The following is a 921,419-nucleotide window of genomic DNA, read 5'->3' as shown; positions in this document are numbered from 1 at the left end:
AGCCTCAAGGACACCTGTTTTAGATAGAAGCACTAAAAGGAAACAGAAAAAGACCTTACTTTTGTTCTTTTTCTGCTTTAGACCAATAGCAGAAAAAAAAAACCCCAAACACTTGCATTTCATTGGTGTTCTTGTAAATGCTGCCTTCTAAAATACCAAGATTTATTTGTCATTTGTAATCAGCTCAGCTGGCAGGAAAACAACCCACTGCACTTATGTTTCTGTTCTACACCCATTCAGTAAATAATTGAGCACCTGCTATGTGCCAGGCACATAATGGGGGTACGCTGGAGAAGAGAAAGATCTCCCTGCCCTTGTGTGGCTGACTTTCTGGAGGGGTTGGGGGCAGGGGCGGGAGACAGAGGGTGAACTGTGAACATCAATAATTATTTGGGATGTTAGGTCACTGATAGGAACGCTGGTGTCCCAGGCAGCATTTAGAATTAAATAGGTGGGGTGGTCAGAGTAGCCTGTTGAGGTGGTATTTGAGTAACGTGGAAGCTCCTGAGGTTTGGGTGCAGGGTGATCTGATCTATGTTGCAGAAAGGTCAGTTTGATGACTGGAGAGCCTGAGGGGCAAAGGTGGAAACAAGTTAGGAGGGCTATTGAAATAATCTAGGCTGGAAGTGAAGGTGGCGCATAGCTGTGATGAGAAGGAGTTGGATTCTTATGTACAGTCATGTAGTAAATAACAAGGATATATTCTGATGTTAGGTGACTTCGTGGTTGTGCAAACATCATAAACTGCACTTACACAAACCTAGATGGTATAGCCTACTGCACACCTAGGCTGTATGGTATAGCCCTAGGCTACAAGCCTGTACAGCATGTTACTGTGCTGAATAGGCAATCGTAACACAAGAGTATTTGTGTATCTAAGCATAGAAAGGGTACAGTAAAAATGCGGTATAAAAGATTAAAATAGTTCATCTGTACAGGGCACTTACCATGAATGGAGCTTGCAGGACTGGAAGTTGCTCTGGGTGAGTCAGTGAGTGAGCGGCAAGAGAATGTCAAGACTTAGGACATTACTGCACATGACTGTAGATTTAGGCTACACTGTTTATTTAAAAATAATTTCTTTCTTCAATAATAAATTAATCTTAGCTTACTGTAACATTTTTACTTTTTACACTTTTTAATTTTTTCAACTTTTTGACTCTTGTAATAACAGCTTAAAATACAAGCACATTGTACAGATGTACAAAAATATTTTTTCTTCAGATCTTTATTCTGTAAGGTTTTTTCCTATTTTTAAAATGTTTATTTTTTTACTTAAACTTTTTTGCTAAAAACTAAGCCACAAGCACACACATTAGCCATGGCCTACACAGGGTCAGGAGCATCTGTATCACCATCTTCCACCTGCACGTCTTGTCCCACTAGACGGTCTTCAGGGGCAGTAACATGCATGGAGCTGTCATCTCCTATGATAACAATAGCTCCTTCTGGAATACTTCCCAAAGGACTTGCCTGAGGCTCTTCTTCAGGGGTTGTCACTCTTTTCAGAAATATGTCCATGGTGTTTTGCTTGGTTTGTTTCTTTGTTCATCATAGATTTGCTTGTAAGCAGATAATGCACCATGAACATTCCTCTCTATTAATGAAAACCTTTTGGTGTTGGGGGTCTGTGTTTCCAAACTTTTTAAGGGCTTGTTGAGGTCTGCAATGCTTCTGCTAAACCCTTCATTGTGAATTTTCTTGGAGGTTCTTCTTTTTCTTCTGCAGTTTCCTTTTCTCTTGCCTCTCTCTTCTTCAGCTATGTGTTCCTCTTCCGGTTGCAGCAATTCCTCATCTGTCAAAACTTCAGGAACCACCTCTAGAAGCTCCTCACTGTCATCCTAACCACATCCAGGTTAAAGTTGTTTGCCATCTCACCCATAGCCTTGTTGATTTTTGCAACCTTTGCGCTATGACATTCGGACAGCTATGACATCACTAGGCAATAGGAATTTTTCAGCTCCATTATAATCTTATGGGACCACTGTCATAAACATCGTTATGTGACTCGTGACTATTTTGAAGGTAGAACTGACAGGAATTCCTAAGAGGTTAATATGTGGGCGAAAGGGAATGATGCACAGAGGCAGACCTGGCCTCACCTCCCTACCTCTTCTATCCCTTCTTCAGCCCCAGAATGATTCCGTTTTACAGACAGCACCCCAGGTAATTGCTGAAGAAATATGGCCTCTGTTTCTTTCTTCCTGTTCTTTCCCCTTTCTCACTTTCCACTCACCCTCTTAAAAACGTCCTTCATCTTGTGGACATTGCCCCATAGGCTCAATCTGTTCCAGAACTTAGGGCCTATTGGTCCTCTACTTCCCCAGGAAAACATATTTTGTTGGAGAGATGGACTTTGGCATTATTCATTCAAAACTATTTATTGAGTTGCTATTGTGTACAAAGCATTATTGTAGGCAGTGGGGCTGCAGCAATGACCCAAAGAGACCAAATCTGCACTCTCATGGAACTCACATTCTAATGGAGAGAGAGAGGCAATAAGCCAGACAAACAAGAAAAATAGGTGGCATGGTCGATGTTAAGTGCTGTGGAGAAAAACCCAGGACGAGAAAGAATGGATACTGTGGAGGCCACAATTTAAAACAGGTGGTCAAAGTAAACTCCAGGGAAAAAACACAAAAATAACAAATCTTAAACCCTCTCATGGACTTACCTCACTTTTGGCAGGTTTGACATCCCAACCCCAGGGTTCCCAGAGCCTGAAGTGGCCACTCCACTTAGCTGCAGAGATCACAAGTGCTCTGGGGGCACTTTTGTCAACTGAGGACCAGCTAGCCAAGAAATGTCACTTCTAATGAAGCTATTTCCCCTTTAAAGTAAACCCAACAGCACTAGCTACAGAAGCATTGCCCAGAGCTGGCAACTCAGCAATTTCTCTCCTCTCTTAAGGAGGGCAAATACAAGTGAGTGTCCTGTGCACATAAAATGACTTGAAAAGAGCTGTTTTGTAGTCCAGAGCTGTAGAATAATCATAATAATAATTAATGGAGATTCTTTACTGGTCTGCAGTTGTTCTGTGACATTACCTTGCTCAATTTCTATAGCTATCTGGGAGACAGGTAGAGAATATCAGTGGATAGTTAACTAATTCCTAGTGTTAGGACTTATCTAACAGTTAAATGGTGGTTAGAAATGCCTATCTCCGTCTCTAAAGTGTGGTTCGTGTAGAGAGAGATGGTTCTTAACAGGAGGAGGCATCTGGCATGATTACCTATTTTATTTATTTATTGTTTACTTGTATCTTTGTTTCAAAATCTAAAAGAAAGGAGTCAGTGATTATCTCTGGAGTGTGGGATTATTGGGACTTTAACTTTTCAATTTGTATGTTTATGAAAAGTCTGAATATTTCAAACTGTGTATTACTTTTTTAATTAGGAAAAAGCATTAATTTTATATATAAAATTGTATACATAGAGAGAATTAAAAGTGCAAGTATAAAAGAGAACTTACATGTAATTACCTAATATTTTGATTTCTTCTTTGACCTTGTTATTTAGAACATTTTAAAATTTCCAAATGTTGAGGTTTGTTGTTCTTTCAATTTTTGTCATTACATAATTTGCAGGTTTATTGCATTGTGGTCAAAGAATGTAGCTGGTATAATATCTCCTGTATAAAAAAATTAATTGGGCTTTCTTTGTGACCTAGTCTTTGATCCATTTTGAAAAAGAGTTCTGTATTAATTAGAAAAGATAAACACCCATGTAATTAGCATATAGTAGTTAAAAACTGTTTATTAATGAACTTGAACACCAATTAATTAAATGTTAATTCATCTTTTATGTTTATTCTAATTCTCTATGTTATTTATACTATTTTATTTGCCAGTCTAATAATTTACACCCTGCTTCTCCCCTACTGCTCTTCTTGAATAAAATGGACTTAGGATAGATCTGTTAATATCTTCTATTTCAATTGGAGTTCTGACATTTTTCTTTGGATTTATACCCATCCAGGTTCTAGCATTTTCATGCTGTGTTACACAGTACGTAAATATTCACGTGTACTATAGTTTCACCGTGGATTGCATAGTTATCAGTATGATAAATTTTTGCCCCATTCAATGTGTTTGCCTTAATTTACTCCATGACTAAAATTCCTATCACAACCCTTGCTTTTTTTGTTTGCATTCATAAATTTTTGTCTATCTATTTTAAGCCTTTCTGTATCATTTTATTTTATATGAGTCCTTTTGAAGCAACACATACCACAATTGAATTTTACTTTTAAACATGACTGGTAAATTTGGTTTAATTTCTGCCATCTTGTTTCATGCTTTTGAGGTTTTATAACACCCTGCCATTTCCTAAGTCCTGTGCTGTTTGGTTAAACCAACTGTACTTTATCTCTTTATATATTCTCCAGTCATTTGAGAAGCATACTTCTTGTTTTAACCATAGTGGTTCGTGTATTCCTTTATTCAACACAGCACTTGATTATCGGTTGGGTGTCAGGCATTTTTCTAGGCATTGCCGATATTATGATAAAACAAAATGTTTCTGTCAAGACACTTTCCATCTAATGGCAAAACAGACAATAAACACACAAATACATAAATATGAAGATATACAGGGCATGAAGCATGCCATGAAATCATGTCAGAATAATGTGAGTGGCTGGAGGGCCTACATTAGTTGAGTGATTGGAGAAGACCTCCCTGAGGAGGTGACATCTAAGCTGAGACAATAATAAGAAGGACCCAGTCAGGCAGATTTCTGGAGAAGAATGTTGTCATCTAGGCAGAAGGAATAGTTAGAGCCAAGGCCCTAAGGTGGGCCCCCAGGAGTAGGGAAAACATCACCAATACTAATTCCAAGGGCTGGGGGACAGCTAGGGAGGATTTGAAACAGAGAAATGGCCCAATCTGATTTCTATTTTAAAAATAACCATAAAGGAGGCTGTGGGGAGAACGGATTGTAAGGAGGAGACAGTAGTAAACGAAAGGAGACAAATGAGATAGCTTTGCAGTCACCAGACAAGGGATGGTGGAAGACATGCAGATGACAGATTTAGTAAGGGATAGAGACAGAGAGGTAAGATGGATTCAAAGCATGCTATTGAAGGGTTTCAGAACACACCACTCCAGAATATACCTATTTGACATATTGACCAACTTGAGCTACAGGCCCTTGCTAAATAGGTATAAGAAGGGCATCCTGACCTCCCTTCTTCTTCCTAAAAGCAGGAGATAAAACTCCCATGTGAAAGCTGCCCTCCCTACACCATAAGGAAAAGAACATTCATTTTTCTTTTTTTTTAATTAAAGTTTATTGGGGGAACAATTTTTACTAAAGTTACATAGATTTCAGGTGTACAATTCTGTAATACATCATCTATAAATCACATTGTGTGTTCACCACCCAGAGTCAGTTTTCCTTCCATCAGAACATAGTTGATCCCCTTTACCCTCATCTACTACCCCTTTCCCCCCTTACCCTCTGGTAACCACTAAACTATTGTCTGTGTCTATGAGTTGTTTTTTCTCATTTGTTTCTCTTGTTCTTTTGTTGTTTTGGTTTATATATCACATATCAGTGAAATCATATGGTTCTCTGCTTTTTCTGACTTGTTTCGCTTAACATTATAATCTCAAGATCCATCCATGAGGTCACAAGTGGTCCTACTTCATCTTTTCTTACCGCCGAATACTATTCCATTGTATATATATACCACAACTCCTTTATCCATTCATCTATCGAAGGACATTTTGGTTGTTTCCATGTCTTGGCCACTGTAAATAAAGCTGCAGTGAACATTGGAGCACATGTATCTTTATGGATGAATGTTGCTGGGTCATATGGTAATTCTATTCATAAATTTTTGAGGAACCTCCATACTTCCTTCCATAGCAGCTGCACCAGTCTGCATTCCCACGAACAGTGTATGAGGGGGTTCCTTTTTCTCCACAGCCTCTCCAACACTTGTTACCATTTGTCTTGTTGATGATAGCCATTCTGACTGGGGTGAGGTGGTATCTCATTGTGGTTTTTATTTGCATTTCTCTGATGATTAGTGATGTTGAGCATTTTTTCATATGTCTATTTGCCATTTGTAAGTCCTCTTTGGAGAAAGGTCTCTTCAGGTCCTCTGCCCATTTTTCAATTGGGTTGTTTGTTTGTTTTTTGTTGTTGAGTTGCATGAGTTCCTTGTATATTTTAGATATTAGCCTCTTATCAGAGGCACTTTTTGCAAAAATCTTCTCCCATTCAGTTGGTTGCCTCTTTATTTTGTTGATGGTTTCTTTTGCTGTGTAGAAGCTTTTAAGTTTGATATAATCCCATTCATTTGTTTTAGCTTTTCTTCCCTTGCCTTTGGAGTCAAATTCGTAAAATACTCTTTGAAACCAAGGTCCATAAGTTTAGTGCCTATGTTTTCGTTTATGCATTTTATTGTTTCAAGTCTTATACTTAAGTCTTTGATCCATTTTGAATTAATTTTGGTACATGGTGACAGATAGCAGTCCAGTTTCATTCTTTTGCACATGGCTTTTCAATTCTCCCAGCACCATTTATTGAAGAGGCTGTCATTTTTCCATTGTATGTTCTTTGCTTCTTTGTCAAAAATTATCTGTCCATATTTATGTGGTTTTATTTCTCCGTTCTCAATTCTATTCCATTGGTCTATGTGTCTGTTTTTCTACCAACACCACGCTGTTTTGATTATTGTTGCCCTGTGGTACAAGCTAAAGTCAGGGAGTGTGATACCTCCAGCATTGTTCTTTTTTCTTAGGATTGCTTTGGCTATTCAGGGTCTTTTGTGGTTCCAAACAAATCTGATGATTTTTTCATTCTATTTCTTTAAAAAATGCCATTGGAATTTTGATGGGGATTGCATTAAATCTGTATATTTCTTTGGTAATACAGCCATTTTAACTATGTTGATTCTTCCAATCCATGAGCACAGAATGTCTTTCCATTTCTTTGTGTCTTCTTCAATTTCTTTTAAAAATGTCTTATAGTCTTCAGCATATAGGTCCTTCACATCCTTGGTTAAGTTTATTCCTAGGTATTTTATTCTTTTTGCTGCAATTGCAAAAGGAATTGTTTTTTTAATTTATTTTTCTGAGATTTCAATGTTAGTATATAGGAATATATATTCCTATGTATAGTAATTACGTTGTATATAGTACATATATCCTATATACATTGTATCCTATATATAGTATATATGTTAGTATAAACGTTGATTTTGTAGCCGACAACTTTACTGTAGTTGTTGATTGTTTCTAATAGCTTTTTGGTGGAGTCTTTAGGGTTTTCTATATATAGCATCATGTCAGCTGCAAAGAGTGACAATTTAACTTCTTCATTCCCAATTCGGATGCCTTTTATTTCTTTCTCTTGCCTGATTGCTCTGGCAAGGATTTCTAATACTATGTAGAAAAGCAGAGGTGATTAGGGACAGTCCTGTCATGTTCCTGAATGTAGAGTAAGGGCTTCAGTTTTTCACCATTAAATATGAGATTAGCTGAGGGTTTGCCATATATGGAATTATTATGTTAAGGTATTTTTCCTTCTATACCTATTTCATTAAGTGTTTTAGTCATAAATGGATGTTGTACCTTGTCAAATGCTTTTTCTGTATCAATTGATATATCATATGATTTTTTCCCTTTATTTTGTTTATGTGATGTAGCACATTGATGGATTTGTGTATGTTGAACCATCCTTGTGCCCCTGGGATGAACCCCACTTGGTCATGATGAATAATTTTTTAATGCATCGTTGCATTCGATTTGCTAGAATTTTGTTTAGGATTTTGCATGTGTATTCATCAGGCATCTTGGTCTGTAGTTTTCTTTTTTTGTGTTATCCTTACCAGATTTTGGTATCAGGGCAATGTTGGCCTCATAAAATGAGTTAGGGAGTGCTATCTCTTCTTCAATCTTTTGGAAGAGTTTGAGCAGGATTGGTATTAGATCCTCTTTGAAGGTTTGGTAGAATTCACTAGTGAAGCCGTCTGGTCCCGGACTTTTGCTTTTGGGAAGGTTTTGGATAACTGATTCAATTTCGTTACTGGTGATCGGTCTGTTTAGATTTTCCTGTTCTTCATGGTTGAACCTAGGAAGGCTATGTGTTTCTAAGAACTTGTCCATTTCTTCTAGGTTGTTGAATTTGGTGGCATATAGTCCTTCATAGTATTCTTGGATGATCCTTTGTATTTCTGTGGCATCTGTGATAACTTCCCGTTTTTCATATCTGATTTTGTTTATTAGTGTCTTCTCTCTTTTTATCTTAGTGAGCCTAGCCAAGGGTTTGTCAATTTTGTTAATCTTTTCAAAGAACCAGCTCTTTGTCACATTAATTTTTTTCTGTTGTCTTTTTTTCTCTATTTCATTTTGTTCTGCTCTGATTTTTATTATTTCCCTTCTTCTGCTGACCTTGGGTTTCACTTGTTCTTCTTTTTCTAGTTCTTTAAGGTGTAATGTGAGGTTACTTATTTGGGATTTTTCCTGTTTCTTGAGATAGGCCTGTAATGATATAAATTTCCCTCTTAAAACTGCTTTCGCTGCATCCCAAATATTTTGGTAGGATGTATTTTCCTTCTCATTTGTTTCTATGTATCTTTTGATCTCTCCTCTAATTTCTTCTTTGCCCCTGTCATTCTTTAGAAGTATGTTGTTTATTTTCCATGTATTTGTGGTTTTTCTTGCTTTCTTTTTGCAGTTGATATCCAATCTCAAAGCCTTGTGATCAGAGAATATGCCTGGTATGACTTCAATCTTTTTAAATTTGCTGAGGTTAGTTTTATGTCCCAATATATGGTCTATCCGTGAGAATGTTCAATGTACATAGAAAAAAATGTATAGTCTGATGTTTTAGGATGAAGTGCTCTATAAATGTCAATTATGTCCATTTCATCTAATGTATCATTTAGGACTGCTATTTCGTTATTTATTTTCTGTTTGGATGATCTATCCATAGCTGTCAATGATGTATTTAAGTCCCCTAGTATAATTGTGTTTTGGTCAATTTCTCCCTTTAGTTCTGTTACTAGTTCCTTGGTATATTTTTGTGCTCCCTGATTGGAGTTATAAATATTGATGACTGTTATGTCTTCTTGTTGTATAGTCCCCTTTACCATTATGAAATGTCCATCCTTGTCTCTTGTTACCTTTTACACCCTGAAGTTTGTTTCATCCTATATCATTATGGCTACACCTGATTTTTTCTGGATACCATTTGCTTGGAGTGTCAATTTCCACCCTTTCACTTTGAGTCTACGCTTGTCCTTGTAGCTGAGATGTGTCTCTTGGAGACAGCATATAGTTGGGTTTAATTTTTTGATCCTATCTGCTACTCTGAGCCTTTTTACTGGTGAGTTCAGTCCATTTACATGTAGGGTGATTATTGATATGTGAGGATTTCCTCTCATTCTATGTTTAGTTTTCTGGTAAGGCTGTGTCTCCATTGTTTCTTTGCCTTTTTGTTGTTGTCTATTATTTCTGTGTGGTGGTATTCTATGATGTTTCCCTCTGTTTCTTCTTTTATTACAGTATGTATTTCAGTTCTGGATTTTTTTTGAGTGGTTACCATTAAGTTTATGTAAAAGAAAGTTTGATATTTAGAGTGTTCCATTTTCTACAGCACGCTTACTTTCTCCATTCCCATATTCCGGTTCAGGCCTTTACTCTCCCCCTTTTTATGTTTCGGTTGCCACAAATTGTCCCTGTTGATGGTGGTCGAATAGCCTCCTTAGTATTTCTTGTAGTGCAGGTCGTGTATTAGAAAATTCCCTCAGCTTCTGTATGTCTGGAAAGGTCTTTATTCCTCCTTCATATCTAAAGGATATGTTTGCTGGATATATTATTCTTGGCTCATAATTTCTCTCTTTCAATAGTTTGAATATTTTGTTCCACTTCTTCCTGGCTTGTAGAGTTTCTGCTGAAAAATATGATGATAATCTAATGGGCTTTCCTTTGTAGGTTACCGTCTTCTTTTCCCTGGCTGCCTTGAGGATTCTTTCTTTGTCATTGATTTTTAACAGCTTCAATACAATGTGCCTTGGAGAAGGCCTGTTGGGATTGAGGTAATTAGGTGTTCTATTTGCTTCTTGGATTCGAGGGTCCACTTCTGTCCACACATTTGGGAAGTTCTCATCGACTATTTGTTTGAATATACTCTCTGTTCCCTTCTCTCTTTCTTCTCCTTCTGGTATGCCCATTATTCTTATATTGCTCTTTCCGATGGAGTCAGAAAGTTCTTGTAGAGTTCTTTCATTTCTTTTACTTCTCAAGTCTCTTTCTTCTTCCATCCATGTCATATCCAGGTTTCTATCTTCGATGTTACTGAGTCGAAAAGAACATTCTTATTACTAGAGATGGGAAGTGGAGGCCAAGAAGAATCTGTGCAAACACACCTTGTGAAAATAATCCTTATCTTCCTTTGCCTCCTCATATGGTTACTTTCCCACAATTACTACTTTTTGTTCAACCTAGTATATAAGCACTTAGTCCTAGATGCTTTTTGGGTCTTAATTTTCCTGTGAAGGCTTCTATGTACATGTAAAAATAAAATTTGTATGCTTTCCTCCTGTTGATTTGTCTTATGTAACCTTAAATCTAGAGTCCAGTGAGGGACTAAGAGGATAGAGGAAAAATGTACCTCCTCTACAGTATAAAGGTAGGACCCACTGGATATGCTTTCTTACATGTACCTCTTATTTTACATTTGGATACAATTTAGATTACACTTTTATTGAATTTGGCTATTGATAATTTTTCAGCGTACTCCAATCTGCTTTTCTTTGTCCACAGTGAGGCACCATTTGTACCCATTTCATCTGTAGGCTTTCATCTTTTTTGATTGCCTGAGGAGGTGAATGGTACAGTCGGCCGTGTGGGCTAGATGTTCCTCACTGCATTGTGTCGTAACACATAAGACAAGCTTAATGATATAGCCCAGGTGTGGGAACAGCAGCCCTGGTGGAAGGCGCTGAAAGCTTGGGACCGCCAGTTAGAGGAGGTCCTCACTGTGTTGCATCATAACTCGGAGGTAGCGCTTGCTGAAATAGCCCCAGTGCATGACCAGCAGTCCTGCTGGGAGGCATTGGAAGCTCGGATCCGCCTGTTAGAGGAGGTGCCCCAGAGTGGAGACTCGGAGGCAGAGGCGGATGATGCGAGTGGAAGCGATGTAGCTCCCTGAACCCCCACGCCCGGCCCATCATGCAGCAAAAGGTGAAGCATGAGCAACCTTTGGGCCCTTGGGGTGTTGCTGCTGGTAACCCAGCTGTGACTGAGTTCACAACCTACACCCCTTACACTCCCACTGATTTGCAGGACCTGGGGAGGCAGTGCCGACAGTGCCCTGGAGAGCCAGTCTCGGCTTGACTACAAGGCTTATGGGATGAGGGGGAAGATAGCATTCTCTGATCCCCAGGCAAAATGGGAAAGCTAGCCTTTGTGACAGTGCATCTGTCCCTGTGACAAAGGTTACAGAACTGCCATAGGTTGGCCCAAGACCAGGGCAACCACACTCTAATGGAGTGGCTCACTGCTGTGGTACGCACAGTATGAGGACAGGCTGGCGAACAATCGTGTGCTGAACTTACTCAAATCATCCATAAAATGGGTATGAGACATGCTATATTCAACCCTAATATGAGGGGGCTGGATGACGAGTGTTTTATAACCAGCATGAGAGATCTGGTTTTGGATACTGCACCTGTGAGTGCTTTTGGATCCTTGGTTGCCATTCTTACGCCCTATGTGGAGCGGCGAATCCATGAAGTTACCACCACCATGGCCACTCTCGGGGATGTTGAAAGCTGGTGACAAGGGAAGGTAAGACAGGAGATCTGAGAAGTCATGACCTGGAAGCCCAAGTCAAAAGTAAGGGGGCAAGGTCTCAGGCCTCAGAGAGTAACACACATGTAGATGTGGCGTGAGCTCGTGGCAGCGGGGGTTGTCAGGAAAAAATAGACCAATAACCCAATGCACTCTTATTGGAAATGTGGAAACAGTTGCGTCCATAACAGCAATTCCAGCGAAGCCCAAAGGGGAAGTCCGGGAAAATGTGACCCATGTCCCTCTAGGACTTCATGCAGACACTTGAGGCTGACTCCTTCCAGTTTGATTGGGGGGCAGGGGCCAAGGTACCTGGTCAGAGGGGACGAGCGGGGACCAGAGGCCCCACGTGGAACTGTCCATACATTGGTCTCCTTCTAATGTGCAGAGGGATTTGGCCCTAGTTGACACTGGCGCAGACTGCAGTCTTGTTTATGGGAACCCAGAACTGTTCCCCAGACCAGCAATCTGCATTGATGGCTACGGGGGAAAGACTGTGACTGTAAAAACTCTTTCCTTACCATTGGGTATAGGAAGGCTTCCCTCCCGTACCTATAAGGTGTATGTCTTCCCAATTCTGGAGTATATTCTAGGAGTGGACGTGCTACATGGCCTCAGCTTACAGACGTCGGTAGGAGAGTTCCGTCTCCGGATCCAGGTGGTGAAAGCAGTGACATGCGGGCATGCTCACCACCCTCCTCAAGTGTTGCCACAGCCCTGGCGCATGGTTACAGAGCGACAGTACCGCCTGCCAGGAGGACAGGAGGAGATAGGTCATACAATATTGGAATTGGAAAAGGCACATATTGTGAGGCCAACGCACAGTCCCTTTAACTCCTCAGTATGGCCTGTCAAGAAGCCAGATGGGACCTGGCGAATGACTGTGGACTATAGGGAGTTAAATAAGGTGACGCCACCCTTGCACGCTGCAATACCTTCAGTTCATGATTTTTTTTTTTTAATTTTATTTTATTAAATTTATTGGGGTGACAATTGTTAGATAAACCAAAAACAACAAAAGAACAAGACAAACAAATGAGAAACAGAAACTTATAGACACAGACAATAGTTTAGTGGTTGCCAGAGGGTAAGGGGGGCGGGGGGTGGGGGGTGGGAGATCAGTTCATGATTTGATGAATCGTCTGACTGTCCGCCTGGGAGCATATCACTACGTAGAGGACTTGGCAAATGCTTTTTTTCTCCATTGACATTACACCTAAGTGTCAAGAGCAGTTTGCTTTTACTTGGGACGGGCAGCAATGGACTTTTTAAGTTCTTCCACAGGGATACTTGCACAGCCCCACTATCTGCCACTGGCTCGTAGCCCAGGATTTGGCCCAATGGGATTGACCGTCCTCTGTGGTCCTGTTTCACTATGTTGATGATGTTTTACTAACATCTGTTTCTCTTTCAGATTTAGTGCAAGCAGCTCCCTCTCTTCTGCCACCTGAAGTCATGTGGCTGGGCAGTGAATGAGGAAAAGGTCCAAGGCCCTGGCTTATCTGTCAAGTTTTTGGGTGTTGTGTGGTCATACCTGAGGTGATTATTGATAAAATACAAACATTTCCCCAGCTGACCAAGGTCTCCCAACTGCATATGTATTTGGGTCTGCTGGGGTATTGGTGGGTGTTTGTACCCCATTTAGGACAAATGGCAAAGTACTTGTATAACATGATAAAAAAAAGGGGGCCTCATGGGATTGGACAGAGGCTATAATGCAAGGCCTTTATTGCCACAAAATGGACAGTGCAGCAGGCACAGTCTCTATAAGGGGTAGACCCTGGTCGCTCGTTTGAACTTGATATTCATGTAACCCAAGAGGGGTACGGTTGGAGCTTCTGGCAATAGCCAGAGCATCTCCGGTTGCCAGTGGAATTTTGGTCCCAATTGTGGAAAGGAGCAGAAGTCCACTACTCTCTAATAGACAAACAACTGGCTGCTGTGTATGCAGCTTTAGTGGCCACAGGAGCCATCACAGGAACGGCACAAGTGTTCGTTCAAACAACCTATCCCAGCCAGAGGTGGGTCTGTACGTGGACCCAAGGACCCAATACGAGTGGCACAGACCACCACCCTCACCAAGTGGGGTGCCTACTTGGAGCAATGTAGCACCCTTAGTTCAAGCCCTTTGAACACAGAGCTACAACAGGTCCTGGGGCCTGTGGAGCTTATAGCCCAGGCTGAGCCAAGTGCTCTGCCTAGAGGGGAGGACTTGGAGCCCTCGCCCTACAGAGAAGGACAGCCCCCAGTACCTGAGGATGCCTGGTTTACCGATGGTTCTAGCCAAGGGGCTGCAGCCATTTGGACGGCTATTGGTGTGCAGCCCAAAACGAACACCATTTGGTTTGATACTGGGACGGGTCAGAGTAGCCAGTGGGCTGAGCTACGGGCTGTATGGATGATAATCAGCCACCAGCCTGGGACCCTAGTTATTAGTACTGACAGCTGGGCGGTGTTCCGGGGCCTAACGTTGTGGCTCCCCATGTGGAAACACCAAAACTGTTGGGTAGGACACCATCCCCTGTGGAGTCAAGCCATGTCACAGGACCTCTGAGACCCAGGGTCCAGAAAGGAGGTGACCCTAATACATGTCACAGGTCATTCCCTTTAGTGTCCCCAGGTAATGATGAAGCAGATGCCCTAGCATGGGTCCACTGGTTAGAACGGGCCCCTGCCACTGATGTGGCCCATTGGCTGCATAGGAAATTACAGCACGCTGGAAGCTGAACCATGTGACACTGGGGTCTGCCTTTGAAATGGCAGGAGATAGCAGATGCCTGCTATGACTGTGCCATCTGTGCCCAGGACAGCCCCCAACCTTGGAAGCTCCCCTGGGAAACACAGCAGATTACGAGAGGGAGAGTGCCCCTCACTCGCTGGCAAGTGGATTACACTGGACTCCTGCCTAAGGCCCGCAGTACGATGTATGCATTCACAGCAGTGGACACTACTACGGGGTTGATGTTTGCTTGACCGTGTCTGGCTGTGGATCAGCGACATACAGTGGTCACTCTTACACGGCTGTGCGCCCTCTATGGGCGCCCTCAAGTCATTGAAAGTGACAGGGGTACTCATTTTACGGGGCAAGAAGTGCAGCGCTGGGCTGCCACGATGGATGTACAATGGTTGTTTCATACCCTGTACAATCCACAAGCAGCTGGCATGATAGAGTGCTACAATAGCCTTCTGAAGCAAGGCCTCCGGGTGTCAAAACACTCTCTCGTATCTGTGGGTCTCACATCTGTGGGACGTTTTGAGAATCCTGAATGAGAGACCACAGAAGGGAGGGCCTGCACCAGTAGAAGCTCTGCTACATAAAATGGCCACTCCCATTCAATTACAAGTTACCACAAGTGAAACTCTGTTAAAGCCAGGCTATGGCAGAAATGGAAACATTTTGCTGCCAGCACCCACATGCTTGAAAGCAGGGGAATGGCAGCAATGGACTTGGCCCTGGCAGGTCAAAAGCTCCCACTGTCGGTGGTTGGGCTGACAGCCCCATGGGGGGCTGGTTTGATCTATGATTTGCAAGTGACACTAGGGGTGGTGGCCGAGTGGCCACCACAGGTGACTGCGGTATATGGAGGTCCCAATGTTGGGACAATTTTGCGGGGAACCTATGTGCTCTCTGTCATGCAGGGTGTCATGCGGGGTCTCTTGTCCCACGTCCCACATAAGAACGCAGGACATGGTGAGGCCAAAAAGGAACACCAACGGAGCCATAGATAGGGGAGTCATACCACTATATTCTTGCTGGCGGCTGGGTTGGAGACACAGGAAACAAACATCCACCAGTACCCCAACAAGGGGTCTTCTTGCACCCCCATCTCGCTGGCAGCTGGGCGAGACACACACAGGAAGTAGGATCCACATGATCTGCAATCCGCTGTCCACTTCTCTGCCTGCCAACCAACCAACCAACCAACCAACCAACCAACCAATGCAGTCACAGCAGTTATATCAGTGGCTAATTGGCTAACTGGTTACAGCTGATGGCCAACCAATCACAGCTGATAACCATCTACTACCTGAGCCAGCACCTTTCAACGTGAGGCTGAGAGCCTGGAAACTGCTCTCTGGGACTCTGTCCCCACATCTCGCTATGGCCTATTATGGGGTCCCCTGTTCTGTTACATGTTCAAACTACGCAGGGACCCCAAGCACTGCCATAAAGATCTGGTACCACAAACCGGGAAAGGTACCAGTGGCAGCGACTCTCCTTTCCCAGACAAAAAGCTAGCATGTATCCTCCCAGATGGAAGGAATTTGCCATTGTTGGTTCCAATGACTATTTCTTTCTGCCCCTAGGTGTCTATGGGCTAATGGATAGTGGATGGGGCCCACACTTTTACTGGCGAATCAGTCATCTTGTCAGATCGGCACGTTGGTACAGCCCGGTGTTGCCACGGAAGATTCGCCACTTCGAGTGGCAACAGCTGTATAAGTGGACAATGAGTGACACCCTCTAGGACATTACTTGAACTGGGCTGAAACTTTTTCTCGTGAGCTGGGTTCCTAGCACAGGGCCCCTCGTGGAAGATGCTTGTCATGTAGATTGTGAGGCGAGACCCTGGAGGGGTGCAGTGTAGGGACAGAGTCCAAGAGAGCAGTTTCCAGGCTCTTGGCCTCATGGATAGGGGCTGGCTCGGTTATTAGATGGCCATCAGCTGTAATCAGATGGCCATCTGCTGTGGCTGGGTGGCCATCAGCTATTACCGGTTAGCCATTAGCCACTAATATAACTGCCATGGCTACGTTGGCTGGTTGGTTGGTTGGCAGAGAAGCGGCTGGCAGGTTGCGGATCATGTGGCTCCTGCTTCCTGTATCTCCAACCCAGCCGCCAGCGAGAATATAGTGGTGTGAACCCCTATCCATGGCTCCGTTGGTGTTCCTTTTTGGCCTCACCATGTTCTGTGTTCTTGTGCGGGGAGCGGAACAAGAGACCCCACATGACACCTAATATTCTCTAACACCTTCATCCAGGCTGTTGTGGCTGATTTCTGTGGGTAAGGGGTTTCTGCTGCTTCCTTTATGTGCAGGGTCTTCCAGCTCCTGGTATGGAGTCTCATGTATTCCTCTTTCCCTGTTAGTGCTCTGTTATACACTAGGGTAGTGGGTCTCAACCTTGGCTGTATGTTACAATCACCTGGAGAGTTTTATGAACTCTTGATGCCCAAGTCACACCCCAGACCTATTACATTAGAGTCTCTAGGGTAGGATGCAGACAGAAGCAGCTTTTATAGCTACCAGGTGATTCTAATATGTAGCCAAGGTTCTAAAAGAGTCCTTGTCTGAAACTGCAGCCTTTAAATTGGTTCTTAGCTTTGCTGCATGCCAGAGTCATCTGGAAACTTAAAAAACAAACAAGCAAACAAACAAACAAACAAACAAACAAACGAAACATTAATGCCTGGGCCCCAGCTCCAGAGATTCTGATGTCATTGGTCTGGAGGGTGGCCTGGGCATCAGGACTTTTAAAAGTTCCCCAGGTGATGCCAACACACAGCCCGAGCTGAGACCACTGATTCTATATCTAGGCAGCAAGGTGCTGCAGGGAATGGGGCTCGCTCCTTCCCTCTTCTCAGTAAGGAAAAGGGCAGGTGCCGATTTTAAATGTGATTGATAGAAAGTGTGGCCAGAACATACGGAAGACTCCATGTTGCTTTTACTATGAAACTTGAAATAATCAAGAATATTAATTCAAGGATAGATCAGATTCCCTACTTTTAGGAAAGTTTTCCAAGCCAGCAGTTAAAATTTCCCTTTGCTACCATATTTTGCATGTGTTTTGATTTTTATAAGCAGCATTAAGAGAACATTCTTCATATCCTCCATCTGGTAAGTCAGTTTGAGTTTGTATAGCAGTTCCCACATGTACAGTAAGATCAATTTAGGCTGCAGCTGCCAAAAGCACATGGAGCACGGAGGAGCTGAGACGTAGGCTGGAGGCTGAAGGATAAGCTCAGCTAGGCTGGGAGAAGGGAGGGAACGGCAAGGCCAATGGTGTGGAGGTGGGACTTTGCCGGGTGTGAACAACTGACAGCATAACTCAAAAGATACAGGAGAAGAGAGGTTGTAAAGAGGTCAAGCGTTTTCTGACTACCTCCATGACAAAACTTTTTCCTGCATCATCTTTATCAGTTACATATTTACTTTTACATGTGAGTTCTGCTCCACAATGATAATGCAGTTTTTTGGACCCTTTTATAGGTTGATTCTAAAGATTGAACACCAAGAACCCACATTAACTTTATTATAACCAGAGTTCACTGTACAGCCTCGTAATCGGCTAAGATTAATTTTCCTTCTCTATGAATCCAGTATCACTATTCCTGTGACATTTAAAGGAAAATGTTTCTAGAATCACTGTCAGATCAACTCTCTTCTTGCTCCCACTTCCATCACTCAAAATCATGATCATGCTACATTTCAACTTGCTTCATATTTGAATCTTTATTTTCTTAAACTGTCCCTTCCCTCCTAAGGTTTCTAATTGCCTGTCCCTTCCTTCCCTCCCTCCCTTCATCTCTCCTTCCGCCCTCCCTTCCTTCTTTCCTCCCCTCCTTCCTCTTTCTTGAAAAAATGTTCTTCTTTATGCTGTCAATGGAGGACATGTACCATCACAGATCTTCAGAAATACCCAGTCTTTCAATTACATTAACTGCTGCAGGGAATCCACTTTCTCTCTGAAAACATGCTTCCAGAGACTTCTGCATTTCTGCTCCTATCTCAATTGCTTATTTGTTGTATCTGCTGGGCACTGTACTCCCGAGGCTCCTTTTCTCTGTACTTCTGGGATAGATCCATTGTTTTCTAGATTTATCATCTTCTTCTTTTGTATTTTCTCTCATTTTATTTCAGAAAGGGGCCTGGAAGGCTAACTTTCAGAGTCTGTGTGTATCAGAAAACATATTTATTGCTCTCATGCTTGACTGATATTCTGACTAACAGTACACCTAAGGTTTAATACTTTCCCTCTTAATTTGAAGGCATTTCTCTATTGCGCTTTATCATCCAGTGCTTTGAAAAGAGGTCTAGTTGATGTTAGCCTGTGTCTCCTTTTCCTTATAAGTGATCTGATTTCTTTTCCTCTGGAAAGCTTTCTTTATCCTCCAAGCTGTAAAATTCATGGAAATATGTCTGGGGCTGGATCTTTCATTCATTGCTTTCTTTTATCCATCAGTATCTTCTTATCTGCTTTTGTGTTCATTAAATTTATTGTAGGCTCAAATTTCTGATGAAAATCATACACATCTTTTTGTTGTTATGGATTTAACTCCTCTTGTACCCCTTTAGTTCATTGTAAGGGGATTTGGGGAGGGTAGCGGGTACATGTACGTGATTAGTCTGCCATTTGGGGCTCTACTTCTACAGACATATTATTGGATTATTAAAGGAAAGGGGGACCCCTGAAGACAGAGGACTTGGAGATCCTTGATTTATATCATGGGGAAACTGTGGCTGTCATAGTGTTTGTTCACTGATGGCCCAAAGAGGTAACATCAGGTGGCCACGTGTTATGTTCTTAAGCAAACTATGACATCACTTTTCCAATGAGTGGAAATGATTAGGAATGTTCCAATATCTTTTGGGCTATTTCCATTAGGCCCATGTGTATTCAGAGTATTAAGTGAATGATGGAAATAATAAAGGCGCCTTACTGTATGATTCTAAGTGTTTGATACTTCTGGAATGTACCTGATGCCAGTCAGGGGATACTTATTGCAATTCTTATATTCCAGGGCACTTTGTAGCTGGCACATGAGATGCATCATAAATTTAAAGATGATGTTACTTATCTGAGTATGAAAGAATGAAAAATCAACATATGATGGTTTTGACCAGGAGGAATTATAAATTCCCTATTACATAGGATGAAGATCTGAGAGTAGAAGGGACTTTGCATCTCTTCTCCAGTGAAGTTGCACTCTGGAGTCCTCCTTCACTTGACATGATTTGAGATCTGAAGAAATAGCTACCCAGTTTCCCCGAAACTAAGACCTAGCCAGACAATCAGCTCTAATGTGTCTTTTGGAGCAAAACTTAATATAAGACCCGGTCTTATTTTATTATAAGATCAGGTCTTTAATATAATATAATTAATATAATATAATATAATACCAGGTCTTATATAAAGTTTTGCTCCAAAAGACGCATTAGAACTGATTGTCTGGCTAGGTCTTATTTTCAGGGAAACACGGTATGAGGAAATTGAGACATAAGAACGTAAGACAGCTTCATGAATTATCACACGCCTCTCAGTGTGGAAGCAGGGACTTGCATGGGCCAATGAAGAAAAGCAGAAAAAGAGAGGGTGTCTCAGTAGATGCTAGAGTGCATATATAGTGCTAATGCTTGGCCAGTTGTCTCCCAGGATCTACCTATAAGGTTGAAGATTGGGGCAGTGATGGGAGAGACTGGAGTTGACTAATACTTAGTTTCCTCCACTGATCTCTTATAAAGGCAGGTCTGCCATGCTTGTGTTTTGGAAAATCATATCTGTTGGGCTCTTCTTTTGCTGGTCTCCAAATACATGGCTCATGTAACAACTGAGGACGACAGTGTTCTCAAGCTAGAAGCCCCTTGGGTGGACATTTGTTACATAGCAGAGTGAGAAGCAGCCATTGTACACTCATGCGCTATATCCCTATTGGCCTTCCAAATGCTCTGTGTCCCTACTGGCCTTCTGGATGTCCAAAGTTTGGGACTGTAATTATCCCATACATCTTGAGGATGTCTGCTACTATCCCACTCTGGCCCCAGCCTCAGCCTCTGCCCCTTCCAAAGGAGCTTTGGCTACTTGTTTCTGTTGGAGCTGGTGCTACATAGGGAGAGCCCACCCCCACTCTTCTGCCCTCCATCTGGCTTGGGCCCTCAGCACCCCACGTAAGAGCAAATAGGGACAGAAGTTGCAGAAGTCTGGGTCTCTCTTATATGCCCCAAACTCCCAGTGTCCCCCTCATCCCTAGTTTAAACCTCATCCCACAAACCCATGGCCAACTCCCACCTCTGGCAGAACTGCAGCGCGATCTAGTCCTCCACTAGAGGACTAGATGACTCATGGAGGCTTCGGGGTTGGGGTGGGGTTGTGTATAGTGCTGGGCAGTGGCTTTGTGACTCTGGTATCTCCAGGTATTGCCTGAAATGGATCACCTATAGAAACACTGTTTCAGAGGTGGCAAACTTGGAATGTCCAGTTTGTCCTGTTTGTACCAATGCCCCACCTGGAAAGGGACACAGCGGGCTAAACGGTGTGTGCAATTTTCTCATGTTTACCAGTAGTTACATCTCTTTCTTGTAAATAGTTAAGGTTCAATCAAAGAGATCAGGTATGGTGACAAACTTGGTATATTTCATTGTAGCTAACTGAATCATCATTGAATTAGTTTCCTAGGGCGACCATAAATGTGGTGGCTTAAAACAACAGAAATGTATTCTCTCCCAGTTCTGAAGGCCAGAAGTCCAAAATCAGTTGAGCTTGGTTCCTTCTTGAGGGCTCAAAGAGAATCTGTTCCATGTCTCTCTCTTAGCTTCTTGGTGCTATTGGCAGTCCATGGAGTTCCTTGGCTTGTGGCAGCAGTACTCCAATCTCTGCCTCCGTGGTCAAATGGCATTCTCCTTTTGTGTCGGTATCCAAATTTCCCTCCTCTTATGATACCAGTTGTTGGGTTAGAGCCCACGAAAATCCAGTATGATCTCATCTTAATTTGATTATATCTGCCAAGATTCCATTTCCAAATAAGGTTAAATTCACAGGTAGCAGGGAATAGGGCTTGAACATGTTTTTGTTTTTTTGTGGGGGAGACTTTTCAGTCTACAACAATTATCAAAGTAAACTAAAAACAATTAGAAAAGTAAAATGGGACAAATCTTGTTATTCTTTGAATGATAGTTATGAAATTTTCCTAGGTTTACCAAGAGCCATGACTTTTTTAAATACAGAAAATCTGGTTTGTAAATACTTAGATTACTAAAAAATGGAATAATAAATGTTCTTACTTCTCTTAAACTCTTAATTAATGCATGCAAGTGGAAAAAAGAATGATAAACACAAGTAGTCCTCTACCATATATGGCAGTACAAATATAGAGAAATCATATTCACATAAGTATGAAAAAAATCAATTTATCTCTTTCAAAACAATAATCAAAGTTTGTGTCTTGTTTCATCTTATTTTGAAGTGACAAATCTCATTAAGGGAAAAATAATATTTGCGAATGAATTTCTAACTTAATAATTTTTAAATTTTTTTCCTTTCTTTTTTAAACTGTAGAATTTCCCCAAATAGAAATTAACACTGTATCACACAAGTATTTCAATTGTACACAGTTTCATGCATGTATTACATTTAGAGTGAGAAGCATCACAGAACTTTAATTCAACTGAAAAATGAAGCAAAAATTTTAATTCAACCCAGCAAAACATTCCTGCTTCATTCTGACCTGTCTGGAGCACATACTCAGCTCAATTGTCCCTGCTGTAATGTCTTGCAGCTTTGAATGAAATGTGGGTACTCTGGAGCAGGAAAAAAGGCATGTTTGCAGGTGAAAGGAACCCAGCTACTTGCATTAAGTTCCCTTAAATTAATCTTATACCATATTTGGGGAAACTTCAAAAGAAGACATTTCAGGAAAGGGAAAGACAATGCTTTTAATAAAAATTCCAGGAAACTAGAGGGATTTCAGGCCTGCTTAGCTGAGTACTGGTGAACATGCATATATAATGAATGATTTCGATTGAAACTAATAGGAGTTTCACATAATTGGAAATACAGCCAAGAGAGGGTTAAGGTTAGGGTTAGCTTGTCATTTCAGTGTTATACTTTGACATTGTTCAATGGGTCCACTCAAGGATTATTGAGTGACCTAGGGGAATGTACCTCTGTTTGACTCGCTATTATTAAGGACTCAGAATGTTAACTTGTGGGTCTTGTCTGAGACCAGCAAATGATTTCCATCAGGTAAAAAAGATGATTATAGGCTGTGGTTTGTTTGCCCCAGAGTTTGTTAACCAGTCTTCTACCTAACTCTCTTCTTTTCACAGTCCATGTATACACGTGTAACTATAAATTCCTAGATCCTCCAAGTGCTCTTTGAACCAGCTTTGCCATCTTACTGGTTCCCTGTTTTAGTGAGTTAATGAATCTGAAACCTGTATTTATTGCCTTGTTTTATTTTTTTCATGAGAGTCATTTTGAATGTGTACTTTGATGTACTTTGGGCCTTTTTATCTGTGTTCTTGTTTGGGCAGTAGAATATAGGAAGTTATTTGTCGAAGTGCCAGTAGTGTGTTTTATTGTGCCAGGTCTTTGTTTCTCCTGGGAGGAGGCCATGGATTAAATCCTCTCACTGTTTTTCCTACATGTGGGTAGAATCACTTAAAATGCCAGAATAAAATACTTCATTTGTTTTCATCTTGTGCTTATTTGCAAATGAAATTCTGTAATGATTGCTTTAAAAAATAACTTCTGTATAAGAAGGGCCAAGGAGATGAGATGAATGTTAATATTAAATAATTGAACTAGATTTCTAGGGTACTTGGAATGGCCTGAACAGCTGTGAAAGAGGCATTTAAAACCAATTCCCAAAACAAACCAATGCTTTGTTTTGTTTTATATTTGGATTGGGGGTGCTAAAAGGGGCAAGGAGTACTGGGACAGAGGTCCCTGAGAAAGGAAAAGTCAGCCCTACAGAAAGTTCAGGGCTGTTGGTGCTAAGTGTCCAGAATTTGGCATGCAGAGAGCTGTGATTAAATTACTTTCATGAGCCTCAGAAGAACCGATTTTCATTTTCTCTCACACCAAGATGACTACACTGAGATGATTACACAACACCACCAACACAACAGATGACTCTTGCTGCTCCCCTGGGTGAAGAAATTATCCTGTGGACCCAGTCATCTGCTACTCCAATTCCTGGCTGTGCCTGCTTCTGGCTTCTAACCTTACCACCATCCAGCTGGGTCCCAATTATCATGTCAAATATTACAGCCTAAATGTCCTCCCAGTGGGAACTGTTCCCAAACTTATTACAAAAATTCCTGTTATATAAACCCCTTTCCTCCTTTTTCTGTTTTCTGCCCCCTTTTGCTAAATGCAATGATTTTTTGGTTGAAGATTTTGCTTATTTTTCGTAGCCTCAAAGGAGAAGTCTCTCATCTTGTAAGTGAGGCAAAATCTGTAGGGACTTTAAAAGAAAGAGTAGAATCATTTCCCACTTCAATGTGGAAAGGATGTCTCCTCTTCAGTTTATCAGTAAAATGTAGGCATTTCCAATATTAGGAAGATATCTGGCATCATATCTGATGTGAGACCACGTCTAAAGAGTGGGTGAATTTGAAAATTAGGTGAGATACACCCTGAGTTAGATCTTAGCTTTTCATTTGAATTCTCTGTAGTTACTCCTTTACCCTCACCCAAGGGAGCTTATTGGAGCAAAAATATGACTTTTTTGTCCTCCAAATTCATCAACCCATCTCCAATGTCAAATATGTTGTTCTCCATAATCTGTGCCTGCCCCTATTTGCAACTCCTGTAACATACACTGAGACCAGTGACAATAGAGTAACCTCTTAGAAAAGGGTGTAAAAATGGCTGTGTATCCTCTGGAGAGCAGAGCAGATATCTACTTGCAGAGCCTTTCAAACTTGAATATTTGAACAAATCACCTGTGGACTTGTTAAAATGCAGGTTCTAATACAGGAGGTCGGGGTGGGGCCTGAGAGCCTGCATTTCTAACCAGCCCCATCTCATGCTGTCGCTGCTGCTGCTGGTCCCGGAAGCACTCTGTGAGCACAGTTGCTCTAAGGCATACCTCCTATTTCAGGGCAGCCAGCCTCATGACCTAGGTCAAACCAGAAAGAGCACGCTCTCTACACTATGGAAGTGTAATGCAGGGTCTCAGCTCCCAGCCGGTGAACATAGATATTGAGGCCGAAAAGGAACAACAGCCACAGGTAGGGGGTTCATACCACTATATTCTCAATGGCGGCTGGTCAAGACACAAGAAGCAAACCTCCGCCAGTACTCCAACAAGGGGTCTTCCTGCACCAGTCTCGCTGGTGGCCCGGCAAGACACGGGGAGTGGCATCCACACAATCCGCACCATTGGCAATCCGAGCTTGCTAACCGTGCTTGCTAATGTAGCTATGACAGTTATATATAAAACAATGATGGCTAATGGCCAGCTGGTTACAGCTGATGGCCATTTAATAACTGAGTCAGCACCTTTCCACATGAGGTCGAGTCTGGAAACTGCTCTCCTGGACCTGTCCCTACAGGAAGAAACTCTATGATCTTGGTTGGCTCGGTTGGCACCTTAATATTCTCTACCCAATACTATAGCCACCAATCACATGTGACTCTTTAAATGTACATTTAAATTAATTAAAGTTCAACAAGATTAAAATGTTATTCCTACTTGCTTGAGCCACTTTTCAAGTGTTTGACAGACACTAATGGCTGCTGTGTGGGACAGCACAGATGTAGGACATTTCATTGTTGCAGAAAGTTCTATCTGACAATGCTGTTCTATAGGAATTCCAAGCCTCTCTTTTGACTAGTGACTAGTCAAAGTCACTAGTTCGAGGCCCACCTACACATCTGAGCAGCAAAGACCTACAGGACACACAGCATTCATTTTTGGATCTGTACAATGAAATATCTCAAATGGTCTGATTATACTTCTGTGAGCCATGGTTCTGAGCCACGGATTCAGGTAGAGACACCTGGGTAGCCTGAAACATAACCAGATAATCCAAATCAGAATTATTGGGGGTGCGGCAGCATTTGAGACAGGACATCATTGCTTTCCAGAGTACTGAGTCACAACCGGTAATGCTCAGAAGAAACGGATACACGACATCGATTTCCTTATGCAGTGCAGAGGAAAATTTACCACTCATCTTAAAAGACTGTCTTTTTTCAGAATTCATATGTATAAATTATGAAACTTTCTCTGTAGCCAGTCAACCCATCTTAAAGTACTAGAAGGGCATAACTCCTTTCTGATACTAACAATTGTCACCTCAATAAATTTAATAAAAAAAAACAACAAAAAAAAACACACACACAAATACTAAAATAGAGTTTAAAATTTGGAATTGTATTAGATTCATTTTGTAATACAAACAATTCTGTTACTATGTTCATCCAAGGCACATTCAGAACCAATACTTCCAATTAATTGATTTGCCTCATTTATAACTGATTTGCCTCATTTATAACAGATGAGTGAATTTCTTGGTATGAATCTCATATCTTGAGACTTCTTGCTTTTCTTCCTAAGACTGGTCATTAGTTACCATTTAGGCAACAGATTAAATTCTGCCTACAAGTGTAAAGATGCTGCCTCCATCGTGAGGGGTCTTAGAAATAGAAAGAAATATCTTGCATTCAATCATAACATGATACAGTGGGTCTCATATTAGCAATGCTACCTGCGAGCATGTTTCTTGATTGGAGATACCACCTCCAGGAAGAGAGTCGTGATATGGCTTCTTAGTGCAAGGAGAGATTTAGGGAGGGATGTAGGACATCTCATTGCCTTTGGGCTGACCACCCCTACGCTGGCGTAGGCCAAGTATAAAGTGTTTTATTTCTGGAAAGGAAGACTTCCCTTCCTGCATGTCTTCTTCCCTCCCTGCTAGATTATACATACCAAATATTGAATCCCACTTCTTGACTCTAAACAACACTTTTAGTGGATATAAAAATGGGGTTTTACCATATCATTTTGGAGTACATTGTGTTCTCTGAGGGTATTTTGGATAAGCTAAGAGTGTAAGCTGGAGTTAGAGTCTAGCCATAGGCACAAACCATGCCCATGCCTGTCTCTCACTTGAGGGTCACAATCATTGTTTATGTGGAATCTCACCAGGCCACCACCAGTCAATAGAGGTTTCTAAGCCCCAGGCAGAATGCATGGCTAGTGGTGTTCTGTTCTCGTTTCTTGGGCAAGACCATGATGGAGGCATGTGTGATTGTCTGAAGCACTTTGGCTATGATGCCCAACTCAGGTGCCTTTTATTTCTTTTCTGAGCCATGACATCTTTGTCAGATAGATTGGCACCAAAATAACATTTTTAGATTAGAAGTTAGCTATACATGACAGTCATGTGAAAATACAAGTAGGTATTCATGTGCAGAAAATTTTCTCCTATATTCACTGTTACCTTTTCTTATTGTAGTTTAGAACAAAATCTTTTTCACCTTGAATGAAATTGGCTCCCATCTCTACCAAGCTAATATTCCATCCAGAATCTTGGCTTTCCAACATCTTCATCTTAAACCATTTACTTTCATCTGGTTTGGTTTTAATTTAAAAGTTGTTTTTGACGAGAGCAATTTTAAGAGTTGGTTTTGACATGCAGGAGGGTATAGAATGTAGATTATGAAGAGTTGATAGTGTTTCTTTTCCTACTTTTGGACACTCATAGATCTCAGTGGAAGTAGAGAGAAAAAAGAAGTTTGAAAGAAATAGTATATCTCTGTGTATATGTGTTTTCCATAAGCTGTAAAACCAAAGATATTGGTGGAGGCTGGTATAGGAAAAATGTGGCTTTATGGGCAGAGAATATTATTTAAACCAGTGGTTTTCAAAGTGGGTCCCAGCCCCAGCAGTGATAGCATCTGGAAATTGGTGAGAAATGCAAATTCTGGCTTTATCCTTAGACCTATGAGCCAGAAACTCAGGGATGGGGCCCAGATATCTGTACTTTAATACTTCTCCAGGTAATTCCAATTAATGCTTAAATTTGGGAAACACTTAGACAATAAACTGAGTAAATCCAGGTAAACTCATTTTAAAAATATATGAATAGTGAATATAATATTTAACTTTTAAGCAACTGGAGGAAACAATTCCACCTGATGTGACAATAAATTTTTAGGTATTTTGGAACTAGTATTTCAGAGACCTGTAACCAGTAGACAAAATAAATTCTCCTAAAAAAACGCAGTGGGCATTTGGTTCAAACCCATCAGTGGTGAGGGTAATAGTGACTGATCAGGGCACAGGCTTACTTTCTAGCATTTGAAGAACAAATCATCTTCAGTCATGTGAGGGGGATAAGACATCTGACTTATGTATCATAAAGAAAGATATGAAACCAAGTGGATATATTTTTTTGTGGCAAGAATTTAAAAATATTAGTTCTATGCTAAAAGTACTTTCTCACATGAGAGCGTCTCTTTTTTAGCAATGATCTGTAGGCACGACTCAGAAGTATCCAAAAATCAACTGCAAGGATTCTGAGATTCCTTGTCACGTTTCATTCCAGGTTTTATATGCAATTTTCTGGACTCAAGTACTGCATTAATTGTCCCAACAAATCAAAAGATGTGACATCACCGATTTCAGCTTTTGATAAACAGGGTAAATTGGGAGTTACATAAAGAAAAAAATGTGATTTGTGTATATATCTATGCATTTATGTAAAGGAATACAATTTATACTTTAAATGGGATATATTTCGAAACTGTAATCTTAAATCTTCCCTCTCCTCTGACCTGTTGCAAAAACAAAGACCAAAAACAAAATAAGTATTAATTATGACTGTTCACTATATTTAAAATCTCTACAACTTGGTAAGAGTGTTTGCTAAATTAAGGTTCAGTAAAAATTTCTTAAGTTAATGGGACTACTGGGTATACTTTATTAAGGGAATAAATGTCCTGGGTTCAACAATAAGCCATCTGAAATGTTTTAGTGGAGTTTTATTACTCTGCCCTGTGTTTTGAAACCAAGCATAAAGTTCAATGCGAAATCAGTTCTGGGGCATAACTTAGCTTGTGCATGTTGCTGATCTCTGCTTGTCCATAGCCTCAGTTCCTGACTTTTTCTGGATCTCTACAGACACCCACATCTCTGGGTGATGATGCAATGGACACATGGATTTTTATTTATCAGAGAAAAGTTGGCTGAATTCACCCCATTCCTGCAGATGTATCATAATAGACAGCTGGATATTTGGGAAAATTTCAAAGATCCATTGGACTGTTTTCATACAGAGTTTTGGTGTCAGATAGATGCTGTATGTGTGTGTGTGTGTGTGTGTGTGTGTGTGTGTGTGTGTGTGTGTGTGTTGAGCAGCCAATGCAGAAAATGACAAAATTAATGAGACTCATTAATTAGTATGAGACTACTCAAAATTCAATATGGAAATGTCCCATCTACCTCAAAATAGTTGATCAAAATGAGTCAACATACTTGGATAATTATCTATTAATGGGATAATTATCCTATTTTGCAAAGGTGAAAATAGATCTCAGAAAGAGCAACGTCACCATCACCAATTTCACATTTATACTTTTTCCCAAGAATCTGAATATTTTTATGAACAATTAGGTAAAGTTCTACGGCTACATTTAATTATATTGATTGCAAGTTGAATGTTATTCCTATCTTATATGCCACAATTGAAAACTGAGCTTTACAATATTATCTCCCCCATTTTTTCTTTTTTTTTACATTTAGGTTTTTCTTTGAAGGCTGGGTACTTGAAATGAGTTCAGATGTGCCGTTTGGGATATACAGAATCTCAAATCCCTAGCATGTAAATTTATGACTGTAAACAATGAGTTCTAAAGCAATGGACGTAGGAAAACATAATGAGCAGCCTTCCAGGTCTTTTTGTAGGTAAATACAAAACATGTACCTATAAAAGTGTACTCTCCCTAGAAAGGTAGGTCATCACTTTCCTTTGGGAGGGGGAAAAAGCCATCTGGAAAGTCCCCTTTGTCCTGGCTTCTCTGTGTACCTGAGGCCACATGTGTGTGGACAGTGACCCTTGGCAAGCCCGGGTCAAGTTGAGAACACACTTCCCAGAAAAAGAGGACGTTCTGGTGGTAATTCCTTTTGGGGTCACCTAGGATGTGTCCAGGAGGAGGTGCAAGCTCCCGTGTGTACTTCCCTTGTTTAGGGCCGCAGAGATGGCCCCCTTGTGCATGAGATCACAACCTGGGAGTTCGCTGAAACCTGCACATCCCAGGAAATTGCTGAGAGGGTTTGACTGGTGATACTGCCGGGTTTGGGATATTGAAAAATAGTTCTTCCCTCAAACTCATCCCAACCCCTCCCGAGTGGAAGTGGTGAAAACAGCAACATCAGCAGGTTTGCATCGCTGGACGGGCAGCTCACTTACAACCACATTCTCAGTTGGCAATTCAAGACACAATCATGCATGGCTGAGATCTGAGCAGAAATAGGCCAAAAGGTTTCAGACAGGAAACCTTTGCAGTTCCTAGGTCGGCAGTCACTGTGCATGAAAAACGGAAACTCTACCTCGTCCCAGAATTTTCTCTCTGAGAAAATGGAACTATGGTTTCTACAGATTCACAGCAAATGTGTTAAAAAAAAAAGAAAAATCAAGTTAAGAATCAAATGTCTTTGCTTTAGACTCAGAATAAAATTAAGATGAGTATAACAAAATATTGTATGTAAAAGGATCTTATGTTTCGTGAGCACCAATTGGTGTAATGAAAATTCCATTAGATGTCCAGATTTATAAAACGTACAAATATAGTAGTAAGACATTTTCAGATGTAAACCCTCAAAACAAAGCTAAGTACCTAGTATTTTTCCACTACCTGGGAATACATTTTGAAATATAATTAAATGAAAGTTGGTGCTGTTAATTAGTAGCTATTTTTCTTCTAGTTCCTATAAATAATACTGAGTTTCAGGTGGAAACCTGACTTGCTCACTAATCTTGGTCTACTTTTAGATCTGGGTAATTATTTCTTGAGAGTCATGCAGGAGGAGAATATAGCTTATTGTGACTACGTGTTAACTGTCTTTTTAAAGGAATTGGATTTGGGGAAATCTTAATTTTCAAAACTGAAAACTAGTAAAATCAGACAGGATGGTGACCTTGAGCACTACTGAAAGTCATCGTCAGTACTGGCATACTCTTCCTCTCATGTCTAGCTGAAAGAATCCTAACATAATGTCACATGTATTCTATAGGACAATAGGTCCAAAGTCCCTTCAAGATTTAGAGGGGGACCCATGATTTGCCACCTCACACTTGCAATCCACCTGACATTTAACAGCTTTCCAGATGCGTCGACCCAGAAACAGAAGGGCAAATACCTGGCCCTGTGGTGACTGTAATCTTTTCCCCTTCCATGCATACTTCTTAGTGTTAAGCAGGCAACACTCCAGAATCCAAGGAGAAAGTAACACGCGCTGCTCAAGGGAAGATACAGAACAGAGAAGTTTATTTTACACTATCTGTCCAAGAAAACAATCGCCATAAACCAGTGCAAAATGTGCAACAGAATCAGTAAGTGTGTCTTAGCTCTGAGAGCCCAAATTGGTGATTTCCTCTCCTGGTCCTTCATCAGGCAGGTGCCCCATTGGCCTTGTTTCACACCCTCAACAGAAATATTCAACCAATTTGTATCAGGTTATTTTTATAATTCATACCAGAATGTGTACAAGGAGCAGGGAAAACCATACCGAATGAATTATAAGTGATCAGTGCTTAAAGTAAATACAAGGGGAGCACGGGCAAGAATCCACAGTTTCAATAAATACAAGTGTAACAAGCATGGGTGGGTCTCAACTGGTGGAATTAGTCTGCATAATAATTCAGCATCATACAAAATCTAGCAGGGCTGTTGAGCAGTGATTGGCAACAACGTTCACAATAATTTATGCCCTTGAGTGAGTCTGCAATTTAACACATTCTGTGGTTTCAAAGGTGTCAGTTCCGTTTTCTCCTTCTCTTGCCATCCCTCCAGGAGGGGACAGATGGAGCTGGGGCAGCTTGGCCTCTGCGACCTGGAGGAAGGACGCTGGCCCAAGAGCCAGCTGTCAGGGTCCAGTGTACACAATACCAAGTGGCAAATTGGGACTTTATTGACGATGTCTGTGCAAAGTGCGCTTCTCTCCATTTTCCAAGAAACCAGTGTCTGTAACTCCTGCACAAAAAGCAGTGGCGGTCTCTGGGTCACTCCTGTCACCCCAAGTGTCAAGCAATGAGAGCACATCTCAGGGACTCACAGGTTGGGAAGCTTCTGCCGCTGACTGCGGCCACCTCATGGATGGATGTTAAACAAGGGCCCCTTGTCAAAGGCTTCAGGCAGGCTAGAACTATTGCTTGAGAAACTAGAAAGAACCTAGTGAGAAAGTGAAGGTCATAATGGACGTGTGGGAAGCTGTCTTCTTCCTTGGAAAACCTTACACACCCTAGGTAAAGCCTACAGGACTGTGGGGGCATCCTTAGGTATGAAATGCCATGCATTTGTACCTGGTGGTAAGCATTAGGTCCACTCATGCTCCAACGTACCTGGGATTCGATTCCAAGACACGGCAAGGACAACCTGTGGATCATCGACTAACCAGAGCCCAGTGAAACAAGTTGCAAGAGAAGCTCTCGATCTCCAGAAGAAAAGGAGTAAAAGGGGGAACACCCAAAGCGAAACAACCCCCCAAACCTAGTAACCTAGGGATTACCTCAAAACATAACAAAATCGCAAACACTTCCTATATAATCAATTACCCTCTCTTTGCTATCTCTTCGACAGCCTCAGGTCATAAATTAGATGAGTCTTCCATCCAATAACTTAAAAAAGGAGGAGGGATTGTAATAAGTTTTGCCTGGCTTGGGCCAGTTAGCAGCCAGTTTTTCTAGAATCTCAGTCACTGTTCCAAATGGAGCTTGAAAATTCACATGGATGTTCAAAGTCTTCATACGGAGGAGGCAGGAAGGGGTGGGCAAGAGGGGCTGGGTGGCAGGTAGGACCCAAGGAGGAGGAGGAGCGAGGGAAGGGGCAGGGAGAGCCTGGGCCACCGAGGCAGGAGCAGAGGCCTGTGAACAGCGTGGGACAGACAGATAGGATGCCCCGGCTTTGGGGTCCCGAGTGACTCGAGGTGAGGCCGGGTCTTGTATTGCACAGAAAAGAAGGAACTGAGCCTGGGCAGGCTGCCCAGTAGATCAGTGCTCCCCACACATGGGCAAGTTCACGAAGGTGAACACGTTGAACTCCGTCATGATGGAGAAGCACAGGAATACGCCATACAGGAAAAGGCATCCGCACCCGAGCTTCTTGTCCAGCTGCCACTTGTTCAGGTGAACGCCAAACACCTGAAACACACAGAGGGGGTTAGAGGGCAGCATCCTAAGGGCCCTTGGGCAGGTCACTCATTCTCTCTGGGCCCACGAAGTCCATCTCTCATACTGCAGAAGGTATAAGAACATCAAAATCAAGAAGAATGGAAGTGAGAACCTGCTGATTATGGGAAAATAAAAACATAATGATGGGAGTAATGAACACAGTCATAGTGGTCGCCATTCTTCCCCTGGACTCCAACACTGCAGTGCTCTGTGCTGGCACCACATCTTCTGACCTTCACCCTCTTGCCCCAAGCAGATCCTGGCTCTCCCTGAGGATGCCATCCCCACAGCTCCCCCAGGTGGTGGCCACATCTCTACCTGCTCTTGTGCCTGGAGGCCAGGAAGTTGTTCCCCTTGACCCACACTGCTACTTCCACACCGTTTTCCTTCTCTTCTCCCCCAAAGCACTGAAGTCTCTGACTGTCACACTCTACCCTGGTTGCAGTCAACTCTGGGCACTCCCGGCATTCCTAAGAGCCCTAAGTCCCCTCTCATTGTCACTCCTGTTGTTGGCACTCCTGAAATCACTTCTTAATGATTTTTCTATCCACCAAGAGCACCTTCCCAATATCAGTTCTCTTGAGTCCGTATCCTGTCCCATCTCAGTTCCTCACTCCATGCCACATCCTACACCTGCGCTAGGATGCCATGTGTGGCCATCCAAATTTAAATGTAAATCAAATACAATGAAAAAACTCAGTTCCTCAGTTGCAGTAGCCACATTTCAAGTGCTTAATATCTACACGTAGTCAGTGGCTACTGTCCAGAGCAGATACAGGACATTTCTGCCATTGTGGAAAGGTCTATTGGACAGCCCTGCAGCCTCGATCTTGCTATTACTAGTAACAGAAACAGCTCTGTTATCTCAGTGTCAAACATCCCACTTTCTGGCCGAAATCTCCTGTCTTTCCCGTTCACTTCATCTGGTACCCCAACTCCCAGAACTCTGCAGACCCTACAACCCAGAATTCATTGGAACCAACACCGTTTCACTGAACTTCACCCACCTTGTACTCCATTCCCTCCTCACGACGCTTAAGTTCCACCAGCAATTGCTACAGTCACTTCTGGCATCCACCTCCATTTCTTGTCCTCTCTCTAGCCTTGTTGTCTTTGCCAGCTAAGCCACAGCCCTTAGGTTCAAGCCAAGCTTCCATCTACTGCAAGCTGCTTCCACCCAGCTGACCCAGGCTGGAGGAAAATGCCCAGCCAGGCTGATGGGCCTCACTTTAATTTCAAGACCACAAACCTTAAGGGGGCAATTAATGTTTTATGGCACTCATCCCACATTTCCTAGTCCACCATCTCTCCCCTCCCTGGATGGCTATTTCACTCCACTCCTCTCTCCTCAAACCCCCAACACTCCTTTCTCTACTCTCACTCTCAGCCTGTGACCTTGTTCCCATTTCACAGAGCTCCCATCGCCACAGCTTCCTGCCTACCTTCCCTTCTGTCAGTGAGGACCCACCAGCCATGGTCCTGTCTATGGCCCACTCCTCCATGTGGGCACGAGATCCCACCTCCTTGTACTGCTTAGGGATATGGTTCCAGCAATCACCCTCTTTCGTTTTCACCTTTCCCCACCCCAAATTATTCTAATTGGCATACACAATGCTGCTTTCTCTCATCTTAAACAACAACTATACTTTTTGTGGATTGCCATTTCTCTCCATTCTTTTCAGCAAGCTAACTTGAAAGAGTTGTGAATACCAGCTGCCTCCAATTTCTCTCCTTCCAACCTCTGTTAACTTATTCTACTCAACCTTCTGCCCCATCGCTCTGCAAACCACCCTTGTCAAGAGCACAGATGACTCTGCACTTCTAACCCTAATAGCCAATATCAGGACTCCTCTTCCTTGACAGAGCATATAACTCCACTTTGAAGCACCTTCTCCACGTGGCTTGCCACACTCTTCCAGAGTTTTCTTCTTACCTCTCCAGCTGCTCTTTCTCTGTTTCTTTTGGGTTTTATCTTCATCATCCTGACTCAAATCCTGGGTTTCTTTTCCATTCTATCTATGCTCACTCCTTTGATGAGCTCATCCAACTGCATGGCTTTAAATACCATCTATATTCTGGTGTCTCCAGCTTGGATATTTCTCCTGAACTCAGACTCATCTGCCCAATGACTATCTTGATATGCACTGCACACGTAAGATGTTTGAAATTGCTCTTCTTCCCCAATCTATTTTTGTTCAACCTTTCAACAATCCCATTCTGACAGCCCAGGTAGTGGTTAGGCCAATCTCCTATGGGTTGTGAAACCATAGCACAGCATAAGTAGAAGCACTGTATCTATGAGCATGCACTTTGATGTGACACTGCTTGCTCCTCCATTCATGTGGAGTCAACTTCTCTATAGGCCTCAGTTGTCATCTGTATAATGGGGCTGATGTATGTGACTACCTCATGGCGGTGTGGTGAGCTCCAAATGGGAAAATACATGCAAAGTATTAAGCATAACATGTGGTTATTACAAGTATCATAACCCTAAGTCATACCAGGCCCAAAGAACCTCTAAGCTACAAAAGAATACATTATGTAGATTTTCACTTTTATGTAAGGCCGTATTTGCTTTGGTAAAATGTTGACATTTGACTCTGATCCTGATCTAATAAATAAATTACCTCTTCTATTTCCTGCCTGCCCTTCTGAATTTCCATTCACTAGCATATACAGAGGGTGCCAAAAATATGTATACACATTTTAAGAAAGGAAAGAACTGTAATACTAAAAAATTGTAATCCTCAATATATACCAATAACAAAAGATGAATACAAGTCATCTGTATACATTTTTTTTGGCATCCCTGGTATATGTTAACATGCTAGGTGTAATTCAATGATTATTTCCATGAGAATTTCAGAAAAAAAAAATAGTATGTCTCAATGTTTATTAATATGAAAATTCAACATCATACTTGTATGTTAGTGGATACTTCATGTGGGTCAATCCATGCATTGGTGCAAATTTGTTTGCACCATACGTGTCAGTTGAATTGGGATATTATATTATACAAAGGAATGTAATGGCAAAGACAGTGGAATGGTATAAAAGTGCACTGTCAATAAAATACATTCTTAGTCACCAAGTATTGGTCAAATCCATGGATTTATGGAGATGTTTAGTAAACTGGAATAGTCAATTAATTAGAAATTAGCCTTTTGTGGGTACTCTTGCAGAAGAAGTGGGATCTCCCCTTTGTTTTTAATAAAATGATTTGTGTTTGACAGGCTTCTGGGAGAAGCCTGCCTCCTTTCAGAAAGAGAGAAGGATTTCTAGTGGGTTGCTAGGATCCACTTCTAGAAGAAACAGTTACGAAGGCAATGGGACATCTGGAGGTCGATTGTCCTGATCCACCAGGAAGCCAAGCCCATCTGGTGTCCAACAAACTCTTTAGCCAAAGAACCCCAAGGGGGTGTGGGGGAGGGAGAACATGGGAGCTCAAGAGTAAGGAGAGAGCTGCAAACCTACTGTGACAAAGACAGAGGCCAGGAGCAGGCCCACGGAGTAGATTAGTCCCCTGCTGTTCAGCCGAATCTGTAAGAAAGGATGAAACAGAGTTAGGCTTCCAAAAAGGCATCCGATTAGTGCAGGGCACTCAAGCATCTCTGAGTAGGAGTGAGTCCAAATCTCTAGGATGGAAAACAAAAGGCAGCCTCGGCAGCCATGCTCTGCAGCTTGCAGTAGGAACATGCATTTTCCTAAAACACCCAGAGTACATCCCGGTCTGGTCCACTCGGCCCATCCCATCCTTCCCTCCAGCAGCAATACCCATGGGACTGCCCCAGGGCTGCTTGAATTCTCCATGTGTGTTGCTTGATTCTTGTTGCTCACAACTCTTCCCTATAGACCTCACCGCCAGGGAGTTTAATAAATTTCATAACATGGGTGATATGATCAATATTTTGAAAAATATTGCTAAAGTTTTTATCTCTTTTGAATTGAAATGTCTGTGACCTTTCCCCCACCTTGATACAAAGAGGTGGGTGAGGGTTGCTATCCTGAGCAAGCAAAGAGGAAAGAGTTATTCTGTTTCTGATATTTGTAAGAGGATTTTGTTTGCTTTATTTTTCACAGTAATACAATAGGGCTAACAGCCAAGCTTCGAAGAGAAACAATTTTTGGAATTCTTATAGAACGCTGTCCCGTAGAACTTTCTGCGATAATACAAATGTCCTACATCTGTGAGGTCCCTTAAAGCAGCCATTTGGAACATGGGGCTGTTGAGCATTTGAAAGGGGCTGGCTCATACGAGAAACAAAATTTTCATTGTTATCTTTAATTAATTTAAATTTACATTTAAAGAGCCACATGTGATTAGTGGCTGCAGAATCCCGCAAGCAGAGCAGGTAGAGAATATTAAGGGACCCACCTGGTCAACAAAGATTTTAAAGTTTCTTCCATAGTGTAGAGAGGATGTCTCTTCTGCTAGGTCATGAGGCTGGCTGCCCTGAGATAGAGCAGCCATGCTCATAGAGTGCTCCCCACCCCTGCAGACCACCAGCAGCAGTAGCATGAGCTGGGGGTTGGTTATAAATACAGGATCTCAGGTCCCACCCTGAACTCCTGTATCAGAAACTATGGGGGTAGGGCCCATCAACCTGTGTTTTAACAAACCCTCCAGGGGTTTAAGAACCACTTACTTAGAGAAAGTATTAAGGCTAAATCCACTTCTGATCTCCAAGGGTTCTGGAGGTGGGTCTTTGGCATTCATTTTTCACCTGCTCTTTTAGAAACTGTTATGTGCATCTAGGTTTGGGGACCACAACACCTCCCCCCCCACACACAACCCGTGTACACTATCCTGCTGTGAGTCAAAGGTTTACCTGTGTTCACAGAAAGGAAAGCGAGGCAGGTTGATCATATTTATTAGAGAATGGAGTGGTCATTATTAGAAGGAGTAGTTTGGGGCCCTTCTGACAAAGTTCAAGATACCTCTTGCCATGCTTTCATCGGTTCACCCTGAGGTGTGTGTATGGGAACAAGTGAGTGTCTCCATAGGTGGGTGCTCGCTTCATCTTTTGATGACAGCATACCATATGCCCCAAACAGCCAACCCTTTCTGTGTGGACCTTGGGGCACAACACATCTCTCTAAGCAATGTCCACAGAGGGAATTGACTAGACTCTCCTCTGCCTGCTTGCATAATCCGTGTGAGTCAACCATCTGCTCGGCCCAACCACCAAAGGCCTTCCTAAGAATAAAGGATTCAAATCTTATCTCTGTGACACTAGCGCAATGGGTTGACCCAGTGAATTCAGTGTGAAAAAATTAGGAATCGGCCATCTCAGTCCATCTGGTAGCTTAACTTCCTGCAGACCCTCAGCCTGGGTATGGATAGTTTCCTCCTTTCATCAGCTATGTTGGAATAAAGAGGCTAATATCCAGGAGTACATCACAAATACTTGTGCTGAAAGAGCTTCTCTGCCCCCAAAGTATTCTGTCTACACTGACTCTATGACAATCCCCCATGTACCCTGGCCAGTGTGAAAGGAGGAAGGGGGGCTCCTTAGAGCAAGATGGCAGCCCCCATGCAGAGTAGGAAAAGCCTGCTGTGGCTGTCCTCAGTCACATGGTCCTTGGGTTGACCCTGAAACTATGAACACACACTCAGAAACCCTTTTGAGCTCTTAATTTTCAATGCTGCATGGATGCTTTCTAAGCATAGGGCAGACCAATGCACTCCCAGCCCAGCTCACCCTCTGAGCTCCAGGGTCAATCCTTGTCAGCCACAAGAGTTGAGTAAAGATTTCCCGTCCTTAAGAAACAGAACCAGTGAGAGCAAAGCTGCAAGCAGGAAAATTCTTTGGCGAAGCCTTTTTAAAATGAACCACATTCAAGCAAAGCCTTTGTACTTTACTTTTCCTACATTCACAGTGTTAAAGAATTGTGCTGCTGAAATTCTAAACATGGCTCTAAATACTAAAGACAACAAACTTTTGTGTGGTTTCTGCATATTTTTCACCTTTTCTCTGCAGCTTCCCTTGGTAATGGACTGCGACACGCTCCCAGGGGTTTATTTTTGTTTGTCATTGTTAGAGACTGGGCTCTTGAAGCCTGTATTGATTCCTTGCTATCTGACTCCCACACTTTCCGGGAAGGCAATAGTCAGGAATTTGGGTTCCTTCAGTTGCTTCTGGTTCAACTCAAAAGTCTCTCAGCCACTGGAAACTATGGGTGGTTTGGGGCAGGAGTTGGCAAACTATGACTTATCGGTCATATTTAGCCTATTGCCTGTTTTTGTAAATAAAATTGTATTTGCACTTGGGTCACTCATTTATGTATTATCTACAGCAGCTTTCACACTACAATGGCAGAGTCACAGAGCCGAGTAGTTGTACAGAGACTGTAGGGCCTATAGTACTTAAAATATTTCCTCTTTGGCCCTTTCCAGAAAAAGTCTGTAGGGCATGGGCTCCAGTCTGGTTTAGGGCATGGGCCTGGTTTAGGGCATGGGCTCCAGTCCCAGCTTCCTGGTTTCTGAATTCCTGCTCATTCACTAGCTGTATTGTCACGGACAAGTGAGGACTTAACTTTCCCAAGCCTCAGTTTTCTGGTGTGTAAAATGGGGATAATACAGTTCCCACCTTATGGTGTGGCTATGAGGATTAACTGAATTAATCCAGGTTAAACTCGAACAAGATCCAGTGTAGGGTTTCCAGGCTGGAATTCCTGCCCATTCTCAGGAAATTTTGTCGCTTTCCCATTACTGAATTCTGAGAAAAGTTGGTTGGAAATCGGAAAAATTGGCTCCCTTGAATCCAGGTGGTTGGTAGCATCGGCCATCACTTTGTGGAAACGATTCATGACGGAGAACAGAAAACAGTTTATATCTCGGGATTCGGGAACGGGAAAGTGAAAAAAATTCCTGAGAAGGGCGGGAATTCCCACCTGGAAACCCTAATCCAGTGTATAAGTCCTCAGTAAGTGTGGGCCCACCCATTCAGGAACCACCTGGGCCCACTTGCCTGTCACCCTGGGCTGCTCCTTTTATAAACTCGGCAGCTCTCTGATCAATGCCTCCATAGATGACAAAAAATACTAGGGCGGGGACCACGTCTGACTTTATCCTTTGCCTGGTACAGGGTTGAGCACAGACCACATGATTAATACGTCATCAATGAATGGATAACGAGTACCCTGGAGGTAGCCTTTTGAATGTAGTTTACAAAAGGGCCACTGTTTTTGTGGGGCAGGGTGGAGTGGTCAGAGAAAGGCTGGCAGAAGACAGACCCTGGGTGCCACTCCTGGATGATGTTCCAGAAACAATGCAATCCCTGTGCAACATTCCCGTCTCCCATCCCCAATTTTTTTTATGAGCATGTATAGCTTTTTTTTTAACCGAAGATTTTATTAAGAAAGTTTTCAAGTATTCAAAAAAGTTGGAAGATACCACTTTATTTTTTAATGAACTGCAACATAAGCTGTAGTACACTTCACCCCTAAACACTTCAGCCAGCATCTGTTAAGTGTTAAATAGAGTTCAATTATAGTTCATGGGTCTTTTACTTTTAGATGCAATTTCCATATGGTGAAATTCATAAATCATAATTGCACCATTCAATGTGTTATAAGAAATGCATACACCCGTGTAACCCAAACTGCATCCGTGACTTACAGCACTTCCATCCTCTCAGAAAATTCTCTTGTGCCCTCCACCTCACCCAGGGGCAATCACTGCTCTAAGCTTCTCTTCCATATGTTGGTTTAGCCTGTCCTAGAAACTTCATATAAGTGAAATCATATAGTGGGCACTCTTTTATGCAAGGATTTTCTTAAAGATTCCTTCATGTTTTTCATTGCATCAATAGCTCTTTTTTTTTTTTTTTTTTTTTGTAATAGCATAAATATACCACAGTTTAATTATTTTCTACTGTTGGTGGATATCTGGGCTGCTTCTAGTTTTGGGATATCAGTGTGTATGATTTTATAATTCACAAACAAAATGACAAGAGATCTACAATGGCTGCTCCTCGCTGCCAGAACTATTAATGAAGAAAATGAAGAGAGCTAGGGCCTCTGCTGAGACCTCAGATGCCACCTCTCACATCCTAGCATCTCCTGTCTATAGTCAGGCACGAGGAGCCTCCCCAAACTGCAGTAGTTCACCTTTCCCACGTTAGCACACTCTCGTCTCCCTTTTGGGACTTTCTGTCTAGTCGGATGGGACACTCACCTTCCCACCTCTACTCTGCCCATTCCTGCCAAAGTCCTTTTACTTCTTTTAAGTTCACTGGGCCCTTGTTGGCCCTATCCCCCATCTGAAGCTGACTGCGGTGGCAGATTCTTTGCTAGGTCACTTTCTTACCTTCCCAGCTAGTCCCAATGCAGAGGCCAGACGCCTGGGTCTTAACTTTTTCCTCCTTTCACACAGCACCTAACTTGCCTCCTGCCCCACACACTATGTGTAAATGAGAATCTGCAGGTGATGCTGAGCAGGGGTGCGTGTGCGTGTGCGTGTGTATGCGTGTGTGTGTGTGTGCACGCACATGCCTTGGAGGCAGTGAGATTGGATGGCACAAGAGCGGAGAGCTGGATGGGGAGACTGACCATGGTGAGTGGTGGCTTTCCGCTGATCTTTTCAAGCAATAAAGTGAGAAGGCACCAAAATTTTTTTTTAATTGAAGCATAATTTGCATACAGTAAAATGCACAGATGTACATTTTTTATCCGTCAATTTTGACAAATGGATGTTTTGACAAATGCATGTACCCATGTAATCCACACCTCAGTGAGAATATAAAACATTTCCATCACCCAATAACTTTCCTTGATGGCAGCAAATCTAACTCAACCCCCTCAAAAACTAGTTTCTCGGGGAGTGCTAAGTCAGACAATAGCACATTTCATCTCTGGACTACCTCTGGAAAAGACTTTGAGCTCCAAATATGCACAGTGTTGATCTAAACAATTGTTTCCCTGCTTCCTGCCTCACAGATGCAAAGCCCATTAAGTACAAAAGCAGAAAACCTCCGTGGCATGGAGACCATGCCAGGCGCAACTGGACTGAGAGCACGCAAGGCGCAACCAGATTGCTCAGCCCTGACATTTCATATTGTTTTTATTTCTTGCCTTCAAAAATATGCATTTCCATCCTCTAATTCCCCCTTGGCAGGTGTTGCAGAGGAAACAGAAGGCTGGTGGGTTGCAAAGTCACCAGGAATTTAGCCCACGATGTATGTATATGTTTTCGTAGAATACACACACAGAGACCCATTCATACCTAGTTACATGTGTGTATGTGATTTGTAAAACTGAATCCTACAGAGTTTGGGGATCCAAAAGATCCAACCTCAGAGATTCTGACGTCCCCATGTTATAGTTGAAAATTTCGTTATCGCTTGAGGTCTGCTCCACCCAACCAGCAAATTCTTTGAGGAAAAATAAGAAGCCCCTGGATTTTTGCTAATTTATTTATAACTTGGAACACATGTTGCATGTCACTTTGCATTTTCAGATTTGGGTAATTTGAACATTTTTGTGGGTGTAGGTTCCAAATGGATGAGTCTAGCCTTGATTTTATGTTGTAAAATATCACTGGGTGGGATTCTCTTTCCTTGAACAATTAAGTGAAGTAAGAAAGTGAACAAGCCTACAGAAAAGAAGCATTTTAATGGCAGCTGGTGCCCAAGTCTTTTCCTTTCCAGAGTGCTCTCACGAACACACAGTTGTGTGAACAAAAGGGAGCAACATAGTAGATACGACAAGCTCAGGGGGCTACTTGGCAGGCCTGACAAGCTCAGTGACCAAAAGTAACCGCACAGGGTGGTCTGCTCATAGATTCCTAATGGGGCGGGTCGTGCAGGTAGTCACGTCCCAGGCCTATAGTTTCTTTAGCAAAGGACAGTCTGTACCTTAAGTGAGCCCTGCCCACTGTTCTCATGGATCTAGGATAACATACCTTTGAAATGTCAAGAGTATTTTTCTTTTCCAGACCCCTTGAAAGCACTACTGCTGGCACCAGAACACAAGACCACCAGAGCATGAGACCAGGAACCCCCTCATTGTTACCTTGTTCCCCGCGCACCATCTCTATGTGCTGTAAATGTTAAATGTTAGTTATCCTGTACCCACCAATGTAAAACAAGCATGTACTTCTCCATTTTGCTTTTTATCCAAATTCTAGAGATGTCCTCATTTTGCATTTTCCTGCCTTCTTAATTTACCACCAATGAATTTCATGTAACCTTCCTTACATTTTCTCCTTTGATTCTAAATATATAAAATGAACTGCAAAACTGTCATTCTCTGGAGCATTTTCTCATTTCGTTGAGATATTGCTTCTGGGTATGTCCTCAAAATTTTGGCTCAAATAAATTCTTACAAAATTTTTCTATAGATTTGGACCTTCTTTCATTGACAGCTGCATTGAATTCTAGTAACAACTCTGTGAGCTAAGTAAGGTGGGTTTTGTTTTCCCACATGAAGATGACTCAATGGAAGCTCAGAGAAGTTAACCACTTAGCCAAGGTAAGAGTCTAGTCAATTCCCATTTGTGTATGTGTGTGTGTGTGTGTGGGGGGGGCAGGGGAGGAGGAGGAGGAGAACGCCCCAAACATCCAAGCAATCTCTGACACCAGATAGGTGTCCTACAATTTACTCAATCCTGACACTCTTTGCCTGCTGATAGTGTCAGGTCCCACAGGTTAAGGGCTCAGTCCTACAAGACTGTCCCCCACCCCTACTCCCCACTTCAGATGCCAATTGCAAGTCCAGGTTGTCACGTGTGTTTCTTATCATCTGGCTGTTGATTGGCGGTTCCCATGACCCTCTCCTTTGGTTTGATTAATTTGCTAGAGTGGCTCACAGAACTCAGAGAAACATTTTACTTAATAGATTACCAGTTTATTGCAAAAGGATACAACTCAGTGACAGCCAGATGGAAGAAGTGCAGAGGGCAAGGTACAGGAAAGGGCACAGAGCTTCCATGTTCTCTGAGCCACCACTCTTCCTGAATGTCCACCTGCTCAGCAACCGAAGCTCTCTGAGCCCTGTCTTTTTGGGTTTTTATGGAGGCTTCATTATACAGGTGTTATGATAAAATCACTGGCTATTGGCGATTGATTCAACCTCCATCTTCTTCCCTCCCTTGAGGTCAGGGATGGGTGGGACTAAAAGTTCAAACCTTTTAATCATAAGGTTGGTTCTCCTGACAACCATCCACCATCCTTAGGTGAGGTCTAAAAGTCGTCTCATTAACATAACAAAAGACACTTTTTACAGCTCTCATCACTTAGGAAATTCCAAGTGTTTTAGGAGCTCAGTGTTACAAACTGGGATGAAGACCACGTATGTATTTCCTATTATAAATCAGAATGTTGCACAAGGCCAGGAAGTTGGTAAGGGGTCAAGTCTGCACTTAGAGTTAGACTTTGGACTGTAAATTCTAGACTCGTACACCCTTCACTCCTTAAGAACCCTCAGAGGTGGCATCTGGGCCTTTCCAGACTATCATTTCTGTAAGACTCCTCAATGAATTGCAAGAACCACAAATGCTAGTGTAGCAGATACCATTGGGAACCCAACTACTCTCAACACTCCTTACCATTTTGGTGAGGCCAGCTGCCTCCTAAAATCAGTACCAGCATCTGTGACTGAGAGCTTTTTCCTGAACCATGTAAGTGCCAAGCTGCTCTCCACCAATGACTCTCTGGGGTATATAAACACCTCAGCTCCCCTGCCCCTCAGATGGGGTCATTCTGGGACAAGGGTTGCACCATTTCCCAGAACTTTCCCAGGACTCAGCTCTGGTCTCCCATGGCTGTAACAGGCTTGCTAACATGTCTGCCCTTGGATGCCTTCCCTTCTTGTCTTACCGCCCCACTCTCCTCCAGCACTTTCCTGCCCCTCCCAAATAAACCCCTCATCCCCAATCCTTGTTTTAGGATTGAATGGTTTCTACGGGAGCTACACTTTGATAGACAATGAGATGAATCAGCTTCAGGTAAGCCCTTCCATGGGGGACCTGTGAAGACCCTGCCCTCCCTCAAATATCACCTCATTTTCCTGACACAGCACCTGAAACCAAACAGGCAATATTCACTTTAAGGGGACTTAGTGGGCTGTCACTATAGCACCCAGGAGCTCTGTTAGAGCAACTTTGAGAAGAATCATTTATTCAGATGGCACCCAACTATCTCCAAGTTACATGTCTAGGTCCTGTGGGAATACTGTGTATACTGGCCTTGGCAGTGGCATTCTAGCATTCTGCTGATTTCCATGGTGTCAGTACTCCCACCACAGCCAACTACAAGCTACCAATGTGGCTTCACTGAAGGTGGGGTTAGGAAGAACTGTGCAGTTGTCCCTGGGGGTTGGAGCAGGCATTTTCAGAAAAAAACAACAACTGGTTCTGGCAGTTGGAACAGTGTCCTGATATTAGGAACCTGATTTGGGAATGCTTGCTAAAAAAGGTGAGAAGGAAAGACTTGGAAGGCATGAAGAACCGATTGGTTCATTGATTCATTCCACACAGCCCTCTGCTTGGTGCTGGGGAGCCCTAGCTGAGTAAGATCCAGTTCCTGCCCTCAGTTTGGGCAGTTGCGCACGTCAGAGATGACAGTCCCATATGATTGTAGCAGTAGTAAATTTGGCTGGGGGAGGCTTCTTGGAGGAGGCGATTGTTGGTTGACAGAGCTGGCCTCAGAGGAAGAACCTTGGAAAAAGCCCTATGTGCTTGGCTAATCTGTCGTTTTTGAAAAATTCTCCTGGCCCCATTTTCTTCCGAATCGCCCCCTTTTTGGCTGACTGCTCCCCAATCTCCTTCACTGGGTGGCTTTTTTCCCTACCTGACATCAGGATATGGTTCTTTCTTCTCTATCTACATTTACTTCCTTTATGAGCTTCATGTTTTAAAAACCACATAATGCTACTGACTCCCAAGTTCATACCTGTAGCCCTAACCTTACCTCTGAACTTCAGACACATTTATTCGACTGCCTACTTGACATCTCCACCTGGATGACCCTCAGACATGCCAAACTTCATCTGTCCTAAATGGAGCCCTTGACATTTCCTCTTACTCATAAATATGTTCCCTACTCCCTATGCTGTCTTCCCCACCTCTATGAATGCCACCATAACACACTTAGCTGCTCAAGCAAAAAACTAGAAGTTACCTTTGATTTTTCTCTTATCTCTTCCCCTTCATGTATCTATCACAAAATCTTATCAATTCTTCCTGAAAAATCTTTTCCCCCATCTACATTCCCACCACCTTAGCCCATGTCACCAGCATCCCAGCTTGTCACCAGTTCCCAACTTGTCTCCTCTTTTCCTTGCCTCCTTCTAATGTATTTACAAATACTATGAAATATGATCTTAAAATGTAAAGTAAAGCATGCCATTACTTTGCTGAAATCCTCAATGGCAGTTAGTATACAATCCAAACTTTTCACAATGGCCAAGAAACTCTTGTCTTGTCCCAACTTACCTCCCCATTAGTAGATGTTTAGGGGCTGATGTTAAATCCATCACTGAGGCATGCTGATTCTTTTTCTGTAATTTTCTGCTTTGCCTTCCACTGTTCTCCAGATTTACTGCTATTACCAAGGCAGAGTGACTCACTGGCCTCAGTTCCCCTACCCTGTGTTAGAGTTATATGTGCACTTCCTGGTGGGCAGCCGTATTTCCCTGCCTCCTGAATTTTAGTTTGGCCACATAATATGCTTTGGCCAATGAAATATTAGTGGACTAACACAAACATAAGTTTGAAACGTACTTCCATAGCTGAGGTGGCCTCTTGTGCTCCCACCTTTCATCATGGGAAGAACATGTCTCAGGAAGTCACTGGTTTAAAGAGGCTTAGAGACCCATGGAGCAGACCCATCTGAAGCTTGGAGCCAAGCCTGGATCAGCCAAACACCAGTCAACTCACAGATGCATGAAAAAGAAATATGTGATAACGAAGATAGGTATGATAATGAGTTTTGGATGGTTTGTTACACAGTATTACGGTAGCAATCGCTAACTGATACAATTATCCTAGTCCAGGTCACTATACTGTCTCGCTCCTGCAAATGCTTCATAACTATTCATGCTGCCATCTGTCTTGGCTGGCTTCAACGCTTTCTCCACGTAGTAGTCAGAATCTTCTTTCTAAAAGGCACCAGTCCCTCTCTAATGCCCTTCATTCTTTCCGGTACCATGGTTCACAGTATCCTTTACTATATGGCATCTCTCTGTCTCTAGTTTCATTCCTGCACTGCCCACTGCCCACACGTTATCCCTAGCCACAGGAGCTGGTCTCAGTGTACATATGAAGCTTTCTTGTATCTTGGTCTTCTAAAGGCTGTTCCTTCTGCTTGGAAAAAATCCTCTCCCTCTTTTTACCTGGCCGGCTCCAATAATCTCAGATGCTCATTAGAAATGTCATTTTCTCACAAGCATTCCAGGGTCCCAACCCCTGTCACAAAATGCCACACATTGCCACAACTTCTGCATGAGCCCTTGAGAGAGCACACATCACGCTTTGTTTTGGAATTGCTTGTGTAACTGTCTCCTGCCAGATGTTGTAGTTCTGTGAGCACAGAAAGGTGTCTGTCCTATTCACAGCACCATCCCCAAGAACTGTTACCAGCTTAGCACACAGTAAGCATTCAGTTAATGTTTGATCAGAGAAAGAATAAACTGGACAGACGGTGTGGGGTGAGGACGTTTCTGATCACGCCTTCTTTTTACCTCTGTGGTTTCTACAGTCCAGTGAGAAAAAGAAAAAAGACAGACTCTTTCTCCCCCTGTTACGTCTCAGATTTTTTTTGCATTTCTAAGCTCAGTTCAGAAATCTGACCTCTGTCCTGGCTTCCCGGGCCCTGCCTAGTGACTTTCTTAGTTTTATTGAGCATGTGGAATGGAAGCTCATTGTCAAAATGGGACAAGAAGTGCTCATTTTCCAAATATTGACTTTTAGAAATATATATATGTGTGTGTGTATATATATATAATTTATTTATTGCAGGCACTTAAATAGCTAGTTGGCTTCTGAGAAGTGTTAAGAAATGTCAAAATCAGTAAAACTGCATTCATTCCTTGCCCTCAAATGCCTGAATCTAATGTCATGCATAAAACAGCTGTCTCGATGGTAATTATCCTAAATAATTATGACTTGGAAATCCCATCTAGTCAAGATGGAAAAAGTGTTTCAGAATTGTTAGCAGGTCCCTGGCAAGGAGAGGCCATTAAACCCACACAGGTTTCTCAGTTCTGATGTCAGAAATGTAGATAGATGTCATGGGGTTACAGCCATGCCAGATGGAAGGAGGCCCCTGAATGTCCTTCTGAAAATGAAGCCTCCCTCCTGGGAAAAGCTGGATGCAGAGAAGAGGGAAGACAAAAGTGTTTGTGGCAAATAAGCCCCTAATTTTGCTTTTCCATGAACCTGGAACTGTTTTTCCAAGTGACTCTGCATCTTGGCATGAGGTTATAGAGTGATACCCCAACATGTGGCTGGGCCTGGGGGCTGACCATTGGAGGGCCTAATGAGAGCCACGCAGGGTCTCAGGGACTGAGTAAACAGGTAATCCTCAGTGAAGAATCCAGAATGGTTCCTGCAACCTTCAGTTAGAAATTCACTGTAGACACATCACATACCACTGCCAAGGGCAGCGAGGATTTTAGCTGCCACAGTGTCTGTGGGCTTTTAAAAACAGGATTCTGGGGGTCGGAGGCCTCTTCTCTTCCTGGTCCTTCTCTCTTTACATAAAGTTGAAGAACTTACTGTGGCTTAATAAGCAGACCCTGTTTTCTTCTAGCAAAGACTCAAACTCGGATGCTTCCACCCCAGTGAAGAGCTTCATGCTCCTGGTGCCCCTGCTGTGCAGGCAGCTGCTGTGGCATGATTTCCTGTTGGCAATAGTACCCTTTCTCCCTCTTCGGTCCTGGGCGCTTGAGAAGAGAAACCTTACTGTCTTTTCTCTGCCTATCTGGGTACGTGATTTACCTTCTCTGGGCTTTGGGTTCCTGATCTGTACAAGGGGACTTAGCACAACGTTGCATTTAATTTGGAACCTGTGACCCCTGCCCACCTCACCCCTACATTTCTGCCACACTGGCCTTCCTTCTATTCTCAGACACAGCCCGCCTCAGTGTCTCTGCACTTGCAGTCCCCTCTGTCTAGAATGCTTCCCCACCCTCCACACACCCAACCCTTTTCTGTCATTCGCTACTCGACACAGAACCTACCTCCTTGTCCAACAAATCTTGAGTGACACACACCCCGCACTCACTATCACATCACCTGTGTCATTGTTTCATTGGCTTTTTTGTTCTCCTAAGTTAGTGCGCTCATGTATTTGTTACTCATGGGTGTTCTGTCTCCTCCACCCTGATATACGCTCTAAGAGAGAAGGTCTAGTCCACCTTGTTCATTCTATATTCCCAGCGCCTCGCTAAGTTCCTGGCACACAGTAGGTGCACAATAACCACTGGTTGAAGAAATAATCCTTGCCTTATTTAACTGCTGTCAAGGTTAGATGAGACCATGGTGCCATTAGAGTCCCTGGCGCATAGTAGGTGCTCAGTGAATTTTAATTTGTTCTTATTGTTGTTTTGTTTGTCCCCTGCTCTTTTCTCAGGTCAGCCTATTCTCTCATTCTTTTCTGCTCACATGTCTTCCTCCCCAGGTGAGGTGATGCTGATGGAAACTTAGGGTCCATCCATCCATCCATCCATCCATCCATCCATCCATCCATTCAACCAATAAATATTTGTTGAGCACATTCTAAGCACCAAGCACTGTGCTAGGCACAGAGGAAACAATAAATGCCTAAGATAGACACAGTTCCTGCCCTCAGGGAGATCACCTCTCTGGAGAAGACTCAGAAAAAGGGGTAAAGGAAAGCTTTGATGGGAGCTGCTGAAAAACACAGGAGTGACACGTGAGCCAAGCTGACCCCTGAAGATTGAGCTGGAGAAAGACCATGGGAGCCCTGGTAGAGGCCCCTTTACCCCCTCTGTGAGGTAGTCTGGTTCCAGAGGGACATTTTCTGGGACCCCTGGCTTCCAGGAAAACCAAAAGATATAGGTTGGTTGGGCCAAATACTGGGCCACTGGTTTGGTCTAACATTACTAGGCAAAGAGGTAGTCTGTACAAGTAAAATTCTCAGAAGACTGAAGTCCACCTCTCTATATGCCAGCACCTTAATTGTTTGGGATGAAAATATTTCATTCTTAACTTTCTCTTGCTGACTCATAATCACCACCATGAATATAAATTATTTAACTGGGATGAAATATGGCAACGCTCTCAGGACCTACTGACATATGAGGAATTGCTCACCCCTACAATTGAGGAAATTAAATTTATTTTCTATTTAGATAAGTAAAATGTCCTGCTATGTGCAAGATGGCTATGGGTGCAGTGTAAACGACAAATGTGAAGTGGACAAGGCCTTACACTCAAACTCTAGTAGCAGAGAGATAATGTGGGTAAATAACTGTCGGACAAGGTATGAAGAGAATGGGCTGACAGGGATGTGGGAAAGAGATTACGTGATGAGCAGCGTGAGGCTACATTTGGGTAGAGTGTAGAAGGATTAGAAAAGTTAGGCATGTGGGCAGGACTCGGGGTGTTGTTCTAGTCATGGGATTTCCACCTCGCTGAATGCCCTCTTAATGAAAGACATGAAACTATCAGAGTAAAATAAGCAAAAAGTAGCATTTTAAAGAATGCCACTACGATCTGGGGGTGGTTTTATTACTCTGTCACCCCCGATTCAACTCACCTGTTAACTTCTCTGCTTCTTGCCTATTTATATTTTAGTTCTGACTCAGTTGGGATGAAAACTTTTCCTGAGAGTGAAGATAACCACTATTTAGGAAATGCAAGATTCTAGAATACACAACTTTAACTGAAATGTAATCATGAGCTTCCTAACAGTTCCTAAGTTGTGAATATCACTGAAAAAGAAATTAACTAGAATTTTTTTCTTAGAATTTTTAAAGTTTAAAATGAACTCTCCTTTTCAACAAATGGTACTGAAACAACTGGATATCCACATACAAAAGAATGGACTCTACCTCACATCATATACAAATGAAATCTCCTTGACTTCCTTGGGCTTCATGAACTGTTTATAGATTATGCTACTGAATTTCTACTTTCAAAAAGAGAGGCCTACATTGGGCGTTTGTATCCCTGGAACAAAACGAAGTCTCTGTGGCACCAGTCACAGAAACAGCAGCATTTGGATTATAACACAATGTGACACAACTTTTTCTAGTCTTTCCAACCAAAAGTATCCCCTAAAAGCACTTTCTGTGTGCCGTGGCTGTTGATCATAAACCAGAAGTGGCCTTTCCTTCTGCATTTCCCCCTTCACTTCAAGGGTAAAGGCGATCTTCATCCACAGGATTAGATGTGCTCCCTGTATAATTCCAGCAGAATTACCAGAGTGACCCAATTATGTCATTTACAGACGGAAAACATGAATTTGGGCCAAATATCTAATAGGGCTTAAATTTTTGTCTTCATGTCACCCTGTCACTAGAGTTTGGGACCTGAAAAGGGTATGTTTTCATGACTGTGAGTGTTACTGATATGAGAATTTTGTTTAATTTTCTGTTCTCTGACGAGTGTTGGGAGAATGTTAGAGAGGAGGAAAGGAGGGTAGACCATTAGGGAATTGTTTATGGCAGACAATGTGCCTGTTTGCGTTGGAATTCTAGGCCTGATATCCATGTTCAGTCAGGAAGATTTCAAAGCTGGTTAAAGAAACTGGTTTACTTCCAGGATGAGTTCTGAGTTTTGTTTTTGAAAGTTTTTGCTTTTACCATCCATGATTGCACCCTGTAATACCAGTAAGGAAAAAAATAAACATACTGGATCTTAGGGACATTGGACGGATTTGCATCCCCTGCTCCTGCCTGTTTATCCCTCCCTAGAGAGAGTCAACGTGGTAAAAATCTGTTCTTCACGGATTGATTTCCCAGGTTATTTAGAGTGTAGTCTCTTTTCACATTTTTGTTAACTGATTTTAGCCACCAGAAAAGACAATAAGCAGCTGAAATTCACACAGGTCTGAATTTTACTTCTTCATAACTTTGATAAAAGATAAGTGGGAAGGTGAAACAGACCGAGGAATAAACCAGGTGGATTGCTGATGAACTCAACAGATCCATGCCCAGTGCTCTGAGCTGGGTGAAGGGGCAGAGGAGTCAGGAAGAATCTAGGATTCCAATGAAGATGGGCTATAAAGATGGATCAGGAAATGAAATGAGAGACAGAACATTGCATTGAGAAGAGCTACAGCCCGTGCAAAGAGGGACAAGGCACCAAAGATCTAGTATGACCTCTGATGAAATCTCTTCGAGGTAACTGTGCATGAACCCAAAACATGGTCTTTCTATGTGGATTTCCATTTCATCAGGTCAGGGCCCAGGGCAGGCTGCCCCAAGATATCCCACAATGGCATTATTTTGAATTAAAGTTACTTAAGAATCTGCCAGTGCAAGCAAAAAACCCTGACCTCCCTGGCCCCCTAAAAGCAGAGATAAATCTCCTATGTGACAGGTGCCCTTACTGTTCCAGAGGGCTGAGAGAAAACTTTATCACAGAGTTAAAAGAATCCAGAGTCTAAAGCTTGTCTAAAGAAATGTAGTAATGCCTTTATTAACTTACTACCCAAGCCCAAAACTTGTTTAGATGCCTCACTAGCTAATACCCAAACCTTGCTTAGATTCCTTTCTTTTTCTTTTGACATTCAATATTATTTTATATTAGTTTCAGGTGTACAGAATAGTGGTTACACATTTACATAATTTATGCAGTGATCCCCACAATTAGTCTAGTACTTACCTGGCACTATACATAGTTGTTGCAACATTATTAACTATATTCTGTATGCTGTACCTTACATCCTGGTAACTATTTTGTAACTACCAATTTGTATTTCTTAATCCCTTCACCTTTTTCACGCAACTCCCCAACACCTCTCCCCTCTGGCAACCATCAGTTTGTTCTCTGTAGCTTAGATTTCTTTCTAATGTGTACTGACTGTCCTTGTTCTGTCAGTTTATCACAGATTCATTATTTCATTGTCTAAAAAGTATAAAAAGGTGCCTAGATTGATAATTTCTTAGAGTCTTATTTTATGATCTGAGCATCATATTATGATTCTTCTGTGCACACATATTTTTTTCCTTTTTTTTTGTTTTTGTTTTTCTTCTTTTTTTTGTTTGCTGTGCACACATATTAAATTGTTTTTTTTCTCCTATTAATCTAGTCTTGTGTCAATTTTATTATTTTGTTACTAGTCCAGCCATAAAAACTGAAGAAGGATATCCTTCTTCCTCTCCAACAATTGCCACCAGCTGGATGTACCTTCCCTATCTGAAATAGCCATTTGTCAAGAAACTTGGAAGACAACTATTACTTGGTAAAATGAGCTACAATAATCTCTGTAGAATACACAATTACTTACAACATATTGTACAGATAGACTAAAGTCAGGCTCAGCAACACATTTAGAGGAGCACGCAGCACTGGGTTGGGTGTAAAAACTTCAGATGCACAATATTGTTTTCTTCCAGATACAGGAAGAAATCACTAATTGCAATGTCTTTCTCAGTCTTTGGACAATGTTTAGGGCAGAAGTTTCCGCTAGCAGAAGGTAAACATTTTGGCAAGTTGGGAAAGAGTATGAAAGTCTACCTGGACCACCTGTGTCATCCACCTGCGTGTCTACCTGAGGTACAGTGGTACCTCGGTTTTCGAATGTAATCCGTTCTGGAAGACCGTTCAAGTTCTGAAACGTTTGAAAACCAAGGCACAGTTTCCCCATAGAAGGTAATGCAAAATAGATTAATCCGTTCCAGACCTTTAAAATCAACCCCTAAAGCTACAAATTTAGCATGAATTTTACTATCTAATGATACCATAGATCCATAAAATTTATGGCGTTTGTAAACCGAAATGTTCGTCAACGGAGACGTTCGAAAACCGAGGTACCACTGTAATAATCAGCTTCATCTTGAAAGACAGCACAGGAGGGTATGACAGTTGTCAGATCCCTGGCAGAAAGGGCATCTTGTATTTTGTGTCCCTTACTTTACGAATAAAAATATTCTGTATGCAAAACAAATACACTAGAGCAGGCATTGGCAACTTATGGCCCCTGGGCCAAATCTGGCCCACCACCCATTGTTGCATAGCTCATGAGTTAAGAATGGTTTTTACATTTTTAAATGGTTGAAAAAAAAAAAAAAGAAAGAATCGTAAAGTATCAAAACATGTGGAAACTATATAAAAAAATTCAAATTTCAGTTTCTATTAATGAAGTTGTACTTAAACAGCCACACTCATTTGCTTCTGTATTGTCTATGGCAGCTCAGGTTACAACAGCAGAGCTGAGTTGGTGTGACAAAGGCCGTTTGGCTCACAAAACCTGAAGTATTTACTCTCTGACCAGTTACAGAAAAAGTTTTCCACCTCTGCTCTTAAGTCCTGAATGTCCCCACAAGCCTGACTTTGGAAGGACTTTGATGGGGAGACTCTGCTTCCCCCTCAACATTAGTATTTCCACATCACCTTGCCTTGAGACAAAGTCACAGTGGCCAAAGCCACTAAAAACAGAGTCCATGTAGCGTTGGATTTAAAGAGAAGCCATGGAGAAGAACCACTTACGTAGGATCCGTAATCCACAGCCAGGGTCTGCAGGGCCCAGGGGAGGCCGAGGCCGATGAGGATGTCAAACACATTGCTCCCGATGGAGTTGGACACAGCCATGTCTCCCAGGCCTGCAATGACAAGGACTCACTCGCGTGAGGGGGTGATCCCCGGGGAACGCAGGGGCCCACCAGTGACTCTCTCAAGCTTTTGGTCTAACAGCAGGAGACCTAGCTGGCAGGTCTGCATGCTCACGGCTTTGGTTCTCTTCCAGACCATTACAATCATTACCAATTGTAAAATACAGAGTCAATAGAATAGGATACATATTTTCAATAGAGCAGAATAAAATCCATTCTTTGGACTGTTGACCTTCACTTCAAATATGATCAGTTTTATAAAGCAACTCCTGATCTCGCCAACCCACACGTTAGTATCATCACCCACCTGCTCTACACTGTATTCCGTTCTTCTGAATAATTGAGCAATACTAAGAAAACTAATGTAACCAGGAGAATTATGTGAGGACTTGTAGAGGACACTGTACTAAGTGTTATAGCTACACATTGTGTTTGCTGAAAACGAAGGCCCTCTAGCACAATCAGGCATATAAATTAGAGTGGGTGCTGGGGAAGGACATGGCCATTGGGAGGTGTACATCTGGGAAGGTGAACTGTGAGCTTGGGTTTGAAGGAGAGAAGGGTCTGTCACACACTAAAGAGTGGCCTCTGGCAATTGCCACTTTGAGGAGTACTGCAGTTGGGTAAACTTTAAGCTATGGCGTCTGTCCTCTTTAAGCTTCAGTTTCCTTACCCATAAAATGAGTGTATGATTGTCACTCATTTTAGGGACAATATGTCTCAATTTAGACATATTATCTTATTTAACTTAAACAAGAACTGTTCATAGAGTTGTTTAAGTTAAATAAGATAATATGTCTAAATTGCTTTGCTCAATGTGTGGTACTCAGCAAAGGTTAGCTATCATTATATTTATTACTATTTTTAATAATAGAGGAATGGTAACATGAACTCCAAAAGGGGGTGTGGGTACTACTTAGAAAATGTCTCTGCCTTTCTCAAGGACCTTCTGGCTTGTTTGTTTCCCTGCTCTTCTGATGCCAAGAAGCCTTCTGACCAACTTGAAACTGAAGTCACTCATTACTCCTTCCAAGCCAGAATTTGATGGCCTGGTAATAGCCATGTGGACCTCCTGACCCCAAAAGGAAGGCCTTACTTCCTTTTCCATACCCATCCCACTGGAGCCCTACCTTGTCTGGCCACAATGAGGCTGGCCATGCAGTCTGGCACGCTGGTTCCGGCTGCCAGGAACGTGATCCCCATGATGACGTCAGGAATCCCCAGCGTGTAACCAATGATCGTGACCTAGAAGAAACAGAAAGAGGTGGTGAGCTGAGGGCTGACACCAGTCCTCTCTGCCCATGGATCCTCTAACCACCAAGCAAAAAAGGCTGCAATCTGGGTGGTCTCTCCAGGAAGCAACGTCTGCTCTCTGTACCAAGGCAAGAGTGCAAAGAACTTCTAGAGCAGTAGACCGGGGCTGCAGGTCAGGGGACCAGAATGTACTTATGGAGCCCATGATTTCCCATCAAAGATTGGCCTTTGTTACTTGTTCCTTTCAGACGAGACTAGAGGCTTGAGAGAGAAAAAACAGAGTTTCTGGGAAAAGGCAATTTTGGGACAGGATATTTAAACTGAAGATGGTCCTGGGAAACCCAAATACATGGCTACCACACTGTGCTGTGAATTTGAGCTTCAAAGATCAGAGCTGCACAATGAGAATTTACAAGGACTGGAAAGGGATTGAATTCACACTTGTATGAAAAGCTGTAAGTAGTTGATTCCTTTCCTCTCTCCCTTGAAGCTTGCTACCATCATCTTTGTCAACATCATCTTCTGCACCAAATCATGTATGTTTATTTAGTGCTTAGGCATTGTGCTCAGTGATGTTCATGGGTTTTAACTTATTTAATTATCACAACAACCCTCTGAAACAGGGGCTATTATTATCTCCATTCTTCAGATAAGGAAACTGAGACACTGCCCAGGGCAAACGTGCTAATAATCATGGGGCACATTAGCACCAGGCAGGCAGGCTTACCTGCACAGGCAGTGCCTCTGTCTACATCAGAGGGGTTGAGACAGAGGGTGGAAACATGTGATACCTGAGACTTTGCTTTCATTATGTAAATAAGCCATTCTAGACCCCTAATTTCCAGATGGGAAAACTGAGAGGAAAGTAGTTGGTAAAACATCATGATGAGGATGGGGGGCAGTGGCCAAAGAGAGGTGAGGGGGAAAGAGACTGATCCCCTATATGTTGGCATACGAAAGGGTAACTTAAAGGAGCTGAGATGAACTGGTCATTTTAGGATGCCACTTGACCACGTCACTTTCTAGTTACAAGAAATGCAAATCATATGTTGTAAGTAGCACATTCTCTTGATAGTTCCTCTCAGGCCAGTGACTGAACGGGACACCCACACATAGCACCCTGACTTCCTCCAGTTGCTCCTTCCACATCCAAAGTTTGGGGGAAGTTAGATCCATTGAGATGCCTGGCTTGTTTCCTTTCAAACCAGAGAATGCACCTTATATCCATTCAGTGCTGAACTGAACTTGGTTGGGGTGTCCCCAGGGATCTCTGCCTTCTGCTCTCCAGGGAGGAAAGTGAGATGCAGAAACACACATTTCTATTTGAGAAATGGAGCCACAAGCATCCTGGCCAAACCTTGTTTTCCTTTCTAACCCTCAGCTGGGTCCCTGCAGGAATCCGGTTTGGCTCGTTGGGGCCTGGAAAGGAGCTGCTGCTATTATGATGCTTGCGGTTGAGTCTGGAATTTGGGGGAACTGATTCCCTAGTTGGCTGGGCCAGGTCTCATGCTCCCCTTGTTTTCTCCCCACTCCTGGCCATTTCTCAGGATTTTTTAGAACCTCTACCAGAGCAGATAGAGGCAAACAGAAGGAGGGTGAACCTTAGATCAGTCACACCAGTGGGTGAGTTTGCATGTTAGTGGACTTGGGAGAAAACCATTAAGCACTTGGAGGTCAGGGACACCAACACTACTTATCTCCAACCTGAAACAGAGATGGCACCCATTAAATATGTCAAATAAAAATGTTAATGAACACAGGATGAGGGAGAAACACCTGGCTATAAGATTTGGGTTGAAAAAAATAATTATTTCTCTCTGATGTTAAAGGATGTTAAAGGATAATTATGAGTTAATTGTGTTAAGTTTACAAATTTGTTACTACCTCCCAAGTAATCTTTTCAGAATCTTTTTCAGTTCTTGAGTTTAATTCTCCATAATCCATATATTGCATTTCTGTTTAGCATGCAAGCAAGATTAATGTAGATTTATATAATTTTGTCATGGCTTTTAATTTCTGCCCAACTCCAGTTATAATGAATTAGGTTTGCACCCCAGTTAAAAAGTACAGTCTCACATGGGCAATGCATTCTGGATGTCTGCGCTTCCTAAAATGGCTTTCGGACAGAGGCTCTTCTGGCCCCATAATCAAGGCCAATCCTTGAATCATTATTTTAGCGGCAGAAAGGAGCACTGAATGGTCACCTGGTTCAATGCCCTCATTGTCTGGTTGAAGAAACTGAGACTGGGATAGGGAAAGTGACTCTGATAGATGGGATTATCACTCCCCAGTTTGTCACACTTTCCTCCATGCCCTTGACTGGTGACTCTGCTGTTCTGTCCACGGGCGCAGGTGGAGTATATTGCCAACTCTATTGATGTCGGGCATGGCTGATGGGATGCAGGTGGAAGTCACAGCCAAGCCCTAGGAGGCTCCTTCTGTTTCCACTTGCCCTTGTGCATCCCAGTGATCCACCATGAGAAGTGCACTCCCCAGGCAGCCGTGGTCCAGGAAAATGGGCAAACACATGGGGAAGGAAGGCGTAAACTCCCACCTGCTGCCTGAATCAAATGTAACGATGCTGTGGCTCTAAGTAGAGCTGATCAGCCAGTACCTGCTGAGAGTAGTCCAACCACAGCCAACATGCAGATGTGTGAGCAGCCAAATAAATGCTAGTGATTCTAAAACACTGAGTTTAGGGGTGGTTTATTATGCAGCTTATTGCTGCAACAGCCGACTGATACAGTTACCCTGCTGAAACCCCAACCCATCTTCCCCTCTGGCTGAGGGTATTTTTCTCTCTATAGAGATCTACAGGTAGCACTGCCATGGGCTCCTCAATGCACTTACCATCCATACCATCATGTAGGAAAAGGCTGCGATCCACAGCGTGGAAGAAGCAAATGTCACCATGAACCACTTTTCCCAGCGGGGCTTGTTGCAATTGGGTACAGTAAAATATAAGACAAAACTCAGGGGCCAGGTGAACGCCCATTTCACTGTTTCCAGTTTGCCAGCTGGGAAAATAAAAAAGGCAAAAAAATTCAGTTAGCTTCATTTCTCTGCTCTACCAGCCCTGTGTACTTCTTTTCCCAGACATTTGCAGCCTGTGAAATAAAACTTACTATGCTGCTCTTCTCCTAAAAGACTAAAGTGGGTTTCCACTACTAACAAAACCTTATGTTCAAAACCAAGCAGAATCAAAAGTTACGGGGGCCGGCCCGGTGGCTCAGGGGGTTAGAGCTCCATGCTCCTGACTCCGAAGGCTGCCGGTTCGATTCCCACATGGGCCAGTGGGTTCTCAACCACAAGGTTCCCAGTTCGACTCCTGGATTCCCGCAAGGGATGGTGGGCAGTGCCCCCTGCAACTAGCAACTGGCAACTGGCCCTGGAGCTGAGCTGCGCCCTCCACAACTAAGATTGAAAGGACAACAACTTGACTTGGAAAAAAGTCCTGGAAGTACACACTGTTCCCCAATAAAATCCTGTACCCCTTACCCAATTAAAAAACAAAAACAAAAACAAAACCCTAAAAAAAAAAAAAGAAGTTATCCACTGCCCACCTACCAGTTAGGCCTCCAAAATGACAGAATGAGTCACTTCAGAGTAGTACAAGGCTAGGGGGACGGCATGTCAGATGGGGCCAAGTGCGAAGGATGAGCAGGATTCTCAGGACACAAAAGGGTGGGGTTGTGGGGAGTAGAGGTCGGGGAGGGGAGCTAAGAAGACCACAGGTCGGCCTCTATTGTATTCTCCCCATGGATAGGTCACTACAGCTTTCCATATTATCAGGCGTCAGTGGTCATAGCGCCATCTAGTGAAATTTGTCAGCATCGTCTGTCAACACACTGCTATCTTGAAAGATGATTTGAAAGCTCAAGGTTGTAATAATACTGCTTGAATGTTTGTATCTCAAACTGATATGGATTTGCATACTAATAATTGCTTTCTGGTTCTCTAACGACCTGCTGCCACGGATAAGATAATGGATCTGTCAGTGATGACCTGACCTTACCATCTCTGAGCTACCTGATGCTATGATTCAGAGACACCCATAAATGCTTATTTTGGTGACCATATGACCATGAGTTCCTTGTAGCCTCATATTTGAAAACATATTAGTTCTCATTTGACCTTTATTACCATCCTGCTTAAGTGCTCACTCACCTCTGGAAAGACATATGCACACACAAAGGTACTCCCTGCTTCAATCAAGATCTCCATCTTTCAGAAAGTTCTCTGCTTCTTTCTAGTCACACTCCCACCTTCTACCACCATAGATGAATTTTCCTGTTCTCAAACTTCAAATGAATGAAATCATATAGTATGTTTTTGTGTCTACCTTCTTTTATTCAACATAATATTTTTTGTGTGATTCATTTGTCAGTAATTCATTCCTTTTCATTGTTGTGGAGTGCACCATCCTGTGAATTCACTGCAGTTGATTTATCCATTCTCCTGTGAATGGGAATTTGGGTTGTTGCCAGTTTTCAGGTATTACAAATAAAGTGGCCATGGACGTTCTTGTACAAGTCTTTTGTGGCATGTTTTCCTTTCTCTTGGGCAAAGACTCAGTAGTAGAATTGCTGAGTCATAGGGTGGGTGTTTACTTAACTTTATTAAGAAACTGCCAAGCAGTTTTCTAAAATGATTGTGCCAATTTATGTTCCTACCAGAGTTGAAAAGATATATATATATATATTTAAAGATTTTATTGGGGAAGGGGAACAGGACTTTATTGGGGAACAGTGTGTACTTCCAGGACTTTTAGTCCAAGTCAAGTTGTTGTCCTTTCAATCTTAGTTGTGGAGGGCGCAGCTCAGCGCCAGGTCCAGTTGCTGTTGCTAGTTGCAGGGAGTGCAGCCCACCATCCCTTGCGGGAGTCGAGGAATCGAACTGGCAACCTTGTGGTTGAGAGGATGTGCTCCAACCAACTGAGCCATTCTGGAGCTCAGCGGCAGCTCAGCTCAAGGTGCCATGTTCAATCTTAGTTGCAGGGAGCGCTGCCCACCATCCCTTGTGGGACTCGAGGAATTGAACTGGCAACCTTGTGGTTGAGAGCCCACTGGCCCATGTGGGAATGGGACCGGCAGCCTTCGGAGTTAGGAGCACGGAGCTCCAACCGCTTGAGCCACCAGGCTGGCCCAAAAAGATATTTTTAAAATTACATTTCGAACAGTGATTAATGAAATATTTAACACAATTTATTTCACAATTGCATACCAGTATCCAGCACTTATTTCATTATATCTCTTACAATCTCCAAATAGCTTCTTAAATCTGCAGAGTAAAGTTACACAACATCACTCTGGGCTCCCTGGTCTTCCTCAGATAGTAAGGTAGGGTAATCACTAGGAGAGATGGGGCTTACTCATTAGACAGTGCTGGGTCCAGTGCCCGCTGTTTGAGTCGAGTGGCTCAGTTACTTAAATTCCCTAAGCCTCAGTTTCCCCATCTATAAAATGTAGACACAGCAAAACTGATTTCACAGAGTAGCTGGGAGAATTATATGAGATATTAGGATGGGGCTGGGACAATGTAAGTTTGCAAATTGGTGGAGTCAAAATCCTCAGAGTCACTCTTGACTTTCCCCATTCTTTCACCTCCCACACCAACTCTGGCAACCTTCCCAGGGCACTCTCAATCCGTCTGCAGCTCACTCCACAGCCTCTCCCTGGGCCAGGTTCTCCATCCTCCAACCTGGCTGAAGAACTGGATTATTAAGGGGAATCGCGGCTCCTACATTTGCCCCACCTCCATCTGCTCATCACCAGTAGCCAGAGAGAGAGTCTCAAAAAGCAAGCTGTTGTAGAACCTTCTACTGGTTTCTACTGCCCTCATAATAAAATCATATCTCCCTACTATGGCTGACAAGGCATAACTGATTTGGCTCCCACTTGCCACTCTCCCTACTTATGTACTCCCCTGCCTCAGCCTTCTTTCTGTCTCAGACACTCCAAGCCTTTTTCTGCCTCAGGGTCTTTCCACTCGTAGCTCCCTCTGCTTGGATCTTCACATGGCTGAGCATGCTCTGTCATGCAATTTACCCACAACTCAAGTGTCACCTGCCTCCTCAGATCACCCAATCTAAATAAGACTCCCACCTACTCCACTCCTTTCTTTCCCATCACCTGCATTAATTTGCTTCATAGCCCAGGTTTTCTTTCTGAAATTATCAGGCTTGTTTGTTTCCTCATTAAGTTTCAGTTGCCCCCAAACTAGAATATAAATGCTATATGAATAGTGTTTTCTCTAGCTTGTTCACCACTGTTTTGAATGCCATGAACAGTGCAGGGAATATATATCACATGCTCAATATGTATTAACAATATTAACAGCAATAACACTACTACGAATAATCCAATCAGACAGACAAAAGAAATTTTTTTTTTTTAGAGTCTAAAGGTATCCCACTTCAGGTGCAGAATAAAGCAAAGAGAACAAATTATTAAGAAAGGGAAAATGTCTTTTCCTCTTAGCAGCACACACCTTGTTAGATTTAAGATATGGAGATGGCAAAGTGAATGATGAGAACTCTGAGACTGGTTGGATTACAAAGCAAAAAGACACAGTTATTTTGTGAGGGGGAAAAATGCTGCAGAATCCAGAATATGGCCAGATCTTTGGATTCCAAATGAACCTTGGAATCCTGCACATTCCTAAATCCTGCAATGTGATAGTAAGTCACTTATCCAAGTGGGGCTCTCGGCATTCCCTTACTGGCTGTCCAGTCTTCCAGATGTCCCCATAGGAAGAGAGAGAGAGATTTGGTTTGGTTTAAGATACACACTCAATCAAAGTTACAAAGAAACACATGAATGAGAAGAGAAATGACTCCAATTTGGCCATTTGTCATTCTTCAGAAAATATAAAAGAAGAGAAAAAAAGTCAGGACTTATGATTCTGCAAGAGCTCAGAAAACGCTAGTTAGGTAAAGTTGCAAACAGTGTAAGTTAGCACCAGAGTTTCGAGTTTTTTGTCTCAGCTGAAAAACTTCTGACTTTGCACTGGGAGAACATTGTATCTTGAAAACACTCTTCATTGTCATTAAAAATTATATAGATGTTTTCTTTGAGTTATATTTCCATTGTAACATCAACAAACAAAATAGAAATTCAATGAGTATCATCTGGAATATATCTTTAAACGTAACATAACAAATATAATTCCTTGAACAAACCAAGTGATGCAAAATGTGCTTTTTCAATGATTTTGAGGAACAGGAGTAGTCAGATAAGGACCGTTTACATTTTAGCTAGTCTAAGTTTCCATTTCTGAATAAAGGAGTGGAAATCGTCTTCTTTCCTCTTTGAGTCAACAGTATGTCTGGACATTTTTCTATCTTTTGTTCCATTGTCACATGGTCTAAACAGAGCCCCCCTGGAGATAGACTGATTCATTAATTTAACATATTCATTGAATGCCCACAATGCTCTCTGTGCCTGGCACTGTCCCAGGTGCTGAGGACACAGCAGCAAGGTAAGAAAACAAAACTCCCTGCACGTGAACCTGATGTGTCGGCAATTATGTGATTTCTCGAAAGTCATCCAGCAAATAAATGGGAGCTGAGACAGGGGATGTGAGCCAGGGACTCTGAGCACTAGAGTGTCCCTTTGAGTATGACCAGCTCTAAAAAGCAAAGGACTTGTTCCCAAGTTATAGTCCTTATTAAGCATTCTAGGAAGCTTGATTCTATTAGATAGAGAAAAAGTGACTGCTCAGTATTTTAGACCTGGAGCTAAATATATAAACTTGTTCTAATTATATAGGCAATAAAAAAGCACATTGTTTAAAAATGGAAAAGATAGAGAAAAAAAATAATTCCATCTAGGATAAACATATGTATATTTTGGTGTATTTATTTTCAGTGTTTTATCTATGAAAGTGTGTTTATCTACACACACATGTAAATGTTTTTCTTTGTCAGTCAACAGTAACACTTCACACAAGAAATAAGAATATATGTACAATTTATATGTATGTATACATATATATATACACTATGCATAGGTGTATATTATATCTCAGAAATATATAATGTGCACATATAAACACACGTATGCTAATATATGTGTGCATATTATATAATATACAGTGTATTAAATATGTATAAAGAATGTATAAATATATGTATATTTATATACAACATAATAAATGTATACAATACATATACAAACATTATATGTACACATTATATCAATCACACATGTGCACACATATATATGCACATACACCTATGTTCATGCATACACATATATACACATATCATATATATTCTTATATTTACATACTCCCACATAATTACTTAGCTGTTAATTATACCCACTATAGTCAAATCCTGGAGAGAAGAAAGCCCTGTAGCTGGATGACAGAAACACAGGGAGACCAGGCCCTTCCAAAATTACCACGAGAGGGAAGTCTCCTCATAGAGTAGACAGACCTTTTTCAGGCCAAAGGAATTTAGCGTGAGAGGGACTCAACCCAGGGCTCAAGTGACTGAGTCCTCCCTGCTCCTCGGGCGCCCTCTGCTGGCCTGAGGCACCCTCTGGCCTGCTCCCCTCTCCTAGGAGGCCTGCTCAGGGGAGGGCTTGACTGGACATTCAGTCCCCCATGGGGAAGTTCCCGAGTCCGGGAATGGGGCATCTCAGCAGTGGGTGGAGGAGACCAGAGGGTCATAACTGCAAGCCCATTCTCCATTTCAGAGGTGGGACCTTGTTCTGACTTAGGATCCCCTAAGTCCCAGAAAAACCACTAAGATTGCTGGTGTGACTGCAGGTTTCCAGCCCCTCGCCATCCCATGTCTGGCCCACGGACCAGCAGAATTGGTGCCACCTTGTGGGCTTGTGAGAAACGCAGAATCTTGGGGCCTACCTGGACGGACCTCCTGAATCAAAACCTGCATTTTATCAAGGAAGCTCAGGTGAGAAGGGCGGGCATGGAGGAACTTGGAATTCTGTTTCCTGTCTCAGCAGCTCAGGGCCCTGGGATTAGGGTTTCCAGGTGGGAATTCCTGCCTGTTTTTAGGATTTTTTTTAGCTTTCCCATTCCCGAATTCCGAGAAAAGTTAGTCAGGAAATCGGGAAAATCGGCTCCTTGAACCCAGGTGGTTGGTAGTATCGGCAGTTACTTTGTGGAAACGATTCATCATGAAGAACAAAAAACAGTTTATGTCTCGGGATTCAGGAACAGGAAAGAGAAAAAATTTCCTGAGCACGGTGGGAATTCCTGCCTGGAAACCCTACCTGGGATGATGCAGAGACCCAGCCAACAGGTGGTGGCAGAACTGAGCAGAGCACCACTTCTCTTGGGCCTGTGCTTCTGAAAGATACAGGGGGCCTGAGGTGGGGTTCCTCAGCCCACAGCTATAGCCAGCCAGGTCTCGTGAAATATTAGGAGCTAAGACAATGTGGCTGGGAGCCCTGGCGCCCCCTCATCTGCACCCTAACCCAGAGATGAGGAGATACTTCGAAAGCTCACAGTCAGGCCCGGCATTTATCTCCTCCAGGTGAAATATGGAACAAATGACCTGAAGGAGGCCCTTTTGTCTCAATAAGTGATGAGGTCATGTGTGGGAGCCAGACAACGTGTCTTTCTCACACACGTGCCTTTAGTTGTCTGCTGGAGGGGTGCACTTGGGGCTTCTGGGTTTCCGGGAGGCTAATACGGCACATTTCTGGAGCTTGGTAATGGACTGCCAGTGGTGGACTCTGAAACAAAGGCTGGGGGAAGCAGAATTCCAGAATGAGCCCCAATATTCTGTGCCTCTATTCTCAGAACCTGTGAGGAGGGAGAGCTTTCAGTCCTGTGACTGTGCTATGCTCTATGGCAGAGCTGACCTTCATATGGGCAGGTAATGATCTATCACAGGAGTCCTCACAAGCAGAAGGGGCAGCCAGGGAGACTAGAAGTGTGACAAGGACCTGACACACCATTGCTGGTTTGAAGATGGGGGGGCCATGAGATGAGAAATGGGGATGGCCTCTAGGAGCAGTGAGCAGCCCTTGGTCACAGACAGCAGGGGAACAGGGCTCAGCCATACAACCACAAGAAAGCAACCTCTGCAGCAACCTGAATGTGTTCGGGGATGGTTCTCCCAGGGCCTCGGGGAAGAACTACTGCTCTGCCCACACCTCTGTTATAGCCTGTTAGCCTCTGAAAACCCAGCCAGGCCGTGCCAGACTTCTGACCTACAGAACTGGGAACTCTTCAACAGGTGTTATTTTAAGCCACTAAATCTGGGCAATCTGTTGTGCAGAAATATAAAATGAACACAAGAGTTTACAAGGGAGGACTGGAGTGTTTGGTCATTTAATCCTTAAAATGTTTTTGTCCTGGATGATAGGGAAGAAGGTTGCCAAGAAATACAGCGACAAGTGGCAAAATGGATAAAGAGCTGGTATACTTTTTTCTATCAAGATTACCTACTAACGAGATTTAACTCTGGCTGGGCAGTTCGGGACTTTGGGGAATAGGAATCTGGGTGATGTTTTCTAGCTAGCTTTGGTAAGCACTTGACCAGGTTGGGATTGCAGGAGCTCTGATAAAGTCCAGGAGCAGTTCTGGTCTGAGTTTTACTAGCTCTTTCCTGGTCACATAAAGGAGCACAGAAAGACCTTGCATCAGAAAATGAAACGTGATCCTGACACTCTGCACCCACGTCCAACCATTAGATGGTTTTTCTAGGGTACCAAGCAATCCTTCCTCAGAATTTACAGTCCTCCTATAAATTCATACTTTCTGGGGAAGTTGCATATATTAATTAAGCCTCACACTTGACAGTGAATGTGAATTAAACCTCTGCACTCTTTCTTGAAACAGCCAGAAGCTTCTGGAAGTTCTAGCAAATAGGCAGAATTCTTTCAGTATGGTCTACCTGCTCCACTAGTGGGTTGGGGTGGGGGATGAGGTCGCTGGAAATGACAAGTGTTTGTTGGAGGTAGCAGTCAGGAGAGAAGGACACCACCCTGGTGGCTGAGGTCCTGAGAGCTCTTACAAGAAGCCTTGCTCATCCCCTTTGAGATACCATGGAGATTCCCTTGGCTGCCCTACTGTGTGATATTTGGCTGGGGCCAGAAGGCTTTTTGCGCAGGTCCATATCTCGTTTGGTGCCCACCTTGCAAACCGCAGGTCCTGGGAGAGCAGGGGCCTGAATGGGGATGAGGAGCAGGAAGTGAAAAGAAAAACAAAGGTCAACAGAGAGGGCTGCACATGTTACCCAGAGCTGGCCTTGGCAGGACAGCACATGGCCAACTGTAATGGGATGAGTGAAGTACCTAGTCCCATGAACACCAAGCAACCTCGCTGACACGGCTCAGGTGCATTTCCTCCTTAGCACCAAAATGTCCTGCAGAGAAGCTGAATTTCCTCCGCAAAATTATACATTTGGTCAAAGAGCCCACACTTTAACCAAAGAACATGTGTTGACATCTTGGTCATTTCTGTACCCTCTCCAGTCTTGCCCATGTAGATGTTAATATAAATATTTCTATGTTCATACAGAAATACTATTTCTTTCAACTGAATGCCAGAAAGATCATCAAAGTCAAGGACACCTACTCAGTTACCTCAAAATAGCTCCCAACCCCAGCCCAGACATAGGACCTCTTACAGGGGGGGTCGAATGGTGTGTACGGTCCTTCATCATCCTCCTCATCCTCCTCTTCCTCCTCGTCATTCTCGTTGTTCTCATTGTCCTCATTCTCATTTTCTGTCTCGTTGCCAACTTCGGCAACAACATCATCCCTCCGAGTCCCGTTCACGCCCCTGTCTGGGGCACTGCTGGGCCCTGTCCCATTCTCCACGGTGTGTTTAATTGGGATTTTGATGGCCACCTCAGATTCTCCGTTGGCATAAGCCCTGCTATTTATCAGTCTTTGTCTCTGGAAAGAGAAAGGCACATTCTTACCACAGTCAGAGGGACGGTAAATCCTTACACCCAGACCACCACCTGTTAGGATCTCTCTCAGGCAGCTGACAAGCAGATGCTTCCAAGATACTCTGCTGTCAAGTCTTAAGGGATTCCTCAGAGTAACAACCAACTTGGACAACCTCCTTCTGGGAGAAAGGATTAACACTTTATGGCCTACGGGCACTTGCAGATCCCTTCAGAGGAAAATTCCTAAGTCACAGATGCATGCTTCCTTTCTATCAGGGTTCTCTGTGCACCGTGGTGTTACCTTTCTTCTCAAGATTGTAGGAATCCATTGGTGTGTATATGTGAGATAGCCACACCAATGTGCTCAGACTAGTGTATCGATGAGGCTGCCACTCCAGAGAAAGGAATACACTGGGAAATTCAGGTCAGAGACTCAGCATTACTTTAAACTAAGATAACCTTGATTTAGCAACTATTGTGCAAGTTCACATCAGAGGGCTTTATTAAAATGGAAGATGAAATAAAAAAGGTAGGTACAAGGGGACAGGAGAGTTTTTCTAACGGGGATCATGTCTCCCAACATGAGGAGGGAAGAGCAAGGACCAGGATGCACAGCTGGCCCAGTGAGCAATGATGTTGGGAAATGGTTGGCGGATATTGTGTTAAATGCTGGCTTATACGCTTCTACTTTCAGACCAGGAAACTTTCTCCCCTTCCCAAAGTTTCCCACCCCTGTCCAGTGGCAAATGGACTGTGCTTTCCCAGATACCTCATTGATCAACATGCGACTGGCCATGGAGAGTCGGGTCTTGGGGGGAAAGTGGCTGGTGATCATGATTCGAAGGCCAGCCTCAGAGAAAGAAAGCTGGTGTGGGTAGGCCGACAGCAGCTCATCTACCATGATCACTGACGCTTTGCGGTGGAAATTGGCTAGGGGAATTAAAAACAAAAAATAAAAATAACATTGAGGCTAGGCGCAGGAAAGAGATATTCATTCAGTCTTCCTATCCTTCCTTTCTCTTCTTCCCTCCCTTCCTTCTTCCTTCCTATCCTCCCTCCCTCTCCTTGCCTTCCTTCCTTCCTTCCTTCCTTCCTTCCTTCCTTCCTTCCTTCCTTCCTTTCTTCCTTCCTTCTTGCCTTCCTTCCTTCCGTCCTTCCTTCCTTCCATCCTCCCATCCATACGTCTATCCACCCATCCACCCACCCTTCAAACCATCCATCCTCCCTATTCCCTTGCTTCCTCCCTTATTTCCTTCCTTCTTTTCTTCCTTCCTTCCGTCCTTTTTTCCTTCCCTCCCTCCCTCCCTCCCTCCTTTCCATTCTTCCATCCTTCCTTCTATCTCCTCATTTACCCATCCATCCACTCACCCCATCCATCCTTTCATCCATTAATTAATCCATCCATCCTCTCATCTATCCATCCATCCATCCTTTCATCCATCCATCCATCTATCCATCCAGGGAGGGTCATAATGAGCAAAATTTGGGGACAAGTAAAAAAATCTGCTTTCTGTTGGACTCATCAATAGCTCTTTTGAAATGACTTGAAAAAATGTAAGCATCATTCACTGACATGGAAACAATGAGTGATAACATAAGAGAATTCCTCCTTGTCTTCAAAAGATTCTTTTCCCACCACTCAGATCTGGGGCATAGAAAGACCCCAATAATCTTTGGTAACCTTTTATGCCCTTCAAATGTCAACAATGTTCATACTGAGCAGTTAAAAGCTGCAGAATTGACTTTAGTGTCAAGTGGAGGACATGGTGGGAAAAAGTACACATTGTTGCAGCCCCACCTCTGAGCAGGATGACAAGGGGGTGGGTGGGTGAGCTGGCCACACTAGAAAGGCCCAAGATCCAGAGGGGGCTTAGGGCAATCTTGTATAATGATTTGCAGGCAGGCCTGAACAGAAATTTTCACCAAAGTCCAATACCCTCTCTATGAATGTGCAACATGAGAACACAGCTCATAGGTACCTGGCTACAGGCCCTCTTAGTGCTCAGTCCTGTTTTCCAAGCCACTAAACCGTGAAATGATCTCTGGAAACATTGGCTAATATTAGGTAGCTCTATTTGCTTCCCTAAGAGTATTCCTTTTATGGTTATAAACTACCCAGAAGAGAAGAAACTAAATGAAATCCTTATGTGGGATGGCACTGAACACTCTTAAGTCTTTGTTAAACATGCATATAATTAGAAAAGTATACCAAATAATTGATTTTCAAATTCTAATAATTACCCACGGATTTTAAAGTCAGACATTATTTGAAAATAAACTATAGACTTTATAATATCTTTTTTTGTTTTTCCTGCAAAGCAACTATATGGGACCAAGAAGAAATAAACCCATACATTTCAAGGCGAAAGTTAAAAAAATTAAATGAAAAATGAAACACATTCTAGGCCAAAGTAAATGATAATTTTTGTGTTCCTCTAGGAAACAATATTGTTTATTAGAGAGCGCTGTATTAGTTCTCTTAGTATATCAACTGTTTAATAAGACTCTACTGAATATAAAAATTACTTTGACTAAAGAAAAGATACTTTACTATATCATTTAATAGTTTGGAAACTGAGGTAATGTAGCCTGGAAGTGAATTTGGATATAATAATATAGTAATAACAACTATCATTAATGAAGTATTTTACATACTTTATCTCCTTTAGTCATTATAAAAATTATCCCCATTTTGCGGAAGAGAAAATTGAGGCTTACAGCAGTTAAGTAATTGCTTCACGGTCACACAGCCAAAATGTGACAGAATCAATACCTCAAAACCCATGGTCTTTTCTCCTTTACTATCCTGTCCTAATTTTCCTGTAACACTCCCAGCAAATGTTTTACCCAAGAACTCGCATAGGGCTTTCTCAGTTGGTTCATCACGAGGTATGAGACTGCCTCATGGTGTAACCAAAGGGCGGGAGTGAGGACTGGAAGCTTCTCTCCCTTAGAGAGGCAGCATCTTCCCCAAGCCAGCTGCAGAGCCCCATGGGTGGCCATGAGCGAGGGCAGCCGGGCTGGCTTCTTAGCACTTCCTTCCTGGACACAGGCTTTCCTCGGTTACCTTTCTTCAGTAGCACCACAGTTGCGTCACAGTTGCTGCTGTCATCAATTTCAGCATTGTTGGCCAAGCCGTTGACCATGTTTCCAGCACCTTTTGTCTTCCTTTCAAAGCACTGATGTATGCAAGTGTTATATCTGAGCAAAGGAATGAATGGAGAGAGCCCATCAGCATTTGCTGTTCCTTCATTCCCCAACTCCCACCGAATGTCCCTGCAGTTCTCTCAGTTTGTGGGGGAATCCCACACCTCAAGTTATTATTGTAATTTTGTCATTCCATTTCCCCTCAGAATATATAAACCGTCCTATTTCCAATTTAAAGATATATGGTATATGAAAATAAAGCCAACATTAAGTAAATAGTGACACACTGCTTTCTTTACAACCTCCTCAATGTCAATGGAGGCACCTCCAGGATGGAGTTCCCTGATCGGAGTCTGTGCATAGAAGGACAGTGATAAGACTCAGTGGGATGGGCAAGGTCTGCCATCTCCAGGGCTTTTGCTGTTAGGGACATGCTTGATGGGGGAAGGAGAAGGTGTCTCATTCCTGCTGTTACCTGGTGCAGCATGGCCTATGTGTGACAGGCTGGCTGGCAGTCTAGGTCTCTGTCTTTGGTTTCCTGATGTCAGAGGTTGGAAGCCTTTGAATCTATTACTGTTATGTTATACTTCCAGGTCCAATAGGTTCTTGGCTTTGTGATAAAACTCTGGGCTATGATTCTCCAGAATGATTGAGTAAAAACATTATACAGTGGTGCTTCTTACAAGTGTGTTGGAGAGAAGAAGCTTGCACAAGTTCCTAGGATGTTTTTGGCAGGGAAATATTATGGTACTTTCATCTTTAGTATTAGAATACTCCCATAGAGGAATCCTAGAAAATGGAAGGGCAAAGAGTGCTGGCAGGGTTTCCAGGGCATTGTAGGCCACTGCTGCTTTGCCCGCACTCAAAGACCTAAAGGCCTCAGTGACTTCCTGGCCATGGGACACCCCGCTGAGGTGTCCCACAAGCTTGATCTCTGGTCCCCCAGTGGAACAGTAGCCAAGCCTAGCAACTTTCAATTGCCAGCTGGCAGGCCCCTCAAGCTGCGTTTCACCACATAAGTTTCTCTTCCTCATTCCCTTTGTGCTATAGACAAGAGGCTCTCAGGAGTGTCTCCCCACTGTATCCTACGCCTGTTCTTCAGTCAGTGCCGCTCTGGGTGCATAGTCCTATGGGACATGACAGCCATTTTGGTACAGATAGAGGGGCCCTCTGTGACTTGGACTTCTCTTGCACAAGCACTTCCTGTAGTCTTTGGGAGCAGGCAGTTCTCCCTACATTGCATTAGGGAGAACAGAAAACGAGTCAAAAGTGATGATGGTAGCTGTGAAAGGGAAGCAGGTAGGCCAATGCTGGGGGATGCTCAGGGCTCATAAGAGGAAGGAAACAGAATTAGAACATCACTATTTTTTAACTCTAAATAAGTAATGGAGTCAGATTTTGAGCATCAGTGGATGCCAACATCACAAACAGAGAGACAGGAGACATGCATGTGCCTGTTGATGGCAGAGTGCACCACTACTTGGGACACAGTGTAACCTGAGTCGGATCAATGGCTGACATATGGGAAACAGAGGCCACACTACACCATGGGATGTAGTCAACAATTCCTGAACAGTGGGGAATTCTGTGGAGCAAACAATCCAACTTTGTTGAAGAATAAATTGAAAGGAAAAAAAAAGAGGGGGAATTTATAGATTAAAAGAGATCCAACAGAGGGCAAAACCAATTGTAATGAGTGGAATTTATTTGGATTCTGATTTTAAAAGTATTTATGACATTTATGAGACTAAAATAAAACTGTAAAAAATGACATTTGTGAAACCCTTAAAAATTTGAACATTGATTCTACATTCAATTATACTGAAGAATTAGCATTCATTTTATGTGTGAGAAATAATGATCTGGTTATGTTAAAAATGATTCTTTTTAGAGACATATACTGAGATTTTCATAGATGAATTGGCATGATGTTTGGGGCTTCAAATTATATGGAGGGAGGGAAATGGATAGGGGTGTGAGCGGAACAATCATTGGCTGATAGTGGTGAGGGCTGGCAACGAGCATGTGGGATTTATCCCACTATTCTGCTGACTTCTGTATATATTCAACATTCCTTTTAATGAAAAGTCTCCCCACTTTCTAGACTCAACAAGAATGTCTTGCCTTATTGATAGAGCTATGCAAGAGGGGCAGTGCTGCTGTCCTGTTGGACTCAGAATCTACTCTCCCCATAGAAATACTGACTTGCATGAGGGTTTGCTTTTAAAGTACAACTGTGTGTGTGTGTGTGTGTGTGTGTGTGTGTGTGTGTGTGTGTGTGTATGTGTGTGTTTTGTTGTTGTTGTTGTTTTAAATAAGCAACAGTCTTTATTTGAATTTCAACAGTTTTCCCACTAACATCCCTTTTCTGTTCCAGGATCCAATCTGGGACCCCACATGGTGTATTGTTTTTTTCTTTTTATTGTTTTAATTAGTTTCAGGTGTACAAAACAATGTAATAGTTAAACATTTATCATTTATATCCCTCACACAGTGATAACCCCCTTCCCCCCATCTACTACCCTCTGACATCGCATACAACTGTGTGTTATACCTTTATTTGGATTTGGATAACAAGATAATAATACTATGTATGGTATGATTATGAGATCTTTCTTGAAACCAGATATTGGTTAATAACTATGCTGTCACATCCTATTCTTACAAAACACACACACACAAAAAAAAAAAAAACAACAAAAAACAAAACAAAAAACAAACAAAAAATCTTTGAGGTAGGAAGTATCATTAACCCTGTTTTGTAGAAGAGGAAACTAAGATTCAAAATGACTGAGTAGTTTGGCCATGGTCCCGCTGCCAGTAAGTGGCGGGGTGGGGAGTGCAGCCAGGGCTTAACGTGAAGCACTTGATATTAGCCACTAGATCATACTACCTCATCTGGGGACCAAATCCCGAAGAAGCGACCCAGATGCACAGAAATCAGTCCTCACCAATGCCAGGTGTGCCTCATGCTCCTTTAAGGTTTCTGGCCACACTGAAATTGCTTTTTGACCTTCAAACAGAATGTTTAAAGTCATTTTAAAGTCATCTACCCAGGAGGCAGCTGATGATTGTAATGTATGCTGTTTTTAACTGCTGCTGCTCTGTTTTATATTTTTAATTGAATGTTTTAAATTTTGTGCTTGCACCCTGAAGCTATTTTATTATGAAGCATGCAATTTTATAAATCAGATTTTACAAAACCCAATGATTAAAGCCTTTGATTGCAGAGGGGGATGGCTAAAGAGCAGAGATTTCAATTTAGAACTTAGGACCGGAATTTATATAGAAAATTCCACGAGCACAGTAGCTGCCATTCCCTGTTTTATTTGTATCCTGCTGGTTTGAACAGCTGGAAGGTTGGTAAAGCTGAGGCATCAGCAGAAACATCCCTCATTAGCTTTCACACTGGGTATGATTTGGAGGAGAGGAGAGAAATTGTTCACTGTGTTATCTTAACGTTCACATGCCTGCCAGTAACTCCTGGGCTTTACGATGGCTCGGTAGAGGGGTGCAGTGATCACAGGATACACACGCGCAAAATCCCTCAACCCACCTTTCCTTTAGACCAGCTCTGGTTTTGAAGACCTCCTTATTCTGTGAAAAGCCCCTACTGAATTCAGTATGGGACATGCTTTCATCTAAATTTAGATTCAAAACCCAGGATCAATGCTGGGCATACATAGCAGAAACTCAGTCAGTTCTTCGGAATAATTGACTAATCCACCTTTTTAAATGGGAAGAAAAGGACCCTTGACTCTTTGGGAACTCAAACTTAGAGCCTCAGAAAGTCACAAAAAAAGGCGAAATAACCAAATAAAAAGCACTGAAGGAAGACGTGTATTGTTGAGGCCTTCCCACTGTGACACAGATTCCTATTCTAATAGTTTTGCTATTTGGGAGAAAGAGGAGCAAGATGGCTGTTCCCACCTTTAAAGGCTTTTCCTTTGTAATCTAGAAACATTGGAAAGGCTTTGGGCCAAGTCTGGTTTTTGTGGGAGCTCATTTGTATTTTTAAATGGAAGGTGGTTAGTGGTAAAAGCACCTGATTTCTTTGTGTGTTCTCTCACAGTAACTCCACACCAGGATACTCTAGAAATTCCTTCTTGCAGTAACAAGACCCAGATATTGGATCCACACTGGATCATTGGCGCTCCTGAGTTGAAAGGTATACTCCATATTGAGTGAGGCCAGCTCTTGCCCTCATTATTCATGTGACCTTTGCCAAAGGCCACACTGATTTCTCTCAACATGGCTCTCAGCCACTAGTGGCCAGAATTAATGTTTGTCAGGCCTCACAGCAAGGAAAACTTGACATGCAATTCCAGACTGCTACTTGACATGTCTAAACTGGTCATTTCTGATAGAGTTCCACTTTCTTGCCCACTGAGATGGTAGTCACTCTTACAGTTACAGGTGCTGGGGAAAGTATGGGCTAACTTAGAGTAAAAGAAACAGCTCCCACAGGGGCTGACAGCTGCAGCATGAAATGTCTCTGCACTATTTATAAGCTCCTCTTCTCAATGGTACTTGGCAAGAAGATGAACCAGCAGGTTCACAACCATGGTGCTTCCATCTTACGTTCGAGTATGGGAAGCATCTGCAGTATAATTCTTGATACAAAGGTCGTAGTAAGCTGCCCAGACCCCAAGGGGAAAAAGAGCATATGATGTGGCGGTTTTAAAATATATCCACAAATTCTTTGACACGCCTCCCTTCAAAAGATGAAGGAGACCTCTTGAATGTGGACTGGACGTAGTGACTCACTTCTAATAAACAGACTATGAAAGAAGTGACAGTGTGTGACTTGTGAGTCTAGATTATAAAAGGCACTGCAAGGTCCTTCTTGCTCTGTTTTTGTATCTCCTGCTCTGGAGGAAGCCAGCTCCCACATATGGCGACACTCAAGGAGCCCTAAGGAGGGGCCCATGTGGTGAGGAACTGAAGCCTCCAGCCAACAGTCAGCATCAACTTGCTAATCATGCAAGCGGGCCATTTTGGAGCACCAATCAAGTACATGACGGCCACCCTGGCCACCCTGTTATCTGCGTTCTCAGAAAAGATCCTGAGCTAGGACCCAATAGTTAAGCTGCTTCTGGATGCCTAACTCTCAGAAACCATATGAGATAATATATGTTTGTGGTTTTAAGTGACTAAGTTTTGGGGTCATTTGTTATACAGCAATAGATAACCATATGAATAATGGACATCTGCAGATATTTGATCCATGATTTTAGTTATCTCTTAACTAGCTCTGGTCCCATCTTCCCCCACTCTATATAAAAGCATAAATTTTTACCTTCTTTCTTGTTATGGAAGAGAGTGAATAAACAGCCAAAAGCTAGGTTGCCAGGGCTTGAAAAGACCCTTCGCTTGAGAGATTTCTCAAACCACACAGTGAAGCTTTGGTTCTATCTTCACATTTAGGTTGGCAGGATCTTTGCTATTGCTGCTAACCATAGCTGGAGTGATTCCTACATAGCAGGTTGCTGAGGGAGCCAAACGAGTCTGTGTTGGTGCACGCTGAAAGCCAGCCAGACCCCTCTGCCCTCTGCCCTGTGCCCCTTTCCACATGATCACATAATGTCGGATGTAGGAAATGGTTTTCGAAAAGAAACTAAGAAGCTATTTTACTTACTTCATGATGACAATGTAGATAAGATACATCAGCACGAGGACTAAAGACTCCCACCTGTGTACAAACCAAGACAAGGCTAGTTAAAGAAAGTTGCCACAGGCCGACATGCAACACACCAGCCTATCTTAAAAATATGTATTTGATATGAACAGCAGTTAAAAATGCCAACCATGGCGAGGATAAGGCAGATGTACAGACTGGTTACAAATATTTCCTGGTCTATAGACATTTTCTATGCTGCATACAGCTTTCAATGAACTTTCTCTTCCTTCTCTAATTAAAAGGAAAATGCTCCTTCTCTGTTACGAGCAAGTCATAAGTAGAGAGAGACAGAGAATGAGGAAGAGGAAAAGATGAGAAAGATGGGGGGGAAGAGAGCGAGAACACTTGGAAGGGAAGGTGCCAACTGAAAGGATAAGAATGAATGAGTGGGGAAATGATCAAAAGAAAGAAAGAAAAAAATAATGAAACCCACTGGAATGTATCTTGAACTTCTGATAATTTGAATACTTTTATTTTCTTTATTTAGTAACTTCTAGCTAAAAAATAAGGACACTTGATTTCTAGGTTTTCTTTGGCCTGTTGTTAACTAACCGAAGGTGTAATTTTGTATTCTAGAAAAGTTTACTGGTGAATGGTCTATGAAGAAATTCCAGGTTATGCTTTTCCTTCCTTTTTTTAAGTTCCATGTCTAGACTTTGATTGTAGGGACAAAGTCCCAGAGAGCAGTTTCCAGGCTCTCGACCTCATGTGGAAACGTGCTGGCTCGGGTAGTAGATGGCCGTCAGCTGTGATTAGATGGCCATCAGCTGTGATTAGATGGCCATCAGCTGTAACCAGTTAGCCAGTAGCCACTAATATAACTGCAGTGGCTATGCTAGCCAGTGCGGATTGCGACTAGCAAGTGCAGTTGGCAGAGAAACAAACAGTGGATTGCGGATCGTGTGGCTCCTGCTTCCTGTATCTCCAACCCAGCCGCCAGTTGGAATATAGTGGTATGAACCCCCTATCCATGGCTCCGTTGGTGTTCCTTTTTGGCCTCACCATATTCTGTGCCCACCTGCTGAGAGCGGGACCAGAGACCCTGCATTACATTGACCCTAGGGAAATAGGTGGTCAAATGTAAACAGGATGTGCACATAGGAGTTTTTGTTGTAGTGGTATTTATAAAAGTGAAATGTTGGAAAGAAGCAAGACGGTTATAAGATGGAAAACTGGGTACGTAAGTTATAAGTATGTCCATACGATGGGCTACCATAATTGGTTAAGAATGATTATGCAAATATGAATTTATCTATTATAGAAAGTGCTTGTGATGCTACTAAGAGGTAGCATCAGGGTGTCCAAACCCCTCAAACTTCTGCCACATTTCTTGGCCTCTCACTTAGCAAACCCCAAAAGGTTGCATATATTCCATTCCAGCAGCTCCCATTCTCTTGGCAATTTTCTCTAGTCTTAACTCCTACATGCACTGATCCCCTGCAAGTCTTGTCAAGGGCAACTGTGTCATCCATCTACACAATCCCAGGGATGGTTCTCTGTCATCCTATTCAATTGCTCTGCAGCATCTGAGATTGACCAGCTGCCCTCCTTCATAAAACACTCTCTTCTCCTGACTTCTGAGAAGCAACACTCCTACTTTTCCCCCTGTCCTCCTAACTTAGAAACAGCTGTGGAATTGGACTGACTTTGCATGCAGACTTCTGAAATCATATGGCTTTTCTCCATCTGCCTCTCCTGACCACAGCCCACCCACTATCCTCCTAGGACCCGATCTTGTGGTATGATCTGGGTTTGTTTCTTCCCTTCCTGAAAACTTCTGTATTGAACCATCTTCAGGTGGCCCAGATTCTCCTACCAAAGATTATTCTTCTGGGCAGAGGGCTAGTCTCTATTCTTGCCTGGAGGGCACGGCTGTGCTTTCCTAACCATGGTCCAGAACAAACGTCTGCAACATAAGGCAGGTGGATAGTCTCCAGGTCATGTCCCCAAGCTGTCCTTTTTCTCCCAAAGTAACAACCTGAGGCTCAAAGAAGAAATGAAAACCGCACCCTGGATCCTTCAGTTTTCTTGTTAGGCCTTCAGACTCACTGAAGACATAGCCCAAATTCCTTCTGGCAACATCGTGGGCCTTGCTGAATTGTCATTATGGATTCATGGGCCTTGTGCTGCTGGCTGAATATACATCCTAATACGTGGATCTCTGGTGCTTTCTATTTTAAACATCTTTTGGGGCAAGTACCTAACTAAAATACATCCAACAGACGCTCCCCTGTCTTTTGCCTGCAAATAGAATCCCGTTATGGTGAGGTAGCAAATGGGAACTCCTCAGTTGCAAGGAGGGTGGGCCCATTACCAGAATAAATAATGATTCATCTAAAGTTGTACTTCTATTCCCCCTGGCCACTTATTGGTCAAGGTAGACCCAGCTGTGACCAAAGAGATGTAAGGTGGAAAGGTGTTAAATGAAACGACGTTGCCCAATCTTCCTCCTTCTTGCCTTCAATCTAATCTTGATGGCTGGAACGGCAGCTGCTACCTTAGGACCATCAGGGGAAGACCAATAGAGAAATGCAGAGCCCTTGTACCACCTATATCTGGGGTACTTGTTATGTAACAAAAATAAACCAATATTTCTTTCATCTGCTGTAGCTGGATTTTCCTACTACCTGCTACTAAAAGCCTTCCGACTGCCACTTGTTGGCTGAATGTGACTTACTGCAGAATGCCGTGTCAGGAACAGTGAAGGAATCTAAACTGTTTGACAGAGGTAATTTGTCCTTGTGTATATGTATTTGACAGGCCCATTTTCTCATAAAGAGTACTCTAGTTTTAAAATAAACACACATGAAATTAGTTTCTTTTTGAAGATTTGGGGTAGATTGGTCACCGTTCTTGAAAACTCTAGACATGCTGGAATGTTCTACAACAAGAAATGGATTTCCCTGTTTAAGGTATTTCTGAAATATTACTGTGCTTTAATTGCACAGATTGAAGAATCTGGCTTTAAAGAGAGAAATCAGAGAAATCAATGCCTAGACACACCCTTTCAACAAAATAAATACTTGTGGTTGGCTGGGTAAAAAGGTACGAGATGTAGACAGCAAAAATATCTTAAAGTTCAATATAGTTTTCATTCAAATAAGGAGCTGAAATCCCTGGAAATCCCAAAGCAGTTATGGGCCAGTGGTGCAGACTTTAATCTCTCAGGCTCACTCATGTGAAAAATGTTCTGTCAGCCCATCCACATAATAACAATAATTACGCAACAAGCTGGCAGCTGGGAATGATGTTCGAGTGCCATGAAAGCCTCCTTCTAGTTCTTTCCTGCAGCTATGCCGGTGCATGAGTTCTGATTCCAACCCACCCCAGGCTGAACAAAACATGCTGGGGAATTTGCAATTTAATTTATCTGTGGCCCTCCCATCTCCTTACTCCTGTGGGAGCCTGGGTACTCAGGCCGAGGACTCTGATGATCTCAGCATCTGGACCCCTCTGCCAAGGATTGGGGTTCTAGCCTCTTGACATCATAGGAGGTTTGGCCTTTGGAATGAAGAAGAATAGATTCTCCTTTTCTTGCTCTATAACATCTGAAATACCCTAAAAATGTTATGAAGGCAAGGACTGAAATGGGCTTATCATGAACCCTGCTTTCATCTCCTCCTGCCATGGTTTCTATGAGCAAAACCAGGAAGACGTAGAAAAGAGAGGTCCCTAAGCCTGACAGACAGTGAACCATCCCTGGATATCCTTTTTAAAGGGTTCCCACACAAAAACAGCAGAAAAATTTCTGACATCAACTTTAATCATAATTTGTTTGTCTTTATGGCAGTGTGGTTAACAAAGAGAAGCAATAGTGAGCAACACATAAGCACCTACTGTTTGCTAAGGCAGAGCAGTGGTCGTGTTAACGGTGCCATCAGTGTGAGTTAAAGTGCTTCTGCAAGTTTTCTTGTGCTGTCCTTAAGGCCCAAGGATGTAGGGGAAAATGTCACCACTCTAATTGGAGACCATGTCCAGGTGGATCCCAAGATGTTCTCCCTGACCTCTGACCTCTGATTTGAGGTGCTCCTGGGCATCTGGAACTCTTTAGCTTGTTGATGAACGTTACTCAAAGAGGTTCTCCTTTTTTATTTTTCATGGGTGATGACACAGATTATGTGTCTGAAAGCAAATTCTCCTAGCTGTCTCCTTACCCCTCCAACACAGAGGAGAGAGAGAGTTGGCAAAAGTATCTTAATACCCTGGCATAATGCATCACATTTACCGTCAATGTGGTTAAGTCCCCACCCAAGTTCTGAAAACCAGAGAGATATCCTACGACACAGAGATGTCACTCTAAAAAAGGGTTAGCACTGATTTTGCTGAGAATGAAGATGGGTGGACTCTGCACTTATTTTTCTAGCTCATTCTTTTTTCTTTTTTCTTTTAAATTAGGGAATGTTGGGGAACAGTGTGTTTCTCCAGGGTCCATCAGCTCCAAGTCATTGTCCTTCAATCTAGTTGTGGAGGGCACAGCTCAGCTCCAAGTCCAGTCGCCGTTTTCAATTTTCGTTGCAGGGGGCGCAGCCCACCATCCTATGCGGGAACTGAACCGGCAACGTTGTTGTTAAGAACTCACGCTCTAACTATCTGGCTGCCCCTCTAGCTCATTCTTAGTTTTAAATAATATCATGAAGGTTGTCTACCCATAGTGCCACACCTGTCTATTCCTACAATGTTATTTCACATTACTTCTACAGTTCAAATATTTGAAAAAATGTAACAAGAATGTATAACACACTGAATTTCTATGTCCATTTCAAACATTTGACTTGCTCATAACCCATTTCAAAAACAGAGACTTGGGGGTGGCCTGTTGGCTCGGTTGGAGCGCGGTGCTAATAACACCTAGGTTGCCGGTTTGATTGCTGCATTGGCCACTGTGAGCTGTGCCCTCCTTAAAAACAACAACAACAACAACAACAGAGATTTGGACAGTTGGCCCAAATGCAAAATATATTTAATTTAGGCAAAATTTTTTATCTATCCAAAAAATCACTGATTTTTCGGAACGCTAAGATTTTCTGGAATGTCAGACAGAACTTTGATGGGTTGAAGGTCACTGAAGTGCCTCCATGTCTGGTTCCTGAGATATACGTGATGTTTGGAATATGTCCACAATGTTTGGGCACAATTTGAAAAGATTAGTCAAATCTTAACCACGGCCTGGCAAATTGCTGACTGCAGAAAGGCACATCTAAGTCATGCCGTCTAACCTGGATGATGGAGATATCTAGATATTAGGATCCCAAATGGAAGCCCGCCACCCTGGCCCAAGGGAAAAGGTCTCTGCTTTGTACTAGCTAATTTAATTTCTCTACTGAAGTGGACAGTATTCCCAAGAAATGCCAGTTGTTCCAAGCTGCCATGACATTTCCCTTTCTTTCTTAAACTCTGACTTCGGTCTTCGATATATTTGCTCTGCAAAATAACAAGGAACATTGAAAGAGAAAGAGAGGTACTTACCAGGAAACTTGTTCATCGTAAATGAACTGTAAAAACAAAATAAAAAGGATAGATTAGACACACACACGTACATGCATGCACAAACACACATGCTTTACGATTACATGTTGTCTGCCCTTGTTGCTAGCTTGATGAGAATTGGGGCTGGGGCTGACCTAGAACATGAAGCACTGTGGGTAAGGTTCTCTCTGTGCTGGTTTAGTCTGTGGCTAGTGTTAGTGGAAGGAGTTGTGATTGGCAGACTGGGGTAGGCATAATATGGAGGGAAGAAGCATTGAGTCAGCCCATCCTTCCTGCAATTTCTATTCAGCAGTGGATTGAGAGGGAAATATAACCCACCGGCTATGTAGAATAAAACTTATTGTAGAATTTGAGGTCTGGAAGGGATTTAGGAGCTTGGTGGGTGCTTCCACACATTAGCCACTATGGCCACCTGTAAGATGTCTGCACGTCTCCGTGCACTGTACAGCACCTTCAAGCTTTTATGCGAGCACCTGGATTTCTCTGTACTCAACATTTTTTCTTTTAGTCGACGTATATTTTGTTTCTTTAAACGAATTTATTTTTAAAGGAAATTTTACATCACAATCAGAAGTGGAGAATCAGCACCAGCTGCCACCACATATAGAGGGTGAAAAATAAATGCAGTAACAACAGTTATCGAAAATCCTGGCTACCCAGGCCCTGGGCCACAGGTCTGCCCTTTTGTTAAATAAGGAAATTAGTAAGGGTCAGAGCAGTAGAAGACACACAGGTGCCAAACAGAGATTTCTCCTGATCAGTTAGGATCCAAAGGGAATATGTAACAGGACTGAATTTATGTATATCATTTAAAATCATTTCTCTTTTTGGGGGGAGAAAACTGGTATAAACCACATCCTTTGAAACAGTTGCAGAGAACATGAGAAATTTTCCTGGGGTTGCTCAATTTGCTGCAGAGTTGGTTCTAGAACTCAGGTCTGGCTCTTAGTGTTCTTTCCATGATATACCTATTTGCTGAGATAGCACATTGTTGAAACTAAATAGGTGCACCTGTATTTTATTCAAGCAGGAGCCCAGGGCTGGTTCATAGCTTTCTTTCCACACTCAAGGATATGACTGCTTGAGTGTGATCATGTCTGAGCGGCTTTTCCTTCAGGGAGAATGGACCAATGGAGACTCTAAGGCAGAAACTTGCAGGACAATCTGGGTGTAAAGTGTCGTTATTGCAAGGAGGTAACAAACTCAGATAATGATATGGACATAATTTCAGTCCCCAGCGACTGTAATAACCACCGGTGTGAGAGACGCAGAGGAAACCACAAAGACATGCAGGCATATAAAAGGACCTTCCTCCAAGGAACCCGAAGGTGCAAAGGCAAGGATGAGGAGAAAGGCGCCACAAGTATTTGTAACTCGATCTTCCTAATGAGACATTGACAAAGTTGTTGGCTTTATTAGTTTTGTGACTGTTGTCGTTATCGGATTCAACACGTTGACATTTTCATGAAAATCTCAATCTAGAATGGGAAGAGAATTAAGGAACCACAGCAAGCAATCACTTAACCCAAGCTGAAAGGTATGGAATCTACTCCCTGGAAGGCATTCACACTAGCTTTAAAAAATTGTGATCACTGCACTGTACACCTGAAGCTGAAGCTGAACAATAATGAATGTCAACTACAAGTTTATATATATATGTATACACTTACAAGAAGCGGAATGCAGCATTAAGAATAGACAGTGGAAATGTAATGGCTCTGTGCGACGTCAGAGGGATAGTGGATGGGGGAGGGGGGCTGACATAGTGTGAGGGATATAAATGATAAACGTCTAAGTATTACTTTGTTTTGTGCACACGAAACTAATAAAAAAATTGTTGTGAAGAAATCATGGAACACAACAAATGAATTAAGTTGGAAAACATTTTCTATTAATTGAAGTTAACTCAATATCAATCTTGGGCAGTGGGCTGGAATGATCAATTCATAGCCACTTAGGAGAGCGCGAGATACTGGTAAAGAGTTTATTAGCACACCAATTTAATTTTTGTCTATCAGGGAAGGCAGGCGATTATAATATGAAAGCAGCTTTTAGAAAGCCCTATTCTGTGTGATCTGACTGACATGTGGGGGGTACAGATCAATACATCTTTAGTTTTGATTATTTCAAAGATCATATCAATGAAAAACATCAGAATGGATGGAGGCATCATGAGCCTGAAGTCCAGGTGACAACTGTGGCCGCGGAGTTGGGGGTGGGAATATGGTTCAGGGAGGAGGATAAAGAGAAATACAGACGATCTGGCTAGAGTACTAACAAATGGTGGTGATCTGGAATCCTCCAAATAACTGACGAAAGTATGCCCCCCCTTGACCACTCGGAGCTGGGAGGCTTTGGCTATCCTGTGGCTAACGAGCAAACATCGTCTGGGTTTTATCCCACTACTTCAAGACGATTGGGTGAAAAATGAGAGGACTCAAAAAAGAGCCGTAAAAGGGTCCCATAAAATGGACTAGAAACCGGGACTTTAAGAAAATCTAAATGGAAATTGGCTTGTTAATGGTGAGAAAGGAAGTGGAGGGTGAGTTATGAGCTGCCTCCAAGTGTCTGTTGGTGTAACGTGGAGGAGGCAGACCAGCTGATTGTCACCCTTTCAGAAGATTGCATATGAGGAAATTAGCACTGTTCACAGAATGTTCCTTTGGGGAATACATCACTGGATCATCCTTAGGGAGTGCTGGAATCACCCTGTCTGAAAACCCTTAAAATGACAAGGGCAGAAGACTCTTTCACTTGATGTTGCTGATGGTTCAAGGGGATGGATTTGTTATTCCTTACAGATTTTATTTAATTTTTAAAAAATCTGTTACATATCTCTCTGTATTTTCATGCTCTGTCTGTGAGTAAAAGAAGACAAAACAACTTCCCCCATCCCTTATAGCAAGCAGTATTAGTAGAGTAGGAAACAACCTGAAATCATTTTTAGGCCATCTGAAACAAGAAACCGAGCCCCAGTTCCCCAGGGCTACCACTAGGTGGCGCTCACGCTCTAATGCTCTGGCCTGTGTGCTCTGCCATGGCAGCAAGATTGAAATGAAACCAGTCCAAGTCCATTTCGCAGCTCCATTTAATCTTCTGAAAGGAGAGCAAGCACCTCAAGACAGACAGCCTCCTGAAGGAGCCTCCAGCTAACCCACTGTTGTCAGAGGGCAAAGTGACGTTCTGGAGGCAGCTCCTGCCTGGTGTTCTGAGTTAGGGACAGGTGGATCCCTTATCTTATGCCAACACTCAATCCTCACCATGTGTTGCAGTCGAGGGACCTGCTGTGTGGCCTTTGGAACTGACCCACCCTTTTCCACTCGGGTTTTTGAAAACAGGCCTTGGGAAAGCAGCTCTGTTGCTCTGCTGGTTCTGTATGGGGCCTGGCACTGAGTCCGCCCCCAGTGACCACATGTGGATGGTGCTGACCGATAGCTGGGCCTCAGATTTGCTACTCTCTGACCCACCTGTGGTTCAGCCAAAGTTACATTTGGCTTCACCAAGAGCTGTGTACATGCTCCATAGATGTACTAAATGGGAAGACACAGGAGTGAATTTGAAAAAAAACTCTTACCCTCCAAGGCTTTAGAAAAAACGGTTGGGTACCATGGAAACCAGCTTTTCAGTTCTGGTGTCTGCTCTAGAATTCTTCCAATAGAGATGGGCTGACATCAGGCAGGTGGACCCATGGATGTCAGAATGTACCATGGAACTGAGTGGCAAATTCAAGATGGAATAGCAGGGGAAAGACGAACCAGGAATTGGCCAGGTGTGTGGGCAGGAGAGTGGAGGTGAGCTGGGCTCTGTGCAGGAAGGCAGGTGGCTATCTCTGAATCGCATGTTAGTCCCTGAATTTGCTTACTGTAAACTGTAACCATGGAGCAGGGTGGCCGTACTGCTGAAGCTAAGATTTTGTAGCTTGTACTATAATCACTGGCACCATTAGAATTTTAAGCAGTGAAAATAATCGGAGAAAATCAACACCATCATTCTCTTTCAAGAGACTGAAACCTTGAAAATCTTCCCTCCCTTGCTGGAAACGGAACCCATCCCCCACAGATTTTCCCCTCGACAGCATAGAGACTCCCAGGAGATGTGCCCAAATGGAATCCTGACTTCCTCAGCTTCGGGGATCAGGGTGCAGATGGTTTAGCCGTGGCAATTCCATCTGAGGAGGAACCAGCTGGAATACATCTGGAAAGCTGCTGTTATGCACTGATATGGTTTACACTTGAAGGTTAAACAGGAACTGTAATATTAGGATCTCTGGCAGGCCGCTTGACGGCGGTGGGGGGCGGGCTTCAGGAGGGTAGAAAGGCGGTGAGCTGGACAGGGGTGAAGGACCTGACTCTAAGCTGTCTCTTCTGTCACAGAGAGGGCAAGATAAGGAGACTTCTGGGTCACTTAATATTAGTTGTCTTAATGAAAGAATTCCAGGAGAGGGGTGGCAGAAGCCATATCCTTGAGTCTAAAAACATTAGTTAAGTACAGCAGACACAACTTTCTAATGGCAGATTCATGGTGGGTGAGGTAAAAGACTGAAAGAAGCAGATTTTATTAGAGGGAAAATCTGAATTCTTTGCTGAGGTGGTGTAGATGTACCATCTTAGACACCTGCTCTGGTAAACCTGAGTATTGCAGCTCCCTGACCTACGGCAAATCCCTGAATTTCTGGAGCCTTGGTTTTACCATCTGTAAAGGGCTTTTATAATAGCTAGCTTATGTAGTTATGAGTATTGAACTTATGAGTATTGAACTGGAAAATCTTAATTGACAGACCCAACATTCAGTCCTATGTTAAGTATTGAGACTACACTTTTTAAAACTTACGGATGCTATGAGAATGTAGGTCTATTTTGTATGGAAGGATTTGCTCTCTACAACTGTGCTATCCAATATGATAGGCACTAGCCACATGTGGCTACGTAAATTTAAATTAATTAAAATTTTAGTCCTGTGGTCTCACTAGCTGAATTTTGACAGCTCAAGAGCCATATGTGCCAAGTGGCTACTGTATTGGACAGTGCTGCCTAGGACATTTCTGGTGGCTGGGTCAGCTGACTCATCTCTCTTTGTTCCCATGAAATCACCTCCAGAGGGGAGATTGCAGTGAGCCCTTCAGAGACAGAGAGGGCAGCGTCATGGTGAATAAGCCTTTCTGCTGTGCCAGTGCTCCAGGTGCCCTGAGGGCCCCCAACAGGTGCCAGTGGCTCACCTAGCCTTTCTCCAGGTAGGCAGCACTCCCGAATCTGGATTTGTGAGCCAGTCTAAGTTATCCTGAACCTGTGTGAGGCCTGTCCACTTCCCTGGAGGTTTCCCTTCTCTTAAGGCTCACATCCCAATCTCAAAGCAGAGATGAAGCATAAAAACAAAGCATTCCTTTTAGGGCAGCTGTTACACTGATGATGCATGCAGTGGATCACTTGCATTTATGTAAATGACATCATTATGTAAATCACAGTGATAGGTCAATAAAAGAGACTATGGGGCCTACTGGAATTTGGGGCAAGGGTAGAACTGGGCAGCCGGAGCTGTTTGTGGTGGAAGCCTTTGGGGGTAGGTCATGGGTGTTGGAGAGAAGCAGCAGGAGGGTCTGTAAGGATTTGGAGACTATTTATGAGGTAGATGCACACAAACACATGCTCCAAAGTACCCAGAATGCTCCCAGGTCTGAAAAGGTGACACTTCTCTTCAAGAGAGAGACCAAAGACATGGGGCAAGCCCCCAGCCATGTCCAGCTTCTCTAGGGCTTGAGCCTTCACTGCAGAAAACATCACCAGGGCTAAAGGGGATTCATGATGGGGCAAGGGATAGGTGCTGAGACACACACACTGTATGTTTGTGAAATTATAACTGCTTTAGACAATAATGTGTTCTTCTTCTGTTTTTCTCCCTAAAACCAACGACAAACACACTAGAAAATAGCACAGAGCAAAGGCTGGATGAAACCCAAACATCTAATTGAACTGAGTCCCTCGTCTCTAAGTTAACTGTTAAGCTCTGTTGGTTTCAGGATGTGCATGCTTGTCTCACTCCTATGGTCTTCCTTTTTGGCTCGGTCCATCCGCATCAATTTCCATTTCAGCTGTTTCAGAATCCAGGTAATAACGACTTTATTAGCACTTTCCTGGCATAGCAGCCATGACCATCCCTGAGAAGCTGTGTTCCCTGCTCTTTGGACCACCAGGCCCCATGGATTATCCTCAGGGCTCCTCTGCTGTGTCCAAAGGGCCACTCCCCCAGGATGTATATAGAAGTGGTGTCTGGTCATACGTAGCCTGGCCTTCTCCTCAGGGTAAATGAGCTCTGTATTGTATCACCTTAGGGGACCGGCAGTTCTGTCTTCTGACCCTTTCAGAACCATAAAAAGCGGGGAGAAGATTAAAAAAAAACCCAAAACCTTAATAGTTAAAATAAATGGTTCAGATGGTTGGTAGTTATTTGTGGATAGGAGGAAAGCTTTTCAATACAGGATTTTTAAGTGCCCATTGCAGGGTCCTATAAAGAGGCCTGGTATTATAAAAGCTTCCTTTGTGATTTTGTTACCATGACATTAGGGGAAATACAGGAAGAGAAGATGAAACCTTGACAAAAAGTTACAGCATGTGTGAGCAACAGCCTAGCGCTGGGGCATGGAATAGATTTGGGGACACCGAGAAAACTCCATTGCTAAGTGCTGCTAAGTGCTAAGTCTTCTGGGTATAAGATTGTTTTACTTCTCATGCTTGTTTTAAGTTTCATGTGAAAATGACCCTGAGCATGAACAGCAGTCAGAAATTCGGACAACCAAGCTACCACCATCCCTTGCTTTTAAGAGTCTTAAAATTTACTTTAGTAATGATTACTGCCATGCAACAGACGGGGTAACCAGAGGAAATGGTGTCCAGTAGTATTTTGATGTTGAGTTTCTCAGAGTCTGCTGGCATGAGAATCTCCTAGGGGGTGGGGGAAGGTCCAGGGTAAAGTGCAATTTCCTGGGTTCTACCCCCGAACCTAATGAGTTAAAATCTATGGATTGTGTGTTTTAAGTAAGCACCCTGGGCATTTCCAGTGCACACTGAAGTTGGAGGAACAACAGTTAAAGTTAAAAGAACCAAGCCCAAGCCCTGAGGACCTCAACTTTATCTTTTCCATTAATTCCTAACAGTGGAGAAATGTAACTTTTCTCAAAATCGCAAAACTCTAGCCTTGACATCTGCTCTCTAAACACACAGTCCATCTTCAGGTGACGGCAAAGAATCACTTGCTTCTGTACTTTGTTCCCATCTGAGGAAATGCAGAGCTGCTGGCTGCCTGCTCTTCTGCCCACCTCAGCTCTGTGATGCACCTGGGCACATGGGCGCGGACCATTGCTTTGCGGGTGAGCGAGCGACACCTGCAGCCCGAAGTAGCAAAACCACTTTACTTCTTCACACATCATTAGCAACAAGTACATTTGTTTCATCTTGGACATATCCAGATGAATTTGACAGAAGACAGCTTCTTTCACACATAGACCAGGAGGTGTTTATGCTGAAAACAGAGAAAGCAGCTGATGCCAGCAAATCTGCTGTTGGGCATGGACATTGCCATGTCCGTGCTCCGGGGTCATCTTGTCCTGGGATGTTCTGTCTCATTACCTTGTCTTTCTGGGAGTGGTTATCTCTTCCTGGAATTCAGCAAAAGTAGAGAGTTGTGTTCATTTACACCATCCCCTAACCATGTCTCTTTGAAAAATAACTTTCAAAAACCATCCCAAAATACCCTAAAAGGGCAAGAGCAAAGTGTATGTGATCAGTGTGTTTCGTGCACTGTGAGCCAAAGCTTGCTGCAGAGAACGTTCGAGAGGTCTGGGCTCGGCGGACAGAAGAATCCTCTAGATTTGGGGTGACCATACCTTTTCCACAGACAATAACTGAGAACAAGAACAGAGTCAAGTGTGTCCTTAAGTCTACTAACCAGCAAAGGTAGTAGAAAAAGTTGCATCTTCAGGTCCAACATGGAGTCTCTGAACCCTCTGCTCCTGGGCACGGTCTCACTCTCCCAATTTTCTTTCTTTCTTTTTGTTCTTTTCAAGCCAAACTGTATCCAGCTTTAGTAAAGATGCTTTGCATGGTATTTCAGGCAGGACATGGGCAGACAGTTGTTAACTTTCACACTCCCTTCTTCAATGGACTACCAAAATCAGAAAGCCACTATAAAACTCAGTGAAGTCTTCATTTGATGCTCTGAACAGATAAAGTTTAGAGTGAGGGTTGACATTTCACATTAACTATGTTGTTTAATAACTTTTCACAAGCCGACACTGATTTTCGGGAAATGAAATGAAAAAGGCAGAATTATCTATCTGTAGGTCCACAATCTAAAAGTGGAACTGCTGCTCTTCTGTGAGATGCCATCTCAATGATGACATTAAAAAGTCCAGATTAACTGCTATACTGGTAACCAACTTTGGGAAGTCAGGTTCCAATAGGTCTCTGGGTTTAAGGGAGTCAAATCTATGCTTAAGGTGGAGAGGAGAGGGAGAAAAGGATATAAAAATGAATTTGAATTCTTCCGCACCACAAGGTGGTTGTGCTAATGTGGCAAATGTGTGTCAACATCAAGGAGTCCCTCCTCTCAGGAACCAAGAGGAAGTCTCTCAAAACTAGAAGGGTAAGGTGTTTTTTCCCCATGTCAATCTAGCTTTGGTACTATATGTCCTATTAGTAGTAATATATGTCCTTCCCCAAAAAACAACAATGAAGTGTTCTGTGTGCTAACAACATAGCTTAAAAAAAAATAAAACAAAATTCTGCATTTTTATAAAACTAGATAAAATAGTATATAAAACTGTACAGTCACCAGAAGTACAGTTATCAAAAATAGTTTGGTGGTTACCAGAAGGTAAGGGGGAAGGGAGGTGGTAGATGATGGTAAAGGGGATCAAATATATGGTGATGGAAGGAGAACTGCCTCTGGGTGGTGAACACACAATGGGATTTATAGATGATGTAATACAGAATTGTACACCTGAAGTCTATGTAAATTTACTAACAATTGTCACCCCAATAAACTTCAATTAAAAAAAAACACACAAAAAATGCACAAACTTCACTTGGCATCTCCAATACCTTAGCTTTCTGTGCCTGGTCTGTTTTGGCATCTCCATTTTCTGCAGGGTTATTCCCATCCTTGCCAGCATCAGCTGTCCTCCTTTCCCCTGTGGGTGCCTTCTCTTCCTTCTTTGCAAAAGCCTTTTTAGGCCTGGGCTCTGGCTTTGGAGGAGCAGGTTTAGCAGATAACTTGCGGATCTTCTCTGTGGTTTGCTTCACCTTGGCTTTACCTCCTTTAGCATCCCCTTTCTCTTGGGCATGATGGTGATGGCAGCGGGATATAGATGCTGGATGTGGCGATGCAGTGACGTGTGGGTTTTAGTTGGTCTGGGGGTCGATCTTGCCTCTTCTTCCTCATCCTCCAATTTTCAATGGCCCGAGAATGAGGGGACTGTGGTTGTAACCCAAGATCTTCACTGTTAGGAACTGCTATTGACTGAAGTACCTATCTGGTTTCTTGTGGAAAGTTTTTTATTTTATTTTATTGGGGAATATTGGAGAACAGTGTGTTTCTCCAGGGCCCATCAGCTTCAAGTCATTGTCTTTCAATTTAGTTGTGGAGGACACAGCTCAGCTCCAAGTCCAGTCACCATTTTCAATCTTAGTTGCAGGGGAGCAACCCACCATCCCATGTGGGAATCGAACCAGCGACCCTGTTGACAGCTCGCGCTTTAACCAACTGAACCATCCAACCTCCCCTCCAGCAGCCCAATGGCAGCTCGTTGTCTTCAGTCTAGTTGCGGAGGGCGCAGCTCACTGGCCCATGTGGGAATCAAACCGGTAACCCTGTTGTTCAGAGCTCACGCTCTAACCAACAGAGCCATCAGGCCACCCTTGAAAGTCTTATATTAAACATCACTGTCGCTTATTTGTAGAGATTTACAATTAACCTACAGATTAAGTGTTTTGTAATCAGATGAGCAAACCCTTCAGGAATAGGATCTAGTCCTATTCTGCAGGTAAGAAAACTAAGACGCGGAGAGATTGATTTTTCCAAGGTCACCAGAGCTGGTAAGGGGGGACCAGAATTAGAACTGTGTGGCAGTGATGCTCCTCATTGCAGCATGGCCCTATGATGGGCTATGTTAGTTTAGACTGGAGATGTAAAAAGCCTCAACTAAAATGGGCCATGTAGGGGCACTGGGGAGATTTCTGCGAGATGAAGATCCACAGGATAATTAAGCCAAATGGGTATAGAGGCAGTTGAGGAAAAGGTCAGTTTAACATCATTCCCAGGGTTGGTGGGAGGATAGGAATGAGGGCAGAAATATATAAAAAAGGACCAGCCTTGGGAAATGATCCAAAGTTTAGAGACATGTTGAGTCTGGGACATGAAAATGTCTAATAGAGAGTTGCCTGTCCATGACTGGACCTCAGAGAGATGCCACTGCTAAGAGTACAGTGTGGGGGTGTCCGCACAAAGGTGGCAATAGCAATGGGCACGTGGGAAGAGCGGGGCTATCCTGGGAGAGCACATAGAGTGAGAGGGGGAAGAAGTAAGGTCCAGACCCAAGGACACGGATGCTGAAGGGAATTACAGAGGGGCCCACGAGGAAAGTGAGAACAAATGGTCAGGAAGCTCACAGAAAAACAGCAGGGACTCTCATGGAACCTGATAACCAGAGTCTACACTCTTGCTCTGAGCACCAGGCTGGGGTACTGGGTGATTCAAGTATCTGGAAGAAAGGCCACCTCCATGCATACACATCAATTTGCCCATTCATCGCCAGAGACTTTGAACCTGCTCATGCAGAGAAGACTCAAATGCCTAACCCTGAGTGGTGGGAAGGGTGACTGGGAGTTCAATGGAAGGAAATTCAGACGAGATGTCCATCACGCACTTACCACAATGAGTGCAACCACAGACAGCGTATAGTAAATCGAATCCCTCAGCAGGCACCAGGAGGAAAGAGCCACAACCTGAAGGAAAAGGGGAAAAACAGTAAGAAACAGGACATCTGACTGTGCAAAGGAGAAAGCATGTCTACTGGCGGCTCTGGCCAATGATAAACCCAACACACAACCTACTATTTGTCTCCTGTCCTGGACCAGTCAATCTGCCAGTCGGTATGAATTTATTTAGGCATATTAGTCTGGACCTTCTGAAAATCAGATGCCAAGATGGGGTTAAACCTGCAATAATTTTATTAAAGGGAGAAGCCCATGAGAGTAAATGGGGAAGGAGTCGGGGAGCTAGGAGTGCCACCCAACATGACTCAGGTCAGGAGAGAGGGAAAGTTGGGTGAATGTGTCCCAAGTTGAAAGTTCAGGAAGACTGAGGGGGACCTGTCAGAGGAGGCGTGTCTCTGGGAACTGGGCAGCCTTAGCAGTCCTAATATCCCATGAGGGGATGGGATGAGCAATCTTACCCTGTGTCCTTGCCAACACTCTAACGTCTGCCACAGCCCATGCTCCTGTGTGGAATGAGCACCCTTCAGAAGGGGCATTGGCAAGCCCGATTGGCAGTCATCATCTAGCCCTTTTCGCTCATCTTTATTATATGCCTGGCCTAGTTTGCATTTGACCCTGGTTTGATCAGAATTTTTAAAGATCAGTTTGCATATTGCTCTGGAGAAAATATTGTTCTTAGGCAGTTGGGAGGTGTCCCTTTAGAGATATGATGGCTTTGCTGAGCCTATGCTTATAGGCATGTTGCTGGAGGTTACGGCAGCCTTGGCGGCTGGGTCCAGACTTTCTGCAGAAGGAGGTCCCTGGGTGTGACAAAGGAGGGCAAAGGAGCCATGGCAGGGCATTGTGCAGAGGAGAGGATGGGGGAGGGGAGGGAGCCCTGGATGCCAGGGTTAAGATATTTATTCTGGAGGAAGAGTCATTCCTCCTTGCTAAATTCTTCAAAGTCTCTTTTTGAGGGACACCTAGTATTTTTTCTCTGCTTTCAACAGTAGATGCATGTTGACAGACCCTCACAAAGAAGCAGGAAAAGTCCACAATGCCATGGCAGAGGTGCTTCCTGGGCTGTCACTCATAACTCCCTCCTGCCTCCCTAAAAAAGTGTCAACTACACCATGGCCACAGGACATGTCTGGCTGCTTTGTCCTTGGTCTGGTAAGTGAAAAAGGGCAAAGCAAACGCCAACATTCAGGTGGGCCAATGATAGGCACATACTGCACCAAAGACTATGGGAAAAAGGGATTCCAGGGACAAGGCAACCTTCGGTGACTTTTCTCTCCTTGTCTATAAAGGAGAGTGACTGCTGTGTCTATAAAGCAAAGATCAGGCAAAGGCAAACCAGAGATGGCTTTCTGGATTCAAATAACATGAAAGATATGACTTAAATAGAACCATAAATGAATAATGAGTCCAGTCTCTTTCCATTAACACATTCTTCCACTTGTTATATGGACACTTAGGTATTTTCTGTTTCTAATTTTGCCTCATTAGGTTTCATATTTGCAGATCTAAATTACAGATGATGGGTTTGTCAAAAAGAAGACTGGTGCTACAAAAATCACTTTAGAACAAATTAAAGTGTTTTTTACCCTTTTACCATTCTCTCCTTTTATCGTCAATACTTAGAACCTATGGTCATCACTCACCAGCTACAGAATAGATTAAACTGGACTAGATTGTTCATTTTCCAGCAGGTCATAAAAGGTTGTGAATATTTACTCAATTTATTATAATTAGGTACATGGACTTAAAACATGCAGCAAATATCAATTCTGAATTTCTTTAAAAAGTCAGTTGGGCTTTGAGTTAAAGATGGCAGATCGACTATCTACCACTACCTTTGCTCTTTTTTTGTTGTACCAAAATAAGATAATAAAAGTACTTAAAAACAAACAAACACACAAACAAAAACAAGACATAGACCCACAAGAAAAAGAGAATAGAAAAGCAGATCAGAGCAACACGATTTTGGAAGCTGGAAAGCAGAACAAATGGTTATTCAGCTGGCAGGGGGCCAAGCTCTAGAAGTGGGGATGAAGGTGGCCTGAAAACAGGAGCTGAAAGACTATTCAAGAATTCAATCCCCAAGCTGTTCCCTCACTGCAAGCAGGCTAACGACTGCATAGTCTGCATCTTAACAGCAAACAGGAGACCCAGCTGCCATTTGAAGAAGCTCCAGAAAACAGGGGAGTGGAAAGAATCAAATAAATAATTCACGAAAAACTTCCAGATGTTAGGGACACGCATTTTCAGAGTGAAAGGCCCCTCTTAGTGTCCAGCTTAATGAATACAAAAGATGTACACCAAGGCATATCATCATGAATTTTCAGAAGACGGGGACAAAGCAATGGTCCTAGAAACTACCAGAGAGAGAGAGAGAGAGAGAGAGAGAAATAGGACTATATACAAAGGATGAAAACCAGGATGACATTTTATTTCTCAACATAAGCACTGGAAGCTAGATGACCTTCACAATCATTTTCCTCTCTAGGAAAATGATATCAACCTGGAATTATATGTCCAACCAAATTATTCACTAAAAGTGAGAGGAAAAAATTATTAGAAGTTTAATTTTCTCAAAAAATTTACTTCCTATGTACCTCTTCTCAGAAAACTACTGGAGGATGGGCTCTACCAAGATAAGGGAGTAAACCACTTGTGGCATCAAATTATACTACAATAAACCATTACACCACACAATAAGAATCTATACTAATAAGTGAAGAAAATGTCCAGAATGGTGGTAAAGGAGAATTCTAAAAAGAGAATAAAGGGAGATTCCAAATATTTGAAACTTTTGGAGCAGGCTTAGAGAACAACCTAACCAGGTTATAGCAGGTCAGAAGACTCAGAAGAAATGATGCCAAAAGGACAAAATTTATGGAATATCTGATAATTTTAAACCCACAGAAAGGAGACTAGAGAGCTCTGGGAACAGAACATGGAAAACTAACCAAACAAACAACAAAAAAGATAATTATAAACCACAGGGAAAACACAGAGTTGTGCAGGAAAGGAAGATGAATGAATTGTTATGTATTAATGGCTCAGCTATGAACAGGGGTCACAGGGTCATAATAAACTAAACATAAACTACTGTCTAAATTTATGATATAACTATTCGGGTAGAATGGAGAAATAGGCAGTTCGAATGGGGGAGCTGAAAGCGACCTAAGCCCTCCTCTTCCACACTGTGAGGTCACTGGAGAATGCTTGACACTAAAAAATCAAGTAACTGCCATCTAAGCATGTTATTTAGAGATACTGAGCAAAGAGCAGGAACAACCAAACTAGTGTAAAGTAGTTGTGTCAGAAGAGTGGGAAACTGGTGCTGGTGGGACTGGAAGATGGCTGTCTTTCATAATACGCCTTCTAGAACTGGTTGACTCCTTAATATAAAAATAAAAACAAAAAAAGAAAGTATAATACAAACTATCTACTTAGATTTACTGCTGCCTGAAATAGCACTTCACACTAGGCTCAGGATGTCAAATCTGCATGGATACTGATATATTTTATCTCTTTATATATAGACTAGTTTTCAATGTCTAGACTGTCATCAAATTTCAGCTCCAGATTCAGAATCAACACTTAGCAAAACCATTATTTTTCTATAGAAGTGATGAACTGGAGGACAAGGAAGAAGGAGTCAAACCCGAGAATAATTTCTTTCCACAGTCTAAAGGGAATTGAAGCATCATTAATGATTCTGTGCTATCTGTAAGTGAGAGCTGTGACCATGATCTCATATCCACCTCTACCTTAACTTTCTGCGACCACCGTTCAACATAACAGCAGATATTTCCTGTATTTTCTTATTTCTGGTTATGGCCCTTTCTTTTCTGCAAACAGAAGACCCTTTAGCATTTCTTGTAAGGCCAGTTTTGTGATTGTAAACTCCTTTAGTTTTTGCTTGTCTGGGAAAACCTTTCTCTCTCCTTCAATTCTGAGTAACATTCCCAGATACAGTATTTTAGGTTGTAAATGCCTTTCTTTCAGCACTTTAAATATTTCCTGCCATTCCCTTCTGCTCTGTAAAGTTGCTTTTGAATAATCTGCTGATGGCCTTATGGGGTTTCCCTTGTATGTGACTTGTTTCACTCTTGCTGCCTCAGGATTGTCTCTTTATCCTTCACTTTTGCGATCTGAACTACAATACGTCTTATGTGAGTCTCTTCAGGTTCATCTAGATTGGAACTCCCTGTGTTTCCTGGACCTGGATGTCTATTTCCTTTCCCAGGTTAGAAAGTTTTCAGCCATTATTTCTTCAAATATTCTTTCTATCCCATTCTCTTTCTCTTCTCCCTCTGGAATCCATATAATGAAAATATTAGGGTGTTTGATGTTATCTCAGAGATCTCTTTACTATCCTAATTTTTTAAAATTCTCTTTTCATTTTGCTTTTGTGATTGGGCGATTTACATTATTCTGTCTCAGAGGTCACTAATCTGTTCTTCTGTATGAACCAATCTGCTGTCAATCCCTTCTAATGTATTCTTCATTTCAGTTATTGTATTCTTCATCTCTGATTGGTTCTTTATTACATTTGCTATCTCTTTGCTGAAGTGCTTTCTGAGACCCTCTATTCTACTCTTATGTTTGTTGAGCATCTTTATGATGGTTTCTTTGAATTCTTTACCAGGCAAATCACTTATCTCTGTTTCATTAAGGTTTTCTCTGCACCTTTTTCTTGTTCCTTCATTTGGGGCATATTCTTCTGTCTCCCCATTTTGTTTGACTTTCTGTGTTTGTTCCTGTAGTTATATGGAATAGCTATCTCTCCCAGTCTTGAAAAAGTGGTCTCTATGTAGACTGTGTGTCAGATAGTTTTGGCAGATCAGTTGTAGTAGGGTGCGCACATGGCTGGTGTGTCACCTGGCCTGAAGGAGTGGGTTACAGGTGGGTTAGCCTGGTGTGTGCGTGCTTCCTTGCCCTTCTGACACGGGTGGGGCTGCCTGGTGTGGGCAGGGCTGCTCATGTGTGTTGGTGTGCCCTGTTGCTTTAATTGTCTGCTGCCAGAAGAGGGTCTGAGCAGGGTTGGTCTGTGTGCTTGCATCTCAGTGCTCTACTAACTCCACCCTTCCTCCAGGTGGGGCAGCCTTGTCTGTGTGTACAGCCACACTTTTCTAGTTCTGCACCCTCTCTAAGTAGTGTAGCCCTGTACATGGAACAGGGACCCACTCACTCTGCATGGGGCAGCCCTGCATACATGCCCCGTTGCTTTAATTGTCCACAACAGCAAATATTTGTGAGACATTCCTGCAAATAAGGGGATCCAGAAGAGTTATCTCATTCAATCCTACAGCAACCATTGCTGGTCACCCTCACTGGCCAGCAATATGGACTTGGCCAAGAGAGGGACCTGAGCAATTTCATGCAAATGGCAGTAGGAAGGGAAGGGATCTGAAGCCAGGAGCCTGAATTGCAAGCCCCTGTCTCCACACACTGTGCTATAGTGCTTCACTGGAGACAAGGATGAAAAGCGACACCTATTTGTGATGGCCTCCTGGAGATCTTCTTTTCTCCATGGCTTTAAGCCATTAGGCAGGTATGTTAGAGATGGTAGCTAAAGGAGGAAAGAGTTGAAGGGGAGAGAAAAAAAAGCAGTGATCACATCTCAATTTGAAAAATACACTGCTTTAAAGAGAGTCAGGGCAAGCAATAAAAGCAGAAAGAGTTATCATAAGGACCAGATACGGATATGGATATGGTAGTGACATATTCTAGGAGACAGTCAGTTAAATGAATCTGAAACTACTTCGTTTAGTTTAGTTAAAAAAAAAAAAAAAAAAAAAAAAAGAACAACGTAGCACCAATACAACTCATTATTTGGTGATTGAACACCCCCCCCCCCCAAACATGAATTCACTGATCCTGGGGTTTAAGTAGTTCCCTTTGCTTCTCAGTGAAGAGTCTTTCATCTTGAGATGGAGGCCAGCAACCATCTGACTCAGACCCTGAACATATTTATTGGCAGAAAGGGACATGTTAGCACCACGGCATCAAAATGGAAAGATCTTTGGCATCTGTTGGCAGGTGTTACTCAACCCAGAGCATGGGAGACATTGATGAGAAGAAGACAGTACATCTTTAGCACTTTGCAAAATGGCTGCAAGGAAGAAAGGCAAGTCATTCTGGCAAAGAGACCAGAACAGGGATCCTGGGAGAAAACCAACAGTGAGTGATTCTGCCCTTGACCTCATTAATCAATAATACAGATGGCGCAGATTACAAGAGGCCATCTGCTGGCAAACTCTTCCATAAATTAAAGCCAGAGGCTTTATTTTCCCCCTATAGCTCTAGGAATCCCTCCCAGATGGAATTTCATCTTGATATTTCTTTCTATTTCTGGAGTGCAGTTTTTCTATTGAATGTTTGGCTTCAGTTTCTGTCTTATAATTTTATTTTGTTTCAGAGTGGCATAATGCAAAAAATAAAAAATAAAACCACAAACAAACAAACAAACAAACAAATCCCTACACTTCGAAAACAGAGGAAAATACATTTTCCCTTATTCAAATTTTGAGTGATAATCTTCTGGAATTCTGGCTCCTTCTAGGAGGCTAAAAGTAACTGTTTATGATAAAACTATATGTTTTCTGTACATGGGTTTGTATGGCAAATCTATATACAGATATATATATATATATATATATATATATATATATATATATATATATATATATCACATAATATACATGGGGATATATAGTGTATATATACAATACAATATAATATAATATATGATGATGTTTCTTTTTTTTTTTTTTTTAAAGATTTTATTGGGGAAGGGGAACAGGACTTTCTTGGGAACAGTGTGTACTTCCAGGACTTTTTTTTAATTTCAAGTGAAGTTGTTGTCCTTTCAATCTTAGTTGTGGAGGGTGCCATTCAGCTTCAAGTTGTTGTCCTTTCAGTCTTAGGTGTGGAGGGCGCAGCTCAGCTCCAGGTCCAGTTGCTGTTGCTAGTTGCAGGGTCGATAACCAGGATGCTCGTAATGATCCGGTGTGCCCAGGACACGCCGTGCCTTCTCAATCATCCAAAACATTATGTATAATTGTTTTCATTTAAATATAAATTATTGCCTGCTAGGTCTTCAAAATTCGGTAGCTCAGAGTGTTCTCACACGTCAGAATTCACACAGAGTCGGCTCTGCCTTAGGGAAGAAAATGCTAGACTGTGGCCTGCTGTGTAGTGGAGCCCTTTGCCCACTCACTCTCGGAGTAGAGTCTGCATTCACTGTCAATCACTGTTGTGCCAGCACATAGCAATGCATTTAGCAGTCCTAGGTATGAGTCTGTTGAATAAATGTAGGGCATTCAGGGTAATTGCATGTAACCAGATGTGTTAGCTTGGAGTCACTCAGAAACAGAGCCTGATGCAAGGATTCAAGTGCACATAGCTTATTTGGAAAGTGATTCTAGGAAACAGTGTCAGGAGGTGGGGAAAGTGAGGCAGGGGCTGGAAAGAAGACAATATACAAGTTATGTGTATAGAGCATGTAAAAGGTATTATATATGTTAGATTGAGGTTTGTGAAACAAGTGGTTTACTAGTAGGGACAGGACTATGGCCACACATGTGTGAGACTGATAAGAGTGAAGTGAAAAACATGTTTTTGTGTGAAACTGAGAATAACAAAATTGAGTGATAAACATATCCACACAAGCAACTTCTGGTTATCACCTAAGAGGTAAACAAGTCGAAGGAAAAGAGGATAAAAGCAGAAATCCAGAGCAATGCCATGAGTAGTCTAAGTGGGCACTCCTGCTCAGACCCTCTGCAAGGTACAAGCCACCATACTCCGGGACTCTCCGAAGTTCTCCCCTGCAAGACCAGCTCGCCTCAGACCCGTCATGGGCCCAGTCTTCTCTCCCGGACCAGGGACCTTCTCCATCTCGATTGACTCTGAGACTTGGTTCGTTATTAAATTCTATTCTATTCTGTATAACCTTCTGTGCTTACCAGAGCATTGGCCTCTGGAGGGACATTGGTTCCCAATTAAAGCTGTGTTGCTCACTCTGTCTGAACCTGTATGCCAGGACTTTGTTCCCCACTCGTGTCATGAGCACCACACAGGGACGTAGGGCCCTGCCGAGGGGTTAATGTCCCCTTGGCTTTCAGGAAGACATTGAAATGTTAGTGACTGCCCTTCCAGGCACTTGTAACATTACGGCAGGGGCAACTGGGGTACAATCCTGGTGGGAAGCTCTGGGAGACCATGTAAAACATAGCTCTCCCTCTATCTCACCCCATGGGAGGGGAAGCTGGGCTATTTACCACCCACTCCCATCAGGTATTGGTTGAGGGCTGCACCCAGGAGTGTAATTCCCTGGCATTTCCTGCCCAGGGGCAGTGACAAAGGAGAACCCCTCAGATAGAGAAATGCAGGTTCTGGCAGTTGGCGATCAGGCCAGTGGGAACTGAAATGGCAGGGGGTCACAGGTGAGTCACCAGGACTGTCTGCTCTATCCCAAAACATGGATTTATACAACAGTCCAATACTCAGAGTAAATACACACACACACACACACACACACACACACACACACACACACGGAGTTTTCTAAGCTTGAAAACACAACCCAATCCTACTTACATAAAGTTCAAAAGCAGAGCATCCTAACTGATACTGTTTTAAGTCTGGAATAGTGTTCTCCTTGGGCCAGGGGCAGAGTGTGAAAGGGCAGAGGGGCTTCTGGAGGTCAGGACTTTTCTCTTTCTTGATCAGGGTCCTGATTTCTGGGTGTGCTCAACTGTGCAAAGCCACTCAGCTGTACTTATCAAATGTATACTTTTATGAATGTATGTAGTACTTTAATAAAAATGTTATTTAAACAAAACAAAAATTCAATTACAATGTTAGGTGTTAATGTTACATACTAATTTTAATAGCAACTACTCCATCACAACTTGGAGTTGGCTTATCAGTCAAGTTGCCAGATAAAATACAAGACATGCAGTTAAATTTTAATTTCAGGTGAACAATAATTAATTTTAAAATAAAGTATAATCTGGGGCGGACGGATGGCTTATTTGGTTACAGCGCGAACTCTGGGCAATGGGACTGCTGGTTCGATTCCCACATGGGCCAGCGAGCTGCGCCCTCTGCAACTAGAATGAAGTCAATGAGCTGCCGCTCAGCTCCAGGGTGACCAGATGGCTCAGTTGGTTGGAGCACATCCTCTCAATCACAAGGTTGCCAGTTCGACTCCCGAAGGGATGGTGGGCTGTGCCCTCTGCAACTAACAACAGGAACTGGACCTGGAGCTGAGCTGCGCCCTGCACAACTAAGATTGAAAGGACAAATGAGAAACAGAAACTCATAGACACAGACAATAGTTTAGTGGTTGCCAGAGGGTAAGGGGGGCGGGGGGTGGGGGGTGGGAGATGAGGGTAAGGGGGATCGAATATATGGTGATGGAAGGAGAACTGACTCTGGGTAATGAACACACAATGGGATTTATAGATGATGTAATACAGAATTGTACACCTGAAATCTATGTAATTTTACTAACAATTGTCACCCCAATAAATTTAATTAAAAAAAAAAAAATGCTGACAAAAAAAAAAAAAAAAGAAAGAAAGGACAGCAACTTGACTTGGAAAAGTCCTGGAAGTACACACTGTTCCCCAATAAAGTTCCACTTCCCCAATTTAAAAAAACAAATGTATAATCTCAAATATCACCTGGGAAATATATTTGTTGCTTTTCTGAAATTCAATTTTAACTGGGTGTCCTATGTTTTTATTTGCTAAATCCGGTCATCCTACTTATTAGGTTTTGGGTTTCAGGTAACTATTTTGCCTTTCTCTGGATATGTGCAAAATAGGAAGTTCAGTGATTCAGGAATAAATATTCTTTTTTTTAATTAAAGTTTATTGGGGTGACAATTGTTAGTAAATTTACATAGATTTCAGGTGTACAATTCTGTATTACATCATCTATAAATCCCATTGTGTGTTCACCACCCAGAGTCAGTTCTCCTTCCATCACCATATATTTGATCCCCCTTACCCTCATCTCCCACCCCCCACCCCCTTACCCTCTGGTAACCACTAAACTATTGTCTGTGTCTAAGAGTTTTTGTTTCTCATTTGTTTGTCTTGTTCTTTTGTTGTTTTTGGTTTGTATACCACATATCAGTGAAATCAAATGCTTCTCTGCTTTTTCTGTTTGACTTATTTCGCTTAGCATTATACTCTCAAGATCCATCCATGTTGTCACAAATGGTCCTATTTCATCTTTTCTTACTGCCGAATAGTATTCCATTATATATATATACCACAACTTCTTTACAGGAATAAATATTCTTAACACGAAGGAAAAATTGAACCTCTAGCATGTATCTCATGCTAGAGATTGACTGCTGTTTTATTCTGGTTGTTTGGCCTACTCAGTTTCCCCCCAACCCTTTGTTTCTTGTAAACTTCAATAATTGCTAGCATATACATTACAACTTTGGGATTTCCACGACACCAAAACTTCTGGCTTCTCTTGGAAAAACCTGAAGAGCTGGCAAGCTGGGGGTATTCTTGTGTCACTGTGGAGCTGCCAGTGGTGCCCTCTTTAGCTAGGACATGTATTCTTCTGCTTGCCACAGTCTCCTCTACTCTATTACTCCCCAATTCCAAAGGCAAGAGTCAGTTGTCATATACCACTTTCTTTCTGCTATTTTTTTCCCTTGGACCTGACCACTACACTCATTTATTCTATATATCTGGGCCCTGCAGGAATATGCATTTGTGATCTCTGATCTAAAAGAATGATTTCAATTAGTGTTGACAATACTGAGCACACCACCTGCCATTTCTTCACAGTCTAACATTGGGCTTGGGGTTATTAAACATTTTGTGCTATGCACCCCTCCACATTCTATGAAACCCTTTTCAGAATTACATATTAAAAGGCATAAAATAACAAGGAATTCGATTCATTGAAATCCAGTTATCAAAACATTGAGAAATGCAGATATAGTAATACATGTGTTTCTTTATTACCAAGAGCCAGGAAGTTTCCTTATTTTAATAAGACTTATAGTGCTGAATGGAGAGAAAGCTGAGATTTCTGCTGTAACTGTCATACGCATATAGCATGAAAATATCTTACATTTCTATTGGAGACAAAGTCATAGGTACTGCTAATGTCACCAGGGTCTGTTGCTTCATGAATAATGAAATGAAATGTTAAACGTCAGTGGTTAGTAAAAGTAAAGATGTAATGTTTTTTCTCATCCAAGTTCACAGACCTCCTAATCTAGTTTTTGGAAATGAAAGCCTTGAGGCTCTAGTCCTTCTTAGTTCCTTGCTTTTAGTTATTTAATTAATTGTTCCTCCACCAGAAAGGGGACTGGAGGTAAGTTGGCTCTTAGTCCACCTGGCGATGCCAATAGAACTTGGATGGAGGAGGTTGAAACTAATGGCAAAAACACTGTTTGGGGCTATCTGTAGATTTTGATTATGTGAGCTTTCTGTTTGGTCCATTTTCATGGCAACAAACTAGGCTATATTTATACAGTTTTCCAGAAAGAATTAAAGTGGCTCACAATATTCATTCTCCTGTCTCAGCCTGCTAAGTGCAGAATGGGAGTCATTCCGCTGAGGGCTGAAAGACGCTCTCCACAGCCTGCTGTTTATCCATGCGGTCCAGGACAGCCTGTTAGAAATGCAAACTCTCAGGCCCCACTCTTGATCTGCTGCATCAGAACCTGCATCTTAACAAGACTGTCCTCCTCAACCACCCCCCTTGGCTTAGTGGATAGAAGTCCCATTCTGAGTCACTCCTGTGAAATTGAAATATAAAGAGCAAGAGACTGGTGAGGTGGCCTGCAGCCTTCACCCTGGGTATTGGGGTCTGGACATGATGCAGGGGGCGTGGGCAGCCACTTAGGATCTTTGCAACTGGGTGTATTTAAGCTGCAGGGGCCAATTAGAAACACTGCTTGTATGGGGGTTCCTACTTCATCAATTGTTGGAACCAACTCTGCTTAAGCTGTCCAATGTATAGAACCATGCCAGAAAATCCCTGCTTTCTTTCAAGCTCTCGGTCCTCTGAAAAGACAGTATAAATAAATGCAAACCAGAGTGGTGCTGAGTTCATTTTTAAATTTATGCCACTTGGGTTAGTAGCCAGATATATGTAGAAGGCAAATATTTCCCTATTTTATCAATCGGGAAACCTAAAAGGACAATCTCAAGCTTGAGGGAGCATTCCAGTGTCCACCCTATAAGGTCTCCAAAACAGTATGGGGCTTCTTGGTGTTTGAAGTGTTGACATATCATGTGAGTTCAGAAATCAGACAGCTAGACCATGTATTTGAGTTTAAGCTTCTGAAAGTACCACCTGGCTAAAATCACACACATGATTACATTAGCATTTGGTGTCTATAATATTACCAGCTACGGAAACTGATGTTTTCTATGCTGTTAGAAAACTGGTAATGGAATCATGGGAGACAGATGCTCCATTTCCCTCTAGTCTCTCTGAAAATTAAACTGCTTAATACAAAGGGGATAGAAAAATAGGACAACCAGCTATTTTTCAGTCCACAAGCTTGGTTTGGATTTAGAAGTGTCTGTTTCATACCTGGAAGGATACACGTTTCTCTGGCTTCATCAAGTTAGAGAGGAAATGTTGATTGCAGACTTTTAAAATTAAGATTTCTACCTACTGTTTGATAAAAAATGGGACTTTCGCAATATCAGGAGCTAACCTGACTTACAATGCAATATGTGTTCAAAGGAAATGTGAAAGGCCACCACCTGTGGGAGCTCTGTGGAAGGGTTGGAAACACCCATCTGCCCCCTCTCAGGTATAGGTGCGGGGGCATGTGGTGATACTAAAAAATACCAGTTGTTATGTCTCTGTGGCTCACCCAGCCCCAGTTATTCCTTCAGGCAATCTATTTCAAGTAATTTCTGGGTAGGGAGACTCAGGGTAGGGAGAGCAGGTCTGCAGCCAGGGTAAATTGAACACAAGCAGATTTCTTTAATGTATGCTTGGAAGATATGTCCCCACCCCCACATTAAATAATTGAGAATTAAAGCATGTCACACATCAGTAATACATCTTGGATTGATTTGTGTTAAACACTACAGCAGAGAGCTGAGGGAATTATGGGCCGAAGGCTGCCAGCAACACCAGCCAGCCAACAGAAACCCTCTCCTCGAAGGGTCAGATAGTTTTTAGCCAAAAACATGGGGAGAGGTTATCTTCAAATTTTTTATGTTATTTTTTACTTTCCAAATGACCATGTAAGCGGAGAGTAGTTAGTACCTTAGCTGTTCATGGGATCAGAAGCATAATCAGAGCAATGGGGAAGGTAGGCTGTCAGGGATATGTGCTTATACTGTGCAGACAAAACTGAGAAAAGGGGTGGGAGCTGGGTGACCACCAGGATGGGCACGGGGCCTCACCCCCTCCGTTTGCACCCTCCTCCCCTTCTCTCATTCTCCCCACTTTCCAGAATGAGTGGCCTGGAGGCCTGAGCTTCTCCCCAGCTTCACCCTCAGTGTGCTGTGTGATCAAGAGCATGGCCTATGCTCTTCTACATTTCAGTTTTCCACCTGGAATGAAAATATTTACCCACATCAGACCTTCAGCAATATTAAGGATCCATGCATAAATGTCTAAGAAGATCCTACGATTTGGGGGTGAAAGGTATGTTGCGCATGTGCACATTTATAAATAGCGCCTTCACCTGGAGCACCTCATCTCATTCCTATGAAAGAAAAAACCTCTCTGACTAATTTGGGTCCTCCAGCCACCTGGTCATAGGCTGTTTCCCAAGAGGTAATGGCCTGTGATCGAGCCCCTCCCTATACCAGCCAACATCTTAAAATTGGTTCTAATGTGCCAAAAATGGTGCCAAGCACTTTACACACCTATTCCCTTACAATCTCTTAATATTCCCATTTTAGAGATGAGTCATCTAAGGCTTAGTGACATTATATAACTTGCCCAAAGTTTGCAGTTTGAAAATTATTGAGCCACATCTTGAACCAGGTCTGAATATCCACAGAGTCCACCCACATGGTTAACCCCTTTCTGGGGATTAACTCAATTTACGTGATTGTAAGAATGACTTGGGTCTGTTTGATAAATACACATTCCTGGGCCCACCCAAACTCTTTGAATCAAACTCTCTCAGGGAGGCCTGGTTCTCAACCTTGGTTGTCCATTGGAATTACCTGGAAGCTTTATGAAACACTTATGCTTGAGTCCCTCCACTCCATCCTAGAGATGCTGAGTTAGCCAAGCTGGACTGTGGCTTGGTCACTGAGATTTTTCAAAGCTTTCCAGATGATTCTAAAACCCAGCAGGGGTTGAAACCACTGCCCCATCATGCTATGACCTGTTAGGCTGAGAGATAGACAGATAATCAGAAACAAGAGACTACCTGGCAACCCCCAGCCCCACACAATGAATAAGGAAATCCTATCAATGTGTACAAAATAACATTAATTTTTGATGCAATTGTAAATAGGAGTTTTCTTAATTTTTCCTTCTGATAATTCATTATTGGTGTATAGCAATGCCACTAATTTCTGAATATTAATTTTGTATCCTGCTACTTTACTGAATTTGTTTATCAGTTCTAACGAGTTTTTGGTGGAAATTTTTGGGTTCTCTGTATATACTATCATGTCATCTGCAAATAATGACAGTTTTACTTCTTTCTTTCCAATTTGGATGCCTTTTTTTTCTTCTTTTTCTTGTCTGATTGCTGTGGCTAGGACGTCCAATACTATGTTGAATAAAAGTGGTAAAAGTGGACAGTGGACATCTTTGTCTTGTTCCTGATCTTAAGGAGAACACTTTCAGCTTTTCTGTTGAGTATGAGCTTAGCTGTGTGTTTGTTGTGTATGGCCTTTATTATGTTGAGATATGTTGCCTCTATCCCCACTTTGCTGAGAGTTTTTATCATAAATGGATGCTAGATTTCATCAAACGCTTTTTATACCTCTATTGATATGAGCACATGATTTTTATCCTTCATTTTGTTTATTATGTGGTATATCATGTTCATTGATTTGCAGATATTGAACCAATCTTGCACACCAGGAATAAATCCCACTTGATCATGGTGTGTAATCTTTTTAATGTATTGTTGAATTCAGTTTGCTAATATTTTGTTGAGGATGTTGCATCTCTGTTCATCAGGAATATAGGCCCATAATTTCCTTTTTTTTTGTAATGTCTTTAGCTGACTTTGGAATCAGGGTTATAGTGTGAGGTTGGGAGCCTTCCATCCTCTTGAATTTTTTTGAATAGCTTGAGAAGGGTAGGTGTTAATTCTTCAAATGTTTGGTAAAATTCACCTGTGAAGCCATTCTGATCTAGGACTTTTGTTTGTGGGGAATTTTTCGATTACTGATTTGATTTCATTAGTAGTAATTGGTCTGTTCAGATTTTCTGTTTCTTCTTGATTGACTGTTGGAAGATTGTATGTTTCTAGGAATTCCTCCATTTCTTCCAGATTGTTGAATTTGTTGGCATATAATTGTTCATAGTATTTCCTTATAATCCTTTGTATTTCTTTGGTGTCAGTTGTCACTTCTCTGCTTTCATTTCTGATTTTATTTATTTGGGTCCTCCCTCTTTTGTTCTTGATGAGTCTCATTAAATTTTATTTATCTTTTCAAAGAACCAGATCTTGGTTTCATTGATCTGCTATTTTGTGGGTTTTTTTTTTAGACTCTATTTTGTTTATTTCTGCTCTGATATTTATTATTTTCTTCCTTCTATTCACTTTGGGCTTTGTTTGCTCTTCTTTTTCTAGTCCATTTAGGTGTAGGCTTAGATTGTTTATTTGAGATTTTTCTTGTTTCTTGAGGCAGGCTTATATTTCTATGAATTTCCCTCTCAGGATTGCTTTAACTGTGTCCCGTAGATTTTGGGTCATTGTGTTTTCATTTTTATTGAGTCAAGATAGCCTTTGATTTCTTCCTTGGTCTCATTGTTAACCCATTTATTGTTTAGTAGCATACTATTTAGACACCATGTGTTTGCATATTTTCCACTTTTTTTCTTGTTATTGATTTCTAGTTTCATACCATTGTGGTCAGAGAAGATGCTTTGTATGATTTCAATCTCCTTAAATTTACTGTGGCTTGTTTTGTGGCCTAATATGTGGTCTATCTTGGAAAATGTTCCATGTGCACTTGAAAATAATGTAGATTCAGCTGCTTTGGGGTGAAATGCTCTAAAAATATCATTTAAATACATCTAGTCTAGTGTATCATTTAAGGCCATTGTTTCCTTGTTGATTTTTCTGTCTGAAAGATCTATCCATTGATGTCAGTGGGGTGTTCATGTCCCTTACTATGTATGACTGTATTATTATCAATCTCTCCCTTTATCTTGGTCAATATTTGCTTTAGGTATTTAGGTGCTCCTATGTTGGGTACATAAATGTTTACAACGATTATATCCTCTTGTTGGATTGATCCCTTTATGATTACAAAATGTTCTTCTTTGTCTCTTATTATAGCCTTTGTTTTAAAGTCTATTTCGTTTGATTGCTACTCCAGCTTTTTACCTGTTTCCATTCACAGGAGGCATCTTTTCCCATCCCTTTACATTCAGTTTGTGTGTGTCTTTAAATAGGAAGTGGGTCTCTTGTAGACAGCATATGTCTGGGTCTTATTTTCTTATCCATTCAGCTACACTATGTCTTTTGACTGGAGCATTTAATCCATTTACATTTAAAGTGATTATTATTATTTCTTTATTTTAAACTAATTTTTTTAAATTGGAGAATATTGGGGAACAGTGTGTTTTTCCAGGACCCATCAGTCATTGTCCTTCAATCTAGTTGTGGAGGGCGCAGCTGAGCTCCAAGTCTAGTCATCATTTTCAATCTTAGTTGCAGGGGGTGCAGCCCACGATCCCATGCAGGAATTGAACAGGCAGCCCTGTTGTTAAGAGCTCGCAAATGGACGTCATAGGAATGGCGGCAGCGAGGAGGACTTCTTGAGTTCTCCTCCGGAGCTTACCACAAACTGAACATCTATAACCCATCAAAGGACTCTGCTCATCACACAGAACAGCTAAGAGACTCGTACGAGGATTACTTGAAGGTGGGCAAATTGGGCGAGCAGGGGAAGAGGGAAGGGAGTGGAGTGGAGACACGGCCTGAATCTGCGGCTGTGGAGATGCAGGGGATCCCAAGATGGAACAGAAACCACAAAAGCCAAAAGGTGGGCTGTTTCCCTGAGTTCCACAGCTGATCTCTCCCACTGAGAGAGAGCAGCATATCCAGCACTTGAGATAGTAACCTCAGCTGAGATCTCCAGCTGGATCCTAGGACATAAATTCCACACCTGGGCCCCTCCCCCCACTCTCCCAATCTTACCCCCGCCCTTCCAGAGACTTAAACTGGTCCATGAATTGAGGAGTAGTGTCAGATTACAGAGGAGCCACAGTGCTCAGGATCTGGGAAGATTGGGTGCAGCTCTGACCCAGGGAGGAGGCTGGGAAGAGTGTGACACTGCTGGGCTGGGAGAGAAAAGACCCCTCCATCCCCAGCCCCCACCCTTTCTGGCCTGCCTAGGGCAGGGCAATCACAACTGTGGAGACACACCCAGGGATCAGCAGTAGGTGGCAGACACAGCTCTGGGCCTTCAGCAGCTCAGAAATCTCCCACCCTCCACAACACACACACACACACACACACACACAGAACACACACACACAGACACACACACACACACACATTAGAAGTGCTTTAAGACTCAGGAGAATGGGGCACAAGGGCTGGTCGTGTTACTCTCAGTGTGCATATGTGCAGGCAAGAGCAGAAACTGTACTGACTTTGTAGAAACTACCATCCAGACCCCTAAGCCCCACTCATCTAAATCGGCAGTCCCAAGGTCATTCTGGGCACCAGGTGACCGGCTCTGTCTGCACAATACGCAGAGGACTCCTTGGTACAGCATAGGATAACCGGGAGATTACTTGGTGGGCTTAAGCCAAGACTGGAGCTGCTTTTTTTTGGTTTTGTTTTGTTTCTGTGTCTTTGATATTTTTGCTTGTGTTGAGTGTGAGTTATCAGTTGTTTTTACAAGTGAATGTATTTGGTTTTCTCTTTGTTGTTATTGTTGTTGTTGTTGCGCTTGGTGAGTGGCTTTGTTCTGCAATTGCCCTACCAGGGCCCAGCTCAAGAGGCACAAGATTCAACACACCCAGAGGCCAACTCCAGACCAAACCAGAGTACTACCGGGTTTGACCTACAAGTGACACACCCAGAGGGAATTCTCTACAGGCACAAGAGCCCATAGAGGCCAATCCTCATTTAAGTGGTCAACCCTCATGCAGCAGAACATCCTGCTGTGGGCAGAGCCAAGTCTCACAACTAGTCAGCCTAGGAGTCAATCCCACCTACTCACAAGCTAAAAGCAATTAAAGATCAACTTTAAAAGGACAATATACACAAGAGTCACCTTTGGAACACATGCAGAGGAGAAGAAGGAAGTGGTGCAAGTCAAATATAAAGGACACATACTACATAAGATAACCCAGCAAGAACTAAGAACTGTAGGGGATCTACCTAATACATCGAAGCAAACACAGAGAGTCAGCCAGAATGGGGAAACAAAGAAACATGTCCCAAATAAAATAACAGAAAAACACTCCAGAACTGGAACCAAATGAAATACAGGTAACCAACCTATCAGAGACAGAGTTCAGAGTTCAGAACCGTGATGATAAGAATGTTTAAGGAGATTAGTGATGACATAAAGAAGGATAGAGAAATCATAATGAACAACCAGTTAGAACTAAAGAACACGATAACTGAAAAAGAGAACACACTTGAAGGCATTACCAGCAGGTTAGATAAAGCAGAGGATCGAAACAGCGGCTTAGAAGACAAGTTAGCAGAGATTACCTAAGTGGAACAACAAAAAGAAAAAAGAATAAAAAGCAATGAAGATGGTTTAAGAGACCTCTGGGATAATATCAAGTGCAACAACATGTGCATCACAGGAATACCAGAAGGTGAAGAGGGGAAGCAAGGGATCAAGAACATATTTGAAGTAATAATATTTGAAAACTTCCCTAACCTGGTGAAGGAAACCGACATACAAGTCCAGGAAGTGCAGAAAGTTCCAACCAGGATAAACCCAAACAGGTCCACACCAAAACACATTAGAGTTAAAATGGCAAATGTTAAAGACAAAGAGAGAATCCTAAAAGCAGGAAGAGGAAGACAGAGGGTTACAAACAAGGGAACTCTGATAAGACTGTCAAATGACTTTTCTACAGAAACATTGCAGGCCAGGAAGGAGTGGCAGGAGATACTCAAAGCGATGGAAAACAAAGGCCTACAACCTAGATTGCTTTATCAAGCAAGGCTATCATTTAAAATTGAAGGAGAGGTAAAGAGCTTCCCAGAAAAGAATAAGCTAAAGGAATTTATTACCACCAAGCCAGCATTGCAGGAAATATTAAAAGGGCTCCTGTAAACAGAAGAAAGATAAAAAAAATCTAACTACAAATTTAAAAAATGGCAATAACTATGTACCTATCAATAATCATTTTAAATGTAAACGGGTTAAATGTTCCAATCAAAACACACAGGGTGGCTGAGTGGATAAGAAGCAGGACCCTTGTATATACTGTATACAAGAGACTCACCTCAGATCAAAAGACACACACAGGTTGAAAGTGAAGGGTTAGAGTAAGATATTTCATGCCAATGGAAATGAGAAAAAAGCTGGCATCGCACTACTCATATCTGACAAAATAGACTTTAAAATGAAGAATATATTAAAAGACCAAGATGGGCACTATATAATAATAAAGGGATCAATCTGCCAAGAGGACAGAACCCTAGGGAACATCTATGCACCTGACGTAGGAGCACCTAAATATATAAAACAGATATTGACAGACATAAAGACAGACATCAACAGTAACACTATCACAGTAGGGGACTTCCACACACCTCTGACAACAAGGGACAGGTCTTCCAGACAGAAAATCAATATGGAAACAACGGCCTTAAATGACACATTAGGCCACTTGGATTTAATCGATATTTTCAGAGCATTTTAGCCCAAAGCTGCAGAATTCATGTTCTTTTCAAGCGCACATGGAACATTTTCCAAGGTTAGGCCACAAAACAAGTCTTGATAAATTTAAGAAAATTGAAATCATACCAGTTGTCTTCTCTGACCACAGTGCTATGAAATTAGAAATGAACTACAGGAAAAAAACTGGAAGACACACCAATTCATGGAGGCTGAATAACACGTTACTAAATAATGAATGGGTCAACCAGGAGATCAAGGAAGAAATCAAAAGATGTCTCGAGACAAACGAAAATGAAAACACGATGACCCAAAATCTATGGGATGCTGCGAAAGCAGTCCTAAGAGGGAAATTCATAGCATTCCAGGCCTACCTAAAGAAACAAGAAACATCACTAATCAACTGTTTATCTTCACACTTAAGGGATCTGGAAAAAGAACAACAAAATAAGCCCAAAGGGAGGACAAAGGAAGGAGATAATAAAGATCAGAGTGGAAATAAATGAAATAGAAACAAGAAACACAAAAGATCAATGAATCCAAGAGTTGGTTTTTAGAGAAGATAAACAAAATTTACAAACCTTTAGCCAGACTCATCAAAAAAAAAAAAAAAAAAAAGAGAGAGAGAGGACCCAAATTAATAAAATCAGAAATGAAAGAGGAGAAGTGACAACAGACACCAAAGAAATACAAAAAATTTAAGAACATACTGTGAGCAACTATATGCCAACAAAGTTGACAATCTGGAAGAAATGGACAATTTTCTAGAAGCATACAACCTTCCAAGGCTAACTCAAGAAGAAACGGAAAACCTGAATAGACTGATTACCACCAGGGAAACTGCATCAGCAATTAACAATCTCCCAACAAACAAAAGCCCTGGACCAGATGGCTTTACAGGTGAATTTTACAAAACATTCAAAAAAGAATTAGAACCTATTCTCCTCAAACTCTTCCAAAATATCCAGAAGGAGGGAAGGCTCCCAAACACTTTTTACGAGGCCACTATCACCCTGATCCCAAAATCAGACAAAAACACTACAAAAAAAAAAAAAAAAAAAAAGAAAACTACTGGCCGATATCTCTATATGAACATAGATGCAAAAATCCTCAACAAAATATTAGTGAACAGAATTCAGCAATACACTAAAAAGATCATACACCACGATCAAGTGGGATTCATTCCTGGTATGCAAGGGTGGTTCAACATCTGCAAATCAATTAATGTGATACACTACATTAATAAAATGAAAAATAATCATATGATCAGATGCAGAAAAAGCATTTGACAAAATCCAGCCGCATTTATGATAAAAATCCTTAAGAAAATGGGACTAGAGGGACCATAATGCAACATAATAAAGGCCATATACGATAAACCCACAGCTAACATCATATTCAATGGGGAAAAGCTAAAACCATTCCCCTTAAGACCAGGAACAAGGCAAGGTTGCCCACTTTCTCCACTTCTATTCAACATAATGCTGGAAGTTCTAGCCACAGCAATCAGACAAGAAAAAGAAATAAACGGCATCCAAATTGATAAAGAGGAAGTGAAATTGTCATCATATGCAGATGACATGATACTATATAGAGAGAACCCTAAAGACTCCACCAAGTAACTATTAGAACTGATAGATGAATTTAGTAAAGTAGCAGGCACAAAATTAATATTCAGAAATCAGTTGCATTTGTATATACCAATAATAAAATATCAGAAGAAGAAATTAAGAAAACAACCCCATTTACAATTGCTTCAAAGACTATAAAATACCTGGGAATAAATTTAACCAAAGAAGTAAAAGATCTGTACTCAGAAAATTATAAAACACTGAAGAAAGAAATAAAAGAAGATACAAATAGATGGAAACACACACCATGTTCATGGATAGGAAGAATTAATACAATTAAAATGTCCGTACTGCCTAAGGCAATATACATATTCAACGCAATTCCTATCAAACTACCAAGGACGTTTTTCACAGAAATAGAACATATAATCCTAAAATTTATTTGGAACCATGAAAGACCCTGGAGAGACTTGGCAATCTTGAGAAATAAGAACAAAGTGGGAGGTATAATGATAAGTGACATCAAATTATACTACAAGGCTACAGTAATCAAAACAGCATGGTACTGGCATAAAAACAGACACACAGATCAATGGAACAGAATAGAGAGCCCAGAAATAAATCTGTGCCTATATGGTCGATTAATCTATGACAATGGAAGCAAGAATTTACAGTGGGGTAAAGACACTCTATTCAATAAATGGTGCTGGGAAACCTGGACATACACATCCAAAAAAATGAAGCTGGATCACCTCCTTACACCATATGCAAAAATAAATTCAAAATGGCTTAAAGACTTAAATGTAAGATCTGAAACCATAAAATTCCTAGAAGAAAATATAGGAAGAAACTTTACAGACATTACCCGGAGTAATATTTTTACTGATATATCCTCTCGGGCAAGGGAAGTAAGAATAAAAATAAACATGTGGGATTCCATCGAACTAAAAAGTTTTTTCACAGCAAAAGAAAAACCATCAATAATACAAAAAGGGATCCTACTGTATGGGAAAAGATATTTGCCAATGATATATCTGATAAGGGGTTAGTATCCCAAATTTATAAAAATCTCACTCAACTCCAAAAAAACAAACAACCTAATTAAAAAATGGGCAAAGAACATGACGAGACATTTGTCTAAAAAGGACATACAAATGGCAAACAGACATATGCAAAAATGCTCAACCTCACTAACCATCAGAGAAATGCAAATGAAAACCACAATGAGATACCACCTCACCCTAGTCAAAATGGCTATCATCAATAAATGAACAAACAACAAGTGCTGGCGAGGATGTGGAGAAAAGGGAACCCTCGTGCACTGTTGGTGGGATTGCAGATTGGTGCAACCACTATGGAAAACAGTATGGAGGTATCTCAAAAATCTGAAAATTGAACTACCTTACGATCCAGCAATTCTACTCCTAGGAATCTATCCGGAGAAATCCAAAACTCTAATTCAAAAAAATTTATGCACCCCTATGTTTATTGCAGCACTATACACAATAGCCAAGACATGGAAACGACCAAAATGCCCATCGGTAGATGACTGGATTAAGAAACTGTGGTACATTTATACATTGGAGTATTACGCAGTCATAAAAAAGAAAGAAATCTTACCATTTGCAACAACATGGATGGACCTAGAGAACATTATGTTAAGTGAAATACATCAGACAGAGAAAGACAGATACCATGTGATCTCACTTATATGTGGAATCTAAAGAAAAGAATAAATGAATGAACTAATCAGAAACAGTTTCAGAGACATAGAGGAAAAACTGAGGGTTGCTAGATGGGGGTGGGTGTGGGGATAAGGGGGAAGGTGAGGGGATTAGAAAGCACAGTCAGTAACCACAAGATTGCCACGGGGTTATGAAAGTTAATATGGGGAATGTAATCAATAGTGTTGTGATTTTGTAGGGTATCCGATGGACACTTGTCTCATTAGGGAGACCACCTCAGGGAAGATGTAGATGCCTGATCATCGCACTGTACACCTGAAGCTGAAAATAATGAATGTCAACTACAAGTTTTTATATATATATGTATATATGTGTATATATTTATATATATATATATATATATATATATATATATATATATATATATATACACACACACACACACACACATGTATCTATATACACACATATATGTATATATATATATGTATATATATGTGTGTGTGTATAATGCATATAGTTACAAGAAGTGGAGTAAAGCATTAGGAATAGAGACAGTGGAAATGTAATGGCTGTGTGCGATGTCAGAGAGATAGTGGATGGGGGAGGGGGTTTGACACAGTGTGGGGGATATAAATGAAAAATGTCTAACTATTACATTGTTTTGTGCATCTGAAACTAACAAAAAAAATTAAGGGGAAAAAAACGAGCTCACACTCTAACCAACTGAGCCATCTGGCTGCCCTTAAAGTGATTATTGATAGGCACACAGTAATTGCCATTTTATAATTTATATTTATGTTCTTTCCCCACCCCTTCTTCTTAAAGAAATCACTTTAACATTTCTTGTAATACTGGTTTGGTGTTAATGAATTCCTTTAGCTTTTTCTTGTCTGGAAAGCTCTTGATCTGTCCTTCAATTTTAAATGATAGTCTGCTGGGTAGAGTGGTCTTGGTTATAGGTCCTTGCTTTTCATAACTTTGAATATTTCCTGCTAATCCCTTCTGGTCTGTAAAGTTTCTGTTGAAAAAAAATCAGCTGACAGTCTTATGGGAGCTCTGCTGTAGGTATCTAACTGCCTTTCTCTTGTTGCTTTTAAGATTCTCTCCTTGTCTTTAACCTTTGCCATTTTATTCTGATGTGTCTTGGTGTGTGCCTGGTTTAGGTTCATTTTGTTTGGTACTCTCTGCACTTCCTGGACTTGTATGCCTATTTCCTTTGCCAGGTTAGAGAAGTTTTCAGTCATCATTTCTTCAAATAGGTTCTCCATCCCTTGCTCTCTGTCTTCTCCTTCTGGTACTCCTATGATGTGAATGTTGTTATGCTTGATGTTGTCCCAGAGGTCCCTTAAACTATCCTCATTTTTAAAAATTCTATTTTTTGTTTTGCTGTTCTGATTGGATGTTTTCTGCTACCTAGTCTTCTAAATCACTGATTTGATCCTACGTTTCATCTACTCTGCTGTTGATTCCTTTTAGTGTATTCTTCATTTCAGTTACTGTATCCTTCATTTCTGACTCGTTCTTTTTCATTGTTTATATGTCCTTTTTATGCTTACTATCTCTTTGTTGAACTTCTTACTAAGTTCCTTAAACTTTTGAAGTCTGTATGTGGTAGGCTGCTTAACTCTGTTTCATTTAGTTATTTTTCTGGAGTTTTCTCCTGATCTTTCATTTAGGATATGGTTTCTTGTTTCCTCATTTTGGCTGCCTCTCTGTGATTGTTTCAATGTATTAGGTAGATCTGCTATGTCTCTTAGTCTAGACAGGGTGTCTTTATGTTGTAGGTATCCTATGGAGCCCAGTGGCACCGTCTCCCTGGTCACCTGAGACAGATGTTCCAAGAGTGTCCTTTGTGTGGGTTGTGTGTGCCTGCCTGTTGTAGTTGAACCTTGATTGCTGTTGGCATATCAGTGGGTGGGACTGACACTCAGGCTTACTGGCTGTGAGGATTGGCCATGATCAGATTGTAGGAACTGCTGTGTGGGGGCAGAACCCATGGAGCAGGATTCACCCCAGTGGGCCTGGTGGATCCATTTTTTGGGTGTGCTGTTTGTGGGGCTACTCGGATGGTTTACTGTTGTGGTTTGAAGCTGGCTACTAGGTTTGCTGGTTCTAGGGCCTCTTGGGAGGGGCTCCTGTGTAGGCCAAGGTCAGCCACTGCCTGTAACTAGTCTGGGGCTACCTGGTATGAGCTAGAAAGTGATCAGTCTTTGGTTGCTACCTGTGCTGGATCTGGAGGCACATGGGAGAGGCCATGCTTGGAACCAAGGATGGCCATCACCAGTACCACGCCTGGGCAGCTCAGGAAAGGGCCCATAGTATCCCAGGCATGCTGCCACCTGTCAGCTGTCCATAAAAATCAGCTGCTGAAAGAGCTTTGGGTGGTACAGGAGTTGGGTGGGGTATGGTCTCGGGGAGTCACCAGTGTGGGGGTGAGTGGTATTCTATGGGTTAATGTAGATTCAGATTTGATGCCAGCTCTGAGCCTGGGTCCACTCTGCAAAAGGCTCAGAGCACACTGAGGCTAGGTGCCACTTGCCTGTGGCATGTGGACCCACAAAAATTGTTCAAGAAAGACTAGTGCAGGCTAACACTGGCTGCCCACAGGTTGCCAAAACAGCTCTGGCAGTGTGCAAATTGGGTCAAGTGGGTTCTCAGAAAGTCACCAGTGTGGGGGAAAATGGTGTTCAATAGGTTAATCCAGATTCAGATTTGACCCTGTTCTGAACCTGGGTCCACTCTGTAAAAAGTCTCAGAGCATACTGAGGCCAGCTGTCACTTGTCTGGGGGCCACAGATCCCCCAAGAGTTGCCCAAGGCAGATTGTAGAGTGGGCCAACACTGACTGCCTGCCAGCCTTGAGAAAGCCTCTGGCGTTATGCAAGTTGGGTGGGGCAGAATTTCCCGGAATCACCAGGATGGAGTGAGTAGAGCTCACCAGGCCAATTAAAATTCAGATTTTGCCATGTGGGAGGAGAGCTCACCTCAGTAAAGATGTCATCCACCCGCTGGTTACATGGAAAGAGAACTCAACACATGGACAATAGCAGCTTTCCCTCCAGTCTTTGCCCTGAGCCACACAACTCAGCATCTCCCTGTATGAGGTCTGACAATTAAGTTAGAGAACTTGCCACCGTGTGCTTACAATGGCAGCACTGTACAAACTGCTTGGTAAGGTTTCATAACCTTGGTATATCAGTGTCTCACACCTGTGTTCATATCGATGTGTGGCAGTGTCTTGTTGAGTGGCGTTCATTATTGTTGTTGCGTGTTTTCATGTGCCATCGCAAGAATGTCTGAGCTTGAATTAGAGAAATGAACAAACATTACATTTCTTGTCAAACTTGGCAAGAGGGAAGTGAAATCAGGGACATGTTAGTCCAAGTGAAGAAAACGGCAGTGTACAAATGGATTAAACATTTTTCTGAGGGGAGAGAATGCGTCACTGATGAACAGAGGTCGGGTGGCCAGTAACGAGTAGAACTTATGAAAACGTGGCAAAAATTCATCAAATTGTGTGTCAAAATTGTCAACTGATTGTGAGAAGCATAGCAGACCAAAATCAATGTGCATCGATTGAGAAACAGTTCGGGAAATCTTAACTGAAAATCTTGGCATGAGAAAGATGTGTGCAAAAATGGTCCTGAAGGAGCTCACTGATGAACAAAAGCAAAGGAGAGTTGAAGTTTGCCAAGACCATTTGGAGCGGCAAGACAATGTTTTGGGTCATGTTATCACTAGTGATGAAACATGCGTGTACCAATACAACCCTGAAACAAAGCATCAAAGTGCACAGTGGAAGTCAGCCAATTCTCCACAATCAAAAATGTTCCATCAGTCCAAATCAAGAGTAAAAGCAACGTTGCTAAACATTTTGGTATCAGAGGGATTATTCATTATGAATTTGTACCAACTGGACAAACAGTTAATCAAGTTTACCTTTTGGAAGTGCTGAAATGGCTGACTGAAAAAGTTAGATGAAAACGACCTCAACTTTTTGCCAACAATTCATGGCTCTTGTATCACAACCATACACACAGCATTGTCTGTGAGGAAGTTTTTAGTCAGTAAACAAATAACTGTATTGGAACACCCTCCCTACTCACCTGACCTGGCTTCTAATTACTTTTTCTTTACCTGAAGATAAAGGAAATATTGAAAGGAAGACATTTTGATGACATTCAGGACATCAAGGGTAATATGATGACAGCTCTGATGGCCATTCCAGAAAAACAGTTCCAATATTGCTTTGAAGGATGAACTAGGTGCTGGAGTCAGTGCATAGCTTCCCAAGGGGAGTACTTTGAAGGTGACTATAGTAATATTTAGCAATGAGGTATGCAGCACTTTTTCTAGGATGAGTTTGCTAACTTAATTGTCAGACGACATATGTCTCTGGCACCTCTCAAGCCTCAGTCCAGACGTTGCAGCACAGGGTACGTGCCTGGCAGTGAGACAGTCTGTATGTGGGCCCTTTAACAGGACACCTGTGTTTCGAGCTGCCTTCCATTTCACCTGGTCAGATGAAATCCCTGCTGATTTTCATAGGGTGCTCCTCTTCTTGGCACTGGTGCTCTGGGCTGGGGAGCCTGGTGTGGAACTGGGACCCCTAGATCTTCATGGGGGACCTCAGCAGCTAAGATATCCCTCCATATTCTCACACACCATATATGGGTGTGGGTCTACCCTTTTCACTGTCCCTCCTACCACTCTCGAGGTGGCTTCTTATTTATATCCTTAGTTATAGAACTTCTGTTCAGTGAGTGTTTGGATGGTTCTCCAGGTTGATTGTTCTGTAATTTAGTTGCAATTTAATGTGGTCATGGGAAGAGGAAAGCATAGTATTCATCTACTCTGCCCTGGAATACATTCTTAAGTAGCTTTCTGAAAAGCTACTTAGGTTAAAGGTAAGAATCTAAAGCTTTTGTTTGCTGGAAAAATTTTTACTTTGTGTCCTATTTGATTCTTAGTTTAGCTAACTATAGAACTGTGGGTCCAAATTCATTATGTTTCCTAACATTCAAAGTATAGTTCCATTGTCTTCTAGCATTCAGTGTTGTCAATTAAAGTCTGAAGGTTGTCCAACTATATTCCTTTGTACACGACCTGTTTCCTTTCTCAAAAATTTAGACCCTTTGGCCTTGATGTTTCAGAACTTCATGCAGATGTTTCCCATGTAGATTTATTTTCAGTCCCTGTGCCTGCCACTGTGTCAATTCTTTCAATACATAGAATCATGTTTTCCTTCTCTTTAGAGGAAATTTCCTACCATTAAATATTTATTGACTTCCTTTCCTCCTATTTCTGTACTCTCTTCTTCTAGAACTCCAGTTAGATTTTATAGTAGGGCCCCTAGATTCCATCTTACTTTTTCCATCATATTTTAACCACTTTTTCTTTCTGCTCTGAATGCTACTACTCTTCCTATATCTCTCAAGTCTATTTCGGTCATCACCATAAAAATTTTATTATTTCAGTTCTTTTAATGTATTTACATTTTGGAAGTCACATTAAATTTTTTTTTTTTAATTAAATTTATTGGGGTGACAATTGTTAGTAAAATTACATAGATTTCTTTTAAAATATTATTTATTTATTTAATTTATTTAATCCTGTTCTGGGTTTATGGCTTCAATATCTTTGTGAAACTCTTATGGATACTAATTTAAAATTTTTTAAAGTTCATTTCTATTAACTCAATTATTTTTGGTTACTTAGTCAGGAGCTGTTATGTTTATCCATTTTGATCCTCCCTTTGGGAAGGATACTCAAATGCCTGGTAGTCTTTGGAAGCATGCCCATACATATGAACTAGTAGCTGAGTAAGATGAATACTAGCCAGAGCTTTCTTTGTAGGTGTACAAGACTGCTTCTCCAAATTCCTCTAAATGGAGAGAGGATTGGTGGCTCTGTGAAGGGTGTGTAGACAGGCAAGTTTCACTTAAGGATGTGTGGTCAGTGTTGTAGGGTCCCCAAAAGGCAAAATAAAGATGGACACAATACTTGAGTGTGTTGTACTTGACTATTTTCTTGTAGGGTCCCTCTACAATAGTTGACATTGTAAAGATCCAGGGAAAGCTCAGACTTTTCTCTTCAACCACAAACTCATACAGCAAAAATTACAAGCCTCCTAGACAGACCTTCACTTGCTTTAAGGACCATTTTTCTGGGTCTGCCTTAGGAAAGTCACTAGCTAGTTGATGGAGATGGAAAAGAACCAAATGATTCTTGACATCTCCTCATTAAGAATTGGGGATTGTCATCAAAATAGCGGTGTGAGGTGAGCCTCTGTAAATCTTCCCTTGAATTTACAACTAATTGAACAACTATAACTTCACAAAGGACTCCCTGCACAGCAGACAGGCAAGACGAAGAGACCCACTACCGAATTCACCTAAAGGTGGGCAAATTGCGCGAGCGGGGGGGGGGGAGGAGGGAAGGGAGAAGTGGGGAGACGGAGCCACGTGGGCGCAGGACGCAGACCTAGCTCAGTGCTCTGAGCTTGCTGCATCCCAGAACTACCACAGCTGTCGGAGAGGGAAGAACTTGGACTGCTAGGGCTCCGCTTATGGCCCACAGGGCTGAGGGGACAGCATATAACACGGCTGAAACCAACACTCACGGCAGAGACCTCGGAGCAAAGACTGAGGGAAGAAGGCTGAAAACGGTGGTTTAAGCCCTCACTGCTGAGGAGAGAATGGAAGCCTTAGGCACTGAGACTAGAGACCCCCTCTCTACCCTCCCAGAGCATGCCCCGCCCCCACCTGCCTGGTGCTAGAAGTGGAACAGTAGCAGTGTCAGATCAAAAGAACACAATATTTGCTGTTCTGAAAACTGTGGACCGCAGACACAGATTCGCAGCCCAACTAGTTTTGGCAAAGGGGAGGGAGCTATGGAAGCAGGACCGGCTGTGGTGCTGGTCCCCGCCATTGCTCTGGGCCACCTCTCACAACTCACCCCGCCCCTGGCCCCACCTATCTAGGTGGATCCTTGCAGGAGTAAACAAAACTGCTGAAACATACGGGCTCTGAATCTGGTGCAGGAAGTGCTTTGGAACTTCAAAAGCTCTCCGCATACCCACACAGACACTGCGCCCTGTGACCCAGGCGAACTATTAACAGAGGAGAAGCTTGTTTCCCAGGGAATCCCCCCATTGTGTGAGAAGCTGGAATGGTGCTGAGAAAACATAGCACTACCATGTGAGAGAGAAAAAAAGGCTGTAGTGGGAGAGAAAATAAAACACTCTACCAACAAGTACTGGAAAACAAAAGAAAGACCTCTTCCTATCAACCTGTTGCAGAAGCCACTCCTATAGATGTCTAGGAAGAGAAACAATAAATCAGTAATTGCCATGAATAACCAAGGCAACAAGACAGCTCAGAAAGAAAGTGAAACGTCTGCAGAAAAGGAACTTAAAGATATGGAAGTATTTGACTTAAATGACAGAGAATTCAAGATTTCAGTTCTGAAAAATCTCAACGAGATGCAAGAAAACAAAGAAAGGCAGTTTAATGACCTCAGAAACACAATCAAAGAACAACATGAGCATTTTACGAAAGAGATTGAAATTTTAAAAAAGAATTAAATAGAATTTCTGGAGATTAAGAACTCAATCGAAGAAATTAAGAATGAAATAACCAGCTTAGGTAGTAGAGTTGACCAGATGGAGGAAAGAATCAGTGACATCAAAGATAGAAACCTGGAAATGACATGGATGGAAGAAGAAAGAGACTTGAGACTTAAAAGAAATGAAAGAACTCTACAAGAACTTTCTGACTCCATCAGAAAGAGCAATATAAGAATAATGGGCATACCAGAAGGAGAAGAAAGAGAGAAGGGAACAGAAAGTATATTCAAACAAATTGTTGATGAGAACTTCCCAAACTTGTGGACAGAACTGGATCCTCGAATCCAAGAAGCAAATAGAACACCTAATTACCTCAATCCCAATAGGCCTTCTCCAAGGCACATTGTATTGAAGCTGTCTAAAATCAACGACAAAGAAAGAATCCTCAAGGCAGCCAGGGAAAAGAAGACGGTAACCTACAAAGGAAAGCCCATTAGATTATCATCAGATTTTTCAGCAGAAACTCTACAAGCCAGGAGGGAGTGGAACCAAATATTCAAACTATTGGAAGAAAGAAATTATGAGCCAAGAATAATATATCCAGCAAAGATATCCTTTAGATATAAAGGAGGAATAAAGACCTTTCCAGACATACTGAGGGAATTTTCTAATACACGACCTGCACTACAAGAAATACCAAAGGAGGCTATTCGACCACCATCAACAGGGACAATTTGTGGCAACCAGATCATAAAAAGAGGGAGAGTATAGGCCTGAAACGGAATATGGGAATGGAAAAAGGAAGTTTGCTGAAGAAAATGGAATATTCTAGGTATCAAACTTTCTTTTCCATAAACTTAAGGGTAACCACTCAAAAAAAATCCAGAACTGCTTTGACACTCCAAGCAAATGGTAAATGGATGAAGAAATTGTGGTATATATACACAATGGAATACTATTCAGCGGTAAGAAAAGATGATATAGCAACATTTGTGACCACATGGATGGATCTTGAGAGTATGATGCTAAGCGAAATAAGTCAAACAGAAAAAGCAGAGAACCATATAATTTCACTGATATGTGGTATATAAACCAAAAACAAAAAGAGAACAAGACAAACAAATGAGAAACAAAAACTCATAGACACAGACAATAGTTTAGTGGTTACCAGAGGGTAAAGGGGGTGGGGGGTGGGAGATGAGGGTAAGGGGGATGAAATATATGGTGATGGAAGGAGAACTGACTCTGGGTGGTGAACACACAATGGGATTTATAGATGATGTGATACAGAATTGTACATTTGAAATATATGTAATTTTACTAACAATTGTCACCCAATAAATTAAAAAAAAGAATTGGGGATGTATGTCCCCTCCTCTTGAACCCAGGTGGGCTTGTGGCTTTTTCACCATAGAGTATGACAGAAGTAGTGTTATATGACTTTGAATGTTAGGTCATAAGCGGTCATGCAATGTCTGCCTTATTTTCTGGAATATTCATCTTGAGAGCCTTGAGCTATCATGAAAGTAATGTGATACCCCGAGGATGCCATCATGTGAAAAGGCCACATGGAGTGGCCATATTTAGATGCTTCTGATGACAGTTCCAGCTGATCCCAGCCTCAAGTCACCACAGTTCGGAGTAAAGAATCTTTCAGATGATCCTAGGCCTAGCCATTCAAGTCACCTCCAGCTAGTCCAGAATTTCCAGTGACACTGTATTTCCTGAGTATTTCCTAATATTTCTAGTATTTCCCTAGACACTGTGGAGCATAGATAAGCCATCCCTGCTGTGCTCTGTTCAAATTCCTGGAGCACAGACTAATTAAGCAGAATTAAATGGTTGTTTTTAGACCACTAAATTTGAGGTGGCTAGTTACACAGCAATAGATAACTGAAACACAAAGATAGTCCTTGAATTAATTACCCTAATTATTCCTTTTTCACCAACCTATTCACACACCACACCTCCTGATTACATGCTTGAAGCTCTGAGAGATCCTCAAGGATCCATGACATCCCTCAAGTGGTCTGATATCTACTTTAACCCTTTACTAAGTGTGCTCTGGATAGAGGGCCTCCCTGCTAGGGATCAATACAATCACATATAATTTCCCGTCCTTCAGAAATTTATGAATATGTCTAGGCTACTCTTGGCATGTCTTCCTGGTCTCTGGGAAATGATGACTTCATTCCTTCTGTGTGTCACAACTATTATTTCAATGAGCTTGTAGATAGAGAGTAAATGTCCTTCCATGGAAAACCAACCATGGAATAGTTCAGACAAAGAGATAGGTCCTTCATTTAAATATGGGTACATTCCATAGTCATTAATGAATAAGAAATAGGCGGTGTCTATGAGACAACACATGCACAAATATGAAAAATGTAGTCAAGTGTCTTTTTTTTCCTAAATCACACAGGCTGTGAAATTGATTAGGTTATTTTTATTCTATCTTGGGTGGATGTTCTTTTGTTTACTGATTGATTTTGAATAAAAAATCGAAGCTTAATTTACAAGCAATAAAATGCATCCATTTTAAACGTCTAGCTTAACGAGTTATAAATAGATCTGTATGCCCATATAACTGCCACCCCAGTCAAGATGTAGAACATTTCTATCCCCCGTAAAAGTGTTCCTCACTCCTCTTCCAGTGGATCACGCGATCTATACCCACCCAGTCAACCAGTGATTTGATATCTATCAGCATAGATTAATTTTCACTGTTCTAGAACTTCATTTAAATGGACTCATACAGTATGTTTACTTTTGCGGCTGCTTTTCTTCACTCGGCATATGTTTTATCTTCATCTATGTTGTTCTGTGTATCAATAGTTTGTTCCTTTTTATTGTTGAGCAGTATTCCTTTTGTTTATCCATTTGATGGATACTTGGATTTTGAGGTATTATTAAAGTTGCTCTGACCATTTTGGTACAAGTCTTTTGATGGATATTGAATATTCTAGATCCACATATTGTAAAACTGTTCCTTTCTTCCTTAGAGGGAGTACAGTCTCCTTGGCAGAGTTCCTGGTGCCAGATGGGTGACGGAATCTGTAAATGAGAAACTTGTTTTCTCAGTTTTTCTGTGAATGATAAAACTCTGTATCCCAGGAGTTAGAAGAAATGAGCTAATCAAGGGGTCTGTGGAAATCAAAGGTAGCATTGCTGCACTGAAAAAATGGACTCAGGCCTGCTTTCATAATAAGCATTTCAAAGAGATAAGCAGCCTGCCTTTTAAGAGCATATAAATACCACTACCATAGAGTATAAGACCGAAAATGCATCCCCTTTGACGGGTGATGTCTCAGTATTTAGGAATTGCCATGCCTATAAAAATAAGTGCTGAGTTAGGGAACTTGAAAGGAAATGGAAGGCACAGGAGGCTTTTTCTTTCTTTTAAGCATCTGAACTATTTTATAGCAGATTTAGAAAGGGGTGGGAGGGAGTATTAGCCAACTTCCTTTAAAAACAATAACAACAGCAACAGTAGAATTGTATTGAATACTTATGAGTACCAGACACTCTCCTAATGACTTTTCTCTATTAATTAATTAATTTAATTCTCACACAATACTTTAAGATGGGTGGTTGCTATGGGCTGATTGTGTCCCCCACAAAATTCATATGCTGTAGTCTTAATTCCCAGAATCTCAGAATGTGACTGTATTTGGAGATGGGGTTTTTAAAGAGGTGATTATGTTAAAATGAGGTCACTAAGGTGGGCTTTACATGCAATATGACTGGTGTCTCCATAGAAGAGAGGAGATTAGGACATAGACAAGACAGATACCATATGAAGACACAGGGAGAAGGTGGCCATCTACAAACCAAAGGGAGAGGCCCCAGAAGGAACCAACCTTGTCAACACCTAGATCTCATACTTCTAGCCTCCAAAAGAGGGAGAAAATAAATTTCTATTGTTTTAGTCATCCAGTCTCTAGTGCTTCGTTATGGCAGCCTCAGCTGACTAATACAGTCAGATTTGGAAAACTCAGGATCATGGTAACTTGCTAAGCTTTGTATGCCCAGTGACAAAGCCAGCTGACTAACTCAAAAGCTCATGCTTGTAGGCATTATACATACATATATACACTATTTTTTTTGCAAGTAATAAAAATAAAATAGACAGTGGGTCCCTATCTTATAGGAACTTACAACTCACTGCGAGGACAAAATTCTGCATGGGAAGCAAAGTCTACATGGTCCAGCCATCAAATCCACACAGCCCAAGGAGTTACAGGACCAGGCCTAGCGTTTTTCAAAAAACTGTCTAGGACTGTGTACTCAGAGCCTTTGAACATGCCAAAGCTGTTGCCAGAACTGATCTAACCTACAGTACAACTGCTTTTCACTCTTTGAGCTGGGCACAGTGGTGGCATACAGGGGCTGTTTAATGGTCTTGTGAAAAATCAACAACAAAAAAGAAGCAACGAAGATTGCTTAGTGCGGTCATTTGAAAAACAGGCCACCAGAGCTGTCTATATCCTAATCCCACAGCTCTGCTGACACTCTAACTTTAGCCTTCTGCCTTCTAGAACTGTAAGAAAATCAATTTGTATTGTCGTAAGCCACTAGTTTGTGGTACTTTGTGATAGTAGCAATAGGAAACAAATATATCTGTGTCCTACTGTGAAACTCCATGCACCAGGTGCCAGGTGCTACCAATTCCATGCCTGGCAAGTGTTCAAATCAGAGAGTATGGTTCAAATTGTTTTCCTCAGATAAAAAAATGTCCTGCTTTCTTAGACAAACTGGGGCCCCAATGCCCTGCACCTGAGGGGACTGGGGTGTCTTTAATGAATCTGCCACATGCTCCAACTCTTCCAACAATCCTGTGCAGGTGCACAAGTTTACTCCCATTTTACAGAGAGGCAAATGGAAGCTTTGAACAGTGGAGAGACTTGCCCAATGTCCCGTAGATGAGAGTGATGGAGTCAGGTGCAGACTCACATTTACCAGAATCTGAAGCCCACATTGTTTTTTTTTTTTTAAACTTCACTTTATTGTGGTAAAATAGACATATGAGTAAGAATTACCATCTTAACCATTTTTTTTTTAATTAAATTTATTGCGGTGACAATTGTCAGTAAAATTACATAGATTTCAGGTGCACAATTCTGCATCACATCATCTATAAATCCCATTGTGTGTTCTTCACCCAGATTCAGTTCTCCTTCCATCACCATATATTCGATCCCCCCCACCCTCATCTCCCACCCCCCACCCCCCACCCCCGTTACCCTCTGGCAACCACCAAACTATTGTCCGTGTCCACGAGTTTCTGTTTCCCATTTGTTTGTCCTGTTCCCTTGCTGCCTTTGGTTTATATACCACATATCAGTGAAATCACACGGTTCTCTGCTTTTTCTGTCTGACTTGTTTCGCTCAGCATTACTCTCTCAAGATCCATCCATGTTGTCACAAATGTTCCTATATCATCTTTTCTTACAGCCGAATAGTATTCCATTGTGTATATATACCACAACTTCTTTATCCATTCATCTATCGAAGGACATTTTGGTTGTTTCCATGTCTTGGCCACCGTAAACAAAGCTGCAATGAACATTGGAGCACACGTGTCTTTATCTCTAAATGTTTTCAGATTTTTTGGGTAGATACCCAGGAGAGGTGCAGCCGTTATGGAAGGCAGTGTGGAGGTTCCTCAAAGAATTACGAATAGAATTGCCATATGACTTAACCATTTTTTAAGTGTACACTTCAGTGGCATTAAGCACATTCACATTGTTATATAACCATCACCACCATCCATTTTCAGAACTTTTTTGTTTTCCCAAACTGAAACCTTGTACCCATGAATAAATAACTCTCCATCCCTCCCTTCCCTGGCCCCTGGCAACCACTATTCTACTTTCTATCTCTATGAATTTGACGATTCTAGACACCTTATATAATATAGTATTTCATATAGTATTTGTCCTTTTACATCTGGTTTACTTCACTCAGCACAATGTCTTCAAGGTTCATCCACGTTTGAAGACCACACTTTAACCTTTGCATCATTTCCTGCTGACCCACAGGGTGGGGGATGTGTGGGTCATCTCAGTACCCACAGCCCAAATTTACAGAAGCTTGGGACTCATTCTTGGTCCCCAAAATATTGTAACACTGGATTCTGTGCCTAGATTGTAGTCAGAACAGCCCCTGCATTACCCACAGAGAGGCTTACTAATTACAGAGAATGAAAGATAATTGCAAAATCCTTTTTTAAGCTCATAATTTCTGCCTGCCTACCCTCTACACAAATCCCACTAACACGAAAGTCATACAGAATGATGTTGCCACCACATTTATTTCTTTTGCTCTTCCTGACCATCCAAAATGTGACAGAAGGAGAAGTAAGAGGCATTAACACTCTATACTAAACAAAATAATAAAAGGGAAGAGTTGGAGTTGGTATATTGGATTTTATGTTAAACATTCCATAATGGATATGTGCTTACATTATTTTGCAAAACAAAACAAAGTTTTGATTAATTACTCACAATATTTTTAATAATAAAATACTTAAAATCCGTATTCCATGCAAATACTGACATGGTCATCATGACTACATTCTACCTAACTGCTAATGTAATTAGTTTTTACTTTTAAGCATCTAACTCATTCCATCCACACAACTAGCTCCTGGACGAATGCCTCCCTGGGGAATGCCTTCCTGGCCAGCTGTATGTACAAAGTCAGTCCTTTCCCATTGTAGTCTGATTAGATACTTTAAAAATGCTTTGGGTTTAATGGAGTTTGGCTTATGTAATAGATATGAAAATTGAGTTAAATAAGAAGATGAGGTTAAATATTGCTGCATCAAATGGAAAAGGTTAACTGCAATCCTGATGTAGAAAAGAATACCGTGGTATCTCGGTTTTCGAATGTAATCTGTTCCGGAAGACCGTTCGAGTTCTGAAACGTTTGAAAACTGAAGCACAGTTTCCCCATAGAAAGTAATGCAAAATGGATTAATCCATTCCAGACCTTTAAAATCAACCCCCAAAACTGCAAATTTAGCATGAATTTTACTATCTAATGATACCATAGATCCATAAAATTTATGGCGTTTGTTAACCGAAATGTTCATCAGTGGAGACGTTCAAAAACCGAAGTACCACTGTACCTGTTAGATAAAGAACACTTCAGGACCGTTATATTTTGTTATTCTCCTGGGATAATGTTCTAGAACCAGAATTGGGGTCATTTTCTTTCTCAAATGGTCTCCTTGATCCTAACTTGTTATGTGTTTTTTATTATCGGAAACTTTTTCAAAATAAAGCCAGAGTTACCTACTCAGCATACGCAGCAAATGACCTGAGGATTCTGGAAACTGACTCAGCAAATTCATGTCATATCTCATATCAGCCCAGGTCATTCAAATCAAGCATGGAGGGACCTCATAAGTACGTAGGTGGCTTCTTCTTGTCACAAAATTTACTGCTATTAATATTATTACTGAACAGATATCTTCACAGTCACATACTATCTGCATCTTATTTGACTTTGGCTAATGCTTTAACCTCTGATTATCTTCCTCACTGCCAGCTGTACAACTTTACTCAAAATGGAACCTCTTCTGAGTATAAATCAAAGTGGCTTTGCACAGGGCCTCATGTATATTGAGATTTTGAGATTATTTCTCTTTACTTGTCAATAATTTATAGTTATTTTTTATGCCTATGGCTTTCAAATTCTATACCAGAATTAAAAGTGATTATGCACCAACTTTACAATACTACAGGATTCTACTGGTGGTGCCTAAAAAAAAGTATACAAGTGAACACTTTGGTCAACGTTGCTCAAGCAGTAATTCACCATAATCAGAAGTGTCTGGAGGCCGATGGTAACCACTTTGAGCACCTCTTGTAATTGCAGAAGTCAAACGTGACTTGTATTCATCTTCTGTTATCAGCATATATTGAATAGTACAATTTTAATAGTTTTTTCCTTTCTTAAAATGTGTATACATTTTTTGGCATTCTCTGTATATTTGTATATATATATATTTACCTTTATCAAAGAGGTTTATATTTTCATGTGCTTTCATGTTGCTATCTGGTATCCTTTTATTTCAACTTGAAGGACTCCCTTTAGCATTTCTTGTAGGTCAGGTCAAGTGATAATGAGCTCCTATAGTTTTGTTTATCTGGGAGTCTTATTTTCTCTTTCATTTTTAAAAGTTTTGTTAGATTAAAGTATCCTTGGTTGGCCTTTTTTTTTTTTTTTTTTCTCTTTCAGAGCTTTGAATATATCATTCCACTTCCTTTAGGCCTTCAAGGTTTCTGTTGAGAAATCTGTGGATAATCTTATGGAACTTCATTATACATAATGAGTCGCTTTTCTCTTGCAGCTTCCAAGGTTGTCTTTGACTTTTGAATTTGATTATAATGTGTCTTTATAAGGTCTCTTTGGGTTAATAATGGTTGGAGTTCTTTAAGTTCTTGAATTTGTATGTCCATTTCTTCCCTCAAATTTGGGAAGTTTTCAGCCATTGTTTCTTCAAGTAGGCCTTCTGCCCCTTTCTTCTTTTTCTGAGACTTCCATAATGCTTAATATTGATCTGCTTAATGCTGTCCCGTTAATCCCTTAGGCTCTCTTCACTTTTCTTAATATTTTTCTTTCATTTTCTTTCTTTTTGTCTTCTGGCTCATTTCAAATGACTTGCCTTCAAGTTCACAGATTCTTCTGCTTGATAGTCTATTGTTAACCTCTTCTAGTAAATCTTTTAAATTCGGTTACTGTATTCTTCAGCTTCAGAACTTGTTTGGTTCTTTTTTATAGGTTCTCTTTGTTGATATCCTCATTTTGTTCATACATCATTTACCTGATTTCATCTAGTTGCCTTTTTTTGTTTCTTTTTAAGCTCATTGAGCATCTTTATGATAGTTACTTTGATTTCTGTGCAGATAATTCACAGATCTTCATTTCTTTAGGGTTTGTTTCTGGAGATTTCATTTGATCCTTTGATTTGGCTATATTTTCTTTTTTCTTTTTTGTATGCCTTTTGATTTATGTTGTTGTTGAAATTTGGGCATTTGAAAAAACCAGCCACTTCTCCCAGTCTTTACATATTATCTTCATATAGGGGGAAATCTTCACCAATCAGCCCAACTAGAGATTCTACAGGCCTCTCAAACCTCTTATGGACTTTTATCTCTTCTAGGTTTGTATGCATACTCTCCCAACTGAAGAAATGTGCCTGTTTCTACTCATGAACTCTCCTTGGTGTTTGTCTATGGTACTGCAATATCTCTGGTGCTGTGGCAAGTCAAAGGGCTCACCTTTGTTCTCAGTAGCCCCCAGGCATCCAAAGTGTGCTACTGCCTTTCCTGTCAGTGCTCTGAGCCAAGCAAGACAGAAACCAGTCCCCTAAGAAGTACCCTGAAAAGGCAGAACACTGAACATGCATTCCGTCTTTCTTTTCCCTCCCAATAGAAAGGCAGTGAGTTAGGAGTTTTCTCCCAATCATGATGCACTGTGCTGGAAGGGGGATAGCGTATGGCAGGTAAGTGCAATGGATCTTCCTACCTGCTCCAATGCATCCCCTTTTGGCCTTGCAATAATCTGGTGGTGTTGAAACCTCTCAACTGGGTTTTGACATTCTCACAAAGATAATTATATGGTTCATATATCTGGTCTATATTATTGTTGTTAAATCAATGTCTCCATTGGGGAAGGAGTGCCTGGGGCTTCCTATTCTACCATCATGCTAATCTCACACTGATGCTCTCTCTATTCATCAGTGACACGAACAGTCCCACTTTTGCAGGTATTTTCTTAAGGTATCTGTTTAACTTGGTAGCTGATTAAAATTTTACTTAAAGTTAATTCAAATTTGCTTCTACCTGTGCTAATACGTGTCTTCTTATGAAATCCTTGTCATTTATCATCATCCAGTGTTTATACTTGTTCAACAAACGTGACAGCTAAATATTTCACAAATTACTGAACAGAATATTCTTCTCAAAAGAAGGCACCATAGTGTTTTTTTCCTCTGCTAATATAGTGGAACGATTAAAATAATGTTGGTTAGGCATGACTTATTCTTTCCTTACTTGCATCTTACAGTTTCTTTATCTATTTTATAATAATCCCCCAAATAATGTTTACTATTTTTCATTCTGTGCCTTTTTATCCATCCTCAACCCATCTGCTAATTAAACACAAAAGTCAGGACTCTTTTATGTCCCTAGAAGGTGTAAGTGACCTTGAGGTTTTAAAAAGTAGAATAGTCAAGAATTATGTTAGGCTTATGAATGTTGAAACTAAGTAAAAGAAGTCTCTCTTCTCCAAAAAGCCAAGTCTTGAATGGTAGAGATACTATGGTGCTAGTGAAAGAGATAGTCAAGAAAGTAGAAAATCCAACCAAAATGGAATAACAATGAATATTTTTACACGTAAAAATGGGGAGTTGGTGACTGGGAAGAATGGTTTGTATGACACTATACTCCTTAAAAGAACACAGACATGTAACTGCATCCTGGTAGTAGGCACATCCTTCTATAGAATGATTCCCAAATGAGTGCCTTCATTTCCTTAGACCTTTCCTAAGTGTCTGTTGCACTTAGATTCTGACTCTGACAGGGCTCACCCTTACCTTTAGATTACAGGGGAGTCTGAAGTGCTCTAATGAGCTTCAGTCCTTGTTGATCTGTAGATCTCTAGTAGGTCAGACCTTTCCTGGTTGTATAACCTTGTAGGACAAGTCCTCAATTAGAAGTTGTAGATACAAGTTCTAGTCTATGATTTCCCCTAGTATTCAATACGATATTTTCCCAGTATTCCACTGGCTTTCCATGACAGTGTATATTCGTTTTGAAAAGGGGATGGGAAAATGGTCAAGTAGGCAAGTTGCTACTAATTGAAACACCCCAAAACTTCTAATTACTGGGGGGTATAGGCAATTTTCCTCTCCACATCAACATCGTTTATTTTTAATGCTGATGCGTGATGGTTAGAATACTTGTGGGGTGAAGCAAGACTCCCAGAGTAATTTTATGTAAAGTGTTCAGGTTGTAGTGTATACAGAATGCTGGCTTTGAGGAATAACAGTTTACAAGGAAGCACTAACTACTTAAGCTTAATGTCTCTTATGTTTCCTTGGGAAGACCTACTCAGAACCCAGGAGGACAGGACCAAGAAATAATCACTTACTCTTGAAATAAGTTGCATTGTTACCCTAAAGACAGATTGGATTTTACTCAATTAAACACCCACTTTTGTCACCTACAAAGTACAAAATGAGATATTTTTGAGAAAAATATTATAATTTCTTTTTTTTAATTAAAGTTTATTGGGGTGACAATTGTTAGTAAAGTTACATAGATTTCAGGTGTGCAAGTCTGTATTATATCATCTATAAATCACATTTTGTGTTCACCATCCAGAGTCAGTTCTCCTTCCATCACCATATATTTGATCCCCTTTACCCTCATCTACCACCCCTCTCCCTCTGACTTACTTTATATATAACTGTGTCACAGCTTTATTTTTAAAAAGGTGACATAAATAACATTCTTGCTTCCCTTCACTCTCATCCTAGAACTTAGACAAGGTGCTTCACTGTTCTGAGCCTCAGCTTTCTCAGCTGAAACACAAAAATAATAATCTACCTATTTTTAGGACTGACAGGAAGATGAACAGGATAATATCAGGTCTTACTGTGGAGCTTGGATGTAGTTGGTACCAATAAATATTAACTTCCCTTTCATTCTGAATTTTGATGGATTTTGATTGGTCTAAGTGACTATTATTAAGATGAAATATTTTATAAATCCAAGTAACATTAAAAAATAACTGTTACTAAAACAAATTTACCAACACCTTGCAAAGCGATGGTGAAGTGGACTAAAGTGAGGGACAATGAACAAACTTTCTCATAAATAGATGGGAAGAAAAATAGAATTCAGCAGATTTGGAGAAAGGGAAATTCAAAAGAAATCTGAACCAGATGAATAGATTAAAAGTTTCTGAAGTAGAAGGGTGCTGCATTAAAACTCTTGGTGGGAGGAAGTGGAAAATTCGTACCCTATGGAAAGAATATGTATTTTAAGGAGTTACTACTTGCATTCACTTGTGGCCAACTGTTGTGAATAAATATTCCCCTGTAGGGATAAATGACACAATATATGTTTGTAGTCACTTTGGCTCCCAGAAAGAATGAAATTGTAGAAGCTTGTGGTTTAGTGTTATTGTTACAGCTGTTGTTGACAGCTGTTATTAGCAGCTGCAATTCCACCCCTTAGAAAAGACCTGACAGGTGGCACTGGCTGAGGATAGACATCCATGGGGATTGTCTTGATAAATTCAGACCCCATGAATTGTTGTTGGTGTGATACTGGATTAATAATAACTGGCTGTTATCATAATATAGCATATAACATCGACATGCTTTTAAACGTTGTCTCATCAAGTAAGACAGTGCATGCAATGATGCCCCACTGCATAGGGAGAAATTGAGGAAAGAGACACCTCCTTCTTTGAACTCTACCTGCACTTATACTTTTCACTCCTCAGGTTACCTCTATATGGTAAATTTTGGATGAAAACCCAACCTTACATTTTTATTTCTAATAGTGGAATATATATTCTGGATCTATCGAATAGATTGGAAAAATGACATAAGATTTTTGAAATTCCTCCCATCAAGAAGTGGCAACCATTCCCTCTTATCTCTCTTAAACCTGGGTTGACTTGTTCTGACGATACGGAAGTGGTGGGGTGCCAGTTCCAAGCCTCAGTCTCTGGAGGCCTTGAGATTGACTCTTAGTGGGAACCCTTCCACCACGACATGAACTAGCCTGTGCTAGCCTGCTGGAGAATGTAAGGTGCAACCTTCCCTGCCAGAGACATTAAACCCAGCCAAGAGGGGCCCAGATGAGAAGGATCATCTCACTGAACTGAGCTTTAATTGCTGACCCACAGAATTATCAACTACATAAAATGGTTGTTTTAATCCACTAAATTTTTGGGTAGTTTGTTACACAGCAATAGATAACTGATACTCTCCAGAACACATTGACTGGGTCAGAAGTCAATGAATGTGAGCTGTATGATTGACTGGCTCATTTTTTCGTCCCAAGATCTGGATAAGTGGTTTAGCACAGTGTCTCAGATTGAATTATTAGACCTGATTCTTCACTCTGGATCCATTCTCTTATCCACATAATTTTGCAATTCTTCCTGTAGAAGGTAGAATGTACTTTTTTTACAAAGCTCACGGTGACATGACTTTCTCTGGATACTGGAATGAGAGCAGAAGTGATGATTCACTGGTTCTGAGCCCAGAATGAAAAGGTTGGGCATATTTTATTGCCTTATTATATTTCTGCCATCACCATAAAAAGACCTTCCCTTGAGTAGCTGCTGCTGCCTCAATCTGGGCTCTAGAATGAACAGATATGTGAGAAATAAATACTTATTGTTGTGTACAACTGAGATTAGGAGTTGTGTGTTACATAGCAATAGCTGACTGAAACATACAGCTTTATTTTGGCACAGCCAACATGTCTGAACCTCCTTCCCAGATAAGCGAATGTCTCAGGCGCTTTTCTAGGCCCGAGTTCCAGGATTCTGGGTCCAATGCCTGCAGAGCAGTCACTGAGCAACTTTGGAAAAATGACCTTCAGCGACTAAGGCAATATCAAACCAAGTCGAGTCCAACCAAAGCATCAGAGAGAAGGGACTGGGCCAGATGCCAGGTAACGAGGCCTCAAAACAAGAGCTCAAGGCACCTAAAATAAGCGGGTAAGTTTTTAAAGAACAGTAATGTGAGGGGAGCCTGAAAAGATTTCTTGAGGTCTTGGCTCTTTTGAGGGAGGTCTATGTCCTGACTCCTGACAAGAGATAGAGTTGTTAGGCTAGTTCAGAAAAAGAGGCTTTTGTGGAGAACACAATATGCTCTTGAACCCCCTCTCTTCCTCTGGAACCACAGGGATGTCACTCAGCCTGCGTGCAGTGATAGAGATGTGTTCTCTCAGGGACACAAACTTGCTTTTCTTTCCCAGATGTTCTGCTTACATCCTGGCAGGCCCACTTTTCATCCACCACTGGCTATCAAGACAATGTGTGTGCTTAGCTTCTAGAGCAGCTGTCAGACAGCTTTCTGTGATGATGGAAATGGTCTATAATCTGCACTATCCAATATGTTAACTGTTACCCACAGTGGTTATTGAGCCCTTTAAATGTAACTGGAGTGACTGAGAAACTGAATTTTAAATTTCATTTAATTTTTTTGGAGGGGTGAAATGTCTAACTATTATGTTGTTTTGTACACCCAAAACTAATTACAAATTTTCATTTAATTTTAATTCATTAAAATTAATTCTAAATGTAACTAGTGGCTACCACACTGGATAGCACAATTCTAAAGGGCAGTGTGTTGAACAAGCCCACTATATTGTGAAACTTTAATAAATATTGCTCATTTAAAATGGAAGCCTATTGAAAAGCTAAGCTTCTGCAAAAATTACCACGGGCTTGCTCTCCCTCTTGCAGCTCCTGCTTCAGAGCTGAGCATGCCCAGTGTTGGCAATCAGCACACAAAGGTATAAAGCTAAATATCTAGTGCCAAAAACCACTCACTTTGAGAAAGATTTTATGACATGAGAGTTGCCACCATCAGAATAAAATGGACAATAACAAAATGAGCCTGTGGTTTTTCAAGCCTCCTGGACAAGTTCTCCAAAATACAGAGCAGACAACAGCTGCTGATAAGAACCCCTTTTTTGCTCGATTAAAGACTCAGAATGCGAGTCATTGCGTTTGGTAACTTCTCATGTTTAAAAAACAAAACAAAACAAAAAAATCAAAGGACACTTACAATTGAACTCATCTGAACTCATCTTAATGCTCCAGGGTTGGAAAATAATTCAGCATGGCTGGAATGTGAAGTTTGCTTTTAGATACTCCATTCCCCAGTTTAACCAAAAGCGTGGTTCATTGTGAATGGCCTTCTAGAAGTCTACACAGACTTCAAGAATGAGAGTGAAAACATTTCAAACCCTGCCCCCTCAAACAGATTTTTCATTTTTCAGCTCTTTCTGATCAGAAACCCTTCTTCAAAGGGTGTGAATTGTGGCTGCTGGTTTGATAACAAACAGAGAACTATCTTTAAGCACTAGTACCGGCTCATTCAAGGTCCTCTAGACATCACCCAGCCACATTGACTCCGTTTCCCCATTTTGTGTTCTCTGAAACTGGTATTGACTTTCAGCTACCATCAGGATAGCCTCTAAATGGCCCCATCTCATCCCCCTAACAAGTCTGTGTTCACTCTGGTCACCATCTTCCTCCTTCTTGACACATCTTCTCAGCAACCAGCTCCATATCCTGTATCAAGCCCCTCCAACTGCACCTCTCAATTTCGTGAAGGCTTGTGGCACTAGTACGGTGTGTCCTGCACTTCAGTACTATCCCTGCTTTCTCTTCTGGTTCTATTTTTGGGCCCCTGACTTTGCAGGAGCTCGCTGAGGAGAGTTCTTTGGAACCAACACCTCCCTGCATCTTGCCTGATGTTGGTACAAGAAGGACCTCAATGGGTGCTTGGCAATGGGTGGAGGGGCTGAGGAGACTGACAGGTCTGCATCTGTAATTAGGAGATTTGGCATTTCTGGGCTTTAATGACTCATGGTAATGATCTGCCATGAGCAGAGCAGCTCAGAGGGGAGTTTTTGAAGGAAAGGGGGTGGAGCAGGTGGTTCTGAGAAAGATGGAAAGAACAGAAGACTGGGTATGCCCTACAGCCTTGCTCTTTATTACAGTTTGGGGTATGGCAGCAGCAGCATCACTTAGGAATTGGTTAGAAGTGCAGAATCTCAGGCTCCACCCTAGACCTTCTGATTCAGAATCTGCATTTTAACTACATCACCAGTGAGCCACATGCACATTCAAATTTGAGAATTACTGGTCTAGACAGAAACAGACATTTGGGACATACCTAAGGAATGTGAGTCTTACTAAAAAGGAACACTTCACTTCATGTTAAGAATTAGGTATTATTTCTGAAGGGACCAGGACCATCACACTCTGAGAAAGAATGTCAAAATCCCATTCTTTATGTGGCCGAACAATATTAAGTATCCTTATTAAAAACAAACAAACGAAACGAAACCCTCTACCCATATACACTGCCTGAGGTACTTAGGTCTAAGGGCTAAGGGGTACTGCTGAGGGGGCAGGTGGGGTAAGCAAGGAGCTAAGAGCTATAGGGGAAAATGAACCTATCGTGAATCTGTTGTTTTGATAATGACAATCTCTGTAAATCCACTCAAGCATCCCTGCATGACTGCTGCCAGACCAGAGGAAGGCACAAGTAGGCATAGATCAATGAAGAGGGATCCCTAAGGACAGGAAGTTTGGTGGAATGTTGGGGGGATTGTTAGAAATTATGTTATTTGCCTCCTTTTATGACTCCAGATGGCGAGGATGAAAAGTTTGGAAAATGAACTCTCAATTGGTCACTAAAGAAAGAGAATAGAAAATCTTAAAGGCACCTTTCAAATTAAACCCACACCAGAAAGAAACTGGTAGCTCTGAAAGTTTTGCATTTTAGTAAAGAAACCTGTCAGAGCCAGTGATATTTTCATTGTACAGGACAGTAAGGTAGGTCACTTGAGAAATGTATTGGGGCTTTGCCAACATTTACTCAGTAAATGAACTGAGAGCTGGGAGCCCAACATCCTCTCCCTCGTTCTTTGCAATGCGGATTCCAAAGGAGGTTGGAGCTGCATCTTCTAGCTCAACAAATACTCTCCTGTGTGATCTCTCTCCCTAGGACAAACACTCACGTCTCATTTCTCAGGCAACAACAAATGGATCACCCATCCAGCTGCTCTGCAAACACAAGACAGAAGGCCCAACAATGTCCCAGCAGGTGGGGTCTCATCGCTTCACCCCATCAATGTGCTGCGTGCGCGTTCTAGTGACATCTGATGACAGCTGGCACGGACACTGCAGCTGCCTGCTCCTGACATGAACCTCTGCCTTGTTGTCAAGGTTCAACATCAAACAGCTAAGGTTCTGGCATGTCAGTTCTTATTTTCCCCATCTTTCTCTCAGGAATGCCTTATCTCTCACCATTTATAACGTTTCCCATTACAGAACACTACAGAATGTAATGATTTTAATGAGATTTACACTGGAGATGCTCAACTTCAATCACTATCTCTTGAAGCTAACGCCCCCTCCCCCCAAGAAGATTGACAGCACACAGACGCTTAAGAGTCCCAATTCATCACTTCTTTTATCCCAAAGGGAAAAGAATCACTATTTAATCTTATTTCAAACATGTTGGAAGCGGCCCTGACGATAAAAAGATCACTTAACTAGTAAAGGGAACACGGTGAAGCTCTGCAGGATTATAGCCTGGATGTGCCAGGAGACCTTCAGGCTAGGAAGATTTTGATGGAATTCCTAGCTGATGAATTAACATGGGGGATTATGGAGTGAGTCAGCCACGGTAACAATGTAGTCTAATTCCTCTGAAAATTCAAAAAAGGGTTTTTGGGCAGGGGCAGGGGGCGTCTTGTGACCCTTTTGCTGGGTCCTAAGTGATTTGTTTCCCGTAGAATAAAGTGTCCTAAAACCATAGGTATTCCCCACTCTCCATCTTTTCCTTCTTGATCAACCTTCTTCTGTTAAGACTTTCCCCTTTGCCATAATTTAATTTATACCCATAACAGCACTCGCATGAGAAGCTGTAAGGTCTTCTTTGAGAACTATCAGCTGTCACTGGCCAACAAACAAAGTTTCCTTCTGTCAGTTTTCAATAATCTAAACACGACAGAAACATTAAAAAGTTGCAGAGTTCCTTATCATAGGTTTACAACTCAATGCATCAAAGGGAAGGGCTGCAGTTATAAGCAACCTACAAAGCCTGTCCCAAAGTGGTTGGATTTTACCTAAGTTTGGTGCTCCAGCTATGTCAGTTGCATAGAAGTTACTCCAAAAGCTGATGACATAAATCAACCACTCCCACGCTCACAGATCCTGTGGATTCATGGGGACAACTCCTCTCTGCTTTAGTCAAAATTGGTTGGGGTGGAACCTTATAAAGATTGCCTATTCTCATGTCTGGTTTCTGGGCTGGAAACATTCAAATAGCTGGGGCAGGACATCTGGGTCTTCTCAGGCATCTCCTTTTATCTTGTGCAGTGTCTCCAGCATGGCAGCTTCAGGGCAGCTTGGCTTCTTTCAGTGGCTCAGGGCTCGAAAGGTCCATGTCCACAGGGAAGTCCTATTCCCTTTTTTTTTTAAATTTATTTTTTAAATTTATTGGGGTGACAATTAGTAAAATTACATAGATTTCAGGTGTACAATTCTGTATTACATCATCTATGAATCCCATTGTGTGTTCATCACCCAGAATCAGTTCTCCTTCCGTCACCATATATTTAATCCCATTTACCCTCATCTTCCACCCCCACCCCCCTTACCCTCTGGTAACCACTAAACTATTGTCTGTGTCTATGAGTTTCTGTTTCTCATTTGTTTGTCTTGTTCTTTTGTTGTTTTTGGTTTATATACCACATATCAGTGAAATCACATGGTTCTCTGCTTTTTCTGTCTGACTTATTTTGCTCAGCATTACACTCTCAAGATCCATCCATGTTGTCACAAATGTTCCTATATCATCTTTTCTTACCGCCGAATAGTATTCCATTGTGTGAAGTCCCAAAATGTTACTTCCATCTCACTGTATTTGCTGGAAGAGAAGTGCCAGCCAGCCCATAGTCAAGGAGAAGGTAACTAGAGTCTATATTTTGATGGGGGGAGGCTTAAGGAATTTTCTGCCATGCTGTAAGCCACTGCAGTTGGGCCAGAATGGGATGGGGTGTGTGGGTTCTGAGAAGCAATGATGGGGGGATGGCTGGGTGAGCTGGTCTGCCCTGGTGGTCCATGCTGCCACATTTTTACATTTTGGTTTGTGGGAATCCTAACCATTCGGCACTCTCAAACAGCAAAAATAACTAACCACAGACCTTTTCTGAATCTGAGGATAAAGCCGGGCATGCCTTGCCCTGATGGGTCACTAGAGTGAAAGGGCTGTGCCTCAAGAAGTTGCTCTGCTTCCCTCTGAAACAGTAACAATTCCTGTTCTAACTGTCCTAACTCATAGTTAATTCATGAGGTATTAACCCAGTTAATACTCAGAACAATCCCATGAGGAAAGCATTATTACTGTGCCCATTTTTTTCAGATGAAGAAACAGAGGCACAAAAGGCATAAAAAATACTTGCTTAAGATTACCTAGTAAGTACATGGTGAGTATATGGTTGTTATGGGTTGAATTGTGTCCCTTCAAAATGCATATGTTGAAGCCCTAACCCCCAGTAGCTCAGAATGTGACTGTATTTAGCGATAGGACCTTTAAAGAGGTGATTAAGGTAAAATGAGGTCACATAAGTGGGCCCTAATGCAATATGACTGGTGTTCTTGTAAGAAGAGGCAACTAGGACACAGACATGCACAGAGCGAAGACCATGTGAAGAAGCAGTGGGAAGACATCCATCTACAAGCCAAGTTGGAACCTTAGAAGAAACCAGCCGTGCTGATACCTTGTTCTCAGACCTTTAGCCTCCAGAACTGTGAGAAAATAAGTTTCTGTTGTTTAACCCCCGCCCCCCTCACCTGTGGTACTTCGTCATAGCATCCCTAACTCACTAATGCAGTAGTGATGTTGGCATGTGAATCGAGCCTGACTCTGGTCTGCATTCTTACCCATTCCACTTCTGGGGCTGGGAAGTGGGAGAGCATTCTTTGGGGGTCTCCATCAGTGACCCTCTTCCTCAATTTTCCCACCACTGGTAACCAATGTATTTTAAAACAGGCTGGCACTCCTCCCCTGCAACTTTCAAAGTGATGCTCAGTGGAAATTCTAGGAGAAGCCATTCAAAGTGACGAAGGAGAAAAACACCTGAAATGAGATCATTTAAAATAGCATGAGGGGAGTTTTAAAGCTCCCTGGGATCTGGGCTTGGAAGTGAGAGATCAGAAAGAAAAGTCCCACAGCTCTCAGAGCTTCTTTGCCTTCATTACCCTGCAGTTATGTAACACGCAGCCTCGTCTGAACCGGGGACCAAAAATTCTCCCTGGGACACCACTGCTCTTTTTATGAAATATCCGTTTTTACAGTTGTTACTGTGACCTAGGCAGAAAGTGCATGGGGCTGGGTGGGTGCGGAGAGTGTGTGATCACGTGGTGGTTGGGGATGCAGCTTTCATTCCTGCTGGTTGGTGGGAAGAGGGCCTGGATGTATGTCCATGGCTACCATGGTCCTGGGGGCTTCTTGCTCAGCATCTCTGGGCAACACTCAGAGGTGCTGTAGGGACGTGTTTTCCTTTTAACCACGGGCAGGATGGGTGCGTGGGAAGAAGAGACACAAATGCATTGGCATAGATCTTACTAGGCCTTCTCCACGACCCAGTCTAGAGTCTCACATCTCATCAGAGACTGGAGTCTAGACGAAGTGGGCCCAAGGATCTGCTCCAGAGGAGCCAGAGGAGCCCTGTGAGGTCAGTTTCATTTGGAGTTTTGTTCCGTAAGACTATAAGCTCTGAAGCCTGGGGCCATTTCCATTTGACCTGGCATGCAATCCCCAGCGTGGTGCGTGGCACGCCACATGTTCCACCCAAATGTAAGGCTCATGCAGACATGGGCTTCACATGCTTGGTTCTCCACAAGTAGGCACTCAAAAAGTACAGAAGGCATGACATAGTAGGTGATTAGTCCATAGATCGCCTGTCCAGTGGGGAACTCGAGGCATCTGCAGAGGTGATTTGCTCCTTCCTTCCTCACAGTCCTCAAAGAGGAATGCCCTGTATGGAATTCTAAGAGGCATGAGTGGCACCTTGGACAGAACCAGATAGCTCTTGGCTGAAGGCATCTTCAGAAGGAATGTGATTCTCGGGGTCGGGGGGGGGCGGGGACATGGGGATGGGGGCTGACATCCTTGTGGATGTGGCTCAGCACTGACTGATCAAAATCCCTAAACTCTTTCTAGGCCTTCCAATGCCCTCTGGATAATCAGACACTTCCTGGAACCTATTTTCTCGGGGGTGATTTGAACACAGAAACTTCATTCTTAGCTCTAGTGCCTACTGTTTGGTGGCCCCTGCATCGGTGGGCAGACGTAGGCTAGCCATCTCATAATGGACTGTGGGCCTGAGACTTGGAGGTCATGGCACTTGCTAAAATGTTGGCAAGAATTCACCCCACCTTCCCCAACATGCTGCCCCCTGGCTGGGTGCACGTGAATGCTTGGCGGTCCTGGATGGCTCCATCTGGAAGGTCGTAAAGCACATGTGGCAGGCACAGACAGATGACCCTCAAAACCCCTTTAAGGAAGGACTTGCTGATCCAGGAGCGTGGTCACCAGGCCTCCAGCGTCAGCTCCCCTGGGCTGAGTTTGCCTCAGCTGTAGACAGCAACCTTGCTTGAGGTCATGTCCATCCTGGGTGGCACTTGTCCAGTGACTGAGAGAGGCCATGGTACAGGGGTCAGGCAGTTTTGGCCCAACATGGGCCACGTTTGTTACAGAAGTATTTTCTAGGTAGACCGAGGCTTTGAAGAACCTGTATCACAGTCTGACTTTGCCTTCCTCTCCATTTCTTTCACAGGTATTGACCCCTAAAAATATCTTGTACCCAAAACTCTGTATCAGTGTCTGCTTGCAGAAAACCCAACCAGTGACAGAACATAATTAATTCTCTAAAAATTTCTAGACTCTGACTTGCTCTCTCCCTGATAGATTTTTTTAAAGCAAGACAAAACAAACCGAACAACAACAATAACTGGAAAAGGAATTAAACCACTTGGTGGGAAAGATCCTCTATCCCACAGAGGTCTGTTCAAGGATGAAGCTAAAGACCACATAGTCTGTGATGTTAAAGCTTAAAAGATTAGGCTTAAAAAGGGGGATTAGGGCTTGAATGATGAGCAAATACGAGAGGTTTACTAATCAAAACACACACACGCACACCACAAGCAAATCTGGGTTGTGAGATGCTAACCCACTGGATCATTTGATCTGCCTGCACTCACTCGTACTACAGCCTCATCATTGTCAGTCTTAGCAATTGTAGCAGAGTGACCCAAGTCACAGATCTACCTGGGTCAACAGAAGCTAGGTCACAGGCAGCTGCAGAGTTGGTGGCATTTTAATCAGAACCCACATGACATCCAGAGGGGCCTCACAAGAAGACTGCACTTTCCTGGTTCTACAATTTGTACTGGGTCTTGGGTTAATAAGAGCCTATTGTGCATTATTCGCTGGCTGGGACCCAGAAGTATGAACCTAGTACTTGCTATCCCAGTGCCCAAGGACTGGGTTGGTGACATCCAAGCACATATGAAAGTGGGTAAGAAAAGCGGAACGGGATCAAAACCCAGGTTCTGTGGGAAAGACCAATGTCTGGATGGAGGACAGTCTATGGGCCTGTGGCACTAAGGGACAGCTGCCAGGAGAGGAAGGGCTTGGGCTGGGCCCTGAAGGAAGTGCATTCTAGGAGAAAGGTACTGCACTGGGCAAGAGTGTAATAGGTCAGTTTTACTGAATATTTACTATATACCTGGTGCTATTCTAAGTACTTCACATGTATTAATCCATGCAACTATTGCAATGACCCTATAATGTAAAAAAACTATTATTATTAATGTACTTTACAGATAAGAAGACTGAGGCACACAAATTTAAGTAATTCGATCATTGTCATACAGGTAGCAAGTGGCAGATATAAGAGTCAGTCCTAACAGTCTGACTCCAAATTCCAAGCTCTTAGTCATTCTCTCAATCACAATCTTTTCAAGATGTCACTCCAGCCAACCCCTACAGTTCTACAGAAATGGTAAAGAATACAAAAGCCAATTCTGCCTTACTACAGATGGAGGTTACCAGACTCGGGGAAATTGTAGACAGGTCAGGTTGTAGAAACATCTTAGGTGGCAGTCTACATTTTAAGTCTAAGTTTAAGTTCTAAGAGAGTAAGGCGGTCAGGGAGATCTCAGCCAAAATTCCCCAGTCAGAGCAATCCCAAGCTCACAGGAATACTTGGTATCCTGGGAGCAGCCTGTGGGAAGCATCACCCTGGTCCAAATGCTGTGATGGATTTCAGAACACAGAAGCCAGGGCAGTCAATCACTCTTTCTGCATTCAGAAATCTGAGAGGCATATTCTCACACTGCCACCTACCCAAAGATGATCAACATTCATGGGAGGTGGCACTGGGCCACCTGCTCCTGCCTGTTTTCATCAGCACTCATATCTCCAATTTGGAGAAAAACGAATCTTCACTGGAAACCCACCAGATGCAAATTGCCCCCATACTCATCACACTATTGAAATGGCTTACCAGATCTGTGGATATGCACAACTGGGAAACAGAAAGAAAGCACAGTTTGGGAGAATCAAGGTTTTAAAAGATGTCAGCAGCCTGTGCAAAGATAAATAAGGGTGGTGTGAGAGAGATGAATGCAAAAAACTGCACACCTAAATATAGAACAGGGTGATGCATGGGAAAGATACCTGCAGATTGGCACTGCTCAAAAGTTCCCATGAAACAAGAGTGCGAACCAATTGCTACACAGACCAAAGTAGTCACTGGCTGCCTGAAGGGGCATTTAAAGTGATGGGCAAGAGGTAAATATCTCCTTGTGCTCAGCACTGGTCATCACATGCTTACTGAACAATATCTCCAGGTCTGGACCCCACCCTGGGATAGAGACATTGAACATACGTGAACATACTGAGGAGGGACAAGTTCTAGAACAGCAGTTGGGAGAACTAAGAGAGCCAGAGACCGTTCTTATCATAGGTGGAAGTGAAGTTGAGGGTTGATCTGAGATCTAGCTTTCATCACTGATTAAATAGGAAAGAGATATGTTTTGTTTTGGCAGAGAAGGCAAAATGAAACCAATTGTCACACATTCCAGGGAAGGAGATTTTAGCACATTACTATAAGAGAGAAGTCTTCCAAAAATTCATATAAGGAGCACCTTGCAAAATGGCAAGGTCTGTATCGGTGAATGACAAAACCACTGATGATGGATGGACACTTGATCATGATGTTTGTTCTTCTATCAGTAAGTCATCGGATGGATACCAAACACTGTTTAGGTACTTGGGAAAATAGCAGGAAGCAACAGTGATAAACCTGCCTGCCTCCATGACACTTACATCCCATTGGTAATGTGTACAATAAATAAATATATAGTAAATTACATGACATGTTCTATGATGATACGTACTATGGAGGAAAATAAGGCAAAGAAAGGGGATCCATAGTTTGGGTGGAGAATGTGTGAACTTTTCAGTAGGATGACCAAGGGACATTTAATGAGAGAAGACACTTGAATAAAGCATGGGGGACATAAGAGAGTCCCAGAGTACATGGATGTCTGGGGCAAGAGTATTCCTGATAGAAGGAAGAGCAAGTGCAAAGGCAGGAGTATTTGGTGTGTTTGGGAAACAGCCAGGCCACGAGGCTGGAGGGGTAGAGTGAGGGGTGAATTGTAGGAGATGAGGTCAGAGGGCCCTTGAAGCCATCGTTTGACTTTTACTCTGAGTGTGATGGGGCCCTAATGGACAGCTTAAGCAGAATGGTGATATGTTCCACCTTAGGCCTTCATATGTCATGCTGGCTATTCTGGGCAGACCACCCAGGGGCCCATTACAGTATCCTGAGGAAGGACGAGTACACTTGGCTAGCTGGCAGCTGTGGAGGTGTTAATGGGCTTGGGAAAAAATGGGTAGATACAAGAAATACTGTGATGGGAGAATTGATCAGATTTGACAACAGGCTGGATGTGGAGAATCTGCCATGAAACTGAGGCTTAACGTGGGAGTGACAGAAACCAAGGGGTGTCCTCAATGTGCCCGAAGAACTCAGGTGGGATGGTGTCATAGTCAATTTTATGTGTCAACTCAACTAAGCCAGGACATGCTCAGATATTTGGTTAAACATTATTCTGGACATTTCTGTGAGGGTGTTTCTGGATGAGATTGCCCTTTCCAACGTGGTGGACCTCATCCAATCCACTGAAGGGTTGAATAGAATAAAAGGCTGAGGAAGAAAGAATTCTTTCTGTCTGCCTATATTTGGGCTAAGATATCGGTCTCCTGCCTTCAGACTCAGACTCATACTGGAACTTACACCAACAGCTCTCATGATTCTCAGGCTTTTGGACTTAGACTGGAACTGTACCATCAGCTTTCCTGGGGTCTCCAGCTTGCAGATTGACCTTGCAGATCTCAAGACTTCTCAGCCTCCATAATCATGTGAGCCAATACCATATAGAAAATCAATCTATCTATCTATCTATCTATCTATCTATCTATCTATCTATCTATCTATCATCTATCTATCAATCATCTATCTATCTATGAGGTGTGATAAGAAATACAGTGAATGTTTAAATTAAAAAATTTTATTACAGTAATACACATTGCCATTAATCCCCCTCAAAATACTCCCCATCACTTCGAATACACTTATCCCATCATTCTTGTCACTTTGTGAAGCAGTTCTGGAAGCTCTCTTTCATGAGTGTCTTTAGTTGCACTGTCATGGCTGCCGTGATGTCCTGAAACTTTTTGACTTTGGGGAAGAGCCAGAAGTTGCATGGTGCCAGATCTGGTGAATAAGATGGATGAGGACACATGGTAATGTTTTTATTTGACAGAAATTGCCGTATACCAGGAGCAATGTGTGACACAGAGCGTTCTCATGCTGGAGGACGATTTACAGCACACTTTATTTCTAAAATTTATTTTTAAGATTTTTATTAAGATATAGCTAACATACATTATATTAGTTTCAGGTGTACATCATATTTATTCAGCTGTACCCACCTAGCTCTATACAGAGTTATTACCACATTATTGATTATTTTCCCTAAAGTGATCATCATGGTAAGTCCAGCAACCATCTGACACTGTGCCCTGCTATCACAATATTATTGATCTCCCCCTTTTCAAATTTTTCAATTAGAGTTGACATTCAATATTATTTTATATCAGTTTCAAGTGTATAGCATAGTGGTTAGACATTTATATAATTTAAGAAGTGATCTCCCTGACTAGTACCACCTGGCACTATACATAGTTATTACCACATTATTGATGATATTCCCTGATCATCGCCATGATTATTTTGTAAGTACCAATTTGTATTTCTTAATCCCTTCACCTTTTTCACCCTGCCTCCAGCCCCCTCCCATCTATTACCCCGCTAGATCTAGTACCCATCTGACACCATAGTTACTACAGTATTACTGACTATATCCCTTATGCTGTACCCTACATCCTCATGACTATTGTATAACAAGCAAATTGTACTTCTTAATCCCTTCCCCTTTTCACCCACTCCCAACCCCCTCCCATCTGGCAACCATCAAAATGTTCTCTGTATCTATGAGTTTGTTTCTGTTTCATTTGTTTATTTTGCTCTTTATGTTCCACTTATAAGTGAAATCATATGACATTTGTCTTTTGCTGTCTGACTTATTACACTCAGCACAGTACCCTCAGGTCCATCCATGTTGTTGCAGATGGCAAGACTTCATTCTTTTTTGCGGCTGGGCAATATTCCATTGTTTATATGTACCACCTCTTCTCTATCCATTCATCCATTCAGGGACACCCAAGTTGCCTTCATATCTTGACTTATGTAAATAATGCTGCAACAAACATATGAATGAGCATGTCCCCTTGAAGTAGTATTTTGGGTTTATTCGGATAAATACTCAGGAGTGGGATTACTAGGTCCTTCTTTGTCTCTTGTTATAGTCTTTGTTTTAAAGTCTATTTTTTCTGATATAAGTATTACTACCTCAGGCTTGGTTTGTCTGTTTCCATTTTCATGAAATATCTTTTTCCATCCATTCACTTTCAGTCCGTGTATGTCTTTCGATCTGAAGTGCATCTCTTGTAGGCAACATATGTAAAGGTCTTGTTTTCTTATCCATTCAAACCCCTACATTTTGATGTGAACATTTAATCCATTTCCATTGAAAGTAATTGTTGATAGTTACGTAGTTATTGCCATTTTATTATTCATATTTTAATTTTTTTTATCTTAAAGAATGCCCTCTAAGATTGCTTGTAATACTGGTTTGGTGGTGATGAACTTTAGGTTTTTCTTGTCTGGGAAGCTCTTTATCCGTCTTTCGATTCTAAATGATAGCTTTGCTGGGTAGAGTAGTCTTGGTTGTAGGTCCTTGCTTTGCATCACTTTGAATATTTTCTGCCAGTCCCTTCTGGCCTGCAAAGTTTCTGTTGAGAAATCAGCTGACAGTCTTATGGGGCCTCCCTTGTATGTAACTAACTGCTTTTCTCTTGCTGCTTTTAAAATTCTCTCTTTGTCTTTAACCTTTGCCATTTTAATCATGATGCGTTTTGGTGTTGGCCTCTTTGTGTTCATCTTGTTTGGGACTCTCTGTGCTTCCTGAGCTTGTACATCTATTTCCTTCACCAGGTTAGGGAAGTTTTCTGTCATTATTTATTCAAATAGATTTTCAATTTCTTACTCTCCTCCTTCTGGTACCCCTATAATGCAAATGTTGGTATGCTTAATGTTGTCCCAGAGGCCCCTTAAACTCTCTTCAATATTTTTGGATTTTTATTTTTCTTTTTCCTGTTCTGATTGGGTGTTATCTGCTACCTTATTGTCTACATCACTGGTTTGATCCTCTGTTTCATCTAATCTACTGTTGATTCCCTGTAATGTATTTGTCATTTCCATTATTATATCCCTTATTTCTAACTGGTTCTTTTTCATATTCTCTATCTCCATTTTTATGTTTCCTATCTCTTTGCTGAAGTTCTCCCTGAGATTGTTGAGCATCCTTATAACCACTATTTGGAACTCTGCATCTGGTAGATTGCTTGTCTCCATTTTGTTTAGTTCTTTTTCTGGAGTTTTGTTCCGTTCTTTTATTTGCAACATGGTTTTTGTATCCCCATTTTGGGTGCCTCTCTGTGTTTGTTTTTATGTATTAGGTAGCGTTGTTATGCCTTCCTGTCTTAGTAGAATGGCCTTATGTAGTACGTGTGCTGTGGGGCTCAGTGGTGCAGCCTTCCTGTCACTTGAGCCATTCACTCCAGGTGTGTCCCTTGTGTGGTTTGTGTGTGCCCTCCTCTTGAGGTTGAGCCTTGGTTGCTATTTGCACATCAGTGAGAGGGACTGACCCTCAGGCTCATTGGTTGTGAGGACTGGCTGTGACTACAGTGGAGGAGTTGTGGTGCAGGGGCTGACCATACAGAGCAGGATGTGCCCCAGCAGGGCTCTGGTGCTTGCTTAATTTGCCCCTTATGTGTGTAGTTCTTGGAGTTGGCTGGGTGATTCTCCAGTTCATTTTGAGGGTGGTCACTGGGGACGCCAGCCCCAGGACCACTTTGGAAGGGATCTGCTGCAGGTCAAGTCCAGCTGCAGTCTGTGCCCCACCCAGGGTCACCCGGCAGAAGCCATAAAGAAATCCAAAGATGGCTGGTGCTCGTGCCTTGCTTGGAATTGCCTCAGGAGGTCAAGCTTCAAACCAAGGGTGGCTATCACTAGTGCTGGGCTTAGGGCTGCTTAGCCCGAGGTACAGGACACACTCAAGCCAGATACTGCTTGTCTAGGTTCTGTGAACCTTTGAGAGACCCTAGGAAAGTCTGCAGCATGAGCTAAGGCAGGTGGTTTGTATGAAAAAGCCACTGGAAACGGCTTTGGTGTGCCCAAAAGTTGGGCAGGGTAGGGTTTTGAATCACCAGGGTGTGGCCAACACAGGGTGGAGACTCAGATATGGTGGTCATCTGTGTCTGCACAGTGGGAGTAGGGAGGGCTCAACAAAGAAACAATGGCCTCTGCCAGTTCCTCTATCCAGGAGAAAGCTGCTCCTCCAGCGCCTGTCCCAAGCCAGACAACTCAGTTCCCCACCATATGTCCCTGCCACCTTTCTAGCTGCTGCCCCAGCACTGGATCTCAGAGTAAGTCCTTGAGTTGTCCCTTTAAGAGAAGTGGCTGGGACTCCAGCCACCCTCTGTCTCAGTCAGTCACAATCTCCACTGGTTTTCACAACCAGAAATGATGGGACTTCTCTCCCTGGCACTGGAACCATGGGCTGGGGTGGGGCTGGGACCTCTCGCTCTTCTGGGGGGGACCTCCACAGCCGAGATATCCCTCTTGAGTTTTAGTGGTCACATGTGGGTGTGGGGCCAGGCTGTTCTGCATCTCTACCCTTCCTACAAGTCCCGAGGTGGCTTCTTCTGCATGTCCTTAGTTGTAGGGCTTTGATTCAGCAAGATTTTAAGTAATACTCAATGATGGCTGTTTTGTAGTTTAGTTGTAATTTTGATGTGGTCCTAAGAGAAGGTGAGCACAGTATTCACCTACTACGCCATCTTGACTGGAACCGCACAGCACACCTTAAAACACACCTTCTTTTGACTGTAGCTCACACCCAACTGACTTCACCAAACAAGTTGAAACTTGTCACACACTGCTACTAAGGTTTGATACACTGCTTCCTGTATTGAAGATCCCTGCCTTTCCATTGGATGGCACTTGGCAGCAGCATCCATTGCATTTTGTAATCACAACGCATAGGCTCCGTGTCACCCATCACCTCTGGTATGGCAATTTCTGTCAAGTAAAAACATTACAGTGTGTCCCTCATCTACCTAATTCACTGGATCTGGCACAAGGCGACTTCCGGCTCTTCCCCAAAGTCAAAATGACCATGAAAGGTAAATGTTTTGAATTGACTCAGGACATTGAGGCAGCCACTACAGCGCAACTAAAGACACTCATGAAAGAAGACTTGTAGAACTGATTCAGAAAGTGGCAAGAACAATGGGATAAGTGTGTTCAAAGCAAGGGGGAGTATTTTGAGGGAGATTAATGGTAATGTGTCTTTTACTGTAATACATTTTTTAAAACTTAAACATTCACCATATTTTATGATTATTCCTTCTATCTATCTATCTATCTATCTATATACATATACATATACATATACATATACATATACATATACATATGCCATTGCTTCTATTCTCTGGAAAATCCAGAGAAATAGTGACAGTGAGTCAATGAGCAGAGAGTTTAGTTCAAAGTTTAGATCCCAGAAGACCCAGGTTAGAAAGTTCTGGCAGCCCATTTGCAAACTAAGTTCTAAGGATGGGAGAAAAATCAAGGCCAGGGATGAAGAGTGGGGTGCTCAGAGGAGAAGGCTGAAGTCATTAGATTAGATGAATGCGTCCCCTATAAAGTGGGCAAATGGCACTAAGAGCAGCTCTGTGGGGGAGGAATGTCCTTATTTGGGAGTTCAAGACGAGGGGTTTCAGGAGGAATAAAGGATTTATAGAGTGGAGCAGGTGAAAAAGATGCTCAGTGGGAAAAACTGACTAGATTTGTGTCCAGGAAAAGATTTTGGGGGCGCTCCAAGAATTGGTTCCAATTGGGGAGAGGGGGCAGGAGGAAGAGGCAAGTCACCTGTCACAGGTTCTAAAAGAATATCTTTGAGTTGACTCATCTTTCTTGTGGGCTTCTTAGAAGATAACCACTTGCACCCACTCAACTTGTCCATCTCTACTTCATGGCTACATGTCTCTTACTTAGTTTATGAAGGGGCTTGGGGACCAATAGAGGGGTAGGACTGAGAGGTGAGCTAGGTATAAAGCACAGCTTGGTCACACACTGTCCACAAACATGCTGGAAATGCTGAAGGAAGGCAGGGCTCAAAGTGCCACTGTGGGGTTCAGTTCATATTTGACAGTTACTAGCTGTGGGTGTATGTGTGCGTGCGTGTGTGTGTACAAGCCATCCCTTCTGCACATGTCCACCCATCTCTCCTGGTCATTCTTCTGTGGCTTGTGACCTACGCTGGCTTTCTTCCCTCTCCATTCTCACTTCTACATTCCCCATGCCCCTTTGATCTCCCTCCTACACAAGAGGGATGCACAAATGCTTTCTATTTATATTTATGGCAGAGAGGAGATTAGTTAGCATACTTCCTTGGGCTCTAAATATTCACTCATCAAAGTCAGATGAATACCATTTGTGAAGTAGTAGTTCAGATTCAAATTTAGTGAGGGTTCTTAGAGCTTTATTGGAGCTTAAAATCCCCTACAATTAATATGTTTCTGCATTTCAGCACCAAATAATTTTTAAATACTCTGAGCTATGGAATACAAAATAAAATGAATACCAACTGCCGTTACTTCCATGGGCCCTACCTGAACCAATCTCAGTCAGAATCATCCTTGCTGTAAGGAGCGCCGGTAAGTATATGACAGCCTCCCCTGTGTTGGAAGCCCTAAGCACTCAGCAAGCAGTAACTAGAGTAGGGCAAGTCCACACACATTGGCCAGCAGCAATAGCCTTCTTTTGTACTCTAGAATAATTTTCAAGGGGAGGAGTCTGTTGAGAATGGAGCTCCAGCCATGCTCCCACAGGCCCGCTTTCTTTCCGGGAGAGAAAAAGTGGGAGGCTGGCTAGTTTGGCCAACTTTCCTTTGCTGGGCCTTTCACCATGGCCAAATAGGAAGTCCAGCTGGGGGCATCGTGAGGCTTAACCCAAGGATGATTCCAGTCTTTAGGAATGACAACTCCCAGGTGGAATAAAGCTGGGTGTTAGAACTGGCTTCAGAAAGTAGGAATAGCTGTTCAGAGCAAGAAGAACAGGTGAGGGGCAGCCTTCCCTTCAAGTCCCACAAACTTCTTGCTGCTGCTTCCAGCTACCATTGAATGGAAGGGCTGGGAAAAAAGCAGCCTAATAGGTAAAATTTCCCTTTTCTTCCCCCCAAAGCTATTAAGTTGTACTAGTTTTTTTCTGGTTTGGCAAGTTCAATGCAATGATTTGTGGGGAAAACTGAAACTTTAACAATTTCGTGGTTGTGACTTGCCAGGGAAGATACTGAAAAATCAGGTCAGTAAACAGAGACTCTGCAGGTAGATGTCAGAAAGCCTCTGCTGTAAAGAATATCTTTTCAAAAAGAAGACGGTACATGTTATGGCTCTGGATAAGCAAATCTCGCAATAATTCGAATGGCAGGCTTGTAAGGTTGGACCTTCATCTCTTAATGGCAGTCAATACAAATCGCTATGAATCATAAGAATCAGTTGACGTCAGCTTCAAAAATTCATACATTGCTATGAAGTTCTAGCTCCAAGGATACAATGTATCGAAAAGAAAGAAAGAAGAAAAAAAGAGAAAAAAGAAAAGGAAAGAAAAAAGTCTAAGTAGAAGTCCTGACTGAAAACAGACAATTTAGTGGATTTAAGTGATTACTTCTATCTGAAATTACCTTGTTGATTTACTGTGGACTTGTTTACCATCTGTCTTCCCACGACTAGAATATAAGCAACACGAGAGCTCAGGGGCCTGTCCTGTCCCCAAGCACTAGAGCTGTAGCTCAGTAAATACTCACTGATTGAGCAGGGGATTAGACCACATTGGTGGTGTGTGCTGCCCTTCAAGGCTGTCCTAGGCCTCCTTGGAAACCCTTACACAGACCTGAAAGGATGGGGCTTGGTGCAGACCCAGAAATGACAAAGACGGAGGCTTCGCTGTTCTCTTGTGCAGCAGGCTCAGTGTGAACGGGACACCAAGGATAGCTGCAGCCAGTACCCAGGAATTCGCAGCAATTTTTTTTTATTATTATGTACATACATGGTTCCAAGGCTAGACACTTGGTTTCAAAATGAACAATTTAAAAAATAAAAGGGAAAATAATGTACTGAAACTCTGAAAGCTCCAGGAAACCTTTATTCTGATGGAGAAAGGAGTTCCTGTTTTTAAATGATGGCTAAGTGGTTTGACAATGGCCAGCCTGCTGGGTGAACAGGTGTTCAGACCCCTCAAGGGATTTGGTCACAAATACAAAGTCATTCTGGACTATTTAAGGAGCCCATTGATTTCATCCCTAATGGGGCCTGCTTGATATACGGACACCGAAAGCACATCAACATTCAGAAATATCCACTGTGGATCCCCTTTCCACACTGCTGTCTGTTCTTTGGACAAGGAGAAAAATTAGGGAATTCAAAGTTGTAGATGTAACAAGTCAGCATGCACCACTGTCCCCCACTAATTGGCCTGGTCCAACAGTTGGGGATATTCAGTGGGCAGGTGCGGTGGTGTGGCCAGGAGTGTTCAGACCAAAACCTCACAGAATTTATGCCCAGGACTAAGACTCAGTGAAGTTAGCCCCAATCATGGCTAAATTAGAGCTTGAGGCTTGATTATTCATTAGGATTTTTTGTTTCTAAATCACAAGTGGGTTGTCTTCTTGTAGAGCTGGCAGGGTCTGGAGGCTGGAGCTGAGGGCAAGGAGAGGCTGGGAGATGAACCAATCACTTGGGAAAAAACAACAGATTTTCCATCCCAACTTGGTTCACAGCTTTGTGTGGAGAGCACTGAAGCTTTCTTTCAGGAAGGCTCCCCTGGGCCTTCACCTGGCCCTTTACAGGCAGTACGAGCAAAAGCACGCCATCAAGGGCTCCGAAACAAATGTGTTTCCAAAAAGGAAACCAACATTTCACTGGGGACACCCCTGCACTTTGCCTCCCTGGGTTATATAAGAACCCACCTGGCTGTACTCTCAATTTTTCCTCCTTATCCTTGCAACAGTGTGGACTCCCCTAAAAGAGAGAATAGAAGCCAATGGCAGAATGGGCTGGACAAATCAATCATGGGCTCAGGGGCGACCCCAATCAATACAGAAAGGCAAGACCTATGCTGCTTTGTGCTGTAGAAGGTCATAGCGCTATCACATCCTGGTAATAGAAAGGGCCTTAAAATCCACTTAGTGCCATACCACATTTCAATGCCCACATAGTCAGGGCACATACATAAGGAGACATCGTCTTATTTTTCACTTGGAGACAATCCCCTCAGTGGCCAGTTTCAGCACTTTCTATGAAAGGTTCTAAAACAAAAGGTTCAAGGATACCCCATACATGTAGATTTCTAGACCAGAGAGAAAAACTGTCTGACAATTTAGGATGGCCTCCTCCTTTGGTTATGAGATGTGTTCTACAACCTTCCACCATAGGAGGTCCTTCTGTATTGTTTTGCTTTGCTGGTGTTTGTCCTGCAGAGATTAAGGACATAGATTCTAGGACATGACTGCCTAGTTCCAAACCCCATCTCTGCTATTCCTGATGTATCTGGGGCAAGTCTCTCCACCTCCCTCTCGGGGTTCTATTTTCTCATTTGTAAAATGAGAAAAACAAGAGGTACAACGTCAGGTTGATACAATAATTCAATGAATTAGTGCATAGAATTTTGTAATAACTCATCTGAGATCCCAATCAAGGTTAACTGTTAATATTAAAACTGTCTTTAATTTCAAATATAGTAACTGGGAGCAGAAAAATGTTACATGTTGTTAAAAAAACAAAAAGGGGGAAAAAAAGCAAAGATGCTATGGGGAGCCTGGGACCCATGTTTTTAGAAGTTGCATGCTGCAGTGATCAAAGACAGAGCAAGAAAGTGGAAAAAAAAAAAGAATTTGCTGTGTAAAGACTGAGATCAGAAAGTGAGGAAGGTCAGGGGTCTAATATCGTCTAACAGCTGCACCTAGCGCTGGAGTCTCCCAGCTGCTGGCGACTGCATCAAGTACCCTAATTCTAATTTTCCATGCCCAACGGCAGCCACAGTTTGATCTTGGGAAAAAACATCACAAACAAATAAAGCAAACGGAGGCCATTTTCTTTCCCATCTCCCAGGGAATGGCATCTTACATGTAGCCATTACAGGGAAATGATGAGTTCCCTCCCTGCTGTGTAAAAATAAGTAGTCCCTTGGTTGAGTCAGGGGAGGGAGAGCCCCAGGCCAACCTCTACTCCATCTTACTTTGCCTGTAAAAGCCAGATATTTCATACATGAGCTCTCCTGTTGCCCTAAACGGGTCTGCACACTATCTGGAAAGATTAATGATGTTTGTTTCTTTCTCACTTGGAGATTCAGGCTCTGGTCCAGTTAGTCTTAAGGTTTCCATTTAAATGCAGAGTGATATTTCCCCTGCAGGAAAGAGCAGCTGGATCAGGAGGACATAAATGTTTTACTTCACATAAATAAAAGGAGATTGGCCAGAGTAAAAAAGAGTGGCCCAGAAAGTGTTTTGTTATATTAAAAAAAAAAAGCCTCGGTTGCCTCCTCTGCCTCTCTATTTTAAAATTGCAAACTGAGTCCCTATTGCCTAATGAAATAGCAAGTAGAGATATGCCTTGCCAGGAACTCACCTAGGAAAATTAGACTTAGGGTACTTGATGCAGTTGCCAACAGCTGGGAGACTCCAGCGCTAGGTTCTCCTAGAATAAAGACACTCCCATAGTACTGTGCCCTAGCATGATCTGATAAAACACCCTAGTTTTATCTTGATCTAGGGTAGGCAGGGGAAACAGGGTGGGGGCAGGAGATGATAGGGAATATGATGAGTCAAGTTATCGTAAATGCTGTGGATTTCACCTGTTCTGATCTGGCTTCATCACATGCAAAATCATGACTACCAGTGGTCTGTGGAGCTCCTAGGTGCCAATTGTAAGTTCACAAAGATTGCGGTTGATGTGAGATGATTAGTACTGCCCAGCACTCAGGTGTCACTGTATCTGAAGTCCTAGAAGGAGCTAATCAGGGCTGTCACCACAAGTAACACCAACAGGAGTAGCCACTCCATAAGAGTTGAGCTGTTCAGTGAGGGTGGGTAGGGATGTTAGTGAAAAAGGCTGCCCAGCAAAGTGGCCGGTGAATAACAGATGGCTGATCCAAGTTTCAATTAAACATTGCACAATGTATTTCAGTGACCTTACCAAGTTTCTGGATCTGACACACCATGGTAGACTCCGGAGCATGCCACAGGTTGGCTATTCTCTGAAAGCAAACTCTCCTAGTTTCTCAAGATCAACTTATACTCATCTTGTAGATTCAGGACCAACTTACATTGGTCAGGACAGAACCCCCAGACTTCCATGATTTACCTCATTCTATCACCCCTATTTCCAATATCAGCAAATCGTCTTGGTGTCATCTCCAAAAATGTTCTAAGTACAACAACCAGTTCTTATTATCTTTACTGCCCAGAACTCAACTCACGCCTCACCACAGACTGCCTAACTGGTTTCCCTGCCACCGTCTTATCACCATAGGGTACCTTTCTCCATAGAGTAGCTGGAGTGAATTTGCCAAAGCATAAGTCAGATGATGTTACTCTATAGCTCAGAACTCTCCAATGGCTTTCATGGCACCCAAATCCCAACAATGGTCTGCCACCAGAGCTCTCTCAACCACAATCCCCCTTCACTAGGCTCTAAACTGGCTTTTTTTCTGGCCCTCAAACAAGCCATGCTTGTTCCTGTCTGAACATCACTACTCTTTCCACCTGGGACTTTCTTTCCCAGATCTTCATATGGAGTTACTGTCATGATTTGGGGTTCCATGGAGACACTTTCTCTGACCACCCTGGCCAAAGCTACTCTTCCACCTTCCCCAGTCATCCCCCATCCCACTGTCCAATGCATTTCCTTCTTTTTGTATTATTATTTGATTATTTATTAATTTCCATGTTCTTTGCTTGTATTCCCACTGGTCTATGAGTTCTAGGAGGGCAAGAACCTTTCCTCTCTTGTTCATCTCTGTACGCCCTGTGCCTGCACATAATAGGCAGTGAATGAAAATCCTCATAATGCTGATAACTCTGTTTCATGATTGTGTCTCAGGCTCTGTCCAAAGAGTTTCCACTGTTTAAATCCACCTTGTCTTGGGGGTATCTGAGAAGTTGTGACTCATCTGTGCATCCATCTAATGCCCTGGCATAATGTCAAATAGTTCCTGAGCATGTTGCATGTTGTGCCAGGCTTTGGGGCACTGTGAATGCTATCTCTGGTCCATATACCCATCCTGCCAATGTTTAGGGTGTCATATCAGTTAGGCAGTCACTAATCAAAAATCCATTGGACACTTACCATATGCGGGTGATGCTCTTGGTACAGTGGGAAACAGGCAGAGATGGGCTGGGCTCTCGGGGAGCCCACAGCCTAGCACCACAATTGTCTCCTGGCAGAAAAGTGATTCCCTACCCTTCTGTAGCCTTCTCATGCATTTCATTGTTGCTGGGGATGGGGAGGTCACTGTACACGCCTCTTTTTATTACCCGTGGCATTGCTATTTTCTAACTCTAGATTGTGAGATTAGCTGACTAGCTTTTTACAGTGTCCCAGGGGCAACGGCTGTCTATCTGCTTGGATGGCATGTTCCCTCTGCTCAGAGAATGACTCAAATGTTCAAGACAGTGACTGGAACCAGAGTCTTCATTTTAGGAGTGTCATTTTCTTCACGGAGTGGAATTTAGTAGTATTTTTCTCCTTCCATTAACCTATCAACGCTTGCTGAGGTACCTTCCCTGGAAACTCTTTATAAATCAGTATCTCTTTTCCCACACACTCTCTGTGACCTTCAGCTTGCTTTATTTTTCTTCATAGCCTTGACCACCCCTTACACATATATCATCTCCCTATCTCACTGTCCCACTATCTCAAACTCCCTCCCTCCTTTTCTCCCTCCATCCATCTACCAATCTATCATCTTTATTGGATATTAAATATCCCATAGTCTGCTACAACTATGTAATTTTTTCACTGGTGTCTCTCCAGTGCCTAGTACAGTGCCTGGTACATAGTAGGCACTGAGAAAACATTTGTTGAATCAATGAATAAACTTACTGCCAAAAGAAGAAGTACAATAAACATTTCCCCCAGGACACAATCAATGGATTGTTACCCTGGCTTAAAATTCCCAGATGACAATTGGAAGAGAGAGCCACCATTAATTAACATTGTTGTACAAAGACAGGCTTGTCATTTTAAGTACTGGATAGCCTTAGGCCTCATGTGCTGGTTATGGCTCATGTCATGGACAATCTGACCATAGCTGCTTGGACCCAAAGCATAAAGTCTGTCTGGTCTGTCTGTCATAGCCCATGCAGTGCCCTCTGAGTGTGAGGGTGATGAGAGGTAAGACAAGTGAGGACTCTGGTGGACACCCTGCTGAGGGAAAAGATGGTAGTAGCCTTCTCTGTCCTGCTACATATACACTTTCATGACTTGCTAACATTATGTATTCTCTTTTATCACAGGAAGCTTTCCAATGACTTTTTGCCTGGTGTGGAGTTAGAAGACCATGACTTGAATTCTTCACCTCCCTTAGTTTTATATGCAGGCTCTGCCTGTGAATAAAAGGCAAGTGTGTTGGTGCTGGGAGTGCCTGGGTCCATGCCTGGGTCCAATGGCAGCTTTCATGGAGCTCAGGATTGGACGTGTGGGGCCCAAGATGCCAGAGTTGAATGTAAGCTCAGCAGACGCCACACACACATTTCAGTTGGAAGTGAAGGAGGCATTTGATGGCCCACCATTTGCTCTTCACATGATCATGGTCTTCCGCTTACTTGCTGAGGCAGGTTTTATGGTGACGGGAAGGTGCTGGGCTGTGAAAGAACGGGAAGGCTGGCCACAGTATGGAGGGGGCTTAATGTATGAGGCCTGTGGCATAAGTGTACTCTTTGAGCTTGGCGTGAGACACGCCTTACAGTTTTTGTGCTCTGCTGGACCCCTGCAGCTTAAAAGCCTCTCAACTTGTTTGTTCTGTGACTGACACGTTACTTAGCCTCTCAGAGCCTCAGTTTCCTCTTTTGTAAAAACAGTGTGCTCCTGTGAGGATCATAGAAGTTAGTGTATGTAAAGCTGTGAGAACAGTACCTGGCACAGGGTGAAGACTACAGATGGGGTTGTTGAGGAGAAACAAGAAAGGCAACAAGCATCTGCCAGCCAGACAGGCTTCTGCACTCACTATGTCACCTTTTCACCCCAGAGTCACCTACTTGTGGGGAGAGGGCTGTAATTAGAGGCAACATGGGGGTGCTGTGTCCACCCGGACATGATCATAAAAAGAAACGACATTTGGACCAGAATATGGACTCTTTTCTTGCGGCGGTGCTCAGCTGCAATGGTTGTAAGTTCTGGGCTCCTTGTACACTTCAAGTCCTCGCCAGCATGAAGAGCAGCTTTTCCAGGACGTAGATAGTGACCTGAAACTTCATCCTCTTTGCTCACTTTCAAGGAGCAACGTGAGACTTAATTACATGGAAGGAATGTTCATGCCCAGCTGCCTGCTTTCTCCTCCCAGTTCTGGAATGATGTGTCTCAGATCTCAGTGACTGCCACACCCAGGTCCATTGGACAAAAGAGAAGTGACCTCTTCATTTTCTCCCACACAATTGAAGACTGCTTTTCCTGAGAACGTCTCTTGCAAACCCCATAAAACTAATAAGACATTGTTGTGATCACTTTAAATCGCATCTAAGACTCTTAGTATTTATTGATTTGGAAATGGAATGAATTGGACAGAATGTCTTAGGAGGATAATTAGTAATAATATAGAGAATTCCTGGAATGGAATAAGAGGACAAAAACTCCAGTTAAAAAACAGGCAGAGATTTGAACAGAATCTCCACCAGAGAAGACAGGTGAATGACACGTAAGCCCTTAAGATGCCCAACATCATGACTCATCAAGGAAGTGCACATTAAAACCACAGTGAGGTACCACTCACACTTACTAGAATGGCTGAAGTTAAAAAAAAAAAAAAAGAATTCAAAACAAGCTGATAATACCAAGTGCTGGTGAGGATGCGGAGCAGCTGAATCATAGAAATTATTCAGCCACTTTGAAAAAAGTGTTGGCACATATAAGTGAAATCATACAGTATTTGTCTTTCTCTGACTTATTTCACTTAGCATAATACCCTCTAAGTCCATCCATGTTGTCACAAATGGCAAAATTTCATTCTTTTTGAGGCTGAATAATATTCCATTGTTTAACATCTTTGTCCATTCAGCTACTATACAGAAACAGACTCACAGATACGAAGAACAAATTGATGGTGGGGGGATAGATGAAACAAGTGAAGGCAAATGAGAGGTACAAACTTCCAGTTATAAAATAAATAAGTCATGGGGATGTGGTACATACGTAGGGATAATAGTCAATAACATCATCATAATTTTGTATGGTGATAGATGGTTACTAGAGTTACTGTGATGATCACATCATAAGGTATATAGATGATGAACTGCTACATTGTACACCTGAAACTAATACAATATTATATGTCAACTATACTTTCAATAAAAAATAAAGAAAAACCGTTGGCAGTTTCTTATAAACACACTCACCATATGACCCGGCAATCCTACTCCTGTTATTTACCCCAAAGAAATGAAAGCACATGTCCACACAAAGACCTACGATGGATCTGTGTGCATGTTATCATTTGTGTCATACCAGCCCAGGAAAAGCAGCCATCAAGGGAGTACATGATACTGCACAGGCTTTGTCCTGTAGTCATTTATCTGCTTCATATGATAACCAGGGATAAAAGCTATGTATTTAAGGTGGAACTGATCACATTCTTTGCTCTGGTGAGGAGAAAATGGGTGGGTGGTTCTTGATTAAGTCATTTGGGTAACTGAAGTTCCTTTGCCACAGTGATTGGTTCAAGGATGGTCAGGTGACCTAAGTTGGCCGAATCAGATTTTTTTTATTGATGATACCAGGTAGGGAATGAAGGGTGGCATGGGTGGGTGGGAAAACATTCTCTTTTTCTTTCCTGGTCAATGTGGAATGTGTATATGAGGCCTGAAACTGCTATAGGCTTTTCTTTTCTTTTTTCTTTCTTTCTTTCTTTCTTTCTTTCTTTCTTTCTTTCTTTCTTTCTTTCTTTCTTTCTTTCTTTCTTTCTTTCTTTCCTTTTTTTTTTTTTGCTATGAAGGAAAACTAATTGGAGGAAGGTGTCAGTGGAGGCTAGTGACTAGAGAATCACAGCAAATGAGGCTGGAGCCCTGATTAAACCATGCCTGATGTCCACATGTTCTTTCAGTGACACCAATAAATTCTCTTTATTTAAGAAGCTGATTAGAGTTGGGTTTTTTTTTTTGTTACCTGAAACTGAAAGCCTCTTAACTAATCTAGATTTGAGTCCAAGAATGGATCTGATTTCCAGAGATCATTTCAAGGAGGTAGAACAAACCAGAAACAAGTGCTGAGAGCCAAAGTCAAAGCCAACACAGAGATCTGGGATGAGGATTCAAAGGCCATCAAGATGACGCAGTGTAGAGCTGGGTGGGTGACCTTAATTGGACTCTGGGCTAGAAACAGTGTCTGTCAGAGGAAGATCAGGTGTGGGGTCCTGTCAGGACCCGGCCTTGCAGGGACGAGGGGGTGATGACCAGGGAAAAGAAACTGCCAGGGGACAGTGAGAGCGAGAGCCTCAGGCAGAAAGCCAGTTTTAGGACGGGGGTATCAAGGGAAGACTCAGCCTGGGCCAACTGCCCAGAGGGTCGCTTCTTGTCTAAGGCCAAGCATGGTCCAGGAATCCGAGCAGAGCTGAGCGTACAGATGGGACTCTAGTAGGTATGGCTGCTGTTCTGATTCAGTTGTTCTGGACTGGGGTTGGGGGTCTGCCTTCTAACAAGGTCCTCCTGAGGCAGGCAGCCTGTAGATGACACCAGAAGAAACTCTGTTTTACTGGAATGTGATAGAATCCAGGACTGCTCCAGCTGGACCTGACCTTGGACTTGACTCTTGCACCACAAATTCTCCTCTCTTGCTCCTCACCGGATCAAGTATTAGAGGACCCCATTTCCTGGGTAAAGTCTTCAGCTGTACTTGATCTTGTGATTTCTTCATGGTCACTTGTTCTCTTCCTTGCACTTTCACTTCCCTCTCTAGGGTGGACAGTAGGCCTCCAGTGCCTATTTTTAGGTTTGGCAACTACTGTGTTTCCCCGAAAATAAGACCTAGCTGGACAATCAGCTCTAATGCGTCTTTTGGAGCAAAAATTATTATAAGACCCAGTCTTATTTTACTATAAGAAAAGACTGGATATAATATAATATAATATAATATAATATAATATAATATAATATAATATAATATATAATTAATATAATACTGGGTCTTATATTAATTTTTGCTCCAAAAGACACATTTGAGCTGATTGTCCAGCTAGGTCTTATTTTCGGGGAAACACAGTAGTAGTGTGGGTTTTCAGCCTTGCCTGTTCTCAGTCCCCAGCCTCTTGGGCAAACTGGATGCTTCTCAGAATTGGAACACAGGTGATATGTTAGGTTTTGTCTGGGGAATAATAAGGCAGGAACCAAGGTGTACAGGGTAAATCGGGGTGGTCTGTGGTCTCTCACTGTGTTTATTAGCCTGAATCCTTCATCTGTTTGGTAGAAGTGCAAGCCCAGTGGTGGACGACACCTTCTGATTATGAGAGAAGCTTCTAGCTGAGCATTGGTTGGACTGAGTACTTCTAACATTCCTCTTGGGTCACCACCATTGTGCTGATGTGTCCATTCTTTGCATTGCCCCAGTTGCTAGACTCAACACTTCTAAAGAACACATAAACACTAGGAATAAGCATAATAATGCAATAATAACATTTGGAGATTCTTAAATCATAGGTTCCCTATGTAGAAAGAGAATGGATTTTATAGTCAGCAGCTGTGGGCTCAGATCCAGGCTTAACCACATCGTGATAGCCTCCCTGTCCCCAGGTACCCATTTCCTTGTCTATAAATGAGGATAAAACTATCTTAAAATTCAGTGGGTGTATTTCTACAGATATTTATAAGTCATCTAGTGTAGTACCTGCACGTTGGAGAAACTTAATAAATGGTAGCTATTATTATTTCTTAATATATAATTTCTGTCTGATTTTTCTTATTTTTTTCAATTTCTCTGCTGAACTCACCCATCCCTTCATTTAGTCTTCCCGTCTTTCCTATTAAGACAGATGTTTAAAATTTTTTTCTTGCTAATTCTTGTATCTGGATCATCTGTGATTTGCTTCTGTTGGTGTTTTTCCTGAGTTGTAAGTCCTATTCCTGTCTCTTTATAACTTATTATTGCATCCTGGAAATTATGTAGAAAAGAAGAGTGAGAATTGAAGAATAATAAGGTTTCTTCCTCCAGAAATTTCACGCTCTTCTGTCATCAGTTGGCTAAAGTGAGGAGGTGATTATTCAGATTTCAGCAAGGGTTCATGTGCTTGGGATGGGTTGCAGCTCACCTCTGGCCAGCACAACCCCCAACCCACACTCCCCACCCCCTGGCTTCCTATGGAAGGGCTAGTCTCTCAGTTCTTACCAGGATTTGATTGGGGACTCCATGTGACCCTTTTGGATTCCTCAATTTCAGATATCGGGAGACTATGGGAGATGGGCGGATGAATGATTTCTTTCTACTTATCAGTCATGCTTTTGCTTCATTATTCTCAGCAAATTGGGGTGGGGTGGAGAGGACTGTGGTGTTAAGCAAATTATTGTACTTGATAGTCTGTCAGACTCCAGTATATCCAAAGCTACCTCGACTACTGCCAGTAACTCAGTTGGCTTTATCGCCATCCAGTAAAGTTCTGGGTCTTGAGCAGCCTTTTGCTCTCCCCGCATCCAGACCTGCCAGGTCTCACAGGTCACTTATGGAGGGTCCTCTCTCTGGAGATCAATTTATCAAACCTTTCTAGCTTCCACTGTTCTTTGATAGTCCCATAGATAAGAATTATTTTTATATTATCCAGATTTTTTTGGAGCTCCCATGAAAGCTAAGGTTTTCTGTGTCCTAACTGGAAGGAGAAAGTGCTGGGAATGGTAGCTGTTATTTCTAACATTAGAGGACATTCCCCAAATGAAAGGTATTGTGGCCCTGAATGCTTAGTAGTTAGCCTGGTACCAATGCTTGTTTCATCCAAGGGAGTTGGAGAGAGGCTTACTTTTAAGGGTTTAGTCTTGAGTTTGTAGCAAATGCTTTATGGTCCCCACTCATCTCTGCTCACCTTTACCATTTCAGGTCCTTCCGATGGCCAGCCAGCTTTGTCCCTTTGTTGGGGGTTTTCTCTGGGCGCCAAAGTTCACTCTACCTGTGCCCAGTAAGCTGGAATGTCAGGGACTTAATGTTTCTCAGGAGTAGTCCTTACACAATGATTGTTGGAGGTTGGTGGAGAAACACCCCCGCTTCCCTCCCCTGGAGGGAGATAACTTAGAGGTCCATGTTCTACACTGTCTCCCAGGTCCCCAGAGTGAGTCTCAGCTGTGCACACTGGTAGCTTGCTTGCTAACACGCTTTCCTTGCCTGCGTTCTCTTCCTTGTCTCACATCCCCATTTCCCAGCAGACATGTCCTGGGATCACCTTTTAGACAACCTACTTGAACTTGGAATTATTACTTAGATTCTCCTTCTGGGGGGACCCAATCGAAGGCAGGTTTCAATTCAGATGTGCAATCTCTGAGTGCTGCTCGGGTTTGTGTAAAGGGGCCAGCATGGACAGAAGGGCAAGCCCAGCCAAGATCAGATGGACCGCGCCAGTGAACATTTGGAGGATGCCAGGAGAGCCGCTGCTGAAAGCTCTCTTCTCTACAAACTGGAGCCATCTGCCGGCCTGTAATAACTGCAATAGGAGAGTCCTAATCTGGGATGCAGTTAAACTGTTTACTCTCTGTTTGTGGTTATGTCTTTAAAGCTTAACATGCTCTAGATGGTGGATTTAAATTCATAAGTGCATTGTTTTACAAAATTACCATAAATTGGTGTTCTCTCTTTGTTGTTACTATTTTTTTTTTTTTTTTAAATAAAGAAAGCTTGCAGACCCACAGCCCTATGATATCCTGCAGGGATGCCAAGAACCACTCTATAAGCCACTTTCTAAGAAGCAATTTCCTTCTTGTCCCATAAAACTCCCCAAAGCACCTTAGGCAAACACCGAAGCACTGGGTATGTTAGCAAACTGCAAATACAGCAGATATTTAATTACATCGAATTCATCAAAACCCTAATTGAGACAGGAACCTTACGGTTTAATTACTTTAATTTCAGATGGGTAACACACTTGGTCACAAGCAGCCTTTCATGCTGGAATACATTAGAGAGAGGCCCATGGGCACTCGCTAGTAATTCTCACAGCCAAATGAAAGTACGAAGCAATATAAATAACAATGCTAAGTGAGACCCATGACTGGATTTATTAATCAGTTCAATTGCAAATATCCATCCTTTGCTGGAATGTGCTGCTATACAAGCTCCAGTGCCTGGGAGGGTGGATTAGTATGTCAGGCAGCGGGCATTACTGATTTTTCTTTACCTCCAACTTATCAGACAGTACACAGGTCAGGACCAGTCTTCTGAGGTTTTTCTTCTATCAACATCTCCTCATGTGGATTTTCATTTAGAAGACCTTTTCCCTGACCTTGCCTTCCTTTGCCACTGGACATCCTGCTGCATTTCCACTGGTTAGTTATAAGTTCTGCCAACTAGTTGGTTAAATTATTGCAGTGACCTAGGATGGAATTTGGACGCGAGAGCCCCAGGGATCGCTATCCTTCTGAGAGCTGATAAGGATGTCTAACTTTTGTTGAGCATTTACTGCATGGACCTGGTGCTGTTAACTGCTAAACATGTGTTTCATTACCATGGTGATGCTATGGGGTGTGTGCACTTGTATCCATTCTATAGATGAGAGAACCAAGGCTTAAAGAGGTGAAATAACTTCTCCAAATTTCCACAGCCAGCAAATGGCAGACTCAGTATTCAGACCCAGGCCAATCTGATTCTTGGGTCCATGTTCTTTCCTAAACATCATTTTGCAGACTTCAAGGATTCTGCAGCGTCCTGATGAAGAGAGCTGGGTGGCTTTGGAACTCTTCAAGTGGGCACAGGACAAGGAAAGAGAAGGAAGGGTTGGCACCCAGAATCATCACATGGGCTACTTCTAACATCATTGTGGTTGCTACTTCTCTCCACGATTACTGCAGGGCTGTGACATGAGCTTGGCAAAGACTTTCCAGAAGGGTAAAGTGACGGATACCAGCACTTGCTAAAGTTCAGGAAGCAATCTGCCTTTTAAGCAGGTGTTCTACCCATGCCAATGATTAACTGCATTGCTAATAAATTGTGAAACACAAATGTATTCAAGCCACTTCATATGTAATTAGTTGCATGGCATTTACTAGACACGTCCCAGTCATTTGTTTCATTTCCTTCCATTATGTCTCCCTCTTTGGGCTTGCCTTTGCATCAAGCTTCAGGTACAAATGACTAATGAACTGATGACAACACTAATAATACCCAGACTAATAATCATAAGCGAGTGGTGGCAATGCTAATTAAGAGAGTACTAATAGCAACAGGCCCTTCTGCCGGATGTGACGGCCCATCTCCAACTCAGATGCAAGCCAGGGGAGTGTAAATGGCAGTGAAGGCAAAGATGGAGAATTTTTTTGTACTAAAATTTATAGAAGATCAGAAAAACACCACAAAATCTAAGATGAGAGATAACTGACCAAAAAGATAAAGAAAGAAAATGTTCAGTCTAGCAAATTGGGCAGAACCTCAATAAGCATGTGTGGACAGAAGTAACTGTCCACTTGTGGGCACTGGAGCCAACTCCTGATAACATCCATGTGTCCCTCTGCCTGTCACCCATAAGCAACAAACCCACTAAGTTACCCAGACAAATAAATGGGCACAAAGATGGTGGCAGGAAAAAACAGGCAGTGGAGAATAGCAGTAGTGTGGTAGAGTGCACCCTGCGTTAGCCACTCTAGTCTGAGTTAGAGAGATGGCAGCACTGGGTGCCCCTGGCCCACTGATCGAATGACAGAGGGGCCTGGAAAAGAGTGTGGAAGAAGGTTTACAGCTTCCTTTAGCCCTTCAAACCAACCAGCCACTTCTTTCAGGACCCTGTATCCTCCATAGTGAGGGAGCTGGTTAGGGCCACTAGGAATCTCAATACTGCAAGTGGGGCACCCTCGATGGGCTTCTAGAAGTCACTTTTCCTAGAAAAAGAGTCCTGGGTATTTGGGCAGACAGCTTAAGACTGTGTTGTTTCTGAATAAAATTCCTACAAAGAAACTAGGGCATGAGAGTTAGCAGGATGGCTGCAAACCCTCAGTTGCCGCTGCAACGCCATGGATGCCTGGCAGCCTCACTTTGGTGACTTCCAGGTTTCTTACCAAGACTTTCCGAAACACACACCAGAGTTCATAAAGCACAGAGACCCCATGATACCCACTGGCAATGGAAGAGTCTCCATAGATAAAATGCAGGTATGCAAAGCTCCTCAGAACTCCAAAAGTAAGCTAAAGTGAACATGTAAATAAAATGCTTGATCACTACAGATAAAGAAAGATGGGGTCCTAAACTATGACAACTGCAAATGGTTTTTAGCAGAAAATAAAATCTCTGTTGTTTCCTGTCTACCAGCCTAGTCTTTTAAGTTACTCTATTTCCACTGATGCAAAAGCATACCTAAAATTGTTCTAGGTCTTCCAGTTCAGATCAGTTACGTATGGAAATGAGTGTGACACCTTCAGCTCATGGCCCACATCTTCAGGCTGATTAGTTATTTACATGGACCTGCGCACTCTATATTCCATCAACACAGAGACCAAATAATGGTGCCTGAGTGTTTCCATGTCCAGTTGGGCCAGCCTCTGGAGCATGAGATCCCACATCATCACTGCAAGATTACTGGCCTTCACGCTGGCTATGCTGCCAGACTGTCCCTGCCTCATCTCCACACCGTCTGTCTCCAGGTGCCACGTTCTGATGTCACTCTTACCTGCCCAGCGAAGAGCCCGCAGACTCCGATGATGCACAGGATATTAAACACCGCTGAGCCCACGATGGTCCCAACTCCCACGTCGCCCTTGGTGATGAAGACGCCTGAAACACAAACCCAACGTCAGCCTGGCTGTTGTGGCCAGTTGCATTCCAAGGTGGGTTTGGGGGAGTTAGTTAGACTGTTCATAGGATCTACAGGAAACAGTCAAGGATTGGAGAGAGCTCACTAATGTGCACTGGGGACACTGTCCCGTGGGAGCGTTGGCATTGGGTCTGGGACATGTCCATGCAGAGTGAAAGCATCACTTCAATAAAATAACCATTAACAACAACCACAGAGCCCTTGTCCTTCAGAAAGGGCGGGGCTGAGATGATTCCAGGTCATCACCTACCTATGACAGATGTGAACAGCTCTGGGGCCGAACTGCCCGCTGCCATGAACGTGGCCCCAGCCACATCTTCACTGAGGTGCAGGCGCTACAGAGGAGCAAGGACAAAGCACAGGTGAGTCAAATTCCCCTGGGGACCCTGTGCCTCCCAGGTCCCAAGCTTAGTCCTTCCTCCTCCTCCTCTCAGAGCTAGGCCAGTGCTGCCCGAACCACCCTCCTCCCAGGGCCACAACTCCGCTCATTGTCTTCCTTGAGGGACAGGATCAAGGACAGGGCTGCATGTCCACTTGAATTGCTCTTGACAAGATCTATGGGTCCCCAACCCAAATGCCCCCAGGGGCTGTGCAGATAACAGAGGAGTGGAGTGGGCAGCGAGGCTTAGTGGGCATTTGCCTCTTTTCTAAAGTCAGCACCACTCAGTTCCCTCGGAGTGACCAAATATTCTTATTTTTAATTAATGTTATTGGGGTGATATTGGTTAATAATAATATTTTGTACATTTCAGGTGTATATCTTTATAAGATGACATCTGTGTACTCTACTGCTTGCCTACCACCTGAAGTCTAGTCTCCTTCGGTCCATATATTCTTATTTTTAAGAGATAAAATCCACATTTTTATGCAAAATATCCTGATTTTTTTCAATACTATGCTGATCTCAGGCTAAATTAGGCTCATGGTAACCAGGCTTGCGAGCCTTGATTCTAAGAGGCTATGGAGGCTTTGGGGTTGGAGAGGGTCACCCTCCTGAAACCTAATCCTCATCCTCAATGCAGGCTTGAGGGAGAGTGGGGGTGAGGAGAAAGTGAAAAGGCATCAGCGCTGCCAAGACATCTGCACAACAAACTCTCCAGGTTACCCTGCTTGTTAATCCAAGGATGATTTGTAAGAAGACAAGACAAATATAATACATATTAGAGACTGGTTAGTGTGGTCAGATTTTCTGCATTCACTCATGATTCAGAAAGTAAGCTGCTGGCTGTCAGTAAATAACCAGTTCCCCCTGACGTCTCAGCAGGAGACATGAGTCTTGAATGACACTGTCCCTCTTCCCAGTGGCACCAGCAGCTGTACTTCCTTGTTCAGCCATGGAGGGGCAGCATGACCTCGGTGTAGGCCACTGGCTCCACAGCCCCACAATTACTGCAAGGGAGCGTTTTGAGCTGGAGTCCTGGAGTTCCTTTGCTCTCGACTACACATGTAAACTTCACACGGGGTTCTGAAGAGACCCTAAGATGCAGGTGCTGATACCTCAAGTTGAAAGATGTGGTTGTGAGGGAAGCTGGCATCCTGTCTCACCAGAGGCAGGAGTCTGTGGGAAGGTCACTTAAGGCAGAGCTCACACTCCTTGGGTGGTTTGCCAAGACGTGCCACTTGCCGTGAGCTGTGAGCCTTGCACTGCCATGTCCTCTCCAGCTCACGCTCCATGATAGGACATTAGTTGTGGGGTCCACACCTTGGGATCATCTCGTTTCTCTCTCATCTTCAACTAATCAGTTTTCTTCAGCCTCCTTATCTCCTTACATCCCCTCCTCTTTCATCCCTAACACACTTCAGCTCTAGCAACATCTCACGGATGCTTAGAATCACCAGTGAGGGGTCTTCCTGCATCTGGACTCCTTCCATCTACCAGATAGATCCTAGTCATCAAAAGCCTTCCCACCTCCCTCCTGAGCACTGAACTCCTCAGGCCTCAGCCTGGCATTCTCCAGGCTCCCCACATGTCCTAGGTTACGCCGCTTGGGTCTATGGCTCAGTCTTCTGCTCAAATACCCTTCCTTGAAACGTATTGTCACTGAGACTCTCCCTCCAAGGGCTGCTCCAATCTGGCCCCTGCACTAGTCCTTCCTTGATTCCCTGGCTGATTCAATCGCTCCCTCCCCTTTTCTCTCTCTGCACTTCCCAATTTCCTGGCACTTCGTCCAGCCCCCAGTGTGTATCACTTGGGAGCTGCTCTGCACCCTACAGCCTGTGGATGGCAAGGACCAAGCTGTGTTTCATCTTGATTCCTCCCCAAGGGGGTGTGCTCATAGGTTCTACGGGTTCCTCAGTTGAGTAGAACACATCGTGACAATTGTGTGCACAATTCTAGAAGGGGGTCTTTGCTATTTAAAAACAAACATTGTGTGGAAAATGAGAGATTAGTTTGCTTTGCATGAAGAATAAACCACCAAGTGGAGGTATTTCAGAGATCACAAATGACCCCAAAGACGGGGCATCAGTGCTTCCTCCTCTTCCACATACGGTAGGTGACCCTGTTCTCAGGTTAAATCATTTTGGATGAAGGACTTTCACACCCACTCACTGTCCACCTCAGATACTACCTCACTCCTTCTTTCACTGTATAAAGGAACCCACTCTTGGGGTTATTGTGGAACGATTCTCATTATTTTGAGTACACAAAACTAACAGTCTTCCAAGATAGAGGAAAATGCTTCAGTTGGTGGTTTTCGAAGTGTGATTTTGGACCAGCAGCTTCAGCACCACTTGGGAACTTATTACAAAGGCAACTTCTGTCCCCTGCTGGCCCCAAGATGTAATGAATCAGATGTGGGGGAGGGATGGAAGAAAAGGAGGAGGGATGGTAAAGTTTGAGAACTACACAAAGAAACTTGAGTTCCAGATGGGAGTTGTGTCTGGAGGAGACCCCTTTCTGAAAATAGATTCTGAATAAAAATAAAGTAAAACGGAAAGCTTCCAGATACAGGAAACTACATTTCAAAATAGACAGACAGGAAAGAGCAAGAGAATGAAAGAATTCTAGGTATGACGAATATTTTCTGATGAAAGGGATTTAACTTGGTATTCAGCCTGGTGTCACTAGGCTGATTTCGAAGAGTCCCTTTCCCGGTGTCTGTGGCCAGTCCTTTAATCTCCTCGCCTTTCAGGCCTCTGCTTGGAGCAGTTCTGTACATATACAGAAAGGAAGGGTGAAGGACCTGTGTGGCTGAAGATTTCTCACTCTACAAGGGCCCACGAATCACCAAAGGAGGGTTACAGGAATAGAAGAAGGGAATAGAGGAGAGGAAGGTGGAGAAAGTGGTAGCAAGAAAAGAACAGCAGAATCTAAAAGAGAAAAAGAAAACTGGAAGCAGAACACAAATAGCATCATGAGTTATGGCCACATGGAGCAGGGAGAGCTGGCCTTGGGCCTGACTTTGGATGGGTGTCCTGAAAGTCTAAGCAGACTGATGGAGCTTCTGTGCTAATATTGCTCATCAATCTGAAGCTCCCTGATGCCTGCTGTTCCCGTCCCAGGTTGCATGGAGGGCTCCCCAGGACCTCAAGGAGGTTGGAGCAGTCCCAGTGCCCAGCTCAGACATGCTGAGAATCAAGGCACGTACCTCACAGATCTTTTCCAAGGAGGGGACGAAGAAGTCATCACAAACAATGGCAAGCGCGTAGAACATGTACATGGCCTGGAAGAGAATGAGAGGAGAAATAATTAAATTGGAGAAGGGATTAAATTCAGAGTCTGAGCAGAGCCATGGGCTGAGGGTCTGGCCACCCTCTGTTTTGATAACATCCTCTGTCATCATGAATTAAATATCTTACTCAGAGTAAGAACAAAGTCTTTGCAAGGTCTGCGAGGTCCTACATGATCTTACCCCTCCTCTCTGACCTTATCACCTACCACTCTCCCTCTTATCTACCTCCTTGTTCCCCAAACATGTCATTGATACCTGCCCCATAGCCTTTGCACATGCTGTTTCCTCTGCTGAGGACACGCTCTCCCCAGATCACTCCATCAGGTTCCTGGTTCAACATCAACCTAAGCAAGAGGCCTTGGACTCTCCTTCCTCCCATTTCTCCCATCCCCTTATCTTACTTTTTTTTTTAAATAAATTGTGTGAAATTAATTTGTTTTCTGTCTGTCTTCCCACTAGAAGTCCACGCAGTCATAAACTATATCTCATGTATCCCCAGCACTCAGCACAGAGCCTGGCGCATAGTAGATGCTCAATATATGTGCAATGAAGAAATAAATGAATATTTCCAAAAGAGCTTGTTTAGGCTCTTCTTCCTGTAGGACAGCCTCTGTAATCTTCCTTCCACATCTTTGATCAGCTGTGACCCAGACATTCCCTGGAATTCTACCTTTTTGCCCTAACTCACCTCTTTACCTTATTCAACTGCATGTTTCCTTTCTAACTAATGACAACTGATTTGGATTCCATTGTTGGCCAACCACCCAGCCTCTATCCTTCAGTCCTTTTAATGGGACCCCAGTTTCATTCACATATCCACCATACTCCATGTAGAAGGTGACCTCATCCTTTCTTCCAGGAGTAGATATTGATTGGCCAATCAGTATGTAGTAGTCCCTAGTGAAGGTTATTTGTTCAGGGGTGGACATAAGACCTAGGCTGTCCCAATCAGATGACAGGAAAGGCTTTATAGTCCTTGCCAGAGGGAGCTGTTTCTCACCCTCAAGTTTTGGATGTGAATAAGGAGGCTGGAAGTTCTGATTGCCATTGGCAACCATATTGAGGGAAATCTGATTTGAGATGAAGTTGACCCTCAGTCAACTTAATGACATCACTGAGCCATTGAGCATGTGGTACTAGAGCCCACCCTGACTCTGGACTTCATAACATAACACACTGGCAAACAGAACAGTTTGATTTGGAGGTCCCCTGTTACTTGCATCCCAAATCAGCTAATGGATGCAGTCACTCATCCTTTAAGTTCCAGAATCCTCTTCCATTTTTCCATCATCTCTTTCATTTTTCACCATCCAGCATCTTTTCCTCTTGAGAACTGCTTCATGGGAAGGACCTTCAGTCACACATCGCCCACCTCCCAGACCACAGGGCATAGGCACATGGTTCAGCCTAGCCACCAGGATACCTCCTTCCCTTCACACAGTGGCAGGTGGGCAAAAGGTCTGCAAGGGACCAAGCAGGGATCAATGGCAAAGCGGGAGAAGAAGATTTCACTCCTTATGCAATATAAATACCACCTGAGTCTGGAGCTGCTGAAGGCAGCGGTTATCAATAGAGAGCTTGCTGGAGAATGCAGCTCACACAGTAAGAAGCCGAAACCGAGCTGGGACAGGCGGCGCGCGCACACACTCACGTGCCCAATGTCCCATGTGAACTCTGGACCCAGCTCAGTCTGAAACCAAAGTATATTTTCCAATGTTATGAGGTGATAATACACCTTTTACACTTAAGTTGATTTGAGATGAGTTTCTATCACAACTGTCCTTCATGAAGCCTCATGTAGCAAACCGAGCATGAAATGATACCTCTGGCTTTTGACTCTTGGCTGGAGCAATAATTTATACACCCACCCCTTTTTATGAGCTTGTTTTCTTTTTTACATGTATATGTTTTGTCTCTTCAACCAGATTGTAAGATTCTAAAGTACATTTTAATACTTGATTCTGTGGAAATACCAGACAAGTGGATAAAAACACATGTACCAGGCATATTCTTTCCAAAATGCTGACTATAATAAATTATCAAACCTAACAAAATATATCATAGGGGATGGGTTATACAAACTATAATTTATAACTCAATGAAATACCATTAAAAGGGATTATGTAAGTCCATATTTAGTGACAAGGAAAGGTATATATACTACATTGCTAAATAAAAAGTGTTATAAAATAGTGTGTCCAATCTCTTTGTTGTTAAATTACCTATGTATAGGAATACATACATGCACACACACACTTACATAAGTGTATATGGAAATATAGAGTTTGTAAGGCCATAAATCAAAATAGTTTCTCCTTTGGTTGGTGTGATTCCATCTGTATTTTAAAATTCCTATCCATATTTTCTGATTCGCCCACCTTGAATTTGGATTTCTTGTGTGATTTTTATAGGTGGTGGGAGATTGGAGAGGTAGCAACTCTGTTTTACACTTTTCTACTCTCTGAGGAGCCTGGGAAGCCTGAAATGCAGAGAAGCCTTAAAAATAACTTTCTATTTATTGGTCTTTTCAAAATCTGTACAAAATTATTTGCCTGTGGGGTGTTTTTTTCTTTTCTTTTTTCTTTTTGACAATGTCAATTAAAAATTTAATGTTGTATTTGAATCTGTATTCAGCAGACATATTGGTTTGTAGTATTCTATTTTTGTGTTGTCCTTACCAGGTTTTGGATCAGGGTAATGTTGGCCTTATAAAATGAGTTAGGGAGTACTGTCTCTTCTTCAATTTTTTGGAAGAGTTTGAGCAGGATTGGTATTAGAGTTTGAAGGATTGGTAGCATTCACTAGTGAAGCCATCTGGTCCCGGACTTTTGCTTTTGGGAAGGTTTTGGATGACTGATTAAATTTCGTTACTGGTGATAGGTCTGTTTAGATTTTCCAGTTCTTCATGGTTCAGCCTAGGAAGGCTATACATTTCTAAGAACTTGTCCATTTCTTCTAGGTTATTGAATTTGGTGGTATATAGTCCTTCATAGTATTCTTGGATGATCTTTTGTATTTCTGTGGTGTCCGTGATAACTTTCCCTTTTTCATTTCTGATTTTGTTAATTAGTGTCTTCTCTCTTTTTATCTTAGTGAGTCTAGCCAAGGGTTTGTCAATTTTGTTAATCTTTTCAAAGAACCAGCTCTTTGTCACATTATTTTTTTGTATTGTCTTTTTGTTCTCTATTTCATTTAGTTCTGCTCTGATTTTTGTTATTTCCTTTCTTCTGCTGACCTTGGGTTTCATTTGTTCTTCTTTTTCTAGTTCTTTAAGGTGTAACATGAGGTTATTTATTTGGGAGTTTTCTTGTTTCTTGAGATAGGCTTGTAATGATATAAATTTCCCTCTTAAAACTGCTTTCGCTGCATCCCAAAATTTTTACTAGGATATATTTTCATTGTCATTTGTTTTTATGTATCTTTTGATCTCTCCTCTAATTTCTTTGACCTGGTCGTTCTTTAAAAGTATGTTGTTTAATCTCCATGTATTTGTGTTTTTTCCTGCTTTCTTTTTGCAGTTGATATCCAATTCAAAGCCTTGTGATCAGAGAATATGCTTGGTATGATCTCAATCTTCTTAATTTGCTGAGGCTGATTTTATGTCCCAATATATGTTCTATTCTTGAGAATGTTTCATGTACACTAGAAAAACATGTACAGTCTGACGTTTTAGGATGAAGTACTCTATATATGTCAATTATGTCCATTTCATTTAATGTGTCATTTAGGGCTGCTATTTCATTATTTATTTTCTGTTTGGATGATCTATCCATAGCTGTTAATGATGTATTTAAGTCCCCTAGTATAATTGTGTTTTGGTCAATTTCTCCCTTTAGTTCTGTTAGTAGTTGCTTGGTATATTTCAGTGTTCCCTGACTGGGGGCATAAATATTGATGACTGCTGTCTTCTTGTTGTATAGGACACTTTACCATTATGAAATGTCCATCTTTGTCTCTCGTTACCTTTTTCACCCTGAAGTCTGCTTCATCTGATATCGTTATGGCTACACTTGATTTTTCTCTGGGTATCATTTGCTTGCAGTGTCAATTTCCACCCTTTCACTTTGAGTCTATGCTTGTCCTTGTAGCTGAGATGTGTCTCTTGGAGACAGCATATGGTTGGGTTTAGTTTTTTGATCCAATCTGCTACTCTGTGCCTTTTTACTGGTGAGTTCAGTCCATTTACATTTAGGGTGATTATTGATATGTGAGGATTTCCTGTCATTCTATCTTTAGTTTTCTGGTAAGGCTGTGTCTCCATTGTTTCTTTTCCTTTTTGTTGTTGTCTATTATTTCTGTGTGGTGGTATTCACTGATGTTTCCCTCTGATTCTTCTTTTATTACAGTATATATTTCAGTTCTGGATTTTCTTTTTTGAGTGGTTACCCTTAAGTTTATGTAAAAGAAAGTTGATATCTAGAGTATTCCATTTTCTTCAGCACGCTTCCTTTCTCCATTCCCATATTCCGGTTCAGGCTTGTACTCTCTCCCTTTTAATGTTTTGGTTGCCACAAATTTTCCCTGTTGATGGTGGCCGAATAGCCTCCTTTAGTATTTCTTGTCGTGCAGGTCGTGTATTAGAAAATTCCCTCAGCTTCTGTATGTCTGGAAAAGTCTTTACTCCTCCTTCATATCTAAAGGACATGTTTGCTGGATATATTATTCGTGGCTCATAATTTCTCTCTTTCAATAGTTTGAATATTTGGTTCCACTCCCTCCTGGCTTGTAGAGTTTCTGCTGAAAAATCTGATGATAATCTAATGGGCTTTCCTTTGTAGGTTACCGTCTTCTTTTCCCTGGCTGCCTTGAGGATTCTTTCTTTGTCATTGATTTTTAGACAGCTTTAATACAATGTGCCTTGGAGAAGGCCTGTTGAGATTGAGGTAATTAGGTGTTCTATTTGCTTCTTGGATTCAAAGATCCAGTTCTGTCCACAAGTTTGGGAAGTTCTCATCAACAATTTGTTTGAATATACTTTCTGTTCCCTTCTCTCTTTCTTCTCCTTCTGGTATGCCTATTATTCTTGTATTGCTCTTTCTGATGGAGTCAGAAAGTTCTTGTAGAGTTCTTTCATTTCTTTTAAGTCTCAAGTCTCTTTCTTCTTCCATCTGTGTAATTTCCAGGTTTCTATCTTCGATGATGTCACTGATTCTTTCCTCCATCTAGTCACCTCTACTACCCTAGCTGGTTATTTCATTCTTATTTTCTTCTATTGCGTTCTTAATCTCCATAAATTGTTTGTTTCTTTTTTAAAATTTCAATCACTGTGGTAAAATGTTTATTTTGTTCTTTGATTGTGTTTCTGAGTTCATTAAACTGCCTTTCTGTGTTTTCTTGCACCTCGTTGAGATTTTTCAGAACAGGAATCTTGAATTCTCTGTCATTTAAGTCACATATTTCCATATCTTTAAGTTCCTTTTCTGGAGACTTTTCACTTTCTTTCTGAGCTGTCTTGTTGCCTTCATTATTCATGGCAATTATTGATTTATTATTTCTCTTCCTAGACATCTACAGGAGTGGCTTCTGCAACAGGTCGATAGGAAGAGGTCTTTCTTTTGTTTTTCAGTACTTGTTGGTAGAATGCTTTACCTTCTCTCCAACTACAGCCTTTTTTTCCTCTCTTACATGGTAGTGCTATGTTTTCTCTGCACTATTCCAGCTTCTCACACAATGGGGGGATTCCCTGGGAGATGGGCTTCTCCTCTGTTAATAGTTTGCCTGGGTCAGAGGGCGCAGTGTCCGTGTGGGTATGCGGAGAGCTTTTGAAGTTCCAAAGCTCTTCCTGCACCAGATTCAGAGCCCGTATGTTTCAGCAGTTCTGTTTACTCCTGCAGGGATCCACCTTGATAGGTGGGGACAGGGGCAGGGTGAGTTGTGAAAAGTGGCCCAGAGCAATGGCGGCAACCACCACCACAGCCGGTCCTGCTTCCACAGCTCCCTCCCCTTTGCCAGAACTAGTTGGGCTGCGAATCTGTTTCTGTAGTCCACAGTCTCAGAACAGCAAATATTGTGTTCTTTTGATCTGACACTGCTACTGTTCCGCTTCTAGCATCGGGCAGGTGGGGGTGGGGCAAGCTCTGGGAGGGCAGGGAGGGGGCGGCTCGTCTCAGTGCCTAAGGCTTTCATTCTCTGCCGGCAGTGAGGGCTTAAACCACTGTTTTCAGCCTTCTTCCCTCAGTCTTTTCTCTGAGGTCTCTGCCATGAGCGTTGCGTTCAGCCGTGTTATATTCTGCCCCCTCAGCCGTGTGGGCCATAAGCAGAGCCATAGCAGTCCGAGTTCTTCCCTCTCCTGCAGCTGCGGTAGTTCCGGGAAGCAGCGAGCTCGGAGCACTGAGCTCGGTCTGCGTCCTGTGCCCGCGCGGCCCTGTCTCCGCACTTCTCCCTTCCCTCCTCCCCCACTTGTGCAATTCGCCCACCTTTAGGTGAATTCAGTAGTGGGCCTCTTCATCTTGTCTGTCTGTTGTGCATGGAGTCCTCTGTGGAGTTATAGTTGTTCGATTAGTTGTAAATTTCAGGGGAACTTTACAGAGGCTCACCTCACGCCACCATTTTGATGACGTCCAACCTTTCCAAATTACAATGGACTCAAAACCTCTTTTGAGGAGTGACTTGGATGATTCAGTGATATGCAGGCTTTATAGTGATCTTGGAAAGGACAGCCAGATGCAGTTATTGGAATACAGACGCACACTTGTCGATTAACCTAGACCTAAATAGGCTGTTTGTAGCTGACGTATTTAACTCACTGAAATAGCCAATGCCACTTAGAAGTCCATAAACCAGTTTTGCAAGACTACGTTCCAATATTACATATTGATCCTTTTCAAGGCAAGAAGCTCCATCTAACACATTGCAATATCAATGCTTGAACTGGGACAAAAAATGAATAGGTCTGCCACGCTGTCTTATGCAAGGGTGATGGCTACTGAAAGCCACATTAGCCTTGTGCATGAGGCAGCATGAGGCAGGGATACCCACTGTCAATCAAACATCTTGTGGTAAGGCACCCTCAGACACCTGAGGGTACTGCCAAGTGATGGGGCTCCTTTCTACCTCCTGGCATCTGAGGGCAGGTCTGTCACTTTGCTTAGAAGAAATTCCACTCTAACTCTCTGCTATGCTACCCACTGGAAATAAGGTTCCCACTGGAAAATAAACAAAACAGAATAAGATATTGATTGGCGGGAGTGGGGACTGTGTCTGTGGTGGGGGGATAGGGGCGATAAAGAAATTCTGTTATTTCTGCTCAATTTTGCTGTGAACCTAGAACTGCTCTAAAAAGAAGTCTACTGTGGTGGCTGGTTAGCTCAGTTGGTTAGAGCATGGTGCTGATAACACCAAGGTTGCTGGTTCGATCCCCACCTGGGCCACTGTGAGCTGCACCCTCCTTAAAAACAAATAAACAAAAAGTCAGGATTTCTAATTTATTTAAAATAAGTAAACAACTAACTAAATAAAAAGAAGTCTACTATTACCAATAAAGCAAAACCCAAACAAAGAAGCAATACAAATGTACAAAGTCAAACTTTAAGATGCAGAGGGAAAATAAAAGATTCAGCGAACTTACTAGTATTGATGGTATTTACAATACAACTTGTTCCGATATTTTATAGAGTGAAGCGTTTTTGTATTAATTTGATCATTTCTATATTTCCAAAGGATATAATATTACTGATGATTATGATAATAATCATGATACGAAGGTCTGACAATTAAGTTGGCGAACTCATCCTAGAAAAAGTGCTACATACCTCATTGTTGAATATCACTATGGTCACCTTCGAAGTGATCCCCTTGGGAAGCTGTGCACTGATGGCAGCACAGCACCTAGTTCACCCTTCAAAGCAATTTTGGAACTCTTTTTCTGGAATGGCCATCAGAGTTGTCATCAATATTACCCTTGATGTCCTAAATGTCATCCAAATGTCTTCCTTTCAATATTTCCTTTATCTTTGGGTAAAGAAAGAAGTCATTGGGGGCCAGATCAAGTGAGTAGGGAGGGTGTTCCAATACAGTTATTTGTTTACTGGCTAAAAACTCCCTCACAGACAGTGCTGTGTGAGCTGGTGCAATGTCCTGATGCAAGAGCCATGAATTGTTGGTGAAAAGTTCAGGTCATCTAACTTTTTAAAGCAGCCTTTTCAGCACTTCCAAATAGTAAACTCGGTTAACTGTTTATACAGTTGGTACAAATTCATCATGAATAATCCCTCTGATATCAAAAAAGGTGAGCAACATTGTTGCAACAAGTTCTCGAACTTCATTGTCAGACCTCGTTTGTGTCACTATTTGTTGGGCCATGAATTCAGGCATGCTCCAGGTATTTTACAAAGACTATCTCATTTATTCTCTCAACTCCTGTGGGAGGCAGGGAGTTACTGGCCCCATATCCCAGACGACTCAGAGAATATAGTAACCTAAGGACACATGGCTACCAAATGGCAGGGCTTGGATTTGACCCCAGGACTCTCCCCGAGCCTTCCCACAGAGCCCAGATGCCTCCCTATACAGAGGTCATTTCTGATTTGCCACCCAATCACCACTTTCTATTTTCAGCTCGCCTCCTAATAAGTTGTATTCCCCAACCACAGTGAGGGAGGGACAGTTTCAGAATCCCAGCCATCCAATTTTGGGGGCTGCCAGTCAGAGACACTCATGTTCATTATTATTATTATTATTATTATTATTATTATTATTATTGTTTTAATTTTAAGTTTTATTGCATACTCACATACAAATATGCTATTTACATAAGTGTATAAATTTGCTCAGCATGAACCTGAGTAAACCCTAGCTACCTTTATTATTAAATAATTTTTTGTTTTTCAATTAGAGTTGACGTACAATATTATACTAGTTTCAAGTGTGCAATATAGTGATTAGACATTTATGTAACTTACAAAGTGATTTTTATTTTCCTCTATAAGTGAATGAACCATAAATACTGCCGCACTGAAAATCTTTAAACATAACATCCTTTTCCATTTTTGGATAAATTGACAAATCCTTTTCCATTTTTGGATAAATTGATACATTTTGAGATGTGAAATTGCTGGGTGATGTTCTTTTTAAACATTATCATTTTCACAAGGTACACTATAAAATGCAAGACAGATTTGAAGTCTCAAAAATGCTCGAGTTGGCCCAATACCCCGGGATAATCCAAATGTGCTGCAACACACCCTGGAATCCAAGCCTGTGGCCCGGCTATAGCAAACAGAAGCAAATGTGGGACACGTTCTAGAAATGATGAGTGAGGGGTGTTTGGAGAAGTGGGATGGGGATCTATTCGACCTTCAGCTCAAGGCTCATGACCATAGCAGCTCCTGTTTCCTGGGAACTTCTCAGGGCCCTTAGTGTGGGAATCTGTACTTTGGCATGGATCATGTGCTGTCTGGACTGTGAGCCATGTTTTATGTTCATGTACTTGGCGTCCCTTCTCTGGAAGGGCAGCAGCTGTGCTCTTCACACATTCATATCCACCTTGTCTCACGGCGAGCTTGCACGGAACAAGGGCCCCATTTATATGAGGTGAATGGATTCCAAGGAGGGTGGTGCTCAGAGTACCTGGTGTGACCTTTGGAAGCCGTTAAGGGAAATGCCTGAGTAGCACTGACTGGCATAGCAGCTGCTGAAAGAGAAGAAGCCTGGAGCCTTGGAGGAAGCCCAAGATGGGTAAAGGACCTCACATCAAATCTTGGACTTGATATGTCCAAACTGCGTCACCTTGAAGAACTCTCCTTACCTCGAAGAGCCTTCAAATTGAGACCAATCACACCACGCTCTCTAGTTAGCTTACAAGGTTGTTGTGGGGAGTAAATGGAAACAAAGGAACAAAGGGGTTTGGACTTACCATGTTTCCCCGAAAGTAAGACCCAGCTGGACAATCAGCTCTAATGTGTCTTTTGGAGCAAAAATTAATATAAGACCCGGTCTTATTTTACTATAATATAAGACTGGGTATGATATGATATGATATGATATGATATGATATGATATGATATGATATGATATGATATGATATGATACCAGGTCTTATATTAATTTTTGCTCCAAAAGACGCACTAGAGTTGATTGTTCAGCTAGGTCTTATTTTAGAGGAAACATGGTAGCAAAGCACCCCACACAACGACAACGCCATGAGAACGTGTCCCAGCTGGCCTGCTGGAGACATGTAGAGCAGAGCTGGGTCACCCCCATTGTCCTAGCGGAGGCTGTCAGGGATCAGCGACAAGCAGATAACTACTAAACATGGGCGAGTCCAGCTGAGACTGGCCAAGCTCAACCCAGTTCAGATGAACTCCAAAGACCCACAAGCTAAATAAGTGTTTATTGTTCTATGTCACTGAGGTTTTGAGGTCATTTGTTACACAGCATAATTTTGGCAATAGGTAACAGATATAGCCAAGGTGATAAAAAGAGCAATAGTGAAAACAACAATAATGAGAAACAACTTCTATGAAAGCCAACTTTCTGTTGTTCTGGATGACAGTATACTCAGCTTTTCTAGTATTCCTGGAACTCGCCATGGGCATGTAACACAGTTTTGGCCAATCAGAATAAGGGACAGATCCAATGAAAGTCACCCTTTTTCCTGACTTGAAGTTGGATGTAATGTCTGGCACAGCAGCAGCCATTGTATAACCATGAGACAAGAGGCATGAAGATATACACCAACATGTGAAGGTGGCAGAGCCCTGACAATGCCATTCACCAGCTGCTGTAATACCAGAAACATTTCCCTCAGTACTTCTTACTATGTGAGAAAATGAACGCTCTCCTTGCCTCCACTGTCATTAGTCAGGGTTTCTGTACTTGTAGTCATGTTCCTCCCTAACTGATACAGGGCATGAAGATTCATTCTGCTGGGCAAGGGTGGTGAAGTAAATCAGAGAAGGCTTCACAGAGGAAGTGGCTATTAAACCAGGATTTTAAGGGAAATATTATCTCATCAGGCAATTGCAAAGGTTGATTGGGACTAATAAAACCAGAGAACTTTGGCGACAGTAGTTAAACTGAAAAATACCTAAGGTAACAGAAAATTATTCTGGCTTGTGGCTTAATGGAGGTGAACAGGCTTCAGCTGAAATGTCGATATACAGAAAGGCTTCTGAGTTGTGAGGGCAAATGTACCTGAATAGCACGATATTAACTCTGCTGTTTTGTGTGGCACTGCAGTCAGTGGTTTTCACAGACAATTTCCTTTTACTACATCATCTGCACTTGTGTCGCTCTGTCTTTAATTTCAATGAAGGTGGTGCTGGAGAAGCAATTCTGAGGGAAGAGCTACAGAACTCTGGCCTTGAAGGAAATTGTTCTAAATCTCCCAAGGAATATGGCTTCAACAATAAGCGAAAAGGTTTTCCTTTTTCCTTCTCTTTTTCATAGTTTCAAGTGATCATATATGACTTAAAAAAAGTTATTTCTTTTAAAATAATTTCCCCCCATTATGGGCTCCGTATGTAATGGTTTCACGATGCCATGGTGGGGCTGAATGATGCGCCTGCTCCCAGGTTCTGTAATGACACTGTCCCCCTGGACACACTCCCCATGTCTAGTGACTAGAGACAAACACTGAACCTCACAGCCACACTAGGGTTCTGAACATGAGGATGTGGTTGGGGGTGGGTTGCAGGGAAGAGGAATGTAGCAGATGGCTATGGGCGCCCCTGGTCCTACCATATTCTTCAGGCCTTGTTAATTTAGAGAACTCCACCGCCATTTGTTTGAAGGTTTTTAATTTAACCTTCCACAAAGCAGTCAAGAAGTGCTGGGGCCTTATGGCCCTTGGGAGCCCCCAAGCAACGGCTGATGGGAGTTGCTGTATGAGTGCTCAGCTCCCTCCCCCCATGACTGGGCAAATCTATGCTATCTCCCTGGGTCCCCACTGAGTTAAGCTTCAGGTGTCCACAGTGTGCTTGATCACATGCCTTTTATTAGCAATTCCGCCTTCTCTGTCTTACTTCCTCCCCCCACCCCCAGTTGATGTTTCACTCTACCCCCCAGCGACCACTCACATTCCTTATCTCAGGGTCTCTTTTTGGGAGAGAGATTAAAACAAGAGGGGAGTCAGTTAAGGAAGACTGAGGAAGAAATGGAATGCAGTTTGAAGTCAAGATGAGTCACTTGCAGAAATAACTGTCTTCCGAAAGTCTAGAGGGACTCTCCCTTAGTCCCACCTGTCACGGTCATATTGTCAGCTGGTATTGTGAAGGTCTTTGGGAACCATTGCCAACTGAAAATGTTTCTCTTGCAGGGACTCAAATGCTAAAGGAAATGCGTATATGTTAGTGTACCTGCTCCATTAGCATAGATCCTATAATTATGTTACTTGAAACAAGTTTCATGAGGCCCATATAAGGCTCATGGCTGATCACTGTTCCTGGAGGTCACCACATTGGGGTCTTGTTATGGAGCATTGGGAATGAGAAATTTGCCATCTCTGGAGAAATATTTCAGTGGGGGAAGAATGCTTCATTGATTGTCAGTTTATCAAGGAAGTACGGGTGATAATTGCTACTTCCCTCTCCATATCCACTAAAGGAAAGTTCTGGGGACAGGTTTACATAGCTGGGATGAGGCCAAAGCACGCCTCAGTGGGTGCCAGGCACACACATTCTCCATTGACCCTCACAACGGCTGTAGGACAGGGCACTAGGCTTAATCCAGCCTCATAGGTGGGAACCAAGCCCAGTAACTTGGCTCAGGTCATAAAGCTAGTAGTGGCGGAGGCAGGATTTGAACCCAGGTGACCTGCCTCCTGAGTCCGTGTTCCTAACCATCATGCCACACACCATCCCAGGAAGAGGGCTGTCTGCACTCTATTTGAGGAGCATCTACTCTTCCAACCTCTGCCAGGCCCCAAATCCCCTTCTATAGAGACCTCCTGTGAACGGGGGGCTCTTGACCAGTGGTCCCTGAACCCTTGAATCCCCCAAGGAGTACTTAGAAAGACTTCAGGGGTTTGTTAATTTGCATGAGAACAAACTGCATCTTTGTTTTCACTGACCACTGAGAAGAATTCAGCATTTCCTTCCACTATGAATATACACAATAAACCATTGGAGCTGTGGCAAGACCGGGGAATCTGTCCCCATGGAAATCACAGAACTTTTAGATCACATCACTGGTGTTGCAGAGACCTCATGTATGTTCACTACTTCAAAAATAGGTGCTTATGAGATCTGACACTAGATCTTATATTTAATGTACTAAGAACACAAATTCCCAGATACTTCCCAAGCTCAGTGCAGTGACTCCAGCATCCCAGATAGTTCTTTGAAGGTCACAGGGGTGATCCATGAGGAGCAAAGCACATGAAAGCTGTTGGACAGGCACACAAACTAGTAAGGAGGACTCAGGTTGCTGAGATGGAGCTCCAACATGTCTGCTAAATATGTAAGCCAAGCATTAGGTATTAAAGCTAAACATAGAGCTATTCACTGGATTCTGTGTGAGCTTAGAGGAAGGACACCTAACCTAGGTTTCAGACAGTGAGGGCAGGGGATAGTAAGACTATCTGGAGGAGTTGATGCTTATATCATGTCCAAGAAGATGAACAGGCATTAGGCAAGCAAAGATGTTAGGAAAGAACTGGCTAGACAAGGGAAGAGCATGAATAGAATCATAGTGTGTGTTGTAAATTAAAATGGTTTGTGCTGAAAACTATAATTTAGTCACTACTGCTGGAGTGTAGATTGTAGGTGAAAAAGAAGAGGCAGATGAGGCTGCAGCGATATGCAAAGATCAGCTTGGGGAGGCTCTTGTATTCCAGGCTGAGATATTTGGATGCATAAGTGCAGACTGTCTTGAACAGGAATCACTGTTGACTCCACTAGATAAAACTTATGATGATGGTGATGATGAAAGTGGTTTTTATGATCATGATAATGGTTGTAATGGTGGTAATGATAGTGATTGTGACGTGATGATGATGATGACGATGATGATGACAGTGACTGTGGTGTGATGATGGCTGGGACAATGACGATAATGGTGATCGTGATGATGAAGTGATGATGATGATGAGGGCGATGGTGGTGGTGATGATAGTGACTGTGATGTGATAATGATGAGATGATGATGATACAGATAATGATGGTGATAACTATGACCACTGACATTTACTGAATATGACCATAAGCCTAAAACTGTCTTAAAGCTTTTCTGTCAACTACACCCTGAGGTAGGTACTATTGTTATCTCTGTTTTTCAGACAAAAAAAAAGAGGCAAAGAAAATACAAGACCAAGTCACAGAGCCTATACATGATGGAAGCTGGACTTCAATCCCATTTCTATGACTTCAGTCCAAGCCAGAGCTCTCGGCTCTAACCTTAACTGCTTTCAGCAGCAAGAGAGGAAGAGTGGTGTGAAGGCTCAGAATGCCCCGGGGCTTGAAGAGTTCTCACGACCTCTCATTCTTCATTAAGTTATTTCTTCCCTTCCTTCTCCCACTTCTCAATGACACCCCCACCGCTCCTCTCCCTGTTAAACCCTAGGCATACTCTGGGAGAATTCTCAAAATCTCATGAAAGACTGGCTGACAATACCCTTATTTGCCAGCACTGCCCTTTGCTCTTCAGGCTTGTGTTAGAAAATGAGGACAATGATTTCTATCCTAGGGATGTGTGGTAAATATTAGAGAATTTAAATTTCCTGGAGGACTTTGAAATTTATTCAACTATCTGCAAGATGGTAGAATTCTTCACTTCAAGTCTGGTGTGAAACCTGCTTCTTGCCTCAAAGTTTTCATTAGTAACCTGAGCTGAGCCTTTCTGAGGAAAACCACAATAGGGTAGGAATTTTCATGCCAGAGTTAAAGCTAAGCTTATTGCACAATATTGTGCCTTTGAAAGACACCAGGCTGCTGAAAGTTATCAGTATATTTGCATTCTTGCCTTTCTGTCATTTTCTTGTTATTCTCTCTCCAAACACAGTCCTGAGAGCTGGTGGGCACCACAGCTGCCAGATAACATCAAACAGCAGAACTGCAAGCCAATCATGGGTGAGCAACCAGAACTTCCAAAAACAGAATCGGCCTGAGACACAGGCACTCCAGGCAGGCTCACAATCTGGTGCCTCTTCAAACCCATGTTCTTTAAATATTTATTCAACATCTATTTAGTGGAGGATGGAGGAGAAAACTAATCTTCTATTAATAAAGAATGTGTACAGAAATTAAGCCTCTTACTAATTCATTTCCACTGGTGCAACTGTAGTCAATATTCTGAAAAATATTCTGCTAACCTTTCCCCCATTCTTCTGTAATTGTTATTCTCTTTCAAGTTTCTCTTGCAGAAAACTCCTCTAAAGTAGGTAACTTCTTGGTGAATTCAAAGTTTTAGTATTTAATATTTAGCTAGTGAAACATTTTATTTAATGTGGATAAATACTAAGCACTGTTCAATTTTAAAATTTCAGCTGGTGGGACAATGGAAGCACTTACAAAGCACATGTGATAGAAAGAGGCTGGCAGTAACAAAAAGCAGGAAGATCGTTTTTATTTCTACTTTAGGTGACTGTTTGCATCAGGTGGAGGGGAATAATTTATGTGTCTTCAGTTTAGTTGTGCGGAAACCTGACTTCAGTGGCACTATTCTTCCCGTTTATTATACTGATGTTTTAGGGCTTCTGGCAGATAGTCCTCCTGAAAAGGTGCACAGATGGCCACCCCCAATCTAGCTTTAGGCATCCAGTTGAAAGCTATGTCAACATCCCCAGGTTGGGACCACTTCCTTAGGTGTATGTCTTTACTGTGTCCTATTACCAGAACTGACCAATAATATAGGATGTGCTCCTGGAGTGAAAGGCAATTTCCCATTAGTGGTGAAGGGATACACTGGGTCATCCAGGGTCCCCACCCTGATCCTGCTTGGGACTGGTGTAAAGGACTGGATGAGTGTGGATAGAGGTCCAGTGTAGGGCTGTGTTTATAAATGAACAAAGCCAATAGGCTTGTGTGGGGCTTAAACTCTGACCTTCATTTTATTGCTTACAATTTAGTGCAGCTAGTGAAGCCAGACCAACGTTTCATATAACAGTATTTCCAACTTCACACTTCAGAGACAATCCACTTAAATAACTACCAGATGATTACTATGGACTTTTAACTAGGAGGTTCAAAACCTCTCTTGATAGACACAGGATTTGCTTAGCGGGGCCCGTGGGCTCCTTCCCCTCTGGTTGACATAGGCTGGCTTGATATGCAGGGGTATCCTTTGTACCTGGACCACAGTACAAATGACTGCTGGTGTTGGGTTGGCCTTCTTATGTTCTGTTCACCTGGTGTGCCCTTAGAAATCAATCAGGGCCCAAGGCAAAGATGCTCTCAGACCACTCTACTAAAAATCCTCTTCGTTTTTGAAGGAACAGTGTCACTGATAATAATGAGGACATACTTTTCTGCAGCTTGTAGATGATGACACGAATGTTAGGAGCTGCGGCTCTAAGGCAGAGAGTTAAAATTTAATCATGCTTTCACTTACCTCCCCCAGGGCTCAGAAAAAGCAAAAAACTGAGTTGCAAATTAGAACCCAAGAGATGATCTAAAGGCATGGGGGTAAAGCATGCTGAAGCAAAAGGAAAATAAATTCCCTTGAGATTATAAAGGGACTGGAGAACAGAGGTATCTTTTGAGTTTCCGCAGTTCTCTTGTGCAACTCACCAGCTGGTTACGTCCACTCTCCTCCAGTGTAAATAAGTTGGTGGAGGCAGACATGAACCATGGGTACTAAGCAGGACTCACACAGCCTGGGTTTTTCACCTGTGTGGCCCACAGGTGAGTATTTTAACCTAATTAACATTTCAGTTTTCCTTGTCTGCAAAAGGGGAAAAACAATAGCTTCTATCAGATATGGTTGTTTTGAAACTAGATAATGCATACAAAATCCTTAGCATAATAGCTGGACTGTTGCAAGCATTCAATAAATGCTAAATAATAATATTGTTGCTAGGACAATTATTATTTTAATTAACTTGTTAGAAAAGTGGAACCAACTGAATTGAAATAGACTTATGGAATCATTTATACTTTCTTCTCTACAAAAATACAAGAAAAGATTAGCAGGCTTATTCTTCTCGTTGATTGTATCTGTGGGGGCCACTTACATGGAAGCAGGCACACAGGAATGGTTTGCTGATGAACCTGGTTTCCTTTTCTTCCCTTGTCTCATAAGAGCTGTTGCCCATCCAAAGAAACTCAACCCAAGTTCCACATTCCAACAAACACATGATTTAGGATTCCCCAGTGGTCAATGAGGATGGCCAACGTAATGATAAAATCCAACCCACCACTGGATCTGATGTTAATTACAACTGATAAGCAGATGGTGTCTAAATCTAGGGTCATCTGTTCCTTGTCTGTGGGAAGTTTCCCCAGCGGCGAAGATAGAGCCATAGCCAATTTCTTTTTGCCCCAAGAAAGACTGGACTTTTGCACTTAAGAAAACATCTTATTATTTGTCATGATAAGATTTTCTCTGATCTACATAACCGCAGAAACATTAGGTCAGACATCCAACAAGGGAAGGTCAATGGGCTGACCACAGGAATGTAGATGGCTACTCAAGCTCAAGATGCTCCCACAAGTGAGACAGTCTGAAGATAAGAAAATATTTGAATACAACTTGTCTATTGATTTGTAAGACAACTCCTCCTCCCACACATATAATTCCAATTAAGTGGACTGATGAGGAAACTATTTGATTGTATTCTATTACTGATACTTATGTTACCTGTCTTTTAAGAACTGATAAAGAAGTAATTTCCCCTTTCGCTTCTAAACAAAACATACCAATGAACAGAAGAATGAACGCTGTGGCTCATATTGGAATGTTAGTGTCACTGGGTCTGGTCTGGTAAGGACTTTACATCTACTGATAAGAGCCAATAAAGAGTGCATTATGTATGGACACTGATGATACCTCTTTTTGGTTATATCTTATCATCAAGTTTGCACCAGACAGGGAATTATGCCTTTGACTGTGGACCTAATGGGAAGTGCTACTGACTACTAGTAATCCCGTATTTAGGAAAAGCGTGTGGTACGTGGGGCAGATTCTGTTGATGCCCCTTGGCCCATTTCTGACAATGGATAACTTAAGACACATTGGCAGCTTCTTACCCTGGACAGCTTCCCACCTCACCTGCAGCTCTGCTTTTCTGCCCAAGGAAGCCTCTAGTGCTGGAGAATTTTCTTCAGCCCACGTACAGAACAACCTGAAAGTGCCCAGGTTTTAACAACCCAGACACAGTCATCAACCAAAAAGAGTAGGAGTCAGTGAATCAATAACCAGCTTGTTGAGTTGGGGTCTACATGGTCCTCAGTGGATTGAGTCGCAGTTGTTCACAGTGTTAACTGGCTATTTAATGCTTTCTTTGTTGGCTCCCCTCCTTTCACTGTTGCTTCCTCTATTCCCTTATGTCTACTTCCTTGGCATGACCTCAAATAAACTACAAATAACTTCCTGCACCTGGTGGTGAGCTGGTGCAGGCTTGTATCGGCTCACAAGGATCAATTATCAAATTCTCATGAAGTTTCCAAGTGTACAATGTATTGCTAGCTTAAGTTTTGTGATGGTGTGGATTTTTGCACCAGGGAAATCAGCAAATGCTTCACATCAAGGCTTCCTTCCCCACCCCAAGAGCCTGTTGTTAAATATTTAATAGCATACCACTGTCTTCACTCTAGTATTTATCTCAAGGTTTGTTTTTGGGAGCACTCAAACTAAGAGTGTGAGTGCAGGTACCCCACTGATGCCACACATGAGCAATTATTTTTCAATAAATTTGAAAAATAATCAAATTTGCCATCATTATTATAAGCATCCCTTTACTGGCCAAAGGATTCATGATTTTTAGTGCACTAAACTGGTGGAAGGGAATTTCTTTCTAAAGTTACAGTTAAAGGAGTAAGTGGAGAAACTGAAAGAAAAAAAATGCTAGGTGCTATTGCTACCTGAAACTCATTCCATAAGAAATTATAGTAGAAAATCTTTGTGAGCTTGGGCTAACAAAGATTTATTAGATTGAATATTAAAAAAAGGAAAAACCAGGAAAGGAAAAATATTGATAAAATTGAGTACATCAAAAACAAAAAAAAAACTTTGCTATTCAAAAGACATTAAGAAAATGAAAGGAAGGCCACACAGACTGGGAGAAAATAGTTGCAAAATACGTATCATATAAAATGTTTGTAATTAACATATATAAGAAAATGTACAACTCAAAATAAGAAGATAACATAATTGAAAATGGGCAAAATATTTGAGCAGACATTTCATCAAAGAAGGTAATGAGAAAGCAGCTCATAAAAAGATGTTCAACATTATTGGTCATTAGCCCTCCAGAGGCTCACATTTGCAGCCCAGCACCATTGGCTGTCCCAACATTTTCTATGACACACTATTAGTCATTAGAAAAATGGAAATAAAAACCACAATGCGATACCTCTACACACTCCCTATAATGGCTGAAGTTAAAAAGACTGTGAATATCCAGTGTTGATGAGAATATGGAGCAACTGGAACTCTCATACATTGCTGGTGGAAATATAGAAAGGTACAGCCATGCTGAAAAAAAAGTTTGGCAGTTTCCTTCTTCAACATACATTTACACACCACTCCTAGGTATTTAATCAAGAGAAATGAAAACACCAGTAGATACTAACTCTTGTACGTGAATGTTCATAGCTGCTTTATTCATAATAACCCCAAACTGGAAACAACCCAGATGTCTACCAATTGCTGAGTGGGTGATATACATGTACAATGGAATTTTACTAGGTAATTAAAAGGAATAAACTCCCTGTATAGACAACACATACATACAACTACATGGGTGGATATCAGAAGCATTATGTTAAGTGATGAAGGTTAATATCACCAGTAACAAGACATGTCAACATCACACCCTTCTGATATGCCTTGCTGAAAAGGGCACAAGGGCACTGTGGTATTTCCGCTGAACATATATAACCTCAATCAAATATAAAATAAAATATAATATAATATAATATATAATACAATAATATAATATAGAATCTTATATTAATTTTTGCTCCAAAAGATGCATTAGAGCTGATTGTCCAGCTAGGTCTTATTTTCGAGGAAACAGGGTGTAGGTGAAGGGTATATGGAAATTCTATGTACTGTTTTTGTAGCTTTTCTGTAAGAAATGTAAAATTATTTCAAAATAAAAGGTTACTTAAAAATAGTGATTTTTTTTTTGGTATACAAATTATACCTCAATAAATGTGATTAAAAATTAAGTAGGTCCACATGTATTAAACTGTGACTAGAAAGTCTCATATTTCTTCGAGGGGCTTGAAATAAGGGAATGGTAAGCATGGGAAGTTCCAGCCTTATTTCTTTCCCCATCTCCTACCTTAGGTCATGCTTCAACCAAAACAACTCCATTTTGTTTTCTGTTATGTATTCATACTCAAAAATGGGGATACTACTGCTAAGAAGTAAAAAACTTCAACAATAGTTTGAAACATTTAATTTAGGTCTAACCTTTTATTAGAAGAAACCCATCTTTAAGAAAAATGGAGATAGTGTCTGAGTCTGAGGTAGTGATGCCAACAGATGGACACATGAGTGAACTAGTAAATGTTTAATAACTGACACTCTGGGCAGGGGAGGCTCTAGAATGTAGTATTTGTCAACTTCCATGGTGTAGATACAACTACCATGACCAATTTTAGGGTACCTAGTGAAGTTGGGAAAAGATATGCACAGTTGACCCTTGTGAGCCAGGACTTGCTGTCTCCAAAGCACTCCTGGACAGAAGTGGCTGCGGAAGAGGTTAGGACTCAGTATACTGATAACTCAGAGAGAGGATCCGCCAAGTGTTTGGAGATGGAAAGGCATCTTTATCTGGCTGATAAAAGCCATTAAAGAGTCAAGGTGTCACCATCACAGAGGAGCAAAGAAGAAGTGGGGAGAGAAAAACCACAGTCCTTTTTTGGTTATTAACACTATGAGCAATTTTTGCCATTTTAAAAAAGATTTGTGGATGTCATAAAAATGGTGTGATGTGAGCCTCTTGAAATCTCCCCTGGAATTTACAAAAAAGTGAACAACTATAACTCCACAAAGGATTCCCTGCACAGCAGACAGGCAAGACGAAGAGGCTCACTACTAAATTCAACTAAAGGTGGGCTAAATTGCACGAGTGGGGGAGGAGGGAAGGGAGAAGTGCAGAGACGGAGCCACGTGGCGCAGGACGCAGACCTAGCTCAGTGCTCTGAGCTCGCTGCATCACGGAACTACCGCAGCTGTGGGAGAGGGAGGAACTCAGACTGCTAGGGCTCTGTTTATGGCCCACAGGGCTGAGGGGACAGCATATAACACGGCTGAACCCAATGCTCATGGCAGAGACCTCAGAGCAAAGACTGAGGGAAGAAGGCTGAAAAGGGTGGTTTAAGCCCTCACTGCCGAGCAGAGAACCTAAGCCTTAGGCACTGAGACTAGCCGCCCCCTCCTTACCCTCCCAGAGCTCACCCCGCCCCCACCTGTCCAGTGCTAGAAGCAGAACAGTAGCAGTGTCAGATCAAAAGAACAGAATATTTGCAGTTCTGAGAACTGGGATCCACAGACATGGACTTGCAGCCCAACTAGTTCTGGCAATGGGGAGGGAGCTGTGGAAGGAGGACTGGCTGTGGTGGTGGTCGCCGCCATTGCTCTGGATCACCTCTCACAACTCACCCCGCACCTGTCCCCACCTATCTGAGCAGATCCCTGCAGGAGTAAACAGAATTGCTCAAAGTCACGGGCTCTGAATCTGGGGAAGGAATAGCTTTGGGACTTCAGACGCTCTCCACATCCCCCCACAGAGGTGGTGCCGTATGACCCAGGTAAACTGTTCACAGAGGAGAAGCCCAGTTTCCAGGGAATCCCCCCAATGTGTGAGAAATTGGAATAGTGCAGAGAAAACATAACACTACAATGTTAGAGAGAATACAAGGCTGCAGTTGGGGAGAAAATAAAACATTCTACCAATACCTACTGGAAAACAAAAGAAAGACCTTTCTATTAACCTGTTGCAGAACCCACTCCTGTAGATATCTAGGAAGAGAAATAATAAATCAGTAATTGCCATGAATAACCAAGGCAACAAGACAGCTCAGAAAGAAAACGAAAAGTCTCCAGAAAGTGAACTTAAAGAATGGAAATATGTGACTTAAATGACAGAGAATTCAGGATGGCAGTTCTTCAAAAACTCAACGAGGTGCCAAAAAACACAGACAGGCAGTTTAATGAACTCAGAAACACAATCAAAGAACAAAATAAACATTTTACAACAGTGATTGAAATTTTAAAAAAGAAACAAATAGAATTTCTGGAGATTAAGAACTCAATAAAAGAAATGAAGAATGAAATAGCCAGCTTAGCTAGTAGAGTTGACCAGATAGAGGAAAGAATCAGTGATATTGAAAATAGAAATCTGGAAATGACACGGATGGAAGAAGGAAGAGACTTGAGACTTAAAAGAAATGAAAGAACTCTACAAGAACTTTTTGACTCCATCGGAAAGAGCAATATGAGAATAATGGGCATACCAGAAAGATAAGAAAGAGAGAAGGGAACAGAAAGTATATTCAAAGAAATAGTCAATGAAAACTTCCCAAACTTGTGGAAAAAACTGGGTCCTCAAATCCAAGAAGCAAACAGAACACCTAATTATCTCAACGCCAACAGGCCTTCTCCAAGGCACATTGTATTGAAGATGTCTAAAATCAATGACAAAGAACGAATCCTCAAGGCAGCCAGGGAAAAGAAGACGGTAACCTACAAAGGAAAGCCCATTAGATTATCATCAGATTTTTCAGCAGAAACTCTACAAGCCAGGAGGGAGTGGAACCAAATATTCAAACTATTGAAAGAGAGAAATTATGAGCCAAGAATAATATATCCAGCAAACATGTCCTTTAGATATGAAGGAGGAATAAAGACCTTTCCAGGCATACAGAAGTTGAGGGAATTTTCTACCACATGACCTGCACTACAAGTAATACCAAAGGAGGCTATTCGACCAACATCAATAGGGATAATTTGTGGTAACTGATACACAAAAGGGGGGAGAGTACACGCCTGAACCAGAATATGGGAATGGAGAAAGTAAGCATGCTGAAGAAAATGGAATACTCTAAATATCAAACTTTCTTTTACATAAACTTAATGGTAACCACTCAAAAAAAAAAAAATCCAGAACTGAAATATATAACGTAATAAAAGAAGAAACAGAGGGAAAAATCATAGAATACCACCACACAGAAATAACAGAAAACAACAAAAAGGCGAAGAAACAATGGAGACACAGTATTACCAGAAAATCAAAGACAGACTGATAGGAAATCCTCAAATATCAATAATGACCCTAAATGTAAATGGACTGAACTCACCAATAAAATGGCACAGAGTAGCAGATTGGACCAAAAAACTAAACCCAACCATATGCTATCTGCAAGAAACACATCTCACCTACAAGGACAAACGTAGACTCAAAGTGAAAAGGTGGAAATTGACACTCCAAGAAAATGGTATCCAGAGAAAATCAGCTGTAGCCATACTGATGTCAGATGAAACAGACTTCAGGGTAAAAAAGGTAACAAGAGACAAAGATAGACACTTCATAATGATAAAGGAGACTATACAACAAGAAGACATAACAGTCATCAATATTTATGCCTCCAATCAGGGAGCCCTGACATATACCAAGCAACTACTAATAAAACTAAAGGGAGAAATTGACCAAAACACAATTATACTAGGAGACTTAAATACATCATTGACAGCTATGGATAGATCATCCAAACAGAAAATAAAGAAATAGCAACCCTAAATGACACATTAGATGAAACGGACATAAATGACATCTATAGAACACTGCCTAAAAACATCAGACTGTACATTTTTTTCTAGTGTACATGGAACATTCTCAAGGATTTTGCCATAAAACTAGCCTCAGTAAATTTAAGAGGATAGAAGTCATACCATGCATATTCTCTGATCACAAGGCTTTGAAATTGGATATAAACTGCAAAAAGAAAGCAGGAAAATCCAGAAATATGTGGAGATTAAACAACATTCTTTTAAAGAATGACCAGGTCAAAGAAGAAATAAGAGGAGAGATCAAAAGACACATAGAAACAAATGAGAATGAAAATACAACCTATGAAAATTTTTGGGATGCTGCGAAAGCAGTTTTAAGAGGGAAATTTATATCATTACAGGCCTACCTCAAGAAACAAGAAAAATCCCAAATAAATAACCTCATGTTACACCTTAAAGAACTAGAAAAAGAACAAATAAAACCCAAGGTCAGCAGAAGAAAGGAAATAATAAAAATCAGAGCAGAAGTGAATGAAATAGAGAACAAAAAGACAATAGAAAAAATTAATGTGACAAAGAGCTGGTTCTTTGAAAAGATTAATAAAATTGACAAACCCTTGGCTAGGCTCACTAAGATAAAAAGAGAGAAGATACTAATAAACAAAATCAGAAATGAAAAAGGGGAAGTTATAACGGATGCCACAGAAATACAAAGGATCATCCAAAAATACTGTAAAGGACTATATGCCACCAAATTCAATAACCTAGAAGAAATGGACAAGTTCGTAGGAATATAGCCTTCCAAGGCCGAAACATGAAGAACTGGAAAATCTAAACAGACCGATCACCAGTAACGAAATTAAATCAGTCATCCAAAACCTTCCCCAAAGTAAAAGCCTGGAACCAGATGGCTTCACTAGTGAATTCTACCAAAACTCGAAGAGGATCTAATACCTGTCCTACTCAAACTCTTCAAAAAAATTGAAGAAGAGACAATATTCCCTAACTCATTTTATGAGGGCAACATTACCCTTATACAAAAACCTGGTAAGGATAACACAAAAAAGGGAAAATTACAGACCACTATCTCTGATGAATACAGATACAAAAATCCTCAACAAAATTCTAGCAAATCGAATGCAACAATACATTAAAAATATTATTCATCACGACCAAGTGGGTTCCATCCCAGGGGCACAAGAATGGTACAATATACGCAAATCCATCAATGTGATACATCACATAAACAAAATAAAGGACAAAAATCATATGATTATATCAATCGATGCAGGAAAAGCATTTGACAAGATACAACATCCATTTATGATTAAAACAGTTAATAAAATGGGTATAGAAGGAAAATTCCCTAACATAATAAAGGCTATATATGACAAACCCTCAACTAGTATCATAATTAATGGTGAAAAACTGAAGCCCTTTTGCTCTACGTTCAGGAACACAACAGGGCTGTCCCCTGTCACCTCTGCTTTTCAACATAGTGTTGGAAGTTCTTGCCAGAGCAATCAGGCAAGACAAAGAAATATAAGTCATCCAAATTGGGAATGAAGAAGTTAAAGGGTCACCTTTTGCAGATGACACGATGCTATACATAGAAATCCCTAAAGACTCCACCAAAAAGCTATTTGAAACAATCAACGAATACAGTGAAGTTGCCGGCTACAAAATCAATGTACAAAAGTCCATTGCATGTCTATATACTAACAATGAAATCTCAGAAAAAAAAAATTAAAAAAAAAATTTTTTCTTTTGCAATGCAGCAAAAGGAATAAAATGCCTAGGAATAAACTTAACCAAGGATGTGAAAGACCTTGCTATAAGACATTTTTAAAAGAAATTGAAGAAGACACCATGAAATGGAAAGACATTCCGTGCTCATGGATTGGAAGAATCAACATAGTTAAAATGGCCGTATTACCCAAAGGAATATACAGATTTAATGCAATCCCCATCAAAATCCCAATGGCATTTTTTAAAGAAATACAACAAAAAATCACCAGATTTGTATGGAACCACAAAAGACCCCGAATAGCAAAAGTAATCCTAAGAAAACAATGCTGGAGGTATCACACTCCCTGACTTTAGTCTGTACTACAGGGCAACAATAATCAAACAGCATGGTATTGGTATAAAAACAGATACATAGACCAGTAGAATAGAATTGAGAACCCAGAAATAAACCCACATAAATAGGAACAGATAATTTTTGACAAAAAAGCAAAAAACATACAATGGAGAAGAGACAACCTCTTTAATAAATGGTGCTGGTAGAATTCGAAAGCCACGTGGAAAAGAATGAAAGTGGACTGCTATTTGTCACCATGTACCAGAATTCATTCAAAATGGATCAAAGACTGAAGCATAAGACCTGAAACAATAAACTGCATAGAAGGAAACAAAGGTACTGAACTTATGGACCTTGGGGTTCAAAGAGCATTTTATGAATTTGACTCCAAAGGCAAGGGAAGTAAAAGCTAAAATAAATTAATGGGACTATATCAAACTTAAAAGCTTCTGCACAGCAAAAGAAACCATCGACAAAATAAAGAGGCAACCAACTGAATGGGAGAAGATTTTTGCAAACAGTGCCTCCGATAAGGGGCTAATATCCAGAATATACAAGGAACTCATACAGCTCAACAAAAAAACAAACAAACAACCCAATTGAAAAATGGGCAGAGGACCTGAAGATACATTTTTCCAAACAGGACAATAGACATATGAAAAAATGCTCAACCTCACTAATCATCAGAGAAATGCAAATCAAAACCACAATGAGATATCACGTCACCCCAGTCAGAATGGCTAACATCAACAAGACAAATAGTAACAAGTGTTGGAGAGGCTGTGGAGAAAAAGGAACCCTCATACACTGTTGGTAGGAATGCAGACTGGTGAAGCCACTATGGAAAGCAGTGTGGAGGTTGCTCCAAAAATTACGAATAGAATTAACATATGACCCAGCAATCCCTCTCCTGGGTATCTACCCAAAAATCTGAAAATATTTGTACATAAAGACAAGTGTGCTCCAATATTCATTGCAGCTTTATTTATGGTAGCCAAGACATGGAAACAAAAGAACAAGAGAAACAAATGAGAAACATAATTGTCTTTTGATTGGAGCATTTAGTCCATTTACATTGAAAGTAATTGTTGATAGATATGTAGTTACCGACATTACTCATGTTTTTGATCTCTCTCTCTCTTTTTTTTGTTTATCATCTTAAAGAAGTCCTTCTAAAATTCCTTATAATACTTGGTTTGGTGGTGATAAACGCCTTTAGCTTTTTCTTGTCTGGAAAGCTCTTTATCTGTCCTTTGATGTTAAATAATAGCCTTGCTGGGTTGAACGTACTCTTGGTTGAACGTCCTTTCTTTCTCATCACTTTGACTATTTCGTGCTAATGCCTTCTGACTTGCAAAGTTTCTGTTGAGAATTCAGCTGACAATCTTATGGGAGCTCCATTATAAGTTACATGTTGCCTTTCTCTTGTTGCTTTTAGGAGTCTCTTTGTCTTTAACCTTTGCCATTTTAATTATAATATGTCTTGGTGTGGGCCTGTTTGCGTTCATCTTTTTGGGACTCTCTGCACTTCCTTTGCTAGGTTAGGGAAGTTTTCAGTCATTATTTATTCAAATAGGTTCTCAATCCCTTGCTTTCTCCCTTATATTTCTGGTACCCCTATGATACTAAGGTGGTTAGCATGATATTGTCCCAGAGGTCTCTTAAACTATCTTTATTTAATTTTTTTTTCTTTTTGCTGTTCTGATTTGGCGTTTTCTGCTACCTTGTCTTCCAAATCACTGGTTCAATCCTCTGCTTCATCTAGTCTGTTAATGTTTCCTTCTAGTGCATTCTTCGTTTCAGTTATTGTATTCTCCACTTCTGATTGTTTTATTTATTTTGGGGGTTTCTGTGTCCTTTTTTATGCTTGCTATCTCTTTGTTGAAATTCTCACTAAGTTCCCCCAGCATCCTTATAATTATTGTTTTGGACTCTGTATCTGGTAGGTTGCATGCCTCTATTTTGTTTAGTTCCCTTTCTGGAGTTTTCTCATGTTCTTTTATTTGGGATGTGTTTCTTTGTTTCCTCATTTTGGCTGCCTCTCTGTGTTTGTTTTTATTTATTAGGTAGGCCTGCTATATCTTCCAGTCTTGGCTGGGTGGCCTTATGTAGTAGGTGCCGTATAGAGCCCTGTGGCACAGTCTCCCTTGTCACCTGCAACAGGTGCTCCAGGAGTGTCCCTTGTGAGGGTTTTATGTTCCCTCCTCTTATAGTTGAGCCTTGATTTCTATTGGCACCTCAGTGGGTATGATTGACCCTCAGGCTGACTGATGTGGAATTTGGCCACATCCACAGCTTATGGGCTGCTGTGTGGGGGCTTTCCTGACTGAGCAAGATTCTCCCCAGCAGGCTCTGATGCCAGTTGAAACTACCCTTTGGGTATGCTGATGGTGGGGCTAATTTGGGTGGTGCTCTTCTGTGGTCTGAAGCCAACCTCCAGGTATGTTGGTTCTGGGGCCTCTTGGGAGAGGCTCTGGTGCAGGCCCAGGTCACCCACTGCCTGTGACTGGATGGGGACTACTTGGTAGGAGCTAAAAAGTGATCCAGGGTTGGTCGCTGCCTGTGCTAAACCTGGAGGTGCATGGGACAGGCCATGCTGTGAACTGAGGATGGTTGCTACCAGTACTGGGCCTGGGGTCGTGCCTAAAAAAACCAGGGCACCCCAAGGTCTGCTGCTGCCTGCCGGCTCCCGTAAGGTTCAGTCACTGATAAAGTCTCCGGCGGTATGCGAGTTGAGTGAGATGGGGTCTCTCATGGAGTCACCAGGGTGGGATGAGTTTTATTCACCAGGTTAGTGTAGATTCTGGTTTGGTGCCACTGCTGAGTCTGGAGCTACCCAGCAAAAGTTTCAGAGTGCATCAAAGCCAGTTGCCACCCAATGGTTGTCCAAGAGAGCAATGCAGGCGGAACTGGCTGTTCACCAAGAAAGTGCCTCCAGCATTGGGTGAGTTAGGTGGGTCAGGGTCTCAGGGAATCACCAGGAGCAAGCGGAGCTCACCAGACCAATTCAGATTCAGATTTATCCTTGTTGGGGAGGTCTCAATATAGGAAAGATGGCGCCTGCCTGCCGGCTGCACAGGAGGACACCAAAAAGGGAAAGTGGTGACTGTGCTTCCTGTCCTCGCCCTGAAAGCACACAACTCAGTCTCCCCCTTATGTCTCCGATGCCCCCTGAGTCACTGTCCATCTGCCAGAGCCCAGGGTGAGTGCCTGCGAGTGAATAAGTCTGTGTGTGGGCCCTTTAAGAGGACGTCTAGGTTTCCCAAAGCCTTCTATTCCACCTGGACTATCAGAATCCCCACTGTTTTTTACAGCCAGATGTGTGGGGTTACCTCTTCCCAGCACCAGTACTCAGGGGAAACCTGGTGTGGGGCCAGTGTCCTCACTCCTTGGTGGGTGGTGGGGAGGGTCCACAGTTGAAATATCCCTCCCGATTCTCAACCACCACAGAGAGGTGCGGGCCAGTCCACTCTATGCCTCCATTCTTCCTACCAATCTCTGTGTGGCTTCTTTTTTATATCCTTAGTTATAAAACTTCTGTTCATCTAGACTTCAGATGGTTCTTCAGGCTGATTGTTCTATAAATTAGTTGTAATTTTAATGTGTTCACGGGAGGAGGAAAGCACAGCATTTATCTACTCTGCCATCTTGGATCTCTCTCCCAATTTTTGTCTTATTGAGTGTGTGATCTGCAGACTTCTGAATCATTTGGAAACCTGAGCCCCAAGTGGAAGGATGCTGTGTTAAAGGAGAGCGTGCTTCTTGCAGACCCCCAAAGGGCTGGGGCTTTGGAAGAGCCCAGAGAGCCTGGGCATCTTGTTGGCAGCATGTAGCAGTGCCCCAATGGATAGCTAGACTGTGGAGAAAGCGCAACATCTTAGGTCACCAGCAATGAAGTGAAGACATTTTTTTTCTAAATAGGTTTTGAGAAGTGTGGGGGAATATTCAGCTCCCATAAGCTATCTGCAGACCTAATGAATGCCTGATGTTGTTTCCTAATTAGACTTCTTTTTTTTATGAGTTTTGGTTTTGACATAAGCAAGGATGGAGGATAGCCCTGTATGTACATTAGGAGAGAAAAGGCTACCTGGAGGAAGAATTACACGAACCTGATAGGGAGTTTTGTGCATAGGGAGTCTTGAGGAAATGTGTCCCAACCAGGTGTCACAAACTTGTGAGTTATATCTCACAAGTTTGTAGACAAGTGAGTTATACCTGTGTTGTTTGAGCTGCCAAGCTGAAACTATCTTTTCTTATTTTTAGCACACTGGGTAACATAGCGACATTTTTACACTCCAGCTAAAAGCAATGCCTCCTTCTCAATGAAACATAATTATTTACGTTTTGCTGGAAGAAAACCCACACTTATTAAGTGGCTTAACTCAATGGTGAAATTATTCTGGGGTGGGAGATGAGGGTAAGGGGGATCGAATATATGGTGATGGAAGGAGAACTGACTCTGGGTGGTGAACACACAATGGGATTTATAGATGATGTAATACAGAATTGTACACCTGAAATCTATGTAATTTTACTAACAATTGTCACCCCAATAAATTTAATTAAAAAAAAAATTATTCAGCTGACTTGGAATTCTCTACGAATTTGGGTGATAGGGGCGGGGGAGTTGACAATTTAATCAGACAAACTGGTTATTAACACCATGACCGATTTTCCCACTAGAATACTTTGCCAGTAAGTAAGGGATTTTATTTTTGGATTTGCTTTATGCCTGAAGTGCATAGTGAAGGAGATGAGTAACAGGTAACTTTTGGTGCCCATGGTATGTCTTTGTGGCTGTCAGCAATTTACTCCACTTGGATTAATGAAACCCTCGATGTGGTATGTTTGTCACAGATGAGAGGATTCCTTTAAAACTCAGAGCAATTCACAATCCCCTCTAGTCATTTACAGGACAACTTTTGGGGCCTTCTTTTTCCCAGGCATAAAATAAGAGAACTGGTTTGATGATTCCCTAATGATCTTTATGTGATAATGATCTTCATTTTATAAATGAGAAACTGAGGCCCATTGAAGAGGCACTGGATGTTGGGTCAGGGGGAGAATGGAGCAAGTCACTGGTGCCATTGCAGTAGGAACAGACCTTGTGAAATCCTTCTAGACCAGTGGTTTTTAGAATACTTCCAGGAGGAATTAGGTGATTATCTACTACCCTAAGTTAGCCATGCATTTAAAATTCTTTCCCATCATTAGGACTAACTAATGGAAGAAGAAATATGGCCATTCTTGAACAATGAATCTGACATATTGCAACTGGATGACGATTTCTCACCCATCAGTGTTCCTTGGCCAGGTACCTCCAAAATAATTTTAGGATCATGAAACTTTCACTGTTAGTTGGTTTCTCTTCAGCAAATGGCTTATTTATAAGTACACGGGTTCTTCTCCTTGTGAGTCTCTGGTCTGAACAATATGCGTGGGTTTTACTCTCTTTTTCAGGGATGCTAAAATCTGTTTGGAGTGTATTAATGCTGTAGGTTGCTGAGGCTGTCGCTAACTCAAAGTTGGCTTTCCAAAGTTACAAAGAATTAGAGATATCATACACCTTTACCTAGTAGGAAAAAGGGATCTTCTTAATCCAAGCATATCTGAGTGCAGCTTTTAGCCAAACTGGACAGGGCACTTCTAAGCCCCTCCTGCTAACTCTCAGGTATCTTTCTGTGTTGCGATACCACCCTCCCTTCAAATTGGGTGAATGGCTTTTTCATCATGAGCCAGATGCAGTCCTTTCTAACCTCTGTTTGGTGTTTCCACTGAATTTTCTACTCCTTTTTTCACTTGCCCAGTCTGTTGCAAACCACAGCATTCAGAAAGTTGAGATACACATTCAGAATTTGCTCAAGTTTATTTCAGCTCCAGCTTGCTGCCTCTGTGGGCCCTTGTTACTCTGGGTGAGGGAAAGTAAGGGAAGAATGAAACTTCTATCTGAGGGTCTCCTGCTACATGCAAGATATCCTGTTTGAGGTTCTGCATGGTTTCCTATTTAGGTTTAGCAACAACCCCTACAATAGATACCATCAGCAAGCACCATTTTACAGATAGGAAATGAGGCTCACTGAGATTACGTAACTTGCCCAACAATCTACAGCCAGGAAATGAGCTCTAAGTACAACTTGATTTCTACTCCCACACATTCTCTCTTCTAACCTTTCTCTTCTTTTCCCCCCAAAAACTTTGCTAGAAGCACTTGTGGAGCAGGCCGTCAAAGACAAATATAATGTGAGCTACATAGGCAGTTTAAAATTTTCTGCTTTCAAAGTAAGATTTTAATTCAAAAAATAAAAAGAAATGGGTGAAATGAATTTTAATTGCCCTATTTAACTGAATATATCTATGTATTACCATTTCAATATGAAACCAACATAAAAATATTAACATATTTTACATTCTTCTGTTTCATCCTAAGTGTGTGTGTCCTGTGTGTGTTCTACACTTATAACGCATCTCAGTTTGGACTTGCCACCTTTCACACATTCCAGAGACACCTGTGGCTGGTGGCTGCCAAGCTGGACAGTACACATGGAATGCCCAATCTTCCGTCTCTCGTTATTTCTTTTACATCACACTGTTGTGGTTGGATCCATTTTTCTTACTTTTCATTTATTACCTTAGATTCACTTTCTGACTTTCCCAAATCATTTTCCTCTTTTTCCCACAGTCTGCCTACTGGCCTACACTGCCTGTCTTCTGCTATTCTCAGATCGTCCACCTGACCAATCAGTATAAGTTCTCTACGTCACCCAAAGGTGCACTGACTTACTGGCTCTCTGAATGCTCCCTCTTTTTGTTCCCAAATATTCAATATTTCCGTGGTGTACATTACTGGCCACCTTCTAAGACAGACCTGTGCATTCAATGCATACACTCGTACCCTCAACCTTGGGTGTCACCTTCAGTTTCATAACATTATTTAAAAGGCTTGGGGTTGCCACTCCAGTCAGCTGATGTGACCAGCATCACTGCACATAAATGGTTTTATCAGTATTAATTTTTGTACCCCATCAGTCATTCTGTTATTAAATACTTACTGTGTACCCACAATGTCAAAGACACATTTTTGAGGGGCTGAGGATTATTCCAATTCGAACTCCAGTCTCTTGAAGTTTACACAGCTGTATGATAGAGGCCACTCTACCCAATGATGGGCAAGATTTCACATTTTCTGAGCTGAATTTATCCCTCTCACCATGAAAGCCACCTTACTTTCTTGCAATGCAGTGAGTTACCTTACAGTAATTGTAATCTACACAGCATCTCCCATAGTTTTAAAGTGTTCTCTTAATACCAGCCACCACCTCCATTCCTTACACACACAGGTGCACATACATGAACACAGGTGCACATACACACAAATGCACAGGCTGCCCATTTCCTGTAAATTGCTTGTGATTTGGCAGAATAACTCCCTAGACATTAAAAGGAAAGAAGAAAGAGAGGGAGGAAAGGAGGGAAGGAGGGAGGGAGAAGGGGAGGGAGGAACAGAAAGGCAAGCCAGTCTGGGGCCTTTGTAAGCTTTGAGAATTGCCCTCCTTGGCATCTGCCCACCACACTGCACAGGAAAAATTCCTGCTAGTTGTGGATTTGTGGACCTTGGTAAGTATGTTCTCCTTTCTTTTCTCTGATGAAGCAAATGACACAGTTTTAGGCTGTCACCTAATCCTGCCCATTCTTGCTCATAGAAAAAGATATTCCAAGTAGTTGGAGAAGCCTCCATGTCCATGAGAATTACAGGCCAGGGAGAGTGGGGGCAGCAGAAAAAAATCCAAAAAGGGCATTTCAAAGAGGAAGAGAGAAGAAAACAAGATCTTTTGAAATATTTAACCTCAAAGTCAAAAGTGAATGGAATCAGCTGAAATCAGATGCTGTTTCATGATGAAATTATATTGGGCCTCTTCACTGGAGCCCAGAGATCCAGCTGGTGAAGAGTGAAGGAATGATAATGGAACGAAATGCCACAACTGGGAAAGTAGGAATACATCCTCTGTTTTCCTGAACTTCTAAGCAGTTGGCAATGGTGAGGAGCAGCTACATTCTAAAGACTTGGACAATTTGGTGTTGGAATAAAGTCCAGAATGCATCATGGTCTCTCCCCATGCTGGGAGGCAGGTGTGTAGACAGCAACACGACAAGGATGAGTGTCACTTCACAGGGATCAAGAGCTGAGCAGTCTGTGCAGCTCTGTGGGTGTGGGGGAGAGCTGTTTATGTCCGTTTTCACCTCCACTGAAGGGAGAGGCTTAGAAGAACCTGCTCACCTTTCTATTCCTGGCAGAAACCTGAGGCTAGGACTGCCTCAATGGTTTTATTTATCTATCTTTAATGGGGGAAAAGACTATTCCCCAGAATGTATTAACAGTGAGAAATTCAAAGGGAAAAAAAGTTTCCCTAAAGGTAGCTCTAGAAGGAAACTGAAATATTTCAGGTGAGAGGTAACTAAATTGAAACTAGTTTCTAGGCCAGTAAGAGTCAGCAGCAAAGAAGTGAGTAGCTTCTTGCAGTCAGCAAAAACATTTGGGTTTTTGTTTTTATTTTATTATGTACGGGCTTTTGAGAGATTTTGATATACTTTGAACTTCAAGAATGGATTAGGCAGCTGAGAGAAGGAGGAAAGAAGGTAATAAAGCTACCTCTTGGCATTGCTTCTAGGACTCATCAGGAGGAAAGCTGAGAGCATGTTCCACATGGGGGTGACCAGCAGAACAGCCTTCCACTGGAGAGCTCCAATCCCCAGCAGCCAAAGGAGCAGAGCATTCCCAGGCTAAAGGTCACCTGTTCCTCCAATACAGGGCAATATGTGGTCTCTGGAGGAGGCTGGGAAGACACAGAACATGAAGAAAAACAAGAGACTCATGGCATGCTACGGCAACTCCACCAAGGAATGTATTTTTCTACACTCATCATGAGGGCAATGGAAGGTCATATGGATGTGGGATGGGGAAGTGGGAGTGACAATTAATTTTTAAATAATACCACTTCTTTTTTAATTTTTGTAGATTTCATTATACATGTAGATGATCTTTTCAACACCCTGACTCTCAGTTTCTTGAATTCTTCCCCTTCAAGGGTCTTGTCTTCCATCCTACTTCATACACTCTCCTCCATAATCATACAATAGTAGATCTTATCATTATTAATACCTGCAGTGTCCCTCTCCCAATCTCAAATTCATGTCTTCCACCCTCATCACTACCTCCAGCCTTCTCAGTTTCTTCCATCTAACATTCTGACTTCAACAGTCCTTTCCCTAAATAGAACCTCTATTTTGAAACCATGAGGACCAAAGAGAAGCTTTGCCAGCCAGAAACATGGAAGGGGCATAGCACATTAATGAAACTGCAAAGACACTGCACTAGTCCTTGAACTGACTCCTCTGAATTCTTCTTTTCCTTGAGAAAAATAGGCACCTATGAGTGTAAGCCACTATTAGTTGGGTTTTGTTTCCTGTAGGTGAACACAACTCTAATGACGCAGAGCCCATTCGATCTGTGCCTTTGTTATGTTTTCCTTCTTCTCCCTCGCCACTCTCATTTGCTCTCATATTTCACTGACAGTTTAGGTTGAATTTACTTACTACTCTAATATTTATCCTCCTTTGCTTTTAATTACTGCCTCTTTTTAATTTTTTCAATATGGTCCCTTAGCAGACCACAACTTTTAAGGCGCTTTCTCTCTCGATGAGACTTAGCAATTACCTTTCTACACAGGTACAACATAAAGATCTAGCAGGCCATGGATAGACCAGCCAAGGGTTAAATCTCCTTTCACAAAGCCAAAAGGAAAATATATTACCCAAAAACCTAAGTTCATTTTGACATCATGCTGCTAGTCTTTAAGTTCACAATAAAAGGTAGAAATGCATTTTCCATTTTCTTTACATACGTGCACATATACACCAAACCCTATTTTTCTCTAATGGTGATTTTGTTGCTACACCTAAGTCAAGAAGATAAAATTATGTTTTTCTAATTTCTAGTTGTTTATTTGCCCCATTGCATGAACTACAGTAAGTCTGAAAACCATTGCCAACCCCTCCCTCACTGGATCTCCCTTTTCCTCAGTCCTCTATGAGAAGTGTCAAGTCTTATAGGACACAAAAAAACTTAGTTCAATAATACTATGTGTGTTGCTTGGTGTTCTGAAATGGCATATTAGAACAAATGTTTTACCCATAAAATTTTTGTTATCTGTTGCGTTTTAAAGAACCGAAAGAAATGCATAAAGTAGGAAAATTAAAAGTGGGGGTGAAGGAGTTAAGAGTGCAATTCTTGGATTCCACCTAGAATAGCATGACAAAAGTAACTTTCAAAAATTTGTCACAGCCAAATTTAATAAATGCTATCTTGGCAATTCAGAACTGTTATTTGTATTTCTCCGAAACACATTTTTCTCTAACAAGAAGGACTGTAATGATTAGGTGAGAGTCAAAACTTAAGATTTATTTTAAAGAAAATATCTAGAACTTTCATTTATTTATTTAGTTTTTAAATTTCTGGTTTTTATTATTTAGAAAACTTTATACTGTTCTCATTTTTATAAATACTTTATTTTAAAAATCTCATTACTTTATAGAGTTGACTTTTAAACGGAATGTTTTATATGTAATAAAATTTCAACCTCTTGAGAAAATATCCAAAGTCTCCATTTTTAAAGAAAAATATACAAACCTTAAACTTTTATTTTGTAATGAATGTCACAATTCAAAGTAGCCACCTGGGGAGGGTATATAGTTTTTCTCATGTTTTCTATTTTTCTTTTTGGTATTTTATTTATTTATTTTTTAAAAGTTTATTGGGGTGATAACAGTTAGTAAAGTTACATAGGTGTACAATTCTGTACATCATCATACATTATTACACTGTGTGTTCACCACCGAGAGTCAGTTCTCCTTCCATCACCATAAATTTGATCCCCTTTACCCTCTTCTACCACCACCCTCCCCCCTTACCCTTCGGTAACCCCTGAATTATTGTTTGTGTTGATTTTTGTTTCTTCATTTGTTTGTCTTGTTTCTTTGTTGTTTTCAGTTTTATGTACCACATATCAGTGAAATCATATGGTTCTCTACTTTTTCTGTCTGACTTATTTTGCTTAGCATTGTAATCTCAAGATCCATCCATGTTGTTGCAAATGGCACTATTTCATCTTTTCTTCTGGCACAATAGTATTCTGTTGTGTATATAAATTACATCTTCTTTACCAAAACATATTTGAAAGTGAGATTTTGAAGTCCTGCATCATATTCTTTGGAATAAATTCGTTCATTCAACTCTTCATCAGTTAGGAGTGGATATGATTTTTCAATAGTCAAAGCTTTGAGGTTGAATCTAGTAAATACAATGAGCAACTAAGTTATGAGTAATATACATGTTGATGCTTTTAAAAGTGGTATCTTTCTTTTGGTCAGAACTGAGATATGTCAACTTTTAATCTTGGAGAACAGTATTTCTCAATTGTCTAGACTCATTTTGAATTGTTTCCCTAAAAATCAGTTTTGGCAGAGGCATATATAGCTATCCACCAAAAACTGGTCCTCTCCTAACCATGGTATAAATATGTCACCAGGAAGTGGCTACCCAGCTAAGGATAACATGTCCCAGCACCCATTGATTGCAGTTAGGTGCCAACATGTGACTGAATTCCAATCAATCAAATGTGAGCAGACAGAAGTGCTGGGCACCACTCTCAGGCCTGGTTCATAAAAATCTTTCATACCATACTTCTCTATGTTTTACCCTTTCTGCTGACTGCTGTACATGCTCAGGAAGATCATGGAAGCCACATGTTGAAGATGGCAGAGCCTCCATAAGTCTATGCCCTTGATTGACTCAATGGAAAAGAGCTAGTCCCACTGCCCTGCCTGCAACTGGAAATGTTGTGTGAGGAAAAAATAATCCTTAATTATGTTTGTGCCATGATGCATAATCCTTCATTATGTCTGTGGCAGGCAGAATTCTAAGATGGCCCTCTGCTGTATATATCCCTTCTCAAAGTTATTCGAAACACTAATCTAGTTGCTAATGAGAATGGATTTTGCAAGTATAATTAATGTCTCTAAGTAGTTGACTTTAAGGTCTCAGGGAGATTATTTCTGGTGGGTCTAACCTAATCAGGTGAGCCCATAAAAGAGGCTGGTAAAAGATTAAAGGAAGAGGCATTTGCTTTGGGGGATAGTCTCTGTTGATGGTTCACACATAGATTTCAGCCTTGTGAGACAGAGGAGAGAAGCCAGCCATACAATGCCTGGACATCTGTCCTAGAAACGATGAGAAAATAAACGGGTGTTGTTTTAAGCCTCTAAATTTGTGATAATTTATTACACAGCAATAGAAAACTAACAAGGGTCTATTTGTTACTGCAATTAGCCTACCGTAACCTATACATCAAGCTATTTATTTTAGAATTAGACATCATGTAACATCTCCTTATTAAAACTTTAAAAAATCAGCCATAAAGAAAACTTCTAATGGCAGATTTTTCAAAGGGCATTATTCATAGTGTTAGTGTATGTGAAAACAAAAAAACTGACATTGGAGGCCAAGGTTTCTAATTTGTCACAAACGTGCTCCATTTAAGCAGAGTGACGATTCTAAATATGCAACACCAGGTAAGTATGACCACCAACAAATCAGAATAGATACTGGTCTAATCAGAGCTGAGAGGACGAAATGTCAGCCTGGCTTATAAGCCAACACCTTTCCCGCTAGGTCCATATTCTTTCATGTATTGGGCTTGAACTAATCTTCATGGAGACTGTAAATTCAGAAAAATGCATGTAAATTCAGAGGAGAAAAGAATGCAGTCAGAAGAAGAATTCTAATATAACTAAAATTGGCTGGGAATTTTTTGATGATGGGGGGGGGGCAAAAAACCCCCCGACTCTACCAGTTTTCAATACCTTGTTATTTTGCTAAACTCTGCAGTGATAGCTGCAAAGATGTTCTGATTTCTGGGCTGTGCCCAAAGGAGACTTGTCTAATTAGAGAGAGGATGGAGCTACAATCAGGGCCCAGGGTTATTAAAAATCATGAATCTTCTCTTGCCCTGACTCTGGGACACCATCAAAGGAACTGCCGTGTCAGCACCTGCATCTGAGCTCGGATCAGGGCAAGGCGGGGAGGGAGAGAGTTGTTTTTGGCCTGGTCATTCACCCAGCTGCTGCTGAGCAGGCACATCTCTTCCTTGGGAGGAGAGCGGGGAATATGACAGCAGCCATGTCAATGGAGTCACCTGGAGATCCTGGTTCATTCCATTTCATTTCATTCATTTATTTGAACAGCTTTATTGAGGTGTAATTTGTATACCATAAAATTCACCCATTGTAATTGTACAGTTTGATGATTTTTATAAAATTTATATAATTTTGCAGCCATCACCACAGTCCCATTTTAGCGCACTTTTATTACCCCCAAAAGTGCTCCCATGTCTGTTTGCAGCCAATCCTTATTTCTACCCCATCTGCAGGCAACCAGTAATCTGCTTTCTATTTCGTTAGTTTGCCTTTTCTGTAAATTTCATTTAACTGAAATCACACAGCATCTAATCTTTTGTACCAGGCTTCTTTCACTCAGCTTACTCCTGCTGCTTTGCTACCCTCCTCTCATCCCCTGGTGTATTCATGAGGCCACCTGCTCCACACTGGAGGATATCGCACAGTTTTTCTACAGTGCCTATGAGGCATCCATGATGTGTCAGGCACTGAGTTTGGCCCTAGGGATGCACATTGGAGACTAGTAGAGAGAGAGAGATGTTAATCAAACAATCCCACAGTAAATGTATAAATACACATTGTGATAACAGCTATCACAGGAAAGGTACAGGGTGCTACTAGCTCACACAGGTAGAGGATGTGATCTGATCTGGGTCAGAGGAGACCTCAGAGGGGTGGTGACCTCTCAGCGGAGATCTTAGGGATGTGCCTAGTTAAGTTTCCAAAGAGAGAACAGATGTCTGAAGAAATGGAAGAAAGTCAGAGTTACTGGAGTGCACCATAGAGGTGAAGTGGGTAGGTGGTTAGGATAGAATCTGGGGGCATGTCAGCCTCAGTCTGATCCTATGGAGGACTCTGACTCTGGAGTGTGAATGGCAGCAGCGTGCTGTCTCACCCAGAGGCGAGGCGGCTGCAGAAGTCTAGGCAAAAGCCCATGGAAAGTCAACAAAGCTGAGTGCCACTTGCTTCTCACTTTGTAATGTGAATACATACTTCCTGGGGGTCTCGCTAACAGTGCAGATTCTGATTCATTAGATTTCGGGGTGGTGTCAGAGATTTCTGCATTCCATCCAGTGACCAGGTGACCCCCATACTGGTGGTGGTCCATGTTTTGAGTAGCCAGGACCGAGGAGACCTGGTGGATTCAGCAAGGCAGATGATCCCAGGTTACACAATTGCAGGAAGGGAAGCTCCCATTTCAGAAAAAGGAGAGGCAGCAGAGAGACCAGGTTTGGGAGGCAAGGCCTGGATTTGCTCCCATGGGCAGACGGCTTGAGTACTGGGTGACTATACCTAGTGACTCAGAGAAACTCCAAGTTGGAAAAGACGGTAAAAATCACTAGTCTGTCATCCCTGAAAATGAAGGCAGTGGTTTTCAAACTAGGCTCTCCAAGTCTCAGTGCTCCGTGGAGCTGCCTTGCCGGGGGAGGGCGTGGGAGTGGGATGGGGCATGAAAAGTGATGGGGTGGGGAACAGGGCTTTGGTCCTTCCAGCCAACAAATGTGAAGCAACTCTGTTTTTTACATTGATGAGATGTGGTTTATAATCTATTGCTTAAGGGAAAAAAAAGACAGGCAGGGAAATGAAAGTGTTTGGTGTTATATGGAGTCTTCTCAGCTCTGATCATCTTGGCTCTGGGTTCTTGCAGAAGCTCAGGGGTGTAGGGAGGGTGTGGATAGTTTCCTCACTAGCCATAAAATGCTCCTCCCAGCCATAGCCTGGGGAAGGGAGAGGGTAAGGAAGGCTCAGGCCAGCTACCTGTTTCATGAGTTTTAAGGAATGGTATTTACTTCAAGAAAACGAAAACATCCCACTAATCAATTTGTATCAGTAAAAGTGAAAACAAAAATTGGACAGTTCTTTGTCTCTGGGACCCTGAAAAGGGACATGCTTCCCAACTGGTAATTGCATTCCGTCTTAGTACTGCAGAAAAACTGAGAAATGCTCCAGAGGGGAGCATGTGGCCTCTTGAATACACCAGGAGATGAGCGGGGAGTGGCAAAGCAGCAGGGCCCAGACCCCTGACTTCCAACCCTGTCTCAGAGGGACCTGTTAATAACATCACTCCTTTCCCAGGGCCAGGGAATGTAGCTGACCTAGATGTTTGATTCCTTTCAACTCCACATGGGAGCAAGAGTCAGAAAAAAGAAGCCCTTTTATCTGGTCTTAATTAAACACAATCTGCATAGAGGGGAGCAGCGCTGTACAAGTGTGGAAGCCGGGCCAGCTGACTCCAGTGGGGATAGCTCTGATGGCAGGAGCTGAGCATTCAGACCTGCCTGTTCTCCATATCGAAACTGGGAAGTCCTTTCTTCTCGAGTTGCATTTGTCCACCTTGCTGTCTCAATTACACACCAACGCCTATCTGCTCTCACAGACCTCACTAACTTTATTTAATTATGTACTGTCTTCCCACCTATATCGTAAGCATCCTGAGTTAGGAGCCACTTCTGATATTTTCCATATACATTCTTACTTTTCCTTCACCACTTTGAGCCAAGTATTCAAAGCATAACAAATGAGCTGCATTATTTTCACACCCCATGTGGTCTCTCTTCCACTGAAGGCTTGTTTTGTTTTAATTATGAATATACCCACACAGACTTGCCTTTCCTTAATCCTTGATCTGGTGCTAGTAGGGACATCCATACCTCCTGTCTATGCTTCTATTCCCTGCTCATTCCCCTTATTGTCTCCTGCAAGAGACAATGAGGTCAGTGTAAGTTACCAGAGGACATGCATTACTGGTGGCCTGCATGTGTGCCTGCTCCCGTTTTCTTCTCTTCCTTTTGTCTTCTGTGGGTAATCAAGTTCATTCCGGCAACTTAAATAATGGTGGGGAGAGGAGAAAACTTCACTTGAAGCTCAGGCTTGCACATGTAAATCCCACAAACGTTATCAGGTGGGTATCACTATTGTCTTTTGCTAGGAAACGCCCATACAGGAGGAGCAGGTGTTATGATCACTGACCTCCTGCCCCACACCCTTAACCTTGTGGATTTTAGCCTGGTGCAGGAATGCTGCTGCTCGAGCTGACTTCCCCCTGCACGTCTATGCACAGGCACTAACATTTCAGGTGTTCTTCCACTACTTTTTTTTTTCTTTTTCTTTCAAGCTTCCTGTTAATGCTATTGCTGCATCACACCTGGATTTCGGGAACCTCAGAACGAAGACAGAGTGACAAATGTCCCCCTTCTGTGCTATTCTAGTCTCACTTCTCCTCAGGAAGTTATAGAGTCCTCTTACCTGGCTGGGTTCCTCCACGGCCAAGGGCAAACTGGCACCTCTGAATATCCCGTAAGGAAGGGTTTCTGTGATGCTGCTGCTGTCCTTTGAAAATGCTTTCAGAGCCTGTAGCTTATCCTGTCTGACAACTGCAAATGGGGCAAATGAGGTCCTTAGAGTGTGCTTTTGATTTTGGGAAGTGGCCAAAAACCTTCTGGAGAGGTAAAATATGGGAGTCAAGTGTATGGCCAGGCCAGGTATTCATATTTTTGGTTAAAACAAAGTATGAATGTAACATAAGGCCTTTGACTTTCTAGAAGGACTCATAAATACCAAAGCTCTTTACCTGACAAAGCAGAGTTCCAAAACTGCTTGGGATGATGGCAATATCACTGGAATAAATATGTGGCCTCCCAGGATACTCTTCCAAAGGGGACACAACTCTCTTCAATGAGTACATTTTGGAATGTATGTGAAGGTAAACCTCCTTATTTACAGCCATAAATTGCACCTGAGGCAGAACTGGATTTGATGCTCAGGGTTTTGCTATCCTCTTTATAAAGAATAGCACATACACTACCTTTAGGTAACTGTCTCTGGAAACCTAGTTTATTTATCAATTCAACTAACATTTATTGGTTGTCGGCTACCCGCAAAGCATGGTGATGGGTCATCCTTGAACGTAAGATGCAGCACTTTCTCTCAAGGCCAGTGACGACTTCCCATCCCACCCAGATGGGCTACTCCCTCCCTAGGGCTCCTGCAGTCAGGCCTATTACACAGCCTCCTGTGCCTGCCTTCCTTTTACTCACCTTTCCATCCCCAGCACTAGCACCCACTTGGCACATAATAGGACCTCAGTAAACACTCACTGATTGAATGCTGAGTGGTCAAGGCGCTTGAGAGGCTCATATTTGCAGCCCAGCCTTATTGGCTGTCCCAACATTTTCTATGACACACCATTTCAAAACAGCTTGCCTTCTCTCAACAGTATCCAGTTTTACTTCTCCTTGCCATTGGTTCCCCTCCAGGGGTAGTGATGCCCACTTGAGGATTAGACACTCATGGGACCATATCTCATTACTGTTGCTTACTAGATGCATGACCCTGAAGTTATCTCATGCAATGAAGCTTTGCTTTTTAACCTGTTGAATGAAGAAAGATGCACCTCCCTGGCTCATTTGAAGAATAAATGAAATCATGATAATTAAATAAACATCCCATTTATTGGGCACTTAATATGTGTCAGGCATAGTCCTAAGTGCTTCAAATACATACCTTAACCTGATCTTTCTTTAAGGCTGTATGGCAAGTATCATTATTCTCACTTCATAGATGAGAAAACTGAGCCTATGGGACATTAGTAATTCTCATGGATCATTCTATAAGGAGAGGGTCAGACTTTGACCTTTAGTCTCACTCCATAGACCTCTGCTGGGATGCTGGACAAACTGCCCAATTCTGGTGTTGGGTGGTTCTTTTCTCACACAGAGTTATGACCTCAGGCACCTAGTATCAACTCCTCCCTCTCCTCACCACACCCAGCCCCCCAATTAATCAATAAGTCTTTTGAGTGCATTCTTTCTTTCATTTTCCCTCAGGTATAGCCTGAGTCAGGGCTCAACTCTTTAAAAATCACAGTGTCAAAGACTTATATCACCTGACATCTAGATACTGAAACATTTCTCTTACTCTCATTTTGGGATGCTGCCCTACTTCTGGGGTGGTTATCCTGGAATAAACATGAAAACTCAGATTTTACCAAAACTCTAATGTTTATCTTCCAGTCATTAAGGGACGACAACAATAAAACAGCAGGAAAAAGACATCAAATCTTTGTAGCTTCAAAAATAAAACACAGGTGATTTCACCTGGAAACATTGACCCTGGTTTCCGGTCAATTTATTATCCCTGATGCAGGAACCGTACCCTATGGTTTGCATTCTCAGTAAGAGAAAGTCTGAAAACAGGAGGTGTATTTTGCAAAAAGATGACCAGCAGCTTATCCTGATCCAAAACATAGTGATTACTCATTTACATATATTCAGTATCTAAAAAGTACATACATGCACAGTCTCTCAACTTCACATGCTCTAGGGTTTCTGTAGAAATTGGAATGCAATTTTCACTACGCCTCTTTATTTAGCACCCAGCTCAGGTGTGTCTCCTCCTCTGGGTGTTGCGTCTCACACTGCCCTCCCACCCCCATTTTTCCCCTCTGACTCCACCTTCTGGTCTGGCTGCAGGTCCCCCCGATTGATTAATAATGCAAAACCAAGAGAATATGGGAGAGGAGGGATTCAGACAGACCAGCCACACACAGCTTGCATCCCAAAGGCCTGCTTGCTAAAGTCCCAATTGCTAAGCACACCCCCAACACTGCCATTTTATTTAAATGGTGCTAAAGTTTCTTAAATCTTTGGTGATAGTTTTATATTTTAGTGGAGACATTCTGGAGATAATGACTGAATTCCCTAGTTTGATAATGAATGAGACCACACATCCTAAAACTAATGCTGAGATGTAGGGAGTCTGTGATTCCAGGTGGATGGGGGATAGGGGGTGTTCTAATCATTGGATTACACCTCCAAATCCTCTTCCTCCAGGGATAGCACAAAGTAAACAATGATACTTGTGAATAACATTTTAACTTGACTATAGAAAGGCAGTAGGGAAGGGGGAAAAAGAAGAGGGCTGGGTGATGCAAGAGGTCCATTTCCAAGGCAGCTCCAACATCTTCTAGAAACTTCTCCTCAGTGCACCACCATCATCATCGGTATTACGATTATTAAGCCTTTCACACAAGCCATTGTTTTCATCTGAAAAATTTCCATCATGGTTTTAGCTAAAAGGTACATTTTGTTAGAAGGTTGAAGCAAAATATATTCACTACAAAGGGAGAATAGAGTAAAAAGCTGCTTTAAAATCAGAACACGTGAGGTATATGTATGGGGGTTTCTTATAGCAGCTGGCTTTCGAGTCTGCACCATCTCACGTTCTTACCAAGGATAGTCTTGCAGAGTTATCCCACAAGAATCAGGAGTGGGCATGGGGAGGATATTAGTACTAAATTATCTATAATTTTAAAATTACTTCAACATTTATGCATTTCAAATACATTTAAAGTGACATTGTTATTCAAATAGATTTTCTTTTCATTAACATTTGACATTGATCTTTGGTGATTGTAACAAACATGTTTGTTAGAACTACCCTATAAAGGGAAGATGGGAGATGTTTTGTTTTTCCCTCTCAAGCTTCTTTTACCATTTCTGAAAATAATTTTGGAAATAAAGCAAATCAAATGCAAACTTGCCCATTCCTGCAACACTAATGTAGAGCAGAATGTTAGGAAATCCGCTTCTCCAGTCTTCATGCAATATTAACCATCCACACATAACACACATGATGTTTATTCCTCATTTTGGCGCTGACTTTGTCCCTCCCATAATGTTAGGAATGTACGAAGTGGAGGAGTTGGTATTAGCGGCTTCTGAGAACCTTCTGGTTTCATATTTGTGTAAAGGAAGAGCTTTTGCATTTCTAAGGCATATTAAAGAAGTAGTTTGCTTTTAAGTTGAGTGTTCAGGCCAAGACAGTTGTGTGGAGGGCTTCAGGTTGCTCCTGGGTTGTTCAGGTTGTGCTAGAGCAGTACACTCATTGGGGTGTCTACTGAGTCCCCTGATCTCCCCTTCCTGGCAGAAGCGCTCTGCCTTTAGAAAGCAGGTTCTGGAGTCTGGGAGACCCTGATTCTAATTCTGGCTCCGTGCTGAACATGTTCCCTGAATGACCTTGGACAGGCCATCTGTCCTCTCTGAGCCTTAGTTTCTTCATCTGTAAAATGGAGCAGATTCTAGGAAACACACTTGTATATGGTACTTACTGTGTCTGCACTGTATGAGTATAGATCTCTATCAACCATGGGAATTGCAGGCAGGTTGGCTCGCAGGTCTGGGCTAACTACTGCTCACATCATGAAGCTAACAGCCATGCCCCTGGCAACTTTAACTCACAAAGGAAAGTGCTAGTAGCAGACCCAGAGAGCTCTCTGGACCTTTGGTGTGAAGGACTCCTGCACCCAGCTGCAATCCAGCATGGGCTTTCACTTGAGGTTGCTGCCCAGAGCTCGGCAGGGTAGGAAGCAGCCTCTGAGCTCTACTGAGGCTGGACCTGCCATTTTATCAGAGACTCAAGGATTCTGAGTTTAGGTTTCCTTTCTTATTACAATGCACATATTATAACTGAACAGCTTGATACGTTTTTATACACTGAATACACCTATGTAATCAGTAACCAGATCAAGGAATAACAGAATAGGACCAGCACCCCAGAAGCCCCACTGTGGCCTCTCACAGTCCCTAACATCTAAGGCTAATCATTATTCTCACTTCTATCTGTTTCTGTACTTTAATATAGATGATGGATTATAGAATTGTACACCTGAAATCTGGTAACTTTGCTAGCAATTGTCACCCCAATAAACTTAATGAAAAAAAATATGGAATCATATATATATAATCACAGAGTCCAGACTATTTTGTGTCTGGCTCAACACTGTGTTTGTGAGATTCAACCATACTGTTGTGTGTAGCTGTAGGTCATTACAGATCATGACCATTGCTGTGTAGTGTTCCACTGTATGACATTAGCATAATTTATTTATCCCCTCCATTACTGATGGACATTTGGGTAGATTCCAGTGTTTGGCTATTAAAAACAGTGCTTCCACAGACATTCTGGTACCTTTGGTGCAGACATAATATGCATTTCTGTTGCTACACGGGAGTGGGATTGCTGGGCCACAGAGCAACCCTATGTTGCTGTTCGGCTTCACTGACAAATAGTTTTACAAAGTGATTGCATCAACTTCTATTCCCCCCAGCAGCGCATGAGAGTTCCAGCTACTCCACATCCTTGCTGGCACTTGAGATTGCTAGTCTTTCACTTTAGCCATGCAGCTGGATGGCAGTAGTACTGTGTTACAGTTTTAATTTGCATTTCCCTGATGACAAACTGAGTTGAGCAACTTTTCATACATTTACTGGCCATTTGTATTTCCTCTTCTATGAAGTGCTTATTCAAGTCTTTAGCCCTTTTCCTCCTATGGGGTTGTCTGTATTTTTCTTATTGATTTGTAACAGATATTTTATATATTCTGGATATGCATCCTTTTTTAAGAAAGGAAAAAACTGTATTAAAATTGTAATACTCAATATATACCGATAACAAAAGATGAATACAAGTCGCGTGTGTATACATTTTTTGGCAACCTCTGTGTGTGTGTGTGTGTGTGTGTGTGTGTGTGTATTTATTATTATTATTATTATGATTAGAAAATACCACTAGCCTTGGACATATTCCACTGGGTAAAGATGTGTAAAAGAGAAATAAAGGGACAAGTGTGGGAAGGGACACTGATGGGGAGATATGGGCAATGAGGCTGGAACTGGATTCTCCGCTTAGGACCAAACCCCGGAACCTGGAGGAGGCCATGAGCATGTAGACGAGTAAGAGAAGTGACAGTTCAGGAAGTCTCTGGGACATACACAGTTGGGGAATTCAGAATTTTTTGTTCGTGGCTAATGGAATTCTTGGTATTAAAGTAAGCAAATAACAAGAACAACAACAAAAAACTTCCTTAAAAATGCCAGTCAAGAAGAGAAAGGATATAAAAGGAACCAAAACGCAGAGTGAAGAGACGAAGTCAGATGAGAAATTAGAAACCTAGAAAATATGGTATAATCTATAACTACAGGGGCTTCTAACTTAGCCAAATAAGGGTAAACAATTGTGCAGAGCACATGTCACATTCCTGAGTGGCCATATCTCTGTAAGCATGCCCTGGAAATATGAGTTAGGGTGAGGAACAAGAAAGGAAAAACGCCCTCCTTGTATAGAAGGTCTGATTTTTATGAGAATACCACCTCATTATGGGGCTCCTGCAGGCAGCTAGCCTGTATTAACTAAAGAGAGATCCAGTTTCAAAATTTACAATGCAAATGAAAATACTGATAACTCTCAGTGTTGCATTAATGGAGTGGGACATAAACAGATAATCCCAAATGCATTAATGTTTGGGTCTTGAACGTGTCTTGGTATCAGCATGGTGTCAAATACAGGTGTCTCTGCCTTTTAGGAAATTCAAAATGCTTAAAATGAAATGATAATCTCACCAGGTACACTTCTGATTTGCCCCAGCTCTCTGTCCCCTGCTGAGAAAGGCCAGTGTCATCTCTATATTAGCATCCAATACTCATTTAGGAGTTGGTGAATTCCAGCACCGTGCAGTGTTTTAATGCACTTTTTCATCTAATTCTCCTAGCAACCTCATGATGTAGCTACTATTATCTTCTTATCTTACAGGAGGGAAAACTCAGCTCAGAAAGGCCACACAGCAGAGACACAGTCACAGTGTTTGCCCAAGTTGGAGGTGGAATTCCAACACAGATGCCTGAGCCCACACTCCTAATGCTGTACAGTCCTGTTTCTCAAACTGATAGACAGGAGTGGCCTAAAATTACGGACCCTGCTGTAGTAAAATGGATGGTCCACACTTCTCTGCGGCCACTGCAAGGGAAATGCTCGTCATTCCCAGCAGTCATGCTCCATAGTGTCCCACAAACACCACATTAATGAACACTGAGCCATTCCTCCTAGAGGAAACACAGGATTCTCCTGGGGGCCTCAAATGATCCATCAAATGATCTATACATAACCTTGTCTTATGTGTTTCTGTTTAAAGACACCTACTTAACATATACTGTTGATGCATTAACACTGAACTCACAGCCAACAGCACTATAACTCAGGCCTGAAGGAAGCTTATCTAACAGATGTATTTTCTCTGTAAGGCACATCATGGCCTTCATATGCTTAGGGACACTAGACAGCACATCAGCATTATACTTGGAGGTGATTCTAAACAGCAAAATCACCAACATAAAGCACAAAAATGCACAAATCTTGCCACTCAGTAGACTGAAAAAGATGTGTGTTCACAGTTTCAGAGCTGCGACAGGAATGTAGGGTGTTGCCTTGTCGGACCTTGGCTGGGAATGTGCACGTGGAGTCACAATTCTGGGCACACCTGTGAGCAGGAATATTGATTTGGGGATTACAAATACATTTTAGCAACTTACAAGTACAGAATCTGTGAACAAAGAGGATCAACTATGTATATTTGTTGACTAGCTGATCTCGGCTAAGGAATTGTCTTTATTTAAAGTGTTATGAACTAGAACAAACAACAATTTCATGTAAATTTCTGAACTAAGCAGAGTAATGGCCACACTCTTCATTGTGCTACAGATAATGGAGAGGAAATTTTCTTCCAAAGAAGGGAGAGGCTGCTGGGAACAGTTGTGCAGTTTGAATACTGAACAAACCTTTCGGTTGAAAGGTGTGAGCTCCCAGCCTCTACTCTGTGGCTAAGTCCCATGCCCTGTTTGGGTTGCTCTACCCAGGAAGGCTAAGTCCTATGCCCATTTTGTCACTGGCCTTTTGTCACTTATCTAGAGGCACTACGTGTGGTACTGGTGGCCTCTCAAAGTGCTCCCTGGAGGATTTCCCACAAACTTCTCTGGAAGCCCATGAGGTTGGCTGGGGCAGGCAGCTGCATACTGGTTTTACTGTTGGCAGTCAGGTGGTTTGCTGAGGGATATTCCAAAAGTCACTCTTTCAGTCCATGCGCTATTTTCAGGGCTGGCAAAGCAAGGGAACCTCTGGACAGTACCCACCTTTGTAGTGTTTCCCTTAGTTAATGGGAATTACCAGGGGAGGGCCAAGGTTGCCACCTGCCAGCTCAATGATTTGCCCCATGTGGGGGTTCATTCTTGAGGTTGCCATGCCTCCAAAAGGTCTGAGGAAGCCCAGGGCCACCAACAGCAGATGGCTGAGGCAAGCACATGGTAAAATTTCTTACTGGTTCACACCCATTCTGGCCTATGGTGAACTAAAAATCTACCCACTGGTGACCAAATCCCAGTGTTCCCAACAGAACTCTTACATTTCCATAGACCAACAGATCCTGCACAACATGTCCAACAGGACAAAGACAAAGCTGACTTCCAAAGCTCAAATAACCACCATCTTTCTTACTGGCTGATCACTGCTGCCTCTTTTCCAATGACAACACAGCTTTGCTGATATTACTGCTTTTTGGACAGACACTATGGAGCTATCCAGTCACCGAATTGCACAGACTTTTTGTCAGCATCCAGTCCAGGCCTATCCCCTCTTCTACCACTCCTTCTCAGAATCATGCAGCCCAGAGTCATCCCCCTTCCGGAGACACTCCCGATGCTCCTCTGGGCATGTTCTCCCTTGCTGAAGCAGGCGAAAGACTCTAAGTGTCTGCTATGGGTGATGGCAGGCATATTCCTGGTTGTCTCTGATTGGCGGGCTTAGGTGGCTGAATACTATTTCATTAGGAGAGAGAAGTTTAGACTCACCTCCAGTCAGGGCATGGAGGAGTGGACTAAAGGTGCTTTTAGTCTTGTGCAATCTCTATCAGCAGTCCCTGAACTGCTCCCCCCACCAGGCACCCCAAATAAACATGCACTCTAGATGCAAAACTCTTTCACTTTGTTATGTAAACACAACTTCAACAATAACCCTAGGTTTGCTCTCCCAAACAAATCACCTCTCTGAAGACCCTAGAAACTTGGAAACCTTCATTTCTCCTTGACTTAGGCTTCATGGGAGATGGCCTTATGAATTGCTTTGAACAACGGAATGTGGCAGATGTGATGCTGTGCCAGTGGTGAGCTTAGTGCAGCTGCTGACTGATCTCTTGGAACCCTGTCCAGCTGCCATGTGAATAAACCCGGGTTAGCCTAATGGAGGATGATACAGTACACGGCCCACTTGCTTTCACTGCCCCAGCTGACAGCCAGTCAACTGCCCAAAGCCAAGCTGTCTGGCTGACAGCTAACTACAGACACATGAGGAAGCTCAGCCAAGACCAGAACCACCCAGTTGAGCCCAGTTCAAACTGATTGCTGACCCACAGAGCCATGAGCTAAATAAATAGTTGTTGCTTTAAGCTACTAAAATATAGCGTCATTTGTTATACAGCAAAAGCTAACTGATACAATACCATTCATTTGATTGCTGAGCTGAGATCAATTAATGAGCCCTAAGGGTGGTTAGTCTTTGTTACTCAAAATAGGATGCTTTGCAAACACCTGTAAAATGCTCTGTGAAAAGGAGAGTTCTGTGGTCAGTTTTGAAAACCCTGCTATTACACTTCCCATATGGAGAGTCATGGTCTAAATTAGCACATTTCAAGTTTGTGAGGAACCCTGAATTTAGGAAATAAACAGATAGTAATTCAGCATTTCTTAAACACTTGATTAAATAACCCTTATTTTCCACATAATACCTACGATGATTTTCTTTCTGTAGTGTCCCAAGAAAACAATTTGGGAAACGCAGCTTTAGAGCAATAAATGAGCCTCGGTTTTCAATCTGTAGACCACAGCCCTACTGAGAAGCCTGACTTATTATAAGGGGGTCATGTGTCTATGTCCTGATGGTGGAGGAGTGGTCAAAACACTCTGATGTCAAAAAGGAGTCCCCACACTCTGAAATAGACTGGGGATCACCATTGTGGTTTCAGGTCGCCTGGTTGTTTCATGGAATTGTACCTGTTGAGGCCATGAGACTGGCCACAGATAGAGGTGATGTGATGTGCCCCCTGGAAAGGGCTGAAATAAGACAAGTGCCTGCTCCAGAAGGCAGACAAGCTGCTTGGCAGTAATTGCCAAACTTCTATATTTACGGAAAACTGGCACTTTGTAAATACCAAGCTGTGCTATTTATGTAGCTGTTTCTCATCAATATATGTGGGAATTCTGTAATTATCATGAGTGCTATTCAAAGGCTTCTGGAATCTCAGACAAATGAGAGTAGCAAGCAGAGCTGGCTGAATCTTGCAAACACCACAGGCCCTGGGCTCCTGCTTTTTTATGCAGTCAAGCTGCTCAGATGAGAGCAAAGGGCCAGGGCATAGCCCAGGCCAGAGCCATGACCAGGGTCTGGCCTGGTGTCCCCTCTCCGTGGCGTGTGGATGAGGGAGCAGTGAAGGCAGACCCCAGTCACTCAGGGGTCTGGACACAGAGGAATGTGAAGCCTGTCAAAGAATGCCCAGTCCACCTTGAGAGTGGACTAAAGGCTGGCTGATGGTGTCCTGAGAGCACAGCCACCGTCTCCATGTCTACTCTGTCAGGGCCTCCCTGGGTTCTCTGGTGGCTTATCAGAATTGGGAAGCTGATTCTGGAGCCGTATTTAGAATAACGGCTGAGAAAACTGATCAAACAACATCCCCACCATTCAAGCCTGGAGGCCTTTCTGAAGTCATCAGTCAAGTCACTGTCATGGGAAGGGGGTCTCCCCACTCTGGAAGCCCACAGCCTGGGGTCAAACCCCAGCTCTGTCACTCATGAGATGTGTGCCCAGGGCAAGTGGCTTCATTTCTTCATGTCTCATTTTTTCTCACCTATGAAATGGAGGAAATAATACCTACATCATAGGCAGCAAGTTATTTAACTTCTCAGAGCCTTAATCATCCATGTGTTCTTGGAAAGCTGCTTGCACCTTTCATTATTGTATAACGTTTCCCAGTTCGTGTCTTACAAGATGTCAGACTCCTAGGAGATAAGGATCATGCTATCTGACCCTCCCTGTCTCTGTTCCGCACCTCTGATCTACAAAGTTCTCAGTAAGTATTTCTTGGTTTGGCTGAATCTGATGTACTTATGCATATATTGGTCTAAACACAACGTAAGCAAGTTGTTCCCTTGAACTAGTTACTTCTCCAGGCCAGTGTATGGAAGATACCAGCACAGTTCTCCCCACATAGCAGATCCCCAGCCACTGCCATTCTTCTTCCTTTCTCTTCATGACCTGGGGGCTAAACAACTGGATAGTTGTATTTGTATGCTACATAGCACATGGGTTATGTTTCTCTTTGTCCTCTCAACCTTGTAAGCATCTGAGCAGGACAGAAGAAATTCCTAACCACTTGCTTGATTGTATTTTTGAACTTTAGTTATACCCTCTCATGGACTTGGACCACTTATGGGTTCATTTGTGGCTGGAATATGAAATGGGGGCATTGGTGGACTGTTAGCCTGGTGGCCAAACTTACAGAAGAGGAGCAAGAAACATCGGATGACCTCACTGCTCAGTTCCCATCCTGATGGCTGTGGACTGGTGCACAAGTGATGTGACTACAGTGCCCAGAGTAACTGGGCCACTGGCAAACCGAGGCATTGTCTAGACTTGCCTGTCACCATTAATTTTATTGTTTTTCATGCAGTGGCTCTTGTTTCTCTACAGGAGTCGTACTCTTTATATGGAGCAGCTTCGGGCCTTTGTTCTGCCCACAGGCTCATGTGACTTGATCTGACCCCAGGGCCATGGAGACGTGTCTGCTCACTAGTGACAAGAAGGTACAGAGCCTCCTCAAATGCCTGGTTATACCCCAGTGCCCAAGCTCCCAGGTCCTGCCAGGTGAGTTTTGTGGGCAATATCAAGACTCCTGAGTGTTTCCAGAAAATCCAGGCTCCTCAGAAGAAACTAGACAATGTCATGGCTACGCAGGGAAGGGTGCTTGAAATCATCCAGAAGCCCTTTCATATTTTATGTACAAATTGTGGATCTTGGAGGTGGACCGGATCTTGAGAACATTTTTCTCATTTAGAAGTTAAGAAGCCAAGATCCCAAAGAGCAAGTGACCGACCCAAGATCAAAAGCTGACCAGTGGTGGCTCTGGGACAGAAGGACTCACCACCATTGAGCTGTCATGGAAATCAACTGGTTAAGATATTGACATACTCACCCAGCCACACTCTCTCTTCACTGCCATCACCCATTTACCCCCCAAACAGAGACAGATCCTTGGCATTCTATTGATTTGAAGACATTCAAAGCATCATGGCTACTCTGGTGAGTATGCTTTCTTTGTATCTTGTTATTAGAAATACCACAATGGGAAACAAATGAAGTCTTTGCCACGTCTTACAGTGCTGGACACCCCCTTCCCTTCCCTTTTCATGCTGCGTCTCCATGCCAACACCGCTAAATCAAGCAGATAGGAGTACATTCACAGAAGAGCTTTTTCCTTCCTTTCTAACAGTACTTTTTTAAATGAGGGCCAGCTAATTTTACAAGGAATGACACAATAAATCATCTCTTTAGTCATGCTAAGCTTTTTCTAGTTTGAGCAGATTCTTCTCTGAGCTGAGTCTTCTATTTACTATAGGAAGACAGACAAGAAGGTTCACTCTTCGCCATTTTCGGTATAGAAAAATCTGGTTCCTTTGCCAAAAGAGCAAAGAGTGAAGCAAAGCTTTCCAGTAGCAGGCTGTTAGTTAGTGTTCACACACAAACGCGAACTGATACATGTGTAACACCTGCACAAGACAGTACAGAGGGTCAATGTGGAATTAAATAAAGGGGGTGTACCTAGTACCCAAGGTGGGACGTGTTTGAAATGTTTGAGGAACAGGATGGGGAGGAAGGTCTGTGGGGCTGAAGTGTGGTAGCGGGTGGTGGGTCGGGGAGCTTAAGTGGTGAATTTGTAGGGGAAGGTAGGGCCAGAACACACTGTCCTGATCCCCAAGTATGTTTTCAAAGTATCACGGAGGATTATAGAGAATGTGGACATGAGGGGGAGATCCTGATTCAGGTGAGGGATGATGGTGACCTAGATAATGGTGGTATCAGTGGAGATGGAGAGAGTACATGGGATGGAGATACTGGTTGGAGATGGAATGGCCAAGATTTGGGTGGGGTGGGAGGGAGAGAAATCAAGGCGGATTCCTAAGATTCCAACCTGAGCAACTCAATGAATGGTGGCGACAATTGCTGCGATGACCAAGTTAGGGGATAAATGGGTTTTAAAAACTCGGCTCTTTTTCAAACTATATTCTGACTTCATGTCAACCCATGCTCTCTCTTCAATGCAGTGCTGAGCGGCCAAGGGAGATATTAAACACACACACACACACACACACACACACACACACACACACACATTTATTAATCGAGCATCCCACTTTAAGTAGTTATGCCTAATATTTAAAAAATCATTTCCTATTGTCTTTTAAAAAAGGATTATAGTATTCATAGACATGCACATGTGTGTGTAACGTGTGCATTCACATGGCATGTCCATACGAACATGAGGACGTGAGCATGTGCTGGACCTGCTCTCTACAGAGGAGTGTAACGGATCTTGCCTCAAGCCAACTTTGTAAAATGAAAAAGTGATGAAGTCAAATGAATTTGGGCCTGTGTTCAGGCACGGATGCAAGGACCCAGCACAAGCCAAAACTACTGGTCTTGTCACAGCCTCAGATGCTGAAAAGTATTATGCTACATGCCAAAAATACACATCTGCCTTAATCACTGCATCCATTGCACAGAGGAAAAGACAGTTCTAATAAGTTCAAAAAGGGGAAAAAACAGATGCTCAGCCTTCTATTTTGTGCATAAAACAAAAACTATTAGAGCACTGATGAAATAGGTGACAAGGCAGATTCCATGCTATGTCATGAGAATTAATGAAAAGCACCCCAACCAAAGGCCCATGAATGAGGGCCACAATTAGACCTAATTTGTATATTTATTTTGAGATTTCTAAGTGAGAGAACATGTCACCAAGAAATCTATTTGCTCCTAGCATTCTTGAGAGAAATGCAAAGAGAACCTCAGAAAATAAGACTCTCAAAGAGAGCACCACAGGTAGTCAAGGACAGACGCCCTGAGGATAAGAATTGGGCAAATGGGCACCATCTTGGGCCCCAGCCTAAAGCAAGTGAGAGGGTTGATGGCTGACAGTTTATTCCAAATGTCCTCTGAACCAGTTCCTTGGGAACAGGTTCCAAATACTCCGATGAAATAGGTGGTGCAAACTGAAAGGACAAGTTATCATCAGGGATCCTTGAGGTTCCTTGAAGTGTTAGAATAAGAGCACAAACATTGGGCAGGTTTTATATGGCCCAGCGGTCCCTCTCCTGGGTGTCTGCCCAAAAGATCTGGGGGCATTTGGAGATAAGGACACGTGTGCTCCGGTGTTCATTGCGGCTTTGTTTGCGGTGGCCGAGACATGGAGACAACCAAGGTGTCCTTCGATGGATGGATGGATAAGGAGGTTGTGGTGTATACACAACATGGAATACTGTTCGGCGGTAAGAAAAGATGATATAGGAACGCTTGTGACGGCATGGATGGATCTTGGGAGTGTAGTGCTGGGCGCGATAGGTCAGACAGAGAGGGCGGAGAACCATGTGGTTTCACTGATGTGTGGTATATAAACCAAAAGCATCGGGGGAATGGGACAAACAAATGAGAAGCAGAGGCTCGTGGACACAGACAGTGGTTTGGTGGTTGCCGGTGGGTGTGGGGGGGTGTGGGGTGGGGGGTGGGAGATGGGGGTGGGGGGGGTCGAGTGTGTGGTGATGGAGGGAGGGTTGACTCTGGGTGGTGGGCACACAGTGGGATTTATAGATGGTGTGGTGCAGAGGTGTACGCCTGAAATCTATGTAATTTTCCTGACAGTTGTCACCCCAATAAATTTAATAAAATTAAATTAAAAAAAAATTGGGCACGTTCTGGAAAATCTTTAGGAGCCTTTGAAGAGAGAAAACATCTCAGGGAAAGGAAGGGGTTCTGGTGGAGTCCTGCTTTCTGGTACAAACAGACCTGTTTCCTTTCTTATAATTGGCCCCCACGTTGAGTGGGCTTAGGAAACGAAAGGTACAACCCCAAACCCACCTCTGCCCATTTTTACCTGATAATACATTTGGGTACCTTTCATGTGTGAGCACTGCTTTTGGTTGCTGAAATAATACCTCAGTAGATAGAGGCCAACTCTTTAGGGAAAGAATTTAACTTTTTGGAGTTAAAGAACATTGTGATTGTCATGAACAAAGATGTTTGCTTAGATGCTGCGACTTTGTGAAAATGTTCAGAAAAGCCTCTGAGTTATTGTGAAATTGTGAAAAAGACTCATCTCTGCAGGGGTGGGTCTTTGCTGTCACTGGATCTTTGCAATGCCCAAGCTACCTGGGCAGCACCAACATCATGGAGAGAAACAAGGTATGTATCTGAAGTAGGCAGCCTCTGTGCACTTGCTTTAACTTGCTCTCTCCTGCATAGGACATCCTTAGTAATTAACTCAATACGCGTCTCTCGATGAAAGTCCATCTTCAAAAGGCCATCTCATTATGCTCAGGATTGATGGAACTCCCAGAGCCTTATGAAAGCATCGTATTATTTTCACTGTTTACCTCTTTCATTGTTTAACTCTTACCAGCTTGGTGGATGGAGCCTACACTCAGCAGCCAAGATACTAAGTGCACTTCATTCATTCATTTACTCACACACTACACCTTCAATGAGCAATTCCTGCATGCAAGGTGCCATGCTGGGTGGTATGGGAACACAAAGATGACTAAAGCATGATCCCAGTTCGCTAACACTAATCTGGGAAGATGGGGAGAGGTAAGACACGTGCTCTAACAGAGGGCTGCTTGCATGAAGTTCCTTAGAAGACGAATAAGGAAAGTGGGAACTTAGAGTAGGAGCAGATCTAAGCTAGTGTAAAGTCCCACTTATAGAAAGTAAGAGAAAGCTTCAAGCAGGAGATGGCATCAGGATGGACCTTGCAGGAGGAGTCTAAGGAAACCAAAGGTGATGGGGGCCTGCCCAGGAACTGGGGGCAGGAAGGTCCTGGGATTTCCTGGTGTGTGGTGAAGAATCTGTTTTGGCTAGGCTGTAATATATAGATAAAAAAGAAGAGAAAAAAGAGACTGGGAAAATGGTTGGCACATGCATAGTGAGGACACTCTGAAGGACAATGAGTAAGAGTTACTGATCACTTCTTAGTGCCAGGCTGTGCTCAAGCACCGGTAGGATTTCCCTCCGTCCCTCGCTCCCTCCCCCCTCCCTCCCTTCTCTCTCTCTCTCTCTCTCTCTCTCTCTCTCTCTCTCTCTCTCTTTCTCTCTCTCTCTCTCTCATCTCTTTTGGATTGATTTTTTTTTTTTTAACCCTCACACAGGAGCCTCTGAAGCAGATCCTATCATTATCCTCATGTTAAAGGAAAACTGAGGCACAGAGAGTGAAATGCCTTGCCCAAGGCAGTGTACTTAAAGAGCCATGAGGCTGGCATTTGAACCCAGGCAGTCTTACTCTGAAATCCCCCCTCCCCCCTCCCAAGCCAGGGTGGCTCTCTGGAGGCAGGGAGCATTGCTGGGGGAGGTCTGAGCAAAGCATAACCTGGATATTGCATTCAACACATTGATCTGGTGCTATTAGTGCTTAATTTTGATTGGAAGGGAACAGACTGAAGTTAAGAAGATCATTTTGATGGCTATTGTCTGGACAAGAGTTGACCATAGATTAATTCAGGGTAGAGCAATGAAAATAATGTACAGTCAACATTGTCTTGTACCTATTACGTGCTAGGCACTGGACTGAGCATGTTACGTGTTTTATCTCAGTTCACAATAGACCTCCTATGAAGTAGGGCTAGCCTCATCTCCATACACAGATGGGGAAACTGACACCCAGAGTATATAAAGGCCAAGTAGGGAGTAGGTGGCAGAGTCATGGCTTGCACTCTTGACCTTCACACTAGTTCTGCGAGATGGCAGAACTAATAGAACTTGTCAAGTCCAAAGTCAGGTGCAGCACTGAAAGGAACACACTGAAGGAGACAAAGTCTTTGGGAAAGAGAAGACCCTTCGTATTTCTGGCTCATGGGGTCAGAAAAGAAACGTGTGGGCTGAATAGGAAGAAAAGTTGTCTGGGGAGAAGGGAGCAGGGGATGACATAGCGTCGCTGAGGAGAGTGTTGACAGTTCTTCCACAGGGGCATATTGGAACTGGGTAGCTGTCTACTCCCCACAGTTCACTGGATGAGAGGGATAACATTTTTTTCCACTCCTCCCTCTAAGTTGGTTCAGAGAGACTGGAAAGCTACAAGAGAATCTGCTAAACAGCTAGCCTCAGGAATTCCCAGACAGGTGAACACATACAGAGGACACTTGGCTGGCATTTGAATCTCAACCACACACGCCAAGTCTGAGTGGGGAAGGTGGAATTGGGGAGAAGACCCCCCAGAGGCAGTCGCCAGCCAGGATCTTCAGCATGACGTCAAGGTATGGGCACAGGTGCAAGTCCACTCCTACGTGGGGCAGCCCAGCTGCTACGTGTTGTGGCAGGTACTGTCAGGCCTGCCCTTGTGCCTGGTACTCATGTTCCTGGCACAACAACCGGCCAACTTCCATGTACGGGCTGGAGGGCTTTGGAGTAACTTGCCTCCTGTGGAAGTGCAGCCCTCAGCCAGGGCCTGACAGGAGATGGGGGATGAATGCCTCAGTTCCCTCGCACCTAAGTGGGGATCATCGGAGGGGCATGCTCTCCATTCTCTGCCAGTCCCTGAAGGGGTCAGCTCTAGCTGCCCTGTCCCTGGGGGTGGCTAGCCTTACCACCCAGCCCTCAGGGGCTGCCTTTCCTCCTCTGCCTCCCTCCCCGCATGCGTCCTGGGATCATGCTTCAAATGAAGCACCTGTCCTGGACTCTTTGCTTCAGGTTGGCTTCTGTGGGAACCCAACCTGAGACATGCGCACTGGCCACAGGAGCTCTTCTGGTGCAGAACTGTGAGGAGGAACTGACTCCTTAGACTGTGGAACAGGCTGCAGTGCAGACGCTTCTGGGCTTTCAGGTCAGGTGTTTGTTAAACTTGAAACTCCTCTCTGGAGTCTCTATATTATATGAGGGGAGGGGGGATAATAAATAGAGGTAATAAAAGCCCAAGTTCTGTCTGGATAGCATTCATTCGGATGTCTTGAGGCATGGTAAACAGCGGGTCTTGTACTGAGGTTCTCCAGAGAAGAGAATTGTCAGGAAACTATTGAGCAAAACCACGGAGCACCAACATTTAAAATTCATGGAGTGTTTTCTGATAAATTAGAGCATGGAATTGAATTTTTCATCCAGATTGATTTGTTGAATGCTTGATAAAGACTACTTCTTTAAGCTAGGACATAGATAAATCCAAATGGCAGTACCTCACTGTTTATTTAGTTTTTAGGCTTACGCTTTTCAGAGTATACAAAATTGTAAATAGTCAATTCATAACTACTGGATACAAACTGTAACTGTGGGCAATGTCATCTCAGAGATACACATAAATAAAGTTTATTTTCTACATAACAAAATAAATAAAAATAAAATACACAGAGTGGGGATGAGTGGACCAAGTAATAAATTAGATAAGTGAGATGGAGAGCAGCATACAGCAGGTTACAGTGTCCAGTCTCCACGTGTAAACTTCTACCATCTAAGCAATCTGTATGCTCTCTCCCATCACCATTTGGGGATCCTCACAGCATCAGATTTGAAAACTGTCTGCTCCAAAGCTCATGCCCCAAGCTTTTGTCTATATGGCATTGGGTTCAGGACACGAATCACAAAGAGAGTAGATCAGCTCATGTCACACCTCGTTCTGGGGTGTCTAGAAGGCACTGGAGTCTCAGAATTCTGCATCTCCTTCAGTCTCGTGGGTTTTAGAGCGGGACCAAATGGGCAGAATAATAATGGTAGGTAATATTTATTCAGCTTGTGCCTCAGGAGCAGAACTGGATCCAGGATTCCAGGGCAAGGCCTTTAATTTGGAGGGGAGATCCCAGGAGCAGCAGTAGATGAGCAGGAAAATGAGTCGGGGAAGATCAGGAAACTAATCAAGAGGCATTGTCAAGCAAGGTCCTGGCTGGGGACCTGCAAGTTATCCTGCTCAGGCAACTCTGGGAGAGAAGGTGGAACACGTCATGTGTTTCATTTAGCCCAACTGAGGCATGAGAAAACTCGTATTTATCCACCGATCCCTCTCTGTCTGAGGGCTACTTCTGGGCTATCCTGCATTCTGGTAGAATGGGCTCTGGGGACGAGCGAAAAGTCCAGAGTCACACAGGCTGGAAGTTGGGAGTCAGGCGGCACACACAAGTTGCAAGAACTAAGGAAGTACAGGTGGGGTACTATCTATGCAGTGCCAGACACCTTACCAAGAGCTTGGCATGCCCACCTTCATGTACTCCTTAAACCAATCTGATGAGGTGGGTGCTGTATTTATCTCCAGGGACACATGAGGAAAAAGGCTGGGCAAGGCAAAGCAAATTGCCCCTGCTGTGTAAATGCCAGGGCTGAAACTCAGATGGGCTTCCTTCAAGTACAGGCTGTAACTCATGATGTTTTATCTCTAGCTCAGGGGTCTTGGGGAGTCAATGTACTGCAAGCCTGTGTGCAGCCTACGGGTACGGGCATCAGGGTCAGACCTGGGCATTCTGAAGGAAGTCTCGGGAGCAGGAAGGGGAGAGAGTAACTTACGTTCTATTGAAATACAATAATTTACTCTCTTTGTGCTAATCCTCTCTGGACACCAGTTTTAGCTTTGTGTTGACACTGACAAATTAAGGACACGCTCAGCACTTTTCTAAGAGTAAACAGCAAATTCCGCAGCTCTTCTAATCATTTTTCTCTTCCAGGGTGAAATCCCTTAACTAAACACATCTGCCCACCGAGTGAGTTGTTGCTGGGACCTTGCTGACCAGATCACATAGGTCCCCTTAAATTTCGAAACCCCTGCAGCAGCCTCCTCTCCCAGAGCCCTGGGTTTGGCAGAAATGCCAGCTGCAGACAGGCCTCTGTGTCACCCCTGTCCTGTTGCTCACAAGGGCTGTCTCTGAATGGGCCTGGCTCTGCTCCCATGATAGGAGGAGTTTTGTGATGGGTTAAGCACAGGTGAGCTCCCTCAGAGGGGTGGGAAGCAGGGAGAAGATGAAGACCAAAAAATCCAATATTTACTGAGCACATACTATGTGCTCCCACTTTACAGATATGGACATTGAGGTCAGGGGAAGTTCTGTGACTTGATCCAAAGCACTGAGCTTGCTGGTGCTACACAAATGTTCTCACTCCTAATCTGGGTATTCTTTGCCCACATGGAACATCCCATCCCCCATGGCCTTGCAGTGCCTTCCCTGCACCCTGTTTGTTTGAATTGCTAAACCCAGGCCAGTAATCCCTTAGAAGGACTAAGTAGAGGAGCAGGACCTCTCTGCTCCTGACTTCTTCCTGGCCATCGCTGCTTCTTGGTTTCAAGTTGACAACATAAGCAAAGGGAGGGAAGATGCTGAATTGGAATTCATCTGTAGGCCTTCTAGGGAACCCCTTGACACATGTGGCTATTTAAATTTATATTAACATGAAATAAAATTAAAAGTCAGTTCCTCAGTCACCTGTGCCACTTTTCAAGTGCTCAGTGGCCACATGTGGCCAGCAGCTACCATACTGGACAGCACAGATAGAGAACATTTTCATCAGCACAGAAAGTTCTGTTACATAGTGCTGGTCTATAAAAGCTGAGTCCTTGAGCCAAAAAAGCGAAAGGGTAGCCTTTGAGAGACAAAAATAACCCCTGGGGCTGAGGTGGACAGTGAGCTTTGATATGTAAAGCTGCCTCTGCAAGGGGTGGGGGAGGGGAAGTTGGAAGGGGCTGCCTCCACCTCCTGCTGGTACTCTGGCCCTTTGCCCCTAAGAACCCCTATTGCATTAAATAGCTTGTTCTTTGGCTCTTAACAAAAGCAATCTGGGCCCCAGGGAGGGGAGCACATCCAGAGTAATCATTCCTCCAGATATTAAAATTAAACAGGAGAGATAACTGTAGGAAGCTCAGGCCCCAAGGAAATGACATCCATTTGGTGAGGCTCCTTCCAGATAGCCTGCTCCCCCAGGACTGAGAGGGAACCCGGGAGCTCAGAGGAGTAAGGGAGCCCCTCCCACCCGGGACCTGGACTCTCCGCACCCCAACGCCTTTCTCTATGAACACATCCAAATTAACGTTCACTTTTTGCTCAGGGTGGAGGGGTTAGTTTGTGGTTGGGGTTGTAGAGCCTAGATTCTCCATCAGGAGCTTCCAGGTCCCCTGCGCCTTCTGAAGGAAGCCCTGTGCTTCCATCATGCTGACTGGTTAAGATCTGACCCAGAGGAGGTCAACCCATAGGCCAGCTGGTGACACATGGTTGGGCAGGAAAATATGAGATTTCTGAGGCTGTGAACTCAGTAACAGTGAACAGTACAGGCAGGGAGTGAGCAAGTAGAGCAGGTATACAGAGGATACCAGGTAGAGTCAGGGCCAGCATGGGAGCAGAGAGGGAGAGGGAGGGTGGGGTGGAGGGATCCAGGTCCCCTAGGCACTCTGCGTGCCTGGGAGCACCACATGGAGGAAACAGGGAATGGGCCCAGAAAAGCCACCATTCCAGAGGAAGGATATTTGAATAAACTTCCTCCCCGCCCCCATCCCAATCACATTTCACTGCCTCTACCATAAGGGCCTTCCTCCAATGCCAACTGTTTCCGATGCAGTTTTGGGGAGCAAGGAGGTCTCGGTGGACTCACAAAACAGAAATTAGCAAATTCTTGAGTATAAAATGCTGGTCTGGGAATAATAGAAAATTGGATGCAGGCTCACAGAGAGAGTTTCCTCAATTTCTAGACCAGATTAAAAACTCCCTGGGCCAGAGGAGGTGGAGAGAAACGTGGACAGGAGCTGAGGGTTTGGGAGAGGCCACCAGCCTTGGTACCCAGCCCTGGACATGCCTGTACAGGGATCCCTCAGGGATCAACAGCAATGGTCCCTGTTGTCATTCCTGAAGAACCTCCAAGTGTGGGAGCTCTGGATTGACAACCCAGCACAAGAATCCTGCCTGAACTCCCCAAAGCCACACCCTGTGTGGAGTGCACCTCTTTTTAATACATGTGACCCCCTAGAATGGGCACTGAACACTGGGGTGCAGTGAAGGTGAAGATGTGGACAAGGGAGTCCCTACCACAGGACAGAGCAGGCCTAAGGCTCGAGAAGCCCGGCATAGCCCAGATAGAGGCTCCCTAGCAGCTCCACAGGGGAAGGAGTCCCCTCTGTGCACACACAGTCAACGCCTGAGTTTCCTGTGAGGCTCCTCGGAGCATGTCTAGGTTTTAGAATATGAGGAAGGACATCAGAAACATTCTCACTGATATTTCGTTCCTGGGTTGGTCCGTGGATGGGTCTAAGTTGCTGGACCAGTTAGGACCACCTCTTCCATCAGACCCACTTGGCAGGAATTTGCCTTTGTAAGGGAGTCTGGTACTTCATATCACCTCACAAACAAGTATATAGACATATCTTCCTACCAGAAGAGAGGAATTACATTAAAAATGTGAAAAGAAGGATTGACTCCTAGGAAGAATAACTTTCCCATAGCTGACAAGATGCACAGAGGGTATTTATTTCTGCTGTGGAGGTTGATTTATTAAAAACAGATGCATTTTTGAGAAAGAATTTCAAATATTGATTACTTCAAGCCTCTTTTACTGGAAGAGAACATGTGTAGCTTGGCTTATAATCTCAAAGATTTAGCTATCAACATGTGGGATAATTAGCAAAATTTCACAAAATATTTATAAATCAAGAACAAATCATGCTCCTAAAAAATTATTCACAGGTTTCTTCCTTTATTTGGGGCCAGATACACGAGTTTATAGGGTACAAGTTTCCTCACAGACAGGAAACACTGCCTTCAGTGTCTCAACGTTATAGCAGATTGGCTATAAAGCTAGTCCTAAAACAAGTGTCTTTTCTTGGGGGATATTCATTGCTGATAAACTTACACAGATGATGGATTTCCACACTACTCGGGAGCCCATACATGAGAACAGTCAGTAGGAATAGAAATTTTTTTTTTAGTGCAATCCCAGGATTTAGGATTTGTGAAATTGACAAAGCCAGAAAGATCCAGGGGAAAATTAAATCTACAGTGTTTGGAAAGCTTAACCAGAAATGGCTCTTTGATTTCCACAAAGCTCACACAAAAGAGGGAAGTGTTCACATGAAGAAAAAAGAAGAAAGAAAAAAGAAAAGAAAAAGAGAAGCAAGCTTTGGTTCTAAGATGGTTCTGGGGGATCCGCAGAACCATGGTATCTGAAGAGCAGCACCGACCGAGGTTGAAGGCCACAGGCGTTATGGGGCCTCACAGCAAACGCACACTCATGGAGCCTTAGTCGGACGCGGAAGTTTGAGTGTGGGTGCAAATGCGGATTCACCAGGTTTTGGAATGAGCTTCGAAAGGACTGGGCTCTGTGGTTGAGATCTGAGATTACAGCCAGTTAATCACATGAAAGGAGAGTCCTGGCCCTTTCCCTGAGGCAGCCTGGGATACACCTCTGGGACCCTCCCCTCACTGGAGGAGGCAGACACAGCTCTTCAGGGGCCTAGAGACAGCTAGATGACATTCAGTCCCACTCCCCATCCTCGATGTCCTTCCCCAGGCCTGGCATGTTCCTCAGGGTACCTGGCACTCTGGAACCCCTGCCCAAATGGCCCTGAGCCTTTCTCCGTGGTCTGCCTGGGTCTTTGTCACCTGACTGGAGAGCAGACCACTTAGGTCCCCTCTGGACATGCCTGACCCTATACCCTAGGCAAGGCGGGATGGCGAGATCTGGAATACACTTCCTACCACTTCCAGCTCAGCAGCTAAGCCACATCGTGGTGCCTCCCAACCCTCTCCACCTTCCCCGTTCTTAGTTTCTGTTCACTCCAGATATCCTGGACTCTCCAGTCTCTACATCTTTGATCATGGGTTTCTAGTTCCAGGATGGAAGTACTTTTCTCACTATTTTGGAAAACGCCTACCCACCCTTCAAGTCCAGCTCAACTGAACCTCCCAACAGTGACTGTGACCTCGTGGCCCCCCCACAGCGCACGGCACAGACCAGGCCAGCACCTCATAGGGGGCAGGAGCTGTCTACAAGGGGGCCTCCCCACAGCACAGTGGGTTCCTGCAGGTTGAAACTGTATCTCGTGCTTCTAGAAGGGTCGAGCCCAGTGCTCCCATATTGCAGGGGCTCAGAAATGCTCTCTAGACGGCGGAATGCAGGAAAGCTGTACTTAGCTCATTGCAGCTTTAAGTCATGCATTCATCTGTTTCCTGCTGGCCCCCACAATGCCACAGGTTGGCTCTGGCAGCATTTCTTCTTCATCCAGTGATGTTCGTCTAGCAATTCCTGAGCATGCTAAATGTGTTGGGCACCACGGTATGTGAAACGGATAAAACGAATCGCTCATTCCTGCACTCAACTTCACTGAGCTGTGCAGCTTTTGTTGTTCAATGCACCAGACACTGTACAAAGGCGCTTCTCTTATGAGGCTCACGTCCTACTGGGGGAGCATATATTCTTGTGGAAAGGATAATGTAAGACTTGGTCCTTGACCTTGGGGAGGGCACTGGCAGGCCCATCCTAACATGTGACTCTGCCTTAGAGAAGAAATGCCCTCCTCTTCGTCTGAGTGTAGCTCTCTCCTGCACCACGTGCATGCACGTGGGTGCGCTAGGCAGGAGGTTCAAGCTTCCCTACCTAGGTCTCTTTCCTCTAAGAGAGGGATTGGGTAGAAGGTGTACATAGGCCTTGGCAGTAGGAATGAGCTGCTGGGGGAGAATTCTGAAGTTCCACATGCCTGGAGCATGGTCTTGAAGGGGAGGATGCTGACCTCGACCCCTGGACTCCTTGCCCTGTGGTTTCTAGAATGCAGGGCCCAGGACAGGGGCTAACTGTGGTATTAGATACCAATGGTGACCAAGTGCTAAGCTGCAGGCTTCTGTCCACTGTTTAGGGAAGTGTCTAAGGAGGGTTATCTGTTTTTGCCTTCACGTGCCCGGGGCATGCACTATCACAGACAGCAGAGGCTTTACAGGTATCCTTGGCTCATGAAGAACAAGGGAAACACACCTACTCAGCCTTCAGCTGGAGTCAGAGGATGTGTGAAAGGAAGTGAGAGAAAGGCCTTGCCAGCTGTAGGTGACCATATGGACTTGGGAGGGAGAAGTTCACACTGTTTGTGCTGAGAGTGGAGATCTCGTCTCTCAGATGTCAGGGCATCAGGGTGCTAATGGCTACCAGGGACTTCTGGATCCAACTCAGTGCCTGGGTCTCCTCAGCCTTGTGACAGGGGAGCCTCTATGGTGCTGAAGGCGGCAGCTGGCATCTGTATTAATTGCTCTGTGCATGTGCTCTCCTGAAGGGCAGGGAGGATTGCGAAATTACCAATTACTTTGTCATTTGGTAATTTTAGAGAATGTTTTTTCTTAACAGGGACTTCTCATGCTTTTTTTTTTTTTTTTTTTTTTTTTTTTTTTTTCAGGGGGAGGGCCCTGGGAGGGTTGGGTAAGTGAGGAAAGACTTGGAAAAGTTGATTGCTATCACTGTGAAGGGAGTCAGGCTTAGGTCAGTTTATGGGCCCAGACAGGTGAAATATGTTGTCAGAAGCCACACACAAAGCAAGGATAGTCGAACTGGGCTCCAACCCCAGGTCAGGTCTGACTCCAGAGTCCAGGATGTCCCTGCTGACCTTCTCCAGATGTGGATTGGAAATTAAGGTCTTGTGTCCCCTTCCCGTGAGTCATAGCGGGCTTGTTACTGCAATAGAGTCTGGTGGAAAAGATGTCTATGACTTCTGAGGCCTGTGCATTACAGGCCATGGGGCTTCCTCCTTGTTCGTTGTAAGCTTCCCTCTCCAAGCTCCGGGCTGCTACATGGAGCCACGCTGGAGCAGCCACAGAGAGGTGAGTTGGTGAATAGTTCTAGCCGAGTTGGTCCTTTGGCCACCCCAGCCCAGACACCAGTCATGGGTGTGGAAAGCCCTTTCAGAAGGCTCCTCCAGCACCACTGGCTGCAGCCCCAGGCAGCAGTGTCACCGCCAGCCATCCAAAGTGACCCGCCTGAGACCTGGAACCTGTGGTACAGCATTCCGTCCTTGTTCCTTCTCAACCACTGACTCACAGAACCCACAAGCACCAGGAAGTGCTTATTGGGTATGTTACTAAGTTTGGAGAATTTTTTTTCACAGTAATAAATAACCAGAAGGAATTACCAGCACTCCAGGGAAGGGTGGATACCATGCAGATGGGCGAGCATAGTGACATACCTAGTCCAGATTCTGGCCTGGGTCTTTCTGATTCTGCAGCCTCTCCTGAGATATATCTTCACACATGCACCCTCCCTAAACTCTCCAAATGGGGACAAGGGAAATCAAAAGCCTTTAATCCACTGTGTCTGCAGAGGAAGTGCTAGGGCAGTGATGGACATTCAGAGCCAGAGCAAACTTTTATTGTTCACCTACTATGTGCCAGACGCTATGTCAGTTGCCATTACACTTAATCCACTAATTTAACAAACACTTTGTCCCTGCCACATGCCAGGAATGGGTCGGGGAATTAAACCATGTACAAAACAAAGTTCCTGTTCTCCTGGGGCTTACATGTGAGTGAGGTGAGAGTGATAATAAGCAAATAATTATATAATACTATGTCAGGTAGTGATCAGAGGTATGGAGAAAAATGAAACCAGGTAAGGGAAAGACAGTGGCCTTCTAGAAAGGCTGGTTAGGAAAGGGTTCCCCAAGACATGACATTTGAACAGAGAGAGAAAGGAAGGTTAAACAGCGAAGAGAAAGTCTGTTTGACCTCGGAGCCTATGCTTTGGACACTGATATCAAGGAAAGAATACATACAGATACCTGCCAACTTACGAACCTGTGTCCTTTTAAAGAAGGTACATTTAGAGATCGCCCCCCCACAGGGCTCAGAGGACCCCCACCGGGTGTGTGAACAGAAAGGAGGGGTGATGCCTCTGTGGGCACCTTGCTGCCCACCCACCACCAGCCAGGCCTTCCCTCTGGACCCTCCAGCAGAGCCACAAGAGGGGTACTCACACAGAGCACGTGGAGAACCACCGCTCCCTGTCTTCTGTCCTCGTTGGTGAAGATGTCATCAGGGAATTCATGCAGGGCTAAAGAGCAGAGAAAGAAAACCGTTTCAGGACAGATGACAGCATTTTCCATGCTGGGGGGTCTGGGGTGGCATTGTCAGTCCTCGTTTCATTAGGGGGTTCATGAACTTGAATGAGAAAAAAATTACATCTTTATACCTCTAATGGGAATGTAGTGTTTCCTTCAGATAAGAAGCAAGGCAACAAACTACAGTTGTGTTAGAAACACCTGGGACTCTGCCCCCAAAAGACATTTTCATGATCCATTATACATAATACTATATTTACATACATCCTTATTAGGGTGGTTTTTAGATGGCCACTTATGACTTAAAGTGTTAAGGAGAATACGTGAACTATCCAGCCCTGCATTGACCAAGTCAAGTGAATTCCTGGGACCAGAGAAGGCCCTGGAGAGCGTCACAGGTGCCTCAAGAAACCATCCAAATGTCTGGTGTGGTGATGCCCACTGTTTGCTACAGCCTGTGTACCCATCCCTGTGATCTTCCAAGTGTTGGAACCGGAAGAGAAGAGGTGCAAGGTGTCTCTGTAAGTAGAAGCAAGAGGCCATAACTTGCTCATGCATAACTGGTGTCAGCACACAGCAGTGGGCGGTGGAGTGGTGGTGGTACAGGGATGCCCTGTGCCCAGGCTTAAAGGGCCAGATAAACTGCTGTTGGGACTTGCATTCTGAATCTAGCTTTGTAGGGCCTGAAGTGTAAGACTTCTACCATAGTTAGCTGCATTGTAATGTGTTCTTATATTAAGCAGAGAATCTACCACGTTAGAAACTTCTTTGGCTCATTTGCGAAGGACATTGTCAGATGACCCTTGCTGCAGAGAATGTGATGCAAGAACCACCCTCACTGGAAGCCCACTGGGTAGCAGCTTCGTTTAGGGGAGGCCCCAAATGCTTATCATTGATCTTATCAGCCCCTACTTATGTACTATACACACAGCCTATCAATACACACATTGTTACTTCACAAAGTGTTGCTTTGCTGTGGTTCTAAAGCAGTTGGTATGATTGTGTTTAATCTTCCTCAGGAAAGGGTCAGCCTGGGATCAAGGAAAGAGTCCTCAAGGGGGAATCTGGAAATGTGGGGCTCAATGCCAGTACTCCCAGGGCACGGTCTTTGGCGGCATGTATATTCATCTCTCAGGACCTCAGTTTGCCTATTGGCTATCTAAAAAAAGGCCTGAGGTTCTTCCTCACTGCTCTCTCTAGTCTGAGCACAGAGCATGGTTAGTGCACACAGCAGACACCTACCCTGTTTCCCCGAAAATAAGACCTAGCTGGACAATTAGCTCTAATGTGTCTCTTGGAGCAATAATTAATATAAGAAAAAATCTGATTTTCCTATAAGATTTTACTATAAGTACAAATATAATGTACTAATATAATGTAGTAATATAATATACTAATATAATATAATGTATTATAATATAATAATAAATATAATACTGGGTCTTATACTAATTTTTGCTCCAAAAGACACATTAGAGCTGATGTTCTGGCTAGGTCTTATTTTCGGGGCAACACGGTAGCAAGCGTCAGCAGGATGGAAAACGCTGAAGGGAGCAGACTCTGGACACTGACCAGGGACGGAGTAGGTGAGCCTTGCCTAGGTGACTCCATGGTTCAAGTAGGCTGCTGCCAGCCGCAGCTGAGCGTGCTTCCCCGAGGCTGAGCAGGCTCCCGACCTGGCTGGCCCTGACTCTGGGGCCGCCAACATGTGGGGGAAATGGTGTTTTCAGAACAGCTGCAGCTGTACAAGAAAAGTGTATGGAGACAGGGTGGCACACTGGACTGGAAGGCTCTGCCCAGGGCTTCTTGACCTCAGTTTCTTTCTTTAAAGCAAGAAACAAGGTGGGGCTTCTAGTGCTTCATGCAGGTTGGTGGTGCCGATGCCATCCCAGCTGCCCTCCACGAGGGTGTGCTTCCTCACACCCAAATCTAAATGAACTGGGGGATTTCTCGGTTAAGGTGTGAGCTAGGATGCTTGCCCATCTTTGGGAAGCTAATATTTTCCTTGGGTTGTTGATTGGATTTTGCATAAGGGCCCAAGTGGGGAATCAGGCCCGGGTTGAGATTCCACCTACACCACTCATGGGTTATCCTTTCCCCTCTCAGAACCCATTTCCTTCATCTGCAGGATGGGATCCTTGCTGGGAAGAGAACAGACAGTGTATGTGGAACACCTCCTGCCATGCTTCCTGGGTTACATATTGCTATTTTTCGTAAATATAACAATGATGGGATGGGGGTCTGGCATGGGGCAAGGCACGTTCCTTTCTGGTCTCAGGGTTGAAATCTACCTATCGCCAATCCCTGCCTGCCTCACATTAGAGTTCGTTTAGTCCAAAAGAGCTGGATGATGCATGTGCCTCTAGGTAAGTGCTTCCCATGATCAGACTGGGGCCACACGGCCCACGTGACATGCTGGGAACAGCTACACATCCTGCTGAGGGTTCCCCTGAACACCTTCAAAATCCTCAGTCTCTTTCTGCTCTTCTCTGTCTCCCCTGAGTTTTCCTTTCAGTACATCTTGCCAGCCCCGAGGGCCAGCAGAGGCGAGCAGTGCTGTTCCCATAGAAACCACAGAGCTTGAAAGGAGTGGATTCCCCTTACCAAGGCAACAGCAATCAGCCACCCTGCTCCTCTCTCCTGGCTGCTTTCCTGCGGCCTGAGTTTGATGAGTCTAACAGGAGGTTTGCTGGGGATGGAGAGAGTTTTCTGTTTTGTTTAAAAAAAAAAAAAAAAGCTGCAGCAGGGACATTCATGGCATCTTTAGACATAGTGATTGCATACTGATCAAATGGAGCAGCCCGAAATAAAGATCAATGCATCGTAAAGCACAGATCCCTTAGCACTCGGAGCAGAAGGAATCTGAGCCCCGGCAATTGTCAGAATGCTGGTCTCTCATCCTGGGGGTCTTTCATACCAAAATACCTAGTGCACTTGATTGACTGGCCTCCTGGGGATTACGCCAAGAATCTGGGGTGCTGACACTGCCCAGCGCCCCCTCTGCAGCGATGGGTGACTCCATGGTTCTGTTTCAGACACTTTCGTCTGTCCTGGTGCTCCCTCTCCCCCTGCGTGAACGTTGGGAAAATGCTGCCAGCCAGATGTGGAACTAACCTCCCATGGAATCTTCCTGACTCTTTTTGTGGCCCTCTTGTACTGTGCAAGTACCCAGCAAATGATATTCCAAACAAACTGCAGTCATTTGCTGTGTGTGAGTACCTCAGACTCAACTATACTGGGAGTTCTCTGAGGACAAGAATGCTGCCATCTCTCTCTCTAGGGCCAGTGCCCACCAGGCCAGGGTCCCTGAAAGAGAATGATAAATACCAAGGGAATACAATTGTGAATGAATTCAGAGGGCCTTTCTCCCAGGAGGTGCTTTTTGTATAAACACAAGACAGAATTATTGGCTGAGAAATGGCATTGGGAGGGACACTCCTGTAAACTCCCCAACAATTGGATTCCAACTTGGGTGGCCATTCGGGCTGTTCACAAATATCCCATTTCTCATTGTTTCAGCGACCTGAAGGAGTACACTTCTGAGTCCCCTTCAAGGTTAGGTGGGGCCAGGCAGTTTGTTTTGATTAATGAAATGTGAATAAAACAACATGTGTCATATTCCCAGGCAGGCTTTAAAAGCCAGTGCCTGATCCACTCTCTGGCATTTTCTTGTCTAAGCATTCATGGAAACATACGTCGGCATGAATCTTCCATTAGCCTGGATCCCTGAGTGTCTGATACAAGAATCCCACCCCCCTGATACACACATTTTGTACATGTAGTGTAAGTAAAAAAGAACATTTTTACTCTTCTTAGCCACTGAGATTTGGAGGCTCTTTGTTACCCAGCATATTTGAGCCCACCTTGAGTAACGCAGTAACTAATATGGTCCTCAGAATTGCAACAGAATTTTGCATGAGACCTTACTTTGTGGCAATTTTTGGTTCCTTCTGTCTTCTCCACAAGACTGGTGGTTAGGGTTGGAGGAAATTTATTCTCCTCTGTATCCCCAGTACTCAGCATGGAAGAGTCACTTAACGAGTATTTGTTGATCAGAGGTACACATTTATCATAACCGAAGGCACACGAAAAAAATTATCCACAAATAATCTGTGTGAAAGTGGATAGACTCACAACTTAGTTTTCTAAATGTTTAGTCTCTGGAAAAGCTTCAGAGACATTTCAGTGCCCTCCTCTTATGCTCAGTGAGGTTCAGCAAGCCATAGGAATGTGAGAGGGAAAGTGTCTGGCAATGGGAAGGTGCAGGGTATCTGGGGGAACTGAAGCGCTCTGGGAGGTTGTCTTGTTCTAAGGACTATGTCTTAACATTGTAGAAGTTGTTAACAAGCCAGTCACGTGCAAAACAACATTACACATACTGAGGCGGCTCTTACCATGCACTGAGCACTATACTTAGCCCTACTTACGGAAAGAACAAGCAGGGACAGTCGTAATCACAAGGAGGTACAAGTTGAATGGATCACAGGTTAGGCTGGGGGCAAGGGAACCCTCAGCCCTCTTTGAGATCATCCCAATAACTTAAGTATCCTGAATTTTGGGATGGAGCTCATCTTTATCAAGTGTTGTAAATATATATTTACCGCTTTTTCATTTTTTTAAAAATTAAAGGTTATTGGGGTGACAATTGTTTATCGCTTTTTCATTGCTTCTAAGGGATAGGGAACATTATCCCCAATTCACACATAAGTAAACCAAGGCCCAAAGAAGACAAGTAAACAGTCCAAGTTCACATAAATGTTAGTGGAGGAGCTAATACCATAACGGGTTGACTTTCTAGCATGTTGATTCCTTTGTATTAGAAAGGGAAAATTGTTTTTTTCCCTTGACTTTTAAAGGTACAAGTCCTTCCTTTTAAAAGTTCTGGATTCAAATGGATGGAAGTGTGCGTGGAAACAAAGTCATGAACAGCATCTCTGTGATGGAGGATGTAACCATAGGCCATGGTAACCAAGAGCCTCAAGACAGGGCTCATCAAACTATCAATCAAAAAAATATTACCAACCAAATTTGCAGAGAAAGGTTTCTTCAGCCAAATGCTTATGCAGTGACATTTGCTTACTACAAGCAGCCAGGGTTTTATAAAAACATGAAAAACCTGAGTTTGAAGCCCTTCTTCACCACTCATGAGTTCTGTGGCCTTGGGGAAATTCCTTAACCTCTTTCAGTCTTAGTTTCTTAATGTGCAAAATGGGAGAATGAAAACAATACCAGCTTACCTGGTTATTATGAGGATTCATTTGTGATGATACTTATGAAATATGTAGTACATAGAATCAGGTAAATAATTATCAAATGCTAGTTCCTTTTACTTTACTATATAATGGAGAGGGAGAAATATGGAAAAGGGTTGTTTCCCAAGACATCAATGTCTTGCCCACCTTCCTGGGGTCCCATCACTTTCACGCTAAGCAACTGCCAGCACTTGTATCTCCAAAGCTAAGAAAGGGTTCTCTGTCCAGATATTCAGGCTGGATATGCTGAAGAATTAATGCAGCTCTTTCCCCCAGGAGAAGCCTTCAATCAAAGCCTAATGGATAGTGGGTATATAAATACCCCAGCTCCCTCCCTGTTAGGGTGAGATAACTCCTAGGTGTTTTCTGCACCGTTTGCTAGAGTTCTCAGCAGGATTATGCTCTAGCTGCCTGCTGTGACAACTAGCTTTATAACACTCCTTTAACTGGCTGCTATCCCTTCCCTGTCTCAATGCTAGACTCCCCTATCTGGATCATCTCCCAAATAAACTTGTACTTGAGTGTGTCTCAGAGTCTACTTCTGGCGAACTCATATTTAGACGAGGGGAGCTAGGAATTTTGCAATTTTGCACCCTTCCATTTAAACAAATGTTAGATTATCCAGCAAAGGACTTATTCATATTCAGATGAATTTGCCACCCACTGTACCCCCCACCCAACCAAATAATGGCAACAATTTTCAACGGCCTAATTTCCGTGCATTTATAGAGAAATGATGTATCCTGCATTGTCAATAGAAGCATAGAATCACCTCACTCCTGAATGCATGTTGGGTAACTGTCTACGCTCCTTTTCCATGGTGCTAAAGTTGATCAAACACCCATAAGAAGTTCCTTCATTTCCACTTCAGAGCTCTTTTTCTCATGTCCATATTGGCAGAAGATTTTAAACAATCATCCCACAAGCTTTTCTCTTGAAAGGGAACAGACATTCTTTGCAACTAAAGAACCCCAATCATTAGTTACGTAGACGTTAGGCCTGGCAGGGCACTGAAATGTAATTTTACGCCCTAGAAACATATTTCTTTATCAGTGATAAAGAGCCATGGCGTCAATGCTTCTCGTGGCTCCGAACCAGCAGCTACTGTAGAAAATACAGGGATCCCATGAATAATGTAGTGGTCTCAGGACAGAAACATGGCAGTAGATAGGAGGAGGCCTATTTGCAGGGGCAAGAGCCTACAACTTGCATTTGTTGCTCATGTGGGATTACCATGGCTGTGTCAATAATTAACTCTAATTAAAGGAAATAAAATATTTATGGAAAATAGCTCTGAGGTATTCAGAACTATATGCCATTCTTGGACTGCTCTGTTCCTCAAAATGTCCCTTGCCGTCAACGTCAGAGATAGAATGTTTAGATGGATGAACTAGGGTCTGACTCAGGTGCTACATCTCTTATGCTCTCAAGCCTTCTTATTGATCCAGAGAAATTCAGACCAACAAGCTGATGTATGCAGAAACCCACTAAATAGCTCCTTAGGAAGACACTCAATGGTTAGAAGGAAAGCCTATTCCTCCTCAGCACCCTTGGAGAGGACGAGGCGACATGAAAATCTTTCTTAGTAAAAATGCAATTAAAATAGTTCTTTTTGAATGCAGTAATTCCCATTAGGAATCTATATTGAAAATGTTCACTCCTTCTGCATTTATTTTATAGGACATGAAGTGTGCATGATAGGTGACTGGCGCTTTCAAAATTGGTGATTTAAAAAAAAAGTTAACTGATCAAATTTCAGAGCTAGAAGTAACCTATAGTGTAGGTCTACAGATTTCCATCTGTAATAATAGGAGGATTTGGTGAGAAGCACAGTTTACATTTTCCTTCTGCTTCCCCTTTTAAAGTCTGCTCTTTTTCTTTCTCCATAGTATTATTCCAATCATCAAGTTCAGGGATAGAAAATAGATTCCACTTCATAGGATAATCAGTTGAGTGGTAATGACTATTAGCCTGGGTCTTGGATGGGATTCAGTGCGGTAGAGCATTGTGATCCATTAACAATGTCTGCCATAGTTATGGGAATGGGAATGGGGGCATGTGTGCTTCTTATTTCCCTACACTGAAGCTTTGCTGACAAAGTCCTAAAGTGAAAGAATAACTGGTTCTCCTTGTGCCTGGTAATGGTGATTCCTGCCACAATTTCTTTTGATCTGTACCTCTCTTAGAGTATAATACATTGAAGGGGTGGTGGTGGTGGTTAAAAGTATCTCAATACGATTCCCCATATATTCAATATATCGATGGTTATCCATCGATAAAATATTAGCTTGAAATTTTGTCTATAATAATTAAGTAAATACCTAAGAAAACTCACAGCTAATTGTAGGAAGAGGTACAAATAAATAACTATTGGATAATTCAGTTGACAAAACCCAACCTGTGCTTACTCCTCAATTTAGTACTTGGCCATCTCTGGCTTCTCTTTAAGGGAAAAATGAAGATGTTCCCTGTAGGGACTCATTTCCCCTTTTTTGATACCATATATTAGGTATCTTTTGACCATTTACCTATATAGTTTTGGGTCAAAGCACTAAAAAAATCTAATTACATTTGTAACCTTTAAGGGTAAATTTGACTCAAGGCTTTTTTGTTGGGTCACTAAGTTTGTGCATCCAAAGTCTAAATTCCAAATATCATGGCTACATCTCTAGGAAAACATCTGTCACTGAATATGAATAAAAATTAAGAGAAGAGTATATTAATCCAAAACAAAAAGTAATTCTTGTCTCCATTTTTTTTCCCTTTTTTTTGGGGGGGCCCATCACTAGGCTCTAATGATGGCACATTATAGCTTTGAATGAGACAGACTAAATGTCTTTTGCCTCCAAAATGTGCTTCGGTCTGTAATTAGGTGATGGACCAAGAGTAGGAAGTGATGACAAAGCAGATATCTTAAGAAGGCCATCGTGCTGTCTTGTAATTAGCAGAACAACACAGGCCACTGTTTGGAACAGGCCAGATCAAAGCAAGGGGATTTAGAATCTACTTCATATGTGTCCAGAAATTTTTTATTGTACATTTGACTTTATGTATGATGTGCTGAAGAGACTCTGGATTCTGTTGTCAAAGAGTGTTGAGTTTCGTTTAAACAGGAAGTTAAATTACTGGAGAGTCACCGCTAGTGGTGGCTTTAGGCTTTTTCTAACAAAAGTCTGTTTTGATGACGCTCTTGGTCCTGGGATGTTGTTCTTGCATGATTTCAATGTAAAGTTTGAGTTGTTTATCAAGCTCCTTTCATTTACGGACTTGAACTCCAAACTCTCCCTACTCAGCAATTTCAGTCTCTTGGCTGTTGTTTCCCACTGCCTGCTTCAAGTTGCCCCCAAAGCATGTAGTTTCGGGGTCAGTCAAGTGTATAAGGAAAATTTTTATGCGTGTTGTAAGGGTTCCTCCTCTGTGACTCCTTCCTTTCTGGGATGTCCCCCAATTTCTTCCTGCTCTGTGAGTTCCAAACCCTAATTTCTGATGCCTCGGCCCAATAAGATTCCTGATTTCTGCCTGAGCTCGATCCTCCATGCTCTGCACATACTGGAGAGTTTCACTAGGGGACAAGCCAACTGGTATGGCTCTCACACAGTGTGGTTTCTTTATTTCAAGGTTCATATACCTCCCAGCCTCTGCTTACTTTATTGACTCTAGAATTTTTAAACAATTGTTTCTTTGGTTTATCCAGAGTCTATAATTGTTCCTACAGGGGCATTAATCCAATACAAGCTACTCTACAATGACAGGAAATGATAAGTCCAGAATATATTCTAGGTCATCACCTGCTGCAGAAAATTTGTAGAAAGCTAAATTCACATTGAAGGTTGCCAAAACTTGCTACAGCCACATTAAATCCTCCATGGAGCTAATGCTGCCTGAAATAACAGTGTGACCAAGTAGTAAATAACAACCTGGGGAAAGTGCAGGTCACTGGGATGTGCTGGCAAGATATGATGGAAGGGCTCGGAGGTAATCTAATTTCATACTAACGTATATGGATAAACCACGGATTGGAGAGAAAGAGCACTCACTACAGGAGACTACAGGAAGAGATGCTACAGTGTCCCATAGCCCTCAACCATAACTATTTCAAGGTCAAGGCAATCCAAAGAAGCATCTGTGGCAGTCTGATGTCTCTGACAGGTGATGCCCAAAGGCTCAGAGGCAAGAACAGGTGTTAGGAGGCAAAATGGTATTGGAAACCAGTTATAGCCAACCGAGTGAAATTGTGTTTCACTTTCTTTTGGAGTCTGGAGGTTGTCTTACATGTTCCCATAAGTGTCAGATTTTGACATCCCACATGAAGTTGGCAAATTGAAATTCACAGCAATAAAGGTAGGTGTTTAATAAATGCTTTTTAAGTCCACACAAATTTGTGAAGCTTTAAAAATAGGAAAGAAAGGTAGGCAGCAAACAAAACTTTTGACTAAATCTCGCCATTACCTCAAACACATAAACGTGTTAATGTTTAGTTTTTTAAAAAAGGAAGTGAAGGAAAATTCTGCTTAGTTCCTGAATTAGTTGGGATCAAAATAATAAATACCACAACTTGTGTTCAAAGTAAAAGTAAAAGCCGACAGGGAGGAGGAGGGAAAGGTTTCACTTTGTTCTTGTGTCAGAATTCCATCATATTCTTGGCCCCTCCTCAGCACATAGGATCTTGTGTCATTTCTGGCTAGCTCGTGTCTTTCTATGTGCTTATATTTCATTGCAGGGTTCACTGGAGTTGAAAACACATTAAAAAAAATCCTTAAAGAAATCAACATGATTTGAGACCAAAAACAAACAAAAAAAATTGCAGAGGCCATGGCAGCAACATAAACTTTGTGAAGTAATAACTTAGGTCATCGTATCACAGAGGCCAGATGCAAACGTATGTACTTACTGTCATAAACCAGGACAAATCTTGGGCTCACTTGAATAAAGGCTGATCAAATAAAATGAAGACCTCTTTACCACCCCCACTATCCAAGGACTGGTTTAACATGTCCTTCAAGATGCTGGCATGCAGCTCACCTGGCATGCTGGACAGTGACTTCCTACAGTGTGTGAGGTAAAATGACTTAGCAGACTTTCAAAGGGTGGAAAAGAAGTTCATAGAATTACTACCTTTGATCTTTTCTCATATAAACATTGAATTTCAGGGCATTTCATATAGGTCTACAGAGAAAATCTATTAAAATAATTCTTTCAAAACATGACCCTTTCAATGTTTGAGATATGTGGTATTTTGTGGGGTAGAAATACAAATAACTTTATTATTCTACGAGAGACTATAAAGTTTAAGTTTTCTTGCATAGGTCAAATAAGTAGGATCAGACTGTCAAACTTATGTGCATAAAAACTCCAATCTCTTAGGTAATACTAGGCAAAGAGGCTGCTTCTCAATTTGAAGATGGAAGCTGCAAACCCCGTGGGGGTCCTGGGCTGAGGAAACAAGGTCCAGCTGAATCGCTTCCAATAGGCTAGTTGTGCTCACAGGAGGGAGGGCTGGGGAGAGCAGCGTTGTCTTTCCCTGAATCTAGGACACAGAAGCAGATCTGGTGGCTTATTCTCAGCGATTCAGGCAAATGTTTCTTTCCAAGGATACAGAGTTACTCTGAGAAAGATGCAATGACAAAAAAGACTGATTTCTTTATGATTACAGTTGCATCATTTAAGGAAAGCAAGGTTCCAGGGACACAGATGTGCACACAGATGTGTCCCCATCAATTTAATTTAAATGAACAGCACAGGTGCTACAAGTGCCACGTTGTAACTCTGGCAGAGGATAACTAGAAAGTATACAACACAGACCTGCCCCCTTGGGATTTACAGCCCAGTTGGGGAAGCTGGATTTAAGTGCATAAACACACTAAGTGGAGTATGGTAGAAGGCAGGCTATATCCCAAGATATATATGTTACACGCACACACGTGTACATATGTGCACACACATATGTATGTGCATATGCGTATACTCATGTTTGTATATTATACATATCAATTGCTGCATAATAACTATCCCAAAACATAGTGGTTTGAGACAACTGTAATGCTTTTTATATCTCACATTCCTGGGGCTGACTGGGCTCAGCTAGATGGTCTTTACTAGGCTGCTAACGCAATTGCAGTGACACAGTGGTTGGAACTGGAAACACGAATGCTCACTCACTCAGTGCCTTTCTGGCATCTGTGCTGGGGAGCCTCAAACACTGGGTGGGGGTTGGAACTGCTGAGGCTCCTTGGCCCCTGTCTCTGTTTCAATGTGATTTCTCTACCTGGTCTTCTCTTGGGGTCTCTTCAGCATGGGGACTTCTCATATGGTGGCTCAGAGATACAAGGCACATTTTTCAAGACAGAGATCTAGGAAAAAGTTGTATGGCCTTTTATGACCTAGTCTGGAATTCATGCAGGGAATTCAATTCCCACCATCTTCTCTGTTACTTGGGGTAGTTACAAAGGCCAATCTCAAGGGGGAGGGGGAGTAGGCTCTATCTCTTGATTTTTGGTTGGGAAAAGACAGGTTCTAGAAGAGCACATTGTCCTGGAGTTACTGCTGTAGTCATTTTGTAAAATGCAATCTGCCACCATTTACCTCTACCTGAAATAACTATATTTATAACTAATCTGTATCTATTAATGGGGATCAGTGAGTGGTATTTGGAGTCAGGAAGAAAAGTGTCAGGTTGAGCCTAAGCAGTGGATAAAGACAGCATGGGGTAAGAGAGAGTTGAGTGGAGTCCTGAAGAAGGGAGGGCTTACATAGCTCTAGAGGAGGCATTTCAGGTAGAGAGGAAGTGGAGACCAGAGGGTAAGTGGGGTGAGGGGAGCGGGACTCTAGAAGAGGGTAAACAGGGTCTAATATATGGTGATTGAAAGAGAACTGACTCTGGGTGGGGAACACACAATGTGAGATACAGATAATGTATTACAGAATTGTACACCCGAAATCTATGTAACTTTACTAACAATTGTCACTCCAATAAACTTTAATTTAAAGAAGGAAAAAAAAATAAGGTGTGGAGGTGGGAAGGAATGGAGCCATTCTGTGTTCTAATGAGGTGGGTAGGTACTCTTCAATAAGGTTCTCCTTCAACAAACAGCCAAGCTCTCCAGTGGAAACAGTCAGAGCTATTAACAGGTTTCCCTTACGTGATCTTTCTGATCATCATGGCTACCCTGACAGCTCTGTGCTTTACAGAGGGGAAAACTGAGGCCCAGTTCACAAAGCAAGTGCAATCCTGGGGACAGGTCTTCTAAGTCAAGTGCCTTTTCTTTTACAGCACAGCAACCTCTTGGGAATCAACATTAGTCAGGGCTTAGTTCACATTTTTTCCCCAGGCTCAGAGAGATTAAACATCTGCTCATGCAAACCCCAGCTTTGTTTCTTCCAAAAGAAAATACTTCACCCAGAATCTAAAAGAACATGTGGAATTGCACTGAATTTCATGGCATGTTAGAACCCAGAATGGGACCCAAGACTAAAATTGGCCAGTTTTCCTGATTAACCTCGGGCAACAGAAACACAATCCTAGAGTACGTGGAGTCTGGGATTCTGCTCTACTGCAGGAACAGTTTCCTAGCTCCTTCCACCCAAAAAAGGGACTGGCTTGGAGTTCTTGCCTTATTTAAGTTCTGTGAATGTCTACTTGCGTCTTGACATTTGCCATAGGCTAAGAACGAGCTGGAAGTTGACTCAGATTCTCCTGATACCTGAGATAGCCCTGATGGAAAGCATGTTGGCATTTTTGCAGCAATTCTGTCGGTGCTCCAGAGCCTCATTTTATCATTTGCTCATTTTATGGCCATGGGATATATCCTAATGTCTGCTTGGTGTGTTGGGACCCACAAGGGTAAGGGAGAAAGAGTTGGTATTAGGGCTCCTGAAAGATCCCAGCTTACAAGGGAACAAAGTTTAGACATCGGGGAAGAAGTGGCCTGGTGCAGTTATCGCTCCTGTAAACGCCTCTGAAAGTTGCTGCAAGGGAAATGATGCAGCCCTGTCCATGCTCCACCTGCCTCCCCTCAGATCCCTTTACCATCTTCCTCATGACAATTCCAGGATGATTTCACAGCCAACAGCCAGCACCCAGGGCTCCCCTGAGCTAAAGTGCAGCTGCAAACCTCTGCTTGAAGACTGCGCCCTGATCTTCCCTCCTCCCTTCCTGTTCCATTGCTCGCTCTCCTACTAGTCTTTCCAGGGAGCATTTTCAAAATCACTTTCACATGAATGCTCATGCCAGGCTCAGCTTCTGGGAACCCAGGCTAACCCAGGAACCACACAAACACTGCTTCTTCCACAAACATTCCCTTGATCATTCCAAAGGAATCCTGCCCTAAATCACCACAGAGACTGGGATCCAGACCACATGAGTGCAGGCTGGAGGGTGGGTGGTAGGAGCAGCTTGTTCACCACACCCCTGGGTATGGGTATGGCATTCCGAACTTTCCCTTCAAAAGACAGGGTCCCAAGTGAACCACACACATCACTCGTCAGTCCATCAATTCCTAAGAGGCCCATCCATGCTCAGTGAATGAGCATTTTTTCTATTAAGATTCTGGCATGCCAATGGGTCCTTGCTGTGTGTAGATGGGCTGGCTGGTGTTTAGTATGGAATGATGCAAGACTGGACTTGCTCTGAGACATTGTCGGCGAGCAGGGATACAGGATGGGGGAGAGGCAGGGAGTGGAGAAGCCACAGAAACAACTGCCCATGGCCAAAGTTTCCATTCCCCGTGCCAGCTGATGGGAGCCAGAGGTGTTCCAGGGACACGTCTGACTTGTCTGAACTGAGAGGTGGCAGGGAGATCGTCTACTTTCAGTGTTTTCACTGGTCTTGAACACATTCCAGACATTTCTATATTCTCTTGTCATATCATTTTTTAAAATGTTGTTTCTACCAGGAAGCTCTTATCCAAACAGCCAAGTAGAATAGAATCTGTGGTTATATTTTGGTTTGTTGGAAGCAAGAACAGACTCAGGTGACAACAGAAGGCCCAGCCTTGAATCTGGGGTGTTGTAGGGGAAATGGATAGCCCAATCTCATGGTGTGAAAGAAAATGACAACTTGGGTTTGGGAGTGGAAAAGGTTATATTTTTGGTGACCATTTCCAAATAACAGAAAGGCAAGTGCATGAGAAAAGGCAAGAAACACAGGTCATGGTCAGGGGCAAGACTAGGCGTATACAGGGAGTAAAGTCTTGAAAACACATTCTATACACAAGGTATGCACCACACACAGTTTGGCTTTCCTGCGGGGAAACTACACTGTCATAAAAATGAATGAAATTGGCTCTTTTTATGCCCTCATTTTAAACAAACCTGGCTGAATAGCTGAGTGGCTAAGTCTGAGGCTTGAGGTGCCGTGTACAGTGGAAGGCGATAGTTTCTGAGCGTTAGCGTATATATCCACCTCCTCCCCACCCCGCTGTAAACCATGTCTAAAATCTGCTAAGATATAATGGATTGGAAATGAAAGTGAAGCTCTCACAGACAGAAGAATGGTGCTTCCTCTTAAAGGTGACAGGAACTTGTAGTTTTATCACACCCAGTCTTGTGTGAAGTCAAGAGGACAGCAGGGTGACGGTGTACCCCTGTAGTGGATGTGGTTGGTGCCTGCCTAGATCCCCTTCGCTGGGCTAGTGCACCCACCACCCAGTGCCATGACTGTTGTCTGCAAATGGTTCAGACTGGATTCTTCTGCTGAGAACTGTCCTCAGCCGATGCATGTTATCTCACCCTACATGCCTAGAAGAGTAAGTCCTCACTCCAAGAGTGGTGTGCAGCCAGTCCCCTGGCTCATGGTGCCATTCACTCTCCACGGGGCCCGTGAGATCAGGCTGAGGTCAGTCTGCAGCTAAGAACACGTCTTTGCTGACTCCTTCTCCCGCCTGATCCTGCTTCTCTCACTCCCCTTCTCTGAGAACTCCCCATCAATAAATCACTTGCACAGAATCTCTTTCTCGGGGGCTCAACTTGAGCCAAGCTCTTGGGTCAGCTTTTGCTCTCATTTCCACAGGAATGGGGCATCTCACTGAAATGTAAAATGCACGCTGGCTGGGAAAGGGCCTGTGCACTCAGGGATGACCAGAGCAAGCTTTTCCTCTTTTAATCCCTCCAAATGACTGTAGCCGGAGCTGGACCAGTGGTTCTAGCTCTTTCTGTTCTCAGCTAAGCCCACGGCTGTGTACCCTGGAAAACGACTGAGAGCATAGAGCCAGATTCAGATTTGGTGCCAAGAAATAGTTTTGCTTCCCCCACCCACCCGAACACCCATGAAATGCGTAGTTAAAACTGGGGAGGATTTCCTTCTTCCAAATTTCTTTTTGAAGTTTGAAGAGGGATTCTGGGGAGATTTCATATTTTAATAAGAAATTTATTTCCTGGTGATTCTGTCGCTTGGAAAGTAACGAGTCTGGATGAAACCAGGCATCCCTGGTGAACTCTCCCCAAAATTTGAGTTCACAAAGCTCTCCTCGACTAATTCTGAACCTTTTGTAGACTGAGCGAAGTACCGTAGGAGTACTTCTCTACCGAAGGACTCCCCACTTGACTTCTGGAGGGAGATACTGCTTCCCTTCATGGCAAGGGTTAAAATGTGAAAAAGTGCTCCACACGTGGCTGATTTGAGTGGGTGGGACTGCAGAGGGGCAACTCCAGGATCTAAATATTCCGATAACACAGGCGGCATCTCTGCTTGCCACTAAAGGCCTGCTGGCCGAGGCTGAGAGGGCCAAACTGATGCCCAATGAAAGAAAGATCAGCAACCACTGGGCATCTCTCCCACCACAAAGAGCTACATGCACTCCAGGCCCTGGGAAAGAACATGAGCTATTTTTTAACTTGGAACACAACATGCTAGGCCAAGGGAGCCACAGCCAAGAGGTACAGTGCACTGCAGGCATGCTCACAAGAGCATTTCCCCCACATACCAGGTCTCTTCTGAGGACCCTAAGAAGCAGGCAGCACAGTGGTCCCTGCAGCACGCCCTCTGAGAGTCAGCTGCATGTCAGTGTTTCAGAGTGGAAAGCACTGACCCCTTCTCTCAGAGATGGTACATAAGTAGGTAGTTGACATGACAGCTGTGTCCCTGACCCTGGACCCCTAACTCAGACTCCTGACCACTCACAGTGTTCCTATTTTCTGATCTGTTTCCTTTTCTAAGAAACGCCCAGATTCTTCGTCTTCCCCACCCCTACACCCACCTCTTAACATTCCACAAGTTCTTCACATTTCCAGACTATTCTACTCTATTATCCTCAACCTGGTCCTAAGAGGGCAGAAAATGGTCAGTAAATGCTGGTTGAAGGAGTAGACACATGACTGTTATATAGTATGGTTTTAGTACTTGGTTTATACATTCAATAAAAATCGTGGAGGACCTATTCCACACCAGGCGCTGTGGTCATCTGTAAGTAACTAGGCAACGTTAACCGTGTTTCATTATCCTTCTCACTCTTTTTTAAAAAAATGCATCACTACATCATGTGTGTCCTCCAAAGTACATACAGTAGACAGTATTCCACGGTCTTCAGTTCCTCCCAAACGGAGTTGTCAGAGATGTGATCTGGGTTGGCGACTGCTTGAGTGACTCGCTCAGGGGGACAGGGATGAGAGCCACCGAGAGGGCCAACGAAGAAATGCTCACACCTGTCATGCTCCCTCGCCCAGCAGCTCCTTTGGCCAGATGCTGCTGATTACGGTCCTCGTGGCAAAAGGCCACAACCAACTATTGAATTCTGAGAGCTACCTGCCAGCCCCACCAGCAACTTCAGTTTCCAGAAATAATTCTATGCCTAGAATACTTTTGCTCTGAGCGTCCCTAAACACATGCACCTACCCTATTGTCCATATACTAGAGTTTCTCCTGGGGAGGACTGGAATTGACAGGCTGTAGGGCAGGTACATGTTCAAGTTCACAAGGTAATTCCAAATGGTGTTCAAAGTGATTGCCCTAATTTACAATCCCACTAACAGTATATAAAAGTTCCATTGATCCACATTCTAACATATACTTGGTGATTACAGACTTTAAATTTCTGCCAGACTAGTTCATGTAAAATCGTATCTAATCGTGGACTGAGTTCATTTTCCTGATTATTCATAAGGTGGAGAATCCTTCTCTATGTTTATTCATAAGTTGAATTTTCTTTTCTCTGAAGCACCTATTTTTATCTTTTGGCCATTTATCAATTGGGGTGTATGTCTTCTTAATGATTTGTAGGAGGTCTTTTTATATTCTGGATACTAGTTCTATATTAGTTATATGATTTGTAGATATCTTCTCCCAGTTGGTATCTCGGTTTAAAAAAAACAAGTTTAAAATTTCAATCTAGCTACATCACCAATAGTTTTAGGCATACCTCAATCTTACCTGCTGCTCAAGCTATAAGTCCACTGCTGATTGCTGTGGTTGGACAGCACTTAAAGAATGGGGAGTGCATATGGTGGCAACATCCAGAGCAAGCTCTGTGTTTCTGGGAATAGGTGAAAAGATGTTGGGCGATATGAGAACAAATTTTGAAAAAAAAATGGTTAATAACTCTATGGTGCATATTTTCATGTTATCACAAAAAAAATTTGTTTTCATTTAGGAAAGAAACATAAAATCTCTTTTGAAAATAAGTATATATTTTTGAAAGTGAGTTTATTTTAAGTATAAAGAAATAATTGTCCAGGAAGTATGTGGTCATGGCCAACATGTAACTATGGGATGCAGATAACTTAAGTAGGGTACCCTGGCCTCAGAATTAAAGGGTCAAAGGTCCACAGCCAGTAGGGTCCTACAGGTGCATTAACCTCTTGGATTCCTCTTCTCTCAGTCTGGGAAAGATGAGTGACAATAAAATCTCCCATGTACCGAGAGGGTGTCATTGGCTAGACCCTGGTGCCAGGTCATGCAGGCACCCTGGCATATAAATGGAATTATCTTGATTGCACAGATGCAGAGATTTGATTCAGAAAGGCAAATAACTTGCCCAAGGCCACATGGCTCCTATGTGGCAAATCAGATCTAAAACCCAGTTTTTAAACACAATGGTGTCCTGTTTACCAGAAAGCAGCATCTGGCCCAAAGAGTAAAGAAGAACAGGTATGACTCTATCGAGGCCAGAAGGCTCGATATGAAATACTTGCAAAGTTGCCCATAGGCTTAGTTGACACTTTCAGATCAACAGAACTCTTATATACTGTTAGTGAGACTGTAAATTAGCACAGTCACTTTCAGATCTGGTACACAGTGGACAGCAGTGGGGGGACTTGCCCAGACCTCTTGTTTTCATGTGAACCCCTCTTCACTGAGCTCCAGCTCCAGCCAGCACCTGGGGGGCCCTATGGCACCTGCAAAAGAGCCCAGCTGATAATATAGATGTCACTCTGCTGGGGTTCCTTAATCAGTCTCTAATGGAGGCAGCTCCCTTGCCTGGTGTTGGGACATCTAGGGGGCCCCCCTGTGGGATCAGGAGAAGCCCCCTGGGCAGGACTTTTATGGACTATAGACACCTACACTTGGATTCATCCTCTTACTCTTCCTGCCCCAGTCCCTTCCCAGCACGTCCTTAGAGCAGCACACAAATCCTCAGGGCCACTTCCGGAGAGCCCATCCTTAGGCAGTGGGAGCAGAGGAGGGCCGATGGATGCACATGTGAGCAGGAGGGTGGATGAGGAGTTGAGAGGGTGCCCAGGAGATGAGAGTGTCGCCCATAGTACCACCCCCAGAGTCTGGAGAGGCCAGACAGGATGACCAGAAGCTCACTCTGCACCAGGCTGCCTTTGTCCACAAGGCGTGCATTTCTGCCCTGAAGTCATTACAGTGCTAAGGGACATGGAAGGCAGATGACACTCCCCCCGCTCAACCAAGCAGGAATCATGGGAAACGAGGCAGGTGGTGCTAGGGAAGGGAGCACACTGGGGAAGCACCTTTGAAGCTAGACTAGATGACTGTTAAGGAAGGGAGACTCGATGCACAGGTGAAAACAGTGACAGAAGAAAGCAGAAAGAGAAGACATGTGAAGGGCAAGGAAGAGTTAACACCCTCTCCTTCCCTGGACGGCCCACCCTGCTCAGGTGAGGGCCTTGGGGAAAGAAGGTTGGTGTGCTATCCCAAATTCAAACCTGACCCTTGCACAATGAGAAATGGCACTGCCAAGTTCACGAGCGTAAATGATTATGACCATAATGAAGTTATTAATGCATGGGAAAGGGGGATTTTATTAAAATTCCAGTTTTAAATATGAATAAAGTACTTTCTGCTCATCGAAGAGAAACATTGAGACCATCTGAGTTTTAAAAGTGGCAATTGCATGTTTTGTCACTAGGGAGGAGAGGGGAGAAAGATAATATTATGTAAGATCTATAGATGCTTTTTCATAACACCTCTGAGGGGAGGCAAGAGCAAGAAGGGAGAAGGTAAGTCCCCAAGTGCCCCCCACAGACAGATCCTGTATTGCTTTATGCAAAGAGCATGTGGAATTTCATGTCCCTCAGGAAACGAGGCCTGGAAAGTGGGCTGCAGAACAAGCAAACTGAGAAACAATGTTCATTCCTAACACTAGTGTCTTTGGTAAAATCTTCCCACTACCCTCTTCAGTCTTAATAATCGCTCTAATTGTATCAATCACTGAGTCATCATTGTCTTTTAGCAGACGTGTAAGTCAGGCTTTTTCAGTGGTTCAAATATACTGTCCCTGAAGCTTTTTAAAAAGGTGCTTACTTACGCAGATGACAACATGGGGACACCTGGACATCTCTATCTCCAGAAAACTAGGTAACAAAGAAGGCCAATGGGACGCCTGGGCTCTGAACCGCCTGTCTCTTGGACTTTGTGGATGAAGTAAGATGGAGTGAGGTTCAGGAGACGTTTTTCAACTGCCAGCTTTCTCATGAGTCTGAGAAGAGTTTCTGCCTTCAGGAAATAGACCAGGAGCCACTTTCTCAAAATCTCAAAGAGCTATAGGCTGTGCACTGGAGAAGCGCTACCGTGGGCTCAAGACTGAGTTCCATCTCATTAATGTCCACAGAGACAGATGGGAGGACAGCTGCTCTTTGGGTCAAGAGGACAGTTTAGGTGAACTGGCAACAGTTCATGTGGCCAGTTGGGTGAGGAAGTGTTTTCTGTGATCCCTGTCAGTCTTTGGAAATTTACGAACTGAGAGATAGTTAATCAACTCATGGTCACACACACAGAGAAGTGATGGGAACTTTCTCTATTCCCAATGACATTTCCTACTTCCTTCTACCCAAAGCCTCCAAGATCTACTGTTGGATTCAGAGAGAAAATGGGGCAACATTTAACTCCGTTATTCAATATAGTAAAGGGAATGGTTCATTTCAGAGAGAGAGGCACCTACTCTACTGCGTGTTAACATACGGGCTGTCAATTAAAAAGACCACATGCCATAAAGTACACTCAGCACGAACATTTTTCTGAACCTAATTTGATTTTCTTCCACGTTCAAAAGACAGTTCTCACAGACCTCAGGATCACTATTAATTTAACAATAGTTAAAACTCCACTGATAAACACCTTGGTGCCTCCGAATAATGGATTCTGGCTGATAGAACCCTGAAACACTCTACTTTTACTTTGCTTCCAAAGGTCCTTGACCTCTTTTGAAAAAATAAATTTGGGGAAAAAATCCATAAAAGAGAGAAATAGGGAAATGTTTAGAATAGTATGTACCAAATTTCAATAAATGCGTATTATGAACCAAAAGCAAAGGACATGAGCTTCTGTTGGTTATATTACTATGGTGTTTACTTAATTTTTTTGAGTCATGTGCTGCTTTATTCAGCAATCGTAATTAAAATAAAATAGAATATTTGCCATTAAAACCTGGGATTTTAACTCAAGATTCTGAAACATGAAAATCCACATACACTGAGAAAAAAATAAAAACCTCATGGAGCCAAGAGTTTCCATATCATACCAAGTGAATCATACCGAGAAGGACACCTGTCCCTTTATTTCTTAGTTCCTATGAATAGGACTGAGAGTCTAGTAATTCTCCATCTCATCATGGCACGATGCCCTTTTGTCTCAAGCAATTATAGGAAGAAGGAGTTTTGAATGTATAGATTGCAAGGCCAGGTACCTTCTGCAGGAATTCTAACAGCAGCTAACATATTCCGTTTTTCTGAGTTCAGACAAAGGAGAAAAACATCTAGAAAGTACTCAGGTTTCTGCTCTGTGATCTCAGTGAGTGCAGCTTAGCTGAAGTACTCCTGGCCACTGGTACCTAGACCGAAGGCAGTCTGGCTAATTTCCTAACAGGGCTCACCCACACGGACTTCTGAAATGAGAATCCGAGGACAAGCAGCGTCTCCTGGTGGTACTAGAAAGGAGACTCGAGGGTCCTAGGTGTTTTCTCCTCCAGGAGGTGGTTAAGTGGGTGGAGCGGTGCTGCTGTTCTCACTCTCTTAGATCTTTCTCTGAGTCTGAAGAAGAGAACCCAACCCATGTTCTCTAACAAAGAATTGCCCTGTTTTTGTTTTATTTTCCAACGTAAAGAGGCCCTCCCAGTCCTTGAAGTGCTCAAGTCAGGAATGAAGTAGTGCAATCAAACCTCAGAGGTGAGCGGGAAGCAGAGCTGGGATGATGGGTCCAGCTCTGTGCTCAAAAGCAGCTGCCCTAGTCTCTGCCTGGCCCCGAGGCAACCGAGCACTGTCTGAAGTCTCATGACTGTAGCTGCAACTGCAGGACGGAAGCCAAAGTAGAGAACAATCACTTTACCCAGAACACGCTAACTGTCCTCATGCTGGACATAACAAGGTCTCCCTTGCTGATGACTTCCCTCCTCATCAGTCTGGAGAAGGGGGTACAATGTGGTGGTTTGGGATGTGGTGACATAAACACGCACAGAGGGTTATCGTTAGGTCTCCCAATTTGGCCCCGATTTGAAGAAGGAAACATCCCACGCATATAGCCTCATCAGGAAAAACAAACGAAACAGAACTCCGTAGGGAATTTGACAAAAATCTGAGACAGCAGCTAACCACCAGGAGCCCTCCCTCTAAGAAGGCTGGGAACAGTGCTTCATGATCTCGAAGTAGCAGCAGGATCTTGGGGATCAGCAAGTATTTCTAGAACTCGGTAGCCACAGCTTGTCCTATAAATCCACTGGGCAGTCCATCCGGTGCATAGACTTTGTCTTCATCTCTCAACTCAGTGACTGGTGTGGTTGACTAAAGATGGAATTTCTTGGTGTCTTCTAATACTGATGTTAAATTGTGCAACAAGCTGGATTCAGTTCTCCAGAAAGCTTTGGGTCCAACACATACGTATTTGGGGACCACAGGTGAGTTGTTTCCTCTGAGTCTTGGTTTCCTTATCTACCAAATCGGGCAAAATATATTTCTGCTTTGGAAATTGTAAAGTGCTATTGTTGTTATTATTATTAAGAAGCACTAATGCTGGTGCAAGAACAATCAATCAGATTTAGTAAAAGGGTGGTGAGGAAAAAAAGGAATGATGAAAACAAAAACAATGAGCTATGAAATGAAAAGAGAGAATGCCAGTGGTGAGAAACCAGAGCCATCTTTGTGTTCCTGGGAAGAAACCAGGAAGATTCCCAATTGAATGGTACCGAGGCCTCCAGTCTCTGAGACCCTCTTGTCACCTGCAGGGCATTTAATTCAATCCATGAGGAATCTGTTTAGTATACCCTGTGTTCTGAGCACTTGGTTATGGGAGATGCCAAAGAATGGCTTTAAGGAAATAGTTAATGTTCCACATTTACCTAAAGGATCTTCCAAACTCTTCTGTGAAGGAGGTATTATTATTGTCCCCACTTTATAGATAAACAAAACTGAGGTTTAGGCATTCAAAAACTGTGTTCAAGGATTTGGAGTCAGAACTCAATCCCGGGTTTGACAGATCCCAGTGTCTGTACCTCCAACCATCCAAAGAGGCAGGAGTCCATGGCAAAGACAGAACTTGACCATGGCTGTATCTGAACCCATGGGACCAGGGGTCTGATATATTTCAATTCCCAGGCTCTCAATGCAATATCACATTCTTTATTGGTTCTGCATGTCTTACGGGGCCTGGCAGAGGATAACAGAACCCAGGTTTTCTCTTCCAATTCAACCACACATGAGCCACACCCCATCCCCATGATGAAGTTATCTGATCAACAAAGCATGAAAAAGTAAGAAAGAAGGAGCCAAGACCTGCACGGGTGAAAGGTGGTCAGTGCTGTGGATGAAGTCAGGCTGAGATCACGAGCCAACACCACTCACATGACAACGGTGTTAGTTTTCCTTACTTTATCTCACTAACAGGCAGACAGTTTCCTTTGGAAGTTTTTATTTACTTTAAAAAAATTACATTCACTAAAACTCACTACTTTTGGTGTACCATTCTAACGAGTTTTGACAAAGGCGTTCATTCATGCAACCGCCGTCTCAAACAAGCATGGAACAGTTCTATCACCCCCTCCCACCCCCACTCCCAAATTCCCTAGTGGTCAACTCTTAGCCCCTGGCAACCAATGATCTGATTTTTTTTAAAATTCTTATATTTTAGGAATATGATTATGATTGTTTTTAGTCCTTATAAATCCTGTTTCCCCAATGAGTGCCACAGCACAGTGGGAGAGCCTACTTCCTGGACCAGCGTGGCCGTACTAAGTATAGGGATACATCGGGGATGACGGTGAATGACCCTAGGGCCGGGCAGTGAGTGTGAGCAGCAACTTCCTCCACCTGGCACTGCCCACATCCAACTTCTACTGCACCCCCCCATCCCACCCCCACTCCTGCCCAATGCTCCATCCCTGCACCTGTCTACACCAGACTCCTCACAGGTAACAAGACCCACACAGCCCATTATCCAAAGCCCTTGATGTCTCGGCCACATGGGCTGACCCCAAATGTGAAAGGCAGCCATGTACAGGGACAAAAGAGTGAAAGGGAAAGGGTGTTTGCTCCATCTCCTCGGACAGAGCTCACTCTCTCTCCTGAAGGGTCCTCTGTCTCTTTACTGGAAGGAATGTTCTCTCTTCTGGAGGGCACTCTCTCTCCTGAAGTAGGTTTGGGGAGGTTAGTTTTAGGGAAAAGAACATATCTGTGGCAAAGGGCCCTTCACCAGCTTGGCCTATCTGCCACCTTCTGAGGCCGCCTCTCCCCCTCCCTGGTGGGCAGCAGGCTGATGGCCCCTAGAAGTCCCTAAGTTCCCTTAGCATGAACCCTGTTCCCTACTCCCAAGTGCCTGTGTCCTCTCCAAATTACTTCTCTCTCTTCTTTTTCTTTCTTTCGCCATTGAAACTAATCTTCTATCACTATGAGAATCATCAGAGAATTTTTAAGAGGAAAGCAAACTGATTCACTAAATGAAGATGAAGTTATAAATGACAGATAGGGATATTTTAAAAAGTAAAACATCCTGATCCACAATCACCACATGTATCTCTTACTGATTTCAGGCTGAGTGATTCTAGCAATGTGGGAGATAGCTGGAGAAGGGGCTTTTTCTGAAAGTGAATGAACCTTGGTCATTTGGTCCTCAGAGCTGTGGACCAGAGGGGCCTGTAGGCCCGCAAAGCTCCGGCCTTAATTTTCACAGCCAACTCTGAAAAACCGTATGTATTTTGTGATGGCTGTATTATACTAGGTCTGACAATTAAGTCTGCGAACTTGCCACCATGTGCTTACACTAGCAGCACGGCTCAGGAAGGTGTCATAACCTCGGTGCACCAGTGTCTCACAGCTGAATTCATGTCGACGTGTGGTGGTGTCTTGCTGAGCATACACATGTACTTGTTTAGAATAGGTAATACAAGGTTGTGAGAAGTAATCCTCAAAAACGTAAGGAATGATGTCCTCCCATCACCAAATTGCAGGCCCAGGGACAACCAGGTGTTGTCCCTCTTGGGCACTGGCACAAATATTCTTATGAATAGATGAGCATGTAGGCATAAATCAGCTTCATTTTTTTTTTTTTTTTTTTATGAAATTGGCAGCTAATTAAACACAATGGTGCATGCTGCTATTTTCATGTAATATATCTCAGAAATCTCTTGGCATAGACACATCAATCCAGCAGCCTCAACCACTGCTTGGTGTAAAGGAATGACCTGTCCACCCAGTGTCCCAGTGAAGGGCGTCTAGTGTGCTTTCAGTCATTTCCTGTGTAGCATTCTTATTCTCACTTCTTTGTGCACCAGGACAAGCATATTTATAGAAGAAACTCAGCGAAGAGAAAATGATTGCTAAAAGCAACGTACATTTTTAAACTGTTAGAAATAAAAAGTCATCCAAAGGGTCTGCACCACTCTTTACTCCCGCCAGCAATGTAGGAGAGTGCCTGATCCCCAGGCCCTTGCCAACACATCGAATTACTGAACTTTTTGACTTCTGCCACTATGAAATGGGAAAAATGCTGTTCAGTGTATCATAAATTTGCACTTTTGCTTGTAACTGCTGAGACTATCTTCCCATATTTTTAAAAGGTTTGTTTTAATTTTTTTTTAATTGTGGTGAAATACACATAACATAAAACTTACCATCTTAACCATTTTAAAGTGTACAGTTCAGTAGCACAACAAATATATTGTTGTGCAATCAGTCTCCAGAACTCTTTCATCTTGCGAAACCGAAACTCTGCAACCATTAAACACAACTCCCCATTCCGCTTTCCCCAGTTCCTGGTAACCACCATTCTACCGTCTGTCTCTAAATCGGACTATTCTAAGTACCTCATACTAGCGGAATCATACAGTATTTGTCTTCTTGTGACTCGCTTACTTTTCTCAGCCTCATACCCTTGAAGGTCCATCCATGTTGTAGCATAACTCAGAATTTCCTTCCTCTTTATGGCTGGATAATTAATATTCCATTGTATGTATATACCACATTTTGTTTATCTATTCGTCTGTCACTGGACACTTAGATTGCTTCCACTTTTTGGCTATTGTGAATAATGCTGCTATGAACATGGGTATGAAATATTTCTTTGAGATCCCGCTTTCAATTCTTTTGGATCAATAATCAGAAGTGGAATTGCTGGGTCATATGGTAATTCTGCTTTTAATTCTTCCAGTATGTTATGTCATTGTATTTCCGGCTGACTCTTAAACATCAGCCAGAACCTTAACCCTGGGAAGCCTCTCTCTTCAATCTTTAAGCTCATCGCTTAATTTGTCCTCAGCTCTGGGATACTCTGGGAGTTTGCTTCCCAATGTGACCCCAGAATAAAGTCAGAACCAGCCCTAGTGTAAACCCAACCAGCCCAGCAGCCCCTTCTCAAAGCTCCCACCACAGCGACATGTAGGCTCAGGCCTCAGGGCACTTGGCCTGGACCACTGGCCGTGTAGACCTGCTGGCTTCTCTCCGGCTCACAACTGCAGCAACTCTGGTGCCCACACAAAGGAGGCAACTCCTTTGGGCATTTGGAATATCATTTAACCTCAGAGGCAAGAAAACCAGCTCGCACAGCCGGTAAAAATGCCACTTACCTTTAAGATCTTGCCAAATATTCCAAACCCTAAATTTAGGTTTGGTTAAAAACACACACACACAATAACTCCACAACCCCACAAGCCACTGAAATGTGTTAGCCAAACTCTATGTCCAGCATCCTATGCTGGCTGCCTCTAGAATTTCTTTTCCATTTGTTTCAATTGCAAAGAACTTTTTCTTTTTCGGTCTCCTTTCCCACTACTTTGGAAAGCCAAACTCAGTCAAAAATCTGCCAAGGAGCTATTGCTTGTTAAATGTCAGCCTTCATGTGTGGGGAGGAGAAGAATTATTGGTGACTGAGTGCAGGTGCCTTCTAGAGTCCCCAGCCAAGCCCCTGGAACCGTGTGATCAATGAATCAGGAGTGATCACTGGCCCCGGTTTGCCCGGCCTCAGTAATCACTAATTACACGCAAACAAGCTCGTCATTAGTAGATCATTCATTTCTATACAGCCTGGAGCCCTACAGAGGAGACAGGTGTGCTGCCACGTGAGCCCCGCTGGAAGGCCATGCTGGCTAGCCATGCCTCAGAGAGGGAGAGATCACAGCGACACCATGCACATTTCCGTAACTCGGCACACTTCCCATCTGCTAAGCTTGTCTCCGCACTGGGCCACTCATCCTGCAGTTCAACTCCGCGCACACAGTTGCAGAGCCACATGCTTGGGGTGTCCTCAAACTCTGCCCAGGGGTCCTTCCCGAGATCCCTGAGATCCCACCAAGTCAGAGGCTAGAGGAAAAAATCTCAGATCTTCCTACTGTCCAGATCATTTCAGCAAGGTATAGCCATGTCCTCACAGAACAATTTCCAATGGGAAAGCAACTGACACTATCCTTCATTCAATCATTCGTTGTTGCTTCATTCACCATTCATTCATTCGTTTGTTTGTTCATTCATTCACGTAACATTTGCTGAGCATCTGTTATGTGCCTGCCGTTTGGTAGGCACTGGGGACAGAGAGATTACTGCCTACTGATTGATGATTTAATTTCACTAACGAATGTAAAGTTTCATCTGGGCTGAGCACCAGGAAGATGCTTCCTGGGCTCTTAGAGCCTGTGAAAGGAGGGCTATGATTCCCCTGCCTATGAAAGGAGGTAAGAAGAATAGGAATGAAAGAGGGAATAAGAGGAGGAAACACTGTCTGGGAAGATAAAGAGCCCCAAGAAGCCCAGGGGAGAGAGGCCAACATGGTGTTCATGCAAACGAATAAGGCGAGTGAGGCCGGTGGTGGAAGGCTGGGAGAAAAGTAGAGGAGTGTGAGAGGAGGTGCGGTGCAGAGGGAGGCAGACCACCCAGGCTACGTGGGCCAGGTGAGCCAGGTCAGAAGTGTTGGCCTTTACCCCTCGAGCAATGGGAAGTACTTATGCATTTTAATAAAGGGGGTGTGTGATCAGGTTAAATTTGTGGAAAGATCACTCTGGAGGGGACAGAAGCGATGTGGGCTACAGGACAGTCCAGAAGAGAGAAGTGCTTGGCACTCCTGTGGAGGAGGACATGTGGCCAGATTCTAGAGCCAGCATGTGCATCAGTGAATTGATATGGGGTGTAAGCGAGAAGCTGGGTCTAGGAAGATGGCCTGTTTTCTGCCTTCAGCAATGGGTGAGGGGTTGGGCTGGACACAGAGAATGGGAACCAGGTCTGGGGGATGGTAAACATGTTAGGTGGCCATGTACAGCATGAAGATCCTATGGCTCTCCAGGGGGAGGTGTCAGGTAGATCTAGAGCTCAAAGGAGAACCCTGAGGGCAGAAGTCAAATAGGGGAGTGTGGGGACAGAGCAAGGAGTGCAGTTTCCAGGCTCTCGGCCTCACGTGGAAAGGTGCTCACTTGGGTAGTAAATGGCCATCAACTGTGGATGGCCATCAGCTGTGGCTACTTGGCCGTCAGCTGTAACCAGTGAGCCATTGGCCACTAATATAACTGCCGTGGCTACGCTAGCAGAAAAATGGGGGCTAGCAAGTAGATGGTGGCTGGGCTGGCAAGTGCGGATTGCAGTTAGGATGGCGGGTTGCAGACAGTGTGGCTCTTGCTTTCTATGTCTCCAACCCAGCTGCCAGCGAGACTATAGTGGTATGACTCCCCCATCTATGGCTCCGTGAGTGTTCCTTTTTGGCCTCACCCTATCCTGCGTTCTTATGTGGGGAGCAGGACAAGAGATCCCGCAGGCCACCCCACATGACAGGGAGGCTCTAGCACCCATCCTAGAGACAAGGGGCATGTGGGAAGGTCACCCAGTGGACACTCACTGGGCTGTCTCTAGGTGGAGCGAAATGCTAACATGACTTTCCTCATTTTTCCAGGGCACCCCCTTGGACATTCTCCCCTGCTATCCCATCAACATTTAACTCCACTTATCCCAACTCAGATTCACTCTGTTTTCCCCATCTCAGAGTTACCATTAGGCTCTCATTCTGCATTCTCTTTATGGACTGATAAGACCACTATTTCCCCAGGCACCCCGGGGGGTCAGCCTACATTTTCCTGACCCTTGAAGCCCCCTACCTCAGACCCAGCACTCTTAGGCCCTCTTCTCCAGTGTTATCAGGTTTTTCGTATATTGGCAAGATGGATTTTCAGTACGACCTGAAGCCAGGCCTCCAGGATTCTCATTCTGACTGAACCACTTAACAACTGGACAACCTTGGGCCTCAATTTCCTCATCTAAAATTGGGGCTATTGCCTGCTATACTTCATATAGTTATGTAAAGCTAAGCACTAATGCATGTAAAGTACTAAAACCAGTGTCATGCAGGGTCTCTGGTCCCGCTACGCGCACAAGAACGCAGGATATGGTGAGGCCAAAAAAGAACACCAAGGGAGCCATGGATAGGGTGTTCGTACCACTATATTCTCGCTGGCAGCTGGGTTGGAGATACAGGAAGCAGGAGCTACACAATCTGTAATCCACAATCCGCTTGCTAACGTACTTGCTAGCCGCAATCCACACTTGCTAGCACAGCCATGGCAGTTATATTCGTGGCTAATGGCTAACCGATAACAGCTGATGGCCAACCAGCCACAGCGGATGGCCATCTCATTACAGCTGATGGCCATCTAATAACTGAGCCAGCACCTTTCCATATGAGGTTGAGAGCCTGAAAAGTGTTCTCTGAGACTCTGTTCCCACAACCAGTGTCTTAGGAATTGCTCAATAAATATTAGTTGTCATTACTTTAACATTTCTTTCAACATACTTTGTGCACACTAACAGCCAAGATGTAGCAATGGAGCATCTTTTCCTCAAAGCATTGCCTCAAATATGTTTCATTCTCTGTACTGGCAACTCCTCTCAGGCAGAAGCTGTTTCTCATTTATATTTGACTCCCCAGTTCCCCTTACAATGCCCTGAACATACTCCACAAGGCATGGCTCCTTCAATGAATGTGCAGCCATAAGAAACTCTAAAAGTCCAAGTATATAGTAGGCAGTGGGGAAAATGAGCATTTATAACGTTCCTGTCAGAACCCAAAGTATTTTCAGATACTTTTTATTAAAAAGGGTAGTCAATACGCATTTGTTGCATTCTATTGCATTTTTCTTACTTTACGAAACTGGGTTATGCTGCTTCAAATACTTCCAGGAGACCACCAAAGCCCCAGTGCCAGGAAAAATAGGTCTCCCAGGACCCAAATATTCCTAAACAATTATGGGGAGAGAGTCCCAGAGAGCAGTTTCCAGGCTCTTGGCCTCATGTGGAAAGGTGATGACTCGGGTAGTAGATGGCCATCAGCTGTGGCTAGTTGGCCGTCAGCTGTAACCAATTAGCCACTGATATAACTGCCACAGCAGCGTTGGTTGGTCAGTCAGTGGGTTGGCAGGCAGAGAAGCGGACAGCAGGTTTCAGGTCTTGTGGATCCAGCCTCCAGTGAGACTATAGTGGTATGACCCCTCTATCTATGGCTCCGTGAATGTTCCTTTTTGGCCTAGCCATATCCTCCGTTCTTACGTGGGGAGCGGGACCGCCCTGCATCACAAATGGTGCAGCGAGCAGGGTCTCCCACATGACAACAATAAATGCAGCTCTCAGATTAAATCCATCTACCCAGGGAACTCAGATGAATCAAACATCCTTGGGAATTTTCCCTTCTCCAAGATTAGCAGCACACAGAATCTTCTCCATAGCTTAGTGTGAGGATTAGAAATAAAGTGTCTATGGAATGTTCTGTAATCCTCTGTGAACAGGGTCTCAGGAGCCAAATAGAATGGTTGTTTGACAAAGACACAACGCCAAATCTAGAACTGCGGCCCCACCACCTCTCATCCAGACAACCTGCCAGGCAATACCTAATTAGACATTGTACCTCAAATTGGGCACCGTTATTTTTCTTTTAAAAAAGCAAAATTCCAAAATTCTGGCAGCTGTGTTTCCAATTATGTAAATGTGTCTCCAAAGGCAAGGTCATTGAGGTGTATAAAAATGGGTTTGGGAAGCAAAAAGAACAATGAGGAATAATGTACTGCTTTCTAATTGTAATTGTTTCACAGAATCATCAATGATTAGAGCCTGTCCTCTAGTCCAAACTTTCCAAATGAGACAACAGGCCCAGAGAGGTGAAATGACTTTTCTTAACTCACTAAACTTAAGGCAAGACACTCAAGCCCCATCTCCTAATAACTGCAAATTTTGCTAATCACACTTTATTGAACAAATTTCATTTTAAAACAAGTGGCAAAAGACAAGTATGATAACAACACCGTTAATGGCTAAAATGTCTTTGTACTTTCTCAGCCAGGCCCCGTGCTAAGCTCTCTCCTAGTTTTGCAACCACTGTATGAGTATGTACCTTAACTCTCCCTGTTCTCACAGAGTTTGGGCAGCCTGCTCCAGTCCACTGAGCGAGCAGGTATTAGAGCCAAAGCCCCTTACAATTTTCTTTCAAGGTCCTCAAAACCTTGTGTTAGTGTCATAGCTGTGTACCCTGAGCATTCGTGGTCCTCATGCAAGTACCTGGGACTCTCTACCCCAGGGCTTTCTCTCGTCCTGCTGGTGGGACAGTGGGGCAGACCAGAAGGGCCAGGAGGTGAGTGACCCCCAGAAGAGCCCGTGCCAAAGACGTATGGAGCTGGAGGTTAAAAACCTCCTCCTCCTCTATACCCTGTCCCAGAGCTTCCCGTCAGAACTGAGCCGCACCTGCCCACAAAAGCAACCTGCTTGATAATGTGCTTTGTACTGATGTCCTTCCGTCCGTCTCACTTCCCTACTGGCCACAGATGTTTCCTTGGATCAGCTCCCAGGTAAACCTCCTGCATCTTTGTTCAGGCTCTGCTTCTTGAGAAACCCAGGCTAAGACAGTGAGAAGGAAGAGCAGTCCATTCTCTCTCCATATCTGTGAGAATGGAGAGCCTAAGAGGTGTCTGAAACACATGAGAGATGTCAGGAGAGCCAGCCAAGAGATGGTGCCTTCTCCCCAAAATGCAGATGTGGAGCAATTACAAAGCCAAGAAGAGCTGAGTGCAAAATGGATACAGTGAAAGACTTTGACAACATGTAATTAATGTGTGGACCTGCCAGCAGTCAGTGCTTCCTGACGAAGGTGCTGAAACAAATCAGATGCTGGTAGGAAAGTATGTTAACAGTGGAACACGGAGAAGACCAGTGCTATGACCCTGTGGACTCTTATCTATCCACTTGGGGAAACTGGTTAGCAAACCTGGCACGGGCCTGTTAGAAGCCTGGGAGAATTCTATAACATCCTCAGAGACTCGTGACATGCTCAACCACAGCAGAACAGTTTTCTGGAGAAGGAAATGGAAAGTTCTGCAGCCAGTGCTTCAACAATGCTTTACTTTGTAAGGTGACTTGGTGCTGGCAACCAAGGCCACCTATTCCCTCACTGAGTCTTCAGGAGTTGACTGTCAGGTAGTACGTTGTGTTTGGGGACATAGATGAACTTGAGACAGCTCTTGCCCTCAAAGTACTCACAATTAGTAGTTCCTTGTCACATACTGTGAATGGCCTGGTGAGCCTGAACTTATTAACTGGACACAGAGGGGCATGGACAGATAGTAAAAACTCTGGGGTGCTTAGTGTCTGACTGTAGCCGTGGGCCCGCAGTCCTGCTGGTGGAAATGTGCACCCTTATTCCAGTGGAGGCTGAGAAGCACTGCCAGTCACTGGGGAACACACTCACATTTCGGGCACACTGTAGCTTCCTGAGCTGGACTTGTCAAACTACAGCAGATCAAGGGCTGTGGGCCTCTCATTCCCATTAAAAACTCTTCGAATTTAAAGTTCAGAAAACCTCCCGAATGAAGAGGGGGTATACCTGAATCCCCAAGATACTCTCCATGTAAGATATTTAAAAAAACACAGCATAGAGGATCATGCTGAGAACAACAGCAGTGAAACATTTTGTCAGCTGATTTACAGACCTGAATTGGGTCAGAAGGCCACTTCTGAAATAAAATGGAGCCCTAAAGATGCATCTGTTGTTATGGAAAATCGATGAGGCCCTGAGCCTGCACTTCACTTGTCCCAGGGGGTGGGGGAGGGGTGTGCCATTTGTCAGTTGCAGGAAGGCTGGGACCTGACCAGCAGCAGCCATACAAGCTCTTCCCCTCGCTGCAGATGGTCTCTGGATTCAGATCACTAAATGAAATCCCTACAGATAACCACGATGACAGACGGCAAAATAAACAAGAATGATTGAGGATTTCTTGCTAACACTATGGAGGGATTCCTGAAGGCCTTCCAAGGGAGGGAATTAATGTCCAGGGAGCTGGGCATTTTATTTTTCTGCAAGGTTTTTCGTCCCCCTATATAGGCTGCCTCCTGTGAAAGTGACAACCACATTCTTTCATTTACTTCCAATACCCTCAAAACCCAGTATGAGTAATTTAATTCCTTTTGGCAGCAAATCTAAATGGTTTTATACTATATAGAATATATGCAGTATATACAGAGTTTACACTATAGGCATGTGAAAGGCCGGCAAATGGATAAAACTCTCAGAGAAGCAAGAATATAATTAAGCCATTAGCCTCGATCAAGATGTCAATGACACCTGATATTTAGACACATGGCACGTGACACCCTCTTGACAGGCAAAGCCAGCACAGCTAGGAGGAGCTGGGCTGACCCCCCCTCCCCCCACCCAATGCCCGGCTGAAACCTCTTCCCCATCCACTGACTATGGTACCTGTGATTCTAAACTCTGCACTAAACACTGTTCTTTCTCTGTAGAGTTCTTTTAACACACATATGTACTGTAGAAAAGAAACTCTGTAACTCAAAAATACTTCCAGGTAATTAATTTATCTGCTATTAAAATCTCTCCTTTTTGTGGACTAAGCTTGACTTCAATTAAATTGGGAATCCACTCCCTGAAGGTCTCTCCAGCTGCAAACACCTGCCTCTTTCTCCCGCATTTGTTATTTCTGTGGCAGCAGCACCTACACAGGTGCAGAGAAAAAATTCTGGAACCATTTGGCCTCCCCACATTTGACCAGGCCCATATTCAGCTGGTTTCCAAATCAGGAGGCCCGTCTCCTGCCATGTTTCTTCTACCTGTCATTTCTCCTTCACCTCGTTGCCGCTGGGGGCAGGTCCTTAGGAGGTCCACCTGCTTGTGTGTGCCATTTACAAGCATGTTTCTCTGGCTGTAATCTGCTCTTTTCCAAACTCTCCTGTTCACTTCTGCCCAGGTAATAACCCTGTCCCAGCTCAACTGCCACCTGAGCAATGACCACAGCCCTTACCATGGTGTTCTATACACTCGAGGGCTTCGGCCAGTCCATGCCCCTTCTCAGCCCTCCTTGCTATGAAGGCCACATGCTCTTAACCACATCTCCCTTCTTGTCAGAGGCAACCACCTCCAACATTCACCCGCCAATCTCCAACAATATCTTGTACAATGTTACATATTTTGGGTACTGTCCTTCATCAGAGTTGTGTTTTACAAAGATTTTCTTCCCAGGCTTATCTTTTTATCTTAACAGTGTCTTTTGAAGAGCTGAAGTTTTTCATTTTAATAAAGTCATACTTATTTCTTTCTTTCACGGATGATCTTTTTTTTGGTGTTAATACTAAAAAGTTATTGCCAAACCCAAGGCCACCTAGATTTTTCTTCTATGTAATCTTTTATGAGGTTTATAGCTTTGCATTTTATATCTAGACCTCTATTTCATATTGCAAAACAGAAAAACAAAGTCATTTGCTAAGCAGTAAAAATATCAGGGCTTTCTTGATTTCTGTTTTTAATCAAGTCTAGGATTTGCACCTGAGGCAAGCTCAGACTTATTATTTAATCACTAACATTTATACCAATTGCCTCATCAAAATGAACCTCTGGGTGTGTTCACATAACCAGCTGCAAGGCTAGCAAGAAAGAGGCTGGGGGTGCAGATGGCTTATACTCGGCCGTCTGCGAGTGGACTGCTTGGTTATGACAGCAGTGAGAGAGCAAGGAGGATTGTACAGCTGTCCCTCCTTTATCCATAGGGTATATAGTCCAAGACCCTCAGTGGATGCCTGAAATCCAGCATAGTACCGACCCCTATACATACTATGTTCTTTCCTATACATACATATTTATCTTTTTTACCTAAAAGAAGCACTTTACTGCTTCTCTTCGGCATATCCAAATTGCCTGCATCGCTACGCTTGCACTTTGGTGCCATTATGAGTAAAGTAAGAGTTACTTGAACACCAGCACTGTGATACCGCGATGGTCTATCTCATAACTGAGATGCCGGACAAAGGCATGATTCAAAGGGCAGGCCTGAGCGGGACAACACGCGATTTCATCATGCTACTCAGAACAGCGTGCAATTTAAAACTTACGAGTTGTTTATTTCTGGAATTTTCCAGTTAACATTTTCAGACTGCAGTTGACTGAGTAGGTAACTGAAAGCACAGAAAGTAAAACCGTGGATAAGGGAGACTACTGTATATATGGGTGAGGCGGAAATCTTCTTTGAGTCTTTCCAAGTAATTTGCCAATTTTCCCACACACTTTGCTAAAAATATTTCCTTTCTGCCAAGTCTGTTTCCTTTAGTAAAGATTAGGCTCATGTCCAAATGTCACTTTTGGGTTATATACTGTGTACCACTCATGCCTGGTTTAATGTGGCAGCTTTAATAAGATGTAAGATACATTTTAGTATAGAGTAGGGAAAATATTCCTTCATTGCTTTTCAAAATAATTTTTGTTCTTTAGGTAAATCCAAAAATAAATCTCACAGATTTTTAGATTAAATTTGAAAGATGATTTTAAAAGTAAGTTTTTATCTTCCACCCAAGAACATTTATTGGTAAAGTATTTCTTTTTTAATTTTATTTTATTAAATTTATTGGGGTGACAATTGTTAGTAAAATTACATAGATTTCAGGTGTACAATTCTGTATTACATCATCTATAAATCCCATTGTGTGTTCATCACCCAGAGTCAGTTCTCCTTCCATCACCATATATTCGATCTCCCTTACCCTCATCTCCCACCCCCCACCCCCCACCCCTCTTACCCTCTGGGTAAAGTATTTTAATATATAGTTAGATACATGTTGAAGTTTCCTTTATAAGGGTGGTGCACTGTTCAAGTCAATCATAGTTATTTTTACTACTTTCTTTGTTGTTATTACTCAAATAAAAGATTCAGTGTATCTCCTAGTTAGTCACTATCAGTATTTGGGAAAGCTGTTGATTTCTGCATACTTATCTTGTATCTGACCATTAAAACTTTCTTACTAATTTTAAGAGATGATCATATGATTCATATGATTTTCTATGTATATAATTATATTATCTGCAAATAATATTTATCCTTCTATTTGTAACAGTCATTTACCAGGACCTTTGAAGCAAATATGTTAAATTAAAAAGGCAATGATGGTCCTCCTTTGTTATGGATGTGATTATTGTGGGCGACTGAATTTACTGGTCACCTCTATTGTTGACTGTTGGTGTCAGACAGAGAGTATTTTTTTCGACAGGGGGACACCTTTCTATCAACACAAAATATTTTTTATGTAGTGTTTTTCTCCATGGAAACCAATCTCTGTGATGTATGCCACTGGTAGATATTTTACTGATTAATAAATCAGTCTTCACATCACAGAGACAAACTCTTATCTGCTCATGAGAGATGCTTCTTTTAATGTACTGCCAAAATTAGTTAATATTTTCTTTAACAGTTTTGAATTTTTAATAATTTTCTTTTCAGGGTGCTCTGTGTTAGATTTTAAAATCTGGTTATGATGAAGTTCTAAGCCACTGGGAAATAAATGCTGCCCTCCACCACTCGCTGGCTCCCTGGCCCAGGGGCAGTGGAAAGCCTCCTATGAACTTAGGGGCCTTCTCGATAATTTGAAATCACACTGTGTAGGCACATCACGCTATGCCTTGCTTCAGGTCAGTGCCACTGGAGACACACCAGGAATGTTACAAGTAGCTGACACCAAATCTGCCCCGACTTCAAAATGACAGCTAGACTCCAGTTGCCACTGCAGCTGACAGGTTTTATGAAGCAAGCTCCCAGGCCCATGTTGAGTAAGACAAGTAGAAAATCTCCTCAGACAGTTTAATTAAGTTGAGTGACTTTCACTGTTCTGGAAAATAAACCAAACCATTTTCTCTATTAGCAAAAATGACAATTCAGCAATCAGGCAGATTGCTGAATTAATAAAAGTTCATTAAAAAACCCATCTTTAAATTAGAATTTCCTCAGACCCAACCAGCAAATTAAAGACTGATCTGATTGGAAAGGCCAGGGAGAGGTCCGTGGTGCCAAAGCCTGTGCCAGCCTGATCTATCCTAGGTCACTTCTGGGGTACTTTCTGGAGCTCTTCACTAGCATCTGCAGAACAGCTACCAGGCCCTCTGTGGGGGTGATGACAGTTTCCTTGGGAGGGTCTTGTACGGACTACATGGAACCTATCAAAAGTGGTTAGAAAGGTCAGGGAGAGCTAGTGCAGATCCCGACTCCCCAGTTTCATGGCTGTGGGTGAGTGACTCACTGTGTGACCTTGGAAATGGGAAAAGCAACAGTACTTAACATATGTCATAGGTTGTTGCGGTATGAAGGAAGAATCGCCACATAAAGCACTGAGTATAGTTCTAAAAGGTGCTCAAAGAAGGTCAGCTGTTGTTGCTATGACTATGTGGCTGCTACTACTGTTTAATTATTATTTCTCCTTGGCAGACAATGGGGTGGACTGTGAGTTAAGAAAATAGAGCTCTGACCTTAGCCAATTCCATAAACTCTGAGCCTCAGTTTTTTTCACCTCTATACTATAAATAAATAACATCTGTTGATTGCGTTCTACATAATTCTAAGGAACAGTTTAAAAATCCTAGAGAGTCGCACGGATGTGAGGTTTCACGCCCTGCCTAATGTGTAACTACAGCAAATGTGTTAAGTAAAACCATGACCTGCCGTGTCTCAGGAGCAGTATCTTTGGTTTCAAGAGTGGCAAAACTAGGTTTCTGGGGTTAGATTACGGGGAGAGGTCAGAAGTACTAACTGATGCCAGATACAGTAAGGCCCCCATGCATCCCATTTAAATCCATGGCCCCCAAAACCTATCTAGTGAACACGGGGTCTGCGTGTTCTTCGCAAGGGCCTGAAGGTTCCTTGTTCCCTCCTCAGCCTCCCTGGGGTCCTTAGCAGCAGTGCCCACCATTGCTGACACCCAGGGCCTATACTGAGGTGTAAGAATGAAGCTGACAGGGAGACCTGAGAGGGTGTGGGAAGTCTGTGTGCTCGTGGGCATACTGAAGGGGGTGGTGCACCACACCCGACCTGGCTCTGCCATTTCAGGCAACGGGAGGGGACAGCCAGACACAACCCCCTTTCTCCAGCAGAAAAGCCTACAGTCCTTGGGAAGGCCAGGTGTAGAGACCGCAGTTCCCCAATTAACCAAGAGACTGAGATCAACTTTTTAAGAGACCCCCACCTCCCCGACCATGGTAAATATTGTCATGGAGGGTGGTCCTTTACAGCCGTGGTGAAATGAACAAGCATAACTCCGAGAAACTCATAGGCAGGCAGAGTGGTCTCGTGTGTAGAAAAGGGAGGTAATGTGCTTCTGGCTTGGTTTCTGTTTCTCAGTTCTTTTCTCGACATAGGTAAAGCTGAGGTATTGTCATCCTTGTCAGGGCCATCAACAAAAACTTGCTGCAGACCCTTCCTAGCAAAGCTCACGTCCCACCTGCTCTCCCAGGGCGAGCCCAATTTCTCTGGTAGGTAAAGGTGACTGTTACATGAAATACATCTGTACCAGCACTAAGTGTGCCCTCAACTGAATTCGCTGTGTTACCATCCATGCGTTCAGGATGTGCATGACATAGGGCCCCATGGCAGGTGACAGAGGCCATTAACTTTTAAGCAATGGACATATTAAAGAATCTGTTGAAAGCCACGCACGATTTCCACAGGTAAAGCACATATGCACTAATTCAAAGCATTCACAAAGCCACTAATCTCTCACCCCAGTGGATACTTCCCGGGACTCATGGACCCCAAATTAACAAGCACTGTTCTATAAAATAGGAATTTTTTAAAGAAATAGTTAAGTTAAAGATTTGCAAAACTGAAGAATCTTAAAACCCTGATATTTCTTGGTATTTAAAGAACTACATGGCAAGTTCCTTTATAAAGCAATAATCTCTCTGTCATGCAGAGATTTGCAGACTATTTATATATTTTTAATGTCAAATATTGCTCAATTTTAAAGGAACACTGAAATTTGGTTATAGGGAGATAAACTGGCTACATCCACTCAGTTAAAATGTTTTTTAATTAAAAAAAAAATAGCAACTGTTGATGGAAAGTGGAGTGCTGTGGGAGACCCCAGGATATCAAGGGAAGGAAACATTGCTCCCTTAGTGAATGCTTTTCCTTCTCCATCCCTGGTCTTCCTTCCACTTGTTTACGGGCTGAGGCCAACGTGTATCAGTTCCTCGAGACACATGTTAAATTCAGGAATTTTACAAGACTGTGGTTAAATCGTTATTACCCTGAGATTGGCTTTTGTGGGGTATTTATACCACAGAAATGGGCAAAGGCTACAAATGACAAGTTGGAGTTTTCTTCCCTCCTAGAGAGCCAGTGTACTGGGCCATCCCTTCCCCATTCCCTAGTTACATACGTGCAGTCAACACCTAGATATGGTTAGAGATAGCAGCTGGCTTTCTGGCTTCCAGAGCAAAACAGACATGTATTAACAATGAAACTCAAAGAAGAAATTGGTGCCATGCTTGATCTTAATGACGTATTAATTAAGGTTGAAATCTGAAGCAATTTCTGTGAAAGTTTCAGGACTACATTCATTGAGCAACTGAAATAATAACTTAGAGTGAAGACTAAGCAAATCCAGGATCTCCCATCAGTGAGGAACTCAGGAATGCCACACACTGCAGACACTTTCAGCCAGATTAACACGTGCAAGGTCAACACAGACGCTCTCTTCTTACTTTGCTTCGCCCTCAAGCTCCTCAAAGACATCTTGACCCAGAAACATCACAATAAGCACAGAATTCCTGACATGCCCTCTGAGCCCAACACCCACCCTGCTGGGGCCTGGCCCTTTCCCAGCCTCTGCCTACTAAAATCGTAAGCATCCTTTCTCTGAAGCCTTTCTCAGAATCCCCCTTCTCGGAGAAATTCATCCTATTTTATACTCCCATGGTGTTTTGCAGATAGGTATCTTATCTCACTTACTACACTTGTATTACAGTCATTGTGTGTGAGTGTGTGTGTGTGTGTGTGTGTGTGTTCACCTCTACTAGACTGTACTTCCCTAAATGTCTGGGACTATGTGGTTTTCACATCACTAACATGTGAATCAGCAAAAAACAAATGAATGAACTAATGTGTGCATATGTGATCTACCTACTGCCAAGTCCTGTGCTAGAAATAGGAAACAGAGATGAGTATGTCAGTCTAGTTTGTTTTAATTTCTGGGATTTTATTATTGTCAGCATTAGTCAAGAGTGGTTGTAGCTAGGTGTGTGCATGTGTATGCACATATATGTGTTCATAGGTACAAAGGAGGGGGGAAGAGTTCAGTGTGCAAACTTAACCTTGTGCATCTGAGCAGTCATCTCCCAAAATGATATAATGCATAGTTTAAGGGTCTGAGCAACACTACTCGGGAGAAAAAGAGCCCTCTCTTGACACTAGGACAGGGCAGCCTGGCCTCTCAGTTTCAACCCACTCCCTTCTCAGAGAAGGAAGAACAGTGTTAAAATCATTGAGATACGAGCTTCTGTCTCAGATCTGGACACTGTTACCTCCGAGCCACATGCCAAGCCATTCCACTTTGGGGAGCCAGATACATCTGATAGTTCTACAGCAGATAGGAAAGGAATGATGTTTGGATGAACCTCTACAGGCAGGACTTTGGCCCCTAGGTTGAATCCCCAGATAGAAGACAAGACAGGTAGAGCTGGACTATCCAAGGTACTGAGTGAGCACAAGGGTGGTGGGGCCTCTGCACACACATGCATACAGCCCTAAGACTGTGGGACGACCTGAGCTTGCAGGGTGCTCCTCAAGAAAGGGGCCCTGCCAGGCTTGAGAACACCTCTAAGGTTGCATGGAGGAGGTCAACGTGGACAGATACCCCCTTAGCACTGGCAAACGTGTCCCTTTCACATGGGAAGAACGATAGACTCAAAGAGTTGAAGTTGGCAAGGTAACATGCTTGGATGGGCTTGTGACAACAACCATTTAGTTTACCAATATTCATAAATTGATGATATCCTTTATCAATGTAAACAAATTGAAGCTTGCTAGTTTTTCTCAAGACTTAATGGAGAGGTCAGATACAGACAAGAAAAATGGAAGCCTAGAGAAAGAATGGGTTTACATCAAGAAGATATTTACTCTCTCGTGTTATACCTGAATAAATCAAGGTTGCATTACATGCCCCAAGTCACACAGAGATGTACTGGCAGAGCTGGGCTGGTCCTCAGGTCCCTGATGTCCCAAAGTGAATCATGCAACATGGACTTGGCTTCTTAGCAGTGGACACAGCCACATGGAATGCCCCCTGCTCAGCACTGTGCATGCTGTAATTTTTCCAGCACTGCAGGTTGGTCAGGGGCAGCTGGGAGTCCTCAAAACATGTTGTTCTCCAAGAAGCTTCTATGGCACTAAGTGGTTCCAGGCCCAAACAGTGAGAAAACTCAAGCATTCCAGTAGTCTTAACCTCCATCAAAGCTCCCCACTGCTGCTGCCAAATAGTATTTCCTCTTCCTTCTTCTTCAACTTCCAGCTTGGTCCCTGCTTCTTCATCTCTGCTCCTGTCATAATCATGGAGACATCAACACCTCCGGGATGACCATGCAAAGCCCTGACCTCTCACTTTACTGATCTTATTATTTTCAATGTTCATGTTGTCTGTCCCTCCTAAGCCTTGACTCTTTAATCACGAATGATGTCACTACATCTTGGTTTCAAGCACCCTTTCTGGCCACCCCCATCCCACATGTCCAAGCCACTTACTCTAGAACCCCCACTGCTACAACCCTTTTTTCATTACCCATCATATTCCTTTCTACACTGCCCTTGTTGCCCATTAGGTCCCATTGTCTGTCCTTCTCATTACTCCTTTTCAAATACCTTCATCTCCTTGCCTTTCCCATCTTACGCGATACTCAAGAGGCAAAACTTCAGACTGTGGTTAAACCCAACCATCCACCTATTCCAAGCCACACGGAAACAACTTACATAGCCAGAAATAACACACCTAGGTTAGCAAGCTCATCTCAAATAGGCCACTGAAACCCAAAGGGACACCCAGAGACCTGGGTGATCTGATGACATTTTCTACGTAAATTTGTTCTCTGTTCTGGCTTCTCCCTGCTCTTAACTGTGTGCATCTAAGCAGTCATCTCCCAGACTGATGTGCTCCATAGTTTAGGGTCTTTCTCTGTCCTCAAATGTATCTTTTCTGTCAGCTCATCACTTTGCTTTATATTTAGAAAAAAATAGGAGCAACCAGGCTCTCATTTTCCTCCACCAAATACCCCAGGCTCCCTGCATCTACACCCATATTCTCTCTCACCTGCTGTTAGAGTGGAAATGTCTCTGTTGCTTTAGAAGGAGGGTCACTGGACATGTGTTCTGAGTCCCACCCCCTCCTGGATTTTGGACAGCTTTACCTCTATAGTTCTCCTTTCTGCTCCTGAAACATCAAATCACCCTTTCTAATCCATCATTTCCATCAGAAAACAAGTATGCTATAGAATCTTCACTCCTAAATATCTCTTAACCTAAAAACAAGTCTCTCCCTCATTCAGCATCCTATATCTAGCTGTCATTCCATTTTTGAGCTCAGTTTTTAAAGAAAAATGTGCAAAAATGTAAACTCCACTTTCTCACTTTAATCTTTGACTCCGCCACTCTTTGACTCATTAAATCTGTTCCCTATCTTCTAACCTCCTTCTAAAACTGCTCATCAAAGTCGCGGATAGGCTCCATGATACTGGACATCTCTATGAATGATTCTCTGGCACCATATTCACTCCCTCCTTATTGAAACATTTTCCTCTCTTGGTTTCTAGGATGCCATACTCGTTTCCCCTCTTTCTCTGTGGCCTTTTATCCAGTTTCCTTCACTGGTACCCTTTCTACTGGACTCTACATGGTGAAGGATCAGAGGGCTTGTTCTCTAACTGAGCTGTCTTTCCAGCCGTCATAACTTTAAATGCCGTCTATAAGTTTATGTCTCCAAAACGGGTATCTCCACGCTTGACCTCTTGCCTGAACTCCAGGCACATCTATATTTAGATGACATCCCTATGTAGATCATTTAGATGACACTATACTCGATATTCCCCCGCAAATCCTGTCCCTTCTATGCACATCTCCCCTGTCCTGGGAAATGTTACAACAATCCACTGCATGAGCCACATGTTCAGGAGATGTTCTTGCTTTTCTTTCTGCTGTTCTGTCCAAATCATAGCAAGTTCTATTTTAGTCTTAAATATATTACAAATCTGCCCGCTTTTCTCCACCTCTATTACCATCACCATCTCTTCCCCGGAACACTGAAATGACCCCTTAACTGGTGTCCTGGCTTTCACTTTTGTCTCCCTGCAATCCATCTAATCCATCTTCCTACTCATCAGCCAGAGTGATCTTTCAAAATGCAAATCAGGTCATGTCACTTCTGTGCTTAAAACATGTTACACCACCCTGCTTATTGTTTTCACAGCAATGATCACAGCCTGTAATTTACTTGATTATTTGTTTTGTTGTCTGATGTCTCCCCCGACTGAAATAGAAGCTCAGAGCACAGGGCCCTGTCCAATTCACTACTATGCCCAGCATACAGTGGACAATCATTATCACATTTTTTGGGTAAATTAATAAACACTCTTTTGAGCAGAGGTCTTATAATTTAATTTCAGGCCCAGGACAGTTTCTGATGGTCAGCAGAATCTCTGTACATTAGAAAGAGGAGATATGCTTTAAATAGCACTGGTCCTGGCAGAAGACAGGGCACTAGGAGAACTCCATCTCTGCAGAACCTTTTATTGCCTTCAGAAACTGAAAGCCCCTAAATATAGGCCATCCATTAAAGATTCATGATCTCCCGCCGCGTGCATCAGAGCCGTGGAAATCGGAGACTTCCATCATGCTGGACACTTTGACATTTGTTCCCAATCAGCAAATGCACATATTTTATTCCCTTTTGAAGGAAGGATGACGGGGGTGACATTCCAGACACCTCAGAGGCTTCCCCTTAGAGCAGGGATTATGCTTTGCTCTCCAATGCAAACACAGAACACTTGCGCGCCACTTCGGCATATCGGCTGAAAAAACAGGTGACTGACTTGACTCCCTTCCCCATGTTGCTTCAGGCATCGGAGCTGCTCACTGTCCTTTCTTTCATATATTTTACTTACTCCTTGCTTAGGAGAGGCTTGCAGCATTTTTCCTACAGCAGTGAGACTTTTCGGTCAAAAGAACTATTATAGGGAGTAGGAGTAGAGGAAATGTGTCTGAAATAATGCCATCATTTGACATTTCACAGGAATTCTGCTCAGATTTATCATTTGGAATCCTATGTTAAAAAAAAAGCCACACTTCTATGTATGGTGAAAACATGGTTGTGCTTTCTCTACTGAACAGGATGTAGAACGTTATTTAAGGTTTACCAGCGTACTTCTAAATGGAACTTGGGTAGCTTATTTGTAAGGAAATCAAATACAAAATAAGACAGCTGGGGAACACTGACAACCTAAAGCAGGACTGCCCCACCCTGGGGGCACAAGACACTTACATGCTCCTGCGTAGCTTTAAAAGATGTCAGTTCTTAGGCTGCACCTCGAGATTCTGGTTTAATCGGCCTGGGGTGGAGCCTGGGCTTCGATATTTTATTTTAAAGCTCTCTAGTGACACTAGTTGCTTCCAGTGGTACAGCGCTGGCCCAGAGGAAGCAGAGTTAGACTCTATTATGTCCCACATATGAATCACTGAGTACACTGGGCAGTGACTTTGCCTGGCAATTTTCTGTCATCCATGGCAAAAGGGAAACACACCATGCCACACCAATGTCATTTTCTGCTAGGAGGAGACTGCAAGTTGGTCTGCAGATATAAGACTTCCTGTTTTCCAGGAAGACCCCAGACTCAAGCATGAATTTATCACATGGATTCTGTTCTATAGAGTCAGTAATATGATGGGCACAGCATCAACTCTGGTTTTAGCAGGATGTGTCTTAACTAAATGTCATTGCCCATTTGCTGGATTGCACACACGAAAGTGCATTTCAGCAAATCATACAAGTAAGATTCTCTTGTGTTTTAATGGGAAATTTTTTTTCTCAAGCTCCTCCGGAGAGAATGTGTTCCAAATGGGAGGTTCCTCTTGGAGGACTGGACACACCGGGCGCTCCCACAACCATGAAGAGCCCCACCCCTCAGGCACTGACAGTGCCCCATCTCCCCGCCCTCCCAACTCGCTCCCGGAACAGAGTCCCAGGAGAAAGCCTACTGCCCACTCCATGAAATCAGCCCTTCCACACTGCTCTCCTTTCCATGTTCCAGGCCTACGCTGTTCAATACGGCAGCACAGTCTCCATGTGGCTATCTAAATTCAAGTACTTAAATTTAAGTAAAATGTGAAATTCAGACCGTCAGTCACACTAGCTGTATTTCAAATGCTGAACAGCCGCCTGTGGTAAGGGCTGCCACCCTGGACAGCAAAGGGCTACAGTAGTTCTATTACTGCAGAAAGTTCCACTGGGCAGTGCTGCTCTGGACGAGAGCAGCCCCCAGAAGTCAAGGAGAAACACTGGGAGCTAGAGAGACGAAAGAAGATCAGATGCTTATGTCCAATCCACGATCTTCTGGGCAAAGGGGAAATCACAGTGTGTCCATGGACCTTAGTTTCTTAATCTGTATAACGGACATGCTCTCTCCTTTTTATCTTGGCTTCGGTATATTTAAAAGCTATGAAAAAGGGAGATTTGAATTCCTGAGACAAACGTACGATGTACAAAGAATGTGCTATTATTGTTGTTAATTTTAACAATGTTAACTACTAACAAGCAGCTTCCAGAAACCAAGCCCAAGAGGAAAATGTACTGAGGGTGAGTGAAAAGGCACATGAGAGTTATGCATTTGGCGTTCTAAACCAGACAGGGCTTCATAGGGTTATTCCATTCCCAATGACTTCCTCTCTATCCTGCCTCTCTGTTTGTGAGCATGCACTTGAATGGGCTCACATTACACACACACACACACACACACACACACACACACACACAAGCAGTGTGTATGTACGTGTGTATATGTGCATGCATGTGTGCATACATGCATATGAATTAAGAGCCTCAGAAGCTGGATGGTCACTGAGGAGCATGGGTAAGTCAGAGGCAAGTCACAGAACCAGCTCTGAGCGACAGGAAAGCCCGCCTTCACCAGTTGGCCAGGAGGCCAGGCAGGCCCTGACAGCCCATTGTGACGAAGGACCTTTCACAGCAGCAGCAGTTTTTTACAGGTTCTATTAACCTGTAAAAAGGTCAATAGAAAACCATTAACTTGCCAGTGGCCTTGGTGACAGTGTGTTGCAATTGTCTTGGCATTTTGCAAGTCGGGCATGAGCGTCCAGGCATGGAGATGTCCTGTCTGAACAACCTAGTTTCAACAGGGCTGTAACAGTGGGTAGAGAACACACCAGGGCACCCCCACCCCAGACCTGGGTTGCTTCCCAGCAACCTTGGGAGAGCCCTGTGGGGGACAAGGAAAGTGCAGCCTGCACTGAGCCCCCGCCCTACAAGACCTCCATCCAGCCGTGACCACCACTGAAAGCCCATGCCTGAGCCTTGGTCATTTGTCAGCTAACCCTGTCTTCTTTCCTTTTTCATAATTTGATTTTATTGGAGAGTTAGAGTCTTGCGAAAAAGAAGAAAGAAAGTAGGTAAGGGAAGCAGGGAAGGCCAGCCCCAGAAGGCTTTGCAGTCTCTCCTGACACTGCTAACTGTTGGAGAGAGAATAATTATGCACAAAAAGCACCCTGGAAGAAAAAACATCAACATAAAACAGTGTGCACTGAGAATGCTCCATCAGTCCCTCTTCGTTTGAGTGAGTGGTTAATGCACAGTAAGTGAGGGGATTGCTTGTGTTCCAATCATGGCCCTGTAGCTGACTCACTCATGCCCCCTCACTTGCTGCCACAGGGGCATGGCACACATCACACCACAAAGTATTCAGACTAAAACACTCTGGAAGCACGCTTTCTAGAATATTGTAGCACCCCAGCAGCCAAAGTATTAACAGTGCTGTGGGCAGCCCTGCCCTTACCCAGGTAGGCAGGGGTCATTAGATGGGCCTCGGCATCTCTCCAGGATCACCTCAGGGAGCTGGAAGGACCAGAAGTCTCTGGTCAAACAGAGAGAGGTTCCAGTGCACTGGCCTCTAAGGTAACTCAGATCAGAGCAGCACCTCAAATGCCCTGGAGCAAAGGCTTCCTTCCTGGGCTGTGACCAGCGTAAGGTGAGTGAGGCACTCAGGGTGCAAACTTTAAGGAAGTGCCAGTCCTCGGGGTCAAAGCTACCATGCATTTGCACCACCTAGAGAGTTGGAGCCAACCCGGGTATACTTAGATGACTCTGAGAGCCAGCGCCTCCTGACACTGTGCGCCCTGGAGGCCTCACTGGAGCCCTGGTCCTGCTCGTTTTACACCCTAGGCTCCCCGGAGCCTTGCTATGCAGGGTGGTGAATGACCAGTGGTAGCATCGCCTAGGAGCCCGTTAGAAATGCAGAACCTCAGCTCCACTCCAGACCTACTGAGTCATAATCTGCATGTTAACAAGATGTTAGGTGATTCAGACGAGCGAAACTAAGATTGGAGAGCTGGCAGAGCCAAAGAATGGCAGACATTACAGGCAGAAATTATCTGGCATTTGCCATCTCTCAGTCTTAGTGGTACTAGGGGTGGGGGTGTGGGGTGACTGATATCGGTGGAAGCAAGATACTCCAAGGGGTTCCCCAAGTCTCTTCAGCCACCTGAAGGTCACAAATACGCATTCAGCTTCCGGAGGGATATCACATTGATTAGATTAAAAGAAATAGTTGTTGGCCGTTTATTAAATATTTAACAAAGCCCTGTGTTGCATTGAAATGGAGGAACCACCACCCTCTAAGGTCCATCCAATACTAAGAGTCTATTTAATATTGTATTATGTCAATATAATCTGTGCAATAAACATCAACAAATATTTAGAAATGTATCCAGAACTTGAAAGAACAATGTCAGGCACCTGCCCAAGTTCCCACTCCTTCCACAACTGAGAGATGGGAACGATGGTGGTGAGCAGGCTCCTAATGTGAGAAGGTCAACACGCTACAAACAATCGGCCTTTGCTCAGCCCTTCGATCCGACGGAGCCTTAGGTGGGGGGATGTCAGGGAAGCACTAAGTGGGAAGAAGGAGCTGGGCACCGTAACAGGACTGGCTGGGATGTTCAGGGTTATGATCCATATTTCTTTAAAATATATCTGAATGTATATACTTTCCATTAAAAGCAATGTAATTCAATAAACCACGTTAATCACCCAGTTCAAGCCAACCAAGACTGTTTTATCACACACCGTGCTTGGAGCCTTCCACAGGCTCCAAGGTGCTAGGACCCAAGTCCTCCAAAATCTCAGGATACTGCAATGACCGCCAGGCTCACAGTGGAGAGGAGCAGTGAGTTCTGAGCAAACCTGACTATAACATTACTATTTTAATCACTGTAATGGGCCAAGGCAAGCGTATTAACTAGTCTCAAGTTCTCAAGCGCCTACAGGTCACAATTCTTAAATCCATCAAGGTAAGTGACTTGACAAAGCTTATACAGTAAAAAACCAAGTGTTTTTCATTGTCCCCACAGAATTAAATATAATTCTTCTTTCAAATATGGAAGACTATAGGATATATATTAACAAGAAAAAAGTAGACTGCTCAATCAGCTGTGAAAAACACAGTTTGGGGTAAACAAAGGTGGTACATCTAAAATAATGGACTATCATTCAGCCTTATAAAGGGAGGAAATTCTGACATGTTACAACGTGGATGAACCCTGGGGACATTCTTCTGCGTGAAGTAAGCCAGTAACAAAAAGACAGATACTATATGATTCTACTTATATGAGTTGCCTGGTCTAGTCAAATTCATAGAGACAGAAGGTAGAATGGTGATTGCCAGGGGCTTGGGAAAGGGGGACGGGAGCGTTGTTACTTAATGGGGACAGAGTTTCAGTTTTGCAAGACGAAAGGAGTTCTGGAGATGGATGTTGGTAATGTTTGTTCAATAATGTGAATGTAGTTAATGCTACTGAGCTAGACACTAAAAAATGGTTAAGATGTTACTTTTATATGTATTTCTCCAGAATTAAAAAAAAAAAACAGGTCCGTTGTAATTAAGAAAAACACAGCCTGGACTAACGCCCATATAAGGCTAAAATTAGTGAAAAATAATTTTTACATAGCTATTCTTAAATGCGTGGGTACGAAGCCTACCTCTGACTTTATTCAAGTAAAACCAAGTATGGAGAGAATACAGATACACGCATACACAGCTAGGCACATGGTGTGTACATGTGTGTATGTGTGTGTGTGTTTGTGTGCACGCGCATGTGCATGAGACAGGCTTGGAGCACCCTTTTTGTGGAATGTAGCACTGGCGAATCCAAAAGCTGTGCAGACCTGCAAACCACCCTAGTTCCCACCCAGCGCTGCCAACCCAGGTGGGCAGAAGTGACGTGTGGAAGGATAATTAAGTAACTCAGAGTGTGTACAATCTGAACTTTCTGGAGAAAAAAGCTGGGGAATAAATCCCTCGTTGACCCCAGGTGCTCTGTGATTCCTCTGGGGGCACCAAATCCCTAGGCTTTGCCACCTCTGAGCTTTAGAGCTGGAATTGTCAGTCTCACACCATGGGCTGGAGGCAATTCCTGGAGAGGCCACATGGGATTCTTTCTCTGGAGACTCCTCCACTCATTCTCCCAACTGACCCCCTCGCCTTCCTCCAGATGGGACAAACAGTGGGCCAGAGTCACAGGCTCAGAGAGTGTCTGCCCTCAAAGGGAGTCTGCGGTGGGGCTTAGGTCCTGTAATGAGTGATCTGTGTCTGTAAGGAGGCACGGGGTTTATGCAGCTTCACACGACAGCCCAGAGATCTCCTTTTAGGGCAGAACATTGGAAAGCTTCCACTTCTCATATATGTCCAGTTGTTAATATTTCAGAGGCTAAAAACTAGTGTTGACTTTTTCATTGGTGTTCTTCTGTTCAGCAGAGTAAATCATCTAAATTCTAAGAATACACATTGTTTTTCATAGATTTCAATAAAACATTTTTATTTTGGGTGAACAAAACTAGGCGATAAATAGTTTTTATTTTAGTTTGAATTTGTATCATGCAAAAACAAACAAACAAACAAAACTGTTACTTGAAAAGGACCCAATCTAATTCCTTCATTTGAAAGTTAAAGCTCAGGGAGGCAAATGCCTTGCTCCAGGTCACACAGCAAGTTAGGCAGAGTCAAAGCCAGATCCCTGTCCTCATCTGTACCTTCCCACCACCACTGGAGACTAGTCACACATAACATGTGAGACTCCAAGAAGATGTGCCATTTGGGTTTCCCTTTACATCCCAGGCTACATGTCAGTAAGAACTACATTATTCATTTTTTTCTTGGGTTCAGACATTTTTCTGGATGCCCTTCGCAGTGTTTCTTTTTATAGTATCAGAGAACTCATGGAGGAGCCACATCTGGCACACACCTCCCCTTACATGAATCCTGAGAGAAAGCTCAGGCTCTAATATTTAAGCTTCTAAGACATTAACAGGAAGGCTCTGCACAAAATCATAGTATCATCTTTTGTCTCTGTGAACACAAAGTGCCTGCCGGAGTGAGTACTGGGGAGTGCTACACATTCAGGCTGGAGACTGGGACGGAGTTACCATGCACAGCCATTCCCTTGCCCCTGCCAGCCTGCCTTGCCCAATGACCAGGGTTTGCGATTCATTGGTTGACAGAGGATTTCTGAGCCACTCCTGGCTGCAGAGGGGCAATTTGGGGGAAAGTCCGGTCACTAAAATTCTGGCCCTCTCAAGACAGTGTAGCAGGATTTGAAGACTGGGAGGTATGTTTGCTCCAAGAGGGAACGAACCCATGCCTATCTCTTGCCATAGGCCCTCCGCCAAAGGCTACCTAATGGTGGGGCCCAAGGCAGCAGCATCTTCCAAATTTCTTTTTATAAAGAGTCTTTCCTTGAAGGTTGAGAAAAAGCTTTACAGATACAGATGGGGAAGAAGAGAACACAGGATTCGCGGAGGAGATTGCACTACCTGGCCGCCCAGAGAACTTTCTTGACCTTCCCAGGTACACTACAAACTCATAGCTCAGTCATTTGTGTTAACATGTCCAACACAGAATGTACTTCCTTGTACACAATAGGTGCCTAATAACTGTTTTTAATGCAGGAGGTTTGCTCCTGCTCCCTGCACAAGAACGCAGGATATGGTGAGGCCAAAAAGGAACACCAACAAAGCCATGGATGGGGGTTCATACCACTATAGTCTCACTGGAGACTGGGTTGGAGATACAGGAAGCAGGCTCCACACGATGCACAATCTGCCGTCTGCTTTTCTGCCAACCAACCAACCTGCCAACATAGCCACGGCAGGTATATTCATGGCTAATGGCTAACTGGTAACAGCTGATGGCCACCCAGCCACAGCGGATGGCCATCTCATTACAGCTGACGGCCATCTAATAACCGAGCCAGCACCTTTCCACGTGAGGTTGAGAGCCTGGAAACTGCTCTCTGGGACTCTGTCCCCACACTCCACCCCTCCAGGGTCACGCCTCAGAATCTACATGACAAGCGTCATCTGCAAGGGGCCCTGTGTCAGGAACCTATAGATGGATGCAATATCCTGGGCACATTCTGGGTACCGGCAGGTTTCCTGGGCACAGCCAAGGTTCTCACATATTCTTGACAGCGGCGGGTCGAGACACAGGAAGTAAACATCTGCCTGCACCCCAACAAAAGGTCTTCCTGCACCACAGTTTCGCTTGCAGCCAGGCAAGACACAGGAAGCAAACATCTGCCAGTTCCACTACATGGTGGTCCCCAAGCAAACAGTCATGTGGTCCATCAAATCAGGGATGGAAGGCAATTCCCCATAGTCCATAGTCATTCGCCAGGGTTGTGCGTTGGCCTTACAATGTGGGCCTTCTCTGTAGGGTGAGGGCTCCAAGTCCTCTCTAACCTGGGGGTGAAGGACGACCTTGACCTCACCCACATCTTTCACTGAGGACTCAGCAAGCATTTCCTCCTGAGACTACAAGTCCCATATCCGGGCTGCCTCAGCAAGCACTTCCCAGCACACAGGGCCGCAACGACCTTTCCTTTCTCCTGCCTATGCTGGTTGGAGAACCGTCCATGTCTTCCCACCCCCCCCAAGGGGCTCCAGCTCTCTGGCAGCTGCACGGCTCTTTCTATGCTGGTCAGAGAACCGTCCACATCCTCCAAGCCCTCCACAGGGGTCCAACTCCTGAGAACAGTGGCCACCGGGCACCACACACTGCGTGGGGGCCACATGTCCTCCTGCCCAGAGTGAGACATCATTCCTACCTGGCTGGAATCCTGCTCGCCATGCCAGGTATCCAAGTGGGTGGTGGCCCCGGCACAAGATGTCTACAACCCTTGGAGCCTACAGCAGCAGAGAACCACCAAAAAGCAGGTGACACCTGCTATGGCCAATAGGGTGGTGTGCCATCCGGAGGCTCGAGAGGACCACCAATTCACCGAGGAGTCACATTTCTCCCAGGCAGATCACGTTTCCTGCTCCCGGCGCAGCACCTCATGGGCTTTCTAAGACTGAGTGTTCATACGCACAAATTGCTCCACTGCCCTTTGGAGAGCTTTGGCCAGCACCATACCCTGCTTGCTGCACCATGTTTCACGCAGGGTCTCAGCTCCCGCTCCCCGCACAAGAATGCAGATTATGGTGAGGCCAAAAAGGAACACCAACAGAGCAATAGATGGGGGGTGGGTCCTACCACTATATTCACGCTGGCAGCTGGTGGAGACACAAAAGCAAACATCCACCAGTACCCCAATGAGGGGTCTTCCTGCACCCCAGTCTCACTGTTGGCCGGGCGAGACATAGGAAGTAGGATCCACAGGATCCACAATCCGCCATCCATACTAGCAAGCGCAGATTGTGGCAAGTGAGACTGGGGTGCAGGAAGACCCCCTGTTGGGGTGCAGGCGGATGTTTGTTTTGTGTCTCGACCAGCCACCAGCAAGAATACAGTGGTATGACTCCCCTACCTATGGCTCCGTGGGTGTTCTTTTTTGGCCTCACCATATCCTGCGTTCTTATGCGGGGAGCAGGAGCTGAGACCCTGCATGACACTGTTACTTAAGGAACTGATTATATATTATGGTGACACTTGTCATTTTAGTCTCCCAACCAACTAGTTCTAGTGATTCAGCTTCTAGCTTCATTTGGTCTCCCCCAGAAGCTGCCCCTGAGATAAATAGTTCATTTGGGAGTGATCCTAGAAGCAGCAGTAAGGGAGTGAGGAATTGAGACAGGGGAGGGAAGGGAGCCAACACAGGGTGTAGTCATGAGCTTGTGACCTCAGTGTGCGACAAGGGTTGAATCGCACCAGGGACGCTCTGAGGAACAATGTTGAAGCACCTCTTAATTGCTCCATGAAGAGGCAGGGAAGCTGGTACGTATCTACCAGCGTCTATCCGTCATGGGCTGAAGACTGCTCCTGGGGCATTCATTCCCAGGCATCTTCAGGCTGCTGTGTGTTCAGGTTGAACATACTGTCATGGCCAGGGAACTAACACCAAGAGGGAAAGCGATGCAAGAATCCATTAGTTAATTAATCAACACACCAATGACCAAACACTGTACCAGGCTCTATGGAAAATAAAAAAGGACTAGAGAATCTTAGAGCAGCTGACATTTTCAGCTGCCAGCCCATATCCAACTCTCCTGTCAGCATCCCAATTTTGCTCTGCTGATAACTTCTGTCACAGACAGGTGTTTGGGAACTAATAATGGTGGGTCCAGTCTATTTGCAAATACATGGCTAGGGAATAACATCAGACATGAGGAGGAAGTCTTCCAGGGGAGCACTGAAATACTGCCTTGCTGATAGAAAGAGACAGGGAGAGAAAAAGAGGAGAGGGTGTCTGAGAGCCACACTGTCACCCATAGTACACGAGTATTCATGTACATCCTCAACCGTGTCACATCGCACTAACGAAATCATACAACACAGCATCTTCTAGAGAAAATGCTCTTTAGCTAGAGTTCACCTTTCTGCACGTGTGTAGTTGGTTTTGGTAATGAACGTGTGGGACGTTACACTTACCCCAATTACATTTCATCTCCTCCATCTGCAGGCTGTGGAGACAACCCAGAATCTTACTTCTTCATTACACTTTGTGGTTCCTAGGATAACCCTGAGCCTCTTGCAAACATGATAATTATGCCTTTTATGTCTTCACTAAAATTATTTATGGCTTGACTTTTCTAATTCACTATCATTTGTAAAAATGTTGTATTTGCTGGGGTCAAGTGCACACAAGCCATTATACAGGACCCTGTCCCCACTCCAGGGCATTAATCACATTTTTGGAGCAATTCTTCAACCAGTTACTAACACACCAGCTGTATCCCATCCATGCCTAGTTCTCTGTGTGGCCTTCAGTGAAGTCATAACAAATGTGCAAGTCTTATGCTGAAATCAAGACCAGTTCTATCTATCTCACAGTTCTGAATCATCAGTCTGAAAATCCTATCACAAAACAGGAAATGAATGACCAGTGCAAAAGATGTCCTCAACAACCCTTAAATCCCTCATGGGGACCACACAACATCCACGTGTCTTTCCCTCACTTGCCTGATGAGAGTCGACTCCATAGATGGTCAGGAAGCAAGCAAGACTGGCTTCCCCACACCATGGGTCCATAAATACTCAGTTACATCAGAATCAGCCCTGTCTCTAAATCCCTGGCTTAGAGCACACTTCTTAACCCCCAACATCCCTGCCTCTTGAACTATGAGATGGTAATGCCACCAACCTGGCTAGATTTCTGCAAAGAATAATTCATTAAAATTTGGAGGCAGCAGCTTGTAAAATGGAAAATGGTCCAGTCGGCAGTGTTGGTGATATTTGTCCAAATGCTTGCGATAAATAAAACCTTTGGGTATATTTTTAGTCCTTTTTAAGGCAGACAGGGCAGCCTGGCAACACTTTCAGCCACTAAAAGCCCTCTCCTGGGCATTTGTTTTTTGATGCCCCCATTGTTCTATCAGTTTGCAGAGCCTGCAAATGACAAGGGAGCAGGCTCAGATGTGGGTGAGAGTGTGCAAGAGTCCGGCATAGAGGAAAGTTGGGGCTGGGACACAGGAGGGCCACAGCTTATGGTGAAGGCAGTACAAGGAGACTGGGAGCATTTATAGCAAATTTTGCAAATCTGCTTCAATCAGAACCTGATTACTCACCACCTCTGTCTCCAGGTTCCTTCCCTCTACCATAAACTACACTCCCCCAACCACTCCTCATGTCTCTGTGGATACTTGACAGCTTTTCATTTGAGACCATAATTTGGTCAGACGCTCAAAGGACTCCAGTGGTTAACAGTGTGCTCCTTGTGTACCCCAATCCACTCTTTTCTCCAAAGGGTCAGATCAGGGTGTGTGATTAAACAGATCTACCCATGGTGCCTCAGTGATGTCCTGTGGAAGAGCAGAACTCAGTGCTTTCAGCAGGACCTCTTACAGGAGGGTCGGCCGCTGCTCCCTGATTATCCCCCCCACCCCCAACGACACCTCCGGCTTCCCCAGAGTATCCCATCACTCTCAACATTCTCCCTTCCTCTCTAATGATCCTTCTCCCTCCACCTCCCTCTCAGACATACACACAAACACAAGCACATGCACTCACACCCTTCAGGCCCCTGCTTTCCATTTTTTAAACTTTGCCACTGACAAGTTCTGACAACAGCAAACACAGGACAGAAATACTGCTGGGAGCCTGTTAGCCAGCTAGTAGATTTTAATGTGAACCTTTGATAAACCATAACCCCCTTGGAAAATTCTAACTCCGTTCTTTAAAAAGTACACCACCTGTTTCTCTTGGCATCTCAAATGTGGTCTGTGGCTGAAATAGAACCACCACACTTATGGGGTAAGCCCTGAGCATCTTATCTCTCACAGGCAATGCTTCCCGGAGTGCAGCTGGGTTTCTTTGAATTATGTTCTTGTGCTGTGATAAGATATGGTCTGGGCTCCTAAAAATAGCCACACAGAAAATCCTGTCTTATAACATGTGGACAGACTGAGGCATGTCAAGAAAAGCAAATAAGGATGGAGGGAGGTTCTTGGTAAATCTTTTCTTCTGTCCATTTATTGGGGCTGAAAAACCCGTTGTAGCACTACTAGGAAGAACAGAAAAAGAGACAAAATTTGATTTTTTTCTGATAGCCTGAGATCTGCGATTTCAGCTGCATGACAAAGACCGTGTGGTTCACTCCTGAGGCAGGGAAGAGAGAAGAGGGAAAGAGCACCAGAGTCAGTAAGAAAGCAGCTGAAAGTTATTTATCAACAACTGAAAATGTAACCTCTCCTATGACCTTGAGAATCTCCCTGTCCTACATGCATTTGCAGCCATCATTCAAAATGTCTCTACCACAGGGAGCTTCTGGCCAACCTCTCATTGGCTCTTGCAAAAGCAGGGGACTTGCGCAAGTGACCTCTTCACTGTGCCACACAACTGAGTTGTCATCCGCAATGAAAGAGGCAAGAAATTGCCTCTGCTCAGAGGGCTACAGAAGCTCAACACAATTGATGAATAGACCAAGTGGACCCCTATTGACAAGATGACCTGCTAGGACACAGTTACAGGAAGCCTGCCTTAGATGTAAGACATTACATAAGGTCAGGGTCGCCACATGCAATTGTGTAAGATGTACAAGGGTGAAGAGGCAAGAGGTGCTCTTGCCAAGCCAAGCGGGAGGAAGTGGTATTTTAAAATATGTATTTTCTTTTTTTTTTGTTTTTTGTTTTTTGTGTTTTTTTGTGTGTGTTTTTTTTGTTTTTTGTTTTTGTTTTTTTAATTAAATTTATTGGGGTGACAACTGTTGGTAAAGTTACATAGATTTCAGTGTACAATTCTGTATTACATCATCTATACATCACATTGTGTGTTCACCACCCAGAGTCAGTTCTCTTTCCATCACCATATGTTTGATCCCCTTTACCCTCATCTACCATCCCCCTCCCCCCTTACCCTCTGGTAACCACTAAACTATTGTCTGTGTCTATGAGTTTCTGTTTCTCATTTGTTTGTCTTGTTTTTTTGTTGTTTTTGGTTTATATACCTTATTCATTTAAATTTTCTGTAAATGTTATTCAAGTATTATATACATATAACAAAAGTACGTAAATCACAAGTTCCAGGTTTGACAAATTGTTACAGACTGAACAGACCCATGTAATTGGCACTCCAGTCAAGAAACAGAAAGCTAGCAGGACCTCATAAGTACCCCTCCAAAGGACACCCTTTAAAAATTTGAACCAAGATGCCATCTCTTCACTAAGCCAGTGCCCACAAAGCTATGACCAGCATAGGGTCAAGTTTGCACAAATGCATTCCATAGGCTAGTGGTGTCTCCAAAAAGGTGGCCACTATCCCCAGGAACTTACCATACGGTGAGGGGGATGGGCACATACAGAGATACAGCCATATGATGCAAAATGTGACAAGTGACACTGCACAGAGGGAGGGCTTCTTGTGTCCACACTCCTCCCTTCTCCCTCCCCTCTACCAGTAAATATCCACAGTAAATATCGAACCCTTTCATTATCAGGGCAGGGGAGATGGAACCAGAATGAGAATCCCATTGGCTATGGAGGCAGAAAGATGACATGGTAAGTTTCAGGGAAGCAGCCCCACCCTTCACTGAGGACTGTCTTGAGTGTGAATGTTGCCAGTTGGCTGCTGTCTGAATGTGGGAGGTGAGTCCTCTTTACTGCTTAGCGGAGGGGATCACCGTCATGTCATCTGAAGCTTCCTCACCTAACTTCTCATATGCGCTGTGACCACATGAATTTGTGGAAACCCAGGTCCTCTGAAGCATGGTGTTCTCACCCGGATCTGTGATTGATGCTCCACAACCTTCTGTCTCTCTCTCCAGACTGTTTATGCCTTGAGGACTGGACCCCATAGCTCTGTTCCTTGGAAAAAAGTGGGGGTGCTTAAGAAAAACTGAATGAATGAATGAATGAATGAATGAATGAATGAATGAATACAAAGTTTATAAAAAGAGAAAGGTCCTTCATTTTCCCATATTTTCTACACAGTGTTCCTTTCCAGTAAAGTTTCAATATAAAGAGTATCTGGAACGCCCTGCCTTCAAGGGCCAGGTTTGGATCCCTAGACACAGAACAGTGGTAGAAAGATGGGGTTCACATCAGAGAGCCTACAACAGAAATGTGTTCCTCCTTTTCCCCCAAAGCCCCAACGTTTGCAAACGTAAAGTTCTCATTCATCTTATCTGTTAGGCACTTTTGAGTCAATATGATGCTCAGGCTCAAGGACAGGCAGAGACTCAACAGTGTGGGAAAGACGGGAGCATTCAGTGTAAGAGCTGCAGGTCTGGGCATCCCACTGGGCTGGGCATCATAGCTGGAAACACCTGAGACCTTCTATTTTCCTGACAGAGGCCAAGGCTTTCCCCCATTTCCCAACTCAAAACCCCAGCCTAGTACACCATTAGAGTAATCTTCCTGAAAAGGTGTGTCTTGGGACCCCTGGAGCCTGGGCCCCGCCCCGAGGCAGGGAAGCTGCCCTCCCATGGGCTCTTTATTTCAGGTGCAGCTGTGGGGCACATCCCAGGCCTCTAGGCAGAATTCCAGTACCTGCACCAGCAGCAGCTCTGAGCCTTTCTGCCTCTGGGCTCTTCCAAAGCCCAGGAGGTTGCTCAGGGCCTGGAAGTGCAGGGAACCTGGCTCTCAGCCACTGGGGCAGGCGCTGGAGGGAAACGCTCCCTCAGCCATCCTGCAGAAACAACTTCGAGGGGTCTTCTACCCAGTTCTAGCACCATGGAGCCCCATTTGCCCCAAGTAGTTCCACACTCAACACCGTCCCCTTGATTTGTGCTTCCTCCTTCCTGCCTCACTCCCCTGCCCCTTCACTTTTATTTCCTGCCCTCGCTCCCCTACTGTACTACTGGTCTTGAGCTCTGCTTTCAGAGACTCCTGAATAATATGGGCAGGGTCCCTAAATGTATCCAGTCCAGGGCTGTGCACAGCAGGGCCACGTGTGCTCAGCTGCACTTTCCCTGCCCAGCAAGTGTGGTTTCCTTGATCTAGGAGTAGAAAAATGGCCTCTAGAGTGTTTGTTCTTTCTCAACACTAATCATGCATGGAACATCTGCCAGGTGGCAGGACTGTGCTAAGTTGCTTTGCACATTCATCTCACTGAATCCTTGACAACGTCCTGTGAGGTGGCACAAGTGTCACCCATGCCATACTAACACTTCAGAATGATACACTGCTAAGTGGTGGCGCCCAGATTTGGCCCAAAGGTGGCCTGCGTCCGACCACACATCCCTAACCATGACCATGGGGGCCTCATCCAATAAACCATGGGCACAAACAACGCTGACACATGAAACCATTAAAGGCTTCTGGTGAGTGATGACAAACAGCCTTCTGATGCTGTGGTTTGAAGGCTCAGAGAAGTCATGTGACATCCTGCCCAAGAAACATGGCACTGAAATTAGGCAGGACTAGGCCTCCAGATCAGACACACACTTTCTCTGAAATGCAAGATTTTGTTTTCACATTGGGAAATGTGAACTATAAAGACCATTTTACAGTTGGTTATTGACATTAAAAGAGATGACACAAAGTAAGCATAATAAGCATCGAATCCGTGGAGCTATCAGTGGTATTGACCCTGTTGTTAGCAACGCTAAAATAATCTCAGAGCATTGAGTCTGGTATTGTGCTTGGCACTGAGCTGGGGCTCAGGGTTTGGAGACAAGGTCCAGCCATCCTGGCATGTGCTAGATTAGTGGTGACCCTAGATCCTGCATTTTGGGAGGAGGGGTGTCTGGTACAGTAGGCATCCCCCAAGACTCAGAACCAGGTAAGGCAGAAGGAGCAAAATGCTCCAATTAGTGCTGGAAGGAGGGGTTCATTTTGTGCATGGAAGTATGAAATCCTGGGGTTGGGAGGGAACCAAGAATTCACGTATCCCTACCCCCTAACCCAACATTCCTTCGTGCATTCATCACAAGCCTACATTAAGTACCCACTCTGTGCTAGCCACTGAAGGTGGATTAAATCTACTGCAGAAATTAAGTTCAATAAGGTGTCTCAGTGCAGCAACAGGGCTCTTTCAAGAGTATCCTAGGAACGCAAGCGAAAAAGTGGACCATCGACCACCTGGAGTGACTTCACAGAAAAATGGTCATCACCCCCTAAAGGTGATGCAAACACCACCAGGAAATTGTGCCCCAAACTGGCCCAAATACTTCTAGTGATGGCAAACGTGCCATCTTCTGGTATCTGTATATAAAAATAAAAAAGCAAAAAATGTTCTTTCTTGTGTAGAACATTAGGTTGACTCCCTGTCACTGCACTTTTTCAGACCCTGGTCCTACTCTTCTGGGCTCTGAAAACTTGTGCTCTCAGTATTCCGTTCCATGAAGTGGCTAGAGCAGCTGCCCCAATGCCCTTTCTCCAGACCAAACAGCACCAGGCATCTATGCCACCCCCCTACTCCAGGACAAGGCTTTGTCACCATACCTGCTCCTCCCCACCCAGCCTGCCACTCCTCCACATGCCACAGTGTGGTCCCAAGAGCCTACCATGTACATCCCAAGCACATCTATCTAGCATGGATTAAGCAGGACTAACTCTGCTCTGGTTTGGAAATCTGTCCCTCTAGAAAAACATGAAATCTGAACAAGAACCACATGGACTTGTATCTCATTTGTCCAACAGCAGCCATGTGACCTTGGGCAAATTACTTGATGTCCTTGAGCCTGGATTCTTCATCTGTGACATGAGCATGATGAGAATATGACCTCAGAGGGTGGCTGTGGAGATGAGATGATGTATACAAATGTCCAGTAGAGTGCCTGTCACAGAGGAAGCACTTGACAAACATGAGCTACGCCCTCACTATGTGAAATTTAGACACAAGGAAGCTTTGGGCCACTTATAAGTGTGATGCTCTTAGACGACATCTTCTCCATGCCATGCTTCTGCAAAAAGTCTTTGTTAAGCTAAGAGCATTATATATTTATCTCCACCGATTTTCATCTTTTAAGATATGCTCCCTTATTACAGGTAGTCAAACTTTTGTGAATCCTTCTTCTGCTTTCATATGATTGGACAGAGTTGGCTATGATTCAACCAAAACCTATGCCCTCCACATCTGGGGTACATACCTCACTTTCAGTATGTTGCCATGTGGCTGAGTTCTGGCCGATAACATGGGCAGAAATGAGATGCACCACGTCCTGGCATTGCCCTTTCAGATCTCCCTTGTGGTCCTCCACCCTTTGTCTGTCCTAATCTTCCAGGTTGAAAGGAATGCCTGAGGTCCCAGCAGATGATGACTAGAAGGCTCCTGGGTCCCTGAGTCACTGTATGAAAGGGTGACTGCTAAATACTGCATTGGACCTTGCAAGAGTGAGAAATAACCTTCTATGGTTTTAAGCCACTAAAATTCAGCGTCATCTATTACCACAGCTAGAGCTACCTTAAGTAGCTCCATAAGGTACTTTGTGCTTATCCTTCCAGCTTTACGGGATGCATAAGATGGGTACGTATGCTTTCCATCCAAGTCATAGGGGGGATGTTGAACAATGGGTCCGTGAAGTAAACTGCCAGGCTTGGCCTAGGAGGGACCTACTTAATGACACGAGCTGTCATGAACTAGTGGCAGATGCTGGCAGGAGACACTGAGCACTGTGAGAACGTGCAGAGTTTTGACACAAGCTCCATTGTTCATGTGTGCATCTATGTGCCATGTGCAATTAATAGAGATGAACAGGCCCTAATCAAAAATCACTAAATCCAGGGAGTTCCATGTACTCGTCCAAAGTCCAATAGCTGGTCAGTGACAAAGTTGAAATCTGTGACTTCAGTTTAGGAGTTTTCCCCATAGGCAGACATTCTAGTAGAACAAGGTCACGTAAAGGGCATTCTCTTTTTCTGACATTGGCTGCTCAAACGGCTCATTCCAGTCACCTGAACACAGAGAATAAGTAACTCTGTCATTCCCAGAGCAATTCCCTGGAACACTTGCCTCCAAAAAATCACCACAGACATGTCCCTTGGCAACAGGCTTCAACCAGTGACCAAATCCAAGACCTGCTGTCATGCGGGAGACCCTGCTTGCTGCGCCATTTGTCATGCGGGGCGGCCTGTGGGGTCTCTGCTCCCGCTCCCCATACAAGAACGCAGGATATGGTGAGGCCAAAAAGGAACACCCACGGAGCCATAGATGGGGGAGTCATACCACTATATTCTCTCTGGCAGCACTATACTTTCACTGGAGGCTGGATCCACACTGTCCGCAAACCGCCATCCACACTCGCCAGCCCAGCCGCCATCTTCTTGCTAGCCCCCATTTTCTCTCTCTCCTCTGCTCCTAGCGTAGCCACAGCAGTTATATTAGTGGCCAATGGCTCACTGGTTACAGCTGACGGCCAACTAGCCACAGCTGATGGCCATGCAATCACAGTTGGCCATTTACTACCTGAGCCAGCACCTGTCTATGTGAGGCCGAGAGCCTGGAAACTACTTTCTGGGGCTCTGCCCCCACACTCCACCCCTACAGGCTCTCGCCTCACAATCTACGCGACAAGCGTCTTCCGCGAGGGGACCTGTGCGAGGAGCCTGGGGGTGAATGCAATATCCTGGACACAGCCAGGCTCTCTGGGCACAGCCAGGGTTTCTCAGGGCACCACCAGTGCTTCTGGGCACGGCCAGACTTCCTGGACTTCTTAGGGTACCACCTGTCTTCCCGGACACAGCCAGGGTTTCTCAGGGCACCACCAGTACTCCTGGGCACTGCCAGACTTCCTGGACTTCTTAGGGTACCACTTGTCTTCCCGGACACAGCCAGGATTTCTCAGGGCACCACCAGTACTCCTGGGCACTGCCAGACTTCCTGGACTTCTTAGGGTACCACCTATCTTCCCGGACACAGCCAGGGTTTCTCAGGGCACCACCAGTACTCCTGGGCACGGCCAGACTTCCTGGACTTCTTAGGGTACCACCTGTCTTCCCGGACACAGCCAGGATTTCTCAGGGCACCACCAGTACTCCTGGGCACTGCCAGACTTCCTGGACTTCTTAGGGTACCACCTGTCTTCCCGGGCACAGCTAGGATTTCTCAGGGCACTGCCACTCTCTCTGGGCACAGCCACACTTCCTGGACACAGCCAGGGCTCTCAGGGCACTGCCACTCTCTGTGGGCACAGCCACACTTCCTGGACTCAGCCAGGGCTTTCAGGGCACTGCCACTCTCTGTGGGTACAGCCACACTTCCTGGACACAGCCAGGGCTTTCAGGGCACTGCCACTCTCTCTGGGAACAGCCCGACTTCCTGGGCACAGCCAGGGTATCTTCAGGGCTCAGCCAGACTTCCTAGACTCAGCCAGGGCTCTCAGGGCACTGCCACTCTCTCTGTGCCTCTCAGGGTACCCTCCTGGAACAACAGCGACTCACAATCAAGGTGCTTACATATTCTCAATGGCGGCCAGTCAAGAGACAAAAGCAAATATCCCCCAGTTCCACTAACAACAGTTCCCAAACAAACAGTCAAGCGGTCCATTAAATTAGGGATGGAAGGCAATTCCCCATAGTCCATAGTCATTCGCCAGGGCTGTCCTGGGGGTGAGGGACGACCTTGACCTCACCCTCATCTCCCACGGAGGACTCAGCAAGCGTTACCTCCTGGGACTACAAGTCCTGCATCCGGGCTGCCCGAGCAGGAACCTCCCGGCCCACATGGCTGCAACGACCTTCGCTTTCTCTGGCCTGTGCTGGTTGGGGAACCGTCCACATCTTTCCACCTCTCCACGGGGCTCCATCTCTCCAGCAGCTGCATGGCTTTTCCTGTGCCGGTGGGAGAACCGTCCACGTTCTCCCACCCCTCCACGGGGGTCCAGCTCTCCGGGAGCTGCTCCTCCTGGTCTTCCTGAGACTGAGTGTTCATACACACAGACTGCTCCATCACTCTTCGGAGAGCTTTGGCCGGCACCATACCCTGCTCGCTGCGCCATTTGTCATGCGGGAGACCCTGCTTGCTGCGCCATTTGTCATGCGGGGCGGCCTGTGGGGTCTCTGCTCCCGCTCCCCATATAAGAACGCAGGATATGGTGAGGCCAAAAAGGAACACCCACGGAGCCATAGATGGGGGAGTCATACCACTATATTCTCTCTGGCAGCACTATACTTTCACTGGAGGCTGGATCCACACTGTCCGCAAACCGCCATCCACACTCGCCAGCCCAGCCGCCATCTTCTTGCTAGCCCCCATTTTCTCTCTCTCCTCTGCTCCTAGCGTAGCCACAGCAGTTATATTAGTGGCCAATGGCTCACTGGTTACAGCTGACGGCCAACTAGCCACAGCTGATGGCCATGCAATCACAGTTGGCCATTTACTACCTGAGCCAGCACCTGTCTATGTGAGGCCGAGAGCCTGGAAACTACTTTCTGGGGCTCTGCCCCCACACCTGCCTAAACGCAAGAATTAACATCTCTGTCCTTATGCTATGAAATGGAAATTTGGTGATTATATTACACCTAATGGGATACCTACATTTCCAGAATTTCACTTTTTTTTTTTAAATCTATAAATATTACTTTCACATTGAAGAAGCTTACTTTAAATCTCCTGTGCTTTTTGATGTTTAATTTTAAGGCTTCCAGCACTCATTGTGGACTGCACTTCAATTGGCTCAGAATAAGCTTTCTTTGCCATCACAGCCTTTTCCTTCCTGAATGTTCTCAAGGGTTCCTGGAGCCACTCTCTGACAGGCAGCTTGGGAGTCCAGACAAGTGAGTCAGAGTTCTAGTGTGGACATTGGCCACAGCTGAGTGCTGAAGCCTGGCCAGCCTTATTTTCCACATCTGGACAATGGGGATATAGGTAATAATAACTTACTCATAAAAACGGATGGAATGAGATGCCAGGACCCAGCACACAGCACGTGCTCTTACTTTTTTTTTCTTTTTGCATTCTTACTAAATAAATTAAGCTTTAGAAAAGGAACTTTTTATAAGCAGTTTTAGGAGATGCTGTCAGTGGGTTGCCCACATCCTCACCTTGACCAATGTCTGACTTCTGCCTGCCAGCACCTGTACCTCTCTGCCTGAGGGCTCTTTCTGGCTATCAGAGCCAACTTTGTCCATGACCAGAAAGGCTAGGTGCACAATGAACCCAGATCCCCCTCTCAGCCAACAAATGATGCGAGTTCTGGATACCCCATTCCCTCAGGTCTCCCACGTGCTCTACACTGCCTCTCAGGTCCCAGGAGGGATTGAGCTCCAGTTGCCCACAGTTCTATAACTTCCCTAATATGCACCCCTTCTCAGTGTCTGCCCTTCCTTATCTCCCTTCCCGCCACCTGACTTGCACTGCCAAACAAATGACTTCATCTTGAACCCTTGACCCTGGGCCTGCTTCTAGGAGATGCCAGACTAAGACGGATGCATTGTATGTGAATACACAGCTGTGCATTCTGAACCAGAGAACTATGAATTCTGCTTTGGCTATCTTCCACTGGACTGATTGCTCTTCTTTCCAGCTTCATTAAGTCCATATTGTTGATGTAGGAGGAATCGAGTCTGTCACCTAGGACAGTAGAAGTAATTGATTTGGAAAGAAACACACCACCTCCATGACAGTGGTTGTTTCTGGGAATGGCAGGTGTGGGGTGATTAGGGCTGGTGATGAGGAGAGGACATCCATATTACATGTAGTGTTGCATTGCCATTTATTAAAAAGACACAAAGTAAATGTAATATAAGGTCATTAACAGTCGGTTTTGGTTGGTGGTAATACAGAATATGCTAAATTATCTTTGTACTTTTCTATATTTTACAAATGTCTCAAATAAAATGAATATGAAAATGCAATTTATCAGTATTTGTGGAATGTAGCAGAAGCTGTCTTTAGAAAGAAATTTATACCATTGCATGCATATATTAGAAATAAAAATGATTCAAAATTAATAAACTAAGTTTTCACCTTAAGAAACTAGAAAAAGAAAATCAAATTAAACCCAATGTAAGTAGAAACAATACTAAAAATTAGAGCAGATATCAGTTGCAGAAATTGAAAACCAGAAGATGACAGAAAAAAAATCAATGGAACCAAAAGCTAGTTCTTTGAAAATATCAATAAAATGGATCAACCTCTAAACAGGTTACAAGAAAAAAAGAAAGAAAACACCAATTACTAATATCAGAACTGAAAGAAAGTTATTACTGTTGATCTCATGGACATAAAAAGAATAATAAAGGAATATCATGAATAAATCCTATGTCAAGAAACTGACAACCAAGATGAAATGGACAAATTCTTGGAAGGACAAGATCTACTAATACTCACTTAAAAAGAAATAGACAATATGAATAGGCCTATATCTATTAAAGAAATTGAATCAATAATTAGTAATTTTCTAAAAGAGAAAGCACCAGGCCCAGCTGGGTTCACTGATAATTTTACTGAACATTTAAGGAAAAAAATTATACCAATTGTCTATAATCTCTTCCAGAAATTAGAAACAGAGATAATACTTCTTAATTCACTCTATGAGGCCAGTATTACCCTAATACTAAATCAGACAAATAAATTACCAGAAAGGAAAACTACAGAACAGCATCTCTCATGAACAAAGGTGCAAACTTTCTCAACAAAATATTAGGAAGTTGAATCTAACAATATGTAAAATAAATTATACATCACATCCAACTGGGGGTTAGATTTATTCCACGTACGCAAGGCAGGTTCAACATTTGAAAATCAATTAATGTAATCCATCACATCAACAGGCTAAAGAAGAAAAACCATATGATTATATCAATAGATGCAGAAAAAGCATTTGACAAAATTCAACACCCATTCATGATTAGGAAAAAAAAAAAAAAACTTAGCAAGTTAGCAGTAGAGGGGAACTTCTTCAACCTGGCAAAGAACACCTACAAAAAGCCTACAGCTAATAATGTAATCACTACTGAGAAAACAGATGTTTTATTAACTCCCCAGCACTCCTAGCATTCCCTGTATATGAGTTGGGCCTGCTCTGTGACCAGAGAAAACCCTCAAACAAAGAAGAGTGGGTGCCATGGGAATATGGGTGCAGCACCACTACTCTATATCTCATGGAAGGCTTAATAGTCAAAGTAATGGTGAGAAACTAAAAACTTTCCCCCTAAGATAAGGAATAAGGCAGGGATGTTCCCTCTCACCATTCCTATTCAACATCATACGAGAAGTCCATGCCAATACAATAAGACAATAAAAATAAATAAAAGGTATACAGACTGGGAAGGAATAAATAAAACTGTTTTCTTCATAGAGTCAATGATAGTCTATGAAGAAAATCCCAAAGAATTGACAAAAAAAATACTCCTCGAACTAATAAGTGATTATAGAAAGATTAAAGGTAGAAAGTTAATGTACAAAAGTCAATTTTCTCCTGTATATTAGCAATGAACAATGGGAATTTGAAATTAAAACACAATATCATTTATATTAGCACCAATAAGAAGAAATCCATGGGTATAAATATAATAAAATATGCTAAAATATCTACATGAGGAAAACTAAAAAACTGATGAAAAAAATCAAAGAACTATATAAATGGAGAGATAGTCAATGTTCGTGTTCAATATTATTAAGACGTCAGTTCTTCCCAATTTGATCTGTAGATACGATGCAGTCCCAATCAAAATCCCAGTAATTTTGTGGCTATCAACAAATTAATTCCAAAGTTTATATGGAGAGGCAAACCACCCAGAAGAGCCAACATAGTACTGGAGAAGAAGAACATAGAGAGAGGTCTGAAACTATCAGACTTCAACACTTACTATAAAGCTACAGCTTTTTTTGTTTGTTTTGTTTTGTTTTTTAAGTAACTACATATACACATACATATATTGAATCACTATGCTGGACATCTGAAACTAATATAATGTTATATGTCAATAATAGCTTAATAAAAAAGATTTTTAAAATGCTACAGAAATCAAGAAAGTGTGATACTGGTGGGAGAATAGATATACAGAATAATGGAACAGAATAGAGAACTCAGAAACAGACCTACAGAAAAGGCTACATACTGTATGGCTCCAAGTATATGACAATCTGGAAGAGGTAAAACAACGGAGACAGTAAAAAGGTCAGTGATTTTCAAGGCATTGGGGGCAGGGAGAGGAAGGTATGAATATGCAGAGCACACAGAATTTGTAAGGTAGTGAAACTATTTTGTAGGATACTGTAATGATGCATACAGGACATTAAGCATTTGGCAAAACCCATAGAACTCTACACCACCAAGATCGAATCCTAAGGTAAACTATGGACTTTAGTTAATAACAATGTATCATTCTTTGTTCATCAGTTGTAACAAATGTATCCCACTAATGCCAGATGGTAACAGGGGAAACTGGAAGGTGGAACTATTCGCTTTCTGTAAACCTAAAGCTGCTCTAAAATTTAAAATGTTAAATGATTTAAAATAAACATTAAAATATATATGCACACATACATACATTTATATATTTTTAATTTGTACAGGTATTTCTATGTCCTGGGGTAGAGGAGGGACTCCAAATTGAGTGCGTCCACACTAAGTTCAGCCCTAGCTGACCATTCTCCTTTGCTTTCAGAAGCACAGGGTCCCTCACCTGGAAGCAGAAGTGGTGTGTCCCGAGCAGACCATGCAGGTCCTGTGTTTGGCTGTGACACCGACTGTCGTGACTTCTGGCCTCCAGGTAGGGATGCTGGGGCCCAGAAAGATGAGAGAATTTAACCAAGGGCTCAGAGTTTGTCAATATAAAAGCTGGGATTAGAAATGGGCTTCTACTGTGTGAGGAAGGGACAGCCCATCCGTGAGACAGCAGGAAAGATAAAAATTTCCAGCCACAATTTCACAAAAGACCCGACTCTGACATTATTCCACAGTCTTGTCTGAAACATTGCTGTATGTGTGTGATGTGAAATCCCAATGACTGCAGTCTCAGAATCCAGCCTGCTTCCCACTCAGAGCGCAAATGGTTTTGCTTTCAACTCATCCATCTAACATGCCCTGTCAGCCACATTTGAAGGAAGCCCTGTCTGAGTCCAGACAAATTCTGAGGCTGCCACAAACCCAGGCCTTGACTTTCACCTTCCCCTCATCCCCCTCAGACACCTGGTGGAGGCCTGGACACTGGCCCCATTGCCGCCTTCCACCTCTTTTCACTCTGTTTCTGGAATCTAGACTTATCGCTAGTTGTTGAAATTCTACTCATTCTTTAAAGAGTAACTCAAACAGACCTCTCCTCCAGGAACTATTTCTAGATTTTTCCTAGTAAGTATATCTCTTCTAGTTAGAGTATGGAATTGGCAACTATGGCCACCATCTCTCTCTGACCTCACAGCTTAGAAGCCAAGTTCGTGGTGCTTCTCACTAAGGAACATCATGGGGACTTACATTGTCCTCATCGCTCTGTAGCACACAGTTCTGAAGGCATGGACCACTGTCAGAGACATAGCTACTCTTTGGACTCTCACCTCCTTCTCTCTCCACTTCCCTTCCCCGCCAGCCTTACCAGCTCCTTCCTAGATTACAGACAAAACCCTTCATCTCTGAGCACCACACAGCACCAACTGACGAACAGGTACTCACTCAAGTGCTGCAGTGGGAGGTCGGACGGTCAGATGGGACTAGTATGATAAAGGTAAATATGGGGTATGGTCGCACTCTTAAATCTCTGAGTTTTGAAATAAGTTAAATTTATCCAGATAGGAAGAAAATATGTATTCTAGAGTATGTCTGATTTCAGTGCACAAGGAGTCTCAGATCACTGTATATCAGCAAAGACATGTTATCAAGGTTAAATCTGACTCTTTCCCCCATATTTGAAAGAGTGAAATATAATAAATCCATAGGAATATGTACTTATGCAACCCAAGTATAAAAACATCACCCCAGCCACTACCTCCCCAAAGCTGGCTAAAATGCAAAACCAGTGATGCTTCAACCTTTCTCTCCCCTTCTGAGCCCCAACAGGAGTTAGCCATGTCCACACGGAAAGACCATGTCTATTGCCAAATCAGATGCTCCGGTCAGTGAGGCATTCCATTTAATAGGTTCTCATTCATTCAGAGACCTCTGAACTTGCCCACTACACAGATCAAATCCATTATGTGTTCTGACTTTACACAGACATAACTTATATAACTTATGGACAAATAAAAAGAAAGAACACAGAGATTTGGAAAGCCTTAGAAGGAAATGAGTTTTGCTTTTGTTTTTTGGTGAATTCAGGCTATTAATAATATTTTTGTAACGTCCTAAGGAGTCACTTACATATGCCAACAAAATTTGTATAAAATTATATAAGTCATTTACAAGGGCTTCATAAGAACATCTCTGAGCTGAGAAATCCAGCCAAATCTACCTGTTCTGGGGGGGGCCCATGTTACTCTCCCAGTATAAGATTTTGTGTGTTTGTTTTCTACAGAAGAAAAAATAATAATAAAACCATGCAAAAAGACAAAGAGAAAAATTTGGTACCATGTTCCACAAGACCTTAAAAGTAAAGGAACATTGTTTGTGATAAGTGAGGCTTGACCCTCAGGCCTGGGATGGCTGCCAAGCGACATCACACATCTCGCTCAATGCAGGATGGGATCACAGACTGGCAGCAGCCACAGTGTACCAAGGGAGTGTCAGGCCTGCTGGTGACAGTGGATGCCTCAGTGGAGACAGGCACAGCAGTTGAATGGGAATGTCCGTACAGTGGGGAGGGGTGCCAACTTGGAGGCAATAAGCCTTATTTTCAAAGAAGCTGCTTTGAATTCTAGAAAACCACAACCAAAGGACATCTTCATCCTGGCTGTATACTTATCTCTGGGCATGATTTAGTGTGCTCTTGTCAGTCACAAGATAAAGGCTGCAAATTACTCTGTAGGGATGCAAAATACAGAGGCCAAGGAATGGCTTGCTGTCTACACCACCTACCACATGGGAGGTGCAGAGACCAATAAGTGGCTTGCTGTCTACACTACCTATGGCCTCCCCTCTACCCCCAACAAGCAATGGGTTGGCGGAGCCCAACATTGAAGGTTTCATTTCCAAGATCATCTTCTGTATCACTCAGAAAGTGTCACTGTGCAAACCAGTGCTCCCTGAAACGAAGGCCTCCTTTTAAAAGTTCAACTTACGCTCCTGAAAGTGGTGAAAAGTCACTTCATTCTAACTCTGCCGGAGGCATTTTGTATACGCAAAGGCCAGCATTTTCCTTTCATAGCTGAATGCATAGTGCCCAGAAGCTGAGGACTCACCAAGTTCAGTTGACTTCCTGTTCTCAATGATTATTTCATGTTTTGGAAGTACAGAACCACTGGGTTCAATCTGGAAGCGAGTAGAGCTTTTGGGGCACCGATGCCAGAACTTTTCAGGGGAAACCACTGTATTCTCCATGAGTTCAGACCTGTGCACAGACTCATATTGTTCCGAAAATACAGCGGGCCCCCTGCACTGGCCTCATTAACGAGCCTTCGATGTTGTGTGGTGAAGTGGTAGTGGGGAATTTTGGGGAATTGTGGTGTGACACAAGCGTGGCCAATGTCTGTGCCCAAATAGCAGTGGGAAGAAGGTGCAGGAGACTGGAGACTGGGAACAGAACACACACCTTACACAGCGCAGTGGCTTACTGGTGTCTCTTGGCCATTTGAAACCCATCTTTCCTGAGACTTTCATCTTTCGATTTGCTACAGAGACCCATAGATCAGGGTCATGCTGTGGGAAACCCAGATGCCCACTGGCATCACTATCCTGGACATCAGAATAAACCTGCCTACATAAACCCTCCCCTCACACCAGGTGGGAAACCCAGAGTTCTTTCCACCAGTTCCTGGAAGTCTTGAGGGCATTCTGTTGGCTGAATCACTTCTCGTTCTTCTCATTTCTACTGATTCTCAGACTCTTGTGTCTTCCCTCTTATGTATCTTTTCTCCTTCCCACATTGGCACAGCCCATTTGCTTTTGATCTCCCCAGAAAACCATCATTCACAGAAGGACATTATTCCTCCAATATTTATCGAGTGCCTACTGATTGCCAGGCATTGGATAGGCACTGAAGATATACAGGGAAGCCAAGAGGCACAGTATACTGGAAAGACAGACAAGGAACCAATAAATAATTCAATAAGTGATCAAAATTTATTCTAAGTGCTCTCAAGGAGACAGCGTTTTATGAAAAAGAATCAAGAAGGACCTGACTTAGATCGGGGGCTCAGGAATGGCCTCCCTGCGGAGGTAAAAGGCAGCTGTGGTTAGTGCGAAAGTGGGAGCATTTTGAAAGGAGAAGACATTATCATATGGAAATGCCCTGTGGCGAGAAGACTCAGCTACTTTGAGGAGCAGAAGGAAGATTGGTAGAGCTGGTATAGGAGTCAACCCCTCTTCTATGCTCCCCAATCATCCCACCACACACCCTTAAACAACTCCTCTTGATTCTGTGGCTCACCAGTAGTCTAACAGCAAAACTTTCCTAACTGGAGCCGAGAAAAGGGTCCCTTTCTAGAGGCTGGGATGTAGGGATGTGAGCCCAGGCCAAGGACCCAGCTGCCTGGGGAACATGGTAGAAAAGAACAAGATCGCTAAGAAGAGAGATGCACTCATACAACCATCTAGAGTTCTTTGCTCCAGCAGCTGTCTACCCCAAACAACTCCTGACAGCATCCAGCCAGAAACTGGAGAGAAGACATCCCCTGGAGACGCCCCTGTAAGTACCAGGGATACTAGATCCACGTGGACCTTTTCACATGGACAGCAGGTGTTCTTTTTCACATCCATGTTAGACGGTCATGCTACATAGTGACAAGAGCATGGGCTGAAATTCTGCTTGGGTCCTTTTGTTTGGAAAGCAGAAGAGATTATGCCCAATCTTTGAAGAATCAGAGGTCAACTAGGAGACCCATTAGTAGCTCAGCACAAATCCATGTCTGCTGCTTCCCTTCACTAGCTGTGTAATTTGTGGGAAGGTGCTGAACCTCTCAGGGCCTCACTTTCATTATCTGGGCAAATATAAGTACTATTGTGTTAGTCTATGGTACCATCATAATGGTCCTCACCTCAGTGTGAGGACTGAGTGAGCTGCAATGTGTCAAGTTCTCAGAACAATGTCTGGCACATGGTAAGTACTCAAATGCTAGCTATTGTTATCTCTTTATTTGCATTTGAACTGAGGAAGACCTCAAGCCAGTCTCCTTACCAAGCCCCAGTCAACATTTGTAAGGAGATCCAACATGTCACTCAGTATGGGGAGCTGTAGGTGATCAGGTTGTAGACACAACAGACAAAGAAGTGAGTGTTTGGCTCATCGTTTCATTCATTCGTGGAACCAGCCTGGGCAACCACTACAATGTGCAGGTTAGCAAACCAGCAGGATGAAACTTTTCTCTCTGTTCTACATTTGTCCTATAGCCACCGCCTGTTCCAGCTGGAAGACACCCTAAAGATAAAGAAAGCTGTCACAGACTCTCACTCGACACATGAGAGCACTACAGTCATCTTTGTATTCTGAGCCCACATGTCAGTGCCTGCCGCTCCTGGGGACTCCACCTGGGTCACCCTGTGCCTGGGGAAACAGCTCTGTGGACTATGAGTATTTTAAGCACTCACCAACTGCCCTGAAGCACCCCCCAAAATGTCCAGTACTCAACAGTGACTACAACATCTAGCCAAACAGATCATCTGAATTCCTACATTTTCTGTGGGCAGATGACTCTGGTCCCCAAATATTTCTCCTTGAAATTGTAATTACTGCTATGGTACAGGATATAAATGACAACAATAAATATTTTTATTAAAATACTTTTGCATGGTGTTTCGTGTAGAAGTATAAAAAATACACGAAAGATAAGTCTATCTGGCAGGGACTTTCACAAACAGTACCATCTGACCTCCCTGTGAAGCTATGAGGTAGGTACTATTATACTCATTTCACAGAGAAGGAAATTCAGGTTCAGGGAAGTTCAGTAAATGGTTCGAATTTGTCCAGCTGGTAAGTGGCTCAGCCAGGATTTGAACCTGGGCTTGAGTGACTTGGGAGCCTGTTATCTCTCCATCACAAACTGTCCTAAAACAGAGAGGGAGGCATCTTGTAATCCTTTTGGCAAAATCCAACACTGGAGTAACTGGGTCAGTTGATAAAAAGCACCTGTTGAAAGATGTGCAGAGTACCCTAGAGCTAGCAGCAACACAAAGTAAAGATGACACTTGGTTGTTACGTTAGCTTCCAAACTAAGAAAACAAATTACTGCATGACGTTGGCAAGAAGGGAAGGGGTTCTTTCCCTTCAGATGTGCAGTCAGCATTTTCATTTCCCTGCATACATGTCTATAATTAGGCAGGACATGAGTTCCATTTTTTTCTGGGGGGAAAAAGGTGAGTTCTTCTCTGTAAGACTGTCAAATCCCTCCATCCTGTAATTAGCCAAGAACAAATAACCACCAAAAGGCATCTGTGCAACCCTTTAAAGGAATGCAGGAAAAAGAAGAAGAACGTAGATACTGTATAGGAATTATGAACAGCTCATCTTTCCCTCTTTCTATGCAAATGGCAAGTTCTGCAAAAAACAAGAAAGAAAAAAAGAAAAATTATTTAGCACCAATGCTAATAGTACAGGGCCTGGGGTTCTACAAAGTTCTCCGTCTTATCCAGCAACTGAAATGTTATTCCTGCAAGGTAAACCTTTTGGGCTGAAGTCACCTGAAAACTGTTTTCTAATTGGTTCCCGCCAGGCATTGACTCAGAGTTGTGCCTTCTCTCTCACACCTTGCTCAGCTGTCGGCTTCTCTCTGCAGCGCCTCCAGAGCCTCTCTGGGCTGATGAACACCAGGTTTGTGGACTTCATGGGAGAATAACGTTCTGTGATTTATTGGTTTTAATACCCAGGAAAATTTCCCTTATATGGGGGTTTTTGTGAACACAAATGTAGCCCCCAATCTTTACTCATCTTGCTTGATAAACCACTGGAATTTTGGCTTGGAGATGTGAATTAATCATGTCTTTTATTTTCTGAATTCTCGTGCTCAGACATCTGGGCCCTTGCTGACTCGACGTAAGGTTTTCTCAGGGTTAGACAATTCCTAGAGATAGTAAACAATGAGTGTCCTTTTCAAATGCAAACCAACAGAACCAGAGTCCACACCCTAACCACCTCCTCTGTGGAGCTCTCACTCTGGGCCACTGTCTACCTGCCCTAATATGGTATCCAGGGCTAGGTACTAAACAACTAGGGGCAACCTCTACACCCCAGAGCTGCTGAAATTATTCAAACTAGCTAATCCTAAAACTGCTTACCCTGACTCATCTGTTCCTTCCATGGAAACCACAATAAAAGCTCTGATGACAGATCTTCCCTCAGCCTTTGCCTGAGTGACCGTGGTGCTTCACCATGTGGCCCTGTGTGGCAAGGTATGCCCCCTTCTCTTAAGAATTGTGAGGAACAAACTGCATTTTCAATGGTAGTCATCTCCTAATTGGTCTTATCATACCTTAAATTTTCTATTAATATAGCATATTTAAAAACAGGATGGGAGTCTCTACTAAGTCTCTCACCAAACTCCATAGCCTACCTCCCATAAGACAGCAAAAAAAATTTGGGTGACTTCATCTTTATCTTGCTTTTCAAAGAGGAAAACCAATAGTTATGATTGAAAAAAGAATCAAAGATATGTAGATGCAAGTTTAATACTCTCCACATTGGAGAATTTTTACCTAAAGTGACCTGAGTTTAGTCACTGCCTGATTCAAATGAAAAGTCTTGGTGCATTTTCCCTGTGGAACATTCATTAAAACTACCACAAGCATGGTTTCTGAGAATCTGGATTTTGTAACCTCATTAGGTTTTGTAAGAGCTCTCTGTGATTTGACCCAGTTTCAACTCCCAAAGTCTGAAAATAAAATATAGATGTTTTCTGTATAAGGATTTGATCATGTGTCATTAGTCTACTAATAAAATATGGAGCCACACTGCCCCACATATAACTTGAAATGCTCCAGATGATATACCATGGAGAAAGTGCATATCCCATTAAATTCCGACTGGGATAACTTCCTGGAGAAATATCTACTTGCAATGGATAAAATACAGCAAATCTTCACTTAACGTTGTCAATGTTTTGTGACTTTAAGCAAACATTGTATAACTAAAACAATTTTACCATAGGCTAATTGATATAAACAAAAGTTCCTATAGCATCTCATTAATGTTATAATGAAATGATAATGAACCAAATGATATTACCAAGGAACTGCTGTACCTATATCTTAATTGGAACTACCTGAAGAATGGAACTATATTCCTTCTAAAGTTATTTAAGATACAGACCATTTACAGCCACCACAATTCAAAGAAGGTTCATCAAAAGCTTAAAACATTAACATGGATATATACGAGGTGTGATCAAAAAATATGGTGAATGTTTAAACAAAAAAAATTTATTACAGTAAAAGACACAAAGCCATTAATCCCCCTTAAAAATATTCCCCTTACTTCAAACACACTTATCCCATTGTCCTTGCCATTTTCTGAAGCAGTTCTGGACTCTCTTTCCTGAATATCTTTACTTCATCCTCCATCCTGACAATGTTCCTTGTCACACATCACTTCTGGTCTGGCAATTTCTGTCAAATAAAAACATTACGGTGTGTCCTCATCCACCTTATTCACTGAGTCTGGCACAGTGCAACTTCTAGCTCTTCCCCAAAGTCAAAATGACCATGGAAGTAAAACACTTTTAATCGATTCGGGACATGGAGGCAGCCACGACAGTGCAACTAAAGACATTCATGAAAGAGGACTTCCAGAACTACTCAGAAAGTGGCAAGAATAATGGGGTAAGTGTGTTCGAAGTGAGGGGAAGTATTTTGAGGGGGACTAATGGATTTGTGTCTTTTACTTCAATACATATTTTTATTTCAACATTCATGGTATTTTGTGATCATACCTTGTACTTCTTGCAGTTTACAGCACTAATAGTGTTTTAAGATGCTACATGTGGCTACTAAAAGCTAGTACATCATCCCATTATTGCTTGAGACAGCACAGCTGAGTGGGTCTCTGCAGCGTAACATTACACGCTCTTTACTCAGTCATATGAGAGACCCCAAGTTCCTTACTGAGGACTTCCTTTCATTTTTGTTGCTGATTTTTTCTTCACTTACGAATGTCTTGGGGGCTTGAGATACATGTATAGTGATGGAATCAGACTTCAACTTGGAGTTCTCCTTGGGGTCACTTGCCTCTACTTGAATTACTGTTGGCAGTGACAGAAAATGCCATAGGCTAACAAAGATGGTCATGAAGAAAGTGCAACCAGACTTTAAAAATATTCAGGCACTTTCTCTTGTCTTCTATGATTGATTGAGCTTTTTCGGTTTTTGCCTTTGAAATTTTCCATTGTTTAGTAGGATGATTATTAAGATGACACATAAACCTGTTTACGTTTTGTCAAAATGATGCTAGGCAACTATTACTCTGCTCAGAATATCTGCTTTGGGGGTTGGCTTATGCTAAGTGCTGTGTTTATACATTTATGCATTTCCTTAGCTTCAGTGCAAAGAGCACTAACTCCTGTCACCCCATAAATGTCTTTCACTGAATCCAACCTGATGTTAGGAGGCATCTGGGTAGTTTGGGAGTTAGGACCACAAAGTATCTACTCTCAGACAGGGTCACTCGACTTACCTTAAACAGACAGATTCAAACCTGATTCTTAAAGACCCTAAAACAAAATGATTCTATAAACCTGTGCAATGTTTAAAGCTTCGCACACTATCCAGAATGTCCCCCTTATTTTAAAGCCAAATGCTCCCTGCCACAGTGTAAAACCCTGGCATTTCTCAGTACTGATAATGGCTGTGCCTGCATGCTGCTCAGCTGGAGGTGAGAGAAAACCCCTTGAATTCAGACAGAGAAAACACCTTGTTAGCAAATGATTATTTGAGTGAATTTATCTTTTTTTTTTTTAAGTTAACCCATTTGAGTAAATAGTTGGTGATTCTCTGTTTCAAACCGGTATGAAAGGGAGTGGGGTTACTGCTTCTGACTTGGGGCTAAGTTTCAATTGACTTCTTTCTCTGCTCAGTGCAGTGTTAGCCTCAGGGAGTGCTCACTTTGGCCCCTCACCTGGCTGGTGACTCCTTACACACCTCGCTCACTGACCATGGGGTGACGGGATCCAGAGCCACTTTGGTGGGGACACCAGGGTAGCTTGTTTCTAAGAGATGGAGGATTCCCTTGAGCCAGCATTGGCTCAGTGATTCCCTGATGGCCCTGCAGAACCTTCCCTAGGCTGCAGGGAATCTTAGAGAACACTTCCACTCAACCTTCCTTCCTTTCTCCCTCCTTCACTCAGGGTGGGGTGGAGCAGTGGTTGCCACCACTCCCAGCCTTCCTCAGTTCCCCCACCGTCTTCCCTCCTCACAGGAATTTCTCTAATAAAGTCCTTGCATGTTTCATCTGTCTTGGCATCTGCATCTTCGAGGCCCCCCCATGATGACCTTGGATTGTCCAGTGGGGGTTGAGTTGAGAGCACAACCCAAGCTTCACCAGACTTGTGTCGACATTCTGTTCTCACCACTGACCAGCCAGTTAAAAACTTTACCAGTGTACGCAGGATACGCTCCCCGGGCCCCAAAGCCTCCTGAGGTGCTCATTTTACTCCAGCAGATACAAGACTGGCTGGATCCTGGGAGCAGACAGAAGGTGAGAGGACCAGACCCTGTGGAGACCCCACCACTGGATCAGGGTCAAAGACAACCACAGAAGCCTCAAAGCAGGAAAGACGGAGAAGGGTACGATTGAGTTTGTGTGTGTGTGTGTGTATGCGTGTGTGATACTCTGTGGGTGTGTATGAGCATGTGTGTGAGTGTGCCTCTGTGTGTATGCATGTGTATGCACATGCATGCAGGTGTGTGTGTGCCTGCCTAGGTTTGCACATGCATGTGTGTACTTGTGCATGTCTGTGTACATGTGCAAGCATGTGTGTGTGGTCACAGGCTGGGGCAGGGGCATCTCCCGGGAGCAGGGCTGCTACCGTGGATCAGCTGAGTTATTCTGCACTATTTTCCCCATTAACTCTCTCCTTGAAGGCTGCAGAAATCCTATAGTACAGGTTGTTTTTAATTTCCACACAGATCAACTGGGAGAATGGCCTTTCCCTCCTGTCTTCTTTTCCTCCCTCCCTCCCTTCTTTTTCTCCTTCCCTCCCAATTTCTCTCCTTTCTCTATTTTCTTTCTTTTGGCATTATTAGTCTGGTTTGAGAGGGCACCTGCCTGAGCAGGGAGCCAAAGGAGATCCCTCTTTAGATTTTCTGTCTTCTCTGCTTCGATCTTCCTTCCTCTCTTTGGTGAACCCAGAAAACAGAGCCAGGGTGTCTACAGAACCAGTGCCAACAGATTAGAGCTCTGGGACCTGAACCAAAAATGGGCTTTATCCCAGCAAGAGCCTCCTGGAATCTTAGCTGAAAGGAACCCAGGAGGATGGGGTGGGGTGATGCCAAGAGGGGAAGACAAGACCAAACAGAGCCCCTTCTCCCTCCCTATGGCAGACCCCAGAGCAGCCCTGCAGGGAGCCTTGCAGCTGCCTTCCCACCTTCCACTCCATTTAATCACAGGCCTAGCTCCCTCCTCCCCTTTTCTCTAAGCTGTGCAGACAGGCTTTCCCCCTGCAGCTCTGGATTAAAAATGAGAGATTTATTGTAAGGAAGTTCTCCCTGCGTTAGGGTGACGTAACTTCAAGTCAGACGACCAGCTCACAATCAGCAACACGGAGGCTGCCTGTTATGGGTCCTTCAGAAATAAAGATGGAGTGACCGCACTCTGCTCGCCCGTGACAGCATATTTATAAGCTGCGAGGATGAACTGTATATGGGTTTTGCCGGCCCAGGGCATTATTTATTTAGCAGATCAGCAGTGCTTCAAAGACAGTTCTCAATAAAGCTCGCTGTCAGGTAATGGGGGGCAGCGTATTAAAATGACAGCAAATTCAAGTCCAATTGCTGTCATCTCCCACATGAACATGAGTCTCTATCCTGGACTGAACTAGACTCAAGGAAGAGCAGAATCTCCTGAATCTGGGGAAAACCCTTTGCATTTGTTTACATAACACTCCCTAGGTTTATTTCCTAGATTTTTCACCATAAAAATAAGAGGTGCAATACTGCCTGAATAACCCTAAATCACAAGTGCAATTCTCTTTCCCTAGAAATTATTAAGTTAAACCACGGGAAACTGGCATTTTTTATGTTAAAAGTAGTCAGATACAGTCATCGTCAAGCATCAGCCCCTTGATTCTTTTCTTGATCAACATAGAGGTAAAGGTGAGAACAGTGGGGGCTAGTAGAGTTCTTTGCTTTGCCCACACAGTTACCACCTCTTCCTACACTGAGTAATCTTCAGAGAAAGGAAATTCTGGCTGCTGATAATTGCAGGCCACCAGGGGGGACATTATTTCACACATATATTTAAAACAGCACCATATTTCCTTTTAAAATGTATATGGGTAGAGGGAAGTAAAAGAAGCCCTGGAGGAGAAGGGGGAACTTAAAGATAGAAAGAAAACATCCCATGATTGCTATAGCTGAGAAAAATCACAACTGGTATACCATAACTTGTCTTCAAACGATACCTTTAAAATATCCCCAAAGTGTAGATAAGGGTATTTTGTGTTTGCAGACTGCATTGCTCATATCAAGTCTTTCCACAGTCACCACCTGTGCAAGGCAGGTGATAGCCCCATTAGTAGAGAGGAAACATAGGGTAAGGAGCTTCCAACTTGCCCAAGCCCACTTCTTGGAAGAAGTGAGGGAATCTGGAGTGGATGAGTGCTCAGAACCCTAATCTATGGCCTCTTCTCTTCTGCCTCCCAGATAAGGACTAACCCTAAGTCTTGGCCATGCCATCGCTACCCAACAAAAGAGAGAATCCACACCAATGAGTAGACTGGAAGTTTATTTTTGGTCACTTGTATTAGAGGTTTTATCATTTTGAAGAAAAGGAATGTTTGTATGCAATTGCAGTGGTAAGACTCTACTACCTAGAAGTCGAACTTTCTCCACATCCTCACTCTCAACGAGAATTTCTCAGCCCTTGCTAATGGTGCCACAAACCTTCTTCAGCCTTTATTTTGAGAAGTCTGTCAGAGTCTCATGACTCATATTTAACACACAGTATTAACACTGAATAAAATGGGTCACTGTGTCCAAGCCTGCTGAACGTTCAAGTCAGCAAACATAAAAGAGAGTGACTGAATTTTATTAGTTTGAAAATAACTGTTAGAAACAAACTGGAAGAAAACACAGTAGCAATTGGCAGCCAACCTTCAAGAAAGTAAACAGAAACTGGAATAATCACAACCAAATTGGGCTAATACCCATATTAATTCTACTGAGTGATTAGTAGCGTGTACTAGACATGGTGTAAGGAGTCAAGAAAGTATTTTTAAAAGATTGTGTTGAAATAAATGAAAACTGAGTTCTGGTCAAGATGGAGCATTAGGTAAATGCTGTGTTTACCTTCTCTCATGACCACATCAAAATTACAGCTAAACTACAAAACAACCATCATTGAGAATCACCTAAAATCTTGCTGAACCGAAGCCCTACGACTAAGGACATGCAGAAAAAGCCACCTCAAGACTGGTAGGAGGGGCAGAGACACAGAATGAATTGGTCCCAAACACATTGTGTGACCATTAAAAATCTGGAGGGATATCAGCTGTGGGGTTCCCAGTCCTACCCCAGCCCAGGATTCCAGTATCAGGGAGAGAAGTCCCCATAACTTCTGATTGTAAAAACCGGAGACTGTGGCTGAGTGAGATGGAGGTGGCTGGAGTTGCAGGCACTCCTCTTGAAGGGACTGCACACAGACTTACCCACTGACAGAATCACTCGCTCTGAGCTCCAGCGCTGGGCCAGCAGCTGGAAAGGGGGCAGGGACATATGGTGGGGAACTGAGTTGTCTGGCTTGGGGCGGCACTGGAGGGGCAGCTTTCTCTCAAACAGAGGAACTGGTGGAGGCCACTTTCTTGAGCCCTCCCTCTTCCCAGCATGCATACACAGGCAGCTACCATTTCTGACTCTCCATCAGACTGGCTAATGCTGAATATTCGCCATGTCCTGGTGATTCAAGACCTCGCCTTGCCCAACTTTCCGGCACACACAACACACTTCCAGTGGCTTTTTTCGTACAAACCACATGATTTAGCTCAGGATGCAGACTTTTCTAGGGTTTCTCAAAGGTTCACAGAACCCAGCCAAGCAGCATCTGGCTTGAGCGTGTCCTAAGCCCAGCACTAGTGGCAGCTGGCTTTGGTTCACAGCTTGGCCTCTTGAGGCACTTCCAAGCCCAGCACCGACAGTGGTCATCTGTGGATTTTATGGCTCCTGCTGGGTAGCCATGGGTGGGACACTGGCTATGGCTGAAATTCACAAGCAGTGATTCCCCTCCAAGACGGTCCTGGGGCTGACAGGACCAGTGGGCAGCTTCAAAACAAGCTGGAGCATGACCCAGCCACCTCCAAGAATGGCACACAGAAGGGGTGGATTAAGCAGACACCAGAGCCCTCTGAGGCAGATCCTGCTCTGTAAGGTCAGACCCTGCACCACAATTCCTCCACTGTAGTCACAGCCACTCCTCACAGCCAATGAGCCCAAGGACCAATCCCTCCCACTGATGTGCAAATAGCAACTAAGGCTTAACTACAACAGGTGGGTACACACAACCCACACAGGGGACGCAACTGGAGTTCATGGTTCAAGTGTCCAGGAAGACTGTGCCACTGAGCCCCACAGCACACCTACTACACAAGGCCACTCTACTAAGACCGGGAGACATAGCAGCTCTACCTAATACATAGAAACAAACACAGGGAGGCAGCCAAGATGGGGACACAGAGAAACATGTCCCCCAAAAAAGAACACAACAAAGCTCCAAAAAAGAACTAAACAAAATGGAGACAAGCAATCTATCAGATGCAGAATTCCAAACATTGGTGATAAGGATGCTCAATGATCTCAGGGAGAACTTCAACAAAGAGATAGGAAACCTGAAAATGGAGGTAGAAAACATGAAAAAGAACCAGTCAGAAATAAAGAATACCACAACAGAAATGAAGAACACATTGAGGAAATCAACAGTAGATTAATGAAGCAGTGGATCAATCCAGAAATATAAAAGATAAGGTAGCAGAAAACACCCAATTGGGACAGCAAAAAGAAAAAAGAATCTAAAAAATTGAGGAGACTTTAAGGGGCCTCTGGGACAACATCAAGCATACCATTATTCGCATTGTAGGGGTACCAGAAGGAGAAGAAAGAGAGCAAGGAATTGAAAACCTATTTGAAGAAGTAATGACAGAAAAGTTCCCTAACCTGGTGAAGGAAATAGATACACAAGCCCAGCAAATGCAGTCCCAAACAAGATGAACGCAAAGAGGCCTACACCAAGACACATCATAATTAAAATGCCAAAGGTTAACAACAAGGAGAAAATCTTAAAAGCAGCAAGAGAAAAGCAGTTAATTACCTACAAGGGAGTCCCCATAAGACTGTCAGCTGATTTCTCAACACAAACTTTGCAGGCCAGAAGGGACTGGCAGAAAATATTTAAAGTACAACCAAGACTACTCTACCCAGCAGAGCTATCATTTAGAATTGAAGGACAGATAAAGAGCTTCCCAGATAAGAAAAGCTAAAGATGTTTATCACCACAAAACCAGTATTACAAGGAATCTCAGAGGGACTTCTTTAAGACAAAATAAATAAATAAATAAAAAACATGGATAATAAAATGGCAATAACTACATATCTATCAATAATTACTTAAAAAGTAAATTGATTAAATGCTCTCATCAGAAGACGGGGGCCTGAATGGATAAGAAAACAAGACCCTTGCACATACTGCCTATAAGACACACACTTTAGATCGAAAGACACAGACAGACTGAAATTAAAGGGATGGAAAAAGATGTTTCATGAAAATGGAAGCAAACAAAAGCTGGGATAGAAATACTTATACCAGACAAAATAGACCTTAAAACGAAGACTACAACAAGAGACAAAGAAAGACCTAGTAATCCCACTTCTGGGCATTTATCTGAACAAACCCAAAATGCTACTTAGAGAGGACATGTTCATCATATGTTCATTACAACATTATTTACATAAGCCAAGATACGAGGCCCACCTGGGCATCCCTGAATGGGTGAGTGGATAAAGAAGAGATGATACATATATACAATGGAATATTACTCCTCTGTAAAAAAGAATGAAATCTTGCCATCTGTGACAACATGGATGGACCTAGAGGTATTTTGCTGAGTGTAGCCAGTCAAATAGTGAAAGACAAATGTCATAGGATTTCACTTAAAACTGGAACTGAAAAAACAAAATAAACAAACAAAACAGAAACAAATTCATACATACAGAGAACATTTTGGTAGTTGCCAGGTGAGAAGGGCATTGGGGGATAGGTGAAAGTGGAAGGGAATAAAAAGTACAAATTGGTTGTTACACAATAGTCATGGGGATGTAGGGTATAGCATAGGAATATAGTTGACAATATTGTATTAAACTATCTATGGTGTCAGATGGTACTCGATCTATCTGGGTGGTAGATGGGAGGGCGGTTGGGGGTAGGGTGAAAAAGGTGAAGAGATTAAGAAATACAAGTTGGTAGTTACAAAATAGACATGAGGATGTAAACTATAGGGAATATAATCAATAAGATGGTAATTACTCTGTATAGTGCCAGTTGGTACTAGCAGGGGGATCACTTCCTAAATTACATAAACATCTAACCACTATGCTGTACATTCGAAACATTCATAAATTAATATTGAATGTCAACTCTAATTGAAAAATTTTTAAATGGGGGAAAAGATCAATAATATTGTGATAGCATGGCACAGTGTCAGATGGTTGCTGGATTTATCATGGTGATCACTTCTTTAGCAATGGGAATATAATCAATAATGTGGTAATAACTCTGTATTGTGCTACATGGGTACTGTTGAATAACTATGATGTACACCTGAAACTAATATAATATTGTATGTAAGCTATATTTTAATAAAAATCTTAAAAAAAGAAATGAAAAACAATGAGAGTTATGTTTCATTGTTGAATTGGTGCTCAAAGGAATTTTTCAACTAATTTGAGTAATTCAAATATGAGGAGCACATCAATGCCGAGCCCTGATGTTTTACTGCAAATATACTAGGTTGTCATATGTCTGCAGAGAGTAGAATGTTTTTTTTTTTTTTTAATTAAATTTATTGGGGTGACAATTGTTAGTAAAATTACATAGATTTCAGGTGTACAATTCTGTATTACATCATCTATAAATCCCATTGTGTGTTTATCACCCAGAGTCAGTTCTCCTTCCATCACCATATATTTGATCCCCCTTACCCTCATCTCCCACCCCCCACCCCCCATCCCCCACCCCCTTACCCTCTGGAAACCACTAAACTATTGTCTGTGTCTATGAGTTTCTGTTTCTCATTTGTTTGTCTTGTTCTTTTGTTGTTTTTGGTTTATATACCACATATCAGTGAAATCACATGGTTCTCTGCTTTTTCTGTCTGACTTATTTCGCTCAGCATTACTCTCTCAAGATCCATCCATGTTGTCACAAATGTTCCTATATCATCTTTTCTTACCGCCTAATAGTATTCCATTGTGTATATATACCACAACTTCTTTATCCATTCATCTAGCGAAGGATATTTCGGTTGTTTCCATGTCTTGGCTACTGTAAACAAAGCTGCAATGAACATTGGAGCACACGTGTCTTTATGTATAAATGTTTTCAGATTTTTTGGGTAGATACCCAGGAGAGGGATTGCTGGGTCATATGGCAATTCTATTCGTAATTTTTTGAGGAACCTCCACACTGCCTTCCATAGTGGCTACACCAGTCTGCATTCCCACCAACAGTGTATGAGGGTTCCTTTTTCTCCACAGCCTCTCCAACACTTGTTACTATTTGTCTCGTTGATGATAGCCATTGTGATTGGGGTGAGGTGATATCTCATTGTGGTTTTGATTTGCATTTCTCTGATGATTAGTGATGTTGAGCACTTTTTCATATGTCTATTTAACTGGCCTGCACTCTTAACAAATGTTAATGTCAAGAAAAACAGAACAACGAAAAGGTAGGGAACATTCTACATTAAAAGAGACAAGAGTCAATGTCCACAAGTGCAACATGTCTTCCTTGATCAGACTCTAGATAAAGAAGAGCTAAAAAGTTCATTTTGGGGAAAATGGAGGAAATTTAACTATGGACAGGATGTCAGATAACACATTCAAGTAAGTTAATGTTCAGTCCCTGCGTGTGATAATGGCATTGCGGTTATATAGAAAAATGAATATTCTTTCTTCCTAGAGACCAACGAGCAAGTATTTAATCATGATGTCTGTAATCTACTTTCAAAGATACAGAAAAAAAAAATTACAGCAAAAAAGGAGAGAAGACCAATGTGGAAGATGTTGACAATTTGAGAATCCATGTGTAGGGTGTAGTGATTTACTGTAATATTCTTTCAACTTTTCTGTAGGTTTGAAAGTATCAAAACAAAAAGTTGGAAAGTCTTTTCCTTGCTTGGGTCACTCACACGGTAAAGCCTGGACTCTGACCCAGCAAATGGTCTCCAGTGTTTGGTCTCCGTCCAATCTCCCAGGTTTCTCTTTGGTCACTCTCCCCACTCTTACACCTTCTGTTCCAGCCGCACCAGTCTTCTGTTCCTCAAACACATCACGCTTTTCCTCCCTACTCTACCATGGCTTACGTGGTTCCTTCCACCATTAAAGATTCCTTCCTTCTTTTTCCCTTTAAACTCATCTCAGACAAGACTCCTTGTGGGGCAAATGCCTTTTCTGTACATCCCCTCATCCCTCCAGGCTCCAAGCCTACTTCCATTTATATCATGCACTGTGTAATACTGAAATGAACTGCTGACGTGTCAGGCATTCTGCACTAAACAGTAAGCTCCCGAGAGAGCGCTGGCTTCAAATCGTAATTGCACCATCTGTGCCTGCCACCCCCAAACATCTACAGATGGAGAAACGGACCTACCATGGGCGCTGGACAGGGATATCTTTGAACACTCTGCCCTCTAGAAACAGCAGAAATCCTGCTTCCCAGGCTGCCTGTCTTTGCTCAAGCTGCGGATGACACTGTGTTATTAATAACAACAAATGGGGATCTGGAAGACCAATTCTGTTCTATGCCCATACCAAAACAGAAATTGAACCCCTGGGAGCAGAGAAAACAGTTCTACAAATTCTCCTGCTGCTCAGGCCCATTAAAAGCACCTCCAGGGGGCTCCAGCTTAGCTGTTCTTTGGGAAGGAAAGCATCCTACAAAGTTTGTAAGTGTTCAGACTACATTTTCTTCTCTCCTAATTACCAAGGCCATAGCTTTCAGACCGAGTGGAGGTCTTTTAACACATGGCATGCGCCCTGCTGTTGGCTTTCCATTTCTGTGGTTGGGGCTGAGTGGGCAGAACAGGAAAAGCTGGAGGAACGGGGATCTCCCTCCTGAGTTTGGCTCTGCGGTGCCTCCTTCACACGACATTACAGAGAGGAACTAACATGCCCCGCTCTGCTAAAGCAACGTCGTTGTGGTCCAGAACCCAGCACCAGCCTTGGCCCGTCCAGCTGGATGTCGGCAGCGCCTTCCCGTGTATGCCCTGTGCACACAGTTTATGTGAGTTTTCTCAGGCAATGCACACATCCCCATTTTAGAGGTGTGGAAACTGAAGCTTGGGGACTTGAAGAGGCACAGCTGGCGAGGGTGACAGAGGGGCTTCCAACAGTGATCCTCTCCAAATCGCTTATCAATCAATCACTAATTAGTTAGATCAATGAACTATCTTACCCCATCAGAGGCCTGCAGGCAAGAAGGACTCTCTCACACATCCCTGTTGGGTCTCATTGTTCCCCCAACTCAGTGGGTGGGGTTTCATAAAGAAGTGAGAAATTCCTTCCGCCTTGCTAAAATAATACCTGCTTGCAATAGGGACTCCCTGCTTAAGGTTTTAGAACTTTCTTATACACTGTGGCTGCTCATTAGCAACACCTGGGGAGATTTTTACAGCTCCCTGTGCCAGCACTCACCTCAGACCAATTACTCCTAGCACTCTGGGGATGGGACAGAGGCATCTGTCTTTTGAAAGGTCCCAGGTAATCATAATGTGCAGCCAAGGTTGAGAAGTACTGGAAGCATTTGCACCAAAGCAGCCAGGTGAGGAGCAGAATTACCCATAAGAGACGGCTGCAAAAGATGCTGAAGTAGGGAGGACTGCCAGTTCAGAAGCCAGGTCCTTGCTAGCACACAGCAGAAAAGTGTCCCCATTTCATTCTGGGATGGATAATATCAGTCGCCCATGCACAGTCCAGCCACCTAAGTGCCTGCTCCCCCAACCCATAGGCAAGTCCAGCTGGTGTCTGTCTGTTCTCTCTCTCTCTCTCTCTCTCTCTCTCTCTCTCTCTCTCTCTCTCTCTCTCTCTCAGTTCTAGGTCTGCACCTTATAAAAGACTCCAAGATTGATTTAGTGCAGCGGTTACAAGCACAGCGTTGGGGCCAGGAAGGTCTGGTTCCGCTGGCCTTCACTCACCCCAAAGGTCACAGTTACCCTACAGGTAGTCAGCTCCCTGAGTCTCCTTGCCTGCATAGATTCTCTGGCCAGACAGCATGTACAGTAGGACCAGCCGGAATTGCCAGGGAGTGAGTACCCCAGCAGCAGTCCTCAGCCAACGGAGGAAAGTGATTAGTGGTTGAATACTCTCACTTCCTTGTCCCTTGATGGGACAACTTTCAGAGGTCCCCATTGGACTGAGCCCCAGCTTCCCAGAGCACTAACTGGCTCCCTGATGCATCCTGTATGCAGCCCTATCTCACTTCCTCCCTCCCAACCCATGCTCCCTGGAATCACCTCTGACACCCAAGCCCTCATTCGAGGTTCGGCTGTTGGGGGAAACCAAACTAAGATATCATGAGACCTTGAGTTAACGTCTCTGAGCCTGAGTTGCCTCAGACTCTGAAAGTCTGTGGAAGTGAAAGGAGACTGTACATAAGGAGCTTCAGTCTTATGTAGGAAAGGTCAGCTGCTGTGACTACCCAACCCCGAAGCTGAGCTTTCCTTTCCCAGCTCCTTCCCATCCCTCCTGGGGGCAGAAGTGCTGGTACCCCCGATGGATGGACAGCTGGGTTAAACGTCCAACATTCCTTCTGGGCAGAGATTCAGGAACTTTCACTTGGAGGCACTGTGTAGCTCATTAAATAATTAAATCAATGACTTGCAAAAGGCTTTGTACCAGATCCCCTAGTCCCTGAGCTCAGTGTAAACTGAGCTCCAGCCTAAAATATTCTCTCCTGTCCTAAGTAGCCAGGAAAATGAGAAACTGGCCTTTGACTGTCTGGTTTGTACCAACAGAGGTGGGAATTTCACAGTATCAGGTGGTGTGTACTTCTCTTGGGAGACACAACCTGTCTGCTTGTCACTCTTCTTGTGATGTCAGTGACAACCAATGATCTTAGCCTGGATCCTTCATTTTACTTGGAAATGCAACATGAAGTTCTCATTTTTTATTCCTTCTTTGTTTATTAGCTGAAATACTTTCATAAAGAGAAACCGTCTCTCATCAACTGGTTGCCTGCAGTACAGTTTTACAACAAAGACAAAAATAAGTGCTTGATTCTTTCTTGTTATTTACCAGGTTTCAAAACAATGAGTTGGTTACCCAGCATTTTCCAAGGGTGACCAAAATGAGTTTTCCTTTTTTAAAGTATCATTATGGACTTGTGGTTTGATGCATTGCAGTCATTATTTTAAATAAGGTTCAAATCATCACCTCTTTGGCCAGTGGGGACTTCTCCAAATTGGCTCCTGAGTCCTACTGACATGACCCAAAAAGATTTAGATGACTGCTTTGCTGTTTTGTTTGACACACTGTTCCATCTTGTACATTTCCTCCTCCAGCTCTAGAATCAACCACTTATTCAAGGACCTCTAGTTCTTTTAATGGGAAATGGTATTTAGAGATGAGAGTCTTCTGAAATTCACTGTGATGACCGCTCAATGGGCCCTTTCAAAATGGGCAACTCATATCTGTGAGTTGAACATTTTCTTGTATTTTTTTCTTTGATAATTTCTTCTCCTTTTCCACTTTCTTTGTTTTTGCTTTGTTTTGTTTTGCTTCTGTAACATGTATTTATCTGGGTTTTAGATTTCATAGATCAGTCCTCTAATTTTCTTATTTTATTCCTTCTACTTTATTCTAGCCAGTTTTCATTTTATTCTACTTTCTGGGAGATTTCCTCAACTTTATATTACTACTCTCTTATTGAACTTTGTGCTTTTGCTATTATACATTTTATTTCTAGGAGTTCCTGTTCTCTGAAAGTACTTTTTTATAGCATGCTGCTATTGTTCCGTGGGTGCAATAACTTCTCTTACACCCAAGGCTATCTCTTATTATTTTCTGGATGTTTCACACATGTTCCACACTGTCCTTTTTGTCCTGTTTTCTCACTTTAGTTTCTGACATTCCCTTTCAAATGTCTGATGATGCTTTGTTGTTCATTCATATTTGAGTAAGGTGCTAAAGTGCTCATGGAAAGCTCTTTCCTGCAGTGGAAGAGGCTGTCCCCTGGCGTCAGTGCACAGTGATCCGGTAGGGATCTAGCAATTTCTCAGGGAAACTCCAATGTCAAAATTATACTGTGTGTTTTTTTTTCTTTCAGCTTACCAGTTTCCCCCCAAAAGACTCCTCCACCCCTCCAATTTACTGGAGAGTATAGGCCTGCCTTTCATTTCTGGGTGCCAGACAGGCATCTTGCCATTCAATATACAGATTTTCACCTCATTACAATATGGGGCTGCACCCAGCACCCTCAGCTTGGCTGACACCTGAGTCAGAAGGTCTTGGGGCCAACTCAGAGAATGTGTCTTCAGTCCTCTGCTAGGGCTGGGGTGGGGGCTGGTTTCCTGACTGTGTCATGTGGGAAGAGAGGATATCTACAATGTTACTTAGTTATGCTAATAAAGAATCAACTGATTCTTCTGTGTCTAGCCTTTCCTCAGGTCTGTGCCTTCAGAGGTACCTAGTGCCTTGATGCCTGAGTTTTCCAAGGGTTCTTCAAAGTGAATCAGCTGCTTTCTGGTTGGCTTCTTCAGCAGAAGTGGGGCATCCAGCTTTCTCTGGCTGGCCAAGTCAGGTATCCCTCATCCACCCGCTCAACAGCTCATAGAACTGTGTTGACCTCTCTCATCTGCTGACTATTTTTCTTCCATTCTCTTTGAACTTGTGGATTGATGCTTTTAACTTATGTTATTATTATGTCATATAAATATGCATATATATCCATATTTAGCTAAATGTCATCTCCAATCATTTTTCTATATTGTAGCCAAAAGAATACTTCATAAAACACAAATCTGCTCATGTTCATTGCTTTTGGCCATTCCTTGCTGTCTTCAGGATAAATCCAATTAGTTAATATTTAAGGCCCTTCATGGGTCTGTTTTTTTCTTTCTTTTTCTCCCACCTACTTGTCTAGTCTAATATACATCAAAGTACTTGCGGTTTCCCAAACACCTAACATTCTTTCCTGCCTTAGGCTTTTGTGTATGCTGTCCCTCCAATCTATGTTGTCTTTCCTATCTCCTCTCATTTGTCTAATTTCTGCTCATCCCGAAAATTTAAGTTTCAATATTGCTGCTACAAGAAAACCTCCAAGGTTACTCCTGTGGGTTCTGGGCTAACAGCCCATCCTCTGTGCTCCCACAGTACCCCATGCAGAGCTTTTCCATATCACTGGTATTTTGTTGCATCTGTATGTCTCTGCATTAGACTGAAAGCTCCTTGAAAGGCTCCTTGTGTCTGTTTCCTAAGTACTTAGCACAGAGCCCAGGAAGTCATAGACGCTCAGTGTGAACAGAAGCACCAAGCAAAGGAATGAGAGAACATTCTTGCTTCCAAACCTCAAATTCCTATTCTCCTCTCCTCCTATTTAAGCCATAGGTTCTTGCCAATGAACTACTCAAATTCCATCTTTTCCTTAAATCTCTTTGCACCACCAATTTGCTCCAATCCAGGAGGCATCGTGGCAGCAAACAAAGAGGACAGATTAGGAATCAACAGGACAGGACGCCAACGTGCAGGTGTCCTAGCCACGCCCACTCTCCTGACCTCAGTTTCCTCATCTGTGTGGAAGAGGAATTCTTATCAGAGGCCTAATCTTTATAAGAAAAATAGCCCCTCTGCCTGTGTTAAGCAGGACAATTTATGGAAGGGGTACTAGATAGTTCACAGAATTGCCAGGACAACTGGAAAATCAGACTCAGAAACAGATACAGGCACACGCAGATTCATTGGCCAGAACCACAGTCAAAATCACACCACAGAACCTGCCCAGCAGGGACCTCTCGCCACCACTACATTTATGTCACAGCTTGCAGAGTGGACTTGGACATCTCAGTGTAACCTGCAGAGCCTGGAAACCTGGAGAAACTGCCACTAAAATCAGCCCCACCCCATCTCCATCCTTGCTTCGGATTCCAAGGTTGGGGCATTCTGTCTGATAGTCTGAGGTCTTGCACCACCACCTGGGGGAGCTGGGACCTCAGCAGTGGGACTTTTTACATTCTATGGGTGTTGGTGACTAAGTCTTCCACCAGGGTTTGTGTGGCAGGAAACACCTCAAAGTTATCAGACATAGATCCAGATGCTGGAGAGCAATAACAATAAAAATTGACTACAGGGCTAGAGTTGCTGTCTTCCCAAAACTAACATCCTATAACCTTGAGAACTCAAGAATGGGGATGTGTACACACACACACACACACACACACACACACACACACACACACAGAGGGGTTCACAAATAACTAGAATGACAATGGGATCAAATGGGAGTGTTAAGAGAGTTTCAAACCAATTGTCAAGGGTTCTAAGACAGAATCTCTTAGCTACTCTAGTTTCTGGGATTTCTACTAGAGCTAGAAGGGATCTCAGTAATCATGGAGTCCCCTCTGTCCCATCATTTTACAGATAAGAATCCAAGACCCAGGGAAATGACAGAACTCGCCCAGGGACCAATGGGGTGTTAGTGGCTGAGCTGGGTCACGAAGCAAGTTCTTGATTTCTCAAGGAGTACTTTCTCAGAATCACACAGAACCTTCCCTGAATTCCTTCTGCATTGGTGTTTATTTCTCACATTCAAACAGTTGTCTTGGTTCTGACTTGTTCTATATGCCAGTGACTCATCTCCTAAATGAATCTCATAATGGCAGAGACTAGGATTTTAATTTCTTTTAAGTCCCTTACATTTGCCCAAATACAGTGATGGTAAATTTGGTACATGGTAGACACTCAATAAATACTTGAGGACACAAATTAAATTAGTGGAATTAATTAATGGAACCACTGGTTTAGGAATGTTCCCTGAACCAAATGACCATTCTTTCCAAAACTCCAATAATACATTTTATAATTACATAAGTCTCTCTTATCCATATGAGTATAGAATGTTCTTGCAATTCTCAGCTGAGTTAACATGGGCAAATTAGTTAACTATTCTGTCTCCCAGTGTCCTCCTCGGTAAAATGGGGGATAACAGATTGTTGTGGCCTCAGCTGTCAGACCCTTGCCCCCACCCTAGAATATGTTAGAAGGAGGTCTCCAGACACTCAGAGCAAAATTTCGAACATTTTCCAAAATAGACAGGCAAAATCTTTTTTGGAATTCACATCTTAATACAATTTGAACACCTTAATTTCTACAATATCCTCCATTGGCATTTCTAGACAGTATTTTTTATAAGAGGCTAGGTAAATGCTTTTACTACCTGCATAAGCATGAAAGGACTACTATGGTTGCTGCTACAGAAATAGACGGAAACACCCTCAGCCAATTAGGGATGAGGCAGTGTATTTGTTTCCTGGTGCTGCTGTAACAAATTACCACAATTGAGGTGGCTTAAAACAACAGAAATTTATTCTCTTACAGTTCTGGAGGCCAGAAGGCCAGAATGAAGGTGTCAGTAGGGCCACACTCCCTCCAGCGGCTCAAGCGGGTATCCTTCCTTGTCTCTTCCAGTTTCAGGCATCCCTCGGCTTGTGGCTACATCACTCCAGTCTCTGCCTCTGTGCCCACACGGCCTTCTCTGTGTGTGTCTGGGCTCCCTCTGTCTCTCTCTCATTAGGATCTTTGTGATGATAGTTAGAGCCCACCCAGGTAATCTGGGATAATGTCCTCTTTTTAGGCTATTTAAATTAATTACCTTTTGCCACTCTGGTAATACTCGCTTTTGCCATATAAAGGTAGTATTTATATGTTCTGAGGATCAGGAAATACATCTTGGGGGGCGTTTTTTCAACCTGTCACAGGTGTGATCACGTTTTTACAGCCCTCTGTAGAGAAATACTGAACAGAAATTTCAGATTTCCTAGAGCAACTCTTGACTGATGACCAGGACATTATTCAAGCAGTTCCTTCTCTAAGTAAGACTTCCCTCCGAGGTCACTGTCTGCAATGGGGATTAGAGGGAAACAGGCACTTTGCCTGAACCATTTGACCTAATCCTCACGGCAATCCTCTGAGGGAGACGTTACCAGCCAAGGCAAGGTGGTTAAGAACACAGGCTCCAGGGCCCAGCTTCCAGAATTGCAGTCTAAGCCCCACCACTGACAAGCACAGTGAACTTTAGCAAATGATTTCACCTGTTTGCAATTGGACATCCTCATTTGCCATGGAAGTCCCGAGAATGCCCACCTCGGTGAGGTGGTGGGAGACGAGCTGAGTCAATGCGTGTGAGACACTCAGCCCAACCCTTGGCACATAGTAAATATGCAGTACATTCGCTATTGGTTTGGTTTGTATTTACAAATGAGGAAATTGAGGCTCAGAGGAGTTTAATATCACTGCCAAACTCACAGAGCTAATAAGCAGGAAAGCTGTAATTCAAAGGGTACAAAGTTCCAGTTGCACAGGACAAATAGGTTTAGAGATCTGATGTACATCATTGTAACTAGGTTAATAATCCTGGATTATATGCTGGAAATTTGCAAAGAGTAAATCTCGGGTGCTCTCACCACCAACAAAAACGGTAACCATGTGAGGAGATGGATATGTTAATTAGCTTGATCGTAGTAACCATTTAATTATGTGTATATATATATACATCAAACATCATGTATTGCCTTAAATATATACAATTTTTATTTTTAAAAAACCCCACAAAGTCAGGCCTCTCTTACCCCACAAATCTGTGCTTAGCTGTCACTGGATACCACCTTTCACATAGAGAAGGAAAGGTACAAAAGATCCAAAACACAACAGAACTTTGGAGGTTTTTCCTTTTAATTTAATACATTAATTGGAGGCTGAAATTGCATACCCTAGGTTTTCCCTCGTGGAAATGGAATGTGATGACAGAATTCACTTGACAGAGCAAATTCTCTGAAATGCACACAAGTTTACAACACCTCACACCAAGACAGCAGAAGTCCCTGGACAGGGCTCCAAAGTTAGTTTTGAAAGGTTGTTTCAAGCCTCAGCTTTGTTTTTTGTGGGTTTTTTTTTTTTTTTTTAAATGGAATTCTGAATACTTATTTAGGTTTTATTTGTTTATCTTAGGAAAACAAATAGTATGGCTGAAGCATTGTTTCCACCTCAACTTTTTTGTAGAGTTGCATGCAACTGGGCCCCAGAGTCTATAATAAAGTTTTGCCTCACTATGAAAACAAAGAATTCCTGCAAGAATAAAGAAAAAGACTGGTTAGGTGGCTTCTGTCATTCAGACCGCTCCATCAACTAACTGCACCATCTAGGCACAGAGTCTACACAGTTCTGAAGATGACATCATGGCATGAAAAGATGTGGACTGAGGCTTATGTTTACACTGAACGTCGAAAGTCCACCAGCATGTGTGTGCGTGTGCATACATATGTGCTCAGACACATGAGTAGGCATGTGTGTGGTCAAACATGTGTATGTGTATGTGTATGCGAGTGTACACACTAGGATCTTTACACTGCTTCCCACAGATCCTTCCTGCTGGACAACACGTTAAAACCAAATATGTTTAGACTGTTGAGCAGTACACACACACACACACACACACACACACACACACACACACCCCAAATGTGTTCACTGTTTTTCATTAACTCTAAAACCTCATAAATATGTTTGTATATATTAATAATGTAATTACTAAGTATTTTCAAAATAAAAAGTGGTTTCTAATTAAAGATACAGACTATAAAAATAAATATAAATGATACAAAGTGATATAAATAGAGGTGGGGAAAAACTCGATACAAAGTCAAGGCCATTATTAGCTTTTTGACAGGCAAGACAGAAAGGGCAACATGATATGATGCATTCTGTAATTTATGGGTTAGTTGTCCAGAGGTGGAGTACATGCTATAAGATACTTAGGTGGGATCACTATTATTATTCATTTTGAAAAGATGAGATACAATTGCTGGAAAACATGGGGGAAATATTTTAAAAGAATACAATAATTCTCTTTAATCTCGTTACCCTGAGATAACTGAGGTGAGGATTTGGTATTTTCTTCCAATCTCTTTCCTTTAAAAAATATAGATGAAATCATATGTAGCAATTTAAATTTTTTTTTCTATTAATGTATCATCTTAAGAGTTTTTCCATACTATGAAAAACTTGTCACACACATCATCATGATGGTTCTATACTTCATGGAACAGATAAGCCATGTTTATTGAACCATTCTCATCATTTGGGGCACTCTGGCTCTTTTATAATATGTATTTAAATAAACCAAATGTCTGTTAAGAATGTCCTTGCACTTAAATGTGTATGTACAGAAATTTCTGATGACTTCCTTAAGATACACTTCTAGAAGCAGACTTCTTGGGTCAAAGGGCATCCGCATATTTTGAAGTTCTTGCTGTGTATGGACCAATTTTTTTCCATAAAATCTGCTTTTCCTGAGTAGTCCATGATAGTCCATCTCACTGCTACTTTTTCTGGACCATCATTTTAGAATCTTTGTTAATTTGATAGGGGAAATGATGTCCCCTTGCTATTTCAATTTGCATTTTGTTAAAAACCAGTGAGGATGGACATTTTATCATATGTTGATTTGTCATTTGCATTTCCTCTTTGGAGATTTATTTGTCCTTTACCCAGGTATCTATTTTGGGTCTTAATGTTTTTCTTATCGATCTGTATGAATTCCTTACATATTATGAATATTAATTGTTTTGTTCTGTCCTATTTGTTTCAAACATTTCTCAGCTTGATGTTTGCCCATTAACTTTGTTAATGAGATAGCATTATGAAGAGAAATTTAAAAATATTATGAAATCAAACCTATTGATTGCTGCCATTATGATTCCAGTGAATGTACATTAAGCAATTTCAGCAGAAAGCTTTACTAAAATATTCCTCTTCTGGAGTACTATAGTAGAATGTCACAGAGACTTGTTTTTCCTTCTCTTCTCTCGCTTCAGACAGGAAGTTGCAAATCAAAATGTAATCATTAGTCCCCGCTGCAAAAGTGGGGTTGAGGGTAAAGGAAGAGCTAATTACTGGGTGTCAGATCCTTGACAGAAACCAAAACAAGAAACCAGAGCAGGCAATCAATGGAGCTGAAACTTGCAACTTCAGGCATCTTCCTGGACAGGACTCCTATAAGGACTGGACACACCCCTGGGCAGCTCAAAAGGCCCACCTTGGACTTGATAATCTTCTCCTTGAAGAGGAGTTGAGAAATTTTTCTAACCCTTCAGTACTTTCTTCAATTCTACACTTTTCCATTGCTATAGAGACCAGGGAATCTCAATGTCTGGTACATTTATTTATTTATATAACAAATATTCACTGCATCTTGGCTTTGCTCAAGACACTCCATGAGGCATCACAAACCTACATTCCGACTTTCCCATTTTCTTCCTTTGTTTTCAGGAAAGTGTCTCAACTTACCAAAACATGAGACTACCTACAGGTCCAGTCCAATTCCTCCAGCATTAGACTTCTGGGTTTGGCTTTCCTCAATGACTAAGTAGGAGGCCAAAAGGCAAAAGGGTTGTTATTAATTCAGGAGGGAACAGATTCTAGAAGAGTCATAGTTGAACGTCCCTAATTAGAGCATTCATACCTAGATGGTGCATTCCCATAGCAAGTGTAAAGTTAGACCTCTTCCCTGTTTAAGCTACTATTTCCAATTCTGATTATCTTTTGTTTTTATCATGAATACATTGCAATATGTTCAACAGAGAGATGTCAAGGAGAAAACTGATCAGGTAATGATTTATAAGCTGTTTGGCTGTTACTCGACATATGGGGAAGTACAAGGGACTCAGACTGTGAGCAAACATCCCATTTCCTCCTTTCTTACAAGATATTAAGCCAAAGAGGCATGCAAAATATCTCCCTATAACTGTGCTCTGAAAGATCTTGAAATAATTTCATCAGGACAGGTAGCCATGCTGTTGACTTTGAGTAGTCCTCCTTCTCTCACTCTCCCTCCTCCTCCCCCTCCCTCTCCTCCTTTTCTTTTCCAATTTGGCATATCATCCATGAGGGAAATTCAGTGGTCACAATCTTAATTATTTTCTCACCCCTGCCTTATAAGAAGGTTTTCTCCATAAGCTTTCAGGCCTGCCTTGCCACCCCAACCAGGGCACTTATCTTTGTCTGGGTCATTCCCTCTGCCTGAGTAATTTTATTAGGGCTTAATTTCATTCAGCTTGAAACAATGATGCATTGGAAAAATTTGAACAAAAATAGCATGGCATAAATTTGCAGGCCAAATGCTCTAAATTCCTAGTTTCTGAGATTTGAAATTGGCCTACTACTGGGGGATCCAAGATGGCAGAGTAGATAAATGCTGGGATTGCCTCATCCTGTGAACACATCAAAATTACACTAAATTACAGAAAAATCAACCTGGAGAACCATGTGAAGTCTAGCTGAACAGAAGTTTTATAACTAAGGATATAAAGATGAAGGCACATTAAGACTGACAGGAGGGGCAGAGACATGAAACACGCTAGCCCCAAACTTCCCTGTGGTGGATGTAAATTAGGAGGAATATATTGGTCACAGAGATTCCCCCTGGAGGAACCAAAGACCCCAGCCCTACACCAGGCTTCCCAGTTCAGAGTACTGGTGCCAGGAAGAGGAGCCCCCAAAACATGTAGATGTGAAAAACAATGGGGATTCTGACCATCTGGGTGGGATGGAAGGCTTCAGGAAACAGACATTCTCTTAAAGGGCCCATATAGACTCACTCACAGGCACTCACCCTGGCCTCCAGTGAAGGGATGGTGATTCAGGGGGCATTGGAGATATCCAGGAGGCAGACTTAGGTGTGTGGCTTCAAAACGAAGGCTGGAAGATAGTCACCATTTTTACTGTGTAGGATTCTTCTCTTGTGCAGCCAGCAGGTGGGCACCATCTTTCCTGTGTTGATCCTTCCCCATGCCCAGGGCCAAATCTGATTCTGAATTGTTCTTGTGAGCTCCACTTACTCCACCCTGGTGACTCACTTAGACCCTGCCACACCTGACTCCATACCACAGGAGGCTTTATCAGCAGCTGAATTTATGGGAGCTGGCAACCAGCAGAAGGCCTCGGTGTTTGCTGCCTTTTTTTGGAGCTACCTCAGACGTGGTATCCAAGGTAGCAGCCATCCTTGGTTCACAGTGTGGCCTCTCCCACATGCCTCCAGGTCAAGCATAGGCAGTGACCAACCATGGATAGCTTTGTGGCTCCTACCAGGTAGTCCACAGCCGGTTACAGGCAGTGACTGACCTGGGCCTGCACCAGAGCCCTTCCCAAGAGGCCCCAGAACTAATATACTTGGAGGTTAGCTTCAGACAACAGCAGAGCACCTCACAATTAGTCTCACAAGTTGCACACCCAAAGGGTGGTCTCAACAGGCACCAGGGCCCACTGAGGTGAACGCTGCTCCATGCGGTAAGCTTCCCCCCACCCCATAGCAGCCTGTAAATGGAGGACATGGCCAAACCCCACATCCAGTCAACCTGAGGGTCAATCCCACCCACTGATGTGCTAATAGCAATAAAGGCTCAACTATAACAGAAAGGCACACAACCCACACAAGGGACACTCCCAGAGCACCTAGTCCAGGTAACCAGGGAGATCGTGCCATTGGGCACCACAGGGCACCTACTACATAAGGCCACATGACCAAGACTGGGAGACATAGCTGATCTACCTGATACATTGAAGCAAACATAGAGAGTCAGTCAAATGAGGAAACAAAGAAATACAACCCAAATGAAAGAACAGAGAAACCTCCAGAAAAAGAACTAAATGGAATAGAGACAAGTAACTTATCAGAGACAGAACTCAAAACACTGGTTATACGGATGCTCAAGCAATCTAGTGAGAACTTCAACAAAGAGATAGCAAGCATTAAAAAAGACATAGAAACCATAAAAAAGAACCAGTCATAAGTGAAAAACACAATAATTAAAATGAAGAATGCGTTAGAAGGAATCATCAGCAGACTAGATGAAGCAGAGGATCAAAACAGTGATTTGGAGGACAAGATAGCAGAAAACACCCAATTAGAATAGTGAAAAGAAAAATAATTTTAAAAAAATGAGGATATTTTAGGAGACCTCTGGGACAATATCAAGCATAACATTAGCATCACACGGGTACCAGAAGGATAAGAGAGAAAGCAAGTGATTGAGAACTTATTTGAAGAAATAGTGACTGAAAGAAATAATGACTGAAAACTTCCCTAACCTGGCAAAGGAAATAGACATAGAAGGCCAGGAAGTGCAAAGAGTCCCAAACAAGATGACCCCAAACAGGTCCACACCAAGACACATCATAATTAAAATGGCAAAGGTTAAAGACAAAGAGAGAATCCTAAAAGCAGCAAGAGAAAGTCATCTGATAACTTATAAAGGATCTCCCATAAGATTGTCAGCTGATTTCTCAACAGAAACTCTGAAGGCCAGAAGAGATTGTCACAAAATATTTAAAGTGATGACAAGCAAAGATCAAGACAACCAAGATGACTCTACCCAGCAAGGCTATTATTTAAAATCGAAGGTCAGATAAGGAGCTTTCCAGACAAGAAAAAGCTAAAAGAATTCATCATCACCAAACCAGTATTACAAAGAATGTTAGAGGAACTTCTTTAAGACGGAAAAAAAAGAGAGAGATTAAAAAATATGAATAATAGAATTTCAGTAACACATATCTATCAACAATTACATCCAATGCAAATGGATGAAATGCTCCAATCAACTAACATAATTATGGGATTGTGAAGACTTGTGCTGGAGAAATAAAGTGGTGTCTGTGAATAGTCGTTAGTCCCCTAAAAAACACTACACTCTCTGTTGAAGAAGGAATTTGAAGAGAGACCATTTCTAAACCCATGGTGTGTGGGTCCTAGTTAACAACGTAGGGTGGTTCCCCACCTAAGGAAGAAGAGTGATTTGGGAGTACCCTTGCGCAAGAATGTGCTCAGTGGGTGCCATCACTAACAGTGTGACGGCCCTGGGGCCAAACAGACTTCCTCCACAACAGCAAGTAGATGACCCATCTTTTCTCTGTCCAGGACACTGCCCTAAACAGCAGAGAGGAAGATGTCAACTGGACTGGAACAGCAGGGATTCAGGCACCAAAGCAATAAATGTATGGCCATTCTGAGGTACCAACGATCGCCGGAAGGAACTCTGTGGCTTCTTCCTAGACTTCATCTCAAAAGGGCAGAGATGTTTCCAAAATCATTGCCCATCTCAGCAACTTTTCCCAATCCAATGTGGGCACAGTGATTTTGTCAAATTTGTTATGAACGTGTTTCTATTTTGAAGATGGTGCCTTGTACAGGTAAAGGTTCAATAAATATTTGTAGAAAAGAATGAGTAAATTCGTGAGCAAAGATGTTTATAGTGTCACCTCTTGAAGTGCCTTAAACACATGGTTCACTGGATTCTTTCATTCCTTTATTTTTAGCATAACAGGTACTAAGTGCCTATTATGCCAGGCAATGTAGTTGGTGCTGGGACTACCATGGAGAGCAAAGCTGGACCTGGTTCTGCCTCTTTGGAATCCACAGACCTGACATAAACAGACTTATTTTTCCACCTTGTCCGGGATGAAGCAGTATACGAGTACTTCCTTCAGTTCCATCATTTTATCATTTCACAATCTGATATACTGTCTTCCTATACAATTGTGTTTCATCCTTCAAGTCTGTCTTCAGATGACCATCACTCTTTCCCAGACCCAAACTCCACAGTTCCTGGCTCACAGGAGGCACTCCAACACTTATACTGGGGGCCACATGCACCTCACTGCCCTAACCTTCTGGTGAGGGGTGGACTAACCTTCCCAGGCTTTGAAATCAGACCTGGGCAAGTAGCCTGACTGCTCTGTACCTGGGTTCACCTGTCAAAGATGGAGAGGGAGCACATGCACCTGGTGGGGGTGTGACTGAGCACTAAAATAAAAGCCCTGGCTGCCTCCAACCTCACACACTTGCACTCCCTTTTCCTCTGTCTCATCTTCCTTGCAGTGGAATGGCCAGACTGTCATCTAAGAGCTCAGGACAGAGAACAGAGTTTCCTCTTTCTCTCTAAACGTGTGCTGACATGCACAGCGAGGCAACTGCTTCCTTTTTTCCTTCCATTCGCTTATCTTTTGGGGGAGTCACAGTGGGTCACTTTCTTCACAAACGTTGTCTAATGCCTTTTTGTCAAGGTGGCAGCTTATTTTTCTCCCTTCTGGGAACCACATCTCTTTCCTTCTTTGTAAGTATTTTTTCTAGGCCTCTAACAAGGTGTTTGATAAAATCTCCCAGCTCCTTGTAAGGCACTTGCTTTGTTCACAAGCTCCTTTTAAAGGTTTTCTAACTAAGGTCCCTATTCTTACTACTGTTCCTTGTTCTGCAATTGAATATCTGCACGATGAATTTCATTTACTTCTGGCCCTGAAAAAAATCTATATATTTTATTCTCTGATCAGAGATATAATGCATATATCCTTCAAAATGTGGACGATGCAAAAAAGTATAAAAATAAAAATTAAAAAAAAATCATAATCCTACTACCCAGAAACATCCACTTTTAACATTTGAGACCACTCTATTCCATACATATTTTGTGCATGTGTGTATTTTTTACATAACTGTGCTACTACAGTTTTAGATCTTCTTTAACTTAATATCGTATCATTAGCATTTTCCCATTTTATTGAAATTCTTCAAAACCATGATTTTAAACAGTGGCTTATTTTTTTACACTGTGGATCTACTATAATTTATGTCATTTCCTAGCTTGACACTTAGGTTGTTTTCCCTTTTTTGCTGTAGTTGTATAAGAATTTATCTCCCTCAACCTTTCTCCACATAGACGTTTGAATTTAATTGTGCTGGAGTTCTTCTGACTCAGTGGTTCACTCACAAATGTGCCCTGGCCCTTTTCCAGTTTAGTGGTCAGAAGAGGCACAGAATGTTCTCCTTCTTCTTAGGTCACGTGTCCTAGCCAAAAGCTGCACACCCTTTTCTACACCTGATAGGGTACACCCTGCCTCCAGATTTCTCAGTGCTAACACGTGTGCTTGTGTTCTTGTTTCCTTAACTCCACTGAGCTTGGTCACAGCTGCCCCCCCAGTCCTTTCTCTGCTTCCCTTACCTTAACACAGAGGGCACAGGCAGGGCCTTTTTACAGGCTGTTCTTCTTCCAGGAAAGGTCAACCATCGTCTTTACAAGAGATGCCCTTGTAATTCAGGACCTGACCTGCAAATCACCTTCTCAGAGAGGACTCCCTGGATCTACAATTTACAGAAGCTACAAGTTTCCCTCCCCACCAGTCAATCTCAATGACATCAGCTAAGACCATTGAGTAACTCACCCAACACTCCCTGAAAATATTTGGATGTTTAATGTGCTTCTTTTTCCTCCAGCCAAACTGTTTCTCATGTTTTTCTTGTTCATTACTATTACGCCTTTGTCCAGAATAGGGAAGGCATATAGCAGGAGCTCAATGTTTCCTGAATGAATGAATGAATGAATGAATGAATGAATGAATAAAAATCAATCTCAATTTTCTTGGTGAATTACTCCATATAATAACTGTCACATTATACAGATGTGCTTTATACCCAGAGAATTTCTTAAATCTCTAAAATATCTATAAGCCTTTGGTCAGCATTTTGCTTCAAAGAATCTTTCCCGAAAACATTTATACATAAAGACACATGTGCTCCAATGTTCACTTTATTTGCGGTGGACAAGACATGGAAATAACCAAAATGCCCTTCGATAGATGAATGGATAAAGAAGTTGTGGTATATATACACAATGGAATTCTTTTCGGCAGTAAGAAAATATGAAATAGGACCATTTGTGACAACATCGATGGACCTTGAGAGTGTAATGCTAAGTGAAACAAATAAGACAGAAAAGGCAGAGACCCGTATGATTTCACTGATATGTGGTATATAAACCAAAAACAACAAAAGAACAAGACAAACAAATGAGAAACAAAAACTCATAGACACAGACAATAGTTCAGTGGTTACCAGAGGGTAAGAGGGGTGGCGGGTGGTAGATAAGGGTAAAGGGAATCCAATATATGGTGATGGAAGGAGAGCTGACTCTGGGTGGTGAACACAAAATATGATCTATAGATGATGTAATACAGAATTGTACTCCTAAAATCTATGTAACTTGACTAACAATTGTCACCCCAATAAACTTTAATAATAATAAAAAAAAAGATTTCCCGATGATGTCAACAGGAATGGAGACACCAATTTTGGCAAAGAATGGTCATCAGAACACTATTTATAATATCAAAAATTGAAAGGCAGTTTAATATAGAGAAAAATGGGGAAATTGTTACATGTGTTAATATCATATAAATGGTGAAATATCATGTAGCCATTAAAAACCATATTTATAAAGGATTTTTGATGATATGAAAATGACAAAAATATACCAATGTTAATGGTATATCTGAGTGATACAATTAGGATGACATTTTTCTTTATACTATCAGTGTTTTACAAATTTTCTTCAAGAATGCGTTTCTTTTACAGATAAAGTAAAATATAAAAAATTCTCCAGTGTCTGAGATTAAAGGTATTTGTGCTCCATGTTTTTCTCCAACTTTTTTTTTTGAGGTCTCTGCCTTCTATTCACAGTGGTGGTTTGCAAACAGTAGGTATTTTGTAAGAGTTAACAGAAAGACTGTTCAAACAAGACCTAGTTTTACAGGTTTACTCCTATAAAATCACTAGGCTCCCTTGGAACTGGCAGCTGTCCTTACCTTTGTAGTACCCACATCCCTACTAAAGTAGAACGAAGCATAAAAACTTACTCCTATCTTACTGATACCTTCTGCCAAATTCTTTTTGGATGATTAGGTAGTTAGGGTGTGACACCACAACAGAAACACGCCATTGCCAACATTTCCTTGCTAAACTATAGAAGGTGCAGCAATCAATTTGGTGGAGAAAGGGAACATACATAATGTGGAACACAGGTTAAACTGACACATCTAAACAATTACTCTCATTATTATTGTTGTCATTGTAGATTAGTTTTTTCCTGTTTTTTTTTTTTTTCCATGTCTGAGATTAATCACCCGTAACTAGACTCCTAAAATAGACACCTTTGTGATGCACTTACTCTCCTTGAAGATCTTTTTCTGCCGCGTTTCTCCTGGACTTCTCTTCTAAAGCAAGGAACACTTTGTTGTTATTTCGCCCTCTCTGTTTCTAACATGAAAGGCAGCTCCGCTTTGCCAGGTGGCCTCCCTTGAGGCCTGAAGCAGCTGGAGTGTGCACCATCAGAGCACAACCTGCTGCTTTCTTGACTCCCAGGAGGAAGACAGAAATTGGGACATAACATTGGGACACACAGAAACTAAAGATGACAAATACTTTCCATCTGAAGGGTACATCCAACTATCCAAAAACCTCTCACCTTCATTTTTTTTTTTAAAGATTTTATTGGGGAAGGGGAACAGGACTTTATTGGGGAACAGTGTGTACTTCCAGGCCTTTTTTCCAAGTCAAGTTGTTGTCCTTTCAATCTTAGTTGTGGAGGGTGCAGCTCAGCTCCAGGTCCAGTTGCCGTTGCTAGTTGCAGGGGGCACAGCCCACCATCCCTTGCAGGAGTCGAACTGGCAACCTTATGGTTGAGAGGACGCGCTCCAACCAACTGAGCCGTCCTGGAGCTCAATGGCAGCTCAGCTCAAGGTGCCGTGTTCAATTTTAGTTGCAAGGGGCTCTGCACACCATCCCTTGCGGGACTTGAGGAATTGAACTGGCAACCTTGTGGTTGAGAGCCCAGTGGCCTATGTGGGAATCGAACCGGCAGCCTTCGGAGTTAGGAGCATGGAGCTCTAACCACCTGAGCCACCGGGCCAGCCCTCACCTTCATTTTTTAACTGATTGCCACAAAAGACCCCATAACTACTTCTTTACCTGGGACCTTCTTAGGCAGCTTCTCAGCATGGCTGCCCAAATCCTCTCCTAGGATAGCCAAGACCCATGAATTCACTGACAAGAACTAGCTCTGGGCCTTGAGAGCCTCTACTATCCCTGGATCAAAAAAAAACACTAAGCCCCCACCTTCCTACTTAGTTTTCAGAAACAGACCCTACCCTCCTGGTGTCAGCCTCACTGATGGATATAAACCGCCTGGGTCACCATCTTGTCAGAGATCAACAGAAATAAGGTGATTGGGGATGTCTACTGTGAGGGGGACCTGGGAGTACCACATGTCTGCCAACTGGATCTCTTACGGGCTCCATCCCTAAGGCTTATACTTGTGTCTTTGCAACCTCGTACCTTGTAAGTGGGGTGGGCAGTTTCTGTCATATCCTATAGACCAAAACAACTAAATAATATCATCCATGCATTGGGAGGCGAAGGCCATGATACCACCTCATTCCAGTCAGGGGAACTGACCTGGCCTCTGAGGACATGGAGAGTGCCACAGATCCCTGCTGCATCCCCAGGCCCTCAAGTTTAATCCTTTCCCCTTTTGTGCTGCCTTTCACTCTGTTTATCACACCCCTATACCTTGTCCCTACTCTTCCCATTGCATTGATTACTCTGTATTGTAATAAATTTGTCACATGTGTCTTCATCCCCCACTAGACTGCAGATTAAATAAAATACAATTTTTTCAAATACTTCAAGGGTAGGGAATTTTTGTTTTTAAAGCTGGTTGGAATCAGGGCTGATGTCAAATTTATTACTAGGAATTAGATTATTTATATCAGAATGATTTTCGATGAAAATGTAGAGAAAACATCAACTATAGAGGTATACACAGCTGAAATTATGCCTCCACTATTGTGATGAAACCCAGGTTGTCACTCTGCCTTTTATATTTCAATTGTGTTTCCATACCAATGGCAGGATACCAACGGCATTTTGGTAATTTACTTATGCCCTGCCTGAAAATGTGAAGGAATTTGAGGCAGCTAGGATGCCACTGATAAAAGGCTCGCCCAAATTTTGTTTGCTCAAATATGAATCTATTTTCCTAGCTGTAATTTTTACTTTATAGAAGGAATATTAAAATGGACTTGAGACTGGTGGTCTAGTGGCACTGTTGGGTCCTGCTTTTCTGAATAGCCTGGTGGAAGAAGCACTGTGGCGGGAGTCCCAAGCACTGCAGTGAGCTCAGTGATAACCCATAGCTAACCCTCTACTCGAGCCCTCCATGCTGGAAAAGATGCCAAGAGTAGGTATTCTGGGTGACAGTCACCGGAGACTATGGAGAAATACACCAGACCCTGGAATTAAGGCTCCAGACAAGCTTAGGGGGCAAAGGCTATTCCTGACTTTCAGAGAGAGCCAGGCCCAGCAAGAGACCATGCTAAGGCTAGAGGGCTGCCTGAGACACTGGCTAGTGGTCACTAAGGGAGGATGCTTTTGGGGTATGTCATATTGTCTGCTATCTCTGTCCTAAGTACCCTGAGAGAGGAGGTGAACAGAAACTGAGTGGGATCTTAAAAAATAAAACTATTTCATCCCTATAGATTTGAAAGAAACCAAGAATACAAGACCATCTTACTTGGAGTCAGATGAGAGAACTACACCTCAGTTAGGGGAGAGCCCCTTACTTCTTTAATCATGTCAATGGTCTCATGAGGAACAGGTGCACTGCAAGATGTCTGTCTTATACCTGCAACAGACCACACTTGACTGATCCACGGGGGCGTCTAACCTGACTGCTGGGCCCATCAACACCATGTTGTAACACACTGAAGTCTGCAAGGAACTGGATTAAAACTCATGTCCAAGTCATCACCCTAGAATGATGCAAATTAACAAATACACAAGGAGGGTATTTCCTGTGTGTATACCCTGGTTCTCAGGAAAAGAACCAGGGTAACATGAACACCCCCCCGCCCCACCCAGCCCCCTTTAGGCTCTTGCATTCTGGTAATGCCTATCAAAGGTCTGCTTACTAAGTCCCTTGTACTCAGTGGCTCTCGGTGATCATTTACTTTCCCACATTTATCTACATCACCATGGCAAGCATATAAGGACATTCTTATTTGCCCACAATGCTATGTCATAAGGACCTAAAGATTTCCACAACTAGAAAAGCTGCTGACTTATCCAGCCCAACATTTCACTGTCTGCATATAAGCTCACAAAAGTTTAGCTCCACAGAAAACTGTGGCCTGTTTTGTTAACAGACATATTCCCAGCTCCCAGGAGAGTGCTTGGCACATAAAATAGAATCTCAAAAATATTTATTGAATAGAACTGAATTCTGAAAGAGGTGCCCAGGAATCCCAGGCGGTAGTGTCAGAATGTTTCCTTTGCAGTAAAACAGAAAGAACATATGGCAAGGTGAGAGTGGGGGCCAGATGACCACAGTGCTGGTTTCCCTTCGCTCTTATCAAACTATGGGACCTTCATCACGTCACACATTTGCCTTGAGTCTCGGTTTTCTCATCTGTGAAAAGAGAGAAGTTGACTCTAGCAGTGTTTTCCAACTATGTTACATCAAGCCCCAAAGCTTAGCGGACGTGCTCTGTATATGAACCACAACTGCATTCATTTGTTTTATTATGAGGGTTCTCCATAATATTTTATTGATTAAAAGTTTCTACTGCTAACAATAAAAGGTTGAAAAAAACCACTTGACTCTTTTGCCCCCAAAGGCTCTACCATCTGATAACATTTATAATTCCTTAAATCTGGCTCCACTGGCATCTTATGGTTCCTGAGACACCTAAAAAGTCTTTCCCTCCCAGGGCCAGTCCACCACTGTTTCCTGTATCTGGAATGCCCTTCACTGGCCACTGATGCCTACATCTTTACCAGACTAACTCCTCCTTAAAGGTCATTTCCTCATGAAAGCCCCCCTGCTATTTCAGATTGATCTGATTCCCCATTATTTGTTCTTACAGTACTCTATTTATTAATAGTACTTTTCATGGTTAAAATCAAATAAATTGATGTGATTATTGGTCTCATGTCTGCTCCTCTTGCTAGATTGTCATTTCCAGAAGGATAAGGATGGAGACTGGATCTGTTTTGTTTACCACTTTGTCCCCAGAGCTGAACTCATATGTTTTACTCAACAACTAACTACTGGAATGAATGGATGAATAAATGAATAAATGACAAATTTTATAAGCATTGAGATGTGCATAAGAGCTGCAGAGGATATTGCATAACAGTTAATTAAAATAAAGGTACATGCCACATATGGACAAGACAGGGCCAGGTTAACACTTTCTCATGGAAAAGTAGAGAAACAACACTAGCCTTTCCCAGTCCTCTGGCTCATTCTCTGTCCTATGTGACGTCTCAAAGTATCTGGCCAGTGGCTCCTCAGTAACAGCTCAAAAATAACTGGGGGTGCATATTCCAGACCTAGGCTGTCTAATATGGAGCCACTAGTCACATGTACTCACTTACGTTTATAGTGACTAAAATTAAATAATATTAACAACTCAGTTCCTCAGTCATACTAGTCATCTAACCAGTGCTCAACAGCCACATGCGGCTTGTGACCACTGTCCTGGGCAGTACAGAGACCAACCTTGTCCACCGTCTCAGAAAGTTCTTTTGGGCAGCACTGTTCTAGTACCTGCTTAGCTCAACACATGACATCTTTCTGGGTCATACTGGTCCACATATTCCCTATCTGGGTTCTGCCTTCCTTCCTAACAACATAACCGAAACAACTGCAGCTGAATGTTCGCTGCCGATATTTTTTGAAAGGACAGAAGTGAGATTTTAAAAGCTTTCATCTGTCAAAAAAACTTACTTCACTGATCCTTTCCGTCTGTCCAATAGATTTTAAATGTTCTTCTGTTTGTTTTTTATTATTTTCATGCCCTTTCCTGGCAACAACTTCCTTTTAAAGTTGGCCCTCTCAATATCACCCCTGTGTTGTTGGCTGTCTCACTGCACTTTTTTGAGGAGCTGGCCTCATGCCCTAACTCTGGAGTCTGGGGTAAGTCCTCAGCTGGTTTCTCATCATTTCTGTTCTTCTGAGGCCTTGGTTCATTTCTTTCTAAAGAAAACTTTAGAGTGTTGAAAAACAGCTCCAATATTTGCATTCATCTGTTACTTTTCATGAAAAAAATAGTTGGAGAGAAAACCTAAGCACATTTGCTTTCCTGAAATGGACTCTTCATTTTCTGGCTTATTCTTACTGAGATCATCATGGATTTGATTATTTTGTGATCATTTCCTCCAAGGCTTCTGACTAATCTTTAGATTAGAGCTTTAAAGCAGTAATTCTTTCTTTCCTCTTTCATAACATTACATTAAAAAGGGATTTCTGCCTTAGTCAATTCTGCCCGTCCTGATGCTTGTAAATCATCCTCATGTAGCCTTCATTTGGGTTCCTCCAGAAGCCGACACCAAGATAAAGATTCACGTTTCTAAGTAAATTAAATGCAAGAATATTTATAAGAATACGAGTATCTAGCACCTAACAAGGCAAAATTTATAACATCTGGAGAGCCACTCAAAGATTACCAGTCAAGAAAAGAACAGGAAAATAGGACCCATAATGAAGAAACATATCAATCAGTCAAAACTGATACAAATGTTAGAATTGGCAGACAAGGAGATTAAAATGGTTGTTATAATTGTATTCCTTAGTTCAAAAAGTTATGTAGAGACATGAAAGATATTAGAAACTGAGCTTCTCTAGATGAAAACTCAATGTCTGAGATGAAAATCTATTGGATAGGATTAATGGCAGATTGAATATTTCAGAAGAAAAGTTTACTGATCTTAAACATATGGTTATAGAAACTATCCAAAAGAAAACAGAGAACAAAGCTATTTTAACATCCCTCTCTCAATATTTAATATAACAAACAGAAAGTAAGTCAGGAGATAGTAGACTTAAACAATCATATCAACCAACATAACCTAACAGACATTTGTGGAATGCCCCACCCAACAAGTGCAGAATGCATGTTTTTGCAAATGCACATGGACCATGTGTCAAAATAAACCATACTCTGGGCCATAAAACTAGTCTCAGTTAATTTAAAAGAAATCAAATCATACAGAGTTTGTTCCTCATCCACAATGGAATTAAATTAGAAATCAATCATTAAAAGATACCTGAAAATTTCCAAAATATTTGGAAACAAAATATTTGGTATTTTACTACATTTCTAAATAATCCCTAGGTCAAAAAAGAATGCAAAGAGAAATTAGGAAGCATTTTGAAATGAATAAAAGTAAAACACCATATCAAACTTTCCGGATGCCACCAAGTAAGGGGAAATGTACACCATTATATACCTCTGTCAAAAAAGAAGAAAAGTCTCACATCAATGACTTCAGCTTCCACATTAAAAAAAATAAGGAAAAAACAAAATAAAGAGGCAACCAACCGAATGGGAGAAGATATTTGCAAACAATGTCTCTGATAAGGGGCTAACATCCAAAATATATAAGGAACTCGCACAACTCACCAACAAAACAAACAAACAAACAAACAAACAATAATCAATCCAATTAAAAAATGGGTAGAGGATCTAAATAGAAATTTCTGCAAAGAGGACATACAAATGGCCAATAGACATATGAAAAGATGCTTAACATCACTAATCATCAGAGAAATGCAAATAAAAACCACAATGAGATATCACCTCACCCCAGTTAGAATGGCTATCATCAACAAGACAAATAGTAACAAGTGTTGGAGAGGCTGTGGAGAAAAAGGAACCCTCATCCACTGTTCGTGGGAATGCAGACTGGTGCAGCCGTTATGGAAGGCAGTGTGGAGGTTCCTTCCTCAAAAAATTACGAATAGAATTACCGTATGACCCAGCAATCCCTCTCCTGGGTATCTACCCAAAAAATCTGAAAACATTTATCCATAAAGATACATGTGCTCTGATGTTCATTGCAGCTATATGTATTGTGGCCAAGACATGGAAACAACCAATGTGTCCTTTGATAGATGATTGGATAAAGACGATGTGGTATATATACACAATGGAATACTATTTTGCCATAAGAAAAGATGAAATATTGCCATTTGTGCCAATATGGATGGATCTTGAAATCATTATGCTAAGCAAAGTAAGTCAGACAGAAAAAGTCGAGAACCATATGATTTCACTGATATGTAGGATATAAAACTGAAAGCAACAAAGGAACAAGACAGACAAATGAAGAAGCAAAAACTCACAGACATAGACAATACGATATGTAGATTATGTATTACAGAATTGTACTTCTGAAACCTATGTAACTTTACGAACCATTGTCACCCCAATAAACTTTAATTTAAAAAAATATAATAAAAAATAAGGAAAAAAGAAGTTCCGGTCAAGATGGCACAGTAAATAAATGCTGTGCTTACCTTCTCTCATGACCTATCACAATTACAACTAAACTACAAAACAACTGTCATTGAGAATCACCTAAAATCTTCCTGAACTGAAGCCCTACAACTAGGTACATGCAGAAGAAGTCACCTCGAGACTGGTAGGTGGGGGCAGAGACGAAGAATGGGCTGGTCTCACATCCGCATGTGACCATTAAAAATCAGAAACCCCAGTCCAGGGTTCCAGTGTCAGGGAGAAAAGTCCCTATAATTTCTAGTTGTAAAAACAAGCAGAGATTGACTGAGTGAGCTGGAGGGCAGCTGAAGTCCCAGGTGCTTCTCCTAAAGGGACCGTGCAAGGACTTACTCATCAACGGAATCACTGGTTCTGAGCTCCAGCACTGTGGCAGCAGCTGGAGAGGCGGCAGGGACATATGGTGGGAAACTGAATTGTCAGCTTCTGATGGGGGCTGGAGGGACAGCTTTTACTCAAGGAAGGAGCTGGTGTAGGCCATTGTTTCTTTGTTGATCCCTCCCCCTTCACAGCTTGCATAAGCAGGTGGCCGCCATATCTGATTCTACATCAAACTGCTAACACTGTTCTTTCGTCACTCCATGTTGATTCCAGACCCCACCCTGCCCAACTTTCCGGCACACCCATGTCACTTCCAGTGGCTTTTTCATACAAACCGCTGCCTTGGCTCATGCTACAGACTTTCCTAGGGTCTCTCAAAGGTTCACAGAACCCAGACAAGCAGCATCTGGCTTGAGGGTGCCCTGTACCTCTGGCTGAACAGCCCTATGCTGGCACTAGTGGCAGCTGGCCTTGGTTTGTAGGTTGGCCTCTCAAGGCACTTCCAGACATGGCATGGGTGGTAGCCAACTGTGGATTTCTTTGTGGCTGCTGCTGGGTGGCCCCAGGTGGGGCACTGACTACTGAACTACAAGAGGAGAGCACACACAACCCATACAAGGGATACACCTGGAGTGCAGAACTCAAGTGACCACCACTGAGCCCCACAGCACACCTACTACATAAGGCCACTCTACTAAGACCAGGAGACACAGGACCCCTACCTAATACATAGAAACAAACACAGGGAGGCAGCCAAGATGGGGACACAAAGAAACATGTCCCAAATAAGAGAACACAACAAAGCTTTAAAAAAAGAACTAAACAAAATGGAGACAAGCAATCTACCACATGCAGAGTTCCAAAAACTGCAGAGTTCCATATAAGGATGCTCAGTGATCTCAGGGAGAACTTCAACACAAAGATAGGAAACATAAACATGGAGATAGAAAACATGAAAAAGAACCAGTCAGAAATAAAGACTACAATAACGGAAATGAAGAATACATTAGAGCAAATCAACAGTAGATTAGATGAAGCAGAGGATCCAACCAGTGATGTAGAAGATAAGACAGCAGAAAACACCCAACCAGAACAGCAAAAAGAAAAAAGAATCCAAAAAATTGAGGCGAGTTTAAGGGCCTTCTGGGATAACATCAAGCATATCAACATTCGCATTATAGAGGTACCAGAAGGAGGAGAGAGAGAGCAAGGAATTGAAGACCTATTTGAGAAATAATGACAGAAAACTTCCCTAACTTGGTGAAGGAAATAGTTATACAAGCCCAGAAACTGCAGAGAGTCCCAAACAAGATGAACATAAACAGGTCCACCCCAAGATATATCATAATTAAAATGCCAAAGGTTAAAGACAGAGAGCATTTTAAAAGCAGCAATTTGTATGTCCTCTTTGGAGAAATGTCTCTTCAGGTCCTCTGCCCATTTTTCAATTGGGTTGTTTGTTTTTTTGTTGTTGAGTTGCATGAGTTCCTTGTATATTTTGGATATTAGCCCCTTATCGGAGGCACTGTTTGCAAAAATCTTCTCCCGTTCAGTTGGTTGCCTCTTTATTTTGTCGATGGTTTCTTTTGCTGTGCAGAAGCTTTTAAGTTTCATATAGTCCCATTCATTTATTTTAGCTTTTACTTCCATTGCCTTTGGAGTCAAATTCATAAAATGCTCTTTGAACCCAAGGTCCATAAGTTTAGTACCTATGTTTTCTTCTATGCAGTTTATTGTGTCAGGTCTTATGCTAAGAGACATTTCTCCAAAGAGGATATACAAATGGCAAATAGACATATGAACAAATGCTCAACATCACTAATCATTAGAGAAATGTAAATAAAACCCACAATGAGCTATCACCTCACCCCAGTCAGAATGGCTATCATCAACGAGACAAATAGTAACAAGTGTTGGAGAGGCTGTGGAGAAAAAGGAACCCTCATACACTGTTGGTGGGAATGCAGACTGGTGCAGCCACTATGGAAAGCAGTGTGGAGGTTCCTCAAAAAATTACAAATAGAATTACCATATGATCCAGCAATCCCTCTCCTGGGTATCTACCCAAAAAATCTGAAAACATTTATACATAAAGACGTGTGCTCCAATGTTCATTGCAGCTTTGTTTACGGTGGCCAAGACATGGTAACAACTAAAATGTCCTTCGATAGATGAATGGATAAAGAAGTTGTGGTATATATACACAATGGAATACTATTAGGCGGTAAGAAAATATGATATAGGAACATTTGTGACAACATGGATGGATCTTGAGAGTATGATGCTAAGCGAAATAAGTCAGACAGAAAAAGCAGAGAACCATATGATTTCACTGATATGTGGTATATAAACCAAAAACAACAAAAGAACAAGACAAACAAATGAGAAACAGAAACTCATAGACACAGACAATAGTTTAGTGGTTTCCAGAGGGTAAGGGGGTGGGAGATGAGGGTAAGGGGGATCAAATATATGGTGATGGAAGGAGAACTGACTCTGGGTGGTGAACACATAATGGGATTTATAGATGATGTAATACAGAATTGTACATCTGAAATCTATGTAATTTTGCTAACAATTGTCACTCCAATAAATTAAAAAAAAAAAAAAAGCAGCAAGAGAAAAGCAGTTAGTTACCTACAAGGGAGCTCCCATCAGACTGTCAGCTGATTTTTCAACAGAAACTTTGCAGACCAGAAGGGATTGGCAGGAAGCATTCCAAGTAATGAAAAGTTAGGACCTACAATCAAGATTACACTACCCAGCAAAGCTATCATTTAGAATCGAAGGACAGATAAAGAGCTTCCCAGAGAAGAAAAGCTAAAAAGTTCATCACCACAAAACCAGTATTACAAGGAATTTTAGAGGAACTTCTTTAAGACAAAAACAAACAAACAAAACCAAAAATATGAGTAATAAAATGGCAATTATTACATACCTATCAACAACTGCAACATAAATTGATTAAATGCTCCATTCAAAAGATGTGGAGCATTACATATGTGTATACTGCCTACAAGAGATGCACTTCATATGTAAATACACTCACAGACTGAAATTAAAGGGTTGGAAAAGATATTTTATGAAAATGGAAACAAAAAACTCTGGTGTAGCAGTATTTATATCAAACAAAATAGACTTCAAAACAAAGACTATAACAAGAACCAAAGAGGGACCTAGTAATACCTCTTCTGGGTATTTATCCAAACAAACCCAAAATGCTACTCCGAGGCAACATCCTCCTCCATATGTTCATTGCAGCATTATTTACATAAGCCACGATACGAAGGCAACCAGCGTGTCCCTGAATGGATGAATGGATAAAGAAGAGGTGGTACACAGGTATATACAATGGAATATTACTCAGTCGTAAAAAGAAAGAAATCTTGTCATCTGCAACAACATAGATAGACCTAGAGGATTTTCTGCTAAGTGTAGTATGTCATACATTGAAAGACAAATGTCATATGATTTCCCTTATAAGTGGAATCTAAAGAACAAAATAAACAAACAAATGAAACAGAAACAAACTCATAGATACAGAGAACATTTTGATGGTTGCCAGAGGGAGAGGTTTTGGGGGATAGGTGAAAGTGGGAGGAAATAAGAACAAATTGGTTGTTACACAGTAGTCATGGGGATATAGGGTGCAGCATAAGAAATATAGTCAATAATATTGTAATAATAATCATGTACGGTGTCAAGATGGGTAGTGGGAGGGGGATTGGGAGTAGGGTGAAAATGGTGAAGGGATTAAGAAATACAAATTGGTAGTTACAAAATAGTAATGAGGATGTTAAGTATAGGGAATATAATCAATAATATGGTATAGAGCCAGGTGAGTACTGTTGAATAACTATGATGTACACCTGAAACTAATACAATATTGTATGTTAGCTATATTTTAATAAAAATCTTTTTAAAAAATTAAGAAAAGAGCAACCTCCATACTGGTTTCCATAATGGCTGCACCATTTTACATTCCATTCAACACTACACAAGGGTTCCTCTTCTTGACATCCTTGACAACACTTGTTATCTTTCTTTAATTACAGTCATCCTAAAAGTTGTGAGGTGATATTTCATGATGGTTTTGATTTGCATTTCCCTGATGGCTGGTGATACTGAACATCTTTTCACACACCTGTTGGCCATTTGTATGTCTTCTTTGGAGAAATGTATATTCAGTTCATTTGTTTATTTTCAGATTAGGTTATTTGTGTGATTTTTGTTTTTGTTTTGCTATTGAGTGTCAGGACTTCCCTATATATTTTTGTAATTAAACCTTTCTCCGCTATATAGTCAGCAAATAATTTTTCCCACTCCATAAATTGTCTTTTCATTTGTTGATTTTTTTCTTTCTGTGCACAAGCATTTTAATTCACTGTAGTCCTCAAAGAGAATTACCATATATTCCAGCAATCCCACTTCTGTGGGATTATATCCAAAGGAATTAAAATTGGGATCTTGAAGGAATATCTGCACTCCCATGTTCACTGCAACCTTATTTACAACAGCCAAGACAAAGAAGTCTTGGCTGTAACATAAATGTCCACCAACAGATGAATGGATAAACAAAATGTGTTATATATATACAATGGGATATTATTCAGTCTTAAAAAAGAAGGAAATCCTGTCATTTGCAATAATTGAATAAACCTAGAGGACTCTACTAAGTGAAATAAGCCAAATACAGAAGAACAAGTACTATGGCATCTAAAACAGTCAAACTCACAGAAGTAGAAAGTAGAATTATGGCTGCCAGTAGCTGGGGGGAGGAGGAAACTGGAAGCTATTAGTCAAAGGATACAAAGTTTCAGTTACACAAGGTGAAGAAGGCCTAGAGATCTATCATTGTGCATAGAGTCTATAGTTAACAATACTGCATTGTATACTTAAAATTTTTCTAAGAGGGTAGATCTTAAGTGTTCTTATCATACAAAAATAATAGAGAGTGGGAGCAAATTTTGGATGTGACGGATACGCTTATGGCATATATTGCTGTGCTGATCTCACAGTTCTATACTATCCAAACTCATCAATGCCCCTAAATGTCCTCTGTGTATATTCAATATATACAGCTTTCTGTATAGCAACCATACCTCAATAAAGTGATTAAAAAATTAAATCCAAAATAAGTAGAAGACAGAAAATAATAAATATCAGAGTAAGAATTAGTGAAATAGAAAACAAACAAACAAAAAAAGCAACAGACAAAATTGATAAAACCAAAAGATGGTTCTAGAGATTATCAATAAAATTAATGGATCAGGAATGACAGAGGTCACATCAGTACAATTCTATGCATATGTTAAAAGGACACAAGTAAATATTATGAACATCTTGGGTATGACAATAAATCTGAGAACTTAGATGAAATGAACAAATTCTTTCACAAACACTAACTACTAAAGCTCAAAAAGAATATATAATTTATAGTTCTCTATCTAGTAAATAAGTTAAATTTGTAGTTAAAAACCTTAACATAAACAAAACTTAGACACTAAATAGCTTCAATGGTAAGTTCTAACCGAATACTTAAGAAATAAATAATACCAATCCTACACAAACTCTTACAGGTCCCATTCAACTTATTTTATGATGCCAGCATTATTTTGTTAACTACCAAAACCAGACATATATATTACAAGAAAAGAGAACTATAGACTAATATCCCTCTTGCACATAGATACAAAACTTCTAAATAAAATTTTAGCATGTTGAATCCAACAACATATAAAAAGGATAATATATCATGACCAAGTAAGATTTATCCTGTGAGTCAAGATTGGTCTGACATTCACAAATCAATTCATGTAATCCACTATATTAAAACTAAAACCAAGAAACTATATGATCATCTCAATATATGCATAAGAAGCACTTTGCAAAAGCCAATACCCATTCTTGATAAAAACTCTTGGAAAACCAGGAATATCAAAGAACTTTCGCACTTGATGATAAAGGACATCTAGAAAAAGCCTACAACTTATGTTATGCTAAATGGTGAAAGACTGAATGCTTTTCCCTTCATAAGAAATAAGATAAGAATGTCTACTCTCTCTACTTCTGCTCAAAATTACAGAAGTTCTAGCCAGAACACTAAGGCAAAAAGCGAAATAACAGGTACTTGGATTGGAAAGAAAAAAGTAAACCTGTACTTATATTCAGACATGATCTTCTATATATAAAATCTAATGTTAATATGCAAAAAGCTAACAGAACTAATATGTAAGTTTAGCAGTTTGCAGGATACAAGCTCAATATGCAAAAAACTACTGTATTTTTAAGTGTTAGCAATGAAAAATCAAAACTTGACATTAAAAAAACACCAAAAATAAAAGTTTAAAAAGCAATACCATTTACAATAGTATCAAAAATATGACAAATCTGGGATAAATCTGACAAAAGATGTGCAAGATCTATACACTGAAAATTAGAAAACATTGTTGAGAGGAATTAAACAGTTAAATACATGGAGAGATATACCATGTTCATGTGTTGGAAAACTCATTATTGTTAAAATACCAATTATCTCCTACTTGATCTATAGATTCAACACAATCCCAATCAAAATATTTTTAAGAAGAAGAAAAAAGTTATGGTACTCTAAAGTTAAATTAAGTAATGAAGTCATATCAATTGGGAATCTTAGAAGTTAAATCATAAACCAAAAAGAAATGATTACCAATGGGGAAAAAAAAGAAGGCTCCAATTCTTGAAATAAATAGAAAGATTTAACAGAATGGGGCCAACATAGAAGAATGAAGTATAAGACACCCAAAGCTCAGTAAGGTAGATTACATTCTTTAGAGCAGAGTTTTAAGAAAATGGTGTTGATTTCCTTGGCAGGTTAATCTCTCCCTTGCTCAGGCTGAGGGAGACTGAGCCAGGTTTCTCTCTTACTATTATCTGCTCACTTCCTATTGGAATCTTACTTCCTATTGCCTGAGGTCCTCAGAGAGCAAGGCTTGTAATGTAATCCTCCTCCTCCTCCAGACTTTCACAAGACTACATCAAGAACTAACAGCCCTTTCAGCATCACAAAGATAGTTCCAAATTTCATTCTTTCTCAGAAGCTTCCAACTTAACTTGTATATAATAGATACAAAGAGCCTTACTATTTCTTCCAGCCTCAAATGTTAGTCTTCACTTTGCTCCCCTTATCTGTTTAATTACCACTTTTTAAAAGTACAATCTTTCCCTTGATAACCACTTACATTTTGAAAAAAAGGCTCATATTTCAAAATAAATGAAATATGAGGTAAAGAAAAAAGTCTATTTTTTTTAAGACAACAAATGTCTGTTGTCAAATTATTTTTAGGATTTAGTTTTTGTTCAAATTTTGAAAACAATGCTAAACTCCTAGGTTCAGGTGTTATTTTCTTTCCAGCTGCTGTGGTTTCCAAATAGTTTGTTATCTTTATTGGAGAACTGAGTTTCAAGATACGTATCTCCAATGATTATTTCATACTTTTGTCAAGAATCTAACTGGTTATGATAAAAAACAAATCACTTGTATTTTGAGGGGAAGAAAACATATGGCTAATGGAGGAAATTTTGTTAATGTAACAAAGATAATGTATGAATTAAAAATTCCAAATCCGTATGTTAAAAATGTGTAAGATACGTAATGAGGGAAAATTTGAAAAGTGGGTAGAATGTGCTTACATTGAGACTGAAAGTATTAACTCTATTGAGCTGGGTTGAAATGCACACATATACACAAGCACATATCAAAGTGTCTAATGCACGCCTGTGTGTTTGCTACCTCAAATATTTAGTAACATTAATGATCACTTTCTCATTTACCCTTCAGGCCAAGTTCTCTTCTAAATTCAATCCCTCCCATACTAACACAGGCCATGTGTATGAGGTGTGATCAAACAATAGGGTGAATGTTTAAATTAAAAAATATATATTACAGTAAAAGACGCATTGCCATTAATTCCCCTCAAAATACTCCTCCTCACTTTGAACACTTATCCCATTGTTCTTGCCACTTTCTGAAGCAGTTCTGGAAGTCCTCTTTCGTGAGTGTCTTTAGTTGTGCTGTCATGGCTGCTTCGATGTCCTGAATCATTTGACTTTGGGAAAGAGCCAGAAATCACACGCTGCCAGATCTGGTGAGTAAGGTGGATGAGGACACACCGTAAAGTTTTTATTTAACAGAAATTGTTGTGTACCAGAAGCAATATGGGACACGGGGCATTGTCATGATGGAGGATGATTTACGGCACAATTTAAAACACACCTTCTCTCAACCATAGTTCACACCTGACTGACTGCACCGAACAAGTTGAAACTTGTCACACACTGTTACTAAGGTTCAACGCGCTGCTTCCCATATTGAAGATCCCTGCCTTTTTCTTGGATGGCACTTGGCAGCAGCATTCACCGTATTTTGTGATCACATGGAAAGACTCCATGTGACACATCGCTTCTGGTACTGCAATTTCTGTCAAATAAAAACATTACGGTGTGTCCTCATCCACTTTATTCACCAGATCTGGCACCAGGCGACTTCTGGCTCCTTCCCCAAAGTCAAAAGGATTCAGGACATGGAGGCAGCCACGACAGCGCAACTAAAGACCCTCACGAAAGAGGACTTCCAGAACTGCTTCATAATGTGGCAAGAACAATGGGATAAGTGTGTTCAAAGTGAGGAGGAGTATTTTGAGGGGAATTAATGGCAATGCGTCTTTTACTGTAATAATTTTTTTTTTTAAATTTAAACATTCACCCTATTGTTTGATCACACCTCATGTATCCTGAAGTTTAACTAGGTTCTGTTGACTGGGATGAAAACGCAAAAGAACATCCGTATGCAAGGTTGGCAAGTGGAGGTGATACAGTCTGGATGCATATCCCTGACAAGATTTTTTCTGGCACTAATTACCATGATTTGACATGACTGCATATTTTTCAGACACCATATGATCCTGGCAAATGAAAGTGTCAGTGAAAATTATACTCCGTCAGCTTAAACCCTCCTAAATGCCAGGGAAGTAATTTGATCTGTGCTGTGAGCAAAGTCTTTAAAAAGGATGCTGATCCTGATCATGTTTTATTCCAACGAAAGGGCCACAGAACACATGGCTAATATTTATTTCTCTTAAACCGTTTTATGTTGTAGACCTGCTCTGTTCAATACGGTGACCACAAATGACAAGTGGCTACTGAGCACTCCAAATGTGGCTAGTCTGAATTGAAATATGCTCTAAGAGTAAAATACCCAGCAGATTTTGAAGACAGTATAAAAAGAGAATGTAAATATTTCATTAATAATTTTATGTTGATTGCATGTTGAAATATTTTTTCAACAGGAACAACATTTAATTACTGGAGCATAACTATGTTTCACTGTAATTAATGGATATCCTCTCTGTCTGCTCTCTCCTTTCATTTGAATCCTCTCCTTGTGCCTACAACACTATCAGGCCAACACAACAAATGGTGTATTTGTATGCGTGTGTGGTGTGTGTGTGTGTGTGTGCGCGCGCGCCCACATTTGTAAACACACATGCATAGGAAAAAAAATCTACAAATCTAATATAGTTATACAAGAAAATGTTAAGAGTGGTCAATTCTGATAGCGGCATTATGAATGATTTTTTTTAATTGTGGCAAAATGCACATAACGTAAAATGTATGATCTTAACCATTTTTAAATGTATATACAGGTGTTCACTGGTGTTAATTTTATTCACACTGTTGTGCAACAAATCTCCAGAACTTTTTCATCTTGCAAAACAGAAACTCTGTCCACATTAAACAACATCTCCTCCGTATCCCTCCTCTAACTCATGGCAACCAACCATTCTACTTTCTGTTTCTATAAGTTTGACAATTCTAGATACTTTGCATAAGTAAAATCACACAGCATTTGGCTTTTTATAACTGGCTTATTTCACTTATGTCCTCAAGGTTCATCCATCTTGTAGCATATGTCAGAATTTCTTTCCTTTGTAAGACTGAATATGTATACACCACATTTTGTTTATCCATTCATTCATTCATTGTTAAACATTTAGGCTGCTTCTACCTTTTGGCTATTGTGAATACTGTTACTATGAATGTGGGTGTACAAATATCCCTTTGAGAGCCTGCTTCCCATTCTTTGGAATCCATACCCAGAAGTTGAATTTCTGGATCATATGGCAATTCTATTTTTAATTTTTTGAGGAACCACTATACTATTTTCCATAGCAGCTGCACCATTTTACATTCCCACCAACCATGCACAAAGGTTCCAATTTCTTCACAGCCTCACCAACGCTTATGTCCTGGTTTTTCATAGCAGCTATCCGAATGGGTGTGAAGTGGTATCTCATTGTGGTTTTGATTTGCATTCCCCTAATGATTAGTAATCCTGAGCATCTTCTCATATGCTTGTTAGCCATTTGTGTATCTCTTTGGAGAAATGTCTATTCAAATCCTTTGCTCATTTTTTAAAATTGGCTTGTTTAGTTTTTTTGTAGTTGACAAGTAGGAGTTCTTTATATATTCTGGATAGCAACCTTTTATCAGATATATGTTTTGCAAATATTTTACTCTAGTCTATAGGTTGCTTTTTCACTTGACTGTGTCCTTAGATGCACAGAAGTTTTAAATTTTGGTGAAATCCAATGTATGTATTTTTACTCGTTACCTGTGCTTTTTGTGTCATATCTAAGACATCATTGTGAAATCTAGTGTTGTGAGGCTTTTGCCCTATGTTTCCTTTAAAAGTTTTATAGTTTTAGGCCTTGTATTTAGGTCTTTGCTCAATTTGGAGTTAATTTTTGAGTATGGCATAAAATACAGGTCCAATTTGATACTTTCGCATGTGGATATCCAGTTTTCCCAACACCATTTGTTCAAAAGATTGTCCTTTCCCCATTATATGATCTTGACACCCTTGTCAAAAATCCTTTAACCATATATGCAAGGGTTGATTTCTGGGCTATTTTATTCCAGTGGTCTATGTCTGTCAATGAGCCAGTACCACACTATTTAGATTACTATAGCTTTGTAATAAGTTTGAAATCAGGAAGTGTGTCCAATTTTGTTTCTCTTTTTCAAGATTTTCTTTTGTTTTTTCAGGGTCCTTTGAGATTCCATATGAATTTTACTATTTTTGCAAAAAACAAACAAAACAAAACAAAAACAAAAAAAACACTATTGGGATTTTGATAGAGAATGCATTAAATCTGTAGATTACTTTGGGTGGTATTTACATTATTAAGTCTTCTAATCCATGAATATGGCATGTCTTTCTGTTTATGTCTTTTTTAAATTTCAGCAATGTTTTGTAGTTTTCATATAAAAGTCTTTTGCCTCCTTGGTTACATTTATTCCTAAGTATTTCATTATTTGTGATGCTACTATAAATGGAATTGCTTTCTTAATTTCCTTTTTAGATTGCTTATGGTTAACGTATAGAAACATGACTAATTTTTGTATTGATTGTATATCCTGCAACTTTGCTGAATTTGTTTATTAATTATAACTGTGGTTGTGTGTGTTTGTGTATGTGTGTGTGTGTGAGAGAGAGAGAGAGAAAGAGAGAGAGAGAGATGTTGCTAGGGTTTTTTACATAAAGATCATATCATCTGCAAACAGTGAAAATTTTTACTTCTTCCTTTCCAATTTGGATGTTTTCTTTTTCTTGCCTAGTTGCTCTGGCTAGGACTTCCAGTACTCTGTTAAATAGAAGTATAAAAGAAGGCATCTTTGTCTTGTCCCTGATCTTTCATAGCTAAAGCTTTCAATCTTTCACCATTGAATATGATGCTAGCTGTGGGTATGGGTAATTTTTATGTTTTCTATTAATTAAGCTACTATCTTTTTCAATGAATAAAAATGTATTGGGTATCTGCTGTGTTTCAGACACCATCCTAAGCTGGAAATTCAGTTTTAACCAAAACAAATCCCTACTCTCATAGAGCTTGTAGTGGGTGACAAAGAAAAACTAACAAATAAATGTGTGATATTAGAGGTGGTGATATATCCCATGAGGTGACACAAAGCAGAACTACAAGGTGTGTGTCATGGTGGGGAGTGCAGTCTTGGACAAGGCGGTCGGGAAAGCCCCTCTATGAGGTGAACTGAGTCACTAGCCATCAGGGGGAAGCACAAAGGCTAAATTTCATGACTGTATTAAATGAGTTGTCAGAAGTGGGGGAAATACAGAGACAGATTAGGATATCATCCATCCCAAGCTCTGTGAGCCTGTAGATCTGACCAGTAGAGAAGGAAAATGAAGACAAAGCACTGAACAGTTGAGAGTGTTGAGGTCAAAAGAAATTGATAAGGAACACCTGAAGAAAGCTTTCAGCTTTAAGGTGCAAGCAGGTGGTGGGTAAAACAGGTCAAAATGCAAACCGTTTTCAAGGTTTCTAACCAGGAGTCAGCAGGGGTAATGAGGAGGTCATGCAAATACACCAAGTTTCACCTTAATGAACCCCTAACTCAGTGAGTCAAGCAAAACAGGCAAAATGACAACTTGAGGCTCCACAGATCTGACATATAAACACGGAACATTGGTACATGTACGTAAATTGATTATTATGTGTGTGTTATGCATATGCTTGTCATTTCACAGGGCAAATGGTCATTCAATTTTTTGTCCAAGTAAAAGAAAATAACTTCCATAGAAGTATGTTAAAGGAGAGTGCGCTCCTGCTCTATCTTTTCTGACAATGTGACTACATTAAAAAAACCACCAGATTTCTCATCTTGAATACAGAGTTAAACAAAAATTCCAGACCAGTAGCTGTCTGAAATGATAATATATATGGAAAATGGACTGGACTAGCCAAGCAGCATCCAGAGAAGTATGTGTATCATGATTACCTTCCATTTATAGCCCAGCCTCCGGGGAGGCTGCTGATCAGGGCTGCCAAAGAAGAAAAATCAATTAATTCCAGTTGCACTTGGGGACTTTACCACTTGCACTCAGAATCAGGCTGGAAGCACTTTGAAAAGAGATCACCTCTCTTCTCTCTATTTAAACAGAAGTCTGTCAAAAATGGACAGAAAATACGTTTTGGCAGCCGAGTCAGTAGTAATTGTAAGAGTTGAATGCTTGCAATTGTGCTGGCTTTGCCACAGAGACATGGGGCAGCCACTTGAGTGGACGTATTGGAGCATTCAAGCAAACTGCAGCCTATCACCTAGCCTGGCTGCAGCCAAACAGCCTCCTGCTTGAATGTCTTCAGGCCAGATATGCTGTGGTTGTTCACATATTAAGAAGACAGGATAGGCAACGGAGAGAAGCTGTGTAATTAAACCCTCTCCTTCCTCTTCCCATTTGTAGAGTTTGATTATCACGTTTTAGTGCACTGCAGAGGTTTCAGGGTTGCCATACAGAGAGACTGGGCACACTTAGGCCTTGGGTAACTCCTGGATAAGGAAGGACACGTGAGTTCACATCGTGTGGCTGTCAGCTGCCAGGGCCCCAGAGTAAAGATAATAGCCGCTCCAGGTTCTCTTCTAAAAAGATAAGGAAACTGTTTAATTTTCATCACTATGACTGCTAGTTGTAAAAATAAGAAAACTCACTTTATTTTGCTTTTAAACCTTTTTTTAATTCCTCTCACCACACCACAGTAAATTAGACTAATTCCTATGTGGCTTTAATTAATCATATTATCATTAACAGTAATCAAGTTACTGAAACTTTTCAAAGACTCAGATCATTTAATGTGAAATTATCATCCTGAAAGGAACTTCTGTCTTTTGCAGTTTGGCCCACAGATAAGAAGTGGCATATTCTCCCAACATTTGCAGGCCCTGACACACCGATCCATCAGCCAAATTCATAGCATTAATTCACATGTAGTGAGTCACACAAATTGTTGACTTCTTTACCAAGGTGCTGACATGCTGAAGAATGCTTCCTGGTCCCCAATAGAGTGGCAGACATTGCATAAATGTTAGAAGGAATGCTCATGGCAGAGAACATCTATCGAATGCAGAGCAGACATTTCAAATGTCACTTGAGTGGTTCCATATCATCCAAAGATGTATTTCCTTCAGTTTCTACTTCAGCATATCAACTTCCTTTGCTTATTTCTGTGTTCCATGTTTAACAGGACACCTGCCCCTCCAGTCACCATGTTGCTAAACAAGTGGGGATTTTTATCAACCTTGAAAATTATCAGAAAGGAGATGCAATAATACTTGCACTTGCTAAAACTCTCAAGACATTTCTGGGAACCCTCATCTAAAATATGAATGGCTACTGACCTAACCTGTGCAGAAGCAGTGGGAGGAAGGTGGATTCAACCCCCAGGAACAAAAAAAGAAAATTGAAGGTGGATGCTCATCACTTCTATTAAAGCTGTTTACCTTTTCTGTCTGGAAGACGGACCCACTCCTGTTATTAAGGCTTAGTGGTTATATAATAACAGAAGCTTGGAGTACACAGTGGAGAGCACCCCCAAGCCCTGCTAGCCTCCTTTCTCCTCAAATCCTGAAAACACTTCCTGCCCAAGGGCCTTTGCACCTGCCGTTCCATCTTCCCAGTTATCTACACTGTCCACACCCTCCACTCTGATCTTGGCTCAACAGCATCTACTCAGAAAGACTTTCCTGAGTCATCTGTCTCTGTCCCCTTTTCCTGCTTTATTTTTCTTCTCAGCTCTTATTCCCATTGGCCAGATAATGTATTTAATTATTTGGTTTTTATTTATTCGCCTACCCCAATCAGAGTGTAATTTTCATGGTGACTAGAATTTAGTTTTGCTCACTGTTACATCCCCAACACTTATAATAATGCCTGGTAGAGTGGGTACTCGATAAACAAATATTGAAAGGATGATTGAATGCATGCATGCAGGAATGACTCAATGAATAAATAAATAAATATGTGAGAGAGCAACATAGGACATTCCTGGTGGTAACAGTGGTATTGATATTAATAATAGCTATATAATAATGGCTAACATCTATGCAGGGCACTGAGTTAAAATCTTTTATACTTATCCCCACACACATACATACCCACTTAGTCTCTTGGTCACCCCAAGAGACTAAGTGGGTATGTCTTACATATTTGTCTAAATATGTCTTACATATTTTGATCTTAGCCTGTCTCATTATTACAAAGAGTCAGAAATCATTTCCCAGTACTCTGTCATTTAAGATTTACTGCCAAAAGTGAACCTCTTAAACTTTATTCTGGATGTCAAAGGAAAAACCAGTTTAAAATAGGAACTTAACCTTCATGGCCAAAGTCTGGGAGATGGAATCATTTGAGACATCAGTTTACCTGTTGGCACCATAATTCCCCTGTTTATCCCATTGCTGCTAGCATATGGTACTCTTACTCATTCCAGATTCCCAAGGAATACCCTTCCAGAATATTCCATTCCATCCTTCCTTTAATAATTACCCCATGACCAGTCCTTCTGCTCAGAGACTATCTATGACTAAATCAGCCAGAACCCCACAATCCAAAGGAAAGGTGAAAAAAGAAAAACAGACAGTTGTTGTACTTATCACGGTGATCAGTTCTTTAGGTATATATATATATATATATATATATATATATATATATATATATATATATGTTGAATAACTGTGGTGTATATCTGAAACTAACATAATATTATATGTTAGCTATATTTTTAATAAAAAATCTTAAAAAATAAAAACAAAAACAAACAAAAAAGAAAAGGAAAACAAACACACAGAAAGTCATCAATCCAAGTTGAGTCTTCCCTACTGGTCCACATCAGAACAGCAGCCAGAGGATCTTTCCAAAATGTAAATCCAAATGTACATTTTTCCAAATTCAAGTGAACCTTGATTAAAGCACTGCAGTAGCTTCCCACTGTTCTTGGACTCAAATTCACCTCCTTAACAAAACCCACAAGGGCCTACATTGCGAGATCACTGCCAATGACTCCAGCCACACTAGAGACATTTTGTAGCACTCTCTGTTTTACCTCCTCTGCAGCCTTCTTTCAATTCCTCTTACATACCCTGCTCCTCTGGATCACAGGGATATCACACAACTTCCCCCAACCTTCACCTGGTCAATATTCTTCCTGTGGATTCCAGCCCCGGTGTTACTTTCTTCTCTGTGAATTCTCTCCCGACCACTAGAACTGTTGTGTGATCTCATGGTACTGTATCATTTACAATATTTTCTAAACGAGGAAGCATAAATTTAAACATTATTTGATGATTACCTGTCTCCACTATGAAGCTGTGAGTTCCCTGTGGGCAAGGACGGGGACTGTTTTTGCTCACTATCTACTCCCCAGGACCATGTATGGTGCCTGGCATAGGCTGAGTTAATGAATAGATGGATGAATGACTGAATGCATATTCAATGTTACCCAGCAGTGTCTGTATCACAGGGTTATTGTCATTGTAATTCTGTAACAATAGAGTACTTACAAACTATATACTTTATAAAAGTATGAAAAATCATATTCTCCCTGAATTCCAATTCCATATCTGAACTACAAGGGAATAAAAAACCCATATAGATTATGGTGTGTATGTGCACGTGTGTGTATGTGTGTGTGTGTGTGTGTTGCTATTGTCATTGTCAGTGCAGTGGCCTGAAGGGAGAAAGGGAGGCCTTTGTAGAGACTGAATTATTTCTGACACTATCATGCAGTAGAAGTCGTGGCTGGCTTAATTGTGTGGAGCATCTGATAAACCTTGACCACATTCCACTTAACCAAAGACGTGAAGGGTATGTGAGCGTGAGTACACATCCCTGTGGCTCCTCATTTCTAATGAAGTAAAAATGACACCCCATAGTGCCTGACATATAGAAAGCTCTAAGTATGTGCGACTGACTAAATGAATGATCCCATGCAAGAGGCACGGGACACATGATCAAATCAGTACAACTCCACTCTATGGAACACATTTCCACCATTCAAGATCCAGCTGCTTGTTTCTGAAATACTCTCGGTTAGACAGTAAATTTCCAGTTCTAACAATTACACCTCACCTACTTGCAGCCACTATAACCTGGGGCCATTACGGAACAGCCTACTATAACACTGAAACAGTGCCGTGCTACTTTAAGTCCCCAATTAGGTGGACTCTTGGGGTCTACACACACACACACACACACACACAGTTTTTTTGCCTGTTTGTTTTTAAGGAGAACAGATATGCTTCTCAAGCTTAGGTGATACTGATCACAATTGGTTCATTTCATTAAAAACAAAGAACAAAACTATTGATCACTCTTCCCCAAGACCCAACTTTTTAATTTTGGTAACCACAGAACAAGAAAACAGACAGAATATTAATTGTAAAATGAAGAAAGATTAAGCTTTGGGACTCGATTGCCACACCAGCAAACCCTCCAGAGACTTCCTGCCTAGTCACAAGAATTAATCTTGGGGGGGACGGTAAAAGAGAGAAGGAAGTCTAAACCTCTTAAACGAAAGAATAAAGAATATCTTCAACAAAATGGCTCAGTTAGCCTTAAATTTTGACATCAGTTCATTTGTTCAATTTGTTCCTTCATTTAGTTAACAAACATTGCCAACCATGTTGACCAAGTCTCACCAGACTACATCTACTTTTTATCAAAATCAACTAGCTGAGTTTTATTTTCCTTGCAGGGATAATTTACAGTGAAAGATTTAGGGTTTAAAGCAGGAGCCTTTCAATGGCCATGCTGGTTTCCAGGTCTTACTTACTTCTCTTCTCTTCTCGTAACAACAGCGACCCAGAAAGCAGTTTTAAAACTCTGTATCGGCCAAGCCATAGTTCACTGCCGATCCATGGCACCGTGAGTGCCCAGTGAACTTCAGCGGATGAAGAGCAACAGAGCCAAACTGAGACAACCCAGGAGCTGTACCTGACTCTCCCAGACAGCACTCTCTGTCTAAAACCTCCACCACCCAGAACTGAAGTGAAAAGATCCAAAAAGAAGTGATCCTTTAGATCAAGTTGCCGCAAACCTGCTCTGTAAAGGGATAGTAAATATCTTAGACTTGTGGACCAGCAGTCTCTGTGGCAGCAACTCCGCTCTGTCTCTGCCATGAAAGCAGCCACAGAGGACAAGTAAGTGAATGGGCACGGTTCTGTCCCAATACAATTGTATTTACAAAAATGAGGATGCAGATCTCAGACAGAGCTAGCTAGTCTGCTGTCCCTACAATAGACTCAGCTTCCTTCTAATGAAAGGCTTTTCTGAACAGCCCTGTGAACAGGGCAATTCTGGGTGGGTAGGATGGACCACAAATATGGAATCTGAGATGGACTGATCAGGGTTCAAAATACACATAAGGGCAAAGTATCAGAAGGTCTTTTCACATTTATTTCATTTTCATAATTCCATAATTTATACGCAATTAAATGTACAGATTTGAAGTGTACACCGAATGTATTTTGAAAAATGTTTACATCTATGTAACCCTCAGCCCAAGAAAGGAATAGAACATCCCCATTTCCCTATAAAGTTCCCTTGTTTACAGACCTGCTATCACCACCATAGCTCAGTTTAACCTGATCTAGAACTTCACCGAAATGGAATAAGGCAGAATGGACTTTGAGGGCTGGCTTCTTTCACTCAGTATACTGTGTCTGCAGTCTAGCCATGCTGGGGGTGCAGCTGTCAGTGTCCTCTCCTCTTGACTGCTGTGTTGTAGTCTACTGTAAGAATATGCCATAATTTATCCCTTCATCTTCATGACAGGGACACATCCTCCCAGTCCCCTATAATCAAATTTATTTCAAATCAGAAAGAGAATAAATACTTCCAGAAGTGCCTAAGCTGGCAACGACATACTCAACCCATTATCCCCACTACACCAAATTTCCACGTGGGGTAGGTAAGCCTCCTCCCCATCACACACCCTAAATGCCCACCTTGGCTCAGTGTAACATAGAAAAAATATCCACATGCCAACTAATAAATAACCCCTGCTTCACCAGAATCCCAAATAGGCAGCCCTGGCAAATTCTCTAGAAACCATGAATGTGTCTCTCCCAAGCCTTTCAAGCCGTCACGTGATGGACAGGTCCTTGGCATTTCCTCTGCTAACCCTGGACTGTGAAGCCAGACTGCATAATTAACACCCATGGTTATTTTTCAAAGCCTGCACCTGGCACTCTTAATTTAATTATCTATCCATTTTTCACACTGCACACTGGTGACTGCTCCACCTGGTCATCCTTGCCCTGAATCTCTACTCGCCTGCAGAACTTTTCATCCAGAAATAATTAGGAACACAGGGTCCTCTGTCTCATGGCCAATTCAGCCATGAATGCTACTGGACTAGAAGGAAAGTTTTACCTCAAATGAATGCAGTCAGCTTGCCGCAGTGGTTAAAGGGACAGAGTTGACATCCAAGCATTTCTGCTGTCCTGGGAGCTACGAAAAAAAGTAGCAATGACCTTTCAGAAAACCTGGAACACTCCGGTTCTGGGAATAATCTCCATTGGCTTGCTCATGGCTGACAGTGAAATAATGAATTGGGAACAGCCTCCCAGCAAGGCTAGCTCGACAGCCTGCCCACAGTTATCCACACTAAGGACACACAGATAGAACAGGGTAACCAGCAACCCAGACATGATTCCGGTGCCTCGTTTTGTACAATTGTGTCAATTGATTCCCCTACCTATTCTTTATATTACTATTATTCACCAGAATAATCAGCAAGTAGTAAGGCTGAACACAGACAGTCCTCCATTTTTCCTTTCACTTTTTGGTTTCTTGTTGAAAATGACACCTCGCACCTAAAACATTGTTCCCACACTGGCAGTTGCAATAATAAATAAAAGTGCAAACAAAATAACAAAATTATAGGAAATGTAAATTGGGGGACCCAATTTCTTCCATGAGCTGTCCTTATACATCCTCTTTTCCCCTCCCTCGTATATTTTTATCCAAAGTTTGTCCTCGCACATAAGCACACACACAGAGTTGCAGTATTGGGTTAGAATGATCCAACTTGAATAACCAATTTTTAAAAAGAAAGCCAGGCTCTCCTTAACATCTTTGCTCTATGTAAATATACACAAGAGAAACTTCTACACAGATATATGAATTTTGGAGACTTTGCTTTATTTAAAACGTCCCTCCCCACTCACATGGCAAATTCTAGTTAACCTTCGTGAAATACAGAAAAACTTTCTCAGGAAATTTTGACATGCTTTTCCCAGCTTCTCTGACTCTCAAGGGTATTCAGAGGAGCCGCAGAATCCCACCCCTACTGACACCTCAGCGGTGCCTCCTTTCTCCCCCAAGGCACACAGCCCAGGGGAGTGAGGGTTGACAGGTGGCTTCATTTCCGAGCTGCAGCAGAAAGGCCCATGATTTAGGACATCTGCCTGGAGTTTGATACGGCAATTCCTCTCCTTACATAACGTAAGGCCATGTGCAGAAGGAGTGTGGTAACTTGGTGAACTCTGTCATCTCTCGGAAACCAATCTGTCTTCCCAGGCCCGAGGCCCTGCCAGTGGGGTTTTCTCCTGCGTTTCCACCTCCCCGTTTCCATTTCAGGCAACTTCCCTCATAGAAAAGAAACATGGCTGATCTGGGAGGTGGACAGGGGCATGTACCAGGGTGTGCTCGTCAGTTTTCTCTCTCCTCAGAAGGAAGGAGGGAGGGAGGGAGGAAAGAAAGAAGGGAGGAAAAAGGAAAATCCCCTAACCTTACCTACTCACCATGTACCACCATTATTAAGACACTTTTTTCTTAGCCTCAGAACACAACTTGACTTCTCTCTTAGGACCTTGGTGAACCTTTATACCCAGAAGGAAATGGGGAAGCACTGCTGCCCAGATGGGAAAAACCAGAATTTGGTGCCCAAGGATCTGGGTCTTAGTTTAGGTTCTCCCAGAAGCAGACTTTGAGACAAGGATTCTGGTACTAGCTGATTTATGAGGTGGTGGAATGCCAGCAGGAGAGTGGGGAAGTGATACTGGGAAGGGAACGTAGCCAGTAAAGCATGTGTCGGTAAGCCCCTTATCACTGTGGGTAAATGGGGCTTAATCCCAGCCCCAAGGGAACTCTGGGAAAAATGTATAGACCACATACCTCAATGTGATCTTGCCCAAGGGGTGAAGGAGATGGGGCATTTATACACCAACTCCCATCTACCCCACAGACTACGGGCTTCTCCAGGAAGTATTCATTCCTCTGACTGCTGATCTACCACAAATGCAGACAAACAGAAAGCCACCAGGCAAAGGACACAGGTGCCCTGATGAGTATAGGGGAAGGATACGGGCAGCACCATGTCAGTCTCTGAATCCCGTATCCTGCTGCTGATCAGAGCTGGGACTCGAGACATATCCCGTAACTTCTCTGACCCACACCTAAGCTCCCAGTCTGGAAAATGGTGCCATGTTACCTACCCTATGCTTGTGGTGAGAATTAACGCAGATGACACCCCTGAAAGAACTATGCAAATTATAAAGCTCTGTAAAATCATTAGCTTTCCCAAGCCCACAGAGATGGCTGGGAGCCTTCCATGCACCCAGAGCTCCAGGAGAGATAGGAGAGGAGTGCAGACTTTGCTTCTCCATGTCTCACACTGAGCACTCAAGAGGAGATATATTTCGTAGTCAGGATCCCGCCTGCTTCAATGTGTAGTGGGCAGGCACTCTGAATCCAGCCTGCTTCACCAGCATCCAGCGCAGGGAAAACACCTCATTTTAACAAGGTTAGGGTTATGTGCAAGACCAGAAAGAAAAGGCAACTTAAGCAACAGAAGGGTCAGCAGCCTACCCTGCTTTCTCTCAGCCCACCCCAAGTGACATTTGAGTGACATCTTGGGGTCGGGTAAACGAGAGAAAGGAGGGGACTTTCAATTTTTGAAGCTTGATTGGAGCTCCCTGCTTTTTTCTCCAGCCATGAGATAAACCATCACTTTACACTTCCCCAATCTGACGCCCCTTCTCAAGCAAAGACATTTTGGAATCAAAGTGTCTACCCGTGCTACCTTACAGAATAATTTTATGAGAGCTGACGTCAGTAGCTAAGTGACAACTACATGGAGAAGGGAGTCTTACAATTTGACCCAAGTATTCAGCCCATTCAAGAAGAACCTGAAAGAAACTTTAATTACTCCTGACAGGGATCTAGGAGATGCACACAGACACACATCACCTCGAGGAGTTTCATACTGTCTTGGCCTAAAAGCAGATCATGCCCTTAGTAATGCCTCCAAATGCAAACGAACGATACGTAGCTGCAGCTGAGGCTCTTCCTTCGCGCAGGGTATCCGCTCGCCCATATCCCCTTGGACAAAGTCTTCTTAGCCGAGGGTCCATGGGGTAGGGGGTCCAGTGGGTGGGCTGGAAGGGGATCCCTCAGTGCCCTCAGATTCTGTGCAAAATCTAAATCAGAATTTAAAGCTGCTATAAAAGGATCTTCCACGTGAGCACTGTCTCTCAAGAATGAGGAACATTCCTCCAGACAAAAACGACCTCTGGAGGAGGCCTGGAGCTAGAGATGATCCACACTAACTGCTCAGAAGCATGTGGGCTGTTCTGATCATTAAGACATAGAAAAAAAGGGGCCTGAGCCCTTTGGCATTCGCCCTGCTCCCCCTGCTTCTCTTTGTGGACTTTAGAGATCAAATTGCCCTCTGTTCTTGTCCTTCTAATGATGAAACAAGGTCCAGAAACTTGGAAGTAGTTTCCAAAGTTATGTGGTAAGCTGAAGATGGAGATCACGACCACAAGTCCCTACCAGGCCTTTTCCTCCCAGGGCCTGCCCCCTTCTTCTGTGAGAAGTAGGGTCCTTTTGTTCCTCTTAGTTCCATTTCTCTCTGGTTTTCTCAACTTTGATGCCATAAACCAATACTGTGCACTGCTCCTTCCAGACTACCAGTACCCCATCCAATGGCCCAGCCAGGTTCAAGAAAAGCTCCGTTCAGCTCACAGCCCTGCCTTTGCAAAGGAGGTGACAATGGGGCTGATGCTGGCCAGGACAGACCAAAGGCCACACAAGAGGCCTCTGCCTCTGGCCTGATTTCCTTTGGGGTCTGCTGAGGGAAAAATTAGTTTGTATAAGTCAGATCTTGTCTCACGAACTAAACACAGCAGCAAACAAAAACCAGACCAAAAAGCATCCATTTAAATAGTCAACATGGGACAAGGGCAGGGAGCCAACCTGTAGGCCCCTGACCAGAGTTAATTGTCAGGATCTCCCTTTAATGAAAAAGGACAACAAAAGTCACAAAGCTAAAGGATTTCTTTCTTTCTTTTTTTGGTAACTAAGTCAGGCATGTGCCCTCTCTATGTAAATTCATTTCCCTTGTGGTCCCAACCAGCCCCAGGCCACCACAGGAAATGGTACAAAAGAACTTTCCATAGACAGGTCCAAATATTTGCTTTCTGATGCCACTTGATTAAATCTAATTCTGGCCACCACAGAGAAAAGCAGAAATTTGCTGGTTGTTTGCTCGATGGTGTTAAGTACGTGGAGTGAAAGCCTTGCATTCACTAACATTTTCCTGTTTCTCCCTCGGGACCCTTCCTTCCCGGATAAGTGTCTCTCTTAAGAAGAGAGGGCCAGTGGGGCTCAGACAAAGGAATCCCAATTTTCTCACTCCAGTAGGATTCCACTGCTAGTAAACAAACAGGAAGCCTCTCTAAGGTCGGGTTCCTCCATCTGTTTGTTGATTTGTCCCTTTTTGTTTGTTTCACCATTTTCATACTAAACATATGAATGACATAACTGAGTCTGCTCTCAGATAGTGCTAATGAGGACAAGGTCACACCATTTATTTCCTCATGGGACTTTTTTGTTTGTTTTGTTTCCAATTTTCTCTCCATCCTCTGAGAGCATGCCTCACCCTCTGAGAGCCGACATGGCTAGTTGAGCTGTGGCACTGGATAAGAATAGCAGTAGGTCATACTGTTCCTGCCCTCTTCCTGGCCACATGAAATTTCGTCCTCCTGCAGTGTTTCCTTTCATATTCTCTTATATTCTCACTTCCGCCTGCCTTCAACTGCTGCCTTTTCCACTGAGGTAGAAGACACCAAGAAATACAACTATGAGAAATTTTAGACACAGGGAATTAGGGACTTTAGTCAATGTGATATGGCTAGGGTGTTCAAGATGTAGGATTAGAAATTGTTCTATGGTCCCACCCCCCAAGGTTAGGGAAACACATCAATAAAAGCACAAGCATCCTAAGGCTTTCCCATGTGTGGAGGTATGGGGGAATGTTGTCAGGATGCCTGCCCCATATTCGGGGGTAGTGGAGGTTATCACTAATGGTTGGCACCTGGAGAATCCCATCCCTCCCCACTTACAATGCTTTTCTCAGTCACCACCTAGCCACTGGTTCCCAGGACAGTGTGACCCTACTGCAAAGTCCGGTTAGAGTCCACTCTAAAATGCTCTTTTCCTGCTCAAACTTCCACAGTCTGTTCCTAACAGTCTAGCACTTAAAAAAGGCAGTCTGGCAGACACTGTGGGCACCCTCCCTACACCTCCTCAGCCTTTGCCTTTGCAGTCCTGGCCACCTCAGCTTCCACCTACCAGCACCAGCATCCCTTTGCCCAAATGTGTGGTAGATGACATGATGCCTCAGGAATTAACAAGCCCCCCCTCCCCACCTCCAGCAGCCCTCAACCAACAACTGTGAGAGTTGGCATATGCCTACCCTGCTTCCTGTCCCTGTGTGTGAGAAAGTCCTGAGGCACACGTTTTACAGCACTTTCCGGAGCTCCCCAGCAAGGTGAGTTACCACTAGGGCTCTTTCCTTCCCTGGGTCGCCTCTAGATAGATGGCCTACACTCAAGTCCCTGCTCAGGGTCTGCTTCTGGAGGAAACCCACACTAAGACTGGCTGTGTAATATACTGGAAAGAACCTTAGAAAAGAAAGAAAGCCCAGGTTCTAGTGATTTCAAATCTCTGAGCCTCAGTTTCATCATCTGCAGTAAGGGTCAAAATGCTGCCCAGGGAACTCAAGTGTGTGATAAAGGACAGGCCCACCATCGTGACCCATCAGGCTCCTGGATGACCTGACAGGTTCCTGAAGGACAAGAGCTGGCTGGATGTAAGAGTCAGGTTTCCGTTTGTGAGCAGTCAGAGCTTCTTGGACATGGACTCTGGGCTCCTGATTCAGAGCCCTCACTTCACATCCACACTCCTCATCCTCTCCCTAGATAAGGCCGGCATGAAATCTTTACTCTGTCTGATTTGGGAGTGAAAGGGTTACAACATCCTAAAGCTTCCTGGCTAGGAGGGTGATTAACATAGCAATAATGCGTTCTCCAACCTTTGTAAACAAGGTGGTGGAGCTGGGGGGGGGGTCCCTTAAAGGACACTCCAATAAGCAGACTGGCAGGCTCCAAACCACAAGTTCACCACTCTGCAGCTGGCTGTTAGGTGGTGGGAGGTTGAGAGTGCCTGGAAAGTTCTGATCTGGGGTCACTTTCTCCTCCTCCCTGGAAACACACGTCTTTCCTGTCTGCCAGGTCTCAAATAGGATGAATTACATTTGTTATAAAGTCCAAGACATCAATCATCAAACAATTGGCTAATATTAATTGTGTGTTATACAATGCTAAATGCTATGACAGGAAATAATATATAACCACGAAGTAGTGAATTATTAAAAAAATAATTAATATGGTTAGATCAGGGACTACTTTGAAGTTTCAAAGTAGGCATTCTGGAAAAATTTACACCCACTTCAATGGGTTTGCACATTAATCAATTTTAGAAAAGTCTTTTACAAAAAGCATTTATATTTTTTTCTGGGTAATTTTTCAACAAGGCGTAACTTACATATGGGAAAATGCACACATGTTTAGTGTACAGTTCAGTTTTGATAAATGTAGACACTCTCGTAACCCATAACCCAATCAAGAGACAGAGTATGCCATTATCTGGCATTTTCCTTATGTTCTGTCCAGTCAATGCAGGAACCAAGTCCTTACACCTAAATAGATTAGTGTATTTCCTAAGAACATTTTTTACATAAGCACCGTGAAATTGTCAAAATATGGACATCACCAATAACAATACTATTATCTAATCTACACACCTTACTCATATTGTTCATTATCTCACTAATATCTTTTATAGGACAAAAAAATTTCTGCAGAGGATTCAATCAAGGCTCACATGTTGCACTTAACTGTCTTGTCTCCTTAAGACTCCTCTAAACTAGGACAATTCCTCAGCCTTACCTGTTTTTGTCTTTCGTGACCTTGCAGGCCAATTATTTTGTAGACTACTCCTCAGTCTGGGTTTGCCTGATGATTCTCTTGACAGGACTACGCCAGAAGTGATGTGTCCTTCCCTGGGCATCGCATCAAGAGACATGCTGCCAGCTGGTCCCTTCACTACACTTGGTTAGTAGAATCAGCCAGGTTCCTCCACTGTAAAATCACTGGTTTTTCTTTTCCTTTGCAGTTAATAAGTATCCTGTAGGGATATACTTTGAGACTGTGTAACTATCTTGTTTATCAAGCATTTAGCCACTACTTATTAATATTAATTTATGTTTCTTGTTTGAAACAATTATTATTATGGTTGCCTTTCTAATCCCATCATTTCTCCTACTCAGAGGAAGAGTCATCTCCATCTCGTTCATTCATTCACGCATGCATTCAAATGTGGACTCACAGATTCTTATTTTATCCTATGGATTATAACCTTTTGCTGTCATTATCTATTCGATGTTCAAATTGTTCTAGCTTTGACCAGTTAGAGCTCCTTCAAGCTGGCTGCTGTGTCCTCTTGATATGTCAGGACAGAGAAATTCTCCTGGATGCTGAGAGACCATGGGGCCCATTTTTGTTTCGGAATAGATTTAACTTTTGTTAAATGCTCTTCTTTCAATAAAACATCCTTTGGCTACACTGATGGGTACTGGGGCCAAGGTAGTCATGGATGCCTGCCCCAGGCAGAGAAGTGAAGATGGGTCTGGACTGCAGAGGCAATGGAGTGGTGCCCACTGAGCACCCAGGAAGGAGGGCCACTGCCTGCACCTTGGTTGGATGCAGTGGCCCTCTGCTGGTGGTGCTAACCAAGAGTGTGGACAGAGAGTAGACATCAGCTTCAAAGCCAGAGCCAAGCTGGAGAGTGCTGTTAGTGGCGACACCCAGCCAAAGGCATGTGCCAAGAAGGACTGGGCTAGGGAGCCAACATCAAGGGGAGGAACAGGCAAGTGGGGTTCCCGGGGTAGTCTTTGGACTATGGCTTACTGCTTTAATTCTATCTGCCCCATTTTCTCTCTCGCTGGACCTTTCCTGTCTTAAAGTATCAGCATTCATTGTCACTTATTGGGCTGTTCTCAGTAGAAATACCAGCCAAGATACTTCTCAGTTTAAAAGGTACCCAATGCCTCTCTAATAATTATATGTTTTTGTCACACTGCCACCCATGTGTTAGGTAAATATGTGGATGTACACACACACACACACACACACACACACACACACTCACACCACTGAAAAATCAATACTTCAATAACTACCTTTTCTGCTATTTATTCTAAGAGTGCATACTTTACTTTTCCTATTCTGTAGTATTATGTGCTGTGGTAATAAATGATACACTTAAAACCTATCTAATTTTAATAACCACTGTCACCCCAATATATTTAATAAAATAAAAGAAAAATAATGAATAAACAGGGAAAAAACAACAACAGACGTTTACCTAAAAATAAATCAATAAAAAGCAAATGATGACTCTTGAACTGAATCTCACAACATGAAACATGGAGCCTGGAGCCTGTTATTCAACAGACATCCAGTGATGGATGGCGGTTGATGATTATTAAAGAAGGAATATTCCCAAATAGAACTAGCTTCTTCAGACAGACATAACCAATGCACCAATGCCAAAGAGTACTCGGTGCAGGGTTAGCTGGGCTCTTCCAGACTCTGAGATGTTTCATGAGCCTCCCCTCCAGACCCTCTCCGGGAAACGGCCAACAAGGCCAAACCAACTGGTACTCATTCCTGTCTTCTTCTGCCTTCCCAGATGAAGTGTTGCTCAGCAGATGGAAAGACAGAAGGAAGGCACACCACAGCTGGTCTGAGAACCTGGGCATCGAATTACACAACTGTTTACTCCAACCTTTTCCTTGGCAAAAAAAAAAGCCTTTGGGCATTCACAGAGTGTTCTGCAATGTGTCCCTGGTAAACGAAGTGGGGTTAAAAAAGAAAAAAATATGTAGTGCTTTCTCTTTAGCTCTCTGCTTTCATCCCAAGCCTATTTGTTAATAATGAAGAATGGCTCTGTTTCACCTCAGTGAAAATTTCAAGCCTCAATTATCTCAATTTCTTTGCAAAACAATGGTCTTTTCCTTTCTCAGCTTCCAGATGTAATAAATTGGGGAGGAACTCCTCTTTGGGGAGCCAGTCTGCTTCTTGGTACTACTGTCCAAAGGATGAGCGGGCACGGTTGGAACAAGTATGCTTCCTTCCCTCCAGCTCTGTACTAGCCAGCAAGGCAGCCACTAACCACATGTGGCCATTTAAGTGTAAATTAAATATAATTAAATAAAATTCAAAATTTAGCTCATCAGTCTATGTTTAGTGCTCGATAGACACATGTGGCAAGTGGCTTTCTTACTAAACAGTGCAGAGAACATTCTGTCATTGCAGGGAGTTGTACTGGATAGCAAGGCTGGCCAATGGGCCCACCTATTTCAAAGGAGAGAGAGCCAGGGCTCAGAGCCACTGAGGGACTTCACATAACGCTCTCTCCATTCACAGCCATGGATGGTGATGGGGTGCAAGATACATGCGAGGGGGTGGGGGGTGGGAGGGTAGAGAGGAGGGAATGGGAGGCATTTGACCTTTGTCTTTCTTCTACTGACCTTTCGCCTTCTAAATACTTGCCTGTCATTATTTCTAAGCAAGTTGAAACATTCTCCTCAATATGGAGCCCGACTGTTGGTCCCTATTTTTTCCTTAACATTGTTTTTTTGCCTGATTCTTTTTCTTTTTCATTTTTTATTTTTATTTATTTTTCTTAAATTAAAGTTTATTGGGGGTGACAATGGTTAATGAAGCTACATAGGTTTTAAGTGTACAATTCTGTAAGATATCATCTATATAATACATTGTGTTTCACCACCCAGAGTCAGTTCTCTTTGCATCACCATATATTTGATCCCCTTTACCCTCATATACCATCCCCCTCCCCGCTTAACCTCTGATAACCACTAACCTATTGTCTATGTCTCTGAGTTTTTGTGTCTTTGTCTGTCTTGTTCCTTTGTTGCTTTCAATATTATATCCCACATATATCAGTGAAATCATATGGTTCTCGACTTTTCTGTTTGACTTATTTCACTTAGCATAATAATCTCAAGATTCATCCATGTTGTCACAAATGGCAGTATTTCATCTTTTCATACTGCCGAATAGTATTCCATTGTGTATATATACCACAACTTCTTTATCCTTTATCCATTCATCTATCAAGGACACTTTGGTTGTTTTCATGTCTTGGCCACCGTAAATAAAGCTGCAATGAACATCGAGCACATATATCCTTATGGATGTTTTCAGATTTTTTTGATAGCTACCCAGGAGAGGGATTGCTGGGTCACACAGTAATTCTATTCTTAATTTTTTGAGGAAACTCCATACTGCCTTCCAACCTTAACTTTTTTAATAAAATAAGTTTGATTGCACCAAAAGTCCCTGTGTGACTGAAGATTTCAGTCATTATTGCTCAGGGTCTCATTGCTCAGAGAGAGGCATGATTTGGGGGTCCCTTAAGAGATGGAGACTGGGGTAACTGCAGTGCTATTTGAAGGACAGAAAAAAGTCTTAGGACTCTGGTCATTAGGGATGGATGGGGAGGCAGTAGTGGAAGAGAAACTGGAACCCACAGTCACGCTCAGAAACCCATTAAAATGAAGAAACTACAAGAAAAGAAAACTCCCCGAAGGTCTCCTTTCAGTATGAAAGTAATTCACTCTGGAGATAATTATCAGCTTAAATGTATACCACCAGCATGCGATATTTAAAGTCACTCTTTAAAACGGTTACAGTAATGTTCACTTCCAGGAGGCTGGGATAACTTTTAGGAACAATTAGATGAAGATGAGCTCACTGAAGGCATGACTGTTCATGAGGGGCCATGATAACTGGCCTTTAAGGAAGTTAACCTTCCACACTGAAAATCATGACCCTGGGCAATGAAAGGGGAAAACAGGATGCCAACCCACCCCCCAACCCCCATGTACACACACACACACACACACACACACACACACACACACACAGTGACCTTCTCAATGTGTAGCTTGGAAAAGAACAGATCATGGAGTGAGTTAATATTGAGTTAATCATGAGGGTTGGGCAGGTAGAAAGAGATGGATTTCCTGTTCAAAGGACGCCCCTGCCAAACCTGGAAGGGTTTAGCAAAGAAAGAGTTATTTTTTAAGACTTGCAAAGCTTGAATTGGCTTAAATATAGTCCTTGCCTGGAGGCAGGGAGCAAAACCAGATAATAAATAATACCTGAACCCACATGTCAGGGAAAAGGCAGTAAAAAAAAGGGGGGGGGGTCTTCATTTTCACAGGGCAGTGTCCTGAATCATAAAACAGCCAATCTTTGCTACTGGAGGTATCCATTATGGAGCCTCAAGGAGGGGCTGGGGGCAGGGGTTCCAACACCATCCCCCATAGTCAAGGGTTACTAATACTAGCCTTTGAAATGAACCATTGATGGCTTTTCTTTCTTATGTAAAGTGTGAACAAAAGCATCATTAGAAAAACATTACTGATTTTATTGACTTATATCATTTAAGTAGTAACCTTGTGCTTTTCTGTGTAGCAGCTTTAAAAGAAATCCTTCAGTGCCCCTTTCCAGCCAGATCGCTGCCCAAATCTTTCTAAGGGTCCTTCTACCTAAAAACCCCACTAAAGCCGATGGAGCAAACCTAAAATGTGTATGAGACAAAGAAATGCCCCACAATGTAATCCCCATCCCCACTCATTTTCTGCAGGAGCTATCCTGGTTCCTCTCCAACTGTGGAACTCTGATTAGCACTCACCTGCCGGGTCTATGAAAACCCAAATTCCCAGGCCTAGTCCCAGAGTTCCTAATTCAGTAAATCTGGGGAGAGACTGAGGAATGTGCGTTCCTCACAGGCTCCCAGGGGAAACTGATGCTGCTGGTCCCACAATCACTCTCTGAGAAATGTTCCTTGCTTTCATGATTCCTGTCATTCCCAGAAGTCCTCTAGAAGGAAAGTTAAGCTGAAGAGGCCAGTAGGGGAGCACACTTCTCCTGTTTGTCACTGAGGCCAAGTGCAAGGCCTTTGGGGAGAGCATCTGTCAGCCCCCAGCACAGCACCCCCATGGCTGCATGGTGAAGAGTGTGGAGGGTGTCATTCTCAGTACGTACTGTACACAAGCCCTGAGAGCCCCTCTCTGTGGTCTACGGGGAGGATACCAGACGCAGCCTTGGTGTACTGCGAGCTGGACTATGCTCTTTCCTTTTCTCTCCCTACACATCTGTGCCTACTCCTTGACTCGGCAGGTTCTGGGCCCACAGATGACAGCACTGCCCGGAGAATCCTGGAGTCTGGGTGGGTTTCCCAACCCAGCCCTGGGGGTGCTGAGGAACCACCATGTGATTTAAAAATTAACTGCTCTTGAGAAAGCCTAGAGCCAGGCGTGGACACCAGGCCCGAATGCAGGACGTCAGCTCCAATAGTCCTGTTCCCCAGTAGGTATCCGACACCAACTGTTCTGGAGCTTACAGCCCTTCTGGTCAAGGGTAAGGTCATCACTGCAGCCACAGCTCCCTCTGAAGACCCGGCTGGGCCCTCACTAAAGACCAGAAACCTTCCGACATCAGCCCATCCGCCTGACCGCATCTGTCTCCTCCCTGGATATTCATTGCTTAGGAGAAAATAACATATTTGCAACTGGGCCCAACGGCCCCTCTCAAGTTGCAAACTGACCCTCGAGATGTTTTCGTTCTCCAGGAACTATTTTTTCTGGCATACATGTAAGACACACACAAAAAAATCCTTTGCTTTTTTAAAACATCCAATACAAAATAAGCGATTGTTAAGGCTCCAAACAGTCTGTTGTAATTCCCTAGCATGCTCTAAAAACAATGAGCCCCATGAGGGTGTGTATTCTTTGGCCATCGCTTGTCTCCGGGGTTGGTTTGACTATACTTTGTTCTTTCCCCAGTCTCTGTCATTCAGGGTGCTCTGTAGCTACAGAGCACCCTGAATGGGCACCCCCACCAGACACACATGCCAGGCCAGGCTCCGGGGCTCTCCCTTTCAGCAGGGAGCACTCAAACAGCTGACATTATTCTCAAATGGACATTTTTTTCTTCCTTTATGATGTAAACAAGGCCAGCAGCCAATTCAGGATGATGAACCTAAGAAGACAGGCAAACCTTTGTTAAAACTTAGCTATCTGGCGTAAGGCTGCCCAAGACCAGCAGGTCTGAGGAAGATTTGTGTCCCAGGACAATGGAGTAACACAACTGTTCTTCAGTTGCTATGAGTGGAAACTCTACAGCTTTGGACAAAGGAAGGAAAGAAAAGGAAAGTGTGTTTGAAAAGGACTCAGGGCCCTTTGGAAGGCTATTGCTGCCCTGTTGACTCTCCCACTGGCTGAAGTAGAAACAGCAGTGGACTCAGAGATGTGTGTTCAAGTCCTCCATCTACTTTGAGATACCCATATGATTGGGGGTGATTAACTGAACTCCAAACACTAGTGCCCTCAACCTCTGCCCCAAGCATCATTACCATTCGTGGCTCAGTCCCAGGTGGGAAGTGCAGGGTGTGGGGAAGCAGAGTGAGGGCCCCAGAGGACGGAGTGATGAGCAGCAGGACGTGGTACCGTGGACGCCCTCCTTATACCTGGAGAGCGCCCAGCGACAGGAAGACATCAGTGGGTGCCAACGGCGTGACTCCCAATTGTTGGCAGTTGTAGTCCCAGTCCAAACTACCCCAGGTGACACTTGTGAAGCTCAAATGCTTAAAAATTTTTTAAATGTCAGTGTAAGTCTGCTGAGTAATTTCAGCCTGTCGTTTTACCATCCCACCATGGATGGTAATAACTTCCAACAAAATTCTTTTCAATATTCAACAATATGAAGCAAAATTATTCTTGTCCTGAGACTGAAGGAGATTCTAGTTCATTTCATCTTCATACCCTCATTCTGCTTTTCTGAAGAGCAGCAGAAACAGCAGTGGACTCAGAGACGTGGATTCGTGCCCTCCATCTACTCTGGGATAACCACATGGTTGGAGGTCTGCAGGTCACTGAACTTCTCCAAACATTAGTATCTTCTCTGGGAAGTGGATATGACAATACCTACCCTCCTTCACAGAAATGTCACGGGGACTTCATGAAAGAAACTGAGGCTGAGAATGCTACCCAGTGAAAAACCTACTATGTGTGAGGCACTTTGTTGTGCCTTGCCTGCATTATTTGATTTATTTCTTATAAAAAGCCTGTATTTAGATATCATAGCCACACTTGTCACATAGAAAGCATCAAGCTCAAACAGATCAAGAAGTGTCGCCATGTTCACATACCCAGCAAGTGGATGAACTAGGCAGAATCCAAACTAAGGTGACTATCCCAAAAGGCCTTTCCCTAAAACCCTGAAACAGTACATGTAAAAATGCCCTGAAAATGCTGAAGCCAAGTCAAAGGTAAGATGATGTGATCATCCACTAACCAGAAAGGTTAATTAAAACGACATCTCATTTATCTTGCCTTGTCAGGGAATGAGCAATTTCACTTAAGTAGGATTTTCCATGTATCTAAAGTTTGTCCCTAATTAAGAATCAACCTTGGTTTTCTTTTCTTTCTTTTTTTTTAATGTGGAGATTTTTAATGGAAACTTTCCAAAAGTAATTATGTTCTTTTTCGCTGTCTTAAATACACATAGAACAGAATTTTGAGATTTCTAAGAATAATCCAGGACGTTAATGAGTATCAGGCATAAAAATGAGATACAATTGGGCAATATTCTCAGAGTCTGTGATGTGGGTAAAGTGGTCCCAAATGCTTGGACTTGTTAGTTTTCTCAGCCTACTTTTTTCCTGAATATCTTATTATACAAACGTTCAAATATGCAGAGAAGTTGAAAAATATTACTACCACCTAGATTCTAATAAAGCATTGTAAAATACTTGTTTTATCAAATATGTATACAACTATCCATTCCTCTATCAATGTCTTTAAAATACATTTCAAAGCATACAGCAGATATCAGCACTCTTCTTCCTGAATACTTCAGCATGCATAACATACAAATATTAGTTTATGGTATTTTTCTATTAAGATACAACTTACATACAATGAAATGCACACATCTTAAGTAATATTCACTGAGTTTTGACAAATGAATACACATGTCAGTGAAAGCCCTATCAAGATGCAGACCATTACTACTGCCCCAGAAAGCTCCCTAGCACCCATTCTAATCAGTTCCACTCTCACTCCCTTGGGAGCCTACTTTCTATAGGTCGTCCTTCTCCTCCCCCTGCCATCAACTGTCACTTTAACAACTGTCGGAGATTGTGTTTCTAATCTGTACCTTGTTTTATCTACAATGATCTGGGTGAGATCATGAGAGGAATTCCAAAGCCACTTTCAGGAAAGTGCATGGGCCATGAGGTTGTCTTTCCTGTTGGGCTAAGGGGCCTTTCCCCTCATCAATGATCTGGGAATATCTTATATTGCCAGCAGACTGATTTCCATATAAATGGAGTGCTACTGGATTGTTAAGAAAGCTTGACCAGATATTTCTCTGCCTGTAAGTTCCAGTACTGATCTGTAAAACAACAATTTCTGTAAGAGTTAAAATTGCTGTGTGCTAGTATTTCACTAGGGTTCTCAAGTGCTGGGTTTGGAACGAAAATAATGGCTCACTCAACTTTTTGGAGTTGTGGTGGTGTTGTGACAGTTATGTGTTATGATGATGAGATATTCACATGTTGAAGTGTTGACAATTACATGTGAGATAGCGAGACATGCATGTTGAAATGTGACAATCACAGATTCAGATGTTGAGACAATCATGTTAAAATCTTGAGACAATCACAGGTTCACATGACAAGACATCTCATGTTGGTGTCTTGTGACATTTGCTTGTTGAGATGTCGAGATACTATTTGCAGGTTCAGAAATGACATCCACATGTTAAGATCCTGAGATATTCATATGTTGAAATGTTGAGACATTTGCACATTGAGGTGTTAAGATATTTACAAGTTCCAATGCTGAGACACTCAGGTTGACATATTGAAACGTGCACAGAAACAGATGTTAAAATTTTCTTTTTTTTAAAAATTTATTGGGGTGACAATTGTTAGTGAAATTACATAGATTTCAGGGGTACAATTCTGTAATACATCATCTATAAATCCCATTGTGTGTTCACTACCCAGAGTCAGTTCTCCTTCCATCACCATATATTTGATCCCCCTTACCCTCATCTCCCACCCCCCCACCCCCCTTACCCTCTGGTAACCACTAAACTATTGTCTGTGTCTATGAGTTTCTGTTTCTCATTTGGTTGTCTTGTTCTTTTGTTGTTTTTGGTTTATATACCACATATCAGTGAAATCATATGGTACTTTGCTTTTTCTGTCTGATTTATTTCGCTAAGCATTATACTCTCAAGATCCATCCATGTTAACAGAAATGGTCCTATTTCATCTTTTCTTACCGCCAAATAGTATTCCACTGTGTATATATACCACAACTTCTTTATCCATTCATTTACTGAAGGACATTTTGGTTGTTTCCATGTCTTGGCCACCGTAAACAAAGCTGCAATGAACATTGGAGCACATGTGTCTTTATGGATAAATGTTTTCAGATTTTTTGGGTAGATATTCAGGAGAAGGATTGCTGGGTCATACGGTAATTCTATTTGTAAGTTTTTGAGGAACCTCCACACTGCCTTCCATAGCAGCTGAACCAGTCTGCATTCCCACCAACAGTGTATGAGGGTTCCTTTTTCTCCACAGCCTCTCCAACACTTGTTACTATTTGTCTCGTTGATGATAGCTATTCTGACTGGGGTAAAGTGATACCTCATTGTGGTTTTAATTTGCCTTTCTCTGATGATTACTGATGTTGAGCATTTTTTCACATGTCTATTTGCCATATGTATGTATGTCCTGTTTGGAAAAATGTCTCTTCAGGTCCTCTGCCCATTTTTCAATTGGGTTGTTTGTTTTATTGTTGTTGAGTTTCTTTCATATTTTGAATATTAGTCCCTTATCGGAGGCACTGTTTGCAAAAATCTTCTCCCACTCAGTTGCTTGCCTCTTTATTTTGTCGATGGTTTCTTTTGCTCTGCAAAAGCTATTAAGTTTCATATAGTCCCATTCATTTATTTTAGCTTTTACTTCCGTTGCCTTTGGAGTCAAATTCATAAAATGCTCTTTGAACCCAAGGTTCATAAGTTTAGTACCTATGTTTTCTTCTCTGCAGTTTATTGTTTCAAGTCTTATGCTTAAATATTTGATCCATTTTGAATTAATTTTGGTACATGGTGACAGATAGCAGTCTAGTTTCATTCTTTTGCACGTGGGATCCAATTCTCCCAGCACCATTTATTGAAGAGGCTGTCTTTGCTCCACTGTAAGTTTTTAGCTTCTTTGTCAAAAATTATCTGTCCATATTTATGTGGTTTTATTTCTGGGTTCTCAATTCTATTCCATTGTTCTATGTGTCTGTTTTTCTGGCAAAACCATGCTGTTTTGATTATTGTAGCCCTGCAGTACAAGCTAAAGTTAGGGAGTGTGATACCTTCAGCATTGTCCTTTTTTCTTAAGATTGCTTTGGGTATTCGGGGTCTTTTGTGGTTCCAAACAAATCTGATGATTTTTTGTTCTATTTCTTTTAAAAATGCCATTAGGATTTTGATGGAGATTGCATTACATCTGTATATTGCGTTGGGTAATATGGCCATTTTAACTATGTTGATTCTTCCAATCCATGAGCACAGAATGTCTTTCCATCTCTTTCTGTCTTCTTCAATTTCTTTCAAAAATGTCTTATAGTTTTCAGCATATAGCTCCTTCACATTCTTGGTTAAGTTTATTCCGAGGTATTTTATTATTTTTGCTACAATTGCAAAAGTAATTCTCTTTGTATTTCTTTTTCTGAGATTTCATTGTTAGTATATAGGAATGCAATGGAATTTGTACGTTGATTTTGTAGCCAGCAACTTCACTGTATTCGTTGATTGTTTCTAATAGCTTTTTGGTGGAGTCTTTAGGGTTTTCTATATATAGCATCATGTCGTCTGCAAAGAGTGATAATTTAACTTCTTCATTCCCAATTTGGATGCCTTTTATTTCTTTCTCTTGCCTGGTTGCTCTGGCAAGGACTCCCAACGCTATGTTGAAAAGTAGAGGTAATAGGGGACAGCCCTGTCGTGTTCCTGAACGTAGAGCAAAGGGCTTCACTTTTTCACCATTAATTATGAGATTAGCTCAGGGCTTGTCATATATGGCCTTTATTATGTTAAGGTATTTTCCTTCTATACCTATTTTATTAAGTGTTTTAATCATAAATGGATGTTGTATCTTGTCAATTGCTTTTTCTGCATCAATTGATATAATCATATGATTTTTGTCCTTTATTTTGTTTATGTGATGTATCAAATTGATGGATTTGTGGATGTTGTACCATCCTTGTGCCCTGGGATGAACCCCACTTGGTCCTGATGAATAATCTTTTTAATGTATTGTTGTATTCGATTTGCTAGAATTTTGTTTAGGATTTTTGCATCTGTATTCATCAGAGATATTGGTCTGTAGTTTTCTTGTTCTGTGTTATCCTTACCAGGTTTTGGTATCAGGGTAATGTGGGCCTCATAAAATGAGTTAGGGAGTACTGTCTCTTCTTCAATTTTTTGGAAGAGTTTGAGCAGGATTGGTATTAGATCCTCTTTGAAGGTTTGGTAGAATTCACTAGTGAAGCCATCTGGTCCTGGACTTTTGCTTTGGGAAAGTTTTGGATGAGTGATTCAATTTCGTTATTCGTGATCATTCTGTTTAGATTTTCCAGTTCTTCATGGTTCAGCCTTGGAATGCTATATGTGTCTAAGAACTTGCCCATTTCTTCTAGGTTATTGAATTTGGTGGCATATAGTCCTTCATAGTATTCTTGGATGATCCTTTGTATTTCTGTGGTGTCCGTGATAACTTCCCCTTTTTCATTCCTGATTTTGTTAATTAGTGTCTTCTCTCTTTTTATCTTAGTGAGTCTAGCCAAGGGTTTGTCAATTTTGTTAATCTTCTCAAAGAACCAGCTCTTTGTCACATTAATTTTTCGTATTGTCTTTTTGTTCTCTGTTTCATTTAGTTGTGCTCTGCTTTTTGTTATTTCCTTTCTTCTGCTGACCTTGGGTTTCACTTGTTCTTCTTTTTCTAGTTCTTTAAGGTGTAACATGAGGTTATTTATTTGGGAGTTTTCTTGTTTCTTGAGATAGGCCTGTAATGATATCAATTTCCCTCTTAAAACTGCTTTCGCTGCATCCCAAAAATCTTGGTAGGATGTATTTTCATTGTCATTTGTTTCTATGTATGTTGTCATGTCTCTAATTTCTTCTTTGACCCAGTCGTTCTTTAAAAGTATGTTGTTTAATCTCCATGTATTTGTGTTTTTTCCTGCTTTCTTTTTGCAGTTGATATCCAATTTCAAAGCCTTGTGATCAGAGAATATGCTTGGTATGATTTCAATCTTCTTAAATTTGCTGAGGCTGATTTTATGTCCCAATATATGGTCTATCCTGGAGAATGTTCCATGTACACTTGAAAAGAATGTATAGTCTGATGTTTTAGGATGAAGTGATCTATAAATGTCAATTATGTCAATTTCATCTAATGTGTCATTTAGGGCTGCTATTTCTTTATTTATTTTCTGTTTGGATGATCTATCCATAGCTGTCAATGATGTATTTAAGTCCCCTAGTATAATTTTGTTTTGGTCAATTTCTCCCTTTTCTTCTGTTAGTAGTTGCTTGGTATATTTCGGTGCTCCCTGATTGGGGGCATAAATATTGATGACTGTTATGTCTTCTTGTTGTATAGTCCCCTTTACCATTATGAAATGTCCGTCTTTGTCTCTTGTTACTTTTTACACCCTGAAGTTTCTTTCATCTTATATCATTATGGCTACACCTGATTTTCTCTGGGTACCATTTGCTTGGAGTGTCAATTTCCACCCTTTCACTTTGAGTCTATGCTTGTCCTTGTAGCTGAGATGTGTCTCTTGGAGACAGCATATGGTTGGGTTTAGTTTTTTTTATCCAATCTGTTACTTTGTGCCTTTTTATTGGTGCGTTCAGTCCATTTACATTTAGGGTGATTATTGATATGTGAGGATTTCCTGTCATTCTATCTTTAGTTTTCTGGTAAGGCTGTGTCTCCATTGTTTCTTTGCCTTTTTGTTGTTGTCTGTTATTTCTGTATGATAGTATTTTATGATGTTTCCCTCTGTTTCTTCTTTTATTTCAGTATATATTTCAGTTCTGGATTTTTGTTTGAGTGGTTACCCTTAAGTTTATGTAAAAGAAAGTTTGATATTTAGAGTATTCCATTTTCTTCAGCACGCTTACTTTCTCCATTCCCATATTCCGGTTCAGACTTTATTCTCCCCCTTTTTATGTTTTGGTTGCCACAAATTGTCCACCCTGTTGATGGTGGTCGAATAGCCTCCTTTAGTATTTCTTGTAGTGCAAGTTGTGTATTAGAAAATTCCCTCAGCTTCTGTATGTCTGGAAAGGTCTTTATTCCACCTTCATAGCTAAAGGATGTCTTTGCTGGATATGTTATTCTTGGCTCATCATTTCTCTCTTGCAATAATTTGAATATTTGGTTCCATTCCCTCCTGACTTGTAGAGTTTCTGCTGAGAAATCTGATGATAATCTAATGGGCTTTCCTTTGTAGGTTACCATGTTCTTTTCCCTGGCTGCCTTGAGGAGTCTTTCTTTGTTGTTGATTTTAGACAGCTTCAATACAATGTGCCTTGGAGAAGGCCTGTTGGGATTGAGGTAATTAGGTGTTGTATGTGCTTCTTGGATTCGAGTATCCAGTTCTGTCCACAAGTCTGGGAAATTCTCATCAACAATTTGTTTAAATATATTCTCTGTTCCCTTCTCTCTTTCTTTTCCTTCTGGCATGCCCATTATTCTTATATTGCTCTTTCTGATGGAGTCTGAAAGGTCTTATAGAGTTCTTTCATTTCTTTTAAGTCCCAAGTCTCTTTCTTCTTCCATCTGTGTCATTTCCAGGTCTCTATCTTCGATGTCACTGATTCTTTCCTCCATCTGGTCAACTCTACTGCCTAAGCTGGTTATTTCATTCTGAATTTCTTCTATTGAGTTCTTAATCTCCAGAAATTCTATTTGGTCTTTTTAAAAATTTCAATCTCTTTCATAAATCCTCATGTTGTTCTTTGATTGTGTTTCTGAGTTCATTAAACTGCCTTTCTTTGTTTTCTTGCATCTCGTTGAGTTTTTTCAGAACTGCAATCTTGAATTCTCTGTCATTTAAGTCACATATTTCCATATCTTTAAGTTCCTTTTCTGGAGACTTTTCACTTTCTTTCTGAGCTGACTTGTGGCTTTGGTTATTCATGGCATTTACTGATTTATTATTTCTCTTCCTAGACATCTACAGGAGTGGCTTCTGCAACAGGTTGCTAGGAAGAAGTCTGTGGGGACAGAGCCCCAGAAGGTAGTTTACAGGCTCTCGGCCTAACGTGGAGGGGTGCTGGCTCGGGTGGTGGATGGCCGTCGGCTGTGGCTGATTGGCCTTCGGCTGTGGCCGGTTAGCCGATTGGCCACTGGTATAACTGCTGCGGCTACAGAGGAGAGCCAAGGACTGCCGAGGACTTCCGAGGACTGCCGAGGACTGCCGAGGACTGCCGAGGAGAGCGGAAGAGAGTAGAGGAGCAGAGTCGAGGAGAGTGGAGGAGAGTCGTTGGTCGGTTGGTGGAAAGGTGGACGGCAGGTCGCGTGTCCAGTGGGCCCAGCCTCCAGTGAGACCGTAGTGGTATGACTCCCCTACCTATGGCTTCGTGGGTGTTCCTTTTTGGCCTCAGCATGTCCTGCGTTCTTATGTGGGGAGTTGGAGCGGAGACCCCGCAGGCCGCTCTGCATGACAGATGGCGCGGTGAGTAGGGTCTCCCGCATGACAAGGTCTTTCTTTTGTTTTCCAGTACTTGTTGGTACAATGTTTTATTTTTTCTCCGACTGCAGCCTTTTTTTCTCTCTCACCCGGTAGTGCTATGTTTTCTCTGCACTATTCCAGCTTCTCATACAATGGGGGGATTCCCTGGGAGATGGGCTTCTCCTCTGTTAATAGTTCGCCTGGGTCACAGGGCGCAGTGTCCGTGTGGGTATGCGGAGAGCTTTCGATGTTCCAAAGCTCTTCCTGCACCAGATTCAGAGCCCATATGTTTCAGCAGTTCTGTTTACTCCTGCAGGGATCTGCCCAGATAGATGGGGCCAGGGGCGGGGTGAGTTGTGAGAGGTGGCCCAGAGCAATGGCGGCAACCACCACCACAGCTGGTCCTGCTTCCCCAGCTCCCTCCCCTTTGCCGGAACTAGTTGGGCTGCGAATCTGTGTCTGCGGTCCACAGTTCTCAGAACAGCAAATATTCTATTCTTTTGATCTGACATGGCTACTGTTCTGTTTCTAGCAGCGGGCAGGTGCGGCGGGGCGAGCTCTCGGAGGGTAGGGAGGGGGCGGCTAGTCTCAGTGCCTAAGGCTTCCATTCTCTGCTCGGCAGTGAGGGCTTAAACCACTGTTTTCAGCCTTCTTCCCTCAGTCTTTTCTCCGAGGTCTCTGCCATGAGCGTTGGCTTCAGCCGTGGTATATGCTGTCCCCTCAGCCCTGTGGAGCCCTGGCGGAGCCCTAGTAGTCCGAGTTCTTCCCTCTCCCGCAGCTGCGGTAGTTCCGGGATGCAGCAAGCTCGGAGCACTGAGCTAGGTCTGTGTCCTGCGCCCGCGTGGCTCCGTCTCCGCACTTCTTCCTTTCCTCCTCCCCCCCCGCTTGCGCGATTCTCTCACCTGTAGGTGACTTCGGTAGTGGGCCTCTTCGTCTTGCCTGTCTGCTGTGCAGGGACTACTTTGTGGAGTTATTGTTGTTTGAGTAGTTGTAAATTCCAGGGCAGCTTTACAGAGGCTCACCTCACGCCGCCATTTTGATGACCAGTCAATGTTAAGATTTTCACATGTTGATATGTAGAGACATTCACAGGACCATTTCAGACATTCACATGTTGAGATGTTGAGACATCCACAACTTCAGATGTTAAGACTGTCTTATTCGGATGTCTGACTTCCAATGTCAAATGTCTTCAGCCAGGCCCAAGATATAGATATTGACTGCTTCTCAGCAATATCTGATACATTCTTCTTTCACATCCCTCTCCCTGTAGCAAACAATGTTGGCACCCCCTGGAGATCTCCACAGACAATTTCTATCCACGCCTATAGCTTCCTGCATCTCTCTGCCTTAAGATGTTCTCTGGCCCCAAGTGAGTGCTCGACCTCCATATGGGCAGGCACAAAACCAGGGGTTTACAGAACAGGAGTGACCCCTAACCAATGCAAGATGAGATTTGGGAAATAAATACCAGTTTCCTCACCCATCAGTGGCTCAACACTGTCTCTCAAAGGGTCCTTACTGGCTGAACCCCAGCTGTCCTCAGTGGCAACGTCCCCTACTAGTCTTTCTTGAGAACACCTCCCAAACAATCTACTTGTGCCCAAACCTTTGTTTCTGATTTTGGTGGGAACCCAAACTAAGTCATCTTCAAAGCACCTGTCTTATACCCAAACAGGTAATCAGAAAGCAGAGTCAGGACATCCATCGTGCCAGAGACACTTCCTCCAGGTTACCATCTACTCACTGAAAGTTTGCTGAAGCCCAAGGGATGGGAACTGCTCCTCAAGGAATGAGGACCATCAGGATGACAAAAATCTATGGAGGCACTTCATATTCTATTACCATCCTTCCTAGTTAGAGACATGCTCACCTTTGACCACATGGAGATCTGGAAGGGCAGCTTCTCCCCTTACACATCCAGATGCCCATGTAAGTCAGTGGCAACAGGGGTTGACAGTTCTCTTTTTTTGGGGGGTAGGGACTGCGGGGTGGGAGAAATGGAGCTCTCAGGCTGGTCCTTGGTGGGGATAGAAGGTTTTGGAACTCCATGTAAGTTTTTCATTGTAAATGTCTCCTGGAGTCTCTTGATATGCATAAATGAAGGATGCTTACAGAGACAGAGGAATATCAGAACATGGGAAATTTGAAAGAATAAGAATGTGTTTTTAACTGGGGAGACATTGTATCAAGAAAGATACAAATGGTGCAACTGCTGTGGGAAGCAATTTGGCGGTTCTTCAATAAGTTGACCATAGATATGTTCAAACAAATACTTGTACACTAATGTTCAGAGTAGCAGTATTTACAATAGGCAGAAGGTGGAAACACCCAAATGTCCATCAACAGATGAAAGACACACAAAATGTGACATATCCATGCAATCGAATATTATTCATTTTATCCATAAAAAGGAATGAAGTATTGATACATGATAATGTATATTACATATATACTTTGTATATATGTAATATACCTTATAAACATTATGCTAAGTAAAACAAGCCAGACACATGAGGCCACATACTGTATGATGCCATTTATATGAAATAACCAGAATAGACAAATCCATAGAGAGAGAACCTAGACCTGTGTTTGCCAGAAGGTAGGGGCAGAGGGGAGCAGTAGGTGACTGCTAACAGGTATGGAATATCTTTTGGGGAAGAAAATGTTCTGAAACTAGAAAGAGGTGATGGTTGCACAACATCATAAATGGACTAAATGCCACTAAATTGTATACTCCAAAACAATTATGATAGTAAATTTTATGTTATGTGTATTTAAGCACAGTTTTTAAAGAAGGAAATAGAAGTCTGTGAAAGTGGACACCTTTGGATTTTTTAAGTGTCATCAGACACTTTTAAGAGCTGGAAGCAGCCTTAGCTATAAATTGAGTCTATAATCCCATTTGTAAACTCAAGAAAGACGCAGAGCAGTTAACGACTTGGGCAAGGTTGCAAAGGGAATCAGGGGAGTCATTCCATTTGCTGGAGGTTCTACTTCTCTTTTTTTCCAAAATTAGACCAAAGTTTACATGGTGCTGTCCACAACAGGTCATCAAGCACAGAACCTAGAGCCCAGGTGTGGTGCACAGATGAGAAGTGCCCAGATATGGTGGGCAAGTGGGCTGTACCCAGTATTGTGAGCAGGTGGGGGCATGCCCAGGTGTGTGTGCCCAGGTGGGATGTGTGTGGCCAACATCAGATTTCAGGAGCACCTTGGCCCCACACAGCCACCCCTGAGACTGCACACCAATATCTCCCTCTTATCTCACCTGCCTAACCCTGAAGGCATACAAGGTCATGCCCCTGGTCTGGGTTATTGACAGGAAAAAAAATATACAAAACTGTCAATACTGGAATTTTAGGTACTGTAGATAATAAAAAAACAAAAATGATGATACAGTTGGAACAGAAGGGAGAAAAGCACTGGCAACTCATAGCTGAGCTGGAGGGGCAAACTGACTTAGTTGGACATACAGTGGTGGTCATTGAAAAGTGACAAATGATAAGTAATGATTAAAAAATACAGGAATAGATACAGTTCTGAAAGCTAAACATCAAAATAATTAGCTGAGCCATTTGGCAAAACCAAGGTTTAAGAAAGGTAGCCAACACCAGTTTCCAGGCCAATGTTCCCTAGCAGGCTTGCTGGAATGCCTGTGAGGTTTTGCCCATTGCCTAAAGAATGACATGACCCCTTCCCAGCTGGGATCTGTCACCAAAAAGGCAGGAGGTATCCATATTCCTAAACAGCAGGAGATATTTAGAAGATAAATAGCAGGATATGTTTATATCTGTGATCTCAGGATAGTACAGGACTTTTTAAACAAGACGTAGCACAAACCATAAAGAAAAAAAGATGATGCATTTGAGCACACTAAGGTTTAAAACTTGTGTGTATCAAAACCACCAACTAACAGAGAAAAGACAAGCTATGGACAAAATATAACACTAACAAATAACAAAAAACTGATATCCAGAATATGTAAAAAGCTCTCTTACAGTTAACAAGAAAAAAAGGGCAAAGTTTATGAATAAGCAAGTTGCAGAAATGATCATACAAATGCCCAACAAACTTGTGATCAGAAGCTGAATTTCACCAATGTATTTGTTTCCTATGTTTCTGTCACAGATTACAACTCAGGCTCCTTAAAACAATGGAAATTTATCCCCTTACAGTTTTGGAAGCCAGAAGTCTAAAGCCAAGGTGTCAGCAGATCCACACTTCCTCTGGAGGCTCTCACGGGAAATCTGTTTCTTGCCTTTTTCAGTTTCTGGTGGCTGCTGGCATTCCCTGGCTTCTGGCCACATCACTCCAATCTCTGTCTTCACCCTTGCATAACCTTCTTTGAGTGTGTCTAAGCTCCCTCTGCCTCTCTCTCTCTTATAAGGACACTTGTGATAGCATTTAGGACCCACCCAGATAATCCAGGATAATCATCCCATCTTAAGATCCTTAACTTCATCACACTGCAAAAACTTTACCATATAAGGTAATAGTCACAGGTTCCAGGGGTCAGGGCCTGATATCTCTTGGAAAGCACCATTCATCTCACTCCAACTAGTAATCAGGAGAAGGCAAATTAAAACCACATTGAGATACATCATCAGACTGGCAGGTATTAAAAAGTCTGATAATACCAAATATTTATACAAAGTAGAACAATAGGAACTCACATCTGCTGGTGAGAGTGTAAATCTCCCAGGATACAACCATGCTGGAGAGAGGTTTGGTAGAAGTCATAAAATCTAAGGATGCATATAACCTATGATCCAGCCACTGCACTGCTAGAGAAATTCATCTTACCCCAAGAGTGTTCACTGTAGCACTGCCATGTCAAAAACCAAGAAACAATCCAAATGTCCATCACCAGGAGAAGAGCTAACTAAACTGAGATACAGTCATGCAATAGGATATTATGTGGCTTTGAAAAAAAGTGAACTAAAGCCTTATACACTGATACCCATAAATCTTACAAGCATAACAGCAAAGGAGAAAAGCATGATGCAAGAGGATACATAGAATGCAAAATCACTTATACCGAGTTTAAGGACATGCAGCTGAAACCTGGTGTTATTTATGGATGTGTACACATGTGAAAAGCTAAAGATATACACAGGAATCCCGAACACCCTTTTATAGACAGAGGTAGCACCTGGGAGGCAGGGAATGGAATACAAATGTACTGTATTTTGTCATGTATAATGCGCACATTTTTTACCTAAATTTGAGAGGGAAAAATTACGATGCACATTATACATGTGTAGTGCTAATTCCATATCTACATAAATGTTTTTAGTTCTTTTTCTTCAAATTAAAGTTTATGGGGTGACAATTGTTAGTAAAGTTACATAGGTTTCAAGTGCACAATTCTGTAATACTTTCAGGGATCATTTCTATGGTATGTTTTTAATTCTTTTATTTCTGCTTATGAGTGAAAAGTGTAACTCTAGAAATCAATAATGATGTCTGTATGCAAAATAATACCCTGGAATACAATAATCAGTTTTGTTGAATTTACAAAGAACTTGCAACAACAAAGAGTTCTTGGCCTTCTATGATGTGTAAATACCGTACATTTGTTACCGGTACATAAAATTTCTTGTACCTTGTATCTATTCTTGTGTTTTGTAATTACTTGTTACACAAAATTTCTTGTACCATAATATGTTAAAGAATAAATGCTAAAATCCCTTTATAATACAAAAAACAAGTTCCTAAATGTAAACAAATAAAAATTTGAATTAAAAAATTAAAACAAAAGATTTCTTCTCCCCTGAAAGTTTGGGCCAAAAACGTGGGTGCACATTATACATGGCAAAATATGGTATTTGCAATACTTTGTTTCTTAGATGGGTGATAGATATATGGATGTTCATATGTTAATTCCTCTACATTTTCATATCTATTTTGTTACTTTTTTTTTTTTTTAATTTAGGAGATGATGTGTGCTGCTGGCAGGGGTAGTGATAGATGCTTCATCTCAAAGGGGTCTGGCAGGGGGGAGAGTTTGGTCTTAGTCCCAAGGGTTCTTTAACCAAGGTTTCTATGGATAGAATTCAGGGAACCTGTGAACTGGGATGAGGAAATCCATTTTTAAAAACTTCTAACTGACATGTAGTGTTTCCTTCTAATATGAATGAAGGCAGCAAACCACATGGTATTAGCAATTTCTGTGACTTTATCACCAATAGTTGTCAGGTATTCCACCAATAGTTGTCAGGTAGTCCATTACAGTGTGGCAGGCATTTCAAAATGGCATTTATGCTCATCAACAACTCAAAATGATAGTAGTTATTAGACCCACCACCAAATCTTGCTATTGAATGTGTGAAAAAAGAAGCACATAGGTTATTACTCCATCACCAAGTTGTTTATTCACTATACAAATAATAGTATTTCAATATAGATGAAATATTTCCCCTGTGTATTTTATCCTATGTATTTAAAAACAATATCCTTCACTTGAACCCCCAAGGGGGTTAAGCACCCCTGGAGGAGGAGAGGGGCTGGCAATTCCCAAGGAACTGGGTGAGAGGTCCCTGGGGTTCCCCACTGCTCCAGGCCAGACGCCAGAGATAAAAATCAGGTCTTGAATTAAGGAGGGAAAGAACATTGCACTTGTTTATTTTAGCAGATGTAGAATGCAGAGTGCAGGAAATAAGAGGAGCTATTTTTGAATGTGCCATTCTTCATCTCCCTCTTCTGTCTCATTTTATTGGGTTTTAATCAGGGGCTATCTTGTGAAGTGTTCTGAACTCAGAGTAAAACGTAACACAAGAACATAACTAGTGGATAAAGCCTGGGGGGCGGCCTCTAAACCGAACCGAAACCCAAGTGAAGGCGGAGTCTATAATCGGTGATTGGAACCACATGCGCTTCCTGCCTTTGGGCCGGAGGGATGCCCGCGTGGAGCAGGGGCGTGGAGAGCCAGCTGATTTCCTGACTCGGCCCAGCCCACCGCATGGCCAGGACTTGGAAGTCTGAACCCAAGTGACAAGGATGCCAAAATGAAAATGAGAACATAATCGCTTCCGGTAGGAAGCAGCCTTGTCCACAGCCCAGAGCCCACCGAAAAGCGGCGTGGGGTCAGCGTTTCTGCCCCACAGGGAAGAACTTAGGGGAGTGTCTGTACCTCACTGCTGCCCAGGGAAGAGAAGTGACTTATCTCAGGAGTGAGGCTGGTGATTTTCTTCAAGTCCAACATTTATTGAGCATTTGCTATGTGCTAAGCATGCTGTTAGGTGCTTTTTAAAAAATCAACTTTATTGAAGTGTAATTTATGTACGATAAACTGCAGGCATTTATATTTTATTGTAATCATCAGACTCGCTAAGAGACTAGATCTTAATGATTCCCATCACAAGAAATGATAATTATGTCAGATGATACAGGTGCTAACTATTGCTACAAGGCAATCATAATACATGAGTGTATCAAACCAACATGTACACCTTAAATTTACAAAATATTATATCAAATATATTTCAATTAAAAATAACAAAAAAAATAATGTGTACAATTCCATCACCCCCGAAAGTTTCCTTGTGCCCCTTTGTGATACATCCCTCCCATACCGGGCCCCCAGGTAACCACTAATCTGCTTTCTGCCTCTATAGATTAGCGTGCATTTTCTAAAATTTTATACAAATCGGATCATACAGTATATATTATTTTTGTGTCTGGCTTCTTTCATTTAGCATGATGTTTTTGAGATCCATTCATGCTGTGGTGTGTTTCAGTGGTTCATTTTTTCAAATGCTAAGTTTCATGAATAGACCCTTATTTGTTTATCCATTTATCAGTTGAGGGATATCTGGCTTTTTCTAGTTTGGGGATATTATGAATAAAACTGCTATGAGCATTCATGTGCATGTCTTGTTTTGTGACCATATTTTTCATCTCTTTGGAGTAAATTCAAAGAAATGGCTTGATATGCAGTGGCTTGGTCATATGGTAAGTGTATGTTTATTAACTTACAAGAAACTTTCAAACTGTTTTCCAAAGTGGCTGCACCATTTTACATTTCCATCAACCATATATAAAAGTTTCAGTGAATCCACATCCTTGCCAACACCTGGCATTGTCATCTTTTAAATTTGAGTCATTCTAGTCTGAGTGTGCAGTAGTATCTCATTGTAGTTTTAATTTTCATTCCCCTGAAGACTAATGATGTGAAGCATCTTTTCATGAGCTTATTGAGTCATATATTTTTATTCATCCTGTAAATGTGATAAAGGACCCTTTCAAGAAAGGCTCTTGCTTTTTGTCTCTTGCTTCCTCTTTAAGCAGTTTTTACAATGCAAAACAAACTCTTTGTGGACAAGGACTGTCGTGCGGGGAGACCCTGCTCGCTGCGCCATTTGTCGTGCAGGGAGTCCTGCGGGGTCTCTGCTCCCGCTCCCCACACAGGAACGCAGGACATGGTGAGGCCAAAAGGGAACACCCATGGAGCCATAGATGGGGGAGTCATACCACTATATTCTCTCTGGCGGCACTATACTCTCACTGGAGGCTGGATCCACACTGTCCGCAAACCGCCATGCACGCTTGCCAGCCCAGCCGCCATCTTCTTGCTAGCCCCCATTCTTCCTCTCTTCTCCTCTCTCTTTCCTAGCATAGCCACAGCAGTTATATTAGCGGCTAATTGGCTAACTGGCTACAGCTGACGGCCAATCAGCCACAGCTGACGGCCATCTACTACCCGAGCCAGCACTCCTCCACGTGAGGCCGAGAGCCTGTAAACTACTTTCTGGGGCTCTGCCCCCACAAGGACCATATTTCAATAGTCCTTGTATCTCTAGCACAGTACCTGACACATGGTAGGTACTCAACAGAAGTCTGTTGAAAAATGAGCAAATGAATTCCAGCTAGTTCTGATATGTAATATAATGACACTCTTAAAGTGTGTTAAATTTTTCCTACAATGAATGGCCCAAGACTGCTTTTTGGTTGGGTTTTTTTTTTTATTTTTTTTATTGCTATGATTAAATTGTCTCTTCCTTCCTTTAGCTTACCCCTGCCTGTAGATGACCCCCCTCCCAAATTTATGTTTGAACCTACTATAGGCTTGTTTGAAAGCAAAGAAGTTTCTTTTAACTTCTAAATGCACAACTGTGTAAATAAAGCAAATAAGCCTTTAAAGACTTTAAAAGATGATTTTGGGGAAAATTTTCTAGGAGAATCCTATACAATGTTTTTTTTTTCCCATCAAGGACTGAGTACCAATTTGAAAAGGGGTCCCTTGTGCAGGCAGCGGTACAGCAGTGAAATTGAATGCAGAGAACTGGGGCTTTGGGGAGAGAAACCAAGAAAGGGGGATCTGGGTTCAAATCCTGACTCTTCCACTCATTATTTCTCAGGCCTTAGAAAGCTCCTGAATCCCACTGAGGGCAAACAATGCTGTGTTCATAGGTTGTTTTCAGAATTAAATGAGGACATGGATGTGGAAACTCTCCACATACCTGCTCACAACAGCCTTTCAATAAGTGTTAGCTTTCTTCTTCCAGAGCAAGATTTTGGGTAGTCGCTGACTCTGGTGCCTGCCCGAATCTCCTTCTGTGGCTGGTACTGCATCCCTCAGCTGTTGGGGCTAAAGCTGGGAGTCTGTCCACAGAACTGCCCTCTGGAAGGCTGGCCTCTCCTCAACCCCCGGGGGGTGTTCAATGACTGACTCATATAAGGACAGCCAATAGGCCTCTTGACTTAAGCAAGGACAGTCCTGGGTGTGATTTAAGCTACAGTACCTCTCCTGCACTGAATCAGGTCAAGGCTGAACCTGCCCTGACAGGGCACCCTTTTTGGTCCCTTCACCTGCCATGTCCTGCTTCTCTCCCTCTTTCACAGAGCTCTCTCTTAATAAAGAGCTCTCTCTTAATAAAACACATGCTCATACATTCCTATCTCAAACTTTGCTTCTAGGATCTTAGGACCAGAAGCATGTGGGGCACCGTTTCCTTCCTGATGCATTGATGACACAAAGAATAAGATTTTTTGAAGCCACGCTCTCTGGTCAGTGGAGTATGAAGAGTCACTGAAAAAGTGTTCCACACATTCTGTGCTTGTTTAAACCCATGGAGCCTGCCCCAAACTGATTCACCTGGGTGGAAAATGAGCAATCAAACAAGAGGCATTTTCTGAAGACCTTGGAGGTATACAGAAGAAAGCTGTGAAAAGCCAAACCACTACTCATAGTGTCAAAGGCATAAAAGACACTAACAGATACTCGCCCCAGGAGAGGACTTTCAGGGAGGCTGGGAGTGACAAATGTTACTACCCCTGTTGATGCACACATGGGGACTGCGGAGAAGCTAATCACTTAGGTTATCCAGCAAACTCTGAAGATGTTCTCCAAGTTCATTCTCAAGTGGGGACATAGGACAAATTGGAAGGAGAAGCCGGAAAGGGTGGTGGTGGCCAGAAAGTCAGAGGGATGAGGGTCCTGTTGAGTCACATATCCAGATTTAAATAGGGAACAAGCAGCTAAGCCGCATGTGTTGGCTTTGAAATTGCCTAATCCATGATGCAGAGATGAGATAAAGTAAAAACAGCAACAATGAGCTCAATTCTGGAAAAGTAGGCGGGAGGGGAAATGCACCCCACAGTGTAAAAGATTTGCCACACCTATGGGGGGAGTTGACAGCAGCAGTGGGAGATGCCCACAATGCCAAGGCCAGGTTTCTGGGGAAGACTGATGAGGAGTGAATGTGGGGAAAATGTCACTTCTCTGCCTTCCTTGAAAGACTCTATGGAGTCCAGCCCTAGGCCTTAGCCTTGAAGAGACAGACAAACATCAAAGCATTCGAGGGAGGGTGAAGTCAATGATCAAAGGACCTGGGGGCTAGTTCATGGGGAAACGAGTGGCATTAATAAGTATAAAAATCCATGGGAGCAGTGAAAGGGCAAGAATCCCATCAGTATGTATTGTTCAAGGTCTTTACTAAACTGCCACTGGGGCTTGGACAGAGGTGAGTGGAAAACTCAGCCTGTGGTTCTTCTCTTTCTTGGAGGTCTCTCAAGCTGATAAAAAACTTAGCACAGAGCTTCACCCAAGACTGACTCACAACTGATGGAACTTAAGGACAAGTTGTTCTAGAACTCTCCTTTCTTCCTACACTCTCCTAACAAAGGACAAGTGAAAGGAACAATCTTATCAAGTATCTGCCTAAATTGGTCCCCTCAATATAATTATTTACATTAAATAATAAAAGTTTAGCTTTCTATGCTAATACCAATCAATTGCAATGGCTTCCTGGAGCTCTGAGTTGAGAAGGGTGCTGTGATTGATTATTGATGTCTGACAAAAGCAGTGGCGGGAAGATGGTGGCACATGTGCCACAGATTTCTTTTTTGTTTAGAAATGTCAGAGTTCAAATGATAAACAATTAAATGAAATTTGCATGTGTATTAAAAAAGAAAACTGCTTAACATCGTCTAAATACAATAGCACAAAAAATAGTGGCAAAAGAAAAAGCAAAGATAAAGGAAGGAAAAAAATGAAAAGAGAGAACTGCAGAGCAAAAATTAAGGAAAGAAAAGTAGGAGCAAATTCAGAAGTTAATTTATAAAATAAAATGTTCAAAGTAATTTTGACCTCTTCCACCAAAACTTATTTTAATTAAATCCTCTTTTTTTTTACCAACTACAGAACAAAATGAAACTTAACATTAAAAAAGCATTTCCCATCTTTCATATATAAACTCCCCAGCTATAAATTCATTCTTTATAAATACAGCAGGTAACTCTCAATAATCCCCGGCTTAAGGTAGCACTACTGCAGCCAAGAACTTCTCTCCCCTTTTTTCTCTAGAACACCTGGAGACCTCCAATTGTGCTCACACTCTCAAGACATAGTACTCATCCTGCTGGGTCCCTAACTACCAGTAAACATGTCATCTACGAGGATTAGCCCTGTGACATGAATGAGGCAATCATTTCAGCTAAGAGCTTATGGATGTACGCCTCCCACGTGGCAAACTGTGTAGACAAAACACCAACCGGAGAAAATCTAAGGATGACAAAATCAAAGAAGTCAGAACGTCAGAAATGAAACTTACATAGCAGTCATTCAATATTAATTTTGGTTCCCCGGGAGCAGAACCTGAGTCAAAGGTTCAAGGCAGTAGTTTACTGAGAGGTGAAGGAAACTCCAATAGTAAGGAAGTGGGACAGGGAAGGAAGGCAGCCAACAAAGGGTTAAGTTATCAAGACAGTTACTCTGTGGGCAACCAAAGATCAATCCTCCTGGAAAACTCTGGGAAGCAATATAGAGCATGTACCTCAGAACCATCCCACCAGAGGGGGAGGGAGCTGGTGTATTTATACACCGACTCCCAGCAGTTCTTGGTTGAGGACTGTTCCCGGGGATATCCATCCCCTAGAAACCCCTGGAATGCTTTGTAGGGCAGGGAGAGTGGGCTTCCCAGGCTTTGGAGAACCTCCAAAAACTCTCAGGCAAATAGGTTTGGGTTCAGGCAGTGAGAAGGATAATCCACACTTAAACAATAGGCCTGAGAAACACAGCTGGGCATCAGCAGTATCTACTACACTATCCAGTCTCCTTAGTCCGCAGAAGGGGACACATGACCAGTGTGGCTAAATGTTGGTCCAGGCACAGAGACAGGGGGTTTGAGGCAGAGATTCTGCATGGTTTCCCTATATGGAGTCCATGTAAGTGGGCTGGTTGTTCCTGTGGTTCTAGGAAACAACTTCTTGGAGAAGTGACTCTGGAGATTGTTTCTTAGCAAGAGGGTCTGAGGGCTTGGCAAAGCACAGAGGAAGGAGACTGAGCATTTGTCCTTAAAAGGAACATATATTCCAGGAGGAACTAAGAATAGTACTGCAAATAGACAAATCTGACATGAAGCAGGATGTGCTAGGTGTCACGAGGGAGGGAGACCTCAAGTGTTAGGGCATTCTCCTGAGGGAGACATCATTTCTGGCTGGTTGATCACAAAGGCTTTCTTTGAGGAGATAATCTCTGAGAAGGATGCCAAATCATGGAGATTTTGACCAGGACAGAAGGAGAGGTGGGAGATTATTCCAAGAGTGGAGAATGAAATGAGACCCAGCATGGTAGCATGGAGTGGACTGACGAGCTCTGCAAACAGCAAGTCACCTTGTGTGCACAGGCCATGTAGTCTGGGCCCATGCTGGGGAAGGGGGGAGATATAGTGGCATAGGTAGGCTGGGGTCCTGGTGAGGGCTTGAGTATCCAGCAGAGGACAGGAGTTTGCATTTGAAAAGCCAGAGGTATAGCATTATGCCAGTCTTGCTAAAGGACAACTCTATCAATCTATCAGCATGTTAATAGGCATTGAGGGCCAGAACTGAGTGGTTGCCTAGCAAATAACCATGTTTCCCCGAAAGTAAGACATAGCTGGACAATCAGCTCTAATGCATCTTTTGGAGCAAACAATATAAGACCCGGTCTTATCTTACTATAAGACTGGGTATAATATAATATAATAAATATAATATAATATAATATAATATAATATAATACAATACAACATAATACTGGGTCTTAGTTTACTTGTAAGACCCAGTATAATATAATATAATATAATATAATATAATATAATATAATATAATATAATATAATATAAATACTGGGTCTTTATATTAATTTTTGCTCCAACAGACGCATTAGAGCTGATTGTCCAGCTAGGTCTTATTTTCGGGGAAACTGGATACCAAAGAAGAGATTTATGCATAAGACAAGAAGAGTAACTAGTGAGAAAGACAGAATATTCCTTACCTATGCTGTTGAACAGAACTTTCTGAGATGATGGAAATATCTATATCTGCACTGTCCAATACAGGGACAGCTGACCTTCTACAGACTGATGGCTCATCCAGATATGGCTATTTGCAGGTATGGGAGAGTCTATCTGAGGCACTAAAGTGAGAGTGAACAGAAACTTCCAATCAACTGGGAATTCCCAATTCTCCTTGTAGAAAGCAAAACATCCTCAGTAGGCCCATCTGAAGTGTGAAACGCTTTTGCCAGCCCATAAATAATGTTCAGAGTGCCTCAGTGTGAAACTAAAACCCCACATGGGGAGCCCTTGGCTTCTAGCAGAGCCTGAACAGATGTCCTGGGGGGAGCAAGGTCAATTACCATCTTGTTGTGACCTGCCTGAGTAGCTATCTGTCATCGATTGGCAGCCTAGCCATAGAACATAAGCCAAAGATGGTGCAATCCTTGATTGAATCAAAGAAAAACATTCTGTGCAGCACCCTGAGAGGTATGGGGGCAGGGCAAAGGCGGGAGGGAACTGAGCTCCATTAGCTGTGCTAAGCACTTTATAGACATTACCTCCCTTCACCTTCACAACAACCCCACGAGTAGGACTTACCCCTGCACTTTGCAGATGAGAAGTCTGAAGGTGAGTTATAACTTATCTAAAGTTCAACAGCTCCTAAGAGACAGGCTGCATAGGACAGGACTCAGGCATGAGTGACTCCTGAGCCCATGGACTCCCACCAGACCATGTAAGTCCCCAAACACAGTGTTTTTGATCTCCATAATATCACCCTTTTATCTTCCACGCTAAAATAATTCTTATGGGCAAAATGGATTGTTCTAACTCATTTTATAAGTTAATTACTCACAAAAATTAATTATTTTAAAACTCCATCTACATAATGTTGTTTTTTTTCATTTATTAACAGACTTTTTAAAGAAAGTTTTCAGGTTTACAGAAAAATTGAGCAGAATAAGCAATTGAGAGTTCCCATATGGCCCCTCGGCCCCCCTCCAGTTTCCACTACTATAATATTTGCATTAGTGTGGTATATTTGTAACAACTGATGAACCAATACAGATATATGATTATTATCGAAGGCCCATGGTTTACATAAGGGTTCACTCTTTGTGTTGTACAGTTCTATGGGTTTTGACAAATGCACGTCATGTATCCATCACTACAGTATCATATGGAATAGTTTCACCACCCTAACAATCTTATATAGGTGGATAAATGTTCCACCTACTTATCCTTTCCTTCCTCCACTCCAACCACTGATATTTTACTGTGTCTATAACTTTGCCTTTTCTAGAATGTCATAGACTTGTAATCACACAGCATGTATGATTACAGATTACCTTCTTTCACTTAGCAGTATGCTTTTAAGGTTTTTCCATGTCCTTTTGTGGACTGGCAGCTCGTTCCTTCTTGTTGCTGACTAATATTCCATCATATGGATGTGCCATAGTTTGATTATCCACTTGCCTATTGAAGGGCATCTTGTTTGCTTCCAATTTGGGCGCTCTCTATTCTGTTCATTGATCTATTTGCCTATTCTTTCACCAACATCACACTAATTAATTAATTAATTAATAACTGACATAAAGCATTATACTAGTTTCAGGTGAATAACACACTATACTGATTACTGTGGCTTTATAGCAAGGGTTGTAGTCATGTAGTGTCAGTCTTCCGATTTCACTCTTCTCCTTCAAAATTGAATTGGCTATTCTTTTTGCCTCTCCATATAAACTTTAGAATCACTTTGTTTATATCCACAAAATAACTTGCTTGGATTTCGATTGGGACTGCATTGAATGTGGTCTGAGTCAAGTCGGGGAGCACTGACATAATGCTATTAAATCTTCTAATCTGTAAACATGGACTATCTCTCCATTTATTTAGCTCTTTGATGTCATTCATCAGACTTTTCTAGTTTTCCTCATACAGATTTTGTACATGTGTCATTAGATTTATATCTCAGTATTTATCTTGTTGTTAGTAAATGGCGTTGTATTTTTAATTTTGGGTTCCAATTATTTGTTTCTGATATATAGAAAAGCAACTGACTTTTTATCTTTGTATCCTGCAACTTTGCTATAATCACTTAGTTCCATGAGGGTGTTGTTTTGTCTGTTTGTTTTTTGTCACTTCTTTGGGATTTTCTACATAGGCAATCATGACATCTGCAAACAAAGACAGTCATATTTCTTCATTTCACATCTGTCTACCTTTTCTTTCCCTTTCTTACTGCATTGTCTAGGACTTCCAGCATGATGTGGAATGAGTGGTGAGAGTGGATGTCCTTACCTTTTTCCTGATCTTAGGGGAAAAGCACCTAATTCCTCATCATTACTTTTATTGTTAAGCATTTCATGTAACATGGAGTAGTGGGTGCTCCACCCATATTTCCTTGCCAGCCACTTTTCCTTGTCTGAGGGCTTTCTCTGGTCACAGAGCAAGCTTACTTACTTAGCCCATAATGTGGAGAAGGCCAGGAGTGCTGGGGAATTAATTCTCCCAGGAGTAACCCTCAACCAATGGTGGATAACAGTTGATAAATGTGCCCTGGTGTCCTTGGCTCTTGAGGAAGGCAACCCTGCATGTACTCTCTGCATATTTCCAGTGGACCCCAGTGAGGTGACCCTGTTGCCCAAATAAGTGATCTGCTTATAAGTATGTCCTTTGTTAAACTCCTTTCCTCATGGGTCTCACTTCCCACGCCCCTACCAGCGCTTCTTTGGATCATCTCCAAATAAACTCACTGAACTCAAATCCTGCTTTCAAAAGCTGATTTTTGGGAAACCCAACCGAAGACCATACCATGTACATAAGCAAAGTTCTAACTGGTTTCACTCTATCTATAGGTGTAGAAATTAGAATTCAGAATGGCTACAAGTTCTGCTCAGAAATAAACTGGTGGTTCTACTAGAAACCTAGCCAGGTATATATCTCAACCATATTATTGAGCTTCAGAAATAATGAGAAGCAAAAAATTAAATTAAATTAAGAGGCAAATTTTTCAAATTACGTAGTAATACACTTTATTGTTTTATATTCACTGCTCTCTCCATCTTTGGCCTTTGTTCACTGGAGCACGAGGTGTCCACAGATATTCAGCTGCTTTCCTCAACTCCAAAACCAATGCTCTGAAGTGAAGTACACCATGATTCTCTCCAGACTCAGAGATCCAGGCTTATTTTCATGACTACGGCAAAATGGAGGTTCAAAATACTGGTTACATATGAAGTCCATGAACCAACAACTTTGGAAAACAAGGCAGGGACAAGACTGCTTATGTTCCAATATTATTACCAATCATACAACACCTGTAAAATCAGATCAAAATCCCCTTTCCCTTTATGGATGAGAAATCTACTACCAGGCCTACAAAGTTCTCCACAATCTGGCTTCATTGAACTTATCCATCATTGCTTCCCAATACTCCCAAGTCGTTCCCTCTGTTCCAGCCAGACCTCACTGCAAACACCAACTGGTCAACCATTCGTTAGTTCAGCCTGAACTTCTGGCCATTTCTAAAGCAGGCCGTAGGCTTTCATTCCTCTAGGCCTCCACAAATGCTAGTCCCATTCCTAAGTGTGGCCCTTCTGCCTTTTGAAACTCCTACACATCCATAAAGACCCAACTCAAGTGGTACCTCTTCTGTGAAGTCACATTCATAAGACAGAATTAGCATTTCTTTGAAAAATAACAGATACAAAGAAAATAAAAATACCTTCTTTCTGCCTCCAGAAACACATTGTTAATATTTAGTACATGTATTTCCATATTATAACTTTGTTTTTGTACCTAAAACATTTATTATGAATGTGTTCCCATGTTACTCAATATTCAACAACGTAATTTTTAATCATTGCCAAATATTCCAATGTATGGTTGTTCTACAATTAAATATGTTCTTAAATCTGATCATCTGATCTGTCTAAAGATTAACATTGCCAACTCAGCAGAAATTTATCATGATGGGTACATAGGGAAGAGCACAGGTGCCATGGCTCCATTCCAGTTTCCCACAGTGCTTGGGCAAGATGTAAAGACTGATTAATTAATGGACCTGCTCTGGCCAATGGCCTGGTTATCTTTGTCATTGCCAATATTTTCTGTTTTGAATTTTAAGCTTCAGGAGAACAGGGAGCAAATCAGCTTAATTCACTGTATAGGGCATTACATTACTAAATCATTTGAAGGCTGACACACAAAAAAACATGGAACCACAAATAGAAACTTGTACTTATCTGTTCTTCTAGGTATAAACCAAAGTTAATGTCCCACCTTCAATTTCCATTTCAACCTAATGAAAACCAACATTCCAATAATAATAACAATAACAATAATAACTAATAATAACTAATATTTTATAAAGCTTTAAAGTGCTTTTGATGCTCACTATCTTGTTTACTCTTCACAAATGTCTCAAAAGTAGATATTAGAGTGAGAAATGGAAGCCCAGAGAGCCTAATGAGATAATCCACTGTGATTACTGGGTGGAGCTGAGACTTAGAATTTAGGATTCCAAGCCCAAATGCTGCGCTCATTTACACAGAGAATGATAAGTGACCCCAGGACAGAAGGTCCCTCATGTATGTAAGATGACATGTGCAGGTTTATAGGTTGCAGAGTTAGAAGCTGCCAAGCTGGTGTGGGGAATCTTCCAGAGAAGGCCATGTGATTCACTCTACAGAACATCCTGAATGGAACCCCTGACTTCTTTTGCCCTAAGCCACGCATTGCTAGGCATGCTCTTGCTCTTGTTGGGTGGACTGCCCCAGGTTCTAGCATGGGTCCTGGCCAAGAATAGCTCTGCTTGTCACCACATCATGGTGACCTGCAGTATGGGCCCAATCTGAACACAGATCTCTCACAGATGTGGCCAATGCATTGCAGCTAGATGGGCTCAGAGTCAGAAATACAGATACAATGAGGAAAACACCACAGTTGGCATTAGAAACCTCCAATCCTAGACATCCTCTCTTAGGGATTAGATAGGTGGCCACATACTCAGTTCCTTATTTGTAAAACAAAGAAATCAGCCAAACGACATAAAAAAAAGTCTGCATTCTATGGGTTTATGGAATGGGAAAATGCATCCATTTGGTAGATTTCCACAAAACTCTAAAATTCCAAAGCAGGGTTCCTGGGTGGCTGGGAGTTATACCCAGTTACTGAGTGAAACACTATTTACCCCATCATTATGTCCCTTTCTAGAGTGAAACTATAATATTTACCTTTCCAATCTTCAAAATGAACCAAGGGCCATGCTCCCTAGGTCACTAAATGGGGTGTCACAGCACAGGCTTTATGGAAGACAACAGAGCCCTTCATAGCCCAGACTCCCTCTAGAACAAACTCTAGAACCCAAACTCGTATGATCCTTGAGTGACTTTCAGACCTTTTGTAAAATACTGACTCTTGGATTCCACTCCTAGAAATTCTGATCTAGGGCCCCAGAATTTGTACTCAAGAAAAAATTTCCCAGGTGATTCTCACCAACCTCTGTGAGAACTCTCAATAAGCTAACTAAAATTTTTCAATCTAAAATGCTTTGCTGGTTTACCTACTGTGGTGGGTCTCAATCTGAGAGATTTGAAAACTCACATGCCCAGGCCACCTCCCAGAGCAATTAACTCAGCCCCCCTGGGGGTGGTCGAGGCATCAATAGTTTCAGAACTCTCCAGGTGATTCCAGCCAGTAACAGTGCACTCATCCTACAGAACAGTGGGGGAAATCACAGATCCTGCAAGAGCCCTGGACTTGAACTCTGGTCCTGTCAGTCACCTTGTGCAAGTCACTATGCCCTCTGAAGCCTCAGTTCCCTCACAGAAAGGGCCCAATGAGATATTTATTCAGTGGTGGTGAAGACTGAGGGTGGCCTGCACACAAGATACCCTGTGCAGTTGTGTCACTCCCTCTATGAGTCACACCATACAACTCTATTTTTTTATGTTATCATTATCTTAAATAGAAGACCTAGATGACAAGAGGCAGAAATCTGGATCTCATCATGTTATTTCTCGGTGTTTATTAGAAATACATGAATCTTAGCTGCCAAGTGGTTCCCAGCCTCATTTGTGGGGACCTGGAAAGTCCCTAAGCCCTATCACAGCTCTTTTCCTACCCTCCTTTCTACACAGGCTATGGGGTAGTGTCAACAGTACAGTGGGGTGACAGGTGAGAATATCCATACCCTTCATCACAATGCCAGCTCTATTAGCTAACTAGGGCAGCCTCAAAAATGTACAACAAATTAGGTGGCTAAAACAACTGAAATGTATTGTGTCTTAGTTCTAGAGGCTAGAAGTCAAAGATGGAGGTGTTGGCAGAATTGGTTCCTTCTGAGGGCTGTGAGGGAAAGATCTAGTCTGTCTTTCTCCTATCTTCTTATGGTTTGCTGCCAATCTTTGGCGTTCCTTGGCTTGTGGAAACATCACCCTAATCACTGCCTTCATCTTCACATGAAAAGCTCCCTGTGTGTATCTGTGTCCAAACATCTCCTTTTTAAAAGGAAACCTGTCATGCTGGATTAGGACCCAGTCCAATGACCTCATTTTAACTTTATTACCTCTACAAAGACCCTGTCTCTAAATAAGGTCACATTCTGAGGTACTGGGGTTAGGTAGTCAAAAATCTTTTTTCTGTTTTGGGAGAGGCACAATTCAACCTATAACATCATTCCAAACCTAAGATCTGAGACCACCTCTGGGTCCTATACATGCTCCAAGTCCCAGTAACAGAGATGGGCTGCAAAAACGCATGCAAGGGTGCGAGGTCCCATTGAGAATGTCACATCATCAAACATCTCTTGCTTCACAAACTGTCACAAGAAGTCCTTTAGGGATTATTCAGAATTCACTTAATTTCTATCTGGAACTCCTCTGCCCCCCTTTACCCAATCTACTGTTGGATAAACATGATTGATAAACACTTAAAGTGTTACTAACTCAGAGTTGCATCCAAGAGATTTGGCTCATGGTCAGGACCGGGCAAAGGCTGTCTCCAGCTCAGCTGTGTCCTCACCCCCATTGGTCTCTGGCCCTCAGCCCTCAGTGCTTGGCAAACCTCACAGCCATGGGTTAAGAACACAGTTCTACCCAGCAGGTAGGTCAGGGTAGGTCTCTCTGAAACACCATGTGGAAGCCAAGTGAAATGTGAATGCCAAAATTTATTTAACAATTTCTGTTTCTTCTATTAATAATACTGCCATACCTTACATTCGGTCTTCCTAACCTGTTCCTTTTACTTTCCCTTATAAAATAGGAAATATAATTTTTAAACAGCTCAATAGCTAAATAGCAAAATGGCATTTTTTTGTCCTATAAATTATTATATAGACTCAGAGATAGCTTATGAATAAATATTCTCATGGAGTCTTCATCGAGTGTATTTATTTACAAGCTCCCTTCTGCGGTGCCAACGCCCACACAGATGCTGGGCACAGAAAAATAAAATAGGCACCTGGGGACAAAAAAACAACTTCCCCCTAAAACTTCGCCCACCTGAAAAGAAAGAGGACTGAATACAGTCATGTGAACCATAGCTACAGCCCAATGAACTCCCCATGGGAATACAACAGGGAGGGTGTAATATGAAGCTCTGGAAACATTCAAATTCATTACAAACAGTGTCTGGTTTTTTGGGAGCTCTGAGTCCAAGAATGCCTTTCCACGATTCAGCAAGTTTATAGCTCTTTCAAAGCTTGGCCAGTGTCCCTTTTCTGAGGAGAAGCTATCCCCTTCAAAATGCGGAAAGCCCGTGTACAAATCAGAAATGACATCTTCATGGCAACCTACGGATGTTTCCACTAAAACTGGGCCTTCCAGACCTGACCTAAGAAAGGCGGTGGAGACCCCTTTGAAAAGGCAGAGCCAGGCATATCACTCAGACTTAACAATTGCCAAGAGGATCACTACAGTTGAGTAGGACCCATAAAAATAATTTGATAATAAGAGCTGTCATCAAGTGAGTACTTATTCCACACACTGAAATCAGATGCATCACAACCATTAACTCATACCATCTTCGCAGCCCCATATCATAAGCACTGTTATTACGCTCATCTTATGGATATGAAACCTATACCCCCTCAAGGTCAGCATCTTGCCCAAGGTCACACCTGCACATGGTTGACAGGTTTTCATGTTCTATTTGACTCTGGAGCCCAAGCTCTTGAATGCCTCATGCTTTCAACAGTCCAACCCCAAACACCTGGCTGAAATCGAACAGCCAATGAGATCAAACCAGGCCAGCCATGACTGCCCGATCTCAGAGGCTGAGACAGTGCACTGGCCAGCTGTGATTTTTACTTCTCAAGTGACCTCAGCAGCAATGTGCAGACATAGACTCAGGAAACTTTACAAGGCTGAGAAGTACAAAGGGCTTGAGGGCTCCTTCACAGAGGAATTGGAAGGCCGTGGTGCTTGTAAAAATGTCAGAGACAGAAATGCGATATGCAGCCAGCCAACAGGCCTTGAGGTTTGCTGACCTTATTATACGACAGACAAACTGTGGGAGGCAGGCCCCAAATTAAATCTTCTCACGTCAAAGGCTCTGTTGGCCAAAGTCTTTAGCAAGGATGGCAGGGCAAGGGAGAACTTGGATTTGCCATGTGGATTTCCTAATTCGAAAGCTTCGTTTTATAGCTTCTTTCTATTAAAGGTAAAGATCGTATATTCATTGTCTTTTTTTTTTTTTTAACTGTCTTCGTTATAAAGTTAAATAGCAGTAGCTAAAAATATTTGGATACCTGACGTCATTCATATGGATAAAAAGCATCCGGTTCATGCCCTTTGCAATCTGATTTTTGAGCTCCATCATATGCTGGAGCTATCCTTTGAGTTTGGGCTGCACTTGTGACTTGATTTAGCCAAGAGAACGTGGTGGAACAGATGCTGTGTCATTTCTCAGCACAGAACACCTGAGGCCGTGCGAGACCAGCCAGCCCACGGCTGCGCACCAGGTGATCACAGACACATGAGCAGCCCAGCTGAGCTCAGCTGAGCCTGACCAGATCGGCACAACTGCCAGGCTGACCGTGGACTCATGCCATAGGAAAAGCTTATGGTTGTAAACAACTGAGCTTTGGAGTAGCTTATTGCACAGCTATAGCTAATTAATACAATAGGGTTCCCAGGGTATGAATGGAGAACCTTTTCCCAAGAGACTCACGTGGCAGCTATTAGTTTGTTCTGAGCACACCCATTTCCTAGTCCATCACCTGTTTACTAAAACATGCTGCTTCAAGAAAAGCTACCATTTATATACTTTCAATGTGTGTGAGGTACTAAGATAAGCACTTTTCATCCATTTTCTGATTTAATTCTCAATGTGATGTTATCTTAATAGCCACACACAAGAATTGTGATTTAATATACTCATATTTATAATGGGGAAACAGAGACTCAGAGAGGCCAATCGGACGAAGGCCACACACTAAGTGGCTGTCCAAAATGTGACCCCAAAGCCAAGTTATCCCAAACTCACATGCTTACGGAGTGTGTGTAAGAAATTTGGTCTCTGCAATTAATTAACTATGATGTGCTGGGATTAAAAAATTTGCACCGTGGCCATATGAGGTCGGACAATTAAGTTTGCAAACTTGTTGCAATGATGTTGTCAACTTTTTTTATATCAGAGAGATTATTCATTATGAATTTATACCAAAAGGGCAAACAGTTAACCAAGTTTACTATTTGGAAGTGCTAAAAAGGCTGCATGAAAAAGTGAGACGATCTGAACTTCTCTCCAACAATTCATGGCTCTTGCATCATAACAATGCACCAGCTCACACAACACTGCCTGTGAGGGAGTTTTTAGCCAGTAAACAAATAACTGTATTGAGACACCCTCCCTACTCATTTGATCTGGCCCCCAATGACTTCTTTCTTTACCCGAAGATAAAGGAAATATTGAAAGGAAGACATTTTGATGACATTCAGGACATCAAGGGTAATACAACAACAGCTCAGATGGCCATTCCAGAAATAGAGTTCCAAAACTGCTTTGAAGGGTGGACTAGGCACTGGCGTCAGTGCATAGCTTCCCAAGGGGAGTATTTCGAAGGTGATCATAGTGATATTCAGCAATGAGGTATGGAGCACTTTTTCTAGTATGAGTTCGCGAACTTAATTGTCAGACCTCAGATATCAAGTTCGTATGTTTTACAGATTGGAAGTTCCCTGAGCAATAAGGCTGACCAGCTTCACCAAGTTCAGAAGAGGACAAGCACAGGCTAATTAAATCTAACTATTCCTAGTGCCAACAGGAAGGAGAGCCTGTCTTCCTATACAAAAGTCAAAAGAAGAGTCTAGGCAGGGGTCAGAAAACTTTTCTGTAATGGGAGAGCTAGTAAATATTTTAGGCTTTGTATGACATACAGTCTCGAAGGTGCTTTTATGTAAAAAAAAAAAAAAAAAGAAGGCATGGACAACACATAAACAAATGGATATGGCTGTGTCCAGTAACATTTTATTTACAAAAACAGGCATAGTTTGCCAAGCTCTAGCCTAAAGGATAAGACCAGGGAGGGGAAACAGATTATAATGTTAATGCCCTCAATCTCCAGAGTAAAGAAAAAACCCGCAAAAGTCTATTGAAAGTCTCTTACTTATAAGTGATCTCTGCATCAACTACTCTTTTCTGACAGGTATGACAGAAATGACTCATTGTTTCTTACTGAACACACTAATCTTGATTGACTTGCAGTATCTGCCAGGAGTATTCTGTGAAGACCCACAGGCCCTATCCTGGATCAACAAGAAAGAGCACTGTGATTGATTAGCAATGTCTGCCTTGGGCAAGGAAGGAGTGAAAGATGGCATTAGGAAAGTCAGGTGTACCACACATTTGTCATTTATGTTCTATATGGTTGCTACCTGTTTTCAATAAAAGTTAATTGTTGAAAATTCAGTCTGCTTTTCAGAAACAGATGTGAATAATCTTCTTAACCCAGTGATCCGATGGACATCTTCAATCATATCATCCCAAAAGTGAAGAGCTGGTCAATACAGTGAAGCTAAAAAGGACTAAACAAAATTGCCTAACCACTACTGTTTTCAACTATAGGTATCAAACCAAATGGATAATTCCAGTAACCCCCTTGCAACACTATAACCTAAACTGCCTTACCCTGGACCAAGCCAAGCATTTGGGCAGTCCTACAGGCATGGACTGCTATCAATGAAGGCTCTTGCATGCTGCGTTTCGCTGTTTTCAGAGCTAGGATGCAGTGTATATCAGGAGTTCCCTACAGCAGTTATTGAAAAACTTGTTGAATTGCTTTAATTAGCAATTATCTTCAGCTGAGCACACCGAGTCCTACCTATTGGCTAAGAGAAGCTTGAAACCTATCCAACTAAAGCACAAGAAACTGAAAATTCAAGGGGCAATGAAAATGTATCTTTAGATACTGCTCATTGTATTCTAGTCATCTTGATACCCAACTTTGTGACTTTGAGACTATGAGACTGAGGGATTCGTTTTCTAATATTTTCAAACCTTCACTGTATATGATGGTAACCACCAGCCATATGTAGTCATTTAAATTTAATTAAACTTACATATAATTAAAAATTCAGCTCTTTAGTCATATTAGTCACATTTCAAGTGTCCAGTGGCTATCTCACTGTACAGCATATATATAGAACATCATCGAAGAAAATACTATTGTACAGTGTGGAATAGACTACTGTAGCAGATGCTGTTAGTGCCCTGTGCATATCTCCCAGGCACTCCACGGCCACCCCAGCAGAGGCTTTATGCTAATACCTCTAACTCTGCCTGAGTGCTGTGTTCCTGGCTGGAAAGGCACACTCACCCACATACAGGGCAGGTCTGCAGTACCAGCAAGTACCCCCAGAAACAGTGTTCAACAAAGACAGACGGGAATCAGTAGATGAACACCCCAACTTCCTCGGTCCCTGGCTTAGGTAACTGTGAGGCATGTTCCACAGAGGCTCCCCAACTTACCCAGTGACACTGAACCCCAGTTGCCCACAGTGATCACCGGCAGTGAATACTCCTTTCATTGGCTTGACTCAGGTCCACTTCCAGAGGAACCCAACTAAAACAATTAACTACATGGGTCATTCACAAATCATAATTTAGTCTCATTTACCTTGGCATTGAATCTTGGTATTGGAAAACTAGCTAATTGCACTGGTGAAAAAGATGATCATTTATGGAGTCAGCTCATGGGATCTCCCTAAAGAAAATGTCTGTTGTCTTAAGTTATACATCGTTATTATTTTTACTGTGTGGATATTTCTCAGCTTGACCATTCACTTAATCATCACACCTACTTTTGAATCATTTTAATGGTTTCCAAGACTCAAACCACTCTCCAAAGGCATTTGACCCCACTGAGATTCCTGACGAGAATATGTTCATGGTTCCGAAAGCTATTTCCTCAGTCCATCTTAAGGACCTTTGGGGCAATAACAAATCATTAAAAAGGTGGGCCATATCCCATGAAGACAATGAGCACACATTTGTATGTTTTGTTTCCTGTGTGACTTTCTAAATTTGGTTTCTTCATAGTCAAACCTGTCTGCCTGTCTATTCCTCTTTTGCTGCCGTTTTTTTCTGAGCTTCATCCAGATATAATTCACATATCCTACGACTCACCCATGTAAAATGTACAATTCAATGTTTTCCAGTATATTCACAGGGGTGTGCAGCCGTGTCTTCTGCTGTCCTGTTTCACCGTAAGTGGTAACAGGCAGTGAGGTCTCACACATCACTCCTGCTTGACGACCTGTGGCCACATCTAAAAATCACAGTCATGTTCACAGGAGGATCATTTACTGCCACTGAGGACATATAAAAGAATAAGCCACAGATATGCCGATGTTGCTTTCTTTCCTCACATTTTCTAAATTTACCATGTTTAATTACTGTTCACCTATTGACACTGCAACAAAAATTAGCAAGACTGGACTCATCAGTAACATTCTGTTTGCTCAACAAAATGCAAACTCACACACAAAAATGTATTCTTTTTAAAAATTCCATTCCTCCCTAGTTCTGATTCTTATTGATGCCACAAACCACTTCCCTCCTCTTCCCACACTGCTCTCTTTAATAGGCCAAGTTCCCCACGGTCCCCCTGACACCCAACATCTGTTTAGGGTCACATAAGCCCCCACCAGAATCTGCTTCATAGACACTAATTTGAGCATCCAGATTGTCATGGAGGAGTCACGGAGGAGTGCTGCAGAGTGGTGAACATCAAATCGAGAGGAAACATAAAACGGCATATAACCATCAATAACTGACTAGAACTGGTGTTTTATTTTTGAAGGAAAAACATAGGATCCGCTGTTCCACTGTGTATCTGCCTACCCCCAGATACACATACACACACACACACACACACACACACACACACACACACACACACACACACGGCCTGAAATCTGAAGGGTCTTATAGAGCTGCCCACTCTTTAAAGAATTAGTCACTGCAGTGAAGGACCCTTCTCTAGTCTGCACATTTCTTTTCCCTGCTTCCTGGCAGGATGGTGCCTGAGCAAAACACCTATGTATGAGCCACAAGAACCCAGTCACTGGGCTTCTCAACCTGCTAAAGAAAAACTCCAGTTCATCTGACATCAAGAGGATTGGGAAAAAAAAGGCTATTTAGAGTGTTCTCCCTAAATTATCCTGGTTCCCTAGACTTCAGAATTCCCAATTCTAGAAAAGAGTGGCTGGTGGCACAGGGTAAAAACAGAGGTGGGAATCCATTAACAAGCAAGAAAACTACAGCCCTAATTTCCTTTACAATACTGCGTGTAGCACCCTGGTCCACAAGACTGATGTTCCTTGTCACCCATCTTATTTTAGGGGCTCCAGAGATTCTGCAAATGCCTTTCTGCGTCCTTGTGGTGGTTTTCTCCTTGTGGAACCAGGTCTCTCTAGACATGTTCTGGGTTTCTACTTATTCTTCCCCAATACTCAGGGCTGAAAGTAGCTCAAGAGAACAAAGAAAAAAAATGGGGAGAAATGCATTTTTTGTTATTCTTGGCATGTATCAAAGCAATGTTGGTAAAAGAAATCTGGTCAATTTTTAGAGTTGATGAGAGGCACTGAGTGACTGCATTAAAGATATATTTGGGTATGAAAGATGAAAAAGAGTGCTTGTACAGTCACCCCATCATACAGACGTTCACACCAGTGGGGGCCAGGGAGGGCAGACAAAGAGGGACATGCTGGGCTACCTCCTCTGCTGATTCCTGGCAGAGGATGCTGGCTTCTTTTCCCCCTCAGTGTTCCCCTATAATTCATACTCCGCAAGGTAACCAGAGTGATCTTTGAAAACATGAATTCATTAATGTCATTTCCATTCTCGTTGGCTCTCTCTTTAATTTAGAGTGAAGCCAGAACTCCTCACTATGCCGACAAGGCCTTCGATGATCCACTGTTGCCCATGGTTCTGACTCCTGCCCATCCCTAACCCGAGCTGCAAAGTCCTGCTCTGTTCCTCAAGCAAGCCCATCTCTGTCCTGCTAGTAGGCTTTTGCCGTGGCTGGTCCCTTGGCCTGGAATGTTCTTTCCTGGCTGGATACAGGCTGACTCCTTCTCTCAATCAGGTTTCCATTCCCCCCATCTCTCCCATGGCCTGGATCTAAACAGGACCCTTCCCATCAACCCCCTTCACCACTTTAATGATCCTGTTTCCCTTCTTTGCAACACAATCACCATCTGATACTTTCTTATTGCTCTTTGTGTATCATTTTATTCTGTCACCTCCCCCTAGAAGTTTCCTGAGAACCACGGGCTTGTCTGTGTTCCACTGCATGGAAAATGGGGCCTGACGTAGGACCCACACTCAATAAATCCTGCATGCATGCATGCATGAATGAATGAATGAATGAATGAATCAATCAATCAATCAATCAACCAACCAACCAACAAATGGATGTTTTTTTTTGTTTTTTAAATTTTTCTCAGAAGGAATATCAAACTTCAGGAAAATTGCAATAGTACATGGAACTCCCATAAACCCCTCACCCAAAATTCACCTGTTATCAATATGCTGCTCTATTTCCTTTATCATTCTATTTATCTATATAACTTCTATATCTATCTAATTTTTATCTATTTAGCTATATAGCTATCAATCATTATTTCTGAACTGTTCAAGAGTAATTTACACAAGTCATGGCCCTGCACTCTTAAAAACTTCAGTGCTTATTTCCTAAGATTAAGGACATTCTCTCACACAACCACAAAACACTCAACTTTAGTAAGTTTATCATTGACATACACTTTTATCTAATCTATTCAGACTTTGTCAAATGACCCAATAATGCCCATTAGAGCATTTTTTTCCCTTCAGAACAGCACACAGTCTGCATTTAGATCTGCATATAGTTGTCCTGTCTCTCCAGTCTCCTCAGCCTTTCTGTCTGTCATAACATGGGCATTTTCTTTTTCTAATTTTTTTTAATTAAAGTTTATTGGGGTGACAATTGTTAGTAAAATTACATAGATTTCAGGTGTACAATTCTGTATTACATCATCTATAAATCCCATTGTGTGTTCACCACCCAGAGTCAGTTCTCCTTCCATCACCATATATTTGATCCCCCTTACCCTCATCTACCACCCCCCTCCCCCCTTACCCTCTGGTAACCACTCAACTATTGTCTGTGTCTATGAGTTTTTGTTTCTCATTTGTTTGTCTTGTTCTTTTGTTGTTTTTGGTTTATATACCACATATCAGTGAAATCATATGGTTCTCTGCTTTTTCTGTCTGACTTGTTTTGCTCAGCATTATACTCTCAAGATCCATCCATGTTGTCACAAATGGTCCTATTTCATCTTTTCTTACCGCCGAATAGTATTCCATTGTGTATATATACCAAAATTTCTTTATCCATTAATCTATCGGACACTTCGGTTGGTTCCAACATGGGCATTTTCGAAGAACCCAATTCCTTGTTTAAATGGGATGTTCATTATTTGGGGTTTTCTGGTACTTCCTTATAGTTAGATTTGGGTTGTGCACTCCTGGCCAGAACATCATGGAGACAAAGGTGCATCCTTCTTTCTGGGACATCACCTCTGAGGGCACCATAACTACCTGGTCTCATCAGTGATGTTAACTTTGATCAAGGTAATTTCAGTCAATGTGTTGTTGGTTTTCTCCACTCATTTTTCTCTTTCTACTTCTAAGCAAGCTATGGGGAGACATCTAAAGACTATGCAAATAGACTCTTCCTCATCAAAGTCTTCCCTCACATTTGGCACCTGCTGATGACTTTTACCAATCTGACCCTTACTGTGAGAACTGTAGAGTTATGATTTTCCCAATCCAGCACCTTTGCTACATTTACCAGGCAGTACTCAGCATTCTACTGCACACAATGCCCTCCCTCTTCTCTCATTTGTTTCTCTATGCTTCTCATCCCATACTTATATAAATTACCTTATAATTATATACATTATTCTATATATATAAATTATTTTATCTCTATATAAATTATTAATATATGTAAATAATTACATAAATTACATATATATAAATTATTGCATATATGTGTGTATATATATATACACATATTTCTCATAAGTATGGAATCATGGATTCTTAATTTTTCAGTTTATACTTCATTCCTGTCCTTATATATTTTGCTCAAATTGTCCCAAATTGGGCCAGTGGGATCCCCTTCAAGCAGGGTTCTGTTTAAAAGGAGCTAATTTTTAAGTACATTCATAAGATACTGGTTGTTTGAATGGTGCCTTTTCCCCCTAAAGTTTGCCGTGAGGGAGAAATAAGCACTTCCCCCATGTCATAGTCAGCTGGGACTGCTGTAACAAAATGCCATAGACCAGGTAGCTTAACCACCAAATATTTATTCCTCACAATTCTGGAGGCTGGAGGTCCAAGATCAAGGTGCCATCAGATTCAGTGTCTGGTGAGGACCCCCTTCCTGATTTGCCAATGGCCGCCTTCTCACTGTGAGGAAGGGCTCTGATCTCTTCCTCAGGCACTAATACTATCATGGGGGCTCCAATATGAAGCTAAACCTAATTAGGGTTTCAACATACGAATTTGGGGAGACACAAATATGCAATATATAGCACCCCACTTTCAGGCTCTGGACAGTTGGGAGACATCTGATTGGCCCCAGGGAGCTCTGCGGAGCCTATGATCACCTCCTATGGGGAAAAGCTAAACTATCGCCACACAGTCTGAGCACATCCAGACGAAGAGCCCAGCAGACCCTCCTCAGCCAGCCCTGCCCAGGGAAACCTTTGGCCAAGAGAAACCAGCACTTTGTCCTTGCAGAGAGCGAAGGCGATTCCTCAATAAGGCATAATTATGTTTCAAAATATGAGGGTGTGATCTAGTTAGCCCAAGAATCACTCTACAATGAACATAGTGTAAAACAGTCTATGATATGTGTTAAGGAGACCTTTTCAATTAAAATCACGTCTAGAGACTCTAGATAATTAAAACACTGATTTCAATCAGTTCAAGAGTTGTCCAGTAACATGATGGGCCTCAAAGCTGGAACAAGCAAAACTTCACACATGTCAAATAACAAAGGGGCCCCACATGATGCCAAGATCAAAACCTTGACCTTGAAATAGCACAGGTAAAAGGATAGCACTCACTGTGTATTAAGTAGATGGGATGAATCAAATAGCAAACTCAGGACCCATAAACATTTTTTTCAGCCACAAACTAATGACCTAGGTCATGAATCTATGAAAGGGAAGAATTATTTCTGGAATAGAATGATTCTGCAACACCTCCCACCGCCCTATAAACTAAACAGTGCATACAAAACAGCCTTCATAGTTATACAATGGAATACAACAATCGAATATTATAATGGCCAAAGTACTATAGCAAGCTTATTTGTTGAGCACTGCCAGATGGTTTATGTATGCCCAATGAACAGATGAACTAAAACTGGAACTCAAAGACATCTTATTGTGTGTTTGCTATAGAAAAAAATGATTGGATCTACAAATGAGAGGCACCCTGTGGGATAATGCAGTGGAATAAATTTATTAAGCAAAAATGAAAAAGACTCTGTGAAATCAATTAATTCAGATGAACAAAGTCCTTTCAATTAGTATACAAAGATATCCCATTTTCTTTAACAAGTAAAATTTCTTATTCCCACTTTTCCTATAGATACTGGACTATTTTTCTTTACTCTTCTGCAGGAAAACTTCTTAAAAAGAGTTGCTTTTAAGATCTGCCTCCAATTCTTCCTCTCCCATCCTCTTTTGAACCCATTCCAATCATGCTTATGCACCCACTAGCACTGAGACTGCTCTTGTCCACGTCACCAATGGCTTTAAAGCCACCTGACGTGTTGGCACTGTTCAACTTCTCTAGCTCACTCCCTCCTCCCTGAGTGCCAGCTTCCAGCACTGACTGTGTCCTCTGGTCCTCGTCCCCACCACTGGCTGTTCCTCTCTATCTCCTTTGCTGGCTTCCTGTCCACACTCGCCCCATGAGGGGATCTCCTCCATCTCATGGCTATAAATACAAGCTTCTATACACTTGCAGAGTTCCCAGTTCATAACTCCACCTTTGACCTGCCACCTGAACTCCAGGTACACTTCAGCCTCCTGTTTGTTATTTCTATTTGGATGCCCAGTCCACATCTTAACATTAACATTTCCAAAGCAGAACACCTGATCATCTCCCCAAAGAGCCTTCTCCACCAGCTGCCTCGCCCACTGCTGTAATTGCTTAGCTCAAGAATCCTGGATTCTTCTATTTATCTCTCATTCACATCTTTTCCTTCAGGAAAAGTGTTGTTGTTGCCTTTAAATGTAGGCAAGCAGATGCCTCCTCACACCCTCCCTTGTCATGACCCTGTTCTGAGCCACAACCATTTTAACAGTTTCCTAAGTCTTCCACTTTCCACCCTTGTCTCCCACATTTTATTATCAATCCAACACTCTGTTTGATCCTTTAACAACATAAGCCTGGTCACATCACTTCTGAGAGCAAGAAATGGCTCTCCATTCACAGTAAAAGATAAAGACCTCCTTCAGCCTCTAAGGGCCCTACATGATCTGGTTCTGCATCCCCCCCAACCCCCACTTCTCTACCTCTTCCCACTCCCCTGTTGTTCTTCGTTCCACTCCAGCCACACCGACTCTGCACCATCCAGTGGTCATACCAAGCATGTGCCCACCTCAGGGCCCCTGCCCTTCCTGTCCCCTCTGCCTGGAATGCTCATCCTCAGATATCTCCATGGTTCCTTCTTGCACCATCTTCAGAAATTGCACAAATATCACCTCAAAGACTTTTACCTTGATTTAAAATTGCAACCCACCCTACTCCCTCACTCTCACCCCTCTTGCCTCATTCATTTTTTTCACCTATCACTTATCACTTTCAAGCATACTTCACTTCTACTCAAATATGTTTGTCTTTACCACCCATCTCCCACCCTGGATGGAAGCTCATGAGGGTAGAAATTTGGGCTGTTTTGTTCCTTGTCCTCATGTTACTTTGTTCCTTGTCCAGAACACACAATGGGTGACACAATAAATATATATTGAATGGACAAACATGTCTGTACACAACCTTGAAGTAAAGTGGACAGAATACAGATACACCTTTAGACCATTAAAGTATGGTGAGCCAAGAATGCAGTAGATGGTCCTGAGGCTGGGGAGCAGACAAGTTCAAATCAATACCATCCTAATGATATTATGATGATAAAGACCATATGTAACTGGAATAAACAGTCCTCAGTGCAGAACGTGTCCTGAAGTGAGCTCCCTCTGGGGGCAAGGTGTAGAGGACTCCAGTCCGGGTTGTAGTACATACAGTTTCATACCGAGGCTCCGAGGAGCATTTGGGTATGGCACACACCAATGTCTCTCTTGTTTACTCTGCAGAAGTCTGCACGGGTAACAGAACGTGTGGTTGCACAACCACATCATCTCGTATGTTCCACCCATTGGCATCTCTATCTGGGGCACTGTCATATGGGGAAGTGAAAGAAGGTCTTTCTCTAGGTGACCAAGTGCCTTGGCATTTGGGAACAAAAAAATTGTGGCTGCCTGCTGCTCTGTTGCTTTCCAGCCCAGTCATGGAGTGAGGAGAGACAGGGCGTCAACACTGACCTTTTCAAAAGCTGCAGAAGCTCAAGGTATGTGCCTTAATCTACCACTCCAGCAATCACAAAAGGGAAGGGCTTTACAAATTCTCTTCCCATTGTGTGAATCATAACAGAATAAAATGATCCAATGCTTGGTATAGTTAAATATGAATAGGATATTTTAAAAATAAAATTAAAGAAATAAAGAAATGTTAATCAAATAAATGCAGGAACAGTAAACCTTCATAAAATGTTCAGGCCAGTCTCTCTCCTGGCGCAAAGTCTGGTTCTAATGAATCTCTAAACAGTACCTAATTATTGGCAGGATTTGTTTTTCCTGGCTTTCCAAAGAATCCATTTCTGTAAAACAAAGGAAACAAGCTTTGTTCTGTGTCAAAAAAAGGAAAACTGAATGTGCTGGAAATCCTTTCTCCTTCCTTTCTGACCCCCAATCCACATGCTCCCCTCCCCATCCTTGCTCTGTGCCCCAGAAGGCCAGACTCAGCTTCCATGTGAATTTGGCCAACAGCAGGAGATTAAAGAGCAGGAGGAGACAGACCAGGGCACTTATTCCTCTAGTTAGTTGTCTCCTGGCCCATAGTTCCTGTCCAGTCCCCACTCCACAGCACACAGTGTTGGGGTGGCCCTGCCCTCCTTTGCCCCTTCAGGCACAGGGGTGGTAATGGCACCTCTCTATGTCTCTGGAGCGTCACCATCTTCTCTTGGTTCCCTCATCCTGCCCACATCTTGGTAAACAGACCCTCTGAGAACTCTCCCCCATCACCCCTTTCAAGCACACCATCATTTGCTTCCCTGGCTGAAAGAAGAATTCATGTTCCAAGAGGAACACCAGACACAGAGGAAAGTACATGCCCACAGCCCTGGCAGTGGTGCCTCCTCTCACAAGCAGTGGTCAGGAAGCAGCACAGCTCTGGAGGAGACTGGCCATCAACTGTGAAAACGGGCGGGGGCTGTTCCCTCAGGTCTGTGCACAGGGCTGCAGTACAAATTCCTTTTCTCTTTATGGGCGACCCCACTTTAACCTAAAGGCCACCTAAGTTATTTTAGGAATGCAAGAGAATGACAAGCAGAAGTAAGAATGAGAAGGTATCATCTCAAAATAAAGTCCCGCCTTCCATTTACCTCTGCGCACTGTCATAACAGAGAAAAGCTGTGCTTCTCGAATGTCAACTGCCAGGGTGAAGATTGAAAAGTGAACATACCAGGGGGATTAACTCACTGAACAAAAGTCTGGCACATTGCCAAGGACAGCATATGTCACAATATTAATGTGAACACCAGAGTATGTTAAACTATTTGGGGAAAATAAGATAATTCTCTTTTCCCCATTTCCAGCTGCATAGTTGGCATTCTATAGACGTAAACCTAAAGATTATCTCATTAATGATCAATAACTTTATTTTCTCTGATTATATGGATGGCTAAAAATGTCATACTAGCATGGTGTGGAGTCAGGAAAGGGTGATGACCAGCACAGCCATGGTCAAAGCGCATGTGACTGGGAGGGACTGGGAACTTGGGGCTTGTGGGATTGTAACACCTCTTGGTGCGAATCCAAGACAACAGTTTTCTTAACAGCAGAATTTCCCATTCACCAATTAGAGCAGTAAAAACGTCAAAGGGTTTTTAACTTAGACATAATAATATGTGTGGCCTAATCTCACTGCAGATATTATCAGTAGGCAAGAAAAATATTAAAACTAAAAATGGTCTCCAATTGATCTGAGTAGAGTGTTGGCACCAAGAAAAGCAGCATTCTGGCTAATTTCCCTGCTCTAATGAGGGAAAAGGGCAGTCAAGTTTGCCCTTTGACATCCATTTGTAACTTACCATCCGCCACAGCAGACAGCCAGGAGATTTCAAATGACTGAAATAAGAGGAATTATTTAGTGACTTAGGAAGAGCATTTTTCATTCTGAAGTGTTCCAAAGCCAGATCATCACAGCTACAAAATATGTTCAATAATCATAACCACTGTTTTCTGAGCTCTTCTCCTGTGCCAGGCATCAGACTAGGAGCTTTCAGTGCCTGATCTCATCTGCCTCTCAGCGACCTTGAGAGGCAAGTTTTCTAGTCTATGACATACTAGAAAGCAAACATTCTTAATTTAGTAGGCTTGTTTGAAATGCTAATGATGGTGTTGATGATAATAACATCAATTAAATGGTTTGCAGGGCTTAAAAATAATTCTTAAAACTGAGCAGAAGAAAGGAGCAATTTTCCAGCTAATACCAACTCTTCTGCCATCTTAGCAAATGAGGCACTAACTTTTAGTTTCTCTCAGGGGTAAGTGTGGTTTCCAGCACCTCTTTGACAGACTGTCCCATAAAATGTGTAAATGGTAGCAAAAGTCCCCCTTAGGCCTCAATCTCCCATATCAACCTCCTGGATGGGAGATTCACAGTGAAAGAGCAGACATTCTAAATGGCAACCTGAAGACACTGCTGGCCTAGTGGTGTGTAGTTACTGAATGTACAGATCTGGACCTACTGGTTCCATGCACTTGACCCCATTGCTTCTTGAGGTGTACTGACCAAATAAAGTCTTAAATATAAATGAAATTATCAACTTTGCCAGAAACAACAACCCTAGGTGAAATCTCTGGGTCCTAGGAGAAGTCTAGAACATTTTCACACTGGGTCATCCAAAAGCTATGTGCCACAGACTTGCTTATACTATCACCACCAGTTTGCATATTTATAGTCAAACTTTGCTCCAGGCCGTTCTGTTTATAATACTCTTCTTAATAGTTTATAGGCTTAAAGAATAAAGAGAATTACATTTCTCCTCAGAAAAAGCCATTCACCCAAAATAGGTTCCTTTATGCCCCAGTGTTTTGTATCTCACTGTCCTTTTATCACCTCTAGCTGACAAGGAGAATTAATCCTGACAACCTCAGAGAAGGCTCAGTTTAGGTTTGCTGACTTCCATGAGCTCATGGCTGCTGGGCCCAGGTCTGGCATGGGAATGGCACCCCCTGTCTGTGCCGAGCAGACAAAAGGAGCACCAGGTTTTTAAGACCAATGCTTAGTAATCACACACAAAAATTGTTATAGTTGAACTGGATTTCACAGAACAGGTTAATACAGGCTAGAGAGAAATTTCATGTTATGAAAGTCAGACAGAAAAAGCAGAGAACCATGTGATTTCACTGATATGTGGTATATAAACCAAAAACAACAAAAGAACAAGACAAACAAATGAGAAACAGAAACTCATAGACACAGACAATAGTTTAGTGGTTGCCAGAGGGTAACGGGGGCCGAGGGTGGGGGGTGGGAGATGAGGGTAAGGGGGATCGAATATATGGTGATGGAAGGAGAACTGACTCTGGGTGATGAACACACAATGGGATTTATAGATGATGTAATACAGAATTGTACACCTGAAATCTATGTAATTTTAATAACAATTGTCACCCCAATAAATTTAATAAAATAAAATTTAAAAAAAAGAAAAGAAAAAAGAAATTCTAAAATATCCCTGCAAGAAAGAAGAGAGTCTTGAAAGTCCTTACCGAACATGTCAGCATGAATGGGCTCTCATGGCCAAAACTGGGACAATCTGAGCATCAAAAAAATAAATTAAATAATGATAATGAATTGCAAAAAAGAATAAAAATAAAAAACAGGATAAAAAATAATCCATAGTGATATGAAAAAGGATATAGAAGTGGTTGAATTTTTAAAAATCACCATTTTGCAAACTCTGATATACTGTTATAGATGAGGATGAGTGATGAATGCTAAAGCAATATGGCAGAAGTTTTGGGGAAGCTGTTCTTTCATTTGGGACATGTTTCTTTGCCTCCTTATTTTGGCTGTCTCTCTGTTTCTATGCATTAGGTAGATCTGCTAAGTCTCCCAGTGTTGGCAGGGTGGCCTTATGTAGCAAATATCCTATGGAGCCCAGTGGCACAGTCTCCCTGATCACTTGAGCCAGGTGCTACAGGAGTGTCCCTTGTGTGGGTTGTGTGTGCCTTCCTGTTGTAGTTGAATGTCGATTGCTATTGCACTTCATTGGGTGGAATTCACCGTCAGGCCGACTGGCTGTGAGGATTGGCCATGACCACAGCATATGAGCTTTGTGGGTGCCGACGCTGACCCCACAGGGCAGGATTCTCCCCATCAGGTTCTGGTGCCTGTGAAGACTATCCTTTGGGTGTGCTGCTTTGGGAGGTAATTGGGTGGTGCTCTGTTGTGGTTTGAAGCCGGCCACCAGGTGTGTGGTCCAGACCCATCTGGGGCTTCTTGGGAGGAGCTCCAGTACAGGCCAAGATCAGCTTCTGCCTGTGACTGACCCGGGGCTACCTGGTAGGAACTACAAATTGATCCACAGTTGGTAGCTGCCTGTGCTGGCCCAGTGTGGAGAGGCCAAGCTGGATCCGAGGCTGACTGCCTCAAGTACCAGGGCTGGGGCAGCTCATCAAAAAGCCCAGAGCACCCTGGAGCCTGCCACTGACTGCTGGCTGCCTGTAAGATTCAGCCGCTGAAAGAGCCTCAGGCAGCACGCGAATTGGGTGCAGTGGTGTGTCTGGGAATCACTGCAGTAGGGGAATAGTGTGCACCAGAATAATGCAGTTTCATATTTGGTGCTAGTACTGAGCCTGAAGCCACTCAATAAAGACCTAGGGCACGAGGCCAGCCATTGCCTGCCTGGAGCCTGAGCACATTTGAAATTTTTTAAAGAAAGACTACAGCATGGGCCAAGACCAGCTACCTGCAGCCAAAAGAAGGGAGTGGAGTAGAGTCTCAGGGAGTCATCAGGGTGGAGCAAGTGGTGTTCACCGGGCTAATGCAGGTTCATATTTGGTCATGTTGGGGTGTAGCCCAATAGGGACAATAGTGGCTGTCCCTCCTTCCCTCGTGTTGAAGCCACACAACTCAGTTTCTCCCTGTATGTCTCTGGCAACTCCCAAGCTCCTCTCCCGCTGCTGGAGCCCAAGGTGAGTGCCTGCAAGTACATGAGTCTGTATATGAGTCATTTAAAAGGACACCTGGGTTTCCAGCAGCCCACCTTCTCACCCAGACTGACAGAATTCCTGCCGTTTTTCACAGCCAGATGTTGTGGGGGCTCCACTGCTCGGCACTGGTACTTTAGGCACTGAAGCTAGAGGTAGGTCCCTCTCACTCCTCAGGGGAGACCTCTGCAGCTGAGCTATCACTCCCGATTCTCAACTGCCACACATGGGTGTGGGGCCAGCCTAATTCGTGTCTCCACCCATCCTACCAATCTCAACATGGATTCTTCTTTATATTCTTTGTTATAGGACTTCTTTTCAGCTAGACTTCAGATGGTTCTCCAGGTTAACTGTTCTATAATCTAATTGTAATTTTGATGTGGTCATAGGAAGTGAGCACAGAATTTACCTACTCTACTATCTTGACTAGAACCCTCAGGTCTTAATTGGGTCAAAAATTCATTTGTATTGTTTTAAAAGTTTCCAAGTTGACTGTTCCATTTCTTGAGTGTATTTCTTGGGTGGTATTGTGTTTATGGGTATAAATATAATGTCCTTGTTCTTAGGAGATCAGCCTCAAATATTCAGAGGCAAAAAGTCATGTCTGTCTACAACTTATTTTCAAATGATTTTGCCATAAAAATAAAAACGTTGCAGAAGAGGCTGAAGTCACATGGTGCCAGATCCGGTAGATAAGGTGGATGAGGACACACCATAATATTTTTATTTAACAGAAATTGCTGTATACCAGAAATGATGTGTGACATGGAGTGCCATCATGATGGAGGATGATTTATAGCACACTTTAAAACACACCTTCTTTCAACCATAGCTCACACCCAACTTACTTCACCAAACAAGTTGAAACTTGTCATACACTGTTACTAAGGTTCAATGCGCCACTTACCATATTGAAGATCCCTGCCTTTCTGCTGGATGGCACTCAGCAGCAGCATTCACCATACTTTTTTTTTTATCACAACAGCTCCATGTCACACATCGCTTCTGGTATGGCAATTTCTGCCAAGTAAAAACATTATGGTGTATCCTCATCCACCGTATTCACCGGATCTGGTACCGTGCCACTTCTGGCTCTTCCCAAAAGACAAAATGACCATGAAAGGTAAACATTCTGAGAGGATTCAGGACATGGAGGCAGCCACAACAGCACAACTAAAGATATTAATTAAAGAGGAATTCCAGAACTGCTTCAGAAAGTGGCAAGAACGACGGGATAAGTGTGTTCGAAGTGAGGGGGAGTATTTTGAGGGGGATTATTGGCAATGTGTCTTTTACTGTAATAAAATTTTTTAAATTCAAACATTCACCATATTGTTTGATCACACCTCATATCATATACGCAAGGTCGGACAAATAAGTTCGCAAACTACTCCTAGAAAAAGTGCTACATACCTCATTGCTGAATATCACAACAGTCACCTTCCAAGTACTCCCCTTGGGAAGCTATGCACCGATGCCAGTGCCTATTCCACCCTTCAAAACAATTTTGGAACTCTTTCTGGAATGGCCATCTGAGCCGTCGTTGTATTACCCTTGATGTCCTGAATGTCATCAAAATGTCTTCCTTTCAATATTTCCTTTATCTTTGGGTGAAGAAAGAAGTCATTGGGGGCAAGATCAGGTGAGTAGGGAGGGTGTTCCAATACAGTTATTTGTCTACTGGTTAAAAACTCCCTCACAGACAGTGCCGTGTGAGCTGGTGCATTGTCGTGATGCAAGAGCCATGAATTGTTGGAGAGTTCAGATCATCTCACTTTTTCATGCAGCCTTTTCAGCACTTCCAAATAGTAAACTTGGTTAATGGTTTGCCCACTTGCTACAAATTCATAATGAATCATCCCTCTGACATAAAAAAAGGTTAGCAACATTGTTGCAACAAGTTCACGAACTTAATTGTCACGCTGTGTGTGTGTGTGCGTGTGCCTGCACGCGTGCGTGTGTAGAGAGAGATGAAGTAAATGTGGCGCCCACTATGTAGGATGTTGACAAAGAGCTGGAAATGCACAGCATGGATAAGATCAGCTCACTCGAGGCAGAATGACCACAGCATGAACAAATGAGGAACAACATCCCTCCCAGAAAAATGAGCAGATGTCCAAAACCAAGAGCTCCAGAACAGCAATTCAGCAACAATCTCCTAAATGAGGTGGAAATAATCTTTTAAGTTCCACTCAGGAATCCCTCATGTTAATTTCATAACAGGACCTTTATGATGTCAGTGAATCACCACATTTTGATTGCAGCAAAAAACACACACATGCACACCACATCTTCAAATGACAAAGCCTGACCTGTTTGTGTCCTGCAGAAAAAAAAAAGTCACAAAATAGCTACAGCACAGGAGATAGGCATCAGTGCTTCTAGGCCCAGCTTTTATTTAAACACTTTTAGCTCCAGGTGCAGCCTTGACACACAAACAGATTTAAGCAAACGTAATTACAGGTAAGCATGTTGGGTGGACCTGGCTTTTTCAATCCATGCCTGCAGCTACTCAGGAGCAAAGCAAACCCAGGAGAACACCCCTAGTTAGTAGGAGGAAGCTCTAGTAATCCCCATCGCCACCCTTATCCCTCCCCCCACCCAGTGAGAAGAGGAGCTGCTGCCTTTTGGCAATCCCAGTGCACCAATTCTTTAGATGTGAGTGACCCATGACCCCACTGTAAAACAGGCACAGGTCAGCTGGTAGACACCGGTATGAATGGACCTACCAGTTGTTAAGGTATCAAAATACTCTGTACCACCTGGTAAATAATTGCTTCCCCATACCACTCCAGTGCCTCATCCTGTGGCTCTCTGAGCCCTCCCCCAGCACCTTGCCCCCGCACTCACCCCCATCACCAGGTCCCAGTGAGCCAAACTACAAGAACAACAGAGATCTTGCTCCATCCATCACGACAGCCAGGTCTGACTTAGTGCTCACACTTTGTCATTGTTGAATATTTTAAATACTCTCACATTCTAGACTCCCGTTCTCCAAGGGCAAGGAGTCTATTTCATTCATTTCCACTTCCTGGCACTTCTAACAGTGCCATGCACTTAGTGAAGTGCCAGATATACACATGTAAGTGCATCCATGGATGAACAAGAGGAGCCTGCAGTGAGGCAAGTTTGTAGTAAATGAGCAAGAGTGGGCAGCTGGGCGTTGCTGGGATAGCAACCTGTAGTGGAGTTTCTGGTGTGGGTCCCAGGAACAGCACTAAATCTGACACACTGATTTCTTTGTAAGGCGGTTCTGTTGGAAAATGTTTGAGATAAATTTTAACAATCACACAGACACACGCGCACACGCACACGCACACACAAACACACACACACACACACACACACACACACACACACACAAAGAATTGAGCCTATTCTGCCTCTACTAAATACCTCCCACCATTCTCACCGGACACTAGAACCCACGGTTCCTTCAGATTCATTCTGGTCTATTCCTGTTTCCTTAAAGGAAGGTGCAACTCACCCTTGAAAACTAAATGAAAAATCTAGGACAGGAAGAGCCATGCAGCGAACACATCAATAGGCAAAAAGAAGAGGATGCTCTGGAACATACGTGAGCAAACTCTGATGTCCCCAGACCAGGATCCTTTTCCAGCTGCCCTCTGAGGTCTGGAAAACAATGGAAGGAGTATGTGGAAGGAACACGGCTGCCTCTAAAGGAGAAATGAAACTGCTGTTGAAACTGAGGTGGCCACTCAGCATGGAACTAGACGGTATCTCTCCCCTCACAGGTGGCGTTTAACCCTATGAGTGGTTCAGGAGGGGCTTTGATGGCAAACTGCCACACCCCATCAGCCCAGACCTGAAGATTCCACAGAAGACACACTCAGGAAAAAAAAAAATTCGGGGCAAGTAATTAATGTGGGAGGCAGGGGAAAAGGAAGAAGGAATTGAGACTGGGGGAAGGCAGCCAATAAAGCTTGTGACCACTGTGGGCATTTCATTGCAGGGCGATGTACCAACTCCCATCCATTACTGAGTGAGGGCTGCTCCCAGGGGTTGTTGAATCCCTGACCTTCCGTCTGCCACCTGGGGAGCAAAGTGAACTGACTCCAGGGAAAGTCTTCTAGCAAAAGAATGCAGGAGCAAGGAGGTAGAATTTGGCCAGTGTGCACTGAGTGGAAAAGCAAAGGAGCCATGAGCAAACCTGGACAACATTTGCTTCCTGAAAGACCCAGAACACAGCTATTATTGCCCTAGCTGGGGTGCCTGAGTGACCCAAACCTAAAAGGCTCTGCTATCCTCGGAAGAGAGGTATCCTATAAACACAAGGCATGACCATTCACCCAGAAAAACAATTGTATTTTCCCCAAGAAGAAGGAGAGTGCTGTCAGGGAACAAAAGAGACCCCAAAAGGTGTGTGTCCCTGTCACAACAACTCAGGGAGAAAAGGCAGTCCCCCATGGCTCTTTCTTATCCGCTGTCTACAGAGAGGTTCTCAAGGCAAGTCTGAGGTGTGGCTGAGATCTGAATCTATATTTTTTTATTATAGTTTCAGGTGTACAAAACAATGTAATAGTTAGACATTTACACCCCTCACAAAGTGATAACCTCCCTCCCCCAATCTACTACCCCTTATATCATACACAGTTATTACAATTCCATTGACTCTATTCCCTATGTTGTACTCCACATCCTGTGACTACATATATATTAAATTATAGTTGACATTCATTGTTATTCAGCTTCAGTCTCAAGTGTGCAGTGCAGTGTTCAGGCATCTACATTGTCCATGAAGTGGACTGCCTAATAAGACAAGTGTCCATTGGATACCCTACAAATCTTTACAACATTATTGATTATATTCCTCAAATTGTCTTTCATATCCCCACAGCAATCTTGTGGTTACTGATTATGCTTTCTAATCCCCTCACCTTCTCCCTCATCCCCACCCCCGTCCCACCTAGTAACCCTCATTTTTTCTATATCTCTGAGACTGTTTCTGATTAGTTTGTTCATTTATTCTATTCTTTAGATTCCACATATAAGTGAGATCATATGGTATTTGTCTTTCTCCATCCAACTTATTTCACTTAGCATAACGTTCTCTAGGTCCATCCATATCATTGGTAAATGGTAAGATTTCATTCTTTATGGCCAAGTAATACTCCATTGTATAAATGTACCAGAATTTCTTAATCCAGTGATTTAGCACATTCTGCTTATAAGCCACCCTTCTGAATCTTTTACCAATTGTGGTCATAAGAGTGAGGGGATTGGCCAAAGGACTTTGCCTGGTCGCTTTGCCCTATTGTGAGTACCCTGTTCCCTTTGGCCTCTTTTCTGTGAAAACAGCAGGTCATGGAAGACTCATGGTGGGAAGCAGAATAAAAATGAAAGCATCACCTATTGGTTGAGGAGATATAGAAACAAGATGATTCTGAAACCCATAAGTAGAACATCAAACCCGCATCTCACTCACTTGGAAATCAAGGAGTCACTGTGCTGTAAAATTTTGCTGAGAGGTGGGAACACTTAAAGAAGTCTGCCTCCTACCTAAAGACCCTGATGTCTTGAGGTCCTTCTCACTGTCACCTCTGCAGGGCCCACCTCTGGTCAGGTGACCTCCCACCACCCCCAGGCCAACCCTCCTCCCTTCCTGTCCAAGGGAACCAGAATGACAGCTTCAGGCTGATTTACAGTTACCACTGGCGTAGCTTAACCCCAGAGTTTTTGAACTGCTAGACATTTTCAAGACTGGATTTTCTTATTTGACTGATTTGTGACCCATAGTTCAGATTAAACAGGGAAACACTCTCCTCTCAAATGGACCACTGCACTTGCTTAAGTGAAGGGGCAAACACTGATGTCTTACACCTCCCCTCCAAGATGGCTGCAGGCAAACACACTTCCTTGGCTGTTTATATAAACCCTGGGGACCTGCTTATCTCCTCTAGTTGCTTCTGAGCCTTCATCCTCTCTCTCTCTCTCTCTCTCTCTCTCTCTCTCTCTCTCTCTCTCTCTCTCTCTCTCTCTCTCTCTCCAGCTATATAGCAATTATATAGACATAGGACCTGGGGCCTAGTCTTTGCTAACCCCAATGACACTAGTGCTTTCCAGGTATTTATGTGCAGAAGTACACAGGAGAACTGTGAACTCTGGTTATGGCATTATAATTCTCTATCAGGGTAGTGACCCTCCTACTAGCACAGCCATCGGAACCCTACGGGTCATGAAAATCACCAGCTCGTGTGTTCGTGGTAAAATCCCCAGCACGGTGCAGCACCCCATGTAATCGCCGTGGCTACAGCTAGGAGGAGGCTTCAGCCTGGTAAACGATATGCCCAGCCATTCAGTTCACTTGTGGTGAGACCATGATCCCATTTCTTTCCAGAACATTCCATTTCATACCTATTTGGTGCTGGATGTAAAATCCCTCCAATGTACTTCACACCTGAGTAAAGGCCCCTGAAGCCCAGCCCTAACAACTGGTCCTAACAGTGTCATACTCTAGAAAACCCACACTGGAGACTCTGCCAGGCTGCTGCCTGGAGCGTCCTTCCCATTTCTCATTTAAAACATTCCTAGTCTGGTGGAAAAGAGGGAAAAATAGGTCTACTCAGCACAGAGGACAACAACCTTTCATGTGTGAAAGTGCTAGAAACAGATATGGGTGTCAGGGTTGAGTGGGTCTGAACAATGACACAAAGGACCTTTTCTTTGCAAAAAGACAAAAAACAGATGATCTCCTCAAGCTAGGACAGAATGTGGGTGCTCCAGAAGCAGGTGACTTGATTGCCAGCACACTGGCCCCATGACCAATAAAATCAGAACGAATTTCTCCTTCAGCACTTTTTATGTGTGGCTTTTGACCAAGTGCCAAAGCATGCAGGTGGTGTTTTTAGGTGACAGGGTGATGCTGTGCTTCTGTGCATTGCAGACGTCACTTGTAAATCATCGATCTGAAACGCCAGGCCTCCTGCCCATGTCCAGACACACCGATAGGCCATGGCCTAGTTACCACCAGGGGTGTTATTACAAGCCTTTGCTGACTCTCCTTCTGGAAGACAGTGAGGACAGGCAGCACGCCGGAGAAGCAGGAGGGCCAGGCTGCCGCACAGCCAACAACCCTCCATGGCAACTCCCTTCAACCTGCAGACGAGGAAAACCCTCACTCTTGAGTGAGAACACTCAAGTATCCAGAACACTAGTAAAGATGGTTTATAATAGGCCCCCGTAACAGCATCTCCTTTATTCCAACCTTTCTCTGAAAATATTGGCACTGAAAGGATGCCTGTCTGTAACTCTGCAGCACTGCAACAAAACCACAGAAAAACTTGGGGGCAGAGAATTTTCAAGTCAAAAGCTTTTCATCCATCAACAGTCCCCAGTTCTAAAACCACAAGCTTGATAAATGGACAAAATGATTGGTTTGTGATCTACGTCAGGAAATGCTCACAAACAGATTTCCTTCCTGCTCTCCAATACTTGAAATTCCATAGTTCAGCTTATGTGTCTGGCATCGCCCTGTCCCTCTGTCCACCCTTCAAAATGCATAATCTCCTGGTGAGGGGTTGAGAGGTAGGTTGCACAAGTTTCTACACCCCGAAGGGATTAAACTTGTCATCAAGGCACCTCCATGTTACTAGCTTGAAAAGGGTGGAAGAAAAAGTTCAAGCATAAGACAAATCTTGACCCATGTCATGGTAATCCCCAGGACCTACTCTGAAAGCACAAGCTATTTATGTGTCCACCTGGAATCAGCAGCTACAGTAGATTTAATGCCTTAGATTCTTAGTTAAATCTCAAAATCTGACTTGCCAAGTCAACTAAGAAAGGCCTCAGAGAGTCAAGTTCGGGCCTTGAGTTGAAATGGGCCACGACCCAGGATGGGGCAGGGTTCCAGACTTGCTTGGGTTCCTGGGCCCACTCAGTGGCACTCAGGTGCAGAGCTCAGGGCAAACCAGGTAGAACTGGCCATCCCTGTTGACTTCGTTCCACCTTGGAGTACAGGAGCAGCATCTGAAACAGCCTCCATTTCACATTGTCTCTTCCCAGGGGCCAAAGAGAGGATAAAAAAGGCAAAGAGAAATGGAGGAATAAGTGGAGATGCTGAAAAACACTGCTGCTTGCCTCAGCATGTTGGTCCTGACACTACAAAGTGTACAAAATACTGAGGGAAGCGTGCGGTAGTGTGACCAAGTGCATGCAAGCAAGAGGCAGGGGAAACCTTCATGGCCAGGCTGTGCCAGCTCCTGGAGACACTGGGCAGTCGCCATTGACCACCAGTACCTACACTGCACAGCACCAACACAGCTGCCCCACAGAGCGCTGACATACCACGTAATCATGTGGCAGCTCCCAAGACCATTCAAGTGCTGAAACAAAACTTGTCACAACCCCAAGGCCTTTCCCCACCATGCGTCAATACAAAGTCTAGGTAAAATGGTATGCAGAAAACAAAACGAATTTTAAAAATCAGGGGCAGCAGTTTAGCAAGTAGCAAAATTAAGTGTCAAAGGTATCCAGTTTGTGTTTTAATAGTTTCTACATGGGTACTCGTCAGTGAATCAAAAGTCATGAAAAACCCCACCCTCTCAGCCACCCTGTTCACAATGGCTATCTTCCTAGGCACAGTGGGAGGAGGCGAGATATGACTGAAGAAGGATTTTAATTTCTTACTCTAAAGAGTTCAGTATACAGATTTTCAATTACCTAGACTAAGTATGTAATTTGACTCTTATAATGTAAAAAAGTCAGACACCCATATAGAAGCTGCATATAGTTAAGCTGTTCTAGGTTTCCATATTACTGGCGCTTTGGGCAGATTCATGGAATGTCTTCCCATGTACCTGTCCCCATGCTGGGCAGCCTGCCAACCTCCCACACACAGTTCTTAGAATCAAGAATGGAGCCCTTCATTAAAGGGAAAATAAAGCCCAGCGTCTTACACTGTCTTATACTCCCCAAAAACTCTTCCAGTACTGTGACCTACCTGAGGGACATCCATGACCACTTAAAGACAAAAACCTTGTCACTTTAATAAATTAATCAAGTGCCATCTTGGTTCACATGGCAATTGTCCTTCCAGCTACCCCTGCATTTCCTGGTCTTATAGGCCCCCTTTTATTTGCTATTTCAGTGTTTGGAACATGAATTAGAGCAGGAAATGGGTGCAAAATTAGTCATCACTCATGACAGATGAAAGAGAGAGAATGCAGCCATGTTCTTAGATGGGCCAAGGATGACATCAGGCAATTATTACTGTATTTCTTTTGTGTGATCTGTTTGCAAGTTGTATTCTAAGGAACATGGGAAGCAAGTGCCGCAGAACGCTTTCTGTGCTGCCCAGAGTGGGAAGAGGGAGTCCACGCTGCACTAATGTACAACAGGCTGCACTGTTTCATTGCCCCACCTTTGCAAACGAGCACCATCATCCTCCCAGGGGTACCATAATTTAATCATTTTCCTTTCGATACACTTGTCAACTCAAACAACACCTCCTGGAAACCCTTCTTTACCTACCCCTACCCTCCATTCTGACCCTGAGGCTCCTGCCAGGTCCAATGGGCAGATCTTTAATACAGTGTTTATCATTCTGCATGAAAGAGATGGATTTCACTCCCCTTACCTTCAGAGTGTGATTCCTGATGGTTGAAACTGTCCTTTCTACGTCCATGCCTTCCTCTCCACCAGGAGAATGCCTGGACTAGCACGAAAGCTCCAGGGTGGTGGGTCTGTATAAGTTATCACCTTGTCCTGATTTCCTATGTGTGGCCCTGGAGTGATTCACCACATGCTGAGGAAGTGCCAGTGGACCCTGCTGGCCCAAAGCTGCTCACTTCACTGCAAGTCTGGGGTTTTCTTCCAGCCCCAGACCCTTGAACATGAGCTCAAGTTCATGCTCAAATTCTTCAGTGATATAAACTCAACTCCACATGTACATGTGAGCACCAAAACCAAGACTCCAATGGTCCTAAACTGTGTTTCTTCAGAGAGGAAGGAAAGAAGGAGAGGGAGAGGAAAGGAGGGAGGGAGGGATGAAAAGAGGAAGGGAGAGAGGTAGATTACAGAGTGAAAGAAAAATTGGTCCAGAGAGACTCCAGGAAAGCAAATAAACACAACTCAGAAGGAGCTCAAAAAAGGCATTTTCCCAGAAGATTTAAAGCACTCAGATCTCCTCGGAGCTTGTCTTTGACCTTTCCCCGGAAAAGCTGAATATGGCTAAAGAAACAGGTAGTGCAAGAAGCGGGGAGCATGTCGATACACAACATCTGGAAAGTATGACTCCAGAGCTCGGTTATGTAACAAGGCTGAATGCGGCATCGCCCTCTGTTTATATCGCTGCCTGGACGATTGCAACACAGAGAACGGCTGTCTCCAGTGAGGGCTTTGAGACTGCAGGCGTCCAAAAGGAAGAAAGAAGGCTGGGAGCAGTAGGGTTCCTCCCAGGTAGCTGCAGGTCTGTCCTGGCGCAGTCCTGACCCTCCAGAGAACTGGCATGGACTAGAGAGACAAGAGAGTTCTCACAAAATTCCTGCCTTGAAGTCTTGCTCCTCACTTCTGAAGCTCTCACACAGAGCCCTATTGGTTTTTATTTGATACGCAATGTTTAAACAAGGAGAAGAGAATTAGTATTTACTGAGCGCACACGAGCCTAGTGCTTGTCAACGCTACTGTGCACGTGCATCATCTGGGAACGTTTAAAATTCAGACCCAGTGGATCCAGGTGGACCTGAGCTTCTGGGTGACCCATAGTCTCCCAGCTATGCCAATGCCTCTATCCTCACACCACTCTCTGAGTAGCAAGAGTTTAGAATGTGGTTGAAAGACATCAGAAGGGCAGCGTGAAAGCCGGGGCCCATCTGTTCAAGAAACTGAAAAATCAGTGATTCGATGCTCCCATGCCTAGATAACATAGCTGAGAGGTGGAACCACGTCCAGACCCAGGAAGAAGCAGGCCAGACCCATCCCCTGGGGCTGCCTCTGCATTGAACCTGGCTCTGCTTCAGGGCCTCAGGGTCTGCTGGACTCTCCTGGCTGGGCAGGGTCAGGACTCGGGTAGGTTGGATGGTGGTAGCAGAGAGAGTGTGATGCTCTGCAGCCCTGACCTAGGCCAATGACCTGAGTCATTCCCAGGACAGACAAGAAGCTCAGCTCTCCTGGGGGAAAAGGGAGTCCCTTGTCTCTACGTCTCCCCAGACGATGACTTTGCATCGGCTTGTGTATGGCTGAGAAACGAACAATAGATGGTGATCTCAATTTAACCCACTTGCATGGACAAATATCCAGAAAAATGTTTCAGCACTCCTTTTAATAGGCCACATCTCATGCTGCTTAGGACCCTGCACCCTTGCAGAAAGCCGACGGCCTTGACAACCTGAGTTGGTTTATTGCTTTCTCTCCCAAATATGAGAGGCATGGGAAGCTCTAGGACAGTGCTTCTCAAACTTTAAGGAGCATGGGAGCAATCCAGGAGCCTGTTAATAAGCAGACCCTGAGTCAGCGGGTCTGGTGGGTTGTGAGATTCTGCATTCCTCACCAGCTCCCAAAGGACGCTGAAGCTGCTGCACTGGTCCCTGGGCCTCACTTTGGGTAGCAAAAGGCTAGAGAATGTGCAAGCTGCCTGGCTAGGCACTTAAGTGACATTAATTAGCTTACTATCCTAGCAATGCACAGGTTAGGCACAGAGCCTTCACCTAACAGATGAAGAAGCTGATAGGTGTGGGGGTTAGGAACTCGGATCAAGTTCTGCAGCTAGAAAAGAGGAGAGTCAGAATTTTAAGTCTGGTCAGCATGGCACCAAAGCTAATGTTCTTTCCTCAACAAAATGATGGCCTCGGTTTCTTATGAGAAAGGCCAGTACAATACACGGTGTCTCAGAAGGCAAGAATGTACAGAATCTACTTTTAAAAGACACCAATCAAATGCTTACCACTTTTTTAAAAGGTCTGCATTTGAAGGGATGTTTCATTTAGTTCATTCAACCACATTCAGCCAACATTTGTTGAGTTCCTAGGTGTGCAAGGACCTGCGCTATCAGCAGCAGCCACTTATGCGGAAAAGATTTCTCCATGGTGCCAGATAAATGACGAACTTAGGTCATAACACAGGCTCCTTAACAATGAAATAAAGTCCTTACTATAATCCAGCTTTGTATTCCTCCACCCCACATTCCAAGTGATTTCAGACACTTTAATTAAAAAAATAGTTCAATAAAGTCTTGCAAAGTACATCAAATATAAATTGTCCTAATAAGCCCTCAGCCAATGTAGCAATGGAACGGGGACTTGGTGAGACTTAGCTCTCCAACGTCTGCTTCTGGAAGATACCACAAATGTCACCTCCCCCCAGATAGTGGTCTATAAACTGAAAAGGTGAACTGGTAAGTTTGATTTTTGGACTCGCAAAATATATAAGAAAATAAAAGTGTCTTTAGTTTTACAATTTAAAAATGAAGCCACTCTGGGCCTAAGTAGGAGCTTGCTTTTTGCAAGGGTGACTTGAGCAATACTTATAGCTGTGGAGTTGAAGAAACAAAAAGTCTAGGGGTTGGTAACATTAAGGTTGACCAATACTCCTCTTTAAGACTTTCTTCTTTCAAAGCATTTATTTGTTCATTAGAAAACCTCAAAGCATGGAAGTAAAATATGCTTAATATGATGCAACCTCAATTTAAGCAATGGCCAGATTGAAGGGAAAGGACTACCTAGTGGTCATCCACCGTCACCCCCAGCCATGCCCAAGGTCCCTCTTCATACTCCTGTGGAAGGACCTCTGTGTCGTAGTTATCAGGTTAAGTATGACAAGTAAATATGACGACATTTCACTTTCAAAACTTCTTTGTTTCCATTAAAATCGGGCAATACTTATAGCTGTGGAGTTAGATTAGGCAAACCAGCATTGGTTTGGTCACCACTGAGACGACTGGTTCAAGGGTTCCCAGGGCACTAAAGATGCACCTCGAAAATTTTAATTGGTTGCCCAGAGTAAGGCGTTTCAGAGGATCACAACTGGTTTTGAAAATAGCTGGAATTGTATGTCTTGAATAAAAAGCACAATTGCAACATAATTCATATTCGCCTGGTTGGGGACATTTCCCCAAGTGCATTTTACCAAATCCTAGAGTCCTAGGAAGTTAGCAAGAATTACCAGAAAGGGGTTCCATTACCCAATTGGCTTGGGACATATGGGCTTAAACAAATTCAAACAGGTTTCTTCCTGCAGTTCTCAGTGGCTTTGATGTGAAAGTGTATTAGGTCTCTCCAAGAATATAATACCATGTTTCCTAAACTTAGTGAATCATGGAAGCCCCTCCCCCATTTTTGTTTTCAAAGTCTGGCCAGATTGTTGCAAAATGGAACACGTTTTTAGTATGTACCATGCTGTACCTACTTTTTAGGCAAGAGTTATCATTTGTTTTATTTAAGTTAGATCAACAACTCAGAGCATAACTGACAGCTCAAGCCAATTCCTCATCAGTATACCTGCCCCTAGCTATTTTTATTCTACCTCTGTGGACCTCTGCTGATGCTGGGTCTCACATCCTACAAAGACAGTCATGCTGTCCATTCTCTCATTCACCAAAGATCTATCCAGAGCCTAATCTATGCCAGGGCTGGTTCCAGGCACTGAACCAAGACCTGCCCTCAGGGTACTTCATAAAAAAGATGCCTTTTTTTTTTTTTTTTTTTTTTACAAGGGTTCAATCTTTTCTCATCTATGGAAGTCTCCTATTAACAATAAAATCATTCAATTTCAGTGCTAGGAAAAGCCTTAAAGATCATCTAGTCTTGTAGGGGGTGACCACTGATTGTGTATTTATTGTACACATACTACTATAAATATTAGGCATGATTACAAATATGATCTCGTTTATTCTTCCTAATAACCAAGTGATATAGTTCATATCCCCATTTTGAGCTGAACAGACTGAAGTGTCCTTCTAATTGATTAATGGAAAGCTATGACCAAAATCTAGTCTACAGAATACCAGTTCCATGTTTGGTGTTTCCACACAATTGTTCCCCAAAATTTGTCCCATAACCTGGAGCCCTCCCCTGACCCCACCCCAACCAAATCCTATCCATGGCAGAGGATTGTCAGAGCCTGAAGAAGCCTCAGGAGACATCTGGTTCTTGGAAGACTCAGATCTCACCCAAAGAAAAGGTCAGTAAAGAGTCAAAGGGAAGCACCTCCATAGGCACAAATGCTATGTGTGCCATATGTGATCGTTTTTAACCCCCTAAGCCATACTAGAGTAAACATGCCAGGTGCGACAGCCAAGCGAGGCCAAGGACGGAGGTCCAAGCAAAAGCAGGTCCCACCCAAGCCAGGGCTTGGCATCTACTCTTAGCATGGCGGGTAACTTCGGACAAATCCTCACCCTTCTGGTAGTTCAGATGCCTCAATTACAAATACTCTGGCTACCGAGGACATGGTGAATGCTGAGAAGGTATTCAGAGAGGTGAGACACTGGAAGATGATTCCAGAAATGGCTTTCAGAATAACACAGAAAAAACGATCATCTTTCAAATTTCCTAATGAAAGAGATAGTGTTCGGGACTTCTGAAGAAAAAGGGATGTACTGGGGAGGCTGAGTAACAGATCACCAAGGAAAGTAACCCTGGAAAAAAAATACACACACACACACATACACATATATATATATACACATACACACACATACATACATATATACACACACACACACACACACATATCATTGTATCATTGTAAAGAAAAGAAAGGTGACATCTATTAACCACAGGCCTGTGAGGTTACTCCTCCCCAGGCTTTATTCTCCAGGGATGTGACAGCCATGATAGATCATCCACGGAGAGCTGCTCTTATCCCACAGGTCTTCAGTGAGCAAATATTCCAAACAGCCCAAACAGGAAGAGCTAAATTTAGAAACACAAGTGTCACATTGCATTCAAGAACGAAAGAGAAAAATAAGTAACTCATCAAGCCTTACAATTTAGACAGAGCCAAAATATCCTGGTTCAAGTTTTCAGGGTGTGATTATTGAAGAAGCAAAGGCACTGATGATGCCCTCTCCTTCGCAATCCCATCCTCTCCAAACACACTCTTCTTGGCTTTTGTTGGTAATTAGTATTCTCTCATAAGCTTTTCTATTCTTTTTTCCTGTAAAATGTTTTGCTATTGGCTTTTAGGTGAGGGATTTTCATATTCATCGTCTTTCTTAAAGAAGAGAAAAAAGGACAGAAGAAGATGACACTCAACCTCATGATGCTTAGCTGAATGCTTGCTTCACCATGGAGCGTGGGGTCAACTGGACCATTCAGGTGAGTCAGATTATGGAGGAAAGGGGAGAGAAAACAGGAGGAAAAACTTTTAAGGAATTAAAGGGATATTTGTGTATTCTGTTACTGAAAATCTGTGGCTGGCGGGGGCGGGTACCTCTTCACTGTCCCTGAAGATGAAGACTCTAAGAAACCTGAACTCTGCAGAACTTGAGAACAGAAGAACCAGAGCTGCCACTCAGTAAGCCCACACTAGCTTCCAGGCATGGGGTTACACATATTGCATGTGTTATTAATTAAATAATTATCCTAACAACAGCTAACAATCACTGAGCACTAATTATGCAACAAGCATCCTGACAACAACTTATGTGCAAGGAGATGGATTCAAGGCTTATAAGATGGAAGCTTAAATAATTTAGGGGACCTTCTTTGTGAAAAAGCATACCAAATGTGAATTAGACGGAGGTCTTGGAAGGGCCCCTGAAAATGAGGTGCCCCAAGGCTCACACCTCCCAGTAAATTTGTTCTGGCAGTGGAGCGAGTGGGTGTCAGTCATCATCTGTTTTGAAAGATGAAGAAGCTGAAAGTCACTCGGAAGTTGCGCAAGTTGCCCCAGGGCCTCTCCACAGCAAGTAACAAAGTCAGAAGGCTTCAAGGCCATTATGCCAGACCTTGATTAGAAAAAAGAAGGTCTTTATGGTTTCTGAAACTCGACCACCTTTTGGTCAATTTGTTAAAATTGATGACTGATTTCAAAGCCAAAATTTTCAAAGAGAAATGAGGAAAGAAATGATTAGTCTCTTTTTATGTTAACTGGTTTTAAAACCTGCTCTACAGTGACACTATATTCAGTTGAAATGAATAAAAGGTTAACTCCCAAGACAGAAGTGTCCCATCCTCTAGGGACCCTCTGAGCTGGAAGATAAAGCCACCGCTGGCCTTCTTTGCAGGACACCTTTGCAATGGTTGTAACACTTATCCTATCTTGTTTGCCCAGGAAGCCACGAGCGAGTGGTCAGCCACCCAGTAGGACGTCTCGGTGACAAGTGCTGTACATATCTCATGGTGACAACAGAGACAAGACACATTATCAGGGATAACCGTCCTATCATGCACAGGTCTTTTCTCTTCCTTGAAACATTTGGGGGAGACCTTCTTTTGTATCAAACATTTACACTCTTCTCTAAAAAACGGTCATTTCTCTTCCTGAAGCTTTTAGAAGATAAAGGTCACCAACGTTTCCTTTAACTTATCTTCTCCTTTCCTGAAGGGGGACAACTGCGGTGCAATGAGAAAGACCACTGCCTGAGACGGAAGATATGGGTTCATTCTCTGGATCTACTACACATGAAAACTGTGACACTTTAGATGGGTTATTTAACTGCTGGCTCTAAGTTTCCTTGCCTGAAAATTTAGGGTGGCGAGAATGTGAATGACCTACAGCAGGGAACTGAAAACAACCCATATGTGTATTATGAGGGAATGGATAAATAAATGGCAATGGAGTCACACATACAATGGAAAACAAGACAGCAGCTAAAATGAAGGAACAAGTAGTGCGCACTCCTCGATCTCAAATATATAAGTGGAAATAACACTGCAGAATATTAATATGGTGAAATAACACAAAAATTTGAAAACATACCAAACAATATTATTTATTGCTTTTGCATACAAATACATGAGACAAAAGATTAAACATGAGCCAAACACCCCAGAAAGGTGATGGTTGCTTCTGAAGGTAAGAGATCTGAGGAGGCAAATAAAAAGGATGTGAACTTAATCTGCAATGTTTTACTTTTATAAATGGAAAAAGATTAGAAGCAAATAAATAGTTAACATTTATTAATTCTGAGAGTAAATATTCCAGTGGAGTTTGTTATATTGTCCCTTGTAGTTTTCTGCATTTTTTTGTTTCAAAATAAACTGCAAAAAAAAAAAAAAAAAAAAACCATCACAGAGAAGTCATAAGGATTCATTCATTCAATAATTCATTGAACAAAGATTTAATATCAACAAATATTTGTGATGCAACTACCATGTTCCAAGTATTATTTCAACCCAGGGGATATAATACGTAGCAAAACAGCCCTGACACCTGCCCACACAGGGTTTATCACCTACAGGCAAAGAACAGTCCTTGTGAAATCATGCATCAACTTCAGATTCTTCCCCAAGTTCAGCAAGGAGGAGCGGGGTGCTGAGAAGGGGCACTTGGGTGTGGCTGGGTTTTAACTCCAGTTCTGCACCCTCCCTGGGTGCTCAAGGAATGTCTGACTCATGAGCATGTTAGGAGAATTAAGGTGACACAACAGGTAGAGCACTCAGCCCAACCCTGCCTCCAAGGAGACATTTGATAAATGTCCGGTCCCTTTACATTGTCCCTGGGGAAAAAACAAAACAAAAAAATAAACCTATGGATTTAAATCCTTGCCCAGGAATGTTGGGTTTGCACATGAAAAAAATCTATCTAACAGCTGAGCATGGATTGAATCGGGTCCCAGATTTACTGTACAGAACTCAGAATGACTAAGAGAAAAGTTACTTTGGTTCAGCACCAGGAAGGCAATTTTAATAATCCCTGTTGCCTAGGGAATAAAAGGCCTCTAGAAGGATGCAGGAAGTGAGATCCCGATCACTGAGAATATCCAAGGATATGATGGAGGCCCACTTTCAGGTGATGCTGCAAAGGGAACTCAGGCTTTGTATGGGATGCTGGGCCACGTAACTTTTACAGTCTCTGAATGTTGAATTTGTGACTCTAACTTACGATCTTCAGAGAATATAAAACAGACACACAGTGTGGTGCACCTGCTTGACCCAGTAATTGCTTGTTAATCCCTTAATAGTACCTTCCATTTTCGCAACACTTTTGCAGATTTTCAAAGTTCTCTCACGTGCATTTTCACATTTCTCCCCTGGACAGTAAAGAAATCATGGAGCCATTCCTGGCTGAAGGAGGAGAGGTACAGGGGAGGAAGTGAGAGAGCAGATCCCATGCTGGGCACACCAGAGGACGGTAGAGTCCCACTGCTGTGAATGCTCCAACCGTCTTCTTCCCCAGGCAGAGGCCAGATTGTTGACATCATGACCAAAAAGCAAGTTAAGTGCGCAGTCAGCCACAGAAGCCAAGAACAGTGGGACAATACAGAGTGTTGCTCTGTACACAGCTGCCGCCACCGCTGTAATCTCATCTGGATATAGAAATGCAGCAGCTGTTGCTCCCACTGCTCACAGCCAGACACAGAACAGGCCCTCAATCCCCAACCTGTTGAAGTTAAGACAGCTGGAAACCTCTGCTGCATCTAAGGCACCAAGTTGGCAGCAAGCCAGAGACTCCGGGAATCCGAGAAACATGCTTGCCCTTGTCTCTTCTCCCCAGACACCAATTTCGTGGGGAGTGAGAAGCGAGTCACTGCACCAGACAAAAGAAGTGAGTGATGAGCAGTGGGGTTCCTTCACTGGCCCCAGAAGTTCTTTAAGCAGTATGACCGTGAGTGTATGCATGTACTTGTGAGTATGGCTGCAGAACAAAGAAACCCAGACGGCGGTGAAAAGTAGCAACAATCATTTACACGTACTGTTATTATCTCTCCTGGTGCTGGGGGTGACTGGGCTCAGGTAGGCAGTTCTCACTGGGGCTCATGTGCTTACAGTCTGATGATGGCTGGGACTAGGGACATTTAGAAGGGGTCCTTACTCACGTCTGGTTGTCAATGCTGGCTGTCAGCTATCAACTAGGACCTCAATTAGAACACCTACAGGTGGCCTTCCATGACATCTGGGCTTCCTCCAGCATGGCAGCCGGGTTCCAAGAGTAACCATCCCGAGAGAGAGCTGGGTGGCAGCTGTGGTGCCTTTTATGATCCAGCTGTGGAAGTCATACAACTCTGGCACGTACAGTCTATCTGTTGGAAGTGAGTCATGAAGGACAGCCATCATCAAGAGGAGAAGGAGAGCCCATTTCATGTTGAGAGACAAGAAGCTTAGGCAGGATTCTGTGTTCCCCTTTTTTTAATTTTGACAGGTTCTGAGCTTCCCTGGGGTCCCCAGAAATCTGACACATACACAGAGTTAGTCAAAGATGAATGAGGAAGGAATGCTTCCTCGTCTCCATGAAAAGTTCTCCGCTCTAGGACCCTCGCCTGAAAGGCTTCCTTGGCCCATTCAGCCTGAGCCCTCTGCTTAGTGAGCCATCGGTCCTTGTACAAACACACATGACAATGCAGTGAAACAAGTGGGGTGAATCTGAGTGCCTTCGCCTAGCAGTACAAACCCATGCACACAGAGGAAGTGTAAAGGCTATCATGTGGTCCTCCTGGGTTAGGATGAGCTGTCCAACCTATTTGATGACACTGAAATCACTTAGCTGGAAAGGAGGAAGTAGATGTTTAATAATTGCTGCCAGTCCCCACTCCCTTCCCCTCACCACAGCTCACTGGTGTGCTCTGGCCTGAATTCCAACTACCAGCACCGTCACTCCTTCACCTGCAGGTTGTCTCTGGTCATTGGCGCTGCTCTGCCTGCAAGAGGAGCAGGCTGGACATGCGAGGGCACCGCTGCCCCTGGGAGCAGCCCTCCCGATGACTGAAGGAAGCTGGTATATACATACCCCAGCTCCCTCACCCATGGGTGGGAGAACTACAAGGTGTCTTCAACACTCTATCCCAGAAGGCCCAGGGAGGGTAAGCACCACTGTCCCCAGTGGTAACTGGCTGATGATACACCATGCAGCGGCTACCTTGCCTGCCCACCCCATCTCATTTCCCCACACCCTACTGGCGTGTCCTGGGATCACTTCCAAAAAAAACTACATGCACCCAAATAGTTATCTCAGCATCTGCTTCTAAGAGAGCCGAAACTGTGTCAAGGTACTTGATGGATACAGCAAGAAATTAATGATTGACAAGGGTGTATGTATCACCATTGTACAAGTCATTTGTGCATCTCAATTACCTACTCCCAATCAACTTGTATGTCAGGAACTGACAGGTAAACAAGGAACACAGGGAAACAAATGAAGCCCCGTGCCAACAAAGGGTTCTGCCTGAGCAGAGCTTGTTTGGGAAAACAAGGATCTCACCCTTTCCAAGACCCTCACTTATACACACTGTTTCCCACTTTAGTGTGGGACTGGTCCCCTTCCCTAACCAGGCATCATGTTCCCAATGCAGGTGATTGGCGAGACAATGTCTTCCTCTCTCTGATGCTGTGTTTGCAACGAGGAGTGTGCCCCACTCCACCAGGGAAGAGTAGCATATGGTTCTCTTGAGGCCTGGAAGCAGTTCCCATAGCAGCATGCACACGGCTGACACTCAGTGAATCAGACTGTATTCTCTGCCTTCTCAGTTCTTCTTCTCCCATTTCTTGTTATAACTGCAAAACTGAATGTGCAGTGTTACTTCTGGAGTGGTCTTACTGGTTATAGGGACACAAGGACAAGAAAGATCAGCCCTTCTCTTTCTTCCCCTTCCCACAACCAACCAAAAACTTTGAGTCCACTTCACTCTGGAGGGAAGTAAGCAGGGGCATCAGAGATGACTGCCCTTGTCTGTAACTTACCTTCCCTGGTGAACCAACTCTGACTAATTTTCCAGACAGCACAAACATCTATTTGAAAGTTGACTTAAAACAAGCATCTACAAAATGTGACCAAAATCCATAAGGCATTTTCAGATGAGAAATACACCAGACATTTGTCATATGTGTATGTGTAATCTGTATGCATAGACGTCTATCTACATGTGTGTATGTGTGTGCTTGTATAGTCAAGAATGTATCTACATAGAAAAACATGGATAAATAAATTTCAAGAACAGTATGCTGAGGAAGAAGCCTTACGTAAAGAGTATATGCTGTATAATTCGTGTTTAAAGTTCTAGAACAGGTATAAACTAATCTACAGTGATAGAAATCAGAAAAGTGGTTGTGTAGGGGGTGGGGACTTCCTGAGACGTTGATGCACCTTATATCTCGATAAGGGTTAGGAGCACTAACCCACATGTATGCATGTGTCAGAACTCACTGATGGTACACTTAAGATCTGTGGACTTCACTGTTATGAATGCAACCCCCAAACAGAAGGATAAACAACAAACACTAGTTAATAATGAGTGCTAAAGTATGTGAGAGGGAATATCTTTATTTCTGTAAATTACTCTGAAATTCACTAAAATAAGATAAATTGATGGGTGGGTGCAGGATGGTAAAATGAATAAACACGTGATAACACCAGTATACTAAAATGTCAATTATAGAACCTCGATGCTGAGTCTGTGGGCGCTCACTGTAAAAGTACTTTAATTTTTCTGCATGTTTGCAAATATTCATAATAAAATGTGTACCTAATAAGAAGTGTAGAAAAAAATGTACGAAGTACCTAAAGGCAAAATTGAGGCTAGATGAGGAGACAGAGGATAAAAAAATTTAAAAACAGCCCATGAAATCATGACATTAAAAGGCATTGAAAGGATAATAATTCTAGGTAATGGCAACTACTGAGAGATTGTGTGCACTAAGCAGAGCTACCAGGCACCAAGTTATTTGGCCTGGGCCCTGTTAAAGGAAACATCCTTTGTGAGCCATGAATATGAACGATTTCTGCAAAGGGGAAACTTTCTGTTTCTGGAATATGGAAGGACAGTTGCCCATGGAACACGGCACCTCTTTTCCAATGAGTCAACTTAAGGCACATCCAAAGGGAAGACTGACAGTGGTGAAGGGGGCCAGAATTGAACATAAAACAAGCCCTACATCTTTTTCAACCTTCTCACTGCTCTTCATTTCCTCTTCCTTCATCTGCTGATACACATTCTGTACACCCAACCTTGCATACTGGATCTAACAACCAAAATTCACATCATCAGTGATTTTTCTATGGATTTGCCCAGCACAGATTAAGACTTCAGCATATGCGAAATTCTCATTCTCCAAGAAAGATCCACTGGGAGGTTTACGTGACGCTGACAGGCTGTTCATGTCACCTACATGTATGCCGTGACAATTAAGAATATTCCTACTTCCCACCTATGTATTGTGATGTTAGCACACGTCAGATTCCTTTCATTCTACTCCCATAGCAAAATCCCCATGCCCTGATCAACCCATGAATACTAATCACAATCTCCTATGCATGGCTAATTGGGGCCCTGTTTGTGAGACCCTCTCAGGATGAGCATGTACTGGGTGCTCACAAAATGGGAATCCATTCACTGGTTGAGTGTTTCCTGTGTGCTAAGTACTTACACACTTTATTCTCTTGACTCTTCATGGCAACCCTTTCTGTTTGTACCATGAATTATCCCACTTGAGAGGGAAGGAAAGCCAGGCTTCAGAGGTTAAATGACTAGTCCAGAGTCCCACAGCCCCTAGATGTCAAAGTCAGGACTCCTCTCCAGGTCTGTGGGATCCTGGTCTACATCCCTAACTCCACCCAGAAGGACTCTACAATTATAAAATGTGGGTATCCTTTATCTTCTGGTTCTTCCAATGACCCCAAAGTGGGGGCTGGGAGTAGTGGGACTCTGAGCACCCGTTTGGCAACTCACGTAAGAGAGGCTAAAATAAGTCTACCCTGACTCCTTGGACCCCAATCCTTTGCTCTTTCCAGAGTGGCCTGTCCCCATGGTCTGAAGCCTGTTCTCTTCCATTTCCCAGCCCAGTGTCCCTGATCCCAACAGCATGGACTCTGGATGAGCCCTGAGGTCCACTACCAGCTCAGGGCTGGGGAGCCCAGACTGGGCTCTGTGCACAAAGGACTTAGAGAAGATGGACAAGCCACTGGACTGGGCTCACAATCATCTTATTCTGAGTTGGCTTCTAAAAAAGGCTGCTAATCTTTAATTCAAGGATTTTCTTGTTCTATTATAGAAATTTCTGCCAAACTAATAGTTTAACACAATATCAGGAAACTCACTGGCACCAATATGATAATCTAGACATGTACTTATTTAAACTTACTTTGCAACATAGAATGTGAACTCTGTCATGGGCTTGGACAGAGCCTGCCCCAGGGTGTACAAGCCGGAGGAGTGGCTGAGGGCCCACTGCCACGGGGAGTCTCCAGGTGGGAAAAAACAACAGGCTTGGTGACTGTTGCCCAAGTGTGTGGTCTGTGGAAAACACACTCAGACAAGTCCTCCCCACAGCCTTCAGCCATACTGCCCCGATTAGTCCCTGGAGACTGTTTTTTGTTTGTTTGTTTGTTTGTTTGTTTGTTTGTTTGTTTGTTTTTAAATCTGAGACCTAGAAAGGCTGCCATGAGCCTCTGGGAAAAGAGCAAGCCCTCTTCCTACCCTAAAGCTCCCAGAGTCCACTCCAGGCCTGGCAGTTTCCCGGTCAGGACCAGAGTGCTACAGCGAGAACTGGTCAGCGCCTCAGAGCCCTGCCCTCGGGCCCATGGTTAGCACCGTACCTTGGCCAGTCTAGGCTTCTGAGAAGGAGGGAGGGAGTGGGTGGGAGAGGTGAGTGCTGGGCAACCAGCCAAGTTCTAGAAGGCAAGATTAGCTACACTGATTGGAAGAGGCATGCCCTCCTGACTCTAACATACTGTACAAACATTTTAAAATACAGCCAACGTGAAACTCCATCCTGGTATTTCTCAGGAGAAGAAATCTTAGAAACAAAACCCAGGGACCCTCAAGATGGAGTCTAAAAATGAATGACTACTGTGTGGCTCACGAGGAATGCTGAATGAATGAGGAACCTACAGCAAGATATGTTGGTGTCTTACATTGGCTGACACTGTTTGTTTGTTTGTTTGTTTGTTTGTTTGTTTGTTTGTTTGTTGAGTGGTGGTAGGAGGTGGGTTCTGACTGGCTTACAGGCGCTGCTATCTTCCCCTCAGCCAGACTCCCATGGCCAGCTCTCCAGAGCTGACCAGTGCCCAGAGGTGGTCTCAGGCAGTGGTCTCAGCCTGACATCACAAGGGAGCTATCAAATTACTGACGCTTGGTTCCCAGTACCAGAGACTCAGGTTGTCTTGGCCTGGGATAGGGCCTGGGTTGAACATCTCCCTTGCCAACTCCAGTGAGTTAAGCCAGGGCTCCTCATACCTGAATGGACCTGCCAAGTCTCTGGAGAGCTTGTGAGAACCCAGATGGCCAGGCCCACTTCCTAGAGGTTCTGACCCAGTAGGTCTCAGGGAAGCCCAGGAATATGCATTTCTGACAAGCTCCTGGGGCTGCTGCTGGTGGTCAGCCCCACTAGGAAAATCATTGCCTTACAGCTCCTGAAAGCACTTAGATGAGGGTACAGGGTAACCTCCTGGCAAACCCGGTCTGTAGGTGTGACTTAGGGCCAACTGCACACACAAACGAAGTGAAGGGACACAGCCCAGCCTTGTGTCCAGAGGCTGGAGAGTCGGAAAATGCAAGTGCTGGTCCTCACTCTATTGCCAACCAGAGGTGACCCTAAGGATAGACGCTCATTTATACCTCTAGACCTCAGTCCTGGTTTCATCAGTGAAATGACATTATACGTGGAACAAGATAATTTCTGAATTATCCCGTCACCCCATGCACACTGCTGCTCCAGAAACGATTGAGTGGGAGGCCAGATAACAATGAACCCCCACAGGGCTGGAGACACAGCCAAGGCCATATTTGCAACTTGGCTAGGAGGAAGAAAGCAACCATCATTGTTGCAGGCCACACAAGTGCAGCCAAGCGATGCAGTTGGGAACAGGAGGCCACCCCACTCCAATGCCCTTGGCCTCCATACATAGGTGAGCTCACTGCTCACTGTTCCCGGGGTGCCTGTAGGAAGAGCCCTGGGGAAACTGTCCACGCATGATGTGGGCTGTCAGTGCTTACCTGTGGCCAATCCCACATAGATACTTCACCCTCTAACCCAAGAGGGAAGCAATTCCAAGGATAAGGAGGACTGGACAGGTGATGTGGACACCCAAATGCTCTGGAACAAGGAATTAGTCCAGACCAGTGGTTTTTGAGCATTTTTAGGAGGTGAACATCTACTTTTCTTCTTTTAAACAAACCCCTAACACATGGACAGACAAATTTTGAAGGTTTTTGATTGTGTGTCTGTGTGTGTGGTGGGGGGGTGAGGGGGCGGGGGGAATGGGAAGTGTGGAGTACCTGAATCATAACCCCAGCCCAGAGGAGATATTTAAAATATTTAATGTGGCCCTAGTTTTAATATGACCTGGACATCATCTTGGAGAAGGGTCAGGGAGAGCAGAGAGGGAGGCAAGAATATCATCCTTGTCTCAACTTCCCCTCTAAGCCACATGAGGACATGAGACACCAGTCCCCAGGGCTTCAAGCAGGGCACAGAAGCAAACATTCCTATAAAGGGCCACGGAGAAAATATTTTAGGCTTTGCAGGCTGTGTGGTCTGTGTTGCAACTATTCAAGTCTGCCTTCATAGAGCAAAAGCAGCCATAGACAACACATAAATGGATGTGTGTGGCTGTGTTGTAATAAAACTTTATTTAGAAAACAGTCCACAGGACAGATTTGGTCAAAGGCCGTAGTTTGCTGAGCCCTGACTTAGAGAAAAAGGGTTTGGAATCAATAGTCCCTATGCATCTTTCTACATTTAGGACTATGAATTCTCAATTCTTTAACTCAATTTGCCTTGGTCTCAGTCTAACTTATCTATCAATAATACGGTCATTCCTGACCTACAGGTCTTTTTGTTTCAAGGGCCAAACATGTTGCAATGAGCTAATGAAAGTGAAAATGATTTGAAAAGTCTCAAGTTCTTTGCAAATCGGCAGGCCCACAGAAGCATCTAAGAGCTGAGCTCATCCTCCTTTACCTACGTTTCAGGAAGATTCCAGGCACTGTTCACTGGTTTAGGCTTTTATAAAGAACAGGGTTTAAAGAATGCTTCAATAAAAAAGTCCTAAAGGGATGTTAAAACCAGAAGAAATTAATAGCGTCTGGCCGTTTCTCCCAGATCTTGAGACTTTTAAACTCTTCTTAGTGTGAAGCAGAAAATCCTGTACTCCCTATTTCATGCTGTTTGTCTGTATAATGGCCTCTAAGGCTACAAAATGGCGTTAGTCAGATGCCTCCTACATAATCCCTTGATACGTCTCCTTCACACAACTGTAAGAATGTTGCATTGTTGCTGAACTACACTAAATAACCTATCCATCCTTAAGACAATCTTCATAATCCCACAATGTTCTAATGTACCTCAGAGTGGAAACGTCCCTGTAAATGATTGCCACCAGTCTGCCCTCCATTATGTTTCTGGAAACAAAGATAATGTAGCTACAATTTATTAAGCATAGGCTATGAATGAGGTTCCAAGCTCTTTTACAAAGCTTCCTTCACCTTATGATTACCACAGCTCTGTGAAGTGGGCAGCTTTAAGCTGCGTTTTACAGATGGTGGAAACAAGGTTTAATTTAGGATACGCACCTAGCATTACACAGGTGGAAAATGATGGAACTGAGATTTAGGATTTACTCTGGAACCCAAGCTCCTTCCACATTATTGCCAATAACTTCAGCTATACTCAAACGTTCATTATTTTCCCCAGGGTTCTTACATTTACAAAGAAAAGATGCAATTTGCAAATGGGCACAACTGGGACAATTTCTACCTCACTTGTGACCCTCCCATGGTGAAAAGAGAATCAAATTGTCACCTTGACCAGGTGAGAATCATGAATGTTAAGCCAAGAACTAAAACAGTCTCAGAAGACCTAAGTTTGGGTTATAATTTTCTGTAGAGGGAGTATACTGCTTTTTACTTGTAATAAGCACAAAGGAAAAAAAAGAAGTTTATTTTTTCAAAAAGGAACAAGTTTGAGGGAAAACAATGTAACAAAGACCAGCTAGCTGTTCACTAAACCTGCTTTCTCTTCTTCCAGGGCATTCTGCTAATGGACATGTCCCAGATTCCTGTGCAGTTAGAAGTTGTCATGTGACTGAGCCCTGGCCAATGGAATGGAGCAGGAGTGAGGGTCTAGTCCATAAGACCTAGCTGCTCAAAATCCTCCATGCTCTTTTCTCATAAAGCAGAGAAGCAGAGCAACCTTGGAAACCAGGTATGAGGATGGGAAAGCCTCAAAATGGAAGGCTCCAGAGTCCATGGACCACTTCTTGCAACACCGCTACCCAAAGACCAGGACTTTAAATGAGAAAACAATAAACTTTTGTGTTAATCTTCTAAATCTGAAGGATTTACCTGTTGCAGCAGCTATTATTACCCAAATTCAGTAAAGAATTTGATACAAATTAAAGAGCAGATCACAATGAGTTTCTAATTTGTTCCACTTAAGAATGTCAACAGCTACTATTTGAATCATTATGAAAATTACAGCTGCAGAGAGAAGTTAGTGAAAGTCATGTGACCTAGCACACTAAATCATGGATTTTATGACTTTTTCAAAAAAGCTTAGTTCTTTCTGGGTTCAAACACTGAGGTGACTGAAATTTGTCATTCCTAATATTGTGGATATATTTGGTTAAATAAATTATTAAGTTCACCTGTTTCTTTTTACTTTTTAAATGAAGCTACTAGAAAATTTAAAATTACATTTACAGCTTGTGTTTTATCTTTATTGGACAGTGGTACTCTAGATCATGCAAATGTCAGATTTTCTATTTAATTGCCAATATTCATTGAGTACCTATGCGTGGTAGTTGGGGGGCCCTACTGTACTTCTCACAAGTCCTGTGACTTTGGGCAGGTCTTTTACACCCTCTGGATCTTGTTCTTTTCTTCATGTAAAAGATGAGACATTTGGCCTTTTCTTGCCCAGCCCTGTGATTTTAAACCACTGGACCCTGATGTTATGGTTTAAATTCAAAAACAGTAGGATCCCAATACTTATTCTGTTCACGTCTTGCACCGTGAACCAGTCTTCCATGTTTGCCAATCTGTGCCTGGCCTCCATTTCTCATTCATGGGCTATATTCACCTTTTGGATTGCTCCACATGACTGCTCTTATAGGGACCTCTGGCTTCCCTACTCTATTCACATTCAACAAATTATGTGGTTTCTGGCAATTCCAGGAAATACCTGATTCGAGAAACAGTCCTGGCACATCCCCTGAGGGTGAGTGCCCTGCCAGTGTCTCCATGGTCTTGCTGTACAGACCCTGCTTATCTTTGCATCTTCAGAGACCTTAGACCCAACTAAGCCAGGCAAAGAGTGGGAGCTGAGCTCTTTATCAAAAGAAACTCCAGTAATCTCAGAGTGAAGCCCATGCCAAAGGCTATCATTTTAAATAGCTTCCTTCTTCCAAAGTTTATTTGAAAGACGCAGTCGGAGGAAAGGCTCGTTTCCTTAAAATATCAAAGAACTAAACACCAAAAGATGATAGATATTTTGGGAGACAGACTACAAAATGTATAAACAAAATCCGCCAAAGTATACAAATAAATATTACAAAGTATTCATTTCTGCTACAGTTGTCCACCACCCTTAATATTATATTAACTAACTTAATTTTCCATGAATCAAATTTATTCAGCCAAATTTCTCTTAATATGTCATCTGAGTAAACAGTTTCAAGTGCTATTTACCAAAAAACAATATGTTTCCAGGCTCCAGATGAAGTCAGCAGTATCAGGCTAAGAAAACCTTAAAAAATTCACAGAGGGCTGGAAAAGATGCAGAAAAATTTGAGCACTGAGGTCAGCCTTTTTCATACAGTTCTGGAGGTAAAAATTGCAAATTTCTACCAAAACCATGTCTTTAGTGGCAGGGGAAGAATGCCATAAAAAAAAAAAAAAAAATCCAAAATGCACAAAGCAACATGTCTTTAAAGTGGCAGTTGTCATATGAAGAGTGTGCCATCTGTGTTGTCATACCAACCACAGACAGCACTGCCACTTTATAAAGGGCACCCTGCATCCTGGTCATCCCCTGGTCAGCTGCTCTGAGAAGCAGACAGAGGCTCCTGGTTGTTAGAGAGAAGAGGGAGAGGAAAGGAGAAAGGAAGATGGAGGTGAGGAGGAAAAGGCGGAAGAGATGAGGACCAGGGAGGGAGGGTGAGGAGGAGAGGGAACAAAAGGTGGACTGACGTATGACGTGGAATCTGCAAACACAAAGAAGGTATTAAGTGGAGCAGGCACATCTTGGGGTGGAAGTTTTTGTGAGTCTCTATTCTGGAAATGTTTTGGAATTACTGGATTTGTGCAATGGAAGGACTAGGAAAGATAAACTAGTTGTAGGTCTATTTCATAGGTGAGGAAATGGACATCTGGGAGCAAACCAGCCCCATACCTCAAACAGAGAATACAACCAGAATAGCGGTCATTCCATCTCCCGTCTCTGAATCTACTTTACTTACTCCAATGGCATCTAAAGCCAGGGGTTCGGAGCACACAGTCTGAGAAGCCCTGTGACATCACAAGCAGCACTAGGTGTCCTTTATGACAAGAGCCCAATTAACATGGCCAGGCCGACACTAGCACCCAAAGTGCTCAGGTCTTGTGTAAATAATCACTCCTCCAAACAGAGGGAACCCTGATGCATCATCTTTGTAAGCATACAATGGCTCAGCTGACATCATCACAAGTAAGGAGGAGGCCAGTCTGGAAACCACGTGGGTCACTTCCTAGCCTCTAACAATTAAGATATTTGAGAGCAGGCACCACTACTTCCAACCAGTACAGGTAATAGTCATTGCGTAGAAGGCCATTTTGACCTCGTAGGGGAAACTGGGCAGCATGTTGTGAAAGGACCTCCCCTTTCCATTCCAGCTCCTCTCACCCTACAGTCAGAGAGAAGATGAACACTATCAAATTTTAATTCTCAGTCAGGACCTCACGACTGCTCTGGCTCTCAACTTTTCTCATAAAATATCTGTTCAATCAAGACCTAGATATAATCTTCCAACAGCATTCTGGAAAGAGCACCAAGACAACTGGCAGTCATATGAATCTGTGGCAATGTTTTGATCACATTCTTATAGAAAGAGAAGAGTCCTCAGAGGAGCTATGCTCATTGCCATTGTGAGATCTTCCAAGCCTGTCAGTGTTAGAAGATGGTTCTTGACCCTCTCTGGCCACCTAGCTGACTTCCAGACCTGGGCCACCTGAGGAAGTAACCTATTGACTGAACCAGGTGCATTATATATCCCCATTCCCATGAGGAGACGCTGAAAAATGTAGCTCCCTGACCTAATTGTAATGGAGGGATGTGTGTCCCAGCAGGCAGTGGGAGATTCATGAGTGAGCTCCTACTATAGAGTTACCATACACAGAACACTAAGCTGTTCATACTTTATTACTTCATTATCATTTCTCACAGCAGTCATGAAAGGTCAGAATAATTACTCAGTTCCACAGAGAAGCAGACAGAGGCTTAGCGAACCTGAATATTTTGCCCAAAGCCCAGAGCTTCCAAGCTGGGATTCAAACCCAGGTGAGTGTGATCCCAAGACCCAGATTACAGATGGGGCTCTCAGATTTACACATCTGCTCCATGTCCTTGAGAGGCTTGCATCTGAGCTGGAAATGCAGGAGCTACGTCCACAAACAAATGAAACTTCTAGACCAGCCTGTCCAACAGACTTTTCTGAGATGATGGAAAAGCTCTATGATCTGTGCTGTTCGAATGATAGCCACAAGCCACATGCGATTAGTGGATATATGATCTGAGGCTACCGAAATTGAATATCTAAATTTTTAATTGTATTTAATTTGAATTAAGTTACCAGTGAATGTCCACATTAGACAGCGCAGTTAGAGACATTTTATATCAAAAACATTCAGAAAACAGAATGGTCAAAGCCATCTGGGTGTTTAAAGCAGCTTCATGAAGGAGAGAGGCTCCAGCCAGGCCTTGATGTGTCAGGATTTGAACAGGGCCCTTTTTTATTTCAGGCATGATCATCTTCCCTCCAGAATTTGGTTGAGTCAAGGGCCTCAGAAATCGAGTCCAGTCCCCGTAGTCCACAGAAGAGGAAATCAAGAATAGGGCTCCTGAGTCCTTGTTCTTTCTACACCAGCTCTACACAGCACGAAGCAAGCTTTCATTTACTCCTCCCACCGCCTTCCTGAAGCCTTTCCTCTCCTCCCTTTCCCTGCCCCCCGCCCCATCCCTGCCAGCACCAGCAGGTAAGGTGCTTGTGCTCTTCTGAAAAACCTGGACATCTTCTTGTCTACCCATGAGCTGAGCCATTTCCTCTTTTGCAAAGGCTTTTAATGTGCTTTATTCCTCTACACCTGTCACTCTGAGAAAGGCATTTCTTGATACATAAGCAATGCCGCTCACAGACAGATGACATCACCTCCCCCAAACACAACTCCAACAGAGAACAGAAGCCCTCCGTCACTGCTGGCCCAACATCCTGGAGCTGCTCACCGTATCATGTCTGCCTCCATTCTTTCCCATCCCAAAGGTGATGACGGCACTCCTTCACACTGTATTTCCCATGACTTTGACTTACCTTTTCCACAGCTCTCCTAGGGAAAGAATATACAGGTAGAAACACACCTGAAAAGTCCCCTGGGATCTCACCTTTGAGTTTCTTAGACACCCGCCCCAAACGTCTTTAAAGTCTCTGGATTAAAACTCAAAGAAAAAACATGGCATCCAGCTCTTCCTTAGCCATAACCTGAGAAAGTGGCAGTCACTGCCCAGAACGCAGCCGTCAGTTACCTGGCTCAGTGCAGTTCTTGCTGCTCTGGAGTTCTGTGTCTTCTGAAGTCAGAGTGTCGTTCACCTGCATTAACTTCCTCCCCACTCTCCACTGTCTGTCTTCCCCTATGAGGTCCATGAAGTCAAGGTCTGTGAAGAAAAAATAATAACCACACATCACTAAGAGCTGAGTTTTAGCCTCCACCGATCTGGGTGCCCAGTGTCTTAATCAGCCATCAGGTGCTCAGCCTCGCCAATACCCCCTTAGACCTTACCGTTGTATACGACTTCACCCATCCTGCCTCTAATTGCCAGAGGGCTTCCTCTGGCTGCTGGATCCTACAGAGCCCTACCGGCCCTCAGCCCATGACTGGTAGGAAGTGGTATATAAATACCTCACTGCTCCAATGGGGTGACTTTGAGGTGTGTCTTCTAAACTGGATTCCGGAGTTTTCTTGACTGGGATTACACTCCAGTTGTCTACAGTGTAACTTACTTCATAAAACACACTTTTTTGGCTGCTATTCCCCGTCTTAATTCCCCGCTCCCAATAACATGCTGAGAAATGTTTAACAACCAACTTTCCGGGGGAAAAGTCCTGGTTTGTAGCCATGGGCCAATTTCTGTGGTGTAAATAGTCCCCTCATGACCTATTTCAAGCTACCAACATGGCCTCACTCAACATGAATTTGGGAAGAGATGGGCACAATTCAGTCCACTAAGTCAGTATGACTGGCTCCAGCGCATCAGCATCTATCCCCATACCAGTATTTCCTTGAACCACCTCCCAAATAAACCACTTGCAATTGAACACTTGCTCAGGATCTGCTTCTGGTGGGTTACCCAAGCTAAGACATCATTTTGACATCCAAGAACCTAGGCTAGCGAATGCCACATAACAAGATTTCCATAAACAAGAGATGAAGGCATGAACAAGCGGTCTCTAGTTAAAATGTCTGTGGAGGTGGAAATGCTAGGAGAAAGAAAAGAGACCGAAAGGTACAAGGGAGGGGAGAATGCAGTATGTTCTCTGTTAAGGACATGTTGAGTTTGAAGTGTTTGTGGAGCATCAAAAGGGAGGTAAGCTGCCTGTGTAAACGAGGGTGGAAACATCTCAGGGGACAAAGCTAAATGGAGAGCATCAGGAGAGTCATGCACAAACAGGGAAGAGTTTGGATGGATGAGGTCTCCCAGAGAGGGAGGAGAGGGGACTAAAGAGAAGGGAATGGAATAAGAAATTATGGGAAACTCAACATTCCTACAAAGAGCAAGTGGAGTAAAAACTCAGCAAAGGATCATGAAAGGAAGGAAAAGAGCAAGAAAAATGGTGTCACAGAAGGTGAGCAGACAGAGAATTCAAAACAAACAAACAAACAAAAAGGAGTGGGTAATGGCCTTGACCACTATGAAAAAATCAAGTAGGACAAAGGCAAAGAAATTACAGAACTGGACATCAGGGGGTCACTGGGAGGTGGAAACAGCAAGCAACGGTGGCTTTTTCTGGTGGCTTGGCACTAAAATATATGGCATGAGGCAATGGCTCCCTTTTACGTGTCTAGAGTTGCTGTGGTCAGAAAATGGATCTAAATACAAGACAAGGACCTAATTCATGGGCCCAGTGGCCTTCAGAAAAGGCTGGAGGATGCATCCCATCCTGCCCCATCAATATGACGTTCTGAAATGGTCAATGAAAAGCTGAGAGTCATCATACCCATTCTGAAGGTCATCATATCCATTCCCCTATTTCCATGGTCATTTACTTTCCCAAATGATTTCACCTGCATTATTGAATCTGGACTTTATGACATCACTTGGGAGAAAGAAAGAGGGAGCACAAACATTATCTTCTTTGTCCACTGCTGTTCCTCTAACACCTAATGACGGTTGGCTCAGAGTAGATGCTCAGTAAGTATGTATCAAGATAAGTATTCCCACTTTGTGGATGAATAAAGTGAGACCCATGGAAGTTTCTGAAAATCACTATGCTTGCGGACATCTCACCTAAGCCAACAAGTCACAAATAATATCAGCTGCTCATGTATTGAGGTCTTCCTCCCTCAGTCAAACAAAACTGCTTCCAGATGTAAAATTATCGATATATTTAATTAAAATTTAGGCATACTAGCCAGGACAACCCCCAGGTATTTTCTTTAAAAAAAAAAAAAAGTGCATTATGGAGCCTAACTAGAATAAATGATAACTTTAGACTCTGAAATAGAAAACCTACACGCTAGCCACATATATCAGTTTAGCCAAAATTGTGACAATAACACCAAAGATAATTCAAGGGTAAAGCAGGCATTTGTGTAATCTGGTTAAACTGAATGGTTAATTCTTATAATTAAGACTGGTGACAAGCAAAGAAAAAATTTCAAAAACTTACGAAGAAACTATACAGTCAATGGCCTTACAATCCAACAAGCAGCCCTAAAATGTGAATATAATACCGAATTATCATAAATGATCTGAAAGTGTGGGCAAAGACATCTCATTTGCCTCAGGTCGGGTTTCTGCAGAAGCAGCCCAAGACAAGGACTCAAGTATAGGTGGTTTATATGGAGGGGTGGGGGGTGTGATCCCAGAAATAAGGAAATGGGAAAGGGAAAGGGAGAGAATCAATAGACGGTGCATTTCAAGCCAGTTGCCAAAATGAGTAAACGAGAGCTTGACCACTCTGGAGAGCTCTGGGGCCACTATAGACATGTATCTGTCACACAAGGGGTGAGGGAACGTGGGTATTTATTCACCTACTCTTGTTCTGCCATTGGTTGAAGGCTGTTGTCAGGGGACATTAATTCCCTGGCACTTCCAACCTGCCACATGGGTGTCCAAGGGGGAATCTGGCTGCAGGACAAAGGCCTTGGACAATGAGACACAGGTGCTGAAAGCTGAACAGTGCCAGTATGCACTAAAGAGGAAAGAACAGAGTGATGTGGGCAGGGCACCAGTGATATCTGCCAGCCTACATGAGATCCAAAGAAGGAGTCATGCTATGGACCAACAGATTGGCCATTCTGCTTTTCTCATAATCAGGGTCAAAGAAAAGGGCTTTGTGGCACTACAGTGCAAAGATTTACAAACGTCCCATGATTTCCAAAGTCCTGTCCTAGGCCAAGTTTCTATGGTTCTGTAATTGTGAGAGGAAAGCTGATGCCAATTAAAAGATGTAAAAATAAAGCCAGCTATTGTAGCAGAAAATTGAAGAATCTTTTTATACAATGATTCAATATTTTCAGGAATTAGAGAGTATTAAGGCAGCGCCTCTGGATTCCAAAACCTACAAACTTTTATCTCAACAAACATATATTTGACCACTGACTGCTAAGGCAGACATCAGAGTCTGAGAAAATGAGAATGATGAAAGCAAAGCATTGCATTCACTTATTTCCCACTGGGAACCGAGTTTGACAATATTATAACCCATTTCATTTGTCCTCACAAAACTCCTGGTGAGATAGGAAGAGACAGTTGGTTCTGGGGACAACTTAACTTTTGAGTAAATAAGTCAGAGTAGAAGTGATTTGCCTAAAATCAGAGCCAATCCATGGCCACATCAACTATCATTTACTAGTTATCATGGCTTCCATTTATTGTCTATTAATGTGCAAAGAACTTTCCATTTGTCACCAAGTTCATCTTAACAAGAGTATTATTTTGAGCTATTAGCTCTACTTGCAAATAAGAAAACTGAAACACAAAGACATTAGAAGACTTGACCAAGGTCACACAGAGAGCCAAGTGGGGCAGAATGGGATTTGAACCCAGGTCTGATGACCCCAAAGGCCACATTCTCAGCAGATCCCTGGAGAGGATGAAATTCATCTGGTTGCATCATTCAGCTATAGTAAGACAGATCAACAATGCAGCCTGCACCTTATAATAGGTTAGGGGTGAAGGCAGTCTTACTGGACCTATTTCCAAGAAGGCTGTTTTCTCAGGAACAATTAGGAACAGCAGTGAAGCATCACCACCACGAAAGCATCGCAAACAAAAACGAATAGTTCTAGAACACCACTAGATGCTCAACTCAGTGTGGATTTTCTAACGACTAACCCTATCCTATTACTGATCATGACATGGAGGGTTATATTCTTAGATTTAGGGAGGAGGGGAGAGGGTGGGAAGTGGGACAGGCAAAGAGGATTTGGAGAGTGCCCACACTTGGTGTTCTCACTGCTTTCCCGTCATCATCTCCGGTTTTCCTTGGACTTCTCTGCTATGGCAGAGACTGCTCCACAAAGCTACACTTGAGCAATGTCAACAAAAACACTTGGCCCCTGTCCACTGCATTCTTGGCTCCTCATCTGCTAGGCCCTGGAAGTTGCATGTTGGCCTAATTAGTCAGGGGAGGAGGTGGGGGGCATGAAGAGGGAGGCAGCAGGCTCACATGTCACATGTCACACACTGGTGAGCAGAGTGTGTACGACTGCGGGCTCCGAGAAGGGGGGCGGGCAGGAGTGGGCTGTGGAGATAGCACAGGGTGCCTGCTGGAAGGGAAGAAGTTCTCAACCCGAGACTCAGCCACATGCACTAAGGAAGGAAAGAAAGTGGAGGCCGGGTGCCAAGTTTCCATTACAGAGCTGTGTGCTCACCCTCTCCTGCTCATTTTCTTTCTCTCTCTCTCTCTCTCTCTCTCTCTCTCTCTCTCTCTCTCTCTCTCTCTCTCGACCCCCTCACTCTCACTCTCACTCTTGCCCTATCTTCCTTCAATCCCCTTCTTCCTCCCTGTGGAGAGCCCAAGGATCTCTGACACCAAGAATGGATTTCCTTGGGCACCCCAGGTCCCAGCCTTCACCCTAAGACTAACACGCTTCCTCCTCTGTGCACTCTTGTCCCACAGGCCTCCCAAATACTGGTCCCAGGCCCAGGGGAGATGTGAGGCTGTCTGCTCTTTAAGGAGGGAATTAACTCCTTCACACCCGTGGACAGCCAGCCAATGGGTGGACTTGCTGCAGCGTCATCATTACCTTGCATGCCCCTCGCTTCTGAGTCAAACAGCCTTCCTGCATCTCCCACTCCATGTTCTCAAGGGAATTTCAGCCATCTGCCTGCTGCTGATGATGGGTTAAGTGGCTGAGCTGGGACTGAAGCCCAGACCTGACTCCAAAGTCCAGGTGTGCATGTCCCACCTTGTCTTGGAGCACCAGGAACCCAGGGGTAGCAGTCTCTTGGGACCAGCAGGCTCACTTTGAGAGGTCCTGTTAACCGGCCCCGTCCGAAACCTGGGATACCACATTTCTTCTTGAAAACTGGGATGTACAGTGCCACCACTCTGAAACACTCAGAGGACCAGGGCAACAGCCCTCATTTGCAGATGAGGAAACTGAGTCTTCAATGCAAACACAGTTAACAGCGGAAAAGACAGAGCCAGTGGCGGCAGTGACTGACTTTTGCTCTGAGGCTGGCTCAGCGCTACTCACCAAGGCTATAAATACCAGGCCCTGCGGTTTACACAGCTGTCTCCACTCTGTGAGCCCCGGGTCTTCACCCTTGGTCAGAGGTCAAGTTTGCATAAGCCGGCAGCCAAGGGACTGCCTTCTGCAGCCTCAGTGAACAGGGGCAAATCTGCCACCCCCACACCACTCTCCCAACAACCCCCTCGTGAGCCCCGCCCCAGAGTCTCAGGAAGGGGAACCTGGTGGTTCTCCCCCTCAGTGGGTGAAGGGTGGGAGTAAGGGAGGTGCTGGCTTTCTGCATGTGCATTTTCACATGGACTTTCCTGCTGAAACAAGAGCATCCCTCTGCATTGCTCTGGGTCCTTGAAAACTGTGGAGGCTGGGAGCTTCCCAAGCCCACTAGGAGAGGAAGAAGCCAGAGGCTAAATGGGCTGTAAATGGTTCCCATTCCCTGCCTCAAAACCCCAGAAAAACAGAGAAGGGCAGATCCTGAGAACTCGCAGCTGCAGAGAGGCCACGGATCCCATTTAATTTTCTCTTCTTTCAGAGTACTGTCGCCATACCCTGCCCAGTGGGTAGGAGAATCTGAGACCCCAGTAGGCTTGGTCAAACTGTCCCTCTCATGCACTTCAAATCAGCTATGACAACCATGGTCAGAAGTTTATCCCAGTATCAAGGTACACACTTCCACTTCAAGAGGCAAAGCCTGTTGAAAGTTGAGGTTTTTTGGTCCCTCAGATGGACCCCCTTTAAGAGTAAGACAGACAAGTAACCCCAAGCCACTTGCTCCATTGAAGTGGGCACTTCTGTGGCTGCCCTATCCTGCTCAGAGTGGCCTGTTAGCAGCAGCAGGGGCATCTCCTGGGGACTAGTTAGAAATGCAGGTCTCAGGTCAGGTGGAGCTGGAATCTGCACGGGGCACACTGGAGTTGTCAGCTGCTGCTCGCAGGCCCCAAGGGGCAGTCCTCCTAGCAGGGCACACAAAGGGAGGCTGCAGGTCCTAGGAAAATGGCCACTGTCCACTGTGCCGGTTGGAGGGCTGTGGAGAAAGCAGGGGCTCTGATGAGAAAGGGAGGATGGGGAATACACAGCAGCTGCTGGGGTTCCAGGCAATGCTGTGGGACCTGTGGTGTCATGCATCAGGGAGACTGGCCCCATCACCAGTCCCCATGCGAACCCACCCATGGAGGGGAAAGGGAAGGTCTAACTCCCTATTCCCCACCCCCCAATCCCTGCTGCTATTGCACCTTCCCTTCCCTCCTGACACTGACCCCTACAGAGCCCCCAGAGGCTGGGTGAGCCCCTGTAAGACTTTCCTTGGGAACAAGGGACTGCCCAAAGCACACAGACCAAAAGCATGAGCCAAGAGTCTCAACTGGCCCCAAATGCAGATAGATTCTGCCATGGTTGTAGCGTAAAACACGGCAGGTCTGGTTGTGGGGGAACGCAGACAGGCCCCCACTGCTTGCTCCAGGCAGTTTTCTCAGACCCTCTAGGAGCCCCTCATCATAGGTTCCCAGAGGAGCTACTTTTTCAGAGCACACATCACAGACAGAATCACAGACTGACTGTCCTTATTCTATGGCTCCTCCCTAACCCCTACCAGGTTGTAAGCCACAGGAGGACCCAGCCTGCTTGTGTTTTTCCCCTCACTGTGTTTCCCTGGCCTAAAACTCAGTGGATGCTCTATAGCCATGGTGTCATATTGTTTCAGTAGAACCACGACCTGAGGAGGATGGGGAGTAATCATGAAATCCTCGGGATAAGAGGGAAGAGTTGAAATCACTAAGAAAGTTCTCCAGGTGATTTCCTCATCCCTCAGGGTTCATGTCTCGACTAAGGGGTTAAGTTTAAATGACAGGCCTGGAATTTTAGGGGCAAATCTGAACCAGAATCCAAGTTTTTTCTGGGTTCCTGGATCAAAGTGTTTGCATTAAATCAGCCTTGCTACTCAAAGGGTCCCTGGACTGGCCACATCAGCATCACCGGGGAGCTCGTTAGAAACGCAGAATCCGGGGCCCACCTCAGACCCACTGCATGAGACTGCATTTTACAGATGCTCAAGTGCCCACTACCGTCTGAGAAGCTCTGCTACACATACCTGATGACATATCCCTAAGTTGTTCACGGCTGTTGTGTGCTCGAGCTCTCTGTCTCTGAAGTCCGAAATGCAGGGACCCTTTAAGATCCCGATGGACCGGAAAGGTCCCACATACGCACCTCTCAGAGATGGAGCTTCTGCACCCCCAGTGCTGCCTGGCCACCCTGAGACACTGTCCTCCTGTATCTGCCTCGCAGGCTCCCTTTTCAAATGCCTTTCAAAGGCTTGAGAAGATCGAGTCCCAGCAGCCTGGTTTCAGAGCTCTCTCTTCTCAAAACAGCTGCATCTTTCCTCATTGCCCTGCTAAATAAAGCAAATGGGCTTATTCCAAGGACCCCAGAAACTGAGACCAAGTAATAGTCCCCTCCTCAGAGCCTGTCCTCCTCACGATGATCTAGACACACGTCAGGGCCCCGGTCAGCCCCAGGGCTTGGCGGGGCTTCTCTGGCTGCCTTTCCTCCGCCCTTCACAGCACCTGCAAGGCTCTCCTGCAACCTCTTTGCCTCTTGATGTCCTTTCCCAGATTTCACAATGTGTAGTAGCTCAGAGCTCGGGCTCTTGGACATCTCTCCTGACTGGTTTTATCTGGAGGAAAGCAAGAGAACCCCTCCCCTCTCTTCTAGACTCTCTCTCCAATCAATCGATCTCTCTCTCTCTCTCTCTCTCTCTCTCTCTCTCTCTCTCTCTCTCTCTCTCATACACACAATATCCAACATGAGATGTCTTCTCAAACTTTAATGTGCATGCCTATCATCTAGGGACCTTATTAGCATGCAGATTCTGATTAAGGAGGCCTGGAATGGGCTGTGAGATTCAGTATTTCCAACAAGGTCCCAGTAGATGCCCCTACTGCTGCTCCAAGCAACAAGCATTCTGAGTAACAGGCTCCATTACACATTTTCCAACAAAGGCATGAATGAAAGCTTCTGAGTCACCAGATGCAAATGTGTGCCCCAATGGGACTGTGTTTCTGAAAGGAAACTGCAAGAGTCTCAGGCAATGCCTCCTGCAGTAGCTCCAAGCAATCCCCGAGTAGCCACGATGGAACACATGCCTCTGGAAGTAAAGAGGATGATGCTCTGACCAGTTCTGGGCTCCTTCTGGTGGGGAAAAGAGGATGAAGGTGAGAGAGCCTTTCTTCTCCTCATGCAATTAATTCTGTAGACCTACATTTAAACCCCATCAAAAGCAGGCACCTGCTGGGTGGGTCTCACCGATTCAGTATTTACCACATACTAAAATCATATGCCCATTGCACCTGACGATGGGGAGTGAAATGAACCTCATTTCTTGTCAGCAGGGGGCTTCGTATCAGCCAACACCCCACCTGCTCATATTATCCCATATGTACAAAGACAGGAAGCCAATTAAGCTCAAAAACCTGTGTTTATGGCTGTGCAGTGGTTATTACAACAAAGACCATTTTCAAAGGGTGATAAGGGTGGACAGAAGGCAGAAGTAGAGAGGAAAAGGGGGGCAGAAGGCAACAAGTGCACCCACAATCCAATGGGTATAATGTGGATCCCTGACTCCAAAACTGAAATTGTCTTTCAGATAGGGGCTGCTAGTTTAAATGCAACTTGTCGTACTCCCTGGGGCTTTTTCTTCAGCCATCTGGCCTGACATCCACCTGCCAAGGAACACCGGGAAATTAAATAGAAACACACTCCTTCTGAGCTCATGAAATGCTCCCCAAGATAATTTCCCACATTTTAAGAGGCAGAAACCCCCAAATACTACTATGTTCATGTTCCACCTAGATCTATGCCATCCAATAAACCTTTCTGCAGTGATGGGAATGTTCTAGAAGGGCTCTCTCCAATATGGCAGCCACCAGCCACACGTGTCTATTAATTCATCTTAAATGTGGCTAGTCCAACTGCGAAAACTAATTTCTGATTTTATTTCATTTTAATTAATGTAAATTTAAATAGCCACATGTGACTTGTAGCTAGACCAAGCCTTATGTCATAAGTAGGATGTCCCTGTTCCAAGGTCAAGAACCGAGACAGAACCCCAATTCTCTCAGCATACTACAGGGGCAAGGGGAGACAGGGGAAAAGGCAATAGCTTTGAGAAAGAGGTGATCACACATTCTGATGAGACAAAGAAGAAGGTAGGCTTGCCTGATTTTTGTTTTCTTTTGGCTTCCTTCTTTGGGAAGAAAGAAAACAGACAATAGTACTAGTGGAGGGGAATAGAAAGGGTCATCGATACCATAATAAGAACCAGCCCCAAGCCCACTTAGAAAAAGAGGTATATCTTGCTCTATGGCATAGAAATATCCTCCCAATCAGAATTTAAAACACATCAAGTTAGTCAAGAAATCACGTGAGATCCACATGGGAAGGTAGCTGGACTTATAATCATGGGAAGTCACCATCTTGGCATTTGGTGACTTGGTATTCTAGTGCCAGATCTAGCTTTGGTCCATTGGGAATTGAACCACTTTATCTCAGATGCTGCATGTGAAAATAAAAATGCATGAATAGTCTAAAGTTCCTTGAGATTCAATTTTAAGAGTCTTTTTTTTTTTTTAATCAAGAGTCATCTAACCAAAAGCTGGTAGAGTCCCATGGGACATCCGTCCACATCCTTCAAAGGCTAGATGGGCTACATAACGTATTGAAGAGTGAGAAAAAACTATTAGAACTTCCATATTTGTATCACAGGCCCACTTAAAAATAAGAAAAAAAAGCCTTGATATTTAAAATATGGCTTGACAGTAGCACCCACACTGAGTGCAGCATATCCCATAATTTATGTAATAGAAAAGCACCTTCATTCATGGCAGGTGAGAGGCCTGAAGGAGAGTGCAGGATGGACAGGGAGCCCTTCCTAGTAGCTTACTTGCTTTCAGAGATTGCAACAAAGTGTACATTACATGGGCTCAGTTAGCAGATTTGCAGATATTTGAAAACAGTAAAATCTTTACACTATTTTGAAATGAGACGGGGGCATGATCATGATCTGTATTGTACACCATAAATGTGTATTGATACTCTTCTGGAAAATAACTTTTTCTAAATTGTTGAACTTATAAAGATGAATCCTGCATTTCTCTTTTATAAAAGGAAAATTGTTATAAATATGCTAACCTTTTCTGAGAAGACATGTGGCCACCAACTAAGTATGCACCTATCAGATACATTCAGAAAACACACACACACCCTCCAGGGTGACATTTTTAACAACCAGGTAAAAAAGTACCTACTTTCCTACAGAAATTTGTTCTATGAAGAGAGCATTTTGAAAACAAATATCAAGAAAGTGTGCTGCTCCCACCCCAAATGATAAAAATCAGTATCAATGATGTCTAAAGCATTCATATTTTTCACCTTAAAATTTGGAAGAATTATGTGATTTGATTAAAAACATTCCAAATAAAAAGTTTCACTGAGTCTGACCTATTTTTTGGAAATATACAAATACAACACCTTCTGAAAAGTTGCAAGTTTAATCAATTGAAGCCACAAAAAAATGGGAAGATGTCAACAAAAGTCTTTGCATAACTTGTGTATGAAATTTAAAAATTAACATCTTGGTTTAGTAGATATAGCCTGTAACGTTTTTCTCTCATTTGGACCTATGTATCTTGTTGAATTATCTATTTCAGATAGGACATCAATTAAACTTCAATATTAAATTGAACCTTAAATTAAAATAAACAGACTTTCAAGCTGTATCTCAAAATACAGAACTGATATTTAAAAATAAATAATTTAAGTATATTCTATCACATTGTCCTTACTAAAATAGTATTCAGATATAACAATGTTAACAATTATAATATTTTAGTAAAATTTAAATGCTTTGTTCTATTAACAAACAGAATAGTTTTAAATGGCTCAGTTCACTTTAATTTTTGGCTCCTAAATATAGTTTATTGGTATTTGTTTACTTACTTATTTTTTAGCAACAGAGGCATTTACTGCACTAGATCCCAGTTTGCTCAGTTATCCAATCACAGTAGATGTCACGTGAGTGCACACTCCTGGCTTACGGGCCAGACCACATTGATTCCCCCAGCTTACTATCCCCACGAGGAATCAGAGCTGCCCTGCGTCCTCTTGAACAAGTGGGCCACCAGAGTCACCCCGGCATGTATTCACTCCAGCACACAGCATTCCAGACAAGACTGCTCCATTATTACTAGTTGATACATTACACACATTGTTACTTACTAAGTTGACCGATCCTTGCTTTGGACCTTTGTGTTGCCACCATATGTTTGAGATCCCTGTCCTGTTACATAAGCAGTGGAACCAGGTAAACTATTTTGGGTTATTCCTTGCTATTTAAAAATCAGGCGTGGATCCAGGTTTGGTAATGGTGGGGTCCCTCTTTTAAACAGAACAATTTACAAATACAAAATTAGATAGAAGGCTATATTTTTGTATTCACATAGAAATATGTGTATACATAATATATATTACAGTGTTAATTATACATAATTTGTAAATAAATTTATATTCATGAGAACAGTCTGGAGTTCACTGGTTCAGATGACACGTTCCATTCCACCTACACGTGTATGTTCCTTGTTTCCTCTAGCAGACTGTAAGCTACCTGATGACAGCATTTTTTCTTAGTGGCTCCCAGTACTTGCATAGAAGAGGGATTCAATAAATCTCCTTAGGAAATTAATTTGCTTAACTACACTGGAGTTTGGTGCCCCATACTCTCTCCCAGGATCCCTTCTCCCTTAATTTGAATCATTCTCAGATTTTCATTTGGGGAATGACCCCTCCTCACACCCAGTCTACCTGGTCTGGGTAGACCTCCACTCATTTACTAAAGGCCTAGCCTATTAAAGCTCCACATCTTGCAGTCCATAATGATTGGTTCTGAGATGCACTCGTAACTTAGCCAAGCCAATCAAAGCAGAGCTCCCATGAGAGAGACTTACCCACTCTCTCCCAGTGGGCTTGAAAGTAGGACAGCGTAGGGGCTTAGAGTCCAAAAATGCAGCAAGCACACAAAGGTGAGCAGAGCCAAACCAAGAGGCAAAGAGAATCCAGGTCCTCAGGATATCACATTTTAGCCCTTGAGTGCCTGAGGCCAAATAATCCTGATTTTTCTTTACATATTATAACCTATTCCCTTTTTTAGCCCGAGCCAGATAAAGCTGGCTTTTTCTCTAAAAGAAACTGTGAGACTCCTTGCTGATACATGCTTCCACCTTTTATTCCATCCCATGGAAAATCTGGTAGAATCCAAAACAGAAGCCCAGTAAAGCCCTTCCCCAAATCTCCCTTCCTTCACCCTCACTATGTCCATCGGGCACCCTGCTGAGCAGAGAGCTCTTTTCTCTGCATAAATGTCCTCCATCCTGCCATGAACATGAGCCTCCCGAATGCCTTCTATCAATCAAAGCAATAAGCTATCATTGCACCGAGAACATTGTGTGAGAATTGGCTAGGGCATAAGGGATTCAAGTAGAAGCTGCAAAGGGTGAAACTTGGCCCCTGATGGTGGAGATAGTCTATGTACAGCCCCCCAAATATCCTGCTAGCCTGGGCCATATGACAGCCAGAGACTGGCCCAGTTACACAAACAAAAACCTCAAATGTCACTGAGAAACTGCAGTAATGCTTTAGATTACAATACAGTGTTTGCAATGTTGCGAAGTGTCCTGGTTTGGGATTCCCAAAAGCAGAGCCTGAGACAAAGACCCGGGTGCAAATAGTTTATTCTGAATGAGATGCCAGGAAGGAAAAGGAAGAGTAGAAAGCAAGACAGGGAATGCAAAACATTCTGGAGGCTGCTGTTGGCAACTAGGGCGTAATCCCACCAGAAGCACAGCGGTGCATTTGGGGTGCCTCCCAAAACTGTCCATCTGAAGGATGAGGGCTGTGGCTCCCGTCCCCCACTATTGGAGTGCTGTCCCCAAAACATGAGCTACCCCAAATTTCAGGCTGCACTTTTGAGTCGGTCAAGGTAGCCCCCATCTACTGGGGGAGAACTTGAGCCTGCAAGCAGAAAGACATGGCCTCTGCTTGAGATGGCACCATCACTGCAACAGAAGTCTGCATTCACACGAAACTGTCCACTGTACTGTGGCTGGAACCTGAAGAGGGCTTGTGGGCTGTCTTGAGGGACACCTAATGATGTCAGTCACCAAAGGTAACCTTGGCCTCATGTTGGAAACAATGTCTCTTGAAGTAAGTAGGAAGATGTGATTGGTGCAGGGCCATGGACACATAGATTCTCTAATGTTTTCCTTTATTCCTCTTCTCTCACCACTGAACTTGACACTACAGCTAAAATATCTTCTGGATGCTTCACAGTGAGAAGGACAGTACTGAAGAGAGGACAGCAGTGTGGTTTTCATTTAAGCACAAAGCTACTTCATTCTCACTTTTTCCTACTCTTTGGCCCACTACTTGTACCTTTCCAAGTTGGAAACTGAAGCCAGCCATAGGAGAGTAACCGGGTTGAGTGGAAAGATAGGATCCATGCCTTCTCGGGTTTCAGTCGCAAGTCACGGATCCCCAGTAGGAAAGAGAAGACAGGGAGAGAGTACAGGAATGGCCAGCCTGGGATAGCTGACGCATGCAGGCCTTTTCAGGCTACCACCTGCTACATGAGCAATGGCAGCTTTGCTTCTCACATTTCATCCACAAAGCAACAACTCCCTCGATCTTATCCCCAGTGAAGCCCTCCAAGTGTATTGTTATAGATTTGGGATTTGCCTAAGGAATCAGGCTTTGTTTATTTTCTAGAGTCCTGACAAGAGCAGACTGCCAATAACTACCACCTTGAAAACACTTGCTGAAAACCATAATCAATATTCAGGGTTTAGGACCTGCTGTGTGCCTCTAGCCGAGGACTCCTAAACCCATTCTGTGCAGTTTTCTCCTTGCATGCCTATCTCTTCCCTTCCCTTCAGCCCTCACTTTCTCTCCCAAAGCCACATGAGGCCCGCTGCGAACACTCAGAGAGACCCCATCCATCACAGCCACCACCAGCCAAGGTGAGTAAGTCCTTTGACAGGGAGCCAGAAAGAAAAAAGTGAAAGGCCTCTTCCATTGTTTTCAACAGTGAAGGAAGTAGGAAACAAGGAAGGGGTCAAGAAAAGGACACAGACACACACACAGGCTGAGAAGGGGTGATGGAGCAAGGGATTCTCGGAACAAAGAAGCATAGCCATCTCTTCTGGAATCACATACAAGTTGCTCCATGGCAGAATGATACATGGGCAGTGAAAGGGTAGATGGATCACAGACACAGTGGGTGTGGTTAGTAAATTCCCTTGTGGCAGATATCATGACATTGTGATCCTTTTCTCAGGAACACTTCCACTACTGTGCACTGGGTAACAGCAGGAAGTTATGCAGAAGGGGTGGGTAGCTTGACCTCAACTGCAGAGGGGGGCACCCATAATTTTAACATGGGAAGAAGGATTGGTTCAGAAGTAGCAACTGGCCCCATCCAGGTCAATGAGATGTGAATAGAGGATTGCTTGCACCTTCTGAGAAGGAAGGCCTCTCTCCAGAGAGAGCTGCTGATGTTGTATTTCTCTCTCCTATGTGAAGAGGTGATGCCTGGAACCTCTGCAGCCATGATGCCACTGTGGGGGAAGGTGGCCTTGGGCTGAACTCACATAAGGGAGGAAAAAGAATGAACAAGAGTGGGTCCCTGATCACATCACTGGCCCATTGATCACACCAGCCTGCCTGCAGAAACACCCTCCAATAAATTCCCCAGTGCCTTAGGCATTTTGACTTTTCTATTTTTGACAGCATGAAGTACCATGACTGATATATCAGAGTAAACCTTTGTTAAGAAGATAAAAGTACTGTAATGAGAAACAACAGACTTTGATTCAAATTATTGCTCTGCAACTTTCTAACCTACTGACCTTACTGCTGCATAAACCTCTTCCTAACGCTGGCCCTACACACGTGTGAGCAGTGCTATGTATTAGCCTACCCTGACCCAAACAAAGGCAGTGAAAGCTCATCACAAAGTCTCCGTACCCCTGCTCAGGGATCCTATCAGCTCAGATCACTATTCATCTATAACGTGAGTGATGGCACCTGGCACATTCTTACTCCTTCCATCATCCCCCATCACGGCAGCCTAATAGCCAGCTCTAGTGCCCCTCAGCTCAAAACAGCAGTAGGCAAAGAGCACAGGAAAAGATGAGGAGTCCCTGAAATAAATTCCCATCTCTCCAAGTGGATTCCTTGCCTCATAAAAGTTTAGTGAAGCAAGGAAAGGCACTGGGAATCACGTCATCTGTTCTACGAGGAGCCTGAATCATGTAATGAGCCTCGGGAGGGGCTGGAGGCTTCTGAGGTGCTATGGAAAGCCTTCCCTTGCATCTCCTGCTTCCAGGGCCACCTTGATGTGGTTTCCAATTAGAAACACATTGCATCAGTGACTCGAGCTGATCCCATGTTCTCCAATGACAGGCCTGAGCTGTCACTACTGCCAGATGATAAACAGGAAGTCACTGAGTAAGAGGAGCATGTCTGTCCGTGTCAGAGGCAGTCCCCTGACTCAGGAGGGCAGAGCTCCAGTGACTGTCCTACACGACAAGTGAGCCTACGGTGCTGACGCTCCACAGGCCTTCTCCAAAGGGCTGCAGAGGACAGCACTCTCGGAGCTTCCGTCTTTTATGGGAAGCAGTAAACCAGAAAACTCTCATCTACAGTAGCAAATGTAAAAGCTCTCTTCACAAATGCATGCAGAGGATGTTCGGGTTGTGAAATGAGAAATTTTATTTCTGGTTATTTTTGTCTTTGATTCAGGTCTACACTTTACAATGACTGCTTTTGCTACTACTATTATTCCTAAGTACAATACAGACATATTTTTAGCACTATAATAATTCGACCCTCTGTGAGCAGTACGTGCCAGGCACTGTTCAGAGGTATGTGTGTACTTGTATTCATAATATTTGACACCCTGCACCTCATGCCAGGCATTATTTGGGGCACTTGTGTTCCATCTCAATACTTCACTTAATCTTACAGCAGCCTTGTGAGGTATGTGTTATCCCAACTTCCCAAATGAAAAACCAGTAGCTCAGAATCTAGGCCAGCCTTTTACCAAAGGTTCCTGGCTATGTGTCTGGTCCCTGCCCTGGAGTAACCTGCAGGCAGAGGCCTGTCCCAGCAGAATAAAGGTGATCTCCTCAGGCACCCAGGCTTCTTAGCAGCAGAGCCTGGCCGGGTACTCCACCTTCTAGCTCCTACTCCAGGAATCTTTCCTTTACCTTTACCTGCCTTTAACTCACCTGGATTCTCACCTCAGCTGCACGAAGATGCTGTTTTGCCTAATCTTCCCTCCATGTTTCTATCTGAGGAATGGGCAGGATAGGGCTGGAAAATATGATGGGGGAATCATGAAGAGATTTTACCGTGGCAAAAAAAATTTTTTTTTAAATGTCGCCAGTCAAGCCAAACATTAATAGTGGAATCTACGTGGTGGGGATCTAAGTGTCCATTGTACAGTTCTTTCTGTGTTTCTGCACAGTTGGGTACTTTCATATAAAATGCTGGGGGGAAATAATGTTGCAGAAGGTCCCAGCAGTACAGGAATGTTAACAACACCCTCCTTATAGTATCTGACAGTGGCATAAAGAAAGTTTATTGCAATGTGCCAAGATCCACGTGTAAAAGGAAGGCCTCCAGGTGGGACACCCCATGGCCAACGTGCGCTCAGAGCACCTCTGCTGGTTCCAGCACACGACGGGGCAGTGCCACTCAGCAGTGCTCTGCTGCCAAGGCCATATCCACTATGCTTGAAAGGTTACCTGCACGGTCACCCCCAGAGTGGCCAGGACCCGACACAGTGGACAAGTGCATTACAAACACCCGTAGCTGAAAGGAGAACCTTTTGGCAGTGTCCAACAGATGGAAGCAGTTCCTTCCAGAACCAACACTCATTCATGACAGAGCCTTCACTCCTGAGACATCGTGTGTTGGACACAAGATATTCCATGGCCTCCTTGTCTCTCAAGCTGCACACTTGTTTCATTTCCTCTTCCAGAACCACAGTCTGACATATCTTCTCATAAGAGGGGTTGGAGGGCATCCCCTCAGTAGCAAAACCATATCAGCAAAATGTCCTCTCCTGGGAGATGCATGAAATCACTTGGCTCAGAGGCAAAATATCTTTGAGCAGCACTATTTCCAGTCCCTCCTTCTGGGTATCACTATTAGCAGAAAATGTACCTAACTCTAATTACGAAAGAGGCCTTATCCCTGCACTAATGTTAAAATGAGAATCTTCTGATGAAATGGCACATTTATTTGGTGAATTTATTGGCAGGACAAAACAGAAGCTCAACATGAGTGTCCCACAAGCCACTCCGATTTCTGAAGACATAGAGTCCGCCGAGCGTTCCATCTCTTGTGCTTTTTCACCCCATGCAGGCTCCCTGCCAGCTTATTCTCTTCTGGAGATCTCTGGAAAGCTCATATTGAGTAGGAAAGTGTTCACTCTTACACCTTTCTTATCATTACTATGTCTCTGTGAATACAATTATTAGTTCAAAAGCAGCCTAGTAACTAAAGACATCTGCTTTTGCCTAGCTCCCTGGAGAAATGTCAAACATGGCTTTTACAGAAAGCCCTCGCTTCTCCATGCCCTCCCCCGAACTCTGAAATGGGTGAGAAGAGCTCACAGTGTGGGAAGCTGCCAGTCTAGAGCTGTGGGATGACAGCCGATGCGAACAGATGGGAAGGGGCACCAGCCTCCAGGAGCTTGCAGCTGGGCCTGCCAAACTGGTGAACATTTGCCCCCATTGTTTCAATGAAAACAGGTAAAATAGTTTAGGAACAACATTCCAAATAGGGACCTACCCAAGTTGAGATGCTGAAGAATGCAGAGGTTGACAAGGGCCCGTGGTCCCAGGGCTTGGAGACTCTTCCAGCAAAGGGGAAAGATCCTCATAGTGGAAACGCAAGCCATCGCCAGGTGCCTTTTTATTTTTTAACGGACACTGATACTTCCCAGTTCTTACAGAAAGCAGCTCTCTCCACAAAGCCACATAACTTGGACTTCTCAACTTCCCCACAGCACCCAACAAAAGGCAGGAAACAGAATGGGTATTCAATGAATAATTCCTGGAGGTGGACTAAAGCAAAAAGACACTTCCCAAGATCACCTTCAGCCCAGTCCTTGGAGGTGAGATCGTGGGCCAAGGTTTGTGCTTTCACATTGAGCCTTTTGGGAAATAAAAGATGCTCTCCGGGCCTCCAGCGGGGCCATAAGGATATGAGGAATCCTGGCACAGCAGCTCAGCCAGGCTCCTACTATTAAGCCCTTTTGCCAACAAGGGACTTACAGCTTGTTCCTCCGGGCAGCAGCAGTCCCCAAGTCAACCTTCCACAAGGAGGATCGACTGAGGAAACTGTTGTTCAGGCTCAGACTGTAAAATTTTTTAAAACAGACCTGTCCGTGGTTATAGATGTCTGTGGGTGGCTCATGGGGACAGGAGAAAGTACCAAACCCAGCTCTCAGTCTCACTTTATGTGACTCTGTGCCTCCTTCCAGGATTTCTCTTTAAAAACTTATTTTGCAAATGGTTTTAAAAAAGACCCAAATGAACTTTTTTTCAAGTTGGGTTTGAGCCATGGTACCAGATGAGTCATCAGAAGTCCAAACCTAGGAATCAGTTTGTGGAAGAATATAATTTTGGAACCAGGAAGGTCCTTCAAGAGTGTACAGCACAGCGCAGTCCAAAAGAAACACACTGTGAGCCACGTATGCAATTTCACATTTTCTCACAGACACATTAAAAAAGTAAAACACAACAGGTGAAATTAATTTTAACTTATTTTACTTAACCCAATATATCCAAATAGTATTATCATTTCACCATGTAATAAATATAAAAACTACTTTATCACCTGTGTTGAGATATAACTTACATACTATAAAATGCACCCTTTAAAGTGTACAATTAAACGGTTTTTAATATGTTTACAGAGTTGTGCAGCCATTGTCATAACCTAATTTTACAATATTTTCATCACCCTGAAAGACCCCTTGAACCCATTAGCAGTTACTCTCCATTACCCTCTTGCCCAGCCCTAGGCAATCACTAATCTATTTGTTGGTCTTTATAGATCTGCCTATTCTGGACATTTCACATAAATGGAATCATATAGCATGCAGTCTTTGGTGACTGGCTTCCTGACTTAGCACATTCTCAAGGTTCATCCATGGTGCGGCACATATCAGTACTTCATTTCTTTTAATTGCTTTTTATTCTTTTAAAGAGTTATAATAAATACTCCAGTGTGTGCATAAAAGTTATTAATGAACTAGTTCACATTCCTTTTTTATACTAAGTCCTCAAAGGCCATTAAATTTTACACATCTCAAATGGATGAGCCACATTTCATTGCTCAGTGGCCACATGTGGCTCATGGCTCCAACCCAATATTAGTGCAGATCTAGTCACACCCCTTTAGGAAACTAAATAAAGCCCTAGAGGGACAATTACTTGCCCAAGGTCACATGCCACTCACTGGCTATATCTGAGCTCAAACCCAAGGGTTCCCAGGCCCATCTGATGGAACCATGTTTCATCTTATCCACACTTTGGGCCACATAGAGAGGATAAAGACGAAAAACCAGCAGGCTAAACAGACATCTATGAAGTCCACTCCTCTCTCTCACAAACACTCCAAATCTGGTCAGCCATCATTCTGTTTTTAACCAGGGGCAGACCCAGTGAGACAAGGGGTGGGGCACCCAGCCACAATCACCCTAAAAAAAGCATGGCTCCACCCTGCAGACAAGCTGACTCTCAATAGTGGCAGCTGCTGAAAGGCAACAAAGGTTAAACTGATGGGTCACCAGGAATAAGCCACTCAGTTTCAACAAGACCCCTTGACAGAGGAACAATACATATGTCCCCTACTTTATGGGCTGCTCAGTAAGAGATGCAGACACACCTGGGAAGACGAGGGCTGGTGGGTTAATGAAAGTCAATGAGCATCCACCCCTTGTAAATAACGTGGCCCTGTGGATCCCCACCCAGTGACTCAAAGGTATTTACTACTTATGAAAAGGGGCAGATGCATCCTTTCTTCTGTATATAGCATAATAACAATAATAATAATAATAATAACAGCAAACACTTCCATGGTAACTATTATGCACCAGATAGTGTTCTAAGTGGTTCACATATGGTAGCTTTAATTCTTACAACCCAGTGTTGGAGATATCATCATTATTATTATCTGCATTTAAAACTGAAGAGTTTGGCACAGAGAGGTTAATAAACTTATTCCAGGTCACAGAGCTAGGACACAGCACAGCAATCATTTGAACCCAGGCAGTCTGCTCCAGGGTCAAGGCTCCTGACCATCATACTGCCCTTGAGAAGCCTGGGGCATCCATGGAGCCCAGGTCCCTCCTTGTAGAGTGTCCTCCTCCTTGATGGACCCGAAACCTCCCAGCCCATGCAGCACAATATCCAGAATTGTGCCTTCCAGCTCCAGAGAACATTTGTGGCCACCCCTGCCTAGATTTCTCATGCTAGAAGCATGAGTCAGGAAGATTAAAAAAAAAAATGTCTTCCTTTTTCTTATGAGTTATTATTGCTTGTCATCACGCTTGTTGCACGAGCCACAAGGGTCTGGATTTATGAAATTGGAATGAAAGCTGCTGAGTTTGTTGCTGAGAAATGACAGACTCCACATTGCTTGGATCACTGCTTTTGTCCCCAAACCATGCCCCCCACCCCCACCCAGCTGCCTGAAATGCTTTCTCAGAATCCTAGCCTAAGACAGCAAGCAACCCAGTGAGTATAGGAAAGGCAGTTTCCCCATAGGTGAACTCTCTCCCCAAGCCTTTACTCGCTGAAGATGAAGTGGGGTTCCTATGACCTGTTTGGGGCATCTGGGGTGACTGTCCAAAGGCAGCCCAGTGCTGGTGTCCAGTCAGGAGTGGAGGCATATAAGGCTGCCGGGGAATGTCATTCTGTAAGAGGAGCACACTGGGGTAGCCAAGGCCAGAGGTCACAAGCTGGTTGGAGACTGGTATAAATATGTTTAGTTTGGTTCAAATGGTGTTGTAAAAATCCCTCAATTTCATATAAAAAGCCAGATTTCCAGCTTCTCTTGAAAAAACCAGAAGACCTGGCAAAATGGGCCTGTGTTCCTGCAGTGTGTACACTTAGGAGAGCACCTATTCCCCCGGACGAGGAAAGCCCCCTTGCCCTCCCCAGCCCCCATCACTTCCTAGTCTCTCTCACCAGGCCCTCTGCCATAGGCCCAGGACACACATGGACCTGGCCATGGGAGGAGGGCAGTGAGGCACACTGTATCAAGCAGCACATTGTTTCCTGAGAAGCCGCATTCATACTGTACTTGGCGCTGTGGTCAGCCTATATCCTGCTTTCCTGTGACACCTCTCCCTACACCCGACTCCCTTTTCTTCTTTGCCCTCCCACTTCTGGGCCGCCTTTGCTCACATTTAATTCTGGAATGTCAGCTCTTGTGTTTTTCTCACAGGTGAATGCCTCACTTCTCCATCTATTCCAGAAGCTCTTTGAGGAAAGGAACATTTAATACACTTCTCTTGGCTCCTTTTCCTGTCAGACTGGGTTGGGCACACAGCAGGTACTCAACGAAGGGCAACAGGGCATGAGGAGAAGAGACTGAGGGGAACCTGGGGAGGATGAAGGGCAGAAAGACACGACTTGACACAGCCCCTTTCTAGTCAAACCCCCAACAAGACCTTGGAAGGACGTTTCGACACGGTTCCTTCAAGTAAAAATGCTGATGACTCAAAAATAAACAATGAAACAATCAGAGAAGTGACTGTCAGGCTATGTGGCTTAAGGGTCTGGGAAGTCCAGAGGATTCTGACTTGACTGCAGACCCCAGGGGTGGCAGTGGGGCTGTGGCAGGGTGACATGTGGCAAGTATGTGCTCCACATGCCACAATCCAACCCTGGAGTCCGAAACAATGTCAAGCCTCTCTTGTAGTGAAAAATGCCTTAAAAATGACTGATTCCTAAAACCAACAGTGGCAGGTCATTTACACTCAACATGTTGGGTCACTAATTGAAATTTCCAGGACATGACCTGGGCCCTGGAACATCTGGACTGTCCTACAAGGGCTGTGAAGCTTCAGGTCTGTCCCCCTCTCCACCTACTCCTATAGGAAAGGGCCGATGAGCCCACTGACCTCCAGGGCAAATGCCAGGATGCCTTCTATAAATTATATCATTCTGTCCACTGCCTGGGGCATATTAGGACCAGCACTATTGCCTAATCCCATGGGAAGACCAAGTATCTAGGAATTAATCCAAATGTTTCCACATGACCTTGTTTCACTCCAAGAAGCAAAGTACCTATTGCGTAATTCTATAAATCTAAATTCACACACAGCTTCTTCCATGAGACTGTGAAATCAAGTACCACCTTCTGTATATCTCTTTAAAATTTAACACAGAACTATCCACACATTAATTCTAAATATACGTTGAGCCCTCACCCATGTTGGAGGCTCCAAAGAAGCTGATCATGGGAGATTCATAAAAAATTTGTTGACTAAGAGAGGTGGAGTTGTTCTCTGCCCAGTTCACATGGTCCAGGGAGACAGACACCTACGAAGCATGTACCAAGACAACTCAAGGGAAGCTGTAAAGAGGTTCTCGAAAAATGTGTCCCCCATTCTATTACGCTTTTTTAAGCTAAAAAAAAAAAAAAAGAGAGAGAGAGAGAGAAGTAGGAAGGGAAAAGAGAATAGTTTTGAGTATCCGCCTATTGGAAAAGATGAAACTGAACTACTCTGTCAGCTAGCTGATTTCAACAGATGACAGCAATGACTAAAATCAGCCGTCTGGGTTAATTAGCACTTATGACTGTAAATACATTGTTCCCCTGTCACCACCACTGCTTTTCCTTCTTGTTCCAAGCTTTGGTGGAAAAAGATTTTGCTATCTGCAACTTCAGGGACCTCCCAAAGCTAAGGGTCTCTTCATTGCATGTCATCTGAGTTCACCCTACCCCTTCCACTATTAAGACTGGATCCATTTCAAAGCTAGTGATTCTGGCCTCAACACTCCTGTTTTAAATCCATGGTTGTCTGGGGTAACATTCTCTCTGACTCACGTGACCTGCTGTGTCGAGAGGAACAATGCGTGCCCAAGGTGAGTGTAAAAGATAACAAGGAATTTATTAGGAGCGTTCTGTGTTGTCTCTGATGGAATCAAACATCACCATAAATTTCAAATCTACACTGTTGGGCTGTGACCACTAACAATGTAGCTTGGCCACAGAGAAAGGCCATTTGATGTATGTATGTATGTATGTCCCATGGTACTAGGCATTCAAAATAGAAAGAATCTGGGTGACTTTCTAAAGTGAGGGAAGTAGATCAGCTTAACTTTCTGTCCACCATCTGAGAAAAATCACCCAACAGAAGCCAGCTAGAGCAGACACTGGAGAAGCCCCATTCCAGGCCTCTGTGGTGGCCCATGTGTGGGGACACCTAGTGCTCACAGCTTCTCCACCCCAGTGCCTACATCTGCCAGCTTCTCCTGATGGCTTTCTCCAGCACCAGGGGAGGTTGATCAGCACAGAAGCAACTGAGAGGTATAGACGATTTAATTCTGGAGGAGGGGAGGAATATGAACAGCCCTCCACCAGGAGGGGATTGGATATGGTGGATAAATACCCCAGCTTCCGGCCACTGAGGCATGTTCTACATGGTCTCTCAAAGATCTAGGGTTGGCCCCAGTTGCCCATGGCAGTATTCTGCTTATACCTTTCATCGGCTCTCCCCTCCCACTTTGTCTCACTCTGCTCATTCCCTCTCGGAGCAAGTCCTGGTACCGTCTTGTGCCCGAGTCCTTGTCTGAGACTCTGCTTTGAGAGAAACCCAAACCAAGACAGAGGACTTAAATTCCTAATTGTTTTTCTTCCTGTCTGTGGCATATTCCACAGGGAATACATTAGCCCTCTGTTCCTACCCCAACATAGAAATAGTGGGCACAGAGAAATCGCTAGAAGAAGGGAGGGACACTTCTAACCCAACAGTAGTGAGTGGCCAAACTGGCCTGAAAGCTGCTCACCAGCAGCTGTACCGGTGCCTCCCTAGTCCACACATCCCTAAGATCTCTTTGCATACATCACATTTCATTTAGGGGCTGAGATGGGTTTTCCATTCTGAGTACCATTCAGCATCTTCATGGGCAGCAGCATGGCACAGGCAGGAGAACAAATGGGTTATCAATTAGTACTGTCTGTAATGAGACCAGGATTAAAGAATGGTGGCCCAGGCATTTACAACCATTTCTATATGGAAAAGGATAAGTATTTTGAAGTCAGACAGACTCAAAACTCAAAATTCAACTCTAACATTTCAGATCTTGGGCATCTTAATTTACCTATCAAAGCCCCAGGTTCCTCACCGTATAATTGCTGATACTGATTCGTATCCTATAAGGCTATTATGAGAATTGTGTATGATGACACACGACAGCTCCTGGCACACTCCTAGGGCAATAAGCATTTGATTCCCTTTACCACTGGAAGAAGAGAGCTGTTTTATCAAAAGTGTTTTGGATTTCTTAAGCAAATATATTATTTGCCAGGACTACTTTATATATTTAATGGCAAAGAATCTCAAATGGATTACAAAAATTTTTAAGCTCTAAGATCATGAACCTCTCCTGTCACACCTCTCTTCTGGTTGAAGTAGTTTTTCAGTGGAATTTAACCCTCCAGGCAAAGACATTTGATCCTAAATAAACCATAACACACCCTTTAGAGTATGGTAGACACAATTCCCAGGTCAATTAAAAACACTGAAGAAAGAAGATGCTGAGAAATGTGACTGGCTTTGATGACACATGCTTTAAATAATTAACCAGCAACTCTGCAAGTTTACACTGTGTCCATTAGTTGATTGTTCTATTTAGAAAAGGGACTGTCCCGTTTGGCATGCCAAGATGCAGACCATATCCCAATCTCAGGAACTTGAGCTGCCAACAGCATGTGTATCATGGGAATCAAGATAGTGGAAACTTGTGCAAGTGAGAAGTCACTTTAAAACCTTGTACAAATGGTATAAGTGGTGGTTTGGAAAATATGCTGGAAAGTTAGCTGCCAAAAAACAAAAATGAGAGCAATTTAAGGCACTTTCAGTTGCCAGCAAACATGCCAGAGCCTAGCACGCGCCCGGCACAGATGGATATGGAGCACATAGCTGTCGAATGATGAATGCCGGTCTCTGTGCATTTCCCCCGGCACACTTGGCATGCCCACAAATAGGAAAGGTGGCCTTTCGGATCAGACAAGGGACAAGACACAGAGTGAGGGGTTATCATGTATCTCCCCTGATGAATAACCTTCTGAGCTTGCCGAGAACAGGCAGTCCTCACTTTGCACAGCCTGAGAGGCAGTACTCTCAGGTGCCACACTTTAGCTGAATAACACAGGTGCCCCAACAACATGGTTCAAGTTTCTGTTACCATGATACATTAACTGTGAGGAACTGCTAAAAGTACAAACTCACTGCAAGCTCTTTAGTCCACAATCACTATGTAAATAACATGCACACCACGGTCAGTAGCCAACACATCAATATTTTCAAAGTCTGTTACAACTGGGTGGTTTGGTCCACCAACAAACCGAAGTCGTGTGACTGTGTTGCCCCTTGCCTCACAGTGATAAACCTAAGTGACATTCTAGAGATGGATAATCAAAAGGAGGCACTGGCCAACAAGGTGAAAGTGCAGCAAAGAAATGAAAAGTGGTAACACTGGACATTTATAACCAATGGTAACATTGTTTTTAATGATGTGACAAAAAATGCAAAATTCACAAAACCATCACAATTTTTCTCATTGAGTATTAAGATTGCTTTGCCGTGTATCAGCTTGCATGGTCATTTTTACCATTCTGTACAACCATGGCAGAATTAAAACAATGCCAGACACAGAGTTCTCTCTAAACGTAGAACCCATAATGAAGACAAATAGCAAAACTTTGCCTAGAGGTTTTTCCTGAACCCCGATTCCAAAAAATGGCCAAGTTGCCAGCAATGTAGTCAATTTTCTCCAAGCCCTTTTTTTTCTATTTCTGGGTCTGTGCTATGCTCTGGAACAAAAATGAACTGACAAGCAAGAAACAAAATCATCCAGTGTAGGTATAAAGCTTCACCATTTATCAAGTGCTCATTTGGGGAATGGGTCTCTCCATTGAATGCTCTCAAGTATCTAAGGTACACAAGACCCTTATCACCCCTACTTATAACGGAGAAAACTGAGCCTGAGAGAAAATGAAGCACTAACCCCAAACCACACAATTAGGAATCAGAAACCTACAGCAGTGCTGAACAACAGAAATAAAATGTCTATAAATGCAAGCCATACATGTAACAAATTTTCTAGTATTCACATTCAGAAAGTAAAACAAAAAAGTGAAATTCATTTTAATTAACCAAATACAGCTGACCCTTGAACATGGGTTGAAATTGCGCAGGTCCATTTATACGTGGATTTTTTTTTCAATACAGTCAGCCCTCCATATCCTTGGTTTTGCATCCACCGGTTTCCAAGAGTATTTGAGCCCAACTATATGCATTGTTCTACACTATTTTATATAAGCAGCTTGAGCATCCAAAGATACTGGTATCCACAGACGCCCTAGAATCAATATTCCATTGATACCAAGGGTAATTGAAGTTTTGGGGGAGTCAAAAGTTAAATGCGGATTTTCAATTGCAAAGAGGGTCAGTGCCCATAACACCTCACACTGTTCACAAATCAACACATAATCAATATAAAATTATTCATGAGAAAAACATTGAAATATGAAAAAATAAATAAATAAATAAAATTTCTGGAGGTTAACAACTCAATAGAAGTAATTAAGAATGAAATAACCAGCTTAGGTAGTAGAGTTGACCAGATGAACGAAAGAATCAGTGACATCAAAGATAGAAACCTGGAAATGACACAGATGGAAGAAGAAAGAGACTTGAGACTTAAAAGAAATGAAAGAAATCTACAAGAACTTTCTGACTCCATCAGAAAGAGCAATATAATAATGGGCATACTAGAAGGAGAAGAAAGAGAGAAGGGAACAGAGAATATATTCAAACAATTTGTCGATGAGAACTTCCCAAATTTGTGCACAGAACTGGATCCTCGCATTCAAGAGGCGCATACGACACCTAATTACCTCAATCCCAAAGGCCTTCTCCAAGGCACATTGTATTGAAGATGTCTAAAATCAACGACAAAGAAAGAATCCTCAAGGCAGCCAGGGAAAAGAAGACAGTAACCTACAAAGGAAAGCCCATTAGATTCTCATCAGATTTTTCAGCAGAAACTCTACAAGCCAGGAGGGAGTGGAACCAAATATTCAAACTATTGAAAGAGAGAAATTATGAGCCAAGAATAATATACCCAGCTAGGATATCCTATAGATATGAAGTAGGAATAAAGACCTTTCCAGACATACAGAAGCTGAGGGAATTTTCTAATACATGACCTGCACTACAAGAAATACTAAAGGAGGCTATTCGACCACCATCAACAGGGACAATTTGTGGCAACCAAAACATAAACAGGGGGAGAGTAAAGGCCTGAACCACAATATGGGAATGGAGAAAGCAAGCGTGCTGAAGAAAATAGAATACTCTAAATATCAAACTTTCTTTCACATAAACTTAAGGGTAACCACTCAAAAAAATCCAGAACTGAAATACATATGGTAATAAAAGAAGAAACAGAGGGAAACATCATAGAACACCACCACACAGAAATAACAGAAAACAACAAATAGGAAAAGAAACAATGGAGACAGAGCCTTACCAGAAAACTAAAGACAGAATGACAGGAAATCCTCACATATCAATAATCACCCTAAATGTAATTGGACTGAACTCACCAATAAAAAGGCACAGAGTAGCAGATTGGATCAAAAAACTAAACCCAACCATATGCTGTCTTCAAGAGACACATCTCAGCTACAAGGACAAGCATAGACTCAAAGTGAAAGGGTGGAAATTGACACCCCAAGCAAATGGTACCCAGAGAAAATCAGGTGTAGCCATAATGATATCAGATGAAACAGATTTCAGGGTGAAAAAGATAACAAGAGAAAAAGACGGACATTTCATAATGGTAAAGGGGACTATACAATAAGAAGACATAACAGTCATCAATATTTATGCCCCCAATCAGGGAGCACCGAAATATACCAAGCAACTATTAACAGAACGAAAGGGAGAAATTGACCAAAACACAATTATACTAGGGGACTTAAATACATCATTGACAGCTATGGATAGATCATCCAAACAGAAAATAAATAATGAAATTGCAGCCCTAAATGACACATTAGATGAAATGGACATAACTGACATATATAGAGCACTTCATCCTAAAACATCAGACTATACATTCTTTTCTAGTGTACATGGAACATTCTCAAGGATAGACCATCTATTGGGACATAAAATCAGCCTTAGCAAATTTAAGAAGACTGAAATCATACAAAGCATATTCTCTGATCATAAGGCTTTGAAACTGGATATGAACTGCAAAAAGAAAGCATGAAAAAACACAAATACATGGAGATTAAACAACATACTTTTAAAGAACGACTGGGTCAAAGAAGAAGTTAGAGGAGAGATCAAAAGATACATAGAAACAAATGACAATACATCCTACCAAAATTTTTGGGATGCAGTGAAAGCAGTTTTAAGAGGGAAATTTATATCATTACAGGCCTATCTCAAGAAACAAGAAAACTCACAAATAAATAACCTCATGTTACACCTTAAAGAACAAGAAAAAGAAGAACAAGTGAAACCCAAGGTCAGCAGAAGAAAGGAAATAACAAAAATCTGAGCAGAACTAAATGAAATAGAGAACAAAAAGACAATAGGAAAAATTAACGTGACAAAGAGCTGGTTCTTTTAAAAGATTAACAAAATTGACAAGCCCTTGGCTAGACTTACTAAGATAAAAAGAGAGAAGACACTAATTAACAAAATCAGAAACGAAAAAGGGGAAGTTATCACGGACACCACAGAAATACAAAGGATCATCCAAGAATACTATGAAGGACTATATGCCACCAAATTCAATAACCTAGAAGAAATGAACAAGTTTTTAGAAACATATAGCCCTCCGAGGCTGAACCATGAAGAACTGGAAAATCTAAACAGACCGATCACCAGTAACGAAATTGAATCACTCATCCAAAACCTTCCCAAAAGCAAAAGTCCGGGACCAGATGTCTTCACCAGTGAATTCTACCAAACCTACAAAGAGGATCTGATACCAATCCTGCTCAAACTCTTCCAAAAAATTAAAGAAGAGACAGTACTCCCTAACTCATTTTATGAGGCCAACGTTACCCTGATACCAAAACCTGGTAAGGATGACACAAAAAAAGAAAACTACAGACCAGTATCTCTGATCAATATCAGATGCAAAAATCCTAAACAAAATTCTAGCAAATCGAATACAACAATGCATTAAAAAGATTATTCATCACGACCAAGTGGGGTTCATCCCTAGGGCACAAGGATGGTTCAACATCCACAAATCCATCAATGTGATACATCACATAAACAAGCAAGGACAAAAATCATATGATTATATCAATTGATGCAGAAAAAGCATTTGACAAGATACAACATACATTTATGATTACAACACTTAATAAAATAAGTATAGAAGGAAAATACCTTATCATAATAAACGCCATATATAACAAGCCCTCAGCTAATCTCATAATCAATGGTGAAAAACTGAAGCCCTTTGCTCTACGTTCAGGAACACGACAGGGTTGTCCCCTATCAGCTCTGCTTTTCAACATAGGGTTGGAAGTCCTTGCCAGAGCAATCAGGCAAGAGAAAGAAATAAAAGGCATCCAAAGTGGGAATGAAGAAGTTAAATTATCACTCTTTGCAGATGACATGATGCTCTATATAGGAAACCCTAAAGACTCCACCAAAAAGCTATTAGAAACAATCAACGAATACAGTAAAGTTGTTGGCTACAAAACCAACATACAAAAGTCCATTGCATTCCTATATACTAACAATGAAATCTCCAAAAAAGAAATACAAAAAACAATTACTTTTGCAATTGCAGCAAAAAGAATAAAATACCTCGGAATAAACTTAACCAAGGATGTGAAGGACCTATATGCTGAAAACTATAAGACATTTTTGAAATAAATTGAAGAAGACACAAAGAAATGGAAAGACATTCCGTGCTCATGGATTGGAAGAATCAACATAGTTAAAATGGCCATATTACCCAAAGCAATATACAGATTTAATGCAATCCCCATCAAAATCCCAATGGCATTTTTTAAAGAAATAGAACAAAAAATCATCAGATTTGTTTGGAACCACAAAAGACCACGAATAGCCAAAGCAATCTTAAGAAAAAAGAACAATAATGGAGGTATCACACCCCCTGACTTTAGCTTGTACTATAGGACTACAATAATCAAAACAGCATAGTATTGGCAGAAAAACAGACACACCGACCAATGGAATAGAACTGAGAACCCAGAAATAAAACCACATAAATATGGACAGGTAATTTTTGACAAAGAAGCTAAAACCATGCAATGGAGGAAAGACAGCCTCTTCAATAAATGGTGCTGTGAGAATTGGATAGCCACGTGCAAAAGAATGAAACTGGACTGCTATCTGTCACCATGTACCAAAATTAATTCAAAATGGATCAAAGACTTAAGCATAAGACCTGACACAACAAACTGCATAGAAGAAAACATAGGTACTAAACTTATCACAATGGCCTTTTGAAAAGGCTTATTTAAGCATGGCATTCCTTTCCTGCCTCAAAGACTCCCCTTTGCTCTAAAGATAGACACCTGAATTAGTTTTTTTCCCAGCTGGAGATATAATTGACATATAACATTTTATAGGCTTACGGTGTACAATGTGATGGTTTAACACCCATGTACATTGCAAAATGATTACAATAGGATTAATTAACATTTCCATTACCTCACATAACCTTTTTTGAATGTGTGTGGTGAAAACACTGAAGAAAGGTCTACTCTCAGAGCAACTTTCAAGTATATAATACAGTATTGTTAATTATCGTCAACATGCTGTACATTAGATTCCAGAACTTATTCATCTTATAACTGGAAGTTTGTACCCTTTGAACATCTCTCCATTTCCCCCCCCCCCCCAAGCTTCTGGTGAACACCATGTACACTCTGTTTCTACGAGTTGGACTTTTGTAGATTCCACATGTAAGTGAGATCATACAGTATTTGTCTTTCTCTGTCTGATTTATTTCACTTAGCAAAATGCCCTCAAGGTCCATCCATGTAGACATCTGAATTCTTACTAAAACTTGGCATCAGACTGCCTTCTACCACCCCCAGCCTGACTCACTTCACCGTAGCACGTCAGTCTTTCACGCTCAGTCTCTCCAATGCCTCCAATCACTTCCAGAACTCGGCAAACAGTAGGTTCCTCGCCTGATAAAATCGCCCTTCCACCTTGCCTTCATGTATTTACCTACTCATTCCTCAGATGCTCTCTCAGTGATCACTTCCTGACAGAAGTCTTGTCTGCCCCTCCAGACTAATTTAGGATTTCCCATTATATGCTCTTGCAACACCTTCCTTCTAGCACTTCCCTCAGTTTATGACTGTACACTTCACAGTGTGAGTATCTAATTGATGTCTGTCTTCTCAGTATACTCTCTGCATCAGAACCCTAACCGCTGGGTCAGGGCCTGGATCATGACATCTACTCAAAAGGCACTAAAAGAATGCTGACTGAATTAGGATTAATGCAGAACTGAAGTCGAGGACTCACTGATGAGGGATGAAGGCGTGGACTGTGGTGCAACAATGGAATGACAGGAAAGGTCAGATAGGAGAGATACTGAGAAGAATTAACGCAGTTGGTAATTGGATGGGGAAATAAGTTCCCAAAAAGAGCTGTATGGCATTAGTAGAAATTTGATTATTTTCACTTCAGACATACTGAGTACGAAGAGTAAGAATACCCAGCTGGAAATGTCCAGTGGCAGTTGGAAATGTCGGTGTGGGGCTCCAGAGCGGAACGAAGCTCACGATCATCTGAACCCAGGAGGGAGCGGGGTCTCTGGATGAGGACATAGTGCTCGGGGAGGCGGCTGGGAGAAAGGAGCACAGTGCCTGGGCAAACATCCTAGAAACAAGTGGAAAAACGGTAGAAAGGGGACCAGTGAAAAACACAGAGAATAGCCCCAGTGCTGAAAAACAGGGACTATAGAGGGTCAAGGAAAGAAGGGATGAGTTTCCAACATGAGAAGGTGGGTCAGTAACGTCAAGGGCTACAGAAGGGTTAAGGAGAAATATTTTCACAATAAACCAGACATGGCTAAGTTAAACCCTGCCATAAATTCCCTAGTCCTTCCACTGTTCGTAACAACTACAAATCTTTTCAGGATAAATTTCAGAATGGCAGACAAGATGGAAGCTTCTGCAAGTGTCCTTTTTCCCCACCTCCCATCTCCCACCCCACAAAAGCAGTGATTTGGAACCTCCTGTGTTGTTAGAACCAATTCATTTCTGATTCACAGATTCACGATTCTAATGTTTTCATACACCCAAGATCTTATAATTCATATACATAAATCCTATTAAGCCATACTTCCTACTCTTTAATATAGGTCCTGGGAAACTACACAGAGTAAGTTCAGTAATTCTCTTCCAAAATAATTCTTCAAGTTATTTGGAGAGTAAAAACCTTGCTTTAGTATCAAAAACAGATATAAAGCATCCCAAAATAACAAAACAAAACCCTTTGTCATTGCTACTTATACATTAAAAAGGAGAAAGGCACTTTTTGATCAAGTTTAATGCTTACAAAAATGGACTTTATTAAGAAGAGAATAGGGGAAAATTTTCACTTAAACAGAAAACGAAGCATTGTCCAGAAAACACATATTTCCAGGTTGTCTAATTCTAACTTTGCGTTACCCTTGAGCTGTTTTACAATTCTGTACATTGATAGTGATGCAAAATAATAATCTATATATGCAAATTTTGTTCAGTAAGTTCAACTGACTTTCTCCTTGACTGTGAAATAAACCTATTTTCTACTTGCACAATATTTCTGATCTATAAATGTGTCTGCTCTTTGAATTCTCCCTTTAAAAGTTTGTAACATCTTACCAGTTTCTTCATCCACATGAGTTAAATAAAATCTTTAACACATGTTGTTTCTATATCTGTATGGAACCTAAGGCTTACCATTTCTGAAAATTATTGCTTAACAAAGAGTAAGGGAACTTGTCCCATGAATTAAGAGAGAAAATAAAAAACTGACCCACACTTTCCAAAAACTGAAAAGTACGGGAAACGCCAGCTGCATTCCCAGCTGCTTACAGTACGGTTCTGGGAGAAGAGTAAGGAACTGCTCCTTCCCACAGCCCAGACCGCTGTCATCCAAACCACAATCTATATGGGACATCTCAAAATACAACAGTCACAAAACTGACCTCATCCCACACCTGTCTGTTTACTCGATGAGTAAATGAATGAACGAATAAAGCTGAAATACCTACAAAAACTGGGGTTTTTATTTACTCCCACCAGGGCCCATGCAGACTGGCTTCAGATTAAGCCATCACCCCTCCTAGTTGTAAATTAATCTTCCTCTTGGATCTGGGTGTCCAGTATACACCCATTCACAACCCCACAGGTCACTTCCCCTCTTCTGCCTTTTCCAGGAAATCCTTTGAGTTATTATTCTAAAAACCTAAAACTCACTATTGAGACGGGAGTCTATGGCGGGGATCTGATAGCATTGAGGCATAGAGAGAGATGCTTAAGCCAATCACTTTTTCCAAAGCCCCAGTCTAGGGACCTTGACGGTATAAGTGGGTTAATTAGAGGGAGCCTTTCAGACTTTGCTGCCTGGTGGGATCAAGTTCACTTATTATTCAGCATTTCTACAGCTTTTAACGTTCATTTCTCAGCACCCTTTTGCCAGAGAGACAAAGGGCAGCCATTCTGCAGTAAAATGACCCCCACTGTCCTGAGACTCTGATTCACTATTCATCACAATTGCCCTCAATGAGAGCTAAGAGGGCCAAAAGCTCTCAATACAGAGCGGCCACCAGAGTCTGGAAGGAGCACTTTAGCCAAGAAGAGATAAAGCTGAATATGCCACAAGCACCACTGACAAAGACCAACTGGAAGTGCTAGTTACAAATAATGGTTACCTACTCATCAATTCGGCCTTGGGAACACCCCTGGGCATGCTCTGTAAATCTACTTACAAGCACTTTTTCAGTTTTTCTAATTCAGACCTGGCATGTCTGTCCCGACCCACACGAGACTGGGTAAGATCCCTCCAGCAGCCCCACCTCAAGAATGAAGAGATGGAGAAATGGAGAGGTGGCCTGAGAGGGAACAGCACTGAGGGAGTGGAGGCCAAGAGCAGAGAGCTGTGTTTCTGGTGGTACCTGAGGCATGTGCACGGATCCTGGCACCTCAGAGCACAGGAACTAAGCATGGCTAAGCAGAAACACCAACAAAAAGTCATCTGTGACGGGTCATAAACAGAAACACATGCCTTTCTGACACCCCCCAAACACCATCTGATCCTCACAGCTTCATCTCTGAAGCCCAGCTTTGCCCACTTGCACGGTCTTGGATCCAGTTGGTTTGCTTTCCCCAAGTCTACTGCAAGATCCAAGCATACCTGTCCACACGTGGCATGATCCCACCTGGAGCTCCAGAGGAGCCCTTTCACAGGGATGGGACTGGAGGAGGTGGTGGAGCTTCACCTGCCAGGCCCAGGGGTGGGGCAGTGCTAACGACCGGTGCCCACCCAGATCCCCTTCAACTCGCAGGAACCACCCAGCTGCTGTGTTGGCTGCTAACGGCTCTCACCTGCCCCTTTCTTCAGAGAAGCTGCTTCACTTGGCAGGTCACCCTGCCTCCCATGCCAGGTTGCAGCCAGTGGCCAGTGAGTGGCTGACTGGGGGTACAAAAGGCAGCCCTTTGGCCCCCAGACAGGATCAGCTGTGGGATGTAGCTGTGCTCTGGAACTCCCTGTGGGATCTGCTGATCCCAGCAGAGACTACACCCCCGCTTAGCTTTCATCCCCAGACTATCCTGTTTCATTTTGCCTCCCTTCCTCTAGAATTCACTTGCCCCGGAATCTGGCCCTGCCAACCAGAGACAGACAATGTACACCCTGTCCAAGGCGGTTTATGCCTCCTTACTCATTAGGCCTTCCCAAGGAGGAGGAGTTGCTGCATGCAGGGCTTAGGCTGGCTTCCCTGCTGCTCCTGAGCCTGTGTGCGCATGGGCACATGTACTTCAGCCCACCTCGAACAGAATGTTACTGTCTCTAGAGCTCCCAGCAACCTAGAACTGGGAAAGCACTAGAAAGTCTTCTTTTAAATGCAAACGCACATTTCAGAGCCACCATGAGTCTAGTGGTAAGGCAGTGTGGTACTGAGGCTCTGCAGCTATTTCAAAGTAACAGAACCCTCAGACCTACTCCACTTAAGGCTGCGATGGTTAATGAAAATGCCACCAGCCTCTGCTTTCAGCTGAATTATATAAACTCAGGTAGCAATCGTATGGGTCTTTGATGATTTTCAGGGGAAAATGAACAGATTCACGCTTTATTAATATGGCTTTATGGGTCAATAGCATCACCTAAGACATCGGATGGCTGGAAGAAAACAACAGAAGGGGGACTGGAAGCAAGCATTTTCACAATTCATTAAACTGATTGGTATCTGTTAGGTCCTTGGGGTAGGGGCAGAGAGAAGATGGAGGAGATGAAGGATGGCCCCAAATCGTTCTTCTCCCACACCAGGGCCTCAGTTCCAAGGCACAGGCCACAGAACTGAGGGAGCAACTTCCTAGCCCTGGGTTTAGCAGCAGTCAAGGAGAGGGCTGTGCCTGGCCGAAGGGTATACAGGGGCAGGTGATGAGGACATAAAAGCCTGCCAGGCCGACTCAGCCCTTGCCTTTGTTTTGTGTGTTCACTCCCAGCCAGGCAGCACCTCTCTCAGAACACCACCGTTGTGTCCCTGGACTAGTGCCAAGGCTGTCTACAGGACCCCTGGGTTATATCCAGTCAGCTTCCCCATAGATGCCTTCACTCACTGGCTCCTGGGAGGCATAGCCATCATGACAGAGACCCTCAGGGGTCCCAGTTTGGCAGCAGGAGTCTCGTGGTCTAAATGAGAGCTAGGTCTCTGCAGAGGACCCCATAAGAGAAACAGTAACCCGAGGTACAGCCTTCATTCCCAGAGAAACTTCCCCAAATGGTGCCCCACGGAGTGCTGGGGGTAGCAGCCAGATAAGCATTCGGGTCCCTGGCCCTCCGCTCCAAGCAGTGGGATCCCAGCCTCAGGTGGACGCCTTTCTGAGGGTCTCTGGGCTATTTCTGCTGGTCGATCTGCTTCATGCAGACTTGGCTTACTGTGGACACTGCCCGGGAGTATAAGTATGGGAGGGCTGTCTCTCACAGGCCTGGCTTCAGACACAGTAATTCTGGAAAGACTTGTTCTTACTGCTGTATTTTTTTCCCCTAAATAAGCTTTTCTCTAAAGAGCTCCAGTTATTGTGATCACACTTTCTCCTATATAATTAACACTTCTCTCCACACTGTGATTGCCGATTGCATTACTACCTCAGGAGCTGGTCCTCCCACACGCAAGGGTGTGTGGGGGATACAAGGGGTGCATGTCTTGGGTGTGTGGGTCTATGTGTAGTGTGTGTGTGTGTGTGTGTGTGTGTGTGTGTGTGTGGTGTCTGCGGGGTTGTGTGTGTGGTGTTGGTGGGGTAATGTACGGTTTCTGTAAGGGGTGTGTGGTATATGTGGGGGGGGTGTCTGTGGGGGGGGGTGTTTGTGGTTGTGGGTGTGTGTGTGTGTTTACGTACGTGTGGCAGGTGAGGGATGAGAATACAACTCCCGTTTGGAGATGTTCTGAGGAGAGAAAAAGAGAAGTCTAAGAAGAAGAAGAGGAAGAGGGAGGAGAGGAAGGAAGGAGAGCAGAAATAGAGGAAGGAAGAGGAGTAGAGAAGGATCAATAACAGTAGTAATAGTTCTGATTGTTGTTTCAGCCTGGAGAAGGCAAGGAATGTGCCTCTGCTGTGTTGCTTTTCTGGATGGCCCCTGCCTGCTGCAGGGACCTGGCACCAAACAAGGGACACCATGATGAGGCGAATTCTCTGTCCCAAAGGTTTGGACTCTCTTTTGGCTGTGGTTGGTTTGCCCACTAAGTCTTACAATCCAAGAGATGTGACCACGAAGTTCAAACTCAATTATCTGCTTTGCTTTAAAATCCAAGGTACAAAAAAAAAAAAAAAAAAAAAAAAAGTATGAGGGAAATAAAAATTAAAAAAAAAAATCCAAAGTACACTTTCAATAAGGACATCCACTTTGGAAATCTGTTTATTAGGATCTTCTAAATCCGAAGCACAAGCACATTATAAGACAACTACACTAGTGTATAGACCTAATCGAAATGCACACACGTGATCACAGAAAGGCATGCATGAGAATGTTCTGAGCAGCACGGTGCATAATAGACAAACAGTGGAAATTACTCAAATGTTCACCAATACTCACAATAAAATACTAAGCAGGAATAATAACGAATAATCAACAACCAGTCAAAATGATGTAGATGGATCTCACAAGCATAATATTCAGCAAAAGTATACACAGGTTACACTGAAACAACATACAAAAAACAGGCAAAACTGACCTTTGCTGGTAGAAGTTGGGACAGTGATCACTCTTGGGTGGGGGTGACTAGAAATGACCACGAGGGGCTTCAAGTGTACAGGTCCTGCTCTGTTTCTCGATCTAGCAGCTGCTGTTTAGTTTGTGAAAATTCATCAAGTTATACAGTTAACGATAGATACACTTTCCTGTACATATCTTAAACATTAAAAATCTTGTTTAAAAGTAACAAAATGAATCATATTCTCTCTGCACTGAAACCATCCTTGTCATTTCCTATGTGAACTGAAAATAGAAAAAGCAGCAGGAAAATGTGGGAGGGGCTTAGGCTCTTGAACTGAAATCAACGAAAGCAAGACTCAAGCCAGAGCTTAAATCAGAAGGTGAGGTAAGGTGACAGGGACAGTTGGGGAGTGGGAGGATTTGGTGAGAAAGATACGAAATTGGAGTTCAAAGTGAGAGCTGTAGGATTCGTCTCTCCACTCTGCCCAAGTGTCCTCTCACCTGGGCAAATCTCAGTCCAACTAAATTCAGCCGCACATTGACGCTCATGCCATCAACATCACATATTTCAAATTCCGATGTGTGTGTATTGATGTGACAGAACCAGAGACCAGGGTACCATACAAGGGGAATTCATGAGGGATCGAACTGTACCCCAAATTCCAGCCTGGCCCTGCTGGTTTTTGGATGCCTCAGAGAGATGAGCCAAGCTAAGCCTGCGTGTGCCATGAACAGATGTTGAACCCTGGAGAGAACAAACTGCCATGACTTTAAAGAGACCCCAGGCCTGGCCTCATCATAAGGTCATTCTCATGAAATCCCTCTTCCAGATGACTTACAGATGGCGAAGCAGGTGAAGGAAGGTGGCTGAGGCGCGATCGGAGCAGGTGGTGCTGCTGCAGTCCGTTCACCAAACCTGCAGTCCATTCACCAAACCTGCAGTCCATTCACCAATCCTGCAGTCCATTCACCATCGACCCCTGACTGCACCTGCCTGGCCAGTGACGGCAGGCTCTAAAATTCCTAGTCCCACATCATCTCCTTGCACCGCAGAAAGAACTTTGCTTTGGGACGGAAAGGAAAACAAATGCCCATCTCCAGCTCCTAAAACCTGGAAGGTCACTGAACTCAAAGTTTCAAGAATCTTCCTGAAAACGGGGCACAATGATTTGTTTATGAGGACTGAGCTCATCAAATGTCTGTGGTGTTGCAATAATTTCTCATTATCATCATTTCAGGCCTGCTACATAATATATAAACTAATATAATTAGTTATATAACTAATATTACTTTTTAAAGTTAATTGCAGGATTTGGAAGTATCTGGAACTTGGGCAGTTCCTTAGGGGAAAGCAGTCTAGGGAAGAAGAGGAAAACTCAACCAGCTGAACTATTTAAAAAAAAAAAAAAGTAGGGTTTAGAAACCTGTAGACACTGAGCTAGCTATACATGTCCACCATCCCCAAGAGACCCTCCCTCCTTTTCTTCCCCTGCATCCCTGTCTGTGGGTGTTCTGTCACATCTGTTGGCCTTTCAATATGCCCCTGATGCTCATTTTAAGGTTTTGTGTGTTGTTTTACTCTAAACCATCATGGGGGAGTACAGAAGCATCCAATGAAACACAGGCCACCCCTATTGCCTCTCCAGGCAGGAGTAGAGACCCCAAGCTTCTCCAGACATGAGCTGCTTGCTCCCCCTGAATTATTTTGTGGTTTTAACCACATTGCTCCCTGTCAACACCTACATCCACCCTCAGTCACAGTACTCTCCCAAATCACAGCAGACACCTGGTTTCCTAAGCCCTGTCATGAGGAAATAATGTTTTGTTTTTTTCCATAGCCACTCATTTTACACCAGCCACAACACTGCCCCCAGACACTGCGCCAGCCAGCTAGAACCTCTCTGAGCTGAGAGCAAATCTCTGGTCAGAGACTTGAAATGAGCCAGTGAATGAAGGACAGAGTCAATTTGCACAGTGTTAGGGGCTGAGTTTTGTCCCCCAAAATTCACAGGCTAAAGTTCTAAAACCTCCCCCAGTACCACAGAATGTGGCCTTATTTGAAATAAGGTTTGTCACTGTAGATATAATTAGTTAAGATGATGTCATAGAGGAGTAGGGTAGGATTACCCCTAATCTGCTATGACTGGTAACCTTTTAAAAAGGAGAAATTTGGACCCAGAGAGAGACATGCACAGAGAAAAGACAATGTGAGGACACACTGAAAAGATGGCCATCCACAAGCCAAGGAAAGAGGCCTCAGAAGAAAATGACCCTGCCAAAACCTTGATCTCAAACTACCAGCCTCCACAACTGAGAAAAGAAATATTTTTTAAAAAGAAAAAGAAATAAACAAAAGCTACAGACTCTGGATCCTGCATCAACTTCTCTAGGGCAGGGGGCCCCCAAAATAACTTGTTCTCTGTTCAAGGTGGGAAGACTATATAGAACAGGGTCAAAAGGCCTGGGGCATTTCATCTGAGGTCAACTAGGCAATGCTTTCTTCATCTGCAAATGGAAATTCATTCATTCATTCATTCAACAGCTACTTAGCAAACCTCTTTCTGCAGAGCAACACACTACACACTGCAGAAAGGTGGAGGCATCTGAGATTCCAAATCTACCTGAAGAGATTTCAAGGTGAATAACTGACCTGGTGACCCCATTCCTTAATGTCACATAAAGAAACTATTCCCATACACGGGCACAGGAGCTGTGTGCAAGAATGATCAACTACAGCACTATTTGTGACGGGAAAATCAATGCAAACAACTCAAATGTTCACCATGATGGGAAGAGCTAAAAAGCAAAATCTTATTTCTGGTACGTCCATATGAATGAGTCACAGACCAGTGAAGAAAACAAGCCACACCAGGTATTTCAAATAAAGGGGATTTAATACAGGGAATTGGCCGTACAGGTGATAGAGTAGCTTAGAAGCTAAATGGGCTGGTGGGACAACCCAGAGATTAGCAACAGCCGGAAGCTGTTAGCATCCCTGGAGTGGGAAGAGCAACGGGAGAAGGGGTTGGTAGCAAGCCATGAAGAGAGGGCCTTCCAGCATGAATGGAGTCACAGCCAGGAGGCTGTCTAAAGTAGGGTGGAAGTGGAAGTGGAAGGGAGGGGAAGGAGATGCCCTTCTTTCTCTCCCACTCCTGTACTTCCTGTTGGTTGAAACTGCCTAGAAGCCAGAGGGCAGGGGACCTGGGGAAGGTAGCTCTCTGTGATAAAAGCAGAGCAGAGACTACCCTGAGGGTGTACAAGATATCCTGGGATACTCTCCTAACAGTAAAGAGGGTAGATAAATCTAACATACACTGTTGCATGAGAATATGCAGAAGGAAATAGACAGGTTGATACCACCTAAGCACAATGAAATACCACACATTTACTATGGAAAATGAAAATGTATATAAATGGAGACATGCCCAACTGATTATGGTATGACTTCTGGACAATACCACAGACAGCAGAGATAAACCACGGGTGCTCAAAAAGAACATTAGTGTTATTTGTGATGGCTTAAATTTCACCAGCAAGAAGTAACCCAGGAATTACTTTGGTAATAACAATTAATTTAAAAAGGTAAATGCATGAGCCAGTTCTGGTATGTGTTGCATCCCAACGCTGCCAGCCAGAGCTGGTGCTCCCTTCCTGAAGCCTCCCCTGGCTTTTCCTAAGGGCACTTCACATGAGGCATTAGAATCTATTGTTTACACATGCCTCTCTTCCCTAATGGACTCTAGGTGCCTCCAGGGCAGGGACTGTTTCTTATTTAGCTCCATATGGTACCAACAAAAATTGGTTGAATTACAGTAAATTAAGCTGTGGATAAATTCAAAAACTAAAAAGTTCACCATTAGACAGAGTAAAAGGGTCAAGGATATAGAAGGTGAGTTGGGCCTTCAAAGAGGGGTGTGATTAAATGTTTGAGAGCCAGTCATAGTATAAACACTCAACTAATGTTAAAAGAATGAGCAAAGCTGTCGCTTCACTTGGTTGGTCACCCAGTGTTCCATCCTGTTAAATTGACTTATAATCTATCTGCCTCCTGGACCCTATGGGCTATGAAATTGGCTCTCCATCTCTGAGACAGGCTAGAGCCAAAATTTTTGAAGCTTGACATGACGACTTCAGGGTTAAGTCTAACTTTATGTTACAGACTCAATGTTTGTGTTTCCCCCAAATTCCTATGTTGAAATCCTAATCCTCAAGGCGATGTTGTTAGGAGATGGGGCCTTTGGGAGGCGCTTAGGTCATGAGCGTGGAGCCATCATGATTGGGGTTAGTGCCTCATCAAAGACACCCCAGAGATGAGGACACGGTGAGAAGGAAGAGCGCTCTCACCAGACACCGAACCTGCTGGTTCCTCAACCTTGGACTTCCAGCCTCCAGAACTGTGAGAAATAAATGTCTGTTGTTTTAGCCACCCAATGTATAGTACTTGTGTTATAGCAGCCTGAGATGACTAAAACACTTTTTAAGTAAAGGAAAATAAGGAAATACTAATAAATGTTCAGAGGGAGATGTACCTGCCACCATCATAGCACCGCACAAGAAAGGTCAGCAGGAAGGGGGCTGAGGGCTGGGAGGCCAGAGAGGCAAGGGGCCAGAAGGTGAAAACACAAGATGACAAGAATATGGAGGTGAGAGTAAAGACGAGGAAGACACTGTGAAGGAAGAAGTTATAGAGATCCGCTTCCTGGATGCTGGTACAGGAATCCAGGATGCTCAGGTGTCATACCTGGGAGCCTAAACAGAAAGGTTTAGGAGGTAAGTCCATGATGAGGTAACTTTTGTTTTAGAAACATTGACGCTTGGAGATGAAGGCAGACCATCTTAGTGAAAATAAATATTTCCCTTGCATCTCACGGGGACCCAGGTCACTGCTAGTCCATAAAACACCACTAAACAAACTGCAGAATCACCTGATCTCGTGGGCACACAGACAGGGAAGAAGTGTGTAACACCTTTATGCGAAGCTGCAAAATACAGCCCTTCCTCTCCAAGCTGCAGCTCCATGCTAGGGTTTCCGTCTCTGTGCACCGACTGGAGACGTCCACACGTAGGGCAGGACTGGTGCAACCTCGTTACACGGTTTTTGAGGTTTAAGAGATAATAGATGTAAGAAATGAGTCATATAAGTACTTCTTGAGTAGAAAAATAGTCAAACAAGTAAGGACACTCACTGCTCAGCAGCCTTGAAATCAGTGGGGGTGAGTGTCCAGTGAAGAAACAACTCCAGGACCTCCTACACTGTCACACGTATTCCAGGCCAGTGACAGCTACAGCTGGATAAACAGAGAAAACCTCACAACACCCTCTACTGGGGAGGGATGATTACAACGTGTAGGCGAGTGTGGGGGAGGGGGATTGTCACCACATAATTAGTGTCTATAATTATTTACAGCGCTGTGGTGAACTCATCCATCAATGACTGATAACGAGAACCCCTGGACCTCTCCAAGCTCAGGGCAGACTCTCCAGGAAGAGGCCCTGAGCGCACCCTACTAGCGCCTCAGCACATCTCAATGCCCGCAGGCAGATCATCAAAGGCCTGGCTACCACTAGGACTAGGGGTCAAAGCCCAGAACAAACATCAAAATAAATACCACGTAACAGCAATGGTAGGTTTATCACTGATGCTGGTCCTCCTCACAATCCTTTCAGAAATAAGCCACTCACTGCATCATTTCTTTGCAGATACCAATGCCCTCCTGGCATTCTCTCCACCTGCAGCTCCTGAAATCAGCCGAGGTGCCATCCTAGGGAGACTGAGAGGAGAAGCCCAGGGTACAAAGGAGGATGGATGCCATCCCATATGGAAAGGATGCCCATCCTCCTGTGGGGACAGAGCCCCAGAAAGCAGTTTCCAGGCTCTCGGCCTCACATAGAAAGGTGCTGGCTCAGGTAGTAAATGGCCATCAACTGTGATTGGATGGCCATCAGCTGTGGATAGTTGGCCGTCAGCTGTAACCAGTGAGCCATTGGCCACTAATGTAACTGCTGTGGCTACGCTAGCAAAAAAATGGGGGCTAGCAAGAAGATGGCGGCTGAGCTAGCAAGAGCAGATTGCAGAGAGGCTGATGCCGCCAGAGAGAATATAGTGATATGACGCCCCTACTTATGGCTCCGTGGGTGTTCCTTTTTGGCCTCACCATATCCTGCGTTCTTATGTGGGGAGCGGGAGCAGAGACCTGACACCCTGCATGACAAATGGAGCAGCGAGCAGGGTCCTCCGCACGACACTCCCCCCCCCCCCCAAGCAGGTCTGCATTCCCCTCTCAATATCCTTACGCCCTCCACAGAGCAGCAATAACTTCCTGTGCACAGAAAGGTCTCTGTCTTGGTATTTCCAATGAAGCCCATTAGGTCTGTTGGAAGTAAATTCACTAAAGGAACAAACCATATGCTTGGGGTTTCTTCAAGTACAAAGGGGAAAAAAAAAATCAGAGCACCTGCCTGCTATCATGCTTATAGCAGTGCTTCTCAAACCTCTTCCACATGCAGTAAGAGACCTTGTTAGAACAAAGTTTCCTGGCTCCTATCCTCAAAGACTGACTGAGCAGGTTGGGGTGGCCCCATGATGAGCAAACTCACAGAGGAGGCCAAGTGATATTGATGTTACTGATCCAAAGATCTCGCTTTGAAAATCCCTGGCTTCTTCTACATGCAAGGATTTATGACACACAGGAGCAATGCATTGAGCTGTGCAATCTCAGTGGCTCTGTGAAACCAACAGAAAATCACATTCGTAAGAGTACTTCTCATGAAGCAAAAATTAATCATGATTCAGGGCATGCTCAGAAGCAAAACTATATTGGTCTGGCTGTAAATTAGCAGGAAGCAAATATCTACCAGGAGGCTAGTGATTTAAAATTAATGATAAAATTAGAGTTTTAGTGTTACCAATGTAAACCCAATGTAGCGTAAATGTTCACATTTTACAGATGAGAAAACTGAGAACAGAAATGAACACGCAGGTTAGTAGCAGGAATGGGACTAGAACCCATCTCCAGACTCACTATCCAGCACTCCTGTTATGGACAATATGAGCCAAGTTTCCTATCCATGAATATTTTCGTAGCAGAAATTATAAAGATGCAGGAGGATGGTGAAGTTTTACTGTCCTTTGTGGCGGAACAATACGGATCAGTCCTGCACAGTATCAACATAAAAGATTTCATTCCTGGTGTCTCCTAAAATAAACCCTCATTCTGTGCTGACACTCAGAATGTGCACTGGAAGAGAGCGCTCCCAGGCAAGCATACCTCTTATCTCCCCTTCCTCCTTCTTTCCCAATGGACTCAAAACAAAAACAAAAACAAAAAACAAACAAAAAAATAAAACACTGAAAAAACAAACACAAGTGTGAAAGAGCCATCAAGAGATACTATGGCACCCCAGAAGCCTTCAGGAGCACCCCTTTCCAGGGCAGCACAAGAAGTGTCCATTTATGGTTTTCTTGGCTCGAGATTGAAAGATGATGTTCTTGCCATCTTAGGCAAAACAACTGTCTAGATCTGCCTCGGGCTGGACATCCTTCTCCTCCCCGACTTAGGGCTGTTGTTTGTAATTCACTTAACACTGCTGGCCGGTACAATCAGAGGGAGCCCTGAGAGATCCCCTCCCCCACACCCAGACTTCTTATAGCTCTTGAAAACTTGAGTTAACGGTTAAAATTTTGTTTTTCCTTCTTATTTTGTTATCAGAGGAGCAGTCAGCATGTAGGAAAACTGAAGCAACTGTCAAGAAAAGATAAGAAAAACAAAACGTCTATCTGAAAAAGTGTAGGTCATCATGTGACATATTTTAAGCAGATGCCTTCGTCTGATACTCATCACCCTCTTGATGTGTTTTCCAACTTGGTGTTTCTTCTTTGCCATCAGTGTCCATTAACACTCTGCTTTTGCCCTCCAGTTGCTGTAGAGGTTCTGGGGATTTCTGAGGAGGAGTAATTTTAGGTAAAAATGCAATCTGAGGTTAAAGAGATAAAGTAGGGACACGATGCCAGGCAAAGCGTGCCTATGAATAAGTTAAACAAAAACTAAAAGTGAACAGGGCTGTACACAGAGCTCTGTCCACTTCACAGACAGCAGCAGTACCAGTTAGTCTGGACCTACCGTCACTACAAACACAGTAACCACTAGAGAGTTACAGTGACTTGTAACAGACTCATGCATAAAGTGCTTAATTAGCAGTAATCAAATATTTTAAATAACCTATAATATTTTAAGTAACCAACAATAAATTACTTATATATATTAATGGAATATCCTATATATTCAATGGAATGCCAACCAGCCTATGAAATTGTAACAAAACTGGTAATTTATGGCAATTATAAAAAAACTGAGTTATATTTATTTAAAATGTGTATTCATACATAAAGACACGTGTGCTCCAATGTTCACTGCAGCTTTGTTTACGGTGGCCAAGACATGGAAACAACCAAAATGTCCTTCGATAGATGAATGGATAAAGAAGTTGTGGTATATATACACAATGGAATACTATTCGGCGGTAAGAAAATATGATATAGGAACATTGTGACAACATGGATGGATCTTGAGAGTGTAATGCTGAGCGAAATAAGTCAGACAGAAAAAGCAGAGAACCATGTGATTTCACTGATATGTGGTATATAAACCAAAAACAACAAAAGAACAAGACAAACAAATGAGAAACAGAAACTCATAGACACAGACAATAGTTTAGTGGTTACCAGAGGGTAAGGGGGATCAAATATATGGTGATGGAAGGAGAACTGACTCTGGGTGGTGAACACACAATGGGATTTATAGATGATGTAATACAGAATTGTATACCTGAAATCTATGTAATTTTACTAACAATTGTCACCCCAATAAATTTAAAAAATAATTTAAAAAATGTGTTAAGTCATAAAAATGCAACATGGAACATTATATTGGGAAGTCAAAATGCAACATACAACATCATATTTATTTTCTGATGATCACTTTTTATGAGGATCAGACAGTGAGGAATACTTTCAAAAAATACTTTATACATATGACTAAACACTACAAAGAACACTGAAAATTAATATTTGATCTTGGAGGATGGCATAATTTTAACTCAATTTCTTCTTTCTTTTCATTTCTATTATTAATATAGTTGGTAATATTCCATAGAGGATGTAAATTAGGTTCCATTTAGTTGGTACAATGTCACCTGGGCAAAAAGTAATAATCCAACAAATATTTATGGAGCTTCTCCTCCACTGGCACTGGGCAGAAGGTAATAAACACAACCGATGAAGCTCGTGCTCCTGGGGAGCCGACCTGTTCACTGGAACAGGGTAACAGCAACACAACAAGAAAATGTATAGAACAACAAACAATGAGACAGTTGCTGCTCATAGAAACGCCTGTGTGGTGTGCACAGAGTCAATCACCCAGGACTTCCCATTCCCGCTTTTCAGAGTCATACCTTGGCCAATAAATGATTCGATGAGTGTATCTGTTTCCTATTGGTACTGTAATAAATTCCCATGAGCTTAGTGGCTTAAAACAACCCCAAATCTTAGTCTAGAAGTCCAAGTGCAAAAGGATTCTCACTGGGCTAAATTCAGTGTCAGCAGGGCTCTGTGCCTTCCAGAAGCCCTAAGGGAAAATCCATTTCCTTGTCTTTTCCAGCTCCTAAAGGCTGCCCACATTTCTTGGCTCATTGCCCCCTTCCATCTTTAAAGCCAGTAAATCCTACCACTCCAACCTCTCCTTCTGTCATCAGTCACTTCCCCGGCTGCCGCTCCTCCGTTCCCTCATTCTGACCCGTGACCTACAATGGGCCTACCCGGGTAACCCACGATAATCTCCCAACTCAGAGTCAGCTGATCAGCAACCTTAATTCCACCTACAACCTTGATTTCCCCTGGCCATGTGACACAACAGATTCCCAGGTTCCACAGATTAGGACGTGGACATCTCTGATGGGGTCTGGGTCATTATTCTGCAATGGGGTATCTTCTGTTGAACTCCCTGGCAGGAACTGTTCAATAATCTTTTCCACAGAGATGTTTATCACAGTGGAAGTACCACTGTCGACCTGTGAGACTCTGGACAAGTCACTTTATGAGGATAATACGTAATACCTAATCCATGATTCTGTGGAAATGATTATGTCAGGTAAATATATGAAAGAGGAGTGAACCTGAAAAACACAATGACCAGTTGGTTAATATTAGACAGATTTGGCTGTTCCTGAATCTGTCTATCCATGAATTAAATTTCTTCTTCTTTGTAACAAACTAAAAATGTCAAGCTAAACTCTGAGCATTCTGGGACACTATGGCAATTTACCAATGGCATGTGATACACCCTTTCCTGCATTCCCATCGAAAGAAATATAGAAATACATAAAAAGATGAAGAGTGCTGATAAGCCCTGAAACACAGAAGTGGAATATAACAGGTGGACCATGGGAGAACACACTGCTCCTCAGGTGTGAACTGCCATCTCAGAAACATGAATGTGTCTTTCCATCCAATCAGAGACCCCAATATCTAGAAATGCAACTCAATTCGGGAAGAGGGTACACTGCCTTCTAACAAAAAAGAGGAGAGGTGGAAAGAACCACAGAAAGGATACAAACTGGGGTGGTAAATTTTAATGTATACTGTTGCTAGATGGAAGAAACAGGAAGTACTATAAACTGATTGAAATTATATGACTAAAGGTCCATCTAAATATTTAAACTACCAAGTAGCAGGAGCAGGAGATCCTGTCTCAGGCAACCTGAGGCACCCTAGGCAACACAACATAAACAGAATTTGGCCAAGGACCATTAACACCAACCAAACCTTCAACTAAAGATATGCCAATAGTTACCTGAAACAGTGTGGATAGATGAGTGCTCTGGAGGGACAGGAGGGTCTGTTCACAGTGAAGGGGTTCACAACAGCCCTCTCCAAAATATGCTAGCTACTCTGGCAAGTGAGTTATTTTGACCTGAAGGCAATCAAGACCCCACAGGCTCACAGAGAGAAACTTTTACCTCTTTCCTAAAAAATTTAAATTAGGGGCCTTGCATATAATAAGCGTTATTACCAGAAATAACTTTTTATGCCCTATCTACAGGGCAAAGCAAACTCCTAATTACTGAACATCTGCTCTTCCTATCATCCTGCAATTACCTTCCTCCTTCCTAAGGTGCTTTCCTCATCCTTAGCTCAGAATGTCATATACACATCTTTTTCACTTTCTGTCCCTGAACCTCTCAGGTATGTGGGGTCTCTGGCTCTCTCATGTATGTGGCATTCCCATACATTCCCACGTAAGTAAATTTGGTTATTTTCTCTGTCTCATGTAGATTTAATTATTAGACCAGCTGAAAGAACCTAGGAGAACAGAGGAAAGTTTCTTCCTCCCTGTCATGCAGAGTGTCATGCAGGGTCTCAGTTCCCCCTCCCCACATAAGAACGCAAGACATGGTGAGGCCAAAAAGGAACACCCACGGAGCCATAGGTAGGGGAGTCATACCGCTATATTCTCGCTGGTGGCTGGGTTGGAGACACACGAAGTAGGATCCACACAAGCCACTATCCACCATCTACTTCTCTGCCTGCTAACCAGCCACCAGCGAGAATATAGTGGTATGACTTCCCTATCTACGGCTCTGTGGGTGTTCCATTTTGGCCTCACCATATCCTGCGTTCTCATGTGGGGAGCAGGAGCTGAGACCCCGCATGACACCCTGCATGACAAATGGCGCAGCAAGCAGGGTATGGTGCCGGGCAAAGCTTTCCGAAGGATGGTGGAACATTTTGTGTATGTGAAAGCTGTTTCGGGAGGCCAGTGAGGAGCGGTGCCAGGAACAGGAGGTGTGCTCTGCCTGGGAGACTCGAGCCTCCAGATGGCACACCACCCTCTTGGCCATAGAAGGCGTTGCCTTCCTTTTGGTAATCTGCTGCTGCCCTAGGCTCTGAGGGTTGAGGGCATCTGATGCCAAGCCCTCCACCCAATCAGATGCCTGGCACAGTGACCAGGATTCCGGCCAGGTAGAAATGGCGTCTAACTCTGGGCAGGAGGACATGTAGCCCCCATACAGTGTGTGGTACCAGGTAGCCACTGTTCTCAGGAGTTGGACCCCCGAGGAGGGATGGGAGGACATGGATGGCTCTCCGGCCAGCGTGGAGAGGGCCCTGCAGGTTCTAGCTGAGCAGTTGCCAGAGGAGGCGAAGGGTATAGCCGGCCATGTGGGCTGGATGTTCCTCACCACCTTGTGTCTAACATGGAGGACGCACTTAATGAAATAGCTCAGGTGCTGGATCAGCAGCCCCGGGGGGAGGCTATGGAGGAGATTCTCACCGTAGTGCATAACTCGGAGGAAGCGCTTGCTGGAATAGCCCAGGTGCGGGACCAGGCATCCTAGTGGGAGGCGTTGGAAGCTCAGATCCACCTGTTAGAGGAGGAGCCCCACAGTGGAGACTCTGAGGCAGAGGACAGGGCAAGTGGAGACAATGTATCTCCCAACCCCCAAGCTCAGCCCATCGTGCAGCAAAAGGTAAAGCATGAGCAAACTTTGGGCCCCGGGGGCGTTGCTGCCGGCAACCCAGCTGTGATTGAGTTCACAACCTACACCCCTTACACTCCCACTGAGTTGCAGGAGCTGGGGAGGCGGTACCAACGTTCTTATGTGGGGAGCGGGAGCCAAGACCCTGCATGACATGCTGCAGGACACTCCCCCACAACAGGCACACCCAGGTCCTGGATCTTCTCTTTCAAAGGTGGATAACCCAAAAACACTTTGAAAATTCTCTGCAACATAAAAATGAACAATACTGTACGTCCAAAAATAATTTATTACAGGAACTAGAAGTAAATTTTAGAAAAAATATATTTTATAATTTCAATGATACGCAAGAAAACATGGGCTATACGAAAGAAAAACTTTCTTAAAAGAACAGGAAGACCAAGATTACAATAAGAGATAGCTAATATGAAGGAGGATGAGATATGAAATGGTTAAAAACACAGAAATGCATGAATAACACCTAAAGGGAATAAAAGGCAGTAGAGCAGACCCAAAGCACTTAAAGTCAAATCATGGAGGACAAAAAACAAACAAACAAAAAACCAATCAGAGACTCTTGTAGAATGAAGAGGGAATGACAAAAAGAGGGAAATAATGAAAGAGTAGATAGATGATAGACATGGAAGACAGATAAATGGCTGTCTAAAGTACAAACAGTTCATGTTCTAAGAAAAACAACCAAAACAAATTAAAAACCACAATCAAAAGTCATATCCTCTGGACAAAATGGAAGAAAATTAGAAATTGGTATTTCAAAATATACACATAAAAGCACCCTGAATACTTAGACATTAAAAGTCACTCTTCTAAATAATTACACAAAAAATAAAACTACAATTACGAGACTATTTTAAAAATACAATAATGACTATATGACATTGTGAAACTTGTAGGTGAGTCATAAGCTACCCTTAAAGGCAAATGTATTATTAGCAAAAAAGAATAAAAATATATATAAAAAAAGCACTTAATTCAATATATTAGAAAACAAAGGAATCAAGAGAAGATTTTAAAGAACTGATACAGTTGTAGTTAATGACTCAGAAAATAGGGGGAAAAGCAAAATTGGTAGAGATAACACAAGAAACAGATCTTGCAAAAATAATAAAATAAGCCAAATACAGTCAAATTTGATCAAGGAAATAAGAGAAATACATAAGCTAGTAATGAGAAAATGTTACATAATCACAATTACAGAACAAGTTAAAATTTTTAAATGCAATGCATAATTTTGTTCATTTTGAAAATCTCAAGGAAACTGACATTTCCCTGGGAAAATAAATTATCTACACAGAAAAGCACAAATGAAAGAAATTGAAAAGTTTGTCCAAAATTACCTGCAAGAAGACTACAGGCCAGGCAGTACTACTGTAAGTGTTCTTCCGAATTTTAAAGTTATAGATCATTCCCATGCTTCATAAATATTCCACAGCATAGAAGAGCATGGAAATCATTTGTTTTGTAAAGTTAGTGTAATGCTAACAACAAAACCTGGTAAAACAGCTTTATGTCAATATCTGTCATGAATATAAAAGCAAAATTCTATGGGAACTACAAACAGATCAAATCCAACATCATATTGAAAGAAAAAATATATATCATGGCTATCTAGAGATTACTTCAGGAGCAGCTTAAAATGGATATTTAGTTACATTTCGTTAAACACTTCAATAAATGTTAATAAGGATTTGACCACATACAATATCTACGGCTGATTCAAAAGAAAAAAAAAGTTGGAAAACTAGCAATAAAAGGAAACTTCCACAGCATACGAAAAGTAACTGACTTAACCAACAGCCAACAGTAAAAGAAACTATTCAACTACAGCATGAATTTAAAAATTCCCTAAATTAGCAAAGTATTGGAAAATACAAGGTATTGTTTTATATACATTTGTTTTCATAATTATTTATGTAGTTTAAAACTGAAGAATAAAGTATAAGTCAAATTAAGAAAGAAATATTTAAGACTATATAAACAATAAAACAATAGCAACAATAAAGAATACGATTAACTTTTACAAACAAATACATAAGAGACAGGGAAATAATCATGAATCCTGATTTTTTTAAACCTTGGATCACATGAAGAAGCACATTTTGAATAAGAAGAATATGGTAACATCCCGTTTTTCCAGAAATGATTTATAGATTTGTCAAAACCCACAGGCATTTATGCAAAATTTGACAGAGATTCTAAAGTTCACCTGGAAGGATAAACGAGTAATAATAGCAAAAGATTTTTTTCCAAAACAAGAGGAGTCTTGGTCTATCAGATAATTAACAAGCTAATAAACTATAAAAATTAATTAATAGGTAAGTAGAACAAAACAGACGTCATAAAAACTGCTTCTATATATAAGAGAATAAACATGGAATAAAGGTGGTACCACAAATGTGCAGGTAAAGGAAAGATTCAATGAACAATTTAACTGTTAAACCTGTTAATCTGGTCAATTAAATCTTTATTTTATGTTAAAATAAATTCCAAATGGGTAGAGTTAAATTTTTAAAAATTAAACCATAAACATGGGATTATGCGGATTTAACATATACAGGATTATGTGGAATTAATGTATGATTGGGATCTTGGCTCTAAGAAGAAAATAATGAAAAAAATACAAGGGAAAAGAGATATAGTTTTGACCAGATAAAAATGAAAATCTTCTGTGTGCCAAAAAATAAAATAAATTGGCAAAACTTCTGAACTAGGATAAAAGATTTATATAGAGAATATAGCTCTTACAAATCATTAAGAAAAACACTCAACCCATTAAAAAAAAAATGGGAACAGACATGAATAAATTTTTCTCACAAGAAATATATATTACCAATAAACATTTTTTTAAACATTCAGCTCCACTAGTAAAGAAGAAAGGCTAACCAAAGCAATGAAATACCATCTCTCTGCAATCAAACTGAATTTAAAATATATAAAATAATCATAATTATTCAGTTTTGATAGAGAACAATAAATTGAGCACTCTCAAACACTGCTGTTAGAATCTCTAATTTATTCAGATTCCTGGAAAGGTATGTTAGCCTTTACAATGGGCATGGACTTTGAAAATGAAACAGTACTTCTAGGAATCCATCCTAAAGAAATTGTCAGACATTATCAAAGACTTCAGTATAAGAACATTCATCATAGTGAGGAATAGAAAATACCTAAAAAATATCCCAAATGGAGGCCTAAGTAAATAAATCATGATATAATCAGAGGATACAATGTAATAGTTAAGTCCATGGGATCTGGAATCAGACAGCCAGAGTTCAAATCCTACTTGGTCCAATAGAAATTTTGTGAGCTTGAGCAACTTACTTAAAGTCTTTATGTCTTATTTTTCTTTGATTGTAAAATGGAGATAATCAGATGTTATGGAGAATAAAGAAGTCAGTACAGGTAAAGTACTAACAGTACCTCAAGCAGGCTAAGTGTTCAACAAATGTCACATGCTATAATACTAAAAAAAAAAAAAGTCATTTTAATACTATTATTCTGCAGACAGTGAATATTTTTTAAGTTTGATGACATGGAGAAATGTTTATGATAAGTTGAAAAGCACAATCCACCAATTCTACACAATCTCTTCCAGAAAACAGAAGTGAATACTTCCCAATTCATTGTATGGAGCCAGCAAAAGGTAGTACAAGAAAAGAAAACTTTGAACAATACCCTAGGTGATCATAGATGCAAAAGTCCTCAACAAAATACAATCAATTCAAATTCAGGAAAACATCAAATGAAAAACACACCACGATCAACAGGGACTTATCCAGATTATGCAAGGCTGATTCTATATTCAAAAATCAATCCATATAATCCATCATATTAGCTGTCCAAAGAAGAAAAAACATGGGATTGTATCAACTGATGTCGGGAAAGCATCTGACAAACTTCAATATTCATCTGATAAAAATTCTCAGCAAATTAGGAATAGATGCAAACTTCCTCAACTTGATAAAACGATATCTATGAAAATCCTACAGCAAACATCATAATTAAAGTGAAGGACTGAAGGCTTTCCCTCTATGATCAGGGACAAGGATGGATGTCCACTCAAACTCAACATTGTACTGGAAGTCTTAGCAAATGCAATAAGATAAGAAAAAGAAATTTAAAACCCTGGATGTGAATGTTTATAGCAGCTCTATTCATAATTACCCAAAATAAAAATAACCCAAATGCTCTTCATTATGTAAATGTATAAGCACGCTGTTGTACATCTATAGGAATTCTACTTAACAATAAAAAGGAATGAACTACAAATACATGCAACAACTTAGATGACTCTGAGAGGCATTATGTTAAGTGAAAAAAGCCAGTGTCAAAAAATTACATACTGTAAAATTCCATTTGTATGACATTCTCAAAAAGACAAAACTATAGTGACAGAAAACAAATCAGGGGTTAGGGATGGGGGAGGGTGTGATTACAAAGGAATAGTCTGAGGGATTTGGGGGAGCATTGATTTCTGTCCTGTATCCTGTCAGTCAATTTTACTGTATGTTAATTTTTAAAAGAGGATCCAAGACATTATATATTTATAGTCATGCCCAAGTTTATTCAAAGTAGGTGCAATGAGTTTTCTTTCTGCACATACCCCAATAAACAGATGTGATTTCAAATGACCATACCATTAAATCCCTCTCAGAGGTCGTTACCATGAGGTTTCCAAAGCCTGGATTGTTAAAGCTCTAGGAAACTTTGCTTTTTTTGGAAGTTACATTCAGATCACAGACTAGAATTGCAACACCAGGAATTATAAAAACTTAAATCTTGTAAACTCAAAGGCCCCTAACAAGAAAAATGAATGGACACTAATTTTCAAAATGACTAATCATTCTCATGCTTATGTGAGGTGACTACCAAGGTAAAAAGTAAGTCAATGTTAATTTTCTCCTAAGACAAGCTAAGAGTGTCCTAAGAGCCAATAATTCTGAAAAAACAAAATTTCTTATTTGCTACAAGGAGTAGCTCACCCCAAAATTCCCTAATTTTCCCAATTTAGTGACTACACTGAATGCCGAATAATTCCCATCAAGATTCCAGCACTTCAGAAACATTTCAGAATTTAAAATAATTTCATCAAAAGTCTTTCTTCATTAAATATATGTCTAACCTTAACTTTTTACTGTTTTTTCCTTAAGTATTAAGTACAGAGTTAGAAAACCTGGGTTCTGGCCCCAATTCAAATTCTCTTTCACATCACTTTCCTCAGCCATAGAATCAGATGTTAAGATACAATGGACCCAAGATCTCCTCCATTTCTAATACTCTAGAAAATGAATCATGGTAAAAGTAATATTGCAGGGAGCATGGCTAAACTGTTTGAAAGAACAAATGACTGTAATAAACTATTTTTATGGAGCATTTATTCAGAAATATTGTGCAAATGACAGAAAAAAATATTCATTAGAGAAATGACTAACTAGCCATGCATGACATTTATCTCCCACTTAGCTCAGGTTACCATACCTGAAAGCAATAAAATGGCAATAATTGAGAAAACTCTCCATGTCCTAATTTCACTAATATAGATTGACCTCACACTCATTTCTCACCCCCAACTTATAAGCGGTTTTTTGTGTACAACAACATTATTGATGCTGGAATTTTTCTTAATTCTAAAAGTTATAGTTTTTAAATTAACTTTATTTCGGAATAGGTGATAAGAGTTACTAAACTTGACCATTCCTTTTGTACAAAAGGGTATGTGGGCTGTGTGTGTTTATAAACGGGCAACAGATATTTTTGATGTTGGATCTGTCCAATATTTTGACTGTAGTGGTTATGGAAACCTACACAGGTAATGAATTATACAGAACTTAACATACACACACATAAACACACACACACACACACACACACGTATAAATGAAATGGGAAATCTGAATAAGGTTAGTGGATTGCATCAATTTCACTACCCTGGTTATATACTAGACTTTGCAAAATATTACCATTGGAGGCAACTGGGTAAAACATACAAGGGATCTCTCTGCATTAGTGCTTATAATTGCATATGAATATACAACAGCCTCAATACAAATTTCAATTGAAAACAAGGATATGGTGAAAACTATACTTTCCCTCACCCCTGATCATTAGTCCTCCCAGCAGGCAACAACTCTTACCAGTTTCATGTGTATATGAGCTAAAAGAGAGAAAGGAGGAAGAAATGGTAGAAGGGAGGGAAGAAGACTTAAATAACTTGGAATGATCCTGGAATGCATCAAAATTAATTGTTCAGCTCTTTCAAACTCATAGTTGTCCTTGAGACAATATCTTGAGCCTAGGAGAGTGTTTCTGCTGAATAATTCCCCCTCACCCCAGCTTCCTCTCCCACTGGATTCCCAGAACTAACCAGGTCTTTTCCCTCAATACAGGACACTAGGTGACCCTTCACTAGGAAATATGACCACCCTCTGATAAAGAACTAAAACTAGATATGGACCACAGCCAAATGACATGGCCCAGTCAGATCACCTTACAGACACACAATCAATAGACCCTCCTCCTTGCAGCTTCCAATCATTGTTTAAAAGGCATCACTTTAATATGAATACACACCAAGGATCACTTGACATTCGAAGAAAGCACGTAATATGAAAAACAAAACAAAGCAAATAGAAAACAGCTACTTGGAGAAACAGAGTCCATACAAATGAAAGAAAAATTCAAAGACACTATTAATGTACTTAGAGATATAAGAGATGATGTTGCATCATTGAAGCAGAACAGGATGCTATTAAAAATAACTTCCAGAGGAAATCAGAGCTCTTGGAAATAAAAAATATGACAGCAGAAATTAAAAGCTCAGTATAAGAATTGGAAGATATAGTTAAAAAAAACTACAGAAGTTAGAGCCAAAGGATGAGAAAAAAATAGGAAAGAAGAGATAAGAAATCAGGAAGTCAAACATCCAAATAACAGACAATCCAGAAAGAGAGAAGAGAAAACTTAAGACGGAAAGAATCATAAAAGACAAGTTCCCAGATCTGAAGGACATAGCTTCCAGTATAAAAGAACTAGGTAAGTAGCCAGGAAAATGCATGAAAACAGAACCACATCACTCAGGTAAATGTGGTATGACTGAACATATGGAGCAAAACAAAGAGCATACATGCCCTTAGAGGGGAAAAAAACACATTTCACAGACACATACACACACAAACACACACACTAGAATAGCATCAACTTCTCAGAGGCGACACTGGATGCCAGAAGACAATAGAACAATGACTTCAAATTCTGAGGGGAAAAACAAGGTGTTCTGAAATTCTTGACCCAGCGTGTCTTCTTCTAAGTGTGGGGTTAGAATGGGTATATTTTCAAACCCACAAACCTTTGTTTTGTTATTTCCACACCCCTGTCTTAAGAGGTACCTAGGGTGTGTGATCCACAAAAATGTAAACCGCAAATGAAGAAATAAACCAAGAAAGACACATACATGGGTTCCAGGAAAACAGGGCTTTCAACATAGGGAGCAGAGTGCTGGGGGGGTGGGGGGGAACATTCAGAAGGAAGCTGAAGGAAGAGCTCAAGATGACAGCTGGGTAGCAGATTTAACAAGCAACCTCTCCAGGCTAGACCAGGCCAGAAGAATCTGGTAATGATTTCTGCATAAAGTGAACTGGATAGAATTTCAAATGACATTGTATATGTGAAGAGGAGATGAAGGCAACTACAGGAAAGTTTGGGCTTCAATCAGTGGTAAAGGCTTAGAAAACTAAGCAGATCAACATTAATTCACGTTCAAGATTGAAAAATTAAGCCCACAGTATTTCACAACTCAGGTACAAAGACCACTGCATGGCATGATAAGGTAAACACTGACCATTGATCTAACCCAATGGTGTCCAGTCTTGGCTGCACATTGGAGCCATATGCCTCACTTTAAAAAATTCCCAATGCCCAGGGTACACTCCTGAGCATTACATCAGAATCTCTGGTGGGTAGTCCTCAGAAATGAATAAGGTTTCAAGTTAACCCAGGGTGATTACAATCTGCAGAGAAGATTTAGACTCACGGAGCGAACCAAAGATAAAATTTTCACCCTCCTGTATACTACTCACAGATTTTTATTATAAGCTACAACTGCTTATAATCTTGGCTTTGAACAGTTCACTATATTCCACATAGAAGTCCTACCAGTAAAGTCAAAAGGCCAAAAATGAATGTTTCATATTCTTGTTTAATAATGGTGCTATTAACTTCTTGGTGTCAACTTTTGGCACCCCTTTCTCCTGGTCGCCCATGTCCCTCCTCACCCATTTTGTTCTTTCATCAAAGTCCTACTCAAGATTCATGCTTGTTACTTCTTGTACTCCACACATAGTGATTGGCTCACTAGAGTGAAAATAAATGACTTATTAAGGTCAAATAATGCAGAAGGACAAAAGGGAAAATGAGGAAAAAAAAAGTTGCAAAATGTGAAATTTCCCTAAATTAAGTCACTGGTGAGCTTGCTTTATTTGTTCATCCTCTTCTAGAAACAGTGATTGACAAGCAAGGACTAATGGATAGATTTCATGATTTAAATAAGTAACTTGTATTGGTTTGGACAGCTCCAGAAATGACAAAGACCTTTCTCCTGTTCCCTGGAACTGCCACCTAATCTCTAAACTCTAGAGTTCAAAGGGCCATGACCAACATGCCCCATGGTCACAAATGGGTCCAGGTAAACTGAGTTTCTATCCAAGTCTCAAATATCTACATATTGCCATTCTAATCCTTCCTTCTCCCTTTCTATATGTCAATCTCATTAAAAGGCCAAGGCTTCATTTCGGGTCTGTACCTAAAACATGATCATCTTATTGCAGTCTCCCATGGTGCTTGGGGTACCAACCTGCCTGCCCATCTGCAGTATGAGAGAAGCTGTGTCTCCTGCACCTTTTCCCACACTTGATATTTTCATATGTTTTCTTTTTTGCCAATCTGATACTGAAAAGTGGTATTTCATCATTTTAAAATTTAGATTTCCCTGATTACTATTAAGGCTGAGGATGTTTAGTTATGTCTTGGCCATTTGCAACTGCTTCTTTGTGAATTGCCTCCTGTATCTTTTGCCCATTTTTCTATGAGTTTGCCTTTTTGTCCCATGCTTTACCAACCTAAATTCCTTTTATTTTCCAGGTCCCAGGACCACCAACATCTCTTCCACGCCTGTATATTTTTCATTCATGTCTCTCATAATGCTTGAAAATTAGTCATCCAATGTCTCTCTTCCCACTCAAGTCTGAGCACCATGAGGACAATATTCTGAGTATTCGTCTCAGACTCTGCTATCACCCCAGCAACTAGCAAAAACCCACAGGTGTTTATGGAATGAATGAACAAAGGTCCATGTGTCTCATACCAGTGGGGTGCAGGAAGGAACTCACTCAAAGGGTGCCACTGAAGAGAGTTTCATAAATGGGCCATTCACAAAGGTGAAGGAAGAGCTGTGGAAACTAATGGGCGACAGGGAAGCCCCCAGGACTTGCAACAATGAGGCGAAGCACCACCCCAAGTCGGAAGAGGATGAGGAGAGATGGAAGGTGGACCCTGTAAAACCTGTAGCCATAGGGGAGAGTCTGGGAGATCTCGTCCAAGTCTGAGAAACTATGACTCAGTGATTACAACTGCCTGGATGGTGCCCATCACCACTTCACTCATGCAAAATCTTCCTCCACTTGAATCCTTAATACTTCAAATTCTAAATCCTATAGAATAATGCCACATTTGAAACCGCTGCAAATGATAAACAAAAATCACTGCCAAACAAGTTCTACAGAAACTGAAGGCAAGAAAAGGCCAGAAAAACTCGAATTACCTTCCTGGCAGAATCACCCATTTGTTATGTTACTTCAGGGATGTTTCTGAACTCCCATACCTCAGTTTCTCCATTATAAAAATCTGTATACTCTTATTTCCCCAAAAAATTATTTCACTCAAGGAAAAGAAATCTTCTTAAAGAAAAATAGAGTTCCCAAAATCCTGTCCTATCAGCCAACTTCCACCAGGCCTTGGAATTCTCAGCAAATGGCTGGTTTTGCAATTCTTTTGGCTTTGCCAACCCTCCAGGGTAAAAAAATCTTCCCACAAGGATTGGAGGTTTGCAAGTAGAGGAAATATCTGAGAAAAATCTGGGTTGATGAGCAGCTAAGAAAAGCCAGGAGGAAAGAGACACATCTATATATATTTAAGCAGAAAATAGAAAAGGTTGGAAAGCAATGTGTTTCTAAAATACTACTTCTATGAAAGCAACCTTCTGTTACTCCCAGTTGACTGAAAAAGGCAGTGTGATTCCCATATACTATTCATGTCCTCCTAGGCCCAGGCTAGGGAGGACAGCAGCATGCACCTCTGATGCAGGTAGCCTTGGATTCAAATCCTGCCACTTAATGAAGTGACATTGGGCAAGGCACTCACCTTTCTGAAACGCAGTGTTAGCCCATGAAAAATGAGTAACATTGAATTTGCTGGATTGGACTCTGAATTATAAATCATGAAAACAAAGTATGTGCCAGCCAGTGGGCTCCTAATACACAGCAGTTAGTTTTTATCACAAATTCTGTAGTTTGGAAACCAAAAGAGCTTCTTTACTTAACAAATGTCTTTTGAGCATGTACTATGGGCTAGGTGGCAGAGGTCACAAAGGTGAACAAAGTTCACAGGGTCCCTGATCTCCTGGAGCTTATAATCTGGTGAAGAGGAGATCTTACTCAAATCATAACGAAAGAAATACATAATTTCCAACTGTGATAAATGCCATGAGGGAAAATGGAGTCTGCTCAGAGAGCAAAATGGGGTACCTAGTCTGGTCAGAAAGATCTTGGGACAGAAAGTGAAGGACAAAGGATTAATTAGCTATAATGGTGACAGTAGGAGCAGCACGTGCTAGAGGCCAGAAGAAGTATAGCTCTTCTGAAAAGCAGAAGAAAGGCCAGATTGGTGAAGCATGGAAAGGGGAGGGAAGATAAAGTTGGAGAATCTGGCAAGGCCTCCCTGTAAACCATAAGAGGGATCGAAAGATATTGGTCATGGTCCTCTGAGAATAAGAAACCACAAAGCTAAAGATGGGTTCTCAGATCTGTAATTGACATTTGCAATTCAAATCTCCACGACAGACCTCTTTTCAAATACCACCTCTGGACACCACACCAGTTAAAATGAGTAGCAATGTTTTCATGATTGGAAGGTATTTCAAAAATTACATATACATACCACACACGTATACATAAATGTATAATATATATTATGTATAACGTATGCATATATATTATATATGTAATACATATATTCCATTTACCACCTTGGGAAATGTTTATAATCACTCCTAAGTTATTACCCCTTTGAATCCCTGGTTTTCCGAAGACAGCCACAATATCTTTCATTGCACGTGCTCTCCTTAAAATGCACCGACACTCCTCTAGTAAATGGTGACATCTTGTTCCCTCTCCTTGAACTTGGGCTGACATCTCTCACTGCCTTGACCAACAGAAAGTGGTGAAAGTGATTCTATGTGACTTCTGAGGCTAAGACATAAAAATACCAGGCACTTCCACCTTGTTCTCTTATAACTCAGCTGCCATGATCTGAGGAAGTTCAAACCAAGACAGGCCACATTATAGGTTTTCTGGTAACAGCCTGGTTGAGGGTCCAGCCAACCCCCGACATGGGAGTGATGCTGTCACCAGATGATTGTAGACCCAGCTGTCAAGTCACCTAGCCTTTCAATCTTGCCAGCTGAGGCCCCAGACATAATGGAGCAGAGACAAGCCATACTCCACTACGCTTTGTCCAAATTCCTGGCCCAAAGTATCCATGAACAAAAAAATAATTGTTTTACATCACTACGTTTTAGGGCGCAGTAACAACAACTGGGACAGAAAGTATCTAAAAGTATGTGTGTGTGTGTGTGTATGTGTGTGTGTGTGAGTAAAAGCATATAGCTATATATGTACGTATGTATGTATGTATAATTTTTCTTATTCACTATTCACCTCCCTAGGAACCTTCTAGAGGGGATGTTTACTCCTGAATCAAAACCCCTGGGCTTTATCCACACCACTTTCCTTACTTCAAATAAAAATTAAACCACTCAAAACATACAAAAGTAATCTATCCTCATTTCAAAAATTAAAAGAAAATCCTCATTAGCAAATCTGACAACTTATTTTCAATTGGATTTGAAAACAGAGATAAAAAATGAGATCTTCATCAGCAACTACTAAATAGGGCACCCAAGGCTGTTTCCTTCTCTGCTGTTGAAGGTTCAAGCATCTGCAAAGAACATTTGCAGATAAAATAAGGCAATACCTATAAAGTGTACTTGGCACAGTGCCTACCACTTAAGAGCCCACCAAGTTCCACTTATTATTTTTGTTGTTGTTGTTGTGAGAATTAACATTTTTCTTGATTCTAGAGCTGACCCTTCCTGACCTAAATTTAACAATGCTCCTGTTCCATCTCAGCAGAAAGAAATCTATACTGAGTTTGGTTAGATGTCAAGAAAAGGATCTCAGATTCCATATGACTAGAAATATTATACATTATGCAACATAACTGCCACACAACTCTGTTTTTGTTTGGAAAACAAACAAACAAACAAACAGAAAAAACACCTGTCCTCTTAATTAAAAAGAAAAAAGAAAAATCAATATGTTTTAGAAGAGAGGTTTCTGAGAAGGTACACTTAATCACTGTATTTCTTTCAAGGTGAATAAAAATATTACTTTTGATCATTATGAATGTATCCTCTATGTGGTTATATAAATATTACAAAGCTGTACCCACATGGTGACATGAATACTAGGGAACAGAAGTGGGATCAAAGAGCCAGGTAAACTCAAGTTGGTTTCTTCCTCTAATTCCTCCATTGCTGTGTGACCTTAAGCAAATCACTCAGCCTCCCTAAGTCACAGCATCTTTAAAACAAGGCTAAATTCCAAACTTCTCATCCATACTGAAAGGACCTTGAGTAGCCCCAAATTTCCAGCATAAGAGTCACTATTCAAATGCATAAAGATGCTAAACAACAACCTGCACCAAGCAAAAATATCATTTGCAGATTCACACACATTAATATCTTTTAAATTTTCTCGGAAAACCTGTGCCTTGCTGCGAAATATTACTGTGCATCACATAATGAAATTATCAATATCTAGTGGAAGAAACAGAGATTCGACATAGAATTGCTACTAGCATGGCATTTGGAGGAAATAAATGGAAGTTGGACACCATCCTCTTACCATCTGGCTTTTATTGTTATCTTTGGCTATTAGGGTGGGGATTGTCTTAAGTCCTACATTTATGGGAAAAAGAGAGGGAAAAAGAGAATATGAATGGTTGGAAGAAGAGAGATCAACGGAAGGAATGGGGAAAGGGCTGTGCTGTGGAACTAAATCTGAGTCAGTAGCATCTGAACACAAATGTCACTGTTAGGGAAACCATTTCAAAATGACATTCTAGTCACCATGTTTCTAGTTTGCAGAGTGTCTGACACTCCCTTCCCGTCCCCCTCCCCGTACATCCCAGCTTTCCCGCAGGCCCAGGCAGCCCCCTGCCACTGACGAACTTAATTGTATGGGTCACATTGTCCATCCTGAAAAATGTCTTTTATATTCTGGAAAGTGGTGGGAACTCTATGACTCATAGAGCCCCAACATGCAAGACAAATGGGCAGCATGTGACTTGGAATGGCCCTTTCCAAAGGTGGCATGAAGTACAGACTGGCTCACTCATAGAAATTGAGATTTAAAGGGGGTTCATGAAAACCCTCTTGGTAGAACTGGAAGGTCTGACTCTGCCTTGGGATAGAGATTCAGCTTCCCTCACCCAGGGCACAGCCCCCTTCCTGATGTCTGTCCCCATCGCCAGATGATCTGGGATTCAGATTCAGGAGCAATGGTGATAGCCGTGGAGTCTTAACAGCTCCACTGAAGACCAGACCAGAATCTCATATTACCATATATGATGAAGTCTGTCAAGAGGTCTGCTAAGACCTGAACCAAGATGGACCATCTGCTTTCCCCATGAAGCGCAAGACCAATTTGGGGGCAATCCCTTTAATTGATGGCACCTTTAAAAATATTTTACCATCAGTATCAAAATGCCTTTATTCTGCACTTCATAACACCTTGTATTAGAGCTACGTCTTTCTTAACACCAAAGCATATATTTGTAACTGCTTTTTCTCACAATCATTTATATGGCTATTTTCCCAGGAACCATACCACTTGAACGGCCAGGACATAAAACCATTTTACAACAGTTATTCTCCCAAGTCTTTTTCCTCTGTTTTTTAGACAGCTGCACCCCAGAGTCCAAATTGCTTTCAGTGGACAACTGTTCTGAGCACATTTCTCCACAAGAAAGTTCAAGAAAGGCCAAGGACAAAGATAAAACAAAAGTTGTGGGTTGTGCAGGTGGACCCACTGCAGGGCACCATCGGAGCAGAGTGTAGAGTGATGGGCAGTCCAGTCCAAGGCATTTTTTCCAGCACTTCAAGTCCACGAAACGGATCAGTCTTGCCAGTGACTGGTCAGTTTAAGAGAACAAGTCCATTCCTAAACTCTAACCAGGTGGCCAACACTTTTTTCCTATCCGAAATTCCTAGCACCTGTTCTGGAAAAGCGGGTATGGAGCTTTCTACCTGGTTCATGCTGCCTGTTCTACATGGAGAACTATGTGTTCACCGGTCAACCGGGCGTCTTCTTGCCCTCAAGCCAAAGAGTGTACAGGTGGTTACCTGCACAGGTACCAAATTTACCAAGACAACTTTATTACTGTCCTTGAGGGACTTGCTTAGGGTAACAGTCCCCACCACCACAACTACCAGTCCCTCCAGCTTGTGAGGAAAAAGGGCAGAGCCAAGAAGCACAAGTAAGGGTTCCCAGGGCTAGCCAGGCACCCCAGCATGCTAGCCACTTCTCGCTGCGCGGTCCTCGCCTTCAGGGCCCCCTCTGCCCGAGCCCCTCCGAGGGGCAGTGGGAGTACTCGTGCCCGGCACTTCCACCTGCCGGCCCAGCCCGCTCTCCCCGTGCCCAGCCCAGGGAGCACCGAGCTACCCGAGCCGCAGCGCCCACTCGGGGCAGGCAGCGAGCACTCACCATTATGCTCTTGCATGTTCGACAGCGACCAGACTAGCAGCGCCACCAAGGCCAGGAAGCAGAGCTGGCTCAGCAGAAGATCCCTCCGGCGACTCCGGCGACGCTCGCGGTCCTCCTCCTCGGGCGACGGCATCCTCGGGAGGCAGGGCAGCGGCCCCAGCGGGGGCCCAGGCGAGCTTTGGCCGCTCCGGTTGCGAGCCGCCGCGGCGGGTAACGCGGCGGGAGGCAGCCCTGCGCTCTGCAGCCACGCGTCCTCGCTGCGCTCCCGCTCGGCCGCCGCCGCCGCCGCCTCCTTTTCCTCTTCCTCCCCGCTGCCGGTCTTCTTCTCGTTTTGGTCCTCGTCGTCGCTATCGCTCAGTCCCTCCTCTCCCTCCTCCTCCTCCTCCTCCTCCTCCTCGCCTCGGGCCCGCGCCGCCACCTCCCGGCGCTCAGGGTCCCTCTCTTCCTCGCGCGCCATGGCTCCCACGCTCGGCGTCCGCGCTCGGCCTCGGGCGGCGGCGCGGCGGGAGCGGCGGGGGCGGCCGGGAGGCGGGGGCGGCGGCGGCCGAGGAGGAGGAGGAGCAGGGACGGACCGGCGGGCGGAGGGCCCGCCGCTGGCCAACTCCGCCGGCTGGCGAGGCCACCCGGGCTGGCTCCGGCCTCGCTGGCTGCAGGAGCGCGTCGCCGGGTCGCCAGCCTACTTCATGGTCCGCGCTCGGGGAACCGGGCCCGAGCGGGGCCCGAGCGCGCTGGGAGCACGGCGCGAGGCGGGAGCACGGAGGGCGCAGCTCCCCGCAGCCTGCAGCGAGCAGCCGCTCCTGCGCGGGTGGGGGGCAGTGCGGGGACGTAGCCCAACGCTGGCCAGCACCGCGCAGAGGGGGCGCGTGGGGAGGAGACTGAGCTGGGGAGGAAGCCCCATGCGCAAGTCTTCAATCGTTTGGTGCCAGGGGGGAGGGGGACGGCGCACGAGGCCCCCTCTCGGGAAACACACGCCGCCAAAAGGCGGATCTCCAGGAAGATGGATTCACCCGAAACTTTCGGAGAAACGCAGGGCCTCGTCAACTTCCTCCCCACCCTCTACCCAGAGAGCGGGCGCCGCGAGCGCCCTTAATTGCGAGTGCCCAACCACCGGTCTCGCCTCCTCCTAAAGGCCTCCTGGGTTTTCCTCCGCCCCCTTGTGGGGATCCCCCTACGCGCCAGGCTAGGGACCTGGAACCGAACTCCCCAGAGGTTTTTGGCTCACTAGGGGTGTATTGGCTCCCCGCTCTGGCCCAGGCTTGCACTTTTCTTCCTGATCATTCTGGACCAAGCTGGATGCTCTGGCTAAGGGAAGGGGAGCAACTGGCACTGTCCCTGGGTGAGGCGGCCTGAAGGTCCCTGGCCAATCTTGGGAAGAGGCTCCTGGGCTCCAGGTCTTCAACAGGGAGCATTAGCCTTCCCCTAACTCTGAGGTCAGAGCCCTACTGCCCTCATTCCCCTGCTTCTAGTTCTGCTCCCACCTTCACCTACTGAAGGTGTTGATTGTCCTAGAGCCTGACTGGGCCCACAGCCTTGCAGAAGGTGCACATTTAGAGATGATACCTAGTGATCTGAGGCACACCCACCCTCCCTCCTCAGGCTTCCTGGCTTCCTCCCGCTATTGGCTTGGATGGCTGACAGATGCAGCCCTGAGAAGATGTCTTTGAGGTGAGGCTGAAAACAAAACGGCTTCTTAAAAAAATGATCACCTGGAAAACAGGTGTCTGTCTGAGTGACTGTCTCCATGGAGTCCAATTATATCAGGGAATCTAGCTGCAGATGTCTAGGGAGGTGAGGAGGAAGGAGTGAGCCTCTGTACAGGTTTCTTCACTTCTAAGTCTAGGAGGATCCACAGTGTCTAAGTGTATTCCCACCTGTGGGTGACCTCCTAGCCCACAGCCTCCCAGATCTCACACACACACACACACACACACACACACACACAGCATCTGGAGACAGGAAGGTCAGAGTAAAGGACAAAGCAGGCCTTCATAGGTGTGTCTTCCTTTCCACAGAGGGGCCATTTCATCCAACAAGACTGGAAGACTTTGCTTCCTAGGCATATCATTTATTTACTTCTGTTCTCAGCTTGGCATCTTGCCAGACACAGAGAGCACCTTTGCTATAATGCCCTTCCCTCCAATGCTCTGTAATGTGGTTGTCCCTTTGCTTTGATTACTGAGGAGGATTTAAAATTATTAAAGTTCCTCCAGGCTGGAGTGGGGGGGGGGGGTGATTCTCCAGTTGCATTATCTCCATCAAACATTCAGAGATCAAGAAACGAAAGTTTAGGAGCCCAGAATACTCTTTCAACTAACCAGGAAAGACACTCAAATAGCTTTTTCTAGTGTAAATAGGAAAAATAAAAGTGAGAGAGGGAATCTGGAACTAATTGGGTTAGAGAATGAACACTACTAGCTCAGGGAAAATTGCCACAGGCACAGGAATTGTGTAATCGGGTATGGGAGAAGTGTCAGGAAGGGAGCAAGAAGGGGGAGGGGGAGAAAGCAAGAACTGGCATTTCCCTGAAAATTCTCTCAGCACCTGCAGTGAGTGAAAGGAAAAGAAAGCAAGGGAGAGACAAAGAGAGAGAGAGATTGGTCCTGTGCCACATAGAAATGATTTTTTACTTACTATTCATTTTGACAAGATTCCTTTTGACTATTCCTTTGACAGAAGGACTATGTCAAAGTACAGCAAAGACAAAGACTGCTGGGGAGGCCAGCCACCACCCAAGGAAGAAAACTGGAGGCTTCTGGTCCCCAACCTGACAATCCCATGGCCTGGTGGGTTCCGCACCCCACACTGTGATGGCTCCTTTGCAGGAAGGAGAGGGAAGTTGTCTTCTCTGGTCAGGAAGTCCATCTCCTCTCCTCCCTCCGACTGGCATGTTGAGGGGGAGCAGAGCAGGCTTTCAAGTCCTATGTCAGCATTGCACAATGGAGACATAACCCAGTGGGCTCCTTTTCCAAGGAAAACAGTTGTGTTCTGCTTCTGCTTCAGAAGCTCTCTTAGGAAACTGAGTTTTGTTAGAAGCAGGATCTGGAATAACTAATGTGTATTTATCTTTCACCATCAGGATCTTCATCAATCCTAAGGTAACTTTTGCCTTTCATTTTTTTATCTCTTTGATTTCACATTTTGTACAGAGAGCCTTAGGGAGAAAATTCCAGGCCCCGATACATTAGTCTGAGAATTTGCTTACTTGGAAAGAGCAATATCATCTCAAGATGTGCTTGGGCCTTCACCCTTTCAGAAATAAGACAGGTGTGTTTACACAGCACCTCCTCACCCTGGACTGGGTGCTGGGGTCACCACCCATGCCCCCTGTTTTTATCTCCCATAAAGTTTCCAGTTTCAGTTCTGTGCAAAGACTTAGGGCCTGATGTACAGGCATAGACGTGGTTCTTCTTTCTCATAGCTCCGCCTTTATAACAAAAAATAAGAAACCTCCCATCACCACATTCACTGACACTCAGCCCAGGCAGCTCTTAATGAGCCGGTGAGGGGGCTTTATCTGTGCCTAGACACGAGCATCTTCTGGGTCCTCCTGCATAATTTCCAGGTCTCCAGCCTCCCCTCACCCACAACACCCAGTCCTGATAGAGCAGTTTCCACAACAAAGCAAGATTGTGTCTCCATAACACCAAGCAATGTCAGTTGTGTCAGATAGACCACTGGGAAGGGAAGAGAGGAAGAATCAGAGAAGCTACTTGCTTGGTGAGGTCACAGCTCAGCCTCCTCTCCACGGCTGCTCCATAGCACAGGGAAATGTGGCCCAATCAAAGAGAGGAAAGACCACTAGATATTCATTTAAAAAAAAAAAAAAAAAGGGCTTTAAACACAACAAGGCCAAATGTTGGTGGATAGGGCAATAAAAGGGAGGAACTCCTCCATAAACTGTTCCTGGAACAGTCCTCAGATGTAGCAGCCCCCTCTGTGCCTGCCTGAAGACTTAAACATCCAGGCCTCCCTTCACTGGTCACTGCCTAGCCTTGGGAAACAAGAAATCCCCCGGCTGCTCTTCACCCCCAGTGTCACTCTGTGCATGCACCCAGATCTGGACAAAACCCCAACTTCACCCAGGAAGGCCTGACAAGCGTATTTCTCCCCCCCCCCACATTCTTGTTTGCTGCCTTTATCAAAAAGCCAGGAAAACAGTTCCTTGAGCCTCTTCCTGAGCAGTCAGCATTTCGAAGAATACAAAATAATCACTCATGAATGTATTGATCCCACACTCTATGTCATGAGGCATTGAGAGCACCACATCTGCAAGGTGGAGCTCATGTTAAAGTGTTTAGTTTACAACGGCAGTTAAAAGAAACTGCTTATTTTATAGTGGTTTCCAACTGTTAATTTTCTTTTTGCCCAACTGTCTCCGTTTGTTTGGTGATTTTGACTCACTATATGGATATAACTGTAGACATTTTTCTAGTGAATCATTGTCATATGCACAGTTGTCCATCATCATCATCTTTTTAAAAATGTATAGAGGTATGATATCTATGCAGGAAAGTGCATACAGCTTAAACATTTAGCACAATGACTTCCTGTATGTGTGTACGCCATACATGGGTTCCAGATCACAACTTAGAACATTTCCTACCAACCCCCAATCAGGCAATAACCCTCCAAAGATAGCCCCCATTCCCACCTCTTTAACCATAGGTCATTGTTGCCTGTCCTTGAGCTTCAGGTAAACAGAGGCTACTTTTACTCAACCTTGCTTCTGTAGGATCTGTCCATAGTGGTGTGGAGATCTGGGATTTGTTCTTTTTCATGCTGCATAAGTGTATATTATTTTTCACCTGATGCTTCAGTTCCCTTCCAGGTTTAGTATAAGCCAAGAATAACCAAATCACTGCCTCTGAATCAGAGACAAATGACCTCTTAGATTAACTAGTTTTATAAGGAACTTCAACTGCAATTGCAACAGTCATCGGCTGCTTCTCAAACCGGTTACACTGCATAAGGAGAGGCCCAAAGATAACTGCAGGACAAGAGGTCAACTGGCAGAGTTAGGGGGTCTAGCTTTTAAAGACAAACAGAAGAATTTCTAAGGTGTGCATAAAATTTTGAGGCAGCTTCTAATGGAAAAAGTCAGCACAACCCATTTCCTGTGCATTCTTTTCATTTTATTCTAAATGAAAAGAAAATAGAATAGGTACCATAAGGAAAGATTACCACCCCATCTATGGCAGAGCCATGGATTCTCACTTCAATCAAACACTGGTGGACATAGAAAAGTACAAGGGAGCTTGTTAGGAATGTCTGTTACCAAGCACATCCTAAAGAAACAGGATTCAGGAGGCCAGGAAGTCTGTATTCTTTTCAAGCTCCCATGGATTTTTCTGTGTTAAGGTTTGAGACCTGCTGTGTTACACAAAGGGACAGATTTGCATGTATTTTTGGTGGTTCCTGGAGGGAAAATTTTAAAAGGAAAAATATATTACCTAATCCTTTTCTGTCAATCTTTTTTTTTCCTTTATGTATTTATTTAATTAAAGTTTATTGGGGTGACAATTGTTAGCAAAGTTACATAGATTTCACGTGTACAATTCTGTATTACATCATCTATAAATCCCATTGTGTGTTCACCACCCAGAGTCTGTTCTCTTTCCATCACCATATATTTGATCCCCTTTACCCTCATCTACCACCCTCTCCCCCCTTACCCTCTGGTAACCACTAAACTATTGTCTGTGTCTATGAGTTTTGTCAATTTTTTTACTGGATATTTTTGGGTGTTTGGAAGAAATAAAGACAGAGAGTATGCAAACACCCTCTATATCTGTGGCTATATCTAACTCCAGGTATATAGAGGTACTGGTATATACATGAAAAACACATAAGTTCTATTTTTTAAAAAAATACTCCTATAGAAAAGTAATCCAGAGCCATGGAAATAATAGAGAGATTAAAATTTTAATTCCTCAGAGGACAAAAATTAAGTATTTACAATTTGAACAATTTGTTCATTCTATCAGAATCATTCAGAAAGAAAATATAAGCCCCACTAATTTTGTCAGCGCGAACTTAGGCAGACAGGATGCCGAGCATGGTGGAAAACCCATGAAGGACCCTGGAGGCTTATATTTGTTAACATATAAATATTAGACTTGGATATACCATCTTTTTAATCAATAAAATAGACCTGTGAAATGTTTTATCATCTTTAAATTTCAAAACCTTGTCCTAATAGACTATGGTATTCATCTTAAGTGGCAAAAACAAGCTGCATTATGAATTGCATAATGTCATTTTTATAAAGTTAAGCAAAATCATTTCTCGATATATATATGTGTGTAAATATATACATATATACTTATATATAAACACTATTACATATATTGTTTTTTAGATGGTCAACGATAGTTACTTTTGGAGTTGGGATTATAGGATTTGGGTTTGGGATCTGTGAATTAAAAGGGACTTTCATTTCTTTTATACTCTTGTATTTTTAGAATTTCTTTTCTGACACCAGCATATCCTATTTTTTTTAATTTATGAAAAATTTTAAAAATCTGTCCGTGTGTAAGTAGTTAAGTCAACTTAAATTAAAGGATTTGACGTGGTTAAATTTGATGGGATTGAGCAAAAGGGTAGGTCCAGGGAGCTTCCTATGGGAGCCATTTTGCCAAGTATTTCACTGCTGGCTGCCCTGCGCCCTGAGGCTTATATCTGAGGAGCCTCAGTATGATGGCAGAGAAGGGGCAGGCCACATAGGTGGATGCCTTTGCTGGCTAGAGAAGGAAACTGGACTTCCAATTTTAATCTGGCCCCAGATCTAAGGTGCAGACCATTTCTTCCCTGTGTCTCAGTTTCCTCATTGTTAACTAGAAAGATGGCAACAACCTTTCCTAAGAAGGATGTTTGCAGCAATAAAACATTTTGAAAATACAAAACATTCAAAAGAAAGAGTTGCCATAGTCAGTCGCTCTGCACTGTAACAACCCTGTGTTATGCATGTGAGGATAAGGACAGCATACCCTTCTTCCTCAGCACCTATAATCTAACTTCAGATTAGAATTCGCTTTAATTCAAGCCCAGCTCAGCTGCCAAGTGAAACTTCATAAGAGTTGTAAACACATGACCCATCACCAAGTCCCATCACCAGAGAGCCCAGGTCAGGTTCTAAAACAGTGGGATGGCCCCACATTGTTGTTCCATGCTGTTACCAGTGCCCCAAAGAGAAAGTTGACAGCCCATACCGCCAACCTTGAAAAGCTGTAGTGGCGCGCCCTCTGGTGGCAGTGGTAGACATCCTCCTGGGGGATGTCTGTCTCCTGGGACAAGTTTTCCTTCCATTCTACCTCCCTGTGACTGGTGCAGCTTAATTTCAGATGGAATCCTCAGTCTCTGTCTCTTTTTTCTTAAGATTGTTAAGGCCTAGCTTATCTGAAAATATGCTGCAATTCCCCTTCTCTTCTTCCTCCTCCTCCTCCTCTTCTTCTGTTTCTTTTCTTTTTCTTTTTTTAAAAAATGTATTGGGGTCAGTCTCTTTCCTTTCCACATTTTTGCTTAGGCAACATCTGACATTGAAATGACTGGTGTGTCACACACACCACTTCTTGCCTCCAGTGTTTGTTTTGTTGGAGACAGTTCCTCAAATTTTAATTATCAGCTGTACTGCCTTAATATTTCTCTTGCTTAAAATTAAATTCCTTTCTCTGAAAATTGACACCTGAGGTAGATAGGACCCATTCATAGAATTTATTTTCCGGTCACTTAAGTCCTTGTTACTCAAAATGGGCCACAGCATGACATCTCCTGGGAGCTGCTTAAGAATGCAGGGTCTCAGCGCCCAGTGCACACCCACTGATTCAGAATCTGCATCTTAATAAAATCCGCAGAAGATTCCTATGCACATTAAACGTTGAGAATCATGGATTTGGTTGGTACTTTTTCTTAGATAAGGTGACTAGGACTTCACAACTACCCATATTTATGGCCAACTAAAAATTATGACACTCAAGATTATGTGTACCATTTAAAAAAAAATAGTTTCCATGTCTCATTTTCTTTTAAACACCTCTTAAATATGGCAAATCAACAAAATAAAATTTCCTGTGTTTAAGCATTTAATCCACAAGCAATAGATTCTGAAGTCCCCAAGGAATACGAATTCCAGCTACATCATTAAATGTTTAGTTGTGAATAGCAAGTCCCTCCATTCCAGATAATATTAAAAAAACAATTTCTAAGTTAAATCCCATACCTATTGTAAATTATGTTAGTTCAACACCACCATCATTGTTTAAAGCATTTTAAACACAAAACAGGGTATAAATTAAACTTTGAGAAAAAACAGCATGAAAATTTGAGAGTACAACCCTGCCTTGGTATAATACTTTTTATTTTCTTTCAAAGTGTTTCCACTTATAGTCTGCATTAGTCATATTCTCATTAGAGTACTTTGTCCAAAAATATCAAGTTTTTGTGTAGGATAAAAAAATTATTAAAGGAATGAAAAAATAGTTCTTTAAAATTTTAAAAATTGGGTGCAATTTTTTTAAAAAAAGCTTTTCATTTTGAATTAATTTTAAACTTACAGAAAGTTGCAAAAATAGTTCAAAGCATTCCTATAGACCCCTCATAAAATTTCCCTGATGTTATCACCTTGGATATCTACTGTACAATTATCAAATCCATGAAATTAACATAAGTACAATACTAATAACTAAACTATAGACCTTACTTAAATTTTATCACTTTTTCTTCTAATGTCCTTTCTCTGTTTCAGTATATTATCCAGGATCCCACATCGCATTCAGTTATTATTATTTCTCCTTAGTCCTCTCGGATCTTCGAAAAATTCTTCAGTCTTTCAAAAATTACTGATGGTTCATTTTGTAGCATGGTCCTCAATTTAGTTTTGCCTAATGTTTTCTCATTATTTGTATGAGGTTATGCTTTGTTGGAAACAAAAGGAGTTTACGACATGAATATGTCTTATTATTAGTTGTATTTCCATCCTATCTTGGTATCGCAAGGAACTGTTTATGTCAGTGCACCACCCAACTTCTAGACCTCATAGATAAGATTTCACAACCTATCCATAGATATGAATCTACCAGTCAAGGTTATAGAACATAGAGTGTGTCTTTAAAAAACAAGAGTGCCACTCAGAGTGGAAAAATCAAATAACTGTCTATATGAACCCAAATCTAGTATTAGTAAAGTATATAATTCGAGCTGAGGTAGTTGCTTATAATCAGATTGCATATTTAAAAACATTTTTATTAAAATATAAGAAACATACAATATTATATTAGCTTCAGGTACACACTATACTTATTCAACATTTACATACCTAAAGAAGTCATCACAATGATAGCTCCAGCAACTGTCTCACACTGTACCATGCTATCATAATATTATTGACTATAGAATATTGGGTCCTGGACTTCCGGAAAAATGGCGGAGTGAAGTGAGCCTCTGTAAAGCTCCCCTGGAATTTACAAAGAATCGAACAACAAAAACTCCACAAAGGACTCCCTGCACAGCAGACAGGCAACACGAAGAGGCCCACTACCGAATGAAATCACCCACAGGTGGGAGATTCGCGAGAGTGGAGGGAGGAGGAAAGGGAGAAGCGCGGGGGCGCAGGACGCAGACCCAGCTCAGTGCTCCGAGCTCGCTGCTTCCCGGAACTACCGCAGCTGCGGGAGATCGGACTGCTAGGGCTCCACCAGGGCTCCACAGGGCTGAGGGGACAGCATATAACACGGCTGAACCCAACGCTCACAGCAGAGACCTCGGAGAAAAGACTGAGGGAAAAAGGCTGAAAACGGTGATTTAAGCCCGCACTGCCGAGCAGAGAACGGAGCCTTAGGCACTGAAACTAGCCACCCCCTCCCTCCCTCCCAGAGCTCGCCCCGCCCCCACCTGCCCAGTGCTAGAAGTGAAACAGTAGCAGTGTCAGATCAAAACAACAGAAAATTTGCTGTTTTGAGAACTGTGGACCGCAAACCCAAATTCACAGCCCAACTAGTTCCAGCAAAGGGGAGAGAGCTGTGGAAGCAGGACCAGCTGTGGTGGTGGTCGCCGCCATTGCTCTGGGCCACCTCTCACAACTCACCCCGCCCCTGACCCCACCTATCTGGGCGGATCCCTGCAGGAGTAAACAGAACTGCTGAAATATACGGGCTCTGAATCAGGAGCTGGAAGAGCTTTGGAACATCAAAAGCTCTCCGCATACCCACCGGGACACTGCGCCCTGTAACCTAGACGAACTATTAACAGAGGAGAAGCCCGTCTCCCAGGGAATCCCCCCATTGTGTGAGAAGTTGGAATAGTGCAGAGAAAACATAGCACTACTGTGTGGGAGAAGAAAAATAAGTTGCAGTTGGAGAAATAATAAAACATTCTACCAACAAGCACTGGCAAACAAAAGAAAGACCGCTTTCTATCAACCTGTTGCAGAAGTCACTCCTGTAGATGTCTAGGAAGAGAAATAGTAAACCAGTAATCGCCATGAATCACCAAGGCAACAAGATAGCTCAGAAAGAAAGTGAAAAATCTCCAGAGAAGGCACTTAAAGATACAGAAATATGTGACTTAAATGACAGAGAATTCAAGATTGCAGTTCTGAAAAAACTCAACGAGATACAAGAAAACACAGATAGGCAGTTAAAGGAACTCAGAAACTCAATCAAAGAACAGCATGAGCATTTTACAAAAGAGATTGAAATCTTAAAAAAGAACCAAATAGAATTTCTGGAGATTAAGAACTCAATAGAAGAAATTAAGAATGAAATAACCAGCTTAGGTAGTAGAGTTGACCAGATGGAGGAAAGAATCAGTGACATCGAAGATAGAAACCTGGAAATGACACAAATAGAAGAAGATAGAGACTTGAGACTTAAAAGAAATGAAAGAACTCTACAAGAACTTTCTGACTCCATCAGAAAGAGCAATATAAGAATAATGGGCATACCAGAAGGAGAAGAAAGAGAGAAGGGAACAGAGAATATATTCAAACAAATTGTCGATGAGAACTTCCCAAACTTGTGGACAGAACTGGACCCTCGAATCCAAGAAGCAAATAGAACACCTAGTTACCTCAATCCCAACAGACCTTCTCCAAGGCACATTGTATTGAAGCTGTCTAAAATCAACGACAAAGAAAGAATCCTCAAGGCAGCCAGGGAAAAGAAGACGGTAACTTACAAAGGAAAGCCCATTAGATTCTCATCAGATTTTTCAGCAGAAACTCTACAAGCCAGGAGGGAGTGGAACTAAATATTCAAACTATTGAAAGAGAGAAACCATGAGCCAAGAATAATATATCCAGCAAAGATATCCTTTAGATATGAAGGAGGAATAAAGACCTTTCCAGACATACAGAAGCTGAGGGAATTTTCTAATACACGACCTGCACTACAAGAAATACTAAAGGAGGCTATTCGACCACCATCAACAGGGACAATTTGTGGCAACCACAACTCAAAAAGGGGGAGAGTAAAGGCCTGAACCGGAATATGGGAATGGAGAAAGTAAGCGTGCTGAAGAAAATGGAATACTCTAAATATCAAACTTTCTTTTACATAAACTTAAGGGTAACCACTCCAAATAAATCCAGAATTGAAATATATACTGAAATAAAAGAAGAAACAGAGGGAAACATCATAGAATACCACCACACAGAAATAATAGACAACAACAAAAAGGTAAAGAAACAATGGAGACACAACCTTACCAGAAAACTAAGGATAGAATGACAGGAAATCCTCACATATCAATAATCACCCTAAATGTAAATGGACTGAACTCACCAATAAAAAGGCACAGAGTAGCAGATTGGATCAAAAAACTAAACCCAACCATATGCTGTCTCCAAGAGACACATCTCAGCTACAAGGACAAGCATAGACTCAAAGTGAAAGGGTGGAAACTGACACTCCAAGCAAATGGTACCCAGAGAAAATCAGGTGTAGCCATAATGATATCAGATGAAACAGACTTCAAGGTGAAAAAGATAACAAGAGACAAAGATGGACATTTCATAATGGTGAAGGGGACTGTACAACAAGAAGACATAACAGTCATCAATATTTATGCCCCCAATCAGGGAGCACCGAAATACACCAAGCAACTACTAACAGAACTAAAGGGATAAATTGACCAAAACACAATTATACTAGGGGACTTAAATACATCATTGACAGCTATGGATAGATCATCCAAACAGAAAATAAATAACGAAATAGTAGCCCTAAATGACACATTAGATGAAATGGACATAATTGACATTTATAGAGCACTTCATCCTAAAACATCAGACTATACATTCTTCTCTAGTGTACATGGAACATTCTCAAGGATAGACCATATATTGGGACATAAAATCAGTCTCAACAAATTTAAGAAGATTGAAATCATACCATCATATTCTCGGATCACAAGGCTTTGAAATTGGATATCAACTGTAAAAAGAAAGCGGGAAAAAACACAAATACATGGAGACTAAACAACAGATGTTTAAAGAAGGACTGGGTCAAAGAAGAAATTAGAGGAGAGATCAAAAGATACATAGAAACAAATGACAATGAAAATACATCCTACCAAATTTTTTGGGATGCAGCGAAAGCAGTTTTAAGAGGGAAATTTATCTCATTACAGGCCTATCTCAAGAAACAAGAAAACTCCCAAATAAATAACCTCATGTTACACCTTAAAGAACTAGAAAAAGAAGAACAAGTTAAACCCAAGGTCAGCAGAAGAAAGGAAATAACAAAAATTAGAGCAGAACTAAATGAAATAGAGATAAAAAAGACAATAGAAAAAATTAAAATGACAAATAGCTGGTTCTTTGAAAAGATTAACAAAATTGACAAACCCTTGGCTAGACTTACTAAGATAAAAAGAGAGAAGACACTGATTAACAAAATCAGAAACGTAAAAGGGGAAGTTATCACGGACACCAGAGAAATACAAAGGATCATCCAAGAATACTATGAAGGACTATATGCCACCAAATTCAACATCCTAGAAGAAATGGACAAGTTCTTAGAAACATATAGCCTTCCAAGGCTGAACCATGAAGAACTGGAAAATCTAAACAGACCGATCACCAGTAACGAAATTGAATTAGTCATCCAAAACCTTCCCAAAAGCAAAAGTCCGGGACCAGATGGCTTCACTAGTGAATTCTACCAAACCTTCAAAGAGGATCTAATACCAATTCTGCACAAACTCTTCCAAAAAATTGAAGAAGAGACAGTACTCCCTAACTCATTTTATGAGGCCAACATTACCCTGATACCAAAACCTGGTAAGGACAGCACAAAAAAAGAAAACTACAGACCAATATCTCTGATGAATACCGATGCAAAAATCCTAAATAAAATTCAAGCAAATCGAATACAACAATGCATTAAAAAGATTATTCATCACGACCGAGTGGGGTTCATCCCCGGGGCACAAGGATGGTTCAACATACGCAAATCCATCAATGTGATACATCACATAAACAAAATAAAGGACAAAATTCCTATGATTATATCAATTGATGCAGAAAAAGCATTTGACAAGATACAACATCCATTTATGATTAAAACACTTAATAAAATAGGTATAGAAGGAAAATACCTTAACATAATAAAGGCCATATATGACAAACCCTCTGCTAATCTCATAATTAATGGAGAAAAACTGAAGCCCTTTGCTCTACGTTCAGGAACACGACAGGGATGTCCCCTATCACCTCTGCTTTTAAACATAGTGTTGGAAGTCCTTGCCAGAGCAATCAGGCAAGAGAAAGAAATAAAAGGCATCCAAATTGGGAATGAAGAAGTTAAATTATCACTCTTTGCAGATGACATGATGCTATATATAGAAAACCCTAAAGACTTCACCAAAAAGCTATTAGAAACAATCAACGAATACAGTAAAGTTGCCGGCTACAAAATCAACGCACAAAAGTCCATTGCCTTCCTATATACTAACAATGAAATCTCAGAAAAAGAAATACAAAAAACAATTCCTTTTGCAATTGCAGCAAAAAGAATAAAATACCTAGGAATAAACTTAACCAAGGATGTGAAAGACCTATATGCTGAAAACTATAAGACATTTTTGAAAGAAATTGAAGAAGACAGAAAGAAATGGAAAGACATTCTGTGCTCATGGATTGGAAGAATCAACATAGTTAAAATGGCCATATTACCCAAAGCAATATACAGATTCAATGCAATCCCCATCAAAATCCCAATGGCATATTTTAAAGAAATAGAACAAAAAATCATCAGATTTGTTTGGAACCACAAAAGACCCCGAATAGCCAAAGCAATCTTAAGGAAAAAGAACAATAATGGAGGTATCACACTTCCTGACTTTGGCTTGTACTACAGGGCCACAATAATCAAAACAGCATGGTATTGGCAGAAAAACAGACACATAGACCAATGGAATAGAACTGAGAACCCAGAAATAAAACCACATAAATATGGACAGATAATTTTTGACAAAGAAGCTAAAAACATACAATGGAGCAAAGACAGCCTCTTCAATAAATGGTGCTGGGAGAATTGGATGGCCACGTGCAAAAGAATGAAACTGGACTGCTATTTGTCACCATGTACCAAAGTTAATTCAAAATGGATCAAAGACTTAAGCATAAGACCTGACACAATAAACTGCATAGAAGAAAACATAGGTACTAAACTTATGGACCTTGGGTTCAAAGAGCATTTTATGAACTTGACTCCAAAGGCAATGGAAGTAAAAGCTAAAATAAACGAATGGGACTATATGAAACTTAAAAGCTTCTGCACAGCAAAAGAAACCATTGACAAAATAAAGAGGCCACCAACTGAATGGGAGAAGATTTTTGCAAACAGTGCCTCCGATAAGGGGCTAGTATCCAGAATATACAAGGAACTCATGCAACTCAACAACAAAAAAACAAACAACCCAATTGAAAAATGGGCAGAGGACTTGAAGAGACATTTCTCCAAAGAGGACATACAAATGGCAAATAGACATATGAAAAAATGCTCAACATCACTAATCATCAGAGAAATGCAAATCAAAACCACAATGAGATATCACCTCACCCCAGTCAGAATGGCTATCATCAACAAGACAAATAATAACAAATGTTGGAGAGGCTGTGGAGAAAAAGGAACCCTCATACACTGTTGGTGGGAATGCAGATTGGTACAGCCGTTATGGAAGGCAGTGTGGAGGTTTCTCAAAGAATTACGAATAGAATTGCCATATGACCCAGCAATCCCTCTACTGGATATCTACCCGAAAAATCTGAAAACATTTAGAGATAAAGACACGTGTGCTCCAATGCTCATTGCAGCTTTGTTTACGGTGGCCAAGACATGGAAACAACCAAAATGTCCTTCGATAGATGAATGGATAAAGAAGTTGTGGTATATATACACAATGGAATACTATTTGGCAGTAAGAAAAGATGATATAGGAACATTTGTGACAACATGGATGGATCTTGAGAGAGTAATGCTGAGCGAAACAAGTCAGACAGAAAAAGCAGAGAACCATGTGATTTCACTGATATGTGGTATATAAACCAAAAACAACAAAAGAACAAGACAAACAAATGAGAAACAGAAACTCATAGACACAGACAATAGTTTAGTGGTTGCCAGAGGGTAATGGGGGCGGGGGGTGGGGGGTGGGAGATGAGGGTAAGGGGGATCGAATATATGGTGATGGAAGGAGAACTGACTCTGGGTGATGAACACACAATGGGATTTATAGATGATGTAATACAGAATTGTACACCTGAAATCTATGTAATTTTACTAACAATTGTCACCCCAATAAATTTAATAAAATTAAAAAAAAAATGTTATTGACTATATTCTGTATGTTGCACATTACATGCTCACAACTTATTTGTTTTATACCTGGAAATTTGAACCTTTTATTCCCCCTTCATCTTTTTTCCCCCTTTTTTAATTTTTCAATTACAGTTGACACTCAATATTATTTTATCTTAACTTCAGGTGTGGTTAGACAGCATAGTGGTTAGACATTTATATAATTTAAGAAGTGATTCCCCCTGACTAATCTAGTACCCACCTTTCACTATACATAGTTATTAGCATATTATTGACTATATTCCCTGTGCTTTACTTTACATCCCCATGACTGTTTTGTAGCTACCAATTTGTATTTCTTAATCCCTTCACCTTTTCATCTTACTCCCAACTTCCTTCTCATCTATCACCCCAATAAATCTAGCACCCATCTGACACCATACATAGTTATTACAATATTATTGACTATATTCCTTAAGCTACACCCTACATCCCCCTGACTACAGTGTAACAACCAATTTGTACTTCTTAACCCCTTCCCCCTTTCACCCACCCCCACAAACCCCCGCCTGTCTGGCAACCTTCAAAATGTTCCTGTATCTATAAGTTTGTTTCTGTTTTGTTTGTTTATTTTGTTCTTTAGTTTCTGCATATAAGTGAAATCATATGACATTTGTCTTTCTCTGTCTGACTTACTCCACTCAGAATGATATCCTCTAGGTCAATCCATGTTGTTGCAGGTGGCAAGATTTCATTACATTTTACAGCTCAGTAATATTCTATCGTATATATGTACCACCTCTGCTTTATCCTTTTATCCATTCAGGGACACCCTGGTTGCCTTCATATTTTGGCTAGAGTAAATAATGCTGCAAAGAACATATGCATGCACACACCCCCTCAACGTAGCATTTTGGTTTTTTTCAAATGAACACCCAGAAGTGGGATTACTAGGTCCCTCTTTGTCTCTTATTATAGGCTTTGTTTTAAAGTCTATTTTGTTTGGTATAAGTATTGCTACCCCAGCTTTTTCTTTTTTTTTCAATTTCAATTTTCATGAAATATCTTTTTCCATCCCTTTATGTTCAGGTTGTGTGTGTCTTTCAATCTGAAGTGAGTCTCTTGTAGCTAGCATATGAGGTTAGACAATTAAGTTCACGAATTCATCCTACAAAAAAGTGCTACATACCTCATTGCTGAATATCACTTTGGTCATCTTTGAAGTACTCCCTTTGGGAAGCTGTGCACCGATGCCAGCACAGTCCACCCTTCAATGCAATTTTGGAACTCTTTTTCTGGAATAGCCATCAGAGCTGTCATCGTATTACCATTGATGTCCTGAATGTCATCAAAATGTCTTCCTTTCAATATTTCCTTTATCTTCAGGTAAACAGAGAAGTCATTGGGGGCCAGATCAGGAGAGTAGGGAGGATATTCCAATACAGTTATTTGTTTACTGGCTAAAAACTCCCTCACAGACAGTGCTGTGTGAGCTGGTGCATTGTCATAATGCAAGAGCCATGAATTATTGGCAAAAAATTCAGGTCTTCTAACTTTTTCATGCAGGCTTTTTAGCACTTTCAAAAGTAAACTTGGTTAACTGTCCAGTTGGTACAAATTCATAATTAATAATCCCTCTGATATCAAAAAAGTTCACAAACTTGTCAGACCTCATATGTATGGTTCTTGTTTTCTTATCCATTCAGGCCACCTATATCTTTTTATTGACGTATTTAATCCATTTACATTTAAACTAATTGTTGATACATGTGTAGTTATTGCCATTTTGTTATTCATATTTATTTTTTCATCGTAAAGAAGTCCCTCTAATATTTCTTGTAATATTGGTTTGGTGGTGATGGACTCCTTTAGATTTTTCTTGTCTGGGAAGTTTTTTATTTGTCTTTCAATTAAAATGACAGCTTCGCTGGGTAGATTACTCATGGTTGTAGGTCCTTGCTCTTCATTGGTTTCACTAGTTTGTGCCAGTACCCCTGGCCTGCAAAATTTCTGTTGAGAAATCAGCTGACAGTCTTATGGTAGCTCCCTTGTAGGTAACTAACTGCTTTCCTCCAGCTGCTTTTAAAATTCTCTTTGTCTTTAATGTTTGACATTTTAATTATGATGTATCTTGGTGTGGCTTCTTTGGATTCATCTTGTTTGAGACTCTCTGCACTTCCTGGTCTTGAATATCCATTTTATTTGCCAGGATAGGGAAGTTTTCTGTCATTATTTCTCCAAATAGGATTTCAATTTCTTGCTCTCTGTCTTCTCCTTCAGGTTCCCTGTATGATGTGAATGTTGGTATACTTAATGTTGTCCCAGAGGCCCCTTAAACTGTCCTCATTTTTTTTTTGTTGTTTTGGATTCTTTTTTTATTCTTTTTGCTGTTTTGATTGGGTGTTTTCTGCTATTTTATCTTCTAAACCACTGATTCAAACATCTGCTTCATTTAATCTACTGTTGATTCCCTCTTATGTAATCTTCATGTCAGTTCCTGTATTATTTATTTCTGAATAGTTCTTTTTTATGTTTTCTATCTCCATTTTTATGTTTCACATACCTTTGTTGAAGTTTTCCCTGAGATCAATGAGCATCCTTATAATAGTGTTTTGAACTCTGCATTTGGCATATTGTTCATCTCCATTTTGTTCAACTCTTTTTCTGGGGCTTTGTTCTGTTCTTTCATTTGGGACATGTTTCTTTGTCTCACCATTTTGGCTGCTTCCCTATGTTTTTTCTATGTATTAGGTAGGCTGTCAATGTCTCCTGGTCTTAGTAGAGTGGCCTTATGTAGTAGGTGTTCTATGGGGCCCAGTAGCACAGTCTCCCTTGTCACCAGAGCTGGGAGCTCCAGGTGAGTCCTTTGTGTGGTTTGTGTGTGCCCTCCTTTTGTAGTTGATCCTTGGTTGCTGTTTGCACATTAGTGGGAAGGATTGATGCTTGGACTGTTTGGTTGTGAAGACTAGGCTTGACTACAGTGGATGAGCTGTTGTGTAGGGGTTGACCTTATAGAGCAGGAATCGCTTTAGCAGGGCTTTAGTGCCTGCATAGTCTGCCCTTTGGATGGATCACCCTTGGAGGGGGCAGGGTGATGCTCCAGTTCAGTCTGAAGCTGGCCACCAGGGATGCCAGCCCTGGGTCTTCCAGGGAGGGGACCCACTGCAGGCCAAGTTCAGCCACAGCCTGTGCCCTGCCTGGGGCCACCTTGAATGAGCCACAAAGCATTCTGCGGATTGCCACCACCTGTGCTGTGCTTAGAGGTGCCTCAAGAGGCCAAGCTGTGAACCAAGGCCAGCTATCACTAGTGCTGGGCTTAGGGCTACTCAGCCAGATATACGGGCCATGGCAAAGCCAGATGCTGCTTGTTGGGGTTTTGTGAACCTTTGAGAGATTTTAGGAAAGTTTGCAGCATGAGCCAAGGAAAGCCATTTGCACATAAAAGCCACTGGGAGCTGCTTAGGTATGCCTAAAAGTTGGGCAGGGCAGGGTCTCAGAATCACCAGAGTGAGGGTAAGGAATGGTGTTAGCCAGGTTGATGAAGGCTCAGATATGGCGGCTGCCTTCATGTCCATACTGGGTGTGGGTAGGGCTTTACATAGAAACAATGGCTTCTGCTAGCTCCTCTGTCCAGGAGAAAGCTGCCCCTCCAGCCCTCGTCCCACAGCCAGACAACTCAATTCCTCCCTATATGTCCCTGGTACCTTTCAAACTGATGTCCCAGTGCTGGAGCTCAGAGTGAGTGAGTCTCTCAGTGAGCAAATCCATGTATAGGCCTTTTAAGAGGAGCACCTGGGACTGCAGCTGCCCTCTGTCTCACTTAGACACAATCCCCACTGATTTTCACAGCCAGAAGTTATGAGTACTTCTCTCCCCAGCACTGAAACCCTGGGCTGGGGAGCCTGGTGTGGGGCTGGTACCCATCACTCCTCCAGGAGGTACCTCCACATCTAAGATATCCCTCCTGATATTTAATGGTTACACACAGGAATGAGACCAGTCCATTCTGTGCCTCTGTCCTTCCTTCCAGTCTTGACACAGCTTCTTCCTTCTTCTGTTAACCTTTCATGTAGGGCTTCAGTTCAGCTGGAGTTCAGGTGATTCTCAATGATGGTTCTGTAGTTTAGATGTAATTTTGATGTGGTCATGAGAGAATGCAAGCATAGTGTTTGCCTACTTTACCATCTTGACCAGAAAAATCTTTTGTACATTTTTTTTATTTTAAGCCATCTGTATTTAATTAGTATTAACAAATTCTTTTGAAAGACACAATTTTTGTCCTTGATTCCTTGAAGTGGTTTTCATGAAGGTATGCTTAGTCAGACCTATTGGTTATTCTGCTACTTGTGACCACCAACTTCAAAATGTCCTAATATTTTCATTTGGCTTTGTTTTGTTCTTAAAACATGAATTCTGCTTTCTTTGTATTTAAGAGAAACCTCAGAAACAGGAGCTCCTTGTTCTACACAGCAGATCACTTTTATTCCTTCTGAGCTGACAATGTCTGCTTCCATAACTCTGAGTGAATATCCTGCCAAAACCAAGACTCACAGGAACCAGGAGCTAATCTGGCTTTCCACTGATATGCAGGATTAGGAGAATCTCACCGCTTCTAGGTGCCTTAATTTCTTCATTTATAAATACCCTAGTTTCTTTCTCTAATATGTGAACTATCACATCATTACTCATAGAGATATACAGTTATCAGGGAACTTCAACCTTCTGGTAGGAGGAATTCCTAATCCATCCCATGGTGATCACAGGCATTAAGACTTTGGCTTTGATATTTATGAGTTTCTCATTATAGTAATTATCGCATGTCAGGTGATTACTGAGCTGTCTTAATGTACTACAAAATCTCACATGAACAATATTTTCCTGGCTCCTTAAAGTTCCATGAGCAGAAGAATGGTAAAGTGAAAATATTCAAAAATCTTTCCTTGCAAAACAGCAATGAAAATACTGGGGGAAATGGTTAGGATAAACTTTTTCAGGACTCTGAAAATTAACCAAAGGCTTCCAGCAATGTGGGGGGGAGGGTATTCATTCAAGGAAAAAAAATGGCCCAAGCTAAGTAACAACAAGCTTCATGACATTTTAACTTGCTCTATTCCCACCCGTACTTCCCAGCTCCATGGTACCCTTGAAAAATCAATAGCCTACAAACGGTTAAAACAAGCAGTCTAGCAGCCACTGGAAGGGGCAGAATATCTTTATTTGATATGCCTGGTGGTTCCCTGGAAGACCTCTCTTCATTTAACCTGGCAGAGATTTCATTAAATACAAATAGCTTTTTGCCTATGGGAAATTGTTGAAAACAATCAGTGAAAATTGTTTAACATCATGGCTGCCTGAGGCACTGAATCACAGGTGGGACAAACATTAAGATAATCAAAAAACTTAAGACCAAAAAAATGGAGAATGAGATGTCCATAGGAGGCTTTGAAAACTCCTAATGTCTGGAAATCTAGAAAGCCACATTCATGTATAGGGCTTTGTGCATGTCCAGCGCTGGGCCCATACTAAGGAAACCCCTGAGAGGCCCTGAGTTCTCACTTCTGACAGACTTGATGCTCTGCACAAGTAAAAAGAGAAAACTAAGACAGAGTTGTAAACTGCCTGGCTGAATACTGAAGGTATGCCCCAACACACACACACACACACACACGCACACACACACGCACGTGCGTGTGCATATTGAGCCCCTTGTTGGTTCCAGACATTAAGGAAATCCCTATCAAACTATAGTTGACCAGTATATTAATCAAGCAGAGATTTCAGGGGCCACACAGTGACAAAGAATGCAGATTTTGCAGAATTAGTTTAGAAAAGTCACTGAAAAAAAGAACAGCAACAACAAACCCTAAGAAGAGATAATAATCTTATTTTCAGAGTTGTCACATTAATGCTTAGAATGTCTGGTTTTCAACAAAAAATTACGAGATGTGCAAAGAAACAAGAAAGTATAGCTCATAGCAAGGAAAAAACGCAGTTAATACAAACTGTCCCTGAGGAAGCACAGACATTGGATATACTAGACAAATAGTTTAAATCAACTATTTTCAATATGTCCAAAGAACTAAAAAAAGTCTAAAAATCTAAAGAAAACTCTAATAATGATAAATATAGTAACTGAAATGAAAATTTCACTAGAGGGTCTCAATATAAGATCTGAGCAGGCATAAAAAAGAATCAGCAAACTTGAAGATTAAGAGTATCTAGTCTAAGAAAGAGAAGAGAATGAAAAAAAAATGAACAGAGTCTCATAGATCTGTGACACATCACCAAGTACAACATTTGCATAATGGGAATTCCAGATGGAGAATACTGAAACAAATAGAATATTTGCAGAAATAAAGGCTGAAATTTTCCTAAGTTTGATGAAAATATTAATATACACATCCAAGAACTTCAAAAACATCCAAGTAGTATAAACACAAAGGGATCCACATCTAGACACATTATAATAAAAGTGTTGAAAGACAAACAATATTGAAAACAGCAAGAGAAGTGATTCATTACCCACAAGGGATTCTCAATAAGATCACAACTGATTTCTCATCACAAACCATGGAAGTCAGCAGGCAGTGGGATGACATACTCAAAGTGTTGAAAGAAATGTATTGTGAATGAAGAATTCTATACCAGCAGAAATATCCTTCAAAAATAAAGCAAAGTTTTAGACATTCCCAGATTTTTTAAAACAAAAATATTCTTCACTAGTGAACTTACTCTATGAGAAATGCCGAAGGGAGTCTTTCAGGCTGAAATAAAAGGACATTAGAGAGTACTTCAAATCTACATGAAGAAATAAAGAGCACAGCTGAAGGTAACTACATAGGTATATATAAAAGACTATAAATTTATTCATGCACACTTAATACTATCTAATTTGACAGACAACTACACAAAGCTATAATCACAAATCTTCATTTAAGGTCATATAATGTATAAAGGTGTAATTTGGATGAAAACAACAGCATTAAGGAGATGGAGGAAATGGCATTATATAAAAACAAAATTTTTATATGCAATTACACCTAAGGTGCTATTAATCTGACATATTGTTAAGATGTTAATTATAATCCCCAAAACGATCACTAAGAAAACAACTTTAGGGGCTGGCTCAGGTGGTTGGAGCGCCGTGCTCCCAATGCCGAGGTCGCCAGTTCGATTCCCATGTGGGCCAGTGAGCTGTGCCCTCTACAGCTAAGATTGTGAACAATGGCTCTTCCTGGAGCTGAGCTGTCAAGAGCTTCCGTGGGCTGACATGAGAGGCCAGCTTGAGCAGCAGGTAGCCAGCGTGAGTGGCCAGCAGCCAGCATGAGTGGCTGGCAGCTAGCGAGAGCTGCAGTGAGTTGCTGTAAGCAGCCAACTGATGACTGGCGAGACGAGAAGACCGGCAAACGACTGCTTCAGCCAGGGGAAGTGCAAGGCTCATAATACCAGCATGGGCCAGGAAGTTGTGTCCTACACAACTAGACTGAGAAACAACGGCTTGAACCGGAGTGGGGGGGAGGGGCAGAAGAAAGGGGGCAAAAAATTTAAAGAGTAAAATAAATGACAAGAAAATTAAAATAATAGTCTGAGAAATATATATTTAACACAAAATACACCGATAATGAAAAGTAGAGAACCAAAACAATTTAAGACATAGAAAACAAATATCAAAATGGTGGATGTATTCTCTACCTTATCAATAATTACATTAAATGGAAATGTATTAAATACCACCATCCAAAAAAAAGAAGGGCAGAATGGATGAAAATAAAGCATTACTTAAGTATATGTTACCTACAAGGAATACACTTTAGATTCAAAGAACAAATCGGTTGATATTAAAAGGATGGGAAAAATAGATCATACAAACAGTAACCAAAAGAGAGCTGAGTTCCTATAATAATATCAAATGAAATAGACTATAGGACAAAAATTGTTACTATAGACAAAAGACATTTAATAATGGTAAAAAGTATCAATCCATCAGGAAGATATAAGAGTATAAACATCTATGAAGAACCAAAAATACATGAAGCAAAACTGATATAATGGAATGGATAAATACATAAATAAAAAATAACAGTTGGAGAGTTATATAGCCCACTTTCAATAAAGGATAGAACAATTAGAATGAAGATCAACAAGGAAATAAAAGACTTGAACACACTATAAACCAACTATACCTAACAGACATATATAGAACATTCCATACACCAACAGCAAGAAATATATTCTTTGTGAGTGCACATGGAACGTTCTCCAGGATAGACCATATATTATGATAAAAAACAAGTCTTAAACAAATTGAGAAGAATTTAAAACATGAAAAGTATGTTATCCAACGAGAATGGAATGAGGCTAGAAGTCAATAGAAGAAGAAAAATTGGACATTTTACAAATACATGAAAATTAAATGAGACACTGCTAAATAAAAAATGTTTTAAAAAATAGATCACGATGGGGCCGGCCCGGTGGCTCAGGCGGTTAGAGCTCCATTCTCCTAACTCCGAAGGCTGCCGGTTCAATTCCCACATGGGCCAGTGGGCTCTCAACCACAAGGTTGCCAGTTCAATTCCTCGAGTACTGCAAGGAATGGTGGGCAGTGCCCCCTGCAACTAGGATTGAACATGGCACCTTGAGCTGAGCTGCCGCTGAGCTCCCAGATGGCTCAGTTGGTTGGAGCCTGTGCTTTCAACCACAAGGTCGCTGGTTCGACCCCCGCAAGGAATGGTGGGCTGCAACCCCTGCAACTAGCAACAGTAACTGGACCTGGAGCTCAGCTGCACCCTCCACAACTCAGACAGAAAGGACAAAAACTTGACTTGGAAAAAACGTCCTGGAAGTACACACTCTTCCCCCAATAAGTCTTGTTCCCCTTCCGCAATAAAATCTTAAAATAAAAAATAGATCACGAAAAATTTTTAAACACTTGCAGTTGGGAGACGTCACCAAAATGGTGGAATGAGGTGAGCCTCTGTAAGCTCCCCTGGAATTTACAGCTAATCGAACAATAACTCCACAAAGGACTCCCTCCACAGCAGAGCGGAAAGACGAAGAGGCCCACTACTGAATTCACCTGAAGGTGGGTGAATCACGCGAGCGGTGGGGGAGGAGGGAAGGGAGAAGTGCAGAGAAGAAATTAAGAATGAAATAACACCTTAGGTAATAGAGTTGACCAGTTGGAGAAAAGAATCAGTGACATTGAAGATAGAAACCTGGAGATTACACAGATGGAAGAAGAAAGAGAAGTGAGACTTAAAAGAAATGAAAGAACTCTACAAGAACTTTCTGACTCCATCAGAAAGAGGAATATAAGAATAATGGGCATACCAGCAGGAGAAGAAAGAGAGAAGGGAATAGAGATATATTCAAACAAATTGTCAATGAGAACTTCCCAAACTTGTGGACAGAACTGCACCCTCGAATCCAAGAAGCAAATAGAACACCTAGTTACCTCAATCCCAACAGGCCTTCTCCAAGGCACATTGTATTGAAGCTGTCTAAAATCAACGACAAAGAAAGAATCCTCAAGGCAGCCAGGGAAAAGAAGACGGTAACCTACAAAAGAAAGCCCATTAGATTATCATCAGATTTTTCAGCAGAAACTCTACAAGCCAGGAGGGAGTGGAACCAAATATTCAAACAATTGAAAGAGAGAAATTATGAGCCACGAATAATATATCCAGCAAAGATATCCTTTAGATATGAAGGAGGAATAAAGACATTTCCAGATATACAGAAGCTGAGGGAATTTTCTAATACACGACCTGCACTACAAGAAATACTAAAGGAGGCTATTCGACCACCATCAATAGGGTGGACAATTTGTGGAAACCAAAATATAAAAAGGGGGAGAGTAAAGGCCTGAACCAGAATATGGGAATGGAGAAAGTAAGCGTGCTGAAGAAAATGGAATACTCCAAATATCAAATTTTCTTTTACATAAACTTAAGGGTAATCACTCAAAAAAAATCCAGAACTGAAATATATACTGTAATAAAAGAAGAAACAGAGAGAAACATCATAAAATACCACCACACAGAAACAATAGACAACAACAAAAAGGCAAAGAAACAATGGAGACACAGCTTTACCAGAAAACTAAAGATAGAATGACAGGAAATTCTCACATATCAATAATCACCCTAAATGTAAATGGACTGAACTCACCAATAAAAAGGCACAGAGTAGCAGATTGGATCAAAAAACTAAACCCAACCATATGCTGTCTCTAAGAGACACATCTCAGCTACAAGGACATGCATAGATTCAAAGTGAAAGGGTGGAAATTGACACTCCAAGCATATGGTACTCAGAGAAAATCAGGTGTAGCCATACTGATATCAGATGAAAGAGATTTCAGGGTGAAAAAGATAACAAGAGACAAAGACGGACATTTCATAATAGTAAAGGGGACTATACAATAAGAAGACATAACAGTCATCAATATTTATGCCCCCAATCAGGGAGCACAGAAATATACCAAGCAACTACTAACAGAACTAAAGGGAGATATTGACCAAAAAACAATTATACTAGGGGACTTAAATACATCATTGACAGCTATGGATAGATCATCCAAGCAGAAAATAAATAACGAAATAGAAGCCCTAAATGACACATTAGATGAAATGGACATAACTGACATTTATAGAGCACTTCATTCTAAAACGTCAGACTATACATTCTTTTCTAGTGTACATGGAACATTCTCAAGGATAGACCATATATTGGGACATAAAATCAGCCTCAGCAAATTTAAGAAGATTGAAATCATACCAAGCACGTTCTCTGATCACAAGGCTTTGAAATTGGGTATCAACTGCAAAAAGAAAGCAGGAAAAACACAAATAAATGGAGATTAAACAACATACTTTTAAAGAACAACTGGGTCAAAGAAGAAGTTAGAGGAGAGATCAAAAGATACATAGAAACAAATGACAATGAAAACACATCCTACTAAATTTTTGGGATGCAGCGAAAGCAGTTTTCAGAGGGAAATTTCCATCATTACAGGCCTATCTCAAGAAACAAGAAAACTCCCAAATAAATAACCTCATGTTACACCGTAAAGAACTAGAAAAAGAAGAACAAATGAAACCCAAGCTCAGCAGAAGAAAGGAAATAATAAAAATTAGAGCAGAACTAAATGAAATAGAGATAAAAAAGACAATAGAAAAAATTAATGTGACAAAGAGCTGGTTCTTTGAAAAGATTAACAAAATTGACAAACCCTTGGCTAGACTCACCAAGATAAAAAGAGAGAAGGCACTAATTAACCAAATCAGAAACGAAAAAGAGGAAGTTTTCACAGACACCACAGGAATACAAAGGATCATCCAAGAATGCTATGAAGGACTATATGCCACCAAATTCAATAACCTAGAAGAAATGGACAAGTTCTTAGAAACATATAGCCTTCCAAGGCTGAACCATGAAGAACTCGAAAATCTAAACAGACCGATCACCAGTAACAAAACTGAATCAGTCATCCAAAACCTTCCGAAAAGCAAAAGTCCGGGAACAGATGGCTTCACTAGTGAATTCTACCAAACCTTCAAAGAGGATCTAATAGCAATCCTGCTCAAACTCTTCCAAAAAATTGAAGAAGAGACAGTACTCCCTAACTCATTTTATGAGGCCAACATTACCCTGATACCAAAACCTGGTAAGGACAACACAAGAAAAGAAAACTACAGACCAATATCTCTGATGAATACAGATACAAAAATCCTAAACAAAATTCTAGCAAATCGAATACAACAATGCATTAAAAAGATTATTCATCATGACCAAGTGGGGTTCATCCCCGGGGCACAAGGATGGTTCAACATCCACAAATCCATTAATGTGATACATCACATAAACAAAATAAAGGACAAAAATCAAATGATTATATCAATTGACGCAGAAAAACCATTTGACAAGATGAAACATACATTTATGATTACAACACTTAAGAAAAAGGTATAGAAGGAAAACACCTTAACATAATAAAAGCCATATATGACAAGCCCTCAGTTAATCTCATAATTAATGGTGATAAACTGAAGCCCTTTGCTCTACGTTCAGGAACATGACAGGGCTGTCCCCTATCACCTCTGCTTTTCAACACAGTGTTGGAAGTCCTTGCCAGAACAATCAGGCAAGAGAAAGAAATAAAAGGCATCCAAATTGGGAATGAAGAACTTAAATTATCACTCTTTGCAGATGACATGATGCTATATATAGAAAACCCTAAAGACTCCACCAAAAAGCTGTAGAAACAATCAACGAATACAGTAAAGTTGCTGGCTACAAAATCAACATACAAAAGTCCATTGCCTTCCTATATACTAACAATGAAATCTCAGAAAAAGAAATACAAAAAACAATTCCTTTTGAAATTGCAGCAAAAAGAGTAAAATACCTAAAAATAAACTTAACCAAGGATTTGAAGGACCTATATGCTGAAATCTATAAGACATTTTTGAAAGAAGTCGAAGAAAACACAAAGAAATGGAAAGACATTCCATGCTCATGGATTGGAAGAATCAACATAGTTAAAATGGCCATATTACCCAAAGCAATATACAGATTTAATGCAATCCCCATCAAAATCCCAATGGCATTTTTTAAAGAAATAGAACAAAAAAAATCAGATTTGTTTGGAACCACAAAAGACCCAGAATAGCCAAAGCAATCTTAAGAAAAAGAACAATAATGGAGGTATCACACCCCCTGACTTTAGCTTGTACTATAGGGCTACAATAATCAAAACATCATGGTATTGGCAGAAAAACAGACACACCGACCAATGGAATAGAACTGAGAACCCAGAAATAAAACCACATAAATATGGACAGGTAATATTTGACAAAGAAGCTAAAAACATACAATGGAGCAAAGACAGCCTCTTCAATAAATGGTGCTGGGAGAATGGACAGCCACGTGCAAAAGAATGAAACTGGACTGCTATTTTTCACCATGTACTAAAATTAATTCAAAATGGATCAAAGACTTAAACATAAGACCTGACACAATAAACTGCATAGAAGAAAACATAGGTACTAAACTTATGGACCTTGGGTTCAAAGAGCATTTTATGAATTTGACTCCAAAGGCAATGGAAGTAAAGCTAAAATAAACGAATGGGACTATATGAAACTTAAAAGCTTCTGCACAGCAAAAGAGACCATCGACAAAATAAAGAGGCAACCAACTGATTGGGAGAAGATTTTTGCAAACAGTGCCTCAAATAAGGGGCTAATATCCAAAATATACAAGGAACTCATGCAACTCAACAACAAAAAAACAAACAACCCCACTGAAAAATGTGCAGAGGACCTGGAGAGACATTTCTCCAAAGAGGACATACAAATGGCAAATAGACATGTGAAAAAATGCTCAACATCACTAATCATTAAAGAAATGCAAATGAAAACCACAATGAGATATCACCTCACCCCAGTCAGAATGGCTATCATCAACAAGACAAATAATAACAAGTGTTGGAGAGGCTGTGGAGAAAAAGGAACCCTCATCCACTGTTCGTGGGAATGCAGACTGGTGCAGCCGTTATGGAAGGAGTGTGGAGGTTCCTCCAAAAATTATGAATAGAATTACCATATGACCCAGCAATCCTTCTCCTGGGTATCTACCCAAAAAATCTGAAAACATTTAGAGATAAAGACACGTGTGCTCCAATGTTCATTGCAGCTTTGTTTATGGTGGCCAAGACATGGAAACAACCGAAATGTCCTTCGATAGATGAATGGATAAAGAAGTTGTGGTATATCTACACAATGGAATACTATTCGGCGGTAAGAAAAGATGATATAGGAACATTTGTGACAACATGGATGGACCTTGAGAGTGTAATGCTGAGCGAAATAAGTCAGACAGAAAAAGCAGAGTACCATATGACTTCACTGATATGTGGGATATAAAACTGAAAGCAACAAAGGAACACGACAAATAAAGCAACAAAATCTCATAGACACAGACAACAGTTTAGTGGTTATCAGAGAGCAATGGGAAAGGGAAGATGGTAGAAGACGGTAAAGGGAGTCAAATATATGGTGATGGAAGGAGAACTGACTCTGAGTAGTGAGCACACAATGTGATACATAGATGATGGATTATAGAATTATACACTTGAAACCTATGTAATTTTACCAGCCATTGTCACCCCAATGAATTTAATTTTAAAAAAAGAAGTAATAAATATGAGAGCAGAAATCAATGAAATTGAAAACTAAATCAATAGCTAAAATCAACAAAATTCTAAACAAATTCCTTGAAAACACCAATAAAATCTTTAAGCCTCTAGTCAAGTTGATTTAAAAAAAAAGAGAGAAGACAAAATACTAATATCAGAAATGAGGGTCATCAGTACTGATCCCATGGATATTACAAGCATAATAAAGAAATATTATGAACAACTCTATGACCACAATTTTGATAACGTAGATGAAATGGACCAATATCTTCAAATATGCCAAAATTCACATGAGAAGAAATAGACACTTTGAGTAAGCTTATATCTATTAAAGAAAGTTAGCCAATAATTAATAACCTTCCAAAACAAAAAGGACCAGGCCTGAATATGTTCACTGATGAATTCTATTAAACATTTAAGGAAGAAATTAGGCCAATTCTCTACAATATTTTCCAGAAAATAGAAACAGGGATAGTAATTTCTAACTTATTCAATGAGGCTAGAATTACTATGATAACAAAACCAAATAAAGACATTACAAAAAATAAAACTACAGGCTAATATCTCTCATGAACATACATGTAAAAGTCCTCAAAAACCATTAGCAAATCAAATCCAAGAATGTATAGAAAGAATTGTACACTGTGACAAAGTGAGATTTATTCCAGGTATGCAAGCCTGGTTCAACATTCAGAAATCAATTAATATAATCCTTCATATTAACATGCTAAAGAAAAATAATCACATGATCATATCAGTAGATGAAGAAAAAAATATTGGGTAAAATCCAACTCCCAGTCATGAAGAAAAAAACTTTCAGCAAAATGGGACAGATGGAACTTCCTTAACTTGATAAAGAATATCCACAAAAAACCTATAGCTAACATCATACTTAATGATGAGAAATTAGAAGCTTTCTCACAGCAATCAGGAAAAAGGCAAGGGTGTCCCCTCTCACCACTCATTTTCAATGTCATACAAAATCTAGCTACTGCAATAAAACAAAGGTAAGGGGGATCAAATATACGGTGATGGAAGGAGAACTGACTCTGGGTGGTGAATACACAATGGGATTTATAGATGATGTAATACAGAATTGTACACCTGAAATCTATGTAATTTTACTAACAATTATCACCCCAATAAATTAAAAAAATAAATTTAAAAAAAAAAAAGAGAAAAGGAAGTAAAGAGTAAACAGATTGGGAAGGAAGAAATAAACCTGTCTGTTTTTGCAGATGGAAAGATGGTCTATGTAGAAAATCTGAAGGAATAAATGAAAATATCTCTTGAAGCTAACAAGCAATTTTGCAGGATAAAAGGTTAATTTAATATACAAAAGTCATTTGTTTTCCTATATGGTAGAGATGAACAAATGAAATTAAAAACACGGTACCATTTAAAGCACTCAAAATTACTTAAAAATAAATCCAATAATATATGTATGAAAACTATATGAGAAAAACTACAAAACTCTCATGAAAGATTTCAAAGAACTATATAAATATAAAGATATTCCATGTCCATAAATAGGAAGCTCAATATTGTCAAGATGTCAGTTCTCCCCAACTTGATCTCTAGATTCAATGCAATTCTAATTAAAAAATATCAGAAAGTTATTTTGTGGATATTGAAAAACTGACTCTAAAGTTTGTATGGAGAGGGGAAAAACACACAAAAAAACAGAATAGCCAATGCAATATTAAAAGAAAAAAACAAACTGGAAGCTACTCAACTTCAAGGTTTACTATAAGGCCTACAGTAGTCAAAGACAGTGTAGAATTAGCAAAGAATAGACAAATATATCAACGGAAAAATAATGGAAATCCCAGAAGTAGACCCAAATATATATTCACCTGATGTTTGTCAAAGGAGCAAAGGCAATAAAATGAAGTAAAGATAACCATTTCAACAAATGTTGCTGGGAAAACTGGAGCTCTACCGGCAAAAAAAAAAAAAAATGTAGACACAGAACTCACACCCTTCACAAAAATTACTGAAAATGGATCATAGACATAAATACAAAATGAAAAATTATAAAATGCCTGGAAGATAATGTATGAGTAAGAGAAAATCTAAGTGTACTTGAGTATCACTATGCCTTTTTGGAGACAATACGAAAGCACAATCCACACACAAAAAATAATTCATAAGCTGGACTTCATTAAAATTAAAAACTTCTGCTCTGCAAAAAACACTATCAAGAGAATGAGAAAACAAGCCACAAACTGGAAGAAAATGTATGAGAAAGATACATCAGGTAAAGGACTATTACACAAAATATACATGAACTCTTAAAATGCAACAAAAAGAAAATAAATAACAATTAAAAAATGAACAAAAGCGCTGAACAGACAACTCACCAAACATACACATATGGCAAATAAGCATATGAAAAAGGTGTTCCACCTCATACATCATTAGGGAATTGCAAATTAAAACATCAGTGAGACAATTTCTAATAAGTGTGTACTTATTAGAATGGCCCCAACCCAAAACACTAACAATATCAAATCCTGGCCTTGATGAGGAGCAATAGAAATTGTTGTTGTTCATTGCTGGTGGGAATACTAAATGATATAACCACTTTGGAAAGCAATTTGGCAGTTTCTTAAAAAAAAAACTAAGTATAGTCTTACCACATAATCTATCAATCACATTCCTTGCTCTTTACCTCCCCAAATTAAATAGTATGTCCACACAAAAACCTGCATTTATGTTTAGATCAACTTTATTCTTAATTGCCAAAACTAGAAAGCAACCAAGATGTCCTTCAGCAGATGCATGGATAAACTGTGATACATTCAAACAATTGAAAGAAAGAAATGGATTATCAAGCCATAACAAGACATGGAGGGATTGTAAATGCATATTACTAAGTGAAAAAAGCCCATCTGAAAAGACTCTATGCTGTGTAATTGCAACTATGTTACACTCTGGACAATACAAAACTATGGAGACACCAAATAGTTCAGTGGTTTATAGGGGTCAGAAAGATGAGAAAGGTAATTGACAAAGCAGAGAGGCGGTTTAGGGTAGTGTCATGCGGGGTGGCCTGCAGGGTCTCTGGTCCCGCTCCCCACATAACGCAGGATATGGTGAGGCCAAAAAGGAACACCCACGGAGCCATAGGCAGGGGAGTCATACCACTATATTCTCGCTGGCGGCACTATACTCTCACTGGAGGCTGGATCCACACTGTCCGCAAACCACCATCCACCCTTGCCAGCCCAGCCGCCATCTTCTTGCTAGCCCCCATTCTTCTCTTTCTGCTAGAATAGCCACAGCAGTTATATTAGTGGCCAATGGCTCATTGGTTACAGCTGATGGCCAACTAGATACAGCTGATGGCCATTTACTACCTGAGCCAGCACCTTTCCACCTGAGGCCGAGAGCCTGGAAACTGCTTTCTGGGGCTCTGTCCCCACAGGTAGTTAAACTATTCTGTATGACACAAAATAGTGGTGGATACAGATAATGGTGGATACATGTTATTATACATCTGTCAAAACTCAGAAAGTACAACACTAAGAGTGAATCCTAATTTAAACTGTGGACTTGGTTGATAATGATGTGTCAATGTAGGTTTGTCATGTGTAAGAAATTCACTGCTCTGGTGCAGGATTTTGATAATAAGAGAGGCTGTGAGTGTGTTGGGAGCAGGGGACAGGTGATATATTGGAACTCCCTGATACTTCTGCTCAATTTTCCTGTGAACCCAAAAATGCTTTTTAAAAAATTCTATTTTTAAACGTCATCAAAATGGCGCTGTGAGGTGAGCCTCTGTAAAGCTCCCCTGGAATTTACAACTAATTAAACAACAATAACTCCACAAAGAACTCCCTGCACAGCAGACAGGCAAGACGAAGAGGCTCACTACTGAATTCACCTACAGGTGGCCGAATCGCGAGAGCAGGGGAGGAGGGAAGGGAGAAGTGTGGAGACGGAGCCCCGTGGGCACAGGACACAGACTAGCTCAGTGCTGCGAGCTCGCTGCTTCCTGGAACTACCGCAGCTGCGGGAGAGGGAAGAACTCGGACTGCTAGGGCTCCGCTTATGGCCCATAGGGCTCAGGGGACAGCATATAACAAGGATGAACCCAACGCTCACGGCAGAGACCTCGGAGAAAAGAATGAGGGAAGAAGGCTGAAAATGGTAGTTTAAGCCTTCACTGCCGAGCAGAGAATGGAAGCCTTAGGCACTGAGACTAGCCGCCCCCTCCCTGCCCTCCCAGAGCTCGCCCCGCCCCCACCTGCCCAGTGCTAGAAGCAGAACAGTAACAGTGTCATATTAAAAGAACAGAATGTTTGCTGTTCTGAGAACTGGGGACCTCAGACACAGATTCGCAGCCCAACTACTTCCGACAACGGGGAGGGAGCTGGGGAAGCAGGACCAGCTGTGGTGGTGGTCGCTGCCATTGCTCTGGGCCACTTCTCACAACTCACCCCACCCCTGGCCCCACCTATCTGGGTGGATACCTACAGGAGTAAACAGAACTGCTGAAACATACGGACTCTGAATCTCATGCAGGAAGAGCTTTGGAACTTCAAAAGATCTCTGCATACTCACACAGACACGGAGCCCTGTGACCCAGGCGAACTATTAACAGAGGAGAAGTCTGTCTCCCAGGGAATCACCCCATAGTGTGAGAAGCTGGAATAGTGCAGAGAAAACATAGCACTACTGTGTGAGAGAGGAAAAAAAGACTGCAGTCAGAGAAAAAATAAAACATTCTACCAAGTAGTACTGGAAAACAAAAGAAACACCTCTTCCTATCAACCTGTTGCAGAAGCCACTCCTGCAGATGTCTAGAAAGAGAAATAATAAATCAGTAATTGCCATGAATAACCAAGGCAACAAGACAGCTCAGAAAGAAGGTAAAAAGTCTCCAGAAAAGGAACTTAAATGTATGGAAATATGTGACTGAAATGAGAGAGAATTCAAGAACGCAGTTCTGAAAAAACTCAACGAGATGCAGGAAAACACAGAAAGGCAGTTTAATGAAATCGCAAACACAATCAAAGAACAACATGAGCATTTTATGAAAGAGATTGAAATTTAAAAAAAAGAACCAAATAGAATTTCTGGAGATTAAGAACTGAATAGAAGAAATTAAGAATGAAATAACCAGCTTAGGTAGTAGAGTTGACCTGATGGAGGAAACAATCAGTGACATCGAAGATAGAAAACTGGAAATGACACAGATGGAAGAAGAAAGAGACCTGAGACTTAAAAGAAATGAAAGAACTCTACAAGAACTTTCTGACTCCATCAGAAAGAGCAATATAAGAATAATGGGCATACCAGCAGGAGAAGAAAGAGAGAAGGGAATAGAGATATATTCAAACAAATTGTTGATGAGAACTTCCCAAACTTGTGGACAGAACTGGATCCTCGAATACAAGAAGCAAATAGAACACCTACTTACCTCAATCCCAATAGGCCTTCACCAAGGCACATTGTATTGAAGCTGTCTAAAAACAACGACAAAGAAAGAAAGAATCCTCAAGGCAGCCAGGGAAAAGAAGATGGTATCCTACAAAGGAAAGCCCATTAGATTATCATCAGAATTTTCAGCAGAAACTCTACAAGCCAGGAGGGAGTGGAACCAAATATTCAAACTATTGAAAGAGAGAAATTATGAGCCAAGAATAATATATGCAGCAAACATATCCTTTAGATATGAAGGAGGAATAAACACCTTTCCAGACATACAAAAGCTGAGGGAATTTTCTAGTACACGACCTGCAAGACAAGAAATACTAAAGGAGGCTATTCGACCACCATCAACAGGGACAATTTGTGGCAACCAAAACATAAAAAGGGGGAGAGTAAAGACCTGCACTGGAATATGGGAATGGAGAAAGTAAGTGTGCTGAAGAAAACGGAATACTCTAAATATCAAACTTTCTTTTACATAAACTTAAGGGTAACCACTCAAAAAAAAAAATCCAGAACTGAAATACATACTGCAATAAAAGAAGAAACAGAGGGAAACATCGTAGAATACCACCACACAGAAACAATAGACAACAACAAAAAGGCAAAGAAACAATGGAAACACAGCATTACCAGAAAACTAAAGATAGAATGACAGGAAATCACCCAGAGTCAGTTCTCCTTCCATCACCATATATTCGATCCCCCTTGGGTTATGAACACACAATGGGATTTATAGATGATATAATACATAATTGTACACCCGAAAGCTATGTAATTTTACTAACAATTGTCACCCCAATAAATTTAATAAAAAAAAAAAACGAACAAAAAAAAACAAAACAGAATGACAGGAAATCCTCACATATCAATAATCACCCTAAATGTAAATGCACCGACTCACCAATAAAAAGGCACAGAGTAGCAGATTGGATCAAAAAACTAAACCCAACCATATGCTGTTTCTAAGAGACACATTTCAGCTACAAGGCTAAGCATAGACTCAAAGTGAAAGGGTAGAAATTGACACTCCAACAAATGGTACCTAGAGAAAATCAGGTGGAGGAATAATGATATCAGATGAAACAGACTTCAAGGTGAAAAAGATAACAAGAGACAAAGAGGGACATTTCATAACGGTAAGGGGACTATACAACAAGAAGACATAACAGTCATCAATATTTATGCCCCAAATCAGGGAGCACAGAAATATACCAAGCAACTACTAACAGAACTAAAAGGAGAAATTGACCAAAACACAATTATACTAGGGGACTTAAATACATAATTGACAGCTATGGGTAGATCATCCAAACAGAAAATAAATAACGAAATAGCAACCCTAAATGAAGCATTAGATGAAATGGACATAATTGATATTTATAGTGCAATTAATCCTAAAACATCAGACTATACATTCTTTTCTAGTGTACATGGAACATTCTCAAGGATACACCATATATTGGGACATAAAATCAGCCTCAGCAAATTTAAAAAGATTGAAATCATACCAAGCGTGTTCTCTGATCACAAGGATTTGAAATTGGATATCAACGGCAAAAAAAAGGAAAAAACACAAATACATGGAGATTAAACAACATACCTTTAAAGAATGACTGGGTCAAAGAAGAAATTAGAGGAGAAATCAAAAGATACAGAGAAACAAATGACAATGAAAATGCATCCTACCAAAATTTTTGGGATGCAGCGAAAGCAGTCTTAAGAGGGAAATTTATATCATTACAGTCCTATCTCAAGAAACAAGACAAATCCAAATAAATAACCTCATGTTCCACCTTAAAGAACTAGAAAAAAAAGAACAAGTGAAAACCTAGGTCAGCAGAAGAAAGGAAATAAAAATCAGAGCAGAACTAAATGAAATAGAACACAAAGACTATAGAAAAAAATTAATGTGACAAAGAGCTGGTTCTTTGAAAAGATTAACAAAGTTGACAAACCCTTGGCTAGACTCACCAAGATAAAAAGAGAGAAGACACTAATTAACAAAATCAGAAATGAAAAAGGGGACGTTATCACGGACACCACAGAAATACAAAGGATCATCCAAGAATACTATGAAGGACTATATGCCACCAAATTCAATAACCTAGAAGAAATGGACAAGTTCTTAGAAACATATAGCCCTCCGAGGCTGAACCATGAAGAACTGGAAAATCTAAACAGACCGATCACCAGTAACGAAATTGAATCACTCATCCAAAACCTTCCCAAAAGCAAAAGTCCGGGACCAGATGGCTTCACCAGTGAATTCTACCAAACCTTCAAAGAGGATCTAATACCAATCTTGCTCAAACTCTTCCAAAAAAATGAAGAAGAGACAGTACTCCCTAACTCATTTTATGAGGCCAACATTACCCTGATACCAAAACCTGGTAAGGACAACACCAAAAAAGAAAACTATAAACCAATATCTCTGATGAATACAGATGCAAAAATCCTAAATAAAATTCTAGCAAATCGAATACAATAATGCATTAAAAAGATTATTCATCACGACCAAGTGGGGTTCATCCCCGGGGCACAAGGATGGTTCAACATATGCAAATTCATCAATGTGATACATCATATAAACAAAATAGACTTCCGGAAAAATGGCGGCGAGAGGTGAGCCTCTGTAAAGCTCCCCTGGAATTTACAAAGAATCGAACAACAAAAACTCCACAAAGGACTCCCTGCATAGCAGACAGGCAAGACGAAGAGGCCCACTACCAACTGAAATCACCTACAGGTGGGAGATTCACGCGAGTGGGGAGAGGAGGAAACGGAGAAGTGCGCAGAGACGGAGCCGCGCTGGCGCAGGGCAGACCTAGCTCAGTGCTCCGAGCTCCCTGGTTCCCGGAACTACCGCAGCTGCGGGAAAGGGAAGAACTCGGACTGCTAGGGCTCTGCCAGGGCTCCACAGGGCTGAGGGGACAGCATATAACAAGGATGAACCCAACGCTCACGGCAGAGACCTTGGAGAAAAGACTGAGGGAAAAAGGCTGAAAACGGTGGATTAAGCCCTCACTGCCGAGCAGAGAACGGAGCCTTAGGCACTGAGACTAGCCGCCCCCTCCCTCCCCTCCCAGAGCTCGCCCCGCCCCCACCTGCCCAGTGCTAGAAGTGAAACAGTAGCAGTGTCAGATCAAAACAACAGAAAATTTGCATTTTGAGAACTGTGACCGCAGACACAAATTCACAGCCCAACTAGTTCCGGCAAAGGGGAGAGAGCTGTGGAAGCAGGACCGGCTGTGGTGGTGGTTGCCGCCATTGCTCTGGGCCACCTCTCACAACTCACCCCGCCCCTGACCCCACCTATCTGGGCGGATCCCTGCAGGAGTAAACAGAACTGCTGAAACACGGGCTCTGAATCAGGAGCTGGAAGAGCTTTGGAACATCAAAAGCTCTCCGCATACAACACCGGGACACTGCGCCCTGTGACCTAGACAAACTATTAACAGAGGAGAAGCCCGTCTCCCAGGGAATCCCCCCATTGTGTGAGAAGTTGGAATAGTGCAGAGAAAACAGCACTACCGTGTGAGAGAAGAAAAATAAGTTGCAGTTGGAGAAATAATAAAACATTCTACCAACAAGTACTGGCAAACAAAAGAAAGACCGCTTCCTATCAACCTGTTGCAGAAGTCACTCCTGTAGATGTCTAGGAAGAGAAATAGTAAACCAGTAATCGCCATGAATAACCAAAGCAACAAGATAGCTCAGAAAGAAAGTGAAAAATCTCCAGAGAAGGCACTTAAAGATACAGAAATATGTGACTTAAATGACAGAGAATTCAAGATTGCAGTTCTGAAAAAACTCAACGAGATACAAGAAAGCACAGATAGGCAGTTAAATGAGCTCAGAAACTCAATCAAAGAACAGCATGAGCATTTTACGAAAGAGATTGAAATCTTAAAAAAGAACCAAATAGAATTTCTGGAGATTAAGAACTCAATAGAAGAAATTAAGAATGAAATAACCAGCTTAGGTAGTAGAGTTCACCAGATGGAGGAAAGAATCAGTGACATCGAAGATAGAAACCTGGAAATGACACAGATAGAAGAAGAAAGAGACTTGAGACTTAAAAGAAATGAAAAAACTCTACAAGAACTTTCTGACTCCATCAGAAAGAGCAATATAAGAATAATGGGCATACCAGAAGGAGAAGAAAGAGAGAAGAGAACAGAGAATATATTCAAACAAATTGTCAATGAGAACTTCCCAAATTTATGGACAGAACTGGACCCTAGAATTCAAGAAGCAAATAGAACACCTAGTTACCTCAATCACAACAGGCCTTCTCCAAGGCACATTGTATTGAAGCTGTCTAAAATCAACGACAAAGAAAGAATCCTCAAGGCAGCCAGGGAAAAGAAGACGGTAACTTACAAAGGAAAGCCCATTAGATTATCATCAGATTTTTCAGCAGAAACTCTACAAGCCAGGAGGGAGTGGAACCAAATATTCAAACTATTGAAAGAGAGAAATCATGAGCCAAGAACAATATATCCAGCAAAGATATCCTTTAAATATGAAGGAGGAATAAACACCTTTCCAGACATACAGAAGCTGAGGGAATTTTCTAATACACGACCTGCACTACAAGAAATACTAAAGGAGGCTATTCGACCACCATTAACAGGGACAATTTGTGGCAACCACAACTCTAAAAGGGGGAGAGTAAAGGCCTGAACTGGAATATGGGAATGGAGAAAGTAAGTGTGCTGAAGAAAATGGAATACTCTAAATATTAAACTTTCTTTTACATAAACTTAAGGGTAACCACTCAAAATATATCCAGAATTGAAATATATACTGAAATAAAAGAAGAAACAGAGGGAAACATCATAGATTACCACCACACAGAAATAATAGACAACAACAAAAAGGCAAAGAAACAATGGAGACACAGCCTTACCAGAAAACTAAAGACAGAATGACAGGAAATCCTCACATATCAATAATCACCCTAAATGTAAATGGACTGAACTCACCAATAAAAAGGCACAGAGTAGCAGATTGGATCAAAAAACTAAACCCAACCATATGCTGTCTCCAAGAGACACATCTCAGCTACAAGGACAAGCATAGACTCAAAGCGAAAGGGTGGAAATTGATACTCCAAGCAAATGGTACCCAGAGAAAAGCAGATGTAGCCATAATGATATCAGATGAAACAGACTTCAAAGTGAAAAAGATAACAAGAGACAAAGATGGACATTTCATAATGGTGAAGGGGACTGTACAACAAGAAGACATAACAGTCATCAATATTTATGCCCCCAATCAGGGAGCACCGAAATACACCAAGCAACTACTAACAGAACTAAAGGGAGAAATTGACCAAAAAACAATTATACTAGGGGACTTAAATACATCATTGACATCTATGGATAGATCATCCAAACAGAAAATAAATAATGAAATAGTAGCCCTAAATGACACATTAGATGAAATGGACATAATTCACATATATAGAGCACTTCATCCTAAAACATCAGACTACACATTCTTTTCTAGTGTACATGGAACATTCTCAAGGATACACCATATATTGGGACATAAAATCAGTCTCAACAAATTTAAGAAGATTGAAATCATACCATGCATATTCTCGGATCACAAGGCTTTGAAATTGGATATCAACTGTAAAAAGAAAGCGGGAAAAAACACAAATACATGGAGATTAAACAACATACTTTTAAAGAAGGACTGGGTAAAAGAAGAAGTTAGAGGAGAGATCAAAAGATACATAGAAACAAATGACAATGAAAATACATCCTACCAAATTTTTTGGGATGCAGCGAAAGCAGTTTTAAGAGGGAAATTTATATCATTACAGGCCTATCTCAAGAAACAAGAAAACTCCCAAATAAATAACCTCATGTTACACCTTAAAGAACTAGAAAAAGAAGAACAAGTGAAACCCAAGGTCAGCAGAAGAAAGAAAATAACAAAAATCAGAGCAGAACTAAATGAAATAGAGAACAAAAAGACAATAGAAAAAATTAATGTGACAAAGAGCTGGTTCTTTGAAAAGATTAACAAAATTGACAAACCCTTGGCTAGACTTACGAAGATAAAAAGAGAGAAGACACTGATTAACAAAATCAGAAACGTAAAAGGGGAAGTTATCACGGACACCACAGAAATACAAAGGATCATCCAAGAATACTATGAAGGACTATATGCCACCAAATTCAACAACCTAGAAGAAATGGACAAGTTCTTAGAAACATATAGCCTTCCAAGGCTGAACCATGAAGAACTCGAAAATCTAAACAGACCGATCACCAGTAACAAAATTGAATCACTCATCCAAAACCTTCCCAAAAGCAAAAGTCCGGGACCAGATGGCTTCACTAGTGAATTCTACCAAACCTTCAAAGAGGATCTAATACCAATTCTGCAAAAACTCTTCCAAAAAAATGAAGAAGAGACAGTACTCCTTAACTCATTTTATGAGGCCAACATTACCTTGATACCAAAACCTGGTAAGGACAGCACAGAAAAAGAAAACTACAGACCAATATCTCTAATGAATACCGATACAAAAATCCTAAATAAAATTCTAGCCAATCAAATACAACAATGCATTAAAAAGATTATTCATCACGACCAAGTGGGGTTCATCTCCGGGGCACAAGGATGGTTCAACATACGCAAATCCATCAATGTGATACATCACATAAACAAAATAAAGGACAAAAATCAAATGATTATTTCAATTGGTGCAGAAAAAGCATTTGACAAGATACAACATCCATTTATGATTAAAACACTTAATAAAATGGGTATAGAAGGAAAATACCTTAACATAATAAAGGCCATATATGACAAGCCCTCTGCTAATCTCATAATTAATGGAGAAAAACTGAAGCCGTTTGCTCTATGTTCAGGAACACGACAGGGATATCCCCTATCACCTCTGCTTTTCAGCATCGTGTTGGAAGTCCTTGCCAGAGCAATCAGGCAAGAGAAAGAAATAAAAGGCATCCAAATTGGGAATGAAGAAGTTAAATTATCACTCTTTGCAGATGACATGATGCTATATATAGAAAACCCTAAAGACTCCACCAAAAAGCTATTAGAAACAATCAACGAATACAGTAAAGTTGCCGGCTACAAAATCAATGCACAAAAGTCCATTGCCTTCCTATATACTAACAATGAAATCTCAGAAAAAGAAATACAAAAAACAATTCTTTTTGCAATTGCAGCAAAAAGAATAAAATACCTAGGAATAAACTTAACCAAGGATGTGAAAGACTTATATGCTGAAAACTATAAGACATTTTTGAAAGAAATTGAAGAAGACACAAAGAAATGGAAAGACATTCCGTGCTCATGGATTGGAAGAATCAACATAGTTAAAATGGCCATAAAACCCAAAGCATTATACAGATTTAATGCAATCCCCATCAAAATCCCAATGGCATATTTTAAAGAAATAGAACAAAAAATCATCAGATTTGTTTGGAACCACAAAACACCCCGAATAGCCAAAGCAATCTTAAGAAAAAAGAACAATAATGGAGGTATCACACTTCCTGACTTTGGCTTGTACTACAGGGCTACAATAATTAAAACAGCATGGTATTGGCAGAAAAACAGACACATAGACCAATGGAATAAAATTGAGAACCCAGAAATAAAACCACATAAATATGGACAGATAATTTTTGACAAAGAAGCTAAAAACATACAATGGAGCAAAGACAGCCTCTTCAATAAATGGTGCTGGGAGAATTGGATAGCCACGTGCAAAAGAATGAAACTGGACTGCTATTTGTCACCATGTAACAAAGTTAATTCAAAATGGATCAAAGACTTACGCATAAGATCTGACACAATACACTGCATAGAAGAAAACATAGGTACTAAACTTATGGACCTTGGGTTCAAAGAGCATTTTATGAACTTGACTCCAAAGGCAATGGAAGTAAAAGCTAAAATAAACGAATGGGACTATATGAAACTTAAAAGCTTCTGCACAGCAAAAGAAACCATTGACAAAATAAAGAGGCCACCAACTGAATGGGAGAAGATTTTTGCAAACAGTGCCTCCGATAAGGGGCTAGTATCCAGAATATACAAGGAACTCATGCAACTCAACAACAAAAAAACAAACAACCCAATTGAAAAATGGGCAGAGGACTTGAAGAGACATTTCTCCAAAGAAGACGTACAAACGGCAAATAGACATATGAAAAAATGCTCAACATCACTAATCATCAGAGAAATGCAAATCAAAACCACAATGAGATATCACCTCACCCCAGTCAGAATGTCGATCATCAACAAGACAAATAATAACAAATGTTGGAGAGGCTGTGGAGAAAAAGGAACCCTCATACATTGTTGGTGGGAATGCAGACTGGTGCAGCCGTTATGGAAGTCAGTGTGGAGGTTCCTCAAGAAATTACAAATAGAATTACCATATGACCCAGCAATCCCTCTCCTGGGTATCTACACAAAAAATCTGAAAACATTTATACATAAAGACACATGTGCTCCAATCATTGCAGCTTTGTTTACGGTGGCCAAGACATGGAAACAACCAAAATGTCCTTCGATAGATGAATGGATAAAGAAGTTGTGGTATATATACACAATGGAATACTATTCGGCAGTAAGACAAGATGAAATAGTACCATTTGTGACAACATGGATGGATCTTGAGATTATGATGCTAAGTGAAATATGTCAGACAGAAAAAGCAGAGAACTATATGATTTCACTGATATGTGGTATATAAACGTAAAACAACAAAAGAACATGACAAACAAATGAGAAACAAAAACTCATAGACACAGACAATAGTTTGGTGGTTACCAGTATTAAGGGGGGTAGGGGTTGGTAGATGAAGGTAAAGGGGATAAAATATATGGTGATGGAAGGAAAACTGACTCTTGATGGTGAACACGCAATGGTGTTTGTAGATGATTTAATACAGAATTGTACACCTGAAATCTATGTAACTTTATTAACAATTGTCACCTCAATAAACTTAATTTAAAAAAGTAAAAGACTAACAAAGTTGGAGGTATCACGCTGCCATATATCAAACTCTACTACAAGGCTATAATATTCAATATAGCATGGTACTGGTATATAAATACACATAGATCATTTGAAGAGAATAGAGAGCCCAGAAAAAAATCCATGCATACATGGACAATTAGTCTATGACAAAGGAGACAAAAATACACAATAAGGTAAAGACAGTCTGTTTAATAAATCGTGTTGGCAAAACAGGGCATATCCATGCAAAAAACTGAAACTAGACTACCTTCTTACACCATATACAAGAATAAATTCAAAATAGTTTAAGGACTTAAGTGTAAGACCTGAAATCATAAAATTTCTACAAGAAAAGATACACAGTAAACTCTTTGGCATAGCTCTTAGCAACATATATGTATATATATATACACATATTTGTATATGTCTTTCTTGGGCAAGAGAAACAGAAGAAAAATAAACAATAGGGATTACATCAAACTAAAAAGTTTTTGCACAGGAAAGGAAACCGTCAGCAAACTGGAAACACAATTTAGAATGTTCACCAATAATATAACCAATAAGGGATTAATATCCAAAATTTATAAAGATCAGACAACTCAACATGAGAAAAACTATGTTGAGTTGTGATAACTATGTTATCAATCCAATTAAAAAAATGGGCAGAGGACCTGAGTAGGCATTTCTCCAAATAGGATATACACATGGCCAATAGACATATGGAAAGATGCTCAACATCACTAATCATTAGAGAAATGCAAATTGAAACCACAATGCGATATCACCTCACACATGTCATAATGGCCATCATCAATAAATCAATAAACAGCAAGTATCAGAGAGGATATGGAGAAAATGGAACCGTCATGCACTGTTGGTGGGATTGCAAATTGGTGCAGCCACTATGGAAAATAGCATGGGGGTTCCTCAAAAAATTAAAAACAGAACTACCTTATGACCCAGCAATTCCACTCCTGGGTATTTCCAAAGAAGTCCAAAACACTAATTCTAAAACATATATGCACCTGTATATTCATTGCAGCACTATTTACAATAGCCAATTTACAGAAACAACACAAGTGCCAATTAATAGACAATTGGGTAAAAAAATAGTAGTACATAAGAAGTCTGACAGTTAAGTTTGCAAACTCACCCTAGAAAAAGTGCTACATACCTCATTGCTGAATATCACTACAGTCACCTTTGAATTACTTCTCTTGGGAAGCTATGCACCAATGCCAGAACCTGGTCCACCCTTCAAAGCACTTTTGGAGCCCTTTTTCTGAATGGCCATCAGAGTGGTTGTCGCATTACCCTTGATGTCCTGAATGCCATCAAAATGTCTTCTTTTTAATGTTTCCTTTATCTTCAGGTAAAGAAAGAAGTCACTGGAGACCAGATCAAGTAAGTAGGGAGGGTGTTTCAGTACAGTTATTTGTTTACTGTCTAATAACTCCCTCACAGACAGCGCCGTGTGAGCTGGTGCATTGTCATGATGCAAGAGCTCCTTCAGGACCATTTTTGCACACACCTTTCTCATGCCAAGATTTTCAGTTAAGATTTTCCTAACTGTTTCTCTATCAATCTTTACTTGGTCTGCTATGCTTCTCACAGTCATTCGATGATTTTGACGCACAATTCGATGAAGTTTTGCAATGTTTGTGTCGGTTCTGCTCATTACTGGCTGCCCTGAACTCTCTTCATCAGTGACGTGTTCTCTCCCCTCAGAAAAGTGTTTAATCCATTTGTACATGGCCATTTTCTTCATGGCATTATCCCCATAAACTTAGACTAACGTGTCCCTGATTTCACTTCCATTCTTGCCAAGTTTAACAAGAAATTTAACGTTTGTTCATTGCTCTAATTCAAGCTCAGACATTCTTGTGATGGCAAACAAAACATGTAATAATGAATGCCACTCAGCAAGACATGGCCACACATCTACAAGAACACAGCTGTGAGACACTGATACACCAAGGTTATGAACTTTACCGAGCTGTTTGTACAGTGCTGCCAATGTAAGTGCACAGTAGCAAGTTCACGAACTTAATGGTGAGACCTCATATATACAATGGAGTATTACTCAGCCATAAAAAATAATGAGATCTTACCATTTACAACAGTATGGATGACCCTGGAAGGTATTAGGCTAAATGAAATAAGTCAGACAGAGAAGGACAAATACCATAAGATCTTACTTATATGTGGAATCTAAAGAACAGAATAAATGAACAAATAAAACAGAAACAGACTCACTGATGAAGGGAACAAGCTGATGGTTGCCAGATGGGAGGGAGTTGGGGGCCAAGGTGATAAAGGTGAAGAGATTAGGAAGTACGAATTGGTAGTTAAAAAATAGTCATGGGGATGTAAAGTAAAGCATAGGGAATATAATCAATATTATGGTAATAACTAAGTATAGTGCTAGGTGGGTACTAGACTAGTCAAGCGGATCCCTTTGTCAGTAATGTAAATGTCTAACCATTATGCTGTACACTTAAAACTAACATAAAATAATATAGAATGTCAAAAGAAGAAAACAAAAAGACAACCTACAGAATAGGAGAAAACTGTTTGTAAATATTAGTTTATAAGAGATTAGTATCTATAATATGCACAGAACTTTTATAACTCAACACTAAAAAATAAAGAACCCAATTTTAAAGTGGGCACATTTTTAAATAGGCACTCCTCCAAAGAAGATATACTAATGACCATTAAGAACACGAAATGATGCTTAACATCATTCATCATTTGGGATATGCAAAACCACAATGAGGTATTACCCCACACCCACTAGAGTGGCTTTAATAAAAAAAATATAGACAATAATAAATATTGATGAGGATGTGGAGAAATCAGAATCCTATTACATTGCTTGTATGAATGTTAAGTGGTGCAGTTGCCTTGGAAAACAGTTTGGCAGTTACTCAAAACATTAAACAGAATTATCACATGACTCAGAAATTCTATTCCCAGGTATATACAAAAATATGTACACAAATGTTCACTGAAGTACCATTCATAATAGCCCCAAGTGGAAATAACCCAATTATACATGAACTGATGAATGGATAAACAAAATATGACTTGTCCCTATATGAAATATTAATCAGCAATAAAAAGTAATGAAGTATTGATACATGCTGCAACATGGTTAAAACTTGAAAACTTTTGCTAAGTGAAAGAAGTCAGACACAAAAGGCTACATATTTTATGATTTAATTTATATAAAATGTCCAGAAAAAGCAAATCCATACAGAAAGAAAGTAGATTAGTAGTTGAGAGGGGCTAGATAGAGTGGAGAATGGGGAGTGAGTACTAATAAGTGCGGGGTTCATTTTGGGGTGATGACATATTTTAGAATTAGATAGTAATGACGCTTGCATATCTTTGTAAATACACTAGAAATCACCAAACGGTGCACTTTAATAAGGTAAATGCTATATACATGACTGTTGTTACTACTTACTCCTTCTATATTGGTTTTGCATACAGCAAAATGCAGTAATAAAGCTTTCTTTTGTTCAAGCAGCCTTTTAAACATGTCACAGATACTGTGTATCTGGTATGAATGTCTTGTGTGAGCATATGACAAGGTAGTTCCATGATTTCTTTATGTCTTGGAGTCTGCTTGTGTTGAAAAAGATGATGGATGTGGCTGCCCACAATTTGTCTACTTCTGACCTGTAATTCTCTTACAATACCTAATACTTTATTACTTTTCTAACAAACAACCAGAGGATGTGCACAAAACTTGGCATACTCGTAAGTTCTTCATTCACTCCTGGCCTTTGCCGTGTATGTTCCATCATCAGTTGCACGGGTCCTTCCTGTACTGAATTTCCATTCTGTGAATAGTTCTTCAGCAGATTCATATGGTAACTGCACAAACTGAAAAATCAGTTAGTAAGCCATCCACCATTGCTATCAAATGTAAAAAGGACCTCATGATTGTATGTGTATGTCGAAATGCCTGATGCAAAATACAAAAACAGTATGTTACATATTATTACCTTTTTTGAGTACAGAATTTTACAATTTGGTAAAAGATTTTTATAACACATTTTTAGAAGGAACTTTGCATGTAGGATCTATAGCTTCATCTACGACTACTAGAATGATTGCAATCTAAAGCAATTATTTTGACATATTTTTGTTTAAATATTAAGCTCCTGTTCTTTCAAAATTACGAAGAATTTTCTTCTTAAAGCACTTGGAATTCTGTTTGTTTGTTTTATTTTTATAAGTAGGAACAAAATATTTGGTCTTACACAGTCTTCAATGAAGACGTCTTCAAAGTACTTCTTCATTCTTTTTTTTTTTTTATCACATTTGGATTGAAAGGGTTTTATCACAGAGTTTTTGGCTCTTTTTCTTTTTTGTGGAATCTAAGGTGGCAAAGTTGAAGTTCTGCTTTTAATTTGTCATAAGATATGAAGTCCCACACAATAGTTTTTCTTATAGCTTATATGGCATACATAACTGAAAATTAATACAGTTCATATAGTTAATTTTATTTAATGCTATGGATGCTACTATTACAGTTTTACCTTACACTATTATGGTATTACAGTAAGTCCTCAACATCATCAATAGGTTCTTGAAAACTGACTTTAAGTGAAATGATATCTAATGAAACCATTTTCATCATGGGCTAATTGATATAAATGAGAACTAAATTAAGTTCCTGTGGCATATTTCTGGTTGCAAAAGCATCACCAAACTTCTAATTTTTTTCCGGTTCTTAAATCATTTATTTATTTAATTTTTATTAAATTTATTGGGGTGCCATTGGTTAGTAAAATTACATAAGCTTCAATACCACCCTGAATGTTCCCAATGTCATCACCAAACTTCTAAATAAATATCAAAAACATTTCTAATATTAAACATTGAAAAAACATGAGTTATACATACAATTAAGAAAAATTAATAAAAACAAGTCATATAGTGATTTTCCAACCTGCTGATTCCAGTTCAGGGTCATAGATGGCCAGAGCTTCTCTAGGCATCTCAGACGCCAGGTGGGAACCCACCCTTAACAGGACATCCTCCCATTATAGGGCCACTTGCACACAACCACACGCACTCAGACTGGGACAATTAGACACACTGATTCACCTAGACTGGGACAATTAGACACGCCAATTCACCTAACGTGCACACCTTTGGGATGTGGAAGAAAACCGGAGTTCCCAGAGAAAACCACATAGACATGGAGAGAAGGTGCAAACTCCACATAGACAGTGGCCCTGGCTGGGAATTGATCTTTTTTCCCTCATCAATGTTATAATGAAATGACAATAAATGAAGCAATATTGAGGACATGCTGTAATATCATGGACTGAATTATGTCCACCAAATTCATATGCCAAAATCCAACCCACAATGTGACTGCATTTGGAGATGTGGTCTTTAAAGGAAGTAGGCCACAGTAACAAAACGAATATTGCAATAAAGTGAGTCCCATGAAATTTTTGGTTTCCTGGTGCATATAAAAGTTATGTTTACACTATACTGTAATCTATTAAGTGTACAATAGCATTGTCTAAAAAATGAACATGGCTTAATTTAAAAATACTTTATTGCTAAAAAATTCTAACCATCATGGGAGCCTTCAGCAAGTCATAATCTTTTTGCTGGTGGAGAGCCTTATCTTCAATTTGTAAAAAAACCCAAAATATCTGACAAGTGAAATAAAGTGAAGCAGAATAAAATGAAGTATTCCTGTAATTAAGGTTAAATGAAATCATAAGAGTGGGGCCCTAATTTAATAGAACTGGTGTCCTTATAAGACGAGGAAAAGACATCAGGATCACATGCGTAGGGGAAAGGCCATATGAGGACACAGCAAGAAGGTGTCCATCTGCAAGCCAGGAAGAGAGCCCTCACTAGAAACTTAGCACCTTAAGCTTGGACTTCCAGCCTCCAGAACCATGAGCTAATAAATACATTTCTGTTGTTTAAGCACCCCAGAATTTGGTATTCTGTTATTCCAGCTTGAGCAGACTAATGCAATTATTTTTTCTTAAAAAAAATGTTTTTAAGATCCTAATGTTATATTCACATTTTATTTCATTTATTTTTTTAGGAAAGCTATTTATTTAATACATTGTCTCAAGGATTTTTTTTCAATTTCAGTTAACATACTATAATATTAGTTTCAGGTATATAACACAGTCATTAAACATTTATATAACTTATGAAGTAATTACCCTGATAAATCCAGTACTCATCTGACACCATACATAGTTATTGCAATACTACTGACTGTATTCCCCATGTGATACTCTATGTCCCCAGGGCTATTTTGTAACTACCAATTTGTACTCCTTAATCCTCTCCTCCCTCATCCATCCCCTCAAATACACCCCAATCCAGCAACATTCAAAATGCTCTCTGTATCTATGAACTTGTTTCTGTTTTGTTTGTTCATTTATCCTATTCTCTAGATTCCATATATACCGTGTTTCCCCGAAAATAAGACCTAACTTGAAAATAAGCCCTAGTATGATTTTTCAGGATGGCATCCCCTGATAAGCCCTAATGTGTCTTTTGGAGCAAAAATTAATATAAGATCCAGTCTTATTTTCGGGGAAACACAGTAAGTGAAATCATATGGTATTTTGCTTTCTCTGACTCGCTCCACTCAGCACAATACCCCTCTAGGTCCATCCTTGCTGTTGCAGATGGCAAGATTTCATTATTTTTATGGCTGAGTAATATTCCATTGTAAATATGTACCACCTCTTGTTTAGCCATTCATCCACTGATGGAGACCCAGGTTGCCGCCATATCTTGGCTATTGTAAATAATGAGGCAGTGATACACATGTCCCTTCAAAGTCATGTTTTGGGTTTCTTTGAATAGATATCCAGAAATGGAATTACTGGGTCCTTCTTTGTCTCTTGTTATAGCCTTTGTTTTAAAGTCTATTTTGTCTGGTATATGTATTGCTATCCCAGCTTTTTTGGTTTGTTTCCATTTTCATTAAATATTTTTTCCCATCCCTTTACTTTCAATCTGTGTGTGTCTTTCAAAATGAAGTGAGTCTGTTGTAGGCAGCATATGTAATGGTTTTATTTTCTTATCCATTCAGCCACCCTATGTCTTTTGATTGGAGCATTTAATCAATTTACATGTAAAGTAATTGTTGATAGATATGTACTTATTGCCTTTTCTTTTTTTTTAGATTTCATTGGGGAAGGGGAATAGGACTTTATAGGGGAATAGTGTGTACTTCCAGGATGTTTTTTCCAAGTCAAGTTGTTGTCCTTTCAATCTTAGTTGTGGAGGGTGCAGCTCATCTCCAAGTCCAGTTGCCGTTGTTAGTTGCAGGGGGCGCAGCCCACCATTCCTTGCAGGAGTCTAACCCACAACCTTGTGGTTGAGAGCCCATGGTGCTCCAACCAACTGAGCTATCCGGGAGCTCAGCAGCAGCTCAGCTCAAGGTGCCATGTTCAATCTTAGTTGCAGGGGGGGAGCCCACCATCCCTTGGGGGAGTCGAGGAGTTGAACCGGCAAACTTGTGGTTGAGAATCCACTGGCCCATGTGGGAATCAAACTGGCAGCCTTCGGCATTACGCGTTAGGTGCATGGAGCTCCAACCACCTGAGGCACCGGGACAGCCCTTTATTGCCATTTTTTATTCATATTTTTAATTTTTTCCTTTTTCATTTTCTTAAATAAGTCCCTTTAACACTTCTTGTAATAGTGGTTTGGTGGTGATGAACTTCTTTAGCTTTTACTTGTGTAGGAAGCTCTTTATCTCTCCTTTGATTCTAAATGATAGCTTTGCTGAGTAGAATAATCTTGGTTGTAGGTCCTTCTCTTTCATCATTTGAATATTTCATGCCAATTCCTTCTGGCCTGCAAAGTTTCTGTTGAGAAATCAGCTGACAGTCTTAGATGCTCCCTTGTAAATAACTGCTTTTCTTTTGTTGCTTTTTAGATTCTCTCTTTGTCTTCAAGCTTTGCAATTTTAATTTTGAAGTGTCTTGGTGTGGGCCTCTTTAGAGTCATCTTTTCATCTTGTTTGTGACTCTCTGTTTTTCCTGGGCATGTATGTCTGTTTGTCTATTTCTTTTGCCAGGTTAAGGAAGTTTTCCTTTCTTTCTTTCTTTCTTTCTTTCTTTCTTTCTTTCTTTCTTTCTTTCTTTCTTTCTTTCTTTCTTTCTTTCTTTCTTTCTTTTTTTTTTTTTTAGTTTCAGGTGTAAAAAACAACATAATGATTAGACATTTACATCTCTCACAAAGTGATGACCCCCCCCCAAGTCTACCACCCAACTGACATATATAGCGATTATAATACAATTGACTATGTTCCCCATGCTGTTCTTTACATCATATATACATACATGTATATATGATGTATTATGATGCATATATATATATATATATATATATATATATATATATACACACACACACATATGTATATATGATGTAAAGGACAGCATGGGGAATATAGTCAATTCAATATTATTTTATATTATTTTTCAGGTGTATGGTGCAGTCATTAGGCATTTATGCAATCTAGAAAGTAATTCCCCCAATAGTCCAATATCCATCTGACACCATGCATAGTTATTACAATATTATTGACTATATTCCCCATAGTGTATTTCATATCCCTGTGACTATTTTGTGACTACCAATTTGTACTTTGTAATTCCTTCACAATCTCCCCAATCTTCAAAGCCCCTTCCATCTATCAATCATCAGTTTTTTCTCTGCATATCTGAGTTTATTTCTATTTTGTTCATTCGTTTATACTGTTCTTTAGATTCCATATATAAGTGAGATCATATGGTATTTGGCTTTCTCAGTGACTTATTTCACTTAGCATAATATCCTCTAGGTCCATCAATGTTGTTGCCAATGGTAAGGTTTCATTCCTTTTTATGGCAGAGTAATACTCCATTGTATAAATGTACCACTGCTTCTTTATCCAGTCATCTATTGATGGGCATGTTGATTGTTTCCATATCTTGGCTATTGTAAATAGCGCTGCAATAAACATGGGGTTGCATATATTTTTTGGACTAGTGTTTCAGATTTCTCTGGATAAATACCAGAAGTGGAATTGATGGGTCAAAAGGTAGTTCTATTTTTAATTTTTTGAGGATCCTCCTTACTGTTTTCCATAGTGGTTGCACCAATTTGCAATCCTACCAACAGTGCACAAGGGTTCCCTTTTCTCCATATCCATGTCAACACTTACTGTTTGTTGATTTATTGATGATAGCCATTCTGACAGGGGTGAGATAGTATTGCATTGTTGCTTTTATTCACATTTCTCTGATAATTAGTGGCATTGAGCATCTTTTCATGTCTATTCGCCATCTTTAGAAAAATGTTTCTTCATGTCCTCTGTCCATTTTTTAATTGGATTGTTTCTTTTTTTGGTGTTGAGTTGTATGGGCTTTTTTAAAAAATAAATTTTGGACACTAACCCCTTATCAAGTGTATCATTGGCAAATATCTTCTCCCATTCAGTAGGCTGTCTTTTTGTTTTGTTGATGGTTTCTTTTGCCATAAGAAAGCTTTTTAGTTTGATGTAGTTCCATTTGTTTATTTTTTTTCTTATGCTTCCCTTGCCTGAGGGGATATATCAGTAAAAATGTAAGGGTAATGTCTGTGAGTTTACTTCCTATATTTTCTCCTAGGAGTTTTATGGTTCCGGGTCTTACATTTAAGTCTTTAATCCATTTTGAGTTTATTCTTATGTATGGCATCAGAAATGGTCCAGTTTCATTTTTTCCTATGCATCTATCAATTTTTCCCAACAGCATTTATTAAATAGACTGTCTTCACCCCAGTATAAATTCTTCCTTTCTTTGGCATCGATTAAATGACCATATACACATGGACTTATTTCTAGGCTCTTTATTCTTTTCCATTGATCTATGTGTCTGTTTTTATGCCAATACCATGCTGTTTCAATTACTATAGTTTTCTGATATAATTTAATATCAGGTAGCGTGGTACCTCTGCTTTACTCTTGTTTATCAGGATTGCTGTGGCTATTCAGGGTCTTTAATGGTTCCATATAAATTTTTGGATTATTTATTCTAGTTCTGTGATGAATGCCATTGGTATTATGACAGGGATTGCATTGAACCTACATATTGCTTTTGAGTACTATTTACATTATTAAGTATATTAAGTCTTCTTATCCATGAGCATGGTGTGTGTTTCCATTTATTTGTACCTTCTTTAATTTCTGTCTTCAATGTCTTACAATTTTCTGAGTACAGGTTTTTTATTTCCTTGGTTAAATTTATTTCTAAGTATTTTTTGATGAAATTGTAATTGTTTCTTAATTTCTCTTTCTGATAGCTTGTTATTGGTGTACAAAAATGCAACCAATTTCTGAATATTAATTTTGTATCCTGCTACTTTACTAAATTGGTTTATCAGTTCTAAAGTTTTGGGGTTTTTTTGGTGGAATCTTTCGGGTTCTCTATGTATAGTATCATGTCATCTGCAAATAATAATGATTTTACTTCCTCCTGTCCAATTTAGGTGCCTTTTATTTTGTCTTGTCTGATTGCTGCGGCTAGAACTTCCAGTATTATGATGAATAAAAATGAGCATCCTTGTCTTGCTCCTTATCTTAAGGGGAATGCTTTTAGCTTTCCCCCATTGATTATGATGTTAGCTGTGGGTTTGTCATATATGGCCTTTATTATGTTGGGATATATTTCCTCTATTCCCATATTGCTAAGAGTTTTTATCATAAAGGGGTGCTGGATTTTGTCAAATGTTTTTTCTGCCTCTATTGATATGACCATATGATTTTCATTTTTCATTTTGTTTATGTGGAGTATCATATTAATTGATTTGAAGACAATGAACCAACATTGCATACCTGGAATGCATCCCACTTGATTGTGGTGAATGCATCTTACTTGATTGTGGTGTATGCTCTTTTTAGTGTATTGCTGAATTCAATTTGCTAATATTTTGTTGAGGATTTTTGCATCTATATTCATTAGGGATATAGGCCAATAGTTTTCTTTTTTTTCTGTAATGTCTTTGTCTGGTTTTGGGGTCAGAGTGGTGGTGACTTCATAAAATGAACTTGGGAGCCCTCCCTCTTCCTGGATTTTTTTGGAATAGTTTGAAAAGAATAGGTGTTAATTCTTTTTTGAATGTTTGGCAAAATTCACCTGGGAAGCCATCTAGTCCAGTATTTTTGTTTGTTGGGAGATTGTTAATTACCAATTCGATTTCATTGGTCCGTTCAAATTTTCTGTTTCTTCTTCATTCAGCCTTGGAAGATTGTGTGCTTCTAGGAATTTATTCATTCTTCTAGCTTGTCTAATTTGTTGGTGTATATTTACTTATAATATTTTCTTAAAATTTTTTGTATTTCCATGGTTTCAGTTGTCACGTCTCCTTTTTCATTTCTGATTTTATTATTTGGGTCCTGTCTCTTGTTTTCTTTAGTTAAAATTTGGTTAAAGACGAGTTTGGTTAAAGCTTTATGAATTTTGTTTATCTTTTCAAAAACTAGCTCCTGGTATCACTGATCTTTTGTAATTTATTGTTGTTGTTGTTCTCTATTTTGTTTATTTCTGCACTGATCATTGTTATTTCGTTCTTTGTACTCACTTTAAGCTTTGTTTGCTGTTCTTTCTCCAGTTCCATTAGGTGTAAAGATAGACTGTTGATTTGAATTTTTTTTTTTTTTTTTTTTTTTGCTGTTTCTTTAGGTAGGCCTGCATTGCTATGAATTTCCTTCTTTTGACTTCTTTTGCTGTGTCCCATAGATTTTGGGTTTTTGTGTTTTCTTTTGTCTCAAGGTATCTTTGGATTTCTTTCTTGATCTCATTTTTGACCCATTTATTTTTACCATGTTATTTAGTCTCTATGTGTTTGTGTATTTTTCAGTTTTGTTTTTTTTTTCTTGTAGTTGATTTCTTGTTTCATAGCACTATGGTCAGAGAAGATGTTTGATATGATTTCAATGTTCTTAAATTTATTGAGACTTGTTTTTGTAGCCTAACCTGTGATCTATCTTAGAAAATGTTCCATGTGCACTTGGAAAGAATGTATATTCTGCTGTTTTGGGGTGAAATGTTTTTAAAATATCAATTAATTCCATCTGTTCTAGTTGTCATTTAAGGCCACAGTTTCTGTGTTGATTTTCTGCCTGCAGGTTGTCTCCACTGGTGTCAATATGGTGTTAAAGTCCCCTACTATGATTGTGTTACTGTAGATCTCTGTCTCTATGTCTGTCAATATTTGTTTTTGTGTATTTAGGTGCTCCTATGTTGGGTGCATAGATGTTTACTAGGGTTATGTCTGCTAGTTGGATTGATCCATTTACATTATGTAATATCCTTCTTTGTCTTTTGTTATACTTCGTGTTTTAAAGTCTATTTTGTCCAATATAAATATTGCTACCCCAGATTTTTTCTTATTTTCATTTTCATGAAGTATCTTTTCCATCCCTTTACTTTCAGTCTGTGTGTGTCTTTTGATCTGAGGTGGGTTGTAGACAGCACATGCATGGTTTCTTATTTTCTTATTGTCTTGTTTTCTTATCCACTCAACTACCCTATATTTTTTGATTGGAGCATTTAATCTATTTACATTTACAGTAATTATTGATAGGTACATAGTTATTGCCACTTCATTATTCATAGTTTTAATTTTTCTTAGTTTGTTTGTTTTCTTCTTTCCACTGCTTAAAGAAGTCCATGTAATATTTCCTGTAATACTGGCTTGGGGGTAATGAATTATTTTAGCTTTCTCTTAACTGGGAACCTCTTTATCTCTTCTTCTTCAATTTTAAATGATAGCCTTGCTGGGTAAAGCAGTCTTGGTCGTAGGTCCTTGCCTTTCATCACTTTAAATATTTCTTGCCACTCCTGTCTGGCCTGCAAAGTTTCTATAGAAAAATCAGCTGATAGTCTTATGGGATCTCCCTTGTGAGTAACTAGTTGTCTTTCTCTTGCTGCTTTTAGGATTCTCTCTTTGTCTTTAACCTTTGCCATTTTAACTATGATGTGTCTTGGTGTGGGCCTGTTTGGATTCATCTTGTTTGGGACTCTTTGCACTTCCTGGGCTGTTTGTCTATTTCCTTCACCAGGTTTGGGAAGTTTCTTCAAATAGGTTCTCCATCCCTTGCTCCCTCCTTTCTCCTTCTGGTATTTCTATGATGCAAATGTTGTTACCCTTGATGTTGCCACACATGTCCATTAAATTACCTTCATTATTTTTTATTCTTTTTTCTTTTTGTTGTTCTGATTGAGTGTATTCTACTACCTTGTCTTGTAAACTGCTGATTTGATCCTCTGCTTCATCTAGTCTGCTAGTAATTCCCTGTAGTGCATTCTTCATTTCAGTTATTGTATTTTTCACTTCTGATTGGTTCTTTATCTTGGTTTCTATGTCCTTCTATATGCTTGCTATCTCTGTTGAAATTCTCATTAACTTCCTTAAGCATTATTTTTTAAATGTTAAATGCATTTTTTAAAATTAAAGTGTTATTTTTAAATTAAAGTTTATTGGGGTGACAATTGTTAGTAAAGTTACATAGGTTTCAAGTGTACAATTCTGTAATACATCATCTATATATCACATTGTGTGTTGACCACCCAGAGTCAGTTCTCCTTCCATCACCATATATTTGATCCCTTTTACCCTCATCTACCACCACCCTCCCCCCTACTCTCTGGTAACCAATAAACTATTGTCTGTCTATGAGTTTTTGTTTCTTCATTTGTAGTCTTGTTCCTTTGTTGTTTTCAGTTTTATATCCCGCGTATCAGTGAAATCGCATGGTTCTCGACTTTTTCTGTCTGGCTTATTTTATTTTAATTAAATTTATTGGGGTGACAATTGTTAGTAAAATTACATAGATTTCAGGTGTACAATTCTGTATTACATCATCTATAAATCCCATTGTGTGTTTATCACCCAGAGTCAGTTCTCCTTCCATCACCATATATTTGATCCCCCTTACCTTCATCTCCCACCCCCCACCCGCCAACCCCCTTACCCTCTGGTAACCACTAAACTATTGTCTGTGTCTATGAGTTTCTGTTTCTCATTTGTTTATCTTGTTCTTTTGTTGTTTTTGGTTTATATACCACATATCAGTGAAATCACATGGTTCTCTGCTTTTTCTGTCTGGCTTATTTTGCTTAGCATAATAATCTCAAGATCCATCCATGTTGTCGCAAACGGCACAATTTAATTTTTCTTATGGCAGAATAGTATCCCATTGTGTATATATACCACATCTTCTTTATACAATCACCTACTGAAGGACACTTTTGTTGTTTCCATGTCTTGGCCACCATAAATAAACCTGCAATGAACATTGCAACACATATATCTTTACAGATAAATGTTTTCAGATTTTTGGGGTAGAACTCAAGAGAGGGATTGCTGGGTCATATGGTAATTATATTCTTAATTTTTTGAGGAATCTCCACACTGCCTTCCACAGTGGCTGCACCAGTCTGCATTCCCACCAACAGTGTCTTAGGGTTCTTTTTTCTTCACAGCCTCTCCAACACTTCTTACTATTTGTCTTGACGATAGCAATTCTGACTGGTGTGAGGTGACATCTCATTGTGGTTTTTATTTGCATTTCTCTGATGATTAGTGATGTTGAATTTTTTCATATATCAATTGGCCATTTGTATATCTTCTTTGGAGAAATGTCTATTCAGGTCCTCTCCCATTTTGTAATTGAATATTTTGGTATTTTTTTGTTGTTGAGGTCTATAAGTTCCCTATATATTTTGGATAGTAGCCCCTCATCGGAGGTGTTGTTTGCAAAAATCTTCTCCCATTCAGTTGGTTACATCCCCAGTTGTCAATGGTTTCTTTTGCTGTGCAGAAGCTTTTTAATTTCATACAGGTCCATTCACTTATATATTTTAGCTTTTATGTTCCTTGACTTTGAAGTCAAGTTCATAAATTCTCTTTGAACCCAAGGTCCATAATTTTAGCACCTCTGTTTCCTTCTATCCAGTTTATTGTTTCAGGTCTTATGTTTAGGTTTTTGATCCATTTTGAGTTAATTTTGGTACACAGTGACAGGTAGCAATATAGTTTCATTCTTTTTCATGTGGCTTTCCAATTCTCCCAGCACAATTTATTGATGAGACTATCTTTCCTCCATTGTATGTTTTTGGCTTCTTTGTTGAAAATTATCTGTCCATATTTATGTAGGTTTATTTCTCAGTTCTCAATTCTATTCCACTGGTCTGTGTGTCTGTTTTTCTGCCAATACCATACTGTTTTGATTATTGTTGCCCTGTAGTACAAGCTGAACTCAGGGAGAGTGATACCTCCAGCATTGTTCTTCTTTCTTAAGATTGCTTTGGCTATTTGAGGTCTTTTGTGGTTCCATACAAATCTGATGATTTTTTTGTTTTATTTCTTTTAAAAATGCCATTGGGATTTTGATGGGGATTGCATTAAATCTGTATTTTGCTTTGGGTAATATGGCCATTTTAACTATGTTGATTTTTCCAATCCATGAACACTGAATGTTTTTCCATTTCTTTGTGTCTTCTTCAATTTCTTTTAAAAATGTCTTATAGTTTTCAGCATATAGGTCTTGCACATTCTTGGTTAAGTTTATTCCTAGGCACTTTATTCTTTTTGTTGCAATTGCAAAAGAAATTGTTTTTTATATTTTTTTCTGAGATTTTATTGTTATTATATAGGTATGCAATGGACTTTTGTAGATTGATTTTATACACAGCAACTTTACTGTATTCGTTTATTGTTTCTAATAGCTTTTTGATTGAGTCTTCAGGGTTTTCTATATATAACATCATGTCATCTGCAAAAAGTGACAATTTAACTCCTTCATTCCCTATTTGAATGCTTTTTATTCCTTTCTTTTGCCTGATTGTTCTGGCTAGGGCTTCCAATACTATGTTGAAAAGTAGAGGTGCTATGGCACAGCCCTGTCATGTTCCAGAATGTAGAGCAAAATGCTTCAATTTTTCACTGTTAATTATAATATTAGTTAAAGGTTTGTCATATACGGCCTTTATTATGTTAAGGTATTTTCCTTGTATACCCATTTTATTAAGTGTTTTAATCATAAATGGATGTTGTGTCTTGTCAAATGCTTTTTCTGCATCTATTGATATAATGATATGATTTTTGTCCTTTTTTTTCTTTATGTGATATATCACGTTGATGATTTGTGTATGTTGAACCATCCTTGTGCCCCTGGGATGAACCCCACTTGGTCATGATGTGTGTGTGTGTGTATATGTGTATATATATACACACACACATATATATATATATATATATATATATATATATATATATATATATATGATATATATGTTTGTGACAATATGGTTTATTGAGCTCTGCCTTAGTACAGTTACTGGGGCTTTCTCATGGTGCTCTTGATATATAAAGCCAGGATGTTCTGCCAGTTCTTTTCGAGCAATGATACCAGGAAATTGACAGCCAAGTGGATGTTGTACACAAGCTCATAATCTGTCATTATCACATGGCCTAAGGCCACTGCCAGACATGGTAACTTCTTCATCTGGAACTTGATCATGTATTTCACTTTATCAACTTTGGCCACCATGTTCTCATTGTGGGTCAGTAAGGAAGGGAACTTGCCAGGCTTATTCAGGCCTGGACCCAGAATTCATGAAATCTGCTTGATCAGAGACTCTGAAGCCAAAAAGGCATCATACTTCTTGACCAGCTTTTTGACCAGTTTCTTACTCTTGTTGAGTTTCTTCAGTGCCTCCATATCCATGTGGGGGAGATCCACAGCCTTGACATCGTCACAGTGCTGCTGGTCCCCCAGAACACATTCAGAGAACTTGGGGCGGGGAGTAGATTTAAGCCTGATTGTGCCCAAGAAGTGTTTGTCCTTCTGAGGGTCATAGTTCTTCAAACTGATCTGCAGCTCCACATCTCCAAAATCTTCCAGCGCTTGTGCCGGTTTCCATGCAACACTTCCCGCACCACCTCATAGAGGGTATCGCTGGAATCTTTCATGTTGCCTCTCGCTGCAAAAACTGCGAAAGAGATGTATAATATTTTTAATGTTTTGTTGCATTGGATTTGCTAGAATTTTGTTTAGCATTTTTGCATCTGAATTCATCAGAGATATAGGTTTGTAATTTTCTTTTTTTGTGTTGTCCTTACCAGGTTTTGGTATCAGTGTAATGTTGGCCTCATAAAATGAGTTAGGGAGTACTGTCTCTTCTTCATTTTTTTGGAAGAGTTTGAGCAGGATTGGTATTAGATCCTCTTTGAAGATTTGGTAGAATTCACTAGTGAAGCCAACTGGTCCTGGACTTTTGCTTTTGGGAACGTTTTGGATGACTGATTCAATTTTGTTACTGGTGATCGGTCTGTTTAGATTTTCCAGTTCTTCATGGTTCAGCCTCGGAGGGCTATATGTTTCTAAGAACTTGTCCATTTCTTCTAGGTTATTGAATTTGGTGGCATATAATCCTTCATAGTATTCTTGGATGATCCTTTGTATATCTGTGGCTTCTGTGGTAACTCCCCTCTTTCATTTCTGATTTTGTCCATTAGTGTCTTTTCTCTTTTTATCTTAGTGAGTCTAGCCAAGGATTTGTCAATTTTGTTAATCTTTTCAAAGAACCAGCTTTTTGTCGCATGAATTTTTCTATTGTCTTTTTGTTCTCTATTTCATTTAATTCTGATCTGACTTTTATTATTTCCTTTCTTCTGCTGAATTTGTGTTTCATTTGTTCTTCTTTTTCTAGCTCTTTAAGGTGTAATGTGAGGTTATTTATTTGGTATTTTTCTTGTTTCTTGAGATAGTCCTATAATGATATAATTTTCCCTCTTAAAACTGCTTTCGCTGCATCCCAAAAATTTTGGTAGAATCTATTTGTATTCTTATTTGTTTCTATGTTTCTTATGATCTCTCTTCTTATTTCTTCTTTGACCCAGTTGTTCTTTAAAAGTATGCTGTTTAATCTCCACATATGTGTGCTTTTTCCTGCTTTCTTTTTGCAGTTGATAGCCAATTTCAAACCTTTTTTTCTTCTTCTTCTTTACTCTGTCTGTTATGTTTAAGTGTATAGTGTCTTATTTGGTGTATGAGTTGCCATTTTCTGATTCTGTCTGTTCATAATACTACCCATGGTTTTGTATTCTTTTGCTTTTTTGTTTCAGGTTGGATAGCCTCTTTCAGTATTTCTTGCAGTGCAGGTCGTGTTTTAGAAAATTCCCTCAGGTTCTCTATGTCTGGAAAGTTCTTTATTCCTCCTTCATATCTAAAGAATATCTTTGCTGGGTATATTGTTCTCAGTTCATAATTTCTCTCTTTCAATAGTTTGAATATTTGAGTCTACTCCCTTCTGGCTTGTAGAGTTTCTGCTGAAAAATCTGATGATAATCGAATGGGCTTTCCTTTGTAAGTTACCATCTTCTTTTTCCTGTCTGCCTTGAGGATTCTTTCTTTGTCGTGAATTTTTGACAGCTTCAATACAATGTGCCTTGGAGCAGGTGTGTTGGGATTGAGGTAACTAGGTTGTCTATGGGCTTCTTGGATTCGAGGGTCCAGCTTTTTCCACAAGTTTGGGATATTTCCATTGACTATTTGTTTGAATATACTCTCTGTTCTCTTCTCCCTTTCTTCTCCTAGCATGTCCATTATTCTTATATTGTTCTTTCTGATGGAGTCGGAAAGTTCTTGTAGAGTTCTTTCATTTCTTTTAACTCTCAAGTCTCTCTCTTCTTCCATCTGTGTCATCTCCAGATTTCTATCTTCTATGTCACTGATTCTTTCCTCCATCTAGTCAGCTCTGTTACCTGAGCTGGCTATTTCATTCTTCATTTCTTTTACTGAGTTCTTAATCTCCAGAAATTCTATTTGGTTCTTTTTAAAAATTTCAATCTCTTTGATAAAATGTTCTATTTGTTCTTTGATTGTGTTTTTTATTTCATTAAACTGCCTGTCTGTCTTTTCTTGCATCTTGCTGAGTTTTTTAAGAACTACAATCTTGAATTCTCTGTCGTTTAAGTCACATATTTCCATGACTTTAAGTTCATTTTCTGGAAACTTTTCATTTTCTTTCTGAGTTGTCTTGTTACCTTTATTCATGGCAATTATTGATTTATTATTACTCTTCCTAGGCATCTATAGGTGTGGGTTCTGAAACATGTTGATAGGAAAGTGTCTTTCTTTTGCTTTCCAGTAAGTGTTTGTAGAATGCTTTATTTTCTCTCCAGCCTTTTATTCTTTCTCATGTTGTAGTGTTATATTTTTCTGTTCCAGCTTCTCACACAATGGGGGGATTCCCTGGAAGGCGGACTTCTCCTCTGTAAGCAGGTCCCCTGGGTCTCAGGGCACCACATCTGTGGATAGCTTCTGAAGTTTCAAAACTCTTCCCAAACCAGAGTCAGGACCCGTGTATTTAAGCGGCTCTTTTTACCCCTGCAGGGTTCCACCCAGATAGGTGGGGGCAAAGGCAGCTGGGCTGTGAGAGGTGGCTCTGAGCAATGTCAGTGACCACCAACACAGCCAATCCTGAACCCAAGGCTCTCTCCCCTTTATGGAACTTGTTTGGCCATGAGTCTGTCGCTATGAACCACAGTTCTCAGGAGTGCAAATATTCTGTTCTTTTGGTATGACATTACTACCGTTCTGCTTCTAGCACTGAAAAAGTGTGTGTGGGCTCAGCTCTGGAAAGGTAGGGAGGGGTCGGCTAGGCTCTGTGCCTTTGTCTTCCATAATTTCATCCTTCTTCCCTTAGTCTTTGGTCTGAGGTCTCTGCTGTGAGGGTGGTGTTCAGCCACGTTATATGTTGATATCCTCAGGCAGGATTGTGGGCCATAAGGGGAGCACTAGCAGTCTGAATTCTTCCCTATCCCATGACTATGGTAGCTCAAGAACACAGGGAGCTCCCAGCTCCAGTCTGCATTTGCCCTGCAGTCCCTGTGTGGCTTGCATCTCTGCCCATCCCACTTTCTCTTCCTGCACTCGCCCAATTTGCCCACTGTTAGATGATTTCAATTATGAGTCTCTTATTCTTGCCTGTCTGCTGTGCAGGGAGTTGTTTGTGGAATTACAGCTGTTCAATTTGTTGTAAATTCCAGGGGAGACTTCAAGAGGCTCACCTCACACCTCCATTTCTATGATGTAATCAGCATTCTTATAATCAGTGTTTTAAACTCTGTCTCTGGTCAATGGGTTGACTCCATGTTATTCAATTCTATATCTGGAGGTTTCTCTTGTTCTTTTATTTGAGACATGTTTGTTGTTGTTTTTTCTCAATCTGGCTTCCACTGAATAGGGTGGCACTCAAGGGAGTCACGAGTGTGACCAGTGGTTTTTATAAAGTTAATGCAGATTTAATTCTTATGCCAGTGCCCAGCCTGTGACCACCTTGCAGCACCCTGAGAACACTGCAGCCACCCACTGCCTGAGGCTCGTAAATTCCCCAAAGCTGCACCTGAGTGGCTGTTGTGCACTCTTGGAGTCACTGTTTACCACCAAAATCTCCCCAGGCTGTTGTGGATTTTCTGGTGCTGTGAAAGACCTCTGAATCTTGTGGGGTGTGCCTGGCCACCCATATGCCCAGAGTGCCCTTGGCAATGCAGCTTTAGGTGTGTGGGGCAGGGTTCCAGGGAGCTAAGGGGTGTGGTCAGTGGTTGCTACAAAGTCACTGCAGTCTTGGTTCTTGCACTGGTGCTGGGACCATGACCACCACGCAAAAATGTCCCGAGAGCTCTACAGCCAGCTACCACCCATTTCAGATCTGCTATCACCAGTTTACACTGCAGCACAGGTCTCGGGTTACAGCTCACCAGCATACAGTTTCCCAGATGGGCACAGGCCTCCACCCACTTATAGCAGGCTTCAGTAGCCTGTGGGGTGGGGCCGGCAGCCCAGCACTCAAGGGTTTCCCAGGCAATGTAACACCAGCTCTGTGGAGGATGGGGACCCAGGGTGTCACCAAAGTAGTGCTTGCATGTAGATTCCACTAGACCAATACGATCCTAGTCTTGGCCCTTTGGAGAAGGGCTTAAGTCTGAGAAGATGGTGCCCTCCTGTAAGCCACAAATGTGTCAGGCTCCACACAAAGACAATAATGGCTCCTGTCCGTCCAGCTCCCATGCTGATGCCACATAATTCAGTCCTTCCTTGTATGTCCCTGAGCCTCCTGAGCTGTCACTTCTCCACCAGAGACCAGATGAGTTCTCACTAGTGAGCAAGTCCAAATGCTGGCTGTACAGGAAGGCATCTGGTTTTCTAACTGCCTTCCACCCCATTGGAAGAGGCAGACAGAGTCCTCGCTGATTTTCACTGTCAGATACTGTGTGAACTTCTTTTCCCAGCACAGGACCCCTGGGCTTGGGAGTTTAGTGTGGGGTTGGGGGTCCCCTCCCTCTTTAGGGGGGCCCTCTGCTACCGAGGTGTCCTGGAGTTCAGCCTCTGTCTGTACGTTTGGAGTCAACCTGTTTCATGTCTCCGCACCCCCATCACCAGTCTCTACGTGGCCCCTTCTTTTTTTTATTTTTAAGATTTTTGTTAAAATATAGCTAATATGCAATGCTATATTAGTTTAAGTTGTACATCACAGTTATTCAACACTACCCACATAGCACTATACGGAGTTATTACCACATTATTGATTATATTCCCTATGTTAAAGAAGTGATCACCTTAATCAGTCCAGCAACGATCTGACACCGTACCACACTATCACAATATTATTGATCTTCCCCCCTTTTTAAATTTTTCAGTTAGAGTTGACTGTAATTGAAAAGAACAGGAGAAACGTCCAGATATAGAATTGAATAACATGGAGTCAATCCATTGACCAGAGACAGAGTTTAAAACACTGATTATAAGAATGCTGATTACATCATAGTAATGGCGGTGTGAGGTGAGCCTCTTGAAGTCTCACCTCACACCGCAATTCAATATTATTTTATATTAATTTCAAGTGTATAACATAATGGTTAAACATTTATGTAACTCCGGAAGGGATCCCCCTGACTAGTATTTCCTGACACTATGTATAGTTATTACCATATTATTGATTATTTTCATTTTACATCCCCATGACTATCTTGTAACTACTGGTTTATATTTCTTAACCCCTTCATCTTTTACACCCTGCACCCAACACCCCTTCAATCTATCACACCAATAGATCCAGTACCCAACTGACACCATAAAAGTTATTATTGTACAATATTATTGACTATATTCTTTATGCTATACCCTACAATCCCTTGACAACTGTGTTAACAACAAATTTGTACTTCTTAATCCCTTCCCCTTTTCACCCTCCTCAACCCCCATTCTATCTGAAAACCAAAAAATGTTCTCTGTATCTATGAATTGTTTCAGTTTCATCTGTTGTTTATTTTTTCTTTAGATTCCACTTATAAGTGAAATCATGATACTTGTTTTTCACTGTCTGACTTATTACACTCAGCACAGTACCCCCTTGGTGTATCATGTTGTCACAAATGGCAAGATTTCCTTCTTTTTTTCGCTGAGAAATATTACGCTGTATATATGTAGCACTTTTTCTTTATCCATTAATTCATTCAGGGACACCAAGGTTGCCTTCATATCTTGGCTTATGTAAATAATGTTGCAATGAACATATGGATGAGCATGTCCTCTCAAACTAGCATTTTGTGTTTGTGTCAGAAGTGGGATTACTAGATCGTTCTTTGTCTCTTGTTATAGTCTTTGTTTGTTTGTTGTATTAAAGTTTATTGGGGTGACAATTGTTAGTAAAATTACATAGGTTTCAGGTGCACAATTCTGTAGTACATCTTCTATATATCACATTGTGTATTCCCCACCCAAAGTCAGTTCTCCTTCCATCACTATATATTTATAATAAAGTCTATTTTGTCTGGTATAAGTATTGCTACCCCAGGTTCTTTGTGTTTGTTTGTCTGTTTCCATTTTCATGAAACATCTTTCTCCATCCCTTTACTTTCAGTCTGTGTGTGTCCTTCTCTCTGAATGAGTCTCTTGTAGGCAGCATATGTCTTATCCATTCAGCCATCCTATTTTTTGAGTGGAGCATTTAATCCATTACATTTAAAGTAATTGTTGATAGGTATGTAGTTATTGCCATTTTATTATTTATATTATTTAGTTATTTATTTCATCTTAAAGAAGTCTCTCTAAGATTCCTTGTAATACTGGTTTGGTGGTGATGAACTCCTTTAGTTTTTCTTGTCTGGCAAGCTCTTTATCTGTCCTTTGATTCTAAATGATAAATTTACTGGGTAGTGTAATCTTGGTTGTGCTCCTTGCTTTTCATCACTTTGAATATTCTTGCCAATCCCTTCTGGTTTGCAAAATTTCTGTTGAGAAATCAGCTGACTGTCTTATGGGGACTCCCTTGTAGGTAACTAACTGCTTTTTTCTTGCTGCTTTTAACATTCTCTCTGTCTTTAACCTTTCACATTTTAATTATGATGTGTCTTAGTGTTGGCCTCTTTGGGTCCATCTTGTTTGGGACTCTCTGCACTTTCTGAGCTTGTATATCTATTTCCTTCACCAGGTTAGGGAAGTTTTCTGTCATTACTTCTTTAAATAGGTTTTCAATTCCTTGCTCTCTCCCTTCTCCTTCTGGTACCCCTAGAATGCAAAGTTGGTACACTTGATGCTGTCCCAGGGGTCCCTTAAACTCTCCTCAATTTTTTGGATTCTTTTTTCTTTTTGCTGTTCTGATTGGGTCTTTTCTGCTACCTTATCTTCTACATCACTGGTTCTATTTTCTACTTCATCTAATCTACTGCTGATTTTCTTAATGTATTCTTCATTTTCCTTATTGCATTCTTTATTTCTGACTGGTTATTTTTCATGTTTTCTATCTCCATTTTGATGTTTTCTATCTCTTTGTTGAAGTTCTCCCTGACATCATTGAGCATATTTATAACCAGTGCTTGGAACTCTGTGTTTGGTAGACTGTTCATCTCCATTTTGTTTAGTTCTTTTTCTGGAACTTTGTTCTGTTCTTTTATGTGGGACATGTTTCTTTGTCTCACCATTTTGGCTGCCTCCCTGTGTTTGTTTTTGTATATTAGGTAGAACTGCTATGCCTTGTGGTCTTACTAGAGTGACCTTATGTAGTACGTGTGCTGTGGGGCTCACTGGTGCAGTCTTCCTGGTCACTTGAACCTAACACTCTAGGTGTGTCCCTTGTGTGGGTTGTGTGTGCCCTCATCTTGAGGTTGAGCCTAAGTTGCTATTTGCACATCAGTGGGAGGGATTGACCCTCAGGCTCATTGGTTGTGAGGACTGGCTGTGAGTACAGTGGAGGAGTTGTGGTGCAGGAGCTGGCTCTACAGAGCAGGATCTGTCTCAGCAGGGCTCTGGTGCCTACTCAGTCTGCCACTTGTGTGTGTCATTCTTGGAGGCAACTGGGTGATGCTCCAACTCATTTTGAAGCTGGCAACTGGGTGCACCAGCTGCAAGATCACCTTGGAGGGGACCTGCTGCAGATCAAGTTCAACTGCAGCCCCTACCCCATCGTTGGCCACCCAGAAGGAGCCACAAGAAATCCAGAGATGGCCCCTACCCATCGCATGCTTGGAAGTGCTTTGGAAGCCAAACTGCAAACCAAGGGCATCTGCTGCTGTGCTGAGCTTAGGGCCGCTCAGCCAGAGGTACAGGACATGCTCAAGCCAGATGCTGCTTGTTTGGGTTTTGTGAACCTTTGAGAGACCTTAGGAAACTCTGCAGCATTAGGTAAGGCAGGTGTTTGTATTAAAAAGCCACTGGAAGTGGCTTGTATGTGCCTGAAAGTTGAGTGTGGTGACATCTGGAATCACCAGGGTGTGGCAAACAAACAGCATTAGCCAGCTTGATCGAGACTCAGATACGGTGGCTGCCTGTATTTGCATGCCAGGAAGGGGGAGGTTTCAACAAAGAAACCATGGCCTCAGCCACCTCCTCAGTTCAGGATAAAGCTGCCCCTCCATCCCCCCTCTCAAGCCAGACAACTCTGTTCCCCACCATATGTTCCCACCACCTTTCCAGCTTCTGCCCCAGGTATGAAGCTCAGAGCCAGTGGTGCTGTCGGTAACTAAGTCCTTGCACAGTCCCTTTAAGAGAAGCACCTGGGACTTCAGCTGCCCTCCATCTCCCTCAATCACAATCTCCACAGTTTTCCACAACCAGAAATTATGGGGACTTCTATCCCTGGCACCGTAACCCTGGGCTGGGGTTCTCGATTTTTAATGGTCACATGCAGGTATGGGACCACCCCATTCTACATCTCTGCCCCTCCTACAGTCTTGAGGTGACTTCTGCATGTCCTTAGGTGTAGGACTTCAGTATAGCAAGATTTTAGGCGATTCTCAATGACGATTGTTTTGTAGTTTAGTTGTAATTTTGATGTGGTCATGAAAGAAGGTAAGCACAGCAATTACCTACTTGGCCATCTTGATCAGAATCCCTCGATGAGGCCTCTTCTTTATATTCTTAGTTATAGAGGTTCTGTTCAGCTAATGTTCAGATGATTCTTGAGGTTGATTGTTTGATAATTTGTTTGTAATTTTGGTGTGGTCCTGGGATTCTAGTAGGCATAGCATTTACCTAATCCATCATCTTGGACCTCTCTATTTTTCAAATTTTTATAAACATTTGTTTGCTCAGAAAGATTGAGATAGTCATATTAAAGTTATTTAGCTAGTACCCTTTCTCAAATATTCATAATAATTATCAATCTCTTTCCCTGTTAAAATATTGAAAATACTAATTACTTTTATACATAAATTTAATGACTCACAATCATCATTAATTAGTACAACACTTTGCTCTTGTAATAATAAATACACATTTATACTTTATCTGACTAATAGAATTTCAAAATCTGGAGACTTTTAGTTGCACCTGAAATCTTGCCTATATTTGGAAATAAATTTGCAAATATTAAAAATAAACCTAAAAATGTCTTATTTTGTTACTGGCATTGTTGTTGTTTCCAATTACATATGTGTTCCCTATGCAATCACATGATTATTGATCAAACACTGATAGGGTTGCAAAATAGAGTGGAGAATTAGGCAAATTAGGGTACTTAGACTTTCAAAGATTGAGATTGGCAGAGCTGAATAGCAGAGTAGAGTACAATATTGTTGCCAAAGCTAAACTTTGTTGCATTCATATGCTTTATGCCACCACTTCCTGTTAAACCCAAGTAAACTAAAACTTCCTAAGTGAGAACTATCAGACCAGAAACTCAAATCTTGTTTGGGAATGAAATGTTATTTTTAGAATATTTTAAAATCATGATCTGAAAAATTTTACAGATTTGTTAGGGTGTCTTTCATTAAAAAAACAAATACTATTTAAATGTTCTGTATGGAACAATTTCTATGGATGAGTTCCTTCATTCCCCAAGAGCTCATTCTCTGAAGCTTTCAAGCACAATGTGCCTGCCTCATAGACCTAATGTAGCCTGTCTGAATGCCCTAAACACCTCAGTGTGGAGCTCATCAATTCTGTGATTGAGACAGATGCTTACATTGGGATTAGGTAACAGCTTCAGAAGAACGCTTATTCCTGGAAGAGCACTGGCATCTCTCTGGGAGACTAACTTGATACGTGTGCCAGTGAATAGTATGTATTTTTGATAATTTTTTTCATTTAGTTCAAAATATTTTTAAATTCCTCTTGACACTTCTTCTTTGACAATGTGTTATTTAGACATTTTTGTAGTTAAATTTCTAAGCATTTTAGAATTTTCCAGCTATCTTTATATTATTGATTTCTATTTTAATTCCATTGTGGTCTGTGAACATATTTTGTATGATTTCTATTTTTAAATTTATTACAATGTAATTTATGACACAGCATGTGGTCAATATTAGTGAAAGTACTATGTGAGCTTGAGAAGAATGTGTATTCTGCTGTTATTGGATGGAGTATTCTATAAATGTCAAGTTGATAAATAGTGCATTTCAGATTAACCATATCCTGGTTTTCTGATTACTTCATCTATCAATTACTGAAAGAGGGATATTGAAGTCATCAACTATAATAATGGTTTGTCTATTTCTCCTTGAAGTTCTATTAAGTTTCTTCTTCTTCTTTTTGATGCTCTGTTGTTAGGTTCATACACAATTAGGATTGTTACGTTTTCTTGGAGAATTTACCCTGTTATCATTCTGTAATGCCCTCTTTATCTCTGATAACTTTTCTTGTTCTGAAGGCACTTTTGTCTGAAATTAATGTAGTTTCTTCAGTTTTCTTTTTGCTGTTAGCATGGTATATCTTTCTCCATATTTTGAGCTTATCTGAATCTTTATATTTAAAGAGGGTTTCTGGTAGACAACTTATAATTGGGTGGTCTAGTTTTTCAATCTACTCTGACAGTCTTTGTTGTGTTTGTTTTAAATTAAAGTTTATTGGGGTGACAATTGTTAGTAAAGTTACATAGATTTTTAATTGGTGTATTCCGACCATTCATATTTACTGATTATTGATGTAATTAGATTTTTATCTACCATGTTTGAAACTGTCTTCTATTCATTACACTTGTTTTTTCTTTCATTTCTTTCTTCCCATCTTTTCCTGCCTTCTCTGGTTTTAATTGAGCATTTTATATGATTCCATTTTCTCTCCTCTTTTCGAGTACAAATTATAGTTCATTTAAAAAATTTTAGTAGTTTCCCTAAAGTTTGCAGTATACATTTATTTACAACTAATCTAAAGTGTTAGTCACCTTCAAATAACACTGTCATTTGACATGTGATGCAGCTACTTTATAATAACAGAGTTTTCCCATTATTCTCATCTCTCACAACATTGCTGTCCTTCATTTCATATATCCGTATGCTATAATCACCCAATACATTGTTACTATTATTAGTTTAAATAGTTCTCTTATAGATAAATTAAGAAGAAGAAGAATAGTGTAAATGTTTAACTATTACATTGTTTTGTACACCTAAAACTAATTTAAAAAATAATAAAATATTTTATTTTACTTTTTTTTTATTCCTTCTCTGATGTTCTTCCTTTTTTTATGTAGATCTAAATTTCTGACCTATATAATTTTCCTTCTTTATGAAGAAATTTTTAGGTATTTCTTTCTGGACAGGTGTGCTGGGAATGAATTCCCTTAATTTTTGTTTTACTGAAAAAATATCTTTATTTCTCAATCAATTTTGAATGATAATTTTTTTCTGGATATAGAATTCTATATTTTTTCCTTTTAACACTTCAAATATTTCACCCACTCTCTGCTTGCATGCATTGTTTCTGATGAGAAGCTTTCTGTAATTCTTATCTGTTGCCTTACAGCTGCCAAACCGTTTGTTCCCCGTGCTCTTCCCAGGATTTCACAAGGGAGTGCTTCAGCAAACTGAGGCTCGATGGAATAATATCGATAAAGCTCCCTTAAGGGGGTGTCTCAGCAAACTGGGACCTGATGGAATAATATCGCACCCCCCCTTTAATGGATCCCCTAGAGTTATGCGTGTGCGTGAAGGCACAGTATGTGTTGGAGCACAATGGGGACTTTCAGAAAGACAGCCAGCAGGCACATAATTCACAGATCTTAAGATTACTTCCTCATTTGTTAACCAATAAAAGCTATGCGTTGGCCTGATTCGGGGCTCAGTCCTTGAGGCTTGAGTCCCTTGGCCCCGCTTGCACTCTGTTCTTGGCTACTGTCTTTCTTAACCCTGTTGCCCTTTTCGCTTCCCACAGCTCTTGTCGTGCAGGACGTGACACTGATCCTTGTTTCTCTCTGTATAAGGTTCCTTCCCACCTTCCTTCAAGTCTTTGTCATTGGTTTTCTGTAGTTTAAATACAAGGTACCTAGGTGTAGATTTTTTGGTATTTGTCTTGGTGTTCTCTGAGTTTCCTGGGTCTGTGGTTCTGTATCTGACAATAATTTTAGAAAATTCTCTGTCATTACTACTTCAAATAATAATTCTTCTCCTTTGTCTTTCTTATTCTGGTATTCCAATTATGTGTATGTTATATCTTTTGAAATTTCCCCACAGTTCTATGATCATTTGTTCTGATTTATTTTATTTTATTCAGTTTGGGAACTCTCTGTGGTATATCTTTAACCTTTCTGATTCTTTCCTTGGCTATGTTGAATATATTGATGAGCCCATCAAAAGCTTTCTTCATTTCTGTTACAGTGCTTTTGACTTGTTGCTTTTCCTTTTGATTATTTGTAATAGTTTCCATTTCTCTGCTTACATTAGCCGTCTGTTCTTGAGTGTTGTCTACTTTTTCCGTTACAGTCCTTAACATATCAATCAGAGTTAACGTAGTTTCCTATCTAAATCGTTTCAAAATCTGTCATAGCTGAGTCTGGTTCTAACACTTCCTTTTTGTCTTCAGGCTGTGTTTGGTTTTTCTTTTTATCTTTTAGCATGCTGTAAAATATTTTATTAAAAACTGTACATGATGTATTGGCTAATGGTAACTGAGGTAAAAGCCTTAGTGTAAGGTTTTATGATAATCTACCTAAGAGTTGGATTATGTTTAATGTTTGCTATAGCGGTAGGTGTCAGAGGCTTCAAATTCATTTAACATCTTTGTTTTTGTCTCTCTTTTTGCCTTCAGGCTCCTTAAACAGAGTGTGCACCTTGCAACTCTTAGCTGTAATCCAATGTTATTATACTGGAGCTCTATTGATGTGGTTGTAAGGTTTCTTGGAGAGGAAGCGCTCCATAATCGCGTGATTGAGTCTCAGTGTTTAAGAGACCGATTTCCCTGGGCTGTGACCTTCACAAGTGTTACTTAGATTTTTTCCCCTCCCATGAGGTTTTGGTAAAAATCATTCCCCCTGGAAGATTAATTATTTGCTATGGAGAACTCTATGGTCATATCTTACAATATTACTTTTCCCCTTTCTGCTACCGCAGCCATGAGCAAATCTTTCTTAGCTTTTCACCATAACAAACTGGTGGGCTTCCTAAAAGTAGATACATGTAAGTGTGGGGCCTCCCTATGACTGAAGGCTCCAAGAGGTTATCACTCTCATGCTAGTCCATACTCTGCCTCCATCAAAATTACCACTTAAATTTTCCTACCCATTTGTAGCCACAGCAGCTTCTGGTCTAAGTAAGCAGATTCTCTGTATTCACTGTTTCTCCAGATTTAGAGGCAGTGGCTCATTAACTGATCTCAAATTTTTGATGGGCCTAAGAAATTTTGTTTATTTTCAGTTTGTTCAGCATTTTTCTTGTTTTAAGAGCAAGAGTAATACCTTCCAAGCTTTTTCCATGTTGGAGCTGAAATCAAAATTCTGGGCATGTATTTTTGCAGCAATGGAAAATCTAAATCACAAGGGAATTTCTTTGCTCATATAACTAGGGATTTCTTTTTCTTTTCTTTCTTTCTTTTTATTTTGGCATGGCTTAGATGGGATTTTTATTTTATATTTTATTTATTTTTTTAATAAAAATTTATTGGGGTGACAATTATTAGTAAAGTCACATAGATTTCAGGTACACAATTCTGTAATACATCATCTATGTGTCACATTGTTCACCACCCAGAGTCAGTTCTTTTTCCATTACCATATGTTTGATCCCCTTTACCCTCATCTACCACCCTCCTCCCCCTTACCCTCTGGTAACCACTAAACTATTGTCTGTGTCTATGAGTTTTTGTTCCTTCATTTGTTTGTCTTGTTCCAGTATTGTTTTCAGTTTTATAAACCACATATCAGTGAAATCATATGATTTTCATCTTTTTCTGTCCTTTAGCATATAATCCATTGCAAATGGGACTATTTTATCTTTTCTTGTGGCAGAATAGTATTCCATTGTGTGCGTATGCCACATCTTCTTTATTCATTCATCTATCGAAGGACACTTTGGTTGTTTCCATGTCTTGGCCACTGTAAATAAAACAGCATTGAACATCGGAGCACATATATATTTACGGGTAAATGTTTTCAGATTTTTGGGGTAGATACCCAGGAGAGGGATTGCTGGGTCATGTGGCAATTCTATTCTTAATGTTTCTGAGGAATCTCCACACTGCTTTCCATAGTGGCTGCACCAATCTGCATTCCCACCAACAGTGTATGAGGGTTCCTTTTTCTCCACAGCCTCTCCAACACTTGTTACTATTTGTCTTGTTGATGTTAGCCATTCTGACTGGGGTGAGGTGATATCTCATTGTGGTTTTTATTTGCATTTCTCTGATGATTAGTGATGTTGAACATTTTATCATATATCTATTGACCATTTGTATCACTTCTTTGGAGAAATGTCTATTCAGGTCCTCTGCCCATTTTTTAATTGAATTGTTTGGTTTTTTATTGTTGTTGAGTTGTATGAGTTTCTTATACATTTTGGATATTACCCCCTTATTAGAGGCATTGTTTATAAAAATCTTCCATTCGGTTTGTTGTGTCTTTATTTTGTCTATGGTTTCTTTTGCTTTGCAGAAGCTTTTTAATTTGATATAGTCCCATTGATTTGTTTTAGCTTTTCCTTCCCTTGCCTTTGAGATCAAATTCATAAAATGCTCTTTGAACTCAAGGTCCATAAGTTTAGTGCCTATGTTTTTTTCTATGCAGTTTATTGTTTAAGGTCTTAGGTTTAGGTCTTTGATCCATTTTGAGTTAATTTTGATACACAGTGATAGCTAGAAGTCTAGTTTCATTCTTTTGCACATGGCTTTCCAATTTTCCCAGCACCACTTATTGAAGAGGCTGTCTTTTCTCCATTATATGCTTTTGGCTTCTTTGTCATAAATTATCTGTCCATATTTATGTGGGTTTATTTCTGGGTTCTCAATTCTATTCCATTGGTCTGTGTGTCTGTTTTTCGCCAATACCATACTGTTTTGATTATTGTTGTCCTGTAGTACAAGCTGAAGTCAGGGAGTGTGATACCTCTAGCATTGTTCTTTTTTCTTAGGATTGCTTTGGCTATTCAGGGTCTTTTGTGGTTCCATACAAATCTGATTTTTTTGTTCTATTTCTTTTTCAAAATGCCATTGGGATTTTGATGGGATTGCATTAAATCTGTATATTGCTTTGGGTAATGTGGTCATTTTAACTATGTTGATTCTTCCAATCCATGAGCATGGAATGCCTTTCCATTTCTTTGTGACTTCTTCAATGTCTTTTAAAAATGTCTTATAGTTTTCAGTGTATAGGTTTTTCACATCCTTGGTTAAGTTTATTCCTAGGTATTTTATTCTTTTTGTTGTAATTGCAAAAGGTATTATGTGTGTGTGTTTCTTTTTATTTCTTTTTCTGAGATTTCATTGTTAGTATATAGGAATGCAATGAACTTTTGTACATAACTATGGGTTTCAAAGGTAATTCAAGCCTTATGTTTGGTTTGATCCCATGGCTCAACAGCACAAATAAGAACACAGATTTCTTTCATTTCTGTGTTCTGCCTCCTTAGCATCATCTACAACCTATGCATAAGGTAGCTGTCAAACATTTCCAGGGCTATATGTTCCCCAGAGAGAAAGAACAACTCTTTAACACTGGAAAAAAAATTAGGCTTCCATCTTGACTGAATGATCTCAGGTCATATATTCATAATTAGTTAGCTATTACCACAAAAAGCTGTGTAACAACCACATTATCTTGGTACCATTTAATAGTAAGTGTTATTGATATGCCCAAAGTTTGTCTAGAGGAAAATCTGCTTTGTTCCTGGTCTCACTCACATGTCTTCAGGTTGGCTGGAGGTGGGTTGATTTAAGCTAAGGAGGACTAGGTGGCTCTATTTCAAATGAGGAAGACTCTCCTCTGTCTGTCTCTCATTCTCTTTGGATCTGAGACTAACTGACTCGTTGCCATAGAAATGACAGGGGTGCAAGAGAAGAACACAGAAAGCTTCTTAAACCTATGCTTGAAACTTTCCCAGTATTAGTTCTGCCCACATGCTACTGGTCAAAGGAAGCTACATAGACAAAACTAAAATCAAGGGGCAGGAAAGTACACTGTGCCCACAATGAAGCTATGATGACGGCATTAGTATAGGTGAAGATAAGAGTCAAACACTCAATCTATTGCCCTCACTGACAAGGACCAGTAAAAAAATCATGCCATGGAGCTGTTGATTGATTTGCACTGTGTTACTTTGTTACAGCTGCCATAACAAAGCACTGAAGACTGGGTAACTTAAACAACAGAAATTTATTTTTTTACCTTGGCCTGTAGATGGCCATCTTCTCCTCCTTGTGTCTTCACATGGTCTTCGCTTTATGTCCATCTGTGTCCTAATTTTCTCTTCTTATAAGGATTCCAGTCATACTGGATTAAGGCCCACCCTAGGAAAAGTAACCATTACATCGAAGAGACTGAGGGAGTGGTATTGTGGTTAATCACACCTCAGATCACAAACTATACTACCCAAGAACATGGTTGACTCAGACTTTATCACAAGATGTGAAAGCAGTATACTTCTTCCATACCAGGGGCATGCAGAGAGCTGTGTTCTGCCATGATAGGAAGCTCCCAGAAGTACAAATTGTTTTGCCATGCATTTATGTGAGAAGAAGAAAAAGGACTACTTTGACTATTTTATTAAAATCAAAGAGAGTGGGGAATAATTCACCAAGGAATCTGGTGACCTCTCAGCCATTTTCTTGGACAGGCCTCCCTTCAGGCATGAAGGGATTTTTTTTTTCCAGATTACAGCCTCCCATTGGCATCTCTAAAATAATACAAAGTTTTCAGGTGAGTAATTGATGTTGGTTTTTTTTGCACACCTGAGTCATTTTTTCCTAGTGAGTGAGTGGCAGTAATGCAATATTAAATACAATCATGGGTGTACATAAGTTAGGCTCACGTTAAAAGGTCATGAAAAGTCATGGATATGACCACTTGTGACTGTGTAGAGCAATATTCATGCACTAGTTTGTACTAGGAACCACCACGAGCTAGTGTGGAAAGAGCCAGTGTTGGTGGACTCTCAGTATTAATTTGGTATAGCTGCCATAACAAAGTACCATAAACCAACAGAAATTTATTGTGTCCAAAATCAAGGTATTGACAGGGTACTTCCTTAGGATGTGAAGAAGATTCTGTCCTTTGCCTCTTCCCTAGCTTCTGATGGTTTGCTCACAATCTTTGGTGTTCCTTGGTTTGTATCACCAAATCTCTGCTCCATGTCCACATGGCATTCCCCAGGTATGTATCTCTGTGTCCAAATTTCTCTTTTTTATAAGAACATGAGTCATAACGGATCAGAGTTTACCCTAATGACCTCATATTAATTGAACTAATTACATCTGCAACTATGTTATTGCCAAATAAGGTCACATTCTGAGTTACTGAAGGTTAGGATCTCAGCATATGAATTTTGGGGAAACACAATTGAGCCAATAGCAATAAGCAAGGTACCAATTAAACACATAGACCCTATTTCTTATAACAAAATCCAATATAGATTGTAGCATCGAATTAAAGTGATATGTAGTAAAATCATCATCAGGAGGAACCAGAATGATGCTATATGTGTCCTTTAGTTATGGTTTAATCCAGGAATAAAAATTTCAAACAACTGAAGAATAAACATCTTTTCAGCAGTCTTCACTGAATATTGCTTTTCTAAATTGAACTACTAATAATTTTGGGATTATACACTATGGCCAGAGCCTGGACAGCAGCTTTCTTATATTTCCTGTTGAATACAGTCCCATGTATCTGTCTTAATAGCAAAGTAGAGAGGTCACACACCTGCGGTGAAGGGCAGCCCACTTAGTCTCAGACGTAAGCTGATGGAGTATATAGAAAGCTCTTTGGGTGATAAATAATGGGAACTAGGTTGAGATGCTTAAACAAATAAATGTGAGAATGTTTATAAAAACTCATGGATGGTTCCCAAATCTCTATGGCAAGAATACTGCAGTCCCAGGAACAGGGGTTTGACATTTTACAGGGCACTCAAGACGTCATCACTTTCTATTTCTTACTTGTGTTCCTCTCTGCTCTACTTCACCTTCTTTATATTTTTCTCTTTGTCTTCCTCCTTATCCTCATGTTTTTCTTTCTCTTCTCTTTCTTCTTCCACTCCTCCTTTCTATTCTCCTCCTCTTGTATTCTTTCTCTTTTTTTGCTCTTTATCCTCTATTATCTGTCTCTAAACTGCCTTTTTCTGGATTCCTATACAAATGTAGATTAAAAAAAAAACTTCCAGGTATGTTAAAATTAAAAATGCTGAGGAAAATATTAAAGCTTATTTTATTTTCTTGCCCCAAGAGTTTATTTTTGGTAAAAGGCAGAAAAGTTACTTTTTTTCACAAGGGACATCTGCTTCTAAATGGTAATTTGAAAATCTTGATATATTTTATATATTTAAAAAGACACACAAAAATAATGGAGAAGTTGGAATAACAGATTAGATACCATAATTTTATAAAGGCTTGCCTAAATCAAGAACCAGCACACCCATACTTAATTTAGGCAAACTAAAAACATATGAACAGCAAAATACTGTGATACTTGATTATGATACATTACCTGTACAGATAACTACTACTGTTCAGACACTTAGTTTTATACCCAGCAAGACATCAGTAAATCTTTAAAATCTTCTCTTCCTCCTTTATGGGAGTATATTTTTAGACACTAATTTTCCCAGCTAATATTCAAATATAGGAAACCAATTCTACAAGGTGCTTTAATTGGTGAGACCTTAAGTGCTATTTTTCTAGCTTGAATTTTTGGATAGTAAACAGTCCATGGGTACCACACACAAATATTATGACAGAAGAGTTGTTACATAAATCTTTTGATGTGACTTGATTGGTGATGAAGCTTTGCAATGCACTGAAGGGGATCCCATCTGAGTTAATACTTTGTCCAACCACTGTAGAGGTCCATTCAGATGAAGTCCAATATAGCAAGGAGTGCTCGTTACCATCTGCTTTCAATATTCTGCTCCTTACCCTTTCACAAAACTCATTCTTATGGTTCATATTCTAGTTAGCTAATAAATGACTTCAATGACGCCATATGGGTCCTCAATTTCCTTTAGTTATGGTTTAATCCAGGAGTAAAAACTTTGAACAACTGAAGAGTAGATGTCCTTTCAGCTGTCTTTGCTGATATTGATTTTATAAATTGAACTACTGATAATTTTGAGATTATACACTGTAGCCAGGGCCTGGAAAGCAGGTTAAACAAAACCCTGATTAACAGACTGAGCCAGAAGAGCAGCAAATTCCTGGTTGTTGAAGATCTTCAGATTACATCCTGGTAGAATTTTACACACTATTGCAGCATGTCAGCCATATTCCTGATTACAGTTGGGGCTCTGCTCAAAGATTGCACTATCACTTAGGCACTGAGCAAAAACTTCCCCACCTATGTAATACAAGCACACTCCTCTTCCTATCTGTCCTCTTGTCACTTCTACTGTAGCATTTTGTTTGGTACTGATAGTAAACTTAAGCAGAACTTCTCTGAATTTGATGTATCAGTGAAGCCGTCTACAGTGAGTGAGGGCTGTGATGCATGGAAGGTCTCTCTCCATCCCTATGGTTTGATTCATAATATGCTACTGAACAACAAAATGCGGCTTCTGAGTATGATTAAACTAAATCTAAACTATGATTAACAGGGGAAAAAATAGTAGGACATACTTCTGCTGGAAATCCTCTATCCATACTTTCGTTCTATTGTTGATCACTTGTTTTTCCATCTTCATTGATATACAATCAGAAACTTAAGATCACGAACTCACCCTAGAAAAAGTGCTACATACCTCATTGCTGAATATCACTATGGTCACCTTTGAAGTACTCCCCTTGGGAAGCTATGCACAGACATCAGCAACTACTCCACCCTTCAAAGCAATTTTGGAACTCTTTTTTTGGGATGGCCATCAGAGCTGTCATCATATTATCCTTGCTGTCCTGAATGTCATCAAAAGGTCATCCTCTCAATATTTCCTTTATCTTTGGGTAAAGAAAGAAGTCATTGGGGGGCCAGATCAGGTGAGTAGGGAGAGTATTTCAATATAGTTATTTGTTAACTGGCTAAAAACTCCCTCACAGAAAGTGCCATGTGAGCTGGTGCATGGTCATGATGCAAGAGCCATGAATTGTTGGCGAAAAGTTCAGGTCATTTAACGTTTCATGAAGCCTTTTCAGTACTTCCAAATCATAAAGTTGGTTAATTGTTTGTCCAGTTGATACAAATTCATAATGAGTAATCCTTCTCATATCAAAAAAAGTTAAAATCATTGCAATAAGTTGTTGAGTTTAATTTTCAGACCTTGTATATAACTTGAGGCAATCCTTTTCAATGAGATACCCAGACATGACTATTGAAGGACTTGGTTTGTTCAGAGAAGTTGTAAAGGTCTGTAGTATCCACTAATCTATCATATTTAGTGTACTCAGTTCCCAAATTTCAGAGCAAGTGGTTGGTATGGGGACAATTAGTATTATGATTTTGTGTGGTGAGGGCTTTCTCAAGCTCTTCTAATTGCCCTGTTTTCTTTAGCTTCTTCACCAAACTTCTAACTGCTTTTTCACACCATGTTTCTTCTTGTCCATTTGGTTCTTCTCCACCTGCTCCGCCATATCCATCACCAGCTGATTTCTTCCATCACAGTAGTCTCTTCACAACTGGTGGAGTAAATGGCAAGATGGATGATATATTCTTACCAAAGGCAGCAATCACATTAAGAGAATATCTTGATGATGTCATAAAATGGAGGTGTGAGGTGAGCCTCTTGAAATCTGCCCTGGAATTTCCAACAAATGGACAACTATAACTCCACAAAGGACAGGCAAGAAAAAGAGGCACACTACTAAAATCATCTAAAGGTGGGCAAATTGTGCGAGCAGGGGAGGAAGGAAGGGAGAATTGAATCAGGGCCACAGGGGCACAGGACACAGACCTAGCTCAGTGCTCCAACCTCACTGCATTTCAGAACTACCGCAGAGGAGAAGCCCGCCTTCCAGGGAATCTCCCTATTGTGTGAGAAGCTGGAATAGTGCAGAGAAAACATAACACTATGGTGTGAGAAAGAAAAAAAGGCTGCAGTCAGAGAGAAAATAAAACATTCTACCAATATGTAGTGGAAAACAAAAGAAAGACCTCTTCCTATCAACTTGTTGCAGAACCCACTCCTGTAGATGCCTAGGAAGAGAAATCATATATCATTAACTGCCATGAGTAATCAAAGCAACAAGACAGCTCAGAAAGAAAGTGAAAATTCTTCAGAAAAGGAACTTAAAGATATGGAAATATGTGACTTAAATGACAGAGAATTCAAGATTGCAGTTCTGAAAGAACGCAATGAGATGCAAGAAAACAAAGAAAGGCAGTTTAATGTCTCAGAAACACAATCAAAGAACAACATGAGCATTTTATGAAAGAGATTGAAATTTTAAAAAAGAACCAAATATAATTTCTGGAGATGAAGAACTCAATAGAAGAAATTAAGAATTAAATAACCAGCTTAGGTAGTAGAGTTGACCAGATGGAGCAAAGAATCAGTGACATCGAAGATAGAAACCTGGAAGTGACACAGATGGAAGAAGAAAGAGACTTGACTTAAAAGAAATGAAAGAACTCTACGAGAACTTGTGACTCCATCAGAAAGAGCAATACAAAATAATGGGCATACCAGCAGGAGAAGAAAGAGAGAATGGAACAGAGAGTATATTCAAGCAAGTAGTCAATGATAACTTCCCAAACTTGTGGGAAAAAAATGTCATCTTCAATCGAGGAAGCAAATAGAACACCTAACAACCCCAACAGGTCTTCTCCAAGGCACATTGTATTGAAGATGTCAAAAATCAATGACAAAGAAAGAATCCTCAGGGCAGCCAGGGAAAAGTAGATGTTAACCTAAAGGAAAGCCAATTAGAATATCATTACATTTTCAGCAGAAATTCTACAAGCAAGGAGGGAGTAGAACCAAATATTCAAACTATTGAAGGGAGAAATTATGAGCCAAGAATAATATACCCAGAAAAGATATCCTTTAGATGTGAAGAACGAATAAAGACCTTTCCAGAAATACAGAAGCTGTGGGAATTTTCTAATACTCAACCTATACTACAAGAAACACTAAAGGAGGCTATTCAACCACCATCAACAGGGAAAATTTGTGGTAACCAAAACACAAAAAGAGGGAGAGTAAAGGCATGAACAGGAATAGAGGAATGGAGAAAGTAAGCATGCTGAAGAAAATGGAATACTCTAAATATCAAATTTTCTTTTACATAAACTTAATGGTAACCACTCAAAAAAATCCAGAACTGAAATATATACTGTAATAAAAGAACAAACAGAGAGAAAAATCACATAATACCACCACACAGAAATAATAGACAACAACAAAAAGGCAAAGAAACAATGGAGACACAGTCTTACCAGAAAACTAAAGACAGAATGATAGGGAATCCTCACATATCATTAATCACCCTAAATGTAAATGGACTGAACTCACCAATAAAAAGGCACAGAGCAGAAGATTGGATTAAAAAAACTAAACCCAACCATATGCTGTCTCCAAGAGACACATCTCAGCTACAAGGAGAAGCATAGACTCAAAGTGAAAGGGTGGAAATTGACACTCCAAGAAAATGGTATCCCGAGAAAATCAGGTATAGCCATAGTGATATCAGATGAAATAGACTTCAGGGTGAAAAAAGTAACAAGAGACAAAGATGGACATTTCATAATGGTAAAGGGGACCATACTACAAGAAGACATAACAGTCATCAATATTTATGCCCCCAATCAGGGAGCACCGAAACATACCAAACAGCTACTAACAGAACTAAAGGATGAAATTGACCAAACACAATTATAGTAGGGGACCTAATATATCATTGACAACTATGGATAGATCAGCCAAACAAAAAATAAAGAAAGAACTAGCAGCCTTAAATAACACATTACATGAAATGGACACAATTGACATTTATAGAGCACTTCATCCTAAAACATCAGACTATACATTTTTTTCTAGTGTACATGGAACATTCTCACAAATAGACCATATATTGGGACATTAAAGTAGCCTCAGCAAATTTAAGATTTTAATCATTCCAAGCATATTCCCTGATCACAAGGCTTTAAAATTGGATATCAACTAAAAAAGAAAGCAGGAAAAAACATAAATATGTGGAGATTAAACAACATACTTTTCAAGAAGGACCGGGTCAAAGAAGAAATTAGAAGAGAGATCAAAAGATACATAGAAACAATTGAGATTGAAAATACATCCTACGATAATTTTGGGGTTGGAGTGAAAACAGTTTTAAGAGGGAATTTTATATCATTATAGGCCTATTTCAAGAAACAAGAAATATCCCAAATAAATAACCTCACATTACACCTTAAAGAGCTAGAAAAAGAAGAATAAATGAAACCCAAAGTCAGCAGAAGAAAGGAAACAATAAAAATCAGAGCAGAACAAAATGAAATAGAGAGCAAAAAGACAATAGAAAAAAATTAATGTGACAAAGAGCTGGTTTTTCCAAAAGATTAATAAAATTGACAAAACCTTGGCTAGACTCACTAAGAAAACAGAAAAGACATTAATAAACAAAATAACAAATGCCACAGAAAAACAAAGGATCATCCAAGAATATCATGAAGGATTATATGCCACTAAAATTCAATAACCTAGAATAAATGGACATGTTCTTAGAAACACATAGTTTTCCTAGGCTGAATCATGAAGAATTGTAAAGCTTTTATTTGTTTGTTTATCTATCTATCTATTTATTTATTTATTTAGATTTTTAAGTGTGTTTTTCCATGACCTATCAGCTGTAAGTCAAGTAGTTTTTTCAATACAGTTGTGCAGGGCACAGCGCACCGTGGCCCATGAGAGGATCGAACAGGCAACCAGGTTGTTCAGAGCTCAGCTCTCTATCCAACTGAGCTAACCAGCCACCCCAGAATTAGAAAATCTAAATAGATCAATCAACAGTAAGGAAATTGAATCTGTTATCCTAAACCTCCCCAAAAGCAAAAGTCCAGGACCAGATGGCTTCACTAGTGGATGCTACCAAACATTCAAAGAGGATTTAATACCTGTCCTACTCAAACTCTTCCAAAAAATTGAAAAGAGACAGTACTCCATAACTTACTTTATGAGGCCAATATTGCCCTGATACCAAAACCTGGTAAGGATAACACAGAAAAAGAAAATTACAGACCAATATCTCAGAGGAATACAGATGCAAACATCCTAAACAAAATTCTAGCAAATCGCATGCAACAACTCATTAAAAATATTACACATCATGATCAAGTGGGATTCATCCCAGGGGCACAAGGTGGTTCAACATATGCTAACCAATCAATGTGATACATCACATAAACAACATAAAGCACAAAAATCATATGATTATATCAATAGATGCAGAAAAAGCGTTTGACAAGATACAACATCCATTTATGTTTAGAATACTTAATAAATGGGTATAGAAGGAAAATACCTCAACATGATAAAGGCTTATATGACAAACCCTCAACTAATATCATAATTAACAGTGAAAAACTGAAGACCTTTGCTCTATGTTCAGGAACACGACAGGCTGTCCCCTATCACCTCTGCTTTTCAACATAGTGTTCGAAGTCCTTGCCAGAGCAATCAGGCAAGAGAAAGAAATAAAAGGCATCCAAATTGGGAATGAAGAAGTTAAATTATCACTCTTTGCAGATGACATGATGCTATATATAGAAAACCCTAAAGACTCCACCAAAAAGCTATTAGAAACAATCAATGAATACAGTAAAGTTGCTGGCTACAAAATCAATGTACAAAAGTCCATTGCCTTCCTACATGCTAACAATGAAATCTCAGAAAAAGAAATACAAAAAACAATTCCTTTTGCAATTGCAGCAAAAAGAATAAAATACCTAGGAATAAATTTAACCTAGGATATGAAAGACCTATATGCTGAAAACTATAAGACATTTTTGAAAGAAATTGAAGAAGACACAAAGAAATGGAAAGACATTCCGTGCTCATGGATTGGAAGAATCAACATAGTTAAAATGGCCATATTACCCAAAGCATTCTTATATACTAACAATGAAATCTCAGAAAAAGAAATAAAAAAAATTGCTTTTGCACTTGCAACAAAAAGAATAAAATACCTAGGCATAAACTTAACCAAGGATGTGAAAGACCTAGATACTGAAAACTATAAGACATTTTTCAAAGAAATTGAAGAAGACACAAAGAAATGAAAAGACATTTTGTGTTTATGGATTGGAAGAATTAACATAGTTAAAATGGCCATACTACCCAAAGCAATATACAGATTCAATGCAATCCCCATCAAAATTCCAATGGCATGTTTAAAAGAAATAGAACAAAAAAGTCATCGGATTTGTATGGAACCACAAAAGACCCTTAGCCAAAACAATCCTTTGAAAAAGGAACAGTGCTGGAGGTATCACATTCCCTGTCTTTAGCTTGTACTACAGGGCACCAATAATCAAAACAGAATGGTATTGGCAGAAAAACAGACACATAGACCAATGGAATAGAACTGAGAACCCAGAAATAAACCCACATAAATATGGACAGATAATAAATGACACACAGACCTATGGAATAGAATTGAGAAACCAGAAGTAAACCCACACAAATATGGATAGATAATTTTTGACAAGGAAACCATAAACATACAATGGAGAAAAGACAGCCTCTTCAATACATGGTGCTGGGAGAATTGGAAAGCCACGTGCAAAAGAATGAAACTAGACTGCTGTCTGTCACCATGTACCAAAATTAACTCAGAACGGATCAAAGAGCTAAACATAAGATCTGAAACAATAAAATGCACAAGAGAAAACATAGGTACTAAACTTATGGATCTTGGGTTCAAAGAGCATTTTATGAATTTGACTTCAAAGTCAAGGGAAATAAAAGCTAAAATAAATCAATGGGCCTATATCAAACTAAAAAGCTTCTGCACAGCAAAAGAAACCATCAACAAAATAAAGAGGCAACCAACTGAATGGGAGAAGATTTTTGCAAACAATACCTCTGATAAGGGGCTAATATCCAAAACATATTAGGAACTCAGACAACTCAACAGCGATGAAAAACAAATAATCTTATTAAAAAATGGGCAGAGGACCTGGGAGACATTTCTCCAAAGAAGAGATACAAATGGCCAATAGGCATATGAGAGAATGCTCAACATCACTAATCATCAGAGAAATGCAAATAAAAACCACAATGAGATATCACCTCACCCCAGTCAGAATGGCTATCATCAGCAAGACAAAAAATAACAAGTGTTGGAGAGGCTGTGGAGAAAAAGGAACCTTCCTACACTGTTGGTGGGAATGCAGACTGGTGCAGCCACTATGGAAGGCAGTGTGGAGATTCCTCAAAAAATTAAGCATACAGTTACCATATGTCCTAGCAATCAGTCTCCTGGGTATCTACCCCAAAAAATCTGAAAGCACTTATCCGTAAAGATACATGTGCTCCAATGTTCATTGTAACTTTATTTATGGTGGCCAAGACATGGAAACCACCAAACTGTCCTTCGATAGATGAATGGATAAAGAAGTTGTTGTACATATACAAAGTGAAAAACTATTCAGCCATAAGAAAAGATGAATAGTACCATTTGCGACAACATGAATGGCTCTTGAGATTATTATGCTGAGCGAAATAAGTCAGACAGTAAAAGTCAAGAACCACATGATTTCACTGATATGTGGTTTATAAAACTGAAAACAATATAGGAACAAGACAAACAAATTAAGAAACAAAAACTCATAGACATAGACAATAGTTTAGTGGTTACCAGAGGGTAAGGGGGGAGGAGGGTGGTAGATGAGGGTAAAGGGTTCCAATATATGGTGATGGAAAGAGAACTTACTCTGGATGGTGCACATACCGTGTGATATATATTGATAATGTATTACAGAATCGTACTCCTGAAATCTATGTAACTTTACTAATAATTGTCACCCCAATAAACTTTAATTGAAAAAAGTAAAAGACCTTGCATGAGTGGTTGGGTGGTGGGAACCAGATTGAGGGATTGAGCCCCATGTCAATATGGGTGCAGAGCAAATGAAGGAAGCAGATATGGAAAGTGAGCTATAACTTTATTCAAAATTCCCTGGTAAGCAAGAGCATAGAGTCAGATGTGAAGATGAAAAAGCCTCGGGGAAGAGGTGAAACAGGAAGCTGTATCTGTTGGTCATGACTTTGTCACTATTGTTGATGGAGATGAGAGATGATAGATAGATAGATGATAGATAGATAGATAGATAGATAGATAGATAGATAGATAGATAGATAATAGACAGACGATAGAGAGATAAGAAATAGATAACATCTATTGAATACCTCCTACACTATTAGTACTGTTCTATGTGGTTTTTCTGTTTTACCCTAATTAATCCATCCAAGAAATAAAAAAGTAATGCAAATTATTTCAATTTTACCAATGAATGTGTGGAAGCTGAGAAAAGTTATTAGCATAATAACATACAAATTTTCAACCCTGTTTGCACGTGCACTGCCAAAGCACAGGCTAGAATATCCACCCACCTTGTCCTAGCCTGGTGTTAAGACACTGCCTCCCTAGACCAGCCAGTAGACCAGGAAGCCCTAGCCTATTATACCTCAACTTTAGCTGATGTTCTCTTTGAATCCTCAAAGAGGCCGACTACGCTTTTTTCCCCCTCTGAACATTTAATCTCTGATGACCTCAACCTCACTATAGAATGGTTTCCTCACACAAGTTATTTAATTTATTCTCAAAATTGACTCCACTGTGATGGGGAAAAGACCGGCCAGAAAACCAGAAAATCAGAAAATAAGTGTTCATGCTTTCAGCCATCTGATCTCTCTCTCTCTCTCCACCCCCCCCACCCCCAACTCTCTAAAAACTAGTATATAAGGAACTCAGAACAACTTGTTATAGCTAATTGGCAAATCCTTAAGTAATCAGTCAGTTTTTCCTGAAGAAAAGAAAGAAGAAAGTAAGAAACTTAGGAAAATGGCAGTCGGTGACATTACTGTTAAAGGACTCAGTGGCCAAAGAGAGGGAAATTCCATCAAAGTCTATTACTGGGGCCTGATGGGACAATTTGGATGAATGACAGAATTATAGAATTAGTATCATTTTCCAGACAACCAGTACAGGCTGCCAATCAGCCTTCATGCATGGGCCACTTCACAGAAGGAGATGGTAAAATTTCACTCCAAATTCATCTCACATTAGTTGGGTGAATTTGGGCTCAGTCTCCTAAACCATAAAGTGAAAAATTTGTGAGTTTAGTTCTAAAAGTCTCTGTTCCTCCAAGAGCTTTTAGGGTCTAGAACTCTGTTGCTACCCACTTGGCCCCAATAAATAAATATGTATTTGTCCTGGTACACTGAAGTTTAAGAAACAGTGGTCACAGGTCTCTAAGAAATTAGCAACTCCATTTTTGGGAGGACAACTCCCAGATGATGTGTCAAAAAGAAAGGATAAATCATCAACAAATAATTCAGCTATAGCATCGTAAACACATCATAAAATGAATTGTGAAGAATTTTATAGACTTGGGTTGATGGAATCTTGCCTTATACGCAGAACAGTTCAAACACATCATAAAAAATAAAGGGCCTTGTTAAACTCACAAGCAAACATCTCTAAGTTCTAATATCATGTTTTCATGGTACACTCTTCAATTTTGCTGGCCATAGTGGGTTAATATTGAAACCTGTATTTCACAACTTTTGTTTTGAATATAACCAGCATCACCAGAGAGAGTCAGCTTTCTAAATGAAAACTCAAGCGTTTGGTGGGTGATAGAGGAACAACAAACCCAGTCATATGTGTAGGATTTCCCTTGTGGACTTTCAACATATCAACTGCTCTGCTCCCTTCCTGCAACAGTCCCAGGCCCACCAGGACAGAAATGCAAGCAAGTCCTGTGGGTGGTGCTTGTCAAGAAAAGCAGTGTCTATTGGTCATAACTTTGATGCTGCAATTACAGTGGATGCTGTTGGTAACCAACCCTTCCTTCAACACTTATCTTGTTTGTATGTGTCAACTGAGTACCTTCCAACTGCAACCACTTGTGTATCTTTGCCAAACCAAAGGCCTTCTCTGGTACCTGGAGCTTGTTCTGCCTGGGCATATGGAAGATGGACATGCCAGGGGGTTAACACCCTCTGTGAGCAACCTTATATCAATAACAGATGGGAGTGGTGGGCAAGTACCCCACCTTCCTCATTCCTTGGGAAGGATAACTCGGAGGCATATTTCTCCTCTCTCAGAGATCCTCAGTGGGATGTCACCGCATGTGCTCCAACAGTGTGCTCAATAACACACACGTCGTTCCACTCTCTTTCATTTCTTTACTCTCCTATCAGTGCTTCCTGGTATCATGTCTCATAAACTACTGCCTCCTGGGAAGCTCAACCTAAGAAAGCCGTTCAATGTAATTTGACAGGTAATCCCATTTGTACATGCACACACATTCAAGCATAAAACATGTATCTATTTATATACAACTTTCCCACATAGGGAAAGGGAACCCAAAATTGTTTATTGCAATGAGATTTTAAAAAATTGGTTCTCCTTAAGGAAATTACAACCTTGTATTACATTTTAGCTTCTCTTTGTAACTTCTATTTCTTTTTCTTATTGCAAAAATGATAGATGATTATTGCAGAAAATTTAGAAATATAGTTCAGAAAATAGCATAAAATTCACATTATCAATAATTTTACCATCCAAGTTGTACCACTGTTGATATTTTGGTGAGCATCTTTCCAAATATGAAGATGAATGTGTGTGTGTGTGTGTGTGTGTGTGTGTGTACATGCTCACAAATAGAATCATGATATGTATACCAGTTGGATTTCATTTTTTCCATTTAACAATGTCTTAAACATCTTGCCACATAAATACAAGGTCTGACAATTAAGTTAGCGAACTCATCCTGGTAAAAATGCTACATACCTCATTGCTGAATATCACTATCGTCACATTCGAAGCACTGCCCTAGGGAAGCTATGCACCAACACCAGGGTCCACCGTTCAAAGCCATTTTGGAACTCTACATTTCAATGGTAGAATAGTTTTCCATTGTACAATTCTGCCATAATTTATTTAATCAATCACCCTTCATTGGACATTCAGGCTGATATTTCATATTTAAAGCAGACTATGCTTCTGTTGATCCTCTCAACAACACTGTGGAGAATGTGAGTCACTGTGGCTTGTTTGACAGATGGGGCAACAGGATCACATCTCATAAAGAAGATAAGATTACAAGGACCACTACAAGGACCATTACATATTATACTCTGTGGAACTGAACATAAGTTGTGTTAAAGATGTCAATTTATCCCTCACCCTTCACACACCTCTTTAATGAGGCCTTCACTCATGCACCCCAGGTCAATGGACATCACACAATGTCACTTTGATCTTTTGGGTTACAATTGAGCCAGGGTGGGCACCTGACCCAAGAGGAGTGATCCATTGGCTGGCCAGATGTATGGTTTGTGTGTCTAGTTCAAAAGGATGATCTGGGGCAACCAAAGTTTTCTTGTCTCAATAATTAGAACAAAGAGATTGTGAGGGAGGTTTTTATTTATTTATGTATGTCAATGGGCATAGAATTGAGGACAGGGGAGCTATTGGGGCCATTTGCTTACCAAAGATATGAGATAGTAAAGCTCAGAAGAAGATTGGAAAGGAAAGATTGGATAAAAATAAGAGAAAAGGAAGAAAGGGAGAGAGAAGGAGAGAGAGAGAGAGAGAGAGAGAGAGAGAGAGAGAGAGAGAGAGAGAGAGAGAACTGGAGATGCAGTAGAGTCCAGCCCCATTCTCAGAAGCAGTTCACACACATCCTGAAGGCTAGTTATTCAGCCATACCCCTTTTATTTTGGTTTTCTTATCTTGAACTCATCTGAGTATTAGTCTACTTTTTATAAATTAAATATTCTTGACTTGGATGAAAAGTCTATAGAAATGTATGGACAGGGTGAGTCAATGGGGGTTGGAATAGTCAGGGGAATATTCATGGAGTAAGAAAGAATTATCCAGGCCTTAGAAGATGTGTGGGATTTGGATGATGGTGATGAGTAAGGAGATGAGCAGTGATGATGGAATAAGATTGGCAGGTCTGAGGGAGGAACCTTGTGAGTCCCTTCACTGGGTTCCTTTCCAAAGAAGGAAAGGTATTTACAGTTGAGGAAGAAGAACCTGAGTGAAAACCAAGAGAGACTTTCATTTCAACAACAGAATCCCTAAATAGTAGCCATAGAATGTAAAGAAACTAAATGCCCAAGGAAGAGCCCACCAGCACCATCATTGGTTCTCTCAGATTGATAGCTAAAGCCTGGAGGATGCTGACTCCTTTAAGTCTAGATAAGGAGTAACCTAGGAAGTAAGATGGTGGGAGAAAGAAATAGGGAGAATGAATTATGCATGAGCCATAATGTGACACCTGCAACTCTGTTGGGCTGTAGTATACACTTTGCCCATTGTCTCAATTTCTCCACCTATAAAATAGAGTCACTGTTATTTCTCTTCAACCATTTCCAGGTCAACTGGAGTTTCTCCGTGAATTACATATCCCTGTTAAAACCTGATTCTGGTGCTAATAAAAGACTTACCAGAATTGCTGAGGAATGTTTATCAAAGGGAGATCAAGAACAGTAACACAGTTTTGTCCTCAAGAGCATTACGGAGTCAAGGACTCAAAAATTTCTCAATGGAAATACCATCATAATGGAAATTTTCCTGTATGCAGCCAAAGAAGTTCATAATGCTATGAACAGATATTGGTAGGAAAAAGATGATTTCTTCAAATCCCTTCCATGTGGATATTATTAAATATTTAGAAATATAAAGCATTGCTCCCCCAAGAAATCAAAAATGTGTGTCCTCATCCACTGCCAATCGATTAATCAAAAATAGACTTGGTTTCCAGTCCCAGCTTTGCCACTGTGAACATAGGTAAATCATTACCCTATCAGAGTGGAAGTAGGACCAGGTAATGGTAAAGATGTCATCCAGGACTAACACCACATTTCTCCTAGTCAGCCCCTCAGCACTGCGCTAGACCCTGGTGCAATGCAAAAAAAAAGTGAATTTAAGTTGTGTGAGGAAACCTATTTCCCATCCTAGTGTTTCCACAAAAGGACTGGAACTCACCCACCCAGATGAGGCAGCATTGGTGAGAGCACAACTGACCATCTCTCCTTTTCTCTCTTGCTCCTCTCTAATCCAGCCCCACCAATAATGAGACTGATGTTATATTTAATTCTTCCGTTGTGTCCCATCCAAATAGTTTACCATGGACTATAAGGGGTCAGGCCTAGTGGGGTGGGGGGTGGGGGTTCAGCTCTCATGTCCTGCTCCCCACCCTGCTTCTGTCACTGTGGTTGCCTCTAGTTGTCCAGCACTTTGTTCCTCCCTTGCTGTTCCCTCCCTGTCCTAAATGACCCAGTCCTCACAACTAAAAGCAGGAAACACAAAATCAAGAAAATGTTTACCTCAGAGGGGGATAGGATTAGGGAGGGCCCATAGGGCCTTCAAAGGAATTATTAATATCCTAAGTCTTAAGCTGGGTGGTGAGTATAGTATCTCATGCATTTGTAATTCCTCTTATTACAAAAATTATTTTACATTTACTTAATTTTTCAAAAGTTAAGAAAGAAATAGTAATTGAATCACAGGTGGACCTGTTGCCAGAGAGTGGGCCCTTCTTGGCACGATGTCCAGGTTCTTGGTGTCTCAAGCAAAGAATTGAACAAGATACAGAAATACAGTTGTGAATGAGCAGTTTATTAGAAGTGAAAGTATACTCCAAAGAGATAGGAATGGGCCCAAGCACAAGAAAATGGCTCAAGGGCCCTTGGCTAGTGAGAGCTTGATGGTTTTATCTTTTTTTCTCTAGAATGGGCTGTTCCTCTCGGGGCGTGGGATGCCTTGATTGACACCTGTGATTGACAAGAGGCTATTACCTCATCTTTTTAGACTGTGCATGTTCCTTCCCAGAATTCAGTCTTTTATCATGATATTAATGAACTTCTGGGCATATGTATGATATTACAATGATGGCATAATGAGGCCCAGGCAAAACGAAGGTGGTTGTGGCCTTTACTGTATAGGTATGAGTGACCAGTCTAATTTAGTTAGGTAGTTAGTGTCTTCTAGTGTCTTCATAGTGGTTAATGGTAATGGCAGATAAGGGGAAAATGTGGGCATAGAGGGGAGGTTTGGGAGAAGTCTCTGGGCGGTCACCCTCTGTAGGTATGTGGAACGTGCAGGAATGTCTGGGGACCCCACTTCTATCTCTAACTGCCTGTCTCATTTTCCTCTGAGAAGCATGATCCCCATAAATCTCTATGGGAAGCTGAGGGACAGGATTTCTCTTCTTTTGTATCTGCTTCCTGTTGAATGTGGTCATTGTCCCTGCCTATTGGGGATTCACAGAACTCTCTCCCTATCTGATCTTAGATGAGAGGAAGGGGTCTCGAGAACCATCTGGAAGACCACGTTGGCCTCCTTGGTTGGGGTGTACTGGAAGCCTTTTTGGGGCATCATTTGTATCCCGATGGCCCCTAGATGAGGAGAGATAGATTTTGGTTAATAGATTAAAAGTGCTGGCTCAAGGAACATGACTAAAAGTCCATTTAGCTTCATTGCAGATGGCATTGTTTACGCAGGAGTTGGGTCTGGAATGGCCTGGAGAGAATGCTGGGCTACAATGATTTCTATCAATAAGCTTAAGTCACATGCTTCTAACTAGTTATTTGAAGCAGTGGGTGAAAGACATTCTATGATTTAGGCTAGGAACAATCTTTAGTTTAGGATTAAGAAACCGATTTAAAAAGTAGTTAAGACCAAGGACTAGGGAGTTAAGAAACTGGGAAAAAAGAGACTTAAATTTTCTATAGTGGGTGGGGGGGGCTCTCCCATATTAGCCCCAAGCTCCTCCTTTTAGCTAGGTTCAGAGGTCTAACATCTTCCTAAGGGCACCAGGGTGTGAATAATCACCACAACCATAACTCAGGTGCCCTAATTCCCAGAGTATTATGTGAAGATGCCATGGTACTCCCTGGCAGCTTCTATATGTCTATGATGTGCTTGTGCAGGGGAATAAGGCCAAATAAAATGGAAAGTTTTAAAATTGTAGAGTATTTTTTAAAACCTAAAGTTATATTGCCTTTGAGTTAAAGTTGTTGGGATTCCCTATTCAGGTTTTTCAACACCTCAGAGTTACAAATTTCTCCAAATAAATTTTAAGTGCATAATTTCACTCCTTGAAATAATGAGGACCACCTGGGATGCTGAGAAAGCAGAAGTCAAGTACAGGGTGTTTAACAGTGTGGGGAAATGTTTGCTGCATTACATTGACTGAGAAAGTAGAGAGGTCAAGGCACAGTATAATCTCACTCAAGTTTAGTCTTGGTCTTGCAGGATAGCCAGCCTTCTGGGAGGATGATTAGGACACAGCGGGCCCAAAACCCCACGTGACAATGTTCCACACCATCACTTGCCAGCTTTGCTGAAGTTTGGTCTTTTCTCAGGATTACACACCTCTGAAAACTGGCCCCCATCATCCATAGCACCTGAGAGGGGCATAGACATGCAGCTATAGAAGATGCTGCCAACTGCCAGTGCCTCGCCCATGTCCCTTCAGTGCTCACCATTCTAGTACACACTTCATACACGACAGCAGGTGACTCTGTCTGTGGGCTTCTCTCAGGCCCCCAGAGCCTCCTAACCCTGAATGTGCTATGGGAACAACACTCATGAGAACAATGACTACATCAAATTCTCTATCTCATGGACCATCTCATTTAAACCTCATAATATCCCTGTGAGGCAGGGTTATTCCCAATTGGCAGGTGGAAATACTGAGGCTTGGAGACGTTAAGTAAATTACTTCAAGTCATCCATCTCATTAAGGGTAATCTTAGAACAGTAACCCAGATCCTCTGAATCTGGAGGCCCAGCTCTTAAGCATGAGGTCAAAGAAAACCTTCCTTCCTTCTCATTTTTTTTTTTCTTTCCATTCTGGCATTTTTCTAAGAGGTCAGGCAGTTTTGTTTTGTTTCCTTTCATTAATTTTTTTTTAATATGGTAAGAACACTTAATATGGGATTGATCCTCTTAAATTTTAAGTATACTACATTATTGTTGACTTGGGTACAATATTATCCAGCATCTCTCTAGAGCTTATGCATCCTACTTAACTGAAACTTTATGCCTGTTGATTAAAAATTTCAATCTCCCCCCAGCTCCTGGTAACCACCATTCCAGTCTTTGATTTTTTTTTAATTAAATTTATTGGGGTGACAATTGTTAGTAAAATTACACAGATTTCAGGTGTACAATTCTGTATTACATCATCTATAAATCCCATTGTGTGTTCATCACCCAGTGGAGAAAAAGGAACCCTCATACACCGTTGGTGGGAATGCAGACTGGTACAGCCGTTATGGAAGGCAGTGTGGAGGTTCCTCAAAAAATTATGAATAGAATTGCCATATGACCCAGCAATCCCTCTCCTGGGTATCTACCCAAAAAATCTGAAAACATTTAGAGATAAAGACACGTGTGCTCCAATGTTCATTGCAGCTTTGTTTACGGTGGCCAAGACATGGAAACAACCAAAATGTCCTTCGATAGATGAATGGATGAAGAAGTTGTGGTATATATACACAATGGAATAATATTCGGCGGTAAGAAAAGATGATACAGGAACATTTGTGACAACATGGATGGATCTTGAGAGTGTAATGCTGAGCGAAATAAGTCAGACAGAAAAAGCAGTCTTTGATTTTTTTAAATTTGACTCTTTTATATCCCTCATATAAATGGAATCATGTAGTATTTGTCCTTCTGCGACTGGTTTATTTCACTTAGCATAATTCCTCAAGGTTCATCCATATTGTCACACATTGCAGGATTCTTTTCTTTTTAAAGGCAGAATATCATTCCATTGTATGTATATGCCACATTTTCTTTATCTGTTCATCTGGACCTTTAAGTTGTTTCCACATCTCGGATATTGTGGATAATGTTACAAAGAACATGGGAGTGATAATATCTCGTTGAGATCCTAATTTCAATTCTTTTGGATAAGTACTCAGAAGAAAGATTGCTAAATAATATGGTAGTTCTATTTTTAGTTTTTTTTAGGAACCTCCATACTGTTTTTAATAGCAGCTGCACTATTTTGCATTCTCATCAATGGTGTGCAGGGTTCCAATTTCTCCACATCTTTGTCAACAGTTATTTTTATTTTTTTATAAGCGTTGTCCTGACAGGTGTGAGATAATATCTCACTGTGGGTTTTATTTGCATTTTCCTGATGGTTAGTGATATTCAGCATTTTTTCACAGATTTGTTGACCATTTGTATATCTTCTTTGGAGAAATGTCTATTCACATCCTTAGCCCACATTTCTATCAGATTATTAGTTTTGTTGTTATTGAGTTGTATGAGTTCTTTAGACATTTTGGATATTAACCCTTATCATATATATTGTTTGCAAATATTTTCTCCCATCCCTTATGTTGCCTTTTCACCATTGATTATTTCCTTTACTGTGCAGAAGCTTTCTAGTTTGCTGTAGTGCAACTTGTTTATATTTGTTTTATATTTGCCTGTGCTTTTTGTGTCATATACATGAAATCACTGTCAAGACCGATGTCATGGAGTTTTTCTAACCTATGTTTTCTTCTAGAATTTTTACAGTTTCAGATATTACATTTAAGTCTTTAATCTATTTTGAGTTGATTTTTGTATATGGCATAAGATAAGTGTCCTTTTCAAGAGGCTCATTGATGGTAACAGAACTGTGAATGCTGCAAAGTGTTTGAAATAACTTCTCCCTTTCCTCCAACTGCTGCCAAGAATAACTTTGTATTAATATTCTGCTGCATAACCCACACCAATCTTGGTCCAGTCTTATATATATAACACTCTTCTCTTTGAGGTAAAATTGGAAACGATTGGGATTTAGGGTAAAAACACCAGTTTTTATTCCAGCTTTGCCACATCTGACATGCCCCAAATGGACAAGACATACGACCTACCTAAAATTTAGTTTCCTCACCTATACAATGGAGTTAAAAATACCTATGCAACAGGATGGTTTTGAGTGTACAAATGATTAAATGAGATGATGTAAATGTTAAACAGCAAAGTGCCCCCAAAATAATAATGGTTTATAGCATTGTTCTTTAAGAACAATTACATAACATGAAAATAAAAAATGCAATTTAAACAGCACATTAAAACTTATTTGGACTTCCGGAAAAATGGCGGAGTGAGGTGAGCCTCTGTAAAGCTCCCCTGGAATTTACAAAGAATCGAACAACAAAAACTCCACAAAGGACTCCCTGCACAGCAGACAGGCAACACGAAGAGGCCCGCTACTGACTGAAAATCACCTACAGGTGGGAGATTCGCGCGAGTGGAGGGAGGATGGAAGGGAGAAGCGCGCGGAGACGGAGCCGCGCGGGCGCAGGACGCAGACCTAGCTCAGTGCTCCGAGCTCGCTGCTTCCCGGAACCACCGCAGCTGCGGGAGAGGGAAGAACTCGGACTGCTAGGGCTCCGCCAGGGCTCCACAGGGCTGAGGGGACAGCATATAACACGGCTGAACCCAACGCTCACGGCAGAGACCTTGGAGAAAAGACTGAGGGAAGAAGGCTGAAAACGGTGGTTTAAGCCCTCACTGCCGAGCAGAGAACGGAGCCTTAGGCACTGAGACTAGCCGCCCCCTCCCTCCCCTCCCAGAGCTCGCCCCGCCCCCACCTGCCCGGTGCTAGAAGCGAAACAGTAGCAGTGTCAGATCAAAACAACAGAAAATTTGCTGTTTTGAGAATTCTGGACCGCAAACACAAATTCACAGCCCAACTAGTTCCAGCAAAGGGGAGAGAGCTGTGGAAGCAGGACCGGCTGTGGTGGTCGCCACCATTGCTCTGGGCCACCTCTCACAACTCACCCCGCCCCTGACCCCACCTATCTGGGCGGATCCCTGCAGGAGTAAACAGAACTGCTGAAACATACAGGCTCTGAATCAGGAGCTGGAAGAGCTTTGGAACATCAAAAGCTCTCCGCATACCCACCAGGATACTGCGCCCTGTGACCTAGACGAACTATAAACAGAGGAGAAGCCCGTCTCCCAGGGAATCCCCCCATTGTGTGAGAAGTTGGAATAGTGCAGAGAAAACTTAGCACTACTGTGTGGGAGAAGAAAAATAAGCAGCAGTTGGAGAAATAATAAAACATTCTACCAACAAGTACTGGCAAACAAAAGAAAGACCGCTTTCTATCAACCTGTTGCAGAAGTCACTCCTGTAGATGTCTAGGAAGAGAAATAGTAAACCAGTAATCGCCATGAATCACCAAGGCAACAAGATAGCTCAGAAAGAAAGTGAAAAATCTCCAGAGAAGGCACTTAAAGATACAGAAATATGTGACTTAAATGACAGAGAATTCAAGATTGCAGTTCTGAAAAAACTCAACGAGATACAAGAAAACACAGATAGGCAGTTAAAGGAACTCAGAAACTCAATCAAAGAACAGCATGAGTATTTTACGAAAGAGATTGAAATTTTAAAAAAGAACCAAAGAGAATTTCTGGAGATTAAGAACTCAATAGAAGAAATTAAGAATGAAATAACCAGCTTAGGTAGTAGAGTTGACCAGATGGAGCAAAGAATCAGTGACATCGAAGATAGAAACCTGGAAATGACACAAATAGAAGAAGAAAGAGACTTGAGACTTAAAAGAAATGAAAAAACTCTACAAGAACTTTCTGACTCCATCAGAAAGAGCAACATAAGAATAATGGGCATACCAGAAGGAGAAGAAAGAGAGAAGGGAACAGAGAATATATTCAAACAAATTGTCGATGAGAACTTCCCAAATTTGTGGACAGAACTGGACCCTCGAATCCAACAAGCAAATAGAACACCTAGTTACCTCAATCCCAACAGACCTTCTCCAAGGCACATTGTATTGAAGCTATCTAAAATCAACGACAAAGAAAGAATCCTCAAGGCAGCCAGGGAAAAGAAGACGGTAACTTACAAAGGAAAGCCCATTAGATTATCATCAGATTTTTCAGCAGAAACTCTACAAGCCAGGAGGGAGTGGAACCAAATATTCAAACTATTGAAAGACAGAAACCATGAGCCAAGAATAATATATCCAGCAAAGATATCCTTTAGATATGAAGGAGGAATAAAGACCTTTCCAGACATACAGAAGCTGAGGGAATTTTCTAATACACGACCTGCACTACAAGAAATACTAAAGGAGGCTATTCGATCACCATCAACAGGGACAATTTGTGGCAATCACAACTCAAAAAGGGGGAGAGTAAAGGCCTGAACCGGAATATGGGAATGGAGAAAGTAAGCGTGCTGAAGAAAATGGAATACTCTAAATATCAAACTTTCTTTTACATAAACTTAAGGGTAACCACTCAAAATAAATCCAGAATTGAAATATATACTGAAATAAAAGAAGAAACAGAGGGAAACATCATAGAATACCACCACACAGAAGTAATAGACAACAACAAAAAGGCAAAGAAACAATGGAGACACAGCCTTACCAGAAAACTAAGGATAGAATGACAGGAAATCCTCACATATCAATAATCACCCTAAATGTAAATGGACTGAACTCACCAATAAAAAGGCGCAGAGTAGCAGATTGGATCAAAAAACTAAACCCAACCATATGCTGTCTCCAAGAGACACATCTCAGCTACAAGGACAAGCATAGACTCAAAGTGAAAGGGTGGAAATTGACACTCCAAGCAAATGGTACCCAGAGAAAATCAGGTGTAGCCATAATGATATCAGATGAAACAGACTTCAAGGTGAAAAAGATAACAAGAGACAAAGATGGACATTTCATAATGGTGAAGGGGACTGTACAACAAGAAGACATAACAGTCATCAATATTTATGCCCCCAACCAGGGAGCACCGAAATACACCAAGCAACTACTAACAGAACTAAAGGGAGAAATTGACCAAAACACAATTATACTAGGGGACTTAAATACATCATTGACAGCTATGGATAGATCATCCAAACAGAAAATAAATAACGAAATAGTAGCCCTAAATGACACATTAGATGAAATGGACATAATTGACATTTATAGAGCACTTCATCCTAAAACATCAGACTATACATTCTTTTCTAGTGTACATGGAACATTCTCAAGGATAGACCATATATTGGGACATAAAATCAGTCTCAACAAATTTAAGAAGATTGAAATCATACCATGCATATTCTCTGATCACAAGGCTTTGAAATTGGATATCAACTGTAAAAAGAAAGCGGGAAAAAACACAAATACATGGAGACTAAACAACATACTTTTAAAGAAGGACTGGGTCAAAGAAGAAATTAGAGGAGATATCAAAAGATACATAGAAACAAATGACAATGAAAATACATCCTACCAAAATTTTTGGGATGCAGCGAAAGCAGTTTTAAGAGGGAAATTTATCTCATTACAGGCCTATCTCAAAAAACAAGAAAACTACCAAATAAATAACCTCATGTTACACCTTAAAGAACTAGAAAAAGAAGAACAAGTAAAACCCAAGGTCAGCAGAAGAAAGGAAATAACAAAAATTAGAGCAGAACTAAATGAAATAGAGAACAAAAAGACAATAGAAAAAATTAATATGACAAAGAGCTGGTTCTTTGAAAAGATTAACAAAATTGACAAACCCTTGGCTAGACTTACTAAGATAAAAAGAGAGAAGACACTGATTAACAAAATCAGAAACGTAAAAGGGGAAGTTATCACGGACACCACAGAAATACAAAGGATCATCCAAGAATACTATGAAGGACTATATGCCACCAAATTCAACAACCTAGAAGAAATGGACAAGTTCTTAGAAACATATAGCCTTCCAAGGCTGAACCATGAAGAACTCGAAAATCTAAACAGACCGATCACCAGTAACGAAATTGAATCAGTCATCCAAAACCTTCCCAAAAGCAAATCTCCGGGACCAGATGGCTTCACTAGTGAATTCTACCAAACTTTCAAAGAGGATCTAATACCAATTCTGCACAAACTCTTCCAAAAAATTGAAGAAGAGACAGTACTCCCTAACTCATTTTATGAGGCCAACATTACCCTGATACCAAAACCTGGTAAGGACAGCACAAAAAAAGAAAACTACAGACCAATATCTCTAATGAATACCGATGCAAAAATCCTAAATAAAATTCTAGCAAATCGAATACAACAATGCATTAAAAAGATTATTCATCACGACCAAGTGGGGTTCATCCCTGGGGCACAAGGATGGTTCAACATACGCAAATCCATCAATGTGATACATCACATAAACAAAATAAAGGACAAAAATCATATGATTATATCAATTGATGCAGAAAAAGCATTTGACAAGATACAACATCCATTTTTTATTAAAACACTTAATAAAATGGGTATAGAAGGAAAATACCTTAACATAATAAAGGCCATATATGACAAGCCCTCTGCTAATCTCATAATTAATGGAGAAAAACTGAAGCCCTTTGCTCTACGTTCAGGAACACGACAGGGATGTCCCCTATCACCTCTGCTTTTCAACATAGTGTTGGAAGTCCTTGCCAGAGCAATCAGGCAAGAGAAAGAAATAAAAGGCATCCAAATTGGGAATGAAGAAGTTAAATTATCACTCTTTGCAGATGACATGATGCTATATATAGAAAACCCTAAAGACTCCACCAAAAAGCTATTAGAAACAATCAACGAATACAGTAAAGTTGCCGGCTACAAAATCAACGCACAAAAGTCCATTGCCTTCCTATATACTAACAATGAAATCTCAGAAAAAGAAATACAAAAAACAATTCCTTTTGCAATTGCAGCAAAAAGAATAAATTACCTAGGAATAAACTTAACCAAGGATGTGAAAGACCTATATGCTGAAAACTATAAGACATTTTTGAAAGAAATTGAAGAAGACACAAAGAAATGGAAAGACATTCCGTGCTCATGGATTGGAAGAATCAACATAGTTAAAATGGCCATATTACCCAAAGCAATATACAGATTCAATGCAATCCCCATCAAAATCCCAATGGCATATTTTAAAGAAATAGAACAAAAAATCATCAGATTTGTTTGGAACCACAAAACACCCCGAATAGCCAAAGCAAACTTAAGGAAAAAGAACAATAATGGAGGTATCACACTTCCTGACTTTGGCTTGTACTACAGGGCTACAATAATCAAAACAGCATGGTATTGGCAGAAAAACAGACACATAGACCAATGGAATCGAATTGAGAACCCAGAAATAAAACCACATAAATATGGACAGATAATTTTTGACAAAGAAGCTAAAAACATACAATGGAGCAAAGACAGCCTCTTCAATAAATGGTGCTGGGAGAATTGGATAGCCACGTGCAAAAGAATGAAACTGGACTGCTATTTGTCACCATGTACCAAAGTTAATTCAAAATGGATCAAAGACTTAAGCATAAGACCTGACACAATAAACTGCATAGAAGAAAACATAGGTACTAAACTTATGGACCTTGGGTTCAAAGAGAATTTTATGAACTTGACTCCAAAGGCAATGGAAGTAAAAGCTAAAATAAACGAATGGGACTGTATGAAACTTAAAAGCTTCTGCACAGCGAAAGAAACCATCGACAAAATAAAGAGGAAACCAACTGAATGGGAGAAGATTTTTGCAAACAGTGCCTCCGATAAGGGGCTAGTATCCAGAATATACAAGGAACTCATGCAACTCAACAACAAAAAAACAAACAACCCAATTGAAAAATGGGCAGAGGACTTGAAGAGACATTTCTCCAAAGAGGACATACAAATGGCAAATAGACATATGAAAAAATGCTCAACATCACTAATCATCAGAGAAATGCAAATCAAAACCACAATGAGATATCACCTCACCCCAGTCAGAATGGCTATCATCAACAAGACAAATAATAACAAATGTTGGAGAGGCTGTGGAGAAAAAGGAACCCTCATACACTGTTGGTGGGAATGCGGATTGGTGCAGCCGTTATGGAAGGCAGTGTGGAGGTTCCTCAAAGAATTACGAATAGAATTGCCATATGACCCAGCAATCCCTCTTCTGGGTATCTACCCAAAAAATCTGAAAACATTTAGAGATAAAGACATGTGTTCTCCAATGTTCATTGCAGCTTTGTTTACGGTGGCCAAGACATGGAAACAACCAAAATGTCCTTCGATAGATGAATGGATAAAGAAGTTGTGGTATATATACACAATGGAATACTATTCGGCAGTAAGAAAAGATGATATAGGAACATTTGTGACAACATGGATGGATCTTGAGAGAGTAATGCTGAGCGAAACAAGTCAGACAGAAAAAGCAGAGAACCATGTGATTTCACTGATTTGTGGTATGTAAACCAAAAACAACAAAAGAACAAGACAAACAAATGAGAAACAGAAACTCATAGATACAGACAATAGTTTAGTGTTTGCCAGAGGGTAACGGGGGCGGGGGGTGGGGGGTGGGAGATGAGGGTAATGGGAATCGAATATATGGTGATGGAAGGAGAACTGACTCTGGGTGATGAACACACAATGGGATTTATAGATGATGTAATACAGAATTGTACACCTGAAATCTATGTAATTTTACTAACAATTGTCACCCCAATAAATTTAATAAAAAAAAAAAAAAAAAAAAAAAACTTTTTCAAGATAGCAGATTAGGTAAATGCTATGCTGACTGCATCCCAGAATCACACCCAAATTACAAATAAATTATAGAACACTCAACCTCAAGAATCATCTGAACGATAGCTGAACAGAACCACTATAAGATACAAAGAAGAGGCCACATCGAGACTGGTAGGAGGAGTGGAGGCACAAAATGGGCTGGCCCCAAACCCACAGAGAGAAGTTGAATGCCCGGAGGGACACCTTGGTGGCAGAGGTCCGCCCTGAAGAAGGAGGGGACCCCCAACCACATGCCGGGCTCCCAACCCAGGGGTCCTGTGCCAGGAAGAGGAGTTCCCACGGCATCTGAGAGTGAAAATCAGCAAAGACTCTGTCTTCCCTTTCTGGTGGGGCAGAAGGTGGCTAAAAACCCAAAGTCCCTTGTGGAGCCAACACGGACTCGCTCACTGGTGGGCACTCACCCAGTCTCTGGTGGAGAGGGTGACATCTCAGGAGACCCAGAGATGTGTAAGGAAGGACTGAACTAAGTGACTTTGGCATAGGAACTACAGGCACAGGAGCCATTGTTGTCACTGTGGAGCCTAAACACGTGTGGCTTACAGGGAGGAACCATCTTTTCAAGGTTAAGACCTCACCCAAAGGCCCAAGACTGGGACTGAATTGGTCTGGTGGAATCCATGAGCATGCACTGCCTTGAAGACACCCTGGGTCCCTGCCCTCCACACAGCTGGTGCTACATATCCTGGGAAACTGTTGACTGCTGGGCTGCTGGCTCTGCCCCACAGGTTGTGGATTGAAGTGGGTGGAGGGACTGTGGCATCCAGGGAAATGTTTCCTGGAGGGTGTTAAGCCAAGACCTTTGCTGCAGCATAGATGAGTGGTGGCATGGCAGGCCTGGGATGGGTGGTGGCTGGCCGTAGTGTTCTCAGGGCATTTTTGTGAAGTGGTAATGGGACTAGCACTGGTGTGGGAGCCAAGACTGCATTGACTTTGTAGAAACCACCAACCACACCCCTTAGTTCCCTGGAACCCCACCCTGCCCACCTAGAGCTATATTGCCAGGGGCATTCTGAGCACCTGGGTGGTCAGACCTGCCCCCACAAGCCATGGAGGAGGTTTTTTACAGTAGTGGGCAATCCACAATGACCCAGGGAGATTTTGGTGGTGGACAGTGACTACCCAAAAACTGCACCACAGCCACTCAGGAGCAGCTCTCAGGAATTTGCAAGCCTGAGGTGGTAGCAGGCTGCAGTTTTTTCAGGGCTCTGGGCAAGGTGGTCACAGGCTGCCCAGAGGTGCCCACTGGCATAAGAACTGAATCTGCATTAACATTGTAAAAACCACCAGTCACATCTCATGACTCCCTTGAACTTCACCCTGCCCAGCTAGTGCTACATTACCAAGGACACTGTCAACACTGAGTCAACAAGCCTGGCAGAACACCTAAGGAGCCTCGTTCAATGGCTGGGCCTCACTTTCAATGGCTGGGCCTTACAGGCAGATGGAGTGTGATAATAGGCATAGGGGGCCCTGGGCCTTTTGCTAAGCTGCCTCGGGTCCACTGTTGGTAGCAGCCAGCCTTGTTTCACAGTAAGGCCACCCACAGATGACTCCAGGTCTAGCACAGGCAGCAGCCAACCACATATAGCTTTGAGGCTCCTACCAGATAGTCACATGCTGGTAACAGGCAAGGCTGAAACAGATCTGCATGGGAAACCCACCCAAGAGACACTAGAAACAACAAAACCAGAGGCCAGCTTCAGAACACCAGAGCATTCCCTGGTTAGCCCCACAAGTGGCACACCCTAAGTGGGGACTCAACAGGCATAGAGCCTGCAGGGACAAAGCCTCTTCTGAGGGGTCAGCCTCCACACAGCAGTTCATACACTGTGGACATAGCCAATCCTCAAGTTAGTCAGGCTCAGAGTCAATCCCACCCACTGGGTGTCAAAAGCAATCAAGACTCAACTACAGCAGAACACACACAACACACAAAGGAAACTCCTGGAACATACATACAGGAGATTAGGGAGACTGTACAATTCGACTACACAGGACACATACTACATAAGGCCACCCAGCAAAGACTGAAAGACATAGGAGATCTACCCAACACATAGAAGGAAAAACAGAGCAGCAGCCAGAATGAAGAAACAAAAAATCATGTCCCAAATAAAAGAATAGAAGAAACATCCAGAAATTGAACTAAATGAAATGGAGGCAACCAACATACCAGAGATAGAGTTTAAAACACTGATTATAAGAATGCTTTCCATCACCATATATTCGATCCCCCTTACCCTCATCTCCCACCCCCCACCCCCCACCCCCCTTACCCTATGGCAACCACCAAACCATTGTCTGTGTCTATGAGTTTCTGTTTCTCATTTGTTTGTCTTGTTCTTTTGTTGCTTTTGGTTTATATACCACATATCAGTGAAATAACATGGTTCTCTGCTTTTTCTGTCTGACTTATTTCGCTCAGCATTACACTCTCAAGATCCATCCATGTTGTCACAAATGTTCCTATATCATCTTTTCTTACCGCTGAATAGTATTCCATTGTGTATATATACCACAACTTCTTCATGATGAACACACAATGGTATTTATAGATGATGTAATACAGAATTGTACACCTGAAATCTATGTAATTTTACTAACAATTGTCACCCCAATAAATTTAATTTAAAAAAAAAAGAATGCTTAAGGAACTTAATGAGAATTTCAATAAAGAGATAGCAACCATAAAACAGGACATAGAAACCATGAAAAAGAACCAGTCAGAAATAAAGAACACAATAAGTGACATGAAGAATACATTAGAAGGAATCACCAGCAGATTAGTGAAGAAGAGTATCAAGTCAGAGGTTTAGAAGACAAGATAGCAGAATCCACCCAATTGAAACAACAAAGAGGAAAAAGAATAAAAAACAATAAAGATAGTTTAACAGACCTGTGGGACAACACCAAGTGCAACACATTTGCATTATAGGAGAAGAGAGGGACAAAGGAATTGAGAACATATTTGAAGAACTAATGACCAAAAACTTCCCTAACTTGGTGAAGGAAATTGATATGCAAGCTCAGGAAGCACAGAGAGTCCCAAACAAGATGAACCCAAGCAGGCCTGTACCAAGAAACATTATAGTTTAAATGGCAAAGGTTAAACACAAAGAGAGAATCCTAAAAGCAGCAAGAGAAATACAACTACTTACTCACAGGTGGAGCTTCCATAAGACTATCGGCTTGTTTCTCAATAGAAACTTTGCAGGCCAGAAGAGAGTGGAAGGAAATATTCAAAGTGTTGAAAAACAAGGGCCTACAACCAAGACTCCTCTACCTAGCAAGACTATCATTTAAAATTGAAGGAGAAATAAAGAGTTTCCTAGACAAGAAAAAACTAAAGGAATTCATTACCACCAAGCCAGTATTACAGGAAATGTTAAAAGGACTTCTTTAAGCAGAAGAAAGGAGAAAACAAGCTAAGTAACAGAGATCAACAAATACAAATAATAAAATAACAATAACTATGTACCTATTAATAATTACTTTAATGTAAATGAATTAAAAACTCTAATCAAGGAACATAAGGTAGCTGAGTGGATGAGAAAACAAGACCCATGCATATACTGTTAGAAGAGACCCACTTCAGATTAAAAGATACACACAGACTGAAAGTAAAGGTATGGAAAAAGATATTTTACACAAATGGAACGAGAAAAAAGCTGGGGTAACAATACTTACATCAGACAAAACAGACTTTAAAATGAAGACTATAATAAAAGAAAAAGAAGGACGTTACATTATAATAAAGGAATCAATCCAATAAGAGGACATTACCCTGGTAAACATCTGTGCACCTAACATAAGATAACCTAAATATATAAAACAAATATTAACAAACATAAAGGCAGAGTTCAACAGTAACACAATCATAGTAGGGGAATTTAACACCACACTAACACCAATGGACAGATCTTCCAGACAAAAAATCAAAATGGAAACCATGGCCTTAAATGACACACTAGACCAGATGGCTTTAACTACTATTTTTAGAATATTTCACTCCAAAGCAGCATAACATATATATTCTTTTTAAGTGCACATGGAACATTTTCCAAGATAGACCACATGTTAGGCCATAAAACAAGTCTCAATAATTTAAGAAGACTGAAATCATATCAAGCATCTTCTCTGGCCACAGTGCTATGAAACTAGAAATCAATTACAAGGAAAAAAACTGAAAAACACACAAAGGCATGGAGACTGAATAACATGCTACTAAATAATGAAAGGGTCAACACTGAGATCAAGGAAGAAATCTAAAGATACCTTGAGATAAATGAAAATGAAAACCAATGACCCAAAATCTATGGGACACAGCAAAAGCAGTCATAAGAGGGGAATTCATAGCAATGTAGGCCTACCTAAAGAAACAACAAAAAATTCAAATCAATTGTCTATCTTTACACCTAAGGGAATTGGAGAAAAAACAGCAATCAAAGCCTAAAGTGAGTACAAGAAAGGAAATAATAAAGATCAGACCAGAAATAAACAAAATAGAGACCAATAAATAAATAAATAAATACATAAATAAATAAATAAACAAATACAAAAAGATGAATGGTGCAAGAGCTGTTTTTTTTAAAAGATAAAAAAAAAATTTTTTTTTTGACACACCTTTAACCAGACTCATCAAGAAAAAAATAGAGAGGACCCAAATAAATAAAATAGGAAATGAAAAAAAGAAATGACCACAGACAATGCAGAAATACAAAACATTTTAAGAATATGCTATGAGCAACTATATGCCAACGAATTAGACAATCTGGAAGAAATGCATAAATTTCTAGAAGCATGCAATCTTCCAAGGCTGAATCAGAAAGAAACAGAAAATCTGAACAGATGGATTACTACCAATGAAAGCAAACCAATAATCAACAAGCTCCAAGCAAACAAAAGTCCTGGTCCACAGATGGCATCACAGATAAATTTTACCAAACATTCCAAAAAGAATTCTCTTCAAACTATTCCAAAAAAAAAAAACGAAAAAAAAAAAAAACAGAAGGAGGGAAGGCTCACAGGTTCATTTTACAAGTCTACCATTACTCTGATCCCCAAACCAGACGCAGACACTACAAAACAAAACAAAACAAAACAAAAAACTATAGGCCTATATCTCCAATGAACATAGATGCAAAATACTCAACAAAATGTTAGCAAGCTGGGGGAGAGGTCACCAAAATGGCGGCGTGAGGTGAGCCTCTGTAAATCTCCACTGGAATTTACAACTAATCGAACAACTATAACTACACAAAGAACTCCCTGCACAGCAGACAGGCAAGACGAAGAGGCCCACTACGGAATTCACCTAAAGGTGGACGAATCGCACGAGCGGGGGAGGAGGGAAGAGAGAAGTGCAGAGAAGGAGCCGTGGGGGCGCAGGACGCAGATCAAGCCCAGTGTTCCGAGCTCGCTGCATCCTGGAACTACCGCAGCTGTGGGAGAGGGAAGAACTAGGACAGCTAGGGCTCCGTTTATGTCCCACAGGGCTGAGGAAACAGCGTATAACACGGCTGAACCCAACACTCATGGCAGAGACCTTGGAGCAAAGACTGAGGGAAGAAGGCTGAAAACAGTGGTGTAAGCCCTCACTGCTGAGCAGAGAATGGAAACCTTAGGCACTGAGACTAGCCGCCCCCTCCCTATTCTCCCAGACCTCGCCCTGCCCCCACCTGCCCAGTTCTAGAAGCTGAACAGTAGCAGGGTCAGATCAAAAGAACAGATATTTGCTGTTCTGAGAGAACTGTGGACCGCAGACACAGATTCGCAGTCCAACTAGTTCCAGCAAAAGGGAGGGAGCTGTGGAAGCAGGACCAGCTGTGGTGGTGGTCGCAGGCATTGCTATGGGCCACCACTCACAACTCACCCTGCCCTGGCCCCACCTATCTGGGCATATCCCTGCAGGAGTAAACAGAACTGCTGAAACATACAGGCTCTGAATCTGGTGCAGGAAGAGCTTTGGAACTTCCAAAGCTCTCCACATACCTACACGGACACTGCGCCCTGTGACCCAGGCGAACTATTAACGGAGGAGAAGCCCGTCTCCCAGGGAATCACCCCATTGTGTGAGAAGCTGGAATAGTGCAGAGAAAACATAACACTACCGTGTGAGAGAGAAAAAAAGGTTGCAGTAAGAAAGAAAATAAAACATTCTACCAAAAAGTACTGAAAAACAAAAGAAAGACCTCTTCCTATCAACCTGTTGCAGAAGCCACTCCTGTAGATGTCTAGGAAGAGAAATAATAAATCAGTAATTGCCATGAATAACCAAGGCACAAGACAGCTCAGAAAGAAAGTGAAAAGTCTCCAGAAAAGGAACTTAAAGATATGGAAATATGTGACTTAAATGACAGAGAATTCAAGATTACAGTTCTAAAAAAAACTCAATGAGATGCAAGAAAACACAGAAGGGAAGTTTAATGAACTCAGAAACACAATCAAAGAACAACATGAGCATTTTATGAAAGAGATTGAAATTTTAAAATGGAACCAAATAGAATTTCTGGAGATTAAGAACTCAATAGAAGAAATTAAGAATGAAATAGCCAGCGTAGGTAGTAGAGTTGACAGATGGAGGAAAGAATCAGTGACATGGAGATAGAAACCTGGAAATGACACGGAAGGAAGAAGAAAGAAACTTGAGACTTAAAAGAAATGAAAGAACTCTACAAGAACTTTCTGACTCCATCAGAAAGAGCAATATAAGAATAATGGACTTACCAGAAGGAGAAGAAAGAGAGAATGGAACAGAGAGATAGTCAAACACAGTGTCGATAACTTCCCAAACTTGTGGACAGAACTGGATCCTCGAATCCAAGAAGCAAATAGAACACCTAATTACCTCAATCCCAACAGGCCTTCTCCAAGGCACATTGTATTGAAGCTGTCTAAAATCAACGACAAAGAAAGAATCCTCAAGGCAGCCAGGGAAAAGAAGATGGTAACCTACAAAGGAGAGCCCATTAGATTATCATCAGATTTCTCAGCAGACACTCTACAAGCCAGGAGAAAGTGGAACCAAATATTCAAACTATTGAAAGATAGAAATTATGAGCCAAGAATAATATATCCAGCAAAGACATCCTTTAGATATGAAGGAAGAATAAAGACCTTTCCAGACTTACAGAAGCTGAGGTAATTTTTTAATACATGACCTGCCCTACAAGAAATACTAAAGGAGGATATTCGACCACCATCAACTGGGAAAATTTGTGGCAAACAAAACGTAAAAACAGGGAGAGTAAAGGCCTGAACCGGAATATGGGAATGGAGAAAGTAAGCGTGCTGAAGAAAATGGAATACTCTAAATATCAAACTTTCTTTTACATAAACTTAAGGGTAACCACTCAAAAAAAAATCCAAACTGAAATATATACTGTAATAAAAGAAGAAACAGGGAAGTTCATAGAATACCACCAGACAGAAATAACAAAGAACAACAAAAAGGCAAAGAAACAATGGAGACACAGACTTACCAGACAACTAAGATAGAATGACAGGAAATCCTCACACATCAATAATCACCCTAAATGTAAATGGACTGAACTCACCAATAAAAAGGCACAGAGTAGCAGATTGGATCAAAAAACTAAACCCAACCATATGCTGTCTCCAAGAGACACATCTCAGCTACAAGGACAAGCATAGATGCAAAGTGAAAGGGTGGAAATTGACACTCCAAGCAAATGGTACCCAGAGAAAACCAGGTGTAGCCATACTGCCATCACACGAAACAGACGTCAGGGTGAAAAAAGTAACAAGAGACAAAGATGGACATTTCATAACAGTAAAGGGGACTGTACAACAAGAAGACATAACAGTCATCAATATTTATGCCCCCAATCAGGGAGCACCGAAATATACCAAACAACTACTAACAGAACTAAAGGGAGAAATAGACCAAAACACAATTATACTAGGAGACTTAAATACATCATTGACAGCTACGGATACATCATCCAAACAGAAAATAAATAGCGAAATAGCAGCTCTAATTCACACATTAGATGAAATGGACATAATTGACATATATAGAGCACTTCATCCTAAAACATCAGACTATACATTTTTTTTCTAGTGTACATGGAACATTCTCAAGGATAGACCATATATTGGGACATAAAATCAGCCTCAGCAAATTTAAGAAGATTGAAATCATACCAAGCATATTCTCTGATCACAAGGCTTTGAAACTGGATATCAACTGCAAAAAGAAAGCAGGAAAAAACACAAATCCATGGAGATTAAACAACATACTTTTAAAGAACAATCGGGTCAACGAAGAAATTAGAGGAGAGATCAAAAGATACATAGAAACAAATGACAATGAAAATACATCCTACCAAAATTTTTGGGATGCAGCGAACGCAGTTTTTAGAGGGAAATTTATATCATTACAGGCTTATCTCAAGAAACAAGAACAATCCCAAATAAATAACCTCATGTTACACCTTAAAGAACTAGAAAAAGAAGAACAAGTAAAACCCTAGGTCAGCAGAAGAAAGGGTATAACAAAAATCAGAGTAGAACTAAATGAAATAGAGAATAAAAAGACAATACAAAAAATAACGTGACAAAGAGCTGGTTCTTTGAAAAGATTAACAAAATTGACAAACCCTTTGTTAGACTCACTAAGATAAAAAGAGAGAAGACACTAATTAACAAAACCAGAAATGAAAAAGGGGAAGTTATCGCAGACACCACAAAAATACAAAGGATCATCCAAGAATGCTATGAAGGACGATATGCCACCAAATTCAATAACCTAGAGGAAATGGAGAAGTTCTTAGAAACATATAGCCTTCCTAGGCTGAACCATGAAGAACTGGAAAATCTAAACAGACTGATCACCAGTAACGAAATTGAATCAGTCATCCATAACTTTCCCAAAAGCAAAAGTCCAGGACCAGATGGCTTCACTAGTGAATTCTACCAAATCTTCAAAGAGGATCTAATACCAATCCTGCTCAAACTCTTCCAAAAAATTGAAGAAGAGACAGTACTCCCTAACTCATTTTATGAGGCCAACATTAGCCTGATACCAAAACCTGGTAAGGACAACACACACACACACACAAAACTACAGACCAATATCTCTGATGAAACAGATGCAAAAATCCTAAACAATATTCTAGCTAATCGAATGCAACAATGCATTAAAAAGATTATTCATCATGACCAAGTGGGGTTTATCCACGGGACACAAGAATGGTTCAACATCCGCAAATCCATCAGTGTGATACATCACATAAACAAGAAGATATTTGCCAATGATATATCTTATAAGGGGTTAATATCCAAAATTCATTAAAGAAATTCATACAACTCAACATCAAAAACACAAACAACCCAATTAAAAAATTGTCAGAGGATATGAAGAGACATTTCTCTAAAGAGGACATACAGAGGGGTGGGGGGTTGGGGATAAGGGGAAGGTGAGAGGTTTTGAAAATAGTCGGTAACCACAAGATTGTCATGGGGGTTTGAAAATTAATTTGGGGAACATACAGAGGGATAGTGGATGGGGGGAGGGGGGTTCACACAGTGTGAGGAATATAAATGATAAACGTCTAAGTTTTGCCTTGTCTTGTGCACCTGAAACTAATAAAAACAAAAATGTTCAATGTCACTGAGCATCAGAGAAATGCAAATAAAAACCACAATGAGATATCACCTCACCCCAGTCAGAATGGCTATCATCAACAAGACAAATAGTAACAAGTGTTGGAGAGGCTGTGGAGAAAAAGGAACCCTCATACACTGTTGGTGGGAATGCAGACTGGTGCAGCCGTTATGGAAGGCAGTGTGGAGGTTCCTCAAAAAATTACGAATAGAATTGCCGTATGACCCAGCAATCCCTCTCCTGGGTATCTACCCAAAAAATCTGAAAACATTTAGAGATAAAGACACGTGTGCTCCAATGTTCATTGCAGCTTTGTTTACGGTGGCCAAGACATGGAAACAACCAAAATGTCCTTCGATAGATGAATGGATAAAGAAGCTGTGGTATATATACACAATGGAATACTATTCGGCGGTATGAAAAGATGATACAGGAACATTTGTGACAACATGGATGGATCTTGAGAGTGTAATGCTGAGCGAAATAAGTCAGACAGAAAAAGCAGAGAACCATGTGATTTCACTGATATGTGGTATATAAACCAAAAACAACAAAAGAACAAGACAAACAAATGAGAAACAGAAACTCATAGACACAGACAATAGTTTAGTGGCTCCCAGAGGGTAAGGGGGGTGGGGGGTGGGGGGTGGGAGATGAAGGTAAGGGGGATCAAATATATGGTGATGGAATGAGAACTAACTCTGGGTGATGAACACACAATGGGATTTATAGATGATATAATACAGAATTGTACACCTGAAATCTATGTAATTTTACTAACAATTGTCACCCCAATAAATTTAATAATAAATAAATAAACAAACAAACAAACAAACAAACATTTGCATGGATGTGGAGCAAAGGGCCCCTCGTGCACTGTTGGTGGGATTGCAAATTGGTGCAGCCACTATGGAAATCAGTATGGTATCTCAAAAAATAGAAAATGGAATTACCTTATGATCCAGCAATTCCACTTCTGGGTATCTATCCAAAGAAATTCAAAACACTAATTCAAAAAAATATGTGCACCTCTACGTTTATTGCTGCACTATTCACAATTGCCAAGATATGAAAACAACAGAAATGCCCATTAATATTTGATTGGATAAAGAAATTGTGGTACATTTATACAATGGAATATTACCCTGCAATAAAAAAGAATGAACTCTTACCATTTGCAATGACATGGATGGACCTAGAGAATATTATGCTGAGTGAAATAGTCAGGATGATAAAGACAAATACTATATGATCTCATTTATATGTGGAATGTAAAGAACAGAATAAGTGAGCAAACAAAAGAGAAATAGACTCAGAGATACAGACAAAAAAACTGATGGTTGCTAAATGGAAGAGGGTTGGGAGATGGGGGAGAAGGTAAAGGGATTAGAAAGTACAAATTGGTAGTCTCAAAATAGTCACAAGGATGTGAAGTACAGTATAGGGAAAATAATCAATAATGTTGAATAGATTATGTAGGGTGTCAGGTGGGCACTGGACTTATCGGGGTATCACTTCATAGTTTATACAGATGCCTGACCACTGCACTGTACACCTGAAGCTGATGTAGAACAATACTGAATGTCAACTATAATAAATACATGTACATGGCCATGGGATGTAAAGTATAGCACAGGGAATATAATCAATGCTGTAGTAACGGCTATAGATGATGTCAGATGGGTAGTAGACTAGGAGGGGGTTATCACTTTGTGAGGGGGTATAAATGTCTAATCGTTATGTTGTTTTATATACCTGTAGCTAATGAAGAAAGAAAGGAGGGAGGGAGGGAAAGAGGGAGGGAGGGAGGGAGGGAGGGAGGGAGGGAGGGAGGGAGGAAGGAAGGAAGGAAGGAAGGAAGGAAGGAAGGAAGGAAGGAAGGAAGGAAGGAGGGAGATTTAAAAAGCAAGCTTTAGAATAAGACAAGCATCACTGGGATATTTGGGGAGTTCTTGGGACATGGATTTACCTCTGAGCCTGCATTTTCATTTGAAGTAACTCCTAGCCCCTACTGGGTGAGATGGTGTATGGAAAGGCATGTGATAGAGTTGACACATAACCCAGATAAAGGTAGTTTTAGTAGCAGTAGGATTTACATTTTCTGTGTGTCTCTGTGCCTTTACACACAAATTTGATGACTAGAATTTAAAGTATTATTTAAGCACAATTTCTAGCAGGGAGGAACTCAGAGTGACCTTGCAGGGGAAAAACAAAGGCCTACTTTCTCCCTCCTGTACTCAGAGGCTGCAGCAATGGGACTCTGTGCTCCCAACATCAGTGGCAGTGTCCATCCCTGTCCATTTCACCCTCCCATCCAGCCTAATGGTTAGCACACTGACTTCATCATTCCAAGTCTCAATAAATACTTTTAAACAAATACCATGGAAAAATAATAATTCTACTCAGCTTGTCCTCAACTCTGAATCTAGAGGCATAGCAACCCGAGCTCCAGCTACCTGACTGGGGCTGATACCATGTCTGTTTGTATGTAGACATCTGCATTTTGCATACGTATATAGGTGAAGGATTTTCATTAGCTGTTGATACATTGCAAAGTAGTGCATGCTGTCTATCTCTCCACTTTAATGATGCTGCATCTCAGATTCACTGTGAATAAATCAAGTGTGGCTCTTTTATTGTCCAGGTAAATTACTTTAAAGTGTGTCTACTTATACATAAATCTAATCCACTGTATTTTACAATGTGCAAGGAGGCATTCAATCTCAAACTATATGTGTGTCTGTTTTAGTCCATCATACCAATCAATGTAGAGAGAGTCTATAACAATTATTTATGCATACCCTGCAGGCTTTAACCTGAACCAAGTTGAGACCAGATAATGCACAGCTATCACGGTAATCAGTAGTCAGCTGAATACTGTGGGATACACTTTCTGAAGCTCTCTGGAGTGTTTCCACTGAGCAGCTCTCCCATCTCTGGTACTCTGCTGTGACTACCACCTTGGTCACTCCGAACTTCCAGGCCCTCTCCTCAACTCAGGAGGACCACCAGGTTTTTGCCTGTCCCCCACTTCTCCAACTGGCCATCTCCTTTGTTTTGCTAACTTGAACCTCTTTCCAAACAAGTAAGATGAGGGTGGGGTGTAATCGTGGATCTCACCTTGTTTTCTGTCTCTCACTATCGTTCAATTCCTGGTGTCCAATGTCTTGAGAACCATTTTCCACATACACTGTCTTTTTCTCTCTCACTTTTTTAGTTGTTTCAGGTAGAAGGGTAAATCTGGTCCCTGTTCTTCCATCTTGGCTGAAAATAAAAGCTGCTTTCGTTGATTTTTGTCTAACTCTTGCATCTGGATCCAACCTGTGGCTGCAAATGACAAATGAGTGTAGTTCTATCATAGATGCTGGTTGACATTTTTGTTCACATTAATGAGCAAGACAAAAGTGATACAAAGCTGTGTGTTAGAATGCCACTTGTTCATCAGTGATACGAGAGACTTCTTTCCTGAAATAAATAATAGTTCACAAATATTAGAAAAATGTCTTTCCGCTATGTGGATACAATAAACATAAATAATCATAAAAGCATATATTACAGTAAAATAATCAGAAAGTGATGAGTATTTATTCTCTTTATATTTAACAGAGTATATTTAATTGTAAATTTATACAATTTAATTTTTAATAATGGCTTGCAAAATTCCTGAAGACTTATCAAATGGCTTGTGTGAGCTAGTACACCTGTGTTTGCTCATCACTGGACGTAGCCTATGAATGGGCCACAGATAGGAGTCATAGCACAGGCAGGCAGAGACATACTATCCTTGGAGAGGGTGATTCTTGATCCTGCATCTTGCAGGGGATGTATTCATTTGCCAAACGGAGAAAGTGGACAGGGGCAACTGTGTAGAGAGAGCAATACATGCAAAAGCAAGCAAGAAATAGCAGTCCCAACTTTAAACTTCCTGAGTTCTGAGAGGTGTCAGGAGAAACTTACGACTTCAACCAAGGATTCAGGGTTCAAATCTCAGTCTCAATTAGTGTAGCTCGAGGCATGCCATTTAATGATTCATGCCTCAGATTCTCCACCAGCAACTACCTCACAGAGTTTTGGTAAGGAGTATGTGTGTTAATTCATATTAAGTACCGAGGAAAGTGCCTGGGGTGTAGACACCAGGAAAAAAAAAGTAGCCAGTATTATTATTACTTTTAAACAGCCCATCCCAGAGAAAATCCTTTCTGTCAGCACTCTAAGTTCACTCTGAATGAGCCAGTGCTTTAACTTCTGAGAAAGCTTACATAGGACACAAATGACATCTTCTTTCCCCATAGGAACATGCAGGAAACAAGTCTGCTTTTTCCTACTCAGCAGCACAGCAGTGCAGGCAGTGTTGGGGCAGAACAGGCTCACACAAGCACATCTCCTCCCAAGTCTGTGTTCAGAGACATCACCACATTGGCAGCTTGAAATCAGCCATAGTATTTATACCACAGAAATTAGCAAATACTACCAAGCAGGGCTTTTTCTTCCAGAACTTTATCAGCACACCACTGCTCCTTCTTAGAGCCTTCCTGACCTAAGCAGTTAAATTTGTTTAACAGAAAGGATACATCAGACCTCATTTCCAGAAAATCAATCTCTCTCTCTAGCAAGGCCTTAAAAGAAATTATGTAGCCTGTCCATTCCTACTACCAAACATACTCCACCAAACAAATGAGCAAAATTAGCCTGATGAAAGCAGTTTCTCAAGGTGGTTTTGGAAACAAATACACAAATTCAAAATAACCTAATACACTGCCGTTAATATTGGATTCTATGGAACTTAGCAATTTGCAGAGTGCAACTTGGAATGCCCCAGATCCCTGCCTCGTGGTAGAAGCACATCAGGAAGGTACTAATGACAGTTTTCTGGACCCTTTTATAGACAGAAGTCTCCTACCATCCTCCCCATTTGAGGAAAGTGAGGCCCAGGGAGCAGAGAGCCATGGAAGATCACCACGTTCATCTGAGGGGCGAACCCAACGAGAAAGTCAAAGCCATGTCTAAGTAAGTGGTTCTCATGCTAGAGTGGATTTCTAGAAGGCAGACCTAAGACAAATGAATGAGTGTAGTAGGTTGCATTATTGACTCCAATCTTTACCCCTCTCTATATTCATGTGCTTTGCTCTCTCCCCCTAAGGAGGCAGATCATTTCTCTGTCCCCTTGACTTTGGACTTGTCAGTGTGACTTGATTTAGCCAATACAACAAGGTGGAAATGAGTAAGTTTAGGAGGCTTCACATATTTCCTCTTGCTGTGCTACAGCTCTTCTCTCACCATGAGAAGAACATGGCTGGCTATCCCACTGGTCTAAGGAATGTGGGAGTTATATGGAACAGACACCCCAGCTGTGGTAGCCTGATGCTGAGCCACCCCAGCCCTCCCGCAAGAAGCAGAGACACCCAGCCAAGCCCAGTCTAAATCAGACAAACCCCAGCTGACCCCAGACTTGAGAGTAAACCCATCTGGAGTCCTTAGAGTCACCCCAGCCCATTGCATATTGCTATTGTGCGTACCAAGACTTTGTGGTTAAATTTTATGCAGCATTCGCATGGCAGTAGCAATGTGAAACAAGAAATAAGAAAAAAGTTATTTTTTCCTTATTAAAAGGAAGAATTTCTTAAAAGTCTTTTTTTTTTTAGTTTAAACCATGAAGTCTTTGAATTTAAGCTGCCATATTCATTTTGTAATCTTTTTTCTTTTTTTTTTAATTTATTTTTTAAATTTATTGGGGTGACAATTGTTAATAAAATTACATAGATTTCAGGTGTACAATTCTGTATTACATCATCTATAAATCCCATTGTGTGTTCATCACCCAGAGTCAGTTCTCCTTCCATCACCATATATTTGATCCCCCTTACCCCCATCTCCCACCCCCCACCCCCTTTACCCTCTGGTAACCACTAAACTATTGTCTGTGTCTATGAGTTTCTGTTTCTCATTTGTCTTGTTCTTTTGTTGTTTTTGGTTTATATACCACATATCAGTGAAATCACATGAATGAGTGTAGTAGGTTGCATTATTGATTCCAATCTTTACCCCTCTCTATTTCAGGTGCTTTGCTCTCTCCCCCTAAAGAGGCAGATCATTTCTCTGTCCCCTTGACTTTGGACTTGTCAGTGTGACTTGCTTTAGCCATTACAACAAGGTGGAAATGAGTGAGTTTAGGAGGCTTCACATATTTCCTCTTGCTGTGCTACAGCTCTTCTCTCACCATGAGAAGAACATGGCTGGCTATCCCACTGCTTTTTCTATCTGACTTATTTTGCTCAGCATTACACTCTCAAGATCCATCCATGTTGTCACAAATGTTCCTATATCATCATTTCTTACCACCAAATAGTATTCCATTGTGTATATATACCACAACTTCTTTATCCATTCATCTATCGAAGGACATTTTGGTTGTTTCCATGTCTTGGCCACCGTAAACAAAGCTGCAATGAACATTGGAGCACACGTGTCTTTATCTCTAAATGTTTTCAGATTTTTTGGGTAGATACCCAGGAGAGGGATTGCTGGGTCATATTGTAATTCTATTCGTAATTTTTTTCGGGAACCTCCACACTGCCTTCCATAACGGCTGCACCAGTCTGCATTCCCACCAACAGTGTATGAAGGTTCCTTTTACTCCACAGCCTCTCCAAAACTTGGTACTATTTGTCTTGTTGATGATAGCCATTCTGACTGGGGTGAGGTGATATCTTATTGTGGTTTTGATTTGCATTTCTCTGATGATTAGTGATGTTGAGCAGATTTTCATATATCTATTGGCCATTTGTATGTCCTCTTTGCAGAAATGTCTCTTCAAGTCCTCTGCCCATTTTTCAATTGGGTTGTTTGTTTTTTTGTTGTTGAGTTGCATGAGTTCCTTGTATATTCTGGATATTAGCCCCTTATCAGAGGCACTGTTTGCAAAAATCTTCTCCCATTCAGTTGCTGGCCTCTTTATTTTGTCAATGGTTTCTTTTGCTGTGCAGAAGCTTTTAACTCTGATACAGTCCCATTCGTTTATTTTAGCTTTTACTTCCCTTGCCTTTGGAGTCAAATTCAAGAAATGCTCTTTGAACCCAAGGTCCATAAGTTTAGTACCTATGTTTTCTTCTATGCAGTTTATTGTGTCAGGTCTTATGCTTAAGTCTTTGATCCATTTTGAATTAACTTTGGTACATGGTGACAAATAGCAATCGAGTTTCATTCTTTTGCACGTGGCTATCCAATTCTCCTAGCACCATTTATTGAAGAGGCTGTCTTTGCTCCATCGTATGTTTTTAGCTTCTTTGTCAAAAATTGTCTGTCCATATTTATGTGGTTTTATTTCTGGGTTCTCAATTCTATTCCATTGGTCTATGTGTCTCTTTTTCTGCCAATACCATGCTCCTTTGATTATTGTAGCCCTGTAGTACAAGCTAAAGTTAGGGAGGGTGATACCTCCATTATTGTTCTTTTTTCTTAAGATTACTTTTACTATGCGGGGTCTTTTGTGGTTCCAAACAAATCTGATGATTTTTTTTGTTCTATTTCTTTAAAAAACGCCATTGGGATTTTGATGGGGATTGCATTAAATCTGTATATTGCTTTGGGTAATATGGCTATTTTAACTATGTTGATTCTTCCAATCCATGATGAGCATGGAATGTCTTTCCATTTCTTTGTGTCTTCTTCAATTTCTTTCAAAAATGTCTTACAGTTTTCAGCATATAGGTCCTTCACATCCTTGGTTAAGTTTATTCCTAGGTATTTTATTCTTTTTGCTGCAATTGCAAAAAGAATTGTTTTTTGTATTTCTTTTTCTGAGATTTCATTGTTAGTATATAGGAAAACAATGGACTTTTGTACGTTGGTTATGTAGCCAGCAACATTACAGTATTCGTTGATTGTTTCTAATACCTTTTTGGTAGAGTCTTTAGGGTTTTCTGTATATAGCATCATGTTGTCTGCAAAGAGTGATAATTTAACTTCTTCATTCCCAATTTGGATGCCTTTTATTTCTTTCTCTTACCTGATTGTTCTGGCAAGGACTCCCAACACTATGTTGAAAAGCAGAGGTGATAGGGGACAGGCCTGTCGTGTTCCTGAACGTAGGGCAAATGGCTTCAGTTTTTCTCCATTAATTATGAGATTAGCTGAGGACTTGTCAGATATGGCTTTTACTATGGTAAGGTATTTTCCTTCTATACCTATTTTATTAAGTGTTTTAATCATAAATGGATGTTGTATCTTGTCAAATGCTTTTTCTGCATCAATTGATATAATCATATGAGTTTTGTCCTTTATTTTGTTTATGTGATGTATCACATTGATGGATTTGCGTATGTTGAACCATCCTTGTGCCCTGGGGATGAAACCCATTTGGTTGTAATGAATAATCTTTTTAATGCATTGTTGTATTCAATTTGCTAGAATTTTGTTTAGGATTTTTGCATCTGTATTCATCAGAGATATTGATCTGTAGTTTTCTTTTTTTGTATTGTCCTTACCAGGTTTTGGTATCAGGGTAATGTTGGCCTCATAAAAGGATTTAGGGAGTACTGTCTCTTCTTCAATTTTTTGGAAGAGTTTGAGCAGGATTGCTATTAGATCCTCTTTCAAGGTTTGGTAGAATTCACTAAGGAAGCCATCTGGTCCCGGAATTTTGCTTTTGGGAAGGTTTCGGATGACTGATTCAATTTTGTTACTGGTGTACGGTCTGTTTAGACTTTCCAGTTCTTCATGGTTCAGCCTTGGAAGGCTATATGTTTCTAAGAACTTGTCCGTCCATTTCTTCTATGTTATTGAGTTTGGTGGCATATAGTCCTTCATAGTATTCTTGGATGATCCTTTATTTCTGTGGTGTCCGTGATAACATCCCCTTTTTCATTTCTGATTTTGTTAATTAGTGTCTTCTCTCTTTTTATCTTGGTGAGTCTAGCCAAGAGTTTGTCAATTTTATTAATCTTTTCAAAGAACCAGCTCTTTGTCACATTAATTTTTTCTATTGTCCTTTTGTGTTCTATTTCATTTAGTTTTGCTCTGTTTTTTGTTATTTTCTTTCTTCTGCTGACCTTGGGTTTCACTTGTTCTTCTTTTTCTAATTCTTTAAGGTGGAACATGGGGCTGTTTATTTGGGATTTTTCTTGTTTCTTGAGATAGGCCTGTAATGATGGAAATTTCCCTCTGAAAACTGCTTTCGCTGCATTCCTAAAATTATGGTAGGATGTATTTTCATTGTCATTTGTTTCTATGTATCTTTTGATCTCTCCTCTAATTTTTTCTTTGACCCAGTCGTTCTTTAAAAGTATGTTGCTTAATCTCCATGTATTTGTGTTTTTTCCTGCTTTCTTTTTGCAGTTGATATCCAGTTGGTTGCCTTGGTTATTCATGGCAATTACTGATTTATTATTTCTCTTCTTAGACATCTACATGAGTGGGTTCTGCAACAGTTTGATAGGAAGATGTCTTTCTTTTGTTTTCCAGTACTTGTTGGTAGAATGTTTTATTTTCTCTCCGACTGTAGCCCTTTTCTCTCACACACACTGTAGTGTTGTGTTTTCTCTGCACTATTCCAGCTTCTCACACAATGGGGGGATTCCTGTAAGGCGGGCTTCTCCTCTGTTAACAGTTCGCCTGGGTCACAGGGCACCGTGTCCCTTGGGGATGCAGTGAACTTTTGAAGTTCCAAAGCTCTTCTGGCACCAGATTCAGAGCCCATGTGTTTCAGCAGTTCTGTTTACTCCTGCAGGGATCCACCCAGATAGGTGGGGACAGGGGCAGGGTGAGTTATGAGAGGTGGCCCAGAACAATGGCGGTGACCACCACCACAGCCAGTCCTGCTTCCACAGCTCCTTCCCCTTTGCTGGAACTAGTTGGGCTGTGAATCTCTGTCTGTGGACCACAGTTCTCAGAATTGCAAATGTTCTGTTCTTTTGATCTGACACTGCTACTGTTCTGTTTCTTACACTGGGCAGGTGGAGGTGGGGCGAGCTCTGGGAGGGTAGCAAGGGGGCGGCTAGTCTCAGTGCCTAAGGCTCTGTTCTCTGTTTGGCAGTGAGGGCTTAAACTACCATTTTCAGCCTTCTTCCCTCAGTCTTTGCTCCGAGGTCTCTGCCATGAGCATAGGGTTCACCTTTGTTATATGCTGTCCCTTCAGCCCTGTGGGCCATAAGCAGAGCCCTAGCAGTCCGAGTTCTTCCCTCTCCCATAGCTGAGGTAGTTCCGGGATACAGTGAGCTTGCAGCACTGAGCTAGGTCTGTGTCCTGAACCCACGCGGCTCCGTCTCTGCACTTCTCCCTTCCCTCCTCTCCCGCTCACCCAATTTGCCCACCTTTAGGTGAATTCGTAGTGAGCCTCTTCGTCTTGCCTATCTGCTGTGCAGGGAGTCCTTTGTGGAGTTACAGTTTTTCAATTTGTTGTAAATTCCAGGGGAGATTTCCAGAGGCTTACCTCATGCTGCCATTTTGATGATGTCTTGATATAAGAATTTAGACAATTCACCAATATGGGTCTGCCTCAGGTTGGTTCTGGTTATTTAAGTGATGGTTTTATTATTACTACAGTGGTAATAATGTTATATTTATTTATGTCCCAACTATATTAAAAAATAACGTGTGCAAGTTTACAACACAAAAAGCCAGTAACATACAAACTGCAAACCATGAAAAGAAGAATCACGAAATAAGACCATGTACGGGAACATCTGCTAGGACATTTTGTTGAGTCACTATGCCCAGAATATTCCTATCAGGCAAGTCAATTTGGATTCAGGCCTGGGCAGAACTCCTGTGAAGAAATCAACACCCTGTTTATAGCAATAGTCCTCTGAGACACACTGTTTTTCATTTGTGCTTCAAATTAAATTTTAAAATATATAATTTTAATATATTTAATGTGTTTATTAAATATGTAAATATGATATGATATGATATGATATGATATGATATGATATGATATGATGAGAAGATGAAGGCTTAGCATCTCTGAGCCTATATTTATCCATTTTCTACATTTAATGTTGAATTCTTGTGGTAATTAGCAGACCCTTAATTTATAGAAATCTGGTGCCTCCACAGGAGATAAACAGAAAAGTCAGATATTTTTGAAGTGTTTTATAGCTGGTCACTAATAGTAACACCATGAAACTGCTAAAACAGCCAAAGAATCAAATAGTCATGCAGGGCTCACAAGTAGGAGAGTGGCCTCAAGTTGGAAAATAAAGGGGTAAAGTGGTAGTTTACACACTAGCAAAAACTTGAGCAACTAGATTTCCTCTTTGAGTGATATCTGCTATCATTGCCTTGGTTTGTAGGTCTTCTGGCTTCTGATACTTTGGATCTGGCCATTGCTCTTTTGTTTCCTGCCTATAGCCATGTGGGAGGCCAAGGCAGAGACTATGCTGGAAACTGGGCTATCATGAACTTTTGTCCTTTTCTACAAATTCCTTCCTCTGTGTCAGCAGCTAGTACAGAATGGAAAACCTTAAGATTCAAGAAGTAAATTTGGTGGGTGAAGGGTGAGGAGAAGTGGTAGGTGCCCCTAGAAACTCAAGCCTAAGCCACTTCCTCCAAGACAATTTTGACCACACATGTCTATGTTCAAGGGTTACCAAACATTTGACAGTCACTAATAAAGTGGTCATTAGATTCTACTATGACTACTTCCCTTGGATATATTTTTCTCAGAAGCCTTATGGGCATACATGGGAGTCTGGTAGAAGAATCTGGTATTTCTGAGCTCTTGGTTATATCAAGTCTCAGAAACCTCAGCCTTAACTCCTGACATAAAGCATCAGGGAGTTCGTGGGTCAAGTCTGAGGATGAAACAGTACTGAAAATCACTGGATTCAGGCTCAGAGGTCACTCCCTTGCCTTTTGGGTAATGCCACTCTTGTTTTGTATAATAGCTAAATCTCAATCCTACTACTGGTCTCTGAATGTGTGTAATAGAATTTGCTGGAAAACCAAAAGCTGGGTGAATAGGAAGAGAGAGAGGAAAGGAGAATAATATGAATGATGTCACCCATGGGGAGCTCTCCCTTCTCCTGACACCCCTAATAACTCCACCCAGTCCTGTGAAGTTGTTGTGGTAAAGCACATCCAAAGATGGCTCCCCAAAGAAACCCCTGTCCTATTATTCACACCCTTGTGTAGTCTCTACCCCTTAAATCTCAGGTGGCCCTGTGACTCACTTTTTGACTAATAGAGTGTGGTGGAAGTGACACTGAATTCCACAGCTTATTCATAAAAAGCCTTGCAACTTTCACGTGGGTTTCTTGAAACACATGCTCTAGGAAGGCCAGCCAAGACGATAAAATTCTAGCTACTTTGACACAATCATGCTGTAAGAAAGCCCAAGCCAGCTGTGTAGAGATGCCCAGCCAGTCCCTAGTTGCTCCATGTTTCTATGTGAAGCACCAGACATAAGAATGAAGAAGGAGATTTGACTGTGGGGTTCAGGGAATGCCTCCAAAATCACTTCAGAATCAGACTCAACCATGAGGTTTTAAATCCGTCAGAAAACTCAGGACCTGGGGACAGTATAAGCAGGAGATCCAGCCCATAATAACTCATTCCCTTTCCTTCCGGGCCCTTGGGAGGACTGAGTATCAGCAAAGGGGGCCACAGCCAGTGCCAACAGGCAAGCCCTAAAGCAACCTAGTGCTGTCTCTTCTAGGGTCTCTGGAAGGCAAGATCAACTTCAGCTGAGTTGCCATTGGCTCTGCAGCAGGACAGGCCATTGCAGTCGTGACAATCAGGGAAGCTGGGATGGAATCAGGTAAGGGGATACCATGTGGGATAGAGGAGATAACATCTGGATGTTCCCTGGTGTTTGGTACCATTGAATCAGCCTTCAGCCTCGGCCAAGATACGTGAGGATAAAATAAAAAAGATGTTTCTAACTTTGGTGCCTGTCCTTCCTTACACATATCAGGTCTCCTTCTATTATCATTTAAAGTCTCTCCTCACCTAAAGCTAAAAGCAGCTCTCAAAACAATGTAGCACAGTGAGTCCCACTTCTAAGTATCATCTGAGAATCTCCTTAAAAATCTTACAATTCCCAACCCTGCCCACCCACCAGGCCACTTGAATCACAATCTTGGAGGTGCAGCCCAAGGTCAGTGTACAACCCAACGTGGGAACCATGGACTCAACCATATGAAGGCTTGTAGGAAATTCATACCCCCTCCACCAGAAGTCTACCATTCATAGATAATCATTGAGATTTATCCATAAAGATGATCATCACAGCAATATTTATACTAGTAAATAGCGGAGGCAACATAAGTGTTCAATAGGAGACTGGTTTAGTAAATTATGGTTCATCCTATTATTAAATGTTATGTAGTATGTCAGTCTTATACTTGAAGAATATTTTAGGACATGAAAAAAAGCTCATGATATATGAGCATTAATATAATTGTATAATATATAATCTTAACTTTGTAAAATAATAATTTAAGTATATAAGTTATTTAAAATGTTAACAGGAATTATTGCACTATTTCTGGGTCTTAGAATTATGTGGGGATTTTTTTTATATTCATCTTTGTACTTGTTAAATTTTTCAAGTTTCAAAGAAACTTGATTATGTAAAGATTATGTAAAGGGAAGGGATTATGTAAAGATTTACAGGGAAGGACAAAACAATTTCAGCCTCCCCATAGCCAGGCCTCAGCAGAGTGGAAGCACATGCAGGAACAAGACCATTCAGGGTTAGACAAGCTCTAACAATATAAGGCTGTCCATGACCCCATTGACCAGCAGCTCACTAGTCCATTTCGGCACGTCCATTTTGGTGAGACAACTGATTTCCATTGCAGCTTCTGCTTTTCCTGGGGTTGCCAACTAATTGTGTGTCTCCAGTTTGAATTGAGCAAGAGGGGCTATGACTAGGGTGACCAATGACATTAGGACAATCAGTCATTCTGTTGCCTTGCTGACTTGAGTCAGATCCTCATCCTTGTTTCAGCCATCTGTGGCCAGAGCAGTCAAGTCTCATGTTTCTGCACATGGGAATGCTTCTCAACCTATCATCAATGGTCCACAGGTTCATGTGAAAGTGATTTACTAGGAAGTGTTTCTGGAAAATCTGCTAGGGGAATGAAAGGTGGGATCAGTGTGCAGCATCCAGCAAAGTCTGACTTTGGGCCACTCCCACAGGGGAGCTCAGGAGAGGCATAAGAGTCATTTGAATTGTGGGTATGAGGAGGGCACATCAGAGAGCTAGATCTTACCTCCATACCCATTTGGTCAAGAGCTGCCACTGGAGGAGTTAAATTTCCGGGCTCTGTGGGTATCCATGTGCCCTCAACATGGATAGGGAAGTCTGCCATGGGAGAGGTGCAGGTGATGGTTGAGGGGGGTGAAAGCCCACTAGGATGTGATGTGATGTGAATAGAGCACTATATCCTATGTTGAGATGGGCCCAGTCAGTCCAACTGAACTTGAACTTCTCATGAAATTCACAGGATTAACCTTACTCCTTTGCCGTAGTACTCTGGATGCTCCTTGAGCTTGCCTTACTGCATCAAAGCTGTTTTATCTTGATCTTTGATAGAGGGACACTCAGGACACCCATGGTGGTTCAGGGGGGAAACAACACAATTGCTCAAGGATGTCTATCGCCCAGAGGATGGACAAGAGAGATCCTTGTGGTCCAGGCAATTCTCCTGCAGTCTGGCTCATTTCTCACCTAAGGATGTTCAATTATCATACTTCCTTCCCTCCCCACAAATCTTCCTCCTCAACTTTTGCTTCTGTTGGAACAACATCATCCATCACGCCCAAGTGAGTGTTCATTGAACCTTTTCTTTCATTTTCTGTTCTAAGCACAGATAATTATGCACATCAAGTTAGCATGCAGAGGTAAATATTGTAATTTGGCTTCACGGATATTACACATAATGTGTTTTTTGTTCCCTCTGCCTCACCAGCTAAACAGAAAGTATTGTATTTCCTCCTGGAGAGGCTTGAAATATTCTGGAGGACATATAAACAAGGTTGTTAATTTTAAAAATCACTTCAAAGTCCTACTGGTAGCACCCCTCCTCTTTTGAACAACAGCATTATTTGTGACATCTGGCAGAGGGCAACTCAGCCTGAGTCATGCACCAGCAAGACATATGCTCCAATGCCATTATGAAATGTCAAGCAACCCCATGAGCGGGAACTTTGCAGATTAAACAGGAAGCTTTATCCAGAGGCTCCTAAATCAACAGGGCAAATGGTTGTTACTGATTTGCATTCATGCTCTGAAAATGTGGCGATCATTTATATGTGACTCCTCACCTTGCTTAGGAGGGGAGAAAACAGGTCGCAGCAGACTGACTTCTCCCTCACCTGGAGGACAACATTCAGAAGAGCAAACAAATGGGGCTGACTAATGTAACACATAACTGACTCAGACAGACAGACTTCAAATTTTTGCTGGCCCATGAATACCTCCCAAGTGGTTACCTGTATTAAGTAAGACCCAGCTTCTCCTCTAGCTCTGGAATGCAGCCAGAGCTTCTCCCCACAACTACTCTGAAAGGAACCTCATACAGAACCCTAGAACTATAAATATTTCAAAAGTTGTCTTTCATTCCCTACAAACCTGCCAGGGAACTGGTACAAGGGTAACTGAGCAGCCTAGAGCCATGAATGATTTTATGATAAATAAATATTCACTCACGAGAGCATGTACTGAGTGCCCAGGAACTGTGCACATACATGGCTAACCCACCCTCAGGTGGCTGGGAATGAGGAACAGGAAGTATCCCCCTTCCTCTCTATAATGAAGATTAGCTTCGGGGTATGGGGGAAACAGCAGTGAGGGGATCCCAGAAGGGGACCCGAGTTCAAGTGTGTCTTTACCATTACCGGACTATGTGATTTTGGCAATGATCTCTTGTTCAATGGCCAAAGTACAGCCCTTAGTCATGAAGCAGAAGGTGCCTTTCTCTAGGAGCTGGATCTATGAAGAGCAGAGAACATTTATACTGTGGTTTAAAAGATGTTGTGATTTAAAAAGAAAAAATAGGGCACCTGGGAGGAGAAGTAAATACATTATTTTAAAGTTAATTAAATACGTTTTATTTATTACCTGCCAGATACAAAATAAATATATTGAAGGGAACATAAAGTTTAATAAATCCCTGATTTCATGGGGTTTGTGATTCCGAAGGGTAGCAAAGTTTGCGAGTAAGCTGACAAAAGGCAGAACATGGGGAGGGAGACTGAGGTGCCCAAACACAGGCTCAGGTATACAGTTATGGAGCATGGAGAAAGCAGTCCCCACTGCGGAACTGACAGGCATTCAGAAAAAGGCAGCATCTGAGTGAGAGCATTCTAAGAGTCAGAACAAAAGCTCCTGCAGCACTTCCTATGTGCCCAGTGCTGTGACAGGGTCTTACCTCTGCTAACTGATGAAATCTTTACATCAACGCCATAAAGAGGGTGCCTATATTATCCCCACTTCACAGATGAGTAAAGGTAGACACAGAGAGGTAAAGTAAAATACCCTCACATCCTGCCTGGTGATCACCTTTAGGATGACTTCTTGGCTTTTCTGTCCCTTCATTTCTCTTTCTGCTATCGCATTTAATATCAGGCCTGGGCTGCCCTTTACAGTTCAACTGAACAAGTATATATCAGTTCAATTATGTACAGGAGAGGACAGCATGGGGTCAGAAAGCACCAAGGCCAGCATCCTACCATTGAGGAGCCTATAATCTAGCAGTGAGCATGAATCTGGATGTAGGCTCAACTCTTACTCACAGTGGAATGCCGCATGTGCTGTGACGAGGGAAGCGCAGTTTACTGTTGAGGACAGATTCAAAATGATGATCAGAGACTGTGCTTATTTTCCCCTATATTTAAACAAATGTATTTTTTTTATCATGAAAGTTAAAAGTCATTGGAAAATACAGGGAGGATAAAGAAGAAAATCAAAATGATCATAATCTCACCATCTAGAGAAAAACTTACATTGATATATTTCATTCCAATCTCTTTTATCTGCAAATTGAGAGTATTTAGGGGAAAAAACAACATTATACTGTTCATATAATTTTATATTAACATTATGTCATGAGGATTTTGTCACTAAAAGTTTTTGACACATAATTTTTAAAGACTATATAACATGTTCATGTATGGACATGCCATGATTCACCCACCCACTTTACTATTATTGGATATCTACACTTTGCCAGGTTTTGTTGTTAAAAACAATGCTGCAATATCATCTGTTGCATGTTATTTTTCTCAAAGCCTGCATGGAATCTGCCTTCTGTAAAAATGGTTAAATATTTGTAAGAAATTACAGAATTTATAATTAAACAGTATTCATTCTTGTTATTTTAACATTGTTGCTTTAGAAAAGCCAAGTGTTCTAGAACATGGATTCACAGCCCAGTCTCAGGACTATCACCTGTGCCTGAGAGAAGCTCCCTTCTCCTCCCTCATGCCATCATGTCAGCTCCATTGACCATGTGCTGGATGCAGGGCCATCCTCGTCACACCATCTTGGAAGCACCATCTCGCCATAGAATAGCCAAGTGGCCATGAGTAGCTCCACTAATATCCCATCTACCAACAATCCAAATGAAAAATAAGTTTCCCTTCACCAATAGTCCCCAGAAGCCTTAGAAATAAGTCTGTTTGGTCCACTTTGACTCATGTGTGTATTGTTTGACCAATTAATGAAGATCAAAGAGATGCAACAAATTGGTCAGCCTGACTTGGGTCTTGACTTCGTTCCTCACTCCCTGGTTGTGTCCTGTGTACTGTTTACAAATAGGGCCAATTCCAGCTTCACTAGCTACACCACTTTTGTATTAAGGAGCAGTAAAATGGGTCAGGCTGGAGCAGATCCAACCACCAGTCTTTTGAGATAATCCTGCCAGCAGCTCAAATTTAACATGCCCCAAACCAAATCTACCTTTCCCACCAAAGCACATGCTTCCTCCTGTGTCTCAAGAAGCCATTGCAATGTGTGTCAAACCCCATGGCTTAGCTCACCCAGATGCCATTTACAACCCACTCTCATTTGCTTGCCTCTACAATGGAATCCATGAAAGTTAAAAACTCAATCTCCTGGCCTCTCTCACTGCTATGAGTAATCGTGCAAACACTCTGGCCAATGATATATAGGCAGGTGATGGCTGGAGCTGCCACAGCCATCTTGTAACTGTAAGGACCTGAGCCACACAGTAAGGAGGAAAGAGCAGAAAAAGAGGACACTGGGTAAAGACACCAAGAATGATGTCTACATATGCTGAGCTAGTCTGGGCAGCCCACCTGTACACTTCCTGTTACATGAGACAAACTGGCTCCTACTTTTTAAAAGCACCATTATTTACAGCCAAATGTAATTCCTAACAGATGCACCATCTTCCCTGTCAACTAGAGAACCTCCAAGATTCTTCATCATTTCTCACAGTGTTACTCTTCATCACTCATTGGTCACCTAGCACTACTGATTTTACTTCTCTGGGGGAAAAACTAGAAGTAACAGGAAGCCTGATTTAGGTAGAATATAAACAGCGAAAACTGTCTAGGTGTATCAGCTATGAATAAGGTTTTCTATAATAGGTTTAAAATGTATTTGGAGGGAGGTTACAAAGCAACAAACTCACATCATAGGAGAGTAGTTAGTTATTAAGATTGTTAGAAATTGTTAAGGTCCCTTCCATTTTTTAAATGCTAAAATAATTCAATTAAAATCACCAGGCATAGCTTGTAGCCCTGCAAAACAAAACAAAATATTGTTACTAACATAGAGCTGTTAATGAAACACACAAAGTCCCCTGCCTTCAAGGTATTTTACACTCTAATGAGTAGAGGAATACAATACAAATTAATAATAATAATAATAATAATAATAATAGTAATGGTAATAATAGCCAGCACTATTTATAAACCTGCTTCTCTCCAGTATGCTGGCCTTCCCCCGCTCAGCCAACAGCACTCCCTCTCTTCTAGATGACAGGCCAAACTCGTATAGGTGGTCATCTTTGACCATTCATCTCTCTCTCTCTCTCTCTCTCTCTCTCACTCGCTCGCTCGCTCGCTCGCTCACACACACACACACACACACACACACACACACACATTCCAGTAGCAAATAGTTTCTGGTCTAAGCCAGAATAGTTTCTCACTTAGATTCTTAGTCAGTCTTGGGCTGTTGCTGAGAGACATCTCCTGCTTCTGCCCTTGCCCTCCTCAACTTGCCATCCATCTGTCTTCAACACAGCAGCCAGACTGATTCTGCTAAAACACTTCAGAGCATGTCCTTTCCCTGTTCAAATCCAAGCCCCCATCTAGTTCCCATCTTCCTCAGAATAGCATTCAATGTCCCCACTCTGCCAGCAAAACCTTGCCTCCTGGCCCAGCCCTGCTCCATGACCTCGTCTCCCACTTCTCTTCACTCTGACCCTGGTTCAGCCACATGGGTCCTTTTTCTGTTCCCAGGATGCTCCCTCCAGGGCTTGACAATTCTTGTGCCCTCAACCTGGGCCTCTATATACCTGTAAATCCATGTGGTTTGCATGTCACTTCAGAGAGGGCTTCCCTGATCATCTGTCAAAAATTGGACCCTTTCCCTATATCTCTCTGTCCTCCTTAATCTGTTTTATTAGTGTTCACAGCATTTATCGCTCCTGGCACCTGATATAATTATTTATTTATTTTGTATGGTCTCTCTCTACCTCTACTCAGAACATAAGCTCCTTGAGGCCAAGAACCTGGTTTGTTGTTCACTTCTCAGGCCTCAGTGTTGGGAGTGGTGCCTTACACATCATTGTGCTCAGTAAATATTTGTGGATGACTCCAGAGCAGATTCAAGAGAAAGTTTAGTCCCAAGAATATGGTGACAGGAGCTCTTGGCTCCAGCTGCAGAAAGTTAAGCAGGTGAATTGTAAGGAGACAATGTTAGAGCAGAAATAATGTCAACCAGAAGTTCATTTCCCCTTTTTATCATTACTATAAGCCAGCCATTCTGAACAGCTTCAGTGATAAAATGGTCCTCTTCAATATTGGTCTATGTTCAAAATAATTATGGTAGTTATTGCTCAGTTTTAATAATATACATGTAAGCTTCAAATTACCATATTTTCATTAGTTCCCCTTTAATAAACATTGTAATCATATGGACGGTAATTTGGAGAATTCCCATTATCAGAGCTGGTATCCGACACAAGCAGACTCAGGATGTGTGTTCACTTTGAGAGGATGTTCATGACTATTGCTCTTGGGACTTGGGGCTCAGTGTGTGTCTCCAGCTCCTGTGGTCCCCCATGTGCCTGCGTGTAGCCAGAAGATCTGAAAGAAACAAGGTAGCACAGTGAGAGTGAAAACCAAGACACAGAACTTGGGTCACTTCGCATCTATGTGACCACTTGGAGTTTTCATTTGTGACTAAAACTTAAAACAGTGAAATGGAGTGCAAAGTTCAAGACATATTAGTTTTATTTGATAAGTAAAAATTTTAGTTCATACCTGAAATGTTTCACCAAATTTGACTAGTATCTTTTTATTATTATTTTAGTTTCAGGTATACAAAACAATGTAATGATTAGACATTTACACCCCTCAAAAAGTGATAACCCCCCAACTCTACTACCCCTCTAACATTGTATATACCTGTTGTAATACCATTGACTATATTCCCTATGCTGTATTTTATATCCTTTGAATATATATTATATGTATATATGAGATGTGATCAAGACACATAGTGAACGTTTAAACTTAAAAAATATATATTAAAATAAAAAACACATTGCCATTAATCCCCCTCAAAATACTTCCCCTCACTTTGAACACTCTTATCCCATAGTTCTTGCCATTTTCTAAAGCAGTTCCGGAAGTCCTCTTTGTGAGTGTCTTTAGTTGCACTGTCATGGCTGCCTCAATGTCTTCAATCAATTCAAAACGTTTTCCTTTCATGGTCATTTTGACTTTGGGAAAGACCCAGAAGTCGCACGGTGCAAGATCCGGTGAATAAAGTGGATGAGGACACACCATAATGTTTTTATTTGACAGAAATTGTCATATACCAGAAGCAATGTGTGACATGGAGCATTGTCATGATGGAGGATGAAGTAAAGACACTCACAAAAAAGGACTTCCGGAACTGCTTCAGAAAGTGGCAGGAATGATGGGATAAATGTGTTTGAAGTGAGGGTGAGTATTTTGAGGGGGATTAAGGGCAATGTGTCTTTTACTGTAATATTTTTTTTACATATATATATATATATATATATATATATATATATATATATATACACATAAACATACATATATATCCCATGACTATATACAGAGGGTGCCAAAAAAAATGTATACACATTTTAAGAAAGGAAAACTGTATTAAAATTGTAAAACGCAATATTTACCAATAACAAAAGATGAACACAAGTCATGTTTGACTTCTGTATTTACAAGAGGTACTAAAAGTGGTTATTCTCAGTGTCCAGACACTTCTGATTATGGCAAACTACTGCTTGAGCAATGTTGACCAAAGTGTCCACTTATATACATATTTTTGGCACCCCTGGTATATACATATATACATATAAAATATATATACATATATATTTTAAAACTGAATTTCAATTCTTCTTTTTAAATTGCTGATTGATTTAAAAACTAATATACAAATTAAGGAATGGATGATTATCATTGATCACTACACAGCTAATACTAAAAATTATTTTGTCATATAGAAGATGCAGTGTTAAAACAACCTTCTTTGGGTGTTAAATAGATACACTGCAGCTGGGAAGTAGGTATTATCATTATCGACATTTTACAGATGAGAAAACAGGCACAGAGGGCTTAAGTAGCCTTAATTAAGTGGCAGAGCAAAAATTAGGGATACCTCTGCTTGATGTTAATGAACTTCCATTTTTATCTTCAATTGATGGAAACCTGAGACACTCATATTTTTTTATAGCTATAACTTACTTGTGTGCCAACTCACATGTGCTTAAGTTAACTGAATTAAAATCTTAAATCTATGGCCCAGTGATTCCACTCTTACTATGCACCTAAGAGAAAATTTGTCTATGCCCAACAAAAGTCAGATACAAGAGACATCACAGAAATGACAGTATGAGGAGTGCTTCTTAAAATCTCCCCTGGAAGTTACAACAAATTGAACAGCTATAATTCAACAAAGGATTCTCTGCTCATCACACAGGAACAGCTAAGAGACATGCACTTCGAACTACTTGAAGGTGGGCAAATCGGTGGAGCGGGGGAAGTGCAGAGATGTGGCCCATAGGCTGCAGGGCCACAAGATGAAGATCTAAGACCACAACAGCTGTGGGAGAAGGAAGTAGCCAAGCTGTGTACTCTCTCCCTGTGCCCCATAGTCTGACCTGAGGGATCAGCATATAAGACGGGACCACCAGGCTCAGCGTTGGAGACAGAGGCCTCAGCTGAGAACTGTGGCTTAAGCCCTTATAGCCAGGAAAAATGACACAGAGCCTGCTTATCTCCCCCCAACCCTCTCAGAGCTCACCCCAACCAAGCCCTCCCAGACTTAGACTTCAGAAGAAGTAGGAGCAGTGTCAGATTACAGAATAACAGCAGCCATTGAGAACTGGGAGGACTGTTTCTGCTGCTGGCTGCTGATCCATACTACATAAAGTAGGAGTTGAGTGTGTGTGGCAGTACTAGGCTGGTTGGAGCCTCGGATGGGAAGCACCAGCCCACCTCTCGCAGCCTGCCCAGCCCACACTTTTCTGGGTGGTTCCCAGGGTGGGGCAACTACTAGAGTGGCTGAGACACAAACAGGTTTAGCATTGGGTTGCAGTGGCAGCTGTGGGTTTTCAGAAACTCAGAACACTTTGGCCCTCCACATCACCCCCACGGAGAAGGTGCACTAAGACCCAGGTGACTTGCTCACAGATAAGAAGCCAACTTTCCAGTGGTTGCCTGTGGTGTTCTCAGCGCCCATTTGTGCCCACGAGAGCACAAACTGCACTGACTTTGTAGAAACCACTGACCACACCACATAGCCTCGTCTACCTAGAACTGCATTGCTAGGGACAGTCTGGATGCCTGACGGCCAGCCTCACCTTTGCGAGACACAGAGGAGATTTTTTACAATTTGGACAACCTGGAGATAGCTGGTGGCACTAAGCCAAGACCAACACTGTTTTTTATTTTTCTACACACACAAACACACACACACACACACACACACACACACTCACGAGGTCTGACAAGTTCACAGCCTTGTTGCAATGGTGTTGCTAACCTTTTTTGATATCAGAGGGATTATTCATTATGAATTTGTACCAACTGTTTGTCCAAATAGTTAACAAGTTTACTATTGGGAAAACGCTGAATGAAAAAGTTAGATGACCTGAACTTTTAGCCAACAATTCATGGTTCTTGCATCATGACTGCACCAGCTCACACGGCACTGCCTGTGAGGAAGTTTTTAGCCAGTGAACAAACAACTGTATTGGAATAACCTCCCTACTCACCAGATCTGGCCCCCAATGACTTCTTTCTTTACCCAAAGATAAAGGAAATATATATAAAGGAAGACATTTTGATGACATTCAGGACATCAAGGGTAATAGGATGACAGCTCTGATGGCCATTCCAGAAAAAGTTCCAAAATTGCTTTGAAGGGTGGACTAGGCACTGGCATTGGTGCATAGCTTCCTAAGGGGAGTACTTCAAAGGTGACCATAATGATATTCAGCAATGAGGTATGCACCACTTTTTCTAGGCTGTTCATTAACTTAATTGTCCAACTTCATATTTTTTTTGTTGTGGTTGTTGGTTTGTTTTGTTCTGAAATTGCCCTGCAGGAGAGCCTTGCCAAGGGGCACCAGAATCAACACAATGAGAGGTCAGCATCAGGTCAAACTGGAGCACTACCTGATTTGACCTACAAGCAGCATACCCAAAGGGAATTTACAACAGGCACAAGAGCCTGCAGGGGCAAAGCCTCTGCTAAGGGATCAGCCCTCACATAGTGGTTCATAGTCTGTGGGCATTGCCAATCCTCATAGTTAGTCAGCCTGGGAATCAATCCAACCCACTGACAAGCCGAAAGCAATCAAGGCTCAACTACAATAGAAGAACACCTACAGCATAAGGGCAACCTCTGGAACACACACACAGGAGAATAGGGAGACTGAGAAATTCGACCACAAAGAACACATACTACATAAGGTCACCCAGCAAAAACTGAGAGACATAGGTGATTCACCTAATACATAGAAGCAAACACAGAGTAACAGCCAGAATGAGGAAACACAGAAACATGTCTCAAATAAAAGAACAGAAGAAACCTCCAGAAATGGAACTAAATGAAATGGAAGCAGTTAACCTACCAGATACAGAGTTTAAAATACTGATGATAATAATAATGAAGGAACTTAGGGAGAATTTCAACAAAGAGATAGCAAGCATAAAGAAGGATATAGAAACCATGAAAAATAACCAGTCAGAAATAAAGAATACAATAACTGAAGTGAAGAATACACTAGAAGGAATCACCAGCAGATTAGATGAAGCAGAGAATCGAATCAGTGATTTAGAATATAAAGTAGTAGAACTCATCCAATCAGAAAAACAAAAAGAATAAAAAACAATGAAAATAGTTTAAGAGAGCTGTGGGATAACATCAAGTGCAACAACATTCGCATCATAGGAATACCAGAAGGAGAAGAGAGGGAGCAAGGGATCAAGAACCTATTTGAAGAAATAATAACTGAAAACTTCCCTAACCTGGAGAGGAAAATGGCATACAAGCCAAGGAAGTACAGAGAGTCCCAAACAAGATGAACCCAAACAGGCCCACACCAAGACACACCATAATTAAAATGGAATAGGTTAAAGACAAAGAGAGAATCCTACAATCAACAAGAGAAAGACAGCTAGTTACAAATAATAAAATGACAATAACTATTGTGTTTCCCCAAAAATAAGACTGGGTCTTATATTAAGTTTTGCTCCAAAACATACATTAGGGCTTATGTTCAGGGGATGAAAAATCATACTAGAGCTTATTTTCTGATTAGGTCTTATTTTCGGGGAAACATGTTATGTAGCTATCAATAACCACTTTAAATGTAAATAGATTAAATGCTCCAATCAAAAGACACAGGGTGGCTGAGTGGATAAGAAAACAAGACCCATGCATACGCTGTTTACAAGACACCCACCTCAGATCAAAACACATACACAGACTGAAAGTAAAGGGATGGAATAAGATATTTCATGCAAAAGGAAATGAGAAAAAATCTGGAGTAGCAATACTTATATCAGACGAAATAGACTTTAAAATGAAGACTATAATAAAAGACAAAGAAGGGCACTACATAATAACAAAGGGATCAATCCAATAAGAGGACATAATCTTAGTAAACATCTATGCACCCAACATAGGAGCACCTAAATATATAAAACAGATATTGACTGACATAAAGACAGAGATCAACAGTAACATTATCATAATAGGGGACTTTAACACCCCACTGACACCGATGGACAGATCTTCCACAGAAAATCAATATGGAAACAGTGGCCTTACATGACACATTAGACCAGTTGTATTTAATCGATATTTTTAGAACATTTCACCCCAAAGCAGCAGAATATACATTCTTCTCAAGTGTACATGGAACATTTTCCAAGACAGACCACATGCTAGGCCACAAAACAAGTCTCAATGAATTTAAGAAGATTGAAATCATATACAGCATCTTCTCTGACCACAGTGCAATGAAACAAGAAATCAATTACAAGAAGAAAACCAGAAAACACATGGGGCTGAATAACACCTTACTAAATAATGAATGGGTCAACAATGAGATCATGGATGAAATTAAAAGATACCTTGAGACAAACAAAAATGAAAACACATTAAGCCAAAATCTATGGGATGCAGCAAAAGCAGTCTTAAGAGGGGAATCCATAGCAACGCAGGCCTACTTAAAGAAACAACAACAAAAATTCAAATCAACAGTCTATCTTTACACCTAAGGGAAATGGAGAAAGAATGGCAATCAAAGCGTAAAGTGAGTACAAGGAAGGCAATGATAAAGGTCAGAGCAGAAATTAATGAAATAGAGACAAAATATTACAAAAGATCAATGAAACCAAGAGCTTTTTTTAAAAAAAAAAGATGAACAAAATTGACAAACCTTTAGCCAGACTCACAAAAAAAAAAAAAAAAAAAAAAAAAAAAAAAAAAAAAAAAAAAAAAAAAAAAAAAAGAGAGAGAAAGAAAGAAGGAAGGAAAAGAAAAGAAAAAGGACCCAAATAAATAAAGTCAGAAATGAAAAGGGAGAAGTGGCAACCAACACCACAGAAATATAAAGATTTAAAGAAAATACTAAAGCAACTATATACCAACAAATTAGACAATCTGGAATAAATAGATAAATGTCTAGAAGCATACAACCTTCTAAGGCTGAATGAAGAAGAAACAGAAAATCTGAACAGACTGATTACTACCAACAAAATTGAATCGGTAATCTCCCAGCAAACAAAAGCCCTGGACCAGATGCTTTACAGCTGAATTTTACCAAACATTCAAAAAAGAATTAACACCTATTCTCCTCAAACAATTCCAAAAAATCCAGAAGGAGAGAAGGCTACAAAGCTCATTTTACGAGGCCAGTATCAGCCTGACCCCCAAACCAAAAAAACATTGCAAAAATAGAAAACTTAGGCCAATATCCTTAATAAACATAGATGAAAAAAATCCTCAACAAAATATTAGCAAACCAAATTCAGCAATACGTTAAAAAGATCATACACCATGATCAAGTGGGATTCATTCCTCGTGGGCAAGTTTGGTTCAATATCTGCAAAACAATTAATATGATACACCACATTAACAAAATGAAAAATAAAAACCACATGGTCATATGAATAGACGCAGAAAAAGCATTTGACAGAATCGAGCATCCCTTTATGATAAAAACTCTCAGCAAAGTTAAAATAGATGAATCATTTCTGAACATAATAAAGGACATATACCATAAACCAAAAGCTAACATCATACTCAATGGGAAAAAGCCAAAAGCATTTCCCTTAAGATCAGGAGCAAGACAAGTTTGCCTACATTCACCACTTTTATTCAACATAGTTCTGGAAGTTCTAGCCACAGCAATCAGAAAAGGAAAAGAAGAAGAAATAAAATTCATCCAAATTGGAAAGGCGGAAGTAAAATTGTCATTATTTGCAGATGACACGATACTATGTATAAAGAATCCAAAGACTCCACCAAAAACACTATTAGAACTGATACATAATTTAGTAAAGTAGCAAGATTCAAAATTAATATTCAGAAATCAGTTGTATTTGTATATACCAATAACAAACTATCAGAAGGAGAAATTAAGAAAACAATCCCATTTAGAATTGCTTCAAAAACAATAAAATACCAAGGAGTAAATTTAACCCAGGAACTAAAAGACCTGTACTCAGAAAATTATAAGACATTGAAGAGAGAAATTAAAGAAGATGCAATAAATGAAAACATGTACCATGCTAATGGATAGGAAGAAATAATATAGCTAAAATATCCATACTACCTAAGGCAAATATAGATTCAATGCAATACCTATCAAAATTCCAATGACATTTTTCACAGAACCAGAACATATAATCTTAAAATTTATATGGAATCATAAAAGACCATGAATAGCCACAGCAATCTTGAGAAATAAGAACAAAGTAGTAGGTTTCACACTATCTGACATCAAATCATACTAGAAGACTATAGTAATCAAAACAGCATGATATTGCCATGAAAACAGACACATAAATCAAGGGAAGAGAACAGAGAGCCCAGAAATAAATCCATGCCTATCTGGTCATTTAATCTATGACAATGGAAGCAAGAATTTACACTGGGGTAAAGACAGTCTATTTAATAAATGGTGAGATGACGTCATAAAAATGTCAATGTGAGGTGCACCTCTTGAAATCTCCCCTGGAATTTACAACAAATTGAACAACTATAACTCCACAAAGGACTCCCTGCAGAGCAGACAGGCAAGACTAAGTGGCGCACTACTGAAATCATCTAAAGGTGGGCAAATTGTGCGAGCTGGGGAGGAGGAAAAGGAGAAGTTCGGAGACAGGGTCTCATGAGTACAGGATGGAGACCTAACTCCATACCCAGAGCTCGCTGCATTTCAGAACTTCTGAAGCTGCAGAAGAGGAAAGAACTTGAACTGCTAGGCCTCTGCTTATGGCCCCCAGGGCTGCGGGGAAAGCATATAACACAGCTGAACCGAAAGCTCACGGCAGAGACCTCGGAGCAAAGACTGAGGGAACTGAGGCTGAAAATGGTAGTTTAAGCCCTCACTGCTGAACAGAGAATGGAAGCCTTAGGCACTGAGCCTAGCTGCCCACCCCCACCCTCCCAGAACTCACCCTGCCCCCACCTACCCAGTGTTAAAATTAGAACAGTAGCAGTGTCAGATCAAAAGAACAGAATATTTACAGTTCTGAGAACTGTGATCTGCAGACATGGACTTGCAGCCCAACCAGTTCCGGCAAAGGGCAGAGAGCAGTGGAAGCAGGACTGGCTGTGGTGGTGGTCGCCGCCATTGCTCTGAGCCACCTCTCACAACCCACCCCACCCATGCCCCACTGATCTGGGAGGACCCCTGCAGGAGTAAATGGAACTGCTGAAGCACAAGGGCTCTGAATCTGGTGCAAGAAGAGCTTTGCAACTACTGAAGTTCTCCAACTCCCACCACGGAGGAGGTGCCCTATCACCCAGGCAAACTGTTCACAGAGAAGAAGCCCGCCTTCCAGGGAATACCCCCATTGTATGAGAGGCCAGGATACTACAGAGAATATATAAAACTACAGCATGAGCGAGAACAAAGGCTGCAGTCAGAGAGAAAATAAAACATCTACCAACACCTACTGGAAAATAAAAGAAAGACATCTTTCTATCAACTTATTGCAGAATCCACTCCTGTAGATGTCTAAGAAAAGAAATAATAATTCATTAATTGCCATGAAAAACCAAGGAAACAAGACAGCTCACAAAGAAAATGAAAAGTCTCCAGAAAATGAACTTAAAGACATGGAAATATGTGACTTAAATGATAAGGAATTCAAGATGTAGGTCTTAAAAAACAGTGTGAGGGATGTAAATGATAAACGTCTAAGTTTTACTTTGTCTTGTGCACCTGAAACTAATTAAAAAAAAAAAAAAAACTCAACGAAACGCAAGAAAACACACACAGGCAGTTTAATAAACTTAGAAACACAAAGACCAAAATGAACATTTTACAAAAGAGATTCAAATTTTAAAAAAGAACCAAATATAATTTCTGGAGATTAAGAACTCAATAAAAGAAATGAAAAATGAAATAACCAGCTTAGGTAATTAGAGTTGACCAAATGGAGGAAAGAATCAGTGACATCAAAGATAGAAATCTGGAAATGACATAGATGGAAGAAGAGAGAGACTTGAGAATTAAAAGAAACGACAGAACTCTACAAGAACTTTCTGACTCCATCAGAGAGACCTATGTAAGAATAATGTGCATACCAGAAGGAAAAGAAAGAGAAGGGAACAGAGAGTATATTGAAACAAATACTTGACGAGAACTTCCCAAACTTGTGGAAAGAACTGGATCCTCGAATCCAAAAAGCAAATAGAATACCTAATTACCTCAATCCCAACAGGCCTTCTCCAAGGCACATTGTATTGAAGCTGTCAAAAATTAACAACAAGGAAAGAATCCTCAAGGCAGCCAGGGAAAGGAAGATAGTAACCTACAAAAGAAAGCCTGTCAGATTATCATCAGATTTTTCAGCAGAAACTCTATAAGCCAGGAGAGAGTGAAATCAAATATTCAAACTATTGAAAGAGAGAAATTGTGAGCCAAGAATAATATATCCATTGAAGATATCCTGTAGATATGAAGGAGGAATAAAGACCTTTTCAAACATACAGAAGCTGAGGGAATTTTCTAACACATGACCTACACTACAAGAAATACTGAAGGAGGCTATTCAACCAGCATAAATAAGGATAATTTGTGGCAACCAAAACATAAAAAGGGGGGAGACAAAAGGACTGAAGTGGAATATGGGAATGGAGAAAGTAAGCACCCTGAGGAAAATGGAATACTCTAAATATGAAAACTTATTTTACATAAGCTTAACGGTAACCACTCAAAAAAGATCCAGAAATGAAATATATAACATAATAAAAGAAGAAACAGAGGGAAAAATCATAGAACACAACCATACAGAAATAATAGACAACAACAAAAAGGCAAAGAAACTAAGGAAACACAGTCTTACCAGATAACCAAAGATAGAATACTCAGAATTCCTCATATATCAATAATCACCCTAAAAGTAAATGGACTGAACACACCAATAAAAAGGCACTGAGTAGCAGATTGGATCAAAAAACTGAACCCAACCATATGCTGCCTCCAAGAGACACATCTCAACTACAAGGACAAACATAGACTCAAACTGAAAGGATGGAAATTGACACTCCAAGCAAATGGTATTCAGAGAAAATCAGGCATAGTCATACTGATATCAGATGAAAAAGACTTCAGGATAAAAAGGTAACAAGAGACAAAGATGGACATTTCATAATGATACAGGGGATTATACAACAAGAAGACATACAGTCATCAATATTTATGCCCCCAATCAGGGAGCACGGAAATATACCAAGCAACTACTAACAGAACTAAAGGGAGAAATTGACCAAAACACAATTATACTAGGGGACCTAAATACATCATTGACAGCTATGGATGGATCATCCAAACAGAAAATAAATAATGAAATAGCAGCCTTAAATGACACATTAGATGAAATGGACATAATTGACATTTATAGAGCACTTCATCCTAAAACATCAGACTATACATTATTTTCGAGTGTACATGGAACATTCTCAAGGATAAATAATATATTGGAAGATAAAACTAGCCTCAGCAAATTTAAGAAGATTGAAATCATCCCTAGCATATTCTCTGATCACAAAGCTTTGAAATTGGATATCAACTGCAAAAAGAAAGCAGGAAAACCCACAAATAGGTGGAGATTAAACAACATACTTTAAATGAAAAACAGGGTCAAAGAAGAAATAAGGGAAGACATCAAAAGAAACATAGAAACAAATGGGAATGAAAATACACCCTACCAAATTTTGGGGATGCAGTGCAAGCTGTTTTAAGAGAGAAATTTATATCATTACAGGCCTATCTCAAGAAACAAGAAAAATCCCAGATAAATAACCCAACATTACATCTTAAAGAACAAGAAAAAGAAGAACAAATGAAACTCAAAGTAAGCAGAAGGAAGAAACAATAAAAATCAGAGCAGAACTACATGAAATAGAGAACAAAAAGACAATAGAAAAAATTAATGTGACAAAGAACTGGTTCTTTCAAAAGATGAATAAAATTGACAACACTTGGCTAGACTCGCTAAGAGGAAAAGAGAAAACACACTAATAAACAAAATCAGAAATGAAAGAAGGGAAGTTATCACGGGTGCCACAGAAACACAAAAGATCACCCTAGAATACTGTGAAGGACCATATGCCACCAAATTCAATAACCTAGAAGAAATGAACAAGTTCTTAGAATCATAGCCTTCCTAGGCTGAACCATGAAGAATTGGAAATCTAAATAGACAGATCACCACTAAGGAAATTGAATCAGTCATCCGAAACCTTCCCAAAAGCAAAAGTCCGGGACCAACTGGCTTCACTAGTGAATTCTACCAAACATTCAAAGATGATCTAATACCTGTCCTACTCAAACTCTTCAAAAAACTTGAAGAAGAGACAATACTCCCTAACTCATTTTAGGAGGCCAACATTACCCTGATACCAAAACCTGGTAAGGATAACACAAAAAAAGAAAATTACAGACCAATATCTCTGATGAATACAGGTGCAAAAATCCTAAACAAAATTCTAGCAAATCAAATGCAACCATGCATTAAAAACATTATTCATCACGACCAAGTGGGTTTCATCCCAGGGTCACAAGGATGGTTCAACATATGCAAATCCATCAATGTGATCCATCATGTAAACAAAATAGAGGACAAAAATTATATGATTATATCAATTGATGTAGAAAACGCATTTGACAAGATACAACATCCTTTTTATGTTTAAAACACTTAATAAAACAGGTATAGAAGGAAAATACCTGAACATAATAAAGGCCATATATGACAAATCCTCAGCTAATCTCATACTTAATGGTGAAAAACTGAAGCCCTTTGCTCTACATTCAGGAGCACAACGTGGCTGTCTCCTATCACCTCTGCTTTTCAACATAGTCCTTGCCAGAGCAATAGCCAAGTAAAACAAACAAAAGGCATCCAAATTGGGAATGAAGAAGATAAATTGTCACTCTTTGCAGATGACATGATGCTATATATAAAAAACCCTAAAGACTCCACCAAAAACTATTACAAACAATAAACGAATATAGCAAAGTTGCTGGCTACAAAATCAACTTACAAAAGTCTATGCATGTCTATATACTAACAATGAAATCTCAGAAAAAGAAAAAAACAACAATTCCTTTTGCAATTGCAACAAAAGGAATAAAATACCTAGGAATAAACTTAACCAAGATGTGAAAGACCTATATGCTGAAAACTACAAGACATTTTTTAAAGAAATTGAAGAAGACACAAAGAAATGGAAAGAAATTCGTGCTCATGGATTGAAAGAATCAACATAGTTAAAATGGCAGTGTAACCAAAGCAATATACAGATTTAATGCCATCCCCATCAAAATCCCAATGGCATTTTTTAAAGAAATAGAACAAAAAATCATCAGATTTGTTTGGAACCACAAAAGACCCCGAATAGCCAAAGCAATCTTAAGAAAAAGAACAATACTGGAGGTATCACACTCCCTGACTTTAGCTTGTACTACAGGGCAACAATAATCAAAACAGCACGGTATTGGCAGAAAAACAGACACGTAGACCATTGGAATAGAATTGAGAACTCAGAAATAAAACCATATATATATATAGACAGACAATTTTTGACAAAGAAGCAAAAAACATTCATTGGAGAAAAGACAGCCTCTTCAATAAATGGTGCTGGGAGAATTGGAAAGCCATGTGCAAAAGAATGAAACTGGACTGCTATTTGTCACCATGTACCAAAATTAATTCAAAATGGATCAAAGACTTAAGCATAAGACCTGAAACTTATTGACCTTGGGTTCAAAGAGAGTTTTTTTTTTAATATATATACAAATTTTTTTCCTAATTCACAGTACTTGCAAACTTTTTTTTTTTTTAGATTTTTATTGGGGAAGGAGAACAGGACTTTTATTGGAGAACAGTGTGTACTTCCAGGCTTTTATTCCAAGTCAAGTTGTTGTCCTTTCAATCTTAGTTGTGGAGGATGCCGTTCAGGTTCAAGTTGTTGTCCTTTTTTAGTCTTAGTTGTGGAGGGTGCAGCTCAGCTCCATGTCCAGTTGCCGTTTTCTAGTTCAGGGGGCACAGCCCACCATCCCTTGCGGGAGTCGAACTGGCAACCTTGTGCTTGAGAGGACGCACTCCAACCAACTGAGCCATCCGGGAGGCAGCTCAGCTCAAAGTGCCATGTTCAATCTTAGTTGCAGGGGGCGCTGCCCACCATCCCTTGCGGAACTCGAGGAGTTGAATCGGCAACCTTGTGGTTGAGATCCCACTGGCCCATGTGGGAATCGAACCGGCAGCCTTCGGAGTTAGGAACATGGAGCTCTAACCGCCTGAGCCACCAGGCCGGCCCTCAAAGAGAGTTTTATGAATTTGACTCCAAAGGCAAGGGAAGTAAAAGCTAAAATAAATGAATGATACTATGTCAAACTTAAAAGCTTCTGCACAACAAAAAAAAAACCATCGACAAAATAAAGAGGTAACCAACGGAATGGGAGAAGATTTTTGCAAACACTGCCTCTGATAAGGGGCTAATATCCAAAATATACAAGGAATTCAGGCAACTCAACAACAAAAAAAACAACCCAATTGAAAAAGGGGCAGAGGACCTGAAGAGACATTTCTCCAAAGAGGACATACAAATGGCCAATAAACATATGAAAAAATGCTCAACATCATTAATCATCAGAGAAATGCAAATAAAAACCATAATGAGATATCACCTCGCCCCAATTAGAATGGCTATCATCAACATGACAAATAGTAACAAGTGTTGGAGAGGCTGTGGAGAAAAAGGAACCCTCATACACTGTTGGTGGAAATGCAGACTGGTGCAGCCATTATGGAAGGCAGTGTGGAGGTTCCTCAAAAAATCATGAATAGAAATACCATATGACCCAGCAATCCCTCTCCTGGGTATGTACCCAAAAAATCTGAAAACATTTATCTATAAAGACACGTGTGCTCCAATCATTACAGCTTTATTTACAGTGGCCAAGACGTAGAAACAACCAAAATGTTCTTCGATAGATGAATGGATAAAGAAGTTATGGTATATGTACACAATGGAATACTATTTGGTGGTAAGAAAAGATGAAATAGGACCATTTGTGACAACATGGATGGATCTTGAGATTATAATGCTAAGCGAAGTCTGTCAGACAGAAAAGGCAGAGAACCATATGATTTCACTGATACGTGGTATATAAGCCAAAAATAACAAAAGAACAAGACAAACAAATGAGAAACAAAAACTCATAGACACAGACAATAGTTTAGTGGTTACCAGAGGGTAAGTGGGGTGGGGGGTGGGGCGTGGGCTATGAAGGTAAAGGGGATCAAATATATGGTGATGGAAGGAAACTGACTCTGGGTGGTGAACACACAATGGGATTTATAATACACCTGAAATCTATGTAACTTTACTAACAATTGTCACCACAATAAACTTTAATTTTTAAAAAAAGGATCATTTCTGAAATTTCCTCCAGGTCATTAAAACTAATTGCATCATCCTGACAGTAATGAACCACATCTTGGCAGATTGATGTGGTAGGTTTCACTTGTAAAAAGCCAAGCTTTGCCTAATACCTCTGCTTTTTTTAATGTTCTGTTTCCTCTTGGCTGGCTCAGACATTGACACCTCTTAATGAGACACATAACTATCAACTTGGCAGTTTGACACAGTGCATGGATGATGCAGAGATGACTGATAGGTCTGGTGCGTCACAGGACAGTGCATGAAAGTGAAGGAAAACAGTTGACGTCCACTGGAACTTCACTGTAATACAACCTACACTATCATTTTTAACTTCCATTTTTAACCAACCCCAGGTGGTAGTCACTCTTGTTGCTAGTTTACAGAAGAGGCAAATTGAATCTCCCTGAGGATTCGGCACTTGCTCAAAGTTATACCCTCTCGGACTTGGCAGAGTCTGACATCGAACCCAGGATTTCAGACTCCAGAGCCATGTTCTTCCTCCTTGTTTCATTTTATGGAAAATTTCCAAAAATTGCTGCAGATCAGCTTTTCCCAAAATTTTTCCATGAGTCCCTGTGGGGTTTCCACATCCACCTGGGAGGTAAGCCAGCTACCCCAGGTATGGTTCTCAAGAGTCAAGAAGTCAAATGAAATAACATTCTCTGCTCCCAGGGTTCACTTTTGTGGCCACAGATGAATGAGCCATGCCTGACTCCATAGTACGTTAAACAGTAATGTTAAAATTCAAACACCCCTGGAAAGGTAAAGAAGTACCTTCCATTCCCACCAAGGTGGAAAAGACCATTAGGAGGCCTCCATGTGAGAAAGGGAGAGGAGGGAGTCATAAGAGCCCAGAAGTACAAAAACCATCATAGACTTAGAAGGCCTCAGAGTAGGAGCCCTAAATTTGGGGATTTCATAAATCAGTATATAACTCCACTTGTCTTCAACTGGCTGTCCCCAGAAGGTGGCAGGTATAAACAGCATCAATGATCTCCCTCTGGCTTTTATTTGGCTTAAGCCAATGCTACATATGGAAGCAGTCAGCTACCTGTGGCAAGTTGACTACACTGGATCTTCCCATCATGGTGGGAGCAGCACCTTGTCCTCATAGGGACACACACATGTTCCATACAAGGGTTTGCCTTGCTAGCCAACAGTACTTCTGCCAGAACTACTGTTCTTGGCCTTCATTGCCATCTTTTCCACACAACACTGCTTCTTCTCAGGAGACCTGTTTTGCTGCAAAGGAAGTATTGCAATAGGCAAACTCACATGGAATTCACTAGTCTTTCCGTGTGTCCCCTCATTCAGAAGCAGCTGGCTTGATATGTGCTTGATATGACCTCAGGTACAGCACAGCTAAGAGACGACACTATATGAGAATGGGGTGTTGTCCTATATGTTCTAAACCATCATCCAATACATAGTGCTCTCTCTCCCTGAGCCCATGGCAACCATTAATTGTTTTACTATCTCCATATTTTGCCTTTTCCAAAATATCATGTAATTGAAATCATACAGTATGAAGTCTTTTCAGACTGGCTTCTTTCACTTAGCAATATCCATTTAAGTTTCTTCCATGTTTTTTTCATGTCTTGAATGAATTGTATGAATGTACCAGTTTGTTTATCAATGCACCTACTTATTGAAGGACATCTACGTTTCTTCCAATTTTTGGTGATTGTGAGTAAAACTACTATAAAGCTTTATGTGCAGGTTTTTGTATGGACATGAGTTTTCAACTCAGTTGGGTAAACATTTAGGAGCAAAATTAGGTGGTCATATGGTAAGATTATGTTTAGCTTCGTAAGAAACTGCTAAACTGTCTTTAAAGTGGCTACATTCCCACCAGCAAAGAATTAGAGTTCCTGTTGCTCCACATGTTTGCTAACATTTGGTGATGTCAGTTTTTTGGATTTTAGCTATTCTAATAGGTGTGTAATGGTATCTCGTGGTTTCAATTTGCAATTACCAAATGATGCATGAGGTGGAGCATATTTTCACATATTTATTTACCATTTATATGTCTTCTTTGGTAAGGTTTCTGAATTTTTGCCCATTTTAAAATCTGGTTGTTTGTTTTCTTACTGTTTTAAGAGTTCTTTTTATATTTTGGCTATAAGCCCATTATCAGTTATTTATTTTGAAAACATTTTCTCCCAGTTTGTGCCTTGTCTTCATTTGTTTAACAATGCCTTTTGCAGAACAGAAGTTTTTGATTTTAATAAAATCCAACTTAATGTTTTTTATTTCTTGAACCATGCTTTTGGTATTTTTATCTAAAAACTCATCACCAAACCCAAGCTCACTTAAATTTTTTTCTTATTCTTTCTTATAGAATTTTTAGTTTTACATTTTACATTTAGGTCTATGATCTGTTTTGAGTTGATTTTTAAGAAAGGCTTAATATCTGTGTCTAGATATTTTTCTTTCTTTCTTTACTTCCTTTTTTGTTTTTGGTTTTGTATATGAACATCCAATTATTGCAGCATGATTTGTTAGAAAAACTATCCTTTCATCATTGAACTGCCTCTGCTCGATTGTCAAATATCATGAGTATATTTGTGGGGGATTATTTCTGGACTTTCTATTCTGTTTCATTGATCTATGTGTCTATTTTTTTCACCAGTACTACACTGCCATGATTACTGTAGCTTTATAGTAAGTCTGGAAATCGGGTGTCAGTTCTCTGACTTTGTCCTTCTCCTTTAATGTTGTGTTGGCTATTCTGAGTCTTTTGCTTCTCCATATAAACATTAAAATTTGTTGAAATCCACAAAACAGCTTGCTGAAATTTTCACTGAGATTGCATTGAATCTATAGATCAACTTGAAAACACACACATCTTAACAATATTAAATCTTATCATGCATGAACAGAATATCTCTCTATTATCAATATTAGATCTTCTTTTTATTTCTTTTAACAACTTTGTAGTTTTATGTGTACAGATTTTATACACATTTTGTTAGCTTTATACCTAAGAATTACTTTTATCTTTCTTTGTTTTTCTCTTTTTGGTACTAATGTAAATTGTTGTGATTTCGTTTTCACTGTGTGTATATATGTATGTGTTTAAAGAATGACATGCTAGCCGACACCAAGCAGCAAATAGGTCATAATGCTGCCAATTAAGTACAAACAACTTTCACAGAATATAAATAATATTTAGACAAGGACACCTGGTGACCAGGGTGAAACAAACAGAAACAAGTCCCCTCTATAATCATATCTAAACTTCATTAAAGATAAGGACACTCCACAACCACAAAATTAACTAAAACTAACTTATGTGTCTTTACTACTGAGAACCTTAACCCCATTTTCACCTTTTTTTTCTGCCTTCTAGATAACAGTTACCAAGACACTCAACAACAAGTTTGCTCAAATTTCCTAAAAACCCAGCCTAGAACCTAACCCTCCTTAGAATCATCTAACAAGCCCAGGTGACGTGAGAAGCCTCTCTCAATGTTCTCTTACTGAGACACCCCAATCCACCTAGTGTGAGCTCTCTCCTGCTATAAAATGTTGAATAAATTTAATCCTGTTTGAGTTTCTCTAGGTGTGTCCCTAAAGCCTTTGGCTGGTGGGGCTTTCACAACACACACACACACACACACACCACCACCACCACCACCACCACCACCACCACCATTTCAAGGGGTTAAATGACCTACTCGAAGATGAAACTCATTGTTCTCCTCAAATCCACCAACTTTGTGCAACTAATTCAGAAAATGATGAGCTGGACTGCTTTTCAGATTCTGAACTCGTTTAGTCATTCCATACTTTATCTGCGTAGAACCTACTCCAGGCATCCTGAACTTTGAAGCCAGGACTAAAGTTCCTCAAGGAGAGCCCCAGTACCTAGACTACTTTTTCAGCACCTGGCTCCAGTACAAACCTCCAGGCCTAAAATAGGTATTACAAATGTCTGAGGAGATATTGGACTTCAAGAACAGAAACACAAGCAGAGAAGGAGATGTGAATTGCAAATGTTGAAGCAAGATGGGAAACCAGAATTCCTCCTGTGACAGAGAGATAAGATCCCTAGTTGGGAGGGAGAGATTCTGAATCTAGCTCTGTCACTGTGGCCAGAGTGACTGTGAGCTGGTTTTCACTCTGCCAAGACTGTGAAATGAAAAGATTGGATAAGATACCTGGTTTTCGAATCTGAGATCCTCAGAGTGCCCATGCTGACCTGAACACGGACACCATGGGGAGAAACTGAGAGGCCTCTGGAAAACCGCTGGTTCTGCTGCCCAACAACTTTGCTCTAATCTGTCTTAAGCGTTTATGCTTCTAATTTAGACAGTATTTGAATAAGGACTTCGGCAGATGAAAAAAAAAAGTTTGAAAAATCAGTGGACTACATAAATCTCTGATATCCACAATTTACATCAAAAAAAGAACAGAATACAATTATTAAACAAAAGCAAAACAACATGTTCAGCCCACTCTTCAAAACTTTAAGGTCAGAGGGATGTCATAGGAATGGCAGAAGCGAGGTGGTCTTCTTGAGCTCTCCTCCAGACTTACCACAAATTGAACATCTACAACCCATCCAAGGATCTCTGCTCATCACACAGAACATCTAAAAGACTAATATGAGGATTACTTGAAGGTGAGCAAACTGGGCGAGCAGGGGAAGAGGGAAGGGAGCAGAGTGGAGACAAGGCCTGCATCTATAGCTGGGGAGACGCAGGGGGCCCCAGGATAGAACAGAGGTGACAAGAGCCAGAAGGTGGACTCTCTCCCTGCTTCCCACAGCTGATCCTGCATCCTGAGAGAGAGCAGCATATCCAGGGATTGAGGCAGTAACCTCAGCTGAGACCTCCAGCTGGGCCCTGGGTCTAACAAAGGAAGTAAACACCATATGTGGGCCCTTCCCTTCACTCTCCCAATCCTACCCCCACCCTTTCAGAGACTCAAGCTAGCCCCTGAACTGAGTAGTGTCAGATTACAGAGGAGCTATAGTGCTTAGGATCTGGGAAGACCTGGTTTGCAGCTGTGACCCAAAGCACAGGCTAGGAAGAGTGTAACACTGCTGGGCTGGGAGACAGAAGACTCCTCCAACCCCAGCACACCACCTTTTCTGGCCTGCCTACAGTATAGCAATTACAACTGCGGAGACACACCTAGGGATCAGTAGCAGGTGGCAGAGGCAGCTCTGGGCTTTTAGCAGCTCAGAAATCTCGTGCCCTCCACATCCCCCACCAACGGAAGAAGTGCCCTAAGATTCAGGAGAGCTGGGCATAGGGCTGGCTGTGGTATTCTCAGTACGCGTATTTGCAGGCAAGAGCAAAAACTGCACTGACTTCGTAAAAACTACCATCCATATGACCATAGCCGCACTCATCTAGAACTACAGTCCAGGGTCACTCTGGGCACCAGGTGGCTGGCTCTGCCTGCACAAGACGCAGAGGACTCTTTGGTATAGCAGAGGGCAACCTGGAGATTACTTGGTGGGCTTAAGCCAAGACTAGTGGTGTTTGTTTGTTTGTTTGTTTGTTGTATTTTTTATATTTTTGCCTGTGTTGAGTGTGAGTTATCAGTTGTTTTTACATGTGAGTGTATTGGTTTTTCTGTGTTGTTGTTGTTGTGCTTGGTGATTTGCTTTGTTCTGAAATTGCCCTACACTAGGGCCCAGCCCTAGAGGCACAAGATTCAACACACCCAGAGGCCAGCTCCAGACCAAATCAGAGTATTACTGGATTTAACCTACAAATGACACACCCAGAGGGAATTCTCTACAGGCAGAAGAGCCCATAGTGGCCAAGCCTCATTTGAGCAGTCAACCCTCACACAGCAGATAATTCACTGTGGGCGGAGCCAAGTCTCACAACTAGTCAGCCTAGGAGTTAATCCCACCTATTGACAAGCCAAAAGCAATTAAAGCTCAACTTTAACAGGACAACATATACAATACAAGGGTCACCTTTGGGCACACGCACAGGAGAATAGGGAAGTGATGCAAGTCAAATATTAAGGACTCATACTACATAAGATCACCCAGCAAAACCCAAGAACCCTAGGGGATCTACCTAATCCATCAAAGCAAACACAGAGAGTCAGCCAGAATGGGGAAACAAAGAAACATGTCCCAAATAAAAGAACAGAAGAAACCTCCAGAATAGGAACAAAATGAAATAGAGGTAACCAACCTATCAGAGACAGAGTTCAGAACACTGATGATAAGAATGTTTAAGGAGCTTAGTGACGACATAAAGAAGGATGTAGAAATCATAATGAACAACCAGTTAGAAGTAAAGAATACAATAATTGAAATAAAGAACACACTTGAAGGAATTACCAGTAGGTTAAATGAGGCAGAGGGCAGAATCAGAAACTTAGAAGACAAGTTAGCAGAGCTCAGCCAAGTGGAAAAACAAAAATAAAAAAGAATAATAAACAATGAAAATGATTTAAGAGACCTCTGGGATAACATCAAGCACAACAACATGAGCATCATAGGAATACCAGAAGGTGAAGAAAGGGAACAAGGGATCAAGAACATATTTGAACTAATAATGACCGAAAACGTCCCTAACCTGGTGAAGGAAACCGACATACAAGCCCAGGAAGTGCAGAGCGTTCCAACCAGTATGAACCCAAACAGGTCCACACCAAGACACATGTTGTTAAAATGGAAAAGGTTAAAGACAAAGAGAGTATCCTAAAAGCAGCAAGAGAAAGACAAATGGGTTACATACAAGAGAACTCCTATAAGACTATCAAATAACTTTTCCGTAGAAACTGTGCAGGCCAGAAGGGAGTGGCAGGAGTTATTCAAAGTGATGAAAAACAAAGGCCTACAACCTAGATTGCTTTATCCATCAAATGCTAGCATTCAAAATTGAAGGCGAGATAAAGGGCTTCCCAGAAAAGAATAAGCTAAAGGAATTTATTACCACCAAGCCAGCATTGCAGGAAATATTAAAAGGGCTTCTGTAAACAGAAGAAGATGAAAACAATCTAACTACAAATAAAAAAAATGGCAATAATTATGTACCTATCAATAATCACTTTAAATGTAAATGGATTAAATGCTCCAATCAAAAGACACAGGGTGGCTGAGTGGATAAGAAAATAAGACCCTTGCATATGCTGTATACAAGAGACTCACCTCAGATCAAAAGACACACACAGCTGAAAGTGAAGGGTTGGAGTAAGATATTTCATGCAAATGGAAATGAGAAAAAATCTGGAGTAGCAATACTTACATCTGACAAAATAGACTTTAAAATGAAGAATATATTAGAACACAAAGATGGGTACTACATAATAACAAAGGGATCGATCCGACAAGAGGACATAACCCTAGTAAACATCTATGCACCCAACATAGGAGCACCAAATAATACAAAACAGATATTGGCTGACATAAAGACAGAGATCAACAGTAACACTATCATAGTAGGGGACTTCAACGCACCTCTGACAACAAAGGACAGGTCTTACAGATGGAAAATAAATACGGAAACAGTGGTCTTAAATGACACATTGGACCAGTTGGATTTAACTGATATTTTCAGAGCATTTCACCCCAAAGCTGCATAATACACCTTCTTCTCAAGCGCATATGGAACATTTTCCAAGATAGACCACACGTTAGGACACACAACAAGTCTTGATAAATTTAAGAAAACTGAAATCATATCAATTGTCTTCTCTGACCACAGTGCTATGAAATTGGAAATCAACTACAGGAAAAAAACTGGAAGACACACAAATACATGGAGGCTGAATAACATGTCACTAAATAATGAATGGGTCAACAATGAGATCAAGGAAGAAATCAAAAGATATCTCAAGACAAACAAAAATGAAAACACGATGATGCAAAATCTGTTGAATGCAGCAAAAGCCTTCTTAAGAGGGAAATTCATAGCAATGCAGACCTAAAGAAACAACAAAAGTCACAAATCAACAGTTTGTCCTTACACTTAAGGGATCTAGAAAAAGAACAGCAAAATAAGCCCAAAGGGAGTATGAGGAAGGAGATAATAAAGATCAGAGTGAAAATAAATGAAATAGAGACCAAAAAAAATAAATAAATAACAAAAGATCAATTAACCCAAGAGCTGTTTTTTGAGAAGATAAACAAAAACGACAAACCTTTAGCCAGACTCAGCAAAGAAAAGAGAGCGAGGACACAAATTAATAAAATCAGAAATGAAAGAGGAGAAGTGACAATAGACATTACAGAAGTAAAAAAAAAAAAAAAAATTTAAGAAATCACTATGAGCAACTATATGCCAACAAATTAGACAATCTGGAAGAAATGAACAATTTTGTGGAAGTATACAACCTTCCAAGGCTAACTCAAGAAGAAACAGAAAACCTGAATAGACTGATTACTACCAGGGAAATTGAATCAGTAATCAACGGGCACCCAAAAAACAAAAGCCCTGGACCAGATGGCTTTACAGGTGAATTTTACAAAACATTCAAAAAGAATTATCTCCTATTCTCCTCAAACTATTCCAAAAAATCCAGAAGGAGGGAAGTCTCCCAAACACTTTTTATGAGGCCGCTATCACCCTGGTCCCAAAATCAGACACAGACATTACAAACACAAACAAGCAAAAACTATAGGCCAATATCCCTAATGAACATAGATGCAAAAATCCTCAAAAAAATATTAGCGAACAGAATTCAGCAAACATTAAAAAGATTATACACCATGATCAAGTGGGATTCATTCCTGGTAGGCAAGGGTGGTTCAACATCCGCAAGTCAATTAATGTGATATACCACATTAACAAAATGAAAAATAAAAATCATATGATCATATCAATAGATGCAGAAAAAGCATTTGACAAAATTCAGCAGGGATTTATGATAAAAACTCTCAAGAAAGTGGGAATAGAGGAAACATATCTCAACATGATAAAGGCCATATATGATAAACCCATAGCTAACATCATACTCAATGGGGAAAAGCTAAAACCATTCCCCTTAAGATCAGGAACAAGGCAAGGTTGCCCACTTTCTCCACTTCTATTCAACATAGTTCTGGAAGTTCTAGCCACAGCAATCAGACAAGAAAAAGAAATAAAAGACATCCAAACTGGTAAGGAGGAACTAAAACTGTCATTATATGCAGATGACATGATTCCATATATAGAGAATCCTAAAGACTTCACCAGAAAACTATTAGAACTGATAAATGAATTTAATAAAGTAGCAGGATACAAAATTAATATTCAGAAATCTGCTGCATTTGTATACACCAATAATAAAATATCAGAAGGAGAAATTAAGAAAACAGTGGCATTTACAATTGCTTCAAAGACTACAAAACAGCTACGTATAAATTTAACCAAAGACATAAAATACCTGTACTCAGAAAATTATGACACTGAATAGAGAAATTAAAGAAGATACAAACAGATGGAAACACATACCGTGCTCATGGATAGGAAGAATTAATATAGTTAAAATGTCCATATTGCCTAAGGCAATATACAGATTCAATGCAATTCCTATCAAACTACCAAGAACATTTTTCACAGAAATAGAGCATATAATCCTAAAATTTATATGGAACAATAAAAGACCCTGGATACCCTCTGCAATCTTGAGAAATAAGAACAAAGTGGGAGGTATCACGATACCTGACATCAAATTATACTGCAAGGGCTACAATAATCAAAGCAGCATGGTACTGGCATAAAAACAGACACATAGATCAATGGAACAGAATAGAGAGCCCACAAAATAAATCCATGCCTATATGGTCATCTAATCTATGACAATGGAAGAAAGAATTTATGGTGGGGTAAAGACAGTCTATTTAATAAATGGTGCTGGAAAACCTGGACAGACATATGCAAAAAATGAAGTTGGACCACCTCCCTACACCATATACAAGAATAAATTCAAAACAGATTAAAGACTTAAATGTAAGATCTGAAACCATAAAACTCCCTGAAACAAATATAAAAAGAAAGTTTACAGACATTACCCGGAGTAAGATTTTTACTGATATATCACCTTGGGCAAGGGAAGTAAGAGAAAAAATAAACATGTGAGATTATGTCAAACTAAAAATTTTTCACAGCAAAGAAAACCATCAATAAAACAAAAAGGGATCCTACTGAATGGGAGAAGATATTTGTCAATGATATATCTGATAAGGGGTTAATATACAAAATTTATTTAAAAAAAAATTCAATCTAACTCCAAAAAACAAACAACCCAATTAAAAAATGGGCAGAGGACATGAAGAGATATTTTTCTAAAGAGGACATACAGATGGCAAACAGACACATGAAAAAATGCTCAACCTCACTAATCATTAGAGAAATGCAAATAAAAATCACAATGAGATACCACCTCACCCTAGTCAAAATGGCTATCATCAATAAAACAACAAATAACGAGGCAAGGATGTGGAGAAAAAGGAACGCTTGTGCACGGTTGGTGGGATTGCAGATTGGTACAGCAACTATGGAAATCAGTATGGAGGAACCTCAAAAAACTGACAATGGAACTAACTATCTTATGACCCAGCAATTCCACTCCTATCCAGAGCAATCCAAAACTCTAATTCAAAAAATTTATGCACCCCTATGTTTATTGCAGCACTATACACAATAACCAAGACATGGAAACAACTGAAATACCCATCAGTAGATGACTGGATTAAGAAACTGTGGTACATTTATACAATGGAGTATTACGCAGCCATAAAGAAAAATGAAATCTTACCATTTGTAACAATATGGATGGACCTAGAGAACATTATGCTAAGTGAAATAAGTCAGACAGAGAAAGACAAATACCATAATATTTCACTTATATGTGTAATCTAAGGAAAAGAATAAATGAACATACTAATCAGAAACAGCCTCAGAGATACAGAGGAAAAACTGAGGGTTGCTAGATGAGAGGGGGGATGAGGGACAAGGTGAGGGGATTAGAAAGCACAATCGGTAACCACAAGATTGCCACGGGGATACGAAAGTCAGGTTGGGGAATATAATTGATAATGTTGTAAAGATTCTGTAGGGTATCTGATGGACACTTGTCGCATTAGGGAGACTACCTCTGGGAAGATGTAGATGCCTGATCACTGCACTGCACACCTGAAGCTGAAGCTGAACAATAATGAATGTCAACTATAATGACAATAAAATAAAAAAATAAAAAAATAAAAATAAACCTTTAAGGTCAAATGTCTGGTGACCACTCTCAAAGAAGTGTTGTCCAGAGGTTTTTCTAGCTCACAGGGAACTGCAAGAAAAGTCTCATTGATGGAGGGATTGTAAAATAGTATGCCACTTCCATTTTGACATTTAAGTAGGAGCGCTCAATGCTATAATCTAAAAGAGTTAAGTAATATAGGGATTTCATATACCACAGAAATATGGAGTTATGTTTTTGCTTTGAGCCCTCAACATGCACCAAATGCTACTGATGCATAAGGCAAGCCCTGTTAAAGACCTGAACTCCAATGTGCAGCACTCGGAGCAATAGATCCAAAGCATTAGGGATCCTGCTAGAGAGGAAAAGTTGGAGGAGAGGCTGATGTACATCTATGATAGTGGAATTATGCAGAAGGGGGGAAATGTGAGTTTGGGGTTGAGGACTGGGGGATGAGGTGAGACCCACTAGCTAAAGGATCCTGCTGCACCATGAGCTGGTGAGGTGCTTGTCAACAAGTCCTCTCTCGATGACAATGGCAATTTGTGGAGAAAGAAAAAAACTACAGAAGTAAACTCTGTCGTCATGGGATTTATATTTTTCTTGTTCAATTTTTAAAAATATTCTTGAAGTAAGATGTATATACAGGGAAGTACATAATGACTAATGTCTGGCTGATGAACTTACACAAACTGAACACAGAAACGTAATCAGCTCCCAGATCAAGATAGAACGTTGCCAGCCCCGTCCCCCAAGGCCTGCTTAGGCCCCTTCCAATCCCAGATCACCCCTCATCCTGGCTTCTAACACCATAAATTAATGTTTTTTGTTTTCCAACTTTATGGTACTGGAGTCAGGTCCAAAAATATGCACTCTTTTGTCCCTGGCTTTTTATGTTCAACATTATGTTTGTGAGATTCCTTCATGGTGTTGCAAGTAGTTGTATTTCTGCATTTCACTGCTGTCCTGTTGCACTGTGTAGATATAGCATGAATTAGTCATCAGTTCTACTGTTGATGAACAGCTGTGTTATTTCCAGTTTGAAGCTATTATAAATAATGAAGCTAGGAACATTCTAGTACAAGCCTTTTGATGCACAATTTTATGCACTCCTACCGGGTTTATCCCTAGCAGTGGCATTGCTGGGTCATATACATAAAACTAAAAAGGCCATGGACTCTCATTCATTGCTGGTGCTGCTTTATTAGTTGTAATTAGACAGTGTACCAAAGTGGTCATACCCATTACCTCCAGCAGCAGTGCCTGTGAGTCCATGGGATTTTTAGATTTTAACTCAGAAATCATTGAAAAAGAAGAAGGAAGAGGAGGAGAAAGAGAGAAAGAGAAAGAGGAGAGAGAAAGGGAGGAGGAGGAAGAGGAACTAGTAACAGTGATTCTGTAAAAATGTAAAAGTGGCCTTTCTTTCCTCTTTAGGTCACTGAACTATGTAAGTGAATATAACACAAGGTTTGGCCTTTCTCGAAGGCTATGAGGAAAAAGCACACACACAGTTTCTTGCTATAGGGACCTGCCTTCTTGAATTATCTAATAATTATTGAGTTATCTGACTCTGCTAGGGACATGCCACTCCAGCAAGTGACACCACACTTGGAGCCCTAAGTAGCATGCACTTCTGCCCTCAGTGTTGCCAAAAATTCCATCTGATACCTGGTTTAGGCAGAAGCCCAGATGCACTAGTGATATGGTTCACAGCCTACAAAGGGATGACTTTGTAGTGACTGATGCATCTACTACCAAGCCACTCCAGGGACAAACGAGAGCTGGTGGTGACTGTGCCATGCTCCAAAGACTAAACAAGGCCAGCAGAAAATGAAAGAGATTGACAGAGAAGAAGATTGTACTTTTGATTTCTACCCCTGTAAACTGGTCAGGAAATAGTTACCCTGAGTCAAGAAATGGGACTGAACCAGCAGGCCAGTCTAATGATGACTTGGTGGTTTGGTTGAACCAGAAAAGTTTTAGCTCAACCTAAGTTTAGCTCAACAGAGCAAGAAAGTTTTAGCAATTATTCCCATAAACAGGACTCTGACAATGATGGAGTTTCATAGCTAAGTCTTGGGAGCTGCTACCACATGTGGGGTTGGTGAAAGCCAAAGCCCAAGTGAAACATTTCAGTTTGATGGCTGTGTATACATTCTATTTCCTTCTCAAGGTCAAACACAGCCTTTCCCCAAGCGCCTCTGCTGACAGCCTTCTGGGTGTAAATGGTCTGAGAGGTCTGCATTTGATGTCCATTTCAAGTTGAAAGGAGAGCAAAAATAAGACTGTATTTTTAGAAGCTAGGACAGGCAAACTAAATGGGGTTAAGCATGAAAGCAAATTCCAGAGACTAAACTAACAGATGCTTTTCTTAAATGCAAATATTCCATCAAATCACAAGGAAGTTATGTGATGTTTGAGAATGGACTGCAACAAGAGTGTTTAGACTCATCTCATTTATTTTCTTCATATTTATGAACAAATTCAGGGCAGACAGTGAGAATCTCAAAATAAATACATAAATAATATAAAAGATGGTCTTTTGAGTAGAGTCAAGAAGACTAACCAGAAACATGCCTCTCAAGAAAATGGCATTGGTAAGTATGGCAAGAATGCCTATTTCAAAATATGCATGCCCTAAATGACATGGAGGAGGAATAGTATTTAATGAGGAGTATGATTATCCACTTTCTCATCTCAATTTTTGACTTCTTGTTTCTGAATCTAAACAATCTCATTTTTTAAAGATACTAAATTCGGATGATGTTATAAGAAATGGCCTCTGAAATATCCCCTGGAATTTACAACAAATTGAAAAACTGCAATTCCATAAAGGACTCCCTACACAGCAGATAGGCAAGACTAAGAGACACGCGACTGAAATCATCTAAAGGTGGGCAAATCCGTTGGGAAGGGGAGGAGAGAAGCAGGAAGTGCGACGATGTGGACATGCAGGCCCAGGACCCAGATCTAGCTCAGAGCTCCGAGCTCCCTGCATTCCAGAAGTACTGCAGTAATGGGAGAGGGAAGAATTTGGACTGCTAGTGCTCTGCTTATGACCCATAGGCTCTCCTGAGAGATCAGCATGTAACACAGCTGACCCCAACCTCATGTCAAAGACCTTGGAGCAAGACTGAGGGAAGAAGGGTGAAAACACTGGTTTAAGCCCTCACTGTGAAACAGGATAGAAGGCTTAGGACTTGATCCTAGCTGACACCTACCCATCCTCCAGAGCTATCCCCACCCCCATCCTTCCAGTGCTAGAAGCAGAACAGTAGCAGTGTCAGATCAAAAATCAGAATATTGGCAGTTCTGAGAACTGTGGGCCTCAGCCATGGACCCACAGCCAACTAGTTCCGGGAAGAGGAGGGAGCCCTGGGGGCTGTGCTGATGGTCACCACCATTGCTCTGGGCCACCTCTCAAAGCCCACCCACCCCTGCTCTGACCTTTCTTAGTGGATCTCTGCAGGAGTAAACAGAGCCACAGAAACACACAGGCCCTGAATCTGGTGCAGGAACAGCTTCATAACTTCAGAAGCTTTCTACATCCCCCAAAGGAGGCAGTGCTCTGAGACTCAGGCAACGTGCTCACAAAGGAGAAGCCCACCTTCCAGGGAACGACCCTCCCCCACCTTGTGTGAGAAACTGGAACAGTGCAGAGAAAATATAACACTACAGTGTGAGAGAGAATTAGAGGCTGCAGTTGGAAAGAAAATAAAGATTTCTACCAACACCTACTGGAAAGCAAAGGAAAGACCTCTTCCAACCAACCTGTTGCAGAGCAACCTCCTATAGATGCCTAGGAACAGAAATAATAATTCACTAATTGCCATGAATAAAAAGGTAACAAGGCAGCTCAGGAAGAAAATGAAAAGTCTCCAGAAAATTACATTAAAGACACAGAAATATGTGACTTGAATGACAGAGAATTCAAGATCACAGTTCTGAAAAATCTCAATGAGACTCAAAAACACAGACAGGCAGTTTAATGAATTCAGAAACACAAAAAAAGATCAAAATGAACATTTTACCAAAGAGACTGAAATTTTTTAAAAAATAGAATTTCTGGACATTAAGAACTCAATAAAAGAAATGAAGAATGAAATAGACAGCTTAAGTAATAGAGTAGACCAGATGGAGGAAAGAATCAGTAACATCAAAGATAGAAATCTGGAAATGACACAGATGGAAGGAGAGAGAGACTTGAGAGTTAAAAGAAATGACAGAACTCTACAAGAACTTTCTGACTCCATCAGAAAAAGCAACATAAGAATAATGGGCATACCAGAAGGAGAAGAAATGGAGAAGGGAACAGTCAGAGTATATTCAAACAAATACTCAACGAGAATTTCCCAAACTTGAGGGAAGAACTGGATCCTTGACTCCAAGAAGCAAATAGAACATCTAATTACCTCAACCCCAACAGGCCTTCTCCAAGGCTCATTGTATTGAAGCCACCAAAAATTAACGATAAAGAATGAATCTGCAAGACAGCTAGGGAAAGAAGACAGTAACCCAAAAAGGAAAGCCCATTATGTTATCATCAGATTTCTCAGCAAAAACTCTACAAGCTGGGAGGGAGTAGAATCAAATATTTAAACTACTGAAAGAAAGAAATCATGAGCCCAAGAATAATATATCCAGCAAAGATATCCATTAGATATGAAGGAGGAATAAAGACATTTCCAGACATAAAGAAGCTGAGGGAGTTTTCTAACACATGGCCTGCACTAGAAGAAATACTGAAGGAGGCTATTCAACCTGAAACAAAAATACAAAAGAATACAAACCATGAGTAGTATTACAAACAGACAGACAGAAGCAGGAAGTGGCAACACCTACACCAAATAGGAGACTATACACTTAAACATAACATACAGGGTAAAGAAGAAAAACACGCTTAAAAACAAAGAGAGAGGAAAAAGACAACTTGTTACTGCAGGGCAGAAATCAATTCACAGCATAAATAGAGATAATTTGTGACAACAAAAACATAAAAGGGGGGAGAGTAAAGGTCTGAACTGGCATACGGGAATGGAGAAAGTAAACATGCTGAAGAAAATGGAATATTCTAAATATGGAAGTTTCTTTTACATAAACTTAATGGTAACCACTCAAAAAAAAAATCTAGAACTGAAATATATAACATAATAAAAAAAGAAACAGAGGGAAAAAATCGTAGAATGCCACCACAGTGAAATAATAGAAAGCAACAAAAGGCATAGAAACCTTTGGAGACACTGTCCTACCAGAAAACTAAAGATAGAATTATGGGAAATCCTCATATATCAATAATCACTCTAAATATAAATGCACTGAACTCACCAATAAAAACAAAAACACAGTAGCAGATTGGATCAAAAAACTAAACCCAACCATATGCTGCCTCCAAGAGACACATCTCAGCTACAAGGACAAATACAGACTCAAAGTGAAAGGGTGGAAACTGACATTCCCAGCAAATGGTATCCAGAGAAAAGCAGGTGTAGTTATACTGATATAAGATGAAACAAACTTCAGGATAAAAAAGGTAATAAGAGACAAAGATTGACATTTCATAATGATAAAGGGGACTATACAACAAGAAGACATAACAATCATCAATATTTATGCCCCCAATCAGGGAGCATCGAAAATACCAAGCAACTACTAACAGAACTAAAGGGAGAAATTGACCAACACAGTTACAGTATGAGACCTAAATACGTCAGTGACAGCTATGGATGGATGAACCACCAGATAATAAATAAAACTATGAGCCCTAAATGATACATTAGGTGAAATGAAAATAATTGACATTTATAGAGCACTTCATCCTAAAACATCAGACTATACATTCTTTTCTAATGTACATGGAACATTCTCAAGGATAAACCATATATTTGAACATAAAACTAGCCTCAGCAAATTTAAGAAGATTGAAATCAAAGCAAGCATATTTTCTGATCACAAGGCTTTGAAATTGGATCTCAACTGCAAAAAGAAAGCAGGAAAAAACACAAATAGGTGGAGATTAAACAACATACTTTTAAAGAACGACTGGGTCAAAGAAGAAATAAGAGAGATAAAAAATACATAAAACAAATGAGAATGAAAATACATACTACCAAAATTTTTGGGATGCAACAAAAGCAGTTTTAGGAGGGAAATTTATATCATTACAGGTCTATCTCAAGAAACAAGAAAAGTCCCAGGTAAATAAACTCATGTTACACCTTAAAGAACTAGAAAAAGAAGAACAAATGAAACCCAAGTCAGCAGAAGGAAGGAAATAATGAAAAGCCAAAAACATACAATGGAGAAAAGACAACCTCTTCAATAAATGGTGCTGGGAGAATTGGAAAGCCACATGCAAAGAATGAAACTAGACAGCAATCTGTCACCATGTAACAAAATTAACTCAAAATGGATCAAAGACCTAAACATAAGACTGAAAACAATAAAGTTCATAGAAGAAAACATAGGTACTAAACTTATGGACCTTGGGTCAAAGAGGATATTTTATGAATTTCACTTGAAAGGCAAGAGAAGTAAAAGCTAAAATAAATGAATGGGACTATATCAAACTGAAAAGTTTCTGCGCAGCAAAAGAAACCATCAACAAAATAGACATCCAACCGAATGGGAGAAAATTTTTGCAAACAACTCCTCCAATAAGGAGCAAATATTCAAAATGTGTACGGAATGCGTACAACTCAACAACAATAGAAAAACAAACAATCCAATTAAAAAATGGGCAGAGGACCTGAATAGACACTTCTCCAAAGAAGACATACAAATGGTCAATACATATATGAAAAAATGTTCAATATCACTAATCATCAGAGAAATGCAAATAAAAACCACAATGATACATCACCTCACACCAGTCAGGATTTCTATCACCGAGAAGACAAATAATAGCAAGTGTTGGAGAGGCTGTGGAGAAAAAGGAACCTCATACAACGTTGGTGGGAATGCAGACTGGTGCAGTACAGAAATTCCTCAGAAACATTAAAAATAAAATTACCATATGACCCAGCAATCCCTCTCTTGGGTGTCTACCCAAAAAATCTGAAAACATATATCTGTAAAGATATATGTGCTCCAATGTTCACTGCAGCTTTATTTACAGTGACCAAGACATGGAAACAACCAAAGTGTCCTTCGATAAATGAGGGAATAAAGAAGATGTGGTATACGTACACAATAGAATACTAGTCTGCCATAAAAGATGAGACAGTACCATTTACGACAACATGGATGGATCTTGAGATTATTAGGCTGAGCGAAATAAGTCAGACAGAAAAAGTCGAACAAAGAAATGGAAAGACATTCCATGCTCATGGATTGGAAAAATCAACATAGTTAAAATGGCCATATTACCCAAAGCAATATACAGATTCAATGCAATCCCCATCAAAATCCCAATGGCATATTTTAAAGAAATAGAACAAAAAATCATCAGATTTGTTTGGAACCACAAAAGACCCCAAATAGCCAAAGCAATCTTAAGAAAAAAAAACAATAATGGAGGTATCACACTTCCTGACTTTGGCTTGTACTACAGGGCTACAATAATCAAAACAGCATAGTATCGGCAGAAAAACAGACACATAGACCAATGGAATAGAATTGAGAACCCAGAAATAAAACCACATAAATACGGACAGATAATTTTTGACAAAGAAGCTAAAAACATACAATGAAGGAAAGACAGCCTCTTCAATAAATGGTGCTGGGAGAATTGGATAGCCACGTGCAAAAGAATGAAACTGGACTGCTATTTGTCACCATGTACTTCACAAAGTTAACTCAAAATGGATCAAAGACTTAAGCATAAGACCTGACACAATAAACTGCATAGAAGAAAACATAGGTACTAAACTTATGGACCTTGGGTTCAAAGAGCATTTTTTGAATTTGACTCCAAAGGCAATGGAGGTAAAAGCTAAAATAAACGAATGGGACTATATGAAACTTAAAAGCTTCTGCACAGCAAAAGAAACCATCGACAAAATAAAGAGGCCACCAACTGAATGGGAGAAGATTTTTGCAAACAGTGCCTCCGATAAGGGCCTAATATCCAGAATATACAAGGAACTCATGCAACTCCACAACAAAAAAACAAACAACCCAATTGAAAAATGGGCAGAGGACTTGAAGAGACATTTCTCCAAAGAGGACATACAAATGGCAAATAGACATATGAAAAAATGCTCAACATCACTAATCATCAGAGAAATGCAAATCAAAACCACAATGAGATATCACCTCACCCCAGTCAGAATGGCTATCATCAACAAGACAAATAGTAACAAGTGTTGGAGAGGCTGTGGAGAAAAAGGAACCCTCATACACTGTTGGTGGGAATGCAGACTGGTGCAGCCGTTATGGAAGGCGGTGTGGAGGTTCCTCAAAAAATTACGAATAGAATTGCCGTATGACCCAGCAATCCCTCTCCTGGGTATCTACCCAAAAAATCTGAAAACACGTGTGCTCCAATGTTCATTGCAGCTTTGTTTATGGTGGCCAAGACATGGAAACAACCAAAATGTCCTTCGATAGATGAATGGATAAAGAAGTTGTGGTATATATACACAATGGAATACTATTCGGCGGTAAGAAAAGATGATATAGGAACATTTGTGACAACATGGATGGATCTTCAGAGTGTAATGCTGAGCGAAATAAGTCAGACAGAAAAGGCAGAGAACCATGTGATTTCACTGATATGTGGTATATAAACCAAAAACAACAAAAGAACAAGACAAACAGATGAGAAACAGAAACTCATAGACACAGACAATAGTTTAGTGGTTACCAGAGGGTAACGGAGGTGGGGGGTGGGGGGTGGGGGGTGAAGGTAAGGGGGATCAAATATATGGTGATGGAAGGAGAACTAACGCTGGGTGAATGCCACACAATGGGATTTATAGATGATGTAATACAGAATTGTACACCTGAAATCTATGTAATTTTAGTAACAATTGTCACCCCAATAAATTTAATTTAAAAAAAAAGAAAGAAAAAGTCGAGAACCATGTGATTACACTGATATGTGGTATATAAAACTGAAAACAATAAAAGAACAAGACAAACAAATGAAGAGACAAAAACTCACAGACACAGAGAATAAAAAAGTGGTTACCAGAGGGTAGGGGGGAGAAGAGTGCTAAAGGAGGGTAAACGGGGTCTAATACATGGTCATGGAAGGAGAACTGAGTGTGAGTGGTGAGCACACAATGTGATATATAGATGATATATTACAGAATCGTACACCTGAAATCTATGTAACTTTACTAACAATTGTCACCCCAATAAACTTTAATTAAAAATTAAAAATAAGTTAATTAAAATGCAATGTTAAAATTTATTGATAAACTTTAATTAAAAAAAGAAATATTAAAAAATATTCAAATAACCCAAAAGAAGACTCAAATGAGGAACAAAAGAGTGAAAAAAGTAACAAAATGATAGATATAATTCCAAATTCCAATAATGATATTGAATTAAATGCTCTAAACACAGAAATTAAAAGTGAAAGATATTGTCTGAAAGATAGGAAAAACAAACAAATATATGACACAGCTATGTGATGTCTGCAAGAAACTAACTTCAAATATAACAATATAGGTAGGTATAAATAAAAGGATGGAATAAGATATTCCATGAAAACATTAATCAAAAAAGGTGGAGTGACTCTATTAATATCAAACAAAGTAGACTTCAGAACAAAGAAATTATTAAGGATAAAGAGGGTCATTATAATAATAAAATGTAGATTCATCAGGAAAACCTAATAATCTTGAATGTCTATACACAAAATACCTGGCAGCAATAACTGAGAATAGAAAGGACAAATAGACAAGTACACAATTATACTGGAGATTCCAACACTCCTCATTTAATCACTGATAAAACTAGTAGAATGAAAATCACCAAGGATGTAGAAGAAGTGAAAAACACTGTCAAACAACTGGATCTAATAAATATTTATGGAATATTCCCATGCAACATTATTTTACAGTGCGCAAGAAACATCACGAAGGTACACCAAATCCTGGGTTATAGATTTAAAACAAACCTAACAAATGTCAAAATGAATTGAAATCATGCAAAGCTGTCATTCCAGGGTGACTGTGGGCTTACACAAGGATATGCCTCTAGGAAGTACCATCACAGTCTTCACACCGTAGTGAGGGAAAGGGAAGGAGAAATAGTTCATTAAAATAATCCAGCAAGTCATTAAACAAGTAAACAAACAAATAGCAATAGCATGCCCCAGAGAGGGAGACCAGTATACAGAATTGCCCTAATGTTATGTAAGGTATCCAGTTTCCAACAAAAGAATTATAAAACATGCAAAGAAACAAGAAAGTATGACCCATACACCAGAAAAAAAAAAAAAAGAAAAAAAAAAGAAGGCAACAAGAACTGTCTGAGAGAAACTAGACGTCAGATTTAACAGAAAAAAACTTCAAATCATCCATTATAAATATATTCAAGAACTAAAGGAAGGCTGTGATTAAGGAAGTAAAGGATGTATGAAAACCATGTTTCATCAAATAGGAAATAATAATAAACAGATAGAAATTCTATAAAAGAACCAAATGGCAATTCTGAAAATCATAGTAATTGAAATAAAAAACTCACTAAAGAGGCTTAGCAGTACATTTGAACTGGCAGAAGAAAAAAACCAGCAAACTTGTAGATTGATAGAGATTATGCATTTGAAGAACAGAGAGAAAAGGTGTGAAGAAAACTGAACATCTCAGAGAAATATAGGACACCAGTAAATGCACCAAAATGCATGTAATGGAAGGACCAGAAGGAAAGGAGATAGAGAAAGGAGTAGAAAAAATATTCAAAGAATGATTTTTGAAGACTTCCCAAATTTATAGGAAAATATTAATCTACACATTGAGGGTGTTCAACAAACTCCAAAAAAGATAAATACGAAGGATCCAAAAATAGGCAAATCATAGTTAAAATACTGAAAGCCAAAGACAAGGGGGAAATCTTGAAAGCGGGAAGGGAAAACAAACAAACAAAAAAGACTCATCATTTACAAGGGAACACTAATAAGACTAATAGTTGACTTGTCACTAGAAACAATGGAAGTCATAAAGCAGTGGGATAACATGTTCAAAGTGCTCCAAGAAAAAGCTGTCAACCAAGAAGCGTAACACAGCAAAATTTTCTTTCAAAAAATGAAGGCAAAATTAAGGCAATCGGCAGATTAAAAACAGAAAATGTGTTGTTAGCAGATCCACCTTACAAAAAAATATTAATGGGGGCCGGCCCGGTGGCTCAGGCAGTTAGAGCTCCATGCTCCTAACTCCAAAGGCTGCCGGTTCGATTCCCACATGGGCCAGTGGGCTCTCAACCACAAGGTTGCCAGTTCAATTCCTCGAGTCCCGCAAGGGATGGTGGGCTCTGCCCCCTGCAACTAAGATTCAACAGGGCACCTAGAGCTGAGCTGACGCTGAGCTGACGCTGAGCTGACGCTGAGCTGACGCTGAGCTGACGCTGAGCTGACGCTGAGCTGACGCTGAGCTGACGCTGAGCTCCTGAATGGCTCAGTTGGTTGGAACGTGCTCTCTCAACCACAAAGTTGCCGGTTCAACTCCAGCAAGGGATGGTGGGCTGCGCCCCCTGCAACTAGCAACGACAACTGGACCTGGAGCTGAGCTGCACCCTCCACAACTAAGATTGAAAGGAAAACAACTTGACTTGGAAAAAAGTCCTGGAAGTACATACTGTTCCCCAATAAAGTCCTGTTCCCCTTCCCCAATAAAATCTTAAATATATATATATATATATATATATATATATATATATATATATATGGAAATTCCTCAGACTGAATGCAAGAAACCTAGTAATTTTTATCCAAACAAACAAAAAACACAAGTAAAGGTTAATATATAATTGTAAAAGATAATATAACTGAAGAAATTTAAAAAGACCTAAATAAACAGAAAGAAATTCTATGTTCATGGATTGGAAAATTTAATATTAAGGTGACAACACTTCCCAAAATGATCTGCAGATTCAATGCCATCTCTAATAAAATTCCAAGAAGTGTTTTTGCAGAAATGGAAAATCTAACCCTACAATTCATAAGGAATTGCAAGGAACCCAAAATAGCCAAAACAATCCTGAAAAAAGAAAAGTGAATTTTGAGAACTCTCACTTTCAGATTTAAAAACTCACTATAAATCGAGAGTAATAAAAACAGTGTGTCATACTGTGTAAGGATAGACATATTAATTAGTGGGATGGAATTATGAGTCCAGAAATAAACCCATACATCTATGGTCAGTTGATTTTCAACAAGGGTGCCATTACCATTGAATGGGGGAAAAAACAAATGGTTCTGGGACAACATACAAAAGAATGAAGTTGGTCCTTTCACACCATGTATTAAAATTAACTCAAAATGAATCAAAGACATAAATTTTAGAGTTAAAACTAGAAAAAAATATACAGGGGGCCAAATCTTCATGACCTTGGATTTGGCAATGGTTTCATAAATATGATGCCAAAAGCACAAGGAACAAAAGGAAAAATAAGTAAATTGGACTCTATCAAAATTAAAAACTTTTGTGCATCAAAGATCATTTTCAAGACAATAAAAAGATAGCCCACAGAATGGGAAAAATATATTTTCAAATCATATATCTGAAGTGGTACTTGTATCCAGAATATATAAAAGATGCCTGCAATGCAACAACAAAAAGAGAAACAACCTAATTTTAAAAATAAGCAAAGAACTTGAATAGACATTTCTCCAAAGAAGATATACAAATGGTCAGCAAGCACATGAAAATATACTCAATATCATTAGTCATTAGGGAAATGCAAATTAAAATCACAAGATACCATTTCTTATTTACTTAGGATGGCTATAATGAAAAAATCAGATAACTAGTATTGCCAAGATTTTGGAGAGTAAAAACTCTCCTTCACTGCAAATAGGAATGTAAAATAGTGAAGCCACTTGGAAAAACATTCTGGCAGTTCCTTAAAGGATTAAACATAGAATTAACACATGATCTAACAATCCTACTCCTAGGTATACATCCAAGAGAAATTAAAATATATATATGCAAACAAGCACTTGTACATAAATGTTCACAACAGCATTATTCACACTTGTGATATAATCAAAATATCAATTAACCAATGAATGAATAAACTGTGGTATATCTACACAATGGAATATAATTTGACCATAAAAAAGGAATGAAGTAATGATACACGCTGCAACATGGATGAACCCTGAAAACTTTAAGCTAAGTGAAAGATATTATGTAGTTCCGCATATTATGTAGTTCCATTTACATGAAATGTCCAGAATAGGGAAAAATATACAGATACAAAGTAGATTCGTGGTTGCTTGGGGGTGGAGGGGAAGGAATGGAGGGGATAGGAAGTGACAGATAAAAGAGTACATGGTTACAGGATTTCTTTTTGAGGTAATGAAATGTTCTAAAATTGACTGTAGCGATGGTTGCATATATTTGCAAATATACAAAAAACAACTGAATTTGCACATTTTGTTTTATTTTTTTCTGCTAAAATTCCATGTTTCTTTTCTTTTTTGTATTTTTATTAAATTTATTGGGGTGACAATTGTTAGTAAAATTACATAGATTTCAGGTGTACAATTCTGTATTACATCATCTATAAATCCCATTGTGTGTTCACCACCCAGAGTCAGTTCTCCTTCCATCACCATATATTTGATTCCCCTTACCTTCATCTCCCACCCCCCACCCCCCACCCCCCTTACCCTCTGGTAACCACTAAACTATTGTCTGGAATTTGCACATTTTAAATGTGTGAATTGCATAGTATGTGAATTACATCTCAGTAAAGCTGTTATTTATTTATTTTTTTAATTGCTGATAATACCAAGTGCTGACAAGGATGTGGAACACAAGTAGGAATACAGAATGGTTCAGCCACTCTGTAAAATCATTTGCTGTTCCTTATGAAGTTAAACTGGTAGCCAGTTAAACACGGCCCACAAATTCCATCTCTAGATATTTACCCTTGAGAAATGAAAAATGTATGTTCATATAAAAACTTGTATACCAATGTTTATAGCCGTTCTAATCTACGTCCCCCAAATTGAAAGCAATTCAATCCAATAGGTCAGTAGATAAACAAACTGGTAAATACAATGAAATGCTACTCATCAATTTAAAAAATGAACTACTGATGCTTGCAACAACTTGGATGAATCTCAAAGCCATTATGTTGAGTGAAAGAAGCCAGTCTGGAAAGGTTACATAAGATTCCATTTATTTGACATTCTCAAAAATATAAAACTAGTGATGAAGAACAGATCAGTGGTTGCCGGGGGTTAGCTGTAGAAGGAAATGAGACTATAAGAGGGCAACATGAAGGAGTTTTGGGGGGGTGATGGAACTGTTTTTTACCCTGATTGTGGCAGTGGTTGCACAAATCTATACACGTGTTGAAATTCATAGAATTGTATGCCAAAAAAGTTGATATTACTGCATGTTAATTTAAAAATTAAAATAAAATTTTTTTTAAATTAATAAAAATAAAATTACAAAAAGAATAAAAAAGGGCCTAGGAGAGAAAGAGAGGGGAAGAGAATTCACATAACAGCTCCAAGGTCAGCAACTCTGTTGGGAAAGCTAGGGAAACTTGCAAGTAGGATGTACACAGACCACACAGATTTACATAATAAGAGATCTATAAGGTGTCACCAAGCAACCACATGCCAGGCTTTGTGATGGACAGAATGCAGGGATAAATGGCTGGATGTCATTCAGTAAGACCATGTTACTGCTCTGCCAACTGGAAGTTGGAAGGGAAGGTGGTGGCCATGGTTATATCTGCATTCTCAGTAGAATTCCACTGTGGCTGACAGATGGAAGGGGCTCCTGACCCAGTGTTTGTAGTTCTCTCTCTCTGGCACCTGCAGAGTATCAGGGACAGAACAGGAAGAAACTCTCCCTCTTGCACCCTTGGGGGTATCATGTACAGAGTGAAAGGAAAGTAGAAAGTGAACCAAAACAAGAGAACCTCAATCATGGTGACCCTAGAGAGTCCTCTCTCATAAGAATCTCCTCCACCAGGGCCCTGCCTGCCCCCCTTAACAATTGATCTGAAGACTCATCACTTGAAGATTCTGAGTTTTGGAGTGGTTTCTTACTCAGCAATAGCTAACTGATATATGTGAGAAAGTGTCAAGAAGAGAAAATTCCTGAAGTAAAAGAGCACGCTGCTTCTAGCCTCCTCATAGATCTTTTCTCTTTCAGCGAGAGGAGTCACGAAGGGGCTCCAGCTCCTCACTTTGGCATCTATTACACACATGTAACCCCCATGTGTTTTCCTGACAATATTTACTCATAAATGGATATGAGATCAGTTTTCACCACCATCTTCCCCAGGCAGACATTTTCATGGATTTAGTTTCATAAAGGAAACTGTCACTGAGATGGAATTTGCTTATTAGGGATCAACACTGTAACAGGAAGGGGGAAGAACTAAGATTGGGCAGAAAGAGAAATCAAACTATGAGGCAAGCCCAACCTGGCGGGGAGTTCTGGAACAAATACTGCCTTCGGAATTGTCCCATGTCTGGCTGAAATTGCCAGACCTTTATATCCTCACATCACTGTCACTAGATGTAGGCCAGGCTGCCCCTGGAAGGGTGTGACCCCCAATGAGGTGGTTGTCTGCAGCTGAGGCAATCCTGATAGAACTGCCAGCTGAAGCTGCCTACTGACCACAGTCCCCATGGTTGAGAAGCAAGTCCTTCCCTGAGGGGTACCTGGGCACATGTCCCTGTGTCTGTATGGATATGATAAGAGTTCAGTAGCCATGATGGGTCCTTGATCATATTTTATATTCACTGGCCTAAAGGCAAACACTGCATCAAATCAACTAATATGTGTGAGGTGTTCTTGGCACCATGAGGGTTACAGAGACCTTCTCCTTATTACCAAGTCACCCAAAGCCATAGCCAAACACCTTTAATACAGACAAAATAAAATTGTTGCTAAATAGACATACTGGAACAATGCTCTGGAAACAGAAAAGACATTCTCAAAGAAGAAATTAAACATATATGGTAATGTAAATATTTTAGTGCTGAGCTAAGGGTACAGACATTAAGAGATCCGAGTTCATAGAAGGACTTGAGTAATCAGGGAGGCTTCGTGGGGGAAGTAAGATAGCTAGGCCCTGAAGGATGAGCAGAATGTGGATACTGGGAGCAGAGAGTAGTGTTCCAGTGGGATGAGCAGCATGCCTGAAGCCATGGTTACAGAGACTCCTGCCCAGCTCTCTCATCACCCCCTGAGACTCCCATCGCATCTGAGTAACATTCACCTGGAGGCAGGGACAGCGCATGTCCAGTCTTCTCATACCATAACTGGCATGGCACATCTTCTTCACACAAGAGTCACACTGTACATGATCAATAAGTGAGGATCAGCCAGCTGGGGTCCCCAAGCTCTCTCAGACTGAACGTTGAACAGAGAAGGGCAGTGTTACTTCCCCTTGCGTGGTGTCTCTTGCAGGAGGTGTGGTAGGGCTGGCCAACCTTTCTCTTCTCCAGGTCTGCTGGAAATGGGAATGACGGTTCTCCTTTCTGAAATGCCTGAGTGCCTTACCAGGGCTCCAACTCTGAGACTCAGTTCTGTGGCCAAGGAACTTCTTTCTCCCCCAACACCACCCTGCGGAAGACGTTACCAGGATTGAGAGCCTTTGGGATGATTCAGTCCTCCTCCCACCAGCCAGGGGTGCCGGTGATGAAGAGCTATGGGTCCCCAGTACCACAGAACCAGCAACACAGGCTGCCCTTGGGATCTGGGAGCCCAGAGTTGGTGGGTACTGTCTTGTGAGCTTACCATGCCTGCTCTCATTTATCCTCACCACCAGGCTAACCAGATCACAGAACTCCAAGGGTACCACTCTCATACTCCAGGAGAAACAATTTGTGTAGAAGACAGTGTGACTGGAGACCTGGAAGTATGCAATATGGCAGCCCTGCTAAAAACAGAGTTTTGAATTAGGAACAATTAACATCCCCATTTCACGCAAAAGGAAACCAAGCTAATTGGAATAACCTGCCCTGGGTCATATTGAGGCTAGGCAGATTTGAATCCAGATTTCTTCGTCCGACTTCAAAACCAGAGCACTTCAACTGTCCTGTACTTTATAATCTCTCTCCAAATCATGACGCATGACAAGGTCCACAGAAGGGCCTTAGAGCACAGCAAGGAATGACACAGTCACCACGGAGGAGAGATGCACTGGAGGCAGCCTCAGCATTAGACAGGCCAGGGGCACCTGCAGGCTGAAATGCATTTTCCTCAAATGGCCAAACCCAGCACAGAAAAGCAGCCAACGCCCTCCTCTGTGAAAGGAAAGTTGCATTTGGAAACATGATATTCTAACATTGTAAACACAGGATTTTGACAGGCTTATGTTGGATATGGAGCCTATCACCTGTTGGAAGTTTCCAAGGCAGTGTCTATGGGCTTTACAAAGAAAAAGTCCCGTAATTGGAGTAATTAGCCAACATGACTTGCTCAAGAGCTATTTAATCACCTGTATTATGCCATATGTATCAGTGACAGGAAGCGATTTTTAGAACCTTGAGTGGCACAGTAACTGAGACAATTAGAAATTGCAATGGGAATATCCTCTCAGGATAATCCTGTCTTAGTGCCTTCTGCATTTAATACTTTTCTCTTGCTGGACTAATTCCATGCATTATAAATCACCTCTATCACTTACATTGGTACAGTTCATCAAATGCTCTCACCTTTGAAAAGCTCTGCTCTCTATCCTATGGGTGGACTTTGCAGAAACCTTTAGAAGTGGGAATGCCAATGGGTGATGGGTTACAAGAGACCTAAAGAGGATCAAAAGGTGGCAGGTGACTATCGTTAGTAAAGTTACATGTATTTCAGGTGTACAATTCTGTAATACATCATCTATAAATCCCCTATCACCTCTGCTTTTCAACATAGTGTTGGAAGTCCTTGCCAGAGCAATCAGGCCTTATTTATAGCCATACTGACTCTGCTACTTCATGCATGACCCCTCAGCCAAAGCCTACCCTTAGCCAATCTGGATTGGCTTGGCTAACTGATGTGTGGATGTTTTGGTGCCATGTGCCCACTAAGACTCCTCCAGCAGGCCAAGGCACATGCTCTTTGGCTGGCAGCCCCCACCTGCATGCTTCTCTTCACTCAGGTTTATGCCCTTCCCGAATTTGGTCACTATAGGGGTATAAAGCCCGGCCCTTGTGCTTTTGTCCAGGACAACCCAATGCCCCATGAGACTCACCAAGCCCTTTGTGGAAGCTCAGCTGCCCTCTGTGCCCACCTTCACTCCCCGCAGGAGCTATACCGGAAAGCATGCCTCCAGCTCAGAGCCTGCGTCTGAGGTTCTGCCCAAAGACAGTGATCCCGCAAGCAGGGGTCTTTCTCTGAGGGCACTTGGAACAGGTCAGATTTCCCGGGGATCTGAGCAGACTGGTCCTGGGGGACCCACAGCAGGGGCTGCTTTTGTCCTGGATCTGGGAGGGGGCCTGTCAGCTAGCTGCTTGTCAAGCAGGGTGTCATGCGGAGTCTCAGCTCCCACTCCCCACATAAGAATGCAGGATATAGTGAGGCCAGAAAGGAACACCCACGGAGCCATGGATAGGGGAGTCATACCACTATAGTCTCGCTGGCGGCTGGGTGGGAGACACAGGAAGCAGGAGCCACACGATCCACAACCTGCCGTCCACTTCTCTGCAATCCGCAACTCACACTCCGCCATGCTAACTGCAATCTGCGCTTGCCAGCCCCCACCTTCTTGCTAGCCCCCATTTTCTGCTAGCATAGCCACAGCAGTTATATTAGTGGCCAATGGCTCACTGGTTACAGCTGACGGCCAACTAGCCACAGCTGAAGGCCATCCAATCAGTCGATGGCCATTTACTACCTGAGCCAGCACCTGTCTATGTGAGGCCAAGAGCCTGGAAACTGCACTCCTGGCTCTGTCCCCACACTGCTGCTAGGAGCCTGATGAGGGGCAGTCTGGGATTGTCCCTGCCCGGCCTGGAGGTGATGCGTGCCATGACTCCCAAGATGTGTTTTGCCAACTCCACTCCCCAAACCCTGATAGCAGGCAGGAGCCTCCTTGCCTGGCATTTAATCACCTAACTTTATACCTGAAATCCCTAAGAGGTGGCAGGCTCATGTTCAGTGAGGGAGGAATATAGAGATATCAAGAGCCTCCCATGAAACACAGTGGGGCCAGGACAATGAGCCCACTGGAACCAGAGATTTATATCTGATACCTGGGGCTGTCACGGACAAGCTGTGTGAATTTGAGCAATGGTTCATCTTCCCTGAGCCACCCTTTCACATAGAATGATGGTTACACGTGCTCTGGGAGGCTTCCTGCAAAAGCAGGGGACATTCTAGGTCATCCTCCCTCTTCCCCCATCTCCTCAATTAGGCCTCAATTAGGAGGGGAAAAACCAGAGACAGATCTCAGTACTCAGGTCCAGACAGTCATAGATAAGCTGAGAAATATGACCCTCAGCAGCTAAGTAAAGTCTGTGCCACATGATGGAAAATATTATTCAGCTGAGGCTTTAAATAGCTGGTGCACTGGGACAGGAAGGTGGCCTGTGAAACAGCCAGAGCAGACAGCCCCCCAGCATGGGGACCTGAGAAGGGTGCTGAATTACCACATAATCTCTTGGTGTATCATAGGGTCCTAGGAGCCCCCTTCATGAGCAACTGGTTTTGCTTAGAGCTTCCCAAGAAACCATAGCTGTGTCCCACCTCCCACACACCTCCAGCAGTGGTTAGGTTACAAACAAGCTTTGTGCTGCCTCAATGTCCTAGAAGGCAGCTCTCAAACTTAAGGTACATCAGAATCACCCAGAATTCTGTTAAACCACAGGTTGCAGAGTTCTACCCCAGATTCTTCCTCAGTGGAGCTGGGTGGGGCCAGAGAATTCACGTTCCTCCTAAGAGACCCTGCTGCCACTGTGGTGGGACTGCCCAACTTGCCAAACAAAGCTAATAACTTCCTTCTGGTAATCCCTCCACTTTTTGTTTTTAAATTTAAAGATCTGGCAGATCCTACAAAAGGCCACAACCAGCGAACTCAGAATTTGGGAATGGGTGAGGGGTGGCAAGTTAGTGAAGAGGGGACTCTGAAGAGAATTAATTCGGCACTCCTGGTGGAAGTAATGTCAGGGGAAAGGAGAGAAAGAGACTTTTCATCTGAACACTTTCATTGTCTGCTCCTAAAACCAGATTTTTCTGTGTTCCTTCTGCTCCTTGGTTTGCCCAGCTATGTAACAGGTACAGTAATTGTGATGAAGCGTCAGGAGATAGGATTTATGGTTGTTGGTTTTTTCAGCCCCTATCTCAGCACTGGACCTGTGGAAAATACAGAAGATGTAGAATTTGGGGCCTCTGCCCTCAAGGAGCTTAGAATGTAGTTGTGGAGAAGAGAGCAACCCATTCAAAAGAAGCAGAGGATAAAAGCATCTATATTGATGTTTTTAAGCGAGTATAAGAACCCCCTGGAGGGCTATGGAAGCAGGCTGAGGGGCCCACCTCAGGGTTCCTGACCTAGTGGGTCTTGAAGGGTCCTGACATGCTTCCACATCTTGCTGAAGCAGCTGTCCTGAAGCCACACTTTGAGAATCACCGGGATAGCAGAAGCACGAAGGAAGACCTGGGCACTGGAGTTAGCTGAAACACTGGGGAACCTCAATGCCTTCCTCACTTCATTAGTATAAAATCAGGGCTTCTGGAGATGGGAGATTCCTAGGATGGTTCTCCTGCTGTATCCAGGCATAGGCCATGGTTCCTAGCATAGTGATGATTCCCTATCATAATGGATCTGCTTTATTTTATTTCCAATCCATTGTGAACTAACACTTTTTATAAAATACAAAATCACAAGTGTGTATGTTGCAGCAATGTTGAAATGCCATAAAAGTTTCTGAATGCTCCTCCTTTCACCAGCTGGTACCAACAAGCTCATGGCCTGGCACTTTGAGGGACGCCACCTATTATCTTCCACGTCCCCAAGAGGTCTTCACACATGATCCCTGAACACAGCCCAACACCTTGCATTAGACAAGCACCAGGGAGGTGCTGGGTGAACATTTCCTTTGGGATTGCTCTCTAAAGGGAGGTGTGAACCCACTGGAAAGAACAAAGGAAAGTTACAGCCTTGTGTCCACTTGCATAGAGGCAGGGAGTGGAGGGCAGGTCAGATCCCACGCTCTATCCCTTAAGCCCAGCCCTTGGGCATTGTTCTTCCACAATTAGGAGAGATGGTTCTGGAGGCAGATGCAGGCACTGGGACAAAGGGAGGAACCCTGACAGGACCCCCTGAGAGGAGCCAAAGCCACTGTGGCCACATTTCTCTCCAGCTCCCATCTCTGTACCCCTAAGCTGTGCCAATGTCCCAAAGAAGGGTCAGGCCTGAGTAGTCATGAGCTGCTGTCCCCAAAGGCCCCCATGACTACAAAATCTGCCTGAAACTCCAGATACTCCTCTTCTTGACCTCTCCCACTAACCCCCTTCCTGGGCAGCACTCACCAATCTTTCACCTTCAGAAAAGTTAGAGGCCTCAGTCCTGGCATCTTTGACAATGGCAGGTAAGTCATAGGCCTCAGGAGATTCACTGGAGCTAGAATTGCCATTGAGATGTCACAAGGAGCCAGGCTGTGACACCTTGCAGGTTGCTCCCTAAAGCCATTTTCCCCTCACTGACCACTGCTGTGAGCACCTAGGCTGTGTCTGGAAGCCAGACCATGGGGAAAGCACTGAGCGGGTAGGAGCAGCAGGCAGGGTCAGCTGAGGTCAGCAGAAAGATGACGTTCCTCTGGGGAAGGATGGAAGCATTGTCTATTTTGCTTTGATTTTCACTGAATGTATGTCCAAACAACAAACCTTCACTTCCTACTTTTAATCAGCTTGGACAATACTGATTTTCCCATTGATCTTTTCCTGCCATTCAGTATTTCTCCAACATTCTCTGAATCCCTACTGAAATGCTAGGAAGGTAGGGGTTATAAACATGAACTAATACAGGTCCCACTCTCAAAGCATTTAGGGTTCTGCGGGTTGTATCTGTTAGCTATTACTGCATAAGAAATCACGGTAAGCTTAGTAGCTTACAGACCACAACCATTTGTTTTAAAAATACCAACTCATGATACTGTGGGTGAAGAATTCAGGCAGGGCTCTGTGGGGACAGCTCATCTCTGCTCCATGGGGTGCTGGCTGGGAAGTTGGCCTGGGGCTAGAGGGCCACCATGGTCTCACTCACCTCTGAGCTCTCAGCTCAGGTGTCTCATGTTTCCTTGCAGCCTCACTTTCCACATGATGTTTCATCCTCCAGTGCCTTTCTTTCCACCTGGATAGTATAAACTGTTCACATGTGGTTGGATTCCAAGAGAGCAAAGTCAGAAATTTACAATGACTGAGGCCTGAGTCCCATTTCCAGAAGTTCTGCTCTCATTGGTCTGGAGTGCAGTCTGGGTATCAGGCATTTCACAATCTCTCCAGGCACTTGTTCTGGTGGGTGGCCAAGGCTGAGGACCCTGGCTCTGGGCTTTCACATCCAAGTGTGGTTTACAGGCCAGCAGCAAGGGTACCCCTAAGTGTTAGTTAAATATGCAGTATTTCAGCCCCTCACAGAAAACAAAGTACTTTGAGGTTAATGGAACCATGACTGTCATTAAATGATGTCAAATTCAGCCAGAAGGAGCAATGTTGGACCTGTGGCTCCTTCTCTCTTACCACAGGTGTTCTGGATGACAGGTTTCCAGGAAATCTGTTCCCAATACAACAGAGCATCAGAAGAAATAAAAACAGAAAGAAATATCCACATTCATTAGAACTGCAGGTTGGTGAGAGGAGACAGAGAGGTGGAATGTTTGTGCTGGGGTGGGGGAGGTAAAGAGATGTGTAGTCCAGGTGACAATGAGACTTGAAAGTGATTCTAGCTGCCTCCTGACATCAAGTCAGCATCTCTGTCTCTGTAAAGCAGAGAAGGTGAGCTCCAAATTCCTGGCCATGTAATTCTGCCCCGGGTGGCTGAGGATTTCTGCAGAAAATTCACACGTCCTCGCAAATGGGAGTCTGCTAGACTCTTCCCTCATCTTCACTCCAAATCTGACATGGCTCAGGGCCTAGTCCTTGGTATCTTTGCGGCATGTTCATCCCCTGCCCTAGGTCTGCCCCTCAACATTTCTCTCTTGCTCATTCAGAGTTCCTTACCCTGTCTTCCTGTCTTGCCCCGCCCCCTCCACCTTGCATGTAGATGCCTGAGTCATCTGATGAAATGTAAGCTCTTGATGATGTCACCCTTGTCACAACTCCACAGCAACAGCAGAATGAAACTCAGTTTCCTTGCGGTGGCATGCAAGGCCTACCATAACCTGTTCTCCCTCCTCCCAGTCAAACCCCTGCCACTCACCCTCCCCCCACAGATGCTTGCAATTCCCTCAACAGGTGACAGTGCTGGGGGATCTGTGCCCTCATCCTATTATTATTCCTGCTGCTGGCACACCCTTTCCTCCTCTGCCTGTCTAACCCCTAAGGCCACCCCTGGTGCTCCAGAAAGCACAGAGTGGAGAGGGGAGCCCCCTGGAGTTTGCACTTAGTATTGCAGCATTTGTGTCCCTAGATCCAGCTCAGGTGGCATTTTGTCCTTGAAGCCATCTCTGACATGAGGACTTCACAGGAGTGCCCTCTTCCCAGCTTCCATAAAAACCCCACACATGCTTCTAGAACTACTCTGTCTAGTACAGGTACCATGGGCCACATGTAACTATTGAGCACTTGAAATGCAACTAGTCCCAGGTGAGATGAGCTGTTAAGGGTAAAATGCACAACAGATTTCAACAACTTTGTGCAAAAAGAAAAAAAAAGAATGTAAAATAGCTTGTTATTAATATTTATATTAATTGCACATTGAAATAATACTTTAGATATAGTAGGTTAAATAAAATATTTTATTGACGTTAATTTCGCCTGTTTTGTTTTACTATTTTTTGTGTGGCTACCAGAAAATTTTAAATTGTTCACGTAGTTCACTTTATTTCTATTGGATTGCACTGGTCTAATAAATTTTTTTCTCCCAGAAACCCTCTTTACTAGTTGTAACCTAAGGCAAATTATTTAACTTCTCAGAAATTCAATTTCCTCTCTATAAAATGCAGGCAGTATTATTGCCATCTTTTAGGGTCATAGTAAGAAAGATCATGCATCAGCATATTATAAGATCTCTATCAGTATAGCATTTGTTTTATTATACAGAATTAACAGTTACAGTGACCTTGGTGGTCTCGAGGGTCGGATTCATTTAAGATACGTAGATTTTCACACAGTACGTGACACATAGTAGGTGCTCCATGCACAGTGTGTATAAAATGGGAGTGGAGGATGAGTCACAGGCTTGAGGTTGACTCATGTGCAAAAGACCAGCTCTGGTAGAGGTCCCACAGGGACAGGCTGTCCTTTCTACCTCCCCTCCCCCTCTGCTGTCTGTGTCTGAATCCTTCCCTATCTGGTGTGCACCTGTCTGACTAGAGCACCTTCAGCCTTAGCAGCCCCCATCCCCTTCTCCCTCCCTCTCCAAACCTCCTTCCATCTAGTTCCAGTCTGATACAGATACCCTGACCCTGGCAAATGCTTCTGGAGAAGCGCTGCCTGGTGGGTCCCACAGGGAGCAGTCTCCCTAGGAGCCATGAGTCACTCTGCCAGTTCTATTGTTGTTGAAGGCGAGCAACCAGACATTACTTTCCCAGCTATTTCTGTGCCCTTTTCAGAAACATCCTTGTCTCCAAACATGAACTTCCAAACCAGCAGCAAATCATTCTGAATAAATGTTAGTTAATTTGAATCCTGGGGGAAAAAAGCTCAGGATTTGGCTGCAGAAACTGAAATGCCACTCTTCTGATACTGGTGTGGGTGTAACAGGGGTGGGCACTAGCCCCTGGAGCCAATGTCAGGGCCTCTGCATCGCTAAAGCTCAGTGCCTTTGGATACTCCTGAATTTACCCTGGATGACATTGGGACTGGATTGAGTGACTTGAGTTCACAATGTGGCATTGCTGCTCCAGTGAGGCCTTCTCCAACCCCGGTGAACGTCAGTGGGATTCTGGGTCGAGCTAATGTCCACACATAGATGGCCCGGTCCACATTCAGGTCTCTGCAGTCTCATGTTCTGGGAAATGTGGACCCTAAAACCCTCTTTCTCAGAGCCTTGAGTCAGCTGTTTTTTGGCAGAAAACAAGAATTAGAGGTTGGAAAGGTTGGTAGACACAGCAATCAGAAAGCAGGTCATATGTCTTCAAGGCCAACTGCTGACAACCAGAGAGAGAGAAGAATCGTGACTATAACATTTCAGGGCTGTCAGAGGCCATAGGAACCATTAGCCTAACCACCTAGCCTAACATGAGAATACTGGAGCCCAGAGATGGGGAGAAATTGTCCAAAAGTGACCCTAGAAGGCTGGAGCCCAGCCCAGGTCTCCTGACTCCCAGACCAGCACCTTGCAATGGCTGATGTCAGGACTTGCATGAGAAACATTCTTAGCCCCAGCTCCTGTTTATCAACACACAGGTGAGGGTAATGGGACCCTCAAACAGCTCTCACGCTGCCTAAAATACATCTTTAAAAACTCACTGATCTGAGGTTCTGGGTTAGCCTGCAAATATCTGGATAGAAATATTAATTCTCAGTGATTCCTAGTTCAGGCAGTGCCTTCCTTAAGATGAGAACCACACACAAAGGGATGGTGGTGTTCACGGGAAGCATGGTGTGGTGAGAGATGGAGGAAGAGTCATCATGGGGTACAGAGGCTGTCTGAATGGGGGGAGCTACAGTGGAGGGGGAGCCTCTGGGAGGCCAGAGGGCCAACAGCCTAGCCATAGGGTGAGGGGAAATAAAGTGGCATCTTTAATCTGGACAGATTAAGTTATTGGCTCTAGTTCTTTGTCCTCCCCTGTATCCATGGCCCTGCCTTACAACTTTGTAGTCCCTCCACTAAAGGCAGAGGGGATGTCGTGCGAGGGACTCTGCTTGCTCCGCCATTTGTCATGTGGGAGACCCTGCTTGCTCTGCCATTTGTCGTGCGAGGCGGCCTGTGGGGCCTCTAGTCCTGCTCCCCACATAAGAACGCAGGATATAGCTAGGCCAAAAAGGAACATGCACAGAGCCATAGGTAGGGGAGTCATACCACTATAGTCTCACTGGTGGCACCATAGTCTCACTGGAGGCTGGAGTCACATGACCTGCAATCTGCTGTCCTCTTCTCTGCCTGCCAACCAACCGACTCTCTCTCGATTCGACTCTCGACTCCTGACTCGAGTCCCCAACCAGCGCAGCCATGGCAGTTATATCAGTGGTTAATTGGCTGATTACAGCTGATGGCCAATTAGCCACAGCTGACAGCCATCTACTACCCAAGCTAGCACCTTTCTACGTGAGGCCGAGAGCCTGGAAACTGCTCTCTGGGACTCTGTCCCCACACTCCACCCCTACAGTGTCTTGCCTCACAATCTACACAACAAGCGTCTTCCGTGAGGGTCCCTGTACCAGAAGCCTGGAGGTGAATGCAATATCCTGGACACAGCCAGGGTTTCTCAGGGCACCACCAGTCCTTCTGCGCACAGCCAGGTTTCCTGGACTTCTTAGGGTACCACCAGTCTCCTCCTTCCCTCTTGGCAGGTGGTACTGTCACACTGTAACCACGTGCCAGGGCTGTGACAACACTTGAGGAGGGTGGTGAGCATGCCTACATGTCACCACTTTCACCACCCGGATCAGGAGACGGAACTCTCCTACCGACGTCTGTAAGCTGAGGCCATGTAGCACGTCCACCCCTAGAATATACTCCGGAACTGGGGAGACATAAACCTTGTAGGTACGAGGAGGAAGCCTTCCTATACCCAGTGGTAAGGAAACAGCTTTTACAGTCACAGTCTTTCCCCCATAGCCATCAATGCAGATTGCTGGTCCCGGGAACAGTTCTGCATTCCCATAAACAAGACTGCAGTCTGCCAGTGTCAATTAGGGCTAAAACCCTCTGCACATTAGAAGGGGACCAATGTATGGACAGTTCCACGTGGGGCCTCTGGTCCCTGCTCATCCCCTCTGACTGGGTACCTTGGCCCCACCCCTAATCAAGCTGAAAGGAGTTGGCCTCAAGCGGCCGCATGAAGTCCTGGAGGGGCACGGGCCGCACTTTCCCAGACTTCTCCTTTAGGCTTCGCCGGAATTGCTGTTCTGGACGCAACTGTTTCCAAAGTTCCAACAAGAGTGCATTGGGTTTCGGTCTATTTTTTCCTGATCGATCTCTGCTGACACGAGATCACGCCACATCTGTGCATGTGTTACTCTCTGAGGCCCACGACTTCGCCCCCTTACTTTTGAGTTGGGCTTCCAGGTCTCAACTGCTCGGACCTCCTGTCTTAACTTCCTTTGCCTCCGGCTTTCAACATCCCCTAGGGTGGCCATGGCAGTTATAACTTCATGGATCTGTCGCCCCACATAGGGTGTAAGAATGACAACCAAGGATCCAAAAGCACTTAAAGGTGCAGTATCCAAAACCAGATCTCTCATGCTGGCTGTAAAAAGATCGTCATCTGGCCCCTGCATATTAGGGTTGAAAATAGCATGTCTCATACCCATTTCACGGATGATTTGAGTAAGTTCCGTATATAACTGCCATTGACTCACAGTGTCTGGCAGCTCACCAGCCTGTCCCCATACTGTGTGTACCACAGCAGTGAGCCACTCCATTAGAGTGTGGTCACCCTGGTCTTGGGCCAACCTATGGTGGTTCTGTAACCTTTGTCGCAGGGACTGATGCACTGTCACAAAGGCTAGCTTTTCCATCTTGCCTGGGAAGCAGAGAATGCTGTCTGCTCCCTCATCCCATAAACATAATAGCCAAGCCGAGACTGGCTCTCCAAGGCGCTGTCGGTACTGCCTCCCCAGCTCCTGCAACTCAGTGGGAGTGTAAGTGGTGTAGTGAACTCAGTCACCACTGGGTTGCTGGCAGCAACGCCCCCGGGGCCCAAAGGTTGCTCACGTTTTACCCTTTGCTTCAAGACTGGCTGGGCTTGGGGGTTGGAAGCTACCTTGTCTCCCCTCGCTTCCTCCGCCTCTGCCTCAGAGTCTCCACCTTGGGGCCCCTGTTCTAACAGGCGGACCCGAGCTTCCAGCGCTTCCAATGGGACACTTGGTCTGGCACCTGGGCCATTTCATTAAGCTCATTTTCCGTGTTGAGATTCAAGGCCATGAGGAATATCCAGCACACACAGCCGACTGTAGCCTTCCCCTCCTCCAGCAACCGCTCAACCAGAGCTTGCCGGGCCCTCTCCACACTGGCCAGAGAACCATCCATGTCCTCCCACCCCTCCTTGGGGGTCCAACTCCTGAGAACAGTGGCCACCGGACACCACACACTGTGTGGGGGCCACACATCCTTCTGCCCAGAGTCAGACTCCATTCCTTCTGGCCTGAATCCTGCTCGCCGTGCCAGGTGTCTGAGTGGGTGGAGGCCTCGGTGTAAGATGTCCGCAACCCTCAGAGCCTACAGCAACAGTCCACCAAAAAGCCGGTAATGCCTGTTATGGCCAACAGGGTGGCATGCCATCTGGAGGCTCAAGAGGATCACCAATTCACCAAGGGGTCAAGTCTCTCCCAGGCAGACTGCGCTCCCCATCTCTGGCACTGCTCCTCATGGGCTTCCCAATACTGAGTTTTCACATGCACAAACTGCTCCACCATCCTTTGGAGAGTTTGGGCCAGTGCCGTACCCTGCTCTCTGCACCATTTGTCGTGCAGGAGACCCTGCTCGCTCCCCACATAAGAATGCAGGATACGGCTAGGTCAAAAAGGAACACGCACAGAGCCATAGGTAGGGGAGTCATATCACTATAGTCTCACTGGTGGCACTATAGTCTCACTGGAGGCTGGAGTCACATGACCTGCAACCTGCTGTCCTCTTCTCTGCCTGCCAACCAACCGACTCTCTCTCGACTTGACTCTCGACTCCTGACTCGACTCCCCAACCAGCGCAGCCACAGCAGTTATATCAGTGGCTAATTGGCTAACTGGTAACAGCTGATGGCCAATTAGCCACAGCTGACGGCCATCCACTACCTGAGTCAGCCCCCCTCCATGTGAGGCCAAGAGCCTGGAAACTGCTCTCTGGGACTCTGTCCCCACAGGGGACTTCCCACTCTCTGATTTGGGCTTGGTTACAGGCTTTGCTTTGGTCAATGGGCTGTGGACAGAAGGGCCAGCACGTCTGTTCCCAGCCTCTTGTACTTCTGTCATCACAGGGAGAACAGTATTCCCTGATTGGCTGCTATCCCCTAGCCTGGTATTCAGAAGAAAACCAGGTGGAGCAGAACCTGAGCCCAGCTGGCAGCAAGGTACCCAATGCAGTGGTCAGGCAGCATGGAGCAGAGCCAGCTGTCAGCTGACCCTGGTAGTGCAGGGCTGATGCTGGTCAGGGCCCAGAAGGTCCTCACCTTGCAGAGGATGGTAAAATTTGGAGAGAGGAAACAACTGATGGCCAACTCAGGTTGGAGGAAGACTGAAAACAAAGGACAGTGAATAGCTCAGAACATCGAGGCAGTGTTGTCCGAAGAACTTTCTGTAGTAGTAGAAATGTCTTATATCTGCACTGTCCAGTGCTGGAGCCATCAGCCACATGGGGCCATTGCACACTTGATGTGGTTAGAGGTGCTGAGTAACTGAATTACTTATTTTATTTAATTTTAACTAGTTGATATTTAAATAGCCACATGTGGCTAACGACTGGACAGTGCAGTTCTGGAGTGTTGGGTACAAGAGAGGTGAAGTAAGGTGAGGCTGAAATTCCATTTCACTCAGTGGAGTTTTTGAGCTGAAGGGGCCCCATAATTAAAACAGCACTTTCTATGTCCTGTGCAGTTTATCACACATTATTTTATTGAAACTTCCCCACATCTTTGTAAGGTAGAACATGTTATTCACTCATTTACAGATGAGGAGACTGAGGCACAGAGCTGCTAAATGCTGTTCAAGGCCACTTGAGGGGCAGAGACTGATGCCAGAGCCTTTGCATTTACCACCTCCCCAGTCCACACTAGCATGGAGGGCTATGTATAAAGGCTGCAAAGTCCCTTTCAGGAGGTTTCCTCTTTGGGGGCTGGCTTTGCCTGCCTCCCTCCACCCCAAAAGGCAGCATCTGATATAGGGTTTGCATGCAAGAAGTTACTTTTGTTCATTGATTTATTTGTTGTTGCTGCAGAGGTGGGGTAGTTAGTTCACAGAATAGGATAGGCAGGGCTAGGGGAGGAATGTCTACTCAACAGTGCCTTATTGAACTGGTCACTGCTGTGAGCAACCAGTGTCCTCCCCAGTGCAGCACTCTGAGGACCCCTGAGGGCTGCTGAATTGTCCACTTGAGACATGGTGGAGGGGAACATCTAATTCTCAGAACCTGTCTCCCACTGGTCAAGGACAAACCCAGGCATGTTCTGCACCAGCTGAGCTGAGTGGCTCCCAATGTCCATCACAGGGACCTGGATACAGCTGAGGGGAGGTGTGATCAGACCACCCCTGACTTCAGCTGAATGTCACGCCGATAGGGGGAGCAAACAAGCAGCTGACCCATATTGTATGATCCAACTTACATAAAATGCCCAGAATAGGCAGATTTATAGTCAGAAAGCAGATTAGTGGTTGGTGGGGCTAGAAGGAAGGGAGTGAGTGCTAATGAGTACAAGGTGCTGCTGCGCTGAGGAAAATGTTCTGAGAATAGATGGTGGTGATGGTTGGTGGTGAATTTTGTGTTATGCAAATTTCAATTTAAAAAAGAAATGGGCTGAGAGGAGCCTGATGACCGAAAAGAAGTGCAACCCAGGACCCAGGTTCTGTCTTTAACTGTGGGCCCACCCCTCAGTGCAGGCCCCACCTGGCCGTCAGCCTTGTCCCTTCACTTGGACCAGTACCCCCAAGAACTCTAACCAGGGAGTCAGGGGTGATGTGGAGCCCAGGAAATCTGGCTCAGTAATCCCCACCTTTCCCAGCTGCTGTCTGAATGCCACCTCTCTCTAATTACCTCAGACACAATGAAGTCACAGCATGTGTCCAAGGCCAGGATGGGAGTATCACCTTCACTTGTATCTTTCTTCCTCCCAGAAGAATGAGAGAATTTGAATCCTTAAATATCAGGAAGCAAACACAAACCATTCTTGCTATGCCTTGTCTGAAATCCTGAGTCCCAGAACCTGTGTATGGTAAAATGGTTATGTTGGGCTGTTAACTTTTGTAATGCAGCCGTAGTACCTGGGCCACCTTTCATTCACCATTTATTGTACACACACAAGGTCTGACAATTCAGTTTGCGAACTTGGCACCGTGCGCTTACATTGGCAGCTCGGTAAAGTTTCATATTTCAAAGCCTTGGTATATCAGTGTCTCACAGTTGTGTTTATGTCAACATGTGGCAATGTCTAGCTGAGTGGCATTCATTATTGTTGTTTCCTGTTTTTGTGTGCCATCGCAAGAACATCTGAGCTTGAATAGAGCAATGAACAAACATTAAATTTCTTGTTAAACTTGGCAAGAGTGGAAGTGAAATCAGAGACATGTTAGTCCAAATTTATGGGGATAATGCCATGAAGAAAACGGCAGTGTACAAATGGATTAAACGTTTTTCTGAGGAAAGAGAATGAATCACTGATGAAGAGAGTTCAGGGTGGCCAGTAACAAGCAGAACTGATGTAAACATTGCAAAAATTTGTCTAATTGTGCATCAAAATTGTTGGCTAATTTAGACAAGCATAGCAGACCAAGTAAAGATCGATAGAGAAACACGAAAATCTTAACTGAAAATCTTGGCATGAGAAAGGTGTGTGCAGAAATGGTCCCAAAAGAGCTCACTGATGAACAAAAGCAAAGGAGAGTCGAAGCTTGCCAAGATCTTTTGGAGAGGCAAGACATGTTTTGGGCCATATTATCACTGGTGATGAAACATGAGTGTACCAATAGGACCCTGAAACAAAGCATCAAAGTGCGCAATGGAAGTCAGACAATTCTCCACAACCAAAAATTTCCGTCAGTCCAAATCAAGAGTCAAAATGATGTTGCTAAACTTTTTTTGGTATCAGAGGGATTATTCATTATGAATGTGTACCAACTGGACAAACAGTTAATCAGGTTTATTATTTGGAATTGCTGAAAAGGCTTTGTGAAAAAGTTAGATGAAAACAACCTGAACTTTTCGCCAATAATTCATGGCTCTTGCATCATGACAACGCACCAGCTCACACAACACTGTCTGTGAGGGAGGTTTTAGCCAGTAAACAAATAACTGTATTGGAACACCCTCCCTACTCACTTGATCTGGTCCCCAATTACTTCTTTCTTTACCTGAAGATAAAGGAAATATTGAAAGGAAGACATTTTGATGACATTCAGGATATCATGAGTAATACGATGACAGCTCTGATGGCCATTCCAGAAAAAGAGTTCCCAAATTGCTTTGAAGGGTGAACTAGGAACTGGTGTCGGTGCATAGCTTCCCAAGGGGGGTACTTGTAAGGTGACCATAGTGACATTCAGCAATGAGGTATGTAGCACTTTTTCTAGGATGAGTTCTCAAACTTAATTGTCAGGCCCCATATAATATGCCTGGCCCTATTCTGGACATTAGGGATGCAAAGATGAAGAAAACTGAGCCTGTCTCCAAGGACAGAGTCCTGTGAGGGAGCAGACATGCCAGACACAATATGGGCAGTTAGTGTGTGTGTGCAACACTCAGTGCCAGACCGTGGAGTGGCTAGTGTAGGAGAATCCAGAGAGGTTTCCTGAAAGTGGCTTCCAGAAGTACAGAGTGTCAGAAACTACACAGCACATTTAAGAAGTTATTGGGTACAAGCTGCAGCAGTGGCTGCTGTGCTCATAAAATCTGAGGTGAGGCTGTGCCAGAGCCCCAACTCTTCTCTATAATACCTGCCTCCCTCGAAGCCTTGCTCAGTTGTTTAAATGTGTCAAACTCTTGCTGTATTTATGACTTTCTCAAAGCCCTTCCCTCTGCCTAGAACACTGTTCTCTCCTCTCTTCTTCCAACTCAGCCTATTTGCCCCCGGGTCTCCTATACACAGCTCCTCCCAGTTTTCTCTCTCCTACACACCGCACTTGCAACTGTATAACTATTTGTCAGTTTGCTCACCAGCAGCATCCCTGATGGACTGGTAAGACAAGGACTGTTTGGTTTACCCGTAATCTCAGTGTTGGGCACACAGTAGACACACCACAAACAGTTGTTAAAAGAATGAGTCCATGAGTGAATGAGTGGCCCCACTCTTGGCCTTCAGACCTGTTATAATCTCTGATCCTCTGATTAGCTTCTTGTTCTTAACCTAACTTTGCCCCCAATCATTGATTTCCTGGATGCCACCCCCCCCTTGGGTATCTATCTGCCATTTTCTGTAAGCCTCACTTGCTACCTCAGCTACAATACAACCCCACTGGGCCATGGTTTCCATCTTCCACCTGGTAATGCCCAGCTCGGCTCTGCCAAACCTCTTCCCCCAGGGGTCCAACATCACCAATTAGCTGCATCACTTTCAGGTCATCCCCCTATACAGGGCTGCATCCTAGCAAAGAAAACAGTGAGGGTTTTCCCAGAGCTGGGACAACGGAGAACCTTACAACAAGCCATAGAGAGCCGCTCCAACTGCCAGACTCCTGCCCCTCCACATACACCAAAATACTTATATTTAACAGGAAAAGATTTCACCAGATTTGACAAGATCATATGATTTCATTTCACTGAAGTGGTTCCAGAGGTGACAAAATGAAAGGGCATCCAGGGAGTCTCCCCAGATGTTGGGAAGCCTCATATTTGCCATGGGAAGAGAGGAGGAGGAGATGGGAAAGAGGTGTGATTGCAAGCCATCAGACTCTACCTCTATGGAGTGGCTTCAGTAATGTTTCCCCTAGGTCACGTCATCATCTTAACAAACATAGAGACCATGTGTCACATCTAAATATAACCAGAAGGATATTACACAGACTTCTTCGACAGGAATGCAGAAAGCTGTTGCTCATTATAGTTCGGCCTGGCTTGATTTCACAATCAAATGAGGAAACTTTTTCACATCCAAGAGTCCCATATTGACAGTCAGTGCCAGTAGGGCTGAGAGAGAGGCAATGAGCTCACCCCACGCTTGATTTTCCACAGCAGTCTTCCCCTAGGTCTTTCTGGTAAAAAGAAGACAATGTCAGTGAGTAAGGGGAAACCATTTCAAGGGGAAACCATGGACCACAAGCCAGTCACTTATTTGGCCTGAGAAGCAAGAAAAGGCCAAGATTACAGTTCTTTGCTTGTCCTCTTATGTGCTGAATTTTTTTCTGGCATGGAATTAGTTTCTGATCTACAAGGACATCAGAGAGACCTGAGTTCAAGCCCTGGCTCTGCCACTCACTAGCTGTGTGACTTTGAACAAGTGACTTTACCTTTCTGTGCCTCTGTTTCTCATCTGTAAAATGGGGATAATAATAGTAGCTTTCTCAAAGGGCAGTGAGAAGATGAACTGAAATAATTCATTCAGCATTCAGCAATTATTAATTGAGCACCTACTATGTTTCAGACACTATTCTAGATGCTTAGAATATACCAGTGAAGAAAACAAACAAATATCTTTGCCCTCATGGAGCTTACAAGGTCTGACAATTAGGTTCGCAAACTTACTTGTCAGACTTCATGTATTCAAGTGTAGATAGATTAGCAATAAGCATTAAATCTAATAAATAAGTAAATTATATAGTATGTTAGAAGGTGATAACTTCTTCAGAAAAGAGAATGTGAAGCAGATGAGCTACAGGAAAGATGGCCACATATATTTTGCTAAACTAATTCCCATCTCCTTGTATCAGGGCTTCCCTTAGTGATTTGCTTGACCAAGAACATGTGGCAGAATGATATCTTGAGAATTCCAAGGCAAGATCAAAAGAAGAGTTTCAGCTTCCTTCTGGATCTCTTGAACATTTTCTCTGAGAGCCCTGAGCCACATGTTAGAGAGGCAATGTGTAGGTGTTTTGGTCAACTGTCCAGCTGAGTCCAGCCTTCTGGCCATCCCCATGAAGATATACCAGTCATGAAATGAAGCTCTCTGGACTATCCAGCCCAGCCCATCACCAGCTGAATGCTACCAAATGACCTGAATTGATGGGTGTGGAGCATAAGAATTGCTCAGGTGAGCCTGGCCTGAATTTCTGACCCACAAAATCATGAGATAAAAATGATTGTTTGAGCCACTACGTTTTGGGGTGATGTGTTAGAAAGCAATAGATAACCTGAACAGGATGGTAGGGAAGACTTGGGTATAATATATATGAAACCCCAAAGCCAGCTGCCATGAAAGGGCATCTGATATTACTATCCCCAGTGGTATTTTTCACTAACCTTCTCTCCTTTCAACAAGGACTATTGCAAAGCCAGGGCTTTCTGTTAGTCACCATTCAAATGACATTTGTGTTTTCATGCATAGTGAACAGATTCTGTTTCTCTTCTTGGAGATGATTTTCCAAAGAACAACAGGTATAGAGAGGCTCAGACTTCAGAACTCAAGGAATGACAAGATAAGGAAAAGTTTCCATAAGACAGGGCACTTAGGGGCAGACACTGACTTCTGAACTTGAACTTCACCTCCACACACACATACTTTCTCACACTCAAAATATTTTAGACTGCGTTTGATGGGCAGGGGAGTTATCCTGGTAATCATAATCTTAACTCTTAGGAAAACAGTTACAATTGTATCTCATTAATCCACAAGAATTTCTCATGAGATCATTATGAAGAAACCCATGGTCACACATATTTAAAAGTTCTCTCTCTATGTTCTGTTTTGTTAAGTTCCAAATATTAAAGAACGAAAAGAGCCTCCCAGCAGAAAATGGCTGCAGCTTATAGACCTAAAGAGCCTGGAATATTCTTAGGAGAGGAAAATGAAACAATGTACAGTGTTGAGTAATTAAGCACTTGTAAACATTTATTCCAAAGGAAGCAGAATCTTAGTAAATGACTCAGAGAGAGAGAGAGAGAGAGAGAGAGAGAGAGAGAGAGAGAGAGAGAGAGAGAGAGAGAGAGAACATACACACCTAAGGTAAGAAAACAAAGGTAGACGTTCTTTTTTTTTTTTAATTTTATTTTATTAAATTTATTGGGGTGACAATTGTTAGCAAAATTACATAGATTTCAGGTGTACAATTCTGTATTACATCATCTATAAATCCCATTGTGTGTTCATCACCCAGAGTCAGTTCTCCTTCCATCACCATATATTCGATCCCACTTACACTCATCTCCCACCCCCCACCCCCCACCCCCCTTACCCTCTGGCAACCACTAAACTATTATCTGTGTCTAAGAGTTTCTGTTTCTCATTTGTTTGTCTTGTTCTTTTGTTGTTTTTGGTTTATATACCACATATCAGTGAAATCACATGGTTCTCTGCTTTTTCTGTCTGACTTATTTCGCTCAGCATTACTCTCTCAAGATCCATCCATGTTGTCACAAATGTTCCTATATCATCTTTTCTTACTGCCGAATAGTATTCCATTGTGTATATATACCACAACTTCTTTATCCATTCATCTATCGAAGGACATTTTGGTTGTTTCCATGTCTTGGCCACCGTAAACAAAGCTGCAATGAACATTGGAGCACACGTGTCTTTATCGCTAAATGTTTTCATATTTTTTGGTTAGATACCCAGGAGAGGGATTGCTGGGTCATATGGCAATTCTATTCATAATTTTTTGAGGAACCTCCACACTGCCTTCCATAGCTGCTGCACCAGTCTGCATTCCCACCAACGGTGTATGAGGGTTCCTTTTTCTCCACAGCCTCTCCAAATTTGTTACTATTTGTCTTGTTGATGATAACCATTCTGACCGGGGTGAGGTGATATCTCATTGTGGTTCTGATTTGCATTTCTCTGATGATTAGTGATGTTGATCATTTTTTCATATGTCTATTTGCCATTTGTATGTCCTCTTTGGAGAAATGTCTCTTCAAGTCCTCTGCCCATTTTTCAATTGGGTTGCTTGTTTTGTTGTTGTTGACTTGCATGAGTTCCTTATATATTCTGGATACTAGCCCCTTATCGGTGGCACTGTTTGCAAAAATCTTCCCCCATTCAGCTGGTGGCCTCTTTATTTTCTCAATGGTTTCTTTTGCTGTGCAGAAGCTTTTAAGTTTCATATAGTCCCATTCGTTTATTTTAGCTTTTACTTCCCTTGCCTTTGGAGTCAAGTTCATAAAATGCTCTTTGAACCCAAGGTCCATAAGTTTAGTACCTATGTTTTCTTCTATGCAGTTTATTGTGTCAGGTCTTATGCTTAAGTCTTTGATCCATTTTGAATTAACTTTGGTACATGGTGACAAATAGCAGTCCAGTTTCATTCTTTTGCACGTGGCTATCCAATTCTCCCAGCACCATTTATTGAAGAGGCTGTCTTTGCTCCATTGTATGTTTTTTGCTTCTTTGTCAAAAATTATCTGTCCATATTTATGTGGTTTTATTTCTGGGTTCTCAATTCGATTCCATTGGTCTATGTGTCTGTTTTTCTGCCAATACCATGCTGTTTTGATTATTGTAGCCCTGTAGTACAAGCCAAAGTCAGGAAGTGTGATACCTCCATTATTGTTCTTTTTTCTTAAGATTGCTTTGGCTATTCGGGGTGTTTTGTGGTTCCAAACAAATCTGATGATTTTTTGTTCTATTTCTTTAAAATATGCCATTGGGATTTTGATGGGGATTGCATTGAATCTGTATATTGCTTTGGGTAATATGGCCATTTTAACTATGTTGATTCTTCCAATCCATGAGCACAGAATGTCTTTCCATTTCTTTCTGTCTTCTTCAATTTCTTTCAAAAATGTCTTATAGTTTTCAGCATATAGGTCTTTCACGTCCTTGGTTAAGTTTATTCCTAGGTATTTTATTCTTTTTGCTGCAATTGCAAAAGGAATTGTTTTTTGGTATTTCTTTTTCTGAGAATTCATTGTTAGTATATAGGAAGGCAATGGACTTTTGTATGTTGATTTTGTAGCCGGCAACTTTACTGTATTCGTTGATTGTTTCTAATAGCTTTTTGGTGGGGTCTTTAGGGTTTTCTATATATAGCATCATGTCATCTGCAAAGAGTGATAATTTAACTTCTTCATTCCCAATTTGGATGCCTTTTGTTTCTTTCTCTTGCCTGATTGCTCTGGCAAGGACTTCCAACACGATGCTGAAAACCAGAGGTGATAGGGGACATCCCTGTCGTATTCCTGAACGTAGAGTTTGAGCAGGATTGCTATTAGATCCTCTTTCAAGGTTTGGTAGAATTCTCTAGTGAAGCCATCTGGTCCCGGAATTTTGCTTTTGGGAATGTTTTGGATGACTGATTCAATTTCGTTACTGGTGATCGGTCTGTTTAGATTTTCCAGTTCTTCATGGTTCAGCCTAGGAAGGCTATATGTTTCTAAGAACTTATCCATTTCTTCTAGGTTGTTGAATTTGGTGGCATATAGTCCTTCATAGTATTCTTGGATGATCCTTTGTATTTCTGTGGTGTCCGTGATAACTTCCCCTTTTACATTTCTGATTTTGTTAATCAGTGTCGTCTCTCTTTTTATCTTAGTAAGTCTAGTCAAGGGTTTGTCAATTTTGTTAATCTTTTCAAAGAACCACTCTTTGTCACATTAACTTTTTCTATTGTCTTTTTGTTCTCTATTTCATTTAGTTCTGCTCTAATTTTTGTTATTTCCTTTCTTCTGCTGACCTTGGGTTTTACTTGTTCTTCTTTTTCTAGTCCTTTTAGGTGTAACATGAGGTTATTTATTTGGGAGTTTTCTTGTTTCTTGAGATAGGCCTGTAATGAGATAAATTTCCCTCTTAAAACTGCTTTCACTGCATCCCAAAAATTTTGGTAGGATGTATTTTCATTGTCATTTGTTTCTATGTATCTTTTGATATCTCCTCTAATTTCTTCTTTGACCCAGTCCTTCTTTAAAAGTATGTTGTTTAATCTCCATGTATTTGTGTTTTTTCCCGCTTTCTTTTTACAGTTGATATCCAATTTCAAAGCCTTGTGATCAGAGAATATGCATGGTATGATTTCAATCTTCTTAAATTTGTTGAGACTGATTTTATGTCCCAATATATGGTCTATCCTTGAGAATGTTCCGTGTACACTAGAAAAGAATGTATAGTCTGATGTTTTAGGATGAAGTGCTCTACAAATGTCAATTATGTCCATTTCATCTAATGTGTCATTTAGGGCTACTATTTCGTTATTTATTTTCTGTTTGGATGATCTATCCATAGCTGTCAATGATGTATTTAAGTCCCCTAGTATAATTGTATTTTGGTCAATTTCTCCCTTTAGTTCTGTTAGTAGTTGCTTGGTGTATTTCGGTGCTCCCTGATTGGGGGAATAAATATCGATGACTGTTATGTCTTCTTGTTGTACAGTCCCCTTCACCATTATGAAATGTGTCCATCGTTATCTCTTGTTATCTTTTTCACCTTGAAGTCTGTTTCATCTGATATCATTATGGCTACACCTGATTTTCTCTGGGTACCATTTGCTTGGAGTGTCAATTTCCACCCTTTCACTGAGTCTATGCTTGTCCTTCCTTGTAGCCCAGATGTGTCTCTTGGAGACAACATATTGTTGGGTTTAGTTTTTTTATCCAATCTGCTACTCTGTGCCTTTTTATTGGTGAGTTCAGTCCATTTACATTTAGGGTGATTATTGATATGTGAGGATTTCCTGTCATTCTATCTTTAGTTTTCTGGTAAGGCTGTGTCTCCATTGTTTCTTTGCCTTTTTGTTGTTGTCTATTATTTCTGTGTGGTGGTATTCTGTGATGTTTCCCTCTGTTTCTTCTTTTATTTCAGTATATATTTCAATTCTGGATTTATTTTGAGTGGTTACCTTAAGTTTATGTAAAAGAAAGTTTGATATTTAGAGTATTCCATTTTCTTCAGCATGCTTACTTTCTTTATTCCCATATTCCGGCTCAGGCCTTTACTCTCCCCCTTTTTGAGTTTTGATTGCCACAAATTGTCCCTGTTGATGGTGGTCGAATAGCCTCCTTTAGTATTTCTTGTAGTGCAGGTCGTGTATTAGAAAATTCCCTCAGCTTCTGTATGTCTGGAAAGGTCTTTATTCCTCCTTCATATCTAAAGGATATCGTTGCTGGATATATTATTCTTGGCTCATGGTTTCTCTCTTTCAATAGTTTGAGTATTTGGTTCCACTCCCTCCTGGCTTGTAGAGTTTCTGCTGAAAAATCTGATGATAATCTAATGGGCTTTCCTTTGTAAGTTACCGTCTTCTTTTCCCTGGCTGCCTTGAGGATTCTTTCTTTGTCGTTGATTTTAGACAGCTTCAATACAATGTGCCTTGGAGAAGGCATGTTGGGATTGAGGTAATTAGGTGTTCTATTTGCTTCTTGGATTCGAGGGTCCAGTTCTGTCCACAAATTTGGGAAGTTCTCATCCACAATTTGTTTGAATATACTCTCCGTTCCCTTCTCTCTTTCTTCTCCTTCTGGTATGCCCGTTATTCCTATATTGCTCTTTCTGATGGAGTCAGAAAGTTCTTGTAGAGTTTTTTCATTTCTTTTAAGTCTCAAGTCTCTTTCTTCTTCCATCTGTGTCATTTCCAGGTTTCTATCTTCGATGTCACTGATTCTTTCCTCCATCTGGTCAACTCTACTACCTAAGCTGGTTATTTCATTCTTAATTTCTTCTATTGAGTTCTTTATCTCCAGAAATTCTATTTGGTTCTTTTTTAAAATTTCAATTTTTTCATAAAATGCTCATGCTGTTCTTTGATTGAGTTTCTGAGTTCATTTAACTGCCTATCTGTGTTTTCTTGTATCTCGTTGAGTTTTTTCAGAACTGCAGTCTTGAATTCTCTGTCATTTAAGTCACATATTTCTGTATCTTTAAGTGCCTTCTCTGGAGATTTTTCAGTTTCTTTCTGAGCTATCTTGTTGCCTTGGTTATTCATGGCGATCACTGGTTTACTATTTCTCTTCCTAGACATCTACAGGAGTGACTTCTGCAACAGGTTGATAGGAAGAGATCTTTCTTTTGTTTTCCAGTACTTGTTGGTAGAATGTTTTATTATTTCTCCAACTGCAATTTATTTTTCTTCTCCCACATGGTAGTGCTGTTTTCTCTGCACTATTCCTGCTTCTCACACAATTGGGGGATTCCCTGGGAGACAGGCTTCTCCTCTGTTAATAGTTCGTCTAGGTCACAGGGCGCAGTGTCCCGGTGGGTATGCGGAGAGCTTTTGATGTTCCAAAGCTCTTCCAGCTCCTGATTCAGAGCCCGTATATTTCAGCAGTTCTGTTTACTCCTGCAGGGATCCGCCCAGATAGGTGGGGACAAGGGCGGGGTGAGTTGTGAGAGGTGGCCCAGAGCAATGGCGGCGACCACCACCACAGCCGGTCCTGCTTCCAAAGCTCCCTCCCCTTTGCCGGAACCAGTTGGGCTGTGAATTTGTGTCTGTGGTCCACAGTTCTCAAAACAGCAAATTTTCTGTTGTTTTGATCTGACACTGCTACTGTTTCACTTCTAGCACTGGGCAGGTGGGGGCGGGGCGAGCTCTGGGAGGGGAGGGAGGGGGCGGCTAGTCTCAGTGCCTAAGGCTGCGTTCTCTGCTCGGCAGTGAGGGCTTAAACCACCGTTTTCAGTCTTCTTCCCTCAGTCTTTTCTCCTCTGCCGTGAGCGTTGGGTTCAGCCGTGCTATATGCTGCCCCCTCAGCCCTATGGAGCCCTTGCAGAGCCCTAGCAGTCCGAGTTCTTCCCTCTCCCGCAGCTGTGGTAGTTCCGGGAAGCAGCGAGCTCAGAGCACTGAGCGAGGTCTGCGTCCTGCGTCCGCGCGGCTCCGTCTCCGCGCACTTCTCCCTTTCCTCCTCCCTCCACTCGCGCGAATCTCCCACCTGTAGGTGATTTCAGTCTGTAGTGGGCCTCTTCGTCTTGCCTGTCTGCTGTGCAGGGAGTCCTTTGTGGAGTTTTTGTTGTTCGATTCTTTGTAAATTCCAGGGGAGCTTTCAGAGGCTCACCTCATGATGCCATTTTTCTGGGAAAAAAAAAGGTAGACGTTCTAATAAAAAAAAAATTAAGGGTCGTAGGATGGCAAGAGTTATTTGGAGATGTCGAAGGAATACAAATGAAGAAAAGGGTGAAAAGATGTAATTTAAAACATCAAATACTAGACAGAAAAAGAAGTGGACAGAGCAATCACAAGATATGCAGCTAGTTGATAATTAGCTAAAGGTTTACAATGTTGTTTCACTCTCCACCCCCACCCCCACCCCCACCAGATCAAGTGGATAGTATCACATCTGTTCTCTGTGCTTGATGAGTGGCCAAATAATGTCAATAGCATTCCATAGTACTATACTGCCACATAATGGCAGCTATTCAAATTGCAGGCATAGCACCTGAGAGAACTTACTCCACTTCTGGGGACATATATCTCGCGTATTCAACCCTATATGAGAGGTTATAGTTATCCCTGGAGGAGTAATTGAAATAAATCCATATTTATTTAATATCTATGATGTGCTCAGAAAGATGCTTTTAAAATATGGGGAGTGTCGTTCCTATCTCAAAAGAATTATATAAAGAAGCAATAAATACATAAGGGGAAATATTTATATGATAAATATTATGTGTCATTGGAGTTTACAAGAAAGAAATATCCATAGCAAGCAACAGGATTGCTGGTTTACCATGATAAGAGAAGAAGGAATAACTAAGCTAAATGGAAACCTAAATAGTTCTCTTCTGCATTCTTATGTCAGGTTGGGGGAGGAAGGGAGAAAAGGAGAAGGGAACTGACTGCTGTTGATGCCTACTATGTGCTGTGAGTTTAATAGCTATTATTTTGTTTACTTTTCACAGCTACCATACGAGAAAAAGGTTACTGTCAAAGTATTGAAGATCGTTAGAGATTAAGAATATAGCCCAAATTCCTGAGCTTGGATCCTAACACAGGTCTGAAAGAGTCAAAGACCCATGCTCTTTGCTCTCTGCTAAGTCACCCTGCTTTAATATACTGAACCTCTCCCTCAGTTCCAAAAGTACTGTGATTTTTGAGAGAGATGCATGTGAGTTGGTGCTTTGCCAACATGGATAAGTTGTTCTTCATGGAGCTGTCCTATATGGTGAAAGGACATTACCCTGCCCAAAGAGATCATGAGTTAGAGATGGAACTGCAACTGGACCCTGAAGAAGCACACCTGGCTCTCTGAGAGGTTCAGGTCGTTGGCAGCTTTCTACAGCAGCATGGCTATATGCATCAGGATGCATATCAACCTCTGTAAATTGACAATTCCTGACCTCAGCCAGAGAATTTGATTCAGCAGGTTGAAGGTGGTGGCCAGGAATCACTTCCCAGGTGGTTTGGATGCAGGTAGACCGTGAATCACGTATTAGAAGTTGTTCTGAGGCTTCAGATGCAAAATATGAACATCCATTTCTCAGCAACCTTGGTCTCTGTGACTTCCAGAAGTACAGAGTGTTAGAAATTATGCAGCATTTTAAGAGGTTATTTGGGTATAAGCTGTACCCAATAACTGTACATCATATGCACTCACAAGGTATAGATGCCTTCCATTGCATTTTGTTTTGTGTCAATGAGAGTCCCTTCAGGAAAACAGAAACCACACCCAGGCATTTCAAACAGTAGGAATTTATTACAGGAGATTGGTTATATGGGTGATGGATTATCTGAGAAGCCATACAAAGATTAACGACAACTAGAGCCAGAAACGGAAACCATGGAGGAAATGGAAATGCTACTCAAAGCAGAGGTGGAAAATCAGATGATTTTTCTATCCCCATTGAGGGACTAAGGTGGAATTCTGAGGGCCTAAATACTACCAATGCTTAGTACCCTTTCGCAGTGGACCTCAAGCCTGGGTGAGCCTCAGAATCAGCTGGATCCCCAACTCAGAGATTTTGATGCAATAAGTCAGAGACAGGGCCTTGACAAAGATATTTTGAAGTGACTGTAATGTGCAGACAGGGTGAGAACTGACATAGCTCCAGAAAAGCATGATGCGTTTATTATTGCATGTTCAGTAATACCACCATGTCTGGCCCAACAGAGATGTATAGATGCTCAATATATATATGTGTTGAATGAATGAACAGATAAGTGAATGAATGAACAGTGATGACCCAGAGCCCTTGGTGAACCAGCTAGACCAGATGGATACCACTGCAGAGCAGAAGAACATATAAAGAATCAGTAGTCAGAAATAATCAGCACTAAAAATATGATCCTGGCTACCAAGGCTAATCCCAAGGAAAAACATTTTTCAGCCTGAAATGAATCAAATGCCAAGAGAGGAGCAGATTCCTAAAAGGAAATAACTGAATCCAGGAGATAAGAAGTCACCTGTCCATCCACTTGCCCCATGTAGAGTTGCCACCCTCTAGGTTCACAAAGGCACCAACAGTAAGACTGTTCTCTGGCTTTATTTCAGCTCTTTCCCTAAAAACCAGGGTGTTTCCACAACTCTGTTTCCATTTTGTCTTTCAATATTTAGGTATTGTATGTGACAAGCAAGGATCAAGGCACTTTCCACTATGGTCCAGCTAATGAGTGGCACCATTGGAGCTCCATGGACCCCATGAGTTGGAAGAAATGACAGATAACCGTAACCCCCCTGGATACAGGAGAATAGGACCTGCTCTGCTAGAACCTTGAATGGGCCAAAAGTGGCCCCCAGTTTTTCATTTTGTATGCTCCCTCCCTTCATGCCTTTGTCCATTTCTCTCTCCAATTCATTCTTTCTACATCCCTCTTTCCTCTTGACAGCCCTTTCCTTCCTTTCCCTCTCCCTTCCCAGTTCTGTATGCCCTGGGACCTCATCTCCACTTTGAGCAAAGTCTCCCTCAGTCTACATTTCTGTTTTCTCCAGGATGAAATAGGACTAAGTATTTCAAGGACACTAAGACGTGTCCTTGAACATCTCATCAGGGATGTTCACAGAGGGATGATAAACAGCTTTATAGAAGAAAGGAGATCAGGTTACCTTGATCACTCCCCTGAGAAACTTCAGAACTTAGGACATTTCAAATTGACATGAAAGAGCTGCCGGCAATGTCAATGGCAGCTGTTTCAGTCTAATCTGAGCTTTAACCAGCTCTTCTGTCCCCATCATGGGAAGCTCCCATCAGAGAACTCTGGCTTCATCCCTGAATTGCAAGCATGAGGGCTGCTGTGTTTCCCAGATACCAGGGATCGAAGGGTGCACCACAGCTCATTGCCCCACAACTTTTGAGATGCTAGAATTGACCACAGTAGCTCCTGCTGTGAATGACCTATTAATGAGACCAATGTACCCTACTGGGGTGACAGACAGTTCCCACAATTTTGATTAAACATCAAAATAACCTAGGGAGAATATTAAAAAAACAAAAAACATCCAGATGCCAGGACCCACCCCAGACATACTGGATTGACTCTCCAGGGGTGGAGTCCAGGCACCAGCCCAGTACCCTCCTGCTAATCTCAGAGAACCACAGCCTTAAAGGAACTTTGCATCTAGAAATGGCAGCGCATTTAAACCTAGCTCATAGAGAGTTCTCTGGTCAATACTTTTCAACTCCATTCACATCCTCTACATAACAGTCAAGTTGGTTATTTTTTTTTTTTGGTCTATTATGCACATTTCTAAATAAAAACAAACCCACCATGGCAGAGTACTAATCCCTCCCTGCCTTATGAACTTGGACTTTTCCCTAAGCCCAATTTAAGCAGCATGGTACTTTTTTGTGACTTCTGTATCCCATCCTTATTGTCATTAACGGTTGCTCTAACCTGGTTTTAGATGAACAAGAATACTATAGAGAGAATATTGTGTGATTTTTCTCCTGGCCTCATTCAGCAGCAGTGGCTGGCTCAGTGTATGGCCACTGTCAGGACCCAAGCCTTCTCCCCCACTCCACCAAACACAGTCCTGAAGTTAAGGACTCAACTACCCATCTACCCCCCCCACACACACACACACACAAGGATGGTGCAGCCCACTTTCTCTGGCCAAGAGTGACACAAATACAGAGGAGATACGTGAGGAAGGAGTGTTGCTCATACTTGCTCTGGGGAAAGCTTTCACCCTTATTAAGGAAGGCTTTCAACCCTAATCCAGTATTTCTGGAGCATTTTTTAGCAGCAGAATCATGTTTTTAAGTTTCTTACTTGGAAATCCTGCACCTCAAGCAGATAAAAAAGAGCTGCCCTGTTTGATGCCAGAGGTGTTTGTGTGGCCTCTTGTCCCTCCACACGTCCCACACACTCACATGGAACTCTCAGCTTCTTTGAAACCCAGTCCAAACCATTGACAGAACTTTCAGCACCCTCCTCTCTCACTCGGCGATTTTTGTGAGATTTTAAGATGTGTCTGGAGATCAGATAATGGCCCTGTAGAATGGAAGATCCTGGCCATTTCCCAGAAGAGATGGAACAAACCACGTCACCTCTCTTAGTTTGGACTCCTCCGAAAGTAAGGACTTTTGAGACAAAGACAGGTACAGATCATTGCTTTAGGAAGGCAATGCTAAAGAAGTGAGGGAGCAGGGCGAGTGTGTGAGACAGTAGAGGGGAAAAAGCCAATGAAAGGGTGTATACTGAGGCGGCTGCTGAGCAAAGGGGGTTCATGTCCACTGGGAATCATATAGTGTCTGCCTGAAAGAAGGGCAGCTGGGCATTTATCCACAGGCTCTGGGCCCCCTGGGTTGAGAGTTGCCCTACTGGCATTAAATACCCCTCAGGTGCAGGCACATGTGTACACACACACACACACACACACACACACAATTCTGGGATGTACTTATACTCTTGAAGTCTAGATGGACTGTCTCCCACAGTGGCAATTAAAATCAGACATGAGCTTATTGGACCCATTAGTGTTCTTGGGGTACCCCTTCAAGGATAAGATATTCCCTTTAAAATCACATACTTTGTTATGAAGATAAAAATAAAAACCCATGGAAATGGAGATGAGACTTTCGGCACTCTTCATGCAGAGACACCCATCCTTGTGGATATACTTTTCAAATCCATGGAGGCAGTCTCCATGCTCACACTAGACTCTCTATTCCTGACTCACATAAGCACTGATGAATCCCCTCCTCTAGGGTCCGGGATCAGGCTGACCCTGCCCACCACACACTGCAGAAAGCACTCCCTTGATCAGGCGTCTGCAGGACAAACCACAGGCCCTGGCTGTCCTCTGGGATGTACTGCAGCTCATAAGCAGTGAGAAATCCAGCTTGACCACATTCCAGCCATCAGGAGCTGGGTTGTGCTTTGGCTTGATTTCTGGGCTCAGGATAGTGTGCCCAGGCTAAGCAAGCATGGCTTTTTCAGGTGGAACTCTCAGACTCACTTCCCGTAAATTCTCCTACTTGGTTCAGAGTAAGCAAAACCCCCCCTTTCCCATCACCACTGCCCTCAAGTGGGATTTAACACCCACCACAGGGTAATGATAGGTTAAACCAACAGAATACAAAACTGTGTGCACAGCATGATGCCAGTTCTACTTTAAAAGGAGAGAGAGAGAGAGAGAGAGAGAGACAGAGAGACAGAGAGACAGAGAGACAGAGAGACAGAGAGAGACAGAGACAGAGAGAGACAGAGAGACAGAGAGACAGAGAGAACGCCATCACACAAGGGGCCATGGTTGACTTAGGCCAATGGTTCTCAAAGTGTGCTCCCTGGACCAGCAGCAGCAGCAGCATTACCTGGGAACTTGTCAGAAATGCAAATTCTCAGTCTCTGTCCCACCCTGGACTTACCTTATCAGAAATTATGGGAATGGAGCCCAGCAATGTATGAGATTCTGATAGACGCTAAAATTTAAGGACCAGAGTTAGGCTAGTTCACTGTGCTAAGAGCTGGGAGAAGACAGACTTGTTGTCCCCCAGGAGTGCTGGTGTAGTAGGGAGGATAAGGCACATACTGTAGCAACAAACTGCCGGGGAGAACAGCCATATGGGCAACTCAGACAAAAGCAAGGGGTCACAGGGAGGTGAGTGCTAGACTCATTCACAGAAAAAGAAAATCGAAGGGAGAAACAAAAAAAAAGAAGGATGGAGAAAATAATCAAAACAGGAGAGAGAGAGAGAGAGAGAGAGAGAGAGAGAGAGAGAGAGAGAGAGAAGTTGTAGAAAAGTCCTGGTTGGGCCTAGAATTCACCTCTGTAAAATCTTTAGTGGTTTACCAGCTCATTTCTTTTTTATTTATTTATTTTTTTAATTAAATTTATTGGGGTGACATAGGTTAATAAAATTACATAGGCTTGAAGTATACATCTTCAATACATCTATAATACATCTATATAATACAGCTATAATACATGATCTATAATACATCATCTATATATTGCATTGTGTGTTCACCACCCAAAGTCAAATCTTTTTTGTCACCATATGTTTGATCCCCTTTACCTTTTTCTACTTCCCCCCACTACTCTCTTTCCTTCTGGTAACCACCATACTGCTGTCTGTCTCCGAGTTTTTGTTGGTTTGTTTGTTTATTCGTTTGTTGCTTTCAGTTTTATATCCCACATACGAGTGAAGTCATATGGTTCTTGGCTTTTTCTGTCTGACTGCTCCCCTACAGTGTCCTGGAAGAGATTTTAGATTTGAGGAGGGTAATGGTTTGCAGAGTATAGAACAGATTTACTCCGTATTTTTTCCAAGGAGAGAACTAGAATAAATCGATAGAGTTTAAAAAAGAATTCTCTTAAAATGGTGAATATTTATTTTGCAATTTGAAATCTTAATAAATCAAGCAAAAGCCAGATGACATCTGTGAAGAATATTGTAAAGAAGATTCCTGCTTACCATGAGAGATTTGTCTGATTTCTTGAGTCTGGCCTGTTCTCTAACAAGCCCCAGGCATGTGGTTGGGCGCTAATTTGCATGGCTGATTTACCAGGCAAGTGCCCACTGAGGTTGGAAGCTGTACCCTTCTTGCATTCTTTGAAGTCTCCAGGCAAATAGCAAATTGAAAACCCAAACATTCCCGTTCAACTCCTCTGTCAGTAACAGGTATCAAACAGCTTCTCTGTTGCTCTGCGCCATCAGTAAAGAGGATGTGACGCCCTGGATGCTACAGAGCTTTCATTGTTATGAACAGCAAAGCTGTGCATCAAATATGGGGGTTTTCTTAAGCAGACATCAATTAAAAACGTCATGGACCTCTCCCATGCCCCATCTGACAGCACATTTTATTTATGCTCAGATATGGTGTCTTTTTTTAGTCCTCTATCAAGTTCCTTTCTGCACTCTCCACTTTGCAGTACATTAGTTACCATGGAAACAATGAGCCCCCCCCCCCAGTGGGATGGGCATAGCTTAATTGACTGATGCAGAAAGTCATTTTTGCAATGGTTGGATATTATGTGTGTGTGTGTATGTCTATATATAAATATATACATTTATATATTATATAATAATAATTATATACATGTTTATAGATTATATGTTATATAATACGTGTGTGTGTGTGTGTGTGTGTGTGTGTGTGTGTGTGTGTGAAATCCAAGATTTTAGGGAAATTCGAATAACTTAAGGAATTTTCAAAGGAAACAGTACACACATTGAAGTTAAAATGCTAGGAATGTGGGACCAGCACACTACCTGGGCCACACATAACTTGGCATATAAAAAGGGGATATTAGGTGAAAGACCAGCAGGCCAAAATGAAAAGAATGCTGGCATGGCAAATGGAAGAGCTGGATTCCTTCCCTGGGTACGCCCCATATAACTGCCTGAGTGACTCAGGACAAGCTATTTAATTTCTCCAAGACTATTTCCTCAATTGAGAGAACTGAACAAAGTGGTTCCTAAAGCCCGTTTCTTTGTGCATGTTCTAAGATTCTAACCATGCTTAATCAATGGTTTCATATGTTACTATAGAAGATGGCTATCCTGTCACAAGGGTGAATTCATTCATCCATTCATTTATCCATCCAACAGTCATTTGTTAAGTATTTATGTTCAGCTAGGCTCTAATACTGGGAGAATTCTTCAAAAAGTTGAGGTATTGAGATTTCTGTTGAAATGAAACTGGACTGCTATGTGTCACCATGTACCAAATTAATTCAAAATGGATCAAAGACTTAAGCATAAGACCTGAAACAATAAACTGCATAGAAGAAAACATAGGTACTAAACTTACGGACCTTGGGTTCAAAGAGCATTTTATGAATTTGACTCCAAAGGCAAGGGAAGTAAAAGCTTAAATAAACAAATGGGACTACATCAAACTTAAAAGCTTTTGCACAGCAAAAGAGACCATCGACAAAATAAAGAGGTAACCAACTGAATGGGAGAAGATTATTGCAAACAGTGCCTCTGATAAGGGGCTAATATCCAAAATATACAAGGAACTCATGCAACTCAACAACAAAAAAAACAAACAACCCAATTGAAAAATGAGCAGAGGACCTGAAGAGACATTTCTGCAAAGAGGACATACAAATGGCAAATAGACATATGAAAAATGCTCAACATCACTAATCATCAGAGAAATGCAAATAAAAACCACAATGAGACATCACCTCACCCCAATTAGAATGGCTATCATCAACAAGACAAATAGTAACAAGTGTTGGAGAGGCTGTGGAGAAAAAGGAACCCTCATACACTGTTGGTGGGAATGCAGACTTGTGCAGCCACTATGGAAGGCAGTGTGGAGGTTCCTCAAAAAATTAAAAACAGAATTACCATATGACCCAGCAATCCCTCTCCTGGGTATCTACCCAAAAAATCTGAAAACATTTATCCATAAAGACACGTGTGCTCCAATGTTCATTGCAGCTTTATTTATGGTGGCCAAGACATGGAAACAACCAAATGTCCTTTGATAGATGAATGGATAAAGAAGTTGTGGTAAATATACACAATGGAATACTATTCGGCAATAAGAAAAGATGATATAGGAACATTTGTGACAACATGGATGATCTTGAGAGTATAATGCTAAGCGAAATAAGTCAGACAGAAAAAGCAGAGAGCCATATGATTTCACTGATATGTGGTATATAAACCAAAAACAACAAAAGAACAAGACAAACAAATGAGAAACAAAAACGCATAGACACAGACAATAGTTTAGTGGTTACCAGAGGGTAAGGGGGGCAGGGGGTTGGTAGATGAGGGTAAAGGGGATCAAATATATGGTGATGGAAGGAGAACTGACTTTGGGTGGTGAACACACAATGTGATTTATAGATGATGTAATACAGAATTGTACTCCTGAAATCTATTTAACTTTACTAACAATTGTCACTCCAATAAACTTTAATTAAAAAAAAGAGAGATTTCTGTTGAACAGCATTTTTGGAATAGAGATTTAATAGCATGGAAATATAGTGGAACATAGTGGAAGCATAGCCTTTTTTCTCACTGGTCAGCTGTTTTATCTCTTAGCCAGAAACATAAACACAGAACGGAACCCAAAGGACAGTTCCACAAATCCATCAACCAGGCCCTGGGCCTTAGATGCTCAATTCCTCATGTCCACTTCAACAGACAAATTGAGGCAGTGGAATTATCTTTCTAAACTATATAGAGAGGATGCCAAAAAAAATGTATACACATTTTAAGAAAGGAAAATTGTAATACTCAATATATACCAATAACAAAAAAGGAATACCAGTCAGGTTTGACTTCTGCAATTACAAGAAGTGCTCAAAGTGGTTACTATCAGCGTCCAGACACTTCTGATTATGGGCAACTACTGCTTGAGCAACGTTGACCAGTGTCCACTTGTACACATTTTTTGGCAACCCTGGTATATTTCCTTCTGCAACTCAAATATCCTTGTTTAAGAGATAATCTGTAGGCCCTGCATGGTAATCCAAAGTTCTGGATTAAATAGACTAACTCAGTCTAGAAATTTTCCTGGGCTTCCTTGGTCCTTACTTTGTCTTCTCTCGAAGATCAGAAATGAAATCTGAGGCCAAAATTACACTCCAGATTCAAAGGTTATTTTCTAACAGCAAAATTCCTTCTGTTTTCCAAGCAGGACATCCCAGGGCTTTCTCTCTAGATGGGTTTATACCAAAGATTTTAAACAAGAGTCTGTGAAAAATCACACTGGCTCAACCAGACATCAGCTGCCTGGCTACCTCTGTTTGCTCTTGACAAAGATAAAAAGTAGAGCAAACATAGACTGTATTTATTGAGCGGGGGGTGGGGGGGGACATGTATCAATTTTTCAGTGATAGTCCACATCAACCTGCTCAACCATCCTGCCAGATAGGACTTATTGTCTCCTTATTTCAGGAGAGGAAAATGATGCTCAAAGAGATGAAGTAATGTTCTCCTTGTCACACAGCTATTATTAAGCAGGTCTATTTGCTTTCAGAGCACCTGGTGGCCTATACAGCAATGTACGAGTTATCAGTTGCCACACGAGTGCTCTGTAACAAAACATTTCAAAATGCAGTAGCTTAAAATAAATAGCTATTTATGATTGCTCCTCAGTCTGTGGGTCATCTGGGTCTTTCTGCCAATCTTGGTTAGGCCTACCCATTCATCTGGTCAGCTGTGGATTGACTGGCCACTGTCAGCTGGGCTTTCACATTTGTCATGCTGGCCTCAGCTGGAAGGAGGGAAGATGTGACTGTGTTTCATGTGTAATACTCCAGCAAGCTATCTCAGGCATGTACTCGGGGTTATTGCAAGAGCATCAAGAGAGCAAGCCCCAAGGTAAAGCATCGTTCGAAGCCTCTGTTATGTCACACACCACATGTGTTAACATCCCATGGGCCAAATCAAGTCACATGTTTGAGCCAAGCTTTAGGAGTGGGGCAGAATAAAGAATTGGAAGCTTCCATGCAAGCACCCTCTCCACCATCATGGATGAAGGCAACATTAATGGCGAGACTTTCATTGTTTGTTTTCTTCAGAAAAACTTTTTTTTTTTAAGATTTTTTTTTATTGGGGAAGGGGAACAGGACTTTATTGGGGAACAGTGTGTACTTCCAGGCCTTTTTTCCAAGTCAAGTTGTTGTCCTTTCAATCTTAGTTGTGGAGGGTGCCATTCAGTTTCAAGTTGTTGTCCTGTCAGTCTTTGTTGTGTCGGGCGCAGCTCAGCTCCAGGTCCAGTTGCCATTGCTAGTTGCCGGGGGCACAGCCCACCCCCTTACGGGGGTCGAACCGGCAACCTTGTGGTTGAGAGGATGCGCTCCAACCAACTGAGCCATCCGGGAGCTCAGCGGCAGCTCAGCTCAAGGTGCCGTGTTCAATCTTAGTTGCCGGGGGTGGAGCTCACCATCCCTTGCAGGACTCCAGGAGTTGAACCGACAACCTTGTGGTTGAGAGCCCACTGGACCATGTGGGAATCGAACCGGCAGCCTTCGGAGTTAGGAACATGGAGCTCTAACCGCCTGAACCACCGGGCCAGCCCCAGAAAACTTTTAACATTATGGATTTCATTTGTGAATAGCATTGAAAATAAGCCTATATTTAAAGAAGATGAAAAATAAAAATGTATTGCTTAATATGTAAATGAGAGAGCTAAACAGGATCTAGCTTTTATTTTTTAGAAAAACTACATAATCTTAAAAACAAACAACTATTTTCTTTTTTCTCTAAGGTAAATCTAGAATTTCCTTTGGACCAAGTTTAGTCTAAATAAGGAGACAATATCCAAATCAGAGTCCTTATAAGGTCAGATACTTATACAATTTCTAAAAATCCCATCCAGCTACTAAAAATCAACTAATTTCAAAGCAACATTTTTAACATTATTTGAGTGAGGATAAAATACAAATTTTTCTAAAAAAGAGGAGAAATGAGTTAAACCACAAAGCCTGGATTGTTTCTCCTGGGTTACTTGATTAAAACCAAAGGTCCCAATGGCAGGGCCAGTTGTGACTTTATGACACTCACGTGTTTAGATGGCATCTTGCCCTCCCAACACCAAACATCTGAAAGTTTTGAGGGTTTTATAGACCAAACATTTGGATACTTGACCACATTTTTCCATTTTCCATCTGGAAAAGAATGAAGACAGTCTGAGGTTTGTCTCTCAGACTTCCTATGATGACGACGTTGGATGCCTTAAAAAGGGCTGCAAGTCAAACCAACACAGATTGCAATGACTGTCCCTACAATGAGCCATCTAAAAGGCATTCATGAGTATTGGAAAGGAAATTCATATTAAAGAAATAAAGATGAAACTGAGAATTTATTATGTGCCCACTAAGTGCCAGGCATTTCTACATACATTATCATGGGATAGCACTGCCTCCCCCATGTTATACTTAAGGAGAATGACGTTCCATGTGGTTAAACCACTCGATCAGAGTCACACTTGCAGTCTTGGGAAGACTGAAAACATGTCTGCTGTCTTTCAAGCATCTATTTAGATGCACACAAAAATTATATTTGAATAATTATGAAAAGGAAACTGCTCTCTGCCATGTGTGGGTGTGTGCTCATCCATCTTACATCCCAGCACGCTCTGCACTATCCAGGTAACAGTTCTTTAGATAAGTTAGTAACACCAGATCCTGTCTATCCCCACAGCAACCAAGATTTGAACGCTGACAGAAAAAAACAAAAGACTTTTTCCCACCCAACACCAACCATGATCTCTCACACCAGGGCAGGTACAGCTGCTGTTCAGATTTTGAGATCTGGTTCACAGCAAAAATCCCAAGAGTAAAATCTTCCACATTCAAAGGAAAAAAACAAACAAACAAAAAAAACAGTGAATATGAGCCCATTCCCTTTTCCACTGTCATTGGCATTGCGGGGAAAACATGGAACGAGGATCAAAGTGATGGGGTTTGAGAGAACAGAATAAATGTTTGTGTCTGTCCAGAGATCCAGATCAAATAAAGTGCCAGATCCATACCTCGAATCAACCAAAGTAAAAAATATGGCCTTTAGTTTGGTTTCATTTTCAACAGGAACATTGTTCATTTTACTTTCAACCTGATTCAACAAACCTTGACTACTATCCTTTCCTCGTGGGAACCTCTCCCAATGTTAGTGAGATAATTTTTAGGAGTTGCCTCCCTTTTTACAAGCAGTGTCTGACTTGAGCAGTCACTTTTCTGGCTGACCTCAGTGGAGTTTCTTCAACAGAGTTAGCCTCTGCCTGCCTAGTTGCCAGAGAGGCTGTGGGGACAGAGCCCCAGAGAGTAGTTTACAGGCTCTCGGCCTCACGTGGAAGGGTGCTGGCTCGGGTGGTGGATGGCCGTCGGTTGTGGCTGACTGGCTGTCGGCTGTGGCTGGTTAGCCGATTGGCCGCTGGTATAACTGCTGCGGCTACGGAGGAGAGCCGAGGACTGCTGAGGACTGCCGAGGATTGCCGAGGAGCTGAGCAGAGCTGAGGAGAGCAGAAGAGAGGAGAGGAACAGAGTCGAGAGAGTGGAGGAGAGTCGTCGGTCGGTCGGTTGGCGGAAAGGCGGACGGCAGGTCGCGTGTCCAGTGGGCCCAGCCTCCAGTGAGACTATAGTGGTATGACTCCCCTACCTATGGCTCCGTGGGTGTTCCTTTTTGGCCTCACCATATCCTGTGTTCTTGTGTGGGGAGCGGGAGCAGAGACCCCGCAGGCCGCCCCGCCTAAAAAATGGTGCGGCGAGCAGGCCTCTGCGCACAACAAATGGCGCAGCGAGCAGGGTCTCCCACACGACAGAGGCTATAATAAAAATGGCTTCCCAAACTAAATGTCCATCAATGTAGGAATAGATAAACAAAATATGGGACCATATACATGCAATGGAATATAATTTAGCCTTAGAAGGAAGGAAATCCTATTACATGCTACAACATAGATGAATAACCTTGAGGACAATATGCTAAGTGAAATAAGCAAGTGGCTGGGTGTGAGTGGGTGGAGAGAATTTTTATTTAATGAATACAGGAGTGTGGGAGACCCTGCTCGCTGTGCCGTTTGTCGTGCCGGGAGGCCTGCAGGTTCTCTGCTCCCGCTCCCCACACAAGAACACAGGATATGGCTAGGCCAAAAAGGAACACCCACGGAGCCATAGGTAGGGGAGTCATACCACTATGGTCTCACTGGAGGCTGGGTTCACCGGACGTTCGACCTCCTGTCCGTTTTTCTGCCAACCGACCGACGACTCTCCTCCACTCCCCTCGACTCTGCTCCTCTACTTTCCTCGGCTCTCCTCCATAGCCGCAGCAGTTATATTAGCGGCTAATTGGCTAACTGGCTACAGCTGACGGCCAATCAGTCACAGCTGAAGGCCATCTACTACCTGAGCCAGCACCTTTCCACGTGAGGCCGAGAGCCTGTAAACTACTTTCTGGGGCTCTGTCCCCACAAGGAGTTTCAGGTTAGCAACATGAAAAAATTCTGGAGATCTGTTTCACAACAATGTGAATATACTTAATATTACTGAACTGTACATTAAAATGGTTAAGATGGTAAATTTGTATTATGTGGTTTTTACCACAATGAAGAAACGGAATGAGGTTGAGCCAAAAAAAAATATATATATATGATTCCCACCTTGCTCAGGAATGTCACAAGCACCCATACAACCAACAGAGACACAGGAAGCTCTGTGAGTCATCTCTGCTGATTTTTCAAAAGAGCAGCTATGCTCAAGGTGGAGTTTACCCAAAGACTAAAATTGTCACTGTACACAGTCTCTCCTAGAGCAATACAGACCACTAATAATTGTGAGGTGGCAGGAATCTCACCTTTCCAAACTCCAGTTTCCTGGAAAAAATGGGGAAAAATACACCTTATAGCAGCATAGAGAGGATTAAATTAAAAAATTAACACTATATTATTTATTTACTAATTTTTTTCTTAAGTAGATGAGACGAGGGGTGACACTAAAGAGTGATGGACTTAATCACAGTAACAGCTATCATTTTTGAGGACCAACTCTCTGCCAGTCACTGTGCTAGATGCCTCCCACGCATTCTCTCCCTTGATCTTCATAGTACAGCATATTAAAGGAATATCTAAAAGATTGCTTGATTTGTTATTGAAAGAAGATAAATATTTATTCAGGTTGGGTTCACTCCAAGAGAAACTTATCAACAGGGGTCTTTAGAAAGGATGGTGTGGTGAATACTAGAATCCAGTCCTCCAGTGAGTATGACTATTCTTGGGGTGATAGACTTCCAAGTGACCAATCTAATTTCTTAGATTGGAAGGACTTACTGACTCCCAGATAGTAATGTGCTTGAACTGTGACCAACTTCCTTGGGATATTTTGCATCAGTTACCTGCCCTGTGCTTGGCAGCATGCCAGACATTCAAGGGCTTTAGATAAGTCTAAGTCCTTGAGGAATCCAAATCCATTCATCCAATCAATCATTCCTTCATTCAAACATATTTACTGAGTTCCTATTATGTGTTAAGAACTGTGCTAGGCAGAGTCAGAGAGGCTGCTGCCTTCCTGGACCTTACATTCTGGTTGACTTACCCTCAGGATATAGTTACAGAATAAGAGGAGATAGTTTAGGATCAGTGGATTAGAAGCTATCCTCCCAATGGGAGGATAATTAATCAATCTCTCTGTATGGCAGTTCAGAGATAGGTATTAAAAGTTATAAAATTTTACATTCCTATTGGCCCAGAAAATCTACTTCAAGGTATGTACCCTAAAAAGTCATTGTATATATAAATCAACATATATGTGCATGAAGTTTAACTTGCAGAGTTATTCACTGAGATATTGCTTAGAATAGTTTTTAAAAAATGAAAATAATCCAAATGGCCAATGAGGAATGAGTTAAATAAATTATGATACAACCTCACACTGGAATATTATGTGGAATATTAAAGATTATGTTCTATACATAGTGTTAAGTGAAAAGGGCAGGTTATAAAGTGATATGTAGAATAATACCTTACTTTGAATTTTTTAATAATATGGGATTATGTAGATGGATATAAATATCCCAAATAAAACTGGGTCATCTTCAGGCTTCAAAACTGCTGTTATATAAAGCCCGAATTGAAGAATAACGCATGTCTTTACTGAAGTCTTCTGGTGGTATATGGCAACAAATATTTCCTTAAAATTTTTCTTTTGTCATCTTTTCCTTTCCTTAAAATTTCACTCTATACTACAGCTACTTGGAGATCCTCTCTTTCTCTTTTTGATCTTGCTCGTCCCCCACACCTCCCAGCCTTTGAGCCTTTCTTCCTTACTCACCACTCTTTCTTCCCCTCACTAATGCTCTCCTCCTTCTCCTCCGCTTCCTCCTCCTTTCTCTCCCTCTCCGTCCCCCCTCTCTTTTTCTCTCACTCTCTCCTTTTCTCCTCCAAATTCCCTCCCATCTGTTATCTTTTCTTCCTTAGAGTATCTCTATGGCCTTTCAGCTTAGCCTCTCTCAGCTTGTCCAAATTTCTTTTCCATCCAGCATAAGAAAGGCCTCCCTTCTCAGAAAAGGAGAGCAGAAATGCAGGTACTTATGATTTAATATTTTCATGTTTTTGAAATATATATTGTTAATATTTGATATATCTAAATATTAAGATACAGGGTGATTTTATTATCTTTATTTGCCTGTTCAAATTTTTTCTTAGATTTTCAAAAGTAAAAGTGTATTTTGCTAAATAAGGGGTGAGGGAGGCTTTTCTTAAATACTGAAATATATTAGACACTGTAGCATTTAGAAGTCTGATAATTTTCCCTGAAAGAATTATGAAGCCCCTTGTGAGTGTTGTTAAAAATATATGTCATGAAATGGTGAGTGCCTTTCTGACCGTCCAGGACTGCTCGAGTGTCCCCTGAATGTCACCAGGAGCGTCACATCTTTCTTAGTGAAACACTGAAGTCCTATAGTCTTTTTCAGCTAAAAATTCCCTTCTTCTCTTCTGAGATTCACCTACTAGCCACAGAAAGGGCAGCCTTCTCAGTATAGCAGACTTGCCATAAAAGAATGGTCTTCTGTGTCAAAGTGTACTGCAGGATGACTACAGTACTCTGTAAAAATGTTGATCTTACCCACTCAACTTTGTCTTTCGTTGTTTTAGCCACACACATACACACACACACAGACATGACTGCCATCACAGTTCAGCACATAGGGCTATGATATGACTGTATCTTTAATATTCTATTACCTTCCTCTAACACCCTGACTGTGAACATGAGGAAGGCATGCTTATGTCTCTACCAGACTCCTCAGCTCCAAGCCTGACTTGGTGACCTAGAGACACAGGTTCTCACCCATCTTCTCTCATTATTTTGGGATGTGCCCAGAATGGTATTTTACATATCTAAAGAAGAAAATATCCCTATGCTCTGCTCCAAACCCTTGTCCTGGTCCCCATCCATCACTGTCAGTGCTCTCCATGGACACACCTATTTATGTCACACTTTTCACAGCTCCCAAACCCCATTGGCCAAGATACCAGAACAGAATAAGATTCTGTGCTCCCCACTGCTGGGCTGCACCTCATTGCCTGAGTTCTGAAGCATTGTCACATGCTCAGCACCTCACAAAAGTGCCTCATGAAAACGGGTTCTCGTGCCTTTTGTCTCTTGCTCTCCCAACAGTCCCAGAGGCTGGGCAGGGAATCAGCTCCCTGCTATTTCCTCCCTCCATCTCTCCCTCTTCTGCTCTTTCTTGAACAATAACAACAACAAAAGTACAAAGCATGTGTAGGAACTCATGCAAACACTTGGGCTGGGAGGCAGCCCAACCTCTCCAGGAGGAGAAAGTACATCCCACCTTTGGCCCAGCCAAGACCCCCTCTACACCATCATTAGCCAATGCCTCTCTGGGTCTGGATAGGTACTTTCACTGCAAACTAGAAGCTCTTGGCCATGAGGAATATCATACCAACAGACCTAAAAGCAAAGATCTGTGTGGAAAAGATGGCCAAATAGGGGCAGACCTTTGTAACTCCCACAGAAGTGATGCTGTGATTTCCTAGGCTGAGTTATAAAAAGTAATACAGCTTCTACCAAGCTCTCTCTCACCTAAGACATACAATTTTGGAGCTCCAAGCTGCTGTGTAAGAAGTCTGGCTACCGTGAAGTCATCACGCTGAAGAGATTCCATGAAGAGACAAAAGAGAGCAGAGAAAGATGCTTGAGAAGACCCTGCTATTCAAGGCTTTGCAGTCAACTTCCAGACATGAGTGCATGAAGATTCAACCCTCAGCCTCTGAGGCACTCTGACTGACACTATGGTAGCAGGGATATGGTTAGACCACTAAGGTCATACCACTGTTTTCCCTTTGCTTATCCCTATAGGTCTGTTGTCCCCACCCTCATCTTTTCAGAGCTTTCCCTAGGATGATTAACATCTCTGAAAGTCAACTGTGAAAGGACCCTTTAGTCTCCACTATTCCCTCTGCAGAGTCAGCATCACAGTGGCCTCTGGCACAGGCCTTTCAACATTATAGCCAAGGACACTGCAGGAGGCAGAAAGCGAGTGGAGAAAACACTTGTACAATACGGGGTCCAAACCAAAGATCAGGTTCTATTTTGTGATGCTTTGGCAAGGGTGGCCAGACTTCCCTCTTGTTAGGACCCTGGGGAATTAGGGGATTCATTGTCCCACAAATGAACACAGAAACAATTGAGCAAAGAAGCAAATGAGCACAGATCTCCTCTGATCAAGCATCATTTGGATCCAGCCCCAGTTAGTGATACCACCCACGTCCCATGAACTGGACTATGGGAGACCCCTACAGGCCGACCTCCTGGCAATATGCCTTTTTCCAGCAGGCCGCCTGGATGAGTTTTGAGGCATATCAGGAAAGAACCTGAATCTGCAACTTCTCTTATACTTGGAACTGCTGAATTTTCATGTTTTATGTGAGACGTTCTCCTCCAAGAAGTCCCGGGTTTCCAAATGGGAACATGGTGCTCCTGCCTTGAATATCTGGCCCTTGGAAATGCACAGTATCTCCAGCCTGTCAAGTATGATGTAAAGCAGGCTGGGCTACTGATACCTGCCTCCAGTGAGATTCAAAACAAGCAGTTGGATGAGTCTGAGCCAAGTATGTGCTGCAGAAGTACAGCCCCCAACAAGACAAGAGCAATGGTTTCTCCCACTGACCTCACTTCTTCTCTGACTGAGAAGACTGGGTCCTGCCACATTGTTCTCCTGCTCCCCTATACTTTAAAAGGACTTATCAAAAGTTCTGGTTCTCTCTTGAACAATTTGAACCCCCGCCCCTCTGAGTTTTTGTTTGCCTTTATAAAATGCTTACATCCTTTCTTCTTTTTCTAAAAGCTCTTTAAGGTCCATGTATATTGTTCACTTCAGGTGCACACAAGGTAGAATTTGGTTTGATAATGACAGTTCATCAATGGATAAATAGATAGGGAAGATGTGGTACATATATACAACGGATTGTTAGTCAGCCATGAGAAAGAAGGAAATCTTGCCATTTGTGACAACATGGATGAATCCTGGGAACATTATGCTAAGTAAGTTAAGTCAAACAGAGAAAGACAAGTACTGCATGTTATTGCTTATACATGGAATCTAAAAAAACCTCAATTCATAGAAACAGAGTAGAAAAGTGGTTGGCAGAGTCTGAGGGTCGGGGGGGATAAGGAAAGATTAGTTAAAGGGTACTAACTTTCAGCTATAAGATGAATAAAGTCTGAGGATCTAATGCATAATATGGTAACTATAGTTGATAACACTATATTGTGTAATTGAGATTTGCTAACAGAGTAGAACTGTTCTAAATGTTATAAATAAATAAATATATAAATAATGCTGGGTGGAGTAGCACCCAAAGCAAGGTCTCCAAACACCTTACTCCCAATTCTTGCCATTCCTCCCTCCTTATTCCATCTCCAGACAAGGCCTGAGTCAGAGAGAACAAGGAGGTTTCTTCCACCTCTGAGAATCTGCAAGGGAAAATTCTCGCAATGAAAATAGATTTGGAGGACAATGAGCACCCATGAGAGGAACCTGTTTCATCAACATGGCTTCAGTCCACAGAACAAGAACAGAGCAGTGTTTGAAATGCTGGTGCCACTCCTGAGGCCAGACTCTGGCCGGCAAATCAAACTGAAAAATGATACCAAGGGGGTTCCATTCATTAAAGAAATATTCATTAAGGGCCCACCAAGTGCCAGGTCCTGAGGGTCCAGAAGTGAACAAAACAGACAGGATTCCATGGAGTTTATGTCCTTGTGGTGGAGAGATCAGCAATAAACAGAGAAAACATGTCAAAGAGTGATAAGTGCGGGGCAGGAAAATAAAGTAGGGATGTCTGGGGGAGATTTAATCAGGAGAGACAATCTGAGTCCAAGACAGGGAGGAAGGGAGGAATCCCGGGTGCCAGCTGCCCTGTGTGAGTACCTATGGCTGGGCAGCTGGGATGACAGTAGGGGTCCTTGTGAAGTGATGTGGGGCTCCCTCATTCATGGGCCACTTGTCTCTCTAACAGTTTGGGAAATCATCTTAATAAAACTGAACCTACAGAGAGACACTGGCTTATAGCCACAAGCCACTGGGACACACGTGGTTTGGCCTGGTCAATACATTAAGAAAGCTGAATTTGAATTTCTTCCATTCAGGGACTGCCCAATTTGCCCAGACTGAGCACTCCCTGTCACCCTACACCTATATGTCACACATTTATGTTACTTGCTTGGGCTCTGCAGCCTTCTGAGTTCATGTTACATCATTGTTTTCAGTGGTTCCAGCTGACTTTCTGTGGAACAATTGTGTAAGAATTACCTAGGGAACTGGTTAAAACCAGGGATCCCTGGGGCCACCACCCAGAGTTGGGTTCAGTGAGTCTGGAGTGAAAATCTATGGTAGATAGTTATTATAATGCCCCTGATTGGTTCACACCTCTCATATTCACACCCTTAGGTGGTCCTGTCCCACAACAACTCTGGGCTTGTCCATGTGATTTGGACCAATAGGACCTAAGTAAATGTGACACAAGCAGAGACTTGAAAGGCACTCTGCTTTGGGGCGCCCCCTCTCTGGCTACTCTTGGATTCTGTGTGGCTTCCTCTGAATGAACCTGAGATGGCCTTCTAAAAGAAGAGAAATATGTGGCCCATTTGCATTGGTCACCCCAGCCGATAGCCTGCCAGCCACCAACCACATCAAGGAGGCCATTCTATACAAGCCAGGCCTTAGCCAACCTGCCAGCTGACCACAGTGCCTAAATAAATCCCACCAAGATCAGATGAGCAGGTGCAGAACAGAATAACCCCCATCCACACACACACACACACAGGAATGAATAAATGGCTGATGTTTTAAGCCATAAGTTTTGAAGCAGTTTGTTACACAGCAAAAGCTAACTGATACAAAAACCAAAGATTCTATAATTTTTGTAAACCCTCCAGGCATATCTGGTGATATAGTCAGGTCTGGAGAACTCATGGTGTGTTTACTTTCATCACCACCACCTCTTACTGCCCTTTCCTCTAGATGTCATTGTGTGGACACAGCTGTGGCCTTTCTGAGGGAGTGGTGAGGGAGGACTCCAGTGGGACCCCTGCACCAAGATCCATTCACTTTCAATTCCCAGAGAGAATAAAGCCTGGCCTGGAATATTAGTCTGGTCCAGTCCCTGACAGAAAGGTTTGGCATTTTTCACATTAACTCCAGAGACAAATGATATTGGGGGACAGTCAGGAAAAATAATCACAGAATAATTCCATGGCAGCTGTGGACAAGTAGAAGATATAGAAATAGGACACAGAGGCTTTCTGTCTCTTGGAAACCCAAATCTAAGGGAAGATGAATCAGCAGGACAGAGATATCACAGCCTGGGGACCTTGAAGGAGTAGGTTGGCAGAAGTGAGGACCTGGGCTCTTCCAAGCCAGCAGCAGAGATGAGTATGTGGGTGGAAGGGAAGCACAGCAGCCAAAAAGTGACCATGACCCTGTTCCTTCCCCCCACAGACCCAGCCACTCTCATTTTTCAAAATTGGAAAATGATACACATCCAAAAATCTGGGGAAGAAAAATGCCTTTCCAGCAGCAGTCAAAATCATTTTCCTGATCAATGCCCTAAATATTGGACTAAGTATGTAAAACTTGTGAACTACAGAATTGGTCAGAGCAGACCACCTGAGAGCACCGCCTCGCCCTGCCTTCAGGACAACCCCACCTTGGGCAGCTGCTGATGCTTGAGGGCAGGGCTGCCTCAGTGTCCCTTAGTGTCCTTTCCGAAAGTCCAGCCGTTGGTCCAGTCAAGAAGCTCTTTAAAATAGCCACAGAATTCTTGACAAAAATTAGCTTTTTCTCCTAGACTAAACATTGCTTGATCCACTTATACACACATAAATATTCATCTGGGAAATATAGCCTATAAAATGGATTACATAAGAAAAATTATTTTAGAAAGTGTCCTTTTATCATCAGGAAAGGCAGTGTGGTGGAGGAATGAATAAAACTCTGATCTTTGAATTAATGGGTGGGTGGGGTGGGGGACTCTGGATGGCTATTGTGACCTTGGAGCAGGTGTTTCCCCACACTGTATGACAGGATGTTGGGACTGGCCACCTCTGCTTTCCAAAGTCCAAGGATCCTGCTCTGAGTTCACCCTGTCATGACCGGCCCTGGGTTTGGAACAAGCTGCCCATTCACAGTAATAGGTAAGGTGAAGGTCCCATGTAGAACTGATGTCAATGAATAGAGGCTCAAGAGAAACGAAATCATTGGACTTTCAAGTTTTCCTCTTCTGTACAATGGGGATGCTTCTAATACCTCCCTCCAAGGGTAATGGTGACCAAATGAGACAAAGTGTGTAAGGATTGGAGCACAATGTCTAGTAGGTAGAAAGCCCTCTACAGATATTGGCTGATGTTGTTGCTGCTGCCACTGGGGCTCAGGTGAAGCAGGCATCCCACCTGAGGACACTGGTAACTGATGGTGGCCTCAGGGCCTTCAAATGAGCAGTTGTACCCCTCTCCTCTTTAACCCTCCCAAGCTGGATTTAATTTTGTTCAACCAAGAGCTCTTAAGGGTCTTCTCTACAGCCGGCCCGGGAGACGGGAATGCAGAGGAATCAAGATTGGGCCTCTGTGCTCGAGGATCTCAGTTCAGCAGGACCACTTGCAGATTCAGTAACACCAAGTCAATGAGTCAGGGGTATGTTGGCAGCCACCTCAAGTGTACTCAGATGCACTACACTCAGCTGCTCAAAACTGGCCCTGGTGTCTTGATGCTCCAGGGATGAGCTTTCAAGTTAAAGCCCTGTAGCAGATGTTGTCGGCACCTCACAGCCCTAGCACCTCATTACTTCAGTGCACACTGCCCCAAACTCCTACTGCCAGCACTGCACCTCTTTCCCTGAGGGTATCTGGTGCTAAAGTCATTTTACCCAACTCATGAGGGAGAAGAAATCAACCAATGATGGATGGGAATTTGTGGGTAAATACCTGAGCTCCTGAGCTCCTCATGTGGGCTGCTCTGGGCATGCTTATACTGGCTCACAGAGCTCCCCAGCAAGATGGAGCTCCAGGTGCCCACAGAAGGAACTTACTTCAGAACACACCTGATCAGCTGCCTTCCCTTACCTGCACCCCCTCCCCACTCTCCTGTCATTGTTTCCTTCATGTCTCAAATCGGCCAATTACCCTGGAATCCTGGGTCTCAGGGTCTGCTTCTGGGAAGACCCAGCCTAATAAAAGTCATACTATGTTTTCTCTCGAGCTCCACTTGGACCCTGAGGCCCACCTATCTGTATCTTCTCCCACTGCAAGGCCTGGCTCCTGCACTGCACATCACCAGCCCTGGATTAACCATGCGAGCAGTTGAACTTGCCTGTTCAGTACCTCCTAGTCTGCCTCACTTGCCTGAGTTGTTAGAGCTGCCATTTCCAAGTCACTCCTCAGTTTACTACATGCTCTGGACCTGCCCTGGAGGCAGGGCATCCCTCTGGGTGAGCCTCTGGAATCAGCTTAAGACCCTACATGACCAGTGCAGAGCCTTTGACACATTCCAGCACCTCAAAACCCTGCCTGACCTCCTCATCCTCAGCCAGCAGCCGAGGAATGAGTCTGGCACCCTGGCAGGGTTCACAGTTGGCATCTGGAACTCTAGCCACTGGGAACTCATCCCAAGGCCTGGTCCTCACGTCCTCAGGTCCTGACCTCCTGCCTGTCCTGACTTTACCATCACTGTGCTACCAGGTTTGATGACTACTGTTGCTTTTCTGACCTTGACACTCTGGGAGTCTTCTTCTTGAGTCTGTGTGCCTTTGGCCATTTCAGAAACCATTTCAGCTCCATTCAGCCTGGTCCCAGACAGAGTGCCAGGCTGTGAAGACAGCAATGAAGAAGATATTTCTCATCTAGTGGAGGATTCAGACAAGAGCATGAGCAATTACAACCCACTGTGACAAGTTCTATGACAGAGGTTTCCAGTTCCATAGGGGCACAGGAAGGCACTAAGAGTGATGTCAATGCCCAGACTAAAAATTCTCCAGGTTAAGAATGGGAGGGAGACACATTTGTCTGGTTCAGGCAGCAACATCTACAAAGGCCAGAGAGTATAAAAGACTCTCCAATAAACCCCATGTTATACAGCTGGGAATTAATAGAGGAGCCTGATAGTATTTAGTGACACATTCTCCTCAGCTAAAACTAGAATTTAAATATTTAACCTTGTGAGTGGTCAGTTCACTCATGAGCTTTGTTTTCTCACGGAAACCTACCCCTGAGTTCATCCCTCTGCGTCACTCCAACTCTGCAGGGGATAAACTCTATTATCCACAGAACCATTGAGAAAAAATTGGCCAAGGTGCACACAGTCTAATTTAGTCCTCTGTGTCGGCCGCAGCAACTTTGAGCACTGGGGATCATGGGGTGTTGTTGCTGAGACATTGCTCGAGGTAAAGGGCAGAATGCTTGAGTCAGTAGATTATACAGCCAGTGATCAGAAACCTGCACCTGAGAACCAGCTCTGCCAGGTACCAGCTCCAAACCCTGAACAGTCATTGCTGCAAGGACAGATGGCATAGGTAGAAAGTTCCAGAAAAGAAAACCAGGAGTCTCACCTAGTCTGCAAGCTCTAACTATTCCAGCTCATCTCTTCATGGAGTTGCCTTGCCCAACTATGGCACAAGCCCCATCCCTCATGGGCAAAGACTGGAAGAAACTCAGGTCCACCCCCTTTGAGACACTGGTCTTGAAGAACTTCAGTGAATTGTCCTCCTCTTTGTATTGTTATGTCTTCTCTGAGTTGTCAAATCAATGGGGCTAGGACAAGAATGGGGAGTGTGCTTGCTGGAGGGAGGGGAATACAAGGTAGGCTCTCATAATCTGGAAAGGTGGACAGAAAGAGGCAAGAGCATGATGGAAAAAGAAGGCTGTTGCATTGGGCAGGTCCACATTTGGTGGGATTGGCAGAATTTGAGTGGCACTGAGATTTGGAAGAGTATTTATTTATGTGAGTTTCACATTTGAAAAGGGATAGTCTATTCACCCTCCATCCCTCATGCACACACGCCCATTCCCTCTTTGCCCCTCCCTGAAACCTGCCTCTACAAAATGGTTGTCCTCATACCAGTGAGGAAGCTTACACAGTCTGCCAAGATAACCACCTTCCAAAGGCTGTCTTCAAAGTTCCTGGAGAAAGAGATTATAGAGATGTCTTGCCCAGAAATGATAAAGAGCAGATTGGATGTCAAGTGTCACAGTGAATCTGAATGCAGTCTTACTGGAAGGACAGGAAATGACCATGCCAAATTCCGCCTAACATCAGGGTTTTGTGAAAAAACTGCTTTAACCTGAATCTTTTTTTATTTTTATCTTTTCCATCAATCGTTCTTCCTCTAGTTGTCTCAGGAAACAACATAGGATTGGTATTTCCCCCGATTCAGCCTTGCTTATATCCATGCCCACCCCATTTTTAGAAAGATGAAGTCAAACCCTTTGATGCTCCCTGATATGTGTTTTCCAAAATTCTGCACATTTCTTTTCTTTTTTTTTTTTTTTTTGGGGGGGGTGTGACAATTGTTAGTAAAGTTACATAGATTTCAGGTGTTAAATTCTGTATTACATCATCTATAAATCCCATTGTGTATTCACCACCCAGAGTCAGTTTTCCTTCCATCACCATATATTTGATCCCTTTTATCTTCATCTCCCAACCCACCCCTTACCCTCTGGTAACCACTAAACTATTGTCTGTGTCTATGAGTTTTTGTTTCTCATTTGTTTGTCTTGTTGTTTTGTTGTTTTTGGTTTATATACAACATATCAGTGAAAACAAATGGTTCTGAGCTTTTTCTGTTTGACTTATTTCGCTTAGCATTATAATCTCAAGATCCATCAATGTTGTCACAAATGGTCCTATTTCATCTTTTCTTACTGCCGAATAGTATTCTATTGCGTATATATACCACAACTTCTTTATCTATCAAGTGAAATAAGTCAGACAGAAAGAGCAAAGAACTATATGATTTCACTGATATTTGGCATATAAACCAAAAACAACAAAAGAACAAGACAAACAAAAACTCATAGACACAGAAAATAGTTTAGTGGTTACCGGAGGGTAAGGGAGGAGGGAGGTAGATGAGGGTAAAGAGGATCAAATATATGGTGATGGAAGGAGAACTGACTCTGGGTGGTGAACACACAATGGGATTTATAGATGATGTAATATAAAATTGTACACCTGAAATCTATGTAACTTTACTAACAACTGTCACCCCAATAAACTTTAATTTAAGAAAAACAAGAGTACAGGGGAGAAAAAACTGCTTTCACTGCATCCCCCAAATTTTGGTAGCATGCATTTTAATTGTCATTTGTTTCTATGTATCTTTTCATCTTTTCTCTTATTTCTTCTTTGACCCAGTCGTTCTTTAAAAGTATGCTGTTTAATCTCCACATATTTGTGGGTTTTCCTGCTTTCTTTTCTTTTCTTGTTTTTTCTTTTTAATTTATTTTTTAAATTTATTGGGGTGACAATTGTTAGTAAAATTACATAGATTTCAGGTGTACAATTCTGTATCACATCATCTATAAATCCCATTGTGTGTTCATCACCCAGAGTCAGTTCTCCTTCTATCACCATATATTCGATCCCCCTTACCCTCATCTCCCACCCCCCACCCCTGTTACCCTCTGGCAACCACCAAACCATTGTCTGTGTCTATGAGTTTCTGTTTCTCATTTGTTTGTCTTGTTCTTTTGTTGCTTTTGGTTTATATACCACATATCAGTGAAATCACATGGTTCTCTGTTTTTCTGTCTGACTTATTTTGCTCAGCATTACACTCTCAAGATCCATCCTATATCATCTTTTCTTACCGCCGAATAGTATTCCATTGTGTATATATACCACAACTTCTTCATCCATTCATCTATCGAAGGACATTTTGGTTGTTTCCATGTCTTGGCCACTGTAAACAAAGCTGCAAAGAACATTGGAGCACACGTGTCTTTATCTCTAAATTTTTTCAGATTTTTTGGGTAGATACCCAGGAGAGGGATTGCTGGGTCATATGGCAATCTATTCGTAATTTTTTGAGGAACCTCCACACTGCCTTCCATAACGGCTGCACCAGTCTGCATTCCCACCAACAGTGTATGAGGGTTCCTTTTTCTCCACAGCCTCTCCAACATTTGTTACTATTTGTCTTGTTGATGATCGCCATTCTGACTGGGGTGAGGTGATATCTCATTGTGGTTTTGATTTGCATTTCTCTGATGATTAATGATGTTGAGCATTTCTTCATATGTCTATTTGTCATTTGTATGTCCTCTTTGGAGAAATGTCTCTGCAGGTCCTCTGCCCATTTTTCAATTGGGTTGTTTGTTTTTTTGTTGTTGAGTTGCATGAGTTCCTTGTATATGCTGGATACTAGCCCCTTATCGGAGGCACTGTTTGCAAAAATCTTCTCCCAATTCAGTTGGTGGCCTCTTTATTTTCTCAATGGTTTCTTTTGCTGTGCAAAAGCTTTTAAGTTTCATATAGTCCCATTCGTTTATTCTAGCTTTTACTTCCATTGCCTTTGGAGTCAAATTCATAAAATGCTCTTTGAACCCAAGGTCCATAAGTTTAGTACCTATGTTTTCTTCTATGCAGTTTATTGTGTCAGGTCTTATGCTTAAGTCTTTGATCCATTTTGAATTAACTTTGGTACATGGTGACAAATAGCAGTCCAGTTTCATTCTTTTGCACGTGGCTATCCAATTCTCCCAGCACCATTTATTGAAGAGGCTGTCTTTGCTCCATTGTATGTTTTTTGCTTCTTTGTCAAAAATTATCTGTCCATATTTATGTGGTTTTATTTCTGGGTTCTCAATTCGATTCCATTGGTCTATGTGTCTGTTTTTCTGCCAATACCATGCTGTTTTGATTATTGTAGCCCTGTAGTACAAGCCAAAGTCAGGAAGTGTGATACCTCCTTTATTGTTCTTTTTTCTTAAGATTGCTTTGGCTATTCGGGGTCTTTTGTGGTTCCAAACAAATCTGATGATCTTTTGTTCTATTTCTTTAAAATATGCCATTGGGAGTTTGATGGGGATTGCATTGAATCTGTATATTGCTTTGGGTAATATGGCCATTTTAACTATGTTGATTCTTCCAATCCATGAGCACAGAATGTCTTTCCATTTCTTTCTCTCTTCTTCAATTTCTTCAAAAAATGTCTTATAGCTTTCAGCATATAGGTCTTTCACGTCCTTGGTTAAGTTTATTCCTAGGTATTTTATTCTTTTTGTTGCAATTGCAAAAGGAATTGTTTTTTGGTATTTCTTTTTCTGAGATTTCATTGTTGGTATATAGGAAGGCAATGGACTTTTGTGCGTTGATTTTGTAGCCAGCAACTTTACTGTATTTGTTGATTGTTTCTAATAGCTTTTTGGTGGAGTCTTTAGGGTTTTCTATATATACCATCATGTCATCTGCAAAGAGTGATAATTTAAGTTCTTCATTCCCAATTTGGATGCCTTTTATTTCTTTCTCTTGCCTGATTGCTCTGGCAAGGACTTCCAACACGATGTTGAAAAGCAGAGGTGATAGGGGACATCCCTGTCGTGTTCCTGAACGTAGAGCAAAGGGCTTCAGTTTTTCACTGTTAATTATGAGATTAGCTGGGGGCTTGTCATATATGGCCTTTATTATGTTAAGTTATTTTCCTTCTATACCTATTTTATTAAGTGTTTTAATCATAAATGGATGTTGTATCTTGTCAAATGCTTTTTCTGCATCAATTGATATAATCATATGATTTTTGTCCATTATTTTGTTTATATTATGTATCACATTGATGGATTTGCATATGTTGAACCATCCTTGTGCCCCGGGGATGAACCCCACTTGGTCGTGATGAATAATCTTTTTAATACATTGTTCTATTCGATTTGCTAGAATTCTATTTAGGATTTTTGCATCGGTATTCTTCAGAGATATTGGTCTGTAGTTTTCTTTTTTTGTGCTGTCCTTACCAGGTTTTGGTATCAGGGTAATGTTGGCCTCATAAAATGAGTTGGGGAGTACTGTTTCTTCCTCAATTTTTTGGAAGAGTTTGTGCAGAATTGGTATTAGATCCTCTTTGAAGGTTTGGTAGAATTCACTAGTGAAGCCATCTGGTCCCGGACTGTTGCTTTTGGGAAGGTTTTGGATGACTGATTCAATTTCGTTACTGGTGATCGGTCTGTTTAGATTTTCCAATTCTTCATGGTTCAGCCTTGGAAGGCTATATGTTTCTAAGAACTTATCCATTTCTTCTAGGTTGTTGAATTTGGTGGCATATAGTCCTTCATAGTGTTCTTGGATGATCCTTTGTATTTCTGTGGCGTCCGTGATAACTTCCCCTTTTACGTTTCTGATTTTGTTAATCAGTGTCTTCTCTCTTTTTATCTTAGTAAGTCTAGCCAAGGGTTTGTCAATTTTGTTAATCTTCTCAAAGAACCAGCTCTTTGTCACATTAATTTTTTCTATTGTGTTTTTGTTCTCTATTTCATTTAGTTCTGCTCTAATTTTTGTTATTTCCTTTCTTCTGCTGACCTTGGGTTTTACTTGTTCTTCTTTTTCTAGTTCTTTAAGGTGTAACATGAGGTTATTTATTTGGGAGTTTTCTTGTTTCTTGAGATAGGCCTGTAATGAGATAAATTTCCCTCTTAAAACTGCTTTCGCTGCATCCCAAAAATTTTGGTAGGATGTATTTTCATTGTCATTTGTTTCTATGTATCTTTTGATCTCTCCTCTAATTTCTTCTTTGACCCAGTCCTTCTTTAAAAGTATGTTGTTTAGTCTCCATGTATATGTGTTTTTTCCCACTTTCTTTTTACAGTTGATATCCAATTTCAAAGACTTGTGATCAGAGAATATGCATGGTATGATTTCAATCTTTTTAAATTTGTTGAGACTGATTTTATGTCCCAATATATGGTCTATCCTTGAGAATGTTCCATGTACACTAGAAAAGAATGTATAGTCTGATGTTTTAGGATGAAGTGCTCTATAAATGTCAATCATGTCCATTTCATCTAATGTGTCATTTAGGGCTACTATTTCGTTATTTATTTTCTGTTTGGATGATCTATGCATAGCTGTCAATGATGTATTTTAGTCCCCTAGTATAATTGTGTTTGGTCAATTTCTCCCTTTATTTCTGTTAGTAGTTGCTTGGTGTATTTCGGTGCTCCCTGATTGGGGGCATAAATATTGATGACTGTTATGTCTTCTTGTTGTACAGTCCCCTTCACCATTATGAAATGTCCATCTTTGTCTCTTGTTATCTTTTTCACCTTGAAGTCTGTTTCATCTGATATCAGTATGGCTACACCTGATTTTCTCTGGGCACCATTTGCTTGGGGTGTCAATTTCCACCCTTTCACTTTGAGTCTATGCTTGTCCTTGTATCTGAGATGTGTCTCTTGGAGACAGCATATGGTTGGGTTTAGTTTTTTGATCCAATCTGCTACTCTGTGCCTTTTTATTGGTGAGTTCAGTCCATTTACATTTAGGGTGATTATTGATATGTGAGGATTTCCTGTCATTCTATCTTTAGTTTTCTGGTAAGGCTGTGTCTCCATTGTTTCTTTGCCTTTTTGTTGTTGTATTATTTCTGTGTGGTGGTATTCTATGATATTTCCCTCTGTGTCTTCTTTTATTTCAGTATATATTTCAGTTCTGGATTTTTTTTGAGTGGTTACCCTTAAGTTTATGTAAAAGAAAGTTTGATAATTAGAGTATTCCATTTTCTTCAGCACGCTTACTTTCTCCATTCCCATATTCCGGTTCAGGCCTTTACTCTCCCCCTTTTTGAGATTTGGTTGCCACAAATTGTCCCTGTTGATGGTGGTTGAATAGCCTCCTTTAGTATTTCTTGTAGTGCAGGTCGTGTATTAGAAAATTTCCTCAGCTTCTGTATGTCTGGAAAAGTCTTTATTCCTCCTTCATATCTAAAGGATATCGTTGCTGGATATATTATTCTTGGCTCATGATTTCTCTCTTTCAATAGTTTGAATATTTGGTTCCACTCCCTCCTGGCTTGTAGAGTTTCTGCTGAAAAATCTGATGAGAATCTAATGGGCTTTCCTTTGTAAGTTACCGTCTTCTTTTCCCTGGCTGCCTTGAGGATTCTTTCTTTGTCGTTGATTTTAGACAGCTTCAATACAATGTGCCTTGGAGAAGGCCTGTTGGGATTGAGGTAACTAGGTGTTCTATTTGCTTCTTGGATTCGAGGGTCCAGTTCTGTCCACAAATTTGGGAAGTTCTCATCCACAATTTGTTTGAATATATTCTCTGTTCCCTTCTCTCTTTCTTCTCCTTCTGGTATGCCCATTATTCTTATATTGCTCTTTCTGACGGAGTCAGAAAGTTCTTGTAGAGTTCTTTCATTTCTTTTAAGTCTCAAGTCTCTTTCTTCTTCTATCTGTGTCATTTCCATATTTCTATCTTCGATGTCACTGATTCTTTCCTCCATCTGGTCAACTCTACTACCTAAGCTGGTTATTTCATTCTTAATTTCTTCTATTGAGTTCTTAATCTCCAGAAATTCTATTTGGTTCTTTTTTAAGATTTCAATCTCTTTCGTGAAATGCTCATGCTGTTCTTTAATTGAGTTTCTGAGTTCATTTAACTGCCTATCTGTGTTTTCTTGTATCTCGTTGAGTTTTTTCAGAACTGCAGTCTTGAATTCTCTGTCATTTAAGTCACATATTTCTTTATCTTTAAATGCCTTTTCTGGAGATTTTTCACTTTCTTTCTGAGCTATCTTGTTGCCTTGGTTATTCATGGCGATTACTGGTTTACTATTTCTCTTCCTAGACATCTACAGGAGTGACTTCTGCAACAAGTTGATAGGAAGAGGTCTTTCTTTTGTTTTCCAGTACTTGTTGGTAGAACGTTTTACTTTTTCTCCGACTGCAGGCTTTCTTTTTTTCCTCTCTCACAAGGTAGTGCTATGTTTTCTCTGCACTATTCCAGCTTCTCACACACTGGAGGATTCCCTGGGAGACGAGCTTCTCCTCTGTTAATAGTTCATCTAGGTCACAGGGCGCAGTGTCCTGGTGTGTATGCGGAGAGCTTTTGATGTTCCAAAGCTCTTCCAGCTCCTGATTCAGAGCCTGTATGTTTCAGCAGTTCTGTTTACTCCTGCAGGGATCTGCCCAGATAGGTGGGGCCAGGGGCGGGGTGAGCTGTGAGAGGTGGCCCAGAGCAATGGCGGTGACCACCACCACAGCCGGTCCTGCTTCCACAGCTCTCTCCCCTTTGCCGGAACTAGTTGGGCTGTGGATTTGTGTTTGTGGGCCACAGTTCTCAAATATAGCAAATTTTCTGTTGTTTTGATCTGACACTGCTACTGTTTCACTTCTAGCACCGGGCAGGTGGGGGCGGGGCGAGCTCTGGGAGGGTAGGGAGGGGGCGGCTAGTCTCAGTGCCTAAGGCTCCGTTCTCTGCTCGGCAGTGCGGGCTTAAACCACCATTTTCAGCCTTTTTCCCTCAGTCTTTTCTCTGAGGTCTCTGCCGTGAATGTTGGGTTCAGCCGTGTTATATGCTGTCCCCTCAGCCCTGTGGAGCCCTGGCGGAGCCCTAGCAGTCCGATCTCCCGATCTCCCACCTGTAGGTGATTTCAGTCGGTAGTGGGCCTCTTCGTCTTGCCTGTCTGCTGTGCAGGGAGTCCTTTGTGGAGTTTTTGTTGTTCGATTCTTTGTAAATTCCAGGGGAGCTTTACAGAGGCTCACCTCACTCCGCCATTTTTCCGGAACTATCAATTTCTTTTTCAGTTCTCTTAGTAGTTGCCTGGTTCGGTGCTCCCTGATTGGGGGCATAGATATTGATGACTGTTATGTCTTCTTCTTGTATAGTCCCCTTTATCATTATGAAATGTCCAAATTTGTCCCTTTTTACTTTTTTATCTTGAAGTCTGTTTCGTTTGTATCAGTATGGATACATCTGCATTTCTATGAATACCACTTGCTTGGAGTGTCAATTTCCACTCCTTCACTTTGAGTCTATATTTGTCCTTGTAGCTGAGATGTTCTCTTGGAGGCAGCATACGGCTAGGCTTAGTTTTTTTATCCAATCTTCTACTCTGTGCCTTTTTATTGGTGAGTTTAGTCCATTTGCATTTAGTGTGATAATTGATATGTGAGGATTTCCTATCATTCTATCTTGTTTTCTGTTAAGACTGTGTCTCTATTGTTTCTTTGTTTTTTTGTCACTGTCTATTATTTCAGTGTGGTGGTATTCTATGATTTTTCTCACTGTTTCTTCTTTTATAATGTTATAATTTTCAGTTCTGGATTTTTTTTGAGTGGTTACCATTAAGTTTATGTAAAAGAAATTTTTATATTTAGAGTATTCTATTTTCTTCAGCATACTTACTTTCTCCATTCCCTTCTGCCTCTTCAGTCCTTTAGTCTTCCTCCTTTTGTGTTTTTGTTGTCACAAATTATCCCTATTTATGCTGGTGAATAGCTTCATTCAGTATTTCTTGTAGTGCAGGTCATATGGTAGAAAATTCCCTCAGCTCCTGTATGTCTGGAAAGGTCTTTAGTTCTCCTTCATATCCAAAGGATGTCTTTGATGGATATATTACAATTTCTGTCTTTCAATAGTTTGAATATTTGATTCCATTCCCTCTGGGCTTGTAGAGTTTCTGCTGAAAAATCTGATGATAATCTAATGGGCTTTCCTTTGTAGGTTATCATCTTCTTTTCCCTAGGATTCTTTCTTCTTCGTTAATTTTTGACAGCTTCAATACAATGTACCTTGGAGAAGGCCTGTTGTGGTTGAGGTAATTAGTTCTTCTATTTGCTTCTTGAATTCAAGGATCCAGTTCTTTCCAAAAGTTTCGGAAGTTCTCGTCAATGATTTGTTTGAATATACTCTCTTCCCTTCTCCCTTTCTTCTCCTACTTGTACTCCCATTATTCTTATATTGCTCTTTCTGATAGAGTCAGAAAGTTCTTGTAGAATTCTGTCATTTCTCTTAACTCTCAAGTCTCTTTTTTTCCATCTGTGTCATTTCCAGATATCTTTCTTCGACATCAATGATTCTTTGCCCCATCTGGTCAGTTCTATTACCTATGTTGGCTATTTCATTCTTCATTTCTTTTACTGAGCTCTTAATGTCCAGGAATTCTATTTGGTTCTTTTTAAAATTTTCAATCTCTTGGTAAAAAATATTCATTTTTTTCTTTGAATGTGTTTGTGAGTTCATTAAACTGTCTGTCTGTGTTTCCTTGCATCTCATTGAGTTTTTTAAGAACAGCAATCTTGAATTCTCTATCATTTAAATCACATATTTCCATGTCTTTAAGTTCATTTTCTGGAGACTTTTCATTTTATTTCTGAGCTGCTTTGTTACCTTGGTTATTCATGGCAATTAGTGAATCATTATTTCTCTTCCTTGGCATCTACAGGAGTGGGTTCTGCAACAGGTTGTTAGAAAGAGGTCTTTCCTTTGCTTTCCAGTAGGTGTTGGTAGAATGCTTTATTTTCTGTCCAATTACAGCCTTTAATTCTCTGTCATGGTGTAGTGTCATATTTTCCTTGCACTGTTCTGGCCTCTCACACAATGGGGGAATTCCCTGGAAGTTGGCCTCTCCTCTGTGAGCAGGTTTCCTGGGTCTCAGGGCACTGCCTCCATTGGGGGATGTGGAAAGCTTCTGAAATTCCAAAGCTCTTCCCTCACCAGTTTCAGGGCCTGTATTTCAGAGGCTCTGTTTACCCCTGCAGGTATCCACCTATTAGGTGGGTTTGAGGGCTGGGTGGGTTGTGAGAGGTGGCTGTGAGCAACGGCGATGACCACCAGCACTTCCCATCCTGCACTCAGAGCTCCCTCCCCTTCGCCAGAACTGGTTGGGCTGTGAATCTGTGGCTGCAGACCACAGTTCTCAGAACTACCAATATTCTTTTCTTGTGATCTGATACTGCTATGGTTCTACTTCTAGCACTGGGAGGATGGGGGTAGAGGGAGCCTTGGTAGGGTAGGGTAGGGAGGATCGGCTAGGCTCTGTGCCTGTGTCTTCTATCCTCTACTCAGCAGTGAGGGTTTAAACTGCCATTTTCACCCTTTTTTCCACAGTCTTTGCTTTGAGGTTTCTGCTGTTACTGTCGGGTTCAGCCGTGCTATATGCTGATCCCTAAAGCAGGTCTGTGGGCCATAAGCATAGCGCTAGCAGTCCAAATTCTTCCCTCTCCCTTGACTGCGGTAGTTCTGGAATGCAGGGAGCTGGGAGCTTCAAGCTAGGTCTGCATCCTGCACCCACACAGCCAGCCTCTCCGCACTTCCTGCTTCTCTCCTCCCCTGCTCACCCAATTTTCCCACCTTTAGATGATTTCAGTTACGTGTCTCTTAGTCTTGCCTGCCTGCTGTGCAGAGAGTCCTTTGTGGAATTATAGCTGTTCAATTTGTTGTAAATTCCAGGGGATATTTCAAGAGGCTCACCTCATACTGCCATTTCTATGATGTCATCTGACCAATTTTAAGTGAACTTTGTTGAAGTTAATTTACATACAATACATTTCACCCATTTCAATGTACAGTTCAAAGAGTTTCATCAAATACACACAATACACCCATGTAACAACAGCCACAATAAAGACAGACCACTTTCATCACTCCATAAAGCTCTCACCTCCTTTTGCCACTCCTGTGCCCAGTGATCTTATTTCTGAGTGTATTTAATTTTTTTTCCACAAAACTTTTCCTTCAAGCACGCACCTGAGGGGAAATCCAAGAAATAAGCTATGTGAAGTCTGAGCCATCCTGGATGAAAAGGTGGGGGACAGAGATGGAAACGCTGTTTGAAAACTACAGAAACTTAGCACTGGTTTTTGCCTTCCTTAATATGAGCACTGATTTTAACACAGAATATTTCTTGTAATTCCACAAGATAGCTCTTACTCTTTCATTGCTTCTTGAGTGACAAAATGCATACAAAGTGTGATCAATAAATATAGTGAATGTTTAAATTAAAAAAATATATATTACAGTAAAAAACACATTGCCATGAATTCTCCTCAAAATATTCCCCCTCACTTTGAACAAACTTATCCCATCATTCTTGCCACTTTCTGAAGCTGTCCTCTTTTGTGAGTGTCTTTAGTTGCGCTGTCCTGGTCGCCTCTATGTCCTGAATCGATCCAAAACATTTACCTTTTATGGACATTTTAACTTTGGCACAGTGCCAGATTCAGTGACTGAGGTGGATGAGGACACACTGTAATTTTTTTTTAACCGAAATTTCCATAACAGAATCCATGTGTGACACAAAGCCTTTCCGTTGTGATCACAAAATAGAGTAAATGATGCTGCTGAGTGCCATGACATGGAAAGGCAGAGATCTTCAATATGGGATGCAGTACGTCAAACCTTAGGAACAGTGTGTGACTTGTTTCAATTTGTTTGGTGCAGTCAGTTGGGTGCAGTGAGCTATGGTTGAGTGAAGGTGTGTTTTAAAGTGTGCTGTAAATCATCCTCCATCATGACGACTCTCTGGGTCACACATCACTTCTGGTACACAATAATTTCTGTCAAATACAAACATTATGGTGTGTCCTCATCCTCCTTATTCACTGAGTCTGGCACCGTGTGACTTCTGGCTCTTCCCCAAAGTCAAAATGATTCAGAACATTGAGGCAGCCATGACAGCACAACTAAAGACACTCACGAAAGAGGACTTGCAGAACCGCTTCACAAAGTGGCAAGAATAATGGGATAAGTGTGTTTGAAGCGAGGGGGAGTATTTTGAAGGGGATTAATGGCAATGTGTCTTTTATTGTAATATATTTTTTTAATTTAAACATTCTCCATATTGTTTGTTCACACTTCATATGTGAGCATAGATTCCAAAGCCCCAGGAATCATTATCGCACCACTTTCTGGAAGCCATCTATTTTAAGGGAATTTAGTTCAACCTCTAATTTTACAGAGAAGAAAACCAGGACCCAATATTGAGGAGACCCGCTTAAGCAAACACAAATGAAGAGTGTGAACCAGCACCAAGTGAAGGGAAATTGGATCAATTATCTCATGGAGTTAGAAGTTCTGGCAACATATCTGATCTTCTCCTACTTTACCACACTGCCCCTAGATGGTAAAATAGATGTGCCCACTGTGCCATCTCAAGACAAGGGACAGGGCCAGGAGGGGTGCTGTCCGAGAATTTTGCATGCAGAACTGGATGGGACCTCAATTTCCCGAAGACTGTGGTGCTTAAAGTTCAGAGAGAAGTCCAGTAGTTGGGTTTTCCATAGATTAAAAAGGAGGCCAAAGGTTTATTCATCTGAGGGGGATTGGTCAAAAGGGACAGGTTATGGTACAAAGTCAACAAACAGGGCCTGGTCTAGTTTCCTGCATATAATAAACATTCAAATAATAGTTGCCCCACTTCCACAAAGAATGTCAAAATCCTATGGTTCTCTGCTTTTTCTGTCTGACTTATTTTGCTTAGCATCATACTCTCAAGATCCACAAAAGAACAAGACAAACAAATAAGAAACAAAAACTCATAGACACAGACAATAGTTTAGTGGTTACCAGAAGGTAAGGGTGGTGGGGTGTGGGAGATGAGGGTAAAGGGGATCAAATATATGGTGATGGAAGGAGAACTGACTCTGGGTGGTGAACACACAATGGGATTTATAGATGATGTAATACAGAATTGTACACCTGAAAACTATGTAATTTTACTAACAATTGTCACCCCAATAAATTTAAAAAAAAGAATGTCAAAATCCATAAGAAAATATATCTTCCTACTCTAACAATGAGGAAAAGCCAAGAAATCTACAAAACCACAACTTTTCTGACCCCATCAAAGAGTTAAGATCACAAGGCAACCAAATGAGCTAAATTCCAAGGGATGAAAAGCCTCTCTGAGGACGGATAGGATACACAAACTGTTTCACCTTTGTCAGAGCACAACGGCCTACAGAGGACACCACCACAAAAGTAGATAAGAAGAAATGAGCTAAAACTTTAATGAATTCTAAAAAGTTAAGTGTCGGCCAACAGATCCATTTAGAATTACTGGGAGTCCCAGACACAAACGGAGTTCATAGTCACTCACAAATTATTTGCCATGGGCCTTCATCAAGAACAAGAGAGAAGACTGAAAGGAGTGCCCCAAGGTGATGCAGGTGTGCTGCTGCCACTGCGGTACAGGCACAACACCCTATCCACTTCCAGACCCTCCTTCAGATGATGTAACAACCTTAAGCTGCTGGTGTGAGAGAAATAAATGCATTTGAGCTCAGAATCCTGCACTGATAAAAAGCAGGATTTTCTACCACTGTGGGAGGGGCAAGAAATTATCTCCCATCCAAAATTTAACACAGATATACTCCACAGAGTTTGGCTTCCATGGGAGGTGGGAGATATGCGGATACATTCCTATCCCTGAAACTCAAGTACACAGCTCCTGCCTATGCCTGCGGCTAGTCCATGAAAGATGAGACACTCCCTATCCCCAGTCCCTGTCATGAGCAGCAAATAACAGCAACAAAGTTTGTTGCTAAGGAGAGTCAAGATGTTAGAGAAATTGACCACATAGTTACTGGTAAAAGCTGACTATGAAACAGGGACACAGAGACAATCCCTCAAGCACTCCAGTCCCCATACTAAGCACAAGATAACAGCAGCCCACTGATAGGGGAATCTGAAGTCTTTGGTATACTGAAGAAAATGATAGCAGAAACATAATTAAAACCCAGCTCAATTCTTAAGTAGATTGACTCAACCACCCATGCTAATGCCCTGACAGACGAGGCATGTCCTTTTCTTTTCTGGGTGTAAATACTAGTTAGGTCAGTCTCTATTGTTTTTCTACAACAGATGTCTGGCATGCAATAAAAAATTTTGAGACATACAAGAAAGAACAACGTATTGTGAAGAGATAAAACAACCAACAGAATGAAACTCAAATGGCTCAGTTGTTGAAACAGTTAGACATAGACCTTAAAATAATTATCATCACTATGTTTTTAAAAAATCTAATGGGAAAATTGAACACGAATCTAATTAAACTAATGGGAATACGAAATGACAGGGGAACAGATTTCCGGAAAAATGGCGGCGTGAGGTGAGCCTCTGTAAACCTCCCCTGGAATTTACAAAGAATCGAACAACAAAAACTCCACAAAGGACTCCGTGCACAGCAGACAGGCAAGACGAAGAGGCCCACTACCGACTGAAATCACCTGCAGGTGGGAGATTCCCGCAAGTGGGGGGGAGGAGGAAACGGAGAAGTGCGCGGAGACGGAGCCGCGTGGGCGCAGGACGCAGACCTAGCTCAGTGCTCCGAGCTTGCTGCTTCCCGGAACTACCGCAGCTGCGGGAGAGGGAAGAACTCGGACTGCTAGGGCTCCGCCAGGGCTCCACAGGGCTGAGGGGACAGCATATAACACGGCTGAACCCAACATTCACGGCAGAGACTTCGGAGAAAAGACTGAGGGAAAAAGGCTGAAAACGGTGGTTTAAGCCCGCACTGCGGAGCAGGGAACGGAAGGAAGCCTTAGGCACTGAGACTAGCCGCCCCCTCCCTCCCCTCCCAGAGCTCGCCCTGCCCCCACCTGCCCAGTGCTAGAAGCGAAACAGTAGCAGTGTCAGATCAAAACAACAGAAAATTTGCTGTTTTGAAAACTGTGGACCGCAGACACAAATTCACAGCCCAACTAGTTCCGGCAAAGGGGAGGGAGCTGTGGAGGCAGGACCGGCTGTGGTGGTGGTCGCCGCCATTGCTCTGGGCCACCTCTCACAACTCACCCCACCCCTGGCCCCCCCTATCTGGGCGGATCCCTGCAGGATAAACAGAACTGCTGAAACATACAGGCTCTGAATCAGGAGCTGGAAGAGCTTTGGAACATCAAAAGCTTTGCATACACACCAGGAAACTGCGCCCTGTGACCTAGATGAACTATTAACAGAGGAGAAGCTCGTCTCCCAGGGAATCCCCCCATTGTGTGAGAAGCTAGAGTAGTGCAGAGAAAATATAGCACTACCTTGTGAGAAAAAAAAAGCCTGCAGTCAGAGAAAGAGTAAAACATTCTACCAACAAGTACTGGAAAACAAAAGAAAGACCTCTTCCTATCAACTTGTTGCAGAAGTCACTCCTGTAGATGTCTAGGAAGAGAAATAGTAAACCAGTAATCGCCATGAATAACCAAGGCAACAAGATAGCTCAGAAAGAAAGTGAAAAATCTCCAGAGAAGGCACTTAAAGATACAGAAATATGTGACTTAAATGACAGAGAATTCAAGACTGCAGTTCTGAAAAAACTCAATGAGATACAAGAAAACACAGATAGGCAGTTAAATGAACTCAGAAACTCAATCAAAGAACAGCATGAGCATTTTACGAAAGAGATTGAAATCTTAAAAAAGAACCAAATAGAATTTCTGGAGATTAAGAACTCAATAGAAGAAATTAAGAATGAAATAACCAGCTTAGGTAGTAGAGTTGACCAGATGGAGGAAAGAATCAGTGACATCGAAGATAGAAACCTGGAAATGACACAGATGGAAGAAGAAAGAGACTTGAGGCTTAAAAGAAATGAAGGAACTCTACAAGAACTTTCTGACTCCATCAGAAAGAGCAATATAAGAATAATGGGCATACCAGAAGGAGAAGAAAGAGAGAAGGGAACAGAGAATATATTCAAACAAATTGTGGATGAGAACTTCCCAAATTTGTGGACAGAACTGGACCCTCGAATCCAAGAAGCAAATAGAACACCTAGTTACCTCAATCCCAACAGGCCTTCTCCAAGGCACATTGTATTGAAGCTGTCTAAAATCAAGGACAAAGAAAGAATCCTCAAGGCAGCCAGGGAAAAGAAGACGGTAACTTACAAAGGAAAGCCCATTAGATTCTCATCAGATTTTTCAGCAGAAACTCTACAAGCCATGAGGGAGTGGAACCAAATACTCAAACTATTGAAAGAGAGAAATCATGAGCCAAGAATAATATATCCAGCAACGATATCCTTTAGATATGAAGGAGGAATAAAGACTTTTCAGACATACAGAAGCTGAGGGAATTTTCTAATACACGACCTGCACTACAAGAAATACTAAAGGAGGCTATTCGACCACCATCAACAGGGACAATTTGTGGCAATCAAAACTCAAAAAGGGGGAGAGTAAAGGCCTGAACCAGAATATGGGAATGGAGAAAGTAAGCGTGCTGAAGAAAATGGAATACTCTAAATATCAAACTTTCTTTTACATAAACTTAAGGGTAACCAACCCCAAAAAAAATCCAGAACTGAAATATATACTGAAATAAAAGAACAAACAGAGGGAAACATCATAGAATACCACCACACAGAAATAATAGACAACAACAAAAAGGCAAAGAAACAATGGAGACACAGCCTTACCAGAAAACTAAAGATAGAATGACAGGAAATCCTCACATATCAATAATCACCCTAAATGTAAATGGACTGAACTCACCAATAAAAAGGCACAGAGTAGCAGATTGGATCAAAAAACTAAACCCAACCATATGCTGTCTCCAAGAGACGCATCTCAGCTACAAGGACAAGCACAGACTCAAAGTGAAAGGGTGGAAATTGACACTCCAAGCAAATGGTACCCAGAGAAAATCAGGTGTAGCCATAATGATATCAGATGAAACAGACTTCAAGGTGAAAAAGATAACAAGAGACAAAGATGGACATTTCATAATGGTGAAGGGGACTGTACAACAAGAAGACATAACAGTCATCAATATTTATGCCCCCAATCAGGGAGCACCGAAATACACCAAGCAACTACTAACAGAACTAAAGGGAGAAGTTGACCAAAACACAATTATACTAGGGGACTTAAATACATCATTGACAGCTATGGATAGATCATCCAAACAGAAAATAAATAACGAAATAGCAGCCCTAAATGACACATTAGATGAAATGGACATAATTGACATTTATAGAGCACTTCATCCTAAAACATCAGACTATACATTCTTTTCTGGTGTACACGGAACATTCTCAAGGATACACCATATATTGGGACATAAAATCAGTCTCAACAAATTTAAGAAGATTGAAATCATACCATGCATATTCTCTGATCACAAGGCTTTGAAATTGGATATCAACTGTAAAAAGAAAGCGGGGAAAAACACAAATACATGGAGATTAAACAACATACTTTTAAACAAGGAATGGGTCAAAGAAGAAATTAGAGGAGAGATCAAAAGATACATAGAAACAAATGACAATGAAAATACATCTTACCAAAATTTCTGGGATGCAGCGAAAGCAGTTTTAAGAGGGAAATTTATCTCATTACAGGCCTATCTCAAGAAACAAGAAAACTCCCAAATAAATAACCTCATGTTACACCTTAAAGAACTAGAAAAAGAAGAACAAGTAAAACCCAGGTCAGCAGAAGAAAGGAAATAATAAAAATTAAAGCAGAAATAAATGAAATAGAGAACAAAAAGACAATAGAAAAAATTAATGTGACAAAGAGCTGGTTCTTTGAAAAGATTAACAAAATTGACAAACCCTTGGCTAGACTTACTAAGATAAAAAGAGAGAAGACACTGATTAACAAAATCAGAAACGTAAAAGGGGAAGTTATCACGGACACCACAGAAATACAAAGGATCATCCAAGAATACTATGAAGGACTATATGCCACCAAATTCAACAACCTAGAAGAAATGGACAAGTTCTTAGAAACATATAGCCTTCCAAGGCTGAACCATGAAGAACTGGAAAATCTAAACAGACCGATCACCAGTAACGAAATTGAATCAGTCATCCAAAACCTTCCCAAAAGCAAAAGTCCGGGACCAGATGGCTTCACTAGTGAATTCTACCAAACCTTCAAAGAGGATCTAATACCAATTCTGCACAAACTCTTCCAAAAAATTGAAGAAGAGACAGTACTCCCTAACTCATTTTATGAGGCCAACATTACCCTGATACCAAAACCTGGTAAGGACAGCACAAAAAAAGAAAACTACAGACCAATATCTCTAATGAATACCGATGCAAAAATCCTAAATAAAATTCTAGCAAATCGAATACAACAATGCATTAAAAAGATTATTCATCACGACCAAGTGGGGTTCATCCCCGGGGCACAAGGATGGTTCAACATACGCAAATCCATCAATGTGATACATCACATAAACAAAATAAAGGACAAAAATCATATGATTATATCAATTGATGCAGAAAAAGCATTTGACAAGATACAACATCCATTTATGATTAAAACACTTAATAAAATGGGTATAGAAGGAAAATACCTTAACATAATAAAGGCCATATATGACAAGCCCTCTGCTAATCTCATAATTAATGGAGAAAAGCTGAAGCCCTTTGCTCTATGTTCAGGAACACGACAGGGATGTCCCCTATCACCTCTGCTTTTCAACATAGTGTTGGAAGTCCTTGCCAGAGCAATCAGGCAAGAGAAAGAAATAAAAGGCATCCAAATTGGGAATGAAGAAGTTAAATTATCACTCTTTGCAGATGACATGATGCTATATATAGAAAACCCTAAAGACTCCACCAAAAAGCTACTAGAAACAATCAACGAATACAGTAAAGTTGCCGGCTACAAAATCAACGCACAAAAGTCCATTGCCTTCCTATATACTAACAATGAAATCTCAGAAAAAGAAATACAAAAAACAATTCCTTTTGCAATTGCAGCAAAAAGAATAAAATGCCTAGGAATAAACTTAACCAACGATGAGAAAGACCTATATGCTGAAAACTATAAGACATTTTTGAAAGAAATTGAAGAAGAGAGAAAGAAATGGAAAGACATTCCGTGCTCATGGATTGGAAGAATCAACACAGTTAAAATGGCCATATTACCCAAAGCAATATACAGATTCAATGCAATCCCCATCAAAATCCCAATGGCATATTTTAAAGAAATAGAACAAAAAATCATCAGATTTGTTTGGAACCACAAAAGACCCCGAATAGCCAAAGCAATCTTAAGAAAAAAGAACTATAATGGAGGTATCACACTTCCTGACTTTGGCTTGTACTACAGGGCCACAATAATCAAAACAGCATGGTATTGGCAGAAAAACAGACACATAGACCAATGGAATCGAATTGAGAACCCAGAAATAAAACCACATAAATATGGACAGATAATTTTTGACAAAGAAGCTAAAAACATACAATGGAGGAAAGACAGCCTCTTCAATAAATGGTGCTGGGAGAATTGGATAGCCACGTGCAAAAGAATGAAACTGGACTGCTATTTGTCACCATGTACCAAAGTCAATTCAAAATGGATCAAAGACTTAAGCATAAGACCTGACACAATAAACTGCATAGAAGAAAACATAGGTACTAAACTTATGGACCTTGGGTTCAAAGAGCATTTTATGAACTTGACTCCAAAGGCAATGGAAGTAAAAGCTAAAATAAACAAATGGGACTATATGAAACTTAAAAGCTTCTGCACAGCAAAAGAAACCATTGACAAAATAAAGAGGCCACCAACTGAATGGGAGAAGATTTTTGCTAACAGTGCCTCCGATAAGGGGCTAGTATCCAGAATATACAAGGAACTCATGCAACTCAACAACAAAAAAACAAACAACCCAATTGAAAAATGGGCAGTGGACTTGAAGAGACATTTCTCCAAAGAGGACATACAAATGGCAAATAAACATATGAAAAAATGCTCAACATCACTAATCATCAGAGAAATGCAAATCAAAACCACAATGAGATATCACCTCACCCCAGTCAGAATGGCTATCATCAACAAGACAAATAGTAACAAATGTTGGAGAGGCTGTGGAGAAAAAGGAACCCTCATACACTGTTGGTGGGAATGCAGACTGGTGCAGCCGTTATGGAAGGCAGTGTGGAGGTTCCTCAAAGAATTACGAATAGAATTGCCGTATGACCCAGCAATCCCTCTCCTGGGTATCTACCCAAAAAATCTGAAAACATTCAGAGATAAAGACACGTGTGCTCCAATGTTCATTGCAGCTTTGTTTACGGTGGCCAAGACATGGAAACAACCAAAATGTCCTTCGATAGATGAATGGATAAAGAAGTTGTGGTACATATACACAATGGAATACTATTCGGCAGTGAGAAAAGATGATATAGGAACATTTGTGACAACATGGATGGATCTTGAGAGAGTAATGCTGAGCGAAACAAGTCAGACAGAAAAAGCAGAGAACCATGTGATTTCACTGATATGTGGTATATAAACCAAAAACAACAAAAGAACAAGACAAACAAATGAGAAACAGAAACTCATAGACACGGACAATAGTTTAGTGGTTGCCAGAGGGTAAGGGGGGTGGGGGGGGTGGGGGGGAGGTGAGGGTAAGGGGGATCGAATATATGGTGATGGAAGAACTGACTCTGGGTGATGAACATACAATGGGATTTATAGATGATGTAATACAGAATTGTACACCTGAAATCTATGTAATTTTACTAACAATTGTCACCCCAATAAATTTAATTAAAAAAAAAAAAAAGAAAAGAAATTGAATCAGTCATCCAAAACCTTCCCAAAAGCAACAGTCCGGGACCAGATGGCTTCACTAGTGAATTCTACCAAACCTTCAAAGAGGATCTAATACCAATCCTGCACAAACTCTTCCAAAAAAATGAAGAAGAGACAGTACGCCCTAACTCATTTTATGAGGCCAACATTACCCTGATACCAAAACCTGGTAAGGACAGCACAAAAAAAGAAAACTACAGACCAATATCTCTGATAAATACCGATGCAAAAATCCTAAACAAAATTCTAGCAAATCAACTACAACAATGCATAAAAGGATTATTCATCACAACCAAGTGGGGTCCCTCCCCGGGGCACAAGGATGGTTCAACATACGCAAATCCATCAATGTGATACATCATATAAACAAAATCAGGGACAAAAATCATATAATTATATCAATTGATGCAGAAAAAGCATTTGACAAGATACAACATCCATAAAATGATTAAAACACTTAATAAAATAGGTATAGAAGGAAAATACCTTAACATAATAAAGGCCATATATGACAAGCCCTCAGCTAATCTCATAATTAACGGTGAAAAACTGAAGCCCTTTGCTCTACGTTCAGGAACACGACAGGGATGTCCCTTATCACCTCTGCTTTTCAACATCGTGTTGGAAGTCCTTGCCAGAGCAATCAGGCAAGAGAAAGAAACAAAAGGCATCCAAATTGGGAATGAAGAAGTTAAATTATCATTCTTTGCAGATGACATGATGCTATATATAGAAAACCCTAAAGACTCCACCAAAAAGCTATTAGAAACAATCAACGAATACAGTAAAGTTGCTGGCTACAAAATCAACGCACAAAAGTCCATTGCCTTCCTATATACTAACAATGAAATCTCAGAAAAAGAAATACAAAAAACAATTCCTTTTGCAATTGCAACAAAAAGAATAAAATACCTAGGAATAAACTTAACCAAGGATGTGAAAGACCTATATGCTGAAAACTATAAGACATTTTTTAAAGAAATTGAAGAAGAGAGAAAGAAATGGAAAGACATTCCGTGCTCATGGATTGGAAGAATCAACACAGTTAAAATGGCCATATTACCCAAAGCAATATACAGATTCAATGCAATCCCCATCAAAATCCCAATGGCATATTTTAAAGAAATAGAACAAAAAATCATCAGATTTGTTTGGAACCACAAAAGACCCCGAATAGCCAAAGCAATCTTAAGAAAAAAGAACTATAATGGAGGTATCACACTTCCTGACTTTGGCTTGTACTACAGGGCCACAATAATCAAAACAGCATGGTATTGGCAGAAAAACAGACACATAGACCAATGGAATCGAATTGAGAACCCAGAAATAAAACCACATAAATATGGACAGATAATTTTTGACAAAGAAGCTAAAAACATACAATGGAGGAAAGACAGCCTCTTCAATAAATGGTGCTGGGAGAATTGGATAGCCACGTGCAAAAGAATGAAACTGGACTGCTATTTGTCACCATGTACCAAAGTCAATTCAAAATGGATCAAAGACTTAAGCATAAGACCTGACACAATAAACTGCATAGAAGAAAACATAGGTACTAAACTTATGGACCTTGGGTTCAAAGAGCATTTTATGAACTTGACTCCAAAGGCAATGGAAGTAAAAGCTAAAATAAACAAATGGGACTATATGAAACTTAAAAGCTTCTGCACAGCAAAAGAAACCATTGACAAAATAAAGAGGCCACCAACTGAATGGGAGAAGATTTTTGCTAACAGTGCCTCCGATAAGGGGCTAGTATCCAGAATATACAAGGAACTCATGCAACTCAACAACAAAAAAACAAACAACCCAATTGAAAAATGGGCAGTGGACTTGAAGAGACATTTCTCCAAAGAGGACATACAAATGGCAAATAAACATATGAAAAAATGCTCAACATCACTAATCATCAGAGAAATGCAAATCAAAACCACAATGAGATATCACCTCACCCCAGTCAGAATGGCTATCATCAACAAGACAAATAGTAACAAATGTTGGAGAGGCTGTGGAGAAAAAGGAACCCTCATACACTGTTGGTGGGAATGCAGACTGGTGCAGCCGTTATGGAAGGCAGTGTGGAGGTTCCTCAAAGAATTACGAATAGAATTGCCGTATGACCCAGCAATCCCTCTCCTGGGTATCTACCCAAAAAATCTGAAAACATTCAGAGATAAAGACACGTGTGCTCCAATGTTCATTGCAGCTTTGTTTACGGTGGCCAAGACATGGAAACAACCAAAATGTCCTTCGATAGATGAATGGATAAAGAAGTTGTGGTACATATACACAATGGAATACTATTCGGCAGTGAGAAAAGATGATATAGGAACATTTGTGACAACATGGATGGATCTTGAGAGAGTAATGCTGAGCGAAACAAGTCAGACAGAAAAAGCAGAGAACCATGTGATTTCACTGATATGTGGTATATAAACCAAAAACAACAAAAGAACAAGACAAACAAATGAGAAACAGAAACTCATAGACACGGACAATAGTTTAGTGGTTGCCAGAGGGTAAGGGGGGTGGGGGGGGTGGGGGGGAGGTGAGGGTAAGGGGGATCGAATATATGGTGATGGAAGAACTGACTCTGGGTGATGAACATACAATGGGATTTATAGATGATGTAATACAGAATTGTACACCTGAAATCTATGTAATTTTACTAACAATTGTCACCCCAATAAATTTAATTAAAAAAAAAAAAAAGAAAAGAAATTGAATCAGTCATCCAAAACCTTCCCAAAAGCAACAGTCCGGGACCAGATGGCTTCACTAGTGAATTCTACCAAACCTTCAAAGAGGATCTAATACCAATCCTGCACAAACTCTTCCAAAAAAATGAAGAAGAGACAGTACGCCCTAACTCATTTTATGAGGCCAACATTACCCTGATACCAAAACCTGGTAAGGACAGCACAAAAAAAGAAAACTACAGACCAATATCTCTGATAAATACCGATGCAAAAATCCTAAACAAAATTCTAGCAAATCAACTACAACAATGCATAAAAGGATTATTCATCACAACCAAGTGGGGTCCCTCCCCGGGGCACAAGGATGGTTCAACATACGCAAATCCATCAATGTGATACATCATATAAACAAAATCAGGGACAAAAATCATATAATTATATCAATTGATGCAGAAAAAGCATTTGACAAGATACAACATCCATAAAATGATTAAAACACTTAATAAAATAGGTATAGAAGGAAAATACCTTAACATAATAAAGGCCATATATGACAAGCCCTCAGCTAATCTCATAATTAACGGTGAAAAACTGAAGCCCTTTGCTCTACGTTCAGGAACACGACAGGGATGTCCCTTATCACCTCTGCTTTTCAACATCGTGTTGGAAGTCCTTGCCAGAGCAATCAGGCAAGAGAAAGAAACAAAAGGCATCCAAATTGGGAATGAAGAAGTTAAATTATCATTCTTTGCAGATGACATGATGCTATATATAGAAAACCCTAAAGACTCCACCAAAAAGCTATTAGAAACAATCAACGAATACAGTAAAGTTGCTGGCTACAAAATCAACGCACAAAAGTCCATTGCCTTCCTATATACTAACAATGAAATCTCAGAAAAAGAAATACAAAAAACAATTCCTTTTGCAATTGCAACAAAAAGAATAAAATACCTAGGAATAAACTTAACCAAGGATGTGAAAGACCTATATGCTGAAAACTATAAGACATTTTTTAAAGAAATTGAAGAAGAGAGAAAGAAATGGAAAGACATTCCGTGCTCATGGATTGGAAGAATCAACACAGTTAAAATGGCCATATTACCCAAAGCAATATACAGATTCAATGCAATCCCCATCAAAATCCCAATGGCATATTTTAAAGAAATAGAACAAAAGATCATCAGATTTGTTTGGAACCACAAAAGACCCCGAATAGCCAGAGCAATCTTAAGAAAAAAGAACAATAATGGAGGTATCAAGAGCAAGACTAATTATGAAAATAAAGAATTGAGGAAAGAAAAAAAAAATAATGGAGGTATCACACTTCCTGTCTTTGGCCTGTACTACAGGGCTACAATAATCAAAACAGCATGGTATTGGCAGAAAAACAGACACATAGACCAATGGAATAGAATTGAGAACCCAGAAATAAAACCACATAAACATGGACAGATAATTTTTGACAAAGAAGCAAAAAACATACAATGGAGCAAAGACAGCCTCTTCAATAAATGGTGCTGGGAGAATTGGATAGCCACGTGCAAAAGAATGAAACTGGACTGCTATTTGTCACCATGTACCAAAGTTAATTCAAAATGGATCAAAGACTTAAGCATAAGACCTGACACAATAAACTGCATAGAAGAAAACATAGGTACTAAACTAATGGACCTTGGGTTCAAAGAGCATTTTATGAACTTGACTCCAAAGGCAATGGAAGTAAAAGCTAAAATAAACGAATGGGACTATATGAAACTTAAAAGCTTCTGCACAGCAAAAGAAACCATTGACAAAATAAAGAGGCCACCAACTGAATGGGAGAAGATTTTTGCAAACAGTGCCTCCGATAAGGGGCTAGTATCCAGCATATACAAGGAACTCATGCAACTCAACAACAAAAAAACAAACAACCCAATTGAAAAATGGGCAGAGGACCTGAAGAGACATTTCTCCAAAGAGGACATACAAATGGCAAATAGACATATGAAAAAATGCTCAACATCACTAATCATCAGAGAAATGCAAATCAAAACCACAATGAGATATCACCTCACCCCAGTCAGAATGGCTATCATCAACAAGACAAATAGTAACAAATGTTGAAGAGGCTGTGGAGAAAAAGGAACCCTCATACACTGTTGGTGGGAATGCAGACTGGTGCAGCCGTTATGGAAGGCAGTGTGGAGGTTCCTCAAAAAATTACGAATAGAATTGCCATATGACCCAGCAATCCCTCTGTTGGGTATCTACCCAAAAAATCTGAAAACATTCAGAGATAAAGACACGTGTGCTCCAATGTTCATTGCAGCTTTGTTTACGGTGGCCAAGACATGGAAACAACCAAAATGTCCTTCGATAGATGAATGGATAAAGAAGTTGTGGTATATGTACACAATAGAATACTATTCGGCGGTAAGAAAAGATGATACAGGAACATTTCTCACAACATGGATGGATCTTGAGAGTGTAATGTTGAGCGAAATAAGTCAGACAGAAAAAGCAGAGAACCATGTGTTATCACTGATATGTGGTATATAAACCAAAAGCAACAAAAGAACAAGACAAACAAATGAGAAACGGAAACTCATAGACACAGACAATGGTTTGGTGGTTGCCAGAGGGTAAGGGGGGTGGTGGGTGGGGGGTGGGAGATGAGGGTAAGGGGGATCGAATATATGGTGATGGAAGGAGAACTGACTCTGAGTGATGAACACACAATGGGATTTATAGATGACGTAATACAGAATTGTACACCTGAAATCTATGTACTTTTACTAACAGTTGTCACCCCAATAAATTTAATAAAATAAAATTTTTTAAAAAAAGAAATGACAGGGAATTTCAGCAGAAAGTCAAAAAGAGTGAAATGGAAATGCTAGAAATATAAAACCCAATATCAGAGATTATTTCTCTGGCCTCATCAGCAGGCTGGACATAGCTATGCAAGGAGTCAATAAATTTTAAGATAAGTAATAAAAATTATGTATACTGAAACTCAAAAAGAAAAAAAAGTAAAAAAAAAAAATAGAACCAGCTTACAAAATGTGTGGGACAATCTAAAGCAATCTAGCATAAATGTAATTGAAGTCCCAAGAAAAGAGAATGACAATGGAACAGAAAACAGTACTCTCTTATTTCTATACGTAATATTTCTTTTTTCTCTGGCTGCCTTCAAGTTTTTATTTTTGAGTTTCAGCAGATTGACTATGGTGTCTCTGTGTGTCTGTGTATGTTTCTGCATGTGTGTTTTATATTTATCTTGATCTTAGTACACAGATCTCTTGTTTTTGGTCTTTCATTAATTTTAGACAATTATTGACCATTATCTCTTCAAATATTTTAATTTACTTAAAGAAATGAAGAGTGAAATGATAAAACTGAAGGTAAATATAAAGCATATATGTATTTTTTTATGGAATATTTTGGGTCTCAGATGAGAAAATACCTTAACTTGGTAAAAGTAGAGCCAGGAGTGGACAATGGTGATGGGTCTTCTAACTAATCACAATGCTATTCTAAACATTACAGAATTAGTTAAGCCCATCACCTAACCCATTGCTACTGTTCCTTCTCATTGAGCAAATCCTAAGGGCTGATTACTCCTTATGGTTCAAGACATCATCAGACATTTTTCCTGCTGAAAATAGAAGATGCCCTTCATCATCTCTGCTCAACCCACCTAATTTGAGCCTGCTTCAAGGACAGTTCATTGAGAGCACAGACGCATCTATCCCCAACAGCTTCTTACCTCAAGCACATGTCACCTGGGTTTCCACTTTCTTCCTTCTATGACACTGCAGAAACTTCTCAGCCCAGGAAAAGAGAGTAGCCAGGATGGCAGGGAAGTCAACATTCTGGGGGCCACCCACAACCAACAGGAGAACAGAGGCAGGTGGATAAGTGGTCAGTCTTTCATCCTTCAGGGGGACAATCTCTATGCTTCTCAGAGGTCTTAGCAAAATCAAACCTTACTGCTCATAGTAACACCTCTTGTTTGGATTTTTTCTCTTCCCTTGTCTCATTCTCCTTGCTCCTCCCTCCTGCTTCCTGGGATCAACTCCTAGAAAACTACTTGCACCCAAGCCCTGCTCTCAGACTCATTTTTGGGAAGAAATTCAAATCAAGACAGATTCTTTTATTGAAAGCTCAGGACCTCAGTAATGTCTGGCTTTGTCAATTCAGAAAGATCCACTCCTGTTGCCCCAAGTCCCACCAAGGAACAGCCACACACACCAGGAAGAACCACGCAGCTTGGTCATTTTAAAGAGATGTATCAACCACTAATTCCAAGGAGAGAGAAGTGGCAGGATGACTGCTGCCCTCACAAGGGACCAGTTATGTTTTTGCATTTTTTCCACTGACACTAACACCCAGAGGAGCCAAGAACATGTGGTTGAGCAGCCAACTGTTCTTGAGTTAACTAATTCCCAGGCTTCCATCGGACACACACAAATAAACATACATAGTGCAGTGCCTAAAAAGGGGAAATTGAATCACGACAAATTTATGGCAGGTTTTAGGACTGGATGATCTTTAACCCATCTTTCCATGCTTCTGAGAGTTGAGAGTCAGGGCCACATGCCATAGAACTGAACAACCCCATGACTAAAAGGAGGCAAGGAGCATGACAGGCACAGCCTTGGAGCAGTCCCACAATGGCATGGTCAGCCAAGACCTCCTCCCCTCCCTGTCCACCCAGACCTTTGTGGTGAGTCACTTCTCCTCCCCCTAGCCTGGACACCAATCCATCAAAGTAGAAAAGACAACCCTCTCCCTTTTAAGAGCAAAACATCTTCTTCAAAGCACTGGATTTAGGGCCATTCTGAGACTTCCAAAAACCGTCAGTAGGAAAGTTTGGAGATTTCACTTCCTCCAACCTAGGTCTAAACCTCATTGAGAGCCTCTAGTGTATGAATAAGTTATCAAGTGGGATACAAAGATGAGGAAAACCCAATTCTTATCCTCAATGAGATTTCAATCTCATGGGGCAAATGACAACCCATATCACAGAAAGATGATGCTCTTGGGCTTTTTCAAAAAGGACTTTCAGTTAGTATCTCCTATTAAAGCCAATGATATACCAGAGGACAGAAGTGTGACAAATGCCATAGGATACACCTACACCTGTGGACCCAGTTTTCATATGGAAAACTGAGTTAACAGTGTGAAAAATCGAGAAACAACAAAATTTAAATTACCAGATCAATAAATAATATTTAGTAAGAGATTATTGTGCATACAAGAGCAGTCTGTGAACTGGGAGCTTACAAATTTAAAACTGACATGCAGCTCTAGGGAATGACATTATAGGATGGCTTATAAAGTAAAACTAAAGAAGTAGTTAACCCTTACAATAAATAGTTATTACAATGGGGATTTCCAGATAGCAGGGAATTGGTTAAAAGTAATTATCTCATACTAACTTTAGGAAGATGATGAGTTTCTTTTATGATTATCAGAGGCATTTATAGGAAATAGCCTAAGTTTTGCTTATGTTCATGAAATAAGTAACATTTAGTTTACTTGTGTGGCTTAAATGGTTTTGTCTACTTGGGCAATTCTCAAGTCTGTTCTCCATTTTGCACTTAACATTAACAACAGATATTAAGAGACATATGGATGAGTGAGAAATTTAATGAAGTACCAAAGTGTTTTTCTATGAAAACAGAAGAGTTCTCCCCAAGATCTACCCATGCTCCTGGAAAGCCTCAATCTAAGACAGCACCTTCTTTCATAAAATCAGGCCAAATCTTCATCTCTGTCTTCTGTTGTAGGCACCTACGCTGGCCTAGGAGGGCCCAGAAACAATTCACTCAGAATACTCGTACATTTCTTACTTAAATGGGACCCATACCAAACCCCAGTCATGACATTACCTTTAAAACTCATGGAACTTGGAGTGACGTCATAAAAATGGCAGCGTGAGGTAAGCCTCTTGAAATCTCCCCTGGAATTTACAATTCAACAACTATAACTCCAAAAAGGACTCCCTGTGCAGAAGACAGGCAAGACTGAGAGGCTCACTACTGAAATCACCTAAAAGTGGGCAAATTGCGCGAGCTGGGGAGGAAGGAAGGGAGAAGTGTGGACACGGAGCTCTGCGGGCACAGGAGGCAGACCTAGCTCAGTGGTCCAAGCTCGCTGCATCCTGAAACTACTGCAGCTGTGGGAGAGGGAAGAACTCAGATTGCTAGGGCTCTGTTTATGGCCCACAGGGATGAGGGGACAACACATAACACGGCTGCACCCAATGCTCACAGCAGAGACCTCAGAGAAAAGACTAAGGGAAGAAGGCTGAAAACTGTGGTTTAAGCCCTCACTGCCTCAGAGAAAGGAAGCCTTAGGCACTGAGACTAGCCGCCCCCTCCCTACCCTCCCAGAGCTCGCCCCACCCCCACCTGCTCAGTGCTAAAAGCAGAACAATAGCAGTGTTAGATCAAAAGAATAGAATATTTGCAGTTCTGAGAACTGTGGTCCACAGACAGATTTGCAGCCCAACTAGTTCCAGCAAAGGGGAGGCAGCTGTAGAAGCAGGAATGGCTGTGGTGGTGGTTGCCACCATTGCTCTGGGCCACATCTCACAATCCACCCTGTCCCTGTACCCACCTATATGGGTGGTTCCCTGCAGGAGTAAACAGAACTGCTGAAACACACGGGCTCTGAATCTGGTGCAAGAAGAGCTTTGGAACGTCAAAACCTCTCTGCATCCCCACACAGACGTGGCACCCAATGACCCATGTGAACTATTAACAAAGGAGAAGCCTGTCTTCCAGGGAATCCCCCCATTGTGTGAGAAGCTGGAATAGTGCAGAGAAAACATAAACTACAGTGTGAGAGAGAAAAAAAGGCTGCAGTTGGAGAGAAAATAAAACATTCTACCAACACATACTGGAAAACAAAAGAAAGACCTCTTCCTATCAACCTGTTGCAGGACCCACTCCTACAAATGTCTAGGGAGAGAAATAATAAATCATTAATTGCAATGAATAACCAAGGCAACAAGCCAGCTCAGAAAGAAAATGAAAATTCTCCAGAAAATGAAGTTAAATATATGGAAATATGTGACTTAAATGACAGAGAATTCAAGATTGCAGTTCTGAAAAAACTAAACAAGATGCAAGAAAACACAGAAAGGCAGTTTAGTGAACTCAGAAACACAATCAAAGAACAACATGAACATTTTACCAAAGAGACTGAAATTTTAAAAAAGAACCAAATAGAATTTCTGGAGATGAAGAACTCCATAGAAGAAATTAAGAATGAAATAGGCAGCTTAGGTAGTAGAGTTGAATAGAGGAACGAATCAGTGACATCGAAGATAGAAACCTGGAAATGACACAGATGGAAGAAGAAAGAGACTTGAGACTTAAAAGAAATGAAAGAACTCTACAAGAACTTTCTGACTTCATCAGAAAGAGTAATATAAGAATAATGGGTATACCAGAAAGAGAAGAAAGAGAGAAGGGAACAGAGAGTATATTCAAACAAATAGTCGACGAGAAATCCCAAACTTGTGGAAAGAACTGGATCCTCGAATCCAAGAAGCAAACAGAACACCTAATTACCTCAATCCCAACAGGCCTTCTCCAAGGCACATTGTATTGAAGCTGTCTAAAATCAACGACAAAGAAAGAATCCTCAGGTAGCTAGAGAAAAGAAGATGGTAATCTGCAAAGGAAAGCCCATTAGATTATCATCAGATTTTTCAGCAGAAACACTACAAGCCAGGAGGGAGTGGAACCAAATACTCAAACTATTGAAAGAGAGAAATTATGAGCCAAGAATAATATACCCAGCAAAGATCCTTTAGATATGAAGGAGGAATAAAGACCTTTCCAGACATACAGAAGCTAAGGGAATTTTCTAACACACGACCTGCACTACAAGAAATACAAAAGGAGGCTATTCGACCACCATCAACAGGGACAATTAGTGGCAACCAAAACATAAAAAGGGGGAGAGTAAAGGCCTGAACCGGAATATGGGAAAAGAGAAAGTAAGCATGCTGAAGAAAGGGGGGTGGGGGGTGGGGGGTGGGAGATGAGGGTAAGGGGGATCGAATATATGGTGATGGAAGGAGAACTGACTCTGGGTGATGAACACACAATGGGATTTATAGATGATGTAATACAGAATTGTACACCTGAAATCTATGTAATTTTACTAACAATTGTCACCCCAATACATTTAATAAAAAATAAATAAATAAATAAAAAATAAAAGTCAGTAAGAAAAAAAAAAAGAAAGTGGAATACTCTAAATATCAAACTTTCTTTTACATAAACTTAATGGTAACCACTCAAAAAAAAAAAAAAAATCCAGAACTGAAATATATACTGTAATAAAAGAAGAAACAAAGGCAAAAATCATAGAATACCACTACACACAAATAATAGACATCAACAAAAAGCAAAGAAACAATGGAGACACAGTCTTACCAGAAAACTAAAGATACACAAATACATGGAGATTAAACAGCATACTCTTAAAGAATGACCGGGTCAAAGAGAAATAAGAGGAGAGACCAATAGATACATAGAAAAAAATGAGAATGAAAGTACACCCTACCAAAATTTTGGGGATGCAGCAATGCAGTTTTAAGAGGGAAATTTATATCATTACAGGACTATCTCAAGATACAAGAAAAATCCCAAATAACTAACCTCATTACACCTTAAAGAACAAAAGAAAAACAACAAATGAAACCCAAGTTCAGCAGAAGAAATGAAATAATTAAATCAGAGCAGAACTAAATGAAATAGAGAACAAAAAGGCAACAGAAAAAATTAATGTGACAAAGAGCTGGTTCTTTGAAAAGATTAACAAAATTGACAAACCCTTGGCTAGACTCACTAAGATAAAAAGAGAGAAGACACTAATTAACAAAATCAGAAATGAAAAAGGGGAAGTTATCATGGACACCACAGAAATACAAAGGATCATCCAAGAATACTATGAAGGACTATATGCCACCAAATTCAACAACCTAGAAGAAATGGACAAGTTCTTAGAAACATATAGCCTTCCTAGGCTGAACCATGAAGAACGGGAAAATCTAAACAGACCCATCACCAGTTAGGAAATTGAATCAGTCATCTGAAACCTTCCCAAAAGCAAAAGTCCGGGACCAGATGGCTTCACTAGTGAATTTTATCAAACCTTCAAACAGGATCTAATACCAGTCCTGCTCAAACTCTTCCAAAAAAAAGAAGAGACAGTACTGCCTAACTCATTTTATGAGACCAACATTACCCTGATACCAAAACCTGGTAAGGATAACACAAAAAAAGAAAACTACAAAACTACAGACCAGTATCTCTGACGAATACAGATGCAAAAATCCTAAACAAAATTCTAGCAAATCGGTTGCAGCAGTACATTAAAAAGATTATTCATCATGATCAAGTGGGCTTCATCCCAGGGGCACAAGGATGGTTCAACATATGCAAATCCATCTATGTGATACATCACATAAACAAAATAAAGGACAAAAATCATATGATTATATCAATTGATGCAGAAAATGCATTTGACAAGATACAACATACATTTATGATTAAAACACTTAATAAAATGGGTATAGAAGGAAAATACCTTAACATAATAAAGGCCATATATGATAAACCCTCAGCTAATCACATAATTAACAGTGAAAAACTGAAGCCCTTTGCTCTACGTTCAGCAACACAGCAGGGATGTCCCCTATCACCTCTGCTTTTCAACATAATATTGGAAATCCTCACCAGAGCAATCAGGCAAGGGAAAGAAATAAAAGGCATCCAAATTGGGAATGAAGAAGTTAAATTGTCACTCTTTACAGATGACACGATGCTATACACAGAAAATCCTGAAGACTCCACCAAAAAGCTGTTACAAACAATCAACGAATATAGTAAGGTTGCTGGTTACAAAATCAATGTACAAAAGTCCATTGCATTCCTATATACTAACAATGAGATCTCAGGAAAACAAACAAACAAACGAAAAGCAATTCCTTTTGCAATTGTAGCAATAATAATAAAATACCTAGGAATAAACTTAACCAAGATGTGAAAGATCTATATGCTGAAAACTATAAGATATTTTTAAAAGAAATTGAAGACACCAAGAAATAGAAAGACATTCCGTGCTCATGGATTGGAAGAATCAACATAGTTAAAATGGCCATATTACCCAACGCAATATACAGATTTAATGCAATCCCCATCAAAATCCCAATGGCATTTTTTAAAGAAATAGAACAAAAAATCATCAGATTTGTTTGGAACCACAAAAGACCCCGAATAGCCAAAGCAGTCTTAAGAAAAAGAACAATGCTGGAGGTATCACACTCCCTGACTTTAGCTTGTACTACAGGGCTACAATAATCAAAACAGCATGGTATTGGCAGAAAAACAGACACATAGACCAATGGAATAGAATTGAGAACCCAGAAATAAAACCACATATATATGGACAGATAATTTTTGACAAAGAAGCAAAAAGTATACAATGGACGAAAGACATTCTCTTCAATAAATGGTGCTGGGAAAATGGAAAGCCACATGCAAAAGAATGAAACTGGACTGCTATCTGTCACCATGGAACAAAATTAATTCAAAATGGATCAAGGACTTAAGCATAAGACCTGAAACAATAAACTGCATTGAAGAAAACATAGGTACTGAACTTATGGATCTTGGGTTCAAAGAGCATTTCATAAATTTGACTCCAAAGGCAAGGGAAGTAAAAGCTAAAGTAAATGAACGGGACTATATCAAAGTTAAAAGCTTCTGCACAGCAAAAGAAACCATCTACAAAATAAAGAGGCAACCAACTGAATGGGAGAAGATTTTTGCAAACAGTGCCTCCAATAAGGGGCTAATATCCAAAATATACAAGGAACTCATGCAACTCAATAACAAAAAAACAAACAACCCAATTGAAAAATGGGCAAAGGACTTGAAGAGACATTTCTCCAAAGAGGACACACAAATTGCAAATAGACATATGAAAAATGCTCAACATTACTAATCATCAAAGAAATGCAAATAAAAACCACAATGAGATATCACCTCATCCCAGTCAGAATGGCTATCATCAAGACAAATAGTAACATGTGTTGGAGAGGCTGTGGAGAAAAAGGAACCCTCATACACAGTTGGTGGGAATGCAGACTGGTGCAGCTGCTATGGAAGGCAGTGTGGAGGTTCCTCAAAAAATTATGAATAGAATTACCATATGACCCAGCAATCCCTCTCCTGGGTATCTACCAAAAAAACCTGAAAACATTTATACATAAAGACAAGTGTGCTCCAATGTTCATTGCAGCTTTATTTATGGTGGCCAAGACATGGAAACAACCAAAATGTCCTTTGATAGATGAATGGATAAAGAAGTTGTCGTATATATACACAATGGAATACTATTCAGTGGTCAGAAAAGATGAAATAGGACCATTTGTGACAACATGGATGGATCTTGAGAGTATAATGCTAAGCAAAATAAGTCAGACAGAAAAAGCAGAGAACCGTATGATTTCACTGATATGTGGTTTATAAACCAAAAACAACAAAAGAACAAGACAAACAAATGAGAAACAAAAACTTACAGACACAGCAATAGTTTAGTGGTTACCAGAGGATAAGGGGAGAAGGGTGGTATATGAGTGTAAAGGGGATCAAATATATGGTGATGGAAGGAGAACTGACTCGGTGGTGAACATACAATGTGATTTATAGATGATGTAATACAGAATTGTACACCTGAAATCTATTTAACTTTACTAACAATTGTCACCCCAATAAACTTTAATAAAAAAAAGTCATGGAACTCTCTTTTTAAGAAAATTTAAAGATGAACCTCCACAGATGCTGTTATTAAAGATGGGATGCTAGATGCTCCCCTTCTCTATCTTGAGGATAGCCCCAAGGACACCTCAAAATGTTTAGCTACATTTTGGGGGGCTTTTCCAGTATTAAAAGATTTTCCAATTCCAAGATTCTTATATCAACACATTCCCAGACTGAAATGAAGATGGCCGCAAATTCCTCACTGACTAAATCTGGGCTGGACTTAGTGACTTGCCTATTCAAAAGAAAGTGACAAAAATGATGTTCTCAGAATTCTGAGCATAGGTTATAAGAAGTCTTGTAGCTTCTGACTGGGACTCTGAGTAGGAACTCTCACCCTTGGGATGCTCACACTTGCAACTCAGCACAAGTGGTGTGGAGAAGCCAAAATGATGTGGAGAGGCCACACATTGGTGCTCCATTGACAGCTCCAGAGGACAGCCAGCATCAACTTCCAGCCATGTGGATGCCACATCTTGGATGTCCTGCACAACCAAACCCTCAAATAACTGCAGCCCAGCCACAATCTGACTGAAGTTGCACAAGAGCAAAACCTTCCCAGGTAATCCCAGCTATCCCACAAAAGCATAAGAAACAATAATAAATTATTGTTTTAAGCCAACAAATTTGGTGCCATTATTATCCAGCAAATAGATAACAAGAATACAAGCACAGGGGAAGTTGGTGAGAATCAAGTTCCCTGCCCACAGCAAAGGGCTGGTTCTCATAACCCAGCTGCCTACTCCTTCACAGCTCTTCACATCTCCTTGGGACTTGGGGAATTCTGGAGGGACCTCTTGCTTCCAAACTCCGAAATGTAACACTTGTACATCAGAGTCAGGAGTGCCTGGGGATACTCTGAAATTCAAGAGCCTACAAACAGCCTGAAGCTCAGAGAGATAAGGGGATAAGTTGGTGGCAAGGCCAGGGCTGTAAATTGACTCCTTGACTCTTAGCATGGTGCCCCAGCTATAGCACTATGCTGCCTCCCCATCTGTCCTATAACAAAGCCAGTAGAGTCTTTAACACAGATTCTGCCAAGTATAATTCCTTTCCTGGCAGAGTTATTCTGAGAACAACAGAGATGCTGCTTGCATGAGATCTCAAAGTTAATCTGCTCTTCACAAGCTCATAACACTGCCTAGAGAGGCAGACTGCTAAATGATGCCCTTTAAAATTTACTCATTACACCTGTTTTATGCATCTAGCATGTGCCAGGAAATTAGTTAGGCATAGATGTCGTGTTTCTCCGAAAATAAAACCTGGTTTTATATTAATTTTTGCTCCAAAAGATGCATTAGGGCTTACGTTCAGGGGATGTCATCCTCAAAAATCATGCTAGGGCTTATTTTCTGGTTAGGCCTTATTTTGGGGGAAACACGGTACAAGGGACACAAGCATGGATAAAATAGTCACTTTCCTAAAGCTATCAGCCTAGGCCAGGTCACAGACACAATGTTACAAAGCCATGAAATGAGTACTCTAACAGCATTATCTATGAAGCACCATGAGGTCATCAATGGGCTGCTTCTGGAGTAAAGAAGAGTAAAGCAAAGCTTTACAGAGTGGTGGCATTTGAGCTGTCCTTGAAGAATAAGTAGGAAAGACAAAGCAGGTATAGGATGAGAATGCAGCCAGAAGAAAAGAGAACACAAAATTATGAAGCAGTCAAAGTTCAAAGCATGCTTCAGATTTTCAAGTACTCTGGATGGCAAATAAATCAGGGCTATGGTGGAGTGAGATGGGAATGAGAAACTGAGGTTGAGCAAGGCAGGGCTTCTATCTCAGGATAAACATTTGGAATTTTATCCTGCAGGAAAAATCAGACATTGTATATCAGTAACAAGATAGATCTATATTTCAAAATGCAGACTATAGCAGTGTGGAGAGTGGATGAGAATTGTGTATTAGTCAGTTTTTGCTGAGTAACAAACATTCCTAAACCATAGTGGCATACAATGTTAAGTATTTATTTCTCACTCTTGCACTTGCCTTTTGGCTAAGTATGACTGAACTTGGCTGGCGTTAGCTCCAGATTATGAGTGGGTCTTAGGTTTGCTCCATGTATCTCTCATGGATAGTTTTAAGCTATCCAGAGCATTTTCTTCTCATGGTGAAGTACAAGAATGCAAGCTCAACTGCACAAGCACACTTCAAGACTCTGCTCACATTACATGCATGAACATCCCAGTGACCAAAGCAAGCCACATGATCAAGCCCCACATCAGGGGCCACTCACCATGAAGCCATGGCAAAAGTATTGGTGAATGATTCTATCACAGAGGACTGAAGAATTGGGACCAATGATGCAATCAACCACAAGCCAGGAGAAGCAGAAAGAAAAGGGACCCGATGGGAAGAATGTTGCAAAGATCTAGACAGGAGGTAATGATAATAAAAACTGAGCCAGTGGCAGAAGGTAAGATGATAACGGGAAGGGAAATCTCCAGGTATAGGAGAGAGAGCAGGCAGAGACATCAGTATGGCTTCCAGCTAAGCAACCAGGTAGTAGGTGATTGGGTACTGCTATTTAAGTTCTACCTCTCATCTGTCCCTGAAACAAGCCAAAGGGAATCAAATTAGGATTACGTTCTTCTGGGGAACCACGACTCCTTCTGACTCTCTTCCTGCACAGCCTACCTCCTCTCCAATCCAGCCCATCCGTGCTGAGCTAAGTCTCATTCCTTTCTCTCTCTCACCTCCACTCATCCATCCTGGGCCTACTGACAAGTCACACCTAAGTAGTAGTTGAGAACAACCTAGACTTCTAAGCTCTGATCCCTGAAGAGTCACCCCTAATTTATTTCACCTCACCTTAGAAGGTTTATGATCTGGTTCTGAGGCTATAAGCAAAACCATAATAGACTCCCATACCCACCATTTGGGGGTACATTTTTCTATCTTCTCCATGTGTCATCCAGGACATGAGCAAATAATGTGGACATAGCTTATTTCTGGGAATACCCAAGGGGATGGGCCAGGTCTAGAGAGAGTTTCTGTGTCTGCTAGAGTTGAACCACCTGGGGAAAGGGAAGACAAGAAAATCCAGAATTAGTGCTTTCTGAAAATCTAAGATCATAAAAATTCCTCTCATGACCCCTTAAGTACTTAAAGCTTAGTCTCCCAATGTTCACCCCTACATCTTTCATATGCAGAATTTGAAGATCTCAATGTAGATTTATACATTTACACTTTCTACTCCCACACTCACATTAGGGTTTGCCATGCCCAACAAATGTTACTGAGACAACATAGCATAAGAGTTTATACTCTTGCTACTCAAAGTGTAGTCCATGGACCGACATCACCTAGGCTAGTTAGAAATGCAGTATCTCAGGCCTCATTTGAGGACTTCTGAATTAGAATTTGCATTTTAACAAAGTTCCCAGCTGATTCATGTGCACATATAGGCATTGACTCCAGACTATCTGTGTTCAAAATCTGGCTCTGCTATGAGTTAGTTGTGTGAACTTGAGAAAGTTATTGATTTCTCTATGCTTTTGTTTTTTACATCTGCAAAATAGTACCTACAGCATAAATTTATTAGGAGGATTCAATTAGTTCACACATGCTAACCACTTAGCAAATTATTCAGCAAATCATCTTAGCTCTTGGTAAATTTTGGTGGCTGTTGTAGTCATAATTATTTTTATTAACTTGCCCAAACTTTGCAGAACTATGCAAAGATCCTAATTCTTACTCTACCCATGGCTCCTCCTATCTGAGCTGAACTGTACCAATTCTGGCAGCAAGGAAGCAATAGAACTGACAAAAAAGCCAGTTCTGGGATGAAAAAGCCAACTTTCCAACCAACCAACAAGTATTTATTAAGCACTGTTTCAGACACTAGTGTTTGTTAACTGTGATATGCAGAATACTAAGAAGGACCCAAGTTTCCCACTCCATGATATACACACTTTGTATAACCCTCTCTTTCAGTATGAATATGATGGGTTATCCTAATCTCTTAATTAGGTTAGATTATATAAGACTCTATCATAGTAGGCTGGAGAGAGATTAGAAGTCAAAGAGACATGCTCTACTGCCCTAGAAGAAAGCTTTCCAAGTTGTGTACTACCTCTGGCAACTACCTCTGGAAAAGAGTTGAAAGTGCCTTCTAATTGCTAAGAGTGGTCCCTGGATGATAGGGACTTCAGTCCTACAACCACAAGAAAAAGAATTCCTCCAATAACATTATTTCAGAAGAGAACTCCAACCAAGCCTTACATGAGATTGCAGCCCCAGACAGACAACACCTGATTTCAGCCTGGCAAGATCCTGAGCAGAGAATCAGAGAATCCAGCTAACCTCTAGCTGGACTCCTGACCCACAGAAAGTATAATATACAAATTTGTGTCATTCTAAGCTGCTAAGTTTGTAGTGATTTGTTACACAGCAATAAAAAGTGATTACAGACACCAACCCCAAGAGTTGGTAGTCTACAATGGGTGTAACAGTTGTGATATACATTCATCGAGGATATAGGTTTCTTAGATCTTTCTGTTCTACTTTCCTTATCACATGACTTCCATCTTTATATATGGCTTATCCCAATGGTCCAAAATGGTGGCCTAATCTCCAGCCATACTATCTACCTTCCAGGCACAGGAAAAAGGAAGGAGATAAAGGCCAAAGAGGCATTCCCTGGTCATCTTTCCCCCATTTTTAAGGAACAGGTCTAGAAGTCCTACCTCACAGCTTCTGCTTATTGCTCAATAGCCAGAACTTACTCATGTGGTCACACTTAACTGGAAGAAGGTTGGGAAAAGTAGCTGAGCACAGTTGCTACTATTAAAATCAAATAGCTATTTATGATAAAACCTCTCAGTACACTAGGAATAGAAGAAAACTTCCCTTGCCTTGATAAAGACTGCCGGGAAAAAAAGAGCACCCAAAAAACAAAAATAAAACAACCAGCTAACATCATACTTAATGGTGAGAAACTCAAGCTTTCCAGTAAGATCAGGTATAAAGCAAAGATATCCCCTTTCACCACTCCTTTTCAAGATCGTACTATAAGTTTTATCTAATGCAATAAGACAAGAAAAGAAAATGAAAGGTGAGAAGGAAGACTGAGAAGGAAGAAATAAAACTGTCTTTGTTCACAGATGACATTATCATCTATGTAGAAAATCTAAGAGAATCAACAACAACAAAAAAAACTTCTGGAACTAATCAGCAATTTATAGCAAAGTTGGAGGATACAATGATACACAAAGGTTGGAGGATACAATGATTAACAAAGGTTGATATACATAAGTCTATTGCTTTCCTATATATCAGTAATAAACAATTGGAAATATGAAATTAAAAACACAATACCATTTACATTAGCACTCCCCAAAATAAAATACTTAACAACAACAAATATATATATATATATATATATATATATATATATATATATGAGGAAAACTACAAGGCTCTGACGAAAGAAATCAAAGAAGAATGTGAAAAAACTACATACTGTATAATTCCAACTATATGATATCTGGAAAAGGTGAAACTATGAACACAGTAAAAAATTAGTGGTTACCAGGAGTTGAAGGGTGGTGGGAGGGATGAACGAACAGAACACAGAGGATATTTAGGGCAGTGAAAATACTCTGTATGATACCTTAATGATGTATACATGTCATTAGACATTTGTCCAAACTCATAGAATGTGCAACACCAAGATTGAACCATAATGTAAACTATGGACTTCGAAAATTATGATTTGTTAACATAGGTTCATCAAACGTAACAAATACAACACTCTGGTGGGGGTTGTTTATAATGGGGGAGGCTATGTATGTGTGGAGGCAGGGGTATATGGGAAATACCCTCAATTTTGCTGTAAACATTAAACTACTCTAAAAACATCTTATGTGTTTAGTTGTTTAAGAAATTTTTAAAAATAAAGTAATTTGGTGAAGGCAAGAAACATGGATATCGGGTAGGTGTATTCATTTTCTATTGCTATCAAATAAATTGTCACAAACATAATGGCTGTTGGTGTTTCTCTTGACATAATATTCAAAAACTGGTTGTTCTCTCACGTATGTCATGGAGAGTTACTTCATTAAATAAGAGGCTCTTCTACAGATCTTGCCTGGATAACTCCATGTCTATTTTTGGCTTCCGTTGAGATGACTGAAGGGATTCATGAGTCATAAACCTCTCTTCAGAGAGCAATATGTGTGAATAAACATTGTGCTCTTTTCTTCCTTCTGAATCACCAGCAAAAGTTTGTCCAGGCAAAACTTGACTTCTCTCCAGAGCACACTTTCCCAAAAGTGGACCTTCTAATTTGGTATCTTTTGCAATCTGGATAAGCTAAGAATTTCCCAAATTTTAAGTTCTTGTTCCTTTTTGATAATTCTTCCTTCAATTTATCTTTTTCTTCTCAGCAAGAAGGAACTAGGCTGGTTTGACATTTCTTCAGATAAATATATAAGTTCATCACTTACAACTGCGTTCCACACAACTGTAGGAAAAACTCAGCTAAGTTTTTTGCCACTCTATAACAAAGATTTTCTTTCCTCCACTTTCAAATAACATGATTCTCATTTCCTCTGAGCTCTCACCAGAATTACCTTTAATGTTCATATTTCTACCAATGTTTTGTTTATGACAATACAGATATTCCCTCTATCTTGTTCTATCTTATCATGTTCCTCGCTTTTTCTATCATGTTCCTCACTTCCTTCTGAGCCCTCATAGGCAAAGTCTTTAACACCCATATTTCTAACCACCAGTCTGTTCAAGGCAATCTTTGCTTCTTCTATCATGGACCTCAAAATTCTTCCAGCTTTTACCTATTACCCAATTCCAAAGCCACTTCCATATTTTTAGGTATCTGTTACAGCAGTACCCCATTCCTGATACCAAAATCCATATTAATTTCCCATTGTTGCTGTAATATATTACCACAAACTTACTGCCTTAAAACAAAACAAATTAACGCTCTTACAATACTGGTGGTAAGAAGTGTAAAATCAACAGGTCAGCATAGCTGCATTCCTTCTGGAGACTTCAGGGTAGAATCCATTTCTTGCCTTTTTCAGGGACCACACTTCACTTTGGATACAACCTCCATGGTTATATGTCGTAGATTAAAATGGCTGTGAGATTCAAGCTCAAAACAAATACCAAGGAGAACAGACAGTCAAAAGAAAAGTTCTATTCATTCAGAGGTCTATGATTTTATTAACTTAGATACTTGGTCTCAACAGATGCTCCCCAAAGAAGACCATGAGTCTTCTTGAATAGCTAAAAGCTTGGGAGAGATAACCTCAGATTTCATCCAACTCTAAAATCCACTTTACTATAACTCTGGCTTGTACCATTATTCTTAAATAACATTCTTCATCCCTTTCATAAAACATGTCCAAGGCTGTTTCTGAAAAAGACAAACAAACAAACAGAAAAAATATATATATAAACAAGACAGACAGAAAAAGCAGAGAACCATGTGATTTCACTGATATGTGGTATATAAACCAAAAACAACAAAAGAACAAGACAAACAAATGAGAAACAGAAACTCATAGACACAGACAATGGTTTGGTGGTTGCCAGAGGGTAAGGGGGGCAGGGGGTGGGGGGTGGGAGATGAGGGTAAGGGGGATCGAATATATGGTGATGGAAAAACTGACTCTGGGTGATGAACACACAATGGGATTTATAGATGATGTAATACAGAATTGTACACCTGAAATCTATGTAATTTTACTAACAATTGTCACCCCAATAAATTTAATTAAAAAAAAAAAAAAAGAAACCAGCAAAGCAAGTTTTGGTCAAATCCATTTGGCTTTAGTGTTCAGCTCCCCAGCAAAAATCCAGGTCAGTCAATCAGAATGCAATTTGTTGAAAGCCTGCCTTTTGGACATAAGCATCAGCCAACACAGTGAGAGTGGAAAAAAAAGAAAAAAACATGAGGCCTGATGGTGATGCCTTGCATTTACAGAATGGAGCTGCCAGGCACTTGGCTAAGATAGGGTGTTTTGAAGTAAACATATGAAATTGTGCAGTTTCCTGGTTCCTGTCAACTGAAGATCAGGAGGCAGAAGTTAAATGCAGGCATTTTTCACTCCACAAATGAAATGCGGTCTTTGGAAAGTTCTTTGTAAAACATTCACTGGATGGCTATGATTTACAGACAGCATTCCCTGCACCTAGAAAACAGAGATCTGACCATGTTAATTGGGCATAAAGCACTAATAATCTCCAGCTTAAAAAATCCCCAAGCTCCTGCCTACCAAAATAAACAAATATCCATGTAAGAGAAAAGAGGTCAGCAATTAAATGAACAAGCTTACATTGTAGGGGTGAGGAGGGAAGGAATGGGGAAATGGTGGCTGTTGGGGTTTCTTTACTTTGTTTGTTGTTTGGTTGTTTTGTTGTTCTACTTTGGTTTTATCTTGTTTAACTTTTAGGCATGCCTCTTGTTTCTCTAACAAAAGTGTAAGCTCCTTGAAGGCCAGCCCCATGGATTTTATGCATCATCACACCAGCCCGTGCACAGTGTCTTACCAACAGGTACTCTATAAATCCATGTCAGTAATGGCTGAAGGGTTCAATTTTACAGTTTACAGGACACAAAGACTTTTCCCACAGCCTCCCCTGCAGGACAGGGAGAGTGCCTGTCTCTTGGTTCTAGGTGAAAAGCAAGGAACAAAGGAAAGTCTTTAGACCATGGATTTCTTTTCAAGTAAAAACAAATGGCCCAAGGCAGCCCTATTCCTGCCCTCCATCCAGAAAAGCACATTTTGCCCAAGCTCAGATGGTTTCATCCTATTCAATCCACGTCTACTTTGTTTGTTGCCCACAGAGCCAATTACCACAGAAACACAGAGGAAGAGGCTGAAGATGTTTCACTTTGATGTGACACAGACAATGACAATCTTCAACCTTTCTCCCTAAAAAAGAAAATAAAAAGAAAAATTACCTGCATTTCTGCATAAATAGTTACAAAATAATTACATATTTCCCCAACAGAAGGGAACAAACAGCAGGCAAAACAGACACTTTCTTGGTTCATCTCTCTTCTGTTTTGGTTCAAAAGACAGCCCTGAACCTTCCCACCTACACTTCTGGTGTCTGGCCTGTCAGGAGAAACTTGTCTGTTTGCTGCGCATAATTTTACTGTTGGAGGCTTACCTTCTGCTAAAGATGAGGACATCCATCCTGGTGCGCTAGAAAGAGCCTTCTACTTGCCAAAATCCAGGGACTGGAAAAAAGGCATCATTTATTATATTTTCATGTAAATGACTGCATCGAATGCTTCCTGTCACAAATTCTGGAACAAGACAGCTCTTACACATCATTGCATGGTCGTGGGACCTCTAGAAGATTCCATGATGTAACCTTCCCTCAGAGCCAGGTTCTTTTTAGTGCACAAACCAGTTCTAAGAAAACTTGCAATGCATTACAGCTGTGATTGTTTGTCCCAAAGCTCCCCATCAGCATTCATGCATGGCTGCCCAACTCGTGACTGGGAGAGGGTGGTGTGGCCCCAGAAGCAGGGACTGGTGACACAGGTCTCACTGACATTACTTTACATGGTGGCGGGGTGGGGGTGGGGCTCCTGGTCTGCTCCAGTCAAATTTCTTCCTTCAGCTTCTACTTGGATGACCCAGAAGGCACTTTATCATCCTGGTGATCTTTATTCTTTGGTTTATGTGAACCAGGACCAACAGTAAAATTTTTTTGCAATGATAAATAATACACAAATGTGGATGGGTCACATATACTGGGGGTGCCAAAAAATGTATATAAGTACATACTTGGTTTAAGTTGCTCAAGCAGTAGTTCGCCATAATCAGAAGTGTCTGGACACTGATGGTAACCACTTTGAGCACCTCTTGTAATTCCAGAAGTCAAACGTGACTTGTATTCATCTTTTGTTATCAGTATATATTGAGTATTACAATTTTAATACAGTTTTTGCCCTTCTTAAAATGTGTATACATTTTCTTGGCACCCTCTGTAGTGTACCGTACTGAGATGGACAGAAAAACATAGACATAGCTTCTGGAGACTCCTGCTTCCAGTAACAGCAGGCTAGCTAACTTAGACAAAACCTCCCAAACAACAAACATTTTCTTAAAAGCATCCATTTTCTAACAAGAAACAGTGAAGGGTGACCCGTTTGCTTGTACTCTCACCTTGAGTGCCATTGGTATGTGTTAACGATATAACACACAGAGGGTCTAGTTCTCCACAGAGAAAGTAATGGAATAAAGGAATTCACACAATAGTCAGCTTCATTGAGTGAGGAGTCACTGTCATTGTATTACAGTATGAAGGAGTAATTGATAGCCATAATAGTGAACATGAGTCACCAAGGAAGTTAAACCATGTAGAATTAGACACTCTCCTTAAGAGTCTCATCTGCTTTAGAAAGACTTCTCTCCAAAGTGTTCATGATGTAAAAGTTGCCCTGACATTTAAAGGCATATATGAATAATGCATTTACATGATATATATTCTAGAGAATACAGGCATACCTCGGAGATACTGTGGGTTTGGTTCCAGACCACCGTAATAAAGCAAATATTGCAATAAAGCAAGTCACAAATTTTTTGGTTTCTCAGTGCATATAAAAGTTTTGTTTACTTTATACCATAGTCTATTAAGTGTGCAATAGCATTATGTTTTTAAAGATGTACATACTTTAAAAAATATTTTGTTTCTAAAACTGCTAACTATCATCTGAACCTTTCAGATGGTTGTAATCTTTTTGCTGGTGGAGGGTCTCACCTGAATGTTGATGAAAATGCATTATCTGTGAAACGCAATAAAATGAAGCACAAGTAAATGAGGAATACCGGTACTAGATAAATGAAGTGTTTCTGTGTTCGTGGGGTTTTTTTAATCAGTGAATATAATTCATATGTTGAACAATTTATAAAATACGCATTATAGTACTGACCTCACCATCAAACTGAGAATCTCTGTGAATCTCCCGGTGACAGCACCTACTCCATATACATCAAAGGTCATTTATCACTCACCACAGCTTAAGCAACCTGCAGACCAGAGTCCTTCAGGAGTTATCCTCCAAGCCCACTCCTGGCAAAATGCACACACCAAACTTGGTCAGGTTGCATAAGAAAGGCTCAGTTTCCCAGACCATGCAGGGAAAACTGTCCAATTTAAGCAGGGCGGGAATTCCACAAATGCACACTTGGAATAGTTGTTCCCACCTGCACACAGGTACAAGGGGTTTTGGGGGGGGGAGAACTTTTCTTAACTCTTGCTTGGCCCTTATTGACCTAAGCTAATGTTGGACTCAAAGAATTATAGTCTTCATGGAGTATCTTCTGAGTAATGCCTCCCCAGTTACCCACACAGTTAAGAGGCCACTACCTTCCTAAGATATTGTACACATGATTCTGAAAAAAAAGGTAGAAACTGATATATCAACCAATGCAGGTAAGACATTAGTAGGAATAAACATAAAGAATTTAGTTCAATTTTCTTAAAGATGGTATGGTTAATGGTTTATTTTGTTCATTAAAAAAAAAAATTATCACAACCCCTCAGCCACTCCAATCTGCTCTTCTCCTTTAATGCCTCCCAAAACTGACCACTTCCTTTACAAGCTGTGTTATCTGCCCACAATTTCCTGATGCATTTCCCTGCTTCCATGCTTGCTCTCTATAGTTCATTCTCCACTCAGCAGTCAGTGATCTTTTTAAAGCAGAAATTAGGCCAGTCACTCCTGGCCTTGTGCCTCCCAAAGGCTTCCATCACTTAGAATAAAATCCAAAACTTTTTCCATGACCTAAAAGATCATATCTGATCTGGCTTCTGCCTGGCTGCCTTTGGACACATCTCCTATCATTCTCACTTTGTTCATTCTGTTCCAGCCATGTTGGCCTCCTTACCAGACAGGTCTACGACACATCAAGTCTGTTTCCACCTCAAGACCTTTACAATTGTTGTCCCTCTGCCTGGATGCTCTTTACCCAGGTAGCTCCATGTCTAGATTCTTTTCACTAGTTTTTCACTGATCTGTCGCCTCTTCAAAGATCCCTTCCCTAACCTCCCCTCCCCCAAAAAACAACCCTTTATCAACCATCACCCTCTATGACATAATTTTCTTCTGTTTACTTCATAGCATGTAATAGTTCCACTAATTATCTTGCTTATCTGGCTTTTGTTTGTTTTGTTGTTGTTGTTGTTGTGTTTTGTTTTTCTTTTTTACTATCTTCCTCCTAGAATATAAACTCCTTGAGATCAGGGTCCTTGTCTATCTTCTTCAGTGTTCTGTGGCTTCTGTATCATCAATATCCAGCATAGTGCTTGGCACATCATTGATGTTTAATAAGTAGTTATTGAATAAATAAAAAATGTTTTTTAGACTCCAGAAGATATGTCATTTATTCAGTTTCATTGGTTGCCATTTTTTTTTCAAGAAGATGAACTGAGCCATAACTTGATCTAAGGTTTGTTTGGATATCTATTAATAGTTTACCAAACAGGGCCAAATATGGAAGAAAAAACAACCAAAGATTTAAGTCAAAACCTTTTTCTCATTTCTTTCTTCCCCTTTAGATACACTCCTCCCTTCCTCCCAAAATCTGAATTGGTTTAAACATTTAATTGGCCAGACTCAACCACATAACACCAGGTTAATTATAGCTAAATGCATTTCTTGTCCTTGGCATCTGCTTAAGCAGCAGTTCTCAAAACTTAGCATCATCAGAATTACCTGGAGGGCTTGCTAAAATACATATTACTGGTGTACTGAAGCAACTCATAACAACCAGTTATGAAACACAGCTGTCATAAAAATTAAATGATAAAGATGTATAAAGAAATTAAGTTTTTGAAAACTACATAATTCCAATTATAAGACCTTTTGGGAAAGGCAAGACTATGAAGATAGTAAAACGATCTGTGGTTGCCAAGGACTAGAGGGGATGGAGGGATGAATAGCCAAAGCAGAGGATTTTTAGGGCAGTGAAGCTACTCTGTATGATATATAATGGTGAATACATGTCATTATACATTTGTCCAAATCCAAAGCATGTACAATACCAATAGTGAACCTTAATGTAATCTATGGCTTTTGGGTTATAATGACTTTGTAGGTTCATCAATTGTTAACAAATTTTCCACTGGTGTGGGGTGTTAATAGTGGGGAGGTTGTGCACCTATGGTGCTCAATTTTGCTGTGAACATAAAACTGCTCAAAAACTAAAGTCTATTTAAAAACTACATTAAAAGCATTTCCTAGTTATTTTACTACATGTTTCTATTATGTTTGCTGCTGAGGATATCTGTTTATTGTATCTGTATGATGGAAACAGTATAAAATTGTATGTTGTTGCACATATCGTCTAAGTCTTTGTCTAGTGGTTCTATGTGGCTTGAAATTGGCCATGGTAGAAGTGTTTACAGTACAGAAATGGGCAAATTCTACAAGTCTGGATTTGGTTTATTATCTGGTTGATACTATAGACTTAAGAATGTAATGGAAAAAATTTTAATAATATATATTAAAATTAAATGTGTGTCAGCCTGTAGCTATTACGCTGTGAATAGAAAAATATAATAATTTTGAGAAAATAGTCTTCCAGTATTTGAAAGATATTATCTGATTCAGCAGAGAAGTTGCTCATGTCATTGACAAACAAGTGACATTCTGACATAACATAAATCTTCATTTGTTTTACTTTCATCTTATTCTTAAGGTAAACAAAAATATCAACTAACATTCATGTTAGAACTACACTCATGATTAAATGGAGGAAGTGGCAGGGAATGATCTAGAATTGCTTTTCTCTGGGTCTCTACCTAAACTTTAACAAATAAAACAAAGTTTCTCTTGAAAAAAAAAAAAGAACTACACTCTTCATCAGTTGCAACCATAGTTTGTCTCTGATAACAAAAGTTTGGCAAAAAACAGTGAAAAAATATTCTGTGAAAATTAATATGCTACATAAAATTTATAATGAGGTGTATTGAATGTTTTATTATTATTATTATTTATAAATTCTATATACCAGTAAAATTTATAATAAACTTATGTACACAAATATATGCACTTTTTTTCAGAGAGAGAGTTGCTAATCACTTGCCAGTACACCACAGAATAGGCCCCACCCTTGGAGCTCTAGATTCAGCAGGACTGAAGGGAGGCCCAAGAATTTGCATTTTCGGAGACTTCCGGAAAAATGGCGGCGTGAGGTGAGCCTCTGTAAAGCTCCCCTGGAATTTACAACGAATCGAACAACAAAAACTCCACAAAGGACTCCCTGCACGGCACACAGGCAACACGAAGAGGCCCACTACCGACTGAAATCACCTACAGGTGGGAGATTCGCGCGAGTGGAGGGAGGAGGAAAGGGAGAAGTGCGCGGAGACGGAGACGCGCGGGCGGAGACGCAGACCTAGCTCAGTGCGCCGAGCTCGCTGCTTCCCGGAACTACCGCAGCTGCGGGAGAGGGAAGAACTCGGACTGCTAGGGCTCCGCCAGGGCTCCACAGGGCTGAGGGGACAGCATATAACACGGCTGAACCCAACGCTCACGGCAGAGACCTCGGAGAAAAGACTGAGGGAAAAAGGCTGAAAACGGTGGTTTAAGCCCGCACTGCCGAGCAGAGAACGGAGCCTTAGGCACTGAGACTAGCCGCCCCCTCCCTCCCCTCCCAGAGCTCGCCCCGCCCCCACCTGCTCGGTGCTAAAAGCGAAACAGTAGCAGTGTCAGATCAAAACAACAGAAAATTTGCTGTTTTGAGAACTGTGGACTGCAAACACAATTTCACAGCCCAACTAGTTCCAGCAAAGGGGAGAGAGCTGTGGAAGCAGGACGGGCTGTGGTGGTGGTTGCCGCCATTGCTCTGGGCCACCTCTCACAACTCACCCCGCCTCTGACCCCACCTATCTGGGCGGATCCCTGCAGGAGTAAACAGAACTGCTGAAATATACGGGCTCTGAATCAGCAGCTGGAAGAGCTTTGGAACATCAAAAGCTCTCCGCATACCCACCGGGACACTGCGCCCTGTGACCTAGACGAACTATTAACAGAGGAGAAGCCCGTCTCCCAGGGAATCCCCCCATTGTGTGAGAAGTTGGAATAGTGCAGAGAAAACATAGCACTACTGTGTGGGAGAAGGAAAATAAGTTGCAGTTGGAGAAATAATAAAACATTCTACCAACAAGTACTGGCAAACAAAAGAAAGACCGCTTTCTATCAACCTGTTGCAGAAGCCACTCCTGTAGATGTCTAGGAAGAGAAATAGTAAACCAGTAATCGCCATGAATAACCAAGGCAACAAGATAACTCAGAAAGAAAGTGAAAAATCTCCAGAGAAGGCACTTAAAGATACAGAAATATGTGACTTAAATGACAGAGAATTCAAAATTGCAGTTCTGAAAAAACTCAACGAGATACAAGAAAACACAGATAGGCAGTTAAAGGAACTCAGAAACTCAATCAAAGAACAGCATGAGCATTTTACGAAAGAGATTGAAATCTTAAAAAAGAACCAAATAGAATTTCTGGAGATTAAGAACTCAATAGAAGAAATTAAGAATGAAATAACCAGCTTAGGTAGTAGAGTTGACCAGATGGAGGAAAGAGTCAGTGACATCGAAGATAGAAACCTGGAAATGACACAGAGAGAAGAAGAAAGAGACTTGAGACTTAAAAGAAATGAAAGAACTCTACAAGAACTTTCTGACTCCATCAGAAAGAGCAATATAAGAATAATGGGCATACCAGAAGGAGAAGAAAGAGAGAAGGCAACAGAGAATATATTCAAACAAATTGTCGATGAGAACTTCCCAAATTTGTGGACAGAACTGGACCCTCGAATCCAAGAAGCAAATAGAACACCTAGTTACCTCAATCCCAACAGACCCTCTCCAAGGCACATTGTATTGAAGCTGTCAAAAATCAACGACAAAGAAAGAATCCTCAAGGCAGCCAGGGAAAAGAAGACGGTAACTTACAAAGGAAAGCCCATTAGATTATCATCAGATTTTTCAGCAGAAACTCTACAAGCCAGGAGGGAGTGGAACCAAATATTCAAACTATTGAAAGAGAGAAATCATGAGCCAAGAATAATATATCCAGCAAAGATATCCTTTAGATATGAAGGAGGAATAAAGACCTTTCCAGACATACAGAAGCTGAGGGAATTTTCTAATACACGACCTGCACTACAAGAAATACTAAAGGAGGCTATTCGACCACCATCAACAGGGACAATTTGTGGCAACCAAAACTCAAAAAGGGGGAGAGTAAAGGCCTGAACCGGAATATGGGAATGGAGAGAGTAAGCGTGCTGAAGATAATGGAATACTCTAAATATCAAACTTTCTTTTACATAAACTTAAGGGTAACCACTCAAAAAAAATCCAGAACTGAAATATATACTGAAATAAGAGAAGAAACAGAGGGAAACATCATAGAATACCACCACACAGAAATAACAGACAACAACAAAAAGGCAAAGAAACAATGGAGACACAGCCTTACCAGAAAACTAAAGATAGAATGACAGGAAATCCTCACATATCAATAATCACCCTAAATGTAAATGGACTGAACTCACCAATAAAAAGGCACAGAGTAGCAGATTGGATCAAAAAACTAAACCCAACCATATGCTGTCTCCAAGAGACACATCTCAGCTACAAGGACAAGCACAGACTCAAAGTGAAAGGGTGGAAATTGACACTCCAAGCAAATGGTACCCAGAGAAAATCAGGTGTAGCCATAATGATATCAGATGAAACAGACTTCAAGGTGAAAAAGATAACAAGAGATAAAGATGGACATTTCATAATGGTGAAGGGGACTGTACAACAAGAAGACATAACAGTCATCAATATTTATGCCCCCAATCAGGGAGCACCGAAATACACCAAGCAACTACTAACAGAACTAAAGGGAGAAATTGACCAAAACACAATTATACTAGGGGACTTAAATACATCATTGACAGCTATGGATAGATCATCCAAACAGAAAATAAATAACGAAATAGTAGCCCTAAATGACACATTAGATGAAATGGACATAATTGACATTTATAGAGCACTTCATCCTAAAACATCAGACTATACATTCTTTTCTGGTGTACACGGAACATTCTCAAGGATAGACCATATATTGGGACATAAAATCAGTCTCAACAAATTTAAGAAGATTGAAATCATACCATGCATATTCTCTGATCACAAGGCTTTGAAATTGGATATCAACTGTAAAAAGAAAGCGGGAAAAAACACAAATACATGGAGATTAAACAACATACTTTTAAAGAAGGACTGGGTCAAAGAAGAAATTAGAGGAGAGATCAAAAGATACATAGAAACAAATGACAATGAAAATACATCCTACCAAAATTTCTGGGATGCAGCGAAAGCAGTTTTAAGAGGGAAATTTATCTCATTACAGGCCTATCTCAAGAAACAAGAAAACTCCCAAATAAATAACCTCATGTTGCACCTTAAAGAACTAGAAAAAGAAGAACAAGTAAAACCCAAGGTCAGCAGAAGAAAGGAAATAACAAAAATTAGAGCAGAAATAAATGAAATAGAGAACAGAAAAACAATAGAAAAAATTAATGTGACAAAGAGCTGGTTCTTTGAGAAGATTAACAAAATTGACAAACCCTTGGCTAGACTTACTAAGATAAAAAGAGAGAAGACACTGATTAACAAAATCAGAAACGTAAAAGGGGAAGTTATCACGGACACCACAGAAATACAAAGGATCATCCAAGAATACTATGAAGGACTATATGCCACCAAATTCAACAACCTAGAAGAAATGGACAAGTTCTTAGAAACATATAGCCTTCCAAGGCTGAACCATGAAGAACTGGAAAATCTAAACAGACCGATCACCAGTAACGAAATTGAATCAGTCATCCAAAACCTTCCCAAAAGCAAAAGTCCGGGACCAGATGGCTTCACTAGTGAATTCTACCAAACCTTCAAAGAGGATCTAATACCAATTCTGCACAAACTCTTCCAAAAAATTGAAGAAGAGACAGTACTCCCTAACTCATTTTATGAGGCCAACATTACTCTGATACCAAAACCTGGTAAGGACAGCACAAAAAAAGAAAACTACAGACCAATATCTCTAATGAATACCGATGCAAAAATCCTAAATAAAATTCTAGCAAATCGAATACAACAATGCATTAAAAAGATTATTCATCACGACCAAGTGGGGTTCATCCCCGGGGCACAAGGATGGTTCAACATCCGCAAATCCATCAATGTGATACATCACATAAACAAAATAAAGGACAAAAATCATATGATTATATCAATTGATGCAGAAAAAGCATTTGACAAGATACAACATCCATTTATGATTAAAACACTTAATAAAATGGGTATAGAAGGAAAATACCTTAACATAATAAAGGCCATATATGACAAGCCCTCTGCTAATCTCATAATTAATGGAGAAAAGCTGAAGCCCTTTGCTCTACGTTCAGGAACACGACAGGGATGTCCCCTATCACCTCTGCTTTTCAACATAGTGTTGGAAGTCCTTGCCAGAGCAATCAGGCAAGAGAAAGAAATAAAAGGCATCCAAATTGGGAATGAAGAAGTTAAATTATCACTCTTTGCAGATGACATGATGCTATATATAGAAAACCCTAAAGACTCCACCAAAAAGCTACTAGAAACAATCAACGAATACAGTAAAGTTGCCGGCTACAAAATCAACGCACAAAAGTCCATTGCCTTCCTATATACTAACAATGAAATCTCAGAAAATGAAATACAAAAAACAATTCCTTTTGCAATTGCAGCAAAAAGAATAAAATACCTAGGAATAAACTTAACCAAGGATGTGAAAGACCTATATGCTGAAAACTATAAGACATTTTTGAAAGAAATTGAAGAAGACACAAAGAAATGGAAAGACATTCCATGCTCATGGATTGGAAGAATCAACATAGTTAAAATGGCCATATTACCCAAAGCAATATACAGATTCAATGCAATCCCCATCAAAATCCCAATGGCATATTTTAAAGAAATAGAACAAAAAATCATCAGATTTGTTTGGAACCACAAAAGACCCCGAATAGCCAAAGCAATCTTAAGGAAAAAGAACTATAATGGAGGTATCACACTTCCTGACTTTGGCCTGTACTACAGGGCCACAATAATCAAAACAGCATGGTATTGGCAGAAAAACAGACACATAGACCAATGGAATAGAATTGAGAACCCAGAAATAAAACCACATAAATATGGACAGATAATTTTTGACAAAGAAGCTAAAAACATACAATGGAGCAAAGACAGCCTCTTCAATAAATGGTGCTGGGAGAATTGGATAGCCACGTGCAAAAGAATGAAACTGGACTGCTATTTGTCACCATGTACCAAAGTCAATTCAAAATGGATCAAAGACTTAAGCATAAGACCTGACACAATAAACTGCATAGAAGAAAACATAGGTACTAAACTTATGGACCTTGGGTTCAAAGAGCATTTTATGAACTTGACTCCAAAGGCAATGGAAGTAAAAGCTAAAATAAACGAATGGGACTATATGAAACTTAAAAGCTTCTGCACAGCAAAAGAAACCATTGACAAAATAAAGAGGCCACCAACTGAATGGGAGAAGATTTTTGCTAACAGTGCCTCCGATAAGGGGCTAGTATCCAGAATATACAAGGAACTCATGCAACTCAACAACAAAAAAACAAACAACCCAATTGAAAAATGGGCAGAGGACTTGAAGAGACATTTCTCCAAAGAGGACATACAAATGGCAAATAAACATATGAAAAAATGCTCAACATCACTAATCATCAGAGAAATGCAAATCAAAACCACAATGAGATATCACCTCACCCCAGTCAGAATGGCTATCATCAACAAGACAAATAGTAACAAATGTTGGAGAGGTTGTGGAGAAAAAGGAACCCTCATACACTGTTGGTGGGAATGCAGACTGGTGCAGCCGTTATGGAAGGCAGTGTGGAGGTTCCTCAAAGAATTACGAATAGAATTGCCGTATGACCCAGCAATCCCTCTCCTGGGTATCTACCCAAAAAATCTGAAAACATTTAGAGATAAAGACACGTGTGCTCCAATGTTCATTGCAGCTTTGTTTACGGTGGCCAAGACATGGAAACAACCAAAATGTCCTTCGATAGATGAATGGATAAAGAAGTTGTGGTACATATACACAATGGAATACTATTCGGCAGTGAGAAAAGATGATATAGGAACATTTGTGACAACATGGATGGATCTTGAGAGAGTAATGCTGAGCGAAACAAGTCAGACAGAAAAAGCAGAGAACCATGTGATTTCACTGATATGTGGTATATAAACCAAAAACAACAAAAGAACAAGACAAACAAATGAGAAACAGAAACTCATAGACACGGACAATAGTTTAGTGGTTGCCAGAGGGTAAGGGGGGGGGGGTGGGGGGGGAGGTGAGGGTAAGGGGGATCGAATATATGGTGATGGAAGAACTGACTCTGGGTGATGAACATACAATGGGATTTATAGATGATGTAATACAGAATTGTACACCTGAAATCTATGTAATTTTACTAACAATTGTCACCCCAATAAATTTAATTAAAAAAAAAAAAAAAAAAAAAAGAATTTGCATTTCCAAACTTTCCCCCAGAACGTTAGTCCTGCTGTTCTCTGTTCTGGAGACTATTTTCAGAGAACTAGAGAACATCTGATTTAAAGGAAAAGAAGGCTTAAAACTACAATGAGATGTCACCTCACACCTGTTAGAATGGTTATTATCAAAACTTGACAATATGGATGGATCTTGAGAGTATCATGCTAAGGGAAATAAGTCAGATGGAAAAGGACAAAAACCATATGATTTCACTCATATGTGGGATATAAAACAAAAAGCAACAAGAAAACAAAACGAACTCATAAAGACAATAGTATAGCGGTTACCAGAGGGGAAGGAGAGTAGGAGGAAGATAAAGAGGGCAAAGGAGGTCAAGTATATAGTGACAGAAGGAAACTAGACTTTAGGTGGTGAGCACAAAATGGAGTACACAGATGCTGTATTACAAAGCTGTACACCAATTTCAAGTTAAAGATGGAGGAATAGGCAAATGACGTGCCTGCCTCCTTTCATGACCACGTCAAAATTATATCTAAACTACAAAACAATCATCACTGAGAATCACCTGATGTCTAGCTGAACAGAACTGCTACAACTAAGGATATACAGAAGAAGCCACATCAATACAGGTAGGACAGCCATAGATGCAAAACAAGCTGGTCCTACACCCACGTGTGTAGTTAAAAATTAAGAGGAATATCTGAGCTGTGGAGGACCCCCTGAACCATGAGGGGTCACAGCCCCTCACCAGGCTCCCCAGCCCAGTGTTCCTGTGCCAGGAAAAGAAGTCCCCATAACTTCTGGCTGTGAAAACCAGTGAAGATTATGGTTGAGTGAGATGGAAGAGTTCTAGAGTCCCAGGCATGTCTCTTAAAAGGCCTGCACACATGGACTTACTTGCTGATGGGCTCACTGCCTCTGAGCTGTAGCACTGGGAGAGCAGCTTGAAGATGCCAGGGACTTACAGGGGGAAACTGAGTTTCCTGACTTCAGGGCAAGGGGTGGAGGGGCAACTACCTCCCAGACGAAAGTGTTGGCAGAAGTCCTGGCAATTGTTCCTTTGTTGAAGGAACAATTCCCCCTCCACCCCCACCACTCCATATGCAGATGCAGGAAAGCACCATGTGTGAGTCTCCATCAACCTGGCTAACACATTTTGCCCCACCCTGGTGGTACACTGAGGCTCCATGTTCCACCCAATTCACAGGCCCATCCTAACTTCTTCCAGTGGCTTTTCCATACAAATGGCCTGTCTTGGCTCATGCTGAGAACTTTCCTAAAATCTCTCAAAGGCTTACAAACTTCATAAGAAGCAGCATCTGGCCTCAGTGTGTCCCATACCTCTTGCTAAGCAGCAACAAGCCCACCACTAGCAGCAACCAGCCACAGTTCACAGCTTTGCCTCTCCCAGCCACCTCTAATCTCAACATAAGTGGCCCTCAGTAGGTCAAAGGCACCAACTGAACTTGGCCTCCAACAGAAACCCCTCCCCAAGAGGCCTCAGAACGAACACACACAGTAGCCACTGTTAGACCACACCAGAGCACCACCCAGCATCGACAAATTACACACCCAAAGGGCAGATTTAGCAGGCATCAGAGCCCTGCTAAAGCAAATCCTGCTCTGCAGAGTCAGAACCTGCACAACAACTCCTCCACTGTACTCATAGCCAATCCTCACAACCGATCAGCAAAAGGGTCAATCCCTCCCACTGACATGCCAACAGCAATCAAGGCTCAATTTCAGAAGGAGAACACACACAACCGACATATGGGACACACCTGGAGCACTGGGCTTAGGTGACCAGGGAGACTGTGCCACTGAGCTCCAAAGGCCACATACTACATAAGACCATTCTACAAAAACTGGGAGACATACCAGCTCTACCTGATAAATAGAAACAAATACAGGGATATAGCCAAAGTGAGGAGAGAAAGAAACATGTCCCAAATAAAAGAATGGAACAAAGCTCCAGAAAAAGAACTAAACAAAATGGTGACAAACAGTCTACCAGATGCAGAGTTCAAAACAATGGTTATAAGTATGCTCAATAATCTCAGGGAGACCTTCAACAAAAAGATAGGAAACATGAAAATGGAGATACGAAATATAAAAAAGAACCAGTCAAAAATGAAGAATACAATAACTGGAATGAAGAATATATTAGAGGGAATCAACAGTAGATTAGATGAAACAGAGGATAGAATCAGAAATTTAGAAGATAAGGTAGCAGAAAACACCCGATTAGAACAGCAGAAAGAAAAAAGAATTTAAAAAAATAATAAAAATAAAGATAGTTTAGGGGGCCTCTGGAACAATATCCAGCATTCCAACATTCACATCACAGGGGTACCAGAAGGAAAAGAGAAAGCAGGGAATGGAAAATTTTCCAAACCTGGTGACGAAAATAGACATACAAGCCCAGAGAGCATGGAGAGTCCCAAACAAGATGAACCAAAAGTGGCCCACACCAAGACATATCATAATGAAAATGCCAAAAGCTAAAGACAAAGAGAACCTTAAAAAAAAAAAAAGAGGGACGTCCGGAAAAATGGCGGCGTGAGGTGAGCCTCTGTAAAGCTCCCCTGGAATTTACAAAGAATCGAACAACAAAAACTCCACAAAGGACTCCCTGCACAGCAGACAGGCAAGACGAAGAGGCCCACTACCGACTGAAATCACCTACAGGTGGGAGATTCGCGCGAGTGGAGGGAGGAGGAAAGGGAGAAGTGCGCAGAGACGGAGCCGCGCGGGCGCGCAGGACACAGACCCAGCTCAGTGCTCCGAGCTCGCTGCTTCCGGGAACTACCGCAGCTGCGGGAGAGGGAAGAACTCGGACTGCTAGGGCTCCGCCAGGGCTCCACAGGGCTGAGGGGACAGCATATAACATGGCTGAACCCAACGATCACGGCAGAGACTTCGGAGAAAAGACTGAGGGAAAAAGGCTGAAAACGGTGGTTTAAGCCCGCACTGCCGAGCAGAGAACGGAGCCTTAGGCACTGAGACTAGCCGCCCCCTCCCTCCCCTCCCAGAGCTCGCCCCCCCCACCTGCCCGGTGCTAGAAGCGAAACAGTAGCAGTGTCAGATAGAAACAACAGAAAATTTGCTGTTTTGAGAACTATGGACCGCAAACACAAATTCACAGCCCAACTAGTTCCAGCAAAGGGGAGAGAGCTGTGGAAGCAGGACGGGCTGTGGTGGTGGTCGCCGCCATTGCTCTGGGCCACCTCTCACAATTCACCCCGCCCCTGACCCCACCTATCTGGGTGGATCCCTGCAGGAGTAAACAGAACTGCTGAAATATACGGGCTCTGAATCAGGAGCTGGAAGAGCTTTGGAACATCAAAAGATCTCCGCATACCCACCGAGACACAGCGCCCTATGACCTAGACGAACTATTAACAGAGGAGAAGCCCATCTCCCAGGGAATCCCCCCATTGTGTGAGAAGTTAGAATAGTACAGAGAAAACATAGCACTACCGTGTGGGAGAAGAAAAATAAGTTGCAGTTGGAGAAATAATAAAACATTCTACCAACAAGTACTGGCAAACAAAAGAAAGACCGCTTTCTATCAACCTGTTGCAGAAGTCACTCCTGTAGATGTCTAGGAAGAGAAATAGTAAACCAGTAATCGCCATGAATAACCAAGGCAACAAGATAGCTCAGAAAGAAAGTGAAAAATCTCCAGAGAAGGCACTTAAAGATACAGAAATATATGACTTAAATGACAGAGAATTCAAGATTGCAGTTCTGAAAAAACTCAACGAGATACAAGAAAACACAGATAGGCAGTTAAAGGAACTCAGAAACTCAATCATAGAACAGCATGAGCATTTTACGAAAGAGATTGAAATCTTAAAAAAGAACCAAATAGAATTTCTGGAGATTAAGAACTCAATAGAAGAAATTAAGAATGAAATAACCAGCTTAGGTAGTAGAGTTGACCAGATGGAGGAAAGAATCAGTGACATCGAAGATAGAAACCTGGAAATGACACAGATGGAAGAAGAAAGAGTCTTGAGGCTTAAAAGAAATGAAAGAACTCTACAAGAACTTTCTGACTCCATCAGAAAGAGCAATATAAGAATAATGGGCATACCAGAAGGAGAAGAAAGAGAGAAGGGAACAGAGAATATATTCAAACAAATTGTGGATGAGAACTTCCCAAATTTGTGGACAGAACTGGACCCTCGAATCCAAGAAGCAAACAGAACACCTAGTTACCTCAATCCCAACAGACCTTCTCCAAGGCACATTGTATTGAAGCTGTCTAAAATCAAGGACAAAGAAAGAATCCTCAAGGCAGCCAGGGAAAAGAAGACGGTAACTTACAAAGGAAAGCCCATTAGATTCTCATCAGATTTTTCAGCAGAAACTCTACAAGCCAGGAGGGAGTGGAACCAAATATTCAAACTATTGAAAGAGAGAAACCATGAGCCAAGAATAATATATCCAGCAAAGATATCCTTTAGATATGAAGGAGGAATAAAGACCTTTCCAGACATACAGAAGCTGAGGGAATTTTCTAATACACGACCTGCACTACAAGAAATACTAAAGGAGGCTATTCGACCACCATCAACAGGGACAATTTGTGGCAACCACAACTCAAAAAGGGGGAGAGTAAAGGGCTGAACCGGAATATGGGAATGGAGAAAGTAAGCGTGCTGAAGAAAATGGAATATTCTAAATATCAAACTTTCTTTTACATAAACTTAAGGGTAACCACTCAAAATAAATCCAGAATTGAAATATATACTGAAATAAAAGAAGAAACAGAGGGAAACATCATAGAATACCACCACACAGAACTAATAGACAACAACAAAAAGGCAAAGAAACAATGGAGACACAGCCTTACCAGAAAACTAAAGATAGAATGACAGGAAATCCTCACATATCAATAATCACCCTAAATGTAAATGGACTGAACTCACCAATAAAAAGGCACAGAGTAGCAGATTGGATCAAAAAACTAAACCCAACCATATGCTGTCTCCAAGAGACACATCTCAGCTACAAGGACAAGCATAGACTCAAAGTGAAAGGGTGGAAATTGACACGCCAAGCAAATGGTACCCAGAGAAAATCAGGTGTAGCCACAATGATATCAGATGAAACAGACTTCAAGGTGAAAAAGATAACAAGAGACAAAGATGGACATTTCATAATGGTGAAGGGGACTGTACAACAAGAAGACATAACAGTCATCAATATTTATGCCCCCAATCAGGGAGCACCGAAATACACCAAGCAACTACTAACAGAAATAAAGGGAGAAATTGACCAAAACACAATTATACTAGGGGATTTAAATACACCATTGACAGCTATGGATAGATCATCCAAACAGAAAATAAATAACGAAATAGTAGCCCTAAATGACACATTAGATGAAATGGACGTAATTGACATTTATAGAGCACTTCATCCTAAAACATCAGACTCTACATTCTTCTCTAGTGTACATGGAACATTCTCAAGGATAGACCATATATTGGGACATAAAATCAGTCTCAACAAATTTAAGAAGATTGAAATCATACCATGCATATTCTCTGATCACAAGGCTTTGAAATTGGATATCAACTGTAAAAAGAAAGCGGGGAAAAACACAAATACATGGAGATTAAATAACATACTTTTAAAGAATGACTGGGTCAAAGAAGAAATTAGAGGAGATATCAAAAGATACATAGAAACAAATGACAATGAAAATACATCCTACCAAAATTTTTGGGATGCAGCGAAAGCAGTTTTAAGAGGGAAATTTATCTCATTACAGGCCTATCTCAAGAAACAAGAAAACTCCCAAATAAATAACCTCATGTTACACCTTAAAGAACTAGAAAAAGAAGAACAAGTAAAACCCAAGGTCAGCAGAAGAAAGGAAATAACAAAAATTAGAGCAGAACTAAATGAAATAGAGAACAAAAACACAATAGAAAAAATTAATGTGACAAAGAGTGGTTCTTTGAAAAGATTAACAAAATTGGCAAACCCTTGGCTAGACTTACTAAGATAAAAAGAGAGAAGACACTGATTAACAAAATCAGAAACGTAAAAGGGGAAGTTATTATGGACACCACAGAAATACAAAGGATCATCCAAGAATACTATGAAGGACTATATGCCACCAAATTCAACAACCTAGAAGAAATGGACAAGTTCTTAGAAACATATAGCCTTCCAAGGCTGAACCATGAAGAACTGGAAAATCTAAACAGACCGATCACCAGTAACAAAATTGAATCAGTCATCCAAAACCTTCCCAAAAGCAAAAGTCCAGGACCAGATGGCTTCACTAGTGAATTCTACCAAACTTCAAAGAGGATCTAATACCAATTCTGCACAAACTCTTCCAAAAAATTGAAGAAGAGACAGTACTCCCTAACTCATTTTATGAGGCCAACATTACCCTGATACCAAAACGTGGTAAGGACAGCACAAAAAAAGAAAACTACAGACCAATATCTCTAATGAATACCGATGCAAAAATCCTAAATAAAATTCTAGCAAATCGAATACAACAATGCATTAAAAAGATTATTCATCACGACCAAGTGGGGTTCATCCCCGGGGCACAAGGATGGTTCAACATACGCAAATCCATCAATGTGATACATCACATAAACAAAATAACGGACAAAAATCATATGATTATATCAATTGATGCAGAAAAAGCATTTGACAAGATACAACATCCATTTATGATTAAAACACTTAATAAAATGGGTATAGAAGGAAAATACCTTAACATAATAAAGGCCATATATGACAAGCCCTCTGCTAATCTCATAATTAATGGAGAAAAACTGAAGCCCTTTGCTCTACGTTCAGGAACACGACAGGGATGCCCCTATCACCTCTGCTTTTCAACATAGTGTTGGAAGTCCTTGCCAGAGCAATCAGGCAAGAGAAAGAAATAAAAGACATCCAAATTGGGAATGAAGAAGTTAAATTATCACTCTTTGCAGATGACATGATGCTATATACAGAAAACCCTAAAGACTCCACCAAAAAGCTATTAGAAACAATCAACGAATACAGTAAAGTTGCCGGCTACAAAATCAATGCACAAAAGTCCATTGCCTTCCTATATACTAACAATGAAATCTCAGAAAAAGAAATACAAAAAACAATTCCTTTTGCAATTGCAGCAAAAAGAATAAAATACCTAGGAATAAACTTAACCAAGGATGTGAAAGACCTATATGCTGAAAACTATAAGACATTTTTGAAAGAAATTGAAGAAGACACAAAGAAATGGAAAGACATTCCGTGCTCATGGATTGGAAGAATCAATATAGTTAAAATGGCCATATTACCCAAAGCAATATACAGATTCAATGCAATCCCCATCAAAATCCCAATGGCATATTTTAAAGAAATAGAACAAAAAATCATCAGATTTGTTTGGAACCACAAAAGACCCCGAATAGCCAAAGCAATCTTAAGGAAAAAGAACAATGCTGGAGGTATCACACTCCCTGACTTTAGCTTGTACTACAGGGCTACAATAATCAAAACAGCATGGTATTGGCAGAAAAACAGACACATAGACCAATGGAATAGAATTGAGAACCCAGAAATAAAACCACATAAATATGGACAGATAATTTTTCACAAAGAAGCTAAAAACATACGATGGAGCAAAGACAGCCTCTTCAATAAATGGTGCTGGGAGAATTGGATAGCCACGTGCAAAAGAATGAAACTGGACTGCTATTTGTCACCATGTACCAAAGTTAATTCAAAATGTATCAAAGACTTAAGCATAAGACCTGACACAATAAACTGCATAGAAGAAAACATGGGTACTAAACTAATGGACCTTGGGTTCAAAGAGCATTTTATGAACTTGACTCCAAAGGCAATGGAAGTAAAAGCTAAAATAAACGAATGGGACTATATGAAACTTAAAAGCTTCTGCACAGCAAAAGAAACCATTGACAAAATAAAGAGGCCACCAACTGAATGGGAGAAGATTTTTGCAAACAGTGCCTCCGATAAGGGGCTAGTATCCAGCATATACAAGGAACTCATGCAACTCAACAACAAAAAAACAAACAACCCAATTGAAAAATGGGCAGAGGACTTGAAGAGACATTTCTCCAAAGAGGACACACAAATGGCAAATAGACATATGAAAAAATGCTCAACATCACTAATCATCAGAGAAATGCAAATCAAAACCACAATGAGATATCACCTCACCCCAGTCAGAATGGCTATCATCAACAAGACAGGTAGTACCAAGTGTTGGAGAGGCTGTGGAGAAAAAGGAACCCTCATATACTGTTGGTGGGAATGCAGACTGGTGCAGCCATTATGGAAGGCAGTGTGGAGGTTCCTCAAAGAATTACGAATAGAATTGCCATATGACCCAGCAATCCCTCTCCTGGGTATCTACCCAAAAAATTTAAAACATTTTTCCATAAAGACACGTGTGCTCCAATGTTCATTGCAGCTTTGTTTACGGTGGCCAGACATGGAAACAACCAAAATGTCCTTCGATAGATGAATGGAAAAAGAAGTTGTGGTATATATATACAATGGAATACTATTCGGCGGTAAGAAAAGATGATATAGGAACACGTGTGACAACATGGATGGATTTTGAGAGTATGATGTTAAGCAAAATAAGTCAGACAGAAAAAGCAGAGAACCATATGATTTCACTGATATGTGATATATAAACCAAAAACAATAAAAGAACAAGACAAACAAATGAGAAACAAAAAGTCATAGACACAGACAATAGTTTAGTGATTCCCAGAGTGGAGGGGGGTGGGGGGTGCGTCATGAGGGTAAGGGGGATCAAATATATGGTTATGGAAGGAGAACTGACTCTGTGTAGTGAACACACAATGAGATTTATAGATGATGTAATTATACACCCTAACTAACAATCACTAACAATCACTAACTAACAATCACTAACAATTTTCACCCTAATAAATTAAAAAAAAAAGAAAAAAAAAAAGAAATAGGATCAATGATAAAAAAAAAAGAAAAAGAAAAAAGGAAAAAAGAAAAACCCATAGACTCAGACAATAGTTTAGTGGTTACCAGAGGGTAAGGGGGGAGAGGGTGGTAGATGAGGGTAAAGGGGATCAAATATATATTGATGGAAAAAGAACTGACTCTGGGTGGTGAACACACAATGTGATATATAGATGATGTATTATTACAGAATTGTACACCTGAAACCTATATATCTTTACTAACTCTTTTAAGCCCAATAAACTTTAATTTTAAAAAAAGAAGAAGACCAGGTAGAAACTCTATCTTTTTTTTTATCTAGCCTCAAAAGTCATACAATGTCAGTTCCCATATACTGTATTTTGCTGTGTATAATGTGCACTTTTTTGCCTGAATTTTTTGAGGGAAAAATAAGGATGCACATTATACATGGGTAGTACTAATTGTGTACCTATATAAATGTTTTTAATTCTTTTATTTATGCTCATGAGCTAAAACTGTAACTCTAGAAATCAATAATGAATTCCATATGCAAAATAATACCTTGGAATATGATAATCGGTTTTGTTGAACTTACGACAATCTTGCAACGATGAAGAGTTCTTGGCCTTCTATGACGCGTAATATCATAAATTTATTACCCATACATAAAATTTCTTATACCTTGTATCTCTTCTTGTGTTTTGTAATTATTGGTTACATTAAATTTCTTGTACCATATTATGTTATAAAATAAATACTAAAATTCCTTTATAATACAAAAAACAGGTTCCTAAATGTAAACAAATAAAAATTTGAATTAAAAAATTAAAACAGAAGATTTTTTTCCCCTGAACATTTGGGCCAAAAATGCAGGTGTGCATTACACATGGCAAGATACGGTTAGTCACCCAGGTTCACAGAAAAGGACCATAAATCCTACATCTTAGTGATAGGGATATCAAGGGCATCTTAGAGTTGCAGCCGTCTTGGAAAATGTAGTCTGTTTGCCCTACGTGGGTAACCAAGACACAGAGTAATAAGAAAATTCCTGGTACAGCAGCTTTGGTCACATTTCCCTTTTTTTAACAAGGAAAAATACCGTGTATGTGTATATGTGTGTGTGTGTGTCCAGAAAATTTTCTAAATATTCACAAGAAACAGTTGACAGTAATTTCCTCCATGGAATGAGAAGAAAAGCTTGTTTTTTATTGTATACCTTTTTATTGTTTGAAATGTTTGCCATATGCGTTTGTTATTTTCATAATACTAAATAGAATTTTAAAGCGATGAATGGAGATATTCTGAGCTGATTATGCAAATTTTCATTTTTTTCTCTGTTGAAATCATTAGATTCTTTTGGAGGCCAACAAAATTATACAAATGAGGAAAAGACAATTTTTTGATTTTCAATTGAGATGTCAATTTTCATTTTGTACTCACTAGACAAAAATTTGGCAAAATCAGAATCACATTTGTACTTGCAAGAAATTCTTCATTTCTCAACATCAGCAGTTACCCAACCTAACTGCACATTCCAATCCCCTGAAGAGCTTTATAAAACAAATTCTTAAGCCCTACTTCTGACCTATGAATCACAGTCTCTGAGGTAGGCATCCAGTAATCTGTATGTGAAAGCTCTCCCGCATGATCCTGATACTATCAGCCCATCCCTGGCTTTTTGAACTTGGCATTGGAAAGAAAATATCTCATGGTCCTGCTTTCAGTGGGGGAACCACATAGACTCCAGCCTTACTATTCCAGGTATGGACACCTGAGCTTGTTAAGGATACAGATTTTCAGTTCCTGTCTCAAAGCTACTGAATTAGAGTCTACATTCTAAAAAGATCCTGAAGTGATTTCTGGTAATGTTAAATATGAGAAGCACTAATAGAAAGTATACAATCCCAAGAACAGGGAACAAAACAGACCAAAAAAAAAAAACAACCCATCTTCATGAGATTTATTTCACTTAGGGAAGATAAGCAGTAAATAATAATAGTAATAAGCGTAACACTATATATGTGTGTGTGTATATATATATATATATATATATATATATATATATATACACATATATGTGTATATATATTATGATATATGATATATAACATTATATATATACATATATATCTTTTTATTTAAATAGAGTGTGTGAAACTGGTGATTTTTAAAATAATCTGTAACCAGTAGACTGTTTGCCTTAAATTTAAAAATAGCACATTAGATGTTGATAAGTGCTAAGGAAGGGGAAAGGAAGTATGGGATAAATGTGTATCTTTCGAGCAGGAAAGACCTCACTAAAAAGACAGCATTTGAATAAAAGTCTGAAGGAGGTGAGCAAGGAGTCCTGCAAAATATCTAGTGAAGAGAATTCCTGGAAGAGGGAACAGCCAGAGCAAAGGCCCTTTCAGGTAGAGTGAGCTAGAAGAAGGAGCAGAGAAGTATCTGGGGCATTATGAACACTTGGTCTTCTATCTGTAGTGAGATCAGGAGCCTGGGCGGGCTTTGAGAAGCAGTGACATGATCTTTGACTTATATTATCAAAGAATCCCTCTGGCTGCTGATTTGAAAATACACTACACTGGCAGTCTGTGATGTCCCCCTCTCCCTACCTGCAGGAGTTAGGGACAAAGCTGACATTGTCTGTGATGCTTCAACAGTGTCGTGTGGGTCACAGGGGAAAAGCTATGTAAAGCAATAGCCTTCTAAGAGAGTACAGTTGTGTCTCATTTTCCCATGTTTGCATCAGAGCCTGCTGCTTACCAAGGACATCAGCTAACTGTGTTATTCAGAAAGGTTCATGTGCCATGTTGCTTTACTGTTCTTTACAAAGCACCTTTGGGTCACCAGTGGGGGAAATGAGAGTCCCTGCAAAGCATAAAAGTCATGAAAAACACGGCTTAGTTTCCAGCAAGGTTTGGAAGAAGATCGTAAGTGACTCACATTCAATTTCTCTTTTCACTCATTCATGACATGAAAAATTGTCATTAATCTTTATCGGCAAAGATAATTAAGTAGAACAATTCTGGTGGAGAGCAGGCATGGAGAAGAAGGCAGACAGAAAGGTGGGAAGGTAGGAAGCATCTCCATTAAGTTCTCCCTACCATTACATTAATCTTCTGGCTGCTTACACAAAGGCACTAATATGTTATTTCCTTCAGTTTCACCCTAATCCAAACTCAAAATCATCCGAGCACCATGGCACATCCTGTTAATCTCTAGTGGCCTCTTGCTTAGCACCCTGAGGTTGGTGCGATGAGTCAGGGAGGAAGAACTCTTCCAGAGAGATCACAGAAATAGACGGATGCGAAAGAGCAGCCACCATTTTGAAGGAATGGGAGGTGCATATATTTGCCAAACTGAAATGGGGTGAGGCTGTCCATGACAAGGGGACAGCACAGATCCCATCTAACATTTAGTTTTATAGGCTCATCAGTGCTTACAAATAGACCAATTCCACTCATTCATTTCTCCTGCTAATCAGGAAACTGAAGCCTAGCAAAGTGGAGTGACTTGCTCAAGTCTACAGAACAGATTGGTACCAGAACAACGAATTAAACACAAAGCCCTCTGCATCACACCACTGTGTTGATCTTGTGTCTTAATAATTCAGGACTAGGTTTTTCAAGTGTGAATTAGGTACTCCCTACGCTTATTATCTGTCAAAATTAGTGCTCCCCTGGAGAACTCCAAATACTAATCCTGACATCTAGTTATACCTTCACTTTTTATCAAGAAGTATTTTGTGAAAATTGTATATAATATATGATGTCCATGCTCCCACCCCTTTTCTATGACACAATCTTCCCTTCTTCCCTTAGGGCAAGCAGGGTTTGTCTTCTGTTCAGCTTCCTTTACCTTCCTCAAGAACATTGACTTACTCAGATTCTATCATCCCTGCTCCTTCATTTCTCTGCTTTCTAACTATGCTGGGGAGGGCTATTGTGGCAAGAGATGGAAGGAAGGGCTACGGTCTTTCAAAACTAAATAAATATTTTATTTGTCCCCACCACATTGACAAAGTCTCCCTCCTTGACCAAACTTTAGTCAGGCTCCTCTAAGCTCTCTTTTCAACTTGGCCTCAACTTTGGCTCCTGTGCTTGCCTGGGCCTGCACAGCCCAGTCTTAGCAAGAATCCTGCTAAGTCAGTTCAGAAAGACTCCCCCTCTGCCTTGATATCTGATCACCCTGGCCTACCTTCAACAAGGATCCTGTTAAGTTGGTTTAGCAAGAATCCCCCTACCCTTGATGTCTCCTCTTAGTAATTCTCCACCCACTGACCCCTCTCATTCTGCTTGTTGGCTACCAATTCCCACTGTCCTTGTTGTATTCAGTGTTGAACCCGATCTCTTTCCCCTACTGCTATAGTCTTGTCACCTATTGCAATAGTCCTGAATAAAGTCTCCCTTACCACTTTAACAAGTGTAAAAATAGGTTGTTGTTTTTGTTTTAGTTTTTAACAGAATATATATGAGAGGGAGATTAGGGAAGTAAATACACCAAAGTATGAACAATGATGATCTCTGGGTGGTACTTGACTTTATTCTTTTTGGAATCTTTAAAATGTTGTTGTAAATCAGTATAATAAATTGTTTTTTATAATAAAAAATAAAATGAAATTATTATCATGTGGAGTTTCAGGAGTCAACTGCCATAGTTACCAAATATTTTTAAGTTTATTCTTTGCTTCTTAAAATAAATAGTTTCTTTCTATTTTTTTTTTTTTTTTTTTAGTGGTGAAGAAATGCCCTGCACATAGGGATTGGTTATAGATTGAGCCATTTGGTCTTTAGGATCATGTTCTGTCCAAATCCTCTTTTCAAACATTCATCTGGCTAGTGATAGTCATACACTAGGGATCAGTAACCTGGTCAGAGAGCCAACCAGTCAGGAGCAGCAGTAAGGTGGCAGAAGATATAGTCAGGGAATGAGTGAGATGGAGTCTTTTGTTGTTTGAATATATGTGAGGGTTGATCAACTATGTAAAACAAAAAGGAATATTTCTTAATGTCTCCAAGGCTTCAACTGCCCAGTCATGAGATTACTGTCCAACTTGAATTTACAATGGTGAACACCACATATTTCACCATCATCTTGGACCATGTAGTCAGGGAAGGACTTTCTAGGCACCATTTGCTTTAACCTCTACCTGAAATTAAACTGAAAACCAACATGCATACAAATTTTAGTAACTCTTCAAAGTGATCCCTCAACTTTATTATTAGAGGAACAAGTCAAATTCTGTCCTTCTCTGGTCACAACCAGGTATGACTGGGCCAGAATTGAGGCTGCTATATAAAAAGAGCAAACACATTTGACTTCAAATTAAGAAGGACTCAGGTTTACATGACATCACGTGGATTCTTAGAGGCAGAAGGACCTTACAGGTCACCTTATAAATGAGGAAACCTGGGACCAAGGCAAGACAAGATTTCTCATCATTTCCTTTTGTTTTCTTTACATCATTTTTAAATTATATAAGCAATAATAAAAGGTTGATTTTCTTTAGAAATCTATGTAAGTGGAATGGGTCTCACTTCTGATATTTGTCTACATGTGTATGAAATCTACAATTTTTTGTTATTGTTGTCATTAGGGAGTGCAGATAAATAAGATTATATTGCACATTGTCTTTCTTTAGTGCCTAGTCTTGGAGATCTTGCTATGCTAAATCATGGATCTACTTCAATATGTAAAACCTTAGTTTACATAATCATTCCCTTATCTATGTTTTTAACTTTTGGCTATTACCAAAAGAATGCTTCATCTCTGTCATGCGGGGTCTCTGATCCTGCTCCCCACATAAGAATGCAGGACATGGTGAGGCCAAAAAGGAACATCTACAGAGCCACAGATAGGGGAGTCATACCACTATATTCTCCTTGGCGGCCAGCGAGACACATGCAGTAGGACCACAAGATCCACAGTCTGCCATTCACTTCTTCTGCCTGCCAACCAACCAACCAATCAACGCAGTCCCAGCAGCTACATCAGTAGACAATTGGCTAACCAGTTACAGCTCACAGCCAGCCAATCACAGTCGATAGTCATTCACTACCGGAGCCAGCACCTCCCCACACTAGGCCAAGAGCCTGGAAACTGCTCTCTGGGACTCTGTCCCCACACTCCACCCCTCCAGGGTCTCGTCTCACAATCTACATGACAAGTGTCTTCCATGAGGGGCCCTGTGACAGAAACCCAGATCACACACAAAAAAAGGTCCCGGTCCAGTTCAAATAATGTCCCAGGGGGTGTCCCTCGATGTCCACCTACATTCTGGGCACAGCCAGAGCTCTCATAGTCAGACAATCCATCAAATCGTGAATTGAAGGCACTGCAACGTGCAAAGGTGGCATCACTTTATTTAACTCCCTATAGTCCACAGTCATTCGCCAGGTCCCATCTGGCTTCTTGACAGGCCATACTGGGGAGTTAAAGGGACTGTGCGGTGGCCTCACAATATGTGCCTTCTCCAATTCCAAAATTGTATGACCAATCTCCTCCTGTCCTCCTGGCAGGTGGTACTGTCGCACCATAACCACATGCAGGGGTTGCAGCAACACTTGAGGTGAGTAGTGAGTATGCCCACATGTCACCGCTTTCATGATCCAGATCCAGAGACGGAACTCTCCAACCAATGTCTGTAAATTGAGGCCATGTAGCAATGTCCACTCCTAGAATATATTCCAGAATGGGGGAGATATAAACCTTGTATGTACGGGGGAGGCAGGGGGCGGAGGGGGATGTGGGTACCCAGTGATAAGGAAACAGCTTTTACCATCACATTCTTTCCCCCATAGCCATCAATGCAGATTGCTGGTCTGGGGAACAGTTCTGGGTTCCCATAAACAAGACTGCAGTCTGTGCCAGTGTCAACTAGGGCTAAAACTAGGGCCTGTTAGAAGGGGACCAATGTATGGACAGTTCTACGTAGGGCCTCCGGTCCCTGCTCATCCCCTCTGACCAGGTACCTTGGCCCCACCCCTAATCAAGCTGAAAGGAGTCGGCCTCAAGTGGCCGCATGAAGCCCTTAGAGGAACATGGGTCACGTTTTCCCGGACTTCTCCTTTAGGCTTTGCTGGAATTGCTGTTCTGGATGCAACCGTTTCCAAAGTTTCAGTAAGAGTGCATTGGGTTGTTGGTCCATTTTTTCCCGATCAACTCCTGCTGCCATGAGCTCACGCCACATCTGTATGCGTGTTACTCTCTGAGGCCCGCAACCTCGCCCCCTTACTTTTGATTTGGGCTTCCAGGTCTCAACTGTTCAGACCTCCTGTCTTAACTTCCTTTGCCATCGGCTTTCAATATCACCTAGGGTGGCCATGGCAGTTGCAACTTCATGGATCCGTCGCCCCACATAGGGCGTAAGAATGGCAACCAAGGATCCAAAAGTACTTGCAGGTGCAGTATTCAAAACCAGATCTCTCATGCTGGTTGTAAAACGCTCGTCATCCAGCCCCCGCATATTAGGGTTGAAAATACCATGTCTCATACCCATTTCACGGATGATTTGAGTAAGTTCATTATATGATTGCCATTGACTCACATTGTCTGGCAGCTAGCCAGCCTCTCCCCATACCGTGCGTACCGCAGCAGTGAGCCACTCCATTAGAGTGTGGTTGCCCTGGTCTTGGGCCAACCTATGGCAGTTCTGTAACATTTGTTGCAGGGACAGATGCACCGTCATGGAAGCTAGCTTTTCCATCTCGCCTGGGGAGCAGAGAATGCTGTCTGCACCCTCATCCCATAAACTTAATAGCCAAGCCGAGACTGGCTCTCCAGGGCGCTGTCTGTACCGCCTCCCCAGCTCCTGCAACTCAGTGGGAGTATAAGGCGTGTAGGTCGTGAACTCAATCACAGCTGGGTTGCCAGCAGCAACACCCCCGGAGCCCAGAGGTTGTTCATGCTTTACCTTTTGCTTCAAGATGGGCCGGGCATTGGGGTTGGGCGCTACATTGTCTCCACTCGCATCATCCGCCTCTGCCTCAGTCTCCACTTGAGCTCCTCCTCTAACAAGCGGACCCGAGCTTCCAGCGCCTCCCACCAGGTCACCTGGTTCCATACCTGGGCTATTCCAGCAAGCACTTCCTCCCAGTTAAGATGCACCATGGTGAGAACCTCCTCTAACCGGCAGTCCTGAGCTTCTAGCGCCTCCCTCCAGGGCTGTTGATCCGGCACCTGAGCTATTTCATTAAGTGCGTCCTCCGTGTTACGACGCAAGGTGGTGAGGAACATCCAGCCCACACAACTGGCTGTACCCTTCACCTCCTCCGGCAACTGCTCAGCCAGAGCCTGCAGGGCCCTCTCCACGCTGGCCGGAGAGCCATCCATGTCCTCCCACCCCTCCTCGGGGGTCCAACTTCTGAGAACAGTGGCTACCAAGTACCACACACTGTGTGGGGGCCACACGTCCTCCTGCCCAGAGTCAGACGCCATTTCTACCTGGCCATAATCCTGCTCGCCATGCCAGGCATCCAACTGGGTGGAGGCCTCAGTGCAAGATGTCCACAACCCTCGGAGCCTACGGCAGCAGCAGATTACCAAAACAAAGGTAACGCCTTCTGTGGCCAAGAAGGTGGTGTGCCATCTGGAGACTTGAGTCTCCCAGGCAGAGCGCGCCTCCCATTCCCAGTGAAGCTCCTCATGGGTCTCCCGAAACTGAGCTTTCACACGCCGGAAAGCTTTGCCTGGCACCATACCCTGCTCACTACACCATTTGTCATGCAGGGTGTCATACGGGGTCTCTGGTCCTGCTCCCCATATAAGAATGCAGGATATGGTGAGGCCAAAAAGGAACACCCACAGAGCCATAGATAGGGAAGTCATGCCACTATATTCTCGCTGGCGGCCAGGCAGAAACACATGCAGTAAGATTCTCATGTTCCGCAGTTCGCCATTCACTTCTCCTGCCTGCGAACCAACCAACCAGTCAACCCAGTCCCGGCAGTTACATTAGGAGCCAATTGGCTAACCAGTTACATCTGACAGCCAACCAATCACAGTTGATGGTCAGTCACCACCCAAGCTAGCACCTCCCCATGCGGGGCCGAGAGCCTGGAAACTGCTCTCTGAGACTGTCCCCACAATCTCTAACCTCTTATGTTCAAAACTCAACTCCTGATGATCTTCCTCCTCCCCCACTCACCCCAGAAAGGACCCCTACTCCACCCTCAGCTTCCACCATCTCAGTTGATAGCCAGGTTGCTCAGGCCAAAACCTCCGAGTCAGCCTTGACCCCATATTCAGTGTCAGAAAATCATGTGCATTTTATCCTCAGAACACTTAACAGAACCTGACCACCTTTAACCCCTTTCAGTGCTCTCACCCAAGTCCAGTCGAGGAGCAAAAGCCTCCTCACTGGTGCCCTTGCTTCTACTCTCTGGCTCCTAACATATATTTTCTACACAGCCGCCAGGGAGATTCTGGGAACATACAAATCAGATGATGTGTCTTCCTTTGCTCAGAATCCTACAAAGCTCCCCGTTTTATGTACAGAGCCAGCCAAAGTTCTTACAATGTCTAATAAGGCCCCTTACGTTGGGTGTCCTCTTATCAACTCTGACTCCCTTTTTTACGTCTCTCCCTTTTCTCCAAGTATACTGACTTCCTTGCTATTTCTCAAATATGTCAAGTACACTCCCACCTCAGGGCCTTTGCACTTGCTATTTCCCCAAATACCTGCATGTCTCCTTCCCTCACTTTGCTCAAATCTCACCTTTTCAATGGTCTCTCCTGACCACCTTATTTAATACTGAAACCTATTCTCCATTTCTATCTCCAACTCTCAGTACTTCAAGTCACACTTGAACCCCATCAGGAGTGCCCAAAATAGGGGCAGCTTGGCATCTTGAATATTTTAAGCTGAAAGTTTGAGAAAACATCAGAAGCAGGAGGTCATTCTGACCTCCCCCCGGCCCTTCTTCCCTGAACAGGTCATAAAAACCATGTGAGAGGTGCCCTCCTTACACCAGGAAGAAAGAGCATCCCTATCTCCAAAGACAAAGGGGCACCGAGAAGAATTGGGACACACAGCCCTTGCTAGGTCTTTTCCAGTTTGCTACACCTATGTCATTCTCCTTGACCTATCATATTCCTCCACAACTGTCCACACTTTATCAGACCTCACATAAAAATACTCAAGTCTGTTTCTTTAGGTTTTCATTTCCTCATGAAGTCTCCTGTGTCATATAAAACTTATATTAAATGTATTTGTATGTTTTTCTTCTGTTAATCTTTATCAGTGTAATTTTCAGACCCAGCCAGAGGTCCTACAAGAGTTGAGGAAAACCTTTTCCTCCCCTACACTCTTTTATACATATTATCTTCTAACATACTAGAGAATTTATATATTTCTTACATTAATTACTTCCTGCCTATCTACATCCATGAAAATAAAAGTTCCATGAGGCAGGGATCTTTGCCTGGTTTGTTCACTGATTTATCCAAAATGTCTCTGAGCTTGGCTTACAGTAGGTGAATTATGAATATTTGTTACATGAATTAATGCTTTAATTATTGTTCATTTGCATGTTTTTGAATATTTCTTAGGAGATATACCTACAAGTGAAATTGCTGGGTCAAAGGTGTCTGCATTTAAAATTTCAATAGACACTAACAGAATTGTATTCCAAAAAATGTAACCAACTGACACTTCCAACATCACTGCATGGGAGTCTTTGCCTCCCCACCCTGAATGTTAAATGATAAAAATTCTTATGTGCTTTTAATGTGTGTTTCCCATGTATATGCTGGTGAAATTGAACATTTAGTCTTACATTTATTGGACATTTATATTTCCTCTTCCTTGAGCTTATTATCTTTTAGTGTTTGTAATGGCTTAAAGAAATTTTTTTGAGAAAATTATACTTTTTCAGGAAAAATTGTCCAAAAATGGGCAAAAGAGATCCCTGGGTACCCTTTCAGTGTTGGATCTGGGCATTGCCTAAGGGACTGTCCAGGGATTCTCTGATTCTATAAAGGTGTATGCCTTTGATTGATTTTCCATTGATTAGGCTATTTTACATGCCTGTAGGGGTAGCAGTTAAATTGAAGGCAACTAGTTGTTTTGTAAAGTGATCCTGTCCACAGCAGTGAAAACAGATTTTATCCCAGAGAGAATATAACTCTCTGTAACTCAAATTCTGATTTGAATCTATTTTAACAACTGACTGACTTCTTCAGTAATTAATGAGCTAAATAAAGTCTTTGACATGTGTTCATTTTATATGTGTATAAGAGTTGTCTTTCTAATTTCTTGAAAATTATACTCTATCAGACTTTCCCTAGTCAGCCTGAGGAATTCAGCTGTGCTTGGAGTTGGGGACCAGGGAAGAATTTTGGAATTGTCTACAGCAGTGATACCAATAATTAACATTCAGATTCTGACATTTAAAGTTTGAATTCACAGCAAGACAAGGGGCTGTAAATCCAGGCTTTGTACAGAGAAAAAGTGATTTTCTAAATTCCTTTACCTTATACTTTAACATATCAAGATCCTGGAGGACCTAAGGGAGGACTGGACAGACTGGAAGAAAACAAAAGAGAGTCCCAGTAGCCTGCCAAGAGACGTGAGTGTCTAGTTTAATTGCTCTGGGTTGAAGGACTAGAAGCATGCATACCCATTGCGGGGAAAGCAAAAGGGAGAAGAATCCAGACTGTGGAAGGAGATGGCCTCGGGCTCACCCCCAGCCACCGCAGGCTGGGTGCAACCAATTCAACCCAGTGTGCAAGGTGGCAGAATAAGTACTAGGCAGGAGAAGAGAGGGCTTGAGTTAAACTCCCCCAAGCAGCTCTTTGCTCCCACGTGTCTAGTATTGACAGATTCAACAAATGAAAATACAAACTGTCCGGTTAAATGTGAAATTCAGGTAAACAATTGATTTTTTTAGTGTAATTGTGCACCATGCAATATTTGAGACATGTAATATTTATAACATACTTATACTAAAAAATTACTTGTTGTTTATTTGAAATTCAAATTTTACTGGGCATCCTGTATTTTATCTGGCAACCCTACCTGTGGCACTGATGGAAACCAGAGTTTCCCATAGCCTCTCCAGGTACAAAGATACCTGGAGGGCTGGCTGGGGAGCATGTGAAAGGGGGAGGAGGACACTGTGATGAGGAAAAGTAGCTCACTTTTACGTAAGAGCAGTAAAATGGGCCTCATGACTTGGGAAATTAGGTAGACCTCAGGGGGCGATAGTGAGGGCAACAGTGGGATCTAGTAAGCCAGAAAGTGCTACAGGTGTTGACCAAGCTGGGAGACAGACCAGAACCCAAGACATCAATGCAGAACCTCAGCCTCAGATGCCAATGGAAATGGAAGACCTGGGCATGACATAAATGGCACCTGGACAATCACCAATTCATGGACTGAGGTGACATGAGGGACAATGCAGAAGTCAACAAATTAATTCTTGCCTGTCCTTGTCATCATAAGGCCACACAAGTCACAGACTCACCCACATACTTAACTGCATCTTAGGTGTCATGGTCACTCACTCGTGGGTCGTGAAAGAATTCACAAGGCACATAGAAATACAGAAAGATGATTTATGAAAGTAAAAGAGGAGGGAGAGTTACCTGGGCAGAGTCTGGAATAGACAGCTGCACAAATGAGAGGGAGTTTTGGGTTTTTATATTTTTCTATGCAGGATGTAGGGTGCCTGTCAGCTTGCAGGGGGTTGCTGTTGCAGTTGGCTTCTGGGAACTGTTCTGTTCTCATCAATGATGGATGTAAGGTGCTTGTCAGCTTGCAGGTGCAGTGCTAGCCAAGGGATTGAGAGCCAAGCAGTTCATTTTTAAGCTTGTTCCTTCAAACTCACAAGCTCGCTCTTGTTAACTCTTTTTTTAAAATTAATATTTATTGGGGTGACAATTGTTAGCAAAGTTACATAGATTTCAGGTGTACAATTCTGTAATACTTCATCTGTATATCACATTGTGTATCACCATACAGAGTCAGTTCTCTTTCCATCACCATATATTTGATCCCCTTTACCCTCATCTACCACCCTCCACGCCCCTTACCCTCTGTAACCACTAAACTCATAGACACAGACAATAGTTTCATGTTCACTCCTGTTAATTCTTTACCTGTCTCATCATTAGGGAGGTAGGAAGGATGGACAGAAGTTAGAAAGTCTAGGCATTTTATCCAAATAAGATCAGCATCTACCTAAAGAAACCACTTAATGTATTAAATTTACTAAAGTGGAAAAAATTATGGGGTCCCACTGGAGGAGGTAAAAGCAAACATAGAGAAATAAAGTAGAAAATATGTTATTTGCACTCCTGAGTGTATGGTAATTTTGTGATTCAGCCATACTCATTTTTGTATAGCATTGTTTTATCATTTTTCTGATTGCTTTTTAGAGGCTTAACATATAATAATCATTTATGGATAATAATCATTTAGCTGCCATATGTTACAAAGATTCTCTGGTTATTATATTGTTGAAATTCAATGGCTATATGCTACCATTTGTTATACAGAAGTTTTAATTTTGATGTCACCTATCAAAAATTATCAATAATGCCTTCCTTATTTTGTGTCTTGCTTAAGAAAATTTTCCTATCCCAAGATTAACAAATATTCCTTTATTTTCTTTACTATTTTTATAGTTACAACTTGCACATTTGTCTTTTAATATATTGTATAATACATATGTTATATATTGTGGTACATTTTATAGCCAATATGGCAAGAACCCTATAATGAATTTTATCTTATGCTTTTTAAAATTCCTGTTTGCATTTTATAGATTAATTTAGTGAGAATTGATAAATAGACAATGCAGAAACATGGTATGACTCTTCACTAACTCAGATCTCTACTGGTGACATTTAATAAGGATTTAGAATTTTTTCATGTAGATCCTGCACATTTGTTGTTACATTTATTACTAGGTATTTTATAGTTTTGTGGCTATGGAATCTTACTTCGCATTACATCACCTAATGTATTATTGCTAAAGTTTAAGAAATCTTTTGATTTTTTATATTGATCTTATTTTAGACCACTTTATAAAAATCCAGCAAGTTCTAATAATTTGTCACTTAACTTTCCTTGATTTTCAAAGTAATAATATAATCTCCAAATATCTCATTTTTACCTCTCTTATTGCTTTGGCTTATCGTATAATGGTTAATAATAGTGATGATTGTGCTGTTTTCCTCTTGTTTCTAAATTTGATAGAAATGTTGCAGGTATTTGGTAGCTACTTCATATCAAGATGTTGTGCTGGAAGTGTCAGTAGCTTGCTAACCCCTAATATCAGCAGCTACCTGGTACACTGCCTCTTTCCTAAGTGCCCATGATTACTGTTCACACCTGCCTGCTGTTGCTTGATGAAGGTAGGTTGCAACCCACCTGGCTACTTTAGCAATTCCCCATCAATCATCTGGACAGGTGTCTCCAAGGACCCCTCTCTCACTCTGCCTTCACAACCTCAAGCTTGGAGCTCTGCTGGAGCCCTCGTGCAGCACCCCTGGAATGCTCCTACCTTTTAAAGAATCCTCACCTGAATGTGGGTTTTTTTTAACATTTTTTATTAGGTTCAGGTGTACAAAACAATGTAATAGTTAGACATTTGTCATTTATATCCCTCACACAGTGACAACCCTCTTCTCCCATCCATTACCCCTCTGACATCGCACACAGCCATTACATTTCCACTGTCTCTATTCCTAATGCTGTACTCCGCTTCTTGCATATATATATAATTGTAGTTCACATTCATTATTGTTCAGCTTCAGTTTCAGGTGTACAGTGCAGTGATCAGGCATCTACATCATCCCTAAGGTGGTCTCCTTAATGAGACAAGTGTCCATCGGATACCCTACAAAATTTTTACAACATTATTGATCATATTCCCCAAATTGACTTTCGTATCCCCATGGCAATATTGTGGTTACCAACTGTGCTTTCTAATCCCTTCACCTTCCCCCTTATCCCCACCACCCCACCCATCTAGCAACCCTCAGTTTTTTCTCTATGTCTCTGAGACTGTTTCTGATTAGTTCATTCATTTATTTGTTTCTTTAGATTCCACATATAAGTGAGATCATATGGTATTTGTCTTTCTCTGTATGACTTATTTCACTTAACATAATTTTCTCTAGGTCCATCCATATTGTTGCAAATGGTAAGATTTCAGTTTTCTTTATGGCTGCATAATACTCCATTGTATAAATGTACCACAGTTTCTTAATCCAGTAGTCTACCGATGGGTATTTCGATTGTTTCCATGTCTTGGCTATTGTGTATAGTGCTGCAATAAACATAGATGTGCATAAATTTTTTTGAATTAGAGTTTTGGATTTCTCTGGATAGATACCTAGGAGTGCAATTGCTGGATCATAAGGTAGTTCCATTTTCAGATTTTTGAGATTGAATGTATTCTGATTGGTGAACTCTACTTTCAATCTGACTTTATCTCCCTTCTGGCCTTCATGCATTCTTCATAATTTCAGGTCCATGAAAAGTAATAATGCAATTCTATAGAGGTGTAATGAATGTGTTCTATGTCTTCTGTGATTTCTAGAGCTCTGCTAGGGAAGGGGGTATGGTTCACAACTGTGCTCATTCTGGTACATTTATCTAACCCCCTCCTTGCCAGATAAGTCATTTTTATTCCTTCATTGAAGATTCCCACCACCCCAAGGGAGGACTCCTTTATCTTCTTAGCATGTTATCAAGAACTTCTGGTGCTGGACACATTTTATGACTCTACTGGGATCTCTGGGATGGAAAAGGCTACCTGAGCCCCTTGACCCATCATAAAAGCTAACTACAGATGGGCTGGTTATTTATGTTGCTGTACTAACTTTGTCCTCAAACTCATCCTCTCAATAAGCATAGCTCCAGAGAGAAACAGAAAAGAAATAGTTAAGATTTCATACTGATGATTATGGCCACAAAGGTGCATTTTAGACACTCAGACAAACTGAGATTTGAGCTCAACTCATTTCAAAATGGTATTGGGACTAAAATTGCCCAAGAAAAATGCCCTCACAGGTCTTTTGGCAATCAACTGTGTTACCCAAAGGACATATGACTAACACTTCTGGTTATTTAGAATCACTTTTTGATCTTCAGAATTACACCTTGGCTGACTTTTTAATGCACATTTGGTGTTTCGTAGGTCCTCTAGCTTTGTCTAATTTGCCTACTTGGGGATCAGTTACCAGAAACCATTTCAGTCCCATGAAATTCCTCTCTAAGGAACCATGGAAGAGTCTGGTTCAGAAAGAGGAACTAAGAAAAGACAATGGGAATTAACAAATTACTTTTACTCATGTGCACTAAAAATTGTTAGCCTCAGAACTGTGGACAAGTGGATTTATAAGACTTAAGAGTTGTCCCTAATTTGCTTTTATTGGAACCATCCCTTTGTTAACTTTAAATTTTCAAACTTGATGTATAAACAGTTTCAGAAACAATATGGCTATGGAGGGTGAAGTGTTCAAGGATACAATGTCAGCTCTTTGGATAACCGAATCATGACTAGAAAAAGACTTTCAAACCCCTAGAGTTGTAAGCCTGAAATGTATCTCCAATACATTAAAGAAAAGATGATGTTAAGTTCCAATGGATATGACCAAGACTTTGCTGCCAATTGCCCTCCATCCTTAGATCTGGCCTTGCCTCCAAATGCCACACAACAACCATGCACCCTCTTCCATCCACAGATCTACCAAACAGTGCAAAACTAATTCTCATAGATACAAAATCTGAAGAAACTACAAGTTTCTGATTGATAGAAACCTGAAGATACTACAAGACTCAAAGTGAAACTGGTAACCTGGGGCAAGCATGAGACTTGGGGGATATCCCACAAGAAACAACCAGTAACTTCTTTACATATGGACAAGCAGCTCTAGAGAGCGCCTGTCCCAAAAGGACAAAGAATTAAAGCTCATGGTCCAAAGAGCAGTGATTCCAATTTGCCTAATGCTAAAGGAGAATGTTTAGGTGCAAAATACAAGAGTATTTAGTTTTAATTGATTTATCATAGGTTGGGATCCCCCCCAAAACAGACACTGAAATGAGAATTTGAGTGCAAGTAGTTTATTTGGGAGGTGGGCCCAGGATATACCACTAGAAGAATGGGGAAGAGAGGTAGGGAAGGGAAGCCAGCCAAGAAAAGATATGGGATGAATCTGGACATCACTGAAGGCAATTGAGAATCAATCATGCTGAGCACTTTGGGAGATAGCAGAGAACATGGCACAAAGCTGACCCACCCTTGGAAAAGGGGTGAAGAAGTAGGGGTATATACAATATACCATCGTTAGTTAAGAGCTATTCCCAGGGAGCGTTAACTTCCATCTGCCCATCTTTGACCAAACATGCCAAAGAACACCCTCAATTGGAGAGCTGGAGGTATATGCAGTAGGAAGCCCTCAGCATGTACTGAAAGTGAATGTGGGGGCAGGTGAGCAGGGCACTAACCTCATCTGCAATACTGGGAGATTTGCAAGCTTTGATAGTTGGATTTTCTGAATCATCTGAGCAATATAACTACCCTTGTGTTCTTCCTTGTGTGAATACAGTTCAACACCATTTCTTGGACACTGTTGTTTCTTTGCTCAGGCCGGGTTCATTCACTATTCTGTAGCCTCCGAGTCAAGCTCTCAGTCACTGGAATTTCTATAAATGGTATCAACATCTGTAGAGTGTAGGAAAAAGTTTTCCTTGACCTTCTTAGGGTCCCTGGCTGAGCCCAAAAATTAAACTGACAAAGTCAAATTAAGAGGAGAAAGGCACAGAAATTGTATTAGATTTTTACATGTATATGGGAACCTTCACAAGAGAATAAAGACCTGAAGAAGTGACCAGACCAGGAAGCTTTTATATGTTATTGACAAAGAAACAATAAATTTGTGAAGAATTGACAAGACAAAGGGGTTTGGGTTAGGAGTATTGAACAGTGAAGAAGTAACTAGAAAGATAAGGGTGAGTTTTACAAGGTTTGTTTGTATAGATTTCCTGGCTCCCAAGTTCCCCAACTCCAGTAATAAGAATGTCTTCCTTTCTCCTGGTACAGAAAGAGTATGTCACATGGGAGTTTTATGACCTATTTCAGGGGAAAAGGGCAAAGGACAGGGAGGGAGGGAGGGGTTGAAGTGACCTCCCTGTTCTGCCTTTTTCCAAAACTCCTTCAGCTTGAGATATCCCATATGCCAACATGCCATATTTTGATGTGAATTCGATCACATAGAATAATAAAATCAGTTCCCCAGAAGGAAACCCTGCCCTGAAGACCCAGGAGGCAAGATGATTCCAGACTTTCAACTATGGCTTTTATTGTTAACTCATGTAAAAATTGTCCTAACACTTATGAAAGTACATAACCCTTTTCTTCCCAGCTATGACAACTACCTCCAAAAGAGGCTCTAGCCTCCCGCACTCCACCCACTCTTTGAATTCCTAGAGGAATAAGCTTAATGAAGCCAATCCTTATTGGGATGGTACGTGCCATTCCTTATTCCAAAATTTTCATGGCTTCTCATTTCCTGCAGAGTAACATCTGTCCTCTTAACCTTCCAGATCTCCACAATCCGCACCCAGACTGGCTTCCGAGTCCAGGACCCAGCCAATCTAGCCGCTGAGACAGGGATGGACCATGTCACCTCCAACACCCTCCCTTTGGAACACCCTCACTTGGTATTTCCACCCAACAAAATTCTCTCCTTTAATGGACAAGTCAAGACTTGCCTCCTCCAAGGAGGACTCCCATGAACTCCAGCCCACTGGACCCTCCCTCTTGAGTCTTATTTGCATCACTTATTTAGACTTTGAATGTACCACTTTGTGCTGGAGCTCATCGTTTCACATATGCTTTCTTAGCCCATTGGGGTGATGAGGCCCTAAAGGGAATGAGAAATTTCTCATACTTCCCTCTGCTTCTCCAAGCTCTTAGCAAAGTAAAGGCAAGCACAGGCATTTCTATTGATGCTGCTAATGGAAGATGAGACAGATGCACACAGCAGTGCCTTATGTCTTATACATACCTGGACTCCTTTGGCCTAGTTAGTGCCAGGACATAGTAGGCACTGAATAATTGCTTGCTTGGTGAATTAATTAATTTATTAATCAATCCTTGGCATTGATGTCAGCTTAAATACAAGTGTTACTTGGTCCTCACCCAATAGTCTCAGAGTTATACTCACATTTTTGTGTTTTTATTTGGACTTTTCCACCCACTCAAAAGGTCACTCTATGCTGCCAAATCTGTGACTTGGTTATTATTTTTTCCTCAATAAAAAATAACCTTGGAAAGGAGAAAACAAATTTAGGTGTCTTTTTTATTGTCTTCTTTGGAATTAAAAGCATTGAAATTTGGTACACTTGGGACCTGACATCCATCATTGCCATGGTATCTAGTTCTGTGAAGGGTGAGGGATCTTCCCACAATGCAGTTCTCTGCAGGCTTGAAGGGATTGGACAGATGGAGCACATGGTAGGACTCTGTGCTGCTCATCTCCATCTCCCCTGAACCTAGCTAAGGGCTCAGGAAATAGGTGAGTGTGGTCCCAGATCACATCTCAAGGCCCATGTTACACCTATAAATCAAGGAGAGGACTCTGGGAAAGCAGTTTTTATACATGACAACGTGCTGAAAAATAACAGAAACGGACTCAGCTAGCATCAGTAGTAACACAGGAGTCCCAGCATTAGGGTCCATGGAGTGCTGAGTAGGAATGGCAGTCAGGCCAGAAATGGCCAAAACAGAGTCCTGGAGATCCCTGGCAGAATTCTCTTCTCATCCAAGTCCCTGCTGCTTTCTGCACATGGCTGTATCATTCCCTTTGAGCCATCATACATGCCACCCACCCTCAGAGACAGAGACAGGCACAGTTTGGGCTCTCATTCCCCTGTCCCCATACTCACACACACACACATCCCAATCAAATCAACTGTGTCCTGAGAGGTGGGATCATACTGGAGAAATATACCTGTTACAGGTCATCCCTGTAGGTGAGGGAGGGTAGTTTTAAAAATTCACTGTGAGTTATAAACATATGCCCAAAAGGCATCTATAACTGACCTCCTGCAAAGGAGTACCCCAGGGGCAGCTTTAAAGCAAGGAACACTAGAATGCAACAAAGCGTGCCACAAATCCCAGAGTACTAGAGAAAAAAAAAAAAAAGAAAAAAAAACATTACACAAGTACATTTATAAGAGAAAAAGAGTCCCCACTAAGTTATTTGCCCTTAGTGGGGACACTGGTAGAAGGACTCTCCTCTAATGGTTTCTAGATAGAGTCACATATTGTTGGGTAGTTATTTTGTCTCTTTTGGTGACAAATGTATTTTCCACCTTCCTTTTTTTTTTTTTTTAATTAAATTTATTGGGGTGACAATTGTTAGTAAAATTACATAGATTTCAGGTGTACAATTCTGTATTACATCATCTATAAATCCCATTGTGTGTTCATCACCCAGAGTCAGTTCTCCTTCCATCACCATATACTCGATCCCCCTTACCCTCATCTCCCACCCCCCACCCCCGCCCCCCTTACCCTCTGGCAACCACTAAACTATTGTCTGTGTCTATGAGTTTCTGTTTCTCATTTATTTGTCTTGTTCTTTTGTTGTTTTTGTTTTATGTACCACATATCAGTGAAATCACATGGTTCTCTGCTTTTTCTGTCTGACTTGTTTCGCTCAGCATTACTCTCTCAAGATCCATCCACGTTGTCACAAATGTTCCTATATCATCTTTTCTTACTGCCGAATAGTATTCCATTGTGTATATATACCACAACTTCTTTATCCATTCATCTATCGAAGGACATTTTGGTTGTTTCCATGTCTTGGCTACCGTAAACAAAGCTGCAATGATCATCAGAGAAATGCAAATCAAAACCACAATGAGATATCACCTCACCCCAGTCAGAATGGCTATCATCAACAAGACAAATAGTAACAAATGTTGGAGAGGCTGTGGAGAAAAAGGAACCCTCATACACTGTTGGTGGGAATGCAGACTGGTGCAGCCGTTATGGAAGGCAGTGTGGAGGTTCCTCAAAGAATTACGAATAGAATTGCCATATGATCCAGCAATCCCTCTCCTGGGTATCTACCCAAAAAATCTGAAAACATTTAGAGATAAAGACACATGTGTTCCACCTTCCTTTGAGTGCTGCTATTGGTAGAGTAAGGCAGCTCAAAAGCAGGTAGAAAATTACAAAACATATGCTAGTAATCTCAAAGTGGTGTCTCCCATCCAGCTGTTGCAGGACAGGTTTGTGTTCTCAGTCTGTCACCCGAAATTCCCATGCCCTGACACATCCCAGGCCTGGAAGAGCAGTTAGGAACCTTGTCATGTGGTCCTATGCCCAGAAAGAGATAATCTTTCAGTATAAATCTCCTAGTTATCGATTGCTGTTTAGCAAACCACCCCAGAATTTAGTGACTTAAAACAGCCACAATCAACTGTTTTGCTCACAAATCTGCAATCTGGGCAAGGTATAGTCGAACAGCTCATCTCTGCTCCATGTGGGCAGTGAAGGGTCCACTGTCACAACTCACTCCCATTGTTCTCAGGTGGGGTTGCCTGTTGGTTGAGCACTAACTCAGGTGTGGCCAGCAACCTTGGAACCTCTCCATGTGGCTTCTCCCAGGACACTTGGGCTTCCTCATAGCATGGAAGCCAGATTTCAATACGGAGACCCCCAAAAGACAGGAAGAAGAAACTGTCTGGGTGTGAAAACTGGTATCACATCATTGCAGCTGTATTCTTCTGATCAAGCAGTCAGAGAACCCGCATTCAAAGTAAGGGAATACAGAACCTACTTCTCAGTGGGTGGAGTATCAAAGAATTGGGGGGTCTTGTTCTAAAATGACCATAGTTATATATAGGAGAAATTAATCTTGGCAGGACAAAAATTCAGCTTTATTATTCAGAGGCTACTCTCCAAGGTCAGATGGGCCTTTTCCCCCTGGCTCCTCTGCCCTGGGGATCACAGAAGTCCCTCCCTCACCCCATCCTAGCCCAGGCCAGTACCTTTCCAGAATGATATGAGGGGAACTGAATGGCTTGACCTTCCCACTGAAGGCCGAGCATTAGAGGGAGGAATGTTGAGGGAAAGATCAAATGGTTGAAATTTTAAGAGTCAGGAAGGGAGGGCAGAGGAGGAGTTCTATGAATCATCCTGAGTGGGTAGCTCAATGTAGTGCTCCCAGGATCCAAGACTAAGGCACTATATCCATCATAGGAGCTGGGCCAAACCAAAGATCAGAAAAGCCTCTAGCCCAGTGAAATGCTGTGTGGCTTAGATTAGGGGTCAGCAAATGTTTCTTGTAGAGGGCCAGGTAGTAAATATTTTGAGCTTTGCAGGCCACTGATGATCTCTGTCACATACTCTTCTCTGTTCTTCTAGAACCCTTTAAAAATATAAAAACCACTCTTAGCCAATAGCCCACATAAAACACTGTGCTGGCAAGATTTGGCCCATAAGCTTTGGTTTAGCCCCTTCCTATGTAAAATGTGGCCCAGTGGCCCAGCAGCATCAACATTACCTAGAAGCTTATTAAAAGGAAGAATCTCAGGTCCACTCCAGACTTAAATAAGTGCTTGTTTAACAACCTTCTTCTGTGCTCCTTGAGTGTGTCTGACTGCCTAACGGAAAGCGCTCTGGTGTGGCCTGCACCAGGCTTCCCTTTCACTATCAGGAACACACACTAGTAGGATCTGACAAACAACCAGCCAGGAGATGGTTCTTCCCCTAAACGTTAGGACAAAACTGGATTCTCCTCTGGCTAAAAACTGCATCTGATTGGCTTCTCCCAAGTTTCCACCAAAATACCTATCAAAGCACAGAAAATGTGGAAATTCCCAGCACCTCTGTCATAGTTAGAGAACATTTCTGCAAATGGAGGTGGAATCTGAGTCCCCTGGCCCTGAACCTAGGTTCACCTCAGGAGATCACATGTTAACAGAATGCAGCAGAAGAGGTAGTGAGTCACTTCCAGGTGAAGCTGGAAAAGTCCTGCCACTCCTCAGGTTTCTCTTGGGACACTTGCCCTGGGGACAAGGGAAGGGGTGAATGCAGTCCCATCTAAGAAGTCAACTACCCTGAGACCACTGAGTTGACAAGGCCACCTGTAGGAGCTCTGGCTGACAATGCAGCTCAGCTCCCAGCTGGCGGCCATATGAGAAGCCATCTTGGACTTTGCCCAGAGAAGTCCCCACATATCTGCAGTCCCAGCTGATATCTGGGAGTGGGGAGTGATGGTGGAAGGGGAAGAGTTTCTTTTGTGCTACAAGTGAGTCTATGAAGAAAATGGCTGCAGAGAGGTACAGGTGGTCACACTCTGAAAGACTTGACTTCCAGATAAACTGTAATCAAGAGGACATTGAGATGTAATGGGCCGTCATTCAATGAGAAGAACTTTCTCTTCTTGGCCTAAAGATAGAGTGACCAATCAGGGCTGAGGAGGCTTCCTGGCTGTGGGACTTTCAGCTTTTTTGTTGTTTGTTTTTTGTTGTTGTTTTTTTAATTTTATTTTATTAAATTTATTGGGGTGACAATTGTTAGTAAAATTACATAGATTTCAGGTGTACAATTCTGTATTACATCATCTATAAATCCCATTGTGTGTTCATCACCCAGAGTCAGTTCTCCTTCCATCACCATATATTCGATCCCCCTTACCCTCATCTCCCACCCCCCACCCCCCGCCCCCCTTACCCTCTGGCAACCACTAAACTATTGTCTGTGTCTATGAGTTTCTGTTTCTCATTTGTTTGTCTTGTTCTTTTGTTGTTTTTGGTTTATATACCACATATCAGTGAAATCACATGGTTCTCTGCTTTTTCTGTCTGACTTGTTTCGCTCACCATTACTCTCTCAAGATCCATCCATGTTGTCACAAATTAGATGAATGGATAAAGAAGTTGTGGTATATATACACAATGGAATACTATTCGGCGGTAAGAAAAGATGATATAGGAACATTTGGGACTTTCAGTTTTAAAACTGGGGAAGTCCCTGGCAAACCAGGATGAGTTGATCACCTACCTAAAGAATTCTCATTGAGTGTTTGTTCTCAACTGGATTGAAGGATGAAAGATGTCTCTTCACTGAGATGACAACCGTCCATCCTCACCAGACAGAAGCCCCATAAGCCACAGCCAGGCATGAGCATTTTGCTTATCACACATGCTACATCTTTCAAAAGTAAAACTTGTGCCCAGACCAGGACTGAGTATAAACTAGCTGGTTAAGGTAACGGGATTTCTCAAGAGGTGTCCTTTGGGGTTGCATGTGATTGAGCTGCTGGTCCTCTCCCACGTTTTGCAGAGAACTCATCCAATTGCCAAATCTTCTCCCATCTGTGGCCCCAGAAATCTGGCCACCAGTTACCTCCCAGCTCAAAGATGTTGTGTAAAAAGGGAAAACACATTTCCAGCTTGGCCACTCAGCAATCTTTATTAAGCTAAACCTGCTTATAAACACTCAACTTGTCAAAAAACTTCCATCAGCTCCTGTTTGCTTAGAGAGCATCTCAATTGCAGCCCGAATCTAGGGCACCAGTTGGTATGGTAGACTGCTATGAATACCATTAACCCTGAAAAAAGATTGCATCCCTGGTGGCCACAAGCAAATTTGCAAGCCTGATTGGGGAGAACAAGCCCCACATTCTTCTACAAAGAAAGATCAGCAGCATGCAGCCAAAGCTACCACTGTATCCCCTGTTGAGTCTGGAGGCCTGGATGGCGAGCCCAACTCTACCATGAAGATTCAGACTTTTAGGGAGGCATTTGGCTTGCACTGGCCTCAAATTCCTCTACCTGAAAAATGAGACCATGTACTCAGCCCTTTCAGTGGTCTTTTCAGCTCTAAAGAGTCACTCCTTAGAGGTGAGCCAAGAGTGAGAGCATGATGATGGCCAACTGTACAGGCGCAGCTCTCATGCAAGACTTAGAAATTCTGGTGACAGAACTCTCACTATGTGGCCACAATGTAAAGTGAAGAGGCAATAAGGTTTCAACTTGAATTCAGAGGCATCTACCTGCATGGACCCTGTTGCGACTACACCCAGATGGCCTCAGGTCCTTCTTCTCATTTGTTATGGAATGAATTGTGTGTCCCCCACCCTCACTCCCCCAAAAATCCATAAGTTGAAGCCCTATCCCCAATGTGGTTATATTTGGAGACAGAACTTTTTTTGTTCTTTATTTTGTTTATGTGATGTATCACGTTGATAGATTTGCGGATGTTGAACCACCCTTGTGCACCTGGGAGGAACCCCACTTCGTCGTGGTGAATAATCTTTTTAATGCATTGTTGTATTCGATTTGCTATAATTTTGTTTAGGATTTTTGCATCTGTATTCATCAGAGATATTGGTCTGTAGTTTTCTTTTTTGTTGTCCTTACCAGGTTTTGGTATCAGGGTAATGTTGGCCTCATAAAATGAGTTAGGGAGTACTGTCTCTTCTTCAATTTTTTGGAAGAGTTTGAGTAGGATTGGTATTAGATCCTCTTTGAAGTTTGGTAGAATTCACTAGTGAAGCCATCTGGTCCTGGACTTTTGCTTTTGGGAAGGTTTTGGATGACTGATTCAATTTCGTTACTGGTGAGCGGTCTGTTTAGATTTTCCAGTTCCTCATGGTTCAGCCTAGGAAGGCTATATGTTTCTAAGAACTTGTCCATTTCTTCTAGGTTATTGAATTTGGTGGCATATAGTCCTTCATAGTATTCTTGGATGATCCTTTATTTCTGTGGTGTCCGTGATAATATCCCCTTTTTCATTTCTGATTTTGTTAATTAGTGTCTTCTCTCTTTTTATCTTAGTGAGTCTAGCCAAGGGTTTGTCAATTTTGTTAATCTTTTCAAAGAATCAGCTCTTTGTCACATTATTTTTTTTCTATTGTCTTTTTGTTCTCTATTTCATTTAGTTCTGCTCTGATTTATGTTATTTCTTTTCTTCTGCTGACCTTAGGTTTCATTTGTTCTTCTTTTTCTAGTTCTTTAAGATGTAACATGAAGTTATTTATTTGGGATTTTTCGTTTCTTGATTTAGGCCTGTAATGAGATAAATTTCCCTCTCAACACTGCTTTCGCTGCATCCCAAAAATTTTGGTAGGATGTATTTTCATTGTCATTTGTTTCGATGTATCTTTTGATCTCTCCTCTAATTTCTTCTTTGACCCGGTCGTTCTTTAAAAGTATATTGTTTAATCTCCATGTATTTGTATTTTTTCTTGCTTTCTTTTTGCAGTTGATATCCAATTTCAAAGCCTTGTGATCAGAGAATATGCTTGGTATGATTTCAATCTTCTTAAATTTGCTGAGGCTGATTTTACGTCCCAATATATGGTCTATCCTTGAGAATGTTCCATGTACACTAGAAAAGAATGTATAGTCTGATGTTTTAGGATGAAGTGCTCTATATATGTCAATTATGTCCATTTCTTTCGTTATTTATTTTCTGTTTGGATGATCTATCCATAGCTGTCATTGATGTAATTAAGTCCCCAGTATAATTGTGTTTTGGTCAATTTCTCCCTTTAGTTCTGTTAGTAGTTGCTTGGTGTATTTCGGTGCTCCCTGATTGGGGGCATAAATATTGATGACTGTTATGTCTTCTTGTTGTATAGTCCCCTTTACCATTATGAAATGTCCTTCTTTGTCTCTTGTTACCTTTTTCACCCTGAAGTCTGTTTCATCTGATATCAGTATAGCTTCTTCTCATTTGTTATGGAATGAATTGTGTGTCCCCCACCCTCACTGGATAACATTTGCTTGGAGTGTCAATTTCTACAATTTCTCTTTGAGTCTATGCTTGTCCTTGTAGCTGAGATGTGTCACTTGGAGACAGCATATGGTTGGGTTTTGTGTTTTGTTCCAATCTGCTACTCTGTGCCTTTTTATTCGTGAGTTCAGTCCATTTGCATTTAGGGTGATTATTGATATGTGAGGATTTAGTATCATTCTATCTTTAGTCTTCTGGTAAGACTGTGTCTCCATTGCTTCTTTTCCTTTTTGTTGTTGTCTATTATTCCTGTGTGGTGGTATTCTATGATATTTCCCTTTGTGTCTTCTTTTATTACAGTATATATTTCAGTTCTGGATTTTTTTGAGTGGTCACCCTTAAGTTTATGTAAAAGACAGTTTGATATTTGGAGTATTCCATTTTCTTCAGCATGCCTACTTTCTCCATTCCCATATTCCAGTTCATGCCTTTACTCTCCTCCTTTTTATGTTTTGGTTGCCAGAAATTGTCCCTGTTGATGGTGGCCGAATAGCCTCCTTTAGTATTTCTTGTAGTGCAGGTCGTGTATTAGAAAATTCCCTCAGCTTCTGTATGTCTGGAAAGGTCTTTATTCCTCCTTCATGTCTAAAGAATATCTTTGCTGGGTATATTATTCTTGGCTCATAATTTCTCTCTTTCAATAGTTTGAATATTTGGTTCCATTCCCTCATGGCTTGTGGAGTTACTGCTGAGAAATCTGATGATAATCTAATGGGCTTTCCTTTGTAGGTTACCAGTCTTCTTTTCCCTGGCTGCCTTGAGGATTCTTTCTTTGTCATTGATTTTAGTCATCTTCAATACAATGTGCCTTGGGGAAGGCCTGCTGGGGTCGAGGTAATTTGGTGTTCTGTTGGCTTCTTGGATTCGAGGATCCAGTTCTTTCCACAAGTTTGAGAAGTTTTCATCAACTATTTGTTTGAATATACTCTCTGTTCCCTTCTATCTTTCTTCTCCTTTGGCATGCCCATTATTCTTATATTGCTCTTTCTGATGGAGTCAGAAAGTTCTTGTAGAGTTCTTTCATTTCTTTTAATTCTCAAGTCTCTTTCTTCTTCCATCTGTGTCATTTCCAGGTTTCTATCTTTGATGTCACCGATTCTTTCCTCCATCTGGTCAACTCTACTACCTAAGCTGGCTATTTAATTCTTAATTTCTTCTATTGAGTTCTTAATCTCCAGAAATTCTATTTGGTTCCTTTTTAAAATTTTAATCTCTTTGGTAAAATGTTCCTGTTGTTCTTTGATTGTGTTTCTAAGTTCATTAAACTGCCTTTCTGTGTTTTCTTGCATCTCATTGAGTTTTTTCAGAACTGCAATTTTGAATTCTCTGTCATTTAAGTCACATATTTCCATATATTTAAGTTCCTTTTCTGGAGACTTTCACTTTCTTTCTGAGCTGTCTTGTTGCCTTGGTTATTCATGGCAATTCCTGATTTATTATTTCTCTTCCTAGACATCTACAGGAGTGGGTTCTGCAACAGGTTGATAGGAAGAGGTCTTTCTTTTGTTTTCCAGTACGTGTTTTAGAATATTTTATTTTCTCTCTGACTGCAGCCCTTTTTTTCTCTCTCATAATGTAGTGTTATGTTTTCTCTACACTATTCCAGCTTCTCACACAACAGGAGGATTCCCTGAAATGCGGTTTTCTCCTCTGTTAACAGTTCGCCTGGGTCATAGGGCACCGTGTCCCTTTAGGTGAAATCAGTAGTGAGACTCTTCGTCTTGCCTGTCTGCTGTGCAGGGAGTCCTTTTTGGAGGTATAGTTTTTCAATTTGTTGTAAATTTTAGGGGAGATATTCAGAGGCTCCCCTCATGCCGCCATTTTGATGACATCTAGAAATTCTTGATGTTATTTCAGTGTCCATTTTGGGTACATAAAAGCTCATCTGGCAAATCTACTGGGGTGGGTGGGTCCCAAATATTTATTTGCATGTCTAGCAAGTTCCCAGGTGATGCTGCCTGGGAACCACACCTCGAGAACTGCTGGACAACTCAGATATCCCTTCAGCAATTTCCAATTAAACTCCAAATACGAATGGTTGGGGATTCACACTCTGGGGGCAAATACATGGTTAGCTTCACATAATTCTGGAGAGTGTCTTCAGCAGCTTTTGGTTGAATTAAAGGTGAATGAAAGGTAGACCTTGCAAATTCACCATTTAACCTGAGTGATTATAATAATTGCAACAACAAACTTAATCCTCTTGGGACAGTGGAAATCTGATTTTCCTTGGAAAAGTTTGTGCAGACTACCTTGGAAAGTGTCATTGCTGGCTTTGAGAAGTGATACTGATTTCCCGATAACACGGAGCTGTTCTTTTACATTTGGAAATCAATCTTCACTTTGGTTTCCTGTTGTAATGTTTTTCTGATTGCTACCCAGCTTCTCTCTCCTTGTGTTCAAGATCGCAGGTGCTGAGCAATGCAAGTGTGCCTGGTAGACAGTTCTTATTTCTGTTGGCCAAGTGGTTATTTACTACTCACATAATCAAGCCAAGGCCGGTGAGTGAGAGTTTCAGTTTACTATATTCTTGCTATTTATCTTGCAAGTGAGTGACTGTTTTTAACCATTGATTATATGTTTTCATATGCACAAACCATCCATAACAAGAAAGAGTAAAATGCCAAATAAGAAGAACCCAAAATAACACATTTAAGTGTAATTAACAACTATTTATCGTGTAACAGTTATACATACTGTGTTTCCCCAAAAATAAGACCAGGTCTTATACTAATGTTTGCTCCAAAAGACACATTAGGTCTTATATTCAGGGGATGTCACCCTGAAAAATCATGCTAAAACTTATTTTCTAGTTAGGTCTTATTTTGGGGAAAACATGGTACAGGTTGTGTTCTGTGTTGTGATTACTCTGTCTTCTCTCTTAGAATTTCTATCAGTGACTGTCAACACTGGCTTTAAGACAACTGCCCCTGGGATCCCCTGCCAGTGATGCTAATTTAATTGGTCTGGGTGTTGCCTGACCAAGGGGAGTTGAAAGAGCTCCCCAGGTGGTACAATCACTTTAGCAACCTGTTAGTCAGCATTTATTAAAGTTGAAAATACAGTCCATTCTATTTATGTTCTATAAAGTTGCCACTAACACTGAATTAGTGAATACTGAACCCCTACGCCTAGGGAAAACATAGTGGATCCTTGAATAACATCATACCATTCAACATCATTTTGTTATAACGTTGATGAGCTGCCCAAACTTAACTCTTACTTGTGTCAATTAGCCTGTGGTGAAATTGGTTTGGTTATACATTGCTTTGCATAAAGTCACAGAACCTACTGACGATGTTAAGGAGTTATTTATTGTACAGAGTTGGGTTCTCAGGAGCCTCTGGTCACAATATTTTCACCAGCCAATCAATACATAACCTTGTTTTATGTGTGTTTCTATTTAAAGACGCTTTGTTTTCTACATTGTTGATTCATTAGCATCGAACTCACAGCCAACAGCACTATTACTCATGCCTGAAAGAAACTTATCTAATGCACACATTTTCTCCACTAGGCATGTCACAGCCTCTTGAGCTTAGGAACGTACACAGCACTTTTAGCATTAGGCTCCAGGCCATTTTAAACATTGAAATCACCAACAAAAAGCCCAAAAATGCAAACTCCCCCCCCAAAAAAAAACAAAAACAAAAACACATGGCACTAAATATATAATGAAAAGGACAGTTGTTTACAGTAAAGAGTTGGAACAAGAAGGCAGAACATTGCCTTGCTTGATCACATTTGAGAAAGCAACTCAAATTTCCCATCACTCTGCCTGTGTCTGAATGAGTGGGAAAGTACATGAATACTGATTTTAGGGACTACAAATATGCATTAGCAAATAGGCAAATTTACAATACAGAGTCTATAAATGAGGATTGACTGTACACCCACCCTCAGACCCAGAAATCCACTCCACTCCTAGAGAAGTGAGAGTATATGTCACCAAAAGGTAAGTACAGAATGTCTGGAACAGCTTTCCTCATAATAGTAAAACCCCAGAAACATCCACCAATGGGAAAATGGATAATGTGTGATATATTCATACAATAGAATAGTAATTGGCAATATAAATGAACTAGCTACCAATTCACTCAAAAACATGGATGAATCTCAAAAACAAAAACATTTGGTTGAGCAAAAGGAGCCAGACACAAAGGACTACACACTCTATATAAATTCAAGACCAGGTGAAATTAATTTGTGGTAATAGAAAAACAGAATAGCGGTTACACTGGGGCATAAGTGGGAAGGGACATAAGGTCTCCTGGGGTACTAGAAATGTTCTATATCTTGGTTAGGTTAGTGGTTACACAGATACATAGATATGTAAAAATCCATCAAACTGCACACCTAAGATGTAGGCATTTTATTGTATATATGATATACCTCTACCTCAATTTTTTAAAAAAGCTGTCAGTATGATTCTAATGTGCAGCTAAGCCTAGGAATCACTCTTTTAAAGAAATTTTTGAACCCTATTAGTGCCCTGGGCATCTCAAGTTATGCTGCCAGTTTCACTATTTGCATCATAATAACTTGCAAGATGCTCTCCACATAGTCACAATCTTTTAAAACCAGAGAACAAAGAATACCAGAGCTGGAACTCAGAAACCATCTAGTGCCAAGATAGCTAGTTGGTTTTATTCTCAGTGCTAACCGCAGTTAATTTGTAGTGACTGCCCAGCACTCTGGATTCACAAGGATTCTGGAACTGCATCCAAGCACAGCCGGGAAGAAGTTGCATAATCAATTAGCAGGGTCTGCCTTGTGCATGGGTAAGAAAAAAAGGACATACTTGCCTTGTCTTTTCCACTAGTCTAGTCCAGCTTTCTTCTTTTTCACATGCAGGTATTTAAACCCAGAGAAGTTACTTACCACACTTCACACCAGTAGTCAGTGGCAGAGGCAAAATAAACCCAAGTGTTATCTGAGCAGCAAGTTAGGATATAGGTTTACCATCTCTGTGAGACTCTACGGGGTGCATGCTGGAAAGGATGGGCATAAGAATGAGGAACCAAGGCATAATAGACTAGAGATTCAGGCTGACCATGGCAAAGACCATGAAATTGCCCTCCTGAATGTTTGGGAAATTTGAAAGGATACTAGTACCAACATCCAACTTGCTTCAGAACTATGTGTCCATTCACTTATTCATAGCTCTTCAGCAAGTACTATAATAGAAAGAGAATGGATACGAATGTTCTCTAAAAACCATAAGACGTTTATAAATGTTGACTGTTTTTGATAAAATGCTTCTTAACAATCAAAATAAATATCTACCATATGTCCAGTTTGTACTAGAAGTTGTGGAAAGTAGCATAAAAGTTAGAGATGTGAGTAGTTGAATAGCAAACTGTAGATAGACCTAGATTTGTGCATGATGCCATTCAGCAATTAATTATATTGAACTAGTTACCATCACCTGAGTCTCAGTTTTTCCAGCTGCAAAGTGGGTTTTACATGAGTCTCTACTTCATATCATCATGGGAGGGCTTGAATGAGACATGAAATTACTTTATGCAACAGAGCTGTACTTTTATAGACAGAAGGTTCCAAAATCAAGCCATAAGGTCAAAATCATGTAGAGTCAAAACTGGCTAAAGACTGATAAATGTACGTTACTGCTTTGCAATGCCCTTAAAGATAACATCTCACTCCTCTGCCATTCTGGTCCCTTGGCTAACCAAATAGTCTGACTGCAGCAGGATGGAGAAAGATCCAAGTCCATGTGGGTGGATTGCCTCCAAGACCCCACAGCCATAAAATTCTGACTTGTAGAAAAATACAGATTAGAACAGTAGTTCTCAATCTTTAATCACTGAGACAGCTCATGAAGTTTTTAAAAGATTCATGTTTGATAGTTGAGTGGTTACCAGAGGGTAAGGGGGGTGGGGGGTGGGAGATGAGGGTAAGGAGGATCAAATATATGGTGATGGAAGGAGAACTGACTCTGGGTGATGAACACACAATGGGATTTATAGATGATGTAATACAGAATTGTACACCTGAAATCTATGTAATTTTACTAACAATTGTCACCCCAATAAATTTAAAAAAAAAAAGATTCATGTCTGGGTTCAACCCAGTGTGTTTTAAAGTTCTCCAGTGATAGCCAATGTACAGCCAAGGTTGAAAACAACTAATACAAGAGATACAGAAGAAATTGTGAAGAAGCCTAATGGTATCAATTACACAGATGAAGAGAGAACTCTGCTCCACCCAGGGTCTGCAGAATGAACCAGGCAGTGTCAGAAATGGAGATCTGCAGGGCCCCAAACGCCCCCACCCCACCCCATGGTCTAGCAGCCACTCACATGGGGAATGAGCTTACAAGGCACAATGCCACAGCAGGCAGCCACCAAGGGGCCAGGGACCACCAAAAACATCCTAAGGGCAATTTGTGGGCCAAGCTTAGGGAAAGTCAGGGCTCAGGGAAGAAGCAAGGCAGGCTTTCCAGTGATTTCCCTGGTGGGCCTTAAAATGAATGATCATCTCCAGCACAATTGCTACGACATAGTCCCAGCTCCTCCTCATGAATGCACAGCCCAGACTGGTGTAGAAGACAGAACAGCAGGGTCCACTCATGTTTATGTAATCTGTCACTGGACAAGTGGCTTTTACACACAGTAACTCACTTCGTCTTCCCAACAGTGCGGTGAGTTAGCCAGGGGAGACATGATTATCCTCAGGTTATAGACAAGGAAATCAAGCTCAGAGGTTAGGATACTTGCCAAGGTCACAAAGCCAGGAGGAGGCTGAACTGAGATTCAAACTCAGATTTCTTAACTTCCAGTGCAGGCTTCTTTTTAGTTATTACAATTAATAATAGTACATCATATTTATTGAGCATTTATGTGTTCCAGGCACCTGCTGCATTTTATGTCAATTATATCATCTTAACCTCATATTACACTAGAAGTTACACATTAGGATTACCATTTTACAGATGCAGAGACTGAGATTTCAGAAATTAAGTAGCTTGTCCAAATTCACATGATATTCTGCTACGAGTGGTTGTAAGTGACACTGCATTAGGAAACAACAAACACTATGACACACCAGCTGAACACCTAGTCTGTAGTCAACAAAGCTAAAAACCTACACGGAGGCACACAGATACCACTGGATTTGTAAGCTTAATATATCTAGACCACAGTTGGGTGGAACAGACTATGCCTGAGGGATTTACCCCATTTCCTCATTCCCCACCTTCCTCTAAATCTAAGCAGCTAGAGCAGAGAGCAGAATTCTCATCCTGTACAATTTCCAAAGCCAAAGCTGAAGCCTGACATGTGAGCACATCCATCACCTTCCATGTGTGTAGACCTGCCCTCAAGGCACAAGTAATCTACATGGATGATATGAATAAGGAAATCTAATTTCATCAAGTTATGGCACACATTTTGGGTGAATCCTCACTCAAGAACATAAAACACAGAGATCCTACTTAATGACTTCCTCTTAAGTTCCTATTTTAAAAGACACTGGTCTTAACATCACCAATTATGGAAAGAATGGATATCATCTCCCTCTTGATATGATGCACTGGGAAGGACATAAATCACTTCTGGGATATTCCTGCCAAAAGAACATCAAATACATGCAATCATGAGAAGCATCAGACAAACCCAAATTGATGAACATGCTACAAAATAACTAGCTTATACTCAAAAAAAAAAAAAAAAAGTCAAGATTATCTTTGAAAGTCAAAGAAAGATTGAAAAACTCTTCTAGGTTAAAGGAGACTAGAGAGAGATGACAGCCAAATGCAATATATGATCTTGGTTGGAATCCTGAAGAAGAAAATGTTTTTCTTTTGATGTAAAAAACATTACTGACAAAATTTGAATAAGATCAGACAGTATTGTATCCATGTTAATTTCCTAATTTTGAAAATTGTGGTTATGTAAGACAATTTTTTTGTTTTTTTAGAAAATACACACTGAAGTATTGGAGCAGAGAAAAGAAGTCAGAGGGAGAATGATAAAGCAAACACTATAAATGTTAACATTTCAGGTAAAATGATTTTTTTTTGGTACTATTCTTGATACATTGGGCTTTTATGAGTAAACATGGCAGAATCTTCGGTCCTTCTAGGGAACATATGAGAGTTTGTGCAGAACATGCCTCAAAATTGACCACTGAAGGAGGAAAAAGCAGGGTATTAATCTACCAACTCTTACTTCCCTTTGACCGTTTCTGGGCATGGCAACTACAGTGTCCACTAGACTTACCCAACTTAACCCCTGCCCTCCATGCTGGGGATCCTCCACCCAGCCATCCACCACCCAAAGGGCCAGAAGTTACAAAACACACATAAGCATGAGGTTGAGTTGATATCCATGTTCTGCAAGAAAACAAAGATGCAGGTGCTGTGGAATAAAGAATTGAAGAACCATGGATGAACACAAAGGAAATGTTTTCAGTGTGGATTTTCCCAGGCACATCTATGGTGATTGGAATAAAGGTGTTTTGAGATAAGAGATCAATCCAGGTTCACTGCTTGAAGCCAGAAGCTGGGGTGGGGCTTCCATGCAGCCTACTGCAGTCCAAAAGAAAGTAGCCTACTGTTGCCTGGATTGTGGCTTTTAGGGCTGAAGAAGGGAGGAAGAATTGAATCTAGCTTGATTCCAGGAGTTGAATCAAGCCACCTGCTCCCTTAAGAACAGACAGTTCACCAAAGAGGATATACAGATGGCAGATAAGCACTTGAAAAGATGTTCAACATCATGAGCCCTGAGGGAAATGTGAATTAAAACCACAATGAGATACCACTGCAAACCCATCAAAACGGTTAAAAAAAAAGTGACACCAAATATCGGCAGTGATATAGAGAAACTGACTCACTCACACATTGCTGGTAGGAATGTGAAGTGATATATCTATTCTGGAAAACAGTTTGATAGCTTCTTATAAAACTAAATATGCAATTACCATATGATCTGGAAAATGTACTCTTGGGCATATATCCAAGAGAAATGAAAATTTATGTTCATACAAAAATCTGTACATGAATGTTCATAGCAGCTTTATTCATAACAGCTTTTATCTGAAAGCTGGAAATAGCCCAGATGTCCTTCAACAGGTGAGAAGTTAAACATATTGATACATCCATGCAATGGAATGTACTCCGATAAAGAAGAATGAACTATTGATACACGCATCAACTTGGATGACTCTCCAGAGAATTATATTGACTGAAAAAAAGTCAGTCCCAAAGGCTACATACTGTATGATTCCATTATAGAAATGAAGAACAGATTAATGTTTGCCAAGAGTTAAGGATGGGAAGAGGGGAGAGAAGTGGGAGTGGGAAGAAAATGGTTATTGCTATAAAAGGGCAACACAAGGGATCTTTGTGGTAATGGAAATGCTGTGTATCATAACTGTGGTGGTAAATACACAAACCTACACATGTGAATAAATTGCATAGAACTAAATGCACACAAACACACACACACACACAAATGAGTACAAATAAAATTGAGGAAATAAAAACAAGATAAGTAGGTGAGTTACATCAATGTCAATATCCTGATTAGAATATTGTGCCATCATTTTCAAGATGTTATCACTAAAGGAAACTGGGTAAAGGGCACACAGGATATCTCTGTATTACTTCTTACAACTGCATGTGAATCTATAATTATTTCAACATTAAAATTTTAATTAAGAAGAGACAAAAGAGAACAGATGCATATAAAAAGGTTGATTCACCAAGACATGGCCAAGACATGGAAACAACCAAAATGTCCCTCGATAGATGAATGGATAAAGAAGTTGTGGTATATATACACAATGGAATACTATTCGGCGGTAAGAAAAGATGATATGGAACATTTGTGACAACATGGATGGATCTTGAGAGTGTAATGCTGAGCGAAATAAGTCAGACAGAAAAAGCAGAGAACAATGTGATTTCACTGATATGTGGTATATAAACCAAAAACAGCAAAAGAACAAGACAAACAAACGAGAAACAGAAACTCATAGACACAGACAATAGTTTAGTGGTTACCAGAGGGTAAGGGAGGTGGGGGGTGGGAGATGAGGGTAAGGGGGATCAAATATATGGTGATGGATGGAAAACTGACCCTGGGTGGTGAACACACAATGGGATTTATAGATGATGTAATACAGAATTGTACACCTGAAATCTATGTAATTTTACTAACAATTGTCACCCCAATAAAGTAAAAAATGATGCATCCCTTTGTTTACTGCAATGCTATTTAGGATAGCCAAGATATAGAAACAACAAAAATGCCCATCAATATCCAAGTAGATAAAGAAATTGTGGGACATTTATACAATGAAGTATTACTCTGCCATAAAAGAGAATGAAATCTTACCATTTGCAACAACATGAATGGACCCAGAGAATATTATGCTAAGTGAAAATAGTAAGACAGAGAAAGACAAATACCATATGATCTCACTTATATGTGGAATCTAAAGAACAGAATAAACAGCAAACAAAACAGAAATAGACTAAGAGATACAGAGAAAAAACTGATGGTTGCTAGATGGGAGAGTGGTTAAGACGTAGCGGGAAGGAGAAAGTATTAGAATGTACAAATTAATAGTCACAAAATAGTCATGGGGAAGTGAGATACAGTATGGGGAATATAATCAATAATGTTGTAAAGACTATGTAAGGTGTTAGATGGGTACTGGATTTATCGGGGGGATCACTCCTTTGATTACATAAATGCCTAACCATTGCACTGTACACCTGAAACTAATATACAATAATATTGAATGTCAACTATAATTACATACATATAGTCACAGGATGTAAAGTACAGCATGGGGAATATAGTCAATGGTATTGTAATAGCTATGTACAATATCAGATGGGTAGTAGACTTGTGGGTTATCACTTCGTGAGGGGTATAAGTGTTTAATCATTATGTTGTTTTGTACATATGAAACTAATAAAAAATTATTTAAAAAAGAAATTTATTGAAGTATGAAGGATTAAATGAATAAAAATAGGGCCTATTGTAGCACCCAGAGACTAGAGATGGCAATAAGTCATCACCACCGTCAGCCTGAATTGGAGAACAGTGGGTGCCGCAGTCCTGGACAAGGAGCCATTGGACAGGAGCCATAGCCACTTCCAAAAACTTGGCCCCAGGCAGGAAGGAAGGAGGGAAGAAGACCTCTGTCCTCTCCTTTCCTTCTGGTGACCAAACCCACCTTGGAGCCTGAGGCAAGAGAGTCCAGTGATGTGGTCCACAGAGGTCAGCCTCTCAGGATACCCATCAGGACAGAGAAGGGTGAAGAATGGGTTGGAGGGTGGCAGGGAATAAGCAGAAGCACAGTGTCGCTGTTGCTGACCACACTGGACAGTGACACCAGCCACAGTGGTTACTGCTGTTGGAACCATCATCACTGTGGCCTCGAGGAATGTGGCAGCTCCCGTCACTGCTGCCACCACTCTGGATGGACTCCACCCAGATTCTGCTTCTCTCCAGCATTAGTTCCCAGTCCAAGGCCTGAAAATGGAGATGACTCTGAGCTGGCAGCGTCTAAGGCATGACATGCCCGCACCATGCCTGCAAAGGACGGTGGGATCACTAACATTTTGTATTTTTTTAGCCACTGTATTTCGGGTGTAAGTTCTATATTCCACCAAAATAAATAAAGTGGAACATTCTCCAAACCCAGAAAGGAGGTGGTGCTAATGCTCGGCAGCCAAGAAGGACCGCTACACAAATTCTTTGGGCAGCTGTGGGTCTGCTGTGTGCAACAGGTCAGTCCTACCCACTCTATCCATGATCTCACATGGATAGTGGAGCCTGGTGGTTCCATGGGTGGTGGTTTCTGAGTCACAACCCATCTGCAGATGCTGAGGGTTCTATTGAAGGAGGAGTCTCTTTCCTACTTCCTCACACCTTGCAGGTCACTCTTGGTGCCCCGGTGGGAATGGGTCTGTAGGGACACCAGGAGGGAGCAGCCACTCTTCAAAAGAATTATAAACGATCCCTTAATTGGAGAGCTAAGGAAATAAAAGCAGTTATGCAGCGCTATGTTGGGATGACACAGCCCTTGGGAAACCAGAACACATTCATCTTTTGCCTGATGCAAATATTCCAGAAGATGCTGTCTTCTGTCGACCAAGTCCTGGCATGGGGACTTGCCTCCCACTGCCTGCTACCTGTGGTCAGTGCTCATTAAAACTTCCCCAAGATGAGCCATGTGTCCCCTGTCTCATCCTGACACATGACATCAGCAATGAGACCTGAGTTTGCAGGAAAGGGAGGATTCATTTAGAATCTGCATTCCACCCCTTTGATCTGACCTGGAATAAATGGCTTCAACATTCACTTAACTGGGGTTCCCTTTGTATATGACACTGACTTATCCTTCTATGGTAAATGCAATAGCTATGTGCCCAAACCTGTCTTAGTTTTTACCTACCTAACAATAGTTAGCTTTTACAACAACTCTATGTAATGGACACTATTATTATTTACCTTTTACAGATGAGCAACTGAGACTCAGAGGGGTATGGAAGTCATCCAGTCATACAGCTGGTAAGTGGCAGAGCTGGGATTCGAACCCTGGCAGAACAGAAGCTTTTAACCAATACCTTCTACTGCCCATGGCAAATAGTATTGGGTGGCCCCAATACTATCCTGGAGCTCTGCAGGATTCCAAAGTCTATTATATATCACTGTATTTGTTTCAATTACATTTACCTGGTGATACTCTAATTTGAAAAAATGATTATTTATATATGGTAGTACGAAAACTTAGCCAAAATATTTTCCAGAGGAAAATATTTATTTGTTGCACAGAGGAACATTTGTTATTTACTATCTAGATCACTATCTGTGTGGAATTTTTAACATTCACTACATTAATTAGCATTTATCACCACCCCCAGGTGCTGAGGTAAGGACCTTATAGCTATCATCTCAATGAATCTTCATAATAACATGAGAAGGTATATGATAATAATAACAAAAATAATAATAATCTTGTTTTATAGGTGAGGAAACTGAGACTCACAAGAAACCTTCATGTTTTGTGCAATATATCCAAAGTACATGAGAGCAGCAGCCCACGGAGGCCCACTGAGGTGTTAAGCAGCCTTAATCAGATGTAGCTTTCTCTCCTCTTTCACATCTTCCTTCCTTCCTTCCTTCCTTCCTTCCTTCCTTCCTTCCTTCCTTCCTTCCTTCCTGATCTACCCTTTTTTCATTCTTTCTCTCTTCTCAATCTTTCTCTCGCTCTCACTCCCAGGTCTTTCTCTCTCCTTAGTCCACATCTCAGAACTCTCAGCAGCTTCCCTGGGCATTGTTAGCCCTGGGGGTGATGAACAGGCCCAAATATCTAAGATCTCATTCCCAAGAGTACAGTCCTTGCTAGGAGTACCCCAGAGGCTCCTTGACATGCCATACAAGGAACAGAGGATGCTTCTTCCTGTTACCTGTCAGGTTAACAGCCATCCTGACATTTTGACAAATTCAGACAGAGAGACACTGAGAAGGTCTGATACTTATTTCAAACTCTTAATAAAGATTAGAAATAATATTCAAATTAATCTTTAATTATCTCAGCTGATTGAGGTGAAAATCAACATGTACAATCCAAATACATAGGTAAGTTGCCCTCATGGATAGGGTTGAGGCTGGGAGTGATATTCAAAGTGCTCTGCTGTCTCAGTTGTAACATGCACATTTCTCCACACTTCACCACCCTTGAAATCAAGGCCAAAGTCAGTGACATCCTCCTCGCACTTGTCACTGGGTGGGCAGCAACGGTTATGTGGTGGTCTTTTCCTGGGCTGTGTGATCTTCGTCATGGCGCCTCATATTTTGATCACTTAAAATGTCCATTGAGGGTTCTATACCTGTCAGTTTAATTTTCATTTAGAATATAAACTAAAGGGCAATTTAGCTTTTTTCTACCTTCATTGGGATCTTTCTGAACTAATATAATTTAGAGGATACAGCCTGTGGTTGGTGTACGATTCAGGAATCTTCTTAATATGGAGCACCTACAAGAAACTTCATTGGACTGTGACAGCGATAGTTTCTAAATATGAAGCCAAATTTTTACTTTGTGCATGCCTTCACAGATATATAAAAGGGAAGGCAGAAAGAGGAATACCATAAAGAGCTTCTCCATGGTCGTATTACACCAGGAAGCTCCCACTGTGCAAATGGATGCTCTTAAAGTTTATGTCCCTTGCAAGACTACTAGGCCCTGGGGTTGTAGAGAAAATAAATCAGAGTTATGACCCAGAGTCTTTTCTAGCGATTACTAGGACACCTCTGATCTCATCTCCCTCCCTACACTGGATCAAATTTCAGGTCAGTCCACAAATAAGCCCAGGAAATGATTTTAATATCTGTTCAGAAAGAATATTAGCAAGGTTTTTGGCATTAACTACAAAAGCAGAACATAGACATACTCTGTAACATAGCAATTCCAACTTTAGGAACATACACAACAGAAATACATACTTTATTACCGAAAACATGTACTAGAATGTTTGGTTTTATTAATAGCTCAAAACCAGAAACAACTAATGTCTGTCAACAGTACAATGAATACGGAAATTGTATGTTCATATAATCACATATTCTACATAAGAACGAACAATCTACAACCACACACAAAAATATGCAAGAATCTCACAGACATAATGTTGAATGTAAGTAAAGTAGTCATCCTGTATAATGCCATTTGTATAAATTATATTCTAGCTGTCCCTTGTTGTATAAGGAATGATTCCAAAAGTTAGTGGTTTTAAACAACAATATTTGTTTGGCCCCTGAATCTGAATTTGGGCAGAGTTCAGTATGGAACAGCTCAACTCTGCTCCACTATGAGGCAGTTGAGAAGCCTGGAAAGCTGGAGGCTGCATCACCTGAAGGCCCTTTGCTCACATCTGTGTGGTAGATGCTGGCTGTCAGCTGAGACCTCCACAGGGGCTGTGGCTGAAGCACATACATAGCCTTGCATGTGGCTGGGTTCCAAGGGTGAACATCCCAAAAGGGTCAGAGAGCATATTGACTTTTATAACTCAGCCCCAGAAGCCACATGTCACTCCCACCATAGTCACTAGTCCACACATATTTAAAGGGAGGGAACAGAGACCCTGTCTCTCAAAGGAGGAATGTCAGCATCACATTTTCAGAAGAAGAGGATGGGTTATATTATTAGTGCAGCCATCTTTGGAAAATACACATGCCACAAAGTACAAAACAGGCAAAATTAATCTATGGTCTTAGAAGGGAGGAAGTGGTTACCCTTAGGAAGCGGGTAATAACTAAAAGGGAACATGAGAAGGGCTACCAGCGTGCTGATAATGTTCTATTTTTTGATTCAGTGCTGATTCACTTTGTGAAAATTCATCAGCTGTGTTGACTTGTGCACATTGTGTATGTATGCTATAAATCAGTAGAAGATTTTTAAAAGAATGTTAGAAATGGTATTTTTGACAAAGCTTGGTGAATTCAGTAAGTCCAATCCAAAATTTCAACAACAGCCCATCATTTCCATTGGGATACAATTGAGAGGTGAATAAAATCACTCTGGTCAGATGCTAACCTTTTAATTGGGCTCACAATTTGCCAACATGGAGCAGCAAGTGGGTTTCTTTTTCTCAGGGCCAGAGAAAGATTAAAGCCCACTGTAATGGTTAATTTTATGGGTCAATTTGGTTGGGCCACAGTGCCCAGATATGTGGTCAAACATTATTCTGGATGTTTCAGTGAGAGTGTCTTTGGATGAGATTAGCATTTAAATTAGTGCACTGTGAGTAAAGCAGATTGCTCTCCATAATGTGGGTGGGCCTCATTCAATCACTTGAAAGCCTGAACAGAACAAAACATTGATATCCCCCAAGCAAGAGGGAATTTTGTCAAGACTTGAAGTGCAACATCAACTCTTTCTCGTGTTTCCAGCTTGCTGACCCAGCCTGCAGATTTTGGACTTGCTAGTCTCCGTAATTACATGTCCTTTCTTATTTAAACTAGAAGTCAGCAGGGTGATCTGTGCCTCTGGGGAACTAGTAAAACTCCCAGCTCCAACTTCCATGCCCATATGAAAGCTCTCCCTCTCTTTATTTAGAGCTTTATTCTAAATGCTACTTTCTCCCTCAATTCTCCCTTGCAATTCAGACGTAAGCACAACCTCTCACTAGTTTCCATTAAAAAAAATATTTATCTCAAGCATTTTATGAGTTTATTGATTTTACTAAAGGTTTGAGAAGGTAAAAAATATATATATTTCTGTATTAGTCAGCTATTGCCATGATGTGCTATGTAACAAGCAATCTCCAAACAATACAATAATAAGAATTTATTCCCTGATCACATATCAGTGGATTGGCTGGGGTTTGGCTGATCTAGTGTAGATGTGGGTGGGCTTGGCACAAGCTGTGAGTTGGGTCCAGGTCTACCCCATGTGTTCCTCATGGCCCTTTGCCCTGCAAAAACCCCAGGCATGATTTTTCATGGTGAAAGTGAGGAGTGACATAGAGCAGAATCCCCACCTTAGAGCATTTCAAGCCTCTACCCATGTCATATCTACTAACATTCCTTTGGCTAAATCAAATTAAATTGGCAAACCTAAAGTCAAGTGGTAGGGGAGAACACCCAGCCCCCATCCAGGAGGCCATGGCAAGAATGTGGGTGGGTTGGTAATACTAGAGGGGAGGGAAGATTTGGGATCAACTATTCTAACTCCCACAGTGGCATCTTCTGCCATCCTCCAGCTTCACACCACCTCTTTTTTCTTTCCTCTCTCCCACTTAACCTCTCTCCAGAGCTTCAGGAAAAGCCTTCCCGCCATCTCAGCAGAACAGTTTCTCTTTTCCAAACCTCCAGCATTGTTTTCTTATCCAAAGCTCAGAGTATCTTTTCAATGAAAGTGAATCTCTCCCTGAATGTCTCCAGGAAGCTTGCTAAGAGATTAAATTTATCTAATTCTATGTGTAGAATAGGCAGAGCCCCTCAGTCTGGCTATAATGCTGCTGAATCGTCCACTATGAAATCTAAAAAGAAAAAATGAGCCATCAGCTTCCCACCCTCCAAACCCTTTCTCAGCCAAGTTCTGAAGTTGGGGACATGAATATTGACTCTTCAGGCCCCCAAGCCATTAAAAATAAAAAGTAAAGTTCCTCTGGGGGAATTGCCAGAGTCTTTTTCTGAGTGAACCTCTGTCCAAAACACAAACAAACCAAACTTTTTTCATAGGGGTCTGGGGCACCACGTTAATGGAGCAGCAGTGAAGAACAGAGCATCCATCTGCCAGTGCCAAAGCACATCCCTGGACTAAACGGGAAAAGTCAAGCAGAAAATTAAACCTTTGCTCTTTACACAGATTCGTTAGTCCAGACATGTGACTCACCCTCCAAAGAGGGTAAATGTGACAAAAACCAGGAGTGGAAGCAGGAGACAGCACAGCCCTCGACTCTCCCTGGGGCTGCTTTGATGCTGAATCATTTCATCAGTGAACACACACACACAGCATTCCTGAGTATGAAGGCTGATATTAATTTTTTCATTTTGCTCCAAAAAACTCACTGAGTTGTGTCACTAGATATACTTTGGAGGAGTGTGGGGAGTGGAGCGATGTGATCAGTTTATATAGAGTATTTTCAGAGAAGTGTTCAGACACAGGTTACCATCCATGACAAGGCAGGAGACTTCTGGAAGGTCATGGTTTTGGAGAACAGCAGAGCCAACCTGCAGGTAGCTGTGGGGCTATGGCATTGCACTGAGTCTAAGGCACACTTGTTTTCCTATCCTAACAGCTCTGAGGCTGGGATGCATCGTATTTTCACAGATCCCTTACAACTGCTTCCTCTAGGAAGTAGTCATATAGTAGCTGTGGCCTGTACATGCTCCAATATCAAAAGCAGCAGCATCAAAGCATGCAAAGTGGCTGCAGACAATAGAGGAGCACCTCACTTGGGCAAGGTGAGAGGAAGATAAAATATGTGTTTGGCAGCCCTCCCAAAGCAGAAATTGAAAGCAGGCTAGGTTTCCACAATTACAAAACCAGCTTAAGAGCCCAAAGTCAATGACTTTTAGTTCTTGTATGGATTATACTAAGAATTGCTACCTCAACAAGGCTCTTGATGGCACTGGGGACCATATTGTCAGGGGAGAGGAGAGACCGCAGGAATCAACAACTTGGAGTCAAAAGTGAATCAAAATATCAGACTCTGAATGTTAACAAGTTTAGAATGCACTAACCAAAGTGTTTTGCTTATATTTTATGTTCACCCAAGATAAATATATGATAAACTTTTTGTGTAATTAAATTTGAACGAGTTCTTTCAATAATTTAAATTGTAAATGATAGGAAAGCAGGACGTCACAGTTTTAGTTGCAATGTTTTTCTTCCCTAATGAGACATCATCTAAAGGTACGCTTTAGGACTAGGCTATGTTAAAGACAGTATTTTATACCGGGCTCTAACCAACCCCAGATCTAATCGTTTAGTCCAATCACAGTGCCCAAAACTGGGCCAGAGACAGGCAGAACCATGAGCCACATTGGGTTTGTGCTCAAAGTCCCCACTCTTGCTTTTGTCACTTTCCTTCTTCCTTCCTTCTTCAATGAAAACCTCTTCCCTCAGATATCAAGTGCCACTGGATCCCTGGTCCAGATCAGTTCATGAAGAGTCCTCTTCCTTTTTTCTCCCTGGGGGTCAAATGACAGAATGCTCAAGAGAACACGCCTTCCAGAGTACTTGCATTTTAACAGTGGGAAGGAAAGAAAAGAGCCTCTAAGTGTAGGATTCAGGCACTGGTAGTTAGAAGGAAGACTGAAGGAAGTGAGGGGTTGAGTTTTTACTGACCACCCCTTGAAATCTGGCTAAGAGAGTAAGAGGCCAGAATAGCCAATAAAGACACACTGGCAGTGTGGGCAACTGGAGGGGAATGGATTTGAATTTACAAAAGAAACTTCCTTCTTCTGTCAGCTTCCAAGTAAATGTTCCAGGTGTTTCGGACAGTGTTTAATAATCTTCACACTAGGCATATAGGTAGATGGGAAGAAAATCTGGAGATGACCCACCAACAGTAGAATGAATAAGTAAATTGCTGTATATTCATAGAATAGCATAGCAAAGAGGATGAATGAGCCAAAGTATGTACAAGAAACTTATGCACTTCCTAGATAGTACATTGAACCAAAGAATCCAGACACAAGAGCATACAAGTTCTGACAATTAAGTCAGTGAACTCATCCTAGAAAAAGTGCTACACACCTCATTGCTGAATATCACTCACCTTCGAAGTGCTCCCCTTGGGAAGTTATGCACTGATGCCAGCACCTAGTCCACCTTTCAAAGCAATTTTGGAACTCTTTTTCTGGAATGGCCATTAGAGCTGTGGTCGTATTACCCTTGATGTCCTGAATGTCATCAAAATTTCTTCCCTTCAATATTTCCTGCATCATCAGGTAAAGCAGAAGTCATTGGGGGCCAGATCAGGTGAGTAGGGAGGGTGTTCCAATACAGTTATTTGTTTACTGGCTAAAAACTCCCTCATAGACAGTGCCCTGTGAGCTGGTGCATTGTCGTAATGCAAGAGCCATGAATTGTTGGTGAAAAGTTCAGGCTGTCTAACTTTTTCACACAGGCTTATCAGCACTTCCAAATAGTAAACTTGGTTAACTGTTTGTCCAGTTGGCACAAATTCATAATGAATAATCCCTCTGATATCAAAAAAGGTTAGCAACATCATTGCAACAAGTTCACGAACTTAATTGTCGGGGTATGAGTACTGAGGGTATGAGTCTGCTTACATAAAAGGCAAAAACTGGGGAAACTAAACTATGTTATTTTAAGTTGGGATTGTGGGTTTTCCCTTGGTGGGGAGACCAGGCAGGAACTGGGAGTGTAAGAGGGACATCCGAGACGCTGGGAAGTTTGTTTGTTGATCTGGGTGTTGGTTATATTCACTGATCTGTATGCACCTTCTGCATGTATCTATGCTGTTTGTCAATAAAAAGTTTTTTTAAAAGGAAGAATTCTGTGGTACCTGAGATTCGAGAAAAACCCAAACCTGCTGGCTACAGGATCTGCAGGAAGGAGTCTACAAGGATTCATTAGCCTCTGCTTTCATCAGCCTGCATAAAACATTGCCCCAAACAAATTATATATTGTATGTCACTACAACTTAATGATGTAAAGCTTGACAAACAAAAAAGAGCTCCCTTGAGAGCCCTAGGAAACAAATTTCATACACATCAATCAAGGCTTTCAAAGATGTCAGCTTCCTTTTCTTCCCCACAGTTTTATTGACATATAATTGACATATAACATTGTATTAGTTTAAGGTGTGCAACAAATTGATATGATATATGTATTAGGTTGGTGCAAAAGTAATTGCAGTTTAAAAGGTGAAAAATAATTGCAAAAACCGCAGTTACTTTTGCACCAACCTATATGTATTGTGAAATCATCACCACAATAAATTTAGTTAATATCCATCACTACATATAGTTACAAATTTTTTTCTTGTGATGAAGACTTTTAAGATCTACTCTCTTATCAGCTTCCTTTTTAAAGGAAGACATGAAGCATATGTGTGTGCATGTGTATGCACACATGTACAGACTCATAATGCACTCAGCAAGCTCTGACAGCCATAATTTGTAGTCTAGGCTAAAACCATAGCTCTGTTGCAGTCATTCCATTTGCCCATTTTGTGATCCCCAGGCTCTCCCCAGCCAGTCTTTAGCCCTCTACCCCCCACACTCTATGAGCCAAATATAACAATAAATGATTAGTTATTTGATTAACATCCATTGAGCACCTGCTATGACCTTGGCCTGTGCTATGTGTTTGATGTAATTTGACAGCAAAAATACGCAGCCAGGAACACGACCATTTTACAAATGGAGAAGCTGAGGTTCAGAGGAGTCACAGGGCTTATCCAAAGTCCCAGACTGGGTGACAAGTGGTGGAGCTGCGATTTACCCCTGAGTTCCATTCCTTGTTAATAATTGTAACCTTGATTTTTCTGTTATCTAATACTGCATAATGAGCCACCCCAAAACAATGGCTTAAACAGGAACAATCATTCATTTTGTTAGCTGAGCTTGCCTGAGCAGTCCTTGCTCAGAGAGATGCAGTGTCTGCAATCATCTTCAAGGACTCCTCCCTGGGAATTCAGAGGGTTCCCTAGGATCTCTCCCTGGTCTCCCCACATGGAATCTCCAGCGCAGCAACCTCAGGGTGGCAGGACTTTTCACACAGGGCTGAGTGTGTGTCTATGAACCACTGGCAGAAGCCTAGGGAGCCCCGTAGCATCACTTCTGCCACATTCTGTTCATCAAGACAGTCACAAAGGCCTGCCCCGGTTCAAAGGCAGGGGACTTAGATTCCACCTCTTGATGGGAGGAGTGTCAAGGAATTTGCAGGCATGTTTTAAAACTACCATAACCTGTCCAATCATTATGTTGTTTTGTATACCTGAAACTAATATTTAAAAAATTTTTAAAAAACTAAACTAAAATACCTCTGCATAAATACATTAATTAATTAATTAATTAATTAATTTTTTAAAATTCTAAAAAAAAGAAGCTACCACAACCAGTACATTATGATAGTGGATGTTGACAATAACTATTGTCTCAAAATTTCACTCTATTTCCCATCTAACTACGGAATATACTTCCTTACATTCTGATTCTGGGTTTAGCCATGTGACTTGCTCTGGCCAGGGGGATGTCAGCCCAGTGATGTGTACACAAGATTGGAAAAGACTTGCATAGTCAGCCTTGTTCTGCCATTGCCACGGAAAAAAACACTCCTGGAAAGACCAGCCCGCTGGTCTGAGGAGGAGGAAGAGGGGGTGAGAGATGGAAGGAGCAGAGCCAAGTCACCTCCGCCTAGATGAGCAGACCCACAGTTGACCTGCAGACCCACGACAATAAATCTGTATTACATTGAGCTACAGAGTGCTGAAATAGCTTATGGTGCAGTGTTTTTGTGGCTGTAAGTAAATGATACACTGCCACACATAAAAGACATTGGACCCAACTTCAGAAAGAATATTTGGAAGATGTGAGAAAACGTTATGTCTCATCGTATATAAGAGTGCTGCTCAAGATGAAGAAAATGTAAATAGGAGACAAAGTAGTATGTCAGCCAAGCTGGCCAATGACCTCCAGAAAATTTTCCAAGGTCTGTGCCCATGAACCACACAGAACTGATTTCTCCAGTGAATTCCAACAAAGCCACTGCCTGCGTCCTGCTTGCTGATGGCAGCTAATTGCGGTGCATAGGCATGTGCACGTACATGTGTTCTGTGTGCTGTGGGTATGAAAATGGAAGAGCATCTTTGAGTGATTCTCTGTAATGAAAAACAATGAAAATTCATCAGTCATTAGTCAGTTGTCTTGAGCTCTGATACTGGCTATTTCTTTTTTTAAAAGAAAATAGGACAAAAGAAAAAAGTATTTATTTGCTCCTTATTAAACTTCCTTTACAAAAATGATTGCTTCTGCATTCCTGGTTCACTTACACCATCCCATCCTTCATGGGGCCTGATCCCCTTCCACCACCCCATTTTCCTCCCCAAGAGACATGGGAAGTAGCTCAATGAGACGAGACCATAATCGGAGTTAAAGAACTTTCAAGCTCAAAGGAATATAAGAGTACACCTAATCCAGCTCATCTGATTCCCTAAGAGAGGCGAGACTGGAGTCCAGAGATGGCAAGTGACCTCCGGGTTGTCCCAAAGTGAGGCTGGGCACCAGCTTGCAGCAGAGCTCGGGTCCACCTTCAGGAATTTCCCGGAAACTGGTAAAGCCCGTGAAATCAGAGCAACCATGGTCTTGTGCCCTTCAGTTCTGGATTTCAGTTTGTAAAAGTCAAACCCTGGATTAGGTGAATTCCAAAATTCTGTCTAACTCTTCGATTTATTTATTTATTTATTTATTTATTTATTTATTTATTTATTTATTTATTTTAATGGGAGGAGGTCAGAGACACTATACTTCTCTCAATAACACCTTTGGGGGTCAAACAAATCTATTTTCAAATCCCAGCTCCACCCAGACCTTGTGCTTTCATGCAAGTCATGATTAGATGACCAAGTAGGCAGAGTCCCTACCCTGGCTACATGAAATTCAAAGGCACTCTGGGTTTTTTGTTTTTTCAAAATAATTTGCTACATGGCAATTGCATTTATTAGAGAGATGCTTTCCTGAAGACCTCATGTAAATTCAGTTCACACAAGTCAAGGCCAACTTTCCACAGTATTCACAAAGGATGGTGGGTTTTTCCTTTTAGCAGCTGAGAGTGGCCCCCTGCCATGAACAAACAGTAGCTTAAGCACAGCTTAGAAACCATTCTATCTTGACAGCCTTGAAGCTGTGCAATTCCCAACTATCTTTTATTTCTTGTATTCTATTTTACATTTGGATCATAAAGTGAGTCTTTGTTGTTATTGTATATTAAACTATTTCAGGATCACATCATTCAAATTCACATAAAAATAACCAAAACTATATATATTTCAAAAGACATCAAACTAGTCATCATGGAGAAAAATCCCAGAACTTGGTTCGTCTATCTTGCACTTGATTTATGGTTTAGCATCGTTTTTATTTTTAATTACATGTGTTGGAAATGTGGGGGAGCACCATCATTTTTTTGAGGGCAAGACCTTGGCCGGGCTTCACCCTCCCAGTGGCAACAGGAATAATTTCAGGACCTTTCCCAGTGGGTACATGTTAAGCACTTAATGCAGTACCTGGCACATAGACAAATGTGCCCAAAATGCCACCTTTTATTATTATCACTAAGCTGACCTCTCTTTTCCCAGTTACCTTCCAAACACAGACCATTTTTTTAGAATTATAAACATCCAAGGAAATGGGGATCAGCTGGTGTTATCCCCCCCCCCCATTGTGGGGTTGAAGAGAAAGAAGCCCACTAGAAAGGAAAAGATGGTGTCACGGATTTTGGTTAGCCATACAACCAGGATGCCACCCGTATCTTCTGACCCTCGAACACTTTTCCACTGCCCCACATCATCAGCCTGCCCCATTGCACACCACCGCCCTGCCACATATTCATGGTTTTGAGATTCCTTTAGACTCGGAAGAAATGACGGTGCCATGGGGAAATACAAATGTGTGGCTTTCTTTCTTTCCTTGGCTGTTTCTCTTGAGTCTGTTTAGTGACCCATTATGTTGTGGCCTAAACAGACACTTCAATGAAGCCCTCAGTTTTCTGGAGCAGAGCCTTGGGTTTGGGTCTTTAGTCTGTCCCTTCAGTGATGTCATAGAGTCACCACCATCATGAAGGTCACCATCAGAGTTTGGAGAAGTCTCAGGTCACAGATCTCAAGATAGGGGGAGAAAAACTAAATCCTTCTGGAAATCCCAACTTTATGAGTCTTAGGACCCAACTCAGAGAGTGTCATCCCCCAACCCAACCTTCTCTTCCAGAATAAGATAAGGCTAGCCAACGCGGTATCCAGATTTTAACAGGTGTTTTCAAGCCTCAGATCATGTGAGGATGACAAAGTCCTCACAGGGGGCTGTGCTGTGGCTGGCTCTTGTGCCTCTCCAGCCTCCTGGCCCTATTCACCAATGACCACCATGTGCCAGTCCCACTGCCCTAGTCTTCTATTCCCAGGACTTATCTTGCTCTGCCAGCTCCTTTGCCTAGAAATGGTCTCATCTCTGTCCCATCTCAAGTTACCTTCCACTCACACCTCTGATCTCATTCTTCAAGAAGCCTGCCTGGACCCATCCAGTCTACAAGGACCCCATTGGCTTTTCCTTCTGACCCCTCACCACAGTGTGTAGGTAGGCACCACACTGGGAGTTCCAGGCAGACAGGAAGTACACATTTTGCTCACCATTGCATCTTTTACATTTGACACAGGCAAGGCTGAGTAGGTGTTCAATAATTAACACCAAATGAATTGATATAAGCTTGGGGACTGACAGAGAGCAGAATTCCAAAAGGAAGGGGGTGATCAAAGGGAGAGGCACTATCCCTAAAATGACGCCCTAGCTCCGGAATTCTCCTCAAACCGCCCTAGAGGCCCATCTGAATCCAGCTCCAACTCAGCTCATACTTTGGGGATATCCCTGAAAAGACACCATGTTGAATGGAAGTCCTCAGGGCTTCAGGGGAGCTTTGAGACCACTTGCCTGTAATAGGCTCTGATCCTGCTTTGCAGGCATCTAGGGACTCAAATAAGAAACTTGCTCAACTGAAAATCTAGGAGACTCCTCTGTCTAAAAAATTTCCTCAGTCATGCTCTTTTTGTTATTGTTGAGGAGAGAGAGAAAGCAAGCAGCTCCACCCCTCACTAGCTAAAATCCTGATTAATATATGTGGTTCTCTGGAAACGAGCAAGAACATCTCCAGAAAAATCTACTATTACCCCCACTTAACCTCCAACAAAACAACAAAAGCCACTTATAGACAGGCATTTTCTGACCAGTTCTTTAAGGGAAAACTTTTCCTCAGTAGGAAATGTTCCAGAGGCTGCCAGACAGGAACATGGAAATGACCATCACCAGCTGCCCCAGGATGCCGAACAGCTCTCCACCACAGTATTTTCCTGATTCCTCACCCCACCTCCATCTCTGTAGTGCCTCCAGGTCCCACCCCCACCAAAGCCTGTGGGAACATCCCCAAGGACCCCCTTCCCAGCCCGTTTCACAGGCCGCCTGCAAATCTCAGTCTGGGCTTTGGGGTCCTCCAGCTGTTTTCAAGAGTTAACTAAACAGCCATTTAATTACACTGCTGGGCTATATAAATATTGTGCTCCACGACATGGTACAAAGCAGATATTTTTAGTAGGTCACAGATGTTTCTTGTGATTAGCCAAGTGACAGGTCTGGAAAAATGTGTTGTTTTTTTTTTCCTCAAGAGGAAAATAAAGAAAGGATTTTCAGCAGCCATTTGTGGGTACTCCATGACATGGGTAGGCATGAGTACTCAACAGAATTCCTTCCTGTTGTCAGAGTTTCCTTCTGAAACCCAGCAAGCAGGTCCAAAGTCAAGGACAATGGAGGTCAGATGCCCAGGGAATCAGACGCCCAACCCCAAAATGAGCTGTTTCTCCCATGGACTTGCTCTGCCTTTTGATCCATGTCACAAATTTTCATGAAGCACCTACTGTGTGCAAGATTCCATGCTGTGGCTATCACTGTAAACCTAGATAAGACAGTAACAAATACTAAGCACAGAAAGGAACTTCTGATCACACAGACATACAAGAAGCCTCACAGCAACAGTGTTTGAAATAGCCCCCAACTGGAAACCACCCAGATGCAATGGAACCCATTCAGCAGTGAAGCAAATGAAGCGTAACCATACACAACTGTATGCATAAGTCTCAGACACAGAATGGTGAGTGGGAGAAGCCATTTACATAAAGTACAAAAACAAGCAAAACTAAAATCTGTGATGTTAGAAGTCAAATAGTGGGTACCCTCAAGGAGGGAATAACTAGGAAGAGGCAGGACAGGGGGTTCCTGGGGTGCTGGTAATATGCTATTTGTTGAAACAAGTGCTGCTTTGTTCTATTTGGGAAAGTTTGTTGAGTTGAACACTTAGGATTTATTAACTACTCTCTATAAAGAAGGAATTTTAAAAATAAACAAAAGCAACTTGCCCAAGTTCCCACAACTAGGAAATGGCCAGGGCAAGGTCCAGCTCCAGGAAGTCTGATTGCAGAGTCTAAGCTCTTACTCGCATGTCCTACTGTCCCCCATAAGTCAGAGCCCCGCAGAGAGACCAATGCAGCACCCACTGGGGTCCTTTCGGCCTCCCTGTCACTGCCTGCTCCAGCTGACTGCCAACTGCCAGGGACAACCCATGTCCCAGGAGCAGCCTTCTCCCCCAGACTGACAGGAGTTGGTTTTAAAATACTGCAACTCCCTCTTTCCCTGGTGAGATGTTCTGCGGCATCTCCAACACCCCCGTGGGACTGAGCCCCAGTTGCACACAGCATTGACCAGCTCAGTTATAAACCCTGAATCTACTTCCTTCCCTGCCCGGTCTCACAGCCCCACTCTCCCCAAGAAAATTGCTGGCACCGAGGCTTTGCCTTCAGCTCTGCTTCTGGAACGTTGGATCAGGCAGCCTTGTCAGAGTCCTTCCCTGGCCACCCAGGGACCCTCAGCCACGTTGCCTTGTTTTCTTCCCTTTTGCCAATACTATTTTTCTTTAATTATCTTGTTTGGTTATTTGTTTACTGTTTATTTTCTTCCCACCACCCACATACATCCCCATCTGAAAATAAAAGCTCCAGGAAAAAAGGAACCTCAGCTCGCTTGACACTATGCCCCCCAGAATCTAGAACCAGCCAGGATTTCCAGAATGTTTAATAATGAGCACGGTGAAGGAGAAACCAATCAAAACACAGTCTTGGACAAATCCTGGCCTCATAAATAATTGTATAGCAGCTTAATTCCATTAATGATCTTAATGTCTAACACATGATAGATACTCAATAAATATTTATTAGATGAATGTATCAACCAGTCAGTTAATGAATAAAGGAAATCTGGCAATTCACTGCTAAAAATCCAAAATCTGCCCTAATTAAAACCCTTCAGAATAGAAAGCTTGCCCTCATCGCTGATGCTTTCCTGGATCTAGTGCCTAAACATATGTGAAATGCACCTGTGGGAGCTGAGACTATCCTATTTCCCATTGAGGAATGGAGAAGCCAGCTATAAGAAAGTGGGGGCCCTAACAGTTGTCCCAGGCTCCAGATGCTCAGTCTGGTCTACATCCAGACACAGGAACTTCGGAGAAACCTATAGAGCGGCCATGAGCCATTTGCTCTATCCCTTCTATGGCCAGGTACATGGCTAAGCCTTTTTCCAAGCATAAGGAAGTGGCGTCCCAAGCCCCGCCACTAACTTCTTCCACCAGCCTAGACTGAAGGTGCTTTTAGCCTCTCTGAACCTCAGATTTCTGCCCTAAGGGTTATCTTCCAATTGGGTGTTGTCTCCTTGGGTTGAAAGAAAGTGCTTCATTCACATTACAGTTCAATGCTTATCACAGAGCCCACTCACTCATAGACCACCATTAATATTTGCTAAATGATCTGTTCAGTAGATGAAATGATAACATTTCAATACTGCATGGTGTTAAGTTCTTACTGCATGCAGACCTGGCACTCAGTACTTCCCTTGTACTATCCCCTGAATCAGAGAGATGCAAGTCCCCTTCACAGGTGTAAAGCAGGCTACAAAAAGGAGATGAAGAACTATTTTTCAGAAGATGCCCAGCATATGAGCTGCCACCCACATCTCTGAGCTGCTGCTCCTTAAAGGAGCCCCTCATTTCAGCACCAGGAGTCCACAGTTGTCACTTCAGGCTGATTTCCTTCCTCCTACCCCTTAGCAGGAAGACAGAAAAACTGGCAAGTGTGGGTTTCATTAACACCTACATAAAACTGGGGTTAGGGGCAGTCTCCCAGGAGAGCATTTCTTATGCCTCTAACAGAAGTGATAAAATCCTTCATCAGAATAGATTTTCTGTCTTCTTTCATGCTTCAGGCAAATGGATAGAATATTCCCAGCTATAGGGAAACTCAGGATTCCTGTGAGTGGACTAGTACCCACCAGTGTGCCTCACTCTCTCTTACCCCAGTGTCTACCTGTTGTGGAAGTACCTGATTCTATAGCTCTACCTGTTGATTCCTATTTTAGAGGTAGGGCTCCCTCTCAGATGTCAGGCAACCCTGAGGGTCCCAGAAAGCAAAAGCCCAGTGTCTGGCAGGGTCTTCAGTATCTTCCATTTGGGGCCCATCACACTCTCTGTTGGGCCTTGAGCAAATGAGAGCCCAGAAAGATTGGACGCTCAGGAGAAGCGGTGGACACAGCCATTCCCCCCTGCCTTGCCCATGGCTCCTGGGACAATGAGGATTGGCAGGATTGCTCCCAAAATGAGGGAAACTACATCCCACCTCCAAGGAAGAGGCATTTATTTTTCATTCTTCACTTATAAAGCAGCCCATTGTTAGACTGCCCCTAAAGGACACAAAAAATGTGAAAAAAGTTTCAGGTGGGTAAGTCAAGTCCAACCTTTGGCCCTTCAAAAGGGCATTCTTTGAAGAGAAGTATGTGCAATTTTTTTGAATTTTTTGGAATAAAATGCAAGGTGAAAAATAGCATGCTTGATCAATGATCATCCTGTAAAAAATAAATAAATAAATAAATAAATAAATAAATAAATAAATAAATAAATAAGAAGTGAGAGGTCGTCTGACAACAAGGGACAGGTCTTCCAGACAGAAAATCAATATGGAAACAACAGCCTTAAATGACACATTGGACCACTTGGATTTAATCGATAATTTCAGAGCATTTCGCCCCAAAGCAGCAGCATACGCGTTCTTCTCAAGTGCACATGGAACATTTTCCAAGATAGACCATATGTTAGGCCACAAAACAAGTCTTGATAAACTTAAGAAAATTGAAATCATACCAATTGTCTTCTCTGACCACAGTGCTATGAAATTAGAAATGAACTACAGGAAAAGAACTGGAAGACACACCAATTCATGGAGGCTGAATAACATGTTACTAAATAATGAATGGGTCAAGCAGGAGATCAAGGAAGAAATCAAAAGATATCTCGAGACAAACGAAAATAAAAACACGATGACCCAAAATCTATGGGATGCCGAGAAAGCAGTACTAAAAGGGAAATTCATAGTATTGCAGGCCTACCTAAAGAAACAAGAAACATCACTAATCAACAGTTTATCTTCACACTTAAGGGATCTGGAAAAGAACAGCAAAATAAGCCCAAAGGGAGTACAAGGAAGGAGATAATAAAGATCAGAGTGGAAATAAATGAAATAGAAACCAGAAAAACAATACAAAAGATCAATGAATCCAAGAGTTGGTTCTTAGAGAAAATAAACAAAATCGACAAACCTTTAGCCAGACTCACTTAAAAAAAGAGAGAGAGGACGCAGAAACGAAAGACGAGAAGTGACAACAGACACTGCAGAAATACAAAAAAATTTAAGAAATTACTATGAGCAACTATATGCAACAAATTTGACAATCTGGAAGAAATGGACAATTTTCTAGAGGTGTACAACCTTCCAAGGCTAACTCAAGAAGAAATAGAAAACCTGAATAAACTGATTACCACCAGGGAAATTGAATCAGTAATCAACAATCTCCCAACAAACAAAGCCCTGGACCAGATGGCTTTACAGGTGAATTTTACAAAACGTTCAAAAAAGAATTATCACCTATTCTTCTCAAGCTCTTCCAAAAAATCCAGAAGGAAGGAAGGCTCTGAAACACTTTATGAAGCCACTATTACCCTGATCCCAAAATCAGACAAGACACCACAAAAAAAGAAAACTACAGGCCAATATCGCTAATGAATATAGATGCAAAACTCCTCAACAAAATATTAGCAAACAGAATTCAGCAATACATTAAAAAGATCATACACCATGATCAAGTGGGATTCATCCTTGGTATGCAAGGGTGGTTCAACATCCGCAAATCAATTAATGTGATACACCACATTAACAAAATGAAAAATAAAAATCACATGATCATATCAATAGATGCAGAAAAAGCATTTGATAAAATCCAGCAACCATTTATGATAAAAACCCATAAGAAAGTGGGAATAGAGGGATCATATCTCAACATAATAAAGGCCATATATGATAAACCCACAGCTGACATCATACTCAATGGGGAAAAGCTAAAACCATTCCCCTTAAGATCAGGAACAAGGCAAGGCTGCCCACTTTCTCCACTTCTATTCAACATAGTGCTGGAAGTTCTAGCCACAGCAATCAGACAAGAAAAAGAAATAAAAGGCATCCAAATAGGTAAGGAGGAAGTAAAATCATCAGTATATGCAGATGACATGATACTATATATAGAGAACCCTAAAGACTCCACCAAGAAACTTTAGAGCTGATAGATGAATTTAGTAAAGTAGCAGGATACAAAATTAATATTCAGAAATCAGTTGCATTTGTATATACCAACAAAAAAACATCAGAAGGAGAAATTTAAAAAAACAATCCCATTTACAATTGCTCCAAAGACTATAAAATAACTGGGAATAAATTTAACCAAAGAAGTAAAAGATCTGTACTCAGAAAATTATAAGATGCTGAAGAAAGAAATGAAAGAAGATACAAATAGATGGAAACACATACCATGTTCATGGATAGAAAGAATTAATATAGTTAAAATGTCCATACTGCCTAAGGCAATATACATATTCAACGCAATTCCTATCAAACTACCAACATTTTTCACAGAAATAGAACATATAATCCTAAAATTTACATGGGACCATAAAAGACCCCAGATAGCCTCAGCAATCTTGAGAAATAAAAACAAAGTGGGAGGTATAACGATACCTGACATCAAATTATATTTCAAGGCTACAGTAATCAAAACAGCATGGTACCGGCATAAAAACAGACACATAGATCAATGGAACAGAATAGAGAGTCCAAAAATAAATCCATGCCTATATGGCCATTTACTCTACGACAATGGAAGCAAGAATGTACGGTGGGGTAAAGACAGCCTATTCAATAAATGGTGCTGGGAAACCTGGACAGACACATGCAAAAAATGAAGCTGGACCACCTCCTTACACCATATACAAAAATAAATTCAAAATGGCTTAAAGACTTAAATGTAAGATCCGAAACCATAAAATTCCTAGAAGAAAATATAGGAAGAAACTTCACAGATATTACCCGGAGAAAGATTCTTACTGATGTATCCCCTCGCACGAGGGAAGTAAGAGAAAAAATAAACATGTGGGATTATATCAAACTAAAAAGTTTTTTCACAGCAAAGGAAACCATCAATATAACAAAAAGGGACCCTACTGAATGGGAAACGATATTTGCCAATGATATATCTGATAAGGAGTTAATATCACAAATTTATAAAAAACTCACTCAACTCAACTCCAAAAAAGCAAACAACCCAATTTAAAAAATGGGCAGAGGACATGAAGAGACATTTTTCTGAAAAGGACATACAGATGGCAAACAGACATATGAAAAAATGTTCAAACTCACTAATCATCAGAGAAATACAAATAAAAACCACAATGAGATACCACCTCACCCCAGTCAAAATAGCTATCATCAATAAATCAACAAACAAGTGTTGGTGCGGATGTGGAGAAAAGGGAACGCTTGTGTACTGTTGGTGGGATTGCAGATTGGTGCAGCCAGTATGGAAAACAGTATGGAGGTATCTCAAAAATCTGAAAATGAAACTACCTTATGATCCAGCAATTCCACTCCTGGGTATCTATCCAGAGAAATCCAAAACTCTAATTCAAAAAACTTTATGCACTCTTATGTTTATTGCAGCACTATACACAATAGCCAAGACATGGAAATAACCAAAATGCCCATCGGTAGATGACTGGATTAAGAAACTGTGGTACATTTATACAATGGAGTATACACAGCCATAAAGAAGAAAGAAATCTTACCATTTGCAACAACATGGATGGACCTAGAGAACATTATGTTAAGTAAAACAAGTCAGACAGAGAAAGACAAATACCGTATGATCTCACTTATATGTGGAATCTAAGGAAAAGAATAAGTGAATGAACTAATCAGAAACACTTTTGGAGACATAGAGGAAAAACTGAGGGTTGCTAGATGGGAGGTGGGTGGGGATAAGGGGGAAAGTGAGGGGATTAGAAAACATTCAGTAACCACAAGATGGCCACAGGGTTTTGAAAATTAATTTGGGGAATGTAATCAATAATGTTGTAAAGATTTTGTAGGGTATCCAATGGACACTTGTCGCATTAGGAAGACCACCTCAGGGATGATGTAGATGCCTGATCACTGCACTGCACACCTGAAGCTGAAGCTGAACAATAATGAATGTCAGCTTTAATTTTATGTATGTATATATGTATGTATATACTTACAAGAAGCGGAGTACAGCATTAGGAATAGAGACAGTGGAAATGTAATGGCTCTGTGCGACGTCAGAGGGATAGTGGATGGGGGAGGGGGGTTCACATAGTGTGAGGGATATAAATGATAAACGTCTAAGTATTACTTTGTCTTGTGCACCTGAAACTAATAAAAATAAATAAATAAATAAATAAATAAATAAATAAATAAATAAATAATAAATAGAAAAGATAATGAGTCTGTCACCCCTAGTTTACTCATGGCCATTTGTAATAACCCCACTCTGCACTCCCTGTCTCCATCTCTTGGTAACCACTGATCTTTTTTCTGTCAGTACAGTTTCCATTATCTAGTATGTTACATAAATAGAATCCTATCATATATACATTGTTTTCTCTGGCTTCTTTCACTCAGCATAATTATTTTGACATTCAACCATGCTATTGTGCATAAATCAGTAATTCATTTCTTTTTATTACTGAGTAGTATTCCATGGTATGACATATCTCAATTTGTTTCTCCATTCACCTGTTGATGGATGACATTTGGTTTATACCCAGTTTGGGACTATGACAAATACAGCTGCCATGAACTTTCATGAACAAATTTTTGTACTTGAACAAATTTTTGTTTCTTTCCTGTTGGGAAAATGCCTAAAAATGGAATAGCTGAATCATTTGGTAGGCATGTGTTTGAGCATGGCTATTTTAATGGAAAGATCCTTGTGGGTTTCAGAGTATCCACACTGTATATTTAGCCTACCAGATAAAGGTTCACACAGATCACATGCAAACAAATGAAACACATACTCACCCATGAGGAGGAAGTCACATCAGGCTGTAGCTGGCTTCATTCCAGTCCTCCCAATGTATGGAGTGCTCTTCTAGAGGGGAAAATCTCCCAGAGTGCACTTCAATTTTGTAAAATGTTCAGTGCAGGAGCTCCTGACACTTCAGAAATGGCCCACAAGAGGGTTATATAATCTGTCTCCAGGAGAACTTTTAAGTAGGGTAACACCTCATTGGTCTAGAATAAAGCAGTTATAATCAATACTGAAAGCTGCGGGCATGAATTAGAGTAGGGGTTCTTCAAGGATGCTCCCATCAGCATGACCTAGGAAACTGTTAGAAATGCACATTCTCCCCAGCCCAGACAAACAGAATTCAAACTATGAGTGGGGCCCAGCACTCTGGGCTTTTACCAGCCTTCCAGGTGATCTGACGCATGCTCCAGTTTAAGAATCAGTGTCCTAGAACATCTTTCAAGCCCTTCCACTCTCCTGGAGTTAATTCCATCAGAAGTCATGATAGACCAAGAGCATCATCACCTCTGTTGCCTGTTACACCCACACCACTGTGGAGCTCACTCTCTTAGAGCACTGCAACCCTGTGTTAAAGTCTCCTCAAAGATGCCATCACTCATTTCCCCAAAGGAGCAAACTAAAAATAAAAAAGAAATTAAAATAAAAATCAGAAATCGGGAACTCAATCATTGAAGCATTTAAGTCCAAATGTAAAAACCACCCATTTCTCTACGTGTTACTCTCACCCAAGCATATTTCAGCATAAATGAATCTAAGAAAAGAAAAAGACAAAGATGTTAGGTGATACACTCCAACACTCTTTACTGATCTATAACCCTCTCTGCAAATTTACATATCAGCAGGAAAATTAATCAAACTTGAATAGGAAGAATTTGAGTAAAAATATTGGATACTTTTTGTTTTAATCTTCAGTTTAAGCATGATTTCCACTGAACATTAGAACTGGAGAGAAGTTCTGATCACTTCCTTGATATTTTTACATGCTTAAAATTTAGCCCAGTCTTTGAAAACCCTCTCCAGCTTCTGGCCAAGCAGAACTTTGCCGCTCACTTTGAACTTGCCGGCAAGGAAAGCCTTCTGAGGGTTCATTTTGCCCAAAACCAACTCCATAAAGACAGGTTCCGGGATAGTGAAGACAGTGTCTGCTGGGAGCCTGGCAGATCCTGGATACATGTCCCCAGAACCATTCTTCAGATCAATGGTCCACTGCAAAACGATCTTACCATCTTTGGTGATGTCCAGCTGAAAGATGGCATTGACTTTCTTTACCAGTTGGGCCCCCACTTCTTTGATGTGATGGCTAATGTCCTCAAAAACCAGGAAACTCTGGGATTCTGACAGCTCTCGAGTGTGTGGCATGGCATGTTCCCGAGCTGAACTCAGTTCCCTGAACTGGCTCTCCTGAGGTCCATCCCCTGCTTTGATCTTGGGCTGGTGATCGATTCTCTTCCACATCTTAGTGTGCTGATCCGCTTGACCTTGCCATCTGGTTTGTGAACAGCAGTGGCCAGATTAATATCTGCAGGGCAGATTGTGACATCAAAGCTAAAGCCCAAGTAGGGAATGAGGCTGGTGTGTGTGCTGCAGTCTGATTGGCCAAACAGATACTAAAATGTGACATGAGGTGAGGCCTCAGACAGGTAATTGTGAGGCAGCTCCACACCACCATCACCCAAAACCAATCAGGACTGTTGGTCTCACAAGCCCAGAAACATCTGGAATCCATGTTTGGAATACGGGAAACTGGCCCCAGAAGTTTCTTTGGTGACATGAGCTCTGTCTTTCCAATTCAGGTCTCAGTAGCAACCCTAACTGAGAGAACAGTTATTTTGATTCCTTCAAAACTGGATAATCCTTAATGCACAGATCGTGGTGCTGGATTTGGCTTTACCTGGCTGCTGGTGTAGGGGGAAATGCTTTTAGAGCAAAATAGCTGGTTAGAGGAGTAATCAGCACAGGACCTGCTTCAATCAGAGAGCTTCCAAAAGCACAGTGAGAGGGGGAGAATATCCTTAAGATCAGCAGAAGATGCTACTGGTCTTACATGATAATTGTAGATAATAATACAACACTCTCGCAGTGTTCTAGGCACTGTACATACATTAACACTTTTAATTCACATTACAGCACTCTTAGGTGAGTAGTACTTTTTACCCCCATTTTATAGATGAGGAAATGAGGCAAGGAGAAACGAAGTGACTTGCCCAAAGTCACTCAGCTAGTAAGTAGGGGAGCAAGGTTTAAACAGAGGTAGAATGACTCTAGAACCCACTTGTGTTCCGTCTGATGCTTTCTTATGATTAGGATGAGGGTTTTTTTGGCAGGAATGCCATAGAAGTGCTCTTGTGCCCTTTTCAGTGCATCACATCAAGAGGTATATGGTGTCAATATGTCTCATTGCTGCTTATGTTGACCTTAATCATTTGATTAAGGTGGTATCTGTAAGTTTTTCCACTGCAGTTACTGTTTTTCCCTTTGTAATGATAGGTATCTTATGAGGAGATACTTTTACGACTTTGCAAAGATCCCATTTCATGTCTTACTTCAGCCCAGTCCTTTCTGCATCCATCCATGGTCCATCAGTGTGAGGTATATTACACGGTCACTCTGTATTTCTATGACTCCCTTCAGATTTAACTATTGGAATTCTGTTGTAAGGAGAACCATCCCTTCTCTCCAGTTTCTTTATTTGTTCAATTATATATTTAAACTTATGGATATTTATTTTATTCTGTGAGTCATGATCTATTATTATCATTATGTATTTTCTCGCTCAAATTGTCCCAGCTTTGGCCTTTGGGAGCTCCATCACATGGATGCCGGTGTCCTTCACTAACCACACTGCTTTCATATGTAAGTGAAACTATGTTCAATGGAGTTTCTGGTAGTTTTGTTCTCTCTGGGAGGAATGCAGAAAACAAAAAAGACTTTGGCACATTTTCTTTGGTACATGATAGATGAGCTGGTATTATCAACATGGAGCAAGAAGTTAAACAAAACCCAATGGCCTCCAAAACCAAGTCTGCTCTGCGGCTACCAGATATGGACAAGAGCTGGTGTCCAAAGAGAATTTAAAATGAAAAGGCAGGCAATTCCCCAGTAAGTATGCTTTGAGCAACCAATAAAGAACTAAGCCCCATTGCTATGGATATCTATTTTTCCTCAAGAGTGGGGCTGTCCCTTTTGAAATATTCAGATAATTCAATGGGGCTGCCACTCCTGCCTCAGCACGTCAGAGGGGAACACAGTTCCACAGTCCATATATGTCCCCTTCATGTTTCTATCTTCTATAGATGGGGATTTCTACCATTAAAAGGAATCCCAGTATAAATAGCTAATATACACATGGAAAGGTGCTCAACATCATTGGTTACTGGACACATGCAAATTAAAGCTAAAATGATTCCTCACACACGCAAAACATTTTTTAACTATGTATGGTGTTGGATGTTACCTAAGACTTATCATGGTGATCATTTCACAATATACCAGGGGTGTCAAAAAAATGTATACAAGTAGACAGTTTGGTCATCGTTGCTCAAGCAATACTTCGCTGTAACCAGAAGTGTCTGGACGTGAAGGTAACTACTTTGAGCACCTCTTGTAATTCCAGAAGTCAAACATGACTAGTATTCATCTTTTGTTATCGGTATATATTGAGTATTATAATTTGATTACTTTTTTCCTTTCTTGAAATGTGTATACATTTTTTTTGGCACCCTCTGTATACAAATATCACATCACTATGCTGTACACCTGAAACTACTAATGTTATATGTTAATTATACCTCAATAAAAAAAGACAAAGATGTTGCATGATTTTGAGGTGAAGAGAAATATCACCAGTTAGTGATCCCTATCTCTTCAGAATTTTCTCTCATGTCCCTGCAGGAGCCCTGCAGAGGGGAGTTTTATACTTCCCTCCTAAATATTACTTGAGCTTCCCACCTCTAGTGGGAAGGTTTTTGCATCCTGTTCTCTATTTCTATCCAAATTCTGTCCTTCCTTCAAATCTCTATACTGTGTCAGCCTCTATCAAGCCCCACCATCACCACCACCATGCAGTAGACTCTACACAAATATCTAGCTGGATATACTTCCAACTTTGGGAACCAGATATACCCTAAACTGGGGACAGGTGCACAAATGCAGCCCAAATCAAGTATGGAGCAGCCTCAGAAAACACTTTCCCAAGACTATGGGGTTTGTGGGAGCATCCAATAAACAGCATTTGTCTCCCCTACATGAATTTTAAAGAAACTGAGAAATAGGACAAGGAATGGAGGATGGGACCCAAAATTTAGCCTTTATCACTGATAGAAGCATAGTTGAAAGAAAGGACTTATATAAGGCCCCAATGGGCTTATCAACTAAACCCCACAGGGCGAGGCAGTTACCCACCTACGTCTCAGCCACCCTCCTTGGAGGGCTCTGCATATGAGGCTGGTCATGAGGGGTCCACCCAGGGGAAGTTCTGGACATGAAGGTACTCTATTTATACTTCTCACATTCACCACTCAAAAAAGTCACTTCACCCTAGCAAGTAAAGAGGTGAAGAGAGACCAGGAGCATTGTGCGGAGAAATTACTTTGGAAGAAAATCCCTCCTCGAGGAAATCAGGGAGTGGAGACAGGTTCTGTTTTCTAGTAAATGCTACTTCTAGCTGGAGTGGAGGTGGGAGGGTAAATTCAGAAGAGCCTGGCTTGGAGCATAATTTTGCTTAATATTTTCTGTGTATGCTTCAATTTCTTCTCCCCCCCCCCCCTCAGTTTTTGTTGAGGTTTTTCACAACTCAAACTGGAGGTTGTCCTCGCTACCCTTACTCCCTCCCAAGCCTCACTTTGCCCGGGCAGAATGAATACTCCCCAACAGTAGAGGTAAATGAATAAAGACTCTGCTCAATGGTTACTTTTGTGACCTGTAAATGAAGAGAATATTTAACATTGTTGGTGTCAAAACAGGCTAGCTTGCTTGAGTTTTATAAAATAACCTGGACAACAATAACTCACTTTTCCCAGAGGGTACAGAGTGAGGGCCTGTCAGAATCAAGTGGTCAGAAGAAACTAGAAGCTTAGACAGAAAAGATTCTGTAAATAAGAAATTTGAACACAAGCACTGAGACCACTGCCCAACAGTATTTTCTGAGATAATGAAAATGTTCTGTATCTGTGCTGTCCAAAGAAGTAACCACTAGCAATTTGTGGTTGTTGAGCACTTGACATATGGCTAATATGACTGAGGAATTGAATTAATTGTATTTAGTTATAACTAACTTAAATTTAAATAGTCACATACGCTTTCTCATCAGCATCCTGGGAAACAACCTCAAAGTCCTGACCACCATAAGGAAGTTACATGAGCATGAAGTGATGCTGGCCCCATCTTTAATCACTGAATTACAACAAACTCATATAAAAATCCATTCCTAAACCCCCAGTGACTTGAGGCTATTACTCATGTGGAACAGAAACCAGCTCCCATTGGTGGGATATGGTTCCTGTGAGGGCACCACATTTTTGGACAAAACTCAAAGCCTAAAGATACATATATACTTAAAATAGTACTGTTACATTTATCTTTGAATAAGACATAAGCATGTGGAAGAGGGTGATTAATGGGTAACTTCTGGGTTAAATTGTATAAGGTATGACTGGCTGAAAGCCAAGATATTTAACTCCTTCTTACAGCCTATCCAAACTGTCCCTGATGGGTAAAACAATCTTAGTTATCAACTGCTGCAATAATTCTGTGTAAGAAACCATCCCCAAACTCACTGACTTAATAAGCAGTGGGGTGGCCAGTTGGCTCAGTTGGTTAGAGTGCAGTGCTCATAACACCAAGGTCACTGGTTCAATTCCCACATGGGCCAGTGAGCTGCTCCTTCCACAACTAGATTGAAAACAACGACCTGACTTGGATCTGATAGGTCCTGGAAAAACACACTGTTCCCCAATAAAATAAATAAATAAATAAATAAATAAATAAATAAATAAATAAATAAATAAGCATTTATTTAACGCGTGAGTTAATGGACAAGCAATTTAGGCTGGGGTCAATGGGATGATTCTTCTGGTCTCATCTGGGCTCACTCACATATCTGGCAGTTGTCTGACTATCAGCTGGGGTGCCTGGGCCATGTGACACTCATTCTCCCACAGGAGAACCTAGCTACATTGTCGTGGTGGAGGCAGGGCACAAGCCAACAATCTCAACTATGTGAGCGCCTCTGCTTGCACTTATTGGCCAAAGAACATCACATAGGCAAACCCAGAGTCATGGTAGGAGGACATTATCAGGCTACATGGCAAATTTTATTGTCATGGACTGAATGTGTCCCTCCAAAATTCATATGTTGAAACTCCACCCCACCCCCACCTCCACCATGTGATGGTATTAGGAAGTGGGGCCTTTGGGAGATAATTTGGATTACATGAAGTCATAAAGGTGAAGACTTCATGAATGGGATTAGTACTTTATCAGTGTCACGAGAGGTAGTTTACTCTCTTTGCTCTGCACCATCTGAGTATAAAATGAGAACAGCCTGCAACCTACAATAGGGTTCTCACCAGACCCCAACCATACTGGCACCCTGATCTTTGACTTCCAGCCTCCAGAACTGTGAGAAATAAGTTTCTGTTATTTATAAGCCATCCAATCCACAGTATTATTTTTTTTTAAAGATTTTATTGGGGAAGGGGAACAGGACTTTATTGGGGGAACAGTGTGTACTTCCAGGACTTTTTTTTTTCCCAAGTCAAGTTGTCCTTTCAATCTTAGTTGTGGAGGGCACAGCTCAGCTCCAGGTCCAGTTGCCATTGCTAGTTGCAGGGGGCGCAGCCCACCATCCCTTGCGGGATTTGAGGAATCAAACTGGCAACCTTGTGGTTGAGAGCCCACTGGCCTATGTGGGAATCGAACCGGCAGCCTTCGGAGTTAGGAACATGGAACTCTAACCGCCTGAGCCACCAGGCCGGCCCACACGGTATTATTTTGATCTTGGGCTACAACCTAACCTAAGCAAAGATAGGTATAGATGCAGAAAAGGGCCAAATCAATAATGCAATTAATCTATTACACCCACAGGAAGACCGTTTCAAGTCCAGAAAAACTTTCTTTCTGGAAAAATCACTGAACTACACCAAATTCTTGTATAAATATGTTTGAAAATTCCAGCAACTTACTTGAGAGTTTTAAACATGTAGAACAGCGATCACCCTTCTCTCCTGGCCCAAAAGACATCACTGGCCAATGTAAGGGCACGCCTATATTAAGACAAAGCTAAAGAAAGGCACAAAGACATGCAAATACCTAAAATAGAACAGCTATGTTTATCTTTTTTTATATCATATGCATGTCCAAGTAGTAATTTTTTAAAATTAGGTAAAATGTATAAGTTATGTCTGCCCGTAAATTAATGAAACTGATACTAATCAATCAAAATGTTTTTTAGAATCCCTATCTTATAACTGCTGTCAGAAACAAAAGGCACATTCTTTTACTGCCCCATACCATTGAGAATACTTTCAGCTATAAGCACCAAGAACAGACACAACTCAAAAGGCTTCAACAGTAAAGGGAATTATTTCTCGTTAAAGTTCTGAGCCACAGCTAGACAAACCACCCAGCATGCTCAGGACCCAGGGGTTTCCCCAGACACAGGGCCTTCAGTGCTAAAACTGGGAAAGACCCAGGCAAACAGGGAAAAGTTGTGTATTCCAGGGCTGGTTCCTTGAGCAGTTCAATGTATCTTCAAGGATCCAAGTTCCTCCTTTTTGTCTTCCTGCAGCATGTTCTTCTAAGGCCAGTGTCCCTTGTGGTGGCTACAGTTTGGGGCAACATCCAATAGAACAACAACAAAAAGAGCCGTGTTCCTTCATACTTATCTCTTTATACGAAGGGCCTATTCTCCAGAAATCCTTCAGTGACTTCTCCCCCATCTCATTGGCCAGGACTGGCTCTATCATCCTTAGCAGGGTTGGCTTAGGTCATCAAGTCACCTCTGAGGTGGAGCTCAGCCAGCTTTCCCTGATCTCCTGGCTGCATGGAGCAGTGTGGATCATGGAACCAAATCAGGGTGTTAGGAAGGAAAAGAGAAAGGAACCAAAAGTGAATATTGCACATCTCCTGTGATGAGAAATGTTCATCACTAGGTGTAATCACTCAAGAGTCTATCAGAGAGATAGCAGCATTAAGAATGACATGGAATATGGGCTTTGTTAGAACGCTGAGATCTTATACATTAATGGGAGGGAGCTGGGAACACAGCTCTAGCACTGGGCCTGGGGGCAATGGGGAGGGCAGCCTGGCCCGAAGTCAGGGAAGCTGATGGTAGTCCCAGGGAGCTCACATTGCTGCAGGGCCCCAGTCACCCAGGAGTCAGAAAGGCTAGAGGAAGCTTTGTGGCAGCCTCCTCTAGAGGTGAGCCAGTGGATCAGGAACAATCCCACTGAGCTGCAACAGTACCTGGGTTCCTGCACAGACCTTTCCAAGGCAGAAAGACCACAGTGCTGTGTCAATTCCGCTTTCCAAGTCTTCAGCAAGGTGGTGGTCCCTGCTAACCAGGGATGTCTGAGAGGAAGGGAATTCCGGGAAATGTGGTTCTAGGTTAGCTAAATTGACACAGAACAAAGAAACATTCTAGTTAAAAACCTCAAGCTAAATCTAAGGGACAAAGTAGTCGAACAGTCTTAGCGATTGTGGAGGAAAATGTCACTTTATTCTTGTTTTCTTTTATTATTTCCCACTCACTGCTCTAGACTCTAGTCGCCCAACCAGAGCAAAGTAAGAAGGACAACTTGCTAAGTCTTTCAATCATTCCTAAAACCCACAGTTTGGACACACTGCTGTGAAGCCTGCGAAAGATAAACTGCTGACTACCTACCACTTGGGGAAAAGACAGATGCAATTGATCCTAAGAACTTAGTCAGCTCCTGCATTTTACTGAACTCAGTAAATCAAAAGCACTATGCCCCTGGGTCAAATCTGGATAAATTCCCTCAGCAGTTCTGAAAGATTTATCAACTCTAAAAGGAGTAGTGGGGGGTGAAAACCAAAGGACAAAATCTCTGACAGACATGCAAGAGAGATGCCTGTTTCAGAAGGATGCTTGTTCAAGTGTATTATTTAACAGTGGTTACTGTAACTGTATATACATCAGAGAAACCCAAAATTTTAAGGTAAAGGGAGTCTGAAAAGATCTTGTCTAATTATATATTTAAAAATGAGGATCTTTACATATAGACACAACAGCATCGGTGAATATAAAATATATTGTGCCAATAGAAGCTAGACACAAAAGAATACATAGTGTATAATTCTATTTACATAAAGTTCTAAAACTGGCAAAACTAATCCATAGTGGAAAAAATTAAAATAATCTTTACCCTGGAGTATGGGGTAGGATTAACTGGAAAGGGGCATCAAGAAACTTACAGGGATGATGGGTATATGCATTTGTCAGAATTTGCCATGGGGGTGAAGTATATTGGTGTGCAACTTATTTTGAAATACCTCAAAAACTAAGATGGATTGATGGATGGATAAAAGGATGGGTAGATAGACATGTAACAAAACAAATTACAGCTAAATGTTCATTGTAAAATCTAGGTGGTGGGTATATGGGTGTTCATGGTTCAGCCCAGGATTTGGTCAATAGATAGATGTCAACATACTGACTGGAGAAAAGATGGGAAAGAAGCCATTAGAAAAGGATTCATAAAAGTTATAGTCAATTAAGAGTGTGGGTGAAAAAGGGGCACTGTAATAAATTTAATACAAAGTAACTTCACAGGGTGATCTGATCATAAAGTCCTAACTGGGCAGGTCATGGTGGGTAGTCATGCCCCAGACCTATAACTTCTTTAGTGAAAGATTTTTAAGCAAGCCTTGTCCATTGTTCTTGTGCACCTAAGTTAACACACCTTTGAAAAGTCAGAGTAATTCTCTTTTCCAGGCCCCTCAAAGGCATAACCACCCTAAAGAGGGCACATAATCTTGTTAACTACCCTGCAATCCAATCCTCACCATGCTTTCTCCCACCCTCATGTAATTTTCCTTAGTTCCCTCCTTAATTTCAAATGCATAAAATAAACTGCAAACTGTCATTCTCTGGAGTATCTGAGGTCTTGCTTCCTGTCATCAGTTTTGGCTCAAATAAACTCATAAAAATTCTATACAGGTTTGGACATTCTTCCGTCAACAAGAGGAAGATATCAACAGGCAGGTCAGAGATTCAGAACGTAGTGTGGTTCACGCTATCCTTTTTTAAATATGTGAAATATAATCACCAATTCAGTTCCTCTCAAAGTGACTAGGTGCCTGCTATGCAACTACCCCAAGCTGAGCATTTTTTAAAATTTTGTTCACAGCACACTAAGAATCTCTTTCACCCTATTCTTTCAATGGCCTCGTATCAGTTAGCTATAACGTAATGTGCTGCATAACAAACCACCACAAAACTCAGTGGCTCACAACAATAAGCATCATTTCTTGCTTACATGTTTGCCAAGAGGTTAGGAATTGGCCGTGTCGGCTGGGCTAGACTCTAGGCTCTACGTGTCTCTCATCTTCCATGATAAGTAGGCTCCCTGGGGCATGTTCTGTTCATGATGATGACCACAACACAAGAAGCCAAGACCTCCTACACAAGTACATTTCAAGATTTTGCTCACTTCATCTCTGCTCAAATTCCATTAGCCAAAGTCACACAACTAATCCAAATAATCACAGGTCCCCGTAGACCCATATCAGGAAATGGAGGATTCACCTTTAGCTCTTCATCACTCACTACAAGAGATTCAGGGGCTACTTTGGTTCCAGTGTCTAGTGACGTGAGCTAGAACCCTTTTCCTGCAACCTCTCTTTGGAGGGGCTCTCCATGTCTTCCCCTGTGCAGTGAAAACAAATCTTGAGTGTGTAACTACACCAGTTCAAGTGAACTGTTCTGTTTTGCCTCTTCAGCTTCCCTCAAGGTAGAATCCCAAGGGGACAATTACAAACATCTGGCCAAGAGAAGGAATACAGGGCACTTGTTTTTATGCTCTAGGAGAAGTCAATTAGAGTCTCAATTTCCACTGTTAAATGTCACCTTTTTATAACATCCTGGAGAGACAATTGGCAGCCCTGTCACTAAGGGGGGGAAAAACCTCTTTCAAGGAAAGGTTTATTGTCTAAAAAGACGCGGAAGGGTCCAGAGATTAAAGGACTGTCTCAGGCTGTCTGAGTTTCCCAGAGCGCTCAGTTTCTATTTTAAGCTGAACATTTGGCCTCCCTTGTAGCCTCAAGTGAGCCATTTTAGCCTCCCTGCACCACTTTTCTACCATTTGGGGAAAAGGGCTAATAAGACTTGCTGCTGGGTACTGCACATAAAGTGCTCCGAGGAGCTTGGAGGGTAGAGAGGCTTCTCAAGGGAAAAGCTGTCAGTATGTTTTCTCCTGATCTCCAGATATTTTCAGTGTCTGCTACCCCTCATTAGAGCATCTGGTCCTTTCTCAGAGAAGTCAGATGAAAGCCAGCATAAATGGAGCAGAGAGGAACCCTTCTCTTGCCTCTGCTGTGAAGGAGATGTCAAGTTGAGTGATGAATGATTACTATTCTTCACTTGCTAACACTTTGTACCCTATTCTCAAATTAAGAAGCAGATTGTTGGCATGCCTGAAAGGTTAAACACTCCCACTTTGTTTCTACAGTCACTAATTGGTGCTTTATCACAATTTCCACCAAGGGAACGTTTTGTCCGCAAAATAATTCCTCCGAGAGCTGGGTGAGACATTCAGAGCATCTCAAGTTTCTAAAGTTAGATCATAAATCAATCCCCTGATTGTAAGATGATGTTACACCTAAAAAGACCCCATCTGTTAATTGTCTGCAACTTTAAAATACATTTTTATAAAAGTGAGATAGATTGATGCATTTAAAAAATTCCTTTTAAAATTCTTCCCTTTTCAATGACAGGGGGACTCATTTTCTCCCTTTCCTGGTATTTCAGCCTCATCTATAGAATATGATATAGAATTTTGCCTTTTCCAAAGTATTAGGAGGCAAGGAGGTGGGCAACTGGAACTTTCATAATGTTGCCGGAGGGAGTGCCAAACGGTTTCACTTTGGAAAAGTTATCAGTATTGAAAATCGCTAGACATTTTTTGTTGGATATATGTCTAAAAGTGGAATTATTGGGCCCCAGGGGATACTTCTAAGGGTATATCAACCAGAATTACCTGCATATTTTAGGCACATATGAGAATGCTTTTAATTCACCAAATCTGGCAACTATACTCATGTCCATCACAGGTACAATGGGTAAATAAATTACAGGGGTATCCACACAGTAGAATACCACACAGCATTCAGAATTAACAATCTACATCTATATACAACATGGTGAACCTCAAATCATAATTTGAGCAAAAGAAGCTGGAAAAAAAAGATTCCATACAGCTGCTAGGGAGCTGGTAATTTTTCTGATTTTGGTCCAGGTGCTGGTTACGTGAGTGTTTTTAATTTGTGAAAATGTATTGAGCCATGCCCTATGATGTATGCTCTTCTCTATATGTATATGATGCTTCAAGAAAAAGTTTTAAAATATATGCATATAGAAAAATTGCAACAAAGAAGTCAGAATAGCAAACTTCCACCTAAACTTCCATCCACTCCTTGCTGAGTGGGGTGAGGAGGAAGGAGCCATAGCTACCACAGCCTGGGTGGCCTGCATGACCCTTGTGTCTTGCCTGCCATGACCTAAAAGGTGAGAGGCGACAATTCTTTGGTCTGGCAGGCCAGTGGACCTGCTCTGCCGACCCAAGCTCCCTTCCCGTGAGGAAGAAGCAGAAACCTGTCTGGCTGTAGCCCAAGCTACATTCTCGGATCCACTGCTGCCAGCAGCAGAGATGCTATTTTGATCTCCAATTCCTGTTGTTTGCATCTATTTCTCAAATGAGTCCAAAGATGGAAAGGGAAGAGGTATGATTAGCTATCACCCTTTAAACCTCAATAACATTTTTCTCAGCAACTAAGAAATGAAGACAAGAATAAGTGTAATGCTTTTCTTTTATAGAATATTTAGACCAGAGGCTGTGAGTTCCTGATGCAGGGCTGTGAGGAATTGATGACTGCCCCTTTGGAACAATACCAACTGGGTTATTGGTATTGTTCCAAAGGGGCAGTCATCAATTCCTCACACCCCAGAAGGAATTGGAAAAGAAGAATGAGATTATCTAATCTCCTTTCTATAATATTTCCCTACACTAACTGAAGACACTGCTTTTCTGTGTGCAACCTGGGCTGGGGATTTAGAGTGGTTCATGGAATGTCAGAGATTATTCCTTCACTCAGTAAGATATCACAGTCACCATCTGCTATACATGGGGAAATTATGATACAACACTTTACAGTTCCTCCCATCAAGAGGTGGAGTTTATTTCTCCATTCCTCAATCTGGGTGTAGTAACATGACCTGCTTTAGACAATGGGATGTACCAAACATAAATAAGCAGAGGCTTAAAAAGTGCTGCACAACTGGACAAGTCCTCTCTTGCTATTGGAACCCTTCCACCACCATATGAAGCAGCCTGGGCGAGTCTGCTGAAGGATGAGACCACATCGAAGGAGGCCCCAGCCATCCCAGCACAGCCCCAGAAATAGAGCTGAGATCCTCCTAGATCATCCAGCCCCTGCTGAGCTGCTCAGCTGATAGATAGCTGCTTTCTGGAAGACCTACCAAGGCAGCCTACAGAATCTTGAGAAATTTAAAATATGTTACCACTCCACACCTATTAGAATGGCCAAAATCCAAAACTCTGACAACACGAAATGCTGACGAGGCTGTGGAACAATGGGAACTCTCATTCATTGATGGTAGGAATGCAGAACAGTACAGTTACTTTGGAAAACAGATTGGCAGTGTCTTACAAAACTAAACCGACTCATCATATGATCTAGCAATTATGCCCCTTTCTATTTACTCAAATGAGTTAAAAATTTATGTCCACACAAAAACCTACACACAGATGTTTAAAGCTCTATTCATCATTGCCAAAACATGGAAGCAACCAAGATGTCCTTCAGTAGGTGATGGATAAATAAATTATAGTACATCCAGAGAATGGAGTGTTATCAGCTCTAAAAACAACAACAACAAAAACTATCAAGCCATGAAAAAACATGAGGAAACTTAAATCCATATTACTAAGTGAAAGAAGCCAATTTGAAAGAGCTACATACTGTATGATTCCAACTCTATGACATTCTGGACAAGGCAAAACTATAGAGCCAGAAAAAAAAGAAAATCAGTGGTTGTCAGGGTTTAGGAGGAAGGAGACATGAATAGGCAGAGCACAGAAGACTTTTAGGGAAGCAGAATGACTGCATGATACTACAATGGTCGATACATGGCCTTATACATTTGTCCAAACCCACGGAATGTACACCACCAAGGGTGAACTCTAAGGTGAACTAGGAATTTGGAGGGTAATGATGCCACGATGTAGATTTATCAATGATAGCAAGTGTACCACTTTGGTGGGGGACATTGATGGTGGAGGAGGCTGTGTGGAGGAAGGGGTATATGGGAAATCCTTGAATCTCCCAACTCAATTTTACTGTGAACCTAAAACGGATCTAAAAAATAAAGTCTACTAAAAATAATATGTGGTATTTAAGCCACTGAGTTTTGGGGTGGCTTGTTACATAGAAAAAGCTAACTGACACAGTGGCATTGGGTCAAACCTTGGACTCAAAGGGGAATCAAATTTGTCACCTCAGAATCACACACAAATTGAGAAGACAGACAATGAAACAGAAGTAATGGAATTCAGGAGTGAGTTACAGCCATGCCTGTCGTTTGGTATGTTAGTTAAAACCAGACAACAGGCTGAGTATGACATTTTACAATAAGGAAACACTTTACAGGCTCCATTGTGTGCTGTTTTGGTGGTTTCTTATTATTAGGAGAAGGGATTCCCTACACTGAGGATTGATAACAAAATTCCTTTTTCTGGAAGCTTCAAAAGTAGAGCACAAGAAATGAATGCAATTCCTATACCTGCTTGATATGGTAGATGTATATTAAGTAGATATACCCCTCGTATAAAACATATGAGAGGCTTCTACCTGAGCAGTTCAGCATGAACCTGTCCTGCTCCAGACACCATATCCCACAGAGTCCAGTCGTCAGCACCAAGCGGAGAAGAAAGGCAACAGAAAATGATGAAAGGATGGATTACCCAGAAGAAATTTATTTGGTTCTTTGGAATGAGTGAACTCACCACCCTCTGCTGCCTCCCTCCCCACCCACCTTGCTCTCTGTCTCCCCCCCAAACCACCCTCCTTCAACACACATACACAGACCAGAGAACACAACACAACATTGGGTCCCACTCTCTTTGTAAAAGACCCTGACAATGATAAATCAAGGATTCGCTGGATCTCAGAGATCCTATGCTGAGAACATTGCCCTGGAAAATGAAACAAGAAAATTCCCTGTACATAAAAAAGTGAAGTCGGGGTGCTGAGGTCAGATTCCAGACCAAGGTTGGGGTCTTCGCTGGGATGCAGGTGGAAGTCCTCATCTGGCTTTGCAACAGACTTTGAGAGTCAGAAGGGAAGCTTGGGGAGAGGGTAGGGAGAATAGAGCTCAGCTTATTAATGAGGAGCTGGCTGACAATGGTTTCAAATTAGCAAAGTCTCCTGAACTGATAAGAATTTCATCAAGGCCATTAATTAATTGCTAACCATATGCCTCTTGTCCTTGCATGTGCCTTCTAATTCAACATGAAAATGGTGACTAAATTGCAGACTGGTCCTGGGACTGAGTTTCTATACCTGAGCTGTTTTATTCATAGTCTCCTCCTCCATTCATAGGACATTCAGGGGTGTGAAGAGACTTGTCCTGGACCAATGATGAGACAGGTCTATCCACAGTCCACTCACCCACACAAGGAAAAGACAGAACAAAACAATTAGGGAAGCTACATCTACAAATCTGGAGAGGCTTTTCCAGTTTAAATCAAACAATGCCTTGAAAACTTCCATAAAATTTTCTTCTGTGACAGTTAAGGTCAACAAAAGTGAGGAAGTGGACTCAAAAGACCTAGACAATGTTAATAACATTATTTTCTTTACTGCAATAAAAAGGTTTTTAAGTGTGTGTGTGTGTGTGTGTGTGTGTGTGTGTGTATCTTGTCCCCCCACCTAAAGTCACATTATGATATTGAAACATTTTTAAAATTACATTGTTTCTTTCAGCAACATCAAGAAAGTGCTGACAAAACCAGATGCCTGCAAGACAAAGCAGTTGGAACTCTCATATACTACCTGTAGAAGTACAAAATGGTACGGGGCTCTTTTTTTTTTTTTTTTTTTTTTTTTTTGTGACAGGGCTCTTTTTTTGTGGGGGACAAAGAGCATATTGTTCAAGATTTATACTAAAGCACTGGGGAACTCGTGAGTGTTTATATCAGGCAGTGTTCTTAGTTGCAGACAACAGAATCCAATCTAACAAATTTAAGCAGAAAAGGTTTATTCCATTAGGTATCTCGGAAAATTTCCAATTCAGGAACCATGCTTGGGTGCTACATGGTCAGGAGCAATGCAGCCAGGAGATATGGCCAAGCTCCCCCCACAGGAACGCTCTAGCAGAAACCCTACTGCTGCCACCACTCACAGCCTGCGACTAGAGGACAGGACAGCAGAAGCTCCCAGGCTGCCCCAGAAGAACCAAAGCCTCTGACATAAGCTGCAGCACCCACACACCTATCACACAGCGCCCATAGAGCCCCCATACTTCACGTCACTCACTGTTGCCATCCGTGGCTCAGTGGACGGGCCTGCTTGGTGGAAGTCAACCAAGCATGGCACCGCAGCTGCACAGGAGTTTGAAAATGTCATTTTGGTCTTTCCAGACTCTACAGTATGGGCGACATGCGTCAGGCGGTTGAAATTTGTGCTGAATAAGCCAATATGTGGTAGCTGCCAGAGCACATTTTGAGAGGGAGAGCAGGTTGAGTCCAGTGGATTTGGGTAGAGGATTCTCACAGCAAATTGGAAATGGTCAGTAACAAAGACCATCAAGGAGTCACCCACAGGGAGGTGAGGATTGATATCATGATAGGGGCTAACATGCCTCACATAAGACATTGAGTACAAAACAGAGTGAATGATAGAACCATTGGGGACACTTGCATTTAAGAAGTTAGGTCCAGTGGGACAAAAGTTCATCTAAGATTACATGTTGCATAAAGGAGGGAAAAAAAGATTTTTAATTGTTTTAATTTTGGGGGTGGAGGGGTGGGAACAGGGGCATTGAGATAGAATTTGTTCATATATACGTCACGGTTAGGCCCCCCACCACCAATAATCCAAATGAGTTCCCACAGGAAGTGATTAGAAATCAGTAGACAACTGACATTTTTGCCTGCCTCTCCTACTTTTTACACAGCACCCACTTTTCCTCTGGTACACTACCCCATCCCATTCCATGTGGTCGGATCCATCAAGTTGTCCTGCCCCCACTCCCCACCCAAGCAGCGGGAACATGTGCCAAAGCAGCTCCCAAGGAAATTGAACCATGAGCCAATGACCAAAGACAAAAACCAAATTAATTAATTAAGTAAAATAAAATAAAAATCAGCAGGAACTAAGTCATTCCAGTGATGAGGTCCCTAAAAATAGTATCCATGAATTCCTGCTTCAGAGATGCCTAGAGCTGCCCTCTTCCTGTCACTTCTAAGGTCATGTTGTAAAATTCTTCCATCAGGTCTGTAAGCCTCTGTTACCCTTCTAACGTATGGTTGTCCTGTTTAAGTTAACTAGAGTCTGTTTCTGTCATTTGGCACCAAAGAACACAAATTGATACACAAGTGCTATAAGAGAAAGAGGCTTGTTTTTTCCTAATAGGGGCATGTTTTGGTTAATTCTTGTTCACCAGATCATGGCATATGGCAGAGCATTATAAGAATGACCTCAACGGGCCTATGCCCCTTTGCAATGGGACATTACTGTTCCTCCCATCAAGACTCCATCCTTGGAGTCTATTTCTCTACTTCCCTTGAATCTGGGCTGGCTTCCTGACTTATGTGGACCAATAGAATATGGTGGAGGTGATGTTGCATGGTTTCATGAGTCTAGGCCTTAAGAGGCCTTGAAGCTTCCATCTTCACCTTCTTGGAACCCTGAGAACACCATTCTGTGAGGAGGCCCAGGCTAGCATACTGGAGAATTAGAGGCCACTTGGAGAAGCACCAAAGTGTCTCACCAATATCCAGACATGAGAATGAGGGCATCATGGGTTCTTCAGCCCCAGTGTCATCATCAGATAATCTCCATCACATGAGTGAACTGCAGATGAGACCAGCAGTAAAACTGCCCAGATTGCTGACCCATAGAAATGTGAGAAATAATAAATGATTATTGTTTTAAGCCATTAAGATTTGGAGTGGTTTGTTATACAGCAATAGACAACTGATTGATGAGGAAAGAAATGGAGCACAGGACCCTGCAGTTACTGAAATGCTCTGGCAACTGTAACAGCAACATCATTGTGGGGGGTGGGGGGGGGGAGAGAGACAGAGAGAGAGAGACAGAGAGAGAGAGAGAGAGAGAGAGAGAGACAGAGACAGAGACAGAGACAGAGACAGAGAGACAGAGAGAGACAGAGAGAGAATGGAAGGAAGACTCAAGTTGAAATGCACTCCAGTTGCAAGAGGCAGTCAAACATTTCCTTCTGGCATCTACCACTGAAATGAAGTCAGCTGGCTCACAGCACACCTGAGCTCCTGGCTCAGCATGGGAGGCAGCAGAGCAGAAGCCAGAGGCCCTGGCAATCAGGAGGCACGAGACTTGGATTCTAGTCCTGTCTCTACTGCTGCCTGGTTTGAGATGCTACCCAACTTCCCAATTCCAGTTTCCTCATCACAGAAATGAACATGATAGTATCTTTTCTGCATACTTCATAAGTTTGTTAGGGTAAATAAGATAATGAATATAAAAACCCTAAATAAACTTAAGGGCCAACTTGCTATGTAACGTCCAGAAACCACTTGGTCAGAAAGTTAGCAGATATGGGTACAATAGCCAAACATACCATTAGAGGGCTTCTGCTGATGTGTAGGAGGCCAATTCTAACTCTTGGGGATGCTGCAGGGCAAAATCATGACCTTGCTGATATATGTTTATAACCAGACACCTCCCTTATAGTACTGGAAAATGTCTAATGTCCATGTTGGTCTCACAGTCAGCCTTGAAATTTATTTCTATTTTGCTTCCCCAAGACCAGGAGCAATGCTCTAGCCCATTGTTCATGAGAACTTACTAAGGGTCAGTAAATCTCATCTTTATTTAATTGCTAGCTCTGACCTCTGTTAATTCCTCTCTTTTCCCTATCCCCATAAACCAGTTTCCCTGTATGACCTCTTGTTAACTATTGATAGATCTTATTTTCTCCTTCAATCCATTCCAAGTTCTCTTCAGCATCATTCAAATATTGTCTTTTCCTGCTCCTGGCCTCATGGTTTGCTCAGCCTGATGGCAGCCCTACCTCCTTTAGGCATCAGCAAACCTTGTCCTTGCTTCTTCTTTCTGCCATCCCCCAACAGGATGCAGTTATAGGATTTTCTAAGTTTCTCCTCTCAAGGCTGCAATGCATCTTATATGTTAGGCATATAAGAGAATGACCGTGCAGAAATGGCCAACCTACAGTTCTTTAATAACATTCTATCACACCACCACCATCACTGCCACAATTTCATTATTTGGAGTTTAAAGCTCTGGCCTCTGCAGTTCAGTCAAAAATTTCAGTCAGCCTGGCCTATGTTCATATATCTGGGTGGAGTTTCTCCAATCTCCAGATGAGAAAACACTACGTTTATGTCACTTTCTACGAGAAAAATGAAACTGCTTCCCCATTTGCAAATATGTTGTTTTTAAAACATTGCTCTAACATTCTTTGACACTTCTTTCTTGGAGAGTAGAGACTATTTTCCCTTCCTTTGAATTGAAGAGGGCTTGTGACTGCTTGGAGCAAAGACGACAACAGAAATGCTGCTGTGTGATTTCTAAGGCTGGAGCAAAAAAGCCATGAACTTCTGTCTGGTTCACTGGAATACCAACATTTGGAGTCTGCGCTGCCCTGTAAGAAGTTCAACTGCCTGGAAGCTGCCGTGTTGGGAGGAAGCCACGCCACAAGGAGAAGCCAGGGTGAGTGTTCTGCTCAGCCGTGTTAGTCTTCAAGTCTTCTCGCTCCGGGCACCAGACAGGAGAATGAAGGAGACTGCATGTTTCCAGCCCTCAACTGTTGAGTCACTCCCACATTAAAGGATTTCCAGGTATGACCTTAGAAATCGGGTTGCGAAAACAAGTCCTCCCTGCTGTTCTCTGCTCAAATTCCTGACCAACCAAATCCAATAAGCATAATAAAGTGGCTTTTTTAAGCAGCTAAGTTTTGGGTAATTTGTTAAATAGCAATAGTAACTGGAATGGCAAGTTGCAGTACAAACAAGCAGGTACACAGCAGGGTGGTCATTCTGAAGCTGCTCTTGAATTCCAGGCAAAGTCCTTGTGGCAGGATCCTGAGAGAAGGAAGCTGTCATCCCTTTTTGAAACATCTGAACTGTGGTGGAGCCTGGGCCTGGGTCTCAGCTCCTAAAGAAGGAAAATTGCAGTGCTGCTCTGGCACGTACTACCAGGTAAGACCGGCAATACACACAGAATAAGAGCATGGAAGTGTCTGCCAATCACCAGCTGAGGCCACCTAGAATGTTTGGCTCTGACCCAAAGACACTTGGGAAGGCAATGGGAGGAGACTCTGTCTGGTTCTGCTTTTCAAGGCCTCTTTTACTCTGACCCATCAAACATAAAATTGGAAAATCTCTACTTGGTACTTTGGACAGCATTTGAACATTCTGAGCTTCTCTTGGTGTGAAAATGCTACAAGAATTCAGTTAGTTCCCCTTTTAATTATAGATGATACTCATGGCTAAAAAAAAATCTGGTAAAAAATGACACCTACAACACCGGGCGTGTGTGATAAGAGGAAAAACATCAGTTTATATGGGCAAAATCAGGCAGAGACAATAATTGTACAAATAAATGAAGTCACAAGCTGCTTTCCCAATTACTCAGATGGTAGACTTGTAGCAAGAGTGATTCCAGAGGTTGTTTCCTCTGGGTAATTGTTCCAGAACCCAATTTTTCTTTGACTCAGCTGATTCAAAACGGATCAAAATTCTTAGAGCAGCTTGAGCTGCAATTATGAATTGATCCTAATGTATCAGTGAGGTTCAAGGGTACCCAATGGGCTCTGGTCACACCACTTCCTCATTTTTCCCCTACAGAGCTGCAGGAGGTAATGGCTTCCCACTACTGCAGGTCTCTGGTGCCTCAAAATCCTGTGTTTGCTCTCTTGACTCTCCCTCACATCTATAAGGAATCCTTTTTGTTAAAGTCTCTTGAATCAGCTAAAATGGATTCTGTTTACTGACTGTTGCTGTTAATGAACAAAATCTTTGGTCAGTGCAGACTTTAGAATGATATACAGTCTGGCTAGATTCTCCATGAGCTTCCACATTATTGAGTCCCCTGGTTCTTCAAGAACAAATGTCCTGTGGATTGGACCATTGATCACTTAAGTATTGTATTCAGCTGCAAGAAGGGGAAAAAACAAAGAGCAATGGCTTAGATAAAGTGTTGGCAAACTTTTTCTCAAAGAACCAGATACGATAGCCAATATTTCAGGCTTATTTAGATAATGCCACACGGTCTCTGTCACAACTACACAACTCTGCCACTATAATGTGAAAGCAGCCACAAACAACATATAAACAAATGAATGTGGCTGCGTTCCTATAAAACTTTATTTATAAAAACAGGCAGCTAGCCCATGGGTTGTAGTTTGCTAACATGTGACTTACACAAACTAGTGATTTATTTTTTTTCTCATGTAATAGGAAGGCCTGAGGTGTGTGGTTGTGATGATACAGTTCAGCAAGTTGCTAAATGGTGCTGCATTCATTTGAAGGCTCAACTGAGGCTGGAAAACCTATTCCCCAGGTGGTTCATCACATGACTGGGAAGTTGGTACGATAGTTGTTTCCTTTCCTTGTGGGGCTGTCCATGGAGCTGCTTGAGTATCCTCATAACATGGCACCTGGCTTCCCCCAGAGCAAGGAATTCAAGAAAACAAAGTTGAAGCTGCAGTGCCTTTTCTGACCTACTCCTGAAGTCCCACATCATTAATTTTGCTGTGTTCTACTGATCACACAGGTCAGCCCCGAGTCAATGAAAGAGGGAACTACACACGAGCCTGAATACCAGACGGAGATGATCCTTGGGGTCATCATGGACGCTAACTGCCGCATCACCTGAAAAAGCTGCATGGCTGCAGTGCATGCCTCACACCTGGACAGCAAGAAAAGGGAAAGACAGGAAGGTAGCTAACATCTATGGAGGGAGGACCTACTGTGTGTAAGCTCTCCTTGAGATACTTTTCTAACCACTACACTATTCTCCCCAAAGCCTATACTTGTTTGACAGCTCTAATGAAAATTGGGAAATCCCAGAACTGAGGACGATCCCTCTAGTGTACGGAGTTGAACAAGTTTAAGAGCTCTGTGAAGGCCCAAGACTAAAGTGGAGTAACAGCTTTGGGAGGTATCTTTAGACAGGGACTGCTAATGCTTGCTCAGCCTCAGGTCTCTGCTTTGAACTAGGCTAAACCTGGAGGCCCACCTCCTAATGCTCCCTCCACTTTGATGCTCAGAACCACCTTGACCTCATTTCTGGGACAACTAGTAGTTCTCAGTCCCACTGCAATTCCAAACACCTCAATAACTTTTAAATATTCTTAGTCCCTCATCTCAGTCCAGACCTATTGAGTCAGCATCTCTGGGGGTAGAATTCAAGCATCTAAAATTTAAAAATTATTCTGAAGTGTTGTCCAGCTTGAGAGTCTCTAGCACAAATACCAGATCCCTTTCAGTGAGGCTGGAAACAGACCAGATGTTTTGGCAGCTATATCACATTTGCAACTCATTTGCAGCTTATGGTTTGCTAAACCCCAAGTTCATTTTCAAAGAAACTTCTTTCCACCTAGGTCCTGTCTAGTCTATATTTTGCAAGTTATGTTTTAACTAAATAATCTTGTTTAATTGTATTGTATTGAAAGTGGGCTCTAAATTCTGGCATCACTCAAGGCTCTCTCACCTTTCAACTTTGCAAATCAGACCACTTGATGAGTATGACTTCATTCAAAACATTAATGTGCTGTTTGGAGCACAGACCTGTGGCATTGCCCTAGCAAATTTCTGTGCAGAATTTATCTTCCACAACCTCTTGGCAGCATTCCTATTTTCTATGATTTCTCAGACTTTAACAATAGCTCTTAAAGTCGTAAGAGCAACTGTATTTCTTGCTTACCTGTGATGGCATCTTAGGTCTCCCCCTTCTATCCTTTACATATTCCTAGTCTACACAAATTGTTCTAGAAGACCAGTCATTGTTCTTCTGGAGAAGACAGAGACAGAACAAGAATTGAGTGATTCCACCTCTTCTGGAGCTAGCTGCCCTCATTCAAGCGCTGGCTCCTCCTGTTAGTAGCTGTGTGCCCTGATGCAAGTACCTAATGGTTCTGTGCCTCAGTGTCTCATCTGTGAAATGGGGATTCTAATAGGGCTTTCTTCGTAGGGCTATTTTAAGTATTAAATGTATGAATCCAAGAGAACTGCTTAGAACAGCATCTGGCACATAAAGAGCACTATAGCGGTGTCACTTCTCATCATCACGAAATTGCTGTCATTGTTCTCGGATGATCACAATTTCTCCAAGCAGAGAAGCTACCTCTTTCCTGTATCCTTTTTACAGGGAATTGAATGTATTTTTAATTTCTTTTCTTCTACTTGCCTTAGGTTTAAGTTACCCTTCCTTATTTAGTTTCCTAAGAGGGGAGCTTAGGTTATTAATTTAAGCTCTTTCTTCTGTTCTAATGTATGCATTTAACCTATAAATTTCCCTCTAAGCACTGATTTTACTTCATCCCACAAATTTTAATAAGCTGTATATTTTCATTTAGTTCAAAATATTTTAACATTTTTGTCAAGACTTCTTTGACCCATGAATTATTTAGAAGTGTGTTGTTTAATCTCCAATTATTTGAGGATTTTCCAAATATTGTTATTGATTCCGAGTTTAGTTCCACTGTGGTCTGAGAACTGACTTTGTAGGATTGCTAGTCTTCATAATTTGTTAAGGTTTATTTCATGAGCCAGAATGTGGTCTATCTTGGTGAATGCTCCCTAGGACCTTGAGAAAAATGTGTATTCTGCTCTTGGTGGATGGAGTGTTCAATAACTGTCAATTAGATCAAGGTGATTAATAGTGCTGTTCAGGTCAACTCTATCCTTATTGATTTTCTGCCTATTTGATCTATCAATTACTGACAAGGTTATATTGAAGTCTCCAACTACAATAGTGGATTTGTCTATTTCTCTTTTTAGCTCAATCAATTTTGCCTCGTGTATTTTGATCATCTGTTGTCAGGTGCTTCCATCGTTATGTCTTCTTAGAGAACTGACCCATTTATCATAACATAGTGGCCCTCTTTATCCATATAATTTTCCTTGTTCTGATGTCTACTTTGTTTGAAATTAATATAACTATTTCAGCTTTCCTTTGATTAGTGTAGGCATGGTACATCTTTCTCTACCCCTTTACTTTTAACTCTTCAGAGTCTTTATATTTAAAATGGATTTTTTGCAAAAAAAATGTGTAGTAATTTTCCTAGAGTTTAAAAATCTACACTTTAAACTAATCTAAGTCCACTTTCAAATAATACTATATCACTTCAAATGTAGTGCAGGTAATAGAATATTTTTAATTTCTCCCTCTCATGCCTTGTGACACTGTCATTCATTTCACTTATCCATATGCTACAATCACCAAACACATTGTTACTATTATTAACAGTCACCGTTGAGATCTTTTATAGACCAGGACAGAGAGACTTTAGATTTGTTTCCAATGCCAGTCGTCCTGTTTTAGAGAAGAAGGTGAAACCTAAGCTCCCTCAAATAGAAAGTAAGACTTCAATTAAACATCTTAAGAGCATCTAGGATGTAAAGCACTGTGTCGGGCAACCCCGGCCACCAGATAATCGCAGAACTCAGATGTCAGCTACTCTGACCCTGCATCTTACAGATGAGGAAACCACAGCCCACAGTGGGGAAATGGTTTGCTCAAGGGTTATTCTGGAGAAAAAGGAAGCTACAGAAAGGCAGCCTGATTCTAGACTGAGTCCTGTACTGAGGGATAAAAACGTAGCAACAAAGGACATTATTACCTTATTCTAACGGAAATAGAATAAGGACAATAAGTTACAGAAAAGAGCATTAAACTGAGGTTGACAACTGTGCAATGGTTTTGTAAGAGGAGGTCTCCAGTTCTTAGGAAACACACACTGGAGTACTCAGGGTTGAAGGGCTGTGAGGTATGTAAGTTACCTTCAAATGTGAATGTAATCTATCTTTGAATGACTCAGAAAAATGTGCACATATTTTAGGGTAAGGGAGCAACAATAAAGCAAATGGAGCAAAATGTTAGTAACAGACAAATCTGGATAAAGGATATAAGGGTATTTTTTGCACTATTCTTGTAATTTTTCTGTAAGTTTGAAATTATTTCCAAATGAAAGTTTTTAAAAAACACTCCTTTATACCTGTATTAGCACAGGTTGTAAACTCAACATTCCCGGAAATCCAATGATTTTTCTCCATTTTTCTAGGGTCTTCATATCACTGGTCCAAAACTGCAAAGTAGTTAAATTTTTGCTAATACAGACTGCTTTTCAGAGAGGTGAGTATACTAAAAGGGGTTATCATCATCTTGGGGAAGGAGGGGCGTCTGGAATATCCTGTGTAAGGGGAACTGACCCCACTCTAGTACTAGTCAAATGGTTGCTGGATTTGGATCATAATTATGCCCAGGGACTTGCTCTCAATCAAAACACAGCTCAGTATGGCTCTCTCTGGAAATCCCCCCTGGGCAGGGAGGGCCTCCTCTTTCCCTGTCCTTATTTAGAAGCATCCTATCTTTGGGAAGAACTGGGAAATGTGGAGACAGCGTGTTTGCTGTCAGTTATCCGTGTGGTATTTCTGTTTTCCTGTTGAGCAGCAACACTTGGATCAACCTGTGCCAGAAAGAAACCTGAAAACTGAAGCAAGCAGCATGTCCATGGAGACTCAGCAGGCCTCTCTCATGCCCTTTTTCTCCCCAATCTGATCCCAGCCCACAACTTTTGGAAGCCAGGTCTGGAGCCCGGGGTTTGCAACGTTTGCAAGGAAAGCAGGAATAATGATCAGTCCTCTATTCCCAATCCCCTGCTCCCTTCCGCTGCAGACAAAGCATTGGCTGAGCAGCTGCCATCTCGCTGCTCCTGTCCTCAGTCATTATCACCTTGAGTCTCATAGCAACCCAGTCCAGGAGGCATGACCACTGTACAGACATGAAAGAGATCCAGAGATCAAGGGGCTTCTGACCAGACATTGCTTTTTCTGCTCCACATTCTGCAGATACCGAGCTCTGGGCCACAATCAGTTTTTCCACCTTTAGCACTGAGCTCCCTCAGGAGGGCACCCCAGTGATTATATCACAAAGAAGGCAAAGCCTTCCTCTGTGCTAGGCCCAGATGAGAGAGACAAGACCCTGAGACCAAACCACATATCCTCTAACACCACCCAAGATGGTCCAGAACCTGGAGCACTGATGTTGCCCTCAGGATACTGCCCCAGTTTCACTGAATAACCTGCTAATGGACAACAAGAAGACTCAGATGGAAAAGACTTGCAAGGTCTTGAAGGGGGCATTATATCCAGATATTAAATATCTCTTGAAATTTGCAGAATAGTCTGTGTTTCTCCAGGTCTGTTTTCTAGGTAAACCTTTGTATAAGCTGTCCACTGTTACCTGAGTATCCCCTATGTGCCCCAGACCACTAACCAAACTGCTTTGGCATTCCCTTAAAAAAATCACTTCCCTGAATGTTCTAGAAGGCTTGCTCAGCCATGTTCTGAGGACCTTGTTGCCACCTTTACTGAAGCACTTGCACTCTGGTCTGGTTACCTGTCTACCCGTCCATCCATCTTCTCAGCAGACTTTGCATCCTAGGGTCAGGGCTCAGTTATATCATCTTTTTGTGCCTGGCAACTAGCACATTAGCTGAAATAGACTGCTGAATGAATGAATGAATGAATGAATGAATGAATGAATGAACGAACGAAGGAACGAGGCCCGAGTCAGGAGGCTTAGGTTCAAGTCATGGCCCAGTCATTATTTCTTTGGTCTCAAATAAGTCAGTTTCTCTCTTGGTGATCTCATCTACAGAATGATGAAATTCTTCTCTGGTTATAGCACAGAATTGTTCCAGCAAAGAGGTAATGCCTGCAAAAGCATTTTTACATGTAAGATACTATCCCATATACATTATCTTTATGGTTTAAGGGAAGAAGTACGTGGTTATGGAGATTTATAAGGGAAAAGTACTTTGTAAGAGCTACTACACTAGTGGTTCTCAGCCTCAGCTGCTCATGGAATTGCCTGGGGAACTTAACATCTTTTGAAGTTGTGTATGCATTAACAAATTATTATAGTTTTAGTTATTTTTAATACTACACCACTCATAAAAATAACTAAAAATGGATTAAAAACTTAAATGTAAACACTGAACCATAAAACTCTTAGAAGAAAACATAGGGAAAAAGTTTCTTGACTTTGGCCTTGGCAAGATTTCTAAGACATGACAAAAGCACACACAACAAGAGAGAAAGAAAAAAAGTGGGACTAAATCAAACCAAGCAACTTCTGCACAGCAAAAGAAACAATCAGCAAAATGAAAAGGTAACCTATGGAACAGAAGAATATATCTGCAAACCATATGTGTGATAAGTGGTTAATATACAAAATATATAAGGAACTTAAACAACTCAAAAAATAGCAAAAAACAATAATAATAACCTGATTAAAAAATGGGCAAAGGAACTGTATAGACGTTTTTTCAAAGAAAATATATAAATGGTCAACAGATCCATGAAAAGATGTTCAATGTCACTAATCATCACGGAAATGCAAATCAAAACCACAATAAGATATCACCTCACACATATTAGAATGGCTATTACCAAAAAGATAAGAAATAACAAGTGTTGGCAAGGATATGGGGAAAAGGGAACCCTTGTGCACTGTTGGTGTGATTGTGAATTGGTGCAGCCACTGTGGAAAACAGTTTGGAGGTTCTTCAAAAAATTAAAACCAGATCTACCATATGATTCAGTAACTCTATTTCTGGGTATATATTCCAAGAAAACAAAATCAGTATCTTGAAGAAATACCAGCATCCCCACATTTATTGAAGCATTATTCACGACACCCAAAATATGGAAACAATCTAAGCGTCTGTTGATGGATAGAGGAAGTGCAGTATTTTAAATCTTATTTAATTTTAATTAACTTACTCACCTGTAGTTAGGTGGCTATTGTGTTAGAGTAATTCTAAAAGTTCTAACATTTAGGATAAAAACCAAGAGGCTTGGGGATAGATGGGACATTGTAATCTCTTCCTTCAATTTAAAGTAAGCTTCAGAAGAGGAAGAAAGCCCTGACTGTCTCTGGCCTGCAACACCAAGACAGCAAGTACTCAAAATGCAGACTTTCAATTGGGGACTTTAAAGTAAAATGGGGGGGCAGGGTGCTGAGATAAAACTGTTAGTGTATGTGACACAGAAAGGACTATAGAGAAAAATTCCCATAAGATTCAAAAAAATTAACCGCAAGCTGGCGACAGCCCTCATGACTTCAATCTCAGCATGTAAGAACAGTAACGGGGCCACTTCAGTAGGAAGGAAGCCCCTGAGACAGGCAGGTAGGCCATGGCAGCAGACTGTGAAGGGCTCAAGTCCAGGAAAAGGTGACATATTCAAATGAGGCAACTGGGGGGAGTTATGGAAGGGACAGGGTTGAGGCAGAGGGAGGGAGGGTTACTGGAAAACTTAGAAATAGCTGTAGGAGAGGCTGCCGGAAAGGTGTTGCACTTTTGCCTCGTAGAGGAAAGAGCCAGGGGAACCCGCACCATGCCTCCTTCTCTGAGTCCTCAGATCACCTGCATGTGCCTCCCATTGTCCAAACCTAACAAGAAGCAGGGAGCAAGTGCATATAGGCCACCGCTTTGGGCATAGAAGAGTGGAGAGGGGATCTGGACAGGCTAACAAAATGGAATGAGTGAGTGACAAGGAAAAGGGATGTCCGAACAAGAAAGATGTTCGGGGCAGGATCGTAAGAGACTCACTGTGTGAAGATGGCACCCAGCTCAGTTCCTCCTTCCTTCACATTGTCATAGTGGGGCAGCCAGTGGGGATGGGGAAAGGCTGACAGTGCAGGCTCTGGGCTTGACGGCCTGGCTTTGAATCCTGACTCCATCATCTCCTAATGGAGTGGCTCAGGGTCAGTTCCTGTTGGGTAACAATTCCGTGTGGCCTCTGGTGTTTCTGCACATCTTCTGAGCAGAGGTGCTGACTGCCTTTGCTTTGGAACTGTATTTCTGATGATGTTTAATTGTGGAAATTGGGATTCAGGGAGCTGGCACAAATGCTGACACCAGCTTCCACTATTGCTGTGAGTAATAAAGCTCAGTGCTGTCTCTGACTTGGGTCTCCTATCTTTTGACAGCATCCAAGAGACTGTGGCAGGCTAATTGGTTAGTCTGTAAATTGGATAATATCTCAGACCCTTCACAGCTCTTGATAGTTATCGTACCTCTCTAAGTTTCCTCAACTCTACAATGGGAGAAACAAAAGGGCTCTGGTAATTACAAAAGCTGACACACATAAAGAGCTTAGAATAGCTTTTGTCATGGTTAAGTGCCCAAATAAAGTTAGTTGTTTTATCTACTCCTATAAGACAAATGTTGCAAATTCAAAAAAGGCAAAATAAACATCATATAAAGGGACTTGAAGCCCTTGAAACCCGTGGTAGGTGAAGCCAGACTTATTAGGTTCTCTGAATGAACAGAAGTTACAAAAGCTCTAAAGTAATGCCAATGATACATTCAATAAAGGGTTAATATCCAAAATTTGTAAAGAACTCACACAACTTACCACACACACAAAAAAAATTCAATTTAAAAATGGGCAGGACCTGAATGGACATTTCTCCAAAGAGAACACACAGATGGCCAATAGACATATGAGAAGATGCTCAACATCACTAATCATCAGAGAAATGCAAATTAAAACCACAGTGAGATAACACTTCACACCTGTCAGAATGGCCATCATCAATAAATCAAAAAACAAGTGTTGGTGAGGATGTAGAGAAAAGGGAACCCTCGTGCACTGTGGGGATTGCAAATTGGTGTACCCACTATAGAAAACTGTTTAGAGGTTTCTCAAAACATTAAAAATAGAACTACCTTATGACCCAGCAATTCCACTTCTTTTGAAGAAATTCAAAACACTGATTTGAAAAGATATACGCATCCCTATGTTCACTGCAGCGCTATTTACAATAGTCAAGATAAGGAAACAACTGAAATGCCCATCAATGAAGAAGATGTGATACATATATGCAGTGGAATATTACTTGGCCATAAAAAAGAATGAACTCTTACCATTTGCTACAAAATGGATGGATCTGGAAAGTATTATGCTAAGTGAAATAAGTCAGAAAAAAGACAAATACCATATGATCTCACTTATATGTGGAATCTAAAGAATAAAATAAATGAACAAACAAAACAGAAACAGACTCATAGATGCAAGAAACAAGCTGATGGTTGCCAGATGGAAGAGGGATTGGGGGCAGAGTGAAAAAGGTGAAGGGATAAAGAAATACAAACTGGTAGTTACAAGTATAGGGAATATAATCAATAATATGACAATAACTATGTATAGTGCCAGGTGGGTGCCAGTTAGGGGGATCACTTCCTACAGTATACAAATGTCTAACCACTATGCTGTACATCTGAAACTAATATAAAATAATACTGAATGCCAAAAAAAAACTTAAAGATGTAATTATGGAATAAACTTATCACTGATAACTTTGAAAAGTATTCTGAAAAGAAGAGACAAACAAACATTAAAAATTCCAGTTTCCAAAAGATGGATTCCAGACAGATCAGACCATCTGGTAAGATGTGGGTTCCTGAAAACATTACAGATGATTAGATAGATGGTTTGTGAGCCTATGGAAAAGAACACAGTCATCATTGGAAGCTAGCGTGAATTCACAAGTAACGCATTGTGTTGTACTAGCATCTTTTTGTTCCAAATAGAATCATTAATCACTAAAATACTGTAAAATAGTATAGCTTGATTTTAGCAAAAACAGGTGATGTGGGAAGGAGAAATGTAGGTTAAACAAGAATATAAATAATGCATCTATTGACCTGAAAGAACATTTCTAATAGAGTGCCAACTGTATCGTGTGCATTGTTCAGCCAACTTGGATAAAGATACAGAAAACACGTCTGAGGGTGACAAAAAGCTGGGAGCAACAGCCAGCATGACCATTTCAGTATTCCAGAATCACAAGCTGAGCCCAACAGAAATAACATTAAGTTCATTTGGGTTCTTCGCTGACCACACAGTGGTTAGATGGAATAAGCCTGGGATTTTAGTTACCTGCAGGCATGCCATGGGCCAAAGATGGGATGCAGCTACTGAATGAAAGCACTCAAGTCACATTGAGCTGCATGATCACAGTAACACGCCTGGTGTCCCAGATGTGTGTGCACCACTGCAAGGTGCTGTGCCCCGCACCTTGTGCTCATCTCTTATTTAACCAGGCTCCAAGACTGTACAGATGAGGGTCAGCAGTTCAGAGAGCTGAATGAACAAATGAACTGCGCCAAGTTCGTGCAGCAAGTCAACAGCCCAGCCAGGATTCAACTCTAAGTCTTTGCAATGTTTTGTCCTGTTGAGACCACT

The 921,419-nt window shown here is 41.6% G+C and overlaps 2 protein-coding genes and 2 pseudogenes across 3 annotated transcripts; all 4 read right to left on the bottom strand.

The window, feature by feature from the left end:
• Nucleotides 1-31,008: 31,008 nt before the first annotated feature.
• On the bottom strand, nt 31,009-537,088 carry SLC24A3 (solute carrier family 24 member 3). 2 transcript variants are annotated; one of them, XM_019710723.3, is made up of 17 exons: nt 535,964-537,088; nt 470,130-470,258; nt 244,611-244,687; nt 175,345-175,419; nt 172,005-172,089; nt 171,611-171,714; nt 93,033-93,107; nt 82,093-82,118; nt 76,585-76,638; nt 70,867-71,000; nt 68,569-68,729; nt 67,533-67,803; nt 58,775-58,941; nt 55,801-55,915; nt 54,549-54,661; nt 36,401-36,466; nt 31,009-32,896 (listed from the first exon to the last, which is right to left on the bottom strand). In XM_019710723.3, the coding sequence occupies exons 1-17, from the start codon at nt 536,418-536,420 to the stop codon at nt 32,747-32,749; spliced, it is 2,259 nt and encodes a 752-aa protein (XP_019566282.3). In that variant the 5' UTR covers nt 536,421-537,088; the 3' UTR covers nt 31,009-32,746. The 2 variants fall into 2 exon arrangements, with proteins under 2 accessions (XP_019566282.3, XP_088645407.1); XM_088789281.1 differs by having other exon boundaries at nt 31,204-32,896; nt 36,397-36,466; nt 535,964-536,552.
• Nucleotides 537,089-596,789: 59,701 nt separating this feature from the next.
• LOC109434038 (large ribosomal subunit protein uL1 pseudogene) lies at nt 596,790-597,436 on the bottom strand (annotated as a pseudogene).
• Nucleotides 597,437-616,114: 18,678 nt separating this feature from the next.
• LOC109434037 (SMAD family member 2 pseudogene) lies at nt 616,115-617,036 on the bottom strand (annotated as a pseudogene).
• A 273,241-nt stretch (nt 617,037-890,277) lies between these two features.
• SCP2D1 (SCP2 sterol binding domain containing 1) lies at nt 890,278-890,973 on the bottom strand. Its single transcript, XM_019710708.3, has one exon. It carries the CDS (start codon nt 890,914-890,916, stop codon nt 890,446-890,448), a length of 471 nt encoding a protein of 156 aa, XP_019566267.3. The 5' UTR covers nt 890,917-890,973; the 3' UTR covers nt 890,278-890,445.
• Nucleotides 890,974-921,419: the final 30,446 nt, after the last annotated feature.

This window comes from Rhinolophus sinicus, chromosome 13 (assembly GCF_057876585.1).
Source record: "Rhinolophus sinicus isolate RSI-liver-muscle chromosome 13, RSI-T2T, whole genome shotgun sequence".
Lineage (NCBI taxonomy): Eukaryota > Metazoa > Chordata > Mammalia > Chiroptera > Rhinolophidae > Rhinolophus > Rhinolophus sinicus.
Note: the sequence above shows the minus strand (reverse complement) of the source record. Positions and strands in the feature narration are given on the sequence as shown.

Coding starts and splice junctions, on each gene's coding strand:
- SLC24A3 (XM_088789281.1), bottom strand. CDS start 536,420: ATGGCGCGCGAGGAAGAGAGGGACCCTGAGCGCCGGGAGGTGGCGGCG. Junction 82,119..93,032: donor CTGTGGTTGCACTCATTGTG/GTAAGTGCGTGA, acceptor TTGTTTTTACAG/TTCATTTACGATGAACAAGT. Junction 58,942..67,532: donor CACACCATTCGACCCCCCCT/GTAAGAGGTCCT, acceptor TTATTTTCCCAG/CTGGCAAACTGGAAACAGTG.
- SCP2D1 (XM_019710708.3), bottom strand. CDS start 890,916: ATGTGGAAGAGAATCGATCACCAGCCCAAGATCAAAGCAGGGGATGGA.